The following is a 1,153,433-nucleotide window of genomic DNA, read 5'->3' as shown; positions in this document are numbered from 1 at the left end:
GCTCCCAATCTTTCCTGCTACAATCTCATTTGTAAACAAACAAGACATTTACTAGACAAAAAACAGGCACAAGCAAATTAAATGACTTCTCCAAATTATAAAAAAAGATTACCCAAAAAGGTTTCTTTCTGAGACAGGCACGGATCTCAGATCTCCCAATGCACCTTTTAATATTACAAGTGCATCCTTTTTTGCTGGATATTTGGCTTCAGAAGCCCTTAGTAATGAGCATGGTGAGGCTGAAGATTTCATCATGGAAAATTGTCAAATAATCAGTAAGCACTGGTATTCAAATGTGCTGCCATTAATATATCCTCTTAAGTGGAGTTACATTGTTTTATTTATTAACAAAATAAAGAAAGATTGTGACTAATTTGTTTTTGCTTCTTTTCACAGATGATCATATAGTAAAGCTGAAGGAGACCCTATTTTTTAACAGATCAAAGCATTTGTTTTACTGTTTAATTCTTTGGTACTGGCTCTCTCAAGGCCTCTGCTGCTATGAATGAATGCAAATTATGTCAGGAAATGCAATGGGCTCAGTAAACACTGAATATTAATTCAAGATGTTTTTGGAAATGCATAAACAGCATCAGTCCCAAAATCCAGAGCAGAAGCAAATAACAATGTTAAATTGATATGTCAGAATTTTATGGGCAGTGCTGTTTTGGCTATAAAAATCTGTTTTTTTCTTGCTTTGTTGAGTGATCATGTTGTTCTATCATAATACATGAATTCTAAATCATTGGGCAATATCCTTTCTTCACACACATTTTACCCAGGCCTTGCTCAGATTCTTAAGTGTTACTTTTCCTGTGTTGTCCAGCTCTAGATATACCAATGAAATATATATTTTTGAGAGGTACTAGAGTTTTGTGATCAGAGGCTCAGAACAGGATGCAGGAAACCTACAGCAACTCTCCAGGATTTTTAGCTTTGCTTGTGTGTGACTTTTGCATTACCTATGAAGCTTTCTCTATCTGCATCCATGGATTTTCTCACTTTTATACTTCAGATTCTCTCCCCATCTCACCAGGGTGAGGCTCTGTGTGGGTCTGAGCTGCCAGGTGGAATTAAACCACAACAATCAGGCACTCTGGTCAGGTCATAGCCTCCATGTTGCTCACCTATGAATGTTTTCTTCTGCTTTGATCCTTTCTCCATAATGGACAGTTTAGAACAACACAAAAAGATCCAACCATCAGCTGTTTCCTCCTGGAAAAAAATGATTCCAGATCAGGTCAGACCTACAAACAATTTCATGTATGGAAGTCAGAACAATTATCATTCAGGTAGAGACACAACCAATGTACAGCTCAACAAAAGGAAAGAATGTGTCATTGACAGAAGTTTCTACATCATCACTAAACCACCTTGATTTTCAAAATAGTTGTTCTGATATCAATATAACACTGTAGTGAGTCTGACACTGCTTTGACATCTTGTGTGACCCTAAAGGAGTAGTGAACACTTCAGCTGGAATTCTGAATGCCAAGATGGGCACTTCTGAGCAAAATGTCCAACATTGCCTTTTAAAGGCCTACTGCCCAACCAACTTTCAAATTTGTTCTGCATTTCTTGAGGAGATAGAAGCAGATTGTCTGAATATTGAAATGAATAAGAAGAGTGCATTGGCATTCAGTTTTCTTTACTTTTCCCACGTATCATTACATATTTTAATATTCACCTTGGGAACTTTTCTTATGCAAGACATAATATCATAAAACACGGATATGAAATATTGAGATCCTGGTACACCGGCAAATCCACAAACTGTTAATAAAATGCTCTTTGTTAGAGGGTGGGAAAGGATATCACACTGTGTAAGCAACAATTTCAGTAAATGTAAAAGATTTAGTGATACCAGAGGTTCATCAGGTGGTAGCAGCAGATACTGAGTACTCATTCTCCAGAGTGTGCAGCTACTTTCCTTGATATTCCAGAGATGAAAAAGGCAATTTAAATATTTTATACTCTCTGCCCTCCACTGATGCCTAGAATTGCTCTAGCAGCCCACGGATGAACTCCTGCTATCTCACAGCTCACTGGAGACACCCACACAAATGCCTTGTGAAGCCACCACCAATTGCCCAATTGGCCAATGTGACAATCAGAGCTCCTCAAGCCCCAGGTTCCACTTTGCAGGATGGAGAAGAAGCGTGATGCACTCTGACAGCAAAGGAACATCTTTTTCTTTCTCTATTAGCCTTCCTGCTGCAGAGGCTGGAAAACACATGATGCTTCCAGGGTCTATTGACAACAAAAGCAGCTTGATACAGAGCTGTGCTCAGCTTTTCTAGAAATATAAGCTCCAAGCCAGTATTAATGGTTGTCTCAGTTATACACCTGGGTGTTTTCTGACAGAAGGTGTTCTGAGGACAATGGTTTCTCCACTTGTTTTATAAATATGATTAATTTCATGTGTGTCATACTGTCAGCAACAAGTTTTGTGTCTGCAGATACTAAATATTAAACAGCACTGCCACCCAAAACTTTTAACTAGCACACACAGTTTTATGTTTTAAATATACTAAATATACTCATAAAACATACGTTGTTTTATGATCATGTAAACATAACTTTTTAATAGACTATTTGTGCAGTAATTTTTCTTTCATTCCTCCCAGGCAGAGCAATAATGAATGGTAAAAGCAGTTTGCAGAAACAAAATAATTTGGTGAATTTCAGAAATTAATACCTGCTAGAAGTGGTTCTGGGATTTAAATACTAAAAATACCCATTAACTGGAAAGTTCTTGCTTTAATTGAATATTTTTTGTCATGAAATGGTTCATTCTGATCATTGTATCCTTCAAATGCAGATATCATGGACATTCTTGTGAAAAGCTCAAAATGTAAGTTAAGCTATTCCTCACATAAAACATTTTACTGTTGCTTTTATTTTTTAATCTTTTTATTTTGGTTTTGAGAAAAGAGGAATTTTTGGTTTGGATTGGGATATTTTTTCCCAGAGAAATTTGTGAGAGAAAACAAATGGACTGTGCATTTTAATTCTTTTTCAAGCTAGTAATGTACTACAAAAATATATATACAAACAAAGACAGAGAGAGATGTATTCAGCTCCTGTGGCCACCTTGGGAGTCATTAGCTGATCTGATAATAAAACTGAAAATTTCTTGGCTTCTACACACATGTTTTGAGCACAAAGCTTCATTATTTTCTTAGAATCCAGCAGTGAAATGTCTTCTGTTTTAATACAGGAGCTGATCTTAAGTTATCCAAGTGATGTGTATTTTCCCAGATGAACCTTTGACAGTATTTTAAACAGAACTCATTAATTTCTATGGATGTTTAGCATTCCCAAAGCAAATTTTTTCCCCTTAAAGACATATGTGAATTTATGTAAGACTTCCACTCACAGCAGCAGCCACTGGACAGACTCCAGAGTAGTTTAAATACAAAACTAAAAACCTAAATAAGTTTTTAGATAACTTGAAAAGGCTAAAAATTTACTAGTATCTACATTTTGACCAGTGGAAATCACAGAAGACTATTTTATATAAGATTTTTTCTGGCATTAAAATTGAAACTTAAATTCCTTTAAGGCATACAAATAATAATTTGGAAATACTTAAGAGTACTCATGGATAATTTAAAAATCTATATCTGTCACATCAGATATCTCTATTTCAGACACAATGATTAAGACAAAAATCTTGTTTTCTATCAAATAAAGCACTCTCAGGCTCTAGGGAGATTTGGTATTTTACACAACCTATACAAAAAGAACATTGGAAAATAAAATGTTTGATTATTCTTAGTAGATTTAAAGAACTGTTTTCCATAATCACATTGTATGTGAAATCTCTCTGTGTTTTTAACTGATGAAGCATTCTGGAACAAAAATGGTTTTATTCCTAAAGGGTGTCTTGCCTAGCAAAGCAAAGATAGTAACTAAACTCTCAAAGCTGGTGAACTGCTGACTTAGGATGCAGGAGGATTGGTGAACTCTATTCTCTTTTAGCTCAAAGGAATGTCCAGATAAAGATATAACCTCTAAGTTGTTCTTCTCTGTTATTTGAAGATTCATATTGTAAAAAATAAACAGGGTGACAAAAGCAGTGACAGAATAGCTCTGCCACTCATGGGTAAAAGATATTCTAAATTCAAGTGTTTGTACACTCTTACAGCTGAAGACATCGCACAGAATCAGTTAAGGGGCTTTTTTTCTCTGCTAGTAGGTCATACTACCAAATAGCAATAGGCAGGATAATAGTAACCAGTTAGTTTCCAGTCCAGTATGTAAAATACACCAATTTCATGTGGGAATAGAAATTGAAGCATTTTGTAGTATTTTATGTCCATAATACCAGCTATAAATTGCATTTAGTCTTGACTTTCAATGTTCTTCTTCGTTTTTAGCTGTCTATTCTTAATGAATAAGAATAGCACCATTAAAAAATAAAAGTAATCTGGTTTAAGTTGTGTCTGATAAGCTTTAGGGTTCTTGCATAGTGGTTAGTGGTAGTAGCCAAGCTCAAGGAGCCTTTTTTCTTTCCCCATCACATGTCCTTAAAAGAAATTCCCCTTAAAATGGCAAATGAAAAATGGCAAATATGATGTTCAGTTACTTGTGGATTTCTTTTGTTCTTTTTTTAGGACTTGGATTTTATTCTTTTTTTAATCACTCCTGTTTCTTTAGTGCTTTGTCTAGATAAAATTGAATCCATATACCCAGGAAGACCCTAGATTCTATTGTCAGGCTTCCTGATAACACACTATCAGTTTATTCCCTGTTTTAATCCTTTTAAAGCACTTCACATTAAATGTTGCCCATTTGTTGTTATACTTATGAAGTCATGGCTTGCACTGCATTGTTTTCTGAAGTAAACTTTTTTTCAACTGAATTCCTGGGGAATATGATTTACCACAGGGGCTCATCTCATTGCTAATGCTAAATAACCCCCTAGGTGTTCATACTCCATTGTATTCCTATTTCATTTGTGCTGGGGAAAAAAAATCTGTGTAGAAGATTTTAAAATGGAGTGTAGAAGAATTTTGTAGTGTGTTTAGGAAATTTATTATTGGCCAAAAGTAGTGAAAAGAAAGAGTTAGTCCCTTGCCTTTGATATATTATTCCTTTAAGCACTAGATGATTGGTAAAGGTGCCTAATCTTAGATGGTCAAATTTGGATAAAATAAATCCCAGACTTAGCACAGATATTTCAAAGATTTAGATATATTGGGCTTTCTGGGTTTTCCCAGTACTGAACTGGGTTTGTACAAACCACTTTCTTCAGTGCCAAGTTAATTATGAAAACCCTTTAAATAACAGACTGCCTGCCAAATACTTGTTCTCCTGGACACCTCAGGAAGGAATAAACACCTGGAAACAGCACTATGACAGCCTGTGAGGAAATGCATCCTGCAGAGCCTCTGGCATTATAGATCCTTATCCTGCTATGAGTAAGAGATGTTGCTGCCTAGCCTGTGTGCTGATCTGTACAAAATGTTTCCTCAGCCTGGTTCTTAGCGGATGGAATTGTAAAACTACTGGCACCTTCGGAGCTGAATCCTGGGAGATGCACAACTCCACCAGCTCCCACTGCTTGCCATAGAAAACTGATGGTATTTAGCAGCTTGTCAGTCCTTGATCCCATCTGAGTTCTGAGAGCTGCACAAGGGAGCATCCAGGGAGCCAGGTGGGATCCATGTGGGCGCCTGCAAACATCGCATCCCCTCAGCAGTGGGAAACTTGAACACTGGCCACTGGCTTGTTTCCTGCCACAGACACTTTAGCATATCATGCATGAAGAAGAGAGCAAACTGCCCTCAGTTTTGGCCCACATTGTTAAAATTCTTGGATGGAGATCCATGAACCAGATAACTCACACTGCATTCATGTGATTTTGTTGGCCTCTGCCAAGCGGTGGTTCAGTGGTTTCTGAAGCATTTGTGGGTTACAAAGCAAGAAGATTGACAGGCATTGCAGTGCTGTACCTTGCCTTTTGAAGGAGAAAAAATGTGTTACTGATGGGAATTGGAAAAATTAGCTATGAAAATCATGAAACTCACACTTGATTACTATTGGCTCAAACAATATTTCTTTTCATCATGTGTAATCATGTGTTAGAATTCCTGCCTCATTATTTAAGAGAGACTACACAAAAACACACGTTTATCCAGCATGAAAATTCGACTCTGTTTAGAGCTCTGCTGGTGTCTAAGTGAATTTATACTGATGTCTCCAATGGCTTATCAGATCAGAATTGGTATTTTATCCTTGTCTTCATGTTTCTGACCATGTTACCAATTTTTCCAAATTGTAAGTGATTACTTCACTTCTACATCCACCACAAAGGCTATTTTTATTTTTCTGGAAAATTTGTTTTTTTTCTGTCTCTGTCTTTGGTTTTGGTTTTGTTTTTTTAAACCTGATGCATTGTTTCCAAGAGCTCTGGTTAGAACATCATCTAACAAACCCAGCTTATTATTATGCATTATCTACTGCTGCTTGATGCAATGCAATATTTACACTTTGGCATTAAGGCAGGAGCTGGCCCTCGTTATGGAGCACAGCCACTGCTGATAGATCGACACAACAGCTTTGCAGAAACGTGAAGAATTGAAAATGGTTCATCTGGGGATTGCAAGTGCTATGAATTCTTTATATCTAACAGTTGGCCTGCAGTGACCCAAAGGATATTAGATTTCTTAGGAGCAAACGTGCTCTGCTGAAATGTACTTAAAAAGCTGGATCTCTGCATCTTGCAGTGGCTGCACCCCCACATCATCCCTGGCTTTTGCCAGACAGAGTTTCCTCTCCCTCTGTGCAGCCCTTGCTCCCTGCCTCATACCTCCTGCTGCTTCCCTTACTCTCCGTGTTGGCATTCTGCAGGCAGCAGGCGGGAGCACAGAGGGCTAAGCGAGTGCACCATTAGGAGCTTGAGGAGGTTGCTCCCAAGCCTGGATTTTATTGCCGTGTCACTTGGATTGTTTTTACAGCTGGCAGGCCAGAGTGACCTTTGGCTGCCTCCTCTCATTTCTGTCGGCTCCTTCCCCATGAGTCCACGTCAAATCTGCTTCTCTTGCGGTCTTTTAAAGGGCTGCTCTGCCATGGCTGCTGCCTCCGGAGCAGGAGGCTCTGACCTCAGCCTGGGAAGTGGAAGGGGGAAGGTGGATGCTGAATGGCCCAGAACTCTCCATGTCCTGCTCAGCATCAGGGCTGAGCCAGGTGTGACCTGCTGCTGCTGGCATGGTGGACACCAGTGATTCACTGAGGGGCAGCAAAGCACAGCAGGAACCAAACAGGGAGGTGTGGGAGGACATGAAGCGACACCTGCCTTGCACAAAGCACAAGGTAAAATCACCTTGTCATGCTAACGAGACATTTCTCTAATAATTGCTCTTTGAGGATCCCAGGACCCTTCTGCTGTAAAAACTGAGCACTGTGGTATCATTTTGCAGGAAGTAGCAGTATCATCCCAATTTCTTTTCTCTTTTGAGACAGATCAGTTGACTGATGTCACTCATGGTCAGTGAGTGCTTGCCATTTATGATCATCTAAACACTGGACAATGCTGCTACTCCAGAAGTTATTCCCACTTTCTCTTTGCACTTTTCTATGTTTTGTGTCCCCAAAACACCCCAACATCAGCAGGAGACCCTCCACAGAGGCAGAAAGCAGGACAGAATTTGGCATTTTTTTCCTACATAGGCTGTAGCAAATATTTTGTTTCTGCCAACTCGTGATGAATTTAGAGATCTGCACAGGTGGAAAGCAAATTTTGTGTGCATTGCACTGGCCTCTGATACCATGACCCAAACTCAGGCCCTGCCTGCCTGGCTCTGCCACCACGGTTCCTGTCCTTCCCCCCATTTCAATGACATTTCAGAGAGGGAGAAGAGAGCAGGATTTGGGGGGATGAAAACTGTCAGTTAATTGAGACAATTTTTAATTAAACTATGCATTTCACTAACTGCTCTGCACAAAGAGCTTTATTGAAGTGTTGCTGTGGCAACCTCAACTTTGAGCGTCCTGACATGTGATTAAAATCTAAGATTTAAATGTTTCATTAACAAAGAGAGATTCTCATTGTTTTTTGGGTTTTTTTTTTTTACTTTTTATGGGCATCCACCAACACCACTGATCCTGAAGACTGAGGATCAGAGTGCCACCTCAGATTTTAGTCACTGAGGGAAGGGACAGAGAGGAACAGCTGTGCAGATGACTGAAAGCCTATGGGGGAGAGATATCCTTTTCCTGACTTAAAAGTACCTGCCCCCTTCTCCCCCCTGCCCTGCATCTTCCCACTCCCTAAGGATGCTGTACCAATCAGACTTAGTAGCTTAAAAGGCCATAAAGGGAAAAATGTCAGGTGTGAGCTGCTCTGCTCAGCATGACAGGAGTTCAGATAAGAACACAAAAAATACCACATGGGGTTAGACATAAGGTTCATTTAGCCTGCTAACCTTTGCCTGGCAACAGCAAGTAGCAAATGCTTAGGATATGTATAGACTTGACCTTTCTCTCACAGACCCTCCCAGCTCCTGATAACCACTACTTAGATGTGTCCTTGCAAATCTCCCACAAATGGTGGCTTTTCCTAGTAAAGACCTTCTGAGCTAGGAGAGGCATATCTTTTCCTTTCTTTTTTTCTTTTTTTTTTTTTCTCCCCAATAAGTGGCCACACTTTGTCCTTTGAAGAAAAAATGATTGCTGCTTGTATTATGATGGAACGGGATCAAAGATTCAGGGCAGCCCTGTAGGCAAACAATGAAATAGAGGCATCCTAATGTTAAGGCAAGATGCTTTCTCCTTTCTCTTCTTCTTTCTGTGCCTTTTAAGAAAGAAAAATTGGATATAGCCCCCAATATATGTTCCTGTATAGAGATGGGGATCTGTCCTGACATGTCCTCCTCTTTTCCCGATTAATTGTCAAAACAGTTTCACCCTGGAAAGTTGGGGTCAGATCATCATCTCTGATTTTACCCACCAAGGGAAATGAATAGGAAAAAAAGTCTCTTTTATAGGAAAATTTCTGCCAGCAATCCTGAAATAATAATCCTTGATTCTTCATATCTCTTTTAATTTCTCTCGGGCACAGCTCTAATTTAAGGTATTTAGGAATATGATACAGTGGAAAGGTGTTATGTATTAAATAGTGGACTTATCCAGGACAAGGAGATTTACATTAATACATCATTTATCTCATCCCTTACAAAGCTGGATTTCTTCTATTACTCCATCCAACAATGGGTGTTCATTCAGTTCTCAGCTTTTGCCTTTTATTTTCAGGAAAAAAGATGAAAACTCAGAGGGCATCTGAGCATTTGTGCAACATAGAAGCAACAGATAAATTTCCTGACCTGCTGGACAATTAGTTTATGCCTTGATTTGTGATATTTGATTACCATTCCTTACAGATTTAGTTTGTGGCGCTAATAGCCATAAAATCATTGAGTTTCTGATTAAATGTAGTCACAGAATTTGTCTCAATGATTTCCAATTGCAGGAAATTATCCAGATATGCTTCTTGGTGTGTTCCAAACATGCTCTCTTTTGCCTTCCCAGGACCATTCATTCATCAGTACTGTAACAAGAAGACAGAAAATTTGCTGTAACATGAGAATTTTGAACAGCTCACAGCAAAATTGCTTGTTTACTTATCTTCTCCCTACTATAATCTCTATGTTTATTTTAAAATGGTCTCACGTTTAGAGATTGATGAGTACTGTAAGTAAAGATGTTTTAACAGGTTTTCTCAATTCTGAATTGGACAAAATCTTATAAAATATTAATGACTGTACACACGTACAGAAGATAAACTTTGGTAAATGTAACTATTTCATACAATGTCTCCTGTGAGTCTGGAGGATGCAAAAGTTAAAAAAATACATTAGGAGAAATAGTAGGGTTTTCATTTAAAAGAGCTGTATTAAAAAGGGATGTGGCATTTATTATTTTAACTCTATCGTTAGACGATATTCTCTAAATAAACACCTCTTTTCGCCTTCTATTTAACTAATCATAGTCTAAATTTACAGATTTTAAAAAGTGAGATTTTCCTTATACTTTGTTTTCAGCAGATCAACCTTGTTTTCAAAACTAGAGTTTAAAATTTCCCATTCAGTTCTCTTCTCTGTTCTGAGTACTTTACCTCAAGATTTTTATTCTAATTAACAGCAGTGTCAAAGTTCTGTAGACAATGATTCAAGAGAAAAGTACATAATTATGAGATAAGGACTAAATAAAGAAAAAAATGCAAAACAGTGTTTGAATATGTTCACAATTTTCTTTGGCAGAGTTAATGGAAAATATTCTCTGGGTTGAGAAATGAAAATTGCTCAGAAATTTTAAATCTTTTAGTGTTGGAGGAATGGAAAGGGTCAAAACCTCTACTTTGGATACCTTAATGCCCAAGTAAAAAGCTGGCCCCAGCTTGTCATATTGTTAATTACTGCTTAGAAAATAATAATGCAAGGTTCCCAATGGGTAAATGAACTGGTCTTGCCAAGAAGAAACAGCATTGAGTCACAGAATGGTTTGGGTTGGAAGGAACTCAAAAAGTTATCTCATTTCAACTTCTCTGCCATGGGCAGGGACACCTTCCACTGTCCCAGGCTGCTCCAAACCCCATCCAGCCTGGCCTTAAACATTTCCAGGGATGGGGCAGTGACAGCTTCTCTGGGCAACCTGTTCCAATGCCTCACAATCCTCATATTAAAGAATTTTTTCATGATTTCTAATCTACATCTGCACCCTTTAAGTTTAAAGCCATTCACTATTGTGCTATTCATCCATGCCCTTGTAAAAAGTCCCTCTCCAGCTTTCCTGTAGGCCCTCTTTAGGCAGTGGTATAAAGATTTCATTCTTTCATTTCTTCATTTAAAATGAAATGGTACCTCTAAATCAAAAAAGGTTGCAGTGCAGTCAAATTCCTTGATCATGGGTAAAAGAAAAGAAAAAAAAAATCTCAGAAGAAACCTGAACACATAGTTAAGCAGTTGATGCATGTCCTCATATTTTTACATGTGATCTGCATATAGGCTGATTCCTGCCATGGGATTCTGTCATGGTACATCATTGTTTAAATACAATCTTACAAGTAAAATATGAGATTTTCCACATCATCCCCTAAGCAAGGACTAAAAGAACACCAAATATTGCAAGTTTGACAAAATCCCTCTCCAATATCTGTTTTAAACAATACATGCCTTAAGCTTTGTAGCTATTAAAGGAGAACAAATGGTTCTTGCTCTTTAGAGATCTGAGGTGCAAAAAAGAAGACTTATTATTTAGGGAGCAAATGTATAATGGAAGACAACTAGCATATTTTTTTGCATTATACTACTGAAATATGGGTTTTCATTTTTTTGCTTTTTCAAAATTTACATCCCCCTCTACAAATATTTTCAATGACTTCATATATTTTCAAACACGTGATTTTTTTTTCCCCTTTTCTGTCATGTTAGATTGAGTGTAGTATAGCTGCATTTTATCTGCCAGAGGTGGGAATTAAATAATTTCTGGGAGATGTAAGGGAAGCTGGAACTTTCCCCAGTTGCCTGCTTTCTTTTCTTTTTTTGCATGTCACAGAGTTTTGACATTTTCCCTGGTGACGGTTGCTATGCTATGCCTCAGCACATTGGCTTGGGATCTTTGCAATGCCTAAGGTGCTAAGGCATGTTTTGTACAGGAAATCATCTTTTTTATTTCTTCTTTTTTTTTTTTTAAGGCTTCTTGGAACAGGATATCAGTTAGAATTTTTCCCCCAGAGATGATGTCAAACTTCTCATCAACACACTGCAGAGTCAAAGGCACAGAAAATTACCAATGACTAAGGACATTTTGTGCAGAGACACCTTGCTTGTTATCTTCAAGAGGGACATAACATTCACCAGGTCCAAATAAGGGCCTGATTTCTGATAGCCAATATCTCCCTTCTGAACAGGGTTGGGTTGCAAAAGGCAGGAAAAATCTTTGCATTTCCCAATAACCAGGTGTGCCACTCCCACAGGCACGAGGATGTGTGTGAATGTTGTCCTCCTAATAGCTTGCAAACCCAGTTTAGCACCTGACATCTGAGATTCAAAAATTGTCCTACACAAAGTATAAACCAGAGAGAATTTATTTCCTCCTTGTTCTGTTCCGTTTAACTACGGATTCCACTTGTATGTGCAAATAGCAAGACAAAAAAATCTCTTTTCACAGGTGGCCCCTTATCACTTGTCGTTTGTCTTCTCTCCCAGCTCAACCTGTTTTGTGAGCACCTGAATTGCCTTATGAAAAAATAATAACAATAAGAAAAAAAAATAAAAAAAAAGGAAGCAGCACTGTTTGTCCTGTTTTTTGTGAACTCTGGCAGGCTCAGGCCTCCAGGAGGAGTTGTGGGCAGGTAAAATTGACAGCAGGCTGTAGCTGAGTGTGTGGCTGCTGCCAGGCTTGACACACGTTGTCACCCTTGTTGCAGCAGCAATAAAGGATGCACAGGCTGGTGGAGGAGAGATCCTGCCCCAAGAAGGGAACATTGAGAGCCTCGTGTTTGGTTGAAGCCCAGCAACTTATATTCCTGAGTCAAGCTGTGTGAAAAATTGATCTTTTTTTTAGTGTTAGCTGCCAAATTGGTAAAAAAAACAATGATGGTAGCAAAGAACAACAAAAACAACAATAAAATTTGAGCTAAGTGTAAAACTTGAGGTGGGGGCATAGGGGGTGGAGGAGAGAGGGAATGTTTTTTTTGCTGAAATAAAATGTGTCATTTTGCTCAACCCAAAATGAAAAGGTCTCTTATGGACACTTGTAAAGGAAAAAAAAATAAAATCACCAGAGCAACAACATCAACAATTGTTTCCTCAGTACCTTTAGAATTTAGCACATTTAACCCTGGCTGCCAGACATCCCTGTGTCTGAGCAGGTCTGAACCCATTTGTACCTTTGGTGATGCTGGGAGCTCACATGGCCCTGGGTGATGCTCACAATATCCCTGAATCATACTGTTCCCACAAAAGTCTACACAACCCTCTTTTTCTAAAGTAGCTAAACAAAATGAAGCAAACAAAAGTAAAAGCAGGAGTTATCATAAACTGTTTATCTAGGGCTAGTTTTCAACTAGAAAGGACAGGAAAGAAAATAGATTCATTTTTCTCTTTAAGCATTCAGTTTTTCATTTGCTACCTTTCTTTTCCCCCCCCTTTATTTTTTGTTTTGTCTGAACAGGATTTATCCATATGTTTGGAGAAATGAATTTGATTTGAAGTTAAATTTTCCAAACTGCCTACAAGAATATTAATTTTTGCAGCCAGCCTGCTTCCAGAGCCCAGGCTCTTCCAGAACACATGTCTCTGCCTGTTTGGTTATTCCTATTTGAATGTCACACTATTTAACTTACATATAAAAGCACAGAAATGATCCCAGGAAAGTCTCATTCTGAAGAGTGGGTAGAGCACCAGTGAGGGAATTTTACATGGGTTCACATTCAGGCTTGGTCACAGTTTGCCAGGTGATGCTGGTGCTGGTTTTCCATGCCTGCAATGAATCTTCCCCACTAGGATGTAACATTTAAATCTGGGCCAGATCACTTTTTGTCATTATGAAATAAAAATAATTACACTGCTCTGTATTGCATAGAAATATGTTGAAGTAGAAATTATAAGGAGTGCAATTTTGAGTAATCATGGAATATTTCTTTAAATTCCATACTTGATAGTTGTCTACAGATTTGCTCTCTTTTTTTTTTAATAAGGATCATCATATCAGTTTCTATTTTTAGTGTGTATCTCTAATCTGAAATTAGTTGTTTATATCAAAGTTAATGCAGATTTTTTTTTTTAGCTACCATACCATGAAGTTCGTGTTGTATCTAAGATAAAAAGATTATAAATTTACCATCTGTTATAGAAATCTGGATTTTTTATTGACTTCCATTGTTGCTTCAGTAACAAACATCATTACATTTGTCAGGAACCCTTTAGTATGATTCTCATTTTTTAAACGCTAAAGACAGAAACAAAATCAACAACCCACCAACTGAAATCTATGAAAAACCTGCAAACCATCACATCTGTTTCCATGAACACATCCAAAACACATCATGAAAAATTTTGTTATCCAGCCATGTCCTTGGACACCAATATTTTTACTTTGAGGAGAACACGCATGATGCCTACCTAAATAATTAAAAGGGGAATTTTATCCAACAAGGCACTTTTCCAGGGAATAGATTCTTGTGAAAGAAACATTCAGATACATCAGAAGAATTACTTCCACACATCACAGGCACAATGTGTTACAGACCATCCTGCCTGGAAACTGGGGGGGGAGATTGATGAACAATATGATTAAGTGACTTGTTTAATTATACATTAAACTTATATGGGGAGATCATATCTGCTCAGAGCTCTTCCAACCATTCACAGTCTGGAAGTCTCTAAACTCATCAGAAAAAAATCTCCCTGTAGGCCGCAAACATGACAAAGGGATTTAGATCATAGCCGAGGAAGAAGTTTAAACTGTACTAAAACATATCCACTACAACCACAGTAAATATTTCCACAGTGGACTCATAAAGCCTTTGATCTTTCATTTGTCTTTTTGCAGAACATATTGCACTTCATGAATTTCACCAGTTGTCTTACTTGTGAAATGAAAACACAGGAATGGACAATGTAGACAATAAATAATGAACAAAACCACATCGGGTTGGGGAGATTCTATCTCCTACAAAACAGCTAATCCCTACTGATTCAGGTGTGAGAAGAAAAAATACTTAAAAACCCTTCTTAAGATCAGTCTGAGAATTAAAACTCAAGTCCTGATTGATTACTAAAAACCTGGCTTATATCTGCCATGACTTTGTGATACACTATAATATTTCTCCCTTTGGCCATCAATATCTGGGCATTCATTGACAAAATTCCTTCCATTCCTTGGTAGCAATCACCTTTTCTGGACTTGTGACCTGATACTTATTTAACTAAGCTACTATTTTGGTTTTAGTTTGAATTCAGCTTTAAAATCCACTTCTTTGTGTTCAAAAATAGGCTTACCTTTTTGTCTACATTATTCAAATAAAAGGTTGCTATCTTTATTTATAATTCAATGATTAAAAATTCTGCATATATTCTACTTTGTAAAAAAATATTAATATTTTTTCTGATTTCTTATTTGTCCTTTTGATGCATGAACTTTTTTTCAGTAAAACAGTTCAATCAAAAAAAGTTAAAAAACCACCCAGTGAAACTCCTAAGTCTGCCTAGAAGTCTTTTCCAGATTCAGCTGAAAGTCCATGTTTTTCTGTAGTTTTTTCATTTATAAAGACAATTTCAGAAAGAAACTTTAACCAAAATCTATTTTTTTTGGAAAAGGCATGTATGTTTTTTCCTAAAGCAATGAATTTTTTCCTATTTTTTTTTCCTACTTATGGGAAATTTCATGATCTGCAGGTTGCCTTGAAGTAATTACCAAATGATGTCCAGAAAGGTCAGAGGCTGATATGTAATTAAAAATGATGATTAAGAGTAGGGATGTTTTACATCATCATGATTCCTATCAGCTTCTTTAGCCAACAGCATTGCAGTGCAGACATTTCAATACTTGTCAGGATGACTCCTGCTCTCTCCCTGAAAATTTTCAGATGTGTTAGACTGTTAGCTGAGATCAATCCAGCTGTCAATATATCATTATTAGAGTAAGGAAGCTGGACAGAAAATTAACTAGAGACACCATAAGAAGAACCAGCAATGCTTAGATTAGGTATCTCCTTGTTGATAAGCTTTCAATTTCTAAATCCAAATTTCCTAACAGAGTGTGATTGCACGAGATTCCATCCCCAGGATTTCCACATACGGTGCAGAGACTAAATATCAAAGGTCTCTGAACTGTGAGTGATATTTACCCACAGTGTACATGTCATTAACAAGTAGATAAGAAAAGATTGATCTTGGCTTTGACTTTAAGAAAAGATCTGGCAGTTTGTGTGTGTACAAATTTTGTTACCAGCAGAAGTATTTTCCTCGTAAAATGCTGGAGCTTCACATTTAGAGCCACATGCCTCATATTAATTCTGATCATAATAATTGTTTCAGATTGACCAAATTGTTGCTGTTGCTCTTTTGCTTATGATCATACTTTGTTTTGAATCATATGAAATGTTTTTGAAAGAAATAGCTTTTCGAAGCTATTTTTCAATAGCAAATGTGCCAATCAAGGCTAAAGCCTTAAAAGATATCTCTAAGTGGACGCATTGTGGAACAGTTTGATCTCTCACAAACCATCTGCAGCTACTTGTAACTCCAATTCTTGCCCATTTCTGCCTGATTCAGAGCAGCAATATGAAATTGAGTCGCTTGCTTGAAAAATATGGGTGTTGCTGCATTTGGGTAAAATGACAGCATAGTTAATATTAAAATCCCAGTCCCTTCTGGAAACTGTATGTTACTTAAAAGTAGTGGTAAGTCCTCAGTCCTTCTCGAGAGGTCACCCACCTGCAGTTTGATGGCAAATTTTGGGTTCACTCTATGATCCATGTCCACTAAATATTTTCACAGGAGAATAATTTCTTCACTGAGAAGGTGGCCAATCATTGGAATAGGCTGCCCAGGGAAGTGGTGCAATCACCGTCCTTGGATATGTTTAAAAAATGTGTCAATTTGGCACTTGGAGACCTGTTTAACAGTGGATTATATAATGTGGATTAATGATGGGACTTGATGAACTTATAAGTCTTTTTAGTCCTTAATGTTTCCATGATTCTATGATTTCCACATCAGCAGTGGAAAGAAAATAATCTCAAAAGCCCTGTAAAAATACTATTGCAAAGCCCTTGTTGACGTGGTCTCCACTCCAGTTTATCACACAGATCCCAGTGAAAAGGCCTTTCCCAAGCACCTTCTCCTGCACAAAGATGACACCACCTCCCACTTTAATAATTTCCAGAAACTCTGGAGAAAACCACTTGAATACTTTTAAAAACATTCCCCTAAGAGAAAACCTTCACTCCATTTGATGCAAATTTGAGCGTTTACAAAGTTTACAATAAATATAAAAGTCACCAGAATTATTTTGCTAAATTTGACTAGGAATACTAGCAAAGTCAGCCCTTCCATCTGCTGCCTCCTCATTCCCCAAACACCTGCACTCAACCTGTTCCTCTTTGGCTCAAAATCTGCATGACCCACGCAGGACCTGGGAGGGCAGGGCTGCGCCCTTAATCACCACCTCATCCACTCCACAGTTAGCACTTACCTGTTGTGTTGAAAGATTGTTCTGTCCTCCTGGAAATCACAGCTCTTTTATAATGTGCAATTACTGCAGGCAGGTGTAAAGTTTCAGGGTTTTTTAATTCTTGGTAAAGTTGCATTTCTTAGTTCTTTGCACTCCCCAAATTCCCTGTGCATTCAGTCAGACATTTATGAAGGCAAGAGGAGGGTAGTCGAGCTTCTCAAATAATGTTATTTTGCAGGTGTGCTTATGAGAGTAGAAATAATTATAAAAATTATATATACAGAGAATAAAGTATTGCAGATGCAGTTTAGAATACCTTAGAAGAAACACTGGTGAGCAACAAAAACACACCACAATTATTGATTTTATTTTATTGGGTAAGGAAAAATGATGAATTTTCTTCTTCTAGCAGGTGGCAATAGCTTGTTGAATACTGAAATGGATTGAATTTCAAGATATGGCTGCACATTATTATCCTTTATCACTGTCATATTCAAGCCTGGAAGATTTCATTCACTAAATGAAAACCACATTGGAAGATGCCATTTTATTTGGGAATAGGTTTATACATTCAAAATTATCCTTGGCACTCCAGTGCTAATACCCCTCCAGTGATAATTTTAAAAATTATTGGTGGAAGATGGAGGGGTTAAAACTTCCAAGGATGTCAATCATTTCAGCAACCCTCTCCCCTGCCTGTGTCATCCACAGCAGGGATGGCTGCAGATTTTGTGGTTTATGACATACCTCTGGAATGGTACACTCCTTAGTAAATTAATTATGCATCTCGATATTTGTCTTGTACGATTATTTTTTCCTTCAGCTAAAAATAATTTAATCACACATTAAACCCATGAAAATTCCATCTCTTTTGCAGACTAGATTCTCCAGATTTATAACCTACTTACTTCACTTCAGTTTGTTTTGAGATTTTGAGATTGGCCTTATTTATTATACAGTCTATAAAGTAGAATTATTCTAAATCACTCCTGTGGAACCACGAAAATGAAACCTTGGATAGGTGAGAGGATTTTTATGTCTTTTAATTAGAGCTTATGTTGAAACTTCAAATGCTATGGCAAAATGTTCATTGAACAGCCTTTGCTCAAGCTGACTGCAAAGGACAGAACCCAGCTACACAGAGATGAGATGTCACAGATTTTGAGCAGTTTTGAATAACAATATCAATATTCAAAATCTTTAGCTCTGACTTAGGAGCTTTATACAGGAATTCTGTTGCTTTATCCCCATTTTCCAGCCTGGCAAGCAGAAGGGAGGTGAATGTTGGGATTGTTGAACTTGCTCCCTTTCTACAGCTGCTCAGTGGCAATGCAGCCATGAATTTGTCCAGGATTTACTTTTAAGCTTTCAAACTAAATTCAGTGATTAAAACTGGACAAAATTAATCCTCATACTTCAAGATTCCAGCTAGTCTATCATGACTCAGAAAGTTTGGTCCTCACACACAATCAGCTTGCAGTGTTTATAGTTCTTTTTCTTCTTTTCTGAAGTATCAGATAATCCATCCTCTGTGTTTGCAGCCACCTGGACACAGCTGTTACCTGTGTTCCCTCCTGTTCTCCATCTGCAGCACAGGATTCATTCTTCTGAAGACTGGAAAGCTTCCACTTAAATGTAGTCTTGGAGCTTAAAACGCCTCATGCATGTGAAATATAATGGGTTGTGATATGCAAGCAGCCAGGCTAGGTGATCTAAAGGTACCTTCTGGCCATAAGCTCTATCAAATTATTAAACCTATGAAATTGCAGAACACAAAATGCAGGATAATGTTAAGTCAATGGGAGTGGTGGAAATGAAGTATCAAGTGTATAAAACCCCACACACTTGGTTTCATTAAACTCCAAGCACCAGGATTTCTCCCAGGCAATCCCATTTCATAGGACAGCCAAAGAAAGAGGAAGAAGGAAGAAGTTTTAGGGCCACTTGACCAGTGTCTCCTTATATTTGCTAAGTGCTCACACTAAAACTAACTTTCAAGGAATTTAATGTCTGTGAGCTGATCCAGCAAACGAAGTAAATCCTGTCTTATAGAACACCTGCAAGTCACTAGGTAAGAAATATTCCCAACACTGCTTCAATAAGTTTATGTATGCAAATTTAACTCCAAGTACAGACAGGTACTCTGTCTCAGCTGCTGAGGATATAGATTTTTATTTGGCAGAATGGGGGAAGAAATTGCTTTTAAATTTGGGAAGTTTCAATATTTAGACCAAGGATCTAATACAGTTTGAACAAAATCCTTTTAATTCTATTTCTCAGTTACTTCATCAGTTATCAGTTACTTTAACAGTTATCTGAGTTCCATATATATACACACATAACATTTATTTATATATTTATAGACTTATTATTAATTTAAGACAGCTTTTCATATTTTCTCACATCTCCCGGGGAGGTGTGGTATCATGTACAGTGGAAAACTAAAGTTAAACAGATCATGAATATCATCAGTTTGAAGACTTATAGTGTTTGCCCTGATCAGATGTGTTTTAGACTATTCTCAGTCTTTATTCTCTTTCTTCTCTGATAAATTTTCATATGTGTTACTGATGCAGAGAACACATTGAAACTCTTCAATACACAAAGTAACTTGCTACTTACATTTTTGTGCCTATATATTTATAAAATCCAGAACACAACATGTAGAGATATTATTTTATTAATCCCTGACTTTCAGTAACCAAATATCTCCTGGAACAGATTCCGTCTGGGGCAGGTGCCACACCTGTGGCCCTTGATCTGGATGATAGGTAGAATATTACAGCTATTTTCTAGTTTGGCTTTACAAGATGTTCTTTCCCCACACAAACAGGTGATGAGATGTTCTATACAGGGTTTCAATCCCTGGATGCAAAATAAATGCACATCTGGACCTCAGGATTGACACAAGTGAATAAAATAGAATGAAGGCCTGCACTGAGACCAAGAATACATGTACAAAGCCAGGGAAAACCCTTTCTCCAAAAAGCCCTAGCAAGAAACAATTACTGGAACATACAATCTCTTCCCAGGGCCATACATACATGGCAAAACAAAATTTAATCTTTGGATTTCCAGAGATTTCTCTTGCTTTTGCTTCTTTTCATGAAAGGCTTCTTCTACTGCAGCATCTGGCTCGGTCATCACAAATAGGAACTCGAGGGATGAGGTTATCCTTGCATGGGTCTCCATGCCTGAAAATTTGCACATTCAGTGTTGTGATGTTGATAAGATCAAAGGCAGTTCCTCCCTGCAAACCCATACCTAATGAAAGCAAATATATACCTGAAATCTAAAACAGGTGAAGTTTCTAGGACTCTAGTTCAAAAGGGTTTTGTCTGAAAGGTTATTAGAAATATGCTGAAAATAATCTTTAAAGATTAGCTCCATGTCATGTTTCAGAAAGAGTTGTCTCTCTTCCCTGACTGAACATATAAGCATAATTAAAGATGATTTACATTTAGTAAGTGTTGTGGTTTAAGATGGCAGGCTGCTAAACACCACACAGCCTTTTGCTCACTTCCCACACTGCAGTGGGATGGGGGAAAGAATGGGGGAAAATAAAGTAAAATTTGTGGGTTGGCATAAAGACAGTTTAACAAAATATAAAAGGAAGTGAATAATTATTAACAACAACAACAATAATAATAATAACAGAACTGGAATATACAAAATTAGTTATGCACAATTTAATTGCTCACCACTCAGATTTCCCTCAGTTTATAGAGGTATGTCTATGTATGTTTATATATATGAGCATGACATCATAGGGTGTGGGGTATTCCTTTGGCCAGTCTGGGTCATCAGTCCTGGATGTGTCCCCTGCTTCTTGTGCATCCACAGACCAAGACTGTAAGGCATGTGCCTAGTAAAAATTTTCTTTATGATTGCTCTTCATGTCCACAAAATTCCAGGTTCTTCAGCATTAATTCTTCTCAAGTTGTTCATTTTTTTTTTTTTTCACAATATCTTTTCTGCCTTCTCCGTGTAACAATAAGTAACTTTTAGGGAAAATACTATTACTGCACTACTTCAGAAATGCTCTTTGATTTTTGTTTACTCCCTTTCCTTACTGCCCATTTGAAATGCTGAGGAAGGAAGAGCCTGGATGGGGAAGGGCTGGGCTCTGCAACAGCCTGAAGTCAAACCATGAGGGCAATTCAGAATAAAAGAATATGCCCTGCTCAAGACACAAAATCAGACTTAAAATTCTATTTTAATTCTGTCTTTTGCTACATAATCTTGAGAAAAATAGCTAAGATTCCATCCCCCATTCCCTGTCTCTAAACGAAATAATAATATTTATAATAGTAGTAAAATCTATGCTTTGGACATAAATGCATGACAAGATGGAGGCATCTGAGTAGCATGATAATGCAGGTTGCAAAAGTAACTTGGATCAGTAATGTACTCAAAATGTAGTTTGGTGGAAATCTTATCCCCTGGGTTTGCCTTTTAGGATTAGAAATGGTTAATCTCTCCACTACTTTTATTATTATTGACTTTAATAACCTTAGGTTTCTCTTTTTGTTCCAGCAATTTGCACTGCATGTGAACATTTTAACTATAGGTGTGGCATTTTAGTTTGAAGTTGTGTGTGTGACAGTGGTTCTTTAAACCAACAGATCTGAACCATTTCTATCAGAGCTTTATTTAAGTTTATTTGTTCTGCTGATAAGAGCTCTGAAACTCTACTTACAAAGACTAGCCTGTGGGTATCAAGGATATAATTAATAAAAAAATCACCTTGAAACGGGTGCCCCTTTCCACAGCAAACTGCATTTCCACCTAATGATCATCCTATAGACAGATGCTAATAAAGGATTTATCCTGGTATGTGCTCTGTATCCAATTGTCTTAGAAGGAGTTAGAATTCTTAGTTAAGAATTCTTAACAGGAATTCTGGAGAAGTTTGATGCCTTCTCCTTACATCCACAGCATTTTTCTTCCTCTTTGTGTAATATAGTCATTCTCCTTCAATGAGAGTTTGTATCTTCCCATTAACTGATTAACTGCACTTGTAAACTGTCAGTGAAGCAAGCAGATCTTACAGGAATCTGGACACAATGTTGGCTTTTATTGGTAAAACACAATTACAAAGGTAATTGGCTCCTATATATCTGTGTGACACTTTCTTGGCGCAATCCCATTCCTGGATTGCCTTCCCTCTTCCACTCCTCCTCAATATGTTTTACTATTGGAGCCAATAGACTGGTGACCATTCCGAGGTTATACTTGGCAGGTTTAGAACACAGATGCTGGATTGCAACATTCAAGGGCTTGCAAGAGTTTTTGTACCAAGCTCTCTGAGTGTGTCCATCTCTTGGACCATGCAGCAACTACAAAATTGCCTTTAAATAGGGTGAGTTAACCTGTTGATGAGTTAAGCCCATTCTGTAGACCTCCAGTTTCTCCCTCTTCATTTCACCTGGAGAGAATTAGATTCTCTCACCTTCAGGATCATGTTTTCAAAGTATTCTTACCAAGATGAGTTGATGATGATTTTATGTAACTTTTTTAAGATGATAGAGTGCCTTGAAGACCACCCACCTAAGCCCCTCTGCAGTCGTTGAGACAGATTATCATTTCTGCATCCTACTACAAATAATCCAAAGTGTAAAAGAACAAAAAACATGCCAGGTGGCTGAAGTGGGAAGTGGGGCTAACAGAATGATGTAAAGCTGTCAACTTTTCCACCAGTCAGAGGCAGTAATCACAGCCCACAAAATGCAAACAAATATAGTCATAGTCTCCTCTATAATACTTTCTGAGATTTCCCTTGAACGAGATCCACTATAAATCAGTTATTCCAGGGAAAGAATAAACTAGGTTCTGCTTCATGTCCTTTGGGAAAAAAACAAAAAAAAAACCAACCAAACAAAAAAAACAATAAAACCCCCCCAAAAAAAAACAAAACAAAACCCAAAAAAACCCAAAACAAAAAAAAAAACCCAAACAAAAAACCAAACAAAACAAACAAACAAACAAACAAACAAAAAACCACAACACAACCACAACACAACAACAAAAACACCCCAAAACCAAACCATGGTTCCTCTTTGAAACAGTGTCAGAGTTCCTGGTGTACATTGTCCTTCAGGTTGTGGGCTGGGGTGTAAAGGGGTTTTACCATGAAGGATGTGACAGCGCAGTATTGACATCAAATTCAGTGAGATGAGGTTTTTTACAAGGAATATCTCAAAGAAAAATTAAAATGAATTCATCAGCCTCTCAAAGAGCTGAGGCCATGCAAGATGAGATCTGATTTAGATGTTGTGCGTTGCTCAAGCTCATCCAAAAAGAACAAAATGAAAAAAATACACAGTTGGAGAATATAGAAACTTCTTTACCATTCTTTTTAATTCCTTCTTTGCTATTCATTGTTCTTTCCCTTTTTTTGACAAATTAATATCTATAAGGTTCCTCAGTAGGGGAAAAACTATTAAAAAAAGGATTTGGGGAGGCTAGAGGTTTGCTTATTACTGACATAACCAATTGTCACTTCCATTTGGACTCTGCAGAGCTACAGAGATGAAATTTTCAGCTCTGAATCCAGTGAAGTCAGAGACATTTAAGGATGTCCACCAGTTCTGAAACTTTTGCCTTCAGCTCTAAATTAATTTATGCAGGAGCAGGAGTAATGTTTAATTCTTTGCCAGAATACAAAACAAGCCAAACTCTATATTCTTTTTTTTGTAGGTTGGATAAAAAGACTAATGTCAGAATTCTTCCATTTCTGGTCGGGGAATTTTGAGGCAGATGTGGAGCACTCTGTATTTTTGGAAGGTCCATATGCAATTAACACGTGTTCAATAATCAATAACCACATCTGAAAGCTCAATCGGGATGATTATTTGGAGCAGTGTTGCAATCTGTGCATGAAGCAATCTCTTTGTTTTCTGCTCTGCTGACCAGAAATTTCTCAGCTTGTTAAGGGTTGAAGAAATGTGGTGTCAAAGAGCAAGTCCAAAATACAGATAAAGCTGTAACTAGAAAGAATAAAAGAATTCAGGCAATGCTGTCAAACTCAACAAATGTTAGTCTGAATAAGGACTTTTTAGGGATGAATTTTACTGTGAAGAAAGATCTCACAAGTAATAATGCAGTTTCCTATTTAGCATAGGAGTCAGATCAAAAATGTTTGTGTATTTGCACAGATGTATGTATGCCTTTTCCCACTGCAGAAGCTTTATTTCTTCTGGAAACAAAAATAGCTATGTGATTTAACTCTCTTACTTTGCTTTGCAATTGGATGTTTATGAATAGAGTAACTGTGGCAGCAAATATGTCATGAGCAATCAATAGGTTGTCATATATTTCTATAAAATATTCATCAGATAACTTGAAACTGAACAAATTCATAAAGCATGTTGTACCCACTTTGCTTACACCAAGCACTGCTGGAAGTATCAATTCCATTGGCATCCTAAGGAATTCTCACATTTGAGCAAAGATGCAAAGATTCACAGTCTGGCCTGGGAGGATTTTGTTCTTTTTTAAGAGTAGGCAATTGCATAAATAAATAGAGTAGAAATTTCCTTTTGATAATAATGCATAGAAAAAATTACCTGGGAAAGCAGTGTATTTTCCAGCCCTGAAAGATATTAAATCACATTTTTTATATATTGTAAAAATGTTTGATGCAAAAATGACTGAGTAAAAAGCTCTTTTTGATTTCCTCTGCTTATGAAAGAAGTTAGACTGTGATTTTCATTCTAGTCCTAGAATTTATGAATCTATGATACTTACAGTATATTTGTAGAAGATTTCTAAAAAAGAAGTGGAAATAGATCAATAACATTCATTTTTAGTTGAATGCAATTTTTGGGGTTCAGAGTTTATTCTCTACATGCACCTACAGATCCATCATGCACAAAGTTATGGAATATTTAAATGCAAGTCTAATTTAAGTGAGCATAACCTTTTGATCTAAAAAGTAAACAATCTTACAATAGGAAAAATTGCAATCTGTCAAGACATATTTGAGTTATTTTGCAGTAATTGGCTTGGCAGCAGCTTCAGTCACAGATTTCTGTTTCACAGATTGTCCCCAAATGAATAAAAGGTTTGCTTTGAAATATAATTAATACTGCATTCAGCTGCAAGACTTTCTCAGGTTGTCAAAGGAAGAAGAAAAGAGAGAAGAGAGAAAAGAGAAGAGGAGAGGAGAGGAGAGGAGAGGAGAAGAGAAGAGAAGAGAAGAGAAGAGAAGAGAAGAGAAGAGAAGAGAAGAGAAGAGAAGAGAAGAGAAGAGAAGAGAAGAGAAGAGAAGAGAAGAGAAGAGAAGAGAAGAGAAGAGAAGAGAAGAGAAGAGAAGAGAAGAGAAGAGAAGAGAAAAACTAAACTAAATAAAAAATTTGCTAAAGGGCAAGGGAGGAGGGAAAATGGAATGCAACAAATGGCAAAAGCCTTTCAGGCTTTTTTTTTTGCTTTTTTTTTTGCCTTTTTTTTTAATGTCAAATAAACCATCAACACATAGTTCAATAATGTTCCATGAACTATACAGACACTGTCAGTTCAGGTAACATATGATGATGAAATATTTGGGCTCACAGTGTGTGTACATTACAAGGCAGAAAGAGACAAGAAAACCCAATTTTTCAGTGTTGGAGTCATAAATATCTGCTTCACATACAAATATATTCATTTCATTTGCACTTTAAATCTGTGTACAAATGTTTAGGGTTCAAAAAGATTGCTTGTGGAAATTGCCTACTCAGAGTGCAATGTGCAGCAGAAATAGAAAAGTGGGTGCAATTCTTCTCCTCTTCATAATTAAAGGATTAATTGACTCCGATTCCTCAGCCACTCTGTGCTCCATTTTTTTCCTCCATAATTTCTTCAGTGAGAGATTTGGGATGTGCGCACGAGGCAGGGGATACAAATCCTTGCTGGAAGTGAAAAGAAAGCAGGAATTTGGTGTGTGGGGTAGGGCTGTGTGACCCAGCCTGGGTCACTGGGATGTGAAGGCCCCAGGTCACAGGATAGAGGCAGGGGTGGACAGAGACCCCTTTAGGGGTGCAAAGGGCTGATCTTGCCCTCAAAATCCTGACACAACCCATTTTTGCCCTGAAGACCACCTCTGTGATTACTGAGAAAAGGCAGATCCTGACATTTTAGGTGCCAAAATCCCATGGCCAACTACGCACCAACCTACAGAGAAATGTTTACAAAATTTCCTTGATACTTACCTGCGTGTTTTATACATCAACAGTTTAAAATGAATCTCTAATAGTTTTGCAGTACACTCCTCCTATTTAAAAATTAACAGCATTTCCCAGTAGACAGGAGTGAGTGAGAACAGTTCAAATCAACAAAAAACATGTAAAGTCCAGTGAAAATAGAAATGGAGCAATGCCTCCTACACTATTCTTGTGTTGCAGCAAAAAATGTTGTTTCCTGCTGAGGTTTCCTAGCTGGTTTTAGAAGGCAGCTGTGGTTGGTATTGCTGCTTCCTTTTCATTAGAGACATCCACATCTGAATTAGTCATGCTGCATTCCCATCACTGTCAGTGGAGAAAACTCAGGGTTCAGCTTATTTATACCATAATTTTTAATGAACAAAAATAGATGGCCACTTTGGGCTTACAGGAATTTAAGTCTGAATAAGTGTGATTTTAACTTTATTTATGAACAAAAGCAATTACAGCAGTTGATGACAGAATAGGTTTTCTCAGGTGAACACTAGATATTCCTAAATGTTCTAGTTATCTAAAATGAATTCACTTTTCCTCAGAACCCAGAAGTCAAAATCCTCTTTGCTTTGCCTGGACTTCAGCTGGGTAAATGAAGCACAAGAAGTGGCTCATTGCTTCAGTCTGTGTGTAACCTGTTATCACTGCACTTACAGTTCACCAGGAGCTTCACACTGTCAGAGATGATTTACAGTGAATTAATTCCACATATTAACCTGATTCCTTTTCTGTGCAGGTAATTACCAGTGAATTAGCTGAATTAGTTGTGTGTGCTGCTTGTCCAAGAGAGTCTGGGGAGGGAAAGGGTGTAGCTGTAGCTCTGAGGTAGCTACACAGGGTGTAAAGGATTAGCAAGAATCTGCTGCTGAGACAGGCTGATGTACAAAATGAAGCTGTTTGCAAAGGATACTGTGAAAGAGTAGAGAGAAGGGGGAGACTGAAGATGTGGCTTAGTGTATATCCTAAATCTGGCTGGAAGATGGGCTTTAAACAAGCTGTTATTTTCCACATGGGAGTAGCATTGCTACAGTAAAATGCCAGATTTCATCCATCATAATGTCATGGCTCATATTAAAATGTCTTGAGGGACCTGAGGGAGGGATGGGCAAAAGACATCAAATCAATTTTCAGGCAATTGCTACGGTTTTCAGAACCTAAGCCCTGTGTGATGGCGTTATGGTTGCACAAAGGGAGGCTGTAAATAAGGTCCATATATCAAGAGAGGAAGTAATTTAGAAAAAGGCAGTGGATTTGACTTTTGCATGAGGCTGAACATACAGTGAAGTGCAGTCACGTTATCATTCTATATATTCTTTACAGAGATAAGCACCAAATCCATACTTATGAGAAATTAGCACATCAGTGTAGTCCCAAAAGTGTCAGCTCCAGAGAAATTAACACATCAGTGTAGTCCTAAAAGTGTCAGCTCCACAGCAGAGTAGCTCTTTTTTAATAATAAAAAACCCAAACAAAACCCAAAAAAACCCCACAAACAAACCCAAACAAACAAAACCAAAAAAAAAAACCCAAAACCACACCTCTAGGGGTGTTTTTTGCATTTGTTTAAATTAGCATTTAGCTAGGAGATATGCAAGTCAAACACCATTATATAGCTTGTTTCTTCTGGAAGCCTGAGCATTAAGCTTTTGCAGGGAAAAAAATAGGACTTTTTTATAAGGTGATTTCAAACAGAGAGAATGGGAAATTAGCCCCAGGATAGTCCTGCACTAGAAGAAAGTAGAATTTGAGAGTTTTATGGTCTACATAAACAAGGATAAATAGTTTTGTGATGAGTTTTTCAAGACAACAAATGGTCTGTGTACCACAGTGTGCAGGGGGCAATGTTTGTACAAAATCCCCAAGCAGGTGGCTGAGAAGGAAATTGATCTACCTAATGGCTTAATATTTCTGGATGCTGCATCCACTTAGGAACTCCTCTGTTTCCAGGTCTTTCTGTTGGCAAAGGACCAGCACATATGAAAATCTATTCAAGGCATCTGAGTGCCTTCATATTCCATCTGGAAACAGAATCCAGGGAGTTGCTTGTGAAAAGTCTATGAAAAAAAATCTTGTTTCTCAGGTATGTGCCTGTGGATATTTACCTCCTCTGTGAGCCATGTCAAAAGTCAAAGAAGTCAAAAGAAGAACTTCCATGAAAGCAGGTCTAGAAAAGTGGTTTTATCTGAAATGGTCATTACCATAGACATGGCTGACCTGCAACAATCACTAAAGGAAGAATTTTCCATGTAAATGGGTAGTTTTAATCTTAGGCAAGGAGACATCAAGATTTCCTACCCAGCATCTGTTTATGTCTTGTATAAAATTAGCAGCTGGCCTCAATTCTAGCCAAAGTGGACATATGGCAGAATGAAAAAAAACTACAATACTTAACACTAATCGACATACTTGTTGGCACTGGAGCTGGGTGAATAATTCAGTTTCTTTTCTGTTTGGTAGCCAAACCAGACAAAAAAGGTGGGGGAATTTACTACAGCAAAATGTCTCAGCAAAACTAAAAAAAAGTGCACAATTTTTTCTGCTCAAGTGTTTCATCAATACAAATGCATAAATTTACTTATTTTCTTTCTAAGGTTAGTTGATGTCATTACTTGATCTTTTTCTGTCAGTGTAGATGATTTGCTTAAGTACAAGATAATCTTCCAAAACACGAAGTCTGTTCATTCTGGTGAAAGTAAAACCATGCATTTTTAAATAGTAAAATAAAATAATATGACATTCTCAAAGAGCCCATGTTCTTTTTCATTGTCTTCATGGCTGAAAATAATTAATAATTTTGCCTCCATTTCCAGAGAATTTTTTTTTCTTTTTCTAAGCTTTATTTTTCAGTAAATCACTAAATTCACTGTTTGTTAGGAAAAAAAAACGAACACCCAAACAAAAAACAAACAGACTGGACAGTACTCATTTTTAATTCCATCATGGACAAATGTACATGGCAACTGAAATACATTTAGGTTTGATCTCTTTGTGTGGGTCAGCTAGCCTAGAGTCCATTGCATACATTGAGAATTTCCTCCTTTGGCTTTATTTGTCACACTAACAGCTTCAATGTGTAAATTAGCTTGATGATTTGTTCTTTCTTTCAGCACAGACCTCATAATTATATTTATTAAGGTTCGAGTATAAAGTATCTTTTCTTTGTGCACTGTCCATTGTGAAGCTGAACTTGTGGTCAAGAGCTTCTTTATAATGAACAAAGTAGTTGCATGGCATTTTAAAAGTCTCTTGGAACATAGATTATTTTTGATAAATAAAGATTTCTGGGTTTGGGAGATGAGATCTGTTTCTTTTGGTGAACAGTAAAAAAGAGTGAAAAACTCCTTCAATCATTTCAGCAATATCTATGTTTACTTCCTCAGAAACATTTATCTAATGAAAATCTATCCTACCCTACAAACAGCAGGAGAGGTGAATTGTACTTTGTGAACTCTGATTTGTACATTTTCCCCTCCTAGAGTCCTTCTCTGATTTTGCACCTCTGGTGAAAGTGATGCTATTGATTGCTCAGGTCTGATTTACCACGGTGCATTAATGAATGCTGCAGTATAAACCTGTTAACATGGCATTCAGCTCAATTCCTTTCTTGAACTTGTGTGCTGGCCTCCAGTTCCCATTCCTAAAGGTCACAGGTTTCCCTCAGGTTCTGCATCACATTTGCCAGGTCTGTACAGCTGCCTTGCACAGCCCCTGGCACCCGAAATGGCACCAGATGTCTGCTCACAGGTGGGAGGATTTACCTCTGAGGACTGGATGCAGCTCCAGCCTCAGATGAGGTGTAGTGCTCACAACTGAACAGGTTCATTTTTGTCTCTCGGGGCTTTAGCTGGTCACAGTGACCCTGAGATATGTTAGAAAGTCTCTTTTTCCCAGCCTGGTGGTCAAAGAAGGAGTCAGAACTCTTCAGTTCTCGCTCTCAAGGTGGTTTATTGTTTCTTATCTATAAAATTCTTTCTCTGGCCTGCTGAGGTCTGTTCAGCAGGTTAGACAGTGGCACACTGATGCCCTCGGGGTGGTGTTATCTTTTTAGACTAAAAGCTACATGTACTATATTTCCAATATATTCCCAATACCTATCACCTATGTCAGACAGTGAGCTGCTACTCTAAACCAATCTAAAAGTGCCAACATCACAGCAGAAGATGGAGGCCAAGAAGAAGAAGGAGAAAGGCTGGACATGCCCAGATTCCTCCATCTTGCCCCCTGAACCCCCATTCTAAAAACCCAAAAAAATCTATTTTTCCACCTCGTGGCAAACTAATTATTATTCTACTTATACTTTCATGGCTTGCACATCCTCATATAAGGTTGGTAACTTTTTCCATGGGTCATAATCAAAACCACAGGCACCTTGGGCTCTGTGCCAGGGTCTCTGAGTCCCCTGGCAGGGGTCCTGGCAATCCAGGACAGCCAGAAGGATGTCCTGAACTCTGACATTTGTCTACAGAGCCTGTAAAGCCCTTCAGATTGTCAACTGAGGGACCAGCTGGATAACTCTCATCTCCACTGAGCTCTTTTGTTGACCACACAGGCATTTAGCATTATTTGAGATGCTCAAGTATCTTTAAGACATTCTTGTGGTGCTTACAGAAATGAAGAAATGACACATGACATGCAGGGACCTCTGCCTCCTGAAGGAGCAGCTCCAAGTGGGTCTCTGAACTGGCTGCACATGTCAGAATAAGGACAAACCCATTCAAACCCTTCTGACTGTACTGGAAAACAACTTAGAATTGCTAAATTTGGTACTACCAACACTTAACACGACAACCCCTTGAGATCTGTAGGGCTGGCAGATGTGACACAGGGCTCAGGCCCCTCTTTAGCAGGAATTAGATGTCAAGATGACCTGAGTTACCTGCAGTGCCATTAGATGTGTGGTAGGCAGCTGAATCAGCCCTGTGTCTGCGCTACATGGTGAAACAGCAGTAAATCCTTCCTGCTCCCACAGAAGCCCCTGCAAAATCAAAATTAATCGCCAAAATCTGAAGCTGAATCCCTTCCAAAACTGGATGTTCACCTAAACTGGGCACACACAGAACCAACAAAGCAGTTAAGAGTGCCAGCCAGAGAATAAAAATAGCCTTTTAGTCAAGTGTTAATATGCACATGCTTAAAATGCAGTGTGTGCTCAAGTGATTTGCTGATTCAGACCTTGAAGTGCTTGGCCAGTCTCTCCCTCTGCAAAGCCCAGATTAGAAAAGCATGTGATTTTCTTTTTTCCTTTTTTTTTTTCATTTTCTCAAGCTAGGAAATAATTTCTCACCTTTTTAAGTGCCACTTGTATGTGGGTACTGTAAAAATTGTTACATCTTGTGGAAGTGCCAATTAGAGACAATAATTATTTGACTTGTCTGCTTTAGCATTAAAATGCCTAAAATTCTCTGTCCTTGACAGCTGGAATTTTTACTTCTGTGCTTTTCTGACTAAGAAAGACACTGTTTTTTTATGGAATTTGATATAATGATCAAGACAGTCACCCAAATTGTAAAACTATACTCTCCTAAGCTAATATTCCTAGCATCCTGATTTAATTTATTAATTTTATGAATTCTTTCTAGTGTAGTTCATATCATAATTTTGGTGATTATATTATATAATATATTACTTAAAAAAATTAATATGAACTGTAACATAAATTTTATGTAGAATATACTTCTTGATGAAGCTTTCTAAAATTATATTGGATTTTTCCATCCAAAGTAGTATTTTCAAGGAAAATGAAACCAGTCTGTATGAATGAAAACCTAATTTACTTGAAATTTATGTGTATAAATGAAATGGAGTGAAATGCAGGATTACATTCTTTTGTGTAACTCTGACCAAGTTTTTCTGGGATGAGAAAGTGGAAAAACTAGCTAAACCACTTTGTCATATTCCTGCATTTTAGCACATCCCCTGCAATCTTAAAAATCATGCAGGTGTTCTTTTCTAGAATGCTTTTATGAGTTTTAATAATTCTCATGTGTAAAATAAAAGATCTGTTTTAGCTGCATGCTAGGTACTTTCACTGGAAACTGCTTCCAACCAAATTTTACGGGGGGGGGGTGGTTAAGGGTTTTTATTTTAAGGATTACAGAATATTTTAGGGGCTTTATTTTTTCAGAACTATTCAACACCACTTTTGTCTAAAAATGTGTATGCATAGGTGGGAGCTGATTAATGGTGCTAAAAACACTTTGTGTAGGATCTTATGCTAATTATCCTTTATACCCTAACCTGTGTCAGTTTTAACAATCTAAATTAGCATTTTCTCTTAGGACTAGAGGAATGTGAGAATTGTGAAATTGGCTCAGTAAGCTGAATTAACAGTGCGAAAATTGAGATGTTCTGTCTTTCCATATTAGCATCTGCTTCCTGTACTAAATGTGATGTTCTCATCTAAGTGATGGAGACAAAAAAAAAAAAAGACAAAAAGAAAGAGGAAGAAGAGATGGGGTGGGGAAAAAGAAATTAAAATCTTGCTACATTGTAAAAAAGTGTAATTGGTGACAATTGTTATTGGCAGTTCCAGGTAATCATGTCTGGAATAATGGATTTTTGACATGCAAGTCTTGAAAATTGGTTGCATTATTGTTGATGCAAATAGTTCAGTTTCTTTCCTATTACTGCTGCAATATAATGGAACACAATCTTACAGGCAGTGGGTGATACAGACAGAACATTGCTCAGATAAAATCCTGATTACAAATGGTTCCATTTGGTTTATTTTATATTCTAATAGAAACATAAGTCTTTCTGGGCTCATTACATTATTAAAATAAAACCCCACAATTCTGAAGAAAAAATGAAGCTTTTATTATTGTTTTCTCTTCTAAAATTGTGCGAGGATTATTCAGATTTTAGGTCTTAGTGAGCTGATAAACTGCACTAATCAATGGCAGCGGGAAGGAATTAGCATTTTCAAAATATAAAGATCATTCCCAGTCCCGTGAACTGCCCATTGTTACACCTGATTATCATAATCAATACTGTCTAGAGTGTTTCTGGGCTGCCAGGATGGCATCTGTGCAAGAAGCAGCTCCTGGGCAGCAGCAGCTCTCTCCAGATGAGTGCAAGTCAAACTGCAACACCCCACAGGCTCTGCTCACCAGTCCTGGGAGCACAGGGCTGGAATGAAAAATGCCAAAATCCAGTCAGTGCTGGAAGTGGGAGCTCTGCTCACAGAGTTCAGGCACACAGAAATAGAAAAAAAGGAAGGAAGGAAGGAAGGAAGGAAGGAAGGAAGGAAGGAAGGAAGGAAGGAAGGAAGGAAGGAAGGAAGGAAGGAAGGAAGGAAGGAAGGAAGGAAAATAAAAAAAAGCAAGAAAGAAAGGAAGGAAGAAAGGAAGAAAAAGAAAGAAAGAAAAGAAAGAAAAGAAAGAAAAGAAAGAAAGAAAGAAAGAAAGAAAGAAAGAAAGAAAGAAAGAAAGAAAGAAAGAAAGAAAGAAAGAAAGAAAGAAAGAAAGAAAGAAAGAAAGAAAGAAAGAAAGAAAGAAAGAAAGAAAGAAAAAGAAAGGAAGAAAGAAAGACAAAAACATAAGCAACTACTGGAAAGACATTGGGACAGAGAGAGAGGTGTAACCAGGTGGCTGATGTCACATTAATCCAGTCCAAATGGAGCCAAGGGTGGTGATGGCTCTCTGGAAAAGCTGCTTCCACAGGGTTCCAAGCCCTCTGTGCTCTGGCTAGGCAGGAGGATATGGGAGCACCAGGTTTCAGCTCCAGAGGTGCTTCCAGCTCCCAGGTTTTCATGATGCTGATGGCCTGGGCTCTTGGAGCAAGCTCAGAGGTTGGAGGGAGCTGGTTCAAGGCTCAGTTCTCCTTCCCTGTTTGGCAGGAAGAAAAGAGGGGAAAGAGTTTCCCACTTCTATCTTCCTTAAGGATTTTTCTCAGACTTGTAAGAAAGATAGAAATAATGAGCTTGGCCCCTAGTCATCACTTCATTAAAATAAAACCCTTCCTGACAGCCCAAATGTTATCTTTAAAATCTTATTACTTGTCAGAATGCACTTTTGTCCTATTCCTGGCCAAGAACAATTAAACAATTTATTTTCTCTTTTTTTTAATCCCTGCAGCATTGCCTTATACAGCCCTTCAGAAACATTGTATCACTTTTCAAGAATTCAGTTCATATTAAATCTCCAGGTCTTAAAGGGACTCCTGGCAAAAAGAGATTACAAGTACAAAACCACAGAGAGCAGCATGGATACCCCAATTATGGTATTTACATTCATGTTTCTTTGTAAACTAGCACAATCCAAGGGATCAATCAAATAGTTTTGAAAGATGCAGCTGAGTGAAACTGTAAATGAGCTCCCATCCCACTGGCATTTTGGGGTTAAGCATCCATTCCCCTTAGGCATCTGTGACCGTGTTCACAGGGGTCTCAGGTTGAGAGAAGAGATGAGGATCTGACTCCATGTTTCAGAAGGTTTGATTTATTATTTTATGATATATATTACATTAAAACTATACCAAAAAAATAGAAGAAAGGATTTCATCAGAAGGCTAGCTAAGAATAGAATAGAAAGAATGATAACAAAGGCTTGTGGTTCAGGCTCTCTGTTTGAGCCAGCTGGGCTGTGATTGGCCATTAATTACACACATCCAACATGGGCCAATCCCAGATGCACCTGTTGCATTCCACAGCAGCAGATAATCAATGTTTACATTTTGTCCCTGAGGCCTCTCAGCTTCTCAGGAGGAAAAATCCTAAGGAAAGGATTTTTCATAAATGATGTCTGCGACAGGCATCTGCTTAGGAAGCAGCACTCCCCAGTGCAAGAATAACTCCAAGTTGAGTTTTGCTTTTCAGAGCTGCTTTGGGCCTGGCTGAGCTGGAGTTCATCTCCCCCCAGCTGCCCTCACAGTGCTCTGGTGCCCAGCAAGGTGCTGATAATGTCCCAGTGTTTGGGAACTGCTGGGCAGAGCTCCAACATTCCCCCTTCACCTGAGCCTGGGGGTGGACAAGGTCCTGTGAGGGGACACATCCTGACCCAAGGGACATTCCATGTCACAACTGCTCTGACATAAAATCTAGGAAAAGGAATTGTAAATTATTATTTGCAATGTTTGCCTTCTGGAGCATCTCCACATGATAAAGCCCTGCTTTACAGGATGTGGCCAGACACCACTTGCCGATGCTTTTTGTCCCCCCTGCTTTTCCTGTGCATGCACAACCTTTCATTTTTGCTTTAGTAAATTTATCTGAATTTTAGCAAACATGTCTCAACCTACAAGCTGTCTCCCATCTTATGTTCTCTGCCCTGTCCACCTCAGAAGGGGGTATGGAGTGATAGAGAGGCTTGGTGGGCACCTGGCATCCAGACTTTTTAATTTATGCAGACTTCAAGCAGAACCCAAAGTGGGAACCCCACCCTATACTGGCTACACCAGCATGTCAGAAAATACTCAGCATTCAGAGGAACCTCTACCTTATTGGGTAATTTACTAAGTTGCATAATGACCCAGGCAGGGCACCTGTAGCTCCAACACATTAACAGATATTTCTGTCCCTACTGCTAAATTAAGGGTCTCTTTTATGGTTCATCTTGATGATCTTTTAGGTCTTTTCCAACCTAAATGATCCTACATTCTTTGCTTTATTCTGCTGCCCAGCTCATACCAGGCTTGTGCCAGCTGAGCAAACAGGCTTATGCACCATTATTTGCTAGTTTCTTGTCTAATTCTATAAGCTGGGTGTTCACTAAACATTATATTTACATTTTCTTTCAGCATTGCTTGAACACCTGCAATAAGAATGTTGCTATAACCTGACAATCACATTCTGGTAGACATAAAATCAATCCTTAAACACCTTTGAATTTTCCCTGATTTCTTCCACTTCATCCTAAACAACAGTAAAAGTGACAAATTGCAGCTCAGTTTCTCACCAGAAGCGATTTTTACCCAAACACACAGAAATTCTCAACAGAATCATGCACTATTCCCACTCCACGACCAAAGACAAATCTTTTCCTGTGCCAACAGGCAAGGCACCCCTTTGAAGCCTCTTTTTTAACCCTGGATATCACAATCCATACTGGCTAGTCATTGCCCCTGTCCATCAGCTGGGACATTGGCATGAATAGGGCAACATCAGCTTTGCTGGTTCATCTCTTTTCTCCTTATAAACTTCCCAGAGTTCCTCCCCAGGCAATCTCTTGCTCCTGAAACCATCTGTGACTAGAATCTCTTAGGGCTGGGATATTTAATCAATTATATCCAGAGCTGTGAGTAGAAGATGGTTCTGGCACTGTCATACTGTATGTACTCCAGTGCTGAACCTTTTTGGAAAACTTTATTATTATTAAATATATCTGTTTTGTGTTCTACAGTCTCTTGAGGGTAAAAAGGTAAATTAATTTAATAATAGATTGAGTTTCTACCAACATCTGTTTGCAATCTGGCCAGGCTGTTATAAATATCCTTTCCCTGTATATCAAAATGAAGTCTTGTATTACTTACACTGAGTTCTAGAAATTATTCCAGTGCTCTTTTGCTTGGGAAGGATTTTTATTTTATTTTATAATTCTATTTTCTAAAATTGAATAATAATACTTTTGGACTTCATAAAGCACTGATTTACCATTCCCCAGATGGTAACATATGCAATGGTATTATTTTGTAGCAAAAGTCTCAAGAAAATAGGAAAGAAAGATGCCAAGCCAAAATTATACTTTTTTCTTTCCTTTCTTTTGAGAAACAAGTGGAAACCAACCAGTCCCATTAATCCAATTGCTCAATTGCTTTTTGGTTTTTTTTTAGTTTCATTTTTTGAATCATGATAATGTTAAGGGAGAGCCACTATAGGTAAAAAAGGGTGAAAAGAGTAAAAGTAGTTCAAAGAGAAAGGTCCAAGAGACAACCAGCTCAGTACCTTCAGGAGTTGGGCACCCCCACTCAGCAAGTCACATCAACTTGTGACTTTCTGAAATGCTGATGAAGAACTTGTGCTTAAAATCTTTGTTAGATCAGGGGCACAGACCTCAGCCCTCAGCCTTTCATGCTGAAAGAGGACTGCTATTTTAAAGAAACTTTTATTATTATTACTATTATTACTATTATTAATAATAATAATAATAATAATAATAATAATAATAATAATAATAATAATAATAATAATAATAATAATAATAATTTAATAATTTCTGTTTGGTTTCCCTATTTTTAAATTACATAAGGAGGGTCTAACTCTGAATGCTCTGGCACAGGTAAGCATCCTGCTGTTTCCCTCATGGCCAAGCATTCCCCAGGGCTTGACTGCACATTTCAGGTACCTCTCACCTCACAGACTGGGAGAAAGTGAGGTCATGAGCATCTCAAGTTGCAAGATCCCGGCTGTGAGGAAAGAATGTTAATTGTCCAGTTGCTGAGAGGTGTTTGTTTGACAAGTGTTATCCTGAGTTTCTTTGACAAATGATGGTGGATGAAGAGTCAGAAATACAGGGATCTCCATAAAGCCACCTACAACCTGCAGCCCATCTGCTCAGAAACAGTGGGCACAGTTAAAGTTGTACTTTACATATAGCTGAACAAAAACTCCTAGTCCTACCATACTAGTTCCAAAACCTCCACATTTTTTTAGGGCTGATCTCACATCCTTGGAGGATGGAGCTCCCTCTGTGCCCCTGCCCATGGCAATGCACTGTGATACTGATGAGCAGAACAGCAGCAGAACACTTTGCTAAATACAGAAGTTTATAGAAGTTTAGGATTTTTAGGATTTTTTATTCTTTAAGAGATGGACTCTTTCTTTCCTGTAAAATAATTAGACAATAGTGTATTATTTAGGGGTGAACATTGTCAAAGTTTAATACTTCCTTGAATTATTTTTTCTTCCCTAGTTTTTTCCAGCCCTTGTAGGTCACAGTTCCCTAAGGTATAACCTGACCATTAGAAGCCATTTGGAAGAATGTGACCTGAGAGTGCAAACACTCTGAAATAGATGGAGATTAATTATATAGGATTATGAAGAGGCAGATGAGAAGCTAATGGAAAGTCAACAGAACTGGGTTTGACCTCTGTTCTGAAAAGAAAAACCAACCAAAAAAAAAAATCACCCCAAACCCCCCCCCCCCCAAAAAAACCCAAACAAAACACCCCACCCTGTTGCATGATCTTGGAAAAATCTATTTAAGCTTTTTTTTCTTTCTTTGTTGGCTTTGTTTGCTTTGTTGGCTTTGTCAGCTTTGTCCTTTTGAATACAATGCTCTCTGGGACAAGGACTGTTTTTTCCTTTGTCTGTACGGTGTCTAAAACAAGACACTTCAGCCTTGGTGGAAATCTTCAAGTGGAATTGCAAGGATAGTAATTATGGAGTCTTTGTATCCAGTGTCACAAGTGCTTAATGAGTTAATAGAGAAGTGTCAGTATTAATATTGAAGGAAGGACAACAGATACAGCCAAGAGGGGGAAAAAATCACCTTCAGCATTTGAAAAATCCATAATAGAGGAAGTGTTTCTAGTGGAGTCTGTTTTATTTAGACAATAAGACATTTGTTCAAATTACAATAGACATTCAAACACTTCTTATTAGGAACTTTAAAAACCTGAAGGAAGCTTTCTTTCTTTTTTTCCATTGAAGTCTACAAGAATGAGAGAAAGGCTCTTGCTTTCTTCTTGCCCTGAAGAGACTTTTCTACCAGCAAGTGAAACATTTGCTAAATATAATGGTTTATTTTTTATATCAAAGAATTTTGACCATACCCATTCTTTATAAACATTTTACAGCTTCTTCTGTGTCCTTTCCTTTTTCTAAAGAGTGTCAGCTGCTCAATGTGGAAGGTGACAATGAGGCTCAGAGCAGCACAGTGTACCAAAGGCATTGTACTGAATATCTGTGTGTGTCTGAGAAGGATGAAAATGAGAGAACCTAAGTTTGCACTGCTGGAAAGGAAAGCACACAATTGTGCAATTCTATGGATATAGAAATGTTCTCTGGGTTCACAGGCTAAGCCTGCTGATGGGGAATGAATGTGTTTACATATCTTAATTTCTTTGAGGCAGAATGTTTACCATTTTAGCTCCTCACTGTGAATGGAGAACAGGGTTTGCATGGTCACTGAAAGCAACAAAGGATTTCAATGAGTTTGTAGGATAATTTCCTCAAGCTTTAATATTAGGGCAGCCATATGAAAAGAGCACATCTGATGAGCTGCTTTTTGTGACAGAGCTGGAGCTAGGAAGATGTGGGCTAAGAGAAGGATCCTGCAAATGCTTGTACTTGTAAGTAGTTCTTATTCCCTTAACACATAAGCTTGAGGTGCTTGAAAAGTGCAATTCACTTCAGTTGGACCTCTCAAGTGTTTAAATTGGATGCACACTTGGCATTCTGCTGGGCTGGCAGGCCTAACCTGGTGTTTTCAGTGGAAATGAGGAATGCATTTGATTATCCTGAAGAGAAGCAATTCCCAGGACAAAGGGATTAGACTGCAGGAAATTCCTACTCTAATGGGGAAAAACTAAATTGCTACATTTATCCTTAAAAGTTTCAAAACATACAGTATTTTCAGCAGCACATTATGTGAGTTTATTCTTATTTTAAAATACTGGGAAGGAGTTGAGCTGTTTCCTCTTCCCTGAGTGATCCCACTGATGGGGAGAAAATCCCATAAGATCAGTGGTAATAGGACAGGGCTGAAGTTGCAGACTTGAGCCTCCTCCAGTAATATATGGAAATAGGAAGCTTATTTGCCTTTCCTCACTGCCCCATATCTGTATGGCTTTGGCTTCAAAGCATCTCTGTCACATCTGTGCAAGAAGAAAAGTACACTCAGTTCTTTATTCATGGTTTCAGGATAATATTTTAGTGTTATTTTCCAGAGAAAAAGAGCACACATTGCTGAAATGTCAATCCTGCTTGATACAGTTAAGGCTTCTACATCAATGCAAGTAATTCAAGCCACTATAATATAACAAAATGCTGGATTATACATGTTTGGTCCTGTCCCCTTATTCTGCTTCTTAGAAGTGGAGGAGGACAAGGTCTGGTGGTGGTTTGCTTTGTTTTTTTGGAAGATATTTTAGTAATCTGTCTGCATCGCATTTGGAAATGCAATTAGCTTCATATATTTGGACTGTTCTGTGCAGACATCAGGTGCTAAGGAAGAAGTGCTAAGAAAATTCACAAAAGCTTTTGGCTCCCTTGCAGAGCAGCTGGCTGAACAGATAGAGGGTTGGGGTTTCTTTTTGGAAGTGGGCAGGCCTTTGAAGTCAGTTAAATAACTCTCCTGGTTTAGATTCAATTTTCAGTCAATTGCTGGTCAGATTAGCTGTAGGACTGCAAGTGTCTTACTGGTGATGAGCTAAAGCAATTAGATGCCTGAAGCTTGTCATCTCCTTGTTAACAGGCTCCTGGGTATGCCTGCAGCCCCCTTATTTGCTGAAGACTGTAATTCAAATGACATCTGTGAGTTATTTATAGGAAACCATTGCTGGAGCTGTAACCCATATAAAATCAGCCACTATTTTAGTTCCCTGGCTGAGACACAGTCTCTAAGTCTCTTGTGCTTTGGGATGCTCTTGACATCAAATGTAGGGTCAAGACTGACCTGTGTGTTTTGTGTTTTGTATTCAGAAATCTTTCTACTACTGAGAGTTTAAAACTCTGTTGGAATCTCAGTCCTGGGAATGCTGGGTATAATAAATTGAGAAGGGTGCAGATATAAAAGGGGTGAGGGGCAGGCTCAGGACCCTCTGCTAGCAGAGAGCCACCAGCCAGCCATGCAGGGCCAGAGTTTCTCAGAGGATATTCACACACAGCTCATAAGGAAAGCATTCGGGCACTGGGAAGGAAATTCAGTCACATCTCTGCTCATTCAGCTGCAGAGATGGAAATGCTGGGTAACAGCAACATTAACTGTGAGAAAGGAGCTGTGTCTGCCCTGTCACTCATAAGCAGACACATTTTCTCTGCTTGTTGAATTCATCCACTGGTGTCATTACTCTGTGGCTGGTGCTGCTCCTCCTGTCTCCACAGCGGCACCAGATCAAAATTTCCCTTCCTCCTGCACCATACAGGAATAAATCACACCAGCTCAGCTATTCTAGTCCACAGTGACACCTCCTGGGTTAACCCTACAGAAAAAAACACGGCTAATTTTGTTACTTTTAATCATCAGATTCCCTTTTCATAACTTCCCCTTCATTCCCATTCCAACTCCTTCCCCCTTAAAAAATTACCTGGAAAGAAATAATCTTCTAGTCAGACACAGATGTTTAAGTTTGAGCTGAACAAATTTAATTAGTGCATAGAACTAAAAACTAGAATTGTGTCAGCCCCTTGGTCTTAATATGTATTAAAAGTGTTATTTAGGAACAGGTGTAATTTACTTCATAGCATAAAATTGATCAGATCACTGCATATGAAAATGATTCAGGAATGATGAGATTATGGTAATTAATTAATCATACCTAAATGTATGTTTAAAGTGACGCTTGACAGAGAAGAGCCAAGAAGTTCAAAATTAATCATTAATCCACACAAAATTGCATAGATATTTTTGCATATCTTCCGCATCATTTTTGCAGATCTTTCACAGTTCTTTACAAATACTAATAAAACAAATATGATTTGACTAGGGAAAGTAACCTTAAAAGCTTATTGGGATCATTTCTTATTACCACAGTGTTATCTCTGGGATAAATGTGTGTGTGTTCTGCACAGGGAGATGCCAGATTGACACATCCATTCAGGAGTGCCAAGCTGTGTTCACCCTGACTGCTGTATTGCCTCCAGTGAGAGGTTCTGTCACTGGATCTTAATTAAGCCTACTGTAGATAAAGCTCAAAGCAGACTGAACACAGCACATCCTTCATTGCTACAGTCATCCCTCGGTGACATCAGGAGCCAGAAGGGGAACCACTTGTTACTCATAGGGAGAATCTACTTGTGACTTCATATTGCAAAGCATTTAGGCTGTTGTGATCACCTCTGAAAGCCTCAATCAACCATTGTTATCTGTTTATCATTTCTCATTGTTGAGAAAGTGAGAATTATATATGTGTTTTATGTGTTCATATACTGATGTGTCTATGCATTTCCTAGGAGTCCCATCTCCTACTCTAACAGAGGTCTACCCAATGCATTGGATGAAGTCTAGAAATTAACTTCACCCCAGTCAGGTAGTTCCAACTCTCTGCCATGGACAGAGACACTTTCCACTATTTTGTGTTGCTCAGAGCCCCATCCAGCCTGGCCTTGAACACTTCCAGGGATGGAACATCCACAGCTTCTCTTGCCATCCATTTCCAGTGTTTTACCATTCTCATATTTTTTTTTTCCCCACAAGCACATGGTAATATCAGGAATAATGTCTTATCTTTCGTAAATCCTTTGTTTCTTGAATCTGAATTTTGCTTCGGTTGCTATAATTCTTTTCTGCGCTTGAAGGATGAAAAGCATGAAAACACAAAAAATTCATTGCTGAGCATGAATATCAAAATAAACTAACGTAATTAAGATATGTCCAGGAAGAAGAAAAACCTCAAACAAAGAACAAAAACAAAAACAAACAAAAAAAACTCCAAAAACCCCTCCAAAACAAAAAGCAACAAACTCCAAAACAAAGAAACAAACAAACAAAAACCAAAATGGAACAAAACAAAAAAGCCACAAAAACAAATACAAAACAAAAAACAACCAACCAAACAAAAAAACTTAACAACAACATTAAAAAACCACAAAAAACCCAAGCAAAAAATACGCAAAAATTCACAGAACCACAAAACCAAAAAACCTACAGAAAAAACAACAAAAAAACCCCCAAAAAACTCAAACCAAAAAACCCCCAAAAGCAATAACAGGTAAAACATGATATGAAAACAAACAAACAAAAAACCCCAAACAATGCCAAACCTTACACTCAGCAATTTTAAAACCAAAATATCTAATTGGGAGCTTCTTAACATTTGAACTGGCAGTCTAGGGAATTATTTGAGTTTTTGATAAACCACTTTACTCTCTTTCCATCTACTCACGTAGCATCTATGGAGAAAAATTGGTGAAGGAGCTGTGGGGGTGAGGCAGACACAGATTTTTTAGCTCTGGCACAAAAATTCCACTCCATTAATTTCTTTGTCATCGTGTGCATGGCAGCCAGCAAATGGCATTGGTACATGGCTGGTATGGTAATAATATTAATATTTATGTTCTGGATGACAGGACAGTGGTTTGGAAATTTAGGAGCATTGGAATTGGCTTCCAAGCTTTCCTGCCAGATAACTGTGAAGCCTTCAAAGGTTGTTCCAGCTATTTTCCCAGGTCCAAAACAATTTCTCTTTTTAGGTGTTTGGGTTTTTTTGGAAGTCTTTTCTGCTTAATCTGTAAATTGTCCATAGTGGAGAATGTCTTGTTATGCACAGAAAGGGGTCTTGATCTCAAAGGAACTCCAGGATTCACCATGATTCAAAAATTCAAATAAAATTGATCTCATTTATTTTGTCCCTGCTTAACCTGGTTTTGTGTATGGGCAAAGCATCTCATTTGGTGAGCACATTTTGAAAACGAGAGCTGTCTTCTGAATTGTTTTCAGCTGCTGATTTCCATCCATTTTATGGTCACCTAATGATAAAAAGTGAGCTTCATTTACAAAACAGAATTGTTTGGAAATCAGACTAATGCATCTGGTGTCAGTTTCCAAAATATTTATCATGTGCTGCAGTGGCACACAGCCTGGTGTGGTCAGTGTAGTGTGGTTCAATATTTTGTCCATAGGAGTGTAAAAATTCAAGAGATCCATAAAAAGATTTGACGTAGTAATACTGGCAACACACCCAACTACATCCTTTCAAAAGACATTTCTAGAGTTTGGTGCATAGAATCTTGGTAAACAAAGTTAAATGTTTGATTTTACCACAATGGTTTTGTTTGAGCTATTTGGCTCTGCATATTAGTAAGATCTCATAAATCACTTGACTATAATTCAAAAATTTCCAAGCAAAGACCAGTGGTGTATAAAACACTTCAGTTTCATACAGAAAATAACTCCAAGCTTTCTGTAGCAACTTCCTTCCCTCATCTCATGTTAAACCTTTGTGCAGTGAGCACCACAAAACCAGTTCTCTCTGATTTGCCTCTGTTTTTAGCATCAGATCTCACTTGTGCAGCCAGCACTGCTCACAACAGCCCAGACAGAGCTGAAATTTAGGCTTTCTGTTCCAGATGCAGAAACAAATCCAAGATGTGATGAGCTTGGCACTGGTGCTGGAGAAAAGCAGCAGTTTCTGCACTGAGTGTGAGCAGAGGTGTGAGTGGAAGGTGTGTTTGGAGTCCAAATGCTGGAGACTATGATCAGAAGATAAGGATCCCAGGATGAGAAGTCCATAAAAAATGGACTAAATCTGGTCAAAGGTGATAAAAGAAGATTTAAAATCTCACACATATGCTTTTCATGTGTGTTCATGAACTTGCATATGCAGCAGAGCACAGATCACCTCTGGAGTAATCTTTGTCATTTGGGTTGAGTTGTTTAGTGAAACCAAACAAAAAATGTCATGCAAAAGCAAGGAGATGGAAAGTCTCATTCATGCACTGTAGGGCCTAGGCCATCCATAAATTCTCTACTCATTATTTCTGAAAAATTTGCAGCTTCCCTCTTACCAGCTTTGATGATTGTCTTCCAAAATGAGAAACATCCCTGACTGTTTAGCATAGGAAGGAAGAGTGTTAAAGTCTAAGTGATGAAATAGCAGACAAAGTTGATGCCAGGGGCAGGCTGCTGAAAGTCTCCCCTATAATTATAAAATTATACAAAAGATAACTTCTTAATTTGGCACTGATTATTTTTTGACTTCATAAAACTAGAGGGATAATTCATTTGTTGCCCTTTTCTGCTATTTTTAATTAGGTATTCTCAAGAAAACCCTTCTTCAGCATCAAAGTTGTTGTGAAGCAGGAGTAAGACAAGCTTTTTTTTTCTCCTCTTAATTATTTTAGGTAATGATGGCAGGATACTGAAAATTTTTCCTCGATGGGGAAAAACTTCCTGCAATTTCAGAGGACCGCAACCTACATAAAACTCCTGCTAAAGGTGCATAAAGGTAAAGCACAGTTAAACCAAATGTAACTCCCATCACAGACCCACAGATGCAAGAACAAAATGTGACACAGTGTCCTGGTGCCTTCAGCACAGTGATGTCCTACAGGATGTCTGGCAGGCACCAATCTTTACACTCTAGTGACCAGTGACAGGACAAAGGAATGGCCTGAAGCTGAGTCAGGAGAGATTTAGGTTGAATATCAAGAAAATATTTTGGTTGGACACTGGAACAGCTCCCCAGGGAAGTGGTCACAACACCATGCATGAGAGAGCTCAAGGAGCATTTGGGCAATACCTTCAGGCACAGGGTGTGACCCTTGGGGTGTCCTGTGCAGGGCCAGGAGCTGGAGACAATAATCCTGATGGGCCCGTTCCAAATCAGCATTTTCTATGCTTCTATGATTCTGTAACCTCCCTGTCTATTCATTTTACAGTAAGCACTGGATAAATTGCATCAACAGCCCCTGAAGCTGAAACAGAGGGGTCTCAATTCCAGGATGCCACCCCAAGAGATTCTGACTCACCCCAGCCTTCTGCTTTCAAAAGTCTTGCACGTCTTTCTGCACCCTCTATAAATGTAGGTGTCACCGCCTCCTCCTCCTCCTCTTCTGCCTCCTCCTCTTTCTCCTGATATTTTTCAGAAAAATGCCTATCATCAGCTCTGAAAAAAAGTCAGTGCTCTCTTTCTGAGTGTGCTCATCACAGTGCCCCCCCCCCAAAGAGATGCACGGTGGAGGAAAGCTCTGCTGATGTGTCCTGGGCAGACCTGGCAGTCAAACACTGAGCCCTGCCAAAGTGGTGGCAGCTTTGGAGACAGCTCAGAGACTGCCAGGCATGCTGGGAATTATTTAGTGGAGACAGAGGTGTGAGCAGATTTTCAAAATCTAAATATTTATAGACTTACTTATTCCATGCAGGTGACCTGAGAACAAAGTGATCCAGTGAATGACTGAAAACTAATGACCTGGAGTCACACCAGGGTATTCTGAGCATCCAATTTAGTGCTTAATCACAGGTACTCTCACAGATCAAGTGGGACTTCAGGCTTGCACTTGCATTGCCAAATTGCAAGTCTCCACTCTTTTAACTTGACACATGTCTAATAAAAAAAATGCACGTGAGGAATCAGAGTGATGCTCATCTTGAGTGTGTGTTCTTACATTTGACTCTAATTTTCAGTTTCTTTCCAATTTGTTTCACTGGATGTTGGGAATAAAAATGTTTCTGAGGCACTGGTTATAGTCATCCCTCTATTGTCAGAGTCAGGGAGAGTACAGCTGAAAGCAGAGAAGAACATTTGGAATCCCCAAGTAAAAATAAATCAGTTAAAAGTCTAAAAAATAGTGAGCAAATATCTGTCTTGAACAAATAAATGAAAAATTACTTCATGAAATTATAAAAAAACAAATTATCTTTATCTGCTTATTTTTTAACATCCTTTGGGTTTAAAATAAATATTTTAAATGTTGTTGAAATTGCCACTGAAAGAGGGACAATGAAAGGAAGAGCAGGTCTGATATCAGCTTCCTTTTTGTTAATACAATAAATTATTTCAATGGAAAAATGCCTTCTTATGTGTCCCCACTATTCCCATCTGAGATATTAAAACTAGAGAAAATGTTGTCAAAAACCAGTGTCAGAAATGTGTCCAAAGCAAATCATTGTAGTTTTTCTCATTTTCAGCTGTTTGTCATTAAAAGGATGAATTCCAAAAGGCTTTCAAATTTTTAATGTAGGTTTTATGTATAAAGACTTAATAGGAGAGAGTAAAAGAATCCCAAAGTAACTCTACATCTCAAAGAAAGTATACACAAATTAAAGCTCTAATTTTCCACTGATGGGTTTGTTCTACAGAATTGCATGGGCTTCATTACAAGGTAGTCAAGAGTCATAATTAGAATCTACTGAATAAGGGTAATGCAGGAAAAAATTACTGTCCTTTTTCTTATGATCTCAAAGAAGCTCAGAGTCAAATATTAGTTATTCTGCTGCAAATTAGAAGCACTCTAAGCACATGAGTGGAAATGAATATAAAATTGGTCCTACATGTTAGTCCACTGCTAATAACCCCACGTTACAAAGCCCAAGGTCTTTTCCTAATAACTCTGGATGTAAAACCTGCTGTTCTCTGCATGAGGGGGACTAATGAGAGCTTCTGCCCTGCAATTTGAGCTCCTGCATTGCCCCACTTCTCCATTTCAGACTATGGTGTGGAGCCATTGCACTCTAAGTTCTTTCCTGCAGTACCACCAAGGTGCCCATGGACCCCAAATCCTCCACTACCCCTCCAGCCAAGGACAGTTCATGCTGCTGTCCCTGGGTGCTACATCCCTCATTATCAACTCAACCATTCATTCATTGAGACTCACAGAAAATATTTGAAATTTAGAAAAGTCGAGTGTGGAAAAAATTTCTGTCCAGGTACTAAGTTCTATGGTTTTTCTGAGAAAAAAAAAAATTGTAATTATTGAATATTAAATTTTCTCTCAGCAGAAACCACTATAGGCATTATTTTGGTAATAGTATTATTTTCTAGTAATTTTTACAAGACTTTCAAATGTGTTCATTTTTTTGTTTAACAGTGTATTAACCTCAAATGAGGAATCTCTGGAAAACAACTCCTTGATTTGTATAACAAACAACGTTACCTCTACAAGTGTACAAAATATAAATTAACCTTGTTTTTCAAAGCTAGAATAGTAACAATTCTATGAGGTTTGGTATCCTCTGTCTAATTCCAGCACATATCTCTTAATTTAGTAATTTCAGGGTATCCACTTGCTGCATAAGTGTTTATTGAAGACACACGTTTTCTTATTTTACATTTTTCTGCCTCTGAGAGCAAAAATTTGCCCAGAGTCTCATTGCATTTTAAGACATTATTTTCTTAAATTGCATTTCATGTTTCTTTAGAACAGTTTCTCCTGTTATCTAAATGAATAAATCACCAAAAAAGACTGATAGGTTTGAGTGAATCTTTTCACTTATTTTGATTCTGAGAAACCAAGAGCAATTTTCAAATCCTTCTTTGTTCCATTTACAAATATATATAGCTTAAGAAGACATTAAGAGTTTTTGGTTGGGTTTTTTTAATCAATCTTTGGCCACGAGGGTGGAATTCATTGCACTAAATTTTAGGTATTTAAAAATTAGGCACTGACTTCTGAACTACTCAGCGTAGGCTGGATGTTCATTCATTGTGAATGAAAGAAAAAGATGCTTCAAAGGGTGATTCATCTGACCTGAGTTACCTGTTTTAGGCTGAAATGTTTCTTGAATGGCTGTTTCTCTCCACTGGTGTGCTAAGAGAATTCATTCTTTTTAAAGAATCACAGCTATGTTTCATGTCCTAGGCATGTATTTAAAAAATTACCTCCCTGGCCCAGCTTCTCCATCTTTCAGTGTGGGAATTTTAAAATTCTACCCGACTTCACAATGGTGGAAGTAGTAAATCTCCTGCTAAATTCAGCAGAGAAATGTCTGGACAAGATTATTTTTTAAACCAAGCAATTTATGCATTTGTCTGCACACAACTCATGTGCATTTTTTTTTCTTTCTATTTAATTTGGAGCAATTTGTGAAAACTAATTGAGTTAGTTAAAGCATTAAAACATTGTAAAACCTACTGTTTGTTTCTTGACTCAATTGTTAATTCCAGCTTCTACAGATGAAAACAAGCCTGAGCAAGAGCTTAGGTGTTATCAGAACTCAGTGAACACTTATCTGGCTGGATCCTCCATTTCTCAGCAGTCATTTTTGTAACCTAACCCATGTATAAAATGCTTTTGAACAGAAGGAGTGCATTAAAGTGAAAGAAGGTCACCATTTAAATGGATTGTAAAGTGGGAATACTTCACAGTAAGGGTAAGAAAACAATGGAACAGGTTGCTGAGTTGTGCATTATTCCTCAGTGGTCATGGCCAGACTGTGTGGGTCTTTGGGCAACCTGATTTAGTGAAATATGGAAAGGTGCCCCTGTCTGTGGCAGGGGGGTTGGAGTAGATGATCTTTTTATTGTCTCTTCTAAATCAAACCATTCTGTGATTCTATAACTCTATGAATTCTTGTGACTTTTGTCAGATGAGGATGTTCCACTGTAAATATTTTGAAAAATCCACAGTTTTAAAGGTGGTGGTACTGCACTTGCCTCACTTATCCAGCCCTGCCAGCACCAAAACTCAAGATGCATTTTCAGGTGAGGTCCCACAATGTCAGATTTGAACACCACAGAGGCAGCTAATGTTATGCTACTGTAAATAGGTGGGTATTTTCCTTTTTAAAGCTTGGATTTAAGTGCCATAGAAATTATAATGGTCTTTAAAGAGATGTAGTGAACTGTGTCCACCCAAATCACTGAAACTTGTAGGTGTCAACATAAATAAATTCCACCTTGCTCCAGGGATTTTTACAGAACTTAAAAGATATTAAGAAAGTGGTGAAACTCATACTGCACTCAAATTATTTATTGAAATTGGCACATAAAGAGGTCTTCAGTGTGGATAGTGAGGAAAGAGAGAGACCATGTGGTCCTCCATGCCATTTTTTCAGGCTCTGTTTGCATTGTCTTCACCTCAGCATGGGAAAGCATTTGAGCCATCAACCATGTCTTTACCTCTTGTCACCACATTGATCACCTAATTTTCTCCAAATATTCACTTGAGCCTCCTTCAGTTCATTTCCCCAAATTGCATTTGTATAATGCCTGAGTAATAAAAGTCAGCAGAATGATGGAATTTCACCCTTTTGCATTATCATTGAAAAAGACATTACTATTCCCTTATCAAAAATATCCATCAGCCTAATTACATCCCTTTTCTTCACAAGGTTTTAAAATAGGATACCTAAGTATGATAGGCAATGCAGACTTATTATTTAATGACCATAGGGGAGATACATTTTGATTCATTTTCTTATGTGTTAAAAATTTATGACAAACATAAAACCCAGTTATAGCAGCTACCAGGATCATTTGTAATGGTCATAATTTTATTTAAATCACATATAGATAAAACATTATGTACATTTTAAAGCATTATGCCATTTTGAACCACTTGGGGAGACAGTCCTGTAGGATGGAAATAAAGCAAGCAGTAAGAATAATCTTAGCTGAAAAATACATGAATTCTGAAACTTGGCACCTAAAACTTTAATATCTTTTTAGCCTTTTTTAATGCAATTCTTTCCCAATTTTAATCATCTCTCTAGTATTATTTACTTTACTCCAGTTTAGTTTAAAACTTTTGATACTGATTTTGTTATTGGCTTTGTAATAAGATCTTGCTCTATCTGATTCTTTCCCCACCAGTTTTATTTGTCTCACAATTTATAACTTAAGAAGAAAACAAAGCCAATAAGAAATGGGGGGAAAAAAAGAAAAAAATTTTGACAGCATAGATCATTGGAGAGCAGGACATCTACTTCAGTCCAAACCAGGGGAAAGTTTTTACATTAAACTGGAATTGCTATTCCTATCCTATTTGTGGGCATCCTAAAAAATTTTAAACCATGCCCAGATGGTTTCTGTTCCACTGGAAATTATGTGAATAAATTGTCCTCTATTGCAAAAGTTAGTCCAGGAAAATAAAAGTCTGAAAAATACAGAAATTTTTTTAAAGTGTAAAAGACATTTATCGTGGAATTTTCCTATAAATAAGGATGGTGAATTTGCTTCCTTCCTTACAGAATCCAGTTTAATAGATCAGTCCTGGTTAAATCATTGATAATGTCTACTTTCTTTCCTGGAGAATTGCAGTTCCAAATATTTTTAGTTTTTTCACTTAGTGTTTATTTAAAAGGAAAGTACAGCAGAAAATGCAGAGGGATTTGTAAATTTTCTCTTCAAAATACTTGAATTTCCACTTTAAATAGCCAGTTGCCACTGTATTTGAGAAGGGAAATAAACATATACAAGGAAAAACACATAGAAGCTGTCTTATAAGCAGCTTTCAGGATTTATAGGGGAGTAATTTCCCTACAAAAATTGATTTCTCTTTTTCAGCAAGTTAGGCCATGGCCCTTTATGTTTAAAAAGATCTTCCTCTCTCAAAGACTCTCGCAAAAACTGAGGTTTGGTTTCTGAGCCTTGACTGATACAAAATGGTGGAACAAGCTGTATTTTCATGTAGCCATGAACAAGCTGTGGATCAATCCAATTTTTTAAAATATTTTTAAATGTACTCTCTGAAATTTTTGACAATATTTTCAAATAGATGCCAGTTACCAATACAAGGATATGAAAGAAGCTCTTAGAAGGAAAGAAATGGCAATTGTATTAAGCACAGAATCCAAATGGAAAGTAGTTTGAATGGGTTACAAACTGATAATTTCTATATTTCTATGAATGTACATGTGTGTTGGCAAGTTAGAATTTGGGCTAATTCTGACTTGGACAAAGTCAGTCTTATAGCCTTCATTGGGCAATTTTGTAGTGCCATGGAAATACAGAATGAGCCTATTGAAAAAAAAAAATCTCTTGTTTTGTAAATCATGGCTTTTCTATCATATTTTACATCAGGCAACTGCAAATTCACTTGAAATTTATAAGAGAAATTATAGAATTTAAAATTAATTCTAAAAAGTTTCTCTCTTCTTTTTTGTGGGAGACAAAAGTAGTAAGGTACAGATGATCTATGATGCAACATTATAAAAGTAAATTATGACCAAAGTCTTCTCCCAACTTCCTTTATTTTTTAGAGTAATACAAAAACATAACCTTCACTCACTCTGTTTTCCTGCTCGATAATATTTTGCAGGTGAAGGACTTTTCTTCTTTGGGGATTACCCCAAAATGAATGTTTGGGATATTTTTCCTTCTTTATAGTTTTATTTTCTGTCATAAGTTTCCTTAGGGAACCCTGAAACTCTAATAGTTAGATGTTTTATCTAAGACAGATGACAGGGTTACTTCTCTGTGACTCGTGAAAGATTTTTGTGCAACGGCTGAAATTTATGTTGAGGAATTTTTTTTATATTTCAGCATAAATTATATGGAATTACCTGAAATAACTTTGACAAGTATGAGTTTGCATAACTAACAATAACAAGGAAAAATTACTAGGAAGTTACTTACATTTGCAATACTTTTCTGCAATATATATGAGTCAAGTACCTATATTGCTTGTTTCGCTCCCATCAATATTAATTACAGCAATAAAAATGACTCCGTTATTGCTGTCCTGAAAAGATGTTAATGATGTGGTCATCACTGAAATAGCTAAATTGGCTAATGTGATGGCACAATAAATTCAGACTATAATTGGGCTGATTCTCCTTTCTCTGACATCTGTGTAAATTAGCAGCTCCCAAAGCATAAAACTCACACAAATGAGCAAAGATCCAGATCTTTGCTTTATATCTGTGGAGACCAGTTTGTAACAGTTAGGTAATTTTAGTTAGTCACTCTGCACTTTTGTGCTGTATTAGCTGGCATTTATATTCCATGGACATAGCCACCTGCATCTCAGCCTCTTCAATACCTAAATTACTAATGTACTAATATTCTTGCATCAGTTAGATTTTCCAGCAATTCACCAGAAAGTATTTCATGATGTATAAATATAATCGTAGGAAAAATAGCTTTATATATTGCATGTACTGAATAGCTGTAAAAAAATTATTTTAACTAAATTCACATTTATAAACATAATTCTTTAAACCTTAGTAAGGAAGCCACAAAACATCTACTTGCCCCTCCTGTTTCTTTTATTTTAACTACATGACTGTTTTTCTACAAGGTCCCAGGTTTGTTTAGAGAACACACTGGAAAGTCAATTACTGATGAACAGCAAGACAATACTTTGGGTTTCTTATTTCATTCCATTTTCTCAAGTTTAATTCACTGTGCAATATTCAGACTTTTTGCTCTAAAGACAGTGATTGATTTCTTCCCAGCATTTCCACAGTGCTTCTTCTTTGTATCATCCACGAGTTTCATCCATTGAGTTTTTGTGCATAGCATTTCTATTAGACAAAGAGATTACAGTACTTAGAGAAGGACAAGATGAGGCAATGGTTGACCTGGTTTTACCTTACTTATTTTAGTTGCATAACTTTGGTACCTAAGACAACAGTTTATTAATTTCAGATTGGATCTATTGTTAGTTAAAAGAAGAAGGATCTTTGAAGAACAGCACAGATTTTAAATGAGTGCCTCTTTGTTTCAGCTACTAAAGGAGCAGAACAGAACTATGATTCTAACTCTTACAATGCCAAAAATTCACAGTAGATTGGGATATATTGAAACTCCTGTTTACCAGTGAGTTATGCAAAGCTTAATTTCTCCTGGGAATAAGAAAAAAGGCCACTTATAAAGTGCATCTGGTTCCTTAACTTTATTGTTTTCTTGAAGGAATGATTCTGATAATCAATATTGCTTATAAGGTCTTTGAGTTTCCCAAAGCAGAGGACCTGCAGATCCTATGCCAAGCATCCAGAAAGCATGAAACACACATTTGACAGCCAACAGTAGGAATTTTGGTTTAAACAATGTGCCTAGGAATAAAGAAGGCATTCTGCAGAAGTAGCTCTGGGCTTGGGTCCCCCGCAGATACATTTCAACTGCCTCTGTCAGTTGAAGTCTACTCTCTAACATGTTATACATATTCCAATTTCTGTTAAAAAAATAAAAAATCTAACAGCTCATTAAACTGAACAACCTTCACTTATCCCCAGAGCCTGGCCCATTTCTGGACCCTGGCACGTAAGAAATTGAAATGGAGAATTCAGCCACTAACACGCAGTAGCTGAAATACTTTGGCACTTTGCAGTTTTTCACTACTTGACGCCCCTTGTCAAAACATTAAGGGGGATGTAGAGCAGCAGCATGTCATTATGTAACATTTTTACACATCATATTTATAAAGAGTCAAACACATTTTATTCTTGATCTAGAACTCTGCAAATTAGATGCCACTGACAGTTTGACTGCAGACTTGGAGTCTGAGCACTGTCATGCTGTTCCCGGTTGGCATTTATAGTTGGCTACTCCATCGAAGCTTGGGCCATTCTGCTCAGGTTTTCAAGGCAAGACAGAAGCATTGAAACTTTTCACCACTTTCTCTTGCTTGTTAATTAATGCCTGCACAGTGCTTTGAGTATGGGCTGTCAGAATTCTGTCTTTTATTTCCCTGGTGAAAAAGCCTGGAAAACACAATCGTGGATGCCCTACAAACCATCCTAGATGGGAAAAAGAAAAGCCAGAGATTAAATCACCTGAGACTACAACCTTTTAAAAAGTGCATTTATATCATAGTATTATGATACCAGTACAGGTTATTGCTCTCGTGATTTTAGGTTAAAGAGATTTTTGTCATTTAGCCTGCTCAGGTTCAGCAAAAGTGCAACAACACAGGCCTCAGCAGCCAGTGCAAAGCCAGCCCCAAAGCATAGGAAGGTAATGATCAAGTTATTGAACTTTTGAGCTAAAGGTATATACCTGACAGATCTTACTTTCCCTCCCAGAAGTTGTAATTGTGCCTGGATCATGTCCCAGAACATCCTCCTGGTAGCTGGAGTTTGTAATATACTTCTCTCAGCTCTGACCATGCTGCTAAATGTTCCCTGTCCTGAGCATCTTCCTGAGCTCTGAATGAGTCAGCCACACATTGCAGACACTTTGGGGGTTCAGAAGGTCCCTTATAACTGTTGTTAAAGGTATCCACTGTACTCATTCTCCAAAGTCTTAACCTTAGTAAATTATTAGTTTTCCATACAGACTAAATGGCACACATGTACAGGAAAGGATCAAGCCCTCTGTAATGATCTTAAATAGGAATTTATCTGCCTGTAACCCAAACTCATCATATCTCCTTCCCAGAACTGCATGCCTCTAAATTCACTATGCATTTTCTATTGAGATTTTTCTGGATGCCAAAAATAAGGCACAGTATTATAGAGAAAAAGGTGTTTTCTAATGAAAATACCACTGCAATGCAGATTAGGAGAGGCAACAAAGCCAGGAAGGATCATAACAGAGAAAGTCTCTATGAGAAATCACATTAATTCCTGACTTTCCTGTTTGTCATCTATTTAAAAGGATAACTGTATCTATTGCATTCCCTAATTTATGTGGTCATCTGAGGGTGGCAAAAGCTCTTGCAAGTGGTTAGTTCATCAATTATCTAAAGCTCTTTGTGTCAAGGCTCAGTGAAACCAAAGGCAAAATAATTTATCCTTTTCTGCTAATTTCAAAGTAACAAATACTGTTTCATGCTTCTTTCTACCAGCCACTGTACTCATGCAACTTCTGAGATGATCTATCACTTATTGAAGGCCTAAATACACACTTATTTGATAAATTTGGAGTCAAATATACAGAAATATGGTTAGAACTTGTTATTTAGAGAAACTCTTCCAATTTATGGGAACACATTTACAATAAAAGACAGATTTTAAAGATAGAGGGTGTTGATTTGTTTTTCCGTATGAATTACTTCAAGTCCCCAGACCCCAGAATTATGTTGAAAGCTCAAGTGTATCTAATATTCATAAAGAATTGAATGCTTTTTTAGAAGTGTAAAATCATGGCTTTACATAGAGGCAAACTTTACCTTTATCAGTTCAGCAGTCCTAATCTTGATCTCCTTATTTGAAGAATTGTGGAAAAGGGTGCACAAAAGGGTGGGAAAAACAAGAGCATAATTAGACAGGGAAAATGTTTGCCTCTTGATTTTATTATCCTTGCTCTTTGGAAACAAAAATTACTTTACATTTACTCACAATGGAGCAAGATCCTGCTCAGCTGTGAAATTCTCCCCGCAGAAATCTTGCACAGTAAATAATGCAGCACAAGGTAGTGACAATGACACGTTGGAGCTTCGTTTGAATGCACGCTGTGCTTTGTGTGTGGTGCAGAATTCAATGGACAGCAATTTGAAGGGGGGAAGAGGCTTGTTTGTGTTCACATTACATAATCCACTTGCTTTTGTTGTTCTCATTCTAGGCATTTTGTCCAAAGATGTTCTGCTTCTCATAAAGTGCATTCAGCCTTATCTGGAGCTCAGAAGCCTAAGGCTTTGTTGCAATAGTCATTTATAACTTAACTATAAAAAAAAAAAAAAAGATAGCTGAACAGGAAAACACTTCTTCAGTCATAAATAAATAGCTCATTTGTACCTGGGGAGGAGAAGAATAGCTTTCAAAGAGCTTTCACTTTAAAATCATGACTTCCAGGTAGAAGCAATTGGAAGAAGGCTCTCTAAAACAAGATTCATGCCATTTGTTGTTGAAAGCACATTGTTAAGATCTCCAAAATTGCTCTGGGATTTGAATACCTTTGTGAGTTTTAGGTGTCCCACTTGGAATTAATCTGAAAGGAGTCCTTATAATACTAAACATTTCCAGCTCCCTGAAAACCAGACATCTCTGTCAACCATCTAGAAATGGAAGAACACAAAATTCTTGCTTAAGAGAAAATGAGTGGCAGCTGCAGATGGAGAAGCATATTCATGTGGGATAATTTAAGCCTTTGAAATACAATGGAGGTAAAGAAAAGAAATCTTGATATGTATCATTTGAACTATGCAAGAACAATTTTTGACCTATTATCATTATTGATTTTGTGCTCAGAAGCTGATTTCAGATAAGGACCTAGCTATTAAAACACGAAAATCAGAAAATTTGCCATGTTTATGATGACACTGCTATGACTGTGTTTGATATCAGATATATTGGTATGAAACTAAAACACTGATACAGCTTTTTCCATATATATGAATAAGCTTCAACCACAAAACTACATAGCATCATTGGGTTTGGATTGGAAGGGACATTTAAGAACATCTTGTTCCAAACCCCTGCCATGGGCAGGGACACCTTCCACCAGATCAGGTTACTCCAAGGCTCATCCAACCTGACCTTGAACATTTCCAAGGATGGGGCAACCAGACATCCTGTGAGTGCAACCATTTCAAATATGATGCTCAATGATATAGCAACATCATAGTTGAAATGAAGAATTTTTTGTGTTTACAAGACCTCACATATTAGTTCCAGACAGAGAGGAAAATTATTCGAAAAGGTTTCACTTTCAAAAACCAGGAGAAAACCCTAAATTCTATTCCCCCCAGCATGTGCAAGTTTTGCAAGACATATTTCCATTCGGCAGAATTTTTTTTTGGTGTTTGGGGCGAGGAAAAGGAAGAGAAGGGTCATCATTCACACAGTGGAACTGAATTAGAACCACATATAAACAAGGAGTTTTTACTAAATTTTATTTGAGGCTGGTTTTGTGCTAAATGACCTGCTTTGCTGATCTCTCAGATCATCATCCATGTTACATTTGAACATTTCCAAACCTCCTGAATAAACAGAGATATTTTCCCTCGCTTTTCTGTTATTAATCTTGAAGAATACTACCAATTTCCCCAGCACTCAAGTTGCCAGGAGCAGAGAAACTGCCTGAATTCTCCAAAGCTCATGCTGAAATGCAGCATTTCTCCACTCTTGAATTCTTTTCAGTAGGTGTTGAAATCTTTTCTAGTAAATTGCATTTTACATGTTCAAAACTTCAAAAGAAGGTGTTAATATAATTGATATATGATAAGTTTGACAGTTGATGTCATTATATGAGTTTCACTCAGCAGCCTTCTGAAGCAAAAAATAATTTTAAAACCTGTTTTCCTAAGGAAAGGAAGCTTATGGCTTTAATGATGAAATAACTTCTTAATGACCTGCTCTAAATCCATAAAGTCCTAGTTCATGTCCCAATAGTCAGCATTTTAAAGTGGATTACATGTAACTATTCTGAGTCTCATATTTCTGCTTTTTTAATGGATCTTTTGTAGCAATAGAATTGTATTTTGTGGTTATATACTCTCCCTTATATTTTTATAAAATTACAAATAGGGAAACATCTTACAATTACTTACTTGACACTTTAAATTTCGTTGCCTCTCAGTGGGTATCAATAGGATGGGGACCTGTCCCAAATTACCACTTTTATGAAGTTTTTTTACAAAGCCAAATAACAGAGAAAGGCCTGGGGGTAGCCAAGAACAGACCTTGGAGCAATTTTTGGAGGGTCTCGGAAAAGGAGGTACTCCAAGTATCAATTAGATGACTCATTTCCTGCTGAAATTTTGGTCTCCAACATGTGATTTAGTTGATTTGAAAATGGTAGGATTCAAAATGCTAAAAAATGTAGGCATATTTTTTGTTTGTTTGTTTTTGGTGAGGTCTGTGTGAGACCTATGAGGAGAAGCCAAGAAAATAATAATTGATCAACAAACCCAAATGATTCTAGATATGTAAATACAAAAAGAATATCTATCATTTAGAGTCCTATATGCCAATGTAGAATTAGAGGACAAATATGACCACTAAATCCTTGGAAATATTTTTGGAACGTGTAATGTGAAACAGAGTCAGAGAGTTCCTTTTACCATCTCTCCATGTTCCTTGCTGAAACATGAACAGTGCTGCCTAATTTGCCTCCCTCTTCCTTCCAGCCTTCATTTTTATAGACCACCCTTCTGAAAACAGCAGATAGTTCTACAAATTCTAAATATAGAGGAAGCCTTTTATGCAGTCACTCTGTTGCACAGGTAACAGGGACTTTGTACCGAGATCCATCCAAAGATCAAACACGACAGAGTTATGGAGAAATCAGGAATGGATGCAGTATCAGACCTTCTCCATAAACATTGCATTGTGTAAACATTCTACAGCTTCCAAAATAAAATTCAGATTTTTTTCAGGCATAACCTCAGCCTTCACACAAACCTGTTCTTCATCTAAACTCATCTCAGTGTCACTTGGCTGTTACTCTCACCTTTGGAAGTCCTATTCCTTGTTGGTATGAAAGAATCAGAATTTAAAACCAAATGCTTGTATACACAGACCTCCAGTTAAATGCTGCATGCACATTTTAATCTTACAGTTTGTGTGCCACAGCCATCCCTGGCACCCATGAGTGTGGTGATTGTATCTCAAAGTCCTTCTTTCAACAGCTGTGAGTCATGAAGAGAGGAGGACGTTCCCCTTGTGCACAAATGAAACTCAGGAGGGATGGAGACTGCCAGACCCAGTATATCCCATGGAATTTGGCAGCATTTCTGCACTATTTACCACTTCATCCATTTTACAGCTCTGCTTATCTTTCCGTGTGCTTGAAGACAAATGATCCAAGAAGAGTAGAACCCATATTCTGTAAAGAGCATTTCTCCATCCAGTCTGCTCTTCAGGCCATGAACCTTAGGTTAGGTACTCCAATCTCTCTCCAATCTCTCTCTGGCTCTCACTTGAGCCAGACAATTCTGCTCCTGTAGGAGTACTCAGACCATGTTAGACCTCCCTGAGTAATTCAAATTAGAAATTTGTGAACTTCCAGTTTAAGAGAAATAACACATTCTCAGTGTTGCAGTAGACAGCAAGAGGAGAGAGAAGAAAGACAGATTTGCATGCCAGTGTCTTAATTTAGGTCAGGCACCAGATTGAAGGTAAGCTTGGGACAAGAAGGCCTAGGTGGAAGAAGCAGGAAGCAATATTCTAGGAAGGCAGGGAGAGCTGAGTGATCAGAGCTAGGAATGATTTACAGAGGAATGTTGTTGTTCTGTGCAGCATGCTGAAAGAATGGGTTTTTTGGGCTGCAACAGCATTTGATGGCTTAATAACATGAGTTAATTATCATTTTTATGGCTTTAATAGTGGGTTCTTCAAGCCGTAATGCTTTGATGACAAAACTACCAGTCATTTACTAAGTTTTCTCTAAAAATGTTCGTCTCAAATCCATGAAAACTTTGCTGCCTCCTCTCATTTATAATGGTGCTGGCATTCACATGGCAGATCTTTCCAAATTCCATGAGGAACAATGTGCCAATGAGAGTGTTTGTGGCCTTGTGGATTTGAGGGAGGTCAATAAGTAAGATCTTCCCCACAGCCAGCATGCCAGTGCTGGACTCCCCTCACAGGATGTTCCTGGTAGTTCACAGACACCATTCCCAGGCTCTAAGCCTGGTCCCCAAAATCAATGACATCCCCCATGAAAATGAGCATGTTGCCCTGAGACATTGCGGATGCCCCACTCCTGGAAATGTTGAAGACCAGCTTGGAGAGAGCTCTGAGCAGCCTGGTCAGAGCTGGAAGGTTCCACAGCCAATGGGAGGGGGTTGGAACAAAGTGATCTTTAAGGTTCTTCCAACCCAAATCATCCTGTGATTCTACAACTTGCTACATGCTTGTCACTGCATCAGTCACCTTTCACAGAGTTAACTTTTCAGTTACCATTCTCGTTGCACTTTCAGCAACAGCTTTCCTGAGAGAACATTTTATTATGTTGATCCCCATGAAGCAGTTTCACATATGGCACTGTCAGTGGCTCAGTCCTCTTGAAGGAATATTCTCTTAATTCTCTAAGCTGTGTGATCCATCCTGATTGCACAGCTTCAAAACCCTTCCTTGTTTATTGGGGTTTAAAGCTACCTTTTCCAGACTTCCTATTTTTCAGCCAGACCTGAAGAGAAAGGAAAACCAGAGCACCACTGGGAAAACTTGCTCTGTCATTGTGAAAATTTGACAGATTCTCAAATTACAGTGGGGATAGTTGAAGCGCTGTGGAGGAAGGCCCATGTTACAACACTAGTAAATTAAATGTACTTTTGTAGCTTTTGTATCTTACACAACCCAGCAGGAATGACATGAGGAGAGATGACAGGCAAGAACATGCCTCAGCTAAGGAGAGAGGAAAGAAGGTGAGGAAGCAGGAGGTGGTGATAGAGCATGAATAGCTTCACAAGGCATCCCCAGACAATCCAGTTGACAGAAGGAGTGGGAGTTTGCAGGCAAACTTTCTGCAGTCTCATTAGATTGGGAGCAGGCTGATGAGAGCTCTAAATAACAGGTGCTTTATTGAACAAGGGAGAGAGAACATGAAAATGAAATGAAAAAAAAAAATTATTAGGGCTAAAATTTCACCAGGATTATCAGAGGCTGAGGCTCTGACAGGGAGCAATGGTGCTCTGCCTCCTTCTGTGCCTTTGGATGTCTGTAGGCTCATGGGCAGGAGCTCAAAAGTTGTCCTGTGAACACCAGCCACCCTGCAGAGTTCTGCTCATTCTGGCAAAGAACTAGGTTTTCCCACAACTGTAGAGTTTTTGTGACTCTTCTGAGGAAGTTCTGATATTTCTTCTTCACCTTCCAAAAACATCCACAAAACTCATTCACCAAAATGCGTGAGTTCACTCCCAGGAACCACAACCTTCCATCAAGGTAAATATTTGCTTTTTGAAAAGTAGGACCTACCTATGAGGATTTTAGCTCTATGTAATGAACCAATAAAATCCTTACCCAGTTTACAAAGGGATTGTTTACAGACACAGAATAGCACAGGTATCCAGCAATTACATCAATTGTTCATCCATCACCAGTTTCTTTACTTTTCTCATGGCATCTTATATAAATGAGTAGCAGTCTTCTTTTCTTTTTTTTCCCACTTTTTTATTTTTTTAACTTTTTTCCTTTCGATACAGCAGTAGTAAAGGAATGTTAAAGTTCTCTTGTCTTCATTGGTCAGAATGAGATGGATACATCACCATCTTAAATTTGCCAGTGGCATTTTTTTATATTTCAAGCTAAATCGGAAAGAATTTGAAAATATCTCTACTTGTTTTTTAACACTGCATGGAGATTGCCTTGACAAGAAGTGGGAATTCACTTTTGCAGGAAACACTTTGTTCAGTAACTGGCAGACTTGCAGTTAGTTATATCTGGCCTTGCTAATTGGCCATAGTACCTGGTTCTCCTGAAATTCTTGAAGGCAAAGGAAAGGACTGGAGGCTGCTTCTCATCTGAGAGGCAGGATATGATTGCAGAGTTGACAAGCATTATTTAGTCTTGTTCATATCAGTGTTCAGCTACCACATCTACCAGGACTCTGAAGAAACCAAGACTTGCTACTTCATTCTGCAGCAAGTTACCACTTTGTGCCTGATTTTTTGTTTTATTTTGTGGAGGGAAGAAGAAATTAGAGTTAATTTTTCACTTGGTGGGTCTTTCCGACACATACATATACTCCTATTGACCCATTTCAAAGTTCACCACAGGGAAGTACTTTAAAATCCTGAAATTATTTAACCTTTTTTTTTTCCATTGTTACCCTTTTACACCCTTGCCTGAGGGTAGCACAATTTCACTTGCCTTTTGCAGTCTGGTTTTGTCCATGTACCCCAAGATACACAGGAATGTGGTGATTCATCTCCTCTGACTTTAGATCCTACTGCTCAGTTGCTTTGGCTACCTGTGGCTCTCTTCATAATCGCTTTAGAGACCAGAGGGCTTCAAGGTACAATTCATTTGACCTATTTTAGACACCGGCATTAGCATGAAATAAATTGCACTCCAGAAGTTCTCATTTCTCTCCCAAGAGAGCCTCAGGCGACCAGCACTCCCCCACCAGCTGCCTGTGGTGTGGCTGTCTGCAGCTGTGTTAAATCAGTCCCACCCATGAATTTCACTCAGGGCCTCCATCCACTGAAATCCATGATGAAACTCCTTTAGGCTTTGGGTACAGTTCTGCCCCATTTCATCTTGGAGAAGAAATGGATGTGCTTGCAGATGTTTTAAACACATGGTGGGCTTTTACTTTCCCAAGATTTAGGATAGCACTTTAAAGGCTCATTAAATATCTGTATTGAGTTGCTCCTGTTCACTGATCTGTTTGAAATGAAAATCAAGTTAGTGCAATAGGGTTGGAGATGTAACATTCTTCTGCAGGTTTGAAATTGTAGAGGTAATTGTTTTATTAAAATATTTGCTCTTTTGCTCCCTACAAGGTTTTTGATGGCCTGGAAGTCAGTGTAGGGCATCATGCTAGCCGTTAGTGCTTTGATTTCCACAATGCCTTTTTTTATTTAATAGGCCTGAAATATTGATTAACATTTACAGATTCAATTCCAAGCACTTGCCAGGGGTTACAGAGAGCCAGAGAGAGCTGGTTGTGCCAGTCAGATTCTGAGGTGTAATGAAATCCCCTACTGTGCCTGTCAACTTATCCAGTGTACAGGTCATTTCCCACAAGGTCTGCTGTGTTGAAAGAAGCAGTTTTCACGTGAAACATTTCATAGGGAAAGGGAAAATATGTCTCCAGTATTGTATGCTTTATCCCTTTGTCTAATATTGAATGGCCTCATTGCTTCACACAATTTTTGCCCCCAAAGCTTTCTAAGTCAATAGAAGAAGAATCTTTCAGGTGGGCAAAAGTCAAGACTCGCAGTATAAATGCTTTATTACTGTTGTCAAGGAATTTCACAGTAACTAAGGCTAGAGATAGACAAGCCCCAAAAGGACTGGAATCTCAATCCATTTTAGTTAAGTATTGAATGATTCTTTTATTCTTCCAAATATTACAAAGCTCCCTTTGAAAGATACTTACATCTTTCTTCCAATAATGTCCTCTTTCTTAATTTGTTCCAAGACCACATCTTTCCTTCATATTCAAACTCTGTTACCTATTTCAATCCAAGCCCAAATAGAATATATTCTATTCCATCCAAGTCTACATCTGATTTTCTTTTGTTTAGGATCAGGGTGCTTTTGTCTTCTTATCTCCTATAGAGAAAAGAAAGCATATGCAGAGAAATGTTTCATTTTCCCAGTTTTGCTCCTGCTACTAAATGTCAAATATCTGATTTAAAAAAGGTTCTTTTAAAGAAAGATGTCCTGTTCTTTGAGTGACTAGGATCTAATTTTAGATTGACTATAACAATAGTCTTTAGGCCAAAAAAAATCAATGCAAAGTTGTTGGCCCTGATCTTTTGTGTGATATTGCCTCAAGTTTAAAGTTTCTGAATGAGGAGTACAGTTGTTTGCCCTTAGTTCTCTAACGAGGAGGGGGACACAGGTACCTGAGCTGGTCAATGCTTCCAGTGTTGTGACCTGACCTGACCTCAAGATGATGGCTTTGATTTACAATTTTAGAGTGGACTTTGGCTGGTTTCTCCATCAGCTTGAACTCTAATGGAACATTTGACACTGATGAATGGCTGGATAGAACCACCAACAGATCCAAAAAGATTTTCTTCGCTTTTTGCTGAGAATATTGAAAGGAGAGGGAAAACATCCACCTGAGAATGATGCATTGGATGTTTTAGATGCATTGGATGTCAGTGGTACTGGCTCAGGAGAAATCAAGTCCACTGCTTTAATTGAACATTTCTAACAATCTCAATGTAATGGAAATTGAAAAAGGCAAAGGAGCTTCCCATTAAAACTGGGTGATGAGCAAAATCTCACTATTTGACATTCTACAGCAAGTGCACATTTTCTCCTTCCAGTATGTTTTACTTTATTTATATGTTATTAACAAGAAGCTTTGCACTAAGATAAGTGGAAAACATGTAGTCCTGATAAACAGTTTGCTACCAAAGATTGGTTTTCCATCTCCAGGAATGAGCTTCAGAGACACTTCATCTACAAGTTTCTCTTGGTCTGCAATATACACCCAGTTCTGTTGCTAAAAAATTAATTATATATAAATTAATATAAACCTGTTTTATAAACCTGTTTTATATAAACCTGTTTTAGTCATTATACTTCAGTTTCTGCATTCTGCACTGAGAACAAGATGTCTCTAACAAGAGCTTTGCTGGAAATGGGAATGAAAGTGACTTTTTTCTGGTAGCCATCATGCTTGAGGTTAACATATGGAATTCTAATGATCCACAAGTGATTCCTACAGTGCGATCTCATTCAAGATTAAATAATATATATTTAAGTATCCATATGTGAGCTGAGTAATTAATCTCCTGATAGGTACAACTGACAATCATTGTATCCAGAAAACTGTTCATGAAGAGCAGAATTCAACTGGTTAGGCTTTCTGAAACTTAAATATCTGGGGCATTATGCCTAAGGCATTTCTACTGGACTGGAAAATATAAAATAGGATTTATGGGAGGTGACACCACTGTGAAGCAGAAGCTAGAGGCAAACAAGATACTTCTGGGAATCTAAAATTATACAAGACTGAATTTAGGCAACTGGATGCTGTCCTAGATAACTGATTCAGGGTGAGCTGATAATCTGAACACCACAAATATCACTGTTTCCAGTCGTGGAGACATCCTAGAGGATTTGTAACCTGTACATAGCTTGGACAAACATGACACAATCCTTGTAGGAGACATAAACCCTCTGCAGGGGAAAGCCAAGAGGGGTCCTTAAAGGAACCTCAAATGGCAATTGACACATTCATTGAGGCAAATTAACTAAGTCCTTAGATCCATTGAATTCTCAATACATGTTCTTTGACTGTGACAGGAACTTAGATGTGTAGACATCTGTAGGAAAACTATTTAGGACTTCCATATTTTATCATGTTGATGTATGAGATTGCTCAGAATACTCCATCTGGTGTACCTTAGGATCAGATTGGCAACAAGAAGTGGTTTTTTCACACAGAATCAATTTAGGTTGGAAGAGACCTCTGAGATAATGGAGTCCAACCTATGATTGATCAGCACCTTGTTACCAAGAGAGAATGCCACATCCAGGGACTCTGTGTTTCCTTAAGTAACTCCAGGGCTGGTGACTCCACCACCTCCCTGGGCAGCCCATTCCAGTGCTTTATCATCCTTTCTGTGAGGAAATTCTTCCTAATGCACAGCTAAAACCTTTCCTGGCACAGCTTATGATCCAAAAATTATGGATCCACAAGCCTACACTGGCCTTCAAACCAAGTTCCCCACAACTCAGGTGATCTACTTTCCTCTGAGGTGGCTAAGACTCTCCTTTTCATTTCTATTTCCTAATTCTCTGCTCTTTGTAAACCCCAAAATTAGTTACCTTAGAACACTGCACAGTGGAGGGTGCAGTCCCACCTCATCTTGATGGAAGACATTGATCCAGAGAATCAGGGACTCTGAAATCTTCCTCAGATTAATAAGATTGCTTGGAATGACCACTTATTTTGACCAGGAGGGCTGATATTTAAATGGTGATATTGATTTTCTGTGTATAAAACAGTTAAACATGAATTAGTATGACATGTGTGACATAGGTTTGACTTCCTCTTGTACTCTCCAGTCAGTAGTGTGATGGAGGTCTCTGTTTGTTTTTCTGTAGCCCATTGAAAATGCCATCCATGCAAGTGGAGGAAAGCAGCAAGCACTTGAGAAGAGGTGATTTCAGCACACTCAGCTGCTTGGATGGACCTTCCCCTAACTGGATGGACAGGATGATTCAAATCAGGAAAGAAGAAAAGTGAATTTTAGCATCTAATACACTGTGCTTGCAAGTGAAAGACAAGACTCAAATACTCTCACATTTGTAACTCACAACTTTATTTTAAAAGGAAAAAGCTGTGCTTCTAGATGAGGCAAACCTTTATTTGACTTTTAACACAGGGAAAAAAAAGTATCTCAGTTCAGATCAACTCAAACATTGTGGATTTTTCTGAAAAGAGGTAAACAGAAAAAGTAATAACTAGCAGACCCCTAATGAAAAGAATGTAAACTCAGATAAAATTGAATTTCAGCAGAATATCTGTGCCTAATTCCCTTCTCATTTTAACAGTCTGGGTCACAGCTATAGTCTCCTGGGATTACCATGCATTGGTTTCCAGTGGTGTCTTTCCAGAGTGTCTTTGACACCATTTCATATACAACTCCATCCTTCAGAGCAGCTTTTCAGCTACTTTTCAGCTTTTCTAGCTCAAGCTAAAAACCTTTATTTTTAAAACTATTTTCACAATTTCTGCTTTCTTATGTTTCCCTTTGTTAGGAAAGAAAGGTTTATTGACTCTAATTCAGTTTGACTAGGTCCCAGAGCTTGGAACTTTTTTAAAATTCTTGTGTTCTTTAAGAAAATGTAATGTTTGCTCCTTATGTTGCATGTCTTGTTTCTTAACCATTTTGTCACTGCATGAATGTATCCCCTCCTGTTAAATCATTTTCTTTTTAGAGCTACTTTTTAGTATTAAATACAAATCTGTAACACTTCCAACATGTTGACATAATAGCAACCCAAGATATCCCTGACTGCAGGAATGCTGGGGGCATGAATGCTAACATTTTGCTGTAGGCTAAATTGCAAAAAATGGTTTTAGCAGCTGTGATTGACCCTATCTGGTGCAAATCAACTATGATGTATTAAAATTAGGGTCTTTTAATTAGAATACACAGGACTGGGAACTGCACTGAACATGATCAGGTGAAATCTCTGCTGCAACCCAGAAATTAAGTCATCATTTACATTTGCTGATCTCTAATTGTGACACCTTTTATGAAGGTATCTTTTCCTTTTCTCTTTGATTTCTCTTTTCCTCATACGGCTCGCACTTTCAGCTCCCTTTGTCTCTCTGCCCCTTTAGCAAAATGGTGCACTGACTTCTTGCTGAAGAGACGAAATCTTCTCTTTTTCTGTTTTTTTGCCATAATTTTTTTTAGCAGCCCCCTCTGCATTTTCTGGATCACCAGAAAATCACCACCTTTCTTTGATTAACTGTAAGTGAAGCTTACAGGTGTTTTGGGGGATTGGTTTTAACAGAGATTTTTTTTAAGTTTTAATGTAATGTAGCAAGAGATTTAGAAACACAGATCACACCAGCTTCTCTGGTGGTGTTCTGTTCCTGCATACAGTAAAGGTGCATTTAAAAGTCTCCTTCTTTGTGCCTCAAATAGCTCTTACACCATCGAAACTTAAATGGAAGTGAAGTTTTAAAACCAATGCTGAACACCCAGAGGTTCCTTTGGTTGTAGTGGCTATTGCAGGTGCTTAATCACTTCGAAAATTTGCACACTTTTACTCAATTTGGAAAGGCCAGCACATTTGCAAAAGTGCACTCTCCACCCTGCAGAGTTTTGTGTTTCAATAAATGTGCTACCAAGGGAAAAACAAGATGCAGACCTCGAGATTGTTGCTAAATGTCTGCCTTTTATTAGAGGAGCCCTTCCTCTAATGCTTCATGATAAATTCAATCATTGACCAATTCCTAAAGCAAAAGCAGGGGATCTCTGTCTTCAGGAGCAGGCACAGCTTGAGATTTCTTTTTAGATGACTAATGGTCACTTTACAGTGTTTGAGTAGGATACAATCAAGATCCTTGACAAGCCCAGCACCCTTTGAGCAGGGTAGAGGTGCCCATGTTTAGCATAAAAAGCCCCCTTATGGCTTTTGCATTGGCTTCCATCAGATTCCAATAAACAGTGAATGCTGGCAGGGACTTTAAAAAGCAGAACAAGCTGCTGTGGGTTCGAATTCACAGAAGCATCAAGGCATTGACATCCAATTAACTGCTGATTCTTTAGAAACCCAAGAATCATTTAGTCATCTAGTTTCCCACACAGACAGGAAGCTAACATAAAATTCAAACATTTCCATGAGTTATTTTCACAGATCAACCTTTCTTCTTTTTTTTTTTTCTTTTTTCTTTCCTTTTTTTTAAATTTCTCTGACAGTCTGCATCTTAAAATGTATAGATTTTTGGACATACATCTTTTCAAAGCAAAGCAAAAAATCTGAAAGCAATTTGCAGGGTGAAAAAGAAGCAAAGAAAATTCCCAAAGGGTACTTTTCTAGTGGTAAATCTGGACTTATTTTATAGCTGAGGTAAGAAAATTCTTCCTTGAAAAGGTATTTTCTAATTGAACATGAGATAAACAGATCTTTGGGCTGGTTCTTTATTTTTTTCCTCTTATCTTAACAGAAGGTTATTCACATTATCAAAATTCTATTAAAGGGTTTTTATTGAAGAGAAATGTTGGACTTATTGATATTAATAACATAACCTCCTTGAGCACCTGTTCACATCTAAAGGAAGGTCAGAAGCTCAGGATCACTGAAAGATTGCTTAAAGATTAAAAATAACTTAAACATAACTTGTGCGGGACATTTTAGCTCATTTTTAACATGTTGAGGCTTCAATAACTCATATTTTCCAAGAGGAAATTGTATTCCAAAGGGCGGAGAAACTTAGCTTTCTTGAAATAAAATTGAGGACCAGAAGCTTATGTAAAAAACAAACAAACAAACAAACAAAGAAACAAAAAAAAAAAAAAAAACCAAAAAACCCCCAAAGAAAACAGAAAAATGTTCTGGCACTGAGGATGAAATCTTGAGGCATGACAATATTGTGATCTGGACCTTTGTGATCACAGCTGCAGAGGAATGGTCTCATCTCCTTTATCTCAGAACAAGGACTGAAGTCTCTGAGAGAAGATAGTAAGATAGTGTCACAAAATAAAAAACTGGAAGAAGCTTACCAATAGGATTCTTTCATCTCCAGTGAAATTTCTGCAGACCTTGAAAGGTGACATTTATGCTGTTCCTTTAAAACTATGTCTTAAAAAAGAATAATACTGCCATGAAGGAGATTCTGAAGAAAATGTGTAATTTAAACAAAAAGAAGCGATTTCTTCAGAACTAAATAAAAAGTTGAAAAGTCCTCAAATTACTTCCTCAATACTAGGCAATGTATGAATGAAAATTTAAATTTCTGCACCTTCATATCTGTAACATATTCGTTTTATTTAGATATTCCAGTGATCTGAAGCCTGTAATTGTGAAAGGAAACCAAAATTTCTCTACCAAGGGATATTTTTTAGTCAAGAATTTACATTCTTTGAGGACAGTTTATTTTTACTTGTTGCTGAAGAATGTTACTTTTCCTGAGAATTTGGGAAAAAATTATAAAACTTCTGAGAAAAGTGAACTTTTTTTTTCCCCCAGATTTTTCCTAAGTCTAAACTAGAGAATTGAGGAAACACAAAAAAGAACAAAGGATTGGAAGTGGGGGAGGAATTAGAAAACGGTGCTTAAAATTTCATAATTTCTATACTGAACCCATTTAATTCTATTTTTGTCCTCCCCTTTTCAGACATTTTTTCCTTCTACTCATAGCTGGAAAGTAGCATGGCCAAAATTATAGATCATTTATATTATATTAATATTCACCATTCCTTATTTTGACAAAATACTGATAAGAGTTGTTTGCTGAAGAAATACATTGATATTAATAAGTGAATAATGAGTTCACTTAAGACTTTCATTATCTGTACATTCATAAGTTTGAAAGATGAATATGATAGCTGAGCAAAAAATATTGCTAATTATGGTGTCTCAGCTCAATCTCCAGAACAGCACAGCTTTTCCTAGAGATGCACTAAAACCAGAAATCAAAATATCAGCCTTGGACTTAAGAGTGGAGCTGAAGCCCCACCTCAGACTCATTTCTTCATCCTAGCTTTACTTCTCATCATGCCATAACTTTCTCAATATTTGTTGAAAGAGCTCTTGGGAGCTCTCATGTTTGTTACAAAAGACTGGACATATTTATTCCAGTAAGGGAAAAAGCTGCCCTCACTGTAAACAAGAAGCAGCTGGACTGTGTTGATGAGCTCCAGTGAGAGCAGAGTTTATGCACATTTTTTTTGTAGGTAGGCATTTGTGTATTGTCTGCTTCTCCAGCAGAGTTTTGTTTTGTCTTGGAGTTGATACTCCACACCAAGATACATGTAAATAGACTTCCCATGAGCTCTTGCAAAAAAAGTGATAGCAGATCATATCAAAACAGTCACAAAATTACTAAGCTGCCCTAAAATTGGTCTGAGAACTGGTTGAGGAGCAAAGAACAGCTGGAGTGGGCAAGAGGTAGCCACCAAGGGCTGAGAGAACTCCCTTACTGGAGCCTGGGATTGTTTCCAGGAGACACAGGAGAGCAAAAGCCCACCCTCGGAATATTTTCTTATCATCTCGTTCATGCTCTGAAAATTGAATCACGCAATATTTTTTTACAGGAAGAAAGAAACAAAACCAAAACAAAACCTTCCACAAAATGGTTTTAGTGTACATTTGAGGACAAAATTAATAAGATCAACTCAGCCCTCGGTGCCAAGACAGGAAGGAAATTTTCTTCAAGGTTTTGATTGAGTCTATTAGGGCCTCCTCATTATAAAACTTCCAGTGTTCTTCACAGTGGGAAACATGATTCCAAAGTAACTTGTCTGTCAGATTTGTTCTGGTTTAGCAACAGGAAGATTGATTCTTAAAATTAATGTAGGAAGTGGAACAGTGGGAATGGCTGAAAGATGCTTTGCCTATTACAAGTTTATGCTTGTGAAATGTAAATCTTGATGCATTTTTGCTTTATTTGGACATATGTAATTGCTGGATCAGCTGGAAACTTGAGTTAGCCCAGCTCAGGTCTGACTTGCTCTCTTAAAATCTCAATCCATCATCTATAAAAAGGAGATTTTGTACAACTACTGCCCTAACTTTTATGCCTTAGTTAAGTGCCAAGAGATCTGTGTCCATCTAATATTCTAACTAGTATTCTAAAATGATGAAGATATATACATATATATATATATATATATATATATATATATATATATATATATACAAATAAGTAATTTTAATTTCACTGTGGTAGGCAGATTTTTCCTAGTGGTCACATGGCTATTCCAGAGGTCAAGTTCAGTCACCAAATAGGATTCTGACCATAAGGAAGTTCACGGTGTGATTTCCAGCCTGGGTGAAATTTTCTAATTTAGCACTGTGAATACTTTCCAGTGTGATCACCTGTTAGGTAGAACACACAGATTGAAGGTATTTTGTTTTAAAGGATATTTTTTACCTTTTCTTTTCTGAGCTGAAGATAATCTGAAGGTATTTCAAGATGAAGGCATTTATATTCCAAGGAACAAAACAAAGAGATGCTGTAAGCTATGTGAGCTACATTTACCCTGAGGCATTTACCATAAAGTTCAGGGTGTTTTTTTTATTGCATCATTCTGACAGCTGTGAATTGGAAAGTGAACATATTGGTATTGTCACTGGGAACTACCATTTACATTTTTGGATACATGAGGGAAAGGGAAAGGTACCAGCATCTGTGAGCACATGCAGAGGACATAGATCCAGAGTGCTCCCTTGGATCCATTTCCTTTGGAATTCAAGAGGGACAAAACAGCTAAAACAACTGCTGATTCTTTTTCTAAAAGGATAAAAAGGGAAGGAATGAAGTTGGGAGAAGAAAAGGAGGAATTCAGGGTGAGAGAGAGAGAGAGAGGAAGGAAGGGAAGGAAGTAGGCAAGCTGGCAGGTGAGTATTCAGAAAAGAGAGACAAATAGGGAGAATTGTATAAAAAGTTAATAAAATGAAAGAGTGAAAGCAAAATGGAGCAAAAAACGAAGGAAGGAAGGAAGGAAGGAAGGAAGGAAGGAAGGAAGGAAGGAAGGAAGGAAGGAAGGAAGGAAGGAAGGAAGGAAGGAAGGAAGGAAGGAAGGAAGGAAGGAAGGAAGGAAGGAAAAGAAAGAAAGAAAGAGAAAGAAAGAAAGAAAGAAAGAAAGAAAGAAAGAAAGAAAGAAAGAAAGAAAGAAAGAAAGAAAGAAAGAAAGAAAGAAAGAAAGAAAGAAAGAAAGAAAGAAAGAAAGAAAGAAAAAGAAAGAAAGAAAGAAAGAAAGAAAGCGAGCTAAGGAGACAAAGGCTGACTTCTACATATTTGTCTGGAGATGTACATATGGTATATTTGATGTGCTGAGAAAATTTAAAATGACCTTCTACAAATGTCCTAGTGCACAAAACAAGAAAAAAATAATCATTTTAAATGTCTGGAAAAGTTCATTATGGTTTCTCTAGTCTCTGTGGAACATCTTTAAGCAAAAGCATGGTAAATAATATATCAATTTTCTATCGCCACCTATGAGTGAAAATGTAGAACTACAAATTATTCTTCTGTGAATAACAGAGGAAAGAGATGTGACAGTTGTTGTTCAAATATTTCCAGACATACATATTATATGTCCGAGACTAAACTAACTACAGTAATTTGTTTCTGGAGGAAATAAGCCATTTTTCAACATATTTAGTGTTTGTTAATTTATTTAATTTTATTCATAGCATACATTTTGCGACTTATTCCAGTAGTTCTACTATCTTTTCCTAACTGAAGCCAAAATTTGGGTGTTCTGTGGACCAAGATAAAGAAATTCTGATTTGGATGGTGCATGCACATAAAAGCAAGGGTAATTTCAAGCGCCTGTATCAACATAGTATTTCTAGATTATAATCTAGAAATACTATGAGCTCTGAGATACAGGCAGCGATTTAATGGCGACTGGTGCAAGAGGACAGAAGGAAATAGGAGAGAAGCACAGATAAGAATTTGCTTAGACCAGCAACAGGGTCAAAGTGGAATAGGCCAGAAAATCTGAGTGAATCTAAGCCAGTGAGACATAGAGTGGTTGAACAATGGAGCTGGAAGGAGAGTCAGGACATGCAGAATCACAGGATTAAGTGTATAGATGTGTGTGTATATATAAATATATATTTATATTATATTATATTATATTATATTATATTATATTATATTATATTATATTATATTATATTATATTATATTATATTATATTAGAAAAGGGTATGGATGCTCAAAGTGTGTGATTCCTAAGGTCACAGAATGGGAAGGAATGAATCCTGTCAGATGGCAGCAGCAGGACTTGAGGAGGAGTAAAGCAAAGTGAAGACAACACAGAATGTGCTGAGATGCTCCTTTAGGATGCAGGAACTCTGAATATCATATTTAGCTGAAGCACAATCTTCCTATGTGATTGGAAAAAGAAGGGAAAAAAAAATAATAACTCTGGGCCCAATTCAAGGCAAGAGTCCTGGTGGGATTCATTAAGTGAATGAAACATTGCAGCACAGAGATCTTTGAGTCTCCCCAGGCTCCTGAGCAGTCATTGAGGAAAAGCCTCGTGTAGGCTGAGAATCATCTGCATGCATTTGGCTGGATGAATTGCATTTAAAAGGGGCCTCTTTGCTCCATTGTCTTTGAAGGGAGTCAGGGGTGCCCAGCTCACATGGAGACTTCTGGAGCAGTCATTCAGCTGCCTCCTTTTCTGAATGGAGAGAAATGGGAATTTCCAGTGTGTGATTCATTCCAGCTGTCCCAAGCACTAGTCTGAATTGTCTTATGGAATTGCTTTTTATTTCTTTATTTTAAGAAAAACTCATCCTGCTATTCCTCAGTGACTAACAGGCTTTGATAATTCACACTTCCACGCCTAAAGTTAGGTGAGATGAATCCCACTCATGAAATTTGGAATCCACATCAATTCCTTCCTGACAGACAGTTAGCTGACAAAGGTCTAGAGACCAGACAGGCTGAGGATTTACATCACAACTGTCCTGGCTTTTTTTTCCTCCCTGCCTCAGGTAGATGGATAACATATTCATGCTGCCAATGGACTGTCTCTTGGAGAGACCTTTCAATGCCCCACAGAGAGGTCCCTAAAATCTCATCATTTTGGCAGCTCAGGAGACATCACTGTGCCTCCAGCCCACAGCATCCCTGGGTTCTTGGGGCAGGACTGTCTCATCCCACCACATGGAAGTTGCTTACAGGAATGTAAGAAGACATGAAGGCAGAGGTCATAAATAAAACGACCCAGTGTAAAATGCTGAGGAGTTCCATTGAAGGACAAAGTGAAGTTGAAGCAGTAGCATTACAAAATTACTACAATAAAGTGCAATTTAGGCATATAGCGAATTTTGAAGCAGGTCTTTCTATGTTTTAGTTGGATCTGCCACAAAATACCTTTGTGTTCCTCAGCAGGGCAAAGAAAACTCTTGGAAAAGTCAGGCACTCTTTGCTTATAGAGCATAAACCAGAATAGAACCTTCATTCAATGCAATTTTTATTTATCTTCTTCAACACTGAAGATTCAGAGAAAGCTTCCAAAAGGCAAAAAAGCTTTGGCTTTGAATGGAAACACAGTATGTGTAGATTGGATATAGTGTGAAATTAGCAAGAAATCTTTACTGTGAGGGTGGTGAGACTAACACAGGCTGCCCAGAGAAGCCCTGGCTGCCCCATCCCTGGAAGTGCTCAAGGCCAGATTGGATGGGGCTCGGAGAACCTGGGACAGTGGGTGGCATCCTTGACTTGTCTTGGAACTAGATAATTTTTTAAGTGCCTTCCAACTGAAACCCTTCTGTGATTCTTCAACTTTCTCATCTATGGCTGCACACAGGATCAAGGGACACTTCTGATCATTTTGCTCTGCACTATTCGAATGGAGGCACAGAATGTGACTTTTTTGTGTAATCCCATACCAAAGGAATCACAGAGTGGCTCCATTTAGAAGGGACCTTGGGAGGACAAGTGGTCCAATCCTCCTGCTCAAGCAGGGCCACTTGGAGCCAGTGGCCCAGGACCATGTCCAGATGACTTTTGAATATCCCCAGGGTAAGAGATTACAAAAACCCTCTGGGCAACCTCTGCCAGTGCTTGGTCCCCTTCTCAGTTAAAAATTATTTCCTTAACATCCAGAGGGAACATCCTCAAACATGTGGTTTGGTTTTGCACTTGTTGCAAAACCTGTGGTTTGTCCTGTGACTGGGCACCAAATGGCAAATATAGTGCTGAAACAAATATCTTGAGAGGGTTATTTTCTTTACAAAGGGAATATGTCAGTTATCTGGATAATTTTCTCTCTCTTACATTAAGAATGTCTTGTGAAATTAATATTTATCTCAAAACTAATGAATATTCCCAGAATATTAAGGAAAATAACATTTTTCAAAGCCCGTGTGGAGTGTATGAAATATTTATAATTTCATATTGATTTTGGTAGCTTTGCTGGTAAATATTTTAATTAAAGAATTTCACAAAAGGTATAAGATAGAGAAGAGCAGAGCTTTTTCAGCTTTTCAAAAATCCTTTTTTTGGTGATCCCTAATACTTCTGATCAGCTGTGAGAGACATGTATCAGGTTATAAAAATTGAAACATGTAAGCAATAAAAAAAAGCCTGGTGCATTCTCCAGCTGCTCATTTTTAAATGCAGTAGCAGCATATTTGCAACCTCATTTAAACAAAACATTTAAACATCAAAGTTTTAATTTTTATCTTCTGCTGCTCTGTCCCAGTGTTCAGGAATTTGGGATCTAAGTTTGAAATTATTTTCAGAGGTCTAGGACTCATGCTGTGAGAAGAAAACTTTTAAATTAAACCTTTTGGACAATCAAGAATTTATCATTCCAGTAGCTATTTTTACTACTAAAAAGAGAAAAAAATCTGTTACTTAAACCATTTTTTGGCATTAGATATACTGTTAAAAATGTTCAATTAAAACTTGTGCAAGTCTCAGAGTATTTCTACTTCACTGAAGATATAATGGAATATATTTAATTTGAGTGAAAGGATGTTAAAGATATAATAAAAGACTTTGACAGGTTTCTCAGAGAGCAAATGAAATTTAAATATGCAGATCCTACAGGCAGAAAGAAATGTTCTCTGAGATCTGATTAATACACTTCAGTTCAGCAAATATGGCTTTACCACTAATCCAGGTAAAATAAAAGCAACATATTAAATTATTAATCTACAGTCTAAGATGGTTGTCTTCAGATTTTTGAGGATAAAACAGAATATGGAAAAATTCACATAAAACAGATAAAATGTCAATGAAACCTAAAGTAAAAAACTGAAAATTCACATGACCCTGGAACAAAAGGACAATTATTAGTCATTTGAATAGTTTAAATTGCTCTGACTATTCATACCATGTTTTTCTTTTACTCCCTGTACACAGGTTAGATATGTGCTGTATGGAGTATTTGCTGTGAATTGCATTTATATCTTAACCTCTAATTTAATAAAACACCCCAAATTAAGGGATTGACTTTCAAGCTGACAGCACAATTTAAAATTCTATTGTTTCTTTGTTTTGCTTGGTACCATAAAAAAACCAAAATGTATATAGGGGAAAATAGGCTTGGAAAACAGATGCAAGTCACTCCAAAAATTGTTTTAACCAATTAAATGATGTGTACTCAGTGGGTCCTACTTGGTGGGACTGACTCCCTAGGATGAGGATTTTCTTGCAGTCTTTGGAACAGACTAGAATTAAAATAAAATTATGCTTAAGCTAAAAATCCAAGGTTTGAAGGATAAATCATAAAAAACATTAAACTTCCATTTTAAAATAACACAGGGTCTGGTTTTCAGAGGTGGTTATATAGCTACAGCAGCATAATACTCTAAGCTAAAAATCTTTAAAAACCCCACAGCTCATATCTGCTAGGAAATTGCTTGTGTCCCTAATTTTCTTCTAGAGACAAATGATACATAAATATCTAATTGTTTTCATTAATAGGACTTGATCTCTTAGAAACTTTCAGTTCCTTTGAAATATTACTTCAAACTCTCAGCTGACATGAATTTAATGATATGATGCCACTGTTGTTCATGAGGCTCAAAATTTGCTTTTCTTTTTATTCCAACACGCCTAGCTCCAGGAGTCCTGTTATGCAAGAATCAATTTTTATTTAGTAAAAGATTAGCTTCTGCTTCTTGCCATCCACAAAAAAAAAAAAAAGTATGAAAATGCAAAACAAAGCAAGATGGAAAATAAATAGAATTAGTTCTGTAATTTTGAAAATCTGATTATTTTTACCCTGGACCTTTCAAGAAGGGGAGAGACTCATCACTTATCAAAAGTTGAGGTTATTGATACTGAGCTCCCCAATGTTCAAAGAGGAACCCACAGGTTGTTCTTATATTGAATACCAAGGGGATCAGCATTATTGTGTCAATAAGGAATACAGATTGAATCAAACAGAATGTCTGCATGCTATAAATACCTAGAAATCAGGAGAAATGTCATTCCGAAAAAGGGAGGCCCAGTTTTGCAGATGTGAAATGAACAGTATTGCATGAATAGCCTGAAGGGAGATATGGGTTACAAAACCATCTTTCCCTGCTGCTTTCTCCTGGCTTTTCAGCTGGCTGGTGTTTTCTCTCTCCTTTTCTCTCTCAGCTCTGACTCAGTCAGGGAACTCACTTATTAAGTAAACAGCCTTCAGAGCAGCTTTTCTGAGGAATACAGTTCCATTAAGTAAAAATACAGAGCAAGAAGCTCTTGAGAGGCGATGATCAGAGATCTAAGAATACAAATGAACAAATGCACATTCTGATTTAAATATGTTATTGTTATTAGCACCATTATTCATCTTCCAGTAGCTTCAGAACAAACATCTTGCTGCACTAAACTTTCACAGGCATAAACATCTATTCTGCCCTAAATAACTTCCAGTGTAATTGAATGTTAGTAACATAAAACACTTATCAGGAAATGAGGCTGACTCATAAAATCAACTCACTGTGTGACAGGTGGGTTCCAACCTATTTTTTCAGTTGAAAAAAAAATGTTCTTTTTGTTGATCTTGGGGTGCCTCAGAGGCTGGTTGTTTTTTAACACATCCTCCTGCAGAGATGGCAGACAAAATGCTTGTAATTCTCCATTCAGCTTAATGATCCTGTCTCTTAAAGGTCTTCAAAGTGTTTTTGCACAAGAGAAGGGAAGGTCTACAAACCCCTGTGAGTTCTGCTGCAGGGGCCCATGTTGCTGCACAGAATGTGAGATGGGAGCAGCAGTGGGGCCACAATGGCTTTAAAATGCCATAGGACTGGGTCAAATTAGATATTAGCAAGAATTTTTTTCTGGTGAGGGTGATGAAGCACCGCTACCATTTGTCCAAAGCAGCTGTGGCTGCCCCATCCCTGGAAGTGTTCCAGGACAGGTTGGATGGGGTTTGGAGAAGCCTGGGATAGTGGAAGGTGTCCCTGCCCATGGCAGGGGTGGAACTGGATAATCTCTGAGGTCTCTTTCAATCCAAATCATTCTTTGATTCCATGTCAGCAGCCAAAAGAAGCTTTCTCAGGTCCCACTCAGCCCTTGACTCACAGCCCAGTGCAGGAATCCATTGTCTTTGACAATCAAAGTTAACACATTCTTCTTATTGTCCAAGGCCAACGAAGCACTCCGGAAACTGAAAGCATTTCAAAACATGCCTGGAGCATCACTTTAGAAACAAGCACAGCACAATATCCCTGAGAGGCAGAACAATGCTATTATACTAATTTCACAGATGGATAAACTTGAACGCAGTAAGGTAAGGCCTAGATCCTGTTTGGTGCTGTGCTTTGATATTTTAGGGGATTAAACAGCACAGAGAGACTTTTCTTCCCTAGCAGGAAAGCTGAAAGGCAATCCATACAAGGAAATACAATAGGAGTGCAGCTGCAAATGCCTTTACACACACAACCTGCACATGGAAGAGGGTGGCTCACCAGCTGGAGGGCTCCTCTTCTCTGCTGAGCTTCACAGGTAACAAAGATACCAATGAATATTTTCCTGACAAGCTGCTTACTTTTTTTTTTTTTTTTTAAACAGCAGTGAAATGAGTCCCATCTGCCTCAAAACCTTTCCATGTTCTCCAAGCTGGCGTGAGTTCAAGGCAGATGTTGCCTCTGCTCCACTCCTTTCACCCTCACCTCACCAGCAGGGCAGGGTTTGCCCAGAATAACCTTCCCCAAGCCCGTGGGGTTAAACTGGCAGGGTTTGCCCAGAATAACCTTCCCCAAGCCCGTGGAGAGCACCCAGGTGTCCTCATGGCCATGCTCAGGCCTGTGCTCAGCCCATCCCCTGAATGTTAATGCTGCTCTTCCAGCACGTCCCATGGCAGGGGCTGCACTTGGGCAGGGTGACAGAGCTTCCTGCATCTGCTGGGGAAGAGCATTGCTGAGTTTAATCTCACTTTTTCACTTTGCACTACATGAAATTTTTAATTGTCTAGTTGAGAGAGGGTGGCAGCTGACAATTGCTTTGTTCAGACTCACAGAGCTGATAATGCTCTGCTCATGAAACTGGGGCTGTTAATGATTCGTAAGCTGATACTTCCTCACACTTGATTGTGCACAGTAGACTTCATAATTTGAGCTTGTCATTTTCATTTTTCAGGGGGGAAAAACTACAACAGAACCTCTTCTTTTCATGGTAGACTTCTCTATAAGTGTGTAATTACATCCTGATGTTCTCTGTGATTTGTACCTTGTTCAGCCCATTGAAAGTCAATTTTAATACACTTTCATAAAACGTTCATTTTGTTAGGAAAAAAAAAAAGCTTTTTTTTCCATGTGCCACTGTGGGGGTACTGTTATCTTATATATTAAGAATATTATTTAAATACATAAAAGATGCTCCAAGGAGCATTTCCATCAGAGGGAAACCATTCCTATCCCAACATTTAGCTCAAGAAGGGACTTGCCATTTGTGCAAGTGGCTCACTGAGGGAGCATCTTCATATCCATCCCAGGTCCTCACCACAGAGATGGTAAAAGTCTCCTACAAGGATCCTTCCACATCTTGCAGACTTTTGATAATCAGACCTTCAATGTCAATGTTAGGGCTGTTTGCAAATTCATATAGAAATAAACTCTTCCAAATCTTACATCAGCTGACTGCTGTGGCTTTGGCTACATCAATTAAGTGGCTGAAGGATAAGTCATTCTGAGTATTTTAGCAGGCTTTGAATATTTATTTTAGGACACATTGTTGTTCATAAGGTTGGTTTTGGTTGGTTTTTTTTGGTAATGCAAGCCTAAATATTAAAAGAAGACTGTTGATTTTAGATGTCTACCATTTTGAGAAGGCTGTGAAGTCCTCTGCTCTGAAAAGCAGGATATGTCCCAGCATCTTTTTTTAGAGAATGCAAATTTATAATAATTTTTAAACAATCTCCTCTCTAATTGCATTGTAGACCATTGTAACCAGAACCACCTTAGAGACATATTTTCTAAACAGTTTATTAGAAGAATACCTAGCCCCAAATGACCAGATTAATACTTTTATTCCATGACTGCAGAATGGAGACAAGTGAAAGCTCAGAGTTTACCTTGGGTTTGCAGTTTGTAGTATCAGGGAAACAGACACAAAAGGTGATTTCAGGTGACAAAGTAGAAAATACCAAAAGATCTGCAATTAAATAAATAAATAAATAAATAAATAAATAAAGAAAGAAAGAAAGAAATAAAATAATTTAGAGATTTTTCATATATAGTCATATTTATATGTGAATAAAATCATAGTTTTTGCAATCATCCAAGATGTCCCAATACAATAAATACAGAAAATTTGCTGTCTGGAAGGAGCCAGATAAGCCTAGAGAAAAGGCTGTTTACAATCACTTAATTGCATACTTACCTGACTTCCCATTCCTTTCTGGAGTTTAGGCACATGGCAAAATAGAAAGGGAGAGATCTTTTCTCAGTGGCCTTAAACATATGCAGCCCACCTTGTTTCCTGCCAAAATTGGGAGTTTCAATTCTCCTAGACTTAGAAAATCTCCTACCTACATTTTCCATTTCCTAAGGTACTTTTCTTACCACAAGGCCATAAATTTGGGATACAGGTGCCTAAAAAAACAAGAATCATGAAGTCAGCACATAGTGTGGAGCCTGATTTTTAACATGGTTGTTAAGAAATGCTTTCTAGAAGAGAGGGAACTGAATTTTACCCCTTGATAATTAAATAATTTCTGTGTTATAACCTTCTCATGTGGAAGACTTTCACACTTTCATGTAAGACTGAAGATAAAAAGTTCTTCTACCTAAGTGGTTTAGGTTCCTTATGTAAGAAGAATTATAAAGCTGATGTGTTTGCATTTCCTTCCTTTTTTAGGAAACAAACAGGGAACTTCTTAGGTCTCACTCAAAATTCCTTGCCAGAAGTCCTCCATACCTTGAGAGAACGTACCCTCTGTCTTACACAGTGATTCAGAGTCATCTATTTGCTGAGCGCCGGTGATATTCTCCATCTTCATGCCCTGAAAAATAAACATGGAAAGAAAAACAACAAAAAAAATCATTACAGTGAGATCATGAACAATGTCTGTGGTACATAATCTGATGGTCGTGCGACCATCATTATCATTAGCAAATCTCTATTAAATGCATAACTCATGCTCCCTTCTCTGTCAATTCTATGCTTTTAGAAATCAGTCATGCAAATACCATTCAGATGATTTGATTTAGCAAATCTGATCTGTTCTGTTCTAGAGGTAAGCTGAAGAGTGATTTAAAAATCATAAGGACTGTAATCCCCATTTCTAACTGAATGCATTTCATTACACAGATGCAGTCAAATACTTTGGGATATTTAATTCTTGCTAAACTTACCCCATTTATTAAAATCACAGCTATATTCCAGAGCAATTTTCCAAAGTTCTACAGCTAAACTGTTGTTTACTGTGGCTGTTACACAACAAGGAAACACACTGAATATTAGCTCAGTTTAAGAAACTCAGATTTATCTCACCAAGCTTTATCCATCTGAAAGTTAGACATCTGCCCTGGTTATCTGGGGTCTCTCAACAACCAAAGGAGAGAGACACATTAGGAGAGCATGATTCATCCCTCCTGTCTTAAACACCTATCTCATGCTGGAAGCTGATGCAATTTTTCCTATCTGTTATAAATGGATGTCTTATTTCCAATCTGAATCTGTCTAGCTTCAGCTCCCAGCCACTGGATCCTGACATGCTAGATTAGTGAGTTATTTACTGTAAAAAATATCTTCTCTCCGTGCATGAAGAGTGCAAATAATCTACTCTTCAAAGAACTGAATAGATGGAGATTCCTGGTTTCCCACTATATGACATTGTGGTTGCTCTTCAAATAAGTCTTGAGAGATAATCTTTCTTATCACCTCAACTGACACAGCCGGAAAAAAATAGACAGGTTTCTGGGCATATAAGCTCTTCTTTAGGTCTCACCGAGTTCAAAGCTTCTCTATGAAAAGCAAATTTATTTTCATTTTTGAAAAACCATTTAACTTGACAAATTAAAGCTTTGCAAGGGAAGAAGCACTTCTTACACATAATTGGCACTTTAAGGTTTTAATTTTACAAAAAGCACCACCACAATAGTGAGCCAATTTGTCTTCTATTACCAGGAGTCTCTTTCCAGTGTGTACTCAGCAAATTCCGTACATAAATGTGATGATTTAAGATCACACTCCTGAAGTTGGAGGGAATCAATGGGATTGTTTCCACTAAATGACTTTCATTTAGGCCTTTTGGTTCAATTCTCTATACTCACACAGGATGAAAACTTCTATGGGCATTGAGCAGCAGTCATTAGGAAGCTGTGGTGTGCTTGTAGGAATAAAGTTCGTATAAATGGTGAGAGAAAGCACACTGTTAATTTGCATTTTACTTTAAAACTCAAAGTGTATTCTAGCAACCCATGACCCTATTATCAAAGGCTAGAAGAAGATAATGAGATTCTAAATAAGGCTCTGAATAAATGAAGGTTTTCTCTCAATTATGAATGGATGCATGCTTACTATTATAGAGGTGTTCTCATGTCACTTTTCTGAGGTCTTTGTCAAAACTTTCCCTTTGTCAGATGAAGGTCGAGGGGACATTTTTATTTTCACAATTACAAGCTCACTGTGAAAAAAAGGTCCCTAATAAAAAATCCAATCCCCAAGCAAAGATATTCCAGCAACCAGAGGAGACAACTTTAGAACATTTGACATTTTCACCCTCTTGGAAATATGGAACCATTACTCCATCCCTGGTTTCCTAATAGATCTTAAATAAATGGATGAAGTTAATAAAAGGACACAAGAAATTATTGGAGAAAAGAAAAAAATTAGGCTGAAGCTGTTAAAAAAAAAAAATTGACCTTTTTTTGTATTAATTGCAGCTACAAAATTTTTATAATTTTCTGAAAAATTTTTCTCACTAGTTTTCCTTTTTCTCTTTTATTCCCTAGACTTCACAGCTTAATTTTTAAGCAAAAATACCTATTTCAGTAAACTACAGGGAAACAACATTTCAGTGGTAGCAAACTTTCTGATATGATATTTAGGAGCTATCCAAAGGCCTTCCCCAAGGCCATTCATATCTGATATATCCATTAGATCTGAGATATAATGATAAACAAATGCAATGTGTTATTGTTAATTTAATTACAGCAATTAATACTCTGAGATGCACTGTTGATAGGAAATGTTGCAAGTGATTTACTTGATCAGTTATGCTGGACAATACACAATATCTGATGCTTCACAAAATGTCAATTATCTCTTCAATAATCCTTCCATCCAAATATCCAGGTAACAAAAATAAATTGGATATAAAGTAGGAATATAATTCTGTCCCTATAGTACATAAAAACATAAAAGCATGAAACCTCTTTCCTCCTTTGTGGTGGCATAAATGATATTAATGGCACTGCTTCATTATTTCTTGAATCTACGTTGGGTTTTCCCTGGGGCACAGCAACTGAGACATGCTTGATTCTCTTTACGTGTCCTGTAACTTGTCAGCAAGCTGATACAATTAGGATTTTCCTTCCTGATGGTCCGTGTGTGTGCCCTGAGTGATTGGTTTTATTTAAAGATGGACCAGATTTAACATTCTTCCTGGAGACAAGTGCCACAACCTGCAGGTTAACTCAAATCAGAATCCAGCCACAATTAATTTGGTATATTTAGGGATCCTTTTTGAACCAGTTCTCAAGTGAAATTCTTGTGTTGTTTTGCAAACAGTTGAAAATGGAAATTGGCTGGTGGATTAAAATAGAAATTCATAAGCTTCTTATGGAGTATCCCTGCTATGAATAAGGGTTGTGCTGAAAAGTCAAACTATTCCTATTATACACAGTAGACATCTTTCCACCTGAATGCTCTTATCTTTTTTTGATCATATAAGACAAACAAGAAAGATTGTCTGGATTTAGAAACAAGACTAACCCCTTCAAATCCACCAATTTGAAGAGTGAAAGAACAAGTCGTTCATTTTCTATCTATTTTTTATTTAAAACTGTAACATTTATATCTCTAGTGAAATATGCAGGTTTGTTTCATTGGCTGTTACAAAGCCCTTTTGTGCTGTTATCTCATTCTTTATATTCATGTATCTTTCTTTTAGAAAGCTAACAAATGACAGATTTTTAAACTGTCTCAAATCCTTTAGAACTCCTATACTTTCAAGAACTTCAGTCACTCTAAGCTGTAAAAATTGGGAACTGTGACAGATATTTTAAGTGTACTCTTGCAACCTGAATTCCTGATTTTCAATAAAAGTCCTTATTCTCAGATGAAAATTACTTTGGCTGAATATAGCTTATAGCAGTCAGAAATCTCTCTCAGTAGTTTCACAAAATTTAGGTGAGACTACTTAATAAGATTTTTAATTTTGAACCATGGAAACAAAATCAAAACCAAACCTAGACTTCATTAATCATTGAAATTCCAACTCAGATTTTTATATAGTAGTTTTTAAACATGTGGTTTGGTTCTACAGCTGAAGATCAACAACTTGTGGAGCCCTTTCCTGTGATGTTTGTATCCTGTCTGCCATACATTCAGTAGGAATTTTCCTTCTGATAACATTAAGCTGCAAGGGAACAAATAACACAGTGTTTTAGTTTGCAACAGTCTGTGATCACCATTACTCACTCAAAGACAACCCCCCAGGTTATGTGATATCTGAGGAAAATGTTTAGAAATCCCCAGAGTGTCATATTTTTATAATGGATATTCATGCAATTATTCATGTTCTGTCAGATGTGTTCTCACTCACGGTATTTTTGCCACTTGTAGTAATTTCTGTCTGCAGTACCTGAACATGACTGAGCCAAAATCCCGACTTTCCCAGGAATGCCCCAAACTGAGAGGCAGCTGCCAATCCACCAAAATATGTTTGGCCAGCAGAGAGGATGAACACAGAGAGCTGAAGTGATTCCCCTGTGGGCACAGGAGTGTGGGACTGCTGGAAAGGGAACCCTGATCCCCCTTTTGGAGGACAGGGCCAATGTGTGTTCCATTCACATCAGCTGCATTGTTTAAAGGGACTAGGAGAGAGGAAAAAACACCTCTTAAAAGTTGGTTGGCTTAACTATACAGATTTGAGGACACCAATAAGGGGATGCCCTCAAGATGATGAATATAGATAGAGGGAAAGCAGATATCAAGGAAGAAGAGCAGTGCCCAGTGTGAGACATTGGCCACATCAAATGCAGCAAGAATCAGAGAATCATTGGGGCTATAAAAGGCCTCTAAGATAATGAAGTCAAAACATTAACCCAGCAGTGCCAGCAGTAAAGTTCAGGCAAAACTGACTCAGAAATACTTAACACATCCCAATAAATCTGATATCCCCAAACTCAATAAAATGGTGAACCAATCTCAATTCACCATAAAAAAAAAATCTGAAAAGCAAATGCTCATTATTTTCCAGTGGGACGCCGATACAATATTCTACAATATTAATTTCTAACAAATTAGATTTATTTTTTAAATCTACATATGTAAGACTTTTTTTTTTTTTTTTACTTTTCTGAACTGAATTATTTACTGACTGCAGAACTTCTGTTTTTTCATTTGGAAAATATCTTCTTTAAATATTTAGAAAAAAATATCTATAAACAGCATGCAGTTTTAATTACAATTTATACGCTTGCATTCTAATTGCATTTTAAACTAATTTAGCTTGTTCTTAAAGTTAATTAAACTCATTGGGGGGAAAATGTTCCTTAATTCAGTTGTGAAAATGGAGCAGATGTGGAGATGTATTTGTGATTGTGTCTATCAGTCTGAACTTATATGAATCATTTTAATCTTAAACTCTTTAATAGACTTTAAAACAAAGTGTTTTCCATATGATCAAGGTGCCCTGTGCATTTTCTGCTTTCAACATTAAAATTATACGTGTGCAGCACATTATTTTTTAATTAGTTTGTCCCTTCTGAAATTCATTGAAGCTGGATATGACAGCATGCTCCACTGGCTGTATTGTTAGAACTTTGGGTGTTGGGGACTATTCACTGTAAATTTCCAAACATTTAAGTAATTCAGATTCAAAATCAGAGCTTGATTTGAACAATAGTGACTTTTTCAATGAGCTTCTGGCAGGTCAGGGAGTATTTTGGCAGTGAGAAGAGGGAATGCACATTCTCAAGTGGGGAAAATATTAGAAATATATATCAATTGAATTAGAGGTCACTGTGGCACTGCAATTTAATCCTTGACATAGCTTTGAATCGACCAAATGGATGTTTACAGCAGTTCTGGTTTGTTGGAGAGCTTGTAATGGGCTGGCTGCAATTCCTACAAAGTCCAGTCTGTTAGTCCATGATGAACTTGATCTTAAACTAATTTTAATTTACAGCTGGTTCAGGTGCCTTTTCTCCAGACATAAGTAGTCCACCCTGAAAATTAAATTGTGTGTTTATAAAATAATATAGGAAAAAAAAATTCCCAAATGTCAATTAATGAAGGAAAGTTCCTTCCAGCCAAATAACCCTACCAGGTTCCAAGGTTCCAACTTTGATTCTTATCTTGCTGTGGTAGTAGGATGTGCATAGTGTTAACTACCAAAAAAAGGAAACTCATAGCCCATTTTCCTTGAAGTGACCTATTCTTATTCCTTATTTGAAAGAATTTTATCTGCTAATCAAACTAAACTATATCCTCCCTCTACAGAGTGTCCATGAAAATGGTCCAGTCAAGATTTCTGGTTGCTGTGGTAGTACCTGATACATATTAAACAACCAGGTCGTTGCAGACAATTGATCTTGTGATAGACACAGAATAGTAAAACCACAAAATAAATCCAAGCCTTCAAAAAGATCATTAAAATGATGAGAAGTGACTACCCAACAGTGCTTGTTAGCCCAGATCTTGAATGGTGTTTAACCAACATAAGCAAACAAAGGAGGATTTATTGTGAAGGTTGAGGGAGAACAATACCCAGCATTTCAGTCGCCTCAGAACAGAGCACAAGACACCTAGAAATTCAGAAGGAAAGAAAAAAAAAAGAATTTAGATAAAGAAAACCAACCCTTTCATCCTCACTGTATCCAGCATCCGTGGGTCAGTGGTTCTGAGGTCACTGACAGAGCCTTACAAGTTTTAAAAAGAAAGCCTGGGTTAGCCCATGGTTGTGTTATTGCAGCAGAAACAAGCTCGCTGCTGGTTTGTTAACTTGTTTTGATTCTGCTCTACTCTTGTTTCACTGACGTTCACCAGGCTGACATCCAGAGACACTCTTCTTGGGCAGTCATGTGTGGCGGGGCCGCTACGCTCGCTGTCAGCTTGAGAGAACCGCTAAATGACTGTGCGCTGATCCAGAAGCAACCACTCCTCACACTGTGCAACTTGTTGGGGCTTTTATGCATACTATATAGTGTGTGACAGCTACTTTTGTGCATGTGTAGCTGCTCATTATATACACATTTAAATTCCTTTGCAGTAGTGCCTGCATGTATTTCACTTACAGATAAACTTTATGTTTTTCTCCTTTTGTCATGAGTCTTTATTTCTCATGCTCTCTGGATTTGAAAGGATTTTTTTTTTACAAGCTTTTTCTTTACTGACCATCTGTGTTTGTGAGAGCTATTTCATTAACTGGTGCAGCATATAAACCTTGTGGAATTAATCCATCCTTTCACACCCAAAAGCAAATTGAAGTCACCTCAACACTTCCATAAAACTGAGCTTGTACTTTTTAGATTACTGAGCACAGAGATGTGTGCATGCCCTGTTGGAGGAGCCATACATTTCCACAGGAAACGTTTTTTTTTTAACCACATTGTTGGCTCATTAGTCTTTCTTCCCCAATGCTGCAACAAATCTACAGGGAGAACCTCTGTGGGATGCAGCTCTCTCTGAAGCAGCTAAACACAAGTGGGAGATTGATATGGGATCTGTGGGATCCACTTAATGTAAGAGGAAGCAGGGACCACATATTCCCTTGCCTGAATAAAAAAGTGTCACCTGTCATGGATCAGCCCAGTAACACTACGCACATGAATAACAAATAACAGTTCCAAATCCTGACCTGTTATAAAGCTTTCTCTAGGGGTTTAACTGCATTGTGAAGATTCCTCAAATGGATCAGCACACTTGGTTTCCTGGTGGCTCCTACAATGTAAACTTAAGGCTGTGTGTGGGACTGTAAAAGTAAATAACCCAGTGTCAGAACATGAATTTCAACTGGGTTGTGTCTATGTAGCAACTGTGGTCTCCAAGAATTACTGATAAAACCTTCTCATATATCTTAATTAAAAACATGGGTGTTACTGACTTGTCAGACATATCCTTCTAGGACTTAACATCACATTTAATTATCTAGAATCCTTCTACAGTCAATTAATCTATTAATCTAACCTCATCTAGGGGCTGTCCTGTGCAGGGCCAGGAGCTGAACTTCCCTGACCCTTGTGGATCTCTTCCAACTCACAATATTCTATGACTCTAATTTAAGCAACTTCTTAGGTATGGGAAAATATTTTTTGCACCTCTAAAGGGGTTTTCTTATGTCAATTTACATTTCATAGTAAACTTAACTCAGAATTGTAGATTAAATACTCCCTGTTCACCCTTTAACTAAGTTCTCAAACCTTTTCTACCCTTTCCAAGATTTGTAGCTCCACTGGCCCATCTAAGATCAGCACAATAATTTCCTCTGGTCTCTAAATAGTGCTAATGATCTGGAATAGAGTAGTCCAAGGTGCCTTCATTTTGTCATCATTGCAGACTTCTTTTGAATCTTCTGAGATTCCATGCTGCTGGCATCCACATTTACCCTTGGAAGAAAAGACTTTCTTAACCTTGCTAATATGCAAGTCCCAGAGCACAAGCTGTCATGACTATGCAAGCAGTGAAATAACCACAGGGTCTCTGCAGAGTTTTCGATTATTCCCTATTTGCACATAGGTTAACTGTGATATGAAAGAAGAGAGGAAAAAATTATGCTGTAGCGATTCCTAAAAAAGAGCTGGTAAGAGTCAGTACGTAATGTCACTCTTTATTAAAAAGAAAGTAATATAATTTTCTTCTGTCATCTTTTAGCAACTTCAGTGACGTTTTCATTTTCCCTACTTTCCAACTTTTTGCTGGTCACACAGGTTATGAGCCAAGTCAGCAGCTCATGAAGTGCAATGGTTAGACCATGGCAAAGGGCAAGCTTAAGGGAGGGCTTAATCTCATCTGACTTCAGACACTTATATCAACCTGAGCTATACATTTATTCTCATTTCTAATGAGTAAGGAGAAACTGCTGGTTTTCAGAAGTTTATTTTAATCTTAAAACATGTTTTGTAATAATCCAAAAATGTTCCAAAAATGAAGATTTGTTTGTGAATATTAAATGGAGCCTGGGCTTCTAGTTCAGTTGTAGGTATGAGGCACCTAAATTAGGGAAGATTGATTCACCTTAAGTAACTTAGAAGCAAAACAGGAGCAGCACAAATCAAGTCTTGTAAATCATTCAGAGAATAAACAGAAGGCTTTGCTACATATCATCTCTGTGTGAATGGAGATAACCTAATGTCATTTGAACAGAAAATACCTGAACTAGCAATTTCAACAAGCTCATATTGCATAACGTATCCCGAGTCACATCGGAAATGTCAATATGTTTTCTCTCTCCATTAACTTTAGAAGGCAATTAGAGGACTAGTGTACACTAGACAGATCACTTTTTGAAAGCTAGAAGTAAAAGAGATTAATTCTACCCTATCTGTTTGCTCTGTGGATTTATTTTTTCCCCAAATCAGGCTTGTGCTGTCAGGCAGTGTGTAGTCTGGCTAGATCTATATCTCTGACTGACACTTTTAAGAGCACGTGGACAACACAATCTTGAAAAACCCAGGTTCCACTGCATGTGCAAGTGACTGGATCGTTAGAACAGCCCTAATTCTGCACATTGTCTTTGTCCTGACAGCTCAGCACAGAGCTGGGATCAAAGCCACTTCAGCATCATCTGAGAGAGCCATCTGGAGACACCAGAACAGGGACTTGTGCTCAGCAATATCATTTCTCAGCCTTGCCTTTCCTTACACTGAGCTGTGGATACTGCACTTCCACTTTTGCAACCAAAATTTTTGATTGATTCCATGGCAGGATAAAAACATTTTTTCATTTGAGGGATCTCAGTCAGCAAAAGGTAAATATGTAATTACAAAATACATCTTCTGCATTTAATCTGTTGTGGATAATCTATCTACATTGCCACCACTTGATTTGTGATAGCCCAGCACCTTGAACATGGTGTTGCACCTCAAATCCTGGGGTCAGATTTGGGTCCTTCATGACAAGGGAGACATTGAGGGGCTGGACCCTCTCCAGAGAGGGGCAGCAAAGCTGGAAAGTTCCTGAAACTGCTATTTATTTTGTCTCTTTTTTGTATGGATAACAGGTAATTTTGCTTAGTAACAATTTTCCAGCAGATCAGTTATGGAAGAGTCATATCTCCATATAAAGTGGTTTTTATTAGTTTTAGAGAGGAGAACCCCAAACTTGTATTTTAGCCACATGTATGTCAATATTTGTCAGAATATGTTCCAAAGCCCATATAGAGGATTTTCATATGGAATACTGCTGGGACATTTTGTGTTATGATGGAGATTAGCTGCAGTATATCAATTACAATCCCAAATTAACCCACATATCAGGAAAAACTATCTTAATCCAGTAAGGAAAAGAGAATTAAAAGGTTGGTTAACAACAAAGAATGAAATAAACTCACTTCCACCTCACACAAACTTAGTTTTATTTTGCAAGAGACTGTTCATTTTAAGAAGTTGGTTCCAATGTTCCCATGCTGAATCAGACCACTTGTGATTTCTACTGAATCCAGACAAAAGCAATTTTTTACAGTTTATCATCACAATATTGATTCTGTCATATTTTCTCTTATACAAGATTGATGTGGATGTTGAAAACTGCTAAAGGGAATTCAAGATTATGTTATATTCCAGGGAGTGGTTTATTATATGCAGTGAAAATAATGTTTTGTGTTGTAGTGAAATTAAAAACTTACTTTGTCTTTTAGAGTGGGAAGAGATCCATATATATGTGTATTTAGATAGAAACAGCTCCTTTGACTAATTTAAATAATGATGAGTAAAATAACATGGCACAGACAATTAGGGGAAAGAATACCAAAATGAAGTTTGATTAAATAAATTTGAAAAAAATAGCATCAAAATGATGAGCAGATGAAGACATCATAGGTATATGAACTATATTATAATTCATATACCCTCTACTACTAAATGAAGATGAGTATCAAAAATTCTATAGAAATATTAACTCTGGTCAACATGGTTTTCCAATTTTTAGGTATGTAAAATTACTTAAAAGGCTTAAATATTGTTTTCAAGCATTATTAACTTCTTTCAACTTTGTCTGCAATAGTTGTGGCTATAAATGTCATCACTTTGATAAATTCTTAGAGGGCCTGTGCACACACAGTTCCAATACTGCCTTTTGAATTAGCACATTGCATAGGAATTGAATTAATACATTTATCATTAAGATGCAACTATTTTAATATTTCTGCTCTATAAAAATAAGGCTATCCTGTATCATCTTTAACTTCCTACAATTCATCAGAGTTGTGCTAAAATTGTTCTAAAAAGAAAGTTTCCAAAAGAAAACAATCAAAAATAAGCCAAAGTTAATATTGTAAAAAGCATAGGTGATAAACTCTTCACAATCTAGATTTTTTGTAAGGTGATAGTGCACATCTCTAGGTGTATGAAAATGTTTATTTCAATGGAAATACAAGTCAAATAAAATTCTTTATCTGGTACAATTGGAAAAGAAATTTTTTGCCAATGTTTAGAAAATTTCTCACTATCTCCACAGCTATAGATATCTTCCATCAGTGAAATTGGCTTCCCGGCCTATGGGTCTTGTCCTTCCTCAGACCTTTTTTCTTGATTTTGACCTTGATTTGTTGGTAATGGCGCAACTGATCCCTTTTTTACTTACAGGCATTCTTATCCTAAAAGTACATGCTGCAAAGACTTTGCCCCATATACATCCTGTGTGCTTTTTAGTGTTTAGCTAATTCCCCAAGAGTGCAATCATATTTATGGTTGGAGAAAGATAACCAGGTATGAATGAGCTGCCCACAGAAACAACCTTAACTGATTACACTCCAAAATTGGGCATTTCAGTTCTAGCTAAAATCAGATGAGAAGCAGGCAGGCATTGCTGTGCTAAATACTGAAAGGAAGCAATGTTCTCAGGAAGTTGGGGCATGAAGCTCAAGATAAGAATCTTCCATTCCCAATTCTTCTATTGGCCAGTGTTGTCTCCTTCTGATTTGGAAAAACAGAACCATAGAATGCCCTGCATTGGAAGGGACCTACAAGGATCATTGATCCAGACCTTGGGCCTGTGCAGCACACCCCAAGAGTCACACCCTGTGCCTGAGAGCAGTGTCCAAACACTGCTTGAACTCTCTCAGGCTCGGTGCTGTGACCACTGCCCTGGGAAGCCTTTTCCAGCACCCAAAGCCCTCTGGGTGAAAAACCTTTACCAATAGCTAAACTAACTCTCTTCTGACAGGGCTTCCTGCCATTACAGTTCTATGCCATTCATACAAATGAGGATCTCTATCTTAAAATTCATTTAAATTTATTTAATTAAATAAAAAACCTAAAGCTGTATATGAGAATGATACATTATTTGCATATATATTATTTTAAACTTCAAATGTGGTGGAATCTTGAATAGGAAATTCTTGGTTTTAAACAGAAATGCATGGCATATTAAAGGCCTAAAATCTTCTTTCAGAAAGTTTATTAGGATTATATCAATGCAATGAATGACGAACACAAAACATTGTGCAAAAGGTCCTAGTCATCATCTGGCTCCAAGATCAAATCTCTTTCACTAAAAAAGTAATGAATGAGAACAGTTTCTTGTCCACACACCCCCTCAGAAAACTGAGTGCATGCAGTGCCTTTAAACTGTACAATGCTGGTGGAGTGACAGATCTTGAAAGCCCATCTGCCCCAGTATTTCAGCTCCTGACACTTTTGTTTTGTGGGAGTCTATTCACAAATTTTTATTTGCTGATGCTTTTCATCATAAATGTTTAAAAGGAAAAGTGCATAATCATTTTCCCTTAAAAAAAGCCCGATCGAAATCTAACTGAAGTCAATGGGAGCTTTTCTTCTTTGACATCAATAGGCTTTGGATCAGATCAGTACAATGCAATTTAGTACAGCAGTTAAACATGTGCTAAAGTTCCGTGGACTGCAGAGAGGCTTTAGACCTACTCTCAACAAATGCCCTCAATATCCAGCTGTCGTGGGAAGAGAGCATTTGTTTGGTGGTTTTGGGAAGTAAGGATGAAGGCAAGAAGTAGAGGATAATTGAAGTTGATACAGTATCATAAAAACTTTTAATTAAAAACTAGAGAGTGTCTTACAGTGTTCATAGAAACTGAGAAGGTCACAGCTGTAAGTGGGCCAGTAGGAAAGTTTCTAAACTGCAGAAACATCTTATTTTTACATGAGAACTCTATCTCTTAAAAAAATACACACTGGAGTGTTCTGGAACCGATATTTGGATCTGTGCCCATATAACATGTCCAGGGATCTTAGAGGGCAGAATACAAACTGTCAGCCTGAGTAAATCTTTGGAAGAGGGCCTGACAGGGTAAATGTGTAATAGAACACTGGGAGCTGGTTGCTGTTATGTACAATACAACATAGGCAGATTTTTTAAATAAAATTCCCTTAAGTGCATTGAAAGCCATCTAACTAGATGGTAAAGGTATAATCCTTAAAATCTCTTTTGCTGTGATCTTACCTGTCCCAGTTTGTTTTTTTCAGCCAGCATTTACCTGGTCATGTATCTCTTTGTAGAAAAATCAGGAAGTACGGATGCATAATTATTACATAGTAGATGTCAGGGCCAAAACTGTAGGTTCCCAAGACTCACACAGATGCACCATCAGAGTGGGAACTGGGTACACTCAGTCCTTGGACAATTGGATATCCATTCTGACTATCCAACACATCAAAAATAGGTGCTCCAGTGGAAAACACTGATGCTTAAATTGTGTTTCTATTGCATCACTTCTGCTGAAGAGAACTTTGAACCTTCCCTGGAACCTGTGCATGCTGCAGATCCACATTTACATCTTTATATGATATTCCAGAGGTCACTTTGCTTATTCACTACAGGAGTTTAAGTTCTTTGGGCTTTGAATCTTGCTTTTTTCACTACTTGGGTTTATAATGTTGAGTGATCTCATTTATATGAAAGGTTATGTGCAAAGGGAAACTTCTGCTGTTTAGACACTGCACCAGACAGTTATGCAGAAAAGTAAAATGTTAAAAGAGATACCAAAGGGGGGTTGTTTTGCAGTATCTAATAAACTGGTGTTTATTAAAGTTAAAACTCAAGAAATTTAATTCTGTTTCTTTCCTGTAGTATTTTAATTAAAGAAATTTCAATCTGTCCCTGGAAATCCCAAGCAGGGAAAAAAATCAACATTTCCTACAGACAACTTTAAAGTAAAAGCCACTAACCTTTTATGAAGTCTTAAAAAAGGGAAAGATTAAAAAATATGTGATCAATAACAAAAAGGGTCATCTGTGAGTCTTGCATCGCTTCTGCCTTTATCACAAAGGCACTTTAATGAGTACACAAGCATGAACAAAAATATTATGGGCTGTATTTTTCTTCCACTTAGGCCATGGAAGATTAAAGCAAAGCATCTGACTCCAAGCTAGTCTTTTCTAAACCTGAAAATGGAATTTAACTTAAAAAGTGCTTCTTTCACCACTATAGACCCTCCTTTTTATTGGTATTTTTCTTACTTTTTTTTTTCCCCCAAAAACATTGTACCTTACATTGAATGCAAGGAGACAATCCAGACACATTAAGAAAAGACTTCTCTCTGGAAGGATTGAGTCACTACAACTTGGAAAACTAATTCTAAAAGGGGGGGGGGGGGGGAAGCCTTTTGACAGTTTATTAGTTCCATGAAAAGGTATCAAGGGTCACCAACTCTTCCTGTTCTGCTAAAATATTTATAAGAGAGAGTTCTAGAGAGATGTGCTCATATGATAAGTTTTTGGATTATTCCTGAAGGTGCCTATGGCAAAGGACCTTTTTGCCCTGTCATGGTTTAACCCCAGCCAGCCCACCCCCACAAAGCTGCTCACTCAAGTCTCTCAACACCGATGTGGGGGAGAGAATTTCAAGGGTGAAAGTGAGAAAACCCATGGTTTGAGGGTTTGACAGTTTAATAGGCAAAGAAAAAGCTGTGCACAAGCAAAGCAAAACGAGGAATTCATTGCCCATTTCCCACGGGTAGTGGGTGTTCAGCCATCCCTGGGAAAACAGGGCCCCACCCAATGGAGCAGTGACTTGGGAAGGCAAAAGCCATCTGTAAAAATGCCCCCCTGCCCCTCTTCTTCCTCGGCCCTTTCCTTCTTCTCTCCCAATAATTATGAACTGCACACAACCCCATATGGTCTGGGGTGTCCCTGGGATCAGTTGGGGCCAGCTGTTCCAGATGTGTCCCCTCCCAGCTCCTCATGGACCCCCAACCCCCTCGCTGGAAAGGGTGAGGAGCAGGAAAGGCCAAGACTCTGTGTAAGCTCTGCCCAGTAATAATGGAAACACCACTACATTGTCAACACCATGCCAGCCCAAATCCAAACCACAGCCCCAGACTGGCTGCTGTGAAGAAAATTAACTGTACATCAGCCAAAACCAGCACAGTCCCTACTTATCCCTAGATCTAATGAAACACTGGGAATGTCACTTTCCCTTCCAGTGTCCTCAGTCTCTAATGGCCCAAACTCAGATTGGAACCTTTGGGATTTTCCACCAGCTTTATCACAGGGCTTGGAGAGGTTGTTCTTCCTTCCAGGATTTTTCAAACAGAATGTATATTATCTGTGCAGCCTGAAATGAAAAGACTGTTTCTTTCAGACCTTGATGAAGGCACTTGATGGGAAGAAAAATGCAAGGATAAACCATTGATACATAGGGCTATGCAGCACCCTGACACAGTCTTCTTCTTCTTCTTCTTCTTCAAAGTAATAAATATTCATTAACCATTAGTGAAATGCCTTCACAATCGAGTTGGCTTCTTTTTTTTTTCTTGCAAAGCTACAGTAAAAGGACTCAGAATGTAATTTAGCTTATTAATATTCTTTATTTGTATTATAGCAGTAATCAAGGCCCAGTAATCGCCCCATTCTCACTGTGCTCTGACAAATGACCTTTTTTTGGCTGCCACTGCAAAATATATCTGTAGCTGAGAGCAGCAGATGACCTAGCACAGCTTCAGAAGAAGTACATGTGGGAGCTGCTGCAAACTCATCCTTTCTCTGGAAGTGGAGCTCAGCACCGATGATGAGAATGGAGGACAACAATTTCATGTTATAGAAACTATTTTAAGTCCCTTGTCACTTCCTTTTCTTTTTTTTTTCTTTTTTTTTTTCTTTTTGCTCTGCACTGTGATAAGAACCACATTTTTGCAGGAGATTATCCCTAAATACAAGTCTGTCTATCCCAAAAGCAGAGGAGGTCAGATTCATGGATATTCACTTTGCCTGAAGAGTTTTTCACCTCAAGTTACTGAAAATTATGCCAAGCAGTGACTTAACCTCTGTTCCCCAGAGCTTAGACCACTGCCTGAAACTCTCAGTTACTGTGTTTTTCCTTCCTTCACTTCTGCTTGCTCTTTTCTCATTTCTTCTCTCCCACATCCTACTGAACAACAAAAAATTCTGTGGAGATTAATTAAGTGATTTCTGTGCTTTTTCTAATTGTTGTTATTGCTGAGAAACTGAGCAGAGGTCTGAGGAAGTACATGGGCTGGTGGCTGAGGCAGGAAAATCGGTTTCAAGGGACGCAATTGAGTTTCTGGCTAACTGGAAATCTCCTAAGTGTCACTGCTCATTAATTGTTCTCTGTCCTTTTCACTCTCTGTAAAATGAAAACAGGGGAATGTCCTTCCTCCCAAAAGTTTCTTTATTGATTTATGATGAGATTATTATGATGAGATTTATTATCTTTTCAGTTGTGGACATTGTTTATTATCCCTCCTGGAATTAGGTAGGCAAGTTAAAGTCCCCAGTAAAGGAAACAAAGTAGCTGGGGAAGATCATAATCTTAATCACATGAATGTGTTTATTTAACCTGAGGAGGCTTTGGGAATCTACTATAGCAGAATTTGTATTAGATTATCCATGATTCTCAGCATTGAATAATTCTGATCTTGCTGATGTGTAACGTAAAATTGGATTAAGGCTAATGCCAAATATGTAGAAAGGTTCCATGCAAGGGGAACAGAGAAAGACTGAAAAACAGAAAAAACAAAAAGGGTGTTCAGCTCTTCCCCAATATGGAGGTTTGATGCCATTTAAGATGCCCTAAGATAATTCAGTTTAGTCTCCAGCTGTCACCCACTAAATACGCCGTGCAGTTCAACTCACCTAAAACTAGACACACAAAGGCCAGTCAAATGAATATCTAATTCTCTAGGCTGTCATATTGGCTTGATCTGCTCCAAAAGGGGTGCAGACTGACCCAGCAACATTTAGAGAGCAACATGTAGACACTTGCATTAACCTGGAGATGCATTTCACCCCAAATGTTGGAATAGATGCATTTCAAGTATGAAAGGATTAAAAATGGCTCCTGTCATAGAGAGGAGCTCACCAGCAAATCTGGTTCTGCTCCAACGTGTCCTGTCCCTCCCAGTGACCAAACTCTGAGTTTATAATGGCATCTGAAGCCAGGTGAGTTTACAATAGCTCTAGGCTTGCTCACATCATGCTGCTCTGTTAATTGCTTAAGCAGCTGTACTTTTATATCTTCCATCCTTTCTAAAAAGGTAATCTAATTGAACTGGGATTTTTACAAAGAAACTAAGAAAACAATAAACTTCATTTTCAGAGAGGAGTAGACAGGTGCAGGAACAACAGACAACAGCAAATACATAAACAAAACTCTTTTCCACCATATTGGAATGGTAAGGAGTAACAAAAAAAACCTGATCCTGGCACAGGGAGCAAGGCTATGATTAATCATTAAATTATTCATTGTAATTCTTGTTATGTAGAGATTATGTGAAGATTAAGTAAAAGTAGAAAAAATAAAGAGCAAAATATAATCAATATAAAATATTGGATGGAAGAAAGTGATGAAATGTTGGTTTGGTAAGTATTGTGTATTGCTCATGGCAGTAGTCCTCAAATTTCAGTCTAAATTTAAGATGGACTTAGACTGTGGAATGAACTCAGAGAAAAGTCCTGACACTCAGGATCCTGAACCATCTCACAGCTGACATTAGTCAACAGCACACTCAAGATTTGCCACAAAGCCCATTGCTATGAGCACTAATTGAACACTGTTTACAGCTAAAATGAAATATATTTTCAAATCACTTTTTTTTTTCTATAGCACCCAGAGCTCTCTAAACAAAAGAATATATCTGATGGAAATAAGGAGAAAAACTAATTATACAGCCTAAAGGAATCTCTCTGTTTCTGGATGTTTGCTGTAGTTGTCTGCTGGGCTTGATGCACTGCTGAATTTTTCAACTATTTAAGCTGCATAACACCACTGATTTCAGAAGTTTTACTGCAGTGTGTTTCTAGTGTAAAATGGTAAATCAATTTGCCTATTCAATATGCATTAGTTGCATATTTTTCTTTACCCCTCAAACTAGGTATATCTTCAATTATTGCTGTCTGTTTATAGTCTCTTAGACAGCCAGTAATAAGGTAAATATATTTCTTGCCAAAAAAAAAAAAAAAAAAAAATAAAAATCCAAAGATGGACCAGGAGGATTCTACAACTTAGCCCCTAAAACTGACCTTTTCAGGGCTGACTCTTTTCCAGGTCATCTCTATATCATGTAAGAATCTTAAAAGTTTTCAATATACTTAATATTATGCTTATTATCTCTTGCTGGTTTTGGAAGTAGGGATAATTTTTAGGTGGGAGACATGGTTTTGTTGCTTTGGGGATTTTTTTTTTTTTTTTGCATGTTATTATCTTGACTCATTGGAAGTTGGAAGAGACAGAGAGGGACGTGAGTTCAACAGTCAGAATCTGTTCAGATTGCACTTGGACAGTAAAGTACCTGTTCCAGCAAATTGACTAGATTAAGGGCTCAATTTCCATTTTAACCAAGAACATGGAGTATTTATTTGTGGAAATACCCTTTGGCTTATCAGAAAGAAGGTTAACAGGTGGCTTGATCTGAGAGTACCCAAAGAGCAGCTAGAAGAGAGCTCTTTAATCAAGTGGCCAGACACGAGCCAAGATCCAACAGCTAGAAATTGAAGATAAAATGAAATAGGAAATAAATGCCCATTTTTATTCTGGAGGGTAATTAGCTGTTATTTGCTGTGGGTTATTAGATTACAGGAAGAAGTGTTTGGTACAGGAATACAAGACTGCTGAATTTGGAAAGGGCCTTTGGAGAGCATCTTGTCCAACACCCCTGCTCAAAAGAGTTTTTGCAGCAGTTTGTTCAGGGCTAAATCCAGATGCGACTTGAATAACCCCAAGGACAAGGAACTTGAAACATGGGAAATCTGTTAGGCATTTGATCACCCATACAAGAAACCTGATATTCTTAAATTTTCATGGAATTTTCTCTCTTTGAATTTGTGCTCTTTGTCTCTTGTCCTGAGCACCACTGAGAAAGATCCAGCTCTGTCTTCCCTGCTCCCACATCAGGTATTTGTACACGTTGGTAAGATGCCTCTAAACCTTCTCTTTCCAGCTGAAGCCCTCTCATTCTCCCTTCATTTGCATCACTTCAAATTTTGCCATCAAGAATGAAGGTCTCTCCACTAATCTCTCCTTAGCACTAGGATGTGCTCTACTTCAACCAAAAATATCAAGCTTAAATGCATGGGTTATAAAGGGATTTTTGTCATGTAGGAAGTCAGATAACCAGAGTAACACATTTTACCATTAAAATCTTCAGACTAACACCTTTGCCTTTCAAAAAGAACAACCTTCATTGAAGGTACAGATGAGTTTTCTTTCTGCCTCTGAGAACTGTAATTTTCAGTCATCAGAATAGAATTATAAAACCTGAATAATTTTCTGAATAAAAAAATCCCACACAATATTTTTTGACCAATTATTTAAAGACTTGTTGGGCTGTGGTGTACCCCTAATGTTCTGCTGGTCTACAGGCACTTGAGGATGTTGTTTTAGGCACCTGTTTCCCTCCCAGAGACAATGGCATTTTAGATTCAGTGGATCAGCAAGAAGGCAGTGACACATCAGGAACCCCAAGACAATTATTGCCTTTCCACCCTTCAGCAATGTGGCTGCAGCAGGGCTGAACGGCTTGAGATGCTTTACCAAATTATTTTCAACATGTGGATATTTTTTTGACATGACTTATTTCTTTGCTTGAATAGATCTATCATTTTTCCCAGCACAGGGTTAATGCTGTTACATTTCTGATCCTCTGGAGGGAATTTTTCTTAGGTTTCTTTAAGCCTTTCATTGGAAATCAATTTCTAGATTTAGTTCATCAGTATTTTTTTGCTTAATCTGTTACCTACCCCTCAAAAACTGTATTCCTCTGAAAATGGCCCGGGATTAATAGAGGACCTGGATCACAGAGCTGCTTGCATAAATCTGGTTCAGATAGACAGGAATTGGGAATTCAGTGGGAAAAACTCTTGGGATAAAGTTTAACTGGAGCTCTCTGGATGTGGGAAGGTGGACACCATTCCAAGGAAGGCCATGCATGGATGAAGTCTGGCTCTTCCTCACCCAGCGAATTCACCAACTTAGGCCTTCCCAGCTTTTTTCTGAGGGGTGGTGAAACCAGCTGTGGGGTCTGGATGCTCCTGGGCTGTCCTAAATGGGGACACAGCCCAGATACAGGAGCTGAAGGAGCAGTAGGATGTGCTGGTTCCTGCAGTCCTTATGGTGTTTGGGCATTCTCTGTCTCTGGACATTCCCTGGCTCTCTCCAGGCTCACACTGGTGGGCAGCTGGCATCATTTCTCCCTGTGCCTCTGAGTTATCCCAGTGCAAAGGGGTCTTGAGGGCCTTTGTCTTGGCACTGCTAGAAATTAACACATTGGGAAATGAATTACACCTCCTGCCAGCTAAATAAAAACACTGGCTGATCTGAGAAAGTAATTTATTGATCTTTCTTCTGTTAAAGTGATTTCAGGGTGCAAAATACTAACTCAGCTAAATCAATATCCCTTTCACTACCAAGCTGACTTTAAGATTGTGGGGATATTTTGAAGACTGGAGTTTAATTTCAAGACGTGTTGCTCAGACATCACCTTAGTTAAAGCTACAGGGCACAAACAGGGAGCAAACAGGGAGGGGGGTTCTAAAGGTGGTGTGTGGATCTTCCACAACCAGTTCATTGGGGTCTCAATGACATGTGAAGGCAGAGCAAGGTATATTGCTGAAAATTGAAATTGCTTCTAAGTACAAAGCAGTTTTGAATCCCTTATTAAAGAATATACTTTCAAATTCTGGTTTAATAACTTTTCCTTATCTGAGTCCTCAACTGCTGTATATCAGCACAGTTTTACTGAATTTAGTGGTGTCTCTTTGGAAATCTCTCCCTGTTTCTGAAAGCAAGTTCTAAACATATCTGTGTATAAAATGTCAGATAGATAAAAATTCATGCAAAGCTTGCATTTTAAAATATTATTTTATAGGAATAATTTAAAAATTCTTTAAAAATAATTTTGAAAGCATTATTTTAGCTATAGTAAGGGACTGTTGGTTATCAGCTGTGATTCATATCTCACAGTGATGAGCAAGACTGTAAAATGTGAAGTAATACTGCAGTATTCAGCTGGAAAGCAGTCCAACTACAAGTGAGGTGATTCAAGAAATAAGTTGTTGCAGTGGTTTTTTTTCCCAGCAAATTATCCTACTATGCCTGAAAGAATTAAGAAGGGCAATTTAATCACCCCTTCCATGTTATTCTCTCCTGCTTCATGATTTAAAAATTCTCTGCTTTTTCTGTTTTGGTATTTTTTTTCCCTCTTCTTCCCTGCAAGGAAAATTTAATGAGGCATATTTGCTTGTTTCCATGGTATTTCAAAGAAAGATTACTAGCTGAAAGCAAAGAAATATATAGAATAAAGTAGGGAATGAATGTCTTGTCTTTAGTAACACATATAAACCTTACTTTCAGAATTAATTATATAGAAATACTTTTTCTGTACTTGTAATAAGTGAAGACATGATAGTCATTTCTTTTTACTCTGCTGTAGGATCTGATGTCATACAGAAAAAATAATTTGCTAGCCAGTTTGTTCTGTTCTTTGGTCAGTTAGACACACACATGTGGGGCTTTAAAGGGCTTTTAAAAACAGCATTTGGTATTTAAAATATTTCATAATTAAGTTACAAACAGTATTCAGTTTGCACTATTCACACAGAAGAGAGCTATATTATGGAGATTCCATTTATTTATTGATGAAATCCAAATTTATGTCTGTGAATAACACCTAGCCAAGAAGGGCAAGAGCATCCTTGGGCATCTCCCAAGAAGACACAAAACCATAATTGCTCATGTACCCTCTAAATTCCCTGTGTCTGTTATTACAATGTTTGCACAAATGCAGACAGGAAAATGCAGTTATCATCAAATCCAGCTTTATTAAAATCTCTTGCTCATGGTCAGAAAAATTATCCTTCATTATTTTTATGCTGTTAATTGTTTAATTTTCAAAGGGCTTGAAAGTTCAAAGGATTGATAGGATCTCACTCAGCTGCCCTTGAAATCAGTGCAAAAATATCTATTAATTTCAGAAGTCTAAATTCAAAGACACATAAAATACTGAAGTTACTACAGATGACACCAACAGAACTTGAAGCAAGAATTACATTTACAGCAACATCCAATGAAAAATATAGACAGGTGATGCAACATTAAAACAGAGGTTCTCCAAGAACCTATGACCTGCATAACCATGAGCAAACCACTAAAGATTGGATCTCTCACTTCAAATGACACACCTGAGGTAGGAGCTTCACCTTTCTCTCTGCTCAAAAAGAAAAAGAAATTAACAACTTTAGAGGACAATCGAATGCTCCTGAGACAAGAACCTGCCCCATGACCAGGAGTTTGATTTAGGTGCCTAAAGCTAGATGGGATGAAGCAGGAAGAGAAAATACACAAAATAAATAGTAGTAGCAGTTGGGACAAAACTGCTGCGGGCTTTGCAAATCCTCTTGAAATCTAATGTGCTTTATTTCTTACCTTCAAATCGAGCTGGAGTTACAACAGCGTCTCCAGGGATTTGTTAACACAACGTGCTTTGTTAACACAAAGCAAAGAAAACCCATCCATTCAAAGAAGGTGGTTTGTTGGTTTTGGGGTTTTTTTATTTCATTGCAATGCTAGGAATAGCATTTTCCAAAGCTCTGGTCTGTTTTTTGAGTTTTTGTTAAACCTCTTCAAAATCTCTTTGAGGTACACCAAGTCACCCTTTCTTTGTTTGGGTTTCAGTGGGGGATCTGCCTGTCTTTGTGTAGATCCCTGCTTCAACCATTAATCATCCAATTACAATATAAAATGTTAATTCCACTCAGTCACCGCTGATCAACTAGATCTAATCCTTAACAATTTAAATAGAATCACTCTGAGTCAGACAAAAACACTTGCCTGCAAATTCAATAGGAGGGTGTGCTTATGCTAATAAAAAGCCATAGGTCATAATATTGCCAGACAAAGTATCTGATTTTACTGTTATTTTTACTAATTTTATTGTTATTTCAATATTATCAAATGAAAAAATAAGGGCCATCTGCCCAGCATTTTGATGAAACATACACATATTTCTTCGTACCTATGTTCAAAAAATAGTAATTTCATCTGCCATTTACCCATTTCCACAACCTTACTAAAAAAATATTTTTTTCCCCAATTCAAATGCTACCTAACAGACAAGCAGGAATTATTATATTTGTTTTTTAGGTGGGAGATTTTTGCCCAGAAAACTTAAGTTACAGAGGTTTTCCAGTACAGAAAACTGGTCTCTTTTGAATTCATCTATACTGCTTCACAGCTTGGGTTTATATCAACTTCCACAATTTACCTAATTATTCTAGAATTCAGAACTTGGGCATAAACAACGTTTGTGAAGTTAAAGACAAAGAAGATAATACGTCATTCTTGCCTTCTCCACATTTTCTGAGTAACATTTCCTTATTTTTTAAGGGGAAAAAAATCTCTGTTCAACTAAAGTGTTAAAATATTACCCTCTATACACTTCCAGCAAGCAACTTCTCGGCATGGGTTAGGCTCTACTTGGAAAACTATTGTCATCCAGGAGACAACCTGTAGTTTTAAATGACTAGGCTGTCAGTTCTTTAGCTCTCTGCACTTGCTTTTTCTGCTTTAGTGAATAGTAACAATTACACGACAAACAGCATGTTATTTCCAACTGTGGGTTTTTGACAGAAATCTTTGTGATACAAATATTGCGAGCTTCCATTCATTTGCACGATTAAATTCTATGCAGATTTCTAAAGCCTTAAGAAGATTTTAATAAAGCTCACAGTCTTCAGATTTTGGAAGAAAACAGGGGAATCTTTTCAAAAGTATGTTTATTAAAATGAAATGCTTTAAACAGTGCAGAATTTGGAAGAAAACGGGAATCTTTTCAAAAGTATATTTATTAAAATGGAAATCTTTAAACAGTGTAGATATTGGGGGGTTTTTTTAATAGTTTTGCTAGATTTGTGTTGAGATTTGTGAACAGTTTATTTCATACCCTGGAAAGAGTATTGTCAGCAATAAGGATTAAATATTAAACAACTCTGCCCCAGAAAACATTTATAAATCACATTTTTTCTGAATTTAACAATGAGCATGCGACATGATATCTAGTAAATAAACATGGAAATATTATAATTGAGTAAAGCTTGAATGTCATTTATGAAGGCTGCTAGGAGCCACAGACCCTACTCTGGTTTGGCAGGACGCACTTTTAAAAATTCACCATAAGCATTTAATGTTTGAAGGACAGGCAGGGACTCAAATCATTCATCAGTGTCAGGTTTGAAAGATGTGCACTTGGATTCCTTTCCTCCCCGTTCTGCCTTCTCTCCCAGCTGGAACATGAGATGCACTTCAGGTGTCACCGTGTCCCTGGAGCCCCCACCACCCCAGGGTGCCACCCCCGGGATCTCAGTCCCTCCCCAGCCTTTGGTGACATCCTAATTACCCTCTGCAGGTGCTGCTGCTGTCAACAGCTGAGGAACGAGGCAGCACTGGGGGCTTTGCTGAGGTTTTGTACATTTACAAAGGAGAAATTGTGCCCTTAGCGTGGGGTTGTATCCCCAGCCCAAGGAGAAGTCCAAGCCCCGGATTAGATTTGTAACCCCGCTGAGTTTTTCTTGTATCTGCCCAAATTTCTCTCACTGTGCAGTCACCCTACATGAAAATTTACTCTTTTTTTTTTTCCGATAATATAATTTCTTTCATTTCCAGAGTCATTTTGAATAGTTCTAGTCTTCATGCTCGTGACAAAGTCTGCAGCTGTGGTTTTTATGAAGTCTTTTATTTTGTGTTCTTTATGCTATACAATTAATGAATGCAACAACAAGCAAAATGCATTTTTCATCATTAATTAATTTTAATTAATCTTTTTTTTGCATTTATAGATACATTTTAACCAATGAAGAGAACTCCATGTACCTGTTGAGGCTATTTGAATTCCACTAAAAAAATTTAACTGAATCCTAGTCTTTTCTATATATACTCTTACATCAACAGATACCTGATATATTTTAAAGTACCTACACATTAATTAATGGTCTTATTTGAAATAAAACATTTGCTATCCTGACCACCTTTAGTGATGGTTTCTTAGCAACCAAACCACCTCAAATATTGACCATTATGAGATGTCCTTTATCATTCAAGAAGATAATTTTTTGCATATTTTCTAAAACAAAATAAATTCATTTACCTATATACTAGTCTGTTGCTGTAAAATGTCTTTATTAAATTTCTCAATATCTTTTTAAGAGTAAAATGATAGATTCAGAAAAGTATCCCAAAATTCAACATCAACTCAATTATAAAAAAAAAGAAGCTGTTGCAGTATGAAAAATAAGTCAGCTATTTCAGTTATTATTTTTTATTCCAGTTTCCATCAAAAAGATAATGCTATGATGTCATCTCAATAAAAATCCAATGTTTTAGTAAAAAAAAAAAAAACCACTCTTCAAATTGAAATTAATTAATGTTCCCACCACAAAAGTTAGTTTATTCTGGGTTGGAACTGAAAAATTTCATCAGCATCCCAACTGTCATTGTGCATAAAATTGAAACAGCAATATTTTGGCTGCTTGGAATTTTTAGATTATGGATGTCATTTTCCCCCATTTATTTATGTTTTGTCAGTTATTTTCTTACTGAAAATCCTTGGTAAATGTCAAGGAATTTTTTTAAAGAACTCTTTTTTTAGAATTTTTGTTTTCCCCACAGAGGAAATAACAGAAAAAGAGGAGGAAAGACAGAGAAAGAAGAAGGGAAAAAATAAAGAAAAAAGGAATGTGAAAAATGCTCCACTCCTAAATTATATTTAGAAAATTGAAATTATTTCTGGATTGTTTGGGGGGGGGGGAGTTGTTTTTCTTTTTCTAATGTTTTCACTATAATTAAAATTTTGCGTACCTTTAAACATTGGCTAAAACACTCAGGCCCCTGGCTGGGACACAGGTATTCAGGTAATGATGTTTTTTGTGTGTGGGGCCAGGATCCTGCACAGACACAAGTAAAAGAGATTTTTGAGAGACCCCTGCATTGCAACTTCCAATACGTTTGGGTTTTTTTACCTCATCAGTGCTGTGGGGGCAATTTATTAACACACATTAACAAAACTCTGAAGCAATCTGTGAGTCAAATCACAAGGTTTCATCCAAAATATCATTCAAACCACCATAGTATATAGGGCAAAGGGGTAATTTCAGTGGAAACTAGAAAATTGACTAGTCCCTGCAGTAAACAAATTTTGTCCATTTAATTTCCCTGTCAATGGAAAAACATCGACCAGCTCTAGCTTGATGTTAGCAGAATGGCTTACTCAAACATTAAAATTCCTTCCTCTATCCATCATTGCAAATATTTTCTGTTATTTGTGTGGGTTCAGATACTTAGTCCTTTGTTATTCACAATTTTTTCATTAAAATTGCTACTTGAAGGTTGGTCTGCTTACAGTGGTTGCCCCCTCCACTCCCCTTTTAAGAGTGTTTACTTTCTAGTACTAATGACCGTGCCCCTACTTAGGCAACGATAGCAACACAGTAAAAATCATCTTCCAAAGAGCTCCCACTTCAAACCAGCAGAGAAAAGGGATACTTAGCTCTGATTAAAGAAAATCTCTCTGCTTTCATAGAGTCAAGTGAGCTCTGCATAAAACCTTTTGATAACTTCACAGGGAGAGCAGGACACGATGTACATCTCCCACCTGGGAGGCTGAAGTGCAAAACTTGTGGTTTGTTTGTGAGTCAGAGCCAAGCAGGATCCAAGGAAACTGTGGGGCAGGGGAGGAATGATTGCCCATTGACCCAAATCCCAGAGTGGTCCTGTCCAGAAAACTGCCTCACCGAGAACAGGAAAACCTGAAATCTGCTTGTGCCCGCAGAGCTCCTGAAGGCTCTGACCGCCAAGGGTTGGGGCAGGTACCAGTGAGGAGGATCTAGGATGATTATTTTGGAAAAGACCTTTAAAATCATTAACTCAAATCACAAACTCAGCTTGCCAAGGCTCACCTTGCCAAACTGCCAAGGCTACCACTGATCCACGTTCCTAAGTGTCACACCTACATTTATTTTATAAGTTTCATTGCCTGGCCCCAATCTCCCTGTTGCTCTGTCTAGTAATTCTTCCCTCTTTTGTTTGTAAAAACCTTCTCTGGGTTTTTACTGCAGATCTCTTGATATTAGGTGCAGTCCTATTCTCAACTCCACAACCTCTGCTCTCAGATGTAGAGGTTCCACCTAGAGAGTTATAGTTAATGAGAGAATTCAGGTGCCTTATTTTATCTCTGTATTTCTGGGTGGTTTTGTGAACCCTTTTGGTACTGTGCCTATCTGTGATTCTTTTGCATTTATATCTCTAGCAAAATGACACAGAAAGCATTAGATATTTCAAATTTTAATGGAAATACTCTTATGGTGCATAATCAGGCTGCTGGGTAAAATTAAATAAATGGACCTTATTTGGAGACAGAGCAGAGATCAAGAGATCAAGCAACCAGATTAGGCTAGAAAAACATCCATCAATTATCAGTTACTAAAATTAGCTTTGTCAAATGTCAATATGAAGCTTTTCTCCTTTGAGATCCAGTGCTAGTGCAACAGACTTCTAACATTAATCATCTTTCAACACTTTTTTGTTGTTATTGTTGGATACATTTACAGTTGATTGTCTTGTACATTAGCAAGAGTTTAATTCCAGCAAATTGTTCTGTAAAACAGGTGCTGTTTATTGTTTTGCTTTCCTTTCCCAGCCTGCTGTTGGTTTTGCATTCAATGAGAAATATTCATTTAAAAAGCTAAAAACCTTCATCAAATGATTGTGGCTAAGACACCAGAACTTTGCAGAGTACATCCAAGTGCATCCATTCATTGGCTCACACTCTTGACTCTTACTGTAGAGATCTATATTTATGCATGTTCCCTGTTTTCTTACTTAGAAATCTATAAATTATATCCATATCTGTCAGTCTAACAAATGTTTTAGCCAATACACCAAAGGGAAATTTGACCAGTAGGAATTTAAATGGTGAGCAGATATTGAAATGCACAGCAAGGATTACATGAACCATTTCTTTTTAATATTGACAACTGTTTTAAGCAACATACAGAGTTACATCTGAAAGGAAGGAATTGATATCTTCCTTTGTAATCACAGACTATTCACAAAGAAATACAAAATTAGAAAACTGAGGACACCAATGGTTACCTCTGCAATTGACTGTATCATTTTGAGATCTGTCACGTTAACATATTCCCAAAATCAAGTATCAGCATGCACACCAATATGCAGAAAGATCAATATTTTATCTCCTACAATGACTATAATTGCAAATCTGTGCATCTGAATTCAGAATCGCTGCAGTTAAATGCCAAAGATACTAAACTAGTACCCAACAAACCTCATAATCTCGTGGATTCCACTAGGAAAGGTTATTTCAGAAGAACCACACAAAGAAAATTCAAAATGCTAGTTATTTTTTGAAGGGTATGAATCTAAATCTTTCCCACTTTTGGACAGATGCCTGATTGGAGTCACACTTAGATGGAACAGGCAATGGTAAACACTACTGTGGTGTGGGAAAAAGAGGTAGGCTCTTGCAATATATTGACTCAAATATGCCAAATTTTAAAGACATCTCAGTAACATCAGTAATGAAGATGAACCCCCAGTGGTGGATTGCCACCATATCACCACATGCATTCTACAGGTAGAAAAATGAAGGAATAACTGTAGTGCACAGAGTTTTATTTTTAGCAAGAGAATCTGAAGTAAAGCTAAAGCATCTATGCCTATAGGTAGAATAATCAGACTCTCCTGTTGCTGCCTATACCTGAAGTGGATGTTACCAGTTAAAAGCCTGATTAGGAAAATCCTAAATTAAATGTGATTTTTAAGAGCTGGGAAAACATCCACATATAAAATAGTGTTCAATATCACAAATTTATCTCCCCTCTTTCTGAAAAGCAGGGCAATAAGACACTCCATGGCGTTATGTTAAATCTAAGTATGTTTTGCAAACACTTCCCTCTGACAGAAAACTGATTCTATCAAAGCCACCCACTGTCTCACCAACATTATTACTCAATTTAGCTGCTTCAATGAGCTGGGCATTTTGCAGAGCAAATAAATAATTAGTGGCCCAAGGATCTTGCCTAATAATTTTATGGGTGATGTAACAAGTGACAGCAAGTTACAGTAGTAGAGAAAGAGAGGGCTGAGCTTCAGCCTTAAAATTTTTCTGTGATTATCCAGTCTGAGTTTATAAACTGAGTGATGTGCAGGATGTGTCCCCTTTTTGCTTTTTATGAGACAAGGCAGAATTCTGAACAGTGGTGTTTCTATGCCTTTGGTTCTGAGATTTTCATAGCTATCTCATTAAAAATCTGATCGTTTTCATGCACAATATGAAGAAATGTTGTATGGATGCCAAGTTTTCAAAATATATTCAAAAAAAAAACTACCAGAAGGAAACCATAGAAACATTGCTGGGTGTAAAACAGTCAAATAAAAGTCCGTAAATAACTACTAAGAAGAGAAAAAAAACTCTGAATTTTTTAGATTATTTAAAAATTAAGGAGCAATTTAAAGTAATAGCAGTACACCATATTTTTAGCTTCTTTCCTTTACATTTCACCTGGTAAATGCAATTAATTTCTCTTGAAGATAACACACAAGGGTATTCACAAAGTGTTGAAACATGGAAAGCTCAGGGGGGACCTACAAGGAGAAATCAATGCTCACTAAGTAAGGATAGGAAGTTACATTGAATAGCAACTCCACACCAATACTTAATGCAGACAGTGGCCTTTGCTACATCTCCCTTCATGTTCCCAAGGGAATTAAATTAGAATCATGGCTGTCTTAATTCCCCCTTTCGGTGAAGGAGTAGAAAGAAACATGTCCAGAAGGAGAGGCAGATGTGAAATGGACTGTACTGTGCTGTTGAAATGGTTTTGTCTCTCTGCTGCTTTTATAGGGAGAAAATAAACTGAACTGACTTGAAAGAAACACCCTTAAGATCGGAATAAATTATTTTTTTCACCAGGAAGACTCAATTCTGCCAAGAGGGTGGGTTGCATCTCACCTGCTATAGAAGCTGGCTTTGATACAAGCCTTCTGATACCAAGGACAATAATTTTTCATCACACTTTTTCCTGTTACTTAATTCCAGTGCTGTTGGTGGCAGAGATCACAGTGCATATTCTCCACATATAATTTCTGAATTTTGTCTTTCCTGGTGCCCTCTGCCATGGGTGAGCACGTAGGTTCCTGTCATGGTGGTTGAACTGTGTCTGTTTTCTAGGATCAATTCTCATATTTCCCTTACATCCAAGTTCCCTCAGCCTTAGAATGGGATTTATCTCATGTAGTCTAATCATCTAAAAGTTAGACACTCAGTCAAAGCCAATCATGGAAGTGGCTTGTGTCCTGAAAGAGAGAGGCAGGCAGAACAAATCAAGCAAAAACAAATCATACAATACTTTAGGCAGACTGTGCCTCATTTACTCCAACCCCGTTGCCCAATGGAGACAGTTCATTTTGACACTAGATAAAGTTGACTGGAATGTTTTCCAGATGAGTTATGAAAATTTCCAAGAATGAAGATCCCATAAACCCATCCAACCTGTTGTAGTTCACAGCAATTCTTCCCACAATTCTTTTTCCCCATGTACCCAAAAATGTCACTCTTATTTTTATTTTTTTTCCCATCATGTGCCACTCTCCTTTAGTGTGGAGAGTTCCTTCTGTTCCAAGGGACTCTGTGAAACATCAGCACTCACATCTTGCTTTAGCAGAGTGAAGGTGATTTTCCAGTGAGCTGTGAAGGTTTTCTTTTTCTCTCCTTCACTTGGGCTAACATGACTATTGTGGTTTGTCAGGAGTGTCTAGATTGTGGTTAGATGTGGAAGTACAGTAATAGATGCTTTCACGCAAAGATGGAGGGTTGTGACACCGGTGTCAAACCAACTATTTCAGCATTCCCCAGCGATGCATCAAAATGTCAAAATAGTGACAGAAGTTGAAAAGCATCTCTAACAGGGGAGAACCTGAACACACCTTCCAAAGAAAGAAAAAGGCAAGGCAGTTCAGTCATATTCTGAAACTGAGTGTCCTCTTAATGATACAGCACGGGTTCTGGTAATCTCTACTTTAGAAGGGCAATCAACTGGGCATTCAGTCAGAAGTAAACTGCACATTTCTTTGTGGACAAATCATCATTGGGTGAAAATATCTGAGATAACTGACATTTATAAAATTTATGCAAAATTGAAGAGAGCTATGGAAGTAGCAAATATCCTGGCAAAACAAAACAGAATTAAGTATCTGGCCGAGTGAAGTAGAATTATGAATCAAGAACCAAGAACATTTGCTAAAATTTTAGTCTTCTTCTGGGGATCAAAAGCATTGCAATTTTGCTGTACTTTGTTTATACTCTGGTAGCACAGTTATGACCCAACATGCCAGATGAAAAGCACATCATAATAATTAATCCTTGCACTACAGAATTTACAACACAATTAGCTGTGATAAGTGAAGAATTGAAGACTTGCTTTGGGGATATGTAATCTTACTTGGGACTAAAACAAGATTTGCCCCCAGTTACACTTACAGCCATTACAACACAAAGAATGAAATAATCAGCTCAAGTTTGCAGAACAGATGCAGCAATTCCAGGAACTGATCAAATATTTCTCAGTCCTATAATGCATCTCAAACCGACTGACATTTCTTCTTTTATTAACTATATGAATAGTTCAGGGCAAGAAGCTGGATTTCTTTTCTGCTAACATTTAGATGAAAAAAGCAGCCCTGAGACTCTTATTCCCCAAGGGCATGTTTCCTGCCTGGACTGCAGAGGTACCACAATGCATACCTGAATAAACCAGGATGGCAAGCAGTGAATACGGGTTTTTTAAGTCCTAACCCATGGCTGAAGATGTTTTAAGCACATTTTGGGAATTCAAATCCCACAGTCTATATTTAAGCCTATATTAGCTTTCTGTTTAATGAGTGTCTGAATAACTCCTCTTAGCTTTACTTAGTTTGCTTCACATGTCAGTATAGAAATCAGAGAATTATTTAAGTAGAAATTAACCCAGTGTTCTTTGTTGTTAAAATCAAAGTTATTTTTCTGTTTTCTTTAGCACAACATTTCCTGGAAGAAACAACAATTTAGGAAAACCTGCAAAGGTAATAACTCTGTAATTAAGCCACTTTAAGTTTATTTTTTTTACATAAAAATGCTGGGTTTTAATAATTTCTTAATGTTATTTTCCAATTTATTAAGGTGACAGTTGTGTAAGTTGATAGTAATCAGTTCCATCAAACTTACATCATTGTTTACTTACTGTGGTCAACCACTGAGTTATATAACAACATTACAACTCACGGCTGGCCTAAATCAGTTCTAGCAAAGAATTAAAATCTCCTTTTTAAATAGAATTATCACATTTTCAATCTCTTTTTCAACTAAGAAAAAGGCTCATCACAGCCATGTTGTTAACAGGATGATTTCTAAACCAGCTCATCACCATAATCCACTCACTCCAAGGAACCTTGTCACGCCTACAGATTTTCTGGTGGCCTTTCTGGAAAACTGAAATACTTCAGGGAGGTGAACAAGTGCCTGTCTCAAAACAGTCTTGCCACGGGTAATGTAAATTCTCACAACATTCAGTAGGAAAGGGATGTTTAAGCAGGTACCAAAGGCTTACCCAACAGCACTCAGATATCATAAAGGCACCTTTGTGTACCTGTTCCTTATAATCAGTTTTGCTAAACGTGGAACAGAGTTTTCAATGCTGGAGTACTCAAAATTCAATCTCTTTTCTTGTTTGGTTAGTTTTTTTGAGCATTTTGGTTGGTTGGTTGATTGGTTGGTTGGTTGGTTGGTTGGTTTTTTTGTTGGTTTGTTGTGGTTTTGATTTTTTTGGTTTTGTTTTTTTTGTTTTTTTTGGAGAAGTGGTTTTGCCCAGTTCTCTGTTGAGAGATTCCTCTATTCAAGTTTTGCTGGAAAATGTTATTTGCATTAGGTGGCATTTTACTTACTCAGCCACACAGGAGAGGAATCAAACACCCTCTTCTTTAAAGAGCAAGGCTCTTTTGGACACATCATGGGGTGATTCACTCTGCAACCATCTCCCATCACTGAAAATATCAAAGGTTTATTTTAAAAGGAGGCCAAAATGCTTTTTCTATTTCACAGCCAAAAACTACTGTGAGAATAATTTTCTTCTATAAAGGTACAAAGTTCATATTGCTAAAATTAGCAATTGTTTCACCTGAGCCTCTTCTCTGTGGTCCTATTCAAAGCAGTATTGTTTCAGTGTTTCAGTGTCTGCTGCTTAAAATGCAATGTTCCCCATTTAATGTGTCAAAAAGCTTTAGCTAATTATTCTCATAGCAAGGATAATTGTACCAATTATGATTCTTTAAAAAGAATAGTGGAAACAAAGAAGTGGAGATAAGATTTAACAATGACAAGACAAACTGGGGAGGCAGGCAAATCTTAAATGTTGAAAACCTCCAGTGCCCTCTCTTTTACAGGAAATAATGAAATTACAGCTTTTTGAAAGAGAGAAGTTATCACCGTGAAACATGGGGAATTGCGTATTATTTTGACAAGGTTCCTGTTGGTTTGGGATGAAGTTCATGGGTGTCCTTCCAGCCTCAAAATCTGTAGGATATGACATAGAGTAAGACCTAATATTTTTGCTGTCAATTACCTGGGATTGACAGGCAGTGGAATTTTAGGTGCATAGTCCTAAAGGCAGCAGTCCAAGACCTTATTTTCAGATCTATGGATGCTCTATGGATGATCTATGAAGAGGAGCAGGTGGCCACAGGATTGATTATGTCAAATATCTACTTCTAGTGACTGCCTCAGGAGGGCAAGAATTGCTAAAGGACAATTCAAAACATCTAGATTAAATCTCTTTATTGGTGTATAGAATACACAGGATTTTTCAGGCTGGGATGCAGGCCAGATACACCCTTTCTAAGGAAGAGCAGATCTGAATCTTGGTAAGGAAGAAAACAGTAGCCAAAATGACACCTGTGTCCCCAGCAAAGGTAAATAACCAAACATTGGAAGATATATATATATATATATATATATATGTCCACCTGGAGGGTGAAGAGCTCTTATTTCCCATATCAAAAAGATCATAATAGGATATGGGACACCATCAGGAAGGAGGACTTTGTGATCCTGCTGAAAATGACTCTTTATAATGGTAGAAAATCGAGGAACAAGGAGACAGTGAGGAATTTTGCTCCTTCTGCCTCGCTGCCAGAATAAGCTGAGAATCTACTGCCTTTTCAACTCAGTCAGCAGCCTGTTCCTGCAGCTATTACCTCAGGAGCAGATAGGAAGCCCGAGTGGAATGACTTTTATCACTTACTTGTGGGTATTGTTAATCACTTTGAATGTCTTTGAGACACATTTAGATTTCTCTAAATGCAGTGACAACTTTGGACAGAAAATCACAAAGCCCCTGGTTCTGATCCAGATCTCACAGACAGTCTGAACATACCTACTGTCACTTAAAATTGAAGAACAGCATCACACAATTGTCCTCTTGTGCCTGTCAAATTCAAAGACACAGATTGAGTTCAAACAACTGTTGCCCTGTTCCACAAGCTCTGATAATGAAGACACCATGAAAGTTTTTGGCACAAAGGAAAACAAGTCAATACACACATCAGGACACTACAACAGATAAAATTTAGCTCTATTATAACCAGGTATTCAAACATTCTCAGAGAAATTGGATCTGTCTGCTGCTATTTCTGCCGTGCTTGCTTTAAGCTGTTCTCCAACTCCCTGGCTGTTTATCAAACAGAAGACATCAGGGGTATTTCACCATCAGGCCAAGGGGTGGTTCTCTCTGTGAGGTCTCACAGGAAAAGGTCCTGAGAGATGGGAAGAGCATAAAATCTTTACAACTCTTCTTCACCCCCATTTCAAAATCCTTTTCTGAAAGGTATCCTCTATATCTACCAGGCAAATTTTATATTGAGAAACATTTCTACTGAGGCTAGAGAAAGAAGTGCATGGCATAAAAAGAAAACCTGTGAACATAAAAGTTTAGAAAGACATTGAGGAGGCTATGAGAAAGTTTGATTTTTGCTTAGCAAGATTTAACTGAAACACTGTTTTGTGGGGCACCTTACCTTTACAAGGATTGTGTTTTTCCCACAGCACAGGGGAATAAACACCTACTTAGAAATTGCTCCAGGCTGCCAATTAATGCAGGGATATTCCAGATTCTCCCACTGTTACTGGTGTTGTTTTATTCCCAAAAGTTTGGGAAACTCAAGACACACTCAGTAAGGTTTAGGTTCCTCAACCAAAAATGCAGCTGCCTGTTCTGTGACTTGGACACACGGGTCTTGGAGCAAAAGGCTGTTATGCAGAGAGGTGTGTAGCAGGGAGGTAGGCGTGCCTTACACTCAAAAAATCAATGCTGTAGCAATGAGTTCTGGATATTCAAAGGTACTGAAAATCACCTTAGGTTCCATGACTCTTGCCTGAAACTATTCCATCCTGCTTTGCAAACCTTTGATTTTTTTTTTTTGTCCCTATGAATTCCATTTGTTTAATGGATTTCCTTTCCATTACAGAGGTGCAAAAATGTTACCATTGAGACGGGTTAACACTGTCTGTGAAACACCAGTTTGCCTTGAATTTTTTTTGAGATGGTTCTGTAAATCAAAAGAGACCTCAGGAACACAATGCAAGTTTTGAGAAGCTATGGGTGTTTCAACTAATTTCATCCCATATAAACTACCTAAAAAGTTTTTGTTTTGTCTGTGTCAGTTGTCTGTCATCATTCTTTAGGAAATGGAAAGGAATAACTGTTTCCAAAGGGCAAATGAACCTTCTCATTGTGAACACTTATTTTAGATTAAGACACATGCTCTGGAATACTTCTCTGTCCCTCCATGGATTACAAAAGGACCTTAGACCAAATATTTCCCATTGGATAACTAAATTTAAGATCATGTTGCAGCTAAATATAACAAGAACACTGTTAGACTAAGCCTAAAATCCCTCTCTGTAGTACAGCTGGTAAACAGGCCACCTGACAGGGAGGTTACAGACACTTCCTCTCAACATTTTTTTAAAGCAATTTTCTTTGTATACTCTGTAAAACAGCTCTAACCACCACAATCCAGACATGGACAGTCCAGACAGATGGATGGCTTTGAATGGTCCAGTTGCTGTTAAATTTATACAGGAATTTTAGTAAAAGCTCTTTGCAGGGCTCAGGAGTTATCACTTCATTCAACTCTGGTGATAAAAGACATCATGTTCAGCTGTTAACTTCACTGAATGACCTTAGGCTTCCTTTTTCAAATTGTTATTTTGTGGCCTGGTCTAGCACATGACAGAGAATTGGGAAACTGGTTGGTGAAGCATCTGCTTATGCAGTGGTCAGGACATGGTCCTGCAGGAGAACAGCCCAAATGGCCTCATGGGGGCATTCAGACATTCTCCTCAGGGACTCAAGGGTTTAGACTAAGAGTTTAAGCAAAGCTTTTATTTGTGCTGTAGCAGAACCTTTTGGATGAGTGTACTCTTCACAAAGTAAAAAAAATGGCTGGATAGGCAAGTCCAAGGAGTGGCAGACTCAATGAACTGAAAGGACTTCTCCCACCTAAGCAATTCTACGGTTTTATAACTCTATGATCTTATATTATACAAGAGAGGAAATGGTTTGATTTCTCCTTCTGTTCCCTAAATGAGAAGCAGCAGCCCATTCCCAGTGCTCCCTTAAAAACAGCAAAGCACAAGGAACTGCTGCAGTGTCAGATGGGAATTTCAGGTCATTATTAATCTGGTTGACATGCAAAGTGCTGAGGTAGAAAATGAAAGCCCACTTGCACATTCCAGCCCCCCGAGACATTTGGTCTCCCAGGAACCATTATTTCTCCTGTACAAACTATTGTTTCATGGAGAATATTGTGTTTCAGCAGAAAAAGTCAAATGTGTCCTCTCATAACTCCATGTGGCTGTTAGCTTACTGCTGAGCTAATACTTTGCCACATAAATAAAACTGCACAAAAAAGAGAGAGCAGGCATGCAAGGAAACATGGGGAAAAAATATAATTCATTGGTGCTCAGGGCTGAAAAGCTAGTGAGCTTTCCTTTCCTTTTTTCTTCCCTTTACCCTTACAAGTTGATGTGTATCCAAACAGCTTGAAAAGTACTTTGAAATCCAACTTTAGTCAGCTACGATGAAGACATAAGAGGAGCTGATTTTTCCTTTGTGATGCTTTGTTTTCTTCTCTTTTATTCACTGCTCGCTTCAGCAGTGGCTGCAGGAGAGGATCCAAGTGTTTTTTCTTGGAACTTTTTTTTTCCTTTTTTTGGTGCAGTGAAAGATATATTTCTTGAGTTAAACTGAGTCACTACATACTGCTTCTTTGGCAAGCTCAGCTAGTGAGCTGAGAGGGCTTGAACCAAAATGCAAAATGTCTCAAACCCAGGGAATCTGTAGCATCTTTCCTAAGGACTTTTTACTACAGTAAAAAACTGCCACTTTGTGTGGAAAGATGTGAAATTCTATTAGCTATTTTGTTTTTGCTCAGTCTATTTCACAAACATTCTGAGGCACCACTGGGGACCAGTCATTGGGCTCCAGGGCAGTGGTGCCACTCAGAGGGATCTCATGAGGTTGTAGGACAGGACCAACAGGAACTTAATGACTTTTAATAGGGGGTAAAATGCAAAATTCTGCGTGTTATGTGAATTATCACTGGACATCTGGGGAACAGCACTGCTGAAAGGACTTGGAGGTGCTACTGGACAAATAGTTTAATAAGAAATATCAACACACCCTGCCAGCAAAGTGTTCTGGATTGCTGGTGCAGCAGCAGGGCCAGGAGCTGGAGAAAAGTCATATTCCTCCCTAATCAGCAGCCACTAGCCCACAGCTACAATTGTGCATCTTGTCCTGGGACACCAAAATAGAAAGGCATTGGTAAAAATTGGCATGAATTCAGTGGTAGGTCACCACTGAGTGGGGGAGAGCAGGATCAAGGGGGTGATTGACCTTCAGAAGATGCTGGGGGAGCTGGGCTTGTTTGGCCAGGAGAACAAACAACTTCAGGAGGAGGTAACAGCATCCTGCCCATACCTATAATGAGGACACCAAGAAGACAGAATTATTAAAATCCAGCTCAGCAAAGCACTTAAATTCCCATTTAAATTTGTGGTTTAAATTTACTTATTCATTGTAGGTTTTTTTAAATAAATATAGATATTTTTGTCCTTTTTTTTATTCTAATCTCTCTAATTCACTCATATATCTGTATATTTTTCATAAATTGTAAAAACCTACTTAAACCTGGACAAATACCTAACATCTTCCCTGTGCTGAGGTATTTTGTAATATTAAAATATGATTATCGTTCATCCAATTTGTGGATTAGGTGTTATTTCATTTTATTTTTACAGCTATATGCAGTATTACCAACCATTAGCACGTAAGTATGAAATGATAAAATTTTTATGGCTACTGCATAAAATGAAATGGTACCAAAATTATTAGGTTTAACTCTGAACACTTAATAGAAATAAAAGGATTCAGTGCTGAGCTTTTCCTCAAATGAGTGCAGTGAGCCTTTCACTGTTCCATGTGTTATGCACATCCTGGCCACAGAAGATCCTTGTTCAGATGAAAACATGCACCACTGCCGTAACTCATATTTGGGTTCATGTGAGTAGCTCAATGTGAGTATATTTTAGCAAATATTTCAGTTTCCATCCTGCTCCTTCAGCCTGGTTGTTGCTGGAGGAAACATTGCTATGCATCTGCTTTGGAGCAAACCCCACATTCTGACATGGCCCTGGGGCCAGAAAAACATTCACCAACAGGAAAGAGGCTCAAAAATGAAAAAGATCTGAAATATCTTCAGCCTGCATAAAGGAGAAGACCCACCAAAGCAGTGTCTAGATCTATTATCTCATTCTCTGCTGAGAAAAATTCTTCAGAGTTCAGCTGAGAATTCATGGGTTTAAAGAGTCAGTAACCAGAAGTGATTGCTCCCTCTTTATTGATTTTGGGAACTGTGTTCTTCGTTCTCATTTGGGGTACCCAAACAGCAGCACAGTAAAGCTACAGCTGTGGCTGCCATAAAAACCACGTAGAGCATCCCTATGATCTGGTACATGATTCTCTCCTCTTAGTAAAAGAACACTGTAAGATAAAACAGTCTTTTGAAACTGGACAAGGAACAAAGTTAGATCGTTTTTTTTACAAAAACGTCTTGTTTACAGGCAAGCATAAAAAAAAAGTTTGAAAAAATAATGAAAATTGATATAAATGTCTAGTCAGATTCTCAGTAGTGTCAGTGGTCACATGGCAAATTAATCCTACAAAGCCATATAAATTTACAATATCTGAAAATCTTGCACTCTTTCCTTAGAATAATCCAAAATCAAAAAAAAAAAAAAAAAAGAAAAAAAAAGAAAAGAGAATGATGAACCCCAACACTGGAAGACTTAAAAAATTACACCCAGTATTAATACACATGCAAGTGAATGGTTCTCAGAATATTGGTTAAATGCAACACTGAACAGTGTCTGCTAATAATTATTACTTTCACCATTATTGTCTTGATGTTCTAGAAGAAATTTAGAGTAGGACTAGCAAGCATTTTTAGATTATATTAATATAATTAGGTTAATTTTCCATGTAACATCATGCATTTTCACGTGGCAATCTTCATCCCTTAAGCTTTTTCCATCAAAGAAAGAAAGAATACTTTGTCCCTGAGGTATCCAATCAAAATTTGTGAACCATTTCAAATTTATGAATCGAGCACACACAGTGAAACCATTTACTGCATGTTGTCTGAGGGGTGACTCCACTGTGCTTCATGGTGGGATTTTATTCTATTGCTTTTTTATTGCTTTTAAATTTTTTTCCTAATAATTCTTAATCACTTTTGCAATTAACTTTTTGACTATCATTAACCACTATTTTTTTCCATGGAACTATTCATTGCAATTTCAAGATCACATTCCTCAATGGCAAAAACTAGCTTCAGCACTGAATATGGAAAAGTTAAGATTAGTTTTTCATGTTTTCCTTTAACATTTACTTCCACACAGTTTTAGTTCCCTTCTGATCATCCTGCCTTGTACATCATATTGCTGAAATGTACTGAGCTGTGGAGCAAGAGGTCAAGGCAAGGCTTTAGTTGAGTTATCTGTGTCTGGGCATTCAGATCTTAGATGTCCCAGAGATCTCTGTGAAGCACTTTCTCATGGGATTTTCCTTCACACAAACTAGGATTATCAGAACCTCAGTACCTCTGGAACTGAACCTTTAATTCTTTATATCTGTGTTCTCCATGCAGGAAACTTAATATTATTCCATGCCAGAGATAACAATTTTTCTCCTGAAGAACAATGGCTGTAAAGAAAAATTCATTCATGCTTTTAGACACCTCAGGCAGGTTTTCACTCACCTAATTTTAACTGTCTACAAAGTAATTGTCTGTACCTGAACTAGGTGGAGGTTTTTTTGACTCTCAGAGATCTGGGAGAGAAATGGGCACTTAACTCCTCCTGAGGTAGCCATCCATAATAAAACAGATGAAACATGTATTTTAAGTACCTGTTCTCTCTATGATTATAAAAGAAGTTCAGGTGCATACTGGACCATAGAGTTCAGATCTAGACATGCAGACAGTTGGATGGCTACACACACTGAGATGAGCTTGACATTCTGAATTTACAGTGATGACTGATGTTTCCACATAGACACCCTTTGAATTGTTTGTGCAATATATATCTCTGAGCTATAATCTAATCAATATTTTAATATCCTCCATTTTCACTATTAGAAAGAATATTTCCCCAAGCTATGTAAGCATGATTTTGTTTTAAATTAAGAATTTGGAGTCTTTTGTGAGCTGTAGAATCTGTGAGAGTAAAGTACTGTGATCGTATATAACTTTGTGACCCAAAGGGCACATGGTTATTTATTGACTAAATTCTGAATAAACCAGAAAAAAGTACAAGATTGTTTTAAGATTGCATTTTCACCAAACTATATTATTACTTCTGGATTCAATATAATTAATTAAAAGTAGCTCAAAGCAGCAAGAGTAAACAGAGTAAACACAAAGTGATAAAGAGCATCTCAAAATGGTAATGCAATCTAGGCCAGTGAAAACTCCTTGCTGTGTACTTGAGGTAAGCAGTCGGAAGATAGTTTCAGATTTACTGACAGCATTTAAAATTTCAGAAGGAGACAGAGAATGTTGTATGTACACAAAGAAAGGGTGACTAAAGCCTATCTGGCCTTCATGTTACATGCTAGCATACATTAGCCATCATTTTTGGTACAGCCAATCTAATAACAGTGAAAACTTTTATCTTTATTCCACACACATTGTAGAACTCAAACTTTTAGGCTAAAAGTGTGTGAAAATCTTTTGAGTTCCAAGAAGGGTTCAAGGAGAGTTCTAAACAGCTGCATCCTCCAATGGTCCTCCGTCGCTTCTCTCCTTATTCCTACTCATGAATGTTGATGGCTGAAAACAGCAACTTTTCTCCAAAAAATGTTGATTTAGTAGCTTGCTGTGAAAATATCTCTCTCCCACAATTCATTCTAGAAAGCTGGGATTCCAGGCTTTCTATCCTGCAGATTTCTAGACTCACAGTTGCCCATGAATTGAAGGAAAGACAAAAGCTTGAGTACTGCAGAAGTCACAGTTGCACTGCCAAAAACTCAAGGTCCACTCTTCCTGCCACACCTTTCAGGGTCTTGTCAGCCCTTGGGAGATTAACCTAGCAGTTTTTCTGATTCCTTGCCACCTTTATTCAGACTCTCATTCCAGCTATAGCATTGAAAACAGAGGAAGAGCCTGAAGTCACCACCAGTTTGGATGCCTCAATGTCTCTCACTCTTTGAGCTCTCACTGCTCTTAGAAAGGCGGGGTTTGCAATGGGAGGAAACAAGCAGGTTACATTATTGTTAGATAAAAGGAGCCATCCATCATAGCAAGACCATTATCTCTTGGGACTGTGCCCCTGCAACAAGTTCCTTGAGGATTTCATTGGGAAAAAAGGGAAGGAAACAGATATTGAGGGATGAGAAGAGGAAGCAGATATGATCACACAGTGCCTGTCTCGATGCTACATCCTCTCATCCCTGTTAGTGTATTTCATAGGGAAGAGTGCATAAACTTGTGGAAGTGAAATAATACTATGTCATCTGTTATATAAATCTATCAGCAGCAGAGAGAACAGAAAAGTTTCTCTTTTGCATCCTATTTTATTCCTTCATGTTGCCTTCAGCAATTTTTTTAAATTCAGCGTTACTACTCTTCGGTTAATGACTCCTGAAAAAATAAATATAAACTTTTATAGCTTGAGTGATAATTTTTAATAGCTTAATAGTTGTCTACAATCTAAGCTTGCAACAAGTTCTTTTCATATTTTTCCTTTTTGGAAAAATTTTAATTTATATTCACTCCTGAAACAGTGCTCGTGCAATATCTTGATTAAACTGCCTTCAAAGTGTTGGCTTCACAAAGATTAAAGGAAAGACTCCCAGCTTACATAAGCTGTCACATCCTGTGGGCTGCTAACATTTTAGATTAGTTGAATCTCTAATATTAACATTTTCTCTAGACATTCCTGATTTTTCCTAGTGAGTTCTACTGTTTTGATTTTTACATATACTAATAGAGAAGCCCTAAGGGGGCTAAACTGAGATGCCTTAAGCAGTTTCTTTTTCCAATGGAAAACAGACAGTCCTCTGTCTTCTGAAAACTAGACATCTCTAAGATGTCTGTTTATTTAGAGATATATAAAATCTAAGCATGCACTATTCTATTTTTTAATAAGGTTTAAAAAAAATCCCCCTTCTTCTATATGTACCAGTAATGATTTGTAAAGATTTCAGTTTTAATATCACATCTCAAATAAACTTAATTTCACTTTTTTTTTCCTGTGTGTATCTATGATGCGAGCCTGAGTAACGCATGAGGAACTTTCTTTCTGCATTCTTCTTTATTTTTAAAGCACAGGGAGAATAATGAGGGGGAGCAGAAGAGAGGAAGAATATATAAGCAAATGTTCACTTTATATATATATATATATATTTAGCAAATATCTCCTCCAGTCATATTCACCCAAGATAATGAGGTGATCCCACTGCCCCTTTCCTTCGAAGCTGAAAGGAAGGTTACATTTTTGCACACTTAAAATACATGTCTGATTTCTGTAACATAAAAAAAAAAATTAAAAAGGTGTTGCTCAAGGGAAGCCATCAGCACTTGAGAGAACCACAATCCCCACCATCTGCTACCACAGAGACAGAGCAACTATTCACAGCTTTTGTTGCAGTCCTCAGGCTGCAATTGTACTGCAACTGGGGGTGGTCACAGTAGACCTGAGCAATTTTATATCTTTACTGCTTATTCCCCGCCTGCTGCCACCTCTCTTCCTTCCTCCTCTGCCCATTTTTTTACTGTAACAGGCAAAATCAGGGCAGTGAAGGAATTGTATATTTCTGATCTTTAGGCGACCTGCTGCCACCAACAGAAACATGAAGTGCACATTGTATTCTGAGTCTGTAGGTGATGTCCTCTAGGCTGAGATTCATTTCATTTAATTATAGTTATCTGTAAAGTTCCCAGTCTAAGGCAGCTATCTAGGCTCCTCCTTTAGATGATTAAAAAAAAAAGGAAGTTCCAAAGGTGATTCATCCTCAACTTCAATTGGTATTAATCCCCAAACAAGCCCTGTGTAAATTCAATTCTCCTTTCTGATATAAAAAGAGCTCAGGCTCCAATTTGGAGCAGACACTAAGGATGGGCTTTGCCTGAGAAAACACACAGCTCCAATGCAGGTGCCTTACCTGAGGTGACTCTGTGGATTTCCTTTATACAAGCCAATAGAAAGGACAGGAACTTTTGATTCCTTTCTTCTTATTGTACATCATGAAGTCATAGAATGTCTTGGGTTGGAAGGGACCTTGAAGCTCATCCATTTCAAATCTCCTGCCATGTGCAGGGACACCTTCCTCTAGACCAGGTTACTCAGAGTCCCCTCCAACCTGGCCTTGAACACTTCCAGGGATGGGGAGTCCACAGCCTCTCTCAGACACAGAAAGACTGAAATATGGAAAGTATTTCTCTTCACTGATGACAGTGATAAGCTTGTATCTAGACTCTTTTTAAACAGAATTATGCAGTTAGAAGAGATAAATTGTGTAACTTCCAGAAAACTAAAAGTTAATGAGGGTAATCTGGGTTTTACCAACTGTCTCACACAACTAGAAATCATGTGAGAAGTGCCACCACCTTCAAAAGAAAGTCCTCTTTGCCAGACAGCCATTCATCCACTCTAGCACTTCCAGGTTTTGGGATCTGAAGGTTTTCATGTGCTCTCCAGAGCAGCATGCAGAGAGCCAAAGACAGAAATCACTCCTTCCTCTAGCACACCAATGTAAAGATACAACAAATCCTTTGAGGCTTCAGACAGTTATTGACTGGGGACAGAGGAAAATTTAAACCTGGAGTAAAAATGTGTTTATGTTACTTGTACTGCCTTGGAATGTTCATATTGCACAACATCAAATGTCCACGGCACTTAATTCCCATAGGCTATTTCTCTTATGGCAAAAATACTATATGAGCAACACATTTGCAAGGACACTTGTTCACCACAGTGTGCATTGAAATAAGTTCTAGTTCATTATAACCTTTAAAGCATCTCAGCTTCATTGACGTTTAAGTATTGGATTATCTCAATGGGGTCGTTAAGAGAGTTGAATGTATGGGAGGATAGTTCCTCAGCCTTATTTCATTGCAAATTTTATAGTTAATTACTGGGACAAAACACTAAATAAGAAGACAAACAGTACAAGTTAAAATTGAAGGCTCTCTGGCAGATATAGCTTTATAAAAAGCAAAAGTTAAATGCTAAGAACTCATTCATAATAAAAAGCAATTTCCCAAGTATTATGTTCTATCTCCGTTATGGTGAAACACCATAAATTAGCAATGAGCATTCCAATTCAAATGATTTGTGTTCTTCAGTATTCTTAAAAATCAGCTGAATCAGAAGTCCGCCAGTGGTTCAATGGAAGTAATAGAAGACAATTTAATTGACAGAAATGTGGTTTAGATAATACTTCTTATCTTCAGGCAACACATTTTATTACCCAAAACTTCATTACAGTGCACAAAAAAGGAGAAAGAGAAACATATGTTTACTTGTAGTGAACCATACGTTTAAAATGATAACAGAATTGATTTCCTCCTGCAATTTTATCTCTACTGTATGCATTATGACCTGTATGCTGAAATGTGAAAACCTAGAAAATTCTGGTACACTTCTGCATTTTCAGGGAAAAAAAAACCCAATAATGTTCTCAGAAGAATTATATTTTTGCATTGTTGTAATATGCATTGTTTTCCTAAGATCAAATCTAAAAGGAAAAGAGCCACTATATTGTCCTCAGTGGTGCTTCTGTCAGATCTTGTGGCTGTATCTTCCAAACAAAGAGTTTGGTATTTCAGGGGGAATCCTCAACACAAGAATAAAGAAGGAGCAATGTTGGTTTTTAAGTGTAAGTGCCATGTGTGAAGTAAATTTTAAAAGTAACAGGTGACATTGTTGATTTTGATCCTGTATTATCAGTGGGGAACAAAATACAGGTTCTGAATCTACTGCCAAAGATTATCTGCACATTTTTTTCAGCTGTTTCTGAGGGACAAAAATGATGCCCAGTTGCTGGTGCTCCTTGAACTGTGGGTTATGAAACAGCTTCAAGGACCTGACATCACTGGAAGGAAGTTTGATAGTTTGATAGTATAGTTTGATAGTGACACAGGATTAAATGCCATGCTAATTATTAGAAATAAGAAAAATAGACAGATCCACAGTCTAACAGCAGCCTTTTCCCATTATGATTTACAAACTGGTGGTGTTTGGAAGTTTCTATAAGCCATCAGAAGAGGTTGAGTCTAAAATGAATAATCCAGTTTTTTAAACTATGAAATAATTAAAACCTGTTTGGGCACCATGAACTGAAGTTTGAATGAAGAAGCTGAAATTACTTTTTCAGGGCTATATTCAATAATCTTAATCCCATCAACCATGGAAGTGCAGAATGGCTTGGGTTGGAAGGGTTCTCAAAGATAGCTGGTTCCAACCTCCTGCCATGGGCAGGGAAAACTTCCACTAGAACAGCTTGCTCCAAGTCCCATCCAGCCTGGACTTGAGCTATTCCAGGGTTGGGGCATCCACAACTTCTCTGGGCAACCTGTGCCAGTGCTTCACCACCCTCACAGTAAAGACTTTATTCTTAATATCTTAAATTAGTCTCCTTTCTTTGAGTTTAAAGCCATTTCCCTTGTTCTATCACTACATGATCCTGCAAAAAGTCCCTCTCCAGCATTCTTGTAGGCCCATTTTAGGTACTAGAAGGCTGCTGTAAGCAGCAAAAATAAACAGATAAAACCCATAAAAGGCATGTCCTTCTTACCAGACCCTTTAAGGATCTGGATCTCAATTCTTACACTCATAGTGCAGGAGAACCACTGACAGTCACATAGGCATTAATTGACTTTGACTCAGAACTGTAATTGTATTACAGTTATTAATACAATACATTACCAGTTTTAATGCACAATAATTGAATTGCAAACCATTTAATGGTGGGGCAGGGGTACACAGAAAACAGAGCGACCTTGATTGCTTGATTGGTCGGTCAGAAGCAAGCAGTGCAGGCAGCAAGGACACAGATGTGTGACAAAGAAAATAAAGCTCCTACACTATCCAATAGCTGGAAGCTGGGAGCACAGCAGACTGTCATCTATGCAGAAACCCTGGGTGTAGTAAAATCTTAGTACAATCCATGGATTACATGCCTCTGTGAAATACAGAACATGTATAGAGAGGCATTTCTTCTATTGGACAGTTGCAAACTCCACTGGAACATGCTGATCCATTCTAGAAACCACAGAGTAAAAGAGACCAAAACAACAAAAAAAAAACCAAAACCAAGCAGGCAAAAAAAGAGCAACAAAAACCCTTTAAAAATTGTAGAAGGTTTTAAAAAACCCTAAAGGTATAAAGAAAAGTAGGAAAAAAATAACAAGAAACCAAATTCCTATATTGACCCTTGCATGGCTTTTGGGCTGGCTGACTCCAGAAGCAGTCTGCAGGCTCCTGTGCTCCTGAGACAAAAGTATATGTGTTATTAAACACTGGCATTAATAATGACATGTGTTATTAAATATGCTGGCAATTTAGGCTGAATTCAGGTTGCTGCTGTCCAACACAACACTGGGAGAGGGAGCAACATTTCCCCTTTGAGTTTGCCTACAGATTCAGATCTGTGTGGCTCAAATGCAATTTTATTACTAAATACTAGGAACACTTTATCCTTTTGATCCAGAGCTCTGTCTCCAGGACCTCCCAAAACAAAACATGTCTAAAGGAAATGGGCTCAGTGGTTGCCTCCATTGGTGCAGTTAATTCTGGTTGGGCACTGCAGACAGTATAGTCAGGGGAAATAAACCCCACTGACAGTGACCAGTGCCATTTCCTTTTCCTTCAGGAGGCAACTACTCTGTTCTTTCCCATAATTTTAATCTTTATTAATTTTTTTGTCATTTTTTTAAATTAAGAGGAATTTAAGTGAAATAAAAGATGTTAATATGACCAAGATCCAAACTGTGTTTCATAGTGTTTTGTTTTCTTTTTTTTTTTTTCTTTTCCCTAATATTTTTATGGAAATGTCTGGAAACATTCCTCCCATCGTCAATTCATGTAAGTAGTGTTTTTTTATGCTCAATGCCCTGATTTTATGCTATTTGAAAAAATCTACTATTTGCAGAGTATTATTACTGAGATGAAAGATTAACATAGGTTGATGGATAAACAAATAAGCAACAATAAAACGCTGCCCTTGCAAAACACTGTACAAACATCAATTAATTCTATTTGCAACAGTCTTGTGCAGCTGATAAATTCCCTTCCTGCAGATGGAAGTGCCAAGGCATAAAAGTGGCAAAGAATTTCCACTGTGCCAGGACATTGATTCAGACAGAGGTTTGAGGCTTGACTCTTTCCTTAAGAGTGCTTTCCCACAAGTGCCAGAAAGTTCTGTAAGCTCTGAAACGTTTCTCTTACAACAGAAACTAAGCCGTGTGATTTCTTTTCCCTCTCCTGTAAAGGAAACTCTCCCTGTGGAAGAGGTTCTTGGTTTCAGGCTCTTTAGCAGCTGAGCTGCTGCAGATCCCAGCCTGTTCCTTCTGGGTCCCCAAGAAGTCTTTTCTCCCTTCCCTACAAAAGTCTTGATGTGATGGTGTGGCACCTTCTTTTTCCCAGTAGGCAACACTGATACAGCCTCTCAGTCTGTGCCTTCTCCCTGTATTAATAAGCCTTTCTCACCACCTTCTGAGCTCTTATTTTCCTTGAAGAGCCCAACTCCCCCATGAGTTTGGAGCCAGAACAAAGCCAAGAGGCAGCTTTCCCCTTTCTGCTTCGCCTCAGTGTGAGTGTAACATCAGATGCCCAACAGGAGGCAAGCAGATGTGTAACCCAGACACAGTCCATCATGCACAGCCACAAAGTGACTCTTAGTTCTGCTAGTCCGGTCCATCTTGGGAGGCTGAGATAAGGGAGGTTGTTCCTCAAAGAGCCCATTAGATTTTCTTTGGTGAAAACTGAATGTTTTAATGCTGCTCATAAAAAGCACCTTTCATACAGTTTTACACTGGATGTGGTTTTTCTGTGTACAGTTTTTAACTGATGGAATCATCCATGGTGATTTTTTAATTTACTGATTTAGAGAAAATAATCCCTTTCCTTACAGAAATAAATGCTTGGTCTTCCCAAAGCACAGTTGCATTTTAATTGTGGGGTTTAAAGTTGACACATGGCTGCTTTGCCTTCTTGCTCTTCTGAATTTTTCCTGTAAGAACATGGCTGAATTTCCTTCTCAGTGGAATTACAACCTCCTGAGGACAAAGCTAGAGGCAACATGAGTTCAGCATATAATAACAGCTGCCCACTGAAGGGACAAGGAAGACTGTATCTTCCAAAACACAACTCTCAAACTGAGCATCATTCTGAAAACATCCTGAGTTGATCTACAAGTGTTAAAATGGTTTAAAGAAGCCAAGGATCATTTACAATTGTTGCACCAGCATAATATTTAAACAATTATTTACTTTCATAGAACAAATATTTTGAAAGCTCTGTTATTTAAGTCAAAGAATGAACCTTCCTTGCTTTTACCATTTCTGCCACAGTGCTGTCAAAATGAGTCTGTCAAGTACCTGATTTTCTTACAGATTACTGTCCATGCTCCCTGTGTAAGGCTTAAGCCTGGTGCTGTGCCATCCTGTGCAGGAAGCACTCTGCTTCCAGACTCAGGGAGATGGGAAGCTCAGGAGAGAGCAGGATTCAAGCCCAGCCTTCCTAAAACAATTTCCTTCTTGTCCTGCACCTGCTATTTGACCAACTCAAACTGACATTCAGCTACTAGCAAAGCAAAAAGTGAACACTTGAGCAAGGAGGGATTTGAAATTGAAGTTGAGACTCTGGGTAGAGAAAAAATTTGGTGTGTCTATAGTCTTTTCATATATATATATATATATTCATATATCTAGTACATGTATATATTCTCAAAACGTTTGATTTTAAGAGGAAACCACTTATACGATGATTATTTTTAAGAGGGTTGAGAGGTTTTCTGTAATTATGCTATGCTGATGGAATCATAGCATCCTCTTACACATCTGTTCATTACATAGCTGTGTCTCTGTAGCTAATCATTTAGAAATTCATCACATGAAATATATAAACAAGGTAGTTCCATAACATTCGGAGCCAATCAGAGAGGCTGGCAATGCATATTTGATTGTTTCCCAAAGTCAATATTTCTGTTAAAAGGCATTTTATTTCAATCTCTTTCTCCCTATCTTGACACTAGAACTCCCCATTTACAAATGTACAAAAATTTGAAGGTCTTTTGCAGCCTAAACTATGTTACTTTTCTAAACTGTTGATGTGTGGCTGGATGAGGAGTGAAGTGGGTTGAAAAGTGGCTGAAAGGTAGGTCCAGGGAAGGGGAATGGAAGGGGAATCAGTGGCACAAAGTCAAGTTGGGGACCAGTGTACCCTGGGTCAACACAGGGTCCTGCTTAACACTTTCATTACTGATGTGGATGTAGAGCATCTCCTCAGCAAGTGTGCAGGTGATCAAGAACCAGGAGGAGCTGCTGATCTGCCAGAGGAATGTGCTGCCATACAGAGGGACCTTGAATGCTGGAGAAATAGGAACCTCATGGAGTTCAACAAGTGTAAAATGCTGCACCTGGGAAGGAACAACCCCAGGCTCCAGAACCTGCTGGGGCTGCTCTGCTGGAAAGCAGATTGACAGAAAAGGACATGTGGATCCTGGTGGAAACCAAGTTGAACAGGAGCCAGAAAGGTGACCTTGCAGCAAAGATTAATGGTATCCTGGGCTGTATTTGATAAATTATTTCCAGCAGGTTCAGAGCAGTAATCCTTCCCTTTTCCTTAGCACTGGTGAGGTCACACCTGGAGCTTCTTGTGTTCCATAGGTGTTAACCAAGATTCACTAAAGTGCTCAGAAAAATCTCTCTTAAGCTTTGCAACTGATCATGAGTTCATATGTTTACTTTAAGCATTAAATGGAGGTATCCATATGTCATGAATTTAGCCATTAAATAGCCCTCTTTTTTTCAAAGTCAGGAGATATTCTTCATTAGAGAATTATCCAGATTTCATAGGGCCCAAATCAGACCTTGGAAGAGCCTTTCTCTACATGAATCTTACAGAAAGTCTAAACCTGCTAAACTTGAATTAGATCCCTCAATTGTAGTCCTTAAATTAAACTGAATAAGTCAGAAAGACTACTTTTTTTTTTTTACACTAGTGTCCTGCAGAACACGTAGATCAAGTTTTTAGCTTTGTTTGCTTTTCTCACAAAGCCTATACACCATCCCTCATTACAAGCTGGGCTGTGCAACTTCTGTCCTAATGAAAATTGTTATTCAAAGTAATATATTATGCACAAATTAGGATTGGGCCCTATGAAAAAAAGGCATATATTTGCATTTGGATGAATGTATTTGTGCACAGCTTAATCTCCATGTGATTGTATTTGAAATCTCAGGGACAGTACCTAATGCTTTCCCTTCAGAATTGTCATAAATAAATGAGCTAGGGCTAAAATACTGAACTGATTTGTGCAATTGTTAAATTACTGCAAGTGATGAAAAATACATAGCCCTAGAATTCTGACAAATATCTTCGGCTCACAGCTGGCAAGGTCAGAAAGCCTGAACTGAGCTGCACAATTATGGGTATTTACCTCTCATTGAGTTAATATGGCCTAAATTCTTAAAGGAAAACAGCTTGACTTTGGAGTCAGAATTTCAGCAGTTTAGGGCAGGAAGACAAGCTCTTAAAGTTGATGTGAAGTGATTTTTGGCAACATTGTTTCTATTAACAAAACTAGCTCTCAGCAGGTGGTAATTACTGCACTTCCAAGTGAAGTGCCGAAATGGAGGATGATTTATAGTAGAATGGCTTGGATTGGAACAGACCTTAAAGATGATCTAAATCCAATCCCCTGCCATGGGCAGGGACACCTTCCACTAGACCAGGTTGCTCAGACCCCCATCCAACCTGGCTTTGAACACTTCCAGTGATGGGGCAGCCCCAGCTTCTCTGGGCAATTCATGGCAGGGCCTCACACATTTACACAGAGCAAACTGGATGTGCAAGAGCAAATTCCAGCTGAAGAGTGGGAACTATGGGGCAATAACTTCTCAGGCTATTCCTGTTTTACCTGCAAGAGCTTTTCTACATTGTCATGAACCAGGATGCTAAGTTTGGTCATAAGTGCAGGCTGAAGGATGCTGATCACATTGAATTTTTTGCCTTGACACAGCCACGGATTTAAGTGTAAAGAACACATGGGAGGATGTCTTATTTAAAACAGGGTGTTATTTAGAAACAAGGCAGCACAGCCTGAATTATCTGAGTTGCTACTGCATCTAAAACCTTGTGATCTTAAACAGATCATGTCCCCTGCATCTATTAATTACACTGCAAATTCTCCTGATTGTGTGACTGTCTAACAGATTCAGTGTTGTGGCTCTGAATTCTGTTAATTACAATTCTGCCAGATGGGCAAAAAAAAATGGGAGCAAACTCCAAATTTCTGTAAAAAGTTAAAAGAAATGTCATCCTGTTTTTCATGTAGCAAAATGTTGAACCAGATCCTAGGCTGTACAAACTGACCAGCTCTCTTGCTGGTGTTGGACTGATTCATGCCCGCTGAAGATATGGCACAGTGTTAAAAGAACAGATGATTCATGCAGTTTTAATATTAAACATTAATATGATGTTCTCTAACATAGTTTAATAGGTACCTATTGAGTGCCAAGTTTCCATCGGTACCTAATAAGTATGCTGACTAATAATAATTAACAGATCTACTTGGAAAGCAGTAATTTTCATATATTCCCCCTGCATGATTTTTAACTGTTAATGAAAGTTAGATTAACAATTGCTGTAAGATGTAAGAAGATTCTGGCTTTGTTTTATCCTCAGCACAGCAAAGAAATGTTCTTAAGAGACTCCAGTTTCCATCGCAGGGGTAGCAAGGACCCCCAGGGAATATCCCAGGGCTGACTGCAGCAAGGATTTTCTCAGGTAAAGCAGCCCATGGTCCTTGCTAAACAAGTGGGGAATTGTGTTGGTATTTTAGTCTGCAGCAATTTTTGCAGGGATTTTTTTGTCCTCATTTTGTGTTCTGCGATCACGGAAATCAAAGATAACACACCACTGCAGAGTATACAGGGGTCTGGAAGCACAAAGAGGATTTTTTTTCTGCAGTGTTGAGATCCCCAAGCTGGTAATCTTTGAGTCTGAGCAGTCTGGCAAAGGAATATTGTAAAAAATGGGAAACAGAAGCTCCAGGCTGCCATTTGCACTGCACTGAACATGGGGGCAAAGCCCTCTGAGCCACCACAGGAGCCTCCTATAAACAGGTTTGGGAGCTGGGCACCAGCCCTGCTCATCCTGCAGCATCCAGGGGCACATCCTGCTCCCAGGGCTCCCATTCCTCACCTGCAGTATTCCTGGCAAAGTGAGCACTAAAGGAAGTTTTGTGTCTTTATGTGAGGACAGGCATTAAAAACACAGCCCAGGGTCTGAATAATACTGACTCACACTGAGGGAACCCAGCCACACTCTGCTGATACTGAATGTTTCACTTGGCCCAAACAAATGAACTAATTCACTACTTCTGTGGAGACAGGGTAAAAAAAAAATCCTAAAACATTGATGAATTTTTATTTTTATTCTTTCTTTCATGCCTGCTAGTGGGAAGTCCTGACAGGCCAGGCTTTCCCAGAAACTATGCAAATGAATGGCTGAACACCTCACAGTTATTGGTGCCTTCATCCTTCGTGGGCTGCAAATACAGCAGAACTGTGCATATTTAGTGTCTGTGAGGTGCCTTGAATAATGATCTTCCTCTGATGCAGTGTTATTGCTGTTTCTGGCAGGCCCTAGAAGAGCAGGCTAATTGCACAGTGTCAGATGGTAGGTGTGTTACTGGGTAGAACTGAGAGGCACATCAGCAGAGCCTTTTACAATAGAATAGGCACTGACTAGCCAGCCTCCTAATACGGCCAGAAAAGTTTCACCACTCACTGCTTTAAGTTCAGGAGGCCTGGATGTAAACTAGGAATAAAATGAAGGCTTTTCTTTCTTATTATCACAGGGAAGGATTAAGAAATTGCACTGTTTGAAGTGGACTCCCTTCACTTTACTGATTTTACCCACTTTAACATCCATTCCTTGGAAAAAGGTCATTTGTCATTTAGTTTTTCCCAGGCTGGTGATATCAAGGAGTCTTTCAACCCCAATAAGAATCATCAGGAGTTTAATCAAATCATATTAGGGCTTGATCCTGAAAGATGAAAAAAATTCTCTTGCATAGCACATGGAAGGATGTGGCCCCTGGTTTTAAAAGCAAAAGAGTGTCAATGCAGATTGCAGTGCTAAGAAAGCAGTAAGAAAAGTTCTCATATTCTATCTTATTCACTTGAGTTAAATTGAGTCATTCCTCTCTCCAGAAACCAAGAGACTGATACTCCAAAAATCCCAAAAAGGCATTTCTCTATTAACCTTTAATATATGAGGGAGGTGCTTAGATACTAGATGGCAGTATAAAACCTTAATAAAATTCTTTTTAATAATGACATTTTAAATAATCATGCAGTACATTATCAATACACTCGCTGGGTTAGCAGAGGAATTAATTTAATTTCACCACCATCCTCTGTATTCCAGGTATTGAAGGTTTCTTTTAGAAGAGATACAAACTTTTTTGTATAATATTCAGACATTAATGAAACCTTCAGAGAGACTCTACTTTCTCCCTAAATTTAGTCATTTCCATAATTGCACTGAAGAAAAATAGAGTGCTCTTTTATATCAATATTCAACAAGTATCTTCATTACAATCAGGAAAATTTTGTTACTGGTAAAGATAAACTCCTTAAATATAATTTCTCTCTGCATTGCTGCCATGAATGAGAGCAGTAGAGAGAAGAAATTGCCCCAGCAAATCTGATGCTGAAATATAGATTGTTGATAATTAGTAGTCTTATATGCTGTTTCTCATTTGGGCCAATCCATTTTTATTTCACCAATTTGGGAAACGCATCACAAATCCAAGACTGATTGCAGAAACCTGAAGCTAAGAAATATATTGAATGCAACAGATGGTGGTTAAGTTAGATAATAGAACAGAGTGCTAAAGAGATTTATAGTCTGCTTTTTATTGCTCATTCTGGGGGATGTTAGCATTCTCCATTTTTGCTCATAAGGCTTTTTCATGGCAATATCCATAGTTCATAGACTAATTCTTAGAGCATTGTTACATTTATCTAATCCAACCTCCCACATAACACAGGTCAGGGCATTTCATTAAGTGTTTCTTGCACCCAGAAACATACTTTTATAGCAGCTATCATAGCAATGGTAAACTGCCAACACCTTTCTGTCAATTTATGCTCTGTTACAGTGAACTCTGGCTGCCCCAGCCCAAAGTGCTACCCACTGCCATTTACTCTCAGCAGCTCGTGGCTGCACTTTCACTCTCCCAGCCTGCTGGTTCTGAGGATTTATCAAGCAGAGCCACGTAAAAGGGCAGGAAAAGAACGTGCATGATGCCAAGTTCAGATGAATACAGAGTAAGCAGTAGTAAGACAGGGTATATTAAGTAGGAAATACAAGTCAAGGAAGCAGCACTTGAAGGGCTCTTGAGCATTTCTCCAGGAAGGGTCCTTTAACCTCTGTGCATGGTGCATTTCAATCGCATGTCAAAGCCTCTTGGTCTATAGCTCCACTGAATTTAAAACAATACCCACTTGGAAATTAGATGAAAACAATCTGTACTGTTATTGTGGAATGGGGTTTTTGTGTGATTTTTCTTATTTTTTCCCCAACAAAACAAAACTTTTCAAGTCATCTATATTCCACAAGTAACAGCACTTGCCTTCATGACTCTCAACTTTTTTTTTTCTTTTTCCATGATGTTTTGCTTTCTGAACTGGCCTGAACAAACTCATATCTACAAGGAATATTTGCTGACATGGTAAGGCCACACATTCTTTTGCAAACACAGCCACTGCTGCTCCATGGCCCACAGGCAAATAAAAAAGGTTTCATATAAAATCTTCTTAACCTCGTTAGCACACCAGGCCTGTGGCACATCTGGTGGGATACATCAAGTCAGCACAGCAGCCTCCTCAATTCAGACTTGTAAATGTGTGGTGGGCCTGCAAAGCCCTCTGCAAACACCTGCCCAAACCTGCATGCCATTTAGCACACCAGGCCCACACACTCCTCACCTGGCCATCATGCTCCTGTTTCTGTTGTAGACACTGCACCAAAAGGACCACAGGGATGTGGGAGGCACTGAGCGTAAGAAGTGTCCCAAATGAGCTCCAAAATAGCTTTCTGCAGCTTTGGCTGTGATCCCTGCTTACTGTGTTTGCATGAACATTTTGTTGTTTTTCTACTTTTCCACATTTTCCAAATCCATCAGTTGTCTTTCATCTCTACATCCAGGAAACAAGACTCATAGAGGGGTGGGCAGTTTTTCCATTACACTGCCTACAGCTCATCATATACTGGATCCCTTATCACCACGTCCAGATGTTATTGGGAAAAACATAATAAATGACAGAATTTATTTCATTTCCAAGAATTTCTGTGCTGGATGACTCCATATTCTCTCTCACTTCCAAGACTGTGGCCACTGTAATATCTCAGCATCTAAAAAGCATCCATGTAGTACCTGCCTGAGGAAGAAATATATTTTATTTTCCTACAAATGAGGAAGGGTCTCAAAAAGTAGTGAATTTCCAGGTTCTTGTATCTGAAAATATCACCAAATGCAAACAAGCCACTTTTATTATTCTTAAATACAATAAAACCATTAGTGGAACTGTTGTACTGAAGGAAAGTCAATGATTTCAAAACAAGCTGGGTTTTCAAAATAGGTTTTTAACCAATAATTACCATTCACTATTTCATTAGACATTGTAGGTTAGGTGTAAAACCCCTTGAGTCAAACTGAAATAGTCAATTTCTGTCAGTAAATTTATAATCTAACTCTTGATGGTCTGGATTTCACTTTGAAATGTGTTATGGATCAAACCAATACCAGTATCATCCTTATTTCCCCTGCATCTGTACCTAAACCCAGGAGCACCCAAATTATTTGCACCAGGGTAATGCCCATATTTTTCCACTGGTGTGCTTACCTCCAGTAAGTTTTTTGTCTTATTTATGCTCACTTTAAGAAGCAGGAATGAAATAATTTGTGTCTAAATGTTAAATGCACAACCAGGGCACATTTTAATTGCTTTTAGTAATTTTTAGAAAAATTAAGGAACCAGGCATTTTCCTTTAGTTCCTTATCCAATCAGATTTCAGATTCCCAATATAAATTGCATTCTATTTGTATGCAACTATGGGTTTCCTTTCTGAGCCTGAATGCTTTCTGTGTGAGTTTAAGCAGAACCCCCCTCATGCTGTATCTGTTTTTTGGCATTCAGTGAAGAACAGAAAAGGACCAAACACTTCATTTTTGAAAGGCTTGTTGTTGACAGGAAGGTTTGGGTTACAATGGGAGAACTAAGTGTTGTCCAAGCTCCAGATAAAAAGTTTTGTAATTGCAGAGAAGGCAGCAAAAGGTGATTCAAACACGAGTGCTGTAGTGAGAGCTCTGACTGCATGGCTTTCTGTAAGTACAGTCTTAGTTGAACACTAAAGGCACAACAAAATTCCAAAACTAGGGAATGGAAGCAAGGCAAATTCATATGAGACAGGGTAGGATTTTAACAATAATAACTGTAAACCATCAGAATTACTTCATATGAAAAGTGCTGTTTTTCCCTCCCTTTGAAGACTTTGAAATCAGACATCACAATCTTTCTTGAAAGACATTTAACTCTAAAGCCAGAAGTCATCTGTCAGGCTTAACACGGGAATTACTGTGCCTCATTTTGTGCTATAGGATCACAAAATCATTTAAGTTGGAAAAGACTGCTAAGATCATTGAGTGCAACCATTAACCCAGTACTATTAAATCCACCCCTAAAACATGTCCCCAAGTGCCACACCTACAGATCTCTTAAATACCTCAGGGGATGGTGACTCCACTACCTCCCTGAGTAGCCTATTCCAGTGCTTGACAACCCTTTCTAGGAAGAAATTTTTCCTAATATCCAATCTAAACCTACCCTCATGCAATTTGAGTCCATTTCCTCTTGCCCTGTCCTTTGTTACGAGGGAAAAAGGCTTGATCCCCACCTGGCCACAGCCTCCTGTCAGGGAGCTGCAGAAGGCAATAAGGTCACCCCTGAGCCTCTTTTTCTCCAGGGCGAGCACCCCCAGTTCACTCAGCTGTTCCTCACAGGACTTGTGCTCCAGACCCTCCATGGGACCTTTATGCAGGTGGTCAGAGGAGACAATGGGTTTTTCAGGCCATAAAATGGAATTTCACTATGGTGGTGCCAAAAGCTTGATGAAACATACTAAACCCTTATGTTTAAGTCAATGGATGTGACATGGGACTGAAATCTAATTTCAGCCAAAAAAAATGATTTTACATACCTAAGCCATGGACCCAGTGTTTGGCTCTGCTCCCAGCTGCCTCTGCCACTGAGGAAACCTTGAGCCTTGAACCTGACACTCTCACCCACCACTGACTGGGATGATGCCTCTCCTGTACATTCAGCATGGCTGCTGCAATGATTGTCTGTAAATTGTGTTTTCCTGTGCAATTGGATACTACAAAGAGAGCCTCATGCAGCATTCTGTCACAAGCTGCTAATAGCTGCTGATTCTCCCTTCCACAGAAACATACATTAAAGAGGAGAAGATATTATCAGACTCGTGCTGAGATTTAGAAGTCCTCTGTGTGGGTGTGAGAAGAGAGAAATTGAAGGAAGAATAAGAGAGGAGATAAAGAACAGACACAATCTCTTCAAAATTATGGCCATTGAAAGGAAAAATTTCCCTGGATCTGTCTTGGGACTGCAAACTCTCCATCTGAACTTTGTCTCCTTTTTGCCACTGAAAAAAAGATTCTCCTAACTGGAGATACCTTCTGATATTATTTGTTTGAGTCTAGACCTGGTTCCTAGCTTACTGGAAATCTATATTTCCTGCAGATTGCTTGCTTGATGCTTTTTATAAAGCACAGCTTTTTTCAAAAGGCTCGGCTCCCCCTGATGTCCATGGGACATTTAGCATTTGACAATAATGTGAGTAAAATTGGACCAATGCTGAGAAAAATCTCTCTCCCATATGCCATAATGAAACCCCCCGTGTGTTTATGTGCTTTTTAAAGCATGTTAAGTGATTATGATGGGGCAGACACTTTTAATATATAAATCTCTAGAAAATGACAGAACATTTCTGAAGCCTCCTGAGTGGGTAGGAATCCTGAATCAACTGTTATTTCATATTTAATCCCATTCCCTTTCTCCCTGAAACTAGGCAATCCTGATTAGACTCTGCTTTTCAATAAAATAACAAATTCAAATAACAAATGCAAGTACAGTAGTGCGCTCCATATAAAATTTACATTAGAGCTTTTCTGAGAAAAGCTTTAATGCTGTGCTTGAAGTAATTTTATTTTTACAGAGTGCTGCTCGTTAAAAGTTGTAAATCTCTTTCTGTGTTGCCGAGGATGTGTCTAGCTCCCAGCTAAATGGAAATATATAATCCTTCTCACTCATTTGATTTTCTTAAATCGTGGTTCTGTCTCTGGGCTCAGCCCTGGAAGGTGCTGGATAGTCCCCAGCCAGGAAGACAGAACCAAAATCAGACCTTCCTCCTAGCCTGGGTGGTATTTCACGGTGCTGAACAAAAGCCATTCCTTCTCTCCTCCTGCCCATTTTCTACATCCTTGATAAGGGAACAGAGAAATGGGTCAGGCCTGTTTTCCATTCTCCCACCTCCCTCCACCCCTGGAGCAGCAGAGCTGAAGAAGCCGTGGGAGAAGCTGAGGGTGGTGTGCATGGTGCATTTTCTGTGGGTGAGAAGAAGACCATGAGGCAGATTGAGACTTGGAGGATCACAGACTCTTCCACAGCTTCTTCTCTCCCAGCCACCAGGCCAGTGGGTGGGGTGGACCTGAAATGAGCCTGAAATCCAGTATTTCGGAGACATTCTATCAGATATCGCTGTGGGACTTTGATGCCTAGCTACTTCAAAACCCAAAAAACCATTCCTGAAAATTGGTAGCATCTGGAACCTGCCATTATTTGTCCCTTCAAATTTTTACTGCGGAAATAGAGAAATAATTAAACCAGAGCAAAGTCACAAGGGGAATGTGACTCATGCTTTATTTGCCAAGATGTTGGAAATGCTGAAGGCCTCCTGCTGTCACACAGAGCCTCGTAGGGGTTTTGCCAGTCCTGAACATTCCCAGGCTGGTGCTGAGGATTTGGAAGGGGGGAAACACTTTGCCATTATCCGCAGCTGGAGCCGTGACCTGTAAAGGAATCATCTCCATGCTTCTAAAAGGATCAACTTCTTTCCAAGTTGTGTTTCATCAGACGTATAGACAGGACAAGGTGGTTTTTATCCTATGAATTTTAGGGTAATGTGACAGAAACCAGAAGTCTGATTAGACTCTCATGTGAATTCCAGAAAAACAAAACTTCTTTAAAACATGCCATACTCACTCAATGGAACCAAGAAACTTTGCTTCCCTCCTCAGGTGTTTTCTTAAAGGTAAATTAATTCAAGGTTATCACTTCCCTTCAGCATCCCCCACTTCGCTGGAATTAGTCTTAATTTACTTTAATGAAACGTACCATATTAATCTTAATTAAAAGCCTTGGAGACAGACCTGTATAGACTCATGACACAGACACCTTGGACTTTTGTTGGTGCTTCATTTCTATGTCATTTGGGATCCAGGAATTTGTCTTTCAGCAAATGATAGCTCTGATATTTTTCAGCCCTATTGATCAGTTAAGTCATCAATGACTTCAGAGAATTTTCCTGATAGATTCTGACTTACACTCAGCTTGCTCCTTAAATCAGCATTTGTTGTCAGAGGGAGGAAAATCACCCTGAGTCAATTGGCTCAAATAACCAACTTATTTGGACACACATAAAAATAAGTACTTTCAACAAGTAAAAATGAACTATTAACTAAAAGTTCAACAAAACTGGCCACTGAGTGGCATCAAGAATGAATCTGTCCACAGAATTTTATACAGAAAGGCTGAGAGAACTGGAATTGCTCAGCCTGGAGAAGAGGAGGTTCTGGGGTAACCTTGTTGTAGCTTTTCAGTACCTGAAGGGGCTTTGCAAGAAAGCTGGAGAGGGACTGTTCACAAGGGCATGTGGTGATAGGACAAGGGGAAATGGATCTAAACTGAAATAGGGCAAATTTAGATTGGATAATAGGAAGAAATTCTTCACTGTGTGGGTGGTGACGCTGGACCAGGTTGCCTGAAAAGGTGTGAAACCCAAGTGGAAAGCTGGTTTGAATTCATTTTGATGTAGTGAAGCATCACAGTTTTCCATGATATTTGGAGAACACAAAACCAAATTTGAGGCTTTTTGCTCTCCCTTATATACATGTATATTTCTGTACATATACATATTCATGTATATATTTGTATCTTTCCACAAGATGTGGAAAGAAGTTTGCATGTGACTGACACAAATGTTATTTGCACTGCTGAGTGATCCTCTATTTTTTTTTTTAATGAAAACCACACTCCTGTCCATCCCACCACTTTTCAACTCACCCAGCTAAAAAATACAATAGGCTGCTCTCCCCTGCTCCATTAAACTAAAGTGAGTTAAAATGAGCCTTTCAACACCTCTCCCTCTATAGTTAACACTCACACAGGCTTGAATATCAAACTCCAGATGTTTGGGATCTTGGCAGTCATGCCCTGATCCCGCACCTTTGCCATCAGCTGAAGCAAATGGCTGTTACAGAGAGCATTGTTGACCTAAACATTTTCTGACAGCAGCTTCAACCTGCCCCTATGACTGACACTTCCCAGAAAGCTGATGTGTCTGATGGGCTGTATCAGTTTCAGCTCTTTAGGTTTCAGATTCAGTAGCTGGTAAAATGAGTTCAGTTCTCACCGTGCATAATTCGGTAACTGCTGCATCAGCTTTAGCTTGCTCTGCATTTAATTTATTAGGAGAAGAGCTGCGTTTCAGATGCACAGATTGATTGTTATTTCACCAGGTGATGTGTTTCAATCAGCAGGTGATATATGTCATTTACCATATTACACGCTTGCAGATGCTGAAATATGGTTCAAAGGGATGAGTACTTGATTTTGCAATACATTCTAATGCATTTTGACACGCTTTTCATTTAGTAATATATTCAGTCATTCCTTCTATTGTGTATGTTTGTCAGGTGGGTTTTTCTGTATTGGGTTGTTTGGGTTGGTTTTTTTTTACTTAAATGTGTGATTTATGGGTGGTTCTCTTTATTGAGACTGTTCTTAAAACATTTCTCCCAACTTCACTCTTTTCTGCACATTTATGTACCAGAAACATTTACACATGTAAATTATTACCACATGTCAACCTCCACATACAAAGTAAAATTAGTCAATTTGTAGAGATATGGACTAAATTGCAAGATGCTTATAACTTTGGAATTCAGATTTTGGTGGGATCTCTTGGTGGGACATTGGTCAACTAACATTGATTCATAACCATCTTCACATGCTCACTACTTTTCTTCTTGTCATTCATAAATTTCTAATTTTCTTTATGTAGATATTAGTAGAAAAAAATGTGCTAAGTTTATTTTTTATTTATAGAGCTCTGTATAAGCTGCAAATGAGCTTACACTCCTGAGATGCTCTTTTAGGAAATATCGTGATTTCTGTGCGTGCTGCAGCAAGATTTTCTGAATTTCGAAGCTAACAACATTTCTACCACTCCCAAACACATGCTGTTGGACAAAAGCATATTTTTTCCCTTGTAAAAAAGGGGTCATGATCCTCAAAATGTATTGGTAGGCTGTTGGCAGTAGGCAATGGACAAGCATTTTATCTGAGGAAAGATGAAACCTCAGACAAAGCAGCAGCGTCACATCACATGTTGCAGCTGGAGGTTCGAATGAGAGCCAGGCAACTTCAGTTCTGTCCTTTGTCATTTTGGAGTGGATGCTCCAAGATTGAGACATTTCACTTGAAACACAAAGCTTTTCAGACTAACTATGCTTCAGCACTTTAACTTTACAAAACATTTCACAGAAAATATTTAGCCCTTAAAAGAACTTGCTTAAAGACTAAGAATGTTGGTGTTCCACACAGTCAGCAAAGACTATGTGACATTCACAAGAGAAGAAGAGATTCAGTGCAGAAATAAGGACAAAGTTTGTTCTCACCTTTGTGTCCTTCAATTCCAAACTCCAAACCTTTAAATAAGTACTGCAATTTGGAATATTCTCTAATTCTTTTGCTGGGAATGATTTTTCTGGAAATGATTTTTCTAGCACATTCAGGGCACTTAAACTGTGCTTCTCCTCAGAACTCCTCTCTGGAGGAGGTTTTCTCACCCCAGACAGTATAAAGAAAGCCACAGTATACAAATCTCCTAATTTAGGTATCTACACTGTAAATACCCTCTCAGGGACTGTTGCTGCAGGATGTAGAGTTAAAACCTGTTTTGATGCCTCAAAGAATTACTAAAATGTTGTCACAGGCAGGCAGCTATGCATCATTTTTCTGTCACTGAGCACCTTTACAGCATTACAAATATTCTAAGTGCTCAAACAATGTACAAAGTAAATCCATTTTAAACCAAGCCAGTTAAAATATAAACGGTAAAATGTTTGTCTTGTTTTTGCCTTCTCATATATTCCCCAACACAGAAAATAATAATTTGCAAGGCAGTAAAATGCTGGAACAATGAGGGCAATTTGATGAATTATTTTAACAGTTTGAAGGATGTTCTGCTTGGAGGATGAAGAGTATATATGTATGTATATATGTGTGTGTGTTTGTGTATATATAAATATATGGGGATGGTGCTTTGGTTTTTTTCTCACATCACTTTTCTGACTCACAAAATGCTTCAGTTCATTGAATTTATTAAGGGAAAAATTGTGTGTTGCTGTTTCTGATCCAGTGATTAGCTGAACTTATCTCTTGAGGGCTATGGGAGAGAAGAAATTCTTAGGCTTTGTTTTTGCAATGCCATCTCTGGATGTGGATCCAGAATATTGATATCAAGGGACCAACCTAAAGCTTATTGAAATCAATAGGAAGACTGACTGCAGTGATAATGGTACTAGCCACAATTTTGGAATTTTCTTAAGCAACAGCTTTATACTGCAATGGGATTTGAGTAAATGCTGAAATGTTTTGCTGCACTGAGATTTCATCCTGGAACTGGTGTTTATGTACCTGCATTTATCAAAGGTGGTGTGCCTGTGCGCTTGCAGGTGTGTGAACATGTGCCCAAATGAGCAATCCACATAGAGCTACTGTGCCTTTATTACCCAGAGCAAATAGCCAAAAATCCACCTGTCACATAAAATAATGGGGAGCTGCAAAAACTCACTGGTTTTGCCAGCTGCACCCTCCCCTCCTTTTCAGGGAGATGGTTTTGTTGTTGCATTTGCCAGGCTGTCACTGGCTGTTTCTCCAGTGTAGGGAGATCCTGACATCAGCCATCAATATGTCACATCTAAGTGATGCTGTGTTTAACACTCACAGACAATTTTCAAGCCCTACAGTTGTGTGTTCTGCATGAGAACCTGCCGTGGCTTAACGCCAGCCAGCAGCCAAGCCCCATGCAGCCAATTGAAAGCCCTGCTCAGCAATAGCAAAAACATCTCTGTAGTATCAATCCTGTGCTCAGCACAAATGCAAAATGTAGCCCCATACCAGCCACTGTGAAGGAAATTAGCTCTACCCCAGCCAAAACTGGCACAGAACCTTTAGATGAGAATGGGTCTGTAGCAGATTTACATAATGAGATAACCTGAATTACAAGAATCAAATTATTTTGATGGTAACTTGCTGTTTTTAAAACTTGATTTGATTTCCTTTGGACCCCAAAGTTTCATGGAGGAAGTGAACAGATCTTGTCCCTTGCTAATCTAAATGGAATATCTCCCCTTCCATAAGAATGGTTTTGTGTTCAAAGGCTTTTGCCATGCCCTAATAAAATGTAAGCCATAAAGAAAGACCTTTAAATATAAGGGAGAAATCATTTCAGCAGGTTTTGGCAAAGAAAGAGTTCTCATAAATGTTGAAAAGCAAAAGGCTGCCAAGGGGTCCAAGAGGTCAGCACATGTCACTCCCAAGCAAAACTAAAACAAAAATGTTGGGAAGTTGGGTCCAAAGATAGCTTTATATCTTTTTCACGTGAGTTTAGGTTGGTTTGGAACCACAAAGTCCTCGATATTGGTAATAGAAATAAAAATGTTATGTAACTATGGAGAGCATTTTGAGGTAGCATTACTTGGAGTTTATTTTGTGCTGCTCTTCTCTGCTGTGTTTGTAGAGGTTGTTTTTGTTGCTGCTCTTTGCTAAATTACTGCAGTACAAAAATTTCCTATCTTACTTCACTTCTTCCCCATCTTTCAAAAAATACTACTTCAGTAACAAGCTGAAGGTAACTTGTTGTATCTATTTCTCTATCAATTTGCACTAAAAAGCTTTTGGTTTATGGTTCAAAAAAAAACCCCAAATCCTTACTTGCTGGAACATAATTTTTTCCAGTGGCTGTGGCACCACATTAATCCTGAATTATTGTTCTGAAATATTAGCTGTGCAAGAAACTACATTCAAATAAAATAGCATTTTCCTGGGAATTATATGAAACTGTTAGGGGATATAAGTTTATTTTAAAGATGGAATGGAATGATAGACAGACCCAAATACTTATCTACGCATGTCCAGATGGTTCACTTTAGTGATCTGAGCTTGGAGACGGATGAGAAAAAATTGTGATTTTTAATCTTGGGTCCGACACCACTTCCCTCCATGGCCTAAGGCAAACCACTTAACTTCTCCATGCCTCAGTTCACCATTTGCCTCTAACTTGGAGTCTTTAGCAGCAGCTGCTTTCACTTTCTCTGGTAATTAGGCAAGCAGGCTCTTGCTTGAGGCCTGGAATTAAAATCTACCCCTCCTGCTTAAAGAATAGTGGAGTCTTTTGATATCTGTCACGCTCATTTTTCCTGGTTTTCACTACTTTTTAAAGGTTTCTTTTGACATCTCTTGCATGTGATAATGCAGGCAATATATTTAGATTCCTATGGATCTAACACCTGAGCTTGCATCCACTGCCCCTCCAGCCCAGGGTGGTTTGGGGAAACCACAGGTGAGGAGGATTTCAGGTTCATCCTCAGGACAGCCAGGACATCTGCAGTGGCAGCCCCTGGACACTGTAGTGGTATCTATATAGCTCAATATAACAGCTCCAGGAACGTTTTTTGCTGCCAAGACCTTTTATATGCCTCACACTCTTACCACACTTATTTTTCAGCCCACCACATGGAATGATTGTTACCAAAACTGCCCACAGGGCTGGGTTCCTTCCATAAAAAGTCCCTTCCACTGCTGGGAAAGTTCAATGGGAGAGGGTTAATTAGCTCAGGACCAAAACCACAAGATGGAGAATTTTGTAGGTTACATGAGGACTGAACCTCCCATTTTTAACCCTGTTTTATTTGCTTGGATATATATGGAAAAGTTCCAGGGAAGTGCCTTGACTGCCTGGTGAGGAAGAAGTTCAAGAAATAAATCTTTTTAAATGGTACAGCACATTCCCTACAGATAACTGAGATACTTGCAGTTCTGACAAAAGTAATATCTACGAGGCCAGTCTTTAGCAGTGAATCTCTAAATATATAGATAAAAAATACCATCATCCTCTCTTCAGAAATGCAAAACCATGACCAACTTACCCAAAGCAGCCCAGCACAACTACAAGTGGGACAGGGCTCAGACTTGAGCCTCTCAGACCTGTTGGGTGTTCTATGCTGCAGGGAACAGAGCTTCCCAAAAACAAACCATGGTTAGATTTCAGTTAGATACTTATGTTGTTTCTGAAGCATTTTTACAATGTTGACTCCAATTAAAATAGTTTGAGGGCGAACTAGCTAGTTCCAGGATGATTAGTGACAGGTTATGGTTACTCAGGAAGCTTTTTCCCAGACCTAAGTTCCTCAGGTGTCCACACTGCTCCTCTAACTGGGAGACTGGATTTATTTCCTTTTGAGATATAAGAGCAGTGACTCCTGTCTCAGCAGGGCCTTGTTCCATTATATTTGAGTAGTATTTATTTGCATGCCCACATCAACTTCCATTGGTCATTTCCAACTGAACATGGTATTTCTGAATTTTTGCTGTTAGTCCCCAGATCCTTGCCCTCTGCACTACTGAATTTCATTAAATTGCTATTACTTGGGTTTTCATGCTCACCCAGTTGCTCCTTGCAGAGGCTCTGAACCTCTCTGTGTCATCAGTGAGCTTTATTGATGTACTCACTTTCTGTGCCAGGATTGCTAGTAAAAGTATTAATTAGTATTGCTCTTAAGGCTCCTCTCTGAGCCTTCCTTCAGGCTGATTTCCAGTCTCAGGAGTACTTGTTGCTAAATGGTCTCTGGGCAACCCCACAGTTCTTCTTCACTAGCAGCTCCCTGGTTTATCCTTCAGCTTTAACTTTTATATGGTTCCTTTGCTGAGGGAACCAGAGTAGTTTGGGATTTTTTAATAAATGAAAAACAATCAGGTTATTCCAGCAAGAACTACATTTGGCACCCCAAATTTAAATTTAGTCCATATAATTTTTTTTCTGCATTTTTTTGTTCTTTGAGATTTGTTTCAATTTTTAATACTGCTCAGACAGAACTTACAAGTTTGTAGTGAGTTGAGCCATTTTTATTGCTACTTTCTGAAAGGAATCCCTACATCTTCAACTACCTATGCCTTAGGGATTTTGTACTACTGGCTCTGCAACTTATTGTTTTGTAATTCAGACACATCAGGCCACTGTGACTTCTCTTAAACCCTCTGAAATTTTGCTTCTTGCTAATTTCCATTTCCATATCTTGGTGTGTATTGGTCAACATTTGCTACTGTGCTCTCATTGCTGTCCATATCAGCCACCTGAGCACTAGTAAATAAAGCAAGGCCATGGCACAAGCTCCAAGGCTGATGAATAACCATCCCTGCCACTGTACAGGTACAAGTGACCAGCTTCTGAGTCATGCCAAGTGGTACTGACACAATGCCCATGCCCAGCTCAGGGACAGATCCAAATACAAAATCTGGATGTGACCTTCCTGCTTGGGGGGTGTGGAGAGTTTAATCCTATCAATCATTAGGAGAAGTAGTCTGATAAGAAGAAGCTGAGGAAGCTGATGGATTTTAGCCTGGAGAGAAAAGGAGGAAAGAAGCTCCAGAGGGACCTTATTGCTCTACAACTCCCTGAAGGTTGTAGTGAGATGGGGGTCAGCCTCTTCTCACAGGTAACAATGGCAGGACAAGAGGAAATGCCCTCAGGTTGTGCCAGGGTAGGTTTAGATTGGATATTAGGAAAAATTTGCTCACCACAAGGGCTGTTAGCAGTGAAACAGGCTGCCCAGGGAGGTGGTGGAGCCAGCATCCCCAGAGGGATTTAAAAGATGTGTAGATGTGGCACCTGGGGACATAGTTTAGTGCTGGACTTGGCAGTGTTGGGTTAATGCTTAGACTTGATTATCCTAAAAGTCTTTTCCAACCCTAATGATTCTATGGTTCCATGTGATCCACCCACATGCAAGATTTTAGGTCATTTTATTCATTAACATGTCTGCATCCATTGAAATCAAGGCACAGTATCACAATATCCATTTAGATGAGTTCATTATCTTTCCTCCCTCCACCACTAATTCCTACTTTGCAGTGGAAAAAAGTGAAGGCAGAGGTGCTCAGTAGCTCACTAAATTAGTTGCAGTCCTCAAAGCAGGGTGAAATAAAACAGGACTAGAAATGCAGAGTGTATTTTTATATTCCTTTATAGATTTCATTGTTCGTGAAGCCTCTGGTTTGTAAGCACCTCCCTGCTTGAATCTTTTTTTGTTCTATGTTGTGATTTTATCTGTTTTCTTTTCTCCTCTGGACAATAGGTTATTTAACTTCTCCCTGCACTTTCCCCTCCCCATTCTGTTGTCTCTGCTGGCTTTTTATAGCTTTGTTTGGCTGATTTGGGTTTGCATGATTTAGCACTCTAATAACCTCTTCCTGCAATGGTGACAGGGAAGGTGCCATGGAGGGTGGAAAACTCCTTCTCCTTTATTGTTGTCTCCTGTGTGATCTGACAGGCTGGGAGAGGAACAGAAAAGTGGGAGGGAAGGAAATGGTAGGCATTGGAGCTGCCAGAATCCCCCCTCCCCTCTTCTAACATTTCTGCCAGGTTTTCTAGAAATGACAGATTCTTCCACCCCTCTTTTTGAGCCTTTTAGGGGGAGAGGGTGGAGCTGAGTGGCAGGAGCATGAGAGGGTGGCCAGAGAGGGAAAATAGCTGCAGTTTTGATGTGACAATTTAGGTCTGCAAGGTTTCACCTCAGGGGAAGATCCAGAGAGTAGTTGTGGTTTGGCCACTTAAGAGTGGGGTAAGAGCAGGGCTTGGATGGCTGTTCTGGTTTCTGGTGTATTTAATCTCTGTGAGGGGGAAAAGACACCAAAGGAAGGACTTGAAGGAATGAAAATAGGACTAATGAATGCTTGGTCTTCTGCAGCTTGGAAAAATCTGAGCTATTACAACATCTAAGAAGCCAAGTCCTGTCACTGTTTTCTCTCTATTTTATGTGAAGCACAGAGCAGCCAAGGGTCAGTGGCCTGTTCAACTACTTTATAGCAGCTTTGTTTCACCTTCACACTGAAAAAAAAAATGAGCAGAGCACTGATTTTGTCCATTTTAGTGCCTATCTTTGCTCATTTACTGTTTCAGAATTCCTCTCCCCTCATCCATCTGCTCATAAGTGCCTTGCTTTGAATGTTGCCATTTCTACCCCACTGTTAAAAAATTTCCACCACCCTGGCCTTAAGATGTTTTTGTCATAGCCTTTCACATTTCTTTCCTTTGAAAATGCCAAAATGAACTCTGGCTCAGGAGAGCCACCAGCTTGCCAAACTGGTGATCAAGCCCTGTTTTCCAAGGCACTTAGATTATAAATTTTTCCTATTTAGGAGATCTGTTTTCAAATTATGTTAAACCCCATTATTCCTACCAATAAGTAACTCATATCACCTTCAGGGTAAAAAAAAAATGGCCTGCATGTGATAAAGGTTTCTTAGGATTGTGACATTAGCAGATATTTATAACACCATAAGTTTTTTGCTTGTTTATTTATTAGTTTTTCTTGCGTTACCACCTCACATCTGTTCTCCATTTCTTCTTCTTCTTCTTCCATTGTTCTTCATGGAATCATAGAATGGTTTGGATTGGAAGGGACCTTTAAGGTCATCTTCTTCCAGCCCCCTTTGCCATGGGCAGGGACACCTTCCACTAGACCAGGTTGCTCCAAGCCCGATCCAACATGGCCTTGGACATTTCCAGGGATGGGGCAGCCACAGCTTCTCTGGGCAAGTTATAATTCAGGGTTCCAGTTTATTGTAACACAGACCAAGCAGTTGCCACTAAGGCTGTCAGGAATGGCTCTGGCCAGGCTCCCGAGAATCAACTCTGCCTCTCTCTCCATCATTGCTCCTTGATATTTAGTGGCTCTTCACAATAGTTCTTTTTTCTCTCTGCAGGTTCCCCCTCACATAACCTGGACTTGGCTCATGTCCTGGCACTTTCCTTCAGGGCAGGAGAGGGAGGGCTGATGGCTCAAGTATTTTGTGAGAGTGAGGAGAAATTGCCCTGCCAAAACCTGGCAACACCATTCTGCATGCCAGATGCATCCCAAAGGCATCACAGCTGGCAACAGTACAGGTTCAGTGTACTCTTTTACCAGTGGGTTTGAGTGCATTTAAAAGATCTGCTCAGACTTCTGCTGCAGGAAGAACTATGTTTCTTTCCTTTTTTTTTTCCTTTTTAACAAAATATCTTTTCACTGCAGTTTTTAAAGGCTAAGTTTGTAAGGACAAATTTTGGGTCTCTTTGAGATATCAAAACTTTAATTAGAAACACTCTAAATATAACTTTTTTCTTTTTTGCCAGACAATTTAATAAGTATATTTGGATGGCTTATTTCACATTGGGATGCATAATTCTCTCATGCTTTCAAGTTCTATGAAGCTGCGGACCATCCCTTCTGTAATACCTTGTTGGTTAAATATGTCTCTAATTCTGCCTGTGACTTAATTTCATGTTAAACTCCTCAATAGTGCAAACTCATCTTAGTGGGAATAGTAATTGATTATTTAAATGCTATTTTCCATCCTGCATGAGCCCAAGTGTCCCTTCCCTTGACTTGGATCATGAGTTCCATGATCCTGCCAGTCTGCAAGGTGATCCAGAAGCTGTTGGCCCATGCTGGGTGTCCTCTCCAGTCCATGGGGGTGATTTCCTCTGGGGCCAGCCCCAGGAGGAGCCAAAGCAGGACATCCTTTCTCTGAGTGAAGCACTGGCTTTCCTCCCCCTGCCCTGCTGCCCCTGGACTCCTTCATGTTTGTGGGGCTGAGCCATCAATCACTAACCTCAGCAATCCAGAGCTCAACAAATCATTTTTTTCTCCTACACCTCTCTGCAATCATGAATCACTTCAGGTTGTCATAATTTGCAGTCTGGGAGCCAGTGCCTCTAAGCACTACATCATCAGCTACACAAAGTTCTCATTTAAATGAAAAAGATGCAGTGGAGATATTTTGTAATTCCCATCCCATCTTACACTGATAGCCTTGAAGGTTTCCTGCAATGCCTCATACTTTGCTGCAGTCCCTGCAAATTTATTCTCTATTATTTCTGAGACTGGATAATTGTTTCTTATATTTGCATTATTACATTTTCTAAGTTTCTTCAGTCCGTACACTCTCTGAATCAAACCTGGGCTAAACATGTTTTTAAACCAAATATTGCCATTTTATTCCTGTAACTATAGCAGGCTCGATCAGTTCCAGTTAAAGATAAACTTCAGATCACGTAATTCTTTACTCAGAATTAGTTTCATGCTATGCAACCTCAATTATATTTGTCTTTCCTCTATGTATTTACATTTCCCATTCACATTTTTTTCCTAAGCGATCTATGTTTTGTCTATAATTTATAAGCATTTCATTATTTTTTAATGAAAAAATAATTTCTTCGCTTCAGCATTCTTCATCCAAGCCCCATGCAGAACTCCTCCATGTCACTGCCAGCTCTGGCCCCTGGAAGAAGGTCTGGGAGTACAAGAACTTGTCTGTTTTTGTGGCTGTCTGTGCTGGCCTGTTGAAAGGTGCTGCCTGTCCCTGCAAACCCTGTCACTGCCTGCTCTCCTGGGCACTGAGTCGTGAGATGTTCTGCTTGTCCCTGCTACTCAGGGCTGAAAACTCCTGCAAAACAGCATTCATTTCTAAATGCTGCCTGTTGTCTGGGTCTGTACATGTCCCCATTCCTCAAGCAGCTGCTTTTCTTTGACATTTTCTCACTGTTTATTCTACAGCATCTCTTCCAAACCCCTCACTTTGCTGTGACCTCCTGCTTCCCAGCGTCCTCTCCTGCTGGTGAATCTGTCAGGAGAATTTGCAATTTGTTTTCCCATTTAACATTTTCATCCTGCCTTGATAATTTCTGCAGCTTGGCACATCCTGCCAGCATCTTCCCCAAGTCTGGATCTACATCTTTCAGGAGTCCTTCCTTGCAGCTCTGGAACTGTGCTGCTGGACACGACCTGATAATTCAAATGTGGCCTGATGAAGTAAAACTACACATCTGACTCATTGGATTAGGATAAGAAAACAAGAACTTCAAAGGGATTCTTCTATATTCAGTTTCAAATCTCATCTCAAGGCTTTCTTTTTCTTGGGAAGGCAATATTCCCCAAATTTATGAAGTTTGGCCATTTGTTCTGGCTTAATTAGGTACTAATAAAGCCAGTGCTGATAGGGAGGTGCATGACAAGCTCCAGGTGAATGCTCTGGATTTATTTCAGTATCAGCTATATATCTCTGACCTCAAAGTTTTAGCAACTGACACTGTTGAAAAATGATTGTTGGGAGCTATTGCAAAGCTCATTTGAAAGAAATCAAATATTATGATATTTTAGAAAAGCAGGCACTTCTATATTCCTACTTTCCAAAGTGGAACGCAGAAAATGTCATTATTTGACCATGTTATGACTGGAAGAACTCTGTCTTTTCAGGGGAACTTCTTTGAATCCCTGAAGTTGGAAAACAAACAAAGAAAAAAACCCATCCCAAAATCCAAACTAAGATAATTAAATTAAATTAAATGAAGGGTTGAAATTAATTATTTTTTATTGAAAAAATAAAAAAAAATATTGAAATTAATTATTGATTAGATAAAAAATGAGATATAGAATACAGGACATAATACTAAAATAAAAATGATAAAAACATAAAAATATTGAAAGTACAATATATAAAATTATATAAAATATAAAATGTAAAATATAATATATAAAAATATAAACAAAAAATAAAAGCACCTATTCTGAAGTTGTAAATTAGAAACCATCACTTAAAAAAAAAAAGGAAAAAAGAGGGGGAAAAAGCAGCCCTCCCCATAGACTGCAGCTCACAAGGCTTCTTATTTCAAACTGTTGTGCCATTAAAAATAATTTGAATGACTCACGGTAAAAATGTGAGGCATAGTGATTCTTTAGGGCCACAACTGAGACTTGTGCTTTGCTTAAATGTCAAGGCAGTAAGAATAGGAAATACTGATTAGTTAAATAAATATCATAAATCACTTCTACATCTGAGTATTTATTTAGAGAAAGATTCCCAGCATATCAGATGTCATTTTTTGCAGGTAATGCTGGAGGAAGCAATCAAACAAAAACCACAAAACTGCCTCATTTAACCTTGTTACACTCTGAACTGTGCTGAGCATCAGCTGGGACTCCTAAAAATCGTGACATCATTTGAGGCTGGTCGACTTTCTTGTATCAAAATTGGTGATTCTTGGGTCCAATTTAGATCTGGACTCTCCTCAAAGTTCTAAAAAAGCCACAAGAGACAGCTTTTCATGCTCTTTACCTTCTTTCACTTTGTAATTTCAAGGAAGATGCTGATGTGAAATTAAAATACAAAGAAATAGTGCAGTTAAAGAATTTTTGGAGGGGTTTACATTTGTTTAGTAATTTTCATGCTTTTTCTTTTTACAGTGTTATCCAAGCAGATGAGTAACTCTGAAATACCATATACATCATTTTGATTATATTGAAATATATTAAAAGGTATTTAGAACATCATTTTACATAGAGAGCAAAATGCTAGAAAATGCTAGCAAAATCAAACATTTCATTATTGATTAAATAACCAATTCTTGTGATTAAAGTTAAAGGCAGCTTTTAAAACAATTGCACTTTGCTGAAAAATTTAATATGAGCTAAATTGTTTAATTAACATTGAGACAACTTTCCGGAAAATAAAAAAAAAACCAAATCAACCATATTAAAATTAAATCTGTGTGTGATTACTTCAAACAAGTTCCTATTAGTCACTACCTGGGTGATCATGGTCCTTCATGCATTCATGTTCAGTTCCCAATTATTCACAGTTTGTTAATTGGTGTGATATGGAATGAATATTGATGGTACAGCCTGAAGATGATTTCCATACCAAAGGAACAGGCATATTTACTGTCCATGTACACAGCAAAAAACAAAGCTCCCAACAGATGTGTCTTGGAAATCTGGCAAAGGCCTTTCTGTGTGTGCTGCATGTTGGCTCATTACACAGCCCTGCAACAAGAGTAATGGAAAATATTATGCAATATTGTCGGAATAAATAAATAAAACAAAATAAAATAAAGTAACGCAAAACCAGAAAAAATAAAAAAGTAAAATGTGTATGTTTTGTTGTTCAATTTGCATAAACTTCTTGAGAAACTCTGGACCCAGTAGGGTCCAGATAGACAAAAGGGTGGTGTGACTTGGTGCCTCTCACAGAGAAGGGTCAGCATGTGATGTTGGCTATCCCAGATTTACACCTGCACTGAAACAGAAGGGTGTTCAGTGAGGAAAATAAGCCTTAGGAACTCAGATCTGTGTTAGAGTTTTCCCCAAGCTGAGTGTTAATCTCCCATTGTCAGCTAGTCTGTGCTTCTGTGTTAAATCCAGCAGGGTCGTGGGCCAAAGTTATTCAAAGGGCATGTGAAAGAGCCTTTAAGAAGCAGTGAAAAAACCAGTCTCTTTAACTTGTTTCAAAGAATTTGTGTGTGTTTGTTTGTTTGTTTGTTTGTTTGTTTTGCCATGTCTATTTTGTCAAGTAGAATATACTTGACCAGGAGGATATGTTAGTAAGTAAAAAAGCAACTCGAGGTGGAGGCTGTGTGAGTCTAATCCATGAAAAAAATCATGTCTGAGGAACTGGGAGTTAATCTCAAGATAAACCTGAGATTAACTCTGAGCTAACACTTTAGTGTTAGCTAAAACTCTTAACTAACTCTTAATGGGGGATGCAAAAGGAAAGTGTGAAAGTAAATACAAGAGGTGAACAGAATTGAAAATTTCGATCAGAGGTAATACATCTAAAGGAGAACAAGATGACACAAAGCCTCACATCCAATCTGCAAAAAAGGAGTTCCACCAAAACAGAGACAAATTGGAGTTTTCAAGGAAAAAAGTATGTGCCCTACTCTGGAGATAAGACAGAAAATTATAGGCTCACAGGAACTATGACCCATCTGCTCTTCACCCTGGCCACAGTGTGCAGCATTTAAAATAGAGCAATCTAGACCAGAATGTGAAGTTCTTAATTGATTTTGTTTTCTTTTGAAATGGCTCAAAATATCATTGAAATGCAAAGAAACACAGCTGCTCTGTAAGTGTTCAAAAAGCCAGGGTATGAAAAGAAAAAGCATTAACATTTAACTTGCACTTGAGGTGGTCTTCACCTTTGATCAGATAGCATAAGATGAAAACAACTTTATTGAAATAGTGACATTTCAAATACTCAGGCAATATAATTTTTTCACATAAATGGAGAATAGTTTTAGCCCAAATTCTTCCCCTTTTGCATCTCCCTCCACCCCCTGTGTTGTCAAGTCTCAGAGCAGGCTGCTAACCCCCTTATCTCTTTATCACTTTTCCCTTGTGGCACTCACCAACTGAAGGAAAAGAGAGCACAAAATACCCATTTGTGAAAGACTGAGGGCTTAGTTGCAGAGTCCACAGAGCCTCCTTTACAGCACTGAGGTTCTTTTCAGCTTTATGGCAGGGGTGGATTTTGTTTCTGCCTTGCACATCTCTGAAAACACAAGTAGCCTTGCTGAGTGTACAGGCACACACACTTAGGTTGGCACACCTCAAAGCTATCAAACATGTCACATTATATTTCTTTCACCTGTTTATGAACTCTGGACACCTGTGATTTATTGGCAGCACATGCTGGTTGCTGTGGAGGAAGTTTCCAACGCAGGAATTAGCTTAGTAATCCTCCAGCTTCTTTGGATTCTATTTTGAATATTCAGTATCTGTTTGAAGCAACAGTTGATGTTTAAAATAATATTAAAAAAAAAAAAAACTAAGCACTTCTTTCGGAATTTTACAAAAACCTTCACATAGGAGAGAAAAGAAAACCTAATGAAACCCAAAAGCATGTAACAATTTATTTTTCCTCCTACACAATATCTTCATTTTATGGCAAGTGAAATCAGCAGTCTGCACATTGAGCAAGAGACACTGTCAGGTAGTGAGACTTACTAAGCAGAAAGGGCTTTAGTAGGAGTTGTTAGTGGTGCAGGAAATGTTTTTGGTAGCAGATGCTACCAGGTACTCAGGATGTCTGGACTTCTCTGATCATCTGTTGCACAGGCTTCACTCTTTCCACTGACTCAGAGCTCAGGCATTTGCAGTTTAGTGTATTTCTGTTGGATTTAGGTGAAGGTAATGAGTTTCAGAAGGACAGTGATCAGTAGAAAAGTCACTTCACCCGAGGACCATGCAGGAATAGAGTTTTCGTGTACATATTTTGAAAGACTTTTTGGAAGACTTGTCAATAAAATATGAATTGATATTGTGATCATATTTTTTTTTCTATGAATGAATATAAAGTTTACCAGAATACTGACTGTTTTTTAAAGTTAATGGGCTCCCAAATTATTTTTTCAGATTCTTTCTTCCCAGTAAATTATATAATCTAATTTGACAAACTAAATTGAAAAAGCAGACAACTGTTGTACAATGATTCTGCTACCCAAAGGCAGAGGGGCCAGAGCTTTTGGCAGCTGTCAGGGTATCCATTCCCAATTCTCCATATGGGCTTTCACTCCAACATCACCAGCTGAGTGTAACCCAGCCATTGCCTCTGATGTACTGGGCATGGATCTGCTGAGTTTTTTTCATGGAAACATAGATTTATAGAATCATAGAATGGTTTGTGTTGGAACAGACCTTAAAGATCATCCTGTCCTCTAGTCACAGGCAGGGACACCTTCCACTATCCCAGGTTACTCCAAGCCTTGTCCAACGTGGCCTTGGACATTTTTAGGGATGGGGCATTCACAGCTTCTCTGGGCAATCTGTGCCAGGGCCTCACTTCCCTCACAGAGAATAATTTCCTCCCAATATCTGATCTAAATCCACTCATCTTGACAATACTACAAGTAAAAAGTCCTTGTAAAAAGTCCCTCTACAGGCTCTCTTGTAGGCTCCCTTCAGGTAGTAAAAGGACTACTGAAAGGTTTCATTTCATCTCTGAAACTTAAACATTTAATGAAATAAACACTGGGACCTTTGTCCCAAGTCGTGGTTCAGTGTCCTAATTATGCAGCAAATGTCCTATTTTTCATTGTTTAAGAAAATATTTAAGTGTTTCATACAACACAAATGGCTCCACTGAGGACAGCTGAGGTAGCAATGCCAAAGGAACACAGCTCTGGTGCTTCAGGCTACGTTCTAAGTGGCAGGCAATGTGTGAAATATTTAGTCTGTACATTGTTTTCCTTCCTTATCAGTATTTATTCCAGCCATGGAGAGATCTATCAGACAAAAAGTCTGGCCATCCCTTTTTAGGACTGACCTGTGAACCCAAGTCAAACTCTACCATCCCTGCCAAACCCACACGGCAAATTTAGCATGAATTTGGAAGAAAGATTTGTGGCAATCAGCTGCATTTTCCACCCATCAGCTCTTCTGCTGCTGTGACAGTGCAAGGATCCCAAGCCACAGCACTGTTGTGCAGAATGCAAGTGGGTGTTTTGGGACACAATTTGATTTTTGGCTCAGGTCCATACATTGGTGATCATTAGCAAAAGAGGTTAGAAGGTATGTAATCGCTTAAAGAAATGTCAGAGGGCTAAGAATCTTGGCTTGTAAATGTAATTACAGAACTTGTCAATAGCCATTGATTTCCTTAGACAGATCACTTGAAAGCATTCAGAAAGCTGGGAGTAAAATGGAGGAATGCTACAGAGCTCCAACAGGAGCAAATTGCAGTTTTCCATCTTTTCCTCCAAGGTATAAATTTACACATTGTGGCATCTTACAGGCCAGGAGCATATTTTGTATATTTATAAGAAAATGTTCAGCATTCCTCTGATTCTCCTGTACATGCTGGTTTTAGTGCATTTCATTAAATTTTAAAAAGACTGAGTAAATGTTCTCACATGAAATGATTACTAATCTCCAAAATTTATCTTCTCATAGTCCCTCTGCCCTCTCTTGAGTGACTATATTCTCATTAGTATCTAAAGTTGCTTTATAGTATCAGCTCTTAAATGATCCTTTTGTGAACCAAACTATCCTACTCTTTACTCTGAACCTAAGCAGGTCCAGAGGAGAGACACAACAGTGATCAGAGGTCTGGAACACCTCTGCTATAAGGAAAAAATGGGATAACTGGGATTTTCCAGCCTGGAGAAGAGAAACTTCCAGTGAGACCTTAGAGCAGCCTTTCAGGGCTTCAAGGGGACAAAAAAGAAAAAACTGGGACAAAACTTTCAGCAGAGTCTGTAGTGGCAGAACATGGTTTTAAACCAAAACGGGGTCAATTCAGACTAGGCATAAGGAAGAAGTTTTTCATTATAATGATGGTGAAAAGTCACCCAGAGAGGTGGTGGATTCCCCTCCTCTGGACACATTCAAGGTCAGGTTGGGTGGGACTCTGGACAACCTGATCCAGCAGATGTCCCTGCTCATTACAGAGGGGTTGAACTGGGTGACCTTTAAAGGTTCCTTTCAACCCCAATTATTCTGTGATTATAAAAATTTCAGCCTTGAAAACTCACTCTGCTTCCTTGCTCCTTCTTTCCCAGAGCCTTGTGCCTGACCTTGTTTATGGAAGAGAAATATTTAAAGACAGAGTCTGGAAGTTTTTTACACATTTTGTAGGAATTAGCAGCAGAAGGTTTTAAATGGCACTGAAAATATCAAACACAGCTGAACTGTATTTGAGGACAAGAGAGAGAAATGTAAACTTATTGTGGAAGTCGCCTGTCAGGTAATAAAAAAGTGAATATCTGAGATTCCAATTCAAACATTAGTCTGGAAAAAAATACTATAATTAGTGCTAGTAGATAACAACCTCTTCTGTGCAAGAAGTGATAGAGATTCAGCCAAATATTTAATAGCAGTAAACAAAACATAAGTATCATAAACAATTGCTTCTATGCATATCACATTACTTTTTCATCTTCTTATTTATGATTTTTTTAACAATTGCCACTTTAAATATTTCCCATGGTCTTATTTATAGGAAAAATTATAAACTCTAGTCCATCTACTTGGTGCTTTTGAAATATATGAATACATATGAATCTCAGCTTGAAATAACAGGGAAAATTGCCTTCCTGTTGAAGCTTTTTTTCCTGGAGGGCAGGATGAAAGTCTAGACAGTTGTATTAGGTTTGTTTGGGATAGTTTTGGTAGCAGAGGGATTAAATGGGTGGATTTTGAGAAACTGCTAAAGTCTACCTTGTGTGTGATAGAGCCAATATCAGTTGAACTCAACATTGGCCAAGGCTGAGCTCACCAGTGATGGTGGCAGTGACTCTGTGATAAGACAGGGGAAAAACCTGTTCAGCTCATCAGCCACCCATCAGCAGAGAGAAGTGACAATATGTGTGAGGACCAAGTCTGCAGACACCCAGGGCAGTGAAGAAGGAGGGGCAGGAGGTACTCCTCTGCTTCTCTTTCCAGCAGAAATATTGTAGGACTGAAATAATTCCTGCCAGGTGAAGATTCAAGGAGAGTTAATAATCCACTTACACAGCTCAGCCATTGTAGCCTGACCCATTCCCATCACTTCCTGAGTGCTAATGGCCAATGAACCAATGAACCTCCAATCCAGAACTCAAAAACTGCCCAATTCTGAGAATGAATGGAATTCCTCTCTCAGATAATTCAGTGATGGGTTCTGAGATGAGTTTAGAGACCTCCAAGGCTATGGTTTCCTTTGTTTTTATATGCATCATGTTCCTTTGCTTTGATGGGATTTCTGCTAGCAGCTCGGTGTTGATGAAGAAAAGGAAAGCAAACACTGAAATCTCATTCCCTGCCATGAAACAACATCCAGGATTTTTATTTCTCAGATTGACAGAAAAAAAAAACGAAGCTGCCTGGACTTCCTTACTAATCTGGGCCAAAATGAAGATTACCACCATATGTTGGCTGGTGAGCTGAAAGTTTTTAAAACAATCTAGAGATCTTGACAGCACAAGTGCTGCAGATGTGGATATAAGCCAAGTAACCATATGTGGTCCAAAGAAGTGTATGGACATAATTTTCTTTCAATAACATCTGCAAGATAAAGAATTAATTGGAGTTTCTGGCTGGGAAATAGCCAGGAAATAGAATAGAATCATAGAATATCCTCAGATGGAAGGGACCCACAAGGATCATCAAAGTCTGGGCCTGCAAAAGGTCAACCCCAAAAATCACACCATGTACCTGAGAGTGTTGGCATCACAATTCCTGAGCTCTGTCAGGCTTGGTGCTGTGACCACTGCTCTGGGGAGGCTGTTCCAGTGCCCAAACACCATCTGGGTGAAAAACCCTTTCTCTAATACCCAATCTAAACCTCCCCTGACAGAGCTTCATGCAGTTCCCTCAAGTCCTGTTGCTTGCACAGAAAGGAAAAAACACTCCCAGGGTATCACATGGCCTGAGAGTCTGGGCCTTTGAGAACAAGTTCTTTGGAACAGAAATCTTGTCTTCTTTATGGAGTCCCTGTATCCTCCTTGGTAGAAGACGGGTGTACAGAGAGCAATAGAAAACAGCAATCTGCTGAACACACCACCCACATTTGAAAACAAGACAGACAGCTAGGGAAAAAATGGATAAAAATAAAAGTTAACTCACTTTAAAAAATCCCTTAAAAACTCTCCAGGGTACTGCAAATCCCTGCAGGCATGGAGACTACATGGCTGTGGATTTTTCTGTAGAATTCTGCAGACTTTGCAAACACTTTAGGATGCTGCAGGGAGCAGATGCTTTCTAGCTGTCATCACTGGAGTATTGCTACCCAATTATGGTTTTGTTTCACAGCACCTTTAGTATTTTCCATTCACTTTATAATTTTCCCTTAACTTTTATTAAGCTAATCATAGGCTTGCAGTTGCCAGCCTGATGGACTTGGAGAAGCAGTTGTTAAGCAAAGCTAGCTTGTCCCTCAAGAGATTCTCTCAGTCATACAACAATTCTAATAATAACAACGGTATGGGGAGGGGAGGAAAACAATCATTCAGGCAGCAGAATACAGTGTTCATTATGTTAATTTACTCCAAAGTATTTACACAGTGTTACTTGGCACTAAGAAATGAAATTCAGTCAGTCCCATTCATGCAAGGAGTGTGGTAACATTGTGTGAATGTTCAGTTTCATTTAGGGCAGGTGGGGAAAGAGAGTCACATTTCAATCCTTTGTAACATAAAAAATGCATTTGAAACCTTGCATGCCTGAAAATATGTGGCTTTTTTTTTCCATGAAGCAGACCCATTTGGCCATTTGCTTACTATGCACACAGCTGGCAAATATTGTGGCTGTATGCATTCAAGAGAGGCTCAGGGCTAGAAAATGGTACAAGGAGGAAGACAAGTCAAGTTAAAACTGAGGTGATTTGATAAGGAGGAGTGGAAGCACTTTAGTGGTAGTGCCCTCTGACTGTTAATTAATTGGTGTATCTCTTATCTGATCCTCATTGTGGGAGAATCTTTTCTGCCCAGTAACCACCAGCCTCGGAATTCCCTGGGTGATTTTTGGATAACTCAGATTTTTTTCTGAAACTACTATCGAGGGCATAGGAAGGGAGAGTCCACTGTTGTTTTAAACTCATTTGAAATACCCAGGTTTCTCCCCTGTGCAGTTGCTGACATGTCATGTAAAGGCTCAACAACATAAGGGTATAAACATCCTTGGATAAAGGGTCTCCTCAAAACTGGGGGTTTGCACAAGGACGTTGGTACCAGATGTTGCAGGTGGAATGTAGGAGTGACATGGGGGCCACTCAGAGTGAGTAAATCCCATTGAAAGTTGGTTCCACCCAGCTGGTAAATGGCAATAGCTTTACTCCAGCCCTGGCCTCACTTCCTTCTTCTGCTGCTCCCAGCAGTGGGACCTTCCAGAATTTCAGGCTTCAAAGTGTAGTTCTGCTTCCAGAAGGAGCCAGAGCATGGTGGGGGTGATGAGCAGGGGGCTCACACCCTGGCATAATGCTGGATGCCATTACACACTGCTACACCAGTATTTTTGGTATCAGTTACCTTGGAAGAGCATCTTTGGCTGCTGCTCCACCTGCCCTAGAGGGCTTCAGTTTCTCAGAGAGATGCATGATACTGGAGGAACAAGGGCTAAATATTTCATCCAAAATCCAGGCAGGCTTTAAAAAAAAATATATGGCAAAAAAGGCCTTTCTCCATCTCTCTTCTCCACTCTTTCTACCTATTTCCAAGTACAAACTGAGCAGAATCCTAATTCCATTGAAATCAGCAGGAACCAATTGTACTCCAATTGACTGAACTAGGAATAGGTTCTTGATGCATAATACACTTTTTTCCTATTGTCCTTAGAATCTGGAGATGAGGAATAAAAATATTGAAATGTGGCATAATGCAGGGGAAAAGAGGAATCTTTCCACTTAACCAAACAAAACAAATATTTGACTATCTAAAAAAGCCCTACCAAATAAGACTTTCTGAGCCTGTATCTGATTATTCTCTCCCTGGTTAGAAGAGATGGGAGAAGAGAAATGCATTTAACTACATGGGGCTGCTGAATTTCTTAGAAATGAGGCAACAGTCTCAGCCCCAAAGTAGCTGCCAAGCTTTCAAAAAGTTCAGCCACCCCTGGACAGGAGAATGGCATTGCAGAAACCCAAGGCACAGAAACTACCTAATGTGTGATTTCTTTGCCAAAATATTGATGAAATCTTCAAAATGCTGAAGGAAATGACTTAAGCATGAGCAACTCTGTTCATATATTCTTTAAAATTAGATTATTTTCTCATGTATTTGATAGTGTGATAACATGTGTGCTTGTGTGTGGGCATTTGTATAATTAACATTCAAAGACTTAAGCAATGAATCCTCACATAATTTCAGTGACATTTCCCACTGAAATTCTTCCATTTAAAAAAACCTTTCCTACCCAAAGCAGAGAATGTTGGGATGTCTCATCTCTTTAATGCCATGTCATTCTTTAACTTATTATTTTTATGGTGGGTTTTCTGGTGTGTTGTTTGTTGGGGTTTTTTGGTTGGTTGGTTATTTATTTTTTTTTTAGTAGAACATTACCACTGAAGTTATTTTCAGAACATCATATGGATTTTTCATTGAAACATCTGTGTTAACTTTTATCATCCTAGCTCTACTTTGTAATTTTGGAAACAGATATAAAGAATGAGCAACCCAGAGCACAGTAATATAGTGGGAAGCATCCTTCATAAGTCAATTGAGGAATTTAATAATCTCTTTAGAAATAAGCTCTGCAGCTATGAGAAAAATGTGTGGGTTAAAGGCCTTCCAATTAAGAAAGGTTTCTCTGTGGATTTATAGGCTGGTGGTTAGCTCTTCCTGTTCGTGTTTCCATGGTAACTGTCAGGTAGATTTTCTGCTACTTGCTAGGAAGTTGGAAATGTTGAGTCTGGTTGAGCCTTTCAATTCACTGAAGCTTAAATGAAATTCTTTGCAAGGAACTGGCATTTAGCCTGGGTCATTTATTCATATCTAGAAGAGAAATCAATTACAGTAATCAGATGTGCAAATTTTTTTTTTATTGGAATTATTTTGAGTAGGCACTTTTTTATTATTATTGTGCCACAATCTATTTTTAATGCTAGGGTAGGAAAGGTTTGAAAAGCTGCAGCTGGCCTCTTTGCTGCTGATGGCTTATGGCTTTAATTACAGCCCAAGACACACACAGGCATGTCTCTCTCTCTCTGGTCTACTTTTACAAGCTATAATCACCCCTGGTGATATTCATGATACCAGCTCAAATCCTGTAGACTCATTAGAGTCGAGACACCTGTATTGTGAGAAGCACAGCTCACTGTCTTTCCCCTTTCAATTTTCTTGTCTTGTTGATTTGTTTGAATTAGGCTTGAGGAAAGTAAATAATTTGTGTGGCTTTTATTCAAACTTTCTTGCTACATTGGGGTTTAATTCCGTATCAGAATCCCTGTGTGTTTGCACACTTCTCTGTGCTCCTTCTGTTTTCCACCCTGCACTGACTGTCACTTGTCAGCTCTGTGTTTCATTCCTGTAATTCTCCAAAGTCAGACACATCAGGGCTGTGGGGTGTTCCTACAGTTTCAGCCACTCTGTGGTGCACAGTCCCTGACACCTAACGAGCTCTGTCCTGCAGGCTTTATGTGAATAATTCCACGTAGACTTCATTGACTTTTCTTGCAAGAATAAAGCCAGCAGGGCTTGGCCCAAAGATCACAGATTATCCAAACACAGGCAGGATGGTCTTCTGGGCAGAGAGGTCGTTAAGGGCTTGGAAAACCTGAGGGCTTGCTGCCTCTCTCTTCCCCTGGTTTCCAGGGGAAGGGAGATTCATTTAGTGGCAGATCCTAAACTCCATGAAGTCCTCTCACACCAGAGTTAATGGAGCTGTGACAATTTATGCCAGCTAAGAATCTGCTCCATTACCCAAGCTCACTCCAGCTGTATAATAGGAATAATGGCAGTGCCCTACCTCAGAGAGATGTTGTGAGGATAAATAGTTAGATGGGAAAGTGTTATGATACTATGATAATGAAGTCCAGAAAAATACCTGCAATAGACAGATATCAGCATAACTGATCTGACATTTACTTTTATTTCTCCAGTCCTTCTGCCACAGAGAGACAGTAATAGCTTGGCAAAGAAAAAGTGATACCTAGCCTCTGTTTCTCCTGCTGCTTTGCTTTCCTTGATTTGATGTCCTGCCTTTGCTGTTTCTTTCTTAAGATTTCACCTAACTTTCCTTAAGAGCTTTTAAGAACCAATTAACAAATATTTCATTTCATTTTCTTCGTCCGTCTATCCCAGCCTATTTAATCTGGTTTTCTTTTTCTGCTATTTTTCTTATCTTTATTTCCATGGGTTGAGCCCAAAATCTGTGCACACAGAAGTCCAAAGGGATTTAGTTAACTTTAAATGAAACATTTCACATTTATAAAGCAACCAAAACCAAGTTTTGATGTTGCAAATTTTAGCAACTGCTTCCAGGGCATCTAACAGAAAGAGAACTGATCCAAAGAGCCAGAATATCCTATCCAAGACATTAAAGATCTGTTCAAACTGTAGATTTTGGATATATAGCTCAATTGGATGCCAGAGGTTGTGAGAAAGTCATGAATTTTCCAGTTTTCATGACTGACCTTTTGTCTTAGGCAGACTTGGCACCCCAGGCGACTCTCACAGGACTTTGCTATATTTTGCAGTGTAAAGTGCCTTGAAGAATAATTCTTCCTAAGTTTTTAGTGTGGATATCTTCTTTCCTTTTGAGTCTCCAAAGAGCCATCCTGAACTTTTCTATGTGTTTCCAGAGAAGATTCCATCCCTCTGAGTAGCAGTGTGAATTTCTGGGTTGGTATCATCACACACACACACCCACCCCAGGAGCTGGATGGACTCACAGATGTTCAGGTGGGAGGAGCAGCCTCTCTAAAATCCACTGCATGAGGAAACAACTCCATTGCTCAATGGGTGTCTGGTTCTTGTGGGCAGGAAGGTGTTTTGAGAAACCACTCTGACCTTCTGACCTGGTTAGGGGTGTGCACTTCACCAGCACGTGGAGCTGAGCCTGGTTCATTGATCAGATTTTAAATCATCCTGTTCTTCAAGAGACCAAACTCTTTTCTACTATAGACAGAGAAAACCAGCATCCTCTGCCACCGTGTTCACAGGGGTCTCAGGTTGAGGGAAGAGATGAGGATCTGACTCTATGTTTCAGAAGGCTTGATTTATTATTTTATGATATATATTACATTAAAATTATACCAAAAGAATAGAAGAAAGGATTTCCTCAGAAGGCTGGCTAAGAATAGAAAAAGAAGGAATCATAACAAAGGTTTGTGGTTCGGACTCTCTGTCCGAGCCAGCTGGGCTGTGATTGGCCATTAATTAAAAACATCCAACATGGGCCAATCAGAGATCCACCTGTTGCATTCCACAGCAGCAGATAATCAATGTTTACATTTTGTTCCTGAGGCCTCTCAGCTTCTCAGGAGGAAAAATCCTAAGGAAAGGATTTTTCATAAAAGATGTCTGCGCCAATACTCGCAATTCCACCAGCACTGTACTACAACTCTTCTCTGAGCTCTGTTCTTGTTCTCTGATTTATGATGTCAGTTTTAACCAGAAAGGGAAGGGATATTTGTGCCTGTTCAGAGACTGCCTTCATGGCAATACAGCTCTACCAATCTCAGGCCTCCCAAGGCCCACACGTTGCTCCTTTCCTCCACAAAGCACACCTGGAATGGGCAGGATTGATCTTTCATCAACACTGTATAAAATTGTGGTGTCAGCATTATTTTGGAAAGATTTTTGAATATCCTCTAGTGATGTTAAAGAAGTAGAAGACCAGGACTCCTTACTATGGTTGGGAAATGTCAGTATGTGGTGGATTATAATTCCAAGAGGCTTCCTCATGTGGGGAAGAAGAGGGTCAGGCACTGATCTTTTCATTCTAGTGACCAGTGACAGGAACCAATGCAATGGCATGAAACTGTTTCAGGGGAGGTCTAGGTTGGATATTAGAAAAACATTCTTTTCCCAGAGGGTGTTTAGGCACTGGACAGGCTCCCCAGGGCAGTGGCCACAGCACAAGCCTGACAGAACCTAAGGAGTGTTTGGACAATGCTCTCAGAGACACAGTGTGACTCTTGGGATTGTCCTGTGCAGGGCCAGGAGTTGGACTAAATGGTCCTTGGAGGTCCCTTCCAAATCAGAATATTCTATGTTTCTATGATTCTGTGAAGGCTTGGATTATAACTTGGTTTTCCTCTGTATGTCTCTGCTGTGGCTACTCAAAAACTGAGTTCAGGCACACACAAAGAAGAGGCCAAGTGCCTGCTTAACCTCAGCTTAGCACAGCACATGGACAAGAAAAGGCTGTGGAGTAATTCTTCTCCACCTCTCACTGCAGATCCAGTAGTGATGAACTGGCAAGCCAAGGGTGCCATTGGTGTTCAATCTTGGTAAATAACCTGATCCAGTGCAAATAAGCAAGGAAATGGGAGGAACTGATACTGCAAAGGATAACGTGTTTAGTTAGAGTGTTTATGCACCAGCCTTTGCAGACAGCTGTGCATAAAGTAATTTTTTAATCATCTCTGTGAATACACACTAAATATCCCCCTCCAAAGCAGTCCTGTGTGTAAGCTCTAAGTGTCAAAATGGCAAAGAGCTAGAAAGTGCTGGTGCTTGTTACACAAAACCCAAAGCAGTGCATTCCTTCACAGATGTATATGAGCACATCTGTTTTAAATGTAAAGGCTGCTGTTTCAGGTGACCTTAAATACTCTCAAGCATTATGAGTATGTTAGCAAGTGTGTTTTGGAAAGGTTAAAAAATATGTAGTCTCTTTTTTCAGGAACTATTAGTTGGATACAAGCTGAGTTTTCCAGCCACTCGGTGTTATTGTAGGAAATACAAGGACCACTTCAAATTCAGTAATGGCTTGTTCTTCCTGGCACTAAAGAATTGTGGCATCTAATTAATGACTATACTTCTCCATCACAATCCCAATACAGATTCATATTTCCATTTGTGCAGGCACTCACAGGATTGTCTATATACAATTGCTTGGTGGTTGTTGATGCAAGGCAAGAAAGAGTTTTACCAAGCCACTCTTTCTTTCTAAGCAAAACAGCAGAATGAGGAATATAAAACAAATTTTTCTTTAGGTGCAATGCCTGAACTACTTCTTTGAAAGATGAGGAGTACTGGGAAAAGACAGGACCTATTTTCACATTTCCCACAGTGTTTTGCCAAACTGCTGGGGAGGGTCTTAAAATGGGGATGGGAGGGATGGACATAAACTTTAATTTTGGCTGAAATTAATGAGGTAAACCCTGTCAAAACAGAACACCTGGAGCGCCTGTACACAGTGTAAAGCAACCAGAGGAACAGGCAGGAGGAACCAGGCTGCAGATGTGGCTGCAAGCACTGCTGGGGTAGCTGGGACATTGTAGGACTGGAGCTTTCCCTGCTTCCCTTACATCCAGTCTGAGTCAGAACCATTTAGGTTGGAAAAACCTCTAAGATTGTCAAGTCCAAACATTAGCCAAACACTGCTAGATCCAGCACTAAACCATGTCCCTAAGCACCACTCTGACACATTTTTTGAACACTTGAGTTCATGATCTGTGACCTGAGTGGAGTTGCTCAGTATTTGCCCTCCTGTAGAAGTCTTTCATCCATGCCTGGTTTCTTGATTCAGCTCCCAGTCTTTCCTTTTTCAATTATTCCTTCTTAATTGATCACCATTGTTTCTTTCCAGAACAATAATTTTACTACAACTACCTTTCAATTCTCCTACTTGCAGTGGTATGGTAACTTCACAGAGACCAATGCAATGATCCAAATTTTCATTTGCTGTCACTGAAGTGTGGTTCAAGCACTTTACAGCAGGAAGACTTCTAAAGATGGTTGCGGGGAGAGATGAAGTTTGGGATACATTTAATGTTCCCTATATTGTTATACTCGCTTTCCAACCCAGAGAGTTTCTGACTCTCATCTAAATTCTATGAGTAATTACACTGAAGGGCTAATTATTTTTTCTTATTTGTGGATATAGGACTAGTCTGCTCTCTTTCCAGCTCTCCTACTTTACATCAACAGAAACAGGCCAATGTCATGTAAGCCCCAATCTGAGGGAGAACAAAAAAGTACAGATCATCCAAATCACCCAACACCTTATCTTCTACCCCTTTAAATATTAGCAAGAGCATATCATCAAGATCTTTACATTGTGTAATTTAAATCTGAGACACAAATTTATCTGAAAATGTTTCAGGAGCTTCTTATTAAAAGAGAAGGAAAAAACTAGTCTTAATTGTTGCTGTGGTGACTAACACATCTACCAGGATATGTTGCAGTGAAAAAAGAGTGTGAATACTGTGAACAATTCCTGTTGTCTTTCCATGGAAAGACTTAGAGCAGGGCTCCTTAGTGGCAAAGAAAGTGACTTTACAAACTCAACTAGAAGGCACTGTGAAATTGAAAGACAAGCAGTGTGAAATGAACAGAAAGGAGCACTCTGGTTTAAATAAACAAGCAGAAAGAGCAGGATTGGCCAGCAGGACTCATTGTCTTGGTAAAAAACAAGAAATTTTTTTGGTAGCATTTAAACTCTGTTGGGCATATAGATGGTAACATACTCATTTGGTAAGAATTCAAATACCTGTATTTTCAACTGACTCAACAAAATTACCCTTTAGGGGTACAAACTCATTAATATGGAAGGAGGAAGGGCAGCAAAGGAAGGAGGTCAGGTTCTGTAGAGTTCCCATCATCTGAACATGGCCTTACAGGGTGGTGAGGAATGCTTTTTTTGGAGGTACGCTCACTCCACATTCTATAGCATAAAAAAATAAACAGCGTGTTTCCCAGTCTTCATCTCTCAGTGTCAAAAAGCTGACCTGAACCTTCTTTCTCACCCTTCCCACCACCCATATTTTTCTGTTTCATTCTGAAGGAATTTGATGCACTTCTCCTCTATTTATAACTCAAAAAATCCAGCCACAAGTCGAGTGGGTTCATTTAAAGACAAACAAACTTCTAACAAAACCCTACTGATTTGTAAATGACCAACTCTGCTGACACTGCAGGCTGCAGGGGACTTAAACTACCCTGGGAAGCTGGCCATTTCCTGAAGTACAGAGCAAGAGCCCCTGTGGTTTCCTTGGCCAGGAAACAGCTGGTGGGGTATTTTTCTTTCATTTTTTTCTTTTTCTCTTTTATTTCTTTCCTTACAAAAAAATCAATTTCTGTATTGTTTTATAAAAGGATCAAAATTTAAGATTTTATTGCTGTTTTAATGTAATATATAAAACAGCATGGCTTCTATTCTATCCTTGGTCTGACACAATTATTGATTTCAAATTGTTTTGGGGCAGATTGTTAGTGTCCTTTTAAAATGTACTTCTGAATGTAATGGTTTATTCCCTCATGTTCAGGGCTTTTGACCTTTGCACTGGGATTTGTTATCTTGATCTTGTTCTTGTTGATGCCTCTCTCTCCCTGAATTAAAGCAAGTTTCTAACCCATTGGCACTTTTATTCCATACAAAAGAGGCAGTAAGACATACTATTTGGTGCTCAGCCTCCTTTCAAACTCAGTGGGCTTCTGGATGACAAATAAAATTGTTTCTCTAATATTTCAAAGCTAAACCACACCTTTGTCAAACACAGCAGCTGCATTTTGTTTAGAGTCTTCTTTTATGGAAATGACTTAATATTGATGAAATGTAGACTCTGCATCCCTTTGAGAAACCAAGGAGAAGAGATAACTGCATGTCTATGCAGCATTTCTAAGCATCAAGAGTACTCTGAAGGCAGTTATGTGCATTATCTTGACACTTCCTTACTCCCTGAGTGGGTTCCCTTCCTTTTTTAGACCCACACAAATTAATCACAGTTGTTTGAACTGAAGATACAATTGATTCACCCCGCAAAAACTTCTTGCACCTGCTTCCTCCACTTGAATCTCCTTCATTGTAGGGATGACTCAGGTTGCTGTATTGTCAAAAGTGTCCTTCCTGCATTCTTTGACTGAAGGAAAAGAAAACAGAATGAATGATTATGCAGTAAGTTTGGTCAAGCAAAGATCAGGGATTTTTAGGGTGGAGAATTACACCCGCCAGTGAGTTCAGTTAGATCGTAAACCTTCTGCTTTCTGTATGGACATCGTTAATTAACCTTGTCCTGGGAGCAATTTCTGGCCCTCACCCCAGTGTCCCACAGCCACATGGACCAGAAGCCTCCCCACCTCTACAACCTTCTTTGTCTGGCTGTCATTCTGGGAAAAGTGGCAGATCTGTGCCCTTAAGATTTATTATTCATTCATTTGTGAAAGGTTTGAGATGTTTGGGTTTTTTTCAGTTCTGAACACCTGAAATAAGGAAGCAAACATGTGACAGAGCACCAGAGAGTGTTATGGGTGTGAGCTGTAAGCTTTGAACATGCACAGAGCCATGAGGGAGGTATAAACTTGCTGGGATACTATGGAAGGACTGTGCAGGGAGAGGACAAAAAAAGGTGTGATTTCATCCATATCTCCTACATGGCATGACCTTTGGAAAGATTTATCACCTGAATTGTGTCCTGTGTCACCTAAAAGGAGGCCTCTGGTTTCTTTCAAAGTGGTGGACATGAATAAATCTGATCAGGCAAGAGGGGTGACCAAAGAAGTGATGAAATCTCCATCTTCGGGGATATTTTGGGGGAATCTGGGTGTTGTCTCAGGCAACATTCTTGTGACCCTTCTTGAACCACAGGGGGGAACTAGACATCCTCCAGAAGTCCTTTCCACCTGATCCTATGAATGGATGCAGAATGACTGGGAGAGAGAAATGTGTGCATAAAATCACTCTGCCATATAGAAATAAGAAGGGCACCAATACTTTGCATACTTTTTGTTTTGACATCCTGTTCAATAGTTTTACAGGAGAAAATATATTACAAAACAGAGGTGAAGATGAGACCTAGCCTGAAAATAGTATTTTTAGTGGATTTTTGATGTGCTACTTGCTAATGAAAACACATCTCAGACAAAAAGTATAATTTTTGCACCTCCTTTGACTTTGTAGAAGAACTGCTGAAATCCATCTCTGAACCTACATTTACAGTTGACTATATTAAGCAGAATTCCTTAAAAAGAGGAAGGGAACTGGTAAAAATACTTCATTGGAATTTTTCGTTATCCATTTTTTAAAATATTCTGAAGTACATGTGTTTTGCTAAAAATAGGTAATGTAAATTAGAATTTTTTAATTAAAAATTGTTATTTAATTCAAGTCAAAGTAATTTTAGCACATTTTCCTTCTTATAAAAATAAAATCCAGCAAGAACAAATCAAATTTTAAAAATACATTGGGTAAGAGTGTTCTTTACACTTAATTTTTTGGCCAATTTACCTATTCTCCTACTGCCCATTGTTTCCTTCTGTTGACTCCAAAGTGTGTCAGCTGGTTTGTTTTATTCCTTTTAAAACTATACATTTGTTTTTAAAAAGCAAAAATAAAAGGACAGACTGAAAAGGGGAAATTGTCTTTAAATTACTTAGTTTCATATTTAACATCCCACTGTGTGCATGACAGAACCACAGAAACCAGCAATGTCAAAGATATTAGATCATCCAGTCTTTCTTTTTTAAAATGCAGAATTCTACTGGCTTTGATATCAAATCAAAAGAAACCAAAAAGGAAGTCTATGTAAAAAATTAAGGCAAATGTTCCTGGCCTTAGAACACAAGTTACTTTACTACTTTATATTTCACGTCTCTAAGGGAGGATTTTCTTAAAATACAAATGGGAGTTGGGTGCCTGAGTCGATGAAAATCGGACACCTGACTCCCATTTGTGCCTTTGAAAATCTTCCTTTTGTAAATCATTGTGGAATTCCTACACTATGATAGAATGTAGAAAGGGAGAGAGGGCTTAGAAGTGATGCTTGAAGTCCTCCAAGGACTATAAGGATACTCTTTCTACTTTCTTGCCTTTGAAACTGATATTCTTGGTTAAGTCACTGAATTTAAATATAGCTGTTCTTTTGCAGAGAATTATGGCTTGCAAATTGTGATAACCAGCTTTCCTGCTGCTGGTCATTCAAAATTATGCTATATGATCTTTAAAAAAAAAAAAATTCACTCTTGTTTGCACCCATCTTTTACTAATAGTCTAAAGTAATGAATCTCTGAAAGAAGCAGGAAGATTAAAGTGTTCTGTAGCTCATTGGGCCACTGTTTGCTGCAATTATTACAACACTTTTCAGTTATTGCTGTTGTTTTCTTTTTTTCTTTTTTTTTTTTTTTTCTGTTTTGAGTCTTTCTGACCACCTATTACAGTATCCTAACAAGAATGTACAGGAAATCAATGACCTGAAAAGTTCATCGCGCTGTTATATGACTTAATTTGGAAATATTGTGCAATACAGTAATACTCATGGTTTAATCCTACCTCAGTTTTTCACTTGTTGTAAGAGTTTTCTTAGTTCTTTATAGAACTAAGACAGCATAACTCTTCCTTGAAAGTACAACCATTTCTGTAAGATATACAGTAATAATCAGAGATATTCTGATTTCCCAGCACTACTCTTTTCATCCCATGGAAACCCAAGAGAAATGCCATTCCCTCTCAGTTGTGAGAAGGTTTTGAAGGTTTTTTTATGTTCTCCCCCAGGATAAAGTTTTCAAGGTCTTAAAAACAGGCTGAAATTCACTCAGAATAGGCCCTCGTTTAGGGAAATGAGATATATTATAATAGAATAGGAGATTCAGTTTGAGGAAGATGAAACATTTCATAATTCATTAATAACTGAAGAGTGCATAACACAACACCAAATATATATTACTTTTTTAATCAACAGATAACTCCCACATTACATTCATTCAATGAAATATTAATTGCATTGCATTTCAGTTAACAACATATTCTTAATGTATCTTAATATCAGAAAAAACCTGAAGACTGAAAAAAATAGTAATGTGATATATTCAGAAAGGACACAAGGAATCATCTGGTAAACTTCAGAGTTGCCAGAGTGACATGAAGTTATGGAAAATGTTTCAAAAATAAATAGGAATTAAGTGGATGTAAATCCAAACAATGAAATATCAGCCAGCATTAATTGATGCAAATAAACAACTTTTACAAATTTGGATGTCATCTTTGATGAGACTGTGAGTTTGGTATAGCTAATTAAGAGATGAAACATATTACTTTTGTTATGCAAGTTAGGTTTTAAAATGCTTAAAATGACCTGACAAGGAGATTTACAACACCTGCTTCATATAATTCTTCAGATGGGTTTGGGCAGTGTGTAAATCCTTGGGCCAAAAGAGTTGTGGAAGTTGCTGTCAAGGGCTGCAGGCAGACAGGTCCTCGAACTCAACCCAACATATTTCTGTTGCTTGAAAAGACAGTATTGATCCTCCCTCCCTTAGCTTCTCCTCCCCTTTCCCAAATCCTTCCATTTCAAGCCATTTCTTTCTATCTGCAGAGCTTATCTGACCCTTTGGTGAGCTAATTTAGCTTGCAAAAACCTAACTTGAATTTATTCACTCTTTTGCTGGGTTCATTTTCTTCTGCTTTAACGGGTGAAATGACTCATCAAGAACTCAGACAAATGTCAGAGCTGGTGTGTGAAAAACAGCTGGAGCATGTGGCTGGGAGGTGGAAAAATGAGAAAAGTGAGAATTCCTTCTTTTGGAAAAGTGAGAGCTGCTGAGTCAGCCCTGGCCATGCATTTAGAACGGAAATTTCATTTGATGCCTAAACTAAAACATCTCCAACAAAGCACCTGAGCTGAAGTAGATTTCAAAGAACATACTGAGTTGGAAGAGTTCTGGAATTTGGAACATCAACAGAAATGTCTCCAAAAAAGATCTCAGTTTAAGCAGTTTGGTTCTCTATTGTGATTAAGAAGAAAAGAGGTATTTAAATTCTACATCCTATTTTAGAAAAGAAAAAAATTTCCCAGAGCTAAAAAAAAAGGAACGTGTTTGTTTGTGATGCCACAATCCTGAATAAGGGTCTGGGCAGCTCTTTTGCACTCTGGTGTCCAAACTCTGACAAAGTCCATAATATATGAGTATATGAATCCCCATAGGCTTATTCTTTTGAAAAGTACCAAGTAATACTGTGATAAAAGAATAGCTTCACAGGAAATCCTTTAAACATTGAAGATTAAATGGACATCAGAAAAAATGCTTACAGAAATCATTTCACTTTGTGAAAGCATTTCTAGTAGGATTCTGCAGGAATCTATATTAGGGCTGAGAAAATTCAGTGTTTCAATAGTGATGGAGAAGTAAACATGATACAGCTGCCAAAAAATAGGTAATTATTGGCAGAAAGATAGATAATGATAGTGACAAGGATTTCCTGCAGAGCAATCTGACAAGCAGGGTCTATTCAAAAAAAAGCAAACATTTTCATCTGTACATTTAGATGAACCTGGTAATGTGAGGAACATTACAGAAATGGGGATTGCATCCTGGTAAACCACTAACCCTAAAATTTTATAGTACTGCAGTGTAACAGGAGTTCAATATAAAGTCACAGTGAGTTATTAGGCCAGAAGGACAATTGTAAATCTTTGAGAAGAAGCAAAATATTGATACCAAATATTTATGTGGCATTTGTAGCAAATAATCTTGCTTGCTCTTTTTGGGCTTATAATTTTTTTTAAGAAGGTGAATTTACAAAAATTATTTAAATGCTAGAAAGCAATGGCTTTCATTTCCTTAATTAAAGGGGTTGCAGGATTTTTTTGGTTGAAGTCCACACATGCATGCATCCTGTATGAATTTGCTTGCCCTGAGAAAAAGGTTGTGGCTGCAGGACACAGCTCCTCAAACCCAGGGAAATCTGCTTTCACCAGTACAATATTACTTGATTTCCCATTGAAGGTAATTTCTTCTAGAGGTGAGATGTTTTTTCCCTAGGACAGCTTCCCAGATTCGTTTGAGAATGGCTTTCCTCTGTCAATTAACTCCATCCTCTTCCCTTGGAGCAACTCCACATGCACAGCCCTGGCTTGAAGGGAGGTTGAGAGGTGCTGTGATAGGTACATCCAGGAGCAGGAAACCAGAGGTTTTAAATGTCTATTTCATCTGGCAGAGAGAGCTGTAACAGAGCAATGCTGAACCAAGCCAAATTCCAAGTGCAAAGTGGGTACCTCCTGTAAACAGAGAAAGGGATTAAACAGTGGAACAAATTACCAGTGGAAGTGTTGGTTCCTCTGTCCCTGGTGTCTTCATGTCAAGCACAGATGTCTTTGTGGTAGTCAAACAAATTGCAGTTGGGTTCAATTTAGGCACAATAAAATGTTTCCTGATGTACAAAGGGTCAGTGTGCATGAGCTGAAGGTTTCATCTGCCTCCATCTGCATGGTTGTCAGCAAAAGAACAACATTAAGGAATTATTATACGAGTAATTTTAACATTATTTATCACATCAATTATTCTGGAGCTGATTAAGTACTAGTATATAAAATTCAGGGTTTTTTACTTGAAGCTTCATTTAACTTGTTTTCTCTTGTGAGGCTAATGAAGATATGAGAATCTCAGCATTTTACAGGACTAAATGACTTTTACTTCTCTGTATGACTTATCTCTTAGTTCTTGACATTCCTCCTCAGCTTTTTAAAGATATTTAAAGATTTTAATTTTTTTTTCTAGCTCCTCTATTCTAGGAGTAAACCCCACCTGCTTAAGCCTTAGCTCTTCTCTCCCACCCTACTCTGTGCTGGGGAGGCCTCACCATGAGTCCTGTGTGCAGGTCTGGGTCACTACAATAAAAGAAAGCTATTAAACTATTAGAGAGCATCCAAAGGAGGGCACCAAGGATGTTGAAGAGCTTTGAGAACAAGCCAAAGGAGGAGAGGCTGAGGGGACTTGGTGTGTTCAGCCTGGAAAAGAGGAGACTGAGGGGAGACCCAGTCACAAATTCCTTGTGTGGGGAAGAGGAGGGACAGACACTGATCTCTGTCCTGTGATGATCAGCAACAGGGAATGGCCTGAAGTTGTGCCAGGGGAGGTTTAGGTTGGATATCAGGAAAAGGTTCTTCACCCAGAGGGTGGCTGGGCACTGAGAGAGGCTCCCCAGGGCACAGCACTGAGCCTGACAGAGCTCAAGAAGTGTTTGGACAATGCTCCCAGGCACAGGGTGTGAATATTGGGGTATCCTGTGCACGACTCGGGGATCTTTGTGGGTCCCTTCCAACCCAGCTTATTTTGTGATTCTGTGACTCTGTGAGTTGCATAAGTAAATCACAACTTCAATCATCTTTCTAATAGCAACAAAATATTAGCACCTGTTCTCACAAAATCAGTAACAAAACTAATATTTGCACCCTCTGAGATTATAATACAATTTAAGAAGAAAGAGAATGATTTAAAGAAAATACAGGTGTGAATAGTCACCTAATTCGTATGAGAGTTTCCCAAAATATTTTTGCAAATGGAGTGCATGAATAGTATAGTACTAAATTAGAGAACAGCATATATATATATATATCTGTTTAAACATTTATGCTCAATACTTTGAGGATTCAAAAATATTTTGAAAAACACCTGGCTTATTGAATACTCCAATAACACGACCCCTCTAGAAGCAGCACAGTGATTAACTGTGTTTATTGTTTATTTATGAACATGTTCTTGACTAAGCTTTATCTTTTTTTTTTCTATTTTTTAACTTAAGCAGCCTTAATGGACAGAATGTAAACCAAGATCTTAACATGATGGCAAGATGGAATAGTTTTAATTGTAATATTCCATGTGTAATGGAAGGGATTTACAGTGTAGTTAGTTTGATCTCATGTCTCTCAACTTGATTCTCACAGAATTTTTCTCTAAAAATTACCCAAATCCTGACAATTTTTTTAGGATTTGAGGGTCTTGACATTATCTGAAAAACTTTAATGTAAATCATTTAAGACTGGAGTAATGCATGTGAGAATATTTGTGTGCTTAAGAAAGTAATTAAATATGATTTTCAGAAGAGATTGCTTTAAATTTCATCAATTAAATGTCCCTTTTTCAGATATCTAGTAAAGCAACAGTCTTTGTGAAAAGAACCCCAAACTTTTTTGCTGCTTCAATTTAACTGTAGATTTGATACTCAAAACCCCATGGATGCATTGCCTATACAGACTTTTCCAAGGACTCACAGAGAGGTTTTGTGTTGGGGTTTTTGGTGCTTGCCTGAGCCATTTTTTAAAAGATGCATAATTTGATCCTGAAACTTTTTAATTATAATGCCTAATTGAAACACTCACATTTCAATTAAAACAAAGCAGGCTAAAACCATAGGGTGTTAGAAGCTTATAAGGAAGGTATAATTTATTGCCATTTTGATGATCTCTAAGTCTTCAACTTATATCAATTATAAATAACTCATTTGAAAATGAATACAAGAGAAATTAACTAAATTGACACCAGTTTCTTTTTGTGATCTGAAAATATATGCATAAATGGCAAGAAAATGTTAATTGACCTTAACCTTTTCTGTGATAAGTCTCTTCAGTAAGGTAGTAATACTTGGCACTCACATAGTTTAGTACCTCTTATCCGAAGATCTCAAAGATCCTTATAAAAATTAATTAAATCTCACAGCACTTCTTTGACGTAGGCATGTGAAGTATTAAGTAGGTGATTAAACTGGAAACTAGAGGCTAAAACCAACATTTTCAAAACAGGATTTTAGGTATAGGGCCCTAAATCTGGTTATTGTGATACCTTATTCTCTGTAAAACCACACTTGCCATTGATCCTAGGGCTCTAATGACTCATAAGCACAGAGCTTTTGACTCAAAAGGTCTTTGATGCAAGAACTTGATTATTTTGGCCTTTATAATGCCAAGCAAATCACAGGTTGGGTAGGGCAGAGACTCTTGCTTGGAGGAAGCAAAGACATTCTCTCACCTCTAACACCTTCTAATTCTGCTCAGAGAGCACAGAGAATTTATCTTTGAAACATGTCACCATCCAAGACACCAGGATTAACTGGAGAAGCTCCTGGAGGTGCCTCTCTCCACCAACAGTGGGGGTAACCAAGGAACTTACTAAGAGTGATGCTAATTTTGAGAGCCAATATCATGCAAGTAGAATTTCACCCTAATTAGGGTGAATCCCACACTAATGAACCTGATTACCACTGCAATGTGACAATTCCAGCATTAAGAAAGCACAAGGAATAGGTACAAGGAATACCAACAGACATCCTTTAAACACAGTGCTTTGAATCACATATTTCTGTGTCGCTTTGAAACTAAAGACATAAAGGTAGAATAAGTTTTATAATTATTACCTCACATCCTTGTTAACATAAGCTGCAGTCTGGATAGCCATAAAAAAAAACTTCATTCCTGAACAAGGCTTGCAATCATAAAGCTTGGAAATGTAAGTTGTTGTCAAGCAAGGTGTAACCACATATTTGTGCGGATGAATGCGATGGTGCATGCACATATTGCACCTTAATTCCAGGAATTCCTGCCTGAGGAAGCAGTTCAGTGTCAATTGAAATAGAGGTATCTGTGCAGGATGGGAGCTCTCTCTTGCATGTAATTCATCCATGGTGGATTTGAGGAGGAAGACTCAGTCTTGCCAACAACCAAGTATTCCCCCTTGGAATTAATTAGGATTATGAGCAGAGGTGACAATTTGTGTTAGACGGAGCTAAGAAGTCCATCAGAAATGTCCTAGGAGGGACTGGGCAGTCTCTGGGACTCCCACTATTTAGGGGAGACAGGTTGTAATTTATTTTCAGCATCTCAGTCCCTAGCTCCCAGGTGTCTTCTCAGCTGATGTAAGAAAATTTTTGAATTCTGACTTTTAAGTGCCCTGTGTTGGGTATTTCCCAAACTGAGGATCTCAGGAGGGGGAAAAAAATTGATAACTTTTTAAAGATTCATGGATTTTCACTAAGTCACTATCTATAGATTTGTGGTGTTATAGTCTTTGGAAGATCTCAAGCTTATATACTTTTATGTCCTATATCTCTACCACCCGTCTCACTTGTTGGTTTGGTTTTGTTCTTCTCTACTTTAATCTTGAACGCAACTCACACAGGCAAAAGCAAAAGCAAAAGCAGGCAATTCATATTTGAAAGCCACCTATCAAAAATATAATCACTTGACATTCAGTCTCACAAGCACTTTGCAGGACTGGGCCACCTTTATCTAATTCACAGTGCACCGTCAAGAAATGGAAATTGATAAGAACATGACCCAACTTCCCTTGCAAACAATAGAGATATCCTTTTTTGTTTCGTTTTGTAGGGCTCTAGAACCACTACATGATCTTGTTGTATCCAATAAAAAAAATTACACTATCTAATTTTGTAGATTTAATTTGTTTCTCGTTGAAGATCAATGAAGTGAGAACCTCTTAGAAGAATCAAACATATTTCTGAGTATTTTAATAAAATAACAAAAGACAAGTTCCAAAAATACTTTTCATGTTGCTGTCACTGTGAAATCCTTGAAGGGGAGTATTCAGGGCAGAATAAGACCAGCTGGAGCGACTGGATGTATTCTGGGGATAACTTACACTTTTATATCTCATGGGGCCAGTAATGTACATTTTGTATTCGGCACCACAAAAGTTTGCTGTCAATCCTTGAGAGTTTTCTTAGAAAATAATGTATTTCTGTTCTGTTCAGCACATAGGGAGCACGTGCTTTTTCTAGGTGTCTCCATGAGCACAAGCATGATGAATTCCACATTATTCAATTACACAGTTTGCATTTTCTAAAATGACATTTTGAGTATTTCCTTACAAGCTTGGGGCACATCCCTGAATTAGCTTAAAAAAATACAGAGCCAAATTAGGTACAGTTTTCTTTCCTTGGATTAATTTGCATTTTGTGGTTAATTTGCCTTTTGTAGATCTAGTAACAATAGGTTTTGGTTGGATCAGCAAATTTTGGAATTAACTCATTGTATTATATGTTGGTCCTCCTTTAATAGTACTTTTAAAGTTAGCCAGCTCCTCAAATATATTAAAGTAACCTTATACACCATGAAAGAACACCTTAAGTGCACCCAAAATATCATTTTCTATTGAATTTTGCATTCTCTTTGAAAAAAAGATCTTATGCAAGGCCATCAGCTGTATGGGTGCCAATTAATAACTGGGCAGACAGCTGCTGGTTCAGTTATTTTTAAGGGCTTATTTATCAGTATGACCACTGAGAAAGTCAAAACCCTTGGCCTAGTTTATGTTTTCAGCTGGATTTTGCGTTGTCCATCCTGTTACCTTATAAATAATTCTTATATCATTATAGGTGCCGAAACAGCATCAGACCCGTGTCGGCGTATTTAAAATTCAGAAAGTGCTGCGATTGAATTTGAACTTCGCCCTCCTGCAAATGAGTGCTGTGATTCCAGGAAAAGCCCTCTCCTTGTGCCTGTTGGCAAAGCACACAAAGTCTCCTTGTTCAGCACCTGTCTGGCACAGCAGCCTCTGCTCAGCAGCGGCTCCTTTTCAGGTTGACTCCAAAGACCCGTCCCACTCAGCTGCTCTAAGTGTGTGGGCTTGATCAGCGCTGCAGCAGAGCACCCTGCAAACCACATCTGTTACCTGATCCTGCCTGCTGACACATCCATACATCTTCCAGGGAGCCTTTTCAGCCTCTCCTCACAGCTGCTCCCAGTTCCTTCCTGGTCCCGTTCAAGTTTTGCACAGCTGTGTGAGTCCTGCTGTGGCTTGGATCCCAATCTCCTTTCAGTGCCTCCCTGTGTGTATTGTGCTTGCTGGAGATTTGTTCAGCCTGATCCAGCTGCCTCTGGGCTTTGGTGGGAAGGGGTTAAATCTGGTGTATTTTTAGCACAATTCAGACAGTGAACTCCTTTTTTCCTCCTGCCCAGCAAAGCAGTTTGCTGCTCAGAGGGGACCAGCACTCAGCTGACAAATAACCCCACTGACACCAGCCCAACTCGGCAGATTTATGTTGGCTAAGGAGCCAGCTTTCCAGGGAATGCTGAGGCCTATCTGCTCACACAGGCTTTTGCTTCTCAGATTGTCAGAAAGACACTGGACTTAACCTTCGCTGTTGGCTTGACCTTTTAAAGCCTACTCCCAAGCACTGCTCCTCCCCAGCTGAAATGAGGGATCTGATCAAGCTTCTGCAGCCTGAGAACCTCCCTTGGTGCCTGACCCTCACCCCAGCCTGGGGATAACTGAGGAAGCTGAAAAGCTCATCTATGTTCAAAGGCATCCAGGGTGGGAGACTTAGCTTGGAACACAGCTTTTAAAGGTTGAATATTTGCTTTTTCTTCTTGTTGTTGCCATTAATATTTTGTCACACACAGTTATATTTGCAGGACTGGATGTGTCTGTCTTTAGTAGTCATAATTTGCAAAGACAGATAGTGATAGGACAAGGGGCAGCGGTTTTAAAATAAAAGATATTTAGATTGGACATTAAGAGAAAACCTTTTACTCAAAGGATCCTGAGGCCCTGGCACAGGTTGAATCTGTGGGTGCCCCATCCATGGAAATGTTCCAGGCCAGGCTGGATGGGACTCTGAACAACCTGGTCTAGTGTAAGGTGTCCTTGCCCATGGAAGGGGGTGGAACTAGAGGATTTTTAAGATGCCTTCCAACCCAAGCCCTTCTACAATTCTATGGACACCTGGAGGTCCAGATAAGACTACAAAATGACCATTCAGCTTTGATTGCTTGTTCCTAATTTTCCAGCTCTGGAGAGATCTGTAATAATAAATATTTGCTCTTAGTAAATCAAGGTAGACACACAAAAGGAAGATACACCTCACAGTAACCAACAACATTAAACATTTTTAAATAGCTTGTCTTGTTCTATTTTTTAAGTCTACTTTATAGATCATAATTGATGACTTTATAACTTGCAACTTGGTTAATGTATCCTTTCTGATTGTTCAAGTGCTCAGACATTGAGTGATGCTGGAAGGCAAATGAACAGGATCTGTATCCTGTGCACTGTCCTTGCAGTAATAGAAAGAGAACAGAAAAGTTCATCATTGAAAACAGTCCCTTATGGATTTAGGTGACCCTGTAGAATGATGCCATTCATAAATCTATTAAACTCCATTTTCAAACCTGTTGCTATAAACAGCAAAAATCAGGTCTTGCTCTGTGCCTTTGGAGCATGCAAGCAAATACCTCATTGTTTAGGCAGCAAGATGGATGAAGAAATACAAAATTCAGAGCAATTACAGAGATAAATTAGCAAAAGTATATGGCACTGAACACAATTATATAGTGCAAGGAGGTTTTGTGCAATTTCCATTTCTAAACAGTGTGGTCTGACTCTTCCCTTTATTGCCAGCTCAAATATCATCAGAGTATGAACAGGTTTCTAAATTTCAGCAAAGACTTACAACTAAAGCCTCTGGTTGTGCCTTCTGAAGCATGTCTAAAACTGTAGTCAGGTAAAATTTCCTACTGATCCATGAAATGCTAAAGTTTAAACAGTACCATTTAGCTGCAACCACCTGTTTCAATTAATTCTCTTACAAGTTTCATCCCTTTAAAGCTTTAATCTTTCTCTTTAAGTCACTCTGTCAAGGACCACAGATGTTTTGTTATTGCTGAAGCCCTTCTATGCTTTCAGTAACAAGAGGTGAATTAAGTAAGTTTACAAAACATAGCATTCATGGGCATCCATCATTTGCAATGTATGTAGGAGTAGTTGTCAAATAAGAGAAATAATCCTAAAGGACATGGCAAGACAACAGCCAGCCTTGTGCTGTACTTGCAGATATCTCATTCTGTTACACACTCAGGGAAAAAAAAATACTCTCATAAGTGGGGGAACAGAGCTGCTGGTTATAATCCTTGCCCTCCTGCTGGCGTGGCAGGCAGTATTGTACCTTCCAAAACATCTTGTGAATTTAGGCTGAGATCTCTCTTTGCTTAGTGTGGGGCATCACCTTTGGCAAGAGCCCTTCAGTGTAACACTGAGGTGTACAACAATCTGACACCAGAAAACCAGACACAGTTTTTCACATCCTTGATGAAGCTGGAGGCACTGTGTTGAGTGCTGTATGACCAGCAACACACAGCATAGGAATAAAATCATACATATCTGCAATGCAATGCAAATGCAATGAAGATTTGTCTCAAATACTTTCCAAATCCTCAGCTAGCACTCATTTCCCACCTATGGCTCTTAGACAATGTGAAGGCATCCTGCTCCTGCCAGTAAACCACCACCCTCCCTGCACTGTAGGGTCTGTCACACATAACCTCTGATTCTTTAAGGAGACCTGCAGCTCCTTGAATTTCCAAACAGAGAGAAGGGCAGGTTTATGTCTTTAGACGTGGACTAACAGGACCATTTATCTCACTTTGCATTGTTTTTCAGGAGAACCATAGTGGTGCCCTGAAGAACTGGATCTGCCTCCTTACATTATCCACAGGATGCCTTTGGATTTATCCTTTGAGTTGTTGTGTGCCCAAACCTGGTACACACCACAGACAACCCAAACACCATTTATCCAGGAGAGCTTTTCCATGGAATCATCATTTGCAAGGCTGCAAAGAATCATCCCTGCCACTGTCACCTTCTGTCATAACACCCACAACCATTTCTCACCTCTCCCAGAGTTTCAGCCCATTTCACTTGCCCATCCTGCCTTCCCCTTTACACTAACATAACTCCAAAATGCCTGTTCCTTTTGCTCCAGCAAGAAAATCTGGAAAGAACTCTCTTGTGTCTTCTCTTATAAAAGCTGCATGAATAAAATCCTAATTCAACAAAAATCACCTAAAAGCAACACCTGTGTGAGAAAATCTTTGTCTGATTTTGCCTGCTTGGTTTCAGTTTCAAGTAGAACAGTGATTTTCTTTAGCCTAGTCAAACACAATGTAGTTCCATTGGTTGTAAAATATTTTATAATACTGTGTTTAAACTGTTGTAAATAGAAAAATTTTGCTGCATGACACTATAAGAGAGAAGAATCTTCACAACAGCTTTTAAAATTGTTTAAACTGGAATAGATATTTCCCATCCACAATGAAAAGGCTTAGAGGGGAGATCTTAGTTAAGACTTCAATGTTTGTTTGTATGTTTGTTTGGATTTTCTTTATGCTGAGAGTTTTTGTGGGACACATGAAACAAATATCTTGTGACTGAATGTCTTATTTAATTCCAATAATAGTTTTAAAGATTTTTTTTAATGCCTTCATGAGAGTAACAAAATGTTAGCTTTGGTCAATTCTGGGAATGTATATGATAAGTATTGCAAATTAATTTGTCAGTAGCTCCACCTTGAAATTTCCCTTTTTGGTGTGGGAGGAAAAAAACCCACACAAAACTTTCAAAACTTCTAAATCTGTTTCCACCATGTCAGCCACTATGTAAACACATGGGTTTTATGTCAGGTTTTGGAGAGAAAGAACTTTTAGGATGCTTCTTGCTCTATTGGCAGAATTTGAGGCATAAGAGTTGCAAAATAATGAGAATTATTTCAAAATATGGACAGGACAATATTTAAAATATGTAAAATAATATTTGAAAAAATGGCAGGGATAAATCAAGTGTGTTAAACCCTGAGACACTGATGCTTTCTTATCAAATTTTTAGACTTAAAACCTTTGTGTGCAGAAAACATTTACTGACACTGATCAGTAACACCAAAGTTTCCATTATTCTACTTGCCATCCTGTAAGGTGCTGCAATTATAATATATATATGCCTATAGTTTTAATTAAGCATTAGGTTATTTTTTTAGAATTCTTGGTGAAACTCAAGTTCAAATATGAGGGAGCTTTAATGTTTATTTTGCTACAAAATGTAAGGCCAACACCTCATAACATTTTGCTCCACGTGGGCAATCACAGGATGAGTTTCTGAGTCCAAAAATCTCTTGGCTTTAGCATGATACAGGACTAAAGCTGAGCATTAGCTTTAGGTGAGCATTATTAACCTTTCCCTCCCTGCTGAAATCTGAGGGCTCTGGGAGAAGGTTTCAGCCTTGTTTCAATCAGTAAAGGTCTAGGAAAGCACTTTGCAGATACTAAAAGGTACTTTGCTTAAAATATGCTCAGACCCTACTGAAGTGATATTGTTTGTCTAGAAAATATTAATGGTGGACCCAAAAATGTACATCAATAATTAGCTCTTTGTATTGTAAATAGGCTGAAGATGTTGCTTTAATGACTCCTAATATGACTGAAGAATTTAACAAGAAGATCAAGAAAATAAACCTTTTTTCCTTTTTTTTATCCCCTGCTCTATTTCAAGGAAACAGATCCTGCAGTTCAAGAAGGAACTATCACAGTTCTACAGGACCCACCACTAATAACACAAGACAAATTAGAATCATTGAATTTTTAGGTTGGATACAACTTTGAAGGTCATTAAGTCCAAGCATTGACCCAGCACGGCCAAGTCCACCACTAAGCCATGGAAATCACTCCAGAGGTTCATACAGTCAATAGAGAGAAACACACTCTGAGGATTCAGTTCATCTGATCTTAGCACTTCTCTCTTTCCACCAAAATTATACACACCTGTGGAGTTTAAGGAATGCTTAGAGGTAGATTTTATTTACTCTAGGCACCAGTCTTTATTCATTGCTTTTACACTTATTTTTCCACACATTTCTCCCTGGCTTCAGCCAACCATAACAGCAGCTAGCCTTGAAGAAACAGATATGTGGAACTTAATACAGGAAGAAACCAACAGGTATCCAAGCAAATAATTCTGCCTTTGGATGCAGGTGTTTCTCTCTCCATTGCAATCTCGAGGTGGGTGGCTCTCCAGGCTGGATGCATCCAAATTAACATCATTCCAGCTGGGTCTCCATAGCAGCCAGGACTTCCTGTGAGGTGACAGTCCTGCCCCACATGGGGTGTGAAAGCTGGGGGAGCTGTGTCTCCTGAGCTCCACATTAAATCTCACTTGGAGATGTCATCCTTGTGAGAGTTTTGGGTGTATTTTTTCTGTTGTTGAACAATTTTGAAAGACATCACTTTTAAATGGAAATTCAAATCCTTACAGGTTGGAGAGGGAATAAAATCTGAGGTGCTTATCCATCTGGAGGAAAGAAAAACAGGACAGCATTTATCAGGTCTGATTTTCAAGCAGATCTCTGTAGAGGCACAGACACATAACTGCAGGCCTGATTAAAATATCTAATTTCTAAAGGGATCATTCTATTGTTCAGTATTTTCATTCTATTCCTCAGTATTTTCTATTTTCAGATCAGTCTGATTGTTACATGGCTTATGTATCTAACTCCAGATTTTGGGGTTTGCTTTGCAAGAGGGTTAAATCAAAATATAGATTCTGCAGCACTTTGAAATGCAGGCACCAGCATTTTATTCTTCCTACATCTCACGCCCTAAAGAGTTCCCATGCTGCTCATCCTCAAAAGAGGATAGAGGTATTTCATTGTATTCCATGGAATGTCTCTTCTCTATTTTGAACTCAGACAGCATTAATTCATATCCTGGCCTCCAACAAGCTGCAACCTGACTAGAAAGAGTAAGATTAGCTTTCAGAAAACTTTCCAGACTAAGGATAATATAGATATTTCATGTGTCGCTCTCTTATCCTTATCACAGAGATCTATATAAATGACTTTCTGGCATTCCTCTACTTATCTGTTACACAGCATTACAGATCTGTAAGATTACACTTTCTGTGGGCTCTGAGATTCTCTCTTGAATCCAGATATTCAGCATTGTTTTCACCACGCTTGGACTTTGTTCCACTTTTAGTAGCAGCATGAAGTCAGTCACATTTAAATCAGATGAAAACCTGAATTTTTCATATTAATTAAAGTTCAATAGATTCCTTGTAAAGAATAGATGAAAGGAGCAGCAGTGACACAGGAGTCATGTAGGCCGGATTTTCTGCAGATTAGCTAAAGCTGGTATGAACTTCCTCCCCAGCTTTCTCAAATATTTCCTGATTTTTTGAAGAGATTGACAAATAAGGTTTTGCATAATAGCACAGAAGCAATTTCCTCATCATTTCCACAATGTAAAGAAGAGAGAGAATTAAAAAAAAAGACTGACATGAAAAAAATCAAAAAAAATCCAGGGCTGCCTCTCCAAAGTGCTGTTTCCTGAAATGCTGTTAAATGCATAGAACCCTGATCACCCTCCAGTGTGATTCTCCCAGTCACACTGGGTTACAATGGTGATAAATTCAACTTTGACATGTTTAGGAATAGATACCTGGGAAAAGAACTAGTAGAGTCTCTTAAAACTGGATTTTTGGGAACTGATTGAATTGATTATTTACAAAAGAAAACCCACATTACTGTAAGAGCTCCATTTTTGAGGTAATGGAGTATATTATCATAGAATCACAGAATAACTGGGGTTTGGAAGTGGCCATTAAAGGGACACCTTCCACTGTCCCAGGTTGCTCAGAGCCCTGTCCAACCTGGCCTTGGACACTTCCAGAGATGGGGAAGCTTCTCTGCGTGACCTGTGCCTGTGTTACCCCCTCATTATCAACAATTTCTTCCTTATGTCTAGCCTGAATCTAACTTCTTTTCATTTAATTTCATTATCCCTTCTCTTTTCACTACAGGCCTTGCTAAAAGATTTGTCACCATCTCTCTTACAAACCCCTTTGAAATGCTGAAAGGCTGCAACAAAGTCTTCTGGATGAACAATCCCAGCTTTTTCAGCTTTTCCTCACAGGAGACATGCTCCAGCCAGATGATTGTTGTCTCCCTCCTCTGCTCCTGCACCAACCAAGCTGCTCTCACCACAAATGTTGCAGATTCTTGTATTGCTTTTTGGTGGTGAAGAACTTGTTGCTAAAACACATTTGTTCTCAGTATCCTTGAGTCTTCAGAAGAGACATAGTTTTACATCCAGAAATAAGTCAGAGTTTAAAGTGAGAAATTTAAAAGTGGAAATTGTGAATGTGTTTTAATTTAATTTAGAAAATAGGTAATACAATAAATAGGTTAAATGGTATATTAATGACAGATTGCTCAGCACCTTATTATAAGTTCTGTTTTAAACAAACCACTTACTGTTACAATTTAAGGAAATTTTACTTGTGGACTTCACCACCGTTTTCTAATTAATATCTGCAAAACTACTGATAGTATAGGTAACAATTCTATATTTCGCTGAGAGAGATCCATCAATGCTATGGTTAGCTAATATTGCAGAGGGATTTTTTGCATTTTGGTTTTTCTCTTGGTACAAAGTCTCTAAGCTATTAGTGTAAGGCTTGATTTGACTTCATTTTGGATGGCAGTCTCTAAAGGGGCCAACCCAAGACAAGCATACCCTACAAACCTTTGACTTGAAGTTCACTTGTAGCCAGGGAAACAAGACTATGAAATTCATAGTATGAATAGGGAAATTCCTTCTGATTTTTCCTTTGAAAGAGGAGAGGTGGGATTTAGGATGTGAGCCTGTTCTGAGCAGGAGAAAGCACGTGCTTCATTGTGTGTCCCATACAGTATTTCTTACACACATAAGAAAATATTTCCATTTTCTAGGAGGAGGAGCACCATTGCTCCCCTCACTCACAGAGGCTGTGAACACTGAACTTGCTCCTCAGCCAGCACTCAGAGGACAGCAGCTCCACACTTACACCCTTGGGTCACATAGAAGCCTCCCAAGGCTCCTCCTGCTGCAGACACTTTCCTCAGTTATCCAGGATGGCTCTGAAACACAGAGACTCCACGTTTGGGATACCAGAGCACTGACCTTCTCCACGTGGCTCAGTGAGCAGGTGCCTCACAGGTCCATCAAGCCAAACCATGGATCAATGATGTCCCTGCATGAGACAGGAGAAAAAGCCTCTCCTACTGCAGCATCTACAGCCATGTAGAGACTACTCTATTTCTTTATTCTGTACAGCCGCACACATCCCAAAATTAAAAAGTGACATTAAAAAGCAATCCTGACTACTAATTAGCCAAGCAGCCTGTAACAGAGGGAAGTTTCTAAGTAGATTATCTGCTTTCTCCATCTCTGCAAGAGCCACCTGCACTCTGACTTTTTGCACATAGCAAGACTGGAGTTGATGCTACCGTGATTCTGAGCTTGTATTCCTGCCCAGGGATCAGTGAGATAACATCCATTATACAGTGGGTTTAGCATTTATTATCCCTCTTCCACTAAAGCTGATCTTGAAGGGGTCAGCAGCATGGTCCAACTGGTCTGGTGTCGTGAGGAGCATGAGGAGGAGCTCTCAGCTGGAGGCTGATGCCATGCTCTATCAGCCCTCCCTGTACCCAACCAGAGCACCAAAACAACCTTTCAGATCAGAGCTCTGTTTTGAGAGGGAAACTTCTTGTTTCACACTGACTTAAGCATCTAAAACCATAAAGCCAGAATAGGCTGTGGTAAAGACTGAGGCTAAGCTTTCATCTTCTCAGTGGACAGAAACCTGAACATTCCAGCCCAAGCCAATACAGATGACCTTGTACCATTTCCAAAGTAGTTTTCTATGTGGGACACAAGGACTGAAAGCATCCCTGAGCCATTCCATCTCGCTGCAGTGTCCTGAAAGTGCAACATGAGGATGTGCTGAGAAGAAAGATTTCTGGAAAGATGGAAGGTCACCTTCAGCAGCAACAAGCTTCCAGAACATGCTGGCCTCATCTAGAGCTTAGGTAATCCACCTTGCCTGGGATTTGCCCCTGGTGTGAGGGAAATGTGTGCATACCCTTGGTGTGTGAGCATCTATAAACTCCCTAAAATGGAAGAGTTGGACCTCCCAGTAATTTTGGGGAATGCACAGATCTACGGGAGCACAAGACCACTGAAAAGACATATGGAAATGCTGGGGATTCCTTTGAGGATTTCACATTATAGTGTACCATAGCTCAGTTACTCCCTTCATGCCTCACTCCTTCTCCTGTCAGGGCAATTGAGACTTTGCATGGGCAGCCAAAGGGCAATAGAGCATGGACCACTGGCAGTTTCTTACCTTGCCTCCTGGAAGAAGGCCCAGCTCCTCAAGAAGCATTCAGCAACCCCCTTCTAACTGAAGTTCTTTCAAGGATGGAAGCCCAGGTACTCCCAGACCTCATTCTCCAACAGAAAAAGGCAAATGAGCCTTCAACTATTGTTATCCACTAAAACAATATTTACAGATACTGTAAATAAGTACGAGTATATGACATTTCAGAGGAATTTAATAAGAACTGTGCTGAGTTTGGCTGGGGTAGAATTAGTTTCTTCATAGTAGCTGGAATGGGGATATGATTTGGATTTGTGATGGAAATAGTGTTGACAACTCAAGGGTGTCTTTGTTATTGCTGGGCAGAGCTTACATGGAGTTAAGGCCTTCGCTGTTTCTCTACTCACTCTTCTTTTTCTTGTCATTTACATTGAAATCTGTCTACAGGGTTCTAAAGGATTGGTAGTGAAAAACAAAGTTGAAAGTTGCTGGGAGGTGTCTAACAGATACTGCAGGAGTCAGGTCAGGCCCTTATGTCTTCATTTTGGTCCAGGGGAAAAGAGCTAACAGAATACTAATGAAAGTTGCAGATGGTACTAGAATCAGTAAAGGTTATCAATCCCAGTGAAATAATGCAAGAGGACCTGAATAGGTTAGGAATCTTGGCTTAAAGCAAAATTGTGTTTAGCCTAGAAAATTGCAAGCTAATCCCACCAGAGAAAAAATAATTAATGTTGAGTAGCAAAGGGAGGAAGGTAAAAAGAGCCTGAAATGCAGAGTTTTGAAAGAGATCTGAGGTGAGAGAAAACTTTTAAGTTAGAGATAAATTTGCAGTGTGAAGCAGAAAGAAAAAAAATATTGTTGAGTTAAAGACTTAGGCAAAATTCACAAGTGTCATAAAACAAGATGAAACGCTGGAGTTCTGTGCGTGGCAATACCTGGCAGAGCATCTCTAAATGAAAGCAGCTCAGAACCAGAGGGCAAAGTACAAGGAGAAAAGACTTTTTTCTTTCCCCTGCCCTTCAGGGATAATTGTTTTCTAAGGGCACAGTAAAGAAGTTGTTGAATAAGTCTTGTAAAAGAGGGCTTGAATAAATGATGTGAGAGTGGTCATGTCCCTCCAGAAACAAATATTTTCCTCTTTTACTAGTACTTCCATTGTAGTTGGCCAAAGAGAATAAGATGAATTTAGAGAGATCAGAATCAAGATCTAGTCGTCAGTGCAGCAGCCACATGTAGAGAAAACATTATCTTTAGCGTTTGAAGGAAGAAGCAGGCAATTTTAGACCTGTGCAGTAATAAACTTCGGTAAAATTGGAAAGAAAACTACATAGTACAGCAAATCTTCCTCACTTGTCTCTTGTGCTATTTCCTACTGACTGGAGCTTTCCTGTTAGATAAAACATGATTTCTAGGAAAGTTTTGTTTCAAACTCATCCATGGGAACCCCATTGAAGGGGTTCCCTCCAATTCATTCATGTAGGGACTTTTTGGGTCAAGTCACATTAGTCTAATTAATATTAGTGATTACTGCATATGACTGAAGATCAGACCTCATTGATGACTGATATTTACAGCTCCATCTCTACAGTAGTAGTGCATTCCAAGGAAATGTGCTTTGTGTTCAGAGATCCATCCTTTTTCCTGTCCTTGATTTTCTTTGCCTCTATAGAAAAGTTAATATCATTAAGACTTTCCTTACATGTTGATAATATGGATGTAATACTATACATTTTTAAAAACTGTTGACAATGTGCAACATCTTCTGTATCCAAAAGAGATTTTATACAATTAAATATTATATACATACTGGCATTGCATTTTAACTTTTTTTTTGTAGTTAAACAAGTGATATTTGTTTCCAAATTATCTTAATTCTGAATTAATAATTTTTATTAAATATTTCACAGTCCAGAAGAATTTTCCAGTAAATAAAAAATTTCAGTTTGATCAAAATTTTCACCTAATTTACATACTGGTTTTTTTCCCCTCTGACAAATCCAGGTTCTAGCATTTCAGTGAGAGATTCCTATTTTATGTACAACACTTAGGCATGATTACTGGCTTTCATTTGTAAGGCCAAATCTTAAAAAAAATAAAATCTATCCTCAGTGCTGTAATAACTAATTGAATAGTCTAAACTCAACAATTGAATTGAAACAAATACAGTGAAAACAGAAATCACTTGCTGCTTTTAAAACCAAAGCAGGTTTGGTTAAAACCAAAATCCATGTGTTTCATTCCTTATGTTAAATGCAACATCGAACTCTCTAATCTTGCACAGGCAACGTAAAAAATGAACTACAGACCAGTAGTTCAGTTGCATCTGGAAATGTCTGTACTGAAGGTCTTTGTCCTTTCTGCTTCACGGCAAAAGGTCATCAAATGTTGCATAAAAGGGGCAGACATTTCTGATGGTACAGGCATGAGGCAAATTGATCACTGATCCTCTGGAAAATCAGGAAAATCCCGTTCTGCCTCTGCCTCATCAGACAGCGAAGCGATCTGGGATGGGAGTTAGGCTGGAACCTTGTGAGGTTTAAAAATACAGCCTTGTTCAGACAGGCACTTGGGGTTTGGCACATATTTTGCCTCTCCCTGTGTCTCCCCAGCCCTGAGCAGGAGACCACGGGAACATCTCTGGAAGACAATTCCTGCAGGGAACCACTGTTGAGAGCTCTGGCCCCGGGAAGGAGCCGGTGGCACGGCAGCACAGCAGAGACACTGCAGCCTGTGAAGTGACAGCTAGGGTGCACTGATACACAAGTGCCTGGCAACTGCTCTAATTTATTGCATAGGCTGTGATGGCTCTCTGTGAAGCCTAAAATAATCTATGAGCGTTTCACATTTTAATGGTATTCATGTTGAGGGCCTCTGTGTGACTGCAGCTATATGATAACATATGCCCCAATCAGATCTGCCCTTTGTGTACGAGATGACACAATTTGTGCACAGCTAGCCATGAGGGAGATGGAGATTATCCATTTCCAGTTCAGGCAATGCTGGGTCTTCCAGCCTCTCATATACACCAAAGAGACAAATATTTTCTTTTTTAGGAGCATTTACACCCTCAGAGCTCAACAGATGGAATGTTCTTGCCCTTCAAGGCAAAGCTCTGCTGTCAGAAGAGGCAGAGAGGACCAAGTAAGTAGCCGGCACAGAAACTAGTTAAGAGTTTAATGGGATTTGGCTGATTATTATGTTTTCTTTTATTATCATTAACTCGTATTTTCAATAACACCAAGGATCTCAAACTAGGGAGAACATTAAGAATCTGTGAAGTTCCTAGCAGAGAAGAATGCTATCCAAGAACATAACTACTTATAGAAACTGAGCACTTCAAAAAGTTAGGGGAAACTAGAGTTAAGATCACTGCAGTGATTCATTCCATCCTCTGTGGTGTCCAGTGCTACATAATCACGTGTGCTTCACTGCACAACTTCTCTTTATCCATCCAGCCTATTTCTGACAGTGCAGCTCCATTTCTGAACCAATCCCTCTGCTGAGACTGACTGCTCATGCCTTACTTCCAGGCAAGAAGCCCCACGTAACCAACCCATTCTCCTCTGCAGAGGCATCTCAGTTTTAGTTCTCTTTTTCCTGGCATTTTTTACACCTATCTCCTTCTGCCCACCTGAATACACTTCCAGTTTTGCTCTCCTAATATATTGCCTCCATTCCATCCTTGCTTCTCTTGGTTTTAGTTTCAGAGCTTTTCTAAGAACAGTTTAAGTGCTCATGGCCATATGCATGGTGATGAATGAAGTGGGTATCAGTCTTGAGACCAAGGGGCATTGCAAAGATCCATATCAGAGAATCATAGAACAGTTTGGATTGGAAGTGACCTTAAAAATCATCCAATTCCAACCCTCCTGCTACAGGGTTGTAGGGACAGGGACAGGGACATCTTCCACTAGACCACATTGCTCAAAGCCTCATCCAGCTTGGCCTTGAACACTTCCATTGTGGAAGTGTGGAATTAGTGTGGAATTCCAGTGTGGAATTAGGGGACATCCAGTAATTCCAGTCATGCTGTAACATCACCTAAATCATGTGGGATATAGCTTGTCCATCCTGTTACTACTTTTTTCTGAAGAGTCCTCATTTTTTAAATTTTATGGTTGTATTTTTTTGTTGTTTCTGGCATATTTGCCACCCCCTGGGCAAATTTCAACTCCCTGCTTAAATCTTGTCAGAAACACAGTCTTTACAGACTTCCTGAAAGAAAATGCAACCGTCATCTCAGGATGCATTTGCTGGCTTGGTTGTTCACTAAAACTGGGCTGATTTGACTGAAGATTTCCAGCAATCAAAGGCAAAAGAAAAGCAGAGAAAAATTTAATCCCAGAATGTAGTGTAATAAAAAGTCATAAGCAGTTGAAAACTGAGCTATATAAAAGAAAACATCATGAAACTTTGACAAGCACTGTTCCTAGCCCTGCAAATAATACCTCTTTGACTGGTCTGATATTCCTTAATCCGCTTGTAAAGATTGCAAAAGATAAAGAAGATTTTACAGGCAGGCTCAACAAATAGCAAAATCTTGTCTTTGCCTGCATATTTGCATATTTCTCACCTCTTAAGTTCTAAACTCAAAATCTAAAAGGTGTTCATTCAGGAGCTGACAACCTTCCCTTCCCAATTTTTCTTGGATTGCTCCCAGGGCCTTTCAATAAGGTGCATACTCACGAGTCAGATGTGAGGGTCAGCTGCACACGCCGGCGCCTTTCTGCGGAGCAGCCGCTCCGACGGCACATGTCAGGATCTGCTGAGCACATTTAGGGCAGCTGCCAAAGCCTTTGGAGTGCTTTGGCAGCAGAAAAAACAGCTGGTCCCATCAAAGTGATCACATTCTTGGACGTTAATTTAGTGTCTGAGAGGATGGAGTGATGCTTGCCAGGGAATAAACTTCATAATCCTAAAGGATGAAGAGGGATCCTAGAGACCCCAAGATTACAGCCTAGTAAAGGTGTGGGTAAAGCAGGTGCAGCTGCTTTGTTAACAGGTTGCTTGAACCTTGGAGAAAAGTGTATTTAGGCAACATGTAGTGCCTGAACTGACAAGTTCTTTCAGTAGGAGGAGTTATAGATGGATGGGCATCAGAAGGCCAATCTGAACTCTGGACTCGGAACATTGGGAGCCATTCTATGCAGTCTCAGTATATAACAATAAGTCAGTGCTGGTGCAAGAATGAATTATTAATCAGCGTCTATTGTGAAAATTCACCTGGATGAGTCTCCCCAGAAGCTGTTGTTCTGGGGAGAATTTGCTGGAGGTATATGGAGATATATATCAGAAAAAAATTTAAAATATGCATTTATGGTGACCTCCGGTAAAATATTTAGGGCCCATTGCTGTCTGATTTATTGTGGCATTTCCTAAACACAAAATAAGCAGCTCCTGTAGAGTTTTGGTGTTGACCACCTCAGTATGGCCCCAGCACATGCCTTTTCCATCATTTTTTTTTACCCAGTCTATAGCAATGAGAAATACCCAAATAACTCCTGAGCCCTTTAAAGAGTCCCTTTCTGCTCAGAGGCTGTAAAGAAGAAAATACAGGAGTCAGTTATGAACACCTGAACTTAATGTTGGTAATGAGAGTGTGGTTATCTCTTCTCCTTTTCCTATTTACACCACCGTGGAAAACATCCCCTTTCACCTTGGAGCCAAAGCTGTTATTGCAACATTACAAAATTGCTGAGCAATTTTCTTTCTCTGCTTAGCTATTATTTCCATTGAATCATCAGTTACCACCCATTGATTGAAACCAAACATCAAAGCAAACCCCAAAACACATTCTGAATGAGTTGGCACCCTTATTTTCCACATTATTTCTTCTGTGAAAACAGCAGGAATTTATACACAGCATCTGTCTGTCTTTCTTGTCTTAGAGCTTTACTTTCACACCACAAACTATTCTAAAGAAATGAACATTTGGAAGGCTAACACACAAGGATGGATTAATTTATCAAAGCATTAAACTCCATAGAGATTTCTTTTTTAAGTCAGCTGCCATTGATTGCAAGACAACAGGATGTACCAAGGGGACAGAAACACAGGTATGAAAAATGGATTCAACCCAAGGCAAGGCAACAGGGAAGGACTAAGATGTGTAACTGTCATTTATTAAATCACATAAACTGCAGAATCTTTTCTTCCTGGAGAAGAAATTTTGGTAAGCAAAACTAAGTGCTATAAAATCATGATCTCTTAATGGAAATTGTAGCAATGTGTTTTTTTCAGCTGGGAAAAAAATAAAATTGAGTGATTGTTATCCACAAGGCAATCAGAAGTTTAAAACCATACTTTCCACTTTACCAAACCATTTTTATGGGCTGGATTTGTCTGGGGAAGGGAGAAGTTTCCTGTTCTTTCCCCAGCATCAGTGATTAACATATATAGGTCACCACATCAGATGTAGAAATCCTCCAACAACACACTACTTCTGAAATAATGCACTGCATCCAAGGACCCCACAGAACTGTATACAAAGCACTCTATTAACAGCAGGTGCTGTACAGAAAAGCTCTCTTTAAAAGAGCTTTTAATTACAGTATATCTTTGTTTAGAAGGCACCTTCAACTATCTTTTCCTTGCAAGCTGAAGAAGAAAGCCATTAAATGTATGAGAAAACCACCCTCAATTTAAAACTGCAGGAGAAATCAAATATTGTAAAGGTGGGCTTAGCCTGGAACACAAAGAAATACGGTATGTGAAGTCAGTGGAGGCTGGGCATTACTTTGGCATAATTAATACAAGTTGGAAATTTTAAGATGTGCAACTACCCCAAGTTGAAAGTCCTAGCTGGCTGTATGGCCCATGTTTATTCCCAAGTCTCCCTCTAAAAATTAAGTTTACTCAAAATTACATTTATCTCTCTCAGCTGTACAGTTCACACCTTCTCAAAATTCCCTTTACAGAGGTGAAGGGTTTCAGTAGAGCTGAGTAAGCAGGAAGAAATAGGGGTTTATTTATTTAAATGAGGCCACTTGCATAGATCTGGCTACAAAGAAAAACTTTAGAGGAGGAAAGGGATCTTTTTGGTCTCATTTGGTATTTTTAATTTACAAGTCTTTTTTTTAATACTGGAACTAATCTCATACTAAAACTTCTTCCTCAACCCTTTTCCTATCACAGTATAGCACAGTCCTTTTAGTCATAGTGCAAAAAGGGGTTCAAAGGTTTGGTGGATTTTTTGGTTTTGGATGTTGGGTTTTTTTAAATAATTGAAATTTACAAAATGGTTTCTGTGTTTTTAGGAGCTAATCTTTGATGATCAATGACATCAAAAACATGTGGGGAAAAAAATAATAAAACAAACAACAACAAAACAAAAACAAACCATCAAATAACTCCACTGAAGTTAAAGGCAAAAATGTTCCTTACTAAAACAACACCAGAAAAGGCTTCATTTGATGGCGTTTTATAGAGGATACAAAGGTTAATTAGATACTTTCCATTGCATTATATAGCAGGAAACCTCTGTTAATTACTGCTTCTCTAACATGACTGATTCGTTAAAAACCGACTGTGGAACCACAAATAAAAAAAAAAAATTCTCTCCCATTCCAGCACAAACTATTCCAGGTTCTAAGAGCTGTGCCCTCTGGGTGCCTATTTTTCTGCATAATACCTAATTTATTTCTGCAGTCCAAAGCCTATGACCTCTTATCAAAATTAGATATTAACAGAGACTCTGAATTGTAAATTTTAACATACAGCATTACTGAAACCCTAAAATGAATGAAACTTCCACCAACTTCTAAACACCTGAGCATTTGTTCCTGTGTTTTCTCATGTCCTACATTACAGGAGAAAAGGTTGATATTAATGGTTTATTTTACCACTGTTTTTATTTCAACTTCATACCATAAATGAGGTGTTTCTATAAATGTTTGAATTTATGAGCTTTTGTGAGTTTTCTCAACCAATTAGTCAAATTTCTGCCTTGAAGGCATCTCCTTGCTAAATCCAGCTTTTTTGGTTCTTTGTTATTTAGTGCACTACTGTATTCCTTTAAAGGCGAAGTTCAATTATTTCTCTTTTGAAGGTCTGAGGGCCTTGCCTAAAATGCCAAGTGTATTAAAAACAGTTCCCCCTTTTGCAGGGAGATATAGAAGGATAATAAGTTAGTTGGATTTAATGGAATTTTGGAATTGATCATGTCTACGTGTACACGTGCATGATGACACTAAAATGAGGTTTAAATGCTGTCAAATCATCAAGAACACTTGGTTTTTTAACCTTTTGCCATTTTTATTTCTTAACAAGGAACAAAAGAAGGAAAGATTTCCAGTTGAAACAAAGGACAGGGCGGCAGGAGACACCAAACTTGGATGAAAACTTATACTAACATTGTTTGCAAGCACAGAAATAGGTCTTTAAAGCCACACAGATGTAAAGGAGATCAAATTATAGTGGAAAAAAGCTGCATTTCTGCTCTTACTACTTGGTGAATCTACTGTTACCCCTCTTCTAAATTACATTCACTATCCTTATTTATTTTTATTTAAATTTTGAAGATAACTCTCTGTGCTGTCTTTTTCCTCTGTGCTGGTACTGAATTCACAGTGGATGGCAAAAGTTTTTTGCAGACAACCCAAATCTGCTATGAGATCCTGGTGGACTTTGCAAATAGCTGGTTCTTGGCCATGGCAATTTATTCCTCATGTCTGGAATGGCCGGAGATTTCTACCAACAGGAGAAATGGCTTCAGGTCATCTCTTGTTAAAAGGGTCTGGAGGCTTTAAAAGAGAAGAAAAATAATTTCAAATTTGACTGTGGTGGTACCTGTTTTTCATTGCTGGATGTTAATGAGCAGCAGCCTTAGAAGACTGTAGGGCAGGCCCTACGTCTTGAGCCCTATTGTGCAAGACCAGGTAATAGGAATCACCTTATGGGATCCACTTTGACTGGTAAAGGCTGTTTCTACAGGGATTTTAAAAATCTGCTTAGGAGCCAATTGTCTCTGGTAGGCATGTTCAGCAGGCATGTGCCTCTTCCAGTGCAAACTTTGAGTAAAAACTGAGATTAATTCAATTAAGTTTAAACATTTCAGCTTTTTATTTTATGGTTACACACATAAGTAGAGCAATAACTGAATACAAATGCTGCATATTTACTGTGGCATGATCCAAGCAATTACTACTAAAGTATTAAGGAAAATCATTATTTCACTCTTTTAATTTTATTCTGTAATTAGGTGGGAACCGTATTTTGGTGAATACATTTATATTTAGAAGTAATATATTATGTTTATCTTTGTTTTGAGAGGATGATTTTAGCCCTGTTATTATAAGCCTGTTAATAACAATTAAAATAGCTATTAAAAGTTATTTTAGCTTTTGTACACTTATAGCTTTGTACTTGTTTTTCTTGTTAGCTTTCATCAAATAGTTCACACTCATATGATATATGCAGTCTGCTAATAGTCAGGAGCACAGACTGCCAAAAATGGTTTCAAATATCTGGTTAAAGTCAGCTTTTTATGTTCTAGGATTATTAGTTCATCCTTTTCACACAAGTGTTGTGCTGGTTGCTCATTATGCCTCTGACTTCTCTTACTTTTTGTTCTCAAAAACGATTTGAAAAAGTTTAGAAGGGAAACTTAAAAGCAGAGCAAAAACAATGCTGGCAACTTTTTTGAGTGCCAGAGTTTTTACTGCTTTCTGTTGAAATATTTTCCTGACTTTCTGTTCAGATAAGAATTTTTGTGCAAGGTTTTACGGGGAGGGCTGACTGCATCCCTGCAAAGTGCAGCACAGTAAATGTCTGTGTATGTTCTCCGTATACCATACTATTAAAATCAATCTGTTCAGGTTAGTTTCCATTCTGAGGAGTGCAGAAAAACACAACCACCAGTTTCTGTCACGTGCTGCGCCGCATCAATTAAAAATAAATTACATTTCATGCAAAGAACCTAACTTAAAAATCTCAGCAAACAACAACAGAACCTTTTCACTAATGATTTTCAGTCATCAGAAGTGGAGAGAGACTCAGACAGCAGACAGCATGGTCCCAGCATGCTTTTTGCCTTTTTTTTTGTTTGCACAGTAGCTGTCAGTTGCAGCCCTGCAGGTAGTAGAACCCAGTGGGAAGAGGGGCGGGACAGAGCGATGCTGCCTGAACTGACAGCAAATTTAAATTACTGAGCTTTCTTTTGCTTTTTTTCTTTCTTTGAGTGCCCTTTCCTTTTTTTTTCTCTTTTCTTTTTTTTTTTTTTTGGTATTTTTCTACTCTGCGACAAACTGAAAAGATTCGAGCACACACTAATTTAACAGCCCTGCTTCGTCGTCTTCTTTTTTCCCCTTCTGCTTCCAGGATAATTAAAAGAGAAACCTGTAAAGGCAACGTTCCTTCAAGCAAGTTGGTGCTGTAACGTGCTGGTAAGATGAATTTAATTTATTTTTTTTTCCTTTTCTCATCTTTTCTTTTCCTTTTTTGGAGCTGAAAAGCTTTTGTATATCTAACGCAGTCATAAGTGTGGTTCCCCTGCTGTGGAGGGTTAGGAGGTAATGAAAAGGTGCAACGTCTTGATATGTGACCTTCTCCTATTACTTAAAATGGGGAATAACAGCTTTCATGCCTGTCCTCATGATGCTTTTCTCTCTATGAATTGACTATTTGCTCAACAGAAGAGATGCTGTGATTGTCGCACTATGACAATGAGGACTTGATTGTTTTTTGGTTACTGTTCCATGCTCCTATCAGAACAGATACTTGAGTTGGGGGGGTTGTGTTTGTGATTTTTTTTTTTCCCTCTGAATGTTGCCTGAAGCACTGATACGACAGGGGGGTGGAGATGGGGGTGGAGGAGACGGTCTTGGGTATCATCCTGCCTGTTCAGCTGTTTACTAGGTAGGGAAGTGCAACACTGAAACTTTTTTTAAAAATAAATAAATATTTTTTTTCCGCTTTCATCAAGTCGGGTCAGTGTATCCAGGATTTATTGTTGTCCAGTGCTGGGTAAAGTTGTGCTGTCCCTTGCATTTTCCCTCTGGAGAAGGGGGGAAGGGGTGTTCCACTCCATACCTTGTCACACCATTGTAGTAGCTAATTGCAAGAAGCTGACAAACTTTGCGATGAAATACCAGGCGTCGCTTTTGTGAGGAATGAGTTCGATGCTGTGGATCAGCTCCTGTGAATACCAGCCTGCCAGATACAATCAGATCTATATTATGCATGTTACATTCCTGACTTGCAAGTACACTGATTTCCAAGGTCTCCTTTCTAGTCGTCTTCTGGTACTAGCAGAAGATAAAAATAAAATTTTCATTTTATTTTTTTAGCAAATGAGATGTGTTTTGCTTTGTGTTTAAGCTTACAAAACTTAAAAAGTGGTGTGTTTTTCTCAGGATTTATGAATGTAGTTCTGCCAGGTATTGAATGCTACATCTACTGAAATCAACAGGAAGGCTGAGCTTGTCCTGTATTTAAGAGAAAATTGCTGAGTACTGGCAGGACTGGATCTTATGATTGCTGAACTATCTCTGTTTTCTCAACTGCAATTAATCTTTGGTGCACTTTAGGCTGGATCCTGTAGCTTTACTGTAATTCAGAATAAGCACTATTCTTACACTTAGTTGCTGTTTTCTGGTTGTGCTGATGAAAACTTTTTGAACATAGGATGGGGATTTTAGGAGAAATTGAATAGAGTTAGGAAACCTGTGTGATTTAGTCCTTTATCTCCTTGAAAGCTCTTTTCCTTAATTTTATTTAAAGAGGTATCCTGAAACTAATAATCTGCACATTGATACATTACACTTTCCAGACTCAAAGGTCTTTTTTGCCAAATGCATAATGTGATATCATGAGAGAAGTTGTGCAAGGAGGGTGGAGAAGAGGAGCAGTGGGATTGAACAGAGTCCTTTCCATGTCAGTGGAGAGGGGGAGAGGATGTGCCAGTGCCATATGGAAAATCACATCCTCTCACAGAAACTTTGTTAGGGCAGAGGGTTAAGGGTGCTGCACTTGCAGAAGTTCATCACTCCCTATCTCAGTCTCAGTTTCAAGCACTGCAGTACTTTTCTGAAGGTTTACTTTGCTTGTGCAGAAAATACTGTTGGCTTGTGAAATGAGGGCGTTGGAGCTCCCACATCTTGCTTTTGCCCTGAAAACTTGCCTTCCCCCACACCACCACCAAGGTCTGCAAGGCCCAGCAAATTAGGCTTTGTCCCTTGTAATCCTAAACTCCCATCCATTTATAACCAGAGAAGAAAAGGGTTGAATTCAGTGTTCTTGTTATGGAAATAAGTTTTTATTCACTCAGTATCAACTGACAGTTAGAAGCGTATCTGATGTAATATGAATAAACTGTAGGCTGTTGTCAGTAAATTATGCATTTACAGTCTCACATTCTCCTAGAAACACTGCCTTTACAATGCTCAAGTGGCCTAATGGGGTGAAACAACTGCCAATACTCTCATCTGAGCCTCCTAATCAGCCAAAGTCATGAGAAGTCCATGGTGGTTGGTTCCCACTGACCATGGTGGGCATCTCAGCCATGGGTGAGGCTGCAGGGAGGAGAGCCTGAGGTTAGCCAGGGGTCTTTGGTCACACAAGTGGTGTCAATATTACTGTTATGAAGCAATATGAAAACACAGTACAGCTGAGGTTAGATGCTGAGTTTTGTAGCAAGAATGGATTACTAAATTCTTAAAATGCTGAGTTATGTGGCAAGAATGGATTACTAAATTCCTAAAAAATCTTACTAAATTCTTAAGCTGATATCTGTACATTTAACTAAAAAAACAACCACCCGAACCCAATCTACCAGTCTACATCCTCTTTGAATTTAGTCATTAAATATATTTATTTTTTAATTAATCTGTGCACTTTAAATTGCTGTTGGCTTCTAGCAATACTGTCCTCTATTCAGTGCCTGGAAATTTCTAGTTGAATGCAACTGCTTTCATTGTAACAAAAAAAGAAAAGTAAGCCAGAAAACTTGCTGTAATTTCCTGTCAGTAACAGAGAAATAAGAAAACACTAGGCTAATAAAAATGATAATCTGAGTTTACAACTGTTAACAAGATTCCTGAATAGAAATGGTGCTATTATGCACAAAGAATTTCTATCATCACTAGAGGAATGTAGTATAAAATTATGAGGTTTATTATTAGGGTCCTGTCAACCAATCAGAAATCAACCCATAATCTTACTTGTGAAATACCATAAGTTTTAGCATCTTCCCTTCCCTCCTACTAATAAAATATTAAAGAAATTTTATAATTAGAAACTTTGATAACATAACTGTGAATTTCATTTGCAGCAAAAAGCAAGCATAATTCTGTATTTCTTCTACATCTCTAACGTTCCATATAAAGTCACTGCAAGTCTGAGTTGCACACAGCAGGTAAAATTAAGGTAAATCACAGACTTGCCATGGGCAATAATGATGGGATTTCATCAGTTACTTTCTCCTGGGAGAAGCCAAATTCACAGATTTTTCTCAGGACTCTGAAGAATGTCATAGCACCTCCTTCCCTGAACGTGATTGCATTTCTGCATTGCATTTCTGGTCAGCTCAATGCAAGTTTGATAGAATCTTGTCAAAATTCTTAGATTTTAACCACTGCAGATTATTCCATTTCATTCTAGGGGTAAAAGACTCTTAGATTTCTCTTCTCTCTGCAAATGATTTATGTCATTGTAAGGGGCTTGCTCTGTTTCCACTTGATTTAACGTATTAGCCATGGTCTTCTTTCAGCAAGAATCACTCTTGCAAGAACCCTGTACACAGGCCCAGAGTGACCCCAAGTCTCTGATCCTCCCCCACTACCTGATTGATAACATACTGGGCTACCACTTGCCTAAACACACTTCTCCCACAAGTCTGGCAGCCAGTCACATGCCCTTCATCTCCTTGTGATGTGCACATGGCTCACTGCAGAGTCCTTGGGGATCCTAGCCCTGTGTAGAGAACCCTAAAAATAATCTAAAACCTCCTCATGACTCTCATCACCCCCAAGGCAATAGAGCTCACAGTATTTCTCAGATCACTAGATAGGAATTAAGAATATAAATGAGTATTTTAGCTATTAAGGTAAACAGTAAAATAATAGCAAGAAGGGAACAGAGTGAAAAGAGAACTAGAAGCCCAGAGAGCTCATTTCTAGACCATAATTGTCATCACCCAAAGCCTTCTTGGGTTGCTTTGCATGTCCCATGGCCTGAAACTCAGTTCCTGCCCTCATGTGCTCTGAGTTCTTGAAGCCACATCTTTCCTGCTCACATTGTTAAAGACACATATTGTCATCTTCCTTGGGGATGGCAACAAAGTGGGAGCAACCCAAAAGCTCTGCACGTGTATTTTTGGGTTTTAATTTTCCTTCTCAGCCTGGAACCTCCAACTGCCTCTGTGTTACCCATAGAGGTGATTGCTCTCTGTCCATGACATTTTGGCACCAGAGATAGGATTCCTCTCATCCAAATTTAGGCGCCAATGAGGTAGACACCTATATGTGGGTGAGCCACCTCTGGCTCTCCTTATAGTCAGAGAAAACAACCAGGTGCTTTTCTGACATCTATTTTCTTACAATCCCATGGAAAGACATCATATTCAAAACTCAAACCATTTAATTTTCTCTCCTCCTCAAATTTTCTCAACTGTTGCCTTACTTTAGACATCTCCTGTAACTACTTCATGAAAACAAAGGACTCAAAACTCCGTAAATTACATACATGGAAAAACCATTGACTTATCAAGCCTCATATACCTGGCAGTGGGCTTCAAACAAGGCTGATCCTAGTGCAGTTAGGTCTGTATTGCATAGGCACACCCATACATCACTGACAAAATGTCACTCATATATATCATTAGTCCTCCAGGGCTGCTGGAGGGAAGCTGTCACAAGTGCATCCCAGGCAATGTGTTTAACGTCTAATTAATCGTGTTCCTTGTGGTTAATTTTATTAGGCTGAGCTGATCTAGTGAAAGGAGGTGCTGTGATTGGTTTATTTGTTCTACTTAGTAGGCCAGTGGCATTTAAAAGTCATGCTGCAAAGCTATAAAAAAATCCCAAATTCAGGAAACTCCATGAGTGTAATGAAGTCTACCTATTTTAGGCACCAGTATTATAATGAGTTGATGTTCCTGATGTAAATTTTCTTATCCAGAGGACACTTTGTGCATTTGAAAGCTTTCAGACTGATACTTTGTCTTCCTACATTTTTGCAGCTAAAGCTCTGTTAAGAGTGCAAAAAATGTGTTCTGCAGAGCAGCCCCCATTTCCCGAAGGTACCTCACACCTTCAGCCCACCTGGCCATCTCTGGAGGGGCTTTTTGTGTCCTCTTGGTCCTGTGACATGAAGGGCTGTGGGTGATGCTGATGGGTCATAGCCCACTTGAGCAGAGGGTTAAAGGGTCTGAGGGAGGCAGCATCAGAGCAGCCTTGCTTGAAAAGCCTAGAGGAAATTATACCCAAGGATCACCATGACCAGCATCAGTCAGGTTTATATTCAAGGAAAATCTTGTTAATTTAAAAGGCAAATGTGTCAGCACATAAGTGTATATTAATATGTATATCAGAGCATGGTGTTAGTAATGCCAAGGTACTGGGTTCAATCCCTGTATGGGCCATAAACTTATGAGTTGAACTTGATGATACTTGTGGGTCCTGTCCAACTCAGAATATTCTGTGATTCTGTGATACAAACTCATAGTATGGGTATTGGATACATAAAACCCCACTAGACAGGTGAGACATTCAGCAACAGGGACACATTCTCCCATCAGACAAACGTGGTCTCCCTTTAGGATTCATTCCTCTCTTCACTTAGGTAACCTTCAGCATCTTAAAGATTAAGGCTTGGTTTAAATCAGAGAAACTGGATTTTGCCACTCATTTGAGCATAAAGTGTTTGATTATCCACTCAGTTGTTGATCCACTTCTCAATATGGTGGTATTCAGTCAAGGTAGGTTAGGCGGTTAGGCTTGATTATCATAGAGGTGTTTTCCAACCTTAATGATCCTATCATCATCACACATGGTTGAGATAGCTCTATTCTGAACCTGAGCTCTGAAATGCTTTGCAGAAATACTCTTTATTCAGACAATGGAGTGGTCAGATTTTGAAGCCAGCAGAAAATGTGTTATGGTGCACTTGAACTGCTCACGTAATGACAGAGCTCTGAACACAGGATTGGAGGTCTGACACATTTGCTGTTCCCAATGATTTATGTATAAACTCTGTACCAACTACTAACACAGTGAGCAGTCCAGAGGGCCCGTGGACTGCATTTTGGATAACCAGAGACAGAATTATCAATTAACAGTGGCTCTTAATCAATCTGATGCAGTTGATGTTTTCCATAGGCTCTCCATTAATGAGCAGCTCTACCAACACCTTTCTTTCCCTGCACTCTAAGTCCCTGAATTATGAAGGACATGTGCATACTAAATGAAGCTTTTCCACTCAAGAGAAAAGGCTGCCTATCCAGTGTCACAAAGTAAGAGACCACATTCACAGGACATTAAAGGCTGAGTACTCTTGCTGAACAGGTTTACACATTTAAGCCTTGATCCTGCAAGGACTTATACACATGCTTAACCTTACACACTGCGAATGAAATCCTGGGCCTCTCAAAATCAATGACAAAAGTCCACTGACTTCAAAGGGCCACTCTGTGAATAGCCTTTTTGGTTTCAGTGCAGCCACACAGCGTGCAGAAGCGTGTGAGCTGATCTCCCCAACCCTGGGTGCTTGTGTGAAGTCTTAAGAGACTGAGCGAGCTGCTAAGTGTATCTTTCAGAGCGCTTCTGTCTCACAACAAACTATAGGCATTCAAAGATGTTTTCTTGTTTGATCTGTGCTCTTTACGAGTTTTGCCCAAACCCTGTGGTAAAACCTGCTGAAGGAGTCTGTGAGCAATCCATAATGCAATTCCCTCCCTGGCTAGTATTGCATTCTGAGCAGTTTGTTTTCTTTACTTTCCAAGAGATCCAATCCCTGGAGTGAGGTGATTATGCTGGAATCACATCTTTCTTTTTTAAAGAAAAAAAATCTATAGCTCACATGATTTTATAGGAAATCTGGGAAATATCTCCTGAAATGACTTACAGGTCAAAAAAAAAAAAAGTGTATGAATTTGTACAGGATTCAACTGCTGGTTTTCATCTGCTTTCTGCTGGTAATTGAGATACCTTCTTGCAAAATCTAACATCCGCCTCAGGATCTGTTGGAGATCAGAAACTCAGTCCTGGGTCTGGGTGTATAAAACTCTCCTCTGGCAGTGGTATCCCTCAGACACACTCTGGAGTCCTGAGGAGTTGGGTGAAATGTTCAGGAGGATGGAAAGTGGTATCAGCCCCATTTTTCAACACAGATCCCTCTCCAAAGCAGGTTAAGTCAATGATCCAATGATGCTGCACAGACCCTCTGCTCTGGGGGTGGTAAATTATGCTCCCAAGCCTCACAGTGGCTGAGGTAGTGGAGCCAGGGGGTCCTGGGCTGTCCTGAGTAGCACCAAGGTGTCTCAGCTCCAGTAACAGAGTTCATGCTGGAAAATGCAGATCCTGTGAGTGAAACAGCTGCACTGGTGTGCAGATGCACCAATGCACCCTGCACGAGCTCAGGACTAGGGAGGTTTTGGCTATCATCTCCCTAAGCCTGCAAAAACATTTGTGAGGACAATATGTGTGCTGTAACAAGGAGCAAGGGTTTGGAAAAGATATTTATAAAGTTTTGCATCCCAGTTATGCTTTAGGATAAGCCTGTGTTAGCATTTGTGTAAGCCAAATTACCTCTTCTCACCTAAATTGGTGGCAGTCATATGAGAAGGAGAGTAGGCTGGGTGAGCTCAGTGAAGCTACTTTTTTCTCTTTCAGCATTTTCCTCTGACACGTTTCGTTGCTCTAGCAGGAAAAAAAAAATCCCCAGACTTCACTCTTTTTTTTTTTTTTTGGCTTTTACTGTAAAGGTATTTTAATTTTATCTTCATCATGCTCCTGTACTAATGGGCTTTACACATTCCCAGCAAAGTCCTGTGTGAAATTCTTAACCACAGAGATTACAGAAATTTACTGCTTCACTGGCGTGGTCAAGTTGCCACAAAATTGCATTTGTTAATGTAGCTGTGAAAACACATGGCACCTGCCATCTCTGAGCATAAGGATTTTAAATATGGCTTGGAAGAATTTAAGGATGCCTATAAAATGGGGCTTGGCCGTGTCAGTTTAGCTTTAGAAAGGAGACTGTGCTATAAAATACTCACCCATAATTGGACACAAGTGACAGCTTTACTTAACTAGTGTTCACAAATGAAGGAGCAATGAAAATGTTCTGCCTTTCTCACCCCAGAAGAATGACCACGGCAGATGTTAATACCAGTGAGAATGGCTTTATTGTAGCTACAGGTGAGACAAATGGAGGATTTATGAGTCTGGGGATTGAGGGAAGGGGAGGAAGGGTGAAAGTCCAATGTTGTTCCCCAGAAATGCAATGTCCATTCCCAAACACATTGCATAGCACACAGAGTGCACTAAAGCAGAGGCTATTCTGTGTCCATGAATTCATGAGCATGCCTGATGTTTTTGTTTGTTTTTAAGTATACCCAGACACACAAACTGAACATGATTCTGCTGTTTATTTCCTTATGTTCTACCCTGTGTCCATTTAAGCTGATGGCACATCTCTAACTTAATTGATAATACGATGTAATCAATGGCTCAAAGTCTGGGAACTCAGTGACCCGTGGAAGTGTAAACAAGAGACAACGTTGTTTCTCTGATGAAAGTCCTGAGACCAGGCTTGGCCCAGCATCTGCTGGATCCTTTCTGTTCATTTTAATGAGCTTACAAATGGTCCCTAACATAATGTGCATTCAATAGAAATCAGCATTGGTTTTTCAGGCACTGATCCAGTAAAGCCCTTAATTATGTGCTTAAGATTATGGTATGGGAATAGTCCCACAGAAGCCACTGCAACCACAGAAATGTTTTAAGCTCAGCAAGTAAGAAAATGTTTTGTTCTTGGAGTATCATCACATTTTTTTCCAGTCAGTGGCCTCTGCCAAGAAAACTAACAAATACAGTTTCTAGAAATCCAGCAACATGAGATGCCATAGATGCAGTGATATTCAGAATTTTACCCTTTTTTTTAGCTGCTTTATATTCCTTTATGCCCAGACATAGCAAAGCACTTAACTGCAGTTGTGACATGAATAGGAGTACTTGCATCTTGAAACTCAAAGCTCCCTCCCCTTTTAGATTCAGAGTATGCTCACACGTGGTGCTGCTGTCTGTTGTCAGTCCCAATTCCAGGTAGGATGATGTTTTTAAATTTATAAAAGGTAAAGCTGCAGTATGAGTAGGAAAATATTCTCCCCTGTATTTAAAGTAAGTTCTGGTGATTTACCCCAAACTCTTTAACCAGGTGCTTTTTTAGAAGAGCTGCTTGACTGCAGTTTGAGCTTTTGTGCCATGTGGAGCACATATTGTTTAACTGCTTCACTTCAGCTCATCCCACCTCACTAGAGGGGACCGCATTTCTGCATCCCCTTGTTTTCATGAAACCTCTTGATATTCACCAGGATTTTTTCAGGTAATGGTGCTTACAGCAAACACAGCCTGTGGTGTTTCCAAAAGTTTCCTGCTGTCAAGAAGCATGAGGGCCAAATTGAAAATATTGGTTTGGGAGAATGTAATCTTTTCAGCACAGGCTCTGGTCAGCTTGGCTGTGTGCAGTGCCAGTGCCCAATAGTAATGATGTCCAGGCACAGGGCCAAATGCTAAAACTGCCCCCAGAGTGAATATACTCACACTCTGTGAGAGAAGCACTAAAGTATTCTTGTTTTCTGGCCAGCAACACCACTTCCCCGGAGGAAAACTTTTGCCAGGAGTATGAATAAGCTGCAGTGAGGCTATGCCTTATGGCAACTGCTGCATCAGGGACTGCTAAGTAACTCATAAATAAGCAGTCCCTGCTGCCCCCCAATTCCAGTATCCAGCTTCAGAAGGTACTTATGTAGGTCCAAGTATAAAGGCTTGCACAGTGGCCTCAGTGGGCTCTGAGAAGTGCCAAAGCAGAGGTGGCTACTTTCCATCTCCTGCTCCTTCAACTGGCCATAATTTTTCTGGCAAGCACAAATATGCAGAGCCTAGAAGGATTTGGCTTCTATTCTTCAGCTCATATTCATCATGTGGGTTGCTCCAGTGAAGTTATGAAGCCAGGAGCTCCTGTTATGGTAGGATAAAGACTCCACCACAGCTGAAATCTTTATTAGCAAATTAATTATGAATAAACACTGGAAAAATAGGCACACTTTAATCAACGCAGCAGCTATCTTGTTCTGGTCACACAAGTGTATTTATACCCACAACAGAACTATGTTAAAATGTAGAAGTTTTTTACATTAGTGGTCATTTTCAGTTTTCTTGAGAACCACTTCAGTTCCACTCACATAAACATGCCAAAACTTCTGCTGATATAAATCAGGGTGATCCCTTGAAGTCTGGTGAGCATCTGCCCCAGAATGGCAAATAATAGCCTCTAGAGCCCCACTAATCATTGAGGATGATAGAAGTTACTGATTCAACATGTACAACTTTTTAACACCACACAGACAAAATCATTTCAGGCAGGAATTCCTAGACTAGGGATAACCATATTCCATAAGGAGGTAGTAGAGGTTAACTGCATTCTTCTTGCAGCAAAGCAGCCTGTTTTGGTTTAAAGATTTAAAACCTGCTTACAAGGATGCAGCAGTTCAAAGTTTTGTGCAGACAGGTAGTAACAGATATAATAAAGAATATGAGCATTTAGGCATCTCTAATGTTCTATACTGTGCCCGTGTATGAGATAATCCCCAGGTCCAGCTGCTGACATGCAATGATCCAGCTGCTGCTTCTTTGCAGCAGAATTGAGAACTCTGACTCCAAATAAGCCAATAAAGTGATGCTCTGGAAGGCAATACTTGTACTCCTTCAGCTACATTTTTCTTGCCTTTCACAACATTTCCTAATTTAATGCACAGATACCTTATTTTGGAAAAAGATAGAAATATCATCAGCTGGTGTGTTTATCTAAGAAAAATCTGTATATTTTAGACAAGGATAATCAACCTCTTCTGTATACAAAGACAATCTGAGCACCATTAAACAGAAAAACACTGTCATAGTTTAAATTTCTTTATGTTCTTCTCTCCCATCAGTATAAGAATATACTTTTGTCATATAGCTACTTATCTTTGGTTGAATACAAGAGTGAGCACACAGAAGCAGTTCTTTGTTCTGGTATTTCCAGTCAGCTTCATACCTCAAATTATTAAAAACCTCTGGGAAGTCTTTCTCATGAAGTGTGATTCACAAATTGTATGAGTTAGTCTTCAAAGATTTTATTAAAATAAAAATGGAAGTCTATGACCCTTACTAGTGGTTTGTCTTATATAAATGTATTTCTCTGCTTGACTTTCACAAAATACATTAGCACAGAATAAATGACATTGGAGCAGGACAGGAAATATTTCAAAAGGAACTAATTTTCACATGCTGCAAAACTAGTTTGGGGACCATCTTGAAAGATCCTCCATGCCTCCACTTTTCTTTATGCAGCTTTATTCATTGTCTTAAAATTAATTTGCCAGAGCAAGAAAACTTGTTCTTAGGAAGGAGATAAAATTTATTTTGAAAGTCCTGGTGGTACTAGTGGTCCATGTTGCTGCTGGTGAATATGTTGTGGACAAATCTCCAGGGTTCTGTCAGTCCTAGGAAGAAAACAGCCAAGGACCATCCTGTAGTGCCACATGTTATTGAGTTGATGCAGCTCAAGTCCATCCCCACACACTCCCCCAGGCCCAGGCAGAACTGCCAGCATCCACCCTGTCTGTGGTACCTGTTCTCCCCCAGCCCAAAACCTGGAATGTTTTAGAGAGTGACATTTGGCTCAACCCAAAGCTCTGCAGGGGAGCAGGCTGCTGACTAAAGGTCTGTGCATGGTCAGGAAATGGTCCTTAGGCCACGTTCCTGGTCTGGATCTTCATATCAGTGTAGACACAACTAGCAGAAACACAGATCAAAGGGAAAGTCCTCCCCAGAACACTCACAGACCCTGATTTGAACTTCAGCCAGGTGCAGTTTCAGATTTACCCACCCTGTTGGAGGGAACCTGAAAAGAAGAGGTGGGAATAATTGCTGGCAGGTGTCTGTACAGATTAAGTAGGATACTTTCAGCTGTAAAGGCATATCCTAACCTGTGTAATAAAAACTCAGTGTGTTGCTATATCTACAGAGCATCCCTCAGCCAGGAAGTTTGGGAAGATGGGAAAGTACTGGAAGCTTGGCTTGCTCTTACAGCCTGCTCTAGGCATCCACTAAGTTTTACTGATGGACAGAGGACTTGGACAAACACCTGATCCAGCCTGGTGCAGAATCCTCCTGCTACTTGAAAGAGTGTAGGCTGAGGCAAGTGTTGTGCCTTCCTTAGAGGAAAGAAGGCTGGTTCCTGGTACAGAACTATTGAGAAATGATAAGGGCTGCTGGAGTGGAGCTGGCTTTCAGAGCAAGCACGTCCATCCAAATAAACACTCCAGGTACTCATCAATATGCCCTTGTCCAGGAGCAAATTGGATTCTGAGCAAGCATCCAAAGATATAGAAGTGTAAATATAGTGATGCTGTCCTTTTGGAAAAGCTGCATATATTTACCAGAGCAAGAGGGGGTGAAGGACTGGGCATTGTGTTATTCTACTCACTTTAAATGTTAGTTTTGATAATTTTTTCTAAATGAGTCTTTATATTTCACTGCTCCCTGTATTTCCCAAAATTATTATTAACAAATGAACAGATCTTTCTTAGTTCTCTCTGAAACAATAATGGCAAAGGCTTTGTTGCATGTGCAAGAACTCCAAATTAGGTGAAATTTGCTTCTGGCAATGGAGTTGTGGCACCATGCAGACACATCTACTAATAACGATACTTCTTTTTCTGTGTGTTGTGCAGCTATGGCAGGATATGTTCCAAACCTCATTTTATTAAATGAACAATACAGACCACCAGTAATTGTTATGTCAGGGGAAAATAAAAGCATAAAATATGCATATGATAGGATGATGTGAACATGCACACAGAGGAGCACACCAATGTGCTTTCCTTCTGCAGGGTTTTGGGAGACTTTCCAAAGTGCCCAGTTTAGAATTAGCAGGGTCAGAGGAGATGTCCCAAAATTTAGAATAATTTGAATTTATCTCTCTGGGGAGAGGTAAATTCTCTTTTCACAGAATAGATAGGTCTTCTCAGAATATTTCCCCAGACAGATTCTCTTCTGCACAACTCCTTGCCAACTGGAACCTTTTGATCTCAACATCCTCAGTGCCAAATTCTTTAATGGTGTAAATGAGTGAAACTCCACCTAAGGCAGTGGAGCAGATCCCATTTGCACCTGCAAAGAACTTGGCTTTGATTCTGTAGCCAAGGAGAGATTAAAACCATTGGTTCTAGTAGATTTGTTAGCCTGTAAAAATGCTCCTCATCTCCGGTTGCAGATAGCTCTGTAATCCAGTCCAAATGTGAGAAGGAAAAGCAGCAGAAAATGCTTTTGAGGGCGTGAATCCTAGAAAGGGAGAGTGATACACTGGAGGCTTTAACAGGATTTTGTGATCTCTGTCTTATGACCAAGGATGCATTACCATCATTTTGATTCTGGTCTCCTCACTTGCCCCCTGTGCAGCTTTTTTCCAGATCTCCTAATGTGAGCCACTTATTCCAGGTTGCTCTTTGAAGAAGGCAGCCATTGATACATCAGAGATTAAATGAGTCACTCATGATGGATTGTGGTTCATGGATTTATATACCACAGAAAATTATGCATTTTACACTACCTTGTAAAATAACCATTTATCTAAGTAAACATATTGACTTCTTTTGGTTTCATATGAAAACTATCCTGGGCTGTGAATCTTAATTTAGCAAGCTCTTGACAGGCAGGAGAAAAGACAGCTAACAATGATGGAGAAGAATCAGTTACTTAAATGTCAATAGAGGGAGGTTAAAAAATGAGCTCAAAGTAACAGATCAATTTGTTCTCCAGTGTCCAGCCAGAGGTACAGACTTGGCAACTTCTACCACAAGAAAATGAAAAGGGAAAAAAAAAAAGGGAAAGGGAAAGGGAAAGGGAAAGGAAAAGGAAAAGGAAAAGGAAAAGGAAAAGGAAAAGGAAAAGGAAAAGGAAAAGGAAAAGGAAAAGGAAAAAGAAAGGAAAAAAGAGAAGAGAAGAGAAGAGAAAAGAGAAGAGAAGAGAAGAGAAGAGAAGAGAAGAGAAGAGAAGAGAAGAGAAGAGAAGAGAAGAGAAGAGAAGAGAAGAGAAGAGAAGAGAAGAGAAGAGAAGAGAAGAGAAGAGAAAAGAAAAAAGAAAAGGAAAAGAAAAGAAAAGAAAAGAAAAGAAAAGAAAAGAAAAGAAAAGAAAAGAAAAGAAAAGAAAAGAAAAGAAAAGAAAAGAAAAGAAAAGAAAAGAAAAAGAAAAGAAAAGAAAAGAAAAGAAAAGAAAAGAAAAGAAAAGAAAAGAAAAGAAAAGAAAAGAAAAGAAAAGAAAAGAAAAGAAAAGAAAAGAAAAGAAAAGAAAAGAAAAGAAAAGAAAAGAAAAGAAAAGAAAAGAAAGGAAAAGAAAAGCTTTAGAGTTTTTGGCAGTTGGTGCAGTTGTATCAGTTTTATGATACAACTGCACCAACTATGATGTCAATTCCAACATGAAAACAGCACATACTGGACAAAGAAATGAGGCCAAATGGTTAGAACAAAGGGAAATGGTTGAGAATCATTTTCCAGAAACTCTACCTCTTATCCTTCCACTTGTATTATAGGAACCAAAGCAAGGTATCTCTTTTCCAAGCACCACAGTTTGCACATCTGTAATAAGGAAATTATTCTTCTGATCCAGATTCTCCCCAGGGCCTTTCCATATGGGTCACAGTAACATTTGAACATCTGACACTGGTAAAATTGGATCAGCAAAAATGTGCACTGATTCTTCTTCTGTGTTGAAAGCATCAGAAGGCATAAGAACTGTGAAAGAATGCAGTTTAAGAATGGAGGTAAAATGGCCTCATCCAGGTCCTTTGGGAAGCTCTGTATTTGTCTGTCTAGTGGAACAGGAATACAGGTCAGCACTTGCTCAGCTTTCAAAATAACAACAAGTTAAATTTTCTAGTGTCTGACCATTTCTGCTTGTTAGCTCAGATTGCATTTAATTGGTGCACCTGTCTGATTTTTGGCCTCTCCAGATCCTTTTCCTGATAAGTATTTACACCCCACTCACTCACAAAAGGGTCCAAGGTGCTGAGTGCATCATTGACTTCAGCCAGCTTTGGATCAGACCTGTAATCACTGCAAGCTTCTGACTTGCTGGCTCCAAGTATTTCAGATTAATCATCTCAGAGACAAAGCAGGATATCACAGCCAAGTATTACCTTATATATTTCTGCTTTCCCAAAGGTTTACTCTCCAAAAAATCCATTGTCCTATATGTAATATAAAATAATTCACCATGGAGCAAAACACTGTATCATGATACAGATCTGGGCAGTGATTGAAATAATAACAGACTGTTTAATTGCTAAATTACAGTAGTGATATTATGAAATAACATATTATATCCGCATTTATAATAAATTAATCCATCATGATTAAAGGTCTCTCAATGAATACCAAATGAATTAATACATGATTGGCCTTTATAAGTATAAGCCTTTAAAATTATGCAGTTTTCTGCAAGCAGCTAGCAGCCCACAGAATAAAGTGGCAATGAGAAAATCTGTCACAGGAAAACTTTTCTACATTTCACGTAGAACACCTTTTCTTTCAGAACATTTTTGCATGGTACTCGTTACCAATTATGACAGATAGCTTTTTAACAGGAGAAAATATGCCCATAATCACACAATGTTTGGGGGAGAGGGGAAAATTACCACAATATGACTAATTTTATGAAAGACATCTGTCATTTTCTACTGTTGTAATACAAGCTGTTTAGTAAGTAAATTTAATTAACCAGATTTCTCATTTTAAAAAAGGGGGGAAAAAGGCTTTTACAGCATGCCAGGAGCATATCCCCTGAATATAGTTTGTTTAATGCACCCAATTAGACTGAATCATCAAATTCTCTGAACCTTAAATATCTCAAATTAATTTTTTCCACATTGTTTTTCTATGTACCATTTTGCAGCCATTTGTACTGTGTAGTGGATGTTGTTTATTGTTGATATTCCTTTTTTAGAATTCCTGCTTAAAGCCAGGGCTTCTTGATGCTTGGTCTTGCACATAAAGAAAGAAATCTCTACCTAAACAGGTCCCATTGAAAAAGAGTGACATACAAAGAGTGAGAAGTGAGAAAGGCAGGGAGAGCAGGTGTATCTGTCCCAGGTCATAAATAATTCAGTGAAACATCTGAGTCTTGGTCTGGTGTCATCTCAAATACTAGACCACACTCTAAAAGGATATAATTGTAAGTCAATGGCAAGCTCCTGCTTAGGGGTGTGAAATTTCCTCTGTTATTCAAATAATTACAGACCTGAAAGGTTGGTCCTTTTTTTTGTAAAGAGAGTTCATTTTTGCAATGTATTGATTGCACATCCTTTAGACAACTTATACCATAAAGAAAGAAATTCTATAAAGGCGGTTTTTTTGGATTTTTTTGTAATATGTGAAAAGGTTGTGTTATAACACTGTTCCCCAGGAAAAGCTGCCAACATTTCTGCAGTTTTCCAATGGCCAGAAAAAAATCAAGCAAACGTGAAAATTCATTTTATTGATGTCAGTGGGAATCTGGGGTAGTTTCACTGACAGCATTTTAAGCTACCTAGGGTCAAAACATGAATAGAAATCTCAAATCAATCTCAGTAAAAACAAATATTCAAATAATACTAAATAAGCTGATTGCAACTTAATATAATGTGTTTTCCATTTGCTTAAACTATTCTTTAAAATACTTAGGTTAGTAGAAGATCACCTTCTAAACTAAACTCTTGGTGATTTTCTGGTTTAGTGCACCTTCTGAATTCTGTTCTTAAATACAGCACCATCCAAAATTTTAATATCTTCTCCTTTTGTGCACAAGGGAAGACTTCATCCCTATTCAGAAAAGAAAATAAATCAATGAAAAAACTACCCATTGCCTGAGAGTGTGTTGAACTGTACAAAATTTCACTGAAGAATGAAAACATCTTTTTATCTTTTTTTTTAATTTTATTTTATTTCATTTAGAAAAATTTACATAGGTTATGTATGGTGAGCACAGCATTAATTCTGGCAAGTTCTTGTTACCCTAACAGATTTAGGAAGTTAATTGTACATAATATATGTTTGGTATTTAGAGAGCATCATTCACTTAGTAGCAGGAATAGAGCTACTAAATGTGGGGAATAAGTCAGCCCAGCAGATAATGGATTGCTTACTGGGCTGGAATAATCATGCAGAGAACTGGATAGGGAAAACTGAAGGACTTTGGTTATCCTCATGTACATGCACACATTGTAAATCTGCCAGAGTATCTTCAAGCTTAAACACTGCATTCAGTCCTTTAGACCAGGGTTTTCCTCCAACTTGAAGGATGAGTTGATAACTCCAGTAAATGCCCCCTCTCTCCCGCACAGGGCTTTTGAAAGAGTTCAGGTGGAGAAGGGTCATAAGCTGGTAAAAAAGGACCAAGCTGAGAGGTGAAATGTGAATTTAAACATCTCCTTTTCTTTTCTTTTCTTTTCTTTTCTTTTCTTTTCTTTTCTTTTCTTTTCTTTTCTTTTCTTTTCTTTTCTTTTCTTTTCTTTTCTTTTCTTTTCTTTTCTTTTCTTTTCTTTTCTTTTCTTTTCTTTTCTTTTCTTTTCTTTTCTTTCCTTTCCTTTCCTTTCCTTTCCTTTTCTTTTCTGTGGGGTTTTCCGGGCTGGTTTTTTGGGGGGGTTAGTTAGTTAGTTAGTTTGTTTGTTTGTTTGTTTGTTTGTTTGTCACAGACTTACTCTGCCCCATTTATCAAGGCTGAATTCAAGGAACATGAAGTGCCCATGTTCCTCAAGGTAGAAAGTTGGTTTTAGTGATGCCCCATGTAGAGCCTGGTTATAACAACCAGGTGAAAATATAAATCCAAAGATCTGTTTATAACCCAGGTCACTTGAATATGGCTTTTAGATTCTCTTTGCTTTAATTGCCTTTATAAATGTCTCAGACTGATTAGAGAAACACAGCTTAGTATTAGGGGACATATGGACATCTATATTCATATCTGTGCCATACAGAAAGAAGAAATATATAGTTCAGCATGTGAAGAAGCATGCAGACATGAAACAAACCCACCCCTGAGGGGTCAGCAGCAGGAAAGGTGTTAGAAGCTCGAGGGAATTTTATCTGAGCACAGACAACACGATCAAGCTCTGAGACAGAGCAGCTTTTAACTGAGCACAGGCAATCCTGCAATTAATGGAGACATATCTGCTCCGTATTACAGTACAGCCAACCTGCATCCTTGGCTTATTAATTTCTCCCAGTAGTACAAGTAGGTTGACGTCTTCTAAATTAAAAACAGTTCCGCCTTAGGAAGAATTGCCAAAGAATTTGTACATTAGAAGTCTCAGGAGATGAAACTCTTGCATGCCGCCTTCACTGGGGAAGAGTACAAGCTTATCCTTCAGGAAGTGTCATCTGCCAGTTATGACAGCTACACATTTGTATTCATTTATGAATTCACCATTTACAACTGTGGCTATTTAACACAACAATTCCCTGGAAAATCTTTGGACTCTGTGTTTGCATAATAAGAAAAAACTTTCAAGAACAGCTCATCTCCTTCCGCCTTTTCTACTATTCCTGTTTTGTACCCAATGAATTTTACACAAGAATAATTTAGGACAGCGTTTGGCAGGGTTGTTCTGCTCTCTGTGCACGTAGGAGGCTTGTGAATCTCTTGCAATCTTGCTACAGGGGACAACATTTCTAACAGGGTGTATTCAGGAGAGTTGATTTTGTTATTCTGTGGAGTGAAAGTGTAGTCTGTCACCTGGGCAGATACAACTGTTAACTGGAACAGGGCTCCAGGTACTAAAGCTCTGTTTCTGATTCAACTAGAGATGTTCTGAGTGACCCTAAATAAATCACTTCATCTAGCTGGTTCTTTATCTTTGTATAACATCAAAATGCAGCTATGATTTCTTCTTCCAGGCACGCTGTGGGAATGCAGTGATGAGGTGTTTAGAGAAATGTGTCTGCTCTCCTCTGTATTTGGGCTATAATTGCAGTGCTGAAGTTCAAGCACAGGAGAGTCCACCTGGGCTGTCAGGTCTTCCTCTTATGGGAACTTTCCCTTTGACAGCTGAGGTGGTGGTGACCATCTGTGACATTACCTCGTGGACTCCTTTAGAGCAAGAGATCGAGAATGAAAGAACAGTGAATCTATCCCTCTCAAGACAAAAAGGAGAAAATTAAGTACAAAACTTACCAGTGAGAAAGAAGCAAAAATTAAACTTATTAATTTTGTACCATTTCGATTGATGTCCACACTGTATTTAAATATCTGTACTCTCAGGAGTTGATCCTGATACTTTCATTAGTGTAATTTTTTTTTCTTTTCTTGGTCTCTTTGTTCATTAGTAGTGGTGAGGCATTGCCAAAGGAGAAGAGGATATCAGTTGGGAGGGGTGTAGGTATTATTTAGGTAGGGTATTGACTTCTGGGAAGTGCAGGGGAGCAAATGAAAGAGATCTGTTGGTGGACTTGTGTCTCAGAGAAGGTGAAGCAACATGCTGCTTAGTGTGTACAAAATAATGGGAGATTTATGAGGAGGGGAGCAGCTTATAAGAATAGACCACATTAATCTTCTGCTTCAAAGTCTTCTCATTAATCTCCAAATAACAAACTGAAATGGTCAAAAAGTATACTATTCCTTTAGGCGGGTTTTGCCATGATTTTACAAAGTCCTTAAAGAGATTCCCAGCAGAGAGATTCTCCTGTTCTGTTTCTCTCATCTTCCCATATTGTCCTACAGTGGATGCAGAAAATTCCTATCCAAGATGTAGGTTTGCAAAAACATGTCTCATCACCATGATTTCTTTTCAATTCAAGCTCTAAGTCCATTCCTCATGACTCCCACCTTCCTTTCCTCTTTCCCTTCTCCATTGCTAATGAGATAGAAGAGTACCTTGTGACTGCTATCTGCTGATTTGCCTGAGCCTGAGCTCTGTGAGTAGATAAATTTGCAATCAGAACATTCAAATTCAGCCAGATACCTGAATAAACATGAACAGCAAAAATGAAAACAAAACTACAAACAAGCAGCAACAAAAACCTGACAAGATAAGATTTTCCTTTAAAAACAATATGAAGCAAAATTCATCAAAAAGCTGAATTTCATCTGAATCCACTGGGAACTGTCTGCTACATGTAAGGGTTGCAGAAGCGATGCATGGCTGCTGAAACCATCCAGATGACTTGGCAGTATCTCAGTGAAATAGGTTGGGCTAATCACTCACCATTGAATTCTATTGTGTGCCTGAATTTCTTGGCTTTGGTGCAGCGCAAGTGCTCTTTATGATTTTCAGTAATCTTTAAAAACATCTTCCAGAGAGTGGAGGCTCTGACCAGATAGGGATCACAGACTCCATGGAGTCATTTTTCTTCACAGAGTAGTAGAAGTAGCACTGTCACAACAGCAAAATTGTATTCTATCCAGGGAGTAAATATATTGATTGCTTACTTAGCAGAACTGGCGAACAACGCACGTTACTCCAATTCACCGCAGCTTGCACAGACTTCCAATTTGCTTTTGGATGTAGAACTTGATGTATTAAGCCATGGACTTTGTGGCTGTGACTGCTTTTCTGCTTCTTCTCTCCTCCCTGGGTCCTACCACTAGAGATCAGTTGGGACCCATCTGCTAACAGCCTCCATTGACTCAGAGGGATCAAAGCTTCTGTCATACAAAGTACTTCTGCTGCCCCAGCAATTTTAACCCATTTAGTGCCTGGTAGTATTTTATTCAGATGACTGCCTGGGGAGGGAATATAGGCTTAGCTGAGATCATCTGTAGGAGGTCAGTATTGGACATTTTCCAGTTTATTTTGTAATTATCAATCTTGTTCGTCCTTTGCTTGAGACCAGAGGTTTGTACCCATAGTAGAATCACAGAATCATAGAATATCCTGAGTTGAAAGGGACTCATGAGGATCATCAGTCCAGCTCCTGGCCCCGCACAGGACAAGCCCAAGAATCACACCACGTGCCTGGGAAACTCTGTGCTGTGATCATTAGAAACTTTTTGGTTTCCCAAGATTAAATTAATATGGCAGGACTTTAAGTCTTCAGATCAACTAGAGATCAGTTTAGCAGTGATCACATCCTGTCTAGACACATGGTTACTCAGCTGGTGAGGAGAAAAGATTGAAATTCTCAACCTAAAAGCAGCATCAATGGAGGCTTCTCTATCTGGTGCTTGAGCAAGGAGCTTCCAGATTTGAATTCAAGAGAAAACCTTAATATAAACAGTCTTTACACCAAGGTATTGACCAGCTCCTTTGGTGAACCCTTCTGCTAATATTGCTTTTGGGGCAAATGTAGAATTTTGAATGCTCTGGATACTAGCTACACAGCTCCCCAGCACACACTCATTTTAAAATGCAGTTGAGTGGATCAGCAAGTGAATGTCTGACTAAGCAACAACAAACAATTGATTTTTCATTTGTTTTGTTCTTTGGGAGTTCTGTTCACTCTAACCATTGTTTCCCTCATAAACATAGATGCCTATGATGTAGGATTGTTAATATGTGTCTCCCTTGGGTTTAGCATATGTGGATAGAATCCTAGAACAGTTTGGTTTGGAAGGGATTTCAAATGTCATCTTGTTCCAACCCACCTGCCATGGGCAGGGACAACTGCCACTACACGAGACAGCTCAAAGATAGAGAAATCCCACTTGACTACAGGGAGTGATTCAGGATTTCTGGTAATCTATTGAGTAGGAGATGTTGGGCAGCACATGTACAGCATCCATCCAGCTCTATCCATCCTCCTGTGGCTGACCAGTTCACATCCATGCTACACCAAAGCATGTGCAGACTTCAGCCTGTTCACTTTAAAGTAATTTCAAATGCTTTATTTGCCTAAAGTGTAGGTTGCTCCTGGATGCACCCAGCTTGTGCATCCATGGCTCCTCCTGAAGTCACAGTAACACAGTGTGCTTTTGCCTGCACAGGCTGTACCCATTCAGACCAAATGCTGTGTGAATTTACCATCAGCCCACGACATTGCTGGAAGTTTCTCAGCAGTTTGAGTTTGCATTTCCAAGGAAGACTTTTTTTATTGATTTCAACAGAAATGATAACTGTAAATATCTCTTTTGGGTAAAAAGCAGATCACCCCAACATAAAAACGTGGCTGGTTACTATGGTAGTCTACTAGATTGTGGGAAATATGTGGGATTCCCTGCTGGAAATGAGGTCATGTTTCCTCAGGCAAGAAAACCTTGGACTGGTCATAGCTTCATCCTGGGGTCAATGATTTTAATCCCCCACATTTTCTGAAATGGGCAAGCTCTTTGCTATCCAGCTACTTGACTGATTGCAAATATTTGTGTCAACTCAAATATGAAAACTTTACTGCTGAGCCAAATCCTGCAAGAAGTTTGTATTTTTGTCTTGTAGGCAGAGATAACTTTTATCTTGGTCTTCTCAGAATACAAAGTTCATATTATTACAGTGCTTGTCCTTCAGGCCACCAATAACTCCTGAGTCCATGAAAGACTTCAGCCCAGTTTGACAGCCACTCTCTATTTTACACCAGCAATTGGTTTTGCACACACAAAAGGCAGGACTAACCACAGTGTCTCTTCCCTGCCAAGATTTCACGGTGAGGACCAGCCCATCCATTAGCCCATCCATTAGCCCAGGGCACACCATGGACGGAAAATCTGCAGGAAGTTTGGCTTCATAAATCCTGCAGGTCGTTGTGAGGCGGGAGGGAGATGTGGAGGGGGTGAGGAAGGATTAAATATTCTGCTTTCGGAGAACCCCTCGAAATGGCATGTAGAGCAAATCCTCTGCTCTGCAGAGCTTCCTGGGAAATGACTGTCCCGGCGTTTATCGCGGCTTATCTGTGGCGCCGTGTCCTTTCAGCGCGCGCACTCCGCTGCCCAATCAGCCCACCAAGCTGTGCCTTATCTCAGCCCTAATCCCTCTCCTCCTCACTCTGGAAGAGCAGATAAATGGGAGGCAGGTGTGTTGCATCCAGCATGTTAACTGAGAGAGTGCTCCCCAAATCTGCTTCTTCGGCTCTGCCTTTTATCTTGTCTTTAACACCAAGCAGCCGCTGCTGATAACAAGCAGATTAAAAACACTATCAGATTAACATTTTTATGTAATAAATGGTCAAGAACCTCACATTAAAAGAGTATCTTTCCTGGCATTAAGCATCCTTCACTCACCCAGGAAGCCTTTATCAGCTTGAACCTGCTCTGCTCGTTGCATAATAAATCTCCGAACCCTGATTTCATCGTGAGGAAATTCTTCATGAGGACAGCAGGGAACTAAATGAATGACTGTGTTTGAAAGGGAAATCAAGCAAAAAGATTAAAGTGCTGGTCTTCTTTAGTTTAAAAGTAACTTTGTGCTAAATCTTTTATCTGAGGGATTGCTTAGTTTGGATGTCCCACAGTGTGGCACAGATTTTTGCTTTCTCCAGGGCAGTTCAAATTTATCTCAGGTCATATTTGCATCAGATAAAATAATTTTCTTAATGAAAAGTTTCTTAATTTTTCTTCAAAAACACATCTCTGATACACTCTTCCTTTGCAAAATGTTAATATTACTATCAGCACTTTTTCTGCGTGTGTTTATCTCACACATTTATGTTGGATAATTTCTGGTGTCTTTTGTTTAGGAACAAAGTATTTCTCAGGCCAAACACTGGACTTCAAAAAACTGGAAAATCTGAAAAAAACTACTCTGATAAACATGGCTACGGTAAATGTTCCACAGAAAATCCTGTGGAAAATGAGCAAAGGTCATTCCAAACCCTGTCAAATGGAAACACACTTGCAATTTCACTTGGCCAGCAGCAGCCTTACCAAGAAAATGTATTAAGAACACGAATCTATTTTTTTCAGGGTAAACCCTGAAAGATGGTCACAGCATTTGCCACTAACTCACATTATTCTGGCTGTAAGAGAAGCAAGACTGGGAAGGAAAGAGGCATAAGAGAAAAGTACTCCTTTTATCTTTCACACTCCCAAATAATGAGGGCAAAGAAGGACTGACATTTGCACCACAAGTGATGCACCTCTGATAGACAAATAAGCTTCTGAAGATCTGGGATCCCTAGATAAGCATTAAAGCCACTCAATGAATAAAAATAATATATTTTTAAAGATTTTTCAGTCTATAATAGCCTGAAAAAACGCAAAATTTTCTTACAGGGAAACACTGCAGGTTTTCTCATGTAGTACATCCACGTAAAAATATGATATTTTCAGCAAGAACTGTCCCAAAAAGAGTTCTATATTCATTCAGTGCTCCATTGCTTTTCAAGATCTTTTTTGAAGATAATCTACATCTTACTTTAGTCAACTGGCTGGCAAGTTGCTTGAGTAATGCTGCCTTCAATCCTAAGATTTTTATTTATTTTAATATAGTACCTGAAGGAATCTGAATCACACTTTCTCTTTAGAATACTGGACAGCTTCTACCCTTTATTGTACAGCTGTACAACACTCAGATTCAATCATTAGCAATTTTCCCATACAGTCTTCCTAAAGTCTTACAGTCTTCTTAAAATTGTTTGTAAACTCTAGCTGATTGCCATTAAATATATATATATATAATTTTTTTTTTTTAAACTCAGATGTTCAGAGACACTTTTTGGAGAAGAATATTCATTACTGAACCATTGAACAGAATCACAGAATGGTTTGGGTTTGGGTATGGTAGAAGGTGTCCCTGCCCATGGCAGGGGAGTTGGAACTCAATGATCTCTAGGGTCCTTTCTAACCCAAATTATTCTATGATTCTATGACAAATATAGAAATTAGAATACTGACCATCTGCATGTCCATATAAAATGTATAGGGAACCAAGCAAAAAGTTGGTTTGGTATTTTTAACAAAGTATACACTGCTTTCAGTTATTGGTGAGTAAATCCTACAACAATGCTCTAAGGGTTGGTTTTGCAGCCCACATTCACACTGATTAAAACTTCTCAGAGAAACTGCAGTGAAACATATTTCCAGCTGAATAACATCATTTTGGGGAAGCAAGAAATTCCTAGGTAATAATTGGTAACACCTGCTAGAAGCCCATTTTTCAGTAAAGCGACACTGTCAGACCCACTTGAAGGTATTTTAACCCCTATCATTTCAGAATGAGATTGAAAGGAGCCAGGCTTTTGTGTTCAGAGCACCTTTCATCCACCCAGATGCTGCAGGATCATGCAAACGTCAGTGATTGCACGAACAATGCAACGATTCAGAGCAGCCAACAGCAAAGTTCAGCAACAGCCAAGGCCAAACAAAGAGGCCGTGCACAGAAAATCCAAACAAAAGGGCGTGAGGCACTAATGATTCCACAGAGGAGGCACTTTTATGTTTAGTGTGAAAGGATATTGGGGAAGGAATAGAAAGGTTAGGCATGGAGATTCCAGCAAGTAGGAGCGCAAGGAGCTACATGGCCAGGCAGAAAAGTGATGATTGGACAGGAAGGCCAAACAATGGAAGTGCTCTCAGCAGCAGATGCCAATTTCCAATAAATTCAAGCATCACATAGGGTTTTAGCCACATGACTCCTATTGACTTTAATAGGAGTCATGCAGCTAAAAACCCTCGTTGCTTGGAAAGTTGCTTATTAAAAAGTGAATACAAAAAATTAATTTGAGACAGGCGGGTTATTCTGAAAGATCTGGCTTGGAAATACAGTGAGTTATGCCAGCAGAGAATTTGGCCTGATAGTTGCAGCATTACCCTGGACACCTTTTTTCACTTGGTATTGTACATGTGGCTTTTCCAGTATTAGTTACTGGATAAAGAGGAATGTGCACTCAGTTGACACTTTGGTTGACTGCCAAATAGAACTTAATAGAGTTAATAGACACTAATCCTGATTTAGAATTTTTCAAGGTTTACTCCATAAATTACTCTGGCCACAGTGTGTTTAATACTGCTTTTAAAGAGGAAAAGTGTAATACAGACAGCTGAGCACACCCAGGCTTACACTATTCCCTGAAAATAACATTTCTGAATTCTGTTAAAGACATTGTTATGTAAAGTGATGTTCTGTATTTTTGAGCTGTTGTAACAGCAGCTGTCATTCACCAACAAGGTCTGTCCCAAAGTAAAGATAGCCTAAAAACAAACTTGCAGGGTTTTCTATCTCTGTTTCCATTCCCACTTTCCTTACCTAGCCAGACAGAAGAAAATGAAAGATTTGAGCTCAGAATCATTCAAATGTTTTCAAATGGGATATTAGATGAAAATAAGCATAAACACAATTAGAGGGACAGCAACTCATTAGAGATCCAATAAAGAATCTTTACATTTTTATCAGGCTATTCTCAAAGTTCCTGATTTGAAAGATCCTCGAGAGGCAAATTAGCTCAGTTCATTCTTTAGCATTTTATATCATATATGCATCTATCATTTCCAAAGTTTGTTGCTGATAAGCTGAGAAGAAGAGAATACCCAGGCTCAGACATCTTTTATTTCATGGGCTGGACTCTCTCTGGATGAACAAAAATTCCCAAAATTTCTACCTAGGCCCTTTTGACCACAAGCAACTCTGCACAGATACACCAGTCCAATGCAATGTCAAATCTGTTTAACATGCAGATTTCTTACCTGAACTATGATAAGGAGCCTAATAATTTTATTGGGGAGGATCTTATCCATCAGGTGTAAAAAACAACTGGAATAATGAGTATCCTCCCACTTATATGTCCATGTCATGGCAGCAACAGCAGTTTTTTACAATATGGGACTTCTGCAAAATGTTGCCCCATAAAAACACAAATCAGGTTCAACATAAGAATACTGAATTCTAACATCTCTGGCTCACCCATGCCTTGTTCAATTTGCATGCAACCTAAAATATAGCAAGTTTCTCTATTAAAAAAAGTGTTAAAATTTTCCTCTCTTTGAATGTTTTCAAACGTTCTTACCTCCTCAGCAGTAACAATAATGGTAGAGGCAAATTTAACACCTTAGAAGCTTCAGCACTTAAATCAGCTTACAGTTAGGAGATAGAAAAGGAGTGTTTCAGAAAGGGGTAGCTCATAATTTCTTTAATAAGTATCAGTTTCTTTAATATTTTAAGGAAGATCTAGGATTATACTGGATAAGGAAATAACCTGAGAGTGAAAACAGGAGGACAATTCTTATGATTCCCTTGCTTGATCATAACAATTAATTCAGCTGAATGGTAAAAGAATTAAAGGACATGTATACACCAGAGAGTGTGTAATGCAGACCCATATTTATAGATGAAACTGATACTAAAAATCTGAGGCAGGCACCTTCAAAAGGAAGCCATGTGAAGAGCACAGAAATGAGCCCTGCTGATATTATCATGTCCAAGAAATGGATGATGCATCCTTTTACTGTACTGACATTTATACTGGCATAAACAGCATGGGATGTAGAAAGTCTGTGAGATAACACTGAATCCTGAAAAAATGTCTTCACTCACCCATGGCACCTATCCCTATCTCTCTGTTTCCATGTTTTTTTGGTTAGTACATTGGCTCCTGTAAATATTACCAGTTTTCCCCCTCTCCCCAGGATTTTGGATGACTAACTTCCCCCTCTGAGTAGGAGCACTAGCTTCTGAACATGCAAATGCTAAGCATGACAACTACCTCCTTTCAAATACCAGCACAAGGGTTGCCAATATGCAAAAGCAGTTTCTCATCTGGATTTCTGGCCAGCTTGAGGACAGAAGGAATGACCTGTGATAGCTCTGCCCAGACATCAGCCTTTCCCACCACCCACTCTCATGAGCATAAGACATTGGAGTTCTCCACAGAAGGTGGTTTTTAAGCTGTTTTCTCTGGTTCTTAACCTTGCAAGTCAGGGAGGAAGCCCCACCAAATTAATATTGCTCACTCCTTTGTTGCAACACAGCAAAGGTGGCCAGGAGAGGAGCGGAGGCAACAGAAGGCAGGAGGCAAGAGGGAGGAAGTGCAGTCAGAGATTTTCTGAAACTTTTCCATGCTGGATTCTCTCAGGATGGCTGCAGTAGTTCAGTCTCATGTAATGCAGCTCATTAGTTCCCAAACAAATGTAAAAACCTGCTGCATTTCATCATTAAATACAGGCTCCAGAAAGTGTCTCAGTTAGGGGAGGGAACATGGTGTGTGCTTATTTTTCAATTCACAGCTGTGATGAGAAGCCTGAATTGTTTTGATTCCTTATTTAAGATGGTCTTCCCATGGGATTTCAAGGTCCTCAGCATTAAGACAACTGTGTGATTTAAAAAGAAAAAAAAAAAGTAGGGAAGAAGCAAATATCCTAATAAGCAATCCCGTGGCAGGTAGATGCACAAGAATATTTTCTGCCCTCTGATATCTTTCTTTGTGTCAGTAAAAATGTAATACTTAAAAAGCAGAAATAAAAAGGAAGAAAGAAATCAAACCACACAAAGGGAACAATAGCACCCCAGGGACAACAGGCAAAACATGTCTGAAGTCCTGAAATATGTTAATTGCAAATCAAAGAAGAAAGCACAAACCAATGAAGCAGTGATCCTCTGCAGGTTTCAGCTGACACCTGCATTTAGCTTCTGTATTTTTTTCCACCTTAATGAACATATGGAGACTGCTCTATAAAGGGAGCAACATGTCATACACTCTGTAAGGAGTTTTGCACAGTTGCTGAAATGAAACAGAATAAGTGGTGCTATAAACACCTTTCATTAATCACCCAAACACTGCTATGACACTTAAGTTAGCAGTTTGATTATTAAAAGCCCATGTTCGTGGATTTCTTGTTCATGCAAATGTTATCCTATTCCAATAAAGCATTAGGCAAACAATGTGTCGAAAGAAAATTAATCAGTCACCAGTGCCTGGCTTGTTTTTCCATTTCCCTTTTCCTTTTTTTTTCTTTTCTTTTTTCCCCTCATTAATTGAAGGAGAAATATCCTTAAAAACTGAAGGTAAGCTCTGTATATATTTGCCTAAAATGAAGCAATGGACTAGAAATAAGGCAGTCCAGGCTTTCTTGCACAACCATATGGAAAATCTGAGGGAGTCTGAGATAGCCCAGAGCTGTGGGCCTTGAGGCACACTTTGGTATTTCCAGAACTCCAGAAAAGCTGAAAGGTACCACTCAGTGTTGTAATTGACAAAAGAATAGGGAAAATTCAGATCTTTCCAGATGAGAATGAGACAAGTCCATGAATGCTGTCTTGTCTGGGTCAGATGGAATCTCTTACCCTCCTCAATCCTTTACTACCTTCCTTTTTCTCATCTTCTATCCCACAGTCCTTATGCTGCTTGGGGAGTATTTCTAGGTTGTATCCCATTTCCTGGGAAGTGCATAACCTTGTTAAACCTGGAGTTACTCCACATTCCCTGTTGCTGAAGCAGCCCACGTGCCCGAACTGCGCTGAAGCAGGGGATGCCAAGAGTCCAATGAGCTGAGGTTTCCCAGAGCCACAGATGATGTGAGCTTCTCTCACATACTTTGGCAGGAGGCCAGGCTCGTTTCTGATGGAAACCTGCATTAGTATAATTTCAAGGAAAAGAAAGAAAAGGAGATTTTTTTTTTTTCAGAATGCCATATTTAAGAAGAACTGGCATTTTTCCACCAGAGCCTGCTTTTCCTAGAAATTCGTAGCTGTAAAGAACTACTTGAAAAACTGGATGAAACAAAATGTCAGGACACAATTAGCAGTCTATCTGTCTAATAGAAATCTCCATTTAATGAGGTAGCAAAAAAAAAAAGACCCAGAAACTATTAAAACCAGAAAAACCATTAAATTATGTATTAAATTATTAATTAGTTTATTCAAAATGAGACATATAATAAACAGATTACAGAATATACATAAAATATACTTTTAAAACTTCTTATCACATTTGTGTCTATTTGGGTTCCTCAGGAAAATCTGGATGAGCCCAGAGTTCTTAAAATTACTGCAGTCATCTCTAAATTATTCTTGGTTTTCCTGCGCCTGTTATTTTTTTTTTATTTTTATGTATTTTAAACAACAAAGATATCCCAGTTTGCAGTGTTATCTAGGCAGCTGAAAGAGGTGATGGCAATAGTTCAAAACTAGATTGCTGCCTCTTGAGGTTTCCCTAAAGAAAATGGAATCTTCAGTGTGGCAGTAATGGGAAAGGGAAATATCTGATTTCAGCAGATCTGTGTAGTTACCAAGGAGTTGTACTTTTTCTTTCTTAACAATTGTCAAAAGGGAAAAGATTGCTCTGGATTAGCACCTTGAAGCATTTTTAATGGACACATCACTGTAAGAGCTGATTGTGTGCAGCAGGATGGGATTTGTCTTAGAAGCCAAGGTAGGTCATGTCCATGAGTTTGACTGCTGCATGTAAGAAGATGGGGAATATTCTAGAAAATCTAGAATATCTGACCATCTTATTACACAACAGAGGATCTATACACTTACTCTTGGATAAGGTCTCAATGCTCTTTGCTCATACAAAATATGAATGCACAGTTTCACAGGCAATCTATGTGCTCTCCCTTGTTTCTAAAGCTCAGAACTTGTTTGGGTTTTGCTGGGCTTTGCTGGTTTTTTTGGGTTTTTTGTTTATTGGGTTTTTGGTTTTTTGTTGTTGTTGTTGGGGTTCTTTGGCTGGCTTTTTTTTAATTACAGATGTGTTTGGGTATGTGTCATATCCAAGGAGCCCACCATTGTAGAATCCAGTTTCACAATACATCCCCTGGGGTATCACACTGGCGACTTCCTCACCTCCCTGCACAGCTCAGGGGCAAACCAGTCCTTCTGGGGCAGCCTGGAGAGGACATCCTGGAGATGACTGCCTGGAAAGCCTCATTTATGTATCACTGCCCCAATAAATTGAGTCTGAGACAAAGATTTTGATGGCAAGGAGCAGCAAGGTCTTCCTCAGTGTCAGTGAAAGCCAGGGAAGACAAAGGATTTTTCCTTGCCCCCAGTCTTTTGCCTTTCAGATCATACTGTAATTGTATTTCTGTGCTTAGCTCTGCTGGTTTAAGCATCTAGGGGCAGCTAAGTTAGCACACATGAGGGACCTTTTGCTACTTTTGTTTTGTGAACCCTACAGCAGTCAAGCAACTTTGACTTTCAGAAATGTTTCTCACTTTAATTCCAGGTCAAATAATGTATAGACTGAAGTGCTCAGTGTGTCACCTTTTCAGACCTAAATTAGTAATGAATGGGTCTTGTGGACTTTTTTGAGGCTGTTCACCTAAATGTACATAAGATCACACACAGAGTCTTAGGAAAAGCCAGACACAGCACATTCAAATCTGTGACTGATGGTACAAGACTATCTTTCTTTACCTTAGGGACTGAGAGGTCTTTTGGCCATAATCTATGTAATTCAGTCTGAAAGTTCAGGATTCTAAGAGAATACTTCCATGAGAATTTTACCAATATTCCATATTCCCAATAGCAACACCAAAACACATACATTTGAGAAAATATATGCCTCTAAATTCAGTGCTTAAAAATGCTTCTATCCACCTATATAATTTGTCTTTAATTTATAGGGAAAAAATAGAAATGCAAACAGAGTCAGGAATGATTTATGCCACCTAGCCTGCTTGCAACAACATAGGAAAAAATGGTATGACATTCAGCAGATGCTGCTTGGGTGTCTATTTTTCTGTGTTAATATGGTTACCTTGTATTTACAAATTACTTACTTTGGAGATGTGATGCTTAGGGTTTAGTGGTGACTTGGAGGCGTTGGGTTAATGGCTGGACTTGATGATCTTAAAGGTCTTTTTCAATCTAAATGATTCTGTGGTTTTCTGATTCCATAACTCCCACACAATTCCTGGTAACACTCTCATTAACACCATCCAAACAAGGAGAATAATATAAGCTTCTCCTGCCCATCCTCTGTCTTTAGGAAAACCCTGAGATATACTGGCACCCATTTAAAATCAACCCTAAAGCCATCCATTCCTAATGATTCAAAATTGACAGATTTATTCATATACTCCACCAGACAGACTTAGCCCCCGAGGGCCTTGGAACATTTTCTTCATAGATCTTCAGGGAATTTATGCAAATGCTGAGTTCTCTACTTAAGAGAGTTTCAGGAGTGCAATAACAAGGATGGCATAGCTCAGGAACTGTGATGCACAGGGAGGTTTCATTACACCTGCCAATATTAAAACTGGATCTTGCCAGTATAATGAGCACCCATTTTTATGGCAGCAAATTTGCACTGGAGACATTTTGGGGTCAGGTTATGTCAGTGTTCTCTTCAGAATCACTTCTGAAGGCAGGAGAGCTTGGTTTGCTGTTGACACCAGAGCTGGACACATCGTGCTTTGAAAACACTGTATTCACTATAGCATTTTACCCTGACTTTTTTTCAAAATAGTTCATGTTGATGTCTTGTGTGTTTCTTACTCCAAATTTGTCTGATTAAAATCAGAATTTTGGGAACAATTAAAGGGGCCCAAGATCAATCTACTGATGGCAGCAAATTTGTACTCCAGTTTACTCCAGTTTCTTTCTTTACTTATGAACTGAATGCTCCTCTAAAAGCAATGTTTTGAGAAGATTTCCCTAAAAAAACTTGGTTGAAAAATGAAACTGAAGGAGGTGTATTTCTGTTGCTATAGGTACAGGTTGCCAATTAACAGAGGTCTTTTCAGAGAAGGATCTAAACATTTTACTACAAACTTCAGGTTACCATGACATCATAAAACTCACTCTTCCCAAATATTCACAAACAAGATTTTTCATAAATATTAATCAGGAAATTTCTTCCTGATCCCCTCTATGTAAGTGGCATACAGAACTAAAGAGAAGGAAGCAATTTTTAAAAATACAATTTAAAAGAAGAAGGAGATGCACTACAAGTAAGCAGTTGAAGATTTGAGAAAGGCTGAGGAAAAGATGACCCAGACCATGTATTTTATATGGATTTGTTTTAATGAAGTGCTCCAGAAATGGCTGCTGACTAAAGCTGACATTCACTGCTGTCTGAGTAGAGATGTGTTATGTTAGAGAAGTGGTAAAAAATGATTATCCCCAAAAATTTTTGATTCATAAAATTCTGGAATAGTTTGCCCATTAAACAGCCTTTGTTCATTTCTAATATTCCAGATAAAAGTTCAAACAAATGTACCTTGTCTTTTCCTTATTAAGAAGGAAGAGCAAAGTTATTGGGGTAAGTGACCCATCCTCAAATCTTCCTGCACTGGAGGCTCAGTTAATCACTTCCATGAAAATCCCAAACTTCTAGCAGATGAGGAAACTGCAATATACAAAATCAGATCCCAGCTTCAAAAGGAAATCTGACACTCTTTTTCCTCAGTTTCAATTGCCCTGAAACCAAAAATGTATGAAAAACTGATTCAAAATATACAAAATTATTTTATTAAATTGGCTTTTTATGCAAAAGCACTTGTTTGGTTTTGTTTCCAGACACATCTTATTGAAAAGTTTGAAATGAAAAGGAAAAATACAAATCAAAAAGAGGGACCTTTCCCCAGATACATTCCTGTGTGAAAAACATTCCTGCCTAAAACCTTGTGTATTATTAAATAGAAGGTATCTGTGATTTTAAGCTCTAATTCCTCCTAAAATTGGAGTTGATGTTTAACTTCTAATTCAACAAGTTTTACTGCTTGAAGACTAAAATGCTTTTCTTCACCACCATTCTGATTCTATGAAGACTTATACTTTTGCTGCCTCTTAACTACAAGAATTATCCTACTGAATCAATGAAATTGGTCGTATGTTTAAAATAATGTCAATATATGTGAATTTGGTGTCTTAAGGAAAAAGGATTATAGCAATATTGTCAGGTATTTATTATCATGTCTTTGTGACAAGACATGGAGAAATGGAGATGAAATATTCTTAGTTTTTTGGGTTTTTTTAACAGTGCTATTGTCTTTTTCTTTAATAGTTATTTTCCTTAGGACTTAGCTCAGCTTTTTTTTCTGTTGCACTCACTCAGGGCAGCTATCATATCATAGCCAGGAAAGATAATTGAATGAAGAATTGATTTTTATTGCCTGTAATAAAAAGCGGTTCTTATTACTTTTACAAATTACTCATAATTACAATTGTCTAGAGAATGCCTTATCATCCTGAGTGGAGTCGAAATAAGCTGGATGCACAATAGTTCTTCCATGTCTGTGATTTAAAACTTGTGTTCTCATTAATGGCAATGTAAATTAGTACTATAGCAAATTAAGTTCGTATCATTTTACTGGACAGATTCTAATACTGCTGGGGAAGCATCTTAAGCAGACATGCAATTTATTTCTGAGTGGCACCATTCCTGCTGGAGCACGTGCACAGAGTCTGAGACATTTCTTTAATTATGAAGTTGTGCAAGTTACACCTCATGAAACATTTTGATTACGCCTTTTAGAGCCCAAGTGTTGGGAACTCTGGAGTGCTATAAGCAGGTATCTGATTTGTCCCATTGCAGACATGCAAAGCTAGTTCCAGCATTCAGATTGCTCTGATTAGCTACAGCAGATATTTATTGAATAGCCTTTGCTGAAGTCTCGTCTTTAAATTTCTCAGAAAAGCAGCAGCAAGTTTGCACCTGGCACATCTGAGTTGTTTTTCTCTTGTTTATCAGGCAGTAAAGCAAATAGAGAACATATCTGGCTTTTTTCCTGTCCCTTTTTTTTAATCTTTAAGTAGAACAGGTAATTCTGGGTCAATTTAATATGCTTGTTCTGTTACAGGACAGAGAGTGAAAAGCTAGAATTAAGCAGAACCTCTCTCACTTCACTAAAGAAAAATGAATTGTTAAAAATCCCCTGGACAGCCAGTCCTCATTAACTTCTATTGCAGAGGTTTTTGACTTGCTTAAATGTGTTATTCAGATAAATCAAGGCACTGATCTCTCTTGAATATAAAAAAAAATGTCTTCCAGGAGGAATGAGAACCAGTTTGGGAATGAGAGGTGGATATTTCCTCTTATAATATGTATGGCTGGGAAATATCTGGCCTTCCCTTGATGTTTTTGAATAGTGTGACCATAAATGTGGATTAATTATCTGAGGAGTGGTTTCATGATAATTTAGATTTGCTAGTTTTTTTCATGTTATACTTTATATTTTATGTGTTTTAACTTACATAAAACTTGCCACCTTTAAGGTAAATCTTTATTCTTGACAGCACCATGCAAACTTGGATTTACGATTATTTTTTACCAATTAACAAGTCCTATTAATTCACTAGAACTTGCCTAAGGTTATAATCAACAATTTAAAGAGCAGTTTATACATAAAACTCAGATACCAGATATCCAGACCATATCCTAACCACACTGTTCAACACAAACATGTATCGTGTGTAGGCATGTGTTGGGCATCTGCAGTTATTCAACACTAAAATTAAATTATCAAAGTCCTTATTAATGTATATGGTACTTCCAATGGTCTGTGCCTCAGGCACTGTTATCAATAAGAACATTTTTTGGTTTTGACGGTAAAAACCCCAGTTCAAAGCATCAGAAATGAGGGGGGAAAAAAGACCAACTCAGAATATTCTGTGAATTTGTGAATATGTGATTTGTAAATCTTTTCTCATGATATCCCACTGGAAATTTCAGGGAAGAAATGCATATGTAGACTTACTCAATAAACTCTTGGAATGTCACTCTACACTCAACAAGAGAAATTTTTACTGCTAATATTAAATGGAAAAGGGGAACTATAACCTTGGAGAGAAGTCCAGTAACTCCTGGGAACCTCAGAGGAAACAAACTGCTCCCTTGCTGGATTCAGCAGAGCATTCTGGACTCTGCAGCTCCTTCCAAGGTTTCCCTCAGTAGCCCCCTGCTCTGCATCCCTGATGCATGGAACATCAGACGAGACAACTCTTTCTTATTCCCCATGGGCACAACCCTCAGTTATTCCCCATGCTCACATGCCACCAGGCTCTCAAGTGACACAAATCATGTCAAAGCCATCACAGACACTTGGGTTTCAGTTTGCACTGCAGTCCAGATTCCCAAGTTGCTTATTTTCCATCATGAGCAGTATCCCAGGTAGGCAAATTGGGAGGAAAATTTCTTCATGGTGGGGTGGTTACACTCAGGTTCTGTCTTCACCTGCCCTGTAGATGGAGCAGCATTATAGAAACTTCTCTTGCTCTGTCAGTCCCAAGAATATTTTCTTTCAGCAGACCCCTTGTGAAGAAACTCTGCACTCACTGTTGCAGCAGCAGCAGGTCATGGGGAAGGACTGAAGTTGGCCCTTGCATGGAGCCATGGACTGGGTTTCTGTCTGAGAAGACCAATGGAAAAACTCTGTGGAAACCTAAACATGACTTTGAGAAGCCAGACTGAGTCTGAGGCTTCTATCAACAGAACATTGCTTAATTCAAAAAGAGAAGGTGAAGAAATATTTACCTTTAGAGAAAGGACTCAGCCAGCTAGGGCTGTGAGATACACTTTTGCTTTTTAAGATGATTTCCAGAAGATGCTTGGATGGCTGATGACCACAAAATGCTTCAGTGTTCACCGACTACTGCCAGCAAGGCAGAGCTGAGTTTCCTACAGAAGTCCTGGGGCCACCTCATGAAGGGATTCTCAACACACCTCTGGCTCATCCCACTTCCAAACAAAGACCTGGTGGCTTCACCCAAGACATAATCCTCCCAGAGCTCTCCAGGCACAGCCAGGCCTCTTCCAAAGCCCAAGAGATGGCTTTGGTGAGTACATTCTGGTCAAGTTAACAAGAATGAGGGGCACATGGATTTTGCCAACGGAGCAGATGTATGTGGCACTCTGGGCATGACAAGTGCAGCAACAGCATGTTCCCTTTTGTCCTAAAACTTCCCATGACCATTTCAGGAACTGATGCCCCCACCCAGCTTGCTTGGGACCATTAACTACATAAAACCTCAGTAGTCCCTGTTTGCATACTGATGTGGTGTATTATCTTCTGCCCTCCTAATCATGCAAATGAATTGCATGGTTGGTTTTTGTTTTGTTTTGTTTTGTTTTTTCTTTTTCTACAGATATATAGAAAGGAGAGGCATTGATACAGGACACTTTCATCATGCAAATTCCAAAAAATTTGACTTGTTCAAGTGGACCAAAAGCAGATGATTTAGCAGAGAAACTTCAAGACAACTAGAGGACTGAAATAAGAGACTGCATCCAAAAGGACTTTGGAAATCAACCTAAAAAGACTGCTGACAACAGCCTGGATTTATCAAAAGTTCTTGGCCTACATCTGTAGGTCCAAAAAAAGCCAGAAAATAAATTTATAAGTGCTGGACAGTCCCAGAGATACTACCAGCAGCCATAGTGGCAGGGGACAAAGTTCCATGAGCCTGCAGGAATTTTGTCCACTGAAATATTTTCCAATATTTTGGAACAGTATGTAAGAGGTGCCTCCAACCACCATAAAAGATGGGAATAGTCATCTCCTCTTCCAATGATTGTGATGTGTGGGGAAAATGCGTACTTCCCTGCAACAAACCATGTGACTGCTGCTTTTTTTCCTCAGTGATGTAATACCTCCCCAATTTTAATAATTCCTTGTTCTTAATATCCTCATATTAGGCCATTCACTAACATTTACTGTTTACTAAAAAAAAATAAATGTGTTTCAGTGTTAAAAGTGTGTCCAGTTCCTTAACTCTTCATGTTTTTCTGGGCCCTTCTGAATTTTCATACCATTTGTACGTCTTTGCTAACTAGAAAACAGATTAGAAGCTGACCTACTCCAGTGAATAAGAGAAATTACTGTTGTTATCTGTTATATGTTCTAGAAATTTACACATATCTCTCTAGATATTTTTCCATCTTACATCATTTTTTTTAATTTTATGTTATGAGGATAACACTTAATCACTGCAAAACTTGAGTAATGAAAGCAGAAAGAGGTTTTAGACTTTCAGGGTTAAATGGTCCTCAGTCTTCCACAAATGAGCTTCCATCTTCTTTTTTCTCTTTGCTTCTGCTCCACTCCTTCACCTTTTTTTCCCCAAACATTACTGACATCCCCTTGGGCTTCCCCTGGCTCCCGTAACTGCCAAAGGACAATTCCTTCCACTGTGTCAGCTCTGATTGTGCTGGTTAATTCATCCATGCTCTGCATCATCCATAGTTAATCTGGAATATGGCAAATTTAGCTCTTTCAGACTTGAATGCTACACTTTTTCAGATTTTATGTAATGTAGGGTAGGTAGCACTATACCCCTCCACAACTTTTAACTTGCACCAGTGATTGCACACACTGGAACTCCACAGAATACAAGAGAATAAGAAATTCCCACACTGCTTCCTAATTTCTTTATGGAAAAATGGATATTGTAGTATATAGACTGATATCCTATTGCCTGCTGCCATGAAAAGTCAGTCTTGCAAAACGAGTCATCTGCTTTCCCTATTTACAAAATTTCTTCTCCTCCACCCCCCTCTTCCAGCTGCCAGGCTAAGAGCAATACTGTATTTCTTTTTCAATATAAATTATTTATTCTTGGACAATAGTCAAGCAGGATGTTGCAAGCAGATACCACTTTTTTAAAACAGGCTGAACCTTCCAACAGCAGAAATCAAAATTAAATCATAAGAATCACTGTCAAACTGTTCGTATTGTGCATTCTTCCCTTTGTCTTCACTTACTCTTTAGAGGAAAACTTCTTCATAAAAAGGCTTATCTAATACACATCCAATTATTTCTTAAATAGTGTTCTGGAGTGTATTTCACAATCGGTTGTGGTTAGTGTTTTAATTAAACTTTTGCAGGGTATCTGCATGAAAATATAGCCAGTGAGACAGACATCCTTGTTCTATGGGAGGTGATTGACAGCAGGGAACAGATTGACTTGGCATGTTAGTAAGACTCATTAATCTTCTTCAAGTACATACAGTGAAAACATGGAGTTCTCTCAACAAGCTGTTACCAAAACAGAGTTTCTGGTGGAACAGTAGGGAAAGGAACGGTAGGAGGGGGAGTTGTAAGCAAAGAGTGAGGTGTTCTTGCATGATGAAGCATTGTAGTCTGGGGGGTTTGTCACTGTGACTGCTTTAATATTGAGAGTGGAGTAATTAATGGATGCTAGTTAGAAGTCAATTAATTATCGCTTAGGTTTGGAGTTTTGTGCTCTGAGTGAAAAGGTGGATCTTAGATGCTGAAATCTTGTTATGAGTCTTGAACTAGAGATTATTTTATTAATTTTGTGCTGGACAAATATGCTGCTTCTTAAACAAAAATATTTACAATGTGCCTTCATATCTATATAATGTGCCAAAAGTTGGGAAACATGAGTTTCTTAGATGAAGTACAATGGAATGACTGCTTCCCTTCTATTGAACGAGGACATCCTGTTGGAAAATCAAGTTAATTAAAGTGGAAAAAACTACAGTTTCACTTAGCACTTCTGATCAGCTTCTCAGTAGGGAAACTTTTAACATCACTGATATATGATGTGTATGAGAGAAGTCTTCATTTTTCTTATACTGAATACTTAGCAGGAAGGATAGATTTTTTTTAATATTAATAGCTAATATTTTAACCACAGACTACATGTAGTAATTCTCTAAAATCTACCTTTATAATTTTTATTCATGAAACCATGAGTATATGATCTGACAAAACCTCTTTTTAGCACAGAATTCAGAAAGTGATTCCAGCTGAGGTGTGCTGAGGTGAGACATACATTGAGGCATTTTAAGAGAGATATGTAATGTGTACACCATTATATTTATGACATGGCCCTGAAATCTATTTCTAATGTAGATTAAACCAATGCAAAGAACCTAATTTTGCAAAGGGCTATGAATGTGCTTTTCATTCCCTCAGCACATGACAGAATTCCCTCAAGACAGAAAAAGTGCTCAAACCCAGACAGTAGTGGCCACAGGGAGGAAATAAGACCTAAGTTCTTTCCAAAAGTCTCCTTCCCACATAATAAATTAGGTTTACCTCACAAGCCAAAAAGCTAAGATTATCTGAAGAGGTGATGACAAGTAGTTTGTGAACATGACATTTGTTTTTTAAAGTTTTTTTTTTCATTGCATCTCCCTGAAAGTACCAAAGGGACTGAACTTACAGAATTCATCACTATGTCAAACATATGACTTAGTTCTCTGATATTTTTTCATTTGTAAATTGAAGAACATTTTTTATTGATGCTGTAGATAATACAGGCAAATTAAAGGCTATCAAAAACCCCATGAAACATTCAAAGCAGCATCAGGATCTGCTTTACCTACAATATATTGCAAAAAAAGAAGATTCCTCTGCTTCCTTACAGGAGAGGTTTTCATGTACATTCATTGTGTTTGCAGAGCTTTCTTTTCCAATGTGGTGTCAATGGAATGGTTAAACATTATAAATCTTAGCAGACCTACAGCCACACAGAGGGAAATAACACAGACTGCAACACACTAAAGCATGGGGAATGTACTTTGGAGCAAAATTGGACATCCTTAATAGAGATTTCCCGGTAGCAGAACTACTGTAATATGAATTTTGACTCATATTTGGTTTAGTGGGCATGCTTGAGGTGTCATGCTCAGTTCTGAAATGTAAAGCTGACAGCAAGATACAATGCAGAGCAGCACTGCACTTTTCCAAGGGAGGTGTCTTCCCTGCTCCTCCTTTATTAGAGTTGTCTGTAGTTCTTTACATTTCCAAATTTAGGTTCATCAATACATGTCCCTTCAAGAGGAACAGCATGGGCATGAATTTTAGAAAGAAGGAGAAAAACAAGGGTAATTCCAGTAATGTTCATCAGTGTCTCTTTTTGGGATGTTCTATGGGTTATTGTATCCTACACTTTCATAGACCAACAGAGTTCTTCCACCCTCTGGAATCAGCAGGACTTGTGTACTCATTACTTTTGAAAATTTGGTCCATGGTTTCAGCTTAGCAGGCAAACAGCAAAACTGAGATATCTGCAAAGTGTTCTTCAGGATTTCTCAGCAGTGAGTAATGGGTGACAGCAAAGAAGTTCATAAAGAAGTTTGCTTAGAATTTTTTGGACAATGTTTGACAAAATGCACAGTCTAACTGATCCTGAACTTTCACAGAGATGTATACATAATTTTTTTCATTAAGTTTTAGGAGGAGTTAAAAATAAGCAATCAGAAAGGACCAAAACTGTTCAGGTTACAGACAATGGAAGAGTAAAGTACAGCTTATGCTGCTCACAAATGCCTATATGGACACTTTTAGTGTATGGCACCTTATAGAGAACTGATCCTTGTGTTGCTGTCATCACATCTGTGTTAAAGGGCTGGAAAGGTTGTTGAGCCTGGGAAAGAGACTTAACCTGAAGGCAACCTGCAAGAAAGGTGAAGACTATTTACAACGGCATGGAGTGACAGGACAAGGGAGAATGGATTCAAACTGAAAGAGAATAGGTTTAGGTTGGTTAATATGAAAAAATCCTTCTTTCTGAGAGTGGTGAGACCCTGGCACAGGTTTCCCAGAGAAGCTGTGGCTGCCCCATCCCTGGAGATGTTCAAGGTCTGGTTGGATGGGGCTTGGAGCACCTGGTCTAGTGGAAGTTGTCCATGACAGGGGGAACTAGACAACACTTAACATCCTTTCCAATCCAGGCCATTCCATGATTCTTAAATGAAAAGTCAAGCTTTGGTCTCCATTTGTACTGATCCAGAAGGGGGTTTTTCTTCATCTCCTAACAATGCCTAATCCTCTATGCTACATTACATCAAAATCAGAGAAGCTGTTAAGAACCTGGCCTGTGCCATCAGGGCAGCTTTACCACAGTTAGACAGTAAAACCCTGTTGTCTTCTCTGTCCTATGCTCGTGTCCAGCCATAAGTCCAGTGTTCAGCTGGCTGGGGTTTGCCCTGCACCTCTCACTTCTTTATATGCTGCATGGTGCATCATCCCCTTCCTGCCCTCCCCTTTCACCCACACACTCCCTTAAATCAGATTTCTCCCTTTGGCAGATCAATATTAGGGTCTAGACCTCTACACCAAAAAGCAGAGAGCTTTAAATGCCTTGTTGGACATTGTTCTGACATCTCCAAACCACAGACTACACCAGACAATGTTCCTTTGAAGTAAAATATCCAGAGTTAGGCATTGATGTATGTCCACAGATCTGAGATTTAGACTCCTGGAGACTTCCCCTGAGACCCCACCATATGCACCCAAATAATAAAGGATGGCGATGGTGTTGAGACAAACAGGTTCAGTCAAGTTTGATAAAGCCTAAACTGGAGATGGAAAAAAATCTGTAAATTTCTGTCTTCATCATCCAGTGACATTTGAGGAGCCCAAAATGGTCTGTGCTTCTGAAATCAGAAGCTCTATTTGAAAATGTTTAAGGAAGAATTTGTCTTGTACCTAAGCTCAGCTTTTGCCACTTGCTGTTTCTTGAGAAATTTCTGTCCAAGATTTCAGACCATTCCTTGTCCTTACTCTTCCCTCACCTCCTTGATCTTCTGTACACCCTGTGAATCACAGATGGGAGCACTCAAAACAAGCCAAATGTCTGTGTCAGCCCCTTCGCCCACATATGCACTGAATGAAGGTGAATAAAAGAACAAACAATAGCTCTAATGGGGTGCCACAATAAAAGCCTTATAAACCTAAGGGTGATGGCCATCACAGAAAGAAACTTTTAAATGATGACTAAAAGCATTTCAGAACCTGAGATAAATGTGGATATGCCAGCAAAAGAGAAGCATTATTTAGGCATCACTCCAAGAAAGGTAAATGTAAAGCTTTAGGCACAAGAATTGTAGCTCAAACCCTTCAGGACAGGGTTTAAACTCATACAATCAGTGAAAGAAGCATTAAAACCAATTAAAAATAATATTCTTTTATAGGGCACCTGGTGCTGTTAATCGAGCCAAAATAGCTTCAGCAGCACCAAAAGTGCTTGTGCAAAAGCAGTTATCTGAGAAACTGCTGCTGAGTTCTTATACCACTTTCACAGACAGGCAGCAGAGGCTGTTATGCTCATGCAGAAAGTGCACAGTAATGGTTTAGTTATTACCAAATAATTCCTGTATTGCTAATTACATGGAGCATTTTGAATAAATTATTCATATGCAGTTTAACCTTTTTAAAACAAATGTTTTTAATCTGTTTTTAATCTGCTGTAGGCAGTCCTTGTTTTGTTCAAGTGCATGCTCCCAGAGTAAATAGTACTGATGCTGGCAACTATTGTGGGGCTATTTTGGGGGAGAGATACTTCAAATATCCATCTCTTCCCTATGTGTGGGTGCCTGGCTATGCTAAATTGTAGCACAGACTATGCAGTAAGTAGATTCAGCAATAAAACCGACTGAAAATTAATCGAATGTTGTCTTTGTCACAATGATGGATCATGTACAGTCAAAAATCTGACACCTTACAAGATAGGAGGGACTATTTCTCCTCCTTGCTTGCTCTATTTTTCAAAATTCATATGGCAATCCACCTAGAAAATCTCAGAATTGTTGGTTGGTAGACTTGGCAAGTCTGTTTTCACTTGACATTTGAATTGCAGTTGAGGTATTATGAAAATCTGCCTAACTGTCTAGGTGCTGAGCACCTTTGCAATGCAGTGTAAATTATTTTAGTACCAATGATTTATATGTGTTTTCCCTAGTCTTCTGAGTTTTGCTAAGATTAGACTTTCAGTTATTATTTATTTTCACATCTCTGCAAATATAAAAGGTGAATTATTCATTTCTGTGTCACAGCCTCATATGGTTGGGAGGGATCTCAGAGGCTATGCCATCTATCCCCTGCCCTAAGAGGCATCAACAGCAGATGTATTAGTCCTGACAGATGCTTGTTTAAGGTCTTCTCATAGATTTGCAGAGATGGAGTCATCACTGTGTCCCAGACAGTCTGCTCAGTGTTTCCCTACCCACAGCTCAAAAGAGGGTTTGTTTAGGTTTTTTATCCCCTAGTGTCTTTGCTTTGATTGAAACTCATTTCTAATCCCTTCCAGCACTGGCCTGAGGAATCGAATCCTCACCTTCACACTAGAGCCGTAATTTTGGTATCTGAAGACCACTACTGCTCCCACAACAGGTTATTAATTTCTTTCATTCATTTGTCATCAGCCATATTTCCTTATTCTTCCAAAGGTTCTCTAGCTTGACTCAGCCCCATGCACGAAATGTGATATTTCATCTTCAGTGGAATTTCATTCCAGTCTCTGTGAAGTGGCTGTCTACAGCAAAGTCACCATAGGCTCCTTTTATACCCCCAGAGAGCTCATCACCTCCTGAAAATCAGCAGCAGTCCAGGCACAAATGGTTTCAGAGCCCCATCCACCCTGACCTTGAACAATTCCAGGGATGGGGCATCCACAGCTCCTCTGGAAAACCTGTGCCTCATCAGCCACTCTAGCACTGGCCCATTTTGAGAGACAGTAAATCAGTTTATTTTCCATGCAAAAGCTACACAATCAGCCATTCTTTGTACTAAACATACAGGTAAAGATGTCAATTATTCCTGAGGTGTTGCATATTCCACATTTTTATGTCAATCTAAATTAAGTCTAAATAAATGTACTTCTGGTCCATCTGCCTTTGCATGCATATAAATGTAACTCTTATCTTCCCTGGGCTCTGAATACATTTATTCTTCAGAACTCCAGGCCTCACTCCAATGTCTGTGCTTCACAGTTTGGTGCCATAAAACACTTCTACAAAAAAAGTGGTGGTTTGCAGAAAATCCATGGGGATCAGGACACCTAAGGACCCAGCCAAGACCATTCACTGATTTCAGTCTTAGACAAATCTCTTTCTTTGTTTCCCTTTTCATCACTACCCTTTCAGATCTCTGGGACAAAGAATATCTCTTTCTTTGTGTTTCAGTCTCTGCTGGGATTTCTGAGTGCTATTGAAAACCAATTAATAATAATAATATATTAAGCTTATAATAAACCTGGCATTTACAGAAAGTAAAGCTACTAATTTTTATTTCTGAGTACGTTAGATACAAGGCCAAATATATCCTATACAAGGAATACTTTTGTATCAGAGGGAGAATTTCTGGCCCATTGAAGAAAAAGTGAGTTTTTGCAGGCACAGTTTTAACTGCAATCCATTATTAAACCCAAAAAGAGCAAGGTGTGACGGCAGGGTGCAATGTACCAGGTTTTTTATCAGATAACTGTAGAATTAGACACGGAGGGGACTCTTAGGTTTTAGAGGATTTTCTTATGGATTGTTCCTCTGGCTGGTTTTCCAATACAGTACCCATTTCTGACAAGTTTAGAGTTCACATTGTATCATTTCTTGTGTCTGCCTTTGCTGGATCTAGCAGCTCAGAAGCATTTTCTGATCTTCTGTTTACAGTTTGCTTTATTCATAGAAATGTCCCTTTAGAGCTTCATTTTAAAGGCTTATCTATTTCATAGAGACTAATGCACTTTTCATTTTCTAGTATTTGGTATTAAACGCAGATAGCAATCTTTGACGTTTTTTTGTGGAAAGGTTATTATTTTTCTTTTTATCACATGGATGTCTGTAAGTAAAATGTAAAATTATCTCTGCTCTTCTCTTGTAGAATTGCAGACACATAGCGCTTGACTGCAAAGCTCTGTAATTTTCATGTTGTTCTTTTTTTTTTTTTAATACCCTACATTTAAAGTTTCACATCTGCAGATCTGAAGAGGAGGATGTAAAATAAAAAGCACACAATGTTCTCAAGAAAACAAAAGAGGAGTGGGTGGCTTTAGATAAAATGATTGCCTTGTACCTCTGACACGGATTATTTTGTTTGGTGGTTCATAAGGCTCTGAAGGATTCAGGAGAGACACCTGCACTCCAAATTTGCCCAGTACCGTGGGATACAAGTTAGTCTCTGGCTGAAGGAAGAATTCAGCTGGATTCAGGCAGAAATGAACGTTCAGTGTTAGGCAGAGGACGTTAAACCATGTGTCAGGCAGCTCTAAAGCAGACCCTCTAAAATGAAAAGATAGCATTGCCTCCATGTCCTGCTTGCTTATTTGCACTGAAGCATCAGTGACAAAATATAGATTGTTTCTCTGATTCTATCCAAAGCAAGGCTTTGATTATCCTCAGCTGCCAGGCAGACTAAGCCCCAGGTATTATCACAAGACAGACTTTAACTCAAGACATAGTTTACATAGAATTTGTGGTCAAAACATTTATAGCTGTCCTGGGCATATGCAGAATCATAAATAGAACTCAAGATATTTTTCAAGGAAGAGGGATTTTTTTTCTTATTTCTTGTACTTCTTTTTTCAATACAAACTTTGAAAGGCACCTTTTCCTACACAAATTACAAGGATTTCTCAGGGAAGAGGAGGGTATTTGTGTGTAGAAATTAGGAATTATGAGATTTCACTATAGTAAGCCTAAAGGGAATAATTTTTTTTCTAACAGGTCAGTGAAAACAAGGTTAGTCGAACTTCACATTGAATAATCAAAAGCCAATATACTATACATCCATGTAAAACTTGTCTGATTCAATATTTGCTTTAATTAGGCTTGCTGCAGCAGCTAGTGATCCCTTTAGAGAGCTAGCATTTCAGGTTAGGATTCCACTGAAAGGCTTGCCATACCAATTAAAAAAAAAAAATCCCTCCCCCACCTTACTCACATTTTCTTGTTAAAAAAAAAAAAAAGAAGATAAATTTTAAGCATTAGAATCATACTTTCATCATTAAATACTAATGAAAAATATTTCAAAGCATGGTATTCCATACTCTTCCAGAAGGCTAATCTAAGGGACAGAGAGGTTATGCAATTTAATCTGGGTAATGTGACATATTAAAGGGAGGGTCAGGACTGGAACATAAGAGGTTTGCTTTTTTTTTATCCTGGGAATATACATAATTATTATCTTATACTTAATAATAGCATGAGAACAACCTGCTGCTCCTATTATTTTTTTAATATGATTCCAAATGGGTGGTGTTAAGGACAATTTGGACAAAAGTCAATGCTTCCAATTTGTGGGAAAATCCTTGTTCTTTTGGAAAAAAAAAAAATAGACTGAATCTGTCTGAAAATGTTTTATGCCAGAATTTTCTGCAGAGTAGAATCTCTCAAGAGGCATTGAAATTGGCAGCCTGGCTACATGCATTTCTACAAGGATATGGGATTTAGAGGACTGCAGCAGAGATTTCATAAAGTCCCTGGTTTTAGGGCAAATCACCCAGGAAGACTCGCCCAGGAGCGAGGGCCCCATATCTCCACAGTGTCTGGCTTTAAGTGCTATCCTGCCTCACAGCCAAACCAGCACCAGAGGAGTCTCACAGGGGGCTGCATCTGGACTGACACATCTAATTTCTTTTTTTTTTTTAACTTTGTCCAAAATATTTCCAATCACTGCTCGCGTGAAGCGTAGTAAAAATCCTCTTCCTCCTCTTGGTTTTAAGAGGACAATTGAATAAGCATCAAAAACATTTATTAAACAACCTTAAAATGGTTCTTGTTCCCTCAGAGCCTAGTAAAATAGCCTTCAGGTGTTAGAGGTTTAAATGAGACAATAAACTTCACCACACTGGGGGTTTTTTAGGCTCTCTTTGTATCATTGATACTCCAAGAATTTTAACATTCTTAGTTTCAGCTCCAAGCAGCAAAGGGTAAAACCAATGCTGGTTTCTAATGCTTCCAAAGCATTCCCCAGAAATTAAATGTACTGCTAGGTAATTCCTGTTTCTTTTTGGGTAAAGATTCTGCTTTGGAATTAAAATCCTTACTCGTCTAGATATGCAGACGTTTACAGGTCTGACATTGAAAAATATCTTTTGGGTACAGTGTTGTTTGCATTCCACCTTCTAAGCCCTCCCTGTCAGAAATGTTGAAGGAATGGACTCTCTACTGGTGGTCTCAGCCAAAGAAAATGCCACATTGTTTGCTAATTATTTGCCACTATTGATGCACATGAGAATCCAGGCAAGGCAATAGAACTAGAAAAAAAATTCTGATAGATATGAAAAAGAGAAAGTAAAAGAAAACCTGAATAAAAGCCAAAGGTGTAGAAAGCACTGAATTGAAAATACTAAAGAAAAAAGTGAAATAAGTCAATGGAAATAAAGAGAGAGAAGCTCTCAAAACAAGAAAAGAAATAAGGATGCTTCTTTCAGTGTATTTAAGGAACGGTAAACCTAAAGTGGAAAAGTTCAGGAAAAAAAAATTGAACACAGAAAAAGACTCCATAAAGTGATGAAGAAAAATAAAACCAAGAAACGCTATAATAATTCCAAGTATCTTATTTACAGGGAAGTGCTTGTAAATATGCCTTCCATATGCTTATAAATATTAATGTTACATATTAAACATACAATAAAAAGGCAAGCAAAGGAAAGAATCCAGCTTTAATGTGATTGTGATTTTCTAAGCTGTGACACTCTTTAGCATTGACATAATACACCAGGAATTTAACTGAGCATGAAACTTAAGTATATGCTGAAATTTAAGCATTTCAAGGATCCCATTCACTGCTGCAGCTGATTAAAGCAAGTAGATGCTTAAATGTGTTGCTGGATTAGGATTTCTGGGGACAGGTTAACTTGCAATGCCTACAAAAGAAGATAATATTTTAAATAACATTGATTTCTCTTATTCAAAGACTTTTTATGACAGCAGAGGTTTCTATGCAAATATTTGGGATCTCTTTTCAGTTGAATCTCAGCACCACACACTGAAAATTAATGAGGATGGGAGTTTGAATTGAAGGGATGAGGTTTGGAAAATGTAGAGCAAAATTACAGATGCACAGGATTATTATTTCAGTACATCCACTAATTCATCATAAAAAAACAAGGTGATAGCAAATACCAGATTTCCTAGGCTGTGTTCTTGTTTGGCAGCAGATATCTTCTTAAATCCTGCTTATATTATGACTTCTTTGACACAGCACTCAGATAAGAGTAGATCAGCAGCATCAGTGCCAAATTGCATAATTAATCTAAGGTGACCTGAGTAATTCAGCTAAATGAGGCATGATCTGAATATGACAAGGTAGAAGGCATGCAGAGAAGGGGAGCAGAGCTTGAAAGGAGAGGGTCTCAGCTCAAAACAAAGCACAAAGGTTCAGGTTCACTATTTCCCTGCACTTTTTATATTTATTTGCATCTCTGTACAAAGTGGATGCTACATGCCACAAAGGAACAAGTAAATGAAAATGCATCTCTGTGGTGCTGTTCAATGGGAAAGTAGGACAGGGCTGTAATTTAACACATGGGACAAGGCTCTGCTGAAAAGCACCAAAAAAACCCTGCACTTTAGCAGTATTATCTCTGCTCTCTCAGACCTCTTCACTGTAACTTCAAGCCTGACTCTCACAATTTGTATAAAGATGACAGTCAATTGGATTTCCCTTTCAACAGCCCTAATAGCTCATTATCTTTTTTTTTTCTGTCTGATTCATTTGTGTCTTTCCATGGTACATTTTCTCCAGCTGAAAAACCTGTATAAAATTTTCTTATCCCATCATGGGCACCTCCAGCCCATGTCTCACCAGAATAATCCAATACTTCAGCTCTACCAATGCTGCTTTTGCACCATATCTCAGATTTCTGTATTGAGCTGAGTTTTAATTTTTTTTTTTTAATTACACAAAATGTGACACATAGGAATGAACAAGGAGCTTGGAGCACAGCATTTCATGTAAACTGGAGAAAAAAAGAAAAATATCTTCCAGATCTTGTGAAACCTCAGCTAAGGAGGGTGAAGTATCAACCAAATGGCAAAAGAAAAAGCAGTGTTGAGTGACAACTAACTTTACCCAGTTGTAGGCAGAGTTTAGTGAGCTGTCTAAAATCTGTAAAAAAAGCAATGAAAGAGTCTGAATGGTCTAATAAATCACAGTGCCCTAATAAAATATCATCATTTATCCTTCTACTGATGTAATGTTCAGAAGAATGAATAATTCCTCAATTTTTTCTGTAACAGGAGCAGGCATGTGCTCAGGCAGCAACATTATGCAGCTTTGATGATGCTGGGACATCTTTCAGGCAATTGTCTGCCTTTATACCACTGCTATTAGGATCATAGTTTAGTTCAGAGCAATTTAAATGCATCCTTCTCTCTTTCTTACATCTCCCCAATAAATCTTATCTGCTGGCTTTGTAGAGGAGGGGGTGGTAGAGCAGATTGTTGTAAAAAGGTGTTTGCTTTAGGAGCCAAGGCAAAATATACAGGATACATTTCCATCCAGCTGCTGGAAACGTGCCTTTTTTCATATGCAATTCAATCAGTCCTCTTTACAATTTCTTTCTATTTTATTATTTTATGAAGAGAGCTCTTGCAGTCCATTATAGGCTGCTACCAGAATCAATTAAACATGGCACAGTAAAACTGCAGAACAAAGGACAGAAGCTTTGCAGGATACAGTATGTTCAGTTAATTAGTCCATTACGAATTAGTGGCAATTAAGATTGAAATCTTTTTCATTGATTTGCGCTAGTTTATCTGCGATTGAGCCAGCAGATGAATGGCATAAAATGACAAAAAGAAGGAGGAGTGAAACAACAAGTTCAGAATCCATACTGGATATTTCTCAAGCCCAAGAACTGAAGCAGAGGCAGGGAATGGCTGGGCCAGAGAATATGATTAACTCTTAATTACAAATATTTGGTGTGTAGGACAGGAGCAGCCCTGGTCAGATACTGTGTGGTTCTGGTGGAATGTTGCTCTGGGGATCGTGAGGGACATAAGCACCTCCTGCAAATACACAGAGGGAGCATCTGGATTTTAAAGTGCACTTCTCTTTGTGGTGTTTAAATGCCTCCAAGACAGCTGTGATGGGGACAGCTCATCTAAAATTTGAATCTAGGAATTTTTACTTTCAAACTGAAAATCAGATGCCTCAGTTACTGAGGTGGAAAGGAGGAGACAACAAAACCCAAGTTAGAAAAGTTTATTAGAGTGTGGAAGTGCATTGTTTCCTACCAGAAATACACTGCTCCTAAGCCTAATTTTCTCTGACCATCTCACAGAACTCCCAGTTACACAGGTCCTGAAGAGAATTTTTCTACCATATATTTCCTTTTGGTGGACTACATTTTATTCAACTGTCCCAGTCCACCTCCTGAGCTGGTCAGAAAGCACGGTCACAGTGTTGCATATGACAAAAATATGTGTACAAAGGCAGTCCTCAAGACAATTTTTGTACATATAATAAAATGCCATTATGGCATAGTGGGCTTTTTGTGTACTGTGAAATGCTTTCAATGCAAAGGGTGTTGCTGCATTTCCAAATCCTGGAATATCCCCAGATTTGCTGTCTCTGAAAAGATACAGATGCCATTGGAAGGGGAGAAATACATATATATATATATTTAAGGTATTTTATAGTCACTTATACCATTTTTATGAATGCCTGAGGAACCAGACTACTCGATAAATTGATACTTGGACCTCAAGAGCTATGAGTCAGTCACAAGTTGTTACTGTCTATTGGCCATTTTGGAAAGCAAGTTAAATACTCCACATCCCTGTGGGCAGAACAACATCCAGGGAACCAAGGTATACACTCTGCTGTTATTCCTGCTACCACTCTCAATGCTCAGTGATGGAAATGACCTTAATTTTCCTCCACTGAGGCCATGTCTTTCTATGCAGACTGAGCTGCTATGACAAGCCAGCATGGATAACTTGGTGAGACACACGTGGCTTGAAGAGCACAGCAAGGATTTGACACACCCAAAGCCAGCAGCGTGCCTGTTTCTACCATCAGCAATGTCAGACAAAACAACAGAATCCCATTTTCTGGATGTGCAGTGCATTTATGTACAGCTGGACGTTCATGAAAGAGATTCTGTGAATTATGACTCATAGAATTATGAATTATGGACTCATAGAATCATAGAATGGTTTGAGTTGGACAAAACCTTAAAGACCACTGAATTCCAGCCCCCTGAGATGGGCAGGGACATTTTCCACTATCCCAGGCTGCTCAAAGCCCAAACCAGCCTGGCCTTGAACACTTCCAGGGACGGGGCATCCACCGCTTCTCTGGGCAATCCGTTCCAGGGCCTCACCACCCTCACAGTAAAGTTTTTCTTCCTGATATCCAACCTAAACCTGCTCTCTTTCTGTTTAAACCCATTCCCCCTGGTCCTATGCCCTCCCAAAAAGTCTCTCCCCGTCCTTCTTGTACGAGTAGGTTAATAAACCTTTTCAACAGGTTTTTTTGCTAACTTGATGTTTCTTCCTCTCTGCTTTCTGACACGATGACTCCACCTCTCTGAAAGTAGCGGGTGTGGGCATAACACAGGCACAAGGATAGGAAAGCAGAGACAGATCTGTTAGAGCCTGAATGCACAGACCCTCCTGGAGCTGCTGAGTTATGTAACTGCCTCTCCATCACACGTTTTTGGAGCACAGATGTAGTAAAAGCTTCGCTCCCCCGTTAACATTTTAAGCGCAAAGAGCAGAGCTGCCTCCCTGAAAAAACAACACACAAGCACAGCAAGATGCACTGAGCTGATCTATTACTGCTCCATTATGCCTTTGCAGAGATGCTTCTTTTCACATTAGTTTTTCATAACTTATAATAATTCTTGTGTACAGTTAAGCCTACTACACATGCACCTCTGTGTTTTTAGGTAGATATGCACATGCACCTCTGTGTTTTTAGGTAGATAGTCACACCCCTGTATATTCATATATAGGTCAGCACAGAGATTTCTACAAGATCTAAGTGGTATGGCACCCTAGATGACAATAAATTCTTGTACATTCAATAAGGAACACTTGCTTTTATATACTTACTTTATATACTTATATATTTTTAGAATATAACTGCAATTGCAGAATATATTTTAGCATTAGTAAAGTGACATTTTGTAGTTACACTATAAAACTCAGAGTAACAGGTAGGATTTTGGACATTTTCAGCACAGACTTTTCCATGCACTGCATGTTGCTGCCTGCTCCCAGGCTTACAATTCCCACTAGGTACATTCCAGGCTCCTACCTGACCTGCCATAGCCAAATGGATGTGACTGAGCTCTTCCCCCTTGCAAAAAAACCCCCAATATTTAAAAGAGGCAGATAAGCATCTTGTTTCATTTGGAATTGCAGGGCTTCACAACCCTGGGAAGGCAAGCAGAATTCAGCTCAGATCAAGACTTCTAAATGTTAAAATCTACAAGTAAGAGTGTATCTGGGTGCCTCAGCTTCCAGCTTCTTGGAGATGTGGGATCCAACCTCAGTGCCCACAAATAGGGAACTTTTTGACTCAGGCATCCAGCATATCCTCCAGACACTCTTCCAGAAAGCTCCAGGGATCATATATGTGTTATATATGCCAGTCTCCTGGTGCAACTCAGATCCTCAAGAATGCATCAGGTGGCACTAGAAACCTACTTTTAAGGAACTTAGTCTTTGTCTACTTCCAGGTGAGCTGAATTTCTCCCCAGATTCTTTCAACTGTGTTGTCTAAGGGATCACAAAATTGTAAAAAAAAAATCATAAAATAAACTCTACAAGTTTAAAAAATTATCTACATATATATATGGCATTTCTTTTTTTTTTTTTTCTAATAAGGAATTCCCTTATGGCAAAGTGAGTTAAATACACTCTTCTTGGACCTACCAACCTGGGCAACTCAAGCAGCTGAGAAATTGAGAAATTTTCCCATTAGTTTACTTGGAATTTAGGCAGCAGATAGCCCACAAATAACTGTGCATGGTATTTCTGGTCTGGTCAAAAAGGAGAAATACAAGTTGTTCAGAAATCACCTCAGCAAAATGACTTTCGCCTAAGAATGGCATTTAGACAGTCACCGAAGTGCAGCATCCAGAATATAAATTTTACCCAAAACTCAACTTAGTTTTCTACAGCTTGGTTTGAATCTTGCCCTGCTTGCCCATATAATCCCCATGTTTATGGTGTTACAACTAAATACCAGAATATTTGCATCACCTCCACAGATTTTCTATTTTTTGATTGCATAAGTTAAATCAAACACATAAAAGTGTGTGAAAGTGCAATACTTACCATTTTATGTCATTTTCATGAAAAATTACTAGGAGCCAATTATTTCCCCAAGTTTTGCTGTTAGAAATTTTGTGACAAAACAGTTACAGAAAAATAATGACTTTCTTAAGTCTGTCCCAGTGCAATGACTACAGGTCTCTGGCTCCTCAATGAGAGCCCTGTGCCTGTCTTGTTTCATTTCTCCAGAGATAGCTGATCATTCTGCAGCAGGAAAAGCAGCTGAACATTTTTAAGTGTTCTCACTATAAACCTGTGAAATCTTATTCTGAAGCATCTGAGGGTCATTTTAATTGCAGTCACTCACTCCCTAGCACAACAGCCCTAGGAGTGCATGTGGTTTATTGGATCATTCCTTCAAACTCTGACTGGCGCTCCCCAAAAGTGCTTGTTGTCTGAAAAGTGACAGTAAAATGACGTTGTAGGTTCCTATATATCTTTTCCCAATGGATTCCAGATCCAATTTTCTCCGTTCATGAGTGAAAAGAGTCTTATTTTCTCTTCTCCCTCTCGCCAACACAGACTGCAATCTGAAAACCAAGCAGGGTTCTTCTTACTTCTTGCCTCATTACCAGCAATAAAGATCCTGCAAGCAGAGTTTTACCTTTCTAATGATGAAAATACATTCTAATTTGGTCTTCAATTTTGACTTTATTCCTCTAATCATATCAAGACTTTTTCCTGTCAACAGGATAAACATAGTAAGGGCCAATATCTGAAAAGGAAGAGGTCACTTTTATGAAGCCATGTGTCAAAGTGTAACAGCATTTTACAGAGACTTGTTAATGTGTCAAGAGAAAATTGATATGTGGAAGATATTAAAGTTTGGGTTTGAATTTCTTGGCTTGAAATATCAATTTGAAATAGCATCAGAACTGGACTCTAATGCCAGCAGGGAGTCACACTGCTTTGTGAGAACACAAGGAAAAAAAATCTAGAAGAAAAAAAAGTTATGAACACAAGAGAGTGCAATGTTTGGCTTTAGACCCTTGACAGCCTCATTTTTATTGAACCACTCATAATTTTTTCCCCTATTTTTCAATGAACTAGTGTGGAGAGAAAATGCTTCCTTTAGGGCAGTGTGAGGTAGTCAACCAGGATCACTCTAATGGGATTGCAAGTGACATTTCACTGGCCCTCATTCCAGGTAGATGTTTCTGCATCAGCAGGTTCTTTTCAATGCCTCTCTCATATCTCAAAAAGCCAAGAAGCTGTTTCCAGCAATTACCTTGACCATATCTGACCAGGCCAAACTGTAATCAGTTCATATTACTCTGTCATTTTGAAACCAGAGGTGGGAGAAAGTTGGATTTGAGAGCAGTAGCAGAGAGAATGTAAAAATTAATATATCATATTATTATTAGCAATAAAACATCAGCCAAATACAGTGATCATAAAATAGTCACAAACTGAAATCAAGGAATCAAGGGGTGTGAAACACATCCTCTAATCTTCTTGCTTCACATCACACCGTTGTATTTTCTGGTAGATTGCGCTTTGTGTTCCTGCAGTTGCAGGACTTTTTTTTTTTTTTTTTTTTTATGTGTATACTGCTGTTAACCTCACCAGCACTACAAAATCTCATAGTTCATTGCAAAATGTAGTATAATGCACTTCACCATTCAGATTAGATATGGGTGATTATAACAATAATCGTGTGCACGTGCTATACATCTGTACAATCAAGCCGTTCTTTTTTAAATATTAAATGGCCTCTTGGGGCAAAAAGTAGGTTAATCAAAATAATACTGTCAAGTAGAGAGTACAGACCTTTTTACAAAAGAAAATTAAGTAGAACTGGTAATTATAAGTAGTGTACAACCTTTCAATGTAGTCAATATAAAGTCAATTTGCTTAAAATAATGAGGTATTCTGGCATGAACAATCTGTTCATACTTTGTTCCCAAGAGCCTCCAGAGGGAATCAGAGCCCTAGCTGACATTTGATACTTTCTGTCAATTTATCAGCTCGGTGTCAGCCTGAGTTTGTAAGATGGTGGTAGAAGCATGCTTGGGGACCGATACGAAAACTGGGAAAACAGAGTGGGTTCCTAATGCCTGAGCTTATCCTTATTAAAAATAAATAAACCCCTCACATTTCCATCCACATTCCCTTCAAAATCAACTTGGGATGTTTAGATATGGTGTTAAACTAACAAGAATAACTAGGGTAGTAATAATAATAAATGTAAGCAGTATTTGGGAGAGCTGAGGAGATCTTAAGCTTTGGGATTGTCTAATGGAGATCTGCTTGCAAATTAATGAGTACGGGAGAAAAGAAATTACCTCCCATTTTCCATTTCTCTCTGAGGTTGTTTCTCTGCTGCCAGGAGCTGTCAAGGGCTGGTCTTGGTAAGACAAGATACTAGATGATGTCATTTTGGTGGCAGTTCAGAACATCTGTGAAATTATACAGATTTAAGCCCAAACCATGAAGACTTTTGTTCCCTTTTCCTGCCTTGCCTTCAGACACACTTGTCTTAGGAAGATTTTCTTGGATAATAGGAACAAACAGCCAGATAACTGGTGAAGACTTAGGGTCATCTAAATATGTCGTTATGACAAGTTATCCTTCTGGTTTTTACACACTGTTCATGGCCAACCTGGAGAGAGATTTGGACACCTCACAAATCAATGGTGCTCCTTCAAAAAGCAGTGTCAGCAGGACATGGAGTGATAGGACAAGGGGGAACAAGTTTACACTAAAATTCAGGAGACATTTAGGTTAGATATCATGAAGAAATTATTTACTCAGAAATGGGTGAGACACTGGAAGTCTAGAGAACAAGCTGTCCAGAGAAGCTGTGGCTGCCCCATCCCTGGAAGTGTTCAAGGCCAGGTTGGATGGGGCTCTAAGCAGCCTGAGAGAGTGGAAGTGTTCCTGTCCATGTCAGGGGGGTTGGAATTGGATGAACTTTAAGGTCCCTTCTAACCCAAACCATTCTGTGATCCCGTGATTCTGTGACTATTAGGAGAGAGGTCTGGAAAAGAGATATTTGTACGTGTGCCACAGAGGTCACAGCTAATTAACAGTTTGTGACTAATGAGAATTCATGCTGATATTTACTGGTTCATTAAGATGCTGTGCTGCCTGTTCAACTGGTTTGTGGAATCACTTGTGTCTGAATGGAGATGATCTTCAGAACACCAAAATCAGCCTTTCAGCTAAAACAGCCATCCAGAGGAGCAGCTCAGTGAGCCAGACAACCAAAGCAGGGCAGCGGCTGGTCCATAACCTCAAATCCTGCTCAGTTATGGCCAGGTGGGAAGGGACAATTATCCTGTCCTGAGTGGATTCATGGTGGAGACAAGACAAGGCATTGCCACCATCACCTCTCAAAATAACCCCTGAGGATGTGCCTGTGAGATCTAAAATGTAGCATCACATTTCTGCAGTAATGGAGATGTTCCTAGAAAAGGGGGGTTTTGGTACTGGTGATCCTTTTGACTGTGACACAGTGTAGGAAAAAGCAGATACATTTCCCTGAGGGCAAAAATGGACCAAAGGAAGAGAGGAGCAGAAAACTCTGAAAGCTGAGAGGACTGCAAGGTCATCTGCTCATTCCCAAGTCTGTCTGAGTCAACTGAGGAATTGAAGTGTCCTTCGAGGAAAAGCTTGTGTACATTTGCAAACAGTTCAGGGAAAAGCTACTGAAAGAGCAAAAAGTGGAGGTTTTGAGTTCCTTGTGCAGCACATCCCAAGCATTGCCAGCTTGTACAGAGCCCGGTGCAGGACCTGGGACTTGGGGAATTTTCTCACTTCATTACAGGAAATCCTTGCCCTCAATAGTGCTCTGCCAAAATCGAAGCAAAAAGCTGCCCAATTTCCTTTGACCTCCAATGAGCTCCATGGTTTGTTTATCCTGGCAAAGGAAGAAGTAGAAGTATTTGTTTTCCCAGGCCTCCCCAGAGGCAAAGAGAGACATGCCAGGCATTCCTGGGAATGTGCAAAGCCATCCAGAGCCTCCATGCTTTTGACCTTCTCTGCAGATGCCGAAATCCTCCCTGAGATATCCCCTCATGAGATCACAGCCTTCCCCAGAGACATTTCTATGTTTCTCCTGGTCACAAATGTGGATGCAGTGTGTCCATTGAAATGGAAATGCTCTGCAATGTCACAACACCCAAAAAACTTCCCTCGGGGAAGCTTTAGAAACACCTGATTCCTAGTACTGTCTAGCCTACCTGGAAGATAAATATTTGGTCCTCAGAAAGGTTTTTCATGTTTCCCAGAGTTGAATGTCATCCCTGGCAAGGCCAGTAGCACTGCTTTTGATTTGGCTGGAAAATAGATATATTACAAGATCTTTCCAAGAACACTCAGCAGCACATCAAACCAGTCTGGTGAGTCACAACAGGCAGGACAGCAGCAGCCTCCTTTAAAGGATGGAACCAAACAGTTAAAGAAGAGTTAAAGGGTAGAAAGCTTTATCAGTCTCTAATGTAAAACAGAGACAAGAACTTCCATACCTTGAGGTTTTCCTTAAAGAAACATTTGACTCCTTTTCCAAACTGAACACTTAGGCAGACTGTGCAAATTTCCAAACTAAAGTAAAAGAAAAAAGTACTCACTTTAATGTGTTACATTTCAGCCAGTCAGCATCCTCACATATTTTTTTCTGGAGTGACCAAGCAGAGAAGGCATCAATCAGCAAGTTCTTACATTTCTACAAATGAGAAAATTTGGAGGAAAAAAACCCCATGTTTCATTCTTATGTTCCTTTTAAATCTTTTCACTTAAAGAACTAGCTAACATTAAAGTGTGAAGTGAGTTGCAATGGCAAACACAAAGTCCTGGTGCTGAAAATAATGCTCACTGCTTCCACTGTCCTGCAGCCACACAGGAACCTGCCACGTCACATTAACCATCAACATGCCATCAAACAAGGGCTAATTACACAAAATTTCTTAAATAGTTCCAGGGAGAGGCTAAAGTTTGACAGGAATTGAGGTGATGGCAAGAAATATTTCCTACATTCCCTATCCTGGGCTGGTTAAGAAAGAAAAGGTCAAAACTTCTCCACTATCCACACATGTCAAACACAGACTCTGAGTCCTTAAAAATGCATTGCAAGGGATGGAATCATTTTCTATGAATGGCCATGGAGTTATTTTTAAGATTAAACCAATCTTTTGCTATGAAAGTTCAAATAGAAGGCTTTTTTGATTTTGTGAAACTGAAATTACAGGGAAGATTTTCATACAGATAGCTGCACAAAGCTGGGAGTAGTTTCAAACTCCAGCAATTCATTCCAGGGCATATTTATGTTCTTAACTGGGTCTACATGCAAGACTACAATGCACTTGTAGAATCTGGACTGTCTTCATCTATCTGCCTAAAATAAACTTGTTTTTTTGGCAGACCACCCACTGGTGATTGGACCCCACTGAAGTATCTCAGACTAAATACAGTAAATATTAATTGAAAAGTGCAAGCTGCTCCTGAAAGTGTTTTCAGGGTTATCTGTAAGAGAAAAGAAATGTAAAACATTGGGCATTTTTTTTACTATATGTGTGTTGCACAAGCTGGAATTCATCCAACCACACAAGGGTTTCTGGATGTACACAGACAAATTGGTTTCAGCATTTCACCAAGTAACTCCAAACTCCCTTAGTAGAGAGAGACAGTCAATACATCCAAGTGTCTCATCCTATTTTAGACAGCTACATTTCATTAGACAAGTCCTGCCCCTAATCTCCACTGACTCTCATGGAGCCCAGGTTCGCAAAGCTCCAAACACAAGCTCAGACAAACACTCACCTTTTGTCAGATCAATCCCACTTCAAGTTTCTGATGCTACAAATTAACATATTTCTAATCTTTAAAATTAAAAATAAACATTGGTTTTTTTCCCCCAAAAAATTAAAATTTATGCTGTTTCCCCACTGTTAGGGTTTTTCAGTCCTAAGGAAAAAGAGTTCAACCTTCCCACCTTCACAGGGAATTCTTCATGCTGCCAATAGCAGCTGGTTGTGGATACACCAGTCCTCATGTGTTCTAAGGTCTCATCTATTCAGTGTCTGTGTTTCATCCACACACTAAAATTGCCCCTATCCCTCAGTATCACACAGGCTGATTTCAGCCTTCTTTTCTCCCTTTTCCTAGCCCAGATATGTAAATTCATATGTGATTCCCTGCATTAAATTATGACACTAATTTACCAAATTTCAATGGCTGTTCACACAGGTGCCTTGTTAATCCTGGGTTAAGTGATTTCACATGTTCACTTAGAGAGTCAGTGGCAGAAATCCCACATCTCTCCATTCTCCATCCTCTGCTTCTGACAGCCAGTGAACTCTGCCTCTTCATGGCATGATGAACACAGGCAGTGAGCACTAAGAATCATTAACTGCATCCACAATCCACTCCACAAATGTCTTTCACTTGGCTACATCTCATTGCTCAATTATAACCTATATTTTGCAGCTCATCATCAGAGGCTTTTTATCACATGTGGCATTTGCTCATTAAGGCTGAGGTGTTATTCCCAGGATTCAGGCAAGGGTTAACAGCAGTAAGAGTTGCATCCTCATTCTGTAAAAAATGTTCTTCAGAGGCATGACTAAACTGATCATCTCCTGTTAGAAATTTGCTTCTTGAAGAAATTAAAGGCTTTGTCAAATAAAAATAAAAACTTCCTAAGTTTTGCAGTTAAACTACATGCATTAAATCAATTAGCTATAAAGTGAGCTAAAGCAAACTGCCTTAAACTCTTTCTTTTATTCATTTTTTTTTTAAATAGACCACAAGACTAACCTTTTCACTTCTGTGCTGCCTGAATATTTAGTGCATTCACAATGCTGAAATATCTGGAGACACATTTCTAAAAATGAGCCTAAGTACAAAATAAAAAACCCTGTATTTCTTGAATGCTCTCCTTAAATATCTTTTATACATATTTGACTTCTCTAGTCATCATAGCTTCAAAATCACAGTCAGTTACCATATTTCTTGTGGGACTCAACACCATGCTGCAAACTTTGACTTCTGTTGGACTTCTGTAAAAATCAATATCAAAGCCCTGGATACACTGCAATAGGGAATGCTTATTAATGTACAGTTGAGGGAAGTAGTGAAAATGACCCATCTTAATGCTGTTGACAGCACATTTGTCTTGGTGTCTTATTGGTTTTAATTTGTCATCTGATAAATGTCCATTTATGTAATGGAAAGTTAAGTGCTCATTAGTTTACATTTAACTTTGTGTCTAGAGTCAGGTCAGGCAGCTGAAACTGATGTTATGTGAAAGCTATTAATAGTCACAAAAGGTTATTTCAATAAAAACAAAAGAAAGGAAATATTATATTTGTAATAATAATAATAAATTCACCGTTTGGTTCCTTGATTGACTCTAATGTCAGCAAAATAGTTTTTCTTGAGTTTTTTCAGATGATGGGGAAATTCATACCTCTTAATGTCCAAGGAATTCTGTATAAAATGTTTGCAAATCAATTTTTAGAAATATGAAAACAAATCTATAACCTTTATTACTGGTGAGTGAAAAGGGTTCTACAGATCACACGTAAAATCATTAATTTATTGGTGTTATATGGTCTGTAGTGCAAAGCCACATATCTTTTTCCTCTCTCAGTTTTTATTTGTGTTTTCTCAGTCCGAAAGTGGAGTTATCAATGCTACTTATAATAGAGATGTAACAATAGAAAGCATTACTTCCAGGGCTTTCATCTGGGACCTGCCATAAAACTCAAGGAAGGCATAAAAATTGCATAATCCAAAATCATTCTGCAGAACTGGTCAGGAATTTCACTCTGAAATGCATGTAATAGCAAGCATTTTATCATCTTTCTCAAAATATCATGATGAAAAACACTCAGCTGGTATTTTAAGGCATGGGGTGAGAATGTGCATAAAGTCAAGGTGACTGGAGTCTAGGCTACAGAGTAGAAACAGAGTTCAAATCCAAGGGCTCCTGAACCAGACTAAACTCCTAAACCAAGTATGTCTGCTCTACACTCACCTATTAAAGCCACTGAAACAGTAAAGATCCAGTACAACCTCTTTGGCACTATCTACCCGGAAATTTTGCCTCCTTCCAGCCTGCAACAAGTTATTGCTTTGCTCTACATGTGAACTCTGACTCGTGCACCTGGAGTTAAAAGATCTGTTCTGAAATCCCTTAAACACAGGAAGACAGGGGAGAGCTTAGTGCATGATGCACAACACTGCTGACACCCTAAAACAATACATGTTATTCTTTAAAAGCAATCTTAGGACAAGCTACCCTCTGACTTCAAATCCATTCTGTGGCTGTGTTAATCATGTTGAAAATGCCAAGATGCTTTTGTACAGCTTCAAAAGGTGAAAAATGAACAAAGAGGACAACAAAATGCAGGGAGAATTACTTTCTATGTGGTTGTTTGGCTTTTTTTTAATCTAAGCAAAGGCTTTCATTTAAATGACCACTTCAGTTAATAACACATAGCTCAGTCCTAACCTCAGATTTCCCATCAACTGAATCTGCTTGACCTCCTTAAACTACCTGGGCTTTCCTTGGTGAAAGCCATAGTGTAAGAGCTGTCTGGTGGTGTTTCATACCCCATTTGTGCCCTGTGCCACTAAGCTGTGCCTAATGAGTACCTGTATTAGCTTTCAAAGCTGGCCCTTTGGCTTAATCTCTCTGCTCAGGTTTTTCAGTCCAGTTGCAAGCAAAGACTTTGTGTGGATGTCACGCTTCCTGTCTCTAGATGCCAAGTTTTCTGAGGTGCCACAAGTATCTTTTCTCAGGTGATTCCGCTGTTTTCCAAGAAAAGCTGTTCCCATGAAGGAGGAACTGAATGGTGGAGAGCTAAGCCTGGACAGTCAGAGTAAGAGTGAGAGAGGATTTTTCCTCCAAAGAGTCCAATTCCTTCCAGGGACCAGTGAAGCACAAGAGCACCTGAGTTCAGATATGAGATGGCTTTGAAACAGTTTTGTGCTGTCAACATCACTTCTCCCACACAAATCTGGCACTCAATTGTGCTGGGGTAGTCTGAGGTGCAGCTGATGCCTGAGGTTTTAGCTTTTATATTTTTCACATTCTGTGCTGCTTTAGTGTGCAGTTCTGAGCTTCACATGAGGGGATGGTGAGCTCTGTGCACAGAGCAGGGAGACAAAACAATTCCTGCTCCAGCTGGGCACCAAGGACAAATGATCCAAATCTCAGGCCCAAGAGCACAAACCCCGTGGGCTGGAGAGAGAAAAACAAGCAGGGTGGGACTGCATGGGCTAAAGCTGGAATGGGACAATGAACTGCAAGATGCAAATGGAGCAGAACTGATCCCAGGGAGAGACCCCGGGAGCGCTGGTGCATTTTGGGGCCATTTTGGTTCATCTTGGGTGCAGCCCTGGCTGGGCTCTTGTGCTGCCCAAGATGGATCCATTGAGGCCTTTTAATAAATCCCTGCTTTATTCTTTAACTCTGTCCAGTCTCTGTTCTAGGTCAGCCTTCACAAGGCATTACAGCCATGATGTTTTTGGAAGGTGATAGAGTCCATCTTCATGGAAATGAGCCATGCAGTGCTATCTGTGTTCAGGCTGTCTTGAGTTACCAGTAGAGAAGTCACCAAAGAGACACTGGGGACAGAAGGAATTATCAGCAATCAATAACCATTCCTAACATTCCTGCGTTGTGCTGGAATTACTGTGATCTGGATTCCCAACCTGAAAAATTTGCCTGATGGTTTTTCTTTCACAAGGTATCTCTCATATTTTTCTTTAAGATGTACATTCCTAAGCACCTGAATGGCCTTACTACATTCACAAGTTTTTGGGGTTTTTTTTTTTGTTTTTTTTTTTTTTAATTGTGCTTGTTGGATCTCAAAATAATTCAATACATTTTTAATCACTACTCCTATAACTGGAAGGGTGCAATACAAATCAGGTTTAATTTTTGTTACACCTTTCACAATCAATGTCTAGCCAGTCCTAGCAGCATATTCAAATCTGTTCTAAAACACAGGAAATATTCTGCTTTGGAGACAGAATTGGAGAAAATAAAAGTTCACAGCCTTTCAGAAGTCGAAAGAGTTGAGATTTGAAGGCAAAACTTCTGGCTGTTTTCTAGAGCAATCCTCATCTCACAGACACCCTGAGCTGAATCTCTAAGCACATAATATTCCTCAGACAAACACTCCATGCCCCCAGCCCCACACCTTACCAAGTTTCAATCCTTCAATAATGCTCACAATTTCATGGGAAGTCAGGACTTCTTCAGAGAAAGTGGAGGGATAAGCTGAGGTTATTTGGTTTGCTGAAATCAAAATGTGAAGCCAAACCTTTCCATGAACTAAATCCCTTTGCACTGCTTCTTTATAGACAAAGTATTTAGGATCAATTCTTTGCTAGAAATTCCCTTTGATAGGTATATGAGAGCATAAATTCAGCACATAGAAGATGACATTTTTTTAATTTTAAGCCTGTATGGTTCACAATATAATACTGATATATTTTTTTCTTGCTGCCCTCTCATCACTCTAAGGGATTATACATTTTCGTCTGGGTAATCATGACTGACCCATAATTATATAGAAAATTAGTAAACAAAATAAATTCTACTACTTAGAAGTTTTAGGGGGGAGGTGTTTGTGGGTGGGGTTTTTTTGTTTTGTTTTTGTTTGTTTGTTTTGGTGTTTTTGCTTTGGGGGTTTTTGTTTTGTTGGGGTTTTTTTAAGCTTCAGAGGTCTGATGTTTAACAAACAGCACCCATTTTGTCAATTATATGTTGGGCAAACACATTTGCCTCTGCCACTCAAATTCTTCTGATAGACATCAAAAAGCAGCCAAACTTTTACTACATAATCTGTAACATTAAATAATGATCCTTTATAGCAGTTTCTGTATTATATAATACGTGAGTTGGGAAATTAACTGTAGATAAGTTCTCATTATAATTTTCCATGAACTTACAAATAGGTTGGTATCTCTTAAAACAAGTATTTGTAAGGAGCAGTTTCTAACAAAAGAAGTGTCTCTAATAGGGAAATTTTTCTTAGAAAATAGCTGTTCTCAGGCTAAAAAATCTCTGTGTTAGGGCTAACAACAATATCCAGATTACATATCAATTTCACAGAATTTAATTAAGATAACCAATCAAATCAAGCATTCGAGAGAAATTATTTTCAGTAGTCATGAAGTAGAAAGTGATAGTAAACTGTGAGGACTGTTAAAGTAACAACACATCAACCACTACAACATGGAAAATAGTCTTATGTAAAATGGAGAGCTTGGAGCACAAAGGCAAGATTAGACAAAGAAAGCAATTATGTTCTTATCTACTGACAACTACAAAAGGAGAAGTCAAGTGTAATATCATGCATTAAGAGGCAAAGTACCAAACATGAGTCCATAGCCATAATTTTTATTTCAGATGTGTAATTACACAAAGCTGTAATACAACACAAAAAAGAAACCTTTTGTTTTTCCAGCTCTGTGATTAGTTCTTGTTAAATCACCAATTTTCTTTGGGTTCAATTCTGAATGGAATAAAAATTTGCTCAAATGATCTGTTGCTTAGTTTTGAACTGTGAAGTTTTGGTGGATTGATTCAGATTTCCCCTTGTCCATGCAAGAAGCAAAAAAAAAAACCACAGAAAGAAATTCAAGTAAGGAAGATTCAGCCCTTTCAAGTGGGATATAAGTTGCCTTATTTGGAACAATTTTCCAGTGCTCTTTTGAGTATTTTGGCTAAACAGATACATTCCTGTTATTATTAATTAAGTGAAAGCTTTTTAGAGATTTTAATGTTCCTTATTCTCTTTGCATTGTTGAATAAGAAAGCTTCAAAATAAAAGTTGTCTGACACCTGTTGACTTGGTAGTGGAGTAATACAATGTCAAATCTGTCCTTTATTTACTACCTGGAAAAAAATATTATTTTGGTAATTGCAATTGCTTATATATATATATATATATATATATTATTAAAAACATTAAGTTGTGGCTGGAAGTGTTCAAGGACAGGTTGGAGCAACGTGATCTAGAGGAAGGTGTCCTTGCCCATGGCAGGGGCTTGGAAACAGATGACCTTTAAGGTCCCTTCCAACTGTAACCATTCAGTCAGCCTATGAAATTTTTTACCTTTATTCTAGTAAAATAAAAGTAAAAACCTTCAAAAATTGGTTCAAATATCTGGGTATAGAAATCAGCATAGAAAGAAAAAAGACAAAGTTTTGCAGGGAGCTGGCATAGGCTGGTGACTGCAAATGCTTAACATCACAGAGAAATAACAGGACAAATGTACCAGTTCACCAAAAAAAATGGAATTCAGGCTCCCACCTGTGGGTACAAGTAGCACAAGTAATGATGGTGTTGTAACAGCACAGGATGATATTCTGAGTCACTGCTGAACAACCCAAGAACACACAATGTCACTGCACAAAAGCAACCCACAACACCAAGGCCTCCAGTTCTACAAAACAGAAAATATGTTGTTTTTAGTTGTTTTACTGTGTTACACAAGAGTCCAGTGACAAGGACGGGACCCCATAGTGTTGGTCTCAGTACAAACACAGAACAAAGAGGTTGCCTGGGTCAGGAGTTTACAGTCTAAATATAGCTCTTGATTTGTGGAGGGCAGGGTAAAAATTCTCTGCCCAGTCTGGCCAGCACCAGCTTAACATGTGCATCACATTCTTTTTTCCATTCTGCTTTCCAAGACCAATCAGGAGGGATCAGCTAAGAAGTGTAGTTCAGGCAGAATAGACTTACTATTTTCATTTCCTTCTACATAAATAATGCAATGTTATTATGGAAAGGAATAGAAATAGATTATCCTTTTTTTAGTTCCAGTCTCTGGATAAAGGTTGAAAAATATATTATTGTAGTTAGCAATGTTACACTTGCAGAGAGAATTTGAATATCAATAAGCAGAGAGATATTTAAATGGATATTTACATATAATATCACTGTATGTTTACATTTAATATCATATTGGATTTAATTTTATTATGTTCAAGAAAGCAATTGGGTGAAGAATAAACACTGTGGGATGTTATCTCATTGATATGCAGAATCAATATGATAATCAAGTTGCTGATATAAACTCATAAGTAAAAGCTTCTGACATTTCATCTAGGATCCCTAATTTCATATTTACAGTGTGGTGTGAGACTCTATACTGCAGTCTTAGTGCTTAATTAGGAAAACAGTCTTGTATCCATTTTTATTTTTTTTCTAGATACTTTTACCCGACTTTCAAATGATAAAAGACTAATACTGAATTCTATCAGAGTCATTAAGACTTTTTTCTTTCAAAAGCAAAAAAGTTTAATTAACAAATACAAGGGGAATTTCTAAAACAAAACATCATCCTAAAAATTTCCAGGGCAGTCTCCCTCCCCAAAATCCTTGTGAGAAGTGTATTTGTTATTTACAGGTTAGTACCCTGTATTTCCAACATGCCAAAGGAGTGTAAGATGTTGAAGTAAACTGAACTGAGCATATCTTTTATTTTTAGCAAAAAACAAGCTAGACATGAGGACTGTATTTTGGGGGAGCAATTTCTTGCCCCTATTTTTACTACCCCTTGAGTCACTTATTTAATGAGTGAAATTATTCTTTTCCTTGCATTTGGCCAAGTTAGTGTCCACTGCCATTAATGGGTGGCATGTTAACATGTCCACTATCAGGTTGGCTGTAATGTGTACTTCAGAAAAAGAAAAACAAAAAAAACAAAAAAAAAAAAAAGAAAAAGAAAAAAAAAGAGAAAAAAAAGAAAATAAAAAAGAAAAAAAAAAGTTCCTGAATGATGTTCACATCCAGCACCCACAGACTGGGCTTGCTGCATGACCTAAGGGTGTAAATACCATCCCTGACATCCACAGCCAGCTGCAGCAGAGCCTGGTGCAGGGAACATGGCAGAGCTGGGACTTCTTGTGGCTTTCAGGTAGAGCCCTGGAATGCTGCAAGACTGGAAAATGGTTTACTGAAGATGTTTTATATCCTTAAAGATCTGGGTGCTGGAGTGGATGAGAGCCAAATGTTCTCATCTACTTAGACCCACTTTAGCTGCTGCTAACAAGTGCTTCGCTCCCTGCCAGACCAGAATCTCAGAGAGGGCAGATGTGCCACCCTAGCAATGGACTGAGCAAAGACAGCAGTGACAAACAGCCTTTCACACATGTCTTCAGTGATGTGAGAACACCTCATGAAATATATTTCTCTGTCTGAATTAAATAAGCTTATCCTTTAGCAAACTGTTCTATAAAAAGTTATGAGAGCCAAACGTCTCTAAAACTGAGATATCATTAAAGCTTCTACAACATTCCAGGAATTGCCACCAGTAATTTTATGAGTTAGGATTGATTGGGTCTCTATTCAAGAATAAAAAACGAGCAGTGTGCCAAGAATGTTGACAAGGAGCGATATGAATCCAGTCTTATCTCAGTGTTATTGCTCTTGCCAGTCACTATCTTACTATTAAGATAAAGCAAGTTAGCCCAGCCTGTGAGATACTGATTGAAGGCTGGATAATGATTTCTGGATTTCTCACCGCTGCTGCAATATTGGAAGGAGTCTGGAGGAAGATGGATTGGCAAATTGCAAATTTACGTTTGAGGATGTGCACATAAAAAGCAATTTAATGAATTTATATACCTGTTCATATATGTACTTCTCCCTGTCTTTCATTGGCATAAACAAATGACACCTACTTTTCATTAATAGTTGTACATAAACATGCCATCTCTGCTTGTTAGAATGGCATTTAGGTGTGCAGAGATATTTAAATATAAAAAAAGACATTATTTCTATTCTGAACTGTTCAGTTAGACTGATGTATAGTTGAACATTTAGGAAAAATTGGTGTGGCTTTCATATTGTATATCTATAAGCACTGTATGCATATAGGTGAAATTTATCTGTGCACAATCCAACCCCATAAAATGTTTCATGCTTTTAAGTGGCTTTTGGATCAGCCCCAGTATGTATTTCTTGTCTAGATGCAGCAGAATTTAATACTGGTTTGGGTTCTTTTTTCCTTGTTGGCTGCTTGATAAGTTATGGTTACAGCAAGCAGGAGTTGTGCTCAGGGAAAAAAAGTTATGAGATTCCAGAAATTTATGTGTTCCAAACAAAAATTAAACTAAGACTGTAAAGATTTTTAAAGACAGAAAGGCAGTCCTCATAGGACAGTAATAGGGTATTCCAGTAGGGTGTTAAAAGGAATTTTTCTCTGTACATAATTCAAATCAGAAGTCTGAACTTTAATTTTCATAACTCAGATTCATCCCTTAGCCCCCCAGTTATTAACAGTTTTGGAGTGACATTTGCTTTTACTGGTTTTGTGAGAACATATTTCCTGTCAAATCTGTTGTGTGTTTCAGGAATTCTTGTTTCCTTGGGAAACTTTTCGGTCGATTCCTGACCAACTCTGCAGCTTTCAGTTTCGAAGCTGGGTGTCTCCCAAGTTACTGTGGCTCCATCCTCCAAGCTCTGTGATGAAGCCAAGATGTGCTCAGTGCCCTGTGTGTCTTTATCAAACATCCAACACAACAGAGCAGATGGAGGAGGACTGTGAGGCTTTCAGGTGTGCACATAAACTTTAAAACTTACAGAGATGTTACTGTAGGGCTCCCTTTGAATGCAATGGACAGCAACAAGCACCTCAACAAAATAATTCATTGAAACTCTTATATGGAGATGGGATTAACCTTCAGCAGATACCTTTTGAAGACAGTCTTCCCAAACACTGTCCTAAAATATCAGCAAGATTCTTCACACATCACACACATTTCTTCTCTTTTTTTTCATGTTTCCTAACCATTTATATTTTGGGGTATTTTTCCATACAATTACAATGCATTCATTTGGAGAAAAAGCTACATATAATCATCTTGAATGTTAAGTTTATATTGAGTTAAAGAGCTAACAGCAAATGTACACTATTTATATATTCATTAGATATTTGCATCCCACCATTCTCTCTAGAACTGACTAAATCCCCCAAACCAGAGATGGTTTTCCTCCCACTATAATAATTCAGGTAGAAACTGCTGCTCTTGTTTCATGATACAAACAAGTTGTTATGACTTCTTTCTTTGTTTTACTATTTTCATAAGCTCAAAACACTGAATTCCATAAAAATTTAGTTTGTTTGATTTTTTCTTTTTTTTTTTTCATTATTATTGGTTTTGTTGGCTTTGTTTGCTTTTTTTTTTAATATCATCTTGTAACTATGAAACCAACACTGTTTTTCTTCTTAGTCTTGTTAGGCAGTGGACTGGATTCCACTTTAGACCCTGTGTGCAACAGGCTTTAATGTCAGGGCCCACTTTTTAAACAGAGATAAAAAGCAAATACTGTATGAAAGTAATGAAAGTATTCCAGACACAGCTAAGGGATTGCTGAAAACCTTGATCACAATAACAGCTTTCTGATTTATTTTAGTAACTCACTGCATTAAAGGGTTGTCCAGCCTAAGTATTTTCCAGGTTTTAATTATTTTTTAATGGATTTTGGCAAAACAGTAATTTTATCTGCACTGGTACCAATTGTAAAGTTTGGTGTGAAATTCAAAAAAGGAAATTACGACACTGTCTACCTACTGTAGTTTGTAGTTCTAAGTATTTCATGAAATCTAACGTAGGCTCTCTTTATGTTACATATATCATTATGTATATCATACTTATATAAGCTGCCATCCCCTTCAGGCCTCAGAAACCTTTGTAGACTATAAGCAAGAGTATTATCTCAATTTTTTACACGTGGAAATTTAAGCATAGAGGCTAATCTGAAGTTCTGTTTAGCATAAAAGCTTTTCATCCAAGGTTTTATATTAGCTGCTTCTCTCTAGTGTGTCGGTATTTCTAAAGAATAATACATATATTACACACACAACGCTTGCAAGAATGAAAATTTTCCCTTGGTCCATACAGAGAAGCTGAGAAATAAGTGACATTTCTAAAGCTGGCCAGATGATGTGTGGCAGAATACACATCCAGCATCCCATAAGTCTCCTTCTCATCTGGAATGGAATCCTGGATTTTTTCTTACCCTTCTGTTCTAACCAAGACCTTCCTATTTAATTGTTAAATGCTGTCAGATGTCTGAAGGTCACTCTTGTGAGGAGCTCACTGTCTAAGCAGACAGTGTGAACTGGAATGCCTAAATCCCAGTTCCACCTAAAATGGAACTGAGCCTTCAAAAACCCAAATCCCACTCAACGATCCAGTCTTCCTTATTTCCAGGGATCTACCAGAAAAGAAGGCCACGTTCATCAGGTATCTCCTTACTCAGTACCTGACCTTAATTGCCCAAATATGCTCAGAAATGCTTGCTCTGCAGTGTTGGAGGACATCCTTTGCTGTAACTTCCATTTTTGCACTGTGCTGATGTGCAGAGACCCCAAGGATGGGAATGGATAACCTGAGTGCCTCACAGCTTTGCATGATGTCAGGGCTGAAGCATTTTGGATGAGAATGCCTTTCCATTGCTCCATTTACATTACCAAAAGAACAAAAGGGAAGAACAAAAGCTCTCAAGGCAAGGTGGAAATCCTTTGGCCAACCACTCTCCACTGGCTTTCCTCATAAACTCTGATTTCTGGCCCATGACTTGCAGTAACAGGCATAAATTGCTTCATCTTCAAGATATTCTCATTCAGAACACTCCAAACTCTAAGAATTTTGCATTTAAAGTTGAACTTGGCTCTATATTTTAAGAGGCATCACTCTCTCCCCATCAATCATACTTATTGGGCACAAACTAAGGTGGATTTACTTTCCCCTCTTCTCCAGCTTCTTTTTTCCCAGGGTTCCCATTCCCAAATGTTCCATAAAGCAATGTTAATATTTGACATTGAAATCCTCCAATAAGTATCCCTCACATCTCATGTCCTGTCATCTGTTATTTTTTGGGGCTATCTGCTGACACCTCTTGATTTAATGATTTGGAATAGCTGCTTTTAAGGATGAGCTTTGGGTAGGAATTTTGAAGGGGACAATGTGGTTAAACATCCTCAGCCTGAGAGATTTCAAACCTGCACCTAATTATTCAGGTTTGGAGCATTCTAAGGAGCAAAATATCAGACTGGGTGAGAAAGCAAGGTCTTTAAGGCAGAGCAAGGAAATACTAACAGGAAAGGACAACAGAGATGTAAACAGCACTGAATTTGAAGCTCAGACAGACTCTGAAAGGATGAAGCTCACTGGTATCCAATCCATATCTCACTGATGTTCTCTTATTTTTTTTGCTGTCGAAGTCAGAAGGATCATGATATGCTGATATTTCAGAGTGCTGCTGATTCCCTGCTCAGGCTGCAGCCTTCTCTTTACAAATGTGCTGTAACTTCACTTGTAAACTACTGATTATGAAACTATGCTGTGCTATAACTAACATGTTAATGCAAAATTTTATCTGTCTGTACTGATTTTTATTAATCCAGCATACATATAGACCTAAGCCAAATTAGAAAAAAGTGTCTCTAGCTTCATTGATTTACAGTATGAATTACAGACTGTCACAAGTCAAATTACTTCAGGGTGTGCAACAGTGCTTGGACTCACAGTTTCATCATTCAGGATTAGTCATTAAGATACTGAGATAATTCTCAAATTTAAATCCCACATGTGTGCTGAGATACTTCTATAGGGTGATGTGTGGTGTAAATGAGGTAAAACCAGAGCAAAGGCTGTAAATCTCCAAGAATTTTGTATGCAGTTAGCAGCATGTAGATCCCTGAATGTGATTAACAGTCTCATGCAATGAGGCAGCTCCTCTAGCTGTCAAGATTTTCACAAAGCAAAACCCAATTACACATAAACAGATCTTGAATTTTCCCTCTGGGCTTGTGTTTCTCTCAGCTCTAGATTTTCATTCTTACCTCTTTTTTTCCGCCCAGAATGTATATTTAATACATCTAAAGGTTGCCATTTTATTGAGGAATTCAGACAGCACAATCCCCTGGGTGGCTTTATTTGATCATATGTTGTACATGTTAAATTGAATATATTGACAGCCCATTATGGCATGCTTTGTTTTGTAAATTAATATCCAGTTAATTTTTAATGTATGTCAAATATGGATGGTAATCAGTTCTGGTGTTTGTCTTTTAATGTCATGACCACTTCTTTCATGGAAGGACAGAAACCTTGTGTAAATGTCTTAGGGCTACTCCCAAGCATCATTTTATCTCAAAGAGCACAAGTGAGGGTCACAAATTTTATGTTCCTTAAATCAGATATCCAACAATTGCTTCTCTAAAAATCATGCAGGGTCCCTGCATAGTCTACAGAAAGAAAGGACACTACTTAAGAGCCAGTAATTTTTTGCAAAACTGTCAAATTTTTTATGTCAAAGGGATTATCTTGTGAAGAAGCCCGTTTCTCCCTAGTGACTCCAGAAAGAGCCCATATTGTCTAGCTCAGATCTCTACAATTCACCTTTCAGATAGAGCAGGCAGGATTCTGTTGCTCAGAGAGATACTCAGGGTCCCTCGAGATGTCCTTTGGTGTCCTTGGGATGGCAGGGATGGTGCAGAGCCTACAGCAGATCTTTTAATTCATATTAGGGACAGGCTGGGTGGGGTTTGGAGCAGCCTGGCCTACTGACAGGTGTCCCTGCCTATGGCTGGAACCATCATCCATCATCAGTGTTAGAAGGGAGAATAAGGCAATTTAGGGATTCCTATTTTGGTTGTCTGTGGCTGTGACACTTCTGCTGAAAGCTGACTGCCCTGACTGCTCTTAAAAAATAAATTAATTAATTAATTAACAATATTGTATCCCATAAAACAGTACTTTCTGTGAAAAAAAAAAATCAGAAAAAAAAAAGACCAAAAAAAAAAAACAACAGCACTAAAGAAACCAGTTAAATACTGGTAGCAAAGGGATTTTCTGTTTACCTGCTCAAATGACCAGATTTGCAAGTAACTTAAATCACACTATCTATTTGTACAAGTACTTATGCTGAGTTTGAAGGGGCCTTTAATCTAGCAGGCAGAGGCAGGGAAAGGTCTAGTAATTGCACACTGAAATCAAAAAGTTCAAACTAGGCATAAAGGGAAACTCATTTATTCTTTAACTGTATAATGAGATATGTTACTGGGGCAAATTACTAAGTGTTATTGTAGTCCTTAAATCAAGATCAGATGTGCTTATAAAACATACATCTTAGTTTAACAACATGGAGCTGGGCTTCAGACAGAAATCCCTGGATGAAGTATGACCTGTGCTGTGCAGGAGCTCAGACTAGGCAGAGCTTGAGCTAGTTAATCATAATGGTCTCCTATGGTTTTAAAATCCATAATCCTGCTGATTTCAAGCAATATGTAAGATATGCTCATGTAAAACGGAATTTCCTAAGAGTCTTCAGTGGGACAAAAAGGATAACAAAGACTCAACTAACCACAGAAGAATTACGCATCAGATGAGATGTCCTTTAACATGTAAGTGGCTAAGCATCTTCTTAGCAGTTGCTTTTCTGTCCAAGAGAGAGAATTGAACTTTTCATAGGAGCATGCTCGTGCCAGTTGTCTAATGGACAGCTGGAAAATCAGATTTAAAAGAGTTTTTAAAACAATGAGCTTTGCTAGTCCTAAAGTTCTAAAGTCCATCAGCAACGAACTTCAGCACTAGCTCAGGATGGGAGAAGTGTGGCTTGTGATATATATGGAGAAAAATCACATGAAAAGAACAGCAAGCCTGGATAGTAATCTGTATGTCTATTTTAATGTGACCTGTACCTTGGAGAAGAGGGAATTATGCAGGAAATACAGAGACACTGCCATTACCAATGTGAAAAGCTCTTACCACTGTATCAGCTGGGATAAGTTGTGCTCAGAAAGACCAAAATCATCAAATGTTGCTGCTATCAGGCACCCTACAGTCTGGTCCATTTCTATATGTGTAGTATTTTCTGTCTGCATCAGTAGACTGCATTTTGGAGTGTGGATGCACTGTGAAATCACTATGCATTATATTCATGGTTTTGGATACAGTACTTTTGGATTTTGTGACTTTTGTGCTGCAGAATACTCAAGAATGATACTTTTCTGTAATGGAAATGGGAAAGCAAAAAGAGGTCTTTTTCACTGCATGCCTTTGGTCTTAAAAACATGTATGGGCAAGGAGGGGGAGGCTGGATTTGTCACTGTAGCCACATCTTTCACCCTGGTGAGAACTGGGATGCAAAGACAGCTTTTCATTTCCTGTTAATATCAGTGGGTTTTCCAACCATGCAGGAACATGGCACTTTGCTTTTCATGGTAGCCAGGACTGCACTAGGAAGACAGTAATTATATTAACTTCATTTTTAATATTTGATTTCTTGCAAATCACACAAAAATGAAAAATGAAATCCAACTTTGGGGTTTTTTTCTGCAATTTCTGACAGAAATGTTTATTTTTTTGTGTCTTACCTGGTTTGATCCACAGATTTCTTACTTAGTTCAGGACAATTGGTAACAAGCTTACACAAGAAGTAGGCAGCATACAGGACTTTTGGGGACAGCAAATGCTGAACCTTCCTTTGCACACAACTTCCTTTTGATAAGAAAAAATTTCAGTTCAGTTTAAGCAGGTGAGAACTTTTATTGGTTTTGTTCATTGCAAACCCCACACAAGAATCACAATTTTGCCACTTTGCTAATTTTGCTAATTTCCAACATCTCCTTCTGGTCATGCAGGTGTGAGCTGTAGGTCTAAACTGAGATAAGTCAGACATATTTGCTCCAAAATTCCCTAGGCACGGATGGAAATTTTGGTTCTAACCAACACATTTGTAACTTTAGATCCTGGAAGGCATCAAGCCAGGATCCATACATGTCTTTGGAATTATAAGTTCCATGGAAGCTCATGGGAACTAGCTGTCAAAATGCCTCATGTGTTTGGGCTGCATGAAAATATAGTTTTCAGGTTATTGAGCTCTCATTGACTGTGAAAGATTTTATTTTTCTCTTTGAAGCTGGGCAAATGCTTGCATTCTTTGCTCTAGATGAGTATTTCGTCTGTCCATGGCTTTTAATTGCTTTTGAATAGCTCCCTTCCACTTATCACTATCCTTAATTCAAATATGGGTTGAAAAATGTTTATAAAGAACTCAATCTATCACCAGAAAGACAGTTTCTAAAGGTAAGTCCACATGGCTTGCTGTGATACAGACCTAATAACTGGCTTTTCAACCTGCAATAAATATTCTTTTCCCTGTCCTCTTCTGATTGCTCCATAATTAACACTAGAGAGACACCAGATTTAACTATCTGACAGATATTTATTTAAAATACCTTCTGCTGAATATATTAACATTTCTGTATCTACTTTTTTTAAGCAGCTTTGAGTTCTGCAATAAAATCAGATCCAGAGTTTGGTTGTGTTAATAGCCTTGCATGGTGGTATAGATCAATTTGGAAAAAGCAATGAATCAGTCATCTGCAATATAATTGTATGTGTTTACACTGTAGAAATGTTTTTAGCATAAAAACACAATAGAAACATATGAGTCACATCAATATCACTTAAGCTGGATAAATTGTGAGAGGAAGTTTGCTGGAAAGGAGGATTTAATGCTCTCCACATACGTGTATATTTATGCATTAACTGAGTCCCTCTCCTGAGACTCTGCAAAAAGGCAGGACTGAAAATAGCTGCTACCTATGGAACTCACTGGTTAGTGAATGCAGTTGTGCCACTTGAAATGAAGTCAGTTTTATTGCTGGCTCTTTTGCTAGAATAGTCTTTGTGTCCATTCTTTGTGCAGGTATAATAGACTCAAAGAATCACAGAACATCCTGAGCTGCAAGAGATCCACATGGATTAAATACATGGAGATGCATCTGGAATAGAAGAATCTATTATAGATATCTTCTAATATTATTATCACAATATCTGGGTAGTTTCATATCAAACTTGGTTAAGATCTGCTCTTTATTGTCCAGCTTCTCCTAGGGAAGAATCCAGTGTGACATGCAAGGTATTGCTTTGAGAAGGCTTTTTTTGGTTTGGATTTTGTTTTCAGCATATATGCTGTGATCTGACAAGATGAACGCTGTTTTCAAAAATAGCCAAGTTGCAGATGGAGAAAATGATTTGTTTGTGGTATTGTCTATCTAAGAAGTGTCACAGATAGACGGGTTTTACTCAAATATTAGAGTTTTCACCCAGTTCTCTGATTTAGCTGGGTAACAAGTGTATACTCAGGCAGCAAGACAGCTTGCTGCTGGCTATGTGAATCATGCTCAAAAGTACACAGGGATCCCAACAAAGCCACTTGTAATTTACACTCACTAAATTGGATACAGATCCACCTTTTTTCCAACAGTAGCCTAGAATAACAAAGGTTTTGGGAAAAATGCCTGGTTTTGGTTGAAGGTTTCTTCTTGCTGGCTATCTGCCACCACAAACACAGAGGGGATATAATAACAGTCATTTGGAGTTCTGTAAACCTTGTCATCTGAGGACCTCAGAACGCTTTCCAAGTGTTAATTAAATGCTCACAACATCCCTGTAGCCATGCATAGCAGATTCCAGGTTGCTGGGCTCTCCCTGTGACCACAGTGGCTCCCTGACTCTGCTGCTCCGGGTGCTCCACAGGCACGAGATCCATCCCAGCCACTGCTCTGCCAACCCAGACTGGCACTGTGCTTCCCACCCAACTCCTCCAAAACAAAATGAGAGGAATTTTTCAGAGAAGCTGAACCCCAAGACTGTAATTGCAGCGGAGTTTTAAAGCATGTTAACTTGCTTTCTGAGAGTAATGTTTTATTAGCGGCTTCAGACACAGCAGCTTCAAAAAAAACACTCAGGTCAGTACAGAGAGAAATCACTCCTTAGAAGTGAAAAAGCACACAATACCTCCCCATGTTGCTGACTCCAAGCAATAAAAAATCATGAGTTCACTCCAAAAAGTTATTTTAATAGTCTTTTTGTCTGCAGGCTTTTTGCTCCCTTCCCAGTTCTTGAGATATTACAGTTTGAAAGTTTCTTGAGGTGAGAAAAGATTTTTCCCACAACCATAAAGAAATGAAAACAGATATTCTTTTCAAGTCACTGGAGTCATTAAGCTAGGAGAAAAAAAATCAAATATTGCAATACCTGATATAAAACCATGAGAGTTAACAGAGTTGCTTGTTTACCTCTTTAACACGACATTATTTTCTCTTGTCAGTTCTGAAAAGACATTCAGGCTCAAAACCTGTGCAGAAAGAGCTCTTTCTCTCTTACTGCACTCTAATAAGCATCTTGCAATGTGTCTTTGAATTTACCTGTGATGATCTCAAACAAAATTCCATCTGAATTCTGGTGTCATTTCTTCCCCCTTCCTGTGCACATTTCTTTAATTTACTGAGTGTGTGGAAACAAGCCCTGCACTATGCCCCATGGAGACACAGGAGTGTCCACAGCAGGGAAGGTGGAACCAGAGGAACTTTAAGGTCCCTTTCAGCCCCATCCATGCTGAGATTCTGTGGCTGCAGCACACACAGAGCTGTGCCTCATCACCCCCTGTCAGGGCAATTTTTGTTCTCAGCTCTCATCATCCTGTGTTCATGTGAAAAATGTGTATTTTGTGATTGGCTTTTCACAAATATTAAAAATAATATTATATGTGTCATGTTAGAGAGTTAGGCTGTATTAATTTTCTTAAGTAGTGTGTTAAATATAGTTTTAGGTTATTACATAATGTTAAAACAGAAACCATGCTATGTAAGATACTTTTTTTAAGAGAGGACTGGCACAAATATAGCAGCCACAGGACACCCAAATCTTTCAGAGAAAAAGAATTTATTGCTCCCTTATCAAGTTCTGAAGACACTGTTAGGATTCAGAAGAAGTTGACAATGACCAGACAGAATCCTGTGTTTGAATGGAATTTATGCATCATGTATGAGGTGCATGAATATGCAACAGGTTATTGCTTTTAAGGGTTAATCCTCTGTTAATGTGTGTCCTTTTTCAGGCTTATTTTGCCCAGAAAAGGTACCCATAATTCTTTCTTCTGATTGTCTTGTGTTGTCCAAAATCCTAATTTTTATTACTCTAATTGTATTACTATTTTTATAACCATTTTATTACTATTAAACTTTTAAAATTTTAAAAACAACTGATTAGCATTTTTCACAGTTCAGATCCCAGTAAGTCACCTATGGAGACAAGTATCACATGCAGATAACACTAAATATTCTCCAGGCAACCTTCTAGTTTCTTTGCCTTGAAATATCAATGTACAATGTTTTATAACACCAATAGTGCACTCTAAAAGACCAATAACTCCTGCCTACCTTGTGACCACAGAGGAAACTGCACAATGTTCTCCCAGTGTAGAGTAGAGAGTACAAGAAGTAGCTCTAAAATCAATCATTTGGATGCCATAACAGCCCCAAAGCAGTAGCCTAGAGATCATAGCCTGCCAAGAAACTTCTTCAGGCTGCATTGCACATGCAAATCATAACGATATTTCTTCTGTGTTCAGCAGGAATCGATGCAAACTGAAGGGGGTCTGAAATTGTTCTCTATTCCACTTTATAACTCAAGACAAGCCAAACAACAAACTACATTTCCAGAAATTGCTTTCTCTGACATTGTTGTGATGAATAAGCTTCAGCAGTGTCACATACAGCACCTTTCCAGGTTTATAATTAGTCACCACTAAAATATGTATTGTCTAGAAGCAAATATTATTTTCTTTGTATTGTATCTTAGTGATTGGCATGAAAGATATGAAAGTCTCACTGGGTAACAAAATATAACATCTAAACATCTTGATTTTCTTTTAAAGGCAAATATAATTTTCAATTCATGGTGTTGTATTTTTGACTATGGCAAGGTCCTCCAAACTTAGATAAAAGTTGCAGAAAATTTTAGTTGTGATTTTTTTTCCCAGGGAAGTTTTTCTTGGAAAACTCCCATTCCATTCATCTGTTACACCACATCTAACACAGTATCTGAGAGCCTTCAAGCATGCAGTAATACAACTAACTTTTTCTGTTTTCTGAACACTTTGCAGTGTGCACGTACAGGAAAAGTTATTTATATGATATATTTGTTATTGGGGCAAGTTCAAGGAAACATACACTGCACATGGGACGGTTCTTGCTCCTGTGGGATTATGATTCAGATATTAAACATTAATGAATGTCCATCTAATTAAGGCATCCCCCAGCTGTAGCTTTTCAGACTTACTGATGATGGAGCATCATTAGTAATCACAGTCTTTCTTGTAGCACCTTCTGTTGGTCATTTTAAATAATGATCCTCAAAAAAGCTAAACAGCTCCTAATTTATTCTCCTGAGTCCCAGATGTGCTTTCCATCATCCTCTTTCCTTACCCAGCTTATGACCGGCCAAGTGGCAAATCCTGCTTTTCCCTGTAACTCTGCAGTGCTCTGACCTCATCCTTCCTATTTGTTTCTCCTTCTGGACAGTTTTAAGGAGCTCCAAGGCCTAGCTGCTGAAGACAGCCCCTACAATATCTCCCACCTTGTTTCTCTAGGAACTATTTAGTGGAAACACACTCATCTAGGTACTTACAAATGTTATCATGAATTCACCAAGCAGAAATTGTATAAAGAAAATCTAGATGCCACCCACCAGGGATAGGAAGGTTTGGGGACAAAGGGAAAACAGTTGAAAGCAGATCTTTTGACTTTTTGTACTGTTTTTGACATTGCTTTATGTGATGTTCTCACAAGGAAAATTAGGAGAGGGAAGGGGCAAAATCATTTGAGTTGCTAATCAACAGCGACTTGTTATCAAATTAGAGTGAGATAACAAGCAGAGTTTTAAAACAGGGAGTTCTGCTCTTCTTTAAATTGTATTGGGAGTCTCCATTAAAACCTCAGCAAAGGAGTAAAGGCTGTCCACTGAAACCACAGCTCCCAGAGGGACACAAACCACTCTGAAGGACAATATAATATGTACAAAAATCTCAGTTGCAGTTCTTTGAATAGTTTTAGTTCTTCTGGAAAGATCCCAAAGAGTAATGATGGCAATGTATAAATTTTTCCAGGTTTATTTAACCTAAACCCAAGAATTCTAAGGGGATATGGGAAGTCTTAAAGGTATAAAGGCTATTAGACACAGAAGATGATGCAGTGGACAGAAAAAGGCACCTCAGGCTTACAATATTATGGCCCAGATCCAAAAGGTAGTCAGGAATCTCACACCACTGACAGAGTGGTGACCCTCTGCAAGTCTAGGTCAGTACAAGGAACTTATTTAAGTCTCTTCTGTTCATTATAACAACTGAACTGCATCACTGTCCTTTGTTCCATTTCATGTCCCAAGAGTAAAAACAGACAATTCCTCTTCTAACCTATCGCTAGAATGTGCAGGCTGGAAACACCATGCATGAAACAACAGATCTAGTAAATACAGTCTATAAACCAATATATAGGTCTCTTGACAACTTTACACCACTTTTCAACTTTGATCATAATTTAAAAGGTGGCACTTATGTGTATCGTGACTGCTCTCCTTTCAAAGTCTTGTTTCTCATGAAAAAGATGTCTTTGAAGCTAACAGCCATCAGGGTATTGCATTAATGCTGTATTGACTCAGCCTTCATCCTTCCAAGGTGTATAAATTGAGTTGCATGCAGGCAGATATATGATGAGACCTTTCAAAGGAGATATCTGTGTGCTCATTATCATCACTATTACTCCATGTGTCCCAGGAAGACATCGTTGTGGGACATAGTAAAGCACAGAAATGAGGGACTTGGGAGATCAGACTGATGTTCCTGTCATGACCTTGGACATGTAATTTTCCCTTCCTGTGCCTCAGTTTCTGCTTTTATAAATTAAGATAATGATACTTGGCAGACTGCATTAATATCTGCAGATGAAAAGCATTGCCTAAGAGACAGCTATTGCTATTATCTTTATAGATATTTTATTTGGGCAAAATATATTTCCACCCCTAACTGCCAAGAGCTTGTAGCTTCAAATAGGAAGCAGAAAGCTTTATACTCTTTTCTAGAGAAACAGAGACACACAAATCAAGCACAATTCCTTTGGTCACAATGGAAATTTGTAGCTAAATTGAGGATCCAATTTGCAAGTCAGTGTTTTAAGCATAGGCTTTTTCAGGTGTTCTCCCTGGACATTAAAGATTTAGTGGGAGTTTTCATGAGAGTGGATTTGTGCCAATATCCATGACTAGAATTTTTCCCTTCCTCTCAACTTGTGCAGAAAACTGTTTGCTGATAGTTTGCTGGCCTGCCTCGCACCCCAGAGGTGACCATAGAGGAGTAAACTGCACAGGTTGTAAATTACACAGACCCTTTCATGCTTGGAAACAGCAATCAAAATCTTACACAGCTTTTCCAACCATTTATTTGAACGGAAAGTGCACAAGAAAGAAATTCAGCACCTGCTGCAAGGTGCCAGGCGTTTAGAAAAGCCCCAGGGACAAAGCATGGCCATTCAGATGAGAGGGAGCATCAAATTTTGAAACTGGGTCAATAGACTGGAGTATAAACCGTCCCTGTTTTGTACAGAAGCTTCTTTTCATTGTCACTCTGACCAAGGGGCAAATCTGGCACAGTGTAAATTGTTACATTTAGCTGCTGTTTATAACCACATTACACACCTTTCCTCTTGGCTGCTCTTTCACCTCACCACCTTTTTCTTCCTACATCCTTTGTTTCTGAACTTCTTTTCTTCCACATTTCATTCCCCAGTGCTGTTCTCCCTTTGAAATGTAGTGGCCCAAGCCCCATTCTGCTCACCAGAATAATAATCAATGTCTGAATAATATCATTGATACTGAAGTATTCGTATAGCTCCTCCCACAGATTAAGCTAAAACTGGGGGGCTCAGATTTCTGGCTCACTGCTTTAGGCTGTTGATGTTTGTGAATTCCAACAGACTGAATATCACCATATGCTTTATTTGCATGCAAGTTAACATAATCTTTGAAGGCTTAGGTCTTGGAGGTGAGATAAATATAGTAAGTAAGTGGATCTCAGCCAGGAACTCCAGGTGGGTGCCAGTACAGGCTGGGGGATGACCTGGGGGTCCTGGTGGCAGCAAGCTGTTCAGGAGCCCTTGTGGCCAAGAAGGCCAATGGTATCTTGAGGTGCATTAGGAAGAGCATTGCCAGCAGACTGAGGGAGGTGACCCTGCCCCTCTGCTCAGCCCTGGTGAGGCACACCTGGAGTACTCTGTCCAGTTCTGGGCTTCTCAGGACAAGAGAGACATGGAGCTCCTGGAACAGGTCCAGTGGAGACTGACAAAGGTGATGAAGGGACGGGAGCATCTCTCTGATAAGGAAAGGCTGAGGGAGCTTGGACTGCTCAAGTTCAAGAAGAGGCAGCTGAGAGGGGACCTCATCCATATCTCTCAGTATCTGCAGTGTCAGAGGAGGGATCCAGGCTCTGCTTGGTGGTGCTGAGCAATTGGACAAGATGCAAAGGGCAAAAATCAATGCCCAGGAAGAAACTGATGCCCAGGAAGCTCCACCTGAACATGAGGAAGAACTTCAGTCCTGAGCAGTGACCGAGCACTGGAACAGATTGTCCAGAGAGGCTGTGGAGTCTCCCCTCCTGGAGATATTCCAGAACTGTCCGGACACATCCCTGTGCTCTGGGATGATCTTGCATGGGCAAGGAGGCTGAGCCAGAGAAGCCACTGTGGCCCCTTCCAACCTGACCCATTCTGTGGTTCTGTGATTCCCTAAAGAGATCTAGAGAGCTGAGAGGAAGAAGTCCAGGTGAAATACCCTTCTTTTTGGGGCAGGTGGGACTAGTTTTCAGGCAAGCTGACTGAAACATGTATTCTCATTTTTTTACTAAAAGCTGTGTGGACATCCAGAATAAATATAAGAAACGTCCCTTAGGTTTTATTTAAATAAATAAAACATAATAATAATAAAATAAAACTCGCTTGTTTTGGCACAGTTACACAATGAGCGGGAAGGACTAAAGAGTATTTACAGGCTTTTAATAACACAATGTTGTAATTTAGGTTTCCTTTACAAAATAGTGCCCAGTATCTACTATCTCATGATAAATAGAAGCTGTATCGCATGACACTTGTGAACAATGGGTGAAATGGATATTAGAAAAATCTCATTTATCTTCTGCTTTATTCTGTGATAGAGGTCCTTGTCACCATGGCTATTATGTGACTAGCCCCAGAAAGGCCACGTCATTAGTTTTCTTTATCAAGATAGCAAGGTCTCCTTTAAAGGGACAGCACTTAGACTTTAGATTCAAATAGAAAATAGATTTCATTATGTGAATGCTCCTATCTCTGTTTTTGCTGCTTAAATACATGGGTTATTTTCCACAGCTGTCAACCAGATGAAATTAATGCCCCTGTGATGAGGAAGGTGTTCCTGGATCAGAAATTTTAAAAAATGGAATTGTATGAGCAGTTTGCTTGTATTTGTCTCATACATTTCTTTAGAGCATGTGGCATTTCTTAGTTTTAAAAAAAACACACAAAGGGGAAAAAATAAATGAAAGCAACTTTCTGTATATTCTGTAAATCTATTTTCCCTTTTGTCTTTTCCACTCACAAATATATCTTCCTCTTGTCTGACAACCACTTTGAAAACTTTCCTCTATTGCCACCAAAGCAACCATGTGAGTGTCAACAAATCTGTAATGATTTAGACTATGTCAAAGGGAATGCAACATTTTTGTCTCTTTTCAAAAATCTTAATGACAGGTAGATAAAGTTGGACAACACCATCTCTATTGGCTTTCTCTGAGTTTTGATGGGCATTTTTCATTGAACAAAAGAGCTTGCTCCCCCTCTGCAGCAGGCAAGGCAGGGGAAGAGTAGCTGCAAAATCTGATAGTGCCACACAGTTGTATTAACCATGTCTAGTTCTCTGCCTAATTAAGAATATTTTGGATTTAATGATATAGAAGATCAATGATTACAAAATAATGTTGTTTTTCCTTTGTCCTGAATGATGATATAATAGCAATTAGCTCTCAGGATACTCTCCTTGCTTTAAATAGGTGATTAAAAGCACCCTCTCATTTGCTAACTCAGAAGAGAAGAGCCTTAGAGGTAAAAGGACACTGGATCTGTCAATACTATTAGCTTAAATAAATAAATCCAAAAAACTTCTTTAACTGCATTTTAAATTAGGATAACATTTTAAAATGAAAAAAAAAAGCATTAATACAACATTAAGGTAAGGAATTTTATTGCACAAGATCAGGAAATGAAAAAGATAATAAGGCTCCCTCAATAATAATCTGTATCAGGTGTGTGTATTCAATGAGTAACCTGAGAGATAAATGTATCTGAATACATTGAAAATATCCTCAAAATAATGTGCCAACTACAATTGCTAGGAATTGATTAGGTATGGGGAGGTTGAAAATCCTATCTATCTTGTATTTACCATTTTGAAAGTTAAAGAATTGAAATGACACTGTTGCTTTGCCTTGAAATTGTTGCATGTCCTACTACAAACCTTCTGGGAGGAGTTCATCTATGTGTAATGTCCACTAAAGAACAGGAGCAGTCATGTTCCAGAGGTTTGCTACAGAACTACCAATAAGAAAGTGAGGGTGGTACTTCAAGGAATTTTCAAGTTTAAGTTCAGATTTAACAGAGGCAGAAGACACCAGAAACGGAAGATTAAATAGATCACCACAGTGCATGGATAGCCATGGACACTGAGCCCCTCCTGCCTGGAATCCCTTGGATAAATGACCTGCCGACTCTTTGATCAAACCACCAGTGCAGAACTCCTTCTTAGGCTGTTTATGTCTAAAGTGAGCTTGTGCTCCTTCAATGCCAGTTTTGCTACTCCCCTAGTATGGGTGATTTTCCTTTTGGAATTTGCTCAGTGCCTAGGAAATAAAAAAATCTGAGATAGGAATGGAAAATGAAGGTTCTCTAGCACTTCCTTCCTCAGTCTGTTTCTACCTTTCTAGTCAAGCAGAGGTTTTCTCAAGGTGATTCTTTAATTGTAGGGCCCTTAAAAGTCACATTCCTATTCCTTTGGAGAACAGTCCACTCTTGAATATATTTTGTGCCAGCAAATGTTCTGTCACATCAGTAACACATTTCACATTTGTTACTATATTGTGTTGGTCAACATGTCATTAGTAATGGATGCACATAAGCTGAAGAAATCAAGGAATCACCTGAACTTACAATCATTTGTAGTTCCTAATGGAAATTTCCTTTCAAGGCTCTGAATATTCGTTTTGGCTCAGGCCAAAGCCTCAACACCAGCAAAAGACAAGAGCTTGTAGGAGCTCTTGTCTAAACAGATAAAGCAAAGTGGGGAATAAAAGCTGTGGAGGCAGAATACAGATGTGGAAAGATGAGGGGAATAACCTAACAAGTAAAGATGATGGCAAAGCTGGGAATAGAATCAACTCCACAAACTCTCAGGTCAGGGTAAAATCTAGCAGGTTTGGTGTGCAGCCCTACTGGGAACCTATTCAATTTGTTGATCTATCGCAAGAAGGTCAAGAATGGGAAAAAAAAATCTGTGTTTAGAACCACTTGTTTGAAATTATAATGGTGTTGGATGGGGGGAGGATATTTTTTAAAATATATTGCATATATTGATCACCCCCATGGTCCAGATGACCACCACACAGACCAGATCATATAAATACCATAAGAACTCATTACACAACAAATCTTTATTTACCTTTCAGAATATTAGATTGATCTCCTCTGAACTTTGGACTTTTAACAATCAAAAATATTATTGCTTCCCATTCAAGGCAACTGCAGACATACCAGGGATACTGCTGATGGAAAGACCATGACCTTATTTATTATACCAGCTGTGTACTCCTGAGAACCCTATAATTGAAACATTACACGTTGACTCACCTTTTTCTCATGATGTATTGTAACATTCTCAAGGCTAGAGTTTTCAATCATGAGTTTTCAGAGTTATATGAGTGAAACAGATTTTTAATCTATTCTGCTATGAGACAAGCTGGTTCTTCTCAAGAAACTCTCACTCTTTCCCAGCTATTTTTTATTTCATTGAAATGAATGTTCTAAAAAATTCCTTTTTCTCCTATAGTCCTGTTTATTCTTCAATGAAATTTTGCTACAAGGTTTTCTATTATTTCTGTTGAACCAAGTAGGGTTCAATAGTGTAGAGGAGCCATTAAGGACTCCAGCAGTGCACACACTGTTTCCCCCTCCTTCAAAGAACCTTAAACTGATACATAAAGTAATCTTAATGATAACCAGACAATGTTTTTGAGCTTCTGATCACCCTGGTTTGGTTTTTTTCATATTTCATCACTTTATGCTCGTTAATTGCTAGTTAAAAACTTGCTGAAAATCATGTCACCTCCTTTAGGAAGAGCTGGGGGTGTTACAAGAAGTTATAGAGGAAGCCACTCACAGGTGACAAGGTTACTCTTAAGTGTCTCAAATACTTTCAAATACTAAGGTAGATCGAGGTAAGGAATTATTATTGACAAACATTTTGACTGAAAATATTTAATTCCCTTAATTATCTGAAAAAATCTCTTATTTTTGAGAAGGAGCATGTCATTCCTCCCCTAAATTTCCTGGCATCATTTCCAGCTTCTTTCCTCTTAATAAAAAGAAGTTCCAGAACACTGCCTCCATATTTTACATATTTAAATAATGAATGTCTACTGAAAGAATGCACAAAAATTATTCTTGGCTTTGGTTACTAGAGAAGTTAATATAAGCTACTTAGATTACTATTATAAAAATGTTGTTCAAATGTTTTTACTAATGTAAGTCCACATTGAGAGCTTGATCATGAATGGCTTTTGTTCTTCAAGTTCTTCTTGACCTGCATAATCCTTTGGTTTAAATTCTTGAGGGGAAATAAAAGCGCATTAAAGAAATCATGCTCTGTATACAAATAATTTTTCATTATTTGCATAATGAAGGAGTATTCCTTCCTATTATGCACTGATTTCTTCTTACACTGAAATTTCTTCACATCCAAAAAATATAGCAACTTGAGTCACCAAGGTCTGAAGTTTGACAATGTGTTAAAGTATTTTTACTGCAGTAATTTAAAGTAGGCTGCACCAGTTGCCACTTTTTCTGTCAACCAGATTTTTCCAAAAGGAAAAAATACACCCTGCCTCTTTTGCTGGCCTGTGAACAATTTCCCAACTGCTTTCTATTAAAAAATATATAATAATAATAATAAAAAGGATTTAAGAAAATAAAAACTGAAGGGAAGTCTGAGACAGTAACAGAGAAATCCACATTCTGCTGAGGAGATGACAAGTTATTTCCAATTTTGAAGAATACTCTACCAATAAAGTAGCAAAACTGGACTGACAAAAGGCAGGAGACCATTGGCATGGACATAGTGCCATGGAAATCCTTCCTGCCACAGAGTGCCCTTTTTTGCCTTCCGGAGTTTATCCTGCTTAACACTGTTGGTGACTGTTCTGCTGTTAGTGATGAAGTTAATGGTTGTGGTATCATCAGTTAATCAGGAGAGATTCCCATTTTCAGATATCCATATTCATTCTCGTAGGCGATTATTCTCGGGAGCTTTATCACGGTTTGTAGTCATCAGCTGATGGTAATTACGGAAGAAAAATATTTCAGATGAAAGAGAGATGGAGATTGAGTGGATTGAGCAAGGTCACTGAAGCGATTTGGGGATTACTTTCCCAGTCCAATTCCCATCTCCCATCTCCCAAAACATATTCATCTGCAGGATGTATTCTTCCCTTGAAGACAGAAGGCATAAATATTACTGCACAACTTTTCCTTCACTGTGGGAGTGTGGTAGTGTACTGCCACCCTCTGCTGGAATACACGTGGACCAAGCAATTTCTCCACCTCCCCATATCTATTCAGAAAGAACAGTAGGGATTGTGTTGTATTTTCTTGCTCAATATAGAAAAAAACCTAAAGAACATGAAAGGCCAATTTATTATTAAGCTTAAAAAAAAAATCAGAATTTGTTTGTTATAAGTTTTATTCCAAGACTATTGTATACTAAGTACATTAAATTCAATTTCTACAACTTCTACAGAGGAATTTGGTCAGGGAGCTTTGATGTTACTGGTTGCAGAGTAGTGATCCTCTAGGGATTCAACTTTATAATCATGGTGAATGCACTCAGACAAACCTCCAGTTATGACTTCCTGCAACACATTTAAACTCTTCTAGAGAACCCTTACAATCAGAAAGAGACACAAGATAACCTACTGTCCTTTCTTTGTATGAACCAAGGTCTATCAGGTTATAAGCCAGAATTTCCTACTTTGTTACAATGGAATAGGTCTTTTGAGTCACAAAGGCAAACAAAGGGTGTGTTGAGATGGGCAAGAGTAAATTATTTAAACAAGATCAAGAGATCAACAGCTTTGCTTATATGTGTGCTCTAAAGAGGTACAGCAAGGCCATTTTCAAGTGCAAAAGTTGGAACTGGACACCTCCATTTCTGCTTGCCCACTTTGGTGGTTTACATGCAGATGAACAATGCGCAGTCCTGTCCGAGTACCTAGCTTCTACAAATATTCAACACCAACAGGTTGAAAACAACAATATCACTCTGAAATTTTAGTTTTCCATTATCACTAATGCACAGGATGAATTCAGCTTCTTAAAAAAAAAAAAACAAAAAACAAAAAACAAAAACCTGTGCTATTCAGATTAAATTCTGACCATATGGGAGTTACGAGAAGGTCTCAGCACAGGAATATTCCATCATGTTAATTGATTACTGCAATATGCTGCACATGAGGGGAAGGAAGGCAAAACAATGTTATGAAGATGTTCCAGCAGGTCCCATCTTTGAGTAATGCAGATTACTGAGGATTTATTGCCAAAGAATTTACTGCTTTTATTCACATTTGGCTCTGATTTAAGGATCTGATCCAGACTCTTGAAACAAATGGTAGACAAAACCTTGACTGTACTTGAGCTAGGATCTTTACAAAATGAAGTTAACTGCTAAAAACAACAGTTAGCTTATTGAGGACAATCAGATTTTTGCACCTGGCACTCCACAGCTCTTGGACAACACTGACTAAAACAGTTCTGTGCTAGGATACTCCCATGACCACAGTCTGTGAATGACCACCTAAGGTTTTTTTTACTTTTTTTTTTATAACTTGGAAATAAACAAAAGAAAAGGAAAACATTCATTTGGGATAATCACCTATCCATAAAGTGTTGTTCAAATTCCTGTTTAATTTATTTCAAATCCAAGTTGGATTCATTATTATTTCATCTAAAAATGCCTTCCTTCAGTGTTTGATCCTTAACCACAGCCAGGAAAAAAAAATCAAGGCAACTATTGTGTAAGCTAGGGAAAAACCATGACAGTTTGGGAGGGAAAGAGTAGCATAAGGAGAGAGTTGGGTTAACATTAAAGCTCTGCATTTCAACATCTTCACAATAATTTGGAATTTAAAATCTATTCAAATTACTAACGTGAGAGCTTCCAATGAAATCATGGAGACTGGACTTATGAGGCATCCGTGCCATAAACTGAAGCTTAACTGCATTACTGTGGTCAAAGTGCTGAATTAAAGGGAGTCAGAAGGGGGACAAGGGAGGAGAGACAAGAGGTATCACCTCTAAAGCCTCTATAAATCTAACCTCCCTCCTTCCTACTGACATCATTAGATTCCTACTTTGCCGCTGAACAGTCTCAGGTACGGCTTTAGCATTTGACAAATGATGGCAATTTGAGGGTTTTATACTTGTGGATACATTGTAGGACTTTCAGTGGGACTTAAAAGCATTTTTCTTGTAAATCAAATATTACCTTGGAAAATAACAATACTGGCAAATGAAACCAGTGAGGTGCCACTCAAAGCTACAGTCCTGCTTTAGTCATGTTGCTCTTTGAGAATCTAAAGCTTTTAATCATGCCAGGTTGCCACGTTTTGGGTTAAAATTCATGGGTATTTACAGATATTATTTTGGCCACTGGAGAGTTCACTTACTAATACAATAGAGATTCTATTGAAGTCATGGAAATTTTTGCAGTATTATTTTTTTAATGCACTACAATGACTGTGAAATTCAAACATACCTGATTTCATATGTGACAATGTTAATGAAAAATGAACTTAATTTGCAATGATTTTGTGTCTTTTGTTCTTCTATATTTGGTCTGTGTGGTGTTTATTAGGAACTTATTCAGTATAAAACCAGAATATTTTGATTGCTTAATATCTTCATAGCAATAGCTTGTGTTGATTTTTCTATTAGTGTTCTAACCTTGAATTAATAATTAAATAAATGACTTCATACATCCATGCTATTTTCAGTATCCAGTCAAGGCCAATGTGGTCTTATCAGAGGATACAGACCAACAATTACCTTCTTAGAGATTCATTCAATAAGGTAATTCTTCATTTTTCAGATGAATTATCGAGTAAATATCCATGAGATACCAGTCCAAACTATAAAACCAAGGCTGTTAGAACCTAGTCTTGGGGTTTTTTTCCTCCTGGCTTTCAGGAGAAGCCTAAGGGCTGGCAGCAAACATCAAGGGTAAATTCTGTTTCCACCCTCTCCTCTGCCTGTATACAATTACCTGGCATTGAGAAGATTTAGCAAGCAAGAGGGGCAAATAATATCTATAGCAGGCCATTGTAACCATCAAAATCAGAAAATGGCACCAACCACTTGCTGTTGGAAATAACCACTGCAAAGATGTGCTTTACTTTCGTGAGCAAGTGTGATTTTACAGAGTGCACCGCATGAAAGCCTAAGCCTTTTGAATATTCCTTCAGCAGAAATATTCCTCCTGTTGACAAATCTTTTAAATACCTTAGGCAAGCATTACTTCATGCAAATCAGATTTTCAGAGGTGCTGTGTGAGAACACATGCATCAGACCCAAATCCACTGGGATGCCAGGGATAAACCCATGTTACCAAACCATGGGAAGATCAGAACTGGTTTTAAGAAGCAGTCTTCCCGGAATGCAGATTCATTTCTCCATAACACCATTTCCCAGACAGATCTATTTCTGAGTATCAAGTTTTTAGTTCATCTTAGTTTGTATTTCTAAACCCATGACTGTCAGCCACATATTTGAAAAGCCATCTATTTCTCAGGCATTTAAACTAACCTGTTCATGGATATGCATGGCTTGTAAACCTCCTTCCATATACCAATCTTAATGAGATTTTGCTCTTCAGCCTTCCAGTTACGGGCAAAACAATCTGGTTTTGTGACTCTGGTGTGTCTGCTTCGAATGTGAAATAGGCTGGCAAGTTTCTGTCTCTCATTTTTGTATCTGGATGAAAATTTACGTTATGCACAGAGAAGCACAGTTTAAAATCAATAGTAAAAACACTTTCATCTAACTTTTCTAGATTTCATTTATTTTCAGGTGTTTGTAAGGATAAAAAAATTTACCAGAGTTTATTTATCAGAGTCTAGAAAATGGAGAAATTTATCAGAGTCTAGAAAATGGATCTCAAAAAAAAAAAATCCCTATCTAATTGTTAACAGCAATTGTGTCTAAAGTAAATCCCATTTAATATGGACTAGAGGATGTATAGGTAATTTCCAATTTAGGCAGAATGCCAAACAGCACAATAGATTTTATATTTCTCTCCAGGTGTGTAAATTGTTAATTAAACAAATTCAATTAGTTAAGTGAAGTATAAAGGACTGTATCCCAATAATGCTCAGCATTTAACCTTTACCTCTAGCTATGGATTATTAGCAGTATGAAATGTCTTTTGTGCAGCCTGAGAACTCATCCCTGGGCTCCCTGGGTGCTGGCTGTGGACATGCTGATGTGACTGCCTGTGCCCAGGGGACTGCACGTGGCTGACACACTTCTGGCCAGCTCACCCATGTAATCTGACCTTCTGCATGCTGCACTCTTGTGAAGGGAGGCAAATACTCTTAAATCACCATCGGGATAGCTTAACACATTTTAATTTGCATTTACAAGAGGTGACAACTGTGCTTAGAGTCAAATTCTGTGGAAGTTTATCAAAGAAGCTTCATTTACAGGCAGCAACACATGAGCATTGATCCAGATGTTTTCGAGAAGTTCCTTCCACCCTATTTTTTTTCCCTGCAATTAAAAGAATTATATAATTGAGTGACTAAGAATCAAAGCTTCTCAATCAGTGAACTCTGATAGCCAAAAGTAACCAGACTATCTCAGCTGGAGTTATCATCACTATGCTGATGTTACAGTAGATCTTCGAGTCATAGACTAAAGTTTGGGAAATATCTCTGAGATCATCAAACCCAACCTTTGAGCAAACATCACTGTGTCAACTAAACCATAGCACTTAGTGCCATATTGAGTCATTTCTTGGACAGTCCCAGGGAGATAGTGAATCCACCACTTCCCTGGGCAATCCTTTCCGGTGAAGAAATTCTTCCTGATGTCCAACCTGAACCTCCCCAGGTGCAGTTTGAGTCCTCTTGTATCACTGGTGCTGCATGGGGTTCTTGTGAAGGAACTCTTGAAGGGAAAGGGATTTTGGGCACCAATAAATAACTATGGTGCCAACTCAAAGGGGTTATCTTGAAATACCTGCAGCCCAGACTAGCTAACCTGTTATGTCCCTGAACTGCATGAAGCTTTTAGTGCTGCTGAAGAGTTTCTTAAAGCTCACCTGGAGCAGGAATAAATTGTTGAGGAAGGAGATATGGGAATGGGGATATTACAGAGCTCACTGGTGAGGTAGTGGTTATAGCCCCAAGCTTTATAGGTTTAAATCTCCATATTTGTTATTGGACTGTATCTCTTATCTTATAATAACACGATGATTTTTCTTCACAGACTGGTGGTCTCAGAGAGTTCAGAGCAAAAGTCTGACTCTGTTTGTCTGAACTAAGAATTCCTGATTCAAACTCAGGAATTTTCTGATCAGACAGACTGAGAAGCCCAAAACAGACAAATGAGAAGTCAGATGACTCAGAGGACTTAGTCCTGGACCACTTCATTATCTCATAATCTTTGAAAATTACAAGTACACATGCCCTACAAAGTTAAGCCAAATTAAAATGGTTTTATTATTGATTTAAAAGATTCTAAAACCTCAGAATCAGATGCAGAACACTCACAGAGTGTGTCACAAATTGAATTCATTCTTTTCAAAGAAATGTTTCCATTCAGGAAAAGAAAATCAATTTTTTGAATGTAGTAGGCAGACAGATCAATTTGTTGTAGAGCTGTTGTTCATGGAATCCTCAAAGTCTCATATTATCCAGGTTTTAAAAAAAATTGATCTAATTTAAATTTTTTAAATATGTAAATTATGCTCTCATCTGATTTCTGATGTGAGTCGATCAAAGAGTGGGACTGCACCACAGGAACCAGTTCACAGATGGTTTGTGGGGGTTTTTATTTATCTTGGTTTAACCTCCATTATGGTGGTATTGAAGGGCACTTTTGAGAGCGTGGTTCTGTGTGGGCAGGCAAGGAAGGGGATGGACCCTGCAGGATTTGAAAAGGCACAGCAGACAGACAGGAGGGAAATGGGAAAGACAAGAAATGGATACACATGAAGTGAACAGCCACTGGGAGTGGAAAAAGGACTTTTGGTTCATGGCTCACTTAATTAATCAAAGCAACAACACACAGGCATCACACCAGAAGATTTAATTTTGGGAGATTTTCAAGCCACAACAATGCACACCCAAACATGAAAATATAAAAAAACCACCAGTCTAGAAAACATATGCCCATAATTCTGAGGTTTATATTACTTTTTCAGTAATAAAATCCTTGGTAATTTCACCCTTGTTTTTGGCATGCTCAGCTTGGATCACTTTAACACAAACTGCAAAATTCCAAACATTTGTGATGCTTGTCATAGTTTGCCTGCATTTTGGGACTTCCTATCACCAATGTTTAGCTGAGGATTTTCATGGACTGCATATTCAAGTAGGATTATGCTTTCCCTGTCCTAAATCAGAAACCTAAAGCTGGTGACTGGGGAAGCCTGAGAGTCTCTACATCACTGTCAAACTTCTTCCCCATATGATCTGAATCTGGAGAACAGGTACAAAGCTACTCTGTATTTAGATTAATGAATGGAAATTCTCTGCTTTAAATATTTCATATTGACTGAACAACAGTGATTTTTCTGTGCTGCTCATATCCAGATGCTATTCAATCCCTATGTTCTCCTAAGTAGCCATCGGCTCGGGTACCAAAACTTCTTTTCTCAAGTGGGATAATGCCATCCCTGGAAACATTCAAGGCCAGGTTGCTCTGGGCTCTGAGCAACCTGATCCAGTTGAAGGTGTCCTGCTCATTGCAAAGGAGTTGGAGAAGAAAAATTTTAAAAGTTCTTTCCACTTCAAACCATTCTGTGATTCTATAATATCATTTTCTTCAATGAAGCTCCACATCAGTCACCAAAGGAATAGTAACAGCACCTACCTCTCAGTACATCAATAATTTTCTTTCCTTGCAGCTGTGATGGCCAAGGCCCGTGAAGGACCTGGGTTATGGCTATCATCCTTTGTAGCTACGTTTTTCTTTGAAAGAAATAAAATTCCATCCAGTCATTTCACGACACCTTTTGAGTTTCATGGTGTTGGTAGCATGATAAGGTTTTGCTTTCTAAACATAGAGTAGACATCTCAAGTGAGTATTAATAACCTGCCTAATGTTTTTATCTCACTCACATATAAGCCCAACTTTGAGCATGCAAATAAATTTTTGAAGTTGGTGGGAACTTGCCTGTGACATCCTAAATTTGCCCAATTAATGGCCAATGTGCATTATTGGGGCACTTAATGATTTTTGTCCTGAGCATTTTAATGCCCATTCTAGCATCTGTCATGCATGAAATTCCTCTTACTGACACACTTATGTGGATAATCTGGCATTTAACTCCTATCTTCACTGAGTCAGGTGCATTTTGCTTTCATCTTTATTCTAAGCCAATATGGTATTTGCTGATTACCTTTATCAATCTCCCTGTGCTAAATTTGAGTATATTCACTGAACAAACTGCACTATAAACAACCCGTTTGGTATGTAGATAAGAACTGGATCCTTGTAATCCAAAATTGTTATTACTTCAGGCCCCAAAAGTGTAATTTAAGATCAAAGCTTGAATTGGTGTCATAAATGCAATTCAAATAAAAGGAAAACCTGAATGATTTTCAGATAAATAAAATCAGGCTAAATAAATGAAAATCTATAACAATTTAGTTCACATAATTTAGTAAATTTAATTTAATTTTGTGGGGTTTTTCTTAGATCTACAAACACAAAGAACTCAAGGTGTTAATCAGCTGAAGAGGTGAGAGCTGAGAGTACAAGTTTTTCCTAGTACTTCACAATTTTACATCACTCGATTTTTCTACTGTATGCAACAATAAAATATAATTAATATCATATAATATCATATAATATCATATAATATAATATGTATTCTAACTTCTAAATCTTATTTGCTACAATTTCACGCATTCTTTTTTGTATGTTTTATTTTCCTTTACACAATTTTCCTAGCTCGTGTCCATTACTTCTCATATCTTTAATACTCATTGTTTTACTTTTTTTAGGTAAAAACAATTTAAAACATACACACATAAAAAGAGCAGGATTAGCAACAAAATATTGTTAGGTAGTAAGGAAAAAAAAAAGAAAAAAAAAGTTCTACAGTTTGATATGAATAGAAATGTTGATGAGCAATAAAATATACATGATGGACCAGCTCTATAAACAGCCCCAATATATTGGTCAGTGTTTTGAATATAATTTCTGCATTTTCTTGTTTTCACTTAAATATATACTGATGCAGGCAACAAAATCCTGCATGCAACTTTAGTTTAGTCTACCTATGATCATGCAAACTTATCAACAGAATTTAATAAATAACTGAAATGGAATTGTATACTCCCAAACGTGGTTAAATTTTACTTTTTCTTTCTGTAATAAAAGTTTAATAACATTTACAAGAGCTAAAGAGCTACAAGAAAAGTGACAGCTAATATAAATATTTTCTTGATCATCATTTGATAAATACATTTTTTATTCTTTCCCTAGATATTCAGCTCTTTTCAACAGAATAACAAGGAGCAGGTAAGTTACAATGATGAATTATTCTTTCCAGTTGCATGTTCTATTTATAGCCTTTTCAATCATTAGAGCTTTTAATTTGTCTTGGGTTTGCTAGTTTTCACACTCCCATGTATTTTTTTATGAAATAATTTATTACAATCTATATTTCTTTCTTTTCAAAATTATAATCCAATTACTTTCTCAGTAAACAAGAATTCCTCCTTTTTATGTGAAATGAACTACCAGCCAAAGCAGTTTCTGATTAGACAAGCTAATTTTGAAAGAACAGATAGAATGAAGCAATGAACTGGATAGAAATAATAATGGAGCATACCTTGTTAGATAACAAATGGAACAGACTTTGGAGACAATTAATGCATGAGATACTTAATGCTGAGGTATGTTAACCAAATTTTGTCTTATTTATTTGCTGCTATAAATCATAGCTAGTTTCCTTAAATAATGTGCTCTAACCACCCAGGTTACATCATATTTCTGTAAATAACTGCTGTGTTCTTTACTGGAAACCTCAGCACCCTTTTTAGGAGGGCATGGATACATTTATATATACATAGATATAAATATAGACAGATGAATTGATTGATCCAGTAAGGGAAACTGGTCTAACAATGTTTGGGATTAATTTTGCTGGGAAATGCTTGGTAATTTTGTCCAGTGGATAAATATTATTTCTTCTAGTTTGGGTTTTTTAATGAGTTACAGACTGAGGGTGATTACTTGCTGGAGCTGATTCTGTTTCAAGTTTTTTGCTAAAGTAGCACTTATTATTGGGTTTGTTGTGAAAAGAGGTGTGGCAGGCCTTGTTCCTCAATTTCCTGCACTTGAATAAATCCTACCTCCTTGAATCTGAGTATCAGCTCTTTACAGTCCAGTTGGAATAGGATAAGGATGAGATCACTTATAAATATGAAAAAACATCTTCCCTTACTAGCATTGCATCCAACTCATGTTTGAGAGCCGCCAAAAAGACTTCATTTTAAATGTGTGCTATTAAAGATATTAGCAGAAAGGTAGAAAAAACCGCCAGCACCATGAACAGTTAATCTTTAGCCTTGAAGAAGGGAAGGGAATCATGAGTCTTTACCTCTTCCTGCAATCCCTGTAGGTACCCACATTATGAAGATTACATTGTTTTCCTGTGCTCTTATAACCTCTATGAAACCAGTCCTTCTACTCCTGTTTGTGTTGCAAACTTCAGTTTTACTTAATGCTTTAATAACAAAAACTTCTGGTGGTGGTGTTTCTGGAGAAATAAAACCAATCATCCTAAATGTGTGAATGGGTTTTATTACAAAAGTATTAACCCATTCCATCTGTGTTTACTGCTTCCTGCTTTTATTTTTCAGCACTAATCACATGGATGGTAATATCTCTTGGTGAATGGTAACCTATCTGTAAGCACAGCATATAGTGATTTTTTTTTTTTGCTTCCAGATATTTCCCCTTATTAACTTTCTTTCAGAGATTATGGTGCCAAATCCCTCTTGTCTCTCCTGTCTGTATATGAAATCATCTCAAGCTGCCTTCTCTCCCTTACACAAATTGAACCTTAGTACTGATCCAGTAAAATAATTTCACAGTTTCAACATACTACTTTACTTATGAATATTTGCCTAATTCTGTATCATTTCTCATTTCCTCTATTCACAGTTTTCCAATAAGGACTTTTGATTTCCTCTTGAGAGTTCCTACCTTGCAAGAAAGTCCTTTCCAAGATCATTACCTTTCAGGCCTTGTGATTTCTCTTGGAGTACCCACTCCTGTCCTGTGACTATCCAATTTACCAGTGGAGATTATTTTTATACAGATTAGAGCCCTTCTGCCTTTTAAAAGTCCTTAAAATGTCAGAGAACCACTCTGCCAGAGAACACACAAATGTAGTTACAACTCAATGACAAGTGTTAATAAACATGACCAAATCTAACTTGGCCTGCCTGCTCCCTCTCATTCTATAGGTATTCAGTTAAGAACAAAAGCTGAAGATTTAAGAGTCATCTAGGTTAGTGGAAAGGTGGTCACAGACAAGACAGTCATCACATGTTTTATTTGTACATCATATTTTCATTTCTCATGGGATCTGTTGCCAGAAAAAGACTTTTGCCTTCCCATGTCTCCATCAGAACATCCAGGTGCTTCATACTCCAGTCAAATGTGACATAATTTAGTGATTGCTGTAATGTGGGCTTCTATTTGGATATTATTTTCTTCCTGGCCAGATGTAGGCCAGGGTTTGGTGCTCCTGCAGAGTAAAAGATTTAGCACACAGGCAGGTTGAGCTTTAAGATTCAGCTGTCTTAGGATGTGCAATGAAGGGATAGAGTTCAAATTGAATCTCTCACATGGAAACACCAAGGCTGATGTGTTCCTAGTTTATCCTGAATAAGCTGGAGACACAAGGGCTGAAAGACACCTGAATGCAGGAACCAGGGTGATGGGAGAGCAAGAGCCATTCTGAGGAGAAGAAGTGATGGAGGCAGATTGTAACAGGAACCAGCAGTGATTTCAAACAATTATTGTATCAAAACTGCTCCCCACTGCGAGGGGCCTGGGGACCAGGGAGCTCTCTGAGGAGTGATGGTGAATGATCTAGCCAGGAGACAATGAAGACTTCAAGGCTTGCCTGTATTTCATTAGAAAGTTGAGTAAAATCAGCTCATTTCTGGGAAATTGTTCTGCTTTGATGAACCAGCATTTTCTGTAGGAAGACAAATATTCTGTTGATTATTTTGACCATCCTAATTTTCATATCTTGGGCTTGACTTGCAGGAATTGTCATTTTTAGTTACATTTGCACATTGCCCCAACACTGGCTGGAGGCCATAGATTACAGCATGATTAGCCATAAAAATTGAGAGATTTAGGATGGTTTTTGTTTCCTATCTAATTAATGCTGCCCCCTCACTAATGCTGCCAGAAATTGATACTGTCACATGACTGATCAAGCCTCAAAAATTGAACCATAACGCAACATTTCAAATGTTTCAATATATTTTTTGGTATTGCTGGCATAGAAATATACCACAGCAAAATATTAAATTGCTAAGTGTGGATAGTTTATACCCAAGCAAAGTACAATCACAAGGGCTGACACTCTTCTTCTCTCTCTTTTGTGGCAAAGCTGATTTAAATTTAAGTTTAGTTCACACTTTTTAATTTATTTCTCCTTTTAATTTCCTCTTTTCATATAGGGAAAATTATGATCTTATGAAGCTGGCATTAAATGATCAAACAATTTTGAACAACCTAATGAAAATCTTAAGCAAAAGTCATTGTGAATTAGGTATTTGCTAAACTGACAACACAAGCCTTTGTAAACCTGATATTGTTCTTATGTAAACTCATGAATGGAGACTTTCTCAAATAAATTACTTAATAACATCAGAGTCATTGGCTGAGTAAATATATCCCAGGGGCGCATACTAAGATTCCTGAATTTAAATGTTGAATAGAACTTTATATTTGTCACCTTTACTAACGAGTTTTTCCTTATGAAATCATTATTAGCATGAAAAAGTTAAATTTTGTATCTAATTTCTTGAATTAATGCTGTTTGAAGACCCTAAGGGTTTGAAAGTTCTTTCACTGGAATTCATCATTTACATAATTTTCATAGCCCCAACACTTTGCTCTCTGCTATGAATGCACATTGTGGGGTTTTTATGCATTAAAGCAGCAACTTCTATTTTTCTCCACACAAAACAATTAAGAGAAGAATAACAGGTAATAAACATTTTTAATCTTTAATATTACATTAACAGTGAAGTGCCATATTTCATGCTTTCACAGCCACAATACATGCTGAATGATGCATTTCTGGTCCCTCACTATGAAGATATTTGATTAGAAAAGAAAAACAATTGAGTTATTTGAGATCAGTGGAGCTTTCCATCATTTCCTGCTTGAGAAACTTGCGAGTGCACAGCAGCATGGCCAGATTTTTAAGCAGACTAGACCATATTTTCTCAACTCTACATCATCATAGTTCAGCCATGATCTATGAATGTTTACTTGATTTTTTTTTTGTTGCTAATATAGCTTATTATATGGGAGATTTATTCTCTTTTAAGCTGAAACCAGCGCTGCACAGTTTCTGACCCAAATCTCCCTTGATGTTAACCTCTCCTCTACCTACTGTTATTAATAATAAATTTTATTACTGCAGGTCTTTTGTACTTGGGGTCATGGACATAGGGTAGAAGTAAGAGATGTGGGTAGGATGGACCCAAAGTGGAAAACCAAATTAGCAGCAAAGAGAGATTTAATATCTGCATCCTTTGGGCTCAGCCTTGCTGCAAAGGAAACATGACAGTCCAGACAGTGTTTTGCACAGAAAAACTGAACTTATAACTGTGTCAGAGCTAAACTTGTTTGAAAACAGCCTACAAATAACCATTATGTGGTGGACAAATCTGTTCCCCAATTTAACAATGTGTATAAGAATTTTTATTGCTATTGCTGCCATTATTATTATTATTATTATTGTGATTATTGTCTGTGCACAGTGAAAGCACTAATGTAAATGATGTATTCTGGTTTATGGCAAATTTTTGGTAAGGATTCAATGTAAGATGAAGATTCCACTCTTAGGTATGCATTTCTCACCCCACTATGGGTATCTAAAAGGCCATTGTACCCACATAAGATGAACTGACCTTACCAAATGCTTCTCCCTTGGCTGGGATGGGAACACATTTAATGGAATTACTTCTATACTTTCAATATATAAAGTCTAAATCTGAAGCCAAAATTTTATTCATTTGCCCATATATTCACATCTAGTACTATTTAGGAAGCCTAGTGTCATGTACTCATATAATAAAAGAATTTATGCCACCTTCTTACAGCAGCCCCTGGAATTAGTGTCTACTATCCCAGCTCAAAATGAAGAAGCAGCTTCATGTAGTTTAAACTGACCATAATTTACCTTGCACTTCTAAATGCAATGCAATGTGGTGAATACTGACTCTTTTTAAAGCCAGTTTATTGTGTGTCAGATATCCTCCAATCTTCTTCAAAGTTTATGTAAAAACACGCTCTTGTTTTTCTATAGAAGTAACATCACACTTCTGTGTGTTTTCTCCAGTCACAAAACATGTAGAAATATCTTCTGGGTGCATTATCTAGATTATTCCTCTGTTGTTTTCCAACAGCAATTTCTAGCGTCACATTATGTGTTAATCTTGCTTCTCTTCCTACCTAGGGACAATACCAAAGGGTCTCAGGGATGGAAAATAAAGAGCAGTCTTGAATATATAGTTAACTATTAAATCCAGATGTTACAATTTTTGCTGATCAGTGTTTGATGTAGGAAGGTCTTAAATCAAATACTGGAAGAGAATCAGCCAATGAAACCCTGTAAGCCTGTCTTTTGAACACCAGCAGCTTCCCTTCAAACCTTGTCCAACATCTTCTCTCTGGACAAATCACTCTACTTGACAGAGTGGAGGAAGTCCAGTCTGTGTGATCAACTGTGCACAGTTTTAAATTTCCTACAAATCATGTTAGTGCTTTGAAAACATGTGGTACTGCAGGAATGAGCCATATCAAAGTTATTCATTCTGAACTCCAAATGAACAACCTCAGAACAGCTTGTTGGAAGCCCCTGGCACTTAGTTACAGTCAAATTTGATGATGGCTTGTAATGTGCATGTCAAAAGGAGGTCAGCCATTTGAGGCTGCTCACTACCAACCTTCCTTTTCCATGAGCCAAATCGCTGCCCAGATGCTCTTCAAGCCTCATTACCATAATGCCAATGTTATCCAGGTTCAAATGTGGGGTTTGCTGTTGCTCCAAACACACACTAAAGCCACTGAAAAACTCCATCAAGGACTGCTATGCTGCTCATGGGTGCCAAAATTCAGCTGGCTCTGAATTTTGAGGGATTTTGAGTCGCTTGCTCTGCCCTAGCTCACTGTGTTGTAAATTCTGGTTTGTGAGGTATCAGACATTAAATGAATCTAGATGTTTGGGCTTTTTTGGCAATTTCCAATAGCTAAACCCCCAAACCAGAATTTCTCAAAATTTCCCACTAATTTCTGCCTAATTTCCCACTAATTTCGACTATGGATGCAGCTATTGGAAAACCAACACCTGACATCCATTGCCCTACTAGGATTCACCAAGGTTGTCACCCTGTGATGATGTGCTCTTCAGGCATAATTGTTTGTCTCTGATTTGCAGTATCTCCTGGTAGTCCAGGCACCCTCCTTCTTTATCCATTCCAACAATAATGGGCACAAATTGAAAGAAAAGCACTCCTGAAACTCAAATTAAACCATGCAATTCAAATATTTATCCCATAGCAAGGTTTGACTGATTATAAATCAAAAGTATTTGGACTGATTTTAGGATTTCATGAAAATATATTGCTGCTTTGTAAACCAAAGCTATGAAAAATATGACTAAAGGTACCAAGACAACAGTAGCTAAGCAATCATATCTGTTTTTCTATTCTAGCTTGAATAACTCAGAGATGTGTTCCATTTCACTACAATTAATGCACTGATTTTAGGTTTGTTGACCTAAGTTTCATCTATCTATCTATCCATCAGAAGATCTTGAAGGTGTACCAAACTTGAGTTTCATTGAATCATCCCACTATTTTCAGCTTTTTTAAATGTATTTATTAGATAGAATGAAAAAAATATCTCATTTATTAAAATTTCTCTCAGGGTCGCGTTTTTCCTTTTTTCACACCCATACCTTGTTATGTTACTTCTACAAAACACACATTTCTCAGGAAATTTTACTCATTGGTATAGAATTGTGTCATAAGTTGGAGGAGAATATTCATGAACAGAAAACACTGTTATTTTTTCTATGTTGTTTTCCTGTCATTTTGACCATCTCTTCCTTAGTTTTTCACTTTGTTCTCCTTAGTTTTTGATAATCCTTTCCTTAGTTTGGGTACACAGTAAACTTCCTTATGTCATTTATTGTCACCATTGTCATTTCTCTTGTGTGACACACATTTTGTCTTTCGTCTATTCAGAAAAGAGAAGATGGATGGTCAGGAAAGATTTATTTTATTCTTATTCTGTATTATTTTTGTAGGGTGTAAGTTCATATTTTTCCAGTGGTTTTCATTGATTTGAATTGCTGTAACAGGTACTTAGTGCAAAGTCTGAGCTTGTACAGTAATTAAAGTGAGAGAATCTCAAGCTATTTAACTTAATAAGGGGAAGTTAACTGACTTGATCAGAGTCTAATACTTGCAGAGGGAAGAATTTCTGATATTCATTGACTCTTTAATTTAGCAGAAAAGTATATAACAAGATCCAGGCAATGGAGATGAAGCTTGACAAATTCAGAGGTAGAAATAAGATACTCAGAGTGTAATTAACCGTCACATCTTCCCTACAGATGTGTTAGACTCTTTGCTGCCTGCAGTTTTGAAGTCTTAAAAGTATTCTGACAAAATCTCAGTATTCAAATTCAATTTACTGCCTGGTTGTGATGATGATAGGCTGAGATTCCTGATGTATATTGTGCATAAGTGCAGGAAAGTAGCTTTGCAAGCCTTATTGGGTTTCACCCATGTTTATAGCAGAATGCCCCATTGAAGTTCTGGTTTCTGGTGAAAATTATACAGGAGGAATAATAAATACCAGTTGTGATTATTATTTTTTTAAATAGTCATTTAAAATATATAATAACCCCTAATATAAACCCATTATGCACTATGGAGACACAGGTGCCTTCTCCTTAACAGCCTGAGTTTGACAAAGCATGGTCCATACTCCAAGAGATTAAAATAAGATTATGAATGGGGATTTGATTTCCTGGTGGAAAAGTCCTATTAAAATCAGTCTTTACCCAAGCAAAAACACATGTTCACCCTACACGCTTTAGGAGTGGGATTCAGGTCTACTGATTAGAAATCTAATTTGAGCCAATTGTCAAGTTATGCCAAAATATCCTTCAGAGAGTCAACAGAAAAGGGCTTCCAGAGGCAGGTCCTGCATGTAAAAGTTTAGGGTTTTTACCAGAGTTCTGGGCCAAAACCACTTTCTGAAACAGCCTGTTTCTCTTCTTTATCTGTATAATGGTTCTGAGAGATTAAACCTCTAACTTCAGTAGCTACTTAGGATTTCAGGAAAACGCATAAGTAGACCTCTGACAACCTTCAAAAATTGCAACTTTCCATTTGCATTTTGCTCCCTAAATAATTGTGAGTGCTGTCTAGATGCAACACTTGACAGACCTTCTCTTTTTGTCTTTGAACTCACAGTCCTCTTAGGTAAGCTTTTTCTTTTAAAAAATTTTGGAGGGATTTGTCAGGCTAATTGTAGGTTTCTTGGGACAATTATCCTCAATTCACTTTACATTCAAAAAAAAAAAAATTGTTTTCAGGGCATGATTCACATCCTGTAATGTACTGCTAGATAAGAACTGCATTCTAATAATGTCTTTTTCCCTGTAACCACTAAGTCAGGTTATGTAAATTAGTTAGGGTTTAGATATTGACACGGGAGACATCTGAAGTTAGATCACATGTTCTTCCAAAGGTTGTCATGCCAAACTTCATCTGGTCAAATTAAAAAGGGTTGAACAGATCCACATGTAAATCAATATATCTTGGAATAACAGTAAATGAGTTTTTTACAGCATTGCATGCATCATTCATTGACTATTTTAATACAGGAGAGAAATCCTGTGTTACAAAATGGTAAAAAAATAATGGAAATACATTTTAAACACACTGCAGAGAATTTTTCTTCTGAATAAATCTTTAATATGAAAATGGCATATCATATCATATGTGAGGTTCCATCAGTATTTCTGGGACTCAGAACAGGGTTATGATGCTTTGGAGTGTACACATGACATTCGAGTACTTATAAGTGATTGAATGTTAGGAAACTACATCACATCCCTCTTTTTGAAAATCTGCTCCCAGAGCTCATATCCTGGAAAAGTCCTGGGTCATGGGTATAAGGACAAAGAGATTAGGAGAAAGGGAAAAGACATTACCCATAAGGTCATAAAGCTTCTTTTCATTTTGAGAGAATAGGTTTTTAAAGTCAGGAGAAGATTTGGAAGAGAATATCAAAGCTTTGAAGGTAGAGATTTCTTTTTCCATAGGGATTTGGAGTGGAGGAAAATGGAGGTATTGAAGAGTGCCATGTGTAAAGGCACAGGCATTGGGACTATCCAATATGACCAAGAGAAGGAGAAGGATGGTACAAGAGGAAAAGGAAACATAAGTCCTGGGACAAGGTTGGTCCTTTACATTAAAAGACATTAAAATGAAAATGAGCTTATCCCTTGGTAATCTCAGACATCAGAGATAAGGGAAGAAGTCTGGAGAAAGGAAGATTTCCCCTTGGTCATGAAGGGTTGGGTTAGAGGACAGCTAGGCAGATTTAACACCCACAAACCCATGGCCCTGGTGGGGTGCACCCACAGGTGTGGAAGGAGCTGGCAGAGGTTGTTGCTCAGCCACTTGCAAATATCAGTAAAAGTCATGGCAAACACGAGAGGTGGCAGATGCCTGGAGAAAGGCCAATGCTACTCCCATCTTCAAAAAGTGCAAGGAGGAGCCAGGAAACAACCATCCACTCAGCCTCACCTCCATCCCTGGAAAGGTGACAGAACATCTCGTTCTGGAGGTCATCACCAAGCGTGCAGAAGAAAAGAAAGTCATCAGGAGTAGTCAGCATGGGTTCACCAAGGGGAAATCATGATTGACCCATCAGACAGTCTTCTCTGATGGCATGGCAGGGTGGGCCAATGGAGGGCAGTGCATGTTGTCTGCCTCAACTTAAGCAAGATTTTGGACACTGTCTGCCATAACATCTTCATAAGTAAGCTCAGGAATTGAGGGTGGGATGATGAATGGACAGTGAGGCTGAATGGCAGAGCTCAGAGGGTTGTGACCAGCAGAGCAGAATCCAGCTGGAGGCCTGCAATCAGTGGCATTCCCCAGGGATCAATACTTATTTAGCTTCTATTTTCCAGTCCTATTTTACTTGTTTACCTATGGCCTGGATGAAGGGATAGAACACACCCTCAGCAAGTTTGCTGGTGACATGAAATGGGGGGGAATGGCTTGATACACCTGAAGGCTGTGCTGCCATTCAGCAGGACCTTGATTGGAGGTTGGAGAATTGGGTGTAGAGAAACCTAATGATGTTCTGCAAGGGCAAGTGTAGTGTCATGCACCTGGAGAGGAATAACCCCAAGTACCAGGATAGGTTGGGGGCTGATGTGGCAGAGAGCAGCTCTGCAGAAGAGACCTGGGAGTCTCGGTGGGTGACAAGCTGACCATGATCTGGCAGGTGAGGGTGGTATCATATCTGTGATGACTATTGGGATCCACACCTCAGCAGCATCTGTAGAGAGCTCTTTCCCACTGAGAACCTGTTAATCAAGCAGATATGATTGCATCAAAAGTATAACTGGCTCATCTTAATGCAACTTTGATGCCTTTCACTCCTTCTGCCTTGGAAGCAAGTGAATTTAGTTCAACTCTGTGCTTCTGAATGGTTTATCAGGAGTAAGTGGCTTTGAATTTTAGTCTTGATACAGTTTCAGAGCAAAAGCTTCCTAAGGGTTGGCTCTCGTAAGTAAACACAGCAGGAAATCCAGCTGTGAGTTGCTCTGTAGGCTTGGCTGTTTGTTGAGAATATCTTTTGAAGTTCTCAGATTCATACCCTATCACACTAAAAAGCAACACCAGGTAGCATCTCCTGGCAATGTTCAAGTACTTGCTAATAAGGACTCCTCAAACCTATCAAGTTGCTACATAGAATTCTCAAGTGGTGGAACTGTCATAAAGTAACTATTTACATTTTATTTCCAACGTGCCTTAAAATTTCACACTGCTCAGGTAGGATTTCATTTTTAACCCATACAACAGCACTTTTACCCAAAGCAGAAACAGAAAAAAAAACATTTCCTATTGTGAATCTTGTCACAACAATTTGCTGTTGGCCCATTTCTAGGTTTTATTTTCTTAGAATGCATCAGAGCTACCAGTCTGGGACATTTGAAAATGTAATTGAGCTTGATAGCAAGCGATACAGTTAATTCTGTTGGTAAATGTTGTGCAGTGCTAATTGCTAGTTCTAAATTTAACAATTAGTTTAGAAAATCTGAAGTGCAATTTATAATGGGATATAAGCTGCAGGCTTCAGCTTGTACCAGCTTTTTTATTATTATTACTTATACGCGTTTAGGAGGATGCAGCAGAAAAAATTTAACCAAGAATCAAGATGCATGCCTAATTTAACTTCAACCAAATTTGACTATATATCTAGTAAATTTTCTATGGCTGCAAAACATGTTCTAACAAATTATGCTTGTATCAAGTATTCTGCTTTCTACAGTTTGTAATTATACATTAACTGATATTGTCACCCTAAACTTCATTAAATTCTTTAAAATTGTCATTGATGTTGTCTATCATTGGAGTAGATTTTTACAGGTCTATGTTCTCCCTTCTTTTAAAGAGAAATGTTGCCATATTTCAGCATATGGGATTTTGAAACCTGGAACGACTCATGAAGATTCTGCTTTGGACATTCTGGAATGCAAATGTCTTTGGGATAATAAAACATTAGAAGGACGGAATTAAACCTGAGATGATAAAATTACATCATATTTTCCTCACATTAAAGATTTTGTGTTGCAGAATCACTGGATAGTTGAAGTTGAAAGAGATCTGGACACCTCTTAGTTGACTTGGAATTGTTCAAGTCCAGGTTAGATGGGGCTCTGAGCAACCTGGTCTAGTGGAAGTTGTCTCTGCCCATGGCAGAGAGGTTGGAACAAAAATAACCTTCAAGGCCCCTTCCATCCAAAACTATGCTATGATTCTATTCTATTAAATCCCCTGCTCAAAACAGAGTCAGTTATTGTAGATGATCCAAGATTATGCCCAGAAATGTTTTTGACTCCACAACCTTTCTGGGCAACCTCTTCCATTTTCATGACACTCACAGTAAGAGTTTAAATGGAATCTCCTATACTTCAATATGGGTCTGTGGCTTCTTGTTCAGTCACCTGATCCTTCTTTTCTCCTGGCTGGATAACCTCAGCTCTCTCAGCCTCTCTCTGTTCAGGAGATGTTCCAATTCCTTAAGCATCTCAATGGCCTTTTGCTGGACTGCCTCCAGTGTCAATGTCAATGTCTGTCTTGCTCTGGGAAGCACAGAGCTGTGCACAGCGCTCCAGAGGTGTCCCCACTGCTGAGCAGAGGGGCAGGATCTCCTCTGTGGACCTGCTGGACACGTTCTGCCCACTGCAGCTGGGGAAACCGACAGCCTGGTTTGCCACCAGAGTGCACCATTGGCTCATGGTCAGCTTGGTGGTCCACAGCACCCACAGGTCCTTCTTTTCCAAGCTGTTTTCCAACTGTTTGGACCCCAGCATGTGTTGGTGTCTGGAATTGTTCCTCTCTGTGTGCATGGCTCTGTGTTTCTCTTCAGTGTCTTCATGAGGCCCAGGTTGTTCTATCTCTCCAGCCCGCTGAGGTTTTTCTGAATGGCACCACAACCAACTGGTGCATCCATCATTCCTCCCAGTTCTATAACACCTGTAAATTCGTCCAGTGTGCACTTTGTCTCATTAACCAGGCCATTAATTAAGCTGCTACACATCACTGGTCTCAACATAAACCCTTGGGGTGCTTCACTTATCTTTTCTACTTATTCTACATTTATCCTGATTTCTGTCTCTTTCAAGTATCCAAATCTGCCCTTAGTCACCCTTTGCTGTTCAGAACTTTAGGTAGAGTAGTGTAGAGATACTTTGGTTTTGCCATTGGCAATACACATGACTGGATTTACCAATTTACATAACCCTAGAAAGATTCACTTTTGAGAAAGGCAAGATCCTTGTTTAGGATAAACCACCCTGTTTCATTAAGTGTGTCCTGCCAGACTTGCATTGGCTGAATATTTGGCTCCAAAAGCTCCTTTTGAAGTGAGTGAAGTCCTTATTGCCATTCCTGTGGAATGTGAAAAATTGCACTCCTGATGTAACTTTTTAGGTAGAACAGAGACAAGAATTTTCCTTACCAAAAGGGTATTATAGTTTTTTAAAGTATACAGTTTAAACTACTGTGCTCCAGCATGAGGAAAAATAATGATGAAAGAATGATCACGCTGTAAATAATTTTCAGCCCACAGAAAGAGCATTTTTGCTCTCCCACACAAGTCCAAGGATAATAAAAAACTCAAGACTGGTAAGGATAGCTTGATTTTCTCCTGCACTTCCCCAGCCTAAATAGTGTAATTTTCCTGTCATATAAAAATACCAGAATGACAACAAGGCAATACTGTAGTTCTGCACCCTGCTTGGTATCGACCTTAGGTGTGAATTGCCAGTTCATTACTCTGAGGAGACAGTTACCTGTCTTCTCTTCCACTTAACCTTTCTTTACATAGAACAATTCAGGTACCTTGTGCCTCTACCAGTCCTCCATCACCGACCTCCTGCCATGCAGAGCACAACAAAAACTCGAGTGACTTTAATGACTCTTGCCCCAGGTCCTCAGGGGTTGGGCTGTGGTGGAGTGAGATGTGCATCACACAACCACGATGGACACAGCAAAAGGGGGAAAGAGGGAGGATATTTCACCTTGCCTTCAGCTCTAGGATGTGTTTAGTGGATTGAACACTTTTTAAACCAACACACGGTGCCCTGTCCAAGCCTGTGCACTTTTTTCCCTTTCAGTGGCAGGTTCACAATCTGACATTCATCTTTCTGTGTGAGAAGAAAATAGGTTAAATGGAGTAAAAATGTTACTCTGCTAAAGATGGCTTGCATCCACTACACCACCTGTTTTGTGGCAGTCTTGCGCAGGATTGCTGCGGCATTCACCAATCTGGAAATAACACACATCTTTTGTGGTTTTGCTGTGACACCTTGCAAGACCCCTTTGCCAAAAGCCAGGAGAATTAAATGAGCTTAAAAGCAATAAACTATATACTTTACCCTATCATCATTGAAATGAACAAGATTATACTTCCAGCCACTTTCAGAGATTAAGGTTAGTTCCAAGCATTATGTGTGACTTTTAGTGTTCTCTTCATACTGTAGCAAAGGAACAATAAATTGTTACTATAGTCCATAAAATCATTGTAAATATAATACATCTCTGTTGATACAAATCAACTTTGTTAGGATTTTCTATAACAAAGATGAGCCTTTAAATTATGAGCAGTATTTCACTGTTTTATTGGTTGAACTAGAAATTTTTATCTTGCATTTGTGAAGAGACAGTTAAGACATAACTTCCAGGGTTCTCATCAAATGGATTTAGAAGATTCCATATCAAAAAAGCAAGAGAGGCAAAGGGTCACTAGACTTCATCAGATAATTGTAAAAATTACAGAGATAGCTTGGGTATTGGCAAATTTCACCACTGAGCATTGCAAACATCATCATTTTATCTACTTTAAATGCCCAGCAAGGATTTTAATAGTCAGCATTTAGATGAAAGAACACAAAATATTTTGATGATATTAGATACAAACCAGGTAGGAGGCAAGGAGTTAAGGTGAATACAGGCAGCTTCTGAGCAGCTTTTCTGCAAAAAGGAAATACAAAAAATATTTTTCACATTTTACCCTTCAAAACTAATGCAATATTAAAAAGATAACTTCAATAAAACCAGAAAGAACTCACAACTAATAATGCAGAGTTTGTCCAAGGCCTGGTATGAGTCCTGTCACTGCTAGTTGCAAAGCTCTTATGCCTCCATGTATTCTTATTGCTTTTTAAAGCAATCTGGACTTGAAAGCAATCCAAAGCTACATTGTTATGTTGTAAATTGATGTACATCAGCGTTAAACCAGTCATTAGTGTGAAGGGAACCAGAAGAAGACAGGGAGGACATAAATTATTCAGCACACAGCATTCAGCATAATATTTTTCCATATGCTTCCCTTTTTAATATAAAAAATAAATGTGCACACACATACACACACCCCCACAGTTACAGACATTTTCTATCAACCCTTCAATTCTGAGCCTCTCTGAGATAATATCACTCAGATTTAATCCAAATGCTTGTCCAATTGTTTTCATAATGACATTATTGTATCTTTTGTATTTGATGAGTAGAGGGACAAATATGCTAAGTCTGGTGCTGACTAAGAGGTTCCCATGGTAAGGTTTCCAAACCTCTCAGGTTTTGACCTGTTGCTTTTGTTAAGAACATGATTTGTTTAGAATTTAATGTTATTCACAATTTTAGCCATCATATATTGTACTAAGATCAATAGACCCCATTTGTGTTCATACCTTTCATGGTTCTAATTAATTATCCTACATGTTGAAAAAATACTCAGCAACTTTACAGAGGAATTACTTCTGCAACTAGTCATAAGAGAAAGATGTCTTAAAAGGGATGTCTTATAACCCAAGAGTGTACCAGAGGAGGGAAAAAAAAAGGCTCTTCTCTATTAAAGAAATAGAAATCATCATTTTTTAAAATCCAATTTTCTTTTACAATTTTCCCTGTATTTAATGTACAAGCTGCACTGAGTGAAAACTTAATTTGAACCAGGCAATGTCACTTTCAAATTTATAATCAATAATAAAAAAATGTTATCATGTATTTCTGGTGCCACAATGGAACATTTATGAAGCTGTATCTGTCCACTCCCATTTGCATGAAATATTTGTGGTCCTGCCATGAGTCACAAACCTCAGGACTTAAATTTGAAACACATGCTTCCTAATAGCCTCTGTTTAATAATGTATCTGTGTTCCTAATCAATGTGAGTGAAATGTTTTCATAATTTAATAGTAAAGTGGGTACATTCAGAATCTTGAACAGGTGAGGATAAATCATGTTTGCCTGTGAATAACAGCTTTTATCATTTACTCAGTGGGATCATAATGTATTCTTTCAATCTGCACCAAAGGTAGTAGCAGGAAGCTATTTTATAGATTTCTTGGTAATCTGAGCTGATGTTATACCTGTTACAGGACACTTCCAATAAAATAGAAACACAGCAGGATGAAAAAAGATACAAATGGTGTATTTATACCAGTCAATAAAAGCATGACTCTGTAGTAATAGGAAATTTGTCCATGAATTGTGAAGTACAGTGGCTCAGTTGGTAAGGTATTAAAGTAATTTGTGTCCTGCCTTTGTAACTTTTTCTTAAAATTGTACCTTTAATTTGCTGTCTCATTTTCATTGACAATGAGAAAAAGTAAGCCAGGTATATTCACAGACCTCAGAATCAAAGCAGTTTAGTGGATTGAGTTTTTATTTTGTAGATGATTCTCTGTAACAAGAAGGAAGTCTAGCACACATGGACACATGAACTCATTTCTAATGTCTCAAATCCATTTTAAAACTTGTCTTTTAATGATGCAAGATGTATTTTGTTTGAGATGCCAGGTCTGCTTAGCAACAACTCAGCACAGAATTGCTTCCAAAAATGTTAGCACTGTGAACTGTTCTCTGCAGCTAATGCATGTCAGCAAATGCTTTTCTCCTCTTTGCTGAAACTCTGCAGATTTTGGGGGTACTGCCATTAGGCACAGAGTTTGCTATTTGGGCTCAGTTTGCAGGACAGAGTCAGTAATTTGGAAATTGCAGATATGGAAGTTAATAGGGTGTGTCAGGCTCTGACCCTGGTCACACTGCTGAAATTCAGTCATTCCAGAATGAGTAAAAATTATTCTCCTTTATGGTTGCTCTCAGTAAGTTGTGATTCTCATCAGAGTGAGTCTTGAATTACTTTTAAACCAGGAAACAAAAACTAAATACATTGAAGAGAAATAGGAGTAGCCATACTGCATCAGAAGTGTAATTTCTATGTCTGGCTGGAGGAGATTTTTATAGCTTAGATATTCTCTAAATGTTGGTAAATGGAGTTGGTTTGACACCATTTAGGTGTCAAATATGGTCAAATGGTTTAGGCACATTCTTTTAATTGTGTATTTTCTGAAGTATTTTGATGTCTAAAGGGATATTTCTCTATTGCTTTTGTTTTGCCACATGTACATTTGTTAATTTTTTCCTGGATAGGAAATTCTGATTTTTATAAACATGTGCTTTTAAAGCCTACAACTCTATCCACATTCAGTCTGTAAGGGAATATTCTTTCTACCTTCTATGGGAAAAAAGGAATCACGAGTGGTATAAATTTTGCATCTCATTTCCTCTTTAGTATATAAATCTTGTGCAAAGGAAATAGGACCTCCATTATCTCTTAGAGATGAAACAGCTTCTAATATGGATAGTCTGCATTCCCTCTGTCATGTTCCTGGGGGATAGGTTAATAAATAATGAACTAAATGTCATATTTTGAAGTCTCTTAGTTCATGGTGATGCAGCTTTCTTACATGTTTATTAAATTTCAATCTTCATTAGACAAGGTTACTGGAGAAATTAGGTCCCTCTTGTATTGACTTAGTAATGCAGTGCTATAAAATAAATAAAAAGCAGATATATTTTTGCACTTTTTAATCATCTGTGGGTCTTCCCTTCATTCTGACTGTGCCAGATACACTTCCTAAGAGTGAATCAGATTAAACATTTGTCAAATTTTGACACTGTCCGTTGTAAAGGTTAAAAAGGGAAAAGGTTTGAAATTACATGCTGGATTTTGAATTGATGATTTTGAGCAAGTGACAAACAAATCTGACAAAACTCCTTATAAAAGCTCCTACTTAGCACAAAATGCCCAAGATCTTGAGACCTGTTTGGATCCCAGGCACAGAATACAGAAGCAAAGAAAGACTCCTTAATAAAAATTATGATCTTAAAATTAAAAGTTGCAGCTGGAAAAGGTGAGAAACAAATCCCCATCTGAGAGGCCCCCATTTTGTTATAATTACAAACACACAACTTTAATAGCAGCAACATGTACAATCACACATGAGGAACCTGTTAAGCCAGTTAAGTACAATACATGTAGGAAATAGTGATAGTTAATTCTATAATTAAGAAATGGATTTTGGAAAACCATAAATTTGAAACAGGTTCATAGTTGAGAAACTATTTCATAGAAAATAGCAAAAAAACTCTGAAAAAAAAAAGGAAAATAAAAATACTACACAAATATAGTATTGTCAGTGGCAAGATACCTGTCTAGTTAAGCGGAATTTGAAATTTACTGAACTGCTTCCTCTGGTAATAGACGGAAAATCATTATTCTGTTGGGAAAAGGTGGAATTAATACAGAAATTATAAGGAAGGTCAGCTAAAAAGAGACAAAGTGGGTAAAATAGTGAAAGAACTATGAACTTTTTCATAGTTCTCATCTCATAGTGAGATGAGAACAATGAAAAAAGTTAGAGAGGGATCCTGGTGTTATTGGGATGGTCGGATAAAAGTGTGGAAAAGGCTGTGAGGAGAATTATTTCTGCTATTCTTGCCACTTTCCATGGACGTTAGGCCTCTCTAGGAAAAGAGAATGCAGCTCTGATCACTGCTGTGTGAGGAAGGTGCTCTCAGCCATGGGCAGGCACCAGCAGCTGTCAGAATGAGCACAGGAGAGAGCATTTCCTTGCAGATGGAAAATCATTATTCTGTTGAAAAAAGGTGGAATTAATACAGAAACTGTAAGGAAGGTCAGCTAAGTGAGTAAAATAGTGAAAGAACTATGGGATTGGAAAAAAGTTATAGAGGGATCCCGGTGTTATTGGGGTGGTTGGATACGTGTGTGGAAAAGGTTGTGAGGAGAATTATTTCTGCTCTTATTGCAATTTTCCATGCGGTTTAGGCCTCTCTAGGAAAAGAGAATGCAGCTCTGATCACTGCTGTGTGAGGAAGGTGCTCTCAGCCATGGGCAGGCCCCAGCAGCTGTCAGGATGAGCACAGGAGAGAGCATTTCCTTGCAGAAGGACACAAAGAGAGTTTGGCTTGTTTAGCCTTGCAAAACACAGAAAGAGACAGGATGCGATTGCTCTCTATAAACTTATCAAGTGGGTAAACACCAGGGAGAAAAACTGCTTAAACAAAAGAACAATGTTGGTCCAAGAACAAATAGTTATAAATTGCCCATGAATAAATTTAGGCTGGAAATTAGATAAGTTTTCTAATCCTCTGGTGGGTGAGATTCTGAAACAGTCTTTCAGAAAGAATAATAAAGGAAATGGGGAATCTAGTAGGTTTTAAGAAGGGGTATTAAATAGTTTTTGAAAGGGATTATATGGTGTGGGTGCCTATGATGAGCAGATTGGATTCAGTGGCCCAGTGGACTGTTTCCTATTTTATAAGCAGATATTCCAGTTAGACTGATTCCAATGCATTATATCCAACTCTTTACTCATGGGTGTCCTGTTCGAGTGGGTAGTGATACAAACAGGTGAGTCCTCCCTGACAGCCCTAAACCAGAACCAATAATTTGCTTTTCTGGTGTATTTTATGTGAACCTGAAGGTAAAAAGACACCAGAAAATGGAAACAAATGGAACATTTAAAGCAGGTTGTTAGCTGGACAAAACAAATCACAAAGAGAACAAAAAGACACTTTATGCCCCCAAGAAAATGTGCGTTTTACAAACACAAATACTCAGCAGGGAAATATGAAGAAATAATGAAATAATGAGGCTCTTCGGTCAACATGCTGAGTAGCTGTTTTAGCATGTGACAAGCTTTTTGTAAATATGTCAAAGGTGAATTTTGAGGAGGAAAATGGGATGATGATATTTTCGTGAATTTGCTTTAAAGTTTGTATGGCAGTGAAAGTGGGAGAGCAGAAGAAGGTGGATGCAGGGTAGCAGAGAAAATGAAGGTGTGAAGAGAGGTGATAGGCAAGGCTGCAGGAGGTATGAAATTGAAGGGAATTGCACTGAATGTATGGGAATGCAGCAAGCAAGAAAAACAAAGTAGTACCAAAATGGTAACAAAGAGAAAGCAAAGTTTGAGATGCCATTTCAATTGGACACAAGCAAGCTAAAATTTCTTGTCTCAGGGGAAAAAAACTGGTGTGCAAAAGCAGCCTAGAAAACCTCAGACAAACTTGAGTCTGAAAATCTGACTCTATCATTAAGATATTGCACATATTGGGAATTCAGTAATTCTAATAGGATCCTTAAATTGTCCATACATGGACATTCCAGACAGAGTCAGGTGCTCAATTACCTTCGACCCACAGTGAGCCACCAGCTCTTCAAACACTCATATGGGTGTTGTTAAAAATGCTCTCTATACAACCCAGGTCTAAAAGTTGTCTTTAGCAGAAGATAGAACATTTCATGGGTGTTTTCTTCCTTCTGCACTTCTCATGGAAACCAATTCATGTCAGACCTAGCATTTAAGTTTTCACTGCCTACAGTTATAACTTCAGAGAATTATTTCCTTTGATAGATATGTTCTGTTTCTTGAGCATGGCCTTTATGTACTCAATCTACCCCTTTTTTCTCCCAAGTGATATTTAGCAATTATTGTTACTTAATTCCTGAATGAAAAATTACAGGGCCCTGCTCTGTAATTATCAATGACCTTTTGGTGTAGAAAAATGCAGCCGATGGGATGTGATGGGACTGCCACAGGCAGGCTGAGTATTTGGACAGATAGCAAGAATGCTGCCCCTCCCCTTGAACTGCCCTTTGTTGGAGCCCAGTGCAGATGTAGGGTAGAGCTTTGAACAAACTTTTCTGATTGCTGCTTGTCATGAGGCATAATGAGGAGGTGACAGTCAGCAAGTAGCAGCTATCTATGAAAAAGCCTAGAAAAAAGAAAAAAGCCGAGCCAAGCCCAAAGCACTTGGATCCCTGATGGAAGCTTCCTTCTCTGCTGTTTCTACATGTGATTCCACATGGAGTCATCTCTGCTGATTTGTGTTTGGTGCAATAAATAGACACAGCAAAGAAGAAATATCTTCTGTGATAATCACTGAGCGTTGCTATATGGGAACCACCCTTCCTGGGGCAAGGCGTGCCCTCTGTTCATAGAGGGAGCAGCACAGTAATTTTCTGAGCTTTGAAACAGAAATAGAGTTGGCCCATTTGCTTCCACAAACATTATTCCTCAATTTATCCATTCAAATTTGTAAATAGGGCATTTTCCACATATGCCCATTGCTGGTCCTGTATTCTTCTGCTAAAAAGGTCCTAACACTTCAGGTATTCCTTTCATTACTCTTGCTTCTTTTTCTAATCTGATGGGAACTAAGCTTAAAAAGTAGTCCACTTTTCTAGTTTTGACGGATTTTGGTCAGTCTGTAGTTATACTAACCCACATATGTCTGGAAGAGCCCATCATTCCCATAGAAAGTGAAAGCCATTTCTTTAATGGGGTAAAATTGCCATGTATTCCTTGGTCACTCAGATTTTAACAGCTTTTCTTTCTGAATCATTTGCCCTACTAAGTGCTACATTCATAGAAAATCCTGTCACCACTATTGTGGATATTGTGCTGCAGAACCACAGTGCCAGAGCACCACCTTTAACTATGTGCATGTTGTTTACGTGTAGGTAGATCCAGGGGCATATGCAGGAAAGATTTTCATACCTATTTGACACTGTGACAAGCAAAAACACCTTAAAATTGGACAGGATCAAGAAACTGTGAAGCATCTTCACAGAACCCATGCATCAGAAAGGGTTATATATTTAAGGAATTTTTTCCATCCACTGACTCAGAGTAAACTTTGGGAGCTGCTTAAACCACACCATTTAGGATGGGAAGGGAAGGCGACTTCTGTCTCAGTGGTAGAGATCTAATTATCCTTTTGGAAATCAGCCAGGATCCCGTATCTAATATAGATATAGCATTCCATATCAAATGATGCAGATTTTTAGAACAACATGTCGCTGCACTTCCTGATTAAAGACATTTTCAGCATTTTCAGCAGCCTCTTGTCTTGTGATAACATAGACATTACCTCAGGCTTGACACAGAGGATCAGACTGCCTAGTGAATTCATCCATTCTGGTGCTTTGTCTCACAGAGAGGGATGCTGAGCACACACTCTCCAAGCTTCATATCCCACATATCCCACTAATCCTGGAAGATCTGAAGAGATAACTCCTGAGGCTGAGTGGCCGCGTGTGGTGGGATGATACTGAGTGGAAATGAGAGAAGAAATCTGAGTGTCAGGATCTTTGCTGAGAATCACCACCACATCCAACTGGCATGATATATTAATTTATAATTAAATGTTGACTTTTTTCCCCTGAAGGATATTTTGGCTTCTAGACCAGCACAGTTCGTTAGTTGCTGTGTTTGATTCATTTATTGTCATGCCTTTGATCACTTTCCATACAAATGAGCATGTCAGAGTGGATACCAAAAAACCTTTGTGCTTCTTTGTAATTGCAGGCAGAGCATTCCTAAGCAAGGAACAGCATATTCTCAGCCTGAGTCTCTGCTTCTCATGACAATTCCCTTATTTCATTGAAATTGATGAAACTTGCTCAAAATCTATGTTTTGTATCACGATGGTTTCTTTTCCTGGCATCTACTATATCAGCAAGATAACCAGTCTTATTTTCATCAGATTGTCTAGATATTAATAAAATGAGTAATTCTTGCTACTTGAGATGAAAAACTGGGATTTTTTAAAAAATCTAGGTGAGATAACATCAATGATATTTGTGCACTAAGTCTATATGAACTCTAAATAATTATATTTCTTTGCTTAAATATAGTGCTTAATAGAATTCCTGTTCTGCATCAGCCCTTAAAGGATAATGTTGTTTCTATCTGTTAGAAAGCAAAGATACAGAAAACATGAAGTTTGTAAGAAGTCTGATTTGAATTTAAGTACCTGATTTCTAGGATAATTTCCTTTACCTTAGTTACCAAATTGTTGAATTTTGTTAGTAAAAACAGCAGGTGTCTAATTCTTTACAAGGTATTTTCTAACTTTTTATAGCCATTAAAAAAAAAATTGTTCAGTAAAAAAGAAAAAAAAAACAGAGCTGAAAACACTTTTTAGGAACCTTGTCAACACTGATGATCTGCAGATGATATCAGCTTGTTAAAATGCACCATCAACTTTATAAAACATTTCTTACATTTCTCACAGCTTTTGCTACGAATAGCACCTAAGACTCCTGTAACTGAAGGATTAATGTATTTTTTAAACCTGCCTCTTTAATCTTTCAGTATTTCTCTGAGCATTTGTCAGAACTTTGTGCTTACACACCTTCATTAACTCACCTGTACAGTCACTCAGCTTGGATTCGTTTACTGTAACTTCAACCATCTAGAAGTTACTGCGGGGAGTAAATGAGCTTTCTGCAGGGACAGCTGATCCCTCACTAGGACACACGTCTGATACACATGGAATTATTTTCTTCTGAAGTTATCTCTGTCTGCTGACTACAGAGGAAGCCAAGGCAATAACCTCTAAAGAAACACCAAATATTTTAGCAGCTAAAATGATGAGACAAATTTCTTCGCCTTCTGTTTTGTTTATGCAGTTGAGTTGCAGGAGAGGAAAGGACAAGTTTCATCTTTTTTAACAGGGTTATCATGATTATGCATCAAACAGCAGAGACAAAATTGAAAACTATTTTGGCTCATATTTTTAAATCAACAGCAATGGAAATTATGTCCCCTCCTACATTCATGCATATCACTGGAAACTGCCTATGACTGTATTTCTGTATCTTAGCTACAGCTGCCCTGCTGCAGAGCTAAGAGGCAATTGAGGCATTTGTCCCCTGATAACTTTGGGTGTAACTTGATATAATAACTAAGTTGGGTTTGTCACCAAAAGGGATCGTTCCCCTTTCCCCATGCATTCATAGAGTCACAGAATCAAAGATTCATTTAGGGTGGAAAAAAACCTCCAAGACGACCGAGTCCAGCCTTTGGCTGAGCACCACCATATCTACTAAACCATAACACTAAATTCCATATGGAGTTGCTTCTGGAATACTTCCAGGGATGGTGACTCCACCATTTCTCAAGGCAGCCCTTTCCAGTGTTTGGCAACCTTTTCAGTGAATATTCTTTTACTGATGTCCAACCTGAACTTCCCCTGGTGCAGCTTGAGAACATTTTCTCTTGTCCCAGCATTAGTAAATTTCCTAACTCTTCATTGACTAAAGTTTATATTGAGTGGGGATTCAATGCTAACTCTGTTTTCAAGATCAGTTTTGTTTAAAATTCATCCAATGACCTTGCTCACCCAGTCAGTGATGGGAATACACGGGTTGGGTTGGCAATGGGAGGAAGAGATGGACTGTCCCCATTTGCAGCCCTCAGCATTTCTGGATAAATGGCAAAAATCACATCCTAAACAACACTGCATGGTTTGGAGCTCATATGCAAGATGTAAATAGAAATGTAAGCACAAATATGATATTCAGATAATTATTCTTTGCTTTACATCTTAAGAGAAATTAAATATTTTGTAGTTATTTATTCTTATCCTCTATTATTCAAAGTGGGCACTGATGAGGTTTCAACCCCTTAAAATAAATTCCACACTCTGGGCTCATAACTGGGTGATGCAAATATCATAACAGGCTGCTGTTCCTCTTTGGGTTTTATAACTCCATTGAGTTTGGGATGAAAAGCCCAATCTTTCTTTATCCATGCTGGAGGGACAGAAGGAGGGAACATAATCAAATTATGGTCAGGAAATTTATCAAAAGCACATCACTCCTGAAAATTGTAGTCAAACATACAAAACATTGCCTTTCAAAATATGTTTCTGCAGTGCTTTGAAGTTACCTTTTGCTACTTAGACAGGATTTTATGTCATTAATGATCTATCTTGTTCATACATTACTTTTTATGGCCTCTGTTCATTTCACATTGATTTTTCCCTGACTTATTAAGGTCTCAGTCTCAGACCTTAGGCACTCTGCAAATGTAAATTGCAGTGCAGAAAATAAAAATGCCAAAATCAGGCTGTGCCTGCCAAGTCATAACTCAATAATATCTACCATCTATGAAAATAAAATCCATAAATACTTCTTAATATCTACATTAGCTTCATAGAGCATAATCTGTAAATGCTGTAAACCACTCCCTCCTCTGATGCATGAAGTTGCTTAATCCAGATGCTAGAAGAACTTTTTTTTTAATGAGCATTAGTATTAAAGTGCTGATCAAAGTGAATCTTCAAAGCTTCCCCATGTCTGAGCATTTGCAGGATCCTGGGAGATCTGCATATAGGCTTGTCACTGTATTTCAGACTGTTTGGGTGCTAAACTTCATGTTGAATATACAAACAAGACTGGATTGCAGCAAATGTGCTGTGCAAACACTGCAGTGTGGAGAAGTTCTTTCTCTCCCTGGCTGCACAATACCAGGGAAATTCTGGGGAGATCTTCATAAAATCAGCAGGAATTATTAGAGGAAGAACTGAAGATGGAAGAATGTAAAAATGTATCTGACAAGTTTTGATGAAAGAGTGTCTACAACTTATGAATAAATTGGTCTAAAAAATCACTTTTAAGTCTGTGTCCATTTTCAGCAGGCCTGTATCCAATTTTCATTATGGGCTGTACAGCACACACAGATAAAATTCACACCGTGGTGTCTTTCTATCTTATGGATATGCAGGTAAATATATCATTTATGATGTGTTTCTTCCTATTCATTTGGAAGATGGAGGAATATTTTGCAACACATTCCACAGGGATATGTAGAAAACATTGATATCCTGGTAGGCATGAGCCTCACAGTGGTTTGAGAGTTTAATTTGCACAGCAAATAAGAAGTATAATGTACATGAATTATAATGCAAAACGGCTGTTTAATTCAAGAGACATCCAAGGATTTAGATGGCTGCAGATATATACAATATGTATGAGGAATATAAGTATATCCATATTTTGAGCAGGAGGACCTGGTATCTACAGGGATTTCAGTATTACAAAAAAGTAACACTAGGTTTCTTAGCATCTCCTGCAAGTACAAATCCATCTTGATGTTCAAGGCATCATTTCAGTTTACTTTAAAATTCAGGAATTCAATTCATATAGTAAATGGGTACTTTTGTCCATAGAAAACAAATTCACTGAGTGCTTCAATGGACAGCAAACAGGAGGAAAACAGGATGAAAAAGCATTGGGTAGCATCTAAGCAGAAGCTGATGAAAGCAGGACAATATGTCCTCACATCTTCTTCAGCTCTTCCACGTGGATTCAGCCTAGGAGACAGCTGGGTGGGCAAGGGAAAACATGCCCAGCTCAGGAGATGGGTAGGTGAGAGCTTCAAATGGAAATATGGTAGATTTTAATGAGCTATTAGAAATAAATTCTTCCCTGTAAGGGTGGCTAGGCCCTGGCACAGGGTGCCCAGAGAAGCTGTGGCTGCCCCATCCCTAGAATTGTCCCAGTCCAGGTTGGACAAGGCTTGGAGCAACCTGGGATAGTGGAAGGTGCTCCTGTCCATGGCAGAGGTTGGAACAGGATGATCTTTAAGGTCAGTTTTAACCCAAACTGTTTCATAATTCTGTGATTCTATGAGATGTTCTCTGCACAGAAACATCCTCTCCCAAATTTGACAACAATTTCCATGGAATTGAAGGCTCCATATTACTAACTTCCAGGGGGATGTCTTTGCAGCCCTATTAAGGGAAACCCATTTGCATTGGATGAATTTGGGGAACCCCTACACAATTCATATGCAGCTTCCCCCTTTTGCAGTGCTGGGGTGGGGACCTTCTGCTCACTCATCCCTGAGGAAGAGCGCAGCTGGAAAGACAGAAATACCAGGATGATTTCCCCTGCAGGTGTAGGTGTGGCTTCTGCTTACACTCTCCTGCAGGCATCGTGCTCTGCTCTGCTCTTCAGCAAAATCCTGACAGTGGTGTGGTTGGTGAGCCCAGGGGCTGACACAGCCAACTTCCTTTTCATCTCAGCGTTGATTTCTGCAGTTCCTTTCACTGTGGTTCATCTGCTGACAAAGTTTCCCTCCCATAAGAGGCAGCAGATTTCTTCATTGCTATTTCTTCCCTAGCTGGGAAAATCAAGCTGTAGGGTCATGCTTCAAAAACTCCAGGGTGAAAGAGCCTTTCACTGCATGAGGAAGAGGTAAAGGTGCTATTTCTCTCATAGCTGGTAAGAATTGAGACATCTCTAAGGACTGTTTTCCTAGAAACTATTTAAGTGCAGATAATGCACCAATTAATGCAAAACAAACAAATCAATTATGCTACTGTTAAAGTGGGAGATGGGACAGTTCTTAGGATCACAGAATCACAAAATGGTTTTGTTGAAAGAAACCTTAAACTTTATCTATTTCCAATCCCTCTGCCATGGGCAGGGACAGTTTCCACTGTCCCAGGTTGCTCCAAGCCCCATCCAACTTGGCCTTGCACACTTCTAGTGGAATAGCTGGACATTAATCTGTTAAGGGCACCCTGCTGTATCTGAATTTTAAGCCTTTTGTAGTTTCTCAGAGAGAAAACAGGAAAATTTGATAAGTAACCCACATCACCTGAAAACTGACATATTTCACTTGAAAATGATGTAAAATAAAACTTCCATTCAGAAGGACTGAGGCAGGCCTAGGCCAGTCTCAAATGTAGACAATTAAAATATTAATTATGTGTTTGCTTGCAGCTGATATAATTTATCTGTGTTAACTGACAGCAAAATAACTGGGAAGTTGAAACTACTCTATGTATAGAGTAGTTAAATACTCAGTAACTGCTTAAAGACAAAAATATATGTATGTGTAGATATAGATAGATATAAATATAGATATAGATGATATAGATAGATGATATAGATATACAGATATAGATAGATTGATATAGATAGATATAGATAAATATATCTCAGAGCTGCTATTTCTAGGCTTTGACCAATCCTTTTGTGTCAAAGTTTTGAAACTAAACCCATACCTCATAAAGATTTTTTTCTTCTCCTCTTAAGCACACATATTAGATAATGTGCTTCTCATTCAGGGCTTTTTGATGGCTGAAAAAGAAACTGTCCCGTCTTAGGAAGACAAAGGATTACATGGATTTGGATGTGTAGATAAATTATTGGAAGTTTTCTGGTACCATGAGAGTCCTGTTGCAGCAAGAGACAAGTTAGAGCAGCTGAGAAACTGCTGCAAATGACATAAAAGGATGAAAAAACCAAAGGATTTGACAAGTGAAAAACCATTTTTAGATCCCTTTTTGCAGTTATGCATTGCTGAAAAGCAAACAGATGCTTTGCATCAAATGATCCTTATGGATTTTTAAATAAAAGCTCATATGTACGATCTTGCAACTTAATATGTGCCCCTAACTGCAGGCAGAACCAGGCACCGCCTTTAGTTATGATACTGAAACATCAGCTGTGTGTTGAAATTCCATTTGTTACTTTAAGTGACCTATGGAAAAATTCCTCATGAGGATGGTGGACTCAGTCCTGCAGCAGAAGGACTCAGACATCCTCATCTCATATTGTGATTCTTCCCACCAGCAAGGGGTGGGTAAGGGGTGAAAGTAAAAGCAGCAAATACTCACACATCTACACATTTCTTCAATTGCTTCATTTTTGCTGAGCAGTCTCTTATCTAAATGGGATCTGTTCTCAAATGAACATGGAAAAGACTTGGTAAATCAAATTTCAAGTTGATCTGACTTCAAATTTTCAGTTAAAAGCATTCAGATTCAATTATTTGAGCTAACCACGGCACAAAAATTTGGCTAAAATCTCAAGGAAAAGTTTTATTTGTTTAGTAACATTTTTGATAAAAAACTTCTTTGTCAGAAATATTTCAAGGATATTTGTCGCAGACATCTTTTTATGAAAAATCCTTTCTTAGGATTTTTCCTTCTGAGAAGCTGAGAGGCATCAGAAACAAACTGTAAACAATGATTATCTGCTGCTGTGGAATGCAACAGGTGCATCTGGGATTGGTCTCGTGTAGATGTTTGGATTTAGTGACCAGTCACGGCAGAGCGGGCTCTCTCTCTCTGTCCGAGCCAGCTGCTTTTGTTATCATTCCTTTTTATTCTTAGCTTAGCTAGCCTTCTGAGATTAAGCTTTTCCTTCTGTTTTACTATAGTTATAATGTAATATATATATCATAAAATAATAAATCAAGCCTTCTGAAATATAGAGTCAAATCCTCGTCTCTTCCCTCATCCAAAGACCCCTGTGACCACTGTCACAGATGTTGAGTCTCTTCAAAAACTCCTGACCAATACACGTTTTGCTGACAGTGTAACCTCCATGCCAGAAGACCTTTGGATGTAAGTTATGTGTACAGATATCAGCCTTTAGTAATTTCATTATATAACATACGAGAAATTGGCAAAGTTCCTGGACGAATCTTTGAACTAGAACTACAGTTCTATCACACGAAACTTTTGGACAGTGCAAGGTGGTGGAGATTTATGCCCAGTGTCCTGCCAAGGCTTTTAAAGGTCTTCTACACACTTGAGCACACAGAGAAAGCCTCACAACTGAGATAGACCCATGATTCAAATACACCTCTGGCCAAACAGATGAAATCCACGCACTTCAACTATTTTGCCTATCAGTTAAACATGTTGCTTAAATAAGTTATGCTCTTTGAAACAAGGTGGGAAGCAAAATCCTTCTTTGTGGTGTGGCTATTCCAAAGGCGAAAACAATTTGCTTTTCAGAAGCATTTTTCAAAACCCCAAGGATAAGTCTTCTCTGGTAAAGAGTTATCCGTAGACAAAGAGGGGGTGGACTCCATCAGAGACAGAAAAAAATCACACCTACTCTTGAGGTGGAGGAGGATTTCTTAAGATGGGGCTCCCAAGAGCCCCCTCTAGCACTCCATCATTATGAGCACTTTGAAGATCTGTGATGGAGAGCTGGAGCTATATTCTTCAAAGGGCAATGACTAGATATTTTGTTGTTATTAGACAACTTCAGCAAATAAAGGGTAAGCCAGTTAAATATTTTTCCTGTATTTCATGGAAGAGTTTTAAACAAGAGGTTCCACTGACTGACAATGGGGATTGTGAATTTGAAATCTACCACTTGAAAAAGAGGAAGTGCTCTTATGTCCTGAGGATTAGAGAAGCAGTGACCATAACATTCTGGAAAAACCTGAGTATTCAGTAACACACCCCATCAGAAAAAAAAAAACAAACTGTGAATTTTATTTGAATGTGAACTTTTATGTATAAAGCTGCCCTTATGCTTGATAAAACATAAATCTGTGAGAAGATTTAGTGTATTTACAATGGTAAAGTTACTCCAGAAAGTTGTTAAAGCAAAAGGGGAGCAGAAATACACCAATTGACCAAAACAAAGATTGCACTCTCCATATGCCTTGTCTCATTTATGTCTCCAGATCCTTATGGCTGTAAAAAGTTCCTGATAATTCACAAAGTGCCCACACACATTTAGAGCTGGGTGCTGAGCTGTTGTCTCAAAGTGTTTTCTTCAAGTCCGAACTACCAGATCACACCTCTGTATGGAAATCAACTCAGAATCAAGATCCATTTGCTTTCCTCTTTAAATTGAAGTTTAGATTTAGACACTTTTGAAATGAGACAAACTGCTAAAACTCCTGTTGAGTGCATTCAACTTATTTCACACAGAACCCATTGACAGGTTTCAGGCGGAAATGTATCCTGTTCATTATCAAGCCAAGGTTTTAATCTGTTGGCTCAGGGTGAAAGGCTTTGTTACAGCCAGTGTTAATCTGTCTCCCACTGCAGTGTTTGGTCTGCTGTACAAACCTGGGATTTTCCAGGAGGTTTTTGTGCACCCCAGATGGATTACGGTGCTTGACACAATGCCTTCAAAAAATGACATGCTCTTAAAATAACGTGCTTTCGCAGTTTTTTTGATCTTCAAGCTGAAACCAGAGGAGAGGATTTTTCATTTGCCTTAAACAAGCAATATGAGCCAGCATGTGAGATTACATGGGAGACTTGCAGAACTCCGGTTAAAGAGAGTCCTGCAGAAGAATGCCCCCAAATCCCAAAGCATTGTTAAAAGGTACAGTATAGGATTCAAAATTTAAAAAAAAAATTCTACCAATTTTCCCACTCTGATTCCTTAAGTTTGGTTTTCTGCATCACTGTAGATTTCTCTCCATTAAACAAATATAAGTGGGATATAGCGGTACCAAAAGTGTCCAAAGGAAGGCCAAGAAGGTGATGAAGGGCCTTGAGGAGAAGTCAGAGGATGAGAGGCTGAGGCTCCTTGGTTTGTTCAGCCTGGAGGAGCGGGGACTGTGGATAGACCTTAGTGCAGGTACAACTTCTTCCTGAGGGGAAGAGGAAGGGCAGGCACTGATCTCTGCTCTGTGCTGACCAGGGAAACGGCCCAAGGGAATGGCCTGAAGTTGTGTCAGAGGAGGTTTAGGCTGGATATCAGGAAAAAGTTCTTCACCCAGAGGGTGGCTGGGCACTGGAACAGTTCCCCAGGGCAGTGGTCACAGCACTGAGCCTGACAGAGTTCAAGAAACATTTGGACAACACTCACAGGCACAGGGTGTGACTCTTGGGGTGTCCTGTGCAGGGACAGGAGCTGAGCTGATGATCCTTGTGGGTCATTTCCAACTCAGGTCATTCCATGCATGTATGAAACCAGTGTCATCACTCTGTAATATCCATCATCATATATGATAACAAATAAATATTTGTCTTGTGTTTAACTTTGACTCTTCAGATACATCTGGTTAATTAAATCATCAGGTTTTTAACCAGGTATAAATTTTGTATTCCATCACTTTATTGCGTCTATGTTAATGGGAGAATATAAATGCTAACATAAGGAAGCCAATGTGACTTGTGTGATAGGGTGTGAGAAAAATGCCAAGAGCAGTGATAAAAAAGAACAATGCATCCCAAAAGTTACAAGCATTTCAGATGTAAACATGCTGCTAATCCTGTAGCATGCTGTGCCTCAGGGCAAGACTTAACCCTGCTTATTGGGGACTAATATTTAAAACACATAGGAATGCAGAGAGATGGAAACTGCTTTCTCTTTCAAAGAAGTCACTTCATTCTTTTTTCCTGGATTAAGTAAACTGAGAGGAAGATGCTCTGCTCTCAAAGGCTTCACTTTTATGCAGGAAAAAGAGAGATGCCTTACTCAGAGCTGCTAGCATGTGACAACTAATTTGAGATTAATTTATGAAGGGCAAGGCTGTTCATCCATCTCCATGCAAGTTAGCAACCTGACATATTCAGTGTGAAAATCGCTGGCTGCCTTATCTCCTCTGAGATTTTGGCATTGTGTTAAGTACCATAAAGCAAAAACACCTTTTTCCCCTAATATTAAAATAATGAAACTTCTTTTCATCATGGAGAAAGGCTTTATTACCTTCATTCTGACAAAAATCTTCTGACAAAATACTTCTTTTCAGAGAAATTGTGAAAGGAAATGTGTGACTTATTCTAGAATTTGTAGATTGCTCTTGATAGAAACAGGTATTGCATACATTTCAGTTGGTACTCCTTTCTCTAGAGGGGAAAAAAAACCCCACATTTCTTTAGAAACCTTCTATTCAATGAGAGGGAGGGAGAGAGAGAGAAGCAAAAAGACAGAAAAAACAGAAAGACAATGAATTAAAAAGGAAAACAAAAAGAAACATCAAGTTGCAATGATCTCATGTATTGGAAAATTCAGTAGCAAGAATAAAGTTTCAAAAACTACATCTAGGGAAATATTCCCCCCAATGCATGTGTTATTAATCCATTCAAATGTGATGTGAAAAGATTTGAAAATCTTAGAAGAGAACTTATAATGTTAGTCCAGATGGTGAATGAAGCATAGTCATGCCTTTTTCACTTAATAACAACCCACTTAGAGTGAAAAATACAGTCACACAGCAAAAGCTTTCATAAATAAGTAAAGAGATTTTCACCTCTAAAGTATATTCTGAAATTGATCCTTACAAAATCCCTTGAAGGGAATTTGTGTATAGAAAACGAACAGAGACATTTTTTTGTTGTGACTTTTTTTTTGTACCTGAGACAGAGAGAGTGGGACAGTCAAGAGAGGAAAAGGGCTCTCATCATCTGTTCTTGACACTTGACCCCTGGGTAAAAGTGATCTGCTGAAGTCAAGTGTGCTCACAACATGGAGATAACATCTCTGTTGACAAATCTCCTGACTCAGACCTCTTCTTGGGCCACCACACTGTAATAATTGTTTTCTCTGGCTATTTTTAATGTGGATTCCCTTTTCAAAATTGAAACAAGATGTGACTTCCTGTGTATTATTATTCCCTTTCTATTCCTCAGAAGAGATTGTGCCTTTTTTAGCTAATTGAATTATAGGCTTCAGTGGGTTCTGCAGTGATTTGTAAAGTATTTGTAAAATACTTCGCAAAAACTAAGCTGAGATTCCAGTGTGAAGTTTCAGACTAACCCTGAAATCACTAAACTCTGTTTTAACACATCAAAATGTAGTCAGGTTTTAAACACTTTGGGGAAAGACCCTACACCAGTACAGATGGCAAAGCATTCAACTAGCTCTAGAGTCTATAAAAATAATTCCTTTTTATTACGAAGCAGTTTCACAACTAATATGAAAATAGGTCTGTTTCTTGATGATTATATTAAGGATAATTGGGAGAAAGTAATAGGGCATCTTCCTTTTATTGTCTATGAATTGATGTTCCTCAATTATATCCTTTTTATGGGCATGTCCTGCTTGATTTTGGGGTGGTTTTTTTTGGTTTTTGTTTTTGTTTTCTTCCAAGGGAGCAATTTTGCCTTCCAAGTGTCTTTTCCAGAGGAAATGAACACATATTGTGCTTTTAGACCAAGTACTGTAGCACAATTAATCTCTGCACTGTCCTTTCCTAGCAACCCAAAGTAGGAAATATATGCAGCCAAAGTGTAAAGCTAAACAGCTAGCAGGTTTCTATATTTACAAGAATCAAAGCAGTTAAATGACTCAGCTGCCTCCTAATGTGGGTTATATTTGAATTTGGGGAGAGTGGGGGGAAGAATGGAACATTATTGCTTTAACAAGGTTTACTGCTAAACTGAACATATGTTGCTCATAATGTCACTTTCTAAATCAATGAAATTATCATTATAGAACATGTCGACAAATTAGACATGTAAAGTGCAAGCTGTATGTGGGTGAGATGTAATTTGGCTCTATAAAAAGAAATTAAACAATAAAATATCAATGACAGATGTAGTTAGCTAAAGGTTTTGAGGTTTAAATACCAATTTGTGAAAAAAAAATTATGCAGACCCTATCAGGGTACGAGATAAAAATACCAGCCTTCATGCAACAAGATGATTAAGTATTTGGACCAGATGTTCAGAGACCTTAGATGTGCCCTTTATTTAACTGGCAAGCATACTGGCAAGTCCTTAAATTTGTAAAAACCAAGTAATGAAGGTTAGCTCAGATGGAAGTAATAAAACAATCAAATATCAAGAGTCATTCATGTCTGTGCTCTGTACATCATGCAACAGTTCTGAACACGTATTAAATGAATAGGCTTTCCCCATTATTTTTGTAAAGAAACTCACTGGATTATTTCTTTCCCATTTAGACCTCCCAAAGCAAATGCAGGAATTGAATGCATTCAATATGTTTTAGATCCTTTTCCCACAGGTTTGCAGATTTTATAACTCGAGTCTCAGCTAAAACTCTGTGTCATAATTCCTGGGTTATAGCTTTGTCTCACAGCTGCTCTGTGGTTGTGGGCAAGGTGTTTAAGACTAAACAATAAAATGTGTGCATGATCAAAGAAGAATGTCTTGCAGGTTAAAAGATGACTTCTGCTTTAGACCCTTCCAACAACTTTGTGGGGTGATCAATCTCTCTGTGCCTCATCTCCTCCTATTCATAAGCACCAGGGTGACATAATCCAATCTTTTAGCTCATTTTCCCTCTTGGGCAGAGTCTCATTCCCAGCCACATTAGAGCTGCTGTGTTGTGGCAGACCAAGGTTGTTATCTGCAATTTCATACCCTGGGGTCCTGGCCAGGCCATGCTCTGCCACAAACTCTCCTTCCTACAGAACCCAGCGCGGCAGCTCTGGGGAGAAGTTTCCATTAAAATTTAGATCTTGCCAGAGTATGAAATGGGTGCCTGCCTTTCATGCAGCCACTCTGCTTGGACAGTGACAAGCAGAGATGGCCCTGATCTTGTTTAAGCCTTCGAGACATTGCCATAATATAATCAACAGCAATTCTGAAGGCATAAATAAAAGATAACATTCATGAGGTTTTCAGAGGGATGACATAGTGTGCATAAAACATTTGAATACCACAGACAGAGCAGATGAAAAGGGATTGAGCTCTAAAGAAGAAATCATTCCTTGATGGGCTGATGTAGCTTGGCAGTAGAATATGGGTTTCATCTGATCAGTGTAGGCATCTACAGTTTATAGAAAGCATCTCAGCTGTTCATCCCCACTCTTTGCCACTCTTATAGAATACAAAGAAAAATATGCTCCTCAGCCACAGTTTAACTCCTCCTTAAAAATGAATCTTTAAGATGGATTCATTTTAGCTGCAGCCTAAAAATACCTGTTCTTCACCATTAGGTCTGGAGAGAGGCCATGGTGATGGCTCAGATGTGGACATCTGCTAGATAAATATGAAAAGGCCAATGAAATGTGTGCCAACCACAGTGGCCATCAATTGGTAGCTTTTCAGCCTGCCTTGACACTGTAACCCAACCTTAAGAAATATTACAGTCAGTTAAAAGGTTAACTCAAATGAATTCATGAAAAGTACTAACATGAACATTTCCCATTTCTTATGAGAAACTTGATTTTATGTTTCCCACAACTTAGGAGAATGGATACACCCATATGAGGAGGAGAATATGCTCTGGTGTCCTCTGTTTCTCCTGCACAACATTCTCTGAAATATGGGTTTCAGCACTTCTGTTACCATGGTGCAAAACAATTTTGTAAACCTGCAACAGGCATCAGAATTTGATTAATTAATCTCTACAACATGCTTTGAGTGTCATTGGGTGGAAGATACCATTAGTTTGTTGGGTCTTCCCTCATGAGGAGCAGCACCTCCCTGTACCCGCTTTGTATCAAAGACAGGTGTGGCCAGCAGGACCAGGGCAGTGCTTGGGTTCCTGTCCTCAGTGTTGAGGAGCCACACCTCGAATCCCATGTGCAGTTCTGACCCCTCCCTATGAGACATCAGGGGGCTGGAGAGGTCCAGAGAAGGGCAGTGGAGCTGGGGAAGGGGCTGGATGGAGCACAAGGCTGAAGAGGAGCAGCTGAGGGGGCTCAGCCTGGAGAAAAGGAGGCTCAGGGGGGACCTTGTTGCCCTCTAGAACTCCCTGAATGGGGGTGCAGCCAGGTGGGGACTGAGCTCTGCACTCAAGCAGCAAGCCATAGTACAAGAAGAAATGCCCTCAAGCTGTGCCAGGGAAGGTTTAAATCGAATATTAGGACAAATTTCTTCACCACAAGGGTTGCCAAGCTCTGGCAGTGGCTGCCCAGTGAAGTGGTGGCATCATCATCCCTGAAGACCCTTATAAAGCATGCAGATGTGGCACTTGGCCATGGTTTAGTGGTGGGCTAGGCAGAGCTGCATCAAGGGTTGGACTTGGTGATCTTAGAGGTCTTTTCTAACCTTAACAATCCAAAGATTCCAAAGATGAGTAAACCTGTGTGGAAATCATTGTTTGCCTGGAGGCAGAAAAACCAGTGTTAAAAAATGAATTTTTTAAAATTCATTTTCATCCCTTTTTTTCTCCATTGCCCTTTAAAGGGCAGATCTCAGCCCTATTCATGTACCAGCTTCTCTAGGTGTAAACACTTATTCACCAAACAGGAAACAGCTTTGAGTATTCAGAAACATTTAAACAAAGTGAAATACCTTCTTTTAAGTGATTGCCTGAGAACAGAAGAGAGATGGGACTTGTAGGAAAAAGAAATGTCTTTTCTGAAACAAACTAATGGAAGTGAAAAGAAATAGACAAGCTTTAAGGGGCTTTTGTTCTGGAAAGATTGTTTTTTCTGACACTATCAGTTATTCTAATAATAGATATTACCTCTCCCTATAAACCTTGCCTCTCACCTCTTAACGTTACTTACACTGAAACTTCTTTTTATTTCTGTTTCCAAAGGTATATGGATTTAGAAAGAGTCCATATCCATCTTCTGCAGTTTCCAAGTGCTTAAAACACTCTGCCTGCAGAATTTCTACTGTATATGGAGTGCTGTCTAAGAGCTGCACTTACATAACAGCACTTGACTGAATGTCTTGTTTTTCTACACGCAAGTCCAACAGGCTGGAAATCAGGACTGCTGAGAAACACCTACTTTCTGAAAATCATTACTCTTCTTTCCCCTCCCTAATTAGTTATTTCAACCACCAGAGAGTTGCAGTAGAGGTAACAATTTTTTTAACCTGAATCACACTCTGATTTAACCTGGGCTTGCCTAGGGATCCCTGCTTACTTCTAGCAGGGCTATTTGTGAGTTTGACATAACTTCGTGCCTGGAACCATGCTGGAGTTATATTTAATTGCTTTTGCTCTTCTCTGGACATAATTAGAGACATTCACTTTTTCTTTTAGATGTCTCAAAAGAAAAAAAGTGTTGGGTATTCACCTTGAACTTTCCAATTGTTCTGTTTATCTGCACAAATAGAAAATCTTTGGACAGTTCTTTGGATGATGGTAAAATTACCTTGTTTACTGAATTGACCAAAAATAGCATCCCTCCTGTGTTACCCAGATTAGACTACTTTTTGTACCTGTTAATTGAGGTTGGCTTTGCTGTACCCTTTCCCAAACTGTCAGTATACTGCTTTTACAAAAAAACTTCTGCAAGGGCCATGGTTCCCATTCTGACAGCTCTCCTGCAAAGAGATTCTGCTTAGCAGGGAAATACCCTCAAAATTGACAGAGTCTGATAGTCTTAATTTAGAGAAAATGTAAATTGAGAAGTTATCTCCTGGAGGGACAGCACAACAGGTATAAGCAATGCAGGAGGTTCCTGGATTACAGTGATGATAAAATCCTCCAAGCAAGAAGCTGAGCTCTGATGGACCTCATAAGCACCAACAATGAGTCTGAAAGTCAAAGGCAGCCTTGGCTGGAGTTCAGGAACCCGGGAGCAGAAAGGAAGGCGAAAAGCAAGCTCACAATGATGGATTTTCTGAGAACAGACTTCAGAGATCTGCTCAAAAAAAGTCTCAGGAGATGAGGCCTTGGAGGGAAGGAGAGCCCAAGAAATCTGTTTCATATTGAAGGAACTCCTCATCCAAGTTAAAGAGGGTTCCATGTCATCAAATGCAAAAGCAGACAAAAATGTCAGGAGCCCTGCACGGAGCTGTTCCTGGCCAAACTCAAAGATAAAAAAGAACCAAGTGTGGAACCAAGAATCTCCTCACCCCCAGAAGTCCCTCCCAACTTCAACCATTCTTTGTTTCTATATCTGCTATAGTGTCATCTAATTAGAGGCAAAGTATATTTTCCAACACATATAAAATACCAGACACTAAACATGGGAGTCTGGGTGCTGTTCTGGTATTGTCTCCATTTTTAACTCCATGTACTGGTCACTGGATAATGGAGACCAGTTTGTCCTTTACTTGGAGACAGAATGTTTTTGACATCTGACCAAAGAAGTCCAGAAACTAGCAGCAATTTTAAATTGCATTTTCATGGCATGTTTTTCACCATCAGAGAATCAGTTTTGTAGACATTCATAGGCGTAAGTGACAGAACAAAAACTTTGTTTTATTTCACTGAGGGTGTATGAGGGTGTTTGAGAAGGACTACAGCATCCAAGAGTTCATTAATGTAATTTTCTGCAGCTATAAGACATTTAGAATAATTCCTGGTGGAGTTTAATTAGAGCAGTTTTTTCAGACTCTCTTTTGATGGAAAGCTCCTTCCTGTGAAATGGAATGTCCCTATTAGGTAAAATTTGCAGGTTTGGGCTGAAGGGAAAATAATCAGACAATAGATTTTAAAGCTTTGCAATCATAACCTGGAAAATATAGAAACCTTTCAAAAATATTTATTAATACTTCATAAATAATAATTGCTATTATACTTTTTTTCCCTCAAGGCAGGATAAATTGTTTTCAGACGAGCTCTCTTTGTGCTGTGAATTTTGCACAACAGGTTATATCAGCCCTTTCTCCCATAAGCAACACAAGCAAATGTAAATTTTTGGCATGGCTCCAGACAGCTGGCCTCCGTGGGACATCTTCCTTGGTCATGCCTGTGACTCCAAACACTGCAGACAAAAGGCAGCGGTGAATAAGTCACCCTTTTCACACTGGGCTCCAATTTCATCTGCAGCCTTTTGTGAGAGGGCGTTTGGATTTCACAGGCAGTCCTTGGGCAGCTGTTGGGTTTGTAGCCATGCCTGAGTTGGAATTCTCATGAGTAGGAAGTGCTTGAACTCCGTGGTGGTTCCCATATCCCACAACCATGGGAAGCGTGAGAAAGCTCACACTGATTGATTAGAGCCTCTGAGTCACCTAACTTCTGTCAGGGATGTGAATCTGGAAAGCCAAAATAAGCTCCTTCCACACCAGAGGTTTCTCTGTGGTGTTTTAACAACATGACAGTGCCCAAAGAAAACCAAGAAATTGTAGCCTTGCTCTCATCTGATATTAATAAAATTAATTTGCCTTAGAGTAATGATGACATGTTTCTCAAAGGAACATATTTTATTTCTTCTTTTGAATAGTGTATCTTCTGCATATTCTGCTGATTGTAATCATAAATGCTACACTTTTTTGAAATCTGAAATTAAAAGGTTTTCAAGCATAAAATATGAAAAATCTGATAATAGCTTCTTGGTCCATTTTTTCTCTCCTTCAGCCTTAGTCCCATGAAACCAGAATGGCAGGAGCTATTAACTCCCTGTTATTTACTGGTTATCTAAAGGCTTCATCCTTCATGTGATATCTTAACATATATTAAGTGTTTTCTATGGAAACGATTAAGGTATTACAGGCTGAAGATTCTGATACTGCTTGAGCAGTTTCAAAGCATATGATCTCCAAGGAAACAGAGATCCCATTGCCAGTCCCCTTCCTAGAGGAGCTGCCAATGGCACAGGATGCTGGGAGCTGTGTTGTTGGCTCCAGTAGGACTGTTCCTGACGTGTGAAGTTCCATACGTGGAATATGCTTAATTGGGTTATTTTAAAAGCAAATTAAACTGTACACAAATTTACCTCAATGGCATCCTACCCATGCTTTGGAGATTCTCTTGTTCTCTTTTAGAGAAGGTTATGTGTTTGGGAAAAAAAAACAACTTTGCAGCTAAAGTTCGGCTTTCAGTGAAAAAGAAAAACCCAAACCTTGTGGACTCTAAATGTGATTTTCCCAGAGACTGCAGTTACTCAGATTTGTTCACCTCCAAAATTTGTGTCCTTTTTCGTCCCAAAGGAATATCGGAGCCTCTCTGGAGGTGTAAAACACAGAACACATTTCAGCACATTTTACTACAACAAGGAAGAAAGCATGAAAGAAATGATCATATTTACAACTCTCTGTATTACCCCATGACAGCCTTTATAGTCAAATATGTAACTAGTTTATATTTTTGCCAGAGTACATGGAAGCTTTGCGGCTGCTGTACCAGGGCCCTTCAATGGTGAGGTCTGGGACAGTACAAAGACTTGCAGGGACATCCCCAAGGGCTAAAGTGGCCTTATAGTTATAGGACAGCCTAATAAATTTATTGGAGGGAAGAGGGGGGCATGATTTTCCAGTGCTGAAATGGGACCTGTATAATCTTGTTTCCAGGTGTTTTTTTCTCTCATACACTACTTTATATTGGCTTTACAAAATCCTGACGCATTAGATGTATTGCAAATGATGCCTTAAATATCACTGATGGCTCCCTGAAGTATATTCTCTGTTAAAATGTTCTTTCTGATTTAAATGACCAAAGCTACAGAGCTCCCACCAGCTCCCTGAGGAAGCTCTTGAGACTCTAACAGATCTCACCTTCCAGTCAGCAAGACTCTCATTTAATTTTGCTTTCCTGTGACTTGCACACACTTCTTGTACCCTAAGAGTGCCATTTGCACTCTCTGTGATGTGTTGCAGCTTAGGGTACAAATTACTGAACTGCCTGTTGGTTATGTCTAGCCTATTGTTCAGAAAGGAAGTGGATAGGAAAACACGTAGCAGACAAAATGTTAGATAGTTCATAGCTAAGCCTAAGAGGTTATTCCCTGGATCTTCTACCTTACTCTATTTTCACTTTCGTCCTGTTTTAATTGTCTTAACATGGATTACTAGAGAGAAGTATTAATCCTATCAATTGCACTCTCTAAATCCCAGTATCTCTGTTCAGGTCAAACTGGAAGTCATTTTTAGAGATCGCCTTTAAAGGTCTTTGAATGAACTGTCAAAGGGTGGAAGCTTTAATTTCTGAAAGTTGATTTGGAAGTGGAAAAAAATATAAAAGCTGATGTTGCTGGCTTTAAGTTAATGCAGCTGGCAGTGAGATTTTAGAGACAGGCTTGGAGATTTAGCAACTCTATTTTCCATGAGTTTATAAAGGTATTTAATGAAGGCAGCTTCAAATTAAAAAATTTCTGTTGGTTCTGGAACAAAAAAATCTAAGTTATTTATCTGTATTGTAATATGTTAAGTGAAGCTGGTTTGATACAGTAGACTTTGAATAGAATGGCATTAAAATGGAGGGGAAAGTCAATGAAAAAAGGGACTGTGGATTTCAAGAAACCTAAAACTTGTTTAACATTGGACAGGGAAAAATATGCTTACAGAAAGAGTTTAATTGTCATTGCAAGAGCAACACATCCTCCTTCTGTGTAGTTTAGTTACTTAGGATAATGTTCAAGTTTTTCTCGAGCCATATTACGATAAGAAACAGAGGATGGCCTCTCTGCATTGAAGAAGACAATCCCTATCCAAAAATCTACCATCAGCACAAGGTGGAATTCATCCACCTTAGATGAAAAATATTGGAATTCATCCAATATTAAATATACCTATTTTTCTCCTAGGTCTGATTTGTCTTACCCACACAAGTTGTAAATTTAAATGAAAGGGCTTTATTTTAGTGTTTGTGCCTGGCACAAGGGATTTTTAATCATGGGCAGCACTTTTGGATGTGAACATAATGCAGTAATGACTCACCTGCAAATGCAAAATGTTCTGCTCAAGGCATCATAGGTGATTATGACTTGTACTACAGTGATCCAGGATGAGTCTTTGGCTCTCACCAGATTTTATCTTTTATCTCTTTTATCTGGCTCAGATAAAGATAAAAAATCCCACTGGTAGAGGAGGAAACAGGGGAGTATTTCAGGGAGAAATTAATGGTATCTGCACCTCCTGTACAGTGTCAGCATTGTGATAAAGCTAAAAGCATTTTTCCTTTGCTATTATCTCAGCCCTAAGAGCTGATCCTGCAGGAAGTTAATAACGTCTCTAATGTCACCATCATCATAGAATTATCCTAGAATGGTTTGGGTAGGAAGGGACCTTCAAATCACCCAGTTCCAACTCCCCTGTGATGGGCAGGGACACCTTCCACTAAACCAGGATTCTCAGAGCCCCATCCAGCCTGACCTTGAACACTCCCAGGGATGGTGCATCCACCACTTCTATGAGCAAGCTCTTTCAGTGCTTCACCACCCTCATGATGAATAATTCCTTCCTAATCTAATCTAATCTAATCTAATCTAATCTAATCTAAAAATTCCTTCTTTCAGTTTGAAGCCATTCTGCCTTGTTCTATTACTACATGCCCTGTGAAAATATCTCTCCAACACCTTCAGTCTCATTGATTTTAGTGGTGCTCAGTGCCTTAAAAGATGAAGCTAAGAATTTGGATAAAATGTAAACAGAGCAAATATAGTCATTGAAAGTGACAATCACTCATGATAATTTCAAATTGAAGCGATTTTTTCCTGCTAGGTTCAGCTTTCATTCCTCCAGTGGACAGTTCCACTTGAAGTCTTTGCACCTTTAATTACTTCAGATCTGAAACAGCTGCTGTTTCTTCAGCAGAACATGAAATCAGAGTAACTTTGATGCAGTAAAACCCATCTGAGCAGTGTGGATCAGAAATGCAAATAGGCAATGGGAGCATTAGTCAGAAGGTTTGCCTGTGCATGACAGTCTCTTTGTAGCTCCTGTGACAGAGTGGAAGAGGATGGCACTGTCACCTGCCTGTCTCTTCATCCATCATTAGCTGGGTTAGAATTGGTGAAGGTGTCATGTGTGCTGCCTGATATAGCAGCATGCTGTTCAGCATTGGTTGCTATGGGTCCCAGAGCCACTAAATCCCTTTCTATTCCTATTTAGACTCAGGGTCTATGAAAGGTGCCATATCCCTTTGTTAAAAACTGCAGGCTGGCACTGAAACCTCAAGAAATGACAGATATCCTTTCTCTGCATACCTGTAGCAATCTCAAGTATATTTTCTGCAGTAGCTAAAAAAAAAAATTGAGGAGAAACTAAATGTTTGTCCTTCATTTTATGGAACAGAGAGGGATTAAGAATACAGTTTGTCTGTGTGATATAGCTCCCAAGATTTCCTAGTGAGCTTTCAGTACATTTCTCATACCTTCCCACTACCCCATAAAAGCTCTTAAAACTCAAAAGGAATCTGACATTTCCAACTCTGGTTAGCCTAAAGGAATGGTTCCTATTTAAGTAAGGAAATGTGCAACCAAGATAAACTATTCCAGGAGTCTCTGCTTCCAATATAATAACCTAATATGTATGTGATTAGTGTTTATAGGAAAATCAAGCTGTTGGGTTTTGAAACAGACACAACAGTGTTTGTTTTCTCCTGTGTGTTTTCACATAGAATCTAAATGTGTTCTGTGTTGTTATTTGAAGCAAATTTTTTGTTTGGAACTTTCTGTATTTTCTCTGTTTCTGAAATTGGGGAGTAAAACGCTTATGTAGATTTTTGAGATAGCAAAGAGCAATAAGGTTTATTTATTTAGTTACTGCTGGGTCATTTGTACTGTTTCTGTTGCATTCTCTTGATTAAGATCAGAATTTTCTAGTATTGTTGAAATCAATATGTACATACACAGAACAGTGTGTGTGTATTAAAAAAATCAAAGCAACTATTGTTATGCTGACCTCTGTAAAGGCAATATCAACATGAGAAATAGCAAAGGTTTCTCAGCAAAGAGCTGCATGCTGTTGCAAGCACCTTATCACCTTATTTTTACACTATAATTTGTCCTGTGTAACAATAATTTTTTAATATTTTTCACAATCACCACACTCAAATTATTAAAGATCATATGGAGAGTGAGATGGGACCAAAGGGACAGGTTTAAATCTGCAGATACAGGAAACCCCCTGGTATTCTTTCCATATTGAAAAGAGTATTGGCCATATTGTTACTGTTCTTATTGTTTTCATTACTATTTCAATATGCTCTTCAGGGCATTGCAACTAAGAATTTCATTATAGCTATAACACCAGATTTGAAGTATTACAGGTAAGAGGTACACCACATCAAAAAATTCTGACTCTTACAGGCATAGTTTTAAATTTATAGTTCCATTACCTCCAACTGGGTTTGCAGATTGAACACTGGTTTATGAAGTATTAATTCCTGGTTTATTTTTTAAAATACTGGCTCTTAGTTTAAAAAGAAAAATCAATATATACAAAAACATTTTCCAACTGGGCTACAAGCAATTAGTATCCACCAAGAGAAAAGTCATCTGTCAATTGCAAGCATTGTACTTAAAACAAATCCTCAGAGCTGTATGACTAAGCAAATGTTTAAGCAAACAAATATATTCAAATATTCAAAGATATAGTTGATGTACTAACACTTTTTGCTGAGCTTAATTCAAAAATCAATGCCATGTAGTAAACAGAACAGCCCCTAAAACAGAGATTAAAACAAGGGATGATAGAACTGCATATAAATGACAAAACAACCACAGGTATATGAATCTTTATTGCTGAGGAAGACCACATTTCACAGTAAACATGAGAGGTGGAGGTGAGATGATAGAAAAAATAACTGTTTCAATAAAAATAATAGGATGTCATCAGTCTGTGGCAAGGTCTCAGTGTCTGACAAAGCTCAGATCATATACCAGACCAATAATGTCTCATTCTTATGGACATCTATTATATTATATACAGACATAATATTATTCTTTTTGTTGCGTCTTATTGAACCTAAGACTTAAAGAGAAAATATAAGATTCACTTTTTCATTGTTTTTTGAATTCATAGCGCACACTCAAATCATATTTTCCTGGTTTTCTTCAAGGTTTTACGGACTTAAAAATTCATAGTTTTAATAAAAGACAATTTTTTCTGTTTTTACATGACTCACATTAAATCACAGGACTAGGCAATAGCATCATAAATCTATAGGCATCAGAAAGATTGGAAGGTAACACTTATGTCTTTGACTTTCAAGGTACACACTCTTATTTGAGGATCTTAAACATTAAGTTATAACCCTTTTCCTTCATTTCCTTTAAGATTTTCCCTGTCAAATGGTAAAGCCCAGGGATCCTGGTCCCTGGAGTTAAGTGCCCAGTTTGTACTGAATGGTCAGCAGCAAACCTGCCTCACATAATTTGTATGCGCTGCTGCAGCACCAGCAGAGAGAGGTTACAGTGCCCACTGCTCGGTTTAATTGGAGTTAAGTACATCTATTATGTCAGGGTGCCCCATCCAGAAGCTGTTTATTTTGATTAATGCATGCATCCAGATGAGTGAAATGTCCGTGTGAGACAGAAACTTTTAGGAGAAATAAAGGAGCAGTTTTGTAGACTAATTTTCCTGTGCTTTTAATGCTTCCCCCCGCCCCTGGCTGGGGTATCCAGTTTGAGACTCTTTGATAGGTTTGCTGCTCAGGATAAGAAGTGCTGATCAATTGTAAGATTTCACAAGTTGAGACCATAAGAACTGAGACACTCTAAATTACCAGTCTTGCTTAAAAATAATTTACTTCCAATTCATAACAAAAATAACAATGATTAAACTTAGTTAGGACATAGACACTTGAAATGGGCAGTTTGAAAGAATAAGGCTTGAAATAAGAGGAAAAACAGCAGCTGGGATGTAACTTCTGAAATTTGCTTCAAAACAAAAGCATACACTGTAAGTATATACTGTAAGGGTATCATGATGGGGGAAAAACACAGGTTAAGTCATCAGTTAGAGGAAGGAGGAGAAATCCACTGTTTATAGGTAGCAGACTAGCAGGTAGTTTCAAGGCTATTTTCCTTGACTCTAACAAAAAACCCCACAAATTTTTTTAAAAAGTGATTCTTTTTAGGTAGGCTCACAGGAAAGGAAATGATTCATGGAGAACACCAGGGGCAGATGAACTTAACTGTAAAGAAAGTGTGAGAACAAGGACAAAACCTTTCCAGACAAACTCCATCAAGGTCAGGTAAATTCGAGTCCCTTCCAGCATCAGCTGACTCCTCCTGTGGCTGCAAAGGGAACATAAATGATGTGTTTATGCTGAGTGCCTGAAACCAAGGCATCAACCCTGGGCCATCTGTGTGTGTCACCAGCCATGTGTGCTGCAGGAAATGGCTGTGCTGTGGCCTCAGACTGAAGGTTATTGAGAGAAAGTACTTTTGTGATCTTATTTATTTCCCTGAAAAAGTCAAGGAAATGTAGTGCCCTCAGCAGAGCAAACCTGTGCAGGATCTCACAGAGCCACACCAGTCATATCTTCTGGTGCATGACAGGGACAGAGAAATTACCTGGGGGAGATTTTTAGGAGGTTAGGACCAAGAAAGACAAGCACTTACCAGAGAACAGGAGAAACAATCAGAGTTGAAATAACAGTCCATAAGTTTTTTAAGTTTTTAGATGCTTATCCTAATGAAAATTGAACCTCTGAAACTTCTGAGGTTAACTTATCCCCACTTATAACATCATTAGGAGATAATGTCAATGAAATGGAACACTGTCACAGGACAGCAGTTTCCCACTGCTAAATAAATGCTGAGCCAAAGCCAAGATATTTATTTTCAAAGTGGGAGATATTTATTCTGTAAACATGTTCTGTTCCAGTGACTTTACGTCTGTTATACCAAACTGCTAATGAGGGAGATGCTGTCTGATGCATGTGGTTAAACTAATAAGAGTTTCTTGGTGTCCTCTTATTGAAAATACATATTTTTATTGGATTGGAGGGCAGATTAGCTCAGCATTTCAGCTAATTTGGAAAACAGTTGGCTGATACTGATGCTGTTTCTGGTATGCACACTACTTCAGGGGTTCCTCACCATAAGCAGCTGGACAGCCCTGTTGTCATTCAGTAGCTCCAGAGCTGGAAATTTATTGTCTTGCCAGGCTTAATGAATTGACATATATGATGTGGCACTAGCACTGTAGGTGTCACAGGAATCAAAATCACAGAATCCCAACAATTTCAATATGAATGGTGCCAAAAGAATATGAGGAGTTTCTGGAGATGTGGAGTAGCAGGAAGATGTCTGGGCCAAGAAGATGCTCTTTGCATGGACCCAGGAATTGCCAGGTGTCAGCCCAAGCAAATGCAGGAATTTGGACAAGGGTGCAGCTGCTAAATCATCCACAGGCATCACATGTTCCAGAAGAAGGAGATGGATATAGGGGCAGGAAGTGTAGACAATTTTAATAGCTATTTATATTAAAAGAAACCTCTATCAGAGATATAGATTGATTTCTCTCTTGCTTTGACAATCACAATACTTGAATGCTGACTGCCTAGAAGTAACAGAAAAATTGTTTGCCTGAAAGACTTTTATTTTTAATTATTGTTTATATTAAAAGTAAGTCAAAGCTTAAATTAGAAGTTCTAAAATTCAATAAATTCTTCTTTTCTGGCCATACATATTGAGGGAAAGCTTCAAAGTATTATTTGGGAAAATATTTCTTGAGATTAAAAAAAAATTCCATCAAAGCCATTTCTTTTCTCAAGGGCACTGAGTTCCTAAGTCACATTGATGCCAGTAGGACATTTATTATTTCAGGGGTTTAAGGCTCCCTTGCATTTCTGTGGATCTGTAGCCTCATTTCTATTATTTACTAAATCATTGTTTCTTCATTTGTGAGTTGGATATTGCATAGGCCTGTATTGGAAGTTGATACAAGCAGTAAAAATTTAGCACTGACTTTTAAGGAAAAACTTAATATGTTGTAATGAATTACTTCTTATTATTTACACCTATTGTCATTATTATTTTTACCACGTGGGCTTTTCCATGACAGGAAATTTAGGTGAAATTACCTAATAAACCCCTTAATTCCTTGCCTAGGAGTTTGTAGTAAGGTTTTCCCAGTGCCTCCACTTTCTGAGTGTCTCTTGATATCTCACAAATAAACCAGCCCTGTGTTTGCCATAAGGGCACACCCTCATGCTTTACTCTGTCCTGTTTTGTTGCTTGTCTCATGAAGTCTCTGAGTGCTTTATTCTGTTCTGGAAGTTATTTTTATAAAAGGAATGCATTTTCCAGAATTAATCCTAGGCAATCCTGCATGGCTTTGAGTTTGTTTTTTGAGAAACCATGCTTTTCAGCATATGTCCATAGCTCCATGGCAATCCTTCCTTGGAGCACATGCATCAGCTGATGGCAAGCTCTACAGCTTCCTGCATCTCCAAGTTGCTTCAGCATGCTTTTTTTGTGTAGGTTTATGTCAATTCATTTTAATATATCTCAGAACAAATGTCATCATGATCCAATAATCACAGTTTATTGGGTGGACAGAAAGCAGGCAGTGAAGTCTCTACTGGGATTTTCAGCATCAATTCATGAGGTGCATTGCAAAACTAAAATCCATATGATTTCCATCAGCTTAGCTATAAATGTAGGCATAATGATTCTATCCACTTATTTTCAAATCAATTTAACATAACTATCTCCCAGAATTAGAAGACATGGATCACTGCTCAGTTTAGGCACTAATACAGTGGTTTCTACTCACCAATGTCCAATACCGCTGATTAGTTTAGTGTCCCGCTCCTGTATTCACTCCACATCATTAACAGCTCCTGGAAAGAGTAGATTTGTGCTGTTTGGGCTCTCCTACACAATCCACACAGTTTAGAGAGAAGGAAATGCAAAATGTTTTAATAGTAACTCTTACAACTGATAAGGTCTAAGTGCACCAGAATGCTAAAAATTATTTAGTCCTTTGGGTATACAAATGCCAATAACTCAAAATTTGCAAATTTGGACTGACATATTCCTGGCAAACTTGGACTGAATGAAAATGTCTATTTTATAAGCAAAATTCAACTCTTGTTTTAAGTTTTCTTCCAGTTCTCAGCTGTCTCATCAGCTTTGCTGGAGTGCAAATGGTTTACATCAGTGTAGTAATGCTGATGGCTGAAATGGGGGCACATTCCAAGTCAGGCAATGTATTAGCAGGGTTTTTATGTAAATATGCATCACAACATTTCAGCATGTACATTATGCCAGAGAAAAATTCAGTTCACAACATGTAAAGAAAGAATTGAGACGTTTAGTTGGGTGCATTTTAACGAGGAAGTTTAATTTGTATTTTCTATGTTTATTTATAGGTTAGGCTTTATAATGAACAGGATGCTCATCTGATCAAATGCAATGATGCAATTAAATTGCTTCTTGTTGAAACAGGTTTTATGGTGCTTATTAAAAGTAAATATAAATAAATGTTTGAAGATCTCTGTGATCAGAAATGCCTTTTGATATCAGATGGAAATATATCAGTGCCTGAAATGCCTTAACTCTTTATTTAAATGTGGCAGATGAGTGTTTATAACATCGTCGCGCCAGATTACTAAAAACACAACTGACACAACCCATTCGGTTTTTTCAAAAGCTTTTGTCAGACACCTCATGGGAGGCTATTAAAAAAACAGCACAAAGTAATCATGGGCTAAATGAGAAATATCCAGGTCAAAGACAGAATCCAACATGAGAGTAAACTGTTCGAAATTTGGAGAACTCAAGAAGAGTAAAAATAGATTTTTTTTGCTGCCAATCTGAGTGGGAAATCTATGGACAGAAACACCCAAACAAGCCACAGTGTCTACTGCCACTTCTGCTTCTGCTTTCATTAAAGAGATTGATATAATGAAAAATACAAGGCAATTAAAAGCATGAACAAATGAGAAAAACAGATACTAAGTAAGATAAGTGCTCATATTAGTTATGTATTTTCATGGCCACTGAGCCTCAGGAAATACACCCCAAGGTGAGCACTATCAGAGAAAAAGAGCTGTTGGGACAATCTCAGAGCTGTCACTGGTTATCTGAGAGAGCTGATGGGAGGGGGTGTCCAGAATACTGGAAAAGTGTAATTATTGAGACTATTTTTTAAAAAGGAGGAAAGAGGATGGATTTGTCAGCTTAACTTCAATTCCTAGAAAAATCCAGGAGCAAATAATCAAGCAAACAATTCGTAAGCCCCTAGGAGATAACAAAAAGATGAGTGACAGCCAACATGGATTTGTCAGTGTGGTGTGTTGACCTTGGCTGGATGCAGGTGCCCACCAAACTTCCCTGTCACCCCCCTCCCCTGCAGGATGCAAGGGGGGAGGGGGAATAAGATGGAAAAAGACCCCTCACAGGTCAAGATAAAGGTAGTTTAATAAAGAAAAATCAAAGGCTGTGTGTGGAAGCAAAGGAAACCAAAAGATTTATTCTCCAAATCCCATCAGCCCAGCCATTTCCTGGGAAGTCCATTTAGGAGACAAACGTCATAATAATGAATTCCCACCTCCTCCATTTGTCTGAGATTTTACTGCTGAGCAGACACCGTATGGAATGTCCCTTTGGACAGTTTGGGTCAGGATGTGTCCCCTCACAGGACCACCCCCAGGCTGCAGGTGAAGGGGGAATGTTGGAGCTCTGCCCAGCAGTTCCCAAACACTGGGACATTATCAGCACCTTGCTGGGCACCAGAGCACTGTGAGGGCAGCTGGGGGGAGATGAACTCCAGCCCCAACACAGTCAGAAAGATCTCCTGACACACCAACTCCCTCCTTTGAGAGGGTACCAGGTCTGTAGATAGGGCAGAAGCAGTAGATGCTGTATGTCTCCACTTCAGTGAGGTGTCTGACAATGTTTCACCTGACACCATCGCAATAAGAAAGAAAATATTGGCTGGATTAAACTACTAAAAAATGGACAAGGAAATTGTTGTAAATTTGTACTCAAGCCCTATGTAAGAAAATAAAGGGTGTTTATTAGGAGAGAATATGCCAAGTCACTGAAAAGAGGCTCCACCACTTGGGAGGGTGAGAATTCCAAATGAGTTCAACAATTTGCACATTCAGTTTGAAACACCTAAGATGACTTCAGGGAACAACTGGCTAATCAGCAGCTCTGCAGAAAAAGAGCAGTGATGGGGAATAATACAAGAGAGGATCTCTGAAATTAATACTATCAGCAAAGTGACACTTTTGCAGAAAAGCCAAATACTATTAGGGGATGTACAAGCAAAAATAATCTCTGTAAGATACATGACATAATCTTTCTGCTCTATTTGGCATGAATGTGGTCGTAGCTGAAGCGTGGTGTTTCCTCTGCAGTTTGCATTTCAAGAAATATTTGCATCAGGTAAAGGAAGAGCAGAGTGATTAGGGGTGTAGAAACTTGACCTATTAGAAATCAAAGAGTTAAGATTGCTCCCTCAAGAGAAAAGATCAAGTAGAGACAAGATTAGTAGTCTTCAAATACATAAAAAGTGGCTGAAAAGGGGAGAAGATTGAATTGTTGCTGGTACCCATTTTCTATGTGACAAGAAATAATGTGCTCTAAATTGTAGAAGGAGAGACATTGGAAGAACTCTTTAGTGGTAAAAATGATTAAGGGCTTAAACAGGTTGCCTGAGAAGATTCTGAAGCTCTTCCACCAAAAACCTTAAGAGCAGTTTAGATAAACATATGTTGAGTTCAGAGAGAGCTAATCCTGCCTTGGGAGAAAGGATGACCTTCCATACATTTTTCCCCTATTTCTCCAATACATTAACACAATAGAGCACAAAGGTTCACCATTCAGTCATAACTGAATGCATTTGCTAATGATGTGTACAATGGATAAGCAGGACATTGGCAGACGACAGAAATGTTTTCTCCAGTTAAAGATTATTCAGAGGAATTTCTGCTAGCACTTTGTGAGAAAAATGATAGCAAGGATATCTTGAAATACTTATTCACAGTGCTGGCTAGGCTAGCTAGCAAACTAGGAGACCTTGACAAATGAGAGAGATGAGCAATCCCCAACCACATGAAGTTTAATAAGGGTGTGATTCTTGGGGTGCTCTGCACAGGGTCAGCAGTTGGGCTTGATTATCCTGATGGGTTCCTTCCAACTCAACATATTCTAAGATTTTATGATTGCAAGTTTTAGGTCACTGTGCACAGGACACAGGAAGGGCTTCTTCAGCCTTGCCCAGTGGTGAAACTGAGCATGAAAGAAAGGAGTCCACATTAACATTTTAAAATGCTTTTAGGTAAAGTCAAAGGATTTTATTGGGTTTTAACTTGTGTTATTATATGAATTTGGGTCATGCTTCAGCAGAAGTACGGAAGCCTAAATTTTTATTGTTTCCTTATTACAGAGGAACTGAATGACCAGACTGGTTGGAGATGAGTGGGGAATATTAAAAAGCTTTCAAAAATAATGATATTTCATTATTACATCTGAGTGTATTTCATCTTACAGTTGAAGATCACATAAGCACAGAACACCACTTGTGCCAGTCAAAGCAATAGGGGAAATTAAACCCCAGAATATCTCTAATTGGAATTTTTTTTAGGTTACCTGCCATTTAGAGAAGTTTGGCTTGGAGACAGGACTGTGTACATCAGAAGGGCAATACAGCAGCACTCACAAATAGGCAGTAGGTTTTTAAGTCCATAAGACTGCTTCAGATCTCTGTAGAATAGAGGTTTGTATTCTGTTAAAGGGTTTTCATCTCCTCAGTACCATTATTAGCCAGCAGAGTCTACACTGGGCCATTCCTCCCTTGCAGACACGTGATCTGTTCCACTTTGCTCTTTTTTAATTAGCAACTCTCTTTTGGAGAAAGAGGTTTTACCTAACAGCAGCACATTCCCCTGCTCAGGGAAATGCATAGATTCACAGAATTAAAGAATGGTTTGGGTTGTAAGGAACCTTAAACATCATCCAGTTCCAAGCCCTCTGCCATGGGCAGGGACGACTTCCATTGAATCAGTTTACTCCAAGCCCTGGCCTTGAACACTCCAAGGGATGGGACAGACACCCACCTTGTCCTCTCACTCTGTGCCCATGTACAAAAATGCTGCCGTGGGGTCTCCATGGAGACTTTCCTTCTCCAGGGTGAACAGCCCCAACTCTCTCATCCCGTCTTCATAGGAGAGGTGCTCCACCCATATGATCATCTCTGTGCCCTTCTCTGGTCTCCTTCTAAGGGGTCCACGCCCTTCCTATGTTGTAAGTCTGACAGCTGCATGCAGCACTGCAGGTGGGGTCTCATGAGAGCAGAGCAGAGGGGGAGAATTCCCTTCCTTTCCCTGCTGGTCACACTTCTTTTGATGCAGCCCAGGAGATGAGTTTACAAATGAGCCTATGCAGCATCAGAAGTGAGCTTACTGTGTCTTTTGAAACAGCTAAGGTGTTAGCTGCAGGACAAGCCAAAAAGACACTTTCATGAATCAAGACTCCAGTGATGCCCCATAACAGCTGTCTTCCAAGTAAGTTATCAGAGAAGAAAGCAATTCTCCTACAGTCACAAAATATAACACAGCACGGCTGGGTTTTGCTGAATTTGTAAGATGAAGAACCATCTTCCCACCTGCCAAGAGTGTCAAGGAGAGAAACCTCACTGTTTGTGTTTCCTATCTAAATGTATTTGTCTCGTATCTCAATAAAATGATTGTTGTATTTCTCCCACCAGCAGTCACCCTCACAAAGTGGATAATTGTGCCTCAGAGTCTCTAAACTGTGTTGATGTTCTTTGGGATATAAACTACTGCACAGAAAATTCAAAGATCATCTTCTTTCAAGGTTCAAGTTTTATCATAAAAGAAAGACAATTGCTTGCAGAACTTTTAGATGAGGAAAAGTTATTAACAGAGTTTAAAGGTGTTACTTGTTGGAATATAGCAGTGCAGACTTGACAATTTGAAATTACTGTAAGTGTCACTAAATAAAGTAATGGGGTCAAATCTCATGTGTCTCTAAACTGGTACAGGTCCATGGAGTTTAACAACACTGTGCTAATTACATCAGCAGAGAATTTGCCCTCTAGTTTCTAAGGGCCTGTCACAGACAAAAATGCTTTGCAAAGGCATTTGTTCTCAATTTTATATCCTTGGATGTGCTGGTTTGTGTTTATGTAGTTGCAGAAACTGATGCAGGGATGGATCTGTGCAGTTCCCTGGCTCTGGCATGGCTATCAGCAATCTGTACATTTTCATTTTGAACTCTGGCACCTTGGAATAAGCTGGAGAAGAACTAATAACTCTGCCTGGTGTCTCCAGGTCTAGAGAGATCTGAAATGCTTTTATTGATAGACAATGAACTCTGTTAGTGACTGAGGAGTGTGGGGAGAGTTGAGGGGGGTTCTGCTGCTGAAAAAAACCCCATAACTATTGAACTACTTTTACTGAGAAAGGGAAAAAAGCAAGCAAACAAAACAACTCAACGTACTGTGTATTAGGCTTGAATTCACCTTAGGCCCTTTATCTACTTTTTTCATCCTGTTTTCTCTCTGCTTTATTCCCTGCTCAAGCCTATATGGATTTGACAGCACTGCTGCCCTTTGGCAATACTAGCTCTGCACGGGAGGGCAGCAAAATATTAGCTGGTTTAATGACATTCCCTGGCTCCCTAGCAGAGCAGCATTCATCATCATCACTTAAGAAAACATCTCGTCTCAAGTAGACAAGCTCAAGCAGGTTATTGCATCCACATCCATTACAAGGTTGCAACACCTACACCGAGGTTACCAAGAGTCAACATATGTTTTACTACTATTTCAGAGAAAATTAATGTATTGAACCACAGAGCTAGCTAATTATCCATATCATTGACCCCGACACCTTAATGGAAAGTATTGTTCACCCACTCCACAGCAGCTCACATGGAATTAGCACCAGATTGAGCATGTTATAATTAAGGTCTGAAAGCACATAAATGGTTAGGAAGAAGAAAAGTGGCCACTTTTGGTCTGCCTTAGGCCCTCTCTCCTATTCCTCTTTCAGGTGCAGCTCTAGGTAGGCTTTTAGTTCACATATGTGTGTCCCAACTTCATGTCAAATGGTGATGTCCAAGGCAGTTTTCCCTTGGCATCCCAGGACCATGGATAGGTTCCTGTGTTAATTCAGGCTAGAACGGACCTCATCTACCCAAGGTCCTGCTCACAGCAGCTTCAGCTCCTCAGGGTTTTCACAGTTTTGGGCAGCAGAAGCAGCACAGAGCTGTGAATACAAAGCCTCCCATCTGCCTCGGTCCTGCTGATCACTGAGTGCCACAGGCACCTCTTCCCTATGTAGGGCTAGCTCTGCCATGCAGAGTCTGTGTTTGCTTCCTTTTAACTCCCCTCCTTACTAACAGCCCAGCACTTTGTCACCATGCTCATAAGACTGATATATTAAGTCCCAGAGTGCAGCTCTAAATATATAATTATTTGTGGTTTCCCAAACACCATCTATTTTCTAATTTCTTTCCCATCATTAATTTTCTTCCTCTTTGCTGACTTATCAGTTGTCTTAAATATTATCCTTTTAAGTCTCCATGGTGTCCAATGAAAAGGAATTAGGCTTCTGAGTGTGCTTTCAGACTTAATCTTGCAATTATCTACTTCATATTGTTCATCACTCCAGCCAGGCACTCTCTTTAGGAGAATTATTTGGCCTGAATAAGTATCTTCAAAGTCTGAAGGCTCAGATCCAATAAAGTTTATGGAGGCTTTCATCTTTATTGATATTGTGAAAGCCTGCAGTGTGATTTTTTTTTAACTTTGTGGCCTAACATCTTCCTTGGTCTCGTAACAATACTCTTGTGCAAGAGTTAGGAGAACTGTAGAAACTACCATTTTCAGAATTTTGATTCTTCTTTTCCTTACTGGACTCAGAAATTGGATTATAGGGTATAAAGGTATGGAAAATATTAAGACCACCACACAGAACTGAAAACTAGAAATACAAGTTTTATAAAATGTGTTCCAGATTGCTCTAGATTTCTCACAAAAGATTTTTTGCCTTGACCTGAAGTTTTTAGAGTATTAACTGTGGGAGCATCTTAGTGTTTATGCAGAGTAACTTCAGGCAACTGTCAAACTTTCAGAAGTGCTGACAATTTTGAAATCCTTAAAAATCGAGTTCCTCTGAAATGAGCAAAACAACACTGTCTCCTGACAAAACTTTCATGAAGAAGACAGAAACATAATAATGGCTTCAGAAGCTGAGATCCCTGAGGAAACACTCCATCATTTCAAAGCATCAATGCACAGATTTGCTGAGGATACAGCTGACTGCTGAAAGCAAGAGCATCATTCTAGTCTTGAACCTTTAATCAACTATCAGTACGAAGATTTAGGCACCAAAACCAAGCACTGTCCATGGAAAAGTAAACTTGACCTTGACTGAGTAGAAGGTTGAACTAAACAACATCCTCTAGTCCCTTTCCACTTGTTATACTAGAAATCATGAAGAAGATAAACATTTTTAGGACATATTCTTACATATTTAATTTCCAGGTTTATTCCTGTCAGCTTAAAACTATGAATTTTCTGAAGAAATTAACTAAAAAAACCTCAATGACAGCAAAGAAGCTGTAAAATTAAATTAAACGCCACTCTTCAAAATCCAGAGCAGAAAATACAAAGTTTGTAAGGCAAATACAGTAAATCTATGTACATATTTTAATGGATTAGAAGTATAATGCATGTGGATGACTGTCCTATGCTATGTTTTATTTGCTACACTAAATGCATCATATCTTACAAACCACAGAGAATTGTGCTCCTGTATTAATTACATTTTTAAGTGATTTTCTAATCTTTGAACCATTTTACTGTCTGACTGTTGCAGAGAGTGTATTAGAATTTCACACAGCACTGATATTTGAAAGCATTGAAATAGTAAGCAAAAGCTCTCCATTTTTTGTGTTCTTTCAGCCATTTATTTCTATTAGTATCAAAGTGGCTGTTTTACATTATGCAAACATTCATTGCAAAAGCAAGTTGGATTGTAGGTTAACTCTTAGGGAAGAAATATATGCTGTGATAACATTACCCAGTGTGGATGTGTTACACTTAAGGCATTTACTTCAGTATAAATCATTCTTTATACGAAATAAAAGTGCTTTATTGCTCTATAGCAAGATCCTAAACCACAGTAGATGGATGTCGTAGGATGTAATCTGGGTGCCAGTCAATTGGTGCTCTTTGTAAAGTAAAGGATGAAATCGTAGACAATGATATCCAGAAGAACATAAAAATCTGATGTATACCCACAAAATCAATGACTATTTAGAATGGAGCTTGAAAACTTGGTATAAAACACTATCTTTGCCTCATCGAGCTGGGCCTACATCTTGTCCCATTGAGTGGATTTATGGAGGCAGTACTGCAGTATCTTTAAATGAATGAGAATTCCCCTGCTCCTTCAGGTCTAAGACACACAGTGGAACATTATGACCTGTTGAGATTTCTCTGAGCAGCAGCAAAGGTAATAACAGCTCCACTGCCAGGGATATGGTAAATCAACCCCGTCTTTCCTTTTAAGAACATCTTTGCTTGTGAATTGTGTAGCCATTGTATAAATATATGTTTAGCAAAACAATGAATTAATTTGTTTTCAGAACTTGCCAGGAATTTTCCATACATGTTCTTGCAGTCATAAGAGGAAAAAAAAAATAGTGAAGTGAAAATGATTTTTTTTCTTGGAAATGTCATTTTTCTGAGAAAGGCACTTTTTTTTTCTGCCTTAAAAAAAGCCATATACATTTGGACTGAAAGGCATATTTACTGTTCTTCTTTTTTTTCCTCCCAAGAATTTCCTCTGTACATTTCTAACTAATCCTTAAGTAGCAGTTTTCATCAGCAGCTTTCAAATCAGCACAAAGGAGAAAAATGTCATTGTTCCTCCTGAACCCAGGGCACAGCAAGGGGGGAGGAAGGAGATGCTAAGTGGCTTGCATTAATCTCCCAGCATGCCAGGGCAGCAAAACCCACCTCCCAAACCCTGGGACTGTTTCCTACTCACTTTTGCACAACCAGCCAGCACTCCTTGCTTGCCTGCTCTTTTGGCAAGAATCCCACTGAAATCCTCAGCCCAAATTACCTCTAAATATGGCAGAATGTGGATTTAACTTTTATATTTGAGCAGTTCATCTGCTGAAGGAGGAACTGGAGTCTCAGTTAGAAAAAGTTCTTCCCTTCCTTCTCAGTTCATCGGTTTCTGAGTATTGGGAGCCAAACAATGCGAATTTTTGTGCCTTGAATGTTTATTGTTTTACTTTGTAGCTCAGCAAAGAAGAAGAGAGCAGGTGTGGAAGGCAGGGAAGAACAGTGGGACTCCTTCAAGACAGGAAAAAATACTCTCAGGCGTGGGGAGAAAAAGAAAGAATAAGCTGCTCTGTGCTACCAGTGCCTACAGTGGAGGAGATGAACTACATTACCAACAGCAGTTCTGCCTTTTACTCCATGCACCTCATTTTTTGCATAATAAGAGAAAATTATACTTTGTCATGCTGTATTAAAGATAATTATCTCCTTCAGTCCTTGTGGTTTTCTGTGGCTTTCTATGGTTTTGTAGTCAACCCAGTTACACTCCTTGATATTTGCACAGCAACTGGTTGTTACTGCTTCAGAAAAGAAATTCTTTGCTTCTTCCTGAAGAAGTCTTCATCAACCCAGATGTTAATCTTGACTATTAGTAATCCTGTCAGTTAGCAGCAGCATGGTCTGCAAGGACAAAAGGAAGCAAATATCCATAGAAGTTGCACTGATTTCCACAAAGCAGTGAGTGTGGAAAGAAGTTTAGGTCTAGTGGGGCTGGAATTCTCTATGGTAGCTGCTTTTCTAACAGAGGACCCCTTTATAGGAAAACCAGTCACTGAATGAAGGAGACATCCAGGGGATCAAATTTTGGAAGTCCTGTAGGTCTGTAAAGATTCCCAAAGCCTGGAAATCTGATGGTGTCCTTGAGAGTACCACAGAGTCCATGTTCACTGATAGAGTTGAATGAATGGCTGGCAGAAAAATGTGAATCACAACTGTGAAAATGGTCAAAGAGAAGAAAACCAAACCAAGGAAAGAGATGATTTGAATAAGAACAAGAGATAACTCTACATCACTGAATATACAGTGTGCCTTCCAGGGAGTGTCTTAGGAAAGCCTCCCCTAGGCTGCCAGTACAGACATTCCAGTGCTTTAAAGAACTTGCAGATTGTGAAATGTTGGGGATTTCTTATCCCTGGAGATGTTCAAGGCCATCTTGGATGGGGCCTTGAGCAACCTGGCCTGGTGAAAGGTTGAACACAGGTGGTATTTAAGATCCCTCTTAACCCAATTAATTCTATGATTTTATGAAATGTAAAACCTTGTGAGAAACAGCTACTTACTTTTCACAGTTTAGGAAGGTTTACAAACTTTATCAAAAATACAACAGAAGATTGAATAAAGAAAACAGGTTACAGCACTGGGAGCAAAAGATTTTCCCCATCATGAGCTCAGCCCCTCACAATGGAGGTTTTCCCTTTTTAACCCTTTAGCCCCTCCCAAAGTTCTGTCCATCAACTCCTTCACTGTCCAGTGGTGGAGATCTCTTCCTCAAACCCTGATTGGAGGTCAGATGTCACCACAGTGACAAGCCAGCCCTCCCAGGTGTCCCTTGATAACCATGTGAGGAGCTAAAACATAACTATAAACCTATAAAACTTTTCTCAACCTGTGAACATGATGTTTGTCTCTTAATTGTGAGAGGCAATCATCACATTACTCATCTATCACAACCTCATGGGCCAGAATTTTTAGCACACAAAGGTTTGGCTTTGCCTACAGGCCAGCACTGGAGCCCTCCTTTTCTCAGGCCTTTTTCCTCAGACTTGCAGGGGTGCAGTCACACACGAGGGCAGAATGCTTGGGTCCCTCTTGTGCATTTTTACCTGATGTTAATACTTGAAAACGCTTGGAATAACTGCACTGTGTCAAAGCACTACAAAAGACAGTAGGATTCTCAAGTCACCTATCATTTTAATAGACAAAAGAATGAGAGAATGTAAATATTATCATTCCTGCTGAGCAAACAGAGAGCTGGTATCACTCAGAGAGGTCAGGCAGATTAAGGAAGAAAACCCAGATCTCGTGACTCCCAAGCCAGTGTCTAAACCACACAACCACACTCAAGAGAGCTGCTCTCTCTGGGTTTTGATCAGCATATATTGCTTCCAGCAGTTACTCTGCCTGGTTTCCACATCCCTATTAAATTATTCTATAGATGATGCAAAAGGTCAGGGGAAAAAAAAAAAAACACATGCAAAAGTGTTGAGAAAAATGCCACCCCCTTTCTGAAGGCTTATTGTAAAATAAATAAATAAAGTAGTATTGAAGGAGGAAAAATTACCAAGGGAGTAATAAAAAGTTAGCTTTAGGCCAGAGAAATGCTGCTTTTCATTTCTATATAGTACACGAGAATATTTTGTGGACTAACAGTGCATGAATAATGTTTTATTAACATGTATATCTTTACAGCTTTATTTTATCAGGTCCTTCAAGGCCTAGCATAAAAAAGGTTTAACAAGTTTGACACATGCTGATTTAGCATTTACACCACAAACTGAATCTGCTTTGTGAGGGAAAATAGGCCAGCTTTCAAAATACAAACACTGTGAAGTATTCAAAGTGAAACAAAACAAAAGTGAGAAGTGGGAAGAAGGAAAAGAAAGAAGAAAAATGCAAACCATGATCATTCCAAACCTGCTGTGCAAAGGTTTTAGACTAACTTTGAATATAGATCCCATTAAATGTTGGAGCACTGATGATTCCAGCATCCAAGTTTCCTAATGGAGTATGCAATACTGGTTTGTAGGATTCAACTAAAAGTAGTCAGTGAGGGTTTGTTTTCTTTTATTCTTTCAAATGAGCCCAAGATCTGGCCCTTCCTGAGCAATCTTAACCCTTTCAGCTACCAAACACTAAAAGAAAACCTTTTTGAGAATATAAAAGAGTTTAAAAATTTCAAATTAATCTCACCTCTTCAGCTGCAGAAGGAAGCATTTTAGAAATCTCCTTGTTCAGCCTCTGTTTCCAACCCAGAAGAAAGTGCTGCAAGTCCCATTGCTTAAGAGGAGATATGCTTTTTCTGTGCTAGGGTAAACTGTGACCCAGATTTCGGTGATATTGAAGTTAGTCGACCCTCAGCTAAACTCTTATCTAACCTGTCTTGACTTGCAAAATGTTTTTAAGCACTTTTTTTTTTTTCACAAAGCCTGGATAGCTGGCATATTTTACAACTTTGCATTTCCATTATTAAAATTGACAGATGGAGACCAGTTAAAATGATATTTATTTCTGTTCCTTTGATATTTTTTGCACTTCTGCTTTTCAAGTCATCAGATGGGGGTTAGCTAAATCCTCTGAGCTACTTGTTTATAAATGGACTGTAGAGACAAGAGTATAAATCTATATGCTAAACTTGCTGGAACTGCTACAGCACTACAACAGGCCAAGGATGGATACCACATCCTTTTTGTTAACAGGACACCATCTTTATAGACCTAATCAATAAACTAATTAGGATTTGAGGTGTACTCGTGCCCAGCTTCACAGTGAGGCTTTTATGCTAAATCTACATTTCCTATATTTCTGCCAAATTAGGGACAACAGAAATTTGCCTCTGTCATGGCACATACCTGAACTTTTATTTATTGGCATATTGAACAGCAGAGACCCACTCTACATCAGAACTTAACATGTCAGTTAGAAGGAAAGATAATTTAAATGAAGCCACTAATATTTTCTCTTGTCTCTGAGAAATACATTTCTATGACATTCATTTAATCTAAAGAGTATTTCTAATGTTTTTTATGACCCCTTCATTCTCTTTGTTTTAAAGCTCCAAAACTTTCTAGTACCTGAAAACCCTTTAAGTACTGATCATTACAGAGGTAACTAATTTTTTTTTTATATAGCAATTTTCCCACCATTAATTTTTAACTTAAAAGATTCCAAATCTACTTGGAAGGGTATAGGTGGACACAGCCACTTTCTGCAGCAATCCATAAGAGGGAAACTGTGATGGTTGTCACATTCCATTGCAATTTCCAAAATTATACAGATATAATCCATAAAGCCTGAATGTCAAAAGTTAAAATTAACAGACCTGGTGTCATCAAGTACACATCATGGTTTTGATGAAACCAACAGTCCTTTCCTTACATGTAAAGTTTGAAATAACTGAATACAGGAATTGTTTATCAGAAATTCTACAATTTATTAAGCTGCGTGGAAAGGTCCTTTGTCATTTTAGAAAGAGTAATTTATTGTTTTAGCCAACAGTTTTTATCTTAGCTGCTGCCTAGTTTATTCAACTAGAATAAATCTTTCCTTAATAGTCTTCACAGGCAATAAATATTGGGGTGTGGGAGAGAATATATTTCATGTGGGAACAGGTATGGTCAAATATTTGGTAACATTTACAGAAATTTTAAGCCATTTTTCCTCTTTTTAGCCTGTATTTAGTATGAGATAGGTTCCTATCCTGAATATCCTATTCCTCAATAAATAGCATAGCTCTATACAACAATTGCCAGTTTCTTTCCATTGTATGTTTTACTGCAGGGTAATTCAGAACCAAAATCATTGTAGGAAAAAGAATAGTTAGATTGGGTAATGGGGCTAATGGAAAGTGATAATTGAGGAAGCTATGAAAGTTGGAAATTTTGTAGTCTAATAATAAAAGAACAAATGTTAATTTTGACTGCTTCACAGTAATCTGCACAGAGGAAGATTTGTGTAGCAATAGAAATCTGATCAATGAAGAAGTTGTCTTGGGATTTTCATACAAATTGTCAAGCTCTGCACATCTACTTTTTCTGGTGACGTTAGCCTGCTTGTTTAGTTGCCTCTCCTATGAATTTCTATTTCAAATTTAACTTCTAGACCCTTTGTGCATATAGTATAGTGCTGTGACAGCAGTAGGACACTACGAATCCTTACAGCACTTTGCAACCTATGCTGTGTGCTCTGTGGCAAATTTCCCTTGATTTCAATGGCAGTGGCTCTGAAACTCTATCACAGGTTTAATTTAATGTCACCCTTCTCATAATATTTTGTTCTTCTTTGGTTTGACCTCCTTTTCCATTTGGAGAGCAATAATAAGGGTTAATTGCTGCAAGTGCTCGTTGATGTAAATCAGCTGATGGCTGCCGATGAGTGAGCTGGGGAAGGTCTGCAGAGCAAAGTTGTTTTGCTTTGTTTCCAGCTCAGCATCGCGGGCGGCCCCATCCTCTCTGCAGGCTCTGCTCCCACTGAGCTGTCCAGATGGTCTGGCTCCGACTGCCTTTCCTTTCATGTAAGGTGGGGAAGTGCTGGGGAAAGTTTGTGTCTGCCTGAAATGACTCATCCCCCAGATCCCCCCAGCCTCAGCTGCTGCACAATCCTCAAAAGATCCCAACGTGTGCCTTACACCATTGTTTTCCTTTTTTTCCTTCCTAGTTTTTAATAATCTCACTGCCACATCTTGCTCCTTGAGCCCCAGAAGGATGCAGGGGAGCAGATGTTGCCCCCCCTGTTATCTCAGTAGTGTGGCAAGCTGGAGACTGACAGGCAGGACATGTCAGGACGGCTCTGGCAGGCTACAGGCACAGCACAGCAGACATTTCAGGGATTGAGGAATGTTGGGAAAAGGCCTGATTTACAGGTTTGTGAAAGATGTTACCTGGCTGAGATGTATTGGAGCTCAGTCTCCCCCCATTCCCCACTGACAGACTGATCCTTAGCTGGTAAACCATGCACACAGTGCTCATATTTCAGTCAAATCATAGCTGGAACAGCCAGGAGGATTTTAAACTAGCTTGTTTAGAAGGATAGGTGAAGGTCCAGGCAATCTAAACTCAACATTTTACCTGCTTATCAACAAAATATATTATGAGGTAATTCCTTTCTGTACCATGAATTAAAATCAAGGGAACTGGGAATTTATATTTTAAAAATCTGATACAGGTATCTTGTTGAAAGATTGCTGATTAGAATAAACAGATTTGGTATCTGTACTCCTAAACAGTTGAAAATAGCTAGAGTGGGGAAAAAATAAAAGGAGTAGAGAGGATTTTTAGATCATAGGATGACTGGGGTGGGAAAGTGTTGTCATATATATTGCAAGAGCTCTTTTGCCATTACATTGCAAGGGTTCCATATTGCTAGTTTCATACCTCCTTGATGTTTTCTTGTAGGCAGCTCCTCCAGGCACTGACTCTTCCTTGTCCTCACAGCAGCAAACTGACTCCAGTTCCTCTCAACCAACCAATCCACTCTTTTATAACACTCTTCTTACTGGCTACAGGTTAACATCAGGCCTGCTCCTAATCTTTAGTAATTGGTTCAGCTGCAACTCTTTAGGGGATAAGATTACATTCTATACCACCTTCATTTACCCTTACTGTATCCCCCTACAGGAAAGGACCTCAGAAGGTCTCTGGTCAAAGCTGGGACAGCCATGAAGTCACACCAGGTTGCTCAAAAAGACAAATCTGAAAAATAGGTCTCTGCAAGACATAAAATATACTTGCCATAAAGGGTACTTAAAATGGAGATAATTTGTGGAATTATTGAATGAGTGGGATAGGAAGTGCCCAGAAGCTGGTGGTGTGAAGATCTGTGCAGGTCAGTAAGGTCCATGGATGGCAGGAGAAGCACTAAGCCCACGGCCTGCATCTGCGCTGGCAGGACTGAGAGTGCACACCCCTCAGGGATGTGAGGTGGTGGCACAAAGATGTCTCCCCTGTGCTGATTTTAGCCAAAACCAGCACACTCCACTCAACCATTCCAAGCAGGAGACACAAATCAAACCCTAGGATGTGTTATTCCAGCCAGTAACACATGGAGGAGAATCTAGGTGTGATGGGAGATGGCCCTGTCCCTGGAGGTATTCAAGGGAGGTGGGACTGGAGACTGAGCACTCTGCTGAAAGGTGTCCCTGTCCAGGGTGGCAGGGTTGGTACGTGATGATCTTTAAGGTCCCTTCCAACCCATCTCCTTCTAGGATTCAATTATTCCATTTTCTGAGTCAAGGCTACTGTATCCATGCACTTGGTAGCAAATAATAGATGATGATTTGTTTGAGGTCTTTAAGTTTCAAACATAAATGATCTTGTGCTCGATGCAAACAAAGTCTCTCCTGGACTTCATTACGTTGGATAAAGATGGATTTGTCCCTGGACTGTGTTGCCTAAGGATGAATGATCATGACAAGATTACATTCAGTACTGCAAACTGATGCACACCTGCTAGTCATTCACATACTGGTGATTTCAAAGAGATAATTTTCCAAAGGAGAAGAATTCTGAATGAAACTGATTGGAAAATAGACAGTTCTTCATTCATGGTTTATTAGATTATCATAATTCCACAGTGAGGAAAGAGGGATACTCTTGGCTGGAAGCTTATGCTGTCCCAGTAGTATGGACAGAAATTTTAGATAAATAGAGATAGAGCAAGAGAAAATGAGGGGGGGAAAAGGAGGAATAGGCAAAAATGAAAATTTATGAAATATATCAGGTTGTAGTAGAGAAGCCAGAGGCAGAGCAGGGGGTGGCTGTCAGGACTACAACCAAGTGGGAAAAGCTGAAGGTGTGCCAGGAGCAAACAGCAGTGCTCTAGCTCAGGGGACTGTGAACATTATTGCCACATACTGGTATTGTTGCTGGTAAGGCAGGAATAGTCTTTGGCTCTGGGATAGCCTATTTACTTCAAAGTGGTTCTTCTATCACTATTTAATTTGGGAATTTCTGCCTTTAGGATCCCTTTTCTTGTATTATTGAAAATGACATGATTTCTAAAAGTCCAATGTATTTTTCATTCACTAGGTTATTTTCTTAATTATATTTGCTGGAGATAGATTCAATTGCAGTTTTGTTCACCTTCAATTTATGTTCCTATTTCTGAAGCCTTTGGCAGTCTTTCAGAGTGTCCGTACACACTGAATTTAGTCCCTCAGCTTTAGATGATAGCTCTCAAAAATTCACATGCAGTGCTTGCAGAGGGGAGAGCACCTTTTCTCTCCTCTGAGCAGGCCTACAGAATAAACCCTGATCCAAAACACTTCATTGATCTTGGTAAAGCTCTCATTTCTGCCAAACTCAGTGTCTGATGAAGTTGCAGCTACTACTCCTCCAGTCTTGTGCCAGGTTTTACAGCAGAAAGTAAAGGTTCTGTGCTACATTAATGTTCAAGTGTTGCTTTTCCATTCCAGGTGTCCAAAAACTGTCCTGACACCAAGGTCAGGATGGCTTCTCATGACAATTTTGCTCAGACAAGACTTTGGAATATCAGTTTGAGCAGTTCATAAAAATTATTTTTACCTCTGATGGTGAGGGAGAGGGGCCAGATGGGAGATAGGGAGTGGGCTTTTGTTTCAGCAAGACCTGAAAAATATTCAGCATGTACAGGTGAGGATCAAAAATGGCACTGCTTCTCCACACTGGGCTGAACACTCTGTTAAAACAGTTTCTTTTGAAGTAGTTTCATGCTTCCTTCTGTACATGAACTCTTGGCATAGGTCATCCCTATCCAGAGGGAAAGTTTTCAATAGCACATCAGGAGAGATGAAGGTGGGCAATGGGTTTCTCTAGATCCTGGGTGACAGATATTTTAGATTTGTATTTGAAACATAGCAGAATTATTTGCTCATATCACACAGGGATAATGAAATTTGTTTCAAATTCATAGAAATTTAGATATCTAGAAACATTTATTGGGAATGGATTGTCTTAAATATGTAGATTGGGTTAATCTGCCCTGAAGAGGAATTTTTATTTGCCCTGCCATGGCCATGGTTAAGGTTATGCCAGTTCAAAAAAAGGCAGCTGGGCTGCCCCACATATGCACAGGCTGCTCAATCTGTTAGCAAAAGGGGAAATATAAGAAAAGATACAAAATTCTGGCCAAAAAATATTTGACTAATAAGAATGGAACAAAAGTAACCCAGGAGTTCCTTTAAAAATACCATTCCTTTATGGCATTTCAGTGGGAAAATGGCACTCAAGGCTTTGCATTTTTCATCCCTTGGCAGTCTAGGGAAGCTTGTATCTGTTCTTGACCAACAGAGCACAGGTTAACTGGGTTGAACACCAGCCAATTAATATCCCAAGCAGGCCCCAGCTAGATGAATGTGTTTGGGGAGAAGTGTTAGGCCCAGTGTTGTGCCAGGCTGTAATATCTATAAATGACAACACGAAGCCTGAATTCACAATTGACATCATGAAATGAACATGAATTTTAGATTCAGCATCCATAATCTGTAAAGGCTGCTTACTTCTTAAGGAGATGGTTTCTAAAAGTAAAAGAAAAAAAAAAGTCTTGGGGGTATTCAAAGCAGCCTGGTTAGTGACTAGACATCTCCTTCTGCAAGAGGAAAAAGCTTTCTCAAACTACTGGGTAAGGAATAATCAGCAACAGCTGGAATTTCTCATTTGCAGACAAGCTACAAGCTACAAAGTAAAAGAGAAATATAAATTATCTGAAGAATCTACCATGAAAAGCAGCACTATCTTCCCCTCCTGGTTTCCTCAGGCAGAGACTGAACTCCTTCCAGCTGTTGAGCAACAGAGACAATTTGTAATTCAGTCCTCTCCATTTCTGTCAGATGGGGGAGCAGTGAAGTGTAAGATGGGAAGCTGAAAAAGGTAGAATTAGATTGGGTATTAGGTAGAAATTTTTTACTATAAAGGGTGCTGAGGCCCTGGCACAGGGTGAGCAGAGAAGCTGTGGCTGCCCCATCCCTGGAAGTGTCCAAGGCCAGGTTGGATGGGGCTCTGAGTAACCTGTTCTGGTGGAAGGTTCCCTGCCCATGGCAGGGATAAGATGATCTTTAGGGTCTTTTCCAACCCAAGGCATTTTGTGATTTTATGATCCACTGACCTCTGCTTGCCTGATATCACAGGAACCTCTGAAATGCAGGAAGCTTCCCAAGGACACCCCATGAATTATTAGCAACAAATCCAGTCCAGACTTGTGGGACTCAGCCTGTATTATGTCCTACAGCTTCCAGAGAAGTCTGGATTTGCTTAGTTTCAACACCCAAATGAGGAAAGGGTGTTTTCCTTGTTTTTCTACAAGCCAAACTTTATGATGTGCAATTTTCAAGACTTCCAGTGTCTAGAGGGTAGTGCAATGTTCTAGAAAGCTGCTTCTATTAATCTCACTCTTTTTGCAGTCTTTATTGGTTGTATTTTGTCAGATGAAGCAATGAATGTTTATGCCCCAGGTTTAGAAAGCAATAAAAATGTTTTATTTTCAACATGGGGACCTGTGCTTCTCTTTATTGGAATCACAGCCTAGGCCCTGTCTGGGAGAAAAATCACCAACGTGCTTGGGCTTGTGTAAATGAGGTCAGCAAGAGAGAGAAGTGTGGCAGGAGACTTTGAGTATTTTTGAATGGAAAGAAAGCATTTCCTGTAAACAAATTATGTGTGTGACTGTGGCCCATTGTATATAAATAATTTAACCTGGGCTACAATAGCCATTTGTGCTTTGAAAGGTACAAGACTTTTATGAACAGATCTAGGAAGTAATGGAATCATCAACATGGGAATGAATGAATGAATGAATGAATGAATGAATGAATGAATGAATGAATATATGTATATTTAGGTGATGCTTCTTTTTAAAATGAGTGGTCCTCAGAAAAAAGAAAAAAATGTGGTACTGCTTTTTCAGAAATTAAAGTTCCTTTAGGTAATAAACCTAAGGAAAAAAAGCTTTCTCTGCCTTTCCCTGAATTAGGACCTTTAGAGTGAACTTTTTCTATGGACAAGCTGTCCTTTAGAACTGAATTTAATGCCAGCCTTCTATTGATGAAGTAATACTGTTATGAACTCTCTCCAGTACTGTTTTCACAGGGATAACGTGTTGGGTTTTTCCTCAGGAGAGCAACAGCTCATTTCAGTGCACTCTGTGGTGCTTTGTTTGGATACACACACACACACACACACACACCTGTACATGGATTTTTGGATGCCTGTGCCTATGCAAGCAGATAAGCACTTATAAACAAAGGCTCCAGGGGAGTTACATGCCCAGAATCAGGACACTTAATTGGTTTTTGTGCTTATAAAAATCTCCTGCCAGCTGTTACAGCAAAAAGTTGCCTTCCTGTTTTGTCAGCTCTTCCCAGCCTTTGTAATGGGAAGGAAAAATGAAACAGTTTTATTCCTAGTGAGTACAGCAAATCCAGAATCCTGACCAGCACCAGGGTAAACTCAGGCTAAAAGGGTGCTCCTCCATGCCTTTACATGAAATATGTATGGGACTGCTCTGGCATCTGAAGCATTTTCTCCTTCCCTACTCACATGTCATCATCTTTAGGTCAATAGCAAAGCACACAAGGGACCTTGTACCTCTCTCTCTCTTTAACAGATCTAAGCTCAGTGCATAAAATAGGTGTTTGTGGTTGACACTTCAAAATCATGTGCCTGAATGTACATTAATAAATATGAATATCAGAAATGGACCATTTATTTCACCACTTTCTTAATTGAATCTTTATTCCCTTTTGCTGCTTTTTTCCCCCTTATTTCCCTCTAGGAGTTTGGAGCTTTAAATCATTTTCTTTCTAAAGGGTATGGTATAGATCACTTATTTAAAGCTTCAGGGGTTCCTTACTTTGCTACAGCAACTCTTTAATTTTTGAAGTGGTAGAAGCCATCTGTCTCAACAGATCATGTTCTTTTACACTGAATGACGAACCAGTATTTCAGTTGATTTATACTTAAAACAGTCTTGGAAAGGAGGGAATTTCATAAAGCTGCCAATTTCTGTGTCTTCTATTAAGTTCCTAGTGTTCTGCTCTGTAGATTGCTAGGGTGGTGTCTGTCCCTCCCAGATGGAAAAGTGGGGCACAGATAAAAAACCAGTTTTCTCAATGTCAAGAAGACAGAGAGAGGAATTAACTGAACATCTCCACCTGGTCCCTTACCAATAATTATCCTATTCCTTGAATTTCTGTGATGGATAGAAAACCAGAGGTAAATATTTGAGGAGTCTATTAAAAGACAGATATGGATGTGATGCCACTAATTTTCTTTTAAAACCAGTTCTTTTAAACTTTTCTTCTTAAACCATTTGGAAATGGTTTCCTAAACATTTTACAGCACGCATGCAGCATAAATTAATTACCCTTAGGTTTACTCTCCAATGCTGCATGAGATGGCACTGGGGCTGTACAACTGCAGCTGTGGTCCATGTGAAAACATGGCCCTCACAACAAAGCACTTATTAAGGTCATCACCAAAGTTTTTATTTTCTGGGCTGTGTTATGAAGGCAGCCTGAACAATAACCTTTTCATAAGGCCTCATAAGGACCTCTTGGTGTTCACTGTATGACCTGACACCAAAAGAATGGAAATGAAAAGACAGACAGTGCCAGCTTAGGCTTCTCAGTCTGCTGTGGCGCTGGAACAGTTAACGGCTGCTTTTCTCCTCTCCACCAAATCTGACCCCTGACTCTGCCAAATGGAATGAAAGAAGCAGATTGGGGTGTGCAAGGAGCTCTTTTTGAACATGCCTGGCAAATACAAGGAGCTTTTCTTCTCTTTCATTCTTTCTGTTGGGTGAGGAAGGGCAAGCCCTGCCTCCGACTACAGAAGTGCTCTCGCTCCGCCAGTGCTGCAGAGCGGAGAAACCTTCCCGCTGGCCAGGAAAGAGAAATTCAGCACAAGGACGTAAATGTTTGGCTCATATGGTGTTTAAAGTGAACTACAAACACCTTAAAAACAATTAGGCTGATGGGAGCTTGGGCATCACTGTCTCTTCAGAGAGGCTGGAAAGCATTTCTCCCATAATGAAGTACGTTGTAATAGTGATTTTCTGCTAGGTGAATAGACACAAAACACATCTTTGTTCGTGAGGCTTTTTATTGCAGCAGTTGTCATGAGCAAAACCTGAAAGTACTTGAAAATCCATTAAAAACACAATCAGGAATAAAAAAAAATACCATCTCTTGAAAGTTTGTCTCTGCAGACTGTAAAAGTGAGAAGTCGATAAGTATGAGACACATTTATGCAATTTAAGATTAATGATTAACTGTTAAAGTGCAGGCTTTGTACAATCAGCAAGGAAACAAAACCCTTCTATCTCTGCAGCTGCTGGATGAAGCCAACTTCTAAGTTACAGTGTGTGATAAGATGTGCTGAATCCCAGCCCAGTTGGCCATTGACCTGCAGTGAAACAGCGATTGCTGTCTCCGGGGTGTTTTGGTTGCAGTTCCCAATTCCCAAAGAGTAATTGTCAGCTGGATTTATGCCTGCTTGTGACTGCTTTTCCTCTGGTTCTGTACAAGCACCAGTGCATGACTCTGGGAATTTCTTAGACTTGGGACTTAAAATTTCTTGTCTCCCAAATTGTGTATTTCACAAAGAAAGAATGGACTAGCTTTAAATATTCATAATAATACTTGGACTTACTTACACACCACTTCTAGGAGTAAGATCTTTAATTATTTTTTTTTCCATCAAAATTATTAAATTCAGCCAGATTTTTTTCACACATCCAGGCCGTGAACAAGTGCTCAAGTTCCCAAGTTAAAGCATCATCTTGCCAACTTTAAAACATTTGGCTGGTCAGCAGGAAAGAAAAAGCTGCTTGTAAAGCACTGGAATGCATTTTCAATTAGTCACTCCATTGCTTAAAAGGCGAGGCATTAGGGACTAGGAGGAGAGGCAGGGGGGTGGCAAGGCTGATGGGGAGGGACAGCATGAGACAGTCTGGAGAGGAGCCTTTATCAGCCCCCAACAGCAGCCCTGAAGTTGGAGGCCACTCTTTAATAGCTGAGCTTTTGTTTAACAACAGGCTCCCCAGGGAGAGTGAGGTTTTCCTGGTAAAAGACCAAGATTTCTTTCAAATAACTTAAAATTGCTTTGTATGAAACAGCAACAGAAAATATGTATTGGGAAGATGCTAGAAGGTTATTTATTTCTCTATTATTGCCTGATAACCAGGCTGCTGGGCACCCTGACTAAAAGGCTGTGCTCTGGCAGACCTACCTTGGCTCCTAAAATATTTTGAGTGAGATAACACCCTTGAAAGGAGATTAAATAACAAACCCAAACTGCTTACTATACTTGGTTTATTATCCTGCCCAACACTATGAAGTTCTCAGTCCAATAGGACTCTGGTAAAGAAAGAGCTGGGGGGGAAAAAAAATCTCATAACATAAAATCATCTTTCTATTGCTCAGTAGCCATAACTGCTTTTGCTTTTTTTAAATGCTTTGTCCTGTACTTGACCTTCAAATGTTTGTAGCTAGCTGATCTGGAACTTTTTTGACTCCACAGCTGTCTAAACTAAGGATGATGACATTGCTTAGAGATCCTTTTGTGTATGTGTGTATACAGGAATGCTGTTTTCAAAAGTATATATATATATTTATTTTAGCATGACTCAAAATCTTGGAGAGCTTCTACTTCTTTATCATATTAACTGAGAACCAGTAAGTTCTCAGTGCGGGAACGTGTCATGGCATGAAAGACACAAATTCCACAATAGGCTGGATTTCAGCAGGTAGAGAAAATTTTTGGGGTTGTTGCCTTCTGGCTAGCAGTAATAAATTTGCTTTAGTAATATTTCACAGATGTGCTGGTGGTTTCCTGGCAAACAAGCTGAAGATCATAGGAAATTTCTTTACTCAAAGCATAAAAATAAAAGTTTTCAATACAAAACCCTCAGCCCTAACAGAAGAAACAATTGGCTAAAAGCTGAGCAGGAGTCCACAAGCTAAGCACAAGAGTTAAAATAATTTTACAGTGAGTTTCTGTTTCTGTTTTATTTGTTTTCTCCTACTATAGATACATGCTGTATGAAACACGTGAGGCTGTTTTGGAAAATCCATTGCCTGTTGCAAGTTCCTCTGTGCTAAACTTGATCTCGTAGTTTTATTTTTAGAAGGCTCAGAGTTGCTGTCCTCAGTGTTGTAGGAAAAGCTGGCAAAATGCCAGCAAGGTCCTGCAAAATGGAGACATGGCTTTCCTTCCAGACACAAGAATCTGAGATTAAAAAAATAGAAATAACCACAAGAAGTGCAAAAGGGAAAGGAATAAGTATATTTACTCCTGCAGTAGAGTTTTCATGTGGATATGTTGGCAGAAATAATGGAGCACTTTCTGTGGGAAGACAGTGAAAAATGTATCTATGGAAAGTATAAGATGTACTTGTTAGAGATAAAATCCTTGAAATAGACATAGTTTGTGGAAGTTTGGGATGAACAGAATAAGACACTGAGCATATTGGTGCAGTGGGGTACAAAGACAGAACATCTGCCCCTTTCTGACCTTGACCTGCAACAGGATGTGACAAGGACACAAACTTGGCTTGTCAATGTTTCAGGAGAGGTCAGGGTATTCTGATTTTTGTTTTCTTTGAAGCCTTTCTTAATTCGAGCCTGGCCATCAATATGTTTGCACGATATGAAATATTAAGTGAGAAGTTTGCATGGGAGAATAGGTGAGTGTAGCTCTAAAACCATCAAATGTGGCAATAGGGTAGAGAGGAAAGAGAAAAGGCAAAGTGCTGCTACCACTGATGTCCTCCCCAGCCTCAAACGAGGGATTAACACCTATAACAGTGGTTTCAGTGGTTTACAAACTATTGGGAGGAATAAAAGAGACATTGGCCAATCTGTTTTTATTTGCTTTCCATGCTAAAAAAAAAAATTTTAAAAAAAGAAATTTCCTCCATTCCACAAAGACACAACTGAATTTAATTTTCCATTACAAGCATCTTGCCCACCTCCTGTAGTTAAACAAATATAGTGCCCAGAGTTTCCAGAGCAGGATAGAAGCCTTATTTCTGCAGAACTGCTCAGAGATATGCGTGTATCAGGTGAGAAACACCCTCTGCCCCGCAGGTTTTAGGAGAGGTGGAACATTTGTAACCCCCAGCTGTCCTCCATCTGCACCTGCAACCCCACCATCAGCTGTCCCTGATGTGTTTTTCCTCACTGCACCCCTCTGAGACAAAGCAAAACTGTTGGAAGCATTGCCTAGGGGAGGATGTAAGATCCCAAAGTCTGAACTTGAGGCCTGACTCGCTGGGCTGATCAGCAGATAGGGCCCCACGGGCTGAGCTTCACCTGGCGGGGCAGGGAGGAGGCGGGAGATGACTCAGAGCGATGCTCTGGCCTTGGAGCAAAGAAGGCATTTCGTATGAAGGTCGTTTAAAACTGGTTGTTTCTGTTTGACCACTATCAGCTGGCTGCTGTCTGGCAGGCAAAATGGTCGCGTGCTCTTTTTTTGGGCGGTGGGAACCCTCAGTGTCACCTTCTGGCCGGGGCAAGGCTGAGCTGCCTTGGTGCCGCCGGCCAGGGGGGCTCAGGCTGCTCAAACCCAGCCCCCAGCAGACCAGGGAGCCCGAAATGGTTTAGGCACAGCTCAAGTTTTTATCTCACCAAAGAAGGAGCTAGTGGAAGATTTAAAAGTTTATTATGTCTTATAATACTCCTTATTATGTTTCCATGAGTGTGTCTCACACTACCAGATCTCCCAAATCTCTTTGTGACCACCATATTACTGCTTCTTTTAACATACAAGGGCTGATCTTACCTTCTTTTTTTTTTCTTTTTTTTTTTCTTTTTTTTGAGAGAGAGAGAGCTGGCAGCAGAGGGAAACTAGGAGCATATGCCTGTGATATAAATATCAAAGTGGAAGTATCTACCAATTGGGGTAGTTTGGTTCTGACTGAACACTTCATAAGGTACTGTTTTGCTTTTTTCTCCCAAAGAATTTTAATTCGGGAATTTCCAGAAATCCTAATGAATTGGTGGAGCTCAAGGAGAGGTTACAATCATTTGCAGTAGGAATGGAAAACATTTAGGAGGGAAAAAAATGCAAAAGAAATATTTAAATAGAGGAAAATCAATGTCAAAAAGTATTACAGAAACACAAAAGAAGCCAATAAACTCAATTTTCCTAAGTAAATACACACTATCAGCAGTTACAGAACTTTTCATATCACCATAGTAATCTGGAGGATGCTTTACCATTTATTTTTTAAGTAGAAAAAAAAAATTGATTTAATGGAACTATATAGACACCTTCTCCCCTTTCAAACATCCAAAGGGTTACATCTGGCTTTGCATGATTAGACTTTTTATTATTCCCCCATAATAGCAGCCTTGCTTTAGATCAGTGCATTTCAAGCACAGCTTCTGTGTTTAAGTCTATCAATCCTAATAGATTTAAAGAACAGAGAGGGGGGGGAGAAAGATTATTCTGTATTCTAAAGGTTGTGAACTGCTTTTAATGCGTGTGTCTGTCTCTCCATATGGGGGTGAGGGACAAGGGGAGGAGGGAAGGGTGGGAGAGGAGTTGCATTAGAAAGTCCCTCCTTTAAAAGTGTCAAACTCCAACCTGCACAGAACAGGGAAAGGGAGACCACCACCGACCCTCAGAAAATAATATAAAAACAAACCTCAAAGGTAGAAGAAAATACCCAAAAGGAGAAGACTGCAGCTTGCAGTAATCTGTAAATGATTGCTGGCAAAGACTGGAGGCTTCGAGCTTGAGCTGTGTTTGCTCCAAAAGAAAGCCAAGAAGGACGGTGTTAATAAAGAGAGATTTAACTGAGGGCTGTGCTTGGAATAAAGTGGACTACAAAAAGGTCAAATTTGATCAGTTGGAGCAGATTACAAGGGCTTTAAAAGGTAGTGGTGAAGAAATGAAACTGGGACTGTGAAGCAATATAGCACAAGATTGATTTTGGGGGTGGAGAGAAGCTGGGACAAGTGCTTATCAGCTTGAGAAGGAGGAAGAGCTGTGCTGGGTTTGTTGTCATTCCCACACTGAGTAGAGTACTTGCTGCTTTTGTGGTTAGCCTTCCCTGCCGTGGTTTTTCTTCTTTTTTTTTTTTTTTTTCGTTTTTAATATACATATTTTATTATTGTTATTCCTACAATGGTGTCTATAATCTCTGACTTGGATCCTCTGAAAAGCTGGAAAGTTTTAAGGTAGGCCTATGTTTTCTTCTGTTTGGTACAGGCATTTTGGGGTTAGCCCTAAATTAACTGGAGCTTGAGTTATAATCGAAATGCGAGCCCTGGGCTTAAGTAAGAAAGGAGTTTCTGGTAGTTAGAGCCCTTTTAAGATACAGCAAAACCTTTAAGCAGATGTTTAGAGAGACCCGAGAGAGAATTTTTAAATATACTTCTCAGTGCTACAGTGCAGTGAGGAATTCTTTTTTTTTTTCCTTATTTCTTTTTAAGGAGAGATTGCTCTGTAAATTCAAGCTAATAGTAAAGGCTCACACCAGTTGCAACTGCAGCATTAACTCTCTGCTTTCCTTGCTGTGCTCCGCATGGAAATGAATGGGAAACTCTAGAGAAGCAAAAATAAACAGCATGAAAGTTGATCAAGAAGTGGAAAATAGTTTTGGGGGAAGGAAGGGGGACTGAAGTGCTTATTTCATGCTGTTGAAACTTCCACACTTTGTTGTCTCTCTTAAGGCATGTGTTTGGCATTTAAAAGTTGCTACTTTTTTACCTTCAGCACTTGGGTGTTTTTTTTTTTAATTTGCATAGTGAAAAATTGCCATTTGAACTGCTAAAAACGGTAAGGGAGAGGAGAAAAATCCCCATTAATGTTTGCTGCAGATATTGAAGATCCACAGTGTTAAATGTCTGTGTTTAAGGCTGCTGAAAGTGCCTGGTTTTGCCTTATTGAGAATGCAGGCGTATAAAAGTTTGCAGATGGTTTGCAGAAACTTCTCTAAGACATTGGAAACATCTGGGAGTGTCGATGGCAAAATTATAAAATTATTTAAATGTAAAGTTGCATAGATACCCCTCAGCTTTTTTTGCAAAACTTGAAGCTGCCTGTACTGAATATTTTTTGAGTAAGTTACGGGGATTGGGGCTATGAATTGTGATATTATTATGCTATATATGTAATAATAATATTTTAAAGTATACTTTAGATTCAAAATACAATTTTTTTAAAGAACTTACTGTGTTCTAAACTGAAAGAAGAAAAACAACACTTCAGAGTCAAAGTATAAAGTCTACTTACATGACTAAGGTTTTTTCCCTCACTGAACTTTCTATTTTAGGAGTTTAAAATTCCCTGACCATTTTCTGAGCCTCTGTGCAGGACTGGGCACTGAGACCCTCTGTCCTTGCCCGTGGTGTGAGACTTGGCACAGGGGGCTTGCTGCAGGCTTATTTTATTTTACTTTTCAAGGGGTTTGGGACTGTTAGCACAGGATGATGAGTTTGGATTTGACTCCAAAAGTTCCATGAGGACTCAAAGGCAGGGATGAGGAGCGCGGGGCTGGGGACCAGCAGTGGGGCAGGGACCGGAGCCGGGCTGGCTCCTGGGACTCACCACCAGCCCCTGAATGCCACTGAGGGGCTTCTGCAGAGCCCCTCCTGTGCTGCCTGACAGCACGTGTGCTCCAGGAGAGCTGTCCTAGGAATTACTTTAAGTTTTATCGAGCTCTATGAGATTATTTCTGATTGCTCTGCGAGACAAGTCAGGTGATGTCAGGTTTGGTCAGAGTTGGAGGATGGCACAGAGGACATGAAAGTCAAGAAGATTTAAGGAAGAGACAATGTGGCCCTCTCAAAGAATCCTGTTTTCTTTTTTAAAAACCCGTTTTCCATACCTGTAAAAGGAATATCTCCCAGGCACTTTTCCCCTACAGCATGCCTGAAGTTTCCCAACTTTGTGTGTGAATGTGGAGACTGCAGCTGTACGGGCACAGAGCAGGTCAAAGGTGTGATTAAGTCTGGACATTTCTGTGTGGTTTCTGTGTGCGATGAGAGCAGCAGCTCTGCACACATGTGACATTGTGCAGCACCACTGCAGGATGCAGAAGGTTAAGAGGTGGCAATAGGTAATATGAGTAGTAATGTGAGCAGAATGATCACTGGAAGGAAAAAGAAAAAGAGCTAGAAGTCATCACATAGCTCATATGGCTTGTGACTTATTGAACTGCAATACCACTTCTACTTTTCTTATATATTTCACTTCCTCTTCTGTGGGCCAATTTCCAACCTGTTTGAGGCCTCTGAAGTTCCTGGTTTTAGTGTGCCCCCCAAAGAAGCCTGTAGCTAATATTTATAAGAAGTAGAGGAATGTTTGTGTGTTTGTTTTAGGTGCACAAACCAATTCTTTCAGGCTCAAATGAGTTGATGTAGCAAATGCCACCACCAGCTCTAAACCGCTGTCCTACACTGGTAAATTCTCAATTTTGTTTACTTTTTGCACCCCCATAATTCATTCTGTGACTCCACCATAGTTTGGGGCCTGAGGATGCAGATCCTGTGGAGGCAGCAGGTGGGAATATTTACATTGGGACTTCAAAATGCCCAGGGGCTCAGAGAAGCCTTGGTGCTGGTTACCCCCATGTCAGCTGAGCACAGCTCCTGCTCCCCAAACCTTCTGGAAGCATTTCCCTTGGCCTCTGAATAAAGGTAATAATGAAGGGAAAGGTACAATATAGCAACAAAGGAGGCCGTGGCTGGTGGTGAAGCCCAAAAGGAGGGAGAGGTTGTGTTGGAGCATGAGAGGGGATTTTGCTGGACTTCACCCAGCTAAGCTGGGACAGCTAGCAGAGGTGTAAAATAAATGGCAATATGATGTGTGTGTATATATAATATTACATCAGGCCTCCCTCTTTGGTTGTGTCTGTCTGGAGTGGGACAGTGAGAGCTGCAATAATTTCTGCTAAGTCTCACCTTCCTCTAGGTGCAAGAGCCCTAAACACAGTTTAATGTGCATTTTCTTTCACTGGATTTATTCAGAGTGGTCCGAGCACCAAAGTTACTGGGAAGAGAATGCATAGATTCTTTTTTTTCCCTCCTGTTGTCTCCTTTGGGATAAGCTCCCAGCATAAGATCTGTGCTGTGACATGAGCACACCACTGCCTGATCTCCCTGTTCATAGTGGAGCTGCAATAAACACCATGTCCTGTTCTATTCCTTGCAGCCAGGAGAGATTGGCAAAACTTCAAGCCTTCAAAAAAAAAAAAAAATCCTTTAGAGCCTTCCCAGCAAACACAGTGTGCTGGCCCAGCCCTCTGCAGACACAGAAATCTCATTTACCATCTTCAAAATGAAGTGGGAGCTGGGATGGAGACCCCCTAGTGAATAAGAGAGACCAAAATCAGCTGTCTTGATTCCAGAAAAGTCTCTTATCCCTCTTCAGAACTTCTGGCATGTGGTTTTGTTCCTCATATATGACTGGACAATGGTTTCTGAAGCAACCTGTGCTCTGGGCCCCTACAGCAGCAAAAGCAAAGCTGTAGCCTGGCAAGGAGGCACAAAAAGGAGGGGAAAAATAATTCCTCAAGGCCACATCTCTTCTGTTGCTTTTCTGCCTTAATTTGGCTCCAGCAAGGCTAAATTCAGCACTATAAATCACATGAGTTACCTATGCAGGGAAGACCTTGTACCCCTTTGCATTCCTGTCTGAAGAAATATGTGACCTTTCCACGGCACATTGCTAGGGAAAAAAAAATTAAAAGTCGGTTTTAACTTGGCTTTGCAACCTCAAGGTGAAATCCAAGGAAAAAGAGTAGGAGTTTTTACTCAGAGGAGTGGTCAGCCCCCAGCCTGGGAAGCAGGGAAATCTTGGTGTCTGCTCTGCATGCAGATGATTGGAACTCCACGAGTCCTGTTGAACCGGCCGGTCCAACTTGGCAGGTGGAGCTGGGAACATCTTGTTTCACACATCATGTGTCAGGCGGATGTACCAATTCAAATGTTCTCTCCAAAATGTCTTTTTTTTTTTTTCCACCACACACACCATCCAAACATCCTGTTAATGGTTTGGTTTTTCAGGAAAAAAAAAAAAGTGTTTTTCATGCTTGGCAAATCAGCCCAGGAGAAGCAATTTCAGCCGTGTTGGTATATGCATTATGACCTGTTTTGGGCAAATAGTCCTGTCCCTACATCCACCCCTGTTACTGCCTGGGAGTTGAGGTGGGTTAAATAGCTTCAAAATGTTCAAACTGGGGAGGGGGGAGGAAAGCAGACACAACAGCTAAAATTTGGCTGTGGCCACAGAATGATAAATTGAGCAAAGTTTAAGATGAGGCATTCTGTATTGTATTCAGTATCTGAACAAACCAATTCATGCATGGACTCCCAACACACAAATGCTTGGAATAAGGACTAAAAAAAGAAAATATTTCACTTGTGCTTTACTCTGAGGACCTGGACAATGTTCTCTTCATCCAGTATTCAAGAAACAAAAGAAAACAAGCCCTGAAAGTTTGGCCCAGGGACACAATGCTGGACTCCATCGTCACCATGAAATACAGAAAATGGAATTTCAGATGTCAGTGGAGAATACAAATTCCCTCATAACTGCCACAATATGCTTGGTTAAAAAAATAAATAAGTGTGGAAAGAGGGTGTGTGTATCTTGTAATAACTAAAAACACATTTTAGAAATGGCTTTCCAGTTTACCAATCCAAAAAATGCAGATGGTGTCAGAGATGGCACTGAAAGAGGTGTTAGTGAGGGTTACACATGTCCCAAGTTGTGACACAGATGAGAATCACCAGGGGGATGGTGGCTGTTGCCAAGCTCTGATAAGCTAAACATGAGCAGCAAAACACAGTGTGGATTCTTCTGCTTTCAGTCTGAATGTCTAACTCTACAGTCACTCAAGTGAATAATACTGGGATGAAAAATTAAGGCCAGCTGCATTGAAGTATGAATTTTAAAAATTTTTAATTTTATTTCTTATTTGTGCTTCTTTTGCACTTTGTAGAGGACAATATGGGCAGCTTTTCTCAGTTTGGTTTTTTTTTTTAGTTTTTTGGGGTTTCTTTTCCTCTTAAAAAGGTAGGATCTATGGGATGATGCAAGCAGTCAAGACAACAGAAAACAGCAGATTAGGATGTAACACATTCCTGCATTCATTGCTGATGGGTGAGCAAGTCATCCAGTCCTCCTCTAAGCCTGTGCAGATTTATTCTTGCATCTTCATTTTCCCCTGATTAAAATTCACCATCACTCCTTTCAATAAGAGGTTATTCTCCACTGTTTTGCTAAAAACAATCCACTTTTCATATCAGGTTTGTGTACAAACTCATCACATCTTGTTCATTTGGACATGAGTTGTTAAATCTTCCAGGTGCTTTATGGGGGATTTAAACATCCAATTCAAATGAATGATCTCTCACAAAGAGGTTTGCTTACTGCTGCTGCCATGTTCCTTTGCCTAATTATTTGAATTGCCCTAACCCCTAAAACATGATATGAACTGACTGCACCAGCAGCACAGCTGTCTAGCCAGAGTCTGTGACAGTGAGGTGCAGGAACACTCTGCCAGTGATCTGCAGTTCAGGGACTTGTGCCAGCAGCTATGGCTTTTCCTTGATGGTTCCTTCCTCCATGAATTGATCTGACTGGTTTTGCAGCTTTAACTTTGAGTCCAGAACATCTGTCAGCAAAGAAATTCTGTGGTTTGGCACACTGATGGCAGTTGTTAACAAAGCAGTGCACTGGAAAGGCTCTTCTGCATGTAAATTTGTCTTGTATCCATGTTTTGGGACATGTGGAAAGTGTTTGGAGTGGATTCCCTGCTAAGGCCTTGAGCCACGGATTTCAGGTTCCCTCCTCTTGAGGGGAGGTGGAGGTTGTGCTGTTTCTTCATCTATTATACCCCAGAATTTCATTCCTGACTGGTGATTTCTCACCCAGTTCCACAGGTAAGATGTGCAGCATCCATGTTGCAGGAAGCAGGAAAAAGCAGGATCGTCCTTTCCATCACACGTTACTTAATGATGCTTTCCTCTACCATTTTCTCAAATTTCTTAAATCAGTGGCAGTCCTAATGTACTCCTGCAGGTCTTTCCTAACCCATCCACTCAAATTTTAGGCTTTGTCTGCACTCAGTGGAACTGAAATAAGGAGGAAGTTGCCTGTACAGAGGAAAGGTACCTGGGCAGTGGCAGCCTGGCATTGTCCTTGAGAGGTGAGGTTATAATTTCATGCTTTTCCCAGGCTTTCTGTGTTACTTTGGAAGTGTTAGCTAAGCTCTGTGTGCCCCAGTTCCCAGAGGTAAAATGGATAATATCTCTGTTAATATCTCTCTTATTTACTTTGGCTATAAGAGTTTCATGGCTATACAGATGTACAGCTCTGTCCTATAAAGCCCTCAGCACTGGGGGCTCAGCCTTGGGCTGGGCTTTTCATCACCTGCCCTCATAACAATGATTTAACTGAAACTAGAATTTAATTCTTTTGAGGGTAAATAATTCCTTCCTTGTTTACTAAAACCCCTTCTTTGTTATTTTTCTGCCTTTGCAAGATAGCACCAAGGACCAGGCACACAAATTCCTTGCACTCACCAGCTTTTTTTTCCAAGCAGTTGTTAGGCTTTGGGTTTTTTGAAGAGAGCTTCATTAAAGATGTCTTGCAACTCTGCTAGTCCCAAGATGCTGTACCAGGGAGGGAGAAAAGGAAGGGGAAACCAGAGAGATTTGTAGTCTTTGTTGCTAAGATTTTCCATTGCTTGACCTGTGCAAGAGATGAATTTCTTATCTCTTAGGAAAATAACTATTCCCTTTGGATGTTGTCTGATGGGTATCATTGTCTCCCAACAAACCTTTCAGACTTCAGGAGCTCTAATACTCCTGAAAAATACTCTGTAGTAGTAAAAAAAACCCTTACAATAACCTAAGTTTTACCATCCAACCTTTTTTATATGAGCAGCTGAAAGTGCTTCTACTGATTATACTCTAATTTTCCTTAATTAAAAAAAACCCCAAACCTAATCTCATATTAATTGCATTTTTATATCACTTTCTCAGATTTTTTATTTCTTTGATTGCATGTGTTTCCTCATGTTTCATCACAAGTGATAGAAATTCCTCTTTTTTTTTCCTCATCTGGGAAAGTCCAAGCATTCCTTGAATATAGAGGCATGTTGTCATCATTCACTAGAGGACACTTGTTTTTGAGTTGATCCCAAGCTGGTATTAGTGGACCACTTTGTTACTGAACACCTGTTGACCTGCAGACACTGACTTTTCTGTTGCAGTTCATTTGCTTTTTACAACTGAGTTTTAAAAGCGAAGATTTTTCTAAAGGTAGGAATATTGGGAGGCTCAGTGATTACCACGGTTGTTCTCTCTCTTTCGTGGAATGGATGGATTTCAGATTATTGGAAAAACTTGTCATGTCTGTTGTGCTGGATTTTGGTTTTTTTCTTCAGTTACCAAGTTAAACTGCCTGTAGCCAGTTATCTTCTAGAAACATGTTGTATAGATAATTTTTATCTGTTAAAGAATTAATGTACTTGTTCAGGTAATTTTGCAGTACTCTTCAGTAGTAGACTGATATTCGCTTTAACATACCTGAATGGCTGAGTACATTTATGTATTAAATTAGTAGATGAATGGAACCAGAGCTTTCTTGGGGTTGAAAATCTTGGTATGACTTTTGAGTGATTTGATTAAGGGTAGTCCACCCAAGGATTTGTAAGATACTATGAAAAGCTTTCAAGGGGGGAGAGGTTAGGGGTTTTTTTCCTTTAGTTTTAAGATTCCAAGTTTTATATTCCAGGTCCCAAAGAAAACAGTAATCTTATAGAAAGGACTAAAATGAGCCTTTGAAGCAGTGGACATTTCAGTTCTGAAAAATATGTAGTCTTAATAACTGTTCTCCACAAAGAATAGGCTATAAATCCACAATTTAATTAATCTCCGTGTGTCATCCGAGCATGACTCTACCTCTTTTACTAATCCTGAACTAGGAGGCACTGGCAGATCTCAAGCTGAGGCTACCTAATTCTGCAAATAGTAACTAAAATCACCTTCAAGCATTTTTGCGATGAATTTAATATCTCAATCTCTTAGGATGCAATTAATCTTTGTTCTAAGAAAGCAGGCAAGGGGTTACTGCATATTAATCAGAGGTGGTTTCTAGTTACTGTGAGGTTTGCATAGATTTCCATGCAACATACTTGAAGAAGTTCTGGGTCCATGATCCCTGTTAGGTATTTGAACCTTAATTTCTATGTGCCCTTTTATTAGAGGTGCGGGGAATGTTGGCTCACTTGGTACATCCTAACTGGGCATCCTTTCTGCCCTGGTGTGGTCTTGGGGAAGAACTTTGGTGTTTCTGGCACTGCAGAGACTCAGGGGGGTCTCTGTAGCCCTTGGACTTCCCCCTTGTTGGAAAAACTGACCTTGCCAAGAGTTGTGAAATGTTGTTGACTGGGGTCAGGTTTCGGCTGGAGACGCCAAAATAAAGGATTTATGTAGCCTGGGAGGAATTACGAGCTTGGAAGGGGGAGATAGGTATTAAAGGTCTCAAATGGGGTGATGGGGAGAAAAGTGTTTAAATACTGATGTAAACTTTTATTGACTCCAAGAGGAATTAATTGGCAGGGCCTTTTATGTGACTTTTGGAGTTAGATTTCCTGCTGACTCAAACAGACAAAGCTCCATTGAGCAAGATCTAGACTTAGAGTAACTGGGAGTTGAAGCCCATGTGTTTTGCAGAAGACTTAACATCCTTCTCTTATACATAAAGTTCCTGGATCTAATAGAAGAAAAAAATATCTCGGTCAAAGTACTTACTGTATTAATTAATTCCAGCCTGTGTTTTTGATGACCAGTTTTACTCTATCTGAAGTCTGGACTCTAAAAACCTCTTGAGAATAAAGTTACATTAAGTTTTAATTTTCTAGCTATTTTTTCTTGTGCTTAAAAGAAACAGATGACCCAACTCTTTGCTCTTTAGTTAGCCTTCAAGTAGACTAATAAATTTACTATAATCTATGAACAAACTTAAACCAATGACATTGTAGGCTGCAGACAAGCTGAATAAACTAACTACATAAGTTGCACATGAACTTTAAATTTTTGGGAAGCAGTGATAGGAGAAACCAAATTTGCTTTATTGCAAAGTATTTTTTTGCTAAATATTTGAGCTGAAACTTTCCTGATTTTTATAAATATGGTGGGGGCAGAGGGCTGGGTTCGGGGTTATTTTGGGGGGGGGGGGAGGGGTTTGGTTGTTGTTTTTTGGGGTTTTTTGTCCTTCCTGCATAAGCTGTTTGTATTTTTAAACCAGAACAACATGATTCTGTACATCTAGCTCTGGGATTGCTCCTAACTGAGTTTAGATCTCCCTGCTGTTCACTGAGAGTCACAGCTACATCTGTAGGAAGCAAGTTGCTCTGTTTAGCATGAGATTAATTAAAATCTGTGGTTAGTGAGAGCTTACATCGTGCACACAGTTATTCTAAGTGTAACTGCAGAGTCTTGGTACATGATGCCCTACAACTGGCTAGATCACTATTTTATGTGGACTTTGTGGTCTCCTCATCTTTGCTCTCAATTTTTTTCATAAGAAGAATTTAAAAGCAGTTTCAGCACTTCACACCCACAAGAAAAAGCAAGTTGTTCACTCAGATGTCCCCTAACTTAAAAGCACCTTCTGTAGCAATAGTTTCTATAGTAAACAACAATCTGAATTTTTCTATCTCAGCCTGGGATGCAGTTATTGTAGTTTACATCCTTTTTTCTGCATCTTATCTGCAGATAATGTACAACCAGGCACAGCAGAGTGTCCAGCAACAGAAATAGGCAATTATTCTTGCCGTGACAAAATAGCCCAAAAAAAAAAATCTGATCCTGCTGCAAAGAAAATTTTGTTCAGATATTTGTGGTTGAATAAAGGTAAAAAGAAGAATGAGCATGGAAGAAGCTGCAGGTTCAATTCCAGGAGGCATGACTCTGTCCTATTCATGCACATGAGAAATTATCTTGGCCAGAATTATTTTTGTTGCAATTACAGATGTTTGCTGGGCATGCATCACTGCATAAAATTCCTAGGAGAAGACCACAGTTAATTTCCAGATGGGGGAAAAACCCCAACAAAACAAATCAATCAAACAAACAAAAAGCAAAAAATATGTAAAACATCATAGCCACTCTTCAAGAAAAATTAAGCACCTTAAAACAAAAATGCCCTTTAAAGTACAGTAACCCAGCTTGAATGTATTGTGTACCTGTATTAATCTGACTGTACTAATTTTTGCCTCGTTTTCCCATTAAAAACTCTGCAAGTTATTACAAGGTTGATTGTACATCCTGTATGGGCAATTCATGTCATGGATTAAATTTAAGCAGTTATTATGAAAATACAATAACAACAGGGGGAAAATAAGCTGTGTTGATGCAGGTGAGCCATGTATACGGTGAGCCATGTATACATTGAGCCTGGGATTTGGACATGAAACAACATTAGGCTCCAGGTTGCAACACCATAAAATGTGACAATCTGGAGGAAAGAACAAGTTCTGCATTTATTTTTTTCCTCCCCCCCCCCCCTCCATTTTTTCTTATAATACACACCAGCTGTCAGATCACACAGGAAGGTTGCACAAATCTTGGTGGTGAAAGTGGGATGGGGAAGAAGAACAAGCTCCTCAGCAAAGAGTTGGGCATGTTTTATTTCTTCAGCAGCTGGAAGCTTCGTGTGGCACTGGAATAAAATCAGCTTTGCAGGGAGGAAGCTGCATAATCAGTATGTATGACAGGCCCTTAAGATGTGATGATCTGGAACAGAGCAGTTACCTATATATGGTATCTTTGTATCGCCTCAGTAGGAGCTGCCAATTTTGAATTCCTTCAGGAAGATGGTAAAAAATGTGCTTGAGCAGAGGGGTTCCAGCAGGAGTTAGCTGAAAGTTTCAGACCCAGAAGGGCTCCCTTCTGAGGAGAGTTTAATTACAGAAGCAAAGAGTTGCACAGAATAGCCACCGCTTCTCAGAAATGGTGACTTGAGGCTTCTGCTGTTTGAATTTTTTCATAGCACAAAGGAGAAACAAAAATCTTTTGATAGATTTAAAACCAATAACCCACATGGCAATTAGCTCACAGGATACTGTGCCAGTACATACTCTGAAGGCCAAATCCTGAGAATTGGGAAAAAAATACATTTTTATGGATTAGGAGAACATCTACAATCGGATAGGATTAAAATAGATGGGGAAAGATATAGTCCTCATGTTTTGACCAATTACTGTCTGAGGTCAAGGAGAATCTTTCCTTATTTGGCAACATATCACTATCCATGGAGGTTTTTTGTACCTCTTAGGGATGGAAGGTCACATAAAACAAACTCCTGTCTGATCCAATGAGACAATTGCTGTTATACAATAGCGTTAAAATCCTACTCATTGAATTTCCCTTCCTACTACTGAATTCTAACAACATTTACTTTATTGATGCAATGTGTGAAAAAAAAAGAAAGAGCAAACCTTTCAAGACTTATGTGCTGAAGAATATACTTATTTTTTTTTAACAGCATTGTATACAGGTTCTTAACCACTTTTTGGACCAATGAGTTTCACTGGGTAACTTTGCATTGAATTAAAATAATTATCCATCACCATTTCAGCTTTGTGTACTCTCAGAGGTGTAAATTGTACACTTTAGCAGGTCACCATGTATTCTGACATTGTTATGGGAAAGATTTGCATAAGGAAAATGTAGATTTCCCTCCCTCCCCCTTCCCATGATAAAAATCTCTGTAGCTGTACTGCCACATGTCATGGGGACATTGTGTAAATTACAGAGTTACAAATTTGTCAGCCTAACCAAATGTCTGAAGGAATAATGTCATATTAGTTATATTTTAGCTTTATGCCTGGTCTGTTTTAACCTTGATTTGTGTGGCAGCTAGCCATACCAACAGCTTGTGCATGGTTGATTATAAACAACTTTATTTTAATGTAACAAGATTCTCATTTAATTCCTGGGAGCTTGATGCGATGGTGATCAAAGCTAAATGCAGACCTCTCTCTGAGGATTAGATCAGGCTGACCAGAAAATACAGGGTCCTGAAGATTTCAAGACCACAATCTTTTGTAGATTGTAATTCAAATTTTCTGAAGTTGGATAATGCACTTAAAATATGGTGAATTATGTTCACAGAGAGCCTTGATATCATTTGGGTATAGTTTTGGTTTTAATTTACTTCCATTTTTGTGTGGAAGGACCTTATGTTCAACCAAGGTTTATTCATTGCAACTTATTTTTTTCTCCACATTATTTTTACACATTAAGAGTGAAAAATTTATTCTACAAGAGCTGGAGTCCTTGAAATCTGCTTTCTTTTTCTGGGGGTAGTGTGTGTATCTTGGTTGGATTGTGTCATGCTGAATCAGATGCAGATTCATACTTGGTGGGGCCAGGGGGGTCCTGCTTTGGGATTTTTTGCTGTTTCTGGTGGTTTCAGTGTTAGAGCTGTTTAGTGGAGCTTTTTTTCTTTTTCTTTTCATTATTATTATTATTTTCTTTATCTTTTTGATTATTTCATTTGCTTTGTCATGGCTTTTGTTTTGGGATTTTTCTGGGGGAGGAGGGTCTCCTTTAGGGCTTTTTGGAGGAGAGTTGGGGGGGGGATAGGGTGTTGATGTTATAGAGGATTAAAGGTGTCCTTGTTGAAGCATCGTGCCTGAGAGGTTTCTGTCTTTACCTGACTGCCTATTTTCAGGAAGCTTAAGACAATTTAGTACTTTTGAGATTACCACCTCCTTGCCAAGCATCTCAAAAGCTGAGCAAGAAGTTCAAAAAAGGTGGGAGGGATTAAGCTGGCATTCGTATGTGACTATATTTACACATCTGATTCCTGAGCAGGGTGGAAAGGGACTACAATATTCATTTTATTTTGAAATCAGGAATAGTCAACCTAAGTCCATAAATGTCAAATTTGAGGGGTCAAATCAAAACCTGAGTTGAACTTTGAGTGGCTCTTAAACTTGTGGTGAACTGAATCAAATTGCAGGAATTGTTCTTAATTCAATTGTCCCTTTTAAACTCCTGCTGATTTGCAGCTTTGCCTTCCTTCTTTGCAAATAGATGGTTTTCAGCACTCCTCTTTCCCTCCCGTGGAAAAAGTACAACTTTTAACTTCAAACAGAATCAAAACATTTTACATAAACATGGTTGGTAAAGTTTAGAAAAAATCGGGGTTTACTATTTTTTTTCTTCCCCTCAAGTCTTCATTCATTATTATGATTCTCGTTTGTTTGAGAGAGCAACAATACAAATTGTGAACTTTAATTTTCTGTGCAGTGTTGTCAGTGGTAGGCGGTGGGAAACAGCAGTAATAGCCTAAGGTCCTACATTATGTGTTTGATATTTGTGTCACAAGGCAATATGGTGCTGCCCATTATCCTGGTGTTGGGAAATCTTTAGGAGTACAGATAATGAATCTAGTGCTGTCAGTTTTCATCGTTAAAAATTTCCTTGGCTCCAAGGAAAATGATTATGTGAATGGGGATTTCTGGTCTGTAAATACTCAGGGAAAAGGCACAGATGATCGTGTGCACACAGACACTTAAGGTCAATAAGCTTTTTTCAGTCAAAGAGGTAAAACTGCATAAATTTGCTAATATGCTCTTTTAAAATGTATACAAAACCATATTGTGGAACTTTCTTTACCTTAAGATTATTGCACAATCTTAGAACTTGCATTGAGGCCTTCATTTGTGGTTGTCACTCCATGTTTTTGAAAGAGGAACCACACAAAGATTTCCAACTTCCCAGTGATATAGGAACTATTCTAAAATCTGCATCAGTTTCTGACCAAACTTTCACTTCTGCTTCAGCCGTGATGTTTTTCCCTCACTCTGGGCTATGTCTATTATAAATGTTTCCTGGCTCCAAAGGGGAAGCATCAGTCCCATTTCTGGGCCAATTCTGACCCTTTCAAATGTGTACTATAGAAACCAAATAAAACTCCTGCCCAACACCCACAGAAGAAATTATCTTGCAAAGGTTTCTGACAGTGTGCTCCATGGAAAGATTTTATATAATTTAAAATAGTTTAACTCCAGTTCTTTTGTATTCTCCTGCTCACGGCTTGCTGTTTTAAAGACCTGTTATTTTTAAGACTCCATACCAGTGTTAATCAATTCTAGCTGCATGTCCCCAGATTATGTATGAAGACAATATATTTATGCTTTTATTTGTCGAAGAAAGCTCTATGCCAAACCAAGGTCTTAATAACCAGGCAGTGCTTGGGTGGGGATTTTTTTTTGTTTAGCTGTGTTTGTCCTGGAGATTGTTAGGCTGAAGTATTTGTTTAAAAGAAACAAAATGAAAATGAGGGTCTATAGCCAAGTTTTCAAATGATCCTCTTGCTCACTGGCAGTCGCTGAGACAGGAAAAGTGATGGCTAGTGATTTAAAAATCCTTCATGCTCTCATTTTTTGGCATTTGAGCTCCTAAGAATGTCTGGCCTTTTTCCTGCATCCTGAGATTAGCTGAAGCACTGGTTTTGTGGGGATTTTTTATGATCTGCACAGTCCAAAATTACAACATTGGTTGGGAAGTTTTTAAGACTTTTTTTTTCTAAGGCATCTCCCTCAAGATGTTGGCCACCTTTAACCATTCTTGACTTCAAAGTGTGTTGATGATTGAGTTTCACACAAGCATATCATACCAGAAACAGCCCTCAGCCTGGGGAGGTACACTTTCATTGGGTTGTGAACCTCTCCTGATATTTCTTCTCCATGAGGCTCAATTGTTCCTAATCCTGTGTTTAACTTTCCTGCGAACTTTGGTTTGGCAGAGGAATGTATTTGCTTGTTTGGGGCAGGCTGTGTTTTACTGCTGTGCTTGAGTTTCTAGTGTTCTCCAAAATCACAGTGACTTACTTGGGAATCTTGCCAGTGTTTTAGACTTCAAACAGTGATAGTAAGATTTGTGTGCTCATTTGAGGCTTACATAAAGCTAAAGCTAATATTTGTGGGCATGATTAAATGTGTTTGGTATTTTGGAGGGGAGGGATGTATCTAACTTATGAGTTATGCTTGCTGCCTTGTGGGGATTCTTATGAAATGTAGCTGCAGCTCAACAGGTTATCTAGCAGAGGGAGAGTTAATGCAAAGTGCTGATACTCATAAATCAGGAGATTAATGCCTGCCTTACACCTCTTAATAAAACAGCAGACAACAACAATCTTATCAACATACATGTAATCTGTAAACAAGGGTTGTAGTCAAATACAAACAGATTTTTATCATTATCCTGCTTCAAACCATGTGATTTTGCAGTGAAGTACTTGCAGGAGATGAGTTAATACATGTTTGACAACAGTTGCAGCCAAAAAAAAAAAAAAATCACTAATGCTAACATGAGCAAGATAATTGGGATTTGTGGGGGAGTGAATGTCCAGATTTGAACTTTTGAACTGCCAAGCATTAAAGCCTGTTGCTTCCTCTCAGCAACTGCTACAGGCTGCTTGTAATTTTTTGTGAACACCCAGACTTAAGGAAAAAGCGGAATGTGCTAAATCTTCCAATTAATAGAGATAGCACTGATGCATCAATTAGCAAGCTGATCCCTTCTTGTCCTTCTGCACAGAAACTGTTTTCACAGAGTCACAGAATGATTTGGGTTGGAAGGGACCTTAAAACTTACCCAGTTCCATCCCCCTTGCTGTGAGCAGGGACACCTTCCACGCTACCAGGTTACTCAAAGATCCACTGAAAAACCAGACATTTGTGGCTTTCAAAAGGGAGTCTGAAATGATGTGTTTCTGGAAAGAAATTGTCCTGGAGAAAAGGAGGAGGAAAAGAAGGCTTAGAAAGAAGAAGAAGATGAAGAGAAAAGATCTGGGAGTTGAAACAAGTTATGGAGGACTTCCTGAGGAAGATAAGCAGAGATAAATGTTGGGAACTGCCCGGAGACCTCAGCTGGTGATGCCCAAGAGGTGCAACTGTGAGCAGTGGCACAGGATGGACCAGCCTAACCTCTGACCCATGCCAGGGGTGTGGAGAACATGTGAATGTAGTATGTGAGGTGCAAAGGAAGGTAAAACTGAATCTCCTTCCTTTCTCAATAACTCCTCTCCTCTCTGGAAAGAGTCTGCTGAAACATGAGCAGATATCCAAGCCCATTTATATTTATATTATTTAGTATAAGGTCACTCCTTAGGTGGGGGGGTCAGCAGCACTTGCCAAAGCACAAATGAATCCCGGTTCCCAGATTTAAACATGTCATGGATAGACATGCATGCACATGATGTACAGGCTCAGAGATGGTGTGGGATGACAGTAGCTCCATAATTGCTGTGGGACTCTAAGCAGCAATGTAATCATATGTATTTTCCAGAGGAGATGGCTGTCTTTTCTATGCCAGTCCACTTCCAAAAAGCACAAATAAGATGGAAATACTTGGAATTAAATGGTGCTCTGTGAAGAGTAGGTAGGATTCATTACACATGTTCCTAATTAGGTCTTAGAACAGAAATTATTTTATGTGATATTTAATAACATATTTTGAACTCTCAAACCTGACTCTAATCATCTTCCAGCTTTCTTGGGTACTCTTGGGTTGAAACTAAACCCCCCTTTTTTCCCCTCAAATAATCCATCAAGAGTTGTTAGCTGTAGAGAGTCCTCAGAGAAGCAAGCCTGTGACATAATTGGTTTCCTCTCAAAAATGTGTATGAATGAAGATAGTTGCAGCTGTTAGTGAGCACAGAGATAAACTTTCCATGCTTTAAGTCTTTTGATAAGTATTTGTGTATGTGTTTTGCAGCTAACCCATTTTAATAGAAAAAAACTCCAATAAATTGGATATCTCTACTTCCTAAAAAGTAAACTCATAAAAAGTAAAGAAAATTATAAACTTTCTTACATTGCTTGATGTGAAAGACATGGAAAAGTAGGTAAAACACTGGTCTGTAGCCTGAAGCTGGAATAAAGGATGATGAGTGCCGGGAAGTTTCCACATAAAGGTAATAAATAATCTTCCATCTGATCTTCTCAGGGCTTTGAAACTCCTCCTGGCAGAGGTCCTTGTCCTCCAGCAGGTTCTCCCTATAGCCTTCATCACTGATCATTTGGGAAGTTAGACTGGAAGTCTCTCTTCTCCTTCCCCCGTCTTCTCACTGTCCTTTGTCCATCTTCTTCTCCAACTATTAATTGAAATTAATTTTAAATCACAAATCTGAGCAGAATGCACATGACAGACCCATAAGTATTGTCCTTTAGGATAGCTGGGACATCTAGGAGCTGCATTAGCCCAGCAAGCAGGGGAAAACAGCCTTGTAAAGACACTTTAGGCACTGAGCAGAACCATTTGGTCTCCAGTCATACGTGTGGAGCTCTCAAGCTAAAATATAAAAGTCACAAATTGTTACAGCTTCAGGTCATCAAATCTCAGTGGTGCCTGAGACACTGAACTTTCAAAGCAAAACTGCCATTAAAAGCAGACCAGCATCAGCTCTGAGCCCACTAAACTAGGGTAGGCTTTAAAGCACATAAATATGTCTGTCTAACAAAAAAAACCTTTTAAATTAGGTCAAGTGAAACTACTCTGTAACCACAATCGTGGCTCCAGTGCAATATTAGTTCAGGTTGTTTTTTCTTTATGAGTCTCTGTATTAGAGATTTGTATTCATGTAATTATTTGCCAAATGCCTGACTGCAATTTCTTTCTGTCAAATGAAGACATAAACACAAGAAGGGCTTAATTTACATGGGTTTTTTGTGTTTGTGTGATTTACAGTGATTTTTAGAGAGGTGTCTGAGCAGACAGTGGCCCCATTACGTTCAGTGTGATTTTCAAAATCCATAAACTCTGGCAAATATTTAAGCAGCTGGTGAAGGCTCAGTTTTTCACTTCTTTAAAAAGAAAAGGAAAAAGGTAAATATATACTGTTATTAATTTTCACTTAGGCTGGATATCAACATTTAAGTGAGCTAGATTCAACTCATGAAGGAGTGAAGGACTGACTGTATTTTTAGTATCTTTAGTGCCTGTGCTGCAGGTATTTACCTGTCAAAGGAGTTTGACAGGAATAACATCCAGGAAAATGCATCATTAAACTGGGAGGGGGCACCACCATTCGCACCAAGGTGGTGTGAGAAAGTAGGTGTGGCACACAAGGATCTCTTCCAGCAGTGTAAGAAATCGGTGCAGGTGTGAAGTGTATGAATTTTCTCAGATGAATGTGGTCAGTGAACCACATCTCCTTTCCACTGATTGCTGGCTTTAAAACGTATTAAATATTTGCTGCCTCAACCGTTGGGTTCAGAAAATGCTTCACTCGGTGAGTCACAGCAAACGCACGGCATAGTTAGCATCTGTTGGGGTTAATTGACAGAGAACTCTTCAGAAACAGAAATAGACTCTTAACTCCTCTGCCTACTGTTTCTTCTTTTCACAGAGATGACACAAAGGGAAGAAAATCTTTATGCGGAATCTCATTGAATTGATGAGCTTATGCAGAGCAGTAGCAGGCAGTGTGTGGCTTTATGTGCCTAAAGTGTTTTGTAAAACCCAACAATTTACGCGTGCAAATTTAGTATACCCACGGTACATTCCAGAGAATGCTTGTAACAAAACCCCTGCCCCTGCACTCCCGAACACCTTTGTCCCCTGGGTTCCGCCCTGCTGCCGAGTCGAAGCCTTTTTTCATCACATCTTGATTAATACGAGGTGCTAAAAGCAAATTGGTGATAACTGCTGGTCATGACAGCTCTTATGCAAGCTCTTGCCAATGGCAGCGCTGGCTCTTTCCTGTTCTTACCTGCAGCAGCCTTCGTATTTTAATCATGGGCCCCAAGCAGAAATTGTCAATTAGATTGAGCCTTGTGGTTGTCTTTGAATAAATGTTCTTTAGCAGCTAGATTTAGTGCCTTGCTACTCTATTCCCCTGGTTTCTATGTGCAATATACCTTCCATATACACTAAAATGAAGTATCTTCCTGGGGAAAAAAAAAATCTATCCAATCACACAGCAGATAAAGTGGCTACTCTGCTGAACTCCAGAAAGAAATGAGAGGGCTTGATGAATGCCTTGAGGCCAAAACAATGATTCTCTTGCTGCTTTCTCTTGGAAAAAAAAAATCTAAGATGGAAAATCTGAGTTATTTCAATTTAAACAGTATGGAGGATTGTGGTAAAAGAGACGGTGTCACTTCTTTTATCACATCTACATTTGATCAATGCCTCTTGAACAGTTTTATCCCAAGTGAGATAATGGAAAAAGGGATCTTCTGTGTATCTGGCTACAAATTATTGATAAATGGGATCTGATCTGTGAGGATGCAGGGCGAGTTGTTCCACTGACTCATGAGAGCTGTGGGGGATGCTGGATGCAAACGCAGCTCAGTTTTGCTTCAAAGAATGATGGCATAGTCAGAAATTTAAAAATCATAGACGCTTTGCACATAATTATATCTGTTGGACTTGAGTGGGCTGTGAAAAGGAAAGATGATAGAGTCTGGAATTTGCTTCTGTCTGAGAAAAGTGTAGTCCAAGGCAGGGAGGGACTGCACGTCATCTTACATCAAACCAGTGTCTGATCCATTTTTTTCGAAGTTGTAGTTCTCTTTTATAGTGGAATTGACTATATACATATGAAGCTCATACTCTGGAGGAAGTGAATGAGGGAAAACATCTCTCACTGGGAGGAAAGCATTTGCCTTGGAAGGTGTGTGATGGGTATTGAGAAAAGTAGGACTCCACAGCGCTCCATGGTGCTGGATATGAGTGTGTATCCATATCAACCCAGGAGAGGTGAGCAGGATTGGGAGGATTGCCATTTTCTACCTAATAAATGGAGCCCAGAACTGAGACTGGGGACTGGACATTGAGGCTGAATCACAGAATCATTCATGCTGGAAAAGGCCTCCAAGCTTACACAAAAATACCTTTAACAGGGTACCTCCATGCCCACCAAACCACATTGCAAAGTGCCAGGTCCAGTCATGATGTGGAACACTTCCAGGAATGGTGAATCCACCATTTCCCTGGAACTCCTGTCCCAGGGCTTCAGCACACTTTCAGTGATGAAATTTTTCCTAAAATCCACGCTGAACCTCCCCTGGTGCAGCTTGAGGCCATGTCCTCTGCTCCTGTCACTGGTTGCCTGGGGGCAGAGCCCAATCCCCACCTGGCTACACCCTCCTGTCAGGGAGTTGTGGAGAGTGAAAAGGTCCCCCCTGAGCCTCCTTTTCTCCAGGATAAACAACTCTTATACCCTCAGCTGCTCCTTATCAGAAATGTGCTCCACACCCTTCCTCAGCTCCATTGCACTTCTCTGGACATGCTCCAGTGCCTGTTTTGTGGTGAGGGTCCACTTTCCACCAGAAATTTTCATAAGAGTAATTTGTTCTTTGTAATTTCACCTCTTTGGGGTTTTTTTGTTTGGTTGGTTTTTTTGGGTTTTGGTAGTGGTGGTGGGTTTTGGTTTTGGTTTTTTTTTTTGGTTGGTTGGTTGGTTGGTTTTTTGTTGGTTTTTTTAAATTGTTCCTCATTCCACCAAGCTAACTTTTTAAAAAATGAAAAATTAAGAAAAAATTTAAAACTAAAAATAAATCTGACAAAATCAACAGAAACAGAGGGAGAAGTGAAAAAGTTTCTCTAGCACATATTTCAGCAGTTGTCCTGATGGGCCCTGAGTGAACACACAAGTGAGTTGATGACTGAAGACATGATGCTTAGGGTTGGAAGTAGGCAAAGGGATTTGTGGTGCTTGGCAGTGGATGTGCATTATCCAACACGTGCTCTTCTGTGCGAGAGTATGGCTGGGGGAGGCAAAAGAGAAAGGGAACAGTTGTTACCATGTTATGAATGGCTGTAATTAGGTACCTTGCCCAAGGTGACATGGAAATCCTCCGTCAAAAATGAAAATGGTAATCCAGGTCTTGTGGAGAAAAGCCCGCTGCAATACACACAAAGTTATCCTTCCTCTTCTAGCTGCTGCTTTCCAGCTAAGCCCTTTCCTCCAGGGCTGTGGGCATTGGTCTTACCTCTAGGAACATAATGATTCAAAGAAAAGGTGCTCGGGCAAAAAGGATTAGTAACTCTAAGCTCCCGACCACGGGCAGTGTGTAGAACAAATGCCTCTTACCGACAGGTCAAAGGTCCATCTTGGGTTGTGAGGGGGCTTTTTGGGCTGGTTTTACCATTAATTTTGTAATTATTATTTGAATTTTGTCAGAACGGGAAAGGCTCCCGCGCAACGCGAACTCCGGTAATTTTGCAGGGAATAAAATGGAGGCAGATTTGCCTGTGCTTCCCCTGCAATTACCGAGCGATTCTCGCGTCTTGTTTGAATTCCCTTTGTCGTTATGAAACACAACAGGCTGACGGCTTGATATTAAAAGCAATTGTGTTTCCATTCATGCAGATGCCAGCCTGTTTAGGTGAATTTACTAAGTCCCTAGACGTACATTTTTATATTATTGCTGTCTCTGGGCCGTGCTGAGCATTTTAATTCTCTGAAAATAACCTCTGTTTTCCTTTCATCTCTTCATTAGCTCTTTCATCATGAGCACATGAATTTAAAAATATATATATATCTCTTAAAGTTGTGTGTAATAAAGATGCTTGTATCATTCCAATTTGTTGAGCTGGGCTTTTAACGTTGCATGGCTTTCACAACCATAAAATGGCACAATTATTTCTGTGTTGTATTGCTTTGTACCCTGAGGTTCCATTTAAAACAAAGCAGAGAGATGTGTTTATAGGCAGTATTGAAAGCAATGTATATGGATCTTGATGTCAGGCATATTTTATTGAAGTAAGATTAAATGACAAGTTCTGCACTATTGAAGTGAAATCAGAATGAGATTTTGTGCTGAGCTACAGATTGTTAAATCAAAATTAAAGTAATACCAAGCTGTGTTGTTATCTTTGTGGCTTTTTGGTAGCATCTTTTAAAAATGAACTTTTTAGCCAATTATAAGTATTTTATTGTAAATATTCTGAGCTTTCTGGACACATTGTTGCATTAAATGTTACATATGTCACAATGTTATAACATTGTACATGCATGTGCTATCAGATATCAGAAGACTGAATTTTCCTGCTATACATTGCGAATGTGTGTTTGAATAAATCCTTGCAAGTAAAACTAGTTTTCTTTCTGTATAAAATCACACAGGTAAAAAGCCCTCTTTATTTGATTTATTCACCTATTTTGTTGTACTGAAAATAGGCTCAGAAGGTTTAGGGTTTTTTCTAGAGGCAGAGGTTTAAATTATATCTCTTTTAAAGTTAAATGCCTGGGGTTGTCTCTAATTGATACCTGCACCACAGCAAGGACAACAGTATGAGAAAATTAGGAAAATTGTGAATTTTCTTTCTGTCTGCAGTTTTTATTTTGCTGGGAGGTGATCCCATAGTTTACCTTTCAGATTTTCATTTTTGATTCATAGAAGGGATACATTTCTGATCAACAGAGGGGTGTCCCAAATTACAGGCTTAATTAGACTATTTGTGCTTCAGGATGTGAAGAAATTGCCTCTTGAAGGATGGTCAAATCACATATCTTGCTTTTAAGATGAGCTGCACTGCAGGAACACCTTTTAGTTTGCACAGGCACTAAAATTTCTGTAGTGGTACAGTATTAGTGTCTGGAAAATACAGTAAGTTGAGGTTTTGGGAGCTGTGGAGTAGATGGCTCAAACTTCTTAGTGTGCTGTTGCAGGAATTTGAGTATGAAAGGGAACATCAGCTTCCTATTTTAACTGCATGTTCAGCCTGGACTCTGAATGTCAAGTTGGATTTTTTTTAAATCATCACTGGCGTTATTATGTCTCTCACCTTTTTTTCCCATGAGACAGTAATCTTAGCAATATATGATCTAATAAATATAGATAATTTAAAATCCCAGCTGCCTTTATTCCATCTAGTCGTGGTTTAGCCTCTCTCCGGTATGTCACATTGTGACTGTCTTCACCTTTTTTTTTTCCTGGCTGTTTGCCTTTCAGGTTTTTTCTTCTTTTCCAATAAAATTACAAAAGATGGAGTTTCTCCTGCAATGTGTTTTATGCAGCATTCAACACAATCAGACCTGGTTCTCATTTTAGGCCTCTAGACATTGACATCTCAAATATATTCTTGCTTACTACTGATATTATTTTTTTAATATGTGGATTTTTATAGCTCAGTCCCAGACTCCACCCACAAGGGTGAATAACATAGAGCTACTGTGCAGAATACACTTCTTTGGTCAAGTGGGCATTCTAGTCCAAAATTTCTGCTTTAATAATTGAGTGATTATTCTATTTAATGATATATTATGTAACTATAAAGAGAGCATCATATATAACAAAATTGTACATTATAACAAAATCTGTGGCATAGAAGTAGATTTTTGCCTGTGCACTGAAAGGCTGTGGCTTTGGGTTTTGTTTTGCTTTTTCCCCTAACGTTAGCAAAATCTATCTACAGATTAAATCCTATCTGTAGGACTACTATTAGGTGAGGGCTAGCAACGTTTGAAAGCTCAGTTTATGAAAACATGTTTATCCAGGGGGAGAAAGGAAGAAAAGTTGCTTTAATTTAGTTTAATGTTTCCAGTCCTTTGGGTGGCACAGTAAGAAAGTCTTTTGCCAGGCTCAGAGGGAGAAGAGAGTAAATGACATATTGTTGGTTCAAATATTTGTCTGTTACAACTTGAGTATGCTAGGCCCACAGATTTTTAGATCATATTTGGAATTGTTTCCTTTTGTTTCCATTTTTTATGGAGAAATTTGATACTTGAAGAAATGGAGGAATTTACCACACAGTGAAAAACCAAGTTGAATGTATTTGTTAATACCAATCCCATAGCTGTCTTGTCCATTTTTAAAGGGGCACATACTTCTAGGGCTTGAAGAATTAATTTAAAAAAAAATAAAAATACTTGTATGATGCGTTTTAGGGAAAAACTTTGCAGGCAGTCATGTTTCTTCAAGTTTGCCCAAATGGGCAGAACTGGTGAATCCGTAGTGATGACCTCTGTCTAAGTGGCACTGCTGCTGTGTTGTTCACTGTTAACAAAGAATAAGAACTGTGGGAAGCTGCTGTCCTACAAATAATAAATATTAGTAAATATGCAGGATGCTCTTAGAGATCCAATTACCAGCTGTAGCAGAGTTGTCTGTCATGGAAAAGGATGTCTTGAGGGAATTGTTACCCATTTTTGGGTGCTTTTCTTTAGACATTAGTATGAAAGCAAATAGGCTTCATAAGGTCTGGCTGCTTTTGGCTCCTCACTTCTTTTTTGGTGCCAGATGACCTCTACCCTTGACAGCCAGTGCCAGCCTGAGTCAGGCGTGTGAATGCAGCCCATGTCAGCAGTTGCAGTGCATATATGCATTTTCCATTTATCCTTGGGACACAGCGAAAGACTCCTCAAGCCCCTGCTGCAGTGCAGCATGTCAACTTGGCAGCCTTGTTTATACCAACCTTTGGCCCCTTCCCTTTCCTCACCTGTTCAAATCCTCTGGCTCTGCATGTGTGCCAACAAGTGTGACCAGGTGTAAAGAGGAGTGTGGCACAAAAGTGGCATGGCTGTCACACACAATGGGCTTCCCACCGTCACAATGGCCCCACACCCATGGAGAACCTGTTCTCTGGCAGGGAGGGAACATTCCTGACTTTGGGTAAACGTTTGTGTTTCTGACCCTGCTGCTGCAGAGCCACTGCTCAGTGATTTCTTTGCTTTCCCTCTTCCCCATGTGGGCACTGCCCCTCATCCTGCTCATGTTTTGGAGCGGTTTGGGAGTGATTCCAACAGAGGGGACTCAATTTCCACTGTCAGCATCAAAATCTGCAGGCAACAAGACATTGTTTCTTTATTGGTCACTGCCAGGAATTCATCCTGGTAGAGGAGATCCTGCAAGTAATTTAATGAGACTGCTGCATTTCAGGATGCTGGGAAACTCCACTGAAGGGAAGTCTTGGTTATAGATGAACTTCACAAAATGCTGGGTGACTTAACTGCAACAAGTACCGTATGTTGTGCTGGCCTTCTCAGCAGGTGAAAAAGCAGTACCAGTGCTAAATTCTGGTGGAAGAAATTATCTGATATATGAAAACACTATTTGGTCAGTAGGAACTATGAAACGTTTGGTTTCAAACCACTAACAGTAAAACTAATTTTGAAAAATAGTTACAGTATTGTTATTTTGGCGTTGGAGGAGACCCAACAGAAGAAAAGACTGGATGCAGCACTCAGTGCCATGGTTAAGTTGAGGTTGGACTCGATGATCTTTAAGGTCTGTTCTTCCAACCTAGTCATTCTGTGAATTCTGTGAACAGTGGAAGGTATTTTAATATAACCATCTTCCTTTTCACAAGCTAAACCAGCTGGAGAGGTTTAGCCATCAGAGCTTTCACAAGCTGATGGATCTGACAATTTCCCAGAGGCCAGGTGGTAAGAACTCAGGCTGAATGTAATGGCCTTGTGAAAAACATGATGTCTCACAGAATCATATCTTGTTTGAGTTGGAAGTGACCCTAAAAATCATCTATTTCCAATCCCTCTGCTGGGAGGAATGCCACCCACTAGGCCAGGTTGCTCAGGACCCCGTCCAACCTGTCCTTGAATATTTCCAGGGATGAGGCCTTTCTCAGTCCTGTCACATAGGTTGATACTTCACAAAAAATAGTTTCCCTGCCTCGGAAGAGAGACCAGGGATGGGTACTCCAAAAGTCAGGGCTTTTAGCTGCATTTCTTTGCTGCCTGTCTCAGTGGTGGACTCCATCAGTAATTTCCAGCTGTAAAGCTGTCAGTCTTCCACTAGTTCAAATTCAGCTTTAAAATAGAGCCAGGGCTTCTCCATGGCTATGCAGGCTATTTTTGATGGCTTTGAGAATAGCTGAGAAATAGGCAGGTGTCTGTGCTGGTTTTCAGTGGTTGGGACAAAGCTTTGTGAGTTACATGGAAGTAGAAAACAAAGAGGGGTCACAACCAGATCGCATTTTAGTGGACTTGCCTGCCCCCTTTCAGAAGTTACCCTCCCGCCACCAAACACAATTCTTTCTGACTTCCATGAAGTCATAAGTGATTAAGAGTAGGGATCCAGAAATCCCAGAGTGTGAGAGCTCAAAGCGTTCAGATCAAACGGGGCATGGTGACAAAAATGTAGGCAAAGGACATGGAGCAAAATTCCAGCTGTAATTGCAGTTCTGCTGTATCAAGCAGTTATTCAGACAATGAACAATTGAAAAGCTATTCACATCACTTCACATTTGCTTAGCCTTGTGGCTAACATGTCATTTTGGTTATTGTTAGATGGCAACCAAAAGCAGTGAATAGTCTGTGCTACTTGGGAAAGAATTTGAAAAACAGAGTAAATCAATAACTCTTTCTTGGATGCCTCTTATTGCCCTGAGTTAGACATGGAAGTACTAGGTGAACTCAGCTTGTTCTCTGCAAGGGCCTTGGTCTGTTCTGTATCAGATGGGAAAAGCCAAAGAAAAATAATTAGAAAGGACATATCTAATTTTTGCACAGTGAAAGCCAACTTGTCTGCTGCTTCTTCTTCTGTAGAAGCTATTAGCCTGGGGCTTCCAAAATCTGAGAGGTTTTCTCATTCTTTAGATTGCTGGCAGCAATGGCTCTTAAGTTTAATAAATAAATAAACAAAAAACCTGACAACAACTAAAACATTCCGTCTAAAGTCCATCAATGGAGAAATTGTATAGCTTTGTGAAACAATACAGAGGAAACAAAGTACACAGGTAAGACTTTCTTTAGCCACTGAGACTGCAAGGCTATCAGTATAAAAATAAAATTAATGTTAATCACTGCCAATAGTGTTGTTTGGCTTTAGTATTTTACTTGATGCAGAACAAGCACAGATAAATAAAAGAAACCTGTTCATCACAGAGAGCTCTCCCAAATGCCCTAGTCAAGAAGAAATCAAGCCTGTTTGTCCAAATTTTTGTCATGCAGCATACTTTCCGGCTCTTTTGTTTATGTTTTTTCTTCTTAGTGAAAATCTGGCAATGCCATACAACTGCTTATTGTAAAAGTGCCCAGGAGTCCTGGATGTGTTAATGTGTGGCCAGACACAGTGTCTAAAGTGAGAATGTCTCAAACCTTCCTTTTAGAGTTTCCAGCTTTCATTACTCCTCCAGAACAAATATCAGAAGCAATAACCAAATAGCTTTGGATTATTTGATTGCCTTTAAACAGTATTCAGCTCCTTTCATTGCAAGGACCAGAGTTTAATTGCTCATCTGACTGATAAAGAGACAAAGCTACGTGGTTAATCAATAGATCAAACTAGGTCAAGGCATAGCACTTGGAATCCTTATGAATCAGGGTTCCCATTCCAAGGTGGCAAAAGGCATCTTGTGTGACCCTGAAGAAATTATTTAGTGTCTTGGGGGCCTCTGTTCTGTATTAGAAAATCAGGATGATAGTAATGAAGAATTATGAAGACATAACTCAATAGCGTTTGGATGGGGTTATAAAAGTGCTTTCCTGATGTGCTCTCAACTTCATGGGCAGGGTAGATTTAGTCACAATCCAATTTATCCTCCAAAATGTGAATGAGTCCAGTTCTCCTTGTGCTTTAAGAACAGAACAGAACAGAACAGGTATGGGGTGTGCTGTGCTTTGGGCTGTTTCCATGGTTGGTTATTCCAGTTCCAAATGCAAGGTAGGAGCAAAAGGCTTCTGGACATGGGGGATGCTGTCCTTGGATTGGATGGAACAGTGTCTCACACCAGCTCCATTACTTTGTGCAAACAACTAACACGATTATGGTTTTATATTAAAAACAGTAATTCACAGTCCCAAAAAGAAAAATCACTCCCTGAAGACAGCTTAATACAAAGAGGCTGATTTGGTCGTTGCGTATTCTGCCAAACCCTTTTTTAAAATTAGATCTTTACTTTGTAATTTTCTTCTTTTTTTGCTCAAGGGTACTTCAGGAAAATTGTGGAGAGATATATAAATGGGGTGCCTCCATCTATAAATTCTCCTGTAAACTGCTAGGCTCAGAAAACCCAGACAGACTTGTCTGCCACTGTGCTGGGCTCTGTAAAAAAGCACCTAAATTCAGAGCATATTACAATTTAATTAAAATAAACTGCAATGAGTATAAGGAAATCATTGAAAAGCAAAAGGCAAAAGTCCTTAGAGATTATTCATATTTGTCACTTAGAAGCAATTTCAGCACAAGTAGGGCGTTTCATGTCTTTAAAATAAGATAATATATGTAGGTGATGAAGCTGCTAACATCTTCCTATTAAGAAGTGATAGGTTCTGTATCAGAAGATGTTTTTCCAGAAGGGATTTTTTGTAGCTGGAATGTGTTTCCTGGGAATGTGAGCTGGGTATAGGAAGGAGTCCAGTTAGCCTGCTACAGGTGGTCTTTTCCCTTCCTGGAGGAGTAATTTGAACCAAGTACTCAGTTTTGAAGAAGCAAGATAGTTCAACACCTATAAATGAAGCACATGAATGAGTGATGAACACGACTTCTGACAGAGTGGAGGACTCCACATGGTGCTTTAATGTGTAGGTTTGGGCTTAAGTCATTAAGCAGCACAAGGGTCTTAATATTAAATAATATCTCATTTCCTGAGCTGAAGTGCTCACAGTTCAGTTGTAAAAATCCACTCATTCATAATATTGTGTTGTTTGTGTTTTTCTGGATAAGGGTGTTTTTAATACAAAATCTTGCTCATGGCAGGAGGAGAGGATTTTAAAAAGGAGAGTATGTTCATGCAGTATTCATTAATGGTGAATCCTTTTTCATACTCTTTACCTACAGCTTGTTTTTGCTTTAGAGAGAGATTCAAAGCTATTTATGTCTAAAAGAGAAAATTAAATTCCCTGTTGGATTGGGATTGGGGGAGAGTGGCTTGTTGGGGGTTTTTCTGTTGTTTTGTTTGATATTGGTTTTCTGGTTTTTTGGGGTTTTTTTTGTTTTTTTTTTTTTACTTTTTAGATCTGCTTTTATCAATGCTAATGCTTTGGAAAAGCAAAGCCAGAGCTATTTAAGTGTCTTGCAGAGACAGACATCAGCAGGCTTGCAGCCTGTGTTTATCAGGGCTGTCCTGTGTGGCTGCATTTATAACATCCAGCATCCACCAACAGGCCAAAGGGCAAATAGTTTAAACTGTGTTGCAATTTGAGAGGCTGTTTCTTTTTTGTCCTCTTTCTAAATGGAGTTGTAGCAGTCAGGCCCAAACAATCTAAAGACAAGTGCTGTTTTGTTCTTTTCCTATGAATTTCTCTGTCTTGGACCCACTGTAAAGGTTTGTTTTTAGTCCTGTGATGAGTCTTAGAAACTCCAAGCAGCAAGTCTGCCCTAGGAAAGAACATTGCTGCTGTTATCTATGCAAAAGAGAAGCTGAAGCGGAATCTAAGTCATCCAGGCAATCTCAGGCCCTGAAACCTAATTTTAGTCTTTCAGAGAGTGGAGAGGGATGCACAGATCTACTTACTCCAGCATTAGACAAGCCAAAAAAGGCACATGTCATTTGAGACTTGAGCCTGTGGAAACAATTTGGAATGAAAATGTAGGAGCAAACTGCTTGCTTAATCATCATCTTTCCACATCTTCACTGAAGAAGAAAAGTAAAGTCAGATAAATCCAATTTGCCTGAGATTTTTCATGCATGCAGCTCCTGCTGTGAAGTAGAAAAATATTTCCTCTGTGTTTGGAGAAGCCATGATAGCCTGCCAATGGCTAGTTTAACACCTGTAAGCCCACCCGGCTCTTAACCTAGTCCTGTGAATCCAGGCAGATAAAGCAATCTTATTGCAAAGAGAGTAAGCTCAATTCTCATGGCTGTGCATAGTCTTTTATCTTCCATGCTCAATCCATTACTGTGTTTTCAGCACTTATTTCCAATATCATGCCCAAATAGTTTAAACTGAGAATTGAGATGTGTCTCACTGTAGAGGACCCTGCCTGAGAAGTAGGAATGTGTTATTAATTAAACATATTTTTAATCAGTGTAGTGTGTTTCTTAAATACTTGTGCTTATATACCAATGAAAAGGTATACTGATACCTGATTTTAATTATTGATTTCACTAGCTGTTGCATGATTTTTCTGATTTTTCCAAATAAAACCCTTCAAGCTCTTTAGATACTAAAAGTTTTAGGAAAGGTGAATGGGCAGAAGTGTGAGTTTTGCATTGAAACATTCACCACATCTTTAACTTTGCCTGTCTTTGTGATTAGGGTGCATAGCACATTAAGTAAAATTTCTTCCATTTTCCTTTTCCAGAACTGCAAAATTTGTATTTATAACTCTCTGGCTTGCTCTGAAGAGAGCAAGGAGTGTTAAACCAGGGAGTGTTGCCTCAAACTGGAACAGCTGCACTTGGGCAAAGTGGCAATCCATTGGTCATGGTGGGAGCTTTTTTATTGATGGGAGGGGAAGGTTTATATGATCTAAGGGGATGGTGCATATTTTCTATAGGAAAGGGAAATGTGTCCTATTTATAGCCCTTCAAATCCTGAAAAAAAACCCCAAGCACCTTGTATGTCACCAATATATCTGACAAAACAAAGCACATGAGAATTTAGGTATGCAAACATGTGCTGCAAAAAAAGGTGATGCTTCCTCTGTGGTCAGCCAGAGTAAGGAATCAACCCACCATGGAAACTCCTGAAAAATTTCCTCAAACAGTAAACTAATAGTTTCTTGCCAGCAAAAATTTTCTCTGAAAAGCAAATAAACTTTCCAAGAAATGTAAAATGGAAAAACACCAGCCTTCTGCATCGCTTCAGCTAGCAGTGGGAAAATGTTATTATCTGGAAGTGAAAAAATTGAACTTTGGGAACTTTGTTTAACAATCATTTCTCTTCCTGATTGAAATAAATGAGCCCAAGGATTTAGCCCTATGTTCACTCTTCAGAGAAAGGGCTTTTATATTGATTTCTCTCAATAAGCATAATTTTTTATTTTGATGTGCAATTAGGGCAAATTCAGCTTTTTTTCTCCCAGCTCCCACTTTCACACAATGCCCCTTAATTAAACGCACTGTGCAGAGATGGCAGGTGACTTGACATGCAGGGTTGGGATTCTGCTGTGATCAGAAGGAGAGCCACAGTTCATGCCTGCCAGGGACACTTTTAGGAATATAAAGCTGCAAAATTGAAGGTAAGGAAGCCAAAGCTGATAATGGCTCACTATAGAATGAGCTGGTGGGAGCCAAGCATGGCTGAGCTCTGAGCTGGGGTGCAGAGAGGTGTGGCCACATACAGCAAGGGCTACATCTGATTAATGGAATCCAAATGTGAAACCCTGATTTGTTTGTTCGTCAGCAACCCTCGGTAAGTAAAAGGAGCCCATGCTTGTGAGCCAGAGCTGTGCTGGCTGTGTTTAATGTGATCCCACTCCCTGCCCTGAATCCTGGGCATAAAGCCAGTGGGGACCTTCAGTTCCTCCTGTGGCTTTGGGCACTCAGAGTTTCCATCACCCTGATAATTCCTGCATCCTGTACCAGCGTGTTAATTCCCCAAGAACTCTGTAAATCCCTGTGTGGCCTGTTCCAGCTGGCTGCTGTGGAGCACGTGGATTTGCACGCAGACATGTGGACACCCACCTACCTAAGCAATGCTACAGCACAGCTTGACTTGAAATTTCTTGTGCAAAAACTGTCCCAAAGTATCTTCTGATGGTAAATACCTGTCTGGAGCAGAGCAGGTGTGGTAGAGTGTGGAAGGCCCAGGGAAATAACTGTGGGGTTTTTTTCCTGTTCTCTAAGGAAAATGGCAACTTCAAAAAGCAAAAGCATCCAAGGAGATTTGTCCAGGTGGCTAAAAGTCTATTTAAAGTGACATTGCTGCCAAATTCTTTTAGACTCCTAAATTCCTGACCTGGTCAGGATTTCAGTTTCTTGCTACTCATATTCCAATTCTTCTTGACACTTAAAACTGAGAATGTACTCAGAAGCTTGAGAAGGAGAAACAGAGGTAACCTGAGCCCCTGAAAATGGGCTTTAATGATGAAACAGGGCAACCTTCAAATTCTTAGATCAGATGTATTCCAGCAATATCCTGTTTTCAGTCGCTACATGTTCTGCTGACTGTATGACAAGGATAGCTATGACACAGGGACTTGGAGAAAAGCACTGTGAGAAACACTTCTGAGTTTGCAGGGTAATTTTTTTACTCTTTTCTAATGTATCCTGGCTGCCACAGTTCATATTTTCTTACTTCAAAACTGTACAGTAGCTGTCTACAAACTGCTGTAAAGTGCAGTTACCTGTTATTGCCCTGTAAATAATTGAATAACCTCTTCCAGGCAACATGGTCAAGATGCAGATTTAATTTACTTACAGGCCAGTAGTAAAGATGGTTGAATCCACTCGGTTCACTGTCTGTGTCTGGAGGTGTTGTGTACAGGTACATAAATAGTTTACTGAACCTGTCAAATTCTCTGGCAGGAATGAGCATGCCCTCTGGTCTGCTACGTGTGCTTATATGAAACACTTCCCCTTCAGTTCTCAAGCAGGAAGGGGTAATATATTTTCCAATATTTTTCTGGAAATAGGTAAAAGATGTAATGAATCATATAGTAGCAGGAATGGGCACAGAGTCTGACTTTCTGGGGTTATTTGGTGATTTATTGCTTGGGTTTTTTTCAGGGGGGTATGATTTCAGGCATGGTATGGTTCTTTTTAAATTTCTGTGCTCCTCAGAAATTAAATAAACTAATTACAAAAGGTATGTGTAATTGTCTCTGCCTAAATTTGGACAGTAGTAGACAATAGGGCTGAAATATTCCTTAATGGGGCATTCAGATTGTGAAATGAAGCACAGGAAAATCAAAAGGCAAACTAGACACTACAAAAATCCCCCCATCACCAGGGTGTGGGTTTGTCCCATCTGTATTGAGGAGATCACCTTAAAAATGTTTTCTGTAGAATTAGTGCCATGAACAGGAATGTGCCTCAAAAAATAAACTAACTTGTATTTTGCTTAGAGCTGAAATCCAAAGTCAGTGACATCCCTTGAATGGTTACCTGAACCTTTCAAAATCTTTCATGTCTCAAAGTTTTTATATTGCTTAAAGAAAAAGAAAATGCTTTTGACTCTGATCTCTACTCATTACAAAAAACTTTAACTGATATAATTTTCACTTCAGGTTAGTGTGGTTTTAATTCTTTGGTCTTTATTTTGTTTAAAAAAAAAAAAAAAGAAAGACGAAGAGAAAAATAATTGAAGGGTGAGATGTATTGGAGGGTAGAGAAAAGAGAAACCTTCCATATATGAAAACAGACTGAAATGAGCTATTGTCATCTGCAGATGTCCCATCATCTAAATTGCTTTTCCAGACTAATTAATAAAACCTGGATGCCACTATTTCTCCATTAACACTATCCCTTTGGAAAAAAACATGTTAGCAGCACAATTTTTCCAATTGCTGACATTAAAAAAAAGCTAAGATAATAGAAAGAAGAACACTCCATTGAGCTATCATTCTCCAGGATCTGAATGCTTTAGAGCTTGGTCACACATAATCAGTAGAACTCCACTTTATTTTGGTAAGATGGTGGGTGTGTGACACACTCACACATGCTGGCCATGTCCTGGAAGTGTTCCAGAAAAGATAATGATTTCCCCGTCCCTCACAGTTTGGATTAGACACAGCATTTTTGTTGCTGTGGTAAACTCTTTCTGTATGGTATGGCTGTGTGCTGTTCCACTGCTGTCCTCTGCAGGGATGGGTGCTTTAAGCTGGGCTGGTTGCAGGAGTTCTTTCAGGGATTTTTAATGAAAAGCACAGAGGTGGTGAGCCACTGTGAAAAATGATGATATTTTCTTAGAAATTTTGTCTCTTTGAAGGTCAGTGAACATGTCCACAGTCTTTCAGCAGATTGTCTGCCCTGTTTGTGCTTGCCCTCCACCCAAGGACAGTGTGGTGCCTTGCTGCCAAGTGACAGCATGGCCACTGTCCCCGGTGTGTCCCCAGTGTGTTCCCAGATCTGCAGCCATTACTTGTGTTTCCCATAACCCTGATCAGTAAAGACATAACTGTTCCAGGCAAGACAGAGCGAAGCCAGGGCTGGTGTCACAGCAGTGATGTGCCCAGTAGCAGTCTCAGTGCCCAGTGACTTCACCACTGCACAGCCTGGGACTTTCCAACGTTGCTATCAAGTTCCAAGGCCGCAATTTCAGGTTTGAAGTGTGTTGGCTTTGAAAATGACCTTCTTATCATAGAATCATGGAACAGTTTGGATTGGGAAGGACCTTAAAGGCCAACTAATTCCAGCAACCTCTGCCATGGGGCCTTGCTTCCACTAGTCTTGCTTCCCCTAGACCAGGTTGCTGAAAGCTCACCTGCCCTGGTCTCAGACACTTCCAGGGATGGGACATCCACTCTTCTATGGGCAACCTGTGCCAGGGCCTCACCACCCTCACAGTGCAAACAGATATAAGTAAAGGCATCACATCCGTTTATAATAATGTGCAGATAATATTTATAGAAGTGCCCAGCACTACTTAATAGTTTGTCACTTGCATTGCAAGTTTATGTAAAATCTATGGCTGCTGTAGGGCAAAGGTATAAAACTTTCATGAGTAATATAAAATATACAAAATGTTGTTGTTAATATTTAATACAATTTGCAGCAGTCAATGAGCACAATCAATGTTTATTAATTAAGTTGTTCTGTTGCAATAGCAATTTCTTTTTTTTTTTTTTTTTTTGGTGTATGTGTATCTTCAGGGAGAATTTTGCAAGCTTTCTTGACCCTTTCCCAAAAAAAAAGAAAAATTGGCATGTTTAACAATAGTGTTGGCAATGTCTTACATTACTCATTTGCTTTTTCTTCAGCAAGTAAACACAACTCTTTTGGTGACACCTTCTATTTAAACCACACCACGTGATAAGAGAACTGGGTTTTGGCCAGGCTGTTTAATAAGATGTGTTGCAATTTGGGCTGTCTGTAGCAGCCATATTGACGCACTGCAGATAACCCAGCATTTGAGGGGTTGTTTTCTTTGTTTTAACCCTACAATGTTTATGGGGCTTGCAGACAGCACCATGCAGGGTAAAAGTGGAATTTATTCCCCTGGGACCTGTTAGATCAGATCTCACTGCACCTGCTCAATCAGGCCATGCACTGAATGACCCAAAATGTGGCATTTTGGCCCCAGCCACAGATGTTCCCATATTGGTGATGTTCCCCTTGGAGCTTACACCACCTTAGAGTGTTTTCTTTGAAATCACAGGAGAGAGGGAATACCCCAAGCCAATGTTCTTGCAGGGATTAACTGGTCAGCAGGAGGATTTTAAGTAACCCTGCCCCAGCTGGAATTGTTCTGGCTCCTCAAGACTGTGTGCAGATCATTTGCCATTGTAGTGCTAAAGGGGCTGGTTGTGATGGAGAGCCTACAAGGACAGAGCCTGTCTCAGCAGCAGGTACAGCATTCAGCTGAACCCAGGAGGTTATTTCTGTCACCTGAAGTACATGGTTAATAATCACTGTCGTTTTTACCTGTCTTCTCCATTTTCCTCCATGCTATTTCTCTCTTAAATAAAACTAAGCAGTTTTAAGATGACTTCTTCACACTATAAAATAGCTTAATATATCTTTCAAAAAAATGCTTTTGTGGTAGTGCTTAATGCCACATCCAAAATTGTGTGTTGTCTGCAAAGTCTTCCTGTGCATTTTCATCTGTGTGCTGCACTGACTGAGAAATGTCCAAGCACATTTTCTTTCTATTTTTTTTCCCTAAACAATATTGAACTCTTTAGCTGCATTAGAATTGGAGCACTTCATGGTTTGGGTCTTGGTATTGGGGTTTTTTCCTCCTCTTCAGAAATAAAAATGTTTTGCAAAATAGAGCAGAGATGTGCAAGAACAGGTTCTGCAGCACCCACAAAGTGGTTAAGTCATTAATTTATTTGTCTGATGCCTAAAATAAACATAAAAGCCATGACACTTTATTCAATATGTCCTCTGGGCTAAAATTGTCTTGAGGTTACCAGTGATATTAGTTGTAGTAAGTTTTATATGTGTGTATCTCTGTATAACTGTGCCACATTATTTTGAACTATACTGCTAGGGGTTTATTGAAATATGTTAACCTTATTGCTAATATTTCACAGACGGTTCTTCATTTCAGCAATATAGAATTCAATTTAGCAGAAATGTGATATTCCTCCTGAAATTTTAAATTCCCAGCAGATGTATAATTCAATTAAGTCCAGAAGATTAAAAAAATTGAAGTCATTCTCTATACATACACTCTTTCTGCTCAGTTCCAAAATAATGAAAAACTACAGCTGTTCAGTTTTGGTTCATCCATCGCTTTGTACAATTTTTATGGGTTTTATGTGTAATCACATTTGCAGAGAGAATTTTTATACAGCCTGCTCCATTTTGCACAGTTATTATCTTTCCACATTAAAAACAGATTGTAAAAACTGATACACAAGCCTTGGGCCCACTCCTTAAGGCAAGTAAAGCATGGTCATTAATCATGGGGGGTGCAGGGGAAAAGAGAGCTTGTAAAACTTAATTGTTCTGTTTCCTTGTGCTGCAAGATGGCCTTTGTCTCTTTCCTTCCATCCACATGCTTTTTCCTTTTCTTTCCTTTTCATTCCTTTTCTTTTTCTCCCCTCTCTGTGGAACTAAAGGGGTCATTTATTTGTGTGTAACTGACTTCAGCAGAAATTGGACACAGGCATTACCTAAAACCGTAATTCTCCTGCAGAGGTGAAGAGGTCCCTGCGTGTGAGTGCCTGCATGCTGAGAGTCTTACCAAACCTTCCACGAGTTCTTGGCTCGTGTTCCTAGGCTGGCACTGGGGGTCAGGTTTCCATGTCAAATGTCACAAACGGTGTCTGTGATCTGTGCAGAATAATTTAATTTCCTGGGCCTCAGTTTGTCGATTTTTTTTTTTTTTTGAATGCAGCTGCAACAGAGACCTGTTTCAGGGGCTGCTACTTGCACCTAAGCAATAGCTCAGCTTGATGAACTGGGATGCCCAAAATCTTATTGCTTTGTAGAGGGATGTCAGGGAGGTAAATCTATAATATATTCATAAAGCTTTTGCTTCAGAGTTTGCCCATTCCTTTTTCTAATCACATCAATCTATTATGACCTCTCTCTGAATTCCTAGTCCAGGAAGGAATTAAATACTGTTTCATCTCGGTATTTCAAAGATAAAATACATAAAATATTTTTAGTCAAGGCTCTAAGCGTAGGGTGTCAGAAGGACATTTTATAGAAAATTCACCCTGTGATTCCCTCCAACAAGAGAGCATTTGCAACATCCCCTGAACAGTCACTCAAAGGTAAATAGCTTAAGCATTAGTGATCACCACTGCATCTAATCAACTACCTGACTGCCTATACAAATCCTACACTGCTCAGTATTGACCCCAGCAAGGAAAACATTGATTCACTGACCTGTCACTAGATTGTTTTCCAGAAGGTATAAGGGACTCACCCATGCTTGTTGAAGGTGCTTCTTATCTGTAAGTTGTCCTGCCTTTAGTAGATAACAGCAGGATACTTTTTTCTCTTCTCCTTCCCTGCAAAACTGGAATGTACAGCTGTTGAAATTGGAGAAGCAGATGATTTCACTTTGATTTTGTTTTAGCTAAAAGATCTGGCTTTGGGGTGAATAAATCAGCTGAAGAAAAAAAAAAAACCTGGCAAAAATTCAGTGTTGGCAGGAGAGCAGTATTGGACAGAACAGTGAACAATGATGCTAGGTGAAATATGATGTATGTGCTTGCCATTGGATGAGCAATAACACAGCTGTCCTGTCCATGGTTACTGCTTCAGCAGCCATGAAAAGATTTTCAGATCAGAATCTATATTAATCTGTGTTAAAAATTGATATCCAGACGACCTTAATAATTGTGAAAGAATAAAATCTTATTTACTGTTGGGCTGTGATTTTTTTGTCTTCTGTGTGTGTGGCACCATGTAAAGATCTCTTTCATCATTTGGGTACTGTGCTTTCTTCCTACTACTTCCCTAAATCTATATTTTATTCTATGAAATTTGCAGAGAGGTTTTTTTGCAGCTTTGTAGAAATTCAGCTCCCATGTATCATGGTTTTCCAATGTAAAAAAAATGCCTCTGCCATCATGTAACTTTTCACCTCATTCTGAATCTTGTCCTATATATAACATGAAAATCTTGGAGCTGCGGTTGATTAATTACTTCTTCCCTTCCCCTTGCAGTCTGCCTGCATCATAGATGCCTCCCTGTGTCTGCTAAGCTGCCAAGCCTAAGCACTTCTGATGCTGCCAGTCCTCTTTTATAGGACAGCAGCCTGTCCTTGGACTGTAGGGTTTGACTTCATGCATGTGAAGTAAAGGTCCAGGGCACACAGACCACAAGGAAAGTCAGTGTTTACTGGGATCTAACCTTTATGCTTGCCTATGACCTTGGTAACATGCAAGCTGGACATTTGCCACTAAATATGTCTAGTTATGTGGGTTCTGCATTCCTGTCACCTGGACACAGAGAACATGTTTTTCTCCTCTTTTTAGCAGCCTTTCCTATATTTGAAAGATACAGAAGCATAAGAAGCATACCTGTAGCTTTTGAAGATGCTGAAGGTTCCCTTGCCCATCTCCTCTCCAGATCATCACAGCACCTCCAGCTCTTTCATTTTTTGCTACCTGTACGTGACAGCATTTGAAACTTGGACCATTTCTCTGATGTCTTCTGGGCTCTCTCTAATTGTCTCATAACTTTGTGGTAACTTGGTGCCTGAAACTTCACCAGTTCTGGGTAGACAGTGTTGTGCTGAAAGTTACTTTTGTGGAAGGAAAAATCCTATTTCCCACTGGGCTTTGTAAATATCGGGGTGTGACCGTGTTCACAGGGGTCTTAGGATGAGGGAAGAGATGAGGATCTGACTCCATGCTTCAGAAGGCTTGATTTATTATTTTGTGATATATATTATATTAAAATGATACTAAAAGAATAGAAGAAAGGATTTCATCAGAAGGCTAGCTAAGAATAGAACAGGAAAGAATGATAACAAAGGCTTGTTGTTCGGACTCTGTCTGAGCCAGCTGGGCTGTGATTGGCCATTAATTAGAAACAACCACATGAGACCAATCACAGATGCACCTGTTGCATTCCACAGCAGCAGATAACCATTGTTTACATTTCATTCCTGAGGCCTCTCAGCTTCTCAGGAGAAAAAATCCTAAGGAAAAGATTTTTCATAAAACATGTCTGTGACATGGGGGATCTGTGTTTATGTTCCTGTGATTCAGGAACATGAGATTCCTCTTCCCGCCTTGCCCTTCACACCTCTGTATGTGTCTTTCAAGACAAAACAGCATCTTCCTACCATGCCCACACTGAAGTGCTGTATTAGGAGTCACCTGCAGAGAGAACTCTTTTAGCCTGGCTACTCTGAGCTGCAACAAAAACAAATAAATATTATCCACATGGATGATAATTTATCTTCCATGTTTTTTCATTGAATTTGTTGTTTTGCAAAACTTAGAGTCATGTGCCTGTAGCCTATGTTTGGGAAATTGCCCCTGCTGATGCAGGAAAGGCTCAAGGAAAGCATCCAGAATGGAATATGTTGAGAGAACCCATCCATCTGGCTGACTGATGAAACAATAAAAGAAGAGTTGTTTGGTTTTTTGCTGTTACCCAATCTGTGCTCAGACATTTTCTGCACATCCAGATAGACTGACTTCCTCTTAAGAAATTTCCATGTGAGGATTTTTTTCAGTTCTCTCAATGCACTGAAAATGTGTTGTCCAGTAGATGGGATGGCAGGACTGAGATACTGTATCTGCAGGCAATAAGATCCTTGACTGAGCAAATAACACTCATCAGTAAATACTTCTTTGTGCAAAACCTGTATTTTTTTCAATAATTTAGTTTCTTTCTCTTAGATTATGATGTGAAGTAGCCACTTGAATTTGCCATTTAGCTTGATTGGACCATAGGACACATGACTGGAGCCAGGAAGAAAACAGAGCTGTGTTTCTTACCTTACCACCTATTCAATCTTGCTCTTTTTATTGCTGTGAGCATGTTTCAGTGTCAGTTTCAGGGCTAATGTTCCACAGCAACTTCTGTATAATTTACAATTCTCCACGGTCCTCATGTAATTTACTTTGTAAAAACTAGTGAAAACTTCTGAAAAGTTTGAGAACTTACCTAATATCAGGTGCAGGCAAAGGTCCCAGTAGCTGCAAGTCCCACGTTGCCTGAGCTGCAAGTGAGCAAGAGTCTGGGTTGAGTTTTGAGATATTTTTTTGACACCTACCTGTGGTTGAACATGGCTCTGTGGCTCTGAGAGCAATGGGCTTCTTCAGACAGCTTCAAGAACATAATGTCAGTTTGGTACACTGAGATCACCCCAATTTGTAAGAAAAAAAATCTCCTTTCTTTTAAATACTGAATCCTTTATCTGTAGCAACTGGGGAGAGTAAGACAGGCCAAAGTGCTGCTACAGACCTGCTCCTTCCTAGTTTGTTTTACTGCTGGGTGCACATCAGGCTTTCAATTACTTTCTTGTTTACATCAAGAGACGAAAACAATGCTGATTGTACCCACAGGTGGTCAGCCTTTAGGTAATCAAAGGAAAGTAATTAATTCCTTCCATGCACAGCAATGCACTTCCTCCTAATGGAAAATAAACACTGTCACTTCCCATAATGCAGCCGAAGAAGGACCCATGGATGCAGGGCTTTTTCAGCTGCCTTGTTGCTTTTAGTTCCCCTTCAAGAGGGGAGAGGAAAGGAGTTGGAGTGAGGCAGGGAGAAGCCCTGAATGGATATTTTAACTCCCAACTGTGGCCTTTTGTGGGAAACATTTAAAAACAGGAAAATCCCTGAGGTAGAAAACACCGGAGCAATCCAAACCCAGTAAACTCTGAGGAATGACTGTCTTAAGGGACACTCACGGTTTACTGCAATCCCAGACTCTTAAACAAGGAGTAAATAGATGCTGGAAGCTGTTGAACTCCTGGAAGTAGCTCCCATTCTGCAGTGAGCCAAAGTCCAGGTCCCTCATGACTGAGATCCAGGGTCACAGCCATGGTTGCACCCTGAGATATTGTCACTCTGAAAAACAGCTGCTGTCTGTCCTCCAGTGTCCAAGAAAAATACCTCCTTTCTTCCAAGTGATGGCAAAGCCAAAAATGTGCTGAGCAAAGCAGGCATTATCTGGATGAGGACTGCAATCCATCCATTCCAGTGCAGGTAACGAAGCTGGAGATTCTCATCAAAGCATTATGGCATGGCTCCTCAAAAGAAACTAGGAAGATGTTCATAAAAATGCTTGGAGGTATTTAAAGATGTTAAGTTGCTAATTTGGTTTGAGGGCTGGTTTTTTTTTTTTTTTTCCTCTCAGTTAAAGGGAATCTTAGAAATTTATTTGTAAAGCAAACAAAAAAAAAAAAAAAGGCATCCTGCTAAGTGCTACCATGGGACTTGCAATAAAAGTGAAGGAGCTGATAATCCTGTATCCTGTCTTTCCAAACATTTAAAAATTTTATGACTTTGACCTGGGTAAGCATGAAATTTTATTCAACCCCAGCCTGAAATTCTTGCAGTATCTCCTTTGCAGTGTGGGTGAGCTGACAGTTCAAATTTAGGTATACTTCATGACTTGTTTTTATCGTCTTTAAATTAAAATGCTTTGCATTATAGTGTTTACAAACTGTTTCCTTATAAACTGAAAGGTATAAAAAACCCTCTCTAGTCTATTCTCATTTAGTCTATTTATATGTGAAAGCAGCCAGAGTGAGACTCATAAGAGATTCCAGTCTATGTCCTAACTCAAAGCAAATTTGGAGAAAACTCAGCAATGTAAAGGGTGGAGTTTTGTTTAGTTTGGGGTGAATTTCTTTTTCTTATTATATTACATTATAAAATTTCCATAATATCTTAATTATATTATAAGGCAGGACCAGTGATAGAGGGAAGACAGTTCAAGGGACATGAATTTAATGTTATTCTCAGTTCAGCAGACAATTACATAATGCATTTTTTTCTTTTTACTTTATTTAGGAATCACCAGTTTTAAAATAAAATATGTCAAGAACTAATATAAAAAAAGAAAAAAGGCAACAAACACAGTTCCCTGTATTTATCAGATCCACCTTCCCTCTGCTGTGGCAAGTTCAGCCTTAAATTTCTTCTTATGCAAACGAATAAACTTGAATAAAATGAGCTTGAGAATTCACAGAATATTGGAAACTTGTATAGCTGTCACACCTATCTTTTTTACATACATCAGAATGAAGTTTACCTCTTTTTCTTGATCTCTCAACATTTTAATCTCTATTGGTGGACAACTCAAGCTCTTTCTCCTACTACCACCTAAAATGTTTTGTCAAAAGCACCAGGCACTCAACCAAGCCTGCTCATCCTGTGGCTATTCAAAACAACCTCAAGAAAATAAGATTTTTTTTTTTTTCCCATGCAGCTGTTAGAGATGCCTCCAGACATCACCTTTTCTGCCTTTAGTTTTGTAAAAAGAGTGTAATCATTCTTGTGCTTCAAGTGCCCACAGAAGCGACCAAAACCTTGAGGTCGTTTTTTTCCTTGGGGGTAAGGACTGCTGTGTTTTGTGCACATCAGCTTGGCTGCTGCTATCTAACATGTACCTTGTAAATGTGAAGTGTCATGCCTCCTTCAAGTGGCTCGAGTGCTGGGAAACTGCCTTGAAAGCTGTCAAACCAGCCAAAGTGTGGCTCCTCAGACATGATCTGTCACTGGAAAATCCTTTCAGCCACAAGTTGCCTCAAATAGCAAACTCACTACTGGGGCTAATCTGACCAATTTCTATTCATAGAGTGAGGGAAAAAGGAATGTACAACTCTGGGAAAATTACTTGCTGGTAATTTTTTGTTGTTATCCTGTTCTTTTTCCAGACAGCTTTCCTTCTTTCTCGCCTGTCCAGGATGTTGCTTGACAGATGTTTCCTCTTATCTCACTCTTTCTTTATTGCTCTGCCAGTAGTATCTGATTGATAGAAAGTGGGCAGGCTGGTACTTACAATGCCATCCCTGGCTGATAACTCTTTTGCCAACTTTTTTAAGAGAGCTGGAGTCGTTGCTCTGTTTTGACTGAAATCAGCTAACAGAACAGGAATAAGAAAGGGTGAACTGCCCTGTGGTAATTATTATTCTTATTTTGCATGGAATTTTAATAAAGCCTGAATAAATTTGAGCAAGTCCTTGAGTTTTAAGGATCTTTGTGATCCATTTTACTTTAAACATTCAGCTGGGCCTGGACTTGGATTGAGCTCAATGATGTAAAATGATTTAGGGCAAAAGTTTAAGATCTTCCATCATCTTTGTATAAATAAGCCAGACTGACTTAATTGCAGGTTGTGTTGGGAGTCTTACCCTTTAGCCTGGCTCTTCAGTCCATTCATGAGAGAATGGATGCTGGTGCTGAATATCTCTTGGTCCTGATCTTGGTTCAGGAAAACTTCCTGCAAACCAAGGACACGGTTTGTGAAGCAGGACCATTAGTGGGGATGTGGAGGGGATCTAGGCACAGGAGAAGAAAGTTAATTGCTTTCATTGGAATGTAGTAGACATTTTTTGTCTTGATGGTTCTTTAAACTCTCTGGAATCTAAAACCACTAATGTGAGGAGATTTTGGTGAGTAGGAAATAGAGGCCAGTCCAAATCATTACAGTGCCCAACACATTAGGAGTGATCTCTGCGAGAATTTTTGTCACTATATTTCTCTTTTATCACTTTATTTACCATATGCCATTGCCAATGCACCCCATTCATCTGTGATTAATAGGATAATTTCATTCTTGACCTAACTGGGACTCTGCATAGTCAGAAAAACGTGGTGGTTGTATTACTTTATGTGATAAGAGTTGTGTCATGTAAGCAATTGGGGAAACATTCTGCCTGTGTGTGTTTATTACAGTGCAGTACTTTGTAAAGTCCATTTGAATTGAACAAGGCTTTTGAACTATTGATTTAGCTGGCACTTGGTGCATTGAGAATAATAAACATTTGTAGTATATAGTCAGCAGTCTATAAGAGGTAGGAGTCTGTCTGCTGGCATATTTAATGCAATAACCCATGTCAGCTGCACTGATGGGAAGCAATAATGAATATGGCAAAGCATAAATTTAAAAAACAACCCAAAGAAACGAAAAAAGGGAAGAAAAAAGAAAAAAAGAGAGTTTAACTTCAAACTGTCTAATCAAGATCATTTAGGGCATTTTGTCTGGCTTCAGGTGCACAGGAAATCCCATAATATGTTTTGCAATGATGTATACTTCACCAAAATAATTTACACTGTTCAAATTGACTTAGAAATCGATCCAATAGGAGAACAGAATATGTATTTGTATCAGCACAACATATGTTTCTAGGGGCTAACCTTCTCTTTCTGAGATATTTACTTGGAAATAATGAATTACAAAAAACATTGTCTGGAAATTTTCCAGCCAGGTGAAGTAATTGTAGATTCTTTATTAAGTTTGCAGCACGATGATTTAGCTGCACATCTTAAATCTCTGTCTCTACTAATGTACCTGAATGGACCTTTCTCCTCTCTCAGTGAATGGGGGAGAACATAGTACCAAGATGAAGCAGAAATAAGAGACAGCAATGCAAGGCTCATGTGGGGGTAGGTCAAAATTCCTGCAGGTTAATCAGGATCTTCTTTTATCTCTGGGAATGCTGATGACTAATGAATGCAGATCAAATCCTCAGCTACCATAATCACTTAGCAGTATTTTTAAATTTTTTTTTCCTTCTCTCTTTTACCCAAAATGCCTGCCTGAAATGACATCCATTAAGAGTGTAGGCGCTCTCTTTGTGGAGGACAATGGGCCACATCACGTTTTCACTTTTGGAGGCAGAACTCCCACAGACTTTCAGCAAGTGCTGCTGGGAGGCAGATGGTGTCTCTTGGCCCAGCCGAGGCGTGCGAGGCTGAACCAAGGCACGAGCCTCCTGTTCAGCAAATCCTCCTGAAACTGGAGTGAATTCTGGCAGCTTTGTGTGATCAGGCCTGGATTTCAAATACTGGGGGGGTTTTTTCCCCTTTTTTTTTCTTTTATTCTATAGCATCAGCAAAGATTTTTAGCCATCCTGCTGATCCACTGTGATCAAAAAATGGTGCTGGAGCCTTGCTGCTGGTGGGAGGTTTCACACAGAAGCTCTGTGCACAGGCTGGATGCTCTGCTCACATCCACAGCAAGGGGAGGGAATAAAGAGGCCTGATCACCTGGTGTACAATTTTATACACTTAAATGTAACAGTTTATGACAGAATTCAAAGCAACCAACTTTATATTCATAGAGAAGCTCAGAATTAAAATTGGTGGGCTTCTTTTCCTTTCAGATTTTTTTTCTCTTCACAAAGGCCCAGAGGCAGCAGCAAGATTAACAAATCACGAGCTCTTAAGTGCAAAAGCTTTTTTATTTTTTTCCCCTTCACTTGCAGTTGCTGAGCACCAAAGTTAACCACATGCTTAAGAGCTTTGTTGGATCAGAGGTGAAATCTTGTAGCACAAGCAAAGAGAAATCAAGCACATGCATGGAGTTTTGGTAGCCACTGTTGTTCAGGGCTCCCCAGGTAAAATTGCTGGGCCTTATTTGGTGTGCAGAGCTCACCCTTAATCTGTGGTAACTGCTTTAAATTTTTCTTATTTGATGATATATTCAGCATAGTCTGCCCAAAGCATTGATCGCATGCTGATTGGTTGTCAGCTTGATCCAAAGCTTGTCAGCCGTCAGTCTGGGAAGAGTTTTGGGTTTTCCTGTGGTATTTGAGATCTGGCTTTGCTTTGTTTTGGCCCTTCTTCTCATATTTCGGGACATTTTATTGTCCTCCTTCAGTACAAGATACTCTGCATCCTTTGATGTTGCAGTGAAGGGTTTGCACGTAAATGACTGACCACAGGAAAAATCTGGTGTGTGGTTATTCCCGACATGCTGTGGGAGCCAGGTTTTAGTTTACTGCTCCTCTTATCTTTTCTTTTTTTTTTTCTTTACCTATCTTTTCTTATTTTTTCCCCCTTCCATTCACTGCACATGCAGGGATTATATAGTTGAATTGTCTGTCAGCCCCTATTTTTCCATCTCTTGTCTCTGTGGTTTTTTACACTTGTTAATACAGTTTAACCAAATTTGACAGGCACAGATGTCTCAGATATATTTAATTTCTGCCATTTCCTGAAGATAACAGGCACTGCAGAGGAGAAAAAGTGGCCTCTACAAGGTAAAGTCAGGATATCAACCTTTATTAGGTATTCAAAAATTTGCATGGGAGGGCAACTTTGACACATAAATCAAAGGGTAACAAGGCCCCTTTGGTTCTGCCACTCACCAAACCCCTTGTCTTTCTCCCACTTTTGTGTTTAGCTGGATCATAGGAGCAGATATGCCACAATTCTTTGTCTGAGCACCCTGTGGGGTCCAAGCACAGAGGGATGAACAATTCCCTATTCTGGCTGGGGTCTGGTACAAGCCAGGATGTGGTTACTATTCAATACTGATTTTTCATGTAGGTAACAAAAAAAAATATAAAAGTTGAGAAGTCCAAGGGTGGCTGAGAGAGACTTCAGGGCCTTGGAATAAATGAGTAAGAAACTAGGAGCACAAGTAGTGCTCTCCCATGTCCTTCCACTCACAGGGAATGATGAGGGAAGACGCAGGAAGAGCCAGCATATCAATACCTGGCTCTGAGCCTCGTGATTCTGGCAGAATTTGGAGGTTTTGATCATGGATCTGTTTATGTTACACAAGGCTGATGGAAACAGTGTGGTTACACCTGTCTCCCAGCAGGGAAAGGAACTTTGCACAGGAGTCAGCAAGGCTCACTAAATAAAGCTTAAACCAGATTTGAAGAGGGAAGGGGATAAAACCAATCTCACAAGACATAAGCTGGGGGTAGCACACCAATGCTTGAGGGGCAGTGTGTTAGTGAGGCTCTGTTCTGCCTTCTAAGGGGATGGAAATCCAGGTGGTAGCAAAAACACAATTGATTTATTAACCATGGAAGAAACCACGTAGAAACCATGGAAGTGCCTGAGAATGGTCACAGAGCAATTGCGGTTTCTGTCCACAAATCTTGTGGGATCAGATTTCCTTTGGGACCAGCACAAAGCAACAGCATCTACGCTGATGCCTACAGCGCACAGGAGGAGCTGGAAGCCAGGGAGCAGCAGGAATGACATAATTGCCATCACAGAAATGTGCTGGGATGACACAACTGGAGTGCTGCAATGCATGGCAATAAAGTGTCCAGAAAGGACAGGCAAGGAGAGGTGGTGGGGTAGGTTAGGAAATGTTTTGATTGTCTGGATCTTGGTGATGACAGGGTTGAGTGTTTATGGGTAAGAATCAGGAGAAAGGTCCATTAGGCAGATACCCTTGTGGGTTTCTGTTCTAGGCCACCTAACCAGGATGAAGAGACAAAGCATTTAATAAGGAGCTGGGAAAAGTCTCACAATTGCTAGCCCATGTTCTCATGAGGGACTGCAGCTTACCCAGGTGTACAGCAGAAATAAAGTACAGCATAGAGGAAGCAGTCTAGGAGGTCCCTGAATGTGTGGAAGAACTTCCTGACACAGATGGTGAGGAAAGGTGTCCCTCACCAACAGAGAATGACTGGTGGGTGATGTGATGGTCTAAGGCTGTCTTGGGCACAGTGATCACAAAATGATTGTTTTGGATTCTTGGAGCAAGGAAACTGTTCTGGAGGGCAGGCTTTGGCCTGTTTGGGATACTGGCTGAGAGACTCCCTTGGAAGGCAGCCCTGAAGAGCAAAGTTGACCAGGAAAGGCTGGACATTCTTCAAGGAGGAAATCCTAAATGCACAGGAACAGAATGTCCCTATATATCAAAAGAGAAGCTGGGGGAAGACCAGCCTGGCTGAACAGAGAGCTTTACCTGGAACTCAGAGATAAAAAAGGAGAGTTTGTGACCTTTGGAAGAAGAGACAAGCAATGCAGGAGGAGGAAAAGGTTGTTGAGAGGTTACACAGGGAGAAAAATCAGAAGGGCCAAAACCCAGTTAGAAATTAATCTGGCTACTGCCATAATAGACAATAAAAACGTTTCTATAAATACATCAGCAACAACAAAAGGGCTGAGGAGAACATCCATCAGCAACCTCCATTGGATGCAGGGGAAAATATAGTGATGAAGGATGAGGAACAGACAGAGGTATTCACTGCCTTCTTTGCCTCAAACTTTAATAGTAACATTTGTCCCCCTGTACTCAGCCCTGGTGAGGCCACACCTCAAATCCTGGGTTCAGTTTTGGGCCCCTCTCTGCAAGAAAGACACTGAGGGGCTGGAGCATGTCCAGAGCAGGGAATGGAGTGGGGAAGGGTCTGGAACACAAATTCTCTGGGGAGCAGCTGAGGGAGCTCAGCCTGGAGAGGAAGAGGCTCATGGGGTGACTTAATCCCTCTCTAGCAGTGCCTGACAGGAGGTGCAGCCAGGTGAGGGTTGGTCTGTTCTCCCAAGTTACAAGTGATAGAACAAGGGAAAATGGCCTTAACTTGCACCAGGGGAGGTTTAGCTTCAACCTTAGGAAAAATTTCTTCACTGCAAGGGTTGTGAAGGACTGGAACAGGCTGCCCAGGGCAGTGGTGGAGTCACCATCCCTGGAGGGATTTAAAAGACATGTGGCACTTGGGGACATGGATTAGTGGTGGGCTTGGCAGTGCTGTGCTAATGGCTGGACTTAATAATCTTAATGTTCTTTTCCAACATCAGCAATTCTACAATATAAAATGAGTGTGAGCTGGAGCAGTGCTACCTTGAACACAAAATGCAGTTGGAAAACTAAATTCAGAGTCACTTATTATTTCTGGATGGACTAGGGAGATGGGGAGGGCAAGGAAATGCCCCCACTTAAATGGTCTGTGTACCTAAAGTGGTTGAGCACAGGAGCAGGTCAGGCAGGCTGGTGCTGCCTGTGTGTCTCTGTGTGTTTGCAGTGCCAATTAATTACATCTCTTTGTAGTGTGGTAGCGATTTCATCCAGGGGAAATGAAAGAACGTGCAGTTAAATAACCCTCTGTGTGTATATGTAATTTCTGGAGCTTCCTGTGAATGCTAATATTGTGATTGGACAAGTTATTTCTCAGCTCTTGCAAGCGCCTGGCAGAGTAGAAGTTTTGTGAAGTTCTCAGGGATTTTTTTTTCCTAGTGAAAACACAGGAGGCTGGTGAAGGCATGATCTGGTTTTGTTTGTTTCTTCAGTTCCTAATCACTGGATAAAAATCTTTGTTTGTTTTCAGGAAAATAACAGGGAAAAGAAGGATATGCAACTTGTTAAAAAAATAAGAAGTGTAAAGGTATTAATTCTTCATGTACGTAAACTCAACTCGAAAAACAAGCCTAAGCCAAGGAAATATTTTAGTCTGAAGTCTATGGCTTTGCTTTTTTTGTTGTTGTGCTCCACTTGTGGCTGCCATTGTGTGGGATGGTGCCTGTTTGGAGGTGTTAATCTATACATAATGAAATTTCAGAGAACACACGCACTATATCTGTAGTGCTCCAACTGTTCTTTGAGATCCCTGTGAATGCATCTCACATAATAACCAAAGAAAACAGTGGAAAGCCTGTGATTAGAAACCTAACAAGAAGAGCTTATTTAGTGATAGCTAAAAAAGCTACAATTCACATGTGCTGGCTTGCTTTATACAGCTCAACAAGACAGATCTGGGCTTTTGTTGGTGTAAAAAACACTTTAAAACAGAGTACAGGAATTTATGATTTCCATGTCTCACTTTGAAAATTGATCTTTTTCCAATGCTTTTCTTTTTTCTGGTGAAAGTTCTTTTTTGAAGGATCAAGCTCTGTTATACTTGCTAGTTTAATGTTTTTTCCTCCACCCTAAGTCAGTGATGGGGGAACCTTTCCAATAAACAGCACTGAAAGATTAAAACCATTAACAGCATGGCTAATACCCATGCTGAGTCCTTATAAAAGAGTCAAACATAAAATTACTGCCTGTTCCTTATGTACTAACTTCATCCTTGGTCTTATCTTCTGGGGTATTTTGTGTTTGTCACTTGCTGAATAGAAATGAGGGTGCAGTCTACGTCAAAAGATCTTCTATCTGAGCTGAGCAGTCTGTGGCACACAGACATGAAGTAAGAAGTAATTGAAGCACCAATTTGTTACAGCTGAATATTGTGATATATTGTGCATAATATTTATTATATATGCATTGTATGATATTGTGCATATGTATTAAAATATACTCCGTGCACTAGCTTGTTATGTGTATTCCAGGTTCACTGCAGACATGGTTTGGGGGAAAACTGGGCTTTATGAAGCAGCCCTGATGTACTGAAAAACTTTTGTGAGATAGATGAAATACTTGTGTTTGAATTTTATTGATTGATGGTAGGGGAGGTGAAATAGGAAACTGTATTTCTGGAGGCAAGTGTATGAAGACAGATCAGAATTGCCAGAATAAAGCAAGCTGGGGGAGAGGAACATGATGTAAAAGGCGAGTGAAAAAGAAAGAGGAGGTGATTGTGAACTGAGTACTGGGAGTAAACCAGACTAACAAAGCTCTAAAAATAGAAGAAAATTTAAAAGGCACATTTTTGGAGTACAACAAGGAAGGGCCAGTGAGACTTCTGTCAGGAAAAGATGTGGAAGTATGGAAGTAAACCTCAGCAGTGGAAGGGAAAAAGCAAGAACAGTCCACTTGCTGGGCTCAGGGGATTTTGTGGGTTTGACTTTTTTTTTCTTTTTTATTAAAAAATATGAGCAAAATCTCATGGATGTTGATAATATCAAAGTATGAGGGGAGAATTTCAATACCTGACAGATGATAATGTAACTGTCACTGTTGTGCATGTGGGGAGATGTCTCTGAAGTTTATAAAAGTGATTCTAATTTCTAGTCCTCCCTATTTAAAATACAAGGTTTAGAAGCCTTGTGGCCTTCATGTTGCTGTGGGGCATGGATTTGGTGTTAATTCAAGGCATGTTACGTGTAAAAGTCACCACCAAGAACTTCCTGGGGTTCCCTCAGAGGTGTCTCCTGCAGTCCTGGAAAGACCTGGCCCTGTTTCGCTTATGAGATCTGACGAGATCGTAGCCTGGGGTGGGAATGGCTTCTGCAAAGAGCTCCCCAGAATGGGGGAAGAGGACAGATTGGGGTCGGGCTGACAAGATTTAAGTTGACACACATTTTGTGAAATGAAAAGGTCATGTTTCAATGGAAAAGGAGTGGGGGTTTTGTTTGTGGGATTTGTCTTCCGGCTCAGATTTCACTGATGGCAATCTGGCCCACAAACATAAGTGAAAGCAGCCAGCCCTTGGATACCAGGGCTTTGTTAAGGATTTCAGGTGGCTGCAACTCATTCATCTGACATGTCCCCTTGCTCAAATAGGCCAGTGCACTCCACACCTCCCACACCCTTTTTCTATGAGGAGCTTTGCCTATGGCTTCATAAACTAATAATATCTAAGAAAGCTTTGCACCTCTCAGCAGGATGGCAGAACTGCTCTGATTCCTCTCCTTCTTGAAAAATTGAGCCGAGGAAAAATGTCCCTGTCCATTTGTGTCTACTATAAAATTTTAAACCTAAACAAGTAAAGACTTTAAATAGGGTAATACTTCAATAAGGAAATTTTTGCTCCTATTGAAACATTCCTTGTTTGGTTCTGGGGTTTTTTTTTTCCTATTGAAACACTTACAGCATCACCTCAAAGCCGTAGCTGTGCTCTGTGCTGTCTGTAAATGCAACAAAAAGAGTTGCTTCTGGTACAAAGAGGCTATAATTTATATATAATACAAAGCAACTGTAGGGAGTTCTCACTAATACAGACTCCCCATCTGGAAATAAGCTCTTGTTCAGCTGTCTGCTGTGGACAGGAGGGTTGGGCTGGAGGTTTCTGTTCTCTGCATTTGAGATTGCTTTTAAAGGCCTTCTGCTGATTGTTATTTTTCCTGCTTCTCACTACTTTTCTCTTTGGCATTGATTTGTTTAAAGCTCTGGGAGTTGCACCCAATTTCCACCTGCCAGGGAGGTGCAATGACTTAAATTGGATCTCATACGTAAGGAGCCCCTAATATCAGTTGGAAGTACAGTACCCCTAAGGTGTTTCTGTTAAGGCCCTTAACTCACTGGTCCTATTTTTCCCTCATTCAGCTGGTGTGGCCACTGCAAGGACCTGTACCAGAAAGATAAATCTTTAATTTTCCTAAACACACACGTGTTGTGATGCTATTTTTGGAACAGATGGAAGCTATTCCCTCAAATAGCATTAGTGACTAAGGTGACAATAAATTCTTCCACTTACACTTGCAGTGCTCCTTCCTACAGGGGCAAATAAGCACTTCCATTTTTGCCTTCTTTGATCAGAACAATCAGCATGTCCACAGCATCTAAAGATGAGCATTTCTCTACTCAAGTGAATATCATAGCAGCAATCTCCACTCCATGGGCAAATGAGTTGTGCCAGGAATTTTAATGATGGAGTAGGTTCGCCAGGTTATAATTGTCTTTAATTTGCACTTGCAGAAGCTGTAACATTTACCTGAACACGATTGGCACTGGGAGAAGGGGAAAATGATGTCGCACTTTTGAAAAAGAATCAAAGAAACAACTTCAGATCTCATATTTGAAACAGAATATCCTGCTGATTGACCACGCACATTGGTAGCAGTAGGATTTTTTTGATCCATAGAGCTGAATGATCGCTGCAAGTAGTGAACACAAAAAATTAGTTCCATGGTGGAAAGCATACACTTTTGCTTTTATTTTATCTTTGATTTTTCCTTTTTCAAGATCATTTCAGAAGGTTGAGCCCTTCTCCCTGCTGAATGCCACACTGAATCCCTGCTCTTTGCTCCATTGTCCTCGGAGACCTGGAAAATTTTTTAACTAAGGTTATCTGAGGTTTTGTCTAGTTTAGCTATTTTTAATAACAAAAAGAAGAGGCTGTCCTTCCCTTCCCGCCCACTATTGCACCACTTTACAGTACATAATTTTATATAAATTACAGAAATATAATTTCCTTCTTGAGTAAGAAATGGGTGATGAACACCATAACTAGTGCAGGTCTGCACACCAGTCCTGGCATATCTTGTGAACTTGCAAACCAAGATTGTGCTTTCTCTTCTGTTGTGTCTTGCAAACTTCCCCTCTTTCTTTTAGAAGTTCTTGCAGAAAATACCTACAGGCTTCAATTTCATCCTCACTGCTGCATTTTTTTGTTATTTTTCAGCTTCTGCAGTGAATGGCTTTTGCTGTCAGTGTTTCTGTTCTGTAGGAGGGAACTGTGGGTGGTTACAGCTGTAATGTGTGCTCCATAATCTCCAAGCATTTGTCAGAAAATTTCCCATTTGCTCTGTTTCAATTTTTAACCAGTTGAGCGGCGCATGCTGGTGCCCTGGGGTAGCCTTGCTGCTCTGGCATCACAGGCTGAGCTGCATCCCACCAGCATTTGGAGCACTTGCCAATTGCAGCAGGACCCCACGAGACCCAGAGCCTTCAAAGAGAGGATGAGATGAGGGATGGGGGCTGTATTTTAGCCCAGCATTCACTGTGGGTGGGAATTGAGGAGAGAGGATCCTGAAGATTTGATTTTGTGTTTGGTTTAATTTTTTCTCCCTAATCTTCTGGCCAGCCAGTCCAGAACCCAGATTTGTGCCGAAGCTCCTGAGGGCGTATTAGAGGAGAGTGGGAGTTGTCTTTTTGGTAGCCAGCAGCAGAAGGGCCTAAGTATTGATTGGGAAATGTGTGAGAAAAGCAGAAGGCATGAACAGCAGGTGGTTTGGATGGGAAGAGGCATTTCAGATTAGGGGAGAGGAGGAAATAGACCACTGCTTGCCTTGGTTTGCATCCATCTCGAGCATTTGAGAGCATGTGGATGTTATGTCCTCATGTTAACACTCTCCACAAACCCTTTTTTAAAATTTTCTTGTTGTGGTGTGATATCTGCTACACGTTTCTTTAAAACTGTTGTTATAGAGACATTTCTCCTCTCCCCGTGCCAGCTATTAAGAGCCATCATGTGCAATGGCATTTGAGTTTATTCTTCTCCTGGCATTAGCAGAGAACTTTCTTCTCTTTGTAAATGTTGAAATGTTTTGCAGCTTAGATATAAATATAGCGAAATCATATCGCTTTAGTTCCAGCATCTGGTAGGATCACTTTAATATATAATTGAGTAAAAATTAGAATTTAAACAGCAATTTTGTCCCTATTTTCTTACATTAAAACCAAAAGAATCCATTTTTTTTTTTAGTCATGATATGGATAAACAAATATCTTCTTTCTTTCAAACTAAAAATAGCTACAAATTCAGTCTCTTTTTCTCAAATTGCTTGCAATTTATATTAGCAGTGGCTTCAAGATTTGAAGGGTGGATCTGCCTATTGAACAGTCCGTGGATTAATGGATAGAGGATCATGGGTTTTGTCAGGGAGACAGGCATGAAACCCTGGTTGTCTCTTGTTTACTATGATGGGAGTTCACTTTTTATAATCTGGTAAAGAAATGAATGCCAGGTGAAATGTGTGTGTCTCACCTGTGCACAGAGAGGTTCCTGCAATGCTGGGTGTGCATTAGGGATAGAGGTGGCAGTTCTCTACACTGCTAAAATCCAGTATTCAACCCCTCTCTTGAGAAAGTACGTGGCAGATTTGTGGTGGGTTTTAAAACTGAAACAGAGAATCTATATATTTATTCTAGCTTCTTTTATTTCCCCTACTTTTTCTTTCTCATTTCTTTCCACTCCCTTGATTTTTGGGGGAGCCTTTGCACCCAAAGACCTTTGAAAATCTGTCTCAGGTTATGTCTTTCCAAGTCTGGTCTCAATTTCAGCACAGAAGTTTTGTTCAAGCCCAGTAATAGGCACTAATATGTGTTCAGGAGAGGAGGCTGCATGGAAGAAGTTTGGGAGTTCTTTTGTGAACTAATTATAAATTTAGTATCTTGGTCTAACCTTCTGAACAAAGACTGTCAGGCATCTACATTCCCTTTTGCGCAGTAATTCAAGCCTTTAAATTCTCTGCTTATATTAAATCAGTTGATGAAACTTCTGTGATTCTCTGCAAGGAAGCATTTGTTTATACATACAGAGGGAACCTGCAGTGCTGGGGAAGGGAAATGACTCTCTTTCAGTCTCAGAGCTCCTCATTCAGTAAATTCCTCTTTGCAAGGGTGAAATATTTTCACCAGTCCTGGCTTGCAATTTGAATTTTTATGTGAAAGTTGTATGCCAATTTTTGGGAAAATAACTGAGCCTCATCTAATTTAATTTTTTTTTTTTCTTCTGGTGACTTAAGACTGGAGTCATACATGGGAGATCTGTGGCTGTGTCTGGAAATTATTGTCATTAGTTTCTGCTTCTACTGCAGCTACTTTGGTGGAAGATCTTGGTAAACAATGTCTGTACAGAGGTCTGTGCTGTAGCTGGAAACCTTTTACATCTGTTAAAAATGTGTAAAAGGTGGGCCCTGCTGCAAGTTTAATCTAAAGTTAATCAAAGCAGATAATGTGGGCAAAGGATGGGTAAACCACTGCAGGCTTCCCAATTCCAGTGATTTAGATTACATTGTTCTTAATCTACCCAAAGGCCTCTCCCCCTTTGGAAGAGATGGCCAGTAGGAAAAGAAAGCTTAACATCACTTGGTGGTTGTATTTTGCTATCTTTGCATCACAACACTTATTTTGCAGTGTTCGGAAAAGACATCTTACAGAGTGAGAGAATTTTACATGCCATATCTTCATTTAAAAGCTGTGGCACGCATTAAATTTAATTACTCTCCTTCTATGGCTTAAATTGAGGGCAGCTTCAAAAATGAGGGTGGCTTCTATTAAACTTAATTGCTTTTCCCTGCAGTCTGCATGGTAGTAATCACAGGAAGATTCTAAACAAAGATACAGTAGAGAAATTCTTTTATGAGAATAGGGCCGGAAAGTAGCCTATAAAATATAGAGAGGTGCCAAATACCTTTTATATCCAGCTTTAATTTATTATTATAGTTAGCTAGCATAATAATAATAATAATAATAATAATAATAATAATAATAATAATAATAATAATAATAATAATAATAACAATGTTTCAGCATGATTAAGAAGGTATTGCTGGGGAAGGGGAGTTAGTTGCATTTGGTCTTTCAATGTTTAAGCAATGAATTCCTCAATTTCTTCAAATTCTTTTGCAGATTTATGGGGTGAAAAAAGGTTAATAATAGAATTTTTTTACAATGTGTTCTATTGACTATAGATGGCAGATCTGACAGTTAGAATGAAAATTGTTCCAGAAAAAACTAATTATTTGAGATGTTATAGGGATGCATAATTATATTCACCTTTAAAAAAAAAGGGGGGGGGAAGTTTTATTACAACTGTGCTTTTTAAAGAACAAGTGGAGAAATAAAAGTAGTAATTGTTCTTAATTATAGCTAACTGTAATTGCACACGACTGCAATATGCAGCACATCAGCAGCAGATTAAGAGATCCTGGCATATGTGTAGTGTGCAGAACAACTTTGAGCAGAGGTGCAGTTTTATGAATATAGTTAAGTATAATTTAGGTCTCCTACTTCGAATTCCATCCATGTTGATTTTATTTTATTTTTTACAGCTATTATGGCAAGATAATTGTCAGCTGGAAAGTGCTGCAGCAATGATTTGTCTGTTACAAAGGAGTCAAAAACCTTCAAAAGGAAAACTTGTTTTCTTTTACACCAGTGATGTGGTGGGACCAGGGGAGACTTTCCCAAATGCCCTTGTGTATCTCCTGATGCAGATAGATGGTTAGAGGGAATTTTTTTCTTAAGCATCTCAGTATAAGCAATACCAAACTCCCAAGGATTCTGCAGCATGGTTGGAAATCTTTGTTAACAACCTATACATAAGTTTTTTAGGTTTAAAAATCCTTGAAAATGTAACCTATGACTCTTTAGAAAATGTGAAAACGCTGCTTTGAACAAAATCCAGAAATGAGAATGCCTAAAGGTAGACTCTGATTTCTTCTCTTAGCCCTGATTTACAGCCTCACCTCCTTCTTTCAGCTGAGTGCACGCAGCTCCTGTCTTTGAGCGCAGCCTCGCCTGTAAAACATTAAGCTGTCATTATACAGCGAACTAAAGAGGGAGTACAGATGCTTAAAGGAAGCTGCTGAGCTTCAAAACTACTGGCTGCATTTCCTGCTCCAAAACAGATCATTGCTGAAGGAGGAGCAGGGGTCAGTGTGCACCACGTTATCGATGAACGTGTGCACGGTCTTGTGATGATCATTTCTGCATCTCCTTAGTACGTCACATGCTTTCAGCCTTTGTCTTGATGTGCCAGGATGCTCTCCCATGTTCCCAACCTGTGTTAAGCTGTTCCTTTTACCCAAAAATAAATAAAGCCCATCTGTCACTGAATGCCTTCTTTCCAAAACAGAGTTTTGCAAAATATTTCAGTCTTGGGCCAGTAGCAGAGTTAATTTAGCCTAAAACTTGGTGGACCAGAAGGGAGCTTTTGAACTGCTGAGATAGGGTTGTTTTTTTGGCCCTCCTTGCTGGCACAAACCACAGTCCCAGTTGTAAGAAGCTGTGCTTCTAAGTTTGTTTGTCTTTGTAATTTGGGAAAAGTGTGGATACCTACCCCAAATAAGCTCTCTGAAAGAACTGTATGGTTTTAATAAAATAGGCTTCACCAAGATGGACAATAATGCGCAAGAAGTGAGTGGCAGATATATTCAAGAGTGAAAAGAAGTTGGGTCGAATCACTTCACAGCAAAAAGAAAAGGTAAAATTGATGGCTGGGTACACAAGCAAACATGCTGAGGTATAAGTGTAATAGAAATTAAACTCATTCCTGCAGGTAGCAATAAGAAATCAAAACTTGTTGTTTTACTGCGTGGAGAATCTCGTGATAACTGGCATGTTCTAAATAAATCATTCACTTCAAATGGCAGCACTGTAGCAAAAATGTATCTATTACGGGGCTGCTAATAAGCAAATGCAAGCAGTATTTCTTGACAGCAGGCTGTGATTGTTTTTTAATAAATCTGTGTTAAGTAGGAAAGGAATAAAAGCTGACACCCAAATAGAAATCCACTTTGGCTCCTGTTTCCTCACTCCACAGATAGACAGATTCATTGACCCAGATCAGAAATTCTTGAAGGATAATTCTGGTTAGGAGAAGCCAACATGGAATCAAATGTGTATACACTTGTGTATGTGTTCCCAGAAAAGCTAATGATACCATTGCAAATGCTGAACATGTTCCCCACTACTCTTTGTTAATACAGTGTTGCTTATGCTCTGCAATAAACTATTATTTCTGTTCTATTTCTGTAATTACAGTTAATAATCATCTCTCACAGTCCAATAGTATCAAACGTAGGAGTCTTTTCAACAAACCATGATAAATATCTCCTTGCCGAACTGTTGTACTTGAGGAATCTTTATGGCTCTCTTTGTGAGATTTGTCATTTTCTTAATGCAGCTTCAAAAAGCTTCTGAGCTTTGTTATGGACCGTCACTGTATTTTTCCCTTCCCCCTCTGCCTTCCAGTGTAGCTGGGTAAATGAAGCTTAATGTGCCATTTCCAAGCACTGTGACACTCCTCCAGGGCTGGTTACATTTACCATTGCTAAAGTCTAAATAAGTGAGTTTTAATGAGCAGGAATGGTTGCTAATAGCCGATTCAGGTACTTAGTAGTCCATGTTATTTAACTGTGGTAGAATTACAGAACATAAATGGTCTGATGATTAATAGATGAACCTGCTACATATTGCAGTCTAATAGTTTTTGCCATTAAAGAAACCTATCTTAACATCTTTGGGGTTGGATATGGCTGGGGAGAAAAGGGCTTGCTTGTAGATTTATATCATGGGTAACTCACACTTTAAAACACTTTATATCATAATTTCACAACCTCATCGCTATATTGTTCAGTAATATTATTTATGAACTTGTTAGAGAACAATGGCACTTGTGTACTTCCATTTCCTGAGGTGGACAGCTCAGCAGATTTATTCTCTCTGGTTAGGGTTGTCAAAAATAAACTCTACCCATCCTTTTAAGGTCAGAAATAAGACAGGGAGTTAGATCTTAATCTCTTTTCTTTCCCTCTCCCATTAATTTTGGGCAGTGGTAGATGCACCAATAAGAACAAAAGTTAACTCTGTTGTTTTTAACGTTTCTGATTTGTGGGAGGACAGGTGGCAAGAGGGAAAAAAAAAGTGGCAAAAAATAACAGATGAACAACAAATGAGCAAGAATGAAGAAATAATAGCATCCAACATCTGTTGCAGTTTGTGCTGAGATACTCCAGAAGATACCACAGTATTTATGGAAATAGTAAGAGGACTGTTTTGAACTGCAGCTAATGGGACACAGACTCCTAGCTGGCAGGCCTCTTCAGAGTCCTTTCTGCATTTTTCCTATTCCATCCCATGTTTCAACCTGCTGTCATTGTATTTCATATTACAAGGAGGAGATGTCAGGACAGAAAGGAGCTAAGAAGCAAATTTACCCTTGATTAACTACAAAAAGGAACTAACCATTTCAGCAGGTGCATGAAAAGAGGTTTGTGGGATTTTCAGTGGGGTTGTTGTTTTTGGGGAGGTTTTTATTGGTCGTGGGGTTTGTTTAAAATTTGTTTGGTTTTGTTTGTGGTTTTTTCCCCTGGTAGTTGCCAATGCCATTCCTATATTTCTGCATACTGAACTGGGCAAACAAGACCATCCCCTTCCTAACTTACACTGGTTCTCCCAAGGTACCTACACTTAGCATCTCACTTTGTTCTAGAAGTCACAAAACTTCAGAGACCCCCAAATGCCCATCTCAGCCCAGCCTGCATTGGCTAAGAAAATCAGTAACTATTTGAATGCATAATAGCTGAAGTATCCAAGTTGTTTAGCTCCAGTGAAGTATTTTGAGACCAGGATGAGATGTCATTTCCAAGCTTGGCATTTCTTGGCAGAGAATCAAGTTACTTCTCTGAAATAAGTTTAAATAAAGCTTCCAAACTTCTTGAGTGGCTTGAAGTTTGTGTATATTAGGGAAAACATCTGACATCAGGGAACACCAGAATTTTGAACTGTTGACATTGTGATATTTGTGAGGGAAATATGGGCAGGAAGAGTGAGGTGCGGGCATTTAACAGAAAACAGTTGTTAGGGTGGCTTTTTCTTTGTGGCATTCATCACTGAAGACATCAACATTTGACCCAACCAATGGCTCATCATAAAGACATATGTGTGAATTGTACACATAAGTGGGCCTCTCACCCTACACAAGTATGACAAAGTCTTAAATATCTGAAGAAACTTACTGAAGCCCTGTACCTCATGTCAGAAACTAAGGAATTAATCTAGGTTATTACCATCTATAGAACTTGAGTAATTTCTATGTCTTTTTTGCATATATCTCATACAACCTTGTGAATGTATGACTTCTTGGGGTTGCTCAGCCTGGAGAAGACAAGGTTCCCTGCTGCCCTATAGCATCTTCCAGTACCAGAAAGGATCTACAAGAAAGAGAAGGAGGGACTCTTCATTGGGGAGTGCTGTGACAGAAGAGTTAACAGATTTAAACTGAAGAGGGTAGATTTATATCAGATATTAGGTAGAAATTCTTCCCTGTGAGGGTGGTGAGGACCTGGCACAGGCTGCCCAGAGAAGCTGTGGCTGCCCCATTCCTGGAAGTGTCCAAGGCCAGGTTAAATGGGGCTTTGAGCAGCCTGGTCTAGTAGAAGGTTCCCTACCTATGGGATGATCTTCCAGCCCAAACTATTTTATGGCTCCATAATTCTTCTGTACAATTAGCACATGGCCCAGAATTCTTCTGCAGTTCTATATTTGTACAACTAAGTTTGACCCGAAGTCCCTGCTGAGACTTTGGGTGTGATTCCCCTCCTTTCCTTGGCACAGTGAGAAGAGATGGTGGTAAAGTAACACTGCACCAGTGGCAGGGCAGCACGAGCTACAGGTCAGGCAAATACCAAACGTGTAAGATTTTCTACCCTGGGAGATTACAGCAGGTTCAGTGAGCATATGGGGAGGAACATCTGCTCTGTTTTGGATGATCTTTCTTCGCATTTTGGAGAGAGACAGAGGGTATGTTCCTCCTGCTGAGCTCCCTGAGGCAGTTCCCTGTGCATCACTTCTTTCTCTTCCTGTACTAACAGGGTGAGGGTGTTGGAGTTAGTATCATGGTGGATTCTCCCCATGTTCTTCCTGCTGCTTGCTGTGTCCTGGAGAGACAAATCCTGTACCCACAGTGCTTTCTTTCTTCATATCCAAGCTTTCCAAGCTTTCTTAACTTTCAAAATGCTCCACTTGCCTGAGAAAACACATAGCAACAGCCACATCCACAAAGGCCGGGTCTGACCTTGGAGCAAAGCACCAGAATGGGATCTCCATTTCCTCTCCATGCCCTGGCATTTCTCCCTAATGACCCCAGCTGAATTGCACCCCATCCATGCCCCTATTACCAGTCTCTCAAATGGACACTGCTGTGTTTCTCCCACTTAATTAATTTCTAGCAGAGCAAATATGTATGAGAGATATTTCATGTGATGTCCTTGGTGAGTAGTTAGACAAGGGGCCAAAATCTTAGCTGGGAGGGGTAGTTAAACTGAAAGGAGTGAGAATTTGGCCTGAATTATGCTTTGACTTGTAAGTTATAATATTGCTGTCTTCAAAGATGTTGGGTGAAGGGTAAATCAAAACTCAAGTTTTTATGAAATATATAAAGTAGTCACAATGATGAGGGCAGGTTTTATTTGGGGTATCATTTGTACACAGTATGTACACTGGACTTGAACAGTTTTCATGGCAGGTGTTTATCACTGACTACATAGAGATTTCTTTCCTCATACCTAAGGAGGAATAAAAAAAAGTCAGAAGTAGCAAATTTAGAATACTGAAAAATGCGGCTTTTAAAAATAATCATGGGAGAAAACAACAAGCATGTTTGTTCATGTCCTTTATCTCAGTCAGCTAATCTTGCAGAATGTCACATTGCATAGAAATAGATTTTTACATATGAACTTGTTACATCACTTCCTAAAAAAAGAGTATTTAGCTTGTACTTAAATAGCACATTCAGAGACTGTTTATGCAGAATTTCTGCTGCAAATGTGTGATCCTTGTTAGGTAGCTAAGCTCAGGGTGAAGATATAACATGGCATTGTATTTATTTGCTGTGTGAAAGATAAAATGCTTACAGAAGTATCAGTTTGAAATCTTGATATTTTTTAATAGTTTAAGGGTCTTAAAAGATTAAATTGCTTTTGACCATTTTGATGTTTAGTTGACATAGAGAACAATTCTACCAAAAAAGATATGTAAAGGGCATGTGATACAGAAAAAAAAGAGTCTTCACTGAAATCTATTAAATTAATCATAGCAAAACTGAATCCAGAATTTAAACCCTATATTTTATCCAAATGTAGCCAGTTAATGTTGCTGCACACTAACAAATCTGAGAAACTACCCAATTTAAGACCAGTGAAACATCTTGTGTCTCACAATGGTATTTCAGTACACACTATTAATTCTTCCAAGTCAAGGCAGATGCAGTCCCCAATGTGATTTTAGGAAGAGCAGAGACAACAATGTGTCTTTGGAAGTGCCGTTTTTCACCTGGAATGTAAAATCAATGTCCTGACCATTTGCGGTCATTAAAAATCCCACTGCACCATTCTGCAAGAGTAGAGGCATTGACTCCCAAGTCTTGGTGAAACTCCAAGAAAGTAATTATATTCTTCCTGATACAACCTTCTTTTAAAGCTAATTTAAAGTTCCTCTTCAGCTGTTCTCCCCTGCTTTGAGTGGAAAATCCTTCTTATCCCTTTGTAAACTTTTCTTTAGTTCTGCTTTATACTGACAATTAGTGGCTTTTTTCACATTGCTGATGCATGTCTAGGAGCAGAGAATGCATCTGCAATTGTGGACCCTACAATTAAAAAAGCTTTATTGGTGGTCTGGTTGAGGGGTGTTGTTCAACAACAAACTTTGGAGCCTTCTCCACCCCAATTTTCTTGTGTTGCTCAATCAGTGGTGCAGTGTCAGTGAATAGGCAGAGCCAGGAAAAAGTGGTCAAAAGCATCAGGTGAGTTGTTTGTTCTGGCAAGTCCAATTTTCCCCTGGGGCAAAGCAAAGAACAACTTATGGTTATGAAATATTTAGAAATATTTCAAGGTAGAACTTCCTAGTTATCAACAGTATTGCAATGTGTTATCTACATCAGCACTCCTGGCATTATCCAGTTTTGCCTAATGGATATTCCTGGAAAAAAACCCTATAACTTTTCAAGTGATCATCCAAAATACGTCATTTTTCTTCAATGTGTGCTTTTTTCTGTTTACAAATATATCCCATCCAGTAAGATCAATGCTTGTGTCAGTGGTAGGACTCTGTTTAGTGAAGGGTTGAATGTTTCATCCAAATCAGAAATACCAGTTTAACCTATCGGAGTTTTTTGTGCTTTAAGGAAAATGAGTACAAGTAATGGGAGTTACTGTTCCTGTACATCCCAGGGAATCAAAGGGGTCATGTTCACCTGTCCTGGAGAGGACAGGACTTTTTAACCCTCCTTCTTGAAATGCTGACTGCTGGTTCTGATGCCTAAAACCAAGACCTCAGGGTTAGGGCACCTCTCTTTCCAAACTATTCTGCATTCTGGGGCTTTTCTGCTTGCATTTGAGCTGCATTTGTGTTAGCACACCCTGCAGATCCCTTCTCCAGCTTCGCCCTTATCCTCATGTGCCTTGTGTGCCGTAGGCGGGCTTTATCCTCTCCCCAAAGTGTGAGATGGGAAAAGGAAGAACGGTAACACGATTGCAGGAAAGTGTTGCTGCCTTTTTTTGCATCTTTCCCAGCACCCTGACAGATTGCCTAGCTAGAATCCATATGCTTTCCCTTGCAGAACAAAAATTGTTCTCGGTGGAGACCCAAAGCTTCCGAATCACTAAGGGTCATGATCCTGCAGAACTAACAGAAGATTTCAAAGTGTAGTTTTGACTTGTATGGTTTGAACTCAGTAGTTTCTCTGGCTACTGGAGTGCATTTAGCCCAGATGACCTCAGCTGCCCTTTAAAACCTGCCCTGTCTCCTGTGCCTCAGTTTACATCACTGCACAAACACAGCAAAAATCATCAAATGGTTTGGGTTGGGAGGGACCTAAAAGATCATCTCATTCCAAACCTCCTGCCATGGGTAAGGACACCTTCCATTAGACCAGGTTGCTCCAAGCCCCATCCAGTCTGGCCCTGTCATCACTTCCAGGGATGGGGCAGCCACATCTTCTCTGGGCAAACTGCAAAATGTTGCAGTTTCGAACTTCAGAGCTGTTTTGTGCCAAATCCTGCATGTAGGTGGGTAACAACAGCTGCCAGTCAGCCTCAGAGAGCAGAGCACCATATGATTTCTCAGTGAACAAAACATTTAATATAAACACAACACTTTCCAGATATTATGAAGAGTTTTTCTGAACAACTCTTTTTAAACAGAACTATTAGGCAGTAAAGTCTGTTTGCTGATCTTTATGCAGATCTTCCCACTTCCACTTCACTGTAAGGTTTTGACTAAAATATTTATACTTTTCTGCTTTGGTATACATCCTACTCCAATCCTACGGGCAGGATTTCTCAGCCTGTAGAGAGAAATGACAAAATGCGTGTGTGGTGCTTGGTTCACCCACACTGGCTCTCTGGGCTTTGAGAAGAGCTGCATGGTCCTCTCGAGAGTGCAGAGCTCCTGCAGTAGGACAAAGCTCCTCACAGGTCTCAGAAGCAATTTGTAACTTTGCTTTTTAGCAAGACCCCATGGGAGGGTGCAATATTTTGGGGTGCAGACCTCCCACCCAGCACCCTCCTCGTTTCAGCAGCACCTACCTCTTCCATGTGTACAGATCATGTTGTCCCAAATCTCTCCTTTGCAGCTGAATACAAAATGTTTAGAAATTGTAAATGACCTTCCTGGAAATGCTGCCCTGCTCTTCCATAATGCCACCTTCCTCATCACAGCTTTTCCAGGGTTTTCAGCCAGGTCCTCTCCTTGCCTTAGCACTGTTGAGCATCAGCTCAAACCATTTGCATTGGAGCCGATTTCAGTGGAATTCAGGGCAGCTCTGACAAAGCATTCAAGTTTCCATCCTCACTCTTTTTCAAGGTCATCCTTTCATATCTCTGGCAGGATGTAAAAATACATGATCTTATATTCATTCTCCCTTTGAGTATTATCTTCTTGTTTTCATCCAAGAATTTTTTGCTTCCTGTAGATACAGTAAATTGTGAGTTATATTTATTGTGTGTGTCATTGGGGAGTACTAGGGGTCTGAAAATTGGTTGTGTAAGTCTAGTTTCAGTTTCTTGAATGACTACAAAATGAGTATCTATTATCTTTAAACAAACTTTAAGGGTTTTCTTGATGAGTAATTTGCTCCAACAGATTTTCTTTTTTAAACTCCCATGAAATATATTTATAGAGTGGTGTTTCAATTCCTGATATTTATAGGAGCACTTACCATGGACATTAACCATCTTCAGCAGTCCATGTATCATTTATTTTCAATGGCATGGTGGGGATAATTGTGTTTGTTTTCTGGGAAATAATATTTTTAGTTTCATAGACTAATGTGGGGTTAATTTGTTTTTATGGTAGAAGTGTTTACTGAGTTGATGAGAAGCAGTAAAATCTTTAGATAGTTAGGAACTAATCAGACTTTTACTTGTGACTTTGAGTTTTATTTGAGTTGGATCTGTACTTCAAAAACCATTACCTTACATATTTTTGCTCAAAAATGGAATTTGATCTGACCAAATGTGAAATTTGCACCAAAATTAATTACATTAAAAATGCATGTTAAAGACCTGCAGTGTCTTTGTTTAACATTCTGATCACATTCAGATTTTTTTACCACTGCATCGACTATTTAATAATTGTTTCCACAATGCTAACATCCCTTGTAGAGAGAGTTATTTAACAAGAATGAAAACCTTTAGAAATTTAGATGCACCAATCACTCACTGCTCTGCTCAGAAACTGAGAGTGTGGTTGCAGTTTAACATCCTCTTTTAAACCTACACGATTCTGCTTCTTGATGCTTCCTGCAGCACCCACCCATGATGTGCCTGGTTGTCTCTTTAAGCTGGATGAGCAACTGCTATTTTATAAAATGTGCTGCCATACCCTAAAGCAATAAGGTTTGTGCCATTCTGTTATTGGAACAGTAATGGGTAGCTAAAGGCTACAGAGACCCTTTAGAAGAAGAAACAAAGAGATGCCCAGATCCAGGTTCTTTCCTTCAAAAAAAAAAAAAGGCATTTCAATGAAAAGAGATGATGTCTGGGATTTACAGTGGAAGGGGGGAATGTCCTGACTGTTGGAACCATTTAGTGATTTGGTTCTTTAATAGGTTACAAAAAATATCACACTAATTCTTTGAAATGTATAAGTCACGAGTAGGGCTTGGAAAATAAGATGGTGTGATACCAACGTGCAGGAGTTTAATGAAAATAAAATATCTAAAATTTACAGCTGTATCAAATAACCCCATAGAAATGGAGTCTGTATTGCTGTACTCTAATTTTTTTTCTTATCTCTTTGCATTCACTTGCTCTTTCTCCTGGCTCTCACCTTTGATGTCATTTATATCATGGACTTTGTTCATCACAGACACCTGCTAAATATCTACCTGTCTGCCTTAGCTGGGGTGGGAACTGTTTTTTTCTGAGGGAGCTTAAATATCTGCTGGACTGCTGCTGAATGGTGCATGCAAGAAAAGGGTGTGAGCCATTTTTTTATTTCTTGCTTAATCTTCTTTGCAACCACTGAACACAGTTCTGTTCTGTGCCTTTTGAAGCAAAGCACTGGGAGGTTTAAGGCAACCTTCTGTGCCCAGTAAACTGCACAGCTTGGAGATAGAGACTGTGAAAGTGCAAAGCCATGCACATTTAGAGGGACCATTTCATTTCCTCTGACATTGTAATGGAGACTGCAACTGTCATTGTAACCATTAAGAGAAAAGCCTGGTGTCACTGTGGGATGTCCAATAAATATAAAAAATTGTAATTAAAAAAAATTAGACCCTTATAGCTGCTCACATTTCATGTAGTGCTAAAGAGCACTAGAAAGATCTAGAAAGATCTCCTGAAGAGGAGCTCTGAATTATTGTGGTTTTAATATATTAACTCTGTAGTTGCCCCATCAAGAAAAGTGACTTCAGAACATGGGGAAACTCTAGAAGAGCCTTCAAAAATTTATTTCTTTACTGTTTTTCCTTTGGATTCATAACTAAATTAGCCTTGAGGGTTCAATATGTATGTATAAGGTTTATACTCTTGCAACAAAAATATATTGGGCTGTTTCACTACAAAGAGATCACTAGATCTATAGTTTTGCAAATTGCTTAGGCAAGGAAGATTTTGGGACCTATCTTAATTACTACCATCTCCCCTTACAAAAAAAGATTCCCCTCCAACTGTAAAAGTGGATGGAATTATTTTCTCTGCTGTAAATAATAAAATATTATGTTGAGAATTGTTCCATACCCTAAGTTCCATCTACAGATGTGAAATTTTGCAGTTTCTGTCTCAGCTGAAGCAAACAGGGTATGAACTAACCAGTTACATTTCATGCAGAAAATTTGTATATTGGATATAAATTTTATAACTGGACAAGAAGACTGTGGAATAAGATGGGCATCTGGTCAAGTCTAAGACAATGAAGCCTCTTAAGGCTTCTTGCTGGTTTTGAAGGTCTTACATATGGGAGAGAAATGAGAAATGGAGCTATCCAGCTGTTTACCTGATTCTTGGATAAGGTCTAGGCCAATTTGCTGGGGAGGGAAACAAGGACAAATCTGGCATGTATTTTAAGGTCTGTGTACATAGGTAATGGTAATGTATTTAATTGTACTTTAATGTGACGTACCACTACATTAGCCCACTCTCACTCTCTCGCACTCAGCTTCTCTCAAACAAATTGCACACCCACAAAAGGGTTTCAGACAAGTAAATTGGACAAAAAGCCACATATTTGGAAAATAGCTGTTGTTTAGGACCAGCACAAGAAGATTTAATATTAACATGGTATTTTCTCAGTGCATAACCAGCTTGTAGAACTGTCTAAAGCCTTGCTTTTGCTGCAGCACTGAAATAAAAGGGAACATTTTCCACTGGAAAATTGGCCCAGTGCTACGTTTTGTCTATGTAAGATCATGCAGTGCTGGCATTTGAAATGGTGATAATTTTATGCCTAAAAAAATGAGTAATTGTACCACGGAGAACTCGATTCTGATAGATCCTTAGCTCACACTCCATCGTCTGCTTTTTCACATTCTTTTGTGTGTGATCAGGGGGGCACCGCATCCGCCAGCGACGCGCTTGCGTATGGAGCTGTGGATGTGTGTCTGCACTCCTATAAAACACAAGCACTACAAAGGCATCTTAAAAATTTTATAGCTTTTTAAAACACAAACTAAGTTTTCCTCCCCTTGTGTCTTTCAGAGAGACTGCCACAGAGTTATCTGGAACATTACCAAGGTAAGCAAGTTGCTCTAAACCGCATCTGTGTGTCAATGTCTGGAAGGTGCTGAAAGAAGCACGACCTTTGGAGGCAGAACATGATCCTTTTCCTAGGGAAAACTGCTGGGATACTGAGAACTGGGGGTGCAGAGAGGAGAACGCTCCCTGCATGCCACAGACAGACAAATGACACTGAAATACTGGCACAGCCAAGCCCACACAGCTTAAAGCGACGGGTTGAAGTTGCTTTGAGGCTCAGCACAGTTGTGCACCTGATGAGAAAAATCCCAGCTGTGGCTTCCTTCCAGCTGTGCAATTATACCCATGGCAGGTGGTCTGGCTTTTGCTTTACATCTCACCTGAGGGATGAGAGGAGGGAAACTTGGAGGTAGGAGGAAAAAAAAAGTGTTATGTTAAGGCATTTTCACTTGGAAAGCAGGAAAGCAGCTTAGACCAAATTCTTCTATGCTGAGAAACCTTTTCATAAAATAATAGAAGTAGACAAGACTCCCAGGCTGTGATAGAGGTATTTGAAAAGAGACTTGTCTACATATTGTTAGAGAATGCAATAAAATGCTGTAATCATGCAGATAGAGAAAAGGGTGGAGAGAAGGGAAACAAAAAAATCTGATATGGTAATCTGTCAGCGATGCCTGGTGAGTTAAAAAAAGATGCTCTCAGTCCTCTTGTACCTTCTGCCACTGGTTTTGCTCTCTGAAGTGCAAAGGGTTTTAGTGGGGTTATGTTTTTGGGGGTTTTTGCTATCCTCTGATTAAAGCAGTGTTGTGGTTCAAACAACACATAATTTAAAACGAATATTTCAACAGGAAGGACAGTTTTCTTTAAGCATGATAATATGTGCAAGATGCTTCTGATTCTAAGGCAGAGAAAATATATCCACCTTTCTTTAGAGGGTGTGTGGTGTATATTTGTTGACTTTTTTATATTGATAAGCTGTAAAAAAGTATATTTTCACTACATATGGTGAGTTTTCCCTGTGCAGTGTACCCCTTTGTTCTGTGTGTACAAATTTATGCGATTTATATGATTTGTTCATTTAATAGATGCATATCTTTTTATGGCTTACTGTCACTTGGCCTCCGTGGTTGTGCAAGAAAATATTCTTGTGAAATTTTGGCATGTGTTTGAAGAGCTGACCAGTGATCAGGCCTACCAGACACCAAAGATTTTGTTCATCTTCCTTGCAAAATAATTGCATTTCTTCATACACACACACATACCAAAAAAAGAAAAAAAAAATCCTGTTTCACTGCACATGGTGAGGTATTATAGGACTAATATACTGGAAACATGGAGTCCTTACACTGCAGAAATGAATTCCACTTCAAATTAAAGTTAAAATGAGACACATAAGTGCTTGAATAAACATCCCGTTTCGTACTTGCCATTAATGATTGTCTAAATGTGCTTTTTGAATTATTACCACAAGGCTTTAATTTCAACTGCGGTAAGATGTCACAAGTAAAATCAGATTATAACAGCAATGTGCACAAGGCATTGTAATTGTGTTATAAATATTAAACCAAATGATCTTGTCATGGTTTAAAACAAATGTTTCTAGCTAGGCACAGGTTGGCCTGTCCTCCAGTCTTCTCCAGGATTCACCTGTTCCTGAATTTCTCTAAGCAAACAGCTCCTTGGGGTTTTTAATCTTATGTTGTGATGTAGTAATCTAATATTTTTTGTTCTTCTTTCAAACGTCAAGTGACTCATTTTGCTATTATTAATTCATAAGAGTGAAATAGTCTAATTTCCCCACATCTTCTTCCACCTTCACCCTGAAACCACTTTACAACGTATAAAATTTCAGGTGTTGCACCTTGAAATGACAAAATTAATAACCACTTTCCCATCATTGCTGGGATTCCCATTGCTGTATTTTGGCCAGTGGGGCACAGCAAGTCCCCTGTAACACCAGAAACCCAACTCTCCTTTGTCCAGGCAAACACAATGCCTTTTCCCACAGCACTGATTACTCTTGGATATATTTGTGGCCAGGATTGATCAAATCATTTTCATGCACTTGCAAACCTGGTGAAAGGGTTTTCACTGCAAGTGGAGTAAGTGTGAACAGATGTTTCTGTACTTGGAATATTTTGTCTGGCTGTCAAGAAAGTTTAGGCACTGGTGGCCTTAATTATTTATTATTGTTGTTGTTGTCATTTAAAAAAAGGCTCAAAAGCCCCTTCTGATTTTTTCATAGTTCAATTAAAGAGGTGGAATTAGGGATTCACTCCCATAAAGCCCTGTAATTAGTCAGAAGTACAGAGGAGTATATTTTGAATATTTTCTCATCTCAGTAGTAACCAAGAGAGGTTACATATGCGCATTTTTTTGAAAAAACCGAATATAACAAAGTGTCTTGGTAAATGTGGCTTTTTAATATATTCATTTTCCATTAAATACTGCTGATGGTTCTCTAATGATTACATTTAAAGGAAGAAGAAATCACCCTTCTCCTTGCCACTGAAGTATGTGTATCACTGATAGGCAAAAATAGAAAAATGTGAGTTGGAGGACATCATTTAGTAGGAAAGATAATAGATTAACTTTGCCTGTAGAAAGATATAAAAATATTCAGCACAATTATATTGTGTCAGTTCCAATTTACCAGTTATTTCTGATGATTTCAGGAAGCTCAGACTAGAGAATGAATTGAAAATTCAGACTTTAAATGTGATAAAGAAGCTTTACAATTTTTATATTAAATGACATTATTATAGCTATGAATGTATATTGTTTTTTCGAAGAAAGGCTTTCTGTGTGCAACAGCACATCAAAGAAGAGATCTTCACAAGGAAAACTTTACAATAATATTAAGTTGTTCATTGCATGACCTATTTAAAGTACTCAGATACTTCTTGTTGTAGACTACATAATTAAATTTTAAATGGAACATGATAAAGAAATTATACTGGTGATCTCTAGAGATTTGAATACCCTATTTGGATCTTTACAAGAGTGTAGCGAAGGCATACTTTTAAAATTTAATAAAGGTCTGGCCTATTTTTTTTTCCCTTTTAGATGCTCTATAGCTGCTATGGCAGCTGTGTTTCAGATGTGTTTGCTCTCAACATTACATAGTCAGTACCTGCAATAACTGAGCAAACTAAAAGTATTACAAAAAATACAGTTTAACTTGAGAAATTCACCATTTATAAAATAAAAAAAAAAGCAATTAATGAATGGAGATAAACTTCTGAAATCTTGGAGAAGCTAAGCTTGTAACCAGCCTTTCCTGGGCCAGCCCCTGAGCTGAGCAGTGGAGGGGAGCAGGGAATGAATGGAGTCCTGGAGCACAGTGTGAAGCCCTATGGGCACGAGGGAGATGATGTTTGGAGCTTAAAGAAGAAAACACTCAGCTTCAGTTTCAAAGGAATGATTTCAGTCTCTAGCCACTTCTGTTTGTTTCTGTGAAAGTTACTTTATATTTAAAGAAGAACAAATATTTTAAATATACGCTAACTGCATGGATTATTTATTTGCTTAATACTAGGTTAGTATTAACAGAAAGAAAATCTGGGCTACTTTTCCACTTTTATGTACTGGTTCAATTTTTCATTTCACTCAAGGGGGGAGTAAAGTTTAAACGGCCACTTCTTCCTCTAAGCTGTTAAAATAAGGGGGAAAAGTCAAGCTAATAATTTGCATTTATATTTTTAATGGAAAACTTTGTAGAAATATCACTGAATCACCTGCTTAAATCTTGAGCAAAACTCAGGGAATCTTATATTTTGAGGTGAAGGCCATCTTAAAATTGTCATTTAGAAATTTCTTTAGAACTGTGGGAGGAAATCTGCAGTGGATACATTGGTGTTAAAACAATCATGTTCAAAATGGAAATGTAAATCTTTGGCTTGTTCTTGAATTTTAGTCATCAACAAACTTAAATTTTAAACCCGTGGTCTGGAGTAGGGCACAAACTTTGGTCCTCTTGAGTTGGGGTTTTATTCCCCACCATTCCATAAATTTCTTTGATAATGTCTCAGTTCCATTTACTGCAGAGACTTCTGTTCTCAGGTATCTACAGCATTTTGAAAATAGAATTTAAGTACTGAAGTCACTTTGGTGCTTTTGAAAAATGTTAACCTGCAGCTTCACCATTATTGAAACCTAATGCAACTAAGCTTTTATCTAAAGCAAAAAGAAGAATTGACAACCCACCATATGACAAGCAAAATGAAATCTCTTGATCACTATCTGTCAGCAGTCTTTCTAATACCATTGTGTTAGGGAATGATATGTCTTCCAAGAAGCTCAGTACACAAGGTTTTGAATCATTTCTGTCTTGACAGCCTAACACAAGTAACTACTTGTAAGTGCTTGGATGAATTATAAAATCTATGTGGCTCTGTAGAGTGAGTTAATAAAACATCTATGAGCATTTTAATTACTATGAAATGAAAAGGATTTTTTCCTGACAGTAATAGGGGCATGGTCTAAAGACCAACCTGACATCTCAGCTGCTGTCTTCACTGGCTTTGCACAGACGGTGGGAGCTGGGGTTGCCTTCTGTGTTTGCACTTTTGGTTCCCTCCCAGCTGAGATATTCTGGCAAGCAACTTCTCTCCCTCTGAGAACACCAGGTCATACCTTTCACCCCTCATGTTTTCATGTCCTCTCATGTCACCACTGCTGCTTTGCCAGTTATGTCAGGCTTGAATGCCCACCCGCCTACGCCAGGCATGTCTCTGCCAAACTGTGACAGAATTTTCCATACCCTCACATAACATTTACTGAAGCATTTTTCTCCCCTAAATAAAGCAGGTATTTGGCATAGTCCATTTGTGATCCTCTCTTCTAATGGAGAACTTTTGCTTTCCACCTTCGAATAAATCCTTTCTCAAAACTCAGTCTTGTTTTAGAGGCATATAAATAATTGGTCAAGAAAACATTGCTCATCCCGGATGGCAGGCAGTGCTAGCTGATAATATTAAAATATCTTGAATGTCAAACTATATGCAGCAATCCAGAGCTGGTTTTTGGAAATTATATCATCTTCTATCTTTTCCTAAACCTCATCATTAAAAAGAAAAGAAGAAGATTCCAGCCCTCGATATTTAAATGTTCTCAAGTCAACTGTCTTAAAGAGCAGATTTTCCATAATTTGGATGCCTGCTATTTTCTACAGAAACTACTCATTTCAAAATGAGACTTGAATTTAACTAATCACTCCCTTATTAAAAAAAAGTAAAAGAATCTGATGTTTGACCTCTCCCTTTGCCTCAGATGCTCATTTTGAAGAGTTACATCTTTCATCTAACCTTTGAGCTGCTTTTTTGTACTGGCAGCAGGACTGCCTGTACCCCATTTTATCTGCTGTAGAGGAATGCCCTGATGGTGCTTGGTTTTGAGGCACTGGAATATAAATTACTTTGAGATGGTAACAAGTTTGATGCTATTATAAGCAAATCTGGAGGTTTTGAGGAAATAATACGTGAGGTCTCCTCACTACTCTGATTTTTATTTTTCCTAAGTAAAGCTTCAGTATCCTAAAAATGCAACATGGAGCTATTCCTTGTAGTAGCTGTCAGCATATCTCTTTTTGTTGTTGTTTTACAGCCATTTTGAAATATGTTTTTTACAGCTAATGATAATCTTAAAACACACTTATGTGCAATCTGATCCCTTTCTAAGAGATATTTTTAAAATCTTAAGAGGAGCCTAAGGAGCATAGAGGTGATTATCCATATGTGCTTACTGATGACTCTCATTCAAAAATTAGGAAGATACCAGTGGCAGGATTCATATTGCCTAAATTTAGCTATCACAAAAGTCCTCTGTCAGAAGAACCAGGGGAGGAATGGAGAAAAATGGGTGCCTCATCTCAGGGCAAGGTGAATAACCTTGGGAATTGTTTTTCTTTCTTCATTGCCTGAAAATGGAGCCTGGGGGAATAAGCACAGACTAAATGTTTCACCTGATGATAGTTTTAATTTAAGGTGAGCAGCCAGACTTTTATAAGTGCTAAAGTGCAAGTGACGTAAGCTGATGCCTGCTGGAGTTTTGAGGACATTGGCAAGCTTAACCTCAAAAAAACTTTCAATATTTTGTACTTAAGTCCTAAATATAGATCCTGGGAAGGAGGGGGGAAAGTCAGACAGAAATCATTGTTGGACTTGATACAGCTCTGACCCAGAATGCAGGAACTCTTCTCACAGTGCAGAGCCCTCAGAAATCACAGCAGCCCTGAAAGGGTTCACAATTAGACATAGCCTTTGAATCTTAAAACTGAGTGTAAGTGATTTTACTCAGAGTCCTGGTTTGGAATCCACAACCATTCTTCCCCAGCAACTGTAGGCATCTCTCAAAAACGTTAATGAAATTGACAGGAGATTTTTATCTTAAAAGTCTGGTAGAGCTTTTGTTTTTATTCCCTATTGTGAAGATCTAAAACTAGAGACATATTCCCTTCTCTTTTTTTTTTTCTTCTGCTATTCACCTTAACCAGACTTCCAAGCACCTTTTTAACTTGTTTTACAAAGCATTGCTAAACGTGCCCAATGAGGATAACGTGCAGTAGAAGTGAAAGGCCTTAGATCTCTTAATTTCCATTCCTGAAGGTGAATTCCAAGATCACAATTATTTTTATTTATACAGTGCCTAAAGAGTTCCTAAATACTTTATGGAACAAATAGAAGACCTCTTGTAAAAAGCACGCATTCCTATAATCTAATTTTAGTCTCAAATCAGGCAGCATGAATGCTAAGCAGCAGGGCTTGAAGAAACACAGGAGGTGTATGAGGGCCACACTAACAGGATTGAGCAGTTATTTAGGTTCATTATCAGTCCCACTTAATAGAACTGCTGGTTTAAGTTAAATTTACATCGTCCTGTGGAGAACATTTGACTGACACAAGAATGGTATTTCTTGGGTTTGATCAAAAAATAAGCCTTTCAAAAGGAGTTTGAATGAAGAGAGAGAAAGACAACATTGCAGGTGGATTTGAGATGCCAGTCCCGTGCAAGAAGTACCAAATGAAACCAACTTAAAATACTAAACCTGATTTCCCCTCTTCACTTCATTTCCTAGCTCAATCAAAATACTTGTGTTCCAAGTTAGTGCTTTGTACATATCCTTTGCTTAAGTGTGTCTTTGGCCCTCAAAACCATCAAAATAATGTTATTTAGAAATTCAGTGCAAAAGATGAAACTTGTGGGAATAACTCCAGACATAAATATGCATTTCTGGGGAAAGGAGAAGCGTTCACACATCAGGTTCTGCAGAAGCAAACCAGCAACGGAAGTGGAGATTTGTTAACATGACAGAGAAGCTCTATCTTAGTACCTTTGCTGTAGCATGAACAAGGCATGTGTCATACATTATATAATATAGAGTATTATATCATGTGTTTTATAAATAGTTAGGAGTGAACTCATATGCAGAATTCTCAGCACCATCCTTGCCATTGGTCCCAGAAGAGCAGCAGCAAGAGACATGGATGGAGCAACGTCAGGAAACCCACACTGCTCTCCCTAAGACTGCAGAGACTCTGGTTTAAAGCTCTCTTCAACATTCTCTGCCTTCTGAGCATTGCTTTTATTTATGAAATCACCGCTATTGTAGCATTTACAAAAATTGCGACTATTTGAATGTTTCCAAAAGATTTGCTATATACTAAAAGCAAATCTTAGACAATTCTCGGTAAATTATTGAAAGAGCTTAAAAAAAAATAATCCTAACATATTCCCTGGTGTTCAAGGTTAACACTTTATACTTCATCTACATTATATTAAAAACATTTTTACTGGAGTCCATAAATGTTACACATTTTTAAAAGGCAACGAGCGCAGCGGGAATAGAAATGTTGCATAAAGCCAGACACGAGACCTGCAAGCAGTAAGTGCTGCCTGTTGTTTTTTTATTTGTTGAGGGTGCTGACTTGAGATTGCTTCTGTGAGGTCAGAAGCAAATGAGATACCCATTTTTCTGGTTATATCTTGTCATTGGAAGCAGGCAGCCCCTAAAGTTTTCCTGTGGTCAGCAGGAGACCCTGAGCCCCAAACTCCCATGTTGGGAGCAGTGTCTCACCGCGGTAATTCTCTTACTGGCGGGGAGGCTTTGCCAGTTTGGAGCCTCAGAGGACCTACCCCACTTTCCTGTGTACATCCTCCCAGAGCATTTTGCAAGTTGTGCCCTACACAGCATTTCTACAGCAGCAAAGTGCCAGAGTGGTGCTTCTCATCTCCAGGCTGTAATGGAAAATATTTTTCATCCAGATCCTTTGGAACTTTTAGAGCTCCTGCACAGATTTTGCAGGGAATGTTGAAGGCTCTGCAAAGCTGTGATGTAAACTGGGTGCAAATAATGGCTTTTTGCTGTAACCTAACCTTAATGAATGCCCATGGAGAAAGAAAGAGGGAAAACAAGACTAAGCTTTACCTGACACAAAAAAAAAAACCCAACCCTAAAAGCAGAGATCTTTCAGCCCCTTCTGTATATTTTGCTTCTGAACTTTTAGATACAAATGCCACAATGGCTCACATGCTTAATTTTGGAGAACAGTCCTGCTGATATCAAAGTGATTGCACAAGTCAGTGCAATTTCAGCATGAGTATTGCTGCTTACTCATTGCTGTGAGATGAATATCCTCTGATTTGATCCCAGCATTGCCACTAAGACTGTAGACAGCTCTACTTGATCAAGAAAGAAGAATAAACACATAACAACTCAGTTTTGGCAGCATCCTCTTGAAACATGAGCTGAGAATCATAAACTGGAAACTTAAAAGAAGGCCCTAAATGGCTCCAATACTATTTAGAGGCATAGTTTTGGCTAATTGAAAATGCTGGACAATTGCAGGTGCCACTGACTTTGGTTCAAAGGATAAATGTTCTTTTCTGAACAAGGCTATTAACTCAAGATCTTAAAAGGTGTCTGTGACATTTAGAAAACTTTCTGTGCTTGAAGCTCAGGAGCTCATCTTTTAACTAGGTGTTCAAAATTTCATTTCTTTTTTAAGCTTTTTTGTTGGGGGATACAGATGCACCTGCGCTGATGTGCTCATGGATGCCAAAGGAACTGTGGCTTGTTGCTGGCAGATTTCATTCCAGGATTGCTTGGAGCAGTAAGCAGAAGTTCCTGCAACTATAAAGTTTCATTTAACAAAAATGAAATATTATTATTCATGTCATGAGTAATTGAATCCCCAGATGTTCTCATTTTCTATCAATGGCTGGAGACAATATGACTCTAGATAGGCTGTGACAACATGAATTGATTTCTTTCTCTTTTTTCTTTTATTTTTTTCCCTTTTTTTTTATTTCAAACCTGCAGAGTAACTGTGGGTTTGTTGTTTTTTTTTTTTTAGCTGATTGCTTGGATCTGACATTACAGGCTGTGCAGCTGTAAAAAAGACCTTCTCATTTTCATTGAGAATAAGTAAAATAAAATATCACAGAAATAGCATTGCTCTTCCCTGGTCCTGCCCCTATTTATTTCTGCAGAGATAACAGGGACAGAGCAATTGAATTTGGAAAGATGTCTGCAAGAAGAGATGGTTGCTGCTAACACTGAATATTCAGAATGTAATAATAAAAGTAATCGGGTTACTAAAAAGCCACCTGTTACTTTTTTTCTTGTTTTTCTCTAAAGCATACAGTTTACTTTTTTGTCTCTGAATTTATAGCAGAGATGGGAAGTCCAACTCCTTAGAAACCTTATTATATAAAAGGTAGTAATTCCTTGTTAAAGTAGGAAAAGAAACCACACTCACTAACATTTCTAATGCTGCTAAAGATGAATGTTTGCACAAAGGAACAAAGGTAGAAAAACTTTAAGTGCTTGTTAAGGCATGCTCACACAGTGCATATGAGCAATAAGTCTGTTTTGCTGAACTGTGAAATTGCCATGAGTAATTTCTCTAATAACAGAACAGATATTGCCCCTGTGACCCCAGAGAAGCCCTGGGCTCAGTGCTGCAGCCAGTCCTGCTATCAGCAGAAACTTGTGCAACCAAAGCATGGGCTGCAAGCTGAGCACTAGAAAATAAAAGAAACTTGGTGGATAACTTGTAAATGTTCTGGCTGATTTAAAAGTTCAGAAAATGATTAATGATGAAGGTACTTTATTTATTGATTTTCCCCCATGACCTATTCTTCAGAGGAGCTGAACTATTATGTCCAGAGCTGTGTTTGACAGCTGCCTCCTATTTCCAAAGACAGTATTCATTCCACTATGAATGGAATGTACAGCAGCAGAAACTTTTAATTGGCATTTCTTGTTAGCTTTCTCCTATAGAAATGATGTAGTGCTGATGCTTTCCCTCTGTGTTATGGAGAATGCCTCTGGAAATAACAGTTCTGTAGCTGGAGCAGGAAAAAAAACCCATAGAATCCCTTGGGATAATGCAGCACATGCAGAAATAGGAAAAGAAATCATATGAGAAAAACATTCAGTTAAAGCAGCAACTTATGTCTTCTCTTTCAAAACTTGCAAGGTGAAAAAGAGCAATGTGGTTTAAAGGGGATATTGATTTGGTGGAGCTATGCATGAACTCGTGCCACAACCCCAGTACTTCTCCAGTCTCTGAACCTCTCAGAATTAATGCAGGGGTTTTAGACTGATTGCTTGAAGTCTTTCTGTAAAAAAAACCCATGTCTGATGAATGGCAAGGACTTGAGGAGATTAAAAAAAAAGAATTAAAAGTTTCTTTAAAGAACTGAGCAAACCTTTGTCAGCTGTACTTCCTTGTAGTGCTGTATAGTTAGAGCAAGGCAGCCAGAGACGCAACCTCATTTCTTCTGCCTTCCATTTTGTCTTGTGAGTGATTGACTTCCTTCAGCAGCTCCATCAGGTAATGTGACATAAATGGGAAAAAAATTCCCACCCTGAATTCATCTTTCTGTGCCAGGGACATAGCAGACATTGTTAGTTATTCATTTGAAAAAGAATTCTAAGTTCAGGCAGATGTTGAAAGTCTGGCATGAGAATTTGGTTGCTGCTCTCTAGGAGGTTTTCAATTTTTTATCTGAAGTAGGTGATATTTTATTAGCTTGTGCTGTGGGGCTTTGTTAATGGTTCTGGATAACAGAAAACATGGGGCAGGAGCTGGTTATCTTTACAGCAGTGTAAGAGGTGTTGTTCAGGAGAAAGGCAGTGGTTTGTCTCTTCATCTGGAGTTATCTAGCATCTGCAGCCTAAAACAGGCTAGCAAAGTTGAGAAAAGCAGTCTTGGAAAGAAATATCTGAAGAAAACATTCCTAACTCCATCCCAAACCTCTTTTCAGAGAATAAGGCAATGCTTTCCATCCTTGTTTTCTGTGATTTTATGGTCTTTATAACTCCTTCTATTCTACCTTTTCAAGAGATAGGAATGTCCAGTTTTCTTCTGACTTTCAGCTGTGATGCTTTCTTTGGATTAATTGAAAAATCAAAAAACATATTTCCTTTCATAAATGTAGTTTTGTATTAATTTAATTCTGTAAGATAAAGCACAGATTTAGAATTGTGTCTAGAGTCCACAAAAGCAATAAATAAGGAAATAAGGACTACCAATAAATAAGGAAAGGCCACAAATTCTCCCCCCTGCCCCATATTTTGCATTCATCAAAGCTGGTCTCTTCTGACCTTCTAGAGGCTTATAGGATTTATGGTCTCTATAAATCTTATGGTGAAACATCAAGTCTAAGATGAGAAAAATCACTCTAATATGAGAAAAAGACACACAAGACAAAACAAAAAGCCCTAAACCTCCATCAAAGCCATCTTTGATAATATTCTGCTGTGTGAGAACATCTCTGAGTAACTAGAGACACTTGCACAGGATTTTCCTCTGTCCAGTACTGCCAGTGCAACACTCACCAGTGGGCTGCTGCTCTCAGCATCAATGCATCAGTCATCACTTGCTTCTCACACCAGGATTTTTAGACTTCATTGCATGTAGAAATTCTCAAAATGTGCTTTCCTAAAAAAATCTGCTTCATCACCCATCTCTTTTACCAGTGTTTCCTGATTGAAAAAAAAATTAAAAGAAAAGAAAAAAGGGCTTTTATCACACATCCCATATGTTCTTTATGGTGCTGAGACTTGATAACTAAGATATGATTTTACAATGAAAAATCCCCCAAGGAAGTATGCAGATGTACTGTGGAAAGATACTGACATTGTGTGCTTTATTTGTAGGAAAGGTATGAACACTTTCTCCTCTTCTTTTTAATGGCAAAGAATATTAAAATAAAAAATAGGCTTGTGTCTCTTGTGGAACTCCTGAGGATATGTCCAAGTGGTGGAAGAGCTACGTACATGTTAAAATGGTACTCTACAATCCATTCCCCTGATATTTGGAAAAGATGACTATCATTGATGATATCACTATCTCTTTTTTTTTTTCCCCAGTTAAATCTGTAACCTTTTGAATTTGAAATGAAGGCTGCAGCTAGGGAAATTCAGCAAGATGCTAGCAAAGGGGGCTATTGATGGCATGCTCCATACTGGAAAGCTGTCTTGTTATTGAATGCAAATATGACTTAGATATGTAAATTACATTCAAGATTTCATCAGTAAGCCTTTAATATATCTAGAAAGTATCTTAAAGCATTTAAATAAAATGTTAATTGAAAGTATGGAATAGTGTTAGCAAGCTCTTTCAAAGAAAGCTTCAATTCAAGGCACATAACAAGGAAGCAAGTGCTCTGATCTAGTCAAACAGAACCTCCCATGGTAAAAACCTATAATTGTTTTAAAGTTCTCCAAAAACCTACATCCCTGTTCTCATCTCATCCCACACACTGTGATATTCCTTATGTTCCTCACTCTCCTCTCTCAAAGCTGACTTTCTTTGTAGCCTTCTCCCACTCCCAGCGTGCTGCCTTCTCTCACCTCCCACGCCTGGAGCTGCCTCCTGCTGCCCATACAACAAGCACTTTTCTACACATCCCAGCCCTTTTCCTTTCCTTGAGCTTGTCTGTGTCTCATTCCTTGCAAAACCATCAGGATGTCTTGCCCTGCATCAGAATCTGGAGGGTGAACTCAGGAGAGCTCGGTAGTAAGCCAAGCAGTGAATTTAGATCTTCTGAGAGGGATCATCAGATGGAGCAAATGACTGATCTTCATATTTAAAAATAAAACCACTTATTTTAAAGGCTGAAGAGAGAGGGATTGAGTTAGACTGCATCCCTCTGGTGCTCATGGAAATGCTTGTACAAGCAGCAGGGCAGTTGAGCTGTGTTGGCTTTAACCAGCTCAGGTCAAATTCATCAACAAAAGCTTTAAATTAAAGCCCTAAGAGCTAAAAGTGTGGGAACACAAGCACGAGCATCTCTTGCTGCAGCTCTGCTTTTGATTGTCATTCCTTACCTGCTCATTAAGCAGAAGGATTTTGGAAGTATTTGCTAAGTTACCTTCCTGTCTGCAGATGGTCTGCAACAGTGACAGCAGCTGTTCCAAAAACAAGCAGTGAAGGGAGGTATTATTGCTCTTTAGCTATGTTTACAAATTTGTAACAAGACTATTATTTAAAGTGTGGGTTTTTGTGTCTGCACACAATATGTTATTACTGAAATGTTGCTGGATTGGTGGAGGGCATCAAAGGGATGTGGCACAGAGAGATTGCTTTGGCTTGGTTTCTTTCTTCCAGGGCTTGTGTGAATCTTGTAGGTTTAGGCAGAGGCTTCACAGATTACTGTTACAACCTGTGACTTGTGCTCCCATGACCAGGGAGGTGGGGAGAAGGGCAGCCACATGACACTGCTCAGCTGATGGGAGTTTGCTGGGGAAGAGCTCAAGTTCAGGAAACAGAATTCTACACTGAAAGAAAAAAAAGAAATAGAAATAAAGCGCATCTAATCCTTGCATGTTGGATGCACTTCTGATGCTAGAGAAAAATTGCCAGCTGGGAATGATTTTGCAGTCTATTTTCACACATCCCCACATCCACAGACCAAAGGAACCCAGCCTGCTGTGTCTTAGGGAGGCTGCTGGAGGACACTGGGATGCTCCTGCAGCATCAGCCTGGACAGGGTGTGCTGCTTTTACCATGATGCCTCGTGGTTATGACCCAAATGCCAAATCCATGCAGAAAGGACCTTGTTCTTGAAGGTCAGGACCCAAACCATAAATTAGGAGTTAAAACTAAAGTCCTCATCATGCTTTTCTGGTAGAAGTTTCTCATTTTCAGTATATCTTTTCTGTTGTGCTTTACATAAAATGGTTGCTTTGAAGATGTTTTTTGCTTTGCAATTTAACTACGAATGGAGGTTTCTGACTGAATTTTTCTATGGGAGGTATACACACAAAAAAAAAACACCTAAAAAGGATGGGAAATGCACGTAATAAAAAATTTAAATATAAATTCTAAACTTTCTGGTATGGAAGTGAAAATGCAAACAGCCTCATTTCCGTTGGAAACATTGAGTTTCTGTGTGGTTCCCCACTTGCATGATTCATAACGGGTGTTTATGTTATGCCTACTTGGCTTTGAAGCAAGCCAAGCTTGAGCTCTCCACCTTCTCAGGTGAAGGGATTCATCCCACAGTTCCATATTGGAGAGATATGAATCATTCCTGTCTGTCTTCACTGCTGACTCAAAGGGAACTTATGCATCAGGGTCCATGTTGGAGCCAAGTGGGGTTAAGGAGAAAAGTTTCACTTTTGTCTTTGCCATTGTTTCAGTGACACTGAGATTACAGTTTTCATTTTCTTGAAACAATACATCAATGAAGTGATGAACATGACCCATTGTGTGGTAACATTTGGCAAGCCATTTGGCAAAAGTAAGGCATATGAATTGAAGGCTATGGTAGTATGAGAGTGTGTCGTGCCGTTTTGAGCATTTGTTATTAATAAAATACATAATTACCTTTCTTGGAGTATTTATCATACTGCTTGTATGTTAGGAAGCAGAACCAGAAAAATGTGTTTAAGAATTGCACCTTGCTGAACTGGTTTAATTAAAGGTCAGTAAAATGCAAATAGGAGAAAAAGATGATGCAGGTGGTTTGAATTTTTTTAGATTGCATATGAATACAGAAAGTTCTTTAATGTAAGACTGAAGGTTGTACTGGGGTTTACTGGAAGAGGAAGGTGCATATATTGTAGGTATTTCCTGTTAGGGGAGATAGAAGAAAAGATTATCTTTCTCTTTAAAGCCAAAATTCTGGTATTTGCAAGACTGCTCCCTCAAATAATGTAGCCAACAACTGCTCCGAGTAAGATTTCCCCTCTTCCAGTCTGCTGTCATTCCTCTAACCTTTGAATACACCTGTGTAATCAAATCAGAAAGTAAAGGTCTATCATTTACTTCTCTTAATACCCTTGGACAGATTGCTGTCTCATTAGAAAGACTCGACAAAGTAATTCAAGAACTGTAAGGCGCTAATAAGACGCTGTCTTTAAAAATGGATTGGCTGAGTAGAAAGTCTGGCAGGTCCCCAGGATGAATATCTGGCCACAGGCTGGAATTATTTCTCTGCTAATCTCCTTGGTGTGTTCAGAGGATCTATTTGCATCTTGAGAAGTGGGAGGTTTGGAGGCTGCTGACCCATGAAGAGCTCCCATCTGTGGATCCAGTCTGCAGCGATGCCAGGCTGAAGATTGAGTGTTTTCTGCAGCTCCAGCCCATGGGCCAGGGCAGCACCTCTGATCAGAGGCTTATTCAGAATATGTCCAGCCCTGAACTGTATTTACTTTTCATTAGGGTGATGTATATGATTAATGTAGCTTTGTTTGCTGTGCTGAAGTGAGCTGTCAGAGCTTAGCCCTGCAATTTTTATTTTTTTTCCTAAGCAGGAGAGGAGTCATTGGATTTTGGAAAGAGAATGGCAAAGAGAGAGCTGAGAAAATCAGAAACTCTGCACCTCACTGAGAAGTGACTGGGCACAGCTCTTTAAAACACAGGGTTTGCAGTTGTACAAAATTGATCTGGAAGAGATGCAAATTCCATATGGACTAAATTCAGATTTAGATTTAAAATGCTACTCACATGGGCACCAGCTAATACACCAGCCAAATTCACTCCATTATTAAGTTAAGAGGCTATGAGGTGACCCTCATGAAATGTATTAACATAATGTCAATAATGAGTCTTTTTATAGGAAGGTGTTGAGGAAATGCAAGCAGAGTTTGTAACATGGTACCACGCTTCCAGCCTGGCTCGATTCTCGGTTCACAAAGCTTTATGTCACAGATCCATCTGTTCCCGGGAGATGGGTGTGAGTTGATGCCATTTTCATGGGCTACTTTGTTTCTAGCTTGGAGCTTTCTGAATTCTCTGGAAGTTGCCTGAGACTTGGTATTTGTTGCCTGGGGCTCTCTGTTGCCAAGGCATTCAGCGTGGAGCAGAGATTGCCTTCACAGGCTGGGTGGGACCTTTACTTAACTCTATCAAGGCTCATTAAAGCTTCAAATCTCTGAATGCACTTTAAAAATTGAGTGACAGGAACTTCTGGGAAAGTTTTGTTGAGAAGCCTGGCATAACCGAGTAATTATAATATAGCAGTACTTCATGTGCAACTTGATTGTCACAGCCTGTGTCAAGAGAACACATAATTTCTGAAGGATAAGACCATATGTTCCAAAAAGAGCTTTCAGAATGTGAGATACTTGTTTTGGAAGTTATTTTTTTGCTCTTCATAAAAAAAAAAAAACAACAAAACCAAGAAAACCCAAAAAACCCCTGTGTTATGAAATGAGATTAAAAAAAAAATCCCCCACACTTAATTAAACTGATCCTTTGAGAAGAAGTCCCAAACCTGTAGGATAGGCAAGTTCTGAGGTTACTGATTTACTTCTGGGTGTGTCTGAAAAGAAAAAAAATGTTGCAAAAATAGTTGAAATGACAGAGTTATCCTAAATATGAGGATGCTTTCCCACTTATACAGTCTCATGCACCAGTTGAGGACCTCTTGGCACATAATGACAATCACCTTGCTGGGGATAATTGGCCCCTAAAACAAGGCATGGACAGGAGAGTCCACCAAATGTCCAGACAGATTTGTGTGTAGGAAATGGAAATGTTACATGCTGTGGTTTACATCAGCATCGAATATAAATGGAGGTGACTTCAGTGTCTTCCATTTTCAGCTGTATCTAAATCACCTGTAGTGTCCTGAAATTTTTTTTCTTTGTGAATGCAATGCAGAGAGGTGATCGGGCATCGCTGGTGTTTAAAAGTCAGAGCTGAACCTGAGCTGACATTTCTGAGGATGCAAGACTTACACAGAATTCTGCCCCAGCAGGAAGGAATAATATTGACTAACAAGATTTCAGCCTGCTTTTGGAGACCCTGAATGTACACTGTGCTTATATTTTTAGCATGAAGATTTTATTTTCATTGCAATATTCTAATAGTGGGATGGTGAAAACTTACAAGAGTCAGGTTGGGTTGGGAGATTTTTTTCCAGTGAGGGACAAGCACACAGGCAAAAGTGATTTATGTCCCAAGAGACTGTAATATGTAATTACAAGTACAACTTGATTGGCTAATTAAGATTCTCCATGTATGGTTTCCAAATAGATTTTTTTTCTGCATTTTATAATGAAGAAATGGCCAAACTTAACTTACTTTGCCTGGGAGAAGTTTTACTTATATAGATGCTAAAAAATGGGATAAAATCATTCTTGTAGATATTTGCTTGTTCTACTTGTGAGACAGTCAGGACATTGTAGCTTGGCATAGTCAACCTCTTCATTTTAATGTTAACTTTCTTTAAATTAGGGCACCATATTACAAAGTCTACCTGTTAATTTACCCACTTTCAACACTTGGAATTTTCTAAATTATTAATGCATGTTAAATTTTACTTTTTTCCCTTAATGTTGCATATTTCAAATACCATCTCGTCTCCAGATTGCTAATGAATATTTATTAAATAGACCTGCTGAAATAGGTCTGTGTTGGTTTGACATTGTTTCGGACTTGAAATATTTGCTGACCCATGGTTCCCATAGAGTATTGATTGAGACATTCCATAAATCTGAACACCATGTTGTATCTGCATATTTGACACCAGTTCTGCAGATGTGCTCATCTGGAATAGCTGTTCAGTGCTTCTTTTATGGTTATTAGAGAAAAGAAGGCATTTTCCCAAAACTTTTTCCAAGGAAGACATTTAAAATAGGTTACATGGATTGTTTCTTGCACAATGGAGAAAAGGTCTAAAGTCATGTGAAGCAACTTGCATCTTGACTCTTTATGAGAAGGTAAAAAACCAAATAATTCCTTAAACCCTTTCCATTATGCTGTCTCACAGAATAATATCTAATAGACTGACACATGCTAAAAAAATCACCCATTTTCCATGATTTGTCAAGTTAATTAGACAGATTCTGCCTATGTTCATTTTATGTTCCAAATCTCAGTGATTTGGTTGGCTGGGTTTTGGCAGGGCAACTTGCAGAGCCTGCAGGAAACCACCTGGTCTGCAAAGGCTGCACTGCCTGGCATTAAGAACAAACCAATTCTGCAGAGCAGAGCCTCCATCAGGCAGATCCCTGGTAAATTCTGTTGGGTAAGCAGCAAGAGGTATTCCAGAAGTGATGTGAGCTGCCTCTGCTTAACAAAATACCCACCCTTTCCCCAGTTTTAGCTTGTCCCAGTTCTCATTTCCTAATCTACTCAAACCACAAGAGAACTGTTTAGCTAATGAATGATTGAAAAGTATGAACACCGAATTCAATAAGTCAAAAAGAAAACAAACATAAAACCCCACAGAGATAACAAAATGTATGCTTAAATGCATCATTCAATTACTCTACTCACTCTTTGCTTCCCATTACACCCTCCTTTGTCAGTACACTGTGTATCTAAATGGCAATCTCTCTGTGACAAGGAATTTCTCTGCATGCCTTTACCTGCTGGTGCAGAACACTGTTGGTACTTTGCAAAATCAAACAATAAAAAGAATTGATTGCAAGCAACGTAGGACTTGCATGATGGCTAGTGAAGCTTCTCAGGATTTTCCCTAAGAAGTACTGATGCAGCCACCAAAGTTTGCAGATCTGAGCTTCTCTGGTCTTTACAAACAAGGCAGTTTTAGGTAACTGCTGTTAAAAAATTTTAGTTCCTTAAGTCTCCAAGGGGGATACAAGCCACAGAAGGATTGTGATTGATACAGCATTATTCTTTGTTTTTTCCTAGAGGATAAGTCAGCCAGGAATCATGTTGCTATTATTTGCTGAAAATTGTTTGTCCCCCAGGATGTGTGTTGTATCAGATTTTTCATCCAAGATTTTCTTTCTCGAAAGTTCCTTGAAAGTTGGTTCATCAACTTGGCACAAATGGAGCAAACTCCCCTCAAAAGGGAGTCTGGAACTAGATGATTTTAGGTTTTAGATCCCTTCCAACCTAAGGCATTCTACATTTCTTTTCAGCTCAAAGACTACCCCATTGTTAAATACAGAAGTTCCCTTGCCTCAGAGAATGGAGCCATCTCCTTTGTCTTGCACCATTCTTAGGAGGTCTTTCTTAACTGCCTGTAATGCAAATAATTCAAAGGCAGAGCTAACATTTGTATTATTAGACTGCATGGCATCAATGCTTCTTGGGTTCTCAAAATCCTCATTTTCAATGTACTAGCATATGAAAATGATTGTATGATCCTCTAGAGACTTTGCTTGGATATTGCAAGCAGATGTCAGAAAAAAAAAAGAAAATGGATAGTGGTATTGATGAGTCCCATCATAAAAAGATAAAATAAAAATGTCATTACCTTTGCATTGCTGTGTAGCTTAAGATGATGAAATGCTGCAGTTATGATGGAAGAAAAGGTCTTTTTGCATCCTCCAGCTATAGTCTATTGCACAAGATTAACACCGAGAGTCTTTGCTAATTAGTTTTTATGGTCAAACAGTTTTCATGAAGTTGGTTTCAAAGAAATCAAAATTAAACTCTTCATAGCTCTGAAAGGTAGAATTATGGAATATGAATGCATAGATAATCTTTACAAGCTAGAGGAAAATGATCATTGAGCAACTAAAGCTATAAAAAAGACCCAGCAATATCTCAGATATTGCAATATAGTCTGTTTGGGTAAATGATGACACTAGGAATTTTGGAAATGCAGTTAAATCAGGTTGAGTGATACACAGGGTTATAATTTGTCAGCATGCCCTGATAGAAAGCTTCACTCTTTACTCATATTTGTAAAATTAAAATATATAAGAATAAGATGTGGTGGACTGAATTTATCCCATCAGAACTTCCACAAATCAAAATGCATAATTTTCCCCTCCACCATTTTCCTTAGCTCCTTTTCACATTCTTTTGTTAGTTTGCTTTACCTTCAAAATAAGCCACGTACTGGCTTCATCCCACAGCATTAGTCCACCTTCTATTTGAAAGTGTAATGACAAAACCAAAATGTGGTGTTGCTTTTCTAAGTCAAACCATCTTAATTTACCTGTGTGTTTGTGCAGATAAGCTTTACTAAACTGTGGCCCAGTAAATATCCTCCCTCCAGTGAGCCTGTAGCAATTACATTTCACAGACAGAAAGGGAAGCACTGGATTTAGTACAGTTTTCAAAACAACTTGTGTTTATAGCAGAAAAAACATTTAAGCATTTAGGGGCTCGTATCCTAGTCACTACCAATAAATTTCTGGCTCCCAGAAGATTTAGCAACTTAAGTACTCCTGAAAAATCTATCTTTTGTTCACAGGCACTTATAGCTGAGTCAAAAGCATTTAATTCTTTTACAGAAGAAAGGGGAGGTCTTAACTTTATTGGGGGCTACATTTGGAATGAAGACCATCCTTTATAGTGGATAGTGGAGACAAAAGCATACAAATCCAAAAGAACTAGATATCTTAACTGTTTCATTAATTAGCTTTGCCCCATTTCAGTACCACTGATCCCTTGGACAGATGAGAACTTTACCTCATAATAAATAACTATGAAACATCAGAGACATGCACAAAGGAAGTTCTCATAGGCTGGCTTTGCTCAGGATGGTTACATGGAGACATGTTGTTTTTCTGATTGTACTGTGGAGCCCTACAAAAGAGATGTTTGCACTTCTGATAAGGTTTGCATATCTGAGGTTCCTCATACACTGCTTTCTTTGGTCCCATTTTTAATGTTTGCATAATTAAATACTGGGATGATGTTGGGGATTATTCTGTCTTAGTCTAGTTTATTCCAGCTCTAAGAACCTGCAAAAACTTAGAGTTGTCCTAAAGTAGTACAGGGTGACCATGAGATCCTTTAAATGGAATCTTAACCTCTTGTGCCAGGATTTGGGTTTTCTTTTTTTGTTGTTGCTTTGGGGCTTTTACCTAGTCTTACAAATTCCCAGCATCATTGTTAAGAAATTAACACACATCTAATAGTAGAATCTTACCCCTTCAGAGACATATCTGACCAAAGGCATTCAAGGTAACCAGGTCTATAGGCTATTCATGGTTTCAAAGTCTTATCACCTCCATTTCAAAACAGGTATATTCTCTCCCAGGCAATCTCAACAGCCTGCTGAGATCTTCTTCTTTTTTTTTTTTAAGATTGATGACGTAGGCCAAATAAATGTAAAACTTGATTTTGAGATACATCACTTCAACCCCTGTGCTCAAAGCCAGGTTGGATGGCATGTTGAACAGGTGTCCCTGCCCGTGGAAGGGGATTGGAACAAGATGATCTTTAAGATCCCTTCTAACTCAAAATTTTCTGTGATCCTATGATCCCAAAAATGCTTCAATGACTGTCATTCTCTATTCAAGACAGCACTATCCAGTAATAAAATCATCTATTAGCACACCAGATTAAAGGATGTGAAACCTTGAAATGCAACAAGAGGTAATTTAACAAGAGGCTAAATTATGGAGTGACCCAGATACACCCCATTTATTAAAGAAAAAAACCCAAACATATTTCAAGTGTTTGGAAAAGTTTCTTTAGTTGTCATAAAATTGTTCAACAGACTCAATACAAGAAAAGGGGCTGGCACCATTAAATCATTAAGAGAAAACACTTCTTATTTGCAAGTTACGATTAATTTTTTCTGAAGCTTAAATGCAATAAACCCCTGTTGTGTGGCAGAGACTGTGACATTCTGTTACAGGTTAATTTCTTTCCTTGCAAATTAGAAAATAGTGTGACTTGCAAAACAGGAGAGAAAAGGGGGAAATATGCCAGCAGCTGTGCTTAGACTTTTTGCCTTTTGGCTTCTTCTTTCATTTTCTAGTCTGCTGCATTTCTTCTTTCAGTGATTTGTATGCTAGATGCCAATTTGAATTTCCAGTGCATTTAGCATCCTACAACACCAGGGAATTTAAAAGACAATTAAGAATATACAGGGCATTAAAAAAACAAAAAGATCTATTTTTCAACAGTCCTTTCTATCTTTTTACCTCTCTGTGATCACAGTGATAGCAGAATCCAGTAAACCATTACCACAAAGAGCCAGTCACACGTTTATTTTGCAAAGGTGTGTTTATAGTGGGAACTAGATGGGGCTGGCTCATCACTTGCAATCTGTGGAGGGCTCTTTCACAGATCAACAGACTATAAGATTGTTTTCCTGGATATGAGCCACTGATGGACCCATACAGGCTAGTAAGAGTCATGTAAGAGTCTTTTATCCTGTCTCAGCGGGGACATCTTCCCCATGGGCTTCACGAGAGAGTGTTTTCCTAGCAGCGGATTTAACGGGGGGAGAGAGGGGATGGAAAGAAGATTAATGTTTCTGCCAGTTCCCCGCAAGTTCACAGAAAATATTGGCTAGAGCAGGAGTGGCCCAACTCCGTCATGCTCCAGCCTTTTCTGTGTACTTAGAGTGGCATGTTTTTAATCAAATGTGAAATATAGCTTTTGCAGGTCGAATGGATTAGCCTTCCTTGTAAGTAACTCTGCCTGCTTTAGTCAAGAGTGCAACTTTTTTTTTTTAAATGTTTCACACTTGAGGTTGTCGTCTTTAACTTCATCAGTTTAATGGGTCTTTGGAGTTTTAATTGTTAAAGGTGAGAACTGTTTAATAACCATATACGATTGAGCTTCTTCCAAGTACATGCAGTGAAGACAGCAAGGTAAGAAATTCCTCAGCTGCTCTGTCATAAAAGCTTGGAAAGGCTTGAGACAAACAGGGTGTTCTGCTGCTTTTTTAATACCATATTGGGATTACAGTGATCCTAAATATTTAAGTTTTCCTTGCTTTCGAAGTGTTTAGGAAGTGAATATCCTTGGACTCAAAAACTGGGAAATCTGCACATGACAATGTACATAACTGATTTCCCTCCTCTAATGCTGGTTGTTATTTATCAGAATCTCATCAGTGTCCTGTTCTTATACAGTGCTGAAGTTATCAAAGATAACAGGGAGGATTTTCAGCTTCCTTATTTCTGGGTCTCAGAATCAGCTGAGCCTCTAATAAAGTTAGGCTGTTCATATCAAACCATCCCTTATCAGTAATGCACTTTGAAAGCTGTTCTATCTGGTTAAATCCAAGTGTAATAATAGACCTCGTACCTGTCACATCCTCAGGCTGCTATAAAATGTTGTTGCTCCACTAAAATAAATAGTTCAGGTGATTTCTCTGTGCCAAGAAATTCAAGTAAATGTTAGAAATTATTTTAAAAATAATTTGATTTTCAGAGTTATTGAAAGTTTGGTTAGTTTTTTTTTATATTAATCACTACCATATTTCAGGGTTAGATATGGTATGAAATGGCTGTCAATTTTTCTTGCAACTCAGACTTTGAAAATTTTTTATGTTATTTGTACTTATCTTTTATATTTCTGAGCTATGGTTCAATGTGTCACTCAGATAAGTTTCTAGGAGCCTGTTCATTTTACTAAGCGTGGTTATAAAAAAATTAAATTAAAAAAATTCTCAAATCTTTTAAAGCTGTCTTTATAGGAATCCATGGACTTAGAAGACTAAAGAAAGACAACAAAGTACAAATATAGACAAAGATTCATGGGCTGAAAGAGGTCTCCTGTTTTAAGATGAGGTTCTGTTTGCATAGAGGTAGATAGGAAATTTTAACATTCTGTTTATTAGAAACCAACAATGAGGTCTCTGAAGACCCTATCTGAGATGACTCCCTGTCATGTCAAAATATGCTGCAACAGCCAGTAATGTGACAGCAGACTGTAAAGACTCCAGCAGTCCTGACATTTTGCAAAATTTTCAGGCCATGGAGAACAGGGTAACATGGTAACTTGGCCTTTTACCATTGGATTAAAAATACAAGACATAGTTCTTTGATTTCCATGAGGATCATCTGCTAGTCATTGCAATGTGACAAAATTTATTTCTTACCATAATAGATTTATAAATCATCTTAAGGGGCGGGGGGGGGGGGGGGGGGGGGGGGGGAGCGCACCCCAGTAGTATTGCAAAAGGTGTTGGAACCAGATTCTCTGTGTTGTATTCCCAGCTCCTTGCACATTCCAGTCACGTATCTTATCTATTCCTCTGCCTGTCTGTCCATTAAGTAGGAATAAAATTCAAAGGATGCCTCATGTCTTCTGCACTTTTTTAATTTGACTGTTGGTTCAAGGCCATGTTTCAGCAAAGCATGTCAGCATTTGTTTAAGTCTCGCTGCCTTTAGAGATGAGCGCAGTGTTTTGAGAAACTGAGGCCTCTGAAGCTGTGTGAAAACAGTGCATCCTCAGTATAAATAATATCTCTTGCTTTATCTGATTAGTGATGGGCCATGCTTTCTTTTCTTCCCTGCTTTTTAAAGCAACTGCCTTCATTTATCACCATCCAGGGACCTATTTGGGTAGTCAGTGGACAGAAAACACGGCATGAATCTGTTGGAAAAATAATTTGGCTCGTGTAGTTCTTCTAAATATAACTCACTGATCAAAGCACAGAGTGTCTTTTATAAGTCCTATCCAAAACAGATATTAGATGAAGAATATACTGAAGCCTTCAGACTTTTGACTGTGCCTTTTCAAAGGCATGCCATCCCGAACGTACCATCATGTGATGCTGTTTGAACTGAGCAAACATTTTTCCTTCAACTTCTTTCTCTTGCATTTTACAGCTTTAAAAAACAACAACAACAACAACAAAAAATCCCCTTCAATTAAAATGCTGGGGATTTTTGAAGGCTTGTTGGAGAAGAGCAATTGTACTGCTATGTCTTAGAACCACTTTTTTTATTTGTAGCAACTTATGGACATAAATAAACATAATCTGTTTCAGGGTTTTGTGGTACGTTCATAAACATGAGAGTCCTTGCAGCTGAAATGGAATCCTTCTGAAATGACAGTTAATAAAAGGTATTTTTGATTTAGCTACTAACCAGTTTGTACTGTAACAAGTGTCTCTTTCAGGTGACTCTTACTGTCTTGGGCAGAGATACAGATGTAGGCATAAGAATATGATTAAACCCTGGTGAATCTTTACCAATTACTGAGCACCAAACCATCATTGAAATGCTTTTCCAATGCTGTGGTTTTCTAAAACAAAATTATTAGCTGCTCTCAGGGTGCAATCACAGGAGAGAAGAACGTGCAGAGGCACAAGGCTTTCCTACAAGTGCACCAGGGAGAGAAATCTGTTGTTCCTGTAAAACTGCCACAAACAACGCTAATTAATATACTGATTTTACAAGTGATGTAGGGGACTTATGCAGACAGAATTAATTATTAAGATCTCTTTCTTCAAAACACTGTTTCTAAGCTGCTTTGCATGATTACAATGTGAACCTGCCCTACAAAGGAGTTGCAGATCTAAGATCACATCCAGACGACAGTCATGTACTTTTTCAACAGTTTGAAGATGAATGTATGCACACACCTGGTAAAATTAGGGAGCCTGGTTTGGAGAGATGCTGTCAGGATCAAAGCCTGGGAAGTGTGACACAGTGAGTGAAGTCAACATGCTCCAGAGGAAAGGAAGACTTTACCAAGTCAGTGACAATCCCTGTGACTGCTCCCTTGCTTTCCAGTTTTTAAAGTTTTTTGATAGTTCTATGAACTTTACCATGTCATTTTTATCAGAATGAAGAGAGGGATGTAGTAAAAAATCCTGCTGTGATTATGCTGGAATTGCACTCTCTTGGTGTTGAATTTACTCCTGAAGTACCTGCAATAATTGGCAGGAGCTATTCTTTAGTGAGCTGGGTTTATTTGTGGTTTGGGTTGGGTTGTTGTTTAAGTTTTTTTAGGGTTTTGTTTTTTGGTTGGTTGGTTTTGGTTTTGGGTTTTTCTTTTAATGTATCTAATTGGGTTTCATGCTTCAGGGACCTATTTATAGAATTACAGCAAAAATCAGACCTTGCAAGAAAGAAGAGTTTGCAACAGACCAAAGGCCAGATTGTTATTTCCAATGCTGGTTTTATTCTTAGCCTTACATAGTGATGCTCCTCATGTCTGGAGCACATAAAAAATGAGATATTGATGACTTTCAGACTCCAAAACCCTTCTGCTTGTCTAGAATGCAATTATATAAGTGGCAGTAAGTGATGCCTGAATGAGATTAATATAGGCTGCTTTGCTCCTCACTGCTACAGGTAGAAATGAGAAGATCTAGGGAATGACTATTGAAAGTATTAAGCAATTAAGGTGGGTAGTAAAAAGTGGAGACTGACTGGGTTTTCGTCTTTAACTTCATGATAATTTGAAGAAATCAGTAGCTGCATTATATAAACCATCAGATGTGATGATGCATTACATATATAATTCTTATTTCACTCAAGAGCAGCTTCAAAAGATCTAATGCTCCTTCTCAATCTGATTATAAGCAAATGGAGAATATTTAATGATTCAAGTCTCACTTTACAGCCTAAATGTTTACATCCATCTAACTTAATAAAATTAAAAATAGAGTTTTTGAAATTTAAAAGCAATTTAGTATACAAAATGACAATAGTGTACAGGTAGAGGTTCAACCTCCACTGATAGGTCATGTCTCTGTAGTGGTTTGGTTTGGGGCAGAATCTGTTCACAGTTTTACATCTCTATAAATTGACAGTGACTTCATTAGTGCCACTATACCTAATCTGCGTAATTCAGGTAAGAGCTGAGACCCTGGAGGTTGAAAAGCACAATGTCAAATTGCAATAACTCTGAAGCCAATCACTGTATAATTTCCCTTAGGTTCCATGGGTAGTGAAGTATCTGGATACCTGGATAAACTCTGAATAGTTGGGGGAATATAAATTCTGAAGGTTGAGTTGAGGAGCTGAGCTTTCAGGAAAGGAATGTTTGCTTGGGTTGTTTGTTTGGTTGGTTTACCACAGAAAGGGAAAGGATTGCATTTATTATATTGCTGTAATTCACAGGACCACAGAATAGTTTGGGTTGGAAGCAACCCTAAAGTTCATCCAGTTCCCACCCCCCTGCCACGGCCAGGGACTCTTTCCACTATCCCAGGTAGCTCCAAGCCCTGCCCAACCTGGCCTTCAACACTTCCAAGGATGGTGCATTTACAAATACCATGGGAAACTTGTGCCAGTATCTCAACACCCTCCCAGTAAAGAATTTCTTCCTAATGTCTAATCTAAACCTGCCCTCTGTCAGATTGAAGCCATTGCTCCTCGTGCTGTCACTTCATGCCCTTATAAAAAGCCATTCTCCACCTCTCTTCAAACCCCTTTTCAGTACTGGAAGGTGCTATAAGGTCTCTCCAGAGCCTTCTCCTCTCCAGACTCAAGAATTCCAATTCTCTCAGCCTTTCTTCATAGAAGAGTTGCTCCAGAATTGTGATCATCTTCATGGCCTCCTCTGACCTTGTCCTTTTTGAGAACACGAGATGTGTCCTCCTTCCAGGGCCCAGACCCTACCAGAGTAGAGGGGCAGGATCACCTCCCTCAACCTGCTGGCCAAGTTTCTCTTGATTCAGCCCAGGACAAATTTGGCTTTCTGGAATGTGGGCACACCTTGCTGGGTCATGTTGAGGTTCACGTCCCCCAGCACCCCCAATTTCTTCTCCCCAGGGCTGCTCTCAATCCATTCTCTGCCCAGCCTGTGCTTGTGCTTGGGATTGTCCCAACCCAGGTGCACTTGGCCTTGTTGAACCTCATGAGGTTTTCACAGTTCCATCCCTCAAACTTGTCCAGGTCCCTCTGGATGACATCCCTTCCCTCCAGGATGTCAACTGCAACATGCAGCTCAGTGTTGGTGACAAACTTGCTGAGGTTGCACTCAATCCACTGTCTGTGCTGCCAACAAAAATGTTAAAGTGTGCCCATTGATGTGTGATAGCCCATTCACTACAAAGTAAGCCATACCAGGGAAAAAGTCTCGCTCCTTTCTTGAAAGTATAATATTAAAACATATTGAACTTAAATAAGTCCATCGAATTTCATTGTGGAAGAATCACTTGAAAAATTACCTAAACTGACACTAACAGTGCTCTGGGAAATGAAGCAACAGAACAAAATTCTGATCTTATTTATACTGATATAATTAAGGAAGATTGTAGGCTCTTTGGTCTTTAAGGTGCATGAGGAGGGACAATGGGGGCTGCAATAATAAAACTAATATACCAAAGAAAATCACTGACACTGCTGTAAAGCTGCTTTATGGGTAACAGTAAAGCTGCTCAACACATAAAGCATCCATAACACATTTTTCTCAGGAGTTTGTTCACATAATACACACACAAATGTGGGAATGAGAAGGTTGATTATCTTCTACATTAAAGTCTTTTTTATGTCTCTCTGGAATATAAAGCAGCTGTAGGAAAGAATTTACACCTATATTCAGCTCTCTGCTCATGATGTCTGGAACATAGAGGTGATATGTGTGTGAGTGAGTGGGAACAATGCCTATATATATATTTCAGTGCCAAATGGGTTTTTCTGCTTTGCAGTGCTCATAGGGAAGCTTGAGCACAGGACTTTGCTTGAGCACAGGACTTTGACAAGCCCCCAAATTGTGCTGGTACCCTTTCTAGGAGTGGGTTTATTCAAGGCAACATGAAATAAAATCTGCTAACCTTGTCCTTGCTGCAGACAAAGAGGGAATGGTGGCGTCCCTTCCTCTGCAAAGAGGAATCTGGGGTGTTGAGCTGCCAGCTGCTCCTGCCATAGGTACATCTGAGGATGGTGTGGGGGAAGGATTCAGATTTTAGGCCAGACACTGTGGATAAAGCAAAATGTCTGCTGTGAGCACTTATGTGCACCGTGTAGGGCAGCTGGTGTCACTGCTCCTGGTTTGCTCTCTTGAGGCCTTATGGAAAATCCCATCTATTATGTTGCAAGGAAATAGATCAGTCTGTCTGCAGCTCCTCTACACAGAGCAGCACTGATAGCCATGTCATCCTTAACTTCTCTAGCACTGCTAAAGCTGCTATTTCTCTTCTACTAAAACATAAAAAGTAAAAAAAATAAATTAAAAAAAAATTTAAAAATATTTTAAGTGTGGCAACTGTGCACATAGCTCCTTTTGAAACTTTTGAAATGCCCAATATTTCAGAAGTATCCACTAATTAGGGCTGCCAATTGCAGCCCTAATGCTTCAGATTTTTCAGATCTTCTGAGAGATTGATGCTTTCATTGATCTTTAGGAGGAGTGGACAGTCTGAGCATCTGAAAATCTGTGAGACAGGCAGACGAATGTTGATGCACCAGAGGGAGAGTGTGGAAAGACCATGCTTTGTTTGATATTACTAATTGTTTTCTTTTGGCAATTAAGTATTTTTTGAAGCAAGTGCCTGATTTGGTGAGAGATGAAAGGGGGGATTAAGTGTGACCCACTGAAACTTTTTTCTAGCCCTAGCTGCTTATTATGAAATTAGTTTTTGTTTCAGAGTAAAACACACAGACTTGGTGGTATGGAAACTATCAATTATCTGTATATACAGAGAAATCCCTTTCTGTAAGATGTCATCTTATGTGACAGTCTTCTAAATATATTCTTTTGAAAGTTTTAATTATTTGGTGATGTTTTAAAAAATACCAGGGAAAAGGAAAATAAATAGATTGTGATGGAAAACAATTGGAAATATTGTTTGTTTATTCTTTTATTCCCCCAAAATATATTCAAAGCCAATTCTTTTGGCCATTTAAAAATACTGCTGCTGGTTTAGTCAAGAGAATTATAACCCTCTGTCAAGAAATCTTTGAAACCATTATGAAATATTGATTTTACTTCCTTTTTTGTTAAAATAGTAATAATAATAATACTGTGTTGTTTGCTTCATTTTCTCCCCCAACTGAGGACCAATTACTCTGAAGTTGGGTGGTAGACACAGACTCCAGCAGGAGAGTGTTTGTGTTACTGTGATTATCAGACACACAGACACTTTATGGAATGACCTGACTGTAGTATTTTGGGCACCTTTAATCTAGACTTTTTCTGCACTAAATGTCTACCTGAAATACAACCTGACATACCTCCAAAGAATTGGGACTTAATTTTCCACACAAAACAAAAATCAATGAAAAAAATTGGACCTTACAAACTATTTACTTTAAAGGAAGGATGAGACTTCCAAAATAATTTAATCCATTTATAAAATACACAAGAAGAAAACCAAAGATCTAGGATGCCAAAAAGTTTGGATGTGTTTTTAGGAACATGAAAGGATTTTATAAAGGGTTCATCCAGCCTGCTGTAACTCCTTCCACAAGGCTGATCCTTGACCACAGCCAGTCACCAGCTCCATCTCTGTGGCTTTGTAGATGATCTTTCTCTGTAGCTGCAGCTCTCAATGTAAAAAAGGAGCAGCAGAAAAGGACACACAAAAGTAAGCAAAACAAGAAAAAAAAGAAGAGAGGAAGAGAACAGGGCTCTTAACAGTACAGCTTGATTTGATGTTTTGCCTGAATCTTCACAAGTGTAAATATTTGACTGCATTTTTGGTGGTTTTTTTATTCCCCTTCAGGTAGAGTATTTGTTTACACAGCATAACATTTCCTCCTTCCTCTCTTCTGTTCTTTCACTTCACGAGTGAAAATCTGCAGGTTTTTTGGCAAGGGTTTAAAGATAATAACAGTAGTAAGTGTGAATGCTGTTTTGCCTTGAAATTGTACAAATCACTGTCCTTTTACTAAAGGCTTCCATAGGAAGGAACATTTGAACTTTGACCCATTCTTTTGCAGCCTAATGCCAGCAAGACCCCAAACGGACCTGATAAGCTTGGTTAACAAAACCATCAGATTTTTTAATGTGAACATCCAAGTTTTAAATCCTTGCCCAGGTGAGACCTTCCTTACAAAGAGGAGGGCAATTTGGCAGCTAATGCTGGAAGTCTTGCTTGACTACTGTCTCTTTCATTAATCTTAATGAATGCTGGAAGCATATACACCAAGAATATTGCCCTCTTTTACATGAGAAAAATAGCACAGAGTTCTATTCCCAAGGGGAAAAAAAATTAAAAAAAGTATTCCCCCTACTTCTAGGAATCACATTCATCATTTAATCTTTCACCCAGCCACCATTGCCTCCAGCATGTGTTGCCTCCTACTACGTGCACATGGTAGGATTGTTCAGGTTCAGGGGAGTTTACCTTCTCTTTGGAGGTTTGTGTTGGTTGTTTAGCAGGCAGCAACAAGCAACTACATGTGTGTTCTTTCAGATGTGTAGACGTAGAGATATTTGGTTATAAGCTTATCTGGTTCTATATGATGGTTGATTTTAAATTTTAAAAAACACCAAAAAAAACCAAAACCCAACCTTAATTTAGCCTTAAAAATCCATTAACAAAAGCATGTGTTGTCATTTGGGAGGTTCATACCCCATTTCTGGGAATTTGCACAAGGGAATAGTCACAAAGAAGACTTAACACTGCAACATCTCTGACATTAAAAATCTCCCTCTTTCGAGTGGTTTTACTGAAGTATATAGCTGTAAGATTTAGGAGTAGCTTAATTTAAGAATATTGAAACCTGATGATTGAGTGAAACAGCTTTTCCTAACGAGTACCTTGCTCCCAAGGTACAGAAGATGACTTGCAATTTTTTTTCTTAATGAAAATGGAATAGGAGGAATTAGGTTTCACAGTCCTGTTTCAGAAGTGCTAATGCAAGAAGCAAATCAGTAATGAAAGTACAAAATTTTTTTTTGTCATGTAAAGGAAAGTTGCTGAACCTGTAATGACTGACAAGGGCTGATTTTCACATTACTAACAATTTTCTCTGTGTATTTTATTATGAAATTATTGGACACTTAAATACCTTAATAAAATAACCAGGTTTGAAAGACCAGCATGGGATAGTGTGGAAGATGTCATGCTGTCATCTGTGCCATTTCCCATTGAAAAGGTTCAATCTTATTTATTTTGACTTATGAGTTAGGAAAGAGCATCTTTTCTAGAAAAACGTGCAAGCACCTTGCAATTAGTTGTTCACACCCATGGCTTCTCCAGGACAGAAGGTCATCTAGGTTGATGATTTTTCTGTCTTAAATTGGTCATATTGCTTGACTTATGGGACAAAAAATTATTCAAGACAATATTCTTTTAAATCACACAAGACAGGAAAAACCCACTCGTTTGTCTGGAAGCAGGTAGAAGGCTGTAGTAGAGCAATTGAAACAATTGGAAATTATTTGGGGATGTAATTTGTGGCACCCAAAAATATTTCCTTGATGAATTCCTAAACTCTAGATGTTCTGAATGCTATTAGGAACTTTTAAGCTATATTTAGCTTTGTGCCCTTGAGGTCATCTATGAAATGCTGTTCTCTGTCTGTGGAGAAAGAAATCCTTAAAAACAAGATTCAATGTCTCCTTGAGTTTTCACACTGAACTAATCCTCTGGGAATTTCATTCTCCCTTCAGTTCAGCTGTTTTGGTCCTTGGGAATGATTTCATACCATTTGAAGTAATGAATCCAACTTCTGTGATACTGACATACTCAATACTGATTTTATGTAAGTGCTTCCTAGGAAGTAGTATGTAGCTAGACTGAAATATGGACAATGTGGGTTCCCATTAGCTGAAATACCTAAAGAAATTGTTATATTTAGAATTTTGTTCACTTATGCTTAATAGAGCTCCACTTTGAGTTAGGGAAAATTGGTTTCATTTTCTCTTGCTACCATTAATAGCTATCAGAGTTGAAAATAAGGCTTTAAACATATCATTAAGGTACACTTAAGTAACTCGCAACTGACAATTAACTCAGCATGGTAATACATTATCATAACATTTTTCTTTGATAGGTTTGTCTCTTAAAAAGATAGGAGGAAAGACAAAGGATGGTTTTGTAAGAATCCTGATGAAGTTTTTTTTCAATTTTAACATGATCTACATTTTGTTATTTTATCAGTGAAATGTGTTCCATCATATATGTTCAGAAAACATTTATTTGGTGCTTCACAGAAAGGTAGAATCATAGAATGGTTTGTTGTTGTAGGGGATCAAAGATCATCTTAGAGATGATCTTAAAGATCATCTAGTTGGTTCCCAACCCCCTGCCATGGGCAAGGACATCTTCCACCAAACCAAACCAGGTTGCTGAAAGCTGGCTTGATGTTAAGCATTTGTAACAGACTCTGTTCAGGGGGTGTCTGGGTTTTGTTGCTTGGTTTCTGTGGGTACAGTGTTCAAGTGGATGGATGCAGAAGAGAATTTGCTATACGCTTCACAGACCTTAAAGTTTGGGAGATTACTCCAAAAACCAAGGAATACAAATACAGGCAGAATTCAGACCTGCATTCAAGCATGGTTTGCTTTCAGGTTTTATTAAAATCCTCTTCAGCAGAAAGCATGATGAGTTCTAGGAAAAAAATCTGATTATCAACATTTCAGCATAACACACCATGTGTTTTCCCTTTCAAGACAACACTAAAAATCCAGCACTGCACTTAACTGGGAGCACTTTTTGTGCTGATTTTAAAGGATGGAGTCAATGGTGAGTAAGTGAGCATGGAGCTCCTCAGAACAGGCACCAAGGACTGCCACCTCCCAAAGCCGAGCTTTGTGAATGTTACGGTGACAGCAGCAACTTTGGTGACATCCTCCGCTCCTTGCAGAGCCAATGGGCATTGACCTTATCCTGTCAAAGTATGTAAAAAGCAATGTGGGCAGCACTGGCTTTGTGAAAACTGGGCACATTTATCCAGGACGTTTCACCGCATTACCACAGAGTCACTTGTAGAAGTGCAGCTCAAATAGCTGCTACGTGGTCAGCTTTTTGCACTGAAGCTAGAAATGCAACAAAGGCAACACTAATGTGAGTGAATGTTTTTGCAAATGCTCTAGGAGCAAACCCACCAGTGCCAGGAACACAAAATCCCATCAGTTCTGTGCCCCAAATCTCCTCTCCTGCTTTCTTGCAAATCCAGTCTTGAACATATTGGTTTGGAAATTGTACATCTTAGGGCTATGGCAGTCTGAGCAGTTGGTTTTGTTTTGAACACCTTTGCCATGCTTAACTCTGCAGAACTTAAAGAAATCAGACTAGTTGCATGCATTCTCCTGCAGCTGATAGTTGCACAGCATCCAAGCATTTTCTAGTATTTCCTAGCTCACTCTCCTCCCTTTGCTCCTCAATCATTTCTTGAAAATTCCTTCATAATAACCTTATCCAAACCATAAATATGAAAGTCAAATAAGCCCAAAGGAGATTTATCATCCTCTGACTCTGCACTCCTTTTATGATTAATAATGACATTGATTCCTTTGGAAATGAAACAAAAATTAATTTAAAGGTTCTGATTGGTTTTAGTATTAGGTAAACTTAACATATTGAATGAGCGTAAAACAATTATCAGTCTTATTAACAAAATTAGCTACAGCAAATTTACCAGAAGGAAACTGTTGCTATTTAGCTCCCTAATTATGTCACTATTCTTTGTGACCAAATGATATAATGAAAATAATTTGATCTACTGGTGCTGCATAGAGAATTTTCTAGGAGCTGCTGAATATCATAATCTGTTTCGAATGTATGTTTTCCTGCCCTTCTACTGTTTCAGAAAGTAGAGGTCAAGGGCTGTAAAAAACTTTTCAATAAAGTGAAGTTGAACTGCACTAGGCAGAATATGGAATAAATTCTTTTTCCTATTATGAAATGTTAGATAACCCTTTCCTTGAGGCCAGAACCCTTTGACTTGTTGAAGTGATCTATGGTGTATGAATTTCAGAGTATGGAAAAGCATAGGATGTCTTTTATCCTGCCTGGCACTAAGGCCAAGGATTGGATTTTTCCATGCTGTGCTGTTGTCTGCCTATTTCCTTGCACTGTGCCTCAATCCAAGCACACAAACTTGGCAAGTTTTTCTTTCCAGCCCTGAGATCTGATAAAACAGAGAGCAGTAGGATGCCCTCTAGCCACAGGCATTTCAGCCCAGGGGGACAGTCACCTGGCCAACCTTGAAGGCCACCCAAGCATTGGTGATACACAGAACTTGGGGTGCCAGCTCTCATCTATTCTGTGTGAGTTTCCTGTGCTCATGGGTTGGAAGTGCACTGGGGTAGAAGCAATGAGAGCTGACGAAGCTGATGAGAGAAGTCAGATGTGATCTCGGAAAACTTCTTGCAAAATGTCTCTACTGGCACTCCTGTACTTCCACCTCAGCAAGCATTTAGATGGTGGGGTCTCCAAGCATTTCTGTCCTAGCAGATCTGTCTACCCTCCCTGGCTTCATCCTGACTGGTCAGGATACCACCCTCACTGTGTCTGTGTTCTCACTTCTTCCCTTTGCCATCTGCCTTCCCGGAATTGCCATCAGTGGGCAACTTGGGTCTAGGAACATTTCCTACCCCATACCTATGACAGCTGTCCCCATTTCTAAGTAGAATCTTTCCCTCTCTCCTTCCCAGTGCAGCTTTGTGAACTGGAAAAGGAGATTAAGACACTCTGGTACAGGAAGAAACCTCCAGCATGAGAGTGATCTGCATATTGTAAAACTGCCTTAGATTGTAACAATGAACTTCAGTATGATCAACTCCAATATTAAACTACACAGAAGTGAATGGGAAAGCTGCTGTGGAATAGAAACCCCTCAAGTACATCCCTTGGCTGCTTGCTTAATGCTTATGAAGATGCTCTGAACTACACAGCTTGTTTTGTTGCCTACACTCCAACTTTACATCTTTATGGTTTGTGTCCTCTGGGAAACATTTTTATTTTTGTTTCATTATTTAAAGCAAGCCTAATATTAATGACAAGGCTGCTGTGCATTAAGGCACAGTGCTACCAATACACATCAACTCATAACTTTTGGTGAGGCTTTCTGCATAATTTATGTCCAAAAGAGAGTATGCTGACACAAAATCAAGGACTTAACCATGTTTACTGTTGCTTGTGATAATTAGATAATTTCGTACTGGAACTACTAAGCAACTGAAGTAAGGTGGGCCTCTGATCAATTGTTAAATTTATAGTCTTCTCTTAAAGAATCAAACATGAAGAACTTGAAATATGTTTTGTAGCCTGTTCTTTATATAGCATTATCAGAAAACCCAGATGCTGTACATAAGATACTTGGGTGCCATCAGATGGACCAGTGCAAGAACTGGCAAGCAAAAATCATGCCCTCATAGGATTTGCTCAATCATCCCCTAATTGCTCATAAATATAAAGTTTTATAATTATAATTATAAAGTTTCCTATGGTATTTCTTGAAAGAAGTGTGTTAGGCCCCAGAAGAAGTTCCAAATATCACAATTTTTTGATAGTTTCAACACTTCTAAATGTGACTGGAAGATAAAAGGCTTTAAATGAAAAATCAAATCCATACATGCTCCTATTAACCTCTGGTTTGGCATATTTTAAATCACTGCACACATTTCTATATTTTTTTCTGATCAGCCATGCTCTGGCAGCTGGTTAAAAGCATGTAACAACTCATATGGCTCAACTTCTCTAAGAAATAAATATACAGGGAGTGTGGTGTCAATGTGAGAAAGATCTAGAAGACTGAACAGGCACCTAGTTCAAAGGCAGTAGGGGAAGATGACTCAAGGGGTAAAAAAACAACAAACCACGTTCCATAAAATCTGTTGTTTTAGGTGGGAAGCAGAGGCATTTTTCCCTTACTGACAGATTATGGTAGAATTACAAGAAACATAAAATCATACTTGTGCAGTCCTTAAAGAGGCTTTAGATCCAGGAGAGCTAAAATGCACACCTTCTTGCCCAGATAAACTGTATAAACACTTAGTCCTTTGCTTTGAAAGGCATTTTCCATCATTTCCATCATTTCCACTAGCTCCTGTCACTCCTCCTCAAAATTATTAAGCATTATAGACCAGAGGTGAGAAAAAGGTTCCTGTACAATCAAAGCATTAGTTTTGGTTGCTCGTTGTGACATTCCAAAGGGCTCTTTTGATTTCCTGATGTGATTTTTTTTTTCTTTCTCAATCTGGATAATACCTACTCTTCTTTCTGCACCTTTTATAGCAGCTCTCCTTGTTTCCCTTTAGATATCCTGAAGTGACACATGAGGGTGGTGGACTCTTGCTGAAGCTCCCCTGTTAGATGGGAATGTTTGTTGGGTTCTCCCTGAGATGACGAGAAGTGTAACCTTGCCTGCTTAGTGTAGGGTGCTTTTTCTGAAAGATGGGTGTTCAGTGGCAGGTACATACTGCACAGTTCAGAAATGGCATACAAAATCAACCATCTGTAGAATATATTAGTGAACATCCATCTCTGACTCTCATCAGAGCATGGGGGCTTTAAGAGAAGCCATGACTTGGGTTTTGTGGGGGCTTCATATGTTTTCCTATTAGCATCCTTTGCTAGGAAAAGAGAAAGAGTTATTCCCCAAATCCAGATTCAGAAGGGATGGATCTTTTTCCAGTGGGTCAGAGCCTACCATGCTTCAGTCTTAACACACAAATTCATTTATACAAATCCAGTTTTTCAGTCCCTGATGCAATGTGATTAGGAATAGCAGAGTTCCTGCATATGTTATTCCTGCACTTTGTTTTCTCAGTTGTATCTATGAGTGAAATGCATTCAAATGCCAAAAATACGTAGCATTTCTGAAACTGATTGTTATTAATATTGTTCTGTTTGGGTTTTTATAGCTGTAAACCTTTTTGAAGTGCCTAGCAAAAAAGTGAGAGGAGCAGCTTTGGAGGGGGGAGACAACTTTGAAATCCACAGAGCAGAAGCTTTAATCTCCAGTTGTGACTGACATCAAACAAAAGTGCAAAAACTCCCTTTGTTCTTGAGCACAAAGGGTGTGTTTGTTGTTTGTTCAGGGTAAGTGAAAGGCCCCCATGAAGTCCCACTGAAGATGTTTAATGAATCTGGCAGCCTCCACGCTGTCTCTTCTACAGAGTAATCCTAGAGACAGACCCATCACACATAATTTAACAGAGTGTGACACGACAATCTCTGCTCAGGAGACACTTTGGAGAGGGAATATTTTATTACTCAACAGCACAGCCCCCTCAGGGTTGGTGCTGTGGGGCAGAGCTCTTGGTGGTGGTGGCCACACTTTCATCTCTAAATTGAGGAGTATTGCTCAGGTATTGCTTATTAAGCTTCTTTGAACTCACAGTTAAAATCTAGTGAATTGTACTCTCTTTAGTGCAGGGGGCAGGGATTTTGGCAGCCTCAGCTTCTAACAGAAGTCAAAGTCAGGAATATCTAAGAAAGGAGGAGGCTTGCTACCAAAATCAGGTCAAACAGGGATGTGGATATTAGGGAAGAAAGAGACAAATTGTATTAAAATTGGAACAATAATGGAAAAGACTACCAAAAAAAAAATCAAGTGAATGAACATTCTTAGATGTCAGATCCATTAAGGTTTACCACGTATATGTCATCTTTTATCAGTTTGTCCTACTTGATCGTTCCTTGGATGAGTGGAACAGGAATAACCACGGTGTGTATCTTTAACCTCCCTTGTCTTTGCTATGATCTAATGTTTAGGGCCTGGGTATTGTGGAATCTGGGCTGTTTACTGTCAGGTCTCATGTCCTGCTGCCAGGCTAGGGATGTTCTGTGTGCTGGGAGCACCTGGAGTAGCTGGTGTGTGCTTTTATGGTCTGGGCATGTATTGCCCATGGATAGGACAGAGGGGGCTTAAATCCTCCTTAGATTTGAGTGCTCAGGTGGGTGCTTTCATCTTCTCCCAGTTAAATCAGTTTTCAATCCTGCCTCATTCTGCATGGGGGCAATCCATTTCACCATTTCCTCTCTAAAATGGGCATAACCTTGTATAGCTATTTTGGGATAAACTGTGGAGTAGAGTGTGACAACTCATGGCAGCACCCGTGAAGAAGACACTGTTCTCTTGGGGAACACCATGGTTAGGGTTCTTTTATTTCCCTACCTTCCTTGCAGCATCAATCAAATTTTGTTTTTTATCCCCTCTGCTGGATGTAAATGCAAAATGCATTTGTAATGCAGATGTCAGCCACTCCTGGGAGTGCTGAGGGTCTAAGCACTATCTGCTGTTGCATTTGATCCCCCTGCCAAATGCCAACCAGAGCCCCAGAAAACCACCAGACATCAGGTCTGATGACTGGGATTTAGACTTGGTACCAAAACAACCTTGACACCCTGGAACACAATACACAGCCCCTTTCTAAGAGCTTCTCTGCCCAGCATCACTGTTTGAAATATTCCTTGTTCTCTCTTAAATTGCCAGAATATTGTAGGATCTATCTAAAATAGCAGTCCCTGTTTCCCTCCCTTCTTCCCCCACCCGTTATCAAATCAGACGTCCAAAATCAAGTGCCTGTGTGCTCTGCTGACAAGCACAAGGGGATTAGGGAGTGACGGGTTTAACAAAACTGGCTCAAGGTTTTGTAAAATGCATCTTGGAGCCTGAGCTCTGAACGAGCCATAAAATTCCTCCCATGAGGTACAAGTGAGGTTTCTACAAGACTGGATCAGAACTTAATAATGTTTTTTCCTAGGTTGTTTTTTTTCCTTGCTTTCTAAAAGGTGCCAGAAAACCATCTGACTTTTTAAGATGCTGTAAGACTAACAATGGCTTAATGTAACCATTGTGTAAAAAATCGCAAATATCTTTTACCACCATCAGAAAGAACTGATTTCTGGGCTGCATGCAAACCATTTGGGGCAATTAGCATGTAATTTAATTTGCATTAATCAGCGGAAGGTCAGCAAGAAATTAACTTCGGGTGTAGATTTTACATATAACAGCATTTGAGAAGAAGGGAGGAACTGTTTTTACAGGGTGTTAATTTGGAGCTAAGTGCATTCAGCAAGTTTGGCAGGGCTTGGCCTTGCAGGAGAAAGATGAATGATGTGGATTTGAGAGCATTGAAAGCACAAAATGATGTGGCAATTTACCAAGCATTTAATGTTGCAATATATAAACACTTTAACAGACTTCTTGGCACTTGTAATGATCAGAGCACAGGTTTTGCTGAAGCACTGAGCACTCTGCTAGCACTGAAGGGCTGAATGTGGACAGGGTCCCACTGGGCTGCGTGCACCGACCATGGGCTCTGCCAAATGATTCAAGAACACAGCCAGATATCCCAAAAGCACAGATCTCTCTGCGGCTCTAAAGCATTTCCTTACGGAAAGGAATTTAGGCAAATTATTTATTTTCTTGTGTGTCCCTTCAGGCCTCCAGCCATTCCCTCTGCAGCCATTTCATTTCACAAAATCTCCTGGGGCTCCATGAGCCTGTCATGTGAGCAACATGGTTTGTGTTGTGAGGAACCCACTGCTGATGACACAGAAATTGGGGTTTCTTGACAAATGTTATCTGATTATGGGAAATGAGATGCTAAGTCTGGTGGTATTTGGCTATGGTGAGGTGGTACATAAAATGTATGTGGCTGATCTTACACCTTTTTCTTTGAATGAAAAACATTCATTGCTTTTGTGTGGTGTGCAAGGTGTCTGAGAGTCTCTTGTATTTCCTGTTTTTTCACAGAGGGTAATCTCAAGGGTCTCTGGAGCTGCTACTTGTCCATCTGTACTTCACACATATCTTTGTTGCAGCAGGGTTAGAAAGAACCACAGGCATCACTGCACAGCTTTTTTTAAGACAGGATGCCATGGCCATGCATGCAACCATTGCCTAGATATTACTCCAGAATCAGAGTTTTTAGAAAAAGTAGACCTAGAGGCCTCACATCCAGTCATTTATTCTCAGCTGAGATGCTGAGGTTGACCCCAGTTCACTTATGCTTCTTGCCTCTTCAGAGGGAGATCCATGGTGGGTTGAACTGAAATTGGATTGGAAGTCCAAGGGGATTGATTTTATGCTTGTGGGCTTCTTTGTTAAGTTCCCAAACTTAAATGGCATTAATCAGACCAAACCTTGTCTGAAGGAACTGGCTATACAACGACTTTTGGCGTGCAAAGTACACCACTTTGGAACTCAGAATTAGGATCCAGTTTGACCACAAACTGGCATCATATCTTTATGAGAGAGCTTAGTTTTTCTTGAATTTTCTCACTCTGTGGCTTAGGATGCATTTACGTCATCCACTGAAAGATTCAAGCTACTGTCCATAGCCTACCTGCCATGGCCAAAAGCTATTTGTGAGTGGACTTACCCAACTTCTTGTGTTGCTTCCATTGCTTTAGCAAGGTTTTGGTATCTTGACACTCCATTCCAGCACGATATCCTTAAACAACATTCCCCACCTGGCTCACTATTAAAGAAAAGTATGTTTAGTTTTTTGGTTGCATGACAGACTAATAAAAGCAAATTTGACTTTAGAATCATAGGTTATACAGGTTGGAAAAGATCATCAAATCAAAGCATTAACCCAGCACTGCCAAGCCCACCACTAAACCATGTCCCCAAATCCCACATCTCTATGCCTTTTAAATCCCTCCAGGGACGGTGACTACTTCTTCCCTGGAGAGCCTGATCCAATGCTTGATAACCCTTTCTGTGAATAAGTTTTTCCTAATATCCAATCTAAACCTCCCCTGGTACAACCTGAGGCTGTTTTCTCTCCTGTTCCCTGTTGCCTGGGAGAAGAGCCCAACCCCACCTGGCTACACCCTCCTGTCAGGGGGTTGTGGAGTGAGAAAGTCACCCCTGGACCTCTTTTTCCTCTGCAGTAAATACCACCAGCTCCCTCAGCTGCTCCTCACCAGATTTGTGCTCAGACCCATCCCCAGCTCCGTTCCCTTCTCTGGACTCGCTCCAGCCCCTCCGTGTCTTTATTGTGGTGAGGGGCCCAAAACTGATCACAGGATTCAGGGTGTGGCCTCACCAGTGATGAGCACAATCATTTCCATGGTCCTGCTGGCCACACTATTGCTGACACAGGCCAGGATGCCCCTGGACTTTTTGGCCACCTGGGCACATTCCAGCTCATGTTCAGCCACTGTTGACCTGCAAACCCAGGTCCTTTCCCACTGGGGAGCTTTCCAGTCACTCTTCCCCAGGTCTGTGGAGCTGTGTGGGGTTGTTGTGGCCCAAGGACAGGACCCTGCACTTCGCCTGGTCAAATTTCATACAATTGGCCTTGGGTCACCAACCCAGCCTGTCCAGGCTCTGCCTTTCTACCTTCCAGCAGATCAACTCTCCCATCCAACTCAGCGTCATCTGTGAACTTACTGAGGGTGCATTCAATCCCCTCATGAAGATCTTTGATAAAGATACTTCTTTTTTTTTTTAAATAAAGATACCTCCTTCTTCAAAAATTTGTGCTCTGACATTTTAAGGAGTTCCTTAGACTTAGAATCAAGGTTTGTGCAGAGTTTTCATCAAAGGTTTTGAAATGCATCCATCTTCTGGGTGTTTTCACAGGGTCTGATTTATTTCTTCCTTCCCACAAACCAGGATCTTAACTCTGAATTACAGACCCTACAAAACTCTCTGAGTTTGGGCACTTAGAATCACGAAAAATCACTAGTCATTTTTTAACATCTTGCACAAAACTGTCAAGTGTCAGATGACATGAGAAAGGTCAAAGAAAAATGTGTTGTAAATCTAACTGAAGATTTATATCCTAGCTCTTTCATTTTAATCAATGTTAATAGATTTTTAAAGACAAAAAAGGAAGAAAGGATGAGTATCCTTTGTACAAAAAATGTTAGGTAGAGAGTTTAAGGTATTAAAAAAGTGTGGTGATTTTATTTTTCAATAATGAAATAAAACTGATTAGTGATGATAAGAGCTGAGGAAACAAGTCTCCGTGCTAATCCATTTTTAAAATAGTAAAAATTATGTTGTAGCTATTAATTTTATTTTATGGCAACTCTGTAGAAGTGATACATTTCCATCCCTTCAGAGCATTTTAAAATAGAAAATCTGACTTTTACCAAGTAATGAATCAAGCATTCTCAAGCAGTATTTACAACCAAAGATCAATTCATCTGATTTAAATTATTCAACTTGCAGTTTGTTTCCCTTCCACATAGGACAATACCATATTACCTACTTTTTTAGGAAACTTGGTGGATGATGATTTTTCCCAATAAGTCTTTACTTCCTGTTGGACATGTGTCACAGGACAATGTAAGGTCCAATTCCCACTTCCCATTCATTGCCAAATGTTCATTTGGTAGATGCATCCACTTGTCCAGATGCCAGATCCCAGAAATTAGACTCCTTTCTGTTTTTTACTTGCTTGTGAGTTTCTGTTCAGCATCACTCTCTGCGGTGAGAGCTTGTTTTTAAATATCCACTTTCATCCCTACTTGTTGGATGCCTTTCATGGATGTGTGAAATGAACCTTCTGTGTAGAGCACCATAAGATCACTTTAAAATAGGTTCAATAAAAATGTTAAATGTGGTTCTATTTCTAATTTTATCTTAAGAGGACGAGTAGCCATTAAAATCTCATCTGTAATTATTAACGTTTTTCATGTTCATTGACATGTGTTAATACAAACAACTCATACATTTGTATATATTGTGCAAGTTCACTTTCTTTAGATTGTGCTCCCAAGAACTCAAGGTCCTTGATATCCCACATCATTAGAGTCATGATCTTGGCATTACTAAAGTGCAAAATAAAGATATTCCTGTTTAGACAAAGCAGGTTCTGCTTCTGCTTTAAATAGATTTTAAATTAAAGCAGAAAATGAATGGTTCTGTAACCAGCTGTGTTTGTTCTCTCTCTGCCTTTTCTCTCTCTTTCTCTCAGATCTGGTGCTCTGTTGCCTCTTCTGTTACTCTTCACTCTTTTGATCAGCTTTCTCCTCCTTCCCTTTAGTTGCAGGCCAGATGTTCTTACGACATGTAGATCTTTCCAAATACTTTATTTCCTTTGTAGAGTAGCCACGTCTGAAACCACAGCCTGGCCAGTTGTAAGCTGTTTCAAGTGATGTATTGTCTTTAAAAAACACACCAAAGTGCATTTCTCTGTCAGAATTTGTGAACTGCACAAGCTGAGAGTTTTTCCTCCTTCCCTGTCAAAGGTGGGGGAAGCAATGGAGCACTTTTTTTTAGGTAGATAGGAGAGGTTTGTTCCTTCTGTCTCCCAGATGCTGAGATGCAGAGTCAGCCCTGCTGAATGCTCGAGGGAGGCAGCACACACCTCTTCTATTGTGGGTACCAGTCCTGCTATATGCTTTAAATGCAAAACTTTTTATTCCTCAGCTGTCCAAGTATTAATCTTCAGCATTTACACAACATTTTGTATTCCTGTGTTTTCTGTCCATGCTATTTAATTTTCATGATGCTATTTGGATACTCCCAAGTGAAAAATGTTAGAAAAGACCTTTTGCAGCATGCAGACCAACAGTAATTGCCACCCCTATGACTCAGACAGAAAATCTAGGCATATAATTTAAAATATCTACCAAAGCAGACAAAAGGAGATGGGGCAAATTTTGGAATGGTTTTGTTGCCAAAAAAAAAAAAAAAAGTGATTTGTTGTATCTCCACTGCAAGAGCTTGAGACTAATCTTCCTTTTCCGGAGCACAAAGATACTGTGAGCATGTTTAAAACACACAAGGTTTACAGAGGTAGTATCTGTCCTGAAGATCTGTCCACATCTGCATTAATGGCTCTAAAGCTGGTCAATATGGTTTCACCATGAAATTTTATTTAGATACTTAGAGGTAAAGATCTGAGTCTCTGTGACTTGTATCTTCCTAGCCTGGAACAGTAAAGAGACATCTCCACCCGTATGTATGTGCATAATACAAATAGCAAATGTCACAGTGTTTCTGCCCTCCTGGTAGAAATGGCAACTGGATGAAATAGAAACTGATAGAAACACTAGCCTAGATGTCTGATTGCTAGAGCTGAGGACAACAACTGATCTCCCATCTGCAATTATGTTAAAGGCTGTATAATCAAAACTCAAAATCAACAGAGGAAGCAGAGACAAAAGTGTGATGATTTGTTCTAGGTAAAAAATGAACAAAAATTTCAATTACAGCAGAGGTAAAGTGTGATGAGATACAGCCTTTTGAGTTACAGAAAATTCTTTGCTATTCACATTCACCAATTAAGTGATCCAGAGTAAAATGATTCTAACAGTAATACCTGGGCTTGTGTTCCACTATTTCCAATAACACAAAAGCTGCAGGCAATGAGTTGCTCATTATTCTAGATTTTAGGAGAAGATACCTAAATGAACTGTCTTCTTTCTGAAAGCATGCTGGAAAGATTCCACTTCTGAAGCTGAGGCCAATTTCCTTTCTACTTCAAACTTTGCACAGATGTAACATATGAATAAAATCACAGAAAGGTTTGGGTTGGAAAGGACCTTAAAGATCATCGTGTTCCACTACTCTGCCATGTACAAGGACACCTTCCAGTAGGCCAGGTTCTTCAAACCCACATCCAACCTGGCCTTGAACAGTTCAGGGGATGGGGCAGCCACAGCTTCTCTGGAGAACCTGTTCCAGTGCTTCACCACTCTCACAGTAAAAAATATCCTAACAGCTAATCTAAACCTGCCCTCTCTCAGTGTAAAGCCATTCCCTCTTGTCTTATCACAACATGCCCTGCTCAAAGTCCCTCTCTGGATTTCTTGTGGGCCCCCTTAGGCACTGGAAGGTGCTGTAAGATCTTCCTGGAGCCTTCTCCACGAGGAAATAACTCCAGATCTCTCAGCCTGACTTCACAGGAGAGGTGCTCCAATCCTGTGCTGTGAGCATCTTCATTCTCCTCCTGAGGACCAGTCTGTTTCAGACCCGGGGTGTCCAGGGCTGGGTAGTGCTGTGGAGCACAGGGATGGACACGTGCTGGTGATGCTGAAACAGGAACATGGGAATTCTCACCTTTGCTTTAGGCACTTCGGTGGGATTCGTCTTGCCTGATATATGCATTTGAAATTTAGGGATCTAATCCCTTTGTAGTCAATGGAGAGATGTGGTAATGCTCTTTAGTATAACTAATCTCCCCACAGTGACAATAGAGAAACCCTAAATGACTAGCTTAGACTAATTGCTCAGCTTCAAAGGTGGGATTTAACCACCTGAAACAGTAAAATGCTATCAGATTAAAGTGCAGCTTTCCACACCTATACAAAGCAAATGTGATTTGAGCCTAAATAACTGCACAGAACAGCAGATAACTGACTTAGACTGCAAGTGCCTCTTGTGAGGAGAAGAGGTATTTTAAATGTTTGTGCAAGCCACAATAAAGCACTGATTTATACATCTTGCAGTGTTCTGTGTTATGGTCACAGTGCTCTGGAGTTTATTGGCTTTTTTCATTTTAAAGATGGAGATGTGAGCAAGAGGTTAATTGGTTTGCATGAGATCTGACACGGGGACACTTGGTAAAATGGGGACATGAATCAAAGCTTTCTATTCCTCTCATGATTGCAGTCATGATTTTTGGTTCATTGTCCTGAACATTTGTCCACCATTTCTTTGTCATGAAATCTAGTCCATCTCTTGGCTGGTAGAAAGACTTTTATTTTGTAGGAAAACACCACTATATTTTGGGCTTCTGAATACTTTTAAAATACTGTAAACCAGTATTCCTTGACCAAATGGAATGGTCAAGAAATAATTTCAACTAGAAGTAGAGAGCAGAAGGAACACTTTTAATTGGCATAAATTAGTCATTGTTACTGGTTTGCCTCTGAAGTTTTGATCATTTTGCTTGTGTAAATGACAGTTATTCCTATTGCCTTTCAAGGATTTGTAGCGTCACACAATTAGTTTAGCAAACTCATAGCCATATGTGGAAGGATTGGCTTTCCATTAAATACAGGGTGATGAAATCATTAGATTTCCACTGTATGTAATTTGTGTAGAGCATTCTGCAATATATGCATATCAGTTATGAATCTACAATCAGTTTTCATATTAAATGTTGAATTTAAACCCACACCTGGACTTTCATCCTGAAAGAAGCCAGATACCCCTGTGCATCTGGTTTAATCTTCCCCTCAGCCATATTATTTTAAAGGCACTCCTGCTTAGTACATCTTACAATTGAAAAATAATACTCATATTCCCTCTCATTCTCAGCAGCTGTGATCCCTCCACAGATGTTGTTCTGTCAGACGTTTCATTACGTGTGATAGAAAGCGTAGGTTCTTTTTGTCTGTCTGTGTTACTGCTTTGTAGATTTTATTTTCTTTTTTTTTTATTTTCTTTTTTATTTATTCCTTTGGCTGTAGATGAGTCCTTCCATAATACTTCACTTTATCTCCTGTTGCTGCTGCTTCTCCTTCTTTCCAAGTGCAGAAATGATCAAGAACTTGCAACTGCGTGGAGCCGCCCAACAGAAGCCCATTGATTCCCCACCAAAGGGCTCTGTGTGAGCCATTCTGCTCCAGCCTGAAAAGAAAGCTTTGTTCCCTCAGCTGGTAGTGTCTTAAGATGCTGATCCTTGCCATATTTTCTGAAAACTGTAGCAGTTCATCAGGCTGTTTGACACTTCCCGTTCAGCTGTGTACTCTCTAGCACACCCTGGTATTTGCTGCTGCTCGTACATCAGCCCCAGCAGCCCGAGACTGCTCTGGGCACCACGGTGAGCTCTGGGCACCACAAGTCATTTGGAGGTGAACAGTAAAGGAGCTGAAATCTGGAGTGCTGGTGGCCATGCCTGAAATGGTAGTAATGGATTTAGTATTTGGGGCAGGAGGTATGGGATTTGTCATGTTGGTTGAGTATTTTCCTGGCCGCCTTCCATGACTGTTCAGATATTTTTAGCATGAAGTACAAGCTATGTTGTCTCAGTTGACCTTGGAGCATGACATTTTAACATGGAATTGGTTTGATTTGCTAATCATTAAAATGATTTATTATTTTTTTATTGCAAGAGCAACTGAATCCCAGTCATGTTTTGCAGATGAAAAGGGAAGCAAATTGAAACCCGTCTTCCCTTAACTTGCAGTCCTTCATGACACCCATGTTTCCTAAGGTGCTGTCTTTCTCTCTACACCATTAAAAGTAGATTATGTCCAGGTTTGTTTTTTAATTTGTCTTTTAGTCATTTGACAAATATTATATCAGAGTGACTGAAACTAATCCCAAGGTTTCACAGTGCTCAGTGAGAAGTGTAGAACAAAAGGATTGTTTCTGTTTCAAACAATTTATGACCTTAATAGAAGTTTACAGCTGCCATCAGAAAGGCAAGATCTTGCTACCAGTGTATTTTTCCTGGTGATTGCTCTCTCTTTGCCCTCATTCCCAGACTCAGGTTTAAAGATCAAGCCCCTAAATACCAACTTCTGTTAAGGAATTAGCAGCAGTAGCACTGCATCACAGTTTCGTAGCAGTATATTTTAAGGCCGTAGTATATAATGTAGGAAAACAGCTTAGGACCAGCCACAGACACAGCCAAAAGCTCATGAAAGTTGAATTCAAATTTTGAAGTGCAGATCAATTTTTAGCCACACTGGACTTTTTGACAAGTTGTCAATTTTGGACAATTTGTGTTTATTGAGTTTTGCACCTCCTTAAGTTAACATGACCTGAGAGGAAATTACAGTCATTTTTAAGATGCATTTTACTGCCACAGTGGTGTAGAAAAGCTTTTGACTGAAAAGAGCATCAAGGACTTGTTGACTTTTTCAGTCTACTAAATAAGCACCTGCTCAAGTATCTGATGTACATTAAAAAAAAAATTAAATTAAATAATAAAAAAGAAAAAAGAAAAAAAAAAGAAAAAAAAAGAAAAAAGCCAACCATCCTCCTGAATAGTTCAAAGATTTACCCAGCAAAAGCTGAAACCAGCACGTGAAAATAAACCTCTCTTTGACTACCTTGGCAACTTGGAAGACCACAACCTGCTCCTACAAATCACATGGCGGATCTCCCAAACAGGGCCAAAGAGGCTGTTTCCCTGAAATCTGTGTCACACTATAGTTCCTTTCATGCATAGGAAGTGAGTAAATCATTGAATAATGCAACATCCTTCCCCGTCTGCGAGAACTGTGCCAAAGCCAGGCGTGAGGGTCTGGGTTAAAGCAAACTCAGTTACTTGGTAACCGAGTTGTGTTTTGGAGGGGTCAAAATTGGAGGGATTTTGGACTTGTGTTTTTTTAGGGTTAAAATTGCCAAGAAAAACTGAAAACTCGAGGAAGATCCCCAGGTGCCGGCATTAATACTCCCCAATCCCTCTGATGTGAGCTGGCAGGTCCCATAAAGCCACTCAGCCTTGAACAGGGAAGGGAAGTAGGGAGAGAGCAGAAGCTCCAGCTGCGACTCCAGAGCCCCAGAAAGAGCCTCTAACCCAATTCCCTTAAAGTGCACAAGCCTCACGAGCCACAGCATCTCTTTGCCTCTGTATTCACTGAGTTCGCAGGGCAAACAAAAGACCCATACCAAGCATGCATCCTTCCAGAGGGGGAAAGCTTTTCCTCATTTGCCCATAGATTTCCACCCCTTTTCCTTCAGTTTTATACATAGATTTGTATGTGTACATATATATATATATTATTTTTGTTTTAACAGCGGAGAGGTGGGGGGGGGGGGGGGAATGGGGGGGGAATGTTGCTAATTTTTTTTTTTGGCTGGTAATTAGGAGAGCTAACACCAGCTAGGCTAGAGTGAACGCAAACAAGACCCCTATAGGCAGCACAGTGCATTAATGTAAAATATGCCCAGACAACATAACTTGTCAGAGAGGATTATTTCTGCTTAGTGAATCTGCAGGGGCCCCTTTGCTCCACCACTCAGCGTCTGACTAGAGAGAGAAAGAGAGAAAGAGTAGCCATTAGTGAGTAGCTACTGTGGCATTGATGTTTGAGCGCACTTCTGAACTGGCTTTTGTTGAGAATATCGGTGCAGAAAGCATGCGCTGTCCCAAATCCGCTGTTACTATGAGAAATGAGGAGCTGCTTTTAAGGTATGTTGTCTCCTTTGTTTTAACGCGTGCTTTCGAGTTGCCTGGGCCCGCTGCAACTATAACCGTGCTGTGTATTAAGTAGTTTCCCTATTTAAAGGAAAAGACAGGCATTGCTGGGTGCAAGTGGCATTTTCCACTAGTTCGGGTCGCACATTTCATGTATAATGACAAATGTACGGAGAGGGCAGGGAGGGGAAAAAATATATTTATCTTTTCTTTTTTTTTTCTTTTTTTTCCCCCTTCCTAAAAGAGAGCTGGTATTTCTTTTATCACCTCCTTTGCAATATTTCTGCCTGCTTCATTATTATGCACTGGGCATGGAATAAGCATGGAAAAAGCTCGGGGAGACTCCATATTAGAGCTAGTGCCCTAAATACCACTTTAATTTTCACTTAGCCTATGTAAATAGTTTCTAATGCTTTACCTAGTCTCTACCGCTCAAAGATGTTTTAAAAATACCTAAATACTCCTGTAATGTGGGGTTACACATCTATTCTCTAATAATGCTCCCAGGTTTAGCGGGAGGCCAGCATCGACTACTCTCTTCAGAGACAGACAACACGCAGACACGCACACACGCACACTCACACACAGAATTATGCTGGAATTGGCACCCCGCTTTGAAAAATGTAGTCTTTTGTTTATTTGCTAGCAGACATTGTAGCATTGAATACATCTTTTGGTCTGACAATGGGACAGCTGAACAATGGTGTTGTCAAACTAGCTTAATGTATGTCTGGCGATGGGGTGGTTTGGGTTGTTTTGGGGTTTTTTTCCTTTCCTTTTCTCAGCCCTTTTTTCATTTCCCACAATCTTTTTGTGTTTACAGTAGAATTTAAAGTGCGTTGCCTGTTTTGTGGTGGTTAGTTCAGTTGATATCTGCTGCTAATAGTGCAGGGAGGGGGAGGCTTGTATCTTACAATTATGGCTATTGCATTAAGTTGCAGATTTATTACTAACCTCTCCTTTAACTGTGGTGAGAAAACTTATTGATTCTGAAAGCTTACAATACTGCTGTCAATCTGGGAAATACATACTTGCCAAATCTGCCCTTGCTTGATTTTATGCCCGATCGTATCAACTTTAACTGCTGTTTTGAAAATACTGTTTCTAATTTTGTTTAGGTAATGAAAATGCAATAAAAATGATAAATCAGATCTCAGAGTAGGAGCCCATGCGACTTTCCATTTTTATTACATTTTATACATTAGAATTTTTAAGGTCAGACAGAATAATTTACCTGAATGATTCCTATCCCCTAATCAAAAAAATTATTCAGATGACATTTCCTAAATTATCTTTCTGTTTCAAGAACCATCATTTAGCATTAAAACAGTTAACAATTTTGGGTTTGAATTTGGAAAAATGAACCTTATGCATTGTGAGAAAAAAATTGTTACAAAGCTTTTGAAAAATTTTGAGTTACTACTTGGACAGCAGCTTAGGTCTTAAATAAAATGAATTGCCATTACTCTGTGGAGTTTCTTAAACTGTTTCAAGTCTTTAAATACTTTACATGTTAAGTAAATGTATTGCTTTTAGCAATAAGTTTAATGATTTTGTAAGAGAAAAGATTTATTTATCAGTGGCTTCTGGTTTTTGCTTTGATCAATTAATAGTAGAGATTTTGTTATTTTTTTAAAAACTGGACTCTAGTGCATGATTTATATGGGTTGAGGGGTCTCTTGGACCCCTTAATTAAAACAAAAAGACATTGAGGATTTATCGGTAGCAGTCAGAGCCCTCTAAAGCATGCATTTCAACACAAAAATATTTGGTGGGGAGACTGAATACTTGCTATGCTGTTTTGCTTTTATTTTGTCATTGTATCTTCTTCCCTCGAGTCTTGAGATGGTGCAAACCAATAGCAAAGAGTTTATGTGAACAAAAAGGTAATATCACATAAAATACTTCTTGAGAAGCCAAGAGGTTATGGATTATCAGGTGCTTGCATGCTGTGTGTTGTGCATAAACATGAAGAAAGCAAGGATAGTGTTTAATATTATGGGACCATGACATAATTCACTTCCTTGAGAGAACTTCTTTCAAGACAAACATTAACTCATTCCCAACCGCTCTGCTCTGCCTGAACTGCAGGGTGGAAACAGTGGCATATTTTTATAAAGTTATTTTTCTATCATGTCATGTTGCAGCAGCCTGAGCTTTCTAGCAGCTACTGCCCTTTGTGAGTGGCAATAACGTGAGTCCCCCACTCTCAGTTATGTGGAAATGCCCCTTCAGGGATAGCCCAGAGCTGCGTGAATGCCACTTCTGTAGCAGGCACCAACAGACACCTGGGCAGAAAAACCAGCCACCACTTTTAAGGACTATTCAATACTATAACTGTTTCCTAAGCTCTCTGCTCACAGGTGAGTTCCTACCAAACTTACTTACTGTAGTTTCTATGTTTTCGGATAAAATGTTTCATGAAATACATATACCATGATTTTTTTTTTTGGTCTTGGATTGAAAATTACTTTGTGTTTTTCCAAGGGTATTTTCTCACATTGCATTCACATCAAAGACTGATTTTTGAATTAGTTTGTGTGAATCCTACTAAAAAAAAATCTTTCTATGCATATTTACTGAAATATTGCTTTCTGAGCCATAACAATTATTATTAACATCAAAGAAGGTGAAGCAAAGCTGTAGCACAAGTAATTTCTTAGCATGTTTAAGGAAAGTAATGGCTTTTGAAAGAATGCATAGGTTTAGAGATCTTATGCCTGAGCATCGGAGGTGTCCTCAGTGCTGCCTGTTTTGAATCTCACCCATTCACAAAACAATGTGGTGCCTTGCAGTTGTCAAACTTGGCAACATCTGTTTCCACACAGAGCTAAGAGAGATAATTCAGACTCTACATGAGTTGTTATTTGTTCTTGCAATGACCAGGTGTAATGTCAAAACATGAACACCCTCAGTCTTACCTGTTAGAGAAAGAGCACGGCAGATCTTAGCCTGGGACGTGGTTTTCCATGCTTCCACAGGGAAATGGAATTGAATTATATTCATTTATTAGCCTGGAGTCTTTGTGTGTATTTATTTATTTAATTACTTTCACATTCATGAGCCACAATCATCAACATGCTAATATTTTCTTTGTTAAGAGCAGATGACACTGACACGGTTCTGTCAGCAAATTTAAGTATGAAGGGACTGAGATCTGCCTGCAGATAAATACTTGGGGGTGAAAAGCTGGATGTGAGCTGGCAATGTGCACTCACAGCCCAGGAAGCCAATTGTGTTCTGGGCTGCAGCAGGAGAAGGGTGGCCAGCAGGTTGAGGGAGGGTGATTCCCTCCATCTACCACGCCCTCATGAGATTCCACCCGCAGCATCTTTTCCAAGTCTGGAGTCCTCAACAAGTCCTCAACATGGAACTGTTGGATTGGATCCAGAGGAGGGCCACAAAAACAGTCAGACTGGAACACCTCCTCTAAGGAGACAGGCTGAAAGACTTGTGGTTGTCCAGCCTGGAGAAGGGAAGGATCCAGAGAGATATTGGAGCATTCTTTCAGTACTTAAAGGGGGCTTATAGCAAAGATTTTTTTTAGCAGGGCCTGTTTCAATGGGACATGGGATTGTGGCTTTAAATGAAAATAGTGTTGATTCAGGCTAGACATAAGGGGGAAATTTTTCACAATGAGGCTGGTGAAACACTGGAACAGGTTGCAGAGAGAGGTGGTGACTGCCCCATCCCTGGAAACATTCACAGTCAAGCTGGACACGGCTCTGAGCAACCTGATCTACTTGAAGCTGTCCCTGTTCGTGTCATGAGAGTTGGAAGTAGATGACCTTTAAAGGTCCCTTTCAACCCAAACCATTCTATGATTCTATTCTATATAAGATTACAAACTATACCTTTGGGGCTGAAAAACAAAGCAAGTGTTCAATTAATATTCATATCTAGAAGTTTTACTGCAAGTGTAGATTGTGCTTGAATACTTAAGAAGTCATTCAGGAGTGAATCAATACTAATTATTGTAATCAGGAGGGTTAATTAGCTGAAGATGCCGCTGATGGAAAGTTCACTGCTTACAGCCCTGAAAACACCTAAGTTGATGAAATCTGAAAGCAAGATGTCTAGGAGGACTTTGTGTGGAGAGAAACATTTGGCTTTCCTTTGGCATTTCAAGAGCCAGTCATTCCAAAGGGGAAACATAGCTTGTACTTTGTATTTTGCATGATATTAATTCAGGGGGTATTAGAAGATGCAACTAAATCTGTCGAGAAGATATTTTGTGGTCGTCTCTCAATAAATGCAAGTACCATTTTGGATAACCTGTACTGTCTCTGCTGCATTCATTTGTAGATTACCATAAATTAATATGGATAATCTTATGCATTTGAAATCTGGTTCCAGCACTGTTATTTGGAACATTTTTTTTTCCCTCCATTTGTGTTCAGGCACAGGGACTTCACATGGTACATGTACATAAATTACACATGCTGTGTTGCTAATACACATATATATGTGTGCACGCATACATGTGTGCACTTAAGTTTAAACATTTTTCATTGATGTTGTGTATTTCTATAATCCTGTGCCCTTAAAACTCCCACTCAGTTTCCATCTGCAAAACAGTATTCAACTACATATGATTCAGAGGACAGTTACTGAAAAAGGAGTTCATGAAATTTAAGTTAGATGACAAGGAATAAAGACTGAAAAGAAATGACTGAAGAAAATCCTTTTCTTTTCCCTCAATTAGAGCAGTTGTGTTTCTTAAAGTGAGCATTACTGAATTCAAACAAAATCCAGCTGTACAAAACCTTTTCCACAAGTGACTTGCAAGAAGATTTTTTATTTAATGCTGGGTGTTTGGGTTTTGCATTGGTTTTTTTGTTGTCGGTTTTGGTTTTTTTTTTCCTTTTCCTCTAGTTGTACCTCTTAACCAAGACAAATATCTGGATATTAATTCAAGAAAAAAAAAAAAAAACAACTTACAGAAACCCCCCCTCTCATTCACACACACATATAAACCCCCCAAGTCAAATGATGCTTTCAGAGGAGAGAAATCCTATTTCAAAACACATCCTTCTTTCCTTTCTAATGACATTAGAGATTATCACGTGCAAGTGCTATTTATCTTTGCAACTGTTTTTCCTATGACTGTTTTACTGCTTCCAACACATTTACTTGTATGTCAGCCATAGAAAAGGTAACTGAAAATGGCAGTTGTTGAGAAAGCATGTCGCCATGCCTGGAATGACATGCATTATCAGGGCAGCAGGAGTTGCTGGCTCTACAGCCCATTTCTACTTGACCTGCAGAATGATTGGCTGCCTGGGATGGTGATGAATCACTGGAGTTTATGAAACAAGACTGCTGGCATCCACACAGAGGAAATAAAAACTGGATTTTTTTTTTTTTTTTGTTTTCCCCCCTCTAACATTCTTGCTGTGACAAAAAGCTTTTTTTTTATTATTATTTTTTTACGTTTTGTATTGCTTCTGTGTTATTTTACCCTGCAGCAGAAGCAAATGTGTCAATTAAAGTCCCTTTAGTACCGTTCTCAGCAAGTTAATGATGCACTGAAGGTTAACTATCTTTATTAGATGGAAATGGTCAGGAATTCTCACAAATTTTCTGTAAATCTTGATCTGGACTCTAATGTTCTCATCTCTCACTTCAGTCTTGAGACTGAGATAGCATAACTAGTAATCAGCTCGAGCAGGATGTAAAAAGGATTTCAGCTCTTCTCACGCACAACTTTATTTTCTCTGATAGTATAAGGATCAGTGACCATTCCTTGGGCTAATATCAGTCAGATCTATCTTCAGCATTTCTAAACTAATGACTAAAATGACATTTCTGGAAAGCACAGACTCCCAGATTTGCACTCACTTTCTAGGTGGTTGGTGAAATTATATTGTGCATTAAGCCCACGTTACTGGATTAGGCTGCTATGAGCCTGTGCTTGCAGGAAAGCACCGTGGGGCTGTAAATCTGCCAGTGCACTGACAAGGCTGACACAGCGTGGATCACAAGCTGCCCTGTAAAATGCAGCCAAGTAAAAATGATCCTTCCATTTCAATTAAAACACCCAAAAATTGTGTTCGGGGGTGGGGGAATGGAGACAACTACTTGGTTGTCTCTCCATGTAGCATACTCAGTGTGCTGATGTTACCCTGCATCCCTTATTCAGGTAAAACAACCTATTTTTAAGTTAACTCTCTCTGATTCAAAGAAATAAGATTACCAATAAAATTGCACAGGAAGTCTTAAAAACAGCAGTTATATGATAATAAAGCACTTACAATGCTTTTTGCTATTATATGAGAGAGGGTTTTTCCTCAACTCTCATGCTTTGCTGCCCAAGCTTTTTCTCCACTAGTTTTGAAAAGCAGTTTGCATACTAACATCAGTTATTAGACTTTTCCACCTTCCTCCAAATAATTCAGCTGCTGCTGGACACTGCAGAGGCTGCAACACTCTGGTTATTTAAGGCACAGCTTTCCAATGCCCCTTGTGAAAGAGAGGAGGGCAAACTTTAACCAGTGAGAAGGGCAACACAGGGAACTGTTGCTTGTGCCCTTCGGTGTGTGAGGGGTAAATGCTGTCCTTGCTCGGGAGTTCCCATGGCAGCAAATCAGCAGGTCATCCTCAAGAGCAGCCTTTGAGGATGCCAGACAACAGTCTGTCACCAGGAGCAAGAGAGAGCAGAGAGTTTGAGGAAGAGGGAAAAAAAATCTAGAAAATCAGAGAGAGGACAGGGAAAATTACAAATAGAGGAGGGAAAAGTAATGGTAATCAAACACAGATCATCTGGAAATTGAACCTTGCGCATGCAGATACCTGTGGATGATAGGATGGCTGTGCTACAGAGTGAAATTAAGATTCAAATCCAGCACCTGCCCTCCCTGGAAGCTGCAGGTCAGCATCTGAGGGATTGAGGGCTTCTAGAAAAGAAACAGAGAGTTATCAGAAAACTTAAAATTTTAGAGACTCTAAATTCAATGCTACAACCTCTTGATTTCATTTTCCTTCTCTTCTGCCTAAAAAAGATTTATCTTCTGCTAAACTGTGAGGAAGAAGCTCACTCTGAAGCTTGAGAATTTGCCTGCATCATTTCAGCCCACATTTAATTTTAATGAGAGAGTTATATAACCCCCTTTAAAAATAACAAAACACTAACAGAACTGCATTGGCAACACCAGGTGTTCTGCAGTGCTGCTCCAATGAATCATATGGAGATTTGTCTGTGCACGGCTGATGAACATACATTAAACTCAGTTAACCCCCACCCCTTAATAAAGCAATCCAAAGTGACCAAAATTTTTCCTAAAGAGCCTTTCTCACAAAACAATGCCTAACTAGATGCCTGCCCCAGGAACCTCATGGTTCCAGCACTCGTCCCTTCCAAAGTTTTTGTATCAAGGGGTTGAGTTTTTCTTTAAAAGTTGCTGATGAACTATTGTGACCTTTCAAAGTGAAACACTGTATGTTAAACACTAAGTTTGGTTAAATGATTTGGTTCAGAAAAGAAAATCAGTGTTCTTCTTTGTTGCGCTGACCCCCAAATCCCTGAAATTAAGAACAGCACAATTAACAGGTATCTCTGGGAAAAATAAACATGTGACTTCATCAATGTTCCTTTCAGACAGAGAATTAGTGGGAAAACTGAACCAGTGACTTGAGCTTGTTAAACATCTTGGTTCAGATGCCATTCTTGACTCTAGGAAGTCCCTCAGCCACCAGCTGCTGGAAGGTGTGAAGGATCACCTGCCATATTCATGCTTTTTCTCTTTCCATCCCTTATCAGAGTCAGGGTCATGGGCTAGGTGGACCTTTTGATCTGCCTTATGTGGCAATTCTTACACCGTTAATTTAAGGAGGAAAACACCCAAACTACTAAGACCAGGCATGGTGCAGTTTTCTGTCCATCCAAATGCCTTATAGTTACTGCAGGAGCCTTTTCTTTGTGTCCTTCATGTCTGATATTAAATGGTTTCTGTCTGTGAAACAAAGATAGCTACTTTGCATATTTTCAGGGTGATTGTTGTTTTTGAGGATTGACATGTATGCTAGGCACTTCATGAACAAATGAAAAAAGGAGACCTGTGAAATTTCCTACCTTAAAGATGCCACAATTTGTGTTTAAAGTGAAATCCAATCATTTGCAGTGTGAAAGAAAGAAAGACACGTGGTAAAAGTGAGGATGAAGGTTAAGCTCATAAGGATCTTGCTGCTAGAAGTGGAGTGCAGTAGGTTAATGCAGATATTGTAATAAACCTCTCAGATCAGATGTCTTCACATTTTGTTTATAAAAATAAGTCTCCTTTTGGCTTCTTGTCTCTTTTGATGTCCCTTACCCACATTCTTTCTTTGCTGATGCCACATTAGAACTTCACACTTAACTTTGCCCATGGTGTTTGCAGTTGGAGATGCCCTCCTGATCCAGGCCATCCTCATCATCTACTTCCCTCATCCCGCCTCTTTTCCAATAACCAGCCTCTCCAGAATGGCAAAACTCTCCAGAAAACTCAAATTTATATAAAATCAGAGAGATTTTTGTGTCTCCTGTGGGTGTAGATGGCAGGGAGGAAGGGTTTTTTTACAGTGGGATTTTTCCTCTGCTCTTTGAAGGAATAGGTGAGGCTATTGCATATTGTGAGGATGGAGCAACACAGACAAGAGAACCAGATGTGTGATTTCTCCTGTCCTAAATTATAGGTTTTCACATGAAGATAATATAATAGCCAAATCCAAGAATATTCAGTTCCCTCTTCCCTCTTTGGAAAGGTGTCTTTTTTCACCATAAATAACATGTCTGCTCTCTAGTAAGAAATCAGGTCTGCCCAGTGCTTGCAGTACCCCAGTTTTTCTCCTTTTTGGGCAGTAGTTGTTGATAGTTAGCAGGTGAGAAGATAAGGTAATCCATTAGAAAAAAAAAAAGAAAAATGAAAAAAATAATGTCTGTTACCAAGTCAAGATAAGACTGGGTTGACAAAAGCTTGGGTCTTGTGTCTATATGCACAAGGCACTAACACAAGGGTAACACCTGTGGATCAATAGTGATGCTCTTCAATAGGACTGCAAATAAACAACAGGACAGGAAGACTTGGTTTTGCAAAAATTTGCTTGTTTCTGCTTTCCTTCAGTATTCTCCAAATGTAGTGCTGAGCTCAGGAACAGCCCAGCTGGAGCAGAGGTTGGATTGGACCTGAGGATGATGATTGACTGTCCCATGTAGTTGGTGCTGTTCAAAAAGGAGGGTGTCCCTCTAAATTAAAGGCCTTTCCAAAAAAACCTCCATTCCATGTAGTATCTGCCCCGTGCCATGATTTGTTGCCTAATTGTTTTAGGAAAGATTGAGTTATTACCCACAAAAGGGAACAAAGGCCCTTTACCCACAGTGGGATGAAATCACCTCATCACTGGTATAAAATAGGAAGGGAAAAAAAAAAGAGAAGTGAGTGGGAAGTTTTACTATAGCAACCAAGTTTACATAATATCAATGCGCTTCAAGTGAAAGCTCTAGAAATGCTTAATTTGAGGGACCTTTTCACAGGACTAATTTTAAATGACGTTTATTTCTGAAGATTACTGATGAGCTACAGTAGCCTACGGAAGCGGAGGGAGCCTCACAAGCACTATTTTAAATACTTAAAATTCATTGATCAGCTTTAACCAATATTTTCATTTTCTTTTTAAAAGGATTGCAGTTTTATGCAAGTTATTTTATTCCTCCAAATGAGTGGAAGACTGTTTTGTGTTTGGTTTTGTAAATACAAAATCCCTACTGAAAGGTTACGGTTCCATAATTCAAATTTTTATTCCAATATTAGACATAACTGACAAAGACAGTTTTGTTCCAGGTAATCACAAATGGTGAAATGGTGTAGAATTGCACCCATTACTTTTTACCCTTCAAGGAAATGCACTACTTTTTGCTCTAATTGTTAATGATTTTTACACCATTCTGTAGTCCTGCCCAAGTGCTCGTGTGCTTTGCTTTGCTGTTTCTTCAGGCCCCCTCCCCTTCTTGGCCCTCCAGAAGTCTGCTCCTAAGATTTAGGCTGATATAAGGGCTCCCTTCCTTATAGGGAGGTAGGCTCACATCCCATTACACAAACCAAAATGCTGCACTGCCTGCTCTTAGTCACACCACTACTTCCAGGCTTCCGTGGCTTGCCTGGAAGGTTATTTCTTTGTGGAAGACAGCAACCACCTCGTTTGCATTCACCAACTCCAGCTGGACCAGATTCCTTCTCCCCCTCGCATTAGTGGAAGATCCTGAGTGATTCCACTGGAGTCATTCGAGCCTGCTCCAAATTTACACCGCCCGCCACTGAGCTCTGCTTCTGCTGCCTCTGTTAGAAACTTGCTTTGATGCCAGAGATAAGCTGAATCCCAAGCATGTTCATTGGCTTAGGGGAGAATAAAGCAGAGGATTTGAACTCTCTTCATACTGCCTTGCAGGCTTGGGAGAGAGTGAAGTCATTCAGAAACTTTCCCTTGAAGTGCTTCCAACGGTAGCATTTCCTTGGCCCAAAACTTGGGGGCAAATTGATTAGAAGAATGGCAATTAATTATAGGGTGAGGAGGGGGTCTGGAGGGGGGATGTGATGTGAGTTACACATTGGATTTGGGTCTGGAAAGGAAGGGGATGTCTGCTCTCTTTGTCACTCACTGAAGAAGCCACAGGCAGTGATGTCAGAGTGAGCTCATACACCCAAGTCACCCGCTCAATCCTGGCCTTCTGCAGCTGAACTTTTTGTAGTTTCTTTTTGGATTTTTTTCTCTGAAGGGGTGTGCAATTTTCAAAGGTTGAGTTGTTTGGAGAAATTGTATGTAGCTCTGTGTTTGAAAAGCTTCTTGAACAGTGACTAATCTGCAAAGGTGAGGTGGAACTGCTTTATCTGCCCCACTCAGACGGATGGAGAAACTGAGGGACACAGAGTAAACGAGCCAAACAGGGTCTGGGCCTCTGAAATGAGGGGAGGAGGGATAGGAGGCAGCATTTGTAGCTGGAATAGGATTAAAGCCCAAGAATTGATGATTCCAAATTCTAGGTTCCTCCCTCAAAACTGCCATATGCTCCACCCGTTGAAAAAGCTTAATATTGGCGGGCAGCAACAATGCAGCTACTCTAAGCCAGTGTTTAGAGCCATTGTCTGATTTATGCTGTGAAAATAAATGCAGTTTCACTTGCCACTCTCGCTCCCCATTTCTCTCTGTACTGTAGCAACACATCAGAGCTTCCACTTTTCCCTTAATTTTTAATAAAACTTGCTATTTTGCACACATGTGCTAGTCAAGAATCTGACATAAATGTTACAAATAACAGAGCTGAGCCTGTAACAGTGTGTGAAACAATCAGGATTTTTAGTTTCTTACCACTTACCCTCTGCCATCGAGAGTTAATTCATACACAGACACTACATAATTTATGTTTGAGAACCAAATTATTCGAATGCAGTTTTTCCCTCTAAGCTCTCCTTGAGTCGTATCTCAGTATCTTTTATGGAAAGGGTTCCTTTTTGCATTTGACCCTGTTTCTGCTTCTAACTTTTAAATGGCAAAAGCAAATGTGCTTTGAAAAGTGTGTTACACTGTAGTTGTTAAATAAAGCAATAACCTATGCACTTGTAATGCTTTCTCTATGACCTACTTACATACTACTTCACCCTCCTTATAGTATGATTAAAAGCTGCTTTGAATCCACTATTCCCTCAAGGGATTTGAGGCTAGAATTTAACAAACTGCTGAGAAGGCTTAAGTCAGTAAGAGGGCTTCCCTACAGCTTCTTCCAGCTAATTCACATGTAATTAAAAGGAAAATAAATATTTCAAAAGAACATACGTTTTAATGAAGCATTTTTAAGCACTTACACCTTGCATAATGGGGCAAATTTATAAGGATCTCTCTATTCCATATGCAGATTTTAAGCAAAATTATTTGTGATTCTCTCCTCCTCCCTCTTTGCATCCTGTGCGAAGCGTGGATTTACTTTTCAGTCAGCAGCAGTGGGACTGTGGTCCTTAGAAGTGACAGGCTGGTGAGACTGAAGTCCCTTAGATTTAGCATGTACCAAAAAAACTCGTGATGAAGAGGTGCAGATCCAGCCGCACAGGGCGAAGTGGGGGTGGAGACTTCTTAGTTAAAAGAATATCCTCATCCTCACTGAGCTGCCCGTATTTCTTCCGAGCTAAAACCTGTCCCTTCTGCAGTGGCAAGATTTTAAAATTGAAAATTAATCCAACTCTGCTCTGGGCCGGATTAACCACCATGGAGGCCTCAGATCAAAGACCAGGTGGCTGCATCCAGCTGGAGAAAGTTGTGCTGGTTTCTCCTTTCATTTGGACTTTGCACTTAATTTTTTTATCCACTGTGTAGTCAGTCCTGCGCTGTGATGGATGGGTGGCGTAAAGGAATCACCATGAATTCAGTAAAGAGGAGCCATAGCTTTGCTTTGTGCCTTTCTAGGGGGATGTTTAGGTGCCATGGTGACGAGGACAGTATGTGAACATATAGAGCAGAGCAGATTAATAACACTATAGATATCTGTTCAGGATTGCAGCTGTCCTACGGGGATTATGCTGAGGGCCAAGTGAACCTTTTCTTTCTTTAGTCTTGCAAAGTAGGCAAAAATTTTAGCAGCCTGAGGGGGTTTTCTTCCTTTTTAACTATTTAAAATTAGAAAGTCTCCTAGTGCAATAAACCGGACTCTAAAAACTTGCTCGTTCTGTATTTTTTTTTCCCTATGAAATCAACAATGGTCAAAATTTAAATAAAACTTGGCCTGACTGATAACACATTTTTTATGTGTCAATTTAGTTTTTATATTAGAATGCTCTTTGAAAAGTTTAAGCATAGTAGGTTTTAATTTGCATTTGCTACTTTTTGCAAGCGTTGATTATCCATAACAAATCAAATTATAAAACGTAGGGAGAGATTCAGATGGAGAAGCACACACAATGTTGAGGAACGTTCTGTCTGTCTAGACTGCTCAGATCACCTAGTAATCTTCGTAAATATGTTAATATTCTTTCGCCTGGAGCGGCTTTGTATTGAAGCAAGCAGGTCTCGGAGATGGAAAGGAAAATTTATACAGATTTTCAGGGGGCGGTGGCGTGGAGTGGGGGGGCCTCCAGCTATTTGTATGTGTGGAATTTTGTGCGCGTCTTGGTGGTGACACTTCCTCCGAGTGCGGCCAACTCTGAGAGCAGCGAGGTTGGGAGCGGGTTTTTGGGAGGTTACAGCCACGAGAAAGGATTTGCCGTCATTAGTTATTCAAATCCCTCTTTCTGATCAGCGAGGACAGAGTTACTACCACTCTTTCGCCAGCCAGTAACATCACTCTGAGCATTTAAAACACTGCCAAGGTCTGAATGGCAGGAGTTTGAGTGGAGAGCGAGCCTGCACCCAGACCCTGAGCAAACATCCCCAGTGCCCCCGGGCTGGCTCCGGCCGCGCCGGGGGGAGCCGTGCCCGGCGTGTGAGGGGGCAGTGCCCGCCCCGGGGCCGCTGCCCCGCCGGGCTCGGCTCACCCCGCTCGGCCGCGGGGCCGGGCAGCGCTGCGGAGGCGCCGGGCGGGTCGGGCCGCCCCCGGAGCCGGGCCGGGCGGAGCGGCGGAGCCCCGGGAGGGCAGCCCCCGGCCCGGCGGCGGCGATAGGCCTCTCCCGGGGCGGCGGGGGCGCAGGGGTTAACGGGGAGCCGCAGCGGGGAGATGGCTCCGCCTCCCCGCTCAGCACCTGGCGCTCCACCGACAGTTGCCTCAGCAGTCGATTTCGGAGGGGATTGGCGGAAAAAACCGAGAGGGGGAGAGAAATGTGACAACTGCCGGGGCTGGCGGCTGCCGCGGGGAGGCCTCCGCACCTGTGCCTGCCGCTCCGCCGCCCGGCGCAGTTGTGGGATCCGCCGCGCCCCGCCGCATCCTCCCGCCGACCGCCGCGGCGCCCCCGGAGCCCAGCATGACTTCTTCGTTCAAGCTGGATTTCCTTCCGGAGATGATGGTCGACGGCCGCTTGCTGGTCTCTGACAGAATGTAAGTGGCGGCGGGGCTGCCGCCGTGTCCCCCCACCCCGCCCCGGCTCCGGGTACCGCCCGGCACCGAGCCCCCGGCTCCGGCCGGCTCCCTCCCGCACCGCCCGCCCTTCCCGGGGAGGGCAAGGGGAGCTCGTAGCCCGAGCCACCCCCCCCCCCCCCTTTTCCCAAGTCTCTTGGTGGTCTCCGTGCCGTGCCCCCTCCCGGGGTGCTCAGCGTCCCGCAGGTCGGTGCCGGCGGGCGCGGGGGGCTTTCTGCTGCCGCTGATGATGATGATGATGCAACGTGGAGAAACGCGCGTCGGTCGCGCGTAGCTGAGCGCTCTCCCCTCCGTGCTCAGCGGAGCCCTCCACAGACACCTGTCCCCTGCAGCCAGCCCGGACCCACCCGTGCCTTATCACCCCTTCCCGGCAGAATAAAAATGCCCACCCCCCCACCCCCCGCAAATTTTCATCAGTTTTCAAATTCAGATGAAATGCTAAGCATCCACTGGGAGTACCTGGCAGAACGCAAGGATTTGGCGGTTTGTTGTTTCCCCCCCCCCATACCGTCCCCGACAGCTGCCTGGTACGGCGAGTGTTAATTAGGGTGAGGATGGTTGTTTTACATGCAGTTGAAGTGGGGATGAGATGTATTGGAAGGAGCTGAATGCTGGAATTTCAGAAGGAGAAGTATTCCCCTAGCCCGGCTCTGCTCTGTTAATCTCGGTTTGAAAGTTTCTATTATCATCCTCTTGGGCATTGCGAATTGGCAGGTATTTTCAGGTAACCTAAGCTTTGTATGAAAAAGTAAAAACTAGAAATGATGAAATAGACATCTGCTGAAAGATACGAAGTGTAAGGACTGTGCTGCATTGTTTTACAGTATCCAAAGTATCTTTTATTTTGTTGCTTTTTCTTCTTTCATCGGGATGGCAAACGTGGTTTGAGTTACATTAGAATGAAGCGAGAGGCTTTGGCATTGACTCTGCACTGAAGCTGTTCTGGTTGAGGCAGCACTTAAGTTACAAGTGTAAATAAACCCGTATGTGCAGCAGAGAGTGTCACCTGCAATTTGCACAAATCAGGTTGCATACTGTGCCCCCATCTAAGGCTATTCAGACTTTTATTGTCTTTTTTACTGGTAACCAAACTTTCTCTGAGGTGGAATGTCTTTCCCTTGCACCAGCAGTGTTCTGCATGGAGTCATTCAGTAGTGGCCAGTTGTTCAGACAGCTGAGGTTTAGTGAGTGTGTGGGAGAGGGGCAAGAGTCAGGGGGAAAGCTACTTGGTGACTTACACTATTTTTACAGTCCTTGAAGGACAGCGAAGTGTGTAAATGCTGCTTCTTGTCTTAAATTTGTGATCTTAGATTCAAAAGTGTTCTGTGCTGTGTTTTGCTCTTCCCATTGTAAAATCACAGATTTTATTGGCATTAGTTGGTTTTGATACAGGTGCTGTCAATTTCTTCCGTTTTGCAGAGAAGTCGCAGAGGTTTGCTCATTAGGGTACAAAGTAGCAGCTGAACATTGGTATCTCTTGCTCTGCAGCCCTCTGTAGGCACCTGCCACAGCCAAACTTCCCCCTGTTTTCATCATCTCAGCTTTGATTAGACTTTCTACCCGCTGTCCTTCCAGGCAGTCAGAAAAGATCCTGCTAACAAACATCTCCAAGCTCAAAGGCACTATTAACTGTGGCTGATGATGCCCTGTTGTCACTCAAGCTTATATAACTTTATCTCCAATTTGCCCCTCGAAGTGGGGGAGTACCACGTCAAACTCTTTCTTCTGCATTGCTCTCTTCGTACTCCTTTTCTCTGTGAAGCATCCATAATATATCTTAACACAGCTTGAAACACAGTCAGTGTTCATTAGATGCAGAGCTTAATGTGTGTCCAAAGATACAAAAATTAGTCTAGAGAAATGTCAGCACCTAAGTGGATCTTGAAATGCAGAAGTTTGATAATGGAGTTGTTAAATGCACTTGTAGGGTTGGCATTTTTGAGGGGGAGGGGTGACTAAGTAATCTCTTGAAGGAAAAAAACTTTACCTCCTGTATCATCAGTGGTCATGATGTGATGTGCTTCCTTGTATGAACCAAACCTTGCTTTGCTGCTGATCTAATTGTGGAGATGGTATGATTTCAAGGGATCCTGTGTCGTGCATGCAAATTAATATTGACACTAAATTGCCATGAACTCAGGGAGCTTCTAACAAAAATAGTCTTGAAACTAAATGCTGTGTTTGAGAGCTTTGCTGCACTGCCTTTCTAACACTCTTGCCATTCCGCTGTTTAAAACCATCTTTACCTCGTCCTTCTTAACCAAGTGGTGACATATATTTATTTGCAAGTCCCCAACTCTCTGGGCTAATCAGTGCTGACGAGGATGCAGTTTGATTACGCATCAGGGGTCAGGGGCACACGAGCACCTTCCCCTTGAGCTGCCCCCCCAGGCGAGCGGTGAGCCGCCAGCAGCGTTAGCGGGGTGGCGCGGAGCATCCGAGAGCACGCTCCGAGTTACCACGCTGCACAAAACTTTTAACCTCGCCATCTGCTCCAGCCATTCCGTGCAGCTCAGTTCACTCTTTAGCAGAAAGGAATTGCTTATTTTAGAGCAAGGCAATTAGCAAAATATACGTGTAACATTTCTTTCACAGCACAAATTGGCAAAACTAGATTTTTTTTTTTTTTTAATACGCCGGCGGCTTATCAGATGTTTTGGGAAATTGGTAGCATACAATATCACTTACACTTCTTCTTTGCCCATTAAAAGAATGTTTGTAAAGGGATTTATTCTCAGAATCATCCATTATTTCAATGTGAGAGAAAAAGGGGATTTTTCAAGGAATAACTTTCAGTGCATACCTAGTGTGAAAGTCAACTGCCAGCCTGATAATTGCAAAGTTAAAATGCTCTTACCTCTGTGAGAATGTTAATAACTCTTAAATGCTGCTTGCTTTCAAATTTTGCTGCTGTTACTATATAGCTAAACAGGAATAAAATAGAACATCAGATACATTGAGCATGACTGTGTATAATTAAACTGTATGCATGGCATCAGTGTACCTGGTTAGTGACTGAATGGCAATTTACTAGTAAAAATTAATTAATGACATGTCATTGGAAAATAGATACTCTAGGATATGAAGCATAAAAATGCATGAACTTCTGTTTTTGAGGACAGATGGCAAGCTGGATGCTCTAACCATGGTAAATGCCTGCAAAGAGCCCTGCTTGGTGAGTGCTCTGGGAAGGATCAGGAATTGTTTGACCGCTGTTGTGCACTGTGGGGAAGAGGCATTTCTGAGGAAAATACTCAGACACACGTAGGTGAAACATACAGATGAAATGTGTGTGTGTATCTGGACAGGGTAGGAGAGGGTTAATGGTTAATAAGTGAGGTTATAAAATCTGAGTTCAGTGTAATTTGCTGATTTCACTGGCTCACATGTACATGCCAACTGGATGATTGTGAAGTGGTTGCTTTGAGGATTAAATACTCATTGTTGTAACCCCTCCTCATGTTGATTTCCGCAATACCACAGAAGATTTTTCCATTCCATGTTCCACATTTCAGTGCCTGGGATTACCTTTCATGTGTTTGTTACTACTGAAACCAACTCAAATTTTACTTTAATTTTTGGTAGCTGGATATAATGCCAATAAGATACATTATGCTTCAACAGTGTGCGTGCAACTGCATGGGTTACAGGGCAATAATGTGAAAAAATATGAAGCCTTTGAATTTCTTTCTCTTCTAATAAAAAATGAGTCAAAATCCGATATACGTGCAATATGCTGATTAAAAAGCCAGTGAAGATCAATTTTTGATATTTTTGTTTGTACTTGCTCTTTAATAAATAAGAAATGTCATCATTCACAGGACATGCTTGCATTTTAAAATCCAGAACTTCATTTTCTGCAGTAAACCTGCAATATAGGACTTTTTTTAAGCAAAACCTGGACATAACAAATTTATGTTTTTAAACTGAACTGCAGGGAAACTCAACATCCTGTCAAAAATAATTTTTCCACTCTCTGGTCTTTTTTATATCTAGAATATCAAATCATGATTTCCTAACTGAAAATAGACAGGCATTTTTAAGACCACTGTCTCATCCTTATACTGGCACTTTATTCTATCTTTGATTCAGTAATAGCTTTATTTTAAGTAATATGACTTTTACTTAAATTACTTGTGTGACATATTCCTTGGGCCACTACTGAGGAAAAGCAAAGCAAAAAAAGAAGAAAATTTTTGAGAAGTGCCAAGGAGCTTCAGAAAGGAAAATAAATCTTTGCATGTCTATTAAGCAATTACAATTTCATGGTGTCCTTCTCCCCATCATCTTTTCTAGAATCTCATTCAGAAGTTAGCCTACGATAACTCTCAGCACATCAATATTTAAATATATCTTTCACTTCCTATGATACGATCTCACAAGTTTTAAGCCTCCCCCACACGTATTCATCATCCAAATTAATCATCAGTTATGATTGCTCTAACAACTTTGATAACTCTAAATATTTCATTGGCATTTTAGGATGTTTGATATCTTATGAGCATTTGGACTATTCAAATTTCATGATTAATTCATGGATTAATATAAAAATGTTTGACCAAATCGATACAGGGAAAGGTGTACAAAATATTTTCATTTTTAAAAGCACCTGGAATACAAAGAGTACACTTGGGCAAGACAATATTCTACAGAGAAATCATTGTTTTATACTTTAAGCAAATAAAAACTTTTTTCCTTCTAAAGTGGAAAGGCAACATGTTGGTTTTCTTTCTTTTTTCTTCATTTCCACACACTGTTTCCTATAGGGCATTATTTTTTTCTGTGTTCATATAGGTGCAAAGTATGTTGCATCTCCTACATGATTTCCTTTGATTAAAACAAACTGGTGGCAGGGCAAGGTTAACCAGAGGCTAAAGTCACAAAAAAGGGAATATACGTAGAAAGCAAGGCTCAGTTTTCCTTAGCAAAGAAGTGGGAGAACAAGAAAAACCTTCATAGGTACAAGAAAAATGGAGGAACAAGAATGCCTATTTGGAAAATAAAAACTAATTGGAGCAATAAATGTAATGTTCTCAAGTAATTGTGAAATAATTATTCCCCTTTAGAATCATCATACTTTAATTGCTTTCCAACGCGTTCCTGCGTTCTCTGTGGCTGTGGAGAGGAGGAGAAGGCTTGTGTTCCCTTCAGGATTTCATTTTTCATTTGCAGTAAGCTGCTGGCTTTCTCATAAAGGTTTTCAGAAATATGTTGCATTAAATGCTGTTGTGCTCTTCCATATGGTGTTAAACAGAAAAGGTGAATGGCAGATGCTGAAGGTATAAATTCCCTCCTAACATCCAGATAAAGCACCTTGAGATTTAGTGGTGCAGTTCTCCATCCTCCGTATCACAGATTTATAACCAATCTCTCATTTTCATTGAGACTGGGTTACGTGAATAGGACACACTTCAGTAGTGTGTTGTCTTTGCTCACAGCTTGATTCTTGAAAATTCAGCTGACAATAGTTTAAAATTATAATATTAATAAAGAGGAGATCATCTGGCCTTCAAAATGACATCTGAAAGCAGCTTCTGTTTTGCTAAATCTTAATTACTGTGTTTAAATGAATGCCTAAATGAGCCAATTCACAAAGGAGTTGCCTACTGTACCAATAGTGCCTGTTTGGTGATTTTTTTTTCTTTCCATTTCCACAAATATAAAAAAATAGTTTCTATGGATGAGAACAGCTGTGTTCTCTTGCCTCTTACGATTCAGCTGAAGAAGGCTGAGTATCTTGAGTGTGTTCTCTGCCCTGGGATGGATTCTCCCTTGCCTGCCAAATGGTGGCAACACTTGAAGTCAAGTTCAAAAGCGATGCTCTGAAACAAGCATTGGTGTAAGAGCTGTGAGGAAGATCCTGCACCAGCCTCCTGGGCCATATTTTGTGACTTTACCCATGGCTTACTATCAGGGGCAGCATGTTGTCACAGCTGAGGGCAGGACTTAGGGCTTAGTACTGTGGAGAGACTTAGTCCATGCCTGTGGTTAGGGTGGAAGGGATGTGCTCCTGCCCACTTCTGCTCAGCTTATTCTGGAAGCAGGGAGCTGTGTCCAGGTTACCCTGGAAGGAGACACCATGCCCAGCTGTGCCCTGCTCCCCACTGCATCAGGCATGGACTCATCCCCTGTGGAGGAGCATGCAGGGAATTTATGTCCTTGATTTCCCCTCAGCCTGTGCATAGTGAGCCACTTCAGGTTTGCCAGGGAAACAGCAGCAGCAACCTGAGAATTTTGCTTTATGATTTTCACATCCCTGTTTATTTCTTAAATTGTTGTGTGGATCTTACCCTGGGGTTTTAGAGTTTACAACCATGGTTATTCCAGAGATGTAGCTATTGCTCTTTCTGGAAAATGGAGTTAGTGATCTACTGATTTTTTTTTTCATTATTATTATTATTATTATTATTGTTTCCTTTTTTCCATGTGGGTTAGTGTGACAAGGAAAATGTAGTCCTGGCAGAAATGCTTAACACTGTCCCAGCAGTCATAGGTAGTAATTCATTGCCATATTAATTTACAACTTTTTCAGTAACTGTCCACTAAAATTTACTCACTCCTCAACAGCAGTGGAGATTTTGAGAGGAATATCCAGACACAAGCACCCTGTAGCTGGTGTGTGGAGCTGGGTATCTCTGTGACAGGAGAACTATGACCCTTTCAGTCCCAGGTTTTACTGTGCTTTCCCTTGTACTCTCTTCCTACCTCCCATGTGCTTTGAAGCAGCTCCAGTCTGATTGCAAGTCACAGCTGACAAGAGAAATCTTTTGTTTCATAACCCTGAAAAATAATGAAAATCCATCATCCTCTTATTCCAAAGGCGTGACAATGTCTTCTTGCTTAATATGTAAGTGCTCTTCCCATTTCTTGCTCCTCAAAAGCTTTGCACCACTGAATTGCTCAGAAATGCAAAAAAAAAAAAAAAAAAAAAAACCAAACCCAAACATCCGCAGCTTGCTTGACCCACCACTTGTGTTGTTGACTCCAGGGGCACTTGGTCCAGTGATGGTTTCTGGCCTAGTGTGAGATAAGTGCACTTCATTTGCCTGAAACAGGCCCAGTAGTTGAAAATTATTAGCTTCTGGAAGAGGACAACTGCATTTGAAAATCTACAAAATCAAGTGATCCTTTCCCTTCTTCTCTTTTTTTTTTTTTTTTCCTGGCTCATTCAATTGCTTGGCTCTGTCAGCCTTTGCCTGCAATTCATTGCTAGTGAGAGAGACATCTGGTTCTGCCCTTTATCAATAAATGCTTTTATATATTTTTTATATTTCAACACAGATGGAATGTAGAACAAGCATTAGGAGTTTGAAATGTTGTCAAACATACTCCATGCCCGGTGGCTATTGCTTAGAGAAAACCCTGTTCTACACCTTGTTCTCATACAAGATGCTCTAGAAATTGCAATTTACATAGTTGGAGTTTGTCTTCATTTCACCATGAGTTTTAGTGAACTTGATCCCCTTGTTGTGTCTTCCAGGGAAATAAAATACTCTTTCATTTTATCTGAAATGTCTCTCTATTACATATAGAAAAGCTGATAATTTGATTAGTCAGTAAATGAACTTTCAATTTTTTTTCTTAATTTAGTTTCATTTTTTCTTCCAAGATCTTCTTGCTTAGAAACCAGTTTCTCATATTCTAATGGCCCTATCCAAACTATATTAAACCCCTGCTGTCCAAAACAAAAACCAAGCAAACAAACAAGAAAAAAACCCCAACAGAGATACAAAAAAAGAATTCATGAAATCCCAGTGACTATTTAGGTATGCATTTAGTCTTTAAAATTGATTCCAGAAAATATCTTGATTGGGAAGATATTCAAAGATTTGACCACAAAGCCAGAAATGCTGAATTAAGGAATAACACAGATAATCTAGATGATTTCTCCAGGCAAAAAAAATGCAGAAGTCATTGCCTTTGTCCTAGTCTGACCCACATCATTCAACTTCTTCCTCGAAGCACTGAATTTTTAGGATTGCCAGGTGAGCACTGGCTTTTTCTGGCAGGTTCAGTGTTGCCAGCTCCTCCTGGAGATCAGTATTGAGTGGGAGGGGACCAGGGGGAAGAGGAAGGAATAAAATTAGCATTTAGTTTTGCAGGATGTGAAAAAATCAATGACAAGTGAAGCAATTCTTAGAAAAAAGATCACCTCTCTGGACACGTAGAGCACTATTATCTGATGTTTTATTACCAGCTATAGCCTGTAGTCCCTGTTCAAGCCAAACTTCCGCTGGGCTTCCAGGAGCTTGGCTTGAATGAGGAATGCATAATGCTGGGCTTTGCATCCTGTGCCAGGCTGCCCAGCTCTGAGCCATGAATTGCAGTCATGTACGTGGGTTTTGCAGCTTTTTTCTCATTGCTCGCCTCAGAGTGAACTTCAGCATGGAAACATGAGGCAAATAACTTTTCAGACACTGTTCTACCTTGCTAGCAGAGTGCCTGTCTTGATGATGAAGTGGAAGATAAGTCAGTTTGAGTTGGGCAGGTATTCTTTTGAGGCATGTTCACACATCTCAGGTAGGGGCAGGGGGGGTTCTACTCCTGTTGTCAAATCTTTTTCCCTTTGCCAGAGAGAAGGATTCATCTCAGTGCCTGAGGGCTCTCAGCTTTCACAGATATCTTTATTGTTTGGCTGCAGAAGATAGAGTACAACTTCCCCTTTTAAGTTGGTTTGTTGTCTGTGGAGAAGAGAGTAAATGCAGCAGCTTCATAACTGTGCTCGGATATAGCTGAAGAAAGTCCAGCACTATATTACAGATTTTTAAAACAATTGGGTTTGCCTGATTTCATTGTCCCCTAAGTGCAGCCTAGTATCTCACTTTGTGGACCACATTTATTTATCTTCAAGACAAGGCTGTGTAGAATAGGAAAAGCTCAGGGTTCCAATATCTTCTTCTTACCATTCCCATGTCTTTGCTGTTCCTAGGGTGTTTCACTGGAATAGGAAGAAGCTTTGTATAGGCTTTAGTATGTATTGCACAATGTAATGATTTAGGGTCTGATTCTGGGTATTTTTGAGCCTTTTTTCTTCCTGCAGTGACTATTTCAATGTGGCCACATAGATGTTGACAAAGAGTTCTTTCTCATTGTCATCGGAAAGTAAGACAGCAGCAATTCTTCAATGCAAACCCTTCCTTTGAAACCAGCATTCATAGAGGAATGAGACCTGTTTCCAGCAAGCTTACAAGGCTTAATGTGGCCTAAAGAGTCTTCAAGAGCCCTGGCTGATTTCTGTGTTTTCAAAGTATTGTTACAGGCTCCTTCAGGTCACTTCTTCTTCCCCCACATGCACAGATTATCGGATTTGGGAAGAGGTCCCGCAGCAGCCTCAGTTTTTCTGTGTTGATGAACAGCAGGCCAATTGTAGCAAGAGATACACTCTGGAATTCAGAAAGGAGCAATTTTCAGCTTGCTCAGATGCCCATATTGCTGCCTGGAATCTCTGCAGGAGCTGGAGACTATTTGGCTGATTCTGTGCCTCTTTGCTCTCTCTGTCCTCACCTCTGCATCAGGGGATGCTTATCCTTTACTTTGCTGGCCTTCAGAGGATTTGAAGGTCTCTGAGCACCCCTTGGCTCTCCATTTCTTCTCAAGTGGGGAAAGGCAGCAGGGAGGACTGCTGCTGACTTCAACCACTCAGGCCTCTGATTTTCCTGTTTGGTTTGGAGCCACATATCCAGAGTGAACTTGGAGATAAGAGATGCCAGGCCTCTGGGTAAAATGAATATTGTGGAGCAGAAAAAGGTATGTATTTAGGCAAGGCTTTCATATAAGATGCAAATTCAGGATTACTTAGCAGAGAAAATGATCATTTAAAATTAATTTTATATTTAAAAAATGGAGCATCATTTGTGTTAACAGGAATGAAGGTTTTATTTTTAAGCTCAGCAAAGCCCCAGATCCCAGAACATGCAAAAATGCTGCTGAAAATTTCTGGACGTGAACCTGAAAGGCTTTATGGAAACTTAAAAATAAATAAATCAACTTCCCTCTTCTTTCCCAAAACTCTTGGTGAAAAAAAAAAAGGTGTAAATATTTAACAGCAAATAATCACATTGCCAAGAACAGCAAACAGCCTTTTTATTCAATTCTATAATGTGCTGTAAATAATGAAAACCCTTATAGATCTAGCTGGATTTTTTTTATCAGTGAAGAAGCATAGCATGTAGCACTTTAAAAATCCATCAACATAGCTAAAACTCTTTTTCCAGTCTCTTACCACTTCATGCCATATTTTTCTCTGTCCCTGAAATATGCAATTTGCCCAGCTTATGTTTGTTTAAAATGCTGGAAGCCTTCAGCCTGCTCTGATCCATCCATGTTTCAAGCAGGAAGCCTTCCCTGCTCTTTTCTACCTTGTGAATTCAAAACCATCCTGCCTTTTTCTCCCTTTTCACCATCCTTTCAATATCCACAAAAACACCACTGTGATTCCTTCCCTGCTTCTCTGGTAGATGAGGTTCTTACAAATACCTGCAAAACATTTACTTTGTTTTCTTCCTTCTTTGATAAGTAAGAGAAATGTATTGAACTTGGGAGAGAACCACCTAGAATTTAGATCTGAAGTGCTTAATGATTTTATATTCTTACCATTTAGATAGTGATTCAAATTTCAGAAGTCCCTGAAAGCTTGACCAGCCTTTCTGGTCTGTGTTCTTTGACCCAGCAGACTGGAATTATCAGCCCTGACTGTGATTTTCTAGGTCTTCTGGGGATCTGTTGCTTGACAAAGTATAGTTTTTCTTGCTTTTTTTTTTTTTTTCGTAATGGATGTTTTAGTAGGTTCTCTCAGCTCTGTTTTTTAAACAGTCTTGTCTACAAGTTGTGAACCAAATACAATACTATCACGTTGTTTTCTTTTTTCCCACAACCACAAGCTGCCCTACTTACCCAATGCAAATCACTGTGGATCTACACAACATGCCTTTCTCAAGGGCATCTGTTAATTCCATGTGACAGGCTGGGGAGTTTCAGCCAGGAATGTCAAGCACTGAAAGAAGACCTGGTTAGACTCAGTAGGATTTACATTTGAAGCAATCCTCCCAAATTATAACTTTGACAGACCTTCTGTGTGAGCAGTTTGTTCTTTAAGTGAGACTTTCATCATTCCCCTTTACAGTAAATATATACAGCACCAAGGTAGGTGATGTAGGTGAGCAGGGAGGTCATTCTTCCCCTGTACTCAGCACTGGTGAGGCCACACCTTGAATATTGCGTCCAATTCTGGGCCCCTCACTTTAGGAGGGACGTTGAGATGCTTGAGCGTGTCCAAAGGAGAGCAACGAGGCTGGTGAGGGGCTTGGAACACAAGCCATATGAAGAGCGACTGAGGGAGCTGGGGTTGTTCAGCCTGGAGAAAAGGAGACTCAGGGGTGACCTTATCACCCTCTTCAACTTCCTGAAGGGTAGCTGTGGTGAGCTGGGGGTCGGTCTCTTTCTCCGGGCAACAACAGACAGAACAAGAGGACACAGTCTCAAGCTGCGCCAAGGGAGATGCAAGCTAGAAATAAGGAGGAAGTATTTTACAGAAAGAGTAGTCAAATACTGGAATCATCTACCCAGGGAGGTCGTGGAGTCACCATCCCTCGAAGAGTTTAAAAAAAGACTGGATGTGGCACTTGGTGCCATGATCTAGTTGAGGTATTAGAACATGGGTTGGACTCGATGATCTTAAAGGTCTCTTCCAACCTAGAATTTCTGTGATTCTGTGATTCTGTGATTCTGTGATGCTGCAGGAAGACACAGGGACCTCAGTAGATCGCAACCTTTTCTCAAAGCACATGACTTTTTATACAATGAAACTGATGGTAAAACTCAATGAAAATGAGTGGTTTAGAATCAGCTCCAATATTCAGGTCCCAGAAAGACTGGCTGTTATAAATAAATTAAGGACTGAATCCAAAGCTCGTTGAGTCGATGGGCAGGCTCCCTTTGATTTCAGAGCACTTTGTATCTGTGATCCAAACGCACCGCGAACAAATAAAGACAAAGAATTTATGTTGATTGGACATATTCAGTGTGACAAGAGCTTAAGTCTGATTCTCCTCTTTGCTTATGAAACACAACTGTGAGCTTCTCCCCGGGGTTGCTGGAAGACAAGTATTTTGGTAGCTGCATGCTAGGACTCCCAATTAGTGCAAGTGCTGGCTCCTAGCTTCACAGTGCTCTATGAAATGGAGAGAAAGTTATGGAAAGGGAGAGAAGGTTATGGCTGATAACAATGCCTTGTGGGGTTATCCTGATTTGCCTTCAGGGCTTTAAAGGTATTAATTTATCCTCCTATTTTTATTTTTCTTAGTTATTTTTAAAAAGTCATCTTGATCTGTTTAATGGCATCAAAGCACTTGCAGTTAAATTGTGGGCCGTGGAGAAGAGGTTCTCTGCTGGCTGAATGCCCTCTGCTCTCACCCCTTGTGCTGGTTGGAATATTCTGTGGCATCAAGCTCTGGGTCTGCCTTGGGACTGCTCTGGGACTTGTGGGCATTGTGTAGGTTCTTCTTTCTGTGTGTAAAACCTTGTTTAGAAAGTGGGTTTATTTTCTTAGTCAAGGAGCTCAAGGCCCTCCAAGGGATGGATATGTTGAAAGTAGCACAACAGTAGAATCAAGGTCACTTGTGTCTCAGACTGCTTCTGGTTTACTACTGAGGTAGATGCTGAATAGAGAAGCATAAATATTTTTTCCTTACGATATAATTAACTTGCATGAAGTAGAACTCTGATAAAGATTTATTTCTTTTAATATCAGATACGTATATCTTATTTTACCCTAAAATAGTTTACTCTTCTGCGTCTTCTGTACAAATCAAATGCTTGATTTCTCTTTTTAAAATTCTTGATCATGTTAGCTTTGAAGCAGCCTTCAGTCTCATTTCCAAACTGAAGCTGGTTGATTTGTCTCCAAATTACTTCCCCTCATGCAACCTTGATACCTTTTCACTTCCTATCTTTTTGTTCTGATCCAGATTTACTTTTGCAACTGCAAAAGGCATGATCATTTGAACAAAGTGTACTGAGGTGTGCACCTCTACACTTTTAGCTACTGTGTTTCAAATTCTTTTATAGATCTCAAATTTTCCAAGTAGCTCCAATTAATCTTTGTTCTGGTTTATTTAGGTTCCCCATGCAAAGAGTAGAATAATGGGAATAGTAAAAGCAGAATGTATGTAGGGGTTAGTATAAACCTCAATCCTTTTCCTACTGAACATGAGCTTGTTGAAATGCCTCCACTCTTGGCAAAAGACAAGCTTCGTAACCTAAGAGGATGTGATTTGAGTGGAGTTTTCATGCCCCATGTGCTCATTGTGTTCTTGCCACTGATGCAAACATTATCTATAATTACATTTTCAAGAGACTGAAAATTGCAGTCTTTGTGGAACAAAAATGCAGCTGAAGAATGGAATGTATATCCTCTCCACCCTCATTATAAGGCTTCTAAAAATCAAACTATAAGGCCCAGTACCATAGCTTTCAGATACAGGAAACCAGCACTGTTAGCCTGCAGTAGAGCATTTTCACTGAAAATTAAGGCCTTTTGATAATCAAGCTAGTGCTTTTATATCTACTAGCTTGCCATTGAAACTAGTCAAACTAAAATTTGTAATTCAGATCAGTATAAATAAAGTTGGAGTAATTACTCTGTTTGCTTATTTACAATATTTTAATGGGTTTGAGATTTAATTCACAACTGGCAACATTAGAAGATTTATTAGACAGATCATAACATGGGTGTAGAAACATCCTACCACACCATGCTGTGGAGCAGCCATGTTTTCCAGGAGGGAAACAGCAATACTGAAAATGATGTTTTCATGATATTGTCCTGGACGCCGAGGAGTTTTAGTGCTGCTGCTCAAACTCCACATCTCAATAAAACCTCTCTTCCTTAAATCACTGTTACCATCTTTATTCCAGTAGCTGAAGAACCAAAAGTAGAAAGGAGAATACATATCCTTGATTTTCTGTGTAAAACAAGCGCTGGAAACTTAAATAAAAGTTTCTAGGTGGAGACAGCTAATCCTGATATCCTGTAGCATGCTTTTTAGAGTACAAATTAATGAAATCACAGTGTATCAATCACCTGTGTTCATAACACACATTTTTGGGTGTTCATAAGTTCTCATAGTACTTCATTTTTCTGTTATGAGCTTCAGTTCTGAGTAGGGTTTTCCCTCCAATAAGGGGGGCATTTGAATGTTCTCTGAAAGTGGAATTTTCTCCAATACAAGGGAGATAAATGTCTTTGGATAGAAAGGCACATGCTGTTACTGGTTCTGTTACTTACTGCATTGAGGAGTGTACATAAAGGTGTTGAATGATCACATCAATGCTAATAAATAGATAAATAAGGGATGGTCCTGAATCCATGAGAATAGATGCAGGAATGTAGGAATTTTTTGTTAGAAACACAAATAGTCTGGACTAAAATTAGTGTGTATTCATTTCTTTCAAGCTGGTTGGTTTTTATTATTCTAAAGGAAGTAATAATTTGGTTGCCCTTCCTAGGTTCACAGTTATTGTTAAAAATCAATTCTAAAAATAATTTAGATGAAACAGTGTAAGTCTTATTAGGTATCTGTTTACGACCATCTAACATTATATGGGAAGGGCTCTTGGAAACATCATGTTGCAGTCAGGTGACAATAAGGACAGCTAGAGACACATACTTTACACAGTTGCTGCCCAAGTTGGTAATTTGGCCTCCAAGTTCTGCTCCCTGATTGCTGCAAGTTATGCCCAGGAACACTGTAGTGATTGAGTGCTGGAGTTCCCAGGACAGCATCTATTCTTAGTGGTCCAGCAAAACTTATTAAGAAAAGTAATTAGAACAAAGCTCAAGTACATTAGCCTCTTTAATGCTCCTGAATTCTCAGAGCTGTCTTCAACATTGGCAGAGGCTGTTTCCAGTAGAGAAGCTGAAGCAACTTTCTTTGCTGAAGTTAAATCCACTTTGGCATCGTGGTGGGAATTTCTTCTTGCATAATAATATCAAGACCCAGACAGACCAAAGGGTGCTGTATTCCAATTAGTGAAAATAACTCACTTGGCTTTTATTTTTATGGTTTCTTATTGGGTTTTTTTTTATTTCTTATTTTTATGATTGTTTATTATTTTTATGGATTTCTGTCAAGGTACAAAGTTCTGTGTTTCTGCCTGCTTCTTATGTGTGGTGTTCTTTTGCACCGTGTCACCTCACACCTTTTCTGTCATCTCCTGAGGGCCAAGAACTATGATGTCTTTCTATAATTTTCAATTTCCCTTTCAAGAATCATTTTTTCTCTCTTTCTTCTTTACCATAAGTCTGCCATCTTAATTCTGGCAGGATGGAAATGTATTTTCTTTTTCTGCTTGCAACACCACCCAGCATTACATTTGCTCAACAAATCATCTCCATCATCTCCACCATCCTCCTGAATATTTGTTTCTCCGTTGGAATCCAAAATGCAGTTGCAAGCCTGTTCAGTCTTGTCTGAGGAATCAAAACCATGTCTCCTTGGGCTTTCACAAAGTCTTTGGGGGGGATCTCTTTGATATTTAAACTACTTCAGAAATGTGAGTGGCCCTATTCCTGAGATGGGAACATTCACTAAACACCTTCAGTGTACAGGGAAACGTGTTGTATGAGAGGAGCTACAAGGAGTGGTGCTCTTCATTTTTTTGTTATAATACATCTATATTCACTCATCTTGGGTACTTATCCCCTTCCCCAGGCATTGCCCTCCCTGCTAATTCTGGTAGAGTTGAACAAGAGTTAACAAAGTGCCCTTTGAGCTGTAGGATGTCCCATTAGGCAGGAAAACAGGTTTCTAGGTTTTACAAGTCCAGACTACTCACTTTCGCTTACTGAACAAGCAGTCTATTTATAAAAGGGCCTACAAGCTATTTTTTCTTCCCTTATGCCAATTAGTGACAATTTTTAGGTCTTCTGCCACACTCTGGTTTCTTTTGTCTTTGTTCTTCAGTTGCCTTCGAGAGGTCTTTTGATGCTTTCTGTGCTGTTGCTTTGTAGGCCAGACAGTCGCGTCAAGTGTCACGCCTGACAACGTGCAGTCTGTATAGTAAATTTAATAGAATAACACTCATTTGTTCTTTATCTCGAAAATAAAATCCTCTTCCAGTGGAAGCTGCTGAGTTGCAAGGATTACACAGCAGCTCCTGCTTCTGGGAACACCTGGAGGACAGCTGGGAAGACCCATCACTGTGGCCGCACCAAAGCTCTGCTACTTGGTTTTCCTTCTTAGCAATTCTTAGACCTATGGGGGAGTGGAACATAATTTTCAATGAATTGGCTTGTGCCTGCATTGAATCAAGCTTGTCCCCTTTCAGATATTTGTATTGTACATTTCCAAAGGCACTGAAAACATGCTTCCTAATTTTAAAAGATTCTCAGGACTTTCCCAAGGATGAGAGGAATTATGTCCCATAACTCCTGAGGAAGGCTGACTTTTGCCTGGCACTGCAGGCAGGATTGATATTAGTTTCAAAACCAACTTTTTAATAAAATACACTGTTTGAATATAAATATTACAGCAGTCAGAAAGGAGTCTGCTGCTACCTGCCTTAAAGTTTCTGTTTCTCCACACTGAGGAGCTGAATGCTGATCCTCGGGCTATTCCATTCTGTGATGCTAATAGCACTAATACAATATCATTGTGTCTGAGGCTTCAAAGATACCATACAAGCATTTTCTTATGATTCCCTGATCTTTGCATTTATACCCAGCTGTTTGTTATTCAGTTCAGCCATCAGCATCTAAGTCTCAATGGACCATGTAATATGCAGCTGTAGCCAGATGTAATGCTTCCTATTCCTAAATGTTTCTGTTAGAAGCTAAGAGTGGCAGGCTAAAGACGACTGATAACAGTGTTGCTTGCATTAATTTAAACTCTAGAGCTACAGTGATTCTGTTTGGCAAATTTATTCCATGGCCAACAAGCAGAGCAGTGTTTCCAATCTCCATCATTGCTAGTAGTGTTGACATTAAATACATCGAGTATGTCTGCACTGATACACAATGTACTTATGGTGCTAATTCAAATAGGAGAGGGATGTCCAATTTGCATAAACAAATATATTTTCAGATACAGTTCTATTTAAGAGAGATAAAGACAGGAAAACGCTTGTTCCAAACAATGGCTCACAATAATTTGGAACAGTTCAGCAAATCTTTGCCCTCTTTTAATTTTTTGTTCTCCATGGATAGCCAGGGAACTTTTACAATATCTTGTTCATGCCATGGCAGATCTTGCTCTGCTCATCTTTCCTGGCATGGGTGGTGGTACAGAAGGGAATTGCAGTGTTTGAGTTTTCTGCCACAGATCACACTGAAGCATTTGGCAAATCACATCAGCAGGTGTCTGATTGCATACATACCCCGGGAAACTTGGTTAAGCTCTTCACTAGGAGAAAAGTTGAGAAAGTTGTTCAGCCTGGAGAAGGGAAGGCTTTTGGGAGGCCTTGTAGCACCTTCCACTACCAGGGAAGAGGCTACAAGAGAGCTTGGAGCAGGACTTTGAACAAGGGGCTACAAAGGAAAATGGCTTTAAACTGAGAGAGTGCAGGTTTCTATTAGATATTGGAAAGAAATTCTTTACTGGGAGGGTGTTGAGGCACTGGAACAAGCTCCCCAGAGAAGCTGTGGATGTCCCATCCCTAGAAATTTTCAGGGCCAGAGTGGATGGGGCTCTCAGCAACCTGGTCTGGTAGAAAATGTCCCTGCCCCTTGGCAGTGAGGTTGGACTTGATGATCTTTAAGGTCCTTTCATGCCAAAACCATTCTGTGATTGTTTCTAAATTTATGCCAATGGGAGGTTAGAGACCTCTAATAAACTTTGGACAGAAGCATTCTTCACAACTGCAACGTTCCTTGTCAGTGGGGACTCAGCATACTTCAAAATTTTTATAGAAATTAAATTTTCTCTAGGGGTTTTCATTTGCTGTGTATCTTCACAGCACACGCTTTGGATTCTGCTTGGTCATTTCATGTTGTTTAACTCAATGTAAGAATGAAATCAAAATTAGATGTGTAGTGTTTCTTCCCTGCCTCTAAACCCAGCTTCCTATGTGTGTGTGTATATATATATAATAATAATTACTTTGCACACTAAGTAATCTTAAGTCCGCAAGGTTGCTGAGTGATGGGCAGTGCTCTCACCTCCTCCTGTGCTCCATGCATCTCTGGGGTGGTTGGTGCTGCACAGGCAGATGCAGCCCCAGTGCTGGGTACTCCAGGCTCAGGTTGGATTCCAGCACTACTCAGAGGATTTGATGTGATTGTAATGAATTGCAGAGGGGAAGTGCTTGTTTGAAATCAACTCCATAACTGAGAGCACAAACCATTGCAAAGTCAACAGTTTTTCTGAGTGGCCACCGCCAGCCATCTCTTTTGAGAACACTAATGGGCTGTTTAATTAGGTGATGAAAATTGTTTACAGTTGGTGATCCCAAGTTTTGTCATTTTAATAATGGTTGAATTCAATCTCTTCTTTGATTCTTAGCAACTCTCTCATTATTTCATAACCTGCTTATGTCTAGTTTAATTCATTTGCCTGTATTAAAACCGACCCTCTTGTGCAGTAGTGGTGTTTGCTTAACTGCACTGCTTCTGTCATTGCAATACGTGGGGAGCAGCTAATATTCAGCAGTGGATGTTGAAAAAGTACAACCCTGGAAGAGAATGTTTACATTTGTGGAAGATGTATTCCTTTTGAGTTTACTATATATGAGACCTGAAGATAATCTATCCAATAGCATGTGCATGGCAACTGTTCCTGTGTATCTCTTACTGTGGGGTGTGCTAGCTCTCCTCTTCCTCTTCCTCTTCCTCTTCCTCTTCCTCTTCCTCTTCCTCTTCCTCTTCCTCTTCCTCTTCCTCTTCCTCTTCCTCTTCCTCTTCCTCTTCCTCTTCCTCTTCCTCTTTAATAATACCTGTCAGTTTGCAAATCTAAGAAGGAACAAATTAGAGCATGTGGTTTAACCCACTTGCTCATTCCCCCTCTGCCCCCAGTGGAATGGGGGAGAGAATGGAGAAGCTGGAAGTAAAATTCGTAGATTGAAGTAGTTTAACAGGGCCAAAAGAATTACAATAATAAAAGAATACAGAAAACAAATGATGCACAATGCAATTTCTCACCACCACCTGACCAAAGTTCCTGAACAGCAGCCCCCAAACAGCTTTGCCCCCAGTTTATAACACCACACAGTGTGGAATATCCCTTTGGCCACTTGGGATGGGCTGTCCCTGCTGTGTCCCCTCCCAGCTCCCTGTGTCCCCCAGCCACGCTGCAGGAGGGGAGGTGTGAGAAACTGAAAAGTCTTTGTGAGATGGTGTAAACCCTGCTTAAGCACAACCAGAACAGCAGTGAGTTATCAACATTATTCTCATCCTAAATCCAAAGCAAGCACTGTACCAGATACTGGGAGGACAATTAACCCTGTCTGAGCAAAACCAGGACCTTATGTGTTTGATTTGATCTTCAGTGGTTGCTTTAGAGCAACCAAGTGCAGGAGTTTTCTTTCTCTCCTAATTTTCTGATATTTGTCTTTACTTGGTGAAGGTGGACTGGATTATTGGAAACAATATTTTGCATTTTGATGCCTTTGGGCTCATTTTCCTCTTCACCATATCTAAGCATACTACAAAGACCTACAAGTCCCTGTCTTAGCAAGTATACAGTCTTAACAACAAGCAAAAAAAATTGTTGGAATGTGACCATTATATGTAAAGCACACCTGAATGACAGGAAGTGTATCCAGACTCATTGGATGGCACTGGCAGAGGCCAGGACGTGCCTGGTTCCCAGCCTCTTGGTCCTTTGCCATCTCAGTGGACTTGGATTTTGATTTTTGACAGCATTATATGCTTTGTATTTTGCCAAGAAGCTCAAGCCGAGGCATATAAACAAACTAGCAGATGCTGGGGGAGGAAACATCTTTTCAGTTTGGGTTTTCTTCCCTGTCTATTTCAAAATTATGTCCTATACAAGTCTTTGGATGTAGAAGGAATAGGAGCCTTTCAGTTGAGTTTTGGATACCACTAAGATAGAACCCCATGCAGTGGGTTTTTCTGAGGAGCTGGAGACTGGTCTGTTCAGAAACCACATCGTGGTTGATGCTGGATATGAAATCCTACAGCATTTCTAAACCTCTTTGTGCCTCCTATTTTTGCATTACAGATGTAAAGGCGTCATTAATATAAGCATGCAATATGCTGCATGGGTAATTAAAGCAGGCTTTATGGGTGTACAGACACTTACTACCATATGTGACTGCAGTTAGATAAAGGTTGTGTTTTCTGGAGCTCAGAAACCATGTGGGAGACCCAATCCCATCTTCAGAAGGCACTTCATGGCTTCTGAGCCCCAGGACATCTGCAAGGACATCACTGAGATGTTTTCAAAGAAGTCCTTCTGCAGTTCAGCTGCTCAAGAGTTCTTTAGCCCTAAAAGTTCACAGAGAAAGAGAAAACCCTGGGTATTGCTTTAGAGCAGGTGTACGTGAGTGACCAGGCAAGTGTGTGAAAACCAGAGTGGTGAGAAGGATGTGCACAACAGGGGAGGCCATTTCCAGCATGACAATATTCACTTCAGGTGTTTCCCACCACCATCATGTGTACTCAGCTTTCTGAAATCAAGGAAAATAGGCAAGCTGAGGATTGTTGTATTCCTGTGTTTCTAACATTACTGGACTTCTGGAAACTACTGTGATGCTGTTGCAGTATGACAGGTGGTCTATTATATAAATAAGAACAGCTAAAGAAGAAATTGTTTACATTCAAGGCGTAGAACTACATGAATGATTCAAAGGAAATGCAATTTCTCCCATTTTCCGACTGTTGTATTCTTGGAAGGGTCTTTAAATATGCATAGAAAATGCAAGCAAAATAGGTTTTTTTAAATTTCTAATTGTGTGTGCCGTTTTCTCTCTAGGGAGCAAACAGATGAACCAAAATAAATAAGGTTTATTCTACAGCTTTAGTGATAAAGATACTTGACCTGAATAATAGTGGGAAATAATGAATGCATATGTTTGCAAGAAGCTGTCACATATCTTTATTATGTGATCAATACCAAAGAGTTGGGATTATGGTCACATAGTAGTGGCACACCTTTAAAATATTGGTGTTCACCATAAATGCAATTTAAGAGTACCATTCAAACCCCCCAAACAAAAAGGGATGTTTTTAATAGTTTCTCCTCCTGACCTTTGTGTCTTAGTTACACACTCATGAAAGTCTGTCCCTCCTTTGAAACTTCATGTAGCAAACTGCATGAGAGAACAGGTTCTTGGGCTTTAAGAGTCAAAATTCTATCAGCTTGGCTATTTTCAAAGCTAGAAAGCAAAGAGTTAAAAGGAATCTTTGTATTTCTCTATTCCCAAATGGCCATTTAAATTGAAACATAATTTTATGAACATTACATCTGAATGCCATTTCTTTTTACAGGATCCCTTACCTCTGGGACACTGGCTTGGATCAGGATTTTTTTTTTTCTTGCAACAGCTGTTCAGTGCATGAAATAAGCCAGTGGATGTGGTCCAGTTTATAGTGGGAAAGTGTCCATGTCCAAACCACCATCTCAATTGGCACTGAGTATCATCCTTGTCTCAGCAAAATGGCCAGAAATTGAATGAGCATGAATAATGAACCCTTTGCAATTGTCCAGGTCAGGTTGACAGCAATTTTGCCTCTGTCTATTGATAAACTTGGCAAAGGTGCTGCATTTCCAGGCACACAGAGGCCTTTCTTAATGGTTAATTCTCCAAAATAAAATGCACCGAGTTTGAAGCTGCTGTCATTCCTAGTGCTGATGAATACATGGATGGAGTTTTCAGAACATTTTAATACAGGGAAAAACTTCTTGCCCTGAACAGTTTTCATTTTAAAATCCCAACCACAGGAACACTAAAAGGTGGCTTCATGTTGCAGTAATCCAGAGGATGAGATTTAAATAGTATAGACTGTCACATGACCTAAATTTTCAAATTTGGGTGTCTAAACTTAGACACTGAAAATCAGGACAATTATTTTAGTCTTCCTACCCATTTTTGCAAGCACTGAAATACATTGTTAAATCTCATATTCATTTTCTATGGAAGTAGTGATGGTTTAGTTTTAACTTAGTGCTTTTTCTCTGAGGAGCCCTGAGCAGTTTTATGAAGTGTGTCAATGTCTCGGTAAAGAAAATTTGATATTGAAGCCCAGAAAAGTTGAATCTGTGCTCTCATCTTAATATAAAACTGTCCTTTCAATGCAGCCTGGAGCCCTTGGAGGTATTTTTCAAGGAGGATTTTATTTCTTGGCATCCTCCATAATCACTGGAAAATGAGAGGCTCCAGTTCCGAAATGTCTTATTGGAGCCAAATGTTGTTACTCTGCATTCTGGCTTTTGTCTGGTGTCTGTAGAGGGAACCCAGATCTGGATTCCTATCCCTAAAAGTATCTTTGTGAGTACCTTCTTTTTGGGATTAATGCAGTATGAAAAGATGACAATTCTTCCATGGTTGCCACATGAAGGGCATTTGTCCCTTCAGGCCCCACTTTTTCTTATCCTAGAGACATCCATTGATCAAAATGCTGGAGTGGGGCTGATAAATCTTGGATTTGTCAAATATTTACTCATTCCTTTCCCTTTGAAGGGCCTGGTGGGACACCCGTGTGTTGCACAGAAATGAGACCAGGTTTTTGTGTCAGGTTTGTCTTTATGTAATCCATCTTGATTGTAGTCAAGTTAGGTGAAGAATGTGGTGTTAATTGGCTGCTCCCATTTGACCCATTTGTCTGGGCTGAGCCCTAGAGCCAACTAGAAAGCAGAAGGCTCAAGAAAAGCAAAAGGAGCATCCCAAATGCAGGCTTGTCTCAGAAGCTCTTTGTCAAATGCTGGAAGTGAGGATGGAGACTTAGGGTTTATGTGGTTTGGGAACTTGTGAAAATATTCTCATTGCAAAATGTCTGTCTTATCCAGCTGGTTTTGTAGAAGTCCACCATCTTTCTGTCAAGGAGCAGTGCTTTGCTCAGGGGTGGAAGCAGGTGAAATATGGATCTAGGTGAGCTAGCAAGCTACCAAGTGGGTCACTGGACTGGCCTGATTTGAGAGAGAAACCTGAACCTTGGTGTCTCCATGTCAACCAAGTCACCTGCTTGCCAGATTGTTTGGTGATTTCCTGTGCAGTGCTGGAAAGAGTAGAGCCTTTCCATCCCTCTGTCTCAAAGCCAATGAGCTCAGGACTCACTAGGACAGTGCAAGACAAATCTTCAGAATTAAATCTTCCCTGGCCTGTAGAGATCATATGTCTTGTCTCATCTCATCACTGCCCCCCTATCCCAAAACTTTCTGTCTTAGAACATCAAATTCATCACACCTTTTCTAAATAGAAAGTAAAATTGTTCATTTAAAGGAAGGCTATACATTCAGTTCTGCATTTCTTCTTTTTGTTCAGTAGATTTGTTTCTCATTTCAGACTCATTTGAGACCTGAGGCTGTGCAAGATCTTTAGAGAAAAGACCATTTCCTTGTACTGTGTTTATACAAAACCTAATTCTGGGGACCCTGACCCATGAAAGGTCTGAATAGCTCCTACAACTCAAATAATAATTTGGGAGATATAGGCTTAACCTCTGCAAAACCAAATGCATTTGCTGGTTGTTGTAGGGTGAAAAGGGAAAAAAAAGGACTGTGGATAAAGAAAATGGCATTTGGTAGGCTGCAGGAAAATGGACCAGTCTATTAGGAATTAGTGCTAACAGGCCTCTAAGTTTCTTTCCTCAAAATTACTGCAGTCAAAAAAAAAATACCACTTCACATTTGTGCTTAATTTCACCTCTGTTTATTCTCCTCTCCTGTTCCCTGAAGAATGTAGATGAGGTTTAAGTTAGTCTTAATAGTAATAGGTTTGGAATCTAGCACACTTTCACAAAATTAACTTTGCTTCTGTTGATCTGGGAATTAAAATGCTTCATTAATTTAGCAAGTCCTGGTTTGACAGCCAAATAATGCATTTTGTGAGTTGTACTTTTAAGTCTGAAATTCTTATCTGCAGCCCTCCCTGGATGTCTCTGACATTCAGAGCAGCTTGCAGATCTGCATGGCCTGGAAAGGAGGAAAATGTGACTGAATATTATATATATGTACAAGTGCTCTAATACAGTTTATATTAATATGTTGTGTCCAAGCCTGTATTTAAGCACTACTAAGTAACCTGTTTCTTCCCTCCTTTACAACATACACTTGTATTTTTTTTTCTTTTTCCTTTGTTGTTTTTTTTTTTCTCCTCATTTACCAATGCAGCTCTACACAAGCATCAATGTTTTTGGTAAAGGGAAAGAGGCTGGGAAGCATGATGGATTTCTGTGCTGTACACTGGGGCTAGGGGAAGGGAGCAAAAAACCCCAAACATGTCTGTATTGGAGGAAGAGATTTGTTATCTCCCTTCTTCACACCAGACACCATGTGGTACTGACTCCTGGGAAACTGAGGAGATGCTGATATTACCAAGTTCTCAACTGTACAAGTCTATAATAGTGTTCTCATGTTTCCTGTTCCAGTCATTCTGCAAATGCTCTTATCTTGTAGATGTTTTCCTTGAAAACATCCATGAATTACATGAACCATGCTATGATCATGTATCAGGCTTGCAGACTGTGCTATTGCACAATACACACCTGCAGAGGACTTGTATGGTGTCTTCAGAGTTTTCCCTGACACAGAAAATTAATCTCTTTTTCACATATCTTATAAACATTCCCCCTAATCTCTTTTATTTGATTGTGGCTTGTCTCAAGGCTCACTCTGGTCTGGGCTGTAAGGCCCATGGGCACAACCCAAGCAAATGTCTACAGAACACAACCATGAAAAGACTTCAGGATTCTCAAGGCTCGTAAAACTAACTGCAAACCACTACAATATAAAACAAATTGAAACAGTTTCATTTTATTGGTGTCTAAAAATGTTTATTCCCTTTTAGTGTCACCTCAGAGTGGTGCAGACCAGCAGTTTCACAAGGACATAATATAAAAGCAGGTACAGGTTCCCCAGCATGAGGCATCACTGGATTCCAGGTTATAAAGGCAGAGAAGTTTTAGCCAGACCAGTAATCCTGCTGGATGATCACCCATCACAGAGTTATCAAGATGGTAGATTCAGCTTAATTTGAACTTTGTTTCTTTGCAGCTCTGTGATTTACACCTCAGAATCACAGAATATGTTGAGTTGGAAGGGGCCCTTAAGGAACATTGAGTCCAACTCCTGTCCCTGCACAGGATACCGCAAGAGTCACACCCTGTCCCTGAGAGCATTGTCCGAACACTTCTTGAACTCTGTCAGGCTCAGTGCTGTGACCACTGCCCTGGGGAGCCTCTTCCAGTGCCCAACCACCTTCTTGGTGAAGAAACTTTTCCTCATATCCAGCCTAAACCTCCCCTGACACAACTTCAGGCTATTCCCAGTGTCACCGGTGACCTCAGAGAAGAGATCACTGCTGGTGTGCACAGAAATGTCATGCAAAGACAATCAAACTGTAATTTTCTATTTGTGTGCCATGCTGCAAAAGCAGGAATTTTTATCCATGCTAGATGAATAAAATTTTTGGAATTTCTTTTCTCTGCTCTAATTACCATAAGTCAAGATGAGTCTGTAGATTCTGTAGCCCAGGTTAATTGTGTTTTGCTTGTGAAGATCTGTGGAGGGAAAGGCAAGGTGATGTAGCAGCATGGCACTCTCCTTTCCCCCCATGCACTGCTTTACAACCTCACTTATTTCAGAGGTAGCTCCTCTTTACTGTGGTTCATAGCAAAACTTAATATTTCTGTCTATGTTTTGGGAGGGGTGAGGGAAGAGTTAATTTTGCTCTTCTGTTGTCTAGGAAACAGTGGTTGTACTTACTTCCCTTTTGAAAATAGATAGTGAATTCCACATTCAGGGAGCAATGAATAAGATAAAAAGCCACAAGATTAGAAGCTTGAATTAGACACCGTTTGAGAGAGCAAAGATAAGTTTGTGTGTATTCTGGAAACTTTTTGCTTGCACTGGAGTGGAGTGGGGAGAAGATCTGCTTTTAAAGAAGGTGCTCAGGGCTTTTAGGCTCTGGGCTGTTGGCACTGATTCAGCAAAGCGTTTAACTAAGTGCCTAATTTTAATGATGTAGGGCCCCACTGAGCCCAGGGCTGAGGATGTGGTCCGGTTTGTACATTAAGCACTTTGCCTCCCACCACTTGGAGAATTCAACCCTGTGCACATCGTGCTGAAAATTAAGAGAAAGAGAGGCACCAGCAATTGCAATCTGGGCTCCTGTGCTGAAAACAAGCCATCCATCCAATTTAGGGCTGTAAATACTAAAATTGGAGATGGGGTTAATGATTCAGAACAACAGAACAGGGAACAGGATTTAAAAAAAAAAAAAGCCTTGACGGTTGTCACAATGGGCAGCAAATGACAAGTGCATTTCAGTGCAAGTTTAAGACGATTATACTTGGAAGATGGAGCTAAAATATAAAGCGAGGGCTGTATGCAATGCTGCACGTTCAACTGGAAATGTAGGTTATGTACTTGGTATTAATTCATGTCCCAGTGAACAGGGAAAAAAAAACCTTTCTTCGATTCAGATGGGACTTGAGCTGTAGATTTTTCTGACTAAGAAGCTCTGGATAATTCTTTTCTTATGTATTATTAATAGTTCTATTACATTAAATCTTAGGTGTTCAGAATGATCCACCAGAGGTGTTTCTCGCCCCATTCTTAATCCGTTGTTCCCAGCTGAAGTCTAGGGTGCACCTGGGTAGGTGAATCTGGGCTTGGAAAACTGGCACACGGGTGCATATAAAGAGAGACACAATTTTCAGGGCTAATTTCTTACTAGCATTTCAGCAGATGTGTTTTCAGGAGGGATTTCAGTGTAGTCAAGGAGGTGCTGCCCTCCAAAAGGAACTGTTTGAAGAATTGCAGAATCCTGGGGAAGAGCTACTAAAACAAATGAGCAGGAAGGGGGAGGGAGTGATGAAAAAGGAACATGTTGGGAGTGGTGAAGCAGAAAGATCCTGGCAGGGAGTGAAGAACAGGTTTTCTGGATGTGTTTAAAGGTGTAAAAAAGGGCAGCCTCAGAGACAGTAATGCAGATAGTAAATCTCCTCCCAGGATTTGTGATTACTACATTGTGATTAAAAAAAATCCCAACAAAATATAAAACCACTCAAAACCAATACAGGACCAAAAAAAAAACCAAAAAACCCAAAAACAAACCAACCAGAAAAAAGAAGTCACATGGAAAATCCTCCTGTCTCGTGTGGTAGTGATCACAAGCAGTCCCTTGTGAATGTGATCAGCATTGCTATACAAATATGCATGCCATGCTTCTGAGCAGCAAATTCCAGCCCCCTTTGAGGGGAGCTTTGTGAGAGGTTTTGGAAATAAATATAAATGCAAAACCTAAAAACCAAGAAGGAATATGGAAAGTGGAAAACGCTCGGGAGGATTTGTGATGACTTTGCAGCCTGGAAGTAGGATGCAAACTCCCAGGTTGGGAGATGTTTCCGAAATGGCTGTCAATTAAAATAATATGTGATAGAGGGTTGACAGTTTGGGTGTTTTCAAATGATCCAGCTGTAGCTGGGAGTGCAGTGGGGAAGGTGCTTAGCTAGATGTTCTCCTATGGCAGTCGTTAGTCACCTTTTCCCTTCCCATCGAGCAGAGAGAGCCCTAATGACAGTGGATATAATGATGCCTTCAGGGCTGCTTAAGGAGTAACAGGGCTCCCATAGCAGGGTGCAGCCTGGTTCCCTTAGTCTCAGCCTCAGTGGTGTGTGGAGGAGCCAGGACATGCCTCGAAGGGATTGTCAGCCCCCTCCTCACCACTCCAGAGCTGTTCAACAATTAGTGGCTGCTTCCTGCACACCGCCAGGAGTGGAAAGGGAGCTCCAACTCCACCACCTCACACAGGGCTGGAAGTCACTGGCCTTTGCTGTAAAGAGATGAGAAATGTGAGTTACTGCTCAGCGTGGCCTGTGCACTGCACCATAAAGGGTTACCTGGCAAGGTCTCTATGAGAGGCACCTGATGAGTTTTGCCCGTGCTGCTCTTCCCTCATCTCTCTGACATCAACTATCCTGAGCTGCTGCAGCCTTATGTAACTGCCCCAGCTCCCCTAGCAGCCTTTTTTTGGGGGGGAAAGGTGCTGATTCACCCTGCACACAGGTGCTGCAGCACAGTTTTGGTTGCAGCTCTCGAATCAGGCAGCACCTCTGTGGAGCAGAGCGAGGGGGAAGTAAAGAGAGAGGAAAAAGTTGGAGCTGGAGGAAGGTCACACTGCAGCACTCATGTTTCTACCTCTCCCCTAGAGATGCTTGCAAGGAAAAGACAAACCTGATGGATGGTTGTACTTTCAAGAGAATGCAATGCAAAGCAGGTGGTTCCTGGCACTTAATAGACCCAGGGTTGTGTCTGTGCTGCTTTCAGAGGTTCACCTTCAGCAGGCTTTCATCCTGGCTGCCACGGGTCGTGCTGACAAAAGACACAATGGCAGAGGTTGTGGAGTGAACCACCCAAGTGCCAGGCCCCAGCAGAGCTGTGCCTACTGCAGAATACCAGCACTGATGTCTCTTTGCTGCCCCAGGTGATATTTAGGTTATAATTAGCAGAACTCCATCTTGCCCAGCTGCAGCACCACCTCGCAACAGTGCTGTAGGTATTCACCCCATGCTGTATTTGGTTGTGCTACAGAGGTGGTTTCCTACATATGTATCCCTGTATCACAGTGGCTCACGGACACTTAGGGCTTAAAACAGGAATTATTGGCCTTGGCTCAAGCAGCCAACTCAGAAATCTGAGTCTGTAATCTGGGGTTCTTCTGTGCCCCTTGGTCGAGGAAGAAAGGGCATCCCAGGGCTGGATGTTCATCCCTTCCTGAGCCATTGGTGTGCAGCAGATGGAAAAATGGCCTTGGAGGGCCAGTTTCTGTCCCTGAATAGAGAAGGAGCCAACGGGGTGACTCACAGAGCCTCAGGCATCTGAGATGGGGCAAGATGACATGTGGAAAGACCTAGGGATGTGGGTAGAAACCAAGAAAGGGAGGCATTTTAAAAATGTGCTGTTTTAATGAATATTTTCAAAGCAAAACAAAATTGAAGTCCCAGAGTAAGGCAGTCTACAAAAAAATGCCAGACTTCAAAAGCCAAAAAGGGGGAGATGCATGGCTTTCAGTGTGCAGAATGCAGAAAATATAAAAATATATTTTTGAAGACTTTTAAAATTCAGAAATCAGAGTCAGGAAGAAAAGAAAAGGTGAGATGAGAAGGAATGAAGAAGGGTTTCAGGGTTTTCTTTGTTGTTGCAGTTTTGTTTTTTTCACTGCTCATCAAAGCCTCCTTCAGGACCTCTTCATCAGCCGGCTCTGAGGACCTGTCCCAAGAAGTGCCTCCTCTAGCAAGGATTAGCTGTTTGTTGTGAAGATGCTAATTTCTGATCACAGTTCTGAGAGTGTATTTTCTTTCCTTGCTGATAGAAACTATTTTAGCTTATAAAAATAATTAAATTTATAATCTCTAGATGTAATTGGTGATTATGCCCTCTAGGTGGAAAAAATGCTTTCAGATGAGCAGAAGCCTATATTCTCCATTCAGATGACTTAAATTCCTTAATTTCTACAGAAGTGGACTGCAGAGAGAATAGTATCCCTCAAGACTGCTCAGAAAAGGCATTAGCAGCCATTTCCTAAAGTAATTTATAGTACTGGTCACTGTATTATGCCAACTCTAACAAACTCTCCCCTCCTTTACTGCTAGCATGGTTGTAATTCCAGTTACTCTATTGGGAATTTGGCTCTTGGAAAGCTAAGTGATTTATAAATTTTTAAGAGGTGATGCATACAGCTAATCTAAAGGAAAATGGGCTCTTGCAGCCTGTGCACCTGCTGTCTGGGAGGGGAGAGGATTTCTTGCAGAATTCCTCTGCTAAAATGGGAAAACTCTGATCATCTTTAGGGTAGCTTGTTTTAACAGACTGATGAAAGGCCATTGCTCCTGAAGCCTAAAGCCTTCAGTTTACTCAGAAATTGTTAAAGCCCAGATACCTATTTTTGAGGCAGTGAATCATCATACGAACTTCCCAACTGCTGGCTATTTTGTGTGAGGGAGCAGTTTTTTGTGAAACTGTGGTGGCCTTTATTTAGGTCACACCTGGGTCCCTTCTCCTTGCATCCCTCCCCAACATGCTTTCAGTGTCAGAAACAAACTCTTTCTAGGAAACAATTTGTTAACAGCCTCCTTCCTTCCAGCTGGGACTTCTGAGCCCTGGAGAAGTGTGGTGCAGAAGGGATGCAAGGCAGGGAGCATGGGAAGAACCCTCCATGGTGAATTCATACCACAGTAACTTGGTATTTAATTTCTGGATGAATGCAGTTACTTGTGCTGGTCTGGAATTGCCTCTGAAGGACTTCCTGTATGGATACCCATGGCAAACACACACTTCAAAACATGTCTTAAAAGAATTTAATACTAATCCATTTACCCTTGGTCCTTGACAATGTCCAGGTCAAAAGTTACCTGGTGTTCCCACTCCTCTGACACAGATGGCACCTGAAGCTGTAGAGAGATGGGGGAGAAGCTGCTCTGTGCCCTTCTTCAGTTGTTAGTGTGTCATCGTTGCTAGAGAAACACAAAACCTTGGACTGGGATTCTGGCAGAATAAAAGCCTTTCAATTCATACATGATCACATTTAAAGGAGGGGGAAGGAGGGACCTTGTAAAAACCCTGTTCATCCACTAGAGAGCATATAGGCAGTGCTTCTCCTTGGAGAAAATAAAAATGTCAAGCTCTTATTATGCACAATAATGCAATGCAGTTTAAATGTTTACTGCTGTTCTACCCACTGCAGTTACATATGGAGCAAAGATATGTGAAAACTGGAAGAAGGCTTTGCAAATATATAACTTTTCATGTTCAAAAGCCTCTTATCTCCTTGTTAGCGTTTAATATCTTCTCGTCCTTAAAGAGCGTTCCTATTCTCCCCATGGAAATATTAAATTATTTACAAAGTTCCTGAGAAATACAGGGGTGGGCTTGAGAAGGTGCAGAGCCGATCTCTGCAAGGGCATTTTGTGGCTTTTAGAGGATTCCAGTGTTTCATTTCTGGCTGATGTGGTTTGGAAGAAGCTTCTGCAAACAAACTGATGTGAAGCTGCTCATTCTGCAGATGATCAATGCGAGAAGCTGGCGCTGAGAAGGTGATATCCTTTGAAGTCTAATGATATTAATGTTGACTCTTAAATATTTCATAGCTGTTACTCTTTTGTAGTGATTTTAGTGCTTGAGTTAAGGAGCACAATTTTTTTTCCTCATCTAATTTCCATTTTTCCCCTCTAAACTGCCTCACTCTGTGTGTATGCAATACACATCTGTAACTTCAGATTTAAACCATAGGGATCTGCATGCATTAAATGGATAGTGGTACACCCCACTAATCAATTAAACTTTTTTTTCCCCCCATGGGTGTCAAATTTACTTTTCCAAAGGCTGTTTGTTAATGCAGTGCATGTTAGAGGCAGTTTTTTCTGTGGAATACGTTGCTGACTTTCTCTGTTGCCCTAGTTAACCTTATTCCATCCATCTGTAGGTTACAGATGATTCCACTTGCACTTGTAACCTGCTGTGAGAGCTAGGCATGAAAAATAGTATAGAAACCTCAGGTAACTCCTCGGATACTAGTCTTTTCCTCTGGATTTTTTTATGCTTGTTTTATTTTGTGGGAGGTGAAATCCTTCGTAATGAATTTGCTACATTCGTATAAAGCGATATGGGTTTGTTGTACATTCGTTATCTGGCCTTTCCTGGTATTTTTTTACTTTTTGTGTGCCATGATTGTGATTTAGCCAGTGGCAAAATATTTGTGTAGTACTTGGGTACTGGATGGATTTCTAGTGACACTAATGGACATCTGGTCAGGATTTTACTTGCCATCAGCATCAAGCAAAACTTTCTTTTTGTTGCCTTTTGCAAGTGATCAATGGATCCACTTAGATTATAACCTGGAGTTAGGAGTAGAATTACATGTTAATATCTCTCATTGCAATAAAACAACTGTTAGAATCCATTACTTTTCTGGGGAAAAGAATGGGATTTGTTTAATTTTAACTGCCTCAGTAGTGTACTGGTGCATATATAAATGCTGATGAATGAAATCAAGCAATTAGAATTAGAAATTAATAACACAAGGCATCTAGTCATTTCAGCGAGTTTGCATTTTGATTCTGATTGATTTTCCTAATATTTGCTAAGTGCATATGTATCCGCAAAGGCTTTATATCCATATGCTGTATTTTTAAAAAGCTGGCATGTTGACTTCTGGGAGCTAGATCTGTTATTTGACAGCATATTATGATTTAATTTCTGTTATCTGAAAAACTGCACCATTAAAATAGCTGATGCAGAATTTAAGTATGTGTGTTCATTGTTCTCTTTTTCAAGGTTTTTGGAAATTACACTTGCTGCCTAACAGTGTAAAGTTGGTTTACATTTCAGGCAGGGTTATTTTTCCTCTTTGAATGACAGCAAGTGTTTGTGTGCATGTATGCAAGTGTGACATGAAAATACGAAGAGAGCTGCCTTACAGTTCTGTTTTTGCTTTTTAATTGATATTTGGATGATATAAAGCAAGCAACTGCCATATGACAATAAAGTGGACCAACTTTCCCAGCTGGATGTCATATTTGATGAAGTATATGTAACCAGAGAAACTGTGAATTATGTAAAGTGCTAAATAGGATTGTGGGTGTAACTTATTACCCTGAGGGCTGGAAGATACTGCTTGTTATTTACTTGCACTTTCTGAAGCAACATTATCCTGGGTGTTTCTCAGAAGTGCTAAACTTCGTTATTGGGAAAAAAAAAATTAGAGAAGTGAGTGTCGTACTTCTGGTTTCCTATGGAGAAAGGGTGGGAGGTTTTGGATGGCTGGCTGTGAGTAGTATAGAGTATGATTTCTTGAGTTCTTGTCTGCCATGCCTTGCATGTGCCTGCTCTGCTGCCACCAGGTAGGGACCAGGGCAAGCCAGATTTCCTGATAGCTCCTGATGGAGACAGATGCTGCTGTCTGGGTCCACTTAGATAAGAGTTCCTCGGGCCTCTTTGGGGTGGTGGCTTTGTTTTACATTCTGTGTTTACCTCACCAAGGAATATTTTATTTACTTGTTGACTGTGTCCCTTTGTGGCTCTGTGCTTGGATCTTGGTTTTGGTTGGTTTTTTTTTTTCAGTTAAACTGAATCACATAATTTATTTTTACATATAGTTCTTGAAAAGCCAGTGTACTAACATCAGGCACTTGCTTTGCAGCATAAACCTAATGCAGCCTCTCTAAAGCAGACATTTTAAATTTTAACTTCAATATAAAACTTGCTATTTTTTTTCTGCTTTCCACACTGCATCTGCTGTTCTTCCTCAGGATCTCTGGATTTGTTGTTGGGCCACGTGCAGGCCATTCTTATTTACCAATTACCACAAGTGTCATAGGTGATCTGTGGAGTCAGCCAAACTTTCTGCAGTAGCATTCAAATTGTGTTGGGAGGTTGTAACCACATGAGGGTGTACGAGTTGGTTTGGTTGTTGGAGGAAATAGTCTTAAGAAGGACCAGATTTGGTGAGGAGCTTTGCTCTTGTGCTAAAAATTGTTGCTTTCTGAGGCATTAGACTGGACTTGTACAAAACCTCGCTGCTCAGAGCAGATAACTGGAGTCATAGTAGGCATCTGGTTGGTTTGTGGGAGGGATGCATGTCAGAAAAAAGTTCATGTCCATCAGTTGTTGGGTGTTTTTTGGTAAGATGAGGCAATATTAGCTGCTGGATCAGGCCCTGAGCTCAGGGTTGTCTCTGCTGTCTCTGGCCCTGCAGGTGAAAGGACATCCAGGGGACCTGCCAGGTTTCCATCTTCTGGCAGAGGCATCTCACCCTGCCTGTCCCTTCATTAACTGGAGGGGACAAAAGTGAGTGATGCTTTAAATACTCAAGTTTTGAAATAAATACCTTCAGCTTCTTTCCATTTCTTATTGCTGCACTTTCAGGGTTTTTTTTTCCTCCATGTTTTTTGGGAAAGCAGATGGTGCTGTGCAATGGGAGAGATGGAAGTTTTCTGCTCTTCTGTGTGTGTGAGCAGTATGCAGAGGGGAGAGAGTCCAGGGAGAGGCAGCAGTGTGGCTGGGAGAGGCAGCCTTGCTCTTGCTGACTCTTTGGTGAATGGCAAACCTTCTCTTCCCTAAAGAATTGTCCAGAGACTTTCTTGCTCTTGCAGCTAGCAAAAGGCACTGTCTTTTTCAAAATCGTGCTGAAGGAACAGGAAAATATCAAGAACTAGAAAACACCTGCATTATCCCATCTTACAAAACCTTCCTGACTTCTTGGCAGATGAAGGGAAGACCTGGTGCACGCTTCCAGGAAAATTTAGGTTTCAGCTCATGGGCATTTTCCTGTATAAAACCTTGTTCAAAGCATGTTGGATCAGCTTACAGAGCAGGTCTGTGGGGTGCAATACACTGGGAACTGCTTTTTTCCCATAATCCAAATGTTTTGGGGGCGAAGAAAGGAGAGTGCTTGGTGGTGACTCACCAGAGTCTCGTGCTAATGTGCTCTTCACTTTCTCATGTGAAGCTCTGTTCCAGCATGAAGACAGAATGCACCACACCACAAGTGCTTGCTACCATGAGCATGTGCCTTTCTTGGTACCTGTGCTCATTTTGAGCTTTAGGGTCTGCAGAGGGTGAAGAGGACAAGAGAATGTTACTGTGCTGGTGTGGTGGGAAGGCCTCACAGAACCCCTGCAAAATGACAAATGCTGTGTCAAAACCTCATGAATCTAATAGCTTGTAAACAGTTTGTCCTTCTTCAACTTTCCAGAAGTATTTTATTTTCACATAAATTCTGTGTGATACCTATGAATACACCTATCTCCAATTACAATTCTATGATTTTTCACTCACACATGAGCCTAATTCTCAGTTTTCTATAATAGCTTTGAGACAATGTTAAAGTATTTGAAAATTCAGAAATTTACATACTGCGGTTGGAACTTTGTTCCATCTGTCAGAATTCAGGCAGTGGTGTAGCAGTTGTTGCCCAGTAATTCCTATTGCACAATGCAAAACAATTAAGCTTAGCAAGAAGGTGTTAAAAACATGACCAAACTGAATTTTCAGTTGGTTTCCTGTTTTTAACATTTAGATTCAAACTACAGTATGAACATAATGCTTCCCATCTGGGTCTCATCAGTTAAAACTTATCTTTTGGTAAATCTAATGATGAGTTTTTTGCTTACTAATTTCACTGCAAGATCATAGGCTTAAAAAAAAAAAACATTGAGACACTCAAGGGAAAAGGAAGTTTGATATGTGCTGTGTGTTTATTTCAACTGCATAAGCAGCTTAAAGAAAAAAAATGTGATATTTTCCCCTTCTTTATTAACTTGTCAAAGGTCTTGGGCTAAAAACTGGAAAACTTTATAGCCTTCAGTGCACTGTGTTCAAATTCTGCTTTCAAAAGCTTAAAGTAATTTTTAAAATCAATTTACTAATTTCCAAAAGGTTTCCAATCCCAAGTGTCCTAGTTCTGTAAAGTTGTGTGAATCTTTTCCTTTTATGTTAGTTAATCATTGGGTCCTATATCTAAGTTGTTAGTTATGGGGAAGAATTACCAATATAATTCTCGACAACCACCATTATTATTTCTGCCCTTCCCAAAATAATTCAGAGCTTAATAATACCATCTTTAAAAGATACATTTTTTTTCAGTTTTCATCCAGCAAGTAACCAGTGCTCAGACTCAGGCCCTTTTAAAATACCTAGTTCTGCTGGCCATAGTTGGACATTCAATAATCTCATTTTCACTAGAAATTCTGGTTTTTTCCTAGAAGTTTTCATGTGACCTCCTGCTTTCAGTTTGAATTTTAAGTCCAAGTGATTTATTTTTTTCATATACTTGTTCCTAGCATTTGTTCTGTACCAAAATTCAGCCTTTTCAACATTTCCAGATTTCTTTCGCTGACTGCGTTCTGCAGCGAGTTCAGCCCCACTTTTCTGTATTAGTTAACCTTTTGCCCTCTAAATATTCTGTAATGGAAATTTTTCCTGGTTGGCTCAGGTTTGTGATAGTCAGAGAGCCTGGGCTGATAAGGAAACCCCGCTGCCAGCGTGCTGAGGAAAGCATTAAACCACAGCTGTACTCCTTAGTGCTCCTGTCTTTACCTGCCCCAATCACATACCATTACACTTGATTTATCCAGTGTAACGTGATCCTTATACAAAGCCAAGCTTGGTTGTCATAAGGCCTTCCATTTTCATGCCTTTCTTATCTCTTTTCCAGCTGCATTTTCCCCAGTGCAACAAATAGCTCTGGCGTAAAACTTCCACAGTAAAAGGAGCCAGGAGAGAATTTGTGCAGGTTGGGTTTTGATGGAACTTAGACAGATGTATGTGGTTGGGTTTTTTTTTTTTTTGTTCATTTTATTCTATTCCCTTTTAGTCTCCCGCTTTCTGATTTCTTTCCATGATATTAATCACCTTGCTTACCCCACTGCTGGAGTGCTGGAGACATGAGCTGTGAGATGCACCATTCTGTGGCATATACTGTTGTCTGCATGTTTTCCTGATCTGCCTGCAAGTGCCTTGGGAACCCAGCTGCAGCCACTTCAGGCTGCCTTCTGGGGGAATGCAGAGGGCAATTTTGCATTTCCGTGAAGCTGTGTGTTTAAAAGCTAAATAAACCAAAATTGGCACAGTTCTTCCATAGTCAGTCCCACCAGGACACCTTCCTTGTCAGACTTTGACATAAAGCAGCTCTTAGCACTGATCTTTGTGTTGGATGGAGCTTAGAATGTGTTTAGCAAAGGAGGCTTCCATTCATGTGCCCCTGCAAATTAAAACTATCAAAGAGCTTAGAGAAACTTAAAGCAAGTTGCAAAATGGGAAGATGCTGCTAAGTTCAGGTGATTAGAAATAATGTCATGCCTTTATGAGTCTTTAAATTGATGGAGAAATACCAGATTTCTGCGACACAAAGGAAATTAAAAATCTAACCACACATATTTCTTTGTCTTAGGAACTTTCTTCCATGTTTTAATTTTTTTTCTTTGAAGCCACATAGACTGAAAACTTATTTTTTCCAATTTTTAGAAGGGAAACCCAAGTCTCCTGTGCAATATAACTGGTTGTGTCCTTCCAGTTTAGATTTTGATTTGTACTGAGTATTTTCGGATGCATCAAAAACATGACTTGCAGTCAGAATATGTGTCCTTGTCAACATTTCAGTAAGCAGAGGTCAAACCAGAACATGAAAATACAACTTGCATATTCATAATTGCATAAATTGTCCCAAAAGAAGGTCTTTTATTATATGCTGTCCATTTGCATGCTTAGTTAATAGTTTAGTGGGCACCATGAAGATGTCAGCTGCTTCTTTACTGATAAATTTTACTTTATTTTGCATAAGCCTACATACTTTTTCATACAAGAGAATTAGTGTAATCTCTTTCAGAGTGATAGTGGCATGAGTTCAGTGCCTACAAGAAGGGATGATAGCACTGGATATCTGTTAAAAAGGAAGAAATCTTTGAAATATTCCTTCACCTATGCATTTAAAGTGACTAGAGAGTCAAACAGTCTTCAAAACATTGATGCAACTTTACTGTGTCTGTAAGTCTATAAGCACCTGCCTCCAAAACAAACAAACAAAAAAACAAAGTGTGAGAAAAGAGAAAGTATTTGAAAGGTAAAGCAACTATAAACAGTTACTGTACTGAAGGTATGGCAGTTTTTTAACAGTGTGGATAAAATAAATGGGGCAGGAAAATCATGGGAAAGATAATGTACACTAATGAAAACTTATGTGGTTTCCAATTAATAGCTTTTAGGAGGGTTTGGGGAAAAAGCCATTTCATAATAGAATAAAATAATAAAGACAGGTATCAGTGGTAGTCAGGGCCACAGATGCAGTCATCTGAAGATGAAAAAACCCAGATGTGATCCAACATTGCTTTGGTCCAATTTTTGGTGGCATCTTTGTCACCAATGACTCAGGAACATTTGAGGATTTCTGCTCTAATCAGCTCCATGCTGCCCTGAGCACAGTGGTCAAAATTCTCTGATATTCTTAGTCTGACTACAGCAAAGCTAAACCTGCCTTCAGGGGGGATAGTTTGCAATGGTGAATCAGGCCAACCCCTGGGAAAAGGTGACAGAGTTGCGGGAAAGACAAAATGTCAGGAAAAGGACAAAACCCCCACCTGCTTACTAGTGAAAGCAAAGACAGTGACCTGGTTTCCCTTTTTTCATTAGGATGTGGTTTAGCAAAATTGCCACCATGTGCCTGCAGAGGTGATGAGCCCCAGCCACACCCCAACAGCCAAGCCATGCAGAGCCCAGCATCATCCCCACAGCAGATCATCTAGAGCTCTAGGGGCAAAAAAACCAATCCAAGAGGCAGCAGATAACTCCTGAGAAACACAGGGCCCCTGCCAAAACCCCAAGTGGGGCAAAAGCACTTGTAGGAAGCAAGAGGCAAGTCAAAAGCAGAGCAAGGGCCGTGGCAGAGCCTGCACAGGTTCACCTGCCCTGTGTTCGTGCCTCCAGCCCTCCCAGGCACAGCCACTTGCCAAAGGAAACTGCAATTTTTATGCATGGCTTGAATTGCAGCCAGGTAATTACCTTCAGGAAATTTTCATGTTGCTAAATGATAATCTATAGAAAGTGAATGAGGAAGACAGGCTGGAGGAAAGAAGCTAAAAATTTTGTAGTATAATACACAACCATCTTGATTTAGAAGCTACGTATAGGAAGATCTAGGTGTGATCTTCAGGGCAATAGTCTGTGCTGTAAGTGCTGATCCTGGGAGGATATTTTGCCTTTGGTGGATATACACAGTGTCTGCATACTGGGCTCAACACACTGAATTTTGATCCTGAACTACCCAAAATCAGCATTGAGCAGTATTAGCCTATTGTAACAGTGCTGAGTGTCAGAACTTTGCATGTGGCTTTTCAAGAATCCAAAAAACACCTCTGCTGAAGAGGCTGTTTCCTCGAGCTGACTTTCACATTCACTTTTGTTTTTTTCACTGCTATTAATTTATTTCCTGCATTCCATTAAAAATGGCATTGACAGGTCAAGGAGCATTAAAATGATTTCATTTGCAAAAAAAAAAAAAAAAGCCAAAACCCAGACAACAACAACCACAACTGAAAAACAGCAGCAAAACCCTCTCTGCCTTTGTTGATTGTGCAATTTACCAAAGATTTACATTTTTAGCATCTGTTGCCCTTCCATTATAGTTTTCATCTTGCATGTAAAATTGATACAGCAGCATAAACAATCTCTCAATGACTGGAGAAGGAAAGCTTAATAATAGCTGTGATTATTTTTTTGTCCAAAAGAATATAAAACATCCTGTATTTTTTATGATGTCACAACAAGTGGAGAGTTTGACATTATCACATTAACTGCTAATGTATAAATGCAGCACTAATGTACTAGAATTAAAACTTTGTATAATGACCTTCCCTTGGTTCAGCTATTAAAAACACATTAATACTCTGTCTTGCAAATTGGACCTGATGCAATTTTATTCATCAATAACTAGTTTCTGGGGGTTTTTGTTTGTATGGATATCTGTGTTTATTTTCTGGAAAATTATTCTGACTTTGTCTTTTGCAAAGTAGAAGTTAACAACATATGAGGTGCACTTATATAGCCTTTATTTTTATTTTATTTGCAAGAATAGTAGCCAGAACAAGGAAACTTGGTCTCCCTCCTTCTATCTCATACTCAAGTTGGCCAGCTTTATTCACTGCTGTGTGCTCCAACATATCCAGTTGTAAAATTCGTGTATTACTCATCTCATGTGCAAATTGTACCTTCTTTCTCATCCTCCTAGGAGTCACACTATGTGAGTGCAAAGCAGTTGTTGCTGGGACATAAGAACATCGAAGCAAAGGCTTTTTTGGAGATGGGGAGCAGTTTAAAAAGGGCTGCATGGGGGGGTTACTTTGTTTATATTTTTAACATACTTTGGAATCTTTTTAAAAATCCCTGTTATGAAGCAGGTGGAGACAAGACAGCAAAAGATACCTCCCTTATAAATAAGCGTTATTTCTTGCATCCCCCTTCTGCAAGCTACATGCATCAAGGTTTTATAGCTCTTAAAAGCAAGCTCTGAGGTAAACAAAAAGACTGCTGGAACAGCAGTGGGCATGTCGAAGCACACTTGAAGATAACAGCTGTCAGGACACAGGAGATGAAAATGCAACCAAGTACACAGGCTGCAGGAAAACTTGGCCTTGGGCATTTTGCTTTCACTTCAGTAGTTTTAACCCTTTGTACTACAGAAATTTATTTTTAAAGTTGGAGGAGCACAAAGGAGGAGAAAATCCTTTGTGAGCGGTTTCTGAAAAATGAAAATACACAAATAACTAGTAAATATCTGCTGGGTCACTGCTATAAAGTACAGGCAGGGCTGCCTTTAGACAGCTTGGCTGTTGTCTGATTGTGAGCTGTGTGTTTCCTCATACGGGAACTACCGCCAGCCCAATTTTAATCAGTTGCAATTTTGTTTTTGCGTCTAAATTAGAATAGCTTGGATGGAAGGGGAAGTGAAAAGAAATGTCTGTCAAAGCATTTCTGTGAAGCAAGAACTCTTTCACTTTAGTTTCATCATGCATCTCCAGTCTGATATTCTTCATTTTACCCAAATATTACCAGGATTACTACTCCAGTGTATTTTATATCAGCTTTCTGCTTGCAAAGCTAAACAAACAGTTCATGAGCCTTGCTGGGAAGTCTCCCCAAAGACCTTGCTCTTTAAAACATTTAAGTACAAGTGTGACTCAGATTGGTGATGGAGAATGGAAACTTTCAGTTCTGTTGTTGTCTAGAATCCACCTTGATTTGGGAACAACCAAAAATATTCCTTCCTGATGACCGCTCGGGGGCCTCTGCGAGGAGACTCGGCGGTATCAGTTACTGCAAGTAAGCAGACACGGATTTGGCACATGCCTCAGCAGAGACCAATGTGCCTCCCTGCCAAGCTGAGGGACTTCAGCAGGACAGAGCTTGATTTGTGACTAAATTCCAACCTGTGACCCAGCAAAGCTCCTGTTGCTCCTGCACTTTCCACCTGCATTATATGCAGTTAGAACAAAAGTGGCTAAATGCAAGTTTCTGCTAGCATCTGTTCCCATGCCTGTTGTCTGAAACAAAGCCTAATTATCACAGCCCCTTCCTTCATATTTTCTTTCGACTTACCCAGTTATCTACAGCTTTGATATCTAGAGCATAAATGCCAAGGCTGAAACGTGCATCCAATTAGATGACTCTTGACTGACCTACATAACAGTTCATTCATGAGATAATGTGACCTGGAGTCATGGAGATAGAAGCCAGTTGATTGAGCTGGCTTGGCTGTGTACACTGCAAACTGTCCAGTGATTGAGGAATCATCTAAAATTAGCCCTGCACTGTACGTTGTTGAGAGCCTTTCAGACCCAGCTCTGTTTCGGTAATATTTTTTTTATGAGATGGGCGTATAATTTGTCACATTGTAATTCTTTAATGCTTAACTTTATTAGCATGAGGTACTTGGGTATCAAATAAAATGGGCAATTAAGTGATTTATGCTTGAGGTCTGGTCTCAGTTCAGGGCATAGGTAGCCAGCCTCCCTTGAAAGGGCGAGAGAGCGCACAGCATTTACCACTTCCTTCAGAGAGCTACAAAATGGTGCTTTTTGAAGATGAACCTCGTTGTGCATGTAAATCCCAACTGCCTATTACTGCACTGCAAGTTAAAATGCATTTTTTTACTCAAGGTTATTGTGTGTTTGTAGAGAACCACAGGGTGTTTTCCTTAGCTTTTGCCTTCTACATTTGTGAACTTGCAGCTTTCAGCTGCGAGGGGAAAAAAAAGTTAACCAGGGAGCGAGTGGTTTCAGCGTAACGACTGAGCGACAGTTCTTGTATTGCTAAGCCACAAAGGAAGCTCAGATAAAGGTTGTAGGTCGGAAAGAAACCTTGAGGAGCATGCTCGTGAAGTGAGGCACTTGAAGAAAGGCTGCAGCTGTCACTTCCACATCTGAGGGGGCTGTGAGGTATTGCAACCATTTTCTTACTCTATCTTGTCTTAAAGATTTGTTAACAGAATAATGTGAAATTATCTGGTGTCCTCTGGGGTGTAAGTCCTTCTATTTTTATTTTTTCCCTCAGTAAGTGTGGTAGGAGCAGTCTGTGCTCTGTCATGTCCAGTTTCTCTCAGATGGAGCTGCTCTGGTGCTGACTGACTCATGTCACGAGGACATTTTGTACAGGGAGGCTGTGGGCTCTTCAAAACACATTTGGGACACAGCACCAGGGTTCCTGAGGCTTTCTCTTTTAGTAGATGCATCTCGTGGGGGTTTTACATGCTCTTAAAGAGCAAATTGCTTGCTGCCTCCTTCTCTGTCTCTTCCATGGTTCTGTGGTTAACTCTGTGCTGGCACAGTGGTGATCCTCTCTTGGGGAGGGTGAAGATTAATCAAAATGCCCAGGAGGCAGATGTCAGATGTCCAGCAGGAGGTTTCCTGAGAGTCTTTTTTTGAATTCCTTAGGGGTTCAGGGTTTTTTTTTTACTACTTGACGTTCTATAAGAAATAATAAGGAAGTGGCAACCTGCACAGCAGTAAAAAGGCATTTAATTTATTCTTTCACATCGTACATTTTGCAGTGCTTTTGTATGATCCATTTTATTTTTTTTTTATGATGCATACACATTATTTGGCTTTGTGTGAATAAATTGTTTGGAATGCTGGAGAGAGAAGCAGCAGAGAAACTTTTCTATTTTGCAGGAGTTTTTTGGTTCAGACAGACCACTTGGGCTCCAAGCTGAGGCTGAAATTGCACAGGGCCCAATTAGTGCCTGTTACCTTTGCTGTTTGCTCTTGATCGGTTGCAGAGACAGAGGTTTAATTAAGCAGAAATGGGGATGTGGAGTTAATGTTCATTATAACTAAAATCGAAACAGCTGTTTACCTTGCTGAAGCCTTGTGTGCTAATGTCCATAAATCTCACCTCGAGGAGAGCTCCGAGGAGCCAGCCCTATACACGCCTTTCCAGATACCATGTGATATCATTTTACATACTCATTTTCACAACATTTCCTAATCATATTAATTAACACATTAGGGTATAATTCTTATTGTCTGCAGAAATTACTTCAATTAAAACTATTAACATATTATCGTGATTGTTATGGTATTTGCAATTTGCTTTGTTACTACTCAACAACTACTGCAGCAAACCCAAATGTTTGAAATCAGCATAAAATTGTCATGGCTGCTCTTTTCCTCTTAAATGTCACATCAGGTCTCACTGTAAACTTCCTGAATAAGCTCTGTTTATGTGCTGGGGTTTCCTCTGTGAAAAAAAAGATGTGAGAGGCCATGACTCCTACAAGTTGAGAAATATTTTGTCTTGATTAGGCTCTGCAGTGCCTAACAGGAGTGTGATCACTGTGCAAGTAATATGGAAAGAGTAAATATCTACAGTGGAGAACAGGACAGTAATAGATAGAAAATGGTCACATTCATGCTAAAAAAATTAGTAGGATTTTTGCTTTTTTTCTTTTCTTGGTCAGAGCTATGAGTTTCTGGTTTGGCTGTCTTGGAAGAGGAATGAAGGCAGCAGGCTAGCTTTAATATTGACCATTTTCGGATTCAAAATCTTCTTACAGGCAAGTGAAATGTGCTGCCTGTGTAAGAGGCAAAAATTTTTTGTTAGTATAATTGAAATCTTAATGGTCTCAAATCAACAATCAAAGATTGTTATTATTATTATTATTATTAATCCAGATCTAATTATTAAGAGAGAAGAAGGAACACTGTTATGAGGGAGGAAAGCTTCAAGAACACATTTGAGATGGATATAGACATTTCTGAGTGTCTACTCCTATCCAAGGTGTTTTTCTTATCCTTACTCAAAAAGCTTTAATTTTTGGAGCTGAGAAGTGCTGAGGGCAAGTAGTCAGATACCAAGGGCATCATTGGGAGGGTTACCTTGATAATGGGGGTTTCTTCTTCCTTTTTGCCTTTATGAGCATGATATTGATGGTTTCCTAATCCTCATTCTGGGCTCTTCTTCTGTTTTAATGGTTTGGTGGGTGGTTTTTTGGGGTTTTTTTTGGTTGGTGGGGTTATTTTTGGGGTTTTTTTGTTGTTGTTTGTTTGATTGGTTTTTTTAATGTTTTCTAACATTCTTTTGCGCCTTGCTCATTCTCCCTTGGATTGCAATACCACCCATTCAATATGTATGTGATGTCTTACATATCTTTCTACTGTTTCTGTCTTACCCTAAAACCACAGATTTGCATTTTGTTGGCAGCTGTAGGTGAATTTCTGTAGCCCTGGGGTCTTGAGTGTCAGGCTGTGCCCTAATATCTGCTCGTGCCTCCACTCCTCTGCACTGTACCTTGTGTAGCCTCTTCAGAGCTCTCCATTATGATACCAGGTCTGTGTTCCTCTGCACTCTGTTGTTACCTTGGGATCATAAATATTTCATCCTGTGCAGAGTAACTGCAAGTTACTGCTGTCTGTATAAAAAGTGCACATGAACCACATCATTATGCAAAGACAAGCAAAAGCAAAATATATGAGGCAATAGCCACCTGGCCATTAAGAAAATTGCTGCTGCAGCTGAAGCAGCTAAAATGAAGCTCCAAGTTGGGCAATACCAGTGTAGGCAAGACTGACATGCCTGGGGCTGAGGATGTGCAGGCTCAGCACAAAGCCTGTATCCTATTACTGGTATCACTGGGCTACAGGACATGAATGAGATCACTCTTTGGGTGGGCCCTTACTGGCTGGGTGACACAGGATGTCCTTTCTGGTCTTGGGTTTGTAGCAACACCTTAAACAGTTGAAATAGAAAGGGAGTACTTTGCCTTTACAGAGCAGGTGTATATTGGTGTAGTATTAGCAGGCAAGTTGAAGAGAAAACAAGAAATTTTATCTAACTGAGGTAGATAATTGCTATCATTATTCTAAGCCATATGTATTCTATTCATCTTCATGATATTGCTGTGACAAAGCTGTTTTCCTCCTTTACAGATAGGGTATTTATCTTACAGTTGGCCTAGGATGCCTCTGTAGTCAATGGAAAAACATTTCTACCTCCATTTTAGTCCACCTGAAGTCTGAATTGCCCTCTAAAATGATTATTTCTCTTCATGGACTAAACAGGAAATCCCACACACATAAATTTAATAAATCTGAGCCAAAGAGATTAGAGATTTGTCTGCAGCAGATGAGTTTCAGAGCCTGTGCTTTCACAGCTGTTACTAGTAACTAGCTTAGCTTAAATTTATTTCATATATGGAATATATAGGTGACTGCTATGGTTTAGACTGTACTGTTGTTATACATCAAATGAGACATGTCCAAATGGCCAAGCGTGGAATTCAATTTTCATATTTCGAATGAGAAGATAATGCCCTAATCAGGTCTTGTCTGTCTAATGTGCTCAGTGGCACTACTCAATTCTTTTCAGTTTGGCTACCACTCCAAACTGTTCAACCATCTGCTGATAGCAGCCGAAAAGATGACAATATAATAAATTACCAGAAAAAGTTAATATGCCTAACATCTGCTCTCCACCAAGCTCGAGCATCTTCCCTGAATTGATGTTCTGTCATCTCCTGACACAGTCAGGGAAGATTCCTGCTCTGAAGCTGTTGCAAATTCCAATCATTTGCAGCTGGACCTACATTCCAGGCATCCATCCTGGGCCTAAATAGGGAATAGCAATAGAGAAGGGAAGAGACAAAGGCAGGAGAGCACATAGTTCCTCACAATACCTTAAGAAGTCCCTGGCCCAGGTAAAGGCCTTCATCTACTCATTATTCATTATGATTAATGAAGAAATACCTACTGATGGCAAGCAGAAATTTGCAAGACAGAAATAGAAACTGCTGCCTCTTCAGAACCACATGATTGTCTGTCCTGGAACTACACTGTGCATAATATTTTAATCAAATAACAGTTTGCTCAGTAGCAATGGACCACATTGGTTAGTGCAAACAGAATGCAAACATACTCTAGATAAGATTATATAGCTCCAAAGGTGCTGGTAGGCAGACACTGTTGAGAAAATATACACATAATATTTATTTAAAACATTCCTGGAGCCTCCTTTGGTGTTATTAGTCTGTCATGAAAATCTGCAAACACATACTTATCAGAAACTCACTGCAAAACATTAGGCAGTTAGTGAAGTCAAATATAGAGGGTGGATGCCACAGCAGAGCACAGTTAATGGTTGAGCTGTGACTTAACTTACATCCAAGTGCAAACATAATTAAATTAGAAAAAGTCCTGAACCAAATGTAGGAGGTGTAGCCTGACTGGAATGCAAAGACGAACTTGGATCCCATCCTACTGCTTCAGTCTCCTGAAGTAGAACTGGGGGAAAGAGGAGTCCAGAGCTGAATCCAAGTTAAAAGGTGTAAAACAAACTAGTAGGTGCCACAATGTTCTGCTCATTATTGTGATACAAACTCAGACAAAAGTAGCTGATCTAAGAGAAAAGACTTATAGACTGGAAGGTTTGGTGTGCGTTAATTTGGGAGATTTGCCTTACATAACTAAACCCAAGTTGTTTTCTAGTTTCCTTTTCTAAGTTTTTTCAAGTCTAAAATCATCCTCTTAAGCTATTATTTCTGTAAGCATAATAATTGATTTCTTCTCTGTTCCTAATTTCTCGGACGTACACAGCCCTATCAGCTGCTTACACAGTGAAGAGGTGAAGGAGGGGCACTCCTTCAGCACAGATACCTCCATAATAATCTGTGATTTTAAGCTCAGTGAAATTTTAAGCTCACTGCATCTAAATTCACCTTAAGCAGAAGGATGATCCTTGTAAATAAATATGAAATCATATAATGTAGTTATAAATAATAAAAGAACACATAATAATAATAATAATAATAATAATAATAATAATAATAATAATAATAATAATAATAATAATAATAATAATAATAATAATAATAATAATAATAAATAGTGTAAATACCTAAATACTCCAGTAGCCTTTATTATATAGCAAAGCAACTGGATTTGATCCTGGAGAGTTTATTCCACACTGTATTCCCATGAGTCCTGCTCTGCCACAGATCTGTCATCCATCCATCCATGAAAACCTATTCCTTCAAGTCTAGATTAGAAAATGCTCCCCCCTGTCTTTTCCTTGTAACTGTGGTGTTCATCATTCCCTCTGCTGCTTCTCCTTACCTCCTTCTGTCTCCTGGTTAGACCTTGGGGTGCTGGCTGGTGTTCCATAGAACCAGCAAGTTTTTCGTCAGCTAGGCCCAGTAGAAGCAGTAATGAAGTTCTATTTTAGCTTGTGTGATTTGGCAAGCAGTGGCTGTGATGTGATAATACCTGAAATAAGGAGCCAGCAGGCCGGGCTGGCAGCAGGAGCAGGGAGCACCACGGTGCTGGTTTATCTGAGATTCTTGCCATCAGTGCACCTGGATGTGTCTAGGCACAGACACTCAGGTTTGTGTCACACTGCACCAGCCTGGAGGAGTCTTGAGGGGTTGCTCAGATGAGCTGGTTTGGTTTGTATGCACCAGTCCTGCTTGGAAAAGGTGGGAGTGTATAAATCTGTGTGCATGTGTGTGTCCCTGACTGACAGATTTAACCTGATGCAGAATTGAACCTGTGGCTGTCACTGTCTCATCCCAGCGTGGTGACCAGCTGTGCCTGACTGATACAACAGGCTGTTTTCCCTTTTAGAGGTATTATTTATAGTGTTATCTTTTGGAGTAAGGTGTGAGACTGGTGGATTTGGCTGGATAGCAATGCCAGTATGTTCATCTGCTGCAGGGTAGAGGTGATGTTTCTAATCAAGCTGAGGCTGAATGGACTTTCCAAGAGGAACAAGGTGAGATTTCTAAACAATTTAAAGGATTTGGTTCAGAACAGGCATTAATCAGTCATTAAAAAAGCAATTGCAAATAACCATTACTTTCTGTCCATCTCTAGTGTTTCTCAAGCATGTCCCTGGAAGCTCAACACCATTCTGCAGCTTTAGCAGTAATTTGAATGCAACAAATCGTACCTGCAAAGCACAGATGTTGAAAGCTGAAAAATCTGAAGGTGCCGTATGTTTCCTGTAATTGAAAGCAGGTGCCCTGAAGGAAGCAGAGATTCTGTTTCACTTTATGAAGTATCTAGTTGGCAGAGCAGGAGAAAAAAATACCTGCTAAAACTTCATTTACTAGGACTGGATAAAACAGATTAAAACTGTTGTTTTATGACAGTTCTTGGGCTCAAACAAGGGATCAAGGTCCTGTTGTGTTGGGCAGAACTGACAAAAAGGAATTAAGTCACAGGGTTTGGAATAGTAAATAAATGGAACTGCATGTATTTAAAGGATAGGATGAGGGGAAGGGCCATGATACAGAGACCTCTTGGAGGGATTCCAGAGGAGAACCAAGATGATTAGAGGGATTTTCCTATGAGGAAAGGCAGAGAGAGTTGGGGCATTTTCATCCTGAGAACAGAAGGCTCTGGGGAGACCTAATTGCACCTTCCAGTACCTGAAGGGGGCCTGGAGAGATCTGGGGAGGGACTTTGACTGGGACATGTAGTGATATGAAAATGGGAAATGGCTTTAAGCTCAAAGAAGACAGGTTTAGATTAGATATTAGGAAGAAATCATTTCCTGTAAGGGCAGTGAGACACAGGAACAGGTTGCCCAGTGAAGTTGTGGATTCCCCATCCTTGGAAGTGTTGAAGGCCAGGTTAGACCAGGCTTGGAGCAACTTGGTCTCATGGAAGGTGTCCCTGCCCATGGCAGGGGGTTTGGAACAAGGTGATTTTTAAGGTTCCTTCCAGCCCAGCCCATTCTGTGACTGTGTTGTATGATAACCATTCCTTGTGCAGCACTGAAACCAGGCCCAGCATCTCCATCAGTTTGGGCACTGGGGTTGATGCTGCGTCCCAGGTCTGCATCTCCCAGTGGCCCCACACCCAAACACTCCTGTCATTGCTTCAGTGAATGCTCAGTATGGGAGGCTGACAACCTATCTTTTGCCTCAGTTGTTGTTTATAAAGAATCCAGGCCTAAAAAATATTAAAAACTATGAAAATTTGTGCTTTGGAGGATTGATTTTTGGGAAACAGCCTACAAGGTGAGGCCTGCAGGGTAAGGAACAGGAAAGTCCCTGGTGAGTTGTAGCTGCAGCTCCATCTGCAGAGCTCACAAGCCTTTAGGGAGGACTTCTTTGTGTGTCTGTGCCTCAGTTTACTGATGGGCAGTGGTAAAAGCCCCAGTGATCCTCTGAGAATTATTTAGTTGTTGTTTGTGGGGGGATTTTGCATGGTTTGTGGTACTTTTAAGACATGTAAGATCCAAATGTTGAACACCCCATGAGATTTAGCAGAATTGTATTCCAGCTGAATGCAGTCTGTAGGTGTAGGTAGTATTTGATACTTAAAGGCAGAAAAACAAAATAACAGAAAAGCACCCCAAATCATCCAAATTTACTGATGCCTCCAGCCAGTTTTTTAGTGCTGCAAGCCAGGGCTACATCCACTTCTGTTCTGTGTTTTGGTGGTTCTAGCAGGCATAGAAAGACGAAACAACTTTGATCAAAGCATTTTTCATCTCTTTTTCTAATGAAACAGATAGTGCCTGGCACAGAATCATTGTACAGTTATTTCATCTCTCTCAAAATACTTTTTTTAAGTTCTGAAAGTGCTGACTGACCTGTGTGCACCAGGCTTAAAGCTCTTCCTCCCATTTAAAGACTCTCCAGCACTTTCACTATATTCTTTCTCTTTGGATTGCCCACAATTTTTTTCTTCCATCAGAGGAAGAGGCAGAGGCAGACATTTTCTAAGACTTTTTCTTCTTTAGTCCCTCCAACCACTGAAAGAAAGAAAAAAATGTCCTTTGTTCACATTGTGACAGAGAACATAGATTTTGCTGAGAAAATAGTGAATTATGTTTACCACCTTTTTCTAATGGCCAAGAATAGATGGGAAAACTTGGGGAGAAAAAAAGTAGAAGAAAAGGCCAGATATTTAATATATATCAGTCAGTTTTTCATTCTTTTTGACAATCTTATTTAACTGACTTAATATTGGATCTTAATTCCGGCCAAAATTTTAGAAACTAGGAATTTAATGACCACATCATTTCTCTCTGTGTAGCTTCCTATACATGAAAGGTCAATGTCAGTCAGACTGTACCATTTGGCATGAAGATGAATATAGAAGCTAAAGAGGATTTAAAAAATACATGATCTGGCATTTGAAAGTGGAGTCTGGGAGTTGAGTCCTGCTTTTATTCCTTTATCTTCTGGTGACCTAGCACTTCTTCTCTAATGGGGTGTGTTTACAGATTTAAAACTTTTTTTTTGTCCTACTGCATGGCAGTGAGGAAAGTCCTGCAGGGGCTAAGTCAGATTTTTAGGTAGGTTGAAAAAGTGTCTGGTTGATGCTACCACTCTCCCTAGAGACATTTCTGTGCAGAAAGTATGTAAAACAGGGTTAATACTCTCCACACCTCACAGAACCTGAAAGAGAAGTCCATTTACCTAAAAATCTTTGGCAGGGCTGTCTGGTCCCCTTGTTTCTTGTTATTGACTGTAGAAAGAAGGGGAAGTGTCTGGGTTACTAATGTGGTATTTACTGAGGCTTCTGCAGCTCAGTGAAACCCATCTGAGCATTAGTGCCTTAATTTTCCCATGTGAAACATGGGTTGTGTCTTGCAGTGGAATCGTGATCCTTACTGCTCCAGTGTTCAGAATGCCTGGAGAAAGAAGGCAGAGTTAAAAGGCAAGGTGGTATATTCTGATCAGGGTGGTGCTTGCTCTAAGAACTGCAATACACAGTCTGAAAGTACAGCACAGGCACTGTACTGGACATACACTGAATGAAAAGCACAGCACTGAAAAATAAATTAGCATTAGATGCCTTATAAGCCTTATTTCTTCGTGCAATGGTGCTTTTAGGTGGTGTTGTTAGGTACCTCAGGAAAGGAGTTGAATATTTCCAGTCACTCTTGGAAATATCCATTTTAATGCGCACAGCAAAGGTGGAGGGACCTTGTGTTTATGATTTGAATACTTGCAAGCAGTCAGGGCTCTGTGCAGAGTCCCTCTGCATCTGCTGGCTTGCTATTCTTTATTTTTAGTCACTCACTTTTGATGATTGCATCAACTGCTCAATTGAAAATACATATATATTAAATATGGCTCTGTTATACATATATATTAAATATGGCTCTGTTATGCATTGTTAAAGAGAAAGAAACATCAGTCTGGCAGCCTGCAGAAATGTTCTTACGAACATTCTAACAAATGTTGTAAAATTTCTGAATTTCCAAGATTTTTTTATCAAATGAAACCTGGCTGAATAAGCCACATCTTCTTGTCATCCATTTTCCTTTCTCTGTAATCACACAAAGCTCCCTTCTGGCATGTGTGAGTCTTTTGCACTTCAGTGCCACACAGTTCATGTTTTCCTTGGTCTGTCTTGCCAGCTGTGTGACCCCATCAGAGGGTTTGAATTGTAGTGAAAGCATTGACATAGTTAAAATGATTGAGAGCAACACAGTGATTGGATTTTGGGAAAACCTCATTGAGGATGTAAAAAAAATATTTCTTTTTTATTCTGATTTATGTAGCTTGGATATGATTCCTAAGTTTGAGATATTCATTGATGGTCCATGGACATGAAGCACATCAGAGTAAAGATACTCTGGTGGTGTCTGACCAGCTTATCTGGTTTTTAAGGGGTTTAAAATGTGGAGTTGAACCTGGGAATCAAGCTGGCCAGCAGCTATAAGTTAGAATCTCTTGTCTCAGGCTGTTTATAATTTAGTCTCTGTCTTGCAAGTCATTTGAACAGGAAGTGGTTCCACAGCACACATTTAGCATTCACTCATGGGGTTTTCCTTTCTCTGTCTGCAGTGGCTTCTCCTATGGAAGCAGAACTAAAGGGTCTGCAAAAATTTGACCTCATTGGTGTTAGCAGATGCTATACTGAATATGAAATTACTCTAACTGCACTTCCTTGGGGGCTGCTAAAAGATTTCTGTAGCTTCAACCACTGTGATGTGATGTTCAGGATGACTCCTACTTTTATAACTGCATATTTAATTGTATATCTTAAAGAGTGGAGGGTGCTACTGTAGAAGAACTTTTCCCTTCAAATGTATGTTACCTTGTTTTAGTTTTCTCTTTTATGGTTTTGTCATGCATATGTAATATCAGCTCTTCCAGAATAACTTTACCATATTTAAAGTATGAGCTGAGTTTGCAATTTGATGTAACCTACATTGAGGCTTCTCCTCTGTTTCTACGTGCAGAGAAATCTTGTATCTTCTTAGGATGCCTAGGTTATCAGGCACTATAAAATATCCATCACTCATTCCTACATCTAGTATGGCATTTTCAGACAACAAAAAGTCACAATCCCTAATTGCTGCAAATATCCATTTGCAGCAAAGTGGGACAGATTTTTTGAATGAAATCTGAGATGGTCTGGTGATCTTCAGCCTCTGCAAGACAATTGTTCTTTGCTAGTAAATAGCATGTCATTTATTAACACTAAAATACTTTGATGCTTCCTATCCTGTCATGTAAGACTGAGCTGCTGCTGGGGTGCACGAGGTATGGTTGTGCTGCCCCTGGAATAAGAATGCACTTGTTTCATACTTTCTGATATTTCACTTTCATCCCTCCATGATCTGATGGCTTTCTCTTGTCACTTCTCATTTTCATAAGGTATTGCTCCTGCTGTTGGTAGTAGTGGTAGGATGACAGGGTGGCTGAGGTGTGAAGGTCCCTCAGGAGATCTCCAGCCCAACCTCCTGCTCAGAGCTGTGAAATCAGCTCATGTTTCTCAGCGTGTGACACACCTGTGTCTTAAAACCTCCCCAGATGGAGACTGCTCACTGTCTCTGGGCAGCCTGTTCCAAAGGCTGACTGTCCTTATGGGGAAAATGTTTTTACTTCTATTCAGGAGGATACTCTCCTTTTAACTTGAATATGTTGCTTCTTGTCTTCCTGTCATGCCATGCAAGGGACCTGGTCTTGTTCAGCGTGGAGAGGAGAAGGGTTCAGAGGAACCTCCAGGTATTTATGGGAGGATATGGAGAAGACAGGGACAATATCTCAAATTGGTAGATATTCCCATAACAACTATCAGTGAAGGTTGCTCTGGAGCTGTTCACACTTTGAGAAGTCTTTGAAAGAAGATGCTTTAAAGAGAAGTGATCTCATTTCTGCCAGTTGGCAATGTGTGTGAATTTAAGGAAGGATTCTGTCCCTTCTTCTCATCTTTGACTCAGGGAATCCAATCTGCACTGCATGACATCTTGCCTGGCTGATGACAGAATCTGCCTGCCACTGAGTCCTTTGGGCATCCCCAGCCTGCTGATACATGCACTGAGGCTTCTTCTGCTCCTGGTTTTCCAAAGGATAGAAGGGTTTTCCCCTGGATTTGCTAACTGCATGCACCAAAGCAGGAGTGGTTGTCTCCATTTTTGCATATTTCTGAATTTTCTCTGCAGGAGCTGTCTCATGTTAACTTACTGCCTGAAGTTATACAAATTACTGTTGCAAATGGTTAACACTTAAGGAGATGGGGAAATTGCTGTTCAGACAGTACCTATCAGTCTGGGAGCAAGTACACAAAAACTTGTTTCACTAAGACAGAGTAGCACCCAAAGGCAAAGAACTACGTTGGTGTTCTTGAGCTATTTAATAACATGGGGTTTTCTTGTTGTTTGGTTCTTTTGTTTCTTGTTTTGTTTGTTTTTAATCTGCCAATAAATGCACATCTATTTCAGCTAATTTTTGAAAAAACAAAGTGGGATTATGCTATTATTTCCTTGTTGTATATCACAAAAGGCTTTTGCACTTTTTTCATAATCTTAAAAGAGAAATGAAAGCAGATTACAAATCAGGGCTGACTCTCTGATTTGCATTTCTAAATCTTTCAAGACCCTGTTCCCCCAGCATGGCAAATTACTTAGGTACCAAATTCAGACCTAAATTAAACAAACCTCTGCTGTATTTTGCTTCTGATCTGAATTAAAACTTGTGCTTTAATGAAAAGAATATCCTTTCCAGTCTTTTTAAAGGATTTTCTACATTTTTAGGTATATGTTTCTACTACTGATGCATCTTGTGCTGCATCCAAAGCACCCTGCAGGTTTCACAAAAGCATAACAACCTCTTCACCAACAACATTTACCCTCTGAATCTGGAGGGTCGTGAAAGTAAGGAGTAGAAAGTACAGAAAGAGGAGGATTTGAGATTTTACGGCAAATTATTCTCCAAGTGATAGACAGAGTGCTTCCCTTCCTGGAGCAATGCTTAGTAGCTAGATTATGATGCATTTTAACTTAAGATATGACTAAAAAAGAGGACTAAATCTTTTTTAACAGCTATTTAAATTACAGCACAAGCTGTGTAAAAGTATGTGAACAGATTTACTACACCAAAATGAATGTTGACCTAGCCTAGTAGCTTGATTCCACAAAACCCAGTGAAAATGCAAAAGTGACAATAAATAAAATAATAGTGAGTGTTTAAAGAGCTCATTCTTTTCTTCCTGTAGCCTCTGCCAGATGTTTTCAAACTGAAACATGGTGACTTCCAAACTTGAAGTAGCACCTACACATTTGTTTTGAATAGATTTTGTTGCATTTCTTTTCCACTAGGGAAGAATTTGGCAGGTTTTTTTAGATCCTCATATACTGGGCTATTTTGAGAGAGAACTAGATATATTTTCTTGATAGCACTGTTTGCTGCTACGTTATTTCACCCTCCTGTACATTAATAGTGCTGAGTTATTAGCATCATCCCACACATTCTGTGTTGATGCCAGCAGGGTGAATAAGAAAAACATCTGCCTGGGAGGTAGAAACATGTTTTTATATATGAATGCATAAACATGAAAATTCTACACCTTCTGCTTTGAACTCACACCAGAGAGCACAGGAGAGACCTGTGAATTTCTGCAGTTGGGAACTGGCCCTTGTGTAAATCCAGTGGGAGGAGGTGGAAGGGATAAGGTGTCTGTCCACATCCGTGTTAATGAAGAAGAAATGTGGCAGAGCCACTGCTTCCTCTGGGAGTAAAGCTAGGGATGTTGTAACACTGAGATACACTTGCTGTCACTTCCTCAGCATTCATGAACTGCTTTGTCACTCATTTAAGTATGTGTTCTGTTGCTTGAACTTAAATGCAGTGCTGGGAATATTTAAGGTAATGCTGATCCACCCCTTTTATTTTTTTTTTTTTTTACAATGGCCTTTTTTTTTCTAATTTTTTTTTAAATATTCTAATTTTCTCCATTCAGCATGGATAGGGTCTGTTAAGCATGGCAGCTCCTGATGGCTGTACAGCTCCATGGCATTGATGAAGAGATACAGTACAGGAAAAAAATTGTTTAAAATAAACAAGGAGCAATTCTTGAGCATTTTTATATTCAGAGAAGAGCATCTACTTAAATTTCCCAGGACACACTGAGCTTTTACTAAATATCTTAATAGGCTCAGGGGCCACAGTGGTCCTCCTGTTGATACTAGGGAGTTTTCCATGGAAAAACAGGAATGTCAGGAGAAGAAAGCAGCATTAACGTCCTGACAGATGCATGTTGTAACAGCATCTTTAGACAGAGCTCACGTGCTTCTCAAGGAAGTTGGTTTTTTCCACAATAACTTGAATTTGAACAGTCTTGTATTGAAAGCTACCTATGATAAGATCAGGTCTTCCAGAGTTGTCTGCAGAGCCTTTCAGGAAAAGCGCAGACCTCTGTCTCTCAGTTCTGCCCAAAGTTTGCATTACTAAGGGCAAGATGGAAACAGAATTCCCTCTCCTCTTTAATCCCCCCCCCCTTTATCCTTTTAGGCATTTAAAAATGTTGCATTTTATACCATAATGGAAAGTTAATCAGAAACCTGGCAGATAAGAAATCCTACAGCCAGTGGAGATGCTGTACAAACAGCAGAGCTGTGAGTATTTAGCAACATCACAGTAGCCTTGTTTCACATTTGCAATTAATACACGTCTGTGTTTGCATTTGTTATAGGACTCTTGACAGCACCAACATAACAAGAAAAACGAACAACCTGAGTAATAAATCTCTGGAGGCATTCAGCAAGTGCCATAGGGCTCATTAATCTTGATTATTCCCCATAATAGATAACTTCACAAATCATCTATTCTCCCCAATCGTGCACATAAGGATAATGTATATGTAATAGCCTCCCATACTGTAAAACCCCAAATAGAATTTCATTTTTTAAATATAAGTCTTGACAAATGCAAGACAAATATTTATGGAAAAAGGATGGGTACGAATAGCAATGAACTCGACTGAAATAAGTAGAGCAGTGACTGTTGTGAAAAGCTGGGGTTTGGGTTTGTATGGGGGGAGGGGGTTCCCTTTACTTTATGATGTCTCTATTTGAATCAAGAAATTCATTTATTTATTTATAGCCTGAAGTAGATGGGATTTCCTTGCTGAGAATTTTGGCCTGGGAGATAGAGCAGTCTGCAGCTGCAACCTTTATGCATGCTCCTTAAGGAATGTAGACGAGGGGAAAATAGAAGCAGCTAAGAAATACCCTGAATTCCAAACAATTTAATATTTATAATTTATACTGCTGATTCCTTCTGTTTCTTGTATCTTCCCTAAGCCTTCCTTTGAAAACAGAGTTATCAAAGAAAACCCTAGTTCTGATTTGACATGGTCTTCACCTGTTTACCAACTTTTCTCAAATACAACTGAAATTTGCCAGCATAAGAGATCTGTGAAAAACATCATATTTAGAGAAAGACTGTGTATGATCCTTTCAGTAAGAATGGCAGAGGTGCTCTAATATGCAGAGTTGCAGGCTGTCCTTCAGCTCACAGATGCCTTGATTACCTTAAAACTGATTGTTCAAACAACAGAAAATAAAGGAGCCATATTAAATTTTGAAAAAATATGCAAAATATTATCGTTTAAATGCAATCAGTTTTAAAGGATAAAACATAAGCAAGCGAGGAGGAAAATAAAAGATCTTTTTCCCCAAAAGAGTACCAGTATTTTTTATATCTTTGTAATTGTAGTGACCTTTACGTCATGCTTAAGAGTAGGTTCTGCTGATTGAAGTTTCAGAAGTGTAAAGCTCTATTCACAGCTGAGCCTTGCTCTTACACAGTATAAAGCAGGAGATTTGATTGCCCTCATCTTTGCCCACATACCCATTTGGCCACCTTTCTTCTCCCTTCTCCCTCCATGTGTCCAAATGCTCTCAAAACCCCAGGATTTTGTTCTGTGACCTGGAGCACCAAAATAGCAGTTTTGTGTGAGTGGAAAGGATTTTACACAGTAGCAACTGAACAGCTTTAGGGTATATTTCTTATTCTTGTTCACTGTTCCTCCTCCACCTTTTGTATCAAATACTCAGGATTCATTTCCTTAAAATTTATTGGAAAAGAGAACATATGCATCATCTTTCAGAGCTGAAAGAAGAACAACCTGAAATTTGGATGTTTCTTTTTTCTGCTGTACACATTGTTTGTGCAATTCTATTTCTGTCATTCTTTTGCATGTGAATGCATAATACCCATCTATAAAGTATCACAGTCTTTTAATAGCCTACACTGCATGTTGTGTCTCTGTTCTAAATACGTACGTGTTAATCATATCCACAGACAAAATGACTTCTAGCAAAGAGGTGAAGAATGGGTCTTGCCTCTAAGAAGTTTTAAAAAGTGGAGGAAAAAAAAGTGAAAACATTCACAATCATCTAAGTTTAAGTGGACAAAGGATCCTGTATATTTGACTTTTGAGTTTAGACATTTCTTTCTTCAGACTTCTGCAAAGAACTTTCCAAGATACTTCTCTTTCAAAGAGAAGTGCATTTTGGCTTGAATTTTTTCTTTTATATCAGCACAGTCTCGTTTGAAATACAGTTTTGAATCAGGCTAAATGGGTTGTATTCTTAACTGTCTGAGAAAAATTCAAATAACTCCATTAATGTCTCTTGGCCTCAGTTTCTCCCTGTATAAAACTATACTTATAATGCTCCATCATCTTTCTAAAAGGTTCCACAGTCCTCTGATGAAAGGAATTATTTTAAGTTCAAAGTGTTGCTCTTGGTGAAAGAATGATCTTGTTTATTCTTGAAAAAATACTTTATATAAACATCAAAGAGTTTGTATACACTTTGTACCAAGTGTTTAATCTGCCATAAGGTGCTTCTGTGTCTCAATTAGCAATATTTTCTCATCCATTCTTCCATGAAAAGGAATGTGTTTGGTGGTGTGGATGCCGTGTGATACAATTCCATCAATGTCAATATGTGCAGCAAACTAAATGCAGTGTTTGACATTGGCCATAATTTCCTATTCTGTACACAAGTTAGCATAGCAATGGATGCAAAGTGAAGCAATGGATGCAAAGTGATCTGGAGTCACTTATAATCATTCTCCTTCCACTGCCCTGCCTGGCTGATTTCCCCACAGAGCCAGGAGTCAGTGCTGGAGGGCAGCTGGAGCTTTGCAGTTCAGGTTGTGCCGCTTGCAGTCACCTCCAAAAGTGGGAGTGTCTTTGTCCTTTGTGGAAGGAGATCATCAAAATGTAGGGGTTGTTTCTTTAGAAGTTAATGCAAGAGGCCACTTCTTCAGGTGAGAATTGACACTTGTTGACCACTTGCTTCTTCTGGAAGTATGGAAGAGAACACCAACAGGCAAGAAGGTCAACACAGGAGAATAGAAGGTGGACTTGATGTAACCTGCCCCTTGTCTGGGTTGAAAAGGAATGAACACCACAAGTAACAGGAACCATGTTTAACATGATTCTTGATGGACAATGTTTGTTTTGTTTAAACAGTCTTAGTCTGATAATATTGTCTTTTCCTTTTTTTTTTTCTTATCTTGAAAAGTCATTAGAAAACCTTTACTTTCTTTGTCATGCAGATATAGCAGTACAAAAGAGGATACTGACCCTTCTGGTTTAAACTAGGATTAATGGGCTTAAACTGGCAAAGAATATAGTTAAACAAGGCCAAAATATGAATATTGGGACATCTTGGCATCTCTGACTGATGATGGAGAGGACAGCACTGTATTAAAGCATTTTAAGTTCAAGTACCCAAAGGGTTACAAGGAGAAACTGGTCCCCCTCCAGAGCTTGCTGAAATGGAGTTATAAATACAACTAAGTAAGTGGCAAGGTTGCTTCTGGAGGGATCATTTCCATCTTTCAAGATAACGTGTACTATTGTAGGGAGGCAGCACTTAACAGTCCTTCCAGTGGTATTTCCTTTTACCTGAAAAATCATCTCCACAACCACTTTGTCCCGTGCTTTCTTCAGTGGGATTAAGTGACCAAAACCCTGTTCCAAATGTAAACCAAAAAATACATTAGCTGGTTATTTTTAAGTTGTTTGGAAACTTGACAAGTGAAAGCAGCTCTAAATGCATCCAGATTCAAAACATGTTACCCTGAGTAACTGAAATAGAAGTTGTAGTTGTGACAGACTCCCAGTGCTCACATCTCAGGACCTTAAAAGATAAGAAACACATGTTTAAACTCAGATGCCCAATTTAGAAATAAATTTATACAGGCTCTCAGTCTCTAGACTAGGACCTGTGTTATGGAAAAAAGTTTATATAATGCTGCTTTCATTATAAATGGAGGCTAATTTTCTCAAAAATACTCTTAATAGTGAGCAAACAAGTAAGTTTAGTACCAAAAAATATTCTCGGTGCTTCATTGCCTTGGGTTTACAATATCATTTGCACGTCAAATTATATTTCATCTTATGATTTAGTAATGTCAGAAGAACAGATCTAATTCTCTGTCTCATGATACCCTTAAAGATGGAAGATTGCTTTCCATGGAGTGTAAAACTCAATTTGTAGTCATGTGTATAAAACATGACTTTATGGCAGATTAGCTTGCTGTAGATTTAGTTCTGTCTGACAGTGAACTGAAAAATATTAGCATTTCACTGAACACAATATTAATGGCAAGAAGAGAGTATTGTTGTAATGTAGAAAGTAGAATGGGATTTTTGAAAGTCGAGCAGAGGAAAATGTATTTGGAGATTTGCAAGGAGTTTAGGTGGAGTTGGTTCAACTTTTTTCTCTTCCTCAACCTTTCCGCCCACTCCCCCTGCCTCTCTGTGAGTCATTTTGAAAAACAAAACTATATTTGCAGTTGTCAGATTGACCTTTCAATGATTTTAAATAAAACAGCAATTATTGTACTGGAAGATGTCTTTGTGTTTCAAGTGACTGTAGTAAAATTGAATTTTTAGATATTTTAAATGCTGGTTTTGGTTTGTAACTGTCTTGCTTAGCAGTCAGATGTGATGTTTGCTTTTTCCAGTGGAAGGAGAGAGTACAAGCAGAAGATTAGAGGGACCATTTCTGTGCAGTTCATTATTTATAGTGCTGTGAAGGCAGTGTGATGCTGTGGTGATGGTGTCAGTTTGTTGAAGCAGGTGAAAATCAACTCCTGGGTGTGACGAGGCTGTCCCTTGGAGTGCTGAGTACTTAAAAACGGTCCCAGCCCAGTAAAGTGCCACTAAAGCCATCACAGCCATTTGTGGCACTGAGGGTTTTACTGGAAGACGTGGAAGAAGGAGAGAAATTGAGAAGGAATCCAAGCAGACACTATAATTAAATGGCGATCAAGAGGGGAATGTTTTATGGAGAGTGCTCTGTGCTGTTCCTGTTCTTGAATTTTTGCAGCCTATCTTAGATGTATCTGCCAGAGCAATCCTACATGTTTGTACAGACCCTGCTTTTATAATGTGACTGATAATAATGAAATTCTTTATGCCTAACTCAAAGCCAATATATTCAAGATACAAATGATATAGGAGGGTGGAAAAAGCACTGCAACAATTTAGCTGCAGTTGTAGAAAGGTTCCCCATGCTTCTGTTTTAACTGAATACTTTGTATTTATTAATTGTGTTCATTTTAATTCCACAGTAAGTCAAATAACTTTGTGTGAAAACAGCATAATTAAGCTTTGATATTTCTGCAAAAGTAATAACTGAATTCGATCTGCTTTTAATCTTTCAGGCTATTCATTGTATCTATCCCTTATTTCTGAAGTTAATCTTTTCTCATTTAGTTCTCTTTGATTAAAAGGCACTGGAGGTCTACCTACTTTCTTGGGTCAGACACAAGCTCTGCTGTCTTTTAAAATACCTTCCAGTGTGATTACAGGTCCTTTGTTTCTATTGAAGAAAGCATTTAAGATTGTAAATGATGTGCTAAATTGTCCCATTCTTTACAGAATATTTTATACATATTCCAAAGGTTGAAAATTAAGAGTCTGCTTTTTTTGAATTATACACACTTATATAAATTAATATTTTTCACTAATTTTCTTTTATTTTTAGCTACAGCTTGTAGACTGAGTCCTACAAATATGCATGTGATTGATTTTTCTCACCAGAATTTTTTTTGTTGCCATTGCTTTTTGCAGTCCTCAGAGGACCTGCTTTGCAGAATGTACCACATACAGCAGCATGCACTTGTGGCACAAATCGTGGTGTGCAGTCAGAATAGGGTGTGAGGAGAAACTCCTTGCAGCCCCCTGATGTTGACTGGTGTGTAACTGGTTTGTACAGGCTGAGTTCCCCCACGGAAACCAGCTGTGGTGGTGGGGCCTCAGCTGAGCACAGTGAGTTGCGCTGAATTGGAGGGGAAGAAAAGAGGGGGACACAACTCCTGTTTCCACAGCTGTCCTGCTGTGATGCTGATTTTACGAGTTATCACAAAAGGTATTTCGAATCTCCAGGAGATGGACTGTGATGGTGTTTAATGTCATGGTGGTAGTGCTGTGGGTTTACTGTCAGATTTACAGTCTGAGAACTTGGTCCTAAAATTTTGTCTTTAGAACATCCTCTTCTATGCCAAACAGTAACAGGTTTTGTTTACCATTGCAAGGAAGCTGAAGGTAGTAGAGAGGGCACAGGGACCTGTCTACAGTGACTTTCCTCCCTCTGTCTATATCCCCTGGCCCAGGCAGAGGTCAGGACTGCACACAGTTTTTCCTCCAGAAAACCTGAAAAACCAGAAGAAATTTGTTGTACAGCCTGGTATTTCACTTGTGCAGGGTTGAGCACGTGCCCCACACAAGCCTCACACAGGTCTGTAATGCTCATGTGTGCATCAGCACCTGTGGCCATTGTCTGGCTCCAGGACCCAAAGGCATCATCACAGCCTTCAAAACCATCCTGCTTTACACCATCTGGCCTGGATGGGGTTTGTCATCTCCTTCCTCATGCCCAGTACAGTTTTCTCCCTTTGCAGCACTGTCTTTGTCACAATGGTAAAAATGCTTTTGAAAAAAAAAAACCAAAAAACCAGGGTCAAAAAGATACATTTGCTATAAAAATCCCAAGGGGACTGGGGGGACCAAGTGATGGTCCCCCAAGCCTTGAGGGGACCATAGTGATTCTGGTTGTTAACCCTCTCAAGAAAAGCATTTACTGAAATGTCAACATTTATTTTAAGCTGAACAGGCCCGGACAAGTGCTGAGGGTTTCCTGTTGTTCATCTGGCTTGCTGACAAGTGCTCAAACTGTAACAGCCAAGCCCACACCAGGGCTGTAAATAGGCAGGTAGTCTTCAAAAAACACATCTTACTCCATTGCAGTGGCAATATCTGTATGTCTCAGCTTTCAGAAGATCCTCTGTCACCAAATAAGCTGCTCCACATTTCATAGTTAGCACAAAGATCCACAGAAAAGGTGCCTTCACCTTGTGGGCTGTGCTCCAGGAAAGGAATGCCAGAGATGGTTTGTCTGCCCACCCAGAGCAATGAATTCACCCTTCCCCACCACACGTCTCTTAATAACAGCTTAGATGCTGTTACTGTGTGGTGACTCTTAGATATTGTCACAGAAGTTTTATTTTGCATGCCTGGATCAAATCTTCCTCATGTAAGTATTTAGAAATAAATGCATGTGTGCATTTTTGAAGGGCTCTCAACATGCCTGACAGAAGCACCTTTTGTCTGAACAATTAATGAAATTTTGGCGTTTATTTAAAGCCCTTACAGATCCCTTGAGGCTTTAAAGGTTATTTGTAGAAATTTCAAGAGGCATTCCAAATACTTAAAAAAAAAAAAATAGACACAGGCTTTAAATAGTTAATGAATGCACATAATTTACCTAAACAGTGTTTTTATAGATCTTTGCAAATATGACATTAATTAGGGAAAGTAACTAAAGCTGAAGTGCCACAGAATGTTAATCCTCAGCATCAGTAATTAGCTGTGGAGGAGAATTTTTAAAAATGTTTCCAGTTTATATCATTTTGTTTTGGAAGAAACACAAATATGTGGGTTGAATTATTAAGAAAACAAACAAGCCTGAAAAGAACAACAAAAAAACCAAACCTCTTAAGGAGTGGATAGGTGTATCTGTGCTGCTGCAATGAACCTTTGCAGGTCCATGGCTTTACTGGCTCTGGGATGGAAAATAAACTTGAGCTGTCCCCTTCCTGCTCCCTCTCCTCCCATGCCCATACAGGTGTGTGTATGTTCTGTGCCCCAGGTATCCTTTTATTTCCAAATTGCCCTGAGACCAGACAGTGCAGACAGCTGCTTGGCAATTAATTAGATTGTGTTTTTAACCAACCAGTAAAGGCAGCTCTTTGACTCTCTCCCTCCTGCATGCCCTGGTAATCATTTTGTTTATCTGCACAATTTGACTCGCCGCAGTGGGCAGTGGAAGGGCCGCCTGCATTGTTTGTCTGCTTAAATTGTTAAATGAAATGACTCAGAAGATTCAGGAAATTAATTTTTGCAGTCTAGATACATGGTGAAAAAAGAAAGCTTTGAAGTGGAGATGTCAGTGTAGCCACTCTGAAATTCATGAATCAGATGTCACAAGATTTTCAGAGGCTTAAAAAACTGAGAAATTTTTTAAATAGTTGCATCCTTTTTAGTTGCCGATTGATATCTGAACCTTAACAATTCATGTCACTCTGAGCTTTATTCAGTGGCTGTTTTATATGAAAATGAAAGCCAAGATACCCATATAAATAAGACTCCAAGAATCATGGCTTTTAAAATAAAGTGTAGCATTATTATTAGACTCATATAAAAATTGTACTAATAGCCAGTGTTACCTATTCTTTTCTTTCTCCTTTTAACTTTTTTTTTTAGTATGATTAATTTAACAGCTACTATCAAAATAGCCATAAACAATTTAATAAACCTAGTAAAACTTCAAATGCTTCTTTATTATGCATTCAAATAGGATTCTCAGCCTCTTGAGTCCTACTCTATACCCTTGAATGCTGCTAAGTAGTGCCATTAAAATAGCAATACTATAAGACCATTCTCATTTATGGTGATTGTAAAATAGGGGCCAGACACTGGTTTCGATTCAGTTTGAGATATATGTTTCCACAATAAATGCTAAAGAAAATGTAGAATTAAACTATACTCTCTGTGGATATCAAATGGTTCGCTTTGCCTTGTGGATGCGTGTTAATACTCTCTGTGACTTTCTTATGTATAGAGTTTGAACGTTTGTTTGCAAACAGTAAAAATTGATCTTCCTACGTAGAAAACAGGCAGAACTGTGGCAGAAGAATAGTTATGTCTTGCTGAAATACCATTAAGTTTCTGTGGGTTGATTTCTTTGAAGATTTAGTGTGTTTCAATAGTTGAGGATGTTCAAGAGGGAAAAGTTAGTACAATATTTTTATTGCATGCTTATTACGAAAGGCTTTGAAATTATTTGAAAATGTTTTTTTCAAGGGATTTGATAAAAAATTATACTTTGTTTTGGTTTTGGAAATTCAAGCCTTAAAGCCATTCCAGTAGTTGAAACATGGTATGCAGATTCTTACTTATTTTGCCCTCATTTTTGTGGTACATATTTGCAGGTAATAACTCAAGCTGGGTGACAGCCCAGTGAAATGCGAACCTGTGGTTTTCTCCTTAAAAAAAAAAAAAGGTGAAGCTGTGAAGTTTGGTTTCTTATCTGTGTGAATGTACAGATGCAGGTGCATTATTCAGAGCTACATCTTTGTGACTGTAGAGATATGTGAGATTTGCAGTGTCTTCTGAGCTAAACTTGTAAGGAGTCTTTTTGGGGGTCACTGTGGGCAGAGATTACTGGTGAAGGGCAAGTGGGCAGTACAGCACACTGCTGCTGCCTCCAAGAAGTCAGCTGTGGTTCTTTTCTGTCACCTGAAGTGCCGCCCTTGCATTTTTCAGGGGAGTTCTGTTTCAGCAACGCAGCTGGAAAGCAGAGTTTGTGACCAGGGAGTGCAGCAGAGCCATTGACTTTGTGCTTCTGAGTAAAAAGTCAGGAGTTGCTGAGTTCTTTGTCCATTTGATTGAGAAAGTAGATTTTCAGAGATGGCTGCAGAACAGCATTTCTGCCTCTGGTAGGCTCCTCCTTCTCATATGAAATGTGCTGTTCTGCACAGTGACAAGCTGATTAAGAGCAATTTTTTAGAGAGAAAATTGACCTACATTAGATGGAGAAGAGAAAAATACTAGGCTCTTGCATGAACATCCTTATACCAGTGGTTGTGCTCCAGTAATTAAATTCTGACAAACAGATGAACAAACAATCTCCAGGGGTAATGAGGCTCAGTCAATGAACCACAAGTGTTCACAAGTACTAACAATAAGAGAAAATACAATTGAAGCCCCTGCATATGTGTTACTCAAAAAGCAAGTAAAGAACTAATTAAAAGGATTTCTGTTTTCCTCTCCATGCTTTGCATTTAGAAATAGATTTATAAAGTATATTCTCCACATTCCAGCATTCCAGTATTCTTAGATATAAGCATGAGGGTAGCAAAAGTTATCACCAACATTATGTGCCTCTTTAAAACAGATTTGAAAACGTGTAACCAGAGAAGTGAAATCCTTCAAATTCAGTGTGCTCACCCTTTGCTTAGGGTGCATGAAATGCCAGCTCACAAAAATGTGGTTGTAGAAATTGAATACAGTTCCTTCCAACCTGCCTGGTGATAGCATATTTCACATGCTGAAATATAAGTATCTCTTTCTGCTCTTGGGGAAAAACGATAACGTATGCCATCATCTTAACTGTGCAATAAAGTAACTCAAATTGGACATGTCTGTAGAAAAGTGCTTTGTGTCATGTGATATAAATATCTACATTTTTTTAATGTCCTTTTTCTTATCACCCATGACAGAGGCCTGTCTCGCCACTGTCAGAATTGATTTTTTTCCCTTTGAAGTATTGTTTCGTAGTTCTTGAAAATATTTTTTCCAGCAAAAAAAGATTGGCAAAAGGACCATTTCATGTGACAAGTACAGATGGGGAATTGACAATAAATACAATATCAACTTTGCCTTTTGCTTCAGCTTCTGGTCTGAGAGAGTTAATCCCATCAATGACAGTCACATTAGTTTTATTGATATTTTGCAATCTGTCTTTCCTTTCTCTCCCTGGTTCACTGCAATCTGCTCTTGGTTAGTGACCTGTCACACCCTGCTGGTATCTAATTGCTGCATGTAATTCTTGTTTCATTTAAAGTTGTGCTTTTAGGGATCACATGAAGCATCTTGATGGATAGTGCCATTTGGTTCAATATAAATTATTTTCTTCTCTCTCTCCCTCAGCAGATCCCATATTTAAACTGTACTCATCAGAGTGCTCTTTGGCTGCTGTAAATGGTGAAAAATCACCAATAGGTTGATGCTTTCAGCTGCTCCAGAGCAGTGGACATTTTGGAGAGATTTGGAAATGCATCCATAGACACGTAGAAGTCATGGTGGGCTGGAGTGGCCCAGCTGAGAGGATGGTGCCAGGTCTATGATGAACCCTTAATATCCAAAAAGGAATCTGCTCCTGGATTATGGGACCCATAGCTACAATCTGTGTATATATTTTTTTTTATTATTTTTTTAAACATGTTTTTCTTCATGGCGGTCAGTGATAACAAGCTCCAAAACCTTGAGCACAGTAAGGGGGAAACCGTAATGACTCAAAAAAGCAAGAGCTGATCTGAAATTGATTTGCAAAATGTTGAGTGTGGTTCTAACATCCTACTCTGGGGTTTGGTTTCATACTTGTTCTCTCTCTGTAAACAGGAAGAGTAACTTGAAAGCAAAGGGAGGTTGGTCTGTGTGCACAGTGGCACGTAGGACTTGTGCTTAACTGGGGAAAAGAAAGGGTTTGGTCTTTTTGTTTCTTTTTTTCTTTTCTTTTTCATTCTTTCTTTTTTTTTTTTTTTTTTTTTAATCTGTATCTGTGTGCCAAAATGAAATGCCTGTATCGTAATGTCGAAGGCAGAAAAGTCCTCTTGAAGGTCCAGCCACACTGTACTCAACACCTCAGGAGCTTTTGTGTTATTCTCAGGGTTGGGGTGGCACTGCCTCAGGCAGAGACAACAGGCTCAGGGACACTATGACCAAGACATCGATGTTTCCTCTACTGGCATCCAAAGATGGACAACAGGTTAGAAAAGCAAATATAAGAGTTTTCTTCTTAGATACAGCAGTTTTTTATTTATATTGGGTATTTTTATTTATATTGGGTATTTATTAAATACCCAATACTCCATATTGGATATTTTTTGTCTAGAAAGGGAAGAAGGACAAGCAGACTAATTTTTGTCACTACTCCATTTACATAATTAATTTTTACTATTTATTTGAATATTTGCTGATGACATGGGCTGATATACTGATGTGGCCACTGATGATGTATTTTATGTCCAGAATACAGTGCTGTCTATCCCTAATATGAGGTTTAAATCCTGTCTCCATCATGGGATATGAGTACAGCAAAAGGACAGAGAGACTGAGTTGGTGAGGCACAGAAATTTCAGAATTGCAGAAAGCATTTAAGAATCTAGTATTCATTGATCCAGTCACTTAAAATTTTATGTTACCCTGAGGCTTTCTGCAGCATGGAACCTTGAAATAAAAGGAATTTTCATTTATAACTGGTAATAAAGGCCTAAAAATCTGGCAAGTTTAATTAGTGCGTTTTAGTAAAAGTATATTTTAAAGGAGTGAACCTGAGTGACTTGTAAGCTTGGCAGTAGATATCTTTGGAATAAACTACAGTAAGGATAGTTGGATGAAGGTCATATTTCAGCCATATAAAAATTGGTCTTTAATATTAGTTGCTGTTGTGGTGGTGTTCACACAAGAACCTCAAACCCTTCATTAAATGTTAAGTAAGCCTCAAAAATTCCCTTGTGCAGTTCTGTAGTAATTTTTCATATTCTTCTGTTGTGGCACAGAGAAGTGATTTCCTTCTTTAAAAGCCAGAAATAGAATGAAAATTCCCCCAACCAGCAACCACTTTATTGCCTCTCTTTGTGTTCATCAGTTAAAACAGGATCGTTTTCTTTGTATATTCATGTTTTCTTTGTATATTCATGTTTTCTTTGTATATTCATGTTTCTTCTGAACTGTTTTCAGTCTTCTGTTTTATCTGGTGCATGAGTGGGTATTTCATGGTCTGTAGAGTTCTCCTTACCCTTTTATTTATTTATATTTCCTTTTGACTTTGCACCTTTTCTGTCACTCCTTCACCCAAAAGATGTTTCTAACCATAAAAAAGGTTAATGTATTTTGTCCTCCTGACCTATGTACAAGGATGCCGTGCAATTAATATTTTAATTTCGCAGAATTAATTTGAAAAAATAAGTATTTTCATGACTTCTTCCTGCTCTGAAGGAAATCCTCACCTTAAACCTTTTAATCTTCCATTAGAGAAAGCAGCCCAGACATCTTACTTTCTGAAGTCTGTGTGCTAATGCTAAATACACAACTTTGGACAGATAAAGGAGGATTTTGACTTTAAGTGAGGGGTATTTTATGTACAAACAGATGTCTCCATCCCACCCGTCTATGCATGCCCGTGAGCACACGCTCTTTCCCCTCCCATCCTCCCACCACATTCTTCCCTTGGAGAGCTCTCTGCAGCTGAGAAATTAAACCTCTTTACATATCCAGCTCCAATCAGTCCCGTTGTTCATTAAACCTTTGCTGTGGGATCCCTAAATGAGCCAACTTGTGTGTAGTGTGCAGTTTTCCCTGCTTCTTGATAGAGCAGTCCCCGTTTGTGGGGATTTTTTGTCATGGAGGTGTAGCCAAGAAAGAAAAACTTCCCTCCCACAGCACAAGAACAAAGCACTGTTTCCTCTCTGCCTGAAATTTCTTTTTCTTTAGATGGTCCTACAGGGACCAAAGCCATTTTGCCATTACCCCTTAGTGCTACTTTATGTGGGATTTATAATGAAATTGCTTTGACAATTTGGATAATGATGGAACAACGCAATAATTGATGAAACATTTTGGGGTAGAATGATTTCCTTTGGGAGACATCAACTTCTGCATTAAAATTGTAGTCCTAACATAATACACTGAAACTTTAAATAATAATAATTTAAAAAAAAAATAAAATAGTCTTTGCATTGCTTAGTGTATCTCACTGATTTTAGTTTTTGGTAGTTCTTAAAGTAAGATTGAAAAGGTCTCTGGAGCAGTAAAACCCACAAAGCTCAAGGATTCTCTCTCTAATAATCAAATAATCAAGGAATTACCCTGTCTGTATTAGTTCCAAGATAGACAGGAGTAATACTTTGCTGTAATTTTCACTAAGTTGAGTGAATGAGCTAGTGAGAAGTGTTATATTACAGTAACAGAGAAGGAGGGAGTCTTATTGTGGTTTTTAATAATTTCACTCAAATTTTTAGTTTAAAACTTATTCCCTAAAACAGTAATATATTTTACAATGTCTGTATATTTTTTATCATCCATCTAATGCTTTTTTAGTTAAAGATCTCAGAGCATTTAACTTCAATTACGTTATTAATGAGTAATCTCACAGAGCATTTAATGTAGATCAGACAATTACATTTACTAGTTCTGGAATATGGTTTCATTGATTTTTAAATACAAAGTAATTAACCAAAGTAGGCTGTACTTCATATTTGCAGTTTGTAAACAGGAAAAGTGAAATCCAGAGACCATAAAGCAAGCCAGAGATCTGATCCATATACACTACATACATTAAACCCTCTCCCGGTACGGGGATTGTTTAGCAGAACACTCAATCTCCTTCAGGACTGTTTGCATGGCTGGATTTTTGTCATGCTAATTTCCAACACTTTAACGCTTTAAGGTAAAGCAGTCAGATCAATTGCTAAGAAAAACTCTTCAGAGAAAAATTCTTACAGCTAGCTGTGAATTCCTGGAAAGGGGAGCTGAATCCTTGAAAGCATACCTGCACAGCCACAGAGAGCTCCTCGGGCTCTGCACAGGGTAGATTTATCTACTAATCAGAGTAGTTCTGCCACAAGTGCTTAAAGAAACCTGAACTTCATCTGTATCTCTGGCAATTGTGAAAGAGATGTTGAGTTAAAACATGTGACACTACACCAAACAGATATGTTAAAAATTGTACTTAAAGGTTAATATAATAAAAGTGTAGTTCATGTGAGAGTGATAGAAATATTGATCATAAAAATAAGTAGTGGCCTAGAAATTCAGCTGAGAAGGGGGATGGGAGGGAAACTAGTTGATATATGAAGAATTTGAGTTGTGACACTAAGATCAATGGCTGTATTTTCACCCAGTGAAGCATGAGAGCTTCAGATAAGGGCAGTTAGTCAGTGAAATACTGACTGACATACCCTTTTACTGTTGGCATTTGGTCTCCAATATTGATCTTGGCTGTCACTGCCAACAAAGTATACTGAGGCTGTATTTATGTTCAGATAATGTTGTGTTCAGTTTTATGAATGATTTCTAAAAGCAAGGTATATAAGGAGTTAATTCAAGCACCCTCCCTCTTTTATTTGGTGTTTCACAATGCCACAAGACATTACAAACTTGCCAATCAGGCAGAAGACAGATAAAATGCTGTAACCCACACAGATTCTATAAATCCAGAGATTTTCCATTCCTCTGCTGAGAAACAGTTATTTTGTAAACAACAATTACATTGTTCTTTGACTATCAATGCTGGGAACTCCATTCCTGAGTGTGCAGAAAATAGCAACCAAAGTGATTAAAGAACAAATCTTTAGGAGGAAAACCCTTATTTCTTGTGTGAGTTTGGGGGAGCTGGAAGAGTTAAATTCAGGGCTTTTGAAAATAATTGTGATATTACTGCAAAACATGTTTACTGAGGGACATGAATCAAAAGTTTTGACATTTTATTTTCCTTTACCTTGTTCTGCTGGCTCCAGCTGAAAATCATCTGTGAGCAAGTTCTTTGCTTCTGCTCTTTTAAAATGAACAGTTTGAGCTTGAGTCAGAAAGGCTGAGATGATTCTGTGCTTGCTTCCAATGTGGCTCAAGCAAAGCTGAGCTTAAGCAAAGCTGAGCCACCTTGGCTGGACTAAGGCTCGAGCTCTTCCTCTACTGCCATCTGAAGATTTTGCATGTCATGAGTTATTTGCTGGCTGCTTCAAAGAGACAGAAGGGTTCCTCTAGCAAAGAGAAGCACAACCTAAATCAAACAATTTTTCTGCTTTTCTCAGAGCATCATCCACAGATTTGTAACTTCTGGTTAATTTTTCTTGTGTTTGGTCACACCTGCAGGATTCCCTACGCTTATCATAGGGAGCAGACCCAGGCTGGTTTTTATTGTAGCCTGGCAAACCTTGAACTTCAAGAGAAGGAAAGTTAAGGAAAGGAAGCAGAGCCCAAGCAATGGATTCCCTGACTGCTGAGAGGGTCTGGTGTGCCTGTTCTAAGCTAGACTGGAGGGGAAGAGGTGGCTCTGTCTATGCTGTGACTGCATTTTTGTGGAGAAACAGTTGGCTAGGTAAAGTTATGTCATTTTTCCAAGACAACTTATGCCAGTCTTAGCCTTTGACCTTTTATTCAAGTTCATTTGCTTCCATATACCCAAATAACTCTCTGGGATAATCCTAACCAGCAGAAGAAACATCACAAGAATGAGTAATGAACTTAGAGGCTTGGAGACATGGCAGCAGTGTCAGGAGCAAACTGGGAAATTGCATAAAGTTTTAAGAATGAGAGTTCATCACAACAGTAGTTTAAGAACATAACAGCTAAGACAGTGTATTTGCATGCAAAGTTCTGTAGCAGAGCTAAGTAACACTGGAAATAGCTTAATCCAAAAATTCTGCCTTCCAATTCTAGTAATGAAGCTGTGGTTAAACCACTGGGAACTGCCAGCCAGCCAATGTCAAATTAGAAGGAACATTTAATTTGAAAATACAAATTCAATGTGGTTTTTACCTGTCTTTGCTTCAGATTTTGTTTTATACACCCAGTGAAGTTGTGAGCTGAGTACCAGATAGTGCCATCACTGGTGGTACATTTGATGCGGAAGTTGTCTCTCTGCACTGGATGCAAAGACTCCTTGTGGTTTGGGTTACGACTGGAGGTTTCTCTGATGGGGTATTTGAAGTTATGACAGTCCTTCATCTTCTTTGAAACCCAAGGTTATACTGTAGAGAGCTATTCTAGAGATGCTGAAAGTTCTAAAAGCATAGGTAATGAGCATTTTAATTAAGCAGAGTGAGGAACCACTGAAATACAGATGTATGATATTACTGGACAGATCCTTCTCAGGTTGGATTGTAGTGGAGGTTTATCTTTCTGTGGATTTTCCTAGTGTTCTTGAGGGTGCTGTGACCACCTTTTAGATCAAATATGGTGAATTATTATTGTTGTGAATGTAATACAGCATTATGTAGAGAAGCAGCAATTCTAGGGATTGGGTGATGCCAGGTGATGTTATTTTTGCATTCTTACCTCAGGGAAGAGAATAAGAAGGTTAAAATTGGAAATTATGATGCTTTACTCATTAAGGCTTTTACAGTTACAAATGATTATAGGGTGAGAAGGGATGCCTTCTGGACCATCAGAAGCAATTCTTAGCACTATGAGATTTCATGTTTTTCCTGAAATGGGAAAATCATTTATGCATACCATTAGTAGCTTCCTAGAAGACAAGGTGTTTTTCTGCAATAAGCTTGAAAAATGGGACTTTTCCAAACTTTTTGTTTCAGCTTTGATTTTTAAATCATGAAATTGCTTAGATGTGAGTAAGCAAAACCAAACACCTGTAAAATACATCTGCTGCTGGCAGCCCATGACACATAGTAAGTTCAGTACTGAGCTAATTGTTGTGGGCCCAAGTCAATCAGGATCTGATGGTTGTCTGTTTAAAGCAAGCTTTCCCTAAAATTTGAATTTTACATTCAAAAAACCTGTTTTCCGTTTCTCACAATGAGTTTTGAGGGCTGAGTTCCTGGAAAATTGACAAAAACCCTTTGGGTTCTTAGAATGTCCTTCCATTCGTGTCTGCAGCTTGCTCTTAGCAGTGCTCCTCTGCTGTCCCTCTGGTCCCTTGCTGTGGCTGTCACATTCTTGCCACCATGGCTTAGAAGCATCTCTCCTGAGTGTGCCCTTCCACCCAGGGCATGTCTTCCTGTTTACAGGAGCAGCCTCAGAGCACACATGTTGCCTGTTTTAGACATTGCCCCTCTCATTTTCTGGGAATTGGCCTCCTTGGTTCCCTGAACATATCAGGGGTTTCTGTTCCAGCCCCAGTGCAGGCCCCGGGTTCTGTGCAGCCAGTGATCACCTTTGGACTTCACTCCTTTCCGTCTCTTCTTGGGTGAGATTTGCAGTCTGCAAAGCCCATGAATTTTTGGAACCCCATTACCACAGATTAAAAAGTTTTTTTCAGGAAGCAAGTTCTGTTTTCAGAGACAGAAAAGGGGAACAAGGGGGAATGGAATATATGGGGTATGTATTGGTGTATTTGTTGGTTTTTGCAGTTAAGGGCCTTCTGCAAACGTTCTCTTCAATTCTTTTCAAGGATCTGATGCAGCAGGTGTGTCTTGGACTTGGTTTCATTTTTCCTCAATCCATCTCTGTCATGATTTAGAATAGAAAAAAGGTGGTCAAGGATCAATGAAACCAGACATTAAAAAAGAAAAAAGGTACAGCACACTTCAGAAGCATTTTATGTTGATATGATCAAACAATCTCATACACTACTACTGACCTTAGCATGATGACAATTTAAGAGCATTAATGATCTGTATCACCATCTTCATCTGCCTACAGAAAAAAGGCAGAAGCAAATGTTAGCATAGCTTGTTATAGGCTGACTTATTTTCTGATTTCACTTTATTTTGATATTCTGTGTATCCTGTTCACTATTACTATTCACTGTAGCACCATTATCTTATCAGCTCCATTTAAACTGCATTATATATTGCACTAAAAAGGGCAATGCTATTCAGGGTTGGGAGTGTTTTGAGAGTTGTTTGCAGTATCTTAGATCAAACTTGTACTGTAAACATGTCTAATGACCTTTTATTTCATCATTTAGAACCCAGCTTCTTATGTAAATCTATATGGACATACGTACATATCTAACATACGTGTTTGTGTGTATATATACACATATTTATGCACATCAATAAGCACAGGAAAGCACAGAGTGCTCCATGTCTGCCTTTCCAAGTGGCATCTGAGAATAGATCGTTGAGTTCATAACCCATCATTTCTATTCTCATAGGCACTGTAAAATTCATTAAGCTAACTAAAATGGCAAATTACTGGAGTATATGGAAGTGTGCCTCTTTGACTTTTGGGCTCTTGTCCATGTTGCTTACCAAGCCACTCTGCCTCATACTAGAAGGGTCTGATTTCTAAAGACTGATAAAGCGAGTCATATTATGTGTGTGTATTAGAGTGTAGCAAAAAGCCTTTGTTCATTCTGACTGCAGTGGAGCTGACTTAATGCCCTGTTCTGCAGCTGTTCTCTAACTACTACTCACTCCAGTATTTCTTCTGCAAGAACCAGTTTTGTCCATCCTACAGGTTTGTTCAGGAATGTTTACAGTGATGTCCTCTGAGGTTTTTCTAGCCTGTGATCAGCCTAATGAAACAACTGGATAGTTCCTAGTGTAGAAAGCTGAGGAATATCTTCTGGCAGCAGTTTTACATTGGGGTTTGATAGGCTGGAGTATCTGTACAAATCAGCCCTCAAGGTGTTCAGAGCACAGAAGCATTCATGAGTTTACTCCTTGCATCTCGAGCTCCCTTGTTGCAACTAAAGAGATGTCAAATAATTTCTTTAAGGTTTGGGGAATGACAGTCAAAGGACTTGACTTCGAAAGAGCCTGTCATTTGTTGGTTTGCATTTAGACACCTAAATGAGCAACCTAGTGTTGCAGGTCATTTGACATACAGCAGACTCAATTGACTTTGTTGGGATTATTTATGTTGAACACTTCTGATACTTGACTGCATCTTCGGGATGGCTGATAGGGAGCTGAGCACACTGGATCTAGCTTGGGCTCTGTGTGCTTAACACCACTGAAAACCCATTCCAGGATCTCTTGTTTTCCAAGTGCACTTTGTTGGTACACATGTCAGTGCTCCTGGCATGCTCTGAGGCTTTGCATGTCATCCTGCTCACCATCAGTTCACTCAGCAAGTAGTCCTTGCTTAGTAGCAAATAGCAGAGACTAACGATGAAAAAATCTGCTTAGACCTTCTCCTCATCCCTCCTCATACACTTAGCAAGGGTAAGGATAAGGGGCTGAAAGGAATCCATCAATTGTCCTGGTTTGAAACTTATAAATAGCCAGATCATTAAAGGCGTCACTTACAAAACGGCTTTGTCACAAAAGCTATTTATGGTGTGGACTTTGGCTCTGCACACTTCTCTAGGACTGCCAGAAGCAATGTTTACCTACCTGGGCAGTGAGGCTGGCAGAGCTGGTAGCGATTCCTCTTCTCCTTTGCATTATTATAAATTCATTTTGGTGTAAAGGAGAGCAAAATCCGGCCTCATATTTTATGACTAAATAAGAAACAAAACTATCAAATGGCTAGCAAAATTTTCATAAAAGTGTTTTAGATAGGGAAGTAAAAATACTCCCAAAATCTTTAGTGCTCTTCAAGGGAAAGGAACAAAATGCACTTTTTATTTTTAAGATTTCACTGGGTTGCTGCTTACTGTCTTGGGAACCAAGAATGCCACAGCCCAATGCTGAAAACTTCTGCTTTAAATGAGTTGTAATGAAAAGATACAGGGACAGAGTGTTTGGTGGTTACAGGGCTATTAAGAGACTCAGCAGACCCAGATTAATTTCAGTTCTTTGCCTCAGACCTAGGTTATTACCTTGGTCAGGTTACTCTGTAAAAGGTGAATTATGCATGGCTGTCTGTAAGAGTGTCGTAGAATGGTTTGGGTTAAAAGAAATATGCTTACCTTAAATGTGGTCTAATTTCAAACATAAACAGACACCTTCCACTAGACCAGGCTGATTCAAGCCCATCCCACCTGGCCTTGAACACCCCCAGGTATAGGGAACCCAAACGTTGTCTGGGCAATATATTACAGTCCCTCACCACCCTCATAGTAAAGAATTTCTTCCAGATGTCCAATCCACACCTACTTTATTCAGTTTAAAGCCATTACACCTTGTTCTATCGCTAGAAGCCTTTGTCAGAAGTCTCTCTCTAGCTTTACTGTGGGCTGCCTTTAAGTACTGGAAGTTGCCTTAAGGTCTCCCCAGAGCCTTCTCTTCTCCAGTCTGAAGAACCCAAACTCTCTCAGCCTTTCTCACAGCAGAGGTGCTCCAGGCCTCTAAGCATCTTTGTGGCCTCCTCTTGACTTGCTCCAGCAGATCCTTGTCCTTACAGTGCAGCTCATGACACTGAGCTTGGCTTTCAGGGCTATGAGTGCACATTGACAGGTCACATTGAGCTTTTCGTACACCAGCACCCCCACATCTCCCCAGGGCATTCTCTGCCCAGCCTGTGCCTGGGACTGGGACTGCCCTGACTCACATGCAGGACCTTGTACTTGGCCTTGTTGAACTTTATAAGGTTTGCATGGGCCAATGTGTCCAGGTCCCTCTGGATGATCCCCCTTCCCTCCAGGATGTCCCACCACAGAACTCTGTGTTGCTGAGGCTGCACTCAATCCAGTGTCTGTGTCACCAAACAAGATGGTTGTCACAATTCTGACACCTGAGAAACTCCACTCGTCGCTGGTCCCTGTTCAGATGTCAAGATATTGACTGCAAGTCTGAGTGCAACCATCCAGCCCATTCCTTATCCACTGAGTGGCCCATCCATCTAATCCAGTTTAGAGACAAGGATGTTGTGTGGGACAGTTCCAAATGCTTTGCACAGCTCCAGGTAGATTTCATCAGTTGCTCTGCCCTTATTCAGCAATGCAGTTTTTTAAGGATGGCATTTAAGTTGATGAAGCCCCCACATATGCTGCAATCCTTCATTTTGCGCTAGAAAGATTATGGATTAGGTGCTATTATTATTTCCTTATCTTTTTCTTAGTTCTAGTGTTGACAGCAGACAACATGATTTGATTTGAGATCAATGAGGGTCTCTTCCATTAACCAAAACCATTTAAATCATGACTATTTTCTCTTTATTAAAAACACAGAAACTCATGTTAATCAAATCAATTATTACCGAAAAATGCTTTGCTAATCAAGTTAGGAGAGACTCTGCCCATTCCATTGTTTCACTGATGCATTGAATATGACAGGCCAGCTTAACTGAAGGCAGCCAGTGTGTACATATATACAAAAATATATATAGAGTGTGTATAGCACAGCTGATGCTTGCTGAAAGCTTTTGTGTGGTGAACCATGACATTAATAGTGAAATCAAGGTTTGCTAGCTGACAGACACCAATTTGCCAGAGGCCATCCCTCCTCTCCAGCCTCCCTGGCACGTTTGTGCACACACGCACACACGCACACACACACACACACGGACATCTCTTGTCTGCTGATTTCTTGAAAATCCTATGCATACTTGCAATCTCTGCTCTCAAGACATTTGCCAGCCAGCCTCTCATAATGTCTTGTGTGCATTCCTGCAGGCTGAAAAAAAAAAAGTAAGAAGAATTACAGATGATTCAATTAAACTGATATTGTTCACAACAAAAATGAGAGCAAATGCAATTTGGGTCCTGTTCATGTGACTTAATTATCTCTTACCTCCCCACTCCACCCCCTTTTTTAGAATTTAAAAACAATTATGATATAATTGCCCAATCTGGAGATCCCTAGATATGCAGTAAATATGCTTTGTCTCACTGAATGCTCTTTTTCCTGATTCAGAAATGGGACCTTATTAAAAATGCACACACACAAACACAAAAAAAATCACATAGAGTCATCAACTGACCTTCAGGAAATAAAATTCTGTAATCCTGTATACCCAGGAAAGACATACCCATGTATTAAGTGAGTGAATCTGCTAAAGTCATTGAAGATAATTAACTGTGTGCATTTATAAGATGTGCACACTTGCAACACTCAAGGCAAATCCCTAGAAGTCAATTGAGACCTTCTCTGATAGAGTCGTGGAGGTGCATTTGAAGACCAAACATGCCCTTTTTTTTTTTTTGCCTGAATTAATAACATTTCAAAATTTACTAACAGCTTTTTAATGTGTAATCAGCTTGACTTAATGAGGAAGGAAAAAATCGCGATCATTAGGAAGCCCATACCGCATGTATGTATTCTCACGGTGGGAAAGTGCCTTGCAGTATACAGTAGTCTGGAGTAAGTAGGATCCATTACCCATATCTGATGAAGGGCTGTCAGATATGAAGCAAATTTAGAGACCTGCTTGTCCCTTCAGCTATTCATCACTGCTGAGTAGCTCTAGCGGCAGCCAGCGGTATTTTTAGAGAGGAGAATGATATGGAATTTCTCCGTGTGCCGAACATTAGCTGATCCCATTACTCAGAGCTACTCGGAAAGTCACAGCTGACACATCAGCTTGGTGGCAAAGAGGAGCGATTGGTTCACAAGGGAAAACACAGAGGAGATGTCTGAGGAGGGTGCATTTGTGGGGACATTGTCACGTTGAGGCTTTTGTCAGCTGCGGTCCTCTGCTACTTGGAGTCAGCAGCAAAATGCAAAGATAATTTTTGAAATGTGCAATTTCTCAGGGTTCTGTGCAATTTTATCCAGGTATGCTGTCACATAATACATGTTTGAGTAATAAGAATACTAACTCATTGTTAGCTCCTTAAGGCATCCAGCAGCTGAAAAAAGGTTTGTCCTGAGCTTTGGGATATTTTCAAAATAGTGTGGGCAGCTGACTATGAACAAGCTATTTTGCAAACAACCAAAGTCATCTGTATTATTATTTATCATTATTTCATCAAAGAAAATCCATTTAGTTTAATGCTCATTTGAATTGCTTCTCTTTAAGACCTCAAAATCCTAATAATGTGTCGAACACACTCCAGAATGTCAAAATACTAAATTGTATGTAATTTTCTTTGACAGTAAGTGGATGAATCCTTGCCAGAATTGTTCCTCTTTACACCCAGTGTGAAGTCATTGCTTTTCTTCTGTCAAGTGATATTTGACTTTCTAAAACCTACTAACAAGAACACTGCTGACCTTCTCATATCAAGTTCAGCTCAGTGGGGCTGTGGGGAGCAGGGAGAAGTGGTCAGCAGGCAGTGGCCTTCTGCCTGTTCTGCTGCAGCCCCAGCTTCACGCCACCAAGAAACGAGGGTGGGTGCTTGTGCCAAACATTTAAAAGCTGGACTATTCTTTAAAGAATGTCCTTCTTTTTGAATAGCTGTAGTACTCACCCCCGAGTGCTGCGATACTGAACTTCCAAAGCTTTGGGCTTACAATGAATAGCATTCATCTTCGCTTCTGGTTCTGATCTTGTAAAAGCTAACTCATGCATGCACAACATGATAGACCATGTTACGCCTCAGAGCCTTTTTCAGAGCTATCATCTAATACATTTTTTATAAGCCAGAGTGCATTCACAGAATTCTGCCTCAAAAGGCATTCGGATTTAATGGCTGCACTGAAATGTCTGGGCTGGCTACTTGTGCTTTTGAAACAAAAAGGTAGTGAAAATGTTGACATTTTTTATAGTAGCCTTGAAATTTCAGGACTTTTTTTTTATTAAAGGTATGTTGTTTACAAGTAGAAGAATGTCTAGAGAAAAGCTTCTTACTCCTAGTCCTAAATGAAAAGAGTCAGAATTTTGTCAGCCAAGAAGGTGTATGCTCTGTGTGGAAGTGGTTGTTTGAGTGTATTTTATACCACATATAGGCACATGTGTATGTGCATCTGCAGAGAGGCTGATCTTGGAACAAGTTAGATTAGGAAAATATTAGGAGGCAGATTTCAGTGTCAGTCCTGCAACTTCACTCAAGTTAGCTGCTAACAGAAGGGAAGAGCAAAAAGGGTTCATGGATATAATTTTGTAACATGCATCAAAGTACAAAAAAACCCCTCAAAAACTGCCATAATTTTAGTTGATTAAGGGATGCTTGAAAATATATATTTACCCTTATTGAATCTACCTCAGTAGATGGACAAGTTTGCACCCTCACTGAGAAATTGGTTTTCTAAAGAAAATTGGTAATCTGAGGTAAACAACAGTGCTCTTGAATTTTTCTAGTCCTCTGCAGACAGGACTGCATTCATTTGGCTTTCTCTGATACATTTTGAAGATTATTTTCTTATATATCAGAAATTTGATTTAGCAGCTAGAGTTATTCTTGGGTTTGTATGTAACTGGAAATCTTATTTGTCTTTAAAATGGGGAGGACATTTGTAGTGGTAGAAAAATTGAGATTTTACCTCCTAATGCTTTCTTGGAGCCCCAAGATAAAAATTCTGTTGAAGTATTTTATAAAAGGCTTTTTCTTTTTTTTTTTAAGATACTTCTAAAAGGCTTCAAGATGAAAATTCTGTGAACTGCTGGTTATGAGTGACTCATTTTAAAATCCAAGCTTGGCTCTGTGTGTGTACTTTGAAAATGTGCAGAGATGGAGAGTGTGTCAGAATCTGGGCCTTTGATTCACTTCTGAGTAAGGGAGAGAGAGTGTCTTCTGCTTTGTCTTAAGAAGAATAATTTGTCTTGATGTTATTGTCCTAAAGTGACTTTGCAATAGTAGTCTGTGTATTTCTGGGTCAAATTAGAGGCTAATTGAATTGTAACATTTGTGTGTATTTGGTGGAAAATTGTATCCAAATTTTATACTATTTAATTATCTAGAGCTGTGTACAAGTTGCCACACTTTGGCTTGGCAGCTTGTTGCCCAAACAAATTGTTGACTACCCATTCTCTGGAAGTGTCCAAGGCCAGGTTGGATGGAGCTCTGAGCAGCCTGGTGTAGGGGAAGGTGTCCCTGTCCGTGGCAGGGATGTTGAAACAAGGTGATTTTTAAAGGTCCTTTCCAACCTAAATGATTCTATGATCTTCTGCCCTTGATCTCATCATACAGGCATTAATATTGTGCTTTTGGGTTTATTTTGATTCTAACAATGACTGCAAGCAGTCTAACTTTTTGTAGGTGTATGTCTTTCCATGGGACTTAAATATCATCTTCCTTGCAAGGAAAGCCCTGGGGGAGGGTCTGATGGACAGAAAGTGGCACAGGAGTCAGTTTTGCACCCTTGCAGCACAGAAGGACAATTTTTAGGGTATCCTAAAAGGGTAGGCAATGTCTCAGGAAAAGAGATTGTTTCTCCATTTGATACCTGAGTCCACATCTATACATTGTGTCCAGTTTTGAGCTCCCCAGGACAAGACACTGTACAAGACCTGCTGGTGGGGAGTTTGGTGGAGGTACACCAAGATAATTAGGGATCTGAAATACATGATGTAGAAGGAGTGGCTCAAAGAGCTGCCTTATCGTGGCAGAGAAGGGGAAAGGGAAGTCCTGAAGGTGTTCTGACAGGTTACAAATACAACAGAGCAAGACACTTTCTTTTCACAGAGGTGCACAGAATTCCTAGGTCAGGGGGCCACAAGCACAAGGTGTTAGCATGGAAAGGCAAATGGTGATAAAAGAAAAAATTTTCACCACGGTGTGGTCAAACACCTTAACAGGAACCCAGAGGGACTGTCCTTGGAGATACTGAAATATCTGCTCAGCCCTGAGCAGCCCGATCTGGTTGGCCCTGCTCTGAGGGTGGCTTGACCAGGTGACCTCAAGATGTCCCTTCCAACCAAAATTACCCTGTCCGTGTGTGCTGACACAGGCTCTCTCTGTTTAACAATGCAGTCAGGAAATTTGAATGCCGACCAAAGAGAAGAGGTCAGTTCCTCCTGCTTCAAGAACCATTTGTGTGAAGTCAAACCAAAAAACCCCAAACGAAATGCCCTTGTTTTGAGGTTTGCACAACTTGGGACCCAAAGTGAGCAAGTTAGAATTTTTTGTCACATCCTGAAGAAGCAAAAACCACATAGCTGTATTTTGCAATGATTGCAGTAGTAATATGTGGTTCTTGCAGCATATGAGTTATTTGTAGCCACCCCTATTGCACTCCATGTTTGGACATGCAACAGGAAGAACTTCTTGGTTTCTATGGGATGAGCCAGTGGTGAAGTAAATCTTCAGAACCAACTAAATGCCCACCTTTTTGCTTTTCAGACTGTCAGGACGTGTAGAAGCAGATTTAACATATCTAACCTTTTAAAGCTCTAATTAGTATTAATTTCTGGTGCAGTAGTATTCAGAGTGCTCAATCAATTTCAGTCGCTTGATGAACAAACATGTAAGAGACCCAGACTTTGTTTCACCCTCTTCAACAAAAACAATTTGAATATTAAGCTGCCTGTGCAACTCCTGATAAGACCCACCCCAGGTGGACTTTGTAGACAGTTTTAGCTGCCTTAAATGTTCATCCATGGAGGGCCTTTCAAAGGTGATGGAAGAAGAGTGGGCACTACAGAAGGCTGCCTCAAATATTTTAGGTGCTATTAGGATAATATATCTGAGATTTTTTGCCAGGAAAAGGATTTGTCAAAGACCAAATTTCTAGTAGTGTAAAAGGGCCTGGAGTAAGACCCAGGTATTGAGTCACAGTTCAGAGTCTGTGGTGATTTTATACTCTATCTGCTGTGATCCTGAAGATACCCCTCTATCTGAAACATGATGGGCTGCTTCGTATAATTTTATTTTGTCTGTTTTCTCCAGAAAAGTGTGGCTTTGTACACCTGTATCACTTCTGAAAGAGGCAGTCTGTCATTCTAGATGCTTTTAAAAGCAGCAGACAGCAGCCTCGCTCAACATTTCTGCAATAATGATAACAACCACTGGAATAATATAAACCACTTACTAATCAGTTTGCAAAGGCAGGACATCTGCTTTACACAATACAGAAGCAAATTAAGGAGGCTTTCACAGTATTCTGAAATTGTGTGTTAGACTTTAAAGAGAGAGAGAGAAAAAGAAACTAATGGTAAATAAATTGAACCATAGTGCTGGTTTTCATCCAGCTGTATGCAGCTCTAAAACAGCTATCTCAGAAAGGTACCTATTATTTATTAATTCAAGATGACTCCAAAAAGCAATTCCTCCATAAATTTCTTTCCAACAACTTTGTAATCTCAGTAAGTTCTTGGCAGAAGTTATGCTGGGGGAATATGTCCTCAATCTTCACTATTGTAATTCCAAGTAGGCACTGGCCTGTAGACACTTGGCTTTTTAAAGGTTTAAAGGGTTCTGTGTGCAGGTGTACCACATGTTAGGTGCTGACTTTATACTACCCTGTCCTACCTTGCATTGCAGAAGGAAGAGAGGGAGACTGGGATTCATGGCATCCCACATTTAATGGGTTTGGTTTGTATGGTTTTGTCAAGGTTCCATCATCTTCCTGGTAGCAGCCCCAGAGCCAGTTCTCACTGCCTCTGAGGAGCTCCATACATCATCTCCTGAGCTAAAAAGTTTAATATTTTTCATGCATGAATGACTGTCAGCTTGTGTTCTGAGCTGTAGTATTTGGGCAGGGAGGAGACCAACTCAGCTGCTTTCCAGGATTTAGTGTGAGAGTCACAAGTAAGGCAAGTGGGCAAAATTGAGATAGAGGTGTGATTTAGGATAGGCATTGCACACCAGCTTGGAAGCAGGTCACTGTATTTAATTCACTTTCGTGGATATGTATTTTAATAGACAGCTATGTCTGGCAGAGTTTAGAATGAATCTGAACAGAAATCCTGAGACTAATTTTATCACTGTCTGGTCCATGGCAAGGATGCTGGTTTAACCTGTTTCTTACTTGATCTAAAGTCTAGTGGGATTGGGATCTGAGCTTATGTTTCCAGTGGTTAGACACATCAGTACTGTTTGGTTAAGCACACTCATTTAAAACTGGGAGAATATAAGCCAGAACTGCACCTGATTGCCTGGAAAACCCAGTCATGGAATATACACAGTGCTGTGCACTGCATGTTTTAGATGGCACAACATAGAACCAAAATCTGGCAGTCCAGAGAAAATGAGTCCTTTTGGGAAATGCAGATATTGAAGATCTGAACATGTGCAACCTTTAACTAGGAGAGAAAGCACTTTAAGTTCATCAATATTTCCCTTTTTTTTTTTCCTTGAAGTGGGGAATGTACTGATTGGCTGAATTTTGGTAGAAATTGCTGGCTTTTCTAATGTTAAGAGTAACACTTGCCTACTTAAAAGAAAAGGGAAGGACTGAATCCATTTGTGGATTCTGTGTATATTATGCCTTTTACTTTTTCCTGGACATGCAATTCCCACCTTCATCTCAGAGTTAGAAAGTTTAAGATATAAAGCAAAACATATAATTACAAAGAATGTTTAAATCTCTTAAGGAATTGGTTTTCATTTAAGTCCAAAATTATGGTATGCAGGTTTTCTTTCGTCTCTTTATTTTTAAAGGTGGTGAAATATTTAGTACACTGTGTTACACTTCTAGATTAAGTGTGCTGGATGCCCATGATCTTTAAACTGAAATGGCACATGAGAGTAATAAAGGAGCAAGTCCACTATAAACTTTTTCTAGACCAAAAATTTGTGAATGTTTGGATTTTGAGGAGGAAACTTGATGTTTCTCCCAGCTGATCCTCTCATCAAGGATGACAACAGACTGGCTGTCTTCTGTAAAACTGTGGTCTCCTCTGATGTCCATGAGTTTCATCTGTCTAGAATTAAAAGATATCAGAACGCTTAGTAGTGCTGCACTGAAGCAAAAATGGGGGTTTTCCTCCCTCACTGGTGTAGCAGCTCACCAGAGCACTCTGTCTCCCCATTCCTTTAGCATTTGCTGACTATGTGCATTCATTGACTCTGTCCACACTTCTTAGTAACATAAAACACCACTGGGCTGCACAATACTGTCTACAACAGGCTTAGAATTTGCTGCATAATTTAGCCTAATGATTAATCTTCTGTTGTGCAGCCCTCTCTTTCTACCTGGAAACAGAGATATTGCAATGCTCCAGAGCATCTCTAAGAATCACCACTGCTCCAGACACTTCTAGCACCTGTTTTTGTGAACTCTTAGGTGCACATTACATCAATACTTATTTTTGGACTAGAGGCCCACAGGGAGTCCCTGGCATAATATTTTTTGCAGTAATTCAGGATTCAACTCCCTGTGGTTAGGATATACAAAGATATTCTAAGGATGGCAGTGATTTGTGCCTTCTGTACAGTGTTTCTCAAACCTCAAAATGTCTTTCCCTCAGCAATTTAAAGGTTGCTGTTTCCTGTGACTGCAGGGGAAAAGACATTACTGTTTCTGTGAAGAAGTTAGTTGTGAACATGATAAAAGCTTCAGTAATTTCTCTAAGGGAAGGCACCAAACCTCATAAAAATATTGACAGAGCTTATGCATAGTTTTTCTGCACTTTGTTGGTTATAAATAAAATAAAGGTACCCAGATCGCATTTCATAATAGAAGACAGATGAGCTGAAAATTTTATAAAGGTGTGAGAGAATTAAGAATGATAATTTTCAGTTAACATTTGAATGATGTGGCTCTGTTATAAACCATTTAATGTACAATGCAAATGAATGCATCTGAAAAGGGAACTTAATGTTTGTGGGTTTACTGAAAATGAACACAGTATGTATTTAAAGGAATTGTTAGGGAAATGAAGGTTTAAGGCTAAATATGACTATTCTGCTCAAAAGCTCAAAAATGTTTTAATCAACTAGTGAAAACAGGTTCTTAAACAAATAAGAACCTCAGAGTAGTCCTTGGGGATATGTGAGACCACAAGATCTTGAGTAATCAGGGGGTTCTAAGGCAATGAGAAGAGTCCCCCATAACTGGGTTTGTGCTGTTGATGTTCACTGTAGAAAGTCCCATTTCATTCCAGATCTGACATGCTCAACACTCTCAGAGCAGCAAATTTTCTCCCTCATCAGGGAGTTTGGATAAGAAGGTGTCTCAAAAGCCATGGGCATTCATGGGAGAGGGCAAGAGACACCACAGCCTTTCATGTGGCCAGCCAAAGGCCAATGCCAGCCCCTCTTGTCAGCTTTTCCAGGGGAGGGTGTGCCTAGTTCTTGTCTGCTGAAATAAATTAGCTCTGTTTGAGGGACAAAAATGGCAGAGATGGAAAAGCCCAACCCCAAAGCCCCACAACTGCCAGAGTCAGGAGGAGCAGCAGGGTCAGGGGCATCTGGCAGAGCAGAAGGCAGGAGCAATGGGTGAAAGGAAATTCATTAATTGCCATGACAAGTGGTGTCCAAAGGCAGAAACAGTAGAGTATCTCCTCCTGTTTAAGCTGGAAGATTAAATATTGCCTCATGATGAGTAAGTGAGATCGTAGGAAGTCCCCCCTGGCAGATCTAATGACAGTGCTTCAAAATAAACATTTGTGGGGATACCTTTAAATGCTGATGCTTTCCTCCTCTCTGGGAAAACACTGAAAATAGCATTTTCTAGCCCAGAGCCACGGAGCAGGAGTAAGCAATTGCAATCTGTTGACATTGTATGTTAAAAGCCACAATCTGTATCTGGCAAGCAAGCAGAGGTTTTAAAGTTGGAGTTGAACTAACTGAGGTAAATAGGCAGGAATGGGTGCTTTGGTCTTTAATTTGTATTCAGTTTTAATAACATTTAATTGATTTTTGAAGTATTTTTGGAGCTTTCGAATAATTTGTAATGGTCTTTCAGAGCTTTAGATATAGAGCATCATATTTCCAGTTAAAGATTCATTATTTAATTAATGCAGCTCAGTCAAGTCCTGATAAATACGAGCACCATCAGAGCTATTTTTGTTTCCTGATTCATTTCTCCAACAGGACTGAGGAAACATGGCCTTGAACCATGTTTCTAATGGTGAACTAATTTCCTGCTGAATAGAAACAAGGAAGAGAATTATCTGCATATATTCTACTAAGGATTCTACCACATAATACAGAGATTAATAATATCATTACATTTCTCCCCCTTCCAAACACCTTACTTGACTTTACTAAGCCACACACTCTGAAGTAGAAAGCCAAACACTGAACAGAAATAGTAGCTGACATATAAAAAGGAGATTAAGAAAAGAAAAATAACACTCCTAGCTCTTTTTCAGGTGTACTGCTTTTATAACCAAAAATCAACCTCTGTTTCTAAACAATTTTTATGCTGTTTGGCTATTAGCATTGCTGCCTTTTAAAGCTCTCTCCTTTTTCTTCCCTCTCCTCTCACCCCCAGTATTTCATTTTTATACCTGTCATGAAATGGTTGGGGTCGGAAGTCAGCACAGAGTGCATCATTTGTACATTGTGTCTCTTTTCCTCATGCGCCTCTGCTGCCAGAGAAATTGAACTTTCATCCATTAAAAATCCATTTATTGTGTCTTGACTTCACTGAACTAAAGAACAGGACATTTCATCAAACAGTATAGTTTAAAATCAAATTAAATTGTACTAGTACCCAGAAAATGTGACATGATAAAGACCCCAGCCATTTAAAAAATCTTTTTAAAGACCTTCCTGATTTCACTTACTGGTACTTCCACATGTCCTTTAAAGTTCAAACTGGTCAGGGATGCAAGGACTTGCCCTGGGACCTAAAACAACTCCCTTTTTCTTTTTCTTTCCCCTTCCTTCTTTCCATAAAGCAGGTGGTGAGCACTTCTTACAGATTTGTGCTCCCTCAGGTTTGATGGCTGCAAGCTGAGTCTGGGTTTAAGTGGTCCCCTGGTGTGATGTCCCTGTCCTTTGAGATGATCCTGTATGTTGGACATCACTGCACTCCAGAACAGCCATCTAAGGTCATGACTTGTGTTGGAGCTCCCTGAGTGTGAGTAACTCAGTAGCAAACCCATGAAAATCAGGGGAGGCAATTCTTGTCCATCAAACTTGCCCAAAGGCCTTTCAGTTTGGTCAAACATATGCCCCCAAGAGTTGGGGGTTGCATGATATGATCTTCTGTAACAACCTGGTCCCTTTATTGCCATATCTACCCACAGCTTATAGGGGAGACCCTCCCCAAATATGGTTTTCATCCCAGTTACAGCTTCCACAAGGCTGATATGCCACTGGAGTCTGAGTTTCACAGATGGATGACAGAATTAAATTGTGCAACTTGCAGGGCTACATATGTGCAGAGTTTCTGGGAGTCCAGGAGTGAAACCAGGGGCTGAGAAAACACCCGTCTTCCAGACCCCAGTGCACGGGCAACAGCTGGAATTTGCACGGCTCCTTATTCAATTAATATTCAGAAGCCACTATTGCATTTTCCCAAGAGCTATGAGACAGTAAAAGCAAGCTGCTACGTCTGGCTCCACTGTTTGCCCTCCCCCTTATGCAGTGTTGGGTTGTTTGGTTGGTTGTTGGTAGTGTTTTGTTTCTATTTTAACCTCTTATAAATATGTGTTACATTTGGCAAAGAGGCAACTGGGGACCAGGAAGAGAGCAGCAAAGTGGTGTTTCAGAAGCCAAGAGAGAAGCTTGTTTGAAGTGAATTGCACCAGATTTTTGTTCAGATGGGAGACACTTGATTTAGTTTTTGCTTGACTTGCTTCCATGCGTAGTGAACTGCTGAGGTGCTTGTTTGTAGTTAAGATCTTTCTAAGGCACGGTTTGGGTTTACAGCCAAACCAACAACAAGAGGAAGGGCTACTACAGTGATAAATATTTATTTGGATATAATGTTCGCAATGTTTTTAAAATGTAAGCAACAGATTATATACAAATAAGTTATCACTGCCTTTCATTTTTGAAAAATGAGGTATATCTTTTCACTTATGTATTCTGAGTGGAAATAGATTACAAAATTATATTTAGAAAACACGATTTATAGACCCTTCTTTTGTTTACACATACATAAGAGGTGTCCATTCCGTTTGTGTGCAGAAGGAATACAGACAGTATGATGATTTTTCTGGCTCCCAAGCTGCTCAAATAGAAGATAAGACCAGGGAATGTATTACTTCACTGAGATTCCTGGACTGAGGCATGGTCTGGCCCTTGAATTGCATGTAGTACACAGGCTTCAGAAGAGTTGATTCCCTAGTAACATGCTTTTTTTCCTGCTCAAGGCCAGCCCTGGAGAAAGAGAGGTGAAAGAGAGTTAGTAAATTTCATAGCTTGTTGCTTGCTGTCTTCAATGGATGATTTCAGCCTAGAAATCATTTACCATTTCTGGCAAAGTATTGACAAGTGGCTGAAAGCTAAAAGAAGGTTGTGAAAGTTGTTTTTAGTTTGCAACCAAAATGAGATGCTTGGGGGAATCTTGCTTGTTTCTTTTTTTGACCCATTAATATGGAGGGTAGTGACAGTGGGAAGCACTACAGTATTTTTTCATATAATTTGTTTGCAATGAGTCACATCAAATAGAAGTTTTCAATCATTCACTCCAACATATGCTGAGGAGATGCAGATCAAGGGTCTTGGCTTTAGTGTTTGGCTTTTTGATTTCAGAGTATCCATGCACACCAGTTGCATAATTTTAATGGAAAACCAGTTCTTTTTTCTGGTACCTCATCATGGTTTAAATAATTGATTTTGGTTTCTATTTGTACCCTTTTTTCTATTTTGACAAATTACGATTATAGTGTTCAGCTTTATCATTGTCTTATAAATTATATAACAACTGCTTGTGAATACCCATAAGTTTTTATTGTTGCATGTGAATGTTAATAACAACATTGCAGAATGGCACAGGGAAGGTTTAGCAGAATAATGTTTGCATTTCCTCTAGTAAAATATCGTTCCACAGTACAATTCCTGGATAATAAAGCCATAGATTCTCTTATTTATCTGTGTCATGGCAATGAATCATGTACAGAGCTTCTAAATAGAAGGTGTATGTTACATCTGTGATATGGATAGATAGAATCATAACTCTTCTAGATATTGAAGGGTTATGATTCATCCAATGCCTGAGAAAATTAGTGCTATCCCCAGAAATTCCAGCTCTTGCTTCCCATGATTGAATGAATGGGTATCACAGGCTTCCTGATCACATTTTGCAATATGTGTGTATGGAGCAAACAGCAGGCACAGAGCTGAAGTGAAAAGAGTTGGAAGTTTGAAGCATTTTGGAGGTTGGAGGGACCAGGGTCTGCACCACCTTTTCTGTGTGGGAGAGTCAGGCTTCACTTATGCATGATGGCACCACCAGGGAATAAATAATATTACAAACAAAAATTTATGTCAAGTCTGATTTTAAAAAAAATTCTGTTTCCTCCAAGGAAGCACAGTTTATTTCCTAAATTATCTCCTCCTTCTCCAGGAATTTTTCTGCAAGGTGCTGATATCGAGAGCATTGAATAATGTAAGTTGGGAACTCTGGGGTCATCTGCTCCAAACCCTAAATCAAAGCAGATCCAGTGAGATCAGGATGCTCAGGGACTTGTCATGCTATCATGCACAAAAATTCCAGGAGCAAAACACCAGATTAACTCTTTTAATTCCCTCTTGTTAATAATATGTTGTTGTTATGCTTTGCTTCTTTGTTTTAGTTTGAGAGGGTATTAATGTGTGTCTGAATGGGATTAAACATGCATAAATCTTGCAGTGACTGATGATTTAGGAAATAGTTGTTTTCTTCAGCTAGAAAGTTTTAATCCTGAAAAATGCTCCTAATATTTTTGAAAGTTTAGTCAAAACCTTAGAGTTAAAATTAGGTAACGAAATATATTTTGCTAATAAAAAATCTATTAAGCATTAATTTCAGTCACTCTTTAGAAGAACAAAAAACCCTCAATGAGACACCTACTAGGAATAAAAGAATGAGTTCAGACACTTTATGTGTTTAAAATTCCTGCTTATTTTGTTTTGGGATGGCAGGAAAGTGGGGCAGATGAAAATCCTTGAGTCTGAACCAAACCTGATGCAGGAGAGGGACGAGACGGCAAGGCAGGAGTAAAATGAGGCATGGGAAAACGTGGCACAGCTCCTGCCCTTTTCCCTCCCCTTCCCTAGAAAGCCAGAACTGTGACAAAACAACCCAAAACAGCAAAGCCATGGGAGGTGGCACCCTGCCTTTCACCTTTTCTCTTCCCTGGCCCACAGAGTTCAGTAATTGTGTGGTTCTTCTCTCCTAGGAAATCTCAGCAGTCAGGAAAACAATCTTAGCTCTTTTAACACTAATGAAAGTTGAAGGCAGTAAACAAAATCATGGAGTAAATCATCCAGTGCTGACATGTCTTTTGGAAGCAAAGAGCCTTTTATTGGAAGATGTGAAATAACATTTCCGTCGTGTTTTTGCTCGTCTGATAATTAGAAATGATTTAGGACAGCAGTGATGGTGCCTCTAATGGGCACCTTGTGGGTGTTAATAAAAGAAAGAATACATTAAATGTAGTGATTTGTGATTGGGCTGATGGGGTTAATATTTTCTTAGAATATAGCCAGCCATTTTTCTTCCAAGTAGCAATGTAATGTAATTATAAGTACCTTAGTAGATGGACTCAATTGCTCCTATCATGAAAATTAATTTCAGGAACATGCTGAGGCTTTCTTTCATTTCTTCTTTATTTCCTACACTGTGCAGGGGGTAGCAGACACATACAAATGAAATTATGTTTGAGCAGACCTCACAGAGACCTGGCCAATTCTTGTGAACAACTGAAATTGAAATCTGTGGGAAAGGAGAGCATTTCTTTTTACATTCCTTGACATATTTTGCACCTGTAAAACTCCCAGTTTTCTCAGATGCTCTTTCAAAGCACTTGATAAAGCTAGACAGATATTATGAAGGGAATTATGAGGGGAGAATGAAATATGCTGAGTTTTTCCAAAATGTTTTCTCGGATGTAACTGCGCTATGATTGCAGCTTTTCCAATAAGTTTAGCCAAGCTTTATAATCAAGCTTCTTCATCACATGTAAATGTTCTTGCTGTAGTATTTCTAAGCATGGAATACATAAATAATATTAATTATAATCTCAATAATAATCTTTTATGTTTTTCACTAAATTGCATGGCAAAATACAAAATATATAACTGGAATTTATAGTTTTGAGATACAAATCTCTAAATTTTTGTGCTAAGTGAAAGTGTAATATATAGAACAGTTGAAAAGGTTTGTTAAGAATAAAAGAACAAAAATCTACACTTAGTTATATTTTGAGCTTTCACAAGTAACTTTAGCCTTGAAGAATTTAATGAAATTAAATCAAATAGGACTTTCAGACATTGCTCTGAAAATATACACAAATATAGAGAGATATCAGCAACATGAAAGTGTTGGATTGCTGCTGTGTGGTTTGAAACCTTAATTACCAATACTCATTAGCAGATATACATCTGATCCATTCGGATTTAAAGCAGCTAAAAATGAGTCTTAAACCCGTGGAGGAAGAGGAATGTACAGCAGAACAAAGTAGTGAGTCTTGGTGTGTTTGAAGGCAGTTTGTTACATGCTTTTAAATCCAGAGCAGACACCCAGGCTTGGGATGTTTAGATGTGAAAGTGGGTCTCAATTTGAGCTGCTGGTGTAAATCCATATTTGGGCAGAATTTCAATGGCAGGTTTTGTAACAGTTTTACAGACCTTGTATTCTTCAGAGAATTTGCTGTCTGTGCTTCCTAGATATTAATATTTCCTGTTACTCTTATTGTGGGCTATAAAGTGTTAATGAAAGGAAAAAGAAAGTCTGAAGATTCCTTTCCAGAGAGAGTCATTTGCATGGTGAGGGAGGGAGAAACACAAATATACTTGCAAGTCAAGGGAGAACTATGCTGGAGCTCATCATTCCCTTTCCTTTGGTTTTCTGGAGAGGTACTTAATGGTGTTTGAACATGACTGTATAGTGCCATTAATGTAACAATTTTCATTTGTACAGTGCAACACCAGAAAGATAATCTCTGTGTTAAGTACTTTTCCTTTATAATCCCCAGAGAGTCAGAACTCTAAAAGCAAATATTGTATTTACCATAGACTGTAAAAGGGGAAGAAATGAGGCTAAAATGCAAAGCAGCAGGGATAAAATAGAGTTCCTTTTGGATGTCTGCAGTGGTGCTATGAATATACATATACTCACTGTTATGCTTTTTATATTATCTCTAATTTGAAATAAACAACATGATTACAGATTAGATCACTCATGGCTTCAGTATTTCTGGCCAAAGCAAGAAAAGCCTAGTCCTAGCTAAGAGTGTAATCGAAGCAGAGATTGTTTCACTGTTGGTGATTTGTTTAAGGATTTTCATTTACAGTAATGAGTGTCCTTCTCTGCATTGTAACCTGGCTCCCCATGTCTCCCTTTGGAAAGCAGTCACTGCTTGTATATACCAGTGGAATGATGATGCAAGGCACTAAACAACAAAACAGAGCAGCTGAATGCTGCTTCCTGGCATCTCTTCCAGAATAGAAGTGAGTGGCAAAAATTGATGCCTCGCTGTCCTTGCTTTGATTTGCACAGGAGCTCTGGTGGGAGCTCAGCCGCTGCTGGCAGCTGGGGGACATGGAAGCTGAGTGTCTTTCAGAATTCATCAAGTAAACAGATAACCAGCTCACTCCAGAGGACAGTTCTGCCCTGGCTACTGGAAGGATTCAAGGATAAGATGACTTTTTCCTGCCTATGACTCGTGTGTTTCTTCTTATGAAGTTAAGCAAAGGAGCAACATGCCGTGGCAGCTGGAGACTATCACAGGTGCTTAAAAGCAATTTGACAAAATAGTCAAGAGAAAAGAGATCAACAGTTTACAGCATATTTATTTTTGGGTAATAGTTATTCAGACTGGAAGGGAGCTCTTGGGAATTCAAGCAGTGTTCAAGCAGAAATGATAAAACATGGTGCTAGGAACCTGATGTTCAAATGCTTTGAAGTTGCTGTCACTTAATCTGATTTCGGAATTCTGCCCAGAAATGATGCAGTAATAAGGGCCAGCTGCCATGGTTGCTTTACTTATTGGTGTATTTTTAGTAGAATCATCAGTTTAATGGTGAACAAATGCATTAAATGCAAATAAAAGGTGTGTTAAGGACAATTCAGAAGAGAAGTGATAGGAAAAAACCCTGTGAATACAAAGTAGAGGAATAGGGGGTAGCGTAAAGAAGAAAATCTGGTCAAACTTACAGAAAGTCCTTTGAATATCCAGTAAAATAGGTTTGGTTGCTTGCTTCAGATGGAAAAATGATGGCTTTTCCCTTCAGTTCCCTCCAGGGAATGGAAGCTTTCCATGCTTTCAGTGCACATCTAAGGAGCTTGATGGACTTCCTCTTTGAGGTGCCTGGAAGCCTCGGCCATGTGTCAGGGTCATCTTTCTTGTGGGCAGCTCGCTTGGTATTGAGAGTAAAAGCCTGTTGTTCAATTATTCCTGCAATCCAAACTGGAGGTTTTTGTCTGAATTCAGGGACTCCTGCAATCAACAGGATTTTATTCTTCTTTTCAGGAGGCTGTTAGACTGCCACTGCTTGAAATCCATGCTTAGTTTGCTCATTGATAGTTCAACAGTAATTGTATTTACGGTTCATTTTGCTTGGATACTCGTGACTCTAATCTTTCCACAGTGTCTGTGGCACAATTCAGCTCTGATGTACGTGTTCATCGTCCTGCTAAATGGAAAATCCCATTGCAGTTGTGATTTCTGTCATCTCTGTGAGAGTTAGGAGAAAGGATGCTGTGGATGTTCTGTGGAAAAAGAGTGGGTGGTATGAAGTAGAAATACAGGTTGTGACCAAATCCTCAATCTTCTCCACAGTGTAACTGTAATTTAGATGTGAATCTATATATGTGAAACATTTAATCATATAGTGTACCTCTCTTTGTAAAGGATTGAGGTATTGGTTAGAGAAACACCAAAGTGTTGCACAATCCTTCTGGGAAGTGTAATAAACGACATGGAAAGCTGAAACACACAAATTCAAATACCTGCAGTGTTACATACTTCTGTTTAATTTTTCAGTGAGACACTTAAAATGACATCTTTTCTTTTATAAATGCCAAGGAGAAGGATTTTCATGGAAAGCACTGTAGAACAACACAAGTCATCCATTTTACAGGACTTTGCACCAAGTAAGAATATTAGTTGGCTACTCAGAGGGAAGTAGAGCAGATGAATTAAATTTTCATTTTGTTTCTGTTGAGCTTCAGCAACAGAACTTTAATGCTTTTTAATTACATTCCTTACCTGGCTGGTGAGAGGGACTATATTAAACCACAAATACCTTAACATCTGGGGCTCATTTGTTGCAAAATGAACACCATCTCCTTTAATTCCCTATTTCTTTCTCTCTCTCCTCTTACAATATTTGCCTTGTAGTGATTCCCCTTGCTAATTGCAATCCATCCAGTGGTGTATTGGAAAGAAATATTTCAGTTGCATGATTTAATGCTTTTAAGTTTGTCTTGGCTTTGCTGACTCATTGGTCAACCTTGAAAAATCATAGCAGTGCAAGCATTGCAATGCCAGCAGAGGACTAGCAGGTTGCGCAGGGGACTCTGTTACTGATTAGTGTCATTTTTTCTCAGAGTTGAAAGAGCTATTGTGTTTAAGGCCATGAGATTTAGAATTAGGAGTAATTAAAAACCAAGGCTGCTGCCTTTATATTTTTTTAAATATGAAGGGCCCCAGGAGTCTCTGTAGTCATTAGAAAATCCTATTCTCGTGCTAAGCCTGTCCTTATAAGCAGTTCTGTTGTTGGCTTTCCTGAATGTAAAGCGGGATCTTGTTGAGAGTGGATGATGAGAGGGGGGAAATATCATAAAGGCAGGGGAGAAAAAAAGTGTGTGTGTGTGTTTGAGGGGCAGATATTTAGTGGTTGTGTGGCTGCTTTGTAATGTGTCCTTAGCAACTGGCTTTCTACTCTAATGGGAAAAATAGATGGTGGGAAAGCATTCAAGGAAAGTGGGTCACATTTGATCCATGACCTAAAAGGAAGAGTGGGGGGAAGGGAATAATCAGCTCAGATCATTAATGAGGTGAAAATTTATCCTTATAAAGCTTGTTCATTGCACTGGGAAAAATTGCTGTTCTGGTGTCTTGGCTAAGTGATAAAAAACGCAGCTCCCACTCCCTGAAAACACAACAATTGCTCCACGGCTTTGTATTAAAAGAGAGAGGAAAAAAAGAAAAAAGTTGTTTGTTTTAAACACTCTCCAGCAACACAATGATTAGACATGACAGTTTGGCTGTGGGGCCTTTCTTTCAGTTCAGGAAAATGTAGAACAGAGCTGAGCTGTCCTTTCCTAGTAAAAATGAGGTCATTTGTAAAGCTTTGTGTACATTTCTGCTGCACTCGTGGAACAGGGCTTGCAAAAACAGCTCTCCTGAAGCCTCACTCCTACCTCCACCAGTGCTGCCATTTTTAAGAAATGCAGGCTCATTGACCACATAAGATGAGGAATCAGAAGCCGTGATTTAGACGAAATGGCTCCTCAAGGATGTATAGTTTTGATTTAACTGTCAGTGCGCCGCCGTTGCTGACTCCGAGCTTTTACAGCTGCGTGTGGCTACAGGGAAGCTCCTTGTAATCTGTTCCTTCTCCATGTGAGCTGTGCATGTGCTCTGAAACAAGCAATAGTACTCTGTCAGGCTTGATTATTCTGTCTGTTACATATACAATGTATTGTATACATTATATTCGCTAATCCCTGTTGTTCATAAAAATGCCCCAGGCAATTAAAATTTATTGAATAATAATTTATTTTATGTAAAAGCTAATACTAATTTTCATACCCAACTATTTTTCTCCTACCAATCAAATGCTATGTAGCTGCTAATATTTCAAGGTAGTTTTAATTAATGTGTCAGCCTAGTGCAACTCTATGGAAGAATGCATCATTGAATTAAATAAGAAAGGATAGCAAGGCGTCTACTGGATAAATGCCTAGAAAATATAGAGTAATGAGATGTGAGCTGGCACATTAGAGTTGCATTCCCTTCTACCTTGAAACTTCAGGGAATACATTCCCATTCTGCCCAGGAAATCCCCCAGATTCTCTGACCTTCTTAGAAGAGCAGCAACTGTTTCAGCCAATTGTATTGATATTCAGCCCAATCATGGAAAGATGGAAGCATAGACAATTAAAGAAGCATTAAAGATCTTGGGCTTTAATTAATGAAGGTGCTCAGTAGAAAACATCAATTAAAAATTCCTGACTTTGTAGGCTAGTGAACTCAGACCTGCTGTGTCCCCTTCTCCCCTTTGTTTCTTAACTGTCTATTAAAATAGTCTGTGATTGAGTGTGTCATGTTTCCTAACCTATGAAAATAGTAGGAAAACTAATAAAATTATGGGGCTTACTAGGGCTTAATAATAAAATTATTTCTACTTAGAAACCAGGCAGCATTGTTTGGGGCCTCAAAGATGCTCTTGCAATCCAAATAATAATAGTGGCTTTGGAAAGTACTTTTGCTGTATTTCATAATATTCAAACACTGCCTTTAAAAGAAAAATTAGAATTGCATCAAGTTAAAAGAAAAAAATATATTAGGAAAGGGTAGTTTTTGTTTTTTGTTTTTTCTTTAATAACATAATGGTTCAGCATTTATGTAGTGGTTTTCTCTGAGTGTTTCAGAATTCTTTGTTGGGATGGGATCATAATTCGAAGGTGAGGGAGATAAGCACAGCAAAGGCAAAAGACTTACGAAAGAGTGTGGCTGAGAAACAGGTTTTTTTGTTGCATAGTTCTCTGCTCTTTACCGTTAGACACACTTCCCAGCTTTGTTCTTCTCTTAGTCTTCTCTGAAGGATGGTTATAGCAAGAAACTGATGTGCCTTAAAATAATCTGTGAGTAATACCCCTCTCAATGAATTTGAAATTGCTGGAGTGAAGCTCGGTGTTCAGAGCTGACCTGCTGCCCAGCTGGTGGCTGCCTATTCTGAGCGATTGTGTGGGCACAGGGCACAGATATCCTTCCCTGCCTTAGACCAGAATGAGCACAAATCCACAGCTCTCCAGTGGTGGCAGTCAGAATGAAAATTCAGGCTTCATCATTTCTTTCTCCGTATCTCTTACTTACAGTGACAAGCCCAGCAGGTTCAGCCTTCAAATCATTAAAATAAATGCTCATATTATTAAAATCCCATATTTGATGCTTGGATTCCCCTCGGTTTCTTGTATCAGGCAGCTGAGACGTGTGAGCTTGAATTCTGTGTTCTTCCACTGCCAGCATCCTGGTCCCTCCACCTGCCCTGGGGCAGGTTCTTCCCTTTTTCCATCTGTTGAGCGAAGGTGTCAATGACCATACAGAGAAGAGTTATATGGAAAAACAGTTGGAAAAGGGCTAGAGATCTTAGGGAACCACATGGTGTTACTAATCCTCCAGCTTTCCAAAGACTTGTCATCACAAATAAGAGTTTTCCACTTTCAGGAGCAGGAGGGAAAGAGAAAAAAGAAGGAAAGACATTAACCCTGTGGTGTGATGACAGAGATTTCTATAAATCACACTGCGTTTCACACTGCTGCTGACAGCCAGCCAAACCTGAGCTGGCCAAGTTTCCACAGGTCGAGTATGTCACAGGGAGCTTAAAAATACATCCACAACTGTTTAACTACCTTTTCTCTTGCACAAGGGTACTGGAGTTAAGAGTCTTTGTAAATTATGGAGTGGTCAAAATTATGTGGATGGTATTCCTGGTTTTTTCCCCATCTCCTCTTTTCCCATTTCTTTTGTAAAAGTGTCAGCAAGTCCCTAAGACCTGGGTTCGTTTTGCTTGTGAATTAAATCTCCAGAGCAAATAAATATCCACTAGGATAAGATTATGTCCAAAAAGTACATTTTAGAAGTTGTCTCATAAATTTAAATTTTTCTTACTGCAATTATTTATGATGACCTTAAAAGTATGGAGTTTTGGCAACTTTTCAAGCTGTATTTTCCTTTCTGTTTGGCAAAACAGTTCTGAATGGCACCCCTCTTTTGTTTTCCCAATGCTGCATTTGCACAAAGTGTCCTTCAAACTCACAATTAAAAGTTCTTTGAAGTCAGAAGCATCCTCATGAATGACTGCCATATGACTTGGGAAGTGTGTGTGCATGTGTGTGTGCTAGGGCATATTTTTGTTAGGATTTTTCAGGGTATGATTATTAGGAAAATTTAAACCAGTTTTTCTCATTTTGTTTGTTTGAATGATGCTTTAAAGGGCAAGTTGCTCCTTCCCTAATTATGTGTAGTTGTTTATTTTCTTGTGAGCTTCAAAAGAACAGCACAGCCGACAGAGCAAAATATCTTATTTGCAATAACCAAGAAAAAATAAGGGACTAAGTAAAATCTTAAGCTATAATGAGGGTTTACTTTAAAAACTCAGAGTTGCTGTTGACTACTTGTCTGCCAGTGCTACTTCTGACCTTTTGTATAGCAGGTCTCTCTTTGGACATAAAAGTAAAACTGTTGGTAATCCAAGATACAAAGGAAAATTAATCCTTTGTAGATGCTAGAAAACACATTGCAATGGAATTTGGAGATTTCAATAAGTGAGAAATGAAGACAACTTGGCCTGTTTTGTAGTGCAGACAATGTGTTCCACACGGCATGCGTGGGCTTTTTTTTCATTAAAAAAAAATTGCTCAGTATTCTGCCTTCACATCCAGTTTCTTTTCTTTAATCTACAAATCATGGTTGCATATCTGGTGGGACCTGGTTCTCCCACCATTTGACCCTGGCAGGAGCATGTATGTCTTGCCCATCTGAAGTTGAAGCCAGCCTCAAGTTTTACTCATTATTCTGTCTTCCACAAAGCTTGCAGGAGTACCTGTCCTTCTACATAGAATCAACTACCACTAATATTAGGTTTTAGAGGTTTTCCCACTCTTCTAAAAAGCACTAGAGTGAGTTATAAGTGTGTGGAAAACTCACTGGGGAAAATCACTTTCTAACTATTGACATTTTAGTAGAAATCTAATGAGCTACTTAGATTTTTCTCATTTGTTATATTGAGGAGCAGTTAGAAAATAATCAGAAAAAGGGAAACTTTTGGAATTTTTTTAAGCTTCCTTGTAATACAGCTTAAGGACAAAACCCTTTATTGATTTTGTTGTTGTTGTCCAGCAATCTGATCAGAGCTGAGGTCTGCTCTACAGAAAGACTTGGGCACTTTTTGACTCCTTTTTCTACCCCCTAAAACCTGTCTGGACAAAGATGATTTCTCCCTGGAGAACTGGGAAGTGTTTTCCAAGCAACATTCATGTTTGCCTTTACTAAACAAACAGAATTTATACAAATTAGGAGGAACAGAGTGTTTTGAAGAGAAGAGGGGAAAAGAGCAAAAAATCTCTGCCCCCAACCCCACTCGCCAGTTATATTTTTCACTGAAATAGCAAAGTCCTCTTGTTTCCTGTCCTGCATGGAGACGTTTTGTTCAGCTACAGCTTCATAAGATTATACTTCCCAGTAACATTTGAGTTTTTCCCCACAATTCCTGAAATTTTCCCTGCCCACGTGCTTTAATATCAAGCCTTTGGAGGGATAAAGTTATTCTTCTTTGTTTGCTTGTATGTTTAAGAATTCACCTTCCTCTGTTGCTGAACCAAGCCTGATCCTGGTTTTCCATCTCATCATTTAATCTGTAGCACCTCTAACACTCTTCTAATACCAGAACCTTTTTTTCAAAGACAGAGGAGGAGATGCAAGGATTGACACTACCTGAAAGAGGTACTCAGGCAAGGGACTGAAATTTCCATGGCCAAATAGTGGGATGAGAAGAGATAAAACCAACCTCTAGCACCTCTTGGTTGTCCAGACAGAGGCAGTACTGCCTCATGAATAGGCAGTGAAAATCTTAGCTTATTTTACCCACCTACAAAAATTTCTATGTTGTTCTCTGGGGTAGGATTGCCCCACTCCTGCCCTACTCCTGGCTTCTGGAAAATTATAAGGTAAATGTCAGGCAGTGATAATGGTATTAATGAAGGTTCATTGACAAGCAGAACTATGCTTCAAATAACAGGCATACTTCTGATTAACTGATTTCTGGTATTTCTGGTAAACTGCCAAAATGAACCCTCAAGTACAGGTGTAGGCAAACTCTTTCCCCTTCCCCTGGCAGGGTGGAACTCCACCCTGGCCAAATGAAGAGCTTGACTCATTGAAACAAAGCAGTATGAGCTTCATTTCCCTCTGTTCTGCAGAAATCCTCTTTGATCACCTCTTTGACCTCCAGTTCACCAAAACCATTCCATCTGTGGGAAGAAAAAAGTTGGCCACAGCCCCTCACAGATGAGTGGCAGCTTCTCCAGCTTTCACAGGCTTGGTTAACACAGAAGCAGGTCAAGACCACACCGTGCTGTCATCTGAAGCGCTCAGGGCTGTTACCCCGGCAGTATCACGTTAAACTCATCATGTATCAAGATGTGGTGGAGCAGCCACCCCGATGTGAGCACGAATGACACCCGAGAGCTCCGGGGGCCGTGCTGGTGTGTGTGCTATTCGTGTTTCCACTGAGGTCGGCATCTTTCTAACAGCCCGCTGCAGCTGTATTTGCGCATTATGAAACTGCCGCTTCAAAGTGCCTGGTGAAGCAGATCCTTCCAGCCCCGTGCTGCAAGGAAACAAGAGTCACACCATGCAGGAATGTGGCTGCGTGTGTCAGCAAAGTGCCTATTCAGCCTGGGAGCTGAGTGCAAAAATTTCGAGAGGAATCGGGAAATTAAGTTTTGAATCCACGTCTCTTCTGTTTGTTAGGGATTCGTCCTTTCACATGGATGCGATGTTCCATGGTGTGTCTTGTATCATCTATATACAGAATTTCATTTTAATTTTTTTAATATTGTCTTTCCCTGTTGTTGGGATTTTTTTTCTCTCTTTTTTTGGACAGGTTATACATATGCTAATAGAAATATGCCTATTATTTGAAGCATAGTTCTGCTTGTCAATGAAGCTTCATTAACACCGTTATCACTGCCTGACATTTATCTTATAATTTTCCAGAGTTGACTGTTACATCTCCATGGAAACCCAAATTGCAATTGAAACAAGTGAGATAATAAAGGCATCCACAGAGGATTGACAGTATGCAAGCCCACAGTGTTTGCAGGCTACATTTGTTTATAGTTCCTTAGATAAATCCCTTGCAGTGGAGATTTTTATTACCTGTCCCCTATCTTTCCATGACTACTGCTTATTGCAAGGTTTAGAGCAACGCTTTTTTTTATTTTGCTTTTTAATTAGAGCAATAAATTTTATTGGACTCAGCAAGGGAGGCATTGAAGATGTAAATTCTAAAGTGATTTTTCTGGAATGAAATATGAAGATTTTTATATATGAATTTGGCGCTATGTAGGCTAAGGCATTCTCATGTTGATTTGGTGGAGGTTATTTTAGGAGCCTAAACTTAGGATCATGGAGTCTTTTGATATGCTGACTCTTTCAGTATGCAAGAAGGATCTCTTTTTTTCTGTACCTAAGGACTTGAGCTCTCTTAAGTTCGTGACTCTAAATCAATTTAGATGGTGCCTCAAAGCAAAGAGTCGTGAAACTGGAGTGGGTCCAGAGTGAATTAATCTGAAATTAATTTGATTTTGAAAGGCTCCATCTGGCTGTGTTTGGAAAAGGCATTTAGACAGATATATAAACAAATGATCATCTGTATTCTATATGCCAGATGTGGTGTCAAAAAAATGAAGAAATGGTTTTAGAAAAGGAATCAGCTGAGGGGGATTTTGCTATAATGATGCTTAACTTGTTGAAATCACAATTGCATCACACTTTGGACAATGATCTTCTCTTATACTCAGATTTGTAGAAGGAGAGAGCCTGGCTGAGCCTGATAGGATTTTTTGTTTTAAGTAACAAAATTGAATGTCACAGCTTCCTCGAATGGTCTATTTGAGATCTAACCAAAACTGGCTAAACAAAATTGGCTGCACCCTTGAAACGAGCAGGGCTCTGATCTTCCATTCCCTTTTAAAGGATGCTATTTAGGTTAAGCAGCCATGTCAGGCAGGTGCTCTTGGCCTCCTTCTCTTTGGGCTTTTGGGCCCATGAAAATGATTCCCTGCACTTTGTGGAGCTCGACTGGGACCAGGCCTGAGCATATGTGTATGTACACTCATGGGTGCCAGTCTTGAAAAACTCTGGACTCTAAATTACTTCTTGCTAAAATCAAATCAGTTGATTTTAGCACACAGAAATGGCTGCATTTCAAAACAAATGTTTGGAGAACACCTTTCCCATGCCCTCCATCTCAACTCCAGGACAGAGTTTACCACAAACTAGATAGGACCTTGCAAACCTCATAAGAACTTGTAGATATTTGCCAGCCTGGCTACAAAACTTGCTGAAATAGTCATGTCAGTAATTATGAAGTAAAAGAAAAAAAATTTGAAGCCTTCATTGCTGTCTTTGAAGTTTTTTGGAGGGCAAAGGAAGAAGGGAATTGAGTAACAACTTTGGAAATTTGGAGCAGTAAGTGTTTGAAATGGGGAGAGAGAGACCAAGGTTGTTGACAAGAAAACAGATGGTCCTACGTATCCTGCATTTTAAAAGCCTGGTACTATTCTAATTCAGTTGTTGACATGTCACAAATACATAAGCATTTGGGTGTAATCAAATACCGTAGTGCTTTAAAAAAAAATAATACTGATAAATGTTTCCTGCCACACAGAAAGAAGTGTGCTTCATTGCAAATGTGTGTAATCAGCAAGGCAAGGCATTAATAATCCACACCATTAATACTGAGCAGTCAGCTACTCCAGGTTCAACTTCATGTGAAAAAGTCCATCAATCCGTGCTCCAAAACTATAATGTAATTGTTCAAGCTCACTCTCATGTTACTGTCCAGCTTACAGTGATACAGAGAGGAAAAAGCACTCTTCAACTAGAGTCCCTTGAAGACAGAGCACAGATCTTCATGCCCCAAAAAAGTTACTGAGGAGCACAACAAGAGTGTAGTAGTAAGTTGTAGTAGTTGCCATAACAGAGGTTAGTTTAGACATATGAAAAATTATAAATTAGAAGCCTTTGTTATTTCTTAACATCCCAGGTCAAAATGAGATTTGCAGATGCTGGTCAACAGAAAACAGACATTTAAAAGTCATGATGTAATATCTGTTGAACCTTTCATGGAGCATATAGTGATAGAACAAGGGCAAATGGTCTTAAGCTGGAAGAGGGCAGGTTTAGTTAGGTGTAAGGAATTAATCCTTTATTGTGAGGGTGTTGAGGCACTGGCACAGGTTGCCCAGAGAGGCTGTGTCTGCCCCATCCCTGAAGGGGTTCAAGACAAGGATGGAGCTTAGAGCAACCTGGTCTAGTTAAAGGCTAGACCCTTGGTAGGGGAGTTGGAATGGATAGTCCTTAAGGTCCCTTCCAACCCAAACCATTCTGTGATTCTCTGTCTTAACTCTCATGAGACTTTTCTTAGAAATGCACCTACCTTACACCTGATGAAGACATACCCAATCTTGTTCAAGTGTTTAATGCAGAGAAAAATTCTGCCCAGAAAGCAAAAATGAATTATTGGGTGGTTGCCTAAGCTGAGCTTTATGTTGCAGAACATTATTGTTTAGCAGACCTCATCAAACCTTGAACTAATTATATCCCAAAGCCTACAGCAGCCTGGAAGAACAAGGGTTTGGGCTTGCATAGGCTCTTAGTTTATATCTTCAAGGACTTATTTTCATTCTTCACAAGTATCCCAGAAATTTGTGATTCTCATCTGTACTTGTATAAGAGGGGAAATGAATTCAAAGCAGTCAGGGTGGAGTGGCTTTGACTTTCTTCAGCCATTGAAGGGCAGGCATCTGTCACTGGCTATTGAGCTTCTACTAGTTTCAGTTGAGTAAAATCAGTAGGCTACTGTAGGCAAATCCTTAAAAATACTGAAAATAGGCCACTGTAAGTTTTATCAGCGTAAACCAAAAGATGCTGCCCAGTTCAGACTTGTATAGATGGGGTGTTTAATTGTTTGCTTCTGCTATTAGATGAACTAACAGTGATATTTTGGTTTCCAAAATAGAAGACTCTAAAAAAGACAAGCCTCTTCCCATCCCTGTTTATTTTCTCTTCTCCACTCATTCACTCTTGTTTATGTGTATTTTCACTTGTGTGAGTTGCTCCACTCACAGCACATGCACATCATTAAGCGCTACTGCATGTTCTAAAAAATCATTTGCTTAATAAAAAAATTGAAAATGGTCCATACAGCAGCAGTAAGAGTTGAGATTGTCTGAAACATGAAGGACTTTTTTTTTTTTTTTTAAGATGTGTTTGCATGTAAGAGTATTTTTTTGAAGCAGATGTAGCAGATGTACATAGCTTTTGCAAAGCTTGAGTCTATGGTTCCAGGAAGCATTACCCACAGCACAACACTAGAATGACATCTTTTGGTAGGTTTAAACATGTACACAAGGAGTATCCAGGGTTTAAGTTGAAACCCCTACCTTAAAACAAACTGGTTTTTAATAGAAGTGGTGCAGGAATGCAGAGGCTGAACACCTGAAGAGCTACCCCCATCTGGAGCTGAATATTTAACTTTGGTGAGCAGAACTCTGAGGGCTAATTTTAGGAAAGTGAGAAGCCTTAAAGCACAAAGAAGTGTATGTTCTCCAATATGCACCTCCAGCCGAAAAGGGGACTGCATTTTAATGTAGCTCTTACTATGATTTCCTTTTGTATCCTTGATTTCTTTCTGTGATACTGGTGAGGAATCTGCATCTATACCTTTGAGAAATAACAAGTTTTATCTCAGGTGGGATCAGCTCTCTTCTGATGTTTCTCTAGCCTGTATTTTGTTTGGTACATTTTCCAATTCATATTGCCCTTAGTATCATGCAGTCTGACTTATCTGCTTGAAAGGCAACTTCCTTCTGCTGCTCCTTCTCCCAGCCCAAATTTATTACCCATCAAAACATTTTCAGGTAGGAATGGTTCCCCCCCCCCCGCCATATTTTCAAGTATTTTTTCCTCTGGGATAAAATACCTTTATACCTTACCTAAAATTTGCAACTGAGGCATTAAACTGATTACATGTACTAAATTTGGAATTGATCAGAAAAAAAGTATTCCCTATACTAACAGTGGTTTGCGATGGTTTGTATGATCTACTATGTGGAGAGAGCTAATAAAGCTGAGCTACAAGAAATCTCTGATTTCACCAGAAATATTAGTGTGGATTTTAAATTATCAGGGCAGGAAAAAGTAACTCATTGTCTTAAGAAAAATTACACTTCTAGAGATAATTTCTGCCAATGTGGAGGCAACACAACTTAAAACATCTTTGCATTTACCACTGAGTGCTTACACAAGCACTTGAGTATTATTAGCTACCGAGAAGAATGAAATCTGAGCATTGTATGTCAGGTATTAAAAGCCATCAGGATTTTCCTGTAATTCATATGTGTGTGAGAGTGTAAGTGCGGTTGCTCTCTGCTGGGTGGATGAAGAATTGCTCATCTCTTTGTTAAAGTCTTTATGGGGCTGTAAGATGGATTGCAAGTCTTACAGCTGCTCCGTTGTTAGCCCTGCTGATGGGTGCAGGAAAGCCTGGAGATAATTATTTTGTAGATTTTACTGCCTATGTAGGACTGAACATCCTGCCATAGGAGGCTTTTTTCCATTGGGCATGATGTCAGGGTCATTTAGAAATTGCTGTTTAGGATATGCGTTACTTAATAATAATTATAAGTGTTATTAGACTCTAATAGTTCTGCCAAAAACTACAACACACTACAGCAGAAGCAGTTAATGATTTTTGAAACATCATCTTTCCTTTGAGCTGCTTTTGAGCAAGAGTGCTGCAAAAATACTGATGGGCTACAAGGCATCTGGAGATGACTTTTCCCCCCACAAAACACAGAGACCTGGTCGTTCACAGCTTAAAAATGTTGCACAGCTTCTTTTTCTGTTTGTCAGAGGTTCTGGCCCTTATTTTGCTGGCCAAAATCCAATGTAGGTAATTACCTTCTGTGTCTATAAATTGCAGCCCCCTGCAGTTTTCAATTGGGTAGGGTATTGTTCTACCCTTCCTGGCTGGAACTGTTGTGTGATAATGCTCCATGTCATTAAACAGCTGCCGTCTGTCACCTTACGATGAAGTCATTCCTCTCTAAACAATGAGTTTATAAAGCCCTTTTGGGTCCTTCCAGACAAAATTTGCTCGTAAACCAGCAATTATGATCTTTGGAGTACATTAAGGTGATGCTTGGCTGTCTCTCTTGACAGCAGTCAGAAGCCTTCAAACGGGTGTTGTCCCTTTTGTCAGTTTGTGTGATATCCTGGCAGTGATGCCACAGCTCAGATGTAAATGCTTTGTTACTGTAAAACCTTGGTGCCTGTAAATACCTCTGCACTGGGTTGGATTTAGTTGTCATTACACCTGGAACCCGTTTGTTATCATGTTCTGTTGGCTCTTAGAGGGAATTCAAATATCTTATACCATGGGACATGAAAAAGGCAAATCCCCAGCAAAACGGTAAAACCACAATAATAGGGTGAGGGTTGCAATATGAATTAACCAAAAAAGAACAGTAGGAAGGTACTGGGTAGGGTTAAAAACAGATTTGGCAAACAGGTGTCATGTAAATCCGTTTGGTCCCCGTTAACAGCTGTTTTTCAGCACCTGACTTGACACTGGGATCATTAATGGAAATGAATGTGGATTAATGCCAAAGCTCTTAACAGTGATGAATTTAAGAGAGTCTGTTTTGATTCAGACATTGCTTCTGAAGGCTACCTCTCTGTCCTTAGTGGGCAGTTCACTTTTAGCAGTCCTGCAGTAATTAAAGATATGAATGGGAGAGACCAAGAGGGCATCTACTGGATTTTTCTGGTGCTCCTGCTGAAGCAGCAGGGATATTAAAACAATCTCTAGCTCCTCAAGAGTGGCCCTGTCAGCTTGCTGAAATGATGGAATGGTAGTTAGGTTATTAGAAGAAAAATTGGCACAAATTGAGAGAGAGGATGCTCTGGCAGCAACCACAAGCAGCCAGCGACTCGGTGTCTTAATCTCTGCCCTCAGGCTGCTCTCTATGATACAGATGACACCTTGTCAGTGAAGATGATGTGCTGGGTCACCCCTGAGTCCAATGGGCTAAATTTGCCATGGAGGGAAGGATTGCTACAGCATAGAGCCACATAATCTAATTTTTCTTTCTTTCTTTCCTTCTTTTTTATTTTTTTTTAATGTATGTCATCATTTGGGTACTGACAGTAAGTGCCAAGGGATCCCATTCTCATTAGTGTCCCCTATCTCTGTACACTTGTGCTTTCAAGAAATAGTCCTAAGCTTTCACAAGGCTTGCTTTGCTTCCTTCTGGAAAGTTTTACATGTAGTTTCTCTTTTGTCTTATTACTTCTTGGGTACAGGAGAAGGGGAGATGGGGGAAGGAAGAAGCCACTTCCTCTGAGAGCCACTGTGTTGGCAAAGAGAAAGAAGGAAAAGCCCTACAGCTGTTAGCAGCCAAGTGGTCTTAGTGCAGAGCTGTAATGTCCATTTGGTGAAGATGAAAGCTGGGAGAAGATAAGGGAATTCATCTTAGAAGAGATCATTTGCAAAGGATCAAGCATATTTGGCTGGATTTTGTGTGGACCCAACAAGTTCTGTGACAAAATGAACCGTCAGGCAGGTGTGGTGTATAATTTTCTTCCTCAGTGGAGCCTTCCAGTGCACTGCAGGGATCCAATCTATAGAATCTATAAAATAGGTGTATTTTTCCTAATGTTATCTCTCTGGTGATTTATTCACTTGTTCATTTTGTCTGCTTTGGCTCTAGTCCTATACCAGCTGCCAAAGCTGAGTGAGGATTCCACTGCAAGTGTCATTGCTCCAACAGTGTTCATGAGCTCCTCAAAATCCCAACAGTGAGACTTGGATTCCCACTCTGGGATGTCTGAGAGCCTTGGTTTGCACTGACATCAAAGGCAGTGCAGTTTAGGAAGGAGCCCAGCTGTGTTTGTAAAAATGAGTGCCCTCTCTGTGGCCTGAGCTTGTCTGTCAAACCACCAAAATGTTGGCAGCTCAGTCAAGTCCCTACCTTGTGGTAGAAAAGTATTTTAAAGAAAAGCCTAAATTATGCTTGGTTTTCTCCCTAACTCTGCAGGAGTTAGTGGATTGACAGAGCTGTCAATGGATGGTGGAATTTAGTTTGGAGAAGTTTTAATGACTTAACTCAAGTTAATGCAGGCAGTGAGTGACAAAACCTGTCCCCTGGAGCTTGGCATCATAGTGTATGGTACTGATGCCTTGAGTCAGAGCTTTTAACCACCTTCAGCCAATAAAGCATTTAAAGAATATGACCAATGTAATTCAACTTTGGTCCCAACAAAATAAAGAAAGGGCTTAAACGTTTTGTGCAATTAGAAGAGTGCTTGGCCTGTGCCTAAACCTTTAGCTCAAAGCAAGAACTTGATGCTAATAGGGCCATTAACCTGAGAAAACAGGTGTTAGTGTTTGGCTTTGTGCTTTCCCAAAAAATTGGCTGATTAGCAATGGAAATTGTGGGGCTCTTGGTGGTAAAGGTGGTTTTGGTAAAGGAAAAAGCAGAGGAATAAACTTGTTATTCTTTATTAAACATGACCCTAGCTGTAATTCTGGGCTAAGTAGCAATTGTGTATGGATTTCTTAAAGAAGGGATCCAACAGAGAGAACAGATGAAGGGCATAATTTAAAACTGAACTCAATACAAACAACACAGAGAATAAATGAAGTGAAAAGTCAAGCCAATTTATGAAAGAAAATAGTTGACCAAGCCCAGGGCAGAGCTGGGAGCTTAACTAAACTTCTACCTTTTCTTTCAAAATAACATGTAAGTATTTCTACAGTTATTTTAAGCTATGGGTCAGGGATTTTTCAACCTCTCTGGTAGGGAGGTTGTTTGACAGATTGGGTTTTATGTAGAGGAATAGGAATTGAAAAGAAATAATTGAGTGATTTTTTAGAGGTTTAAGTGTCACATAGGTGCCTACTGCTCCATGAAAGTCTTGAAAGTTGTTCCCATGAAGTATCACTCAAGTGAGTCAATCATGGTTTTTCTGTTTCTTGACAATTTTAAGGGGGTGGTTGTTTGGATGGTTGGCTTGGTTTGGCTTAAGCGTTGTCTTTGTATGGAAATGCAGTTTCTAAGGCCTGGAGAAGTCACGATTCCTGCAGGTGAACTTGTGACCTGCAGAACTTATTCAAAACAAAGAGCATTTACAAGACAAGACATTTGTACCTGAAATGTAGTGTAAAAGTTTGGACCAAATCTTGGAGTCCCTTACTCAGGAAAGATTCCTGCTAGAGTAGATAGGAATTTTAGCCATTTATGAGAGTGATAAATGCTGTTGTCTGCTGATCCGTGTTGAAAGCACTTCACAAGGGATGATCAAACTTCTTGCTGGTGGTGTAAAATGTGCCTTTAATATAACTTTCTCCTTCCTGCCTGTAAGCGGGGAAAGTGCTAAAGTTAATACGGGCATATTAATGTGAATTATGCTTTTAAGGAGATGAAACAGATGAAACGAAATAATTTGTCTTCACACAGGTTATAGCTCTGAGACAGGGGAATTGCACAGGGTTGTTTTCTTCTTGCCACTCTTAGATTTTTTTTTTCACATGTAAAATATGATTTTCATCTGGTTGTGCAGATTCTGAGCTCTTCCAAGTCCTCCGGTGGGCATTCACTCCTGAACAATCATCAAACAGAGAAATTCTAATTAAAGCCAAGTTTTTTGAAAGTGGCAGGTGGCTCTGAAATGCCTGAATTCTGCCATGATCAGCTTCTGACATTGCTGCATACAGGCCATTTGCCCCCTCTCCCTGGTGGAAAGATGGGGGGGATGCTTGAAAATTCATGCATCATTAGTGTTCTTTCTTGAAACTGAAACATCCAAAAATCATCAGCACTTTTGGAATTTCTAGCCAACTAATTAGTTGAAACTACTGTCCTTAATTATCAATAATGCAAGGGGGGAGAGGGGGGAGGGAGGAGGAAGTGATGTATTTTTACTTTTGTATTTAAAATTATTTATTTTCTGTGTAAGAGTATGAATTCTTCTAAACCATGATTTGTCATTTGTTTCCCAGATCAGATTATTTTTTGTTCCAAAGTTCTTTTTCCCTGCAAAAGTGTGGTTGTTTTGAACTTGGATTTAGGACGTACATCTGGAGATCAGATAGGCCGAGAATTTACAGGGGGTGAAAGTGTTCAAAAATTTGATCTCCTTTTGCAGGGCAAAAAAAACTTTCTGAAGCAGCATTTTCATTTCCACAACAATGTAGGCAGTTTTGCCACTGTCATCTCTTTGATTTGTGCTTTTTTTTTTTTTTATGGCAGAAATAAACAATATGCTTTAAACTGGGTCTCTCCAGACTGCTTTTCCTTTTTAAAGAGCGTAGGCAACTAATCGGCAGCAACCAGCCACATAGCTGGAGTGTTTTCCATTCTAGGCAATATCAGACTAATTTGATGCACACATGGATGCTTCACACAATCTGCAGATTCATTGCTGGCATCTTGCATTAGTCATCTGACAGATTGCCAAGTGTTTCATACTCCTTTCATGTGACTTTATTACAAAACACACACTCATAGACACACGCACTGCCTGCTTTCTGCCAGTAGCCAGTTTAGTGAGAATTCACTGCAGTTCTGTTTACAACAGCCATGGAGAGAAATCTGCACTTATTTGCCACTATCCTCTACTTTAAAATGCAGAAGTCCTGGGTTGTGTTGTGCCGCTCTCATCTTATATAATGACATTAAGCAGCAGCCTGCAGAGAGAACCAGACTCAATGAAAAATGTAATAGCATTGTTTTTTGTTCGTAATACTTATGCTATTAATTAAACACTGTTTTTTTTTTTTCTGCTTTGTGCCAATTGACATCATCTTCTGCATCTAGTGCACACGAAAACTGTGTAGTCTCCTAACTTGTCTTTTCTTTTTAATCTCCTTTTCCACTTTCTAGTAACGGCACAGCTAACAAGATGAATGGAGCTTTGGATCATTCAGACCAACCAGACCCAGATGCCATTAAGATGTTTGTTGGACAGATTCCCCGTTCGTGGTCAGAAAAAGAATTAAAAGAACTTTTTGAGCCTTATGGAGCTGTCTACCAGATTAATGTTCTCCGAGACAGAAGTCAGAACCCTCCCCAAAGTAAAGGTACAGTAGTTATGCTCTCTTTGCTTTCAGTTTGCTTGTTTTCCCAACGATTTTGCTTGCCTTCAGCATTTCCAAAGAGGTTTGCAGCTGAGCTCTCAGTTTTGTAATATGCTGTGTTGAGCTATGCAGCAGTCCTAAGAGGAGAGGACTCACAAATACTGCCTTCCTCGTCTTCTTAAACTGGAGTTTAATTGTGTTTCATCTGGAAGCATGCATTCCAACTGTGCAAAAAAAGAGAAAATATTGGTCTCCTTGTTTAAATTATCATTGCCAAAAATGTGGAAACCTGAGAGGTTGCTTCCCAGGATTAGCTCATGAAAAATATAATTTTCTCTTTCCTTTCATTTCCTCTCTTTGCACCCCAGGTGGGAAATATTTTAAGGATGCAGAAGGGAAAAGTGATGGTTGTGGGTTCTTGCCACATCATTGCTCCAGCAGCAATAAAAATTACAAATAGTCACCCTTTTTCCATAATCTGATTTTTTTTTTCTGCAGTCATGTAAAAGAATTGTTTTTTGGCACTGATATTATTCTAAATGAAAGGGTTAGTTTTCCTTCCTGCATTTTTTCTATACACATGTAAAGTATTTATCCCTAACTATATTCCTTCCTTTCACTACGTATATCTGTGCTTATTTAGGCACATGAGAGTTTTGTGCATTACAGCTGTTTAAGTGTGACACGTGCTTAGATGTAAACTGAAAGTGAGTATTTTGGTTCACAGAATGCATTTTCCTCCCTACCTAGCTGTATATTTTCATTCAGCTTTGGTACATGAGAGCATTGCTACCGTTAGAAATAATTAGCGTAGCTCAGAGGCAGAACTGGATGTGCATGTGTGTGCCTGGCTGTAGGGCTGCTAGACACTTATTCCTTCTTAACTGCACTCCTGGCACTGACTCTAAAAACCTTCAGAGCACACATGCTATGGAGAATATCACAGAATGATTTTGTGGGCTCCCAGCAAAGTTAACAGTGCAAAACAGCCCTTGCTGGAGATGAGAGGTGCCTGCGGTTGTGGGAGGCACACAGCATAGCTTTGGGTGCTCCTGTGCTTTTGGGCAAAGCACTGCCAAGGCTTAGTCTATCTCCATTTTTCCTGGTACTGGGCAGAGGATCCTCTCAGTGCCTTCTTTTTGCTGCCCAGTTTAAGCAGTCAGGTGCTTTGAGTGACTATGGTTTATTTTGGGTTGCTTGCATCTCTCAGTTCTGGTTAAAAGACTTGGTGCATTGGTCTCACACCAGTGCCAGGGAGGGGGTCCAGCTCACTGTACCTTCCTGCTAATCAAATGTCTGCACTAGATCACTCTTCCCCCTTCCCCATCCCTGGAAGTGTTCAAGGCTATGTTGTGTGAACAACCTGCTCTAATGAAAAGTGAGCAGCCTGCCTCCTGTCCATGTCAAGAGGGCTGGAGTTAGGTGCTCTTTTAGGTCCATTCCAACCCAAAGCATTCCATGATTCTGTGATTCAGAAGCAGAAGGTATTTCTGGTTGTGTTTCAGTGTAGTCCTGCTTCCAGCCCACCCCCCACCTCATTTCCCAGGATTGATGTATTGTAGCGTGTACCCCCCTACTGTGTTAGCACAGAGCCCTCACCAAATGTCTTTTTCTTGTAATGCTGGATAGGAGAGCATTAAGAGGTCAAACAACTGGATTTTCTGCAGTCCAGGCTGCTATGGATGAGCAAACTCCTCCTTAGTTTAAAGCACTAAAATGCTGAACTTTGAGACTCGTCCATCTGGAAGGAGCTGATTCCTGGGTCACAGCAATGCCTTCCCACTAAGCAGTAAATGAAGTGAGAATGATGTTGTGGTTAGACAGAAGAAAACCATTGATACCCATTTCTGGGAATCACTGTACCTGTCCATCAGGCAGCTGGAAGGCATAAGGATGAAGCATAGATCATGCAAATCATTATAGACTAATTATCAATGTTTGTAGTCCCCATAAACAATATCCTTTTTGAAAGGTTGCTGGGTTTTGGGGATGCTTTTTGCTTGGACTCTTTTCAGCAATGCAGAGATTATGCTTGTCACTTTAGGCATTATGTGTTAATTAATGAGTAAATGAAATTAATCCTGAAGATAGGCAGAATAACCTTCAGACTTACTTTTCTCTGGCACCAGCAGCAAGCTCCTCTGGTGGTCAGCTTTTCCCTTGGAAGCTTTGGAGGAGTGTATCTCCATGCTTGCTATCCTTCCTTCTGGTTGAATCTGCCAGCAAGGTTGCTAGAAACCTCTTGAGTTTCTTGTGGATGTCTCTTGACTAGGAATGATCTTTATTTTGTTAATCCAGTTGCACAAAGGATTCGGTGTGAGAGATTGTTCAGAATGTTAGAAACAAGCGAACAGAAAAATTGCCCTGACAAACATCCTACAGTCTTCTTTTCATCACAATGCATGACAATTCTTCACCTATACTATCCAGTAGGCATTTTAAAAAGAAACTGAATTTTCATTTTTTGTTTGGAGGTCATAGAATCATAGAATATCCTGAGCTGGAAGGGACCCACAAGGATCACAGAGTCCAACTCCTGGCTCTGTACAGGACAACACTAAAAATCACATGTGTCATGTGGAGTGAAATTCCATGCTCCTCTTGTGTTTAAATACTCACACAAAACCACCATTTTTATTTAATTTGAGCTGGGTGGATTTGGGTTGTGCCAGGAGTTTTCCTGCTTGCTGACCCTTTGAATCACCTCCAGTTTTGTAGAACAGTCCATCAAAGGGACCTCGTGGTTGGGTGAGGTAGAAAAAAAAGTAAATTTTTCATTTCATTGCATGGTTGTGGCTGTGTGTAAGGCAGAACATTCACAGCCTGGTGTCACACAGAAATTTTTTTCTGAATATGCTGCAAGCCATGAGTTGTAATGACAGGAATGCAAGTTGGTGTTACTACACCACACAGGGGGAAGCAGTTAGGTTTTGCTCTTTAAAGAAAAGCATTTTGATTTTTGAAAGATTTCTCTCTTCTCAGACAAGGGTTGTGTATTTCTGTGAGCTTGGCCAAAGGGGCTCCTCTAATTTGGACCGAGTTTTTCTCTGATGAGCTGTTTATGAAGCTGCAATCTGAGTCTCTCCCAATTCTGTCAAAAATAACCATAGGCTGCTTCTCTCTCTCCTGCTGTTATTCAGACTGTCTTTCATACCCTCCAACGACAGACAGCCTAGTTCATGTCTTTCCTCCTCTTTTGTATTGCTTGCCAGCTCTGCAAAGCTGAGGCTGGAGGAAGACAGGTAGAAAGCCAAGTTTACCTCACTCTGGAAAACCAGAGGAAAGCCATCTTAATTCCACAGATATATTGATACTACTGAAAACCTTGAGGCTTGGCTTTATTAATTGGAAACTTCAGGAATGGCTGCATTCTAGGAAATTTCTTATCCTTTCCAGAGCTTGCATTTCTCTGCGTCTTTTGGATGTGTGAAAGAGCTCAGCAAAGTAATTTGACTTTGTTTTTATCTCCTGTTGTTTTGTAAGGCTTTTTCCTCTTTCTGCAACAAAAGAAATCCAGGGGATTAGGTAAACTAAATGCAAAAAAACCCACAAAAAACTAAAACCAAAAAACCAAAACAACAGGGTAGGAAATTCTGTACCACTGAAATAAAATGGCACTTTTGGCTTCTGGGGGCTAAGGGGATTCAAAGTCTGGGCAGATCAGCCCTCTCTGTTCCCAATCCAGCTTGCTCCCTTTCTATAATTTATTCTGGGTGAATAAATGACTTTTTTCCAGGGTGGTTGTTAAAAAGAGTTTCTCTAATACCTCAAATGCAGCAAGCTCTGTGTGAAGGCAGCACACACTGCCACCAAGATCTCTCTTCCTCCCCGCTGTTTTCCTAAGCCGGAAAGATTTCCTTGGCTACTTTGGTTTTGAAGTCCAAGTGCTGAAGCAAGCAGATGGCACAGGGCTACTTTTGTCTTTTGAAATGCAGCAGGAGAGTCTTGGGCCAGATCCACTATGTCCTTTTGGCACCTTGCCTCTGCTTCAATACCTGATAATTCTTGGAGGGATCAAGGGCCCCTAGAGCAGCTTTGTGAGCCTGAATCTCTTTGTGCTGCCGTAGGAATCACACTGCAGAAAGCAGGGAGAGGCACCTGTGTAACAACTCACTCGGTGTTTGCTTGCAGCCTTTTACAGACCCTTTATCAGATTAGAGGGAGGCTGCTGAGTGAACAGGGATGTGCTGTAGTTAAAGGCCAGTGTTTATTATTATCCTATTTAACATGGTAATTTAAGTCTACTGGGAAGTGAGCAGGGGAATCTGATAATGAGGCATTCATCTGCTGCATGCAGGAGAGACCAAGTGGGCAAGGAGGTGTACAGGTATATATAGTTACACATATATATATGTATAGAGAGATGCATATAGGAGGCAGAAGTTACCTGGCTTGCTTGAGAATCATTTCAGCCTCAGTTTAGCTCTTCCAAAATAGTCTGGTGCAGGGAGGGGGGTGATCCCTCTCCTCCAGCAGGTCCCTCTCACAGTGCCTGTACAGTAGGAGCAAAGGGAGCTCGGGCAGTCCTGCACAGCAGCAGAGCTGTGGCACTCACTTTGTCACACATTGCCATCCTCAGTGTCCTAACCTGCTGCTAAGAGCAGCCGTTCCTTGTTCCTTGGCTGCCCCTGTGACACCACACAGCCAATTGCACCCTCTGCTCCTTCAGTTTCAGTACATTGTGTTTGGTAAAACTGTTTTAGATGCTCTTTGAAAGCTCCCTTCAGCCAGCACTCCAGGAGCCAGGGTTTCTCTACACTTCACATCTTATTCTGTGTTTTGAATGCTCTCAGAGGCCCACATGAACACTGTTTGGCTTTTGAGATCAGTTGAGTTGCACCATGAGCACATTTGCTGTTGAAATGGCAGGACATGTGCCCACAGGCATTGTTCATGTGTGTGTTAGACTAAACTTTGGTCATGGTGCCTGACAGGTATTTTGTTACTATGCAGACTTGAAACCTTTTCCTGCACTGTATTAAAAAGTGCCTTGCATGTTATTTTTTATCAGGTGCATTGTACACTATAAGAAGTTTCAGACAACAAAAACTGGCAAAAGCCAGATGTCAGTAAATATTACCACAATTGGGAAGAAGAGTGAATCATAAAGTTGAGGTTTTAACTTGAAGTTTCTGATTGTAGGGTGTTTAAATTTAAACCTTAAGGAATCTTAAATCTATAATTTTAAATAGGTTGTAAATAGCATTATAGAATATATTCCAGATGTGAGCTGATTTTTAGAAAAGGTAATTCTTACCCGACAAATCTGATGGAGTTTTTCAAGAAGTTTCTCTGAAAGCGGACAGGTGTGAAATATAATCAAGCTGATTTCCCAGGGGCATTTCACAGTGTGTCACACAGGAGACTAATCCATGCAGTTGCTGGTGAAGCAGAGAAGGACCCATTTCCAAATGGGGAAAGGAGCTGGGTAGATGATGGAGGGCAGATTAGAATGGGGAAAGGTTACGGGCCAGGGGAAGAGAGGGGATGATGATTGGAGAGCAACAGGGACTGTTATTGGAGATCAATACTTTTTCACTCTCTATGTAAATGGCTTTGACAGAATGAACCACCAACTTGTTATCCAACTTTTTGGATCATGCAGAAGGGACTAAATGGGGGAGAAGCCACCTGATAACCTGGAGAAAACAATCAAACACAAAGAAATTCTGCTGGGTAAAACGAACCGTGAGCAAGAAGAGTAAATTTTATTTTGAGTGAACACATGTGTTGAATGAGTGCATTTTTCAAAGATTTGAGAGCAGGAGAGGATTTGAAGAGTGCACATATCATAAAAGGACTGAGATGATGTTTTGTATCTGTGTGGTCAAAAAGGCACAGAAAATGTGAGCTGTATAAATAGAAGCATTGAATAGAGCCTTCAAGGAAATACTGCACCACTTAAAGAAGGATTTTTTAAAATCATGTTTAAACTACAGTTACCAATATTTAGTACCATTCTATAGAAAAGGGCAGAGGTCCAGGGAAGAGCAGCATGATTTTGTATGAAGTCAGAAAGGGTTGAGCCATAGTGAAAGGTCTACAGAGGTTAACTTGTAAAGGGCTTCAAACATTGACTTACAAGAAAGCTAAAAGGGGGAAAGCTGAGGAAGAATACAGAACTGTACCTTGGTTTGGAAAGAAAAAGTTGTAAGGGGATACAATTGAAGTTTCTGCAGTATGTTAAAGTGCATACCAAAGGCAGGAATAGATAAGCTCTTTCAATTAATATTAAACCCAGGGACTGCACAGCACAGACTTAAGACTGAGGAACAGCAGGCCAACAGAAAAAAAATTCAACTTCTCAAGTCAAACTTTCTTCCTCCACTTGCCGAGCAGAGAATGGCTTCCAGAAGAAGCAGAGACAAGAGTTCCAAAAGAAACTTTCCTTTTGCTTGCTTCCATTTAGTGTTTTGAAAGAATGCTTCTGGAACAGGATGTGACATGACTGCTCCCCTTGTCCAAGAGCAGTTTCAGCCCATAAACAGGACAAGGTGCCAAGCTGTCAGTGACTTAGCCATGTCCAGCACCAAGAGGGGCTGAGATTGGTGTCCCCTGATATTTTTGCATTGCTTTGAAGACAGGGAGCAGATCAGGGTAATATCCCATTGCATACTTGACTACAAACCTGTTGCCCACTTAAATCGGTCTCACTGTATACTCCCTTCATTGACAATGGCAAGAAAGTCAGACCCTGTGATAGCAAAAATTATCACAGCAAACCCAACCCAGTCAGACAGAGCAGAAGTAATGGAAGATATTTGTGAAAACCCTGTAACAGCAGCAGGGGGCTGTGGTTGCAGAATGGGAAGACTAGAGGATGGTGGGGGGAGTTGGGTAGAGGATTTTTCAGTTGTGTTATTTAAATATAGAGGTAGCACAGAAACCTTTCTTCATCCTTGTTTCTAAAGTTCCTCTATGCAGTGTGTGAATGACTGGAGCAGAATGAAGCTATTTTTACTTTAAGGCATCTTTTCCCTCCCTATTTTTATGGTATTCATCACAGTGGGAGCTTGGTCCAGAAATGAGGACTCTAGGTATTGCTGTAAGAAGTTAATAAAAATAACACATCTCTGAGGGATTAAAGTAGATCACTTTGGGGCTCATTGGCTGCAGTTTTGTAGCAGCTTAACTATGATTTACAACTGCATATGAATTTTAAAAAGTAAGCTAAGACCGTATAAGCACATTATTAATTACATCTGTGATGAAAAAAAAGGCATAAAATTTAACTACATGAATCTTTTTAGTTAAATTGATAGAAAAAATCATGTATAGACCAGCCATGAGAGGAGCAGGACTTCATATTCCAATTGTGGTTCTTTCTAATGTTCATATCTGATAAACACTTGGGGGGAAGGCAAGTTCAGTAAAGGGGTGTTTGAAAAGGAATTTTTAAACTTCAGTTCAGACATGCTATACTGTTGACAACTTCAGTACATCCTCCAGCATTTACTTATAGAATATTTTAGAACAACTTTAAAAAAGAGTCCCAAATGTTCATAAAATATTAATGTGTAATCTGTTGTTTGTAATGACATCACTTCATTGGGAAACAAACCCACGTAGGCAGGCAGTTAAAACAGCCTGAACTTTCAGTAAAATTGAAAATTGCTTTGTTGAATGTGAATAGTATGCCAAACCTCAGTTTCTCAAATATATAATCTCAAAGGGAAAAAAACTGCAATACATAGAAAAATCTATGTCAAGTCATGCACACACTTGCACGCAGGAATTAATCAATAGATATAATACTCAGACATAAAACACAGGCATGTTTTAAGTATTTTCAAGATTGCTGCCTACATTTAAAATATATACATCTATAAAAGTGCCAGATAGTGTCAGTTTGGTATTTATGGTATCCAGTGTCTTTAGTTGCATATGAAAGCTCGCATCAATGAGATTCAACCATTTTATGACATTGTGGCACTGAAATTCTTTCCTCCTCCAATTTTCTATTACATGAATAAACACACTATTTATCTACTCATCACATAAAAAATTATGTGAGTTTTGTTAAAAGATAAAGGCTTCAAAACAAACCACACAACCCTTCTATTTTATGTAGTGTTTCTTATTTTGTTCAGTTCTAATATCAAGATCATTTGCTCCTAACACATGAGGAGATTTTGCAAAGGATGTGGGGACTGGTCTGAAATCTTCACACACTTTGGCAAGGATCTCAAAGCAAGAAAACATTTGACAGCTGAGCAGTGTCAAAAATGAAGTGTAATTGGGAAGCATCCTTATGAGCATGGATTTTGAGTGTACTGTAGCTTCCAAATTTCTCATTTCCACCACAAACACAGCGGTTTATTGCTTTTATCTTCTGTTCCTTTCACCCCACTAAAATCAGTCACAGGTGCCTGTGCACATATATGCACAAATAAATAATAGCCTAAAATTAAAACCACACTGCAAGAAGATTTCCTCATTAAAAGATAGAAGGAGAGAGTCCAAGGCACTAAGAATTTCTGTCACTGCTGAGATGATGTGAGAGACATAAATATTACAATGAAGGGTCAAAATAAAAAGCTAAAGACCACATAAAACATTTTAGCATAAATATGTCATCATTTTTGCTAGTTCTTAACATGATATTTAAACCCCAGGAGGGCCTTGAAAGGATGTCTGCTATTCTTTATAATTTTGAAATGCATTAAAAGCAGATATGCATAGCATGCATAGCAGTGTAAATTAATTACTATTTCATTACTTCCATCTTCCCTGCTCCAGACCTTGTCAGCCTGTATTTTTTTTTGGGGATCAGGGTAGCAAGAGGGCAGATTTGGACTTGTTTTGGGTCTGGCAAGACCCACAACATCCTCAGTGTCAGACTTCAGTGATACAGATGCTATAAAAGGATGTGCTGTGCCAGTTACAGTATTGCTCTTTTTTTAAGACATTGGTTTCATAGTGCACTGTAACCATCAGCATATTTCAAAAGAATAGCAAATAACTCCCCAAGGATAAAGTCTAGTAGTGGCTTCTAAGCCTGGTTTGAGCTTAACTCAAGCCAGTGAGCTGTGGGTGGAAGGCTGTCTATGCCATATAAATCTCCTGGTCCATCTGTCTTGGGAAAGAATGCATTTTCAGGAATCTCTGTCTTTCTAATTGCTTATAAAAACACTCTGAGACAAGCCAGTGAATAAATTAAATTTGAATGTTTCCAGTGGATCTTTTCAGTTTCTCACTGAACCTAATTACTGTCTAATCTATGCCCATGAGTATGCAGTTTTAAGTGGGACGTTAGACTTTCACTCTGCAGATTAAACTCTGTGGTGCATAAATTCATTATTATTTGTGTAAGAGAAAACTTCAGTGTCTACTACCTTGTGGTTTTAATTTAAAATAACTACTGCATCCAATTCAGGCATTCTTTTAGAGGACTAAGAAGAGCTGTAAAGAGGTGGAAGATGTTTTCTAATAAAGCGTGTCTCTTATTCACCCAACTGAATTGGGAAAATTTATGTTTCAAACAGTAATTAAACTCTCCTTGTAGCTCAAGATGTCATGCCTTCAACTGCAATTTTAGGGAGCTGTACCACAATAGGGAGTAGATTAATATAATGTACTGCAGGAAACTTTTTGCTGCAAGGATGAGTGTGGCACCGTAAGGAGCAGGGCTGCTGCTTCAGCCAGACATCTCCAAGTGTTTTGCAAAGGGAGAAAAATAGCATCACTCCATTTTTACCAGCTGGAAGAATTGAGATACAGAGGCCTGGGGAGACTTTTCCCAAATTTTTTGTCACTTTGAGTAGGCAGAGAATGATGTCCTCTCTGTACTGGTGTCGTTTTGCCTAAATCAAATCTGCTCCCTTTATTTTCAGTGCATGAATCCCTGAGCTGGTTAACACAAAAATTTTGTTATGTTAACACTGCCCAGGTGAGATCTTATTCACATTCACATAATAATCGGATCTGATGAGAACTGCAGTTACAAAACAAATGTGGAGCAGACCCAAAGGCACCAGCTCTCACTCTTCCTATGCTCCCCCTAATTAATACAATGAGTCTTAAACAACAATCTTCCTTTATTATTTGTAGATCATGGGATATAAAAATCATTGTAGATTTAAAATGGACTATATTAACCCAAGCAATTCCACCAGGACTTGAGTTTCTATAGTGAAAAGTGTTGTGTTGTCTCTGGCTCAATTAGATTTTTCTCAGCGTCAATTTTAATTCGCTTCATCAGAGTGTGGGGGAACTCTCAGTGGAAGGGAAAATGTTGCTTCTGAATGAGAGCCTCCTGTAGCCCACATTTTATTTAAGAGTTTTAAAATGCTTTGCAGTCCCACGTTCTCCCTTGAACGTCTGCTATTGTGTGCCATAAGAGCTGAACAAAATCACTTGGTGTTTCTTAATGTGACAGGCATCTGAGCCTGAGCAGGAGGAAGGAAATGGGGAAAGCAGGGTCCTTGGTCCTTCTTTTTATTTAATACTTAATATTAAAATTTAGTAAAAAGAAAAAAAAAGTCTTGATGAGCCTTGGTGGCCAAATAAACTTTATTTTAAATCTTTCCCACCCTTCCTAACACCCACCCATGCATAAAGAGAAGTCAAAACTAGGCAGCAGGGTTTCCTTTTGCAGTGCTGAGCTCAGGACAGAGGTTGAGTGCTTTCAGAAGTTGGTTTTTTTACCTTTAGATTTGGTATTTCCCTCCTCCCATGGCTGCCAGCACTTCAGTGCACATTGCTTGGTTATTCTCTGCTTGGTGCAGAGTGAACCAAAATTACTATCTCTTCTCTATTTCAAAGGGTAAAATTGGGTAGATCTTTAACTTGAGGATGCTTCTCATTGTGAGAAAGAGAAGGCAAGAAAAAGAGCTTATGATGGAACTTTCAAGAAAGGTTTACCCAAGACAAGGGCCTGAAATGTCTACTGTGGATAGGTAGGGCATTTCAAAATGCTCTTTTCCATCATGTTCAGCAGTTTTCCTATCTCTACCCTTGTCCTTCCCATATTTCATTAAAATCTCAAAACTTTCAATTTTTGGGTAGTTGTGCACACACACTGTAGTTTTGCTTTGTGTTTCGGTGGCTTTTGAATTGTTTGCTAGGATTTTTTGGCTCACACCTCCCTTTTTCCAGTTTTGCAAGTGATTCCAGTATATCACTGGGCTACCCTTAGGAAACCAGCTGGGACTGTCACCAAAACCAGTCTACTGGATCAATGGATGTGAACCTCTTTTCTGATTCAGACAGAAAATTATGCCAAAGTGTGGTGTTCAAGTGCCCCATAGTTGTTATTAATGCCAGCTCGTGTATGAAAGGTAAATATGATATTGTCTCCATGGAAAACACCTTCATGTTTTTCAGAAGAACAGTGCAAAACACTCTATGAAAATTCAGGTTTTCACATGTGTCATCTCCCAGCATTTTCATTTCCAACAGTTTTAGCTTTCCTTCCCAGTTAGCATGTGATGCCTTTCTCTGCTGTGTTACTTGCTAGTTCTCACTTGGGCATATATTGAGTTAAAAGGTGCTGTGTGGAAGTAGGGAATTATTACTATTACTATGACTATTATTATTATTATTATTATCACCATCATTTAGATGCTGCAGTTTAAGTAGTTTAAAAAAATCTCAAAACTAAAGGTCAGTGTAGCTTGTAGGTTTACACATGCACAGTACAAGTAACCTTCAGAAATTTCCTCATGACAAGATAAGTGCAGCAATTATATTTAAATGAGTGCCAGAGAAAATTTCACTGTAAACTGCATTAGCTGGAGAGTGTGTGCTGTAAGAGGATTTAATTGAATTAATGTTACTTACTATCAAAAGCTCCATCTAGTGTATTGCTGGGTCTCCTTATTACTAAGAATAATATTTGGCTCATAAAGACCCCTGCTCAACTAAGCACACAGTCCTGATGACTTCAGCAAGTGATTAAAATGAAAGCATTTCCTTCACTGCTTTGCTGAGCAGGAGCAGCCTGGAAGCTGGGAACAGGCACTGGTGTGTGTAAAGAGCATGGAATCAGTGAGCCCTTTAACAAGGCTTTTTATGGAGATTCCTCTTACCAGTGCCTTTCTAAGTGTCTAAAGGAGATGTGATTTTGGCATGAGTGTCCTTCCCAGCTTGGGTGTACCTGGCTTGGGTCATGGCTGCACCAGTGATGGAACCAAGCATTGTCTGGGTGTTCAAGAGGGACTGGGGGTGATCCACGCTGTGGTCTGGAAGCCCTCCACAAATACCAGCAGTGATGGCAGAGGGATTTCATTGAATAATCCTGGTGGTATTTTTAATGCTGTTATTAATGCAGGGCTCTCACTCTCGCATTATACGGATGTGCCACAATGAGATCCAGAGGGGTATTTTGTGTGACTTCCTACATAAAAGCAGAAATGCAAATGAGCTGCATTTACATATTCACATGATATAAACAGAAAACTCAGAGGCGTGGAGACACAGGGACATAGCCAGAGACATGCTTCAAACCAGGGATAAAGGGAGCCATAATTTTCCAACACTTATGTTTTAACCATTAAGGAGAAAATGTGATATATTGAATGTTTTTGTAGAATATATTTGAATGTCAAAATTCCCATTAAAGCCTGCATCTCCTTTATGTTTGATATCATTTTATTTTCCTTTCACGTGCATTCTTTAAAAAGCAAAAAAACCCATGAAATCTAGAAAAGAAAAAAACAACCTTTTATTCTCCATTCATTCAGCAACAAAAGCAACAAAGAAAGAAGGTTTGAACCAATCTTTTATGAAAATTGGGAAACAGCAGAATAGTTTCTACAACAACTTTCTTTATTGTTGGCTGAATCAAATGCAAAAGTTTTTATTCACCTACGCATCTTATATTTTAACAAGCCACATGTCACTCCTGAACTTCACCCACCCGTATTTCTGCATGAGGGTGGCATTCTGGTACAGTCAGTGAGGCATATGCCATTCAAAGGAGTTACAATCTCCTCTTTGTTTTTCTGGTGTTGTTTTGGGGGAGAAAAAGAAAGAGTAATTGCCCGTGTTAACTGATGTTCCTTACAGAGAATTGTTCAGCTCTCTTAAAAAATCATTGATCTGCTTTTCCCCCGTGAAAGTATTCAAGGTCTCAGTTCACAAAAGAGAAATCAGCATGTAAAGCAGCAGTCTGGCAATCTGTGCTGCAAGGAGCAGAGTGTCACGTTCTGTGCAGAAATGTCAGCAGAGCTGGCTGTCTTAAAAAGAAAAGACAAATATTTAATAAGGATAAGAATTATTACTGTTGCAATCAGATGTGATTTTGGGGAACAATCTGTTTAAGAGTAGGCATTTTTTCCTCATACATTTGTATGTTCATGATTGAACATTTGTTAGGTAACATCTGGCACAAACTGTTCCTCTTTCTCCCTAAGTTTCATGGCTTTGTTTTGTATTTGAGAAGGATATTACGAAAGGTAATTTGGTGTCTCATTCCCATTGGTGTGGTCATGGTTTTAGCTTTTGAATTACTCCCTTGAAATAGGAGGAAGAGGGGAAAACCACCATTTGGGTATTTTTAATAGGGAATAGGCAGTATTTAGATTTCATGGCGAGTGCCCGGTGGTACGTTGCGTGCATGCAGCAAGTCAAAAGTGCAGCTGCAGACCAGGGTCCATGAGCCACAGATAACAAAGGCACCCAAAATCTGGGGCTCCAGCCTTGTCCACGTGCCCTTATTATCATTTACTGTTTGTATTGCAGATGCACGTAACAGATTGTACAATATGCTGTACAAACAGATTGGTAGAATGATCTTTGTCCTGAAACACTGGCAGCAGAGCTGAGCAAGAAGGATTGACAGTGTGCCTGCACTGAGAGCTGCACAGCCCAGATGCCACAGTTTTGGACCCATGTCCTCAACAAAAGGGCTTTGTGCATTTTTGGTGAAGCAACGGTCTGTTCTTGCTGATCTTACTGTAAAGGGCTGAAATTTTAAATAAGAATTAAAAGAAGAAAGCACAAAGATCATTAGAGAGTGAGTAGGAGAAGGGAATGTGCCTACTTCTTGCTTTTTTTCTTCTTCTTCTCATCTAACAGCATTTCTTCTACACTTGCCAGATCGAGTGTGTCAAAGGAGCAGACTTTCAAACTTTGGGTGGTTGCTCCCAGCATTGGAATAAAAAGGCTGGGGCATGCAGGGCTGAGGCTTTGGTGACCTGGCTGGGAGGGGCACTGCTCATGGAAACTCTGACGCTTTGGAAATTACAGGGAGAGCGAGCCTGCAAACTTGGCTGGCTTTCACAGGGCTACCCAAACAGGAAAAATCCTAATACTTAATGTCTTTTTCATCATCCAGGGCATGTAAAGAGTTCATCCACTTATGTTCTGCATGGTTAAGAAAACCAAGAATTGCTCACTTATTTATTGAAGTAGCTAATGTGCATTTCAAAGTGCCTCAGTGTTGGCTTGTGGGGGAAGGAGGAGTGAAAATTAGGATTAATTTCAATGAAAATATTTTGTGGGAATAGTTTGTTCAGTGAATCTAGATCATCTGCAGCTGGTAGAATAACGACATAAGCCTGTTTATATGCTTTATTTAATCAATAAACCACATGAAAAAGGAGGTGGGGTGGTTTGGGTTGTGCACACAGAGGATCTTTGCTTAGGGACAAGAAATGATTTTGCCATTTAGAAACACACTTTCTTCTCTTTCATGTGAAAGTGCTCTCTCACTAAAATTATTAAAGAAAACATTTTTCAACTCTGAATTATTGCTGATATTTTGGCAGTGGCTGTGGCCAGTAGTCCAAGGGATGGGAACTGCTGAGCACTTGGTATTTAAACAACTGGTGTTGACTTTGTGGTTAAAGTTTTATGACTGGATCAGACATAACACTTGGCCCACGTGGTTTCTGGTCTGAGGTAAGACTGTTCAGGAACATGCCAAGATCCAGAGCTCAGCATCCCTGACTGCTCATGGCTGAGCCACTGTGGCCTTAGTCAAAAGGGATTGGTCTCTAGACCAGGTGAGAGATTTTGAGTTCCAGGATGCAAAGGTCTCAGGTTTGGAAACCTAACTTGAATGAAGAAAAATCCTGCTGGTTCATCCAGCCTGTTTTCTGCCAAATCTATGCTTGTTCTGTTTAGTGCATTCCTAAATGTTTTGTCCAATTTTATTTGGAAGTGGACCACGGGACACTCTTTCCAACTCCCCCCTACAACCCAAAGATTAAATGTTTTATTATTGTAATGTAAACACACACAGTCCTAACTTTTTTTGTGTGTTTCTCTCCCCCCATTTTATTTATTTTTTGTTGTATAATCTCTCTTCTGTGCTAATATTGATGAATTGGAGGGATGCATTTTCTGTCATGTAAAATAGTACTGGGGATAAACTCTGCCTGGGATTTTGGCTGACCCCTTCATCAGGCTTAGCTCAAAAATTAATTTGTCATTACCCAGGTGCTATGCACTAAGCTTTATTGGCATAGAAGAGCACCACATCCTGTATGTTCTTTGGAAGGAAAAAAAGTGGTCGTATAATCACCGAGACAGTAAACAGTCATTTCCAATCTAGTAATATTTTATATGAACTGGCACTGTATGTTGTATATCATCCATCTTGCTAATCCTTGTTCCACATTGCCTCCCACTTGAGGCCAAGAACATTACAGCTGTGCCAGAGAGTGGGTGGAAAAATAGGCTTATTATTAACCTAAGTTGAAAACATAATGGCTTTTTGAATGTCTTCATTCACAGATGCAGTCATACTAAAATATTAATACCCTTAAGTGTAGAGAAACAGAACTTTCATTTAAAATCCATTGTCCATATGTGTTGCAAAAGGGAAAGCCTTGAAAGTGTTGTGAATTCCCTGTATCTTTTGTTTTTTGTTTTATCCTTTAAATGTCAGTATTCTGTAAGAAAAGAGCCAAAATATTCTTCAGAGTCGGTTTTGAGCAATGTTGCTGCCATCACTAACATTGTCTTGTGGTAAAGGAAAGGGTTTCTCCAGTTTTCTCTTTGTCTTGAAAGACTGGTAATAACTGAGTGGATATTGAGACACACTTAATGACTTTTTAGTACCATGATCAAGCAGGACTGCATTGCCAATGTCAGTGTTTGTTTAAATCCCATCCCCAGAGGGATCAGAAATATTCAGGATGCATGTGTTTTCTGGGAGGAACCATCATAAAGAGCAGAGGAGAAAACTGCAACCTTCATCTGATTAATCTTCAGAGCACCCCAGGATCCCTGATTTACAAGCAGAAATGAGGGACCTAGCAGTGAAAACTGAGTAAATTTGCAGCACAGCATCACTGAAAAGGCACAGAAAATGGAGATGATGCTCTTCTCCAGTTATAGTTGTGGTTTGCCTTTCCTAACTCTGTAATTTACTTCTGTGTATCTCTTCCCAGGTAAAATATGAATCTTCCACAAACCTATTTAGGAGGTGTAAGAATTGCTCTTGAGGACTATTCAGGGAAAAAAAGAAATAAGTCTTGATTGTACTAATTTATGACTAGCATGAAAAAATATCCCCTCTTTTAAAAAGGAAAATAAAAGGATTAAAACTTCCAGTGTATCAGGCCATGTGTTGTAAATTAGCCTAATTGTTTTAGAATTCAGAAGTGTTTCATCATTTTAAATTGGGCTTGTCTGATATTTAGTTCCACATTTTTTATAACTCTGCAGGACTAATATGTAGCCTGTTGTTGCACATGAAAAGTTTTTTTTATCCTAATTTTTAAGACTGATGGAATGAGAGGAGGTTGACAAGTGATCACTTAGTTATCTCTGTGTCAAAGCTTATGATACGCTTTACAGTGAAAATGTGCAATGTGCAGTTCCAGAAATAATTTTGCTCTATATTATGGTTTATCTTTCTGGCATACAGAATGCAAGAGTGAGTCTGATAGATGATTTCAAATTGCTTGGAATTATCTTTAAGTTTTGCCTAGTAAGTCTTAGCAAGAGACAAAATATTGTGCAAGACAGGGGCCCCAATATTAACAGATCTGCCCTCCAAGCACATTCTTATTTCCCCACATCCCATTTCATGTGGGAAAAGAAACTTCACATTTTTAGGGCATTATTTTGCAGTTTCTCTGTAGATCCACTGTACACCATGAATAAATACAAGTAATCTATGGGTAGGGCTTTTTGTGAAAAGACCAAGTAATGCTCGTTTCCAGTAAGAACTGGTGGTTGCAAGGCTTGTTTGGCAATCTAATCTGTAACCCACCATTTCTCAGCTCCCATCCAGGAAAACTTTGCATTGGATTTGCTCAACAGAAATATTTTAGAGAATAACAACATGCTGAATAAATGACGAGGTCACGTTGTAAAGTTAACTAAAGGACCTCTGATATCAAAATATGATTGCTCAGAGGTTTTATTTTATATATATATATATGTAATTTTTTTTAGCTTGCATTTAAGACTGGGGACTTTGTTCTAAAGCTCTCAGAGTTTTTCAGTAGCGAAGCTTCGCGTCCGTGATATTTTGTTGGATGTGTTCCTGTGGCTGCCATGGTGACCTGCAGAGAGCACCATGCAGAATCCTGCTTCTCCAAATGTGATTAGGTACATTCAGCAGCCACATGCTATTGATGCCAAGGAACACTGAATAGTTTCATCTACTTTGCAGACAAGCTTCAGTGTAAGCCCTCCTGCCACTGCCTGCTCAAGGCCACCTTTGACAGCCGCAGGAGCCAACACATCACTGTTTAGGCACTCGTTTTGTTCCTTTTCTCTATTTTTCCCTCTCCTTCTGATTAAGTTGCCAATCATCCAGCTTCTTTCTCTTCTTGTCCTGATAAGTTGCCAATCATGTCATACAGCCTGTACCTCTAGAGCCAAGTATTTCTCTTGTCATAACTTGAAAACAGGCTGCTGGAGATTTATTTTAAATCTTGGTCTGATTAAATGCCACATCTTGATCTTTGGAGAGCCATAGAACCTATAGATCATGGTACTCTTGTTTGAACTTCTTTGAACTGGTATTAACTAACAGACTTACATGTCCTATGGGTCATCCAACACAGTCTCAATATTCCCTTCCCTTAATAGATATTAAATATTTGTGACTAGGTTTTTTTCATCAGTTTTCCATGGTGATAGTTGCAAGAAATACTCAGTTGTATGAAGGCTTCTGGGGAGAAAAACATATTTATTTTTATGGCATGCGGGGTTTTATGTTTTGGTCTGCTTGTCAAATCTTTTATACAAAGATAAGTAGTAGCACTATTTCATACAGTCTTCAAGACATAAATAGAAGTGGGAAATTAAGAAAAACTGAAAGTGTTTACAGTGAAAAGCTTATTTTAAATGCTTCCTGTGAAATTTTGAAATAGCTTTTTTTGGGGAAATTATGGAAAGTCTGGTTCTGGGAAACCTACAGATAGAACAAGATAAAACTTTGGAAGAATTACATGTGGAAGTGTAATGCTGTCCTCTCTGAGAGAGGAGCTTAGCTGAATTTTCCTGCCTCTAACAGTTATATAATTCTATTAAAACTGCTTTCCTAGATATACAAGATAACACTTTCCCCCAGTATTAATACTCTGCTAGCTCGTTTTCCAGACAGAAGGAAAAGACTGTGTGAATCATCTTGGCTTTTCTTTCTCATTTTGAAAGTACATGTGTTACACATCTCTTCCATATCTCCCTTCATTGATTTTACATTAGTTAATCATCAGACAAAAATAAAGAGGAATAATAATTAACTAGGATAGCAATCTCTCCCCAGAAGCTTTTCCTTGCCCGGTGAGGCTGCCCAGGTAAGGTGAAACATGAGCTGTGATTCTTTATCAGGACACTTTGCATTTTTACACCGTTAGTCTGTGCAAAACGAGATTCTGTGCAAGAGGCAAATGAGAGGCAGCTTGGGAAGTGATTGTGAGATACCTCTCAAATACCTTTGAGCTTGAGCTTTCTGAGCATAGATCCCCCACATATGAAGTGTGTTCTTCCTTCTCATTGCTTGTGCTCATTAAGTGCTGCCATTTATTTTTGTGTGCCTGCACAAATATATGGCTTTATTACTAAAGTGGTTTGTTTATCTTTGCTGCTGCTGCATTTATTTTAGCACTCATCTAAACAATTAATTAGGGAAACACTTGAGTGCCGAATACACTTCTTCAGATACCACTCAGTTGGGTTTTTTATTTATTTCCAGGAGCATCAAGCATTAAAAAAACCCATCTTTTGCATTTTTCTTTCTAACCATGCCATTTTCCCTCTTTTTTGAAGTTTCCACAGCAGAGTACATTGCTTTGAAAGATCATGGGCCCTGTTGAGAGTTCAAAGCCAAGTAAAGATGATGCTTAAAGTTCAAAGGCTCTGTGGAGCTGCATCTTCATCTGCATAAAATTGTTTCAATTGACTAGAAAGATAGAAAAGTTGCCAGGAATTGCTTCTATTTCATTTTTATTATTCTTATAAAGAAAGCCTAATTGGGGAACAAATGTGTCACTGCTAACAAGTTCAGGCAAAGCGAAGCTCCTTAGATGAAACACTGCTTGAAGGTGCAATGCAGGAAAGATTTGACATGTGCTGTGACCCTGTGAGAGTGAAGCTGTGGATGCCTAGAAATCAATACGAGATGTGCAAGGGTTCATGATGTTGAAGTCGAGAAAGAGTTGAAAGTCTTTGACTGCTTCTTGGGCAGAGGGAGCAGGGAGTGTAACACATTCAGACAATGGATTTAGACACGGGTTTTAAAGATGGGGAAATGTATTTATCAGGGGGAAAAAAAATTAAAATAGTTGAAAATTATCTCCATTAAAATAGTGTGTATATTGTAGCCAGCCATGATTCAAAGTGGAGGCTTTGCCAGTTCTTCCACCAGCAGAGAATGGAGCCCACAACTTGGTGACTTGGCCAAAAGCAGCAACTTATGGGGCAGGGGAAGTGTTGGAGGAAAAAGTTATTTGTTGATTCAAGTTCAGGGCACTTAGAGGCAATATTTATCCTAGAATTTCTTCCCATGCTACTCAAGCATCCCTTAAGCCATCTCAAATGTCTTGTATTGATTTCTTCCCCTTCCTCTAAGGTATCTTTCAGGGGAAGTGTGACAGACTGCAGTGAGTCAGATGGGTGCAGCGCTGGCACGTCGTGCTCTGCTGCTACTCATTGTCACTACAATGGCTGTGTCTTTTTACCTCAATTTTTATTTTTTTCATGGTTTCTTCAGAGTACTCCTTTGAGTTCAGAACATTTTATTCTTTCTATTTAACAAGGAAAAGCTAGAGCACAGGGAGATGAAAGGCCAGATTGTTCAAAAGCATTTAGGTATCGAAAGATTCAGATGGGCATTGAATGTTATTTGCAGAAGAACTTAAACACCCCATTCCTAGAAATGAGTTATCCAAGGTCAGATTTTAGATTCTCTTGCAAAAATGGTGTCCAACTCTTCCAAATCCAACTAAATGTTGAAAACACCCCATGCACATTCTTGCCAGGTTTCTGGGTAGGGTTGAGGTTTTGTTGTTGGTTTTGTTATTTTGTAAATGAGTGAAGTGTCAGCAATAGCAATCTTTCCACTATGTACCTTCTTTTATAACTCCTTCTCCCTGGGCCTTTTTCTCTTTTTTTCTCTTTGTACTGCTAGTTCTGGCTTTTCCTATGCTGTCCTTAGAAGCCACAAGCTGACAGGTTTAGAGCTGCCAGCGGGGTTTAAAAAAAACCTCAGGTCAGATACAACAGGACTGGATAAACTGCAACTTAAAAAAATGCATTGTGTTATCATTAATTCATAAATGTATTGATATATTTCTAAAAACAGGGTATGACACAAGGCATTTTTATTGGCAGTACCTGCCATACTGGGATGCTCATAGACTCACCACAGAAACATAAAGTGGTTTGGGTTGGAAGGGACCCTAAAGATCATCTTGTTCCAATCACCCTGTCATGGGCAGGCGCAACTTCCAGTAGACCAGGTTGCTCAAAACTCCATCCAGCCTGGCCTTGAACACTTCCAGGGATCCACAGTTTCTCTGAGCAAGCTGTTCCTCTGTCTCACTGCCCACACAGTAAAGAATTTCTTCCTTATACCCTACTAAAACCTGCCCTCTTTCAGTTTGAAGCCATTCTCCCTTGTCCTATCACTACATGCTCTTGTCAAAGCCCCTCTCCAGCCATATCTTGGTCCTCTTTGGGTGCTAGAAGGTGCTATAAGGTCTGTGATTCTGTTTCTCTAAAAAAAAAGAAAGAAAAAAAACCTAATCCCTGTGGTCTTGCTATGAAAAAACTCATCTAGTGTGTGAAATTTGCCAGTGAGTGAGAGCTGGTTCCCAACTGATGGGTACAACAATAAAACAGTAATTTAACTGATGTTGTCTGCTAGAGTTAAATAAGCTTGCAGTATATTTCTGGGGAAGTTAAGCTGTGTTAGGAGGGATGTTGTCAGAAGCCTGCTAAATTCCTTCATTGCCATTTCACAGAATCACAAGCTGGCAGAGGTTAGAAAACCTCTGGGATTCATCTTATCCAAGCCCAGCTCAAAGCAGGGTCATCTACAGGAGGTTTCTCAGAGCTGTGTCCAGGCAGGATTTTAATATCTCCAGGGATGGAGAGAGTCCACAACCTGTTTGGACAAACGATGCCAGTGTTTGATCACCTTTAGAATAAAAGTGTTGCTCCTTATTTTTAAACGGAATTTCCTGTATTTTAATTGGTGGCCATGGCCTCTTGTCCTACCATTGGACCACTTAGAAGGCTTCTATCTTTCTCCAATGTTTTCTTCTCCAGGCTGAGCAGTCCCAGCTCTCTCAGTTGCTTTTCATATGAGAGATGCTCCAGACCCTTCCTCATCTTCATGGTCCTTCACAAGACAGCCTCCAGTATGTCCACATCTTTTTACTGGGGAAAAAGAAGAAGATCCAGAACCCCATAAATGTCTCAGCAGGGCTGAGCAGAGGGCAAGGATCACCTCCACTGACCTGCTGTGCCAGGATGCCTTTGGCATTTAACCAGTAAAGATAATTTCCAGCACAGAACATAGGTTTTTCATAGGGAAAGTTTATAAATTGCAAATGACTCTCAAAGATTTTATTCTTTTGAAGGGATAGTTTTATGGGAAAGCTCTTCTATTCTGAGTATTTTTCCCTACAGAGTTGCCTCCTAGTTGAACTAGGACTCAAGTGGCTTCTCAGGAGTCACAGTGCAATTAGAGGTTTCATCAGAGCAGTGATCTGGAAGTCTTATCAGGAAAAGCCAGTTTTCAGTGATCTTTCTCAAGCAGTCAAGTGAAAGAAAAAATAGAAGGAAATCCAGGACTATAAGACATGTGTGCTGCGAAGTTTGATTTGCTACTAGTGAGTGCCAGGGTTGGAGACAACGGAGCTTTTGAAATGACATCAGGGAAAGATATGTCCCTGCCTATGTAAATTTATGTAAACATGATCTTTGTAGACTCTTTTTGAACTGAGATACAGTGTCACAGCACTTTTCTGCTGCAATAAGGGATTAAATCTTAATTTTGTGTTTCCATTTTGTTACGCATCTGTTTTCTGAACCCTCTCTCTCTACTGCATCCGAAGATGTATTTAGCAGATGGTCAGACTTAAGGGTTAACTTGTACAAAGGACATGTTAGTTCATTTTAAAGCCAGTAAATTCAAGTCAGTAATTGTTACCTGGCCAAAGAAAAAGGAAACAATAACCGTCTGCTATGAAGAAAAGAATAAGAATTTATTTGAGGGAAGAAGAAAGTGAATTAAAGATTAAGGAGCATTATTGCAAGAATAAAAAGGAAAAGAAGAAAGAAAAGGTAAAGGGGAAATTACAAGAAGGCAGTAAAAGAAATACATAATTATTTGTACTTTCATTTTTTTGTTGTTTCATTTTGCTGTCTCCCCAGTTTCAAGATTTCTTTGTTGCTACAATATATATACATAGTGGCTATTTAACTGTTCAACTATTCAAGTGACTCTTCAACTATTTCAAATTTTAAAAAAAATCTTGTATTTTGTCTATATTCTTTCCTATACTTTACAAGTGGGAAGTGCAGTAACTTCCCATGGGACACCCCCTCACAGAGCTAGAGTCTGGAATGCCATTTCCCCCCCCTCTCCCACTGCTGTCCTACTTACTTGAGAATTTCTTGTCCAAAAGCTCTGACAAGCAGTTTTTATTGTAACCCATGTGGGCTGATGTGTAAGATCCCAATTACTCTCCATCCCTGAGATCTAGAAATGTGAACAGACCAAACACGGTCTCAACAGGAGGCACTGAGCTGCTGCTTTGATTTTCCCACTGATGCTGGTTGCCTGACTGCCATCCATCTCCATGGCATTCCCTAGGGATTTACACTGGGTGGGTGCTTGGATGGGCTGCCAAAGGAGGAACATTCCAGGCCAGGCCACCTGCAGATCAGGATGTTAATGCAGTGCTGATGTGCAGGTTCAGTGCCACTGACGGCTCAGCTCTGTCCTCACAGCACTTCCTGAGTTTGTGTTCCAATGACTCTCATCCACTGCTCAGCCCAGACCAATGAAGCTCAGCTTCCATCCCAGCACTCAGGGATGGTTTCTTTAGAGACAGATTAGTTTGTAATGACATAAAATTGCCTTGACGCTATGAACCTGTCTTGTGTGTATTTATTTACCTTGCCACCTTGTATAGAATATAATTCTGCATCTGCTTTTTGTTTTTACTCCTTTATCACCATCTAGTGAGATATCACATGATTGTTGCCAAGCTGCAGGTGTGGAAGTTGGCCCCTTCCTTCAGAAGTAAAACAGAGAGTTCCAGCATGCTGGCCATTCACTTCCCAGTCATTAGACTGGCAGCAGGAGAGTTCAGGAATTTGCAAAAGCTGTCACTGTCCTGTATGAAAAATTGTACATTGAAATTCTTCAGATACTCATACAGCGTTTAGCCATTTAAAACTGTTTAATGTAAGTGGCTTATTTCAGAGAGCAAGAAAAGTAGATTCTGGCAATTTTGCCCTTGATATCTTTTCTATCTGTGTCGCACTTTAGTCAAAATTTACATAATAATGGGTAGGGAAGTGTTGTGGGACATGAACCAGTGCATATTAGTTCTTAGTTGCTTTCCCAAAAGGCTTGAAAATGCAGCAAATTTAATCTAGGTCGAAAAAAAGAAAAAAAAAAGAAAAAAAACCAAGAAAAAAACCCAAAAAACAAAACACTTCCATTTTGTAGGCAGAGGACATTTATAGAGAGCATTTGTATTCACAAGGGTACAGGAATGACAGAGTGCGACTCTTCCAAAAGAGCTCCCCGGTGCAGCTGAAGGCTGACAGCAAACCAGGACTTGTGGCCAATTAACAGAAAGGCCGTCATAACTTGCAAGGCATGGAGAGAAAAAATTGAGCTCCATGGGATCATTTTTCAGTGGCCATTTACGGGGCTATTCCCAGCCTGGAGCATTTGTGCTTTAATGCGAGCGGTGCGGGGCACTCTGGGGCTGGGGCACTGCCACCCTGGATGCTGCAACCAGGAGGAAAAATAGAGCACAGAGTGGAATTTGGCACGTCCCAGCTGTGAATCCTTCTCACATGTGAGCCCTTGCCTACATTCAGCTAATGTATTAATATTAGAAGTGGCATTGCTATAATATGTGCTGTCATTAGAGTGGCAGTGCGATTTCCTGGCTGGTGACAGGACTGGTAATACGGTTTCCATCAGGGTGCCAATTATATCAAACTATTAGCAAACCTGAGCTAATTGGGAGGCGGCATCATTAGAGGTTGGTTTCTGCTGTATTCAGCAATTCTAGCAGGGATGGCTTTGGGAATGAATCCTTTCCACCTTACTCTCCCATGACTCCATAGGCTAGAGAGCATGAGACTGGTGTAGGTAGGAATCAAATCACATCCCTGCTTTAGCCACCTTCTTCTGATAAGCAGAGTTTCAAAAATAGTAGGATTTTTATCTCTGGGTATCTTTGTCAGGAATGTCTGTATTTGCTATTCAGACAGTTCATGGTTTTCTCTGATTTTGTATGGAACCACCCAATCAAAATCTCTAAGACTTGAAACACCTCTCCTAATACTAGACCAGCATCTTCAGTGCAGGTTAGCTAATTGCACTAACATCTGTAGCACAGAAGAAATGCCAGGCAAGGCTCCCATTGCACTGCATAAAATGTAAGCAAAGTGAAAAGTCTCCCAACCACACACCTGAACACCTCATAGCAATAGGTCTTCTCAGTGGCTTTAGTGGAAAAGAGATTTTAATGTCTTCATTGGCTTTTGGAAAATGACATTACAGGTCATGGTGTGTTAGGTTGGAAATCGTGCTGTTCAGGCAGCTTTTTGTGATGTACAGAGCAGGTATTCCAGAGTTCAGGTGGATGGCTGGAATGCAGGAGACCTTGTTAAAGACTGCCCTGTATTAGTGTAGTATTTAAATTTTGGTGGTGGATGAGTGAATGTGAAAATCAGGAGAGAAACATTTGGAGTGGGGAAAAAAACAAGAAAAAGAAATCCTCCTGAACTTAAACTAGCTTGAACTGTGCTGGATTGACAAGAAGCTACTGTCCCCATTGAGATTCCAGGCTTGTATGAAGCCAGCACCTGTTCTGCTTGCAAATGCACACACAAAAGTGAGCTTCATTCACAGAAAGAAAGAAACATAGCAGGACTTCACTCATTTAGCCTTCCAGGGCCTTCAGTCCCTTGATCTGTCAGCCCCTTAGAATTCAAACGCAGCCTTTAAAGGAATTTTCAATTCACAACATGATGACTTTGTTGATGTCCTGAATGTGAATGTATTTTGAATTGAATTTGTCTGCCAGTATTCCATTACTCACTAAAAGAATACAGAGTTCAATCATCAGATAATCATTATAGCTGTTTTGAAGTGTTTATTTTATTAGTCTAGAAGGTAAAGCAAATTTCATACTTTTAAGTTGTTGCAGGCTTTGCAGGCACCCTGATAAGCTCTTGTATTTCTACACCCCATGGTTAGGGTTCAGGTACTGGCAGCAAGTGATAATATGCACAACACAGGAGAGATCCAAACTGACAAATTTTGACAGTTGAAAACTAAAGAAACTAATATATCAGACCAATAAATATGGTTTGGGCTTTTTTTTTTTTCCTTCTGTATCTTTTCTCTTTTAATTCCCAAAAGTTAAATTTTCAGGCCTGGGAGATTGCTGAATATTTTTCTTCAAGCAAATCAAAACCTCAGAGCATCTTGTGCAGAGTGTTTTAATTCCTGTCCACGTCCATAGGGTTATTTTCTCATATAGATGCACGTGTGTAATTCTTGGTAACTTTAACACAGGAATTGTCTATTCAGTTTAGGGAGCTGTAAAGGACTTTTTCTCACCCGAAGCAAGATGGAGGTGTCCGTATTCACTCAGGCATGAAATCCTGGCTGAGAGATTAAGCCTCTTACACAGATCCCAGCACCATTAAATGCCAACAAGGACTGTGTAAGCCACATCTTCAAGTGGAGGAGAGCTTCCCTTTGTTAGTTATTCAAAATTAGGAATGCAAACAGCTCTCGCGGCATAATTAGTCTGTGTTTGAATTGGGAGAAAGTGACAAAAATAATGGCATGGCAGAGCTCCTGGAGATGTTACAGAGCTGGATCTTGCAGCCTAACAAAGCCATGACTGCTCTGCTAGGAGGGAAATTTGGGTCATAGAGCAGAAGTCACACAGGAGGAGAAGCCCCATTGCATGGGGTCACTAACAGCTCTTTGAAAAAACTCTCTTGCTTACAGGAGGAATGGCATGTCTTGAAGTTTCATGGTGAAAACTGCAATTTGTCATAGTTCCACAAAGTCCTCCACAAACCCACGTTCACTGCCAGGAGAAAACCATGGCTACTGTGGTGTGAAAGTCCTCACCACTGGATCTTTTTCCCATTCTTCACTTCTAAATGATGCCTTCAGTGAACCCATGGCTTGATTCCCCTGTAATCCATTGCTGCCATCTTTGACAGTGACTCACGTAGAGCTGTTTCTAGCCATACATGAGGCTGGTTGTCCCTGTCACTGTCTTGCTAAACAGGTTTCTGTGGAAATTAAATAAATAAAATCTCTACCAGTAGTGCTAATTGGTGCCTTTGGCAGCCTGAGCAAGGGCTTGTGAATTGAATGTGTCATGGAGAATTGAATGTGTCAACTCTCTCCCAATGGCTGGGACCTTGAGGTCTTTCTCTGGCACTAAATTTCTTTTGAAAAAAGAAAAAAGGGGAAGGGAGGGGGGGGAAGGCGGGAAGAGAGAGAGAGAGTGAAAACAAGCTGAAGGAAGAGATCTTTTCCCTTTTTTTAATGAGGTGTTGAAGTTGAACATTGTAGTGTCCACACTGCAGCGTTTGCTCATCAGATGCCTTAAGTAGGGCTGTTTTCTGCTGTTGTTTCTCAGGGATTCCATTTGTTGCCATGAAACTCTGAGCAGCATGGAGTGGCAGGTTTTATTCAGTCTGTTCAAGCATCTGGCAGGATAGCCATGAAGTTGTTGCCGATGTCCTTAAGGGACTGTAGGGATCTGCATGATTCATTCAGTATTTTTTTCAAGGTACAAAGAAGAAATGCCTTACGCTGTAGTAAATACTGTTCCAAGTAGAGCACAACCAGCTTAGCAGAGCGTGGGAGATTTGCTGCTCTGGAGGCACTGACTGGCAGGATGAGCTCCTCTGCCTGTGGGCAAGAATACACTAACCCATGTGGAGCTAAAATGGGCTCTATTTCAGGCTGTTGAGGACTGGCAGAACCATGTCCACAAACCAATTCACCTTTTAAGTTGTCCTGACTAGGACAGGGAAAGGTTATCACTGCCAGGCCCTGAGTTATTTGGATGTCAGAAAAGTCTAGTTGTGGTTCAAGCTGCTGTCGAGTTTGTTGGTGATGAAACAAAGATTATATGTGCATGGGGCCTGAAGGGAAGGGTTGTATTTTTTCATTTTCTTTCAGTAGGAAACATACTTTTTCTGTTCCAGCTGGGCCACTTGTTTGTCTTTGGCAATATTACATTTTCTTTAGTAAAATGGAGGAAGGAAGGTCGTTGCCTCTTTGCCTTTCAGCAGGGGACAGCTACCAGTCCTAAAGCACAGATTAGCCCTGCCCTATTACACAGGCATCTTCCCCTCCAATATTCCTCCATAAAAAACTGAATTAGGTACTTTTTCTATGTACTGACCCAAAAGGATTTTGCACTGGAGGCATCTTCAATGCAGTTTGCGTAACATGGCTGCAGCACCTCTGGAAAATCCATAGGCTGAGCTACATTATTTCCTTGGGGAAACATGGACTATTGCCTTTTCTGGTTCCTCTCTGTTGTCTTACTTTCTTTTTTGAGTCCAGCCCTGACCTCTGTAGCAGATACCCTCAAATTCAGATGTCCACAAGTGGGAGTCCATGCCCCCCTCAAACCACAGCAAACCAGCTGTTGTTGTGGGGTTTGTTTTATTTAAGAAGATATGAGCCAAATGTGTCCTGAGAAAAATTATATCCATTTGCATTTTCAGATGTGTCAGTCTGTGAGCTCAGAAGTCTTTATTTTTGTCAGGGTCCGATGACCTGCCTGAAACATTTCTCATTGAGCTACTGTTTCTTCCAGCCCTCATTCACAGAAACATTTTTCTCTCCTGAGCTATTACTTCCCAAAAATGACCAGTTAAAGGGTATTTCACAGCATATTCATCTTTCAAGTGCAGTTCTTTCAAGTAGTGCCAAGAATGATAAACCAATAGATTTCAAATTTCTCCTTATCAGAATGAACCCCCTGAGCTGAAATCTAAAATGAAACTCTTCGGGCCCATGGAAAAGGACATGGCAATTGCAAAGTTGTGATTACAGCTTGATATTTTCCCCTCTGAATCCTCTCTCCTGATTAAAAAGTCTTATATTAAAAAGCTAACAAACCAAACAAAGAAACAATAGGAGATAGACTTGGACCTGGATGACAGGATAGAAAAATATTGCAATATTGTCTCAAAATCACACTCTTAAATGTCACAAACTTGGATATTTTTTTTCTCATTTTCATCTGGGGTAAAATAATTCAGATTTTCAAGATTTTCCAGTGAAACAGAAGGTTTAGAAACACTTACAGGAAACACAAACCTTAACAGGCTGTGCCTGTCTCTAGCACACATCCCTGCAAACGATGTCCTGCTTACTGAAATAATTATTAAACCATCTCCATCGTAAAGTGTGAAATTTTAAAGAACCTGTTGGCAGTATGAAAAATGTTTCTCCCAGTCGTGTTAAGTCTGCATTACCTGCCTGCCCATGTTTTGCTGTGGCTGCAAGTGATTTTGTGTATTAGGGATAAACTTGCTGTGTTCCAGCTGGCAATACATGGTCACCTTTGCTTGTTACCGAGGTAATGGTTGTCACTGGCCTGGCTGCTGAGCCAGAGGGAGCATTCCCAATGCCATGCACAGCTTGAGCCAAGCAAGGGGCAGTGGAGGGGCTATTCTGGATTCAGCCCTTCCTTCCAAATGGGCCACCTCCACTTTGCTGCTTTCAGTGTTTGCTGTGGGCTGCTGTGCACACCTTCTCCTTGTGTCCTTTGCCACTACAGGGATGCTGCAGGGTTGAACACAAGCGGGAATGTCAGGTGGGCTGGGATGTTTCACCTTGGCCAGCATTAGGGAGCTGATACAAGCTTTGCTCACTGCCTGAAGCGTGGATTATTTTATCTGTGTCACGCTCCAAGGGAGCACCAAGACTCATGAGCCGGGGCTTCTTTTGTTTACTGATTGGTTTTGACATTTCTCTGGAGTTGTAACAAATCTCTGACTGTGATTAAGAGAACAGGATTGTTTTCTGATTCATCAGTAAGACCTGCATCATCCTGGTTCATGTGAAGTAGATCTTTACTTTTTACCCAGCCAGCATTGCCCAGGATGTTTTCCCTCTCCCCATAACACCAAACACCCCATCTGCAGCAAACATCTCATCTGTCAAGGAGCAGACTTCATTGCTGTGGGGCATTACAGGCAAAGCCCGGTCCTTGCTTTTTGTCCCCTGCCTGTGACATTATAGCTCTTCCCTGAGGATGTGCCTGTGAGCCCTGACCTCACCCTGGGGCTGGTTGAGCTGCCTGGGTTGTGTGTGCTGAGCAAAAGCTGCTTTACATGTTTGCAGTGGACAAAGGGACAGCAACCCATGTTTGGTCCCACACACCACCTGGCTGGACCATGCTGTCAAAAGGGAAACCACAGGATTAAGGCAACTAAAACCACCTGCTTTACTGAAAATTGAGCAGATGCAAGGAGGGCAGAGCCTCCCTTAATGCTGTCAGCCATCAGCAGCCTCCACTATCCCAGCAGTGGTGAGTTCACCCATAGCTTGTTTTTCATTCTTGAAACTGAGATGAGTGTTCCACCTCCAGTCCTGCCTGGTTTCAAAGAAATAGGGGAACCAACCTTAGCTCTTTTGTATAAGGCCCTTTAAATAAGGTCCTGCTTTAGCCTGATTTTCTGCTTGGGATGTAACAATGAATTCCTGCTGCTTGAGCCTGCCATGTTGCTTATATTCAAAGTATAATGGGGAGCCTTCAGAAAAATATAACCTTATTTACAATGTACAAAGCCAATTGGATTTTGGTTAACAATTTCTAAGTGATTACAGTTCACTAAAAATGCAGGTGTGCTATAGATGCAATGCACAGGGGGGGACTTTTTATTTTAAATCATACAAGCTTTCTTTTATTCATGTCATTCAGGTGCCTCAGGATAATTCACATTTCCAGCTTTCATAATGTGTTGTTCAACCACTGTTTTTTCTCCCTCCCTATTGTACTCTCACAAATCATACTCACTAATTTCTGAAAGCTTTTCATTTCTCTCTATAGGTTGTTGTTTCGTAACATTTTATACAAGAAAAGCTGCTCTTGAGGCACAGAATGCACTGCACAATATTAAAACTTTACCTGGGGTGAGTACATTTACTTTTTGATCCTAATTATTTTATTGCCAGAAGAATAGCCCTTTTGCTCTTGATGCTGCTTGGTGCCCCAAATGATCTTGATCTCTGCAAGGAGGGTGGCTAAGCTGATGGTCTGTCCTGTGTTGGTGCCAGTCCTGGAGCAATGGCATCATGTCCAAAGGCAGCTGCTGTTCTCTAGAAAGTCCTTTGGCTGGAAATGGGAACTGATTCCTGCTGAGTAGAGACAGTGGCCAAAGTGCAATGTGGATCTTTTTTAAAATTTATTTAAGAGGGAGGGAGGGAGGGAGGGAGGGAGGGAGGGAGGGAGGGAGGGAGGGAGGGAGGGAGGGAGGGAGGGAGGGAGGGAGGAGAGAAAACATATGGCAGAAAAACACTGCACCACTGGGTCTTCATGTTTGAAAAGGGAGAGAAAAGACAAAACACAGCCAAAGTTTGTTAAATACAGCCTTTATCCACATGGTTTCTAAACAACCTGAATGCACTGGCTGCACATTTCAGGGTGTTGTGGAGTGTTGTACCCCATAGCTGCTTGCACAGGGTGATCCTGTCTCCTGACATCACCTCTCCTCACCACCTGCTCCCTCTGGCACCAGCATTCAGAACAGTTGTGTTGTGCAAAATGTATCTTGCATTTTCCTATGGTATTTTATATTTAAATTACAGGGCTAGAGAGAAGTATATCACTGGTAATTGCATGTCTAAACTCTGAAATCTTCTTGTACCACCATTTTAATTTTTTCTGCTGTATTCTTTGAGGATGGGAGTGAAAAAATATAAAGGATGGAGGTATATTCCCTCTTGATGTAGGAGAAGTGTTCAAGTATATGTTTGTAATGTCTGGTTACAGACATGAAAATAAATAAATAAACAGTGTAAATAAAAAGAGCATTGCCTGGACTGACCAGTTATATGGCCAATATCTCCTTTAGTTCCTATATGTTGTGTGTGAAATTGGACACTCTGTGTTTGAAAAATTATACCTGGCCAGTTCACTTTATGCAGGTGATTTCCTGGTAGGGAAGCCACCTCATGTGTCACAGAAATGGCCAGCACAGAGAGGTGCTGTCGTGGGACAGTTACCTGTGAGCCCTGCTAAAGGTAAAATGTGAGTCCTCTGTCATTTGCAGTGAAAATCCTGGGAATGGTGGTAGGAAATCTGCAAAGGTAGGAAAACAGGAGAAAAGCTGTGGCACTTGAAGTGATGTTTTCCAGCAATTGGCCCTTGCAAGGGACAGTACCAAGACCTTACAAGCTCCCAGAGGGAGTCTCAGCCCTTTAGGGTGTGGAGGATGGGTGTGCCATCCTTGAGAGAGAAAGGAAGGCTCTGAGGGACAATTCCCTTTGAGACCCCTTTGGAGCTCAGCTGAACCTCAGCACCCTCTGTCTCTGCAGTCCCCGTTGTTGCTTCCCATCCCCACTGCCAAGCCCTTGGATGAGAGCTCTCCAACCCCATTCAATGTTGCACCTAAACCACTCACTGAGTGATTGCTCTCCATCATGCTTGGAGTCAAATGGCTGTGTGCACTGGCTGGGTGGGATGGAGGTGATCCCAAGCTGCTGGAGCAGCACCCTGCCTAGATAGCATCCCTCAAGCTCTACCACAAGATCTACTCATCACCCCCCTTAGAAGTAGAGAGGATCTGTTTAGAACCATACAATCACAGAGTCATAAGGGGTGGAAAAGACCTAGAACATTTGGAAAAGACCTACAACATTTGACTAAAAACCACAATGTCAATTAAATCACAGCACTAAATGCCACATCCCGTTGTTTTGGTTTTTTTTTTGAACACTTCTAAGCGTGATGACTCCACCACTTCCCTGGGCAGCCAAAGCTTGACCACCTTTTTAGTGAAGTTCATCCTGATGTCCAGCCTGAAGCTCCCCTGGTACAGCTTGAGGACAGTCTTCTCATCCTGTTGCCTGGGGGCAGAGCCTGACCCCCATCTGGCTACACCCTCCTGTCAGGGAGTTGTGGAGCCTGAAAAGGTCCCCCTCGAGCCTCCTTTTCTTCAGGCTAAACAAACCAAGTTCCCTCAGCTGCCTTTACTTTTCTTTGTTCTTCCCCGGGTCCCCCAAGCTGCTTGCTGTGTTTTGAGAGATGTTATTTATCCCAGTAGGTGACTCAGAGGGGCAGTTTCACTCTCTGCCTTCCTCACATACAGGTGGCAAAGCTGGCTCAGCTCTGCATTGCATCTTAGTTGAGCAGAGCATCATTTTCTCTCCAGCTTTTGCACAGCTAATGAGCAGGCAGCAGTTAAAGATGCTAGTGTACCTTTTGATGTTATTTTAAAATAAGGTTGAAAAATATAATTTTTTTCCCTAGAGCCCTCTCCAGCTCTTTGTCATTTTAAAATTATCTTTCTAAGCTGTTTTTTCCTGTCTTGACTGTGAGGTTACAAAGTTTTCTTTTAAGGAAATATAGATTCTGAATTCCCATGACTCTGGGACCTTACCTTCAAAAATACTCCTGATACAGCCAGAGATGTTTAGATTTTACTATGAGAGAAGTTGTTATACCTACTTTTTTAAAGGGAAGTCTCTAATAAAGAGAAGCAACTTGAATACATTTTTACTACTTGTCTTTTAGAATGATTCAGCATATGTTATATAACAGATTCTATATTTTGCACGTGCAGTATGCTGCCATTCAGCATATATGGGGATGCTGTTATGCTGCATCTGTGTATTCCCAAAATAACTTCATCTAAGCACTCTTTAAAGTTGTGGCACACATGCTGGAAACACTTCATGTTAGCAGGGTTCTCCTTATATGAATTTTAGCAATTTCTGTATTGTTCCTCTTGCCTGCTAAGCAGCTTTTACCAAACAAGCAGGAATCAGTAGTGGATAGTTCCATGTGTGAGAAATGGTCTCAGAGCAAATGGAAGCAATCTTCTGTCAGGGCTACAACAAGGGATGAATTTGGATCAGGTTCATTTGGGCATCGAGTGTCAGCTTGCTTCCAGTAAGCAAGGCATGGTCAGTAGGAGGTTCAGTAATAAGGTGTCTCCTGGAAACAAAAGAATCCATGCCTTCCCCTTTTGCTGTAATATCACCATGCATCAAAAAAGGCATCCTTAAAGAGCCCAGGAGGAAAATCCCAGGCAAAGGCTGGTGATTTATTAGTGTAAGGTAAGGAAAGCTGGCAGAGGCAGGAACAGGGGGCTGCAGGGATGCTGTGGCTGTTGGAACTCATCTGCGTTTTACCTGCACTCAGGTGTAGCCTGCACTGCTGCAGAGTTGTGGAGGAGAATAGCTCTGTGTTCATTATTGTTAGAGCCTGGATTATTTCTGGGTTTAGTCTCTTCATTTCTTAAATGCAGGCTTGCTCCAGGTAGCTCGGTAAGCAGGTTTTGGATCAGCACCGGTGAAGCCAAAAAAGTGGGTGTTTAGTGTGAAATTTATCCCCCTTCCAAGGCTGCATGTTCAGTTTAGTTTAAGTAGGTTTTTGAGCAAAGCCTGCAGTGCTATGTCTCAATCTCTGCGTTTTGCCTGGACCTCATCCTTAACAGAGACATGAAAACACCAGCGCTTGATCTGCTCCTTTGAGCTGCACCCTTTTAGTGGACATGAAGAAAATAAGACCAGACATAAATGATTAATGCAGAATCTTGGAAGAAAATATTGCAGGGTGCCTTGCTGTTTGATTACAAGCCTTGGAATTAGTCAACATTTCCATAATTCTAAACCAATATACACCTGTTTTCCCACTGTGATGTGAAGGCACAACTTAATTTAACAGAAACCCCGCTGTGCTAAATCTCTCATTAAATACCAAGCTAGTTCTGTAATTTAAAGTTGCAGCACTACTATTTTAACTGAATTGCCTTTGTATTATAAAATTAATAAGAAGTTAATGATGCACTTTGCTGTATTCGCTCAGTTTGGTTTTTTTTTCACAGCAACAACAACAAAAAAGAAAGATAAAGAAGAAAAACATGTCACCAGCTGACATCTTAAGGCTTTTCTGGTTTTAATCATTTTCCTGAGGATAGAAATTCATTTAAAAGATTTTTTTAAAAAAAAATTTAAAACTTTCTGCACAAGTAGGATCAAACATCATCTTTTTATTCGTGATTAATATAATCTCTCTGTTAGTCATAATATTCCTTGTCATATATTGGAGCTTTTATCTTTCCCAAAATATGTATTTAGATATCACTCGTTATGTACGATTGCTACTAGGCAGAGAAGCAGATATGCAGTGTTTGAGAAATACAGGCACATTGTTATGATATATGATACAGATCAACAAAACAGGGACAGTTCTCTTCTGTTTACTTGGTGCTGGCATCACAAGTAGCTTTTATGTCTTGCAAATGAACAACTTAAATTTTCAGATGTGTCTTTTCAAACATAGCATGAGAGCAGGTTGCTGATACCCTCGAAGCTCATAGGGATGTGGTTTATATTATTCAGCTTAGAGTCAGGCTTTCTTGGAGTGTTCATTTGGATTTTGTTTTAAAAGGCAGAAGGGAGAAAAGGGAAAATCTCGATTTGAATGTAATAATGATCTTGGAAATGGGCTTCTTTGGGATGAGATGTAGAACTGAGGCCTTAACTAGTCTCATCTTCATTAAGAATCTCATGGCTTCGTTAGAGGTGTTTAACTTCTATTCCCTAAACAGAGTAATTCAATAATTTCCACCCATCTAAATTTATTCTGTACCTTCAGTTAGATGTAATAATCTTGCTTCCCCCATGCTCTAATTTGCTGCTTAGTGAAAATTGGCTTCTGTATAGAGGGCAAACCTCAAAGAGCTGCATTCAGGGACTGCTTTAACTGCCTTTATGGCACTGACATTCGTTCATTGTTTTAGTTTTAACACGCTTTATTTTAAAAACAGAATGTGCTCTGTTTTGCTGACAAGTGAACCTGGTAGGATTTCCTGGCAAGGGTTAAGTGCAGAGAGGTAACACAAGAGCACTATATGTTGGTTGGATTCTTGGAGCCAAATAGCTGAATAAATGCACTTTTAATGTCATGCAGAGGCTATTTGAAGTCAGAAATCAATGGGCATCCATTTGTAAAATCTACGCCTAAAACTCTTTGGAATCTTTGTTCTTTATTTGAAGTTAGATTTATTGGACATGGTAGGGGTCATTTGTTGTCTTTATGAACATTTTTTTATATATCCTCCTACCTAAGGTTATCACAAAAATAATTAACAGCCCACAGTCTGCACTCCCATGCTTTTAACAGAGTCATGGTTTATGTGGTTCTTATTTCAAGTGGGATATACATATATATTCCAAGTAGCAGCAAACCTTTTGTGTTGAAGTTCTGGCATAAAATTAGGACATTAGCTGTATGAATTGATTTGATTAAGGGTTTAAAGGAAGAAATACCATTTTGAGAAACCTCTTAATATTTTAACAGCAAGGTGGAGTTTGTAGGAACTGTATTTGTAAAATATTCATGGCTTTCTTTTTTGGCAGATGTTGTCAGGGAAAACATTTTTAATCTTTAAGTTGTAAGCATCACATCTGGTTTTATTTAATGTTTTTTACATCATAGGGAAGCAGGACTGGCTTAGAGGGAACTTTGCCCACAGGTTGTGTACTGGCTGTAAGGACACCTCAAAGTCCATTTAGAGGTGTAGAACATGAAAAATAATAATCAGAATAATCTAGTCCAAAATGCAGGCACCCATGACGACTTAGTATGAAACCTCATTCATTTTCTGATAAAATACCATTTGTCCAACAAGAAGCAAAAAACCACAAATGTATTTCTGGTTCTTGTTTTACATCATGAGCTCCTTTCTAATGACTATCCTGACACTCTCCTTTCTGGAGCAGTGTTTTAATATCCAGTTCCCTTCTCTGTTTTAAGCCTTATGGTTTCTCAGTACTATATGAACATTATGTAAAAATTACCTGTAATAAAAAAGGTAATCATCCAATATGATTTGAATAATAGCCTGAATATGATATAGCAGTGACTCTGAGAGATTTTGACAAACAGAAAGGAAATTCAAAGAGCAATTAACTTAGTTAAGGCTTTGCAGTGATGGATTTATGATGACAAATTAAACTAATTCAGTACCCATATAGTATGGCCAAATGCTGTTTAATGAAGGATCCAAAGAGTATAGAACTGCTTAAATGATAAAAATACCAGATGGGAAAGAAGAGAATTCCTGGGGAGCAGCTGTTCCTAGGAGGTGAGCTATAAGACACTCAATGATGTTGAGAAAGTTAATCTGGCCCATTCCTTCCTTTAAAATGCTATGCAAAGGAACCTACTTAATGATACACTTTGCCCAGCTCAGAAGACATGTGGGTATATTTTTTTATTCAAAAATGCCACTTCTACCCATGGCCCTCAAAAAAAAAAAAAAGTTGCACTGACTGCCACTTCACTGAAAATGAATATTTGCACTAATTTCAGATACCTTAGCAGAAAAGTTGGCTTTACACCTACCATTGCTGTGAAACACAGGCCAGATTTATAAAATGGAAAAAAGTGACTTAGAATCCATGAATCTCTGTAAGTAGCTGAACTTGCAGCTTAAAGGGAGAATAGTGAGTGTTGTGCAGGTGTAGGGAGAGGGGGATATTGACCAAGTGAAAATGACTTCTCTAAATTGAGCAAAACATGTAGTTCATATTTATATTGTCCCTTTTTCTTATTGAGGGATGGAGGGTCAAATTTGCCTTCATCAAATTCACAGCCTCATCATTAGGATAACTTTCTGGCATGCAAGGAGAATGCAGTTCATATCCTCTCTGCCTTGTTTACTGAAAGGATTTAGCTTGGATTGACCTAACAGTGCCTTCACCACTGGACTTAGCTAAGATTAGGGTCACTGTTTCTCCTCTTGAAGCTGCTCCAGCTGTATGAAGGTATCAAATTCTGGTGGGAGTGAGAGACAGCAAGGAACAACACTTGGTTTCTTGGTACTGAGGGCAGTGACTCAAGTACTGTGATATCTGGATATGAGTGCATGCTCTAGTAAGTATTTTGGTCTTTGGAAAAGCTTCAAACATTTGGCAGAGACTCTCCAAGAGCAGGGAAGTGCAGGAAGATCCATTGCTGAGGCACTGAGAGAAGGTGGCTAAACCTTGACCTGCCTTACTTGGGGGATGTGATGACCTGTGGTGTGTCAGGAGTGCAGAGCTGCACAGGGCATGGGCATTTAGTTTTAGATCCTAAACATCCACATCAGGATGTTTAGGAAGCAAGAGCACATTGGCCCAGCTGCAAAAGCAGTTAGATGCACAATAGCTTTTTTAGAGAGCTCTTGGAGTAGTTCAGGATTTTTTTTTTTTTTTTGCACAGCTTTGCAGTATAATAATATTGGGATGGAAAGTAAGTAATGCATAATAATGGCTTGACCTCAGAAAAATTCACTAATGTGAAGCTCATCCCCATTCTGGCGCGTGACACTGGGATTTACCTCTGGTTTCCATAACTCTGACCAGTTGAGGTCATCACTTTGCAAAATCCCTCCAGACCTTCTTGTCCAACTTAGAAATCTTACTCAGTGAGGGTGGAGGATCAGTTCACAGGATATCACTTTTAAGCTGGGTGCCCAAAAATCTCTGACTTGGAGAACGTTTTGCTGTGCACTTCAGAATGGAAATCTCTGAAGAAAATCAAGAAGCCATCACTGGAGTACTCCAGGGTATTGCAAAGCTCACCAAGATTTAGGTGGGGTGCTTAGCTAAGGACAATAGCCCAGACACTCTCTTAAACAGCTATTTATCCTCCTGCTGGTGTTAGCTGTTTTCTGTTATCTGGAACAGAAAGTACAGGTGCTTCAGTCAGCCTCATTAGCACCACAACACGAGCTATTAAAATTGTCTTCCTAATGAAAAACTAGCTCAGGGAGCCTTCCTAGCTGTCTGACTACTCCTACAATAGTGAAATTAGAAAGGCAAATCATAAACAGAGATGCAGGCATCAGGAAGCAACATCATTAGAGGTGCCCTTGGATGCCATTTGCCTCCCTTGATAGCAATGTTTGGCACCCATGGATCTGAGTTATGTTATGACTAAGGAGCCTGGGCCTTGTGGCATGTTTATATCAGAGAGAATGTTTGTTCAGCATCCTCCTGCCATTGTGTCCAGCCCTGTGACCTGTGCTGCTTCCTTCAAACACCTCTGCTCTGTGGTCCATTGCTGTTGAAGGGATGCAGTGCTGGCTCATGGTGTGTTTGCACTCCTGTGGTGGTGCAGGAAGCTGAGGTAGCCCCAGCCAGATTTCCCCTATGATCACACTGGGCAGGTGCACTGTGCTGCAATGGGACAGTGAGAAAACAGAAGTACTGTCTTCTCTGTTGTGCTCAAAAACCCCATAATACTACAAAAAACAGGTGAAACTGGGTGGCCTGATTGATTGAGTCTCCTGCTCTAATAGCACTCTGTGGACAATCATATTCTGCCTAAAAACACTCTTTGCAGACCCAGAGGGATAGTTTATTTTTTGCTCATTCTCTTGAAGAAATTATCATCTCCATCAGCTTAGTTGGAAGAGCTACTTTTTTGTCTGCTCTTTCCCCTGTGCTGTGCAGAGAAATCCTTCCTCCTCTGGCCATTGGGGCCACTGGGGCTGCCAGAAGTACATGGAGATTCATTTGGGTGCAAGCACCAGTCTAGGGTACAGGCATGTTCATCTGATTGCCTTGGTAGACATCCAAAACCTTTAGAGACGCTCAAATGGGCTGTGAATGCCCACCCTGGAGAGACATGGAGGACATGTAGTTGCAGAGCTCATATTTTAGGCTGTCAGTGTGTGAAGCAAGTGGTCAGCACCCTCTAAAGCAGAGAGCAAGTATTATTGACAAGACACAGGGGAATAGGTTCAAACTGGACGAGAGTAGGTTTAGATTAGACTTGAGGAAGAAATTCTTTGCTGTGTGGGTGGGGAGGCACTGGCAATGATTGCCCAGAGAAGTTGTGGGTGCCCCATCCCTGGAAGTGTTCAAGGCCAGGTTGAACAAGTCTTGGACAGACCTGGTCTAGTGGAAGGTGTCCCTGCCCTTGGTAGGAGGTTGAAATTAAATGGTCCTTAATGTCTCCTCCAACCTAAACCTTTCTATTATTCAATGATTTTATGATTTTATGAGTCTACATTTAGTGTGTCAAATACCTTTTAACAGGAAAAGCACTAACAGAGGGGGAAAGCTAATGTTTTTCTCAGTTTTGGAATGGTCCATCTTTTTTCCATCAGCTTAGCTGAAATTAGTAATAGCTTTGCTACCAGACAGTAGTAGCCTGACTATCTGCAGGAGCAGACAGAAGCAGCCATTGAAAAAGATGCCACCATAACTCCATTTATTAACAAAAGCCTGTATCTATTGCCTTGTGCCAGGGAAATTAAAAAAGCAAAAACTGCAAAAGAAAGAAAAAAAATCACATTGAGCTAAACAGAGTCTTAAGCTGTGGTAAACAAAATGTAGCTTCCTTTGTGGTTGATTTTTATCCAGCTGCAGCCAAATATCAAAGCGATATCAAAGGAAAGCTACCCATTAATTAATTCAGACTGACTTCACAAAGCAAGCTGGAGCTTTTGCTGATATCTGATTCTGACAACTTCCTAATCTTCACAAGTTGTCATTAAGAGTGGCATTAAAGCAGTCTGCAGTCAATCCCAGCTCTCGCCCCATTGTAACTCAGAGATGGTCTATCTGCCATCAGGGGTGGGGGATATGCAAGCAGGGCTTAAAATAAGGAACTTTGCTTTGCAAATGGAATGTACAATGTATCAGGGAATCACATTAATACACTGCCTCAGTCATTCATCCTAGGAATGCTGACCCATTCCCACTTGCAACCATTACAAGTTGCAGTGAGTGGAAATTTTCTCTTCTGAAGGAGAGACACAGGGAAAAAGCAGAGAAAGAAACTAAAAAAGAAGCTTGTGTCTAAAAGGAATAATTAGAAGTCTGTAATGATCTGTAAGAAAGTATGAATAGAGGCTTATCACTGATTTCAAGATAGAGAACACAGGATTGTGAGTTGAAGAAAGTAAGACTGTGGGAAAATAAGACACTAATCGGAGGATAAGATTAGTTTTAAACTAAAAAATTTGAGCAACCTGGTATAGTGGAAGGTGCCTCTGCCTGTGGCAGGGAATGAGATGAGTGTTAAGGTCCCTTCCAACCCAAACCATTTTATGATCCTATGAACTGAAAATCTGGTACCTCCACAACTGAAGCTCCTGATTCCACCATGAGAACACAACACTCAGTGTTCCTTACTGCTGCCAGGATCACTCAGAGGGATTGCAGCCTCATGCAGAAATGTGAGGGATATGACACCTTTATCTTTCCATTCAGCTGTGAATGGCTCAAATGATTGAAGGGAGTTTTTTTTCTAGACCATCACTTGAGCAAGTATCCACCAGACAGTAACTAACACTATTTTGTGGCAAATTCTTGACAATACCTTAGAGGAAAATGTGCTGTGTTATTATACAGTATATTTATTTCAAATATTGCAGAGAATACAGAGGAGGATAAGTGCTGTTGTGGGAGCACCTCACCCAGCATCCACAGCAGCATCCATGAAGATGGTGCATTTATTTCCTCCACTGCCCAAATGCCAGTGACAAATAGGAATTATTTTGGTTGTACACAGAACCAAGGATTTACCATCTTAAGAGGTGAAATAAAGCTTAGAGTATCACAAAAAAATACCAAGCTCAATTAGAATAATCTTCTAAAGGATACAAAGTTAAATCCCAGTCCTTACCGGTGTTTGGGGTAGGAAAGTATTAGAAAATATGGGATAGGCAGTAATCCTGTATTGGCATTAAGTCATTTGAGATGAGGTGCTGGATTTTTTCATCTCTCACTTCTCCAACTGCTAAGAAGTGAAAGAAATTGCTATGCTGGGTAAATATAGAATCCTCGTATTTGTACAAAAATATATGATTAACCAAAAAGAAAAATCCTGCTAAGTAAGAGCTGCAGTCAGTCTAAGTGCTGTGCTTACACCCTTGTGTCTGGAGGGCTCTGGGGTTGCTCAGGCAGACGCGTCCCTTGTCTGTTGTGACCCTGGTCATTTTGCAAAGAATGACATGGATTTATCCCAGTTTAGAAGTGGCCTGATAGCTGACAGCCCTCATTGTCTGCCACTTGTCTTCCTCCCTGTTGACAAGAGAGCCAAAAATAGAGGGTGTGACATGGGGAAAATTTCTTTTCTGCACCCATTCCTCCTTCCCTGTGCTTTCCTTGCCTTCTGCTATAGCTTCACTGACACTGCAGCAGCCCTCAGGCTGCATTAGCCCCTCTCAGAAAAAGTAGCATATGCAAAGAAACCAGGAGTTCAAGACTTCCCAGTAGCTCTAAATGCTATCTTTGGAGCAGGTAGGATGAAAGATGTAAGAGTTTTTAGCTCAGTTGGTTTTATCAGAGGACCTTCCTGGTAGTTCTCTGTGGCCTCCAGCTGTTCCACCTGAAGCCATCCCTGCAAAGAGATTTCCTTGACCTTTAGGTGAGTTGAACATAAAGATGTTGCTCACGGGGCACAGACAGAGAAAATTTCTAATTGAGTACAGTAGCAGTAAAAAATAAGTAAAAGAACACAAGTTTTCACATATTGATGCTTACAGACACTAAATGAAGCATTGTTGCTTTTTTTCCAAAGGAATCAAGGGGCCCAGTCTCTGGACACAGGCATTAAGGTTCATGCTTGGGATCAGATGCTGGTTTGGAGCTCTGCAGATGGGTGGAGGCAGGTTGATTTTGGCTTTACTCTTCCTAGCACTGTCCCTTTTACTAATGAAATCTTAATCACAGCTTAATCACACCACAGCCAGCTGGAACTGGACTCATTCTTCAAAAATACATGTTTCTGCTAATGTTGTCCATTTATTTTTTGTTTGTTTCACTTTCTAAAACACCTATTGACAGAAATATTCAAATGCATTAAAACTCCTGAAGGTTAGCATTATAAATATATAGTGCTTGTTTAGTTTGAATACAAACCACTTTCCTTACCCCAAAGAAAGCACTGGCAGAGAACATTAGCTACAGAGATGCTAAAAAATTAAAGAGAATGAGTTCATACGAAGGGTGGTTAAAAATAACATGGTTGCTCAACGTGACTCTTACTGGTGTTTGCAACTGTATGTATACACAACCAGACATTGATATTTTTGTGTGGACAGTGTGTGTTTGTGTGTCCTTGTGGCTGGAGACTTGTGGCAGTATTGTTCTGTTTTCATAGATGGATGGAATATCAAGCTATCTTTTTCATTCTCTCTCCACAGCCAGAATATTTTGCCAGGGCAGACTATTGGCATAACACTGAGAGTTTGGATGCTGATACTGGATAGTCGTGGAAAATTCCTGTAACTTCAGCTCATGGAGAGCTTAAATAGAATTTATGAGCCATATCCTCATTTGGCGTAAAATATTATGGCTCCTCTGGTTCAACAATAAAACTGTACTACTTACCCCAGCTGATCTCAGTCAGGAGAGCAGGATTTTTGACATCTTAATTCAAAACTTCTTGAAGTTTTCTTCAGCATTCTACCTGAATGCTTTGGCTATTCCCTGCAATATTTAGAGGCATGCATGTTGACAAGTAGTTTGGGGCTCACATCTGACCTTTGAAGAAATCTGGATCGGTCTGTGTCTGGTAACAGGAATTTGACTGCCTGTCTGCCTTCTGGGGAGGAGGGAATTGTGAATCAAGACATGTATTCTGGACTCAGAACTTCTCTGTACCTTTGCTAAATGAAAAGTGAAAATTGCAGCGGCCCCACATCATCAGGGCCAACTTTTTCTATATATTGTACCCTTTGCTCTAATTTAAAAGGTAGAATTTCAATAGATTTTATAATTTTGATGCTTTTGGGGCTTATTTTAGACTTACCTCAATCACACTTTTTAGCTATAAGATGTTCTTGCTGGTACATTGTAATGCAAATAGGAGAGCTTTCCAACAGAACTTTAAAAAAGCTTTACATTAAAAAAAATCCCATAGCCTAGAATTTGAGTTTTGTACAAAATAATAGACTCTAGTTTCTGTCAGAAGAGGAGCCCAAGAGCGTTGTTGAATCAAGGTGACCTTCCATGCTGCAGAAAGAACCAGGCAGAAGATCCACTTAGCAAATGAACAGAAAAATCTGTGATGTGAAACTGGGGGAGTGGCTGAGGCTGGTTTCACTCTTATTGAGTGAAAGTAAAAAATTAAGAAGATAAGTGGAGATGAGATAACACTGTGAAAGAAACAGAGGATCCCCTGACTATGCTTTCTTGCCTTTCTGAAATGTTGCTGTCGCTAGTCATTCCTTTTAAAGGGTTATCTCCTGAATTCCAGCTTGGCAAAGGTAGAGGATATTGATGAGCATAATCACATGGTGTTTTCCCAGAGCATAGTTCACAGAGAACAAGCAAGCACAGAACAAAGTCTTTAAATAAAACTCCTGCAAAACAAGCATTTTATATCCTGGTCACTTTGGCCTCGCTCAGAACCGAGCTTGTGTTGTGCATTACAAAAGCCCTTGCATGTTTTTAAAAACCTATGATTGAAACTGAATTTCTTCACAGTCATTGGTAGCCTGAAAGAAAAGTTATTTTTTTTAGGTTGGGGCTGGGTTTTTAGGGAGGAAGAAGGACAGGGTAGAGAATTGCTTTGTTTTCTTAACAAATATCTAAAAATTATCCTAGAAGTTGATGTGGAATCAGAGGGATTTATGTAGAAAGGGAGGGATTTCCTGTGGACCAGGCTTGAGCATTAGCACCCTAAAAGGGTGACCACAGACTGAGCTACTTGAATATTTTCATTTGGCAGCAGAAAAGGTCTTTTTTAAAATGGGGACTTCTTCTCTAACATTCACAGATTCTGCGAAGGGTAAAATTCCCTGAATATGCTCTCAGGAGTCTGTGCTCCCTAAGTGGGGAATCTGGGAGAAAAATGAAATCTGCCTTTGCAGACCACTCAAGAAAGAACATCTTTGCTTTGCTGCCTTCCCCTTTTAAGATGGTTGAGGGACCTCTGTCATTCCCATGGGAAGACTTTACGTAGAAGATGACTTAATAGGTAGCATGTTTTGGCTTTGCTCTGGCCCTGTTTTCCAAATCCTAATATGGGAGGAGGAGGTGTTCTTAGATTTGAAGGGAAAGTACTGCCTTTAATGTCTCAACCTCCTGTTGACTTCTGGAAACAAACGCCCAACTGGGGAGATGGAAGAAAGTACATCTTCAGAACACTTGAGTCATGTCCAGTGGGACACTGACTGGAAGGCTTGTGTCATGCTGGGAATTGAGTCCTGCCATCTTAGGTCATGCTGGCCAAATCCACCCAATGCACAACGAGGCTGCATTAGTTATGAGCTGACATCCCAAAGCCACAACAGCTTGGATAGCATTTGGTTCCTCCAGCAGCCCTGGATCACTGCTTCAGGTTCTTATGTCACCTCTCAAATAGGGTAGCCAGGGAGTAATATTGTAAAAATAACCCTGCTTGTGTGGAGTACACCTGCTAAATAATGCCTTACCTACACCTGATGATAAAATGACAAGATTTTGGCTTGATAGACTTGGCTTCAATCGTGGAATAACTCCAGGTGCATCACATGGAGCCTCTCTGCCTTTTTCCCACCTTCTTCCTTTATGCTGCAGAGGCCAGCAGCAGCGAGTACCTGGCAGGGGTGTTGGGAGAGGAATCAATTAGAGCGTGAGGAGCTCGGGCTCTGGTGCAGTGCGGACAGCTCAGCTCCCTCCCCCTGGATCCCTGTTCCAGGCCATGCCGAGCTTCCCTGCGTGGCGCTGGGCAAGGCGCCGCCGAGCCGCGCTCCGTTTTCCACCCACAAACCCGGGCAGAGGTTTTTGCCCCCTGCAATCACCTTGGATTTCAGGGCAATCCTTGGGAGGTAAAACCCAACCAATTAATGTCACAGGGAGACTTCAGTTATCTCCCCACCCCGTTGACACGCAAACTTCAATTGGCAAAATGTCAACAGAAGTTATTGCTGCTGCCGATGAGATGGATAGCTCTTGCTGTTAGAATAATATCTGATGTTTTGCTCAGATGTCTAATGGGTTTGCTTTTTAAGCATGGATGATGCAAAATATCCCCAAGGCATTATTCCCAACAAGTTATAGAATCCCACTTAATGTCTATTTTTAGGACTGAATAGGTTCTGTAAAGCCTCATTTGTTTGAAGAAAAGATAGTTAATAACTTTTCTTTCCATGTGATTTTGAAGAGACAATTTTTGGCCATACCTCCCCTTCTTTATCTCCACTTCATTTGGCTTGCCTATGCCTTGGAGTTGTTGCCATTAGTGTGGGAGGTAAGAAATTAAGGAATTAAATAAATGGAGGAGAACTGCTAAAAGAGCAACAGTAGCTGTTTGTACACTAGGAAGTGGTCACTTCTAAGATAGCCAACTTTTTAATTCCTATATGAGGGTACAGCATTTAAAAGAGACTGAGTTCTGCAGCCTAATTAGTAAATGTATGGGAGGAACAGCAGGATGTGGGGGTGATTGTGCAAGGGATCACTAGATGAAGAATTATTGATAATAATAATAATATTGATATTTTGTTATTATTTTAAAGCACAGCATTGTTTTTAGTCTCCCTAACTAATGTTTAATTTAACTTGAATTTAAACCACAGAGTGTAGTGGATTACAAATGACTGAGTTGGAAAGCTTCCAAAAGCCATTGAATTTCAGTGGTTTTAGTGCTCTCCGGTAAAACAATTTCTTTTAAGCAAGCTATATGCTTGTTTCTGTGCTCTAAATAGAAAATAATGATGTTATGCAATACCGCATGAACTATATTTGGCACCCACCAGCAATATTCATTTTCTCTTGCTTCTCTCTCTTCCTTCTTCCTTCCCTCCCTCTCCCTCTCTGTCTCTGCAAAAAAAGCATGTATATATGTCTGACAGTAATCTAGGAGGCCAAGTAACAGATCACATTCTTATACTACTAAAATTGTATGAATGCCTAACACAGCTTAAATCCCTTAAATTGGGATTTATGAAAGGATGACAGCAAACAATCTTCTAGCTATGCCATCTCTCAGGCAGTTACAGCAACTGCTTTACATTTATTTGTGAGAATCTAAGTGATAAATGCACGTTTTTCCTCCTTTTATCCGTGAATAAGCAACGGTGAATGACTTCAACCAATACTGGGAATCCAAAGCTCTGCCTGTGCTGGTGAAGCCAGCAGGAGCATGGTGCTGGTTAGCACTTCCCTGCCTGGTGTGTGGGCATATTTTGGGGGAATAACATGGGCTACTGTTCCCACTGGACAGTATGGACAAGGATATCCTGTTTGGAGTGGAAGGAGGAGTGTAGCTGTGCAAATGCAAGCTGTGCCACACCACTTATTTTAAGATCCAGAGAGCAGTCCTTTGCCTCTTTTATTCACTAGTATTTATTTGGCCTTGGAGATTATCCCCAGTTCCCAGAGAAGTTCCCAAAGCGCTAGCCAGATATTGACTGCGTAATTCAAGTTAGTTTGACCCTAGAGGAGTCATTCTAAACAGTTCTTTTTGATAGGAAAATACACCTCCTTCACTTCTGGGAAACTCATATTACTTGTGAGTCACAAGGGTTTAAAAAAGCAAAACCAGCTGGCAATAAAATGATGTGAGAAATGAGCATTCAAGAGCTCCTCTGAAAGATCCTATGGAAAAACTGGGGAGCTAAAAGTTGAAATGAGGGGTGGGGAGGGGGGTATAGAGGTATCTGCGTATAATAGTCCAGAAGAACAATGGTCTCTAAAGAACACTGAATATAATTTAATTCTCTGGTGCTTATGGAGTATTTTCTCTTCTTCCCCCAATCTTCTGGTAGGTCAATACATTCCCTCCTGACTTCCAGACTCAGCAGAGGCTCTCAGAAACCTGGTTGGCCTTGTTTTTCCTTGGACTACTGGTCTGATTAAACTGCACTCACTAATTGGATGAGAAGTTTGGAGAAAGCTTTGAATTAATTTCCAGACCAGAGTTAGGCAAAAAATATAATTTTTTCCCACTGGTTTCCTCTTTAGGTGCTTTTCTTCTGAGCCCTTAGCCTGTCTCTGCTGCTCCTTTTAATATTTTCTTCCTCTTTGGTTTTCCTATTGATCCCCAAAGTCTCAGAATTTATAATCCTTCACCCAAAAAGAAAATTAGGGTTTAATTAAGGTCTAATGTCTCTTCTTCTCTATCCCACATTCCCTCTTGACATTTTACAGTTCTGAGATGTAGAAAATACTGAAGTCCCATTTGGCTTCAACAGTGATTAATGCTAGCAAGAAGCAAGTCCCAGAGTGCTAGAAATGACAAGATACATGCAAGCTATCATCATTTAATCCTATTGCTTTTTGTTTGGTTTGGTTGTTACCAAAGTAACCTAAGTTCTTCAAATTTACCCTTTGCCTGGGGGGAGTTTAGCTCCATTTTGTGTGGTGTTTCTCTGTGATGTGGTCTGTGAGGGTGACAGGTAAGGGACAAACTGAGTTGGGTCATGGCTAGACACTTCTAGCCAGGGCCAGATGACAGGGAAGGGAGGAAGGGGACATGTCTGAAAAGGGATAACAGCTCTAGAAGTCTGCTGGTGGCTTTAAAAGATTATAGAAAGATAAATACAGGAGTGGTAAGGAGTGAGGACTCATGGATAACATTCTCCACACACAATTCCTTAACTCTGATGGTGAAAAGTCACATTCTGCTTAACATTAGAGGGCTTGCAGGATGTGGTCTTTGACTGCCATACTGAGCTGGGTGAAGGTGCAGGCAGGTCTGATGTGCATTCAGAGTCCTTTTTTGCCAAGAGGTTTTCCTTCCTCAAGGCATGAGAAGTAGCAGGGGCAAGGCATGTGCATCCACAGTGGCAGGAATGGATAATAAAAGCTGCTAACTGATGTAGTAATTATGTGTAAAGGTGCTTTTGCAATAGACCATAAAAAAAAAGAAAAGTTTCAGTCTAGGTGGCCAGAATTTCAGAGATGCTGAGGATATCCAAATTTCACAGACTCAACACAGCTGCAGCAAAATGAGCCCATCAGCTCCTTCATCTTCACTGAAAGGCATCTTCTGCTTTTAATCACCAAAGTCCTGTGTAAGACTGACATACTGATGTGTAACATCTTAAAGCAGCCAATACAGACCATTTCCAGTGCCAACTGCCTCCTCCTACAAACCTTGCTTCACTCACAGAAATTCCTGCTCGCAGGAAGTCTTTAGCCTACCCAGAATATCTGAATGCCCATTTCTCTTCAGAAAACTGATGGAAAGCAGGTGTCCAAAAGCCTTTCCAGCAAATATATTGACAGCTCTGAAATGTGATTTAAGCAGTTGCTGTTGATGCAGTGGTGACTTGGAATGTGCCAAGCCCATGCTCACCCATGCCTGGAGACATTCTTACCCGTTCACCCCTGACACCTCAGGCTTAAGATTACACCTGATTTGAAGCATCCCCTGACTAAACAAAACAAACCATGAGCTGATCTCCTTGTGCAACATGCAACCACACAATAGTAATCACAGCTAATGACTCTGCTAAATGCTAGACTGCACACACCTCCTTTTTTGGTGTTTGTTTTGTATACAGAAGGTAACATCGACTGAATAACGAGGATGCCAAGTTACAGATGGGGTTGTGGAATCGTATTTGACAGCCGATTAGAGTAATCTGACAGAAATGATGACTTAATCACCACGACAGACTCCAAATTCCCAGATAGAATTCCACCCAGGTTAATCTAATTTCCTTGCAATATTTTTGCCAGAAATAGACTCTTAGCCGGCTTGTTTTCTCCCATGCAGATGTCACATGGCTTTGACAAGAATGTAAATAGGTACTGCTATTTTTGTTGAAAAGATGACTTTGAGGCTCTAAAGCTGGAGAGGTGGCATGCCTTTGAGATGCATTGGGTTGCTTTGCTGTGTTTTTTTTTCTCTGATGACATGTTTACATACAGCAAGATGTACTCAGGAAAAAGAGGGGGGAAAAAAAGATGTAACTATTCCATTGTAATTCGAGGCCTTGGCGTGGTCCTGCTGCTGCCCTGGACACAGCCAGCAGCCAGATTCTCATTAATTTCAGGGGGATTTTCAGGGTTGCATGTTTGACAACTGTTTCTTTGCCTTTTTGATTCCCGTGGACTGCCTCAGCACCCCTGCTTGGGATGCGCCCAAGGAGAGGCAGTGACGTTCCTGGCCCCAGGCTTTGGGTGGCCTCTGTGACAGCACAAGCAGCAGTGAAGCCCCCAGGTTGCTGCCAGCACTGCCACAAGGCACTGGCAACCTTGGGCAACAGGCATTTGCTTGCTCTCAGCTGTAAAACAATGGTATGGTGTGTTCTGGGATGGACACAGAGCACCTGTAGGAAAGGCAGGTCATGCCCTTCTTGCTGCACAAGTGTGCTCAGTAGAACTCTGTAATACTGATGAGGAGAGGTTGCCCCTCACAGCCCATACCCCAGCCTGGGTTTGATATCCCCATGCACAGTGCTTGCCAGGGGAAGCTGGCCACGCTCAGAAAGAACTTGCCTGAGTGCTGTGTTGTTCTCTTTTACTGTGTGTGCTGAGCACGGGATGATGTTCAAGGTAATAAATTACTTGCTGAGGTTATTTTTCTTGTTCTTGCCTCTTTATTAATTGTAAGTGTGCATTCATAAATACTGTATTTTCATAAGCAAAGCTTTCTCCAGGAAAAGAAGGAAATGTTTCCTGTTGTTCTGTGTGACAACATGACATACTGAGAAATCACTTACCTTGAGATCCGTAAGTGATGTATAGTTACAATAACAGCTTCCTGATAAGACGGGAAATCCTTCATTTCTGTAGATGACATGATTCTAGTGAGTGGCATCTAATTTGAAACAGTTTTATATCATCTGTAATCTTTTGGAGGGCCTGGGAAAGCACAGCTATTTTATTGTTTTATAGCCTGCAGTTATACAAGGGAGATAGAAAATGTACAGATTATTTTGTCTTTTGCTCATTGTAGAGTGAAAGGATAGTACCTATTTAACTTTTGTCTCTGCCCCTTTAATTTTCTTATTCACTACACACTTCTTTGAGAGTCATTCTTTTCTTTTCTTTTCTTTTTTACACCTACCTTTAAATATTTTATGGGTAGAGAGCTTATAATATGTATTGTCACGGCAGTTGTCTCTAGAGGTCAGCAATGAGTTTAATAATGAGATGCGAACCAGTGACTCTGTAAAACCCATTTCAGGTTATAAATGGCATGTTTTATTGAATCTAGTGTTAAAGGTTGGTAACGTATCAATTGGTGATGGTCAGGGTTAAACAAGCTTCAACATGAGCCCTCTCATGTTAGGAAACTGTCAGTAAGGTATTTTTCCACTTTCCTCTTCACTGAAGCCAGGTTTGTGTATCACCTCCATTTTTTCTGGGGGTGTTCTGCAGTTTAAACTCTCCAGGCCTGAGCTGGATCTTTTATTGGTTTTAAGCACAATGGCATCACTCCCAAATTCAGCCTGATGGTGTGAAGAGGACCATGAGTTTTTAGCAGGAACTTTTGAAATCAAGTCAAAACCTATTTGAAGCATCATGTTAAATCTTGCCTCTTTGTTTGTGAATGTACCAGATTACTGAGTAAATGAACTTGGGGTAATGATGTGTGACTGAAGAGGATGACTTTGGATATGCAGTAAATGTGCTTATCAGGTGACACTGATCTTTATGTTGTGACCATGGGCTGCAAAAATAACTTCTTCACGTGAATTTGGTCTAAAGTTGGCTTCTCTGGTTTGGGCAGTTTGAAAAGTGAGAGGTTTTCTATGTTGTTAGAATAGCCTTTATTCAAAATATAACTCTTAGGGGCACATAAACACATTTGTAAAGAGCAATTGATTGATTCCCTGTCTACAAAAGGCCTGAAATTGGGCTGGGTTTTTCTCTTATATCCTGCATATTCCTGGATTTTCAATATTTGCCTTTCTTTCCTCTATTTTCTCACCACTCCATTGCTCCTCAGAGACCTCAGTAACCTGCAACAGCCTTGTGGTGCAAGTTACACCTTTTTTCTTCTTTCTGTTTTTGCTTGCTGAGTGGACATGCTGCCTCACATTCCCACAAATTTTAAGTCTCCTGCAGTGCCCAGTGTATTGTTGATGTCAGGTAATACCTTAAGCACTAAAGAAGACAGAGAACCATAGAAGTTCCCTTTTTTCTATAAAACTGATCTAATAAGAGTGGTAGCAGGCAAGTGCTGGCCTATTAAAGTCCATTTAGGAAACAAATGATTTAAAGAGAGCAGAATTGTTAAAACTGAAGAAAATTTATGCATCCTGACAACTACATCTACCTTGTGGCTTTGCCTTTCCTTAGGACACACTGGGGAGTTGTGCAAGCAGCACAGGGAACACATTGATTTGCAAGGCCAGGGAGCGTTCTGGACTTTGAATAAATCTAACAGAAACATTCACAGCAATATTTCATATTTTCTGAAGAATCCAGCAACTTTTTCCCTGGTGGTTAAGTTACTTCACCAAAAGCAATGCAGATGTGGGTTTCTGTGCAGCTTTGAAAGCATATTTGATATGAGGGCATGGATGTTCTTTACTGCTCAGCTGTTTTTGTTTCCCAGAGTTTGTCATAACAATCTTTTATTAGGAAAATGGAATTGCCTCTGACATTTTCAGGCAATACACAGCTGTGCTGCACTGAAAAATGATAGAAAAGTAGAAAAAGCATACATTTTTTCACCTGTTCACCTGAATTGGTAAGGAATTGCTGAGGAGAGAAAAGGCAGTGGCCCTGCTGCTGCTGGAAGGTTTGTGCAATCAAATCCCAGTAACTATGCAGAGTCCAAGAAAGAAAATAAAAATGGGGGGGTTTTTGCAGGCTTAAACATCTCCTACATTGAATCTCAATGTGAGGTCACTTCTGGAGGCTTTTGAGAAGCTGTAATAAAATTTCCCTGAGCACACCACAATGGCCACAGGGCTGGCTATCACCAATGTCCTGCAGAAAACTCTGATCATGAGGGAGCTCAACTGCTGTGGTGTTATTATTCCTGAAAGAACAAAACCAGCATTTGTAGGAATTTTATTGGAGCTATCAACAATTTAGTGTGGGAGCAGTATCATTTAGTAGGGAAAGCTGAGGACGCAGCAGCCCAAGTGTGCCAAGGTGGGATGTTCTGCAAGAACGCTGCAGACAGGAATTGGTTTCCTTTGCAGTAAGAGGGACATGGATGGAGGAAGAGGTTAAAAAGGAAAAAGGATTTAGAATTTTTATGGAAGCCAGAATTGTTATGTGTTGTGGTGGAAGCTTTATGAATGAATGTGTAATGGATTTCAAAACAAAAATATGAGATACTAAACAATTATAGGAAGCTATTTTAGGAATCAAGATCTCTTCTTTTTCAGTCCTAAAAGAATGAGCACAGTTTTTTTAATTACAAGCAAAGTTCATTTGTCAAACTCAACTCCTCTGGGAACATTTGAAATGCTTGCTAGTTCTTAAATTACTTGAAAATTACATCTTGGTTTTGGCAGTGGTTGAGCTCAAGAAAAAAAAGTTGGTAAAACAGAAACCAAGCATGCCATAAACTAATGAGGGCTGTAACTTTAGAGGTCTTCTGAAACTAGATACAGCAAATTAAAGATTTATATGAGTCCTATGGGCCCAATGATCTTTTTTTTTTTTAAACTTCCTCATTATAAAATACTCATTTACCATTTAATTTTTTCTTATAAGCATATAATACAGTGTTATTCTGAATTGATATAATTTCAACATGTTTAATATTAAATTGTGTCTCTTTTTAGCCCTTCATTAAAAACATCACTCTTGATTTTTTATGACTATCCAACCTGCCTTACTCTCTTTCATTTTTGTTTTTAGATGCATCATCCTATTCAGATGAAACCTGCAGATAGTGAAAAGTCAAATGGTATGTGTTCAATTTACTTTTACTTGATTGTATCTTTCTCTAAACTAAAGTAAGCACAACATTGTGACGATTTTTGCTTTACTCCTTTTGTGGTGAAAATAATAGGCAGTTTCCCTACACCTGACATGCTGGGAAGGTGTTGAGCTGCTCTGAACTCCCTTTTATCTTCTGCTTTAAAGAAGGAAGGAAATGTCCTCAAAAAAGGGTCTTCCTTGTACCTGCTGTATGTCATGACCTACCTCACTGCATACATCCTTCCCTTGGGTTCTTCTAACAGTGAGGTATTGTGGGATCACCTGAGATTGATAAGATGGAGATAAAATGTTGATGCTGAAAATTTAAAATAAAAGAAACAAAAAGGCATACCTGTGTTAACAAATTATGTAAGTACATGATCAGCCTTAAACATTTGCCAAAAGTACCTTTTTACACAATGATGCCATTCTGAATCTGAGCCAAATTTAGGTTTTAATCATATGCCTCATTATGGGCTGGGAAGCCCACTTTGGAGCTCTCTGTATACTTATTCCTCAAAACGATTGAAAAATGAATGCTATAAAGACAGTAATATCCATTTGGAATACTAGGGTACTGGCTAAGTGGATGTATATGACATGCAAAATAGATGGCAAGGTAAATCTATTAAACATGCCAGGTTTATATATTCAGGAAAATAAGATAATCGAATGGTAGTGCAACTTGGCAGCATGTGATTCTTTAAAAATATATACGTGTATATTTTGCCCCTTGATTTGTTCCTGTAATTTTCTAAAATATATGTTAAAGATATCATCTGCCTTCTTAGATTGCAAGAGCTTCATTTTCCCTTAAGGCCCACATAATCAGAGCTGGTTCCTCCAACAGGCATCTTTGCACCTCATTAATTAGTAATCAGGGCAGAAGCCGTGCACTTAGAGATCTACATACCTGCAAATGTAAATTATGATTGGGCTCTAAATCTCTCCGCAAGGCTTTTTTAAGGCTTCTTTTTTTTGCTAATTGTAGTGCATCCCTTTTTCAGGCTTCTCCAAGGATTATGAAGTTTAGAAGGAAATTAAAATTTCACATGATGCTAGGTTTCCCATTATGACAACTTTCCAATCCATGAGGATTCTCAAAGTCCAGCTCCTGGCCCTCCACAGGACAATCCCAAAAATCCCACCATGTTCTCGAAATGCTCCTTGACCTCTGTCAGTCTGGTGCTGTGACCACTGCTCTGGGGAGCTTGTTCCAGTGCCCAGACACCCTCTGGGTGAAGAATATTTTCCCAAAGATTTTTAGCAGTAGTTTCTTGCTGTCTTTGAGTGCTCAGAATAGAGGCACCTGGCCAAGGCACCTGGATGGGCAGAAGGACTGAAGTTTTCAGGCCCCACTGTGGTCAAGGAGAGCGTTGCTGTTGGAATCCAGACTCCAGTCCCTAGTATTTACTGCTAGCAGTGGGCACAATTATCCCTTAGGCACAGGAACGCTGGCCTGAACTAAGTATGGCCTCCATGGATTCTTCTTTCAAAGACAAATTTCACCTCAATTTCCTTGGCAAATTAGAAAAATAAGAGGCAATGGGCCAAAATTGACTCCCAGTGAGTTACTTGTTCGTTGCCTGAAGTGTTTCTTTCTAAAGGAGATTGAACATATTGGAAAAACACTGTGGGGAATTGTGCAAATTCTGTCCTTCTCTGCAAGTACTGCCTGCTTGGAAAGCAGGGTAGGTTGGCTCCTGGCTGCTGCTGTTAGTCTAGGGTTATCTGCATGAAACTCCTGTTTGCACTGTGGGAATACTCTCTTATTTTCTGGCATCTATTCCAAGCATAAAAATTACTAGGGCTTGAGTTTTTCACTTTTTTTTTTCCTTGCCTTTCTTTGTATTTTTGGGGAAAAAACAAATTGTCAGTTCAGGGGTTCCAACTGTCAAATTAAACACTTTTTAAAATTTAGATTCCTGAAGGGTGTGGGAACTTTTGATAGGCATGTTCAAGGGGTGGTGAACTATTTTTATTTTTTTTTAATCAACTGGAGAAGCAAAAGGCAAACTAATACCTGGTGATGATAATAATGGTACAATGATGATAATAATGGTACAGCTCCTCAGAAAGGCAGGGCGTAGGCATGGGGTTCTGGAGTGGGTGACAGTTTGCCAGCAGCTGGGAGATCAAGAAAGAGAAAAAAACAACAGCGCGAGGGATGTGGAGGTTTGTTTGGCACATGTTTCCCATATGCTCCAGGCTATCCATCTGAGGAGGTATATTATCCATTCCAACAGCAAACTGTACCTCTTCAACCAGATTGGTAAATTCAAAGGGGAAAAGAAAAAAGACATGCCAAGGCATCTTGGTTTTCATGATCCGTGCTGGTTGAGCTTTTGAGGAATGCTCAAGTCTCTGATTTCTGAGTCATGGGAGGATCCCAGTGGATTTTATGGGTAAAGTGGTGTTTCTCAGATTGCAAAGAGGTTTAAGAAATTTTCTTGGTCAAAAATTTTTTATGGAAAGACGTGTAGGACAAGTTGAACACACTACAATTCTTCTGAGCTTGTACATGTTTGTGAATTGATAGACCTGTTCAAGTTCCATAGGGAGGAAGGACAGGTCCTCTCATTCAGTTTACAGAGGTTTTCAAAGAACAATATTTTCTGTGTGATTAAATGCCCCCTCCCCATATTGAGTCCCTTGTGAAAAAGCTTTGAATGACCATCCAAGCCAGCGCCTCCCAGGATGAAATGCTCCTCCCTTTCCATCACTGTTCCTGCCCGTAGATATCTGGGTCACCTGAGGAATCTGTCCCTTGACATCAGAGGCCAAGCTCACCTCATGGAAACTGGGAGATGGGTATGGAAGGGACAGCTCCAGCACAGCTGGACCAGGCTGCTCAGAGCCCCCTCCAACCTGGCCATGAACACTTCCAGGGCTGGGGCATCCACAGCTCCTCTGGGCAACCCATTCCAGTGGCTCATTCCCTGCCTACAATGTGTCTAAGTCATTTCTCTGCTCATGCAGATGAAGCAAATCTTGATCTCTTCCACCAAGTTTTTAGCACCTAGAGTTGATGGGGCAAGACTTGCCCTCAGATTTAATTAATTTGTCTACCCAGAGGGATTCTGAAAAGCTTCTTAACTCTTGAAAAATTTAACATCTCTTGAAGATTTGCAGATGATGAATTTTGTAGTGTGTCCTTGTCTGATCACCTTTGTGCAGGTTGTTTTAACCTGTCTAGAAAGTTTTGGTTAAGGATTTTCTGCCAAAGAAGCATGTTTTACTTTGAAGGCTCCACCATTACTAGATTCATCCCTCACAGTATTTATCCTTTTAAGGACATTTCCCCTTTTTCAAACAAAGGGGGTTCCTCCAGTCTAATGCTGAAAAATTTACAAACACCTGCTTGACTCTAAGTTGTCTATGGCAATTAACATCCTACAATTTGCAAATGCCTAAATGTCTTGAATCTGGATTTGAACACAGTCAATACTTTCAGGCACATATCCTGCAGACAGCATGCTCTTAAATGGATCAAAGCATCACTGCTTCAGGGAAAACGACAAAATTCTCCATTTAAAAAATAAAGGAGGGAGGAGGGTAGCTGAGTAATCTTAAAATTTATTTTTATTGATTTCTTTAGTGGAAAATATAAAAAATAATTTTGAAATTCTATGTGGCACAACTTTGCCGAATTGGAGGTAGTAATTAGATGCCATATGTTAGCACTAACACATAGAAAAGTTGATAATTAATGCAGGCAGCTCCGGATTCAGGTGTGACTTTGACAGATTGTATGCAAGGGGTTTTCACAGGCTTACAGTTAGGGATAAAAAGTCTAATTTCACCTTTTCCCTTCTATATGGGAGTAAAAAACCAAAACCAAACCAAAAAAACCCCAAAACCTCCACACCATTTATTCATAATTAACTATTTATCTAGTTGCTCAAAAGAAAAGGCATCTTCTGGGGAGAAAATGCACTCTTTATCTGACTGGACTCCTCAGAAATGTACAATAAAGGGTTATAATTTTGATCTTTCAGAATTTTGGGGGTTTGGAAGAGTGAAAATAAAAGTTATGTTGAATCTTCAGGGAGATTTCCCACAATTATTACAGGGTTTAATTCTTTTGTAGCATTCAGAAAATAATCTCTACTCCTTTATCCTCCTGGGTTAGCACAAGCAATTTAATACAGCCTGCAAGAAATGCTCATTACTGAAGCGAATTGAGTAAAGCTAAAAAATTAGACCCTTCAGGATGTTATTCTGCAAGCTGGATGTAGTGCTGTCAGAAGACAGGAGGCTCAGTTTGAAAAGTTCCCCTCCCAGCAGAGACAGATTTCATCTCAGATAACCTTTGATGGCTAAGGCAGAGTTCTGGGTTCAAACACGATGCCCAGGCACGTGTGCTAGTGATGGCAGTGCTAGCCTTGATGGGGTTAAAAGAGCAACTCTGCTCATTTGAAAACAGGTGTCTGTACCTCTCCAAGCAGTGCTCCTGCATTCTGGCAAACCCCAGCCCAAATCCAGCAGGCTCAGCACTGGATGTGTCACTTGAACTGCCCTGGCAGCACAGCCAGCCTGCATTTGTAATGTGTTGAGATGGATTAAAGGTGAACCCCATAATGTGTTAATCAAGAAACTGTGTGGTTTCACACTTTCCTTCCTATAAATAGAACTTCAGGCCTTGTTTACTGTGACCTTCTGGCTCCTTCTGCTCCATCAAGGAGGGGCACTCAGCCACCCCATCCTACCTGCTGCTTCCAAACAGTTGCATCTCCTTCATTCCCCCAGAGTGGTGTAAAATAGTCAGAAAGTTCAGCTAAGTCCATAAGGGGGGGTTCAGAAATAATGATGTCAAATGCAGGCTAAAAAAGTTTTGATTTTTCTGGATTTTGAATTGTTGAAACCTACCCCAAGGGTGGGAGAGAGAATTATCAAGCATCAGTGAAATGCTTTTGAGATATGTGTACATGTGCTGGCCCTTGCACACTGTTATCCTTCCCCCAGCCTTTTGCTTTGCCTGCTCTCATTGCCCAAAGCACTGGCAGCTCCCAAGCTTTGTCCAGCCCCTCAGAGCTCACTCATTCCTGATGTCCCTGCAGCTGGAGCTCAGGACATCTACATGTTGTCATGATGCCCAAGATCTGGGAGTTGGCTGGAAGGTAACAGCATCTGTCAATGCACTCAGTCAATGTAAAAAAAAAATCTGTAATCTACTCTCAGTAGCAGGGGAGAGACTTCCATGACAAAGGGAGAAATGCCTTGTCATGCACCTTGCCACCTTGCTGGGAGAGGTGGGACCTGTCACTCTTTGAAGGAGCTGATCTCTTGGCATTGCCAACAACCAGTTGAGCTGAGGCCAAACCTGTAGGTCACTGAAGTTAGGCCAGATGGGTTTAGGCTGCCATGCTTCCCCTAAGCAGGAGCACCTGTCCCAGCCTCAGTGCTTATCTGGGTCAGGTGTGTTTAATCCTTATTGTACAGTCCATGGGAGAAATCCAAAACACACAGGAAAATCCACAGGCTTGGCAGATCCAAAGGGAAGGTTGCTCACCTCTAAAAGCATTTGACCCACACTTCTTGCACTCTGTTGTCTGATTCTCACACCTTGCCTGTGTGGCTGGTAAGAATTCATTTTAGAAAGAAAGAAGTGGCTGACCAAAAATGCAGAAATAACTCTTGAAAATTAGTCTTATTGAGGTGGAAAAGTGTTCCTTTCTCTGTGTGGGAAAAACTCTTTCAGCCTAATAATATCAGATGTTCTATCAGATGGAGTGAAAACATGTCATTTTGATCTTGACAATTGTCACTTTAAATGTTTTTTATGCTGGACCTCTAGCCAGAAAAAGAATAGCAATTTTCTTAAGCTTCAACACTGATCAGCACTGACTAATGGCACTGAATGCAGAGCACGTCATCATATCAATATGTTTTCTGTACTCTGAGCATTGTTCATGAAATCTGCATTTTTAAGATGTACAGTACACAGGAGCTGGATGTTTAATTTACTATAAAATCACCCTCAAGCTGCAAACCTGCAAATCATGTTAGTTAAATGGCATATTTATAGGTTTACTACCAAAACCAAAAGAGGCCGATGGGGAGTTTGTCGCCTGCTACTCTTTGGAAAATTAAAACAAAGCCTTCTGTTCACATCTCATTTCTTTTGAGTCTCCATGTGAATCTCTTTGGTTTGAGGCTTTGTCCTGGCACCGAAGCAGGACCCAAGGGACCTCCTTTGGGATGCTGTGGCAGGCATTTGTCCAACTTAGCCAGCAGCTATTTTTAAAAGAGAGTTGGAGCCTAGCCACCCTTAAGGTAGACCTGAACACTATTTCAAGCCTAAGATCAAATTTAAACTGGTTGGTACTGGCTGACACAGAGACACAAAATAAGAGGTTCATAACACTGAGCAGAAGGCAATGCTTGGAAATGTGCTTGGCACCAAGGCTTCACCCAGCCTCACCTCAGTCTGTGGTGTGGAGAAATCCAGGCCTGGCAGCCCAGCTGGGTCCCTTGTCTCAAAATCTTTCCTGCACTATGGCCATAGTCTGTGGCTGTTGTTGAGGGGACAGGCTGCCAGGGAACTTCCTCAAAGAGATTGCTCAAGGCAATATAGGAATTGTCGGCAGCCAGGTTACAGGTATCCTTCCACCAGCAGAAGCGTCTGCCTGTACTCCTCTTGTCGCTGTGAGCAAGGTAATTCAGCTTTCCCACCCTTAAAATAATATTTAGCAGCATCAAGGTCAGCTATATATTATGAATGAGATGTAAAGCTTCATAATAAGACACACACACACAGACACACACACACACACGAACATATATATGTATATCTCAACTTGCAGGTCTTATTTGCAATCACGCATATTCAGCTCCTGATCTGTGTATAACTGGCTCATCCCATGCATTCAGCATTTCTTAACCCTTTCTGGAGGGTTCACCTGCGTGTGGAACCTCAATATAAAGTGTGAATGAAAATGTTCAGTCTTGAGGAATCTCTGCTGAAGAAAACATCTTCCCCTGGGTGTTAAATTCACACCAATTTTCTTGCAAGCTTGTAGAGTGAGAAGCTGGGATTGCAGGGGCTGGTCTCTGTTTTGGGCTCTGAAAAATGCATGGGTTTGGTGCTTGCTTATATAAAAGCTACAAATACTTTTTAAAGTCAGCGATTTAAGGAGAAAATTACTTCAAATGCTTCTTGTGATCAATAAACATGAACCTCTTCCTGTTATTCTTGAAATTATTAAATGCACTGAAAATGTTGAAGTATAACAGAAATAAAATCCTAGAAAAAATGAATGCAGTTCCTTCTTCCTCAGCTGCAATTTTTTCCATATGACAAACTCGTACTAATACAGGAGACAGAGTTAGAGAGCAAGGGAGGATTCTTTTTTTTTATTGTAAGCCCAGAAATGAAAATACTTCATTACAAAAATAATTTGCACAATAATAGAAATAAGTAAGTGCACTGCAGACTCTCTGGAGTAAAGCTTTCCTTCCCTCTTTGCTTCCCCACAAACCCTGACAGTCTGCTCATTAACAAGGAATTGGATTTACATGCCATTTCTAGAGAAGAAGAAAGCACTGGTGTACGTACTGTATAATAAGCACTTAGATTTTTGGTTTAATATAGATGAGTGGGTGCCTCAACATTTTTAAGTTTTTCCAGAGTGGATTAAGTTTTGATGACCTCTTTCATTTTTGACAAGAGTCCCCAGCATTAGACCTGTAAATTTGGGTTTGATTAATAGGACTGTGTGCATCCTGCTGCAGCAGTCCAGCTTGTGCTGGTGTTGGTGACAGTGCAGGCAGAAAATACTCTACCAATAATTCAGGTAAAGCATGCTTCTCATGGTGGTTTTTTGCAAACTCAGCATCATTACGCATCAGAAGGTGTTCAGGTGATGTCCTGAAATATGTCTTGTGTCCTCCTGAAGGGCAGAGGGCTGTGGCACTGAAAAAAAAAACAAAAGAGCAGAAAAATTTAATGCATTCTTTTTCCAGAGCAGTCATTGCACATCTGCCTTTCCAGTGCCGTGCATTAAGTTGGCTGAAATTGAAAGCTCAGATAGGAGCTGCTCTCAAAACAATTCTCAGGAATATTTTTCATTAGCTTATATCATTATGTGCACAATCCCTTCTTCACCCTCACCCCATCATGATTTCTTTCACACATGAGGGGGATGAGGGAATTTATCTGAATTAGAATCTATGCAAAGATATCTTTAAAAGTGTCTGTAAGGGAGGATACTTTCCTTTTAGAAGCCGTGAAGGGGAGGTGTATGCAGAGTGACTAAGACAGCCAATTAATATGTTATATAAACAGCAGGCACCACTAAAAAGAAGGAGAGAGAGAGAGAGAGAGAAAAATGAGATATTTGGGGTGGGGAAGGAAGGGGGAAGGGAGGTTGTAAGTATAAAGTGTTTGCCTTAGGACTTGTCTTCAGTTACAGAGCCAGACTCACATGACTGGAGCTTGGTTTGATGTGGTAATGAAGCATTGATCACAGCAAAAAGATGAAATGGCCTTTGCTCATTCATTATTTTTATCTTCTAGCTGTGGAAGACAGAAAATTGTTCATAGGAATGGTTTCGAAGAAGTGTAATGAGAATGATATCAGGGTGATGTTTTCTCCGTTCGGCCAGATAGAAGAATGCCGAATCCTTCGGGGACCAGATGGGCTGAGCCGAGGTGAGTGTGCAGCCTGTAAAGTCTCTTTCCTTAAGTGCTAATTGGGAGCTTTATGTCACAGCCAAGGTAGGCAGAGCTGCTGTCTGCAGCGAGAGGTTACTCTGTAATACATCCCACGTGATGAAGGTATCCACATGAACTTTTCACAGTGACTGAAATTATCACCTTTTATTTCCAGTGTCAGAAAGGTCTCGGTGCCAACATATTAACTTGTGTTATCACCTGTTTGTCAGCTGGAAAGGTTCCTTTGCACCCTGAGAAAACACCCTCAGTTTTCTGCTCTCACAAAATCAAAGTTGCTCCCCTGACCCCATTTCTGCTTTGTAGCACAAGGCCAAAAAAAAAAAAAAACCAACCAAAAGGACAGGACTGTAAATGACTGCTTGAGGGCATGAAGGGTGATGGGAACAGGCCCTCATTGTAGCACTATCTCCTCCATTCCTGTGTTTTCTGTAACTCTATGCAAAACATAGGTCTGCTGTAAGTGAGAAACAAAGAGGTTACCCTGGACCTGAGAGCTTTGCCTGGACAAAAGTTTGTAAAGAGAGTTTTTAAATCTTGCGCCTCTACCACAACCCAAAAACCAGGGCAGAGGTGTTAAGCATCACCATCAAGAGTGGTCAAGTGGCCAACCTGAACTTGGAAATGAAATGCTGCACAGATTTCAATAACCAGTGATCTCTTTTGAGTGCAAAAGTACCTTTTAGGGAAAGGCCTTCTGAAAACCTATTGAAAAGAAAGATAAATGTATATTGATGATACAGACTGCATCTTAACTCCATGGTATGTGGACCTGAACTTATTCTCAGAGCATGAACCTTCTCAAAACATCAGTGCCAGGGGTTCCTGAGTAGAAAAGGAAATAAGGATAGTCCCATCTCTCAGTGCAGTATTATGCTGTTGTAACCTGCCACAGCCATTTAATGGCACAGGGAGTAAAGTAATTTTAATTGTGGAGCTGTGAAAAACATCACATCCATAGGAAAAACAAATACATAGAAAGTACACAGTTTATGCATTTTATTACATTTTCAAAAGGCACAGAAAAAGGTGATATGTATATCTATTACCACTTTGCATATAGATATGAGTATAGATTTAGATTTGTTTTTTCTTTACTTTTGGATCTACTTGTTTCTAGTAGGCAATAGGATCCACAAAATTTTGTGCAATAATTTGTGCATGTGGGTTTCCAGTTTCTATAAAACACCTATAAATTTCAGCAATGGAAGTGCAGGTATTCCTATATATCATGGCACTGCTTGGAAGCACGTACTGTACTACTTCTGAACAATAAGGAATTATTGAAAAGCCACTCTTACAATAAATAGGGAGCCCCAAGGAAATTATGCACTTACATTTATGCTTTGTGATCCCCAAATTTTTGGGGCTTGGATGCAGCAGTCCCTTCAGGCAATTATGGCTTTTGCCCTGGGGAAGATTAGGGCACAGGACAAAAATTGGTTTAATCAATAGCTCAATAAGGAATGTTTACTGATGGAGTAGCGTGTTGCCATTATCTTTCTAGACCCAACACTGAGGCAAAATAAGTATTTCTGATTTTCACTGATTTCATTGTGTGAGCAGCACAAGGAAGGGATGACAGAAGACACAAGTGGGAAAGGAGCTAATTAACTGCTGAAATAACAAGATCTGCGCATCAGATGTTTTGAGCCCCAAAAAAAGATTTAATTGACTTGTCAGCATCACCCAACAAAGAAATGGATCTTTCCTGGGATCCATAAAAATCCCACTGCATACTTGCTTTAATTCAACAGACTCAGTATAGTAGGAGCATAGAAAAGCTAATTATGAAATCCAGCAGAGTAAGTGAGGTTGGTGGGGTGGTTTTGTTCTGCTGTGAACAGCAATCTCACAACAATCAGGAGCTGAAATTCCTAAGCCACGTCTCCAATGTATCAGGCAGGGCAGTGCTGTGTGCTGGCCAGCACAGCTGTACAGTTAAAGTGCTGTTCTCTCCTGCTGGAGGCTGAAGATCTCAGTCCAGGTAGGTCACACACCAGTGAGCACAGCAGAGCTGCATCCTCTGTGCCGCTCGGGTTCATTTCGGTCACAATCACGACTGATATTCTATCATGCCCTCATGCCTCATGCCTTGTTAAACTCGAATTGCTTTCTACACACCCATGTTCACACTTCAAAATGGGTTCAGCTGCGCCAACCAGGTTTTCAGGCAGATTTTTATCAGCTTCACAGAACCACCGCTCCATGAGAGAAGGCAAAGTGTTGTGAAAATGGCTGGTATTGCAGTTGAAATGAAAAGTACTGAGGGACATCTGCAGAGGAGGGAGCTTGACTGAAAAAGCACAAGGTGAAAAACTGCTTCAGGAGGGAGAATTTACACTGTTAAATCTTTGTAAAGAATTCCAATCCTCAATGAGTTTTAATCCATGTTACCATTTCCAAGATGTTAATTCCCTTTGCCACAAACATAATTTATTTTCTCATCACCCATCCAGATGTGCTCCCTTCCTAGACACAGAGGGGTGAATGAAAAATAGTCACTGTCTGAGGAAAACCCTGACTTTGCCATGCCAGAGCCTCTGGGAGCTCAGTTCAGTGCTCACAGCAGTGAGATGGAAATATGGCCCAGTAAACTCTGTTTGGTATCTCTTTTTAATTGCCTAGCAGGTACACCTCATGGTATCTCAGATGAAAAAAGCTTGAACAGTATCTTCCTTCGTATCTATGCCAGCTTTCAAGCCTTCTTAAAGGGTTCAGGCAAATAATCTGCATTACCAGCAAATAGTTGCAAGGAATAGCTCCAGGTTACATGGCTCAGTAAAACAGTTTTGGTTTGGACTGGGTTTGGGGTTGAGTTTTTTTCCTTAGTAAAGACTAAAAAGGTTTTGTTGACTTTTATTTTAGCCCATCTACACTACATCAGCAACTTTACCACTGGGAGGGGAACAGTCTGCTATCAACTCATAGGCAGGATTTAGGGTTGTATTGCACCACATGGGCTCCAGTAGCAAGGAGAAATCCCATCCTGTGGCATCAAGGGAAAATGTAACACTTTGTGATGAGTGTGATATAAGTGCTGAGATAAAGGGAGAAGGGGAGAGAGATGGAGCTCATTGTTTCTTATTGTAGTTCCTAACCAAGAGTTGACAGAACTTTAATATTAAAGTCACACCCATTGCTGTCACTACTAATAATGGACCATCCCTTTTTCCACTCCAAATTCCTATTGTCAGCTGTTTGAAACTCAGCTCTAAAATGAGGCTAAAGTAATGTCACAGAACTCCAGTGGTGGAGCAGTGTATTTTAAAGAAACTGAGATTTTTTTTTTTGGCTGAGTCATGTTTTCCCCCATTGTTACTCACTCCTACATCTAAGAAATAAGCATTGTTTATACCTGTAACTTGCTATATTTCAATCAACTACAAGAATAGTCAGCAACCATAAGGCATTGCCTTCCAAAGGCTCTGCTCTGGGATAGTCCCTGTGAAATTAGCTGGCTGGCAGCGAGTAATTCCTAGCTGTGAAAGGTATTAAAAAATAAAAATACCCTGTTGGCTGTAGAGATAAAGAACCCAGGGACCCAACAGCCACGGAGGCTGGCTGCCTCTTGAGCAGGGTTCATGGGACTATCTAAAGAAGCTTGCCACTTCCTGTACAATATTCATTATTCAGAGAGAAGGATTCAGCCTGCAGGGTTGTTTAATCCAGCACTTTTTCTGAAGAGCTAAATATGCTTTACAAAAATTCATGATTGTGATATCATGTGCTAAGCTTCATTATCATGAAAAAGTAGAAGTGAACTGCCTCAGATGATTAAGATTTTAAATCACTTATTGTAAATGGCTTAAGGAAACTTTCAGACCTCCTGACTCCCAGCACTATGTAATGTCTACATGACCACAGGTGCCAACACAGACAGCCAGGCAATGAGAGCTGGAGTGTGCAAAAATAGCAGAATTCCCCAAGTTTGATTTGTAGCTGTGTAGCTGTGCCACTGATGTGCTGTACTGACCATAGGTGAGTTGGTCACTCATCATCTCTGTTATCCTGTCGTTTAAAATAAGGGTAGTGATGCTCCTCTGCCTTTGTAAAATGCTTTTTTTAGATCAGTGGATCAATATCTCTGTATCACTCTAGGAATTATTACCATCCGTAATGATGATAAAAAAAATCCTCTTATCCTTATCACAGGAGCACCACATAGCAAATTATTCTGCTGTATTGTTAAGTGCAGATTTATATATCACATACCAGAAAGAAATCAACTGGGTTAATAGCATGCACTGAAAAAACCTGCTAATAACATGTACAGAGAGTTGGATATACCATGAAAATTGTGAGAAAGTTCAAAATGCGTTTTTCTGCATCTTCTAGGCTCCTAATTGTATGATTTTTTTAACAAAACATCACCAGGCACATGGGACAAGTGAACATTTCTGCAGACATTGATTACAAGGATTGTTTTTTTCATTCTTTCTTTGCTTTAAGAGCAGGTTAGAAATGGAATAGCGAGATACACCATGGTGAGGCAATTTAATTTCTTGAAAATCCATTCAGAACTTTCAGATTCAAGGGTTTTCTGGATGAATTAGTAAAAGAAAATTAGTATTTGCATCACAATTAATTGCAGGGAAGGATAGGTGAGGGACTTTTATGCTGGGGTTTTCTTTCCTCTGGATATTTACTGCTCCTTTCTGAGCTAAAGTAACATGAAATGCCAGCTGTGGGAACACCTTAGATTAGGGGTTACTTTCTGAATTGTGTATCAGTAAGTGATGGGAAGCAAGGACATGGAAGTGCTGTGTTTTCAATAGCTCTTCAGAAGCACCTCCGTGCCTTATTTTCCTTTTGCTGCAATGTGGTAACATTTTCATTTTTTCCAATCATTATGGCACATTTAATTTTGTTTTCCCTTGCTGAAACTCTTTTGCAGCTGGGAGGGAAGTAACACATCCAATTGACCAATGTCTCTGCTGGCCTTTGGCCAGTGACTACATCTCAGATTTCCATTACTGCAGTTTTGCAGCAATCCTTCCCAAGAGGCAACCCTGAAATGAAATAATTTGCAAGAGGCTTTATTCCAACAAGAAGATCATCGAGGCACAGTTAGAGAACATGGTCTTTGGTACCCATTTAATTCTGGCTTGGTGTAAATTCCACTTCCTGAAGTCTGTGCTTTGCAGGATGGGTAAAATTGAATGTCCAATTAGAAATGCTTCGAGGGAACCATGAACTTCAGGAAATTTAAAATCTACAACCTGTCATCCAGTCAATAGTCAAATCAGTAGAGCTGAAGAGCTGAGACACAGTTACAGGATGTGCCTCTTGTTACCTTTATGTGCCTGATATGCATAAACTGAAGAGCTTCACTGTGGCTTTTTCAAATTATTTTCTTTAGACTGGATTGTTGCACTTGGTCTCAGACCTGTCATTGTGTGTCTTAGGTAATACTTAGCAACCAGATATCGCTACAGTAAACAATTTGATTTACGATTTAGTTTGTAGATTAAATGTTTTTAAGCCACCAAGACAGATTTTTGTGTGATGTCTTCATTAGAAGGCTGTTTTCCAGGATGCTCCTTCCTTCAGACTGGGCTGTATTAGCACAGGAAGGAAAAGGAAAGGTCTACTTTGCAATCTCAGCTAGAAACATTTTAACCCAACTAGAGCTTATTTTTATCACACTTCAATTTCCATAGCTTTTTATTCAAGCCTTATCTTTTCTTTAAATAGAAGCTTTCATCTCACAGGATCCCAACTACTCCTTGCAGGAGTATTTGGCAGCTTTTCACTTTTGTTTCTTTACAGAAATTGAAGAAAAACTTGTTTACAGCGTACTGGGAAGCTGCGGTGCAACCATTACAGCACCAGCTGCGCAGCCAGCACTCGCAACACTGCGCTTGCTTGGGTGGCTTTGAAAATCTCTTGGGTCTCCTTCTGTGTCAAAACCCTGGTTTTAGACTTCCAAACCATATCTCTGCATTTTGCATCTCCCTTTGGCTTCACTTTAAATCCTCTGGTAGACCACGGTGGTTTCATGAGGGAGGTTTCTTGTGTAGGTGTGAACCTTACCTGAAGCTTCCATACATAGAAGTGCACTCCTTCATTGCAGGAGTTGATGTTGTGTTAGACTGTGCAAGAACTCCTGACTGAATGTTTCTCAACACTTCTAGAAAAACGTGAGATGAGAAGAATCACATGAAGGAGGAGCTGAAATGGTCAGAGCTGAGCTTTTTAAATATTTCAAGTATTCAGTCACTCAAGCAGCGAGCCCTAGGTTTGGGATGGCCAGGATCAAGGAGGAGGCCTATCACATTTGACTGCTTTTTCAGAATTCTCATTCAGTTTGTAGTGGGAGAGGGGTAAGGAGTAACCCTGTGAGTTTAGATGTTCTCTCAGCCAACGTGGCAGATGTGATAAAATTTCTCCCATGCCAGGGCTGGGTGCCTTACTCCAATTCTTCCTGCAGAAGGAAATTACTCCCTGCAGCCTTTCCCCAGTCACTCATTTATCTGCTGTAGGGGGTGAGAAGGCAGCCTTGAAGAAGCAGCTAAAATTCTTAGATCTTCTCTCTCCCTCCCCTTTTCCTTCTGTCAGTGATTCCTGACATTTTGAAACCAGAGCTGATAAATAAGTGCGAGGTGTCTTGTAGGTTGGCTGTTTTTACAAAACTATCTATTTTTTGGTGTAGCTAGGTAGCTGGCTGTACAAACTGAAGTTATTTCAGGCCATTAGCTATAGAAACATCCCCCTCTCCATATTTTCCCTCCCTTTCATAAATTCCACAGCTCCAGTAAGAAGGGAATAATTGAATATCAGGACTCGGTGGGGTAGAACAGAAATAGTTTGCTCATAGCAGTGGGTTGGGAAGACCTCGTTCCACGGCATGCCAATCAATGCCACGTTTCATAGGGTGAGGTAAGAGGCCATGGAAATATTTCTTGTTTCCTTGCACCACAAGGCATGAAATCTGATTAGTCCTGTCCTCTTGTAATTGTGATTTACAGTCCTGAAGCTGGCAGTGTGCTCCCAAAAGACCACCTGCACCCGTGTGACACAGTGAGTGAGAGAGTGCTGGAAAAGCTTTTCCCAACCCTTCAGAAACATAAAGAAATGAAATCCAGTATCCTTGGATTACTTCTGATTAAATTCTAGGTGCCCAACTAAACCCATCTTCCTCCAATGCATATGTGCCCCACAGAAGAAAATCAAAGTCCTGCCATTGACCATGGCAGCAAATACAAGCATTTCAGAACAGCTTTTTCTGAACACCTGAAATAAAAAAGCAAAGGGATTGAGTTAAATAGACCAAGTTCTATGACATAGGCTAAGCTCCCATCCAGTGTGACAGTCTGGTCATGAAGGAAAGGAGTCCATAGTTCACACATAATAAATTAGATATGATCCCATATTCCACTCACAATAAAATATATATGCACGCATAATAAATATACAAATGTGTGTGAGTGTCCAGGCTTGTTAGCTGAAAAATAACCCTTGAATATGAATATACATAGTATGTATATTCATATACATCTGGAAGGATGGTTAAATTAACAAATGTTTAATTGGGGCACTTGATGGCAACCTCTTAAAGTCTGGATTTTCAAATAATTCAGAAATAACATTGTCTACTGAATTTTTGCCATGTTATTGAGGTAAATTGGAAATTTACTGTGGAAATGGTCACTGTCTATTGGTGGGAAATGGCCTGCTGAATGGAGATAACAAGGGGACTTAACCTTGTAGCCTCTGGCTGGCAAACCCTAATTAAAATGCAGCCCCATCCTCTCTGTGGAATGCTGCTTCCAAATGCTCATATTCAAGCTGCATAACCTCATTCATCAGGCATTCCCCTTGCCCAAAGAACAAGTTTCTTTCAAATTGGTACAGAGATCTGCTACAAAGGTCTTTTTGCTCCATGACAAAGGCAACGAGACCCATGCAAATGGTTTTGGGCTGAGGAGTGAGGAGGAAGGCTTTGCAGTGGTGTTGGGCACTGAAAGTGCCCAACAGCTGAGCCCTGTGGTTAAAGAGAGAGAAAGCTCAGGGGAGGGAAGGGGCAGTCTGCTTTATCTTGAGAGGAATGCAGCCTTATTTCTCTGCTGATTCACATTTCTTTTGAGACCTGCTAATTGCAACATCTCTCAGTAAGTTACTTACAGCAGAACTGCTGGGGAGAAATTGTGATAAATGCATAAACTGTGTCTTACTGATTTTTGTTGACATTTTACATGCTTCTCATGCATTTGAAACCTCCATTCAGTAATTGTTACTATAGTACCCACTCCTGGATAGTGAGAACCAAAGTGAATGAAGCGGTTTCTTGACCATTATCAACAATATTATTCAAGGCTGTGCATGGGGTTCCTTGCCTGCCCTCCAGTATATCTCTATTTGTGCTCAAACCCCACTGAATTTGCAAGACAAGAAATGAATAACACTAATAACAGAAATGGTATTAAGAGAGATTACTTTGAGACTGATGGTAAATTTAGGCCTCTTTAATTTTAGTGCACAGCAGCAATATGGAATCTAGGAGAAGTACTGTAGATTATTTACCCTTCTACTGCATATTTTGTCTAGATTGCTGTACAGAAAGCTGGCTTGTTACATCATATCCTTTGACAGAAATATGTTGCTGAACAAGACTAGTATAGCATTATGTAGTGTGGCTAAAGAGTAGTGAGACATCATCAGCTGTTTTGTTACCTAAGAAATACAGAAGGTCACAATGCTGTGGTGAAGTTTGGGTAAAAGAATTTTGATTTTTGATTTTATGATGCTCATCTATCAGTCAGAGCTACACAAGCCAGTTTAGGTTCTTTTGAATCAAGGGCCTTTACGTTAAAGAGAAAAAAAAATACCGCATGATGCAAAAATGCATTGACTTTATTTTCATGACTAGATGTAGTGCTTTTGGGTAATGATCAGGCATTGCTTTCTCTTACTGTTGTTTGATTAAAATGTGAATACAGTCTTGACTTGATAATCTTACCAGGTACACACAGAGCTAAAAAGAAAAGGTATTCTATGCCTCAAATTGATTTGCATAAACCAAACAATCTGTTGCTTGCTGGATTGCAAAATGGTTTATTTTGCCCATTGGCCACAGGGGCAACAATATTGTATTTTTGATGCCAGAATGTAGCTTTCATGCATTAGCTCTAAAATGACAATATGCTTTAGCCTCTCAGTGCTTAGATCTGCTTCATTTGGAAATCTTTTAAGTAGTAATAATAATAATGTTTTGAGGAAATTGAGTGGAACACTAAATTATTCTCTGAAACCTAAGTTCAAACTGTGCAAGGCTAAGGGAGCTGAAAATCAATGCACTTTTAAAGTCATTAGAGATCACAAGTGAAATAAGTCTGTGTTGCTTTAGCTAAGCTTTTAGTGTGCCATGGTATTATTACAAAATCAGCCTGAATCTGCATTAATTTCACAGTCTTTTTCTTTAAGATGCCCAAGGGTGCATGAAGAATAAAATGTAAACCTCAGGAGGCAATGTTTTTATTAGCCAAAAGGGTGGTGAGTCATGCACTGAAAACGTTGACCTGCACCATGCCCAGTGTAGGTATGGCTGACAATAGTAAAAAGGTGGAAAAATTGCCCAGGCATTACCCTACTGGCTTTTCATTATGATTTTAAAGGCTGAAGAGGGAAAAAAAAAAGAGTAATTTTTTTCAGTTATTCATGCACATAGCTTCAGAATTGTTCAGGCTGGCATTAGCTTTCATGGATCAAAGAATTATACTTGTACCTAGAACTCAGAGAAACAAATACCATAAGGATTTTTATTTTTAAAATGTTATTTTCTTAAATGTTGAGATTCCACCTACATTACTGAATTTTGTCTGAGTCTTTGCACAAATAGTCACAGGATACACAGTGGTGTTTTTCTCATTCTTATTTGTATGATACTTCTTGGTGCATCACAGTAATTTGTGATGTTATAGACCCCTTTATTAAATTCTCAGTTCAGCTGTTAGTGATGCCGACATTTATTCACTATCCACAGTTTACCTACACAAAAGCCAGAGCAAGCAATTGTTAATGCATGGTTTGAATAGATTTAACTATGCAATCCAAAGGCTACATAAAAGCCTTATTTATTTCAAACCCTGTGGCTAAAGAACAAAAACAGTAACAAAACAGAACAAACAAACAAATTTTTAAAAAAAGAAAAGAAAAAAAAAAACAAAGCAAACAAAAAATTAAATAAAAACCCTTCTTGTCACCCATCTCCACCTAATTTTTTTTCTTTCATCTATGGTCAGATTAGCAAGTCAGCACTGTCAATAAATAAACTAGAGAAGTTGTTTATTTTTATGTACTACTGAGAACAGTGTCGTCTTGTGGCCGTTCTCGTAGACTGTGTTGGTTTAACAAGCGTCCAACCCTTTTGTCTTGTTGTTTTTTGTCTTTCCTGCTCCCTGTCCCCTTGTTCCCACAGGCTGTGCGTTTGTCACATTTTCTACAAGGGCAATGGCACAGAATGCAATCAAAGCCATGCACCAGTCTCAGACCATGGAGGTACAGTACTGTATCATTTGCCCTTTCTTTGTTTTCTTTGTGCAAATGATTGCGAATGGTAAAGCCATGCTCTCCTGGATCAGATCAGACACATGACAATCACAGATTTAAATTTTTTACCAGCTCACTCTACCTGTCTTCGTGAAGCTTTATTTTTCTCAATCACCTAAAAGAGCACAATAAGACTGCTGTGTGTGGTGTCCAAACACAGCTCTCAATCCTGTTTTCAGTGGCATTCAGCAGAAAATAAAAATGCTGTGAATACCACTCCTCAGTCATACTCAGAGTATCTCTGATGAGTAAATTACCTCTATTTTTAACACACGTTCCCCCTAAGAAAAATCTTAGCTTCTTTTAAATAGATTTCTAAGTGTTGTGGTTTGCAGTGCTCTGAGAAAAAGCTCAAGAGATTTAACATGGCCACACTGAGTTACTAGTGCATGTGTTTTTCTGCAAATAGAATCTCTTTTTAAGTTAATATTATTTCCCCTCCTTCATGTAGCCAATAAAAATGCTAATGATGACAGAGCATATTGGAGTGTGGTACTTCCTGCAGAGCACCATCGTGGCTGGCCCCTCACAAGCAACACTCTTCATTCCCTTCCAAACTGCCTCTATGGCCTCGTATTTTATCATGATGAGCAGCTCAAAACTTTAAACCAGTTCACTCAATGTGACTTCAGCTGCTGGCTAACGATCTGGTCACTGGAGTGGTCATTGAATGCCACAGCTTGTCTGGCAATCTCAAAACTTTTTTCAGTCTGTGATTTTTGTCATGGTCTTTCAGAATTTTGCACAAAAAACCGCACAAGTATGAAATCTTTACTTACTCTGGATCTTCTAGCTTATCATTGGAGAGTGCATGTTATACTGTATTATGTATACTGTATCTTCGTGTAGTGATGATTTTTCTCAGAGGTGGCATTGATGTTATGTGCACTTGTTTCTTTTTTTCTTTATTTTTTTATTTTATTTCTTTTTCCACCAGGACCTTTCAATTTTTTTTTTTTATTTTTTTTTCTCTCAGTGATTTTCCTTTGCAATGCTCTAGTCTCCCAAAGCATGCTGGGTGCTAAACAATCATTATTGCGTCATGTCGTTGAGCTGCTTTGTGTAACGAGCCAAGGGGGGACACCAGGGGTGGGAGGGTGGACAGAGGACAAGGAGGAGGAGAAGATAAAATTCAAGCCAGTGCATGAAAATGTCACTAACTGTTTCCTGTATAGTACAAGTAATGATATCAGCATTGCAAAGCTGTTGTCTTTCCAAACATCACGTTTGAATTTGGTTGAGCTTCTTTTATAATCAATGTGTTTTCTTTTCAGTGCAATGCATTTTTAGACCCTGGGTATACAGTTTTAGTTGAGAATCTGCCAATGAGATGAGAACAGATGAAATTATCTTTACTAGAAAGCTGCTGTTATACAGTCTATGCAGTCTGATAGTATATTGTAAAAAAACTGCCACTTTGGGTCTCTGCAATAATACCTGTAGTAATTTGTCTGCCGTGCACTGCTCCATTAATTCAGATCTGTATGTTTTGCTGGGTTTGATTCCAAGTAAAAAGGAAATGTTTACTGGTAATACTGTGTTTTACCTATATTTTCCATGTGTTTGAATGCATTTTTCCATCTAGCAAAATGAATTTTACACAGCTCTACTTCTGAAGATGGTAAAATAATGACATAACACCTCCCAGACAAATTCTCCCAGTCATCTGTTGTATGCAGCATTCCAATAGGGCTGCATTTTGGCAGGATACTCTTAATGAGATTAGTTCTGTAGAATAGTTACTCTTGGGTCAAAATCCCTCTCAACACCTTTAGAGACATCATCAATGAGATCCCCAAATTGGCGAGGCAATTCCAGATATTTTGCCCTTTGAACATCAGGGTCTTTGCATCAGTTGAGCTTAGGCTGAGTCCCTTCTTGGAAAGAAGCTGTGCACCCTCCCTCCCCGTGGAGGAGGGATTCAACCTGACAACAGAAAAATATGAAGGCAGCAGCAGCTGTTGGGAAGAAAATGGCGCTGAATGGCATGGAAATGTGAAGCCATTGAATGAGGAAGGGAGATGCACCTTGTGTTTGTGCTGGAAGCTTCCCCTCAAGCTAGGAAATAGAAGTGCATAAAACAAGAATCACCCCGTAGGCAAGAAAAAAAAAAGAAAGAAAATCCTCACTTTTGCCAATACTCTTCTAGTGAAAAGTTAAAGTGGGTTGACTAGTGTTACATGTCAAACCTCAGCCTGAAACAGTCATTTTGGACACTTTGGTTTCATGTTATTTTGCAAATAAAAGCGGGCTTAGGGGAAGATACATAGTACACAATTGCATTTCAACCCAATTACTACAGATTTTTCCCCTTTTTTTATTATTTTCAGTTCTTTAGCATGCATCATTGACCAAGATGAATTTTCAAAGAGGGCTAAGAAAGAACAATGGGGTTGTTAAGTCCAGATGAACACGTCTCATAGAATAATGCATTCTCTTACTGCTCTTTCCACCTAACTTACTGACTTGGTTAAATCAACTGATTTTTTAAACATAATTGCTGCTTTAAAGTGTTCTTCTATTTCTTTTCTGTGGAGTTTTTTTTTTATATGTTTGTTTGTTTAAGTCATTCAAATGCAGCACAAGTAGAAGACACTAATTTTTTATCATGGAGTAAATTTGATACAACAATAACAACCCTTTTCTCATATAGAGCCACTTGCTAGATATAATCTCAATCTTCAGAACGTTTGCTTTCTTGAAAATGATGAAGTGATGAAATATAGAGCAGACAGTGAAAAAATGAATTATAGATTCATAAATTGCAGAGATATTGTTTTTATACAATTTACTGACATTTAAGCATTCATAAATATGTCAGCTGTAGTGTTGAATGCTGAACTACCAAACTGAAAACCGAAATAACCATATAATATTTCTTCCTTTGATACTCATTTCTATTTCTTTGGAAATATACTTGATTCTCCTGTACATCCAGGCAGAAGGCAGTACATTCCAGTTGTTCTTAGCCCAATGTTACCAATAATGTTATTTGTAGCTCGTATCAGATAGAAACAGCTTGCTTTTTTTTATTAGCAAAACCAGAAAAATCTCTCTCACATCCTCTACCCCCTGGCTCCTTTTTCCTTCTTCTTTTTTTCTAAATGATCTTATTTTTAATATTAGTATAAAAATCACTAGAGAGAGGTAATTGTGTAACAAGCCGACTCCTTCATAATCTTTATTTGATTGCTGGAGTGTTATGGATCTCCTTTTTTCCTCACTGAAACACTAAAAGACATTTTTACAATGAAACACACAGGAAAAGAATTGGAGGTGGAATAATAAACCACAAGCAATGATTTTCTAAGATAATTCCAAAGGAATAGTGTTGATGGGGGATATTATTATTATTATTATTATTATTATTATTATTATTATTATTATTATTATTGCAGTTTATTTCATCATTTTATCTGACGATTGTGAATATTTTTATCACTTGTCCTGATGTGAGGTTTTTCAGAGAAAAAGTACATGGCTGCTTTTTGTAATTAATTGAGCACAGGAACTTTTCTTAAGATGTTCACAGTGTTGTGAGAGCAGCCATGGGAAGAGTAGGTGAAGTAGAACCCTGCTCTGCATCCCACACTATACACTTTGGCTCAAGCACTGCTGTGTTTCTTGGACTTGAGTCACTTATCACTCCTGCCATTGTGTTCACATTGAAGTTAGACAAGAGATTAGTATAACAAAGCATGGCAAGGGAAGTTATTCATTGGATGCTGTGAAGTTGAAAAGCAGTATGAAATGGATTGACAGTTTCGATGACTCATAAAATGCTTGAATTAATTTGAAGAACTGAATCACTGCAGTATATAACTTGCTTTCTTGATCTGAAAAAAAATTAAGACTTGAAAGGTTAAAATATGAAACGTTTCTTAGCAAGGAAAAAAACAGAGAGAAATCAACAGAGACATCTTTCATAATCACATCTCATTGTTTTAGTGTCTTTGCCCAGGAATGCCCAATTCGAAGTCCAAGGGAAATTCCAGTTTACCTCAAAAGTCCATTTGGTCTGTGACCTCCAACTTCTTCCCAAGGGTCCCTCAGCCATGGGTGAGGAATAGGCTGCAGACCAGACCTCTAGCTCTTTCTTAGAGCTTCCCTATTTCCTAAGGCATCTTGCAGTCTTGCCATACCATGTAACAAGAGGCTGATAGAAGCAATAGAAGAAGTGGTGTCAATCAGAAATGGGCTGCTATCACCAGAACTAGTCCCTTTTGGTCTGCATCCTGCCCTTTGTTCACATCTCAAGGGTGCTTGGTACAAAACGTGCCCGGGCGCGGACCGCAGGTGGGTGAATTGACCGGGGCTCCTTGCTGTGAACAGGGCCGGCGCCTCGCTGATGTAAATGGGTGCTGAGGTAAATCTGCTGCTCCCAGTCTCTTTAGGGTGCACACACCAGCTGCACTGAGCCTGATGGCACAGCCAGACTGTGGTTGGCTGTGTGGTCCCTGGCAGCACGGAGGTTGGACACCTCTCCCTTTGGCGCTGCCTCGAAAACAGACTGCAGACAAAGCATCGCGTCCATCTCATCAGCTGTGAAGCTTAATTAAAGAGGACTGGTACACTTTGCTGTCTCTGGCTGCAATTTTGATAGCTGGAAGGAAAAGAGAGCCTGAGGAAAGGTGCTTTATAAAAAGAGCCGGGGAATCAATAATTTCTCCATAGCCTCTTTTCATAAGAACCTGAAAAATCTTAGTCCTTGCAGACCTACACATGCCAGTCACAAAGAGAGGGTGAACAATCTGGTTGTGCCAATGCCAGAGGCCCTACAGGACATGGCTGAGCTCACGAGGCAAGGGTGGCCTGGTATGATTTAACCCTTCTGTCTCTCCCAATCTGTCCAACCACAGGGCTGCTCTTCGCCAATCGTGGTGAAGTTTGCTGACACCCAAAAGGACAAGGAGCAGCGGCGTTTGCAGCAGCAGTTGGCTCAGCAGATGCAACAGCTCAATACTGCCACTTGGGGAAACCTCACAGGTCTTGGAGGACTCACACCACAATATCTAGCTGTAAGTTCACTTCAGAGGTGGTGGCTGTATTTATGCTCTATTTATTTTAGGACCATGGTAAATCGGTTCTACTAAACTCCCTGCAGTAAATTGCTAAATTGTCCAGGATACACAGTGTGTTTTCTTCTGGGTGTGTTTATTTGCAAAACAATTCACAGAGTCATAGAAAGGTTTGGGTTGGAAAGGACCTTAAAGATCACCTAATTCCAACCCCTCCACTGTAAATAAAATTTTATTCCATTAGTTTTATTGGGGGTTTTGAATGCTAGAGTCTGTTTTTTGTAACTGGAATAAAATTTAAGTTCTTCCTTAGGGGAGGACAGATAGGCAGCTGAACTAGAACTAGAAGGCCATATCCATATGGTGCAGCCTCTAAACTAGAATGTTGTGGTTCAATCATCAAATTTCCATATTTTCATTTGGAAATGGCTTTTGCTATAATGCATGGTCCTGCCAATGCTAAACATGCATGGTTCATATCCCCTCACACAGAAAGTGAATGTGGCCAGGAAAAGCCATAAATTTAAAATGGCCTTTTCCTTAGTCCGTTTATAAGATGAGAAACAGGTGGTAGCTGCTGTCCCTGCTGGAAAATCTGAAATCCGCAGCCACGTGTCTTTGGTCCTGGATGGCCAAGAGAGGCCGCCCTTCATCATAGCTGAGGGGGAGCCTCTGCCTTTTGTGGCTTTGGAGTTGGGAGGTCTGGTTGAGGAGCTTTTGGATAACTTGGGAGTTCCTCATGGTTCCAAGTAAGACAAATATAACCTCATCAAGTACAAGGCCAAGTACAAGGTCCTGACCCTGGATCGGGGCAATCCCAAGCACAAAAGCGTGGGTCAAGAGCAGCCCTGAGGAGAACTTGGAAGTGTTGGTAGATGAGAAGCTCAACACGACTTGTCAATGTGCACTTCCAGCCCAGAAAGCCAAACGTGTCCTGGGCTGCATCCCCAGCACTGTGGGCAGCAGGTCAAGGCAGGGGTTCTGCCCCTCTGCTCTGCTCTGGTGAGTGCTGCATCCAGCTCTGGGGTCCCCATACAGGCAAGACACAGACCTGCTGGAGCAGGTCCAGAGGAGGCCACAAAGGTGATCGGAGGGTTGAAGCACTTCTGCTGTGGAGAGAGGGCTCCAAAGAAAGAGTTGGGGCTGGTCAGCCTGGAGAAGAGAAGCCTCTGGGTCCTTTGAGTTTTCCATGCCTGAAGGGGGCCTCCAACAAAGCTAGAGAGGGCCTTTTCACAGGGGCATTTAGTGATAGGACAAGGGGTGATGATTTTAAATTGAGAGAGGGCAGCTTTAGATAAGATACTCAGAAGAAATTCTTGCCTGTGAGGGTGGTGAGAGAGTGGCACAGGTTATCCTGAGAAGCTGAGGCTGCCCCAATCCTGGAAGTGTTCAAGGCCAGGCTGGATGGGGCTCTCAGCAACCTGATCCAGTGGAAGGTGTCCCTGCCTGTGACAGGGCAGTTGAAAGTGGAGGAATGGAGGAACTTTGAGGTCCCTTCCAAACCAAACCATTCTATGATTCTGTGAAATGGATGTGCCCATATATATGTATTGTGTATATATAAATACATCATTTGTGTGCATGCAATGTTTTGATATAGTGATATGAACAGCAATTTACCCAGCAATTAAAAATATATATTAGTGCTGAGGTTGGCTAATTAATGCTGAGATAGGCTAAATTGCTATATATACAAATACCAGTCTAATGAATATCTGTGTGCTTGATTCATAAAGATAATGAAGAAAAAACTGAATTCACAGGGGTGGGGAAGAATGGACCATGATTGACAGAGATGAGTTATGGTAACTACTAGACTACAGAGGGTTGTAATTAGTCACACTATGTTGGTTTAAATAGATTTAACACCTGGTTGTTAAAAAGAATAAATTGATTAATTGTTTTAAAGCAGCCATGTTATTGAGTTTCCCTTGTGTCTCTGTGTTTCTTAATAGAGATTAGACATTAATATGGATTTACAGCATTGACTCTAGGGATGTTCATTCCAACAGCAGACAGAAGCAAGAGACTGTATAAATGTAAAGGAAAGCAGAAATATTCCAAATGTGAAATGATAGCTCATTTTAGTTTTATCTTCATTTGTTACATTACTGTCAGATAGATTGCTGTGTTGTGTTGTTCATTTGCAGCTCCTGCAGCAAGCAACTTCCTCCAGTAACTTGGGTGCCTTCAGCGGCATTCAGCAAATGGCCGGTGAGTTAAAAACCCTTTCATTTTGCTCCTGCTATGTTTTGTGTTCTTAAGCTATTGAATTCTGTAGCTCTAATAATCACATTGTCAGGGGGTGGGGGGCGTGTTGTGTATTAAATGCGGCAGATGTATTGGCAGGGGACAGCTCACGGTTCAGTGTCAATAGAAACACTTTCACCCCTCTTTCAGAACTGAAATTAAACCCAGTGCTCCCAGGTTGTGCAAACAGTTTGTCTTGCATTAGTCACCTGCCATTTGGCCAAAGTAACCAATTGTAAATTGCAGGAGAGCTCTTAGTCCCTGCAGCCGTATCCTGCCCTATGAAAAGTGTCAGGAAAGCAACAGCAGGATTACATTCTAATTTCCAGTGAGATTTCTGTGTCCTGAAAAATCAAATTAATGGCAGCCCTCAAACATTTTAATAATATGTGGTGAGGAAAAATGTTCTGACCTTTTTAATGAAACCCAAGATTACAGGCCTACCTTCAGTATGAATTTTCAGGCTCCTTTTATAATCACAGAAAATTAACTGGGTGCCTTTTTGACTTTGGAAACCTAGTTGGCAAAATTACACAACAGAGATTTTATGTAAAAAGTATAATCTTCAGTCTGGAGGAAAAAAAAGAAAGAAAGAAAAGGGGAAAAAAAGAATCAAAGTGTGAGCGGATTTGAAAGCCAGCTAGTTGTAGGGTTTCTTAGTAATGAGCTGTGTGCCAGTAGTAACTGATGTGTAGTGATTAGCAAAAGGTCATTCCCACTGTGTGACCTACCATGCTGATATCCTAACTTAACATGATGCTAGAGAAGGCAGCATGTGCAGTAAATCAGAGCACAGATGCACATTATGCCTGCCGTGAGGAACTGTTAAAAAGCTTTTTTTTTTTCCTTGTTACAGGGAAAAAAAAAAGAAAGAATCACAAAACCCCTAAATTGCTACATTAGTTTATTTTAATCATGAGCCCGCTGAATCAATGAAATACAACATTATGCTTGCTTCATCATCACAAAACAAGGGCTAAAATATTCAGAAGTCTTTATGAGCCCCATTTCTCATTCTTTTTTTAATCCTGATCTTTTGCTGCTTCTGGTTCTGCTTTGAAGGAAGCCTGAAATACTTTAACAATTATATATATACCACACTGTATAGCTATACCCCACAGGTATTCTTTGCTCAATCGTTATATTATGCCATTATTGCAGTGACATCAGAGAATAATGTGAACCTGCTGTCTGACAATATAAATTGGCCTACAGATGACAATATCTCTGAATTATTCTCTCTTCCTCAGACCTGCTGGCAGTGCTTGCTGGTTCTATTATCTATTACTCTTGCAATCTAGCGTTTTTTCCATCAAAATAATGTGTCTTAATATGATAAACAGAGCAGAGCGGTTCGGCAACAGTTTTATACTTGGGAATTTTGGAAGTGGTTTTGAGCTCAAAGATTGTGTTTTAATGTTTTCATATTTGGTTAGGTCTACAAAAATGAAAGAATTGGGACACTGAGGAAAAATAATGTGGTATCCATTTCTTTATGTGCACCTTAGAAGTTTTTGTTGCCTATTTCTCACTGTTAGTGTAGATTCAGCTTTGTTTTCAAGAACTGTTGAAACTAAGGATTTTAGTCAAGTATTTCCAGGATGGGCTTTCAATCCAGGATGTGATTTATTCTCTGAAAATTATATGGTCTCGAGACTGAAAGAAAGTCATCTTAAGAAATCATAGTGGCACATCATTGTTACTCGAGGGATCTGCTTTTTTCAACTGCAAATTAGATTGCTAATGCACTCATCTATGGGATAATTTGATGACTGAGTGCCTCTCTTGGAAAAAAGTGTATTTTATATCTTATTTTCATGTTATCAAAACAGCTTGAAGTTTACTCCTTTCCCCAAAACATGTGACTCGTAAATCTTTATGTTCAAGGTAAAAATTAGTGATACAAAATTGTTCTCCAAGCTGCATCTCCACATGAAAATGCCAAAGACTAAGCACTGTTAGAACTGAGAGTTCATGTCCTCTCCTTGGAAATCAGGCAGTACCATGTCATGCAGTGCATCTGGTATTAACAATTTGTATATTATGTTTCGTGAAAGGAATAGAAAGTACTCCTGTGCCTGCAGCAAGAGCTTGCATTACCAGCTGAAGCTATCTTTGAACATTTGTGAAGGCCTAGAGTTTTTTAACTTAAGCTGTACAGGTTCATTTCACAAAAAAAGAATCTAATATGTAATTCCATATTGCATGTAGTTTGCCTATTAATATAACATTTCAAAGTGAGGAATAAAATCCAGACACAATTGAGTGAGGTGCTAAAGAAGATCCATCACTGCAGCTTTCAAGTTCTTTGAACTTTGTGTTTGAGGGGTGCAACTTTTATCCTTGAAGTCGATGGGTGTGCTTACCACGTAATTCAGACACTAAAACTTTGATCAAAAGCCACATGAGCCATTGAAATTCCACCCTTACTTCCATGTCAGGGCTCTAACATCTCTTTTGCGCTTAAATCTTGATGAAGTCACAGTTTGCTACATTAGGACTTCTGATACAGATACCCCCTTGTACAAAATTAGGGCCCTTTGCATCTGCAAGTGTTTATTTGTGCTGCTCAAGCTTGTGCCGTCTCTGCACAGAACAGAAGTGGCACAACACACACCCCACTGCACATGTGAAGAGTTATTTGCTATGCTCAGTATATTATTTCTTAAATCAAAGCAATTTTCTTTGCTAGCAGAGCTAAGACACTGCTCTTCAGTGTGCAGTTTTGAATTCCCTTCCCCTAATACCATGCCTCAGACTGGTTAAAGTAGTTCTTACATTTCAAAAGCAGTGTGGTTCTTTGATTTTGGTGAAGGGAGTGGGATTTTTAGGTGTTTGTGATTGAAGAGTATTGGAGTTGGCTTGTTTGTTTGTATATTTGTTTGTTTGTTTGTTTGTTTGTTTGTTTGTTTGTTTGTAAGCTGGGAATACAGTCCAAAGAAAAAATGGGGATTTTTCTCAAGAACTCTCTAACATACAGATATTAATCACTCAGCACCAAGTGTAAAAGTGAGCACTGTTCTTGCTGTAGCAGCCAACTGACCCTGCTATACATTCAGCATTGTGTGAAGTCCAAGCAAATAAGGAAACTAGTTTAACAAAAATTTGAGACCCTGAAATTTGAGAGACAAAAAGCTGTAGCTTGCCATTTAGCTTTCCAAGCTTTAAGGTTCCATGCCTAATTCTGCACTTTAGTTTTATCTCATTTCTATAGAGAAACGAGATTTTCATGAAATCATGCTACTTCATGAGTCAAGCCAAAGAAAACAATGTAATATTTTGAGACTGGCAATAAAGTTGGGAGAGCTGGCAGTGGTGCCTTTGGTATTACAGTAATCCCCTGGTCTTGATTACAGGCACTAATTCTACCTTGCCAAAGTCTGCTTCATTGTCCTGTATAAAACATGCAAGGACATGCATCCTTATGAGTGTATTTCATAGTGAGCACTTCCTCACTTTCCCTCCCCTTCTCTGATACCTTCTAATCCTAATACTAATTTAAAGGCACTGTTTCCTCTCATGTTTTTCCTCTCATGTGTTTCCTCTCCAGCCTCGATGTCTAGCCTACACTTTGTCTTTGGGGAAGGCTAATAATACAGATAAATTACATTATGTGGTTTGATTGTCTTACTTTAAAAGACAATGTAAGCTGCATTAAACACTAGCAACCTTTCAAGCAAGCAAAAATTCCTCCTTTAAATACATACAAATTGCATGGGAAGCTTAGTTCAAAGGAGATTGATGTTGCTTGAATGTTTGAATCGAATTTGGCTGGCACTGGAGCAGGTCCTAAAAGCTGCAGTTATTTAAACCAACCTGCCTGTTTAAGAGCTTGGGAATTACAATACAGATACTGTAAGAGGAAGTTTACTATCGCTAGGATAAGTGTAGAAAATATTTCAATGTTTTCAATATTTAAACAATGTACAGTCTAGGAAAATTTTCTACAATCCAATAACGTCAAATGTTTTGGCAGGAACAAATATTGGTTCATACAGCAATATTTTTGTATGTGTGACCATTCAAGACATAAAAAAATGTACAGTACTCATAAAAAAAAACAAAGGGCTTCTCTTAATTTCATTGAATAGACAGTGTATTTTGCTTTCTGGAGTTATACAGGAGGAGAAACCATGGATTTTTCTTTTTCCTTCCAGTCCCTAAGCCCTCTGCAGCTGGGACTTTTTATATTTTTCCAATGTATATATTTTTTCCCAGTGCTGTCCAAGTTCTCTCACAGTTTGGTTGCATTCTGGGTTGAACTTCTGGCCCTTTCTGAGCCCTGCTCCATCCATTCCACCCTTCTTCCACTACCCAAGCCAGATTTCCTCCTGTTGCAGAGTCTGTAGGAGCAGATGGGTGAGAGAAAGTCTGTGAGGTTCTGCTTTCTGAATATTTTCCTCTAATTGTTGGATTGGCTCAGTGGATCTGGAGGGACCAGTTGGAAGCCAGGACCATCTGCACAGAAGCTCTACACTTTTGCATTGGCCAAAGGATCCTTTATATCCTCTGACTCTTCCATGGCTTCATTCCAGCAAAGCCATACAGAAGGAGGATTTCTCCTGCTATGACCTCTTTAGGGATATCATATTAAAAGTAAAGGTCACTGAGAAACTGTTTCCAGCTCAAGGGAGATAGCTGTTTCTTAAAGATAACTACCAGTTTTCAAAATGTTGACCTCAGGGACCAAAAACATTCAGCTTTTGTAACACTAATTCCACTGCAAGTCCTAGTTATTTTAACACATAAAATTAGCTTTTCTTTTTTTTTTTTTTCTTCTTTTAACTAATAAATTAAACAACTCTGTTTAGCATTTTTGGAGAGACAGAGTTTGCAGCAAGTGAGCCTGTTCCCAATCCACACATTGCTCCTTCTCAGAGGAGAAGGAGAGGCACCTTGAGAGGAAAAAGAAGTGCTCAGCAGTTAGGATGTGCTTATTCAGGTCGTAAAAGTGCCTGATGTGCAAGTTTGGCCAAGTCTGGGCACAATATCTGTAGCTCTGTGTGGGCTTTCCATAACCAGCAAATGGAGGGTGAGGGGGATTTTTATTGCCTTAGCCCCTCTGTGGATGGAATTCATCCAACTTGAGCCTCAGTAGTTTGGAAAGTAGGCATCCCATCTCCCTGCAATGTCAGTGAAGAGGGAGTCACTCCCAGGCAATGATTCATCCTACCAAGGCTGGGGTTAATCTATTTTATGGATATTAGGAAAATACTACATCTATTAGGAAGAAATTTTTCACTGAGGGAGATGAGGCACAGGTTGCCCAGAGAGCTGGAATGCTCCAACCCTGGAAGTGTTCAAGGCCAGGTGGGACAGGGCTTGGAGCACCCTGGTCTAGTGAAAGTTGTCCCTTGAAAGGTGGGCTTTGGGCTTGGAGCACCCTGGACTAATGGAAAGTGGCCCTGCCCATAGCAGGGAGGTTGGAACTAGATGGCCTTTATGGTCCCTTCCAACCCAAATGTTCCACGAGTCAATGCTTCTATGATTCTTTTCTAGGATCAGAATATTTCATTACCCCCTCTCTCTTCTTTGACTATAGCAATAGCCTGAGTGAGTAACTTTTTTCTGGACAAAGTTAGATCAGATGAATCCTTCCCACTAGGACTGAAGAAGTTTTAATTGACAAAAACCACTCTTCTTACCAGAATGTATTTAGAGCATATATTACCTGAAAATGGGCTGAAATCCTACATAAGTCAACAAATGGCTCTAGGAGTGTTTGAATTAGGTGATCTTTAAGGTCCCTTCCAACTCAAAGCATTCAATGATTCTGTGAATGTGCAGTCAGATTTAAGCATGTACTGTTAAAATACAGGGCAGAATCAATTGTGCACTTAAAAGTTGTTTTAAGGGCTTTGCTCAATCAAACAGTAACTGGTCAGGCTACCTCAAGCACTTTTCAGATAAGCAGCTTTTCTTAAAGTAGTCACAGAATATATGTGGTTTGATGGAGGTGGCACTTAGATTTCCTGTCTATTTTAATTCTTAGAATATTGCTGGAATAGCCTCTCCCTCCACACCTTTATACACATTTTACCATCAGCATCCAAAATGGCTGATGTCAGTGTTAGCAAATAGTTGCTTTTTAGCCTGAAGATGATAAATTTTACCTTAATCCGCATTTTTTAAGCTGCAGCCAGGATTTAATTCAGGTGGAATAAATCCTAATAATTGAGAAGGATAAAATTTCCAAAGCAAAGGAAGTCAAGTCAGTGGGAAGTGCTTATGAGCGATCAGATTTGGTTCTGATAATCACCACTGACTTTCAAACTCTCCATGCATACTGTGCCACTCAATGTAGCTGGTGCCTTCCTTTTTTTGGAATTTGTGCAGTAAGCAAATCTCAGCTATTTTCTAATGTGATTTTATTATGGTTTTAGAAACCCAAGAGCTGATGAGGCCTAAGAAGTCTTGAGGAACGGCTTGTGACTCTGTTCCCTCCCCTACAAATACCCAATAATTCCAAATTTACAGTTATCACAGGAGAAAAGCTGCAGTGACTGAAACGAGGCAAATTACTTCATTGTATGAAAGTTTGTGTCAGAGGCAGCACAAGAAGTTGTAAAATGTAAATCTCGTGCTCTCAAATTTTCCCGTGTTTTCACAGAACTGCATCTGTGACTGTGCAGCACTACAAAAATTTCCTGTGAATGTGCTAATAGGCCTTATGAGAATGTTCTATCACCATCCATCTGTCACTTTTTAACAGGCCTGATTGGCAAGCACTTGTAACAACTGACATCTGTTCTCGCTTATTGATATGTAGATTTATGGTAATTGCTGTGAACAATAAGACACAAAATTACCTAAGGTGAACATTAAATTAAATTTTCATGCCCCTATCCTTATAAATAATTTTTTTTTAAAATCTTAAGTTTCAAGCAAGGCACACTGTGCATCTGTTTTGTACATAATTTAATTGTTTTTTTAATCTGCCAAATAACAAAATGAAAGTTGAATTTCTTTGCGATCTTGAATATTTGCCAAGCTGATAGCACATTGGTAAATACATGTTATTAAAAATGGTATCAAACTGTATTGTGAATCTGGGTTTTTTAATCATTTCCCTTTAATTCCCAACATTGTCTCCATCATGAAGATCAAGAGTTATTCCTTACCCAGAAGGGTTTTTTTTTTCCTCTACAGGAAGATATTCATTTTTCATGTGCAGCTCTGCCTATGAGGCTGTTCCTCAGTGTTAAGCAATTTGCATTTCTTCAGAGAGAGGTGCATTTGCTGAGTGAGCAGCACTTTCAAATAAAATCCATCTACTCATTTGCTGTCCAGCTCTGTTGCGGGATTTGGGACTGTTTTGAAAAAAAACTGTACGATGTAAAATGTGTGATGAGTGTGTGTGAAAGGAGAGAGATTGAGAGAGCAGATTCATCCCACAGAACTGCAGAACTGTACCTTAGCTGAGGTTCAATTGAACCAAAAATCCCCATTTGAAAGCAAAGTACTTTTGGGGTCTGAGACTTGAGAGCATTTGGTTTCCCTCCTCCAAATTTGCCCAAGCAAATGGGATGCTGACACTCCTGACAAGCTGATGGGAGAAACCAATAAAGAGGGAGCAGAGATGGTAAAATGCCTGGGGAATGTGAAACAGTGATGACAGGATTTATTTTTCAGATGTTTGAGCAGACAGAGGATCCTAAAGATGCATATTAATTGCAATAAAACTTGACAAAATGGGCTCTGGAGCTCACTGGGTGACAGTGTGTGCCATGGGCCCTTGCTGACACTCACATTTGGGTGCTCAGTTCAGTGGGGGTCTTTGCTGTCCTTCTCTTACTCAGGTGTTACAACAGCCAGCAGGTTTTTCTCCTGCAGACACCCAAGCTGACACCCTATAACACCTGCAGGTTGTTTTGTGGCCAGTGTCTTACAGTCACTGCTACAGTAAAACAAATTGGGTAAGGAGACAACTTCATCACCACCAAGATCTTGTTCATTCATCTTCTTTGGGCATTGAAACTCATTTGCCAAATTGATGGGTTCCTCCTGTGCTTGTTTAAAAAAAAAAAAAAAAAAGTTTTTGTGGAATGAGGCAGTGATGGTATTTGTTTTGCATCCACAGAGGTGCAAGGGTGATTCATGAGTGCAGAGACAGCAGTTGTTTGCTCTGCTGCCTGTTGACCTTGTCTGGCCTAGGCTGACCTCTGGAATCATTCTGTGTTCATCACAATTATTTAATCCCACCATGTATAACATTTAAAAGTCCAAAGGATAGACTTTTCTCACACAGAAGAAATAGAAGCTGGTTATGACTGATCCTTTTGATGAATAACTAAACAGTGGGTGAAAGAAAGCCATTCCTTTGGAGGAGAGCAACCCACTGCTTTCCCAAATCCTTGTTGCAGGATGGCACAAAAATACAGCCTCAGTGAAGATCAGCAATGTTTGCTGGATATTCTTGCTGAATTACTTTTTCTCCTTAGGAAATAAGAAGGGAAATTATAATTAAGGACCAATATCAGCCCAGGATGAAAATGAATTCCATATCTCATTTTGAGGGTTACTGACTGCTTTGTCTGCAAAGATTTGGGTTCCAGTTTTTTCCCTCCCCAAAATCTTGTTTGAAATAGTCTGCAGTCTTATTATCAATGCAAGATAATTCTTCAGTGGGGAAAAAAAAATACACCCAAGGCAAGCCAGTAAGTCAGATGAGTAATTATAAAAAATAAAAACCATATTGTTTGCATTCATGTGAACTGTGTCTTGCAAAATAGTTTGAATTAGTAATATTTGAGAAAAGCCTTATCTTTTAAGATGGTCTTTAGCCTCCAAAAGAAACCTTAAAGAGGTTTGGTCATGTAATTTCTCCACGTGTCTTGTTCCAGTTCCAGACTATTAGTTGGTGTATCTTGCATCAACTAAAATCTTGATTCCCACCATTGCAACTGTGTCACATTTTCAGAACCTGAACTGAATTTGGGAATTGACTGAGACACCAACATTAGAACCTCAATCAAATTAGGTGCTCACCTGAGGCCTGACCTGCCTGTTGTAACATGTTTTATTTAAATTTGGGGCTTTATTCAGAAACAGATGTTTATATAAAGGTTCATTTCACAGTCCCAAATGCTGTGACAGTAAGAATTTCTCTTTATGGAGATTATTGATTGTACTAATCTGAGTCTGCAATACTTGTGTTTGAAAGTAGTATCACTCTCCATTATTGCAGGAGTTCTGAATTCCTAGAAAGTACCTCTTCTTCACTGCATTTTTTTCTTCTTAAACATACTTCCCAAATATTTTATTTAAACTCTTTTTTCATTCTGTCCAAGTTGTTGTTAAGCTCCTCTGTTTGAAATACAAAGTGTGCAAGGAGAAATAATATCTCTTGTAGGCAAACTAACATTCATAAAAAATCAGACAAGTTTCTAGGCATTCAAACTGGGAAACTTTATTAATCCCAATTATATGACCCTGTCCTGAATGTGTTTTAAATGCTAGTTATCTTCTTTATATCCCCTGTTGTGTCAGGAAATAATATTGTGCCTGGGCTTCATGCAGAGTTTAAATGACTTTTAATTCTAAACTTCCCTTAGAAGAGGCACAAACCAGGTTTAATTTTCCTCAAGTACAGGCTGGTGTCTGGTGCATTCTCTCAACTCCAAGGTAGAGAGATGAGAAATATTCCTCAGGATCTCTAAGATGTGGTTTGAGATTATAAATGTTTTGGGAATGAAAAGAATCGAGTTTATTGGCAAGGTACACCCCAAGCTCCATGACCATTGAAAACATCACTTTTTGATGATTATGATGATGATGATTACCTGTTTTAATTAACCCTATTGCTTCTCCACATAGGCATGAACGCTTTACAATTACAGAATTTGGCAACTTTAGCAGCCGCAGCAGCCGCCGCCCAGACCTCAGCTACCACCACCAATGCAAACCCTCTCTCCACAACGACTGGTGCTCTGGGAGCCCTCACAAGTCCTGGTAAGAGCAAAGTGCCTGCTTCCAACACACAAACGTGGCAGTTGAGGGCAAGGTGGGAGTAAAAATGCTGGTTCCATGTTGTGTCATGAGTTCCATGCTCATGTAAATTGTGAAGAGCCCTTAACAGCTGAATACATTTTTGTTGCTGTTATTTCCAAGCAAGTAACTGCTTTTTCAAGTGGTCCAGTGTGGGCATGTTTGCCTTTCCATGTTCATTTCAGGGGCCATTAAAGCCTGACAGACCCATCTTAAAAAATTCTGCGTGAAAATTACAATTGCATGGGAAACCTAAGATAAAATTAACTTTTCACAAAGAATTCAGAACATGACCAAATCCTTCCCATCCAAAGGAAAATCAGCTGAGGTGGTTCTTTTTAATCCCCAAGGTACTGATCTTTGTTTCCCATCACACACAAGTATTGCCTTTACCCTTATGAATTTTTGTCAAGTCCTTTTTTTTTTTTTCCCTTTCCGTTGCTGGATCTCAGTTGAGCTTTCTTCTTTACTTTCTGAGTACACAGTTACAGAAGTGCTTTCAGATGCACAAGGAATACACAGCCAGATTCTGACTTCATTATGGGGGAAAAAGGGGCAAAAGAGGTAGAAATGCCTCCATGACCACCATGTGGATTTCCAGACATGCATGTCTGATGTCTCCAAAGCCCTAGAGAGAAACTGGGGTAAATTCAGGCCTAGGTAACACTTCAGAATATCCAGAATCCACAGAGAGAGATGTTGATTCAGTGTAGTTACGCTGGGTTTACAGTGATGTAGCTGAGTAGAGAATTCGGCCACTTATTGTTACATAAAGGCTGCAGGGTGTAATTATTTGCATCATGAAGTGTGTTTATTGCTGTTCTAAAAAACATTCATATTATTTTAGACACCACTAAAGAACATTTGTGTTTAATCTTGTTTAAGTGTGTATTTATCCCCCATGAAAAAGTAATTCATGGCAGACTGAGCTCATCAGTAAGGAAAACAGTCTTCATTGCAAAAAAGAACTGGGACTGAGTGTGGTGTTGGGTCTTAGTGCTGGCCAGGGCTCCCATTATATTACAGTTTTATTGTTTGGGACAGAGGTTAAATTTAGAGAAGTTTGGCTAGTACTAAGTCTGTGTATATTTTTCTGTTTCTGACATGAGCCTCATCTTGACCTAAAAATAATATTCATTAGCAACATCTCTGAGAAGCAGGTTGGGTGAAAATAGTTTTTGTTTGCTGCTGTGATTTTTTTTTTAAACCTGAGCAATCTCTTCCCTCTGTCCTGGAGCTGGGACTTAGCACTTTGCAAAAGGCTTCTCCCAGTGTCAGTGTTTCCATGTTACACCTGTCTAAATGCCACCCATCTATAGAAGCAGAAATGTTGCATTTCATGCACGCTCTGTGATATCTCTGCACTTTAGCTGATAAATGTCTGAGCAACCTTGTCCTCCCAAGACACACACAATAGATCTTGACCCACACTGACAAGAGTTCCCAGGGCAACTCAATGACTGCACTGTAGTGTAGAGGGACTGGAAATTATCTCCCTTTCTCTTTGCTGCTCTGCAGCACAGTGGCACCAGAACATTCCCATTGTGCGCTTTGTTTTGCCATGTACACACAGAACTTGGATTCAACCTAAGGGCCACATGTCTCTCCTTCCCTATCCAACACAGTCTTCTTATCCATGCTCTCTGACTTGCTGTTCCCTTTTAACCTGATCCTGAGGCTCCCTGAGTACCTGGGAGGTTGTTTTATCTGATGTCCAGGTCTGCAGAGGCCCATGGCAGGCAGGTGCTTCCTTTGGGCTGGGCAGATATATCTTTGGGGTAACTGGAGCTTCCTATTGCTCTGACTGGCATGGGAGAGCAGATACCAAGGGTTTTTCCAAAGGGGTTAATGATTTTGGCTAGCACATTGAACTTGTGTTATTTTCAAAAAATTCTGGGTATTGAGGCTTTCAAATAATGTCTTCAGAATGCCAGTTGCCTTTGAAATTCTTATAGATGGCACCTGTACAGAGGTGTTTCTAATATTAGACAGCTTGAAAAATCTCTAATAGGTCCACTGACCTATTTATGTTGCACAAGCAACCTAAAATCAAGCCTTGTTAAAGTGTTCTTCAGTTTAACCTTCCTTATCTGGTTCCACATTCTCCACCCTATTACATATTTTGTAAACCTGAATAATATTTTCAATGATTCTTCTCTGCTCCATGGAAAATGAATTTAGTTTGATAAAGCTTTTCATAGTAGCTCAAAGTGTTTCCACTAAAACTCAAAATATGTTGACAGAAAACATTTAAATCTGCCTTTCAATATGTGGATGTTTGGAGGCCTTAAGGGTATTTTTTTGGTCTAGTTTTCCTTTAATAGAACACTTCAGCTTGTTGTGTTTCATAAGTGTAAACTATTTTGTCTGATTTCAAAGCCTGCACTAAGCCCAGGAAGAAATGTTTGCATCTCTCCAGATAATGCATTAAATTAATATTTTTTAGTTGAGAAAACAGCCCACAATTGTGGCAGTGCAAAGGTAGATGCTTAAATTTAATCCTTTTCTTGATGTTCTTAAAGGCAAAATACTTCACAGAATGGAGATGGGCATAAGAGTCTTCTTCCAGTATTTTTTGAACCATGGCAGACACATAAATCATATCCATGTTTCTATCTAGATTCATCTCCCCTGAAAATCCCCCCTGAATCAATCTTTGACCAAGACCTCTTGCTCTGTTCTTTGTAAACATGTGTGTTAAAAGCCCCAAAAGATGGTTGTTTCAGCTAAAATTCACCTTGAAGCTTAATTTTACACCAATAAGATTTAGCAGCCATCAGTGCACCACACTAGTACAGAGGAGACAGTGGTCAGGCCAACTTCAGTGCACTGGCAACACAGAAAACTGGGCCAGGAAGTGAGGAGCCAGTGGGTCATCTGATATTTGAGTATTTCCAAGCAAATTAAACTCCAATGATCTTTCCCCCATCCGTTCTGACTAAACAGCTTTGACCGCAAGAGAGTCTGAGGACACTCGTTCTCCTCCGTGTGCTAAATACTTTCTCTTAAGCTTGAAAGAGTATTCATTCAGAAAGAACAGAGACAATACAATCCCCCAAACTATTAATTTTTTTATAATTGTAAATTTATAATTTCAATTTTGCATACCCATGGAAGTGTCTCCCTACAGCATTGTTAGAAATGATTTTTTAAAAGCCATTGCTTAAAAAAACATGAAAGATTAAGCTTTCATTTTAGTAAAAATCCCCTCAGGCAATAAATAGGTTCTTTTGTCTCTTGGCCCTGGAAAAAAATTAAAATGGTTTAAATTGCCTATGGTTAAAGTAACTGTTTCTTGCAATTATCAGATGGTAGTGAATAAAAATTAAAATGAAATCATGAAAGACTAAAAACCAGGTAAAGGCATATTATGTCTTTCATGAGTTTCTCATGGGTCTTTTGAAGACTCATTTAATCATCTTTCTTGTCTTTTATTTTGATATGATAATTGTTTCCTTTATTTACTTTAATCACCTCTATTTAGTTAATTAATTCTTCACTTTATTTTCATTTCACTTGCTTAGGATACTTTTTCTGTTTTAAAGACAGGTACCTGTACTATTTCATAGTGTTTTAAAGGCAGGTACCTGTAGTATTTCATAACACAAGGATTTGGGCTGGAGTAGCTTTTACCTGACTCCAGGTTTGCCTCATCCAGTTTGTCTCAGTTCCCTTTGGGTGGGAATCTGGAAGTTTCCATTTCTTGTTAAGTGGGAAGGCATTTTGGAGGGACTGCCTCAACTGTAGGTATCCACACTGTAAATATCCCAATTTGGACAGGATGAATCCCAGCTGAGTGTCAGGAACTTTATTCTCTCCTCCAGAGACTGTCCTTGACACATCCTGTAAATGGATCATGGAGCAGAGAGCTCGCAGGGAGGATGCTGCTCCAGAGCCTGCAGAGATGCAGGGATCATTCAGAGGGTGGTGGGAATGCCTGGAGGTGCATGTGAAGGAGGGACATATGAGCTCAGAATCAAAGTATCTGTCTCTAACACTGTCTGACATTAATTTCCCTCGGTTGACCCACTACCCTAATTTTCCCAAGGGTAATAATGTGTGTTCTGACAGTCCTGGGTGGTACAGGACTCATACAGCGCTGTAAAGTGTGGACCACAAAGAGCAGGTTGGTGAAAGCCATGTCCACTCAAGGTCTGTGTATCTCCAAGGATGGAGATTCCACAGCCTCTGTGAGATCATTTCAATTTTGATTCTTCAAATTCACACATAAATGTTTGTTTCAGTAACCAGTAGAAAAGCCCTACTATGTGTAAATGAAGAGACAAAAGATCTAATTATGTATCCAAATTTATCTGCATGAACATACACAATATCATTTCTGAGCTGTGGGGGGATAGAATTGCTAAATCAGAAGCTAATTCAGTTTCAGACCTAGAAGCCTTCTTTTTCCATGACATTTTCATGATTATTTGATTCTCTAAACTATTATTTATTCACACAGCTGAACTAGCTATTCATGCTTCAGTAAAAAACTCTTTAGGTTTATCTGCTGTGTAAACCTAAGAGGAAATATTTGGGGGGGAAAATACTGATAGGGTAGAAAGTGAGAAAGTGATACTTTTTTCCTTTAACGATCTCTTAAAATCCAGCACAGCTTTTGTCATATTATGTCAGTATTCTGCCATTAACTCTTACACTGAAAAAAAAAAAAATTCTCCTCAGCACAAAGGTCTAAAAATACTCATTTTCAGACAGATGCTGACATTGAATAATAACAGTCCCCAAAAAAGGAAGACTGTGAAGTATAGAATAAACTGAAAAAGAAAAAAAATTACACTGCCTTTCCTGTAAGAATTAATTCGTTCTCTCCCTCTGGTCAAAGCAGAGAATTATAACTTATAGCTATCATCCGTGGCTCATTATTTTCTCTACCCCCTAATCTAGTATGAAGATCATCTTTGTTAGTTGAAGGTGTTCATGTTGTGAGCACAATTGTTGAAATGGTAGAGATTTTATAGAATATACAAGATGCTTCAGCTGAGAAGCAGTGAAGAATGTTCAAATAACCATTCTTAGAGGATTTGCTTTTTGTTCACTTCAGTACAAAACATTTTTCTCCAACCAGTGGTGCAAGGCTGCCACCATGACATTTTGTTAGAGGCCAGTGCACCCACTGAGATAGTTGTGATATTTTCCAGGATGATTCAAAAATAACCCTACCAGTAGGTGTGTAGGAAGGTCTGACAGTTTGCTAAAGAATGAATTGAAGTAGATTTTTCATGTTGAAAAAGATTGGTTTAAAATGCAGAATGGCACTTGTGCTGTAGTACAAATTGATTATTTTGGTGCCATTTCATGTGGAATTAATGCATGTTCCATTATTGTAAAATCATTTTAAATAAGCTTTATTAGTTTTGAAGAACATAGAAAACTTCCCTAGTATAATTTTCATTATTTTCAGGATAAAGATACAGTTGATAAATGTAAGACTTAGCTTAAATAAAGGTTTTAAAATACAGTGTATGTACTGTGCACACACTTAACCCAAGTGTATGTTTTTAAATTTTATATTTAAGTCTAGTTACATAAATAGCATTGTTACCTTAGTGCTTGGAGGACAGAGTATTTCAATGCTTAACTCTGATCTCAGCAACAATATTTTAAAAGAATATGTTTTCAAGGAAGCTGTGGAAGAAAACCTTGCCTTAGCATGCTCACATCCCAGTGCCTGTTAATGGACTGCACAGTTCAAGGAGGTTTGTGGCAGGACAGGTATATTTCTGAACTATTGTGTGTCAGCTGGTCTTACACAGCTGGTCTAACACACTGGTGTTTGATTTCTCAGTCTGTGGTTAGGCTCCTCAATCAGTGAATTGATTTTGACTGCTCTTAGTGCCCACAGATTATGCTGCTTCTTGGAGATATATTGGTACTAAGCCCATCTGATTATTAGGCCACTCTTAAGGAGGCATGAAAGCACAAGCTGGAGCCAAAAATAGGAAACTGGGCATGCATTTTTGACCTATATTTGTATTTTTAGTAATGCTTCAATATGTCCTAAATGACTAAAGAAGAAAAGCATGGGAATTGTGGCTAAGAACTTCCCTGAGTCCCAGAACAGTAGAAGGAGAGGTGATGGGTTCATGTGGAGCCTCCCTGGAACAGCACTGTCTCTCCCTGGTGTCCTCATTGGGAAAATGAGCCAGTGATAACCTGAGGGATGCTGATGGCAGCAGACAGGACATCAGTTCACTGGGATGACCTGTTCCATATTTGTCCCTTAAAATGTAACAGGTCTCTGTACATTCTCCTCTCAAAAGGGTTTCTGAGCAGGTGCATTGGTGCAGTCTGAAGGGTTCCAGGGTTCCAGGGATGTTCAGGCACTGAATGGGCTCAGGGTGGCAGAACTGCTTTGTGAAGCTGCCTGACAACTGTGGGGGTCATTTTGGCAAAGCTCCTTATCAGTTTTAGAATCAACATTATCAATTTATGATTTTTTGGCACAGAAATATCCAGCTGTTTCCTCAGAATTCCATTAATGCCAAAGGACAGAAACATGTGCATATTTTCAGTCAAGCATTGTGCTAGTTAATTTTTTTAGGTTTGTTTTTTTCTTTCAGGAAGCAGCATACAGTACTAAACCATGGATTAGTAGGATCTAATTCAACAGGAGACATGTTTGTTTTTTAAACATTATTACATTATCATCTTCCTAAAGTATTAAATCCATTGCCTTAGCACATTTCAGGATTTACTTTGCTTGCAGTATACAAATAACACGTATAACACATTATATTTTGTAAGTGTCTCTCTATCCCACTCTTAATCTCTATTTCAAGCTACAGGAATCCCAGTTTGTAAAGAAAAGCTTTTTTTTTCTTTCTGTTGGAAGCACTATTTGAAGTTCATTCAGGGTTGCTTTCTACTAAAGAAAGATGATAATATCAGCTTGGCCACACAGGTAGATATGTGAGCTTATATGTAATATATCTTACAAGAAGTTACAAGCCCAGAAAATGCTGCAGTTCATAATACCCAGGAAATAATGTAAATCTTAGAAAAACTCATGCATTTGAAGGAGCTTTCAACTACTGCCAACACTGTTCCTTCAATCCTGCTGGATTGTGCTTCTGTCCATGGATACTCCTGGTCTGTTTACTCAAGGCAGAAAAATTATAATTAATGGTAAAAAATAATAATTTTTAAATCTTAATTTAATTCCATTTTTTATTATGACTAATGTCTTAATTGTTTTAACATTCTCTCAGAATAACTAGTTGTTTGGATATGGGGCTACTGAATTATTTTATGCAATGGCCAAACAAAAATATCTCCAACAACTGCATGCGTTTAAAACCAAGTAAACCCTCAACTGCCTTTGCTGTTTGCAGCACAAAAATGTGTAATATGGATGAAAAGAACCAGTGTCACAGTGAACTCAGTATGACTTTACAAATGGTCTGCAAAGGACCTGGCTGAGTAATTTTACATGAGGCAAGATAATCCTCAAGTTCTGCAGCTCCCAGGGGTGAACAAGTGCATTTTGTGGATGTGCTATTGCAATAAGGCTGTGCTTGCACAACCCACTCAGAAACCCATCTGCCATGGAAATAATTGCAGGCACCTTCTGGGTTCATAACTCCTTTAACAAGAAACTCAAATTTTCAATATATGGTTTAGCTCATCTCTATTCTAAAATACCATGGAGAGGACTCCTAAGTGTCTGAAGGAAACAAGTCTTTTAGAAACATCTTGTTGCAATGGAAAGACAAACACCTCCCAAGGACTGTTTACATTATCTTAAGACAGATATATGAGAGAGGTGAAAAAGAAGATAAATCAGGCCAACCTTTCCCATGTACTAGAATTTGAATTGGCATATATGTATGTGGTAAGCACTTGTAGAACAAAAACATTGCTTACCTTGAATGATAGCCTTGGACTCTGCTGACACTCTTCTTTCTTTTTTTCTTTTTCCTTTTTTTCTTTTTTTTTTTTTTATGGAGAGATGCTGCTGCATGTTGTTTGTCAATGCTTAGTGCTGAAAGTGTGTCAAAGATGTTGCAGGCACACCGGGGGCCATGTGAAGGAACCTGTGCTCCAGGCCGGAGATCCTGGCCTCCAGTAGAGCCTTCTTGATTTTAGATCAGGAGTTCTCCGGAAAGTAATTTATAAGTGGCTGTATTCTGATGCAGCTCCACATGGAGGTCATTTCAGCATCAGGGCATGCATCTCAGAACAATAGCCTGCTCCAGATTGTGTGAGATAGCTGTAATAAACATGAGAGCACAGCTGGAAGTTCCCTGTAGAAATGGCTTTGATGTGAACTCAGCGGTGCTTCAACGAGCACAGCCACAGCCCTTGGCCCCACTGAGTCCTGAGTGCTCAGCAATTCTTCTTTGTTTTCCTCATATTGTGGTGATTCAATTTGGTTTGATTTCATTTAAAGTTACAGCTGGAAATATATATCATATATATAAATATATATGATGGTCAGCTATGAAGCTGAACTCAAGCCAGTTCACTGTGCATTGTTATTCTGTTCCCAAGCCACTCTAAAGTACTTCCCACCCAAAACCAAAGGTGATTTACCATTGTGGTGTGCTGGGGAGAATGCACAACATTTGCAGGCATAGTACTGAGGTACAGCTTGTAGTTTATGCTAGAGGTGGATTATTTAGTTTATGCTAGAGGTCTTCACTGGGAAATGCATTTCAACAAAACAGAAGCATCAGGGTGGAATTGGCCAAGATTATTGACTTGCTTTTTACTCTCTCTTTCTTTGTCTTCAAAATCTCATAGGAAAATGTGCCCTTAAACACCAAGATTCACAAAACCAGCCTAGATTCACAAAGACATGCCCAATCAATAAACCCTTGCTTGTTAACATACCTTCTGCTAGATAGATAGATTTGGAGGAAAATTATGGAACAGGGGACCAGAAAACTACAAAAATAACCAACTAATAAGTTTGTCTGCCATACCTGTGGTACCTTTGTATGCTCTGTTTTCTCCTCCTTCTTTGCACTGCTGTGGAAGATCCATGGTGTAGGCACTGTAATTTCATGACAATCACAAATATCAAGTTAGGTGTTAACATAAACAAGTGATTAAAATGAGCGTCCCCGATTTTCACTTCTCTCAAGCTTTAGCTCTCAAAAGCCCACACAGTGCTGAATAGTATGGATTTATGAGCCTAAAGTTTTTCTCCCACTGTTGAAGGCCTTGGCTTCTGAATTTGCAAAGAATTTTAATGAATTGGTTCACCTCTTTATGTTTTCTGTTTGGTTTTTTTTTATTCTTGTAAAAGCCAGTGCTCACAAAGGATTTAATAAAATATAAACCTGTTTTCAGAAAGCCAGAACCAGAAGGATCACCATGGGGAAAGACTCCTTCCTCTCCTCTCCCTCTCTGTCATGCTTTCTCTCATTTGCACATGCATGCACACAGATACAAAAAAGAGACCAGATGCTGAGTGCATGGTGTTCTCCCTTCCTCCTTTGCTCACTGCTGCTTCTCTTTCCCTGTTCCTTGGGAAGAAATGGACAGTATTTCATGGGCACAGTTCACCTGTGAGTAATGAAGAAGCAGAGGGGCACTGACTTACTGGAGAAAGGCTGTGATATTGGTATATGTCTTTCTATATTGTCATTCTTGTTTCCCCTGACTCTTTCTTGCTCTCTTGCTTTTCTGGTGCTCTTTCCCTGGAGTGCATCTGTCACTTTAATTTTATCCTATCCAAGCACAAGCAGAGCACTTAAACTTCCTAGAATCTTCCTCTTTAACATGTCAGACAGCACTTCCGAGACACCAAAAAATGTGCAAGTTTTTACTTCTTTCTTCATACCAATGGCAATGTGTTTGTCAGAGGACCTTATGGAAAATACACCTCTCCAGACCAGGAAAATCTACCTCACTTTTGCCAAAATCTGCCCTGAGAAATAGAACCAGGGCCTGCTGGTACTGTTAGCAGCAGGGAGGCCACCAGTTTGTGCAAGGGTGGATACTCAGATTGGCTGGAGATCACAGTAAAGGGCAGACAATTTAATGCCACTCACACATGCTAGTTAGATCAGAATACTGATGAGCCCTAGTGAAAGGCCAACTGCATCTTCTTTTAGCAAAAATATTAAAATGCCCCCATTTCTCCCCCTCCCCCTCCAGATTCTCCACAAGAATAAATTAGAACTTGGAGGTGTGGTTATTATCACAGAATAATTAGACCCCATGGGATTAGAGACACTCAACGTTTGCTAATGCCCCTGGGTTGTGATTATCTAATAATGATGATGCCTCTGTCATTGCTTAATTATTCTTCCCCTTTAAAATGTACCTTCTGCAGTCAGAGCCCGTAGGATGAGCTCATTTTAGCCAGAAACACCACTGCAAATTCCTGAGAGCAATGTCACACAGGCACCATGATTGACTTGCCCACTTCTCCCCCACACTGTGTTTATAATCCTCATTTCATAAACTCCAGCATTACTATATTTAAATCATTCCCCTTTTCCATAAGACATTTCATTTGTGTGTTTAGGAGAAAACTCTGTGGCCTCCATCTCTTCAAAACAACCAGTTGGGTTAGTGCTACATAAAGATAACACATCTAAATTGATTGACCTTAAATATATAAGATCAGATCTGTGCAGAATCCCTCCTAACTCCAGGTCAGTGGTCCAGACTCCCATCTACATAAGAGCCTCCTACAGCTGGGTGCGATTCTCTGTTTAAGAGAGTGCCACCACAAAACTAAGATAATATAAACCAAAGTCAGAAGCTTTGCATAGACTTTGTCCAACACAACAAAACTTTGTCCAATATCTTTTATTTTTCAGTCAGTCCAGTGGGTGTTCCTCATGTTTAGATAGAGTTTTCAAGACACAGTTCCAAACATCATTGGTTATTGCAATTAAAGATTAGAAAGAAGACAGAGAAGGCAGCCTTAATCTGATTATCCTTAAATCCAGTGTTGTCTCTTTGCTTTATTATCCCTCTCGGACTAAACAAGGGACAAAGGCATATTTTGTTTACCCAAGAGATTTTGTGTAGTAAACAGAGATTTTAAATTCATCTGGCTAAAATTAGAGATTTCTACTTTGGGGTTAATATTTCTTTTTCTTTTGTCCTTATAATTCTCTTATAAACTCTAACAATTTTATTCTGTTGCTGACTGATGAGCTGTTAGAAATATAATTTTTTATTTTGTTTTTATGGCCTTTTTTCTCTTTGTATGATTTCTTTATATGCTTTCTTTACATTATTCTACTGTGGTTTTATTTTCTGTTGCACATTGCTGAATCTAAGAGGAATCCAAAAACTCAAGGAAAGATCCAAGGTCAGAACTTCTTTGGTTAGATTGTTATAGGTTGGGCCCTAGAAACCTCACCCACACAGTGTAGTTGTGGCAGCCTAGAACCAAAACCACAGATGAGAGTTAAGTGGCATATTCAATGTCAACCTCTGCTTCTGTAAACAGACCCAAGAACAGAAACTGGTTCTACTGTTCAGTTTTCAACACATCTTCATTCTTCAGCCTTCTTTCATTCTGCCTTAGTGTGAGCTGACTTTCTCTGCTTTTCTCCTACGCTGCTCTAATTCCCATAGAATAATTGAGGTTGGAAGACCAGCTGGGTCTGTGACACAACTCCCTGCTCATGTGAGATCAGGTTGATCCAAACAAGTCTTAAAAACCTCCAAGGACATGGATGGAGCAATCTGGATCATCTGTTCCAGTGCTTGTACAAATGTTTTTAATTACATCTGAACGGAACCTCCCTTGTTTCAATGTACTTCTCATCTTCCCTGCATGTGCTGTTGCTCTATCTAGTGCATGGCCTCCTTTTAGGCACTGGGGGCTGCTTTAGGTTCACCTGGAGCTGTATCTTCTCCAGCCTGAACAAGCCCAGCTCATTACAGGATGAGTGCTGGAGCCCCTGACCAACTTGCTGACCTTCCACTGAACTCCCTCCACCTGATCAATGTTCTCCTTGCAATGAGGAGCCCAAATCTGCATGTAATATTCAGATATGATCCAACAAGCACTGAGTAAAGAGGAAACATGGATGTCCTGTCTCCTCTTCCACAGTCCAGGGTGCTGTTTGCTTTCTTTGCTGCCAGTGCATGCTGCTGGCTCATGGTCACCTCCCACCAAGACCCCCACAGGTCCTTTTCAGCAAAGCTTCTCCCCAGCCCCATCCATCCCCTGCTGTGTTACTGAAGGGGATTATTCCTCCCCAGGTGCAGGACTTTGCATCAATCCTTGTTAAATTTCATAAGGTTCATGTTGGCCAGTTCTGCCCATCTGAATTCCTCTAAATGTCAGCCATTTAGTCAGCACCAGTGTCAGATCCATTTTATCTGGACCTTGGAGCCAGTGAGCTTAGGAAGGCAGCAGAAAACCAGAAATACACCCAAATTCAGTATGAGAAAGAGGATTCTGGACTTAGACAACTGCCAATACAGATCTGCCAGGAGTGTCTCCCAAAAGAGAATATTTTCTCTGCAACTTCTCATGCTTAGCCACAGAGATGCTGAACCTAAAGTTTGTGGGCAATATTGATCCCTGGTGCACTACTACATCATCTTAACTTCAGCAAAAGAAGTACTTTGAACACTGAGTTCTTTAAATTCTCCATTAAGTAAAACAATAAGAACAAAGTTGTGGTTCATAAGTGAGTGGTGATAAGCAAGTGGCTGATATCAGACTAAACACTGAGCTTCCTGTTGTGCCATGCATTTGTAGTGACAGAGAATTGTGGAGTGTAACCAAGGGCTGCCTAAAGGAAAGCTGTCAGCAGGGCTGACACAGTTACTTACCGTGGTGGATCTCTGTGTGGAAAGTCCCAGCATAGTTAAGCCAGTCTTGGAGCTGCCCTGAAGCCCTGCAGCACCAGAAACCTGGTTCTGCTCCAGAAACATTATAGCTGCTCTTCACATGGATGGGGCTGGCAGGGTGTAGAGCAGCTCTCCATGCCCAGAAAGAGCTGAAGCTGCTCTTGCTTTTCTTTGCCCATTCTCTCCACCAGTCCTGCCCTAAAACCAAAATAATGTTTCCAATAAGAAACATCTCTTAAAATGTTTATAATGCCTCATGTGCTTAGTATCTTACTCCAAGACTTGCAGTTTGTGGATCATTTCTAGACAAGATGCCCATGTTGGAAAAGGAGGAAGGGAACAGGACAAGGTGGAGAGAAATGGAGAAGTGCGCAGTTTACACTGTCCATGCATAGTGCCAAGTTACAGGCATATATATAGGCATATAACTTGGCAATATAGCAGGGAGTCTCCAAGAGATCCAGGGGTTTTTGTGGTATAGGACTTTGCTGAGAAGTCTTTGGATTTTTTTTTTTCACTTAGACATTTACCAAAAAAGAAAAAAAATTAAAAAAAGGAAAGAATGAGCCTGACTACACACTGCAAACCATTTCTCTGCTAAAACATAGTGGCACATGTGTGATTGGAATAGGCCCTTTCCTTCAGTGCCACAGTCAGAGGTGGGTTATTTAGTTCTTTGTCTTCAGCAGCCTTCCTGCGCCCTGACCTCCACTGTGGGAAAAGGATTCCTGAAGATGCTCAGAGAGATGGAGCACCTCTCCTATGGGGAAAGGCCGAGGGAGTTGGGGTTGTTCAGCCTGGAGAAAGCTCATTGCAGCCTTTCAGTGCTTAAAGTGAGCCTGCAAGAAAGATCAGGACAAGCCTTTTAACAGAGTCTGTAGAAATAGGGCAAGGAGCAATGCTTTTAAACTAGAAGAGGGTACATTTAGAATAGATACAAAGAATTTTTTTTATTATGAGAGTGGTGAGACACTGGCACAAGTTGCCCAGGGAGGTGGTGGATGCCCCATCCCTGGAAACAGTCACAGTCAGGTTGGATGGGGCTTTGAGCAACCTGTTCTAGTTGGAGATCAATCATTGCTGATCTTTAAAAATGCCTTCCAACTTAAACCATTCTCTGATTCACTTTTATAAACTGGCCTGACACATGAGAGGGGTGGGATTTGCCCAAGGCTGTGCTACAGACAAGCACAGGTCTGTGGTTTCAGTATAGCAAGAAGCTCTACCGAGGGCACTCCTTGGTCTGAGGTGCAGGAAGGAAACAGGCATGACAAAAAATGTGCCTGTGCCTCCAAGATACAGCATTCTAAGAGACAGGCAGAAACTGTGAAGGAGCAGAAGGTCTTGCAACAAAAATCATGGGAATTGCTTTCACAAGAAGTTTGAGGGAAAACTGGGAAAGGCATCAGTAGCATCTGGTAGTTGAGATCATCCACATGGTCTTTAGGGCAATTCAGCCCAAACTGAAATAGAAATCTAAAGGTAGGGTGTCTGAATTGAAGGTCATTAAATCTCAGAAACAGTCTAGTTTTGACTAGACTAGCTTAAACTAACAACGAGCTGCCAAAGGTGGGGAAATTAATTCCATCCACAGTGTGTGTAGCAAAGCCAAAGAAATATTTACACATCATTGCCTTTCCTAGATGCTGTTATCCTGAATCTAGTTCTCCAGCTGAGGCAAATCCAGATGATGTAAATCATTATGACTCTATTGACATAAGCTAGCCAAAAGAATGGCCAAAAGTTTCTGGGCTAATTCCTGTTGTTTTTCTAGGTTGGCATAGTTTTTAGGAATTGTGTTGAAGTGTTATTTAAATTAGAATTTAAAAGAGAAATGGCTCATTGCAGTTAAAAAAAAATAAATTACTGACCTAAAAGGTGTTATAACCATTTATAGGCAGAAGAGTATGTTTTGAGAACATTTGAAAATGCCAGCTCCTTCCAGCCTTAAAGACCTCCATGAGTGCAGCATTACCAGTTAAACACAAATATCTGTATTGTGTAGAACAACCACTCCAAGTAAAAACGTGTTCTCTGTGTCAAAGAGAAATATGTCAATGAATATATTAACCAAAGGCCAAGTTTCTTGGCTTGCAGCTTGAAGCTGTATGCAAAAATTTCCTCAGTTAAATGGAGGAAGCACAATAAGAGGAGGGGCAGGCACTGAACCCTTCTCTGTGGTGCCCAGTGGCAGGACCTGAGGGAATGGCCTGAAGCTGAGTCAGGGGAGGTTTAGGTTGGATATCAGGAAAAGGTTCTTCACCCAGAGGGTGGCTGGCACTGAGAGAGGCTGCCCAGGGCACAGCACTGAGCCTGGCAGAGCTCAAGAAGTGTTTGGACAATGCTCTCAGGCACAGGGTGTGACTCCTGGGGTGTCCTGTGCAGGGCCAGGAGCTGGACTTGATAATCCTCGTGGGTCCCTTCAAACTCAGCATATTCTGTGATTCTGTGAATGTTCTGGTGTGGAGGCTGAAGGGAGTTGTGATTTTTTTTTTTTCTTTTTTTTTCATTTATTTGATTTCAGAGGAGCCTGGTAAAACCCAATTTATAAATTATGTAGGTAGCCAAGCTATTTTTGTCTTCTGGACAACTGAAAGACATAAATATAGAAAGTATTCTGACAGTGAATTATTCTTCCTTTGCCATTACTCTGAGCATTTGTGGAGCCCAAGAGTTTTGCTGACACAAGAGAGTTATACAGGTTCCCCCAAAGTAGTGCAGTCATTTGCTGTTACCACAAGGCATGTGATTTTTCTTCTTTCCCTTCAGTTTAATATATGTTACAATTTTTTTAGTTGAAAGAAACTAGAAAATGGCAAAGGACAGGAGAAGCATAGTCCTTGTCTCTAGATGGATTTTATCTGGGAGCACACAAAGTAAAAACTTTCAGCTGGTATAAGCCTTCATACTTGTCTTGTACGCCCTTTTAACTTTTGTTTCACCTTCCTTTAGATTTCTGAGATACAAGACATGCCATTGCTTCATCTTTTGGATTTATACAGCATTTTGTTAGAAATGTTCACCTCTGTTAATATTTTGTACCTTTTATAGCCCCTTCATGGTAATATTTTAGCTCACTGCTGTCTTCATCTTCATTTCATACATGTAGGTCTCAATCAGTTAGTTACATGTCTCAGTTAGTGTGGGGTCTCTCAGGAATCCTCATCCAGAGGTTGCTTGATCTCTCCAAGCACCCTAAAAAAGGAGTTCCCTTCATTTCTATTCACCCCCTGTTCAGTAAGATGGTGGAAACCACACAATGTGTTCAGTTTCTTTCTTCTCAAAGAAATATTAAGCCAAAGAGGGTTAATATGCATTGTCCCATTGCATCTGTGAGGCAGTCAGAAGAAACACCACAACAACATAATGAGTGTGTTTTTAATTACATCTGAACGGCACCTCCCTTGTTTCAATGTACTTCTCATCTTCCCTGCATGTGCTGTTGCTCTGGCTAGTGCATGGCCTCCCTTTAGGCACTGGGGGCTCATTCCTGAGGAGTTTTAGGGCTTCACCCAGTATTGTACAGTGAGTATGTGCCAAGTCTTTATTCGGGCAAACTAGATAATCTGCATTGCAGCTTCAAGTGGGAGAAGCACTGAGGCACCTGCTCTTTATTTGCCTGATGGAATAGAAAAACTTGATACCAAAAAAAAAAAAAAAGAAAAGAGATGTTGGCCCCAAAACTGACCCTCCCTGGAGCACGTCTTTGAGCAGCCAGGAATAAAACCCCAATATTTCACTGTGGGCTGCACAAGAGGGAAGGTTTTAAGCGGATTTTTTTTGCCTTCTCCAACAGATGTGTTGACAATCCATAAGCATATGGCTCTTGTTCACAGGAGCTATTTGCCCCCAGCTTTATTGTAATTTACAGGCAGTTTCCCAGTCCCCATTTCTCTCATTTCTTAACTATATGTGTTTACTCAAGAGAAAATGGTAATAATCCTCTAAAGCAGAAAATGGATGGAATTTAGTCCAGTCAAAACTAATCAGATCCTTCAGATTTGAGTTTTATATACTTCATTTAAATCTTTTGCTAATGAGCATTGACAGAAACACAGACCAGTGTTGGTCACAGGGAATTAACTTTGTTTTTTCCTCTTTTCTCTGCTGGTGCCCACATTATCTGAAAAAAGTGGGGTTTTTAACTTGTTTTTTATTACTTTTTTAATCAAAGACATTGATTAAACCATTGATATTGGTTTCTTATTGCTTTGTGGGGACAGATTGAATAATCAAAGCTGCTTCTGTTTGCAACATACAAAATTATTTGAGTTAATGTTGCAGGTGCTAAGAGACAAGGACTGCATAACAGAGTCTGGAAATCTCTCTTCCCCCACAGCAAGAATGTTCTTTGTACTTTGAGGCCCTAAGAGTGTGAAAACTTGTCTTTGGTGGGTCTTAATGTTGCAAAGGCAGGTTATTTGTAGGTTAGGGCTTCAAGGTTTACCCACAGAGTGAAAAAAGTTACTTCCTACTTTCCTTACTGGATCCTGTCAGCTCTAGAGACTTCACTTTCTTGAGGGTTCACTGAGTAATCTGATGTGTTTGACAGCCCAAAAAAGCATCACATAAAAGTGGTCTTAACTATTTCACAGCTAGGTCATGAATAGGAGCAAAAAAAGCCTGGCTATAGACATGATGTGCCTCCAGTACATCATCAACAAAACTCTGACTTTAAACATTTGCTTTTCCTAAGAAAATGCAATGTTATAACAGGAAAAAAAAAAAAAAAGGAATTCTTTATGAAAGTAGGGCTCAGGAGATGCACTAAAAACTTAATTGCTTCTGCAGCTTTTATGAGTGTGATTCATCTGGTGCACCTTTACCTAGCTGTGAGTTAAGTGTTTAATCTACACTGGTTATTCAAGTCACTTCTGTGAGACAGACAGGTATTTGTAGTTCACCCAACCTATCCCAAGTGATGACTTTTTACTACTTTCTATGGCAAGTGAGTCTCTTTCTCTCCCTAAACACATAATTTAGATGGATTTATCTCACTACCTTCATCATTCCCTTGACATTGTAGCATCAAGGACATTTTTGCACCTTTTCCTCTGGCAGAGCTTTTGGGGATACATACAATACCATAGGGGTGCACATACATGACTATCTATATACAAAGGCCTGGATAAATGCCTGCAATAAAATACATTTTGTATTTACCTGGTCATTCTTCTTGTTCTAATCTTCAGGTATTTAAATGAAGTTTATACAGTGTCCAAGAGCATGGTGTCTTGACTTAGAATAATTTAACTTACCCTTAGAACATTTGGGGCCCAGAATAGTAATCTGTTGCATGACAAAATTACTGAGTAATTCTTGTTTGTGTAATGATGGACTCTGAGGCATGTGGCAGAATCTCAAAAGCCTGGTTAGCTGATCAGCCTGGTTTGTTAGATTGACTGACAAATTTCTGAGAAAGTGTCTGATCCCAGACATACTGGTTTGGTATTATATTTGCAAATAATAGCACTGAATTTTGTGATCTAGTATTTGCAGTTCTAGGCTCATCAACACTTCCCATGAACAATCACACTGTTAATGTCTTGAACAAGATTGGTCTCGTTGATCTCATTTTCTTTTTTCCTTCTCCTTGCAAGTAGCCCTGTTGTGCTCCTGTGTGTGATTGTAAGCTGCTCTGTGATCAAACAAAATAAACAAAGTTGATTGCCTTAATTTTGCTTTGTTTTTTTCTCCTTTCAGTGGCTGCATCAACTGCTAATTCCACAGCTGGTGCGGCCATGAATTCTTTGACTTCTCTGGGTACTCTCCAAGGACTGGCTGGAGCCACTGTTGGACTGAATAATATTAATGCACTAGCAGGTACCGTAAACAGTGAGTATTTATTGCTGTGGTGGACAGCCTTCCCCAATAATCATGCCACAAAAACTATCAATTGCAAAGTGATAATATGATTTTTAATCTCTACACCAAATAAGGCGGTCAAGTTGATTCAGTTCCATACTACTACTAGTACTGCATATATAGTTCTCTGGAGTCTTTTAGTTTCACACAGTTTGTTCTGCAAAGTGAATTTCCTTGTGTGCATGCAGAAAGACTCCTCTTCTTGCAGTAAATGTGGAAGGTAAAAGAATTGTCACTGGGGATTTGGGTTGTCAGGGTTATACAAGAGGCTCCTTTTTCACTGGGGGAGTCTGACAACAGGTGTGTCACCCCAATGTACAAAATCTCACTGAGAAATGTAGTGCCACAGAGGCAGTCCTTTAAAACATCTGTAAGAATTATCTAATTGAGAGCAACATGCTTTAAAAATGAGGGCAAGTCTTTGGCTTTTAATTGGCAAGTATGGGAGAACATGCAGTCAGTCACCTGAAATGCCAGAGCACACACACCTATCCTATGACATCTTAAGAAACCCTGGCATCTCCAGCTAAGAAGATGCCAGTAGTTGTTAGAACATTCTTTGTTCTTAGCCCTGGTCAAGATTTTCTTGAAGAAGGAGGATTTTTTTTTTTATTATTGTTTCTGCTATGATGATTTCACCTTTGCCTGTAACAGAAGAGATTTGCCCAGCTGCATTTTTCTCCCCTCCCTCTTTTTTTTCTTTAGCTGCTGTTGCTCCTTGCATTTCCTTTTGCAATGCAAGGAATCTATTTGGTCATTGCCAGTCCATGACCCATCATAATGTCCCCTCAGGAATGGGTGTCCTCCTCAGTATCTCTTGCTCACTCTGATGCTCTGCATGATGTCCTTTCTGTCACTGTTACTTGGCTGCTCACCCAATCTTTTTGTTCTGTGATCTCTGGTTGGCATTGTTGGGAGCTGGGAAGGAAGGGGGCTGATGGATGTCCATGTAGCAATGTTGAATGGTTGCATGGGGTCTCGTGTAAAATAGGACTTGCTTCTGGCAAGGACATGTGCATTTCACACAAAACAACCTCTTTGTAAATGCAACTCAAGGACAACTTCAGAAAAATTGGTATTAGGTCCCAAAATGGCAGATGTTAGTTTCCTTTCTTCTTATTCCATTAGTGTCAAAGCAGGCCACTGGAAATGGCATGCACAGAAGGCTAACTTACCTCCTCTCCTCTTGTCAGCTCTTGTAGTGAGAGAGCTACCCTGTCATTAGCAAGACACCATTAAATGTCCTTTCTGATTACCAGCCATTGTGCTTCACTTGGTGTATAAAAACAAATCACAATATCAAGAGCAAAATATGCCATCCCACTCCTTTCCCTCAGCAAGTACTAGGAAGTACTGGAGCACTCCAACATAATGTACCCCTTCATAAAAACCAAGCAGGAGTGAATCCTGTGAGCTCATTGTGTGGGAACCCTTCTGTTGCACTCCTTTTAGCACTCCTTGCTAGGCTGCAAGCAAAGAGTTTACATTTTCTCAGCAACTATTTTGAGGTGATGTGTGTGCAAACTTACCTGCATGTGTCATTTGAAGTATTAATGATGTATTCACAACCTGGTACCAAATTTCAGTTTGTTTCAAGTCACCATTGCTTCCATGGACTTGTACTGACAGTGACTGCAGTCCCAAATCCTCTTCATGGATGTTTTTATGGATATGTGTATGGTGCTTACCAAATGTATGTGGGTATGTCTGTCTATGTATATACATACTTGAGAGAGAGAGTTAAAGAGGGGAAACTGCTTCCCCATGACACAGCTCAGCATTAGGGCACTGTTTCCTTCAAAAGGGAATTTGATTATCACATCTGGTACTCATGATGATAGTGAAGCATTGCTCAAATTATAATAACCTCCTCTGTCTATTTTAATGACAATTTGGGGCTTTTCCTGATCACCATGTCTGGCTCAGTCATGCACACTCAAAACTTGGGAGATTGCCTTTGGGAAAGCTCATATTCAGTAAGTCTGGTACTCCACACTGACATGGCTTATACCATGGTCACAAGCAAGCCCATAAGAAATATTCACTGGCCATGGACATTCCTGAAGTAACTGTGCAGCAAACTGGGAATTGAGTGACATGCTTCTAGCCAGGGAATTAGAAAATCCAAAACACAATCAAGCAGAGCTTAACCCAAAAATTTATCAGAAGGTGGCACTGGGCTTGGGCATTGATTTATAGAGAGATTTGAAGAGATGTTCTTCTGCCTAAGCTAAGTTCTGCACATGAGAATCACATGGAGAATGTCTTCCACACTGAGCTCACCAGAAGACTTTTGTCTGTTTTCTTGGTCCTGTCTGGGTCTGTGAAAAGAAGCTGTGCTATGGAAGTTGATAGTGCTGTCATTGTAGAGAGAAGCATTTTAAAAAGATGACTGGAGGCCTTAAATAAAGTGGAGTATGGTAAATTTAGGTGTCTCCAATGTTTTGGCAGCAGTTCTACCTAAGTGTGGGGATTTAGTCTTTCCTCAGTTATTCTTGAAGCACCTAAAGCCTTAAATGGCAAAACACTAGACTGCCTGCTTTGAGCATGTAAATTTAAGAATTCTAAGTACCAAAAAGAATTATGAATTATGAGGAAAAATTACTAAAGAGGGAGGATGTGATTCTTTGCAATTAAGAAAAAAGACCATACCTTCAGAATACTGGACAGCTATGGCACAGTATTTGTGTGTGACCCCAGGGCAGTCACTTAGCCTTTTTGCCCCCTTATTTACATCTGTAAAACAGAGATAAAACTATTCATGACAGATTTGAAGGTGCTTGAAAAGCACATTGAGAGACCTTTGGACTTGCCAAGCTTTGTTGCTTTTGTACTATGTAGAGAAACTCAGAAAAGTAGAAGGCCGTAGATGAGAGGCTCCAAAAGGTTATTTCACAGAAGGGAGGAAGGGACCAGAGTTCAGTGTGTGACTGAGGTGCTCTGGTAGAGATAATAAAGAGATGGCAGAGATGCGTAACAGCAGCTGGGCCTCGCAGATTTCATAAAAATGTAAGAACAGAAAGCGTTGGGTGCTTTCTGCAGCTGTGCTTTGCTCAGGAGGGAGGTGTTTGCCACACGGGGGCTGTGGCACAGGAGCTGTGCCCTTCCCAGGAGCTGTGGGCTGGGTTGTCTGGCTGATGGCTGATCTGGAGCCACAGGGTGGGAAGTGCTATTGATTCCAGGGGAAAGGAGGGGGAGGATGCTGCCCACTGCAACACAGAGCATCTTTATCTAATAGGCCAATGACTCACGAAAGATAACATGGTATCCTAATGCTACCTCTGTTACCAAGTTATTTCAACGCTCGAATAAAAGGAGAGACACAAGCTGCTTTATCGGGAGCCTTTAGTTTAAACAGTCCATGCAAGCAGTGACACAAACCTAAGTACAGAACAGCAGAGCAGGCAGCAGTCAGCCTCAGGATCAAATTATTAATAGTAGTAATATTTAATATATAATATAGTTATTATTTTATTTTATTAATTTTTTATTATTATATTTTGAATGCCACTCTATCACTCCCACTCCTGAACTGTATAGGGGAGAGAAGTAACAAAAGGTTTGTGAGTTGAGATAAGTGCAGGGAGAGATCACTTACCAGGTACCATCACAGGCAGAACACTCCTGACATAGAGAAATTAGTTTAATTTATTACCAATCAATTCAGAATAGAATAATGAGAAATGAAGCCAAATCTTAAAAACACCTTCTCCCCACTCCTATATTCCTCCCAGGATTAACTTTATTCCTGAATTCTCTACCCACTGTCCCCAGTGGTGCAGGAGGACAGGGAATGGGGGCTGCAGTCAGTTCATCACACATCGTTCCTGCAGCTCCTTCCTCCTCAGGGTTGGACTCCTCACATTGCTCCTCTGCTCCAGCATGGGGTCCCTCCCACAGGAGAGAGTTCTTCACCTGCTCCTTCAATGTGGGTCGCTTTCCAGAGGAGCACTCCACAAATTGCTCCAGTGTGGGTGTGTTCCGTGGCATTTCCCTTCAGGAACAGGCTGTTCCAGACTGGGTCCCCCACGGGGTCACACAGCAAACCTACTCCAGTGCAATCCTCTCTCCACAGGTGCTGCCAGGAGCACTGCCTTCCTGTGGGGTCACAGCCTTCTTTGGGCATCCACCTGCTCTGGTGTGGGCTCCTCCATGGGCTGCAGGTGGATCCCTGCTCCCCCATGGACCCCCAGGTGCTGCAGGGCAGAGCTGCCTCACCCTGGGCTGCACCAGGGGCTGCAGGGGAATCTCAGCCCCTGCCCCTCCTTCTCCATCAACCTTGAAGAGCTGTTTCTCTCACACACTCCCACTCCTCTCTTCTCTAGCTGCAGTTACCATTGCTCAGGGTTTTTTCTCCTCCTTTTACCAAGTTACCTCAGAGGTGTCACTGATGGGCCTTGGCCAGCAGCAGGTCCTTCTTGGAGCCATCTGGAATTGGCTCTGTAGGACATAGGAGAGGCTTCCAGCAGCTTCTCAGAGAAACCATCCCTTTATCCCCACCACCACCACCCAAACTCAATACAGTTTTATAACTGGAACCATTATACAAGAAATACCCAGGTCTGTTGAGCTCTGACAGGGGTTTTTGTTCGAAGCAGTGGCAGCCAGTACCTCCCATCAGGGTACAGTGATGCTCTGAAGTGGGGTGGAGGGGAAAGAGAAGTCTTCAAAGTGAGACATTTTATTAAGGAAAGGCTAAGAATATCACATCTCTGTCAAGTGTTTAGTCACACAAATTATAGTAAGATCAAAAGGTATAATTTATGCAGTACAATTCTCTTAATTGGCACAGAGTCTGGTGGAGCCAAAAAGGTGCCACTTGAGCAATTGTCCTGATTATTGGAGACTCAAAGGAATATGCTTTTCAAATCTACATAAGAGGCAGAAGGATACTGGGGTCAGCATCTTTATCCTCCTCTGTCAATGCTGGATAATTCCCTGCAGTATTCTTCCTGTATCTAAATTACACATGTGATAAGGTTTCTGCCATCTTCCTTGAAGAATGTTTCCCAGTCTAATAGATTTAATTATTAATTTACTATAAAGTGTCCTCTGCTTAATTTCCGCACTTTTGCCCAATTTACATACCAACCCTTATTATTGCCCTGAAATTAAGCCATTTCCTTCTCTTTACTGTTCCTCTCTTTGGGATCTTAATATGACACCACCAGTCACATCTTCACCCACCATTTTACCAATCAAAACATTAGACATTGTCTAAGAAATGATTGCTGATGATTTTAGGTGCCCCCCCCCCCATTTTTCTAGGGACTGATCCTCTGTACCTCTACAGGCCTGTTAAGCCCTTTAGGTTGTTTGTGAGCTGTTCACCTAGAAACTGGGGAGCTGGGATGGCTAATTGTGCAGAAAACATGCTCTGCCTCTCAGTCCTGGTGGGGTCTTAGTTCTCAGGCTGACATAGGCTGGGTGTGTGGAAGTTGAGCAGAGCGCTGAACCCCGCCATGCTTTCAACTTCCAACAGCAAATTCACTTTTTCTGGAATTTCTGAAAGACCTGCTAGCAATGTTAACTCCAACATAACTCATTTTGGAGTCATGCTGAGCGATAGAAGCAGAGGAGGGAAGCTGTAGCTCAGGAGTTTGTCCACCATCAAATCAGAGCAGTACAACTCCTTATGCAGCCCACACTGTTTGCACGGATGAGGGATGTCATTTTCTGCACAGCTAGCAATCCCATCTGAAATTTCCTCTTTAGCAGCCATCCCAGTTAAATTACTCTGTTACTTATCAGGATGGAGAATTGCTGAAAGTTAAAAAAAAAGTGACTCGGCTTCCCTTGTGAAGAAAAACATTGCTAGAAATAAATGCTTTTGTTTCTTCATGAAAGATGCCTAGTCTGGGTGAAGTATTTTTAGTCACTCTGGGTGTGCTGTTACTCATCTCTTGTGGAGTGGCTGGAGTAACTGGAGGAGGAAGGTGGAAGCAAAGAGCCTCACAGTACATCTTTCTACCACAAGCCTAGGAGACAAAGTCTGTAATTGTGTAGAGGGTTATAATAGAAGCATTTAGGTTGAAAAAGGCCTGTTTTAAATGCAGTTAATTAGGTGTCACTACGGGACACGAAATAACACGACCCGCACACACTGCTGTTCTCAAGGCAAAAAAGGGAGGTTTATTTTCTGACTCCAACATTTATAGATTTCCAAAAGTGATGGTGGATTGGAGGGTTGAAAGTGCCACCTCTCTAATGACACGGGACAAACCAACAGTCCATCAAATTTCTCCTTCTCCATAAAAGAATGCAAAACAAAAAGTTATTCACAGGTGTGTGAGAAAGTTCATTACAAGAATGTAAACATCAGAAGGCTTAGAAAATCTCAAAAAATCAGGGCGACAGTTACCCTAACTTACTCTGCTTACTCTGTATAAGCAAAACACTTCTGATCTGATATTGTCATGGCTGTTGCTGAAGACCCTGGTCAGAGAGAGCGGGTTTCCTCACAGACTGCTTTTTCCAGAGACAAGGACACAGGTCAAACAGGTCCCACACTGCCAGCCTCAGACACCCACAGCAGAAGCACGGGTGTCAAGGAGGACGAGCAGAGAGGCTCTCAGGAGCACAGAGCTGTAGTACTTGCCAGCACAGAGCTGTAGTACTTGCCAGTAGCAGGCTGCATGCGAGTCCATTTGACTGTGCAACCCTTGTGCTGAAGTGACCCTGATGCCAAAGTTGTGTTTCTTTGTCCTCAGTCCCATTTTTGGTGACGTGCCGAGCTGCATGCACTGCTGTCGTCCTCAGTGTCGTATAATACCAACGACTTTCGGAAAGCACTAATGAACAAGTGCAATTTCTTTTCTCTATTGTTGGGTTTTTTGTAAAGTTGCTCAAATGCTCTCAGGTATGGCGGCCCTGAACGGAGGACTCGGCGCCACAGGCCTGACGAACGGCACGGCCGGCACCATGGACGCGCTCACCCAGGCCTACTCAGGAATCCAGCAGTACGCGGCCGCCGCGCTGCCCACCCTCTACAGCCAGAGCCTGCTGCAGCAGCAGAGCGCCGCGGGCAGCCAGAAGGAAGGTAAGTCCTCGGGAGTTTGCAGTTTGTTGCAGCCCCGAGACACGTGAAAAGTCTCTGTTTCGGCCCGCGCATCCGAAGAATGAGTCGGAGTTCTTCAGCTCTCGGTCTCAGGGTTGTTTATTGTATCTTATCTATAAAAATTTTTCTCCTGTCCAGCCGAGGTCCGTCCAGCAGGACAGACAGAGGCACTCTGACTGCCCCCGGGGCGGTGTTTTCTCTTTATACTACGAACTACATATAACACGTTTACAATTATTTTCCAATACCTATCACCTATATTAGACATTGAGTTTCTACTCTAAACCAATCCCAAAGTGCCAACATCACAGCAGAAGATGGAGGTAGAGAAGGAGAAGAAGAAAGGCTGGACACGCCCAAGTCCCTCCATCTTGTCCCCAAAACCCCTATTCTAAAAACCCCAAAATCTATATTTTCACCCTGTGATAATTTTATTATTACACTACTTAAACTGCTGTGGCTTTCAGGTCTTCATACAAAGCTGGTACTTTGCTCCATGGGTCTTAATCAAACCCACAGGTGTTCTGGGCTGCGTGCCAGGGTCTCTGAGCCCCCTGGCAGGGGTCCTGGCAACTCTGGACACCCAGAGGGATGCACTGAGTTCCGACAGTAAGTGTCCGCACCAGCAGACCCAGCCCAAGCTGTGCTACGCAGCTGTTTCCTCCTGGAGGCTTTGTGGAAGGCCTCAGGCCATCTAATCTGTGATTTCTTCTTCCTCCAGTTTCTTTCTGCTTGCCACTGTCACCTTCTTTGATGTCTAATGTGTTTCACTTTTCAGCCGTCAAGTTATGCTTTGCCACCCATCCCTTCCTTATATAAAAGCATTTACCACCTACCATATAAAAACCGCTAACAAAAATCTTCCCTCTGTGGATGCAATTTTGTCTTCTGGTTTCCATTTTCTGTCATAGTGGAGTTAATCTGATTGAGGTTTTGAGCTAATGACAAGATCCGTTTTCACTTTGAGTGGTTCTTTGCTTAATTGTGGGTCTTATGAGGAAGCAGCTAAGTGAATGATTGCGCCCCTCTCCCCACACCAACAGCAAATAAACCTCAGGAAGTTATTGCTAAGAATAAATGAATACTAATTAAAAGGTGTTTAGGAAAATGAGGCTACCCTTTTCCCCTCTTCCGTTCCCCTTCATGCTTCCCAGGCATTTTCAGGGGGGTTGTTTCTGTTTTCATTGCTTTCTCCTGTCCTAATTTCCAGCTAATTCTACAAAGACAGGAAAATACTGCATGCTTTCTAAGACTGTATCTATGTTGTCACTACTGCTCTTGCCAAGAATAAGCTTTGGAAATAAACCTAGTAAAATATCCTCAAGAGAAATCTTTTTTATCCTCTTTTGAAATAGTATTTTGTACTGTTATGGGATGTGTTTCCTAGGAAGACAAATTTGGTATTCCCCCAGCTGGTTATTGTATAGGGACACTGGAGTTCAAATGTATATTTTCTCTCAAGTCTTTTCTCTCATTTGCTGCTAAAAGCTTGAATTATTTAAAATGAAAGGGGATTTTTTTTCAAATATTTTTTTCCACATTTTTTGTTTTCTGCATTTATCTTTCACCTCAGGCACTTTGGTCAGTGACAATAGACTATTTGACACCAGAAAAAAATTGTTTATTTGGTGTCATTGCAAGATACATAGTGAAGGACATCTTGATTTTTTTCTAGCTATTTTAATTTTTCTCTGTTTAGAAACATTCAAATCAACTTAGGTTTATTTTTTATTTTTATGAATTGCCAGCATCCTTTTTAAAACACAATGTTTTTGTTATATATCTTGTATCTGTTAGTAGGTGGTTAAGTTCAAGTGAGTGAATTCCAGTACTGAATACTGACAATGTTTTGTCTCTCACCATGATTTCTGATGGAAGAGTCTGGAGTGGTTGAGGATAAACAAGTACCAGAGAAAAATGCTATATAGATATGAAATGCTGAAGCACAGTGAACTGCCTTGTGCATATGCTCCTAAATATTATTTAGCAAATTTTTTTCCCTATTTTAAAGAACATTATTTGCTGGGAATGATGGTTTACTTATGACAAGAAGAAAAAAATTCCAAGTGACAAGTTTATTTCTTTTTTTTTTTTTTCCCTGCCTCCCCAGAATTTTTTTTTTAATCTAATTCATTTATCTCCTCCTTTTGGGCAAACTTTGCTACCTTTTCCTTCAGGCTGAGAGAGAGCAGCCAGCCTGATTCTGTGTGGGAGGAGTGAGGCTCCGTGGCTCTGTTGCAGAAGGAACTCTGTAAATCTCATGAGCCTTTTCCTCTTCCTCTCCAGAAAAACAAGGACATCACATCTGAGGCACATTTAGGTTCCATTAAGCAAGGGAATATGTAATCAGGCTATTCTAGGTATGGTTTTAGCAGAAATGTTTGTTCCCTTTGTGTACCACCTACACTGCTGGTGCCTGCATGGAGGCCACATCTGGCTCCATCATGTATCACACTCTTCCTGGCATCCATTGCTCATTTCCAGTGTGCTGCCATTGAGCTAGGGGGAAAAAAATAACCTATCAGCACTAAGATGGGTGTTTTAACCTACACCTTAAATAATACATATCTCAAATCTTGTCTGTAAGGAAAATATTCAAAGCACTTTTGAGTTTACACCTTTGTTTGCAAACTGAACTAAGTCTAAAGCCACTTATTTGCAACCCAACTACTTAATTTTGAACTTCTTTAAAATACTTGCTTTACAAGGCTTCTTCCAGGAGACAGATCTTTGTATGGGGGATTTATATTTAAAAAAAAGCTCATTTTGAAATGAGTCAGTGCAAATTTAATTCTGAATGTCTTTTTGTCACTGACTTCACTGACTTTTAAGTCACAAGGTGTGCTTCTTCTTACTATTTTTATTCCTATCTGCAGCATTTTCTTGCCCTTTGAGTTTAAATCTGTGGTACTCAAATCTGAGCTCACCTGCTTCCGTTTCCTTAAGTTCCTGCAACTGGAATTAAACTGACAAACCCATGCAGGTGTTGGAAGCAGCAGAAGAATCCTTGTGCAGTTCTTGGGGCATTTTGAGAGCCAATATATTCTGTACCTGTTTTCCTAACCTTAATTACACTGAAAGACATTCATGTAAATTGAAGAAAGAGGATGAATTTAACTACTTCTGTAGTAGAGTTATGAAATAAACACTTTTCAAAGTAAACACTTTTCAAGATGGGATGCTCTCAAGAGCTGCATTTCAGCTCTGCTCTTTTGATGATCCACTTGCTTTTGTTCCTTCAGAGTTGGAAAGTGAAATGCTTTCTGACCACCAGCTTCAGTAAGTATTATGGAAAAACAGATTAAATGTAGCACTTGTAATAGCTGCTTTCATACTTCTTTTTTTTTTATCTATTTTATTTTCCTAAAGGTCCAGAAGGGGCAAACCTCTTTATTTACCACCTCCCCCAGGAGTTTGGAGACCAGGACATTCTGCAGATGTTCATGCCTTTTGGAAATGTTATCTCTGCTAAAGTCTTCATTGACAAACAGACCAATTTGAGCAAGTGCTTTGGTATGTCAAATTTAATAAATCGAACAGTAAAAGCTGCATGCACGATCCTGAAAAGGGGCCAGGAAAGCAAATTAACAGCAGTGTGAGAAATGTCATACTGGAAAATCATTCCAAAAATAATAGACTGTTAATCCTCAAATGAGCAGGAAGATGCAAAGACAAACTATTTCTAACTAAAAATTGGATATGGAAAAAAAAACCAATAATAATCTTCCAGTCTGACATCTTGCATGAATGTGTCAAGTACATGAAACTAATTACACCCTATGTGGGGGAATGTCATTTAGTATACTATTAAATTGCCTTATTATGGATACCTAATTATTCTCTATTGTATAGCTGAGCCACTTAAAAAAGCTCTATGTTTAACCCATTGCTTCTACATTACAGGAATTTCTTTCTTCTGAATTAAGTACAAGATTTTGCAATTAGTGACTGAATGGTGTGTACATTTAGTTCAGAATATGCTGCAGACAGTTGATGTTTAGCTGTGCAGCTCTAGCTGTTGTGGGTGGGTTCCAGTGTGTTATGGAAGGTGGCATCTCCCTCACCTTAGGGCAGGGATGAAGAGAGCCTCACAAGATCAGTGTCAAGTTTCCCAGAGAATACTTTGAGCTGTCAGAAAATTAGATCACAGCAGAGAAGGAGATGATATGTTGGTATAAAAATAGTTTTAGGGTTGATTAGGAGGGCTGATGTCTTTGGAATAGCAGAGATGCACCAGTTCAGTGCTTTGATGGAGTGGAGCAGAGAATGTCAGTGTGTGGTAAACTTCTGGAGCATTGGTCTAATAATTATGGTCTTATACAAGACCCAGTAAGGATTTAGGAGGTGGAAGGAATCTCTCAAAACATGAGTTTTGTAGGGGTTGATATAAAATACTGGAATTTTCTTTAAAGTGGCAATTCTTTCCCAGAGTAAAGGAATGCACCTGTATATATGACAAAAGAGGGATGGACAGTACACTTGGAAAGTTGATTCAGTTCACAGAAAGAGTGTGACATTCTTTCTGCATTTTCCCACAGTCTTTCAGTTCATTTTTGAAGCATTCACCTGTTTAGGCTTTACAAAAAATTATTCATATCTACACCAGTATAGTCCAGCCTGTGTCTGCAATGGGTTAAAGCAGTCCCTGAGGCTCTTGCAAATTAGAAAAGTGGAATTGAAATGGACTCCCCATTGATCTGGAGCCAGTTCTGTTAGTATGTTGGGGGTTACAAAATTGTTGTTGAGATCTCCAGGAATCTTGATGAAAAGACAAATCAAGCTATGTTAATCAAAATGCAGCAATTGTGGTGACTGCTGAAAGAATGTAAATCAGTTTGGGCAGGTGGCTCAATTGATCAGATCGTTTCCCACACTTGCTTTTTGTGCATTTTCTTTTACTCTTTGATTACCTTCTTACACATTTGCCTGGGTTGGTGGGACACAATTGCCTAACTTAGTGATGCACCAAAGTTATCTGCTTTAAGGGAAAATGGAGATGTCAACCCCCAATGGATGGAGGAATCCTCTGTCTTTTTGGTTTTAGGCAGCTTTCACTGATATTTCCATTTCTCATTCTTCCTTCCCAGATACTCTGCCACCAGGGAGGGAGCTCTGCTTTAAAAACAAAAAGTAGAAGTGGCAGATGAAGCTGAGTTTTCTGATTAGTGGGTGACCATGTGGTGATGCTGCAAATCACAGGCAATGCCAGAATTAGTCCTGCTAGCTTAATATACTGGCATAGTCTGCATGCACCTCCTCAGCTTTATTAGCAAGAATGGTCTAATTTATATTTTGGTCCTACATTTGTGTTTCAAAAAGCTTTTTTTTTTTCTTTTTCTGTCCTCCCACCCAAAAACTATGGCAATAATGCTGCTGAAGAACCCATTTCTCTGCGGAATCATTTATGCTCGTTGCACTTGGTACAGTTTGGGTTTGGGTTTTTTATTTGTTGGTTTTGGTTGGTCTTTTTGCCTCTAGTAATAGTAATTGTAATAATCTGCACATGCTTAGGCAGGAGACTGGAAACTCCAGAGTAGGAAGCTCTGGAGTTTCCAGTCTCCTGCCCAAAGGAGGAGGAAGTCAAATTACAGATGAGAACAGGTTAAACATCCAAAAGGTGTAAAGATTGTCTAAGTCTGCCTGGCAGAAATGGGAAGGTTTATTCTGAGTGAGTGATAGACAGTGATGAATCTTTATGTAAAACTGCTTCACAAAATGAAAATTTTCTTTTCTGTGCAGAAAAAGGATGTAGGCATATTTTCTTTTCTTGTCCAACCCAAAATGAATGCTCAAAGGAATAAATGGTGATGAGAATGACAGAACAGTGTGTTTACACCTGGAAGTGCTCTCCCATGAGTTCTCACATGCTCCACAGGCTTTAATTGATTCAGCAGACAAAGGGTTTCTCTATTCCAGCTTATCTCTTGCCTTTCATAAACTTTACAATAAGAAAAATGAGATATGTAAGTAAGGCAGAGGAGGGGGAACTCAGTTACATCAATGCAGAAATGCAGTCAAGCCTTATAGCAAAATTGTTACTTGAATGATGAAAATTATTTATCCTGATTATAGAGCTACCCAAAGATCTAAAACAAAAATCAAAATTGTCATGACAGGGTCTTTGAGAATTAAGAAACATCATTCTGACTTCATGTAACCTGTGGTTTAAAATTCAGACAAAAAATGATGAATGGGTGCAATCAGAAAAATACAAATAAAGGGAAGGAATTCTAGATTCCTCAGTAAGATTTATAAATGAAGGTTCTCAATAAGGAAGAAGATGAGAATGTAACAAGCGAATGCAGGTATTGCATTCTGTATAGAGAGACAAATTGTGAATCCAAATAAGAACTGAATGATAAGGGCTGATGCCAGCAGTGAGCTTCCTTCTCTTCATTCACCATCCACAGATGACAAGTGACTAGATCACTTGCTCACTTTCCAGGTGGATAAAACTAGGTATGGAGGAAAGGAACTAGAGTGATGATAAGTTCATAGCAGTAACATGCACTTAAGAGAATAAAGTGAAGGTCAGGAAAGCTGTAGAGGGAAATGCTGAATTGGAAAGTAGGCAGGAGTAGCTACACCTCAGCTGTGGAGCATCTGCCTGGACAGTGCTACAGCTGCCCCCCAACTCATGCTAGTTCCCTTTGCTATCCCTGAGGCAATCCTAGAGCTCATGGAGGGAGACACAGGATGTAGAGCTAAGATAATGATTGGAGTCATGTGAACAGACATGATCTCCTAGAACCAAATAGGGGAAAGGAAGAAAGGGAGTGATGAAGCTCCTCATGATTTGGTAAAAAATTTAGGAGAGAATGATCTCAGGGAGAAAGTGAGGAAGTGGCAAGAGTTACTAAAACCAAGGAAGGCATGGAGGAACATTTATTATCCCTTAAGAAAGTAACAAATAATCAACCACAGGACAATATGGATAGAGCATATTGGCTTTGGCCGGGAGAAAGTTGGCAGAGGTTTAAATGAGAGGTGGTTTAGAGTGGAAGGAACAGAAGTTAGCCTGAGTTGTCAGACAAGAGTCTTAACTTAAATAGTTTGGTGAAGCTGATTTAAGGTGAAGCCACAGGGATGATCTATGAAGGGGAACAGCTGGACAAGGATACCTTGATAAGGAGGAAAGATTTTATGCAGTGGGGAAAGCATAATAACACCCTGACTCTGCAACTGGAAGAGGGCAGCAGTGCAAGAGCCATGAAAGGATAGGTTAAAGTATTGGTAAAAAGAGGTTATGAATCCAAGAAGAGACACTAAGCACAAATGAATGAAGCTGGTTGAGGAAAGAGAGGCCCTGAGAAGCCTATGTGTTAGGACTGAAGACAAAGTGTGGCATCCATGCTTTAGAGGAATGAAGGGATATATGTTAAGGCAAATTCAAGTGGAAAGAAGAGGGAGCATTTCACAGCAGATGCACAGCAGCAGGCTGAGTGCAGTAATAATTAGCCCAAGCTGAGGCAGAGCAGCAGTTAGGTGAGCTTTGCAATTACAAGTGGGAGGCCCAGATATGAAAATGAACTTTGAGCCTCCAGAATCAGGGAGATTTGAATATATTAAGAACAGAACATTTTCAGTCTCCCAGGGAAAAGAAATCTGAGCCAGGCCAGCCATTCTGAATTACCCAAGCAAGCATTATCCTCCTAGTTAGTGCTCACATGCGAGGAGCAGATCTTGGAGTTCTCATCAAACCCTACCATTGTCTTTATGATGCTGCTTAATTCTGATGTTTGTCTACCCCTTTGGGGACCAAGAGACTGAATTAACTAACATTAAGGTATCCTGAGATCTTGAACTGGAAGGAGCTGTAAAATTACAAAATATTAATATTGCAACTGTCCTAGGCCGAGCCCAAGGAGCTGAATGTTCCATAGCACACATGAACTCACACCCAGGTGTGCCAGTGGGTTTAGGCAGTTTGGGGGTTTGATTCTGTAACCAGGCTCGCTGTTTCAGCTTCCCTTTTGCAGACTGGCCTAAATAGCACTTCCTAATAGACTGGGAGGTATGTAGATACTGCACTGAAAAGTGTTACAGTAATAAATATCTTCAGTCTCTAAGGTAGGTATTTAAATAACAAAATGGAAACTGCATTGCACCAAAATTGGCCAACTGCATCCCAGCTAGTAAAGAAACATTATGTAGGTAAAGAGGAAGGCAAAAGGAAACAGGAGAGGAAATGGGATATGAAATGTGATCAAAGGACTAATTGAAAGCCAGGTGAATGTGTCAAATAAATAGCAATCATAAAATTCTTACAAAGTGCCTTCTGACATTTGTTGTAACCCAGAGCTGACTCTCTCTCCCGCCTGTGTTCTGTGTCTTGCAGGTTTTGTTAGCTATGACAATCCGGTCTCTGCACAAGCTGCTATCCAGGCTATGAACGGCTTTCAGATTGGCATGAAACGCTTGAAGGTTCAGCTGAAACGCTCCAAAAATGACAGCAAACCTTACTGATCTTAACCCCAGATGCTTACTGCTCTTATTTTAGCTTTCTTAGGGTAAGTCCCATGAGCAAACCTGTCCTCTGCAGGGGGGTTAAGAAAGAACATAGAGCCAACCAAGGGACAGTTATTTTTACAGTTACCACTTCCATCTCCCCACTTGTCCTTACTGCACTTGGCTCCCATTTCCTTGCCAAGTAATTACTGAGTTGTGTTACTGTATTTTGTTTTGCAGCATAATTTATCTCCTTTTCGAAACAAAAATAAACGTCTTGAAATTCCAAACAGCACACACACACAGACACAAAAAAAAATGTGCAATTTAACTCTGTGAACCCTGGTGCCATTAGCACACAATAAAAGTTGTTTTCTATGGATGGATCGTATTTTACCAGGGGGGCACCAGCAGTTTATAGGTTAAACAAAATGGCCTCATGCCAGTTGAAGCACTTATTTTGCAACAAAAATTGAAATAAGTCTTTCCACTACATCAACTTGTTTTTTGAGAAGATCTGATTTTTTTTCGGTTCAAATCAACGTATTGTTATATATTAGTCTGATTTTACACTGGTCGTCTTTATATTTCATTTTTTTTAAGTTCTTGTTTTTTTGGAAAGGATTAATGTAAAAAAGATTTAGAGATCTGTTTCTAAAGCTACAGGGTTTAAAATAAAAAAAAAATAAAATAAAATGAGTGACAATACTTGATGTTTCTTGAGAGATAAATTTAATAATAATAAAAAAAGAAAGCCACAGGCCTGTAAATTTTATTTGTAAAAAGCATTTCTATTTTTATACAAAATTTTTACTGCCTCAGAAATAATGGAATTTATTTATTGCCTATTGTTAACTTATTGGATACCTAAAGAGCAGCTCTCTATGCTAGCTAGATCCTTTGAAGTAGTCTCTAGAGTAATTGTGCCAAGAATGGGCGCTTTTTCACTGTTGAACCCTCCACCCTTTGCAGTTCATGCTTTTATCCTCTTGTTTGTATTTGTCTGGTTATTTTGTTCGTAGTTTCCATTACCTAGTTTAAAGTTCAGTTGTCTGACCCTTTCCCTCCCCCTGCCCCCCCTGTACCTTTCTGTTACATTTGTAGAAACTGGTTCTTTCCTCTCTTTTTCTCCCCAAAGAGGAATCCATTCTCTCTGACTCCTTTCAGATGGATCCTTTTGGGGTTCCATTGTGTTCTTGTTGACAAGTATTGTAAGTTAATGCAAATTATGTGAACAGCTCGTAGGCTCTACTGATAAAAGATTTGCATTAGTTTTCTCCTGCACCCATAAAAGTGATTTTGTTTGTGCTGCATAGACTCTGTGTAACTTTTTTTCCTCTTCCTTGTTTTTTCCCTAGACATCTCCATGCCCGTTAGCCCATCGTTTGCCTAGCATGTCCCTGTGGCGTCTCAAAAAAAAAAAAAGTTTCATCGTCCCGTCATTGTTTCTGATGTCTTTCTGACCTCACATCATATTTGGTTCTCCTACTGACCTAGTTTGACCTTTGAAATTTGCATGTGACCTCATCTAGCTATGAATTCTGGGAAGTCAATGTGAAAAAACATTGCTGCATTCATGCAAGACTGAAATTTATTACTAGATAAATTAATGATAGGATTTAAAAACAACCTGTGGCAAAATGTTTTTTCTTTCTTTCCTTTTTTGTTTTCAGTTTTGGTTTCTGGTTTTCTTCTTTCCTTGGAGTTTTTGTTTTGTTTTGTTTGGGTTTTTTTGTTTGGGTATTTTTCTTGGTTGATTTTTGGTTTTGGTTTTTTTTTTTCATTTCGTAAAAAAAAAAATAAAAAAAAAACAGACTTGAAAGTATTATACAGGGATTGGCATTCTGCCTGGTCACTGGTGACAATAGCAATATGTGTCCAGAGGCACAGAATGTTGGTTTCTAACAGACTACTTCCAAAACAGTTTGAGAAATAAAACTGTCTGATTTTAAGTCTCTAGAGGTCTGTAATAGTTTTTACATTTTTCAGGCAGTGTAAAGTTTTTTGATAAGGCCATTTTAGGTGGCTCACTTTCTCATTAAAGTATATATATAGAACCACTTTTTGTAGATTAGTATAAGAAAATATTTACCCTGTTTTAGGGCAAATGCTACCTACTTGTGTCACCTTTTGCTGAACTGACTCACAGTTAGACAATCCATGGTTTAATGCACATGAAATTACCTATATTTTATACTGTTTCAATGTACAGAAGAAAGGTTACTGTAAAATGTGTTACGTTGGTGCTTCTGTGAATTAAGTTGTGGTTTCATCATGAGTCTTATGGTCTTAAGTGTTCTATGTTTATAAAAAGACAAGTTTAAAATTGGTTTACTTGAACAACAAGAACAAAAAGAAGATTCAAAAAAAACACAAAAAAAAAGTTGTTTGCTTAAAAAAAAAAAATAATTTCATGTGAAAATGAGAAAATATTCCAGAATAAGTTTGTGTTGGCTTGTGACGCATTGATGTCATTTTTTTATTGTGAACAATTTAGGTGTGTTTGTGTTCAGCAAAATGTGATCAGTTTTTCTTTTAAAGAAAAAAAAATCAGTGAAACTATAGTGCCAAATTCCAAAGGTACTTTCTTCCTAGAGCTTCAGTGTGTTTCTTGTGTGAAGTAATTTGATAACATGGGTATTTTATTATGTGTTTTGTATAAATCCCTAATATTTAAAGAAAAAAAGAGGTTAAAAAGTTTGTTAACTTGCTATCCTGTGGTCTTGTTGCCTGAAATTGTTATTGTTTGTTATTTCTCTTTGATGTTTTTTGTAAAACATTGTATAAGTGCCCATGTTTCACTTTTTTAACCACTCTGCACACATCAATGCTGTGAAAGCAAACCTCACTATGTATTTTCTTCATATTGTATGGAAACCTCTAAGGTGAGAAAGTTTTGAACTTTTAACCCTTTCCACCCAGAGCTGTCTTGAGTGTTAATACCTTTTATACATTCACCATTTTGCTGTTTATTTTTATATATATATCTATATCTATAAATATATATATACTTAGTTTTTTGTGGTTTATTTAATACATGGTTGAAATCAGAACAATGCACAGGGCAGATCTGAAGGACAAAAATATTTTACTGCTGTCTAAATTTCTTCTGTATCTATAACTAAAATTATTTAAAACCGTAATTAACTTGTGGTTTTCCTTTTTAGATTTTGGGGATTTTGTCTTTTCTTAAAGAGCTTTTAATATGCTGCTGGAATATGCTATTCAGTATTAATAAAATAAAAGAAAAAGAAAACAATTCTTTAATTATCTATTGTGTGAGCCACTCCCAACCAGGAGCGGTCAATCCACCATTTGAAAACCTTGAGGAGAAAAAAAAAAAAGAATAATAATATTTTTGTAATTTAAATAAATGAACTTTTGCTTAAATCAGATGCACTAGATCTTCCTGGGTGAAAATTCAGTGTGCACTGCAGTTAAACTACTTTTTATGGATAAAGTTTACATACACTGTAATGTTTGGTGTTATTTGCCATTATTTGTCACGGCAATATCCTGGCTTACTCCTGCAGACACTCGTTCAGAGAGGAGTAACTTTACTCGTGCCCGTGGTCCATGGGAATATCTGTGTGACTGATGGGGGTGTTTGCTGGAGGAAGCTCTTTGTAAGGAGCCAGAAAAGAGATGCTGGTAGCCCTTTTCACTGCCTTGTAAGTCTGATTGGGTTGCGTTCCTACCGCACAAACAGTGACCAACAACCAAATTCGGTTCTTTGCCACCGGTTCAGCAAATTCATTGCCAATCCAATGTGTGTGAGCAGCAGTACCTGCTACAGGTCATAAAGTGCCATAACTTCTTCCACCTCCTAGTTCTATCTGGTTATATCTGAAGCCACCTAAAATTAAAAACAAAGCCCTATATGAGCAACATCAGCTGGTGCACTCTTGTCTCTCATCCCCAACTTAAATGCTTCTTTATGTAGAGCCCTGGGATGGAAAGGACTAGCCTCTAGTGATGCAAAAAAAGTTTCCTTCTTATAGCACATGCACTTATAAATAAATGATCTATACTTTTCTCACGTTTTTACTACTGCTGGGGCCTTCCTACACCCTTTGAGGGCTATTTTGTACTACTTGCAGCAATTGTGCGTATTCGAAGTATCATCTCACGTACGTTATATTATATATATGTACATATATATATATATAATATGAGATCATCATTTGGATTGTTTAGAGACTGTTTCACTAATTTTTCTCATTGTACCCACCGTCTAAATTTCCAAAGCTTTTGTAGATGCCCTGGTGTGTCCTGTGGGTTTTCCAGTCCGGTTAGAGCGGTGATGCCTCTGGTCCTTGGGCAGTGTAACTCGGCACCAGGCTGCCCTGAATTACTCCACAGGACATTGGCTTAGCAGTGGGAGACAAGGAATGTTTCTGTACTTCCAGGCAACTGAGATGAGTCATTGCTTAGAAAAGTGTCCATCTCTAAAAAAAAAAAAAAAAATTTAAAAATTCAAAAATAAAAAATAAAATTCAAATACAAAACCAAAAACCCAAACGTACACCTCCTGGGAGGCAAATTATCTACCAGTTCTCTTTCAAAATAATGAAAGGGAAAAGCTGCAAGGGTGCAAGGGCCTAATAAGAGAGGAAGTAAAACAAGGGAAATTGCTTTACAAAATTCTAATCAAAAGACTAGACTAGTTGTTTTATCAAACAAATTAGCTAATTGCAATGAAATGGCAGTCCTCAAAGGAGTAACAAGTTCATCTTTCTTTCACCATAGGGGTTACAGTTCCTTGGCTTGTGCTACTCTGGAATCATTTTACTGTTTCTGTTTTTATTATCTTAAGTGCTAATTAACAAAAGGAAAAAATATCCTGTAGTTTCATTACCTTTTTGGATAATGTCATACAAAAAGAAAAAAAAAAAAAAACAAACCTATGTATTTGTGTTTTTTTCGTGCTGTGGGAATTGTTGTTTGTAGATTAATAATACTATCATTTTGTTTAGAATTACAAACTAGTTTTTAAGTATTGTCTGAGAAAAGCCAAAGTTAATGCAATCTAGTGGAAACTGTAAGACCATTTGAGTATTGTTTCTGTTTTATTGATGCATTTGGATTTTGTTGTTTGATGGAATTTGAGCCAAAAAAAAAAAAAAGAACAAAAAAAAAGGCAAAAAAAAAAAAGCAGGCTTTCCTATTTCTACAACTTGATTGTACTTATGCATTTTGTACCAGTGGAACTTTTTATACTGGAGATTAAAAAACAAATGGAAATTTTTGTGGCTTACTCTCGTGGGCCCCCTCGATCATGACTGATTTTCAAGTTTGATTTCTGGACGGTAGAAAGAGAGTTGGTTTTGTTTCGAGAATCCAAAACTTTGGCTTGATTTCTTTTTTTCCCTTTGCTTATATCTAGTGTTTAGAATTTTGTCTTAACAAAAGCGGTAAGTTTCACTTTTTATTCTGTATCGTGCAGTTACACAATAAGGTAATTAGAATTAGGAGTACTCGGTCACTTTGCGTGGATAAATGTATTAGTTAAAACGTTAGGGGTTTGCTTTTTTGCTGTTTAGATCAGAGTTTTTTCTGATTCTTCTGTCCTCATTGTGAACATAACCGTGTAGTTGAAACAGTCAGACTTATTTTTGTAACGTATGTTATTGTGTGATGCAGTTTTTTGCTTCTGTCTCCAATATTAAACCATTTTCCTAATACTTGTCTCTCTACTTTGTGTGTTGTATTGTTGGTGGTCATTCTGTGTTGGTAATACATCTGCACACCTCACTGTTTCACGTGCCTGTTTTTTTTTTTTTTTCTCTATTTGTTGGTTGTGTACAAAAGATACAGTCGATTCCACCTAAGTGAATAGCTGATTGGGGGGCAAAAGAGGATTTGTACATTTTAGACATATTCTGGTTTCTTTGATTGTTTTTTTTTTTTTCCTCTCTTCCTCCCCCTAGTCATGCCTTATCACTTGGATAATCTCTTGGAGCAGGAAGCATTTTAAATGAGTTTCCTGCAAAGTCCTATTGAAGGTAGCTTTTATTAGCCTTCAAACTTCAAAACCTTCTGCACACAAACACACAGAAGACACCTGAAAAGATTTCTTTTTTTTTTTTTGCTGTGGCATTTCTGTCAGTCTGGAAAATGTGGATTATGGATATCATTTCTTCCTAGTTGTTAAAAAAATAATAATAATACTCTGCCACTATGTTATATGAAGCATATGAAACATTCAAGAAAAGGAGGATATAGCCTTGGGATTTTTTCCAAACTGCACAGTAATCTGACGGCATATGGCGTTAGTCAAACTCTCCCTAGAAACTAATCATGTCTTAACTAGGGCTGGGAGAGCCTGCAAAATCTTACCAGGTGATCAAGCTTGTTGTGTGCAGTTGTACATATAATACTTTAAAAAATATAGTAAAATCCAAGTGAGCACAGGAAGACTTTCTTACTAAAGCCAATGGAAGAAAAAAAATTTAAAAAAAAGATAAATAAATTATGGAAAAAAGATCCCCCGTTGTTCCAATGGGTGATATTTTTGCTGTGGGCTTACAAAGCAGATCATTCTCAGCATTGGCTGATAGTATTACACAAATCTCAAAAGGGACTAAAGAAATACCATAGCACCTTTTTTCTCATTATTTTTTACACTCAGCTCTTAGCTTTTTTATTCTTTCCTTTCCTATAATTTTTTCCTCCTCACAAGAATCTCTCTGCTCTCCCCCAACCGGTGTCTACCACGATGAAATAAAAGCTGCAAAAGAAAAATCTATGTTGTTCTGGTTTACAGAAAGTCTCTTCTCTCCTCTGATCGCAGATACAAACCTTACAATTTGGAGAGGGGGGGGGGAAAAAAAACAAAACAAAACCAACCAAACCAAACCCAAGGAGGAGAGAGAAGCACTGGTGAGTGCTCTCTGGAATTCAAGCCATACGCCCCCATCCCTTTCCTTTGTCCCACTTTCTGTGATGCTCAGGAATCGAAGACCACTTAAAAGTGCTCTTATGAGACCCAAACGACACTTGTCCCTCTTGTCTCCTCTCCCCTGGTCTTTCTGGCGCTCTGGCTTTGGCTCACACACACACACAGCCCCATCAATACCGTCCAACAAGGTCCTGGCGCACTGGGTGTATCCGTGTGGTGTCAGCAGCAACGTTGGTTCCTGCCTTTGGAAGACTTTTGAAATTTTCTGGTGGCTTGTGAGTTGGCCTGGTTGTTACTGCTCAATCTATTTTTCTGAATTTTTTTTTTCCTTTTTTTCACTTTTCTGTTTCCATGAGAAGCAAACAAGTGATGAATCTGGAGCCCCCAGTGAGCTCCAGTGCCATCCCACAGGGTCTGTTATCAGAGGTCAGGGGTCCAAGAGCTCCTGGTTTAACCTAAAACCACAGGAGCCTGTAGCAGGCAGCCCAGGCAGGAAAGCAGAACCTGATGGTCAGAATATATCCTGGGTCTTTGACACCTCTAGAGTTTATGATCTTGATTTGGAAAATGTTGACACGAGTGGATTCAGTTAAGTAAGTCTTGACTTGCATGATGGATAAATCAGAATTGCTCTCTGGGTTTTTTAGCTTGCTGTGGATGTTTTCTTTATTTTCTTTTCTCTTTTTTTCCTCCAAACTTGGTCTTAGGAAAGAAACTAGAGCTTTGTGAAGGGTCTTTTCTTCCAAAAATACAACTGAAAAAAAAAAGACTTATACTGCAGTTAGGTTTCTTTTAAATACTCAGGGCTGAAAGATACAGGGTTTTCTTTCTTTCTTTCTTTCTTTTTTTTTTCATTTCAACAATGGGGGGAAAATGAGTTCCTTAAAGCAATGCAGCTGAACAGTTTGTCCTGCTTAAACACATGCTTTTAATTTCAATTATGTAAGGCACCTTGCAGTGTTAGCAAAATGTCTCTTTGTTAGCTATATGTGTATCGCCATGGGAAATTACCAAACTGTCACAAGACTCGCTGATTAAAGAATAGCCTGCCAGAGTGTGTGTGCCTTTGCCCAGTGTGACTCTTAGGTATTAGGCTAAGGAAAACAGTTTAACAAAATGTAGTGTGAATCATTCCTGATAAGTGAATAAAGCATTGTGACCAAGCAATCAGATTATTCACTTATCAGGAATCGACTGTACTGATAGTTTGCCTGATCGTTTTTGTTCCTCATCTCTGTTGTAGTTTCACTACTTTGCTGTGTTCTGTTTTTTCTCTCATGCTCTTAGTAAAATCACTGGGAATATCCCTTCGTGTGATCATGAAACGTGCTACTGAGTAACAAATAAAAAAAAATTAAATATAAAAATGATATCTTAACAAAATCTATGCACTTGCTATCAGGAACACAATACTGGATGTGTCTTATATATATTGAACTATAATAGTATTCGATTTCTTAAATAAAGCTTAAGAAAGGATTCTGTTGTCTGTAAAATTTTATGAGCATTAAATGGAACAAAAAAATGTTTCTAGGATTGGGCGCTTTTTGTTATATGAAATCTTCCTGGGTATAAGGTCTTTAACCATGCCCAGGCAAATGTTAACTAATTCACTTGATATTTCATTAATAATGGAGACTTTGAAAATTAGGCTTACTGAAATCTGTGGGGAGAAAAAGTCTTGCCATTCAGTGACTTGCAGCAAAAGATTCTAAGATGCAGAAATTTTGATCTCTTTCTGTATTTGAAACCAAAACATGTTTGGTTTTGCACTAAAATCAAAAAATGGCTAAAATATGTGAATGAGAAAATGCTATAAAGCAATACAATACTGTACTTTTTGGTATATGACTTTTTTTCCTCCTGATTCTAGATAGGTTTAGAGTTAAAAAATGAAAACCCATATGCTCAAAATTCCACAGATTCCACCCTGGAGGTCAAGGCATCTTTTTGGGGAAGATCCATGGCTTACTGTACGTTTCCTGTATTGAGCCTTCTCTTAAAAAAATATTTTCACATCAAAACCCATGAATTAAATGGCAATCGAATAGGTAAAACTGTTGAGTACACTGAAAAAAATTATTCCTTCAATGGCTGTATATTTGCCACAAAATTGTAGATTTTAAACAAACTTGATTTTTATGGAAATGGCCATAATTCTTGTATTTATCAAGCTTTCAATAATGTCAGCCTTTGGCAGAAAGATCCAGGAGAATGAGGGGAGGGGAGGGAGAGGGGTTGCTTTCTTTTTTTCTTTTGAACTGCATTACTGCCTCACTTTTCATATGCCATTATATTATCTGAAAAAAAAAATTAAATTGTGGAAATCTATCTGCTGCTTGTATCCTTCTATTCATGCATATTAGTACATGTTACTGAGCTCAACATCCAGTGGCCAGGTGCATCAGCTTTGTAAGGCAAAAACACTGTTCCACCAGAGAGGCCACAGGGAAGATTTGCCTTGGTGGGCAGCAGGATGGTCCTGACCATCCCACATCAGCACAGAGCTCAGGTGGGAACCCTGCCCTGCTTTTCAGAGGCTGCTGATGTAACACAAATATTAAATAATCTCAATTATTAGCTCATATTTGTATTCCCTCTGATTTTCCTCATTAGCAGACTTTCTCTTTTTTTCCATTAAAGGGAACTGGAAAGTTGCAGTCATTTTCTGAATCATTTGCCCCTGTTGATAACCTAATTGTTTTACATGAATGCTAATATTTCCCTCTCACACATTTATATCTATCAGCTAAATCAGCAGTAAAGTAAACTCTTCTGGGATACATTCCTATATCAATTAGCAAGGATTTATGCTCCAAAGCACCATTAGCATTAATGGGAGTGTGCTCTTTAGCATAAACAATTGGCAATAGGTCTGGTGGACTTTATTTCATAAACAAAGGAGCATTTGAATCTTTGAGACTGGTTTCCTCAAGACAGCACTTCAGGGAGTGATGTCCCAGCCTCCCCGGCTGCTCTGGGGACATCTCACTCACAGGACACGCATAAATTCCTGAGTTGCCAGCAAAAGGAGACAGTGTCAGTTTGGAAAGTTGGCTGATTTCTGGCACAAAGTTTTGCTGGCGCTTTCCCTTCTGAACACCTGCCTGAGAACACACCAAGCGAAATTTTCAGCATTATCTCCCGTCTCTCCGACCAACAGCTTGAGAAATTTCACTCTGAGCGTTTTGTAGTGCCTCAGGATGGAGAGCACAGAGGGGAGGGAGGGAGGGAATTTGGAAGGAGGCAGGAGGAAGAGCAGAGATGAAGCCCTGTAGGAAAGAAACTGGTGAGTCCATCAGCTCCTTCAACTGTCAGCCTCACAGCACCAGGGCTTTCAGCAGAGAGCCAGAGGGGACCAGTAAACCACCACGTCTCAGCTTTCACATGCAGGTCAACACCCTCTCCCTCACCCCATGTCTGGTCAACAAATACACAATCAAAATATTTCAGTCTTAATCCAAAGTCACTGGGAGCTGGGGCAAAAGTCCACCACTCCTCAGAGGTGCATGATCTACTGAATCCCTGCCCGTGCTTCTGCAGATGTTTTCTCTGTAGGTTTTGGCTTTGCTCAGTTCTGCTACATTAAAGAGATCTTCTGCATCTGCCATTTCCCCCCCAAAGGCACTCATAAGCAAGTCTCAAGTTGCTTTTCATCCCTTGTTCATAAAACAAATACATCATGCTCTGGAAGCATCCATACTCAGTAGTGGCTTTTTAGTCCCTGAATAATTTGTGTGCTTTATTTCTGAGACTTTTTCTTTTTTCCCCAACATTCTTTCTAAATTTGGGTTACCAGAGCCAGATATGTAATTTCAACATCAAGTGGTGCAACATGCAGAAATTAAAAATTTCATCCCTACATTACTCCTCTGAATGACACAGCCAGGGATAGCATCAGCCCCTCCAAAAATAACATGCAAAAGCCACAAAACACCAAATTAGCAGAATTATTTGGGGCTGCTCCTTTAGGATGCTGAAATCCCTCTGGGATGCACTGAGCTCCAGGTTCCTGTGTGTGTGGTCTGCTTGCCTGTTCTTCCACTTGAAAGCTTCCTTACAATCACCCTGAGAGCATTTCTGTGTAACTCCTAGTCCCCTCCAACATTTTCCAGTTTTATCAGCAGTTTTGATATTTACTTCCAAGTCATTATTGAAAATATTCAATAGCATTCAGACCCCCTCTAAAAAAAACCAAAATACTCTCCTACAGTGAGTCTCCTTTGACAGCTTCTTTGTTGACATGTCAGCCCATTCTTAATCCATTTTATGTGCCTTGTATTGATAGGGTAGAATGCTAATTTTTAAATCAGAATCTGTTGTGCTGTCAAACATACAAAAGTCAGAATATATTCCATCTTTGCAATTACTTTTATCGGCCAAAACCTACAATCACATCAAAGAATGAAATCCAGTTTGACAACCCTTCCTCCCTTAAAAAACATGTTGATTGGCATTAATTGTTTACCTCATCTTTAATGTGTTTATACCCATATCAATAAGTCCATTCTTTTGCCAAATTAATGTCAAACTAGCCAACCATGGGCTGGGCCATCCTTCCTGTCTTTTATCAGTACATGGGAATGTCACATTTCCCATCCCATCTGGGATTCTGCTGGTGTGCTCAAATATGCCTAAGGGTCCATGTCAATGGATCAGATTTCTCTGTCCTACTCTCAGCCCCAGCCACCTGGGGCTACCACATCTTTAATAAAATGGTAGCAAAGCAGACTCTTAGAGTTACACCAGAAACCCTTTTATTCTTCTCCTGGCATGTAGGTATGTGAAAGAGGAGAATTTTAGACATTACCTCTCTTTCTGCAGCATAACTAGAAGTTTTCCCACCTCCAAAAGCCTAGGTTCAACAATAAAATAAACACACCTAAAGAAATTTTGGTAGTTGAGTCCTGCCTCCTCACCCAGGTAGAGCTATCCATTTAGGGTGGGAGGACAGGGCAGTGAATGTTTGTTTATATGTGATATATTATTTAAAGATCAATAGGAAGCATGTGTGAAGGTAAAATACCCTTTCGTTCCCGTCCTCCTCTGAATAGACACAGCTGCTTTCATTGGTGCACACTTGAGTTCAAGCCCCATGGCTTTGAAGGAGGCAGCAGAGAAGAGTCACAGAATCACAGAATTTCTAGGTTGGAAGAGACCTTTAAGATCATCGAGTCCAACCCATGTTCTAACACCTCAACTAGATCATGGCACCAAGTGCCACATCCAGTCTTTTTTTAAACACATCGAGGGATGGTGACTCCACCACCTCCCTGGGTAGATGATTCCAGTATTTGACCACTCTTTCTGTGTAAAACTTCCTCCTTAATTCTAGCCTGTATCTCCCTTGGCACAGCTTGAGACTGTGTCCTCTTGCTCTGTCTGTTGTTGCCCGGAGAAAGAGACCGACCCCCAGTCAGTGTCACCTGAGGATACCTGGGGGCTATTAGAGAAGAGAGGTGATTTCAAAATCAGAAGAAACTTTAACCAAAGAGAGCTGATACTGCAGCAGCAGTAACAGAGGAAGCTGCTGCAGTGTTCAGTGCAACAGCACAGGGGCTGTTTCAGGCCATGGTGATCCCACAGAGGTGTCTTTGACACAGGCTACAGAGCTGTTGAGATATCAGTTATTGAGATTATTGAGATACCAATGCATCTGCTCAGGAACCTCAACCTCAGCCCAGCAGACACAAGCTGCTGCTTTACCCTGCAGCCATCCCCCCTAGTCAGGGTAACAAAATGCATCCTGCATTTTTCCCACATGAAGCAGTGTGCTAAAGACCAGGCAGTGAGGGGACCTGTCTGGAGGTGTTGCTGACTTTCCAGTGACTAAAAGAGAAAACAGGAGCAAAAGGGAGTTTTCTCAAGTAGTGCCCCATGCCCTAGGATACCCTGCTGACTGCTTAACTGCAGCCCCTGCAAAGAAGGGCAGTGGTGGGTTGATGGCTGTACTCAATGATCTTAAAGTTCTTTTCCAACCAAAACAATTCTGTGATTCCTGCAGACACAATGCAGGATGAACAGGGCATTTATGACCTCCAGCTCTCCTAGGCCATTTCAAGGGCTCTAAACACTACAAGTGTAGGAGTCTGGTGCATCCAGATACTCAGCTAAGGATCCCTAAGCTTAGAAGAATGAATCTGTGAGCTGAATCCCACTTTAAGGCCTATATTCACTTTCCTAAACCTGGGCCATGTTAGATACTCCAGGGCAACTCAAATGGCATTGATTCCTGCATTTATTAAAGAAAAATTGAGCTCTAGGGGTCTCATTTGTAGACAGCTGAAGGTGAAATTCAGTGAATCCTATTGTTAACAAATGAGCCCCAGGTGATGTCCCACAGGCCCTAAGTGGGAATTGGACCATACCAATAAAAACACCAGCTGCACTGGAACTGATTTTTAGGGGATAGATGTATGCAGAATATCCCTCTGACAGGAAAGCCAGACCCCTGAGGACTTGTACTTATGTGATCTATAGAGCACCTCTGGCATTAGTTTCATCCTATTCATCTTTTGGCCTTGAGGATCCCCAGGAAATGATTGCTTACATTTCTTGTGGATGTGGCAAAAGTATCACATAATTAGTGATACTTGAGTCTCTGATCCTGGTGTAATCATGCCACACACTTTAGCATTCCATATCCCCAGACCATGTATCCTCCTGTTCAAAAGAATAATAAAATAAAAAGCAGAAAACTTCACAGATTCATTGGGCATTTGTTGCTCTACTTGACCATCCTCATGGCAAAGATGCCTTTCCTGATTCCTCTAGTGTTGCAACTCATGCCCTTTCCTCTCACACCTGCCAGATGCCATTGCAAAAAACCTTGCTAAAACTTCTTGAGAAGTTCCCCAAAGACTCCAGGGCAGTGTGCCACTCTCAGGTGCCCCCAAGCTGTCCCTGCTCCAGGCTGAACCATCCCAGCTCCCTCAGCTTCTGCTGACAGGTGACAGCTGGCAGCCCTCCCCTGAACTCCCTCCAGTTTGCCCATTACTGGTATGTACTGGAGGCACCAGAAAGTGGGTGCAGTACCCAGATGTGGTATAGCACATGTCCTAGTAGGTAGTTTTTTAGGGATGGGAGGGTGATAATAACTTCCCACACTGTCCTGGCTCTGCTGCTCTCCATGCAGCCCAGGATGTTGGCTTGTTTTGCTGCCAGGGCTCACTGCTGGCTCATGGTGACCTTCCATCAGGACACACACACCCACCCCATGTCCCTTCCAGCAGGATTCCTCCCCAGCCTGCCTATTCACAGCCTCTGCAAGCTCCTCTTCCCTCCTGGGTGTGGGACTCTGCATTTGTCCTTGAATTTCACACATTTCCTGCTGGCCCTCTCCTCCAGCCTGCTCAGCTTGCTCTGAATGACAGCCCCATCCTTGGTCATCCCTCATAAATTTTGTGTCATCTGCAAATTGCACAGGATAGGATATGTAGTGGTGTGAAATATGAATGTTGAACTTGCCTTTGGTTGCACTTCTCCTACATGTGGGTGAATCTAAGGCAAGTGGAGGCTGAGGAGACAGGCAGCACATTATGATACCATTCCCCTCTCTCTTTACTTTAAAATGAAACTAAAATAAAAACAAGGAAATTCCAGGAGGTGCCAATAAAGGAAACAGGTAGTTCTCTAGCAGGCACATGTAACTAGTCACACAGCCCATTCTGAGCACCCCTGGGCATCAGAACTGGGATATCTGCTCACCACTCTGCTGTGAAGCACACTCAGGCAATGCTTCACTGGTCCAAACACCTACCAGTGCTTGTGGATGTCCACAACAGCGACAGAGCTGTGGCTGCAGCACTGCCAGGATGGCCAAGATTCTTGTCAAGGATCCTGTCACTTGCAAGTGACAGGAATCCACCCACCCCATTCCCTTGCAGCCAGAGTCAGTCTGCTGCAGTCAGCTAAAAACATTCTTTCCTTCTGCAGGCATGAACACAACTTGTGGCACAAGGTTTTGGACCTCCTACTCTCCGGTCCTGACCCTAGATTTTTTTGCAATTCACCACACAACCTCAGCAAACCTCAGGTTTCTAGCAAACATGTGGGTGGGGAAAGGGGAAATAGTAACAGCACCACTCAGCCAGGGACTGAGAACATGCTGGCTAGAAAGGTGCAAAGTCCTTGGCCAGCATGTGCAGAGAGAGACAGAGAAGTCATGCAGGACTCTTTCTCCTCCCCTTCCCACCTCCCAGGTTCCTGTCCCAAACAATGGTCATACAAGCCTAGAAAATTGGGTGGTGTAGGCAGATGTACTGTCAGTTAATTTTCTGTTTTTGCAAACACCATTTGCCAAGCCAGTGGATCCCACTGGGTCATCTTCATGGGCCTTACACAGTTAATACCATCACAAATTCCCAAGTGAGATATCCCTCTTGCCTGTCCCCTTCCCCTGTGCTTACCTTCTGCATGACTGGGAGTGCTTGCTTACTAGACAGCTTTCCTTTATGCCAAAATACACTTTCCAATAAAAAGAAAACCCTAGCACAGTCCCATCCCAGCCCATGTACCTCCCTTCTCGTGTTCCTGCTTCCTGTAAAAGAGTTACAGCTGCAGCCAACTTCTGAACACCAGCAGTGGGGCTGGGGGTGGGCTGGGCAGTGTAAGTGCTACCACAACTACTGGAATTGGATCCACGATTGTGCCACAGCCTGGCTGTTTATATCTTCAACATCTCAGCAAAATGGCTTGTCACTGGGTCAGAATGTAATTTCTTTGCCATAAATCACCTCCTGCACCTCCTGCAGGAACATATGGCAGCCATAAATTCACTCCTGGTGGAACAGAGCTCCTGGATGAGAGGTCGTGTTCCCAGGTGTGAATAAATAAAAAGTTCACAACTCAGAGAAACAACACAGAAACATCACCAACCTGGATTTGCATGGAGGGCAAACAGGATTAATAGGAGGGTTCAGAGTGCCCCCCTTCTCCTCCAGACTCATTTTCTTCAGCTCCTTTAGCCTTACTGTGTTCTGTTTACAGTTGGCCACCTCCCTGCTTGCTCTTCACTTCTTTGTCAAAGTACAGAAATATTCTCACCTAATATTTACCTACAGAAATATTTCTACAGTTCCAGGGCTGTGGAGTTCAGCCCAGGGGATTAGTGCCAAAATGCCTGCTGAGACATTAGAGCTTTAGTGGGGCCAGCCCTTGGGTTCAGTTAACTGAGGTTCTTGGCTGTTTGAGCATCCCTGTACACTGGGAATGGTGGAGAGGTATCACCACATGCAGGGTAGACCTCAGCTCTATCAATTACAGAATTCACCAAATTCAGAGAATTCACAGAATCACTAGGTTGGAAGAGACCTTCAAGATCATCAAGTCCAACCCATGCCCCAGCACCTCAACCATGGCACCAAGTGCCACATCCAATCTTTTTTTAAACACATCCAGGGATGGTGACTCCACCACCTCTCCGGGCACTGGAAGAAAATGCTCATTCTCTGCTGAAGGAGGGTAAGGAAGGGATCCTGGTGCAGAGACCCAGCCTTGGCATCCTGACTGGGATGGACACAGTGCTCTGGGACATTTCTTCTGCAGATAAGGAGCCTGTGTGCCCTAGGAATGCACTTCAGTTCTTGCCTAGAAATTTGCGGTCTTCAGCTTTCAAGGTATAGGGAAATAATAAAACAAACAAACAAAAAACCCAACAACAGCAACAACAAGATAAAACTACCACCAAAACACAACCCTTCAAGCTGGATTTTGTACTGCAAAATCCACTCATGTCCTTGGGAAAGCAAGTTTGTGAGGAGCATTGCCATCAGTGTGCTGGAAGTTCTCCTGAGTTCTGCCTCTGCACATATGCAGGACTGCCTTCACCTGGGCAGCTCTCACCTGCTGAAGGCTTTTTGGGCACCCAGATGGCTGCAGGGTTTTTGTTCGTGGTGCACTCAAGACTGCCCATATTTCATATTCTCTCACCCAGCCATGCCTGGGGAGCTGCCTGTGCACTGCTGCTCTTTCAGACAGACAGGCATCAAAAGCACCTTCTTCTGAGCAGACCCCAAGAGGAACTGTGTTATGCCTTCCCAAATTAATATGCAAAAGTAAGCAGCATGAATCAGCCACTGATATGTCCCCACATACAGGGGCACTGCAGCTCTCCTGTATCCCTTTTACTCTTTCCAGCAGCTTGGATTTTATGCTTGGAGCACTGTTCTTTCTCCATTCCTTGACTCACAACTGGTCCTCTCTCATCTAGCTCCCATTCCTTTTCTTTCTATGAGGAATTCTTGGTCTCTGCTCTGTATTCAACAAGTGGTTGAAATGAGTGAAGGAGGTGATTAATTATTTAGAATTGTTCAATGGAATCTAACTAGGTGCACTGGGAAGGAATTAAGCAAGTGAGACATAAGGGCTGAAGATCAGGAAAATATTTCCTTAAAGTGAAATGTAACAGAGGGCAAGCCTGCCTCTGAGGCAGCACGGGAAGTTTCTCTTCCCATGGGATTTAGGATTGCAAAGAGCAGAAAATGGTCTTTAAGAGGAATCCTTCTGGGACAAGGCTAGCCAGCCCAAAAGACTACATTTGTCTATCCCTTCTAGGCACAACGGTGGGACACAGTGTGTGAGAAAGCACTGAAACGAGAACACAAAGAGATTTATTCATGCTGCAAACTTAAAATGCAGTGGGCAACTTCCCTTCAGCACAAACAACGCCTTTTATAACCTGTTTGAAGAGGTTTTTTGTATCTCCTTATTACTCAAGTAATTAATTTTCAACAACAAATGTGAGAGGACACTGCATTAACACAGCACGTAAATTTGGGAAACAAAAGAAAGAGCAGTAGCCCTTAAAATGAGATTTATTTGTGAAGACTACATCTAAGTTTCGAATGGCACTCTGAGCAAAATCAAGCTTTTCTGCTTTCATTTGCTGAGCTGTCTTCTTTCATTACAGAGTGTCCTAGCACAAACTGATCTGCCACACTCCTGAATCCTTTTATCTCTCATTAACTCTCCTTTTTTTTTTCTCATTGATCACTTCCTTCTCATGCAAAGACTTGATATGTTTAACCTTCATAATCTTCCTACTTTGCAGTTGTGGGTCTGTAATTACACGCTTTTTGAGGGTTCAGCCAGCAATACATCAAGTTGTGCTAATTGAACAAAAATTTGTACAAAAACCTTCTCACTGAAGTGGTCATTTTGCCCTTTTTTGAAAAATTTTACAGCTCAGGAATAGCATGCAAACATATTATGTATGTGTGTTAGGACTATTTTCATACAATCATTAAGGTGGGAAAAGACCTCCAAGATCATCAAGTCCAACCTTGAATACCACCATGCTCACCAAAACATATTGTGAAGGGACACAACTACTCAGTTTTTTAACACTTCCAGCGATGGTGATTTCACCACTTCCCAGAAAACCTGTTCTATGTTTAACTACTCTTTCAGTGAAGACATTTTCCCTAATATCCAACCTTGGCCCACTGTGGCTGCAGATGAAGTTGTCCCTATAGCAGGTTGGGCTGCATGCTGTGGGCAACCCAAGGGAACTGTGAGGGACCAAATGTTGGTTTGGGTGAAACCCATCCTTAGAGGACAATTGTCTCACATGCAACATTTTACCACTACAAGCATCCATTCCTGCCTGTCTGAGGGGCTAACTAGAAAGATCATCTCATGCGGCAAAGCCAACATCCCAACCCAATCCACCTGTGGAGCACACGGGGGCTGTGGATCTGGTTTCTACACACGTGGGTCTCATGAGGTCACACTGACCAAGGCTGTGCCAACAATGGAGCAGCCCTCAGACTTTTGGTCAGGTAAAGGCAGGTGTATGGCAATACCTGGTGACAGAGACTCATGGATCTTGAAGCTGTCTGGGTGCCTGATGCCTGTGTCAGTTGATGGGAGATACCTGCTGGCACTGAATCTTCACTCTGCGTTGGCATGCAGAGCAGTACTGGCTAATAATTAATGCTTTGCTACTTGCTGGTAACACCAAAATTACTTCTCTTTGTTGTCCCTCAATTATCACATTGCATGTTCTTCTTTTTTCTCTAATTTACTGCTCTTGAGGTGAGGACTGGCTGGTATCCCCAGGCACAGAATGTCTTCAAAACACCAATACTCCAAAGAGCTGACAGCACCTTCACATTCCCACAACCATAGGCTGAGGAAACAAGGAAAACAATTTTACCTTAATTTTACAGTACAGAATCCTGATGCTTCAGAGCTGGAAAAGCCCCAAAGAGAGTGGGGGGACGCAGAAGTGACACAAGGAGAAGGTTTCTCACCACTTTGTCTCAGAGGGTAATGTCTGCATATTGATGCCAAATAAAATTGTGCACATTCTTTAGCTTGGCACAATAACTCCTGCCTTGCTCTTTGTCTGATCTCCTGGATATATCAGTTGACTCATCTTCCAGATCCTCAGCTGGAATTCTTCAGTGTACCAGAAGCCAAACAAACCTTCTGTGTGTCTCAGTGGTTTCAGAATCCTTTCCTCTCATTTAATTAGTTCTTGTAGTGGTTTCAAATTCCTTCCCTCTCATTTAATTAATTATTGTAGTAGCTAATGGCCACCAAGTCTGCTCTCTATTTTTCCCTGTGGGTTATGGAAGTCTGATTTGGAGATGATTTCAGAAGACATCCTGTAGAAGCAGAGGGCTTTGCCACACTGACCCTCAAAATTTTATTTATACTTTTGGTGATCCTTCACTTCCAGGCTGAATGTTGCAGCAAAGTGACAGGATCCAGTGGAGGGTAACCAAGCCAAAGCTCCTCCTGCACTGCCATTTTTGGAGAAGCATTTTGAGACTGCCAGGACACATCACCCAGGTTAACTTCACGAGCTGCCATCACTAACAAGCTCCTCTTTGGCCACTGCACTGTGCAGCACAAGCTGTTCAGTACAGAGGGGCTTTGTGGCCAAGCTTGAACAAACAGCTGTAATCTTCAGCAGCTCCTCACATCCCTCGGTGTCCCATGGATGTCTGAATGCCATTTTCCTGCACAGAATATCAAGAGATAATAATATGAGAAAATCTGCATCCCTGAAGAAACTTCTTATTGGTGGCTTGTGAGTAAATTTTTGGAGAAATTATTGTATGCCTAGAATTAAAGAGAAGCTTTGGCAGGATCTTGGAAAGCAGAGATTTTGTCCATGTAACATTTCAGTGAGCAAAGTTGTGCCAGGAGAAAAAAGATAGGAAAGGTTAATAGTAAAAAGCAGCAGCTTTCAATTGCATTTTTAAAAAATAGAAAAAGAAGATTCTGTGCAAATATCTAATGTCTTCTTACAGTGAAAAACCTGAACTGAGTCTTTCCCTTTTTTTTTTTCATTTCTCAATAAGCATATTTTATTTTTTAATGTTTTTCTCCATAGGGTGTTAGTGTTACTAAGTGATGCTGGCTCCTGAGTCTTACATTTTCAAGACCCTGCCATGAATGCTTTGCAGCAAAGATGTGCCAAGGCTTGCATTTGACTCTGTAATGCTCAAAGACTTCAAGTTCTCATTATCACTATGGCAACTATTAATCATTCATTTGTTGTACCATAATAAATACATGCCCTCAACTAGAAAGCATGTTACAAATCACTGAAGTACCCTCTGAGCTGCTTTATGTAGCTCTAGGTCACCCAAAGGAAGGCACAAATATAGCTCTGAGAATGTCAAAATGTTGCATCAAACCTTGTGGATTGGGTCATCAGAAGAACAAAGTAATGAAGTAGTCAGTGAGGGCTTTGTGTGTCTTCTCAAAAGAGTAAATGCTCATGATATAAAGCATTTGCTCTAAAATGCAGAAGCTCAAAGGTTTGGTAGTCACACACATCTTGCCTGGGAGATGGCAAGGTGGCCCAGCACACCACCTCCAAGGAGCTGGATCTTCATACAAGAACAAAACTTGAGGTCTTGGAGACAATATAGGCACATCTGCAAGAATCTCCATTTTCCAAAGTAAAGCCAATGAGATTTTTCTTGGGCACAGAGTGACACTGGCAGGGCTACACCATGTCACAATTGGAGGTACCATGGAAGTGCCTCTGTTGTGTGACACAGCATGAGATCATTCTCTGTGTGGACACAAACCAAGAGCCAGCACCTGCTCTCCTCTCTCCTTCCCCAGCCCCAGCTGGCTCCTCCTAGTCACTGGTACCAATACCAAGAAAGGCCTGAGGACAACATCTGTAAAGACATTTGAGCAGCCACTTTAATGAAAATTCAAAGGAGCTCTCTTGGCCACACTTCTACACCAGTGCCCACAGCAAAGCCCACCCATTTCCCTTCCCCTTGCCAAAAGCAGCCGAGGCAGACTGCTCCATATCCTGCCTGAGCACAGCAGCCAGTGTGAACACTGATCAGCAACTTGACCTAGGTTTCCTATGGGATGCTTCATGCCCTTAAACATTAGTGGGGCAAGGACCCCCATTCCTATTTCAGACTGTTTCTGTTCTCTCTTTACAACATGATGCTGAGGGTGAGGGCAGAGCCCCAGGCCAAGGGATGAGAAGATGCCAGAGGGTGCAAAGCCTGGTTAGGAACATGTGGGAGAACTGGTCCAATACTATTTCCAGAACCTCCAGTGAGTCACCAGGGCAGCCAAGTGACTCTGCTGAGTTACTCTGGCAGCAAACCCTACAGCCAAGGAGTATGGTCATAGGGACCATCACAAAACAGACCAAGAAATGTTACTGGCAGCTAGAGACTCCCAACCACCTGGGAAAACCTTAGCCCCCATCCTGACAGGCCACAGTGAAGAGTAAAAGCCCTTGCACAGCATCACTTAGTCTTTGGATTCTTTTGAAACAATTAATGATTTTTTTCCCAGAGCAGTGTGAGCTTTATACAGTGAGAACAGGCCTAAGGCCATCATTTATACAGGTCACTGGCACTGAGAGCTGGCAGCAGTTTCAAAAGACTCTGCGGTATCAGTAGCCATGGTATCCCAGAGCATCTCCTTTGCTCCAGAAGTGGGTCAGGGGAATTGATTACTCACTTTTATTTGGTACTTGTGAGATCACATCTGGAGCCCTGGGCTCCAAGAGAGTGGTCAGCTGGTTGGAGTGAGTCCAGTTTGGTCATTGTCCAAGATGCTGAGGGAGCTGGAGCACATGATGTGTGTGGTGATACTGAGACAGAGAGTTTGTTCATCCTGGAAGAGACACAGCTTCAGGGGGAGTGGGGGAGGATGGGATCTTACAGTTGTGTTCAACAACCCAAAGTGAGAGACAGATGTTCCTCAGGAGCCTACAACAAAAGGACAAAAAGCTACGTGGACAGGACAGGCATGAGAATTTGCAGGAAGGGCACTTCCAATTAGATACAGGGAAGGAAAAGTTCACCATGAAAGGAGTTAAACTCTGGAATGGGAGTCATGAGAGGATGTGAGATCCCTGACCTTGGAGACATTCAAAATTCAACTAGGGATGGCCCTGCAGCAACCTGAGCTAACAGGAAAGTCGGCCCAGCCTTGAGCAGCACGTTGAACTAGGACCTCACAAGGTCCTTTCCAGTCAGAATTGCTCTGTGGAGCTGTGATCTTTTATTTAGGTGATTCCTGCCTCGCTAATCCCCAGCAGCACATCACTGCAAACAGCAGCACATCACTGCAGAATACATGTTACTTAATCCACCACTCTTTGATCTTTAGGGCTGGAGACAGTGAGGGGATCACTAGATGAATCCAGCTCTGGAGGGATCTTGTCTCCAGAGATTTATGACAGCTAACTACATTCATCTCTCAGCCTACATGGCATTTTATTTTCTTTTATCTGCCCCCTTCCCCCCTCAAATCCCTGTGCCCAGTGTAGGAATTCTCCTCAGTGTTGTACAGAATCTGAAATAAAGAATTCAAAGGTGTGTTAGTGCCACCAGGAAAGGCTTTAGAATTAGCTGGCTGCTGAATATCTTATATTCAGAATAATCAGGGAAATAATCACATACAATGCTCATAAATAGATGGATCCTGTGTTCCTAACAAAGGCTAAACTTGCAAAAAAAAAAAAATCAAAGGGTGGTTTGCATCTGAGAACAGCAGGCTTAAAGAGTGGAGAAGGAAAATCTTCTCATGGTATTTCTGTTCAAGTCCAGCCTCAGCACAAGGTGATCACGTTATGTATTTAAAAATTAAAAACTTCCATTTTTCTGAAGGAAGCTTTTTCACAAGGATTATCTACAAAGGCTACACAGAAAGAAGTCACAGCAAGGAATAATGTGCCAGACTGGATAGGAGCAGCAGTAAAGGGGCTCCGTGATGCCCAGCACAGCCGAGATCCTGCGATAACGGCCTCTTTATTCCATAAATGTTTTTCCATAACGCTCGTAGCTGAACTACCAGAGCACTTTAAAGTCATGCACCAGGCAATATGACTAACATCTGTCATGTTTTTCCTTTCATCCTCTCCCCAGGGGCAGAAGCTTGAGCAGTTGTGAGGAGGGGAAGTTAATTCGTACACATTGGTGCGCACGCATGTGAGCCGCGCACACGTACATGCTGACAAAATCTTCTTCCTTTAATTTGCTTTTTGTCAGTAAGGCAAAGAGCTAGAAGATGTACTTTCCACTAGAAGACATACTTTCCACAAGCATCAGGGTGGAGATTTGCCACACATTTAAAAGCAGAGATGCAATTCTTTGAAGTTCTGAAATCCCAAGGTAGCACACCCAGAATTGCATCCTACAAGTAAAAGACAAACATTATCTTAAAAAACACAATCATCCCTCCTCCAGAAGTTCCAGCCCAGAATAACCATCTCTGTTCTCAAAACAAAAAAAAACAAACAAGTTTTGGCTGCAAAAAGCAATGTGAGACGTGGCAAGGCAAGAGATGTTAACGGTGTTCTATTCCAAAGCAAACACTCCATGCTTTTATTACAGTGAAAAACAATAATGGGATACAGAGTGTACATGATGTAAACACCTTTAATGCAATTCTAATTTTATTGTTGCTTCAAGATCACAGATTGTTATGGCAACTAAAGAGGGAAGGGGGGGGGAAACCTGATCGCAGCATTAATTTGATATCAGATTCATTTGTTCCACATTTGTGCTTCAGTGCATGCATAATAAACAATCCTGGTTAAAAAAAAAATAATATTGTAGTTATAATAATGGAATAATGTAGTATCCACTTAACCCCCAACTCTGGTTAAAAAATAAAAAATAAAAAAAATTAAATCCATTATGAGTATATTACTGTTCCAGCTGCAATCCAATACACATTATAATCAATAACACTCGTAGAGCAAGAAGGCAAATTTTCAGAAATACAGTCTATTAAAGCCCTGAAAACTGCTAAACTGACAATTACAACAGTGGCTCAATGTCACAGCTGTAAACTCCAGGAAGGAGACAGCAGCAGGAGAAGATCCCACCCCACTCCCTCAAATGAGATGTGGACGCTGCTGCCCCAGTCACTGGGAGGGATCCTGCAATGCTGGCAGCTCCTGGGCACAGCCCTGCCTGGATGGGGAAGGGACTCCCTCATACTTTGTGCACCTGAGCCACGGTGGTTGAGCTGGGATTTGGTTTCTAACCTCAAACTGAGTTTGAGAGAACTCAGTGCAGATGAGCAGCTCCCCAGTGCTGTTGGAGCACTTTCCAGGGATGCTACAGACCAGCCCAAAACCTGCATTGGCCATTAAAGCCAGGAACCCAAGCACACAAACCTCCATCAGGGCTTGAAGCAACTTGATCTAATGAAAGGTGTCCCTGACTGTGGCAGGAGGGTTAGAACTCACTGATATTTAAAGTCCCTTCTAACCCAAACCATTCTGTGATTCTACAATCCTTCCTGAGGGTAAAAACTCACTGCAAAACCCTAAAATTTTCCACTAACCAGAGTGCCCATTCTGCCCAGAAGATCAATAAGTGTAAAGTGGAAAAAAGATTGAAGCTACTTAAATGAGGATTCTTAAGGGAACCATATCCATCTCTGATAAAGTGAAAAAAAAAATAGGTTGCATCAGAGAAATGGATGATACAAGCTATTGCCCTCCAAGGAATGTGATGTCTGCAGTTTACCCAAACATAATTCTGGAGGCTTTGGGGCATGAAGTGTGGCTTCACTTTGAAAGGGACCCATTATTAATAGTGTCGTGGGTTTCTGGGATTACTGTGTCTCAGAGGTTTATTGTATGTTCATTTGCTCTGTTTACTAGCAAAATGTTTCTCCTCCAGATTCTCATCTTCCAGGGCTGTAAGTGCAGCTTAGGATCTGAAAGTCAAGATGAGCTCTTCCAGGGTCATCCATCAAGAGTAATAAAGTGTCTCCTGGAGGTTACACATGGGTAAGCAGGAGCACAGCCTGACAGCAGTGGGATTACACCGTGTGTACTACAATTAGAAATTAATGATCACTCCTTTCAGATAATGCAGAAGAGAGAAAAGGCTCCAGTTCCTGAGTTCTGTTAGTACACCGGGGCTGAGGGCAGGAAAAATGGCATGTGCTTCCCCAGAAAACACAGCTCCCAACACACACAAAGCATCCAGGCTCACCAAGGTGGGAGCTTGCCTTTTCTGTGTCCCTCATTTTCAGAGGTAGATTTTCCTTGCAATTCTTTCTTTGAAGAGGTGAAAGTAGTAAGGCACAATGTGGCCTGAGGGTTAGAAAGATGAACACCCTGCTAATGCAGAGTGAATTAAAACATGAAAAATGGTTTCACACAACTGGCTAATAAATGGCAAAATGAGAAATTAGTTTGTTCTGTTCCCAAAATAGAGCCTCATTCAAATGTGAGCCTGCAGTGCAGCTTTCAGTAGCATTGTCCTGTGCCTGGGAGCCAGGTAAAACTGTTTTAGTCCAGCTGTTCTAAATCTATCTGTATTATTCTTTTAGTGACAAAAAAAAAAAAAAAAAAAAAAAAAAAAAAAAAAACCACAAAAACAAAAACAAAAGCAACAGACCTCTTTACAAAGGACTACCAGAGTCAGAGAGTCAGCAATATTTGCATTTACAAATTATAAATGACCAAACCCAGTTCAACAGAAGCAGTGTCACATAGCTACCAGCCTCTAGTTCAGTGTGATTTAATTACTTCTAGCATTTCTGCTTCCTCTTTTTTTAAACTATTTTCTGGGTATTCATATATGACAAAGAAAACCAATATGTCATAAACTAACCACATGTTGTGTTTGCCCTTGTTGGCACTTAGTGTATAAGGTGCAGCAGTAACTTCTTAATCAGCCAGAGCCCCAGACAGATCTTTTTTATCTCCTCTACCAACCTGTCATCAGTCACTCCAAAGCAAGGAGACAAAGACTTTCAAAGTTTTGGGTGATCAGGGCTGACTGACCTGCAGCCTTTGAAAAGCTTCAATCTTTGCAGGACAGGCCACCTCCACCAAGCACAAAACCTGTGCTCAGGCTTACACTCTGCCACAAACATGAACTTCTAAGTTCTGTTTCTGACCTGCCAGTGTAATCTTTAATAACTGACATGTCACGCAGAGTTGTAGGAATTCATTTGCATGGTTGAACCAGCCATGACGGGAAGTGGAAACCTGACAAAACTTCAAGCAGGAAACAGGGTGGAAACAATAGGCTTCCTACAGAGGACACCAAATTAGATAAGACAATGATCCTTTTGAGGATTGAAGGCCAGGAGTTGCCTTTATTTTTCATAAATAAACATGAAATCAGTGTGCTTATCCAGGTACTTGGAAAATGTTTTTATTTTTTTGCTCGCAGACCATCATCCAGGGCTAGCAAGGACAGGTTATTTGTGCAGGAATTGAAATATTTGTCCTTCATAGTTCATTTCTCATTTGACATTCTTTATTCCTGATTGTTCTGCTTTAAAAGATAGAAGCATCCAGCCATGGAAAAGCAATAATCCCCAGCAAGAGAGGAAGCTGATGACACAGCACAAATGGTGCACTTTGTGCTTGGTGCCTGGCACTCAGCAGCACCACGGGAGCTGAATCCAAGGGGGGGGGTTTTACACAAGCCCATTTAGCAGATTCTTCTGAATAGCAAACATGTTTAAATGAGGCTCAGCCCATAAGCAAGAGGCAATAAAATTAAAATTAAAAAAAAAAAAAGCAACAGAAAAATATTGCCCAACTTCTCCCATTGGGATTTTGCAAATATTGACAACTGGGTCATAAATATCGGCCCCAGGGTCTTGAATGGAGAGATTCCAAATATTATCCTTAGTCTTCTTCTGGAACAAGACCCCTCAGATCAGGAGTTCTGGTGCTGCCCATAACCTCCTGATTTCTTAGGAACAATCTGAAAATGACTCCTGCAGTAATGTCCTGGTCAAGTAGATAAATAACAGGCATGACATGTCCCTCTGCCAGGGGCTTGCAGCATAAAGGGTGTCTTTATGGGTGTTATAAAAGGCAACATTTCTGTAGTGCTGTTTCGCATTCTCCTATTGCTGATCTTTTTTCCTTACCATCTGTTGCTCTTCTGAAGCTAGAAACCACATCCTGAAGGAGAAGAAAGGATTCTTAGGCAATTTAGGCAAACTCGTATTTCTACTCCCATCTCTTCTCTTCAATATGGAAGTGAAACTTCTAAAAGTTCTTTTCCAGACAAAAATGAGCATCAGGAGGGATCTTCTAGGTCCCATCACCATGGTGTTTTAGAGTATTGCTGCCTAGAGCTAAAGTGTGAATTGAGATGTGAATTTTGGATTTAGATTTGGTCACTTTTGACCTGAATGATACTTTTGATGTCTTTTTGATGGTACATTTTGGATGACATTGGCTTGAGCTAAGAGAGCAATCAATCAAATGCAGTGAGCCCTCAGAGGCTGAATCTGCTCTTCTTTTCCATCCATAATGTCCCAGTTAGCAGTAGTTTAAAATAATTACAACTTTCAATTCTGAGGTTGATTTTTACAGTTGAGTTTTTCTTGTTGAAGTTTGTAATGTTCAGATCATTTTGCTTTTTCATGCACTTTCCTGCTTAAGATCTCTCAGCAACTTACAGTGATTAATGGAAGCTCCAGCACACTCTCACATGACAGAGGAGACACAGGATTACAGCAGTTTCTTCTTCAAGAAATGAAAATTGCACTCTCTAAGCCACTAGAATAAAGTAACTGGTGATGAACATTGACTTTAATGGCTACTGGGGATGGCTCATTCCACTACTAAAATCCAGCCACTTGTCAGATGAGAACACATCTGCCACCCAGCCATCTGCAGCTACAGAGAAAAGCAGCTTGGAGATGGCAGTGTCAGGGTCACAGTGCAACAGAAATGGAAACTGACCTTCAACAGAAGCAGCTTCCCTAGCCTGAAAATTATTTTACATAAAATTTTAAAATAAAATATAAAATAAACATTTTTAAAGCACTGACATCTTTTAGTTAGGAACAGTTCAAAGCAAAATGTTTTCACCAAGTTCAGATTAAATATTGGGAAATGTAATTTGTTTTTAGAGTCTATCCATTTTTGAAAACACTCTTGGACTTGCAGTATTTTCAGTGCAGTGGAAATACTACTTATAACACCAACAGCCCAGAGATGAGCCCCAAGACACTCTGCAGATGGATGGGAAGAGATATCACATGTACCAAAAAACTTGGAGCCCAAAGAGATGAGTCAGGCAAAGACTGGAGAGAGATGGCAAAGACCAACCAGCTAGTCCAGGTCCTACAAATCCCATTCAGATGTGTCTTTTATAGAATCCCACTTTCTGATGTTTTTTTCTTTGCTTTCAGTTGCAAAGGACTCTCAGCTGGTACTTTGGCCAGGCCTGAAGGTTAGGCTTTAATTCCTGATGTTTAATTCTTTTGTATTATTATAATTGGCTCAGGCTTAGAATGAAAATAGAATCACAGAATGGTTTGGGTTGGAAGGGACCTTAAAGATGATCCAGTTCCAACCCCCTGCCACAGGCAGAGACACCTTCCACTAGACCAGGTTGCTTCAAGTTTCATCCAGCCTGGCTTTGAGCACTTCCAGGGATGAGCAAATGATTTCTATTTAATGTGTTTGGCATTCATTCTCTCGCCTAAAGGGTAGCTCAGGTGAGTTTCCTGGCAAATGCAGCCTATTTTCTTTAGAGAAGTAAAAGCCATTATGCAAATCTGGGAGCCTCAGGACTTGTTTCTCCCTCAGCCTTGCAGATAGAGCCAGCTCCACTGAGTGCATGGCTCTGTGGGCTGCCCTGATAGCATCCCATTCATGCCCTGACAAAGCAAAGCCCCACAGCCATGGTTAATGTGACACAGATTAAAGACATCCTTTGCTAGGCAGCTTTCAGCCAGCACAGCAGAGCTCCTGCTGCCTGAAAGCAGTTGGGAAGAAACACCTTTAGTGACCCAGGCAATACCCAGCCATCCCATGCACTCATTGCCCAGGGAAGAGACCTCTTATCTGTGAAAAAGCGCATGGCAGGATCAGTTTAAATATGTTAAGTTCCCTCTGAACACAACCAAACATCACAGCTTGAGCCCTTCAGCCAGGATTTCCTGGATCTTTGAACATCCTGCTCTGGGCTCACAAGGAGCTGAGCAACCCTGAGCTTCTGTGTGTTGCACAAGGGAACCCTCTGGAGAAACAGCACATCACTCTTCAGTGATAAAAGCATCTCCTGCCCTTCCTCTAGCTGTTAATAGATATGCAAAAATTACCTGCTCTGCATAACCAACAAGCAGTAGTTGTCTGGAGGGCATGTCCTCCTCTGTGAACACAAGACCTTGAGCTGCTGGTGGTGGCTGTGGGCTGCCCAGGGTGGCCCCCATCACTGGGAAGGGATGCTCTGCCCTTTCCAGGCTCTCTGCCATGTCACCCAGCAATGGAGCTCTCAGCTGTGGAGTACATGAGTGGGAGACATGCTGGGAAGCATCAATTTTTATCCTCTGATGAAGCCTCACGTACAAAATCTCCTGGAAAAGGGAACTAGTCAGAGGTGGAAGAGACTCCTCGACACAAGGCAAAAATAACATTCCCATCTCCCTCTCCAGCTGAGCCCAAGAAGTTGTGCAGGCACACTGGGGCACCCAGCTTGGCACAGGAATCAGCCCCACAGTGCTGCAAGGACCATAGACAGCAAGACAGAAGGAACAGGCTGTGGGGCCCCCTGTGAGCCCAAGGTGGTGGGTTCCTGCCTGGAAAAAATTCAAATGATTGTTAGAAGAGGTTTGTAGCATTCACATTCCCTGAAAAAAATCCCTTCACCCAGAATTTTTCTCCTGGGAAGCTGAGAAGCCTCAGAGAAAAGAAAAACAATTCTTATATCATTTGCTTCTCCTGTGTTTTTCCCAAGTGGAATGTATTTGGAGATTGTTTACCCACAGGTGATTGTTCCATTGGATTCTGCTGTGAGCTGTTTTGACTCTTTGGCCAATCAGGGCCAGGCTGTGTCAAGACTCTTTTCAGAGTCACAAGTTTTCATTATTATCTTTTTCACATTTAGAAAGTATTTTTTCTGCATCCTTTAGTATAGTATAGTATTCTTTAATATAATATAGTATCATAAAGTAATAAATCAGACTTCTGAGAACATTGAGTCAGATGCATCATTCCTGCCTTCGCTGGGACATTTCCCAGCAAATACAATAGAGGTTTTTCATTATTTGCAGCAGACTTCCCCTCATTGTGGTGTTGCCCATTTCCTTTGTCCTAGAAGAGAGGTGGGTTCAGCAAGGCTGGGAAAGCAGGGAAGAGTGGAGCTAAGTTAAAGTCTAATTATGGATTTAGTTGTCTAAAGCTTTCAAATCAAGTTGGCCTTGAGGTATAAAGACTGGCTCTTAAGGATCTCAGAGGAGAGGCCATCCCAACTGGTGGAGGCCAGGAGATGTTGGTTTGTCCTTGAAGCTGTATCAGAGTAAAAATGAAAGGCCAAGATGAACAGCTGGGATGGGTCTCAGCACAAACCAGCCTCCCACGCCTGTCAGGAACCAGGGTGACCTTCAGTGCCTGCCCACCCATCCTCAGCCACAGTGGATGTAAGGATGGGACACAATTAGCCCATAAAGACATAAAATGTGACCGTCTGGTGAAAGCTGAGTCAGGATTTGGCAATTCAGGGCTAACCAGGGCCAGTGAAACATCTCAGGAGAAAAGCAGCAGGGGCGGTGGGGGCTGAAAATAACGAATGTGATGACAAGCTGGAGGGTGGGAACTGATGGAGAAGGTGATCTGAAGAACAGACAATCAAACAGACAATCTAAAGACAAGAATCCACTGGGTGAAATAAAGGCAGGAGCAATGGAGCAGTGGAGGCAGCAGGGCAGGCAGTGTGAGACAGTAGCTGACAGGCAGGGCAGGCGGTCAGAGGGAGGCAACACCTGAGCATCAATCTGTCATTCCTCTGGTATTTATTCCCCTCCACCTCCCCTTTGATTAAATAATTGCCTTTTCATCCAAAAACCCCTTTTGTCTCTGCTACTGGCAGCCTCACTGTTTATTACCTAACGCAGCCCTCCCTAAAGTCATCCTTCCCATCACTACCCACTCACAGCATTCAAATGTTCATGCCCCATCTCATCCAAAGCCAGCCCAGTGCTCCTAAAACTCAACATGCTCCCGTGTTTTTCACTGCTGTGACACCACTCATCACATCACCAAGCAGCTGTGCAGATGTGCCCTGAATAAGGCACATTCCTGCAGGTCCCACGTGTTCAGGGAGCCTCAGGCTCTGGGAAAAAGCAACATGCATGACCCTCATAGTTCATCTTGGGTCCAGGGCAATGTGGGTACAGCACCAGAACTTCCTTATCCCCACCTGTTACAACAGAAAACTGCTGGGGGAAAAAAGAAACAACAAAACCCAAAAGCAATTACCTGTGGTATTTGGGATAACGTATGCCCTGACAGCTGAAAAATGTCACAACCAGCTCTCTATGCATCTGTGACAAAGCAGCTGGCAACTGCTCCAGGTCACAGCCAACCTTTGCTGAACTCAGGCTGGCCCCACAGAAATTAACTCCTCTGGCCCCAAATTCCTGCCCGCACAGTCCCACACCTTTCCCACCACATGACCATGAGCTTGGAGAAGGGAACAGTTTGCACCCTGAAAAGGACAAAGAAATCACAATTTTGAGTGGAATCCAGTAAAGAGCTTGGAATCAGAAGGAGAGGAAAAAAAAAAAAAAGAAGAAAAAGAAAAAGAGCTCCCCCAAATCTCCCAAGTGTTTAATTTTTCCTTCTCCAAGATTTACTAATTTTCGGCTGTCATACAAAATTTGAAGACTCCAAATAGAAGAAATACCATCAGAATGGTAAAAAAGCTCCCACATAACCTCAAACTACTTTTGAGCAGGGACAGAACTAATTAGGAAATCTTGTTTGCTCTTGGTCAGGACAGTCCTAGAAAGAACATAATTTAGAATTGTTGTTTGCTTTGGCCCCATCAATGAAAACAGAATCGTTTTCAGTGGGATTCACAACCAGCTTGTAAGTTTCTTGGAGAACAAGAAGGAAAAGATATGCAAAACTTTTCCTTCTGCCACAGCTGGCTCCTCAGCAGAGTAACCAAGGCAAAGGCAGAACACAGGAAGAAAAAAAATGGAATTTAAAAAAAATTTTCAAAATCCCTGTTGGAGTTGTTCTTAATAAAAGATGTCATGGCTCCTTTTCTAAAGTCTGTTCTTGAAAATTCTCTAAACCCAAATTTTCAATCACTGGAAACTACTTATTTTCCATGTACTATTTTCAAAATGCAAAATCGTGGAGGAGAAAACCGCCCAGTTCAGCCATTTCAAGAGGATTTTTTTTGGCAGAACAGAACTCCATGTTTGGGACAGTTGCCACAAGACTCTGGAACATTTAGCTTGTAGCTCCTGGCAGCTCTGGGAGACACAAGGTGCTGCTCAGAACAAGATATTCCCATTTCTCAGCTGTGTGAAGATGCAACACCATGAGCCCCTTCTGTTACTTTGCTCCAGCATCTGGAGAAGGAGAGAGGGAAAAACCTGATTTTGTATAATGATGCACAGGCTCAGCACAAAGGAGGAGCCAGGATATACATCAGGACCAAGGAAGAAATATTCTTTCAACTGACAGTTTTCATTGGATAAGGAATAATTTGAATCCTCAGCAACTGAAAAGTACAATTTTTTTAATCCAAAGAGGTAAAAAAACTCAGCCTTTCTCATTTTTCTCAGTGAAAATTTTGCTGGAAAGGAATATAGAAATTCCAGCAAATGTGTTGAAAATGTTCTATGTGACTTTTTGTTTTTTTAATTGTGGGGGGAGGTGTTGAAAGGGAAGTTTAAAAAAATAAACTTACCACCTGTCTTTTCAGCTTGTGGGTGTCAAGCTTACAGAAAAAAACTAACAGCAATGTCAAAATCATAGCCAAATTTAGAGCAAACATCACTTTTCATATGAACCAACCACATTATTATGCAACTTTTAAAAATGACAGATGATAGTTATTGAAAGTAAATGATAATGAGTGTTCAGATGGAAGTGTTAGAAAATGCATAGGCAAGCATACAACTTAAGCTTGCAATTTGTATGTGTTGAATGGAGGCTGTAAACTATATATTTTAAGTGAAATGAGAGTGAAATGTTCCCTAGAAGAGCTGAGCCCTACAAGTTAAATTAGCCATTCACATGCTGAGTTCCTAAATAGATGTCAAATTTCATGTGCATGCACATATTATGGATAATTATTTTAAAAAATAACATTTAATTTTATTAAACATTTTATTTTGTTAAATAATATAAATACATCAGTGTGTGTACATAAATATATGCACACACACATATCTATGGATTAATTTTTTTAAGGTATTTATGGGTGAATGTGCACACACACATCTCTATATGTGTTGGTGGAGGCCTGCATCTTGTGCACATATGACTGATCCTATTTTGACATAATGAATTTGTAAAATAGGGTGGCAAAGACCTATAAAAATGAACTCTGCTGCAAGGACAAATTAGCATGTAGTGAGAGCCCTGCAGAGGATATCAAGCAACCAGATATTTCAGCCCACAATGTCCTGCAACAAAGAGATTGCTCCAATTGCCTGCAGTCATAATTTTTAAAGATGAGAAACTAATTAGCAGCATTATCAGCATAACTTTATCAAAAATTCGGTATTTTTCCCAAGTTGGAACATGAAGTGCACAGGGAAAACGTTGACTTTAACAACATAATAAGAGGGCCTCAGTGGGTTCTCATAATAATAATAATATCAATAACAAAAGCAACAATAGTAGATAAGATAGGTTTTATCTTTTTCCACAGTGGTTGGTGGCACATCCCAGGTACCTGTATCAGTCTTTCTTCCTCTGGCCAGGAATACAAAGAAATTAATTCAATCCCATCCCAGTTTACTGAAAATATTTGAAATCTACCTCAGGGTCCATTATAGAGGGATGCAAGGACAGAGAGGACCAATCTTGGTGGAGTCAAAAGAAGAAGTGAGAAGAGGTTCCTGGAGCAAGCTACTCTCAGAGCTGCATGTTGGGGAGAACAAGTTGGGGAATGAACCTACACAAATTAACCTGCACCTCTGGGCACAGCACAGATGGCCCAGGGCAAGCTGAAAATCAAACCATTGGAGTAGATGCACTTTCAGGCTGAAAAAAAAATCCTGAAAAGAAACAACACAAAAAAAAAAAAAGGAGTCTTCTCCTGGTTTCAACTGGGATAGAGTTAATTTTCTTCCTCATAGCTGGTACCGTGCTGTGTTTGGGATTCAGGATGAGGATAATGTTGGTAACACACTGCCATTTCAGTTGTTGCTAAGAAGAGTTTATCTAAGTCAAAGACTTTTCAGTTTCCCAGGCTCTGCCAGGGAGGAGGTGCTTGCCAGGACAGCTGACCCAGGCTGGCCAAAGGGATATTCCACCCCACGGGACATCATGCTCAGTGCAGAAACAGGGGGAGAGTTGGCCAGGGGCTCTGACTGCTGTGTGGGGACAGCTGGACATCAGCCAGGGAGTGGTGAGCAATTGTGTTCTGCATCACTTTTCTTTTTTACTATTTTATTCCTCTCTCTCTCTCTCTCTCTCCTTTCCATTACTATTATTATCATTATTATATTTTGCTTTGTTTCAATTATTAACCTCTTCTTATTACGATCAGTGAGTTTTACTTTTTTTCCAATTTTCCTCCCCATTGGGGCAGGGGGTGGGAGTGAATGAGTAGCTGTGAGGTACTTAGCTGCCAGCTGGGGTTAAACCATGACATTGTCTCCTTTCACTGTGATAAAGATGGAACAACTCCATGATCTATCCATCAACAACCCTTCACTCTCAACCAGGGTCATCAGAGATGTCTGAACTCCAGGGACAAATAAACTTTCACAGCCAACCACAGATTTTTTAAATCAATATTAATTAATTAATCAAATCAATAAATTATTTTTAAATCAATATTATTAATTGATCTAATGTCAATATTCAGGCCAGAGAAGTGCAAGCAGTGATAACACACTCAGAAAAACACTGTTTTATGTAGCTTTTGTTTGCTTGCCTGGTGTTGTCAATTGTCATGATTTTACCAAGAAACTCACAGTAACTGGTACTTTTTCCTTCTGGCCAGCATTCCTGAAATTGTATTTGTACTTCATGTGTTATTGAAAGCTTGAAAATTTCAGTCTTGTGTGTACCTCCACCTAAAAAGAAAGCAAAAGCAGTTTTAGTTCTCTTTTTAATCTTCATTTTCAAGCCATTGTTGGAATTCACGGGGGTGAAAAGTTATTCTGGACCTTGTATCACTGAGCACCCAGTGACAGAGGTTTCCACTGTGGGTTTTGAGGTTTTACATGAGAAACACACTCCCAAACTGTGCATACCAGGAGCTGCAGAAGCCAACACAGGGCAAAATTATCCCTGCTGGCACCTTGAGCAGATGATTGAACCTGAGGCTCCAACAACTGGACTTGGGAAATGTCACAGGAGCCTGAAGAATAATAAAAACGTGGAAATATCTCCTGAGGGAATGCATGTCACCCAACACTCCCATCAAGGAAATTGCAGACAAATTTCAACTGACAAACACACACCCCCCCCAGGAGCAGCACCACCCTGGGTGCCAAACCCATCACACTGGGGAGCAGTGATTGCTGCACCCCTCCAAACTGCGGCCTCATCGGCCTCATCGCTCAGGGCCAGAGCATCCACAGGAGACCAACAAGCCCCAGGCCATGCAAACTGCCACACTTCCTGCAAAAACACCCTTCCTCAAATCCCCAAATCAGAAATAGCCCTCACAGGAAAGGAAAACTCTGTTCTTGCCCTTCCCCTCCCACCCAGATGCCACAAGGAAAGAGGAACGGAGAGAGGAACCAAAGCTTTGCAAGGAACTTTCCCATCCAGAGAGCAGAAGGCAGCAACATTTCTTGAACAGTGCTCTGGACTCCTGGGTGTTGTGTCACCTCTGAATGGAGTGAAATCAGCCCAGGGGGAGTTTTGCCAAAGTAATCCCTGAGGTGAGGTCACTGCTCACACAGAACCCCTTTCTCACTTTGGGAATGGTCAGTTCAGCTGAGCCCTCAGCACTGCCCACAAGGGTGGCCATGGATGGGGCAGGGACTTGAGCAAAGCACATGGATTTCTTCAACAACTTCCATGGCTTTTGACTTGTTCTTCTGTCCAAAAACTGAGTCTGGAAACACACCTGGATGCACATCAAGGTAGAGGGAGAGCAGAGTTATAAAAATCACTGGAAATCCATGTAGCATCTGAAATATTTTCTCTGCAGATTTAATCAAAGCATCCTCCAAAGCCCATCCATTTGGAGCATTTTATTTGAAAAACAAATGAGGTGGTGTGTCAATGTGAGACCTCAGCTCTGAGGCACCAGATTTAAATAACACTGTGGGGTTTTGGTGCCTGGATTCCCAACAGATCCCACAAGGCAGCTCCACTGGAAGTTAAGCTTAGGGCATGGGGCTGGCAGGTATGACATGAGACCTAAACAAGACTTTTTTTCTGGACTGACACCTGCATTGGGTCAAACAAATGAAGCCCTGACTGTCTGCTCTTCCCTGACTGTGCTGCTCCCTAGATCAGCTTCATCTCCACTGAAAATAATGGGAGCTAAAGGCTAAAGAGCATTTACAGAGAAATTTAATGTAGGTGTCACTTCAGGCTGAAAGCCTGAGTTCTAGAACTAAAAGGACAACCCACACGTTTTTACCCATCTGCTTTAATGGAGAATTTCCATTTGTCTACCTGCAAAGATGGGAGAGCAGCCACAGGGTGAAGATGGCTGATTGTATAAGCCTTAGGGTGTAGTCCTTTTTACATCCCATCAGCTGGGAAGGCCACTGGCCAACAAACTGACAGGCATTCCAGACAGAGGGAAGTAGCTCATGCTGGTTACCAAACCAGCCCAGCAACTCCTGGAGCTGCCCAGAGACTGTGGCCAAAGCTGGGCCAAACCTGCAGACTTGCTGATCTGGGATGTGACTTTTGGTGAGAGCAGAGGGTGTCTGTGTTGTGAAGAACAAGCTCTATCATCTGTGTAAATGGTTCACATGGCCAGCAGGGTTTTTGCTAGAGCAGTGTAGAGCCTAGGGGATTTACACTTCACTCTTATCCCTCTACTCACCACAGAGCTCTGGTCTTGTGAGCAGCAAAGGACCCACCAGCCACCAGCTGGAGAGTTCCAATGCAGCCAGCTCCAGACCCTTCCCCCTGGGTGTTGGTTCATCTCTACAAAAGCAGAGATCCCACCATTCCTCCTGACGAGTCCAGTTGCACACCCCATGTATCATGGTCATCTGTGGATGATGCTTGAGAAAACATCAGTGAAAGAGCAGAGGGGCTGAGAGGTGCAATATTGCTGAGCTCAAAGGGACAGCAGCAAGGATTCTGCTGAAACTTCACCCAAAATCTTCATCACTCATCACTGGGAAGGCTGGACCAGCTAGAAAGAGGTGAGACATCTTTTTTTTTTAAAGGATAGACATATTTTCAGAGGCTGTGTTGGGACAGCTGGAAAGCCCAAAGAAGCCAGAACTGCTAAGAGGCAATGGCCTTCTGGTACATGAAAAGTGTGCTGGAAAAGGCAAGGGGCAGTCTGTTCTCCAGGTCAAGGGCATATAGGACAATTCATAGGATTAAGTTAAGAAGAGGAAGATTCAGTTTAAACATGAGGGGAAAAACTTTCCAATGGCTGGGATAATAGAGAACTGGAATAAATTTTTCTGATGTTGAGAGGTTTATGGCCCTATAACTTTTGGGATTTAGAATAATACAGTCTATTTACACTACTTACAGTATCATTGCATTTACATGGTTTTACATATTCTAATAGTGACTTACCAGCAGCTGCCTGCTTCTTTTTGAAGCTGTGCAATATTTATCGAAGTATAGCACATAAAAATGATGCCTAAGTTTGGGGAAAAGTTTTTGCAAGTCCCAAGTGGACAACATTCTGCAAAATTCAGCAAAAAAAATTTGCAACTGCTTTCTGCATTCCCTGTTCCAGCCCAGAGCTGCAATGAGTTATGGTAGCTTGGGGAATGTGGGATCTTTCAGCAACCTGCTCACCTACTCTGATGTGGTTCTTCACCTTGATAAAACTCTTTTCTCTTACACATAAATATAAGCACACACATATGCAAAGAGATTTTTAAAGGTCTTTAAAGTCAATCCCGGCAAGTGGAAACAAAGAATATTATTTGAGATGGGCCTAACAGATTGGATTAAAAAAAAAAAAATAAATGAAACCGGCAACAAACAGCCCTTCAGTGCCCATGTGCCAACTTTAATCCCCTCGTTAATTAAAAACGGCCGAATTATAACCCCTTTCAAAAATTAGGTTTATAGCAGAAACGCCAACTTGAACAGACCCTTCAGTGCTGCCGCCTCCAGAACACAACCGCGGAACGGCGAAACATATTGGCACCTCCTGGATCTGCCATTGGAATATTCGCTCTCTGCCGTCTCTCCCTGTTAATTGCTGTGTGCAAAGCGGTCCCGGCACAGCCTCTTTATCTGCGAGCCTCAGCAGCGCTGCCGGCGGCCGCTCCCTCCGGGGGCCCGGCTTGGCCGGGGCTGCCGGGCTCCGCTGCCAAGCGCGGCCGGGCCGGGCCCTCACGGCAGCGGCGGCAGCGGCACGCTTGGCTCCCGGGCCGATCCTTGGCTCCCCGGGCCGCCCTTGGCTCCCCGGGCCGCCCTTGGCTCCCCGGGCCGAACCTTGGCTTCCCGGGCCGCCCTTGGCTCCCCGGGCCGATCCTTGGCTCGCTGCTCTCCCGGCTGGCGAGGGCTGGGCACCAGCTTGCGGCCTCGTTGGGCGGGGTGCGATGCTGCCTGCCCGGCTGCAGCAGCTCCTCGCCTCCCTCGTCAGGAGAGGAGCGATCCCGAGCTCCTCACTTCGAGCGTTCCCCTCAGGGTAGCGCAGCGCTGGAAGCCTCACTTCGCAGGCTGCTTTTCGCTTGTGTCCTCTGATGTCCGTTTGTTCTGTGCTTCAATTAAGAGCTTTACGAAGCGAGGTTGCTCTTAATTATGAGTTTCTACAGCACCTTTTATGGTGCAACAGCACCCTGATATCAGCTGTTAAAACCTGTCAGCTGAAGGGGAAATGCAGCCCGTAAAATGGCTCCTGCCTTTGCAGATGGATTCCCTGTATGAATCCAGGACCAGGGGCCAGATCTCCACTGGAGCCGTGCCAGTCCACACCAGCTGTCAGCACAGCCACAGAGGATCAGATAATTCTGTGCCACCCCGTCTCTTCATCACAACTGTCAGCTCAGGCCCCACCACAGAATATTTATTAGTGGTGACAACGGGAAAGAATAGAAATATCAACTCTGAGGTTGACTTTTGCAAAGTCAGTAAGTAAAAAAATATACCGTTTTGTCCTCATAAAGGGGTCAAACTTGTTGGAAAAGATATAGAGGGAAAAAACAAATCCTTAGGGCTTAGGGGGTAGGTTTGCTTTTTGTTTAATGAAGGATTGGCAAAGGACTTACACTGCATGAAACCAGACATTGCTCTCAAATTCAGATCTGAGAAATGAAGCAGTCAGTGAAAGTACTGAAGCACTGGTGTATCCATGGGTCTGACCATGCAAAAGTTACAAACAACTAAGTGCTAAGGGTTGCTGTGTACTGAGAGACACTCTGAAGACTTTGCATTTACATACCAGCTGTCATCAAGGCTTAACCAAAGTGTTTCCAATTTCTTTTTATTATATTTTGTGTTGTGTTTATGTGTTGGAAATCAAGGCACAGAGCCTGCAAGTCAGAGTGAAAAAAAGGACAAAGACAAATTAAGTGAGGTGCCAGTGGAATTCAGGTGCTTAAATGCACAGAAAGCAATATTTAAACTCTCTGCTGCTGTCTAAACTTAGAGATATCTAAATGCCTACCATGCAATTCTTCACTAATCAAAAGTATCTTTATTTTCTCCTCTACAGTAAATTGAATAATTTGCAATCCACACTGATGGCCCTCAGTCCAAGCTCCTCCATCCCACAGCCAAGCCTTGCCATGATCCAGTATGGAAACAGGGAAGGACAAAGGAAGGAATGACGAGGAGGAGAGAAATGATGCATCTGACTCCATCTTATCAGAAGGCTAATTAATTACTTTTATATAATATTATATAATATATATAATATATATTATATATTATATATATTATGTGTGTATATATATAATATATATTTTTTTCTATACTATATTACATTACATCTAAACTGAATCTGCCAAGCACTCAACTCTGCACACACCTGCACAGAATCTCGTGACTGTCAGCCCACAGTCCTGACACACACACACACCTGGCCCTGACAGGCCAAGGAAACAAAACACCATCACTCTGAGTAAGCAATCTCCATATTGCATTCTACTTTTGCACAAACACAGGCACAGCAAATTATAAGAATTGTTTTTCCTTTCTCTGAGGTTCAGCGAATGTGAAACCCAGAAATATTCTTTGGAAGAATTGTGCCTTGCTTTTCTCTGTGAAGAGAAATGTGGTGACAATCCAACACCTCCCCTTCTCACTAAACTGGGGCCAATTCCAGGGCAAAAGAGCAAAGCTCCCTGTGCCCCTGGCTGTGGACTGTGGCTGGTTGGAGGAGCTTCCCAGAGACCCCATGTTTGGGACTAAACAGAAATTAAGATTAATCTGCACAGTCTGTTTTTGGCAACCAATTAATGGCATCACCTGGAACGTGGCTGAGTCTGACTCCAACTTTCATTTGGAGCCCCTAAACCCCAGCCAGAAATGGAGGAGTGGAGATCTTTGGGTTTCCTGCTGGGGACACACATTTGCAGGTGTCCCACAGGGACTCCAGCCCTGATCACTCTGCCTGCAGCTGTGATGGCACTCGGTGTGGGGGGCTCCTGTCACTTGACTTCACATCCAGGCTGCTAATAAGAACTCCCTGGACTAGGAAGACATCACTGCAGAGAACAAAACCATCTCCTGCTGAACTGATTATATTTACTGTAAAACACAGAAGCAAATGAAACCTCTGATTGAGAGAGAAGGTGAAAGCTTTTAATCCCTCTCTATGGCGCTTGCCAGATTGACAAGTCTGGAAATACAAATGGAAGAGTAATTATACAAGACTCACGTCGCTGCTCAGATTTATTTTTCCAAATGTAAGAAAGAGAAAGAGACAGAAAAGGCCTGGCTTGTTATACTGGTTTCCATAGCTGTTAGTGCAAATTGATTAGAAATCAAAGCTCAAGATGTTCCAAACTACTCAAAAAAAAAAAAACCAAACTTCTCCTCTGAGCTGTGGCACAATCAAAATGTTACGGATGACACAAGACAAAGGGGGGAAAAATAGGGAAGCAGCCATTTGGGGCAAAGTCATGTTTTCATTTTTACAAATCCTAGAGCTCTTTGTGGAAGAAGGGGGAAATGTCTGTGCTACCTGGACCAAACAATTTTAATGTGAGTAAACTCTAAAAATATCCATTAAATCTTTGAATTCAGTTGCTAAATGAAAGTGATAGAGAGGACTAAACAGTGAAGTGTCTGTAGAGTTATAGTTACTAAATTCTGGGAAAAGATGCATCAGGGCTTTGGGTCAGGGTTGAACTCAGAGCAAACACATTTCTTCGAGGGCCCTTGAGGACACTGTACTTTATAATTGAACTTGTACTTCCAATTTCAGACCTGAGCATTCATCACAAAAAGCATTTTTAAAAAAATACAGCATAGACAGGATTCATCTTGCCTAATTCAAAACATCCATGCTGGAGACATCTGTGCCTCACTGAGCCTCCCATCCTTTGTAGCCATGAAGGGAAACAGGCACTTTTACAGCGTGCTCAGCTGACTTATTTTAGATATCAGCTTTAGGGCAAGATGAATCATGCCTTGAATGTGCCAATTTCCCCGTGGTGCCAAAGCAAGACTAGACAACCAGTTTGTTTGCTCAGATGAATCCCACGTGGCTGAGGCTGATAGATTTGTGCTATGGTCTGGCTGAATGTGGGCTGCCTGTGCTTCCAAGCCTTACATCATCCCATGGAGAGTCCTGTGCCTCAGTGGATCCTTAGAGGTGAGTTGGAAAACAGCAGCTGCCTCCAGATATCATCAGTTCTGACAATTGCCATGGTCTGCTAATGAGGCTGGATGGCTTCCCTGGAGAAACAAATCACCTTAAACATTTAAGTTGTCCCCAGAGATTTTATAAAAAAGTTTGAATCAAGCAATGATAGATTCAGACTAATTTCAGAAATGTTGGTATGGACCTGTAATGGGAATAATTTGCGTGCTCAGTTTTTGGGTTTTAGTGGATATATATGAATGCTCCAGATAGCAGTATCAGGACAACAATTTACATTCTAGTCTTTCCTCCTTTGGTGAGGAGCTTTATAGGTAAAGATTCACACTGCACAAGGACATTGAATATTGAACAGGAGCTTTCCTTCCAATTTTTGTTTCCAGAAGGGCTTAAGAAAGATAACCAGAGTTTATGCATCTGATTAAAAAGCCAACACTCCAAACTCTGGGCATGTAGGTTTCTGGCATTATTTCTGTTATGGTCATAATCAGCTGCTTGCCCATTCCAGCTGCTAAAGCACACTAGACAAGACTTGAATTCCAAATATTATTCTCATCACCATGGTATCCTGTGCACAGATCCCCAAAGGTAATTAAAGAAGTTTGAGACTCTGACTCCAAAGGCCAAGTCCATAAATAATTTCAGCTCTTGCAATTAGGTGACATAGTGTTTTGTTTTGAGACTTTTGTACTGCAGGGAGTGAATCCAGAAGCTGCCTTGCCTCCAGCTGACAAGGAGAGATCAGGGCACCCCCACAAAAAAAACATTCCCAGAGCAGAAAGCCAGGTCAGTGCAAGCTCACAGGGGATGCTGCACACAGGGACACATCTGCCTGCTCACCTCTCCTGGAGGCTCCTCACCCAGGCTTGCAGGGAAGCAGCTCCATCTCCTCAGGGTCTTTGGACAGAATCCTCCTTTCCTCCTGGGTATCAGTGTTAAAACCTATACTAAACACAAACACAATTGGCACACAAACAGCAGAGGAAGACTTTTTGGTCCCTTCCCCTTCACCTGCCAAATTCACAGCAAGAGCTCTAACTGTGAGGTGACAAAGCAGAGACCCTTTGCCATGCTGACTGTTTGGCCCAGGATTCTCATGAACATCCCAAATCCCACATTATTTTCTAGACAGCAGCACAAGCAAAACCAAGTTACTTTTCTGGGAGAGGACAGTTCTGAAACTTTATCTTTAATGCTCTCTCCCACAGAAAACAAAAATAACCAGGATTCAGAGTGTATCTTTTCCTGCTTTCACCTAACATAGAAAGTACAACTGTTGAGGCTGAGCAGCAGCAAACATATAAATATAAAGGACTCATAAAGTGCAAAGAGAGACATAATCCAAGTCAGACCCTCCAGAACTGGGTGGTGGTTGGAGACAGGTATTATGTATGGTTATATTATATTTTACTTGTATCATGTGTATATTTTGCTTTAACTGCCAGGTCCCTTCTGGACACCACCCTTTCTAACCTGCATGCAAGTATTTTCTTTTGGGAGTAGGAGAGAAATTCATAGAGCTATTAAAAGTGATTAAAAGAAGAAAGAGCAGGGGTTTGTTTTAAGATAGGAATGGAAAGTCCTGAGAGGACCAGTCCCTAGGACAGGTCCCACCTCCTGCATAAGGGGTAAAGGACTGGCTTTGCCTGAGGAGCAGCAGTGTTAGTGCTGGATCTTCATCCTGCAAAAAATAGCAATTAATGGGTTTTAATATGCAATTTATACACTTCTAAAGAGGATTCAGGAAGCACAGGATCAGTATTATTCAGCTGCATGCTTACTCCATTTTAGATCCTGCAGCTCCAGGTTTTTTCTTTCTGTCTGTTTTGTCTTTCTCTTCCTTTCCTTCTTCTTCAAGGATGAATTGCTGGTAATCCATCTCATGTGTGTTGTCAGTCCTAAACACTGTCAATTAAGTGTCTTCTGAGAAAAATTTGGTCAGGCTGCCTTCTCAGTAATGAACATCTTTTTTGAAATTACAACTCTAAATTATACTATTTGCCATAATGTAAAAGCCATGAAGGAAAAGAGAATAAAGCCCTTGGGAAGAGACATGTACTTTTCCCTCAAGTTCTCTTCCATCCTTGCCATCTTCCATCAGTCTGACAAAAAGCTTTTTGTGAGAGCCTCTTGAAATGAGGAATCTAATATTCAATCACAAAAAGATTAGCCTTTGACTGCACTTCACTCCATGCTACACTAATACAATCAGCTCAGGAAATGTTATCCAGGAAGAGGTTAGGGGAGAGGATGGAAGACCAGGTGGTGCTGGAGACCTAAATTATAAAGATTTATTTTTCATGAAGCATGACTTTTATTTGCTTCTAACTTTGGGAAGTAGCAGTGCTGGAGATGAAACACACAGCAGGAGATGTTCAGTCACGTGTGCAAGGGCAGGTGTGCTGCTGAGTCACTGCTGAGCTTGGGCTGACCTGTGCAAAGGAGACAGGAAAACTGGCATTAACTGGAGAAGTTAATTCAGAGCTAGAGCAGCCTGCACACACCATGCCCAAAGTGTCACTGATGGCAGGAGGAGCCACAGAGTGTGGGCACTCAAATGTGGGAGTGCAATCCACAGAACATTTATCACCTGAGGCTCCTGAAGGGCCATAAACACATACTTTTTGCCACTGTAATTACCCAGCTATCTGGAGTTTTGCTGCTGCAACTCAGAAATGTTGTCATCTCAGCAGGACTGTGCAGGTTTGCATCTATGTCATGTACATGCCTGTTGGGATCTGCAAATTAGGTCTTTCTGTGCTTAAGTTCCCTGAGCAGTCTCAGCTTTTCCTTGGGTATGAAGCACAGGGGAGGATGCTTTGCACAGATTTTTCTCTCATGACCCAGGAGCTCAGACACCTCTTTCAGAGCAGGAGATGGGACACATCACCTCCCCTCCCAAAACTGCTGCAGCACAGGAGGAAGTCTAAAGCTGGAGAGAGAGAGAGAGATTGAGTGATTGTACAGCCCTGATAAAAGCTCAGACCCTGCACAAAGGCTTGGGATCTCCAGTCTCTGTACAGGCACCACATCTGCATTTTTGCATTATTTTCAGTAAGTCACGTACCAGTTCTGCACTTTTGCTGTCTCAGCAGCAGAGGAGATGTCTGATCTCCCACAGCACAAGCCACCCTCACAGGATAAATGCACTACATTTCTGTGGCACACACTGTCAGATGCTCTCTCAGTGCTAGGATAAAGCAGAGTTCATGGAAAACAGAACTGATGACAAGTATCATTACATCTCCAAGCAAGTTTTTTTTTCCCCCTGAGATGTCCTTCCTGAAGCCACAGAGAAGGACATTCGATAAATACACGTGTCACCATGACTTACATCAGTAATCTAGCAGGCAAGACTGTGGGATTGACATGATGGCCACAGGGGCTGAATTTAGGTCACCTAGGAAATGAATTAAAAGCTTCTCCTTATCTCAGTGCCTCATCTCCTCCTCCCTCACACCCTTGTCAGGCACAAAGATGATGAAAACTAACCCACTGATTGCCAAGTGACTTCTAAACACCACAGCTCCTTAATCAGGGTGCCAGACCACATTAAACTGGTACAGCCACAAGAGCAAAGCTCCAGACTGTGTTTGTCCACATGTAGTTATAGCTACAGATCTCAGTGATCAAGATTTGTGTGTGAGCTTATCTTTAAAAAAAACCAAAACAAACCAACCAAACAACAAAAAACAAAACAAACAAAACAAACAAAAAACCAAAATAAAACCTCACAAAACAACAACAAAAACACACAGAAAACAACAAACAAATTAACAAAAATCAATGAACATTAAAAGCAAACAAAAACTCTAACAACTAAAAAAAGAAGAATCCACACATGCAAGATTTGGACATAGGCTTGCATTAGATCAAATGTCTGGTGACACCTCTGCTCCTTATTTCACCTCCACTTTTGCAGAGTGAGCTGTGCAGCAGAGATGGCTTTGGGCTGAACCACAGACTGCAAGCACAGAGTACCACCTAGAAGGGCCAGTCGAGCCCTCTGCTATGAAAACAGCTCCCTTGTTCCCATTTTAAAGTGATTTATGGTTTTATAAAGCACACTGAATGCCCTCAGTGCCCAGATTTGCATGCACTCATTACTGATGTCCAAACAAACCTGCAGCCAACACAAAGGCACATCCTCACCTGAAATCAAAGCATGCTTGAGTCTTCTCCAGGTTGAAGAACAGCAGATGAAGGTGTTTTCTGGGTGCCTGGGAAGTATTTTTGCTGGACAAGGTGGACAAAACCTGAGCCTGGCAGCTAAAGGAGCCCAAATCCTTCATCACTCAACTCTCAGGTGTGGAAGGGACCCTAATGTGATGGGCTTGGGGGTGCAGAGCTAACAAGAAAGGTCTGGAGTTTTAATCAGGAACATTTCATGTCTTTGGTTCTGCTTGGGTTCCTAGGAACTGACCCTGTACACTCAATATGTAAATTCATACTGTGCCAACAATCTCCTGGGCTTTCTCTCCTCAGTCAGCTTTGCAAAATTCCAAAGTTTTTGGCTAATGATTCTGATGAAAACCAGGAGCAACATGCTTTGCTGCTGCCTCAGAAACAAAGTGTGATCCCTGTGTGAAACCTCCTGCTCTTCTCAGGGCTGGTGGGGTCCCAGCAGCCCATCTCTGGGGGCTGGCCAGCTCAAACCAATGAAGCTTGGCAGAGATTAAACAGAGGTTAAAATTACAATCGTTTGTATTCACCCTAATGTATTAGGATGAGATTAAATGAGAGGAAAGGGGACTTTCCTTTTTAGGATTATCTCTTGTATTTTGGGGGTTTTGTCCTTGAAGAGCTCTTTGAAAGGTTGCCAAAAGAGGCAGCAGTGTGTAGGTGTGTAGCCAGAGTATAAAGCAGCATCCTGTGGGGAGACAGGAGGGTGGCATGTCCTGCCCAAAGCCATCTGCCTGCAAAGGGAGAGGCTGCACCAGGAAGCCAGTGGGCAGTGAAGAGTTTGTGTGTGTGGGGGGAGGCAGGAGCAGGTGCTGGACAGCCACAGATGCCAGGAAGGGCAGTGGGCTGAAGTCAAGCCCGAGGAAGAAGAGGCTCCTGGGGATAGAAGTCAGGTCAGGGTGGTCAGGACATGCATGCAGATGACACCCAAACAGATGATCTCTCCCCATTCAGAGAGACATTTTAAAGTCTATTAGACCATGGATTAAGACAACCAATTTAGCCATGCCTCATGTTGTACTTCAGCCTGTTCCATAATCACCGCAAGACAGAATTTGGCTTTAATCATTTCTCATCCCAGGGACAAAGCCTGTTTTCACCCAGTGTGCCAAGACATTCTATGAAATTAAAATTATGTCTCTTGCAAGATTGTCCAGATCCTGCCTTCAAGGGTCTCTTTCTAATTGTTTTCAGAGGCTGCCAGCCTCGCAGGGCGTAGCGCTAACTTCAGAAGATGTGGGGTGGAAAAGCCTTTTTAAAATGGTTTTTTAAATCAGAGGAAGAGAGGAGGCTCTTTAATTCCATACAGAAGATTTCTCCTTCCTGCCAAGCAGCCGTGGGAGCACAGGCCTTGGAGTTCACGGTTGGAGAGTGAAATCATTTGACATGCAAGCACTGCCAGGAGGCAAAAGGAGGGGAGGCCAACCTAGGCTGAGGCTCTGTGACTGACCTTCCAGGAGAAAATCCCAATTTGCAGAGCTCTTCTTCAAGGACCTGGCTCCACAGACATTCATTGCTTTCACCTGGGCAATCAGAAAACAATAACAGAAGTATCAAGGTCAAAAAGTTTGGACTTGAGATTATAAGGTTGGGAAAGAAAAAAGGGGCTATAGCCACCCAACAGTAACCCAAAAAGCCCTCATTGGGAATGGCATTTGGATTTTGGAAGAATGTGTAAAACTTTGGGTTTTTTTTTTTCAGTCTCACTGTTTAATTAGAACACTTAAAAATGCAGAGGAGGAAAATGACAACAACAGCAACAAGCCCAAACACACCCTGCCCTGGGACAAGTCTGTTGCCTGGCATTGAAAAAAGCCCCCAAGTGACAGAATGTACTGTGGTAATTCATGTCTGTGACATTACAGTGATTGGCTTTAATTCACTCACCATAAATACTGTGAGTCAAACAAAGCACTCTGAGGAGACAGACAGACAGACAGAAAGGAATATTCAAGGTTCTTGATTATTTATCAGTTGGCTGAAACATTCAGAGACCAAGGAGACCATTACATATCCTACCCAATGAATCACCTCACAGCAAAGGATTTTACATTCATATTAAAGTTTCCTCTAAGGGCTGGAGGGAAAGGATGTGCAAACAGCTTGACTTCACCAAGGCAGCATTAAGATGGCAAAAAGTGGCCCAAAGTTGTTGAAGCCACAAATAAGCTGCTGATTTCAGATAAGGCCTGTGTGACACTGAGAGGTTTCAGCAATGTGGACAGTGAACTTGGATCCCTGGAAGCCACACCAAGGATGCTTTTTTAGAGGGAAGTTACCAGGCTAAATACATTTCCAATTTCACTGCTACCATATTTAATTGAAATTAAGGACGGTTAAACCACATAATTTATTCCTCCCTCCTTGCCCTGTGCTTTTTTCAAGATATTTCATGCAGCCACCTAAGCAGCTTAAAGTCTTTGCCTTCCATGAGTTCACATTTTGGCTCTCCCACGCCTCGGAAATTCTGCACCATGAAAATACCACACTGGAGAACAGCTGAACACAACTTTGTCTCAGATGACATTTTAAACCATTCAGGAAACGCTGATCACAAGTAGATATTTTACAGTATTTTTTATATAAATAACATTTAGGTTTCTGCCACAAGTCACTTGTGTTCCTCCATTAGTGGATAACTGCAAAGTGCAGAGATTAACTTGTGAGTGCAGTGTGATGGGAAGAACCAGGCTGGGAGCAACAGAGAGCAAATAGGAGACAAAGTACTCTCACCTAATATTTCTAAGAAACCAACATGAAAGGCTTGTAAGCTGCTATAATACTTTCTTTTTCTCTATCATACTTACATTTCCTTTGCATTACAAATTCTTCACTGAAGAGCACTGTAGACTTGGTGCTGGCTTTTTACAAAGACATTCTTAAAAACATTTCATCAAGGTGGAAAAAAACTTTAAAAAACCCCTAAGGCCCTGCCTGTGATGGCACCCTTCTCACTGAGGCAGCCTCTCCCACTGGATTCAGTCTGTTCTTGATAACAACATATGCAATAATTTCTGCATGAGCCATGGGAGATAAGGACCCCCGTGGTTCAGAATTGCCATCGTGCTGGACTGCATGTAAGTGATAACTTAGCATTTTGGGATAGAAAACACTGAGTATTTTACTCTCTTTTAACCTCCTCTTCATCTTAAACTGTCTTTCATATGATAATAATTTGAAAGATTTTCCCCAGACCTTGTGTCTTTAATAGAAGTTAGACAAAACCTGAATCATCCTTTGTTTGGCAAATGTTTTGCATTTTTAAATAAACACCTGCAAAGACCTGGGCACACAATGTAAGAGTGGGATGTGCTGCTGTAATTCCTCTACCCAAATATCTCAGTACATCTGTGATTCTGCTGCATCACCTAATGTTAACATGTACAATTTATGGGGAAGAAATGGAGAGAGAAAATGTGCTGAAATAACTTGCCTGTAGCAATATGCTGAGAGATCCGGTGCCAGGGCTGGGAATTAGAGCTCAATTGATTTCTGGTATCCAGCCCCTTGCATAATTCACTAGGTCACAGTGACAAGATTTAAATATGGGACTAATTGAATGTTCATATAGGAATTGCTGCTCTTTGGTCTGGCTTGATGCAATGTTGGACAGGGAGAAGGATACAGAGGAGAAACTGAAGTCTCTGGAGGAAAATCCAGTGAGGGGGGAATAGCTGGAAGAGAAAGCTGCTCTGTCCTCCTCCTGTTATCTCAGTGGCAGGTTAATTCTGCATGACAATTTAAATGTCAAACGTAGTCGATCTATTTCACCAGGGAAAAATCCCATCTCCTCAAATCCCTGCTGACAGAGCAGGAGCAGAGAGCACCTGGGCCCCCAGTGGGCTGCTCTAGAGGAGAGAGCTGAGCTCCCCAAGAGCCATAAAACTGCCTCCAGGAGCAGGAACAGCTCCTCAGGGAAGTGACCACAGACCCAGGGGTCTTGCTGAAGTCACCCTTGAGCTGCTGTGAATAATCATAAGCAGAAACATGAGATGACAGAAAATATAAACATTAGGGTGAATGTCTTCAAAGGAAAATCCTCTCAAAGCTCTGAAAATAACCCAAATGGGTCAGGGCAATCACAGCTTCTCCCTTTCCTGGGCTGTCCATCACATCTGGTGCAAGATTCCTCCTTCTGTTGGTTGGGCAGGTGGTTTGGATGCTGCATGTCCTCCAGCTTTCCTCTAGCTCCCGATGGAGCGTTGAGTGGTTGTGCTTGCTGGGAAGATGTTTTCCCAAAGCAGCCAGCCTTGGGAGCAGCTTGTGGCTCCCAGCACAGCTCCACTGAGCCATCCCAGGTTTGCTGTGTGCCTCAGCACACACACTACAAACACTCCTACTCCTCCCCACTGGAAAGCCAGAAGAGTCTTTTTCCTCTTCCTCCATCGTTCTTGCTGGCTCACATTGCTGCCCTGACTGTGTGCCTGGTCCCCAGGGATGGATCCTGAAGAAACTGCCCAGGTGGCTTCCCCTACCTTGGCAGTATTCAAGCATATTCTTTCTCCTGCACAACAGCAAATTCCAAGAGTTTGGGGTAGGATGAAGCTTTAATTTTTTTGTAACCTCCAAAGCAGCCAATTCTTCCTCACCCACGTGGTATTCCTTCAAGCTCCCATTAATTCATACAGGACATCCCTGGGATACTGGAAGTACTCCAGGTATGTTTCCCACTGTTAGACCTACAGCAACACCTGCTTTTCTTCTTATGCCACAAATGCCACAGATTCTCCATCTGCTCCAATCTTCAGGAGCTCTGGGAATGGTGCTATCAGCTACTCCCAGAGGAGTCCCACAGTGAGCAGGTGATGTGTGTGCAGAGGTCAAGTCAGCCAACACAGTCTGTTCCCCAGAGGTGCAGAGGTGGGTGCTATCAGTTCTTAAAGGTTTTGTATCCCAGTAGCTAAATCATCTCCCAGCCTTCCTAAAAGAGCATCTAAACAATTTCTCTTCCCCTCCCAAAAAAACTCCTTTGTTTGGACTGCCCCATGGAAATATTTACTTTTCAGAGCTCATTTAGGAGCAGGAGCATATCACAGCTGTTCCCATCGGCAAAGGTGAAGCCTGCTCAGCTGCAGGTCTAAAAACCCTATTTCAATTCTGCAATCCCCATTGAGAAGGTTTGATTGAGCTTGGTAATATTTAAGGTTAGTGTTAAAAATTAAAATCCTCCCTTCATGTGTCTGTGTCCATGTCCTTTGACCCCTCCCTCGCCAAAAAAAGCAAATCCAAAGCCTTCAGTAACTCTGAACAAAAGAAATTTTAAAAATTCATATTAAAAAATGAGAAAAGCATCTGGTTTGCTTTTTCTGGTTGTTTTTGGGGCTTTTGTTTTAATTCATCCAGTGAAATATATTCAACAGAATTATTTCAGAAAAACTTCTGACCAAAATTGCCCAACCTCTTTAAAATGCATCACCCAGAACCAGCAGGAGAGAGAGATGTTCTGAAAGAAAGGGAATGCTCTGTGTCCTTTTTATATGTCACCACCTGGGGTGTCTTCCCAGTTCACAGACAAGCTGTACTGATTCCTGTGCTGGAAACTCTGGACATGCTGATGGAACAGCCAGTTCTTCCAGACCCCTCAAGCTCAGACAGTTGCTGCGGGTGAGATCTGTTTATGGAAACGTAAATCCCTTGGCTGGGCTCTGAAATTACTTAGAGCAGCTAAAAAGCCACTGACCAAAATCATTACAAATGTTGCTCATCTTCACAGGGTCATTTGGAGATGAGCAGATACAACTCACCTTTGGACTGTCACCAAAGCAATATTAATAATTATGAAAAATAGCTTGGGCTTTGCATGGGGTCACAAATCTAGAGCACCACGTCTGGAATTGGCCTTTCCTCAGTGACAAATTCTAAACAACAAACATTCATAACACAAGTCCATGAAGTATTGGCTGTAAAGGATAATAAATCCTCTGGCAATATGAGGAGGGTAACAAAATCTCCCTGGCACAAGTATTGTTAACACTGTCTGTGCATTCCAATTGCAAGTGCAGCTGGATTCCCAGCTCTGGAGAAGGGTGTAAATAATTATTATGCAAAATATTCTTTCCAGATAAATGCTAGCTGAGCCATACACCTGACTACTGTCTTTAAAATATTTACACCTGGAATAGGTAAAGAAATAGATTTTTTTTCTTATATTTCATCTATAATATCTCTATATATCTCTACCAGCCAGAAAAGACACCAGGTGCACGGGAAATGTATTTAATGCTCTTTCCCTCTCAAAATCATTATCAGGTTTTAATTCAGCCCTCATGGGCAAGTGCTCACCCTATGGCTCAGTCCTCCAAGATATTCTGACCCAGACTCTGAGGTCTTTGAATACTCAGGGTTATGATCGGTAAAACACTGACATCTGAGCACACAACCACATGTGGTGAGAAAACAGAGTGAACTATTCTACAAAAATCACTGTATAATGTAGAGCAAGGAAAGCTAATCTGTCAGGAACAAGCAGTGCTGGACATGGCCTGTGGCTACCTAACAAAATACAGAGTTTCTAGGGAAAAAATAAAGCTCTTTCACCTGACAGCAAAAAAAAAAAAAAACAAACCCAAACCCAGCAGACACATTAAAAGTTGTGATCTGCAAAAAATACATATAGTTAAAGTACAACTACTTCAAAAAAAAAGGAAAAAAAAGATTGAAAAGCAGAGCAGGAAATGGCAAAGAGTTTCATTCGGGTTGAAAATACAGACAAGTAATAATGGAGAGTACAAAATTCAATGAAAACTTTATAAACTTCAAGAATTCAGCATAATAAAAAAGGCAACTTGAAACAAAGAAATCCCAAGTGTCAGGTACAGCTTTATTGTTGGACAATTATGTTAAAATTGTAAACACTGATATCAAAAGGCGACTTCATGTAATCGCATTAGTGGGAGACAGAAATTGGTGGGGCTTTTCCCAGCAGATTTCCCCAGGGAATAACTCTTGGCTCAATATTATTTAATATTTTATCAGTGTTCTAGATGCTCATGTAAAAATTTCTGTAGATGACAAACAGATAAGATAGCAGTAGATGATCAGAAATTAGTTTTACAAAAGAAGCTGGGTTTGGGGGTGGGGTTTTTTGTTGTTGTTGTTTTAACTTTGAGGTTTGGGTGTTTTCTGAAGGATCACAATACAGGCAAATTGATTCAAACATAACTAAACACAAATAAATCCTTCTGGGAACCAGGAAGATTTCAACAAAGAATTGGAAGCCAAAGCATTATGAATTCTTGTCTGTCATAGTGGTCTCAATTCAGCTGATCTTTGCTTGGGAACAAAAGCTTCGTTTCATGGGTGCTTCATATTAACACACTTACTGAGCCAAAGTATTTTCATATGGCATTAAAAAATAATTTAAAAACCTATAAAGACCTGTGATATGTAGCACAGTCACCAATCAAATAGCATCAGTTAAATTCTCAACAGTTTGCAGAGACAAGACAGCAAATGCTCTTTGGAAGTCACTGCCTTTGTAAATCCACTTTCTACTTTGGAAATTTATTTTTCCAGACAATATTTAGGCTCCTCAGCTCTAAGTTTTAAAATGAGTCAGCTAGAAGCAGAGAACAGGAAGATGTCTAAGTTCCCTTGATTTGTTCCCATTTTTACAGCCAAATAATAGATGTATTCTTGAAAGTTTCTGCAACTCATAAAACCCACATCAAATACTGCTAAAAAACCCCAAACTCACAGGCAAGGCAGGTCAATAATTTCTCCCTAAATACAATGGGCACTCACAGCCTGATCCTGCCTGTCTAGGGGCAAGTGACGACCTGAGCTGGCAACCAAAGTCACAAACACAGATTGTACCTCGTATGACAACTGTCCTTGACTAGGTTTAATTACCTATTAAATAATCATTTCAGTCTCACAGGACAGAGACTTGTTCAGCCTTTGTGCTCAGAGATGTTGCTGAGTGGCTTTTTATTATTGTTATTATTGTTATTTCTCTGAAAGAAGCCCAAGAGAAGTTGTCTCACTCTCATAAAGAGGTCTGGGTCCTCCATCTCTCACAAGCCTTTGTGGCATCTTTGTCCTTGATTTCAACATTCTTTATATCTGACACCTCTGAACAAAAGATGTGAAGAACTTTCATAGATATTATAAGTTTCTTGAGGTTTGTTAGAATTAATACAATACATTTCCCCCCTGCTACATCTTTGCATTGTGCTGCCACTTCAAACACAGAGCCCACTTATCTTCTTTCTGGAAGATTTCAGATGTCAGGGCTATGAGGGTCCTCTTGGAGCAGTTACAATAAAAATCTCATTTCAAATACAAGCTTTTAAACAACATCTTTACAGAAAAGACTCCCATTAAAATAACAAAAAAAGAGTTTTTCAATGTGAATTAATAAATGTATTCCAGAGCAACAGGTTCATCTATACTGAAGAGAGGAAAATATTTGGTATCCTACAGAGAAACTCAGAGAGAACCAACTTAGTTCAGTACTACTGAGAAGAGATAAAAGCATCATCCCACATCTGTGTATGCAAAAAAAAAACCCAAACAAACAAATAGAGAAATTAAAGATTAAAGAAATGTAATTTAAAAGAAAAATGGAAATCAGACACAGGAGGAGCTGTTTGTACAGTGCCAACCCTGCACTGCACTGTATGAAATGTATCAATAACAGTTACGAAGACCTGCCCAAAATTTTTAATCTCAGGCACCAAACATGCAAAGACTGATGGGTTTTTCACTTTGTTATGGAAAATTCTCTCACACATAAATATCCCAGCTCTGCTGAGCCCAGTGGGCTCGTGCACTCTGTATTTCCAGTCTTGGAGGACTGATCTGCCATGGAAGGCTTTCCCCTTGAGGACAGAAGGGGCTCTCCAGCTGCAAACAAGAAGCAGGGAAGGTTGGGCAGGTACCAGGCAAGACCCATCCAAATCTGCCCCAGCCTTTGCTGTGGTTCTGTGCCAGGTGGTTTCTCAGTTCCCATGGTCAAGGAGACAGAGATGGGGGTGGGCAGGGCTCAGTCAGCAGAGGAGGAGGGTTCCTGGGCTGGCTGATGAAGGTTCCTGAGCCTGCACAGGACAGAGCTCCAGGAGCAGAAGGTCATCTGGCAGCAGAAAGGGCCAAGAGCAGAAACTTGACCATGAAAGACTCATCAGAGAGGTTTAAAACCTGCTGAGAGGGGCAGGGAGTGAACATCCCGTGGGGACAACTCTCTGTAGATGAGAGGGGCAGCTCAGAGCTTGCAATAGCCCCCAAAACCATGGCTGGGTTGACTTAAGAATTGGAAGAAAATATCTGCACAGGACAAGGGCAGAAAAGAAAAGATCTGCACTTAATGGACAAGGGCAGAGAGCGCTTAAATATTTAAGAATGTTCTTCATAGCTTTGAATTCTAATAAAGATAATTAAGTATTCTAGCTGACATTCTAATAAAGCTTTTTGAATTCAAAGAGCCATTTTAATTTTCTTTTGTTAGCTCTCTGCAGTGAGAGGTTCAGGTATACCCACCTCAAAGCACCACCAGCATCCTCTAGGTCTATTCAGCTCCTAGCTGGGAGAGAAAGGAAGCAGGCAGTGACTGAAAAACAATGCCCTGAGCCAAAAATAAGTCCAAAAGGCCAGACTAGACTTATCACAAGTTGATGTGATAGGAGTATTTGAGAAATTCTGTTCAGCAAAACAAAGTGCAGTTACAAAGACACCTCAGGAATTAAATGTTGCAGAGCAGGGGAGGCACTTTACATCTTGTTAGGCTGACAAGCATTTATTATTTTTTCACAGCAAAGGCAAAAAAGCAAAGAGGGACTTTCTCCCTAAGCATTCCCATCATTAACACAGGAGTTAAAAATAAAAGGGCTGCAGGTTTTTTGTATAAACAACACTATCAACGAAGTGTCAGACAGAAAATGCAGGCTGGGGAGGTTTTATAAAGTAGCTCAGCTATGCTAATGGTAAAACTGATCATCTCTTAGATGCCAAGGATATAAAGACAGCTCTTACCTGCCTTCCTAAGTGACATGGACATTGGCTCCTCAAATTACATGAAGAATGGTGGGTACTAAGTCACTTGAAAGGTTGGACACAACTCTCTGGCCTGCTTCAATAATTTAAAATAATTGAATGCAATCCCCTTATAGGAACACCATCATGGAAAGGGCTCCTTCAGCACTCTCTGAGCACTGCTTGCTCTTATGGCTGGAAAGAATTCCAACCCCACAGCAATTCACTCCTACTGTATTGCTTAAAGAGAAAAGAATTACAAGAGAGGAGTTCAGATAGCTCACCTTCCTTTGCTGAAGATAAACCCCTTAAAAATTACTTATAAACCCCCAATGGCCTCCACAAGTCATGGTCAGGCTCGCAGATGGAAACACAGTCCTTGGTTTAGCTCCCAGGGCATCCACTGAGGTGGCCAACGTGTCAGCCAAGATTGTGCTGAGCCCTTCCAGCAAACAGTGCACACAAGGATGAATCCTTCTGCCTCCAGTGCTCAGGGGATACACCACCCAAGGTATCTTTAAAAAAGGCAAATCCAGTGCAGCTACCTGTTAGCAGCTGGCAAGTCTTTTCAAAGGTAAGATAACTCTCAATCTTTGGATGGGTGGTTCAGTAATTTTCCTTTATTAATCCAAACCAAGGATAATTAGCAGTCATGGAAGTTTTCCTTCCCTCCTACAAGCCCCATTAGTCCAGCTGGAAAGGAAACTTGAGATCTCAGCTTAGGGTCATTTTAATATCAGAACATGATTCACTTCTAAAAGGGGTGGTAGACAAGGCAGTCTGGCCTTCCAGTTAATAAGAAAGTAATTATCAGGGTTGCACAGACCATTATTCTGGAACTCAAAGGCCTCTGTAAGAAACCACTTAAATGAACAGGGAAAAACATCACCTGACCAACCCTATTGAGTGCAACCTGAAGGTTATAATAAAAGTGATCTGCTTATGTGCCCAAAATCACACGTTCTGAAAGCATTTCAAAGCCTTTCAGACATAACATTTACAATGATAAATGTGTGCCCAGCGTGACACCCCACCCAGTCACTGAAATCATGGGGTTTTATAATGGCATTTAAAGAGCAAAACTATTTTGTTCCTTTCTGAAGTTCGGCTACCAGAACTTTTCTCTGTGGGGAGCAGACAGAGCTGCACAATTTCCAGCAGGTCAAGTCCACAGATGCTTAACTCCAGAATTCATGATTTTCCCCTCTCCTTTAGTATTTGGCAAAATTTGGACAGAGCGGGGAAGACCAGGAGATGTGGAAACTGAATATGTTCTAAAGCTTTGTCTCAAAATAAATAAACCCCATAACCAGCACCCAGAAGGAGCCATGAATACTTAGAGCAGACAAGGGGTTAATTTCTGTCCCTCTCAGACTTGGTGTGCTCAACAGAAACTGAGATCACCAGGAAAGCAATGGGAGCAGGCAGGATGGACACTGCCCACCTGGATGCACAACTGCATGGCAAAAAGCACACCAGAGGTAAGTGCTGCACTTTTACACATTTCACAGCAAAATCACAATATACAGCAACAAAAAAGTTGGGGTACAGCTCCATATGACTCCAGCAGCTGCAAATTGCTTTCTGTAGCTGTAAGAGTACTCATTCCACGGCAAGGAGAGACTATTCCTTCTTTATTCACTATATGTGATGAAATATTTACAGAGAATTCTGTGCTCAGCCATCCAGCAAAGGCTGACTTGCTCCTTTGTGCTGACCAGCATCAAATTGTCAAATCATGGACACAACCTCCCACACAAGGCAGGTATCACTGGGGAAAAGAGCTCAGCAAAGCCAGTGATCATCCCAGCCCTTCCAATTAACAGGGTCATAGATAAGCACCTCTATCATTTATGATGATACAGGTGCTGCTCATAGCACAACCACCAGACAGACCTTTCTAAAGTGCTTAGGATTGGCTTTTACACTCATAATTTCTGTTTTATGATCTCCAAATCATGTACTTTGTCCCTTTTTCAGTGTTTTCTCCAAAGCAAAGTGACAGCACTGCAAATTGAAGACAGACTTTGAGAAGGATTGGAGAATGCAATGAATTGACACCAAGCATGAAGCTCATGACAGGCTGACACAGGAATTGAAAGAAAATTCATTCACTGGAGAAGCAAACAGGTGGACATCTCTACTGGAATTGAAAAAACTCAGATGGAAAAAACCCGACACAGTAAAACCTGGGGAACAAAAAGGGAGAGCACTCTGAAGGGTTTCAGGAGCTCCAGACACAAAGTCCAAACAAATGACATCAAAGAAAGATCTTCCAACACAGTCACTTTCCTTGGAGACTGAAAGGTTGATTGGGTGAGCTGTCTCTAAGGAACACTGAGGCCAAGAGGACCATTCTAAAACCCCTTTAATAGAAACAGGATACCCAGTTTGTTCTAGGTTACCTTCATGGGGCTTGTGTCCAGGAATTTGAGACTGCTGACTCCCAGAATGGACCCAACTCCTCCTCCTCCTCTGAGAGCACAGGTTCTCCATGATGGTTCAGCCAGGATACTGCTGACCTTGAGGGCTGTGTGCAGATTTGGCCACCACAGTGTAAGGGAGATATTAAACTATTACAGAGTGTCCAAAGGAGAGTAGCTGGATGGTGAAGGGTCTGGAGGCCACATGAGGAGCAGCTGAGGGCACTTGGTCAGTTCAGCCTGGAGGAAACTGAACAGAGACCTCATTGCAGTTACAGCTTCCTCACGAGAGGAAGAGGAGGGGCAGGCACTGATCTCTGCTCTCTGGTGACAGTGACAGGGAATGGCCTGAAGTTGTGGCAGGGGAGGTTTAGGTTGGATACTAGAAGAGGTTTTTCACCCAGAGGGTGGTTGGGCACTGCACCAGGGTCCCCAAGGCAGTGGTCACAGCACCAAGCATGGCAGAGTTCAAGAAGTGTGGACAATGCTCTCAGGGACACAGTGTGACTCTTGGGGTGGCCTGTGCAGGGCCAGGAGTTGGACTTGATACTCCTTGTGGTTTCCTTCCCTGTGAAATTTCAGAGGAACAAAACCCCAGTGATCCTAGAAACAAGCTTTACAAGCTCTACCACCACAGCACTGAACTGTGCTCCCAAAGGTTAAGGCAGTTAAGCATCACCATGTTTAAGCATCACCAGCCCTTCTGCTTCAAAGCTGTGAGAGTTTTACTATAAACCACACATTGCTGCTGGGTTCAAGGGGAGCCTGGCACCAGTAGAGCTTTTCCAGTTCCCTGTATTGCAAAAGCCCAGTTTTCATGCTGAGTGCTAAGGTGCCTGAAAATCCCATCCAACCCACCTGATGGTAGGTAGCACTGGAGATCAACCACTAAGATCACTTTACTACCTGTGGAGTCATTCTCAGATCTGAGCTCTCTTTAGGGAAATATGGGAACAGGGAAGTTTAAAAAGAAGGCACAGATTAGACAAAGTAATCTAACAAGACCTTCTGTTATTGAAGAAACCCAAGTCCTAAGGGACAATACCACAAGTTATTCTAAAAGATACTCCTGAACTTACAAATACAATGATTGAAGTGGATGGTTTGAACCAAAAGCCAACTTCAGTTCTTCTAATTAAAGAGAGGAGCTCAGGCACCCTGAGTTCCCAGGCCTCAATTTTTTACCTCATTTCCAGCAGAAAAATTTGACAGAAGAAATGCATTACCAGGAAACAGGTGATTTACTTAACCAAATCAAACATATTGGACTGGCAGGGCAGCTGTAGATCCATGCTGGCATTTTTCTGTGGCAGGACACAGCATTTTGCAAAAAGTTCTTCCTTGGCCTGTGTCTAATATGGTTTTTGGTCCTTGACCCCAAGCAGAAGCTGTGGGAATCCATAAAATCAGAGGGTTTTAGGAAAACTGCAGAAGGCAGGCCTCAGATGCAGCAGAATTGTTAGTAGAGCTAAAAGCAACAGTCATGAGATAAGTCACCACAAAAATTACTTAAGCTGTAGAAAAGACATGGGAATAGAACAATAAAGCCATGTATTAGTGCTTGTCTGAATGGCTTCCTAAGTTGAAGAAAGTTTATCTAGCAAGATATTAGGAAGGTTAAGCTCATGAATGGAGCTCTGTGTGTTGTGCCTCACAAACAGGTATTGTATTCAAAATAAGCAAACATTGTTTTAACTAAAGGTACGTGTGCTTCTGGTGCTTGGACAGAACTACTGTCAATATGCTTTTGCTTCATGTGATTGGTCTAGGAGGTTATAAAGTATGCTGTAACATTAAGTTTTCCAGCCTGCTGCCTGGACAGTGAGCTGTTAGCATCTTTCCATTATCATAATCATGTAATGAGACTGATGCTGAAAAAATAAACAGCTCGAGACCCTTTCCATGGCAGCCCCGTCCTGTTCACATCTGTAAATAAATTGCTGGCGTCAGAAGCAACCTTAGACTTTGGATTCCACAGACTTGTACAAAAATCTCCACCTTACAATGTCCTTCACCAACTGCCAAATTAAATTGTTTTCTGTTAGGAATTACCCTTCTTGGAGAATTTCTGACCAACTGCAATAGTGAGAATATAATTTTTGTTCCCTTAATTTGCACATAATCTAGAAAGGAAAAGCTGAAGAGGCAAACAATAACCTCTGATACACAGCAGAAACAGCAGCAAAAAGGCATCACAAAGCCTCTGTAAAACATGTTGGCACATTACTAGAGAAAGAAGACAAAAGAATCACATCACACACAGCTCACCTTGACAAGGTTGACAATAAAATCAGTAAAACAAACAAACAAAAAAAGGAAGGAAGAAAAAGCAGAACAAGATAGCTTTATTTTCTCATCATTCATTCTAAAAGTTCCATTGATTTTCTACTAACATATTAACTCCATAAGCACAAAGAAAAGCAGTTGGTGTGAGCAGGGAGAATCAAATCACTCAGGAGAGGGACCTACGTGTTCCCTGCTGCAGTAAGGAGTTCTCTTGGCACAAAGAACCCAGAAAATGGTGTCCTTCCCAGGATTTGGCAACCATTTATTTAAAGGCTATTCCAAAATAACTGCAATTATATTTCCAATTTCAGCTGTGGGCCTAGTCATCTCCTCATTGCAACTCTGCCACTAAAAGCATTCTTAATATTGCCCAAAAGAAAAAAAGAAACTGCAGCAAATTATGCAGCAGCTTCATGCCATCTAAAGATCCTCTAAAGAGGATGGCTAAGCAAGCATCTGAATGATACTTGGTTAAGTAGCTGTTAAACTGTAACTATGCTACATTTACAGAACTTTACAAAAATGCAGTATTTAAAGGACTACAAAAAAGATTATATTTTCCTCTCACTGAAGTATGGAAAGGGGAATGTTCTCTGCTGGAAGTGAAACGGTGGGCGTTTGATGGCATATTTTAAATAGTATTCTTCTTTGTGCATGCAGTGTAATGCCACCCAAGGGGGAGATTAAAAAAAAAGTCTGCAATTTGCAAGTCCATTTCAAAGTCATATTGAGCATGATGTGAAATTCAGGATAGGATTCTTGAGAAGAATCTCCCTGGAAAATGTCTGTGTACCTCAGGGAAGCTTTGGATTTGCTTCCCCACACTGGAAGGCTGTTCTGTCTTTTGACATTTCAACGTTGTTTACTGTTTGCATCTAATTTTGTAATTATTCTGTTTATTACAATGTTGTATCTTTGACTAGCAATAAGATACTTCTGTTCTGCATCCTCCATGATTTCTAAAACTCTCTGGCTTTTTGCCTTGAAAGTTTACTGATAGTGGGGGTAGAACAGTTACTTTTACAACAAGGGATTCATCCTGCTGACAGATACTACAGAGGTAACTGGCATTTACACATCCTGGCCATGAGAAAAACAGAATTGTCCACTCCAGTCTGGTAATTTTGCAACAATTGCAAACAATACCATGCTTTAAGGCTTTAGGTAGTGATCAGCAGGTGTAGGAGGGAATACTCTCTTTTAACAGACTTCTGGCTAAACAGGTTTTCTCTTTCCTCTGTGTTGCATTCCCTAAAGCATTACAGGCTGGGGACAGCTGGATCTGGAGAAGGGGAAAGAATTTTCCTGAGGTCAGATTCTCTTCCTTAGCTGCCCAAGCAAGTGGATGTTTAGATTCAGATTCATCACCAAATCTGATGCCAGAATCTTCCCCTGGAAGGAGGAGCAGGGATGGCTTCTGTCTTCACCTGCAGTGCATAACATAACTTGGTTATACAGACAAGCAAGCACCTGGATCCCACTCACCAAAAGGGTTAAGAGTACCAGTGATACCATCCTCCCCATCTTTCTTCCATGGCCACAACAATTTGTACTGCACTAGACCAAATGCTTCAGTACCACACTGAAGTCATTAGATCTAATCTAGCAGAGCATCCAAGTGAAAGGAAAAGCAACCACAGCATATACTCAAGGCCCTTTCTTTTCCCTTTAAATCCTAATTAGTTTAATTTCACTAAATTTTTGCCATACAGAAGTTAGACATGTCTCCTTACTTAGTCCTTTGTGTTCCTCTGTGTTAATTCTCCAAATCCCTACGCTGAATTTGTCTCAAACAAGGAAAGCCATGACAACAAACCTGGACAAGAAACTTACAGTTTATCCAGCTCAAAGCAGAGATCTTGGAAAATTATTAAACCATAGGAAGAAAAAAAAGGTCTCAAATATTTTATGTTGATACTTACCATTCCACTGTTTTCAGATCAAAGAAAACAGTGACAGCAAAGCTCTTGTGAGGATATCTAATCCAAGACACTCAGATGAGCCCCTCCATCAGCAAGGCACTGGCACAGCTGTGTCTCCCTTCCCTCTGCAGCATCAAACGGGTTTTGCTGCTGGTATGAATGACAGACTCAAATCTGCCTGTACCCTGAGTCTGGTTTGTCCAGTTAAATGAAAATAAAAATGTGTTTTGTACTACAATTAGATGACACAAGGCTGGGTTGCTTTTCTTTTAAAAAAAACAACTCAATAGCATCCTCCAAACATGTGAGAGACAGAAGCCACAGTCAGACTATTATTCTGCACTTTGATCAATGCAATTTTGCAAATTCCTTATGCCAACAATTCTCTTTTAAACTGGTATGGGGTGAGATTATTAGAACAAAACCAGAAAATAATGATCACAGTTTATGCTCCTAGATTTTGCAAATGACAGGCTAAGGTTTAGCTTGTGTAATAAACTATAATCAATAACCTTGCCACTTCTGCAATAATGCAAAAGGACTATATAGATTTTATCCACATTGCTTAGTCTAAAAATAAACATGTACAAATTAGATAGGATACATCATATATATACACATGATTCATTTATGAAAAGCAATTATTTGTGCTGAGAATAGCTAAAGTCCAGTTTGGAGCTAACCAAATAATTAAGAAGGAAGACAAAACAACATAAGCTTAATTATTATTATTTTAACATGTTAAAAATACAGTCACATCAAAATAGGGTACACAGTTATAAAACTGTTGCAGATGAAATAAGAAAATAGTGTGTATATATTTTATATATAAAAATCTACAGTATTTACTAATGCTGATACATATTTTGGAGCCTCAAGTTGTTTGCACAAATAAATTGTACAGCTTTGTTATGAATTACAGAACCATCATTAAACACTGAGATTATTACACTTAGCCACAATATTATATACATACATTTCTAAGCTGCTGTAAGCAATCAGAACTAAAATAAGCCCAAGTCATATTTATCTTCACAATTTTAGTTTAGGATTTCAGTGTAGTGCTTGGCTACAGTTACTTCGCTGCAGTTTGCAATTTTTAAAGTATAAAATTGCCCAGTTATTAAAAATTACATCAGACACGTTATATACACAAAAAAAAAATGTTTTGAAACATACTAAGTAAATGTTACTTCCATTTGTAAAAATTGTTTTACTTCTGTACCTTAAAACTTACAGAGCCAACCTGCAGCAGTAATAGGCACTAAAGCTCATTCTTTAAAGGAAAAAAAAAATAATATCCATCTCTATGTCTTCAGTTAACAAACCTCACAAAACAAGAGGGAACACGACAACCTTCCAAACTGGTGTTGATACCAATGTTTAGTACTTCAAAATTAGAGAAATCTCTCTGTTCAGCACTCCAAGGACCTCTCCTGGTGAGACCTCCTCTGCCTCAGCTCCTGGGGAGAGGTCAGCACGTCCTGCAGCTCACAGGACTCCATCCTCCATGTGCCACTTCACCTGCTTTTAATTCCACCCCCAATTCACAGTCAAAGCAGAAAGGAAAACACGAAGGGGAAAAGGCTGCAAAGACTATTTAGAATTACTTACATCAGCAGGAGTTTAAGGTTCCTGTTAACAACAGTCAGGGTCATTTTAGTGTAGAACACCGTGCAGCGTGAGCCCGACAGCACAGCAGCACACGCCCCACCTCAGACAGCAACCCACCAGCAATTTGGGGGAAAAAGGGCAAAACACAACAACAAAATCCACTCAACAAGGGACACTGCATACTCACACAGCTCAGGAAACGTCAATCTTGGAGCAAAGCTCAAATTCCTGTGTGCACTTCACAGAGGTGTCAACGAGCTGTGCGATCCTCTGATACCTGTGAGATTTGGCCCTGCAACCAGTTTGAGTCTGACAGCACAGCGTGGCAAAAAGTGAAGGGTGCAGCACCATTTCTGTATCTGGCATTAGGCTCACTGTGCTCCAGTCTTTTGCATATAGAATGACATTCTGAAGGTAGATTTGGGTGAGAAGGTACAGATTCTCCATTTTTGATGCACTTAAAAAACTCCTAAACACTGCCCTGAATTTAAGCACCATTTCTTAGCCAGATTAGAGAGACATTTTTGGCTATCTGCTTTTTCCTGCCTGCTCCTTCCTGCTGAGGAAAATTACAAACAGTAGTCAAAGGAGAGGAAATTAACTCTCACATATGATTAAATTAATAATCCCAAAGCATCTCTCCTGCCCAGAACAGATACTGGGATGCTGAGGCAGCTGTATAAAAATGACAAAAATTCCCATTCAAAATGAATGGCTTCTCAAATAAATTACAAAGAAAAAATTAATATGAAATAAAAGTACTTCACAAGCTTTGCCCAAAGTTAAATGCATTTAAATTTAAACTCTTTAGCTCTTTTCCATATGAGTTTGTGTACTGTAAGTGCACACTCACACAGGCACACACGCACACATCTGTACAGTGCATTAACAATGTCAGTCAAAACTTTTCAGTGTGTTACAGGTTTTAGGCAGAAGGATTGTAACATGAGTTATTTAAAATGTAAGGAGCGACGACAGCATGAACCACGTGATGTATTTGAGCTTATTGCTATGTCTATGTGCATTAGATCACTTCCAGTAGCTTCCATGCAAGTCCAAGAACTCCACCAGCTTTCAACCAAAGTCTGAAACATCTCTGAAAAAGTGTTGTTATTTTTGAACTCACACAAACCATCCACATTTCAGAGAACTGAGGAGGACTACTACTACTAACACAGTACTGTTCAACTGGTTTTGGTTCTTGCCACTTTTCTAAGCACAGCCAGGGTCTCAGAGAAGCACAGACTCATGCACAGACTCATGCACAGTCAGATGCACAGACAATCCATCAGTTCTGTTCCGATAGTGTTGGCCTTGAGCTGACGGGCTGGCGTATTGGTACTGTGGGGAGCCGTTCTCTTCCAAGGCTGGGGAAGTCCTGTATCTCACTGGACTATCCACAGAAACAGCAGGAAGACTGTGCTCATGTAAAGGTGTTGCCTGAAAATGCTGGTATTTCTGGAAATGATCCAAGTGGCCTTTGTTGAGGTCTTGGCTCCAGGGCTGCCTGTAGGGTTCGTGTCTGTAGGCGTAGGCGGCGTCCGGCCACTTTCTCTCCTCTGGTAAATAATCTGCTGGAGGGATGATGAACTTGACACCTGGGGAGGACCTCGAGTTGCTGGTGTATGCATCAACAGGAGCGACTTCTGTCTGAGCAGGGGCTGCTGGAAGAGCATTTTGGCGACTGGCAGGATAGGAATTCATTTGCAGTTTATTTGGGGAATAATCTACCGGCATAAAAGGAGCGTATGGCCTTCCAGAGGGGCTGGCTCGATTCCCGTGGTAATGCAGAGGTCCAGAACTTGCATTGCCTATACTGGAAACATGCTTTGGAGAATTCCCATAGTAAGTAGGGGGATTACTATAACCTGGCAGTTGCTGCTTTACATTCAGTCCATGAGATGGACCATCAGACTGAGATGTGTATTTTGGAGATCTGGGTTGTGAAGTGAAGGTGTAATTATTGGGTATTTTTAATGGAGCTGGTGTTTTTTCCATTTGCTTTCTTGGACTATTACAAAATGCTACATGCCTAGGACTTTGTGGATGAGCTCTCTCAAGCATCTCTTCAACAACATTCTCGTTCTCAGTTTCATCCTCTGAAACATTGTCATACTGAGATGCATTAGACCCTCGCTTACCTTCATCAGCATCCAAAACCCTCACCTTTTGCTTTACATTCAAAGGCTGCATTTCTCCAGGACTTGGTGGTGGGCCCAAACCAGAATGGTTTACTGGCCTCCCTTTCACCTCTGCAGTGAGTTTCATTGTCTTTTCCATTATTTTGATATCAGACGGTTTATTCCACTTAGGTACAAATTCCCTTCTTGTGTTGGAAGTAGCATTGGAATTCTGATTAGCAGCTGCATTATTGTATAGACTTGAGTTGTCTTGCTCTGCTGGCTGAGGCTTTTTTCTGGTATCCACCTCATTCTTAGGCAAACTGTTTGGTGTCTCTACTGGTCGAATCTTTAGCTGTTTTAAGGAAGGTTTCTTTTCCACAGAATTAATTCTTTTTCGGTTGTTTGGTGAACTTTCTGATTCTTCTTCTGTGGATGGTCTTCTCTCTGTCCTTTGTCTTGCTGCTTGTGTCCCAGTACTGTTCTGTCCATTAAGCACTGGAGTGGAGTTAAGCACAGAAGGCAGAGGTCCTGATGGAATCTGCCCCAATGGCTTCTTTGGAAATTCATCTTCTTTACCTAAAACAAGAACAGGAATAACATAAATTCACATTTGTGCAGAAGCCTTCTTTGATCTGTTTGTCATGCAAGCACAAATAGCTAGAAATTAACTGGGCTTCTCTGTGGGTCACCATTCTGCTGAACACCTCAAAGGTTCTTCTGTGCACTGACATCAAACACAGATTTTCCTTAGCCTCTCATCCCAACCAGTTCTTCCTTCCTACAGCTGATGCAATCTTACCAAGCTTTTGCTCTATCACGACACTGCTGAAAAAACCCCATTTTCCTAGATGGCATGTTGGTTACAGTACCTACTCTGTATGGAACCCTCCTCACATTGTTACATTAAGCAAACTGCTTTGTCCACTTTAAAAATCCTTCCCAATATCACTCTCCCATTGGATTATTTTCCATTCATTCATCCTTTAATGTTCACCTCTAGCAAGCCACACCACCAGCTCCTCCCTCACATGCACAAAGTTCCCAGATGACATCTTTGAATTGTCTCTCACTTCAGTTTTTGGGTGAAGCTCCTCATTAACATCTAGACAATTAGGACTTTGTTCCTCTTAAACCCTTTCCTGCCTAGAAATTTCATCCTCAGTATGAAAAACCTCCAGTAAAAGGCTCTATATACAGAATCTTTCTTTCAGTTCAGCTTTTTATCAATACAGAACAACTGAACAGCTGACATCAATCCTGGCTACGTCATGGTTTCAATTGAGTGTTCCATGGGTGGGTTTTGCAGGACACAAGGACATCATTTACAGAACAAGGACACGAATGGAAAGTTCTCCCAGACTGGAGCTCAACGCATTGCAACAGCCAGTGGTAAACATCAACAGTGTGGGGACCCAGAGCAACCCACAGTGACATACAGAAACAATGAAGAAGTGTTTCATGGCTCAATGCTGCTCACAGAACAATTCACATCAAATCTTCTACTGCAATCCTTCCCCTTAGCAGTCAACACCCTCCATAATCACAGCTCAAGTATTTTATCATATCTACTTGCATATAACTTATTTAATTGTGTAATCCATTACTTTCCCATTATAAGAAGAAAAGGTCATGCACTTCTCATTAAATGTATTAATCTAGATTTAATTCATTTGATGTTCAGCATTTAAAAAAAAAAAGTTTTAAAGTCAGCATTACCAAACAAGACCTATTCACTGTGTATCTATTTATAAACAGAAGCTTTGTTATAAGGAGGAAAAAAGAAATGGCTACCCTTGCTTAAATGCTATGCAAAAGAAATGATATAAAATGACTGTTCGTAAAATAATTTTATCCAGTCCCTGCTTCTTCCTAAGGCAAGGACTGCAGAATCCCTTCCCACCAGAGATCAGAGAGTTAGCACCTCACTTTCTAGCTATTTGTAATTTCTTTTTGTTTGTCTGTAAGGGTTCACAGGAGTGAATACACACAACTGCCTCTCCCTGACAAGGGCTGTAGTCACAGGTGAGCTATGTTCATTTACACAGGCATGAGCAGGAGCTCAATCTTTGATGAGTGGTACCTGACACAGACACTCTGAGGAAAGCCAGCAGCCAAGGTGACTGTTATTTGTTCTAAGAGTGTAACAAACTACCAGCACGGATCAGGGGCTGTATAAACAAAGGAAAACTGAGTTTGAGCCAGCCAGGAGAGAGCGGAGAAGAACACAATGGTGCCATCACAACAAGATAACTAAATAAATCACTCAATAGAAACAGCTTAGATTTGCCAAACAATTAAAGGAGTGTTTTCTTGAGCTTTCTTTGTAAGGGCCAAAAGTCATATGGAAACCTAAAACCTACCCTTTGCTTCAGAAATAACTTCAGAAACCTCACTTCACATACAGCAAACAGTGGGGCCAGACCTCAGCACTAGATTCCAGTGAGTGGCACGTGGAATTCCAAGTCTGATGTTTGGTCTCTTTCCATATGGGCCCCCACTATTCCCAAATAAAATCTGGAACAGGCCTCTCAGACCTGCACCCCCAGCAAGGGAGTGTTCCACCACTGGAAGAACAGATGAGGGGACAAAGGAAGGAGTTGCATGGATGCTGTAAAAGAGGTGATTTAACAGCTCTGCAAATACACTGACTGCTGCACCAGCCTCTCCAAAATTGTCCTTTAGTCTTTATGAATAGGAGTTCACTTTCTGAACTTGCTTCTGGTTTGGCAAGAGGCATTTGTATTATTTAATTCCATCTGCATCCTCAAATACACTGTTAGTCAAAGCTGAAGATCTTGTCTCCTAAATAAAAGTGAATTTTGCAAATAATAAATATTCCTGCTACTTAAACCATAGATTGCAGTGCTTTCAGTCCTACTAATCTTGAATGTGAAAATAGCATGAAGTCTGCATTAAGAAACAATACTTTGGTACATGCAAAACACATACTAAAAACTTGCCATCTAAATCATACAGAAATGATCTTTAGGGGCTGCTAATCCATTTATTGGAGATCCAAAGTAGCTATGCAATAGCACAAGAAAATGGCTCTGCAGCATTGCTAAATTATTTAATTTCTGTCCTTGTACAGAAAACATGTTTTAGAAAAAGTGTTTACTTTCTTCCACACTTCAAGTTAAAATATTCTAATCATATATATAAAAACCTGAAGACCAGTTCCTCTGGTAGCTGCAATGCTTCCTTCATTTGCCCAGGGTCATCAAAAACATGAACTCATTTATTTTCTCCCAGCTTTTACTCTAAGAAATGTCTACAGAGCAATAGGAGATCCTTAAATATACCAGGTTGCACTATAAAGGTGGGGTTTGTGTGAGGTTTTGGTTTTTAATTTCACACACTTAAGGTTTCCTAATTACCATTAAGCTCTAATAAACCCAAGTGAGAATACTGCAGACATTTTTATTGAATTCTATCAAGGCTGCCTTGTGTCACCTTTACTTTTCATTTCAGGGTAAAGGAACATTCTACAGCCAGGCATATGTGGGCTGCATGGTCTAGCTGATGTATCCTGTAACATGAATCACAGCTGTAACATGACTAGCAGAGAAATCTTGCCATGTCTGTAGTGAAATTGTTAGAATTCAACATTAATTCACATCCTGAGTAACAAGGAAAATGTTGCAAGAGAATAAGAATAATTCACCTAGAAGAACACCTCTGCATTTTAACAGCACAATCCTGTGTTTATAGGCTGGTAACAGCAGAGCTCAGTGCTGTCAGGGAAAACAAAATACAGAACATTGGAAAAAGGCTCAGTGGGGAAAAGAAGAAATACAGGTTAAACCTCAGCCACAGGACTTCCACAAAACTTGGTATAACTTGACCTTGGATGCCAGCAAGGGGCACTGGTTGCTCAGTCACCCACATCTGCCTGTGGAACTAAGCAAGGCCACCTTGCTGGAGGTACCAAATCAAGGCTACCAGAACAGAGCTTGCTTTGGTTCAAAGGTGCTGCAGCACTCATCACCTACAGCCATAAAAAGCACTGAGAGGAAAGAATTGTGTAAAGAACTATGATGTTGCAGCAAAAAGACATCTTGCAAACCAATCACCTTCTAAAGGAAATTTTTTGAAACTGCAAAATGGCTACTTAATTCTAATTGAAGTATAGAGATCAAACATAAATACCTATACACACTATACACACACAGAGTTGCCACTTCTAGTGAAACAAGAATTAAAAAAACAAACAAACAAAAACAAACAAACAAATAAAAACTCCTGAGGTTCCAGAAAAGTTCATAAAATAAACAAGTAGAGGATAACCAAATTACCAGCATGCACATGACTGCAATGGGACACTTCAAATGCACAAAGAGCATGCCAACTGTGTTTGGGAATGCTTTAAGCAGTCCAGTATCAGCAATAACAGCAAGAAACCTATGATGCTGCATGCCAGCAAGAAAGAAAGAAAAAAGGTAATAAAGGCAAAAAGCTGAGGATAAGAAACCATAATGCAAAAGCAAACAAAAGAAACCAAGGCACAACAAACATCTCTACCTGAAGAGGTACACAAACAGCTCACCAGACAAGCATGCAAAAGCACCAATTCCTTCAAGCCCCATTTCTTTTATCTATCATTTTTCCACTCCAAATCTGCCTAAAGCCTCACAGACAGCTCTCAACCATCTCCTGTAGCACTTCAGCCACACTCACTGTTCAAACTCCTCAGATTTGAGCAGGAAGAAATTTTAGTTGGATGTTTCAAAGGAAATTCAATTGAGTATCTGCTTGTGTTGCTGATTCAAGATCTGAGTTAATTCACTGTCTGGACATATCTGTCTGACTGAGAAATGGAGAAACTGCCAAATTCTGAAACAAGTACTTTTGGGACTAGTGCTTTTCTGTACAATCTGTGATGCTTACATACAAGAATTGAAAGCATTTTAAAACCAGAGGTGAAGACAAAGCTGTCTAGTTCAGCTATGACTGTTCTGACCTGTACAATAATCAGAATGTCCCTTTGTCTTCTGAAGCAATTAGGGCAATGAGGTTTTTCCCAAGTTGCCAATATTCCTGTGAGATATGGATGTCTCTACTTTCATCCTTCTCTCCTTCCTTCCTTCCTTCAACAGAATAGATTTCTAGACAGCTTAGTTACTGGCTTTTCCCAAAAACAAGCACTATAATATAGCTTGTATCAGAGTTTACAGAGCAGCAACTATAGATTTTCTATTTTTCCTTGAAAAGAAAGCTAGTGATTTAGTTGGCTTCTATGCAATATAGCATAAAATAAGCAAACAGCAAAGGAAATGTGGTGAAAAATGGGTGAGGGAGGAGAGCAATGGAAGTAGAGGGAGACAACTTGAGCAAAACAAGAACAATCAGGTGCTTGTTTGTTGTTGGCAAACATACTCCCTGACACGAAAAGGAGCAAAGCCAATATGAGCAGATCTGACTGTTCCCCAAAAGATTAGACAAGCCACAATAAAGAAAGTTTGCCTCTCTTTACTTCCTCCTGCTCAAACAAAGCCTTGGCCACCACCCAGTGGAAGTCGATCTGCACTACAAGACTTTTACAGATAATTGCTTCAGGAGGCACTAACAGCCTCATGCATCGAGCAGCAGACATATAATTGGAGTAAAGTGCTTTAAGTGCTCTCTCCGGTGAATAACAGTCTAGTCCTTAATTTCAGCACCAGAATACATGCACTTTGACTGTTCTAACACAATTTTCAAGGATAGTAATGGTCATAAAAAAAAAAACCTCTTAAAATGACAACTTGAAATTTTGTGTTTATTTTCGACCAGTGACATCCCATCTTCTTCAGTTTACAAGACCAAGAGAATTTTAAAGAAACTTGAGTGCCTGCACTAGAAGCTCTAGCTGCTGTCTGAAAGTCAACCTCTGCTCCTCCTTCCTTTATTTGCCATCATTGGCAAAGGAACTACTAAATCAAATAATGCTGGAAAACTTGAAGGGAGAACTAAAAGCACTGTGTGCCTCTCTTGCAGCTGTGTCACTTCTTTGGTACTGACAGTAAAGAAAATTTATTTTATAAACATCTGCATTCAGATAAACAACAGAAATCTTAACAGGTTTGGCTATTAGCCAGAAGATACAGGTGATCAGCTGCACATCTGTAAGGTGCCCTTGCAAAAAAGAAATATCTGAAATTAACCACTGCTTTACATTCCTAATTCCACATTTCTTCCAGAAAATATACTTCCTTGAAAAGTCAGTTTCAAACAGCAATGTGAGCAATGATCAACACAACTATTTGGATCATGTGTTTAAAGACCATGCAAGTTTTAGACAGTAAAGATTTTTAAATGATGCAAAGCCAAAGTCTAAAACTGCTAAGGATATATACTAACTGTATTAGTATAACTCCACATATTATTGAGTTCATAGTATTGTAAAGTAGTTGCATCACTCAAAAAACAAGGCAGAAAAAACAGTTTAGTTTATTAAAGCATGAAGTGCATTGTCTGAAATAGCTACTTGTGTATTCTTGAAGTGTAAGAGAAAAATCCAAAATTCCTCTGAAACAAAACACAACCAAAAGAAAGACACCATCAGAAACAGGAAAGTCAAGCTGATTTACATATTTCTATTGCTTTGGCTGCCAGAAGGCTCATTAACAGGAGAGAACAGACATTATTTAATAGATTACTGAGGTAGTATACATTTCTGCACTATGACTGTAAAATAGATCATTGAATAAAAGATACTGATTAGATTTATTCACTTCAAAGATAAATATCAGATAAACATTTTTAAATTTACGGCAAATGCAAAATTCAAACTTTGCTAGTTTTCCCCAAATACAGAAAAGATTGGGAAAACTAAAAGAACAGCAGTTTAAAGCTGGTGTTAATCACAAGGACACAGTAAGATTCCAAATTTGCCAATATTGCTTTAAAATTAAGCTACAAGACCTTTGTCTTTGATTTATGGCCTTCAGCTGCTGCAAAGTCTATTTAACTTTCAGTCATTAAAAAGCAACCCAGGAGCCCCCTGCCCACCCTTTTCAGGACCCTTATATTAAAACACAGGTGAGAAACTGTCTCAAGAAGAGACATGAGGGGCTTCACACCTGGAAAGTGTCTTGTTTATAAAACACTGGATTAATAAACTCTTTTCAGCAACATATTTTTAATATGGAACTTTCACTGGTAAGCACTTCTGTTTATTAAAGTCAGACACTATAAAAATCTATCCATATATAAATATTGTTTATTGAGCATTGCATTATTCATGTAGTCCTACAGGAAAAAAATACAGCAAAGCTAGAAATTCTATCCATATCTTGTGAGCATTTATAGAATTTAGCTGCTGTTTTAAATAACAGACAAGGAAAGAATTTGCATCAAGGTATTTTGGAAATCAATGGTGTATACCAAGAAAAATTTTCACATTATGGTCTTAATATCACCCTTGAATTAAGGAAGAGATGGTTGAATTTACATTGGATCTGACTCCAGGAGAATATGTAAATTCACAGAGATTTAGGTGAGAGTGCTCTTCAAGAACCAGCCATGGTGTGGACATCCTTCACCATGTTCCAGGCAATCCAGAAAATACCAAATGCCTTTTCTTCTTTTTGAGGCTGTGTCAGAGACCTCCAAGGACAGTTTTTATGTATAGCTGCCACAGCCTCCCTGTTCCAAGGTCTAAAATCCCCAGCTCCCCAGTCAGAGATGTGCTTAGCACACAGCCCTGTCTCCATAGCCATGGGAACAGAGGGATGCTCACCTTGGGGTGCAGGAACAGCATCAGAGTTCCAAACTCTGCAGGCTGGACTTGTTATGGGCTACCCTGAACTGGTCAGCACAAAACTAGAATCAGCACAGAAAGGAAGAAAAATCCATGGCCTTCTTTATGCAAATCAGCCATGGTAAAAACAGTGCCAATCAGTAGCACCCAAAATTAGCAAGATCCCCTGAACACCCATCTATTCTGGCTGAGCATTTTAAGGGCTTTGTCCTTAAAATGTGAGAAAAATATTAAACAAGTGAGAAAATATTAAACAAGTCCCTTCCTTCTGGGCCCTGAAGGGAACAAGGAGCTCCTTAATTCAGGGAGAGAAGCCATGGAGGAAGTGAGCCAGGGAAAGCTACATCAGACATAAATAGACATGCACTTTAAAGTAACACAAAAGTTATTACCTCTTTTAATATCCTACTGCAGCTTACCCTACTAGGGCAGGAAAATCTATACAGCCTAACAAAGGATGCCAGATGGAAAATTCCACTGAGCTTAATTAGCTCACTGCTATTCCTGGATGACTGATACTGATGCAACTGCAAGATGAAGATTTTTTTTTTTCTTGATCCTAACATGCATTTTTTCTTTAGCTCTTAAAGGTGTAATTTTTGCTCAGTGAAAAAAAAAAGTACATGACAGGAAGCAGTGCTTTGATTTCAGATGAGAAAACTAAAATAAACATTATTTTCTCAGGCTACAGTGAATACTTAAATGAGCAGGCTGGTATTTTTTTGTGGCTGTATTACCTCTAATAGTTTCATATGTTTTAGATGAAATGAGAAGAAGAACAGTGAAATTCAAGGCAATAAAGAGAGCAGAGCCAGACAGACATTTGCATGGAGGTTCCATGGCCAGCTTTTGGCAGGGACCCCATCCTGGAGAAAGAGAAGAGTGTGAGGAGTCCTCACCTTGGGAGGAAGAAGCAGCAGAAACCATGATGAGCTGACCACAGCCCTCATTCCCTGCCCCCTGTGCTGCTGGGAAGGAGGAGGTGGAAAAAAAGGGGATTGAAGTTGAACCCACAAAGAAGGGAAGAGTGGGGGAAGGTTTTTATTAAGGTTTTATTTCTCACTATCCTACTCTGATTTAATTGATAATGAATTCAGTTAATTTCCTCAAGTCAAGTCTGTTCTCCCCATGATGGGAATTGCTGAGTGATCTCTCCCTGTCCTTATATTGATCCAGAAATCTTGTTTTGTTTTCTCTCCTCTGCCCAGCTGAAGAGGGCACCTGGTATCCTATCACAACACATGAGCAAAGCTGAATGTCTAGAGAATGTTCAAAACCTGAAAAAGAATACTGCTAGAAGACAGTGATCAATAAAACCAAAATTAGGAGAGTGCAGAAAACTTTAAAAAATAAAACCAAAGGCTTATGAAATTCATAGCAAGAACAAATGAGGCAGCCTCACTCAAGTAATAAAAGCAGACAAATCAGCTAGATTCCCAAGGGTTAGGCTGAAGGCATCTTATTTTTAGTTTGTGGAAGGTTAAATAATGTTCCCTTCTACCCCTAGGAAAAACATACCACACAGAAAGGCTTGCCCAGGTTAAGCTGAAATCAAAAAGGAAAAAGCTCAATTCCAGCACCAAAATCCACTTCACTTTGCCTTTGCTCTTCCTGTTTTAAAATTAAACCTTCTCATTCATGTTCAGGGGAAAAAAACAATACAAAAAAGACATTTTGTTACTGATTTTAATTTAGCTACCAAAATTAAGAACCAATGTGGCCCAAAACACTGTATCAGAGGTTACACCTGAGTGTTCATGGTGTGAAACCAAACAACTGCATCCCACTGCCAAAGTGTCACAGGAAGAAGACACAGTCACCATTCCTTGCTGTTGGTATCCACAAGAGACTCAGTGAGTCTCACATTTTCACCTCCCTGTCACAAGGGGGTGACTCTTATGTCACCTAAATCCTCCTTGAATTTTCTATGAAAATCCAGAGTATTCTCAAAAATCCCTTGAAGACATTTTGTGTTCTACCAAAAGAAAGGCCTTAAACAAGTTAAGAACAGATTTTCTACCTTCTGCATCAAGAAAATTTCCAGTAAATTCTGTATTTTCCACAGAAAATCTCAGTATGACTTACACGCACGTGATTTTCTAGGCTGGAAGATACACTACCCTCCATCAAGTAGCAAAATACAAAAATCTTCCCCAACTCTTCCCCTACCACAGTTTCAAGTGGAACTTTTCACTGGTGAAATTTACTTTACCACATCCATAAAAAAAATCTCTGTGTCTGCAGTCAAGTGAAGCTGTTGAGATAACCCCCTCACAGTTCAAACATAACCATGGAGAGTTCATATTTAGGACTGAACAGACAGGACTCCTGTGATCTATCTCCTTGTACCATGGTGGTGTGGCACTGATGCTGAGGGACACAGCTGCTCAGATTGGTCACCCACTGCACCAGACCCCTGAGACAGCACCTGGCTGAAGTGTAGGGATAAAGAGCAACTTCTTCTGAAGAGAAAGTCAAAACTGAAACTCAGCTTGGGGAAAAAGGATGGAGAGATGGCAGAATGGGAATGCTGTGGTGAGAAAGGGGAAGCAACAGATGAAAAGGGCAGAAAGTAGAATTAGACCTGTTGTGGGTGGAAGAAATTCTGCTGGAGAGATTGTACAGAAATTCAGGAACTGGGGAAAACAAAGGAATAGGGAGCAAGAGAAATGGGAACTCCGAGAAGAAGCAAAATAAGAAACAAATACACAGAAAGTGTTTGTACTCCACAGGAACAGATCTGAAGAATCAGGTAGAACAGGTATTTACCTGTGATGAGGAGTTCTGACACAGCCCAATACTACATGCAATAAATAATGTCAACAGAAACAGAAAAAATAAGTTCATTAATGAAAGAACAAATTATCACAAGAATGCTACAGAGGCAACCTTTATTCTGACACTTTGAACTTCTGAAAGCTAACCACAGCAACTTAATAAAGTTACTTCAAGGTAAATTCTGCCATGTTTGGAATTTTTTAAAAAACATTTTCTCACACACTTTTCTACAATTAGAAAAGATAAAGTAAAAGGACTCTGAGTAATCACAAGAAAAATTCTAATTAAAGACTATGGAGATAGGGATAGAAAAAAGAATAGAATCTTGAAGAGATCCTATACATTTCCTAAGTAAGGTCACATGAAACAACTATCTCTCATCTGCAACTAAAAAGCACAAATGCTAAAAAGAAATAATGAAAACTATTCCATTAAAGACCCAGCAAGTCTATCATTTGCAAAAAATTAAAAATCTGGATTTGACAAACAGAAGAAGCTATTTGACCTGAAGTTTGGTCCACATCTAATCAATCTACAAAACAGTCTGGATTCCCAGACAATGTAGTGTTTCAGACACTTTAAAACCTTGATATTTGATCCTCTGTCTGAAAGGTTTTATAAATTCAAGGTCATAAAATTACCAGAACGTTGTACTTTTCACAGTGCTTTGCCATTACCTTAAAAACAGCAAACAAAACACCAAAAGAAGAGGAAAATTCATGAAAGGAGAAGTGGTGATTTTACACTGTAAAATATTTTTGGGTAAAAATTCCCCAAATCTATGCAGTGATGAAGAGGAAAATATTTGCACAGTTTTCAACAGCATTAATTAACATTTAAAAAATTACCAATGTGTGAATGACTCCAAATATCTAAATCTGCATATTTGCAAGTTTCTTACCAGCTACTGGTAAATCCAGTTTTGCTCGTTTCAATTCTGATATAGAATTTTGGAGCTGCTCTATTACAAAGTCATCTTCATAGAAGAAATCCTTGGCTAAAGACTCCTGCAGAAATTCTACAAGCTCTTCCATTTGTAATTTCATCAGATGCTCTATATAAGGAGAAAATATTACATTATATATTAAGACATCTTGATAATGAACACTCAAAAATGTACTTTAGTCATGAGGTGCTTTTGTTTTCAAAGTAGAATGAAAAACACTTGTTAATTAGGCAGATAACAGATTTCTACAACTAGAGATGTAAAAACACATTAAAAATTCACTTGCAAGTCACCATGGAAATCCTTTCTAAACATTATTCTTTACTTAGGATGGTATTTTTCAAAAAGGGGCACCTTCAGAAAACCAACTCCAAGTCACCCTCCTTCAGCCTTCTCATGTCCAACAGCTTCAGGCTTTTATTGGTCAGCCTGCATCCTCAACTTACAACCACTGCTGTGGATCTGTACAACAGACATCATCTCTCTTACCAGGAGCTCTGAAAAGCAGATAAACATTTTAAAAATCCCTATTTACAGCACCCTCATTCACAACTGAATTAACTCCCAATGAAATGATGATGGCAGTTCACACTTCAGAACCATTGCTTCAGGCTCTCTGAAAATTCAGGTCATATTTTGAAAGTCATTTTATAATTATCAGATTTTTTTTGTTTCCCTTTTTACACAGCAGTAAGGCCATGTGGATTGCAAGGCTGTAACTGCATACCTGTCTCTTTTTTCATCATTGGTACATCATCAAAAGTTTCAGATGTATAATTTCAATATGGAAACCATTAAAAAAAGCTGGTTTGGTGCTGTAATAAAAATGCTCTCGGCATGTGTTCCACAATGACTCTGACTGAACAGCTACACCATCTATGTTTTTGAGGGTAGACAAGAAATTGGAAAACAAATCAGACTCTGTCTTCTGCCAGCTTCTCTGCCAGCCCTCTCATCTCCTCTGCTGCTGTGAGGTTCTCTCAGTGTTTGATCATGGAGGAAGTTGCTGTGTACTTGCTAAGCAAGCAAATCCACACTGAGACTTTTTCCTCAGGTCTTTCCATTAACAGAGTGGTGAATAAAAAAAAAATCAAGTAGATATCTATTTGCAAATAAAGAAGAGAAACCAAAATATTAAGCCTAATGATTTGCCTCTAAATGTTTGGCTTTCTCAAATGCAAAAATGTAGAAGGTAACCTGTTCCATTTTTCCAAGTCGTTTATGAACAAACTGATTAAAACATCCCAGTGAGACAGTGAGGCAGCATCCCCACAGTTCAAGAAGGATAAACTAGCAAGGAAATTAAAACATTGATTTGATGGGCCCCATCCAGACCTCTGCATTTACACAGAGTCAAATGACTTCACTCAGAAAGCCCAAGTCCCACAGGAGGAGGTGTCTCAAAGTTGAGCTACAAAGCATCATCCTTAGAAATGCTCACATCTATTTAGAAGCTTCCACCCTCAAAAGCTTTTTGGGTTCCTGGAACATAGGATGCAAAGTCACATTGGGGAACCCAGCATAGATGCTTTAGACAGTTCTGTTCAAAATCTCACATTTTACTCCACCCAAAGTCAAGAGATGAAGGAGAATGTCACACAGGCAGACTAGAGAATTTCTGGATTTTAATTACATTCTTGGACAAACAATGGTATAAAGTGACACAGACTGGTGATTCCTCATTGCTGAGGTATTTGTTGGGAGATTTTCAGCATTTAGTAGCACAGTCTTGATTCTTTGTGTGTTTTTTCATTAATTTAAATCCTGTGGCTAAAGAAGCCATTTCCAGACCATGAAATTACCACACTTATCCCCATTGTTTAGTCAGTAATACAACTGACTTCAGGTCCAAATAACTTTCTTACTCTAATAAATACTTCTGTTTGACAATCACACTGCACTGGGCCCAGCTGAGATGGAGTTAATTTTCCCCACAGGTGCCCTGGTGTTTAGAAAAGTCCATCTTGTTTTCTCCTTCCCCCAGCCCTGCTGAACAAGAGAGGGATAGGGCAGCTTGGTGGGCACCAGGATCCAGCCATGATCAACCCACAACACACAATTATAAAGCAAAGATTTTTAACTTTCTGTGCATAAGGAATGAAAAATATCTGTCAGAAGCAGCATAAGGCACGTGGGAAACTAAGATTTTTACACATTAAGGTCAAACTACACAAAATGAGAACAAAACTAGCTGAACCTCTCTTCAGGTTTCAAAGGTTTGACAGATTTCTTTCTTACTTCTGTGCAGTTTCAGAATTGTGTAAGACATAGCAGTGAGAATCCTCTCTCCTTCAAGTATGTAGATATCCCATATCCTGAGGCTTAATGTAAAGGGAGTCTGCAATGACAGAATCAGGCAATGCTGTGAAAACAGTCTGCCCCAAGTCACAATTAAAAACAGCAACAGAAAGAAAAACATACTCACACGATCAAGAAAACACTGGAAAAACCACTTGGTTGTGTAAAAGCTGGTGGGCATATCCTGGGAGTCCTGCAAACAACACAGAAGTTGAAAAATACTTTCAAAAATCCAAGTAATGCCTTGCACTCTCCATGAAAAAACATTTTCCCCTTGAGGCTAATGTACTCAATAGTCACCATAAATAATTAATTTTACTATATAAGACACTGTTACTTCAATCCAACAGAGGCAAATTCTGGTTTTTATAGCTTTTCTTCATTAATTTCACCACCTGAAGAACATGCACTTGGAGGTGCTGAAGTATTAATGCATCCTAGACTTTTATCATGTTCTTGGGACAGAGGTAGCAGAGGATAAAATCCTCTCTCAAAAAAAAAATCAATCAGTACTCTGGAGCAACCCAAGTTCAGGCACTGGGTCCATTAAGTCTTTCATGCCTCTGTAGCAAGGCTGAAAGGACTTCCTTACAAAAATACATATCCACCAGAAATTATTGGAAAACAATCAAATTCTTTGACCAGTGGGCCTCAAACAGGAGGTAGGTTGATAAGGAATTTTATTTCTTGATTAAGGGGCCTGATTTCCCCTAGAGCACAGATAATCCATCAGGTATGACACCCATGCAAAGATTGTTAAAGCTTCTCTGCAGCTTTGTGGAGCTCTTCAAAGTCCTTTGAAAGTAAGAAGAAAAGCCAAAGTAAAAGCAGAAAAGCTAAGAAATCTTGACTTTTAACTGTGGGATAACATCAGATTCTATATGCTTATCAGATTCAGCTTTGCCAAAAATTAAGCACCAAATCTGAGAACTTTGTTATACAAACACTGAATAAACATTGGGCCAAGTCCCTTTGGTTTATGTGCAGGCTTTACTTTTGTCTTTCAGGGGGTAACATTGGCTCATTTTAGTGACACACTCACAGGAAGAGATGAGGAAAACGTTGTTGCTGCAACTGAGCATCTCTTCCACTACCTTTTAAGAACTGGAGATGGATTCTGGCAGCACCAATGTACTGTAAAATGAAATTCTTGATGCCTACTGGAAGGGCATTTTTCTCCCATTAGAAAAATAGTTTACATCTTAGAATAAATATAAAATATTTTGCCAATATTTAAGAAAAGGCATATTATTTTCTATTTAAAAGCAATAAAATAAATAAAACTCAACATGTAGCTTCATGAAAATGGAAGTATTTTAAATGGACCATTAACACCTCTTATAAAGGTTTTTTAAAATATCTATTCTATATCTATATCTATTCTATATATCTATTTATAATAGTATAAATATTCTACTCTAAATATTCTATTTTTTCAATAGAAATTTAAACTGGTTGGTCCTAAAGTCAACTCTGTCCATAGATGAACCAATCACAAGCTAAACATACAAAAAGCCCCTGATAAAATGTTCTAGCATCAGTTTGTTTACAGAAGCTCACACAAGGCCAAATAGAAGAACCACACATTGTCCTTAACTCAGAGGTCCAAAGTAAGACAAACACCCAAATTAATCATTCTTAGGATCCAATTTTATCATAACTTTGTCAAGATGCACCATAACTTTGTCTATAACAAAAACAACAACACTTCTGCCTTTTAAAACTTCACATTTTCTCCTAAATAAGTTTGGGAATAAGTTTGCTTATTCTTGATCTAGTGGGTTCACCTGAACTGAAACAAGGTAAATTGAAAGCTGTAAATTTGCATGGCTTTCATAGTGAAATAAATACTTACCAAATGCTCCTTAAGTTTGGACAAAAATTTCTTCAGAATTTTGTCATGATGTTCCTGAAACCTCATCAGTTTTGGAAAACCAGGAATAAAAAAACCTAAGAAAAGAAGTTGGCCACTTAACAGGTGTTTGTACTATAAAATGATATTAAAAAAGCCATTAAGGCTCCAAGAACATTATCCTTCTATAAGACCACTGGATCTGAACAGATATTCATAACAATATTTTGATGTCTCTATGCACATACTCCGGCCTAAATAGCTACAATCAATACATTCCCTTAGTGACAAATATTACATCAGGATGACAAATGACAGCAGATCCATCAATCCTACGTTAGTCAAACCAATATAAGATCATGTGGAAACCACATTTATAATTATTCTTTAAAAGAAAACCAAAGCAAAGAATCACAACCCTCACCCACTAAAATTGAAATTATAGCCCATGAAGGAAGGGCAAACAGCATAGGTATCTACTAGAACTGTCTGCATTGAAGAAAAGACCCTAAAAAAGACAAGAGGGATATTCTAACAAGACAAATACCATGATTATATCCTATAAGCAAAGACTGTGAGCTCACACAACTGAAACAGAGAGCATTAAAAAACCCATCGAATTGTTTTAGTGATTACACATGGAAAACTCTTAAGTCCCCCTTCCAGCTGAGGTATCAGCAGAGTTGAAGTTAAAAAAACCTCCAATATATTCTAAGCAGTATGAAAACTGGAAGAAAAGTACAGACCCATAGCAGCCATGCAACTTAAAAAAAAATAAATAAAGAGTGACTAAAGTCCCAAATCAAAAAGCAAAGTCTTTCTTGTTCCAATTGTGCAATTCAGTGCACAGTCACTAAGACACAAGACTTGAAACCTCAAATTCACACAAGTTTAGTATTTCATGGATACAAATGCAAATTCTACAATACTTAAATGTCAGGTTGCATATTAGGAAATTTCAATAACACAGGCAAGGCATTTGGTTTTTTCTTTACTGTAAACAGTGACTACATCAGAGCTAATTAGCCATCAACAATAACAATAAAGGTTCTTTTTCCAAGAAAGGTTGCTCTTTTACATTTATATACACCAACTCATTATCCTGAATTTTTAGGACTATAGAAAGATCAATGGAAAGAGCTTCCAAAAAAGCAGATCATTTTCAGGGTCTGATGTCTGCATTTTATCATCTAGAGACTTTACATCTTCCATACAATATGAAATACCAGAAAGAACAAATTTATCTCCTGATTTCAAGTACTTTTATATTAAAAATTAGTCTGCCTAAAGGGCTGCACCCAAAAAGTATTCCAGGTTGCTGTATCACAGGTAAAACTGAAAAAAACCATGAAAAACCTTGTCTGTGGGGAGGAGCTTTTAACCATCCTAATCCTGCCAGCAGGATTCTAATTGAATTTCTTTGCCCACCCCCATGATTTCCACAGGCAGGTGCCCATTTCAGAGAACTATCTGATGATCAGTGCCATCAAGTGCAACTATACAAGTTTTTCTTCATGGATTTTCTCAATTTGGAATTGAAATTCCTTAAGCTTTAAAGACAGTGCTTTAAACTACTTTCCCCAAAGAAGAACACAGAAAGTGCAAACTGTAATATAACATCAGTTAAGTCAGTTTCCTGAGTTTAAAGTTCCCTCTCCCAGTTTAGTTTCCTTTCCAGAATCTACAGTGATATTTGCAGATGCACAGTGACATTTAAAACAGATAAACTCAAGGAATCACAGGAAATCCAGGTTGGACAGGACTTCTGGAGATTATGTGGTCCAACCTGCTGAAAGCAGAACCTTAGACTAGTTGGCAACATTTAATAAATGATAAATTGGGAACATATGAGTTTTAATTAAAGTTTTATCAACGAATATAAATGCACACCTGCCTAACAGGCACTCCAAAACAGTTTCAGTGTGTATAATAAAGCTGTGATACAATGCTTCATATGCTCTGTGGAGAAGCTCATCAAGCCTTGGGCTACTCAAATCTCTCTCTTTTCTCCCCCATCATTTGACAGGTGTGTGACAGGAATAAAGGAGGGAAGGAGGGAGCAAGCAACTCATCTGCCTGTGTTTAATCCTCTAGTTTATCATGCACATGATTTGGTAAATAAGGACCTGATTTTGACTTGCCCCAAAGTAAGAATTTTCTGTGAGCTTTGAGCTCAATATTCTATATGGCTTCAGTTACACAGTTTTGGATTATTATGACATCTATAGATTTTTTTTTTTGTAAGATGCTTTTAGTCTGTGTTATCATTGTGTAAAGCTCCAAGAAAATCTTTTCACATTTGATGAACTCAAAATGTCATTTATGACACTGACATAAGATCACACTTTTTCCCTCCCCCTAAGTCGATAGCTCTGCAGAACTGTAAACAGCAAAATAAAAAACTATGCTTTTGTTTTGGGGGTGGAGAACATCCAGGAACAATGAAAAGCACAGGAAGGAAGATAACACAGAATGAGAAATTCTTCAGCAGGGAAAAGCAGCTAGAACTTGTTGGAAATTTGCTAAAAAGCCCAAGTTCTGGATGACATTTACTTTTGCAGGCTTCCAAGAAGCACAGCTTTTCTAAATCACCACAACTGCAACATCACAAATGTTTTGGAATTTCTGGACTTGTTCCATACCAATAGGCATGGCATATGCATAGATCATAGTAAATCTGGCATGGAAAGAGAGAACCACCAATAACACAAGAGCATGAGAGCAGAAAATTCTGTGTGAGGTACAGATAAAACTGAGAAGCCTGAAGTTCATGCCTAGACACAAGTCCATTTTTTTACTGCAGATTCCTGTCCTGCCAAACGATAGCACAGCTGCAATATTACTTTACACATTCTGTATTAGGCTTCCACTACTATTTTATTACTATATAGATGTCTACATAACTAGTTTTCAATTGGTTACATTCCCTGAGAGAATAAGAGAAGAGGAAACCATCTGATTTTCATTAAGAACTATTTGAAAGATATCACATATAAAAACCATTACTCTCTCTTATGGATGAGAGCTCCAGTAACATCCAATACCTCCCCCCAAGTATAAGGCTCTCATTATGTTTTATTTTTGACCAATGCAAACAGAACAGTTTCATTTTCAAATAATTTACAGCTTAAATAGGACAGGTTGAAACCTAAATACACTGACAGGAAACTCCATACCATGCATAGCATGCTTTGGACCAGAGAGAAGCTTCACCAAGGCCCAGAAGGCATCTTCTTCATTCATGAACATCAGGAGCAAAGCTGTGATCTGGCTCATTCCCTGACAGTATCCAACTTCCTGGAAATCATACAGTGGAAATATTAAAATGCTGGAAAAAGAAGCCTCACAGCCATGAGCTTTTAGCTTTTCCTTGAGTTAGTGGAGGAAAGATGATGCCTGTCCTGACAGCAAAGCTTCCCACCAAAACCACTTCATATTTAAACATTAAAAATATTGATAGATTGAAGGGATGATGCACAACCCTCCAACTAAAAAGTAACCTGGAAGTATTGATTGCTCATTAGAATTCACTACTGATGAACAAAATCCTTGGTCAGTACTAATATTTTCTAGTTACTGTATCATCTTTTTGTCCAATGGATGCATTTCTCATTTAGTTGTAATTTGGGGGGTTTTATGGAGGGTGAGAGTATCTGGCTTTATTCTTGTTTACAGTCAGGGCACCATCTGATAAACACAGGATTTTTTAACAGTGACCTGTAGCTTGCTCAAGTTTAGCAGCCCAATAGCAAGCAATTGTAATAAACCCAAAGAAAAAATTTATTGTTCCAAAACTGAACTTGAGTACTTCCTCTGCTATTAATTTAGGATTTTATGGCAGGAACCAGCTGGCACTATCATTCAGCTGCAAAGATAACCGCATCAATAAAGTATTTGTAAGGACAATTACTTAATTGTAGAGTAAATTTTTTCAGGTTTACAAGTTCTTAGCACAACTTTGTTCTAGAGATAAAACCAAAGCATAAGAACTGCTACACATTAAGAGAAAAAATACAACAAGAAGTGCAAAATAAAAAATTCAAAAATACAACAAGAAGTGCAAAATAAAAACTTCACCATAATATTAACATCATTACACTTTGATGATTGATTTTAAACATAATTATTCATGCAACTTGAAAATACCAGTCCAATATTTTATATGAGGTAGAAAAGGTCAGAAAGAAAGGTTACATTTCCTAGAACTTTGAAAAAATCCAAACCAACCAGTATTTAATTCAAGTAACTGCTTTAATTTCTCTTTCCTCTTCTAAAGTTAACATATTTTATATTGACTTATGGGGAGTTGCTGATGGATATAAAATGGAAGATGTACAGAAATCCTCAAAATGGGCCCAAGGAATGAGGGAACAGTTAAACCACAGTTAAATGTGGATATGAAGGCATTTCTTTTTCTTCTATTTTTAGCACAGTCAAAAGACATTACCAAATACATAAGCTTCTAACCCTTATGATACAGTCTGGGAACCCCACTCTAATAAATCCCATTCAGGACCGCAGCCAAGACCAAGCACTTATGTAAAGATGCAACCTTTTAAACTAATTCCAATTTTTTTTTAACCTTTCAGGTTATGAAATACACCTGTGGACTCCAACATGCATCTTTCTGCAGTATTTTCCTCCCCATCATTCAAATGAAAGGGAGGCAGATAACATAATGGGGGAAATATCAATCACATAAAACTCCAGCACAGCACAAATTCATTATTATTACAAATTGTAAGCATAGTTCAGTCTGTCCTATAAAACTCATCATTCAGATGCTTTATTTTAACTTCAGCTCAAAATATGTCAACAAGTAATTTTTTTCTATGTACTTCTAAAGGTCTCTGAAATGTTTGTTGGTTTTTTTAGGGAGAAAGAGATGCAAGTTATTATCCTACAGCACATTTAGAGAAACCAGATTGAAGTGTGAAGGAACACAGCTTACCGTATTATATATGGAATATGCAGCTAAAATATGAAACAAAGATTGTTGCCTGGAGAAATAAGAGCAGAAAATGAAAAAACTATAGCATTATCTTTTGTAAAAACAGAAAAACATAGAAGTAGTGAACTGCATTTTGGAAACAAGTTTTCCCAATTTAACTTGTCTAGCGCTAAAGAACAGGATAAACCACATTTGACAACAGTAAGTGATTCTGATTTCAAGCCTATTTTGTAATTAGCACCTTTATGAAGTTTTACACGTTGAAATGTTTCAAAAAGTATCAATATACTTTAAAAGAGAGCAGTGACACATCATCACTTTTACAGACAGGTAAAGTGAAACATTGCACGGGTGACATTTCAAACACTGATTTATTCTGAATGCCAAAATATAAACTCCCCAAACTTGTTTTCTGTGCTTGCAGAACACTAACAGCTGTTAGTGATTCCAAACAGAGATGTAGAAGTGAAGATGTGAAATACACAAAGCAGCCACAAAGGTGTCTTAATCTTGGCAGTGAAATTAAAGTCTGCTCTAGTGACTGCTACTGTCAAACTGAAGAAAAACAATATTAACTCTGGCTCAGCAGCCTGTGCTCAGCCCTCTGTTGATCTCTGGGTACTTCAGAGCTAGAAGTACAAAAAGCTTTGTAGAAGCCCCTTGCTCTCTGCAAAACAGTCTAACTTGTGAAGGTAGCCAGACAAAAAGCCCCAAACCAGCCAGCACCACTCTGCTCTTTCTAAGGTGTGTATGAAACAATGGTGCAGGGCTCTCATAATCAACTTTTAAACTCACAGCTACTTTTTGTCACCTGTTCAGGAGAGAATCTGGATACCAGAATGCTTACTTTCATCTACAAGTAAAACTGCTAAGATTTAACAACAGAGTTTTGCATATTGTCCTTTTTCTGTCCAGTGAAATTTTCTCCGTTACTAATCAATGAATGGAAAGAGATATTAGCAGGCTAAATAAAAGAAAGTACAAGCCACAAGGTGCTTATTTTCATTTAGGAAGAGGAGTTATACTTGGAGAATTTTATCAAAACACCTGCATGGGTGGCATTTTGGTTCACCCTCTTGCAGAACTGAAGTTTAGCCATTCTTCAGTAACCAAAGAAAAGTGTAACAAGGTACTAGCCATTAATCTGGAGCCTCATTTTACAATGACAAACTGACAGGTCCCCAGTGAGCACAGGAACCTCCTGTATCCTCAGCTGACCACATGAACTGAGCATAGGAGCTCAATCTCATTCACAGTTCCCTACACAGAATAACAGTGATTTCAGCATTATTTACACTAGATGGTAGCACTGAAGACCTGTAAAAGAATGAACCTTCAAAGACATACAGTGTTCTTAAAAGCCAAACAAGCAATTGACTCACCCAGGGGACTTTATTTCATTGCTATGTGAAATGATTTCTGAATTTTTCATCGAGGCATTGCTGGAAATGCATAATATATGTACAGTAATTCTGAGATCTGTTCCAAGTGTGAAATTGCTTTAGGCAGCCAAAGGCTTTCCTGTGGACTCTGAGGGCATGGTTACAACAGCCACAGGGACTGGAGCTGGCTCTGCTTGTGTTAACCCCAAACTGAAGAGGCAACGAGCTCCTGTTGACATCTAAAATGTGTGCACAGAACACAGAGAGGCCCGAGCAGCACAGTCACTGCCAGCCCTGGATCAGAACTGCACAGGCTGCATGGAGCCATCTCAGCCTGGGAGTCCCTGCTCTGTGCTCCTTCCTTACTGCCTTCAAAGAAATTCCCCTGACTCAGGATTTTTCCACAAAATATCCAGAATAATAATGTAAGAAAATATTTCTTTTATTATCACATTAAAGCCCACAGCTCTGAGTACCACTTTTTGAGAACAGCAGACTACCATAAAATCTGCCTTGGCAAGAAAAGGAGATTAAAAACTGAACTAATACAGAGACAGAAGGGGAAAAATACCCTCTTCTTCTCAGCAGGGTGCTGATGCTGCAAGCAAGCAACAATACTGATGTTTGCATCCCCACTTTTTTCACTATTAAGCATTTTTAAAGATGACAGCTGCCTAATATTCCTCCTCTAGTGGCAGCAAAAAAATATAGCGAAACAAAACATTTTGAAGAAATCCAAAAGCATTATGGCCTATAGTTGTAAATAAATGCTCACTTACAAAAATACTGTTTTATTTGGTACTGAATTAGATAATGGGAGAATACAAAATCCAAAGGAAGGCTAAAATCTCTGGGGAGAGGGAAGCTGACTTACTTGACACCGTATCTGTCCCGGAACATGATGTTGTCTCTGTACGTGCGGTTCACATCGAGGTCAATTTGCCGAATATCTGGTGAACACCCTCGTGCTCGACACTTCAATTTCTGGGAGTACAGTAAAGAACACAGGTTTAAAATTGTGAACTCTAAAAGAGCAGAAACCTGCTTGACTGTACAGCTGAGTTGAATTAACTGCCATCATGGGATTTAAAACAAGACAGAATAGCAACTCACAAGAGTAACACTTTCAACTTCCAAAATAAGCACGTACATGCACAAATTCTAGGAGTCAGAAACAGCCACAGAGTAAAGATGCAGAAAGACCCATCCCATAATACACATTTTTTTGACACATCTTTCACAACTCATATTTCAGAGTGCTTCAGCATTTTAAATTTCTTATTGTCATTTCTGAGGCAGGCACAGCACTAGAGAAAGAAAATTAATTTTGCTACTCAGAAACAAGAACCTGAGATGCAAATGCTCTAGACTAGGCTTTAAGGAAATGATTTAGTGTGGTTTTCATACTTCTCCTGTCTATTTCTCTAGCAGAAGTAATAGCTACATAGCTGCCAGTTATTATCTAAATATAGATAATGGACATTTCTCTAGTAATTTCCTCTGTCTTTCTGTTCTACTCTAATTTAGCTGTACAATATGTCTACTTTAGCACTTGCTTTAGTGTTTTATAATTAAATCCATTTTTGTAATTGAGTACTTATGAAACCTGCACAGATTTAGACTGACACCTTATTTTTTGCACTTACAATAATTTTCTCTTGACTTTCATTCCTTTTCACTCTCACTTCTGTCAGTAAATCTGAGTTTGCAAGACCCTGGATTCAAAATGCTATTTTTAGAACATTACTTCTGACTATTAGAGAATACCACAGACAAGCAAAAGGCAAAACTCTACAGACTCTGGTTGCAAGAATAGAAGAATAAAGTAAAAAATGATAATAACAAAGGAATCAAACAGGGAACAATAACATGCATCAAGTCTGTTGAACACAACCAGAAGCTTTAGGCACATGAGGGATTGTAAGTCTTTGAACCAACACAGCACTAACCACAATCTCAGCTATGTGCACCTTTCAGTACAACTTAAACTGAACACCCAGAATGATTTGTCCCCCAGACAGACAGAAAAGCAGCAAAGGGAAAATTTCTAGTTTTAAACACCTGTGATATGCTGGAATACAGGAAAAGAAGCACCCTAAGCCCTTGCAATCTCTCATATGTGAAAGAATAGAAAGGTACCAAAAGTTTGAGAAACAGGAAGGACAGAAGGTTAAGAACTGAAATTTCCCCTGCAAAGAGAACTGAAAGAAGCTATTTGACCTACAATAAATGTTTATTATCCTTCTGACTTTAAGGTGTGCAGTTTGTAAGTGACACTTGCAGTGAGCAGTGTTAGTGTCACTTCAGGAAATAGGAAAATAGAGAGCAGCAAGATGAGTATATCACAAACAAATCAGATAATGATGGAAGAAACTCTTTCTACTTCTGTATCTGAACTACAAACATTTCTTTGTTTTGCATTGAGCATTAGATGACATTAATAATTCCTGAAGATTATTTCACCTATTTTTAAATGCTTCTAACTTTACTTGGCATCCTTTCTCTCAACTACATTATTCAGCATAACCTGTTTTACCTCCTTTGGATCTCTCACTGGTCTTATTGAGGATTTAAAATATAATAGTCAGAAAAAGCAGCCTGTTAGACTCAAGAGCAGGAAATATGAGGAAGCTAACAGACACCAAAATTTAGATAACATCAATACCAACACCCATCTTCTTTCATAAGAATCCTCATCTACTGAGACTCAACCTCAGCTCAGCTCTTGGATACACAGCCTTTTTCCTAGCTAAAACAAGCAATAGGGTGCACTGGAATTTCTAATTAATTTTTTTTAACATTGCATAACAGCAAAGGCTTAATAAAGCCTCTAGCTTTAGTATCTGATATTTTTTTAAATTAATATTTAGTAGAAATTCTACAAACTCACATTATAAAAGTCTTTCATTTCTTCTTTCATCTTCGGAACATCAAGCAACAAAGACCAGACTTGCCCTCTCAACTGCAGTGGGATCCCTTTATAAATTCTCCTATGAAACTGCAAAAAAAAAGAAAAGAAGGTAAAAATGCAGCCCAATTTACAATGCTTTGAATAAAAGGAATAGTATGCACAACATGCTGAAGAGAAAAATGGAATTACACCAAGCATCCTAGGAAAGGGATGACCTGCTGGGGACAAAGGGCTCCAGTGTATTTTGAACAACCAGCAGTGCCATTTGGGACCTCCTGCCAGAATCCAGAGGCACAGGGACAAAACAGACACATGGGCCAAACCATCCCAGGTGATGCTTTCAAGCCAGGACTCTTGCATATAGGAAGGTATATCCAAATTTTGTCACCTTTGCTCAGCAAATTTTGTAATTTAGATCCCAAAAATCAGATTCTTAGCAACACTATTTCAGGATAAGCTACAAATAGCTCACTGTAATTACAGTCTATAAATAGAAATAGCAAAAAAGCAAGCAGCAAAATCACAAAGCTCTAAAAATTATCAGGAAAAACCCAAAAGCAGAACTGATTTCTGAATTCTTCTAAAACTGTGACAGTATGCTCAAATGTATGTGTGCAAGGAAACAAACCTTTTGTGAGATCACAAAAAACAGAATGTGCCATTTCTAAAGCTAACAGATCTCAAATTCTATTTCTAAACTAATAATCCATCTCCTACATGCATATTAAAACATTTGCAAAAACAACAACAAAAGAACACAAAAAGGTGTTATCCTCTTTTGAAGACATATCTAAGACAAGGAAAATTAAAAAGCAACTCTGACACAGAAAATGAACCTTTCTGAAATTATGTTTTACCATTATTTTAATGATTACACAGGGAGACAATTAGGTTCAAAAGAGAACAAACCACACACAACCACTCTCCAATTTTTTCTTCATGTTTATCCCACAATGGAAGTTAGACCTTAAAAATTTCAGTTGACAAAACTACCACTTCCTTTAAACATTTTTATAAAAGTTATGTCTGCAGTAAGAAATATTTTAAAAGCAATGTCCTCCTCAAAGACAGGACTGTTTTTCTTTTCACATATTTCACATCTCCAGTTTTGGGAAATTAATGAACCCCTCACTGCAGTGTATTTCCAACCCTGCTGCCATTTGGAGTATATCAGCTCTTTAAAGGTGTCTTTAATGCCAGCAAGGATTTGTGTCTGGATTGCAGAATTTCTAACTCTTGCACAAGTAAGGTTATGAGTTTCTTTCCTTGTTCCTTTTTCAAATGAAAAACATAAACTTGTATAAGATACAACAGCCATCCTGGAGGCTGCCCACAAAAAAAATGTTGTGCTTCATGAAGAAAACTTTGCTGCATTAATACAAAGAATGCTAAAGCAGCAACACTTGCAGTGTGAGCACAGCTGTGCCAGTAGAGTTTTTTCTGAAAAGATGAAGAACAACATACAGAGCTCCAAAGCAGCCTTCTCTACAGATGGATACCCTGAGCTCAGGTCACACAGGATTTCAGTGTGTGCCAACCCAGACACAAAGGTAACTGCTTGTGAGAGAGAAGAAAATTCAATCTTTTGAAAGCCAAACCCCCAACTGCAGAGGAGTCATCATAGGAAGAGATTAGCCTGTCTACTGGAAAGCAGAATGAGCCAAATTTGCAATATCTTCTCTGGAAATTTGGAAGAAAACTATGGAAAAAACATGCAGTGATCTATGTCCTCAGTGACAGGTAGTTTTATTCCTCAGACCCATGTGCAGCAACAGAGTACCTTCACAACAAATATTTTTTGTCAGCTAATTATCATTTTTTAACTAATTTTCAAATGTCTCCAAGAACAAAAGGTTATTAATGAAGACAACTGGTTGAAAAATAAATTCTCAAGACTACTGTTGTTGCATAAATTAGTATTTTGGGATAAGGTCAGGTAGATGTAAAAGGCCAGAAATAAGCCTTTATAATAGCTAGCTCCTTATCCAAAGAGAAGTAAAACAATTCAAACCATCCATCCAAACTGAGGAGCTGGTCAGGGTTTTCTGGAAAATAAAACTGAAAGAGAAGAATCTCTAGTTTCAGAGGAGTCCATGGCATTTACAATTTTCCCATCTTCTGCACTGCCTAGATTGAAACAGCCAAATGCCAGAAGAGCCCTTAAAGCAGTAAGTAAAAACTGACAAGAGAGAACAGTGGAAGCACTTTTCACAGAGAAGTTTGAAAAGTGAGTTGCAAACATAACTTTATAAAGAGCAGAAAGTACAGAGAGGTGAACAGTTTCATCAGCCAACTACAGCTATGCCAAAAAAAACCCCAAAAAACAAAACAGGAGGAAAGCAAACATTTTTAGTAGCTAAGTTCTGAATTGTTGCGCTACCAAGCAGAATAAACCCAAATAACATTTACAGTTTCCTGCAAACCATTTTAGATCTGTGTTCAACTGACTCTGCTGCTCCATCTATTCTTTGTTGAGGCAGAGAAAAAGCTCTCAGTCATCCCAAGTCATTACCAGATGCTGCCTACAGACTCAGCAGAACACAAGACCAAAGACCTTCACCACTTGATACAGAGGAGAGAAATGTCACTCAGTCTGGCATGGGCTCCAGGACATGAGTGACAAACAGGAACATGGAAACGAGTGTGAAAATTTCACATCCAATGGAAAACTGAGAGGAGTGGCTGATACACCAAGAGGGTTGTGCTGCCACCCAGAGTGATGGTAACAAGCTGGAGAAATGGGCTGCCAGGAACCTCCCAGAGTTCAACAAGGAGAGGTGCAAAGTCCTGCACCTGGGAAGGAACAACCCCAGGCACCAGAACATTGCAGGGGTCACCAGGCAGAAAACAGCTCAGAAGGAAAGGACCTGGGGGCCCTGGTGGACACCAAGCTGAGCAGGAGCTGGGGCAGTGCCCTTGAAGCAAAGATGACCAGTGGTAATCCTGGGCTGCACCAGACAAAAGCATTCCCAGCAGGCTGAGGGAGGGGATCCTTTCCCTCTGCTCAGCACAGTGAGTCCAGTTTGTCACATTCACATTCTCTGAAAATTCCCTTCACCCAGGATTTTTCTCCTGGGAACCCGAGAAGCCTCAGAGAAAAAGGAAAACAATTCTTATCTCATTTGCTTCTCCTGTGTTGTGCTCACATGTGGAATGTGTTTGGAGATTGTTTACCCACAGGTGATTGTTTCATTGGATTCTGCTGTGAGCTGTTTTCACTCATTGGCCAATCAGGGCCAAGCTGTGTTGGGACTCTGGAAAGAGTCAGGAGTTTTCATTATTATCTTTTTAGCCTTCTGCAAGTATCCTTTCTGTATTCTTTAGTATAGTATAGTATTCTTTAATACTATAGTATATACTATAGTATAGTATAGTATTCTTTAATATAAATAGTACTTTAATATAATATAGTATTCTTTAATATAATATAGTACTGTAAAATAATCAATTAGCCTTCTGAGAACATGGAGTCAGATTCATCATTCCTTCCTGCCACAGGGATCCCTGCAGATACAATACCAGTTCTCAACACAAGACAGACGTGGACACATTGCAAAGGGCTACAGAGATGATGAAACTTCACCACCTCTGCCATGAGGAGAGGCTGAGAGGGCTGGGACTGTTTAGCCAGGAGCAAAGAAGGCTCAGGGGGATCTTATCAATTTCTCTGTAGCACCACCCTGAAGGGAGAGTGCAAAAAGGACAGAGCCAGGCTCTGTTCAGTGTTGCCCACTCACACAACCAGAGGCAATGGGCACAAACTGAAACACTGGAGATTCCCTTTGAACATCAGGAAACATTTTTTCACTGTGAGGGTGACAGAGCACTGGCATAGGTCAGGTTGTGGTGTCTCCAGCCCTGGAAACCTCAAAAGCCATCAGGACATTGTTCTGGGCAGCTTGAGCAGGTGCAGGACCAGGTGACCTCCAGAGGCCCCTTCCAAGCCCAAGCTTTCTGTGACCCTGTGCAATGCTGCAGTTTTGTGAAAATGACACAGCTGTGCTGCATCTTGGGGAGTGGGGGGGGAACTCACACACACTTTACTGCAGAATAATTTCTGATAATCATTCAATCACCAAACAGTTAAAGAAAATATAAATGAGCACACTGATTATTAGCTAGCTGAATGTCTTTACCATAAGCACCATGCTAGTGCCCTCTGCTGTCTTTTATGTCCTTATGTAATACCAGGTAAAACATCTGCTGAGAAATGCTGCTTGTATCTGTATACTTGCAGAACTCTCATCTACTTTCCTGCTCCCTCTGAATTACTAATTAAAACAGAAAGTAGAAAATTCAGGAAGTTACTTTTTTCTTCTGCTTCTGGGAAGATGAAATACTGAGTAATTTTAAATAATTTGTGCAGATTAATGCTTTCTTAAGATAATCATTCAAAATAAAGCACAAATACATAAACTCAGAGTTCAGATAAAAAGACACATCTATGAAAACATTCATCATTCAAAGAATGGGGTTATGGGATCTGGGATGTTCCCATCAGCACAGGACATAGAAAAAAGAAAGTGATCCTCAATGCATATAATTATATAAACACAGAATACATAAAAATACAGGTTTAAAATCTGTAGCACATCTAAGCTATTCAGACAAGGACAGCAAACTCCTGCAATTATTAATAAGATTGTTGATCCTGAAGTAGGTAGGAGAAACTGACACTAAATGAGGCCCCATCACATGGGAATTCAAAGGAGCTTCTCATGCAAAAACAAACTGGACTATAAAAACACTCAATATACAGAATGAACTAAAATCCTTATAAAGCAAGAACACAAAAAAAAAAAAAATTAGCTATGATCTCAATGAAGGCCATAAAGTCCAACATGCAAAAAAACCTGGAAAACAAACAACCTCCCCTTCCTTGCCTGGCCCCCATCTCTCCAGGTCACGAACCCAACTGGTTTCTGGAAAGAGAAATGAGGCCACTGTCACACAGCACTGGCCTGAAGAGTGGCAACTGGCCTCATTGCTCCTGCAAGATATAAAGTTGGTTTTCTTGAAAATAAAACTTTCTCAGCTGTCAGGCAGAGCTGCACAAGTAGCAAAGGGACTCTGCCACCTCAAAAAGAATCTGTGATGAGAAGCGTAAGAATTAAAATCTGAAGTCTCAGAAGAAAGTATATTTATAATGAAAAGAAAATATATTTATAAAGGCTGCTGCCTTTAGAGGTTCTTCAGCTTCTGTGGGTTGCAAAAAAGGAAGAAAAAGTGCAAACAGAAGAGCTGCCCCATCTCATTCAAAAATCTCAGGAATGCAAAGAGGGTTCTTCATTAAGGCTCTGTGTTCAGACTCCAAACGAACTGGAGACCTGATTATTGCACTGTGTGTGAATGCCAGAACAGCTGGAAATGGCAGCTACCCTGATTGTTTCTCTTCTTCCTTTCCCCTTCAATTTAGGCAACTTCAATCACAGACAGATGAAGGCAGACAGGGAAAGGCAGCAATACTTTGGTGGAAATACTCAAATGGGAATACAACATATAACAGTTTTATTTAATCTTTCCTGAAAGTTATGATCATACTAAGCCAGGAAGGATTTACTATCTGTGGGTGGTTGATTGTACCCTGAACTACTAAGCAGCAGAATACAAATAGGAAATAAAAGCACAAACAGAGAAGGACCATGCTGAAACACAAACTTTGCTGCTCTGTGACACTTCCTGCATAAGAAATGACTGATGGGGAGATGAAAGCTTTATTTTGACAAATATCAATCAAGCAAAGACACAAGGGCAGTTACACACTTCACAGTGGTATCTGTAAGGACCATGACAACTCCACTGAAAGAGATGCCTAAATAACCACACAGGAATCAAGGAGTTTTATACACAAAGAGCAAGTCAGACAAAATCACCAGGAGGCCTTTATGAATGAACAGGAGTGCCTGGACAATCTCAAACAGAAAAAGGAAGCCTATGGGGAAGACAGAAGGAAAGGCAGTTTGCAGGAATACAGAGAGATTGTCCAAGCAGCCAGGGATCAGTTAGAGAACTGAAGCCCTGGGGAGATCAAATCTGGCCAAGGACATTAAGGCAAGAAAACCTCCTACACAAGGAAGAAATTCTTCTCTGTGAGGGTGGTGAGACCATGGCACAGGTTCCCAGAGAAGCTGTGGCTGCCCCATCCCAGCAAGGGTCCAAGGCCAGGTTGGACAGGGCTCTGAGGAAGATGGTCCAGTGGAAGGTGGCCCTGCTCATGGCAGGGGACTGGAACTTGATGATCAATAAGGTCCCCTCCACCCCAGGCCATTCCATGACTCTGTGACTCTACACTGTTATGGAGCTGTACATGGGCTCACTTTATTACATCATACTCCACTACTTCTCAACTATTACCCAAACACGGTAGAGCCTGGCACATTTCTGGTCTCAATATGACAATTCTTCCATCTTTTTCCAGTTCCTCATGGGCATTCATTCCTAATCTCTGTTCCCCACACCATCTTTTTTACAAGGTTTAGCACGAGAGTTCTAATGGGAAAACAGTGTCAAGTTTCCAGATGCCTCATCTATTTCTTCTTTCTATCTATCTATCTATTCTTATATATATATATATATACATATATATATACACACACACATATATATATATACACACACACACACATATATATATATATATAAAATATATATATATATATATATATATATTCTTCAGTAGTCAAGACCAGGAGAAGATGCCAAGTGAAGCATCTCAAATGCACACACACACTCACCACCGTGTGAATGTTTTAATTCTCTTTGTGAAGTTATGACAAAAGAAAAAAAATAAAGCTGAGAAACAGCTATAGGCAGCTCTGCAAGAGCACTGAATGAGAGTTGTAGTTTGCAATTAGGCATATGACAGTTTGGGATAATGGAATCAAATATATGGATTCATTTACAGTATGTGTACAGTATGAACAGATTCCTTCAAGGCAAAGCTCTCTTAGCTGTATATTATGAAGGCTCATCACAAACAGGCTGTCTAAAGTCCTGTATTTTGTACATACCTGCTGTATACCTGGGATCATCACTTGCTCTGAGTCTCCATTCCTACCTACTTAAGAGCACAATCATGTCTCAAATGTGCCATTTTCCAAAACCAAGCCATCAGTACAATTATAATCTATAATCCTATAACACTGTTACTGTTGCTGTTGCTGCAATGTTCCCTTCAGTGCTGTTTCTAAAGAACACTCATTTCAGGAGCAGCCTGACTGCACAGAAACCATGGCAGTGTCAGGTGATGTGAGTCTTGTAACACACAGGCTGTTCATTTTCTTTAGCAATTTGTTCCTCTAACATTAACCACTTTATCCAGTCAAGTAAAGACAGAAAACAAGACTCAGGAACTGTTCCTGCAACTACTCCTTCCATGCTTCAAGAATGTGAGCTTGGAAAGCTGGTGCATTCTTCCAACACACTTCCAGATAACAATTGCCTTTAATTGTGAGTTTTGCACAGCTCTGAGAACATGGCCAGGCCTTCCATAAAGAGCAGTGACAAATAATGTCTGACTTTCCACTGGATGCTCAGGAGAAGGAGTCAGCTGATTCTTTATTGTGTATCTATCTTCTGGTTCACTCAGCACATAAGAGGTGAGATAGCACAAAGAAAACACCCTTGTTTTTTAAACCTCATGTGCTTCACTAGAGTTCCACAATGAGTGAAAATTTTTCCTAGCCTCAAGGGAAGTCCATTCCTTTATGAACATATTGAATTATTTCGGCCTCTATTTATAGTTCAGCCTATAATTTGTTACATGAACTGAAACTCTTTCTGCTCAGCTGATCTGCCAGACCTTCTGCATGCCTGGTGAAGAGAGGATTATTTATTTAAGTCACTGTCTCGTGGACTGATGTCACCAATGGCTGAAGAGCACAACCACTGCTGCTTACATGACACGTGGTTATTGGGTTACCTGAAAGGTCATATTTAACATTCTCTTTGCAAATAAAGCAGCTGTTATGGAATTTTTTTATTGTCCCTTTGACTTGGGAACATATTTGATCTTAAAATCTCCTTACTGCTACATTAACAAAACAAAGAAACAAAGTCACAACAGTTAAGACCCCTAATTTCTTCTCCCAGAGAAAATGGCAGGACAAAAGGTAGGATTATAAGAAAAACTTTGGGAACAAGTAATTATTTTTAATGCATTCACATCATATTTTAAGGAAATGGACTTTCTAGATTCTGACCTATACCAACAGAAGCCCCAACAGAAAAGGCAAAGACAGCTTGTGTTAATCTGTCTTGTGTTAAAACAGCTTAACACAGGTCTTAAGCTGTGTTGAAGAGTAGAAGGAATCTGAATTTGGGATTCTGTGTCATTATCCACCATACAGCCAGAAGAGCAGCTATGAAAACCCTCCCAGAGCCCAGTGCTGGGAATACAGCCTCTCCAGCAAATTTTTTTCCAGCTGAAATTCTTCCATGATTTTAAGATGACCAAGACTACAATTGCAGCAAATAAAATGCTCAAATGAAATCCCCACCTAGCTTTTAAATCAAGCAGAAGTATTTAGCACCTAAGGGCACACCTGACATGACCCACTCTGTCCACAGATTATTCTGCACACATGAACATAATTCCTTCCATTTGATCACCAATTCTGTTGGGTAATTACTGTTGGGTTATTAAGTATTACTGCATTTTGGAAGAACAAAAAACTTTATTCTTTCAGTGTGGGGTTTGGTTTTTTTTCAGGTATCAAACACAGGCAATCTAATTTCAGGGTATGCATTCTTTCTGAAATGATAGTCAATGACAAAAGCATGCAGAATTTTACCTTTTCACTATTCTTGTATTTTTCCCAGCTTTTCAGCATCTTAAGCCATTTTGTAGTTCTTTCAATTTCAAGGTTCTTTTGCTGAAAAGAAATCAGAAATTTTTAGTATCTCCAAAACAAATCCATTTAAAGTTATCTATGTTTTTTTTTTAAAAGAACAAGTTTAACAGAGCATTATGATTTTTTTACTCAGTCATCTGAGAACAGCAAAGAGTTCATTTCATCAGTTCATTTAAAACATCCAAAAAGACAGCCAACCAAAAACCAAGCAGAAACTCGTATTTTCAGCACTATGGATGAGTTGTATTTTATAAGAAGAGGTTAAGCTCTTCTTATAAGAGGTTAAGTTAACCTCTTCTTATTTTATAAGAAGAGGTTAAGTACAAGATTTCTAGAAGTTTCTTTTTTACATATTTGGCAAGTTACAAAAAAAAAAAAAAACAAACCAAAAAAAACCAACAACAAATAAAACTTCCATTTGTCTTTATACTCATTTTCCAGGCAAATAATTTCTGCTGCAAGCTACTTAAAAGTTAGTTGTCTCTGAAAGGATCTTCTTTCCCCAGACTTGCCCTAAACATCATTAGCTGCTGTTTGCAAGTGATCACACAAACCATCCCTTCTTAAAAGGCACACAGTTAAAATGAACAAAAGCAAATGCATGCAAGAGTGACAGTGCAGGAGCAGAACTGGGAATAAAGCTTTAATTTTTAGATATTAAAAGCTAGAAATCCTAGTCATAATTTTCCTCCTGAAGAATTCAGGCACATTTTCACCTGAATTACCCTGTAACTTAACATCAAGGATTTCTTCTGAAGATCAATTATCTTAAATTTCATTACTGACAAGAATATTTCAGTAACAAGGTGATAGAATGAGAATCCAAATAGAAACAAAGCCCATTTTCTCAAAATAAATAGTTACATTGAGTAGTCTAGCAAATAAAGCCCTACTACCTTAGAGAGTGCCCTTCTGTCTCTGAAAATATTGCTAGAGCTGATATCAGCTTCTCAAATTTGGGGACCAAACAAGCACTTGGAATCAGCCATCTTAGCCCAGGAATTTCAAGGCACTTTGGCACCACACCACCAAAAATCTGTATTTTGTTAGCTCCACTGATAAGACTTGTAGCACTTATTTTTACAGCTCAGTTTTACATTTTGCAAAGTATCTCTGATTATACTACAAAGTTAATAGTTAGCTGTGTGTTGTTACATGTTTTTAATGACACTGTTTCAACTCTCGTAAAGCTTTGGAGCAGAAGATGCAGACTGAAAAGCAAAAAAATGAATGTGTTTGACTACTGCTTTCTCTTCAGAGTTGAATATAAAAAAAGTATTTAGTTTTATTGCAAAGGACAGCCCCTCTACCTCCAACTTCAAATTCAGGGATTAATAAAGACAGGAAGGATATTCATATGGTTAGTGATTCAATCTGGTAACAATGTAAAAGTTTAATTTTAAAGCTCCACAGGATACTGAAAAGTTATAAATATTTTCATTAAGTATTTATAAAGTCAATTGCATCCAAAATGTTGGGGGGGAATATAAAAGAAAATTACTACTTATAGTCCCAACAGAATCCTAATTTTACTTCTAGCTTTTACCCATCAGAATTTGTACATTCTTTCTTGGCTACCAATGCAATACAATGGGCTTCTTTAACTTGCTGAACTTCTTTAATCCAGGAGCCCAAAGCCTTGCATTTGTAGAAGTATAACTTGATGAGGTTTAGGTCCACCCTAACTATGTATGATAGGTCCACAAAATGTCCTGGAAAGAAGTTGGTTTGGATTTTTAAATTATTTTTTGTTTGAATTCCAATTCTGTAAGCCTGACACAAGTATAAAAATGTGACGGGGAAAAGAAGTGCCTCTACTCTCTCAACCTTACCTAAGTACTCATGTTGCAATCAACTGCCCACATTCCTCTTCAGGTTCTGGCTGTGTTGGGCAATATCTCAAATTAAATATCTCAAATAAAAGCCTTTTATATTGTTTCCAAGATGTCACAACACTGTTTCTGTTTCTCCTTCACACTTGCAACCCCTTTAAGGAATCAGCATTTTCAACATCTCTTAAAGCAGCTGTTCTTTAGGCATAGTTTTTATTCCTGCAGGAATAACAGGAAGTCAGGAAAGGTCTCTGCCCTCAATAAGTTGTTCATGTAATTGGTAAGAAAAATAAAATCCTATCTGCTTCCACAGTCTTTTTGTTTGTATGTTTGATCTCCTTTCAAGATTTTTGGTCTTTTGAGCCAGAAGCTCACTTCAAGTGTATGTTTGTTCAAGCTTTTATGTCTTTGTGTCAATTTACCCATTCTCAAGTGATGCTACTGTAGTCAAAATAGCAATTATTTTGGTGTTCAGTTCTTGAAAACTTTTAGCTATTTCTTTCCCTGTCTGAATTATGTTCACTTTTATGTCTAACAGGTACAACACTGAAAACACAGACAGATCTGAGGCAGCTCATTGCAGAGCAGAGGGATGCTGCTACTGCTCTTTCAGACAAGTTCCATGTAGTTGTCACCAAAAAAAAAGAAAAAAAATCCATTTATCTGTCTTCTGAGTACATTTTACACTTTGAAGCATTTTTGCCATTGGGAGTAACAGAATCCCTAATTGAAGCAGAGCTGGTTTCTACTCTCATGTCAGTAAACAATGCACTAGTGAAAGCACAAAATAATGGAAGTGCCAAGCATCCCTCCCGTGTGCAGCACCCCACCTTCCTGGAGAGCACACGTGCCAGGGGCTGAGCTTAAAGCAAAGCTTCAGCAGAAACCTCCCCAGAACCTGCTGAACTGCTCCCCAGGGAATTTATAATCAAGTAAACCAATGACAAAACCTAACTGAAAATTAATTACAAAACATTTTACAGAACTTCAAAATCAGAGTCAAACCCAGACTCCAGATTTTCTGAGGTCAGTTCTCTGTCTCCTTTCCTCCTCCAGAAAATCTCTCCTCCCCTTGTCTTATCTCAGATGTGCTGGATTATTCATGTCAAGGTTAAGTAGTTCACAATGTAGGACAATGATTTGATGCATTTGAGGCATCAAATGTGCAGCAAAGTAATGAAGCACCAAAATGAGTAATGATTACTGTTAATGCAGAGTAAAGGTATTATGACCAAAAATACACACACACAAATACACAGAAATCCCAGCCTAAGAGGTTTTTGGTATCTGAAGAACAGATTCCAAATTCACAAGGGTATCAACCTTTTACATAAGTTGCCAATTATATGAAAACTTAAGTTAGGAATATTTTTTAAAATTTACAAGGCAAGAGGAAAGCCTAAACAGTTCTGCTGAGTAACTTAAAAAGACATTGTGCAGAAAGGTTTTAATCTTAGCCTGCAATAACATAACACAGTAATCCTTATGGATGGTGTCTTGAAAATTGCAGATTCTGACAGGAGCCAGATAAAGCTCAGACCAGCAGAGGTCAGGATACCATAAGGAGTGTAACCAGGAGTCTAATGCAGGAGCATCACTGGATGATTATTAGAACACACTAGACTTGCAATCCAACACTGACTCCATAAATACAGTTTCTTTGCTGACACTTAGAGACAGTACAAACAGAATTTAGGACAGAAAACTAAGACACTATTTCCCTCAAATAATTTAAGGCTAACTACAAAGCCACAGTGAATCAGAATTCAAAACACATCTAGCACAGTAGCTGCAAGCTGCCTAGTACTTCTGCTCAGAGACTCACCTCCCCTGCTGTGTCCTTCTGACGGAAATGAAATTATACATACACTCACTGTGTTATTAAATGTAATGAAACATGGCAGGAAAAGGCAACTATTTCAGGCTGTGTATGCAAAACCACACATGAACCAAGGCAAAACAAAAGAGACTTACAAGTTCTACACTTTCACAGTAAGCATCTCTTACTAGCTTCAGTATATAATTGAAGCACAAAATAATTAATTTTCAGAAGCACTGCTGTTCTTAACACTTAAAGAGCTGAGCTGCCTTGAAATAAGTCATTCCATCCTTTTTCCATGTATTCTAGTGATTTCTGCAGCCAAGAGGGCTAACTTAAACTTACAACTTTAAATACTTAATCTTGACTTTTCTGATTTCATTTGGTCTTGGAGGTAACAACAGACCCGGCCAAGGGGAAATACCAACAGTAACTAGGCCCAGACAAGCAGAAACTCAGTTCCCCATTATTTTTTTCACATTCTCAACACATCAGTTGTTAAACTACTTCTTCTCCAGAACCCTCCAGCAGCAGAAGGAATTTTGGACCAGGACCTGCAGCAGCTGCCAACAGGACCTGCACATCTGAAATACATCCAGCCCAGCAACTCAGCATTACAAGGGAGCCACCACACCACGGTGGCAGCAGGATATTTGTCACCATTTCCCAAAGCAGCAGAGCAGCCCAGGCTCCTCAGGACACACCTGGGTGTCAGTGCCTCCACCTCACTCACATCATCCATCCCCCTGCACAGCTGATGGCAGCTCCAGGCACAGGAGCACAGCTTTCACTCTTGCAGGGCAGAGCTGACTGTGAGCTCTTGAGTAGCTCCATTTCCTTCACATAATGGGAGAGGAATATTCACTCTCACTGACAGGAGCAAATGTAAAAACAAGTGGGCCCCCAGGGACCTGTGGGTGAGCTAATGTGGCCTCAAGGACACAGCTCTTAAGGGACTTAGAATGTGCTTCTCTGGAAATGCAAATCACTAAAATGCTTCATCAATTCATTTCACAATGATTTATATTTTTAAAAGCTGTAAATCTGTAAATGTTTACTTACTAGTAAAACCTGGAGGACAGTGGACTTACCTTTTCTATCACTGCATCATGGACAGGAAGCTCCTCTGGACTGAAAACAAAGAAAAAGTTTAGATCAGTCTTGATTGTTCTTGGCACAAAATCATTTCTGTATAGGCTCTTACAAGTCAGCACTTACACCAGCAATTTGTAGTAACAAGTGAACAGAATTCTAAACTGTAAAGAACTAATATTTTAAGTACAGAACTAGGATTTTAAATCAAAATAGTTGTATAACTTAAGAAAAACATTGCATAGCTTAAGAAAACTTTTTTCTTCTATAAAAGCACTCTGTGTTGTACTTCTGCACTGAAACCCAAATTATTTTTGTTTTGTTTTCTTTGATCATACTATTGTTAGCTGATTTACCAACAAAATAAAAAAAGCTTCCTCCTTTACTACTGTGCTCAATGAAAGGCACTGAGACTTTGCTTGACTTAGGAGAGTTAACTCACAGGTTCTCAAAACTACAAATCTCACTCTAAGTAACAAGCAGGAAGTAGCAGGAAAAAATTCGTTTTGTTACTAGGTACCTAATTAATACTAAAATTTAAGTCTTCTCACTTCTTACCCTAAGCCTAAAAAGGCAGCTTAGGGATTGAAAGCTTTGACCTGATAAATCTTCAGACTTTCCATTCCTTTCATTTCATTCTGAGGCCTCTGACTTCTGTTTTTCTTAGCAAAGAAATTTGTGCTTTTCCTCTCAAAAGCAACTGGAGCACCTAGATGCCAAGAGAGCCTGCCTTCCCCTGCAGCTTCTGAAAACACAGCAGCTCAATTGTAACAAGCAACTCCCTTCTGCTCTTGAGGTCAGATAAATAACACACCCAACAAAACCATGGTTAAAAGGGACTAAAACACAGGAAACACGTTAAATACTTTTAAAAGTTCCTACTGAGTCTTGATATTATGAAAAAAAACCTCATATCCAGATCATTATAGCTTTCTACAGAGAAGCTATTAACCACCAGTGTTTGAGACCTGTATGCACTCTGAGCAAGGGTGACCTTGGTGAAGGCTGCAGTCAGTGTAAGAACACTCTGATGCAAAACACTTGAATTGAATTCAATCTCATTGCATTTATAAGATGCTGTTTCAGATTCAGAAGTTGTATTTGAATAAAGAAATGCAGAATGAAGAAATACATTTGAACCAGTTCATCTAATGGAAAAACTTGCTCCCATCAACACCTTCACAGACAAGTCAAACAACACACACAAGTCAACACACACACACCACAGACAAGTCAAATTTTCCAGTCCACAGCTCAGAAACTAATTTTAAAACCAAGACTGCTGCTTTTGAGCAGCATTGCAAAAAGCAGAATTCCTTCATTTAGAAGCACTTAACAAATATCAAAGTTTTCTTGCTGAATAACAACATAATCAAAAAAAACTCTTGATCAACATCTAACACACTAGAAACAACCTCTAAATCAGCTGAAAGCAGGCCCTTTGTATGCCAAGTGTCACCTAGAAATTCTAGAAAGTTTATTTGAAGTGGAAAGAAAAAGCAAAGGGGAAGAAAAAATTCAATTTAATACAATCCACCTGGGGTGGTTGTTGTTTGCTTTGATGCACTGCTAGGCCTTCCACATCACTTAAAATTTCCAGTTCCTCAGTGACAGTTGCAGGCCCTGCCCACCCTCCATGAGCCTCCCACAGCAGCCTGGTTCTCCCAGCCCTACGAGGTCACACCAGCAGCTGGCTGGACACACAACAATCTCTTTTTCTTTTTCTTCCAGTGCTGCCTGCAAGGCAAGGATCTGCCAGCTCCGCATCCCCGTGGACTCACAGTGGCCACAGCAGCTCCTCTGCTGAACTGGTACCACTTGACAGCTTCTCCTCACCCTGGCATGGAAGCTGATCACATGAAAGATGAATCAAATCTTATTTTTCACAAAGGGAGAATGAGTTCGAGTGATTTATTAAGGACTTGCTCTCTGCTAATTTTGCGAGTTATCATCAATGTTACAGAGAAAAGGCGTGGCTGAACTCCCGAGCAGGAAAAGGCTGCCCTCATCTCCTGTCCTGCTCATTATTTTTTTGAGCTGCTACACTGACATTCCACAGCAGCACATTAAGGCAGCCCCCTGTTTTTATTCCCCAAGATGCTGCTGAGGCCCTGGCAAACAGCACAGAAGCCAAACGAATGGCCAGGGGCTGCTCTGTAACTCACTGGACAGGCAGGAGCTCCTGGCAATCTCCCTCTCCATGAACAGCATAGCATCAACTATGCCCCTATCCTCACATATATAAACATTAAAATCTACCCTGCAAGGACTGAAGGGAAAGCAGTGCAGGCACACATACTCTCTCAAAGCCCCTAAAGGTAGTACTTTAAATAAATAAATTTCCATTTAGTGTGTTTTCTGTGCAGAAACCTTAGAGATTTTCTTTTATTAGGTAGAATCAGACACAAAATCAATGAATGTCTATGAATCTGTTATTTTACTGTACTTTCTCTTTTTCCTTTATAATGATGCATCATTTCCTTCCTTCCCCAGCCAAGCCAATCTAATATTGTTACACCTTAATTATTTCTTAAAAAAATGAATCTTCTCCAACCATTCCCAGTCTGTTTAAACTTGCATTTCTCCATGGTTTTTATCTGCATACTTCACCAAACAATAAAGGGAAATAGTGAACAGTATTCACATAATATTGCTATATCCTGCCCTAAGATGACTTTTTCTTTAATAGCTGAAGTAATATTCATTTAGGGGATCCAGAGAGAACAGAACTGATTAACATAATTAGCTGGGAACCATACAATCCAGGATATCCAAGAGAGGAGTCAGAGGGATACTTTTAACTGAAGCCATGAAATAAGGTCTCACTTAGCAGAAATGAGATCTTAACACTGCTGTCCCCACTAAATAAAATCTGAATAGGTAAAGTCAGCTGTTGAATGAGCCAGGAATTAACAATCATTACACCTGGTCTATGAAGACAAGAGCTCCCAACTGCAGCCAGGTGGGACCCCAACAGCAGCTCAGGGCTCTGCCTGTCACTGCCAAGCAGCTCTGCAGCCACAGCACTAAAAAAAAAAGGCTGAAGATCTCCTCTCCAGGTCTGGGAGCTGCAAGATCAAATCCCAAATATAGTGAGGTGCCTGATGGTCACCCTACTACCAGGTTCCTCAAAGACGTCTCACTGGAAGAAAGTAAATTCTGGATTCCAAGCAAATACTGGATTCCAAGCAAATGCTGGATTCCAAGCAAATACTGGATTCCAAGCAAATGCTGGATTCCAAGCAAATACTGGATTCCAAGCAAATACTGGATTCCAAGCAAATACTGGATTCCAAGCAAATACCGGAATTCAGGATCTCTACCCATGGCCCTCACTGGTGGTGATCTGCAGCACCAGCCCAAAGCCAGCCTCCCATCTTTCAGTCTGGACTACTTGCACCTTCTGCTGAGTCTCTAAGGTCAAAGACAAGACTTCATTTATTAAACCTGATTGAAAGTGCCTATTTTTATTATGTTGTAAGAGATGAATGGATCTTACATCTTTAACTCCACCACACTGGCTAACTCAGGCTTTCATGAATGTTTCAAGAACACTTTTTTAAAAAATGATGTCAAATGCATAATCATCTGTCACTTCAGAACATCAAATATGCAGATCTATGGTTTTGACCATTACAGCATGTGTTGGAATTAGCCTCCTTGAGCAACAGTGGTAGTTGAAATAAATTGAAAAGTCTAAGACTTAACAAGCTTACAGTCCCCTACCCACCACTGCTGTTTAAATCAGTAATCTTTAAAGAGCACTTTGATGTATTTGTTCAATACAAACACAAGGAAAGACTTTCTTATATTAGACACTCAACAGATTTATTCTTTTCCTTCACTTGTATTTGAATCCCAAGTATGTTCCCTGCTGACTCAAATCACAGAATTTTCCTGTTTCTAGTTTGGCTTAAGTTTAAGAAATGTAAAGCCTCCTCTGTCCTTTGCAGCTTCAGTTGAGGAAGATATTTATTGCAATAATCAAACTTGGTACACCAGTCACCCTAGAACTCCAAAGGATCAACTTCCAGAGGATCAATTCATTACTTCACAGTTACAAGCTGGACAAGGCCTGACAACAAAATTTTCATTGGGGGGAAAAAAAAAGGGGCAAAATTTGACCACAATAAGACCAAAAATACTACAAAGCTTAATTGCCTGAAGAATTGTAATGTTCAAAATATTTTGGTATGTTATATTTTTATTTCTCAATTTCTATTTCAGAACTGGCCAGGGCACTGTGATGAACTTTGGGGCTTGTTATCATGAAATATTTGTGGGAATAACTGTGATACACACAAGTCATCTAATTAAAAAGTCAATTACATTCAATATTTCTATATTACTGGACCCAGTGTAACACAGACATTAAAAAGGTTTAATCTTCACAACGCCTGCAAAGCAGTACCTATGCAAAAGGTTTTCTCAAACTACTACTAAATTATTTTCTCATGCTCTCCTCTAAGTGCAAGAGCATCACCTTATAGCACTGTACAGAGTTTCATTTTAAATGAAAAGTATTTCAAAATCATATTTGGTGTCACATTTTCAATATAATCTGAGAGAAGTTTCTTGCAGAACACTGATCTTTATGGTCTCATTGAGTTAATAATGAAGAAACAAATGCTGTGTGCATTCAGCTTGTCATTTGTGACACTTCTAAATGTTTAAATCCATGAGGAAAACATACTTGCTATTACCCAGGAGACTTGTTTTGAAGGAAATATTTTAAAAATTTTTTCAAAACAGTCATTTGTATCATTTTGAAACCTTCATGATCAATAAATGTGAGGAAACATCCACAAAAACCATCAGTAAGGTATAAAACTCAAAACTACAAGTGTTGTGAAATGAATTTGTAAGAGTGATCATACACAGGTAAGGTATGAGAAGGGAAGAATTCACTTGACAGGTGTCTGAACACAAAGAGCTTTAGTACAAATGGATTTGTCTTGCTATACAATATGAAACTCAGATTGCTGAAGTAACAACTTGCACCATTACAGTATCCAGATAGATCAGGAAAAAGTAAATCTTCCCAAACAGGTACAGTTTTAAATTGTGTGATTTGTCAGGAGTGAGTTGTAGGAGTCTATGGCTTTACTAGACACAAAAAAATGAGTAAATTCACACTGGGAAACCAATTCTACAGCAATAAACACACTAACAAGGTGCTCTACTAGGGCTGCCTCCCCCTCAGTGTCTGATGCATGGCACATAAAGCTGTCAAGGCAACATGGGGTATTATGGATATGTACAACAGGGCTTGGCAACAGAAGCACCTTCAAGGTAATTTGCAGAGGAATCCTGACTATGAATACTGCTTTAATCTTCCTGCTCTTCAAAGGAAATTAAAGCAAAAGTGTTAGCTTCAAAATCAATAATGTATGGAAAAGATTTCTGAAAATATTAAGGAGAAGGTAAGAAAGCTATTGTTTTTCACAGATAAAATTCTATGGCTCACTTCCTTCTTTCTATCTCACAATGTACTTACAAACTCACAATTTTGACTGAGTCTGTCTCTCAAAATAATTGGAGCTCTGCTACTGTAATCATTCACTTGGAATTTTCACTGAACAACCTCTGCACAGTATGAGGGTAGTGACTACAGCAGATTAAAAAACAGCTTTCAGAAGTTTTGTTAAAATAAGCAAGCCAAAGCAATTAATTAACATATGGGATAAGCCAGTGTGACATTCCACAATATAATTATCAGGAAACATGCTGCAAGAAAGAATTTAATGCTGGCAAAAGGTTGGACCACATGTGATTTTGTGACTAGGTTTTATTTGCAATTATTATTTGTGGATTCTGTGGATGTTGCTGCCAATTTGCACAGCCCAGTGCCATGAACATGTAGCTCCTGTCCAGAAACTCTCAAGCAATGTGAACTGTAAGAGATGAGACAAAATAAAATTCAAGTTTTATCAAACTCAACTAAATCTCAAAATGGTGACTTTTTGGTAAAGTACTTGGCTGCTTGAAAGATGACTCTGTTAAGTTTTTATTGCCAATATGAAAAATTATCACAAAATTCATAGCAAAAAACATAGAACTGTATTTTCACTGCCAAATGCTAAAAATATGTGCTGTCCTCTCTTTTTAGTGGAAAGGTGTGTTCTATATGAAAACTTGAAAGTTTCCCCAGCATGGAATCAGAACACCTTTGAGAAAATTTATAATCTGCTGAACTGAGCACATCACCATTTCTAGTGATTTTTGATGTCATTTTAATTGCACATAAATGAACAGTGAGGTTAAAAATGTCTTCTCAGAATCAAGTTTTTATAGAAAGATAAAAATTAGCCTAAGCTACCTTAAAACTCCCAAGAGTCTAAAAGGCAAATGAAAGAGAATGCCTTGCTTCTAATTTACATTTGATAAATGTCTAAAACATCTAGGATTTTCTCCTTAAACACACAGCTCCTGTTTTGAAGTACTGCTCAAAGGTTCCTTCCTGTGCAGATCACTTCCACCATAAATTAACAGCGATCCATGGTTTGCATGTTGGCAGCTTCATCTGCATTAAAATTTGTGCTATGCAAAGCATATTTGAACATTAATTCCCTAAGATGGTATTGTTCCAGCACTACATACTTGCTCACTGCTGAAGTTCAAAGCATTCTGTACCTACACTTGCTTCTTTGAGGAAATAACCTTCAGTGGTCTCCAATTCCATTCTGGCGGGTCCTTCACTGGGTCATGAGAAGCAGCATCTTTGCACTTCTAAAAACTGCCCCCTTTTTAGCATCCTTCACAACCTGTGCCAGTGAAACACACTCCGGCCATTCCCTACATTCAGCTGCTTTCAACTTCTGGAAATGCTAAATTTAGCAGGAAATAAATGAGGTAATAATGATTATGTTACATACTGATGTTTTAGAGCTTAAGCAGTAACTCAAAACCATTGCATATCTCTTTATGAATGTTGTATAAATTAAACCATATTAATATAGTCAATCATTTTTTTCAGTTCTGCTACCTAATAGCTCTTTTCATACAAGGAAGTACTTTATGAATTCCTAGTACACACTGGATAATCTTTTACTGAAATCAAGCAGCAGCAGCTGTTAACAAAAAAACACATTATTTGTCCTTAGTTGGCAGAATTATCCTGCAGCTTATTTTTGTGTTTGCCATCAAATCTGCAGGATTGCATTCACCTCATTTCCTTCTATATCTGCAGGGGATTGCTGAAGTGACAGCCTGGACTAACTCAGCTGAAAGAATGGATTTAAAATTCAAATTTCAACTCTAGTCCTAAGAATAAGCTTAGAATAAACCTAAGCTAAAGAAAGGGGTAACACTGTGACAGAGATTTAGGAAAGAAAAAAAGACCATTCTGAATTACAGCAAATAACAACAGAACATTTCCTCCTTCCACATGATGACCATGCATGAAATGAAAGTGAGAGAAGAACCACACACTAGATCATCACAGTAACACAAGGGGAAAGGAAAGACAAAAAAACTCAAGAGAAGAACATCTTAAATACTGTTACAAAAGAAATGAAATACGCAGTCCAAGTCACAGAAAAATTCACTGGTAACTTCTAGACAAGTAACTTCTAGGCACTTCCTCCTTCTGGTGGTCCCACCACTACATACACAAGTGATGTGCAAATATATACAATTGCAAAGCTCACAGGTGACCAGCAGAGAGAAGGTCTGGCTCCTCTCCCTTTGCTACATCTGGTTTGGACAATTTTCATGAAACAGCTTTGAAAAAACAATCACTATTCCCCATCAGACTGACAAAGAATACTTGTTAAAACACCAAGTGTGAGAAAAAGTGAACAACAAAGGCACTGAAGACTTCCTTGTAGTGACCAAAACACCTTCTAAAGCAACACTTCTGACCACATGCTCTTGCAAAAATAAGATCTCACTTTAAGGAAGCAAATACTGCAAACTGCCACAGACAGCTCATGCTTTTGGACACAAGCTCAAATGCATGCATGCAAAAATATTCACAACACAACCACCACCAAGAGTGCAGACAAATTCACAGAACAGTGTTCACTTTCACCATGGTAGCAGAGCTGAGTAAACTCAGTCAGAATGGACAGAACTAAGCAAATTTTACAGCAGGTCCAATGTATTCTTCCACTGTCAAGGATGTTTAAATAAAATTACCTATTTATCCTGGTCTGTGAACCAGCCTCACCACTTCACAACTGCATAGTAAGCAAGGATTCATTTCAACTTATCAGGAATTCCTTAACTGATAAATCATGTGTTTGCTGTGTTTTCAAAACAGGTTTTGTCATACAGAAATGCAAGTAAAATATTGTAAAAGCAGTTCCCCATGAAAGCATACAAAGAAAGAAAAAAAAAATAAAAGGATTTGTCTAATGCTAGAAAGATGGACCTAAAAAAAAGCATTTTGAATCTCAATAACCAGCCCAAGAAAACTACCACTTCTGTCCAAAAATAAAGACAATATCTTCATAGTGTATTAGGGCAAAAGGAAAGAATGTTAAATAGAGCTGAAATTTGTGTGGTTTTTGGGTTTTTTTTAACAGCAGTTCCTCAATATGATTAGCAATGAATATCCTGCAGCAAAATCAGTCAAGGCAAATGTATCACATATTAGAAGGCAGAATCCATGGCACATAATACAAGATTCCAACGGAGAGAAGAGAATTCAGCAGTTCCCATGGTAAATCTTTATAATGCCTCATGAAAAATTCTAGACTATCAAAATGAGGCATATTTGTATATTGAGGAGAAAGAGAAACACAACTTTTCTCTAATAAGAGAGATCTGAACTTTTTTTAAAAGAAAGATTTGACTTTGGCAGCTGAAAGAGGCTGAGCTTGGCACATTTCTTCCCAAGGGAGGGAAGAGTTTAGCCACTCTCCTGACAAGAGGGTCTGACCCTGTCTGACAAAGCACTGAGAAGAAAATGACAGCAAGTCCCTGCTGAATGACCAGCATAAATAAAATGCAATAAGACTGACATTTATAATTGCACTGTTAAGAATAAATGTTTCATTGCTATTTCAGCACATCACCACATCACTTAACATGTTTGGCAATATTTACTGTGCCTAGAAAATTAAGAATCATGGCTCCATGTCATCATAAACAGTAACTTTGCAACTCTTCTCATAGCCTTGGAGCTCTTTCCTTGAACTCTGATGCACATATTTCATGGCCTTAATAGGAAATGGCTTTAAACTGAGACAAAAGAGATTAGATTAGATATTAGAACAAAAAAATTCACTTTTAGGGTGGTCAGGTGTCCAGTTTGGCTGTCTGTCTCTGCCCAGACACGCATAGGGTGGTTCTGGGGCGGCCCAGCTTCAAAGGACGAGTCTGGACTCTTCAGTTTTTCAGTCTTCAGATTGTTTATTATTTGTTATCTACAGAATTTTCTGTCTGCCCAACAGAGGTCTGACCTGCAAGGCAGCCAAGGGCACTCTGACCACCCACGGGGCAGTCGTGTCTTTTTATACTAAAATCTATGTACATCATATTTACCTTTATTTCCCAATACCTTTCACCCATATTAGCAAGGCACCTTCACCATGGACCAATCCCAAAGTGCCAACATCACCACAGAAAATGGATGACAAGAAGAAGAAAGAAGAAGGATGAGACACGCCCTGATCCCTCCATCTTGTCTCCCTAACCCCCCTGTACCAAAACCCTAAAATCTCTATTTCACCCTATAAATATATCCTTCTTGCACCATTCACTCCCAAGTGACTCTCATGTCCTCAAACAGGTGGCACATCCCTAGAGGGATCGAAGTCAAGCCACCAGACGCTCCTGGCAACATTCCAGGGTTTCCAAGCCCCCCAAGGGTTCTCTGGGTAACTCTGGACATCCAGAGTGATGTGCTGAGTTTCCACAGTCAGGCACTGTAACAGGTTGCTCAGGGAGGTGGTGGAGTCACCATCCCTGGAGGTGTTTAAGAGGCTTCTGGATCTGGCACTGGGTTGGTTTAGTGGTTATGGGGTTACAGTGATGGTGCTGGGTCAACTGCTTGTCTCTTTCAACCTTGATTCCATGACTCTCCTACTAAAACTTGGAAATTACAATTATATAAAATCCCTATTTTTTTTTTTGAATGCCACTTTATTATTACCAAATTACATCAACCATGCTTCTTTCTGTCTATTACCCAGAATCTCAGCATAACTTCTTTTGCTGCCAAGAACCCTCAGAGACCTGTCCTCACAGTTTTATCAGGAGAGAATTCACTCATGTACCCACCCAAATCAGCAGGGAGAGCTGTGCAAGAATTATTGCTCTTGGCCATGTGGTTCAACAGGCACACAGGAGAAAACACTAAGGAATGCACAGAGAATACTTCAGAGACAAGGACTATTTTCCAGCAAGGCTACATACAAATTACCAAGAAATAGAATCCAAGAGGGGATAACTGGTTGCTCACCCTGTTAAAAAGTTCAGGGTAAAATAATAATACTGAAGGGAAAAAAAAAATCAATAGCTTCATTTGGAGATATTTAATGGAGTATCTCATTCCTTGACTGAGCTCCCAGTTTCTTTGCTCCCCTAACTCATTTTTGGAGCATGCTGTAGGAATGCATTGGAGCTAATAAAAATGCACTATGTTTTCTAAAGAGTGAAGTTTGATGGAAAAGAGCAGGTAGGTCTCATGTCAGCAAAAGAAAGAATGAATTCTGCTATTTGAAAAGTGCCTCTGGCAATGTGATAATCTCCATCATTAGCAAACTATTCTCAAAGCCTGGTCTCTGCTTTAACAGGCTCGTGGGATAAAGACTAAGGGTATGAGTCACATTCTCAGCTGCTGTGAATTAGTACAATTCCACCAGAATCAGCACAGAGCTACTGTAAGTGTAACACAAGAATCTAACCCAAATTTTGGAGAGAATCTCATGAATGGGGTGAGGGGCAGACCACATCTGTATTTTCTACCACTACTACCTCTATTGTACCACTCAAGTGTTCAGGGGATAAAAACCCACTTGAACAACCTTGCAAAATAAACCTCCAATCTGCCCAGTCTCACTATGCTGATCCTGGAATATTTATCACCATAACAGCATCTGCCACACTAAATATATATCCCAGTTTCCATTTACTGAGCAGGTAATAAAAGGAAAAACATGTGTAAAGTGAATCATCCAAGTCAGATCATAAATTGTAACAATGTAAGTTATTGCTAGAAGATAACAAATATTAATAGAAGTAAACACAAACCTTAATAATAACAAGGTCTGCAAAGAACTGATATGGTGCAGGCTGAAGAAATAAAAGTACTCTGATTTTTTGAATGATGTCATGTCTGCCATGATTTTCACAGCTCATCACCAAAAGTTACCAGAACAATTCTGTTGCTGGCATTCATTGGGGAACAATGGAAAGAAGAAAGTTTTTGGAAAGTTGCAGTAAGTAAATTGCAGTTTCTTCTGTTATTTCTATTTCATAACTATTAATGCCTGAAAATTTAAAACACTTTCTACACTAAAACACTTTCTACTTTCTGAAAATCTTCTTAGCTTTACTATTTCCCACAAGTATTTAGGTCAGAATCTGTATTTCCCAATGAAGAGTAGTAAAATTTGAACTTGAGCTGTACCTGCCCCAAATTCCAAAAACCAATATTCTTTTTCTTAGAAAAGCAAAACTGTGATCTTGAACTGTTTTCTTGTAAAAGAAAACAGAACACCTCCTTCTCAGTTGGGTGGTACACAGAGAGAGAAATACAAAAGAATCATCCAGAATATACACACACAAGGATGCTTTAAAAGACCACATAACATAAATCCTAATTTACAGCTAAAAATGAAAAGTGTGGGACATTTTATTTTTTAAAATTATTTTTGATCAGTCCCCAAATGACTGAAAGACTGAAATCTACAGTTCCAACAGGTACCAAAACAAATTAACCTGGCTGATGTTTCTTCTTCAGAGGGATGCTGTTCAATGCTTTTCAAATTTCAGTACAGAGCCCCTCAGGACCTGGAGTGCATTGAGCAGGGCTATGTTGGTGATGCTGCTCAGATTTGCTCAAATTTTCGCTTTCTGTGCCATTCTAGGAAAACACTGAGGCCATTTGGCTTATCCTGCTCTGACTTTTGGCCTGGTGTTGAAAGGGCCCAAAGAGGATCAGCTCTTTCAACTGGTGTTGACCTTTACAGTTGCAAAATGCTGTTCTCAGCTTCTCCCCTACTTCAGGATCACAGACAAACTTTGGGCTGTTTTGCAAACTTCAGTCAGCCAATGCTCTTGAGACCATTCAACCTTAACATTATGTGGGGCAGGGAATCAAGTTATTTTGTCCTTGTAGTTAACTGGAGAGTTTAAAAAAATAAAGACAAGGATGTATTAATGAAAAATACATTTTTAGGTATGTGCTTCAACGACAGTCAAAGATAAAATACTTATTTACTTGTAAAAACACTGTCATTTGAATTTCTTGCTTTCTTTTACTGTCTTAAGACCTCCAATAATTTTTAGCTATAAAAATAACTCATAAAATTGTCATTTCTAAATAGACAAATCAATATGGACATTACATAAACTGTCAGTTTAAAGAAATAAAACACCTTTTAAAACATTCCTAGTTGTAGTAGGGAACTTGTTATCACCCAAGGAATAAGGTATTTATTTTAGTAACTTTTTTATCAATTCCAAAGCAGCACCAAATCAACTAAGTAATTCCAGGAGGGGGAAGGGGGAATTCCCAGATCCTGAGGCATTACTGGAATGCCTGCTATGAGCTTCAAGACACTCAGAAACTCCTCCAGGTTTTCTTTTTCCCTGAATTTACTCCCTTATCAATGACTGCTGATAGAAAAAATGCAAATAGAACTTATCTACAAGGTAAAGAAAAGGGCTGGTGAAAGAACAGTCCACACTGAAAATACTGAGGACATTTTAATTTAAACTTAGCCAGGTTCCAAGATAGGATAGAGAGGAACTGCTTTTTTGTGGGGTGCAGGGTCAACGTTCATACAATGCTGACCAAAAAGATACAACATATCCAACAAGAGGGGGGAAAAAAAAGGAAAAAGGAAAAGTTGAGCAAACAAACCCCTGATTTTTTAGGAATACCAAACACATTCCGCCTTTTTCATTTCCAAAATCAGCTTCAACAGTTTTTGTTATGACTATCTGTGAAGAGATCTTAGGCATTTCTCCCATTCCTAAAATACTTGATTGCAGAATCAAGTATTACAGGCTAAGCCTTCTTTGAGCCCTGTTGGAGTCCCCAGAGAGGGGCTGGGCTTCCATCAGCTGCAGGCACAGCTCAAAGCCTCCATCTCCTGCACTTTCTAGAAAAAACCATCCCATCTTATCAAAACACTGGCACACTGTATATACAGACAATGGTGCTGGACTTCAGAGGGAAAAATGTTCATTTTCAAATTGAATGGCACTTTTCACATCAGCCTGACTGCTCAGCAGTCCTGCACTGTCATGTGGAATCAGCAGCAGGATCTTTACTGGAAAACAAATTGCACTGAATAAGGACCATGCCTGAGGTTTTCTGGGAAGGGATATTCCTGCCCTCTTTTTTTTTTTTTTTTTTTTTTTTTTAAATATTTTTAGGTTTATTGGTAACCACATTGGGCTTGTATAAAATATACTGGTCTGCTCTGTCAATTCTCATGGTCATGACTAAGACAAGCTCTGAGACGTGGGATTCTCTGAAAGAAACATTACAAAAGTGAAGGGTTTCTTTCTTTTAATAGGCTATTCCATGTTATATGAATATTTATTTAATTGATGTATTAATTCAATATACTACTCCATATATACCATGTGTATCAGGTGACACATAAACCATGTATACCATGTATATCTGTATTAATTAAGAGAAGAGACTCGTGGAAGGGGATGTTGAGAACGTGGCTGGAGTGGGAGAAACACCATGTCAGGGTGGGGAAGACATGTAAGACACAAGGAGCAGAAGGAGAAAATAAGTAAGAAACCAGGAGCAGAAGAAAGAAGTCATCATGTGCAGGAGCTCCTGCACTGCCTGCCACCCCACCAAAGGAACTGGGGTGATCCAAGGCTAAGCCAGGACAAAAAGCAAAGGAAGCTTGTCCTGGAGGCACAGGGGAGACAGGTGTTTCCTCTAGGGGCCTAACACAGGGCTATGGTTTGGAGTGTTCCTACCCAGCACCCAAGTCAGCAGTCAGAATGTCATGTTACCTGGCAGTAAATTATGAGAAATTCTTCAAGTTGTGTCTGGTTTGCCTGCAACACCCCATGGCTTAAATAAACCACAAGCCACCACTTCCCTATAGCCTTGCAACAACAGTAGCTGGTAAAGGCCAAATTTTCTGTAATTTAGCTAATAATGAGAACTTCACTCTTCTCTTCCTGGTTCCTGCATGCCTCTACTGTACAATTTATGTTTGCAGTAGAGTAGCTCAAAACTGCTACAGTTTAGTCAGTGCCACTGAACAAACTCCTCCTAGCTGCATTTTGTTTTGCACACTCTGCTGTTAAGCATCTCAAGAGACAATCCCCTTGGGCTCCCCACAGGTTATTTCACAGCTTTAGCTTTGCTGGAAACCTTCTTCCTACATCCAACTTCCCCCTAAAACTTCCCTTTATTCATTTCAAATAAGTCTCATTATTATAATGCTCTGCTACTTCTCACTGAATACACTTTCTTGTTCCCTAAATTCATTAAGCATTAACTCAGCTATTTTTTTGTTTTAAATAGCAATATTAATAACCTGTCCACACCACTTTCCTTTTAATATCCAAATTTAACTAGAACATTCACATTCATTTGCAGAACTGAAAAATAAAGTACTGCAGCAAACAAATTAAATTGTGTTCTGAAGGCAGCAGCTACTAAAAATTTAGGACAATATTGGGTAAAGATGGACCTAACTCCTGTAAACAGTAAATACTACATCACTTAGAATTGAACAAAGATGCCAGATACCTCAACTGAGGGTCTTATACACAGGTTTAAGTGACATATTTTACTTGAAGGGAAATGTTTTATCTGTTTCCAATCACAATCTAATTTCTCCTCTGGTAAATAAAAAGTCACCTTCCCTCTCAGTCCTCTCTGAGGAAAACCTGAGCCCACTTCTACTGGTATGGCAAGAAAACAATAGCAGGGTTAAGTTTACAAATTCCCAGTTTAACACACGAAGAAGGACGCTGGGACACCACATAGACCAAATTTACTCTTGAAATGTCTCTTTACATTCTCCCATATTCTACCCAGTGGCAAGTTACACATGAAGCCTGAGTGCTTCATTCCCTCAAAATTATCTTTTCTGCCCTATCAACAATCAGCTGAACTTTGAATGGCCCCTTCACAGAGCCAAGGAAAGCTGCAAACAGGACACAGACCAGGAAAAATAGAAAACCACTGATAGTAATCAAAGCCTATTGTACTTGAGAAAACAAGCCCTTATTTTGTATCAGGTTCCTCACACCCAGCACCCTCCTGACACAAAAGACACCTCTCTTAGTATTTTAAGATGTCAATATAAACAAGATTACAAATCCCTGTAGACCTTAACAATGACACTTTAAGTTTGGTACTGCCCCAGATTTTGTTTTCAGTGTGCATCAGCCTGCTAATTTACACTGTAAACACCTGAGAGACTGTAGGGAATTATGGCTCTCAGGGATGACAAACTTTTGAGGGTTTTGGTACATCCTGCTGCATTTCAAATCTCATAGAACAGGAGTTTCTTTCTGTCACAGCAGGCCCAGTATGACAGCACACATGACCCAGACCATAGTTAAAATCTATAGTGCAATATAAATTGCCATTTCAGGGACAGACAGTTGATTTGTTTATCCTAATTATATTTCTTCTATTAGAAGAGATTTTTTTCTTCACAGGAAAATAAAAACATCATTTGCAACACATTGAATTTCTCTTAAGCAATCACAAAGCAGCCTTGAGAGCACTCCCTGGTGAAATCTGCCCTGTAACAAGACATGGATAAGCTACAAATAGGCACAATTAGTGAAGAGATTATCTGCATACACTGTTAACCTGTACAGTCTTTATGTAATTTAAATCTTTCAGCTTTCATCCCTTGAAGCTGACTATATAGAGAATTAATTCTGTGTTGGTGAGGAAAGATGTTCCTGGGCAAGAGGAACATCTGGGGTAATGACTGAACAGCAGCAGCAAGTGGAGAGGACTTGAGGAATAACCTTCTACACCTAACACATCAAAATGGAAATATCACAATGCAGGTAACAGGAAAAGTTCAGGAGGCAGAGGTGAACCCTGCAGTGGCTTCCATGACCTCTGCCCCAGAAATAAAATAACTCTGACATCCATTAGGAATGCTACAACTGCAGGCACGTGGTGCTGCAGCTGGGCTTTCCCAACACAAGGACCCCTTTGTGTGAAACACATCTCTGGTAATGTCACACAGCAAATAACTCACCCCAGTGAAGCACAAGCAGTCTGCAGGTAAAGATGACTTTTAACTCACACAGCTTGTAAAAACAATAATATTGCAAAAAGGAAACAGAAGGAAAAAATGTCCCCCAAAAAACAGAACATAAACATCCCCCTTCCCAATACTATGAATTGCATAGGTATTACTAAGTTTTCCACTTATCACTGATTTTTCTGGATTTGAACTGCATTTCATGTATTCAAACAAAAATGCCAAACACCAAGAACCTTAGAGAGTCCTAGTATCATCAAAAGTAGCAAGTCAGCTTGTGTTCAGTTTGTGCAAGCTGGATATTTACATCTGCCAACCACAAAAACCCTAATACAATGTAATACTCTAATCTTCTATTTGCCAAAAAGGAACAGATTATGTTACAAAGGAGGCACCTGTAGGGGAACTGCATGTGGCCTCTGACATTTTCTGACTAAAAGCTGATTCAGTATTAGGTCCCAAATCAGCAGAGATTTCAGTAAGGAGAAAAAAAATACATGAAGCCAAAAGATACTAATCCTTTATGGACTGAGATACACTTTTGCTCATATACAACCATTGAATAACCTTAATGTGTTGGAATCTTTTTAAAATTAAACATTTTAACAATATTTTTATAAATCCTTCCAAGAACTTCAAGTTTGTTTACATCCAACTAAGTTATTCACAACCAAAATTTATCTTCAATTCAGCTTGGAATATGTTTTTTGTAAACTATCAATTTTCATTCCCTAATAAAATATTTTAAAACATTTCACTCCCTATGCAAGATCAAATTACAGAAATAAAAACCCAGATAGAAACTGAATTGAAAAGCACAGTGAAAGATTATCCAGCAGTAACACTTACACAGCAGTTTCCAAAATATCTATTAAAGGCATAATAATACTTTCACCAAATAGGTAATGCAATAGAGAGCCTGAATACTCATAGTAGCAAACTTTTAATCTTATTTTCTTTACAATCTTGCTACTTACTGTAGAAAGCCAAATCTATCCGTGACTTTGTAAAGATGGTAGTCAGCATCTTCCCACGGCTCAATCTGAGCACCCTCACGTCCCTAAGGGGAAAGGAAAAAACAAAAAGCCAAATTCTATTTTATGACACAATTAATAAAGACACATAAGGGAGCATTCACCCACTGAAAGCATAACCTTTGGGACACTTTGGGACATGGTGGCAGGAGGTTAGAGGAGGAGGAGGAGGAGAACACCAGTCCTAACCTAACCAATCAAGAAGAAAGAGAGCAGAACACCCATCCCAGCCCTTACAAACAGTATTTTCATCACAAGAAATCTCTCTTGGTCACTGCTATACACAAAATACATTTCAACCAGAGTCACAGTAATCCCACACCTGTTGTTAAACTCCACAATAATGCATCAAGGTCTCCAGAGTGCCCTCTACTCATTTCCCAAGTCCATTTTTCCAGAACAATCCCCTGCAAGAGCACATCCTGCAGACACAGTCCATGCTGACTTGCAGCAGCTGTCAATGCAGCACTGAGTTTCCCCTCAATTATGCATTCATACATGTCCCATTCCTGCTCTCCAATTGCCAATCTTGCAAAGGCTTGCAGAAGTTTAACCACATTTCAGCTCTAGCTGCTTCTGGTGTGGGCTATGCACAGGTTACTGCTGTGAAATCAGGCCCCCACTCAGAACACAAACAGAATTGGGTTTGTGTGGCCTGGGTTTAGTAGCAGGGAGCTCCAGGGGTAGCTATTCTGAGAAGCTGCTGGAAGCCTCCTCCACAGCCAACAGAGAAAGCCAGCTCCAGTATGGACCTGCCACTGGCCATGGCCCAGGCCACACTGGAGCAGGTGTGGTGGCAGGACCTGTGACCCCATGGGGGACCCATGCTGGAGCTCCTGTGCCTCTAGGACTGACCCTGATGGAGGGACCAATGCTGGAGCAGCTCATGAAGAACTGCAGCCCTTGGGAAGGACCCATCCTGAAGAGTTCATGGAGAACTTCAGCCTATGGGAGGGATATTCCCACTGGAGAAAGGGAAGAGTTTAAGGAGTCAAACCCTCAAGCAGGAAGGATGTCACAGACATGTTTTATGAAAAATCCTTTCCTTAAGATTTTTTTCTCCTGAGAAGCTGAGAGGCCTCAGGAACAAAATGAAAACAATGGTTATCTGCTGCTGTGGAATGCAACAGGTGCATCTGGGATTGGTCTCATGTGGTTGTTTCTAATTAATGGCCAATCACAGTCCAGCTGTCTGGACTGTCTCAGTCAGTCACAAGCCTTTGTTATCATTCTTTTTCTATTCTTAGCTAGCCTTCTGATGAAATCCTTTCTTCTATTCTTTTAGTATAGTTTTTATGTAATATATATCATAAAATAACAAATCAAGCCTTTTGAAACATGGAGTCAACATTCTCATCTCTTCCCTCATCCTGGGACCCCTGTGAACACCATCATAGGAGGAGTCACAGAAACAACATGGGATGAACTGACCACAGCCCCCATTCCCCATCCTCCTGCACTGCTCAGATGGAGGAGGTAGAGAAAACTGGGAGCAAAGCTAAGCCCAGGAAGAATGGAGGGTTGGGGAGAAAATATTTTTGATCCAGTGTTTATTTTATTATTGTCCTGCTCTGATTTGATTGGTAATAAATTAAACTGATTTCCTCAACTCAGGTCTGCTTTGCCCATGACAGTCACTGGTGAAGGATCTGTTCCTGCCTTTATCTCAACTCATGAGCCTTCTGTTCCATTTTCTCTCCCCTGCCCAGCTGAGGTGGCAGTGACTGAGCAGCTTTGAGCAGCAGCAGCTGGTGTCAGCCTGCCACACACAAGCAGGTTTTCCTCAGTCCAAGGTGAGCCACTCATTTACTGCACACTGTGCAGATCACCAGCACATAAAACATTCCATGAACTCCACAAACAAGGCTACTGCTCTGTACTCCAGTGACACTTAGAAAGTCCATAAGTGGTACAAAAATACCTGACTACTATGTAAGCATTCTAGGCACAGTCTGTGCCAGGCTTTTCCTGACAAGGGGTCCAAGAACAAACAGGGTATGACCAGGGCATTTCTTTAGCTCCCCACTACAAGAGGAAAAACAATACAGCTCACTCATCTTTTACTTCTTCTGCTATGATTTCAGTGTTTGTACTACCATAACAAAAGATTAAATAAATAAAAAGTAAAATGAGAGTCCTCCTAATCTCACAGATACACTGAGCATCCTCAAACACCCCACTTTCACTACTTCTAATACAATACACTCCCTGAAATGGTCCCAAAGGAACTTGCTATGCACCTGAAAAATGAGTTGAGTCATTATCCAGAATATCCCCCATAGACAAAGAGTTTAATTCACCCACAGAGGCCAGCGTATCATTAAACACCAGATTAGTACTCAACAGAATATTTTAAACAACAGCTAGCTGGAATCATGATTCACTTTTTAAACAGACATATTATGAAGATTCATTATAAAATGTCTTTTAAATGACTAAAAAGTTCACTTACTCTGTCATACTTGGCAACTATCTCTGCTCGTTCCTGGGCAAGTTTGATAGCAGCATCCTGCTCAGCATCTGCACCTGTAGAGGAATTAAAATCATGTAGTTCAGATTTTCTCCCTTCTGAAAAAAGAACTGCAGCAAAATACTTGGAAAATCAACTTCAGGGAGACTACTTCAATAGAGAAATGCCAAAACTATTGTGTCAAAGCAAAATATGACCTTGGTATATGTCTTGAATACTGCTCAAAGCAAAGTACAGGTACTGCACAGTATCTTAATTGCTAAGTTTAGAGTATTTCTGATTTTCCACCAATGTAGATATTAAACACAGTAAAAAAATAATGCTGTGCAACCCACAAACTGAAAAACTGAAGGAAGTACTAAAGGCCACTAACTGGCAGTTCCACAAACATTCTAATAGTCAAAGAAAGCTGAAACATTCACTATTGGCTTAAAACAAAATTGTGAAGTATTTACAGGATTTGTAGAGATCTTGGAATACTGAAGAAATACTGCATGGCTTCTTAGAAATAGCCTACAACTTATTTCTCAGAAAACAGGGAAGGATGTCATTACAGTGTCAGAACTGCAACTTGGGCAACCCAGAGCTGGAATAAGTGTAAGGATATGACAACAGGAAGGTTGACAGGCAGAAACAAAAAAACCAGTGTGTGAGTAAGCACTGGACATGAGGACACTGCAGATGCAGCATTTACACATGAGTGGAGTTCAAGTTTTGCTCAGTCCTGTTCCCTGAGCAGAAACCATCTCTCGGACATGGACAGGAACAGAGAGCACCAAGAAAGGAAAAGTTGTTATTCTGAATATCCAACAACAGAATGCACTTCAGTATCCCAAATATAAGTATATCAAACCCATGAGGTAAATCAGCTTTAATTAATAAGTTTGTGAAAGATTTAAGCAATCAATTTTTTTGATTATTAAAAAGCGATGAACTTCAGATAAAACAAGGCTTGAAAAGATTTAAAATATATTTCAATCTAACACTTATGAAAATAACTCCAAGCATGTGGGGTTTTTTCACTATCTAGTTCATGGCAACATAATGAACTTTAGGAATTGTACATACCAACCATCTGGGCCATGAAGTAGAAAAACAGATTACGTCTTACAGTTTTCTATCGTATGACATTAACACAATTATTTGTTCAAACCTAGTGTTTCTTTAATAAAGGTTACCTACATATTCCTCAACATTTAGACAAGAAGTTGTGCCAAAGAGGCCTTTTAAGCCATCTGTTAGAGATTTACCATGGTCTCTGCTTGTTTTACTCCACCTTTCCCCAGGGAACACTAAGAGAACCTCAGTATGACCCACCACAGACACAAGCACCAGCATTTAGACAACAGCACTGCCTGTCCCAAGCTTCCTAAGGGAAGGTCTGGCTGCTTCTTCAAAGCTTTCATTTATGATCCCCAGAAGTCACACTTGGTTACCCTCACCTGGCCCCCTTTGTCACCATCACTGGCCAATCACATTATTCCTGTTTATTAAGAATACACAGAGCTCTCTCATTTTCTCCAGTGTGCAGCAGAAGCAGGACACGTGTATTTACACAGTTATTTGAGGGAGAAAAAAAAAATAATTGAATCTGCTATATTTGGAAGCTTCACATCTCTAAGCTACAAGACTGACAAATCATTTCCTCCCTGTAAGATAAGGGGTGAGTAGAATAATTTCATATTGCTCATACTTTGGTGTGTCCAAGCAGGGCACTGCTCCTCCTGTGCTTTGGTGCTGGATCCTTTATTCCCAAGCTGAAAGGGGACTCAAGACACAAAGCAGTTGGGTCTCAGGTTTGCTTTTCTCTGACACAGCTTTACAGCCACTGCAGGGCTCTGCTACCTGGCTGCCCATGGGAGCTCTGAGCAAGACAGAGCTCCCAGAGCCCCTCCCCAGCCCTGTCACAGCCAGGGGCACAGACACAACTTGACACCACTGCCAGGGCATTCCAGCACTCCCCAGCACAGTTACAACAATCTGGTTCCTAATCTTTACTAGTGGACATAGAGCGTCTGCTGAACTGACAATGCCCACTAAAGCTACCAAACCAACACTGACAAAAAGCAGTGGATGAACCCTGGGTTTACTTTCAAAGTGAGAAGATAAAGGAATTGTAACCAAAATTAAATTGTGTTTCCTTCTGTAAAACAGATCTGTGCTTACAGCAAGTCTTTACAGAAGACTAATTATGAGTTTTTAAAAAATAAACTTTTAGCTTCCTTAGAAACCTGACATTTCTTCAGGAATTTCAAGTACTGATTGACCCAAATCTCCACTTCTCCAATGAACAGCTGTGGGGAAAAGTTCCCTTGTTTAAAGCTCCTCTGCTGCTGAGCTTCAAGAAATAGATTAAAAGGATCCTATCAATCATTTCCAAGTAGAAGAGATTAGATTTGAGAAAGAGTGAAAGAGTGTGGCTGAATATAAGCAGACAATATTGTAATACACAGTAGTCAATACATTCACATAGTATGTAGCTGATACATTTTTTAAACAGAACTAAAAATGGTTTCTATTTTAAAATGTGCTCAAAAGGACACACATAGATCTTCAAAAACACAGACAGAATAACAGTGTAAGCTGAAAAAAGTTTAAACCTTTGCTTAAGAGAATGCCAAACTGTATTTGCACCAGAAAGCAAGTTCCTGATTTATGCTGAAAACGTGGCCATGGCTTCCCATGCCTTCCTCTGCATAAGCAATGTGTGAATCAAAGTTTGGCATGTTCTGTGTCTCATGACAATTCAATTACATTTAGTGTGTAAATTATCATATTCATTGCCTTTAAAGTAATCCTCTTTGCTTTCTGCCAGAATCATCTTAACCTTCCAGCTGCACTGAGATAGTTCAATGTTTCTTTAATCCATCCATTCTGAAAACCCAGAAAACAGCTTGAGATGGGGGCAAGAGCTTTTATTTTGGGAGATAAGCATTAAACACGATTTTTCTTATAAGAGGAAATTTTAAATACCTCCAACTTAGAAATTACACATTGATTCCTGATAAAGTAAAAGCTAAATATGGGAACAAGAAAAATTCTTTGGCACAAAAATGCATCTCTATGAAATTGAAGACAAATAACTGGTATTCTAAAGTGTTATCAGTTTTGTTCAGTGTTATCTCAGTGAAAGCAGTTAAAGATATGATACAAGTCTGATTAAATTTACTAATTAAAAGTTAGCATTACAGATTATACAGGAAACAATGCCATCTCAATGAGGTCAACATTAATATATAGTCAATTAATTAGTACAGAGAACTGATTTGAACTAAAAAATGGCAAAATATATTAGCAATGACCTGATGGTAAATTCTGTCAACAGTGGCATGCTAAACAGCACTTTCAAGTGCCCCTAAAATCAGACAGGCTTACAAGGTACAAGCAGCTAAATTCCTGCCCAGCATCAATCATAGCATGACAGGTTGGAAGGGACCTCAAGGACCATCTGGTCCAAGCTTTCTTGGCCAAAGCACAGTCTAGACAAGACTGTCCAACACCCAGTTCAGCTGAATCTTAGAGCTGTCCAGTCCTGGGGAATCTACCACTGCCCTGGAGAGATTATTCCAATGTCTGTTTTCATTGTGAAAATTTCCAAGTGTCCTGCATCTCCTCAGGAGTAACAGACATAATGCAAACTAAAAATATATAACATTATGCTCTATTAATTAATGCTAAACTACCTGGAAGACACTAACTGACATAAGTGACATTAAACAGCAAAACAACAAAGCCAAGTAAAAATAAACACTAGTAAAAAAAAAAAAAAAAGGTTGTAGCCTACACATAGATGTAAAAATTAAATCCTGAATTTTACTGAAACTTCTCAAGAATGGAGATTTTTGCAAGAAACAGAGATGTGGTTTCATGATCTGATGAAACTAAAAAAAAAAATCCTGCTTTACTCTTGCTTTCATGGCATCTTCTCTCTTCTGTTCCATGTGGATGAAGAGTAGCTGTGGATGGAGTCACCTACAGACACCAGAGAATCTTGACCTAAGGGCTCCCTATAATCCACTTAAATGGGTATTTTAAGGTGGGGATAGGGAGAGGGTAGGGGGAAAAATTTACAACAATGTGATTTTGTATTCATTTAAATCACTGAGCTAAACACTGAGGATCCATCTTGCACTCCCTGCAGTACTCATTTTTCCAGAATAAAGGAGGAGGAACTGGGCAGGACTATCCCTTATGTTTCCAGCAGTCAAGAAGGAGCTGAACAACCAGGAGCAGCTGAGCTGCTGCCAGGCTGGGGTGACTAACACACAGCCCATAGTTACACCTGGCTTTCACCACAGCCTGGCAGAACTCAGCTGCTGCTGAGGGAGGAATGGCCAGAAGACACTAAAATACTGTTCTTTCCCACAAAAAGAAAAGCTGCTGCTCTACAAGGTTTACTAAGAACCTGTATTTTGAATTGTTTGTCTAATCCTGCATGGCTTCTAATCCTTCAAACTGAGAAGAACTGCAAACTAATAAGGCACAGCATTTTTAAAGTGATCTCCATGTGCAATCCACTGAGCACACATCTCTAGTCCCTACAAAAGTAGCCATACAATTTATAGGAATGGTCTTTGGGGTAACTGTAACTCCTAGAGCTGTTCTCTCTGAAACAGCCTAAAAATGACTAAGCTGTACCTCACCTGCCAAAGGTAACAACCATGGAGTAGCTCCCTCATGAAGGTAGTATGAAATCAGTACCACTGAGAGCCTCGGGGAGTTCCTTACACTGAAGGAGCAGCAGGTACAGGGACATTGCAGTGCTCATGCATCAGCAGCAGTACAGGAAACTGCCTCTTACAGGTGAGCCATACATTTAAGAAGAATCACAGATTTGTTTAGGTTGGAAAAGACTTGTAAGATCATTGAGTCCAACCATTAACCCATCACTGCCAAGCCCACCATTAAATCATGCCCCCAAGCACCAAGTGCCTTCAAATACCCCAAGGGATGGTGACTCCACCACTTCCCTAGACAGCCTTTTTCCAGTGCTTGAGAACCCTTTTGGGAACAAAACTGTTCCTAATATCCAATCTAAACTACCTTAATGCATCTTGAACTCGTTTCATCTCATTCTGTCATTTGTTACTGCAGGAAGAGCCCAATCCCCACCTGTGGGATTCACATTCTCTGAACCTGAGAGAAGCAGTAAGAGAAGCAGAGAAAACAATGATCAAAACAATTCTTATCTCATTTGCTGTGCCTGTGTTTGTGCCAAAGTAGAATGCAAAATGGAGACTGTTTACCCAGAGTGATGGTGTTTTGTTTCCTTGGCCTGTCAGGGCCATGTGTGTGTGTGTGTGTGTGGGGACTGTGGGCTGACAGAGATTCTGTGCAATTAAGTGCAGTTGAGTGCTTGGCAGATTCAGTTTAGATGCAATGTAATATCCTGTAATATAATACAGAATAGTATAATAAAGTAATTAATGAGCCTTCTGATATTATGGAGTCCTCCTTGTCTTTCTCCCCCTTGTGGGGGTTGCCTTGCTTTCCAGTACCCACCTGGCTACACCCTCCTGGTAGGGAGTTGTAGAGAGCAGTTAAGTTTCCCCCTGGAGCCTCCTTTTCTCCAGGATAAACACCCCCAGCTCCCTCAGTCACTCTGCACAGGAGCTGTGCTCCAGACCCTAGCACTGCTCCATGCCCTTCTCCAGACACACTCCAGCACCTCAATGTCCTTCTTGTCACAAGGGGGCCAAAGCTGACCCCAGGATTCGAGGTGTGGCCTCACCAGTGCTGAGTACAGGGGACAATCACAGCCCTGGTCCTGTGGCCGCACCATTGCTGGTACAGGCCAGGATGCCACTGGCCTTCCTGGCCACCTGGGCACACACTGGCTCAGGCTCACCCACTGTGGACCAGCACCCTCAGAAGTGATGCCTCTTTCCATGGGGCTCAATATACCAAGAGCATCTTGTGCAACCTTATCCCAAATTCTGAAAAGTTATTTCTTCCTTTTTTGTCCTTTAACCTACCATCATTGTCTCACCAACTGCAGAGCACTCTGAAAACCCCAAAAGAATTGGAAATGTTAATTTGTTTCCCATTACTTTACTAAAATTCTTGCTTGTTGGCACATTACACATCCCACTGCTCAAAGAGCTGCACTGGCACAAATCTCTGTCTGCAGGCACCACCACCAGCTGCTATGCATCTACACATTCAAAGCACATATCAGAGCAATAAACAAACTCTCTGGTCATAGCACAGAGTCCCTTAAATACTCAGGCTGTTTATTTTCCTTCCAGTTCATTCCCATAAACAATGAAATAAAAGCCATGACGTACACTTAATAGTATTTTGCTGTGGGTACACCATGTTCAAAAGGAAGAATCTTGGTAAATACCTGCACATCAGTACTGAAACTGCTCTGAACAAAAGGGATTAAGCATCATTTATTATACTTTCTCCTCATGAAAACAGAATTTCTAAAACAGAGAAGAGCTTTTAACATAAAATGAACTGGTTAGTTAGAAAAACAATCCCTTTTGCATAGCAAAACTTTCTCTGAAACATCTATTTCCAGAAGTTAACTGAGATACATTTCTTCCACCATTAAACATAATTATATTCCTAAATATTGAGTTAAAACTCAGTTATCACTAATTTGAAATGAGAGATAATAACAGCACAATGAAAACAATTAAAGACCAGTACATAACATTTTACACAACACTTTACCAGTCTTTAGACTGTCATTTTCTTCCCAGTCCTTGTAGAGCTCTGTTTTAGTCTTCATGAAGTAAATCTGTTTGCTTCTACACCATATTCTAAACCAGTTTATCAAAAATGACTGGGGGGAAAGTTCTCCTCCTCCAATTGCTGCATTTGCTCCACACAGCTGAGCCACTTGACACGTGCTCCTTTTTCCAGACACAGCCCCTCTAGAGCTGCAGGAGCTGCAGAGGCGGGAACAAAGATGCCATTTGTTAATGCCAAGTGTCACGAAGGCACCACGCTGGTGTTCTCCAGCCCAGCCCACAGCCCTGCATTCCAGCTCATAATAAACAAAAGGATTTGAACAAACAGCCTCAGAGGCCAGGGCTCCTGTAACACATCACTGTTCTACTCTTGGGCAAGAATTCTTACTGGTGTTTTCCAAGTGCTGCAGGAAAAGCGTTTTACTCAAAGGACTTACTTGAAATGGGGCTTGAAGTACCCTTTTCCTGGCTTATTACCTAAGAAACCACAAAATTAGGTAACTCTAAAAAATCCAGTTTAGATTTCTGTAACTGGCATTCCCTACTTAAAGGATGGAGATTTTACATATTTTCTGATCAAAATTCCTTTACTGTTCAAGATATCTTGGGAACTTGGAACACCTAGGACGTCAGAAGTTGACAACAACATTTTTGTTGATAAAAGTACAAAAATCCAGGAGTAAAACCTGAAAAACAGATTTCTGTACCAAATATCCCAGAACAAACACACAAAGCCATTCTCCTGCACAGACTTTAGCCCTCACACGCTCTCTCACCCTGCCATTCTGCTGCTATGTCATGCCTGCAGCCAGGAACCAGCCAATTCCATATCCTAACCCAAGCAAGTCAGGGCACACACACACCACCAGACACTTTGTGAAGCCAGCTGAAAGATGATCAGTGGCACTGGCACAGGTTACCCAGGGAGGCTGTGGAATCTCTCTCCATCCTTGGAGATGTTCGTGAGGTGTCCTGGGCAAGCAGCTCTGTACAGCCCTGCCTGAGCACGGGGTTGCACCAGAGGACTTCCAGAGGTCTCTTCCAGCCTCAACCCTTTTGTGGTTTTCTTGCACTCAGAGAAGTGTTAAAATGCCAGGAACAGGAGATCTGAACAAGTGTGTTGGAGTATTTTCTTTTCCCCAGAGACTGAAAAAAGAACAGTTCCTTCAATTGTTTTAACCTTCCTCCCCATATCGTGTGGCAGAGCACCGAGCCTGGAAACGAGCAGCAGCTCCTTTGTCTTTACCAGTGATTATTGCTCATGGATCCCACCCAAGCCCAGGTGTCAATAGTTTAGTCTCTGGAACCACTATGAGTTTAGACTAAGGCAGTGCCATGTCCACTACCAGGCACATTTCCCTCAAAAGCAGCATTTTCTTACTGCTGACACACACAACAGCAATCCTCTTGCTACACAGAAATCATCTTCCACTTTGCTCATAACAGAACTACTGAACTGAAACCAGCTCCTTTCTGTTTCCTTATTTGTGAGCATATTTATGGTGAGGATGACAAGAACTCACACACAATGAACACAAGCATTTGTCCCAGGTTAACTCTCTCACCCCCTCACCACTTGAAAACAATTTGCTTTTTAACATCACTGCTGCTCTTCTAATCCCAGACAGCAATAAACCATATTACTCACACACACACACAAACATACATATATAAATATATATACATATATACTATAGCTATACAAGAGATTTCTATACTGATACTTCTCTTAAGTCTCTCAAGTTTAGCATGTCTGATTTTGTGAGTGTTTTTCAACAGACTTACAGACAGAAAAAGTGAGATTTTGGCTTAACTGAAAATTTTCTCTATTCCAAAGAAAAGAAAAAAGCAAAAAGATAGAGTAAAACTTTTTGGAAAATCAATATATTGCATTATGCTCTGCACTAAAAAAAGCCCACTGCAACAGCAAAACACATGTACCTTCCCCCTCTTAATAATCAGCATTCAGAATAGACACTATTGTAGTTCTACAGCATGAGGAGTAATGAGTGAAAAAATATGAAAGATTTCACTTCCCTGAAGAAACATGACTGAACTCTCATCTTAATGAAAAATTAAGTTTCACTGTGGTAGAACTCTTGCAGTTTTGCAACATTCCCTATGAGACACTGCACGTTCACCAATGGAAAGTGGTCACTTTGGAAATTAGTAGAATTAACTGCTACTAAAAACCCTCTCAAATCAATTTTAAAGTGATCTCCAAAGGACTTAAAGCAAGAGCAGGGAAATCAAGGCAGCCTTGCTAAGCAATATTCCACAGAGTCCATCAAAATATGAAATGAGAATTTAGGAGTCTATGTATCGCATAGAGTATTTGATTTAAATTCTATCTTGCTTTTAAGGGCTTACAGAAATACCACCAATATTAATCAATTACTGCAATATGCCTATCATTTTATTTTCAATAACATAGCCTACTACCATTTCTAGTTAATGGAGCAAGAAAGCACAAAATTCAGAATAAAACAGAAAAAAGAATATTCTGTAATAAAATACAACTCGGCCATTTAGTACTAATTTGCAATTTGTTTTTCTGTGTGTTTCATGTAAATAATTAAACCTTAAAATTAGATCACTCCATCAGCAATACCTACACCTAACCAGCTGGAAGCTGCAATTGGAATGCTCATGTCATCACCTCACTACTTATGAGCCTTATGAAAGTTCCCACAAGGTTTACAAAGTGGAGTGACAAGATCTGGCAGGGCTCTACTGTAATTCCATTTCACAAAGTGTTGTGTGCAGTCATGAGCCAGAAGATAATTAATTTGCTGAAGGTTAACATAATCAGTTGCAAAGCCAGAAGAAACCATAATTGCCAATTTTCAACAAGCTATACTGAAAAGAGTAAACCAAATTTTGAACAATGCTCCTGTCTTGAAAGAAAAAGAGGACAAAACCAATGCACAAACCACCCTCCTGCCCAAACCTCTGTCAACACAACCTGAAACATTTATGTCAGCTCTTAATAGACTTCAATGTAAAAACTCAGGCTGGGTATAATTTGGGGCTTGCCAATATGCAAAGACTGGTCTGACTTGTGCCACAACTAACTCATGTCTTATGTCTAAGCTTAAGTCATCCTTTGTTCTTCTCTTCCCAAGGGTGTAGTTGGTATCTGGCCTTTTCATCACCATTTTTCTCTTTCCTCAGTGCCATGACAGAGCAGCCTTGTGGCCACACAGAAGAGGTCACTCACCCACACGTTTGTCTGTCAGGAGATGCAAACCCTGCTGAGCTCAGCCCTCCCAGCAGCTGCTGCAGTGGCCATGGGGGCAGATCTGCAGGTCCAGGGGACACAGAGAGCCCAGAGTGTGACACATGTTCCAACCCAGCAGCAATGGAACAACAGAGACACAGCCTTCATGGAAAAACACTGGAGGTTTTCTACTACTGCAAATCACTTTATGGTCTTCCATGAAAAGATTACATTTCTTAGAACTCCTGCTGTGGCTAGAACTGATCCCACTGTAACATAAAATCTGTTTCATCTACAGCTCATGAGTATTACTCCCACACTCCTCCTGAAATTCATGACCTTTCCCAGCACTAGCCCTAGCCTTTACAATTATGTCTTAATAAAATATGCTGCAAATCATCTGCTGCATTTATGGGAAGATCAGACACTTGACCTCAGAAGCAGTATTGACAGATGAAAAGCAGAAATATTTCAGGAATTTTACCCTCAACCTAATATAAGTCAAGGCATCCTTTTACACCAGTGGCTTTTCAGGTACTGGTTTGATTTTATAAGCAAATTTAGTTGAAAATGCCTTTTTTTTTTTAATTCCTTGTACTTTTAAAGTATATTATACCTGCAGTTCCCAGAGGCTTTTGAGAACTAAAGTATCCCTTCTGTACACTGACACTGCTCATACTTCTTTTAACCAAGACAGGCTACTAAACACACAAGCAAAACCATCTTTCAGCAAGGCTGAACATAGCAGTTCTCTGCAATAAATTTCTTCTTTGCTTTCCCAATGCCATATATCAGGATGACATATAAGATTTTTTTTTCCAGCAACATAAATCAAAATAACATTAAAAATTTCTCCAAAATGCTGACATTATTTCCAACATCATTTCAGATTTCCTGTTTTGAACATCATAATTAGTGGTAGAATATGAATGTTTTCACAGCACTAAGATTTGCCACATCAATTTAAAGAGTAAAATGGTTCTAATATTTTCAATTCTGACACAAAGTAGAACATTTCATAACAAGAGCTATGCTTCCCACGTTAACAGACTTATATTTAAGTAGTCAGTTGCCACACTGCACTAATTATGTTAAGTCTCCTGATTAATCATTTTTCTCTCTGCATTAGTCAAAATTAATGAAGCAAACAATAATTATATTTTAAAATTCAGCGTTAATGATGTGAAGTCTATTCCCAGTTTAAAACATCACCAAGACAACACTCATACAGACTCTGGATGAAGTTTTTTAAAAGAGGGCAGTTCTTAATTTTTGAGGAAGCTGGTTTATTTCTTCTCTAGGGCTAGAGAAGCTACAGGTTTCTAGTTACAAAATTTCATTGATATTGGTATCATTTTATACTGGCTCAAATAAAGAGAACTGTTCTACACGGATGAGCTGTGAACACAGACATACCCACAGTCCAGCTCATCATTTAATTACACAGCCGATTTAACTGATTACAACAGGAAGAAAAGGAGGGTTTGTTTTTGTAATACATGCTATTCTGCCACTTAGCAAGACTAAAGAGCACCAAGCCAGCTCAGAAAAACACCAGCTCTGAATGAAGATGGCAGGAGTAGAACCTGAACAGCCTCATGGGGATGCAGCAGCAGCAGCAGCTCCCCAGACCTGCCCAGGGCTGGCACTGAGCTGCTGCTCAGCTCAGGCACTGCCCAAACCTTGCTGGCCCCACATGAAACTTTGGGAAAGGAAGTGTTCACAAACAAGCAACAGATGAGCAGCTCCTGAAATCACCAGATTTTGCTCCCCAGCTGCTCACGTCCTACCAGCCTTTGACTTTTCTGCCTTCTCCTGGAAGAGACAATGTGAAACACACAGGGACGAGTCCTTGCCCAAAAGTGTGAGAGAACCTCCCTGCAGCCCCTGCTCACACCTGAACTTGAGCCTCCCAGGGGCTGAGCTGCTGCTCTGCCTGTGTGGATACAGCATGGGGAAGCCTTGGCATTCATTTTCAAGTTTTAAAATCAATTTCAGCCCAATATACAACAGGAAAATAAAATCTTAAATCTTGTGAAAGTTGTGGCAGGATGAAAAACCATTTCTCACTTTATTCCAGTGTCCTGGGTTGTAAGATGTGAGTATTGTATTTGCAATCTGTTAGAGGGGGGGCAGTTATCTTCTGTTAGTTGGGCAGTTTTCTTTATCTCTTCCACATCCTATCCTCCCTCTGGGGAGACATCTGCTGTCAATGGGCCATTGAGTGTCCCTGCATGGCTGATAAAATTCCATCATCCCACTGGGAGATGCTCTGCCCAGGGGGAGGAGCCAAGCATTCCTACCTGGATACAATCTGACATTTGGAACAGGGAAGCAGCCTTTTTCCATTGCATTCCCAGGGGAGCAGCTTTCTTCTCCTCTGGATTCCCAGAGGAAGACCAGGTCCACCTCTACACCATCACTGGACCTTCAGAGGAAAACTCCACCCTTCTCCAGGACCCCTGCTCCAACAGAACCACAGCTGTCAGTGCAGGAGGGCTGAGCCACCATGGAATGGCACTGTGCCACCACCCTGACCCACAGAGTGCCAGGTCATATTTTAATTCTGTCATTTTCCATTTCAAGGAAGCCTCCTGCCTGCCTTAACAAACACCTGTCTTTTCAAACCAAGACATCCAGCAAGAGCATGTTACACAAGTTACACCAGTTATTAGAGGCTGCTAGACAGACTGCTGTGATCCACACCACACAGTGTGGATCTCAGGCATCCCTCCATCTACCATTGGGATACACTGAAGGAACCACCACAAAGCACAGTAACAGTAAGAGGAGCTGCAAGGCCCTTCTGTTCAACTTTCAATATAATCCTAACATACTTTAGGCATTTCACAAAAAATAAAAATACAGAGTTACATGCTAGAGCTCAGTTCACCGTTGCTGAACAGCTTTCTTCAATTACTCTGTCTCTGAGCTATTCATCTTAGAGCAGATAAACATTTTAACTGCAGTAATAATACCTTAAGTACAAATAGGATCGTCTAAGGGAATCCTCTGAAAACTCTGAATGGCACCAAGAAGCTCATATGACACTAAACCTTTTCTTGGTAGCTCTGTGATAAGCTTGAGTAAGTCCACAGGAAGACATCAAGGCAAATTTAGATACCTGCCCTCTTGTATCAGTCATGTCTACACAGCATGGAGCTGAATAACTGGCTGCTTACAGTATCTGTCATTAACTTAAAAATTAAAATGACATTTAAGAGAGGGAAAGAAATGCTGAAATCCCCTCTGAACATCTGAAATCATTTTAAGTGTCAGGCAGCAGTAGATCCATATTTTTTATGTTTATGAAGTGGTTATAGGAAAGGCTGGAGGAGTAAGAGACAACCAGCTGAAAGGTTAACAAGTTTGTCAAATGGCAGCAGAAACAGGGGAAGTTTCTTCATCTTTGCCATGAGAAAAGGAAGTTAATGGTAGACAAGAAGGTTCTGTTGTTTTCAGTTTCACTGGCTGAGGACTGGTAAACAAAACAAAGTAAACAGCCATGGCATTTCCCATGCAAAACAGGAATTAGGGCCCCCAAGGCTGTCCTGTGTGCCTGGTCCCAGCCCCCAGCAGAGCAGCTGCAATAAATCCCAGTGCCATACCCCCAAACCACAATCAGGTTGCATTCATACCGCTAATCAGCAATACCAGTATGAATTTGTTTGCCTCCACCTAGTTTGCATCAGTTAAAACCTTTGTCAATATAGAACAACTTCAGAGTTTGGATAAAACAACCCAAAGGTAGGGAGAAAGGGGGAAGAAAAAAGATCACAAACTTGCTGGTTGTGTATCTACAGAACACTGTACCAGTAAGAAAAACCTTCTGCCTACATTAGATCCATCACCTTTATTATTTTGCTAGAGGAAGCACCAAATTTTAGATGCAATGTACAGATTTTAGATGTAGTGTATCCCTAAAACTTAGGGGAGTGTTCCAAAAAAAGGTCTTGGTCTTTTTCCCAAACCTTTGACTCCAGTTAATTACAGACAACACTGTAATGTCAGCACCACTGAGAGTCAGGCACAAAGCTGTAGTAGGAAAAGACCACAAAATGAAAATGAAGACATTTGTTTGAATCTTTGATTTTAAAGGACAGTACAGAGTCAGAACAGAATTTTCCAAAGGGGTTATAAATCTCTTTCAAGTAAGAGATCACAGCAAGAGGCAGCATTTGGCTCATTCTTTGGATATTCTGAAAATATTTTACAAATATCCAGTGTTGATGCAAGATGATAATTACTAATTTATACTGCTGTTGCACAGAAACAATAACTTCAATAATCAGTGCATTAACAGGCAGGCATATCAGTAACACTTTCTTTTTATTAGCTCAGAACAAGATAACCACTGAGGTACTTCAGTAAGAGAAACCCACCATGAAGCTTTCAATGCTACTTCTCCTAAAATCAGTACTTTTATTACAGTACTGACACAAAATGAACTACAAACGCATGCTGTGAACACCTTAACAAGTTCCTACTGCAAAACAAACATGATGTTAATTCTAGTTTAAGCCTTATACACAGCCATCAAGAAAAAAATCCATTTGTTTATGCTGAAGTCAATAATGCACTGAACCTACTAATGATGATCTGCTTTAAAACCACTACACTGTGTTAAAGAAAAAAGCCAAACCAAAGAAATCCACCCATAACCCAGAAAAATCTGTTTGTCACAGATTCTCATATCTCACCAGAAAATTACCTGAAATTTTAAGAAGGCAGTTTTAAACTCACTGAACTGAGAAAGTCTACATCATCTAATACAAACACTGATGCAGTACTTTGGAAATCCCTATTCCAATTTACCAGCATTAGCTCTAGGATAATAAACAAATAAAGCCTTTCATGGATTCCAGTCCAGCCCATATAACCTATTTCATTCCCAATAGATCCCTCTCAACCTATGTGAATTTCACATCCCCCACAGAATCAAAATCCACAGGAAGAGCCACAACTTGGTAGAGCCTGTGGAGCTGCACCTGGCAAACAGGATCCTGTTCCCTGGGAAAAGCAGACCCACTGCAGAACCTCCCCTAGGGCAGACATGAGCTGCTCTCTCCACCAGAGAGAAGGAGGAACAGCACCAGCTGGGATTTAAACACACATCCACCCACTGTCTGCTGTGCCTCTAGACATGCAATTAAGATATTCAGCACTTTGGGGAGGGTTCAAGTTCTCATTTGTGCAGCTCAGATGGACCAGGAGCAACAGGGCTGACTGGTTACCCAGGCATGAACCAAACAACCAACCTCCACAGGACAACAGCTTTGAGCTCTAAAACCTGAGCTGCAGAGAAAAAAACTTTAGAGGTCAAAGCTCTACATGAGGCTATATGGTCTTTAAATACTTTTTTTTGACTTGGAAAGGTAGACAGAGTAGTCAGGCAAGAAACCTTCCCATGAGGGAGGGGCAACACTCATTTTGAAATCTACTGACCTCACATGGAAATTCTGCAAATTCATCAGTGAAGTTTTCAGCAGTGAAGTTAAACCCAAAATTACTTGCAAGGAAAAAATTTATTTTGGTTATGAATTGTGGTTCCCTCTTACAACTGAAAACATTTCTTCAATACATGTTAAAATGTCAGCTTTGCATTTCTGATGTTACTACAACCAAAGCCAAAGCCTGTTCTTGAAGCAAGGAACTGTAATGCAGCAAACCAAAACCATCTCTGTACACATATTCCTGAAAGGTCTAGCAAAGGATGGGAAACAAAGAGGATGAACTTAATGAATGTTCCTTCAGTTACAACATTTTGGAAGGATTAGGAACTATCACTCCAAGGGCTTCAAACTGGATGAAAATCCAACAGCCTTTCATCAACTCTTCCCTCTTCAGCAGATGTACAGTTGTCATCTATCACACAAGTCTGAAAGTGAATGAAAACTACCAAATATTTCTCCTGTTTTTAGAGTTTTCTGAAACCGTTCAATTTACCAACAAACTTCTTGTTGTGACAGCAAGTTCTTGAAAGAATTTACAAACAACTCAATCTCTCTTAAGGCTGGGGGAAATGAAGAAATATCATTTTCAACAGCAATTTGTTTTACTATAAGCCACACTAAAGACAAAACAGCTTTTAGGGTGCTTTAGTCATCAGTATAAACCTTACTCTGCTTAAATAATGAGCAGAATTTCTACACTTTCTCCTTCTCTAGCTCACTTTATTCCTTGGCAGAGAAAAATCCAGGGGTGTAACTATTAAACACTATAAAATTACTCACACATACTCTATTTGCCACCACCCACTGTTTTGGAAGAGCACACAAAACCTAAGCACTGACAACAGGAACCAGTGGTTCACATTATTGTGATATCATGTGCTATAAATGTAGAAAAACAAAAGCATCAGAGAGTACTTTGTACCTGAGGTACAAAAGGCTGCTCAATCCCAGGGCAACAGTCAGGCCACCTCAGACACACTGATGACAGGTTTCTCTGAAAAATGAGTCAGCAGCACACCCTGGGGAGGTTCTCTCACAATTAAAACAGTATCACAAACAGCCATTATTCTTCAGGTGCTACTGAGCCCAGATGGTGTTTCACTGAATCACCAGCTCCAACAAAGACTCAGTCACTTTTTCTCAGATAAACAGGGTTTTAAGCAAAGGCACAAAACAAATACATGGATTTGAAACTCAGCTCATCTGGCTTTACTAATTAAAAAAACCTTTGGTGGGAATGCAATGAGAGGCTCTCTCCCTGTTTGAGAGGTACAGATGTATTCTGATGCTGTGGATGCAGTGAAAGCTGCAGCACCCAGAGCTCCAGGGCTGATGGAAGTGCAGCCCAAGCACTGCTGCTCAGCTTGGACAGTGCAACCTTCACCCTGACACAGCCCACAGTGAGGCAGTGCCCTGTGGCACTGCTTCTGGTGATGTAACACCTTCTGAGACTTGAGAAGCAGGGGGTGAGAATTCACAAGTCACACCTAATGACAGTATAAATGCAAACAATAAGAGGATACAGAAAGCAGGGGGAGGAGGAAGTGTGATGTTTTAGCTAAGCCATGATATTTTAAGAGCATGATGTACCAAACTGCTAGAATAGAAGTAGCTGTCAAGCTAAAGCATGCAGAAGCCATCATCAGTAAGGGGTATGAGATTACAACATTCCATCAAATCTGAGTACCAATCTTCCCACCACTTTGCACCTGTTTTCCTCCTTCACACCTGTATATTACATCAGCACTATTTGGTAGCTCTGTGCTTACACAAGCAAAGCTGAAATGAAAGAAAAAAAAGAGTAAAAAAATCAAAAGCCTAAGGGAAAACTCTGTGTTAAGAGTTTTTGCCATAGAGGCAAAATATGGATGCAAAACAACTGCACATCCTTAAAAGGATGAAGAAAAAATAGGAAAAAAAATGGAGAAGATCAGGCTATGGCACAAGTTAGTGTGAAGGGTCCATGAACAGTAACTTTGAAAAGCAAAGTTTTCTCCAGCACACAACCAAGACTCACCAGCACAAAAATAATACAAACAAGGTATAAATTAGTTTCTTTTTAAAATCTTTATAGCCACCTTTTAGGTAACTCCAAGTTTTAAAGCTATAAGGATATGACACAGGGAACTGCCATATTTATAAGCCACTGTAATGATGTGACCATCAGATACATCTGCTTTGTGGCCACTTCAGGACAAGCAGGGCAAATTTCCTAATCTTACATCTCAGAGGTAACTATTCCTCAGTGAAACTGGTATGTCCTTACTGGTCCAATATCAGACAGTTCCCTGATACATCATTCAGCCATCAGCATTTTAAGTTCAAGCTTCTTAGCTCATATAAATAGAGCACCAAATATTTACAGCCTTTCACATGGGACTGTAGGATTTAGCCAAATTTTAATTGAAGGACTTTTCACATTTGGCTCAGAATGAAAAAGAATGCTTGGGAAACAAGCTCATCTGCAGGGTTTTTTTTAACTGTGGAAGAAAAAAAAATAATTTAAAATTATAAAAGAGCTGCAATAGTTTTCATGTTAGAGCCATTTTTAATGTCTTTGTATTAAAATAAATTATTCCCAAATAAGACACTCTAAGTTGGTTTTATTTTAGTTTTTAATTGGAAACAAACATTTTTCCACTAATCAGAAATCTATGAACTCAACTGATGAAAGCTGCATGACAGATAAAGGGCAGGTAAAAATAGGTTTGAGAGGAAAAAAATAAAAAATACCACAGAAAAGTTGGTTTAAATGAAAAAGGAATCAGAAATTTCCAAGGTAGCTTAGTCAAATAAACAAAGCCCAGACCAAACTATTAAATAGCAATTCAACAGCAGCAGGAATGATTCAGATATGTCAAATAAATTTTGTGTCCCCTTGTCCACCTGCAATCACCTCACATTCAAGTGCATTCTCATTAGCCTTTGATTACCTCTTCTGCAAACTCCTCATATCATGAAATTATATCACAGTTAGGATACAAGAGATAATTTGTTGACATTTCCTAATGGTAGCAATGACTTCAGAATTTCTAACACTTACCAGCCAAAATTGCTCCAAAACTGGCATACCAGTTAATACTGTTTCAAAACAAGTTACTACACACCAGCAGCTGGAAATGTTACAAAGCTTATTCATTTCTTTTTTTTTCTTTTTTTTCTTTTTTTTTTTTTTTAACACTGAGAGATTTGACCTAGGAGTACATTAAGAGAGCAGAAAGGAAAAGACAGGAGGACATCATTCAGACACCCAGTGCTTGTTGACCACATCACTGCTCTTTGTCTCCCGCTCTGCTGGAAGTTACTGCTCTGGGCAGAGCTGGTAAACAGAATCATGTGAGTGCAATGACAGAAAAGCCCAGCTGCTGAATTTGCTCATGCTGCCATCACTGGCAGCTCCAGGGAACATGGACTGGGGAGGACTCACAGGAACAGAGCTGCAAAGTTTAAGGTTGTGCACATCCTCAGCATTGCTGTAGTGGGTTGACCCTTGGCTGGCTGCCCAGTGCCCACTGACCTGCTCTCACTCCTCCTACTTAACTGGGGGAGAGGAAAAGAAGAAAAAGCTCATGGATCAAGATAAACAGGGAGGCCACTCACCAATTACACTCATGAGAAAAACCTACTTGGCTTGGGAAATCTAACTTACTAGCAATTAAAAATAGTACAGGTCAGCCCATAACACTTGGGTTTTGCTGCTCCTTAATCCTGACACTCTTCCCATGCTCCAGCACGGGGTCCCTCCAAAGGGATACAGTCCTTCACAAACTGTTCCAGCAGGGGCCTTTCCCACCAGCTGCTGCCCCTACCAGAAAACCTGTTCCTGATATGGGCTGCTCTTCCAGGGCCACAGTTTCTGCCAGGATCCTGCTTCAGCATGGCCTCTCCAGGGGCTGCAGGTGGATCTCTGCTCCCTCCATGGACCTCCATGGGCTGCAGGAGCTCAGCTGCCTCACCATGGTCTTCTCCAGAGCCGCCAGTGACTCTCTGCTCTGGTGCTTAAACACCTTCTCCTGTTCCTTCACTGGCTTTAGGATCTGGAGAGTTAATTCCCACTATACTTTTATCTCTCTCCTCTCTCACAACTGCTGCACATTTCTGAACTATCTTATCTCAGAGGTGTCACCAGCTTCACTGGTGAGCTCAGCTTTGGCCCAAGATGGGCCTGTTGTGGAGCAAGCTGTGTCTGGCTGTGTCCAGCCCAGGGGCAGACCCTGGCCTCTTCTCACACTGGCCACCTATGCAGCCCCAGCTACCAAAACCTTGCCATGTAAGCCCAGTACAGAAACTCTGCCACTAAGTTAACACTTAATCTCAAAATGCAGAATATATAAAAACCCAAGTTATAAATGTCAGTCTTCAATGCTTTAGTGCATAATCCCTCGATCCCCCTCTGCCCCTGAATATCAAGCCTACCAGAAATTCCATTTATTTCCAAGAAAAACCTCATTAGGCTATTCTTTCCAATGCCAAGATCACAAATCTGAGATAAAAGACTACTGATGTTCCACACAATTCTATAAATAACATTTTAGTCTAAATTGGAAGAGCGCTTTGGAGCAAAGCTCCAGATCATCTCTATTTACTGCTCTCCACTTTGTGCTGGGAAGAGACTTGGAAGAATGCACAGCTGGATTCCTTCCAGGTTCAACTATCTGGGAGATGCACTCCTACCTCCAAGTTATGTTCTACCCAAGGTTTGATCTAGCCTGGAAAAAACTGCTGAAATACAGAGGAATGTTGAACTCCCAGCCTTCCTGTGTCCATCTCTGCCAGCATGGACACAGTTCATGAGCCACTGTTATGTTAAATGCCCAGCCCAGGCCCAGCACAGCTGTCTTTTGATTTGCCTAAGTATATTTGCTCATTCCTCCTTTTAGAACTTATCAGCACTATTTATAGAATGGCTTTACATTCTTATTAGTTGCCAGACAATGATTTTTAATACATGTTCCATCACTACAAATACTCCTCTGCAAAGCTTTACACATTATGTAAAACAGGCAATTATCACTGCACAGATTAGAAGGTCATTCCAATGCCTATAAACTAAATAGTAGTGGGAATTGGAGTCTGTGTAGCTTATTTTCTTTTTCATCTATAGATTTGGCAAGCTCCAGACTAGCATTCATCCCACGTTTTTCAAAACCTAGCCAGAGTACTAATTCACGGCACAGAATTGACAAAAACATATCTTTGATTTGTGCAATGTGTGATCCACACTACAGTCTGTGAACACAACATTTTCTTTTACTCACTGATGTGACATGGTGGCTTCAAGACTTGATGCAGCTGCAGCATAGATGGGGAAATTTTTCAAAACATTTTAAAAGTCTTTTCAATGTACAGCTGGCATCAGAAAAAGGAAAGGATTAGTCAGGTTTTTTCTTTATAGAAGGAGAAAAATTAGGACACAGAGCAATGGTGCAGCCATTTATACATCACACAGCAAAGTGCAACACCTGAAATCAGCAGTAGATTGCACACTGGGGAGCCCTGGAAACATCCCAGGAACACCCAACACTTCAAAGTGATGAGGAATTGTTCCACCAATCCAAACAATGTGACTTTAAATGAAACAGAAAATATTTCTCTAGGAGAGATCACAGCATATTCAAGTTACCAAAGTCCCTTCATTAGCACAAAGAGAATTTCCTTTTCTATCAGCAAGAGGAAGTTTCAGATCAAGGGAACTTCTCACATTCCAGTTGAGACCTGTGAACTGCATTATACCCATGTCCTTCAGACTCCTGCTATTTCCCACTCAGAAATGAGGTTTAGCAACAAAAGCTTCACTTCCATTCTAACTGGGACAGGAATCAGTAAACCAAAATTATTAATTAAAACTTTGAAGGATTTATTTCTCAAAAGGAAGCCTGAAACTCAGCCTTAACCTCTGTAAGATACTTCTGACTAAGTAGAGACAAAAAAGGGTTTGAAGAGTGAGTGCCCTGTAGTCAAAATATCTGGGGGGGAAGATTAGCACAGAGCAATACGGTGAAACTTGCCTGTTCACACTCATGTTCCTCTCCAAATGTTACATATTAATCTTGCTTGGTATATTAAGTAACATCTCAAAAGAAAAACATCTCATCTAAAAACAAGGAAAAGAAAAAACAACCAATTTGCCCTTCAGCTTTCAGGGAATAAAAATATTTTCCAGTCAATAAATCAGAAAGTTTTGTGCGATCTGATTTGCCCACAAAATTTACAGGATTTTGCTATTTTCTTTTTAAAAAATCCCAGGCAGAAAGGTTACATTTGTCCACTCCATGTTCAGATATAACTAATGCCTGCAAGGAAGGGAAGGTGCAGCCATCACTTACACCACTATAACATGAATGCTAAGAAAAAGACATTTGATTTTTTAGATCCTTAAATAGAAACCTATTTTCCAATGATGAATTAAACCACAAGGAAATAAGGAAATAAGGAGTCTGTTTTTCCTAGTATTACACTTACTTGTCATTAATACCTGCATTAGACTATAACAGTCCTGTGGCTCATGTGCCCTAGGAGTGGAGCATCCAGATTGTGATACTGTTCAGAAAGCACAACAGTGCCAGACAAAAAATTACTATTAAACAAAGAAAAACCAACACACCAAACAAACAACAGAAGCAACTAGCACACACACAGTGGGAAGGGAGGGAAAAATATCAACTGCAGCACATAAGTTTCACTCTCCAAGGATGTACAGTTTCAACTGAGTGAATCAGGGTGATACCTGGCTTAAAAGCTACAAAACCCCTGAGGTCTTCACAACACCCTGAGACTAAAGGAACAGGTCAATCCTGTCGCGCAGAGTTATTGTTCTGACCACCAGTCCATGAGCAGCGTGCACCTGAGCTGTTCCCAGTGGCAGCAGAGAACACCTTCAACCCAGCAGTGGGATCAGGCAAACAAGAGTATCCAAAGTCCACAAGCTGAATATCCACGAGCTTCTCCACGTGGCCAGAATCTGCTCATGGCTGCTGTGGCCAGCCCAGACTCATCTTACACCAAAGCCCACGTGTACAGATGGAGCCCTTGTGGCAGGTCCCAAGATTTATAACCTGATTTGGGGTGCAGAGTTAAGGGACCATGACACCTGACACGGGCTCGTGCTCTCCTCCTGGAGTGAAGAGTGTGTAATCAAGGGCCTGCACATCTATTTCCTTTTATTTGTTTGTGATGACATGTAATAATGCTACAGAAAATAACATTAGGGGGAAAAACCTACATCACCTGGGACATGAAGCAGAAGGGAGCAGAATCTGTTCCTTGAGGAAATGATTTTCACCAAGGACCTGCCCCCTCCAGGTACTGCTAAAAATGCTTCGTTAGCTGCTTTATTAGCAAGGAGACAACAGCAGTCTTGGGCATCTGTGTACTTATTTTCTCATTTCCACCAAGAATTTAATTAACTGACATTAATTACATTTTCTGTTTGATCTGGAAATTCAGTTCAAATTAACATTTTTATGAATAGTTTAATACTAATGCTGACAGATAATTTCCTTTAAAAGAAACTGCTTGGATTTGCAACCAGTAGGACGAAACAGTGTAAGCTAATCCACTGGAAAAAACAGTATTTTTATTTGCTGTTAGACAGGATTAACTAAAAAAAAAAATAATTAAAAATTGCTTTGATAGCTGATTGGAGAGGTCTGGATGTTTTCCTTACAAGCTGTACCAAAAGATCTAGAAGTTCAACAGGACAAAAATACTTTGAAGAAGCCAGATAAGATGTCCAGGGAAGTTGTGAAAAGCACTGGCTAAGCCACCCAACTGCTATAATTACCTGTTGTAGAAAATGTCCAGCTGGGACCTGTCACTTTGAAATACTCACCACATTTTAAATTATTGAAAACAAACAAGCAAACATATTAGCATTTATCTCTGCACCACTGCTTGATCGTATCTATTGCAATTTAACAGAAAAACTGTCACCTTTTCAAGCTTTTCAAATAAATTCTGTACCAGCCTCTCAATTGAAAAAGATGGACATCAACATTCATATTTAACACTGAATTGCAAATTCTATAAGTATGAGGATAAAATACTGAAAACTTAAGAACACATTAAAACAAATTAGATGATCCCTCATTGCTTGAAGTGTGCACATCACAAGAGCACAAGTATTTCTTCAAGGAAAGAAATACACTTGGTCATATAAAATAACTTCAGCATTACCCTTTGACAGTCAGCACGAAGAAAAAAGTTCTGCATGCTTGAAAACAGCATCAGCACAACTGCCATCCCACCAAAATCAAGATCAGAAAAATATGTTCACCTGAGCTATGAAAATGCAAGACTGAGGATAAGGCTTGTTTTTCTAGGTCCTTCAGGTAGAGCTTCCCAGCCTTTTCTCAAAGTCTCCAAACCACAACTAAAGTGTCTTAGTTGTAAAATTCCCACACTGATAGAAGCACAAGAGCCAACAGAGAAGCAAGGCACAGGATACAAACAGCTTTTGGCCATGTTCAGAGATCCAGGCTTGAGATCTTGGCTCTACTGCAAACACAGTGGACAAATGCCTCAGGCAATGCAGAATCTCTGTGTCAGCTGGAGCATCACTGAAACCAGAAAGCCAAATACACCCATCCCACCAGCTCGAGCTCAAAACCATGTTACTCATTAATCTTCCCAAATGTTAATCAAAAACTTGAATGGATCATTAGTTGTCCTCTTTTTTCAAGGAACCCAACAAATCCACCTTGTTTTCAGTTGGTCTTTTCACCAAGCTGCCAGGTGCCTCCTGCTGCAGTGAGATCGGGACAGGGTTTGCAGATCCTCACACACAGCAAGTCAGATCAGCTTCAGTGATGCCAAAACAGCTGTGCTGATGCACACAGAACTGATTTTCTGTCCCATCTAGCAAAAACATCACTGCAAACCCTATTTGTGCTCTTCCCTATTACACTACAGCACCATTCCCTACTCTTCTTTCTTGTTCAAGCCTACTTGTATAGGAATATTTTATGTTAAGCTCCCACATTTCCCACATGCTACAAATAAGAACCCTAAAATTGTATTTCAGGATTATTGAGAATATTACAGTTGACAGTTCATAGGTTTAGGGTCACACCTTCCCAAAAATAACCCCAAGACATACTAGAATAACAAATCACAGTAGGAAGCTGGGGATGAGCTGCCTTTGCTGGGCTTACCTGCTTGTAAATTAGCTCATTTCAGGTAACTAACATTACTGCAGAAGGACAGAACAAGTAGTGAGTGCTTCTTTTCTCTGTAGTTCCTCCACAGCTAAATGAATTCTAGCTGTCTGTGCTAATTTTGTTATGCCACAGACCAATTCCCAAGATACAACATCTACAGACTCTGTTTAATGATGCTACCTACCTAATAACCAAATACACAGACACTAAAGTAAGCCATTAACAGCTACATATGGTGAAGCAGCACCAGGACCTTTCTTAATCACTGCAGCTGGCATCAAACAAAGAAGAAGAATAAAAATTCAAACAAAGTAAAAAGGCAATAAAATTTCAGGATAAGAAATTCAGTAGAAAAGCCATGATGTATGTGTAGCCCATGAAAGTTACTATTATTAAAGGTGAGACATAGCAAATGCCAGCCACAGAAGGAGAGTATATTAGCTAAAAACACTCTGGATACACATTGTGTGTCCAGCTGTGCAGTGACCCAACTGTGTTATTACTTGCTTGTGTCTGTATCATCCTGAGGTGAATTCCTCTCACTCCAGCAGAAGGAAATCCCACCAGCATTTCCCATCAGCCTCAGCCAGTGGCACCACTGAAGGAAAGCTGTCCCCATGGATTCTCTCACATCCCACTGCTGGCTCCTCCTTGGAACTGCAGCAGCAGTGGATTAGTTGCATTAGCAGGTGGATGAGTTAAACTGATCAAGGTCACAGCAGCTCAACAAGAATGAGAAGCTCAGTGTCCCTCTCCAAACCACTGCATGGGCACACACACACACACACAGGTGAAGCACTGTGGGGATCTGAACTGGGATGGAAAGGCCAAGTGAGCAGCAGAGGCAAAGCAGGAGGAGTCATTTCTGCCAGCATTAATTATTTGTGAAGCCACAGCTGAAACTTCAGCACAAATAATGGCAGAACTGTTGAAATGCAGTTAAATTCTGTCACACTGCTAGAAACTTTACCACAGTAAATTGTGAATTGAAGCTGTGTACCTGTAATGATGAGCTGCAAACTACAATAAATTATCTTGGCTCCTGTGGACAGAATTTCATATTTTAATGACCAAAAAAAAAAAAAAATTAACTCCCTGCTTGCAGCTCACTAAAGAGCTCATTAATTTTTATTAGCTATTCAAGGATAGGTATGTGAGACTAGAGAAACCTTTACTTCTAATTCAGCATTTATCAGTTCAAATACTCAACATGGATTATAACAGTATTAAATGAAAAAATAGAATAAGAAATTCAGGTAACCCTGGAACTTCCCATAAGAGGCAAAACTCTCAGCCTTCCTTGCAAAGATGCTACAAGAAACAGAAAAATCAAGGGATTGAAGAAAGTTTCTCATATTTTAGTAGATGCCTCAATGGAATGCATTTGATTTGAGCACACTTTTCCTCTATTATCACCAAAGGTAAACACCATGACTACTTGATGTGGGACCTTGATTTTATTTTCTCCATCTTGCAACTAATCAACTTAGTCCATGCCCAGAGAAACAAACCAAACAAACACTGCTTATTCCTTGTCAAGTCTAAGAGTGAAATACAAGGTACCAGCACAGCACTGTCTGCACTGAATCCAGGCAGTAACTTCCCAATTCATTGCTGGAAAATTTAAACCCAGTTATCCTTGGCTGGCCCAACATTTACATACCCCATAGGCCCAACAGTGCAGTGACCAAACATATGCCTCCTCTTGCATTCTTAAAAAAAATAGTATTAAACTGAAGTTTTCTCTCAAGTTTCTCTGTCTCACACTGAAATATTGCATCCCTTTTTAATTCTGTGATTTCAATTCAGTTTTCCCATCTGCTAGAAGTGTTTTAATACAAGGTCTCTTTTTATATCCTAACATCAAGGTGATGTTGCCAATTAAGTTCTGCTGTAGCCATCTGTAAGAGGAGGAAGGGAGCAAAGAAGTAAACATGAGTATTTCTTCAGTAATTTTATACAACCTGGATTTCAACCAAGATTTTAGTGATGGAAAAGAAGACAATAATTAGTAGATTTATACTCTACAGGGATTTCTCTAGGACAAATAACATTTGAACTATTTTTTAAATTCAGAAAGGTTTGAGATCTCATAAAAGGTTTGGCTTCAAATCAGAACACTTGTCAAGAGAATTTTATACTGCCATGATTTATCATTTTGTTCAAAGCAGACTTTCGATTTCATAAATAAAATAATGGCAACCTCTTAAATTTCTTTACAACTTCATGTTCACCTTCAGATTTACAGGGCATGTAAAGTGTTACTCCTCTGACAATAAATGACCAGTGGCAATTTTTTCCTCTAACAAATCTGATATTATCTGAACATGGTAAGGGTCTGGAGTTTCCCAAAAACTAAACTCATAAAAACCAAACAACAAACTCTACACACTCAGCCTCACTGCAATTGCAAGACTATGGAAAACAATTATAGGACTTTTTTTTCCCCTAAAAATATTGAGTAATTCAATTTTTAAACAGCACAAGATTTAAAAAAGTATGGAAATGTGAGACATTATAAATCAAAACCAACTGTTTAGCTCACTTTGTGCATTCACTAAGGAAAACACACAGGCCCACTGAAGGATGTTCTGATGTCAGCCTCAGCAGCCAAAGACTGGAGACAAAACCAGAACCACAGGTCTTGCACTGGGAGAGAAGATGGACACTCATGCTCACACTGCCTGACTCTTTGTGGGATTTAGTCCTGTAAACCACCTATTTATCAACCTCTTATGATACAAAAAATTAAATTTAATTTAACCTGTGGCATAGGTCATGGCCACAATGAAAATAGACTGATCCATAAAAAACCAAAATTAGACTCCACAACTCTGTCAGGCTCTTCAGCTACCCCATTAATCCACATTTCAACTCATGAAGCATTAGTAATAAGGTTTTTAAAATGGCATTCTGCAGGAATTTCTTCTGCAGGGATTGAATTTTCATCTCCACAGTAGCTGTGCTTACTGCAGACCTTGTAACAAGCTTCTGATGTTGAATGATGGATGCAAAAAGACACTCTTGGCTATTAACTGTGCTTCTAAGCCTCAGTCTGAAAATACATCTTGGGAAAATTGGAAGGCAGAGGAATCCTTTCCCCCCTCCAACTTTATGTACTATTTATAAAAACAGTTACTTGGTTATGAACTTCAGTCCTAAAGAAGTTTTTAACTTGATACCACATATGAAATATGCAATTAACACACTGTGCTCCTTTGTAACATTTACCTCCCAAGAAATTATATTCTAATAAAAACACTTTTTAAAAGGAAAGAGAAGGATGGACCTGAGGAGTGGGATTTACAATCTTTACAGTTTAGTAACACCAATTTGAAAGCATTTTGGTAAACACTTCACACATCATCCCCCACGTCTCAATTGATTCACCTCACATTCACAGGAGGCTTCCTAGCAACTCTTTCTTTACAAGTCCATTTTTCCATTTACTGAGAACAATACTGAGAATGAGTCATTTCTGCAGAATACAGCCCTTCATGTACACCAGATGCTTAATGTTGCACACTGTGAAGAACAAAACCTAATGTCTACTCAAATTACTGTATTGATCACCAAAACCTGTCAGCATTTTACATCTTGTGTAAATGTTTTTGAATGTTTTTTAATATTAAGATCTTAATATTGCTCATCAAAATGCATCATCAGCTTCTGTAGGAGCTAACACCTAATTAGCTCAGTTAGTAGCAGCTTGAGAATAACACCCAAACAATGACCAAAATTAATGTCTTTCACTAAGGGAGTAAAACAAACAGAAAAAAAACCCTGGAAGTTTTAGAACTGAAAAAGAGCATTTCCTTGTGTTTTGCAAAGCTTTGCCTTTCAATTCCATTGAGTGTGTCCTTATAAATCAGTATTTTTATGGCTTTTGGTGTTAAATCTTTCTAAGCAGTTCTTCCAGAAGTTCTATAAAAATCCTGCCTAGTGAGGTACGTGCAGAACAGACAAGTAGAGCTTCTGTCCCTTCGTCCTTCTCTGGAAACAGCACAAATCAAACACGAACAGTGCTGAAGCCAAGTAATTCACTGGGATGAAACTACACAACTCTTGGGGGGATGTTCAACCAATCACTGCAAAACCTAAGGAAATCATTAGGCAGCTTACCTTTTTTTCTTTCAGAATAAGAGGGTAACAGCTGAGCCCAGCTCTACCTTCACTCCTTTTGTTTACTTACAGAGGTGTTTCATTACCTGACTTGTTACAGTTAGAGCAGCCTGATGTTTGGTTTGAAATAGAGATACTTGCCTACAGCACACATTACACTTAAGGGCAGAACAGAAAAATGACACAGTAACAGGCAGATGCTGTAAATCCTAAATTATTCACAACCTATTCAATATAAAATAAACCAGTCCTAGCAAATTAATTCTAGTAAGAATGAAATTTTTAAGTTATCCCTACAAATTATTTAGTTCCTCTACAAACCAAATATTTAGCAGTTGGAAATAATTAAGATGTAAAAGACAAAAGAAGTGTTTAATCAGTTTCTTATTAGATGTCTGACAGATACCACAAAAGATGCCACTACTTTAGCAAAGAAAAAACAAATGTTCAACACACTGAAGTAAACAAGAACAGCATTTAACATCAATTGAATTCAAACAATCATTGGTTATTTCAAGTAGTTTTTCATACACTTTCAAGAGGCATTTTGGATTTTGAAGTTAGTTGTAATCTAGAAATAATCTAATTGTAAAACCTAGCCAGAAGTGCAGCTCTGTACTTCCAGTCTCTCATATCCATAAGCACTAAAGAAGCCTGGTTTTGCTCTTATTCTCATTTAGAGCATTAAGATTCTAAAAACTATATCGATGGGATTACACAAAATACGACTGCTACTTTCACATCCTGAGCTTCCTGACAACAAAAATGTTTTTACCATAAAAAAAAAAAAAAAAAAAAAAGGAAAATCTTTTAGATTAGTACAACAGTAACAGAAAATCTTTTAGATTAGTACAACAGTAACAGTTACAGATGCTGATAAACTCAATTTTCAGTATCATAAACGTCACTGGGATTCTCTTTGGGAAAGCAGCAGTTGCAAAAATGATAATAATTAGGCTTAATATAGTTCCAAGGCAAATTATGGCAGCTGTACATGCCACAACAAAGAGCATTTTTAAGTATCAAGTATGCAATTTAACTACAAACAAGATCCCAAAATATTTCTGATTCATAGCAAGTTACTGAGAACCCTGAGCATATCCCAGAGCTGCTCTTACCTTTCCTGGCAGCATCTGTTCTCCGTCTTGCTGGTGACACCAGATCCTTTACAATCTGTAGCACCTGAATCATTGCTCCTTAGCAAGATCAAAGGAACGAGGTGCTCCTCTAAAATTCCAACAGGTTTCATTACTACATCTTATTACATGGCTCTCTTCAGTATGCTCAAGCAAAACTGCAGCAGGAAGAACTCATCTACCTTCCCAGCAAGATTTCTGCCTGACGACTCTACAGGCTGGGGTGATGGATTTAGAGTGACTTCAGCACAAGGAGACAAAAAACTGCAACCAGTCCTGAATGTATTTCTACAGAACATTTTAGAATTGTTTACTGCAGAGAGCACATACTGATTTCTCTAAATAAAGTTTAAAGGAAACGTTCACAAAGTAGCTAAAGAAAAAAAAAAACCCTTGAAAGGAGTGCTGACAGATGCAGCGTGCTCCCCTAGGCTCAGTAAGGAACAAGTGCGGCTGCGTCCTCTTTTCAAGTCAGTCTCAGTTCATGAAATTTCACGTAATGCTTAAAGAAAGACTCCGGTGCAGTGCAGAACCAGCATCAGACCCACCAACAGAACTAAAATTAAACCCAGCCTGCAAAAACTCCATCAGGCACAAGCAAGCTCCTGCTAAAGACATTCAGTGGGCTCCTCTTCTCCCCCCTCGAACAGAAACCTCTGACACCCTCGTACGTGACAGGAATTCTCACACACCGGGAGGCACGCTGGAAATCCTGGGAGGATGTCAGCCATTCTCTCACCCACCACCAGAGGCCCAGAGAACTATTTCAGTGTTGGAATATTGGGGGGCACAAGACAGATGATGGACTTTGGACCTGGTTAACAAAAGAGATTTGATAACAGGATGCCTTGGCAAAAACAAACAGAACTTTGAAAATTAGACCTAGATTGCAAGAAGATTAAATCAAACGGGTTTACCGGAAAAAGAAAAATCTCATTAAACTCTGCAAGCAAGAGCTGTTGTTATATGCATAAGTTTGTGCATGTGATTTTAACCTAATCATTGCAGTACACATTACTAGTCTCCCTGAAATATTATATAAGCATTTGTATCCCACAATAAAATCGGATTCTGATACCATGTCAGTCTCCCCATCTCTCTCCATTGCCAACATTTCAGCAAAGGTATTGTCATTACTTCTGTCAGGTAATTTCATGCAGATCGATTGCTGTATGTGCCCCACAACATTTTTAATGACATTTGGAAAATGTACAAAGGCCCTTCAGAAGTGCCTTTTGTCAAAGCCTCTGCAGAGCAAACCCAAAAAAAAAAAATCCTGAAGAATCGTGTTTTATGCGATCACTTTAAATAACTGTCAGGCCTGAAGAGGCTCTGTGAACACTTCAGAAAACTGAATTCCTACGCAGCACTGCGAGGCCTTGCACACACAGAGTTCAATTTAGGAAGCCAGTTACATGTTCTGAAAATCATAACATGAAAACAAACCACAGGACACATTCTCTGGCCTTTAGACCTTCTGTTCCCATTGCTTAAGTGTTAGATGGGGAGGAGAAGAGGTCATCTCTTTCCATTCTTCCATTTCCAGCTGCTCATCACAAGCATTTCAGATTTTAAGATTTACTGGCATATTTGTCCTTGTCCATGTCAGTCTCTTGAATCACAGAGAGCACAGGAACAACAAACTATGTCTGTTATGTCAGTCTCATTCACAGCCTGCCCATTAATCTCTGCCAGAAGGAAGAGCAACCCAAAGTTCTATCCTATTTGGTTAGTTAAAACAAAGACAAGTAAAATCCTTCTCCCTGCCAGGCTGTCCGATTTCTTCTCCCACTCTGCAAGCATTCAAGTGTCCACCCAAGAGGAAGCTTGAAGAAACATTCTTCAAAATGTTACAGCCACAATCCTCAACTTTTCTACCTTAAGAATAATTTCTAACTCCTAGACCTGAAGTTCAATTCCAGGTTTAAGACCAATGACTTTATACCTAGAGAGGTTTGGAGAAGATCACTACAAGCAGACCCCTCTAGAATGAGTATAATTTCAGAACATTTAAGTTAGATATAAAATGCAGGGTTGTGCAGTAAGGTTTACATGGAGGTCTGTTATTTAATAATCCAGTGCTCAAAACTGCTATTGGAAGAATTTTTTTCTACAGTTACCTTACCATGAGGTGTTTGTTCTTTATTTATTTGGGTCATCAAACAACTTATCTTCAAGTCAAAGATATAAAACCAAAGGAATATCATTATTTGCAACTATATTACATTGCAAATTTTCTCTAAAAAAACTGATTTCTAAGTTCCTGGTGCACAAAACACAACTAGTACAGAACTACTAAACTTTTGATGATCTTTATATTAACATATTATGGATAGGAGGAGAAAGGAAGAAAAAAAGAGATAAAGGTTAAATAAAATATTCAGTAATAACAACCACTTGGCCTTCCAAAAGCAAGAATACACCTTGCAGATCCTACAGTTGATTTTCAAATGAATTTGATTATCTCATTGCTACAACAACATTCTCAAGTGCTGGAACAAGGAGAGGATGGTGGATGGACAAAGATTAACAGTTGGGAAGGGGGAGCAGAGGAAGAAAGAGCTAAGAAGGCATGACTTGTACCTACTTTTGTGAAAAATTATTTTAAAAGGAAGAAATTAAGCACTTCAGTACCTATTCCCAACTGCAAAAAGGAAGTCATTCCTTTTTCTTCCAAACTGTCCCTTACCTTGCTGGTACAGGTCCTTGTCCTCCCTTTTAAAGAGACACACAGGAACTACAGGACTGCAAGTCATTTTCACATCACACCTGCCTTCCTCAATGCGAAACAGTTTCCAAAGTTGGAATGCACAGCAGTTTCCCTCTCTTCTTTATTGTGACAATTGGCATGTAGAAAAAAATCTGAAAAGACTCAGAAAGCCTTAAAATAATTTAGGAAATGTAAACAACATTCCATATGCAATGTAAAGAAAATGGTGCAAGTCTGAAGCAGGCATGATAAATAAGAAATTTCAAAAATCACTGAAACTTTGAAGAATTACGCAGTAAGCTTGGTGGCTGGTATTTGTGTTTCCTCAAATCAATTTATACACCAAGACAGCAACACTAAACCTGCTTTAATATAGAGGCAATACCAAAAAGACTTGTAGAAATAAACCACACTAAATTGTATGATTTCACCTGTTACTTGTGAGTCACAACTTGGTTATAGTTCACTCTTATCTTTGACTGATACTGAACTAACTGATACTTCCATACAATCTGTCACTACAACTGCCACCTCTCAGACCACACATCCTGATAAAACACCCACTGTGGGCAAGGATACACCAGATGGAAGTTCACAGCAATTCAGACACAGATACACAAGGTGAACCACAAGAAAAATGTCATAAATTTAGTGTAAAAATTCAGTAGATTCTGTTTGAGAAAAATGTAGTGCTACATATTCAGTGCACAGACCACTGATCTCTGCCAAGCATTTTTCCTCTTTAACAGAGAGCTTGCTAAGCAATATGTGCTTGATGATGTTCTTGGATTTTGCTTTTCTTCCTTGACTTCAAAATTGCAGGGAATACAAAAATCATGCATAAGTTAACAACATGACAAAATACATTGGTATTGGAAGGGACAGTTAACCAGGATGGGATTTTATGGATCAATGTGTACAGTCCTTGATCTCTCCCAAGCACAATAAAAAAATGACCTGCATCCGGATTAGTCAGCTATCATATTCAGAATAAAATGCTTCCGTTAACATAATTATAATTAACTGATCTTTGGAAGCAGCTCTTTCTCATGAAGCATATTGCCAGGAGGTAACACATTTACAGCACAAATGATGCTGCAGAAGGATGGCTCAGTGGGTATTTGTCAAAGGTACTTGACAGGGGGTGGGGAAGATCAGAATTTCAGTCTGAGGAAGACTTAATATTTTCTCTTTCACTCTCTTATTCTAATCTGTAATGTTTATATATTCACAGCATTCTGTCTAGGCTATTAAAAAACCATCAAGAACCCTTGGGGTTTTCCCAGGCAGCATTGCAGCCACCCAAAAAGTGCCTGCTTGTTGTGTCCTCGTTTACAGAAAGATGTACAAGCTACTAACAGAGAAAAACCCAACCCACTGCAGTGGCTCAAGGGCTTTCATTCATTGGAACAACAGCCCTGCACACATTAGAGTTGAGATGCAAAGTTACTGTCACTGTTCTTTTTCCATCTCTTATCAACCTGAACTGTCCAGAATTCAGATATTCTGCATATTGGTTACTCCCAACATCTCTGCAGAAACCTGTGCAGATCTGACTTCATCATCCTCCCCTGTGTTCCCCACAGCCAGAATTGTGTCCTTTTCCCTACCTGCTAGACTGCACACATGGTTAAAATGCCAACCTTCCAGGCCTGACACCCCAGGGAATGGAGATCCCATAACAAAATGCCAGGGAGGTCCTAGCCCAGGGCAGGTCTGTCACTGACAGCAGGATCAAGCATTAAGTCTTGTAGAAAGCAAATAAATACACCAAGCACTTCTGGTGACGTTAGTTCTGCAATGGAGCAAAGTCTGACCTTAGGGGCAGCAGAAGAGGATTTACAAGGGTGCATTTGCTCTTTGGACCCTCCTCTCTAGGCTGGAACACCCAGAAGGTTTCAGCACCCTACAGGCAGCAGGGCTGTCCCAGCAGGGCTGTCTGGAACAGGGGCTGTAAAAACTCCAGCGCCATCGAAAGCGAGAGCACCTGTTCTAAATGACCCATTGGAATGTTTGCTTTAAAAGCTGCAGTTTCAGGAACCACACATGGCACAACTGCTTCAACTGCTTCACCATCCCTCCCATCTTAGCAAAGAAGCTCAGAAAATGATTTTCCCATCAGGAACCACTCTCTCATATGCAGGATAAAAGCTTTCAAGAATAGATTAAAGGATAAAGGAAATACAAGTCAAGCAACAGGGAAAAGATTCTTTAAATATCAAATAAAAGGTAGAGTATATTATAAGAACATTTGCATAGTCCCTTCACAAAAAAAGAAAACCTGGTAATTTCTTTCAAAAACAATGAATTCAGATAAAGTCTATCCAGCAGCTAAGGCATACACCTTAACTATCCCCAGAAACATTTTGTTTTATGATACTCCTCTCATTTCCTGTCTTCAAATTATTATCTCAAAAAAATTAGGCATTGAGCTCTAAGACAGGCAATATATCATAATAAAAATTATTACTACAGCTGCTATGAAGTAGGTTAGCTATTGTTTCTCACTAAAATTTTGAATTAATTTTCCAGTCTCTGAACTGAAGCCTACAGCTTTTACTAAGTTTTCAATAATCTATCATAGTTGGACAAGAATTCTAGAGTTCCAAATCAATAACTAACTGTCCCCATAAATCTCTGAAACTTTAAATTCTTAATCTTCATTATTTTCTACAGATCATTCTTTGAAGCATGAAAGAAGCAAAAAGAAGAAAACCTAATGCTATCAAGAATTCCTATGTGAAATTGTAAAAATGTTTGCACCAGTGACAACTCCATTTATTCTACAGGAGATCATTTTTCAAAAATTACTGCTTTTGGCTATGCATTTTGCAAAGCATCCAGAAAAATAAATAAACATCCTCACAGTCATCTCAATGGTCCTTCAGAGGCAGTAACTGCTTAATCCAACAGAATTTGCATCATTTAGGAATATTTTTTTCTTCATTTCTAGCAGGTTTGCTACCAATTTTAAAGCATGAAACTATGGCTGCAGACCTAGGAGCCTTATTTAGAAGGCATCTAATAAAGAAGGGAAAGTGGCTTCATCTAAAGGCTGGAGAAGTAATAATTTCAAGAGAAGGCTATTTTTTAAAGTCTGTTTTTCTTTACACTTTAAACATACAAGAAAGCTGTTCATTAAATTCAAATTATGGAAAACCTCAATAAATGGTCAATGAAAGTAATTCTACCTGTTCCAGGAAAAAACCCTATAAACCCAAAACAGAAAAACAAATGCTGTAACCGGGAAAAAAGAGAAGACAGAAAAACACAAGGCCACATTCAGCAGAGCTTAGGGCACACAGTGAAGGAAAATTACACATTGCACAATCCCATCCCTGCTCAGGGCTCTCACTGTCACCCTTCTTGCACAGTTTTCACCCCCCAGCTCTTGCTACAACACATTGTGCACGTGGCTCTAGACCATTACAGGACAGACAGTGAGTGTCCCAGAGAGCCACAAGAGCCAAGGGAACTGCCTGTGTAAATCACTTTTATCACCCTGATAACAGACACCAGACACTCATGGAGATCAGCATCACAAGTTTGTGCTCATGTAAGTCTTGATGCATTCTTCAAAAAAAAAAAAAATTACAGAAAGGATAAAAGCATTTATAGATGTACAATTTATTTTTTCTTCCCAATAAATGTGTTTTATACCTGTCACCTCCATGACCAAAGGGTACTGCTTCTTCTTTGCTCCTATATTTTCTGTAGAACTGTAGGTTTAGACATACAAGTGCACCCAAACTGCACCATTTAGGAAGAGTTCAAAGAGTTCCAAAAGCTCTTAGATATTTAATCCATAAACACCTGGCAAAAGGAAGAGCTCAGGCTGCAGTGCAGAATTCCTTAGATACAGAAGTACTCATGTCTTTTGGGTCTATGTGATTAGGATTGCGTTAAGCAAGCTACAAACCATTATGAAGATGAGTACAAACAGAATCACAGATTGTTATTGTGAATCATCAAATTAATTAAATTTCTTTCTCTTCACACTCACACCATGCCCTTCAAAGGCCAAATGGTCACTTTATAAGGCTCAAGAAATGGTCAAGAAAGCAACAACAAAGCAAATGGAATTCTACCACCACTCCCCACCCCCCAAAAAAAGGTTGTCTCTAAGCAGTCCATGTTAAATGACTGATAAAATCATGTTTGCTGAGTTGTTTTTAAACAGGAGGAAGAAAGAGGATGGTAGTACAAGAGCTCATCTCAGTGAATGCACACACCCCACAGGATTTCTCAGTCTTCCTCACATTAGATGGCAAGTTTTCATAGCTTTAGCTGCAAATGAAGATTTTTCTGAGAAGAAAAAAGTTACATACTAGAAGTCTCAAAAAGAAATCAGACATTAATGAAGTTGCAATTACAATAACAAAACCTATTTAAAATATATTCACCAATAAAATGCAGCATTTCAAACAGAATATGCAGCAATTTTCCACTGCCTGGATTTGGGTCATGGCTGTAGTGCTAATCAATAAATTTATGTTAAGCTAAAGGATATCATTAAATGTTCTGTCAAACCTAAGCACACAGAAAGAAGCCACACTAGTCATTAAAGACTTTTTTCAGTTTTGCTATATTAAACAAAAATCAAATCTAGTACATGTGCTAATACTGAGGTCAAAGTACATTCATTAGTTTAATCAAGCATAGACTGATAAAAGTGAATGTGTGTTCAATTCAAAGAAAGAAGAAAAATAAAAACTTTTAATTTAAATCCTTACTTGGTTTCCTTTTGAAGAGGATATAAATGAACCTAATAATCTTGTACCTCCCTGAGGCAAAGAAAAACTAGGAAATTCTATGCACTGCTATTTGTTAGCATGATTCAATCCTTCACTGCATGTACATTTCCAGGCTGATATTTAATCCAAGTAATAAAATGCAGCTGTACAGAGGCACCAGGAAGAACATCAAACCTTATTAGTCCACTGCAAAATACACACTACTTTTATTAAGCCCATGTATTTGCAGCCATAGTTTGTGCAGCAAATAGTACACAGTGTGGATTTCTGTCTCTGCAAGAACAATCCAACCTTTCAAAACAAGTTTTTGAATACTCTGTAATAGACTAATTAACGTTTAAAGTGGCATCTAATCCCACAGATGCAACCTACCTTCCCTACCTTAGTCATGAAAAACTGTTACAGAGACACATTCAAAGAAAGAACAAATTCAACATTTCAACAGCAGCCAGTGGAAATTAACCCAAAGGTCACAGAGAGCAGAAGGGAACCACCCTCCTTTAAAAGGAAGTGTACCTGGCGCTGTTTGCTTCCTGCACCCGTGTTCTAATGGGACACACCATTACCTGTCACTTTCAGAACTCTGCCTCCTGCTCTCCCTCTATGGTCACTCAGAATGCAGGCTTTCAAAGCAGATTGTAACTCATGTGTTTCAAAAATCCAAGCTTAGCACTTGAATGTGACAACCACGTTAACTGGGACTACTTACATTCTCCCACTGTTGAACAGTTCTCCTATTCCCTCAGCAATGAAAACTGGTAGAAACACTTGGGCATCTGAGACTTCTTTAGTCAGCTTCACCTTAAGACAATCAATTTATTCAAATGAAAAATGTCTTACCTACTTATTCCATGAACAAAACACAGGAACCTACTAACACTGTCCCAGTTTTGGCAGATGGAAAACTGTAGTGTATTTACTGTTCTCCAAGTTCTCTGCAGCTGTCTGTAGAGAATTTATAATCATGCCAAGTTTCAGCCAACAACTGCCACGGTCCAGACAAGAAGGGTTATCACTCTACCCAGTATTACATTCAGGCACTGCAACCTGGTATTTTAACTCCCACTGGCACTACACCAGTGCTAGAGGAACAGAAGTGCCATCATCCCCCCTTGCAGGGGATTTATCCTTGTTAAACTTCAGTGATTGACATCCAGGTAACCTGGCCTTGCTCTATCATCCACTGGTACTGCTGTATCCTCCATTGATGTTAAACAAAAACACTGTATTTGTAAAATTGTGTTAGTTCTTCTAAATGGATGTTCCACTTAATGATTGATTGCATTAAGAAGAGGGGGGGAAAAACATTCAAGAGCCTTACAGAGAGTTCCACATAAATATTATCTCTTTTAGTTTGTTTTAATGCACAAGGAATAAATAAATACTGAAATGTCACTAAAAGTGACTCATTAGCCTTTGCTCTAAAAAGAAAACTTTCCTACCACATACTTAGAGCAAAATGTACAAATATTTTTGTCACTGCTTCTGACATAGAAAAGGGAGGTGGGGAGCAGGGAAGGAAGCAAGGAGGAAATAAAAAGCAAAACCGACACTTTTCAATTTGTATTTCATCTTTTTACAGCAAGCAACAGACCAATTTTTTTTTCTCTCCTGTCCTTCAAGACCATGACATCCTTCAAACATTCTTACAGTAATTTGATGCAACTGGGGAAGACAGGAAGCTAAAAGCTTGTCTAGTTTTTGCAGCCAGATAGAAAATAATTTGAGCTGTAACTGCACTGAAGCTCCCAAGGCACACAGGGTCTGCAGAGCAGCCAGGCCACAGGCATGGCTGTGGCACAGCATCACTCCAAAAACTCAGAGCTGCAGCCCACAAGTGTCACCTCCAAAGCTAAATGTGGGGGAGAGCAGGAAATGAAGGTTAGGCCATTGTACTGTTTGTGCAACTCACACACGGTAGCACCACAAAATAAAACTCCTCATATAATGCTGTATAAAATTCTACTACAAAGAAAAAAAGAAAAGGAAAAAGCTTTCTATTGAATGCAACAGAACATTCTGGTGAGAGACTTACTTCCCTATGTCCCTAAAAATTCTGGCAGGTCTAACTGGTGCTCAAAGAGCTCTGAGTAAGGCTTTCAGCACTCCACCACAGAATTAGGCAGGTTTTCAAAGAGCTTTTCAAGGCTAAAACAGAAAGACTGCATTCAAGAATCCTCTCCTATGGCAAACCAAAGTGCTTTATTGAAACAAAGTGCCCTTCTACATTAGTGATCAGTTAGATTAATGACTGCCCTGGCCAAAGCACTGAGGTTCTACAGTGTGTTGGTATGCCTTCCATTCTAGACACCATTATGTCACACAAAATAAAACTGAGGAAAAAAAGGAAGAGAAGAAAGAAAACAGCACATCATACCAGCTTCCCAAACCAGAACAACTTGGGAGTTCTACACAGATTTGTGTTTGCTTCAGAAATTTTGAGCAGGATAGGAACAGGTTTGCTAACAGCTTTGAAGAAATTCCAGTGTTATCTTGCCAGTCTCCCATATAACTAAGAATTAAAATACCTTAATTACAGGGGAGAGGGTCCTTTGCAATGAGAGCTTAAACAAGCCTTAGAATCAGCTGATTGATAGGATATCAATCCTATCACTGAAGTGCAGCTACTTTGTTACCACAAACATCTGCAATCCTTGTAAATACTGCAAGGATAACAGGCTGGATAGTTTAAGTCAAGAAAAGATCTTAAACAAATACGGAGCCAATAATCTCACTGACATTACTTACATAACCCCACTTCTGGCAACAACCCCAAATATTTTCCAACTGTGTTACAAATCAAAGAAGTTATTTCCTATCAGTAGCTGGGTAAAGTATGTCAAAATAGTTTTTCTTGAAACACAGTCAATTTAGCTTAAAATAACCAGACATCTTTTAAATCAGGTGCTTTGTTTCTTGAATATGAGCACGAATAACAACATAAAATGAGACTGCAGCTCAATTACTTTTCATAGCTGTGATAAAGCTACACCACTGAGCAGCAGTACTTCACTTTTCCTACACAGTGCTGCATATTATTCAATCATTTGTATGGAAAGTGAGAATCAACATGACTCACAACAGGCAAGGAAAGTCCTGTGAGCACCTCATTTAGCACTGCTGTTGGGGAAGTTCTTCTTTAGTCCATTTCTAATCCTTCCTCCCATTCAGCTGGTTTGTGAACCCTTTGATTCAATAGGAAATAACACCACCATTAAGGAGCTTAAAACTGCAGCCTCTAAAGGTGCTCCTGCAGTAACTGCAACACTGGTCTGTGACTACACAGTGCTTATGCAGAGAAGGGGAGCCCACCCAAACACCTACATTTATAACTGCTGCTTTTCATCTGTATTTTAGTTGGGAATTTCTGCATCCTTGCCCCTTTGGAATGTATTTGAACACCAGCCTCACCTTATCAGAGGATGAAAAGGATCCCAGAAATATGAATTGCTCACATAGTGGCAGATACTTGATACTCACTCCAGAGAACAAGGTTACAGTGTTCTTGTGCTACTCATTCCTTCTGCTGCAGGAGCACCAAAGGCCCACGATAAAGGCATCATTGTGCCATGTTCTATAGAAAGGAGCACACAGAGAGGCCCAAAGACTAAGATTTAAATTAAAAACGATGTAATGGCAGAATATTATCATGCCAAAGGCATGTACTCCTGTGTATGCCAATTAGTCATAATTTACAATTCAGTACTCCTAACTGGCCATCAATCAAAACAGAGGCAGACAAATGTTAAAAGATTATTCTCCTTTATAAAGACACAAATAGAAGAATTCTACTATCTCTAATGTAGGTATATAATTTTACATTTCCATTGTAATGAAAAAATAATTACATAAAAATATATCACAAATAAAACATGTAATGAATGTTTAAATATACATAAATTACTATCACAACCATCTATTTATCATCCTTGTTGCTTCAGAGACACACAGCTAGAGTATCATAAAGTAAATAATTTTTAAACAAGCCAACCTTAATTTCCAGTACAAACATGGCAGAATAAATGAAGTGCAAGTGCCTAAAAAGGACACATTTGGGGAACACTGTGTGTATATGAAAACACTGGAATTCCAACATCATTAATGATGGTAATTTTCCTGCCACAGCTCTCCTGTCAGCTCAAAACTAACAATAGTTTCCTGCCAGTGCCAACATTTTGGTTTACAAACAGAAATTACATCTCTTTAATAGTAGGTATCATGTTGCACTAATTTATTTAGAGAAGCCCCATCAACCTGCCAGGAAAAAGCCCAAATGAAAGAAGATCGATTTAAAGTTCCCTTTATGGAAAAATTAATTTAAAAATAAATGTAACACCTTTTAAAAATGTTCAGTCAATGTATCTGAAATGTATGCAAAGGGCTTTATAAATTTAACTTTACTATACATTGATTAATTCAAATTAAACAGTAAATATTTTAAAATACCTCTTTGTTAGCAAAGCCCTATAAATGTGACATTGCTGAACTTGAACCTGCACCTGCAAACACAGCTTCTGGATGTGATTAATACATTTTTGGTAACTGCAACCTCCTGTAAAGATGCAGCTTCATTTCAGACTATGGAGATTGAAGACTTACTTTTTTCAAGTAAATACATGACAAAATAAAAGTCAAAACCTGTTTATCTGCCTCTTTGACCTAAAAATAAATTTTAAGTGCAAGGGAAGCCAGAACTTACCAGCCACAAATATCCTAAAATGTGGCCAAAAATAAAGGATTAAGAAAACAAATTTAAAAATTAATTTTAAATCTATTTAAATACAGACAAATTTCAAAAAGCTTTCCTTTGTGTTCTGATTTATTTAAATAGCTGTACTATGAGAAAAAAAAATCTGCAAGGTCTGAGAAGCTGCATCATTACATCAATTGAATAAATAAAAACCCAATATAATAAAATGCAACTATTAAAACAACAAGTAAGTTTCTATTAACATGCCTGCATTTCCCCCATGTGATACATCAGTTTTGTGCAGAGTATTTGGGTTTATATTTCATTGCTACTCATGCACCCTGTGCATTCAGAGGAGCAGTTTAATTACAGTATTGGTGAGAAACTGGGTCATCCAAGATCTGATTAGCCCTCTGGAGATGCCTCTCCTTGCTTAGCACAGAGGAAGCCCAAGATTACCACATTCCTGGACAAGTTAAGCTACAGTTCATGCACACTTCCAGCAAGGCAAAAACCAGCATTTACCAGAATCTCACGCACAGGTTATTGATCCCCACCCCTGCACTGCTCTCCCTGCAGGGCAGCAGTGCATCCATGGCTGCAGCTACCCAGGCAAGAGCTTAGGGACCCCCCAAAATTCCAGGCAGCCTCATGAGTGCTCCTGTAACAAGGAAGAATGCAGGAATTCAGGCAGGCAAAGGACACTGACCCATTACTGGCATGGGCAACATTTTAAAGAGGTCATGAAATGTTAAGACCCTGAGTTCAGCCTTGGCTACTGCAGCCCAAACCTTTCTAATGAAACTTCAATCAAAATTTCCTGGTTGACACCACACAGATTTCTGTAACTCACTAATTCTGATCTCTGAATCTGTATTTTGAGTCAGAAAATGATCTCCAGCCCAGATGCTCACAGTCTCACCAGGTACCAGCTGCACTATAAAGAGGAGATGGAGCAGCAAGTAACAGTACCCCAAAAAAAAAAGAGATCTGAAAAGTTGAGGCAAGACAAAGAGCAACAGTGAAGCAAGAGCAAGTGACAAGTTCTCCTACTACGAGATTCCAGAGCCAAACAACAACATGTCTTTTTCATGCTTCAACACCCCACTACAAAAAGTGAATAGTGTACTACTACTGGTGCAAACTCTCATGTGTCTCAACAGTTACAGTGCTGAATTCCCTCGACAGCTTCTATAAAAGAAGAGGAACAATTAAATAAACACTGATATTATCAACGAAGCAATTTTTAGAGGGTCACTAATATACAGTAGTTTACTATTTAAGAGTCTTGTGGGTTTCCTTCTTTTTCACATAGCTGAGTTAAAGGAAGATTACTATTATTTTACTCTTAAAAATTTTTACAAACATTTCACAAGTCTTCAAAGTCACCTTTTGGAAATCTGCATTATGGCTCTTTGTCCCCTGTAGCCAACAATTCTTTATTATTCACAGCTTCAGTTTTTCATAGAGAATTACTATTTCAAATTTTAGGAAACATAACCCAGAACACACAATAGCTTCTCTTCTATTTGTCAAGTCACAGTTTTTATGAAGATTAGAAGATAACTGTGCTGTGAAACCACAACAATTGTGAAAACACTTCACTAACTATAGCGTCAAATTTGCATTTTATGACTAGGCTTTCAGGGCTCATAGTTCAAAACTAAAACAAAAACCTAGCATGCACCATAATCATCTGACATCCTTTAACTATTCATTATTATTATATTGTTGAAGTATTTTAGTTTATTTGTAAGCTTTCCTTCCCCAGCATGCAGCTGTCTCAGTGCATCAGAACCTACACTTTTTCCTTTCTTTCATTCAATCTCAGCTCATTGCAAAGAAATCATGACTACAGAGCCTCTTCCACCAAATGATTCAGTTTTTAAATTATTTGCAACACTTTATAAAATGCACAGCCACCTACACTTTGGGTAAAACAAACAAAAAGTCTGTTTCCCAGTATTTTGTTGATGAACAGTTTGACTTGGTCCTCAGTTCACTACAGATTCATTTGGCACACCAGGAGGGGAGATTGGGGCTGAGGTGGGAAAATGAGCCAGCCTTAATTCACAGACTTTCCTTAGGACAGGGAGCTCTAGAGATGCCCAGGACACTTTCCTCAGCTGCAAGCACAGAAATAATCATGTGTAGAATGGTTTGGGCTGGAAGCAACCTTAAGATCATCCAGTTCCTATGCCCTGCCATAGACAGGGACCCTTCCACCTGACCAGGCTGCTCCAAGCCAACCTGGCCTAGAGGGACTCACTACAGCACTGAATCTTGACCTGGCTGACCTAAAATGTTAAGGCTGACCTTGACATTTGTTTTAATTCCCAAGTTCATTGCTCATGAACAGGGGAATTGACAGCCAAAACTATTTCTTTACATACACTATGAGAATATAGAAGAAAGGCAACAAAATCTATGTTTTCAGAAATCCCAAGACCACAAGGTTCCTCTGTGAACACAGGCTAGAAAGGCAGAGCTGTAATGAGAGATCAAGGTATGTAACCAACCATCAAACAGAAGCAGCCTTTAATCACAGCACTGTGGGCTTGATTTGAACAGGAGAGGCAAAAACTGCCCCCATCATTACCAGGCCACACCAAGCATTTGCAGAATGTAAGATTACACTGCACAGCAGCTCTCAAAATGTGTTCTCTCACACAAAATGTGTTCCTACCTTCAGTCAAACAGAAAGAAAACCTGAGTTGATGGGAGTGAAGCACAAAGAAACAGGTGATCTTCCCAAATGCATGCAGCAAGTTTTTAGTGTGTCAGAAATAAAACTAAAAGCAGAAAGACAAAGTCAGGAAAGAAATATTCTGTATTGTAAGCTGGCACTGCATCTTATACATTCAAGGGGAAAAAATGAAGATGTCAGCAGCTTGTTGCAATAGTGTGCACTAATCTTAATTTTCACTGCAGCAGCTCAAATAATTTCATTGTACTGACCTTTGCTCAAAGGAGAAAAGTACAGGAAAACCCCCAAAAATAAAGAGCATGGTTTAGAACATTAAGAATTAATCATGACACTACACGTTTTCTGGCCACTAAATATCTGGAGAAAATGTAGATTAAATCAACTGTTTGTGTGGTGGGACATTCTAGGCAGGTTGCATCCACCAGGATTTCTCTGACAAGTTATCTTTAAATATAAAACAAATCAATAATCAACCTCACCTAGCTACACTTGATACTACTGCAAACCTTTTAAGGATATGACCTCAGTGTCCTTTAAGGCATACAATGGAAAAGCACAATTTCAAATACAAATCTGTCTTACCCTTATTTATGAAAAGAGACACTTACAAAGCTATTCCACAGAAATAAAAGCCTCAACAGAGACTGCTTCAGTTTAAACACATTTTTTTTGTATTGTCCAACAACAAAATATCACTATCAATGGTGAACCCTGCAAGTCTGTCAATGCTCTTCCCAACACAGGGAAAGATCCAGTACAACAGGATCCAAAGCAGGCTATTGTAACTATTAATAAATTTTGAAAAAGTAATTTTCTCATTCACTTTCAAAAAGAAATTAACTTATCATGAGCTTAAAAATAAGTATATGTGTGTTTCATAAGTACCAGGATATTAACAGATTTACTTCTACAAGACATTTAAATAAAATAAGCTTTATGTAACAAATTTTATATGGTAAACAACAAAACAAATATCATATGGTAAAAATTACTTCATCTAGTGAATAAAGTTGGCAAAAAACCCAAAGAGATATGATCTGCCTGTGAAGAAATTTAGGACAGATAATAGAAAAAGGATTTAATCATTTTAGGACTTAGCATCAAGCACAGCCCTTCACAAAGAGAAATGGAAATATAAATTGAATCAAATACAGCACAAGAAAAGAAGTAGGATTCAATCATGTAGCCTGCACATAACAGCATTCTGGAGTTTTCAGTGGCCTTCTGAAGGCTGAGATTACCTCATTTTAGATTTCTTGTTTGAATGACACCAGGTGATGCAGAGTTTAGGAATACTAGAGACTCCATGCTTTTTAATACATCTAGCTATTCTAGGTGCCCACAGATTTGGAGAATAAGCACACATATGGAACTATGCAAATAAATGCAGCTTCCTAAGAGATGGTATTTACCTTATTGACTGAGATATTTAAGAAAGTGGAGCATAAAACTAAGGACTGTGCTTATAGTTTCTCTCAAGTAAACCATAAACTAAGAAATTCAACATCAGCCAAACAGAAACCATCTAATCTTCTCTAAACCATATTTTTCAAGAGTGGCACTTTGTGTTGTGCCCTTGAAGCCCATCACAGCACAGGCTTCAGCATCCACCCTACCACAAGAATGCGGCACCCTGCACTGAAGAACATCATTCCTGACCACCACAAAAAGTACTGCCAAAATGTTGTCTTGCATTTGAATAAGGATCTTCATTCTTCCTGATGAACAGCTGAGCCCTCCAGCCTGGAATCAGCTCAAAACCTGACCAAAACCAAGGGTGCTCTGCTCTAGCACTGTCTGTGTGTGCTGTACCAAACCAAAAATCACCACAGCAGCACCCTGGGAGTCACACTTAACACAGCAACTGAGAGTCATTATTGGTTATGTGTAAGACTGCACATAAGGCAATGAAAAACATGAAAAGCTCCATAAAACAAATAAATATTCACATACAATGTCTGACAAATCAGCATATTCTGGTACTTGAATAACTGCCTGGAAATCTGTCATCTATACAATACTTTAAACATCAGAAAACAAACAAGTGTGAATAGCAATATGAAAGAAAATAAAAATAAATCAGTACAAAAACTAAAATAGTTCTACCTACACCAGCATGAGAAATTACACCAAAAAAATAAAAATTAAAGAGTTACTGAATTATAGGTAGTTCAGAAACTCTCTGGAGCTTTTTTTTGGTGCCATTTTTCCTCTGCTGCATTTAGCAAGCATTTCCTTCATCATTCTTTTTTATTTCCAGATGTCAAGAGCAATCATTTTTCATTTAGTTTGACAAGAAATTGAACCAACAATTTTCTTTACTCATTTCCTCCCAGAAACTCAAATGGTCTTATTTTACTGAGAAAGGATATAATTATCCTATGAACAAGATGCTTTGCCTTCAGCACGTTCAGTACAGTTGTGCTGAAGCTGAGCTGCTTTACAAATATAGTTCCTGTGCAAATGAAGCTTTATCCTTATTTCTACATGAGACAAGGCCAAGTAACATTGCTGACAGAGGCTGCAGGAAGAATTCTCACATCTGCAAAGCTTATGAGACCTTCAATACTCAAAAGAGTTCACTAAAAGAGGTTATCTCACCCATCAGATATGACCTAAAGCAAAACTTCCGGTGCCTTTCATCTGGTTTTTTCCACCATAACAGACTTTAAGTCAGTTTTCTGTGGCTCACATCATTCCAAGGCATGCCAGAATTCCTTTGGGATCAAACCTCTATACTGGAATTTGAGTAACATTTTTTTTTCTCTCCTATAAAATGAAGTCCATTGATTTTATGTTGGATTTTTGGCAGTTATTTTAATTCACTAGGCAGTCACAAATTTTGGAATTCTCAGGAAACCCAAGACATTTTCCCCCTCAGAGTTACATGTTTTATTTATACTGAATAAAACAAACATCATCCTGTTGCAGAACTCAACTTTTTGAAAATGAGACCAGACTACAGAGAAGTCTTACAGAGCACACATTGATCAAAAATTTGCAGATTAAAAATGGCATCTGCCAACTCTCAGGTTTATTTGGTTCTTTTTACAGGACCAAAGACACAAAACTCAATTGTGAATGAATATTTTCAAGGAATAACCACCTCTCAAAAGCTACTACAGAAATACAGTTCTTCTAAACTACAACCTAAGGGTTTCTTTTTTCTGAAAGAAAGAAATCTACTTACTCATGACTGGAAACTTCTTTGTATATAATTCAAGATGGGTCTTGAAGCAAGGTATTTTGTTGGAGAAGGTTTCTCAGAGGTATACATGTCCTGAAGTGGGAGGAAAATAAAAACACAAATAATTTTTTCAACTTCAAATCACTAGAATATATGTTTATATATAAACTGTCTTTCCTACTCTCTTTTCATCCTCTTTGTTAAAAACAAAAAAAAATAAGGAAAACAGAGATGTGTTTGTTATGACTGGGGAGCCCTGGTGCTTATGGATGTATTTGGCTGTTTATTGAATCAAAACGGGCACGTTCCTCTAAAAATCACATTATAAACTTGCGTATGCACTTTGAAAAAAAACTGCTATAAAATATAACATTTCTTATCTCTTGGGAGCACTTAAAAAGTTAAAAGTACAAGACTACAACATAGATATAGTAACTGAAAATTCCTAAGTGGTATTTTCCTTCAGGAACCTCAGACAGCAAAACAATGCAAAAAAAACCCACTTTTTAAAAGAGAAGAAATGCAATTAAGATTACTAAACACATTTGGCACTCACATCAAACATTTCCTTCTCAGAAACAAAACCTGAAAAGTTACCATTCCTAGCAACTATAAAGCTTCAGTTCCAGCAATTCCTCATTGATTTCAAAAAAAGATACCCAAGTAGGGCAGATATGGATTCACTAACAATAAGCCTGGCCCTCCCTGAAGCCAAATATAGAAGACTTAATCTCCAACAATGACAGCACAGCAAGTACATTTTGAAAATTTTATTATATAATCTCCCTCCTGCTGCTAAAAGCAAGTTTATCCAAGTCTGATTGAACAGTTAAATGAAAGGAACTTCACTCACAGCTGAGGTGAAAAGAAGAAATCCAATATCCAGTATCTACTAAGCTGTACAGAGTTTTCTTCTAATACCTGCACAAATGCAGACTATCTGTAAGTTAAGGAATATTATGTGATATATTTCCTCTTTTCAAAACAAATTAGAACCTGCTGAACCTCACCACCTGTGCTAATCCAGCCAGGTATCTTGTGCTGACTCAGATTTCAAGTCTCAACTCTCCTGATCACTTCATGCTCAAAAAAAAAAAAAAAAAAAGCAAAGTAAAATGCAAAAAGACCAAAAAGACATAAGACAAGATTTAACTTTTCCTAAATTATGACTTCACATAACACTTACAGATCTACAGCACACAGCAAAGTAGTACAGGAACTACTACTAAAAAAAACCAGGACGTCACAAGAAGGTTCCTTTATCAAATGCTAAAACAACTTAAAAAAAATAAAATAAACATCAAAGCCACACACACCACGAAAAAAAAAGAAATCCAGCTGCCAAAAGGAAGCCTTTGGTAAAGCTGCAGATTGAAAATTACAACCAACTTTTCTGCACTGAAAAAGTAACACAGGGAAGAGACTCAGTAGGGAAAGACAGCAGCTGAAAAAATCCACACACAAACATTCTAAATAAGCAGAGATGAACACAAAGCCATGAGCTGCTACATCAGTGAAGAACAGTTGGGACTGCAGGCCCTGTCAACTTTCCATGAATGCCTGCTAAATTAAATATTTAAGCACACACAGCCCAATCAAAAGTGAAGTGTCTGTTAAAACATATCATTAGAACTTGTCAGCTTCCTCTTGATTACTGGCATCAAAATTAGCAAATATAACTCCCATGACATTTAATTATTTACTGGGCTAACCACACCTGTTATGTTAAGGACATCAAATGGATCAGACATCCCTCAAACCAGGTCCAAAGCACTTTTGACCAGTTTCACACCAGCTTGGGGCCCGAATTCTTCTTGAATTTTATGCATAATCAACTGAAAGACCACAGTCTCCCATTCAACTTGATTTTCCAAAGGCATGATCTCCCCTTAGTTTTGTAAATACAAACTAACAATACTTTGCCTCTGAGACCTCGTGTTACATGACATTTTATTGTGTGTACTGACATTTTATTGTGTGTACGTACAGGAAAAGGCTGTTCATTAGGAAAAAACAAAACAGCAGCTCTGAAAACCACTTCAGGCTAATAATAGCTTAATTATGCACCCTCATTGCTTAGAAAACTCTTGTCATGCAACACTGAGGAAATGAGATGGGGATGATACAGAAGCTCTGTTCTACCTGAATGTGTGAAAAGTGAAGGCTCCAGTGCACCAGAGCGACCTGCCCTCCGACTCCCAGCCACAAAGTGCTGCTCCTCTGCTGCCTCCAGTGTCTAAATAATTTGTACAGCTATTGCTAGCATCTGTTTAGCACACAATGCAGACTTCTGGGAAATTCAGCTGTTGCTCTCTGAAATGATATATGTTTTATATCATTTCCCTTGTAAATAACTTTTTTTTTAAAAAGGAAAATTTTGTCTTTCATCTGGAATTTTGAATCCAGCAATAGCAAGCAATGTTGAAAGTCAACACTAGCAAATAGCAGACAGTCCCTGGTTTCCATTTCATTGCAATAGCAACACCTTTACCTAGGGATGGGTGTTAGAAACTAAACTGTTTTCACTTTGCTTTGTTTTCTATTGCATTGCAATAGCAACACCTTTACCTAGGGATGTGTGTTAGAAACTAAACTGTTTTCACTTTGCTTTCTCAGCAAACCTGATTTATGTCAATGCCTGCAGAGTTCTCTCCTGTACAGAAATACCACCAACTAGTACAAAACAGACTATTACTAGCTCAGTGGCTTTCTGGAAGACACCATCTTGGAAAAACTTTTAATTCAAAACGGTGCCTGACGCTCTTTCCGCTTTCCCTTGCAATCAATAAGGCTATAATAAAAATAAAAAAATAAAAAACCAAACCACCAACCCAGCCACACATACTCCTTGATCTTTCTCTTTTCCTCAAGAGCTAACCCCTGTATTCCACCTCATGTTTCCTCCAGTGACACACTTCTATTCTCTCACTCCTGGGAGTATCACCTCCAGTGGCTGTGAAACTACTGGCACTGAGATTTGACAGGAATACCTGCAGTGAGCAAAGCTCTTTGCAACTTCAAATTCACAAACACTCACAATACATTCAATTACCTGTTTCCAGAGCTGGTGCCAGGTCTCTTTTTTACCCAATACTCTGTTTTAGAATAATTAGCAGAAGCCAGATTGCATGCAAATTAGAGCATATTGTGCTTCTATGCAGTGTGATTCTACCCAGAGAGGAGATTTTCCCTAAAGTTGGCAATTAAAGACTCAGGTCTAGCCTGTGTAGGTGTTACTGTAGGATCTGTTTAAGTTAGATACTAAGGAGTTAACATTAAGAATTTATTCCCCCAGTTCCCAAGAACCAGCAATCACAGGAGCAGCATGCAACTGCCCTGCTGAAACACACAAAGACTAAACAGCCTAAAGAGAGCCTGCCTTGCACAGATAAGTATTTTAGTGTCATTCACCGTCTTCTTTAAACCAAACATTATGGCCCCTCACAGAAAACAGACAGATTTCAAAAGCACTATGTTTTAGAGTTGCACAGATAGCTGGCTGGCAAAACATTAAGTCTGAAATTGGTGGTTTCTGTGCTGTATAATCAGAGGGCAGAGGAACAGCTGGTTAAAAGGCAGTTCTACTAAATACTTATTTTACACTGCATCTCAGCTGAACTAACTTAAAAGTTATAATCAGAAACAACAAAAGTTAAAAAGGAGTAAAACTAAGTCACTTCAGAGCACAGTTATCAAAAAGAACATAACAAAAATGCCTAATATAGCACCAAGCCTCTGAGCACCCCAGCTCAGTAAAATGCCCGAGAGAGCACAAATGCACAATTCACAACAAAGTGCAATTGCTACTGTTTCAGAACCTACACAGAATCACTGAGTGGCCACAGATGAGGAAGCACATGGAAGTACAAATGAAACAAGCCCAACGACACACCCTCCTTTGTTCATAGCAGGAATATTTACACTACAAAGCGTTGAGGCAAATCGCCTTTAGTTTCAGGCACTGCTGATTGGCCGCTGTGTTTAATACACACACGCCTGGTAGAGTTGGAGTTTCGACTGTCACACAGCAGCTCTAGATTGCAGGGCGCGCAGCAAGCTAAAAAACCATAGAAAACAAGTATTCAATGTACTCATCCTAACTGAAATGATCCTCCACAAGATACATTCGTTGTGAACAGGGCAGATGCGGATTTGTTTTCACTCCACTGTAATTCAGTGAGAGCTGAAAAGCAGCTTCCCTCACAGCCAGTTTTCAGTGCAGCTGCCTTCTCCAAGCAGCAAACGGCACAAAGAAAGTTATTCTCGAGCATATGCGGGTGAACAACTGGTACAGGAGTTTGGAGACAGCGACTTTTAAGTCACCACTTGACTCTCGTTCAGCTGGCAGCTCAGTGGCTTCGGTGGTTTTTTACAGGCAGCCATGCACGCCACAGAAAGAACCTGAAACACCTGATAAATAATTGGCTCTTTGCTGGCAGTCCCAGCGGAGACTGAGGGCTGGGAGAGGGCCATGGAGACCCAGGGCTGAGCACAGCCTGAGGGACGCCCTCTGTCCCAGCCCACCGCTGCCAGCCTGGCACTTTCCACCACATACCTGAAGTATTACAACAAGCAGAGGAGGGAGCAGGTACAGAGAGAGCAGCGGTGCCAGAAAGTCACATTAAAGGGTTCAGCCACAGAAATCCTCCCTACTCCGGAGAAGGGCGGCACTGTCGCCTCCCACATGGCCAGAAGAGGGGGGGCTCAAGGAGGCCCCAAGTGTCGGACCTACAGCCATGACCCCCTCAAGCACACACCTACACGCACAGCCCCCAGCCCCGCTCTGACTGCGGCCCCTAACGCCGCCACACCTCACTCCAACCTCACAACGGGACCAGGGGCATTTCCACAGGGCTTCCCCCGGGCTCCCCCAGCACTCCCGGCTCCGCCGCGTCCCGCAGCCCCCCACGCGCCGCCCCCTCCCCAGCAGAAAGAGCCTCCAAACACACACACACCCCTCCGCTGGGAATGGAACAGTCCCAGCACCCCAGTACCCTGCGGGAGCCGGCTCCCGCCACTTCCATCTCCCCAGTGTCGCGGGGGGTTGCGCCCCCCCCCGGGGGGAGGATGGTAGCGCCCGCCTCCCCTCAGCCAGGAGGAACCCGCCCGACTCAATGGAGGGTCCGGCGCGGCGCCTCCACACACGCGGCTTCCCCCCCACCCCGCAGCCCCGCAATGGACGGGTCCAGCCGGCCATCCCGGGGCCGCACAATGACCGAAGCAAAGCCCCGGCTTGTCCCTACCTTTGCTCGGCTTCCTCCTCTTCCCGGGGCCTCCCTCCGCCGCCTTCCCCAGCGGCGCGTCCCTCCTCGCTGCCCCGGGACCGGCAGCCTCCGACCAGGAAGTGCCCCGATGTGACACCGCCGCTATGGAAACCCTCCCCGCCCCCGCCCCTCCCACAGGGCTGACCCGCCGCCGCCGCCATCTTGGGCTCGGGACGAGGCTCCTGCCCGGGGCTGGGAGCTGCTGGGGGAAAAAGTGGGAAAGACACAAAACAGGCCGGGTGCCCTCAGAAACTCCTTGGCTGTGCTGCATGAGCTGTCAGGGCTCTCAGTATGGACACCCATTCTCCTGTGTCCAATTCTGGGCTCCTTAGTGTGACACCAAAATCATCGGGATAAATCAAACTCCCGAACTCGTTATTTTATAGTATTGGGGGGTAGGTGTTACTTTATTCCCAGCAGATAACTCCAGCCGTATGCACTCCATTTCCAAAACTTTTCACTCACACATTTTCAGCAAACGAATTATTGTTCATTGGTTCTAAATTACATAACTCTCTTCATTAATTACTATTCTATTAGTTATTGGTTTCTTGCTTCTAGTGCTAATTAGTCCACATTTTTCAGCCTTTTTATCAATTTTTCCCTGACACAGTTTAGGCTGTAATGTCTTTGTTAGTCTCTTCTGGTTGCTCCAATATGTCCTTGGAAAGCCATAAATTTTGGATCCTTGATGTTCAGCTTTCATTGAAGCTTATCAGGGTTAGTCTAGCAAACCTGAAAGTTTCAGTGATCTAACAATAAGTCTCTCTAAAGAAACCTAGCAACATGCTGGCTGAAGTGGAAAATTACACTGCTTGAGACTAATACACTGCTTTTGATTAATTAAAACAATACTGTAAAAAAATTAATTAGGAAAGTGATATAATTTTCAACAATGCCTCCCTTTGGAAGTGATTTTAATTATTTCTTTTAAGATTATTTCCACTTAAATCACTGAATATTTGGCAAGACTTATTGTGACCAACAGTGCAGCACTGGATGGCAGTGAAGCCAAGGAACTGGGATTCCTGTCCTGGCATGTGGATATTGGCCAGAGGATCAGGAAAAGATCAGGAATTCCCAACCTCTGGAGGCAACTCTTGTTAAGTGTGAGGGAGAAATACCTTTGCAAGGAAGACTTTTCAGTGTGCCAAGACCAGTGGAACACTTGGAAAGTACCTGGTGCCTGAGAGAATTAGCTGTGCTGGAGATAATCTTTTCAGATAACAAGCAATTCCCTAATAATCCAGACAGCATCCAGTGTACACAAAACATGTTGTCATGTGCCAATTCATTGGGAGTGTTGGCATGGAAGGAGGGACAAGAAGAAGTGGGCATTCTGGTTTGGCAGACTCCAGACACATGAAGAAACTATCTCCCATTATGGGCCTACATCTCATCCATGGAGAGACTGACGGAGGATTTCTGGAATTTAAGAGAGGCAATTAAAGAGGGCCACCAAAAACTTTTAGAGGAGCTTAAAGAGGAAGTTTTCCATGTCCTACCAGACCAGAGTCTCTGCTATTAGGAGCAGAGAGAGAGGGGACAGCCCACCAGGTAACCTGTGGTTTTACCTGCATGGAGAAGACATGAGGAGCTGGGAAGGAAAACCCAGCTCTGCCCTAGCAGCAGGGGTATGTGAGTTGAGAAGAGGAATGACTTCCACAGGAAGCTCTTGGAGGATAAATGCTGCTCCAGTTTCCCCTGGGCGAGCCCCTAGGCACAGCAGCAGGGATGATGCTATGTCCAAGCCTCTCCAGGCCAGAGGGACAGGGATCACTCATGTAGCTGGCAAATCAGGTACAGCTCCCGCTGCTTGATGTGAAAGAAGGTCAGGAACCTGGAAAAAAAGCAGGATTTACAAATGGAGATGGATAGAACATCATAGAATGGAAGTGGAGAACCTCTCCTGTTCCTCCTGGAGTAGGGGACATCCCAGTCCTGGATGGGGGCAGATGATGACCCCAAACTCTGTCTGTGCTCCCCAAGGCTAGAGAGAGGCTTCCTAAATGCTTCCCAGCAGCACAGTTCCCAGCCAGGCCCTTTCCCTCTGACTCCCCCAGGCTCTGACTTCCCTCCATGCCCTAGCCAAGGGAAGTAAAGGAAGAGAAAACATTTAATTGTTCTTCTTTCTGCAAGAGAAGTTATTTTTGGAGTCTTAGGGACAGCGCAGCAGGAGAACATCATGACTTTAACATGAAGGAGCTGGGCACAACTCCAGGGCTACACCTGCAGCCAACTGAGCAGAGGAGAGTCCCTGGTGTCTGTGGGGAACAGAGAGTTCTGAGGGGTACCAGGAGCTCTGAGGTGGCATCCCATATGCTGGAAAAGGCACCCACTTAGTGCCACGTGCCTCTGAGTAACAACTCCAGGCCCTGGAGCTGTACAAAAGGTGCAGAATGAGAGATCAACATTACAACCAGGAGTAAATTTGCAATATGAGTAATAAATTCATCTCATTTATGAAACACAGATCATATAGAACTCAGCACAATTTACAGCAGATCCAGAGTGATTAAATCCTTTATCAATCTCTTCAGGAAGACCACAAGCCATTTTTTTTAATAGATGAGAGTGGCCCTGCCCCTTCTTTATTCCCAAAAAAGCTGCTCCAGAACTTCAGTATTTATAAGCTTAAATGCACTCAGCTGCTATACCACCTGCTGGGTTTGCTGTTGTTTATTTTCCCCAAAATGAAAGTGGTGGGTTTCAGGTGTCATTTCCAGCTCCATGATCGTGTCTTTGCCATTTCCAGGAGCTCTGCAGGACTGATGATTCAGGCAGAGCTTTGCCTGTACACACCCAGGAGCAGCAGCCCACACGGAGAGGGGGCTGTGTTAAAAGCAGGACTCAGGTGGGACTTGGAGTAGGAGGGTTTGCCCTTTGCTTCACTATTTCTGGCTGCCTAAAGGACTGTTTTCCTTTTGGTTGGGATTGTTCCCTTTGCCCTCAGCGGGTCCCATTGTCCACAGGCTCTGCTGGTTTGTTGAGGTTCAGGTTTCACCCATTCATGCCTCTCTTCCTGCTTTTGGTAGCTCCTGCCATGGGAATCAGACTTGAATGTGTGCAGTGCTTGCTGCCTGATGAAAGGGGCTATTTCTGTCCCCTCTGTCTGTCAAGACAGATTTTCTTAATTCACTTTCCTTTTTTCCCAAATTTTCTGTCTCCTCTAGCATTTTCTTGCCTTTTCCCATTCACCTCCTTCTGTCTTATTCTGTTACTTCAATATTCTCTCATGTCTTTATCTCTCCTTTTATATGTTGATTTAGCTTTCAATATTCTTTATCTATGAAAACTACACAAAGAACAACATTTAATACACTTACACATTACAAACCCCCTTTTTAAAGGTCTCCTTAATACCAAGGAGTTTTTCAATGCACTGAGAAACATCACAACACCAAAACCGTGTCACTTTCCTGAGTCTCCTATGTTATAGAACTTCCCGGAGATCCTTTTCTACATTGAGTGCATAGACAGTGCACAATTCAGAAAGCCTGGCTGAAGAAAACGTGTGGCTGTATCTAAACTGAAGCACAGGATGGGCTTTAAAACATGAATTGGGATATTTGCCTGAACCTGAGTTTTAGATTCTCGTTAAGAGGATGTCATCCTGCTCCCACAGCAGAAGGCTAAGGGATTTGATGAAAAAGAGAGAAAAGCTATAATCAAATCATACAGCTTTCAAATCAAGGAAAAGTAGAACATAAAACAGAGGAAGAAAAAGAAGAGGTAAGACAGAAGATTAGGTCTTATTGGCAATGATGCACAACAAAACAAAACGTCAGCTTCATCTTTTGTGTGCCTTATTGTGATTTTCCAGGAGAGCAGCTGAAAGATATATTCTTGTAAAGTGCAGATCTGATGTAGAGTTACATCAAGACAAGGAACCAGGAATCTCATGACAGTATTTATAGAGGCAGCGTTCAGAGCACAGTCACTATTAAAGTTTATTATCACTCACTCATAACTACCAGAATGTCAAAAGCAACTCAAAGTTAACAGAAATAGAATAATTTCTTAGACAGCAACAAATCTAAAAGCCTCAAAGGGAATCATTTTCATGAAGTTACAAGTGAATGAAAAGAGGAGCCTGTAATAAAATGTGTTGGTACTCTGTGCTGTGCTAGTGGATCCTGAAAAAGGTGTAATTACTTGTCTAATGTAGCGCAAAAGTTACATCTTTATGACCTTTTCCATTTGCTGCTGAAACCAGCAGAAAGACAAATGTGAATGACTGACGGAGCAGAAATATATTCAGTTCATTCAGGTAAAGCTCCTTGTGAAAGATCAAAATAATTTTTTTCCAGCAATGTGATATTTAGAGTCTTTTCCCAGCTCTGCTTCGTGTAGAATTTATGTAGCACAACGTGAAGTGGGGGATGCAAGTTGGGCTTTGCATTTAAACACATTCTTCCCCCTCTGCCTTGAGCCATCTGTGTTCGGTCAGCCTCCTGTTCAGGGTAAAGCAGCGTGAAGGTTTCCTACAAAGCCTTAACTGCAGAAGAAGCTTGCCAGGGAAGTGGAAGTCCTGTCTCACTTATCTTTTCCCTAACTAAGCCCATATGGCAACCATAGAGTGAAACAAGGCAACGAGAGGGTGGGCATGCTCTCCCAAGCTGTTTCACACCCATAAGGAACAGAGTTTGTTCCCCAGGGAAGGGCCACTGCTGCGTTTCCCAGGGTCAGGCTGCTCAGACACAGGGACATGAGGTTACTCCGGTTCCTGGCTGGTGAAGAAGGTGTGCTCACAGATCTGGCTGAGGCTGATGTTTACATCAGCTACCCTGTTTCATCCTGTAGGGAAGCCAAGGTCCCTGCACACAGCCACCATAGCTAATAAAGGCACCTCTCACCTTTGGCAAATAAAGCCAGCTTGAGACTGTAAAGCAGGATGAAGCTGCCCAAACTTTCAGCAAATACCTCTGAAGTGTAAACATGCTTTATCCTTTTTATGCAAGGAAGAGCTTTCTGAAAGGTGAGGCATCAACTACCAAATAACAGGCTGTTTTCCTCAAAGTTTCCTTACAATCCAGTAATTCACTATCACATCCAGAGATATTTGTCCTTTGGTAACCTCAAGATAATAAGCAGGATTCAATCTGACCACACTTCAGATCAATCGACATCATGAAAGGTGGATTTTCTTAAATACTGGGTTGAGGGGAAAGTGAATTTGTGCAAGGACACACATACCTTGAGATATATGAGCCAATCGGCTTAAAATGTTGTTTTGCCCTGACCTGACAAGACTTGCTGTCTGGCAATGCATAATCCCTTGTAATGTACTCCCTGGAAGGTGATGGCTCTTTGAAAACCCTTCTGAACTGCAGTTATCTCGATGGCTGACACCTGAATAGAAACCACTCAGCTCTGTGGAAGCCCTGGGACAAGCAGGTATGAATAGGAGTCCATGTTGATTCAGGAGACAAATGGATAAGGAAAGACTCTGAATCAGCTTGCTCTAGGTTTTGTGCAGTTTATAAAATTGTGTGTCGAGCATTTTGAAGTGGACTCTGCCAACTGGGGACACCTTTTTCACTGAATAAAGCCATGAGGCTTTGTCCTGCACATCAGGATGTTTTCCTAAGAGCGTGCTGCTCTTATTCATCTCCGTCAGAGTGATTTCAAGTTGTGCATTTAAGACTCAAGTAAGCTCCTTTGCAAACACTCTTGAGAATAGGATCAAAATGGGAAGAGATTACATGTAATCTAATTATGTTAGGTTCCATTTGAAATCCTTCAGTGTAAAAATTAAAAGAATACGACACAGCTTTGCATTATGCTGTAGATCACATGGAAGAGACATGAGCATGTGGAACTGAGGCAACATGGGAGAAAATACCATGTGTTGGGTATACAGCAATGTTTGCTTTAAATAATCTAAACCTCAGGACTAGACTGGTTTGGTGAACTAAAAATAAATTCTAAGAACTTTATGCCCTCTGTCATTAATGTGGCGCTGACCTTTGCCTTTTATTGTCTGGCCACAGCTTATATGAAAAAGCTGCTGATCAAAAGATCTCTATCAAACAATCAACACCAAGCATGACACTTGTCAGCAAGGTTGTGTGGAACAGCACTGACCCTGAGGATTGGCACCTGCTCATGGGACAGACAGTGAATTCCTGCTGCTGAGTGCTCTGTACCTTTACACCATAACATTCACCTCTGGTAAGAGCTGTAAGAACATTCATAGTCACTAGAGATTGTTTTGAGTAATTCTTCATTTTCACAGTCTTTCAAAATCACCCAAGTGAATTAAATTAACAGCTGTAGGATAAGAAGCAGTAGTTTCACTGAAATTGCACCACCTTGTGATCCACATTGAATCAGGCCTCAAATTATGTATTGGAAGTCTGATACTCAGGAGTGCTCCAAATGTGCTTGGAGGGAAGACCTAGAGACCCTGAGGTCTCATTCCCCTCATGCACTCAGTGCTGCAGGTGATCTGGGAGGAGGCTCAGGTGTGGTAATTCCCCTCTGTATCACTACTAATGCTCCCAATCCACATGTGATCTAACTTAGAGCTGGAATATGTTTAGTTTGTTGCTTAGTTTTTGGGATGGAGACTGTCCTTCCTAGAGTTGAGCTTGAGCACTACTCAACTTCATGAACTGTTCTGGGAGATTCCTCAGAACTGGGATTGTAGAAAGTTCTTCAAAATGTCTTGTCCAGTTCTATTTTCATTATTCAGAGTTATGTCAAAGCTGGATTCAAAAGAACAGGTTCCTTTCTCCTTTTCAATTCAGTCTATGAGCTTAAGAAGTTTCTATAAAATCTCCCTATGGAAGAAAAAGATTTCTCTTCAGATTCTCCTCTGATTCTAGAAAATGGATCAAGGTGGAAAATTCAGACATGCATTTTGCCCTCCACCACAGCACTCACGTTCTAATTCCATCAAAGTCTACAGATCCTTTGACAGGGGTATTTCTAGCCCAGTCCCATACATTTGGGCACATCTTGATCTCATGTTGTACTCTGGGTCTGATCACAGAACAGCAGCAGGGGAATCCTCATGTTATGGGCTCTATAACCAAAAGAAACAAATACAGTTCAAACAATGAAATAAGTTCTGTACCACTTGCTGGCCAGATGGTATTGTGAATTGTTATAAGTCATCAGCAAAACAGAGGAAGGAAGTGTTTTAAAGCAAGATTATATTATTTTCCTTGAGTTCTTATTATGAAATCTTCCTGAGGTGAACTTTGAAAACTTGAAAACCCTTCCAGAAGGAAGGAATGGAACAGGGCAAACTGGAGACTTGCTGGAGAGTACTTAAATACAAGGGAAAAGAATAGTATGCCAGTGAAAGAAAAGAAGAATTCATTATCAAGCTTTCAGTTTGGGAAGACAAGTGAAGAAAAATGCAAGTGATAAAAAAGGGGGGGAAAGTACATAAAAATATATGGTGTTTCTGTCCTCTTAATAATTCTAGATTGGAAAGCACCCAGGTCTTCCCTCCCACTGGAGGGAAATAAGCCTGAAAGCTGAGAAAGCAGATAAGGCCAGTAGTGACATATTCACTATACAGGGAGACTGCAATATTTAGCAAATTACTGCCAGTAAAGTGCCTTGAGATCCTTAAGAAAAGTGCTAAGAAAAATACATTTTCTTCTTGCTGTCATTTAAGAAACAAAATACATTTGAAAACCATGAGGAAAAAAACGTGTCTTAAATGAAAACGACCCATGACCATTAAGTTCACTCTAGTCAAATAAAACACATCCTGTTTTTGTAACTTTTTTATACAAAGGAGATCCTGGACTGTATAGACTCTTTCCAGCCAAGGATTTGACCCATAGTTGAATTTTTATTAGAAGCATGGGAGGAGGTAATGGAAAATACACAGGGCTGCTGCTGCTTCAGTTAAGATAAAGGGTGAAATCTGAATTTGGGAAAATGCAGAAAATGGAGTAAGTTCATTGTACTATCTCTCAACTAAAATTAGTTGGTACTAAGAGTTTAGAAATCCTCTGGCAGGGCAAACGTAGCTACAGTATCAGTTAATTAAATGACACAAAATGCATCACCTAAAATACGTCCTGGACTTTGCACACAGTCAGGAAAATCTGTCACACAAGCTGCATCAGCCTTTTCTTGATAATTTTGTTCTGAAACAGCTGCATTGAGGTAGAAAAGGACAACCATGTTGTGTCCTGCATCAGTCACCCCCAGGTCTTTTCCAAGGGAAGAAGGAATTGTTGGCCACACCCCCACACCCTTATTGTCCATAAATATTTTTTTCTTTTTGTCTAGACTTTGTGGGAGAGCTGGGAAAAGCTTGGTATGTGCTGAGGCTCCAGGCAAGCCATAGACAAACAGGTGTAATCTAACCACTGCTTCTGTGAGACTGCTTATCCTGAGTTCTGAACTCTGTTCCACAGCCTGTTCCTGAATGAAGCCAGCTGAGGGGGTCCCTTCCTTGGGTGGGATGGATCTCACTTAACCTTAGCTTAAGGTCCTCATGTCCACAGTGTACGTGCCTGTGTGCAAACCAGGTGTCAGGGCTCCCATTCTGGGGGCTGGAGGGCACTCAAAGGGCTTGAGGACATGAGGCAGCTCCTGATACAACCCTTACAGGTGACTGCATTGGTGGCACCCTAAGCCCCACTCTCTGGGAGTTCATTGCTTACCCTGGGGAATTGCTCCATAAGCACTTGCTGAGGTCTGATCCCCAGTGAGTCTGGAGCCCTCTCAAGCCCCGAGCCCCAGTCCTGGTGCCTCCTGGCCCTGCCAGAGCTTCTGCTGCCACCTCCCAGGTCAGCACCTACGTGCAGACACCTAAATTTAGGTGTCTTAATCTGTGTGCTGAGGCTCACCTTTACATTAGGTAAATGAATCTGCTTCCAGACAGCTCGGTAGAAACACAGGTTTAAAATCCAGATTTGAATGACTTTGATGAAGTAAATGGAGAGAAGTAAAGTGTTTGAAAAATATAATTTGAAGTGCTGAGAACTGAGTACAAACCAGTACAAGAACCAAACAGGAATCTGCTCTGTGTGGTATCTAGTCTTTAAATATACTCTTACCTCCTACTCAGCTGTTCAGATGCCAGAACAGGATCTGCATTTGTAGAAAAAGATCAGTCTCATTAGTCCTTTTCATGATTATAAGGTCATTATCTATTTCTGAATTGAAAAAAACACCCTTTGTCATTGTTCATCCATACTGAAAAGAAAGTGTTAACATTAAAAATTCTTAAAGAATCTTAAAACTGAAAGATTCTTGGTATTTCTGTTGCAAATAAGAATCAAGGGTTTACAGGTTTTAGTGTTTTCAGCTGGTAGCATTGCATGTCCATGTGTTAAACACTTGGCATTTATACAGAGCACAAAACATCAGACAGTGTATTTTTGCCAGAGATGGTCCATGTAATGGAATATTTTCAGTGCTTATTAAAGCATTCTCATGCAATGACAATGAGTGTCACACACATACCTTGCAATCAGGCAGCACTCCAAATCTGCTCCTGTGTTCACATGGGATATTGCTGATAATTACCCTCTTCCCCATCATATTATCATAGAATACAGAACTAGAAGGGGCACTGAGATGGGCTCATCCACTGCATTCTCCTACCCCCAGCTGCATCAACTACAACTAAAGTTTTTAAGTAAAGTACACCTTTAAAGAATGCATTAAAAGAATCCTTTGTTCCTTATGGTTTTTATTGCAGGATTGGCCATTGCTTGATTTCCTTTTGGGGGATGGGAATTGGATCAAAGAAATAGGTCAAAAAAACCTCCACATTTTTTGGTATATTTGTAATCTTGGACAGAATGCAGCTACAAATTACCTGCACATACAAAGAAAGGAGACTGTTTTTTTTTTTTTTGTTCCAGCTGTCATGTTTGGACATAACTGGAAAGGGAACAGTAGAACTTGAGGATATGGAGAATTAGTCTTCATCCAAAGCCCACCTCTTCCTACAAAGAGTAGTAAAGACTTCTAATGATAATAACAGGCATCCAAAAGCCAGAAACTATTTCTGAGTAATATCAAGTCATGCAGGTCTAATAACAGGAACAGAAGCAAATTACCCTCTTCGATGCATGTTAGTCTTTTTTTACAAATGAGTGGAAGCTGTAGGTGTGCAGCTGAGCAGGATGTAGTTCAGAGCCTGCAACATTCCTCATAACTGAACCCCTTCCCATGGTGAATCAGTGTGAAGCTATAAAAAGAAAATGGGGATTCCTCAAGATGAATTCTAATCCCTGCTTGAGCAGATGGAAGAACTGACAGAGAGCTCAGTGTGTTACAGAACTCCCTCAGCACAGGTCACATCCTGAGGAGGCCTAGAGCTGATATAGTGAAGAAAAAAGGGGGTATCAAAACATTTCATCAATGAAGCTGTGAGCAGCCAGATCTCATTTCAAACCAGCACTAGAGTTTCTCCAGTTTGTGGATACCCACCTTTGGTTCCTAAACTTGAGATCTGGAGCAGTATTTTCAACATAATATTGCAAATGTCTCTCTGTGTACTCTGTGTGTTTCACTCCTTAAATCTTCTTAAAAAGGAGGTTCAGGAGAAAAAAAAAATAAATATAAATACTCTGGCACACACCTGTACTGAGAACAATCCCCATTTCTGGGGGAACCAGCTCTCAGATGGGGAAGAAGCAAGCCCTGAGAGCAGCTGCCAAGGCAGGAGTGACAGCCACCCCCAGAGCCACTCTGCAGTGCTGGCTCCACATTCTCCCACGTTCACTGGTTGTTTGTTCCAGCCCCTGTGCTCAAAATCTCTTACATCAGCTGCATTCCACTCCTGGGACTGTTACTCCAACAATCCTCTCTTCAGTGTCTCTTCTCCTTTCTCTCCTCTTTCTGTTTGTATTCCCAAACCAACTCTAATATCACCAAGGTACTACGTGCTTGCTCTCAAATTACAGCCTGCACTTTATAAACATATTCAGCTGCTTTTCTCCAGCTCTGAGCTTTTTTGGAGCAGGGAGTACAGTAATCTCTCTTCTGGGGAGAGCTTTGTACTTTCTCAGCCTTAGGCACTGGTGTAATAAGCATGATTTACTACCTCCCTAATGTCCCTGTAATATCACTTCTATGGATTGGTCCAGATCTAGACAACTGATTAGTGCTAATGTGAACTGAAGAAAGTAGTTGGTCTTTCAGTATCAAAAAGCTCTGCAATTATGTACCTCTGTAATTTTGGGAGCACTGGGGATTCAGGGTGCTGTCTAAATTCCTTTTTGTACTGTTGTGGCTCTGAGACTGCACTGATGATATTATCACAGAATGTGTTGGTTGGAAAGGACCTTAAAAATCATCTAGATCCAGTCCAGTTTGATAGCACTGCACATCCCAAAGCTCAAAGTAGGTTTTACATGAACTGTCATGAGTTGCTATGAGTGTCAATGCTTGAAAATTGCTGTGCCAGGTCCAGCAAACCTGATGACAGTGAAATCTGTAAGAATCCAGCCACCAGCTTCAAACTGAGCTGGGATTCAGCTGCCTTGCAAAGTCAGAAACTCTTCCATCCTCAGCAATTCAAATGAAACCTTGTGCCACTGTCAACAGCCAAATCTCTATGTTCATGAAAAACGTGAAGAACTTGAAAATCTTTGCAGCTGCAATTAATTCATATAATCTTATTTCATTTGTCTCAGATATCTAAATATGTGCTGTTCATCTCCCTGAAGGTTTCCTGCTAGGAATACTAGTGTCAGCTAAGGAACCCAAGTTGCCAGAGCTGAACATGCCAAGCACAAAAGGTACTCCTGAAACAAGAAGAAATTAAAAAAAAAAAAAATCATGGAATATCCTGAGTTCAAAGGGACCCACAAGGATCACTGAAGTCCAAATTTAAATAAATTTACTACTTAGGAATGGTCTTATTTGCCTCCTCCAGAACTATGCATATAAAGTCTGATGAAGGAGAAAAGCAGGTGGCCATATTTAAAAATAAGTGATAAATTAAGCTACATTATTTCAAAGACACCTAGCCAAACCCTCATATTTTGCATACTGTACAGGTCTAATTTAACAAATCGTGTACCCAGATTTAGGTAAATTAATGTCAGTGGGATTAAGCAGGATGTAAATCAAGGAAGCATTTGATTTCCTTGCCTCTGATGAGAAGAGAGGCAGAAATCAGCATGTATGTCTCTCCTGCTGTCTTGTGAAGCCCAAGCCCAAATTTCTCATACAAGTGGAATGAAAAAGTAAAAATAAAAACAAAGATAAACTAGTCAGTCAGCTGTTAAAAATAAATGAAAATCTAAAAAATCACTAATGAGATTAGTTCATTAAAATGTTCATTGATAATTGAGAAATCTATTGCCATATTAAGAATCTTTCCAGTACTAATTGGTTCAGCTCTCAATAAAACAGATGGATAATGATGAAAATCTCTAGTTCACTGTAGTGTTGCTGTTGTGCAGGAGGCTGTTCATGAAAACAACGGCGTCATTTTAAATGTAGGAGTTTAACAAGATTGTGAAGGTTATTTTAGCCTGGTTTCCTGTGGAAATAGGATCAGACTGTCTGTCTGCTGCTACATTTAACTGCAGGCTGGGGTTCTCAGTGATCTTAGATATCCACCTCTCCTAAGAACACCGAAGAGAGAGAACACACAGACAGAGACTGAAGACCCCAATTACCACCTCAAATTAGAGAAGAGCCACAGGCTTCATTGGCTCCACTGCTGTGTTGGACCTGCCAAAAGCCTGCACCTTCCCCACCACAGCACATTTGCTCAGGGAATGGTCAGGAGGACTGAAGGAATAGGGGGGAAGCAGGAAGGCAAGGGACACAGAGTGTCAGGGATTTTTATCCGATCAACTCAGGTTCTTTCTTCAACTACAGGACTAGTAAACACTGTTTACAGCTAATTTTTGTCCTGTCATGCAGTGTTACAATAACCTGAATTTCCCCACATATTTAAAGCCTCTCTCCAGTGTGTCTGTGTGGCACAAACACAAACAGCCCATGTCCCAGCTCCCTTCCACAGCCCATAGCTCCTGGCTGGGTGAGAGGAGGGCTGGCTCTGAGAGCTGTGTATCAACTGGCACACCCATGGACTGGTCAGGAGGTCACACCGAGAGAGCATCACTGAGCCTGGGCTGCAGCCTTTTCCTCAGGGCAAGTATTCATTTCTGTCTGTTCAGCAATAATTTTCCTGCAACTTTTAGCATCTCTTCCAATCTCCTTGACAGATCCTACAGCAGACTGGCAGACATAATTTCCTGGAGCTTTTTCTTTTTCCTTCAAAACTAAAATAATTCTTGATTATAAAAATGCCCCTTTTAATTTGCGGGTTGGTATTTCCTAAACACAGAATCATTTTCTTTGCTCATTATGTGTTACTGCTTCCTCTGCTTGGAAACAGGAACCACGAGCACTTTGACACAGAGAGTTACAGGATGTTTCTCCACAATATCAGACAGCTGTGTTGGATCAGGCCATCGCCCCTTCCTTTGTGCCAACACACTGTGAATTTAACATGTGTGGCCTTGATAAGCTGGAAGTGTGTGGTGAGAGTATTAGGGCCAGCTGGATGGTCTGAGCCCGACCTGCAGCACAGCATTTCCTTCCATAAGGAAAACGCACACGAGCAGTTGGCAGCTTCCCTGGTGGCTCCTTGTCCTGCCAGGTCTGACATAGCACCAGAGGATAAGATGTAAGAGAAGGCAGAATACACACCATTGAGATATGTAAGTCACCACCAACCCATTAATGAGCAGCGTTCTGTGTCAAGCCCCTTGCAAGAAATGTTGCAAGGGCAAATAAGAACCTCCCCCTTCTCCTCCTCCTGCCCCAGGGTGGTGTGGGCACGACTGGTTCAGCTCCTGACTGAACTAATTTTTTGGGACTCCATAAATTTTTCTACCCAAGGTAGATGTTGTCTATGTTATCCCTGTGCAGCTTCTGATGTTGGTGGTGCCAAGGAAGCATTAATTATTAGGATTTTGTCATTCTCGTGCTCATTTGTAAGAGTCTGGTATTCTTATTGGATAAAAATCCAATTTAATTGTAAAAATAATATTTTATCTGGTTCTTATATGATGGTTGTAATGAGATGAAAAGGATTGAAAGAAAATGAAACTAGCTGAAAGTTGGCCAAGGAGCAGGAAACAGGTGAACCAGAAGAGTGCAGAAAATTCAATGTATTTGCTACAGTAAAGTAGTTACTAGCAGAGGCAGGGACAAGCTGCGTAGAGGGTGCAATTTTGTGGTGAGAACTGTCATTTGCAGAAGGGGCTTGAAGCAAAACCAGGCCACAATAGAGGGTGTTCCCAAGTATTGACAGCTTTAGGCAAACTTTTGTTCTTGGCCCCAAACAATTTATCTCTTCGTTTACAGCAATGTTTTTGTCTGTAACCACAGCAAAGAGGCACTGACATCTGGAAGTGAATCCTGAGATACAGTTAGAGAATCATCAGGCTGAAAGGATTCTAGTACTTCCTTCTTCTTGAGGTCCCTGGGCTTAGGTCAGTATTTGTACCTTTCATGTGGGTGACAGACAGTCACATGCCCTGCAAGAGGCATGAGACCAGTCTGCCTCAGTTCCCTCCTGATGATTTGGGCTGGGACAGAGCTGGTTTTCTTCAGAGTACCCTGCATGGGGCTGTTTTGGATTTGTGTTGGAATCAGTTGATAGATCATGGATGGTTTTGTTATTGTTGGGCAAGGCTTACACACGGCCAAGGCCTCCTGCGCTCCCTGTCCCACCACACCAGCGAGGAGGCCAGGGGTGCAGGGGACACAGCCAGGACAGTTGACCCCAGCTGACCCAAGGGATGTCCCAGACCATATGGGGTCATGACTGGCATGTAAGACTGGGGGAAGGAAGAGGGGGACATTTTGAGTGATGATGTTTGTCTTTCCAATTCACTGTTACATCTGGCAGGGCCCTGCTGTCCTGGGGATTGCTGAACACCCAACTACCCATGGGAAGTGGGGAATGAATTCCTTGGGTTTTGTGCACCATTTTTGCTTTACCAATTGAACTGTCTTTATGTCAACCCATGATTTTCCTCGGTTTTATGTGAGTTTTATGTGATAATTTCTTCAGATTTTTTCTTGTGACTCTCCCTGATCCTGTTAAGGGAGGTGAGGGAGCAGCTGCGCGGGGCTGAGTCCCCAGCTGGGGTCAAACCCTGACACCGGTGCAATGAATGGAGAGCAGGAGGAGCCTGGAGAGCTCTGGGAGCAGGCAGCTCCTTTAGACACTGCTCAGCCCTGCAGGGAGAGAATGTCTCTACTGGTGGTGTAGGGAGCCTTGCAGGATTAAGTATCTAAATTGGGAACCTAAGGAAGGAAGGAATTGATATCACCCTTTTTCCAAGCCTGTTATAGCCTCACATATTTTATAATTCTGGTCATTGTTCACATCTTAAGAATCTCACATACAAAAAAAAAATCATCTAATGTTAATGTCAGGGAAATATAAATCACTTCAACAGTGAGGACAATATAGGATAAAAGAGGAGTGTGGGGAGGATAAGAGAAAGAGAGAAAATGAAGAGGAGCAGGAATGGGTTAGTGACAAAAGGGCTTTGGCCGATCACCTGGTTCACAAGCAGAAGGGAAAATAAGAAGCACCCATTACACGGAGCAGTGCTGCCACACAGCGTCTGGGAAACAGCTCTGAGCAGTAACTGCAGGCAGTGCAGCAGCAGTGACTCTGGGAGCTTTATGTTTAATGTCAAGAGCAAACAGGACACTGCATTGTTTGCTGAAGGAATGCTAAGTGTAAAGGCAGGAGGCAGCAGTGCTGCCAGGGAAGGACCTGATCTGAGCCTGACTGGCAGCCTGACTGATTAGCCTGGTTCACAGACTGCTGCAAATTCTCAATCTTAGTCATGAAGTTAAAACTGGATTTAAATCCTTTCTTTTAGCATAATAATCAACATTTTAAAAAAAATATAACTTTCTCTTAAAGTACATGCTAAAATTTCTGATAGTCTCCTATACATTAATCCTGTAACTTATTTTTAATTACTACTTCATAATTAGTAATTAGAGCCTCTATAAAGAGAAGGCTGATATAAAAATTACCTTTCCCAGACTTTTCAAAGAAAAAAACCCAGGGATAGGGCTCAAAGGAGGTTTGGTAGCAGGGTCATGGGAATTTGAGGTGCAGACAGAATAAAAGGGTTTCATGCCCTTAGAAAATCCCAGCACAATTAAGTATTTTCCTGAAGTTTCTGTGCTATTTCTATCCTAACAGCAATACAGAAAACACAAATTGTCTAAGGACACAATAAAAATGTTACAGAGACAGCACCCATCCTGTGGTGCTGGGACTCAGCTCAGAACCCTTGCTAAAGGGAAACAAAAATGCAAAACCTTTTTTCATCTTTTCTTTAGTCAGTCCTGGAGGGTTCCACATCAGAGAAACCATGATGCACTAGTCTATCTCTTTTCTAGCAGGATTTACAAAGCAGGGAAATAAATGATTTTCCTTGGCCTGGGTGCAAGAACAGGACCCTGCTCTCCCTGTTATCCTGGAACTACTACACACCTGAGCAGAATTAAGCAGTCTTTGAGTTCTTAAGGTGCCAAACCCCTCTGGATCCCAGTGGGATTTGAATGCCTTCAGCAGTGTTGAAAATCAGGTCAGAAGATCCTCTGTGAATGCCAACGTTTGACAAGAAATAATTTGCATGAAAATCTGCTAAGGATATGTCTGCCTCATGTTCCATAAAATAGTACCAAGTTTTCATCATAGCATTCCAATTAATGGAAATGTCTTTTTGGATAAATTTACTAATTTACATATGTGGATGTATTTTACGTTTCAGCTGCCTCCCAACAAGGTCTGCCTTTGCCCTGGTGGACCTGCTATTTATAGCAGCAGGTGCTCCTGCAAGATTCACATCCCATCTGGGCTCACTGAAAGCCAGGGAAATAAAGACCCCCAAATAAATACCTGTGCTTCATGAAGGAAGGGATCCTGTATCTTTATTGTCCATGCATGCTCTCTGGAAACATCACAATGGAGAGCACAGAGAGCTTTAGAGGAGCTAAGCACACTTGAATCTCAAAATGTCTTTTCCTGCACAGTGTGATATCCTGATGGTTTCTGGAATTATCTAAGGATGAAGTCATGTCATGTCCTTTGTAATCTCCCTTTTTAGTTTTTTTTATGAGGATCTATACAGCTAAAGGTTGGAAAAGCCCTGTCTGGTACTTTCAGTCCTGGCTTCTGGCTGTCTCCAGTTGAAACTGTGAGCTCAGCCATAACCACACTGCTGCTGGCAAATGCTGTGAAAAGGAAATCTGCCTGAAATCAGAAAGTTTTTTCAGTACTTTCTCAGAGAAGGCAGCAGCAGGTCTCCTAAGTGCACTGGGGAAACTGCAGCCAAAAAACAATCTGTAATGGGGGTGGGTGTGAAAGGAAACATGAGGTTGTCAATCAAAGTTTAAAAGAACTGAATTTCCAGAGAGCTGGAAACACTATATAAAAAATAAGCTTTTTGGATAAGACCACAAAAATACTCTTTCCTTGGAAATGGACAGAAAAGGGAAAAGCAGATGGAGAAAGAGAAGAAACTGAAAGAAAAAAATCAGGTGGTATTCACAAATTTGAAAGAGGTCAGTGGTCAGAGTTTCAGGGGATTAGGAACTCCTCACAGAGCAGCACACACATTGTGTTCTTGGTGTGGTGGCCTTTGCCAAACCAAGCAGGCTTTGAAACTGCTGAGATCTATAGAAGATGATCTCATTTGCTTCTAAATGGGAATTTGTAATATTTTTTTTTCTGCAATTCCCTACTGCATATTAAAAGTAAATTTTGGAAGAACTTTTCAGTGAATGACCATGAGGTGCAAACAACCATGAGAAAAAGAAAATGGTCATATGGGGAAAGGCCAGAGCAGAATTAGCTCTCAGGTCTGACAGTGACCTTCAAAATGTAAAATGTAAAAAAATATACTGAAAAATGTAAATAAATATACATAAATCTACTGTGCCTCTTACTGTAGAGCCACAAAGCTCAGGAATCTGAGGGGTTGTTGTGTTAGGCAACATAAAAGCAGTCAGCAAATAGTGCATCTCCACACTAAGCTGTTAATATCTGTGTAAGTAAATATATTACTAAACACAAAATTCAAATGGTTCTTTTATGAGGCTGACACTCACAACTGAGAAGCCTCAATTGCCACTACAGTCAAAAGGGCTGCAGGGGTTCAACACTGACAAAAAATGGAGACACATCTGGGAACCTACAAGTACTTTGCAACAACTCACAAGAACAGGGAGATCAGTAAGCAGGAGCACAGATTTACATTTACAAGGAGCACATGCTGCACATAAATCTATTTCATTTTAGGGTACCTGTATCATGTGGAAAAAGGCTGCTTGGTCTTTTGGTCTGTCAGCATCTCCTGGTAGATGAGATGGTTCCCCAGCTGCCTCAGCCACACAGCTGCCTCTCTTTTAGCTTGACTTCTGGAACACAGGTGACCAGAAGCATAAGCAATATTCAAGAAGAGATGTGAATGTACCTGTAAGTCCCTGAAATACTCTGAATTTTAAAATTTCATTTGAAGTTTAAAATCACCAAACCAGCTCTTAAAATCTCATTTGCCTTTTTTTTCTTCTTGAATGCATCATATGGTTCTACAGACTGACTCTGTAGAACCAATTAGAACACACAAGCCATTTCCCATTACAATTTCTAGGTTATGAATTCCCAGTGAATAAATGATTATCTTCTTAGCTCCCAAGTAGCCCTGCAGAACTGAATGTCATGTCATGCCAGTTACTCTGGGCCTCAAAGCCATGTCATTTTCTCTGCATGACGCTGCTGTCCTCTCTATCATGACAGATCCCGCCCCAGTGCCACTGACAAATTCACTCAGCACAGTCCTAATCTCCATCCCACAGTCACAGAAGCAAGTGCTCAGTGGAATCTGAAGAAATTATCACATTTCTGAGTGCTCTCCAATGCCCCAGCTACTCATTAATGATACCACTGCCCACCCAGGCCTTCCAGTGCAGGAGTCTGAGAGCAGGACCAAGGGAGGCTCTGTTGTGTGGATGGTCTGTTCCAGGAATGATGTGTCCAGCAGCCCCAGGGACACTGGTGAGCCACAGCTCGAGTGCTGTGCCCAGTTCTGGCCCCTCAGCTCAGGAAGGGCATTGAGGTGCTGGAGAGTGTCCAGGGAAGGGCAATGGAGCTGGGGAAGGGGCTGGAGCACGAGGCTGAAGAGGAGCAGCTGAGGGGGCTCAGCCTGGAGAAAAGGAGGCTCAGGGGGGCTCTTTTCACTCTCTGCACCTCCCTGACTGGAGCCAGGTAGGGGTTGGGCTCATCTTCCAGGCAACCAGCGACAGGACGGAGGGATATGATCTTAAGCTGTGACAGGAGAGGCTTGGGTTGCACATTGGGAAGAATTTCTTCATAGAAAGAGTGTCTGGACATTGGGTCTGTCCGGGGAGGTGGTGGAGTCACTGTCCCTGGAGCTGTATAAGGAAGCCTGGCCGTGGCACTCAGTGCCATGGTCTGGTTGACAATGTCTGTCTGATCACAGGTCGGACTCGATGGTCTCACCGGTCTTTTCCAACCCACTCGATTCTGTGACCCGGTGTCCCGGCAGCAGCACCAGGCCGGGCTCAGGCTGGGGCCGCGCTGCCAGCCCCGGTGCCGCGGAGCTCCGCCCCTGCCCGGCCCGAGCCCGCAGCGATGGCGGCCGGGCTGTGCGGGCTGCGGCGGCGCCTCACGGCCGCCTTCAGCAGCGCCGCGGGAGCCGGGCAGGCCCCGCCGGCGGAGCCGCTGACGGAGCGGCGGCAGGCGGGGGGCGTGCGGTGAGCGGGGGCGCCGGGGGCTCCGGGACGCGGCCGCGTTCGGAGCTCGGTGAGCGTAACCCCGCCGCGTTTCACGGGTTTTGCAGCACCATCGTCCTGAACAACCCGCGGCGGCGGAACGCGCTGTCGCTGCCCATGCTGCAGAGCCTGCGGCGGGACCTCCTGCACGACGTCAAGAGCCGGGAGCTGCGCGTCATCGTCATCGCGGGTACCGCGGCACCGGCCGGGCGGCAGGGGCACCCAGCGGAGCCGAAACCCAAACCTCGCTGGGAATTACGGGAAACGGGACGGGAAGGGACCTGTGTGCTTCCCTAATGCTCCCGCGGCTGTCAGTGCTCGGCAGGCCTCCCTGTCACGCTCTTCCTCCATACTCACCCCAGCTTCCCCTTTCCTGTACTTAATTCCTCATTTCTAACTCAGCACTAACGACTGACTGGGCTTTTGTTACGCTTTCGGTTTTAGCCAACATGTCTAAGCATTAACACGTTTCAAAATGTTACTTCAGTCGGGGTATGGGGGGTGTTTACACTCGGCATTTTAGGGTCAGGGTTAATTGGTTTTAAGATTGTATGGAAGGAATACTTTAAACAGAACAAAAGCCAAACCAAAAAAAAGTTCTAAGAGTTACCAAAGTAAAGCATTAACATCCCCACAGAGGGGTTTTGTGCAGGAGCAGGCAAAGGTAGGATGGTGTTTGTTGCCCTGTTGACAGGTATAGACTGTAGTGAAAAACAAGGTTTCTGCAAATCAAGAAACCTTCCCTGCTCTGAGCCAGGATCAGCCTCATCATTTGGTTTGTCAGAACTATTTTTAAAAACACTCCAGTGAAAGAGAGACTGTAATATCAATACCACAGACACCCATGGCCCACAGATGTAAAACAGCCTCTGGCAGAGCCTGTTACAGTTTCCTTCCATTTACATATTAAGCTGTAGAGTTCTTAAAGATAATGAAACTTGAGATGTACTTAAGCCATCTTTTTTTCCTTTTTTTTTGCTATTTTAAGATAACCTTCATTTTCCCCCCTTCCAAACATCTCAGATAAACTGGTTTATTAATTTAGGATCATGCTGTTTCCTATACGTAGGGGAAAACTCTGTGTATTAGGGCACACACACAAGAGTAGAAGAGAGCTGATTTCACAGGGGTGAGTTTAAATATACATATTCCTCATTTCAAACAGCAGTTAGAAATTTTGCAAAACACTGAAGGCTCTTTTTTGGGAGTACAGTGCTCTGGGAGTTTGTGAGCACAATTGCTTTAGGTTTTTTAGAAATTGCACGTTCCTGTTTATTTCTAATTCCCGTGCTGAATAAAACACAAAAGAAGAAATTGCAAGAAAATAAAAGATTCCTAGAGAATGCTTTGGGCCTTTAACACAGACTTGGCAGTGGATTCTTCAATGAGGTTCAAATTAATGTAATTAATCTCCAAATATATATTGCCAACCCCATGAGTTGACTGACAATTGTCTGGTTATTTCTGGATAGACGGTGTCTCAATAATCTGATTCATAAGAAACAAATCTGCAGCTAAGGTTTGATCTGCATAGATGTAGCTGGAAATGTCACAGCCATACAAATACCTGAGAAGTTCTGAAGGATTGGAAAGCATCACATTGGTTCATTCTAATGACAGGTAGTTACATGACAAAGGAAAACTGTTGTAAAGATTGTGGACCTGTATTGTTTTAATTTTAGCAAATCCAAAGTTTGGTTCCACAAAAACCTTCTCTTTTGCTGCCCAAACCCTGAGCATGTTTTTGGGGCTTCTCTAGATGACAGTTTAGTAGTGGAGAAAACACTCCAACAACCCTTCTGGTTCTCCTGTAGCAGAATAACCTTTTTTCTTTCTTTCCCCATTGTGACCTTCAGCACCGTGACAGAAAAAATACTGATGCTTATTTAGCAAAAGTAGTTAATAATTAATTCTGGGTACAATAAATAGGGACTAAGTATATTTATCAGTCTGAGAGCACAGCATTCTAGCCTTGCTCCAGCTGATAAGCTTGTGTTGTACTGAGGAGCTGTTTTGAACATCCTTACACAAAACTGGGCTCAGAGGTGAAGTGCATTCTTTCTGAGTTAAGTGTAGTGGAAGTAAAATGAGACCTTGAAAAGTGGTAATGGGTGTTACTGTGCTTAAATGTTGTACTGCAGCAATTTAAAGTTACCATAAAACCCAGAAGGAAATGTTTTGGAATTCTGTTCAAAACTCCCTCCCCAAACTCCTTTTTGAACATTGACATGTCATTGACATCCCTTTAGCTCGGACATTGATATGCTCCACCCCTGATTTCTTTATTACTTCAGACTGACTTTTCCTGAAATTCTTTGCAGCTAAAGGACCTGTATTTTGTTCTGGCCATGATTTAAAGGAACTGTCTAGTGAAGATGATGTGAAGCATCATTCCCAAGTATTTGAACTATGTGCAGAGGTAAGCAGTTCTTCTTGAGTGTCTCTGCCATTGCCTGCTGTTAAAAGCAAGCATTGCTTTAAGGAGGGACAGCATTGGTCATCTGCTTGCTAAAGTACAGATTATTCCTTCAGATTCCCTTGATTTTTGCTGCTCTGCTATTTTAATGCCTGATCCTGGTGAAATTATGTTTGCTCTGGATTTCTCTACATGTACATAGAAGGGCTAGAATGGCAATGTGATGTCTCCAACAATGGGCACAGTCAGGGTGGGTTCCTTGGTTTAGCCAGTGTTCCTTGCTGCTGAGTATTTGGGCAAATATGTCTTTTCTAGAAGTCTAGGGATAACCACTTTCACATCACTTGTGATCAAATGTTCTTTCCCAGTATTTATTTCGTTATAAGTTCAGAATTGGCTTAAACAACAAGTAGACAATGTGAAAGTAAGATCTGGCTCTCTGGTTGTCCAAGGTCTTGTTAAAGACACAGGTCAGGGAGGTGGGGAGGTTAAAGAGAATCCTGGAGCCTTTGGAGGGAATGGCAAAATTCCCTTTAATAGTGGTGGAGCTAGAATTTGACCCCTAATGCTCCTCAGTATGACAACAGTGAGTACTTGGAAACCTTTGTTCTAGTTGCTCCAGTACTAATGATCTCTAAGACATTGCTGAGCCCATATTTAAGGAATGCTGTAAAAGCCATGTGTGAAATCCACAAGCCCTTCATCATCCTTTCATCAGAAAGGAACCAAGATCCAACAGTTTGGGCTTTTTTTGGTAAATGGAGAGGAAGGTACTTTTGATGGCTTCCAAAACAGGATTGTGTCATCCTGAATTTCCTTACTGGCCACTCTTTTGTGCATGCAGGTTATGACTTTAATCCAGAAACTTCCAGTGCCAGTGATTGCCAAAGTAAACGGCTTGGCTACAGCAGCCGGCTGCCAGCTCGTGGCAAGCTGTGACATCGCAGTGGCAAGTGAGAAATCTCAGTTTGCTACTCCTGGAGTAAACATTGGGCTCTTCTGCTCCACACCAGCTGTGGCCTTGGGCAGATCTCTTCCAAGAAAGGTAAACTTCCTTTCCAGATCTTCTTCATAATTTTGCATAAAGTTGGTTCCCGTGTTAGGAGTTCTAGTTCCATTGCCTGAACTTTATTTTCCTGCAGTGCAACATTCAAAATACTTTATTTCAAAAGGCATCTCCATAACTCCTTGGAGTGGGAAAAATAATAAAGGGTGAACTCTTGTTTAGGAAAGGCAGCTTTCTACTGATGTGACTCCAACCAGCACGAGCTCGTCCCAGCAGCCCACCAGCTCAGCAATCCCTTTCCTTTCCAACAGACACTCAGGGCTTTAGCCAATGATGTTCTCCCCTGAGGAGGAAACCCCTGCAAGTTCAGGATAACAATCCCACCAAGGCATCAATTCTTGCCAGGCAATGACATTTCACTGCCAGCAGGATCTGCCTGGCTGTAGATCAAGATGCTTTAAATAGCATCTAAAACCCTCCTATAGTGTCTTCCTGTTTTATGTCCTACTGATTGTGGCTGCACATCTCTCACTCCATAAAAAATAGTACAACCTGTAAAGCCAATTGGATTCATGCAGGCAGACGGTCCAAGCCCAGCAGGGCTCTGCTGAGATGCAGTGACTGAACTGCACACATCCCATTGCTGGATAAAAGCTTCAGCTTGAAATTTCCCATCTGCAGGGACATCCTGTTCAAACAGAGTCCATGGGGGATTTTTCCAAGGCTGCTCTCATGTGCAGTTGCAGCTGTTTCTCAGTTAGTATTTCTGGGCTGTAGGATTACCTTTTTAAAATGTGTGGGAAATGCTTTTCTCTGTGCCACTTTTCAAAGCAATAAGAACATTCCCTACAGTTCCCAGAATTGGTGATTTTTACCTTTTAACAAAAGAAGTCGCCATTGTTCGTAGCTACCAGTACAAAGATGCTAGTGAGGATAATCAGCTCTTATGATTCAGGCATTGGTCAATTGCTCCAGGAGTCTTGGAAAACTTTATTGATACATAGCATTGAATAGTCACTGAGTATTTGGGGGAATTTTTAGTCTCAAACCTCAAACACCAGATGCTGGAAGCAGCAGGAGACTGAAATAATGTGCCTATATAAAGTCCATATTTAAAACCACTCATACTAAACTTAAAACTAGGACAGGTGTTTTCAAAAACTGCACATATGCCCAGCTTAAAATACCAAGTTTAGTCATTTGACTTTGTAGATGATCCACTTCTCTTTTAATTCCTACAGCAATCACTAGAGATTGTGAGCTTTTGAAGAGAAACCCAGGGCTGTCAGCCTAGGACAGCTGGAAGCAGTGGGCAGGTTTGAAGAGACCAGCTTTAGACCCTTCTCTTTGCTGAGACCTCTAAACAGGTCCTTGGCAGTGTAAAAGACCAAAAGACCTAAATCATTTGTGAAAAGAATAACTTGTACTTGAAGGAGGAGGCTGAAATTCCCCAAACAAAGCAAAGCACTGAGTTGGGTTGACTTACTACAATATTTGTCCTTGTTCAGGTGGCACTGGAGATGCTTTTCACGGGTGAACCTCTCTCTGCCCACGAAGCGTTAATGCACGGGCTCGTCAGCAAGGTGGTACCAGAAGACAAGCTGGAAGAAGAGACCATGAAAATCTCTCAGAAGATATGTGAAAGCAGCAAATCTGTCCTGGCCTTGGGGAAGGCCACTTTTTACAGACAGATAAGCCAGGACCTTGACACTGCTTACAAAATAACTACTAAGGTCATGGTAGATAATTTGACTTTGAGAGATGGGCAGGAAGGCATTGAAGCCTTTGTTCAGAAGCGTAAGCCGGTCTGGTCACACTCTCAGGAGGAGAAGAAATGAGTCCTGTCTCTAAACAAACCTTAGCTGTGCTTTATGATTCTTCACGCAGTTGCCTTTGGGAACTATATTTTTATTCTTACTGAAAGTTACATTTCTCTTCTTACAAATACCAGACGCAATAAATTTACTCCAAGTATGTAATAAATGTTAAGAAAAATCAAAAAAGATGGCTTTTCTTTGATAGCAGTGAATTTGATCTGTGGTTTTAAAACTAACTGTGCTGCAAAAAACAGTTTAACGTGTCTCTGGTTACATAGGAAGTCACAGGGGCTGAGAGGGAGCTCAGAGCACCTTGTTCAGAACCTCCCCTCCATAGTTCTGGATGAGAATTGTTATCTATTGTTATTAATAGAGAATTGAAGGGCTTGGACACATTCCAGAGATGATGGTAGTAGGTATGATAATGCATTCCAGGACTGCTAGAGTGTTGCAGACAGAAGCCTGTAACACAGTTGTCCATTGCTCCTCATATCTTCCCGTGAACTGTGTGTGTCAGTAGTTTGTCCCCCACAAATCCCAGCATCAATTCAACTCCCAGCTCTAGGGAGTTTTGTTGACTGCAGGGAGGATGAGCATGGGTTGGGGTGAAAGGCAGTGTCTTGCCCCAGCTGTCCTTTTCAGGCTGGTATGTTGTAGTTCTTCTATTATTTCTCCAGAGTCTTATATTGTTGTTATTAGATTTCTGAAGTCCATACCTCTTTGGTGTATTCTCATGGCTGCCGATCTTCACCAACTCCTTCCACACACTGTTCTCTCTCAGGTCAGGGCTCCTCCAAAGCTCTCCCTGACTGGCTAACCCACCCCCTTTTATCCCAGTTATCTTCATTGGTCACAGCTGCAGCCCAATTAAGGACATTGCAGCTGCAGCCCATCAAGGGCAACCGCGACCTCTGGGGCAAAGCCTCTATACAGATATTCAAATACATTTCCTCTACTATAATGTGTTTGTTGGGAGGTCCATCCTTGTGCTCAAAGCTGGGCTTTTACCAGCACTGGAGCAGTTCAGCCCTGGATTTAAAGACTTGACAACTTCCAAAAAAGGGGTTCAGCTGCTCCACTGGGTAATCAGTTGCAACCCTCCAGGTGAAATTTTTTTTAATGTCCAGTCTGAGCCTTGAAGCAGCATTTTCTGGCCATTCCCCCTTGTTCCATTATTTGGCATGATTGAGAAAGTTTTGCTCCATTATCTGTGTAACTCTCTCCAAGCAGTCACAGGCTGCATGTAGACCACACTTAGATTCATTCCTCTGTGCTAGACTGACAAGCCCTGCTTCCTCCACCCTCCCTCTAGGTCATCTTCTCTGGGTAACCAGTTTGGCAACCCTCCAGTAGACCAGTTCCAGTTTCTCCACATCCCTTTTGTACTGGTTGTGCCAAAACTGGGCTGTATCCTAAATATGGCCTCACCAGATTGGAGCAGAGGAGAGCAGAACAGGCCCCCCTGTGCTGGCCTGTGAGTTGTGCTCAGTGTGTGTTCTGTCTGCTCTGTGATGAGAGTGCACTCCTGGCTTGGATTCAGCCAGGCATCCCCTGGGAGCCCATTTCCAGCAGGACTGTGCTCTGCCTCTCCACTCCTCACCTGTGCTGGTATCCTGTGCTGCTTATTCTTCCCAGGTGAAGAAACTTGCATTTCTCCTTGGATTGTGGCTGGTTTGGATTGAAGCCAGGCCATTTGGGGTGTCAGCCAATGCCCCAGTCTTGCAGAATCTGCAGATTTGCTGAGGATGTGTTATTGATGGCAGTAGTAGATGAAAGGAGCCTTGGTATCAATCCATGGTGACCAACATGGGATGACCTCCCAGCAAACACATTTTTTCTGAAGTTCAACATAGCCAAATCCTGAGGGCTCATCCATCTCATCCTTAAATAGACATCTAAGCAAGACCATGTGAATCACAGTATGGCTGGGCCTTTTTTCTTTGTTGACAGTAGAAGCAGCCTAAAGGGCTTGGTGCAGACTTGGATGCCTTAAGTTAGATCAAATTAATCCTACCTATGGCTACTGAAACTCCAGATGTGGAAATATCAATTATACAGTTCCACAAAGCAAGTCCCTTTCCACCTACAGGTTCAAAAGAACAAAATTTTCATTTCTGCTACAAGTTTTAATTTTAAGAAAGGAAACTTTAATTGACCATTACACTGTTTCACATTGATTGTGAAAAATGTGCATCGTTGGCACTAGCTGTTTTAAAAATACAAATTTTTATTGTTACCACCAGGAAAAATTTACAAACTCACCCAGTTTATATAGGTTAGCAACTGTTATGAGCAATTGTGAGATGGAAGAGTTAAATCTGGAGCCCAATAACCTTCATCATGTCCTTTCCAATGCAGTAAGATGCTGCATTTAGACTCTGTTCCCACATGCTGCTCTAAAAGCATTAGGAAAGAGTAAATTGTTTTTAAAAATATTTATATTTAATGGCTATCTTGCAGCTACTCAGCAAATCTCAACTGGCTCTTTTGTTCCAGGCTTTTAGAAATAAGTACATTATCTGATTTTTGCAGAACAGTGCCCTTTCCAGCTAACTGCAGTAATAAAATGGTTTCACTGGCCATCTTAAAGCATGAGTGACAGTTTAGATGAGCACATTCTTTCAGAAATTCAGAAATTCTTCTACAGTTGATTGCCATCTACGGGGTTTGGCATTATTATTAACTCCATTCAGATCTTGAAGAGAAAATATATTTTGTTTTAACTCAATTTTCACAATATTTGTACTATTTCATGTAGTAAAGTAATTATGTAATAATAGAATTATAGGATCACCCTAGAATGGTTTGGGTTGGAAGGGACCTTAAGGACCATCTAATTCCAACCCCATGGCAGAGACACCTTCCACTAGACCAGGTTTCTCTTGAACACTTCCAGGGATGGGGCACCTACAGCTTCTCTGGAAAACCTGTTCCAGTGCCTCACCACCCTCAAATTAAAGAATTTCTTCCTAATACCCAATCTAAACCTACCCTCTTTCAGTTTCAAACCACTCTGCCTTGTCCTGTCAGTAGTGCTTTTGTAATTAGCAATCATCAGTTCTAAAAATGTTGGTATCCACAGGAACATTTCCCTCTTGCTTGAACACTAGACAGAAAAGCTTCAGAAGGTTTTATAACATTCCTACACTGGCCCCTGAAGACTGACAAAACAACTTAATTTTTCATTTCTGACTTGCATAGGCTTTTTATTTTTGCCCACATCTGCCCTTATTGTTTAATTTAATGGATTTACAGGCTATTCCTGGGAAACAGAGCAGTTCCAGAATTGTTAATTAAGTACTACAGCCAAGAAAGAGCAAATCAAATGATAGATTGGGAGCCTTATCACCATGTTTATCTGCTGCCTGAGGGAAGAGTTTGTCCCAAAATAGCAAGGATGCTATCCCTTGTCACCCTCTCCATTTTTATTAAAGAATCTCTCTGCAGAGAAGTCTGCCAGGTAATTAGCCCAGTTTCAAGTCACCCTAACAGCATGTGGCTCTGGAAACTATGTGCAACTCCATCTGCACACAGCCTCTAGGATGCAGCTTATCCTTGGAAATGACCAACAGGGACACATTTTCTATCCATATATACAGGAACAGCTGGAATGGAAACCAATCATGATATGCAAGCAAGGAATTGCCAGCATGAATGGATGAACTGCCTCAGAGTCCATGGAGGCCTTAGAATGGCTTTGAGCCTTTACCTGGAAATTTTAGAAAAGATACAAAGGCAAAATCTAGAGGATATGATTGTTTTGCTTGGGATGTAGCTTCAGGCTCCCCTCATGAACAAGGCAAATGAAAATCCAGGGAGCAGTGACAACACAAGGCACAAGATTATTCCTAATTCATGGACCAGGCAATGGCCTGCCTCACCACCTCACCTGGGGAATATGTACTGGAAGTAGACTTAAACAGAAGACATGGGTAATGGGCAAGGTATTTATACCCTCTGTTCCACAGAGCCCAAGAACAGCTTATATAAGCTTTTATATAAACTTCATGGAGTTTCCTTAAGGCCACCCAACCCAGAATGCAGCAGCCTGGGTAAGAATTAGTTTGGGGTTAGTTTGAAGTAATCTCCTGTTGCTGTGGAGGAGAGACCTTGAAAATATGTGCTACAAAGGCCCAAAAAGCTGGATGTAGTTAACATTAAAAATACATGGCTACCTCAGTGGCAGGAGTCAGCAGCAGACTTTTTACCACCTAGCTCATGATTTGTGAGCATTTGGATGGCAGCACTGTGTCCTTCACAGAACTGCCTCTGGGTAATTCCTGTGCTGTCATTCCTGTATTGCAGATGGGGAAATTGAGGCCAAGTGTGCTGTGCCTGAGGTCTCCCGGTGAGCCCGTGGCACTGTGGCAGTGGCACTCGGAATGCTGACACCTGCTCCTTGCATTTCTTCAGCAACCAAGCTTTTGGGAAAATCAGCAGAAATGCAGGATGACGGCGTGCCCCGAAGTGACTGCAGAGCCTTCTGAACAGGAATTATGAGCTACTGCATCAAAGGCCTCTTGCTTGACATTTATTGGCTTTTTGATGAATGTTGGGGTAATTCTACTGTCAACAGTTTCTCATTAGAAGCCTGGCAATGTACTTTCTGACCATTATCTTTCTCAATATCACACTGTGTTGCTACAAAGAGCAGGGGTTTTATGTAAAACCCATCTATCTCTGTAGCTGCAAACTTTTCTAATAATTCTACATTTAAATAATCTCATGGAAATGCTGGCTGCTGTATCTGAGCAATAAGGAGACTAGAAAAATGGTTAAATTTCCATGAAGACCTAAAGCTATAGGACAAATTTCATACTGCAATGAGTAGGATTCATTTGTCTTGATTCCACTGGCACTGCACCTCAATTATACTAATTCTGAATTTCACTGCTGAATAATGCATTCCCATCCTGCTTTACACTTGCAGAGGAAGGAAAAAACCATCAGAGCTGTGCCTTTCTCACTCTCCACAGTATGATGTACCACCTCCTGGCTGCTTCTGGTCAATATTAGGAATTCTTTTTGTCAAGAACCATAGATTTTCTAAAAATAAAATAGTAGAAATATACCCCTAATACCACTGTGTATTTGGAAAGGGGAAAAGAGTTCATTCAACTTTGATGTGTACAACTGCAGTAATTTTCATGCTGTGAGTTTTGAAGTATTAACATTTATTTTAAATATTTGTATCCTGGAGTCATGATAGTGGCTATTATAGTTGTTATAGACAAAGAAATCAGAATAAGATGATAAAATAATTAATTGAATTTCTACCACTAAAATGCATTTGATTCATGACTAATGTTCATAAGCTATTTAATATGAGAGCCTTTAATTTTCCCTCCTAGAGGCAGGATGGTGTTTTCAGCCTGCCAAAACCAAGACTTGTAATGCTGTGGACTCTAACTAAAAATAAACTTTCCCACCAACTCTTTAACCTCACTTTGATGGCAGTGCAGATTAACCTGTTGGACTAAACACAGATTTAGGTCTCCATCTCATCCAACAGTCCTGCTGAGGGAACCTCCCCTCCCAGAAATGCAGCACAGGTATGGATGGCAGTGTCTGAGTCTGTCACTTGTCAGGAGCTCTGATGTAATGGGCTGTGTCTGAGGGAGCAGAAGCAGCTCTGCTTCCTGAAGGAGTTTTTAAGGACACATTCCCTGCTATAAGGGAATGTTGACATTCAGGCTGCCTCAGCTGCTGATGACAGAGAAGGCATGAGGTCTTCCAGAGTGGCACTCAGGTTTTATTCCAGACCTGTCCACCTATAAACAATTACAGTGGATGAAATCATGTTTGGAAAGATGAGTGATGTTTTCCCTGTCCACTCTGCCCTGTCAGCATCAAGGATAAAGTGAAATATATACCTGCTTTGGTCGTCTCCATTTCCTGGCCCAAAATCATTCTCAGTGTAGACAGTGAGTGATGCTTCTGGAAAGAAACAATAAAGAATTAGTAAATCATATATAGAACACAGGGGAAAGGAAAAAGGAAATGAAGTCATTCTTCTAATGTGGTCTTCAGTCTAGATATGAATATTTTGTTTCTTGTACCTGTTTAATGAAATACACCCTTCATGCCAATAAAACTTTTATCATCTGTTGTTTAAGGGAGTTAATCCTATTTTAAAAAATCCCCATTCTGAAGGTTAGGATATTGTACATATAGAGACATTGTGAGTAATTCTAAGTTAATCTCCCTTCTCTTTTAGGACCTCACTAGTGTGCTTTTTCTTTTTTTGTTTGTTGGTTTGGTTCTGAGACCTCAGTGTGAAGTCAGAACTTTTATTCTGTTTTTTTCTCTCCCTCCTTGAGGGTTAATTTTGTTTTAATGAGTGCTAAGATTCTTACATGACTGAACTACTCATTCTTACAGAGGTCCACAAGTCTGAGACATAACAGATGGAAGAGCAGGGTAATGAGAGAATTTGGCTCTCTGAAAGAAGGCCCAGCAAGAGAAACACTGAGGTGCTTTCCAGAGCACCCACACAGAGGATTGAAAAACTGACATAATTTACCCAATTTTCATTGGGACCATGCAAAGATGACCAGCCCCTTATTCATTACCTGAGACTATTATTAATTATCAATACTATTACTTATTTTTACAGTTGCTATCATTCATTCTATAATGTATTTAATAAAATGACAGCACTAAATTCAGAAATTTCGGTTTTGATAACTCCTCCCCACTAATAGGCTTGGAAAGTGGTCTGAATCACTGAAATCAGAAGCCTTTGCTGCTTGAAATGGGGAATAACATTTATCTAGCAGCAAGAGAAGACTTCATCCTTTTATAGAGCCTATGAAAAAACACTTAGTCCCTACTATGTACTCATCACAGTAAAATGGAAGTTGTCAAAGATAGAAGTCCTTTTTCTTTGCTTTCTCTGGATGTTCCTGTAAGCTTTTAGTCTTTTTCCACATGAGCATTTATTCAGAGCAAGCAGCCCAAGAATATTTCCATTGACAGCCTGAAATCTTTATGAAGTACTGGATGGTCAAAATGCAATACCAATTTATTCAGTGCTCCTAACAAACACAAACAGTGAATTTACCACAGGAAAAGTCAGTAAAGAGCTCAGTGGCAGTTCATAGGCTAAAAACCCACCTAATTAAATGTCCTAGACCTTTCTGACCCATTCACTATAATATTTAAATATATTTCTGGATGTAATTTGTTAGATAATTCTGAAACATAAACAAAAGGGGGAAAAAATTAAAGCCCTGGACAAAACAAACAACAACAACAACAGCCAAAACAAAACCAAAACAAATAAAAAACACTGATTCACTTCCTGGCTTTCTCACAAAACTCCACTATGACCTTGGGCAAACTGACAGAGACAGAAAAGAAATGTGACTGTCCAGTCTAACCTTCTGCTTATCACAGGTCATTGCTTCTGCCTGCTTTACCCCCAAAGAACATTTGAATTGTAGCTTTGGGTGAGCTAAGGAGTTATCTAATCTCGTGATGAAAAAAAATTGAAAATCAAATAAAAAGAAGATGCCAACAGTGTGATCCATTCTCCTTGCAGTCAGGACTTGTGGTTTACTCCTGCTTTGAATTAGCCCGACTTCCAGCAGGGAACCAGAGCTGCCTTTTTGTGGGCTCAGCTAGACCTTTCAGTATCTCAGGGACTTAGAGGTAAAATGGGCTGGATCACTGGGTTTTTTCACTATGTTTTATTTGAGTTGTCCCTGTACACCACAACCTCTACAGGGAAATTTGGCTCCCATTCCCCATATACTCTATGCCTTGCACAACCCCTCACACTGGCCTTGGCTTTGATGGGGGATGATTGATATGTGATTGATTGATTGATTGATGTGTAGCATGTAAGTTACGACAGTGAGAAAGGACTTTTAAAAATCAAGCCATAAACCCCAAAAATCTCTGTCTGAGGCAGGATCCTTCAGTGCTCCGTATATCCCTTGTTTGCCGTGGAACAGAACACATCACTGTGCAGTGAGGGCACCGTACCCCGAGCTGTCGGCAGAGGGCAATGGCAGCTCACGGCTTGAAGCGGCTCCCGGGACGTGCGCCAGGCCGGGGCTGCCAGCCCTGTTTTGCTACTGGACTGCTCCCAGGGAATGAGCCCTGCTTTGTTCCGAACAGCGCGTGTGAAAAAGTACCCCGGGAGCCCCGCAAGTCAGGGCTCTAAGCTTTCTTCTCCCACTTTTCCTGCCTTTGCATCCTCACCGATTACATTGGAGGACCAGTTGCAATCTCATTCAAGACAGACAACTCGGTAAAAAAATTCCAGGGAGACATTTGGAAGCAAGAGGAGACCCTGTTCTGCTTTAAGGAATACACCTGTCAGCAATATTACTGCGTCTGGGCAGCTGGACCATTCAGCTGAGCACAGTTTGGGAAAGTCTGTCTGTTCTGGCTTCCCTGGGGAGTCTGAATTTTAGATCCAAATGGGTCTGTGTGTTGTGGTAAGAGGTTCTGGATGGAACAAATGATTCAGAAAGACCTTCCAAGGAGGCTGTGTCAGCAAGCCAGGTAAAGAGGTGAGTGAAGTGTGACAGTCATGCCTCCATACCTCAGGATTTCAGGAATAGAATCCAGAGGATGGGCCTTCCAGCCAGAATGTCAGTGCTGCCTCTTCCACCCACCTTAACAGGTCGACTAAGTGGCACCATCTCTTCTCTCCATGACTCAGTTTCCCCAGCTGTAAAGGAAGTTCTAAAGTTCTGTGTGACACACTAAAAGCAGTGAATGATAAGAATTAATCAGCTGTGCAACTCACAGCTAAGTGATGAACTACTGTTCTTGTCATTGCTGGCCCAGAGTCTGCTGGGCAGAGAAAAAACTGCTGAAGGTGTTAGTCCAGATGGAGTGTAAATGCCAAGGCACAGCAGGAGCTGTTGAAAAACAACAATATTCTCTCAGGTCCTCTCCCAGCAGGAACAATATTCCAATTGCAATGCAGATATCCTACAGAGTCATTCCATCCCTCAGGCCAGGTGAGCACTCTGCAAGAGTCTGTGAAGGTAATCATTACACTGTTGTAAATATGAACAAATACAAATGCCAGGTGTCTCTATCTGAGCCTCGGATTTACTCCTGGCTTCATGGAAAGTAAGACAGCATGATCACCTCTCATGGGACTTTTAGTTATTGGAATTTCAGGGAACACTTGTTATCAGCCAATTCTCCCCAGACTCCCATACTGTAGAAGAAAGATGGGAGCACATTCACTATTGACAGCCACCACAGTGAGGGAAATCTATAACTTCAAACACCAGTAGAGTGGGCTGTGCTGGAGCAGCAGAGGAATTCAAACAAACAACACTGAACGAGCAGCTCAGGAATGCAGCGAACCCAGCCAGGTCAACAAGAACACTGATAAGGTGGCAAGTGGGGTCCAGCCCAGCCAAACCTGCAGGAGCCCATGGCAGTGGGGTACAGGTTATGCCAGCTTTGTGCCCAGCAGCTTCTGCACAACTCTCACCAGTGCAAGATGAGTGGAAGATGTAATTTAACTGCTTTGCCAGATTTCACTCCAAAGGCTCCACTCAGCCCAGTCACTTGTGACTCAACACCTTTTCCACCAGACAGCCTCAGCCCTGCTGTGCAGGTGTGCTCCCACCCAGCCAGGACAGGGGTGACCTGTGCTCTTGGCTTTGTTTTCCTCCCTGCCACTTCTGAGCTTTCCCTGACTGGGAGAAGCTGGTTCAGGCAGGAGCCATTTCAGACTATGTCCATGTGTAGCCACAGATATTGAGCCACCACAAGAGACATCTCTAAAAGCAAACAACTGAAATTGCAAATGTTACCTCAGAGTGATAAGTAGGAATAACAAGGACCTGGCAAGACAGTGTTTTAAGCCAGAAATATGCTAAATAAATACTTTTGCAGCCTGTTTTGAATCTTTTCTTCAACAAAGTGTTGGTTTTCAGAAAAAACTTACATAATATCAGTTTTAAGCAAAGGGGTTTTTTTCCTTCTTAATTAAAAACAAATTTTAAAAGGTTTAAATGAAAGTTTATGCAAGCATTTCCATATAAATTAAAAAATTTTTAAAAAACCAACAAAAAAAAAAAACTCCACCAAAGCACTCTTTCATGTGGACAGAGAGTTCCTGTTAAGGCGGTGGTTGGTTGCATGGAGGATACAAAAATAGCTGGTAATTTAAGTTTATACTTAGGCCATTAAGAAATCAGGTGCTAATGAGACTGCTCGGGACTGAATCACAACTGCCCGTGGCTATTCCATGACAGCTCTTCCAGGAGGTGTCTCCAGCAGCCATGAGTCAGATTCCTGCCTCTGCAGGAAACTCCCTACAGGGAAGCTGCCAGGTATGTCCTTAAAGGCAAAGGAACCAGGGTTTTCTCAAGCTTTAGCACTTCCAACTGCAAGAATAGGCCACAGAGGCAGCTGGGAGTGAGTGTGGATAACAGCAGCCTGAGAAGCCTCTGTGCACTGGCACGAGCAGGAACCAGCAGCACTGCAAAGGTACAACAGATGGCTGTGAGCCAGGTCTGTTCCTGTTGGTCCTTGAATTGATGTTGGCTCTGCCACTCTTGTGATCTTGAACACAGGCCTAGAGGACAGACTCTTCACTGCCTGAATTAAAATCTTGCCCTCAGTTACCCTAGGCAAGGTTAATGACTATAATTTATTAAAAGGTCTATAATGACTTGTTAAATGATGTTGAAAATGGTAGTTGCATGAAAACAAGTCACAAAGTGTCCTGACAAACAAAACGTTTGCCCTGTACTTTCTTTTAAATGGAACATAGCAGTTAAAAGAAATCCCTTGGACACTTTTGGGGGCCAAGAACAATATATTAACTATATACATCTGCATCTACCATACACATCCAGGTGCCCTATACTGTTCTCTTTGTTGGTACCTCAGATGCAACTGTGTGATGGTTTCCTTCCCATCCTCTGCATTCCAGACTTGACAAGAACAGCACCCACAGCAGAATCTGCATGGAAGGCACCAAGTGAACCCACTGTGAACCACCTCTCTCACTGCTGTGCCCCTCTAGGGAGGTGCTCCCAGTGAAGCAGCACCCTTCCTTGTGAGACCCAGGAAAGGATCCATAGGCAGTGCCTCCCAAGAGGCAGGGCTGGCAGGAGAGGAAGGTACACAGGTGACCTCACCTCTTCTGTCTGCACTCATGTTATTCATAAAACACTTTCATAGCTATTGAAGAAAAACTTGGTATGACAGACTGGCAATGTTTCTTTGGTATTTAGCATTTGCAAAGGCCCCTGCATGGCTGGGACTCAAAAAAGCCTCCGTTCAAATTATTTTCTCCTGTTCTCAGGGTCATTCTCTCTCCCTACTCGGTTGCAAATCTCCTGATATCCTGTGTCTGAAGCTCATGTTGCCAGCCAAAAATGATATCCAAGCCCAGAGCTAATTGTATAAGCTCCTTCTAATGTTATAAAGAGGAAGAAAAGCTTCAAAAGATCAAAATCCCCAAAATGCTGGGAGGTACAGATCTGCCTACCTGCAGCTGGTAGGGAATGGATATCTCACAGCACTTGACCTTCATCAGGGAACTACTCAGGAGATGGAGCCTGACACATTGTCCTAAGAATAGGAATATTTTCAAGAGTAGAACAGGGAAATTGTTGAAATCCATCAAAATTTTTAGATTTATTTTTTTCATGTTATTTGCACTTATATGTAGTGACTTTGCACTTACTTAAGGGCCTAAATATTGCTCTTATCTTAATATAAGGCTTATTTGAATACTTCTTTTTTATTCTTAATTTGGAAAGGCCTCTCCCATTCCAGTTTGAGAGGTGCACATGGTAGCAGTGCAGACCTTTTAGTGAAAGATCTGGTACTGGTTGTCCCACTGCCTCTTCCATCTGTCTTTGCACAGCATCAAGGAAGAAAAGGGACAAAAACCCAGCAGTAAAAAATGTGCTTTCATTCCTCACTTTTAACGGTGAGATTTCCTTTTTATGGAGAGATCTCTCAAATTATTTACTATTGCAGCCTGATATTTTTAATGGTACCTTCTTCCACCAAAAGAACAAGTTATTCTGTAAAAAAGCCAGTTCTTTGCCTCTGCCAGCTGCATGCAAGTACAAAATTACAAAGCACTCACTTAGATGAAGTGAATACTTCATTAAACAATTAAGCAATAAGGCAGAACAAAGGCTGTGGTTTCCAGGCTTTGTTCTGTAATTGTATCCTGGAGCATTAGGAGAACCAGTACTCAAACACAGGGTTGCAATTTAGGTTAGGATTATCCTCTAATAGCCTTGTCCTGTGGGATTAGGGGCTTGCCACGATGGGGAGTTATTTTATCCATCAACGGCAATGTAAAATACATGATTTGTCCCTGAAAATCTGAAGGTGAGGATTTCCTTCCCTATTTCCTCCTTTCACCTTCTTGTTGTAGTGCCTTGAGTAGAAGCTTTTATCTCTGCTTTTACTTTCTGAACCATGATGGGTATCCTCCAATCCAGATTTTATGGAGGTACAGTCACAGAACCCAAGTTCACAAGTAAATACCCCTGAGTGTCCCCAAACACACCGTGGACACTCTGAGCTTGAGGGATAATGAGGATGGAAAAATCTGTGAGTCACTCTGTGGGCCAAGGTTAAGTTTGTGCTGAAGTCTTCTGTTCAATCATACAGCACGTGCAGACATTGGACTGCCATGGAAAACTGAGAGGCTCATAAAGAGATAAGGCAGAAGGGGTTTTGATGGCTGATAAGCAGGGACTGTTTGGACTGCAGATGAAATTTAAATGTCTAAAGTCCATCCACATTCTGCTACAGAAGTCTAAACCCCCTTCCTGATCTAGTAAAGGCCTGATTCAGCTCCTAATGAAATTACTGGGATTTGTTCCACTGACTTGAAGTTGACCCTGGGCAGAGCCCACAAGCCCACCAGAATTCCTTTCCAGAATATCCTGAATGACAGTGGCAATCCTTCCCTCAGACATGATCTACAGGGAACCCCTCCATCCTGCTCTCCTCCTCCATAGACCTCTCAGTCCTGCTGAAACAGAAAATACAGCTCAAATGCAAAATACAGCTTGCTGTATCACAGGACACCCTGTCCTTGGGTACTGCAATTAAGATCATCCAGGCACATAGCATGGGCCAATGGAATACCATTAGAAGAATTAACTTTCAGTTCTAAAAGAAATCAAATCAGAAATTTAAAAAAAAAAGGAAAAACAAAGGGTAAATAAAAGAAAAAAGCACAAACCTCAAAACCCCACAGCAATTAAAAAAATACAGGTTTATTTCCAAGTATATGTATTTTGTGCTCTCTTGAATAAAGAGTTTTCTGTATTTCTTTGATACTAGTTGCACTTCTCCCCTTTGGAAATAATACAATTAATATTTAATTCAATTCAGTGGCATATGTCCCTGTTCTCCACAGGAAAATAAGTTACATTAATTTCAAACTCGCTGACACTGGAAAATAACCAGTTGTTTATAGTTGTTGGGATGTATGGGAGAACAAACATCATTAAATGTCAGAAAACATATGTTTTAAATGGCAGAAGCCAAGGAACAGCTATTAAAATCAGGCCACCTTTAACCAGATACTGCAACATCAGGAGAAAGCTGTCCCATCCCCCTCTAAACAAAACACAGGAAAAGGGAAGTATTTGCTCTCAGAGTAGGATCTGCTGAAGGGAAAGATGATAGATTAGATCTAATAGAAGATTTAGGAGCCACAACTAGAATTTAAATGAAAGTGAGATACTAAGTCCCAAAAATTCACCCCAGCTCTCCTTTCTCTCCCCCCAGGTGAACTGCAGACAAAGCCTGAAGGCAGCACAACTCATTAGGGAACTTCCTCTTCCTCTGCAGCCTTCTCCTCCTCGTACCTGCAAATCTTGTCTCACCGGTGAGGTGCACTAACACCAGAAGCAAGGAGAGGAGAGAAATTAGGTCTGAGTTTCTAGACAACTCACTGGTATGCCTGTGAGATCAGGCAAGGAAGAGGGATGTGGCTTCATGGAGAGAGAGAAGCACTAAGAAACCACAGTGGCAATAGAGAATGGGGAACGAGGGTAGGTCCTGAGGCATGGGTGGGACGGGGGTGCTGGCAGAGGAGGCAGAGGGGACTGGGGACACTGAGCTGGCCACTGCAGTGCAGGGAGGAGATCAGGTACTGAAAAGGGAAGGGACAGCAGGGAATCTGCATATCCAGAGGGCAGAAGGAAGACTGTGAAGTTTGGCTGAAGAGATGTTAATAAATACAGCTCACAATGCCTCCAGCTCTGCTTCTGTACAGGCAAAGAACTACAGCTGCCTCAGGGCCATTTCTCAATTAACTTATAACATAACCTGGAAATTAGATATTCTTCTGGCTTAATCACAAACTAAAGGGCTAAACTTAAAGGCGTTCCTAAAGAGTACCAAATAAATCCTGACTGTATCTGATCTCCATAGATCCTATCTTGACTGTTTTTCACAGCAAGTGATGGTATCTCAAGTACTTGTCTAGGAAGTGCCCTGTTTCTTCTGAACCACCAGACTGTTCAAACTCATCTCTCACTCTCCACACATGTACCCTGATCATCCAGGGGAGGGATGGAAGTTGCTCTGTGCAGCTCAAAGATATTCCTGTCCCTACAGCAGTGGATCTGGTTTCAGATCTGTCTCTATCATCCTAAAGTTTTTGTTTCACAGCAGTCAGTCCAAACAAATGCAAAAACATCTGGGTACAAATAATCACTGAATCATAGAACAGCCCAGGCTGCAAGTGACCTTGAAACATCATCAAGCCCCGTCTTTCATGGAGAAGGGAGCCTTGATGAGATTATGCAGCACCCTGTCCACTCACATCTTGAAAACCTCCAGCTCTACCTGGTTCCTTGGGGAGTTTGTTCCAGTGACTGTTCTCACTATAAAAAATATTTTTCATATAAAGATGAAACCTCTCCTTGAGCAATTTGTACTTATTGCTACTTGTCTTCTCCATGTGGCTCCTTAAGAAGAGAGAGCCTCCACTCTCTTTGTAGTCACCCTTTAAGTGCTGGAATACTCTGACAAGGTCTCCCCAAAGACTTCTCCAGGCAGAAAAGACCCAACCAGTTCAGTCTTTCTTCAGAGGGCAGGCTCTCCAGCCTTTTGATCATCTTGGTGTCTCTTCTTTGGACCCTCTCCAATCTGACTAGACCAGGACCAAACACAGTACTCCAGGTGTGGCCTGGCCTCTAATGGGTTCTTGGGTTATGTTGTCCCAGCTGCAGGACCTTGCCTCCTGTCTTGTTAAACAAACCTCATACAGTTCTTGCTAGTCCCCTCTTCCAGCCCTTCCAGGTGTCTCTGCTAGACTGCTGTCACTTCTCACATCTCCATCTCACTACCCAGTTTAGTGTCATCTGCAAACTTGGGGAGGGAGCTTTCAATCTTGTCTTGTTTGGTTTAAGCTGTTTCACTACACGAACCTGCCTGACCACAAAACAAAAGCCACAGAGTTGGCAAGAGGGAGGCAGCAGTGACATCGGGGCTGGGATATTTGACTGCTACTGAGTCACAGGCAAAGCCCCAAGTTTTGGTTACTGTAAGTTTATCTCATTGCTTGGAAATGCATTCTGCCAGCTGGGCACTGCAAAGCAAGCACTGCTGGGACACTGAAGCTTTCCTTTGGCTCTGGCTGTAAGTGCCAAGCCAAAAAAAGGAAGCGGTCAGTCGAGGGGAAAAGTTGTATGAATCAGTCCTGGAGCACATTTCATGTGGGATTACTGATTGTAAACAATAATAGTGACCTGCTGTTGGTACAGGACTTTGTACAACAAACCATGCTCTTGTCTGGAGGTTTCCTATGGCCACTCTTATGCAAATAACAAGTCATGATAATACCATGTTTATCACAACACGAAGTCAACCATAATGACTGTAAATGTAACCTGACCTTCACTTTGGCTAAACTCTGTTTCTTTCATGGTTATCTCATATCTCTGTACATATTTATTTCCCTATTTTGTCTATCTGTTGCCTGTTCTTTTACTTTACATACACTGCCTCACACAAGAGGCTCTGAACTTTAACCATGGGGCTTTCTAAGCCTACTGAAATTCAAGTAAAAACCAGATAGCTTCCCATCAGTCTATGTTTTCTTTCTGACTGCTCCATTCTACCAATTCTTATCAAATCCAGGACACATACAGAGAAAAAGAAAAGACAGACCCAAAATGAAAACTGTTTGTGAAAAAAGTCCAAACCAGGTGAATAAGATCCTCTTTGATCACAGTTGCTTAGTTCAGTGTGTCTGCTCTCACTTATTTGCAGTAGCAAATACAATAAGCACATTCTGTGAGAAGAAACAAGAATTTTGGCCTGTAATACAAGGCAAAGGAGTCAGATTGGCAAGAGGACTTTTATGAGCATGGGCTTGTTCTTGTGGCTCTGTTTTGGGCAGCATTACCAGCGCAGTGACACTGACAGCTGCATGTGTCACCCTCCAGTGAGGCTGCAGGATGACAGAAGAAATTAGAAACGCACATAAAATATTGTTTTGCTACATTAAGTAGCAACCAGAAATGTCAGTATCACATGTTAATTAATGATTAATGCTGGAAGAAGGAGATGCATACCTGACATATTTTTGAACTGGTATAACGAGTTTTCACCGAGCAGAGGAGGGAAGTTCTCTATAATACACAGTAATGGGCTGTGTACTTGGAACTGTGCTCCATAAATTTCCCCACCTTCAGGACAGAATGTGTCAACACACAGCTGGTCTCCTAGAATAAACTCAGTGCCAGGACTAGTAATCAGTAATGCTGAAGAACGAGGAAAGAGAGAAAAAACCATACAAATGATGATCAAAAGAACAAAAAAACTCTTTTGGACTCACCTGGGGTAGAAAAATGTTGACAGGGCACATTTTTAATGTGAGACTACACCTGATATTACAGGGTGATGAGAGTAAAACAAGAAATAAAGAAAATAGCAATGTGGAGCTGATAAAGCCCTGTAACTGTAAAATCTTCCTCAGACTAATGTCCTACTTAGTAAGGAGAACTTTAGCTCAGGCAGGTTGAATTAGCATATAATACATTGCAAAAATAATACACTGAGGTTATCTAACATTCTCAAAGCACTCTCCCTCTGTGTATTGATGTTCCCACACTGGAAATCTGTAAAGTACATGCTTGCCTTTAAGTATATTCTTGAATTAAATGTTCCCAGAACAGAGATGCTCTCCTTAGCTGGGGAGTCCATGCTGTATGCAATAGACACCACTCCCACTTTGCTCCTTGATGAAATAAGGAGCTTTCCTCTCCTGTGCTGTTGTGTAACAGTTGTTACACAGGACAGGCATATGATCCTGCACCAAGCTGTTGCCAGAGCCAAGAATAAAAGAGAAAGATGGGATTCATTTAGCCTAACATCAGCAAGCTCTAAACTGGGCCTCCAGTCAAGAGAGACACACAGGACTCTGGTCAGGCTTCACCACTACAACCCCTAGACACAGCTTTCCTCACAATGTGATTTGTCCAGCCTCTCTTCAACTGGTGGAAAGTCCATCTCTCTCGGCTGTAGAATGACCAAAAAGCTTAGATTAGGCACCAGCTTTAACATAACCAAAAATTACATCACTAGAGTCTTAATCATTTGCTTTCCTCCTGGACACTTCTCCTGGGGAGAACACTTGAAGAACTCCCTGGAGAACACTTGAAAAAATAAGTTACCAACTGGGAATGGTCTTACCTTGTCAGCCCTCACTGACCCACATTGTACAGCTCCCCCTTCCCTGTTCTCTAACTCCATTTGTTTGGGTAGGGCCACATCTTTTTGAAATCTTTCCATCTTCCACACTTTGAGGTACTTCTTGAGTTAGGAATATTCCAGCCACCACAGCATGGGTGAAAAATAATGATTTCTGAAAGCAGCTTGAAATTTTTACAGTGTAATATAAGTCAAACTGGTAATTTGCTGGCTGCCGTGGCCTTGCACAATGAAGAAGGGAGAGGACACAATCACCTGATAAATACCTGTGACTGTGACAATATATTAGTAATAAATAAGAATACAAATAGGTTCTTGAGCTCTTAAGTATATGGGTGGCACAGATTAACAAGGCATGTAAACCTTTTCCCACTGAGGAGGCAGACTCAGGGAGTTGTGACAGTAATTTTCTCTTTTACCTTCACCATTTCCCAGTAGTTTAGTGGAAGGACAAGCCCCTCATACACCGGATCCAACACAATTTATGCCTCACAGAATCATAGAACGGGTTGGAAGGAAACATTGAAGGTCATCCAGTTCCAACTCCCTGCAACAGGCAGGGACACCTTCAACTAGACCAGGTTGCTCAGAGCCCCATCCAGCCTGTCCTTGAACACTTCCAGGGATGGGCCATCCACAACTTCCCTGGGCATGATCAGGGCAGGTTTCACCTCAGGGCTCTCTGAGGCAGCCAAAGGTGTCACTGTCCCCTCTCCCAGTGTGCCCTGTCCCCTCTCCCAGTGTGCCCACCATGGCTCTCTGCCCTCACAGGGTGGCTGTGGAGACCCATGTCCCCCACACACAGTGGAGGGACACAGAATCACAGAACTGGTCAGGTCAGAAGGGATGAAGCACAGGATTTTGTCCAGACTGTTCTGGAACATCTCCGGTGAGGGAGACTCTGCACCCTCTCTGGGCACCCTGTTCCAGTGCTCGGCCACTGCACAGGACAGAAATTCTTCCTCACGTTCAGGTGGAAGTTTCTGGGAATCAGTTTCTGCCCTTTGCGCTCTTATCCTACTGAACACTACCGAGCATAGCCTGATCTGACAGCCTCCCTTTAGATACTAATAGATATTGATGAGGTCCCATCTGAATCACCTCTTCCCGAGGCTGATCAGGCCCATCTCCCTCTTTCCTCACAAGTGAGATTGTCCAGACCCTTGATGAACTTCGTAGCTCCAACACACTGGGCTCCGCTCCAGGGACAGCGCAGCCCCTCAGCCCCGACCGCACCGCGGCCGCCTTTCGCCAGGGCAGACTCGCTCCCTCCCTCACGGCCTGCCCCGAGCGCCGGGACAAAGGCGGCGGTCCCGCCCGGGCGAGGCGGAGCCGGGCCGGGCTGAGCCACCGCCCGGCCGCTTTATCCGCCCGCCGTGGGTGGCGGCCGGCGCAGTGCGCATGAGTTCGGGGCGGCAGCTCGGCGGAGCCCGCGGCACTGCTCCGACCACCTGCCCGTCCTCCGCCGGGGCTCGTTCCGCCCTGGGCAGGGAGAGGCGCGGACCCCACAGCCGGTGAGTACCGCCCCTGCTCGGAGGGCTCCCCTGGCCCTGTGCGGGCGCCTGGCTGAGGGGTCTTCGCTCCCCTGGGCTCGTCCCCGCCGGCTCTCGGGTCGCTGGCGTGAGGGGGCGAGCTCGTCCCGCTCCGCTCTGCTCTGCCTGTCCCCCGCTCGGTCTCGCTGCGGGGAGAGGCGGCGGAGCTGCTCGCCCTTGCTAGCCCGCCACGGCAATGGTTCGGCGTTGCTCTTATTACTCACTAATGGATTTTTAATTATTCTTCCCTCCTGTTCCAAGAGCAGCGGCGGCCGGGTGCTCCGTGCGCTGCGCGGGCTCTGCGCGGCGGGCGGGACCGGGGACAGGGACCGGGGACAGCCCTGCAGAGCAGCTTTGGGCTTGGGTTGTTAGTTTTGGTACACGGGCGGAGAGGAGAAAAACTATTAGCAAACTGCTGCCCTGCCGTGTGTGAGGCTTGGCTTCCCACTACTGAGCTGTTAAGAATTTTTTTCATCCCTCTGGGTTTCTTGTTCTTCCCTAGCATGACGTAAAATTTCCTTTTCCCTAGCATGACGTAAAATTTCCTTCTGCTTATCGGCAACTTTAAGAAAATACGGTTAAGGAAAGGTTTCATACCTTTGATGTGTGCTGCTCCTGCCTGACTAAAGGGTGATGAGGAACAGCTGCCTTGTGCGTCCTGTTTGCTTTCCGAGTGTCTGCAATTTAGGGTTTCCATTAGAAAAGCTGTTTGTGCAAACACTGGCAGATTCTAGTTCAGGGCACTTTTTCCCCCTTCCTCCTGTCAGGTGCCTTTTCCTTCTCGAGGTGGTAAGCATGAGAAGGCTGGTGCTTCTTAAGATCTTAATCTGAGGTGGTTCGGGTGAGGTTTAGTGCGTGTAAAAAGAAAGCACAGCCTTAAAAACACTCTTGGGATTTCCAGTAATGCAGGATCTCAAGGGCATGTTTCCTGAATAGTTTTTGTTTTAGAGTGGCAGCGAGAGGAGGTTGCTGGAAGTGGAGCTCTCTTGTGCTTGGTCCTGTGCATGGGTGTAGCAAGAGACGATTCCTGTGGTAACAAGCATGCAGGTGAAATAGGAAGGAGTTAAGACAGCCTCTTCCGAATTTTTCTAAACATTTTCCAAGAATTTTAAGCTGTAGCAAGTACCAGAAATGTAACAGTTACTTCCTTTCCCCTCCCTTTTTATAAAAGACTTCTTTCTAAACCCTAAAGCCTAAGTCTTAGCTTTAAAAGCTTTTTCAATTTCTGGCTTATGCTAATAAAAAGGTATTATTTTAAGACTTTGATACAGATCCTTGACTAATGCAGCATTGTAGATGGCCTTCCTTGTACAGGCACTAACTTTAAAAAATTATTATTTGGCTTTTCTCCTTCCTTTGCAGGAATTACTGTTGTATAAGGGGGAAGCTGATGTTTAAACAATAAAAGGGAGGAAAAACGTTGCTTACTTGGGTCTCTAAGAAATGAAGATATTACTTATTTCTCAGAAATGGAATAGATTTTCCCAGCAGTGTCCTTCTTATCAAGGATTTGTTTGGGGGTTTTACTATAGGGAGTGAATGAGTAGAATGAAGTTTTACTGACTAGAAGTGCAAGTAATACCTGGCATTAGAAAGGAGCAGGGGGATTTCTATATTGCATCTCTGTTTTGTCAGTAGTAAAAGTCCTCTCATCCTGTTAGTTATAGCTCCTTTTTCTCTGTATGCCTCTGAGAGAAATATTAACCAAGAATGTTGGCAGACGGATTGCTGGTTGGATATAGTAACTGGAACAACTTAACTCCTGAGCAGTTGACAAGTCTCAGGCTGACTGACCTTCTGAAATACTGGAGCATGAAAATAAATGAGCATATGAATGTGGCTTTCAAAGCCAGCCAGACAGGCTGTTACTGTTACCAAATCCTCCCTCCTCCTTTTTTATTTGTTTAATTAAAAAATAAAAGCAAGTGATTTTAATTTCCAGTATAACTAACTGCTTAAATGTATTCTTTTCAATTGGGTGTGTATAGATGATCCCTGTACCAAGTAGAGTCCAGGGCCAAGACTCTACTGCTCTTTTTTTGCCAGTGCTGTTTTCAGCTTTGTTTACCTTGGGCAGGCAGACCTTTATGTACTTACATAGGAATGAAATGTCCAAAATTAGTTAATTTTTAAAGTAAACACCCATGCTTTGTGCTTCAGACGTCCTCTGCTTTTTTCCCCACACCAGCACGGCAGTCACAAAAAGAAACATAGGAGAGCAGCCTAAAATCTAGTTGTGAGACTGTGACACAGCTGAACTGGGGCTGAAAATTGTCTTGCTATCCTAAATACTGTGTAAAACAGGATTTGGCTCACCATTGCTACGACTGTAGCAGCAGTTACATAATGAAACCCTAAACCCCAGCAATGCTGCACCTGTAACAAGACAGAAGTTGACTAATTACAGAGGCGTCTGTGCCTGAAATTGTTTATGTACACTTCATGGTTCTAAAGTGTTGGCTGTCACAGATAGCACCACCCTGATGTTAACAGGGGAGATTTAAAAAGAGTAACTTATAAAGAATGGGACTCTTTCCTTGTTGACATTTGCATAAGGCAAATTGAAGTCAGAGGAGAGCTCAGCCATCACCTGGATGTGTTTAAAGCCCCATGTAGGGCTGGAGAGGCAGCTCTGGGTATCACATGAAGTGCTCCCACTGAGCAGCTGCTTGTCATCAAATCTCACCTGGAGAGTCCCAGTGAGAGCCTTATCATTGCCCTTAGGTAAGACCTTAATCTACAGAAAAGTAACTGCTTGTCACTGGCTGTAGCTTTATTTTTAGTTGGGGCAGGAAGCAGTGCTCTCCCTCTAAATGAGTGGGAAATGTGAGCACTTCAGGGATCTTTGGTGGTTTAATCCACAATGTTGTGTAGGAGCCTTTGCCACTGGCCTTCATTTCAGGCAACAAGACTCAGCTGATGCTGTTGCTGATGTAGTGACCTGGGAACAGAGTTTATTTGCAAGGGAAAAAGCAAAGATGTGTGGGCACTTCTTTTCCTGTCTTGAGGGTGGGCCAATGTGCTGAGCATCATCAAATCCTGCCCTGGTATTCCACTGCCTTGAAAGAAGGAGCATTTCCCAAACACTGCATAGAGCAGTATGAGGTAGTGATGAGCTGTGCTCTCTTGTGCTGGCTTGGTTTTGTGTAACAAAGTCTCTGAACTGTAGGGTCTCAAAGCAGTAAAAAGGATGCTCTTGAAAATCTAGAAGGACCAGTTAAGAATGAAGCACAGTATGGATTCCACGTTTTCTGGTATCATCAGGCTTGGATTAATGTGGTCAAAGGTGTGACCTTAGGCATTGTTTCTGAGCAAAGCATGATTTGGAGAATTCAGTGTAGTAATTGAATTACTACTTGGGTGATGAAAATGTTGGTTTGTGATTGTTTCCTTTCTTTTTTAAGTGGTTGCTACATTTAATTTGAGATCCAATTCGCTGAACCATTTCAGCGTGTGATGGAATGTCCTAGTGAAGTCAGACAGATTTAAGTTTTACTGAATTGGTGCCTTGCCCATCTAGTTCTTTCAAAAATGTATGTACACAGGATTAGTTATTTCACTGTTGGCAGCTCTCACAAATTCTGGTGTGAGTTGTATGAATGACATTCAGTGTGTTTCTTGAGGCTCCAACTTCCAGTTTTAGAGGACTGAGAGAATCTTTGTTTTTAGCTCCAAAACTAACGGATTTTGTAGCTCCCCAGCCTGTAAAGGAAAGTTTGAATTGTCACAAGTGTGCCACAGAAACCAGGAAGTTTAAAACAAAATATTGGGGTTACATACATTGGATTCTGGGAGACTTGCATGGTTGTTGTCACTCTGTAATTACTTTGATGTAGTTGCATATCTGTCATGGGCTGCCATGAGAGCCCCCTGAGTTCACACTTGGCTAAATATTGTTCAGTCCTACTTGTCACCTGTTCTGCAAATCAATATTGATGTCCAAGGAATTGTCTATAAAAATGCTGTTGGCCTGGCTCTCATTTAGTAGACCTTACTATCATTGCTATCATGGATTCTCTGTCTGTGTATTTTTGTTGTTGTTGTTCTTTTTCCATGAATGGTCAGCATTTCTATTTGGCCATACTGTGGTGACAGTCCCCCTCTAAACAAGGGCAGGAATGTTTCCAGGTTAGTGGACGTTAAATAGCCATGACTGTTTTGAACACATGGGATTTTTCATGAGCAGATCAAGACTGTGAATCATACTCAGTATTATCGCAAGCTTTTACACTTAGGATACGGAGAAGAAAAGTCAGAATTTAACCATGTTGGCCAGTTTTGGTTTACCTTGGTTCCTAAACATCAGCTGTTGTTTGTTGTTACTTCAGTTTTGTTTTGTTTCTTTCTGTAAGAGCAACTTATAAATTTACTGTCTGATTCTATGGGATTTTTATGTGTTCAGCAAAACCTCATCAGTTTATCCTGTGTGCTCCTGGAATCAGTCAACTTGCCTGTGAGGTTTGCCCTCTGTAGGCAGTACTGTTACATAGTCTATTCTTTTACCAGAAAGCTTCACTCTTACTGTATGTCACAAGAGTGGGGTTACCCCTAAAGCTCAAGGATTTACTCAGTATTTCACATCCTGAAGGAGGTGAGAAGAATTCAGTTGCTGATAGCCCTGTTCAGAAGGAGGAAATGTGCCCACCATAACTAACCATCAGTTAGTTTGGAGGAGTTTGGAACAGCAGTGGCTCAGTGAAGACATGTCATGGGCCAGCTGGTTTTGTTCAGCTCTGGTCTGGTGCAGCTGGTTCACAGGTATGTTGCAGGAGCACTTAACACAAGGCAAAATTCATGAGGTTATTAGACACAAATACCTGACCTGTTTTGGGAAGCCCTGTGGTCTCCTGACCACAGCACGCAGGAATCTGAATGAATTCCTGCTCTCCTTTGCCTTGTTTTACTGCTCTGCTGCCAACTGTCAGAGGCTGATGAAGGTCTCCAGTCTGCTCCTGTACCATCATGTTTATAAAACCCATCCCATGGTAACACTTCTAATGACCACAGAGTGTTTGCAGATGTTTTTTTCCAGATGCTTAACTCTCCAAACTCAACCGCCACCATGGAGTGCAGGGTGACTGCCAGTGTGTGCATTGCTGTGTCTGTGTACAGCTGACAGAATAAACCAGCCTTGAAGTTCACTGGCCACTTCTTCTGTTTCGGTTGAATCACTGAGAAAGAGTTGGTTAAGAACAAAGGCAAAGTCTGTGTGATGCTCAGGGTGCAACGAGGCTTAGAAATCTATCTCCAGAAATGTTTCATGCAGAGAGTGTTCTAGAAATTGTATGTATAGTGAAAGGGACAGACTGATCTTGTGCCCTTTTAAAAATGCATGATGATTTTCTAAAAATTGTCAACTCACCTTAAATATATTGTGCAGTTAATGGCCTGGTGCTGTCTGCTGACTTTTGGCTCCTGGCTTACGTAGCAGTTGATTTTTAGCATTTAAATGTCTTGCACTTTTGTGGGATTGATCTTTTTGCCTATTAAGCTAGTCTTCAAACAGGATTGTTAATAAAAAATTCTTTCAATCTCCTGCTACTATAGAAACAGTCCCTTGTAAATGCTAACATTGAGCTTCAGTGAAGTAACCTTAGTCAGCAAAACTGTAAAAACATCCTTTTTGAAAGGACAGACCACACCTTATCTTTGATGGCAACTTAATACATTCTCTCTGAATTATTTGCCTCTGTCAAAGCAAAATTAAATCTTTGGAGGTGAAATTCAGTGCTAACTTCAGAATCTTTCAATTTCTTCCTTCTACTCTCTGAAAAATGTGCATGATATGTAACTTGTATTGTTTTAAATAGCTCATGAAAGCTATCTCTAGTGTAACCAAGAAGTGATCACTTCAGATGATAGAATCACATCTGCCCTAAGATGCATTTCTGGTTTATTATCTGGGATCCTCTCTCCAAATAGCACAGTTCCTGTCACACTTCTGTGCTCCTGTGTCACGATCTGGTAATTTTTTATTATTAATCCCTAATGGTACAGGCACACATCTCTTAAGCCAAGCTAAAAAATACTCAGCTACAATGACTGAACAACAAATCCCATTGTGAGCAACTTTCATATTTAATGCATCTCTGAAGGTCACGAGGAACAGCTGCCTGTGGTCCTGCTGTTCCTTCTCTCTGAGCAAGCCTACCTTAATTTTGAATCCTGCTTGTTACCTTGGCAATCCTACTGAAACAGTGGGTCTGGAAATTCACTAGATCCTTGACTATTTCTATCTTAAACTTATAAAGTCTTTCCCTTAATAGAGATGACATACAGAGGGTGAAGGGACTTTAGTGTTAAGCATGGTTAGGAGAGGGAGGAATTTGTCTGTAAAACATGCTGTATGTATTGCAGCAGTGCTGGGCAGCCTCATGTCAGCTCTAGCTGCTCTAGGCACTTTACAAAGGTGTAGGAGTTTCTCAAAGCATGAAGAACACAGCAAAGGGGAGAAGAAATAATGTATATGAGTGGTTATGATTTTATTGACATGTACCTTTGATGTGGTAAAGGTGATGTAAAAGGTAGAAGGGGGAAAAAATCTTCCCCCACACCTTTTCTGCAGGCTCACAGACCATTGCACAGCTCTCAAGCTTCTCTGAAATGAGTAAAACTCCCAAAGAAGCCAGAGCTTCTAACACAAAAGCAGGACCAGTGCTGTAATGTTTGATACTGGCTCTTGTGTGGGCGGCTCTCTGAACCAGTTGCACTCACTGCCTTTAGTTATTGTTCAGGAGCTTTGTGAAACCTCTGAACTGCAGCTCCAGAATGAGTAATGGGAGCTTGCTGGGAGCAGAGGTATTTGTTGTTATTTATAATTCGTGGCTTTAATGTTTATTTCTGCTGAATCTGGGTGTTCCCGCTGTCCTGAATGCAGATAGCCTACCATGAACTTAGTCCTGGTTAAACTGAGGTATTGCTGTTGCAGAAAGCAGAAAAATACTCTTAAGTACTTCTCCCTCAAAATCTGGGCCTCTTGATTTGTTTCTTGGTAACATCAATTAATATCTTCTCTTGGTTAGTCTTTAAATGTGGGTTTTATTTGTGATATCTATTGTCATCTGTAATTGTAATTTGATAGCTGTTGTAATCTGCAGCAGTGACTTCTCATAATACAGTCCATTAGATGCTCATAGTTTTGAGTGTAGTTCTAGAAATCTCACAGTTGAGGGACTGAACAAACATGGCATATTCAGTTTATATTGGGGACACCTGGATAAAAAATTCAATGCTGCCATTTAAAATTGCTGAAGAGGAATAACATTTGCCATATGTTGAATGTCAGTAGAAGCAGTCACCTCTTGCTGGTCTCTCTTTTCCATCTGAACATCACCTTGACAGTCATAGGATGGAATCTGAAGTCAGTAGGAATTTTCTGTGAATTTCAGAGGTGTCAAGATGCTCTGATAGTCTTGCCTTCTAAAAATGATATATGTGTTTGTGTGTGTTTGTTCAAGTGTAGGATTTCAGAGGAGTCAAGATTTTCACTGATAATGTTGGCTTCCAAAAATTCCATATATTTTCTTGTGTGGATGTGTTTGTGTGTGGCTTTTCAGCACCACGGGGTTTGTTGTAGATGGAGCTGCTGCTGTTTTCCTGTTTAGCTTTCTGCAGCAGCCAAAGGTGCAGCAGCTGCTTCAGTGCTCCTGTGCCTGCCTATCCTGAGAGTTTGAAAACCAGGACCATGAGCATGCTTCTACCTCTCGGGGCACCACTTAAAGCCCATTATCCTGAGGATGCATTGTAGCACTGATAGCTAAAGTTCTTAATAAAAAAAAAAAAGAAAGAACTGTTGCAGACATCTTTTTGTGAAAATCTTTTCTTAGGATTTTCTCTCTTCTGAGAAGCTGAGGCCTCAGAGACAAAATGTAAACAATGGTTATCTGCTGCTGTGGAATGCATCAGGTGTGTCTGTGATCGGGCCATTTTGAATGTTTACAATTAATGGCCAACCACAGACCAGATAGCTTGGACTCTGTCTGAGCCAGCTGCCTTTGGTATCATTCTTTGCTATTCTATTCTTAGCCAGCCTGCTGAGAGACGAAACCTTTCCTTCTATTTCTTTTTAGAATAGTTATAATGTAATATATATATCATAAAATAATAAATCAAGCCTTCTGAGCATGGAGTCAACATTCTCATCTCTTGCCTCATCCAAGAGCCCCTGTGACCACTGTCACAAAGAACGTTCTTTTTGTGTAAAAGTAAGGCTAAATTTGATGGTTAGACCTAATGCTCATAGGAAGGGCTATGAGATGTTTTTGTTGTGGCAGCCCAGTGCTGTGGATTGTGGATGTGCTTCCAAGACTTGCTGGACTCCAGCCTAGCTGCATTGTGTGGGAGCTTTCCCACAGGACACGTTGGTGCTGCGGCACAGGCAAGGCACCTCTGGTAATGTCATAGCCCTCTCCTGGGAGGAGGGATCAGCGGGATGGAATTGTTGCTCACTATTGGCAGATGTTATCTCACTGCTATGAAACACTAATCAGCTTACCAGAAGGCTCTGGTTTCTCAGCCCTCAGCCCACAGCTGTGGGGAGCAAGGAGAAGTAATCCGATTGAATTGGAAATGCAGGCTTGACTTTGCTTCTCGTGTCGCCTCTTGAGCCATAATAAAGGGAGAAGCACTTGGGAAGCAGGAGCATCTCATTTAATTGGTGCAGTGTCAGGGGAATGGTGTCCATTTCCCAGCTGGCTGCATCTAACCTGGCACCTCAGAACCAGCTGTTTTGAGGAATGTGGCACTGCTGGCCACGGGTCACAGGCAGGCTGGGTGCAAAGATGGACTGTTAGCAAGCAAGGCAATTTCTCATTGCAAAGGCTGCTTTAATGTATCACAGTGAGAAATGAGCCAGGTTCTATGTTTTGCCTACCCCCCTGCTCATGCTGTTAGTGCACTAAGATGATTTTTGTGTTTGTGTCCTTGAGAATCAAAGAAAAAGTTCTGCCAGAGTGTTTTGGGAGATGATAACAATTCAGAGGTTTTACAGAACTGGGCACTGGGAAAGCTTAAAAAACTGGAGACTTTTCCTCTAGTGAGTGCTGGTGCATATGTCTGTTTCAGTAAGTGTCTTCCAAATGTACAAGTACTGTTTCTTCATGGCTGAGTGAAATAAAAGCTCTTGAAGCTTTAAAACGCAATTTGTAATGCTTTGATGCAAAAATGGCACCAAGTTCTGCTCCTGGATCTTTCACCAGAAGCAGGTGGCATAGAGCTGCTTCAGTAGCACGAGTTAACTGCAGCAGTGTTAGGAAAAGAATGGGGTTCTGTCTCCCTCATGTGATCCCATAAATAGAATTCTTATTTAAAACCAAATAAAGATAAAAGTACTCGAGCTGTGCCAGTTGGTATCTCAGTCAGTGGGATTTTATTACTGTTAATGATGTGCCATAATGGAAAACACAAACTGAATTTGTAGGACAAGGATATATGCAGGATCCTTGCTTCCAACTGTCCATAGACATCTGGTTTGGAAGCACAAGAGATGGAGTACAGAACCTTTCTATGTTGAATTTTAGTCATCTTTTTGAACAAAACCAGTGTTTTAAGATGTGCCCATAAAGCAGTAGATGTGTCTCAGGACTTAAAGATATGCCCTTTATGAACTTGTGTGGGATCTTTTTTTGACATTTATTTTCCATTCCTTTTCAAGTGTTTCAACCAGCAGGTTTAACCCCATACCACGTTGTTCTTTGTTTCCAGACATGAATAAAGCGAGCAGCCCCACGTAACACGCCGATGGCATTCTGTGCTGCGTCGGGATCAATAGGTCAAGAAGGTGTGATGCCTAGGAATCTCCTGGTGGATCCTCCTGAAATGGCATCTGAAATCTCTCCAGAGCACACACATGGGAGCATGGAAAGGGCTGGCAGTGTGGAGAACCATGGCAGCCAAGCTAGGTGCAGGAATCTTGCCTTGGTAAGTGTTTAATGAGCCTTGTGCTTAGTGATAGAGATTGCATTAATAGCTCTGTCCCACATCATGTGATTTTTGTTTTATTAAGATTGATTTCTGCCATTTCTAATCCTAAGGGGTTGCTGGTGTTGTCTTGGTTGTTTAAACTCAAAGGCCAGAAATAACTTCTCAGCTTTGGTATCACAGCTTGTTATTCTGGTCTGATTGTCTCTGGGAGCTTGGAGAGTGCTTCTCTCCAGTCCTTCCTCCCAGAGAACCAGGAATGGCAGTAAGGGCTGCTCTGCCCTTGCTTTCTTAAATAGCTCATAAAGAAACTTAAGGATAGTGCTGGTTCTACACACTGCCTTTGCTTAATCTCTTTGTTGACACTCCTGAATAAAGGTCTCAGCTCATTCCACCTTAATTAGATGAGTAACAAATATGTCACCATAAACAAAGCTGTGCTTGCATTAGTGAGTATGAGTGTGTGGCCATTTCAATTGTGAGTGAGTAACTGAGGGAGTAGGATGCACTTCTGCATTCTTCCCAATTAGCAGGGTGAATCAGGCAGTGAACTCAGCAGTACACTTCGTACTGTGGCAGCCTAAGCCTAGAAAGTGCAGGTATGGTTCCTTCCATATTTTTTTATCATCCCAACCATTTGAAAAACATTCATTTTTAATTGAGGAAAGAGCACATGTGTAAACACGCTTGCTTGGAAATCTAAATCTCTGTCTTGCCTTAAATATGGAATTAGGCTTTCTGTCTCCTTTCCTCTGCCCTCCCTGATAATTTCCTTTGAATGTGATAGTTTTCTGTGAAAAAGTGGCAAAATCTGTATTTATCTGTATACCTCAGACACACTCATGGTTTTGTGCTAGATTGTGAGCTTTCTGGCACCTGGAGGCAATTCAAATGCAGGTCCTTTTTTTCTTGTTTCTACTGAAAATACTTACTGTTAATATGACACTGTATCCTTCAGTTGTGTTGCTAGTTAAAACACAAAACAAGTATGATGAAATTTAGTTCCTTAACTGTTTCTGATCTGTTCTAGAAAAAAGTTGTGAAGGGTCAGGGTGGAAGAGGTTAAGAACATCTTTTGGACTCAGGAAGTTAGTGTATGTTGTTTGCTTTATAAAAGCTGGTTGAATTTTAGAGAATTACAGTGGAAGTAGTACTTTGCTAGAGAATTACAACTTAATCTTACACAGAATTGCAAGTTAATTTTGCTTATTACTCTACCTCTAGTTTTCAGGTTTACAAGTAATAGTCAATCGTGCCATGTATAAATCAGTCTGTACAGTCTCATTGCAGGTCTGCTGTGTCAGAAAATGACATAAATTCCCTTAGTCCAACTAGATCCTGCCATGTGATAACCCATATGATGATGCATCAGCTAGAATTGGAATCCCTTCCTACTCTGTAATGCAGTAATTTATAGATGGAGTAAAAGTTACCTGTAGGCTTGGGCAATTCCCATCAGACCTGTGAATTAGCAGTTCACAGAGCCTTTCATTTGTCTTGAGTTTGTGCATGAAGACAGTGAATTGTGCACCAACAAATTTGATTGGGATGCCACAGATGCTCTTCCTGATTTTTCTTCCAGCAGTGTAAGTAGGTGACGTGTCCAATAAGGCTGGCAGCTTGCATGTGTGGAGTAACAGGCTGGACAATGTGAACTCTTCAATACAGGCATAATTTCAGTTTCTGAATTTGAGAAGGGGTCTGTGTTAAACTGAACATGAAGGAAATTCTGCTTAATTGCTAGAACATGCTCCTAGAGAAATTATCTTGCTTCAGTAGTTTTGCTATGAAAGTTTAGAAGATGGCCTAATGAGAAGAAAGGGGTAGATAACTTTGTGTAGACAAAGAATTTCTATTATGCCAGTTCTGAGAAAAGTGGGGAAGTATTTTCAGGCACACTAGGCCTTCGCTGGATCCTGAAACAGAAGCAACTAAATACCTAACTGCCTCTTCATTTATCACTTTCCTGGGTCTGTTCACCTAGAGACATGGCAAGAAAGGTCAGGATTGGCTTTGATATTTTGGATTTTTGTAATGGCATTGCAAAGGAGAGAAGTGACCGTGCTTCCTATGACAGGCCCATAGTGCTGCAGGTTTCTTCCTACTTGATTGTAAAAAAAAACAGGCTCTGAATCTTCTCAGTGTCAGACTGGATTGGTTACTGAATATAACCTTTGTATTGCATCTGTGGAATTCAAATAAACCCAGGGATGTGATAATAGGGACAAATACTTGGACTGGCTTTAGCCTTTGCTGACTGCTCACAGCTGGTTTGGCTGACTCCTGGCTGGTCCTGCATCCTGTGTGTCTGTGCTGGCACTGCTTGCTGGGAGCTGGTTGTCAGTTTAGGAGTGACTTGGAGATGGACATCAATTGCCATGTGCTAAAAAGGTCTTAAAATTCGGTATGTGGGATCCTTCCCAGTCAGCTGTTGTCACTTCAGTTTCATTTTGCCAGGTTTCTCAGCTTCTCTTACCTATATAGTGATGCTTCCAGTTATCTTTGACAATTGCCTCTAAGCCAAATTAATTTTTTTAAATGGAAAGCAAGATGCTGCCTTGATTTCACGAGTATTTCCACAGAAATTATAGATGTTCAGGTCTGGACTTATTCTGCCAAATCTGTCACAGCAGGTTGAGTTGAGATGGGAGAAATGTATGCCTTGATATCTTCATCTCACATGAACTTTAGTAGCCATAAAAAACTGTTCTATATGAGGACTAATTTGCACACATATTTTGGTTTCTTTGTTATAAAAGGTATCCATACACCTGCTTGAGAGAAGTGTATTCTCTCAGTGCATGGAATCAGTTGCACTTACCCAAGGGTGAGGGCAAACAAAACACTCTGTTCTTGGCAATTCTAGCTTCCAAAACCCAGTCTGTAATGACACTGCCAGACATGTGGTATAAGAATTAACTTGCCATGAAATACAGTTGCAGCAATTTAAGGGCACTTAATTCAAAGATAAAACTAGGTCTTGGGGTTTTTTGGAAGCAATTTGCCTTGTTCCATTGACTGAATAGGCACAGACCAGCTTCTTGAAGCCAATCCTTCTTTCAGTGCTTATCTCTGGTAATTGGACTGGGTATCTATTCTCCATGAGTAACTGCTTTAATTTCCAAGTGTGAATAATGTGCTAGGACAATTGTGCTACCTGTGAAAACCATGGCAGAGGTGCTGGTTGTACCTGAAGTGGGCTGTGCTAATTGGAACTGCACTAAGAAGAAGCTGTGTCAATGCCTCAGATCTGTTGCTACAACTTCAGTACTTCACCTTCTGTATTGAACACGTTTTACTGAGTGACAGCTTTGAGGAATAGTGAGTTCTTGTTATTCTTGGTGGATCACACTGTGTTCTATATTTTATTTTTTTTTTTTTGCCTTTGGATCAGACAGATCCTTGGTTAATGCCAGAGTTCACCACCACTCTTTTTGGGGCAGTGGTGGCCTCTAGAATTTGTTCAAGTGACTGTTTCATTTGATCACTAATCAAATGGCTTAAACTGGGAGAGGCCATGACTTCTGAAGAGATTTTGCTTGTTCTGATTGTTATTTCTTCAAACAAGCTTCCTCTCTGGCTCTAACAGGACTTCATAGCCAGTCACTGGAGATGGTTTGTCCCCCCTGGATCCCTTGTATAGTACAGGTGACATTCTGAACATTGGTTACTTAGGCATGAAGAGCAGCTATGCTGTGAGCAGTCTGAGCTGGCTCAGTGTTCTGTTTCACACACTCAGCCATTTAACTCAGGGCTGACCTGGTTGTTTTGTAGTTATGGTGTCTCTTGTAGCCTAAAAATTCTTTGTTATGATCCTTCTCCTTTTTTAGATCGGTACAGATAGTCCAGATGCAACAGACTTGGCATCCTGGTGCACCATGTTTGTATCTCTTTACCTCAGCCTTCCTGAAGAGAATCCACTGGGAATCCAGTGTGGATTTAGGGGTTCTGGAAAAGGACAGATCATGTGTCTTTATCCCACTGCCAACCTTTTTTCCTCACAATTTGAATGAGTCTCGTGATGCTGAGCTGCACTTCGGGTACGTTCAAGGGAAAGTCCTGACAAAGACTCCTGTTGTAAAATTGTGTTTTTCCCCCTTGACATTGATACTCCACAGGATTTACTGTACTACAACACCTTTCACCGTGTCCAAGGGCTTTGCCAAATAACAACACATGAAAAATGAGAAGAATTTTTGACTGTTTGCTTTGTATGGCTACGGCTGCCTTGGGGCAGGTGGAAGCCATTCCTTACAGGGTGTGGAGAGAGCTATGCTGTGTTTCATCCACTTTAAGCTGATGTTAGTATGACCTGGAAGCAGTGTGTCTTGGGAAAATAAGAGCCTGACTCCTAGCAAGAAATGATCTTGCTGTAAAATGTGCCAGGGAGAATACAGATCCTGAAGGCAGTTTGGGCTCTGTTCACAAACTGTATCATTGTGCTTCAAAGCAGGATCTGGTAGATAGACATTATTCCAGCAGGTGGGCAAATCTGCTTTTTAAACCTTGCTGATAGACATTCTTAGACTTCCAGAGTGTTTTCTTCGTATATTCTGCTACTCTTTACAGAATACTTGGATTAAAGTTTCTGTAATGTGAAAGTTGACTTCTACTTGTCCCACCTTCAGTGAATGTAAAGAAGATTTGTTGCAGTTATATGGGTGGTCAACTTTTTATATATTAAAATACTCTCAGGGACACAGGGCTGCATCTGCCCACCCCCCATCCATTCTCCCCTGTTCTGAATGTAACATGCCCCCCCATTATCTGAGCTTTCCTGTGCAGTTGCACTCACAGCACTCCATGCTTTGTTCTGGACTCTGTCCAGCTTGGCTGCATCCTTTCCAAAGTTCAGCAACTGAATCTGAACTCTGTGTTCCGAATGAGGATGTGCTGTCATGTCATCACCCTGGTTAATATATCTCAGAATGAGATCTGCATCCCTGAACAGCAGATTTTTTTCCCTCTTTATGGCACTTAAACTGACAGAATCACAGATTGCACAGGTACCTTGCAGTAACTTCATCTCAGCATCATTTTTTTGTTCATCTGGGAGTTCATTTTTGGGGGTCATGTCATAAAGATTTCAAATCAAGGTATGTGACATCTTGGGCTTGCAGCTGTTGGTCAAGTCAAGAACCCTCTCATGAGAAATGAGCTTGGTGTGAAATTACCTGATGTTTTTATAAAAATTATTTAGTGGCTTTTGCCTGAAATGTCTCCCTGTTTTTCTCAATGTTGTTCTCACGATTTCTTTTTCCCTTTAATTTCTACAGGCTGATCAGCCTAATTTTGTTTATCAAAGAGATGTCTTCAGAGTTTAAGTAGATATTCAGCTTGCTTTCTTTAAAACTAGGTTAGGAGTAATTTAGTCAGTTTATGACTTTAGCTCATCTTATTTATCTTTTAAGTACTTGTAGATAATTTGTTTCCTCACTTAGGACCTTTTGATTATATGCTTTGCTGCCTCTTATGAAGCACACAGTACAATTATGCTCGTAAACTGAAGAAAACAACACTCAATATTATAGTCTTCTTCACCAAATGAAATGGTATTATCAAAACCATCAGATAGTGGGTTGTAGAGGAAGCACTTTTTGACACAGCACACAATTACACTCTGGAACTCCCTGCCACAGAATGCTGTGCATGCCAGTCATTTCCATGGCTCAAACAATAAGACAAATTCATGCTAGAAAAGCTCATTAAGGGCTGTTAAACACACAGATGCCACTGCATCTGGGAAATCTTTAAGCCATGTGTTGCTGGAAACTGGAAGGACTTGGAGGAGGAAAAAATACACCCATCCAATATACAGCAACACCTCCCACAGCCTCTATACTCCTGTGTCTTCATCGCTGCTGGAGGCTACTGAGCTAAAAGGGCTTTTGGTCTGATCCTGTGTAGCAGTTCATGTTCTTAGCTGTAATTCACATGCTTCCAGCCTCAGCAGCAGCTGTACAATCCATTCCATTTCCCTTTCCTGTAAATCTAGTCAGAGGTACTTGACTTCTTCTGTGCTAAAGCTTTTATGTGTGTTCTGATACAGTTCCTGCACGCAGTGCTTTCCTTTTCACCCCTTCTAAAGTAGAACTGCCTTGTTGCTAACAGACTGTGGCCCAAGAGGTGCTGCAGTGGCCTTTGTGCTACACCTTAGAATAGTTTGCTCCCTTCATGGTTCTTTTGAGAAGCACCCAGTCACTTCTTTCTCATGGAATTGTGCCTATTAATTCCTCAGTGCTGTCAAGTGATTGATAAATCAGTTGAATCTGGCATTCTCCTGGTATTTTGCTAATTGAAGTGTGGTTCCTTAGCAGGTTTTAGAAGATTTTTTTTAAGCACTGCAGATGTCTTGGGATTTCCTGTGGTGTTCTGTTTCTGTCAAAGCTGTGCTGGTCTTGGGGTTTTAGATCAGGCTGTGATGTTCAGCATTTCTTCAGATGCGTATGAAAAATTGTGGGCCTCTGGATATTAAGTCATTGTATTTAACAGGTAGGAAAGGAATCAATTAATCTTTCCTATGAAATAGATTCTATTCTTCTTTTCTTTCTCTTATTTCTTTATTTTTCCTCTTTTATACCAAACAGTGTTTTAACAGACTCTTTCCTGTTTGGCGTAAGCAGGAAATGTTTGGCTGCAGAGAGATCTAAAATATTAATGCCAGCTGAGTATACTCAGCTATTTCAGCTGTTTTCATCCCAAATTTCTTCTGTCTGAGCAGTCTTTTTAATCCTCCTAATTTAATGTAATTTAAAGCTGAAGCACAATATTCAAGTTTCAAATTCAGGCTGTCTTTTGACAGTAGTTTTAAAGTTTGCAGTGTTAGGTGTATGTGAGATTTAGTTTAGGGAGGTGTGTTTGTGTATCAAGAGTAAGGAGTAGATGGAAACTATGAGGTGAATAACTCAAGAAGCTGAAAAGACTTTTCATCTATTAAAAAGCACAGTTTCATTAAGAAAAAAGGAGGCCTGGAAAACCAGCCTGGAAAGAATATTAACTGTTCCAGTACTTGGAATATATGGAAAATTGCAAATAGACTTGGTAGCCTTAGTTAAAACTGGCCCCTTTAAGTTACAGAAATTCCTCCCATCTTTCTGAAGGCTTTGCTATAATACAAGTAATACAGGTGGGAATAAAGCAAGTCACTGCTTGCTTTACATCTCTGAGCTCCTTTGGTTTGACCAGCCTGAGTAGGTTTGTTTTTTTCCACTGTGATTTTGTGTCTGAAATGGGATTGTTTCCTTGGCTGGCAAACTGAAACGTATCTGGCCTGAGGGAGTTTCTATCCAGACTGGATGCCTTGCATCTCAGTGCAGTGCCCTGACCTAACACTGCCTATTCTCCAGAGCTGTTGGCTTTGGTTTTGTTGTTTGTTTTGTTTTGTTTTTTCTGATGGAATGTGACATTGATCATCTTGAAGGGAGACTGCATGAGGAAACAGATTGAAGTGCTAACAGAGATGAAATTGGCCTTTCACATCTTGGTATGCTACTTAGTACAAATGTGTTTGCAAAGGGATGGTTACTCAATTTAGATCCTTTACCTAAAGGGACACCACAAGATCCATGAGAGATGGTTAAATCAGGCAAAACTCTCCTGCAAGTCTAACCTGTCATGGAAAAATGTTCAGTCTTGCAGCACAGAAAAGGATGCAAGGAAGTGCTTTTGGAAGTCTTTGCTTCCTTGCTTTATTCCTTGCTCAGCTCTTGATCAAACAAATGAAGCTCATGTGGGAGCAGTTTTTTAGGTGCACACAGTAATTCCTGTACCACACTCTGGATCTGTTGCCACTATGAACTTCTTAAACACAACCCCCTCTTCTTTTCCTTTGCCCTGTAAGTCTGGCTTTTGCAATGAGCTCACCCTCAACAAAGGCTCCTGGAGTCCTGCTCAGCCCCAGCTCAGGGCTGCCCAACAAGGGCTCCTTTCCTGTCATTCTCTCGCCTACTAGACATAGCAGCCCTATGAGTATTTGGGTGGGGAAGGAAGGAGATTGCAACATCCATTAAGGAAAAAAAACCACACACACAAAAAAAAAAACCAAAAAAAAAAAAAAGGAAGGCTTGTCTGTCTCTTGCTTTTCAAGTGCAGCTGTAAAACTTTCCTTGGCCTTTGAAAACTGACATGTGGTGGGTGTGAGCTGTGGACTACGTCAGCCTTTGAAGTTCATCTTTTAAACCAGCACTGGCAAATGGCATCCAAATTTTAGCTTTTCTAGCAGTTTTGCTGCAAGCTGGAATAAGTTACTTATTCTGACAGTGCACTGTGGATATTAAGACTAAATTAGAAATAAGCACACCTCTGTACATCTTTCCCTCCTACCAAATGTTCTATTGGCCACACAGGCTAAGAGCCTCAAACCATTTATTTTCTCATCTGTAACATTCTGAGTGCTTGGAGATCAACTGCCCCTGGGTACAATGCAGCACATTATATTTCTTAATCTATAGGCATTATTTTGGTACAGAGCCATGTCATTCTTATTTTTAGTGCTGAGAATGGGGATAAAAGCTTTGTTTGTGCAAGGAGTTAACAGGTAGAGCTGCACACAGGTTTTTTTAGTCTAATCTAATGTAAGAGGATCCGAACAGGCACGGTGAGTTTGAAGCAAGTTGTGCTGCCCTAGCAAGAACGTGCTACCTCTTGAATATTTGTACTGCATACCTTTATGTATTTACCTAAATTCTCCCAGCCCTCCACTGAGAAGTAGCCTTTTTACCCTGTCTGCACGTGCAATGAGGTGTCCTTGGCACTTCTTGTTGAGTTACTGACAGCAAAGTTTCCAGTATATGCTTGGCAGGGGAGAAATTCAATCCAGAAAAGGGAAAACCTCACTTGATTTTCAACAATATATACTTGCATTCCAGAACTCACACAGGCCTCTTGGGAAATGTCTTTCCTGTATCCATTGTCCTAATGCAGTGCCTTTCTTAATCACTCTTTGTCATCTCCAAGCTTCTGGAAAAGTGAGTGTTTCCCAGGGTGGAGGGAAAAGAGAGCATTGCTGCCCAGCTTCACATAGTGATAATGTGGTAATCAAGTTAATTAATAGCAGTGACTCAGAGAAAATGAAGATTGGATAATCCAACGATTATTTATCACTCCTGTGGTCTACAGGATTATTTCCTGCTGAAGAAAATAGCCCAAGGCACTACTAGGGAATACTAGGGAATACTATACTGCTAGGGAACAGGTCTTCATATTTGTTCTTGGGTTTTCCTTTCCGTAACTCAAAGGTAAAATCTTTAAAAATCCTCTCCCTCCTTACTGTTACCTCTTTGTAATCTCTTATGTACCTCTGGATAATTTATGGTTTGTAGTGCCAGAGACACTTCTCAGCTCCAGCATTGCTTCTAGAAGTTCAGTCACCCTTTGGACTTGAGCAAAAACGGAATCAACCCATTTCTGGGGCTGTCCTTGAGTGCACCCTTTCCCTCTCATGTTGTTCCCCAAGCCTCATCCCTGAATTTGATACAGAACACAGTTTGCCCCAGTTTGGAAATCAGAAGAAGCCATCCTAACCCCTGCCAAGGCACAGGGTGTGCAGGTGTGTGTAGGGCTTTTTATTTTGGTGCTTTTTTTTTTTTTTTAGTAGCTCTTATGGCTTTTATGATCTTCCAGTAATTTGCTCTGTACAACGCAAATGAAGACTTCTTTGCTAAACTAAAGGATGTAATACCAGTTGCTGCTGGTTTGGTTTTTAATTTTTTTTTGTCCTCTAGCATTGTAATGTCTAAATGTCTCTTTGGGAAGGTGTCAATCTTTGGGTTTTTTTCTTTTTTTTCCCCATAGGATGATGAAAGTTTGAAATACTTAACTCATGAAGAACAGGATGTTCTCATGTTCTTTGAGGAAACCATAGATGCCTTAGAAGATGACCTGGAGGAGATGGCCCTACGTGACAGTGGCATCCACTGTCAGTCCCCAAGGTCAACAGAAGAAAATGTGTCCAGTCATTCAGAGACTGAAGATATCATTGACTTAGTGCAGTCAACACCTGAGAGCAGTGACCATGAAGGCCCTTCCAGCAGAGATACAGAACCAGGTAGTTGGGTTTCTTGTGAGTGTGGGTTTTCTCTTTGATCCAGCCCTGACCTATTCCAGTTCTCTGTAGAAAGTGTTTAAGAAATTCTGTACCTCCCTTACTACCTCAAGATAAATTTGTTACTCATAAGGAGCTCTAAAGACTGTGATTTTCATTTGTCTTGGGGTTATTGAAATTCTTGCTGTTGCTGTAACTTTTTTTTAATAATTTTTCCTTTTCCCTCACGGGTGTCGTGCATCTGATGAAGTTGTTGGTTTGCTGTCTCAATCCTCTGCCTGCAGACTGAGTTGTCACTGTTGTGCACAGTCATTGCAACAAAGCAGACTGTATTCACCAACCTGTTCATGCTCTGCTCTTCCCCAAGACTTTTTAAGATTTTTCCCAGGAGTTTTAAGATAGCAGATTGTTTTCAGTGTTACTCTATGTGGCACTGAAAGGCATATGATCCTATCAGTTAGTTTGTGACAAGATAGCATATGGCATGTTGTTTTTGTCACCCCTAGAGTGTGTTCTCTCTGTGTTTGGACAATGAATCTATCAGTGGGACATAATTTGTCCTCTCCTGGCTGTTTTAATAAAAAATAAGAACTGCAAAACTCTTACGAAAGAGCAGCCATTGAAGCACAGTGAAGCAACAGGCAGACTGTGAGTGAAGGGCAGAGAGAGGGCTGGGATGGTGACACATTGTAAACGTGGTGATTTGAGCTAGAGCATTGCCTCAGAGATGCCATTGCTGGGACTTCTTATGGTTTCTTCTGGCTATGTGGGCTGAGGTTGAGTTAGAAAGGTAGAGAGAGGGGAGAAATGCTGCTTGCATTCTGCTGTGTCAAGAGTTAATGACATCTCTGCTGCTTTGCCTTTTAGTGTTGGATGCCCCTGGGAGAGCCGAGAGCCCTCAGCCAGCTGTACCTGCTGACCTTCCCCCACCACCTGCCCCACCACCAACGGTGTCTGAGACCCTTCCTCTTCCTCCTCCACCCCCTGCTCCAGTGCAGCATCCAAAGTTGCTCCGTTCTGTCCCCACTCCTCTCATCATGGCCCAGAAGATCTCGGAGCAGCAGGGGGAGAGCCGGGCGCGCTTCCCCGGCGCCCTCAAGGAAGGGAATTCCGATAGGAGGAAAGGCCCGGTAGCCAACGGTGATTATTCCATAGCACCCAAGCACCCTCCTGCCCCCGCCCCCAAACTGCACCGGTTCCCAAGCAACATCAACATAACAAATGTCAGTGGCAAGGAATTCAGCGAGACCATTTCCAAAGCAGCGGTGAACGTCCAGGAGCGGCGGGCTCAGGTGCTGGCCAACATCAATGGGGGAGCTCTTCTGGCAGCTGAACTGGAGGAGAAGCTGCACAAAAACGATTTCTTGTCACGTAACAGAAGTTCTTCCCTACGGGATCTCTCCTCTGAGCAAACTCGCTATGAAGCCCTGACAAAACTCGGCCTAGTTAAGGGAAAGCCAGCTCGGGACCAAGTGGACCATGCCCCAAGCACTCAGCAGCCTGATGTGCAGCCCAAGCAGTCAGAGGCTGTTACCAATGGATACCAAAACATCAATGAGATTTTAAAAAGCGAGCCCAGCCCTTTCCTTCCTATGGGCAAAACTGTAACAATCAGACCAGAGGTGGCTCTTGCCACTAACAAAGTGAGCAGCCCACAGCAGAGCACAGAAAAAAGTTGCAATGATTATAAACAAGCTGGTGTAAGCCTGGACATGAGGAGGAGGTCGGGTTCTCTGCCCAGACCTTCAGGGTTTCGGTCCCAAGGGATAACGGTGAAGTTTTCCGGCCGTGGCTCCACTGAAGAAGCCAGGAGAGAGGCACTCCGGAAATTGGGACTGCTGAAAGAGACTGCCTAACTTGGATGGCAATGTTGTGGCAGTAGGGGGAAAGTCGTAGCATGGTTTTGTGCTGGAACAGTCCCAACAGGATTGGGATCAAGTGGATTGGAAGAGAAAAGGGAAAGTTCTCTGCTTCAGACCAGCCAGGAAGGTATTAGACACTGTGGAATGGCCACTTGTGTTTATCCCAGGACTGGCACCACGTAGGGCCATGTGCAGCAGTGGGGTTTGGCTCTCCTTCCTACAGAGAAACTCATCTGTTGCTCTCTGTGACTAAGAGGAATTTTATTTAATTAATGCTGGACTGTAGCAGGCAGCATCTCGTTAATGAAGTGTACAGTGCAGTATTGTTGTACATAGCAAACTGAACAGCAAATCTTGCTTTTGCTCTTTCTGAAGCCAAAACAAAGAGCTCTGTCTGTCCTGCCCACATGTCTGTCTGTCCATGGGAGCTGGAGATAATGTCACAGCTGAAATTTCTGACAGTGTGACACCCTTCTGTGACTTTTTGTTGTCTGTGTTATCTGGCTTGGCTTCTTTCCCTGCCTGTAGTGGAGTCTTCTGCTCCCTCACTCTCCCCTTGACTCAAAACTGTGCCCAGGATGGCTTCTGCCTCGACCTTCTCCTGGGCAGAGCAGCCCAAGCTTTGCTGGGTGACTGCCTCACTCTGCTGCTGCTGCACCTGGAGTCTGCCCTCCCCTCCCACCACCTGCTCCTCTGTCACGCCCCAGCGTGTCCAGGGAAAGGCACCTGGAGAGCCTCAAGGATATGCACTGACAGCCAAAGAGTCTCCTGACAATCTGTGACCCCAACTGCTCTGTCCCAGGGAGCATCTCACAGCAGAGAAGCCATAGGAACAAGTTAACTTTGTACCAAAAGCAACACCTGTATGTTAAAAGTCTTCTCTTTCACATTGAGGTTCCTGGGAAGGAGATGCTACTTCTTGAGCAGTAGCTGTACCACACAAATTATAAGTTCTGTTACTTCTAAAACTGTCATTTGGTCTTCCTGTAGTTTGACAGCCCTAATAATCCTCTGTTCACAGCCTTATTTGATTCTGCCCTGCCAATGCATAACAGAAATTACAGCCAAAATTCTTGCAGGCTATGTGGAGTTTCAGGAGAGCTGCACATCTTTCCTGAATGGTCCAGTTGCTGGTATTTTGCCTTTGTTCAATAGACAAGCTGGTAAAGATGGTCCCAAAATATATTTTGTGTGTTATTATGTTTTTGGGGTTTTTTTGATATGGCAAAGCTGCCCTTCCACATTGCAATTCCTTCCCTTTTTGTATTACCTGAAAACATCAAGAATAGCCACTTTAAAATCAAATGCCAAACTCCTTTTTTTTTTTTGTTGTTGTCATTCCTTCATGTTTGATTTCTCAGCGTTTTGGATTTTTTTCTAAAGGGAAAAACTGACTTACTCTCTGCACTTTCTGAAGCCTCGACCAAGGCACTCCTTCTCCAGAGTAGCTGAGCAATAAACCTTGGAGAAGAGGAGGGGTGGCTACAGCAGAAACTGACACACCCTTTGGCGAGGAGCTCTGACATAACTGTGATAAACAAGTTTGTAGTTCTTGTGATAAAGTATTTCAAACTTGCTGAGCTGTACCTGTAAATGAAGCTGTCGTGAAGGAAAAACCTTTGTGTCATTCTCAACCTGCCTCATAAGTTAAGGGGTTTTTTGGGGTTTTTTTTTGTTGGTTTTTTTTTTTAAATTATCTGCTTGCCGCTTAAATTTTTAATTGTGCTGTTACGGTATCTGGCTGGTTCTGTTATGTAGTTACTCTTTTCAGCGTTTTCACTGGGTAAGTGATCATGTTCCTCATTGTGACAGGCTTGCTATACATCAGCAATCAGTAATTAAAATATGTGGCCGTTCCTGGGCTGGCAGAGCACTTGGGCATGCATAATCCAACGTGAGAGGTGCTGCTGAAGCAAAAAAAGGCTGCTTGTGTGCTGCAAGTAAAGCACAGGCTTGTTCTGCTGGGCTCTGAGTCTGCAGTCCTAAATCAGAGAGACTGGGAGCACAGAAAATACACCCAAGCATGTGCTGCAGTGCAGGCTGGAATGTGGATAATGCATCATAATTTATTAACATAACCTGATAAGTAAATTTAAATGTTTCATGGCCTTTGTGCTTTTAAATCCTGGTAAAGCAAATTCTTCATTAGGAATGTGAAGTGCGTATGAAGCAATCTCCACATCTAATCATTTCTGCCAGCTCTTCTTTGAGTTGTTTACAGCTGAGAGTCCTTGCTAAGCAAACGAGGGGGGAAAAACCCTGACACTGTTTCATTGAAATTCAGTCTAGTTCAATAACTCTGTAATGTCACCCTACTTAAGAATACCCCAGATATTTAATGTCTAAAGTTGCTGTATGCTGAATTAGCTGGATCATGTTCTCTCATCCTTTGTGCAGGGCTTTGTCCTCAGCTGGTGGGAAGTGAGAGTTAAATTCTTCATTAGGTAAAGCAGTTTCTGCCCAGGGAGGACTTGGAACGAGGTATTCATTGTGGCCCTTCATCATAGCAGATAAATTCTTCTCTGTGCCTAAAACTGTAGTGAGTAAAGCCATGTACTAAATGAAGTTAAGTCTAGCTGCTAATAACCTGTATATAAATTTAGCTCTATTTTGTGTATCTTGTTTTGTGTGTATATGTTGCTGTGATTTTACTTTCTTTCCCTTTGTGCTAGAGGTAACTGTCTTGCACAAATCTGATAAATCATCTATTAAACTAGAATAAACCCAATGAAATGATGGCTGATGGGAGGTGCCATTGTGTTCTTTGCCACCCAGTAGCATGACTCTTTCTTGGAGGAGGGAGGTGACTTTTTCTTAATGGCTAATACTGATTTAATAACCTTTCATTTTGCAACTGTGGATGTGTGTGAGCCAGAGCCCAACCCTGTCATGGCAGGTGCTGGAGGAGGGACCAAAAAAAAAAGGCTGTGTCTGACAAGAGATGCATATTCTCACTGCTGGGCTTCAGCAGCTGTGATCAGTGTCCTTGCCAGAATGAAGTTCATCCTGAACAGTGTTGGAATTAGACAAAAGCCTCTCTCTCACAATGTTTTGCATTATTAAAATGACCTTTCCAAGAGGAAAATTTTATATGGGAAAGAAGAATAACATCTTTGTTTCTAAGGCTGTTACCATGAGTGAGTGTGGTCCTGCTGAGTGTGGAAGTCTTCCTTGTTGCACAGGTCAAAGTTCCCTGTCAGAGAACAGTTCCCTGTCCTACCCATCCCTTCTACATCTGTTTGTTGCTTTTCTGTCTTTTGAAGGAGGATTTCTATGTAAGTATTCAGGTGTTGTTGAGCATTTGTCCAAACATTGTGTGTCATAAAAGAGAGGCTAGAAATCACTCTAGAAAAAATAAATACTTCCATTTGCTTGAGCTACTTTTTCATCCCTGAGGCTGGTTGTGGTGGTAGTAGCCAAAAAGCAGCAGCAGGTGCAGCAGCCTTGTCTCCAAGCTCTGCAGGGCTGCCTCAGGGCTCAGTTCATGTCTCAGCCATGGCAGGGCAGGTGCCCTTTTGTAATTGTGTCCAGCTCCAGCCTGGAGGCAGAGGCAGAGAATTTAACTTGGCTGGATCTGTCATGAAACTTAAAGGAGGTTCCAGTGCCTCACCTGTGCTGGGGGTGAAGCCTCTCAGCTGCCCCAGCACCTGCAGCCTTTCAAGTGGCTGCAGCTTGGGGAAGAAGCTTTTGATGTTTTGACTCCTGTTTTATACACACACATATGGAATTTAGTTTCTCCCTTTAGAACAGACATCTTCAGAAAGTGTTATCCACAGAGGGATCAGGGGAGGCAGGAGGCTGAGGGGAGCTGATGGTTTTAACCCAGCAGCTTGGGCAGGTTTTCAGTCTTGTTTGTGCCTCAGCAGAGAGCAACTTCCAGCTCTGCTGAACGAGCTCAGTGTTGTGTAGCTGAACCCACCAAGGTAAAAATCCCAACCCTCCCTTAGCTGGCTGCTCGTGTCCTTGCAGAGAGGGAGCCAGGGAAGCACAGCTGAGGCACAGCAGCCCCTGCTCCAGGGGGATTGTTCTGGAGCAGCTACAAAGGGAGGGCCTTGGAGCAGAGAGGCAGTGCTGGGACTGCTCAGGGCCCACCCCAGGCACCCCCAGCTCCCTTTCCTCTGGCCACTTTCCCAGCCACCCATCCCCCAGCCTGGAGGGATCCATGGGCTTGTTGTGACCCAAGGGCAGGACCTGGCACTTGGTGGTGTTGAACCTCATTCCCCTATGGATCCAGCCTGTCCCAATCCCTGTGCAGAGCCTTCCTGCCCTCCTGCTGAAGAACACTCCAACTCCATGGCCCCAGCAGGCTCCTTGATCCCCCTGTCCAGTGCATCAGTAATGATGTTAAGCAGGGCTGGCCCCAGCACTGAGCCCTGGGGACAGCACAGTGACCAGATGCCAGCTGGGTGCAGCAGCATTCCCCTCCCTGGGCCCTGCCCAGCCAGGATTAACCCAGCCACAAGAGCCACTGCCCAAGCCCTGGGCTGGCAGCTTTTCCAGCAGAGTGCAAATGGTGGCAAAGGCTTTGCTGGAGTGCAGGGAGCCACGTCCACAGCCTTGCCCTCATCCCCAGGTGAGCCACAGAAAGGGATCAGGTTGGTCAGGCAGCACCTGCCCTTCACAAGGCCCTGCTGGCTGGGCCTGATCCTGTGGCTGTCCTGCATGTGCTGTGTGTGGCACTGGGGCTGATGTGCTCTGTGACCTTCCCTGGCACTGAGGCACAGGCACTGACCAGCCTGTGCTTCCATGGATTTTGCTTCCAGCTCTCCTTGTGGAGGGCTGTCACATTTGCCAGTTTACAATCCTGACCTTGCCAGGACTGGTGGTGTAGAGGATGATGGAAGGGGGCTTGGGGAGCACTTCACTGGCTCCCACAACAGCAGTGGGTGGTGGATCCCACCTGCCCCATGGACTGCTGTGTATCCAAGGGCTGTAGCAGCTTGCTGACCATTTCCCCTTGGGTGATGAGGCTTTCTTTCTGCTCCCCATCCCTGTCTCAGGAGCTATGTACCCAGAGAACAACTGGCCTTGCCATTTACACTGAGGCAAAGAGGGCAGGAAGTGCCTCAGCCTTCTCCTCATCCTTTGTCACTGTGCTTCCTCCTGCATCCTTCTCATCCATCCTGTTGTTGCTGATGTATTTATAGGAACTTTTTTTTTTTGGCTTTTACAGCAGGAGCCAGATTAAATTCCAGTTAAGCTTTAGCCCTGCATAAGCCTGGTACCCTTGGATTCCTTCTGAGTTACCTGCCCCTTCTTCCAAAGGTCATGCTCTGCTTTTCCCCTGAGCTCCAGCCAAAGCTCCCTGTTCAGCCAGGCTCCTCTCCTTCCTTGCTGGCCCTTTTTTCAGCATGTGGGATCTGCTGCTGTGCCTTTAAAATTTCCTTCTTCGAAGCACATGCAGCCTTCCTGAACTCCTTGGCCTTCCAGTGTTGCCTCCCAAGAGACTCTGACAACCTTTTCAATGAGAGGAGGCCTTTAATTCATCAGCCCTCCTCCACCTGCTCTTGCTTTCAGCTAATTCCTGCATCCCATAGAGGCAAAGGGAGACAAGTCTTCATCCCAGTGCTGATTTCCAAACTATAAATATCTTTTCCTCTGTAGTTAGGAGGGTCCTTAGACTGGATGGAGCCAAACCTTCCAAGGGAACACACCCTTGTCTTGTGTGTTTTGTTTTTATTTGGTCTTTTTTCTTCCCCAGAACGGGGCTTCTCTTCCCATGTTAGGTGACTCCTCCCAGATGAGGAAATGCCTTCCCTGAAAAGTGCTCGGTGCATCCCTGACTACATCACCAAATGTTCAGATGTGTTCTTACCTCAAGGGAATTGCCAGGAAAGATTATTTTCCACTGGGCCATAATTACCTGCTGCTGCTTCCAACTGGCCAAAAAAAGAACACCAGGAGGGGCTTCAGTAAGTTTGGGATTAAACTGAGCAGGCACAAGGAGTGGTAGATAAACCAGCTGGCAGGCTTGAAGGAGCGACTCAGCTTCATTTTCTCCTTTGTTCATGGGTCTTTGCACCTGCCCCTGAGCTTTAATGAATGTTTCACACAGCCCCAGGAACCACAAACTAATTCTGAGTGGTTCCCAAAGCTGCTGAGGCACTCTTACCCAGGACCATTATTTTCTTCTCAGAGGTGTCTCTGAATCATAAGGAAATGCAGCTGCTACAGTATCCTCACCTGAAGGGCGATGTTCTTTGGGGTTTGGGGGCTTTTCCCCGTCATAAAAAAAAAAAAAACCACCAAAAAACAACAACAACAATAAAAACTATGTTGAAGATTTGAATTTAAAAGAAAATAAATACATAAAATCCTGTGCTACAGCCAGCCAGGGCCTCTGCTGAGCTGCTGCCCCAGGTCTGTCAGAGATCCCACAGCAGTGTCACCCTGTCCCACTCCAACCTCACCCAGCCCCTGCCCTGTGCCCCAGCAGCCACCTGAGCATGGAACCTGTACTGGGAACAAGGAAAGGGTTCTCTCACCTTATCTGTTGCAGAGTCCTCCTGCTTTATTTGCTGTCAGCCCCTTTGGAGCTCAGAGGCACCTGGAGCAGGTGGGGCTGGGAAGTGCAGCTCAGCAGTGCCTTTCCTCACACTGAACAGTGACTCCAGCAGGACAGGACATCCTTCCTTCCTCTCCCTTCCTGCTTTGCAAATGGAAGATCACAGGAGTTACTGGAAAAGCATCTGGGCCCAGGGCTGGGGCAGCCAAGGGAAGTTTCATGCAGACACCAGCCAGAGCTGGGGCATGGCTGCTTCAGTGGTGACTGCTGATCACATTTCTCCTTCTGAGGTGATGCCCAGAACCAGGTCCCTGCTCCCCCAGTGATGCACACCCCCCTCCCAGTGTCCCCACACAGACCCTTGGGAGGTCCCATGTCCTTGTTCAGCCCAGGAGGGATTCAGGAGCTCAGTGGAGCTGTGGCAGCATCCCTGAGCATCCTCCCAGAGCCTGGAGCCCCAGCCCTTGCTGGGCACAGCCCAACTCGTGCAGCTGTCACAGTCCCCCCTCTCACTGCTGGCTGGGGCTGCCGTGCAAGTCCCTTCCCTGCCTGATTCAGCCTCAGAGCTCTCTGTCAGGCCAGGATTGCTCATTTCCTCACAGGGCTGGGGAGGTCAACTTCACCTCAAATGTTCATGATGGGTTTTTTCCCATAATTTCAAAGGAAGCTCTTAAGTGCCTGAGATTCTGTTATTGCCAGCACCAGAATATGGTGTAAGATTTTTATCTGTTCTTTGCATGCTTATCCATTCCCACAAGGAAGGGCAAGGGCTGCATTTCCCAGCTGGGAAACAAGGGCAGTGAGGTAAAGCCAAGGAAAAAGAGCAGAGATCAGCCTGACCTTCAGGTTTCCAGGCTTATGGAGTAATCCTGAATCACCCTTCCTCTCCCACCACCACACCTGCCCCTTTGGCAGGTAGCATTCCCTTGGCAGCCCAGGAGAAAATCCAGCAGCCTGGAAGCTCAGACTCACATGTGCCAGGAGTTGTTCATACTCTGATTAATGAAGATAAGTCACCCATTGTACTGATGCTCAGAGGGTGGAATGACACCAGAAGGAAAACAGCATCCCTACAAGCTGGTGTGGCAGGAGGGGAGACTATTTCTTCATACTTAAAGATCTATTAGGAAACAGTTGTCAGCACATTTCTATTTCTAATATCCAGCCCTGCACCAGAGCAGAGGATCCACAGGGTCTTCAGGCTTCACGACACAAACTTCATTACTGTGGAACATTTCCTGCCTCCTAAATGGATTTTAGTTTGCCTGGTCAGGTTTAATTTTTATTTATGGCATGAGTTTGCCAGTGAGCTCGAGCCCAGGAAATGGGCACTGTGTGCAATTCCTGGTGCATCCTGTAACAAAACCCTCAGCTCAGTGCCAACTTTTCCCTGCAGCTTGTCACCCTGCAGCAACAGTGAGGACCAAAATCTGGTCTGATTTTATATTAGCTAAGACTCACAGCCAGTAAGAAACTCCTGGTTTTCATGGGTGTGGGATTTGGGTCCAACCTGAAAAATAAACTTGGTTTATTTACCACTCTCAGGAATTTCAGTAGGAAAGGGAGGGTTAGACTGTGGAAGTTCTGCTGCTGTGTCCATCTTCCTACTGGAAAAGAAAATCTGCCCCAGGAGGGGTGAGGAATGGTGTCTGATGGAGTGGAGTGGACTGAAGCTGTGTCTTCCTCCAGGAAAAGGCTCTTCCTGCCCTGAGCCCAAGGAGGAAGCCAAGCTCCTACCACCACTTGAAAAGCTGCTCAGAGCAGAGACAAGCACAGCCAAAGCTGCCTCTGAGCTCCCTCTCATGACTTGATTATCTTCACTTCCATCACCCCAGGGAGGCAACTCCCAGCAATTCAATTTGGGGTTAATACAGCAGCGAGCCCAGAGCTCCCTCCAGGTGGGTTCTCCAAGCCTCACTGACACATTCAAGTCTTGCTTCCCAGAAGAGCTTCTGATTTTTAGTTAACCATGAACAGATAGATGTGTGTGCATGTGTATATAATATATACAGTGTAAATAATTTAAAAATGGAAAAAAACCATCTCCCAAAACAGTTAAGGGGTAAATACAGCAAAGTTTTCAAGCTCTTGGGCTGTTGAGTGACTCATTCTCAGCAGCAAACGTCACCCCCCTTTATCCCCTGCACAACAGAAACTTTCTTCCTGCAGGTAAATGTCAAGGAACAAATAAACATTAGCAATAGCTAAATGTCTTCCTCCTTTTTAAGTGTCCCAATCATTTTTTTTATTTGCCTGGATCCAGGTAATGGAGGGAAGGAAGGAGGGAGGGAGAGAGGCTTTTTGCAGAACACTGTTTGCTCTTCTAACAGGGATCATAAACACAAAGTGTTTTAAGGGCACAATCACACCCCAACAATAATAACTTAAAAGCAAAGTTTATAGTTCAAACAATGCAAGTAAATATTTTGACATTTGCTCATTTGTTTGATTCCTGCTCAAATAGTTTCCTGTTCCCAGTAGACTGGGATTTCCTTAGGAGTAGCTGGAAAAAACCCTATTTATAGTGGACCTCTGACAAGAGACAGCAAAGTGTCACCTCAGAGGGGCACTTTCCACAGGGCACAAGAGTGCATGGCTGAGGAAAACCTCAGTGTGGAGCAAATTAGTGATGAAGTTCAAAGAAAGGAAAAATTGGGGAACAAATGGATGTATTTATCGGGGGCAACAGCTGGCTCGTGGCATCATTATGGATGGATTGATTTTGAAAACATCCACTCAGCCTGGTGAGGATACACAGCACCTGAGCTCCTCACAGCCCATCCTGCCTGCCCTGCTGGAACAGCCAAAGGAAAAATGCTGAGAGCTTGAGGAAAGCAGGCAGACTCCACAATAGAGGTGGTCTTCTAAGCTAAATTTACATAAAATTGTGTGTGCTGCAGCCCACGTGCATGGATGTGCTTTATATTTGTATCTCCATAACAGAAACAGCCCAAGAGCTTTCTATGCTGAAGGCCTGGGAAGTTGAGATTACAGCAAGTCTGCAAACTCAGCAATTCATGAAAAAAGATTTATAGCTTTTTAAACTCATTACATCATTGTGAGTAGAGAAAGATACCCCCTACCATCAACTGGAGTTCAAGGTGCTGCCTGTGAGTACTGGCATTCCTGGGTCAAATTCCAATTTCAGGGCTTCCCAGACATCCTGGCTCCATCCTAGAGCAAGGACCAACACAGCACCTCTGCTCCAACAGGCTTCCAAGTGATGCACCATAAATCATGGTATGGTTTGGCTTGAAGGGACCTTAAAGCTCATCCAGTTCCACCCCCCTGCCATGGGCAGGGACCCCTTCCACCAGGCCAGGCTGCTCAGAGCCCCCTCGCAGGAGCCTGGGATGGCCTCAGACCCTGGCAGGTCCCGTGGACTCAGACACATTCAGGTTCCTCAGATGGTCACAAACCTGTCCCCTGTGACAGGAAGGATTTCACTCCCCCAAGTCCCTGCCTTGAGCTTTGGAGGCTTGGGAAATGTGGGAAGAGAAGTTACCATCAAAAACTGAGGCACAATTGTTGAGTACAAACCTACACAAACAAAAGCACACTTTGTACAAACCTTTGCACGGCACACTTTGTCAGCTCAAGGAGCCTCACATCAGTGAAGACAACTCCAATGCCAGGGCCTGACTTTCACCCAAATTCCTTCCACAGAATGATAAGATAACAGAAATCTTTACGTAATCAAAGCCATGAGACAGTTTCTCCTTCATCTACATATGTTCTCCCAGACTTAACTCCTTACTTGCAGGGTCAGGAGCACTGCTGCAGAAATGCTCTTTGCAAGGGCACCTTCAACCAGCATCCTGTGAGAAAGGCTCCCAGGGAACATCCAACAGTGCCACTGTCTGGATTTGGGATGACTTCCCCAGTGACCAGATACACCTGTGGGTCACTGCACTGCAGGGAAAGAGAAGCAATGACATCAAACATAATTTCATTAATTCAAATAAACATCTTGTAATCTGGGTAAAGCAGCAATATTCCTAGGTGACAGACACTGATCAAAACAGAGGCAAAACAAAACTCCCCATTCTGTATCAATCCCAGGCTGCTTACCCAACAATTTTAATCAAACACCCTCCAAAGGAAGGCAAAGTTTTCTGAAGACACGAGAGGGAGCCATGCAATCCCTGCAGGAAGAACTGCACGAGGATCAGGTGGTACCAGCACCCAGCCACAGCATGAGATGTGGGGTCAGCACAAGGGAAGGTGAGAATAAAGGGGATGCAAAGGGGTATTTTCTGTGTATCATGGAATGGTTTGGGTTGGAAGGGAAGGGACTTCTAAAAGTCACCCAGTTCATGAGCAGGGAGAGCTTCAAATACATCAGGTTGAAATCTTGCCTGTTTCCAGGGATGGATCCACCACCTCTCTGGGAAATCTGTGCCAGTGTCTCATCACTCTCACTGTAAAAATTTTCTTCTTTATATCTAATTTAGGTCAACCCTCTTTTAGTTTGCAACCATCACTCCTTGTCCTACTGCAACAGGCCCTCCTAAAAGGTTTGGCCCTGTACATTCAACCCTGATTATTTCACTCACAATGGTCTTTAAGGTTCTTATTTGGCACAACATTAGAATAATTAATTTAAAAATTAAACTTCAGAAGGTTTCACTCAACTGTTTTTCAATTTCAGTGTGCAGTCAGGAAAATCACCAGCTGACCCTAAACTATCTTTAGTAAATAATTTTATAAAGACATTTCCATTGATCTCAATGCCATCCAAGGCATTGGATTGACACATAGAAAACAGAGCTAATATTTTATTTTTATGCAGTTACTCAATCTGGATAAATTAAATACTTTTGAAAATAAGCAACATGTTGAGAAAAGGAAGCTGACCCTAGTCTGAAGCACAATTAGATGCTTAATTTGGTGTTAGGAACTGGTAGGCATTGTTGTTTGAGGAAGTGGAAACTGACCGGGCATATGGTCATACTGGGCTAGGAGATGTTCCTGCAGGAGCTCAGAGTTCCAAACCTAATTAATGAACATACCCATGAATTTCATGTGGAAAGAAAACTACATGAAAAAATCACGTAAGACTTGAATCAGAGACCTGGAATTCCTGTCCAAACTACAGCCCACAATAGACCACAAACCCTTCAAAACATCATTTCCAAAGAACAAAGTGGATGTCAAGAGGCAGACACTGACTCTAAATTACAACACTTTATTGCAGCATTGGCAAAGGTCAGATTTCTGAAGCTGGTGAAGATCGGGCGGCATTTCTGTATGAAATGTTACAATTTTACAAGTCTCTCTTCCTACATGCAGAAACCAAAACCAGTGGTAAAAAGGATTTTAAAAGAGCTAGAAAAAAGAATTAGTAGTTACATACAGATGGGCTCTTGAACTCAATGAACTACCTCTACCTGAAAGCAAATGAAACCCTATGCTAATAAATAACAGATTGTCAGAAACAGACCAAGAAACCTCATTTCTACTTAGAAAAAAATAAAAATTCTACTTGTTTCCAGACTTAAATCTTTTTTTTTTTTAACTTTTTGTTTGTTTCAATAGACACAGAGGCTTATCAACCCATGAAGATCAACAAAATATTTGGATCCACTCCTTGACATCCTCCTGTTATGCTGACTGGCACGTTTTGGTTTTCAATGATACATACAATGGGCTCAACTATATCCCTGTCCTTAGGCTGGTGTCAGGCTGTTCCAAGCAGTACGAGTCAACACCCCGTGTTCATCAACTTCACTTGCTATTTTAAACCTTAACAGACATTTTTACCTCCTTGGCTCTTCAGTTTTTCACCCCTCCCCACCCCCTTTCTGGCACATCTGGCAGCAAAAGGCTCTTCCTTAAGCAAGAACATTCTGGCTGAGGAGTGTTTGAGAAGTTATCCTACTCGGCAGGGTTTTCTTCTGCATTTTGCTGTTTGCTCTATGCGTTTCTAGCGCAGATTTGCAGCCCCCCAAGAACATCCTTCCAACACCAAGCGCTCGAGTCGGAGACAACGTAACTTGTGGCGAGTTCATAGCTTTATTTCCCTGCAGGCTGAGCTGCCCAAGGCCTTTCCCCTTCCAGTGCCAGCGGCCGAACTCCCAGCTGCTCCCGGCTCTCGCCGAGCTGCTCGCGGGTCAAGTTCCCCATCTCGCTCGTTTGCTTCTGCTCCTGGGAGAAGAATTAACCCTCAAGGCGGTTCCCATAACAAAAAGCTTTTTTTGGGGGGGTGGGGGGGGAGAGGGGAGGCTGCTCTTCGTGCCCCACGGCCCCAGCCTGTCCCAGGTTTCGGTTCTGAACGCTCTAGGCTGACATGCTGAGATGTGTCCACTGCTCTCGTTTAATCGCTGGAGGACTCCACAACACCAGAGATACAGGACCTAATGAAATGACACTGGCGGCTGGATCAGCGTCTCCTGAGGGAAGAGCACAGAGAGGAATCACATCAGCCTGATCTGAGGGGCCCCAAGAGCAGCTGCCACTCATTCTGATACTTTTTTACCCTCAAAGTCACATATTGCTCTTTTCTGCACAACCATTTCACCAGACAAAAGCAGGGGGATAATCTGCATGTGACAGATGAGTAATGCAATGATTGACTCTCACAATTAATAGACAAATATCATGGACACAGGTTAAGAAAAGTTTTATAGATTTATAGTTATGTTGTGCCCCCTCACATGGTTACCAAGGGTCACCTGGCTTGTCACTGTGGTGACACCTGACCTCCAATCAGGGTTTGAGGAAGAGATCTCCAGCACTGGACAGCGAAGAAGGGGTTGATGGACAAAACTTTGGGAGGGGTTAAAGGGTTAAAAATGGAAAACCTCCATTGTAAGGGGGCTGAGCACATGGCAGGGAAAATCTTTTGCTCCCTTTTTTCTCTCTTCAGTCTTCTGTTGTATTTTTGATAAGGTTTATTAAACCTTCCTGAACTATGACAAGTGAGGAGCTGTTTCTCACATGCACTTTATCATCGCAGATGAGATGTTGAACTACTGAAGCACAGCTGTGAATTTGCTGAAAAAACAAGTTATTGTAAATAGTTTTCATCTTTCTGTGCAGTTTCTTAATGCTTAGAAGTTCTGCAGAAATGTTACAAAGGGCTTTCTAGAGGCAAATAATTGGTTAGAACCTTTTAGAGTCAATTGGTGCATTTAAATCTTCCACCATCTCTTGTTCATGAAACACATCCCAAAACGTGACCAAAAGTCACATTTCATTTTCTTAAGAACATACAAATACAAGAATGACATTGAAGAATGACACCAGTTTGTAGGCAGGGGATTCAACAAGACCAGGGCAATGCAGCAGTAAGGCCACCCCAGTGTCACTCACTTCAGCACAATGCAGTTATTCCATCTGGGCTCCTTTTTAGCTGATTTTAGGTTGCAAATTAAAATTAATAATAGACATCAAAATAAAACTTCAACATTTACAATTCCAAGAACGGTCCAGGGCTACACACCCAGAATTTTTACCATGTAACCACAACAATTCATGTTTCTTTACATCAGTGCATAATCTTCCAGTGTTTGTTGAACAGTCATTTGATCTAAACCTAGTTTTTACTGAAGATCTTGCAAGAAAAATGTTACAAATACGTTATCTGGACATAGCAACTTCTGCACCTCTCGTACCAGATGAAGCTTTCACACAAATTCTGTATTTGCATGCATTGCTTTGTTCTACTATCCAGTATTTGTTTCTATAAAAATGCTGTGTGTTTTTGCCAGGAAGTCCTGAGCTGATGCATCATTAGAACAGCACTGCTTCTATTATTTGGTTTTAACCACCTGTTAGTGTTACATAACATAACATTCCAATTCTTTGTGGCACACCCAACATCAGAACACTGGCTATGTGCTTTCAGTAGAAGAAAACTTTAATTTTTATTTATTTAGTAGACTGACATCTCACTTGCAGAAGGTCACAACTGAGGGCAGACATCACTGAATTGCAGGATCATGCTTTTAACTCTCCATCTCCTCTTAAAATTTATTAAATTTTATTAATTAAAAAATAACTCTATTGCTGATGGGGAGGGAAGGAAAAAGGCTGAGAGTGGCTGCATGTCTCCAACTTGGTCAAAATGACTCTCACCCAAACCAGCAGCTACCAGAGCCCATCTGCTGGGGGCAGATCCCTGTGTCAGGGGATCACAGCAACCTGCTGCTGCCAAAAATAGCAGTAGGAGTTTCTCCCAAACCAGGTATTTCACATTTGTGTCCAACCTAGTAAACTTGATCCAAACTTGTATTTGGCAAGGTCAAACTCAGTACACAGATGTAATTAAAACCATCTTGAGCTCCATGTGTAAAAGGAATCAATCCGTGGCAGTCTCCTCCCACTCTCCCTTCCTGCCACTGCCACATTGTTAATTTGTATGAAATTAGCAGTCAGCTTCTGACACCACTGCTGAGCATTAGCACTGCCTGCTGTGACAGGGAAACACCCAGAACCTCTGCCACCAACCACGGCTGGGGCAGAAAGCTGGAAGCCATGAAAACACACAAACATCACACCACAGGCTATGGAATAATCCCAAAGCCACAGCATGGGTGAAGCTGGGAGAGCTCAGTCAGCAGGACAACTTTACAGCTTAAACTGAGGAGTGCCCAGGAGAATATCAATAATCAACTCCTTTCTGCACATTGCTGACATCACAAGATCACAAAAATCTCTTTATTTCTTGACACGTGAGACCTCTGAAGCTGGATTTCACACTGATCCCTAATCCCCTCATGTCCTCCAATCCACAACACTCTGCATTTCTGCAGTGCTGCATTTCTGCACAAATCTCACAAACTCCCAGCTCCAAACACCTCCTCTCCCAGTTCTCTCCCTGCTTTGCTTTTCTCAGCTAATCTCAGCTTCCATGCTCTTTGTTCTCTCTCTCCCCTAATCACCCAAAGCCACAAACAAGAAACAGAAAACACCAAGGTGCCCATTAAAAACCAATCACATCTGACTTATCCCATTCCATACTGTGAACATCAAAATTCAAATAAACCACACAAGCTGGACTCCCCTAAGTAAGAGAATCTTAACTTCTGGGAGTTATTTTATATTCTTATCTATCCCTCAAAAATAAAATGCTCTGACAAAGTGAAATCAAGGTCAGTGTGCACAGTGGGTTGGGCATTTTTTGGGGATTGGTAGCTGATTTCCAAAGGGCCACAAAGCTGCAGGGATTTTTGGTAGGTAGTTGTTATTATTTATATTGAAAGAACCTTTTCAAACACAGGAGTCTTTCTAACCGAGCATGGCTTATAAATACAATTTTGCCTTCTAATCTCTCTGAAATGAACTGTGATCAGGTGTCTCTCCAACTTTGCTGTCTGGGTTAGACTCTCACCCTGCCTGCAGAGCTCAACAAGCACCATGCTGCCCAGGCAGGCACCTGAGGCTTTTCTATTCTATTCTTATTTGCTCAGCCCCAGTGCAGTCCACCAGAAGGATCTGGAGCCCCCCTCCCATATTCCTCCCTTTGCTTCCCTCCCATGCAACAGCTGAAAATTTGGGGTTTGGAATTTCTTAGCTGTGTTTGAAAGGCTCATCTCAGTAAGAAGAAAATTCAAAGCTTCATAAAGCAGAATTGTCAATGCATCAACTTCATGACAGGTGATGTATGAATTGTGTTGGTCCAGCAGTTGAAACAGGAAATCAGGTTAAATTCACATTTCTCCTTATTATCTGAACTCTGATTTTTCAGCATTAATGCAATATTCTTTATGATGAGAATATTTAGCTAATAAAATCCCAGCATCCTGTTATTACTGTTATGCTTCATTTTTCTTTATTAAATGGATTAAAGAGAAATAAGAGTCAGATGTAAACAGGAGACCTGAGATCACCATTTAACTTGAATATGATTTGGTCTGCCACCATGTACCTGCATCCCATGGGGAACTTTGGACACAGGCAGGCCCCTATACTATACTTTCAAAGCAGGAACAAATTTTGAGGCTACTTCTTTTAATAAGGAGAGGTTTAACAAGATAAAATCCTTGGTAAGGCCCTGCTTCTCAACAGAAAAATTACAGGGAGAAATTTGATTTTCTTGGTAATCAATGTTTTTAAAATTATTTTATATAATGTGGTTATTTTCATTTCACTGTTAAAACCAAGCCATTTAATGGATCTCAAGCCTCTTAAACAAAGGAAAACTACTTTATGTTTGTAGAAGCTGCTCCTAATGGTACCAGTCAATTTTTATGATAATCCCATCACCAAAAAAAATTACTTTAGTAAATTTTGTGTTTCTTGAAGGTAGTAGTTTTGTAGCCTGAGAGCCAAAGGCCTCTCTCACCACACAAGTGCTACAGAACCAGAGGCAAGAGAGAAAATTGTTTTCTTCCCAGTGCTGCTGAAGCAAATCAAGGAGCACTACTTTTAATGGAGTCACAGTAAATTATCTTTAAGGCCAGTCAGCCTTAAATGTACAAGTCCCAGAAAGAATCTCCTCCTTACAGGACCAGCAGGTCTCAAAACCTGAGGCAATACAAGCAGGCAGTTCCAAACAAACAGAAACAAACTCCTATTTTTGATCCAGCATTTTGCACATGCTAAATAATAATAAATCTGACAAAGCTTGCAAATCTCACTGCATTTACTTTAGTACAGAACAAGGACATGAACAGAGGAGAAATGAAGTAAAAACTGCAGAAGATTTCTCTTTTTTAAAAAACATATAGAGGGCTAATTGCTTAGTGAGATCCAGTTGTTCAAGGCCAAAAACATGAAAGAACCCAATGCTCCCTTCATTAATTTCTGAAATGAACTGCTACAATACATAGATTTGGATTTAACTTCCTAGAAGGTGTTTGGGCATGGTGCTTAGGGCATGTTCAACAACACAAAAGCAAAGGTAAAAACAACAAATCAATTTTCCTACTCTCAGCACTCCCTGAAATGCCATAAAGGCCTCATTCCTACTCCAGCTATCAGAACCTGTCACATTGTACATTACAGTGGAATCAGCCAGGAGATTTATTTGCTTAGATTACCCCTAACTCAAGGATTTTAAAATAATAAGTTGTATACCTTAAAGAAAGCAGCAAACTATTATTGCCAGTAAGATTGAGTTATTTTGCAAGAAAAATAACATTTCAGTTGTGTTCATGTACAAAGAAGCAGCAACAACACAACACAGTGTCCTCATGGAAATGACAACATCTGTGTTACACCATTGGTTCCACCAGGCAGGAATGTGAAACCCTCTCTACACAGATATTAAATTTACAGCTCCTATCTGCTCAGTGAGACCCTCCAGTACCCTCAGAAATCACAGGGTAACTTTTTAACAAAGCTTGAGGGGGGTCTGGGCAGAGACTGTAGTGCAACTATAAAGTCAGAGGACAATTTTCAATATATCCTAAAAATCAGAGGCTCTAAGAATGCAGGCAACAGACAACCTGTGCCAGTGGGAAGCCACTGATGGACCCACAGCCTCCAAGAAATAAATGGACTCAGGAAAAGTCCTCGTTCCTTACTGCAGGCTGAGATGGCTCAACTGATGCATGACTGCCAGGCAGAGCACTGCAGTACAAACAATTAAAATATACCTGCTCAACAAATAAAATATACCTGCTCAACAAATAAAATATACCTGCTCAACCAAATAAAATATACCTGCTCAACAAATAAAATATACCTGCTCAAACAAACTTCCTGGTCTCTGTTCCAAGCAGCTTATGGATTAAAAGGAACAATTAAGAGGAAATTCCATAATAGAAAACTACATCAGACCTGCAGGTGCATGGCACTTGAATAAGCAAACACTGCTCCAACTGTTTGCTGGATAACATCTGACCTACTTGAGTCAAGTCCTAAATTATATTTTCCCTACAACATCACAATATAAAAAGTTTTCTAAAGAAAATAATTTAAAAGAAATCTACAGATATCACATCTACTGGTCTGGCTGTTGTATTTAAAGAAGAACTGCAGCATGCAGCTCATGCCTGAAAGAGCAGAATGCTGCAGCTGTTAATGAAACACCTGCAAATATTGTGGCAATTCAGTGTACCTGAACACTTTGTATTCCTACAACAGCATTAGGTCACAGTGATATGAAAAAGCTAAATGGAAAGCACTGCTCATTTTATTGAGTTTCATCTGGTTCATTAAAAAAAAAACCAGTTCTTTTAAACTGCAATCTTTTTCAATTTTTTTTGTACAAGCAGTGTCTGTATGAGGTCCCAATGGAGGGAGTGATCATCAGGACATTATCAAATGATCATAAATATGTACCATGAAGAAGTTGAAAATGCTACTGGAACACAGAAATAGTACATTACATTAACTTATTTGCAGTTTACAAAGACAGACCCATTAGGAAGTAAATTGTCCCTTCAAAGCTGCTGCTCCTATCAATCCACCTTCAAAATGAACTTGCAAAGAAAAGAGAAGCTTGAAAGCAAGTCTGCATTTCACCGAAGCTCTGTCCATTCAAATGTGTGCTGCAGGGCTAATTTAATGTTTATTTGCCAGCTTACTCTGAGTGAGAAAAGACACACACTAAAGCCTCAGAACAACTATTAAGCAATGGGGAATGACTCTTTTCATGTTAATGCTGGTTTTGGCAAGCTCTTGAAGATAACAGATTAATAGCCATAAATTGAAAATTCTGCTCAGTCTTCCCCACCTTTACTATATTTACTTTCCATTCAGGGCATCAAATACAGAGGAATAGCTGTGAAATTCACCCCACAGAAAGAGCATGAGAATTTCTGCAGACACTAAAAAATTAACCAATCCTCTCCCCCTCTCATGGAGAAAGCAGACATGCATCTTTTGCCCTACAAATAGAGGCTCACATTCTAGCGGTCATTTCACAACTGGAAAATAATCTTTTGGCTTCCAAACTGTGACAGAGGTACAGACACTGTGCTAGAAACACAAAACACTGCTTGGCATTTTAAGAGAATGCTTTAGAATGGAAACGACTGTCCAAGCTCTCACTACAGAGATCATTATCTCTTTCAATTATGAAGATAATTACTTGCCTAGAACCAGAATTACCACATTTAAAGGAAGATTGTCCTACCTCCCACCGGTTTTAAAGATTAGATCTGCATTAGGTGCTCCCTTCGGATGCTGGTAACGAGGCCGCCGCTCACGATTAGTATTTGCTGGAGCTGGACGCTGTGCCAGAGACTGCAACATTTCTGGGATTTCAGGCAGAAGAAAAGGAAAGAGAAGAAAGTTCAATACATTTTCTATGGATCATTTTTACATAGGAATTTACACATGCACATCTCACTGCCGTTTACACTTACACTTTGCTGTAGAGTTAACGCTCAAATTATTCCCCATAAATTAATTACAAAAAGTTACAAACTGCACGCACAGCTTTGATAAACCCAAGCTACCCCACAATATGAACTTGCACTTCCAGATGTTCCTGCAGAAGGAACTGCCAGCAGTGGTTTTCATCACAGATGCTCGAGAAAAGACCTGCAACCTTTTCTTTCTAAACACATCAGGCACCACTTTCCTCACCAGTGATTGGGAACAAAGGCTCACAGAGGCACGAGTGGCCTCCACATTAAACCTCCCTGGAATAGTAACAACTGGACAATGCTGCTGCCAATTAAAGACTCAGCAAGAAACCTGTCCTAAAATTAGGCATTGCCAGTCAGGTATTTAAGCCTAAGCTTGGCATAATTGGATCATTTTCCAGGGAAGACAGGCACCTGAAGAAGGTGACTCAGCTGACCTACATTGCACCAGCTGTCCCACGGATGGAGTTTTTCACTTTATCATCAGTGGGAATAAAAAAAAAAAGTGCAGAAGTGCAGCTCACACTACTCAGTATAGGCCCGGACAGCCAACTTATGGGCATTTGAAACCAGGATGGTATTGTATTTTGACATTTGGTAAAACTTAATTTCTAAAGCTTTATTTCATTTTTTAATGATAAAAAAAAGTTTCTTTACTGGGTAAAGTTAATGCTTATTAAGTAGCCAATACAATTACAGATACATCATAGGAGGTAACCTCTGCCAATCTGTTAATACATCTAATGGAAAGTATTCCTACAGTCCACCTGAGCAGGGATCTACATTACTCAGCAAACAGATGGGATAAATGAAGGGGAAAAGTGGAATAAGCTGTTAAACAGATTATGTTTGAAAGTCTGCTCTGTCTGGCTCTCCAGTCTCTGGTAATCTCATTGGAGACACACACCCATCACCTGCTGCACACTCACTGCTCTCAGTGGGGCCAAACCAGAGACTCTAATGAGGTTCCCTCACCATTTACAGAATGCAGGTGAAATGTTCAGTGAAGTTATCCCCCCAGTCCTGGAGAAATTGGGAAACTGTGACTGATCCAGTATCTGTGCCAACAGTCAACGAGCCCTGTATGCATGTTCTGTACACTGAATTCAGCACCTGGCAAAGGCAGCCACTGACCACTGACAGCCCATGTTGGTAAACGTGGAACATCACCTTCCACACAGCCCAGAGAGCTCTGGGGGCACTGAGGAGACTCAGGAGGAAAAGCAATGAGGGCACCCTGCCAGGCAGGGGGGAGCAGCAAGCACTGAATGAACAAGCACAGGCACATCTGCCTCTTCTGTCTGCCACACAGCAGGGGAAAGGAAATACGGGACTGGGAAGTTCAGAACTGGAGAATCTAACAGAAGGCAGAGATGGCAGGGGAGTACAGGGTGTTTTCCAAGCTGAAGGCACATCACCAAAGCTCCTTGGTTCTTTAGTGAAGAAAAAAAATAATCTGCACAGAAAAGCACCAGTTTAAACCAGAGAACCACCCAAATTCCTAATAGTTCCTTAAATTAAAAAATCTTTGTAATATACTAAGCCTTGCTGAAACATTAAATCTTTATCTGACACTACTTTGAAGTACATTGGTGAATTTCCATCTATTAGCTACCCTGTGCAGATGAAAAGAACAACAAGTACATGTGCAAACAATGGGACAGCCCTGAGGCATCCTTCCAGAAATTGAGAATTCTTTCTCACTCAGTAACTTCAAAGCTTGAAACAGAAATTTAAACCCAACACTTTCATTCAATGAGTAGCTACCAACTTGTCACAGACAGGATGATTCTTCAAAAGGAACAATCAACTGCACTAAATCTAAATAAAATATTGTTCCAAAGGTGAATGTAATTTGGTCTGTTTAATTTAGCCTGATTAAAAGGTCCTTCTTAGTTTGGTTTTACTCTGTATTTTACCCAGGTTAAGATGCATCAACAGCTGTTTTAAAAAGGGATATCAATTATGGAAAAATCTTTTGCTTTTGTGTTGACTTCCTTCCTGTATACACAGCAGCTAAATAAAAATCTATGAGAAAATTTTAAAAAAGCCTATTTCCAGATATCAATTTATCAGTTTTCTGATTTTGTCCAACAGAAATAAATCAATGTGATCCTTTTTTGGCTATAAAGCACAATTGCTCACAATAAAGTCCTAGATTAAACAGGTTCATTTTAGATATCAACAAAGTCATACAACAGTATAAAACCCAAATGCCTTGACCAGTAGAAATATTAGAAGTATCTAATGAGGAAAAACCCAGAACAAGTCTGAGAGAAGCACTAAAACGTCTAGTTCTAGAGTCTCTCTACCTTTTTAACAAGTGGGCTTTATAAGAGCAGTGTCTCAGGAAAGTTTCTGCTAATTACCATGTTTAACACTAGGAATATCTTGTGTTACCACTTCAGAGCTCTGCAGACACTCACTTTGGAAGATACTCCTTTCTACAATTACAAGTTTAATTCTGGTACTATAGAAGATCTGCAAGAAGTACTGGATTGCACAGTGTTTTAAAATTAAAACTGCTTTAATTTCCCACTTCTTGATGAACAATGACCTTTCACTAAATGCCTTAAATGAGATTTCCTGCTAATTAACTACTTACACTGTGATTACCACCAGACTACAACACCTTTACAAAAAGAAGCAGAGCAAAAACTTCTGAGATGTTCAATGGAAACAGTAACATAAGACATCAGCTTCATGGGTCTGGCTTTGTTTACTCTCTGAGTAAGCCGAGGGAAGCTGAATCTGAATAAAAGCACAACCCAAAACAAACCACCCAACAACTGAACACATGAGGTGCACCTGTTTGGGGACTGTATGATCTGCTGGATTAACTGTTTGCTTCCATCTGCCCAGCTTCCAAAGGGCCTGACTTGCACGTCTTCAAAGCACAAATTAATCATGTAATCTGCACAAAACTCTCACTTTGTTAATACAGGCTTACACTCCAGATTTGAGGACTCCTAGAACCTTTACAATACAAAGCTGAGGTGATATTTTAGATTTCTCTGGTGAAGGTTACCTCGGGACTTGCAAGACTAAGGAGCCTAAATATTAGTAATATCTAGAACACCTATTAATAGTTTATAAGCAGAGCTTAAATTGCACAGCGTTCATCTTGGATCCAACTCAGCTGCCTTGCAGTAAACATCACATTGATTTTGTATTACCTTAATTTTAAAGAAAAAGCTCAGTTCTTCCCCTTTCCCAGAATAAATGAAAATGCTGAAATTTGAGACCCACTTGAAAATTCTTATTCATGGAACAGCTACAAAAACTTCTTCAAGTATAAAGACCAGGGAGGAAACAAGAAATGACTAAAACCAAAATACAGGTTTCCCATAAGGACTGCAAATCAATATTCAGAACTTCAGCTCCCAATCATCACAAATAATGCTTTCTGCAGATGCACAGAGGCTCTCCTGAGAATAAAAACTAAATCTTTGGTGATTTTCTTACCCTGGTAGTCCTCTTGTTCCTGCCGTTCATTGATATCCAAAGTGAGCTTTTTCATCCTCATTCTCTCCTCCTGTTCTGCTTGCTGCTGGTTCCAATGGTTTGCAGCAAGTTGGGAAGACATTGGTACATTTAGGATCTTAAACTGCAAATGAAAAGAAGTTTTTAAGTACCCATCAGAGAAAAAAACCCAACCAATAGAAAACAAGCCAAAATACAGAAATGGTATGGTTATTTCTAGGTTATTTCAATGAGGTACTTTCTACACAAGTTCCTCCTGTGAAGTGAGTTGTTGGTTTGTTTTGAACCTCTATTTCATATAAAGGAACATGAGAAAATGCAAGCCCTGCTAAAGACAGAGAACACACAAAAAAGGCCAAGTTCAAAACCTATTACACACAGTGTTCATGTGAACAAAACTGACTGTCTTTCCCTAGGAAGGCACAGCCATGTGCTTTATTTCTTGTTCTCCTACCAGCTGCTTTGCCCAGAGGGAACTGCCCTGGTCTTGAGGTAAAAGCACCACACCTGGTTCAGAAAGCTGCATCTCCCTCTTTGGGTCTCTTCCTTCCAAAGAGATGAAGCCCCCTGAGCTGAGTGTCTACCACTACCCCTTGTGATAACAGAGGAAAAACATTTCAGATATTCCCTGGAATTTCCTGGCCAGTACTTTTCTTTTTAACAATAATTCTGGCTCCCCACTGCTTAGCCTAGAGACAACCACGGTGTCAGACTGATCTTTTCCTCCTCCCCCATACCCAAATGTGCCCACCACACATTCTGATTTAAACCCATTATCTGATTTGCCATAAGGCACACCAGGTAAGCTTGGCACTCCCACAGAAGTTCCTCTCTCTGGAAATCCAGCTGATATTTTCAGGAAGGTGTAGGGAAGGTGATTTCTTTTTCCCCAGACTCAGAAAATCCATTTTGTAACTTCTACATATCTATTTTTTTTACAATTGTTCCAGAACAGAGAAATAATTCTTAATCTTAACCACAAGTGAAACAACAGTTCTAAGAAAATCCTTAATGCTAAAGTTTGCAAACATTTAGAAGAATCTCTCTTCCTCCTTCAACTTCACATCCATTAGAAATAAGTATTTCTATGCCATAAGAAGGGTAATGCACTGAAGGATAATCACTCTCAATATTCCATGAACTACTCTGAATCCTGCTCCTTGTTACTCATCATGGGAGATCTACTTCCAAAGAAACAGAAGTAAATTCCTAAGTGTTCTTTTCTGTTACACTGTCAAAAGCTGCAGAGATATAAATTATCAAAACCTCTGCTGAGAAGGTTTAGAGTAAAAGCAAAATCCTCACCACCTGGAGTTAGCATTTAATGCAATAATCACTAAACAGTCTTGAGGTATCTCAGAGAGCAATATCCCACTAGCAGCAGTGATGAGTGTGAGAAGACTCAGATGAAGCACTGGAAAATAAACTGTCTTTGAAACAGTAAAGACAGACTCTTGCAAAGATCTGAGAAAAACTTGGGTACAGTAAATCCCTAAAACCTACCAACTACAAGATGTATTTAGATGAGATTTTCTGGGGGTTGGGATGAGGGTAATAGCATATTACATTGAATATAAATATGAGCTTGTTATTAAGGTGTGCAGGGAAGAACAGAAATGGAAGTTGAAATTCCAAGAGCAGAGTAAACTCTGGTTACTTATTGCTGAGCAGGCTGTGCAGGTTCCCAGATATCATCAAATGAACTTTAGGTAAACTACACCAATAACTAATCCATTAGCAGCATTTCAGGATAAAAATCATTCCTCAGCTTCACCATTAAGCTCCTCATCCATTTTAATGTGTCCTTTATATTTTCTCTGTTCTATGGGAAGGCTAAAGTAGAAAAAGAAAACTGAACTATAGAAGGGTGTAAATGAGAGAAACAGATACAGAAAAACAACAGCCTGGCAATTAACAAAACACCACTGAGTCACCATCTCAAGGCAATCAGCTGCCACCTGAAATCCAGTCACTGATGACAATTACTACAGGATATGATGATTACTGAACAACTGAAACATTTCCAATTTGCAAATAGTGAAAAGGCCTATCAAAAATCTCTTCTAAAATCTGTGACATGGGGGCATTCACATCAAATCAGAGGATTTCACTTTAAGGATGTCAAACTGAAGGACTGAAAGAAGATCAAAAATGATTATTCAGAAGAATAGACCACAAATTTTATAAAAATGCCATGAAATAAAGATGAAGATATAAATGATATAAAAAATTTCACATTCAGGGAGAGATTTGACCATTCCATTGATATTATCATTCTTTTATGAAGCCTTGCTAAAAATCTTTCAAAGGGGAGGTAATCTTTTGTCTTAGGCAGTAACCAAATTTCTTGACTTTCTTTTTACTGTCTATATCTCATTTCAGTTCATATCTACCTGGCATAAAACTTCTGGTTCAGAAACACCAAATGGTATTAGATACAGCTCAGCTCTGATCCCTTATGATGCCAACTTAATTTCCCCTTGCTCTCTCATGACTTATGGATAAATTCCAATGCCATCATCCTAATTTCAAACAACCATGTTAGGTTCTACTGCCACTAGTTTTCTAAGTTCTGAAGATAAAATACAGTGTCTTGTCACTATCAGCCTGCAATGACCATTGGTTTGGATACATGCAGCTGGTAGATACCAATCAGTTGCTCTTGTATTGCTTCCAAAGAACTACTTGTCAATGCTGCACTAAAATCTGGGTGGACACTGACATGTCAGCTGAGCATTTGGCAACGGGACCTCCACTAGCAAACATTACCCTAGGGAAGGAAGCACAGCACATTCCATTCTTTTAACATTTCTTGTTTCAGGAGCACCACTGACAAAGAAGACAGAGACTGAAATCATGACTAGCAGAGCAAGCAAGTAGGCTGATGTCATTTATCACTCTGGTGACTGTGCAGATGAAGTTACTTACAGCTGCCCAGGCTGCTGCAAACTTCTTTTGACTGTTTTAAAAATCTGAAAGTTTACAGCTATAACTTAACAGTGAATCACTTTAAAACTCACTGCACATTCTGCTCATGCAGATTTAAAATGGAGCACCGTAAGAAGGAATAATTATTTTCTTTTCAACTCCACCTCTTCTTTCCTGCTTATTTTTCTATTAAAACTCTGTACTAAAACGCATTTTTTTCCTGAATACAGAACTATGGACAAAGAAGGCTTTCATTAATTCAAGAGCTGAAGTAGTCTATAAAGCAACTGTTTTCTACATTTCTAGAAACACTGAGAGGAGTTTTGGCAGGAAGAGCCTACTCCAAAAACCAAATATTGGGGGAGGAACAGGGAAAACTCCTGAACAAGTTCTGCTTTCTTTTCTAAGTCACATTTCTGCAATACTTTCCCCTTTACATGGAATATGAAGATTCAAAAATCCCTTGTAACTACAGATACTCCTAGTAAATTATCCTGAAAAAGCTAACCAACATTTTTTTAAAAACGGAATTCTCTTAAACCTCTTCTCAGACCAATGACCACAATTAAACATCTCCCACTCAGAGCTTTTGTAGAACTTTGTATGCCACATTGAAGTTCCAGGAAAAGAGAATAACCACTTCCTACATGGACTTTTGAAATGTGTTTCATATGAATGGAGAGATGAAGCCTACTCCAGGTTTATACACCCCAACAGCTACACTACTGTCCCAATTTAGGTAACAAATGTAAAGACCAAGTAATTACATGGATCTAAACACTTGAAAGGCTCAGATAGATGGTATGAAACAATTCTTAGGTACGCTTTCCATATAAATTCAGATAATAAATTTATTTTCATCAAATTATACAACCAAAATGAAAAGATTCTTTAAAAGCCCTAAACCATGACAAGAAATACATGTGGAATGTGTTAGGTAGAGACTTGTGTACTGTGCATTTGCTGAGCTAGGAAAATTCAAACATACACTGGAGAAAAGAGCCAAGACTAACATACAGCTTAGCTGCATGAAGCAAGGAGTTAGTTTGTTTTATCAACCTGATTTTCCTTTAAGTTTCTCCAAGAGATTCACTCCATGCATTCTGGAATAATCCCCTAAAAGTGTCTTGAGGGATGACTTTTTTTCTTTTTGCAAGTTGAATAAATTCAGCCAAGTGGCAGTTACTTAGGAAATTGAATTGAGCAATGACAATATATCTTGATTTGAAGCTGAAAATGTTTTCAGGAAAAGCTGCAGAATTTTAAAGATTCTGGAATATTCCTTTTTTTTTTCCTAGTCCTTTCAATGTTCAGGGGCAGTCCACCAACCACATCTCTTCATCTTCCACAACTATATCTAAAATACATGTAAGACATACCACTGACCTACTGGTAGAATCACCAAATGTAAATAGCAATGGTGTAATCTGACCACAGAATTTTTCTACATAATTTCTATTAACAATCAAGAATTCCAAGAAATTATATATGGTATTTTTCATGTGTCAAAATGAAGTTGTCTGTCTCAAAATCGGATTTTGAGAAATGAAAGAGAAATAAAAAATTCTGTGTTACTTTTTTTGAAGTGAAGGGTCTTTATTTATTTAAACAGTATCTATACCTTACCTGCTGTTTGTTGCCTTTTCTTGTTAACATGACAAATGGCATTGTGTCCCCAGACTCTGACTCTCCTTCCCCACCACCAAGTGGGGGGCCCTTCTTCAGCTGACTTTTGAGATGCAGAGGAATAGCAACATCCAACTGATGCACTTTAACAGATTCACCACTCCTTTGCTATGGAAAAAAAGTGAATTCTATAAATGATCAGATGCTGACACAGTCAGTCAGGCTGGTAACATTCATATTTTCACAACTAAGAAAAGGTTTAACCTTCCAGGAAAATTAAGTTATATATTAGTACATTTATTAGGCTTACTATATTTTCCTTTTGTTTTCCTTGTTTGTGAAGAAGAAAATTACAGGGCAATCTCTTAGGGAAAGAAATCTAGAGACCTGATGAGACACACTGCAGAACATATATTCTTAAGTCAAGATTATTTTTTTTGTACATCTTATTAATACATTTATAATACAGGGATTGCTTTACTCAGTACTGAAATATTTACCAGATGTGACTAAGAAAACAAAGTACTAAAAAGCTTATGCAAATTTAAATGTATCTGCATTTTAAACCTATTAAAACCTAAGATTAAGTCAGAAGTTTTGCACAGTATCTGATGCATTCATTACTCATTCTGTAAAATATATGTCAGTGTATCATGTATTCACTGGGCAAACAATACAAGTAACAGCTATTTTACTAAAAGCCAAACAAGTCAACTGCAGAGAAGAGGCCAAAACAAAGGAAAAAAGTCTTCATTCCTTTAGTATAGTAACATAAGCATTAATCACTTACTTACTTTAAGAAAAAAATCAACTACAATTAGCTGTACATCAAATTAAGGAAATAACCATTTATACCTGAAGATTTTCCAGCATCATTTTATCCAAGGCCTGAATGAAATCCTCATCCTCTGCACAAGGGACGTGCTTCAGTCCTCCTCCTTTAATCATTACTTCCTATTGCAATGGGAATAAAATCATCCATCACATTAGTTTCAGAAATATGAATATTCAGTCTAGAAGTAAGTGAAAAATATCCTTATTGCTTCTGTATCATCCACAATCCAAAGGTTTATAGAACCAAATTGTTCAAGAAAGAAGTTTTCAGCCTTGATGATTTTCTTGAAAGGCATATTTGCTGATTTATGGTCACTCATAACGTTCTGACAGACCTGTGTGTGTGTGTGCAGGTACAGGGACACATTCAAGATGTGGCAACAATAAAAAAAGTCTGTGTCCTTAACACACCTATTTCAATTCCATTTTCCACTAAGCCCATGAAGTTAGATGATATTTTCAGGACAAAGCCTACCCTTCAATTATTTGGAAAGCACAACATGACAACAAAAATGTCAGAAGTCAGTACTGTAACACATTGTTCTCTAATGTTCATTATTTCCTTACTATGTAACTGCAATTCAGGCTCAACCATTCGATTCTTTAGCTGCAAATATTATAATCTGTCAATCCCAAATTTGTACCGTAGGAATTTCACACTTCTTGGCTTATCTCCTTTTCTGTTTTGAGAGCTAGTGGAGTGTAACTGGTTACCTTGTTGTATCCTACCAGTTTGCTACTGTTGCTGGCATTGCAAAACCATCATTTACACAGTATTTTCCAGTCTAGCTACCTGTGAAAGCTCACAGTCTTAAGAAAACAAGTTGTAGAAAATTTGACAGCATAAAAATTTTCAAAAGGTAATAACCAAAGTATGCATACATGAAAATAAGCTATAAAATGTATTTGAAAGAACAGCAGGAAGTGACCTTGCTGTATTTTTCCAGATATGTCATGAGCAGCACTGGCAAAAAACACTGAGTAAAGAAAACCAAAGATGCAAATTCAATTCACTTATCTCCAGCTCAATACATACTGTATTCTCCTCATCAGTTTCATTTTCCTTATTGGAGTCTGTAAGATAATCAGTGTTCTCTTCCTCCTCTTCTTCACCCTCTTCTTCCTCATTGTCAGAGCCCTCCTGAAATATTCAAGGTTAACAGCTGACTATTTTAAACAAGAAGGACAGCTAGGCTCCTCAAACATTTTCCTAAACTCTTCATGTTGCTCAGTTAAGTCTTTGTAAATTTGTTTGGTTTTTATTCAATGTTTCAATCTGAACTCAGCTTTATTACTAATTTCACAAATGCACAGCAGAAAACTGGGACTGGTGGCTGATACATGCTGCCACTCAGAGGGAACTGCACAAGCTGGAGGAATGGACTGGCAAGAACTCATCAAGATCAAAGAAGGGAAATACAAAGCTCTCCAGAGGTGCCTTCCTCAAATTAATACTAATTTATGGGTGAAGGCACAAACTTCAGGACCTTCAATGCTGAGAGACATCTATTGAAAGAAAGCTTATTAATAAATCAACCAGCCCAAGCATATGGAGAAAAACTGTTCTGTATTTCCTTGATGAACTCATTTTCTTGTAACAATACCATTATCACGTCAGCTTTGCTGTGTCATAGTGACAAATCAGAATCTCTACGTACTTGTGGTTTTTTTATTGGCTCCACCACTTTTGATTGAAAATATTATTAGCACAGTAAACAAGGAAGGCTTTATGCTTCATAAATCTTTTATTTATTCATATTGCATAGACATACTCTGAACACCTGTTATTTTTTCCTAATGACTGCTTTGACATTTAGTCAATACATTTGCTTCTAAAACAGATAAAAAAAGTCATGTGAAAGTGAGTTTTTCATGCCAAAAGCTGAAGGTATCTTCTTGCTGAGAAGCTGCACATACCCTGAGCAAAGCTGTCAGGTTCAAGTTTCTGCCAAAATAAGCCTCAGACACTCAGTTTTCCACATACATGGAACTGGAATGGGAATATCCTGGGATGGGAATAACTGGGCTGTGCACACCCAGATTTCACCTAACTCTGACTTAGAAGGACTTCAGAAAGTGACAAGCAAACAAAATCACTTCTTTTTACATGAGGCAAGGTAATAATTAAGCTCACCTCTTCTTCAGGTTCATTTACTTCACTTTCATTTCCAGATTGTTCCTCTGTCTCTGCTCCACCTTCCTCCTCTTCTTCATCCTCTTCCAGATTCTCTCCTTCTGTAATGGAATCCTTGGAATCTTTGTCATTCACAATTCCTGAAATTTGGTAAAAGAGGAAGACTTAGAACATTAGAACACATATAACCACTCAAATTATATGTGGACACTCATATCAAAAGTCCATTGTTACTGAGCACTAAAACTTAAAATATTTGACTTCTGAATGAAACATTTCCTATATACTTAGCTTAGACATAAAGGGTAATAATGTCCTGTCAGAAAAGGAGGAAAATCTTAGAAAGAATGTTTAAAATCTCCCAGAGAGCAGAAGAAGCTGTGCAAGTTGCCTCAATACATCCTCAAACTAAATGTGGACCCTACTGACACACGCAACAAAATCTGAGCACCAAACTACAGAGACTGCACAGAATCAGCAGAACCAGAGACATGGAGCCCCTGCAGTCTTTGCTGCAGTACTTCCCTCTACTGTTAATTAACAGTTTTGAAACAACAATTTTCTCAGCCTATAATAAATCTTTATGACCCTCTCCTAATGCTCTGAGGCTGTACTTGAAGCCATGAGGATGTGGGTGCCTATATGAAATCTCTGGCACAGCAAAGTCTCTTCCACAAGTACAGTCTGGTGTGCTCATCCTCCTTGCAGACAGCTCTGACATTCTTACACTGTGTGTTTAGTAGTTCATCTTGCAGTTTCTCTTGCTGACCTGCTTGCCTTCTGTCCCTCAAGATGTTTTAGTTTACTCTGAGTGTAAAATATCAAACATAAATATCTCTTTTCTTTCAGTAAGGTATCCTTCAATCTAATACCATTATCTGTACCATTTCCAGAGAAGTAAAAAATTAGTCTTAGCTTTTTCCACTGCTTCAGTGTCCAGTTTAGTATTAGATATAAATTTCAATCATTCAATCAGAATGTATTTAAGAATTGAGCACGGTTCTGATTCAGGAAAAAAATTAAGACCTGTTTTTAGAGAATGACTGCTGCAATGTTTAAGCTATCCAGTGCAAAATCCCCAAACTTCTAGCATACACTACTGTTCTCATACATTCTTTTTTTTTTTTCTTTTCTTAATTTACAAAGCCACTTAATCCTCCAGAGGACTGCTCACGTCAGACTTCTACACTGCTAGTTTCTCCAGGAATTGACTGAGGAGTCAACACAGTCATTATTCAGGCTGTCATTCCTTTTTTGACATTAGACCAACTGCACTTAGGGCCAGCCATCAGAGTAAAGTTTTGTGAAGCTCCTGGTATTTGTAGGAAGGAAGTGCTGAGTGCCTTTCAAAAGAATATTACAGTTCATATAACTCAGATATTTCTTCTTGGTTATCATTTTAAGAGCATGAAAACCATGAGTTTAGATTTCACCATAGAGGAATTCTAATCTGCTTTTCAGTTACTACATAGGGAATTTCAAGGCATGTCAATTAAATAAACAGCATTATTTTAAAAAAAGTTCCTCCTAAAACAGAAGTTGCAACCTTTTATGTGGCTATTAGACATACTCATCTCACTGAATGAAAGGATTATTCTTAGAATGTGTCCAAGTAGGTGAAATGCTCTAATTAACACTTGTGTAGTGTAAAATTTGCATATAAAATCTTTTAATGAACAAGTTTGTTTTCAAATAAAAATGGAAGATTAGAAAACAACTCCATTTAGCAATGAGCACAGCAGTGTCCAACATTTTCTAAGAAGGGATATGTACAGGAGGTGTAAAGGTTAATATGTTGATAACTGTTTAAATACTCACTAATCAGTGTATTTTCAACTGAGCTGTGCTGCCAGCCCAACTGTTTTCTCCTGAAATTAGTGTGATTACTACATTCTTCTGATTAAATTAATGATTTTCTTCCTCATATCTTGCACCATGTGACACCATAAATACATATACACATACTTCTGCTCTCCAAATACTATTATATTAAGAGTATTCATACTATTTTTTACAACATCTATTACTTTACAGTTATGGAGATTCTGTATGGTATGATTAGAAAGAAACATGCAAAAAAGCAACAAAAATGTTTCTAGCATGAGAATAAATGATCATAACAATAACAAGTTACCTATTACCAACATAAAGAGACAATTTTAAGAACTACAGGAATTGTCAAAGATACCTAACTTCCCTTGCACATTTTCTTACCCAATTTTATTAAGAATTCTCGTTCCAAGTCTTGCACCTGTCTGACAGCTTCTTCCAGAGAATTGCAGAGCTTTATCTTTGGTCTCAGCAGTTCCAGTGTATCACTGATCATATAGTCTATGTCTATAGGAAAAGGGTGGTCTTTTGTCCAAACATCCAAACTTTTTTTCCACCACACATAGCGCTGGAATACCAAATATTGAAATCAATTATATGCACACTCATGTTTATAAACCATTTAAGTTATGAAGTTTAAAATGTTATGTTTGTACAGTAAAAAATGCAAAAGCTTTCATGTCACAACTCTCCTGTTTCATACAACTATTAGATATTTTGACAGCACTAAAACTTGTTTGATAACACTGCATATCACAAACATTAAGAATTGTAATTACTGTTATAAGTATGAAGACTGAACAAAAAGGCCCTGACAAGAAAGTGCCTTCCCATGGCAGTAAACTCTTTCTGCAAGAGATGGCCATTTAACAACCAGCCAGCTTTCGATTCCTTCCCCCAAATATTTTCAAGAAAATGAACTTCCCCAAAGGCATATTATGGGGAAAAGGGAGAAAACATCATAAAAAAAAAATCTTAAGACTGCAGCCAGCTGCCAGCTTCAACTGCCTTATCCAGTTTGCTTTTCAATTAATTCACATAAACCTCTTACAGTGACACTGTAAAAAATTAATGCTGATTTTAAATGAACCTAACAGTAGAACTTAAGAACCAAGGTGCTGCAAAAACTGCATGTGAAAATGAAGTATGAATAACAGAATCTTACTTAAAAGATGACATGCTCAAGAGGAACTGAAATTTTTAGATGTAACAGGAATATAATGATGTCTTCCCCAAACCATTTATTTTTGCATTTAAAAATTAGACCACATCATACTGTGAACAGCCTGGTCCAGTGGGAGGTGTCCCTGCCCATGGCAGGGGGTTTGAACAAGGTGATCCTTGAGGTCTCTTCCAACCCAAACCATTCTGAGGTTCTATACTTCAAAACACCATTTTACACCTAGCATGCAGATGGATTTGTATCCTTTGAAATAAGTTATCACCTTAATTTTAATACCCTTGTTTTAGTATAAATTATAGAGAAAAGCAGAAATAAAAAGAAATTAAATCCAGCAAGTTTTAGCATGAATTCCATGGTCTGGAATTCCTCATTTCAGTGTTTAAACATTCATTATGAAATATTTTCCCCACTTCATTAAATTTATTGAGTCAGAACTTTCTTTGCTGCAACTTGTGGCCATTACATCTCATCCTTTCACCGTGCATGCCTGAGAAGTATCTGACTCCTCTTTCTCAACAAAACCATTAGCTGAGGACAGCACCCTAAATAATCTCTTCTTCAAGTTCAGCAAACCCCAATGAGAGCACTGAGTGCCTCCAGATTATTTTGGCATAACTCAACATAAAATATCACTTGAAACTAAAACTGCTACCAGATAGACAAGATTCTACAAATTACAGTCTGGTACTTATCTGTCTCATTGTTCCCTAGCACTGACTTATTTTAGCTTGTTAAAGAACTTTACAGATCTGCATAAAATTTAGAATACCTGAAAATATACAAGGAAGCAATCAAGTTTCCGCTTGCTGGATCCTCTGTCAAAATATTGCCCACAGGTATCGAGGATAGTACAGACAAGTCTGATTCTGAAAAGATGTTCTGGAGGGTCCAGTGGACTAGGACTGCCATCAGGATTCACACCAAAAGAGGTGAAGGAATACAGAGTTCTAAATATTACAGCTGACTCCACCATTCGATAATTGTAAAGCTCCCCCAAAAACTTGGCACTGCTGATCCGTCGTTGGTTGAACTTTGGTTGATTAACCTTTATCAAAAAAGAACAAGAAAATTCGCTATCATGAAGACACAGCAGAAAATTAAAAAACCCAAACCCAACCAACATTTTACAAAGCAATAAAGTGTATAAAAACGTTGACAGAATTTCTTATAATAAAAGATGGTTACTTGTGGCTACATACATTACATGAAAGTAAACATTAAAATGCAGTTATGAAAGCTGGTCAGCTAGTAAGTTCCAATACATTTAGCATACACTCCATCTTAAATCTATGATGACTTTTCAGTCAGAGAAATCTTGTCATTATAAGAGCTTTTAAAATATGGACTTGCCTCAAAAGTTACTGGAAGTTGTGTAAATCTGTCTACACTGTCAAAAAATAAATCTTATGCCTTACTATGATAAGGGAGGCAAAACAACTGTCTCAAGTAATGTTAGTTTGGTTTTGCTGGGTTTTTTTGGTACAGTTATTCTATTAATTTAAATAAACCTATACAAAGCAAGTAACTGAGGCAGAAGAGTCATCAAAAAAAAAAAGAGAATCCAAGGATTCCTTTCTTTAAGCACAATTATTTCAGTTTTCCTTTCAACATAAGTAGATGAGTGCAGCTTAGCAAGGATACTGATTGTTTACCTCCATTCCTAGTCGAATATCCTCCAGCACTCCATCCACAACATGAATTCCCACATCTTCCTGGTAAAGGACCAACCCTGCTAAGAGGTTGGCTACACAGTGAATACTATTATATTTCACATTCCAGATGTTGATCATACAGCATATAACATAGTCCTTAACTTCTGCATCCTGCCAAGGCAGCTTGCGCATCTGTCTCAGGACCTAAACCAAATTTGAAGACAAGCTTCACATTTTAGCAGGTAAAATATCAAGATGCTCCCTGCCATCCCCCCTCTCTCCTGGCTGGAATGAAATCCCTCTAAGCACCTGCAAACAACCTCCTCCTCCCTTCCAGGCATCCTCCAGGCCTGCAGTGGCTATGGAAGACTTTATGTACATGACCCAGCTACTGATCAAGCTGTCCAAGTCTGTTCCATAATTTCCTTGCTCTTACAGTCTGGATTTAACTGAAGCCCTTTGTCCCTTACTCTCCCATCACAATGTACAGAACACAATGATTCTCATCTCCCTCTCCCTTTGTTCAGCATGTGACACTGTTGAGAACACAGGTCCACAACTGGAGCTTCAACATATTCCAATAAAAGAAATTAAACCCTTTTATTAATTTATTAAAATTTAACCATTTTATTCCTCTTCCTTACAACTGAAAAACCATAGCCCTCCCCAAATCTTTTCCAAAGTAACTACTACACACCACTTTCAGTAAAAACTGTATTAAAGGTTTTGAAAGGATTTACCTTCTCTGTGGTGACCTTGGAGAGATCCTTGTAAAGAAGCTTACGGATATATTCCTGCAAAGGAGGACGCTTTTTCTTCACAGTTTTTTCAGCTGGAGGGGGATTACAGTAGTAATAGGCATTTTCTACCATTGTAACATAGCGTGCATCAAGATGCATTGCTTGTTTTTTCCTCATCATTTGTTCCTGGAAACAAATGCAAATGGCCTGTTAGAGATGCTGACATGCCACATTTTCAAGCCAAAGGCTTTTAGAGTTACATTTGGGATACAGTAAATATGAAGGGTTGCAGAAAAGTAAGTTAAAAGCTTGGGTAGAGAGAAAAAAAGACAAAGTACATATATATGGTTCTGTGTTGCTCTTTCCATGGTCATTTTTCTTTATGATCCCTATTTTTATAATGGCTCACCTGTGGTAAAAAGGGTTTCAGAAAAGTACTTAATTCAAAATCTTAATGCTGCTGTTCAGATAAATGGCTCATAAGACTACTAGGAACTCTGTTTAAAACATTATTTAACTAGATTTTATTTAACTAAAGTAGCTGAAATATTGATGTCTTGACACAAACACAGTGAATTATCGTAAGACTGGCAATCTACTTTTTACATCAGCATCAGAGAATTTCTGATGGTTTCATACTAATTTCCAAAGATTTAGACAATAGAATTTTCCTTATTCCATGCTCCATTATTGTTGTTTACCCAAGCAGAATCGACTGCAAAAAAACCAGTATCTACCATAAAGTAATGTTTCAGGAAAAATCAGACAAGTAAGACTTAGTACTAATTACTGTGCTTAATTGTCATGATTGTCCTGTTTTCCTCACTTAATAAAATCTTTTCTCCATACTTCACATTAGATATGTAAGTTAAGGTTCATTTTGTGGGGTTTAAAAATTTATCTAAAAATTCTGTAAAAGAACAAAAAAAGCAGTTCTGATTTTTACAGTTGAGGATGAGCTTAATTCCATTATTAAATACTTTTTAGTATGTACCTGTGTAATTATATATATATATATAGGTGTACTTCTGTAAGTGATCCTATATATTCTAAGTCACTCTGGTTGTGGTGGTTCACCAGGAAACTGGACCTGTGTAAACTTTATTAGCTGCTAGAGGCTGGATACACAGTAATTTATAACTCCTAATAGATAAACAAAATTAACATGTAAGTGATCTTTCCCACACACAAATATGAGTACATCCATTCATGCAGTCCAATAAACCAACCAAGAGTTTAACCCTCCTTTGATTATTGGTGAGAAAGCACTGTTTTTCATGCTGGTGGCCTTTCCACTAAACCTGAACAATTTAAAATTTCTTTTATAAGGCAGACATTTCAGTTCAAATGAAATGTCAATGCACTCAAACAGCTCCATAACCCTGAGTTTCAGCTGCTAATTCAATGAGGAACAGTAGCTTTGTGTAACATAGTAACCCAACAAATAATGTAAGTTTCTTCCTGGATTTAGTCATCTATCACCTGGAACGTCTCCATCTGACACCAACCCTAAGGCATTTCATTCTTAACCTTTTCCACAACACAAATGGTCTTTCCTTTGATTCCCTGTGAGACTGTTCCTTTCCAAATGGGAAATTTCTGTCAGTAGCAGCACATTTTCCTACAAGCACCTAACAGATGCACAGTACTTAAAACCTGAGTACATAAATTGTTTTATGTGGGGAAAAACACTTAGAGTAGAAAATTCCCAAACTTTATCATGTCATACATGTTAATGTTACCTTTGAAAATGTTTCACCTTTTCTGGATAGATCAAGAGAAAATACACCTTTGCTGCCTTAAAAGTATTTATCATGCTGTATTATAAACTGAAAAATGAAGTGGGTCAAAGTGAAGCAGAACAGAGAAAATGGCAAAAGGGCTTGTAAATAACATTTAAAACCCCCTAAACCTGCACAAGTTGTGTATTTTCCTGTTATAAGAAGTTGTACATTATACTGTAAATAATAGTTTATAATTAAAATGTTTCTTCCCAGAAGAGACAATATGCACTACCTGAAGTCTCAACACCACTGTCATTTATTGGGTTTGAGCAGTCCTGAGTGTGTGTTCTAACTGTGAGTGGATTGTATTAGTCTTAATCTCTACTTATTAAAAATCTTCAGCATTTCAATTTCATGTTTCAGTCCTTTTTCAGCTAAGGCATCAGATGGACAGGCAGGAAAGAGAAATCATAACACTACACTGTTTGTAGTGATAAAAACCTTGATGCAATTCAGAGCAAAAAAGCAAGACCTGTGGTCTGAAGTGCTTTAAGCCCATCAGCTATTTTGGGTCCTCATTCTTCTAGGCTAAAATGAAGAATTGCATAGGTAAAGCACTACATTTGAAAATTAGGTTTCTCCTTTTCCTTTGATAAAAACAGACCACAAACAACATTAAAGTATCCATGTTAAAATGTTAAAACTGTTTGGGTTTTTCTTATTGGTGAGTACCACAATCTTTCTGCATGTGGCATATATTGCAGAAGCATTTCAAAAGAAAATCTGGTGATCATTAAGGAAAAAAAAAAGAAAGAAGTAACTAATCAAAACCTAAGCATCATGAGAATTCCAATTTTGGAAAGCATTTCAGCATAACTGACATTTAAACATCAGATTACAGCAAGATACTGAAACTGTTTAGCTCCTGCTTCCCTTTAATACCTGCACTGCTCTGCCCTGCTACTCGTTCTGACAGTTCAAAATGGAAATGTTTAATTTCCTGGAAGCATGTTATTGTTACAGTGAATTAACACAGTTCTCCATGCACTGCATTTACTTTGCCACAGCCTCCTCCTCTACAAACAACATCTCCCAGTTTGAACAGCACCAGTAAAAGCAGCCACACCAAGAAGGAAGCCACCATGTACCTTAAGTTCTGTGTATTTATTAAGGCATGATCTGGCCCTAAAGCTTAAGACAATTGTCTAAGGTGAATGATTAAAAATGCATCAGGAAGCTTTTAATACCAGAATTTCAAATATTCTTTCAGCAAGACCACAACAGTATAATACAAGAATTTGACATTTAAACTCAATTATGTTACAGAAACATAGATCAAGATGAAGCTGATCTTCCTTTTGAAGCTCCAATTCAAATAATCCAATTCAAGTAATTCATTTATCAACTGATCAATCCCAAAGCCAATCTAGTTTTACATTACTATTTGAAATTACATAAAGGACACTGAATTTGAAAGATTTGCCAAGAATACCATTATGAGAAATAAACATTGTCCTAATAAAAGAAGAATCTCTAAATCATCTGCAAAACATGAAGTAGTTCCACAAAACCAGGACAGGATCACTAGAATAAGTTACTTAGTGCCACTACATTTGCAATGCCCTTACAGAACACTTTACTTCTCAATAAGTAATTTTTCCTTAATTACTTTTAAAATCCATTCTTAACTATGACTTTCTTCTACACCAGGACAAAGCAACATTGACATGCAGCCTGTTTGGAATCTTATTACAAAATACATCATCAGCAGTAAAGATTAGGACCAATAATTATTTAGAGGATCAACAGGCCTTAATTCCACCCATAAGAGTAGATCAGCTTTACAATTGCTTAGATTTTTACCACAAGATTGTTATCAGCTTGCTTTGAGAGAAATCTTTTCCACAGTTCACCCTAACTTATGCCATAAGACTATGATCCAATTTGTTTAAGACTATTTAAGTCAAAATTATTCTCTGTAGGTTTTTTAGGGGAATGTTAGAAAATGCAGCTATTAAGATGGATGCAGAATATAATTCTATTTAGCCTATTTTACATCTTAATAAATAGATAGTCAAAACTTATTTGCCATCTTTCACCTTCTCCTGGCTCCTCAATGAATAAGAAAAGACCACTTATCCAAGACCTTGTGAGGCTTTAAGCCTCAGGAATTCAAACAGTGTTTGTGGTTTGTCTTGCACTTCACAGTTAAGCCATGTTTAGCATTCATCCAGCAGATTCCAGCAATCCAGCTAACAGCCAGCATTTTTATAGTGCATAACAATAAAAGCAGTCAGTTACAAAAACCAGCTCTGGTATAAGTATTTAGCTTTTCCTGACTTCTAAAACTTCTATTAACTGCCATAAAGTGATAGCAATGAGTAAAATGTCTTTTAAAGATAATGAAACTCAGTTTTCAAGGGAAAAATTCTTGATTATGGAAAGGAATGTATTTCACAATACAACACATCAGCTGGCAAACCTTTAGAAAATTGAGATTCAAACCTTTCAAGATACAAAGTACACTTGCTACAAAAAGCAAGAGCCAAGGAACTGGCAGTTAATTTGCCCATCTCTTTCCTCTCATGACTGTACCACCTCAACAGATGTTCTGACATTCAAAGAGGTTCAGAAAAAAACAGTATTTTGTGGAAAAGAAACTGTACAACATTATACCCAAGTATGAAATAGCTTCTCCATTAACTAGAGCACAAGAAGAGAGACTGCTGGTTTAAGGGAAAGTGGATCTATCTTTGAAGATCTTCTTCAACCATGTCTGACTTGGTGTCTTGCCCCGGACAGAGACTTTTAGGATTGTCTCCCAAGCCAGTAAATATATTTTTCAGTTCTTGTTATTACTATTTATTCAGTTCTTGTTATTTTTAAGTCTTTGTCAGTACTTCTTCAGACTTACAGATGCCAATTCTAATCTTAATTCTCAATCTCTATTTCTAGGACTGCTTAGTGTCTTCATAAACTTTTTTTACATTTAGAACCCCAAATCATTATACAGGGCATAGAAACCACCTCTTGCACAAATGTCTTCACTTCCAGTTGAAATCATGTCTGGTTCTATTCACCACTATTTTTCCCCTCAAACACTATTTCACTATTTCAGGCATAGCTACAATATTCTTTCAACCTCATCCTCTGGGTTTCTCTGTCTCTGAATTACTAGAAGTTCAACAGCAATAGCTTTTTACTTCAGAAATTGAATTCCTTTTCTTACATTTTTTTGTCTTTAGGTCAACTGGAGTTCTTGAGAATAGTTTCAAAAAGTAATTGCTTAAGTCAGAACATGACACCCTCTCCCATGAGACAAGTTTTCTCTTACCAAAAGAACACTGGTTCTTAGGTGAGATTCTGGTGATCTGAAGAGGAATCTTCCACAGGTTTCCAGCAAGGTACATGCCATTTCAATGTGGTGATGAGAGAAGTCTGACAGAAGCATCTGCAATGTATTTAGATAAATCACAGCTTGTTAAACATCTTTTTCAGCTGCACAAAACATGAAGTTATGCCTACCAGACTGGACACTATGCTGGGGTACTAAATTCTTTATGGAATAAATGCCAATGGATTTCATTGATCAGATGTTAGGATTGGCAAGGTCCTGGCACAGGTTGCCCAAAGAAGTTGTAGATGCCCCCTCCCTGGAAGTGTTCAAGGTCACCTGGATGGAATTGAAGAAACCAAGTCTAGGAGGAAGGAGTCCCTGTCCAGGGGCTGGAACCAGATGATCTTTAGGGTCTCATCCAACCCAAACCATTCTATGAATATTCAAAAGATTAATCTCATTTTAAAATTCTTATAAGAACAGGTTATGGACCCCAAATTTAGGCTTCAGAAGAACAAGATGTTTTGAAAGACCAGCATAAAAACTCCCCCCAAACTACCCAATAACACTGCACAGGGGCACAGTAACCTCAGAGCACACCTACCTGCACTGTTTTCAGTTAAGCAGTAACTATAATTAACACAACTTTGCATTTTACAGCATTTTATAGACAAGAGAGGTGAAATCATGAGTGATTATGATTTCTTTAGGAATACAGCTTTGTTATCTAGCAAGTCAATGAATAGAAACTATTCATATAGAAAGTGATTTTAAGCTGTGAGTCTCAAGCATCTTTTATTAAAGGCACTTTTATTTTTTAAAACCTATTTTTAATTTGGGAATTGACATCAAGGTTTGAATGTTTATCAGCATGCAAAGTGAGATGATGTGCCTAGAGATGAATGCTTTCCAGAGGTGTTTTGCTCCTCAACAAACAAAAGCTCCTGCTAAATGGCATAAAAGCCTCTCCTTGCATCACTGAAATCCTTTTTGCCTCCTGTCCCTCTCCCTTATTGTTATTTTCTCCACAAAAACATTCATTAAAATCAACATTATGGAAGTTTTACAATGTACACAGCAGATTAATAAGTAGCAATATCTGCCATACTTCCAAAGGAAATGATGAGCAGTTTGGTCATATCCAAATGTAGAAGTTTATTTTAATATATTCCTCCCATTAGAAGAGGAAGGAATTCTATACCTTCTAACTTCTACAGCAGCTATAAAAGTCTCCTCATACACAGCAGCACAGACAGCAGGGTTTAAAACACCCCATGTCATGAATTCAGGTAACATCAGCAGCAGGTAAGTGAAGGGGAATAGGATGGAGCCACACTGTCAGCACACACAGGAGTACAGGGCTACCACAGCACCAACCTTTAAACAGTGCAGAGTGTCGTTTTTGGAGAACATCTTAAACTTGGTGAGCTCACCAATAAACCTCACAGTTTTATTCTTTGTTTCAATGTTGATCTGGTCCTTTTTTCTTACCTAAAAAACAAGCAAAAATTGATTGTAGGCCCTCAAAATACCCACTTCTAAATTACTTTGATCTGAACATGCACAAAACGCACTTGGGAATTCAGCAGAGTTTGGCATCACTTTGGGTCCTCAAGCTCCACCTCTCATTGGGTTTCCTAAAACCCTCCCTACAACCTTGTTTCTTCAGAACATTCTCAATTCTTTTCCCCATCTCCTTACCCTCCCAAAACAATTAATTCCTCCGGCATGCCTACTCCTAATTACTCTAACATTCCCCTCCTTGGCCCAGTGAAACAGTGCTAAAGAATTCTAGATTCTACATTCAGAATTTTCTACATTCTACATTTTCAGAATCAATAAGAAGTCTCTATGTGAATAGGGCCACTTGTACTGTCCTCAAGGAAACATTAAATATTGATGGTTTTTTTAAGTCAGATTAAGTAATGTACAGACTTTTAAAATAACTAACATTCAGCATAAATTTAGGAACCAAACAAAAATATATCTATGTCTAAACATAACCCATAAAATAGAAAATTGCATTTCCCCAACAAAAAGAAGTTTTTTCTGAGAAAGTTAACATTGTTAAGATTAAAGTAAGTCTGAGCAATTTATACACATTTTTAATGTCAATATTAGAAAAAAAATTGAAATCTGTGCCACAGAGCTCAAAAAATGGTGAAGGAATCATCACTGTGCACCATAACACATTTGGTTATAATATTTAAAAAGAAAGTGATGGAAACAACACTGAAAAATACATTTGTGTGGAAAATTTTGAGAGATGAAAATTGCAAAATCTAATTTTAATTAAATATTTTATGGTAATACTGATCCCTCCAATAGTAGCTTTGTAGTGGGAAATGTTAGAATAGGTCAGGTCTCATTTTAAAAGCAAGTTATTTATTTACAGAAAACTCTTAACACAGATGGAGCAGAGTATCTAATTTTTGTAACTTTTGTTGTAACTGTTGTACAGTTCATTTATATAAATATGTAAGCATATATGGAAAGTTGAACAAATTTCTATTTTAGAAAGACAAAGTTACAAAACTTTCTCTTCTTTTTTCTAGAACTGCTGAGATGACAGAAAAATAGTCACTGAATTTTAGAAGTAATATTTACACAACACAAAGTGGGGTTTTTTTCCCCAAAGGTTGACTTATGAGATTAATTGATGGTTTTAATAAAAATATAAATCACCAAAACATACATGGAACCTGAAATCCCCTTTCAGCATGGAACAGAGATCCTCTGCTACATCAGACATACAGGGATGCAATGTGGCAACCAGTCTTGCATAAAATGGTAGCAAATCCAATCTGCAAACAAAGGAGAGGATAAAATAGACAATTTAGAGACAAAAATGTATTTATGTGTACAAATATGGTACCATTTTACTTGTGAAAAGAATCAATGCACTGGCAGAACTACATACATGCAATTTTTTTGGCTCACTTCAGAATGCAGTATCATTTAAAAACAATCCAAGAAAGCAAACCCCCATATCCTGTTGGAATATTTCAGAGTTCATTTCCTTTTTAACTCCTGCCATAGGTAAAATGCTGAATACCATCAAATACAGAATCTGACCTTCAATCAATTACCAAACAGAAAGAAAATTCAGATCCATCTCAACATGCAACAAAAGGTTCTTACAGACAAGACCATGGGTTATGGCAAGGTATTAATATTTTTTTCTGAAAAGCAGCAGACATAACTAGGAAGGTAGAGAATATCTTTACTTTTAAGGTGGAAAACTCTTAAATGAATAGCAGTTATTACATAAAACAAAGCTGAGCAGATGTGATGTGGCCACTCTTTTCCCAAAAACTCCCACAAATGGAAATATTTTCAAGGTTTCTGTAGAATTTCCTTATTTCCTTCTCTCTTGCCTTAATTACACGCCTTCACACACATTTCCTTTGCACATTTATGCAAACCAGCTGTGTATATATCAGTTTTAAATGCAGAGAAACCAACTGCACTCTGAGGCCTCATAATATCATTGAACAAGCTGAGGGAAGTATTTTCAGTTTATCTTCAGAATGTTAAGTTAATGCAGTAAACAGATGAACTCTAGAACAAGCCAAAGTAAGTGGAGAGGAACATCCTAAATTTGCATGCTTCTACTGAGAAATTGCCTGTAAGGGAAAAATGCATCTTGAGTTTGCACTTTAGGAAGGATTAAGGTTTTCCCTAGTGCTCAGGAAAGGAAAACAAAAGGAAAAAATATGCTAACAAAAAAAAAATCCAAAAGCACAGCTGATACACAGAGCTTGTCCTGGCACAAAGCATCAAGACAAAAACTCCAAAACAAAACCATCACAACTGCCTCCTTTCTCCTTTTCCAAGACATTTAATACCCACTTACAGAAAAAGAGACAATTATGTGTTTCAATTGTGGGTTAGAAGGATCAGAATATACTCCCCCCAAAAAGCATAACCAGGCAGCCTCCTGGTAACACACAAGACTCCTGGTGAAACATTGTGGGTATCTCAGTTACCTATTTAACAGGTTTTATCTCTTCTGTTAATCAATAACTGAAGCAGTATTTACATTTTTCAAGCTTGTTGGAACACACAGTCAAGGCTGACTACCCACAGCAAATTACTACCATGTTATTAAGCATTTAGGCATTAACTTTGAGAGAAGTGAAAGTCTCACTACTTCACACACACCCACAAAAGCTAAACTGAGAGAGGATTGTGGCTGAGCTAAGAGGGTGCATTTAACTGAGGGGATTTCTTTAGGGCAACTCTTTTAAAACAAATATCAGAAAGTTTTATTCTGGTCTCAACAAGTACCTGCCTGCTGAGAGCCAATAATTTCATCTCTGTAAACTGAGTATACCTAGGGGAAAATTAAAGTCTTAGAGCACATTGTTGTTATTCCCTTGCAGGACACAAAAGGTTTCTTCATGAGGAAGCATACTAAGACTGGGTATTTCTAAATAGGTGAAATATAATAAGGAATAGCCTTGGGTTAATTATGCTGAAATTGGCAACCAGAGACGGAATTTGTTCCCTCTCAGGAGAGACAAAATTTCATGTTCAGCAGTGGAGACATTCCAGTATCAGTGGCACCATCTACTGGTACATGCAGTGCTTTGTTCCCTCCAAAAGCATTTCGTTTTCTTGAGAAGGGGGGGAAGAACTTAACTAAACCCCCACAAACCCCACACTGCTTTCTCTTCCTGCTCTTCTGGCTATGAAGCAAGATCTGGCATCAGGGATGGGGCAGTCACTCTCTGAAGTCCCCTGAATATTCAGCACCACAGTAAAAAGCACCACTTGTGACCATTGTCATTTAGACCCCATATCATGGACTGAAATCCAGTCAGCTCTGGATCTCAGGCTCACATGAGCTACACATCAGTAAAATATTTAAGAGCACATCTTTTTTCCACCATTTCAAGTGTCAGTTTATTTTAAAAAGCTCAAACAAACAAAACCAATCCTAAACCAACTTACAGAAAAACTTATCTCAATCCTAACTGCAATCTTTCTAAAATGAATACATCCAAAATTTTATGCCCAGGAAGAGTGAAGGGGGCATTTTGTACATTTCCCAATTTCTGTGATTCTACAGGACAGCTTAAAGAACGAAGCAATGGAGCCAGAACTCCTGTGTCACAAGCACAATGCTAATGGAAAAAGCAGAGCATTCACAGGGCCTGAACAGGTACTCAGTGCCACCCACACTGCTCAGTGGCAAGAGAAGGATGATGTGGAATTGGAATGTTACCAGGGAAGCACTTTTGGCTTTTATTTCTTTGCCAGGACATAAAACTCCTTGATCTCAAGCACATCCCTCAATTTCATCCTCAACTGAAACAGGCCATGCAAACACTGATAAGTCAAGTTCAACTGAACAAAAAGAACCTTGATACAGAGAAGTCTCAGGATGAAAAGCTGACAGGAAATACACAGGAGGCTTGCAGCTTTTGAACTAAAATTTAACACTTGAGAAGCAGCTAACTTCTGAATGAAGAACAACCAATAATAACACTAAAAACTTCCATGTGGAAAACAGATCTCTTACTGCAGGTAAACTTGCAACACAGATCTCCATAGATGGGAACATCAAAAAATACCATAAGCCACAACAGCACCTATATACTGCTTAACATTTATCTGGAATTGTTTAGAATTTAAAGCCTAAGAAAAGATTTCAGACTTCTCATATTGAAGTAAAGGAAAAATATTTACAGAATTGCAGTATTCTGGAAAACCTAAATAATTCTGTGTACAGGAAGATAATTCAACAAAGAACCACACAAAAAGGCCCTAAAGCTGTGAGCAGTATGGGTTAAATCACTGCCTGCAGCCCTGGATTAACAGGCTAATATTTAGTTTTAAATCAATCCTCCAATGCAAATGTGAAAGCCACTCGTACACTGGCATTGAAAAATCTTTTTAAAAGGCCTTCTGTTCTGTTGGGTTGGAGGTTCAAATCACAGCTGAAAATGTAAATGTGATCCTTTCATCAGTATTCAACAGAGCAGGGCAAAGATGCATTCTAACACTGATTTACAGTGAGTTGAGGAGGAAATGGCCTCTTTTGTCAAATTAAGTTTTCTGTCCTGAAGAATCCTGATTTGTCCCAATCTATCCAACCCTAGTGGTAGCAAGAAAGCTCCCTGGCAACACTACATAATGACTTTGATTTCACAGTGTCTGTTTTACACATCAAACAAAAAAACAGTTTTACACTTTCTTGATGAAACTGTTGTGCCTCACATTTCCCAAAAGTGATCTCAGGAGAAGAAAGAGAACTTATTCTGTCATTGAAATACCTCATTATGGCTGCAAATAAAGCAGCTAAACTTAAACAACATTAACTGATATGCTTGGAAACTAAATGCTTTTTGAAAACATACTGCTTTATCTGCATCCTCAAGGACACTGCTCCTCTGAAGCTTTCACAAAAAACCCTCCTCAAAAACATCAGCATAACAAGCACTCCTCTCCCACAGTATCCCAGAGAGATATTGCAAAAATTCTCGGACTGTAAAAACAAGTATGGAACAACAATAATGGAAGGTAAAGCCATATCACTAGAGATACCCTGAGCAAAATCACCATTAATGCACAGTACACAAAGCCTGAAAGCAGTGTGCAACAGAATATCTATCATTTCCTACAGCAGAAAGGATTATGAACATTGATTTGAAGACACACAGCAAAACTGCTCTTTTACCAACTGCAGCAATACAGCTTACTTAAATATTGGGGTAGGTTGCCCTTTCAAATTGTCTGCATCTATGGGCAGCTCAGCTGGTATTTACAATCCAGCTGCTTGTGTTCAGAACAAGCAGCTCAGTCAACATCCTGTTTTTTCAGCGGAGTAGCCCAGAGATGGGCTCACCAATGCAGGCACATACTGAACTTTAGGTCTTGAAAGAATCAAGGTAGCTTGAGTATTTATTAGTCAAGTAGGTCCCAGAGGAGACAGCAGGAAAAGGAATTAAAAAAAGAATGGTACATCAAATGTTAGTACATCTTAATATTAGGAATAATTCATAATTATAATCAAAGACCAGCAGTGAGAAGATCAGCTGAGCCATTCATTTCAGTGTTGGCTCCAACCACTGGAGACCAGAACCATCACAACAGCAGCAGCTCCTTGAGGCTATCCCACCATCTATCCTGCTCTGTTGAGGCTATGAGAAAAGCTAATATTTTAAAAATTATTATTACTTTTAATACAAATCTGCAGGGCAATGGAATTACCACTGGGAAGATGACAAATCAATGGCAATAAGGAAACTATGTATGCTTCCAGGAGTTTATTAACTCTGCTCACAGTACAGCCTGATCACAGACACATCTTTTAACAGTGCAATATATCAGGAATTTAACTTTTGCTTTCATGCCATCTGTGAAATCACACTGCTGAATAACAGCCTTATCATGCTATTCCTGTTTGAAAGTATCTCCTTTCACTGTGCACATGTACAAGTTCCTCCAAATCACTGTCACCTAGTACAATTTAGCAGATTATGCAAAGCAAATAAAGAATTTTCAAAGAGGTTCCAAGAGTTAATAATCAAATTCAGCAATGTGGAACCTACAGCACCAGGAAATAATACAGGACAGTGGTACAAACATTAATGTAATGTTTGTCACAGACCAGCCAAAAAGCCACTTCCATTTTACAAGAATGGAAAATTCTCTACTATGGCAGAGCTGAAGGCAAAAGTCTAAGTGCTGCTGCTGATTTTCTTTACTGTAAATGTCCTAAGCTGTGAAAGAGAAATTCTGCTCACATTGTGTTTTGATGCATTTCATGATTACCAGCAGGCTGATAAACAGAAATGTTACTTCCCCTGCTACCTACATTTGGGCTAAAGAGCACTTGTTACATCTGCCTCCTCTGTCATTAATTAATATGTTGGGCACAATCAGGCCTCTATCAAAATCTCCAAACAATGAGGTCAAACCTGTAAATTTTAGAGGCAAGAACACACAAGAGAATGAAAGATTATGTGCACTGCTTCACCGTGGAGTCAGGTTAATGCCTCAGTCAGCAAACAAACCATTGGTTTGCACACAGCAAGAGAACAGGGTTATTAGCAGAGCAGATGGTTATTTCAGATGAGATGTAGAAATAGGCTGAATTAGGGTTGAAAACACAGCACAAGCAGTGAATAAACTTAAGGAAAACAAAGCACCAACTCTGCTTGTTCAAAGTCTACACATGTGTTTAGAAAAGACAGATACTCAAGCTATGTTTTTCCCCCAGTGTTAAAAGGTAATGGAATTAAAACTCTTAACAAGAATTCCAGGATGATCGTGTTCACTTTATGTTAAATTCAGCATCAAAACAGCTCATGATGAGAAACAGAGCAAGATGAAGCAAGAAAAGCCACTTCTTCATAATTTCACCTATTTAAGGCTCAAATTCACCAGAGAACAGAGAAATATTATTCCTCAAACGAATTCAGTGTTTTTAATTGATTATTTGCAAACATTTTTGGAAGCAGGGCTCTTCCTGTAAGTGCAGGAAGTCTGCTTACACAGAGACAAGGAGAAACAGCAAGAGCTTTACACAGGCACGTGTACACAGCCAGAAGAGGCCAGGCTCCAAGTGCCTGGCCTAGAGCTGCCAGAAGGCACAAGGCTGTAACAATGGCCATGTACAGCATCAGAATTAACACAGCACAGGAAATCCTCCTTCCAGACTATACTGTGCTCTAAGTGCCCACAGGCTCTAACCACAAAAAAGTGTAAGTTGTCCTGAATGACATGAAATCTCCCTTTTTGGTATAGGTAGGTTTTACCGTTATTTTCACAAAAAATAAAGTAATTTTTAAAAAGTAATTGAAAAGAGATCTGCTGTAAACACCAAGTATTAGGAAAAAAAAACCTTATTAAAAACCTTAATTTTTTACAATTTATCATAGTGTGGATCATTGATTCTAAATATTTCTTTGGTGCTTCAGCATAAGCCACTCCAAAAGTGCAGATCAGGAATAAACAAATGGAATATACACGGGTTTTAGAAAATACATGCACATGCTAAATTAAATAATAAATGGGTGGATCCAGCTTGGTCCCCCTTCTGCTCTTACCTTTGTCTAGGAACTATGAAAAGTGCTCGTACCAGTTTTCTTCTGTTGGCTTTTGTATTCATATTCATGCAAAAATCCATTGCTGCCTATAAAGAACAAAGTTAATGCAATGCTTCACTTTAATGCAGTGGGTTTTCAAGAAAGCAACAGAAAATGGTGTTTACACACAGCTTTTACAGAGTTATTCCTACTACATACAACTGCTTTAAAAATAACCATAAAGACAAATCTTCAGTTTTGGCTAGAACTGGCATAGGCAGAAAACATGTCCACTGAGAGGAATACAGACTGATTAAAAATTAATTCAGCTACTGTCAGACTCCAAAGATTGAAATCTTTATTTCCTATCTATCTGATCTAGCATTAAGGCTTTTAAGAGTGTGAAAAACTGAAACTATGACTGTACCTTGTCTATGAGATCTCTGTTGACACAGTTTGGAAGCTGCTGAAGAAAAGCATCTACTATGAGTTTTAAATGAGATCCAGTACTGGCTTCTTCATCTTCTTGTTCTAACAGAGGAAAATAAACAAGCAGCAGACATCTTAAAGCTATGAAATATAATCATATACCAACACATTCCCCAAAAGGTGCATTTGTAATGTTTAGTTGTAAAGTGTTCATTCCTCTTTGTAGTCACTCTTCAGACAACTGCCTTTACATTTGCTTATTTTAAAAGTTGTGGGAAGGAACTGGTAACTTTCACTACATAAACATCTTTAAAATTATTCTCACTTTTATCTGAATGACTTGCTACAAAATCATTTATCACAATCCTAGCAGTTTCTAGCTGCTAGTTTCATAAATAAATAAATTGCCCTGAATGCACTCTACAAATCCACAAACCAAAACAACCAAGTTAAAAAAAAAAAAAACAAACCACAAAGAAAAAGAATTCTTAAAACCAATTCTTTTTTACCTTGCTCATCAAGAAGCTTCTTTGTAAGATCTTCTGCCTCATCTCCACAGTCCAACTCCAGTGCATCATCATTAATATCCAGGTTCTCCAGCTCCAATTCCAGATCCTCATTCCCAGCTGCTTCCTTATTATCTTTGGCATCTTTTGAATCTATTTTCAAGTTAAGTAGAAATACCAAATAAATACTAACAAACTGTTAAATACACACAGTTATAATTAGAATACAGGAAGATTAATGCTGTTAAACCTACATCTCTATTGTCTTAATGCAAAATCTTTAACACAGATGAAGGAAAAAAAAGGAAAACACAGAACAGGAGGAAGGTGTTGATGAAATAACATACTATAGAAAAGGTCAAATAAAGATTATTAGTTTCCTTGAACACAATATCTGAATCAGAAATATTCAGAAAAGAGCAGTTAATATTTTTCCTGGACCACAACACTGGTCCAACACTGAGCATTTTTCCAAGAGATTGCAATCTACAGAATTTTACTGCTTTTCCAGGCCTCCTTCCAATTGCATTTGCTTCATTAAAAAAAATAAATTTCAAGGCAGATAACCTTATTAAAATTCTAAAATTTTTCAAAGCCAATGTGACAACTTGTAAACAGTGCACACACCATATGGAAATACAGACTCACAAACAAGTAACATGTTCAGAATCACAGACAAAATGAGTCTGAAATGGACTTTGGTGGTATCTCCAGTTCAACCTTTTGGTCAAGGTGGATGAACACTAGTAACACCACATTTCTCAGGTATTTTTCCAGTTGTTTTAAAATAGTAGGACAGAGATTCCAGTCTCCCTGGGCAAGCTGCTCCAATATCTAAAGATCCTTACAGGGAAATGTCAGAATTCTCCAATCATGCATCTTGTGTTACACACTGAGCCAGGGATGGTGACTTTTTATCCCATTGCACCTGAAGTCTGCACATGCCTGGTTGTGAACTGAGAGCTGTGTCACAAGTGAGGAACCACCCAGGCCTTCTAATCTAGTGAAATTTTATCCTGACAATGACACCTACCATTAATAATTTAATAAGAAAATAACAGTGAAAAAACCCCCAAACACTAACATCTGCAAAGAAGGGAAAACTCTTCCCATTTCTCACAGAAAAGTTGGTGTTTACTCACACTGGTTAACCTCCAATTTCTAGAAATTTACAATTCTAACAACATAAAATCAATTGACTTTTCTTCTTCCTTAATAACCAGATGTAATCCCTATCCCACCTAGTTTATTCCCTAAAAATTCATCCAAACAGGTGTAGTGTCCTGATAACACAAATTCTTTTATTAGAGACTCAATTACTTCTATCAATCAAGTTTTTTTATCTGTTAGACAAGATATGTTGAAGAAAATAACTTATCTAAGCATCCTACCTCTTGATTCATCTTTGCTGGAATCCTTGTTCTGGGAATATTTTTCATTATCTTTAAACAAAATTGCTGGCACAAAAGCCTTCAAGTCAATGAGATTCTCATAGAAGTTTCTAGCATCTTCATCTTCCCAGATACCCCCCTCCAGGTCATATTCTCCAGGCTTCCCTGGTGTGAAAATATCAATACCAGGTCCATGTTCTGCAAAAGTAGTGAAATCATAAGAAAGTTATTTACACAAAATTTACAATCTTCTATGGGGAGGCACCTTAAGGAGTCCTTTTAGGAAAGTGTTAAACTATTTATTACTACTTCTGTTTTCACCTGAATAATTCAATGCATACTTAAAAGTGTTTTTAACAATTCAATCTTAGTATTCGACATACCAAGAAATTATCTTAAGATCATAAATTTCATTTTGATTAAAAACTCAGACAGAATCAGAGGAAGTCAAATCAAGAAAAACTAAGCAGCACATTATGTGGTATTAGAAAGTTGTACCAGACTTTAACAACATTAGCATTAAAAGTAATCACTTGGAGTATCATGAATTGTATGAACCCCACTGAGTTTTAAGAATGAAGTTTAAAAAGAACAATTTAATACTTAAAGGCATTTAAAAAAACAGCTTTTTAAAGTTCAAGATGATTTAAAGCAAAAGATACTCTTGATTTCAACAACATCTCAACGAATCTCAAAGTTTAAATCTAATGGCATTGAAAGCTGCACTCCTGCTCAGGAGGCCAGACAGCCACACCTAGTGACTTATCTGCCTTATCAATATGTTCCTGCCCACAACATCATGCCCCAAAATAGACTTCAAATGTATTTTTTAACAGTATCAGCTTTTAAAACTCTGACACAGTTTTTAAATACTAAAATCTGCATAATATTAAAGGAAAGGATCAGGTTAAAAACATTTCTAAATTTTCCATTTATTACTCTATCCCCAGAAACAAACCTAAAGAGATATTACTTAGGTTTCCATACACACAATATACAATAGTTATGGTTACATATTAGGCATAATTACTTTAATTTCAAAAAATAAATGTATTATTCACTAGCTGATATCCCTTAGGGGGAAAGGCTGAATGAAATGAAACCAGCAGAAAGAACACACTGCTAAGAGGGTTTGGTTAGTTTTTCCACCACACCCAAGCAGAGTCCCAGGATTCTGCTGACCTGCTTTAGAATCTGGCTTACCCTCAGGTGTTGGCTTCTCTTGGGGGAGGTCAGGCATGTTCTCATCCAAAAGATCAGCCAGAGACTGAGAACTTGCCAACAGCTTCTGATAGGACATTGCAAATTCCTCATACTGCTTGTGTCGATCTTCACTCAGCTCTCCTTTGGAGTGGAGAATGCGTCTACAAAAACCAAACCTACAGTAAGACCAGCCATCCCTCAAATACCTCTGAGCTATGCTGAACCATTAGCACTTCCTCTGAGCAAAGCCAACCTGCCCTCCTTGAGGGAGCTGGAACAATTCTAGCTTAGACTGAAATAGCAAACAGTTAAGTGACACTATTATTGTTCCAAATCACACTGAACTTCCAACTTCAATCCTACTTAAGACAGTCCAGTCACAGAAGCTCCAGGTTCCATGTCAAAGACCCACTTACTCTGCCACAATTAGGCTGTAAAAGTCCTAAAAATACTTACATAGTAAAATAAAATATTCAACTTTATCAATAAACTAGATAAAAGTTGCTTTGCACCTGTAACAATCCATTTCCACATTGTTTAAATGATTACATGAACTATTGTCACCAGGAGGGTCAAAAAATTTGCAAACAGCCCACTGACTTTCCAACAAAACAAGTTATTTCAAGGCTATCAGGCCAAATTATGAGCAGCTATATTTGTTTCTTCAGGTGCTCTTTATTTTTTTTTACAAAACTATTCATACTTGCTTCAAATAATAATTTTCAACATTGAAGTCTGTTGTTAAAAGTAACTTGCACTTGAAGGAACCTAATCACTGCTTACAAGTGATTACTGGCATCACTGACCAGGCAACCCTGCACTGAGATGAAAGCATCAGAAATCTGAAAAAAGGTGCAAATGCCACAATTCCCAAAGCAGGTTGTATCACTGCATTATCACTGTAGGACTCCATGACCATTAGGCTTTTATTATGCAATAGGCAAACAGGCACAGCCTTGCCAAAGCATCTTGTGGCAGAAGAATTCTGAAATAGTTAAGGCAATGTAAGTTGAGGGTTATCAGCCCTCTTGTTCCAGATTAATTGTAAAACAAAAGTCTTTTTGTACACATTCACAGGGTGAGCAATAAAATCACCTATCCCTGCTCAGAACCTCAAGTGCACACAGGTGTCTGGCAAGAGAGCAAGAAGCATTAATGCTGGCAAAAGTTCTATTTCTCTGACAAAACACACTTATTTAACGTGTATTGCCTGCTCCTGCAAAGTACAGCAAAGAAAAATGAACAAATTAAATAACCCCTGAGTATTTGTGAAGTGCAGTAGTTCAGTCTGGATTCAGGAAACACAGTAAGTATCTATTCACAGCTTTTCCATGGAGACTGCTGTCCATTGCATACATATTTTAAACCAGCAGCTTTATAAACACCAGCATTGAAGCTCTCTGCTATTATTCAAAAACAAAAAAAGCAAAGTGCTGTAATTTCAGTTCTCAATTTCAGTTTCAAGAAGACAAGTGTTAACAAATTCAAAGCAGTCAAAGCAAATGAAGCAAACTAAAAGCACGGTTCACCTGTGAATACAATTACAAGTACAGCACATAGTACTTGTCTCACTTCATGTCTCTTCAAAGCACAAGGCAAGTTCAGCACATCTTAAAAACATCCTTAATTTAGACAAAAGAAGTTTCTTCCATAGCTAACACTTTTTTTTGGAAAACTCTCTTCAGAATATGGGAATAATCAAGGTGTTTCCTTCCAATGACACAGCCTGACAAGTTTTGTTGTGCCCTCAGCTGTGTAACCAAACAACCACCAGGTTCTATGGTTATGTCTATATTAAAATCAAAGAGTAGCTCAAGGTACTTTTCCTAACCATCCACTTGAGTCTGCTTCAATTTTACCTAAATGATTCCACAGGTAACACAACACTAAAGCACTCTTAATTTAGCATAGTAATTTTCAATTAATTCAACCAAACTGTACAGCTTAAATTATTTCACAGTCATTCTCCTGACAGAGATAAATTGATGAGTTATTTACCTGACAAAATATCATAACCTTAACATGTGACACAGTTAATGCACAAAAGGGAACAACACAGTTAATGCACAAAAGGGAACACTTCACTCCCTATTCACTTCATTGATTGTGGAATAACACTGTGAATAAAAACTACAGCAAAATGGATCAGATTTTCAATACACAGAGAATTGCTTTATCCAATAGGGTTTTTACTGGGTTTTTTTTTAAAAAAACCTAACTAAACTAACCTAACCAAACAAAAACACCCCAAAAAACTACCACCCACAAAAATCCAAATTTCAAAGCAAGCAAAGAATCAAGTGCACTATCACTTTCCCAGAATCTACAGTTCAGGAAGATTTCTGTAATACTCATAGACTTCTTACTTGGCACATCTCTGTCTTGCCCTCCTGATGCCTTCTACTTCCCTAGCAAGCAAATGCCACAAATCTGTTACAGATTTTGTAAACAAATAAAATCTGGAAGGAAAGATTTGGATGCCTTATTTATGCCTTATTTAACAAAACTTATTCCTCCTTATTAAGGAGTTAAAATAGACACCTCAAGCTTCAGAGAGAGAAATAAAGGAGTTCTCTTAATGCAGTGATAAAGGACAGCTCTTCACATGCCTTCCCCAAAACCAAGCCTTGCACCCAAGCTGACAAGGAGGGATAATTCAGTGACAAGGTGCTCAAATAGGTCCCTCATGTGCCCTTGTCTGATCCACTCAAAGCAGGCTCAGTGATGAGGTCAGACCAGGCTGCTCAGGCTCTGTCCAGTCATTTTTAAGCAGTTGTACAAGTAAATATTAAAGTATATTTCTACATCCCAGATCATTTACATTCTTTATGCTTCTTGCTTTCTTAACATATTTAATACCTCTCAGAAAATAAAGTGAAAAAAGTTTCTATCACACAGACTTTGTAACACACACTTATTGAAACACCAGCCAGAACCAGCGTGCCCAGAACTAATGGTAATTGTGAAAGCATAAAGGTTCATATGCATTCACTTTGAAAAAATTACACCTTAGACAGTAATGTACTTTGAATTAGTAAGGTACTTGTAGAAATAATGGTACCTCAAAAGTCAGTTTATGATCCTGTGAAATTCAACACTTGGCTGAGACCAGATAGGACTGCAGCACAAAACCCATCAGCACAAAGGAGTCTTGCTTTGGAAACATAAAAATTTAATGCATTCCAAGCATACATTTGGTTCTGGATGGATGTCCAACCTTTTAGCTGAAATATGTGTCTATAAACAGTAACATTTTCATTTCTATCTAACTGGAATGCTTCCAGAAGAAATTAAGAATGACAGTTTTAAGAATAGCATTTGGGTTTAGGCTGGCTCCAATAATGAGAATTCAGGATGTTTTAAAGCAAACAGTTATTAAAAAATGTGAACATGGCAGAAATAAAATTATTAAGATCTCAAAGTCTGCATATTCATACCCTGCAATATTAGTACTACATACAAATATTTAGGAGGACTTTTATTAAATTGTCTATGCCCTCCAACACTTTAATACATTTATTTAATATATATTTGTCCACCTTGGAGTGTAACAGATACCTTCTTAACTTAACCTATTTTTTCCTTCATCCTAGTATACTAAAATAAGTAGACAAGCCAAAGCAATTGTGGCATATGCTTCGTTTGATACATGTGGGTGGAAAGGGAGAAATCAGATTGTGCCAACTGCAAAAGGACAGTGCCAGCTGGGAAAGCAGCACTGCTCTCATGCTGATAAGGAAACAGCACCAAACAGAGGAAAGAGAATTACAGCTAAAGGTCAACCTCCCTTCCTTTAAAAGATATTCAAAGAGTCTGTTTGGTCTCTGCTTTTTAAGTATTCAGAACTAATTTAGAACTTTTTTTTAGAAGCACTGCAGAACACACTTATCTTCTACACACTGCTAACAGACTTTGTTCATAAATACTGCAACAAATCTAGGCATTTCATAAATAAACTAATTTTTATTCATAAGTAAAAAGCAACATTCAATTGTCACCTGTTTTGTCTTTCAATATTTTGTAGCTCCCTGTGGTCCCTTTTCAGGTGTTTGGTCAAAGATGTAAAGTATTCCTTCAACAAATTCTGGAAGGGCTGCTGTTTCTCTGGGCTAATTATCTCACTAGGAGGAAAGCTCAAGTTAAACTTCTCTGCAACAGTTTTTACCTTCCTTGGTACCAAACCAGCAATGTCATCTCCACAGTGTCGACAAAAGCTGATAACCACGGAAACATGAGTGTGGGATTCTCGGTCAGCGTTAATAATATTTTTAAGCTGCTCATAGATTAAAGACAAACCTTCCTTGTCAGTGAAAATCCCAACTATTGTCAATTCTGCAATGAAACGCAAATCAGTTCTTAACTTGGTAATGTTGGGAGTCTTCTCTTCTTTCCTTGCTTCAAAATGTTTTTTCCAAGCCTGAAGTAACGAAGGAGCAAAATCAGCGTATCGCTGGTGAAAGAGGGAACACAAGTGCACAGCGCAGTTCACGTCTGATATTTTCAGTTTGGCCTCCACAATAGAAGCCACTGCTTCTGCAATGTATTTGCTTAAATTCAGGCTATTAAAGTCATGGGACAAGGAGTCCCTTTGTTGCTCTGTAATGGTTTTTAGCTTCTTAACAAAAGCTGTGTTCTTCTTCAGACTGGAGTCCAGTCTGCTGAAGAAGTTTTCCTCCGGACGACTCTCCGGTGCGTTCTGGTTTTTGCTGCGCAGCTCTTTTCTTGCCTGATGGCGCTCCCAAGCCTCCTGATGGAGCTGATGTGCTTCCTCCTTCTCCCTGTGAGACATAAAAATTAGTCATTTTTGTTATGGAGCCCTCATCTCAGAGTATCAGTACAAAGGAAAAAAGGTCACAGTTGGAAAACCTTCAGGAGTTCTAACACAATTTCACCTTACTCTCTTCTTTAATATCTACTAAGCTAATCCTAGAAAGCTAAAGCATCTGCTTCAGAAACTCTGTTTAATTTTTGTGTTGCAAAGGGCAAGTACTACTGGTTACAAAACAAAATTTCTCAAATATTTCTATGCAGAACATATTAATCCCAACAGACTTGGAAAATATAAACAAGAAACTTCATTTACTACTGATGAAGTTCCCACAGAAGAGGAAACAGCCTTTCAAAAGGTTACTGTATTAGACATTCAAGGAAAATCTTTTATTGCCAGACTACTGAAATTACACAGAAAGTTTGCAATAGGTGAAATATATGTGTCCCAGCTAGAATTTGGCTATGACATTGCCTCAATCTTAAAAGGGAAGTATTTCGGACCTATAAAGATGCCACCTTCAGCACTGTACTATGGCTGGATAACATAGTAAGAAACATGGTCTTGGTAATATCACACATTAAACTGCCAGGCTACATTCTGAGTTTGCCATCCAGGTATCAGTTGTCTATGATTGATTAAAAGTCATTTCTCACATCAAATTTGCTCCTGTTATGTAAGATCTGAAGACCTGTTAAGTTTTGGACAGTAACACTTCACCTTAAATGCATCTGTGCTTCTTTATTGCCTGGTTTGGGCTGGGACAGAATTAATTTTCTTCAGAGTATCCTGTATGGGGCTGTGCTTTGGATTTGTGCTGGAATCAGTGCTGATAACACAGGGGTGTTTCCACTGTTTCTGGGATGGGCTTACACGTGGTCAAGGCCTTTTCTGCTCCACACCCCACCCCACCCTACCAAGGAGGAGTCTGGCACTGCAGAAGGACCTGGGAGGGAACACAGCCAGAGCAGCTGACCCCAACTAAGCCAAGGGATGTCCCAGTCCCTTTGACACCATGGCCAATACATAAAGCTGGGGCAAGAAGGAAGGAGAGGGATGATAGGAGTGATGGTGTTTGTCTTCCCAAGTCACTGTTAACATTTGATGGAGCCCTGCTGTCCTGGGGAGTGCTGGGGAAGTGGGGAATGAATTCCTTGTTTTGGTTTGCTTGCCTGCACAGCTCCTGCTTTACCCATTGAACTGTCTTTATGTCAACCCACGAGATTTCTCACTTTTCTGATTCTCTTCCCCATCCTGTTGAGGGGAGGGAGTGGCTGTGTGGGGCTGATGCTAGCTGGGGTTAAATCACAACATTTACTCAAGTACAATTGTGCTCTCCGTGGTCATCACATGCAGAACATTATCAAACCCCCATAACAGAGACCAAAGTAACAGAAGTTACAAGTGAACACTCAAAACCTCTTAGAAGGCACAAAGCCCAATCAGACAGGCATGTAAAATTTATAACACTACATGCAACTTATTCAAAGTAACTCCAACACTTCATCTTTTCTAACTCTGACCACAATCCTGATAACAGAACTCCAGCATTTGGTCCAATTAAACCTTTAAAAGATAACTTACTTCAGTTGAGCAGCTTCTTCTTCTTGTTTCTTTTTTTCTTCCTCCTCTTGTTTCTTTTTCTCCTCTTCTTCGAGTTTCTTTTTTTCTTCTTCCTCTTTCTTCTTTTGCTCCTCTTCTGCCTTTACTTTATCCTCCTCTTTTTTCTTCCGCTCCTTGTCTTCCTTCTTTCTTTTATCCTCTTCCATTTTTTTCTTTTTATCTTCAGGAACCTTTAAAGTCTCTCTCTTCATACCAACCTTCACATCTTCTTTTGGCTTCTCCCTGGTGCTCACTGGTCGCCTTTCACTAAATTCTTTTTCTTTATTATTTAACTGAGATTCTTTTTCTTCCATATTTGCTGGCTTTTTGCGCTCAGCTGGCATTGTGTTACCCAGGCAAACCTGCAGAAGCACAGGAAAACAAGTACTTTTAAATTGCTGTTGATATTTTAGTCATTTTTCACAGCCCACCCATATTCACTTAACTCACAAATGCGTGACTCATCAAAATAAAGGTTTTCTTGAACTAAGGAATAGACCTGACAAGTAAAAACAAATCATTTTGTAAGCATGTTGTTCTGCAAAGTTGTCTTCAGCATGAATTGTGAAATAGAAGCATCTTGAAGTTTCTACAACCCATGGAATTTAAGATCTTGAACATAAACAAGTCCATCTGAAAGCAAATAATTCAAGACTGATGAAAACAAAGTACCCCAAACTTAAAAATAAGTACATGCTCGATACATCAGCTTGCATCTGCTCATCACTGACCTTTCTACACATCTCCCAAGAACACTCCCCCTTCCACTACCACAACTTAGGACACATAGGATGATAATGCAGGTTAGATGGGACCTTAAGTGATGCATCCTCCTGCTCAAAGCAGGGTCAGTAATGAGATCAGACAAGACTGTTCCAGTCCTGAAAAGTATCAAGGAAAGAAACTCCTCGGGCCAACCTGCCCCAGTGCTGGATTATCCTCACTGTGAAAAGGCATCAACTTGCTTCCTTGTTTCCTCACCCCTCCCAGATGTCCCCAGCATCTCCAGCACTCAGCACAAGCAGCAGCTGAAGAGCACAGTGCTGACTAAGCTGGATGCACAAACCTCCCTGCCAGCAGAGCAAACGGAAATAATAGCACAAAGGCTGTGATTATCAAGACTTAGCAAAGGCTACAATTTCTCTCTCCTTCTACTCAACCAACATTTTTGTAGGAGCTTTAGCCTCTTTGGGGTTTCCAGTCCTCCAAGCTTTGGTTTCATTTGGATAAGGACACAAAAGGTAATACATATTGAACACAAAAGGGTAAAATCACAGGACAATTTTGATTAGGAGGAAAGCGAGACAAGAACCTACTTCAGGCCTCTGCTCCAAGCAGATCCAAGCAGATCAGAGGCTTGGCTAAGGCTTTAGTATCCCCAGGAATAGAGAAGCAATGGTCCCTTCTGGGCTCACAGACAAAAAGCTTTTCCTGATACCAGCCTGGAAATTGCCATGCCCCATACTGTGTTTGCTTCTTTTCATCCTATCCCTGCACAGCTTGGGGGAGAAGCCAGCTTCATCTTCACTATGCTCTCCCATTAGGTTGTTTTAAGACAGGAATAAGATTTCCCCCACTTTTCTTACAGATCAAGAACCCAGTTCTCTGTGTTTCTCTTCAGATATCATGTCCTCCAGCCTCCCCATGGTCTTGGTGATCTTCTAACAGACTTATTTCAGTGTGTCAATGCCATTGTTGGCAACAGAGAACCCACACCTGGATGTGGTAAATGCTGAGCAGAGGGGGGAGACTCACCTTCAGCCTTACTGTCAACTCCTGGTACCACAGCCTGGAATGCAAGGGCATTCTGCTGACTCCTGCCAGGGGCAGGGGGGCCAGGCAGGACCATGAGAGGCAATTACAACCACCTAGGCTTTTACTTCAGGCTAAATTAATTTCTTAACACCAAAAATAATTTTCACATACTTACATGCTTCAAGTTAAATGCATGCCTAGGTGGGACTGATAGGACACCACTGCATGTGATGCCTTTGAAGAGCCATCACTTTGTTTTTCTTAGTAACACCAGTTTGATTCCCAATGGCCACCCCTACTTTTGCCTAACATTTTACTCTGGATTATGAAAACATCCTAGATTTACCAATTCCCTGCATCTACTCAGAGTGGATAATGAGACACCTGCATTCCAATCTCATGTAGAGTGCTTCTGGTATTAATGTTAACTATTTTGCAATATGTTTATAAATAAATAAATACATTTATAAATAAATCTTCACAATAAAGATGTTTCTTAATAAGCATTGGACATTCCCCCTGCCATCTCCCAAACAATAAAATGAGATATTTATATACTGTCTATCCCACCCAGATGAAACTGTATTAGAATATTTAAGGTGCTCATCCATTTTTCTGAAGAAAAATGGTGTGCAAAAATCTACAGTATGAGTACTCACACCTGGGCAGTGACAACCTAGCAATGGGGAGCCTATTCATGACTTGGCCTCTGGCAGCAGCTGGCAACAGCACCAACAGGGAAATGTCTCTGACAGGGACTTATGGAAATCAAATCAGCATTGCTTAAACAAGCACACTTGGCTCCTTAATGCATGTCTACAACTCTCAAATTTCAGAACTATTTGAATTCCAAAAACACTGATCTTAAAACAGTATTATTATGAAATCAGTACTTAACCAAAGAGGAAAGGGGTTGCCTGTGTTTAAAGAAATGCTGGAACAGCATGTCACAATCCCAATACTCTGAACAAAATATCCAGCTACACAAGTAACTTTTAACAGCAGGGTCATTTACCAACAGGGTCATTCATACTCCTACTAAATTTAGGAACTCAGAATTCTGTTTTAAAGATGTATCTGATGCTTCCTTGTATAAAAGCAAACCTGAGAAGATGGGATAAAAAGAAAAGGGAGGGAGCATAATTTGGCACGTTATGGTTTTAACCACAAGGCAGTATTGTCCACTTTTTCCCAATGAACAATGGAGTCCAAAAAACCCCAAAAATCTCGTTTTACAGTAGCATTCTGTTCTGTATCCCAGAACAGGTATGCTGCAATCCTTCTCACTACCCACTACGTGTACAGCTCCTTATCTCCCCAACCTTTCCGATGGCTCTGCCAGCTCGTTCGCGCCGACACCAAAGGCCCGAGGGCACAGGAGGCGGTGCTGCCGCTGCCTCCAGCTACAGCCGGGCTGATGCAGCGCGCAGCTCCAGCCAGGCGGAGCTCCCAGCGGCACAGAGCCCCCCTGGCAGGGCTAGGACTGTCCCACAAGGAACTTTCCCAAAAGCTGTGAGAAGCAGGGAAAAACGGGAACGGCTGGCTCACCTGGGCCTCATCTCCATGGGAAACAAGGCTGAAGATGGCATGGAAACATTTATTCTATTTAATATCTCACATTTACATTCATGCACTGATGAAAAGGCATAATAATGATGTGAACTCCATAAGCAAACAGACAGGACAAACCAGCACTCACACCAGAAAACTGGGAAGGACAGAGAAAACAGAGACAAGACAAACATCCCTGTGCCTTTGGACTCCTGGCAGCCCATTTCCATAGTGACACTTCCATCCTTTAACACTCCTTCTTCTCAGTTCCAGCACCTACAGACAACATGTTTGTAGAGGGAACTATTTCTCTTAGTTTTTCAATATTTGATGTACAGTGACTTATTTGCAGTTAAGTCAATTTTTACTATACTTAAGTTTCTACCTTTTAAACAATAATCTTCAAATTTTAAAGAATGGGACTGGGTTCCTGATACTCTTGAGCTCAGAGACTTAGGAAATAGTTTTGAAAATATAGAAGTAACATTTAAGAAAAACCATCTATGTTATTTACTCGTGAGGAAAGCAGAGAGTAATGTAAGGTATTCAGCATCATTAATCTACTCACAATTCAGAATAAAAAAATTAACAGCAACACCTTGGCCCTCAAAGCAATACTCTCAGGTCAATAAAAACAGTCTACTCTCAAACCCTGAAGTAATATGATCCAGAATCTCTATCCTTGCAACCACAAGTCTGAGAGAAGGAAATACAGCTCTATTAAACTAAACACAATGAAATTTTTCACTAGAAATTAAATGGATTACATAAATCATCCTTTCTGCAGCTACTCTTATTACAAAAGAGATGTGGGAGATAATGAATGTAGGCAAGGTGTCTCACCTCTGGCTGAAAAATCTCAAAGAGCAACAAACTCCTCCATCACTAGTTATCACACTACTAGAAGGTTGTAAATTTCAAAAACTGAAATTCAATTAAGGTTCTCTTAATGCAAGGGAAGGTGCATAAGAAAAATACCCAGGTCGGTGAGGAGAAAATAAACTTACAGGTTTTGGAAAATGAGACACAGCACAAAAAAAAAAATCCCAAAAACCGTAGTGCAGAGAGAGAGGAGTCCCCACATAGGTGGCAGGGAAGGTTCACAGAATCACAGAATATCCTGACTCGGAAAGGCCGCACAAGGATCATCGCAGTCCAACTACTGTCACTGCACAGGACATCCCCAAGAGTCACACCATGTACCTGAGCACATTGTCCAAACACTTCTGGAGTTCTGCCACGCTTGGTGCTGTGACCTCTTCCCTGGGGAGCCTGTTCCAGTGCCCAGCCACCCTCTGGGTGAAAAATCTTTTCCTGATATCCCACCTAAACCTCCCCTGACACAACTTCAGGCCACTGACACATCTTCTGGCCGGCCTGCCGAACAGCCGGGCACTTTTACTTTCGCTTCTATACCTCTCGGGGAGAATGTTTTGCTGCCAAACTCGCAGGAACGCTTTTTCCACCATGAAACAGAGGCCTAGAGACAAGGCACTAAGTACAGAAAGACTCCTTGGCTACCACCCCAATGCCCGCTCGCAGCTCTCCCGCAGCCCGGGCCCTTTCCCGGATGGCACCAGCAGCTCGGCACCAGCAGCTTCCGCTTCTCTCCCGGCCTCCCTCTCCCAGCGCTCCCAGACACCGCCACCCGAGCCTTCCCTACTCCGAGCCCCACGGCCCCTCCGCCTCCGGAACCCCCCTCCCCATAGCCCCGCCAGGCCCCTGTGCCCTCCTCCCCCCGTCCCCGAGACCCCTTCCCCACACACGCCCCGGCACCGCCCTCCCGTCCCGTCGGTGCCCGCGGTACCTGTGCCCGGTGCCGACATGGGCCCGCCCGGCGCCGCCGCCGCCTCCTCCTTCTCCTCCGCCCCTCCGAGGCCCCCGAGCGCTTCTCCCCTCACGGCGACCGGGCCGCCGCCGCGCTGCCTGACCCACGGCGCTGCCCCGACCGAGCCCTCCGCGCCCGCCCCGCCACGCCCGGGCGCGAAGGGAGGAGCGGCGCCGCTTCAGGGCGGCGGAGCCGCGGCTGCGGGCGGCGCGGAGCGGCGCTCCCCGAGGGACGGGGGTTAGGCAGCGCGGAGGGCAGCCCCGCGCGGGGTCCTGCCGGCGGACGGGTTACCGGGAGTGCGGAGGCGGAAAGGGAAGAGGAACGGGAACGGGAAGGGAAGAGGAAAAGGGTTCGGCCCCGCGTCCCTCCCAGCGGCGGGGAAGGGGGAAATAGCCTCTGAACGTCGCTTCCTTGGTGGCCTCAGCGCACGGCTCCGCTTGTGGAGCCGCGTGACGTCACGGCGGTGACGCGTCTGTGCCGTCATGTGGCGGGTGGGGGGCCCTCCCTCCGGTGTCACCGTGATAAAACATTGGGGTGACAGTGTCCGAACACCAAATTACTGCCTCAGGGTGGCTTCACGGGGGGGGGCGCGCGTTAGTGCGCCCAGCTCTGGGCTCCTCAGCACAAGGGAGACGCTGCAGAGGGTCCGGCGCAGCCACAGGGATGAGGAGGCCTCTGGAGCATCTCTCTGTGAGGAGAGACTGCGGGAGCTGGGCCTGGCCAGTCTGGAGAAGAGAAGACTGAGAGGGCATTTCATTAATGCCATAAATTCTCCAAGGCAGGTGCCAAGAGCCTGGTGCCTGGCTCATCTCAGTGGTGCTAAGTGACAGAAAAACACTTGTAGCCATGATATTTTATGAAAAATCCTTTCCTTAGGATTTTTTCTCCTGAGAAGCTGAAAGGCCTCAGTAACAAAATGTAAATAATGATTATTTGCTGCTGTAGAATGCAACAGGTGGATCTGTGCTTGGTCCATGTTGATTGTTCCTAATTAATGGCCAATCACAGTCCAGCTGTTTCAGACTGTCTGGAGAGTCATGAGCTTTTGTTATCATTCCATTCCTACCTTTCCTTTCAAGCCTTCCAATGAATTGCTTCTCTATTCTTTTAGTATAGTTTTAGTATGATATATATATCATAAAATAATAAACCAGCCTTCTGAAACATGGAGTCAACATTCTCATCTCTTCCCTGGTCCTGGGACCCCTGTGAACACCACCACACACCCATTCTGTGGTTCTGTCATTGGGTGTCTTTTCTAGTCTAAATTTGGTCTCTCTGCCCTCTAGCCCTGTCACTGTCTCCTCTGGACATCTGAGGATATTTTACAGTGGTGAATTTAGTGCAACTCCCAGATTTGTTGGAAAGGCTCTCTGCCTGCAGTTCTGGGCACACCATCACTTCTTGGGCAACTCTAAGGCTGCCTAAGCTGGAAAAAGCTGGCACGGCCCAGAATTGCAGAGTGGGAATCTGGTGTTTATTTTAGATTTTGAATCCAGGTTCTGACAGAAGCTTTTAGGTTGGGAAAGCCTTTGCACCCCTCTGGGCTTAGATCAAGCCTTCAGCAATACTGGACTTCGACAGCAGGCACAGGCCTGGGTGTACATAATGAGGTTATTAAACTGTTAAAGTTGCTTTTTACTCAGAGGCAAGAGTCAGCCCCAACAGAAGATGCTGTTTACTGATGCAGAGCTTTAGGTGTGTTCTGCCAGCTGGTACAGGACTAGACAGGTTGTTTTGGGTTTTTTTTTCCCCAGGGAAGAGCTCTCCTCCCTGCTGTTTAACTTCATTGCTCATTTTGCAGACATATCTAAAAATCTCTTTCTGGACAAGTTTGAAAGGATGGAGTCATGATTGTTACTGGCATAGATCATGCACATGTCCCAGCTCAGAAAGATCTCATTTGCTTGCCAAAATATCTTAAACTACTAAGTTGATTCAACTGAATCAATGGAGTGGAGAAGATCCATGGCAGAACATACTAAAAAAACGGAGAGAAAATCCATGTTAGTGTTGGCACTTTATTTTCCAAAGGCACCAATCCTTTGGTCTGTCAGGGGGTGCCTTTGGATTTCTCTTTTTAGGGAGAATTGGGTTATACTTGGGTTAAGTGTCAGTGGCACTGGCATTACATCAAGAGATGTTGGCTTATTTTCTTCTGAAGCACAATGCTGCTGCCCTTTCCAACATGAATAAAAAGCACAATCACTACAGTTTTGAAAGGAAAGCAAAATCTCCTTTTGTGTTTATACCACACTCCCACATATACAATTATGTTGGAGCTCTCTCTTGTAAAGGCCATGCAAGCAAACTTCAGAAAACTTTTCCTTCTAAAGTACCTGTTTCATTTGTGCACATACTAATCCAGCTTTGGTACTGATTTACCAAAACCAGGTAGATGTTTCCTAAATCTCAGACATAATGCATGTCTTTTTTTTATTATTATTCCTGAAGCTCTTCTTCCCAATTTTTTTTTTATATGTTTCCTCAATTACTGGCACCAAACATGCACACAGTATTCAAATTGTGCCAAATACTGGCCTAATGTAGAATCTGTAGGTGTCCTGTAGATTTCCTTGCAGCCAAATCCAGCAAAGTATCTTCTTTTCTGAGTGAGTGGATATTCACATAATTCTTTTAGACCCACCTGATTTTTTCTCACGATTTTTGGAGATTATTTATAGCCACTGTTTCCTGGAAAGGAGCTACATTTTAGTGCACATACTCTTTCAATGTGTGCAAGCTTTCACCTCATCCTGTTAAAACAAATCATGTTTGCTTATCTCCATCTTCATCCTGTTAAAATAAATCATGTTTGCTTATCTCCGTCTTGACTCTCAGATTCGAGGTAACCTCTCCTCACCACTTACCTCAGCTGACAAACTTCATCAGCTCTCAAGGTGTGGGCAGCTTTTTTGGGTTGATCTAACTACTGAAGTGGCAAGGGGCATAATTCCTTTAGAAATATTCACAGTGCTGCTGATTTTCTATGCTGCCAGGTAGCCAGACTCTTACTATTTAGTATGCACAGCCTTGGTTTTGGGCATTTCTAGGATTTTTAGTGAGAGCATCATGTAGTACTGAATGAACCTCTCACAGGAGCCTTCTCTAGGACAGGCTTTGTGCCAGAAGAGCCAGGCTGGGAGAGTCACTTTGCCCACGCCCTCAGCAGTGGTGTTTCTGCTGGCACAGGTACCACCTTCTCACATTTAGACATGAATCAAAGTCAACAAAACCTTTCCTTGACCTAGATAAAGCTACAGCAATACTTTTGTCACGTGTAATCATGTCCTACACAAGATGACTATGTTGGCAAATCTGTAAAGTACTTTAAATCTTTATTAACTGGATTTTGATTCACATAAAAACCCTAACAAGTTGACTTGATGAGATATATATTTCAAAACCACCTGCTTAGACTTTATTAAACTTCTATTAAGTGAACTTATATATACAAATATTCAGTTAGTTCTCTGAGATCCACATTGTGTGTCTGAAACATCTCATTGGAGAAACTGGAAAATTTTTCATGTTCAAACCTATTCCTATAATGCTAAATGGGAAATATTCAACTAACTGCCTATATGATTCAAAGCAAAACCACAGTGATATCTGCTGTTTGACTGGTATTTGTTTAAGAACTGTGGAAAAGTATTTCATCATCCTGCAATCTGCCTGCAACATTTGTCTTTTTCCCCAAGCACAGAATGGAAATATTTAACTACATCAATGTTTTCTCCCTCTCCACTGTCGGTTTCAAAAAAATCACGTAATCTCGCAGCATTATTTTTAAGGTTCCTTCATTCTAATTGAAAAAAAAGAATATTCACAGCCACATTTCTACTACACTTCACTGCATGGACCCCATGTCCTCTGTCCTTCTGTCACTGTATCCTTTTGCCCTCCTTGCAGCATTAAAGGTCATTTTTTTTTTAAATATGCATTTAAATATGCATAAACCCAACCATGCAGGCCTCAAGGAACACAAGTGGCCCCTCTGCAAGAACTGTGACTATTATAAAATCCCAGACCAACTGGAACTGATTCAGTTCTGAAATCCAGTTCCACTTGTTCCCAAGGCAAATATCATGGTTTGATCTGGACAAAAAATGCTCTTTGATTTCCTCATTGTGAAGGCTACAGGAGCACAACCAAGCTCATGGACAGGCAATTGCCAGTACCTCAGACCTGCATTCACACAAAGTTTGCAGAATCACAGAAAGGTTGAGATTGGAAGGGACATTTAAAGATCAACTGGTGCAACCCCCTGCCACAGGCAGGGACACCTTCCACTATTTCAGGTTGATCAGAGCTCCATCCAACCTGTCCTTGGACACATCCACAGGTGAGGCATCCACAACTTCCCTGCTCAACCTGTTCTGGTATTTTACCATGCTCACAGCAAAGAACATTCTCCTAAACACCTAACCTAAACCTAAACTCTCTTGGTTTGAAGCCATTCCTCCTTGTCCTGTCACTACATTCTCTTGTAAAAAAATCTGTCTCCATCTTTTCTTATAGGTACTAGAAGGGTACAATCAAGTCACCTGGAAGCCTTCTCTTCTGCGGGCTGAATAATCCCAATTCCCTCAGCCTTTCTTCATAGGAATGGTGCTCCACCTCTCTAATCATCTTGGTGGCCTCCTCTGGATTCGCTCCAACAGGGCCGTGTCCCTCCTGTGCTGAGGACCCCAGAGCTGGATGCAGCACTGCAGGTGGGGTCTCACCTGTGTAGAGTTGGAAGGGACCCCTGGAGACATCCAGCCCAACGCCCTTGCCAAGGCAGGGTCACCTGGAGCAGGTGATGCAGGAACACATCCAGGTGAGTTGTTGGTGTCTCCACAGAGGGAGCCTCCACAACATCCCTGAGCAGCCTGTCCCAGTGCTCTGCCACCCCCAATGAAAAGTTCTCCCTCATGTTGCAGTTGTGAAATACAAAGCTGTGTTTTCTGTCAGGTACACACAGGCAATGTGTGTATTTGTGACCATGATATGTGTGGAGACCGACAATGGGACGGTTGTAAAGACGAATTCTAATAATAACTGAGGAAAGTAAAGCATGGAAGAAGGCCTTTGAACCTATCTTTTGTTCACAATTAACCTTAGTTGATTTAGGAGCATTTGAATTAAAGCGTTTAGGATGTTGCTCTTTGCTTGTAGTTAAGCCTTAAAGAGTTCTGCAATACTAACCTTTTGAAGTATAATTTTAGAATATTGCTTGTATCCTTGAAACTATAGCTTTGGAATATATATAAAGGAAACATGCTTATCTCATGCCTTAACAAAACAGAGAAAAGCAGCTTGAGAAAGGAAGATGAACATCAACTCAAGGATTTATAGTTTTGACCAAGTGAAGCTGGACATCACTGTTATGAGATTTATAGTCTTTGCAATTAAAAGGTGGACCCACATCTGGAGAGCTGGACTTCACCAGATGGGATTCGTCTTTCTTCTTTTGGAAACCGGACCAGCACCATCTGGGATACTCCTTTTTGGGATACATCCTGAGAAAAAATAAATAACAATAGTGTATAGAATTGTGATGTAAAAATTTGGAATAGAAACTGCTGATGAGTAAAAATTGGAATAGAAACTGCAGAGAAAGCTTATGAGTACCCCTGTAAATACCTGTAAGCCTCAGCTATCGGTGTGCAGTTGGAGAGAAAACTTCCCCCACTGTACTCAGCGCTGTATTGCTCATACTTTAGCACATAAATTAATAAATTGATTGCTGCTTGAATATTGGCCTAGTCAAGCTTCTTATTTATAACACAGTGGAACTTTTTGTGTTTTATTTTATAGCCATTGCTCCTATCCTGTTGCTGGGCACTACTGCATAGAGTCTAGCACTAACTTCTCGGCATCCACCTTTGAGACATTTATATGCCTTCATGAAATCTCCTCCTAGTCTTCTCCAGACTGGCAAGGCCCAGCTCCCGCAGTCTCTCCTCACAGGAGAGATGCTCCAGAGGCCTCCTCATCCCTGTGGCTGCGCTGGACCCTCTGAGCGGCTCCTTGTCTCTCTTGTGCTGAGGAGCCCAGAACCGGGCACCTCACTCCGGATTGGCTCTCTGGAGCCCAGAACACCGTGTGTTCCCTCGTTCCGTTCGGCACCGCAGGAGCCCCTGAGGCCCCCGCTGCGGGCGCCGCCCCCGGGGCTCGGGGCGGGTCCGGGGGCGGTGGCGGCGGCGGGGGCAGCGCGGCCATGGCCATGGCGGCCGCGGCGGGGGCTCGGGCCGTGTGCTGCGCGCTCTGCCGGGCCGGCCCCAGGCGCTGGTACCGCACCGAGCGCGGCGTCTACGGCTACAAACCGCGGAAGACGGCGGGCGGGCGGGCGGAGGAGCAGCGCGGCGCCGGCAGAGCAGGTCGGACACGGCCGGGGCCGGGCGGGCAGAGGGAGCGCGGCGGGGGCTGCCCCGGAGCGGGGCCCGGGCGCGGAGCGGGCGCTCTGAGGCGCGGCGTGTGCCGTTCCCGGCGGGGCGGACCCGCTCCGAGAGCTCTTGGCTGTGCTTTCTGCGAGCCTGCGGTGCCTGGCTCCGCTCCAGGGGCTGAAGCGGCTGTGAGAGCACCGAGTGCTGAAGTTCGCTCAGCGATGGGCTCTCGGAGAGTTCTGCTGCTCGTAGAATACCTCTACTACGCGCCTGTCATTTTCCTTTTGTATCATGGGGCTTGAACCAGCCGAACTGAGGGTGGTGAGACACTGAACAGGTTGTCCAGGGAGGTTGCGGATGTCCCAGCCCTGACTGTGTTCAAAGCCAGATGGGATTTGAGGAGCCTGGTGTAGCGGGAGATGTCCCTGCCCACGGCAGCGGGGTTGGGACGGGATGGTCTGTAAGGTCCCTTCCAACCCGTTAACTTTCTAAGATTCCATGATTAACTAAGGTAACTCTCTCCTCTAGCAATCCTGTGCTGCTTTTAGCTCCATTTTACAGTGCAGAAAGGTGATTTCAAGCAGAAAACTCTTCTAGGTAGGAGTGTGGTCCTTGCATTAACTTTACTCTGGCGACTGGTAGGAATTAAACCCTTTGCCCAGGGGCAGGAGTGAAACCAGTTTGTAGCTCCTGGACAGCGAGGCCCGTCACAAAGTAGCCTCCTTGTTAATGATTAACATACTTTTATGTAACATTTTAAAAAATATGTTTAAACGGCCTCCTTGCTGAGAGCATTGTGGGCACTGTTAGCCTTATGTCTGGTTTCTGTCCCTCTGTAGTAGAACCCAGTAGAGAAAAGGGGCTGTTTTGAATGTGTCAGAGAAATAACCTTGTGCTATGGTCTGAGAATTCCATTGTTTTGGAAAACAAAACCCTTCAGACCTGACTACTGTCAGTGCTGCGTTTTTACCAGGATGAAAAACCCCTCCACACTTTATAAGCAGGTTCATGTCATAAATTTGTAGCAGGTTGTGCTTGCAGTGTGTTTTATTGTTTGCAGTTCATCAGCCTGGTCTCTGGCTATGCTCAGTGACAGTAACATGTGTGACCTCTCAGCTGGTCAAATTCTGCCCATGTCAATAATTTTTACCACATTTGGCTCAGCACATGCTCTTGGCTACTACAGACTTTGTTGGTTTTTTTTAAGTCATGGGACCTGCATTATTATTAAGACCCAATCCTCCTGCCATTCCAGCAAGGAACAAGGAAGCATAAGTGTTAGGATTGAGTTGGCTTAGGAAATAAGACTATACACTGGTAATGTCCTGATCTTGACTTGGACATACCTGTTTGTAGTGCTTTTGGTTCACTACTGCTGTAAAGAGATAGAAAAGCAAAATGAAGTAGCTTTGCATATGTTTACAGGAGCCTAACCTATGAGGGGAACTGTGAGGGAAATCTAGAGTGTACTTGGTTGAAAATTGCTTTGGGGAGCAGATTTAGCAGTTTGCTGATGGGAGCTGTTGTGAGATAATAAGGTAGAAATAACTGCATAGAAAAGCTCTCTTTCCAGCCAGAGCCTTGATGGTTGCCAGCAGACAAAATACTCCTGTGTTGATGCTGTAAGTGGATTTCATCTAAGCATGTGTGTGATGCTGTTCTGCTTTCTTTTTGGTTCTAGTTGACCATGCTCTTGCTCGTTTAATAACTGCCTATGCTGAACATGGCCACAAAGCAGCCAAAATAAACCCACTGTTTGCTGGCCGAGCTGTTATGAACATGGTACCTGAAATCCAAGAGCTGGCTGAAGTTCTTCAGGGTCCTCTCATTACTACAGGTGAGTCCACAGCCTCATCACAGAAAATTCTGTTCATGGGGGATTTATTGAGGGGCTGTGGCCTCTGTGGAAGAGTCAGAAAATTGTCAACTTCAGTATCCATATGTCTGTTGCAAAAATCATAGTGCAGTGAGAGGCTGCCTTCTAGCATCTTCAGAAATCATGAAAATTTGTGCTTGTTCTTAAAACTGCTGAGGTTAAACATTAATTTCTTGTGTTACTGTAACATTCTGTGATTTACCACAATACTTAACACTGTAGTGAAGGTTTGAAAATACAGGGGCAGAAGTCAAGAATTGTCTTTTCTTGTCTCTTTTAGAGCCTTGCTGCAGCTTTAAACAAAGGAGGTCACTCTCTCTTATTGCTTTATTTTCTCCAAAACAGGCCTTAGTGCTTCCCCTCCTCCCCCAGAGTGACTAATAGCATTTATTTCCCACCAGGACTTATAAACATGGGAAAAGAGGAGGCTTCTGTAGAGGATGTGATGGCTTATCTTGACCATATATACTGCGGGCATATTTCCATAGAAACAAGCCAGCTTCCAACTTTGGAGGAGAGAGAATGGTTTGCTAAAAGGTTTGAAGAGCTAAAGCAAGAAGCATTTACACCTGAAGAGAAAAAGCACTTGTGCAAACTGATGCTTGAGTCCCAGGTACTTTGTTCCCTATTACTGGATTGTAATGGTCATGGAGTCTGTCATGGACCCATTACTATTCTGGGCATGATTCATGCAGAAAAAGAACAATCACTGTCCTGAAAAGCTTTGACAGTGTGCAGGAGGAAGAAGTACAAGGCTTTGTCTGAAGCAGTGCAATGCAGCAATCTCATTGGAGTTTATTGCTGAATTAACTTACCAGCCATTACTGAAATAATGATGCTGTAAACCCATGAATAGTCAGTCTGCAAAAGTGAGATACTCTTAGGTTAATGATCTGACAGATCATATTAAATGTTACTGATGGGACCACAAGGCAAGGTTGAGCAGAGCTCTGTGAAATCTTGTGCTCTGGCTAGCTGTTCTGTGTTTTTCTCTCACCCTCATGCTGATCTGTTTTACTGTCCTTAAAGTATGCTGTCCCTCAAGGTTTTGGAAGAACAAATCAGAGTTGGACTGAGGTTCTATCATATAGCACTGGCAGACATGGTGCTTTTCAGCAAGGAACCTTTGTTCAATGCCTTCTATAAGGAAGTGAAATATTTATGCACTTTTGAAATGTATAGAGAAAATTTATTCCAATACTTCTGTACTGTGAAAAGTTTTAATTTTTTCCCCTTTTCTTCCCATGTTATCCAGAATGATTGAAAGGTAGAAGAGCAGGATCTGTGAAGGTTGGAAAGGTAGAAGAGCAGGATCTGTGAAAGTGTCCCTGTTTCCAGTTTTCCAAGTGGAAGGAGTGTTAAATGTAATATTTACCAATGACTGAACGGAAGTATATGGCCCACTTTGTATTTTTTGTAGTCTCTTTGGCAGTTAGAGGAATTTGATGGTGACACAGGAGGGTGATATTGGGACCCTGATGTGCTCTACTTTAACTTCAGTATGACCAGAGCTATACTAAGACAATATTATTTAACCCTGACAGAAAAAAACTTTTATATGTGACCAGTTTTGTACACATTATTCCTTAGAACTGAATATTGCTCAACTAGCAGTTGGCTCAGATCTTTGGGTGTGGCTTAGTCTTCCCTTCTCAGTTACAGACTTCATTTAGTTTCTGTCTTCCATTGCAAAAACTAAAGAAATTTCCAGTGCTTCCAAAACTTGGTCACTTATTTGAGCTTTCTAGGAGGTGAATGGAGTGAAGTGAGAAGAAAATGAAATAAATACAGATTAATGTCTTTTTCTTCTCCCAAGCATTCTACCTATGTAATAAAGACTGTGCCTAATATAAATCAAAAGGAAACACTGCTTTGCTAGCACTTTGTATCTCAAGATCATTATGGTTTATACTGTAAAAGAACACCATTCCTAAATTTCCACCTAAAACAGGTAAACTACCAAGAAATTTGTAAATTAATATGGTGTTAGAATTCTTGGAGCACCTTCCATGTGAGACAGAGAAAGTTTGGTCCTCAATGCAACATTTTTCTGCTTAGAGTTGATTTTTTATAGTCATCATAGCTTCTGGTCTCAGACTGTGTGGGTGGAGAGTGAGCTGAGACTTTCCAGGGGTATGTTTAGATTTATATGCCTCAAGGCTATAAACATAAATTATATTTCAATTTTATAAACAAAAGGCTGCTGCTTCAAACAGCCTAATACTGAAGTTGTCCTGTTTTTACCAGGAGTTTGATCACTTCTTGGCCACCAAGTTTGCCACAGTGAAGCGCTACGGTGGTGAAGGAGCAGAGAGCATGATGGGTTTCTTCCACGAGCTGTTCAAGCTGTGCGCGTACAGCGGGGTCACGGATATCATCATTGGAATGCCCCATCGAGGGAGGCTTAACCTGCTCGCTGGCTTACTGCAGCTCCCTCCTGAGGTGGGTGCCTTGCTTTGAAAACACAGCTGTCTGCTAAGGAAAGCAGGAGCCTCTCTTGAAATGGAAAATGTAAACCCTCTCCCTCGGAATTATTATAATTTTGAAATTAAGGGACTCTCAGGGAAAGATATGGGAGCAGGAATAACAGTTCTTTTATTAGAAAAATTAAAAATAAAAATGCAATAATACAAAACAACACTGACAGAGAATAGGACCTGACAGCCTGTGGGTCAGGGTGGTGGCAGCAGTCCCATTCAAAGGTGGCTCAGCCCTCCTGCAGTGACAGGTGTGGTTCTGTTGGAGCCGGGATCCTGTACAAGGGTGGAGTTTTCCTCTGAAGGTCCAGTGGAGGTGTAGATGGGCCTGGTCTTCCTCTGGGAATACAGTGGTAAAAGGCTGCTGTGGTGTTCCAAATCCCAGATTATATCCAGGTAGGAACTCTTGGCTCCTCTCCCTGGGTGGAGCATCTGGAACATCCCAGTGGGATGATGTCATTTATTCAGTCATGCAGGGACACTCAGTAACCCATTAACAGAAGATTTCTCCCTGGAGGGAGGATTGGTTGTGGAAGAGGTAAAACTGCCCAATTAACAGAAGATAACTGCCCTACCTCTAACAGGTGGCAATAGAATAGGCACCTCCAGCTACATCTTGCAACCTAAGACAGTAAGAGATTTATAATCTCACAGGCAGCTGCCTGGTTTATTTGCAGTAAAATAAACCCCCAAAAGTTTGCCATGTTGTAAGTGCTGGAGCAATAGAATGTTACCTGTGTGAGAGTGTTCTTCCTTCCTATCAACACTTCAGTGTGAACTGTCTGCAGGAGACTGTTAAAAGAACTCTAATGAAGGGTTTTGTGTGCTGCTGCTTAGAAGCATCCTTGCAATTTCAGGAGTAGGAGAGAGTTTTTCTTTCAACCTGTCAGTGAATCAAAAAAGGATTTGAACCAAACCTGTTTCCCTGCAGCTGATGTTCCGCAAGATGCGCGGTTTGAGCGAGTTTCCAGAGAATTCAGCAGCCATTGGGGACGTTCTCTCCCACCTGACATCTTCTGTGGATCTGGACTTTGGCTCCCACAGACCTGTGCATGTCACCTTGCTCCCCAACCCCTCACACTTAGAAGCCATCAACCCAGTGGCTGTGGGCAAGACACGAGCCAGGCAGCAGACTCTGCTCGATGGTGATTACTCCCCAGAGAGTTCTGCACAGCCTGGGGACAAAGTTATTTGTCTGCAGGTATTTTGCTCACATATTGTAATTTATATTTGTAAGACTTGCTGGACTAGAATGTGAACAGGAGGGTACATAGAAATATCAAACAAAACTGAGTTAATGTATGATGTCAAAATCTGGGATCTTCTTTATGGAGAAGGAGGAGGGCAAGGAAGATTTCCAGGTGGCATTTGTGATGATGCTGGCATTTAAATAATTGCACTTCTAAGATTTCTGAATACTGATTCTGATACCTCCCTTTATTTTAATAATATTCTGTATTGAGAGCCATGTGTGCCTTTCTCACTTTTGCATTTAAACTGCCACTGGAAGCCTTCTTTCAAATTAATGGGTTTGGAGAAGAGCTGTCAACAAGGCTGCAAAATGTTCAGGAGGATTTAGAATTTTGTCATGGTACTGTTGAAGATTCTGCTGGAATTAGTTTTTGCTCCTTGAACTGACTTGTATAGCTGTAGAAGCAATCCCAAATAGTTCCTTGATAAATTTTCTTCTCTTGCATTGACTTCAACTAGGAAAAACAAGTGAATTGAACTCTTTAACATTTTAAAGCCAGGGTTAAAAACAAGTTGGGCAGAAATGTTCTGTAAAGTATAACAAACACGAGGAAGTGAAAACATATTTCAGTTAAAAAAATATTTTGCTTTTTTCTGGAAGGATGGGATATTGTGAAAAAGCAGACATGAGAATACAAAATATTCAGGGCATATAAATTGGGGCTCTTAGTTTTTTATTTTAAAAAAGTCTTTGGAGCTTGCAAGTGTAGCAAACTTTTGCTGCCCAATGTGCAGCAAAAAAAAAGATGTCTCCATCTTTCAGTGCAGTTATTGCTTAATTTTGGGAAGATACTATTGTTTCTTTCTCATAATAGTAGATCTTCACCATATAGTAATGAAAGTACTATGACTCTGTAAACAACAATTATTCAGGATAAATGGACCCTCCCTATCTAAGAAAAATTTCACTTAGGATTTTTGGGGGTAAGTGATAGGGAGGATTGCATAGCAGAGAAGAGAGACATTTGATTCTGTGCTAAACACCTCCATATTAGTCACCTGATTCAAAGTATTCCTAAAAGGAAGAAAATGTATCATGATCACTTGTGATAGTGTCTTTAAGAGGTACACAAGTGAGATTGAAAGCAGGCAAATTTTTAGTTCCAGATCTTAAGTGCTTTCATTCAGCTAATTGAGAAGAAAGAGATGAAAGCAGGCACCTTGTGTTTCAGAAGCTTGGTTTGGGAGTTTGACTTTGAACTTTCTGGTTTTACAGTGCTGTCTCTTGAGAAATGTAAGTGTAGACACTCTGAACTCTGAATTGAGCATTTTTTCTCTTCTTCCACAAGCCTCAGTACCAGAGCTTGAGGAGAGAATGCCTAAAGATCAGTTAAGGTGCCATTGTCAGTGGTGAGCTTCATTGTCCAGGGTCTGAAGGTCTTCTTTAGCTTTTTGCTAATGCAGCCCAGAGAAAAATGTGCCCTAGCAAAAACCGTTTCCATTTTTTTGGTAGAATGAGTAAAATCCTACCTGCATCACAGGAATTGAATCCTCTGGGGTTTGAGATGAATATGAACAGTCTTGTGTAGTTAGATAGTCACACTGTCTTTAGGCTTTAATGCTTTGGGACATGCTAAAGGCCATAAAGTTTTCTCGGATGTTTTAGGGTCTTGACTCAAATGCTGTCACTGAGATATGTAGCCTTCTTAGGCAGCAAAAGAAACCAGGAGGGAAAGGTGAAAACCCAGCAGTTCAGGAACAAGGGTAGCATAGTAAGGGATTGAATGGGGAAGCTGGTTTGTCTCTCTTGCAGTAGTTACCTTTGTTTTACTGTTATACCTCTTAATAATCTGTATTGGAATGGTATAAAAAACCCAGTGCTGCCAGATAACTGGTTGATTGCACCTCTGTTATCTTGGTGTACTTGCAGATGTCTCTTAAGGATTGAAACCACTATTCCATAGCTAGAAAGCAGAACTGTCGTCTGGTTTCAATAAGGAAGTACATCAATCTGCATAGGGACTTAAATCTGCAAATGGCTGAGTCTGCATTCTGAGGAAACTGCCATCATATTCATCAAAGGAGAACTGTCTCCAATTTCAAAACATTGAAATGTTAGATGACACTCACTCCAGTACCTCTAGCCTTTGTTGGAAACCTGGCTTGGCTATGACAGTAGCCTTCCCCTTCTGAACTAATTTTCTTATTTGCAGCATTTATTTGCTATTGCTATTTAGAAATGTAACTAAGAACTTAGGTTTTATTTCCTTTTGAAAGTTTTTGGTTTTGAGTGCTTCCATTTGTGGTATTTCCTGAGTCCCCCATCGCTGGGAGGAAATGATGAATCTGACTCCAAGTTCTCAGAAGGCTAATTTATTATTTTATAATCTGTATTATATTAAAGAATGCTATACTATGCTATACTAAAGAATACAGAAAGGATTCAGACAGAAGGCTAAAAGATAATAATGAAAAACTTGTGACTTCTTCCAGAGTCCTGACACAGCCTGACCATGATTGGTCATTAAGTCAAAACAATTCATATGTTGGAAAAACAATCTCCAGCCACATTCCAAAGCAGCAAAACACAGGAGAAGCAAATGAGATAATATTGTTTTCCTTTTTCTCTGAGGCTTCTCAGCTTCCCAGGAGAGAAATCCTGGTGAGGGGATTTTTCCAGAAAATATGATGGTGACATCCATTCAGTTCATTTTCCAGTTGTTTTTCTATTCTTGTCTGTTTGGTAAGGTGGAAATGGGCCTAAGTCCCAGTTCACCAACATTCAACTTCAGCAAAAGTGTAGTGAATGCTGTGGTGAGTGGCTCCCTTTGTTCAGGGGTCAGTGGTTTTGCTGCACCTTTGCCATAGCCAGGAAGCTTGCAGTCACCTGGACACTGGTGGGTCAGTTTTAAGAGATTATGGGTCAGTTCCAGGTAGGGATTACATCAGGTATTCATGTACATATGGTGGCTGCTATGACCTTGTGTTAGTGATAAGGCTGCATAAACTCTCCAGTCATGGAAACAGTATTCTGAGAGGGATTAAGAAGTGGGTCCAGCTAGAACTGTGTCTGTTCCCTGTACCCCATTTAGGAGTTCTTACTTAATGAGTTATGGTGTTGATTTTGCTGTTCCTCCAGTGTTTCCTAATGAGACTTTTCCATTTTTTTCCCTGATGTAGGTTCATGGCGATGCTGCTTTCTCTGGGCAAGGGATTGTTCCTGAAACACTGACCCTCTCTAATCTGCCACATTTCAGAGTTGGTGGGAGCATCCACTTGATTGTTAATAACCAGCTGGGCTATACCACTCCTCCAGAGCGAGGAAGGTCATCTCTGTACTGCAGTGACATTGGTAGGTAGGGTTGAATCACAAGGAAGATTGCCTGTTGTGTCAGAAAGGATTGTTAACTGCAGTGTAAGCTGTGCAGTGGACTTTTTATAGCAACTGCCTGTCAGCTCTTGGGAGAGATTATTGTAACTCCAGTTTCATGGTAGAGTAGGAATTAAAATTATTATTATTATTATTCTCTCCTACTAGCAACAAATCAGATGCTAAAAATATGCCCTCCCCTATCTGCTTTATGGCAAAGACTAAATATCAGGGGAAAATCTTGTCACATTTTTACAGGATGTGATAAAATAATTGCAGGATTTCTGTGAAGTCTTTATAACTCAGTTTCTGTCATATTATTGGCAGCTTTTGAAAAGGTTTTACAACGGAGTATATAACAGATCTACTTTAAATAGTTCTTGTTAAATTTCATAAAAATCATCTGTGTGTTTTCTGAGCAAGATTTTTACGTCAGATACTCCTCCATTTTTTCTGTTTTGTTTGTTGTCATGTGAGCCTGTTGAGCTTTCAATTTAAAGATGAAACTCAAGACCTTTCTATGCCTGAAGTAGAAGCTTTGTTTTGGACTGAATCTTTCTTAGTGATAAACAGAGGTATTGCCAGTAAGATCAGAGACATAGTAGTTAGTTATCTTGTATAGGTCTCCTATAAATAAAAATATACTTTTGTATGCTTATGACTTAATATCAAGTGTTTGTCTTATGGTTTCATCAAACCAGACAAGTAGATTCATTAAATCTGATAAGGTAGATAGTATATGTTATTACTGTTTTCTCTGGGCTGGTTTTGTGTTAGGGATTGGTTTTGTTTGAGTTTGTTTTTTGTCTCCATCCTTAGTTTTCCTTTCTTCTTACCTGTCAGTGAAGAGGGGCTGATATGTAGCTGAGCTTTAGTATTTTGCTAGAGAGGAAATCTTGGCATGAGCCAGGAATAGCTGAAGTATCTTAGTTTCCAGAATTTGGACAGATAAAGTACAAAAGGAGCACTGTTGCTTGCAGCCAAATTGTCAGACAGGAGAGGGTGTTAAGATACTGAAATTTTACAGTGTTCTCTTTAATGAAGAGATTTTTCTGCCTGGAGGAGCAGTGGACAGAATGCTACTCCCTACTAATAAGGGAGAAAGTTGCTTTTTGGCTTGTATGAATTCATAGTAGAGACAGCTTAGGATAAGAAGGAAATAAAACTCAATTTTTGTTTGAAAGAGAAGCAATCAAGTAGTTCTCTCCCAGTTCCTGTACACAACCAGATTAATATGATGCAGGAACTGTGCATAGAAACTCCTCTGGGAACAAAGTGCTCGTAAAGAAGTTGTGCTCAAACTGACAAATATAACAGGTTGGGCTAATTGCATGTTCTCTCAGGCAAGACTCCTCTCCTTACCTCACTCTCATCACAAAGAACATATTTTTTTTAATTTGTTTTTAATATTCTTCCTTCCCATGAGTTGTCTGTAGTTTCGGCCGAGCAGGTGAGTGTGTGCTTTCTTTGGAAGGGATTGAGTGTGATTGCTGCTGTGTTTTGAATCCCTGGGCAGGTAAAATCGTGGGATGTGCAGTTATCCATGTGAACGGGGATGATCCTGAGGAAGTTGTCCGTGCCACACGACTGGCTGTGGAGTATCAGCGCCACTTCCGCAGGGACGTCATCGTGGACTTGCTGTGCTACAGGCAATGGGGCCACAATGAGCTTGATGAGCCCTTCTTCACCAACCCCAGCATGTACAAAATCATCAGGTAAGGGTTGCACCACCAAAATATGTCTGCACCACCTCAAATCTTGCTGCTGCAACAGAAGTGTCTGTGGGAGATTCTTTGACATAGCCACAGGTCTTTATGTAAGGTGCAGCTGGACTGTCAGCAGCCCTTGACTGCAGTGTGAGTCTGATAATAAGATGTTGATGAGCAATCATTACTGTTGGCTCTTGAATGTGTGGCTTGGTGCTTTTTGGAGAACAATCTTGGAGGTAGGTCTTGGATTTCAAATTTGTGCTCACTGGTAATCGGAGGGCAAAGTTGCCTCCTGTGTTTCAAGGGGAAGCGTGCATGTTGTGAGAGAATGGGCAGGAAGCCAGTGTGATGCTTGTCTTGTCTTTGCCTGATCATCTTTATCAGCATTTAAATGTATACAGATTCCATCCTTATCCCCAAAGAAAAACACACAAAAATTCACTTGCCAGTGAATTCTGATATTTTAGGTGAAGAGTTTATGGAATGGTTGCTTTGATTCTCTCCAATGCAGAAATCCTACTCTGAATTTCTCTGAAGAAAATATGCATGGTAGCACAGAGGGGGTTTTGACTTGTTTTTACCTGTAACTGCCAACTATAGCCCTTTCACTTTTTTAATAAAGGGCTATAAAACATATCTCTAAGAGAACTATTCTCTTTTTGAAAATGCCAGGAAATTGAACTTCATGCAAATAAATATAATGCACCAGGACACCATTTATATGAGTTTTCCATGGTACCTGACTGTAGTAAGGTGGTATTTCCTTGTTCTCCTGTGACACCGGTTTTAGGCTTAATATGTGATTTGAAAAAATAAATAAAAACCAAATAAAAACCAAATAAAACCATTTGGTTTGATTCCCTCCTTGGCAGGTCCCGTAAGAGTATCCCAGACACATATGCAGAACAGCTCACAGCTGCTGGGCTCATGACTGAGGCCGAAGTGGCTGAGATAAAGACCTCGTGCTACTCCAAGCTGAATGATCACCTTGCCAACATGACTTCCTACAGCCCACCCCCTACCAACCTGCAGGCTCACTGGGAAGGCTTTGTGGAGCCTTCTGCCTCAATCACCACCTGGGACACGGGCATGCCTGTGCCTCTGCTGCAGTTCATTGGCGCCAAGTCTGTGGAGGTGCCTGAGGAGCTCCAGATGCACAGCCATCTCCTGAAGACCTATGCTCAGGTGAGTAGAGCATCATGATACTTCTGATCCCATGGCTCAGACCTGTTACAGGAAAAAGTCTAAACACAGCAGAGTTGCCAGTTAGAGAATAGCACGGTATTCTCTAGGAAAAACAGCTCACTCTGGTTCAAGTCTGACATGATGCCATTTTTCCTCCAGTTTTGAAGAAAGATTTTTCCCCAATGTACTTTAGTTTGTTATTTCAACAATATTTTATTGCAATGAAGGAAAAAGCTTATAGAAAACACAGTTTATTATTCTTACAAATAGAAAGAAACTATTATGATAAGTTGCTAACATTTATATAGCTGGTAATTAGAATGAGTGCTTTGTAAAGGAATGATTCAGGAACCTGGCAATAGTGTACACAGTTTCTAAAGCCAGTAGTGAGTGTTTTATAACTTATATATATAAACACTACACAACCTGTAGCCTAGTTTGACAGTCTGGGTTGATAGCTCCTAAGTTGGTGTTTGGTTTAGATCAGTTTGGGGTTTGTGAATGTTTCCCTTTGATGGATGATGAGTGTGTGCAGGTGTCTGCTTGGCAGCCAGAGAGAGGCTGTGAGTATTTCAAAAGACTGATGTTTTTGTCTTCACAGCCCAAGGCAAGAGCTCCACAGCTCAGTTTGATCATTTGTTCTGCAGGCCAGAACAGGGAAGAGTTCTGGAGGGTGAAATACTCACACTTGGTATCTTTCATCACTGCTGACCAGACAGACCAGAAGTCTGTCAAGACTACACTCTGTGCTGTGCTAAGATTTTAAATATTTTCTGACTAGGACTACTTAATCAGTCCACAGTTTGTTGATTGGGAGGTGAACACATGGATCACCTATGGTTCTGTGGTCCTCAGGAAACCTTCTTTAGGATGTGCTGAAATAAGACTCTGTATTCTAATGCAGCTTAAGCTGGCTGCAGGAATATAGCATTTCTCTCCATAGTGTGTTGCTTTTTTCCTAGCTTCTAATATTAGTCTGTGCCACCAAAAAAGCTACAGATGGAAGAGGACAAAACAGTAATTTTTTCTTCTTCTTTATTTGCTTAGTCAAGAATTCAAAAAATGGAGGAAGGAAAAAAGCTGGACTGGGCAACAGCTGAAACTTTAGCATTTGGTTCTCTGCTGAGCCAAGGTAAGAGGCAACTAGACAGGAGACAGTAAAATATTTTTGCTTTAATGTCAGTAAAGGATAACATTAGATTTCTTAGGTGTTTCTAAGTAAAAAGATTGCTATGGTTTATAAATTTGACAATTTGCATGGTGTAAGAGAAGGTTAATTTGAATCCTACGTGTCACTAATATTTGTAGACTGAGTCTTAAATATCTTCAAAGAACTGTGGCTCTCTCTCACTCCCCAAAACCATTTGTGCATAGAGCTGAGCACAAGCAGTGCAGCTGACATCAGTTGGCTCCCAAGTACTTTGTGTGCTTTATGCTACTATTTCTTCTCCCTCCTCTCTAGCCTGAATTCAAATCTCCATTTACATATGATACAGAATGCACATTTTTTTTGCAGTTTGCTTCAGTAAATTGAACCAATTTACCCAAAATAATGTCAGAGCATCTGTATGCTTGACAGTTGGAGCTGTTGCTCTCAGATTTGATGTTGCTGATGAGGGGAAATCCAAAAAGATAGATAACAAGAGATAGAATTATGTCCTGCATGTTTTCTTTTTACATAACTTGCTGATCTGGTGTTGTGTTTATTGCTTGGCAAGGGTTCAATATCAGACTAAGTGGACAAGATGTTGGCAGAGGAACCTTCAGCCAGCGACACGCGATGTTGGTTTGCCAAGAGACAGATGATACCTACATTCCTCTGAATCACATGTCCCCAGACCAGAAAGGTTTCCTAGAGGTAGGTTCTGTAGCCCACAAGACAACCTTCTTCAAATTGTGCTGAAACAATGCATTTTCAAAAGCTGCTGAGACATATGTAGGCCTAGTGTATGTTCTGGCAAAACCCAGATACAGGGACATAAAAACTGTCAGGTCATCCCTATTCTTTGTCACTACAAATTGCAACTTTTATAAGGGGGTTTGCTTTTTCTTGAGAGATCAAATGTTATTCTTTTCCTCTCAGTGCCTTCATTCAAGAGTGAAAAATCACTGCCTATCAATTGCCTTTAGGAGTGTGTGTTGTCAGCACTGTCTGTCTGGTTCCAATGTTTCTTAACCCTTGGTTGTCTTCTTCCTCATCCACCCCTCCCAACAATTTCATTTTGTTAGGTGAGTAACAGTCCCTTGTCTGAAGAAGCTGTGCTTGGTTTTGAATATGGAATGAGTATTGAGAGCCCTAAGTTACTGCCAATTTGGGAAGCTCAATTTGGAGACTTCTTTAATGGAGCCCAGATAATATTTGACACTTTCATCTCTGGAGGTGAGTGTACAAGGAACTAATATATTTAAGAATTAATCATTTGTATTATACACATTTTTAGAAAATCCTTCCTCTTTCAAGTAAAAGGACAACATGTTGTGCAAAGAATTCTGTTTTCTCAAGGAGTCCTATGAGCTTGCCTGTGAGGTCCTGACTTTTGTGCAGCTGTTCTCTAAAGACAGCACATCTAAAATGAAGGATTCCTTGGCCAGAGTACAGTCATTACAAAAGGACAATTAATTATATTAATAGCCTTTCTTCCCCCACATGTATTTTACTGTGTGTATATATGGTTGGTAGCTTTATAGGCTGTACCTTTCCTTTGTGAAGCATCTGAAAAATTCTTGAAGCAATAGAGAAGGAAAATAGTGATTATCTGAAAGAAACAAACAAAAAACCCCACAACACCTTACTAAGTTTGACTCTAACATGTTTTCTGAGTGCTCAGATATAAAACCTCAGTAGTCATAGATGGAAATTCAGAGGCCCTCTAATTCCACCCAAATTCTGGATTTGATTGTAATCTCTTGTATAGTGCAGGAGGTTTGGCAGAGCTCAGGGGAATGAGCACTGCTGTGTTAACCAGGACTGGCTCATAGGATGCTGCTGGGATCACACCTGCAGAGATGAAGTTTTAAAATTTCACTGAGTCATTTGTTCTATGTGGAGACTTAAATGTTCTGGGAGCCCAGAGCTACCTGATGATTTCAGAAATTTCAGATCAGTAACATGTGTTATTTCACTGTAAGGAACCTCAGGGCAAAGTGCCAGCAGCATGTTTCAGGCTTGTATTTAATGGCATAGAAATTGGTTATTCTTTTTCCTGAGCAGTTTGTGCAAAGTAATGTGTTCTGTGGCTTTATGTTCTGTGGAAATCATCCTTTCCTTCCTCCTCATTCTGTGTTTCTAGGTGAGGCTAAATGGCTTCTGCAGAGTGGGATAGTAATTCTTCTTCCCCATGGCTATGATGGTGCAGGCCCTGAGCACTCATCCTGCCGGATGGAACGGTTCCTACAGGTACCACCACAGCCCCCAGGGTCACCCATCCCAGCACAGCACTGGCAGTCAGAGCCCTGGGAGCTGGGCTGCAGTGTGCTCCAAGGAGGCACAATCTTACCAGTTCAATGCTAAACCCCTTTCTTCTCTGAAGTTGTTCCTCTCTTGAATTTGGATATTTACTAATCTGTTCCTGTACAGATCAGTGTGCTTCATGTGCCTGGATTCTTTCTTGCATTATAGCCTCACTGCTGGCATTTGACAAGGTAATGCTGTGTTCCCCCTGTACAGATGTGTGACAGCTCAGAAGAGGGTGTTGATGGTGACCAGGTCAACATGTCAGTTGTGCACCCCACCACCCCAGCACAGTATTTCCATTTACTCCGGAGGCAAATGGTCCGAAACTTCAGGAAACCTCTCATTGTTGCTTCTCCCAAAGTGTTACTCAGGCTTCCAGTAAGCTGAAAAATGTCCTTTTTTTTTTTTTTCTCTTTATCCTCTTTTGTGTTCTCTTCCTTTTTTTTTTTCTTTCCCTTTCTGTGTTCTCTGATTGCTGTTTTGGGGTCAAATCAATGGAATTTTTCCTGTTTGGGGCCACACAGATTGAGGATTAAAGCTGGGTGGAGGTGAACTAGAAGTAGGGTTCATTCCTGGCCTGATGGTGTTCTTGGGAAGCTTATTATCCCACTTGCAGTGGGAAAAGGAATATGAGGGAGAGGGAAGACTGTGTATTTTGTACTTACCAAACCCTGTCTCAGTATTCTTTCTGACTCTGGCCTGAGGGAAAAGCAGCAAGATTTGGTAACTTCCAACTCTTCCCCCATGTAGGCTGCTGTATCAAGTTTTGAAGAAATGGCCCCAGGGACAACATTCAAGCCTGTCATTGGTGACTCCTCAGTAGATCCTAAAAGGTAGCTCTGCTTTCTTAGAGGAGAAGCTCAAAAGAGAAGTCCTCTCCCTTTCTCCTACCCAACAGCTTAAATTCGAGTTGGTATGAAAGAGCTGACTTTGAGAGGAAAATGTTTTATGGTAGGCGCCTGTGGTTAGTTTTACTTCCTCTTCTTTTCCTCTGGTAACTGTTGGTAGTTACCACATCTGTCTGCAAAACAGTGAAGTGTTTAGGCTGTCACCCCTTGGCCTCACAGGGAGTTTGTGACTGTAGTTACCAACCTGATGGGGCCTACTCTGCACCATGTCCATTAGCTGACAGTCACTGGAGCAGCTGTGACATGAGTCATAGAATCATACATTTGTTAAGTTGGAAAAGACCCTTTAGATCATCAAGTCCAATCTTAGCCCAACACTGCCAAATCCACCACTAAACCATGTCCCAAGTGTCACATCTGGACATTTAAATACTTCCAAGATGGTGACTCCACCACTGCTGTGGGAGGCCTGTTCGAGTGCTTGACCCTTTCAGTGAAGAAATTTTTCCTGACATCCAGTCTAAACTTCCTCTGATGCAACTTGTGTGTTACCTGAGAGAAGAGACAAACTCCACCTGGCTATGACCTGTCAGGGAGTTGCAGAGAATGAAAAGACACCTCCTAAGCCTCCTTTTCCCCAGGCTGAGGCCCCTCAGCTGCTTCTCACAGGGTTTGTGCTCCAGACCCTTCACCAGCTCCGTTCCCTTCTCTGGATGGGCTCCAGCTCCTCAATGTCTTTCTTGTCATGATTGGCCCAAAACTGAATCCAGAATTTTTGTTCTGGGGCTGGGATGCCTGAGCTGATGAGGTGGAGCAATAACAAAGTGTGTGTACATCTCTCCACTTTCAGATGTTACAGTGAATCCTATTCACAACAACCAATTCAGCCTTAATATTTTTTCCCCTGATCTGCTGCTTGCCCCAGCAGTACCCAAGTCTGAGCCTCCTTCCTCTTTGCTTCCTGGCCCCCAGTCAAAAGGCTGGAAGTACCTTAGCATCTGGGTTTTTTCAGTGGGATGGTGAGGCCCAAAGGATGTAGTTTATCTTGTTCTTTTTCCAATAAGATTAGGCAGCCAGGACCTCTGTGACTGCAGGAGGGTGTGGTGTCTCCCAGCAGGCAGTCCTGCTTTGGCATGGCAGAGAATTGTCCTCTGCAGGGACTTCTCTCCCTCTGGTTTATTTTCTACAGAGAGTGCAGAGATGACCAGCTTTGACTGGGTGTTTAATTTTTAATAGTCAGAGCTAAGAGTGATCAATCCCATTGTAAGGTAACTTTCCCAGAATTACTGAAGAAACAGGACCTCTGGCATACTGTGCTCAAAGGTTAGTTTGCCAACTGTTGGAGGGAGTGGGAGGGAAAGGAAGGCAAGGAAGAGAAAAGATGGTCTAGGGAAGCAATTTAGCTCTATGAAGTTGTCTTTGAAGTTTGAGTGGTTTTTTTGGTTGGAAGTGTTCTTCCAAGCTGTTCTGCATCAAGTTTCTGTAAAACACTAAACTTGGAAACATTCTTTTTTATTTTTTTTTAGTGCCACCCAAGTGGTGCTGTGTTCTGGAAAGCATTACTATGCTCTGGTGAAGCAAAGAGAAACACTGGGAGAGAAGCAGCACAGCACAGCTATTCTGAGACTTGAAGAGCTCTGTCCTTTCCCCCTGGAAGCTCTACAGCAAGAGCTGAGCAAGTACAGCCATGCAAAAGGTCAGCCAAGCTTCTACCTTCATGTTTCTAGTCTCTTTGAAGTACTGAACTAAATCTGTTGCCTTTTAAGATGAAGAGCTGTAGTGGCTTTTTCTTCTTTGTTCTCCCCCTCATACATCCAAGTGTTTCTGGAGGGGGATGTTTCAGAAATGTTCATCACTTGTGTTAAAAGAACTCTCTGCTATTGTTAGCTTCCAAGAAGCAGCACTGAAAATCAGAGCAAACCATTTGAGATATTTTTTGCATTGGTGTTTGCAGTCCAATCCTTTTAGTAGCTTTTGAAAACAGCAGTAGAAAAGCAGAATATACACACAGTATACCCTAATGGTGGACATATTTTGGGTTTGAATTCAATTCTGAGCTGCAAGGGAATTAAGACTGGCATTTCAAAGGCAGCACCAAGACAAAAAAACTAGAGGTACTACAAAACCAAAAAAAACCTGTTTTTCTTTCTCTGCTGAAAATATCAATATGTATATGTTTGTTATGTACCCTTATCCTTCCTTTAGTCTTCATCTGGAGTCAGGAAGAACCACAGAACATGGGTCCATGGTCCTTTGTGTCTCCACGGTTTGAAAAGCAGCTGGGGCTTAAGGTAAGATGTCCCCACGGTGTTTTAGTCTTTAAAATGAAGTTTGAAATTCTCCTTGAATGCAAAATTTTATGGTGCTTAACAAAAAACCTAATCTTGATTACTAAACCAAATGTGTCTTCTAATTTCAGCTACTTCTGCTCTTTATAGCACCATTGGTGAAGAGCAGGACTGGAGCTTTATTTTAGATGGTGTTCAGTCAAAGTAGACAGGATAATGAAAAATCCCAAGTAGGGGAGTAGAAGGAGAATGCAAAGGTGCCATTTGCTCTGGCAGATGCTGCACTATAAAGTCCTTGGAGCCTTGGTCTTTAGGAGATGGGGGATAACTTCCTGCATTCCTTCCAGCTGGGACTGCCCAGTTATCTGACAGCAGAAATCATTGTGGCATCAGGACCTGGAGATGTGAGTCTGTCCTCCATTAATCATTTCCCCACAACTCAAATTTCAGCTCCGTCTCGTGAGCAGACCTCCTCTACCAGCCCCAGCAGTTGGCATTGGAACCCTCCACAACAAGCAGCAGGAAGATGTTCTGACCCACACATTTAGCTAAGTTTTCAATGGATGCACTGCTCCTGATGTCAGTCATGTTTAGTGCCTCCTCCTGTGAAGAACAAACACCAGACCCTGAAGAGTCTTAGTTCTCCAAAATGGAAAAAAAGAAGGTGGAATAAGTTTGGTAATGATGAAGCAATTTTTTCATGTTGGGGAATACCTAACAACGAGAAGTGCCTGTTACTCTTGATACTTCTTTTTCTCTTATACAATTTTCTACAAAATGTCTTTATAAAGTTAAAAATCCAGTCCAGAGGACAGATTGGTGAGGTGACTGTGGAATACCTTCAATCATGTTGCTTATTTGCACTTGACATTTTCCTGGGATGGTGCGTGTGTGGAAACAGGTTCTGTTTCTTCTCTTTCTACAGAAATGTTAGTACTGCTTGATCAAATAAATGCTTCCCCATGCCTGGGAATGAGCCATTTCCATAGCAGAGTGTTGTGGATTATCTCTTTTTTCTTTCCTTGAGGACCAGGAATGCAATCTGTTCTGGCTGTTGGTGTTCTCAGTGTATGAGTTGTTAAAGCAGGATTTCCATTGGAGGCACCATGCAGGATGGCTCCTGAAGGCTTCAGGCACCACTGTTTTTCTCACCCAGAGGGTGAGAAATCCCAAGGAATGGTTTCAGCTCAGCTGTCATCTGGAGAAAGGAAAGAAATCAGTCTTTATTGAGAAACAAAGGATAAAGGACCAAAACATTGAGGTTAAGTGGGAGACTAATGAAACCAAACGGAAGACAGGCATCCCAGGCTGACCCCAGTGTTGACTGCCCCACAGCAGCATTCCTGCCACCACAGGATTTCTCCCAGCATTTTTCCTTTCCTGGTTTCAGGGAGCAGTTGGCACCTCCTTGCTCTTCTCAGTTACCTGTGCAAGCAATGCTTAAGTAATCCAAGCTCCCTGTGAGCCAGAGACATTTCTGAAAAGAAACAAGTGGGCTTTAACCAGACCCAGCACTTGCAGATGGAAAGTCATGGTAGGTGAGAAAAAACAGATCCCAGGTAGGGTGTGCATTCACTTGGGGAGACAGCTCCCAAATTCATCTCTGAAGCCTGCTTTAGTATTTCATCCTAGTGAATTGACATATTCATTCATTAACTCCATACGACCCAGAAGTTACCTCTGTTCTGTGATGTTTCACATCACTGCTTTAGCACATCCATCACATCACATCCTGCTTTGCTCTAGCAAACTACACAACCTGCACATCCTGAGCAGCTTTATCTAATCAAGGCATATTCTGCTTTAAATTTCTGCTGATAACTAGGAAAAGGAGGCTGAAGAGTAGCATTGCTTTGCTGCAGCTGTAGCCAAGGAAGTTGTAGAGCCCAATCACCAGCCTTGACTGCACACTGATGATTACACAAAGCCACAGTTTTAGTGCACACAAGGGAAGAACAGATTTTTTTTTTCAGTTGTGAGTTTCACGATGCCCAAACCTGACCTTGGTACACACTATTCCCTCACAGGCTGTTCAGGTCTGGTTATCCAACCAAGTAAAGGATGCTCAAGTGTTCTGACCCTGTTTGATCCTCCTGGTGGGACACAAAGCTATTTCTGTAGTGCTTCTCCATGCCCCCAGCCCCATCGGTGTGCCATGGAGCTCCCCAGGGATCCTGGGGCAGGAAGGGAGAGCTTGAGCATTTCCTCAGTCAGCTGACACACACTGCCTGCAGAGCACTGCTCCTGTGTGATGGATAACAGCTCCCAGGAGCACAGCAAAGCTGCCTGAGGGCTGACACTGTTTCTCCCAGCAATTCTGGACGCACACATTCCATCTGTGTGCCTTGCTCCTCTCTGCATGCTGGCTGGGACATCCTGCACACTGCTGGATTGCTTGTGCTTTGGGGAAAAGAGAAGCAGAAATTAGAATAGAAGGGACTCACAAGAATTGAGTCCAGCTCCTGGCCCTGCACAGGACACCCCAAGAGTCACAGCCTGTGCCTGAGCTGCTGCACAGGCTGAGTGAGTGGGTAACAGAGCAGCTCCCAGGCCTTTGTCAGGAAGTTCTGTGGGTCATTAACACAAGGTGAAGTGAGCCTTTATCTGCTGCTAGAGAGCAAGGAGCTAACTAGAGAGAGAGAGTTACAGCATTTGTTCATGTGGTGTGTCAGGATTTTCAGAGAGAAGTGCAAGACTAGAAGGAAAAAAGTAGACATGGAAGGAATGAGCTGTTGAGCAGTTCATTATAGGCAGGAAAAGCTCTCAGAAAGAAAACACACCAGGAAAACATATTAAAACAAGTATTTTAGTACCAGTGATGTTAGATTTAAAAAATACAGTCTGAACTTTGAAGATGAAAAGTTCTGAACACAGTGGTATTTTGAATAAGCCAAGAAAACAATACTGCTTTTTTATTTTTTTGCTTCTGTCAGTGAAGAAGGTGACATAGAAACATTTGTTCAGCTCACCTGAAGTGGTGTATCTGTGTCAGTATGGACTAAAGAAACCTCCTGGACCTTTTATCAATCACCAAAACAGTGGCCAGTGACTTAGAGTGAGGAAGGTTTGCTAACAAAACCTGTAATTTAATGAACTTCTCAAATAAGTATGGCTAAAAATCTGAATGAAGGGTGATTACAAGAAACTTCCTGAAGCTTAGCTACTAACCCAGCTATTATTTGGAGATTATGATCTACAAGTTCACTGCCAGGCATGTTAATCATGGGCATTTGTCACACTGTACAAGAACTAGGTGAAAGTAATTTCTATGGAGTTGCTCATTAGTATTTGTTATGAATATATAAAACTGGAAGAAAAAACTTTTCTAAGTGATTTCAGATGAGGGAAGCTCTTGAACAAAGTTGTTTAGGTATTGTAGCAAGGTCTTAGTTAAGAGGATTTCTTAAGGAATGCAGAATGCAATCCAAAATATAGATTCAAAGTTTTGGAGGAGCCCTAATGCTTCACACAGTTTGTGTTCTCTTTTGGTAACTTAGCCTAATACAGGAAGAATTCAAGCTTGTGGGTCAGATCAGTTATTCAGAAAGAATAAATACTATTTTTAATGGTCATATTTAAATCTTGCAGTAAATTCTGATGCTCCTAATTTTATATGCCACTGGCTGTTGTAACTGAGAGCTCTGTAGGTGTTATACCTGTTTTGGTGATTGTGGGATGGTATTGGAATAGGTTTTCAGGTTCACTTCAGAGAATCACAGAATCACAAAATAAATTAGATTGGAAAAGACCTTCAAAACATTGAGTCCAACCTATGACTGATCAGCACCATGTCAACCAGAGCATGGCACATCCAGGCTTTCCTTAAACACCCACACGGACAGTGACTCCACCAGCTCCCTGGGCAGCCCATTCTAATCTAATCTAGGGTCTAATCACCCCTTCTGTGGAGAAATTCCTACCAATGCCTGACCTAAACCTCCCCTGGTGCACCCTGAAGCCATGTCCTCTCACCCTGTGGCAGGTTAGCCAGGAGCAGAGCCTGACCCACACATGGCTGCACACTCCTGTCAGGCAGCTGCAGACAGTATTGATAAGGCAGCTCAAGCCTCCTTTTCTCCAGGATGAACAATCCCAACTCCCTCAGCTGATCCTCAGGGGACTTGTGCTTCAGACCCTTTCCCAGCTCTGTTGCCCTTCTTTGGACATGCTCCAATGTCCCTATGTCCTTTCAACCCGTGAAATTATCACATCCCTCTTTCAATATGGGTGGATTGGGCTGTTAACCAAACACTGTGGTACCAAACTGCTCAGCCTGTGCTTTCCACCTGTGTGAAAAACGCCAATCACTTTTTTTTTTTTAATTTTAAAAGTTTAATAGTAATAAAATGGTTATAAAAATAGGAATACAATTAGAGTAATAATAATTTGGACAATTTGAATTAGGACAATATGAGACAATAGAGACAAAGAGTTACGGATGTCAGGGTACCTTTTTTTGGGCAGCACCAGCCCGAAAAAGGACACACGTTACAAAGGATTAACCCTTAAAAACAATAACCTGTTGAATATTCATACACTTCATACATGATGCATAAATTCCATTGAAACACAGGATTCTGTCTGGTCATCGTCAGCTTCTTCCTCTGAATCCTAACAGCACCTTCGAGGCGGGAAGAAGTTCGTTTCTCCTGATAAGAGGGCAATAAATTCTTTTTCTCTGAAAGATTGAGGTGTCCTGTGGCTGCTATCTCACTGCGAGTCCTTTCTTTAAAAAAACGTATCCTACATATAATAGTTTCTATTTTAACATTTTGTTATAACCTAAAACTATATTTAACACACTACTTAAGAGAATGAATACAGCATAACTTTCTAACACAGCACATATAATATTCATTTTAATATTTGCTGTCGGGATCTTTAGCTTGTCAGAGTGACCCCAAGAAAAGTTAGAAAGTCTCTTTTCCCAGCCCGGTGCTTGAGTCAGTGCTGTTCATTTCTTGGCGTCAAGGTTGTTTAATGCATCTTATCTATAAAAATTTTTCTCCTGCCCTGCCGAGGTCCGTCCAGCAGGACAGTTCCAGGCACTCTGCCTGCCCCCGGGGCAGTGTTATGTCTTTATACTAAAACTACGAGTACCATGTTTACAATTACTTTCCAACCCCTATCACCTATGTTAGACAGTGAGCTTCTACTCTAAACCAATCCAAAAGTGCCAACATCACAGCAGAAGATGGAGGCCAAGAAGAAGAAGGAGAAAGGCTGGACATGCCCAGATTCCTCTATCTTGTCCCCCTGAATCCCCATTCTAAAAACCCCAAAATCTACTTTTTCACCTTGTGATAAATTCACTATCATTCTACTTAATTTGTCATGGCTTGCAGATCTTCATCTAAGGTTGGTAACTTGCTCCAGGGGTCATAATCAAAACCACAGGCATCTTGGGCTCTGTGTCAGTGTCTCTGAGACCCCTGACAGGGGTCTTAGCTGCTCAGGACAGCCAGAGGGATGTCCTGCGTCCTGACATTTGCGAAAAGCCAATCATAAAATACTCATTTTTCACAACCTGCTACTGCTGTACCAACACCGCCTCAGAAACGCCAAGCCCCGAGTGAGGTGCGGGCAGGTTCCCGCGCCCGGCAGGGCTGAGCCGTGCCTGAGGGGCCGCGCCCGCCCCCCGCGCCGCGCGGAGCACTCCGGGAGCGCGGTCGGTCCTTCGCCGCCGCGGCTGCCCGCCCTCAGCCTGATCCCGCCGCGGCGGCCCCCGCTCCGCGCCCGTCCCGCCGCTCCGGCTCCCCTCGCCTGGGGAAGGGCGCGGGGGGCGCTCCGTGAGGGCGGTACCGCCGTGTCCCCCCCGGGCGGGGAGGGACGGCCCGTCCGCAGCGCGCGTCACGTGACGGCGGCAACAGCGACGGTGACAGCGCTGGGACCGCGGCCGGGCCGCCACCGCCATGGGCAGTGAGTGCGGACAGAGCCGGGAGGGAGCGGGCCGGGACCCGGGGCGGGGAACAGCGGCCCCGGGCAGCGCGGGGAGGACGTGGCCGGTGATGCGGCCCCCTGCTCCGGGCGCCGCCGCAGGCAGGGCCGGCGGTGCCGAGCAGCCGCTCCCCGCACAGGGTCGGTGCTGCCGGGCACGGCGTGAGGCCGGGCACTGCTTCGTGGTGGGGTGACGTGTTCCACTCTAGCCCTGCTATATATATATATATATGTATGTATATGCACTATATACACTATAGAGCATATATACCCTATGTACACATGCATATGTGTGTATAAGTGTCTAAAGGGCGGGTGTCAAGAGGATGGATCAGGCTCTGCTCAGTGATGCCACCCAGTAAGACAAGAGGCAAAGGGCACAAAGTGATGCCCAGGAAGTTCCACCTGAACATGAGGAAGAATTTCTGTCCTTTGCAGTGCCCAAGCACTGGAGCAGATTGTGCAGAGAGGCTGTGGAGTCTCCCTCACCGGAGATATTCCAGAAGTGTCTGGGCACATCCCTGTGCCCTGTGCTCTGGCATGGCCCTGCCTGAGCAGCGAGGTCGGAGCAGATGAGCCCTGTGCTCCCTTCCTGCCTGACCCATTCCATGATGCTCTGATAGCTTCTTCATGGTGGAGCTTTGCCACCCTCTGTGGACTGAGGTGCACCTTCCAACCAGCTGTGTGAGGCTTGGGATACATAGAGGAGACATATGTCACATCAGAGTGTACATGTAAACGTGGCCCTACAGCCAAAATGTTACTTACAGCGTCATAAATGCATTCTGCAATGTAATAAATGCATCCTCTTTGAAAAGGAGCCAATGGTGGTTTTTTTATGTCTGCCCCAGTGTGTTGGGGCTGGAAATAATGTTCAAGTTTTGAAGGCAAATTCCCTACCAAGCACATATTTGATTTTTTCTGCCCCTAAATTGACTTCATTTTTTGCCCAGAAAAAGAGCTCAAACTGTTGAGCGTTTCTGTGTTTCTGAAGGGGAAACTGTGAAGAGAGATGTACTAAAACTAAAATAAAACCTCCAGAAGTTCCAATCAGAAAAAGTGTTGCACTTATTTAAATTACAATTTCTAAATATTTTTAATGATTGAACTATTTTTTCAGCTAAATACTTGAATAAATCCAAAATTCTAATCTCTGCATGGATACCTTTTGATGTCAGTCTCTTTCTGTGTTTAACTAGCACAGACTGATACTAGGTCATTTATTTTTAGATGGAATACAATTCAGTTCACTTCTGGTGATACATACAACACCAATTCTCTAAAATTATTCCAGCTTTGGAAAAAAGAATGAGCCAAATCTGGTTAGAACAAGAATTCTGTTTCACATTTTTGCCCTGTTTTCAGCTGTTTTAAGAAGAGGGTATTAGTTTTCAGACAGTTTTGGAAGCTAAATAAAGTTCTGTGAAGTTTTATAAGTTCATAAGTGTTCATTAATATATTTTTCTGTCTTCTTTTGTGCGTGTGTTTGTTTTTCTGGAACAGTAAAATTTTTAGAAGTCATTAAGCCATTCTGTGCAGTGTTACCTGAAATCCAGAAACCGGAAAGAAAAGTGAGTGCCACATTATGTTCTTACTTTTATTAGTTCACAGGGGAGGGAATATTATGATATTTTAGTCCAGGCTCCAATATAGATACAGACAGGGGGCCCCAAAGTAGAACATATTCTTTGGAGCAGGGGGAGACACATAGTGAGGTAAAACTTGTGATGATATTACTGTGATGATGAATTCTGACCACCTTTCTGGTAAGTAGTTCCCTTTGGTAATGATGCTAACTCATTTTTTAAAAATATCTCAATTCTAGACTAAGTTTATTTAGTTTCAGCTTCATGTGATCTATTTTAACATACAAGGACAGAGTCTTCAAGCTCTGTTTTCCTGTGGATCCCACTGTTGCCTTTGAGCTGGCCTGTATATTACTTGTAAAAGGATTGTTCTGTAGCACATATTGCCCACGTGACAATCTAATTAAAGTAACAAATTGACTTGTCATGGCTATTGTCATGACTTCCATGAAAATTCCTTAAGAGCTAAATGTTGGGGTTTATATTCTTAAAAGGGAAAGCTTAACTGGGAACATGACACCATCTCAGAGAATCCTCTTTGGTTAATGAGAGGTTCTCAAAGGTTGGACCTGGATGTAGAGGTGTTTGTGCCAGTGACTACAGCTGAGCCTGCTGAGTTGAATGGAGAAGATACAGTAAAAAATTATGATTATGGCCCTCTGGAATTGATTTTTTCAAAAAACTGGGATTTACCCCCTGAGTCTTTGCTCCATCTAGTTGCTTTACAGCATCCTTCAGCTTTGGGGCAGGTTTCTAAACAAATTATTTAGGCCAGACAAAGGCTTTTTCAGAGCAGGAGTCTCCAGAGCCAGACCCCCAGGCTAAGGTTTGGATACACCAGGTCTGCTTGGCTGGTGCCCATCTTTGTTTCTGCGGTGGGGAACCTTGGTGCAATCTTTTGGTGCTGATTTATGGCACATCTGTGATTAGTTGGTCACAGCCATCCCATTTTTGTCTTGTGAGATGAGTGAGAAGAGAAAGCTGACACAAACCTACAGGCACTGATGTTTCTGTAAAGCTCACTGGCAGATGTTATTTGCCAGAGAGGCAGAGGGGCTTGATCTCTCCTTGTTGCCCATCATCAGATGAAGGATGCCCAGAGAGGTGCCAAGATTGCTGTCCTGTCTATTTGGGTCACTTTGTCTTTACTGCTATTTTGGTCACTGTCTAGACAATGGCTGCCAGTTGCCAGCTTTGTACAAATTTAAAGTGAAAATGTAATTGGGAACATTTCAGTCGTGTTCCTTGATTCTGTGTAGTTTATCAACAGATTTAGGTCATTCCATGTAACTCTAGTTCTCTGTAATTCAGTGTTTTCTTGCAAGCTGTCACAGGCAGATATGACCAGTAATGGTTTTAGTGGAGTGGTTTAAGGCCAGGACAAGAAATTCAGATAAATAGAAAAAGAGATTAATTTTCATTAAACATGTATTGATTGTTAAATGAAGATGATGTTTTGATTCAGTTGGGCTCTCACTGAATCACTTTGCTGTTCTTGTTGATGAGGAAAGTGGTTTCTTCTGTCTCTAGGGAGTGTTGCTTTTGTGTTTTGGCCAACTTGATTAACAAAAGTGATTGCTGCTGTTGTAGTTAGTAGAATGGGCTCGTATTTCCCTCATGCACAGATTTGCTAAGTAGAACACACTGTTCAGAGCACCAAGATGATAATGCTCAAGTCCCTTCATTTTCACATGATTTAAGAAAAATGTCAGAGGAAGAAAATGTCCAATTGAATCAGATCAGATGGTGAAAAATTTACTGTCCCTGTGCTTGTTAGCATTTGTGGCTGGAATATTTTGGTACCACTGTATTTTGCCATTCCTGACATATGGGTTTGGATGACTCCTTTTTCTTCTTGTCATCTTGACTCACAGAGACTGTTTTCCTTGTGAATAACTGCGATTTGGGTGATGCAGAATTCCTCTAATGCTCATATTCACCATGGTTAAGAGACAGAACCAGAGCAGTTCTAGACCTTCACTGATGCCTCTGAAGCCAAGTTTAACTGTGAGGCTGTAGGGATAATTTGGCTGAGCATTTTTGGTTCTAGAAGTCTGTGCTTAAAGTCTGGATTGTGGAGTTCAGACTTGGTAAAATGGGTCAGCACTGCATAGGGTAACACAAGGTATTGTTTGGATTTATTTGCTGCTGTCATTATTTTTCTTTTTATAACTCTGTGCTGTAAGTATTTTTAGCATCTGTCCTCTTTTAAGAGTGAGGCAGTAGCAGGAAATAAATTAAATTACCTGGATTATTTTGCTTCCAAGTGCATGGTTTCACTCATAAAGATGTAGATTACATTCTGGGTTTTCTTTGCTTGATGACCTGTGCTGCTGCTGCACTGGTTTGTAGTTTCTCATTTGTGGGTGTTCTGTAGCCATTAAACCAGGCACTAATCCTTTTTCTTGTTACTTCACAGGCAGATTCGGTGGTTGGAGGCAGAGAGCTCCAACCATTTCTGCTGTATCTCTCTTATGTGTTAGTTCATGTCATGTTTTAGTAGCTGCTCTGCACTTGTCTACAGTGAACACACCTAACCCTCAGGTTTGCACTCCCTGGAGGAGAGGTGGGAACTTGAACACAACCCTGCATCCCAGCTCCCTCTGCTCTCAAGTGCATTTCTTTCTGCCTCATGCTTTGAGTAATCCTCTGACTCAAACCTAAATCTTGTGGTTCTTCTCTTCTTGCACCTGGCACTAATTACAGGCACCTCAAATGTTGTGACTCTGAGATTCTCTTCAGTGAATTAATCACTAGTGATCATTGATCTGGCATTCTTTTTAAAGTACATCAATAAAAAGATTTTGGAGGAAAACAAAGAATATTTAAAAATCATTTTCTGGTGTATGTCCATGAACATAATGATGAATTTAAAGCTTTCTTTAACAGCCTTTGAAAAACTTAATTCTAAATATTTTGAATTGCTGTTGAAAACTCACAGTTCTTCTGGTTTCAATCCTATGTCTTCACAACAGTTCAACCCCTCTATAAACTTCATATTGCTTTAGTTTAATAATTCCCAGCCTTACAAAACTTCTGTTGAAGCCTAGAGCACTAGGTACTGAAGATAAGTTTTTTGCATTAATCTTTCATGTTTGCTCTGGTAAGTCCATGATTTCTGCCATGCTGTTGCTCTTCTGTAAATACCCACTATATTAGAATACTGTAGATTAAATATATTCTAGTGACTGAATGCCTGCCAGTCCCACATAAGTTACCTTTGTCTCTCTCTCTAAAATCTGAAATCATATTAAAAATACATTCCAATGAGGGGTGATACTTTCTGGTTCAAAATCTTTGCATTGAATTCTGAATGATGACAGCATTTAGTACTGTTGTGAGAGTGCAGTGGAAGTTCTGCCTACAGTGAACATGTTTGTGTCTCCACTCTGTCCTGTAGATCCAGTTCAGAGAGAAGGTACTATGGACAGCCATCACACTCTTCATTTTCCTAGTGTGCTGCCAGGTAGGTATTGATACCATCTGTGGTCAGAAAATGTGTGTTCTGTACATAAAAAGTACCCTGAAAGCATGAGATGTTCTTGTTTTATGTTGACCTACCAGTTTCAGCTTTTGTCTTTATCTTAAAGTATTTAAAGTTCAGTTCAAAAAACCTGTTTCTCTGAAATAGTGTTTAGTGTTGATCATAGATGTTTTTAGAAACTAAAGCTTTATATTTAGTCAGAAATACATAATGTTTTTTTCTTGTTACAAAGTCCTATCAAATGATGATAGTGGCTGCAGGGTAAAGAGTCAAGGTAATTATTTATTGAGCAGCCTAAACAAGCCAAGCAATTCAATGCATTGTTTGCCCTCTGTTCATTTAAATTCTAGCACTCACAAAGGTGAAAACTAAATCAAAGTGACTTTTTACCAAATTCCTCTTCAACAAGCTGATGGATTGTAAAGACTGGAGGAAAATGTTTTTGTGAAGTGTTTGAAGTTGAAACGTAAAACTTGTTTTTTGTGAATATCCTGGTAAAGTTGTGAGCTAAAGCCCTTTCAAAATGCCTGTCTTTGTAAACATTTATGTGATCTTTTTTAGTTGTAGGCATTCCTAAAACCTGTGCTTGGCTTGTAAACAGGGGAGGCTTTTGTTGTTGTTCTTTAAAAATGTTTTTTTTAAAAAACCTGGATAATGAAGAAAATGAGAATCCATGCATTACTTGATATACATTTTTAGGGACTTACAGATCTATGTCTTGGAAGATTCAAAACAAACTGTACATTTCAGAATTAGCTTGTGTTTATTAATGCAGCCATTCCAGACTACAGAGCAGTAGTTTAATAGTTTTTGTTTTCAGCTCTGAAGGACTGTTTAAAGGCTAAAACCCAGCTCTTGTACCTATCTGGTTTTTGGGAGGAAGTGGGGAGATAGCAGAGCTAGAACAACCTGTAGTTTTTCTGGGTTTACTAGCAGCTGGATGTATGCATAACTAGAGTTTTGCATCTGTGTGAGAGAAGTATATTCACAGTAGTTGTATAAGGAAAACAGATAGTTCAGACTAGAGTTTTCAGAAAATGATCCCTAAGATTGCCTGGTTGTTACTCTACTGTTTGGTGATTAGCAAGAGTTTTAAAGAGCTCAAAATCCCTCAGTATTGACATACAGAATATTGGAAGATTTGTATGAACATGTTTAGTATTGACAGTTCCATGTAGGATATTTCAAAACATATCTAAACTTCTTCCTTTTAGGGGTTTCTGCTTTTTCCTGTGGAAGGGTCTTAGTTTAGTCCTCTGAGTTATGCCCCAGTTGGAGGATTAAAAGAGATGGTGTCAATACTTCTGGTTTAATTAAAAAAAAATTAACCAATGTAACAGTTGAATCATTACATGTTAAGGTTTTGTATGAATGCATGCTAATTGTGTGTATCTGTTTAATGCTGTTGTGCACTTTGACAGATCCCTTTGTTTGGAATCATGTCATCAGATTCTGCAGACCCCTTCTATTGGATGAGAGTCATTCTTGCATCAAACAGAGGTTGGTACTCACTCCTTTCTCTGTTTTCTGTTGGGATAAACAGCCCAGGAGGAAAACAGCTGGCTGTTAAATTCCACAGCACCCAGATGTCAGGTTGGAACACTTTGTAAAGTTCTTAACACAGATAGAATCAAAATTGGTACTTGAGCAGCACTTCTTGTTAGGAATGGGATTTCTTTTTGATGCAGATGAGATTAATATTGATTCACAAGTTTTGGGATGATTCCATTCAGGATTTTAGAGCTTTCTCTTTCTAACTAATATGTGGGACTGGGAATCAATCTCCTGACTTACCAGTTAGGAGCTGCACTAATGTGCAGTGCAGGAGTGTTGTTTAGGAAATGCCTCACCTTTGCAAGTCAGTTACACTTCCTAATAGTTTGGCAGTATTATGGGTGAGTGGTTTTCTAGATGGGAAAGCTGAAGGCAGAGATGATCAGGCATAAACTTTAGCAAAACTAAACTAACACCTTTAGGAAGAGTAAAGTGGAACACAACCAAATGTATAAGATTCAAACCAATGCTAGAAGTCTGAAACTTAAGATGGGTGACCAGTCATGCCTGACTCTAAATGAGGACACTGATCTCATCTGTAGCTTGGAAAATTGGCTGGAAGGAAGAAAATCACTGGAACCCTCTAATGTGAAGGTAGTGCTTACTTAGGAATAGTAAATTTTGTTACCAGTGAGGATAGTAAGGTAAAGAAATTCTCTACTTCAAATTCTCCTGCAGAGTTTGCAGAATTTGGTGTGTCCCTAGCAGTGTGTGATACTAAATATGCTGTCTACTACCCAAACCGAATGGGAACAGCGGCCAAGAAAAGGCTAGAGAGATTGAAAGCAATAAAAAAACAGGAGTGGGAAATGGAGTTTTCACTTCAGTCAACTGACTAGAAGTCATTGGAGGATGGGAGGTGAATCTTAAAGTTTTTGACATCTAATTTTCTGGCTGCTGAAGGAATAGAGATTTCCATGACAGATGATGTAATATTTTACATGGAAACTCCAGGATACAAGTATGAAAGAACCAAATTATCATATTAATTTAATGCTTTCCCTCTTTGAATTGTATACATTTGGGAGTTGGTACCTCAGTGGCACAGTGCCAGTGAGTTGGCAGAGTTAAGAGCAGCTTAATGATGGTCTTTGTTTTGTTAAGAACTAATCCTAAACTCTCAGCTGGAGCCAGTGATTCAAAGGGCAGTGTTCTCAGAAACTGTGGATCTGCAGAATATTTTTGTGGTCTGCAAAATTAAACTGTTGGAAAATGTGACATTGAAGCACTGACAGAGTAAACAACCAGGGACAAGATGCTGTCCAGGGAAAGGTTCCTTGAGGATGTGCCAACAAAGCTGAGCTTCAGTGTGCATTGGCCTTCAGTGTTAGCACAGTTTCACAAAAATATTTGTAATTAAAAACTACCTGGGTTTTCCATGCTGCCTTCAAAATTACAGGTTCTAACACAGTGGCCTTTGTGAGGCCATAACTGTCTTTGTTTTGTCATACCTGTACAGGAACATACATATTGGAAGCATTATTAGAAATATTTGTTATAGGTCAGGAACCTTTGAAGAGGCCTCATGCTTCAGGAGAGGTGCTGGAATGGCAGATGTTTTCATTTTTCTTCTTTTCTAGGTACTTTGATGGAACTGGGTATCTCACCCATTGTGACATCAGGTTTGATCATGCAGCTGCTGGCAGGAGCAAAGATCATTGAAGTTGGTGATACTCCAAAAGACAGAGCCTTGTTCAATGGAGCTCAGAAATGTAAGCACTGTTCCAACTGAAATTACTGAGTGTATTTTTAATCTTGGGAAAGCAGCCTGCCTAAATGATAATAGATATGAGATTTCTTTGGTAGGTGACTTCAGATTTTTTTAAAGGATTTGCTTTCTCTCTGTTTTAGTATTTGGGATGATTATTACCATTGGGCAAGCCATTGTGTATGTTATGACTGGAATGTATGGAGATCCTGCTGAAATGGGTGCTGGAATTTGTCTTCTTATTATAATTCAGGTTTGTAAAGAGCTATTTTGTGTGTAACTGAGACTGGTTAGAGACAGTATAGCTGGAAGGAAAAATGTTTCTGTGTCTGGGTGACTTCAGTTTATTCATTTTTAATGCTGCAAAGCATCATTACTTGTATCTGTGAGAGATATGAGAAAATAATATATGAGAAATTCTAAATATTCCATAAAGGAGGAGAATGCTGGGATAGTAAGTATCAGATGTATTTCAGGTAGGAGTGGTGCTTAATTGAAAATACAGGAATTGGTGGCTATAAAAACTACAGGAATTCCAGTGGCTGCTCTTCAGTGCTGTGGAGGAATTCTGACTAAATGGCACAGCTGCAGCTTTGAGACATTCTCCTGCAGAACAGAACAGTAAAGGCACAAACTTTAACTTTTTTTAGAAAAAAAGTTATTACTGAGTAATCTGTTTGCTGTGTCTGCCTTGAAAAAAGGCACAGAGGTCATTGCCAGGTGAGATGTGCAGGCATTGGTTAGAAACAGTGCATGAAGGACATTTAGATAATAGACTTAATGATCACTCTCCAACATGATGAAAATACTGAAGCAGGGAATTAGTACACAACTCTTGACTTGATTTATTCTTCTTTCTGCTCAGTTTTGTTTCTTTTCTCACAGCTGTTTGTGGCTGGTTTGATTGTGTTGCTGCTAGATGAGTTGCTACAGAAAGGTTATGGATTGGGGTCTGGTATTTCCCTGTTTATTGCTACCAACATCTGTGAAACCATTGTCTGGAAAGCTTTCAGTCCCACTACCATCAACACTGGCAGAGGTATGTGTGCTGTTACAGTCAGTCACAACATGCTTCAGTGGGTGTATACTACATATAAACTATCAGATTTTTATTGGATGGCATTTTTAAAAAGTTCTCATGTGGGGTGATTGGCTTCTGAAGTCAGTTGTCCAATTAACACTGAAGATGAAAATGTCTAATTTACATGGAGATTAATACAAGTTTGCCTTTGCTGATTTGAAGTGCAGCAATTGAAATGGGACTTCAGGCCCCTTGAAGGAAAATTTTTGGATTTCCAAACTGAAGTCATCTTGTTTTAGCATCACTTAGTCCATGGAAATAGAGAAGATAGGAAATGCTGTACACTCAGAGGAGCTGTTTGTGATCCAGCTGTTGTTTGTGGCTATAGGATGCTTTTGTAGTTGGTGCCTCTGAATTCCTTTAAGCTGGATTGATTCTTCAGAGGCTGTAGTCTCTTCATTCCACAGCCAGTCTTTGACAATATCTGGTTGTTCTGAGACCCCTGAAATAGCACCTTAAGACACAGCATCAGGAAATTAACTCATTTACTGCATTCATTTGAAATCCTGAGCCATGATTTTAGTAGTTCTGTTTGACTAGTTCTAAAAGCTATTTTTCACCTTGTATATTATTTCCTCCTTCTGAACATCCTCCTACTCCCAGAAAAGAAGGGAAGAGAGTATTCTTTCAAGTGTGTCTTTGATCATTTTGTTTCATTTTGTTTTGTTTTTCTAACCAAGAATAATGGTTTTTTAGATCATTCCACATTTCATAACCTAGAAAAGAGTCCTATGTTGTGACATATTTGTTATGACAGGATCCATGTCCTATTGTATCAGATTTTCTGTGTGCCATAATTAGTATTTCAAAAAGAAAGGTACTTAAAAAAAAAGTTTTTAATTTGCAGATTAACCTTTCTTTCCCTTTCTTGCCTTATGCAGGAACAGAGTTTGAGGGTGCTGTGATTGCCTTGTTCCATCTCCTGGCCACACGAACTGACAAGGTCCGGGCTTTGCGGGAGGCTTTTTACCGACAGAATCTGCCCAATCTCATGAACCTGATTGCTACAGTGTTTGTGTTTGCTGTAGTCATCTATTTCCAGGTAAAACTCCTCACAGCAGCTCTGCACAGGTGGAAGTGCACCCTGGACACTGCAGTCATTGGGAAAAGATGGGAAGGTTTAAGCCAGAGTAACTGAAGTATCTTAGCTTTGAGAAATGAACTCTTTTTATTTCATTAACAATTACCTCTGTGACAGTAAAGCTGTAAAATTCTACACCCAGGCCTAGTTGCACTCAGTGTAACCTCACATTCCACACTATGGGAATATTTTTAATAAAATGGATTCTGGTACTGCAGTACAGTAGTTGCATCACACTAATAATATTCTTAATATTCATCATTGACTGAAAAGGATACTTTTGGACAGAGCTGGAGAATTTTGCTTCTTTGGGGTGTGTAGTTTATCACATTTTCCGTAATTTTCTTGAAACATTTAATTAGTGTTTCTTTTTAAATCTAAGTATCTGCCAAAGTGGACACTAAAGGAGGATCAGTGTGGAGATAATGGGGACGAGGGCAGCTAAAATGTAATTTTTAAGATTTTTTTTTTAAGTTGTTGAGTTTGAGTTTTGGGGGGAAAAAAAACCAACCAAAAAAAACCCCCAAAACCAGGTTTTCAAGTTCATGTGGCTTTTCTTGGGTCTACTCAGAAAAGGTCCTGCCCCAAAAAACTACCCAAGAGCCTGCTGGTAACTGGCTAGTTCAGTTGGAAGCGTGACAGGCTTTTATCAACCCCTAAGCTATAAAATGTATTTTACAGGAGTACCAGTTAGCAGATGAGAAACCAGGTTTATGTGAAAAGAATGTAATACAACCAAGCAGTAACACTTTTAAATCCTTAAAATCTGTAATCCAGACTGTAGCAGAAAGCCTTTGGGCTTTACTGTCTCAGACCTTGCAGTCCTTGTTTATCTACTAAGAGCTGCATGGTCAGGAATAGCTTTGGGGCATTGTGGGAGTACCTTGTGTCTCAGAGGTGAGCCCTGGTGCATTTGTGTTCTTTCCCCAGGGGTTCCGAGTGGATTTGCCCATCAAGTCTGCACGGTACCGTGGGCAGTACAGCAGCTATCCCATCAAGCTGTTCTACACCTCCAACATTCCCATCATTCTGCAGTCTGCCTTGGTGTCAAACCTCTATGTCATTTCCCAGATGCTGTCTGTTCGTTTCAGTGGCAACTTCTTGGTGAACTTACTGGGACAGTGGGCAGTGAGTATTTGATCACATTTTAGCTGTGTAGAATTATTTGCATTTTTACTTTGATGTGAATCCTTGGTATTTAACCAACTGGAATACTTACTTTTTTTTACATTTGTATATAGAAGCTGTTTCAAACATCAAAGAGGAATTCCTCTATTATTACAGCATACAAATATGGGAAGTCTGTGAAAAATAATTTATTGCCTTTTTCTTCCCCTCTCAGGATGTCAGTGGAGGTGGCCCTGCTCGCTCTTACCCTGTTGGTGGCCTGTGCTACTACTTGTCTCCTCCAGAATCCATGGGTGCAATATTTGAGGATCCTGTCCATGTAATAGTTTATATAATATTTATGTTGGGATCCTGTGCATTCTTCTCCAAGACTTGGATCGAGGTGTCTGGCTCATCAGCAAAAGATGTAGGTGTTCCACCTTAATGGTTTTCAAACAGTGCTTCTGGTTTAGAACTGACCCCAGCTACTGACTGATCAGTTTATCCCAGTAAACATCAAGTAACTGTGAAACACTGCAGTAGTTTCATAAAATAATGTTTTCTGCAGGTTGCCAAGCAACTCAAAGAACAGCAAATGGTGATGAGAGGCCACAGGGATACATCAATGGTTCATGAGCTTAACAGGTAAGGAAGTGCTGACTTCCAGCTGGGTGGTGAAGAGTGCTGGGGAAGTGTCAACTAGAGCAGGGATTGCTGGAAAAATCTCCTACCTGTTTCCACTGCAGAAGGGAAGATTCTTCCCATTCAGCTGTTGCCTTTCTTAGTTATGTAAAAGAAGTTACAGCAGCAATTAGAGATTAACCTGTACTTTTTTTTTTAAGTGACATAATAAGGGATTCTGAATCTCTTCCATGTTTGTCAAAGAAAGATACCTTGGTTATTACCTCCTTCTTCTCTGATTTTTTCCTTTCTTACAGATATATCCCTACAGCAGCTGCATTTGGTGGTTTGTGCATCGGTGCCCTTTCAGTACTGGCTGACTTTCTAGGAGCCATTGGCTCTGGCACTGGCATTCTGCTTGCAGTCACTATTATTTATCAGTATTTTGAAATATTTGTAAAAGAACAAGCTGAAGTTGGAGGAGTAGGTGCATTATTTTTCTAGATGTCCAAATATTTCATGGTTTGTGTGAAAGGGAAGGTATTTTGACAACATGCGTCATTTAGTCCAATAATGCTATTTTCTTTTTACTTGTTTTCAAGTGCTACGTGTCCCATTACTGTAATGGGCATTGAGCAATGCCTGTGTGCAGCATTAGTACCAGCTGCCTTAAGAATAAAGTTTACATTATCTTGTTTAAGTATTATCTAGTGTTGCCTGTAATGCTGGAAACAATTCATCTACCTTGCTGTTCAGACACTACAGTGAGATTGTAAAATGTATCAGTTTGAGAGCCGGTAAAAGTCTTTGCACAGAGCAGTAAAGTGTTAAATTAATTCCCCTGTCCCTAACAGAAAAAAACCAAACCCCTGAGTTCAGATTGCCACGTGCCAGTATTCCTGACAAAATTTATTTGTATCTGTATTTTACATTAATTTTTTATACTTTTTTAAACCGCATTTCCCCACCACTGAACTCAGCACTCCTTATTCCTTTGCCGTGCCTCCACCAGGCACCTTGCTCTGAGCTCTGAGGGTGGCAAGCAAACCTTTCCTGGCGGCTGATACTGTCTCACCTGTGAGCTGGCTCTGGCTGTGGGCATCTGCTGTGCCCAGGGCTGATCTGCTGTGGGGCAGCCTGGCAGCCACAGCCCTGCCCAGCAGTTCTGTTCAACCATGTACTTGTGAAAACTGTGCCACTGAAACTTCATGTCCACTTTGCTTTTGTGAGTCTAAAGAACGAGGCCTGGTTCCTGAAGCAGTTCATAGGAGGGAAAAGGGGGAATGGGGAGTTCCTGCTGAAAATTTGTCGCACTTTACAGCGGCGATGTAACAAATGTAAGCGTTAGACAATAAACTTATTTAATTAAACTCTCTCCTTCTTGTGCAGTCTTTGGTGATTTCTACAATGTCTTGATAGGGAGGTGTGGCAGTTCCAGTTGTGGGTTTCTCTGGGTCTGGATTGAAGGCACTTGAGATGGCAGTTCATGTTGGGACTCAGCTGTTATTGTTTCTTATCAGTAAAAGTCTCACTACTGTGAGTTTGGCAGCTTTTCATTAGAAGGCACAAAATGGCCAACAATCTCTTGTTCCAAGGTCTTTTAAGACTAAACTATGCAATTAAGAACTGACACCTGGATTATTTTCCCTTTTAACCCAATAACTGATCCCAAAGAGCTGCAGTGCTGACTTTCCTGCCTAATTACAAAATGCCACCCAAACCCATGAAGAAGAAGGAAGAAGTATGAAGAAGAAACCCAGGATGACACCCTGTGCCCTCCATCTTGCTTCCATCCACAACAGACTAAAAATCCCAAAACCTAAGTTTCTCACCAAGTGATAGACCTACACTACTCTCTATAATCTATTTCAAACTTCTGTGGATTCCAGTCTATCTTGAAGTCTGGGAAACTTTCTCCATGGATGAGGGTCAAAGTCAGTGCTCCCCTGGGGGTCAGGGCACCCTAGAGCAGACAGGGAAATATTCCCAGTGCTCTGGGTTTCCACAGGGAGATAGGTCTAGAAGGCTCCCTTTCTTCCTGTTTATTTTTTTCTTTCTAGAACATAATTCTGATTAATTTTTAGCAGCCACAATTTTAAAAAAATCCCAAGATTCCTCCCCTTAAAGTCATTGAGTTTATCTGCTCTGCTGTAATCACTTTTTCCCTTTGATGTCACATTTCTTCTGTCTTCTCTCACTCTTAATTTGAAAGAAACTTTGTGTTGTTTGTGAACGTAAGAAACTCTTAAGCAATTTTCTGTTTCAGAAAGTTTCCCTAATTATACACACTCATTCTCATCTATTTCAGAGGCAGGACTAATTTTGATGTGTGTTTATTACTCTCAGATCCTGACCTTTCAGCTGTGGTGGCTGTTTACATAATTAGTAGCAGCCCACTGTGTGCAGATGCTGAAGGTTTATTTGGGATAAGATGTACCAAGAAGTGATTTGACTGAATGAAGGTGCAGCCTGGGTACACACAGCTGTCCTCAGGAGAGGGAAAACTGCAAGGCTGTGCCCCCTCAGGGCACATAAGTGACCTCAGACCTTCAGCAGGATCCCCTGGCTAGGCCTGCACAGTTCTGGTTTGCACTGGTAGATGGTGGTGTCATAATCATTATTTTAGACCAAACAAACCAGTTTTCTCTTTCTGCGTAGTTTAGTTAGGGCTGGGAGAAGGAAACATAGAAAGTTCTTGAAATTGCCATTTCAATTCACCCAGAGCATGCACACAGAGTTCCTGTGCTGCTGTCCCTGCTCCTGTCACAGAGAATTACTACTTAATTGGATATTCTACAATTCTATGATTTTTGAGTTGGAAGGGACCTGCAAGACTCAGTCCAACTCCCAGCCTTGTGCAGGACATCCCAAGAATCTCACCATGTGCCTGAGAGCATTGTCCAAACACATCTTGAACTGTCAGGCTCAGTGCTGTGCCCTGAGGAGCCTGTTCCAGTGCCCAGCCCACCCTCTGGGTGAAGAGCCCTTTCCTGATATCCAACTTAAACTGCCCCTGACACAACCTCAGTCCTGTCTGGTCACCAGAGAGAAGAAATCAGTGCCAGCCCCTCTGCTCTCCATCATAAAGAAGGTGCAGCCCACCATGAGCTCTTGCCTCTCCAGGTGCTAGGAGTGAGTGCTGTGAGAGTGAGAGAGACCTGCACTCCCTCTCCTGCCCCTGCCTCCTTTGGAACCATGGTGTTACAGTACCAACCACGGTTACCTAAGCATCTTACTGAACTGTAAGTGCAGAGAGGAATCTAGAGAGAAATAAGCCATTCTGAAAATTAAACAGTGTTTTTATTATGGATATTCTGTCAAGGCTTGACAGAGGAGTTAGAAGAAATGCTTTTTGTCAGTTACATAATTAGAAATAAAAATACCAGAATCATTACTACAAACACTTTTCTTGCTCTACAAGTAAAGCAAATGACCTTGATTACAAGAAGGGTTATACTTCTAAGCCATCCAGCTTGGGCAGTTTTGAATTCAATTTCTCATTGTCCAGTTCTAGAACTTCATGAAAGGAACTTGGAGCGGTTTTTCTGCTGCGTGCTTCAGAGCCAAGGCGTAAGTGTAAACCCTGGCATCTACTGCCAGCTGCTCCTCTGCTGCCAGCTCTGAAAATTAAAAAAAACATGAGATGCTGTTAAAACCTCACCTTTACAGAAATGTAAGTCCTTGCTAAAATGAAGATGTGTAGCATTCCAGACGCTGCAAACTCCTCCTGCTATCACTAACTCACATACCTGGCCAGGTCTCTCACAGCTTTTTGCTTAACTTATAACATAATGTATTCTAGGGTGAGAAAGGAGGAGCCTTGAGAAGGGATTCTTGAAGCTCATGTTAGTGCATTTAATGTGTCAGAAAGCTCTTACCATCAATCCTTTGCAGTAGGTCATTCTTTGGAAGTGAAACAACTTCCACAAATTCTAGGAGAGAAGAAAAAGGTTTATACATCCTTCAATTAGTGAACAGTAAAGAAATTTACCTCAATTTTCTGTTTCTTGCAATTTAGAAGGGGAAGGAGACTGATTTAATGCTCATCATCATCCAAAAATTGTGAGCTTTCATATATAAAAAAAAACATCAATTAAAAGGGGAAAGGCAGTGACTGGGCTCACTAAAAAACACGCTTGGCAGAAAAAAGCTGTAAATACAGTTGGGGGAAAAAGTGTAGCTGGTAGTTATGAAGGATAAGAGAATCCTCAAAAGAGAAACCTCCCTTTTGAGAATGAAAAATACACTGTTGAAGAAAACTTGTTTGGCTTCTCCTGGTACAGGAATGGGTTGGAGATGCATTTCAAGACCAAACCATCTCAAAGGGTTTGTTAATGATGAATTTATGCTGGCTTACCCCTCCCCTGTCTCTCTGAATTACTTGTCTTTAGGGCTTGACCTACAGCTGTTGGGGGGGCAGCAATTTGTATTTCCTGAAATACTGGTGCTATAGGTGCAATACTGGGAAAGATAATTGACGTAATAATGCCCCTCAGGAATTTGCATCTAGGCCAAAGTCAACCTCAGGCACATTTGATTAGGGTCAGGAGATTACCCAAGCACAAATAAAAACCAGTTTTAACTGACTTTTTCCAAGTAAAACTTGCCATATGAAGAATCATGACCTTATTGTCAATGAGATCACAGTCACATTACGTACCTCCATCATCTGCAAGTGAAAAGAGTAGTGGGTTAAGGGGTTGAAATACACTGAGGTTTATAATTAAAAAGCATTTGATGACTAACTGACTGTGAGTGACACTGCAATTACTTCCAGAGTAAAGCCACAATTGAGAGCAGTATCTAGGTTCACAAGTGCTTATGGCCCTTACTGAAATTTGGCACTGAAATGTTTTAGAATTGTGAGTGTGGCAACAGCTGACACTTCACATCTGGGTTTCCCCAGTGGATTCAGCAAAGACACACTCATGTAGACTGCAGGATGTGATTGGAAGGATGTGCAGCATCCAAATCAGCTGGGACAGAAGAGATGAAGTGCTGGGGTTAATTGTTTTAAACCCATTGTTTTGTTATCTTCTTAACATTTTCAAATAAATGGTACAAAACTCACCAAGGTTTTGCTTAGGTCTCGTGTTCTCAGCCTCATCTCCATTTATGATGACACTCACAATGTGTGTTGTGCTGTTTGACATTCCTGGGTCCAAGCACAGAGCTGCCAACAAGCACATGGAGAGGTTCATTTTCCAGAGCAGGAGTCAGGCACCTTGACATTTTAACAAAAGCCTTCACAGAAATGTATCTGATACAATAGGAGAATATATATTTGGCATACATTTGTGCTGTAAGAGTAGCAAAAACTTTGTCTTCACAAATTCTCAGAAGTAATGTTTCTGTAATTCTCAGCTCTTTTACAGATCCCTGGGAAGAGTTGTTTTCACAGCCAAATTTACTTTCCATTCCACAGACTGAAGATTTACTGCGAACTATCCCTTATACACTTCCTCAGTCTGTGGGAATTTAATTTTGCCATCACCTCTCTCCAACCTCTCCCAATCCCCAGCATGCAGTTGTACCCAATAATTGAGAGACAAGACTCAACTGCAATGATATTTCCTCAAAATCCTAAGTTGCCTCACCTACCTTCTCGTTTGATTTATGATTCTCATTTTGCCTTCATTTCATCTTATGTAGGAAGCATAGGATTGGAACAGTCATGTTCCAAAGGATCTCTGAATTTGTTCCAATTACTCTCCTTTCTTCTTTCCAGCTGGAGGACCCGAGTGCTGTCACCTCCCCACAAGTACTGTCACATCCCCACAGCCGACACAAGGGTGACCTCTGCATCATGCAGCTTTTTTTTACTAAGTTCACAGAAGTCCAGCAATTTAGACCTTTACACTAAAATGCCAAATCACAGCTTGAACAATTGGGTTTTGTGTAAAGGATCTTAATTAATAGCAATTTTCTCCCTACAGACATCAAACTTACTTCAGGCAGAAGTTCACCAACTGATTCACATCAAGGACCAAAGTTTCACTTTTACAGCCATGAGATACTACCCTGCTAATCTGCATAGGCTTTGCTGCTTGGATTTTCCCTTTGGTTTAGAGCATTTCAGACATTTAGAGTAGCCATCAAGACAGAATTAGCTTTAGTAGGAAAAAATAAGGAAAAGCAAAGACCTGGAGTACATTCAATGACTTCCCCCTTGTACCCAGTCTCCTCCTTCAGCTCTCGAAGCGCAGCACTTTCTGCTGACTCGTTTTCCTCAATGAGGCCTGGGAGATACATAACACACAAAAACAATTAAAAGCTTCCCACTTAACTGTAATATCCATCCTGAGATCTAATCAAGCTTTATGGAACAGGGGAAACATCCTCACTACTCTGTCTTTATAGAGGGATAAGTGTTAGGAAGGATTCCAATCCCTGGATTCATTATCCTGCTGCCCACATCCTTATCCAATTATCTACAGAATCATGATGCCTTCCCCAAAAATGGCATTAATATTCTCATGAGGGAAAGAAGCCAAATGCTTTGACACTTAGAGAAAGGAGAAGTGGAGGGAATTTTCTCCAATCTGCTAAAATAAACTTATTTTGGTTTTGATTATCAAATATTCCTATTTTGGAATAGCACATGGAGCTCAGCATGGTTTTCCAGCCACAGCTTCATTAAGATCACAGAACCAACTAAATTGGAAAAGACCTTGGAGATCCTCAAGTCTAACCTGTAAAATACATAAAGATTGACACTCCAAGCTCATCTAAACACACTGAACCATAAGTGACTCATCCCAATGTTTCAGCCACTGACCTGCAGGAAATTCCAAGCAGTAGCCATTGATTGGGGGCCTGAACTGTTTCACCAGGACAATGCAGTCGTAGTGCAGGGTTCTCTGCAGCACTGCTATCACTGCCACACCTACCACAGCCACGGGAGACACAAGGACATGGAAGTGAGGTTTTAGTGCCAGATCTGGAAGGAACCCACAAACTGCTACTCTGAGCATTAAATGTTTGGATGCCTGCTCCATAATCCTGAGTGATGAATTTAAGCTCTTTATAACATGCATGGTGAAAGATCTTCAAAGCTCCCCAGCCAGCCAGAGGCACACATACCAAGCAAGACTGAGCCTCAGGGAAGGGCTCTCTTGCCTACCAGAACTGCTTGAAAGCCTCTGTAGGGAACTCTCTACCCACCATTTCTAAATCATGTCCCAAAGAGCCCCTTGGCCCCTAACAGTAGACCCAATCACCAGTTTGAGAGCTACTCTGTGTCAGGGCACCCCTGATGTCTTAGGAAGTGCTCCATCATTTTAAAGTGAACAAAGTGACCATGGGAAAGCATTGCCACCAGTAAGGTTCTGATTCTTGAGCACTTCAGTTAGCCTTTCATTGGCTCAGGGTATAGCCAGCTCTGCCAAGCCACTGCTCCACATCCTCAGTCATTCAGGAACAGATCAGCTCAAAATCTGCATTGTCAGCTTATCAGAAGAACTTTCACAGGAAAAAATGCAAAGAGAAAAAGCCACCAATTCTTACCATCAGCTGTAACTCCCTTTTTGTTCCCAGTACGCTTTACAGTTTCCCAAGTTCTGTTTAAACAGAGAAAATCACAAATGAATATATAAATCATCTTCTATTCCTGCTACTTTCACTTAAAGCAAAATGTACCATCACACAGTGGGGCCTGGTAAGAAGCAGCAGGCCATAGGCAGGCCCTGTCATACACTGGCACTATAAAATGTCTATAGTATAGTTTTCTTTTGCCTACTTAAGGGGGAGAGAGAAAATAGTTCATTTTAGTTACACAAAAAATCCAATCTTGCTAATTTTAAGAGGACACTCTGCTGATGAAGTGGGAGGCACTAGAGAGAGCAATCAGTACAGAATCTAACACATTAAGGGGAGGGAACATGTTACAACAGCATGTTGTAACACCTACCTAAACACAGCAAAACTAAAGAGTACAAAAGAATTGGACAGAAATGATAACATACAATTTTATTTTAATTAAGGACATTAATTTGTCAATAATATGGAGAATCCAGCTCCACCAGCAGGGAAGAAGGAGCCCACAATGAAGAACCAGAAAAGCCACAGGATGGACTCTTGATTGTCACAGAGTAGCTGCACAGCTGGAACTTGCTTCTGTGTAACATCCTTCCAAAGAACTGGAAATGCAGCACAAGTCCAATGTGCCCAAGAGGATTTAGGAGCCAAATTCAATCCCAATGCTTGCACGTCTGCCTGAGAAAGATTCTCCCCTCTGAAGAGCAGGAACTCTGAAGGAACCTCACAGTGAATAGCTCTCATCCTGTCTGGAGGGATGTGTTTGTAATGCTCATCTCTCTAGGCTGGGCCCAGTCTGTGCAATTGGGAATCTGGAACACCAGAGAGGCAATTACCTGGTTTTCCCAAAGGGATCAGTGTAAGTTGTTTCTGAAAGCTTCAACCATTGTCTTTCTACAATTACCTAAAATAGAGAATTCTTTGTTAAATACATTATAAAATTAATCCCAAAGAATTGGGAGAAACAGCACAATTTTTTTAAGTTCTTTTGAAGAAAAATTTCAGCATCCCACTACATGCAGGAATGTGCAACAGCATTCCTGTTGCTAACACAGAAAAAAAATTACTCTAAATTATTGAATATGAATAAAAATATAACCCCAAGACAGTAGCTTTTCTTAACATGAAACATCTTAACATCTTTCTTGGTTTTATAACCAAGTTTTGATGAATTCAGTGAGATTTTATGTACTGCAAAGTCCTAATTTTTTGGTAGGATTTTGCAAGGGTAACATATCAGCTGCAGAAGGGTCTCAGTGCAGCCCAGAGACTTCAGCTACACTGGTGCTCACGAGTGCCCCCTTAGCAGAGAGCAGCCCAAAAGCTGAGCATGCAAGACTGAAAACCAAGCTACCCTGAAGCTTTTCCTGCCCTTGTGTAACTGCTGTACTCTGCAGCTCTGAGAGTGACACATATCTGCCCTTTAGTGACACATATCTGCCCCTTAACTCATTCAGAGCTGCTGAATGAGTGCTTGGCATTAACACTATGACCAAATGCCTTTTCTGGGCTAAGTGAGTTTATTTTCCCTATGATGTTTCCTCATCTTTGATGCTATTCATTTAAAAGAGAAAAATCCCTAGATATTAGCCTAGAAGTTTGCTTCTTTTACTGTAACTTCTTTTAAAATGAGTTATTTTTATTTCTTTGTCTATTACTTTGATGGGCAAAAAACATCTGCTTATACCAGCCTGAATGTGCCTTCCCACAAAAAGGAAGAATAAAGTAAGATCAGCTCCCACTTTCATGGAAGATAATCCAGCATCAGACCACACTGTTACTGCACAGTTACAGAACCACTTCTGATATAAGAGCCACTGGCAGAAAGAAAGTAAATACTTCTCTGTATTAAGCCCACAAAATGATTGAAGAAAGTAAACAGCTTAAAATATGTAAGATCTAATAATAAATTTCCAGTGATATGAAAGAGCACATTGTTTAAAAAAGAGAATAACTAAGAAACATTACAAAAAAACCCCAAACAACAAACCAAACAAACAAACAAAAAAAAACCAAACGATATAAAACCAAACCAAAAGAGGGTAAAATGAAAATGCTGCCTGCAAAATACCCAGCTCTTAATAGAAAACCCCAAAAGATTACAAAAATTTAATCCTTTATGCTTGTGAAATATTCATATTAAAAAAATGCCTAAGAGAAAAGACATAATACAAACAAATCTCTTTCCTTGTGCTGTGGAATCGAAAGAAATTCCAAGAGTGTTTTCACTCCATGAAGAACAAATAAAAGAAATCACATTTGTGTTACAGCAGGAGCAGGACACTGCCAAACCTGCCTGAACACCAAAGACTAACTTTTAAGAGTTCACTTTAAAGGGAACAGAAATAAATACAGGCAGTTTAGGGTGAAGGTGCTTCTAATAAGAATGAAGTAGCTCCAGAATCCTTTCTTAGGACTGCTATTATTCTTACTGCTTCCTTACTGATGTCTCTGAAACAGCAATTGTCTAAATTCAAATCCTTTCAGCAAACATCAAACGTGGTACAATCCTAAATGTTAAAGCAACCCTTGGTGCTTTGCCACCTTAAAGAAACAGAAAACTGTTTGAAAGAGAAAATTGTTGCTGAGTTTCATAACCCACCAATTTGTAAAGTCTCTCAGAGATATCAGCATTATTTCTGAACACTGAAAAACCTCCTGAAGAGACAATACAAGAAACAGATGCAAAATCTGAAAAAAAAGAGAAGCAGCTTAAAATAATGCTACACTGTAGATTTCTGTAGATTTCTCTCTCCTTATTGATAATTTGTATAATTATTTCAATAAAGAGGAATGTCACACCTTTTAAACTCTCTGACAATCATGAAGAATTTTTTTTTTACCTTTTTATGAAAATCCAGCCCCTCTAGCATTTTGTACTCTGCACTCACAAACTCACAAATAATTGTTATTTAACAACAAAAAGTGCCCAACCCAAGCATGCTGTACCTCTTCCTTAAGCACGGACTGTTTAGCTGTTTTTGCAACTTCTGTGGATGTCTCAGCTGCCATTTTCACAATGTCAGGTTTTTTCCCTCCTGTGCAAAGTCCAGATATATATGAAACAAAATCAATATTTGCTTTCAGTGTAAAGTTAAAAGGTTCATTTCTGCATCGTAAATTAACAAATATAGCTTGTTGGAGGAAGTCAGGGACGTGTGATGGCATGTTCAATTCATGCTTTCAGCTCCACCCAGTGATTTCAGAGCCAAATAATTCAAAGGAGAAATGTAAATTTGGGTCAGATCACTGACTTGTATAATTTCAATAGTCCTATCAGCTGTCAGGTAGCTAGGCCAGCTGAAGACACTTAGTTAAGTGTCTTCAAATGTCAGACACACATACAGACAATAATGCATTTCAAATAGTGGCATTCTGATCTGGGTGAAATGCTCTGTCAACAGTGTCTGGACAACAGGACTGTGCACTCCACTGTGAAAGTCCAAAAAAAAAACAAAGCCCCCTTATACCAAGAGGACTTCAGTGGTAAAAACTGTCTGCTATTAAAAATAAGAACTAGAACCTACCTCCAGCTTCCATCACAAACAGACACGTAAATGACTCAATCCTTCCACTAAAAACAAGGTCAAAAACCATGGGGCAGCACATGGGGCTGGTGTGACCGTGGCATGAGTCTCTTACTGGGAATGATGTGTCCAACACCATGCAAAAGGCAGAATTTCCATTTAAAAAGTGCCCAAAGCAAGGCTCTGCACCTGCAGCTTGTGCCTCAGCCTGCATCCCCAGGAAAGTGAGATTATGCATTCCCCCCATCCAGTTCCAGCCTAAAGACACAGCAGACAGCAGAGAAAAATATGTATTAGAGACTGACCCTGTGTCACTGTGGAACTACAGGGCACTTTCAGCACAGAAACTTACACCAGGGAAACCATCTCTGATATTAACTTAATACTGAAATCCTGAAAATAATAATGAACCATAAGCAAAAGGCAGTGACAAGAAACAAATCAGTTTAAACACCAGGAGAGATGAGATGAGATAATCTTAAAGATCTCAATCATCCATAGCATTGACGGTCATAATCTTTCCAAAAAGTCAAAAAGAATCTTTCCATGACTTCAGCTATGGATTAATAAGGCTCTGTGTGGTCTCTAGCAAAGAACAGCACCAAAGTGTGTGAAAAGCTTCTCAGTCACACCCAACTTCAGCACTTTCATTTTTTACTTCATCTTTATCTCTTTTGTGGTAACATCTGTTGCACACCAGTGAAACATGAAAGGGCAACAATCAGCTTTCTTACATACTGGATTGACATGTGCTTGCAGAAAGTAGCTAAAAGGAACAGGTAGGACTAAATATTTCTGGTTATCAGCAGGAGTAAAACTAAAGTACATGAAATAATTTCCTTGGTCTGTACAACGGGCAGGCTCTCTCTTAATTCTTAAGAAAGTGGTTTTAGGTGAAGTTGGTGATAGAAGTCAAATGTGAAGACTGGTTTAAGGCAACATAAGTCTTGAAAAGAAACCTTAACCTGTTAAACCAAATTCTGTTCCTTAAAAAAATAAAAAAAAATAAAAATTCTATAATATTCTTTTAAGGCAATGAAGCTCCTTTTCAAATCTACAGTTTTATTATCTACCTTACCACTACCCCACTTCAGTTCAGTCAGCTGTTCCAATGTTTGGAACTCCCCTCTCTTAGGATTGAAGAGTTTTCTCTGGACAAGGGCCATGTCCCATGCTGTGACTCTCAAATACAAGATGAAGCTTCCCACCAAACACAGGCAAAAGAAGCACAGCCCAGGAGAAACAGTCAAAGGAGGCTCTGTGTGGTGTCTTTAAAAACACAAAAGCCTTACATACCCAGCTACAGCAAATTCACCTCCTACATTTGGGATGAATTATAGCCTTTTGCATTGTCAATATAAATATATCAAAGGAGTAGAGAGTGAACCATAGCCTTGTTAAAGTTGTCTTTGGATTGGGCTAAGTCTTGCTCTTTTACTCTCCCCTCACAGGAAAGTCTTCCTCTTTTACTTCCTCTTTTACTCTCTCCTCACAGGAAATCCTGTTCCATTGATCACCCCAATCCTTCTGCACAAATATCAGTGTATCTTTCCCAAATGTGGATTACCACAGCTGTATCATGAAAAAAAAAAAATACTAGAGCATGGCAGATATATATACTGCCATATAAAAATAAATACTCATCTCATGGCAGAAGTTGTTTTCAAAACAGCTTGTTCTCTCCTGAGAGATTCAGCAGTGACTTGCTACTTATAACAACAACAAAAATACACAGTTTCAGTGGTTTGAATTATCACTGAAACCTAAAATGGGTGAACATCTCAAAGAGAGGGGAGTGCTGATCTAGCCCAGCTTCTGTAGTTTGGGTCTCCTCCACAAGTGGGTGCAGTAACTCTATGTATAGTGACATTTTTAGAAGTTCCACCAAAACAGTATTTTTGTCCAGATTCAGTTGGCAGCACAGAAGTGAGAATTTCTGCTGTTAGAAAGCTGAAATACTGTTTGGTTAAACGAAGGCTGCAATTCTGGCATCTCACGTTAGTCATGCTGTCAAGGATGGTAACGTCTCCTGTTCATAAACAAAATTAGCTGCAACTGAAAATTAAATGTAACACTAAAATGTGAGGTTTCTAAAGGCCTATTTAGCTTTCAGAACATGCCTTGTCTTGCAGTTCTTCTACCTCATAAAATTCACTCTGCATATAAATATGAGTTCATCTGAGTTAAAAATTCAATGCAGCTGATACAGCAGCCTGGCTACCTGATTTAAGATTACATGTGCTCTAAGAATACGCCTTTTTAATTGTTATAAATGCAATGTTAAGAATATGTCAAAGTGCTCACATTTATCAGCTGCCTTAACATAAATCAACAGCACTCAAACTATCAATTATGGGGGAAAATAAATGTTTTCTACTTTGTCTGGTAGTTTTTGTGCCCAATGTTAGAGTGTACTTCTGGCAAATCACGCTACTTCTTCCATTTATTTCAAAACTCTGGTCAAATTCTGTCCCGAAAAGCCATGCCATTTATAAAACATGTAACTTTATTCCCATTGCTTATTTCTTTATTGAGTGGCTTCCTTCAAGGCAGCATCCAGCCATTCTACAGTTCCCAAATTATCCTTCCCAGCAGTTAAAATCTTAAGCCAGCCGAGATCTGTGAATCAGTTGGAGAGAGAAGTCAAGATATCAGAACAATACTTCAATATTCATACTTAGATAGATGGATTAGCTTTCCTAAATCACTTTTCAGAAGACATTCTCTGATCCAAATACACATTCCAGCTGACAGCAACCAGATTTAATAGAAGCTCAGCAATGGGGGTCCCATGGCAAATTCAAGGTCAAGGTCAAACGAAATACAGATTTTCCTATAAAGAATGTGCAAAAGAGACACTGACAACATTTTATGCACGATTTAACCAACAGCACTCTGAGTTATCTAAACTGAAGATAAACATTTAAAACTCCTAAGGTACTTTAAACTTGTTACCTGCACTTTAGTGTTATGACTCTAGAAACAAAATCAATTTAGGGTCAATTAAGTTGAGGGGAGGGAGAAAAGTAGGGGGAGAATGTTTCATTTTTATCACGGTATCTGGAAGCATGGATGACCCACCGAGTGCCAAATAAAACATGGGCAAGTAACTGCAAAGCAAACAAGGATTTTCTCCCAGAAGCAGAAGAGGGTGAGAGGCAGCCCCATGGTGTTATGAAACTTCCCAACAGCTGAGGTGTCACACAGCTGGGGAGTCTGACCGTGTTCACAGGGGTCTGAGGAAGAGGGAAGAGACCAGGATCTGACTCCATGTTTCAGAAGGCTTGATTTATGATTATATGATATATATATATCAAAACTATACTAAAAGAATAGAAGAAAGGATTTCATCAGAAGGCTAGCTAAGAATAGCAAAAGAAGAATGAATAACAAAGGCTTGTGTCTCGGACTCTCTGTCCAAGCCAGCTGACTGTGATTGGCCATTAATTAGAAACAACCACATGAGACAAATCCCAGATCCACCTGTTGCATTCCACAGCAGCAGATAATCACTGTTTACATTTTGTTCCTGAGCCTCTCAGCTTCTCAGGAGGAAAAATCCTTAGGAAAGGATTTTTCAGAAAATATCAAGGCTACAGGGGAGACATCCCCAGACTGCAGATGTGAGGGCACAGGAGGAAACAACGCCATGCAGGGGACACAACAGCTGAACCACGGGGCTTATATATCCCCCATTCTACTCTGTTAATGCCTGACTTGGGACTCAGCAAAATGAAATAGTGGTTGATAAAAAACACGAGCTGACAGTGTGAGCTCGGGGCTGCATCCAAAGCTTCCGCCCCTCTCCCCTGCTCTTGTGAGAGCCCACCTGGAGCTCTGTGCACAGTTCTGTGTCCCAAACACTACAAGGACATGGAGCTGTCAGAGCGAGCCCAGAGGAGGCCACGAAGTTGATAAAAGGACTGGAACAGCTCCCCTACAAAGGCTGAGGAAAGTGGAGAAGGTTGTGTGGAGACCTCAGAGCACCTTCCAGCACCTGGAGGAGCTATAGGGAAGCCAGAAAGGACCTATTCATCAGAACTGCAGTAATAGAACAAGGGGTAATGGGTACAAATTGAAAGAGGGGAAATTTAGGTGAGAAATAAGGAAGAAATCCTTTACTGTGAGGGTGGTGAGACACCAGAACAGACTGCCCAGGGAGCCGTGGATGCCAGGTCGGATAAAGCCTTGAGCAACCCGGTCTCATGGGAGGCGTCCCCGCCCGTGGCAAGGGGTGATTGGAACTGGATGATCTTTAAGATCCCTTCCAGCCCCTTAACATCTATGAAACAGCTCCATGCAGGGCACACGCGGGCACAGGGAGGACAGCAGAACCTACAAGGATAAGGCGTTACTCAGCCACTCCTGGGCAGGGCAGAGCGAAGGCAGCGCCGGGGGACGCTCCGGGCGCCGCCGGCTCCGGGCAGCGCTGAGGCGGCGGGGCGGGGCCGGGCCCTGTGCGCCGGCGATGGCGCCGGGCGGCGCCCGGAGCTGCGCGGGAGGTTCCGGGCGGAGCGGGAGCTTCCGGGAGCGGCCGCGCTGAGGAGGAGGAGGAAGAGGAGGATGAAGAAGGAGCAGGTGGCGCACTGCCAGTTCTCCGTGTGGTACCCGCTCTTCAAGGCAGTCACCATCCGCAGGTGTGGGCGGTGAGGGGCGGCGGGGGCTGGGACAGGCGGTGCGGGCATTAGGGGAGCGTGTGGGAGCGGCTGGGAGGAGTGTGGGGCGAGGGAGGGTATCCTGCTCCTCCCCTCAGCCCTGCCGGGGCTCACCTGGAGTGCTGTGTCTGCTTCCGGAGAGACATGGAGCTCCTGGAACGGGTCCAGTGCAGGGCTCCGAGCGTGTTAAGGGACTGGAAGAGCTGAGGGTGCTGGGCCTCTTAAGCCTCGGGGAGCACAGAATGGTTTGGGTTAGGAGGGACCTTAAAGATCTTCTGGTTCCAATCCCCTGCTATGGGTAAGGACACCCTCCTATAGACCAGGGTGCTCCAAGCCCCTTCCAACCTCCAGGGATGGGGCAGCCACAGCTTCTCTGGGCAGCCTGTGCCAGGGCCTCACCACCCTCACAAGAAAAAATTTCTTCCTAATATCTATCTAAACCGACTTTGAACCCCTTCCCCCTTGTGCTGTCACTACAATCTCTTGTAAATAGTCTTGCTCTATCTATCCTGCAAGTTCCCTTAAGGTACTGGAAGGAAAAAGAGATGTCTGAGAGGGGACTTTATTAATGGATATAAATCTCTAAAGAGGGGGTGGATGGACCAGGCTCTGCTTGGTGGTGCCCAGCAATAGAGGGCAAAGGGAAGAAACTGATGCCCAGGAAGCTCCACCTGAACATGAGGAGGAATTTCTGTCCTGTGCAGTGCCCAAGCACTGGAGCAGATTGTGCAGAGAGGCTGTGGAGTCTCCCTCACTGGAGATATTCCAGAAGTGTCTGGGCACATCCCTGTGCCCTGTGCTCTGGCATGGCCCTGCCTGAGCAGCGAGGTCAGAGCAGATGAGCCCTGTGCTCCCTTCCTGCCTGACCCATTCTGGGATTCCCTGGGGTTGGGTCAGATAGAGGGACCTGTGTGGGGCATGAAGGATTGATTGAGCCATCAGCTGCAGCCCAGGGAGCTGGGGTCTTGTCTCTCCATCCCAAGGGAGTGTTTTGGGAAGCCCTGGGGCAGGCCAGGTACCCCTGTGCTCCCTGCTCTCCTGGTGGGACTCCATGCTAAGCATCAGGAGATACCCACACTGTTCTTATTATCCACATCCTGTATCCACACTGCTGCTCCTACTTCCTACTTAAACTATGACTGAGTAGATCCAACCCAAGTGGCCTCCTTGGTGTTTCTATGTATTTCTGGAAGCCATAGGAAATTCTGCACTTTCTAAGGTGCTGCTCCAGGTCATGAGATGTTTACAAGAACTATCAGTAGCTCAGGGAAGTCAAGATAGCTGCCCTGCTGGCTCAAAAAGTGCTGACATCATGTTTTTAGTAATCAAAGCATTTGATCTTTTATCTTTCTTAGTGTTTAACACAGGCTTATTTTTGGTAAGTTTCATGATAGTCCTGCGTTTTTGGAACCTTAGGGTGGCATAGGCAAATTTTGATTTGGATTTCAGAAGGAAAACCTTTAGTTTGAGCAACATGTTGTCTCCTCACAAGCTGCACACAATGTTACTTGGAATTTCTTAAAGCTTTGAAGGAGTGGGGCGTTTTTCTGTATTTCATCTAAAATTTTTGTCCTATGCTTCCATGGAAGGAGAATGGGCACTGCTTTTTTGGGTGAGGGATAAGATGGGCAAAAGAGAATTTTCTTCCATAATGTTAGGGGATAAAACATAGCGTTGTTGGGGTATGTGCTATGAAAAAACAAATTCTTTTATTTCACTAGGATTTTTACTATAACAATTAATAATAAGATATTAAAGAGATTTTCACATTTCTTCCAGTGTTATTCTTCCCCTGCCAGAGAATGTGAAAGAATATTTGCTGGATGATGGAACACTGGTAGTTTCTGGAAGGTAAAGTCTGTTTTCTCCCCAGCTTCTGAGTATTAATGCCATTTTTTATTCACAGCACCATTTTGTATATACATATTGTACTGAACATAATGAGTTTTTCAATTTGACCAGGGTGACTGCAGTAAACCTCACACTGTGTGAGCATGTGAATGGGCTGACTTTTGTTAGTACAGCTGGATTTGCTGGTGCCTGAAGCAGATCTTAAAATCCATGAACTACAGTTTCTGCTACACCAAGTGGACAAAGTCCTTTCATTTTTTTTCTCCACCCTTCTCTGGGGAGAGTACCAGTCTCTGGGATGCTCAGCTGCTGGTTTGTGTTTGCTTCTTTGGATCTGGTTGGGTCCAATTCACAGGCTTGACCTGTCCCATGCCAGTCCAGGGGTGAAGTGACATTACCTGAACTTAATTCTCAATAAAATAAGCTATAGACAGACTCAATAATCAGTAACATTTTATATAATCACTTGCAATCCATGCATATGACAAAGCTGAATGTCCTGTATGAGCACTCATGCCAGGATTTTGGATGCAGAAGAATGAGGTGGAGAGGTAGCAGGAGCAGCTGGTAAGGACACAGGCCTTGCTCTTTGTTTCTGTGTAGATCTCACGGTGTGGTTCCCTTGTGGAATGGTTGCTGCCTGCATCTTGTTAATGATCAAACTCACAAATCAGTCCTCACTCCATGATTCCCTACCTGGGAGTTTGCCCCTTGCAGAGCAACCAGTGAGGCTGTGTGTGAAAGGGAGCTTGGTTTGATTTATCAGCTATCAATTTATATAAAAATTGAAGCTGTTTAAACACCTTGTTAACATGAAAGGGTTTAATTTTTAATTTCTAAATTCTTTTTCTTATTAAAGGATATGCAGAAAATTAGAATTGTTTTTTAAACTATTTTGGATCAGAAGTAGCATGGTCACCTGCTTCTGCAGAATTGTGTAATTTATTTAGCAGCAGCTGTATATTTTAATAAGCCTTTAGAAAAGCTGGAATTGAAGGTTTGACTTAACAGCTGTGTTCTAAAATTTTGCTGTCTCCAATGGAGTAATGGACAGCTGTATGATTGACTTAAATTACATTTTTAAGATGTTTGCAGTTAAAATTCCTTTTAGAAACCATTTTTTTCTCTGAGTTTAATTTCCTTAGCTATAAGTGAATGGGATCTTGCAGTCAAGGCCAAAATTGCTGCTAACCTTCAGTGCACCCCTATCTGTCCTCTAGATCTCAAACACTGGATTGATGGCTTAGTCCCTCTGGAAGTGCATTGAGGGACTGCAGAGACTCAGCTTGTCTAAGAATTGACTTTTGGCAGGGATGTACAATTGACCTTGCCCTGTTTGCTACATTCTCCACTTCCCATAGGATCATCTTTGGTCAGTCTACTGAGTGTGGGGACATTTTCTTTTCAGAGCCAGGAATTCACAAGTTGACATTTGAAACTCAAGGTTTATGAATTTTTACTTGGAAAGGGAATATGGAGGCGAAAATTTAAACTTGACTTATTTTTAAAAAAAATAAATTTGTGTTTATGTCAGAGTACAGTAAAGTTGGCAAAGAATCATTAACAGGGTGTCAAAAAGCTTCAATTATGGTGTTTTAGAGCAAAACCTGATCTGCTAATTTGAAAGAAGCAAAGTGTTCAGGGTAGGACCTAGGCCTAATGCCAGCTATTCAGTCTTTAGTTTTCAGTACTGGTATCTCTGATTTTTCTCTGCCAGGGTTTTGAGGTTTAATCTTCTTATGAAAACATTTTGACATCAAGAGCTGGAAATGGCTGTGGAAATGTAGTGGACATGGTCAAGTCAAACTCCAGTGCTTAATTTTTTTTCCTGTTAATTTTTTGTCTCAGAGAAGATCCGCCAAGTCATGCTCAGGAGGGGAGTGATGATGCAGAGGAGATACAGGTCAGTGTAAAATGCAAGTTTTCTCTTGAGAAAAATATGAGTGTATAACTTTTTCTGCATAATTTATAGGTGTGGAGAGTCCTTCACAGAAATAATTATCATGTGGTAGTTGCCATGCAAAACACAAAAATGTGATCACTTATGCTGTGAAGTCAGGGAAAGTTTAAGATATTTCTATGCTCTTCCACAGAAGACTTTTTATTTTTCATTTCTTGATAATTGCATTTGTAATCATGACTGGGGAATGTTGAAATTGAACTCAATGCTGTTTCATGCCCTGAAAAATTAGGAGTACATTTGGAGTAGTTACTTCAAGAAACAGTGAAAGTTTTTGAGGCCATAATAACTCAGAAGGCCATTCTAGAAGGAAAACACTGAAAATGTTGTAATTACAAAGTGACAGGAGGTACAAAAAGGAGATGAAAAAGAAATAAAAGTGAAGCTAATGGATGGGGGTCTAAGGATGGAAGTGCTGGAGCCAGGGACAAGCTGTAGATAAGTTCTGAAATGTCCATCTTTCTGATATAAATCAAATTTGAAACATACAGAGATCTCTTTTTATCAATACTTTAGAGTAGTACTTCTGCTGAATATACTGGGTTTTTCCTGTCTTACTTAACAGCCAAAATAATTGCAGGATGGTGATGCTATGCTGTCTGGGGCAATGATTTAATCTACATGTTGTAAGAGGCTGCATGAATTCTGATATTCTCAAAAATGATAAAGGATGGCTCAGGAAGATGGTAACCTTTGGTTTGTTCTTATTTTCAACAGTGGTCAGATGATGAGAACACTACAACACTTAAGGTAAGGTCCTGTAAAAGCCCAGTGTGGGTTTGTCAGCAGTTTTCCATTCCAGCCTTGTGATACAAACTTGTTGCTTGTTAGAGATATCTCTTGCTGAATTTAACATTTTTCAATCATTTCAGATGGATGGCAGTATAGATATCTGTAACTTCCAAAAGGTTTTGCTGGCTTAATTATATTTAACTAAAATAAAACACTTTTCTTCATCCCTGACAATCATGCACTTGTTAGACCCTAGGAAATGAACTGCAGTACACCTCTAAATATAGCTCTTTCATTTTCACCACTTTGAGTATCTCCAAATTATTTAATCAAACTGGATGCAGAAGAAACCAAGCCCCTGCAGCTTAATCGGCACAACTTTTCTCTTGATGTGCCATTATTTCTTCTCAGTACATCTCTCTATATCATGGTTTTTTTTTTTCCTTTCCTGTCTTTATGGTCTCCTTGCACATGGAATCAAGATCATAATGGATGCAAACCAGGCTTTCTTGATGTTTTTCTTACAACTGTTTTTGAAATTTGCTGTTGCCCTGTCACTGTCAGAGTTAAAAGTACTCAAGGCACTTGTCTGCCATTGATGCTGTGACTTGAGGTCCCTAAATCAGGGTGTGGAATTGCTCATGTTGGATTAGGTGCCATATAATCACAGCCCTGCTTTGAGTGGTGCTTCTGCTAGCACAGAATTTATAGCCTAGAGTTTAAAACTAATCCATTTCAAATTTGTGCACACTGATTAATCTTCAGTTCAAATATTTAACCTTTGATAGCCTAGATTCCCTTAACTGTCAGTTATTTAAAACAAAGGGTTTAGGATCCATCATGGTTTGCAAAGCTCATGGTGATGATGGTAAATAAGTAAAACCAGAGTTTTGAGTCAGGTTCTGTTATAATGTAGAACACAATAAGGAAATACATCATTAAGAGGTATTTACCTGTCAGAAGAGCACAGGGCAAATGACTCTAGGTAAGTCCACAGCTTCCTCATGAGGGAAGTGGAGGGGCAGAAAATTCTGGTTTTAGAATAACTTGCATTAATATTAATGGTTACAAAGCCAGGCATTCAGAATTCAGGAAATGATGGAGTCCAGCTTGTTTATGCAGTTGTAGAACTTTCCTCTTGTGTGTATATTTATCCTCTTGTATTAATCAAATAATCATTGGTAACATTTTCCCAAGGAGGCTTAGTATGTGCTGGTATTACATATATAGCAGGACTCCTGATTCCTGTCAAAACAAGAGAAGCTTAGATCAGAATGCAGTGGATGAGGAGTTTTACTTCTTGCAGGAGCAGTTTCTAGAATCAACTGAAAGTCTAAAACTAAAATTAGAGAAGTGGTTTTTTTTCAGTTTTCTGAGTGTAGTTTCCCATGGAGACTAGGTAATGTACGAAGGAAAGGATCAGAATGCTTAAGTTCAGCCTAGGTCACTGCACTAAAATGTGAGAAGGTTTTTTTAAATGTTTGCATTTGGGGAAGCTGCAGTGGGGAGATGCCAGCATGTATGAGGTTTTTTAGTCACTTGTATGGCTGTGAGGGTTTTGTTGTTTTAGAGGCATCAATTAGCTTTAGCCTAGGAGTTACTTTAGAATTGAGTTTCAAAATGGGCAGAAACAGTGTTCCTATATACTTCTTGCTATAAATGCTATTATATGAAAAATCTTTGACATATGCTTCAGATCCTTTCATATTATTTTAAAGGTCAGCAACCTGTTCTTTTTTTTTCTGTAGCACCACATTCAGGGTAGAGTTTGGAGCAAGATGAAGAGTTGGGGGTTTTTTACCTCAATTTTAGATTTTCAGCGTGCTTTACAAGGCAAGGTTTTCTAGTCCAACCTTTGCAGTGTGTCCTCTATTTTGAGTCAATATATTGTTAAGCAGCTACTTTAAGACCTAATTGAAGAGCAGATTAGTTAAAGTATTACTAACATTTTATAAAACTAGAGCCTAAATGAGCAACAGTCACTCAAATTGCCTATGAATTGATAAAGATATGTTTAATTCTAAAATCACTCTTTAGAAGTTTAAGTATTACTGGATCTTATTTATATACAGTAATCTATCACAGGATATAAACTGGCAGGTAAGGATTTAAGGTTTGGTTATTTGACTTGTATTTTTGCCAGCTGTTGCAGATTTCATCGTGACTGTTATGATGTTTTGGGTTTGAAGTTTGTGATACTTGCTAGTAATGAGAGTGAGAACTGGGAGCATTTTTAGTTTTCTCTGATTGAAAAAATGACAGATTTGATAAAGTGATTTATTTAAGTGATTTTATTGTGCACTATGTTTCTGAGGTTCATACTGATTTTGGACTTATTTCTAGTGCAATATGTATTTCTAGCAGTATTTAGAAGATGGCTACACTTCACTGTTAAATGTGTTGAAATTTATATTTTGCTTCTTTGTTCTTTGTTCAGGCACCAGAATTTCCTGAGTTCACAGCTAAAGTTCAGGAAGCAATAAGTTCCTTGGGTGGCAGTGTTTTTCCTAAACTCAACTGGAGTGCTCCAAGGGTAAGAATGCTGGCTCCCAAAACTTGTAACAGATGTTGTCATACAAAATGTTTTGTGTTTGTTTTCTCTCAATGCTTTGGAAAGAAGAAGAGAGTAGTGGTTCTGATGGAAGGAAGAAGTGATACCCAAGGTATCAGTGAAGTGATGGATTCTTTACTCTAAGTGGAATCCACCACTTCCCTGATACCTTGTCTATCACTAGGTGGTGATGGTGCCTTTTTAGGGAGGCTGATCTATGGCAGCACTGACTTTCCTATCTAAAACTAGTTCAGGATACTAGCTGAAACCTTTGCCTGGTAGAAAGATGAGAAGCACCACAGTTCCACAAAAAAAAAAAGGCAACTAGCTTTCCTCTAGTTAATTTTAGATACTCATATCTTTTCTATCACTATATATGACAAAAAAAAGAAATAAACTTTCCTCTAGTTAATTTTAGGTACTCATATCTTGTCTATCATTAGATGGTGATTTTCAGGGAGGCTGATGCATGGCAGCACTGACTTTCCTATCTAAAACCTATATCCTGATCACAGATGTTGTGTGATGGGCAGGCTCCTGTTCAGGATACTGGTTGAAACCTTTACCTGGTATAAAGATGAAAACACCCCAGTTTCAAAAAAAAGGCAATAAACTTTCCTCTGGTTAATTTTAGGTACTCATATCTTGTCTATCACTAGGTGGTGATGGTGCATTTTTAGGGAGGCTGATGCATGGCAGCACTGACTTTCCTATCTAAAACCTATATCCTGGTCACAGATGTTGTGTGATGGGCAGGCTCTCGTTCAGGATACCAGTTGAAAACTTAACTTGGTGTAAACGTGAAAAGCACACACAGTTTATTTCTTAACTATACTGTAAGAATGAGTGCACCCAAATATTGTTGTTCTGTGTTCTCAAGAGACACTGTGTTCAATCAAGGAATCCAAGAAAGTTCCTGGAAGCAGTAAGGCAAAAACCTAATTTTGCAAATGAATTTGCACTGCTTTCATCAGAGTATTCATAAGAAAAACAAGCACTATTTTCTCTTTTAACCACTAATGAAGTTTACCTCAAAATAAAAAGAAATAATTTTCTGCATGTACTTCAAACTTTGCATAATATTTAGATAGACTTGGAGTTTGCAGTCTCTCCTGCTCATAAAGGTGTGTTTCAGGTATCTCTGTGTTTCTTTAGGATGCCTACTGGATAGCAATGAACAGCTCTCTGAAATGTAAAGCTCTCAGTGACATCTTCCTCCTCTTCAAGAGTTCAGACTTCATCACCCGTGACCTCACTCAGCCGTAAGTCCATTTCCAGCAGACAATCTCAGTTATCCACAGCCAGGAAGAGCCAAAAGCAACCAGAAACACCTTAAAGTAGCACATGCAACCAGTGTGCCTTGACAGTATGGACTAAGAACATGTATTTTTTTGACTACCTTTGCAGAGCAAGTCATGTTGTATTCTTGAGATTTTTTGCCTTCCCACCCCTCTTGGTGTTTACTTGTTGCTACCCTTCTTGTTGGTGCCACTTCTTATGGTAATGCAGTGTGACTTTACCATGTCCTCTTATTTTAAAGCTGTTGAGGTTTGTGTGGCTGCCTGGAAGATGCTTGATACTTCTGCTAACATATTTCACATATTTCTAGAGCTTGTTCTGAACCCAAGTTCTTGTAGCTCTTGAAACAAATCCATTCCAGATGACTAAGGACAGCAATTACAGATAAAATGAAAAGTATTATGTGGTTGGGGTTGATTTTAATCTGCTCACATGAAGGGAGTATTTAATTGTATAGGAACAGTTTCCTCCTGTAGTACCTGCATCTCCTTGATTTATGTCACTCATTTCTAAAATACAGCATTTTTCTGAAAGAAAATGAGATTACTGGGGTTGATATTTCTGTTACTATGGTTACTTTTTTGTTTTTTCCTAGACAAGCAGAATTTCAAAGAAAAGGGGCAATCTGTGGCTTGGTATCTGAGAGATTCTTTTCCAGTAATTATTCAATGCTTATTTATAGTACAGGATCTTTCTGGAGACTCAGTCAAATGCAGAGCCATTGTTCCAGGAGCCTTACAGGGGGTAACAGGTGTAAGTTTCATGTCAAGTGGCTTATGTCTTGATAAACATTTTCTTTTTAAAATGTGAAACTAGTTACATTAATGCTGTGCAACTGCCTTCTTTTTTATTCCTGCTGCAACTCTACTGAGACTCTCTTCTCCCAGTTTTTGGTACATGAGAAAAAAAAAGGGGTTCTTGACAGCAGGGCTGTAAGTCCAGTTCTGATGTTGGGTTTTATATCATGCCTAACCTGCAATGAGAGGAGGTGCTGGGGAAGAGACTGAGGAGGAGGGGAGAAGATATTGGAGAGATAAAACAGTTTGAAAAGTATGCTGGGCTTGGGAAACAATTGTGAAGAATGAGAATTCATGATTCTGGGGTCACAGAGAATGAAAGGAATGAGGGAGATGAGAAATCTATAGTTGACATGTCAGAGGTGAGTGAATTCTCAGAAGCCTCTGGTGCTTGCCCATGGAGCTGCTTTTCATGGTTTCCCCTAATAGGTGGGGTGCTGGAGGATGGCTTGTTCATAGAGTTGAGCAATAAAATTTCTGTTGCAATGGCTTTCAGGACTGATTCTTGTAGGTCTGAAAAGGGCTGCACACTTGGCATCATCTCTTTGTGAATGTTAAATAGTATGGAGTTTGTATTTACTGTCTTCATGCATAAAGAGGTCCAGCAAAAACTACCCAGAGCTGTTTGCAGAATTCCTGTTGGTTAACTGTTTTCTAGTGACTCTTGGAGACAAGCAAGTGTTCAGCAAGTGCCACTTGGTTTAGATGTGGCAACTCCTTGTATGGAATGGTAGAATGAATTGGTTCAACCACCTTCACTGGTACTGTAATCAGTGTATTTTCTATCCAGATTAATCTTGTTTCAGTTCCAGTCAGTGCCTCAGCTCTTCACCCCTGCAGTCAGCACTGGCTTGGTGGAGGGGCAGTGAGGACATTCTGGGGCTGTGCTGTGGGGTTTCACAGCATGGCTGTTGCCTTGGAGCAGCAGTGATTTCACCTGAAGTTCACACAAGAACAGTGGTGGCTGAGCAGCCCATAGCAGGCACATTCCCTCCTCCTGATCCTGCTCTGGGAGAATAACCTCTTGCAGAAAGGCAACACCTCAAACTCCACTGCTCCAGTCCATTTAGGCTCCTTTTCCAATGTGATAAGACCACCAGATAGTGCAGCTAAGGTGGTAAAAAAGTAAAGCTTCTGACATGATTGTGGGAAATCACCTTGGTCTCTGTGTATATCTTGTCATTTATGACTATGTCATACTTGATTAAAGCATATATATTATTGTCCAGTCTCTGCTTGGTATTTCTAAATGACCAAGTTATTTGTACAGAATGTCCCCAAACAGTGCCATGATTATGGCTAAATCAGAACAGTGGTCCTCCTTAATTATACTATTGATTAGCTGCCAGTTCACTAGTCCTTAGCAAGCAGAAATTAAAAATGTAGCTGGCATAAGAACCTGAAGCTGAACAAATGAAAATTACATGCATAATGCATCCAAATCCCTTGGAAGGACTACTTGGAGAGAGGAGAAATGCACTATATTTCTACTTTGTCAGTAATGCTCAGTATGGTCTAAAGGTTTCTTGCCCTACATAAGTAACAGCTGAAATGCTGAATACCCTTTTTTGGTGGTGTTGTTTTGTTTCCTGTGCAATTGTATAAACTTAAATATCCACTTCATGGGCCATAATATGGTAAACGTGCTGCAATGGCAATTTGTAGGTCTGGGTTTTAACCTAGAAATATGAGCCAGTGATGTGGGACTTAAGGCAAACCACTTTCTTTGCCTTTTTCTCCCTCTCCCAATTCCTGTCTACCTCTAAACATTGTTCAGCTAAGGGAATGCCCTTGTTGTAACTCTCAGCTGTCTCAAGTTCTGAGAAAACTTCAAACTATTAAAAAATATGGACTCATTGCAAATATACTGAGCATGATTAAATTGCTTTGACTGTTTTAAAAGTTTGTATTCTTTCATGATGCTGACACCTTGGTTGAAGAGTTCAGACTAATAAATTGCCTTTTCCATCATGTTAATTTTAAATAAATTAACAAAGACTTCAGAGCGATGTACTCATTAATGCAGTTGATGTTGTTTCTGCTTCAAAGTCAGCATTGTGTTTTACTTAGCTGAGTTCACAAAAAATCTTGTGGGTGGTGTGCTCTTAATTTTTCAGGAATTAATGTAGGCTTTCAGAAATTTAGTGTTGAGTATATGTGATAAAAAAAAATCCCTTTCTAACTGGGATTTCTGTTAAGTGGTTAAAACTCTTTTGAGCAGAAAGCTCTGTGTAGCCCTGGTGGATGTATTGGTGTAAAATACAGTTTTCTTCCTTATTGTTAGAATGGGTGGACTATGTTTTGTTAAAACATGATTGATTGCTCACCTTGAGACTGATAGAAATGTTAGCAGTACTTCTAATGATGAGATAGTGCCTCTTCATTCTGACAACATTTCTGATGCCAGGCTTAATGCTTTTAATATTGAATTCCAAATTGTAGGAAAATTTCAAAGCTTTTTGAGATGTGGAGGAATAAGAGCCTGTGTTCTCCTAACCAAACATAGGAGGCAGTGTTGGACCATGAAGAGAATGTGCCTTAGCACTCCAGTATCTTTTTGCAGGAGTTGATCGTTTAGGCTTTAATATAAACTGTTTGAAGGTAGGCAGTTGCACACGAAAGGATGTGGAAAATTAGGCCTTTGATGGTGATTTTTTTTTATTCTGATTTTTTACTCTTGCCTATTTTTCCTAGCAATTTACAGTGTGGAACAAGATTCACTTTTCAGTGGTGTATGAATTTCCAATTTCTTTTAGGCCTCAGAGTTCCAGCAAGGTTTAATATTAAAGGAATAAAGATACAGTTCGAAGGCTCTTAAAAACTTCTCCTTATTCTTTTTTAAATAAGATTTTAACATAAACCATGAGATAATATCAGGGAAGTATCAGGTACAGAATAAATTTTACAATTCTTATCATATTCATAATAGTTCCTAATTCTCTCAGTGATTTGCAGATGAGTTCATGACTTTCTTAGCAGGGTGGGTACTGGAGAAACTTGCCAACTTTTTGCTTTTCTTAGTGTTGAAAACTGACCTGCATAATAATTTTTGTAGTTATGTCCTGTGGTCAAGTATTTGCATTTGGAGTTTGACATAGAGCTGCCACATATAAAGTGATCTTGATCCTTCTGGTCTTGACTTCTAAGTGTAACTCTGTAAAAAAGCTGTTCACCAGAACACAACAGAAGAGTTTGATCCTTTCACCCATAGTATTCAAAATGACAATTTTCAGAGGCTTCAGAAAATACAGCCCAGGCATGTCTCAATTTGGGGTGCCTGACATCTTTGATTGCTCTTTCAAGCATGTCCAAACCTGAATAGGATGTGGGTTGAAGACACCCCACTTAGCATTGTGCCTCTAGAGATCAAAAGCTCATCTGTAGTACACAAGTTCAGATGGGTTTCAGCAATAAATGTTACAATGAGCTGGTAAAAAATATAAAATTGCAACCTCAAATCACCCAAAATTTACTCCCTGAACAAGGGTGGACTTTTGTCAATGAAAACTTATGATAATATTAAGAAGGAAAATTAGATTACAAAAACATGAGTTTATTTTGTCTTGTGCTGTGTTCACCCATTTTTTCATCATTTGCACTTAGTCCTGTGTCATTAAGGTTCAAAAAAAATTTCCCTTTCCATGTCTTTTTTTGCCTGTGTGCTTGATTTGGCAGTGATACCTGCACAGTCTGTGGGGCTTGGGATGGCATCCAAGGATTTAATTTTCTGACTTACAATGGAAGAGGAACCATCCTTCCCCACATAACTCTTATCCAAAATATTTGGGGGTTGAGTTAGGGAATAATTTTGATTATAAGGCTGGGGTTTTATGGCTGCTGGAAAAGACTGTAATTGGAATGAAGTAGATTGCAGGTACCCCAATCTCAGATATGAAGTCTGTGAGAGGTAATACCAGTCCTCATGTGCAGGCACTGTAAAACTCCATGTGCTGCACTTCAGCTGCCTTTGTAGATAAGTTTATTATTATTGGCTTTGTGTGGGGGGGGGATATTTTCTTCAGCATGATAGGCATATACTCCAGTAAGGGAGCAATTCTGACTCTAGCAAAACTGTGAGCTCTCATGGGTTTGTTTCTGTTGCTTTGACAGATCTTAAATTGTGGGGAATCTAAACTGTAGCTGAAGGATGTTATCTGTTTACACAGGCTTACAGATATATATATGATGTGTTTGATCACTGTGCTTTTGGAAAGTCTGCCTGTATTGCCCTACTTTTCTGTGTGTTGTGGATATTAAAGTCTACACTAAAATGTGTGAAATTTATTTCTGCTGGCAGCATACAGAATGAACTCTTACAATAGCTCTTCACTTCAAACCAAAGGCTGGGAAGCCATGTCTTACAAATGCAGTGTTTATGTGAGGTTTTTGGGTTGTTGAATGAAGTTCACTGCCAAAAGGAGATCCTATAAATATTGTATTTAGGACTATTGCTCAGCAATGACCCTTAACACAGTTCTGTGCTTCCAAGTAGTTTGTTGCCAATAAGGTCAGGGAGTAGAAATGGAAGAAAATCACATGTTCTTCTGTGAATACCTTTTGAAAGTTACAGAATCTATTGCAAGGTTTACTGTAAAATGACAAAAAGGTACATGGAAGCTGACTTGGCTTATAACTGCCTCCATTCTTGCTAGCTCCTGAAAGGAGACCAACACACTCAGCCCCTCACAAGGGACAAAACCTTGACATCTGCTTGGAGTTGTGGAAATAGTTTTGTTTATCCCACTCTCGAGGGATTTGTAAGACTATTTCTTAAGGCTCTTAATTTAGAAAATACCATGCTATGGAATCAGGAGTGCTGAGCTGCAGCGCTGTTTTGCATCCTTTATTCATGGAAATGAACTGCTGTAAGGCATGATGATGTGTCTCTGTTGTGTGGTTTGGGAAGTTAAACATTAAAAGTACTTGGCAAAACATGCTGCAGTGAAACTGGATTAGATTGCTCAAGTTTATTGGGTTTTTTGAGAATTCAGTTATGCCAACATAACAATACAAAGGGAAAAGAGCAGCACTGTTGATTCAAACAGAAATAAATCAACAGTGAATAAACACTGATGTTTTGGACACACCCCTGTCCGGATTTAAGTGCTTCCAAATCACACTAGAATAAAAGAGGTGATTATTCTGCTTTTTTCCCCATGATTATTGTCAAAAGGAGAGTTGTTATGTATTGCAATTTATTTCTTTGTACATATTGGAAATAATTTAACAGTAGTTCTTATGTTTCACATGAGACCTGTTTCAGTTTGGGGTTATTTTCAGTTTGGGGTTATTTGGGGTTATTTTTATTGGGGTTTCAATTATGTTTCAGTTGGGGTTATTTTTCTCACTATGGCTAAAATCTTACATGTGAAGCAGATTTTGAAGCCTGTGCCTTACTTTTCCAGATTTATTCACTGTACTGATGATTCCCCTGATCCTTCCTTGAACTATGAGGTAGGACTCCTTGCATGATTTCTAAGTAATTGAAAAGAATTGCTCACAGGCTGGGTGACATTTGTGGCTGGGTTTCTGTCCATTAAATGTATTATGTTTGTTTTATTCATGTTGCTTTCAATATGAAGGGAAGTCTGGTTCAGCACTGCAGGTTGTAAGAAGTTCATTTAATTGCAGATCAGGTGGGCTGAAGTGCAGACTGGAGAGGCTTCCTTGCAATGTCCTCTCATGTCTGTCAGGTTGTGACAGGAAGGACAAGTTCAGTAGCTCAAAGTAATAGATTCTTGATGGTGAGCTGCTTGTGAACATCACACTGAGGTTACCAAGGGTGAGGCTTGCTGCAGTGGCTGGGGACATCCTGAACTGCTCTGTCACATCTTGTTTCCCATGTTTGTTACCAGATCAAAATATTCAGCTAGAGATGCTTTAAACTGTTAATGTGGAGCTACTGCTCTTGTGGTAACATCTAGTCATCTCTCTAATAATAGTTTTTATGTAAATATAACATTTGTCATCATGCAGTGGGCTTAAAGGGCTTTGCAAAAGTGAATGAACCTTGTTTTATTTTAAAGTGTGCTTTAAAGATACAGGACATCTAAAAGTTGGAACAAAGAGTTTAATGTTAACACCATAGTTAGGAATGTCATCTCTGGTCACTGAAGCTTTCTGCTGCAGTTTAAAGGGTTTGGGAGTTTCCAGCATCCACTAGCGGTAACTGGGGCCTTCAAAAACACCAATCCTTCAGAATATTTCAGCTTAGGAAGTACAGAAACTTGAGAAAGTGCCAGAAAGATGCTTTAATTCCCAGGCAGTCTGTCCTATTGACTATAATAGTTTGCTTTCTATTTCTGTCCTGTGTCCTTATTTTAACTGGTTTGCGCCTTCAAAGGCGTCACAGAGTTCTGCTTGGGTGTGTACCAGAATAGAGGTTGATTTGGATAAATTTAATTCTGCTCATCAGCTCCTTTGACTAGGGAGCAACTTTCTGCCAATTCCATGACAGATTTGTTATGTTGTACAGCAGGGTTTTCATTTTCCATGTTTTATCATTAATGTAACTTGGAAGTTGTTGCATAAATGAGTTCACAGTTATAAATACTGTACAAAGTGGAAGAGCATAAGATAATCAAGGTGGGTAGGGATCTCAGGAGGTCCCTAGTAGACTAAGACCTAGGAGGTGTCTCATCCATCCTCATGCTCAAAGCTGGGTAAGGAATGAGATCCTATTGTCCCACTTGGCATTTTATAAAACCTGTCTTGAAAACCTCAGTGGGTAGAGGCTGCCCAGCCTCTGTGAGGGATCCCTTCCAATGCTTGACAGTCCTCATCTGAACCTTTCTGCTTTAAGCTAGTTTAGACTATGTGGTCTTTAGAGATGCCATCCAACTGAAAGCATTCTGTGATTCTCTGAAATTAATAATAAATCTAATTGTTTTGAAATATTTTCAAAGATGACTATGTGAACTTCAGATTTAAGATTGTTTTGTTCTCTAGTCTCACTGGTCATCATTACAGCAAAACTGTAGCTCTAAAAGGCAGACCTGTTGACAAAAGGATGCTGTTACTTCTCTGAAACAAGGCTTTGTCATTTGTTTTACCTCCACAGCTTGTTCTTCGCAAATGGTGTGAACTAATCCCTGGTGCAGAATTCAGATGCTTTGTCAAGGAAAACAAGCTTTTAGGTAAGGAATTTCTTAAAAACAAAGGTATTGGATGAAGTTTTGAGGAGTTTCTCTGATTCCCTGAAATAGAGCTAAGGCTGAAGAAAGCTCTTTCTTTCCACACCTCATTTCTGAAATTAATGGTTTATTCTTTCTGTAATTTAAAATGTGGTTTACCACATCTCACTTTCCACTATATTTGAAAGCTTGACAGCTCAGCATGCTTGCCATTACAGTGGAAATATTCTTAATTTAATTGTTAATTCAGAAACTTCACCCAAAGGCAGAGTCTTTTATATTCAGGAGCAAATTGCATCGACTCCAACTTGCAGAATGAATACAGAGGCAGTTGTGTGTTGGGCTGTAAATACATGACCCCATGAGGATGTTATATGCAGAAAGTTGGGGAGGTCAGAACACCTCCACAGGTGTAGGAGGTGTCTTGAGTTCATACTAAATTCAGTGTACTTACTTAGAGCCTGTTGTTCTGTTACTCAAGTGCAGAATCCTGAATGTAAAACGTTTCAAGTGGCACTGAAGAGCCAAGGGATCCATCCACAGCATGCACAGAGCTGGTGGGTGCATTGGGAGACCTCTGGCAGCTGGAGAACAGGCAGATTGTGCTACAGCATGTGTTGTAGGCAGCTGAGTAGGGTAATTTTAGGGTAATTTAGGGTAAATTTAGCTCAGTTTTACTCCTCTGGTTGTGTTGACTCTTCTCTGCTGACTATAGCAGGAAATGAGATACCCAGTGCACATACAGGTGCTTGAATTGAGGGGTTTAATTTCAGGCTAATTACTACTCTGAAGTTTGATTTTGGTGTGGTCTACCATGAAATCTTTACAGATGAACAGAAACTCAAATAGCACAGGATTAGTGCTTATTTGTTCTGAACAAGGTTGAATCATTCTGCCTAAACTCTTCTAAAGAGGAAGTGTTATGGCAGTGATGGAGCAAATGCAGGCTCTACAGAAAGAAAGGTGATTTTCTTTTTTTGCTTTAGGATAAAACTGGGCTTGCTCACTTTGCCTCTCTCATGCCTGCATATTCACAAGCACCAAGCTCCATATCCACAAGTGGTTCCTTGTGATGATATGGAAGGCCAGGGATATTGGCTTTGTAGTTCTCACTGTTCCTCCTGTCTTAGCATGGTGAGTGTGCACTTGTTTTGGCTGTGCCTTTTTGTACCTGTTGGGAGCTGTCTGCAATTTGTTGCTCCATGCAGTCCCACCTCTGTGAACGTTTAGGAGCACGCTCCCTGTTCTTCATTTACCGATTTGGGTTTCCTATGGACCTGCACACAGATATTTGAGCTGTGCTAATCCAGGTGCTGTCAACACACACTATTCTCCTAAGCCCTTTTATTTGGCTGTTCTGTCTGGTGTTCCTATGCTCACCTTCCCATTTTCTCTCCATTTATGCCAGTTGCAAGCGCATTACAGCTCCCTGTAACAGAGTTTATCTTCCTAATAGCAGAGATTTCCCATTAAGTCTGTATTGTTTAATGGCTCCTGACAGAGATTTTGAAGGGAGGAGAGCTGAATCCTGTCCTGCCTTGTGATGCTGGAACACCATAACTGCCAGAGATACAAAGCATTTGTACACTGGCTAATTAAGCACTCTGTACATTTCATGGCCAGGTTTTGAAACCTAGTACATCTGCCAGTATGGGATTTTTTTTAGCTAGCACTCCAGCTGCATTTCTGAAGATAGTTCCAAGATTTTTCACAATATGTTCCCATACTCTTAAAATTAATAAGCCTGTCAGTCAAACTGAGGAATGATACTTGCAGTATAGTGAATGATTTTCCAGTTACACATCTGCATCCCCTTAGATGCCATAATCTTTTGGGTTTTGTTTTTTAGACTCAAGTTAAGCTTTGTAGTAGTATTAAAAACTCAAAGTTCCACTGACATCACAAACTTTTTATACGAACTTCTTAAAAAAGAGCACATCTTTGGCAGTAGTCAGCATGGTCTTACAGTAAAACTCTGTGTTTTGTATATGGTTAAAACAGCAAACTTGAGGTCACTGATAAATCTTTCTTGGGGAATTCTGTCTCTTTTTGTATGTAAATAGCCTGAATTACTCATTCTGCAGTGATGGGGCAGGTCTTGGATTTGACATTTGTCAAGCAGGGTATTGCAGTGTTTTATGTTGACACATATCCTGTATGAGAACTCTTGTCATTCAAGATGCATGCAAGTGTATAATCCTGTTGATGTCATTTTAAAGCAGTGTCTTGTAGACAAATGTATGAAATTAAGAACTTGTGGGAGGGGTGGTTTGTCTGCATAGGTAAGAAAACCCTTGAGGGAGCAAATGGGAGCACTAAGGTCTGGCCTGCATGCCATCCCACTGATTTGGGGATTTAGGGATTCACCTCTAGTGCCTTATCAAACAGGCACATGTTATTCCACACTTTAAAAATCAGTTAAATGAGAATCTGTGGTATCCAAGCATTTGGATATTGGCTCTGCTAATGTGCAAGCTTAGCCTTCACTCCTGGCATTTCATTGTTCCATATTGTGGTCCCTACTGTGATGTGCAGAACAAAGTTTTGGACCAGAGTAACCAAAGGGAATAAAACTGAAAGGAAAAGTTGGGAGGTGGAAACTTAAGGACTGCTGGTCCTTAAACACAGGCAAAGTTTCCTCCTGAAATTCACTTTAAAATATTCCAAACGTGTACATATAAAAAGAGGTTCACAAAATTCCAGAGCTGTTCAAGGAAGAGATTCCTAATGCAAGTACTTTAAGTATAGCAGAATAAAGCTAAACAGTAAGTCACTAATAAAGGTAGAAACTGGGGAAAACCCCATCTTCTGTGCCTGATAACTGTTTTTTTTTTTTTCTGGTTGGGTTTTTTGCATGCCTAGAGCTCTTTATAATTACCTGAAATTATTGACAGGTATCTCACAGAGGGACTACACCCAGTACTACGATCATATCTCTAAGCAGCACGAGGAGATCTGTAGGTCCATCCAGGAGTTTTTCAAGAAACACATACAATACAAATTCTTGGATGAAGACTGTAAGTATCTTGAGGGTATCTGTGGGTATGCATCTCTCTCTTCATTGCTCTTGCTTTCACAGGGCTTGGTTCTCTTTAGCTTGGGAGGGTCTGAAAGCAAAAGTTTGGAATTACATTGGCAACAAAAAAAAACCTGGAATAGGCTGGAGCTCTCCAAGAAAACACAAGAAATGAGTGAAAGATCCCTTCAAAAGGCATAATAACTTTTTTTAAAAGCTTTTCCCCCTTATACTTGAAAATAATTTTTATGCCAGAAAAGCAAGGTAGGAGATCCTTGACAAAAGGCATTCAGTAGTGAGAAGAATACTTGTTTATAAAGGTGTTGTCAGATGTTTACTGCTAAATTATTGAGGTATTCCTTGAATAAAGGATTTTTAAGTTTCTTTTCTAGAAGTTTTAATTATTTCTTCTAGAATATCAATACACACCAGGTTAGGTGCCAAAACCTTTGAATAAAGGCCACAGTATTTGATACACCTAATCAGTCCAAGTAAATTGTGTTGTTCTCTAAATGTGAAGTCCTTTGCAAATTTGATTTGAAATAGTTTTCTAACATGGTTTAGTGATAATTGAATGGTGTTGCATCATGATGGGTGATCAATAGTGGTGAAAAATATGATGTAGAAATTTAAATTAGGTCTGGCATGGCCCAAACTTCAGCTCAGCAAAAACCCATAAACATAAGAATTTTCTGGCAGTTTTATTGTCATGTCTAATGCTTTGAAAAGTCAACCTTTAGAAGTGTCTTTAAGCATTATTAGTGGTTTTACTGATACACCAGAGAAGTCAAATAGATCTGTCCTCTCTTAACTGTCTGAAAAAGGTACCTTCAAGTGCCAGTCTCTGTTATATTGCAATTCTTCATAATTTGACTCTGCAAAGCTGCTCTGTTTCAGCCCAGAGAAGTTCTCATGGACTGTTGCTTGGAGAAGACCAGTAGAATAGTACATTAATTTAATAAGTCCATTACATTTTGAAGTAAGATCAGTAATATACATCTGGCATTCTGATTACTGCCTTTTAATTTTCCTCTGTGTCTCAATGTAATTTTAGCTGGTATGTAATCAACTGATAGATAAGAATTCAGGGCACCCTTTTTGGAAATTGATGCCTAGATTTAGGCTCTGAAATGCCTGGCTGGTGAACTGAAAGGTCTGAAATGTCATCTTATGTAAAGGGTGCCATCTGAGTTGCCTTGAGGGAAAAGGAGGTTTCAGGGCAACCTTCTGGCATGAAGGTTTGTTAACCTTTTATTCTTAGGCACTAAATACTGGTCCATCTGCAGAGAAATGCCATGCAGAAAATGTTTTCTGTGTTTTTGTGGGTGGGTTTTTTTAAAATCACATTGCATTTATCCCCCATCATCTCCCTTGATCCACTGCCTTGGTAGCATATGTGTTGTTAACAATAAAAATCTGGGTTTGCTTGTTTGTTTGCTTTTAAAAGGAAAGGTATTACAGCTTTTTTCCTGACTTCTTGTTTCATTGGGGATTTTGATGCTGTTTGCTCTGCTTTTTCCAGTTGGTCTGGTAGCATCTCCAGATGGAAGAGTTGAGTCAGAGCAGCTGAAGCATTGCAGAGTCAGAGCAGTAGGATAACAGATGGGTGAATGCTTTATAAATACTTCTAAATTATGTTAGAACCATCTAAATATCTTTGGTAAGAGCCCAGTAAGAGCAGTGCTCTGGAGGTGTTGATAGTGCAGAGCTGGGCTTTGGCTTTCCCTCTGTTTAGAGCAGTTTCTGGTGAAGTTTCACTACAGTCTCACTGGCACAGGACACTCCTGCTCTGAGAGTGGGAATAATTCAGGTTTTCTTCTTGTTCAGTGTTTGTGAGTGTCCTGAACCAGTCAGCAGAGTGCAATCAGTCTGAATTCCAGCTGTGTGAATCCCAATAAATACTGCTAGCCTCAGTGAATACCATGGGCTTGCTTTAGGCTGACAGGCCTCACAATAGAAACCCTCAGATGCAAGGGATATCTTTTGGCTATGACTAAGGAGAGGATGTGGTGCAGGCACTAAAAGTTCAGCTGAACAGCTGGAGAAGAAATCCTGGGGTTCCTGCACCCCCCTTTGCATTGATGACTGGCTTAGCCACTGAGGGCTTCTCTTCCTGGGAGAGCAGAGCACTTAATCCTGGAGTGCCTTTGGCATTGACACAGCCCAGCTTGTGCAAAAGCTGTGAGGATTTTTGGGCTGCATGGTAAAAACCAGCTACGTGACTGGCTTTGGCTTTGTGGAGTTGTGGTTTGCCCTTAGCCCAGCCAACTTCACATGAAATGTCAGATTAAGCTTTACATGCAGGGATGGGATCAGTCAACATCCCTGTTCCTGACAGGCAGCTTCCTGAGACTCAAGTGTTCTGCAGTCACATCCTGAGTTTAATTTATCCACATGTATTGGGAAATCTCTTAGCTGAAATATTCCCTTATTAGTGAAGGAAGTAACCATATAGCACTTGTCTGAGGCTTTCTAAATTTTTTTTACCTTTCTTCCTGCTAAACTGGTGCAAGTTTTGCATGTAGCCATGTCTGAGTGCTTCCCTGTTGATTTCCCTAGCTCAATAGAAAGACAGCTCAAAGGTTGTTTAACCATACAGAACAGGAGCTGATGGAAAGCTGCATATACAGAGTCATGTTTAATTAAGCCAAGGGGAGGAACAGCAGTGGAGCCAGGCAAGGCAGCTTTTAGTCAGTCACTGAGTGGCAAGGGAGTTGTTGGAAGGATTTGTTGATATTAATTAGGTGTGCTGTGTCTGCTCTGGGTGACATCAAACATGGCCATTTCACTGCCACTGACCCCTTTGTTCCTACAACCTGTTTGTCTTGTTAGCTGCTGAAATTCTAGTGTCTGGAGCAGGAACCTTCTCTTATTAAATGTTTGTGCAGTGTCCAACACAGTGAAGTCTTGATCCTTCCCTGAAACGTCTCTGTTCTGCTCTAAACGAAACAGCAGTAATGTCAAGGATAAGCTCTCTGGGCTAAGAGTTTATCAGATATTCTTCATGGGAGAAAAATCAACAGAAGAAACCAGCATTAAATGGAAAAACCCAGCAGCTGATTTCCCAGTGCATTAACAATAGTTCTTGAAATGTTTCAGCTCCCTCTTAGAAGTATAGCCAATTCTGGCTTGCAGTTCATTAGACATATTGACTTTGCAGATTGTGCTGTGTACACAAGTATCTATTCAGATTTAGACATCTTCTGTGAAATTATATATCTTTTACAATTAACATTTTTTTCTCCTTTTCAGTTGTTTTTGATGTGTACAGAGACAGCAGGGTAAGTGAACAATAGGTTGTCTATAATTGTTTCTTCTCTGAAAACTTGAAATGCTACAAAGATCAAGCAAGTAATAGCTTTGTCTTCCTAGAAGTGGTCCTGGAAAAAAACAGCCAAACAAACAAAAAAATACCACTAAAGTAAAAACCCTGACCAAACAAAAACACCAAGCAAAACCTACTTGATGTTAATCTTTTCCACAGATCTTTTTCTATGATAAATGCTGTCTACAGAAGGAGAATAATAGGATTAGGGGTGTAAATATGTCTGTGCTAGTGATGTAATTATTTAGTTAGTATCTTCCAGAGAAGTTGTCTGTTCTAAAGCACAGAACTTAGGCTCTGACTGTAATTTTCTCAGTTCTGTGAATCTACAACAGGCAGCTTAGTTTTTATTATGACATGAGAGTCCTTGCTGCAGTAATTTAGAGTGGAATAGATGATTTCAGGTGGAAGGGACCTACAGTGGTCATCCAGTCCTACTGCTTGACCAGTTCAGGGCTGACTGAAAATTAAAAGCATGTGGTTATGGGTGGTGTTCCCAGGCACATGGTGGGATTTGTGGGGCTGTCCTGTGCAGGGCTAGGAGCTGGACTCAGTGGCCTTGTGGGTCCCTTCCAACTCAGGATATTCTGTGACTCATTAAGGGCATGCTCCAAATAGCTTTCAAACACACAAACGGGTTTGAGGCATTTTCTTTTAAGACAGATATTTCCTTGGGCTTTATTTCTTTTTTCCCTGTGTTTGTTTTTTCACTACAGCATTTGAACTCATCAAAATTATCCTTAACATTTCTTCAGGTTATCCTTGTGAGATTGGAGAATGGTTCATATCTGGAAGCCTAGGATAGGGATAATTGTCCAAAGAGCGTGTGAATGTGGTGTGCCCAGTTTGTGACAGATGGAAGCCAGTTTTTTCTTTTCAAGCTGCTCCAGCTGTGGTTCTGAGAGTTGGGCAGATCAGAACCCTCAACATCCAGACAGTGATGGAGTTGGGGAGAAGCATCCCACCTCAACTACTTGAAAGATATGTAGGTGTAGTGTTTAGGGGTGTGGTTTAGGTGTGAACACAGAGGTGCTGGGCTAAGGGTTGGATTTGATGATCTTAAAGGACCTTTCCAACCTAAATAATTCTATAGAGGTGCCAGTATCAGAGTTAGTAACCTTGACTTCTCCTAGTGTGAGTGGGGAGAAATATTTGGTCAGATGAATTGTGCTTGAAAGGCGTGATTGGAGAAAGTCTTTATTAGAGTTGAGTGTATTGGAAGTAAGTCCTGATTCTCATTCTGAATGTTGTTTAAGTATTTTGTAATTGTGTAACAGTAAATCATGCCATAGTTTACAAAACAGGAACTGTGTCTCACGTGGAAAACAACGACTGCACCATTTCTCAATTTCTCAGCCCAGCTTTTAATGTTGGTACCTAAAACAAAGCTGTGGGCTAGAGCAGCTCTGCTGTAATTGAAATTACCTGCCCAGGCTCAAATTGACAGACATGAGGATGCTGTCAGGGAAAATGAGGAGCAGCACTTGAGCATTGAACCAGTTTCTGCCGTTGGGTGCTCTGCCTCGTAGCTGAGGCATGAAGAGAAATTACTTAAGTAAATGGTTTCAGCCTGTGGTATCTCAAATGAGCAGTGTTTCTTCATCTGTCAAGATAAAATATATCTGTTTGTAGATTTCTCTCGGTGGATTCTACCCTCAGGTCTTGTAAACTGCCAGCTAGCCCTTTGTGTGTCAGATGCTTCTCCTTTCACACGTACTATTGTGGTTTGCAACTGTGTTATTCATCGCTCCCTTGGCGTGTGAGTTACAGGCAGCACAAGAATATTGTGAGCATGATTAATTTCCAGAGCCCATGCTCCTCATCAGGCTGGTTGCACAGCAACCTCACCTACAGAAGGAGGGAAATGTTCACTGACTGCTTGTTTTAAATCCTTTCAACTCTAAATATTCAGCTTGGAGAAGCAAGTTGTTGTTACTGTTGTAAATGACAGCAGTCTCCTCCCCGTGCTCACTTCAGTTGCTTTAGAGCTGTCTGGAGTTGGCTCCACAGGTCCTGCTCACTGAATTGGAGGGGGGAGTTCACAAAAGCCTGAGAGTTGGCTCTGCTGTTGCTCTTTGCTGTCCCCCAGGTGTGAACAGCAAACCAAGTTCAAGACAAGTCACTGTGCTAAGACAGAGCAGTGCAAGGAGTGGCTGCAGACCACTGCTGGCTCCCAGCTCTTGTAAAGGAGCAGAGCAGTGCTTGTGTCTGTGCCTTGTGAGCATTGTCACTGTGCAGGAAGGTGCAGCTGGAGTTAGGGAGATGTAACAGTTAAGTTTGCATTTTATCTGTCTCTGACTTCCTTTAACCAACAGGCTTTGTCATGGGCACTTCCTTTCAGTGCCCTGCTGCTTAATGCCTTAGCAAAAAAACCATGAAGCTGACAGGGTGTGGTAAATCTATTGATTCCTTCTTCTAGGATGAGAAGAAAACACCATGTAGTACAAGTAGGGGAATTTTTTTCCCCTCCACTTATGCACAACATTTTTTTTTCCTGGCTTGTGCATTTCTCTGCTCTTGTACGGCAAAGATGGCTAATAGCAGGCAAAAGACAGCAGACAAACAGCCTTACTACTGCTTTTTAGATACACAGTGCAAATTATCTGAAACTGTATTTAAATCATGACATTGCATGTAAGACTTGAGAGAGAATTTCATCTTAAGAAAAGGCAGTTTGATTACTGACCCAGGGTTATATACACTCCTTTTAATGAGCCCTGAAAAGAGAGATTGAGTTTGTTTTGCCACTTGTCATCAATTTGCAGCTAGCAAAGCTCTGTGCAGATTTAAAACCATCTCAAGGAAACAACTGTTGCACTGCTGTCTGCAGGGGTGGAGGAACACTGCTGGGTGCTCACAAAAAAAACATGTTGCTTTCAGTAGTCTCAGAATCAATTTTCAGTTTTTTCCAGGGTACATTTATTCTCTAGAAAAACGATCTTAATGTTCCTGAGAAAAAGCTGAGCTGGATGTATTTGGGATGAAGAGGAATTTCTGTGAAAGCCTTTCATAGGGAAGTATTAGGTAGAAATATTTCTGATGCAAGGAAAGATTCTCTGAACTGCTGGATGAACTTTGCCAGCCATTGCTTCTGTGTGTGATGAAATTGGTTCATTAGCTTGTTTTTCTGGAGTGATAGAATGAATAGAATCTAAACCCACAGATTCTTGGAGCTGACAAGTCACCCCCATTAGCAAAAGTAAAAGACTGTTTATCATGAGAATTTGAGGAGAACCAGGGATGGGAAAGGACAGCAGAGCTTGCCCCACTGGCTCTCTGCTCTGGTGGTGCCAGTACTTGTGCAGAGGTGTTGCAGCTCAACCACGCAGATCTGGGCTTGCTCACCCTTCCAGAACAAATACGAAACCACTCAGCTCTGTGCCCCCCAATTTGTAGTTTCTTTTGTAGCTGTCTGGTTTCAGCACTTTTGTTTCTGTGCTTTGGCTTCTTAAAACGTGCTCAGTGAGAGCTTAGACCTGCCCTGAGACAGACACCTGTGAAAGCCTGTGTGCAACCACAGCTCCCTGCTGGGCTGCTGGCCCAGCTCCGGCCTGCAAGTCATAACCAGTGCTTTCATCTCTGCTGGGACTCCCCACACCTGCAGCAGGAGCTCACTGGGGATGGTAACAGGGGCACCAGAACATTTCTGCTCACAGGTTTGCATCACTTGCGGTCCCACAGAGTGTCAGTGCCTGTGGGACAGCTCAGGGTGGGGGAGGCAGTCTCCCTGTTACTCTCTGCCGACGCTTCCAAAGCATCTTTGTGTGCTAGAAACCAGATGGCTGTAGTGTAAATAATTGAATGTATTTCCTGCTTGAATCAAGATAGGCAAGATCTTTCAAAGCCAGAAGATCCTTCAGAAAAGAGGAGAGAGCAAAATTAATGTTTAGTAGCTACATAGTCTCCAGGTTTGTTTTCCAATTCCAGTTGATCTTTATTATAAACACAATAAAACTCTTCAGCCCTGCTTATGATACTGCAACTTTTTCCTTCCCTGTTTGATAGAACTCATTTCTTCCAGATGTAATACTGGTTTTGCAAATCTTTACTAGCAGCTGTAGACATATTTCCTTATAATTTATTAGTGTTTTATTTTATTAGAGTAGTTGATACTTCCTTGGGCAAGAGAAGATGGCCCAGTGCTGGGGGTGTCTCTTGAAGTGCCTCAAGGAACACAGACTATTTCTTCCTCCCCCCCATGTCTGTTACTTCTAATACATCTTGTCAGTCTCTGCTTTCGTTTTTCAGTTGTAAAGCAGTTGTGCTGTTGTGCACCCTACCACAGCTGTTTGGAACACAGATGTATTAAAGCTGAGATAGAAACTAGTGTGGACTGCTAGTAATGGCTATATTAAAAATGCTTTTAAGTTATTCATTATTTATCTATGTCTGTACAGCATCTTTGAGGTTTAATGAGCTCCACCATTTTGCAGACCCTGCTCTTTGTTTTTAGGGTCCCTTGTAACACCAAGAACAGCAATTTTTGTGGAGTGCTGGATGGTGCAGTGTTGCTGAGGTGGTTTTTCATGGAAAGCAAAATTCCTGTGTGGGTAGTTTGGGGTTTTTTTTGTTTGTTTGGTCGTGTTTGGGTTTGGGGTTTTTTTGTGGTTTTTGATTAGTGCTCTCCCTTGTTCCTTGTTCATTCTTTCTGGGGATCTTGGTGGATCATGGGGATTAGCCAGAACTTTGGTGGGCTCATCTGAAAACATTCTGGCATATAACTAAATTCAGTTTATTTGAGCTCTCTCTGATCTTCTATTTAAAAAAAAAATCAAAGTAAATTAATACATGATAGCTTGCTGTGATATAAAACTCTATGAGGTAAGGATGTTAGAATATTTTAAATGTTTAAACCCAGGTAGTTTCAATTTTGACATCTTTTTATCTAAAGACCAAGCATACTACAATAATCTGAGTATATGTGTATTTTGATTTTTTTTTTCTTTTCTCTTGTTTGCTTTGTTTTAATTCATCTGTGGTTCCTTTGCAGGGTAAGATTTGGTTAATAGATTTTAACCCATTTGGTGAAGTAACAGACTCCCTGCTCTTTACATGGGAAGAACTCACCTCTGGAAAAAACTTGAAAGGAGACCAGAATGAAGGGGAAGCAACAGAACAGGTGAGGGAGGCTGAATAACATCCAACAGGATTTATGGCCTTATTTTTGCTTTCTTTTGCTCTTACAATCAAATTGTGATGCAAATTCCATTGAAGTAAAGGAAGCTCCTGTGACATGTAAACTCTTTGTAAGTAGAATCTACCTTAGAGTTAATCTCAACAAGTGTCACCTGCTGGTTTTAGATGCCTGCAAGGGAATTTTTAGTTCAAACAGTACAAGCCCATATTGCAGCTTTGACCCCATTGCAAAGAAGATGCCCTGAACCTTGCTTTTCCACAGTTTTAAAGCATTCCTTCCAGTTTGCCTTAAAATCTATTACTCTTCTGTATAGTCACTTAAATTTCTACTTGGTTCTTGATATCTGTCATGCAGTTTCCCACATCTCCAGTTTTATGCTTGGGGGAAGACAAGCAGAAACTCAGAAGCTTAACTTCTGTCTCTTCCTCCTCTGGAATACCCTTAGCAAAGCCTTGTCCTCTGGTTGAACTCCCAGGACTTGCAGAACAAGGCTTTCTATCCCTCTTCCAAGCCACATTTCCTCTGTAAAAACAAGTAATTTCCCATTAATACAGAAAGGGAGAAATAGTCTTTATTTTTTGTATTCCAGCCTTTTTTTTCTCACTGCATCTTGAGACAGAGACCTCACATCCTAATAAGTCCTTGGGCAGCTGGGAAGGAGATAGGAAGTGGTGTGTTAATGGATCCTGGGTTATTTTCTGAGGAGAGGTGGCTGGCCAGTGTGGGCTTTTCTTTATTTCCTGGCTGTTGAACTGCATTAGAGGTCACTGAAATGACAAACTTCATTGAGCTGATTTTAACATAACTTTAGTCCTGTGGCCCTTTCCATAACACATTGGCAGGGACACCCCACTCCAGGCTGTCCTTCAGGCCATTGCCTCTGTCTCACCCTGGGGCTGTTGCTGTATGAAAACCATTCCATGAACCCTCCTGTGAAAATCTGTGTCTCCTTTGTTAGAACACACTCCCAATTCAGAGCTGTCTGTGGGACACATGAATTTTCATTCTGGGATTTCTTTTTCTCGTTGCCAGATGCTTTGCACAGTTTTCTGTAGTTCAGTCCTGGATGAAAAGTAGAATAACTTGTCTTCATGTTTCATCTGACATCCAGCCATGTAATCTGGTGTAAAGTTGCTGATCTTTCTTAAAATGAAGCTGTTTATTGCAGTACAGCATGTCAGTGTGTTGAACTGAAAATTGTATCATTCTCCAAAACCTGTTGTTACAATTCAGCATTTAGAGATCTTTTTGGCCCTTTTATAGAGGTTTTTTTTTTTTCCTTCAGTAAGTAAATTGGTTGGAAAGTTTAAATTATAATTTCAGTAAGGTTATAGTTGCAAATGTGTTTAAACTGTGAAGACAAATCTAGGGGTTCTATCAAAAAGATTTTTCTCTATCCAGATATGTATCTAGATACTATTGCCCAAAGTTCCTTATAGCTTCATTATTACAGCACTGTCACAAGCATGAATTTATTAAATACATTAATAACTGATGCACTGTAGAAACTTTAAAGTGAGGTAATGAAAGCCATTATTTGACTGTTTAACATGTTTGACATTTCAAATTGCTCCTAAGTGGGCAGAGGTTTTATAAGAAAGCTACAATTTTTAGAAAGCTCAAGTTTAGTTGAGTGAGTGCCAAATAAACTCATTGGCAGCGTGACTCAGTCTCAGGAGGAGTCCCAGGAACATTTCATATTCATGTCCACTGTTCTTATCCCTTTTCCCAAAGGATGATCCAGTGTTCCGTTGTACCAACAGCAAAGTCACCGTCCAGCCCAGCCCCTACCTGAGCTACCGACTGCCCAAGGACTTTGTGGACCTTTCCACAGGAGAGGATGTTCACAAACTGATTGACTTTCTAAAACTGGTAAGAAGTAGCAGGAGAAATTCTCTGACCTTCTACCTTTGTCAAATGGAAATACCAAAATCCCGGGATCTGTGCTTTTGTTACTAACAAAGTGTAGAAAATTACAGAAAAAGCAGTGTATGAAGCCATCACACAATGCATTGTTGGGTTGATTGTTTCTGAAGTGATGAACAAGTTTTTTACTGCTCTCACTTTGCTTAATTAATTTTATTTTTATGGGAAGCAATGAATGTATTTTGACAAATCTTACTGAAGGACTGAGCTGTTTCCTTTCTTACTGAAATATAAATATGAATGTAGTATGAATGGAAATGTGCTTTTTGAATGCCTGGAGCTAATGCTTTTAACTTTTAATGTTTTTAACTTTTTTCTTTAAAAGTTACAAGACAAATATATTAGGAAAAACCACGATAGAGTTGTTCCTTTTTCAGTCTGCTTTCTTTGTTCTTTTAATGCACAGTGGCATGAAGACATGAGTAAGTTATGGAAGGGGAGGGCAGGTTTCCTGCATCTGTATCACTGACTCTTGCCAGCACTGTGATGTTTTCTGGTTCTTGTGTATTCCATGAGTTAATGGACTAGGCAAATCTTGTTCTTTACTGGAAATAAAATCCTATAGTTCAGGATGAGAGAGAGGGTTGATATTGCTCTGTTCCATTTGCTGAAAAATTATCTCTTACTGTTCCAAAAAATCACTTAGAAATGCAGTCACTGTCTAATCCATTGTATTTGGAACACTTGACATGATTTATTGGTGCTCTTACTTCAGATAACTGTGTCCTAACATTCTGAACTCTCCTGTTCTGTTGACAGAAAAGAAATCAGCAAGAGGATGACTGAGGTACCCAGAAGCATTACATTGAATTACAAGCAAGAAATGTGGCAAAATCTGTATTTAGCATAACTATTAAACTATTGATTTAAAGAAAACCTGCTTTTTATAGTTAATGAAAGACCTGAAGAGCTGTTCATCCCCAGTGTCTGTTGGTTTATAGAAAAGTGTAGGGAAGCTTTTTCAGGGAAACATGAAAGGTCAGGGTGAGTTCTCACTGGATTCCAGGTGCAAAGAAGCAACAGCCTGAGTGCAGCTGAACAAGTGCTTTCCATTTCTCATAATGTGAGCATTGATGCCACTGAGCTACGCCTTTGGACTCCCCACTGTAAATATGGCAACACACAATGCTTGTGCAGTAACAACACGGAGCATTCTCTGCATTTAGGCACTGTCTTGCTTCATATGTAGTCACAAAGAAAAAGGAATGTACCTTTTTATCTGTAGTAACCTTTTAAAATTGTAAATTGATTTTGTTTTGGGAGCACTTCTCTTTATGTAAAAAAAAAAATTAAAAATGGAGAAGGGATTTTTTTCTGTGTTACAAGGACTAATATTTCATTTCAGAGAACAGCTATAGCTGTAGTAAACTACTTAAAGTTTGGAAATCTTACATATTGGGAATTTGAAATTCTGAATGCATTTAAAGTAAAGTAATATTTTCACAGTTGCTGAAGTGAAAAGAAAGACGTTCATTTAACGTCACCAAATTTCATTTCATTTTCATAGTAAAGCTTTCTTGAAACCTGTTTTTTTTAAACATGATTACATACTAGACATCATCTGTGACTTTAATCTACATAATTAACATCAACCTATAATTTTATATACAGACTCAGTCTTCTTTCTTTTGTGTCTCATCTCTGAGTTTCTTAGGAAAGCAATTATTCTTTCAGCTCTTAAAATTCTGTATTTGTTTGGTACTTCATGTTTTTTTGTATAAAGGGAAGCTTGGCTAAATCTGGGGAAACAGAAGCTCTTGTTACCAATTGCTGTTGTTTGGGAGGTGGGGGAGGACAGTTTTAGGTGAATCACCAGCTGACTTTTGGATATAGGTGTTTGTATGACATCAGTAATTTATTAAGAGTGTGCAGATGCCCATTGAAACAAAAGGACATTTGAAGAAGCTCATAACCCCTGGAAACTGGTTCCTATTTCAGACCAGTTATGTGATACTCTGTGTGTGTGTGTATAAAGCTGTTTGTGTTTCTTTGCCTTGCTTTTGCTGTCAGATTGGAATGGTGCTTGGTTACAATCTGTTCTTGGATGTTAAATCTGAGCTAAGTTGTTAAATTATTACCTAATGTCTTTATTTAGCTTCTGTTTTGAATGAAAACTTACTCGAGTTAAAGATTATGCAGACTGAGAATCCACACATTGATGAAACATCACAGATGAAAGCTCCTGGAGTCAGAACAGTCTGCCCTGAATTGAAGCATTGTTTGAAGCATGGGAACCTGCTTCTCAATAGCTTTTTGTATTCAAATTAGATGATATTAACTCAGGGCTGGGCTATACCTAATCCTCCCATACTGCAGGATTTTGGATGAATATTTTTCACCCTCACCAGAGAGATAATTTCAGTATAAATATCTCTAAATCGGTAGGAACCTCAAAGTGTAAAAAAATAAAGAAAGCTTTCCTCTTAGTTTTAAAGTTTCTAGCCATAATTTAAACTATTGTGATGATCTAACCACACTTCTTCCTTTACACAGATGGTGCCCTGGAACTTCCAATGGATCCATAAATGCTTCTAAACTACAGATTATTGTCTTTAAAAACAAAGTCTTAGTTTAAAGCTGGAAGATAGTTTCCCACCTCTTCCATGTAGACACCACAAATTAATTTACCACTTTCTCAGCTGTCTTTGCTGAATGTTCACCAGAACATATTTGGTGATGGGACCAGTTTGTTGGGAGCCTGTGCACTCAGGAGTGTCCCTTTAGGTGGGTAGGCTGGAGTTTTTCTCCTCTGTGAAATGCTGACAGATGCCCAGCCTGAATTCATGGGCTGCTCAGCCAAGCTGAACTGCAGTTCAGAGTTGCAGGAACTTGTCCTGCTTCCTTTGGGCTAACTCCTAGTGAAGCACCTTAAAAGGTAGCAGAGCAAAAATACTGGCCCCATGTTCAGAACTGGTACAGAAACAATCCCCAATATAAAAATATAATCTACAGGATCAGGTCCCCCAAAATGCCATATCCTTACAGTTTAAATACCTACTTCAGATGTACTTTGCTTTTTTCCCCAACTTCAGGTAATCAAACAGTGAATTTTATTTGGCTGTTAAATTAAAGATTCCTCTTCTAAAAGAATTTTCACTCTATATGTCCTTTTGATCTCCTAGGATAATTAACAAACATTTTCTCTTTGGGGAGCAGAGGGGGCTAATGTTGGTAGATTAAAAATGCTTCAGATCAATTTTACACTGAACAGTACATGACACCTTTCTATTCCATCATAAAAGCAGTTTCTGCCTCTAGCTATCATATACAGAAATTTGAAAATACAAATTTCCAGTTGTTCAGGTCCTTGTTCATGGGATTTAATTACATCATCACCATTTGCTGAGTAAGGGCCAACTGTATACTATATATTCCTAATTATATGCTTAAAACACAGTGTGAAGATGCTTGCAGTCTCATCTAGATGACAAACAGAAGTTTCAGAGGGAGGTAACATGCAGTCATTTTATACAGATCCTGTGCCTGCCAAACCCTGCAGCAGTCTGGCTTAGTCTGATGGCTCCAGCAGTGAGATTCAATTCTTGGGCTGCAGCTCTGCCAGGAGTGCCGAGGAAAAGTCCTCAGTGTATCACAGCCAATGCTTGTGATGTTTAATCTCCCTGAGGGATAGTGGGGATCAGGATTCCTGTAACCCCATAAGCAGCAGTTGTGAACATGTCCTGGCTTAGTTCAGGATTTGGAGTAATGCTCCTGTCCCTCTGGGCTTCAGACCGTCCATGCTGTTTGTTCCCTTTTGAGTCTTCTTTCTCCAGTGTTGTCCAGGTCTTTCCTCATCCCTCAGCCTCTTGTTTGGATAAATATTAAGATCAGAATTGGTAGCAGCAGCAGCATGGATAATACTGGGCTGAATTTTAAAACCTCTCTCTATGCAATTTTCCCTCCCTCTTACAAAGACACTTTTTTGAGTGGTGCTCTATAATACCTAAAAAAACCCCTAAACTCTAAAAGCAGGGGAGAAATACCCAGGTCCAAGTCTCAGTAAAATCAGTAGCACTTGTTGGATGCTGATCACAGATTGTAAAAATCCACATCTGACACCCTTGGCTAGAAATGTCACCTGTCTCATTGTTACATACTCACCTGCTGCCCATGTCCAGGGTGCAGAGGAGAGGTGCCCTGTGAGATGCAGTTCAGGTGCTCATTTGAACAACAGAGACCCTTAGACACTCCTGGTTTCAGGCTTTCAGGTGAGCATTGCCAGGTGAAAGGACCCCAAACCAGATCAGGGACACTGTGGAGATGGGTAATGCATGGCACAAACCTTTGTAAAAATCCTTCTGTACCTTTGTGCATGGCTGAGTTCAGCTTTCACAAACTGTTCCAAATGTGAAGTGTCAGATGGCCAGAGAGGAGCACAGGGTGTTTGTTAGTGAGCATTAATAGTCAAATCAGCTTAGCAACTGGTAATTGATTTTAACCTTAGAGGCCAGAAGTATCAATTCTGGTTGTATTTGGACACATGTTACATTTTGTACATTAGTTCAATAAATAATACTGAACTAAAATACATCTTTTTAGCCAAGAGAAGATGGACCTGAAGTGTAACACAGAAAGAGACCATGGTGCTTTTGATTCATGAAGGACACTTGGTAACACTGATACTTAATAAATCTACCTTAGCAAAAGCTTGTCTGGATGGTGAATTAACAGTGTCCTCTATTTGAATTTGATGACTTCTGTAAAGAGACAGTCTCCAACTTGTGGTCATCCTGATATTATCCAGAGCCAAAATAAGACTTGTTGCCATAACTGCTGTATCTGGTGTAATCTTGAAGCTTTCTCAAAGATACAGAGCCCTTAAACAGTTTTGTGTGATTACAGGATTTTGTAATAATAATGACATTGGCACTACAGCAAGTCTGGTTTTGGGTTTTTTGGTTCTTTCTTTTGGGGAGGGCAAACATCCTGTTACCTTTCTTCATGTGAGCTAATGCAGCAGTGGGTATCCTACCTGGCTATCAATGGTGTTCTGATTTCTCTAAGGCCCTCTGAGCACCTGGCCAGGCTTCTGCCAAGGATGTGTTTTGGCAGCTTGTGGGGAAAGGTTGCTTGGCTGGTTGGTCATAAACACTGACTGCTCAGGGCCTTTCTTCAGGGAAGGTTGCAAATTACAGCTGAACTTCCAGGAGAGGTTTGTGGCTCCTAAACAGCATTACTGTCCAAAAGAGAAAAAAGAAATCAATTCTTATTTCTAGTCTTTTGAGCTCAAATCCAGCTGGTGGAGGGGCTTGAAATTTGGGGTTCTGACTTGGCTTCTGCTATGAAACTGTGTCCTGACAGACTGTAGCACTTCATTGATGTAAATGAATTATTCATGGGAGCTGGGACTGTAATATCCAGGAGAGAGAAGGAACATGTGAAGCTAAAATGTCTGTAAGCAGTGTGAGGAATGCACAGGAGGAGCTCAGTGCCAGGAGTGATTGATGTGCATTTCAGTGACTTTGGAGATGAATGGCAGCACTGCATCACAGACCTGTCTGTTGCTCAGGAAGGGCTGGGGGCACTATGCTGAGCACCAAGAGTGTATTTCCAAAGCTTGGGAATCACAGAATGGTTTGGGTTGGAAAGGAATGTTCCATGTCCTCTTGTCCCCAAACACTTCCAGGAATGGGGTACCCACAACTTCTCTGGGCACCTGTTCCTGTGCCTCAGCTACTTCATCATGAAAAATTTCTTCCTTAATGTCAGTCTAAACTGATCCTCTTTCAGTTTAAAGCTGGTGCCCTTTGTCCTGTCACTACAGCCCCCGGTAAAAGTCTGTGTTTACTCTAAGCCCCTTTGAAGTACTGAAAGGCTACAATATGGTCTACCCAGAGCTTTCCCCACCTCCCTCAGCCTTTTCTCAGAGGATAGGTGTTCCAGCCATGGGATCATTTTTGTGGCCTTCCTCTGGCTTTGCTCCAGCAGGTCCCAGAGCTGGATGCAGCACTGCAGGAGGGGTCTCACCAGAGCAGAGCAAGAGGGGCAGAACCCCTGCCTTGATCTGCTGCCCACAGTGCTGGGGATGCAGCCCAGGACATGTTTGGCTCTCTGGGCTGGAAGTGCATATGGCTGGCACTTGGGCTCAGTTTTTCATCCACCAGTATTTCCAAACAACACTTGAGAATTTGTTGGGAAAGTGCCTAACATGGGAAGACTTGAAAAGACAGAGAGTTAATAGAATTTTTTCAAGAGAACTGTTTGTATTTCAGGAGGTACAGGGTGTTGTTATTCTGGAGTTAACTGTTCTGGGTTGCAGTCAGGCTTATTTGAAGCTTAAAACTTTAAAAGTCAGAAGTAATTCAGGTGGAAGTGGCCGTGGAGTTGGCATTTGGTGCTCTGGAGACAGCAGGGAGATGAGAGAAGCAGAATAAGGACCTCAAAAGGCAGTTTTGGTAAGTGTGGGTGTTGATGCCTGGATCCATTTGGGAGAGGTGGGTGGGATAACTGAAGAGAGGTGCTTTTATAATGGCCCATCAGCAGTGTCCTAATGTGAAGGGAAAATGGCACAGCAAGGGCTTCTAAGGATCAATCAAAATGAAAACTGCGGAAATCTGAAGGAAAGACACATGATTAAGTGAGAAAAAATGAGAGGATGGGGAAAAATGACAGATGATTCAGAGAAAACTGATGCTGTTAAATGTTTTCTTTGCCTCACTATACTTTTTTTCCCTTTTTCAAGGAAAAGAAGAAATGAAGCAAATTAACACAATTTAGCAGAAAAATAGCTCTTGGTATAAAGGCAGAGAGGGCACTCTGAGGTCCCTATACATTTTATTTCAGGGTCTGTATTTTTCCATATCTTTGTTAATGGCTGGAGCAGTGAAATAAATAGCCTGTATAAAAATCTGTGGCTGGCAGTGACTTGAGAATACACTCAGGCACTTTGGAGGTTTGTATCAGAATTTGAAATGGCCATAATAGACAGGAAAAATGGCCTGAAATAACGAGAAGAAATTTGATAAAGGCGAGTGCAAAGAGCTGTAGTTAGGAGGAGAAATCAGACATTCGAGTAGAAATGGGTGAGAGCTGGCAGAGCAGCAGTGCAGTGGGAGTGGATAAGTTACAGTAGAGACCATTAAATGCAAGGTGATAATAAGCTGTTGGGGGAGGATAAAGGCAGGTGTCATTCTGGGCTAGCAGGAGAGAGGGGTGGAAAAAATGAGAGATTATTTTGTTTGATGAGAGGATGGTGCAGTGAGATGTGTCGCTTTAGGCACAATGTTGCAAGAAATACCTGGGTCATTGGAGAGTGGCCAAGAGTGAATAAAGAATCACAGAATAATTCTAGTCAGAAGGGATTCATAAGGATCATTGAGCCTGGCTCCCTGCTCCTCACAGGGCTACCTAAAGTTAACTGTGTGACTGAGAGCATCATGCAGACCCTCCTTGAATGCTGTCAGGCTTGGTGCTGTGACCATTTCCCCAGGGAGCCTCTTCCAGTGCCCAGCCACCTGCTCAGTGGGGAACATTTCTCAGAGTTCAGGCTGGACAGCATCCCCAGAAGGGAAATGTGGCTGGGAAATTGGGATAAAAAGGAGGCTGCATCCTCCAAGAATTGGAGAGATCCCAGGGGAATGCCCCATGGCCCCCTGTCCTGCTGCTGGTCACCAGAGGGGACACCAGCACCTCCACCTCCCCCCTTGAGAGACGTCTCTCTTCAGTCTCCTCCAGGCTGAACAAACCAAGTGACCTCAGCTGCTCCTCACAAGTGTTGCCCTTGAGAGGAATAGCAGATTTGTCTTTAAATACAAGCTGTGGGTTTGCTGGTAGATAAAACTAGCTCTGGAAGATAAAAGAAACAATGGGAAGGATTCCACTGGTTGATGAATGGGAAAAGATATTTGCTTTTACAAATAAACTTTAGGTTTGCTGATAAATGAAATTAGACACTGAGAGATGAAAGAAACAGTAGGGAAGAAAAAAACCCTAAATTCCATAAGAATTAAAAATTAAAAGGGAGGGTGATACATGAGAGGGAAATCTTTGGTATCAGGTGTTTTGGGAAGTCTGAACCTCTCGAGTACCTCAGCCAATGGGGAAAGAGAGAAGGGAAGTGTGGCTGGGAAATTGGGATAAAAAGGAGGCTGCATCCTCCAAAAATTTGAGAGATGCCAGGGGAATGCCCCATGGCCTCTCCCTTTACTCAAATCCAGAAAGGACTCCTCTGTCTCCTTTTTGGACATAAACCTCTGGCGTTTGTAGATTAATTTTCCTAACACCCTTGAGACCTTTCCCCATCTTAGTCACCCTCCTCTGGACACACTTGAATAGTTTGATGTCCTGCTCACATTGTGGTGCCCAAAACTGCCCCCAAGACTTGCAGTGAAGCTGCCCCAGTTCAGAGCAGAGCAGGACAATCCCCTCCCTTACCTGAGTGGTGCCTGATGGATCCCAGGACATGGCTGGCTCTCCTGGCTGCTAGAACTCATTGTTCACTCATATTTCACTTTCCACAGTTGTGTAGATTCAGAAGATCCCCCTGAGCCTTCCCTTCTGTACATGGATCCCTCCCAGCTCTCCCTGCCTTTCCTCAAAGGAGAGATGCTGCAGTGCCAGACATTTCTCCAAGGAGCACCCTAGAAATGGTGGACAGCTTTGAACTCAAATTGCTTAGAAAAAACAACTGCAATCATGAAACATGTTTTTCTAACTGCACTGGATGCCAGGCTCTAATCCCAGAAGGAACAACTTGGCCTGTGATACCATCTTTGGAGGCCTATGCAGGGTAGAAAGGGGCAAACCTGCTTTCTCTGGCTGTGTTCTCCAAGTTACTGCCTGCTGCTGCTGCTGTGACAGCAAGATGTCCCTTGTGTCCTGGTTCTGGGGTCAGGAATGTACTAAGAGCTGCCTCCAGTCCCTGATGTTCCACAAATTCATGTTTCTTCCCATCCAGGACTGCTTAGGCACTTGAATGGGTGTTTTGGCTAATTATTGCCTGCTGCTCTTTCAGCACACTCCTGCCACTTGTGCCCTGGGCCCAGGGTCAGGAAGGATTCTTTTCTCTGGGAGTTTTTTGCTCATGGGATAGTTCATTGTTATCACAAGAAAATGGGATTTATTAGAAAAGGCAAAATCAGGCTTCTTCACCATGGGAAAAGGGGCTGAGCTCTGTGCTGTTCCTAAAAGAAATCAGCCAATACATAGCAAAGATGAGCAGGGAGAGCCCTCAGAGGAGAAAATAACCCCAGTCCTAAGGCAAGCTACAAGAGAGTCTGGGGAATTTGCAGGAATAATGCTGGTTATGCTCAGTCTGACTTGAGACCCTTCCTCATCCTATTCCCTCCCTTTCCATGTGGTGTGAAAGTTTTGGCCTTATCCAGTGAGGTAACCGTCCCCAAATTTCAGATCTCACCTGGGGGTGCCACATGCCCTTTCAAAGTGGTATCCATGCTTGATTTCACTGATTCCAGGTGAAGCCCTCAGTGCTTTCCCATCTCTTTTGGGGATGTGAACGTTCAGCCCTTCTCAGTGCACAGGGCTGAAGAGGAAGGGAAATTCAGCTCCAGCCCTGGGTTTGGATCTGGGTTTTCTCCCTTTTCCCAGAGGCAGTGATCCACAGCAAGAAGTCAGAGTCCAGGAATAGCAGTTTGTCTCTCATAGAAACCATTTGATTGGCATCACTGAGCTGCAAAAAGACCTGGTGGGCTTGGTGACAGATTCTGCTCGCCTGGAGACAGGTTTTTCTCTCTCTCTTCTCACAGCAAGGGGAAGAAAGCTCATCTGGCATCCTTTGGACTCCCATACACCTGGGAAAGGGGTAGCAGATCTTTTGAAAAGGAGCTGCAGAATGGGATCATGCACGTGGAGGGAGGGAAGTGTCTGAAAGGGCACTCTCAAAACCACTCTGTCTCAAAGTGGTTTTGCCCTTTGGGGTTTGGTGCTCTTTGGAGTGTGACCGTGTTCACAGGGGTCTTAGGATGAGGGAAGAGATGAGGATCTGACTCCATGTTCCAGAAGGCTGATTTATTATTTTATGATATATATTAGATTAAAACTATACTAAAAGAACAGAAGAAAGGATTTCATCAGAAGGCTAGCTAAGAATAGAATAGAATAGAATAGAATAGAATAGAATAGAATAGAATAGAATAGAATAGAATAGAATAGAATAGAATAGAATAGAATAGAATAAGAAAGAATGATAACAAAGGCTCGTGTCTCGGACTCTCTGTCCAAGCCAGCTGACTGTGATTAGCCATTAATTAGAAACAACCACATGAGACCAATCCCAGATGCACCTGTTGCATTCCACAGCAGCAGATAACCATTGTTTACATTGTGTTCCTGAGGCCTCTCAGCTTCTCAGGAGGAAAAATCCTAAGGAAAGGATTTTTCATCAAAGATGTCTGCGAGACTTTGGAGTGTGAATACCCCCAGAAAGGAACAACAATAGCAAAAAAAAAAGTATGATGGAATCATACACCATGGATCTTCGTTTTTAACCTAATTTGATCAAGAGCTTTCTTAAACATTTTCAATATTTTCAAACAGGCAGCTCGATGGGGTGAGATGCTCTGGTAGCCCCTTCTCGAAGGAAAAGCTGCAGTAGTGGTTTCTGCAGCAGTGGGTAATGAACCCATGAGAAATGAGTATTGCAAATGCCCTGAGGGCAGGAACACCCTCAGCACAAATTTCTTTTATGAGTCACTACAGAAATAAACCCCCAAATTCGAGTCTGCACAGGCCCTGCCTACATTCTGCTACCTTGCAGGTAAACTGCAAATGAGTTTGAGACAGAAACATTAAACTGTCAAAGAACTTCTACATGGACACTTTTAATTTGCTTTGGATGACCCTTTTTCATGGAGAAGACTTGGAAATAAGTGCTAATGAGTGCTAATTGCTGCTTTTTCACCAGTCAGGCCCGTATAGCCCTAAGCAGTGATTGATGATGGCTCCTTCCAATGCCTGTGATTTATTTACCGGCTAAGACATTAGAGAAGCACCATGGATTTCTAAATAAAATATTCGGCATCTTAAATACCTTGGCAATCAGTAACAGAACCATTTTTTTACATCTGGCTCCTCAGATCATGATCAGCATTTCCCCTGGTATTTTAAGAAAAAGGGATTTTCATAGACTTTTTTCCTAAAATAGAATTTTTTCATAAATCCATGAACATCTGAGACCCTCACTGCACACAGCCTCTGCCATGTGCATTCGAGGAGGAAATTGGAGCACTGCCCAAGGATGGATTTTGCTCCACACTGGGGTCTCAAGGTGGAGAACAGAAACTGGTATGTAATATTTGGGCATCTGGTACCCATTTTTCTTATTCAGCCTGAGATTCTCCCAGGTATGGGAACAGTTACTGCAGTTGCTGTTAATTTCCTA

General features: G+C 39.9%; 10 protein-coding genes across 24 annotated transcripts; 7 read left to right on the top strand and 3 right to left on the bottom strand.

Annotated features, from left to right (window-relative positions):
* The first annotated feature begins 202,769 nt into the window (after positions 1 to 202,769).
* On the top strand, positions 202,770 to 753,339 carry CELF2 (CUGBP Elav-like family member 2). 10 transcript variants are annotated; one of them, XM_066551028.1, is made up of 15 exons: positions 202,770 to 202,898; positions 299,414 to 299,449; positions 443,542 to 443,577; positions 619,610 to 619,806; positions 650,517 to 650,599; positions 673,400 to 673,448; positions 681,981 to 682,115; positions 692,557 to 692,636; positions 697,547 to 697,705; positions 699,856 to 699,919; positions 709,772 to 709,906; positions 728,441 to 728,572; positions 735,444 to 735,641; positions 739,029 to 739,172; positions 743,998 to 753,339. In XM_066551028.1, the coding sequence occupies exons 4-15, from the start codon at positions 619,629 to 619,631 to the stop codon at positions 744,123 to 744,125; spliced, it is 1,485 nt and encodes a 494-aa protein (XP_066407125.1). In that variant the 5' UTR covers positions 202,770 to 202,898; positions 299,414 to 299,449; positions 443,542 to 443,577; positions 619,610 to 619,628; the 3' UTR covers positions 744,126 to 753,339. The 10 variants fall into 10 exon arrangements, with proteins under 10 accessions (XP_066407125.1, XP_066407117.1, XP_066407115.1 ...); XM_066551020.1 differs by lacking the exons at positions 202,770 to 202,898; positions 299,414 to 299,449 and adding an exon at positions 375,296 to 375,361; XM_066551018.1 differs by lacking the exons at positions 202,770 to 202,898; positions 299,414 to 299,449; positions 443,542 to 443,577 and adding an exon at positions 493,192 to 493,530 and having other exon boundaries at positions 743,998 to 744,169; positions 745,466 to 753,339.
* A 54,527-nt stretch (positions 753,340 to 807,866) lies between these two features.
* On the bottom strand, positions 807,867 to 922,422 carry USP6NL (USP6 N-terminal like). 3 transcript variants are annotated; one of them, XM_066551012.1, is made up of 15 exons: positions 922,324 to 922,422; positions 917,084 to 917,173; positions 869,225 to 869,298; positions 866,716 to 866,798; positions 849,344 to 849,383; positions 844,542 to 844,622; positions 835,729 to 835,836; positions 833,713 to 833,822; positions 831,457 to 831,505; positions 829,682 to 829,802; positions 826,509 to 826,603; positions 824,781 to 824,846; positions 824,594 to 824,693; positions 822,311 to 822,463; positions 807,867 to 811,466 (listed from the first exon to the last, which is right to left on the bottom strand). In XM_066551012.1, exons 2-15 carry the CDS (start codon positions 917,085 to 917,087, stop codon positions 809,998 to 810,000), a joined length of 2,553 nt encoding a protein of 850 aa, XP_066407109.1. In that variant the 5' UTR covers positions 917,088 to 917,173; positions 922,324 to 922,422; the 3' UTR covers positions 807,867 to 809,997. The 3 variants fall into 3 exon arrangements, with proteins under 3 accessions (XP_066407109.1, XP_066407107.1, XP_066407108.1); XM_066551010.1 differs by lacking the exons at positions 917,084 to 917,173; positions 922,324 to 922,422 and adding an exon at positions 899,015 to 899,161; XM_066551011.1 differs by lacking the exons at positions 917,084 to 917,173; positions 922,324 to 922,422 and adding an exon at positions 875,924 to 876,067.
* Positions 921,765 to 922,154, top strand: LOC136557129 (WAS/WASL-interacting protein family member 1-like). The gene has a single exon (XM_066550723.1). The coding sequence runs from the start codon at positions 921,765 to 921,767 to the stop codon at positions 922,152 to 922,154; it is 390 nt and encodes a 129-aa protein (XP_066406820.1).
* Positions 922,423 to 941,989: 19,567 nt separating the features above from the next.
* Positions 941,990 to 947,560, top strand: ECHDC3 (enoyl-CoA hydratase domain containing 3). The gene is made up of 5 exons (XM_066550043.1): positions 941,990 to 942,111; positions 942,198 to 942,319; positions 944,451 to 944,548; positions 945,390 to 945,590; positions 947,060 to 947,560. Exons 1-5 carry the CDS (start codon positions 941,990 to 941,992, stop codon positions 947,387 to 947,389), a joined length of 873 nt encoding a protein of 290 aa, XP_066406140.1. The 3' UTR covers positions 947,390 to 947,560.
* An 18,900-nt stretch (positions 947,561 to 966,460) lies between these two features.
* PROSER2 (proline and serine rich 2) lies at positions 966,461 to 991,149 on the top strand. The gene is made up of 4 exons (XM_066551009.1): positions 966,461 to 966,573; positions 976,294 to 976,509; positions 986,302 to 986,554; positions 987,419 to 991,149. The coding sequence occupies exons 2-4, from the start codon at positions 976,330 to 976,332 to the stop codon at positions 988,405 to 988,407; spliced, it is 1,422 nt and encodes a 473-aa protein (XP_066407106.1). The 5' UTR covers positions 966,461 to 966,573; positions 976,294 to 976,329; the 3' UTR covers positions 988,408 to 991,149.
* Positions 991,150 to 1,000,086: 8,937 nt separating this feature from the next.
* UPF2 (UPF2 regulator of nonsense mediated mRNA decay) lies at positions 1,000,087 to 1,053,798 on the bottom strand. Of its 3 annotated transcripts, none has more exons than XM_066551006.1 (22): positions 1,053,702 to 1,053,798; positions 1,048,571 to 1,048,950; positions 1,046,217 to 1,046,996; positions 1,042,219 to 1,042,379; positions 1,041,016 to 1,041,213; positions 1,039,628 to 1,039,777; positions 1,039,117 to 1,039,220; positions 1,038,711 to 1,038,796; positions 1,032,347 to 1,032,455; positions 1,031,029 to 1,031,142; positions 1,029,649 to 1,029,765; positions 1,024,591 to 1,024,776; positions 1,023,851 to 1,024,054; positions 1,022,968 to 1,023,243; positions 1,021,400 to 1,021,583; positions 1,019,186 to 1,019,325; positions 1,018,088 to 1,018,192; positions 1,017,073 to 1,017,171; positions 1,016,218 to 1,016,385; positions 1,011,646 to 1,011,787; positions 1,007,946 to 1,008,066; positions 1,000,087 to 1,001,310 (listed from the first exon to the last, which is right to left on the bottom strand). In XM_066551006.1, the coding sequence occupies exons 2-22, from the start codon at positions 1,048,930 to 1,048,932 to the stop codon at positions 1,001,301 to 1,001,303; spliced, it is 3,816 nt and encodes a 1,271-aa protein (XP_066407103.1). In that variant the 5' UTR covers positions 1,048,933 to 1,048,950; positions 1,053,702 to 1,053,798; the 3' UTR covers positions 1,000,087 to 1,001,300. The 3 variants fall into 3 exon arrangements, with proteins under 3 accessions (XP_066407103.1, XP_066407105.1, XP_066407104.1); XM_066551008.1 differs by having other exon boundaries at positions 1,041,016 to 1,041,180; XM_066551007.1 differs by lacking the exon at positions 1,053,702 to 1,053,798 and adding an exon at positions 1,053,098 to 1,053,364.
* Positions 1,053,799 to 1,059,927: 6,129 nt separating this feature from the next.
* DHTKD1 (dehydrogenase E1 and transketolase domain containing 1) lies at positions 1,059,928 to 1,079,482 on the top strand. Its single transcript, XM_066551005.1, has 17 exons — positions 1,059,928 to 1,060,087; positions 1,061,775 to 1,061,930; positions 1,062,371 to 1,062,582; positions 1,064,217 to 1,064,411; positions 1,065,378 to 1,065,647; positions 1,068,818 to 1,068,989; positions 1,070,524 to 1,070,722; positions 1,071,589 to 1,071,901; positions 1,072,949 to 1,073,033; positions 1,073,620 to 1,073,759; positions 1,074,131 to 1,074,281; positions 1,075,192 to 1,075,298; positions 1,075,569 to 1,075,733; positions 1,076,106 to 1,076,188; positions 1,077,730 to 1,077,899; positions 1,078,409 to 1,078,494; positions 1,078,942 to 1,079,482. The coding sequence occupies exons 1-17, from the start codon at positions 1,059,928 to 1,059,930 to the stop codon at positions 1,079,041 to 1,079,043; spliced, it is 2,766 nt and encodes a 921-aa protein (XP_066407102.1). The 3' UTR covers positions 1,079,044 to 1,079,482.
* Positions 1,079,483 to 1,084,202: 4,720 nt separating this feature from the next.
* SEC61A2 (SEC61 translocon subunit alpha 2) lies at positions 1,084,203 to 1,098,025 on the top strand. The gene is made up of 12 exons (XM_066550999.1): positions 1,084,203 to 1,084,410; positions 1,085,932 to 1,085,999; positions 1,089,415 to 1,089,480; positions 1,090,920 to 1,090,998; positions 1,092,633 to 1,092,764; positions 1,092,904 to 1,093,013; positions 1,093,646 to 1,093,799; positions 1,094,723 to 1,094,883; positions 1,095,853 to 1,096,050; positions 1,096,265 to 1,096,456; positions 1,096,598 to 1,096,674; positions 1,096,968 to 1,098,025. Exons 1-12 carry the CDS (start codon positions 1,084,404 to 1,084,406, stop codon positions 1,097,152 to 1,097,154), a joined length of 1,431 nt encoding a protein of 476 aa, XP_066407096.1. The 5' UTR covers positions 1,084,203 to 1,084,403; the 3' UTR covers positions 1,097,155 to 1,098,025.
* A 1,903-nt stretch (positions 1,098,026 to 1,099,928) lies between these two features.
* Positions 1,099,929 to 1,112,286, bottom strand: NUDT5 (nudix hydrolase 5). The gene is made up of 10 exons (XM_066551003.1): positions 1,112,053 to 1,112,286; positions 1,107,136 to 1,107,224; positions 1,105,023 to 1,105,090; positions 1,104,157 to 1,104,209; positions 1,103,429 to 1,103,536; positions 1,102,794 to 1,102,889; positions 1,101,722 to 1,101,823; positions 1,101,311 to 1,101,319; positions 1,100,529 to 1,100,582; positions 1,099,929 to 1,100,270 (listed from the first exon to the last, which is right to left on the bottom strand). Exons 2-10 carry the CDS (start codon positions 1,107,196 to 1,107,198, stop codon positions 1,100,161 to 1,100,163), a joined length of 663 nt encoding a protein of 220 aa, XP_066407100.1. The 5' UTR covers positions 1,107,199 to 1,107,224; positions 1,112,053 to 1,112,286; the 3' UTR covers positions 1,099,929 to 1,100,160.
* On the top strand, positions 1,112,164 to 1,145,185 carry CDC123 (cell division cycle 123). 2 transcript variants are annotated; one of them, XM_066551001.1, is made up of 13 exons: positions 1,112,164 to 1,112,350; positions 1,114,148 to 1,114,219; positions 1,116,068 to 1,116,122; positions 1,116,897 to 1,116,929; positions 1,119,349 to 1,119,444; positions 1,120,618 to 1,120,724; positions 1,126,964 to 1,127,012; positions 1,128,619 to 1,128,694; positions 1,131,586 to 1,131,708; positions 1,134,960 to 1,134,988; positions 1,140,023 to 1,140,151; positions 1,141,933 to 1,142,041; positions 1,142,855 to 1,145,185. In XM_066551001.1, the coding sequence occupies exons 1-12, from the start codon at positions 1,112,277 to 1,112,279 to the stop codon at positions 1,142,026 to 1,142,028; spliced, it is 939 nt and encodes a 312-aa protein (XP_066407098.1). In that variant the 5' UTR covers positions 1,112,164 to 1,112,276; the 3' UTR covers positions 1,142,029 to 1,142,041; positions 1,142,855 to 1,145,185. The 2 variants fall into 2 exon arrangements, with proteins under 2 accessions (XP_066407098.1, XP_066407097.1); XM_066551000.1 differs by having other exon boundaries at positions 1,112,166 to 1,112,350; positions 1,141,904 to 1,142,041.
* The last annotated feature ends 8,248 nt before the right edge of the window (positions 1,145,186 to 1,153,433 follow it).

The sequence above is a fragment of the Molothrus aeneus genome, chromosome 5 (assembly GCF_037042795.1).
Source record: "Molothrus aeneus isolate 106 chromosome 5, BPBGC_Maene_1.0, whole genome shotgun sequence".
Taxonomy (NCBI): Eukaryota; Metazoa; Chordata; class Aves; order Passeriformes; family Icteridae; genus Molothrus; species Molothrus aeneus.
This window is presented reverse-complemented; position numbering and strand designations above follow the sequence as displayed.

Bases quoted from the DNA above. Each gene is read 5' to 3' on its own strand.
- CELF2 (XM_066551018.1), top strand. From the start codon at position 493,424: ATGTTTGAGCGCACTTCTGAACTGGCTTTTGTTGAGAATATCGGTGCA. The intron at 650,600-673,399 runs GTGAGTACATTT...TTTTGTTTTTAG, and splicing joins ATATTAAAACTTTACCTGGG to ATGCATCATCCTATTCAGAT. The intron at 673,449-681,980 runs GTATGTGTTCAA...TTTATCTTCTAG, and splicing joins AGATAGTGAAAAGTCAAATG to CTGTGGAAGACAGAAAATTG.
- USP6NL (XM_066551010.1), bottom strand. From the start codon at position 899,087: ATGATTCAGGTGCTACAGATTGTAAAGGATCTGGTGTCACCAGCAAGA. The intron at 866,799-869,224 runs GTAAGTGAACTT...CTTTCCCCTTAG, and splicing joins TAGTTGCCAAGTATGACAGA to GGACGTGAGGGTGCTCAGAT. The intron at 824,847-826,508 runs GTAAGTATTTAT...TGTTGTTTGCAG, and splicing joins CCAAACTTAAGGAGCATTTG to GACTCCCAGGATATGCCCAC.
- LOC136557129 (XM_066550723.1), top strand. From the start codon at position 921,765: ATGGCCAGAAGAGGGGGGGCTCAAGGAGGCCCCAAGTGTCGGACCTAC.
- ECHDC3 (XM_066550043.1), top strand. From the start codon at position 941,990: ATGGCGGCCGGGCTGTGCGGGCTGCGGCGGCGCCTCACGGCCGCCTTC. The intron at 942,112-942,197 runs GTGAGCGGGGGC...CGGGTTTTGCAG, and splicing joins CGGCAGGCGGGGGGCGTGCG to CACCATCGTCCTGAACAACC. The intron at 945,591-947,059 runs GTAAACTTCCTT...GTCCTTGTTCAG, and splicing joins GCAGATCTCTTCCAAGAAAG to GTGGCACTGGAGATGCTTTT.
- PROSER2 (XM_066551009.1), top strand. From the start codon at position 976,330: ATGGCATTCTGTGCTGCGTCGGGATCAATAGGTCAAGAAGGTGTGATG. The intron at 976,510-986,301 runs GTAAGTGTTTAA...TTTTCCCCATAG, and splicing joins GGTGCAGGAATCTTGCCTTG to GATGATGAAAGTTTGAAATA. The intron at 986,555-987,418 runs GTAGTTGGGTTT...TTTGCCTTTTAG, and splicing joins CAGCAGAGATACAGAACCAG to TGTTGGATGCCCCTGGGAGA.
- UPF2 (XM_066551006.1), bottom strand. From the start codon at position 1,048,932: ATGCCAGCTGAGCGCAAAAAGCCAGCAAATATGGAAGAAAAAGAATCT. The intron at 1,046,997-1,048,570 runs GTAAGTTATCTT...TATGTCTCACAG, and splicing joins GAAGAAGCTGCTCAACTGAA to GGAGAAGGAGGAAGCACATC. The intron at 1,016,386-1,017,072 runs GTATAAATGGTT...TTTTTTCCATAG, and splicing joins TGATGCTGGAAAATCTTCAG to CAAAGGAGTGGTGAATCTGT.
- DHTKD1 (XM_066551005.1), top strand. From the start codon at position 1,059,928: ATGGCCATGGCGGCCGCGGCGGGGGCTCGGGCCGTGTGCTGCGCGCTC. The intron at 1,060,088-1,061,774 runs GTCGGACACGGC...TTTTGGTTCTAG, and splicing joins GCGCGGCGCCGGCAGAGCAG to TTGACCATGCTCTTGCTCGT. The intron at 1,073,760-1,074,130 runs GTAGGTTCTGTA...TCATTTTGTTAG, and splicing joins ACCAGAAAGGTTTCCTAGAG to GTGAGTAACAGTCCCTTGTC.
- SEC61A2 (XM_066550999.1), top strand. The intron at 1,093,014-1,093,645 runs GTTTGTAAAGAG...CTTTTCTCACAG, and splicing joins GTCTTCTTATTATAATTCAG to CTGTTTGTGGCTGGTTTGAT. The intron at 1,096,051-1,096,264 runs GTGAGTATTTGA...TTCCCCTCTCAG, and splicing joins ACTTACTGGGACAGTGGGCA to GATGTCAGTGGAGGTGGCCC.
- NUDT5 (XM_066551003.1), bottom strand. From the start codon at position 1,107,198: ATGGCAGCTGAGACATCCACAGAAGTTGCAAAAACAGCTAAACAGTCC. The intron at 1,102,890-1,103,428 runs GTCAGTGGCTGA...TGTATCTCCCAG, and splicing joins CTGCTTGGAATTTCCTGCAG to GCCTCATTGAGGAAAACGAG. The intron at 1,101,824-1,102,793 runs GTCTTTGCTTTT...GCTTGTTGGCAG, and splicing joins AGTCATTGAATGTACTCCAG to CTCTGTGCTTGGACCCAGGA.
- CDC123 (XM_066551000.1), top strand. From the start codon at position 1,112,277: ATGAAGAAGGAGCAGGTGGCGCACTGCCAGTTCTCCGTGTGGTACCCG. The intron at 1,112,351-1,114,147 runs GTGTGGGCGGTG...CATTTCTTCCAG, and splicing joins AAGGCAGTCACCATCCGCAG to TGTTATTCTTCCCCTGCCAG. The intron at 1,128,695-1,131,585 runs GTAAGGAATTTC...AATTATTGACAG, and splicing joins CAAGGAAAACAAGCTTTTAG to GTATCTCACAGAGGGACTAC.